Raw genomic sequence first — 1,153,433 nt, 5'->3', positions numbered from 1 at the left:
GAAGAATTCCAAATAACTTATACAGATGCTCCACCCTCAGAAAGAGCGGAGCTACCCATAGAGACTTCCTTCCAAAAAGTTCAGGAAGGAAAAAGTAAGGAAAGAAGAACTTTACAGAATAGAAACCTGGCAGACACCACCTGAGGTACAGGATCAAGTCAACACTGACAGAGATAAGCCATATGTGTAGCATGTACCCTTGATATGAAGTCATGAGAATGTCACTTTACTTGTGTGGTCTTCCTTGCAAAAACCCATACCCCCTCTCTAATCATGAAAAAACATTAGACAACTCCAAATAGAGGGACATTTTACAAAATACCTGACCAGTAGTGCCTCAAAACTGTCACGATCACTAAAAACAAGAAAAGTCAGAGAAAGTGTCACAGTCAAGAGGAGCTTAAGGAGACAGAATAAGGACATGTAATGTGGTGTCCTACATAGAATCCTGGAAGAGAAAAAATGACATAAGGTACAAACTAAGGAAATCTGAGTAAAGTATGGTCTTCCGCTAATAATAATGCATCAAGATTGGTTCATTAATTGTGACAAACTTATCGTGCTACTGTAAGATATTAGGGGAAATTTCATGTTACGGTATATGGGAACTCTGTACTATGTTTCCAACTTTTCTGAAAATTTAAAGCTATTCTAAAATAAAATGTTTTCAAAGAAAGAAAGAAAAAGGGAGGGAGGGAGGGAGGAAGGAGGGAGGGAAAGGAGGAAGAAAGAAAGAAAGAGAGCCCTTATCTGAAGTCGCAGGCCTGGTCTTAAGATATTTCTGCCAGATCACTCTGCAGTAGAAAGAAGATAGTCATTTCTTCCTCTATCATCTTTCCAGCTCCCTGAGCAACTTCATCATCCCTGTAAATGACCCTCCAAATTCATCCTAGTCTCATCCTAGTCTCTCTCTGCTGAACTTCAGAGATCTCCCCCCCTACTTCCCACTGGCCACCCACACATTGCCCTATCAGACAGGAAATGCCTGCTGGAAATACCCCCAGCCTCCTGTTCTCCTACTACTCACTGAACCCAACCTTTGCCACCAGGGTGAATTCCTATTCCTTGTCACGTCCTGTCATCCCAACTGATCAACTCTCTTCCTTACACTGCACCTCTCAAGAACTTGCTTGGGCGCCAAGACCCATGATTATCTGCATACACCCTAAATGCTCTTATGCCCTATGCATTCAGCAACCACTGCTTCCCCAGGCCCCCCGCTCAACTGATCTTCCAGTCCTATTCCCAGAATGCTCAGCGCTGTCAGCAAAAAAATCAAAGTACTCAGTTGACTGGCTCCAGAATAACAATATCCCATCCCTGCTGGATTCTCATGGAGTCCACTGATCCCTTTTCTTTACCCTAAATGCCCTTGTACCAAGTGCTCTCAACAGCTTTCCTGGACCTTTTCCACCTGGTTTGAATCCCTAGCTTATACCCTCCCTCCTTCATTTATTCAAAGAGAAGTGCCTCCTGCCTGAGAAGATTGTGGCCACACACATCTAAACTCTTCAGCTTCCTTTCCCTCCCCTGGCAGGAACGCCCCTCCTTACTTTCACCCTTCCTGCCTCCCTACCCTCACCCTGACAGCACATTCCCCTCTTTCCACCGTCTTCTCATCTTTCCCCAGGGAAAAACAGTCAGAGGTCTTTACACCCCACCCCCAATCATTGTCTAAAAATCCCTCTCATTTCCCCAGGGGACTTGTCTCCTTAATTCTCTTTCTCTCTCTTTCTCTCATGACTTTAGTGTCTTCCATTGTTCCACTCTCTACTTCTCTCTGGCTTTCAAATATTTCCCCATCCTACAAACAAGCTTTCTTGACTGTACTTCTGATTGCCAGACAATGACACTGCATTCATTAATAGCTTGTAAATGATTCTGTTTGACAGGTATTTTTTTTCCAAAATGTTAGGAGAGGCAAAGAAAAAAAATGATAATAAATTGCATCACTAGCAGTGAAAACGTGGGCACAGCTATCTAGGTCACGTTCTATGGGTCTCTAATTCATCTGCCATTTCTCTGTGTTTCCAGAGCTTCCAGATAGGGATTCTGTTACAGAGCTAACATTATCTTGTCTTTTATTGTACCAGGTTGTTGACTTGCCTAAAATTTTCTTGAGGGAAGAGTTCACATTTTATTTATCTTTGACATAGTGTTTTGTGAATAATAGGTATTAATCGTTACTGAAAGAAAAAGTGGTGAACTGGCTTTTTTCCAGGCTCACTATTAATGTTAGCTTTCTAAAAATAATTTTTAATATTCTATTCCTAAAAGGATTTGAAGTTGCTATTTTCCTCTTTAAGCACAAAAAAGTAAAAATGAGGAACACAGCCCGAGGGCCTAGATGATATGGAAAATCACGTCTGCAATTCATTTGACATAGATTCTGCCTGCTGTGAAGAGGTCCTTGAGAGCAGGGTCCCATTTTGATGTGTGTTTTGTACAGTGCCTAGGTCAATGGGAATTCATGGTGAATAAATATAGGGTGAAAGCAATGTGACTGATGGATACAGTGAAGAACGAGAGTCCTGGTATCTATTTTCAGCTCTAGAATTACATAGATAGCCTTTGGCCTCTAACATGAGGCTTTGAAAGTTAAATTCTTCAGCCTTGGTATCAGAAATAATACCTGCACACGTAGACAGTTTCAAAAAGATTTTGCTTAATAAAATGGTCACAAAAGAAGAAAGTATTGCTCTTCACCGAGCAGAATAAATCAATAGCACAGCATTCCAGAGAGGTCTGCATTAATATGACAAAAACACATTCTATCCATTCTCCTAGGTTCTTTCCTTCCAAATAATTATATTTGTATTCCTCCTTAATTAGAGCTACTGGGTTTTCATAGTTGCTTAATTAAATTGGGGGAATTTCAACTCTGTGATGCCTTTAGGAAAGTGATTCCAATTATGGGGCCAATCTGTCAGCAAAGGTGAAGAGGCCAAAACATTTTAACAGCAAAGTTACAGAGAACAAAGGATGAATATAAGTAGGAGGCATACTTAATAATTAGCCTTGCTATTAGTTGAGTTTTGTAGAAATTGCTCACAGACTTTGACTTAAAAACCTTGGCTGCAAGGCATGGGCTTGTAATTCAGCCTCTAAGCTCAGATGGCTCAAGTAGCTATTTGTTCTCTTTTAGGGACAATACCATACTGAGGGGTCAGCGTCGCCTCTGTTGTGACAGGTCACACATTCAGCACCAGGAGAATCAAGGTCAGCTATGGCGAGAGGGGGCCCATGCTGTGGAGCTCCTGCATATTCTCCATCTGTGCCACCCTACCCTGTCATTGACCTACTGTGCAATTCTAGGTGGTTGAGGACAGAAACTGACTGGTATTACCTGGATGAGTCATCTACTCACCTGGCTTTTCAATGCTTCTTCTGTGATATATGCTCTCCGTATTAGTTATTGACTGTTGAATAACAAATTAGCTCCAAACTTAGCAATTTAAAACAATACATGTAGCAACTATACTCCAATAAAAATTAATTTAAAAGAACATCCACCATTAAAAAAATGAAATAAAAAATAAAATTGCATCAGAAACAAGAACATACTTGGGAATAAACCTGACGTTTACAAGGTAAAAACAAACAAACACAAAAACATGTTTATTATTTCAGCTTTTGTGGGTTAGGTATCCAGACACTGGTTTTATGGGTTCTCTGCTTCAAGTATCTCACAAAGCTGCAACAAGGTTTCTGCAAGGGCTAGAATCCCTCTTATCTGAAGTCTCAGCTGGGGAAGGATCTGCTTCTGAACTCAGGGGGTTGTTGGCAGGGCTCAATTCTTTGCAGGCTGTTACACTGAGGGCCTCAGTTCCCTGCTGGCTGCTGGTTAGAGACTGCCTTCAGTTTCTTGCCACGTGGGTCTCCTAACTATGGTGGTTTGTTTCACCAAAGTCAGCAAGAGAGATAGATAGAGATAGAGAGACAGAGGGAGGTGGGGGAAGAGAAACTGCCAGCAAGATGGGAGTAACTATCTTATGTAACAAAATCTAGAAGTGACATTGCATCTTCTTTGCTACAATATGTTGGCTAGTTATAGTAGCTAGGTCACCCCACAGTAAAGAGGAGGGGATTACTCAGGGCATGGATAACAACAGACAAAGATCATTGGGACCATCTTAGCATATACCTGCCACAGTCTCTGATGGCTATTATATGAGACACAGAGATCCACACATCTTATGCCCACTCCTCTAGGTCCATCCACTTCCTTCTTTCCCAGGCCTGCTTGACTTTTATCTTCCAAAATTGCTCCTTCCAGGCTTCAGATCAACAGGTGAGCCATTTGCCACTTCCCAGGAGTATGTATATCGTTATCCTTACCTCTGACCACCCTCCACCGAAAGTCAATGACCAGTTACCTCTTCAGATCTCTGACTACTAGAAAAATTTCCCTCCACCTTGTCTTTCACCTCTGCGTTGGGGCAGAACACTCTCTTTTTAGCTCTTACTAACATATTAAGCTAACTTATTCATGAACCAGGCCCAAGTTTTGTTTTGGGCTTTTTGATTTTTGTTTGTATGTATGTTTTAGTTTCAAAAGTACATTTATTGCTTACTTCTGATTGCAAATAACTTTGGCACCATTGGATCTACTAGGTCTCATGGTCCAAAAGGCAGAATTGCTCTTACCGTGTTGTAAAGCCATCTCTTGCTCTCAGTCTGACTCAAAACTGGTAGCCTTCTAAGAATCACTTTATAAATAAGTTGGAACAATATTTTCAAGTATGGTATATGCTGTTTCTAAAAATCAAAAAAATGCTCTAAACTTCTGTAACTTATCCCTAATGGTTAAATGTGCAGGACCAATAACTTTATCTTGAAAAGAAATGTCCTGACTTGCCCTAGACTACTTTACCAATGCACAAACCCCTGAAACGTTGTAAGTTTTATCTTCCACGCTCTGGTGCCTTACAGAGGGATTTGTACTGCTTGCCACTTCCCACTCATCAAGTCACATTAACTTGATGTCATCAATATAGAAGAGCAGCAGGATATTGGATTGGGAGGAAGAGGAATGGTGAGTGCCAAAAAGATGTAGTTAGAGCCTCAGAGATAGTCTAGTCCTAAGCTACTTTAACTGGGGAGAAGAGAAATATAAAAATCAAATAACAATAGAAGATTTTATGCAGTGTTTATCAACTTTATGGTAGGGGCAAAAAAATGGTGTAAGAGTTTAGAGAGAGGTAAAAGCATTGTAAGCAAGATGGTTTCTATAAGTCAACACGTAGACCTATTGCACATGGGCTAAAGCACGAATTAGTGTGTTTATTTTTCATGTATACTGTGTATACTGTCCAAAATGTGTCCAGATCAGTTGGAGGACTTGTTACCACACAGCCATTTAGGAATCCGAGCACATAGAGGCTTTGTCGTCTTGCATATGTGCTTTCCTGTTTCCTAGGTCACCTAGGACTTTGATATGCCATTAGTGGAAAAAGAAGGGTTTCATGTGTGCATTAACAGTTTTATGAACTTGGAAGCAGCACACATCCCTTTCTCGCATATTCTATTGGCAGGAACTCAGTCTCATAGCTATACCCAATTACAATCGAGATTGAGAAATGGATTCCAGCCACAGAACTGATTATATAATTAACAGGACCGTATTCAAAATGAAAAAATGGGGATCCTTTTTGAAAAAGCAGGAAAAAAGTGCTGTTAAAGATACCAAGATATATAAAGCTTTTACTTTTCTTCTGTGGTCTCTCTCCCAATTTGTCATAGTGTTTTTTAATTTGATATTGAGTGTCTTTCTAAGGAAAGAATAAAAATTTTAGATTATTAGCATGAATTTTGCCATTCATCTTTGTATTGCACAATGCCAGCTTTATATGCAAGTATGAGTATTTAATCCATATGTGGAATCACTGAAATTCACAATTTGTTTTTGGTAGCTTGCACACGTGTGCACATATGCATGTTTTGTTCTTACCAGAACAGTGGAAACAGTGCACAAAATGAATTCAGCTCTTTTTATTTCACTTCTTGGCACATTCTGCCAACACTCTCTACCTTCAGCTTTCTGATGAGTAAGGAAGAACTGCAAGGAAAAGGAACTATGGGTTACCCCATCTTTCCCTTTTTCTCTATGTCATCTTTTTCAGAGTAAGTGGTTGGCTAACATAAGGAAGTAAGAAAGGATATGATAGTGTTTCTTGGTTGTTTGTGTTTCTTAGACCATTGTTGGCTTCTGTTTTCAAAGCAAGCTCAGGTTCAAAGGGTCTCTCAAGGTGGTCTCTCAAGGTTGTCAGTGACTTCTTTATTCATACATGTAACATATTGGCCTTGCACTCACCTTGAGTCTCACTGCACTTCCACACATGGTGTGTGCCCCAGAATTCTGTGCTCATGAGACGTTGCAAAAACCATATACAAATGGGACAGCAGAGAACAGGAGACATGCATATTATGTGTAGTTCCCCTGCTTGTACACATGCTCTATTTTCCCATTGGACTTGACTTACAAAACACAAGATCAAAAATAAAATTATTAAGAATTTTTAAGACAGCGACAGCAGAGCGTTAACTGAGCACAGGGCCCTCTGAGCATGGTGTCTGATGCAACTTCACAGGCTGCACACTCATGAAGCCAGCTCTGTCTAAGTGTGTACCCAGAAAGTAATAAAGAAGAATTTGGTTTTATGAAAGGAAAGTTTTGTGAAAGAGTTAATGCTTAAGAATATCTAGGTGTGAAAACAGTATGGTTTCTGTAGTTTAACTACTTACCATTTTGTGTTTGTTATATACCAAAATATATGCCTAACATATGCCAGGTAGCAGATCTTTGTAGGAATTATCTCTAACTACACAATTATTCTGAAAGGGATATTAGTATCATTCCCAACTTGCAGTTGAGAAATTAAGGCTCATAGAGATTAAATGCTTCCCCAGGGCCACTAAAGTAATGTCTATTTCACTCCAAAACTCTTATTCTTTATGCTGATATAGAATGCTGATATAGAATCTATATGCTCCATATAGATTACCAGTAACCAAATTAAATCATTTTTTTAAAAATACCTTTTTTACTATCTACAACATATTTTTTTTCCTAATCTGTATGTACCTGGCCCAAGACCACCTCAGTAAAGCTTGTGGAAGGAACCTTTGGGATAATCAAACCCAGCTCCACTCATGAAACATGACTACTTTTTATAACATCACTAAGTGGATATCTGTCCACTGTTTGACTGTTCCAAGTGTCATTTATTCCATTTGCAGTAAGTCCTCAGCAAAGCAAATCTGAATCAAATCAAGTGCAATAAAAATATTAGGCTGCACATTTTCATAGCACAAAGAACTGTTGCATGATAAAATTAGACTAAATAAATATATTTAGGAAATATTTAGGCAATATTATTGTTTGTGGGCATGAAACATTTGTCTTCCATTCATTATTACGTATATACAATCTAATAATTTCCCAATGAGAAAATATCCTGACTAGCAGACAGCTGGGGGACAGGTGAATGAGGCTGCAAAGACTTCAGTCTCTGGTATGTCCTGTCTTGCATTTTGATGAGCTGGTGGGAGACAGTGTGAGCAATAGGAAGAGAACAGAGTGTGGAGTTTAAAAACATCTGGATTCAAATCTCAGTTACACAGCTGGTTCCAGGTCTCACCAGCTATACGAAGTTAAAGTAGAAACTTAAGCTCTCTGAGTCTCTGTTTGCCTCGTCTGGAAACTGAGAATAATGATAACTACTTCGCAGAATTGTTAAGAGAATCAGAGGAATCAGATAAGCTGATATAGGTAAATTTCTTCATCAATAACAAGGTGCTATGCAAATAGAGATATCATTATGCCCTCCAGTACTTAAAGGACATGAGTAAATGTAAAATAAATTAGAGATGAGAGAGAAACTGACTGAAAGCAGAGCAAGGTATAAGAGGAATGAAGAAAAAGGTGAATGAGAAAGGGAAAAAACAAACACTGGGAGAGGAGAAAGTCTGTTCTGCCCTCTGCATTTATTCAGAATAACTTCTTTATATCCAACATTGTGCAACATGTTATCAGAAATTTTTAAAAGTAATAATAAAGCAGTAGAAAATATGATCCGGACTTGAGCAAGTGCTTCTTATTACAGTTTAGAAGCAGAAGACCAGGCCTTATCATTTACTTGACTTGTTCTGTGATTTTGGTTGAAGATATGGCCAATTTGAGCCTCATTTCATCTGTAAAATGGGAATGATAAATCTCTCTCTTCCCAGATTGTTGATGAGAACTGACTGAGAAAGCATATGTGAAAATACACTGTGAGCGTGTGAGCTATTGGTGTGGTTCTGTTCATCAGCACAGATGACAGGATAGGATCACAATTATTGATACACTTGGAACTCATCATTTCTGTTTGACAAATATGGCCATAAACCGGAAACAGGACAGTCAAACATAATTAAAGGCTAAATGACTGCTCTGTAATGAGAAACAAGTTTTTCTTTTTAAACTCCAACAGCCTCAAGTGTTGCAGTACGCCTTAAGGAGACTGACATAGGAATACAATTCAGGGAGAGAAAGAGTGACTTCAATGGCAGCTTTACCTCTCCTTACATTCCCTTTGGATCTAATTCTTGGATTTCAGTTTCCCCCCATGAACGGGTGATAATTGCAAATTCACAGTATGTGGACTTGGGTTGGTTGGTTGATTTGTTTGTCGTGTTTGTGTGTTTGCTGCATAGCAAGCTCCCTTTCTCTAGAAAGAGCACCATATTTCCTTTGATAGAATGGGCTCTTGAACTCCATGCAGTTTTGGTGGGTCCTAAATAAAGATATTATTTCTTTCTTGAAGGGAAGAATAGGGGTTAATGATTCAAGCTTGGCCAATAGGACCTTGAGCTTAAGACAAAGGACTTGAAAAGATGACTGGAGCTGACTGGTCCACAGTGTTATCTGATGAGACTGAGGTTAACTCTTGCTACTTGATTTCCCAAGAGCTCTCTTGTTTCCAAACCCTTCCCACGGTGGCTCCTCAAATGTTCCTTCGGTTCTGTGAATCAACTCAGACACTTTCATTAAGCAACCTCTTTGTTTAAATTAGCCAAAATGGATTTCTGTTGCCAGAAACCAAAACCTAACAAACACCCCAAAACAACCAAAAACAGAAAATACAATGATACCGCAACCTTGCAGTGCTGAGAGAGAATAATTTCAGTCAACTCTAAGACTTGTGGGAACAAGTGTTGTTCAGATGTACTTTTCCATTGTGTAGTTAACACAGGACAAAACGTGTAAGTGAATCCACCCATCCTTACAAGGCACAAACCCTAGCTGTTAGTCAGTCTCACATAAGAAAGAGGAAATTTTGGTGGCATTTAGACCAGCCACAGATAGAAATGTTGATGTAGTCCAATTTATTTTTCGTTGTTTTATTGCCAGTGCTTTTGATGTCATATCCAAGAAATCACTGCCAAATCCAATGTAATGAAGTTTTGCCCCTGTTTCTTTCTAAGAGTTTTGTAGTTTTAGGTCTTACATTTAGGTCTTTGATTCATTTTGAGTTAATTTTTGTATGTGACGTAAGGTCACAAATAGAAATTTAAACATTATTATTACTCAAGAAATCCTGGCATCACTGAGTGGAATTTTAACAAAGGTAGGTTATTGAGTCAGGATCCCTGAGTAGGAGGGAATATTGGCAATTCAGGTAGTGCTTCAGGCCCAGAGTAAGGAAAACTGTGGGTTTGAAAAAATGTGGTTTCGGTACCTTCCCTCATCTTTTAAAACAGCCCTCTCTGCCCTTCCAGCACTCAAGGCCTATCCTCCCCCATATCTTTCAAGATCCTACTCTCTTCAGAATTCATCCAAACCATCACCAGAGTATGTGCTGGGAAGAGAGCTGGCCTTTGTGGACCACATGCTGTGTGCCAGAAACTTTCCTGTATTATCTCATTTCATAGCACCTGAAAAAATTGGCTCATATCTGCTCAAGAAAAGACTCTATCTGTATTCATATGAGGAATTCAAAGACTCAGAACTTTTCAGATCCATTTATTCCTGCATTCATTTTTTCATTTATTCTTTTTTTTAAAATTTTATTGGAGTATAGTTGATTTACAATGTTTTGTTAGTTTCAGGTGTACAGCAAAGTGATTCCATTATGCTTATACATATATTCATTCTTTTTCAGATTCTCTTCCCATATAGGTTATTACAGAATATTGAATAGAGTTCCCTGTGCTATACAGTTGGCCCTTGTTGGTTATTTTATATATAGTAGTCAACACTATATAGTAGTGTGTATGTTAACGCCATTTGCAGCAACATGGATGGACCTAGAGATTATCATACTAAGTGAAGTAAGTCAGACAGAGAAACACAAATATCATGTGATATCACTCATATGTGGAATTTAATTTTTAAAAATGATATAAATGAACTTATTTACAAAACAGATTTAGAAAACAAACTTACGGTTAGCAAAGGGGAAACATGGAAGGGAGGGATAAATTAGGAGCTTGGGATTAACATACACACACAGTTCATTTATTCTTATTTTTTCACAAATAACTACTGATTAAAAATAAAAGTAAATACATAAATAAATAACTCTTGAGCACCAACTATGCAGCCCACACCATGCTTAGATCTAGAAATACAGCTATTAACAAGCCCACAAAGAGCTGAATCTCGACTGTGAAGGTAAAGATAATGCAAGGGAGTCATTAAATGATTCCAAAGAAATCATTGAAAATGGTGGGTTCCCAACTTGATATTTGGGAGCAAGCAAATCTTTGGCCAGGAAATCTTGGACTCAAACCTCATAGGATCCAATTCATGAGGTCAGTCCACCTTCTGCTGAGATCGTTTATAACAGACATAATCAGATTTGAAACCATAGTATTTGGAATTTTGATCAGATTGAAGACTAGATGGTATAAGAATTAGCAGGAGGAGTGACACTACATTATCTCCTGTGGCGTCTAGTGACAATTAGATCTAGTGACTAGAGGAGTATCTCATTCTCACTCATCAACAGATGACTGCCCATTAAAATCCAATAAAAAAATATGGAAGTCCATTTCTTTGTTAACTCCAAACAGCTACAGTTGCTACTTGCATAGATGGCTAATAAATTGTCAATTTTCTACAACTATGCTACCCTTACTATCCAGACACTTTTCAGTTGCAATCTCAGGCATTATAAGAACATGTCCTTATCCCCCTATTTTAAAGCAGATGTAAATTTACAAAGTAGGTTGCATAAGGTTTCATGAATATTTTTGTCTGAGATAGAGGATGAAAATTGCCCTTCATAGAGGTTTTAATTTTTTTTTTAATTGGGATTTGTGTTTGTTCTTGTTCCTCTGCTTTTTGTTTTTTGGGCTTTTTGTTTGTTTTTTGATTTTGTGTGTGTGTGTGTGATGGGGTTTTGGTTTTGATTTGCTGAGGGTCAGGGTTTTTTCTCAGAAATCTCACAGTCCAACTCCAGGAGTTGGTGTCCTTCAGGATTTCTCAACTGTCAACTTAGAAAGGACAAAAAATTAAAACTGAAGCAGATGACTCATTTGCATCAGAAAATGAGCTACACACTAAGCCTAACTGCTCTGTAACTCCACTGAGCAGGGGAAGGTAAAAGGCCTGTGATGAAAGGTTTCTCACAGACAATGAAAAGGTATCTAAAGTGGATCAACAGGACAAACGCACCCAGACCTCGTGTTTTCTGACACGAACAGACACTTTAGCAGCACAATAGCTTGTATTCACAAGATGTCTGGCTATTGAAAGCTTTCTTTAGACTTTTTGAAATATTTCTCTAATGAGAAATTAAAGCTAAAAGAGTGATAGTATCAGAGAGACTTTTTTTCCCCTACTTTCTTTTGACTGAGAAACAAAATCCCTGAATACTCTTTTGTGACTGGACTTATTGACCATCTCTGGAAGCTTGGAAGAATGACTCTATGTGGCTATTTAGAAGACTCAATTCAGGTGGGAAAAGTTGGGACCTGTCAGCTACCCCATCCTCCCATGGGGAGAGTTAGAAAGAAAGAAGAGAGTGAGCAACGATACACAGCACTTAGGAAGTGCTATTCACCTGGGTTCAGAGGTCACTTTACCTTGACAATATCCTAGTTTCATTTCTTGAGCAACTGTATTCTGCTAGGCACCTGATGAAGCATTGACCCAACTGAGATTTCAGCTCCTAAATTATAGAAAGGAGACAGAAAGCAAAGGCAGATGAGACATGCAAATTCAATCCACCTAATCATGTAGGAACCCTGGGTAAGCATGGAGAGCCAGGCTTTTCTCTGCTTCCTGAAGAAGCAAGAAGCATCAGTGACCCAGTGTGGAAATACAGCGATTCAAAATTCAAATTACATTTCTTCCAACTAGGTAAGCTGGCTCCCATGCAGCAGCCTGATTGGTGGAAATCTACCACATTAAAACTCCAATTCATGGATGTTCTCAGAATACATTCTTGTCTCTGAATCAATGGTATGACCTAGTGTCTGGGGCCTACTTTGCGACCGGCAGAGATCCTGACTGACTCATTAGTCATTGTATCCCCAGGCTTGGCACTGTGCCTGAAACATAGTAGACTCTGAATAAATACGTGATGAATGAAGGAAAGAAAAAAGAAAAATAAAAAAAATTAAACCCAAAATTATTATCAACATGTGCTGTGTGTCACTTATTTCTATTTAATTAAGATTCTGGTTGTTTCTTTCTGTTCTGACTTTCCATTTTGTCTAATCTGATAGACTGGAAGTTCTGATGTTAGGAGTTTTTACTCTATTTGGATTTTTAGATTAGCGCTCAGGGCAGACATCATGAGTGTGTAATTTTTGTCCTTCCTGCTGTTAGTCTCCAACAAAACATGGGCCTTCTCTTTATTCCTCTATCCACGTTATCTCCTCTGCCCCAAGGATGTGGACAGACCCATGCTCCCGGGGGAAGGATCTTCTATAGGAGCATAGCCATCAGCCTCTATTGGGCAAACACCTCAATGGGCCAAACTAGTATCAGAACACAAGGGATGCTCTAGTCACCTCTTCTTCCCTTGCTTCTGCACCCTGAGGACTCTCTCACTCTTTGAACCCAAGGGAAGTAAGGCAAGGACCAGAGCCTGCTTCCCCTCTTTCTCATTCCATGTCCCCTACCCTTCTCCCTGCTCCACCTTTTCATACTGTCTTTACTTTTTTCTCGTTCTTCCTCCTGGCCAGATGAGTGTATCTGTCTTCCTGTCCTCAGACACTCCTCTCCTCCCAGGAGATGAGGAAGCACAGCCCCTAATTTGCTCAGCCCATTATAGAAAGGTCCAGGCTACCTGTGATGGAAGGATGGACTATCTAATACATGGGTTCATGGTCAACCAGTACAGGAGAGTGATGAATAGCATGGACCATGGTATCAGACTGCCTGAGTCTGAATCCCAGATCTTTATATATTAGCAGGAAGACTTTGAACACATTACTTCTCTCTGTTAGTTTCACTATCTGTAAAATGGAAATAACTATAATACCTATCCCAGAGCATTGTTGTGATTATTAAAAGATCATAGATAGATAGATGATTGGTAGTTAGAGAGAGATGATAGATAGATAGATAGATAGATAGATAGATAGATAGATAGATAGATAGATAGAGATAGATAGATAATTTTAAAAATTAAAAAAAAAGAACAATCCTTAACATGTGGAAGCTGGCCAGACACTCACAGCCAGGCCATACTATTCTCCTGTTGGAGATAAAAAATCTCACAGAATACCAACCTCAGACAAAGTTACTCTGAGACAATGACAAAGTAAGACAAAGCAAAGCCACTTCATAATTTTGTCTGAGAACAGACAAAAACAAGGTCACTGTGCTGCCTATAAAATGCTAAACACCACCACCCCCCTTGGCTAGAATGAGAATTGCTACTTCTTTACAGCTTGATTCTGGCTCTAATCTCCCCTCCCTGTAGATAAGATTTAATGAGATACTCCATCATAAAATTGTCCCTGCTTTTTGACAGCATCCAATTTAAAAGAAATTCCTGCTTCCTTAGACCTTCCCCCCAAATCCCTCAATTAGATCCTAAATCCTTTATTAAGTACTTTCTAACACCCTATTATTGAGGCACCCCACAGTTCCCTTCTCCTGTTCTCATGTGTTCTCCCTCTAGGTAACTAGTAATAAACTCAATTTGTTCAACTTCTGGGTTCACATGGTTTTTCGCTGAAGGGCACTGATGATAGCGAGATTAGAGGGAGATGAGAGAAAGAGAGAATGAGAGAGAGAAGAATAGCGCATACTGGCACATAGTAAGCAACTGAAAAGTCTTTCCTATCGTTATCATTATACATACCTTGTGAGTATTAAGCACAGGACAGGGAAATCATGTGAGACATAAGAACTGAGAAGGAGACCAGGAAGGTCAGGCCTATCAGTCAAATAAGAAGAATAAAGTATATGTCTAGGACAGAAAGTCAGTCCGGAGATAATGAGATAACCGGTGCCAAAGAGCTCATAGGGATTTGAGGTCAGAGAACAAGGCGTATTAAAATCGTTAACACAATGCCTGGCACATAGGAAACAGGCAAAAATGTAGCTATTTTTTTCATCCTCTTCATCAGATGCTCAGGAAGCCACCTGCCAATAAGATGATGTCTGCTCTATTTATACAGTGCAAGTCCATGACGAACAAGAACACTCCTCCTACTCTGAAAGAGCACACGACAAAGTACTAGAGGCTCTACTTTCCAAAAGCTCTTGGCATTCTTGTCTGTAACAGGAATGCACAAATATGTTTTTGCACAGCCATCATAACACCATCATTTGGCACTCGGTGCTACGGCCCCGTGACAGTCATTTGCAGTGTAAATTCGACTCACATCCCAGCAATTTTGCCATCACTCTTACTGTGAAGTCACCTTGCAGGTTTCCTCTATGACGCTGTGATTATTTTTCAACTTTATTGCTAAGCTGATTTGTTTGCCATTTGCTTATTGATGAATTTTGCTGTTAACCAGAAATATGTGTTCAGTAGCTAGTAGCAAGTCCCGGGAACATTGACAGGACAAACCTTACTAGCTGGCAGGAAGAACAGGGAAAACTAACATGGATCCGGCTCTCATGGTTCATTCTGCAACCTGTGTTCCAGGAATTTATCAATTTATCCCACTAATAAGAATAGCATGCTCACAACAAAGTCATGGAGAGCGAAAAACAGCATATCTGTGTCCATTATTTATTCATGCCCAAGTCACATGGATGAAAAACACTAACCGTTAAGACCAGAACAGCCATTTTTTACGACGATTGTGCCATTGCTTTCTTTATGTTCCCCCCCCGTGCTGTGCTACATGCAGCAAACAAAGGGGAGTTTTCTAATTAGTTCTTAGTGATTCCTCCTCCAGAGCATAGGTGTGGGTATCACAGCATGTAGTGGAAGACTTCTGATGTCCACCTTGTTGGAACCAAATATGTGCACAGTGCAACTCAGTCCAAACAAGTTGCCAGGTTTTTAAAATTTATGTATCATTCTAATGTGACATAACCATATTGAAGAAATATTTAAAATAGAAAAATATTAAAATTTCTATTGTTTCACATCTCTCCAAAAAATACTCACTGTCTTTTTTTAATGCCCAGGGTTTATTTTACACATATACACAAACAAAAACATGTATATGTATGTGTTTATGTATGTGCTGTTGTCTGCATGTTGTAACCGAATGCAAATTCGTGAGGCCAAACCATACTGAAACATCAGAGTCTGGAGCAGAGAAAGGTTTACTGCAGCACCATGCAAGGAGTTGGGTAGCTTATGCCCCCCAAAATCCCACACTCCCCAAAGGAGTGAAAAAACATTTTTAAAGGCAAGGTGACAGAGGGGCGTGGTTGGTTGTTTCTAACTTCTTGGTGTCAGAATCCTTTGTTCTTGCAGCTGTTCACGTAGGTCAGGTCACGATGTTCCTGTAAACCTTCAATAAGACAAATGCTATTGTCTGTTCTGCAACTTTTATCTCTATATGAATGCAAAAGTGTTATACCCTTAAAAGTCAGAGCCTTGAAAATGGGTTATCCTGTATATTTTAGGCTATAGGCAACATTCTTAAGTCAAAGCAAAAGCAACAGAATACAAAGATTAAAGTGAAAGAAACGGATCTAATATGGAGTCAGATTTTTTCTTCCCTATTACATTTTTATACACACAAGTTTAAGAAGAAATATTTCTCCATCTAGCATATTCTGCTCATATCTTCCAAGTGTTTGACTGGAGACATGGGGAATACCCTTATTCTACCCACATATTTTTAAAAATTTTGCTCTTTCTTCTTATGTTTATTCTTCTTATTGTATAAATAATGTAATAGAATTTTACTATGCCCCTTTAATATTACATTATTTCCCCCAAACACATCATTTTATTTTTTAAAAAGTACATATCGGGCTTCCCAGGTGGCGCAGTGGTTGAGGATCTGCCTGCCAATGCGGGGGACATGGGTTCGGGCCCTGGTCTGGGAGGATCCCGCGTGCCGCGGAGCGGCTGGGCCTGTGAGCCACAACTGCTGAGCCTGCGCGTTTGGAGCCTGTGCTCCGCAGCCGGAGAGGCCGCGATAGTGAGGGGCCCGCGCACCGCGATGAGGAGTGGCCCCCACTTGCCGCGGCTGGAGAGGGCCCTCGCGCGGCAGCAAAGACCCAACACAGCAAAGATAAATAAATAAATTAATTAATTAAAAAAAAAAAAAAAAAAGTACATATCATTCTCACATCACTTATATATACTCTTTCTCAAAACGCATTATTTAACAACATTGGGGGAAAAATCATTAACATAATTTTCTACACAGCAGTGGCAATTTCAATACTGAAACTTTGCACTTCTGTGTGCCACTGTTTAAAGGCAGCAAGTGTTGACTAACTCTCTGCATGGGTAGGCCCTCCCAAGAGCTCAGAGCTCCTGTGACAAACACATGGAGAATCACTTGTATCAGTAAGATAGAGATCACAGTGAGAGATAACACACAAAGAACAGGGGAGAGTGCAAGGAAAAAAGTATAACCGAAGAATAATTTCTCAGAAAGAAATCCATCCACCCAAAGGAGCACTGTAGATTGTTACACAGGTTCCCATGGCTGGAAAGGATTAGAAAAGTTTCTGTATAATGAGGGAGCAATTAGATTGAGTTTAAAACAACCTTGTTATTTATGATGGAGCAAGGTCAACGTGATTAAGTCTCTTCCATTATTTATAAGTTTGTATGTAATTACTATAAATTCTAGATGTTTCATATGTTATAATAGAACTCATGGTAATGTTATTTTAGGTTCTCTTGATGCACGCATCTGTTTCCCCCCAAATTTCAGTCATTAAACCAAAAATGCACACAGTATGCTCTGATATTAATCAAGAGAAAAAGCAAAATAATTTTTGACACACTGAAATTTTTTTTAAAAGAGCGTAGGATCATGAAAAGCCTAGTCATTTTCTTTCCCTAGCCCTGCATAAGGAAAACAATTTTAAAAAGCAGTTTATATCACATTCTGGGCTTGAATCTTTTTTTGAAATGTCTCTTTTGGTGGCCACTTATAATTAAACACACAACTCCTATGATTAATGTCAATGTTTGCGGTTAAATGAGTCAATTGTTAAATCAGCTATAGCTCTGAAATGTAGGAATGAACAATGAGGGAGTGTTCTCCTCTAAATTTGCGTTACTAACATTTGCACTTTGATGGGGGAGTTAGCTTATAGCATCTGTTTCAGACACATGAAAATTCAATTAAACTATCAGCTATCAGAATTACCGTGAAGCAAATATCAACATAGGAAACCATGACCTAATTATATTATGAATTTTAAACCACAGATAAAAGCTACATTCCAAGTTAATCACATTGACTGACTCATTTTCCAGAAAGCTAACAAATACTTTAAAAATCAGATAGTCTCTGGAAATATAAGCAAAGGAGAATCTTCTCTTATTTATTACTTGTTTGTGTCAGATCCTTCTAAAATACAATTTAATGATAACACAAAATATAAGTTTTAATAAAAGAAGGTAAGACTTAGAATGAGACAGAATGTTACTTTGGAAGATAAGGCAGAAGTTTCTACAATTCTGTGCTAAGAAATAAGCAGGAAGTTGAATCAAAAATTTCATAGCCTTGGAACCCTATTCCCACTTGCTCACTGATGACCAAGGAGAGGAGATGTGCTATGTGAGTGGAAGGACAGAGCCAGGTCAGAGTAACAGTAGGTTATGCCATGAGGGACTCTACCCAGGCAGAGTTAAAGGTAGACAGCCTATGGGAAGACACACTGCCCTATGGGGAGCTCCTCCCATTGGAACTGAGCAGGAGCCTGTGTGGCTCCTGGGCACAAAGCCTTTCTATGTCCCCTATTTCTTGATTATAGGAAATAGGCTTCATTCAGCCTCCTTGACCTTCCCTGAGTTCCAATGGGGAGGTTCAAACAGTTGCTAATCAGGGAAGGGAGGGGATACAGAGACAAGGGAAGAATGGTCAAGAAATAGTAGTGCAGCCTTGGGGCGGGGTCCTGGTTCCCCATGAAGGGACACACACAATAATATCTTTGAGCTGTTTTGCAGATACTGAAACCCTCACCAGGTGGGAGAAGTTAACTGTATGCTGCCCACAGGCACATAGACCCCAGACCAGTTGAAACCAGAAGGTTGAAGATGCTGATACCCACTTACCCCACCACCAACCAATCCAAAGAACAACCATGAGCTGATCACACCCTCTTTGAACCATTACTATAAAACTTTCCACTACCCCCTCCAGGTCAGGACACACAGTTTTGAGGGTAATAGCCCGCTGTGGCCCCCTTTGCCTGGCAAAGCAATAAAGCTATTCTTTTCTACTTCACCCAAAACTCTGTCTCCGAGATTTAATTTGGTGTCAGGGTACAGAGGCTGGATTCAGCTTCAAAGAATGTTAAAAAGAGGTCATCTGTCACTCTTCCTATTTAAATTAAACATGCAGTCATGGTCACAGAGGCAGGGAGCAACCCCGGGAGGTGGAAGCGTACTGTCAAGATAGAGCACCAGAAGCAGGCTGCCATCTTACAGAATATGCCAAGAAGAATCTCACCTCCCAAGTCTCAGGCGTAGTGTCCTCTCATCCTGCCTGACGCATAGAACTTACAGATTCTATCTTCTTTACTAACTGATGCTCAAAATCGATTAGCCTCTTATGAATGACCAAACTAGTTAACTGAGGACAAAATGTTTCATGAAGTGACAGGTCTTAACCAGACATGAGTCTCGTTCAGTATTAATCCAGGAAGAAGATGACAAGTCTCACTGCTGTACACATTCATCCTACACACCCAGTATTCCAGCCACACTGCACATGTTACCTTTACTCCAGCGAATATGTTCACTGCCACCTCCAAGCCTCTGTTCTGTTCACGCTGGCTGCGGGTCACTGCCGCATGTGCCACTGTGCCTCTTGTCCAGCTGGTCGACTCCTAGTCTTGCTTGAATATTTAGTTCAAAGGTCTAACAGCAGTTTGTTACTGCCCTTTATGTCCCCATAGCATTTTCACAAACAAACTCTATCACAGTTTTTAGCATATTGTATTCCGACTTACACATGCATCCCTGGGCTCTTTTGCTTATGAGCTTGATGACAAAAAAGACCTAGATACAAAGATGAATCGGTCACTGTAATAAGGTTCTCAACAGAGGTATCTTTAACTGCTCTGGTCTTTAATTAGAGTAGGGGTACCTGGGGGAAGGAAAAGGACTTACTTCTATTTCCCTGCTGAGAGCCTCTTCTTGAGAATGAGTAGACCAAGCTGCCATTCTAGCATGGAATGGGAGTGAGTCACAAGATAGGCCACTAAACGGACTAGACACACATGGGGGAGAGACCACAGTTAATACTCACAGAGGCATTCATGGGTTTAATGTACTTCCAAGAACCCTATGCAGTAGAAATGGGGACTGCAGACTAATTCCAGGCCATTCGTTGTGGGCAGCTACTTAGAGCTATAACAGATACCTAAAACACTAATCTAAGGATGAAATCCTCACCCTGGGTCAAATAGAATCTTCAAACTTTGTGATCATGGCACAAAGAACTGGTTAATTAAAAAGTGTGCCTGTTTCAGAACAGCTACAACAGCTAATGAAAACTCAGAGTATTTTTCCATTCCTATACTGGTCCATAATGTCCTCTCTAAGCTCAATAAGCAAAGAGGAGCCTTTTATTTAATGTGCAAGGCGTTAAAAGAGCTGAACTGACACAGAACAAAGCGGTTAGATACCAGATTTCAATGGAAATAGACTAGGGAAACCAAGAGACCTACAATCTTCATGAAGACACTTGATATATTTCTGCGGATATGTTCATGGCAAATGCCGTTTAAAATAAAATCCTTCTAACCAGCTAGCTTGTAGGTGCGTTGTAGTATTCTTAGCAATCATTAAAACCCATATGCTTCCTCACTGCTGCTCACATAGATTGTATTTTTGTTACTAGGGAATTTTTTTCATTGAAAAAAAGAGCGACTCTAGTTCCATGGAACATTTAATATGTAAAAACTCCGAAAAGGATCATTAAGAATTGGGTCAAAAATCCTTTTAAATATATGCTACATGGATTATAGAAAGTGGTATACACTCTCAGTCTAAAATTTCTTTTTTCCCAATCTCTTTTCAACCCACTCTACTCGGGATCTTGCTCTGTCCTCCCTTATTCTTTTCAAAGTCACCAGTGACTTCCACATTGATAACATAATGGTCAATTCTCAGCCTTCATCTTGTGGTTCTACCAACAGTATTAAGCACAGATGATCACTTGCTCCTCCTAGATATACTGTCTTCACTTGGATTCCTGGATACCACTCTTTCCTGGTGTTCCTTCTCCCTTGCTTGTCCCCCCTTCTCATTCTCCCTTGCTGGTTCCTCCTCTTCCCTTACCCTTAATATTGGAGTGTTCCAAGCTCCATCCTTGTTCCTCTCCCCTTCTCTATCTACACTCACTCCTTTAGTGATCTTACCTAGTCTCAGAGCTGTAAGTATCATGTGCATGCCTATGAGTCTCAAACATGTACAAAACTGTACTCAAGGCACAGATTTCTTTCCCAAAATCCAGATTCATCTATCCCCTGCCTACTCAACATTGCCGTTTGCATGACTGAAGCTAAATTTCTTAACATAACTGAACATGACTGAAGCTGAATTTCTGATCTTCTCCCCAAAATCTATTTTATCTTCAGCCTTCTTTCTCCCTGTGGTTAGCAACGCCATCTGTCCATTTGCTCAGGCCAGAACTTACAGACATCTTTGACTAATTTTTTCTCTGACACCCACATCCAATTAATCAGCCAATCCTTTTGGCTCTAACTTCAAAATATTAAACCAGAGAATCAACCATTCTAGAAATATTTATGGATAAAAAGCACAGTTCAAGCTACTGAAATATAATTTAAACATCACTTCATGCTCATCCTAACATGGACTTCTGTACCATGTCATAAACCTATTAAGCAATCTGCATATGCCATCTGAAATTATGTTTTTGACTTTCTTCTCTGAACATATTCAACAAAAGAAAATTAAGTTTTGGTTTAATCTCTGCTTTATTTTTTTCTAAATTTCTTTCTTCACAGATGCTAATGTCTCACAGCTAGTTCATTATTAGAAAGTGACTATTTTTTTCCCAGAAGAGCATAATACTATTCATTTGGCACTCCAGAGAGCCTATTAATACAATTTAAGGTATATGAGGTTAATCAAGGACATACCATTTTTAGCTTAGTGTGCCTGCATGGTAATTAGTAAGAAAGAAATCATTCTTTTGTTACCATCTCTTAACATTTACATATTTCTCCCTTCTCCCTTTCTTGTTTCCTGTTTTCTCTGTATGTTATAAAGTGCATTTTACATCAGATAGGGGTACAAAATTGAAAACAGTGCATAGTAAAACATTTGCCTCCATGTTCTATAGAAAAAGAATGAAAGAACCTAGCAGCATCCTTTCATCTACTGCATTTTTTAATACATTCAACAAACATATATAATATTCCAGGCACTTTGCTAGATCATTGTGATTCCACAGTGATCAAGACAGATGTAGTTTCTGTCCCTCAGTACAACTTACAGTCTAGGGACAGTTACAGACAAATAAATTGGCTATTATGCTACAGTTTTAAACCTGCTGAGATAGGTGAGGAACAGAGGGTCATAAGAACACTAAATTCAGGATGTCAGCAAAGACCTCTCAAAGAAACCGACTTGCAAGTTATGATCTGAAGGATGAGCAGGAAGAGCCAGCTTGTCAGGGAGGAGAGACTAGTGTTTTACAGAGAAAGAACGTCATAGGCAAAGAGGTGAAAGAACATCTGAAAAGTCCTAGAAGCTCAAAGTGTTCGAAGAGGAAAGGAATATTGAGGAAATGAAGCTGAAGAAGTAAACTGGAGCCAGTTCTAAGAGATGGCCAAGAACCTGCAGTTTATTGTAAGGGCAACAGAGGAACTGTGTAAGCCATAGACTGAATGGCTTAAACAACAAATGTTTATTTCTTACAGTTCTAGAGGCTGGGAACAGATTTGCTGTTGGGCGAGGACCCACTTCCTGTTTCGTAGATGATCATCTTCTCTCTGTAACTTCACGTGGCAGAAGGGGTGACGGAGCTCTCTGGGGTCCCTTTGACAAGGGCACTAATTCCATTCCTGAAGGCTCCACCCTCATGCCCTCATCACTGTCCAGAGACCCCAGCTCCAAATAACATCACATCGGAGTTAGGACTTCAACATACAAGGGGAGGTGGGGGACAAAAAAATTCAGTCTATGGCAAAAACCTTAATCTTGAAAGTGACAATCAAATGTGTGTTTCAGAAAGATCATTCTTGTTGCGTTGTGAAAAAGACACTAACAGAGGGGCAAGATCAGAAGTAGGAAAACAGTTAGGCAACAGTTGACATAATCTTGGAGAGCAATGAGAGTGATCTGAACTAAAAGAATGAGAACAGGAATAGAGAGCGGACAATTTTATTTGGATGATTGCCAAATAAAATTTTGGCTACACAGAGGATTTTACATTCTAACACACTCACTCCATAGTACTTGTTGATCATCTATTATCAAAGAATTCAAACCATCATCTGAAAACCAAGAACCAAAGAAATTCATTTAATTAATTAAAGTCACACAGATAATTACTGACATAACTGAGTCTAATATAGCTATTGCAGTCCAGCATTAATTATAGTTCAATGTTTTACATAAAAGAATGTTCCAGTTATCTCAATAAAATGAATTCAGATCCATGTTACAAAAGTAAGGTTATGAACTACAGTGTTTAAAATGAGCTTAATTCTGATCCTTAAAATTCACATTGTAGAAATGTAATTTGGTAGAGAGCCTTCCCTCAAATAGTTCAGGTCCCTTTGAATTAGTCTGTACATACAATTGCCTCTCTAACCAAGAGCCTAATACTGTTTGCCAGAGACTGTCTCCAGCCGTGCTAGTCAATTGTTAGGGCCATTGGCAGAAAACCTTATCATATACATTAACCCGCAGCCTTTGAATGGAAGATTACTGGAAATAATGACTAGGAGTATCAAAATCATGAATAAAATATGGGAATCAGGATTGCAAGTTATAAAGTTCTCTTATCAAGTCTGCAGACCAAATGTGCTCTCCAAGGCGGTTCTCCCACCTTGGGTGACATAGATGAATGATGATGCTGATTAAAAAAAGGAGAGAAGAGCAGATTAGCACCTGAGGGTCAATTCTGTTGGTGTTGTTATCAGTTGGATCCAAATAAAATGTGTTAATTTTTCTGTGTTTTCTCAGAGTTTAGCTGTGAAAATGGAGGTGTCTCTTGGAGTAGAAGATAAGAAAAAGTGAAGATAAAATAAGTCCTTTCAAGAGATATAAGAAGTATGGCAAGAACAAAAGGAGAATATTTTGATTAAAATCAAATTCTTCTTAGGACTAATATATATTCTTAGTTTGCTCAGAGAGAGTGAGGCAAAGAAAATACAAGGGGCTTTGTTGGGATTATATGTGGTGGATGGAGGAAAAAGTGAAGTATTGACCTATAAAAAAGGGGGAGGTGTTGGTGTAGAGTCTCAACATATAGAATATATGTTGAGACTCCTGGGTTGAATTATCTAGGCAAGCCTTAATGAAGTCATAAATATTTTTGAGCGGTTCTGACAAATCTCTTCAAATTTAGTCATGATTTAAACACAGAGAAGCTAGCAATTTCAAAAAGGCTCCAAGTCTTACTGAAAAATTTCAAAGTAAATAGACACTGACCCTTGCCAAGTACCGCACGGGGGTTTCATAAACCAGACGCCTTGCTTCAGATCGACCTGAGCTTCAGAGTAACTCAGATGGTCTGTGGCACTTCATCAGGTATCTGAGTTGATTTGTATTTGCAGAAGAAGCAAAAATTCACTGATTCTTTACTTATTTTGCAAAATGGGGATTATTCATCTTTGAATTGGAATCTTTGTACTTAGTAAAGAAAGGAAGCAGGCAGGTAAAATAATCACGTGCATAAGATGCATAAGATAATGAGGAAGAATTTTTCTATTTCTTCAGGGAACTAAGTGTTTGAAAGCACTTTAAAAGCACCCATTGTATGTGAACATAAGAATATCAAAGTGGTCACTTTCAACTCAAAGAGGACTGCTCAGTCATACTCCTCATTAGATTCTTGACAATAGACAGTAAAAGAACACTTGCTCCTTCTGCCACTTACCTCAAAGATTATAGATTAAGAAAAACATGTCCTAGCTCCTCTTTTTAAATCAGTAAGAATTTATTTCGGCCCTTTAAGGGTCTTATTATCATCTGTATCTTGTCATTTAGCTGTCTCATTTATCTTTACAGCAACCTTAAGAAATAGGGATTACTTATTCTCAGGCTAAGAAACCAGATAGCTTCATCCGGGAATTAATTCATCCAACAAGTTTTTATTTGTCTGGTTTGCTGGAGGTCATGCAATGAATAATTGGTGGCATTGGAATTGTTGCCAGCTCTGGTTTTAGAAGTTTTGGAGTCAGACAGACTTGTGTTAGAATCGCCATGGTTTACTGACTCTGTGAATTGGGCAAATTTCCTAAATTCGTTGAAACTCAGCTTAATCATCTGTAAAATGGGTCTAATAATTCCCCTCCCCCCAATCTGGTGAGAAAATATATGAAAGTTGTTCTAGCAGCGGCCTTCAGGAGGAATTCTATGTGCCTTTCCCTTATTGCATCCCAAAAGGAAGGAGACCCACCCACGGTAGTTAAATCAAGTTTTACAGCATGTTTTGTTTTGTTTTGTTGGCACTGAGTCCTTAAATGCAGTCACTTTGTAACAGCAGGACCCTGTGGGTACCTCTGTCAAGTTTATGATTAACCTCCTTCTCTGAACCATTATTCCTTTTCTTATTCAAAACTTGTTCTCCTCAAGGTTGAGGAGTATCAAGGAAAAGGGAGGAATTGTAACTGAGCAGGACCCTCTGGGGGTCTTCCCAGGACAGGCCCTTCCCCCATATCCTCGGCTTTAACTCCTCTCTGAAATACCAAGATAACAGTATTTGATGCACATTTCCTGAGTTCTTTTACAGATGTGAAAACCCCCCACCAAATGGAAAATGTTAACTACTTGATGACCATGAGCACATAGCCCCAGGCCTCCTGGAGTTTAAGGACTGATAATGTTAACCCCTGTGACCCTCCCTCACCATCAGCCAATCAGAGAATTGTGCACTAGCTTATCACACCTCCCCTCCCTCACCTGGCCTTTAAAAATGCTTTGCCAAAACCCTTTGGGGACCTCGGGGGCTTTTTGGGCCTGAGCCACCTGTCTCCTTGCATGGCCCTGCAATAAACCTTTCTCTGCTCCAAACTCTGACATTTTGGTTTGTTTGGCCTCACTCTGCATCGGGCATAAGAAGTTGTGCTAACAGCTTAGTAGAATTAAATGATCTTTGTTCCGAGTTTGACCTCATTCTCTTCTTTAGTTTTTCCATTGTATCTGAGTGGAAAGAATATCCAGGGTTTATTAGCTTTTGTTCTTATTCATTCTCTCTCTCTCTCTCTTTCCTCAGCAAGGCTGAGGGAATGGGCCTGGGCCAGTTCAGCTCTGCACTTCAGGGAAAACACCTCTCTCGATCTGTCTCTAACTGCACTTGGGGTCTCTAATTTGTTTTGGATGGCCTCTTCTCCCGCTAAGAAGAAAGAAAGTTCTTCTTTGGGCTTGGAAAAAGTGGCAAGAATAGGTCTTACTGTTTTCTTTCTGAAAAAATTTAATCCTAAATAGCCTAGAAAAAAGCAGTCCTCCTTATGCTCCAGCTTAACTTACTGAACCCAAGTCCTGAGTAATAAAGGGTAGTGTGCCCTGCTAGACTTCTGTGTACATAGACCTCCCCCAGAGACTTCACACCAAGGAAACAAAGCTGGACCAAGACTGGAGTCATGTGATCTTTAGCGTTTGGCCTAAGACAGCCATAATAATTTCTTCGTATGATTTTAATATCTGTTATCACTATTAATCAACGATTTCTCCCCTATTTTTTATTTCTATGAGATGGAGGAAAACTCAGTAGTTTAGCTTATGATTTTAGTGACTGCTCTCAGTTATAAGATCACTGTTGCATAAAATCAAATTAACTTTAAACCCCTCTTTCTTATTATCGAATAATATGCTATGTAGAACATACCAAGGAAGATTTTTTTTGTATAATTTTATGTCACTGGAAATAATAATCTTGCACTTTTATACTACGTATTCAGACTTTTCACTAATTTACACAGACTTTTCCCCTTGTTAATCAAAAATAGTGTTGCATTGACTCTCGGGCTTGTCTTTGACCTATACTCATTTTCATCTCAGCCTCAGTTTTTTTACCCCTCAAATAGGAATAATGGAACAATGCTTATTTCCTGGCACTTGGAATTCACTAAATTTAAAAACTCTGTGTTTGAATAAGATGCTTTACAGGAAGGGTTTAATGTGACTGAATGAAGCATGAAGAAACGGTCACACAGACCTCAAGTAAACAAAATAATGTAGACATTTCAGTTCCAATCACCTTCTCATTAAGGAAACTCTGCTGACACAGGCAGAGTTCCATTTGTGGCAAACCTGATTTTATACTCAAGTATGAGCCTTATGGGTTTTCCGAGAAAGCTGCAGGATGTCACAATATCACTCTTAGCTGCATAATCAAATGGCTATAACCCAAGACAGTCAAGCAGTTCAAAATGACATTCTTAACACAAAGTCTTTCTAAATTATTATTTTTTTAAAAGATAACAGCTCTGGAAATGAAAGAGACTCAGGAGATAAGATCTAATCTGATGGTGAAGAGATTCAAATGCCATCATAAAGATTAAGTCATTGAGGTGCTAGGCATATAGCAGTGGGGTTCCGAGATTAAGACATCGTTTAATTTAACAAGCATTTAAGAAGTGCCTACACCATGGCAGGCCAGAACTGAGCTAGAGATACAAGGACAAATTCTCTGTGATTCCGGCCCTCCAGGATTCCCGGTCTGGTGGACAGAGTTAAATGCGCACAGTACATTGGGATCAGGATAACCATTACCTCTCTACTCGCGAGGGTGGAGAATAACCTGGGCCCCCTTTAGGAGGATTTTTGTACCACGAGTCAAATATTTCCAAACATGCTTTCCTGGGTAGCAAAAGAACTGATGTGAAGCTAAGTAATTACTTGAGGTGTGGGGAATAAACATTTACTTCGTTTATCTCATTTTATCCTGCCAGCTGACCTCAGAGGCAGAGTTTGCTACCCTCTTTTTTTTTCTTTAATTAATTTTTTATTAGAGTATAGTTGCTTTACAGTATTGTGTTAGTTTCTGCTGTACAGCAATGTGAGTCAGCTATACGTATACATATATCCCCTCTTTTTTGGATTTCCTTCCCATTTAGGTCACCACAGAACACTGAGTAGAGTTCCCTGTGCTATACAGTAAGTTCTCATTAGTTATCCATTTTATACATAGTAGTGTATATATGTCAATCCCAATCTCCCAATTCATCCCACCTCCCTTCAGAAACAGAGTTTGCTACCCTCTTTTACAGAAGAAGTAATGCCTGTGGCTAAGGGATCGTCCTTCATCACCGGCTACATGTGACGGGCCCAAGATGCATACTCAGATATGTCTGATTTCTGTCCCACCACATGGCCTAATAAGGGTGTAAATATCAAACTGTGTCTGAACAGTGTCTGAGTTTCTGGGAAGGGGAGCTCCGATGCCTGCTTCAGAGGATAGACATGGTCAGGTGATCAAATTGGCTGCAGCAGAAAAGACAGCCAAGTGGCTTTGAGTGACCCAGTCACTTAATAGATGACCCTGCAATATGAGGTATATGAAAGAGGTTGGCTGATAACAGATGGACCATGTGTACTGATTTGTTATCCCTCCTTGCTCAGAGTGTTGTAACACACTAGAGTAACTCTAATTATACGATGAATTGGAGCAATAACAATCACTGTATGCCTAAGATTATCATCACATGAGTCAGGACAGATAAAAATGCCGTGAATCATTGTATCTCAATGGATAGATCCGAACACAAATCCTGGGTTTGTGTCTAGTTCACTGGTAGGTGTGTGCTGAGCACCTAACACAGTGTTTTCACACACAGTGTCTTCGTACAATAGTGTCTCAATGCTTGTTAAACAAATGAATGAATGATTAAACAAGTAAATGAATGACGGCAGCATACAAACTCCATATACTTCAACGCAAATTACAAGGCAAGTCTTTCTCAGTCTGATAATCTGAGGCCAGAGGGTGGGTCTGAGAGTAAGTCCTGGACTCCAATGGAGAAGCTCCTATTTACCTCCTAGGGACACCCAGAGTCTTGTGGGTGAATTCCGTGTCTTCTTGTAATTCTCCCAGGGCTCAGCTGCAGCACTTGTTCAAGGGCAGCCTTGATGCTTTCCTCAGAATTTAAATGCCCAGTGGAGTACGCTCTGCAAGCTCGTCTAGGTTTTATTACAAGGGGTCTCCACTTTCTCTCAACGAACGTGTAGACTACAGATCAGCGTAGATGAATCAACGATGTAGTGCGTTAGTGCAGTGATTCAGAACCTCCATCAGCACATATTGTCTCTCCAGCCTTGTCAGTTTCTAAGAATCAACTTAATTATCATGGTGAAGAAGCACACGATTCATCATGGGACCCACCCGATGTGAAAGATGATGCGGGACGCAGTCAGGGGGGCTGACATGCAGGGTCTGTGTGTGGGGAGAGGTGTGTGGGCATTGAGGAATGTGCGTTAGTCTCTATGTGGTTAAGAGAGGTAAAATATAAAAATAAAAATATAAAAAGAAACCTTGGTGACCGACAGACTTAAATTCAAATCTTACCTCTCACATTTACTTTGTCATATGACCTTGGGCATGTTACTTCACTTCTCTGGGTTTGACTTATCAATGAAACAGAACAATTGCATGTCCCTTCATGGGTTATGGAAAGATTTGATTGAACGAACTATGCAAATCTAATGGCAAGGTACTTGGCCTATACCCGGCACCTCACAAACATTAGTGTCTTTTGTCTTTTTCCCTTCTGAAGGGGGAAGCCTCCCTTGCTAGTACGCTTCTTAATTTGGGAGTCTTCTCCCCATTCATCCAGAGCCATTTTTGTCATTACTGAGTCCTTACGAACAACATTAACAATCCAAACAACCAGGGAGACTCCTCTGGTTAACTGCTAGAAACATCACCATCCTGTCTTGATTGTTTCGGAGATACTGACAAAGCCCTTACCTTAAAGCAATGCCATTATCATTTAGATTGTCAAATATCTTTGCGTGAAACTGGTCATGACCGTGTGGCTTCCATGTATGGAGTACCAACTACAGAGGCAGAATTTCAGAGTAATTGGGAATGTGGATTTTGGAGTCAGAACCCCTATAAAATTTCACTCCACTACCTTCTAATTGTATATGACACTGAGAAATTTATTTTACCTCTTTAAGCTTTGGTTGGAATATCTATAATATGGGAATAATGACAATATCTATTTTGCAGGGTGGTTGTGAAGATTAAATGAGATGTTTATGTAAGACCGCAGTTAGAGTAATAACTGGCCCACAGTAAGTGACCAATTTTTTGCTAATTTTTATTGTTATGTAGCTGATGTTATGAACAGTTTCTAATTGAATCCTTTCGCCCCAGTGCAGTTGAGGCAGCTGAAATTCAGAGAGGATAAGGAACTGTCCTAGGTTCCCACACTATCTTAATTTCTTTATGAATTGTGCCCACCCTCCTAAGGAATTTCTTCAAAACTACCTAGAGGTGGGAGGTCCCTGCAGAGCGGGAAGGGAGCTAGACTAGGAGCTGTGAGAGAAAGTTTAAGCAGTGGTTACTCCACTTATCAGCTACATAAAGGGGCAATTCACTTCACCACTCTGTAAATGAGAAAGATTGACAAGGTGTTTGCTAGGGTCACTCCTGGGTCTGACACACGGATTCCATGTGACAAGCTCGGAGGCTTAAAGCCACGTGTGCATCTCGTGGGACCTCAGTGGGTCTAATTGATAGTGATGACATTACTGGGATCATCACCCCGCTGCCTTCACTTTTCCATTCGCAAGGATGGCCCTATTATCCCTCTTCCCACGGGGAGCGGAATGAGGTTCTCTTTATAATTCAACTTCCTCGTCTGGAAAAGCATATTCCCAAATACCAATCATGTTTCCATATGTACAAAGAACAATTCACTTCCTCTTTTTGCTTCCTTTGATGTGTCATCTCCAGTCTGGAGTTGTCACAAGATAGACTTTCCCGGATATTTTCAGGCCGTTAAAAATGATCACAAGAGTCATGGAGGTAAATATTGAAATCGTAAATATATTTTGAAATTTTTGTTTGTTTTCTTCTTATTTTTTATTGAAGTTTAGTTGATTTAGAATGTTGTGTTAATTTCTGCTGTACAGCAAAGTGATTCACTTATACATATATATATATACGTTCTTTTTCATATTCTTTCCATTATATTTTATCCCAGGATATTGAATATAGTTCCCTGTGCTATACAGTAGGACCTTGCTGTTGCTCCATTCTATACATAATAGTTTGCATCTGCTGACTCCAAACTCCCAATCCATCTCTCCTTCACCGCCCCCCTTGGCAACCACAAGCCTGCTCTCTATGTCTGTAGAGGTTGTTTCTGTTTCATAGATATGTTCGTTTGTGGTAAGTATCATATTGAACTCTAATTCTAAAGGCAGACTTTGGTTGCATTGATTCAGGGGAGGGGTTCCCACTTTTACACTGAGATAACATGTAAAGATGATATTAGATAAATTCTGTTTAAATTAAAATGCTGGTAGTCTCATCACACCGTCACATCTATATTTATTGCCTAGAAGTATTTTATATGTATTGATCTCTTATTATGTGTCAGGCACTGGACTAAGACCTTTATAGGACCTATCTCATTTAACCTTTAGAGCACCCTGAAGATACTAGAACTATAATTAACTCCATTTTACAAATGGGAAAACTGAGACTTGTGGTGGTTAGGAAAAAAAAATCTCCAAAATCACAGAGATAAGCTGGACCAAGTTTTGAATTCAGACTTGTCAGACTCTAAAGGCAAGGTCTGCATGGCTAAACTATTCTGCCTTCATTTGTAGTCGTTCATATTTTTATAAAGTTTCAACAGTAGTGGACACCACCTTCTGCTACTTTTGTTTAACATTTTTGTAAACATTTTCTGGAACCACTTGAAATAGTATTACAAATAAAATTAATCAACAGAAACATTGCCAGGCACTGTGCTAGTGCATTACCATCACTCTTTCATTTGACCTTTAAAATAATCGTGTAATTCCTGTAAGGAATTACAAACATCTCCATTTTATACACAAAGGAGCAAGTTCAGGCAGGTTAAACAACTTGCCATGGTCATAGAGCTGAGACCTGGCAGAGCCACAGTTTAATCTCAGATCTGCCTGAATGCAGAGCTCAAGCTCTTAACTAAAACAATGCACTGATTAACATCCTGATAAAACTGAAACAGTCTCAGTTTTCTCAGAGATGAAAAGAAGTAGCAGGACTCCCTTTAGAAGTAGTATTTCTTTCCATTTCTATCTGTCAGTATTTAGGGACTCTTGAGTTTTCAATAAAATCCCAGGACCTTTGCAAAACTACAGATGAGATTATAAGCAGCTCTGGTTGTGCTGAAAGGGACTTGTGATGAAACCACCCACAGCACTGCTCCAAACAAGTCCACCAATGACCATCCACATGGAAGCCCTGGAAGGTGGTCCCTTTAGTTTGGACCCTCAATGATATTATTTATCTCTAGGCCAGCAGCTGACCCATGGATATCCATGCAGTCTTTTCATATTTACCAGTTCTCTCCATCGGCAGAGAAGGCTTTCCAATCCTTTTCTCTAGCAGTTTGACAGAAGAAAAAAAAGTCAACAGAGATATCCCCTCACAACTGTCAGAATGGCTAACATCAAAATCCACAAATAACAAATGCTGACAAGGATGTGGAGAAAAGGGAACCCTTGTACACTATTGGCATGAATGTAAATTAGTGCAAACACTGTGGAAAACAGTATTGCAGTTTCTCAAAAAACTAAGAGTAGAGCTACCATATGACCCAGCAACTCCACTCCTGGGTATATATCTGAAAAAATTGAAAACACTAATTCAAAAAGATACATGCACCCCAGTATTCATGGCAGCACTATTTACAATAGCAAGATATGGAAGCAACCTAAGTGTCCATCAACAGATGAATGGATAAAGAAGGAATGGTATATATATACAATGGAATACTACTCAGCCATAAAAAAGAATGAAATAATGCCATTTGCAGCAACATGGATGGACTTGGAGGGCATTATGCTAAGTGAAATAAGTCAGAAAGAGAAAGATAAATACTGTATTATGTCACTTATATGTGGAATCTAAAAAATAAAACTAGTGAATATAACAAAGAAGAAGCTGACTCACAGATGTACAGAAAAACTAGTGGATTAAAAAAAAAAAGTCAGTGCCCATCGGTGAACTCTTGAGTTCCACAGACAATTTTGTGAAAGAAATTGTAAGGGAAACTCATGAAGTCGTACAAGTGGTCTTCAATATCTGCCATACCACTTCCTAGGCATGTCACTTCATCCTTTGACCATCAGGTTTGTCATCTATAAATCTGGGCAATAATGCCCCTCTAAAGACTCTGTAGGGGTTAATTGAGATAACCTACACAAGACAGCTGGACGAGTCTTTGCCCATAATACACAAAGAACACAAATTCTAGGCCCTTTTGCAATACCCACCCTTCCTTATGGACACACGCCGGTGAAATCAGAAGACCCTGTAGTCCAAAAGACCACAAAATCTTGCTCAGAGCCTTGAATGCTACTGAGCTATCCAGTGGTGCTATCCATTCTATACAATGTTATTGCAAGAAGCATGGCCACATTCTTTGTAAAATCAGCAGTTTAGAGTCTCTTGTCCAGCTCCTATTAATTTTCTTGTGCAGATGATAAAACTTAATGGAAGAAAGCTCAGTAGAGCTAAGGCTTCAGACAGCAAAAGCCAAAAGGCAAACTCCCTCTCAGCTGAATTCACTTACACACAGATTATGCTTAAACACTGGTCATTACACAGGCCTAGATAAGATTTCCAGATGTGCACATTTGGGAGACCAAGCCTGTGTGTGAGAATATGGAAGTGAATTGTGTTTTCACTGATGATGAATAGTCTCTTCTCCCGTGGGACAATTTTCAGGGAAGATAGGGACGAGCATGTCTGGTCTCCACAGGGCTAATCCCCATTTTTTAGGCACATGCGAGGCTCCTATCCTGGCTAAGGCAAGACCCTCATCTATCAATGAAGGGAAATCTGTGCTCTTTAATACTTGAAGTTACTTCTGAAGCTTGGAGTGCAGTCCTCATTGCTGAGACGCTAGAATTCGGCATCAGACCCTAATGTTCCCTCTTCTTGTGCAGACTCTGAATCATTCGAGGAAAAAAACAATAACCTTTATCTCCTCTGCTACTTTTTATCCCACTAATAAAACTGGAATTGTAATAGTGATACCTGTGTCTAATTATAGCAAGGGCAAGGATTATGTAGCACAGTTCAGCCAGGACAGTAATAGCACTTTTCAAAATACAGTCCAGCCATCCTCTCAAGCTTCTTCCTTTCTCACAAGCCAACTCCTGAATGCTAAAATTATTTTAACAGGCGCAGCGCATGGTGCATTAATAAATGATCAAAGGGTGTGCGTTTGCTAATGACCCTTTGGCCTCGATAAAGAAACTGGCAAATATTCCATTAACCACAACCCATGACGTCATTTTTTAAACTTGAAATATATTTTCCCCATCTCATGCTGGAGGTGGCTCACCAGGATTGCTTAGTGTATGCACTTGAAAACTGAATCCTTAAAGAAAAAGGATGAGATGGATTATTTATGAACATGCATAAATTATGTAGTGATTTCATTGAGATTTCTGGGACTTGTATGAAGTAGAATGTCCCCTGCGGTGGCCACGTCTCATTTAATCCATCCGTTTCATCTTTTCCTCCACTTCAGAGACTTTCCATATTTTAAGGTTCACTTTGAAACAATAGCTCATTTTGAAATGTAATTTAGAAATATATTTATTACGTATTTCTGTGTACCACAAAATATTGCTTATTAAAAAGAAAGAAACCCACAGGACACACACAAGCAGAAAGGAAATTATACTTAAGAGTCATCATTCATTCATAAGATGGGTAGGGCAGTAAAAATACAAAAAAATTACAATACAGAAGAAAAATGAGAAAAATTAAAAACCAATAACCATGAAAACTCTATGTGGCATCATTCTCCTCTGTGCTTTAATACACTCTCTTATCTTCCGCAAAAGTTGGAGGCAAGTACTATTAGTTCCATTTTATAGGTAAAACCTTGAGGAACATAAAGTTACATGCCTTAGCAATCCTACATAAATGAATCACTTACAAATCAGCACCAGGAATCTGCAAGGAAGTATTATTTTCCTCTCAGCTACAGAACTGGAATATATGAATCACTGTGGGCTCTATTTGGTCAGTGTTCCAAGAGACACATCCATATAAACAAGAGAACATTCTAAAACATATTTGTATGGTTAAACTTTATTCTTATATATGTATATAAGTACTCTACCACACAAAGAATATCTAAATAGATAATACAGCAAAGATATGTGCATTAAATTTGTATTGCAATTTTTAGAAACAACTTTAATGTTTAATAGTAAAGAAATATATCCATACAGTAAAAATACTTCATTGAAAAAAAAAAAGCAGAAATTTAAAAAAAGCATTACAGGCAAACCTTCATTGACCCAGAAAAAATGTTTTTCTTATATTGCTAAGATAAAAATAAAACAGACCTCAAAACAGTTCTTAAATTGTGGCATTTTTGTAGAGAAAAACTATGGAAAATCTTGATAGATAACACACCAAAATTTAACATTTTTGTTATCTTTGTGGTAGAATTATAGCTATTTTTTGTTTTCTTTCTCTATAAATTCCAATGCTTTCTAATATTACCATATTGAACTTTCCTATAGTTGTAATTAGGGAAAAAATGCAAACCACTTTTTTCAGGTAAAATAAAAAATATTTCATAAATAATCCACAACCAATAGTACTTATTAATGAAAATAAGGATTCTGGGTACTCTGTTCCAGAACCAGTCCAACTTTGCACATAGTTAAATATGTATTTTTATACTCCAAAAACGATCTATTAAAAAAATTGATAAACAATAAGATCCTACCATATAGCACAGGGAACTATACTTGATATCTTGTAATAAACCATAATAGAAAAAGAACATGAGAAAGAAAAAAAAAAAAAAAAAAATATATATATATATATATATAACTAAATCACTTTGCTATACAAAAATATTGTAAAATAGGGAAGAAGGAGGAACACTACCAAACTCATTCTATGAGGCCACCATCACCCTGATACCAAAACCAGACAAAGGTGTCACAAAAAAAAAAATTACAGGCCAATATCACTGATGAACATAGATGCAAAAATCCTCAACAAAATACTAGCAAACCGAATCCAACAACACATTAAAAGGATCATACACCATGATCAAGTGGGGTTTATCCCAGAAATGCAAGGATTCTTCCATATACACAAATCAATGTGATACACCATATTAAAAAATTGAAGGAGAAAAACCATATGATCATCTCAATAGATGCAGAAAAAGCTTTTGACAATATTCAACACCCATTTATGATAAAAACTCTCCAGAAAGTGGGCATAGAGGGAACCTATCTCAACAAAATAAAAGCCATATATGACAAACCCACAGCCAACATCATTCTCAATGGTGAAAACAGATAGCATTTCCTCTAAGATCAGGAACAAGACAAAGGTGCACATGCTCACCACGATTATTCAACATAGTTTTGTAATTTTTAGCCACAGCAGTCAGAGAAGAAAAAGAAATAAAAGGAATCCAAACTGGAAAAGAAGTAAATTTTTCACTGTTTGAAGATGACATGATACTATACATAGAAAATCCTAAAGATGCCACCAGAAAACTACTAGAGCTAATCAATGAATTTGGTAAAATAGAAGGATACAAAATTAATGCACAGAAATCTCTCTCATTCCTATACACTAACAATGAAAAATCAGAAAGAGAAATTAAGGAAACACCCCCATTTACCATTGCAAGAAAAAGAGTAAAATAACTAGGACTAAATCTACCTAAGGAAACAAAAGACCTGTATCTAGAAAACTATAAGACACTGATGAAAGAAATCAAAGATGATACAAACAGATGGAGAGATATACCATGTTCTTAGACTGGAAGAATCAACAATGTGAAAATGACTCTACTACCCAAATCAATCTACAGATTCAATACAATCTCTATCAAACTACCACTGGCATTTTTCACAGACCTAGAACAAAAAATTTTATAATTTCTATGGAAACACAGTAGACCCCGAATTGCCAAAGCAATCTTGAGAAAGAAAAACGGAGCTGGAGGAATCAGGCTCCCTGACTTCAGAATATACTACAAAGCTACAGAAATCAAGACAATATGGTACTGGCACAAAAACACAAATATAGATCAATGGAACAGGACAGAAAGCCCAGAGATAAACCCACACACATATGGTCACCTTGTCTTTGACAAAGGAGGCAAGAATATACAATGGAGAAAAGACAGCCTCTTCAATAAGTGGTGCTGGGAAAACTGGACAACCACATGTAAAAGAATGAAATTAGAACACTCCCTAACACCATACACAAAAATAAACTCAAAATGGATTAAAGACCTAAATGTAAGGCCAGACACCATAAAACTCTTAGAGGAAAACATAGGCAGAACACTCTATGACATAAATCACAGCAAGATCCTTTTTGACCCACCTCCTAAAGTAATGAAAATAAAAACAAAAATAAACAAATGGGACTCAATGAAACTTAACAGTTTTAGCACAGCAAAGAAAACCATAAACAAGACAAAAAGGAAAACTCAGAATGGGAGAAAATATTTGCAAATTAAGCAACTGACAAAGGATTAATCTCCAAAATATACAAGCAGCTCATGCAGCTCAATATCAAAGAAACAAGCAACCCCATTCAAAAATGGGCAGAAGACCTAAATAGACATTTCTCCAAAGAAAACATACAAATTGCCAACAAACTCATAAAAAGATTCTCAACATCACTAATCATTAGAGAAATGCAAATCAAAACTACAATGAGGTATCACCTCACACCAGTCAGAATGGTCATCATCAAAAAATCTACAGACAATAAATGCTGGAGAGGGTGTGGAGAAAAGGGAACCCTCCTGCACTGTTGGTGGGAATGTAAATTGATACAGCCACTATGGAGAACAGTATGGAGGTTCCTTAAAAAACTAAAAATAGAACTACCATATGACCCAGCAATCCCACTACTGGACATATACCCTGAGAAAACCATAATTCATAAAGAGACATGTACCACAATATTCACTACAGCACTATTTACAGTAGCCAGGATATGGAAACAACCTAAATGTCCATTGACAGATGAATGGATAAAGAAGATGTGGCACATATATACAATGGAATATTACTCAGCCATAAGAAGGAATGAAATTGAGTTATTTGTAGTGAGGTGGGTGGACTTAGAGACTGTCATACAGAGTGAAGTAAGTCAGAAAGAAAAACAAATACCATATGCTAACGCACATGTATGGAATCTAAAAAACGGGACTGATGAACCTAGGGGCAGGACTGGAATAAAGACGCAGACATAGAGAGCGGACTTGAGGACACAGTGAGGGAAGGGGAAGCTGGGACGAGGTAAGAGAGTAGCACTGGCATATATACACTACCAAATGTAAAATGGATGGCTAGTGAGAAGCTGCTGCATAGCACACCTAGATTAGCTCCATGCTTTGTGACAACCTAGAGGGGTGGGATAGAGAGGGTGGGAGGGAGGCTCAAGAGGGAGGGGATATGGGGATATATGTATACATATAGCTGATCCCCTTGTACAGCAGAAATTAGCACAACATTGTAAAGCAATTATACTCCAATAAAGATACTTTAAAAATCAAAAAATATATATTGTAAATCAACTATACTTTAATAAAAAATTAAAAAGAAAAAAAAATGGAAAGGTCAGCATTTGAAAAAAACCTCCTCCTTATTTTCAAAATACACATAGAATCTAACACAAAGAAAATTTAATGGGGATTTATCTGTGGTTCTATAACTTAAGTTGGGTTCTGAAACATATGAAGAGACACAGCACAAGGTTTTGAGGTTGTTATCATTCAATGCTTAAACTGAATCAACAGTTTAGTTTAATTCAACCAATATTTATTGAGTATGCAGTATATGCCGGCACTTTGCTGAGTGAAATGAAGCTGAAGATGAATAATGCATAGTCATTGAAACTCACGGTTCAGTGTAGAAGGCTGTGTGTGATACAAGAAAACGTAGGACACTTTGCTAAATCAGAGAATAAACATCCAAATCATTCTAAGGAGTGAGAGACAATGAAGATTCTTGAAGGACATGATGCTTCAAGAAGCAACAGAAAATGAAGCAGGTAAAGAAAGAAAGGAAGATGGCTCTAGGCATAGGGAACTGCACGAGAGAGAATTTTTAATATTCTCAACTATCTGAGCCTGCTAGCACAAAATTCATGATGCAGGGAGTGGTGGGAGTGAAGGCTAGACAAGTAGGCAGAGGTCAGATCTTGTAGTTATTTGGTTATGGAGGAGAAGGAGAGGCTTGGGGAAGATGGTGAAACTTGTGATGACTTTCAATATTCTGGCTAGAGTTTGTGGTTCAATGATATCACTAGCTGAGACAAGAATAACAATAGTAATAATTGCACACATTTCTTGAGATGTAAATATTTGCCAGGTGCTGTTCTAGACATGATCACATATCGACCCAACCAGCACAAGAAGCCTACAGGCTAGAGAGGGACACTGAAAAGTTAGGAGACAGTGAATGCAGGAAGGTGAAGAGGCTGGGGTCAGAGGAGCAGACAGTGAAATCAGTTTTAAACGTGTTGAATTCAGGGTAAATATGGAGCCTCCAGATGGATTCATCAACAGGAAGAAGCTGGAGTCTTGAGCTAAGAGGAGAAATCAGGGGCAAAGATGTAGACCTGAGAATAATTTGTATATAGGAATTCTTTAAAAACCATGCTCACTCAAGTTGTTGCTAATTCAGGCAAAATAGGTAGTGTGAAGAAAGGTGGGTTATAAACAGAGCCTGGGGCCAGAGCGTCAACATTAGAGGGAAGCAGAGGAGCATTTCTGAAGGACATTGTGGAGGAAGAGTCAGGGAGTTGGGGGAAAGAAGATACCGCAAAAGCCAAGACAAAAAATGTTCTAGATCAGTACAAAATGCCAATGCTGGCAAGAGATCCAATGAGGTAAGGACCAAAATATGCCTATTATGTTTGACAACATGAAGTCATTGTTGACTGCACTGTCAGTTCAGTAAGAATGGAAACCACACTGTTGGTGACCGAGGATTCAAAGGGAAAGGAGGAAGTGAAACTAACAAGTGTGTAGAGACTCACACTTCTAAGATGCTTGCTTAAGGAACAGGGAGTGAGATAAACCAGTAGAGATAGGTTAGTAGTAGCTGGGTTAAAGACACAGAGAGCAAGGTTTTGCTGGTTTATTTTGCCAGACAGGCAGAAAGATGAAGAGGTTCTTGTTGGAGAGAAGGAGCTAGTTTAGATGCATAGAGTGGAGGCTGAAATGAGGAAATCATTTTTCAGTAGACTTAATTTTTCAGTTTCAGGTTCACAGCAATATTGAGCAGAAGTATAGAAATTTCCCATATACTATCTGCCCCCCACATATGCAAAGCCTCCCTCACCATCAAAATCCCAAACCAGAGTAGTTCATTTATTGTAATTGATGAACCTACACTGACACATCATTGTCACCCAAAGTCCATAGTTTACACTGGGGTTCACTCTTGGTGTTGTACGTTCTACAGGTTTTGACCAATGTATAATGACATGTATCCATCATCATAGTATCTTATACGGTAGTTAAAAATCCTCTGTGCCTGCCTATTCATCACTCCTTCCCCTATAACCCCTAGCAACCACTGATCCTTTTACTGTCTTTATAGTTTTCTCTTTTCCAGAATGTCCTATAATTGGAATCATAGAGTATGTAGCCTTTGCAGTTTTGTTCTTTTGCTTAGTAACATGCATTTAAGTTTCTTCTATATTTTTTCATGGCTTGATAACTCAACTTTTTTAGTGATGAATAATATTCCATTATCTGAATGTACCACAGCTTAATTATCCAGGTTGCTTCCAAGTTTGGGCAATTATGAATAAAGCTGCTCTTGACATTCATGTGCAGATTTTTGTGTGAACACAAGTTTTTAACTCACTTGAGTCAAGGAGTGCTATTGCTGGATCATATAGTAAGAGTATGTTGACTTTTGTAGGAAACTGTCAAACTGTCTTCTAAAGTGGACATACCATTTTGCATTTCCACCAGCAGTAAATGAGTTTCTAGGAAATTAACTTTAGTACAATTCAGTGGCATTCATTATATTCACACTGTTGTACAACCATCACCAACCACTATTTATTTCCAATTTTTTCATCAACCCAAACAGAAACTCTGTACTCATTAAGCAATAACTTCCCATTTCCTCTTCCCCCAGCCCCTGGTAAATTCTGATTTACTTTCTCTTTTTATGAATTTGCTTATTCTAGATATTTTATATCTAGAAATATACATACAGCATTTGTCCTTCAATGGTTAGCTTATTTCACTTAGCATAATGTTTTCAAACTCATCCATGCTGCAGCATGTATCACAACTTCATTCATTTTTATGGCTGAATAATATTCCATTATATGTACATACTGCATTTAGTTTGTCCATTCATCTGCTGATGGACACTTGGGTTGTTTCCACCTTCTAGGTATTATGAATAATGCTGCAATGAACATTCCTGTGCAAGTATGTTTGAGTCCCAGTTTTCAGTTCTTTTGAGTATATACCTGGGAGTGGAATTGCTTAGCCACCTGGTAATTCCACATTTAACATTTTGAGGATCCGCCAAATGTTCTCCTTTGAGGCTGCAACATTTTACATTCCCATAAGGTGACAGAATCTTGAAATACAAGCAGGAATTATGCAGGTGAAGAATGAGTGGGAGGACGTTCGTTATAGATATAGATTTCAGTGTAAAGCCACAAAGACAAAAGAGGGTATGAGAAATTCTCAGAAACACATAGAGTTCAAAATAGACAGTCACCACCAGGCATCATTTAAGTAATGGCTGTAGAAAACAGCAACAAGCATTCATGAACAGTGTTCTAACTAATGAGCTTAAGTTGTTTCCTCAAAGTGATAAGATCTTTTGAAGAATGCGTGCTTTAGAAATATTATTTTGTCAATTTTGTAGAGAATAGGCTGGATCAGAAGGTAGACCTTTGTGAATACTTAATGCAGTAATCCAGAGTTGGTCGCTGAAGCTTGATCTAGAGTGCTAAAGATGACCTAAGGTGGGAATGAGCAAAAATAGACAAATGGGACCTAATCAAACTTATAAGCTTTTGCACAGAAAAGGAAACCATAAACCAAATGAAAAGACAACCTACGGAATGGGAGAATATATTTGCAAACGATGCAACCGAGAAAGACTCAATTTCCAAAATATACAAACAGCTCATATAGCTCAATAACAAATAACCAAACAACCCAATCAAAAAATGGGCAGAAAACCTAAAAAGACATTTCTCCAAAGAAGATATATAGATGGCCAACATCAAAAAGTCTACAAGTAATAAATGCTGGTATTGTAAAGCAATTATACTCCAATAAAGATGTTAAAAAAAAAAAGGCTGGAGAGGGTGTGGACAAAAGGGAGGGCCTTTTCCATGAAGAAATGTGGTAAAAGGCAGATTGCCTGAGGTTGAAGAATAAGTAAGCATGAAAGAAAAGGCAACTAGAAGTCAAGGGAAAAATAAAAGCCAAGAGATAGAGAAATAGTGCTATAACGTGAAGGAAGGATTTTCTTATGCTTTTGTTTTATACTCATGGAAGGACATGAGTATTTTTTAGATCAAGAGAAAAGCAGTGGCAGAGCTTGAAGAAACAGGAGCGATGGATAACTGATGAATTGAGTCTCTGGGGGAAAAAAAAGTGCCAGAGCACAGATAGTGGGATTAGCCCCCACCTCTCAGAGCCCCTGCTCATCTACCGAGACGAGAATGAGTTAAAGAAAGGGGAGGTGGCACATAAGACTCTTCCCCCATTTTACAAGTTAATCACCTCTACGTACTACAAGGATTATGCTATGGGCTTAAAGATTACTCTAAAATGAAAAGAGACCTTAGCATTCTATTTTTTAAAGGCTTTAACATGTTTAAATAAATTTGTTAAACTACTTCTCCATCACAGCATACTATTTTAATTGCTAATAGTCTAAGGAAAAAATCAAGAAGTCAACAAGTCAACATATCGACTGTCTCATGAACCCTGCTTATCTTTATAAAACAGACACTTTCTGAGGCCAAAACAATAATTAAAATCATAAATATGTATTGCTACAGCGAGTCAAACAGTTGGAAAATGCAAATTCATTAAGAATATTTTAATCATCTCATTACTTCTGTGGCGTGGTTGTAGATAAATAAATTTAATTGTCCTACAGTTTAAGTAAAACATTTGAAAAGACAAGTTGTTTTTCGGTGTCTTCTTTCCCCAAGCAAAATCAGAACTTGACTGAAACTGAGGTACTTCCTATGGGATAAACCTTTTGACACGGAAATAAGATATGGAGAGGCATATGGATCTGGTGACATTTTGGTTTAATTATTGAGACCACTGTAAATAACAAAACAATAAGTGCTGTAAATAACAAAACAAGTCTAATTCCAGGTTGCTGTAAACAGAGAAATGAAAAACCTCATCCACAGATGATACCTCTAATACAAGATGCTGAAAGTGCCCTCCTCAGAATTCACAATTAAACTAGTTAATGAAGATTCACTTACAGAAGATTCACAGGCCTCCAGGAAAGGGGTGGAAAATATACCCATTCCTCCAAATTGCATCAGCAATCAAAGAAATGGATGGAGGCACATATACATCATCCCTCTCTCCATCTCTCCTCTCCCTCCTTGCTGCCCGACTCTAGGCTGATTATCAGTCTTGCTCTCCAGCCTCTGCCACAGGAAAAAGGAGCAGCTTTCCAAAATAACAGATAAATATTCACGCTAGAGATTCATTGTTTAGCGTTGCAAGATGCCGCGTTATGTTGCACCATTGGCCTCCGATCTGATGCGACGAGATGTATGTTCAGAGCTGGTAGTCAGCAGCAGTGCTGGGAACAAGACCTTGCTTCACATTCACCAGAGGAACAAGCTAGACTCCTCTCTTTGGTGAACCCAAAAGTGTCACTGCACAAATCAGCAGAACTCTCAGTCCGTGCCGAGCTAGGCATTCCTTCATAGGAGGTGAGAGGTTAATATTTCATTGTGCACTTTGCAAACCCCGATGAAGGCTGTTTGCTCCCATTGATGTAAAAAAGAAGCCATTCTTCTCAGCAGCCCAAGGACTGTATAACAAATATGCATATTTTAAATTTACTTCTTATAGGCTTGGAGAATAAATTCTGTGTATATTGAGAACATATTTGGCCATCGCAATGATCATGCCTATTACTAATAAGCCAAAAGAAAAAAAAGCTAACTTAACTTCTGACTAGACTATGGAGAGTTGTTTTGCATGGAAAAACATGTTCAAGAATTAAGGATCACTGCTTCCTAGGACAAAAAAATGAAAGATGGTGAAGTAGGATTTTAGTTTCAAATGGTAGGAAGAAAAGAGTGCATGTGTCAGGTGAGGAGCAAAGGAAGGATTTTTATTCCATAGCCAAAGTCACTGCAGTGCCCTAAGGTAAAGATGGCAGCTCTGCCCTAGGAAGATTTCAGGCCCAACTTTAGTAGACGGCTGGGCCCCCTTGCCCATCCTCTCCCGGGACTATCTCACCTTCACTCCTATCATCAGAGGACACTCACTGGTCAGCCTTAGACAACCTGGCCAGCAAGCGTTCATCACTCCTGGCACAGGTCAGAGTCACCATCAAGTCCATCATTTTTTAGAAAAGCTAGAGAAAACCTAGACAGTGCCTAACACTTGTTCATTCATTGAATCAGCCAGTCAGCGGACAATTAGTCTGAAAATATTTACCAAATACTCATGTGCTGAGAAGTGGTGAGAAAAATGGACACAACTGCCTCCCTGATAGGACTTAGAGTTTAGTGGGGTCCACAGGAACTAAACTAATAAAATAATCCAGTGCTTTGAGTGTTGGCTTTGGGCACTCTGCTATAATCTGGGATGGAGTGGATGCAGGAGTGTCAGTGGATGTAGCTCTGAAAGCACTAAATTTGAACTGCAGTCTCAAAAATGAACAGGAGTGAACTAGGATGAGTGTCCCAGGCAGGGGAAAGAAAATATGGAAAATCCTTGAGACAAGAAGGAGCATGGGATGTCAAAGAACTGACCCAATGACTGGAGAGCAGAAGGGCAAAAAGGGATCCAGACCAGACACTCAGTAAATATTTCTAATGAACAAATAATGGATGAGTGAACACACCAATGAACAGGTGTCTGGTGCCATAACCATCCAGCATTCCAGCCATTCATTCACACAAGGATACTCAATAAAATCCCGCTTGTTCTTTCCTTTCCCCTTCTCCTGGTTTACCATTTTAAAATTCAAGTTTAACAAAAGTGAAAAAATGAAAGGAAAAACAACCCCAGAGCCATCCTCTCCAATATCTTCAAACTGAGATCCAAACTTTCTTGAATTGCCCTCCTCACAGTACAGGAGAAAAGGGCACCAGACCCTTTGTTAGGGGGTTTTATATGCTTTGTCTTGTTTAGTCCATACAACAACCCTATAAGGTAGCTATTATTAGTTCCATTTTTGAAGATAAGGATCCGAAAGATTTCGCTACCTCTCCAGTGTCCTGAAACCTGGATCCTACCTAAGCGCATGCTCTAAATTTTCAACCAGTGGATCTCAGCCAAGGACAATTTTGCCCCAGGGAAATATTTGGCAGTATCTGGAGACACTTGTAGATATCACAGTTGGAGAGGTACTATTGACTTTAGCGAGTAGAGGCCGGAGATACTGATGAACATCCTACAATGCTTAGGACAGCAACTCACAACACAGATTTATCAGGCCCAAAATACCAATAGCTGAAACTGAAAAACTCTGCTTTACATCATTCTGCCTTTGAAAGATATATATTCTTTTGCATATCTATTGAAGTACTTATCAGTGCCTGTGGGGAACTGTGGAACCATTGAACGGTAGTGCTGATGTCTTACTCTCTCCGGGAATAAATATAGTACATGGCACAAAGTAGACACTCACTTATCATATGTTCTTATTGTGATTGAAATTAGGTAGTGCAAATGTGATCAAGAGAATCAGAGACTTCCCAGTGGAGGAAGAATACGGGCAATAATTTCAAGGTTGAGTGGCATGCAGTAGCCCAGGGCCTTGTCTCACTCACTGGCTGAGGCCCCTTCTCAGTATAATCTGACTGCCTATAAATGTTACGGGGGCACTCTGCCAAGACAGAAGGAAGAGAGCCAAATGGCGAGATTTAATACCCTCAAATTTGATGGACTTTTTAACAAATGCAATTCTAGGACAACATGGTCTCCAGGGCAGAATAAACTTCTTCATCTATACTGGAGATTAAAAAGACATTATGGGGGCTTCCCTAGTGGCACAGTGGTTAAGAATCCACCTGCCCATGCATGGGGACACGGGTTCTAGCCCTGCTCCGGGAAGATCCCACATGCCGCGGAGCAACTAAGCCTGTGAGCCACAACTACTGAGCCCACACTCTAGAGCCCACGAGCCACAACTACTGAGCCCGTGTGCCACAACTACTGAAGCCCGCACGCCCAGAGCCCGTGCTCCACAACGAGAAACCACCGCAATGAGAAGCCCGTGCACCGCAAGAAAGAGTAGCCCCCTCTCATTGCAGCTAGAGAAAAGCCCGCACGCAGCAACGAAGACCTAACACAGCCAAAAATAAATAAATAAAATAAATAAATTTATTTTAAAAAAAGACATTATGTATATATGTAAAATGGTGCAGCCACTTCGAAAAACAGTTTGTCAGTTTCTCAAAGGTTAAGCATAGAGTTATCATGTGACCCAGTAATTCCACTCCTAGGTATATATCCAAGAGAATTGAAAACTTATGTCCACACAAAAACTCATACATATATGTCCATAGCAGCTCTACTCAAATAGCCAAAAAGTAGAAGAAAAAAAAAAAGATTTCTATCAACTTATGAATGGATTTTTAAAATATCGTATATCCACACAATGAAATATTTTTAACCATATAAAGAGAAAATGTACTATATATGCTACAACTTTCATGAACCTTGAAAACATTATTTGAAAAAAGCCAGACACAAAAGGCCATGTATTGCATGACTCCATTTATATGAAATGTCCAGAATAGGTAAATCCACAAAGACAGAAAGTAGATTCATGTTTGCTAGGGGCTTGGGGCAGTTAAAATGAGGAATGACTGAAAATGGGTATGTGTTTCTTTTGGGGGTGATGAAAATGTTCTAAAATTAGATAGTGCTGATGGTTGCACAACTTTGTAAATATACCAAAACCCAAGGAATTGTACACCTTAAAAGGGTGAATTTTGTTGTATGTGAATTATATCTCATTAAAGCTATTATTTTTAAAAAGATATTTAAAGTGTTTTACTTTCTTCAGTGATGGAATCCACTAACTTTATTATTCATTATTTATTACATCGTCCTTGGTCCTGTATCTTAAAAGTATTGTTGTTTATCTTTGAATAGGTAGTTGAGTGATTACAAATTCATTTAGAGATTTCACTGTTTCTGAAGGTGACTTTGCCTGACCCTTAGGATTGCAGATTCTTCAAGACTTCTCTCACTGCTGTTTATAGAAAAGTATAAAAAGTATTCATTTGCTTTCCTCAAGAGTTCACATCTTCAGTGATATTACCCATTATGAGCAGGACTGGGGATGTCACAAGATCAGATTAGATCGAACAGAAAGCTAAAAAGGGAGTATCTTATGTTATTTGATCAAATATCATTACATTTTGCTTGCAATTTTTGGCCTACAATGAGAGTACTTTTGCCTACAATGAGACTGCCTGTTTTATTTTCTTGTGACATCAATGATCAGATCCTTTCAGGATTACCAGGAAGACTGTATTTTGAGCAAAAGCACTCTACTCTCAAGTTCAAACCAACTCTAATCTTTTGATGTTTCTATCTTAGTTTTCATTAACTACATCGGTGAAGAGAGCTTTAAAGATTAAAATTTAAAGGACACTAGGATCCTTCCAAACTTCACTCTTTCTCCAGAACCAGAGCGCTCCTTTCATCCCCCACCTCACATCCTTGTCAGCTGAAACCTGCCAGGAAGGGAAGTTAAAAGAAATAGACTCTTTTCCCCGAGGTCCTTTTCTGGGCCCAGAATGTTCAGTCCTTTCAGCCATAGAGAATATAAGTGGATTTGGAGATTTCCATAGCCAAGATAATGACCACAGGTAGACATCATGGGCAATGGATTTTGCAGCCCCTTGGGCAGCTCCATGATACCACCTGGAGCTCTGGCATCCTTATCACACCTGTGGGCTCAATGATGTCTGGAGATGCAGGGGCTTATGGGATTTGTGGTCATCTTTTCATGAAAATACAGAATCTCAGAGTGGAGAGAAAACTAATCATGAAGTTTCCTTGTCTCTCCTCCAAAAGTGGTTACCATTTGCATGCCACTGTTAATGAGAAGCTCACTATATGGAAAATAATGACTTGAATTTTAGTCCCTATTTCAGGATTAATGCAACCAAAATACAGAGCATGTCTTGGTCTAGATTTTAATGGTAGTTTTCTCTCTCACCAACTGTATCATTAACGTTACTATTGTTATTATTCCCCGTTCTCCCTTCCCATCATTATCCCCATTCTCGCTCTCTGCAAAGCATCATGGACCAGATAGAAAAGACAGAAGTGCTGTGTTTTAGACTCTCTTCTCACCTCAAGTGCAGAATAATAGATCAGAGCAGCTGATTAGCAAGCACTAAAGAGTACCACACATCCTTAAGAGAACCAAGCAGGGAACTTGCTCGCATCTAAAATGTATCCAAGAAAGAGAAGGCATCAAGCTGTGACTGCCTGGTAGCTTGAGTGCCACTATTCAGAAGCCAGAATGCAATCTAGCCACTGACCTTGAGAAGCAGGCCTTAAGTGGGTACGCAGCAGAGGATGCTTGAGCACACAGAGCAGACCCGAACTATGACATCAACACGTCATAACTACTGTGTTTCAAGATTTCATACAGATTTTAGAAGATGGAGTCTATTTCTTTAATTACATATTCTATTAAATATATAACCAGTCCTAAAGTGGTTGAGTGGAGGGAAAGAGAAATCAATCTCATTTTTACTGAGAAACTATAGTATTCCAGGCCCAGTGCCAGACATATAGCTATTTAGTCCTCACAAAGGCAACAACTGAACCTAGAGTGTGGAACTGAAGGCTGGGCATTGAGCCCAAACGCAAGAATCTGCTTAGTTACAGAAGTGCTCTCCAGTGCTATCTTCACTCAAGGGACCAGTCAGGCTAACTGGTGTCAGTCACCCCGTGGTTCCCTCAAGGTTTCTGGTTTTAAAGCCCATTGCAAACAAAATGACTTATGTAAGCAACCTAACAAGATCCTTAATTCTGAGATGAAGAAATCCAAGAGGAGCTCCTTCTACTTGCTTGTAACACTGAAATGAAGCACAGAACCCCAAATGAGCCACTTCTTGAATCTGGCAAAATGAGTGCCACGTTGAGAGCCATCCTTCTGTCCCTGGGACACTCTGTGCTCACTATGCCATTCAGTTAACATTTATTGAGTCCTAGTACGTGACAGGCACGATGATACAAACGGGTCATTTAACGATAAATAAAAATTAGTCTGTGTCTTAAGGAATTCATACTCTTTGAAGCAAGGTAGGAACATACAGCTAGCTGTGTGTGTTGAGATGTCACTGAGTGCTGTAATAGAATGTAAACGAGATGCTGTAAGGATGGATGAGAGTAATTCTATTGAAGCGATCCAGAAAGGCTTCACAGATCTGGCCACTAAAAAGGTCAAAGATTTTAAAGCAGTTTAGGAAACTCCATGTGGAGAAGATAGCATAAGAAAGGCACGAAAGTACATAGCATGTTTGGGAAATCATATGGATAACTTGATTTTAAAGTGCATGTCATGCTAAAATGTTTAGACTTGATTCGTCAGGGAATGAAAAGCCAACAAAGTTCTTGAGCAGTGTCTTAACATGATCAATATTATATTCAAAGAAGGGTAATTACCTGAGACAATCAGGGAGGGCTTAACAGAAGAGGTGACATTTCAGCTGGGTCTTGAATACTATTTCAGGAAATAAGAATTCTAATGGAAGGAAAGGCGAAGACCTTTCCCTCAAAGATGTTTAAAGACACAAAGGCAGCAGAGCCCAAGGAACATTTGCACAACATCCTAGAATCTGGTTTATCCAGAAACTAGACAGTATAAATAATAAAATGGTTAGAAACAGATCATGATACACTGTGAATACAAAAGCAAAGTGTTTATTTAGAGTTTCTCAAGAGATGCTGAAAAGCTACCAAATTTTTGCTTGGATTTTGTTGAGTAAAGTTTTGCTTAATGAGATTGAAACTGACAGCCAGAGATAGGAGAGTTTAGAGAAATACAAAAGAAAAGAGGAGCTCAATGGAATGTTATAATAAAAATAGCTAACTTTTCTTGAGCACATAATTATTTTTATGTGCATTATTTCATTCGATATTCACCTATGAGCTCAAAACATTTTATCTGAGTTGACGAAACTGAGCATTTGAAAGATTAAATAATTTTTACTACAGCCAGCTCACAACCAGAAAATAGCAGAGCTGAGACACAATCCCATTCCCTCTGAAACTGTATCTCTAGGACTTAGGATAGCTCCTGACACCTGGTAAGAATATAATGAAAAACGCTTGAACTACTTTTGTTGAATCATCTTAACTCTGTGGCCTAAACTCAATATTATCTATTCAAAAAATATTTTCCTGATATTTTCAGATCAAAATGGATATATTTTTCTGCATCCCAAGTTCTATGGATTATATTCATTTAGAAGTATTCCCTACTCCAAGTTTTGGGGGGAAGCCAGGAAATGCATCTCATTTATCTTGGTCGTTCTCACAAGATGACCAGCAAAGCATCTACCACAGAGAAGAGGCTTGATAAATATGGGATGAATGAATGGACAAATAAATGAGTTCTATTTTCTAAGCAGTCTTTTCTCCATTTCAGCACAGGTAAATTTCAATAACTTTTCATGAAACACCCAAGCCATGTAACTGACTCGGAGTTCTCAATCAGATAATTTTTTCCATTTTCTTTTCTGATGAGAATCTTTATTGGCTGTGACTTAATTTAATCATAGCATTCATATTCTCTTTAGAGAAGCCCAGGGGCTCTAAGGTGGTGGGTTCTGTTTAATTAAATTCCATCAAATAATAATGATCTTTAATTTCCTAAAATCTGGATCACTGAGCATATGAGAGGCACTATTTAGTGCACTTTTATATTCTTATAATAATGTTCTTATTTCTGTGTTAACAGAAACATGGATGGACTAGGTGTCCTCACTGTGACAATTAGTGGACCTGGAACATCTCCTGACTTAAAAATAACTCTCGGGCTTCCCTGGTGGCGCAGTGGTTAAGAATCTGCCTGCCAATGCAGGGGACACGGGTTCGAGCCCTGGTCTGGGAAGATCCCACATGCCGCGGAGCAACCAAGCCCGTGAGCCACAACTACTGAGCCTGCGCATCTGGAGCTTGTGCTCCGCAACGGGAGAGGCCACGACAGTGAGAGGCCCGCGCACCGCGATGAAGAGAGGCCCCCGCTCTCCGCAACTGGAGAGAGCCCTCGCACAGAAACGAAGACCCAACACAGCCAAAAATAAATAAATAAATAAATAAATAAAATTAAAAAAAAAAAAAAAAAAATAACTCTCACAATAACTCTCACACCAGCCTGCCCTCCTCTCTAAAATTCCACCATCAATATTTTATTCCTTTGTGTTTACAAGGGATCCCTTTTAAAATGCAAATAATTCATGTCAACGAAAGGGAAACATTGAGTGATTCATTGCATCTCTTCTATATGCAGGGAAAAAGCAAACCAACATTTATTGAGCAACAGCTACACACTAGGCATTGTACTAGGCATTTTACACTCATTATTTAATTTAATGTTCACAACTCTGTAAAGTATTTCTTTATTTACAAATGAGAAACCCCAAAACTCAAAGGAGATAAGTAATTGGACAAAATCAAAGAGGAAACAGCAGAGCTGGGACTTAGGCTTTAGTTTCTCTGATTCAGTTGCTCTTTCTACTTTTTTATGTAGAAAATGGAGTTGTGAGAGTAGACGGAGTACATAATGCTGGAATACAAGAATTACATTGCACACATAAATGTGTGTCAGGGGTGGTGATGGGAGAGTCTAAACTGCCAGCGGGCAGTTGAGGAAATTAATAGGATTCTACGAGAATGGAGAGTGACTATAGGACTCATTGGCCATAGACTGCTCTAGTGTAGCTGATTTTATAGGATGGCTAATGGATAGTTAATTTTTACACATGCAAAAAATCATAAATTGGAAAAATACATATAGTAAGGTACTATTTTCTTTCCATTTAACTTCTGTTTTTGAAACCGTATAGGGACTTCCCTGGTGGTCCAGTGGTTAAGACTTCCACTGCAGGGGGCACAGGTTCCATCCCTGATCAGGGAACTAAGATCCCACGTGGTCCTGCATGCCGAGCAGTGAAAGAATGAAAGAAAGAAAGAAAGAAGGAAAGAAAGAAAGGAAGGAAGGAAGGAAGGAAGGAAGGAAGGAAGGAAGAAAGAAAGAAAGAAAGAAACCTTATACTGAGAGATTTTCCAAAAATTTTAACATGTTTGTGCATCACCCATGCTGAAGTAAGTGTCTGTGGGAAAAAACTTTAGAGATCTACAGTGTGGATTGTGAAAGACACAATTGAAAACCCTCCAGCCATATGAAAAACTCACCATGCTTTTGACCTGACTCAGAGTCATGGACCTCTTAACCTGTTTCTGAAAGATGTATGACATTTGGTCTGAGTCTTACAGATCAAACATGCCCCCAGAAAAAACTGGCCTGAGTAAAACTCACACACTGTTATACAGCTCTGTATTCAACTTTAATAGAGCGATGAGTTAAATCAGTCTGCATTTCTGCCAATTGCAATTTCTTGGCGGCTTTTCACCTTAAATTTTAGAAAAAGTCACTTTGGGAAAACCTGTGATTTTATGTTTTTCAGTGTAAATTAATTCTTCACTCTTAATTTTTATGCTCACCGTAACTGTTGTAGGAGATCGGGGGAGGAAGGGATTGTCAAGAAACTAGTGAAATCAGCAAATTTAAAAGAAAAGGAGAGCCTAGATAAAACAGAGTATAATTTCATCCTTGACTTACATTTTACATCTGAACGGATTGCCTCAACCCAAGCCCTCCTACAACCTACCGCACTGAGTGGGAGAGGGCTCTGCTGAAACACTTCCATCTTTTGGTGGCAAATACACTGTGAGTTGTTGCTTATAGAGACACCACAGGATCGATATAACGGCATGCCAGTGTACTGTATTATTGTTAACATGCTGCTGGCTAGAATTCAGGTTTCCATTTAATTGTGCTCTTATTTAAAATGTCTGCTGCACCTGCAGCTGACTCGATCAGCGTTGGTTATTTGCCTGGTGTCATGTACATTTATGAACAATGAAAACTTCAGAAAAAATGTCAGCCGAGATGCATAGATCATAAATCACAAGATGATAATATCTCACGTGGAAAAAACGGCTCTAAGAAAACAGCCCCGGTGATGTAAATATTGAGTTTACCAGCAATGTCATTTCCCTATGGAGGTCGGACAATAGGCCGTTTCTTAAATGGCAAAAGGGATGAGCTCTCTTCTTTATCTTTATTCACATTTCCTTTTATTTCATTCCTGGGAAAGAGAAATGCCAGAGGAGAAGCTTAAAACAGATTAGAGTGTGAGTACTGTATATAGGCTATTACATCATAACTGTCTTTGAAAACTCTCAAACAGCTGACCTGTTTATATTACAAGACAGGGTCAATTTCCATTCTAGCGACTCTTTTGATGTTTGTGAATACTAATGCTCTCCCCAGAATGCTGGCTTTAGGATAGCAGCAATTGAACCATTCAGCCTTCTCTGATGCAATCTTTCTGCAGCTAGACAGGATTCTATACATGGATTTCATTGAGCCACACAGCTTGGCATGATCAAAAGCTTTGCCGGAGCTGTCAGTGAATGATGTTTCAAATAATAGAGTCACGTTAATGCCTACAGTTTCTACTCTAGTCACTGAGGTTGTGTGTATGAGTGCATATGTGTCTGGATGTATGTAACACAAAGCCACAGTTTTGCTTCCACTGGAACTCAGAAAGATTAAACATTGAAATGAAATAATAGGGTCATTTTCATGGCAAATGTCTGAGAAAACAAGAAAGAACTTTACATCCACATGAAATACTAAGGAAACTTGAGGCTTTGGTATCAGCAAGACATAGTCAACCACTTCCATTTCCACATCTTTCCAACTACAGGAACTCAAGCAATTTATTTGACCTAGAGGCTTCTGCTACCTTGTTTCTAAAATGTGGATGACATGATCAATCTCACAAGGTTATAAGCCAGAAAAAATTTACATATAACAACAACAACAATAATAATAGTTAACACTTCTTAGGAAATTATTATGTACCAGGCACTCAACATTTGATGTGCATCATGTCAAACCAATCTTCACAATAGCCTTATGAAGTATGCACCTTAGTTATTCCATTCTGTGTATAAAGAATCTGAGACTTAGAAACAAGATTTTTAGAAATGAGTAAAAGGTCTTTAATACATACCAATTACCCTTGAGACAAAATGAATGAGCAAGTCATAGTTTTCTGCTTAAATGGATTCAAACCATTGTATTTTTTTTTTCTCTAACATCTTTATTGGAGTATAATTGCTTTACAATGGTGGGTTAGTTTCTGCTTTATAACAAAGTGAATCAGCTTTACATATACATATAACCCCATAACTCTTCTCTCTTGCGTCTCCCCCCACCCTCCCTATCCCACCCCTCTAGGTTGTCACAAAGCACCGCGCTGATCTCCCTGTGCCATGCGGCTGCTTCCCACTAGCTATCTATTTTACGTTTGGTAGTGTATATATGTCCATGCCACTCTCTCACTTCGTCCCAGCTTACCCTTCCCCCTCCCTGTGTCCTCAAGTCCATTCTCTACGTCTGCGTCTTTATTCCTGTCCTGCCCCTAGGTTCTTCAGAACCTTTTTCTTTTTTTTTTTTTCGATTCCATATATATGTGTTAGCATACGGTATTTGTTTTTCTCTTTCTGACTTACTTCACCCTGTATGACAGACTCTATATTTTTCATGGAAAGACAGTTCCTATCAACATCTTCTCTTTGAATGTTAACAATAGAAGAGACCTTAATTTTGGGCAGTCCAACACCGCACACCCCAGAGCAGGAATTCAGACATCAGCATCACGGGTCACCACCTTTAGCGCAAGGAGCCCCACATCACTAGCCAGCCTGTTCCATGCTTGGACAACACTCCTTGTTACAAAAGATTTTCATCTGCTTTCCTTTAGAGTCTACCCATGGGCCCTCTGGAGGTAAACATCTACCCTTCAAATATTGGAAAACCGTTTTCTTATTTCCTCTGAGCCTTCCTCAGGCTAATCATCATGAGCTCCTCAACTGTGACTCTTACAACAGCGTCTTCACGATCCTAAAATTTGCTCTGGTTAGTCAATATCCCACTGAAACTATGGTAACCAAATTCTAGTCTCAATATAAACTGCATTCTCTGTGCACTTTCATTTTAAACTAGTTTGTAGAGTAGTTAGTTTAGAGATTTAGAAAGGCAAGATATCAACTCCCTTTGTCTGCCACGATCTACTTAGAAGATCAGATTCCGGATTTTCTTCCCTCCCTAACTCAACCTTCTACTGAAGACGTCACTGCTACTTCTTCCACTTGCACTAGAGAAGCTTCGTTATTCAGATGGAGGCAAATTATGAATTATTTAAATTTTATTTAAATACCTTTCAGGAGTTTAATCTGTTTCAGCCAGCTGGGCACCAAATTCTTGATAGCTTCAGTTATGTGCTGGCAGGTGAATCAGACACAGAGTCTTCCAATGGAAGTACTGATTCTAAAAGCTTAATCACTGAAATTATAATGTGCTCCCTTTAGGGCAGAAAGAGGATTTGAATTAAAGACATTTCTTCCTGCAAAGTAAGGGATTCTTTTTTTATAGCAATGGTCCCAGGGTTCAACTGATTAAAATTTTATAGTATTTTTTTCCTCCACTTTGATACAGTGAAAGAATACTCCAGCTCTATTGTTATCTGGCCATATTACTTTGGACACCTCTGTGTGCCAATTCCTCATCTGTGAAATGGGTATAATATTTATATAACCAAGCACGTCCTGATGACTAAACAAAATGTATATGAGAACACAAACGTTTTAGTCTAATACCACTGGAAAGGAGGAGCTGTGAGGTGGGAGAAAGAGGTGGCAAAACGAAGAAGAAGAAATTAATACTCAGGAAAGGGAAAAGCAGTTCTTTCTTTGGGAAAAGTCATGAAGTTCATTTCTTTCTTAACAATGAATTATATGTGTAGAGTTGTTTTGTCTTCACCTTCTTGTATCATTGAACCTCAAAACAGTTCATGTGATGGATTAAGTCAAGCGCCATTGCTACCACACTTGACACATGAGGAAAGAGGGATTGAGGGGGGCTGGGTATCAAACCTCTAAGGTCACTCAACACAATGAGACAAAGTTGGACTAAGGAGGCTTTCTGACTCCAGAAAGAGTCAATGCTGCAGAGCAGAGAGAGCAAGACCTGTCCACCGACCTGGTCCACCACTTACCAGCTGTGTGTTCTAAGTTACTTGCTAACCTTGTTTAGTTTCCATGAAATACCGATAAGTGCTACCTTTTCCAGTCAGGGTACTCCAGAGAAATACGACCAGCAAGATAATATAACAGAGTGTGTGTGTGTGTGTGTGTGTGTGTGTGTGTGTGTGTGTACTGAGAGGGGGAGATAGAGAAAGATTTATTTTAATGAACTGGCTCGTATAGCTGTGGAGGCTTGCAAGTCTTAAACCCACAGGGCAGTTCAGAGGGCTGGAAACTCAGACAGAATTTTTATATTACACTCTTTTTATTTATTTATTTTAACCATTTTTAAAAATTGAAGTATAGTTAATTTACCATGTTATGTTAGTTTCAGGTGTACAGCAAAGTGATTCAGTTATATGTATATATATACATACACATACACACACACACATATATATATTCTTTTTCAGATTCTTTTCCATTGCAGGTTATTACAGGATATTGAATATAGTTCCCTGTGCTATACAGTAGTTTATATTACACTCTTGAGGCAGCAGTTTATATTACACAATTGCTTCATCGCCAGTGTTGCCAAAATATTGGCTCTCTGTGCACCGATGCCGAAAAGAAATACGGAGACAGAGTTTTGGAGGAAGAGAAAGAGTAGCTTTAGTTCTTTGCCAGGCAAAGAGGGAGCACAGCAGGCTAGAACCTCAAAAACTGTGCTGCCCCTCCCCGGGGAATAGGAAGAGGTCTTATAGTCAGGGCTCATAGTCTGGGGTAGGTGATACGGCTCAAGGAAGTACAGCTGGCATCAGGCAACTTGGTAACTGGGGCTGGTCTTTTCCCAGCTTATTGGCTCATGATCTTTCTGAAATGAAGAATGCTACAAGGGAGTGTTACAGGGGAGTGTGGAGGAAAAGAATGCCACATGCAGGATATAATCCACATAGAGTCAGAGAGTAATTAGGGAATTAGCTTTGTGAAGGACAAGTCTAGTTACAGGCACTGCAGATTAGTAACAGTTAAAGTAATGCTAAAATTGCTTAACACTTTCAGGCTTGTGTGTGCTACTTCTAAGGTTATTCATTTGTTCCTTATTTACTTGTTTACTAATAGGAAAGAAAAACCTCATTATTATTTTTGTTGTAACACCAGGAAACCTTACTTTTGCTCTTAAAGTGTTCAACCGATTGCATGAGATCCACTCACATTATCGAGGATAATCTCCTTTACTTAAAGTCAACTGAACTTCACAGTGACATCTAGACTAGTATTTGACCAAACAACTAGGCAACATATCCCAGCCAAACTGACACATAGTGTATCACACTACCTCACAGAGCTTTTGTAAGCTTTAAAAGAAAAACTATGCATCTGCCTCAAAGTGATGAGCTCTAGAGATTAGCACAGGACAATCTGGAAATCAAAATAGTGCTTAACTTAGGCATGGGCTATTGGAACAGAATTCCCAAAAGAAGACATGTTTCAACACGTTTGTTCACCTCTTCCCACTGTCCAGTCAGGAATGAATCCAGGTGTATGAGACCTGAAGCTTCTATAATTTGGATGTCTTTCTTTAATAAAAAAAAGCATTCAAAATTATGTATATATATTTTTTTAATTTTAAGATATATTATTTTTAAAAAAAGAGAAAAAAACAGGTCACAACGCTAAGCTTCTGGCCCATTTTGCCAATGCACAAGCTACAAAGACTTGCTCACATAGACATCCCAAAACTAGCAGTAATTAAGTATTTACCCCCAAACCCTAATGCTTTTAATAAAAAGCATTCAAAATTAAGTATTTTTTTTCATTTCTCTATAATGAGAAAAATATCATGATCGTTAAAAATTTAAAGCAAGTGAGAAATTACACAAAATTTGATCAACATGGAAGCTTACCTTGTTTGTTGTCTTATATTTACTTATGAAAGAACAGAGAAAAATCAAATTGAAATTTAATGAAATATGAAAGGAAAGCAAACAAGATAAGCACTGAAATCAATAGAAACTATTTTGACATGGAGGGAAAAATTGTAAAAATAATTTTGCCACATCATAACCAAGGCAATAATTTATGAAGGGGATAAGATGAATTTTGAATAGCATTAATAAATAGACTTCAGGGTTATTTGATAATCCAGTTAATGAAGAGGAGTGGATCATAAAAACATTGGCAAAAGTGTTTAATTTCTTGCTGATTTGATGCTTAAATAATAAAACTATCATGTTATTTTCCTGGATTTTGTAATGCTTGAGCTATCTGTCAACTTTTAATCATTGGCATTTAAATTGTATACACTGAATTATTGAGAGTCCTCCTGATTGGAGAAGACTTCTCTTTTGACCAAGTGTCAGTGAGAATGGAATCCTCAGTTTACAATTTCATTTACAATTAAATCCTCAGTTTAAAACCCTTCAGATTTAGAAGAATTTTCCGCAGACCAGCTCCTGGCTCCGTGCATATTAAACCTTGCTTCTCTCTCACTACCCATGAACTTCCAGAAGTGGGTGCTGGCTATACGGGGTGTGCTCTTCTCACAAGACAACTCCTAGTTCCAAACTTTTGTTTCATGACATTGATTGGGTCAACACAGTGGGCAGCAGGAGTATTCCTGGAAACCATTCCCACACCAGGGCAACTAGCAGTAACTTAACTGGAAGCCATGTTCATATGACCCACTAAAGTCAAACCAAAAGTATCCTCAACTTAAACTCCTCTTAGAAGATACCATAAGTGTCATGGCGCCTCCAACACCACCCAACAGGTGGGGAAGAACAATGGAGGAGAAGCCAGAGCAGAAAGAAACATGGGTTGTGTGGACGAAAAATGTCTCCTGCCGTATCAATAAGCAAAGGATGCTGCAGCCGTCAAGCCATTAGCCACTGTAGCCTCTCCCAATGGTGAGTCCTGAGGGGACTCAGGACAGGAAACAACAGGATACTGGCCCTAGATAGTTAAGGTGCATATCAAAGGAATGATTTCAATGAGCTCAGACTCTTGCATCTTCCCATACATAGAAGAGCACTGAATTCATTCACTTGAGGTGTCTGGTTCTCTTTAATTAACAGTAACCTTTTGATGTTCAACTACCTGGTTTTTGTTGCAAAAACTCCTGTATATCCTGGTTCCTCCCTAATCTCTTCAGAGCAGTCCCTCAGAGCTATCCAAGAGGCTGTCTTCCAGGCTTAAATACCTCAGAAAGCTCTCAACTTTAAGGTTGTGCATCTTTTTTTCAGTCGACAGTTTCAAAGGCTTTCAGTTAAAATATCTTACTTTTGCAAATTATACTGTATACATACATATAAATGTGTGTATATATATAGTTTTCCCCAAAGGGAGAAGAATAGCTTTGTAAAAGTGTATGGCATCTCTGTATCACGCGGTTCTTCTTTATATACTTGTAAGACTCCCTTCCCAATTGGGCTCTAAGTGTCATGAAATCAGGGACAGTTTTGCTTTCTTCGTACTCCTTGCAACTAGATCAGTTTGGGCAATGAGTGGGCACTCAATAAATAAGTTATTTATTAAAAAAATGATTAAGGTTAAAGATTTTAAACAAAATGAAAGAGAACACTTTTAAAACGACTGCCACGATAGCCTTGTATCAAAGCACTCGGGGCTCTACAGATGTTGTAGTTTTTATAGCTGCAAACAAATTTTCCCAAGACTTAGCAGCTTGAAGCAACAGTAATCACTTATTTTCACTCATGGTTTCCATAGGCTGGGAATCTGTGCAGATCAGCTGCGTGATTCTATTCTCTCGTGAGGTTGCAGTCAGAGATGGTGGCTGGGACTGGGGTCATCTCAAAAGGCTCCTTATCTTATGTGTCTGGTGCCTGGACTGGAAGATTCCAATTGCTGGGGCTGAAACAGCTGCAGCAACTCAGACATCTCTCTCTCTCTCTGGTCTTTCCACATCATGTCTCCAGCAGGCAGCTTCTGGGGAGCTAGACTTCTAATGTTAGATCAGGCTCTCAAGTTGCATGTGCCAAGAGGGAGAGCCAGGGGGAGATGTTTTGCATTTTATGACCCAGTCTTGAAAAAAATGCAGCATCACTTCCACTGTATCCTATTGGGTGAGGCAGTTATGAAGTCATCCCCCACCAACCAAGTTTTAAGGGATGGGAACATAGACTTCACCTTCTTATGGAGGAGTATCAATGTCACACTGCAGGTAGATCATCTGGGATAAGACATACATTAGTGTGGTCATCTTATTATAGGAGATAGAGGTTTCTAAACTTATAAGCATTTAAAAAATATTATATCAATACAATGTTTATGCTGTTGCTAATAGCTACTAGCTACTGTCCTTTATGTGCCAGACCACTAGGTGCTCCTGCTAAGGAAATAAGGCATCACACGTGAACACCTGCAATGGCTTTGCCTTCAGAATGACATTGGTAGATGATGCTGTGTCTCAGAGTATCTAATACATTTGGGCTCTTGTGGTTTTAAAAGTGCCTTCTAGAGTTCCAGAGAGCAGCCCATCTCCCTGTTGCCACCATTATTCAATTCAGGGTGGATAAAATGTAATAATTAATATTAGTATACAGCCCACCTATAGACTGTATATTTGTGTCTCCCCCAAATTCATATGTTGAAATCCAACCCCCAATGTGATGGTGGGGCCATTGGGAGGTGATTAATTCATGAGGTTGAGCTCTTATTAATGGGATGAATGCCCATTTAGAGACCCCAGAGAGCTCCCTTTCCTCTCCTGCTGTGTGAGCAAACAAGAAGACAGCCATCATCTATGAACCAGGAAATGGGACCTTACAAAACAATGAATCTACTGGAGCCTTGATCTTGGACTTCTCAGCCTACAAAACTGTGAATAGGTAACAAAACTGTGAATAAGTAACTGCCTATTCTGTTACCAATAGTAATAGCAGCCAGAACTAAGACAAGCCCTGTACCCTATTTCAGCCTCTGAGGACATAACAGGCACGTCTTATGGACTTCCTCAGATCCCTGAACTGCTGACTGCTTTGTCCTCACTGGGCAGCAAAGGCAGCTGTGCAGATCTGGGCAGTTCTGCCTCCAAAAGCTGACTAGCCTCTTTCCTATAGTTGCTAACTCTTCCCACCACTTCTACTTCCAGACTCTGGTATAACTGCCATGCAACAGGATATGGAATCTGACTTTCTGAGCAGCTGCCGAAGTTAATTCCCTGTAGGATAAATTGTGACCAGTTGCAGACAGTATATGCGGATAAATTCCCTCTCCCTTCCTCTCACTGATGGCCAGTGTGGAAGCACAGTATTGTTTGTCTGGAGACAACCTGAAGGCCAAACTGGTACACTTGCCAGGTGACTGGCTGTGTCTGTGTAGATCATGCCAGAGTGGCTGGCATACTACTGCATCGTGTTACCTATTTTAATTTCCCTTTCTTACCTGCTACACTTCCTTTTTCACTCTCAATGCCCCAGGATGGCATTGCCCAAGTAAAACACCAGCAATTAATCCTTTATTCAAGCTCTGTATTTTAGAGAACTGAGGCTAAAGCCAAAATCATTCATATTATTATCATTGTCTTCATTTTAAACATGAGAAAACTAAGATTCATAGTTTTCCAACCTCTCTCAGCTTCGTGAAAAACTTAGGATTAGAAATAAGGATTTTTCTTTCTCAGATACAATGCGCACATTTCTTTTTTCCTTCTCCACCACGCTATTTTCTCAAGAAGTACAGGATGTAGGAAAGTGTAGGAAACAGGGTTGTAGTCCTAACATCACCAGTGGATTAAATAAACATTGAAAGTTAAGTAATATAATAATATTAAAAATTATTAAATAATAATAGCTAATATTTGTTGAGTTCTTCCTACATGCCAGGCTCTGTTCAAAGTAATTTATATGTAATTTCTTTAATTGCATAAATTCCCTTATAATTTAATAGTATCATCATCACTACTTTATAGATGAGGGAACTGAGCCACAGAAGGTTTATGGCCAAAGGTTCCAAAGGTACTAAGTGGTGAAGTCTTTGCCTATTTCCTTGTCTCTTTTTTTTTTTTTAATTTTTATTGAAGTGTAGTTGCTTTACAATGTTGTATTAGTTTCTGCTGTACAGCAAAGTGAATCAGTTATACACATACATATATCCACTCTTTTTAGATTCCCTTCCCATTTAGGTCACCACAGAGCCCGGAGTAGAGTTCCCTGTGCTATACAGTAGGTTCTCATTAGTTATCTATTTTATACACAGTAGTGTATATAAGTCAATCCCAACCTCCCAGTTTATCCCACCCCCTGTTCCTCCCTTGGTATCCATAAGTTTGTTTTCTACATCTGTGACTCTATTTCTGCTTTGCAAATAAGTTCATCTGTATCATTTTTCTAGATTCCACATATAAGCGATATTATATATTTGTCTTTCTCTTTCTGACTACTTCACTCTGTATGACAGTTTCTAGGTCCGTCCACGTCGCTGCAAATGGCATTATTTCATACATTTTTTATGACTGAGTAATATTCCATTATATATATGTACCACATATTCTTTATCCATTCTTCTGTCAACGTCCATTTAGGTTGCTTCCATGTCCTGGCTATTGTAAATAGTGCTGCAATGAACATCGGGGTGCATGCATCCTTTCGAATTATGGTTTTCTCCCTTGTCTCTTAAATGTAGACGTAACTCCTCCCATGCCTACCTCACAGCATTCTCATAAAGACTGATAATGACAGAAAATGCTCAGAAAAGTGTCAATATGAAGTATCTTTAATATTATATCTGTCTTTTTGATAAATGGAGAGAAAACCAAGCCAATCTATATGCAACATTGGAAAGTATATTCTAAAACATAATCCTCAGCAAAAGACGGCTCTAGCAATTAGAGCCACATTCCCAAGTAGGCCAGAAGTCGATGCTCGTGGTGAGAAAAGGCCCACTGCCCTCCCTCCAGCCTTTGGATCTCTCACATGTGGACAGCAGAGCACGTGGGCCTTCTGTTCCTTCTCTGAGTTCAGCTTACCTATTTCCTGCCAATTTCCACTTATTCTAAAGATTACATTATATCAATAAAGGTCATTTAAAAGGAAGCACAAATCACCCTCAATCCCATCACCCCAGGAAATTAGCTATTTTCATAGGTCTGGTTTCCCTTTCAGTCTTTGTGCATGAATATTTTTTACATAGTAAATACAGGGCAGGAAAAAAGATAGTTTTATTTTACTTAATATTATAGATAAATTTTTAAACATATTTCTCAAGAATCACTGTTTCCAAGATTGAACAGTTATTAGAAGAATTTCATCATTAAATATAGTCAATTTTCACTATAAATTTAGCAAGAGATAAAATCAAGGCAATGGTTAATCCTTTTACCAATCCCTTTCCTAACTCCCCCTAATCTGACCTCACCATTATCCTATTTTCCCAACTGTGCAAGTTGATTACTGCATTATCATCCTCACCCTAATTTCTATGAGAGCGGGAATGATATCCGCCTTGCTTTGTCTTGTTCATCTATGCTTTAACAAATCAACTGAAAGTGTCTGATACTCAAAATATCACTTCCCTAAATCTCCAAAACCACTCAAAATCTCATTACACCATATTTCACATGGAATTTCTATTGGAAATTGGAACACTATTAGGTGTATCACCCAAGAGCACACAATGCAGTGCTCAGTACATATTAAAAATAAACACTATGGGCTGATTATATATGAAAAGAAATTAACTTGAAATCACTGCTTAATTGTATCTCCAAGCCCATGATCTGGCTTTGGTGGCAGTTAGCTATAGTCTTCCTCCTAAAAATTGAAAATGTAACATTCTAATAACATGTAAATCATTAAGCTCTCTGAGAGCAGAGACTGTTTCTTTACTTTAAAATCTACTTTATCCTATATTAGAACCTCTCCTGCTTTTTTAAATTTATTTTTTAATCATGGTTTGCATGGTGTGACTTTTTCCATTCTTTCACTTTCAATCTACCAATGTTGTTATATTTGAAGTGAATTTCTTGTAGACAGCATATTGTCAGATCTTGTTTTTTGTCCACCCTGGCAATTTTTATCTTGCATTTTAATTAATTTCGACCATTTATGGTCATTACTGATATGGCATGGTTTAAGTCTGCCGTTCTATGTTGGTTTGTTTGTTTTCTCTGTTTCCTCTGTTCCCCATTCCTCTTTCTTTTTTCTACCTTCTTATGGGTTATTTGAACATTTTTTCATTCCATTTTGATTTATTTTTAGTGTTTTTGGGTATATAACTTTGTATAGTTTCCTTAGTGGTTGTTCTAGGTATTTCAATATACATACATAATTTTTTGTGGTCTGTGATAGTGGTATCAATGTTTTACCACTTCAAGTAAAGTGTAGAAATCTATTTCCATATAGATCTCTTTACACTTCCTGCTTTTAAAATTAATTGTCTTAAGTATTTCCTCTACTTACATTAAAAACCACAACAGATGTTTATAATTTTTGCCTCAGTCATCAACTATTATTTAAGAAACTCTCATGAGAAGTAGGATGACCTATTATATTTTTGTCTATTTGTACCCATATGATGGTTTTTTTCTTTCTGAAATTCCAAGCCTTCTTCTGCTATCATTTTCTTTCTGTTTAGAGAATGTTCTTTAACCATTCTTCAAAGAGGGGTTTTCTAGCAAATAATTCTCTTTGTTTTTCTTCATCTGAAAAATGTCTTTTTTCCGCCTTAATTCCTGAAGGATATTTTCACTGAATATAGAACTCAGGCATGAGAGTTCTTTTCTATCAGTCCTCCAAGAATGGTGCACCACTTCCTTCTGGCCACCATGGTTCCAGATAAGAAATCTGCTGTCATTCTAACTGGTGTTCCCCTAAAAAGTAATGCATTGTTTCTCTCTGATTGCTTTCATTTCTTTCTTTAGCTATAGAAGCTTAATTTTGATGTGACTTTAAATGTTTTTGTGTTTTGACAAACTGGGGAAGTTTTCAGTCATTATTTCTTTAAATACTTCTTTAGTACCATCCTTTCCTCTCCTTCTGGCTCTCCAATGATATGAATGTTAGCAGTTTTGTTATTGTCTCACAGGTCCCTGAGACTGTTTTTTTTTTTTTTACATCTTTATTGGGTTATAATTGCTTTAAAATGTTGTGTTAGTTTCTGCTGTATAACAAAGTGAATCAGCTATATGTATATATATATCCTCATATCCCCTCACTCTTGTGCCTCCCTCCCACCCTCCCTATCCACTCCTCTAGGTGGTCACAAAGCACCGAGCTGATCTCGCTGTGCTATGCAGCTGCTTCCCACTAGCTATCTATTTTACATTTGGTAGTGTATATATGTCAGTGCTACTCTCTCACTTCGTCCCAGCTTATCCTTCCCCCTCCCTGTGTCAGTCTATTTGCTCTCATATTCAGAATGGGTAAATTCTATTGATCTATCTTCAAGTTCACTGATTCTATCCCTTTCATCTCCATTCTACTTTTTGAGCCCATCTAGTGAGGTTTTTTTTTTTTTTTTACTTCAATTATTATATATTTCAATTCAATAATTTACATTTGGTTCTTTTTTATAACATTCATTTCTTTGCCGAGATTTTATATTTTTCATTCTGCTCCAAGATCATCGTTGAATCATTTTTATGAGAGCTGCTTTAAAATCCTTGTCAGATAATTTTGTCTTGTGATTCATATTGGTATGGTTTCTGTCATCATTCATGCTGTGATTTCCCTGATTCTTGGTATAATAAGTGATTTCCTGAACATATTAGATATTATGAAACTCTGGATCTTATTTAATCTTTTTCTTTTTTAGTAGCTTGTCCTTCTCTTGAGGTGTAGCACGAGGGCCAGGAGGCCCACAATACCATCCAGCGATAGAGAAGCACTGACTAACACTGCCCCACTTCACGTTGGAGGAGAAGACACTCAGCTCCCCTTTCTGCTCCACTGACTCCTTTCCTTTAAAAATGAGGCACCAAAGGTCACACTGCCTTGTTGTCTCCAAGTAGGAGTAAAGATTACGTCCTGAATCTGGTCACGCAGCCACCAAGTACAGGATAAGCAGAGGGCTGACTCATAACACTTAGTTGCTGAAGAAAGGGAGTGGACGCTTAGGTCCCCAGTGGGCCCGACTGACATGGGGTGGGGAATGGGAAAGAATAAAGTGTTTACTACTCTCAACTTGTACCACCTTGTCAGCCTCATTGATGCCAGTCAGGGGTGGGGGCTCAGCTCACCAATGGACAGCCGTGACACTAACATGGTGGGGAATTCAAGTACTGCCAGGTTCTTCTGGGTGAGAGATCGAAGACCGGCTTCCCACTCAGCCCACCAATATTATCTGGTGGGGATGTTGCAGTGTGCCACCAGCTTCTGCCAAACAGGGAATGGAAAAGTAGGTCCCTGCTCCACCCAGCTGACTTCAGCCAGTAGGGAATTGGTACACAGCGTCAGCTTCCATGGGATAAGGGCTAGGAGGTAGAATGAAAGGTCAGCTCCTTGCTGGCCAGCTGAAATGGAGGGAAGTGTGATATAGGATTTTTCTGTTGGCGTTTGCCTAGACTAAAGTAGATATTGCCACAAGGTTTTCTGTTGTTAGGACACTCTTTCCCTAGTCCTTTGGCTAAAAGGAATAAGACATTCTTGGAGAATTTTATCTGTGCCTGTTGGTGGTTCTGGGATGGAGGCTCCTGCAAAACCCTTTTGGGGATATATTGGAGGCAATAAGGAAACCTAGGAAACTCATCACTATGCTGTTCCTCAAGCCCCAATGTCCCTATGCAGGTCACCTTCTTCTTTCCATCTTTCAGAGTCTTTCTGGCCTTGTTTGTTGTTTTATCACCAGGATTTTTTAAGTCATAAGAGGGAGGACTTGGGAGGACTAGGGCTACTCCATCTTGACAGAACCCAGGAGACTACTCATTGTTCTGCAAGTTTTCCTGCATGCTATAAAAGTGTGTGGCACAGAGTAGACATTTCAATACTATCCAAGGCAATCTACAGATTTAGTGCAATCTATAAAAATACCAATGGCATTTTTCACATAACTAGAACAAATAGTCCTAAAATTTGTATGGAACCACAAAAGGCTCAGAATAGCCAAAGTAAACCTTAGAAGAACAAAGCTGAAGGTATCATATTCCTTGATTTCAAACTAAACTAGGAAGCTACAATAATCAAAGCAATATTGCACTGGCACAAAAACAGACACATAGATCAATGAAACAGAATAGAGTCCAGAAATAAACCCAAGCTTGTAGGATCAATTAATCTACAACAAAAAAGGCAAGAATATACAATGGGGAAAAGACAGACTCACACAAAAAAATGGACAGCTACACACAAAAGAATGAAACTGGACCACTTTCTCACACCAGATACAAAAATAAATTCAGGATGGATAAATGTAATACCTTAAACAGTAAAACTTCTAGAAGAAAACATAGGCAGTACCCTCTTTGACATTGGTTTTAGCAATATTTTTTGGATATGCCTCCTCATTCAAGGGAAACAAAAGCAAAAATAAACAAATGGGACTACATCAAACTAAAAAGCTTTTGCACAAAGAAGGAAACGATCAACAAGACAAAAAGGCAGTCTGCTGAATGAAGAAGAAAAATCCAGTAAAGTGCTAATATCCAAAATATACAAAGAATTCATACAACTCAATAGCACAAAAACAAAGAACCTGATTAAAAACTGGGCAGAGGATCTTAATAGACATTTTTTGGGCTTCCCTGGTGGCGCAGTGGTTGAGAGTCTGCCTGCCAATGCAGGGGACACGGGTTCGAGCCCTGGTCTGGGAAGATCCCACATGCCGCGGAGCAACTAGGCCTGTGAGCCACAGCTGCTGAGCCTGCGCGTCTGGAGCCTGTGCTCCACAACGGGAGAGGCCGCGATAGTGAGAGGCCCGCGCACCGCGATGAAGAGTGGCCCCCGCTTGCCACAACTGGAGAAAGCCCTCGCACAGAAACGAAGACCCAACACATCCAAAAATAAATAAATAAATTTATAAAAAAAAAAAAAAAAAAATAGACATTTTTTCCATAGAAGACAAAGAGATAGCCAGTAGGGTCCTGAAAAGACACTCAACATTACTAGTCATCAGGGAAATGCAAATCAAAACCATAATGAGGTATCACCTCACACCTGTCAGAATGGCTATCATGAAAAAGACAAAAAAATAACAAGTGTTGGCAAGGATGTGGTAAAAAAGGGAACCCTTGTGCACTGTTGGTGGGATGGTAAATTGGTGCAGCCACTTTGGAAAATAGTAGAGAGTTTCCTCAAAAAATTAATAATAGAATTACCCTACATTCCAGCAAGTTCACTTCTGGGTTTTTACCTGAAGAAATTAAAACATTAATTAGAAAAAAAATCTGTGGACCTCTATGTTCAATGCAGTATCATTCACAATAGCCAAGATATGGAAACAATCTAAGTGTCTAAGTGTCTATCAATAGATGAACGGACAAAGAAGAGGTGGCATACACACACACACACACACACAGACAGACAAAATGGAATATTACACAGCCATAAAAAAGGATTAAGTCTCACCTTTTGTCACAATATGGATGAGTGTAGAGTGTATCATGCTAAGTAGAATAAGTCAGAAAAAAAAATACAGTATGATTTCACTTATATGTGGAATCTAAAAAACAAACAAACAAAAAAAGAAATGAAATGAAAACAGACTCATGGATACAGAGAACAAATGGGTGACTGCAAGAGGGGAGGGGAGAATGGGGCTTCGGGTAAAATAGGTGAAAGGAATTAAGAGGTACAAACTTCCAATTAGAAAATGAATAAGTAACAGGGATGTAGCATACAGTATAAGTAATATTGTCAATAATACTGTAATAACTTTGTATGGGACAGATGGTTACTAGACTTATCATGGTGATCATTTCATAATGTATTTAAATGTTGAATCACTATGTTATAGGCCTGAAACTAACATAATATTGTATATCAACTATATTTCAATTTTTTATAAAGTGTATTAACTCCATGTAGTTATACTTTATATTTGTTGAATACCATAATGAATAAGAATTGTCAACCCCAATCAGAATTCACCTCAGAATGTAATAATATTTTGGTTATTTTTCATGGTCTCTTTTCTACTAAACACGGTATAAGGTTATTTTGTTGTGTGCCTGTCTGATGTTCTGAATATACACACTTTGGGCAAAGGTGTGCTGTTGTTTTAAATTTTATTTATTTCTTCATCCCCACTTGCTTGCATAATGAGGATATCAAATGACACAGAAAAGTTCTCAGTAAACGACTGAGGATTTGATAAGTAATCTTTAAATCTTCCATTTTCCCTCATGCTAAAAGATCTGGAGTATTCAGAGACTGAGTATTTTAGTCAGAAGATAAAACGTTTTCAGCTCCTTCCTGCTCCTCCCACCCCAATTCACCATATCTCTACATCTATTTCCTGTTTATCTCCTTAAAAGAAGGTTGGGTTATGTGTTTTCTCAAGCTATGCTTTCCAATACAGTAGACTCTGGTCACAAACGTCTATTTACATTTAAACTAGTTAACATTAAATAAAAATCCAATACCTCCTTCCCACTTGCCACATTTCTGGTGCCCTCTAGCCACACGTGGCCAGTGGCCACTATAGTGGACGGCACAGATAAAGAACATTTCCATCTTCACAGAAAGTGTTCTTGGATAGTGCTGCTTGAAAGACCTCCTTCTGCCTCCACCTCTTAAGGCAACAACTTCCTCTAGAGTCTGATTCAATCTTCCCCCCACATATATCTATATTTTAAAATGCACAAACAGGACAGCTGTAATTTTTTAGGATAATCTGGAGACAGGCACAGAGCTGGTCAGAAATGTCTGGGGGACTGTTGTTGAAGGCACAGACTGATGAAAGTTTCCAGGGTATGTCTATGCTCCACATGAGAATCAGCTCTCTAGGACCTGTGTTATAGGAGCAATTACATGTCAAGGTGAGGTGATTTGCATTCTGATGGGGTTTAGGAGTCAGGTCAAAGAACAGTGCATCTCTCCATTCTCCTCCTAGAATAAGAGGGATTTTGTGTGTGAATCATTTATATACTCCCAATAAATATTCATGGAAGATAATATACGTGTATGGATGTGTGTATATATTTATTCTATGCGTACGGTTAAAATTCATCTGCATTAGAGTCGAAAGACCTAATGTTTGCCATCCTAGAACAACTGTTATGCAACTAGAAATCCCTTTGAAGAAAGGAGAGCAGAGAGGTTGCCTCTGCTGAGGCAGAGCAGGGAGGGGTGGGTAGTTTGTGAGCAATATGCCTTTTCTCCAGTCATTTTTTTCCATCCTGTTACTGCTGATGTAACGACTCATTGCTGTGACATTGTGAGTCTGGCTGATAAATCCATCAGGGGGTCTCTCTGATTGTCGGTCTGCTCCCTCCCACCCATTCCCATTGTGGGAACCACACCACTTCTTTTCATCCACTCATTTAAATATTACTGTAATGAAAAAAAAAATCTTTGTTGAAATGGATTGTTTTCAACATGCTTTTATCTGTCTCCAATTGAAACCTTGCTTCATTATTATTAATGTATTGAATGCTTACTGTAGGCTAGGTTCACTATATCCATTAGCTTATTTAATCATAACAATACCCTATGAGGGCAGTATCAGTAATAGACCCACTTTAGAGATGAGGATATTGAAGCTGAGATAAGTTAAGATCTTTCTCAAGATCACACAGCAGGTAAGTTTTAAGAATCTGATTCACCATGGAATGCATCATTTCAAAGAAGCTGGAGAAGCAGGTGAATTAGGGTGGAGAGAAGAGGATCTGCTATTGTATATCTTAGTGATTTATGTTTGCAATAGAATTGCCACTGTCTAGGGACTCTTGCCTAATGTGGAAAGGCCACCGCTGCCTTAAACTTGACACTCAGTAGTGTACACTCCTGCTGTGTTATTTCCCTGTGGACATGTTCATTTTCCAACCACAGTGTTCCTTCTCTGCTCTAAAGCTGGGACTGCATAGTAGCAGAGCAGGACACTACGATTTTAGATTGGTGAATTCCCTGTGCACGACCCTTAATTTCCTCAGCTTTCATTTTCACATCCATAGAAAGAGGTACTGACAGATACCCAGACAGAGCAACCGAGAACAGGACCGTCTCTGGTTTCAGATAAGACTATTCACAAAGACAAAAGCCTGAAACATTTAACAAATGCAAGTGCAAGCAGCCAGTTCAGCCTACCAGGGGCAGGGAAAATAGATTGCAGTGTCAACTTAATCAATGGTTCATCGCTGTACTTTTTCAGTGCTTGAACTTTATTAGGATTGAGACTGCACTGCTCCGCTGAAAATCAATCCAGAATTTTTCAAACAGCGCAAAATGCTGAAATGCAATTGCAAATAATTTGACGAGTCTTCCAACTGCTTTGGGAAAATCCATGCAGAGCTAAGTGGGGCTGGTACATGGCTGTGCTTCTGGCTGGAGCTCAGGGTCAAAAAAAGAGGATAAGGAAGAGAGTGGAGTGCAAGGTAGAGTTTCAAATCCAGGGAAAACTGACTGAACTCGTGTCTGAGGTCAGTTTTGAAGACGCAGTGACTGAACACATCAGTATGAGAATTAGGCTCTCTTGATACAGAAACTAACTTCAGGCTAAGGTTGAAATAACAAGAGTCTATACAAGAATGATTGAGTTTCTCCTTGGGACCTGACCTAGCATTTAGAAATGGCTTCAGGGATGACATGGATTACGAAGACAAAGGGAAAGATGAGAAGGGACGCTGACAGATGAGTTGACATAAAGAAGAGGTGAAATAAAGTCTTAAAGAACCTAACCAGGCAACGGCAGACCTGTGTCTGGCCTCAGTTAGTTAGGTTGTGGATGAATATATGACAGGATGATTCTCAAGGCAGACATTAGAAAAAGAGTTTTTAAACTTTTAAAATATAGGGAATCCCCAAATGGTTAATAGGCTCATGGGTATTTTTTAAAAAGAAGAAATGCTTGCATTTTAGTTGAGAATGTAGACCTACAAATCAGTGAGATATTTGTTAAATCCTGGCTCTACCATTAGTATAGGACCTGGTATGAGGTATTCAATCTCCTTGACTCTCAATTTGACAGCTTTAACAATGCTAACATTTCCCATCTCTTAGGCTTATTGAGAAGGTAAGATGAAATAATTAAATATCTAGCAGCTTGATTGGTATGTAATTCATGGTCCAAAAGGCAGAAGTTGATGCTATTATTACGAGGAAGGGAAAAATAAGATTTTGGACTAGGTCGTTGTTATGGGTTGAAATGTGTCCCCCACCACCCAAATATATGTCGAAGTCCTAACCCCTGATATCTGTGAATGTGTTCTTATTTAGAAATAGAGTCTTTGCAGAGGTGATCAAGTTAACATGAGATCACTAAGGTGGACCCTAATCCAATATAACTGGAGTCCTTATAAGAAGAAGAGAAGAAACACAGAGATAGACATGCACAGGGAGAAAATGATATAGAGACACACAGAGAGAGGATGACCATGAGGAGTTGGAGGCACAGGTTGGAGTTTTGAAGTCCCTGGGGCTGCCAAAAGCTGGAAGAGGCAAGAAGGATCATCCCATAGAGGATACAGAGGGAGCATAGTTCAGCTAACACCTTGATTTCAAACTTCTGGACTTTAGAATTGTGAGAAAATAAGTTTCTCTTATTTTAAGCCACCTACTTTATGGTACTTTGTTATAGCAGCTGCAAGAAACAAATACAGTCATGATTCTTACCCAAGTAGAGTCTCTCCATTTAACTAGCGTTCTGTTAACTTTCAGTCTTAACCAACTAGAGATGCTTTGGTTCACTAGGCAATCTCACAAAAATCCAGAAAGGCTACAAAGTTTTGAATGTTGTAATTTTGTGAAGACTTTGTGATTTTCAGTATGGTTATAATGTAAAAAAATATATATTGTTTAGTATTTTGTATTAGTCATCTCAGGCTACCAAAACAAAATATCACAAATTGGGTGGCTTAAAAAACAGAAACTTATTTTCTCCAAGTTCTGGAGACTGGAAGTTTGAGATTATGGTCAGATCCTGGTGAACACTCTCTGACTTGCAGGTGTCTGCCTTCTTGTCGTGTGTTCACATGGCCTTTTCTCAGTGCCATGAGAGGGAGAGAGAGAGAGAGAGAGAGATCTGGTCTCTTCTTATAAAGACACTAATCCCATCAGACCAGAGCCCCACCCTCATGGCCTTATCTCACCCTAATTGCCTTCCAAAGGCCCCATCTCTAAACATCATCACATTGGGGATTAGGGCTTCAATGTATGAATTGAGTAGAAAGGCATAAACAGTCAGTCCATAACATATGTATTAAACCAATAAGCTACATATTATTCACTTTCTCCTTCAAGTATATATTGATATCAGGTTAATGCAGTTCAAATAACTTTTGGAAGGTGAGGGAAGGGGACAGGATGTGCCCAGTGATTAGTAAGACATGGTCTCTGTCCTCATGTATCTTGCAGACTAATGGAAGAGATAGATTCTTAATACGACATTACAATGTAATATGGTAGGCATATTGCTGGAGGTGAGCCTGAGGCAGCAGGTGAGGTTCAGGGATATCTTCCTGTAGGAGACCCCAAAGTCAGGGGAAGGGACTACGTCTCATTCCTTTTCATCCATAAGAGCGACTAGCAAATTTCAACAGCTATGGTGTGTATTTAATAAATTCTTGTTGAAGAAATGAATGAATGGATGAAGAATATTGTCATTAACAAGAACACCCAAATTCCTTATCATGGTCAAGGATTCTCTGTGTTAGAATATCATTATAAAATTCTAAAATGTAAGTCGAGATATTATACAAGAAAAAACATTGAACTAGGAATCTAAAGAAAGGGTTCTAGTCCTAACTGCCTTTAAGTATCCCTAGGACCTTGGGTAAGAGACAGAGGAAGAAGACTTCTAAGATTTAAGGGGGTTTGTCCAGCCCCTGTCAGCTCTAAAACTATGATTCTGGGATTCCCTCCTTGGATTTCATCTAAGGAACATTATTAATAACATCTGGAGTGCTAAAAGGACCTCATTACACTCTGTAAGGTGGTAACCCCTGAAAAAGGCCCAAAAATCCAAATAATAGCCATGAAATGAACATGTGTTGAATTGAAGGAATAAGTAGTATAATGTAGCAGTTCTAGTGGATTTTATTCATTCATTCAAAAGCATTTATTCAACTACTACTAAATGTCAGGCTAGGGACGAGTTAATGATACATTCATGTATATCTCAAGAAGTGTATACATACACATATTTATATAAATCTTTAAACACTAAAATCTATTTCTTCCAAGTAACTTTCTAAAAGGCTTTTTAACTTTTCAACTTGAGAACTCTGTTGCCATAATCTCATGTTAGCAATGCTCTGTGGAAAGGAATTCCCCCTAATGCTTTAAGTGCTTGGCTCTTATATCTGAACCATGTGGTTATTGCACTTGACAAAAGCCAAAAATAGCTTTATAAAATGCAGCTTCCTGACTCCCCTTAGAATTTGAAAAATATTAATAAAGTTTATACTTCACTTCCAGTTTGTGGGGGGGGAGTAAGTATATTTTGTAATTCTTTCCAAATTCAAGTCCACCTCTATATCATTCCAGGTTCCTTTCCCAGCCTTTCCTACATCCTAAAGAGATAAAGGAGTTTCATTTTATAAAGGAGGTATCGGTCCAAGCCTTGCCTCCTCTCTGCCCTAGCCTTAGCTTCCAAAGAATCATAGACCATTAGTGACTGAATTACCATAGGGCTGATTTAATCCAACTCCTTTATTTTGTGGAAAAAGAAGCAGGCCTAGAGGATGGAAGTGGTTACCCAAGATCATTCAGCTAACTGATAGTGAGGGTGAGACTGTCACTCAATTCTCCTGACTTTAAGTTCATAATCTCTCCACTAACTCATACAGCCCAATTTCTCTGTTTCTCTTTTTTCCTTCACTTACATTTGCTCACAGATGTAGACATTCTGAGATCTCCATCATGTACCCAACTGGCTCATATCTGTTTATATCAGGGGCCAGCAAACCTTTTCTATAAAGGGTCAGATAGCAAATCTGGCTTTAAGGTCCATATGGTCTCTGTGGCAATGCCACAACTCTCATTGTAGTGTAAAAGCAGCCATAGGCAATATGTAAATGAATAATCGTGCCTGTGTTCCAATAAAACTTTATTTACAAAATCAGGCAGTGGAATGGATTTGGCCAGTGGGCTGGAGTTTGCCAAACCCTGGTTTAGATCTGCCTTCACTATTCCTGATGCCAGGAGCCCTCTTCCTCTGATTGTCAGGGTTGTGAATGAAAGATACCATCTTTCTTCCCTTATCGTAACTACAAGAGCTTGTGAATTGTATACATTTATTCAACAGAAATCTATTGCATACCCACTTTATGGAAAAAGAACAAGGGGTTAAATAAGCTGTAATAATAATAATAATAATAGAGTATGATATTTATTGAGCACTTACTATACCCCAGTTACCAAGCAAAGCACTTTTATGAATATGCTTCACATTATCCTTACAAAATCTTATTTCACAGCTAAGGAAAGTAAGGCCAAGCAGGAGTAGGAAACTCATTCAAGCTAGAAAGTTCTAGAAGTGAGATTTGAATCCAGATCAGCATGATTCTTATCACTGCCACCTACTGGGTTCCTGAGACCGTGGGTCTGGTCTCATGTTATAGAGGAAGCGTAGCTCTAATCCTGAGTCCAGCTGTCTTCCATTAATACCAGGGATCCCTCCATCTGTTCCTCCCCCTCTGCTCTCTTGTTTGACAATAATTTGTGTTCACATACATAGCTGTGAATGATGTGAGCTATTGAATAAAAAGAACAACAGGAAATTACACTGATAGATTAGTCTAGGTTTCCAAAGAAGGTTAAAAGCCAACCTAAAGACAGATAGATAGATGATAGATGATAGATAGATAGATAGATAGATAGATAGATAGATAGATAGATAGATAGATAGATGATAGATAGATAGATGATAGACAGATAGATAACTATAGATCTCAGTCTTTCTGTCTTTTGATGTGTGTGATTGGCTCACGCTGATCAGTAAGATTTTGGAGCCCTGAGGTTGAGGGCTGACTCTTCAACTACTTAGCTGAGAGAACTTGGGCCAATACCTCACACTGTGGTCCTTACATTCCCCTCTAATAAAATAAGAGTTTTATTTAACACTCACTAAGATACCTTCTGGCTCGGATAGTCTAGTTAATGAGTCTGCAAGAAAGGTAAAGTGCCACACGAGCATCCCTCCTAGGGTTTAAGAGTCCTTTAAAGAACTACCTCTGATCTGTAAGGTTCATGTGAAGGATGTTTCTGGGGAACAAATTTTAATTCGGAGCACCTGACTCCGATGGAAAGACGGTGTGAACACACATATGCACGTGTTTGCCCAACACTATAATGTGATGGTTAAAGAGTCCAGGCTTGGGTGTCAAACAACCCTGGGACCCCATCTTGATTTTACCAAGATTTTTGTTAATCACATGGTCCACAACAAAGAGAGTGTTAAAGTGGACTGGACCACAGATCTTCTCTAGCTAAGATATAAGAAGGGAGAGAAAAATAACTGAGGACATCGGGGGCTCCATGGAGTAATAAATTTAAACACTGATAACTATGGGAAGATGTCAGATCCAAATAAATTTTAAAAAGTAAGGCAGCGAATAGGAAGGCAGTGAGCTCCCTGTCCGTGGAAGGATTCAAATAGCAGCCGGACAGTAACATTTTAAAAATTATAAAAAAAAAATTCAGGTACCAGATAAGAGTATGGCCAGAAAGTCTCCAAGAGTCCTTCTGATTCTGAAATTCTGTGACCCTAAGTAATGTGAAAGGGATTTGTTTGCTTATCTTCTGTCAAGTGTAAAAGGAACCCAAAGATCCTTTGGGTTAAGCTCCTACTCTCTTAGAGTATCACCAAGAGCACTTAGCATAGCCTTTCAGCATTCCCAAAGGGCATGTTCTTCCTTCCGTAGAGCCTAGATAGCCCCTCAAGTCATTTATTTGCTCAGCATGTGTGCAGTGACCTTGAATTCACTGGTTTTTTCAGGTAAGATAGACTGCCTGAGAGCTGCCCGGGTGGAACCATGGAGTTTCTACCTCAATGTTTCCTTACCTTCGTGATCACAATCTCCAAAACCTTGCAAGGACATCTGGAGTCTTCTTCTGAGTAATCAGAACCCTCAGTGGAATAAACTGCCCCTAGAAGGTATGGGCCCTTGACATGGAAGCGTAGAAGTTGGATTAAATGTTCTTTCATTCATTTAACAAACCACACTATTGCACTTTCATGACAGTCATTGCACTACATGACAGGCACAGTGCAAACCCCTGGAAATAGAGGAGCTACCTGTAATTTGCCTTTCTACCCTTAGTTCCCAACATTGGTGTTGTGATAATACCTTGTATCTGGATCTCCCTGAAGGCAATGCCATAACTGAGAGGTCATTCCCGAATGTGACAGGGAGAAGCATTGCTACTGGAGCCAAGTGTGATGAGGTGAAATGCGATGCAGTGTCAGCAGTAAAAGCCCATGAGCTGACGTCCCCTCCACCAGGTACATCTCTGTTTCTGACTTCTCTTAGCTGCTTTGAGAGGCTTAGCAATAAATTGCCCAAGAACATCCGTGACCAGACGTTTGGCATGCCTTCATTACAGTCAATCATGTAAATTCTATTTTTGAGCTTGCTCATTCCTCTCTGCAGATCAGCCAATGAGGCATCTACTCAGAATCCTATAGGAAAGCTCTGGTGCTCACCTCCAATTATCATATCCTCTGACTTCCATCTCAGATTTCCCTTTACATGATTCTTAACAGATTGGAGCTGGAAAGGCAAACATAATAAACACACCAAATAACTGTGGCGTATATTGTCTGTTGATCCTCAGGACCATCCTTACATTTTTAAGCTCCCCTCTACTGCAAGAACTGAAAGCCTAGAACCTATTACTTTTAACGTGATTCTTCCTCCAAGATTTATACTTCACCAATGAGGTACTTGCACAAGATTTATAAAACATAAAAGAAAAAGAAAGTCATTCTTTTCAGCTATACGCAGGCATATGGGCATTGAGAGGTAGAGCATTTTTCCAGAAACTTCCTAGCAAACACCTGATAGTCAACCCCTTCCATAAGGCTGGCAGCTGAGACCACAGGCAGTGGCTTCTCTGTGATTCCTAAACATGAGTGTGTTCTGAAATTTAGCAGCAGCCTTCCAAATCTTCCTGCCCCAAGTCCTTCCAAGTTGTGAAAGTCTATCTCTTGCTGCGTCAACTTTCTTCCTGCTCAAAATTCCTAAAGTGGTTTTTGTTTCCCTGACAGATCTGCATGGCAGATTATAATAACTAAGTCACAAAAATAACTCCCATTATTGAATGATACTATTTGTTGGGCACCCTTCTGGATGCTCTATGAGTATTTTCTTACTTATTCTTCATAAAGTGTTAGTCCCATTTATTAGATGAGGAAATTGGGAGCAGAGATGTTAAGTAACATTCACAAGATCATATAGAAACTGAGTGGAAAAGCTAAGGGGAGACCAAGGGTTTCTGAAATCTAAGCAGAGCCCATAGGGATGAGCCATCCCTTGGAAAAGGTACCTGGGGAAGTCCAGGCAGGCAGGTAGGACACAGGATCCAGAAAAATATGGTGTAGCGATAGGATGGTCCAGGAAGTGGTACAAAGGCCAGTTTCAGAGGAGGTGAAATGGGAGATCCAGGTAGACAAGCAAACAGCATCAGTGGGGTCTTGTGTCATGCAGTAAGACATCACATCTGAAATAAGATTCAGGGCCAGGACTATAGATCCTATCAGGGCTCATCTAAACTATGACAAGTCTCAGTCTTGAGGGAACTTAAGTACCAGGCAAGATAGCAAAGCAGGAACTCAAGTATGGGCAGTAAGGCTGGGATACAGTTACTTGAAGTGGTCAGAGCAGAACAATTCTTCATGGAAAGTAAGAAACCCTCAAAATGTGAAATGTGATGACATGCCTTAGCAACTTCTTAACTAGTCTCCTTAAGCCATCCTAGAATTAAACCAGATTGTTCTCAGAGACTAGTAAGGAAATGAGATTAGAGGTGGGTGTCAAGAGGCCTCAATTTTGGAGTTTGTAATAGGGAAAAGACAGATTTATACAATTTATCGTTACCATATCATGCTTTATTTTTCCCCTTATATTTTAGCACAAAGATTTCCCATTCTTTTGTACAAAGAACCATGGGTACAAAACGAGTGAAAGCTATAGGGTGTGTTAGGTAGTATCCCCTAAAAATGTATTCAAGTGATTTATTCAAGAAGCATTTTCAAGGTAAGGGAGTGAGTGACAGGGGATAAGGCAAGGGGGAGAAAACTGAATAGTCTCATCTAGATGTTTCATCATTCTGATGTCACAGGGAAGCTCTGGAAAACAAACTGCACGACAGAGTTAGTCCCACCTTCAGGCAAGTGGGCTGGCTGACCTTTTGTATCACTATGCCAGTGACTCTTTTGTCCCAAAGCAGGGAAGGAGAGATAGCCTCCAAGGACAGGTGATCCTTTGGTAATTCTCCAAAAAAGAGAAGAGCTATGAACCATTCTCAGGCAACAATGAGTGTACTGGTTGATTTTTAAAAACCTGGGCAAGGCATGAACTAAACTCAGGCTTTTTCTTCCGTCATCACCTAATCCTGTGGAACTCCCAGCATGAGTGTCTAGGTGTGAGCTAAGGAAAAGGTGACAGTAAAAGAAGTGACATTTGGGTCCGGACCTCCTGCCCTCTAGTTTACTTGATCCCACTGGGCCTTCTCAAGCCTGATCCTAGATGCACCACTTCTATTTAGTGACAAATTGCTGCTGGAATTCTCATCCTTACGACTTGGTGGGTTTGACAGAAAAATACATCACTTGATCTACAGTTCTGCTCACATGGTCAATTGATAACACGTAGTCAGAGGATCAATTTCAATCAGGTCCCAGAAGCACATCAGGAGAAATTTTAGAATGTTATATAGTGCTCTGTGGTAGATGGCAGGACCTTGTTCCAGAACCACGAGATTCTGCTCTATGACTCTCCTATTGGGTCCTGCCAGAGACTCCACATGACTCTCAACTTTATCCCCAACCAAAGCTAGAAGTCTTCTGCATCACCTGATAAATGGGTTGTAACCGAATTCCCATGTGTGGAACAGATTGGCTCCAAAATCCAAAGAGTGCTATCAAGTGCTATGCTTCTTTCTTACTGGCAGAAGGAGCAAGGTGAAATAGTTTTGCCCTGTCCTTTGAAAGAGACGTCCTGCCATATCCCAGACCACTGGGGCCCTAAAATCTCCAATGTGGCAGGCCTTGAACCTTTGTAAGATTTATCACCCGTCTTCTGTAGTGCATGTATCTTTCTAAGGCATCCAAACTACTTGCCATTTAATGTTTATCAGGTCAATTTTGTAGACTAATGTGACGTTCTGAATTCTCCAGAGAGTCAAGGCCCCTTTGGAATATATTATGACAGAGAACATAAGAGTTCACAGAGCTGTCACTAAACCGTGAATGTGTATTGTTACTTGTCTCTTGCGAATGTGAACTGCTCTTGGTCCTACTCCTTGATGAGTATGGAGAATTAATTAATTAATAGCATCGTACCATGTATGTAAGTCTGTACACGTTTTTTTTTCATTTTTTAAATTGAAGTATAGTTGATTTACAATTTTGTGTTAATTTTTGCTGTACAGCAAAGTGACTCAGTTATATATATATATTCTTTTCTATTATGGTTTATCCCAGGACACTGAATATAGTTCCCTGTGCTATACAGTAGGACCTTGTTGTCCATCCATTCTGTATGTAATAGTTTGCATCTACTAACCCCAAACTCCCAGTCCTTCCCTCCCCCACCGCCCCCCACACCTTGGCAACCACCAGTCTGTTCTCTACATCTGTGAGTCTGTTTCTGCTTCGTAGATAGGTTCATTTGCATCATATTTTAGATGCCACATATAAGTGATATCATACGGTATTTGTCTTTCTCTTTCTGACTTACTTCACTTAGTATGATCATCTCTAGTTGCATCCATGTTGCCGCTCATGGCATTATTTCATTCTTTTTTATGGCTGAGTAGTACTCTGTGTTAATCAGCTCTAGGAAAGCTACCACATCAGTATATAGTTGTCATTGGCACTAATATTTGGTATGTTTGGGTGATCCACTGGCATCCACCATGATCCACTTGGATTTTGCAGGGTCCAGACTGATGAAGCAAACAGGGATATGATTAGGGACCACCAATCCTGAGGGTGACATTACTAGCTGGCATTACAAAATGTGTTCTTATATTCATTTACTTGAGGGGCAGTTTGGGGAGCTTCAATTTGGCCTGTTTTACAACAGTTCTCATTGTGCAGAACAAGAAACCAATGTAAGGGTTTCTGCCAAGTATGTCTATTACAATTACACTTTTGGGAACCAGGATCACAACCCTTGTAATAACCCATCCCTTTGCTACATGTATCTTGACTCTGACTGTAGTGAAAGGAAGTTCAAATTTGGGGAGAAAATTACAAGGAGAACAAGGAGGAATCGCCTCAAAGGACAGAAAGTTCCTACCATGTAGATAACACATTTCTCTGGAATCCAATAAACCTCAACTTCGTGTCAACAGCTCAGGGACAGCGGAGAAGGTACAAAGTCCCTGTTACGGATTCAGCGGTGAGTAGGGGCCTGACCTGCAGGGCATGCCCTGATGTCATTTTTATTATGGCAGCATTGATTCACTCTATTGGATAGACTCATGGAAGGGATTTTATGGTTTACCTAAACCATCCCCTCATTTTGCCAATTAACAAGCTGAAACCCAGAGCAGAGAAGTGTCATGTCTGAGAGTGACAGTGGTGAATGTAGCCTCAGATAATACTGTACAGAAATTCTCGAACCAGTTTGCCTGCGGCCAAATCCTGACTCTGTTGCTTGCTTGTTGACCTGAAGCAAGACAGATAACCTCACAGTTTACTCGCATGTAAAACGGGAAGAATGTTATTGTGAACATGGTGTGCTGGTCCTTGGAATTGCCTAGGACAGGGCTGATATATGATGACGGCTCAGGTAATATGAACTCTACTACTGTCATCTAAACAAAAGTCACCTGACTCCAAATCTGGTGTTTCGTTTAATTTCAAAGTCTGAATCTTTCACCTACTAGATGGGGCACTTTGGACACGTGACTTCATCTCTCTATGGGCTCATTTTCTTATCTGGAAGGTAAAGACGGTACCTACCTCATAGAATTGTGCGAGGAGAGAACAAAATAATGAGCGTAAAACACCTCACATTTAACATCATCCCATCTTCCACAACACTTTCCCTAAAGGCCTGTGGTTTAGAACTTCATATTGTAAGAGAGGAGGGTCAATTGGTAGAGAACTCACCGAAAATTAATGAAATGATTTTTATACTGTGTATGCACTTTATCTGTAGCATCTTCATTATCTTTCATCCAAAACTGTCTACTATTAGCCCCATTTTACATATGAGGAAAAGAGAGTCAGGGAACTTATCAAGTCTGCAGTACTAATACCGGTTAGAGCCAGGAGTTCTACCAAGGTGTCTGGTAGCAGAGCTCTTGCCGTTCTGCTCCTCTATATTCAGGCAGTGGAGAGCTAAAGACGAAGGAAGAGGAAAGGGATCATTTATTGTGTGCGCTTACATCCAGGCTTTACCTGTGTTAACACATTCAGGAAAACATGACATTCTGCGAGCCTGGAAACTATCTCGACGGAGAGAGTGCAGGGTCTCATAGTCATGTTTTTCAATTCACCACTGTTTGATTTTTTTTTTTTTAAATACTAAGGTAAACCACACTGGTGAAGGGGCTCCTAAGTCTGTTCACACAGATGTTCACTCAGACACCATTCCTCAAACAATCGCATTAAGTGAACTTCAAGTTGAGGAATAAACAGCCAAAATCAACTGTGGTGGCTGATTCCGTATGGGTTATCTGCACAGATATTAAAATGCCTTCCATGAATTTAGAACTACTTGTAACCCAGTAAAGAGTGATGTCCAGGGTTTACTGGCCGTCAGTCCAGAAGCCATGAGTTGGAAACATCAGAATCCACACAGATCTGGCTGTGGACAATTTGGGCATCAAAAGTCAAATTATCTGAGCAGTGGAAATGTTGCTAATGTAGCCACGTCTTGAAGAAATCACAGTTGTTATAACTGCAATGATTAGACTGACGTGCTCCTAGTGAGCTCTATTCACATCTGTGTCTATAGATCGTCAACACAGCATTTTAAAAAGTAAAAAAAAAAAAAGAATTATACCCAGATCATTGGTGATTATTTTAGCTACACACAACCACATAACTGACGTTACCAGATTTAGAGTTAGTACCCCCATGTTATTTTTCCAAAGGACATTCGAATTTCTTATTTTATCCTCACAACTCTGGGAAGTGGGCTTCAATTACTGCTCCCAATTTATAGATGAGGAAGCGAGAATGCAAAGGAATTCCCCAAGGTTACACAGCTGAAAATTCAGACATACTTAAAGTAGTCCTGAGTGTTTTTACCTAAAAGTTAGCGACCATGTTAAGAGCCTAGATATTAATGTTTAAAGATCAGTTTGTTCATCTGTAAAATGGGGAAGTAAGAGAACCTAAACCATAATATTGTAAGAATTAAATGAGATCATTAATGTACATCACATAGAATAGTGCTTGGTGCATTGTAAGGACTCACTAAATTTTAAACATATTATTAATATTTCGTAACATAACAGTGGACTGAAAAAACACCAAGGTTCAAACCCAACCTAATACTTTCCAACTGCATGAGTTTGGGTAAGTGTCTAAATATGAAATGCTAAGGGAGATTAGGTTATTCTTGCCCTATCAGCCTCACAGGATGCGTGACATGATGTAAGTGGAAATGCTTCGAAATTTGCAAAGTGCTGGGAAATATCAGAAGTTATTATGTTGGTGTCATACAAACTCTTCAGGCAGCAGAAATAATACTAGTTAACATAACATTGACTCCTTGCATGCCTTCCAGACACAGTTTGCTTAGTGCTTTACATGCTGACCCCATGCCACTCTCACTGTTGTCAGGGACAGGGATTAATATCCCCATCCTATGGATGAATATGCCAAGGCTTAAAGCAATGAGGTAATTTACCCAAAGTCACTCAACTAATAAGTGATGGATAGAATAGAACCCAAAAGGAAATCCAGGTTTTGAGCTTAAGCTCTTAAGCACTTTACTATAATGATGAGCTAGTAAACTTTATAATGGTGAAGAAAGGGCCAAAAATATAATAGCATACATTTTTTAAAGCAAGGCTCATTTATTGCATATGAATGAAACTGAGAAGATGGGCTTTGCCCAGCCCTAAATGCATTATCAGAAATAATAAACTACACTGAGCTAATAGTTTGTCATCTGCACATATGGACACTGCTTCCATCTTGGGGTTTTACTGGGAAATCCCAAACTGATTTCTAATCTTTTTTTTTTTTTGACTTTTGAAAATTCTTTATTAAACCACATTGAATTGATTTGCAATTATGCATTTTAAAATTGTGTGCATTAATACCTTGATAAAAATTGTTACAGACAGTAGTTGAGCATTTTTCCAGAGGACTTGGGACAAAATCTGTAATTCAGGTCCGCTACTAGCAATTTAGGTAAAATACTGTTATCTATTTTCTCTAATATTATAATAGCCTCCTAACTGGTATCCTCACTTCCTCTCTTACAACTCTATCTCCTCCCTTTGTTTCCCTAATCATTCTTCCAACTTTATGCAAATATTATGTCATATCCATACAAAAAAAAAAACCTTATCTTTAAACACCTTCATTCCCTTTGTCCTTAAGATAAAGTCTAAGAAGCCCAAGTGATATGACTTATTGTACAGCATTGTCAAGTGCCATTCTATCCCTTTGTGTTTTATACTTCGTCTGTACTAGATATCTTTTAATTCCTTGAATTTTCTGTGTTCTCTTTTACCTTAGTCCAGGCGTGTTTTGTTTTTTCTTTTTTCCACAGCAAAATTATACTCATCCTTCAGATCGGAGCTTGAGCATTACTCCATCAAAAAAGACTAAACTGTCTTTCTCTAGAATCTAGTAATTCTCTTCCATAACATCATTGTACTTTAAAAATCTGTCCCTTGTGCTAAAGTGTATAAGCATCCTCTGATTTCTAATCTAATCTACCTAAGTATTTGTATTTCTTGAATGAAACCAGAACCCACCACTAGGGGGAAAAAAAGCGACAAGAAGAAACCACTGAAAGACAGTGACCCCTCCCCACCCTGGGGTAGTCTAGGGAAGGAAATTAAAACGCCACTTCAATGGAAAAAATTTTTTGAATTTTTAATCCTGAGTATTTCAATCTGTTCTTCTGGAACTTGGCAGTATTACAAATTTATTGGCATCTTTTTTTAAGGAAAATACTGTGGAAAATCCTATTGGATTTATTTTTACATACCCATGCCCCTACTGACCCTATTTAGGAGACGCCAATCGTGAGAGAGATTTATTTTTTTGGAACTTAAAAACAAATCAGAATAAGTTTTCCTCCTTTTTCCAAAAAAAAAAAAAGAGTTTTTCAATGCATTTTAATAAGGCTCAAACTGTCTCCCTGTGTGTCTTCCCTCAATGTATCCGTTTTTAATTGTCTTCGATCTTGGCATCTTGATGCCATAGAAAGGAACTGTGGTTCTGTTCTGCCAGTCTCTCCCAACCCCTTCCTTGTCTGCTCCCTGAAATAGGCTTAGCAGCCATCTGCACCTCCAGGTAGAGGCAGGCTGAATGTCACCCCTCCTGTGGGGTTCCACAGAAGAGAGCTCCAGAAGGCATGCTGGTCTCACACCCAAACTGCCATGCCCTTGCCTCGCTGTCTTTCCCTATTAATATTTCAGCACGTGGGTAGCATGGGCTTGGGAAGCCCTTTTGTCTCACTAGGGAGCAGATGACAAGCTTCATAAGGAGTCTTTTTCCCGCAGACATTTGAGAACTAGTATTTAGATCTAAAGAGCCCAGTCTCCATCGCCTGTCTTTCGGTAGGCTAGAGCGACTAGGTGTTCAAGCAAAACTTTCAGAAAGGCAGAGAAGCCAGGTACAAGTTGGGTTGAGTGCTGAGTAGAAGGGAAGAATAAAGATGCTAAAGAAAGAGGCTAAAGGAGAAAAGGTTGAGAAAGAAGGAAGCAGTTGAGGGAGGAATAAAGAAAGAAGAAAAGAATGTAGGTCCTATGCTTAGTATTGAGGTGGCAATGACAGGTAAATGTACAGTAGGAGGGAGGATCTAGAAGGAGAGGGATGGAAGGAGGAAGAAAGAAATAAAGAGGTCTGTAATGCCTAATATGTACCAGGCATGTGCTTGGGGTTTTGATCTCCACTCTCTCATTTGATCTTTGCCACGATCCTATATGGTAGGTGTCAGGAAAGTTAAGCTCAGAGTGATTTTCAAAGTTGCTTAAATTTCAGAGCTAATAGCAGAATTCAAACCCCACTGGCCATTACGTCATCAAGCAAATATTTGTTGGATCCCTTCTAAGAGGTGTCATGTGTGGTGCCATTTGTCCAAGTAAGCGATGGGTAGTCTCTGTTCTCTGAAACCCCACAAGAAATTATAATAGATTTTTTGACAACAGATGGGAGTCTGGCCCCAGGGTGACTGGACAGGGCTGACAATCTGGAAAAGTCTATACAATACAAAACAGTCTAGAGTTTCAGAATCACATTAGGAGCTAGAATTCCTTCTAGCTTGGCTGGAATGGCTCTCAACTCTTTAGACTGCTGTTGAGGGAAGTTGCTTGGATGTAGGGATCTTGTGTTACTCAGTTTTCCCTCAAACTGGAGAGATGTTCCTGAGGTGAATGCTTCTGACCTACAGAAGGGTCTGCCTTGAAAAGACCTCAGACAGACGTCAAAAAGATGGTGGGCTAGGAGGTCCCAATGCTTGTCTCCCTTACAAAAACAAAAAAAAATGAAAATAGCTCTGGGAAAGCTCTAGACTACAATAAAGAAGCAGCAGAAATCCTGCTGAGCTCAAAAATTGAAGATGGCTGCATAGAAAAGGATAGGAAAGATTTTACCTGCTTCACCCCACCCCTAGTCTAGAGCAGCTCGGCACCAAGAGGGATTCCCTCAGAGAGGTTTCACCCAACAGGGAAATGGAGAATAGGAGAAGCAAAGTGATCTTCATCACACGGTGGACATTTGTCACCTTTGCTACTGAGGACCCCACAAACACTGAACCCAGCAGATGGAGCTGCCCAGAGTCCCCATTGCTGCATCTCCTCCCTGGGGCTGGAGTTACAGCCCTGGGAAAGTGAGTAGGAGGCTCACAAATAAACAGTAAAAATAAAAAAAAAAAAAAGAAGGAAGGGGAGATGGGGGAGATGACAAGAGTACCTTCTAAGAGATGGTTCTCCTCTCCTGAAAGACGTTTCACTGGAGCCCTGGTATATTCCCTTTGGGAACCTGTTTCTATCATAAAGCATGGAATTTCATTCCAAATATATTTACTGAGCACCTACTACATGCTTGTCATGAATCCTCAGAGTTGTATAGTATGATTTGCAAGCAGGGGATGGAAGTGTGGACCTTTTGCACATATACCGTCCAAAAAGCAAAACTTGCAAGTATTGAAGGGCTTTCGTCTTGCTTTCAGTATTCATTCAACGATGACCTTACTCAACTTCAAGCCCTGAGTACTTACCTGGAGTTCAGCAGAAAGCAGGTTGTTTCTTGATTTCCTGTCTCTGACCTGAAATAAAGATTTTGCAATTCAAACTCTGATGACAATTTAGTTGTTGGCGTGAGTGAGACAATGGATTCCTCCTCTCCTACTGCTCTATCGATGGAAGAAGAATACAGCTAACACCCACAGCTTGTAGGAATACAGCAAGAGGATTATGCAAGCCAATTTCATATACCAACCCCCCCCCCCCCCAGCTCTAAACACACATTCAATCCCCAGCATTGTCCATTCTGCTTGGTGCTGAGATTACAGAGATGAATAAGACACATCTCCTGCCTTTGAAAGGCTGGACAGAATCCAAAGATAATAGAGAAACATGTAGTACCAGCAAACATCAGTCTACAATTATGTGAATCCATCCTCATTTCTCTTCTATCCTAAAAGAATTGCTTATTCGTGTTTACGCTAAGCAATATTGTGACATAAAGAATCCTTATTCTCACTTTGTGATACCTCCTTCCTTCTCCATAGGCAGGACTGTTAATGGATTCTAAAACCTTATTTCCTTAAGCAAACTCTTCAAACTGACAATGCAAGAGCGGTCATAAGCCCCAGAACAGTCCTAGCCTATCTTAAGACTCAACTCCATAAATATACCTGGTTTCTAGGTCACTTCAGATTAAAAGTGTTTTCTGAGCATGTGCAGAACCCTCTCTTTTTATCAGTTTCTGGATACAGTTAGCCTCAAGGTAGCCTTGCATGACCGGGTGTTTCATTGCAGTGAGGTGTGTGGACATAATTAGAAGAAAGAATGAGTCTCATTGCCTAGTTAGTAGAATTCTGTAGCGGAGAAACTTGAGCCAGCACTGTTCAAAACTAGAATGTGAAGGTTCCTTCATCCCACAAACATCATGGGGTTCTGTTACTAACACTGCAACGTGCCAAGGGCTGCCCCCACCTCAGAAGTCAGGAACACATAGCACTGATGTGCAGAGTGCTGGCAACTGTTCAAGTTTCCCAGGGCTGCTGTTAACAAACTACCGCAAACAAACTGGGCAGCTTAAACAACAGAAATTGATTGTCTGAAAGTTCTGGAGACCAGAAGTCTAAAATCAAGATGTCGTCAGGCTTGGTTCCTTCTGACGGTTGTGAGGGCAAATCTGGTCCATGACTCTCTCCTTGACAAAGATCTCTGCCTAGGCCTTCTTCCTTCACTTCCCCTGTAGGCATTAAACTGGAAAACACACCCTTATAAAGTTCCCTCATGCAAATAGCTAAATCAGAGTCTACTCATACCACTTGTAGCCGTGCCCCTCTGAGCCTGTGCTGGGCCAGATGCTGGAGAATCAAAGGTAACAAGATATGTCCCTACCCTCCAAGATTTTCCTCAATATCAGAAAATGTTATAAGGTATAGAAAGAAAGGCTTACCTCAAACACAACCTGCCCTTGGGACCTTCACTTTCTATTTTATGATTTGTCCCCCTTTACCTGCTCCACCCCCAAATCTCAACCAATGATCATATTCTTCTTCTCCTCATGAATTGAGCTTATAACAGGAAAAATAAAGAGGAGAGATGATTGTTTATTAGGTAGTACTGTGAGCTAGACATTTTGCATATGTGATCATATTTAATTCTCTCAACAACGCTACATTACATTACCAATGGAGAAACTGGAATTCTCATAGAACCAGTAAGGGTTCAGCTCATCTGGTCATAGCAAATCCAACAAGGAGGGGAACACAGGGGCTTCTGCTTTCAAAGCCTATGCTCTTTCTACCACACCAGTGGTTTCCAAATTTACATTATACAGTCCAGTAAATTAAGAACAAACAAAAAAATTGGCAAACAGAAATAGAGATAGCAACTTTGGATACTGTCAAAAACGTTAAACGTAAAAACTTCAATCTACTAAGACGACCATTTTATAATAAAAGGGACATTTCAACACAGAACATTTTGCAAAATCAAATCTCAAAATAGAGGACCAGCACTTATGATTGAATGTATTTAGCTTTATGGAAAATACGCCACTTTGCCCTTCATTTTTTTTTTCATTTTGCCAAAGATTTGTGAAAATTTTGTCAAGGACTGGTACCAATCTTGAAAAAAAAGCTTGGCAATCACTTCTAATAGATCTGGATTTTATTCACACTAAAATAAATGACCTCTCTAGGTTATTCAGCAAAATGTTTTGAGGATTTCAGAAGATGTATCTAAGCTAGCTTTGATGTGATCAAACATAACTGAGAACTACGTGGGAATGTTACATTTGAAGAAACAAAGTGAAAGCAAACGGAAATCATATTTTAAATCTTGGCTATTTTTCCCCCAGGTCTCAGATCTCTCTCAGAACTCAAGAGCTGGCAAGGGGCCAGTTTCCAATCAGAATATTTTGCTCTGGTCCTATCCATTCGCATTTGAATGTTGAAGTTATATTCAACGATTTTTATTCTGCCATCAGTTACCTCTGGCAGGGGACAAGAGTTCAAATTCATATGTTAGTAACTAATGCTTGTAAAATGCCAGCTCAGGGTTTGAAATGGATGCATTCTATAACGTTTGTTGCACATGCGCTCTCAGTATTGGGGGGACGTATAATGAACTAGTATATTCAGTAGCGGCAACAAATTCGTCTTCTGCAGAAATACTGGCTTACATTTGCAACCGTCCTTCATCCAGAGGGCTCTCACAGCACCTCATAGATGCGGTAAAGATCAGCCTTCACTCACTCGTGAAATTCAGATGCCTCAGGGGCAAACCCCCTCGTGTCTGAGGTTTTAGCAGTGCAGAGAGCACACTGCAGCATTACATGAGATGAAGCTCTAATTCCCCAAGTATTACAGATTTAGAACTGACATGAGGGATTTCATTTGAAGAACAGAGGTATTTTAAGAAGGCTGAGTGCAATTTTGAAGTGGCAATCATTCCTTACAGGCAGCTTGTCATAGTGGCGAGAATGAAACTTCAGGAGTTCATCAGTTAAGTCTGAATTCCAGCTCCACTGCTTACCCAGCTGGGTAATCGCAAATACAGCCTGGTTTCTCTTTGTGAAAGTGGGGATGATAATGATGCCTCCCCACAAGCTTGCTGTAAAAATTGAACAAAAGATTGCACCCAATAAATGATAGTGGCTGGTATTTTTTATCTGTAAAATGAAGGTGTTATGACTCTCAAAGTGTTGTGAGAATAGAAGTAATAATAAGGAACGTTTAGTGAGGAGTTACTATGTGCCGGGGAATGTGCTCACGGCTTTATCTCATTGAATCTTAACAATAAACGTATCATTTTACAGATGAAGAAACTGAGTCACTGAGAGAGAAAGTAACTTGTCCAAGGTCGCTATGCAGTTAATAAGGGACAGACAGTATCCAAATTTGTAGTGTTTAAGTGTATAGTCGGGACCAAAAAATTGCATTTAGTTGATCTCTTTAGAGAATGACTTAGAAAGCCCATCTCATCTCCCTACACCTATTTACATCGCTGGCAAATTATTCTGAATGGACACAAAGTCAAGTACATGCTCTCTCTTAATTTGCCCTTTCCCAGAATAACTCCTTCAATTCCATTCAATGCACTAAACCATTGTGGAGCTCCTGCAGAGTGCAAAGACTGTTCTAGGCACCGCAGGCATACAAATATTTTCAAGATGCAGGTCCAGTCCTGCCCTATAACAAGGTCACAATCACGGCTAATTATCAAACGGGTGAGACTGTGATAAGTTTGAGTATTTGCAAAACGTTATGGACTCAAATAAAAAAGTAATTAATTTTGCTTGGGAGGAAGGGGAAATCTGCAGAGTGAAGGGGCACTGGAGTGAACCTCAGAGACAGTACCATCTCTAAGCCATCCTTGACAGGTGTCATTCTTTTGGGCTCAGCCTTGCCCTCTTCTAAAATGCAAACACTGGAAAAGGAAGGTATCACATCTCTTACATCGTCACTTTTAAGATCATTTTCAGCAGTGTCTGACAGGCCCTGGGAATGTCAGCACACTGGCTTGTCAGAGAAAAGAGACAGTGGGATGGAAAGGAAACAGGAAGTAGCACGTGGGCGAGAGGCTTGGAGGATAACCTTTCAACTAGGTGAACAACATTCAAGACTATTAACGCGGCGCAAGTTGGCTGCTTTATCGGCAGGAGCACAAAGCCCTTCCCAAAAGCAATGGGCAGAAATGTCACAGCCAGGAGTGTATTTTAGATACGAGACAGGACATTTCCAAACAGCATGTAAGTTCTCAATTCGACTCAGTTTACTGGAGATTAACTGGAGTCTTTTGATTTCTGCACAGGGTGCAAGAGATGGGGTGATGGATCGTTTGGTGTCTTCTCAGTTCTTCTTCGCTTCTTATGCATAAAAGCTGTTTTCTAAGAAATTCACTTCGATTCCAAAGGGTGACCAACATATCCAGGGGAAAGAAGATAGCTTTTTATTTAAAAATCTGCCTGAAGCAGTAATGATGTCATAGAAAATATATGAGTTTGGCAGCCAAACAGATGTGGGTATCTGTTTCCTACAGACTTCCCAAATTAGCAGCTGTCTGACCTCTAGCAAGCTAAATTTTCCAAGCCCCAGTTTCTCATCTGTAGAATGGGAATTATATTATCCACCTAGGGTTGACATAAAATAACATGCAGCTCTAGAAGGTAAGTTACATGAGGGCAAGGATTCGTTGTTTTTTTTTTTTCATTGCTGCATTTCCTGTGCCAAGACCATTGCTAGCATTTATCGAATGAATAGATGAGTGAGTCCATGACCAATAATAACTGGTTCAAAGCTTCCTATGTGCTAGGTATTATTCTAGTAATAAGATGATACCTATAAAGCATGAAGTATGCTAAATAAGTGTTGTTTCTCTTTATGATATCTCACACAAGAACAGTGAATACGGGGAAAGAGAATCAGTCCAAGCATTGCTAACTGGCTCTACCCTCTCACTGAGGTTCTGAGTTGACCTGAAGGAGACTCTCTTTTCCTGATTGCTGCCATTTGATTTCACCAGCTGCTGTCCCTTTATCAACAGCCAAAAATTTTTAGATCTTCCTGACTCAAGCCTTACGAAGCTTGCAAATCAAAGGCAGCCTTACTCAAAGCAAATGCTAAACATCTTTTCCATAAAAGGCTCACCCTGAAATAGCACTGATTTTCTGCCAATGCTTATTTGGAACAGACACATATTTTAAGCTCCTCAGGTATGTCTTTAAGTCTCCAGTGTCCATAAAAGCATTCGGCAGTGTTCTGCACACAATAGTGTGTAGTGTTTATTAAGTGAGTCAGAGAAGACAGAGGAAGAGGAGCAAAATTTGGAGAATGAAGGGAAGAGAAAGAGACGATCAAGAAGGAAAGGCAGGCAGAAAGCATCTTCCGTCCATCTGCTCTATTTAAGCACTCCTCGAGGCAGCGGTTTTTGAACATTGGTGCCCAAAAGAGTCACTTAGGGAACTTGTTAAAAATGCACATTCCTGCCCCCTCTCCCAAAAATTCTAATTCAGTAGAGCCCTCAGAAGTTGCACGTTAACAAATCTCCTCAGTTACTTCTGATGCAAGTAGCCTTGTGATGCTATTTTCAGAAACACTGCCCTAGGGAAGACAGGAGAGAGAATGCTACAAGGAAGGCGAGCCGTTCAGGAAGAGACTAGCCACGGGCTGAATTCAAGAACATCAGGAATAAGGAAGGGAGTAGCTATTTTCTTTGAAAACACCACTGCAAAATAGAGAACTAAAAATATTGCTTTTATTACCATGATACACTCTTGCTAAACATGCCAAATAGCTCCCCACTGTCAGATAATTTTAGCAAGGCACTCCATAATCTGGCTCCCACTGACTTTACCAGCTTGATCTCTTTCCTCATGCATTTACCCTTCATTCCAAGCAGAAGGAACTATGCATCAACCCAAGTATGCAATAAATATCATTTCCACATCTATGGTGGAATATAAGAAAGTGTCAACTCATTTCCACCACTTGGAGTGATCTAACACAGAATTTCTTCAAATCCCAGGATTGAGGGCACCCCCAGATTTCTGGCTTGCTCCCTGCAAGCCTGCCTTCTTAGCCCTCCCAAGCTTGGTGTCCCTGCGCCTACAAGCCAGACCCTCAAAACTTCCTGGCAAGTCTGTGAGTTCCTAAAATTCTTCAAATGAATTCGCTTTTGCTCAAGTAGAGAGCATTACTGTTGATTTGGATCAAAGAACGCTAACGCGTACGCATTCTTCCCTTTAACTTCTACTTTCCCTACCTTTCACTGAGTGCTTTCCATATACTGCCTTATCCCATTAATTTTTCATCCACTTTTGAATTTCTCCACAACTAAGTGCAAGCTCTTTGGCTACAGAGACTGTCTTATAATTCTTCATGTGCCCCTCTAAAGGCCTAGGGTAGTGTCTTGAATAAAACAGCTGTGGTTTGGTTAGGTAATTGGCTACCCCCAGAGGTTGAAAGTCACCTTTCTGGCCTCAGCATAAAGTGTTCCTAACACCTTGACATCAAACTCTTTCTGGAATTTTCCAAATCATTAGTAATTCTTTGCCAAACCGATCTATGTGATGGACAGGGAGCCTTCCTGTCTGTAACGTTTCCCTGGTGCTGGTGTTTAACAAAGATTGTAGCTCTGCGAACATCTGCTTATAAACAAAAACAAAATTCCTCTAGGATAACTTGATGTCTGAAATTCATCAAGAAATATCTTGGACTCCAGAATGCATCAGATCACTAGTGAGTCCCACACTGTAATTACAGAATGAGACCCTAACATTTTCCCTCTGTTTAGGAGGTAAAGGGTGGGCTTTGAGCCATACACCCTCCCAGCAGCTCGCCAGCCTCTGTTCCCTTGCCCCTTTCTGTCTAGTTTTCCAAAATATCTACTCTTCTGTACCAAGGCTACTTTCCATGAGTGAAAGAACATTGCTAAATCAAATGAATTTACTGTGAATGCTGCCTTTCTATTTTCCACATAGAAAACACTCAAAAAAACCATGCCATACAGTGAAAATATTGTTAATTTGCCCTTTGCAATGTCATATTACTTTAAAAGTAATTTATATGTAATTTCATATATACTTAAAACGTACCTATTCTTTAAAATAAACTGATATTTGGGGAGGAAGTGGTAAAAGTACTTGAATATAAGCAATTGACTGGGGATCCTGTCTACAAAATTAAAGCTCACAACATTTCTTCTCCGTAACTCAAGGATACACCAAGCAGGTACACAGAGATCGTTCGTGTACTCAGCCTTGGAAAATGCTATCAACCAATTTTTAGTATTTTTCAGCGTAAGAATGATCTTTCCTCCCGCTTCTACTCACTTTGTCCTTTAGTCCCAGGGAAACAAAAAGAATAGGGGTGTACATGCAAATACTGATAACCTTCAGGATTGCACTTAATTTTTTGACAGGAAAATTTGTGCTCATGCCTGAAGCAGTCTCAGGGATATTTTCTGCTTTTGGGTGACATTTCTTCTATGATGATAACCTCAGAGAATTCAGCCTGCAGTTACATGAAGCATAAACAAATTATCTTCCAAAGATCTTAATGCTAAAACTCAGACAGTGAGTGACACAATTTAGACTTCCTATGAAGTCTGTCTCCATCAAGAATTCCTCAGACAACAAAGCACTACATTTAGAGCTCTTATTCTCTCCAATACAATTGAAAGTGTCACAGGCACAAGAAAGTCAAAGTTTTTTCTCTCCAATACAATTGAAAGTGTCACAGGCACAAGAAAGCCAAAGTTTTTTTTAACTCTAAGAAAACAATGTGACAATGTCTTGCCTTAGACTTCTTCAGCTGAATCCCTCACTGCTTATTACTATTATTATTGATAATAAGCATTTCTGTGCCACTAAAATATTCACAGGACTGCATACAGTTATTCTCTCTCCAAGCTGCTCTTTAACCCCTGCATGAGGCAAACCAGTTATATACTGATTTTATTAACAGTAAAACAAAGATCTCAAGTAAATAAGTAACCGGCTCCTTCTGAAATTCTTTTACTTAACAGAAACCAGCATGTATCATTTTTATCACACATCACATTCTGAAACACTATGTAGATAAAATCACCAAAAATGCCTACCAATTATGGGGATCATGATTATTCTGCAAATCCTCAAAGGTAGTCCTGTGAGTCTGCAACTTTGTTTTCTTTGCAATTTGATCAAAGGAAACATATTAACCTTGCACTCAGCCTTAATTTAACCTGCTCCAAGCAACTGCCAGAAATCTTCCTTGGAAATACTGGTTCTTGTTCTAAGAATTATGATATCTGAAGTCATGTGTGACAGAAACCTTGTTTTAATAAGAGCGAGGGAGCATTCTAGCTGTAAAACCAACTGCCTTGCCAATGCATCACCAAAATACAGCCACCAGCAACAGACGGCAGGTCAGCAATACATAACGTGCAATTGTCAAACTAGGATACTGGTCAATCGCATATTCCTAATGAAGCCCCCAGTGCTAAGAGCAGAACCACTGAGTTATTTCTCCCTCTTTCATATATCAGCTCTTAGTTCCTTAAACAAGAAAGAGGAAAAGAAGGGAAGTAAGCTTTGTTTTGGATCTCTCCTGCAAAGATGGTGAGCTCCTTCCTCCAGCAAGACTGTGTTAAGCATCTAAGAGAGTCTATAGCTTCCAGACAGTGATAAATAATTGATAGATAATTAAAATTAAGATGAAAAGGTCAATGAATCCCTTCTCTGACCGGCATTTGGCTGATGTAAATGAGATAGGCATTTATTTCTTTTTTGCCCTGTAAGTGCTTATTTCTAGTTGGAATCACAGAAAGGCTACTGTACCAAATTGAGCCATTTGCAGACAATCTGTTTCTGTTGACTCTAATTTATCTGTCTGTTTCAAACAATGTAAGCAATGTATCAAGCATATATTTTAAAAAAGGGGGAAAGGGGCTTATTATTTGAAGTTGGGAAAAAAAGGGGAGTTGTACCACCTCCATGGTCGCCATGTTTCTAGTCCTATTCCCGGCATAGAAGATCAGGACCACCCATGGCCACACTGCTCACTGCACACCTCCAAGGAACCCTCCAATGGTCAGCAAAGGGAATGGCCCTTCCTGGAAGCTTGGCACCTGGTAACCCTATAAACCCTCCCTATCAAGCATGAGACCCTCAGGGTAGAAACAGCTTCAAGCAGATACAGTCGTGATGACTCCTTCTGGACTAGAGTTTGGCTGTGCTGCCTGGCTTTTCCCACCCTGGAGGGAAATGGAGATGTAGCGTTGGGTCTCAAGGGACCATTTGAATGAATGGGATGACAGTTGTGGATGTCAGTCCCAAGCCCTGAGAAGGGCTTAGAGCCTCTTATAGTGCTCAGGGACCACCTCCTTCCCACCTCCTGACTTAGCTTCCCACCTCCTGACTTAGCTCCCCCAAGGCTATTACCTCAAACATGCGTGCTTTCTTTCCCCTTCCTGTTGTCTCCTCTGAAACCAAGGGCAAAGGGTTAGCGTCTTACTACTACTGACTTCATTGCTCTGTCTTAGCTAGAGAACTATAGTAACTAAAACATTTTTTTTGCCGGGGTCATGCCGACCAATATGAATAAATCTGTGGGACTATTTTTTGTTCTATTTATTTTAAATCAAGATACATTCACTATCGAAACCCTAAATATAGTCTTTATGACTTCTGTTACTCTTTGTTTCCAAGGGAAGATCATAAGAATACTTTATAAGAAAATTCCCAGTTTACAGACTGATACCTACATTGCTTTTTGTCATCCACCAAGTTTAAATACTTTCAAACAGAACTTTAAAGATACCTAAGAAAATGTTTAGATAACACTATCCAGGAAATATTTGTTTACTCAAAAATAATGAACACTTTTGTAAGTGCCAGGGAAATAACATTGAACAAGATGGACACAGCCACTGCCCTCAAAGAGCTAATAGTCTATCCCCAGGATCCTGAAAGAACTAAAAGATTTTGTCAACCCGAATTCTTTCTACAAGGAAAACCCATCTCAACCAGTGTTAACCCCATCGTAGGAGCTCAGCTGATGATGAAGAATAATCAGTCCTTTGTGAAACGGACTCAGTACTCTAGAAATGCTACTATTTGAACGTGGCCCAACATTTTTCCTTCTTAAAAAAGTGACACTTTGTCTCAGCACGTTAGCTGCAAGGTGCACACAGGTACCCTCCTGAAAGGGTAGACATGCACCGCTCAGCGTGCTGAGGATGCAGGGGATGACATTTATTTTGCTTGTTCTTTCACGGTGGCATTAGAACCCCACAGACAAGGAGAAACAAAGAAGTCTGGGTTGCACTGTGGACAGACATAAACCTGAAAGTCATGAGCAGTTGATCATCCATCTCCTACATTAATCCCAGGACTCGAAGTTACTTAAGTAAAAACTTGGGGCCTCAGTTTGTATTTCAGTGCAGGACCTCAACGGTCTTAGGACCCAGATGTTTGAGACTCAGATGTCTATTATCTTGAAGTTATTGCTCAATAAGTTACAACCTTATGTATTGGAAATTTCTTAGACCTTCCAATAGGGCTCCAGGAGCTGAAATTGGTTGAGGTCCAGCTGTTCAGTTAAAATTACCTAGGGTGGACCTCTTTCTCTGGCCCAATACTCTGGGCTTCAATAGCACTTATAGTCTCATCTATCATTCCCTCTTGCACTGCAGGAAACACTTGGGGTTTATCAAACCCCATCCCATTCCCAACCCCAGGAATACACACACACACACACACACACACACACACACACACTCTTTTCTTCATATGGAAAAATTTTAATTATCTTCAAATGTTCAAACTAAATATCAATTTTTCTGTGTCAATGCCCTAGGTAGGGCTCCCATAGCACACTGTTCATAATCCGATTTTGAAATTTAATACACTACATTGTAAGATATGTATTTATATTTATTGCATTATAAAATATATATAGTTATGTTCCCCAACTACTCAATGGATTCCTCAAGGATGGGGATTGAAACCTCTTTATATTTTATCCACAAAACCTCACAGGGTGCTTAGAACACAGTAAATGCTTAATAAATACTGAATGAATAAAAACTTTGTTGAATGGAAGAAACTTACCCCGTTCTAGATTATTCCATAACCCCACCACCACCAGGGTTACCTGTCAGAACAACTATCCTCAAATAAAGCACTTTGGATCTAAAGTGAATCCTTGGACGCTCAGAACTTCTGGGCCTCTGTGAGGTATAGGAATGTTAGCAGAAGCCATTTGTTTTTTTGAATTACAGCTGAATATATATATAAATATTAATAGATATTCCAAGAAGCTCTGGAGCTTTGGGGAAAAATATGTGGATTTCAAGGAAAAGAAATATTCCATCTCTGGCACAACCTCAAGTACCAAGAGCTGACTCTTCTTAATGAAGTATTAACGAAATGTCAGCACAGGCCAGAACACTGTTGATTTGCATACTTCTTGGTTAATAGCGTGAAAATAGGATTGCATGTATGTTAAATCCTGTTTATGTTATAGAGCTAAAGTTCCTGTTAAGATTATTGATTCTTTTTTGGAGACTCTTCATACAGAGTAGTCTAGTAAATTAAAAGAGGATTCATTTGATTACTCTGGAATGGTTACAATTCTAATTTTCAAACAGGACATCTTTCTTTGTTGTACGCAGAAAACAACAGAACGGGAGGCCTGGAATTTTACAGACAACCCCTCATTCCTAAAAATTTGAGGGTCTATACTAGAGGAAAATTTAATAACCACTGGGCCCAAGGTCATTGAACCCAAGCATTCAGTCTTGACCAAAGAAGTATCAGAAGTAAAGCATAGTGCCAAGGACCACATTGCATTACTATTTTTTGGAATATAGAGTAATTACCTTCTAAAATATGCTGCATCAGCAAAGTAGCTTAAGTATAAATATAAATATGCAAATATTATATACATAAGTTTAATATATGAATATTTATACAGTCCATAAATCAATATTGCATTATAATGTATTCATTTAATATTGATAAAATGTTATATAAATATATTAATATTTATTTATTGTATAAATATATTAAATTACATATTATACATATATAAATATGTATAATATATAAATATTTAATATATACATATATAAAACAATATACAATGATGTTCTTTTGGTGATTTCAAACTGTATACTGATGGCATATGCAAATTCATATCTGCATTTTATTTCTCACCTGTTAGTATTACACTCATGTGTTCAGCTGGAACTTCAAACTTATCTACTCAACAGCCACAAAACTGCACTTATCATCCTCTTCGTCCTCCTCCTATAGCCCTCTCCCTGTTCATGTCAACATCTACCCACTGAACCAGCAAAAGTCATCCATACCTCTACCTTTCTCTCTCATCCCCACATAACAATGAATTACTAAATAATTCCAACTTGACCTCCTAAATATTTCCCAGAAGACATCCTTTTGTTCCATTCCTACAATTACTTCCGTGGTTTAAACACTCATCATTTCTCTTCTGGACCACTTGCACACCTCCTTACCTTCATTATTTTCTCTCTAGAATCCATCCTCCAACCAGTTACCACCATGGTTTATCTAACATCCAAATATGTTTCCGTGGTTTAAAACCCTTCAGTGACTCCCCATGACTTATACTGTAGGTTCAAGCTCCTAACATAGTAATAAAGAAGTGACCCTGCTTACCTTTCAATCTCTTCCAATAACTCCATGTCTTGCTTCTTACATTCCAAAACACCTAAGTATTTCTACTCCTTTACATAGAGCATGATGATTTTTATCTGTTTGCTTTGTTTGGGGATTGTTTTCAAATATCTGGGGCCTTTATCTGTATTCCTCACCTTAGTCTTCAAGAGTTCAAGACTAAGCTCAGACATCACCTTCTCTACTCTCTCATCTCTCAAGATACAGTAAGTTTCCCTTCCATGTACTCTTTCATACTTAAAGTAAAAAGTGTTATTATTCTTGCTGCTTTATTCTTGCTTTATTATTTGCTTTCTTATTTTATTCTGGTTTTGTCTGTTCCTTACTAGATAATGCACTCCATGAAGTCTTGAACTAATTTTTTTTATTTTATTTTATATTGGAGTATAGTTGATTAACAATGTTGTGTTAGTTTCAGGTGTACAGCAAAGTGATTCAGTTATTCATATACATGTATCTGTTCTTTTTCAAATTCTTTTCCCATTTAGGTTATTACAGAGTATTAAGCAGAGTTCCCTGTGCTATACAGTAGGTCCTTGTTGGTTACCTATTTTAAATATAGCAGTGTGTACATGTCAATCCCAAACTCCCAATTTATCTCTCCTCCACCACCTTTCCCCTCTGGTAACCATAAATTCATTCTCTAAGTCTGTGAGTCTGTTTCTGTTTTGTAAATAAGTTCGTTTGTATCATTTTTAAAGATTGCGCATATAAGTGATACTATATGATATTTGTCTTTCTCTGTCGGACTTACTTCACTTAGTATGAAAATCTCCAGGTCCATCCATGTTGCTGCAAATGGTATTGTTTCATTCTTTTTAACGGCTGAGTAATATTCCATTGCATATATAGGCACCACTATTTTTTTTAATCCTCCAAACCTAACATTTTGCCTAGAAAATAGTTGTTGAATGAATGAATGAAGACATTATTGTTCACTTTAATTTCTCTTAAGAAACAAATGTGTTCAATTCTCAGGAATAAGTTTGTGAGCTAAAGTTCTCTGACCTGATCTTGCTTCATTCTTTTCTGCACTGTTCACTTATTTTTACCAATTCCCATAATGAAAACCTTTCCCTCCCTTTTCTTTATGTTTTTTAAAACTAACTCCAGAAATTAACAATTTCAGGAGGGTCTCTGTTATCTCTATTTCTATAGCTCTATACATGGTTGTTTTTAATTATCTACTGGATATGTCTGTTCAGTGCAAGAACCTAAGACCCAGTTCTCCAACACATACAGAGTGAAACTGCCTGCTTATTTTTCTGTCTCTGCTTAGTTATGGAAGGAAAAGGACCAAAAACACATTCTTGGTCCTTCCTGATATAACTTCCAAATTTAATACTACTTGAGAAATCTTCCCCACTGAGCAGAAATAATTACCTATACATTACTTCTTCTATTACTTTAATGTATGAGGAGTTAAATCACAACAATGAACAGGATATAATCATGGTTCAATGAATTTGTATATTTGTGAAGAAATAAGACAAGAAACTGGACAGTTATAATTCAGTTATGAAAAATGTTATAACTCTCACCAGAAAGTTATTTTTTTGAGCAGAGATCCCAAGGGCAGGCAGCTGAAATGCAGGAGACCTGCCTCTCTCCCCACCCTGGAAGCAGCACCCCTACCACTCAAATGTTGTGTTCTATTTTGTCCAATATAGGGAATGCCCACGGGTACCCTGGCAGTGATCTACAGGTATGTTTTAGCTCTTCAACCACAAAGCAAAATAAGCTAGGTGCTGGCACTTCCTTAACAGGATTGCCTGTTAAGAGTGTACTTAGTTCTTGACATAGAATTTTAGGTGATGTAAATGGGAGGCACCCCCTCAAATTCCTACATGTGCCTGTTTAGAAGGGTGTCAACTCAGTACATAGCTCAGAATAATGCCTCCCCTATCTAAGAATTATGAAAGTGGTGACCACTGAGCCATGTCTCAGAAAAGAGCAAGCTAGCCTTCTTAAGCATGTTTAGTGACTAGTGTTGACAGTTAACAAAACCCTGAAACCCTGAAGCTGGAGCTTGGAAGCCACTGATGGGGTTGGAAAACTTAACAAACATTTTTTCATGTGTTTATGTATTTATTTATTTGATAGACACTTATGGAGAGACCACTGTGTGTCAAGAAATGTGCTAGGAGATGGGGAGACAATCATTAATAAGACATAATTCTTACCCTCAAAAGGCTTACCACTTAGAAATTCAAGTAAACTGTGATGATAATAGAATGTTCTATGTGCACAGAATACCATGGAAACTAGGAGATGCAGTCAACCCAGGCCTAAGGGATCATGGAAAACTTCTCAGTCAAGGAAATCTAATTTCTACACTGAATCTTGAAGGAATTAGAAAAGGATTTAGAGACCCTACCTTGCATGTGCCTTGAATAATTCAGACCTTCATTGCACATCTCTGTGCATTCATTCTGTGCTGCAGGGGTCCTGCCTATCCTCTCCTGAGATAATCGGAGATGTGTTGCAAAGGCACGGTGCAGAGCTAGATGTAGTTAGCTCATGTGTGTGACTCAATCTTGCCAGAAGAACACCAGTCCCGGTTGAAGTGTTTACAGAGTAGATAAAAATAGGCAAATGATTCATTTACTTAGGCTTACTAATGAAGATATTCTTCACAAAAAGCATAAACCTGTTCTCTAAACCTCTGAGGCACAAAAGGTTTTGTTTCAGCCCTGGAAATCTGCGTCTACTTGTGCCTGATTGAGTGAACCTGGAACAACGAAGAATAAAATTCCTTCTCAATAACTTTACTGATTGGCTCTGGAATGGAGAGTTGTTGGAATGGCGATAATTCATGTTTTGCTCTAGGAAGGTTTTCATATTATTTTTATTTGATTTATTGGTTTTTAATCACAGCTTAAAAATCAGACATGCACATTTAAAAATACCTCACTAAACAGCTATCATTGTTCCCAGCACAAAATCTTATGTAACCTGTTGAGACAATATATTTATGAACATATTCTTTTTTGTGATCCACCCTTGAATTGGGACTAAACATTAATCAAAAATTTTCAAAAACAATTCATATCAAAGTATTTTCTTGGATTACCCCCAAAGGGATGGAATGGGGGTAAGAACTAGCTCCATGTTTCACTTGGAACATTTCAGAACTTGGACTTTCTTTTTTGTAATTAAAAAAAACAATAAAGATGGAGGCAAAAACTGCCAAATTTTAATTCTGTGATGAGACTCAAGAGACTATGATATATTTCCCATGCCTGGCAAATTTCCTCTTATAAAAGACAGATAACAATAAAGAAATACTTCATTAACTAGGAATCCAGGTGCAACATTGGATAGAATTAAGCTCGTGTATTATTGCCATAATCCCCCTTTGCTGTGGATGTCAGAGGTGTAGCATATGGAAATTTCAGCATCATCAGTAAAAGAATCTTACAAATAAGTGAGCAGGTAGTGTACAAAGAACAGCTTAATCTCTCAAACAAATGCTACCTGCATTGACATAATTCCACTTGTGTGTCAAATATGTGAATGACGTGGCTGCCTTTAAACTTCCAAAGCACATTCTGTCCTCCAAATCTTGGAATTACCATCTCTTGAAAGAGGAATCATAAAAATACATGCAACTATTTGTAAGAGCCGCAGAAATGGACTTTCTGAAAAATTGGGTCCACTCTACATGACTGGGCCAAAGCCCTTGAAAACATATATTGACACCAGGGCAACCAGCTAAGTGTGAAAACATCTCATCTGTGGAAGCACACATCCCAAGCAGAATTTTAGGACATGAAATGAGATTATTGAGAATTTGACCTAAAATGGATTGAACCAGAAGGAATGGCAGAAGCAATAAGCTAACGTAGAATCAGGATCGGATTGTTTCCATAGCTTTAGGCAGTGCCTACGACTGTAAACCACTCTGGCCCAGGGAATCAGAGAAGGAAAGTTCTAGTAACACCTATGCTGCTGACTGCAGCCTTCGGAAAACACTTTTCCTTTGGAATATGAAGATGATACTTACTTACTTGTCCTTTGTGCATTGTAAGGCACAGAACTTGAGGAATGCAAGCCCTTGGGAAAAGTCAGAACTCTTCTGTAAGGGAAAGAGCAAATTTAACCTACAAGTACTCCCGCTTCCCAAACCTCTACTCAAATGGGTTGGTCCTCTGACTTGGCAAAAATATAAGTAAAGCTCTTAACGTTCATAACATAGTGATAACACTGCCTTCCTCATGTCTGGTGTGTAAAGCATGCAACTTGCACATTAGCCAAGAGTGTAGAATAGCCATGTCATCAGTTGTTGCTCAATCAGGAAGTGTCTGTGAGCCAGCACCCACCAGGGGCTGGCTTAAGGCATCTGATATTTGAAAAAGACAGTGTAATGGGCATGCTACATACCCTTTCTCCTAAACTCTCCAAGCCTACTGCATTTTAAGTTAGATCATCAAGAAGCAATGTACTTGGACCAAATTATCTCAGTTCTCCATAGAACTACCTTCACTGATTGATGACACAAGGTTTTGCCCTGAGCCATTATAGAAGGTCGATAGGAAAGCTGTCTCATCAGTATTTCTGTTGTTTTTGTAAAGCTGGAGCCAAGCTGTGTCCATTATGTTTGCAAATATCAGTTTTTAAAAGGCCCGCAGAAATTCACCTCATTTAACATAATTCCAAGGAAAGTTTTATTTCTTGTCTGTAAAAGTATGCTTTCTTTTGTCTGGAGAGAACTTTAGGTAACTAATGAGGCTTCCTTTTAGATGTCAGGAAATTCAGAGCTAAATTCACACATACCTTAGAAATTAACTCACTTTCGGTTTATAGCACTATCTATTTTTGGTTGTGTTTTTTTAAGATAGTGTTTCTTCTGTTTCAGTCATGAACTATCCATTTTACATGCTATTTATCTTGGAAGCTGCTTTTTATCTTTTTTAAATTTGGGAGGCATACAGCTGAAGGTAAGTATAAAAGTAACCAGAATTCTCTAAGCATTTACTCTGTGTCGGGTAGTTCACGTTTACAACCTTAGGTGTTATTCAATAACACCATATTCTGTTTTGAAGTCGAGGTTCAGGTGTGTCAAATAACATCATCAATGTTACAAAACTAGTAAGAATCAGGGTCAGTGTTGGAACCCAGATTTTTTTTCTAGTTTTGTCCAAAGCACATTCTCGTATTTGTGACTCTACTATATATCTATTTAACAACATTAATTATATATATATAATTCATATATATTTATTTTTATAACAAGCTTATTTTAATACCTATTCCCTTTTGCTGTATTGTTGTGAGGATAAAATAAAATTAAAAACATGAAAGTACTTTGAATTTTAAAGTGATGTACAAATGTGAAGTGTTTTATTATCTGCTACCCCTTCATGTTGATCATTGTCAGGTTTGAATTACTATATTAAAATCTAATGGTTCCTGTCCTGCCCCTAGGTTCTTCAGAACCTTTTTTTTTTTTTGTTTCCAGCTGCATAACACAGGGAGATCAGCTCAGTGCTTTGTGACAACCTAGAGGGGTGGGATAGGGAGGGTGGGAGGGAGACGCAAGAGGGAGGAGATATGGGGATATATGTGTATGTATAGCTGATTCACTTTGTTATGAAGCAGAGTCTAACACATCATTGTAAAGCAATTATACTCTAATAAAGATGTTAAAAAAAAAAGTTCCGTAAAGATAAAAAAGAATATATTACTCAACTTGCACCAGAGGTAAGAAGAATACTGTGTATTTAACAAAAAAAAAATATATAAAAAATCTAATGGTTCTATGTGAGTATGTAATTCTGAATCTTGAGTGCCCCACTATTCACTTATTAGTACTCAGCAATGATTTTTAATCAACTGGAAAGCTGAAAAGGGTTTTGGTAAACGTCCTTCAGATGTAAAATATTCTACTGAAGTTCATCAACAAATGACCTTCTAAATTAAACTTCAGCTCATAAAATTCCCATTCTGGTAAAGAAATTATTCTTATGCCATATATATATAGCACCTTCCTGCAAGCTGTATGAAACCATCCATTTGAAAATCCTACAGTGGGCCGCCGACCTGCAAACAGCTATTTCAGAGAAGAGAGGGAGAAACTCTACCTCTCCTATGTCCTGAGAAACCTCCTCAGACTTTAAGAAATGATCCATTGTCTCTCCTCGCAGACAAGAATAGTCCCTTCACTGCTCACCCCGGTCCAAATCCTCAGCCAATATTAAAGTGCAACCTCAGCACACTTGATCCTATTTCATTAATAAGTTTCTCACTTTCTTCGCATTCCCTTCTTTATCCTTCCAGAAAATGACTTTGGCTATTTCAACTCTTGATACTAATTATATTTTTCATTTTGTGTGTTAGCCCTACTACTTCCTTTATTTTCTCAGTAAGAAAAAAAAATTTAAACATATTGCATTAGAAACCATGAATATTTTTCTAAGCATCAACTGCAAGTAATTGCACAAGGAAGATTACTATCATGGAAAGGTCTCAGTGCTGCTTCATTATTATAAAGGTAGAAAACTCAGGAGATTGCAGGACTGGGCGCTATTTAGACAAAGCTTCATTCTTTCTGTAAGACATTTAGCAAACTGTAGACAAAATATTTTCTCTTTCTTATGTTTAATATAATGAATTGCAACAATATCCTCACCTCATTCTTACCCATACTTTATCATCACTGGTGGATGGGGGTGAGCATTTGTATATTCCCAGAGGTCTTTGGACATTGGCTACATCATGCATCATATGGTGATAAATGCCTTGGAAGCCTCTGGTGCTCTAAAAAATATTATAAATGCAGATGAAATAATATTAACCTGTGACCCTTGGAACTAGGGTGACAAAGACCGTTCTGGGCAATCACTGTCACTCCATTAGAGAAGCAGTAGAAAGAAAAGCTGGGGTTGCAGAGATGATGAGCACCTTCCCTTTCTGAAAGGAGCATCACAGATCCAAAAGACCACCTGGGAGGGAACTGATTATTGAGCACCGTCGGCAAATAAGTCTGGGACACTTCACAGCTCCCTTAGGGCCAATGGAAACACAGAAAAAATAGCAGGAAAATTAAGAAACATGTGAGTATACTGTCAGTTTCTCTTGTCAAGAAGCAGAGCTTGAGGAAGAGATTTGGATGCAATCTGTAAGGGAGGGAAGGAAGCAGAATAGAAAAGGAGAGAGAACCAAGCAAGGACATGGGTGTCACGTGGAGTCTGGGGTTGGCCTCATATGTTGGGAATAAGTGAAACTCTAGAGCAGAGTCAGCAGCTTCATCAGCTCTCTCGCAATTTCTCAGCTCTGCCATTGTAGCATATAAGCAGCCATAGGCAATAAAATAAATGAGCCTGGCTTTGTTCCAATAAAACTTTATTTACAAAAACAACCCGTGGGCCAGATTTGGCCCAGGGGTCATGGTTTGCTGACTCCTTCTCTAGAGTATAAATCACATCACAGAGTTGCTGTCTTCTCCCCACTTCAGAGGCAAGGAGTTTGGCCTTTTGTTCCCTGTATCAGTCAGTCAGCCGCTGTGGAGCTGGGTGGTGGTGGTGCCTTACCTCCGAGACCAAGCAGTTTCCATCAGCTAGTACAGAAGTTCTCAAACTTCACTGTGAATCAGTCATGTGGAATTCCATGAAACACAGATTATTGGGTACCACCCCTGGAAAGTCTGATTCCGTAGATCTGGGGTGGGGTCTGAGAATTTGCATTTTTAGTACGTTTCCAGGTGAAGTTAACGCTGCCTTTTGGGAACGACTCTTTGAGATCACTGAGTTCAGACAGCTCTCTGGAAGTGGGGCAGCAGTGAGCTCTTTGCAGCCAACACTCAAGGCAGCTAGATGTTCTGGCCTTTTAAGGGGTATCTCAGCAGGTCATCAACAACACCCAATACAATACTTCAATGTTTGCAGCATGGAAAGATACAGATATTTTAAAATATACCTTTGGATGAGGAAATGTTTACTCATGCCATCTTTTCAATGAGGCTACTCATTCTTGAACTGTCTTTTCCTGTCTTCTTCTGATCCAGCTATTTCATAACACTGAATTATATCCTTCTGAGTATCTATATTTATTTATATGTGTTATCTGCCACGTGTTTATTGATGCACTCATTGGTATTGGTTGGATACTAATTTTTGTTAAATTCTAGAATCCTTGGGAGCACAGACCATGTTTTCTCCTAACTTTACAACTATAAATGTAAGAGTATTCTATGCACTTCATAGCTGCTTTGAATCAATATTTCCCTGTAGAAAATAAAACTCATAGCATATAGAAAATTTGGGTTTCTTTATTTAGTTCCTCCCATAACTTCTCTCTTGTTCTTTATGTATATTTCTGTTAGCATAAAGTATATTCCCAGACAATTGACATCACCAGCATAACATTGAATCTCTCACTGAATTTGTCCTCATACATATTATGGCCCAAGTATTAATGCCTTCCCATGAGCACTCTAATTCTGGACAAAGAGTCATTACAAGGAACCCAAAGCAGAAAGAATAATCCTAATTTGTGCCTTATGAAGCAAGTTCTCTGAGTCACCTACAGTTTGAGGGCAAAAAAAAAAAAAAAAAAAAAAAAAACACTTTATCTAAATCTCGATTTTATCTTTCTTAATGTCCTTAAAGACTAAGCAGAGAAATATGGCTTGGAGTTGTGACTAGTTAACTACTTAAACCAGTTTCTAGGATGAAATTAAGTCTACCTAAAAGATAATGGTTGGTAGAGTTATTTCAACCTCAAGTGTTTGCAATACTTCAAGTTGTAATAACCTCAAGTTAGTAATACACATACGTGCACATGCTCTCACACATGCCCCGTGCTCCCCAACACATACACACACAGTAGGCCAAGGAGTAAATACTTAGCATGCTGGCTCAGTTAGCCAGAGTTGGAGATGGGGGATTAAGTGGCTGAATAAGATGAGGGCTATTATAGTCTATAGATCAACACAATGCAAGCTACAGTAGCAAGTCCAAGCCAAAATATTTTGGGAAACACTGAGTCAAAAATCAAGAAAATGAAGTAATAAGGTTAAGATGAAAGCAAGAGCTGGATCATAAACCACATGATCCAAAGAGAAAAACAGAAGGAATTAGAACTCAAAAGATCATAAGCAAAGGAAGGGTAGACATAGGTGATGACCAAAAACAAAAAAGCAAACAAAAAAAAGGACAAATATAAGTGATGCATGCAGTTTTCTTTATTGTTCAGAAGGTGTGGTGGCATAAATTAAAAATCAAAAGCATTATTTTGTAAGGTTGAACATTAGCATACATACCTTATAATCCAACAGCTCCCCTTATAGGTATACAAGCTAGAGAAACTTACAAAAGTGGACCAACAGATATGACTAAGAGTGTTCGAAGCGATGTTGTTTATAAAAATAAATTACCCGAAACAACCCAAATGCCTATTTACAGGAGAATGGATAAATTGTAATATATACACATACTAGAATATTATGCATCAGGGGAACAAATGAACTACAGCTATATGCAATAACATAAATCTTGAAAATTAATGCTGAGTGAAGAAAATAATCCTTATAAACCCCACTTCCACTTAAGCTATAGAAAGCTGAGAGAGAATGTTGCTCCCAGCCTAATAACAACAGCAAAAACAATATACAAAATAATATAATATACAAAATATAGTATACAAAATTATAACTTATCTTGAACCCATCTGGGAGCTGAGGTCATAAGGCAGCCATAAGAACTGAATTTCAAAACCAGACAAGCCAGCAATTATACTCCAATAAAGTTGTAAAAAAAAAAAAAAAAAGACAAGCCCCTCTAAAGAGAGACATGAACATTATTTTACCTTTACCAGAGATCAAGAGAAATAGGAGGCCACTCCAGAAGAAGGTAAGACATCAGCTAAACTTGTAACAAATTCCTAAAGGCCACATGTGGGCTAGCATGTAAGTTTAGAGTAACTAGGAGCCCCAGACCCAGGATAGTTCTTATTCACACACCAGTCTTCTCCATGGGGCTCCAAGAATGCTCTCAAGAAAGATTAGGGGCAGGACAGGAGACCAGCTAGATGTCCCTTCAGTGGTGTATGCAGGTGGAGAATACCTTCTGCTTAGATTCAGACACAAAGACATCATCCACTTCCCTGGACCTATCTCTCACCAAAAACAAAAGCCACTTTGGGAAGAATACAAAATCCTCTATGCATCCAGGGTCACTGAGGAAGAGATAATAGCAAAACCCATCAGCCTCTGGAGGAAGAGTATGACACTCCCCTTCCTGCCACCAGAAATCTTCTTAGGGAATGATAGGAAAAAAGATGTCTTCCCCAGGAGAGACAAAGGAAAATCTTTAAGTCCCAGTGTTCTGAACCAACACAAAGCAGAAATCTGCTGCCCTAGGGGAGGGTCAGGAAACTCTTCTTCCCAATACCTGCCACAGATACAAGGCAGAGTTTGGCTGACACAGGTGGAACTGACAGAAACACTGAGAATGCCCTATCCTCAAGGCCCAGGTGCATAGGGGCTGGCTAAAATTGAGATGATTTTTTTTCTTATTTTTTTCTTGGTTATCTTGTTCCATTTAGTTTATTTTATTTTATTTTTTAAATTTTTATTGAAGTATTGTTGATTTACAATAGCTTGTAGGGTGTACAGCACAGTGACTCAGCTATATATATATATATAAAGATTTTTCAGAATCTTTTCCCTTATAGGTTATTACATAATGTTTAGTTCCTGTGCTATACAGTAGGTCCTTGTTGGTTATCTATTTTATACAAAGTAGTGTGTATATGTGGTATACATATACACATACACACACACACACACACACACTCAATAGAATATTACTCAGCCATAAAAAAGAATGGAATAATGCCATTTACAGCAACATGGATGGACCTAGAGATTTTCATACTAAGTTAAGTAAGCCAGACAGAGAAAGACAAATATCATATGATATCGCTTATATGTGGAATCCAAAAGAAAAAAAGAAAAAGAAAAAAAGACACAAATGAACTTACTTCCAAAACAGAAAGAGACCCACAGACAAAGAAAACAAACTTATGGTTACTCAAGGGGAAAGGGGGGTGGGATTTTTTTCTTATTTTTAATAATATTAAAAGAAAATATGTTGTCTAAAGCATAAGTAGTAACAATGTATTACAAGGTTTATAACATATGAGAAGTAAAATGACAACAATAGTACAAAGGATGGGAGGAAGAAATGGAAGAATTCTGTTACAAGGTTCACACAACCTGTATGAAGTAATGTAATATAATGTGAAGATAGACTATAATAAGTTAAAGACATATATTGTAAACCTTAGAGCAATCACCCAAAAATTGTAAAGGAAATTTAACTAGAAAAAAACAAATGGAGATGAAAGAGAATCCTAAATATATTCTATTAATCCAAAAGAAGTCAAGAAAAACCAAAAAAGGAACAAAAACAGATAAAATAGAGAGCAAGATGGTATATTTAAATCAAACCATACCAATAATTATATAAAATGTAAATTGTCTGAATGCTGTTGTTTTAAAAATTATAATTTTCAGACACTTAACTGCATGATAGCATTTTTACAAGCCTCAAAAATGAGCAAAACTAAAAAATATGCTTGTTAAGACGTACATCTACATATGTATGTAACTATTTAAAATATGAATGATAAAATTCACAATAGAGATTATCTCTAGAAAAGATGGGGAGCATAGCGGTCCAGTGATTTTGTGAAATTCCGGTTCTTGAGTTAGGTGTTAAGCACACAATGCATTACTATGTTTTGATACATATGTGTTACTTATATTTTGTCATAAGTGTCAATTAAAATACTTTGAAAAGAAGATTATATAAATAACTAAATATAGAAAAGGACCTCAAAGTAAACTAGATGGATTTTCAAAAAGCAAAGGGAGAAAGGGCATCTAGAACTATACTGAAGTGAGAGATTCCATAAAAATTTAGTTCAACAAAAATATCTTGAATATATATTCCATGTGCTGAGCTTTACAGTGGATATAAAATTATAAATAAGACATCATTCCCTACTCTGTATAGCTTATAGCATAGTGGAGGAGTTCACTATCAAATCTCTATCTGAAAATAATATGTTGTTTAAAATAACCGGAAGGTAAGGACACGAAGAGGGAATCAGTGGAGGTATTGAAGGAGCAAGATTGGCCATGTATTGATAACTTTTGAAGTTTTGTGATGGGAGTGAGGTGTTCATTATACTATTTTTCCACATCTATAGATGCTTTAAATTTCTCCTAACAAAAAGTGGGTTTGTTTTGTTATGTTTACAAAAATTATCCGGTTCAGTACTTTTAAATACAAACTAAGAGGAGGAATTGGTGAACTTTCTGATCAACGGTGAAAAAAATAGATGACACTTTCATGATTCCAAAGTTCTTCACAGGCTAGAACAATGGGCTAAATAAAAATATATGTAGTAGAGATGCAAGAAAAAAATAAGGTATATACATTGGAAAGACATAAAACCGTCTCTACTTGCAAATGACATGATTGTATAGGCATGATATAGAAAATTTCAGACCTTTTAAAAAGCTATTAAAACTAATTAGTGAGTATTAAAGTTGAAGAATACAATGTCAATATAAAAATTTAATAATATTTCTATATACTAGTAGTGAATAATCAGAAGTTTAAATTTTTTGAAGTACCATTTTCAATAGGACCAAAAAATGAAATATATGTGTACAAATATTACAAAGTGTAAGATCTGTATGCTAAAAACTATAAAATATTGATGAATGAAATCAAAGAGGATCTAAATAACTGGAGTGATATACCAGTTCAAAGAATGGAATATTCAAAATTGTTATATTAGTTCTCTCCAAACTAGTCTACAGAATTAATGGAATCCTAATCAGAATTCCAAGAAGATTTTTTTAAAGAAATCAACAAACATTCTAAAATTTATGTGGACAGGCAAAGAAACTAGAGTAGTCAAAAAATTTTTGGAAAAAAAGTGTAAAGTTGGAAGTTTCACATTACCTGATATCCAAACTTACTATAAAACTACAGAAGTCAAGACAGTCCGATGTTGGTGAGAAGAAATACATATAAATAAATGGAACAGAATGGAGAGTCCAGAAATAGATGCACACATATAGTATCAATTAGTTTTTTATGAAGGTGCAAAGACAATTCAATAGAGAAAGGAAAGTCAGTTCAACAAATGGTGCTGAGACAATCAGATAACAATGGGGAGATTTTTTTTTAATGAGCCTCAATCCATACCTCTAGGTCTATACAAAAATTAACTCAAAATGGATCAGAGACCTAAATGTAAAACCTAAACCTATAAAACTTCTAAAAGAAAATGTAAAAAAAATTGTGTTCTTGAGGTAAACAATGATTTTTTAGATAAAACACCCAAAGCAAAATCCATAAAGAAAATATTTGATAAATTGGACTTCATCAAAATTAAGAACATCTACTCTTCAAAATACAATGTCAGAATGAAAAGACAAGCCATAGGGAGGGAGAAAACATTTGCAAATCGTATTTCTAATAAAGAATTTGTAACCAGATTATATAAAGAACTCTCAAAATTCAATAATAAAACAAACAACCAAATTGAAAATGGGGAGATATTTGAGTAGGCACTTCATATTGCAACCAAGTACATGAAAAGATGCTCAACATCAATAGTCACTAGAGAAGTGCAAATTTAAACCACAATAAAATACAACTATATACCTATTAGAATCAAATCTAATTTTTAAAAATCTGACAACATCAAGTATTGATGAGGATGCAGAGTAAGTGGGACTCTCAAACATTTCTCAGAGAAATGCAAAGCAGTACAGTCACTTTTAGGAAACATTTTGACAGTTCCTTATAACGTTCAACATACACTTACCATACAACTTAGAAATTCCACTACCAAATATTAACCCAAGTGAATGAAAACCTATGTTTAAACAAAAAGATGTGCACAGATGTTTAGAGCAGATTTATCTGTTAATTGCCAAAAACCAGAAACAGTTCAAGTGTCTCTCAGCTGGGGAATAGATAAACCCCCAGTATATCTGTAAGATGGAATACTACTCAACAGTAAAAAGAAACAAATGCACTTGAGACACACAACAATATAATTGCATCTCCAATGAATTCTACTGAATGAAAGAAGCCATAGTCAAAAGACTACATACTGTATGATTTCATTGAAATAATATTCTTGCAAAGGCAAAATTATAGGAACAGAAAACAGATCAGTGATTGCCAGACATGAGAGTGGGAGAATGGTTGACTACAAAACTGCACTGGGGAGTATTTTGGAGCAATAAAACTGTTCTTTATCTGAATTGTGGTAGTGGTTACATGGCTGTATAAATTTTTCAAAATTCAAAGAACTGTACAGTAAAGAAAGCAAATTTTACTGTATGCAAGACATATCAACATTTTTTAAATGGAAAATATCCCCCTCCAAAAATATAACATGGATAACCATAAACTATTTAACTTGGTTTTCAAAATTCATAAATACAAAATGAGAAGGATATGATTTAATATGCATACATGTAAAAGTATGAGAAATAATTATAAATTCAGTATGAATAAACCCCTTGGCATGACTGACCAAAAAGTCAATTCACTCAGTAGATACACAGAATTCAAAAAAGAGGCAGGGAGTAGTGCCCTGTTATTTTGTACTACTGAGGTCACGTCTGGGGCAGTAATTTGGATCTGGGGCCAGGATATAAGAGGAATATGACCCATGTATCACTATCTACAAATAGAATCTCCTTTTTTCCAGCCAGTGTGAATTCACCATCATTGAAGTTGTTCAGAGAACACCGAAAACACTGAGATCAATTTTGAAGTGAATTAATAAGTCAGAATTTCAGCATTTGTTTTTTTTTTTCCTCCTAAAAAGTTATCAGTAATGCACCTGCTCTGGGCCAAGAACTATATAGTCTGGAAATATGCTAGTGAACAGGTACTTGTGTTTCCAGCCTGGGAAAGACCTGGTTAAAGTTATCAAGTTAAGCGTTCTTTCCTCCAAACTGCAAAACCTATAGTTGAAAAGGGAGAAATGCAGAGAGCAATACTTCCTGACTTATTTTATTTAATTATGTCCGGGAAACCCTCAGGTAGCCATGATCATGAGAAGACAACCAAATTCTAATTGACTGCCTATGCCTACAATTCAGTTCTGTTCTTGTTTTGTTTTGTTTTTGTATCTTGGATATTAAATCTGGACTTCCTCAGCATGGTTGCTTGTTACCTTACCTTAAACCTCTCTCCAATTAGTATCTGAAATGATGTGAGTACAAAGACCAGAGACAAGCAGTTCATCGCATACCTCTGTTTTTACTGAGCCTCATGTATACTCGATGATTTATAGAACACGAACCTGATAATGGCCTTGTCCTATAGCTTTGGCATTCATCGTGGGGGCTTTTTCCACTCTACGACACATTTGTCATATTGTATGTTGATGTATTTTATATATCAAGCCATGACTTTCCTGCTGCAGATGTGCACGCTTTCCTAAAGTAATTCCTTAATCACTTGTGATTCATTCACTCATTTATTAACTAATAGCCTCACCTGTATTTACCAAGCGTCCCCTCTGTGTCACTCAACTTGCTAGGTGTTAGAGGTGCAAAACTGGTTATTTATAATTATTTCACTAGAATTTAATTTCATTTGGTTTTTACAGCTATCTCTGACCAAAAGAAAGCACATTGTTGATTTCTTTCTCAAGGCAATAGTTTTTGTTAGTATGATTAATACATGCACAACTCAGTATGTACACACACACACACAATTAAAATGGCTTGATCCTAAATTTTTCTTCTCAAAAATATATCTTGATTGAAAACTACCTCTTTTATGAAGGTTTCACTAGTTCTCTTAGCCCAGAATGACCTCTCCCTCTTGTATTCCTCAAATATATTTTATCATTTGTCTTTTACTTTATAACATCATGTGTCTTATTGTATTTCTTTGTTTGCACCTTTCAAAGGTTTTTATTTCATTTTGTGTCAAGGTAATATAACCATACAATAAGAGCATATGATAATGATTTTAAAATCATACAAAAGAAGTCTTCATGACAAGCAACAGTCTTTGCCCCTCCTTATCTTGCTAGGCACCACCCTCTTGCAACCATCCCAATGCCTAAAGGTAACAGCTTTTTAATATTTGTATACTAGTCCTTCTAGATATTAGCTATTTTGTTTTTTGAGCTATAAACTTAAGGTATTATATCTTGGTTCCTGCCATGAAAGACTAAATTTTAACTTATTTACCTTGTTTTCCATATTCTTATCCCCCTCCCGATTTTTTGATTTCTGTTAATCTTTTTTATCAACTTGCGAAAGTACACCTTGACTCTCAGTTACATACAGTGAAACTATTAGTGCTCCTACCTTTGATGCCACCTCACTTCCCTTCCAAGGAGAATGTTTCTACTATCCAGACCAAACTGATTCACTAATGTTTCATCTCATATGTTGTTAATTCATGTAATGCCTCTTATTTCCTTCGTATTTGGACCATGACTTCTGATACAACTTTCTATTTAATTTTCCCGTTAAGTTTCTAATTGTCTTTCATTTTCATCCTGACAAAATAATTCACTTACTTCACTAATTTTGCCAGTTTTCAGCCCTCTGATTATTCTCTCTACTGCTTATAATCCACTCCATTTTTTTTTCATGAGGACTTTCTTCATGGAATCTTCTGACTGTCTTTTGCAATTTACAACAGTTTTTTTTTAGACCTCTACACAAATTATCATTACAAGATAAATTTTAATCATACTCTTGGTTTAGTCCCACAGTATCTAGAATTTTTTATCTTCTTTCTTGGTTTTCACCAAAATTTCCCTTGAGTCTCATTCTTAGAAAGGGTGACTAGAGAAGGGTATAATCTTTGAATGTATGCAATGTTTTTATTTTGCTCTCAAGGTAGCTTGGCTGGGAATGGAATTCCAGATTTAAAATAGTTTTTCCTTAGACTAATATTTAGGCATCTTTCTGTTGTCATCTCTTAGCAAGTGTTGTTGAAGAGAATTCTTGCCAATTTGCCTTTCATTCCTTTGTAGATACCTACTGTATGTTTTTTTCCTTTCCAGAAGTTTTAAAGTCCTTCTCTTTTTCCTTGATATTTTGAAATTTCATGATGATTGATCTCAATTTGTCAGTCAGGATCCCCATAAGAATAGATGGCTGTTGTGTGTAACCAGAGGAATTCCCCAGGTGAAATCTGAAACTGGCCTCTGTACACAGAGAGAAAGGAGAGACCAAAGAAAGAGGCAGACCACTCCAGACTGGTAAGTGGCAGGTTTGATAAGGGAATCTACATACAAGGCTTGTCTTGGGCAGCCATAAGATGTGTAGATTTCCCCATCCACCCCCCCAGAATCTTAAAAGTTTATTTAGAGTCCTTAACTGGGTTCAGTCATGTATGCTGTCCAGATGGTCTCAACAACACATTGCTCTCTCAAGGCTGCATCTTTGTCCTTGAAATGACTCCAGTGATGCAGATGGTGGGCAGAACATACATTCCAAGGACGGGGAAGGTGTGGGGATGAGGAGCCTTCGATTGCCTGGGTCCAGCTCTCTGGTCAACCTGCAGTCACGTCCTCTCAACGACCTCTTCCAACAGTGGCTCACTCAAGTTAATAAAAAATGTTGAGGAGGATTTAATCTGGAGGATATTTACAAAGGTATTGGGTATGGGAGATACGGAAGAGTCTCAAGGAATGCTGCCATGATTCAAGATCAGTCATTACAGAGCTGTTACCGCTCCTAAGCTCAAAGGGACAAGGAAAGATGGGATGGCCAGGGAGTCACATACAGAAAACTGACCTGACAGCAGCAGTGACTTGTGTTTGAAGAGACTCCACATAGAGGGACCCACAGACAAACACCCTGAGCCTACCCTTCTTCCTCCCTCCCATCTCTAACTAGGACTCCCAGTGGCAAGACCCACCCAAGAGCCCGAGGGCTGGGGACCAGATGGTATCATCCATCATGTTAGAAAGTGGTAAATTGTGGAGAGTGAATATAGCGAGACAAAGAAAAGGTAGCCTGCACATCAAGTATGATGCTTTTCTTTTCTCTTCTTCTGTACTGAATGGGCTTTCAATCAAAAGTCTAGTCCTGACTCAACTCTAAGAAGTTTTGTTCTATTGTTTCTTTTACAACTTCTTCCTCTCCTTGTCTTTCCTGTTGCTTCCTGAACTCTTCATTTTCTCTTTCTGCAACACTTCACTTTTTGTTGTCTTCACCAAATCAGAAACTTCTTGAGGGCAGAGAATCCACAGATTATTTACTTTTTTGTCTCCTGCAGTACCTGGCACAGTGACCTGAGCATGAATGGCATAAGAAAATGAGTTCTAAATTGAATTCAGTCTAAAAAATGTTCACTTTAAGTGTCAGTTGCTGTACAATGTTTAAATCATGAGGACTTGGAAGAGAAAGGCTTTCAGAAGCATTTACTTTTCTTTTACTGTGCAGTTTTGCTTTAATATTCACATTGATACAGAAAAAAACCCCAAGGAATTTTGTTTAACTTTTGAATTAGGATGAGGAATGAATGTATATTCTATTTTGACTTAAAATGTACAAAACATGAAAACATTTAGCTCTTTAGTTGGTCTTTAATGACCAACAAATTATTGAATTTACATTTAATTTTTAATACCCTGGCATTTTTAAAAAGAGCTACTGGTATTCTGCGTTATGATTTAAGGTAACATGATACATTCAATCCTTTACGTAGAATCCGTAGAATCCTTTACGGTTACTTGTGTTGTTTTTAAAATCTTCAGTTTTTCAATGCCAAGAGATGTTTAGACAGCAACCAAGTCATTCTTGTCAGAGGAGAGTGGACCATATAAATTCTCACATTCTTCGGCAGGAAGGAGACCAACCCCAATCCAAGGTGTGCATTCTGATTCCATCACCCACCAGAAGTGATTGAATTTAGGCACACTATGACCTCTGAACTTCACATTTCTCATCTGCACAATAACATCTTAGATTGTTATGATAATTAACTGAGAAAATTCTGAAAATACCTTACTGAATATCAGTCACCAGCCCAGGAAGACCTGTCCTCACACTTTTTACAGTTTATTGGAGAAGACGGACAATTAAACAAGGAATTGTTTAAACCAAAAAGAAAACAAAAAAATCTCTAGTAGGTGCTAGATTAGGGAGTTTCAGGGATCTTTGGGGTAGAAAATAAGGGACTTTTATTTTGATGAGGGGTGGATGTATGATAATAAATACGGCAAGTAGATTGGGTCGGGAAAAGTGTGCTGGAGGCAGACAGAACACAGTGCATCTACCATGTGGTTAGTGCTCAAAAACGGTAGCAAATATTACTCAAACACTTGGTACAAAGCCAGACACAAATGTAACTAGCAGATTGACTAAGTGGGACTCGCAGAGGCAATGAAGTTGCCGCTGCCCTCCAACTGTGCATTCGGTCTCATTCTGTGGGATGTGTTCTTCCTCTGCCATTAAGTGAAATCTCAGGTAGTCTCCATACCTTGGCGACTCCCGCTTGGATGATACGTACACATGAGTAAGACATACATACATGGGTTACGAGCAGTCCAAACAATAGTCTTGTTTCAGGAATGTATATGTTCACTTCAGCATGATAAAGGTATCCAAAATTAAATCTCCTCCTCTCCTCTATCAGAAGGATGGGTGTTGGTTCAAAACCTCAGGAGCTTCCTGGGTGAAACCTGAAGCTGGCCCCCATACACAGAGGGCAAAAAGAGACTGAAAACAGAGGCGCACACTACAGTAAGTCCCTACATAAGAACGAGTTCCATTCTGAGTCCAATTTGTTCGTGAGTCTAACAAAGTTAGCCTAGGCACCCGACTAACACAATCGGCTATATAGTGCTGTACCGTAATAAGTTTATAATACTTTTCACACCAATAGTATATAGAAAACAAACAAAAAATAAAGAAACCATTTTTAATCTTACAGTAGCGTTCCTTGAAATGTACAGTAGCACCATACAACAGCTGGCATACAGGGGCTGGCATCAGGTGAACAGGCAAGAAGAGTTACTGACTGGAGGAGGGAGAGGAGGTGGGAGATGGTAGAGCTGAAGGATTGTCGGCAATAGGAGATGGAGGGCAAGCTGCAATTTCACTCACGCCTGACGCTGATGGCACAGGTTCTGGTTCCTTGCTGGATTCAGTTCTATCTACCCTCCTGAAAAAAATGATCCAGTGATGTCTGGGTAGTAGCTCTTTTTTTCTCTTCATAGATGACACGGTAGCACTGGATTGCGTTCTGAACAATTGCTGCAACCTTTGTGTACCATTCTACGTTTGGGTCCTGTGCCTCAAAAACTAACAGTGCCTCCACAAATAAAGAAAAACCCCTTGCCATTTCCTGCATCGGGAATCTCTTCAGGTCTTCAGTTACTTCTTCTTTCTCTTGTCTCTCTCCTTCCTTTCTCTGGGCCTCCAATTCCTGGTGCTTCTTAACAGTACCAGCTATATCACCGCTGCTTTTACTCTTGTTTCCGACATCCTGGGCCTGAAATAAAGATACTGTACTACTGTACTCTATACAGTACTTACAATAAAGTACACAAAAGCACAACCACTTGTAGAGGATGCACACACGTGACAATGTACGCCAGACAGGTGAACTAACTTATATGGTTGGACATGTGAACGCATGTTTGCATCTTTGAAAGTTCGCAGCTTGAAGGTTCATATTTAGGGGACTTACTGTACTCCAGATTGGTAGGTGGTAGGTAATAAGCAAGGGAACTTACATACATGGCTTGTCTTGGGCAGCCGCAAGATGTGTAGATCTTTGGCACCCACCTACCAGATTCTTAAAAGTTTATATAGAGTCCTTAATGTGGACAATCAGTCACATACACCGTCCAGAAGGTCTCAGCAACACATTGCTCTCTCAAGGCTGCATCCTTGAAAATGACTCCCACTATGGGAATGGTGAGCAGAACCCACTTTCCAAGGATGGGGAGGGAGAGGTGAGGAGCCTCTGATTGCCCAGGTCCAGCTTGCAGGTCAACCAGCGGTCACATCTTCTCAATGACTTCCTCCAACGATGGGGTGAGCTACTGCTTCCTTTCCCACCTCTTTTCTACCAGCCCTAGGCTTCACATCCTCTTCTAGGGGAGAAGCCAAGGAAGAGAAAAGAGGTAAGGGAGCAGGAAAGTTACTGCTTACCTGACGTCAATAATCTACTCTTAGTTTCCTTTAGACTATGTGGTGGAAGTTTAAAACTAAGTCTCTTTGGGCTTGGCAGAAGTTTAGACTTTTTTTTTTTTTAGTTCTTTGTAGACAGTGTCATTACTGGGATCTCTGCCTGAGTTCCCATAACTATTGATCCCTTAAAATCCCCCCATTTGAGTGGTCTATTCTGCACAGACTCTCCCTTTTGGGGACCCATCACTTCTCCTTATTGGAGAAAGTCATTGTAAAACATCTTTGGGCAGATTTTTGTCTCGTATTGTCCCCCATCTGCTCATCAGACAACCCTCACCCATCCTTTGCTCAAGCTCACCCATCCTTTGTTCAGGCTTCCCTAACACTTCCAGCTATGCTATGGACACATCTAACCAACAATAACCTTGTAACTTTAGGTTGTTCTAGGCTTGACCTAGGTCCTAGAGAAGACCTAGGTCAATCTGTCGAATGGTTTCCTCAATGCACCTCTCACTCAACTTGGGGTGAGTGTGGATAGAGTGGGGGGTAATATGAGAGAAAATGTTTCAACATACCAAAAACTTCCACACACATTCTCTACTTGTCACTTCATGATTCTTTCAAAAATGGATAGTTATTCAAGGGCTACAAACTGAATTTTGAAACCTTTTCTGCAAATCCTGCATAGGTGGTCTGGTACCTCACTCCATTGTAGAAGAGCACTTGGGTAATAGGAAAGTACAAATCTGACTCCATATTGGATCTGTTTCTTTTGCCTTGACCTTTGTATTCTATTGTTTTTGCTGCAAGGTAAGAATGTTGCCTACAGCCTGAAATATACAGGATAGTCCTTGCTCAAGGCTCTGACCTTTAAAGGTATAACAGTTTTCCAGTCACACAGAGATAAGCTGCAGAACAGAGAACAACATTTGACTTGTTGGAGGCTTACAGGAACATGAACATCGTGACCTGACCCTCATGGACAGATGCAAAAACAAAGGATTCTGGCACCAAGAAGTTTGCAACAACCAATCATACCCCCTCCCCTTTTAGTATAAAAGAAGCCTGAATTCTAACTTGAGTAGAATGGTTCTTTGGGACACTAGTCCACCATCTTCTCAGTCTGCTGGCTTTCCAAATAATGCTGCTATTCCTTGTCCCAACAACTCATCTCTCAATTTATTGGCCTATCATCCAGTGGGCAGTATGGGCTTGGACTCAGTAACACTTTCACCTACTGATTTGGGGCCTCAGCCCAAACTGAGGCAAGAAGAATCCTTTTGAAACATCCTGTAACCCACAGTAGCAACTCAATAAGTGATAGTCGGGCAGCAATTTGTGCAGGAGAAATTTCCAATGAAAGATAAGCAGACATTATGGAATAAAGTGACAAAAAGATCAAACTCTAGTAAAGCACAGAAAATAAGGTTTCAACAAATCCTTATTGGGGAAAACTTGAGATAGGAGAACACTATCAGAACATTGACCTTAGTAAATAAAATAATAATAGTTGCTAGTTATTAAGGGCTTTCTCTTTGCCAAGCATAGTGAGAAGCACTTTATAAACAGGATCTCCTTTAATCCTAAAGTAAGCCTACGAATTAAGTATCACTATCCATACAATTCATATAAGGAAACGAAGTCTGAGAGAGGCTAAGCAACTTTTCCAAGAACATGGTTTATGATATTATGTGTAATTTCCTGAATACCTATATATTTAATTATATATATATTAGATGTCCTTTTGAGGTTTCCCATAAAGAACACTTTAAGATATTGTAAGAGGGAAGACTTGGAATTTGTGGGACCAAAATAACAATCACAACCAAGGTTCTGGAGCCCAGAGTACACAGGTTAGGACCACCAGTAACCAGAGAGTTACTAAATCTGGTCTATTCTTTTTGTGGCATCACATTGCAGAAGGACTCTTGTTTTTAGAAAAGAAAGTATCCTTGCAATTTATTCAAAGTCCTTATAACTCAGATCATCTAAGATATAACCTCAATATAAGCTAAATCACTTATAAGGAGTTTTTTTCCCTTTTATTACACTATTTAACCCCTAGCGTCTTTTGTGGTTTAAGCAAAAGCCGATTTTAATAAGTAGGAAAAAATTACATGCATGAAACTTATAAGCTTCCAATCACTGTATGCCAATAACCAGCTAGTTCTTGCAGAATTTCATAACATGGTATATTTCCAATGGTTCTTTGTGATTTGACAGAAACTTTTAAAACTTTTTCTTCTTTCTTCTCTCTAGTAGTTTCCAAGACTTGTTTCTTGTGTATCTTGTTGCCTATAAGATGCATCCTTTAATTTGCTCTGAAACTTTAAATTTACTTTTTATGTTAGTCGTCAGAAAAGAAAATAAGTAGAGAGATTAACCTCATCTTACCAAAATTTGAAGTACCGAATATGTTTAAATTAAAAACATACAAACAAATTCCCTGAAACCTTGACCCTCCACTGCCAAGTAATCCCCAACCCCTGAAACCTGTTCCTACCCTCTTCTCCTCTCTGAACTGTGAATGGTTCCATCCACCTAGCTGCTCAAACTCCTCCATCAAATCACTTCCACATCCTGTCAATGCTAATCCCAGAGGACATGTCAGAAAACTCCAGGTACTTCTAGCAACCCAGAAACCACCCTGTTCAAACTACTAGCATCTTCCCAACCTCCAGAGTGACCCTTTCACTTATGTTCTTTCTCCCACCCCAAATGATCTCCAAATAACAGCCACTGAGAGCTTTTAAAAATGTAAACTGCATTCCATCGCACCCCTATTAAAAACCTTCAAAGGCTTCCTATTACACTCAGAATAAATAAAATTTAATCTTCTGAAAATGGTCTACAAAACCTTATATGGTCTTGTCTCTGCTATTCCTTCCAAGCGTATGCTTTCCACTCATCTTTTATACCAATGTCTAAGTATTCGTGTGTTTGGTGTAATGTTTCTCTCCTCCCCTGGACTGAGAGTTGCAGGAAGGGGGACCCTGAGAGCTTTAGGCATCATTCGTGATTTGCTTGCACCACAATACCTGGCATGTAGGTTCTCCATAAATTTTTATTAAATGAACTTAAGTTACTATAATCAGTAGGAAATATTCTATATTATACGCCACCAGTAAAATGGGAATTACAAACAATAGGGAAATATATACAATATATTATGTGAGGAAAGAAAAATAGGAAATGTTATGTAAAATACAGTTGTATATAACATTTACGATATGATTAACATAATATTTACAGTATGTATATGTTGTAGATATACAGAACATTTACAATACAGTTGAGCACATTAGAACATAGAGTTGTCTTGCATATTTTTTTTAAACCAATCCTTATTATAAAGAAAGGGAGATCTATTTAAAAAGTTATAAGCAGGGTCTGCCTTCTTCTGAGGTGGCAAGTAGAGCTTGGCTTTGGAGCAGATGATTCCTTTGTCTATAAAGGAATGTTTTGGTGGACCTTTTAGTTACAGAGAGTGAAGCAAAAATCCTTCTCTGACATGGAAGGTGTGTGGAGCTTAACTGCTCTGTGTAATAATGATTTTGTCTTCAATGCAGGTAGAGGTGCATCTCTGTAGATTTTGCTTCCTTTTTGAATAACCTCCTGAGCCTCCCATCCCCTCCTCCCCTTTGTATAACAATGGTGGAGAGGGTCTTTCAAAGAGGCTGGAACTTAACCTCTGTAGAAGCATGGGTTAGGGAATAATGCACTGAAGCCAGCTCATGACGTCTCCAAAGACCCAATTGTTAAATACTCAGGAATTTTGTGAGATCATTGTTAAAAGCAGACATTATTAAAAATTCATTATGTAATCTTACAATTAAATAAATTTTATTAAAAATAAAGTAAGGGAATTCTCTGGCAGTCCACTGGTTAGGACTCCTCACTTTCACTGCTGAGGGCCCGGGTTCAATCCCTGGTCAGGGAACTAAGATCCCGCAAGCCGCGCAGTGTGGTAAAAAAAAAAAAAAGAAAAGAAAAAGAAAATAAAGTTAACAAATACTCAAAACTCATCACTTCCTATTTCATTACATTTTACTATCACCTCTTATCTGGAAGTTACTTACGCGCCCTGTATCTGTATGGTGGAAATATTGCGTTGATATAATGGAATGCTACTGCACAACTCTCCCCAGCTCCGTGTTTGATGGAGTCATGTTGATAGCTTGAAATCAGCCATGGTGGCTCCATTTATACCACAGAAATTGGCAACTTCTATAAAATAGGGCTTGATTTATTGTCTTGTTGACTTTCCAGACTGAAGTGATACAGAAAATATTTTAAAATCCAGATTAACCTTTAAATTGTGTCATGTCTATAACCATTACATTGTGAATAGCACAAAACATTGCCAAAAACAAAATCATTGAAGCTCTGCCTATGTTTTCATTGTTTCACTTTTGCTATATTCCTTAATATAAATGAAAATATCAACCAGCATTTATGTCAGAACTACACTTGTCAATTGCAACCATATGTTGTCTAGGGCACAACAGTTCTGCAAAAATCAATGAAATCACTACATGAGAATCAATTCCATATCAATCAATTGATAAGGAATTTACTATAAAAATATTGCATATTTTATTATTATTGTAAATTGTGTAACATCCTTCATATCAGTAACATTAATAATAAACTTATGTACATATGCATGCACACATTTTTTTCCAGCAAGCCAGTTGTTGAACCAGCACATCACTGGGTCTGGGCCACTTATGTAGCAGAATGGAATTTGTGGAACACTAAGCTTTCTTTCAGATACGTGGAAACTTTGGGGAAGGAGAACCCAAAGACAGACTGCTCTTCCTGCAATATAAAAGGATGAGAACTCCAGCTATTAGTATTTGGGAATTAAAAATGAGAGTAGTTCCTACAACCTGGACTGTCAGATACACATATGTAAAATATTTATGCATATAGACAAGGACTAGGGAGTGATAACTGTCATGAAATAGACAGCAGTGGGTTTATGAGTCATTTTTTTCCTTTATATTAATGATTTTTAATTATCTTGAAAATATATAAAACATAAAAATACATGATTGTAAAGAGAAGCTGTTGGCTCAAAAATAAGAAACATGCAAATTTAGATTTTATGCCTAGCTCTCAACTTGTACTAGCATGGGTGAAATAGCATGGCCGCACTAATTCTGTTTCTCATCTCCAAGGAGTGAAATAGAAACCTGGATCACCAGGTACCCATGAGGAATAAGAAATTCAGTAGCTTTGTCACCATAGTTTCTTAAAAGAATGATAGATGGATCAAAAGACACACTGTATTATAGAAATACTGAAGATAAAGCTAACCACGCTTAAATAGATTACACTTCCTTGGTGGTCAGCTGACATCCTTTATCAAATCTGATGTTTTGAAATATCTATGATCTGTCTTTGGACATTCCTTCATTAATTCTCTTAAGTATAAGAGAATTATACAGCCATTAACTAGGAAACATGAAAAATACATTCTAATGAGACTGTTAATTATAGACAGTGCTTTATTTCCTAACTTGGTATCCTTATAAATTAAATGTTTTTCCCTCTATAGGAACAGAGAAGCACAACTGTTATTTTTACAAGGTCAAAAGTAACAAGCAAAATTTCCAGAAATGCCACCAGGTGATAGGGGTCCTAAGACACCCCCCAATAAACCTGGAAGATCTCTCGTATTGTAATGACATGATTTCTCACATACAATTTTACATAAAATAAATCAATGGTAATATTTAAAGATAATTGCTGTGCTAGATGAAGATAGTGTCAAATCGACATTCCTATAGGTAAAAGAAGGTTGCAATTCATCAGGGGAAAATGTTATTTCCTTTAATAAGTAGGCTTTTACCCTCTCAGTTGTTTTTGTTCCCTCTAATTGGCGTCAAAATGAGATCAATATCCCATCCTTACCTCTTGAGAGGACTCCTGTAAGGATTACAGGATATATGCAATGCTCAGTACAGGCACACAATACACTCTATAGATATGTAGCTATTTTTTATTGTTATTATTATATACATGAAAATGTGACTTCAGCTCTGTACCTGCCTGGAGGCGTATTCCCACGGTACATTTTCACTATCTCATAGCCACCTGTCTCGCCATCTCCCTGAACCATGTTCACATCTCTGACTTCTTTCTTATTGCTTCATCCAGATTTCTCCAGGATCCTCTGGTCACCTTATAGAAATTAGATATTCAGCCCCACTAAAGGTATCCAGGTAGCAGATCTCCTACGATTTTGTGCAGTTAGATTTTTATAAAGCCCAAAAGATAGATTGTTGTCGTTTCTCAGGCTCTTGTCTCATGGTCCTGTTATTCCAGATAATTTACTTTTCCTTATTGTGTTTCTTTATTCATTCTTCTTAATACTAAATACACAATACTATTTCTACTTGGTGTATTTTTAGAACACATGACCAGTTGTTTTAGAATGATGGAATTAAAGGAATGGGAAGAACCTTAAAGATTAGGAGGTCAAAGCTCTCATCGAAAATTGGGTCTAACCTTGCAACGCTTCCATCCTGTATCTCTCCTGTCTCTTCACCACTTTACATCATTTACCCTTGAATAAGCAGCAGTTTTTATCTGTCTACCCTTCCCACCATAGAAGTGGTCAAGTGACATAGGCTGCTCAAAGTATCTCATCACTCTGGTCACTGTCATGGTCTGAGGGGGGACACATGAACAAAACAGGGCTGATTGGTGTCTTTGAAGATTGATATTGAGACCAAGAGAGGGGTCACTGTATTGTCTATGGGATCACTAGCAGTGAGGACAGTTCAAGTCTAGGGTCATCTTCCTCACCAAGTGGAGAAAGCCTTTCCAGAGAATTCAGTAACTTCTAATTAAATAAAGTAATTAGTACTTGTAGCATTCATAGTATATGCCAGGCACTGGGCCTGGTACTTGAAACATATTATTTTATTCAGTCTTTGTAACAATTTGTTCAGGTGGGTACAGTTTTCCCACTTGCAAATGAGAAATTTAAGGCTCAGAGAAGTCAGGTAACTTGCCCCAAACCAAATCCTCAGTACTTGGCAGAGCAGGGATGAAAAGAACTCTTTCCATCACACCACATAGGGATAAACCATCTCCATGGAAGTGAAAACTGTCCAGTGGCTACACGCAACCTTCTTTCCCCCAACAGAAAAGGTGGGTGTTCCTGTGTAGAGAGCCGAGTTGGGGAGAGGCCCAGTCTAGCCCTATCTCTACCTAGATGAGACATTTCTCCTCTGAAATGCGCCCACTGCATGGCTGTGGTGAGAGGTGCCACTGTCTAATTACTAGGCTATGTCACCAGACACACATGCAGGGGAAAGAGAGACTGAATGTTGCAGACAAGGATTTAAAGCAAATTCAGGCTGGTGGGTAATCCCTGTGTCTTTCAGCCTGTGCCTTCTAGAAGCTGCCGATTCAGACAGAGGTCACAAGGATTAAAGAAAACAAAAACAAAAAAACACGAGCAAATTGTCACCAATGCTATGATTAAGTGACAACATGCTGTGGGGTTTCCCATGAAGCTGAGAAGAATTCTGCCTCCTATTCTGATTTCTAATGTCATTCTTTTGAGTTAATTTTTCCAACATAGAATGACTGAATTCTGTTCCAGTGAGTTCTTCAACATAGAAAAACAAAACATCCTTCCCTCGAAATACACACACACACACACACACACACACACACACACACACACACCCCAACTCTATTTCTCCTGTCTTGTGTCCCCCTTTCTTTTCTTGGTGATAGAAATTCTTCCCAGACATTGCTTTGTCTAAGATTCCACTTACTGGTCTTCCCTGCCTTCCTTGGAGCATTGCTGAAGACACACAGCTGGAAGAAACAAGTGGAAACTTTTGCCCTGTCTCCATCCCCAGCCCTGAGACAAGTCCTGACTATGGAGCATGGCAGCATCGTATGCCAGGTTTTCCTGCCAAAGAAAAGGGAGAAGGGTCATTTTTCCCCCAGTTCAGAATGTTCTTTTAAAAGCACTCTCCACAGGGAGTTTCTCTAAGTGGTTCCTTACCTCTTTCAATACTTCGTTCCATTTCATCATGACTCATTCGAAAGGTCTCTTCCTTGCCCCTCATTTTCTTAATCGGTTACCTCAGAGTATTGAAGACTACTGCCGTGCGAGGTTCAGGGGAGGATGTACGAGCCAAAAGTGTCCTCGTTCACAATGCAGTCTGCAGGCTGCCCCAGTTGGATCTGGACCACTGCTGCTTCCTTGCACTAATCTTTCCTAGAAAATCCTTACCACCTACAGCAATCACTGAACATTGGACATAGGCGAGCCACGGTGCTCAGGAGAGCACACCATCTCTGGTGACCCTCAAAGTGATCCTATAAGATAAGTATGATTATTATCATTTGCAGATGAGGCATCCGTGCTCATCAAAGAAAAGCAACTTAAGTTCACAGAGCTAGTGGCATAGCTTGGACTCAAACTTCAGTCTGTCTGATTCTAAAGCCTGTGCTTTTTTTTTTTTTTCTTTTCTTTGTTGAACCTGTACATTTTATTGCTTCCCAAGGAAAACACAGAAATTTTACATCAGTATGACTTGCTGTTCTTCAGGTCTGCCAGGCCCTTGCTGATTTTGCTTCTTCTGCCTGGAATGCCCTCCTACCCGCTCCATGTTTGGCTAATGATATCTGCCCTTCAGCCTTCAGCCCTAATTTCCTCTAGGTTGGATTATCTCCTCCTCAAATGTTTCCCATATGACTCTGCACTCACAAGTGCTTCATCACTTGATCACCATAAGCGTCTCTTCCATTGCATGGTCTCCACATTTATTTGATACCAGCATCCTATCAGTGAACCATGTTTGAGGTAGCAATCCAATTTACGTATATGTATTTATGCCACTCGCAGTACTATTCTTCTGATATATAATGTATATTGCAAATCGACATGTAATACAAAAAATTTAATATAAAAATTTAAACGGTGTTCTCAGTATCTTGATAATTATATTGCCTTCAAACTACCGTATTGTAAATAGTTTAGGACACAATTTATACTTAGGGTTGATCATTAAGAGAATTTAAAAAAATCAATATTTCAAAAGTCATCTTGATTTTATACTTTTATGTGACTTCTCAACTGATCTAATTTGGTTTGACACTGATTTTACCTCCGAATGCGGTAATGTGTCCTCCAGTTTCCATAGTTCTATAGCTACATATGGACTCCGGCCTAGAAAGCAGTTGACAATACCTTTTCCACATCTTTTCACCAGTGGGAGATGCACCCTGGTCCCTGCTTTCAAGCACTGAGCCTGGCTCAGGTTCCCACCTCTTTGAGAAGCACTTTCAGTCCAGTTGTCCTGCATAAACTGGTCTCCTGATTGACTCTGCTTATTTGGGAACAGGAAACCAGGAGGCCAACAGGACAGCCCTTCAGGCTTGTCCTTACTTTGCATTTAAATTTCATTTCTGGTCCATGGAGATACTTGTCTTGTTTTAAAGCACAAAAATCTCTTTAAAAATTTCTCATTCTATGGTTTTTTGTTCGTTTTTTTTTTCCTATCTGGGGGAGGGGATGGTACTTAAATGCACAATTCACAACATTATCTCAACATAAGGTCTCTTATCTTTGTATTCCCAGTAATGAGCACAGCTTATCCATGAACGATTGAAGAGTCAATGCAGGCACTCATGACTCCCTGCAAGGAGAAAGCAAAGCCTACCTTACAGGACTATCTTGAGGCTTAGTCAGGTCTGACCCTTGTCTTCAGTGTTTTAATTTTTCAGCTAGTTTTATACCATCTGAGTTAGTATACCGAGGAATGTCTGATTGTTAGACAGGAGTTCGTGGAAGGAAGAAAATTGTACAAAACTCTCCTAATCTGAGCTGGTTTCTGCCTGAGGGCCGATTTTGGGAGAGGAGTCAAGCAACTTCATAATTGGAAGGGAGGTGTGAACACCAGATTTATGAAGGAAGCCGCTTGGCTCTGGGCTGGGAGAAGGCAGTGTGGGATGACTAAAGCCAGATCTTCTGGGCTAGAATAAAATGAGATGTGCTGTGTGAAAGAATTTGAAAAAGCATAATCTTAAATTTGTAACGTGGGGTTTAGCAAGCAGGAGACCTACTTGACCTCTCTGTGGTCAGGTCTTCCCATACACAAATCAAGAGAAATAAATTCTGTGCTTTCCACAACCTGTAGCATGTGTTAAAGGTAGGCAAAGAGTATCAGTGAAACACTTTCAGCTTCCTAGAGGAGAAAGGGCAGCACTGTGTAGGTATATTAATTTTTAAGAGTTTTTAGATTAAGGTTATTAGTAAAAACTTCAAAATATTACTTTTATGAGCCCTTTTGATTTAGAGGTGTTTATTATACATGCTCTACAATTCTGTTATTCATATTGCTTTTCTTTAATTTTATTTTTCACACATGTAATTTAAAGAATTTAATAGGAGATCTTGGTTAGGAAAGGCACTAAAACTCACATTCTCTTTTTTACACACAGTAAAACTTAAACCTCAAGGGGGAAATATATTTTAAATATATCTGTACTCACCATAAAGCAAAGCTTTGTCTCTATTCCCACTTTGAGGCTGAGAAGAATCCCCATTTGGAAGGTACATTTGGGGTGGCCCTTCTGAGTACAGGTTGATCCACAGCTATAAGGACAGTCAAGCACCTGGCATACCTGCCAACCTGTTGCTGAATCTATATTTGGCTGCCAGAAAATCTCTTCTAGTAAATAAAAATAAATGTACACGTGAAGGAACCAGATGCTATGGAAGTAATTTTGCTCAGTTTGAAAATGTTTTTCATGAACTGCAATTTTCAAGAATAAGAATTTGCCTCTGAACAGGCTTTAATAATAGAAATGGAAACAGTTCTAAAGACGAAAGGAAGGTTGGCGTGTTTGAATACCCTCAGAAAGATGTATTTCCTAATGTGAGGTGACAGGTATGAAATGAGACCACAAAATTGTTGGCATTTATGAATATATTATTTATATTCTTTCCTGAATGCAGGTACCATACTGCAATTTCTATCCAACAGTGAAAAACCTGTGAACCCTGATAAAATTCAACCAGGAGTTATTGTACTTATATCATCACAAAAAGAGACCCCTTTTATTGCTTGAGTTAAGAGTCTGTCCATTTTCATCTTAACCTTGATTTCTGTAAGTTTTTCATCTATAAAACTGTATAAAGGGTTGAACTTGATGTAAATTCTTCAGAATTGTAGGGTTTGCACCAATTTCTTCTACCCTCTAATCACTTTCATATATTTTACTGTGCTTAGCACAGGATAAAGCAGCGTGATCTAAAGATCAGAATGTTCTAATTGCTTTCTCGTGTTGCCAAAGAGGCCGCATCCCTGTGCTGGATTGAGTTATTAATTGATTAGGCCTAAAGCAGGGAAGCTGGTGTTTAACAACACCATCCATGCTCCCATCTCTTTCAGATTGTTTGTATCTTTTGATCCTTACAACAGCTTTATGAAGCAGAAAGCGACATCTCCATTTTTATAAATGAGGAAACAGAGGCTCAGAGAGGTTAAAGAACTTAGTCAAGGTCACACAGTAGACACATGGTACAAGGGAAATTCCAACCCCAGTCTTCCTGACTTCAAAGGCGCTGCCCGTTAACGCATTCCTCCACGAGATCTTTATTCTCTAATATCAGGGCTCTGAGAAAGTTGGTTACATGGAGGCTTCTGGCCCTCTTCATTGTTTTCTCTTCAGTTATAAACTTGCAACAATAATAATCAGGTGCTAAGTGTATGGAATAGAACCAGAAGTGCACTTTTACTCACACCTTTCCTGTGGGGAGAGTTGAACTCTCCTTTGAGAAAGAGCTTAAGTAGCCAGCCTATATCTTCCTTTCTGTCTGCCTCTCCAGCCCCACACAATGCCCTCTCCCCACAGACACCAGTGCCCTCCAGCCACCATCCAGGTGTCCCCTGGCCACCTCTCAAGCTTATACTCCCAAAGGAAGCCTCATTCGTTAAGCCTTTGTGGTCAGTCAGCAAGTACGGAACAAGGACCTCTAACAGCCAGAAACTATAGCAGAAGTGGAAGATGTAAGGAGAGGTAAATAATACACAGGTCCTACCCTCCAGGAGTTTACAGTCCACATGGGGGAAAAAAATGCATCCAAACAGGTAAAGAACCACAACGTGACACATACTACAGGGCAGTTATGAAGCAAGAAAAAGAAGAACACAGTAGAGTGAGAAATGAACTCTCCTGGCGGTACTTGAATCACACTTCTCGGAGGAGGTGAGCTTTCTGTTGGGGTTTTTTTTTCACATTTTTATTGCAGTATAATTGCTTCACAGTGTTGCATAGGAAGTTAAACAGCTGAGGAAGAAAAAGAGGAGAATTCCAAAAGAGGGGAATTTTACATATAAGGGCAGAGAGGAGTACATGGGCAAGGCAGTGGCTAGACGTGACTGAACTAGAGAGTAAGTAGTGAGGTCCACTGGTTTCCTGTGGCCTCCCTAAGAGAGTACCAAACAGTGGGTCTCTTTTTTTTTTAACTTTATTGGAGTATAGTTGATTTACAATGTTGTATTAGTTTCAGGTGTACAGCATAGTGATTCAGTTATACATATACATATATTCATTCTTTTTCAGATTCTTTTCCCAAATAGGCCATTACTGAACATTGAGTAGAGTTCCCTGTGCTATACAGTAGGTCTTTGTTGGTTACCTATTTTATACGTAGTAGTGCATGTATGTGAATCCCAGGCTCCTAATTTATCCCTCCCCCTCACGTTTCCCCTTTGGTAACCATAAGTTTGTTTTTGAAATAAAACAACAGAAATGTATTGTTTCACAGTTCTGGAGGTTAAAAGTCTGAACTCAAGGTGTTACCAGGGCCACACTCTCTCTCACAGCTCTAGGAGAGAACCCTTCCTTGTGTTCTCCTAGCTGCTGGTGGTTGCTGGCAATTCTTGGTATTTCTTGGCTTGTAGATGCTTCAATCAAGTCACCTGGCCATCTTCTCCCTGGTGTTTTCATATTGTCTTTTCTCTGTGTGTGTGTGTGTCTGCCTCTGTATCCAAATGTCCTCTTTTTATAGAACATCAGTCATATCAGGTTAAGGTTCACCCTACTGATCTCATCTTAACTTGATTACTACTGTTAAGACCCTATTTCCAAATAAGTTTACATTCTGAGGTACTAGGGGTTAGAACTTCAACATATCTTTTTGCGGGGGACCCAATTTACCTTTAACATAGAGTTAAGGCTGAAAAGGTCAGTTGGAAACTATTGTGAAGAATCATTCATTTAACAAACATTTATCAATCGCATATCAAGTGCCAAACATTGTGCTGGAGAAAAAATTGCCCACGTGGATGCTCAAAGTTTTTTGACCTATGATCCAATGAATTTAGGTTGTAAGAACAGAAAGAACATTGTATCACTCAGTTATTGCTCTGTAATTAATCACTCCATACTTGTTGGCTTAAAATAATAATCATGAATTACTGATCACACATCTGTGGGCCAGCTGATCTAGTCTGTGCTTCTGTGAGGACGTTCTGCTTCAAATAGCTCTCATCTTGGATCAGTGGGCCGATTGGGGCATGTTCTTATCATGACAATGGCAGAGGAGGAGGAGGGCAAGTGGAAACAAGCAAGGGCTGCCATGTCTCTTCATAGATCATTGGTCAAAGTAAGATTTATAGCTCAGTTCAAAGTTGAGAGGGAGCAACTGTAAAGTCACATGGCAAAGGGAGCAAATATAGAAAGGGTGAAGAATTGGGGGCAATCTACCCTATGGACTTTGCAGTCAAATTGGACCTTGCAGGGCTTCCCTGGTGGCGCAGTGGTCAAGAATCCACCTACCAATGCAGGGGACACGGGTTCAAGCCCTAGTCCAGGAAGATCCCACTTGCCGCGGAGCAGCTAAGCCACAACTACTGAGCCTGCGCTCTAGGGCTTGAGAGTCACAACTACTGAGCCCGAGCACCACAACTACTGAAGCCTGGACGCCTAGAGCCCGTACTCCACAGGAGAAGCCACCGCGATGAGAAGCCCGCGCACCACAATGAAGAGTAGCCCCCACTCGCCGCAAGTAGAGAAAGCCCACACACAGCAAACGAGGACCCAGTGCAGCCAAAAATAAATAAATAAAAATAAATAAATGAAAAAAAATTGGACCTTGCAGTCAAATAGGCCTGAGGTTATGTGTGATAGATACATGACAGATAGATAGAGAGACAGAGAGAAAGAGAGAGAGAGAGAGAGAGAGGGAGAGAGAGAGAAATATGTGAAATTATTATTTTGGTACTACACAGTCCTTTGGCTCTCTTAACAGTAGACAATAGCTTGCTCCTACAGAATATCTGAAGTCAGACTCTCCTTTTTTTTACTCCTTGTTCTTCGAATCTGCTCTTAGTTTGTTTTCAAAGATGGAAAAATCTAATAATATAAAATGATAAGTACCGATAATGGTATAACATAATGTCTTCCCAGGAATACATTGAGGGATTCTGCTTAACCTGGGGGTGGATATTGCTTAATCTATCACCAAGAGGTAATAATGGAGGAATTTCAGGCACCTATGAAGGACGCTGGGCTTAGGCACAATCCTCCCACTACGCTACATAGGCAGCCACCTATTCTACCCATACGTAAAGCAATTACGATGCTAAAGGCCCAGAAAAGTCTCTGTACCTACTTCTCCTTATCAATCATCACCAACTGAGGGTGATGTTCAGGGCTGGCTGTCGGGACGCCTGATAGAAACGCAGATTAAATCTAGACTTTGGGACCGTATCCACCTGTGTGCTCTGACAACATCTTTACGCTGTCAGTACTCAGTCAGTGGTTTTCCCCCATCATTACTGTCATTCACATCCTCCTCCTCACCCGTAAATGTGTCGTCTGCCTCACTGCCGTGGTAGCTCCCACACACCTGAAGTGTAAAGCCGTCTCTAGGCTTCTACTGGCAACTGAATTATAGCATAAACCATATCAACTCTTGATCTGTGAAAAAGAGACGGCTCTGGGATGCTTCCTCAGGCAGAAACACACATTTGCTTTTAGGGAGAACAAAACTTAAAAGGAGGAATAAATGACTCTTTAGGCACACTTCTAATAACTAGATTTTTTTCCCCTCTAATTTTAAACGTAGAGCATGGTCATAAACAATAAGGAAAATTATAAAAAGACTAAATAAATCATCGGCTCTTGTACCATCACCCAGAGATAAGCATAGTTAACACGTTAGTGCTTTCCTTTCATGTTACTCTTGCATATACATAAATACATATTTTACATAAAATTAGAACACAGAGAATAGATGGCTTACTTTTATTCATCTTTAATATTGTGGTCATTAACCCAGATCATTTTCACTAAATATTCTTGAAGGACATGATTTTTATGCTTTTAGGGTAGCTCAACAAATCCACTGATACCTTTTCACTTCTACATTTCTCATGGTCACATTTGATATCCATGAGTCAAAAAATAAAGACCTCGTTTTAAGGATATTCATGGCTAAGATACTGACCTCCCATTCTTAACGTTTGTCACAAACTGAGTCTCCCAGAAAGCAGAGCCTGTGGCTGAGGGTATGTATGCTCTTAATTTACTGGAGGGAAAAGTGGGGGAGAAGAGGAGAGAAGTGGGGAAGGAAGGTGAGCCAATACAAGGATGCGTTATCAAGCTGGCTGCCGCAGGAATGTTCAGGAAGCTCTATAACCAGAATCTCAAGGTCATCCATAGGAGGACAGAAGGAAGAGCCTTTATCCACACGTACCCATCTCCCATTGGACTCAGATTCAGTCCGCGGAGCTTTAATTCTGCACTTTGGGTTTGCACACGCACGGATACCAGGTGGATCCCTGGTCATCAGCTAGAGGCAAGGCATGGTCAGCTGGGGCCACGTGAGGTCCGGGGAGCTGGTGCTGAGCTGAAAAGAGACAGGGAAGTGGTGCAGAAGTGGTGTCTGACTAACGCCTTGTCTACTCTGTCTGCGACTACACGACTATTTAAAACACAAGACCAAAAAACAGTAAATGTTGTTAAAAAGAACTACTAATTTTACAGTTAGTCTTACAATGTTAGGAGGCCAAGATGTGTATGAGGGACGAAAACCAGGGGACAGGGGTCGGTGTGTCACATCCTAGTAGGACAGTCACAACCGCCTGCCATTCCTTCAAAACCCTCCTAAAAATAATCGCTCTGGGATGCCTTTCATTATTTATTCCCCCTGAATGAGCATTGCTTGTTCGATTCTCCCCTGGCATTTTTGTGCTCTCTTCATACTGCAGTCATGACAATCTCGTAGGACGGACTCTCAGTTTAACAAGGTAGAAATTCCTAAGAATGACAGTTTACCCTTTTATAGATATGCACGTCCTCAAAATTGTGTGGTAATTGAAAATAGAATTTGAGAGCTAGGGGCACTTCATTTCAATACATAAATGATATCCAATCCCCATTCTGTAAACAGCGATGTTTGGGGCAGTTCAGTGGACATTAATTCGATATGGCAGTGCGGCTGGAAATAAGGTAGCACAGTATACAAATGTTTTGTCCATCCAATACGCCTTGATCGTCCACTCATTCACACCAAGTATGAGTAAGATATACACGAAAATCAGATACAACCCTTTATTTCAAAGGTTTTACAGTTGACAAAAGAGCATTTTCTACATTTGTTACAAGCTCAAAGTATACTCTTATATATATTAACTAGTTAGATGTTTATAATAACCCTGGGGAATGAAGGTTAAGCCTCAGGGCTCTGGATTTAGAGAGATGTAGTTTCAACTTTGGTTTTGCCATTAGTGGCAGTGTGGTCGGGGGGGTGGGCATTCCAAGCCTCACCTCATTCGTGTATAAAAGAAGAATAATGATAATATGCACTTCGTCTGGTTGCTGTGAGAATAAGATAAGATAATATATGGAAAGCACTTAGTACATCAAGCATATGGTAATTCAGTGAATGTTAACTGTTTTTATATTGTTCAGATTTCACAGTGAATTTAAATGCATTGTTTAGGATCCTACGCCACAGCCAGGGCTAGAACCCTTGTTTTCTGTCTCCCCAGTCTAGTGATACTTCCTTTGAAGTATAGCAATGAGGAATACGGACTTTTCCAGACTTTCAACCCTAACATCCAGCACAATATTCCACCTGTAATGGAGAGTCAGGAAATACTGCTGAATAACTCACTGGCAACAGACTCCAAGTCAAATTATAGAGTTGCAAATGCAGAGTAAAAATAAAATGTGTTTCAGTGCTTCTTCTTGGCATTGCTTTGGAAGATATTAAAGATATCAAACATAGTTTGTTCTTTTGGTCCACCAGCTGGCGAGGAAAACCATAGGTGCTCAGATCATGAACAAATCCTTTAAGGATACATTCTGCTGTAGCAGAGTTGGCCTGACCTCAGGGATGTTGAGGAGATAATCCCAGCTCTCATCCTCTTGTCAGGTGGAAAGCAGGAGTGTATAGGACTGACCGAGGGAAGGAAAGGCATTTGGCTTTGGGCTGAGGAAAGGCCTGTGGCAGACTGCACGGCCCAGACATCCAGAGAGGGGGAAACGCCTCCTGGATCACTGGCATCTGACTCAATGGGTCTACGACAAGCAAGATAAGTCCACGCAAGTGTGAAAGTTTCAAGTTACTGAAGTCCAGCCCAATTGGAACAAAAGGATGGAGGCTTCCTTGAGAAAGAGCCAGTGGCATGGAATCCATATCCTGAAATGTGTACCTGTGTTTGTTCTCTGGCAACCAATGGTTCTCGAAAAGCATGTTGTTGCAATTTTTCTATTTCATTACCTGAGTACAATTTCCATGGACTTTCTGGTCACCATTTATTGAGCTTCTGTTCTACACCATGGACACCATATATTGTACGTTATTTACCTCATTTCATCCTCCCAATTCTCCTACAGCTGCGGAGAATTGGAGCTCAGGGTAGGGGGTTTGTTCATTTTGCCCACCACGATATCCCCAGTGCCCAAAACAGAGCCTGGTAGAGTAGGTTCTCAGGAGTTTTTGCTGAATGTATGAAGAGGATAAAGGTTATTTTCCAAACCTGAAACTCAGAAGGGTGAAGTGACTTGCACAAGCTAGGAAATGAAGTAGCTAAGACTGGGACACAGATCCCTCAAATTCCAAATCCCACCCTCTCGGCCACCGCCCTCCTCACTCTTACTGGTTTCTCTAATTCTAGGCACTCTCCTCTTCAAAGCAGATCACACGAACCACCATTAGTGCCCTAAAATACTGTCTTCATCTTGTCATTTCTCAACTGAAAATCCTCAGTGTCTCTCAGCTGCCTTAAGATGACACTCAGACCCCCCTGCCTAGCTTTCCAGGATCTTTAAAATCTGGACTTCATGTTAGTATTTTCTGCTAAAACTCCCACAGAAAATCTCTAGCCCGGTACTCTCACTGTCCCTAGGTCTTATGCATTTCTACCCACCACAGTGATCCCTTTTTATAAGTCATTTTAAATTACCAATTCATTCTGCCGCTCTCTCTGAATCCCCTCCCATCATTTAGGATTCGCCCATGTTGCACCTCTTCAACAAAGTTCCTGACTACCTCAGCAAGCAAAAATTTCTCATGTCCCAGAAATGACAAATCTCTCATTACATGTCTAGGCAGTTAAAAATGTTCCTTATGATTGTTGGTCTTTGTTAGGAGTCTAAAACATGAGTATAAGCATATTGAGAGCAAGGAATATGCCCAGAAGCAAACAAAACAGACACTATATCTGGCATCTAAGGATAACTGGTTGAATGGTAAATGCAACTACGTATTTTTGGTTAAGCCAGCTAGGTGGCATATATTAAAAATATATCTGAGGTTATTGATTTAGAACAAAAAAGGACAGTAAAATGTCCCTACCCTTCCCTCTTTCTCTGCCTCTTTGCTCTTTTCAGTTGGCAAGGTCCTTGTGTGTCTCTGTTGCAGGGCAGAGACTGCCAATGCTGGGAGACAGCCATTGTGAGACAAATGCAGGGTCACGTCAGCCTGAAGGCTTGATTGGAGTTCAACGATCCTGGCCAAGATTTCAAACTGGCTCCATTCAAGAGCTATGGGCTTGTGTGTGGCAGACTTTGCTGCGAGATCACTGCTGATGCAGTTTCTCAGTGTCTTTACCAGGGACATGAGGGAGGACCACCCAAGATGCTGGGGCAAGTTAGGGAATGACACTGTTAGGGAAAAGCAAGAATTGGGAGAGACTGTTATTTAGCAACAGTCAAACTCAAGCCACTATGATATTCTGCTTATACTTAGGATGAAAGGATCAGTCAGACTAAATAAACACTACTGTTCCTTCCAAGTTAATCAATTGTTAGGGAAATGCTAATGAAACTGACCAAGGATGTACCATGTTGGAGTGTAAGTAGGGAGAAGCCGTCTCCTTCCTGCACTGGCATGTGCCACCACAGTACAGAAGCAGCTTCCAAGTCTGCTCTCAGAAGGGCTGTTTCTAACCCTTCTGGGGGCAAGAGAATGATTTGTGCTGAGCAATCTCCCATCAGCAGCTGTTCCTATTCCCAGAGGAATCCGGTTGCTGTAAGAGAAAACACTTCTGGAAACCATCCCCTGGGGACTGTTCAGGAACCAGTCGAGGGCCCTCTACACCATGTGAAGTAGAGATACGCATCTGAGATCCTAGTAGCTTCTCTGGAAATGTTTTTAAAATAGTTGTTCACTTAAAAAAAAAAAAAAAAGCTTTCCTTTTCTCTGTACAATAAAAGCAAGTTGGGGACTTAGAGATACTCTGAAAGGGACAGGGACCCTGAAAAGGAAGCAGGTATAAGTATTACGCTGAATTAAAATTGCTGCTAACTTGTGTTCTAAGGCACAGAAAAGGTGAGTAGATACGGCGAGAGTAGGATGCAAGCTCCTTGCGGCAGAATCTGTGTCATATTAACCTCTAGACCCTCTGCTTCTGGAACATAATAGACACTCAGGGGTGTGTATAGAATGCACTTATGTTTGCCCAAGTAAGTATACGGGCTAATACATGAATAAAGTCTTTTTCCATCTTGATTCTTATGGAGTCTATTAGTCCAAACTTAACCTTATCGGAATATTATTATAAATCCTCTCCCATAAGTAACACTCAGATTTCTAGTAATTAAAACCTGGTGTTTCCTGAATTCTCTAGAGCTTCCAAATATTCTAACCATCATGGGATAAAGCATGCATGTTTACTCAGAGTTTAAAAAACAAAATATACTCTGCTCCCATTTTAAAAAACACTAAGCAAAAATATGATGTGATCTCTAAATGGTATTTGTCAATATGAAGACTGGGCCAGCTTCCTTGACTGGGACCACTGTTAAAAACACTCTATGCTACCCTCATGAGCTGGGGGATGCTGGACAGTTTTGCCGGAGATTTTCACACCACTCTGGCCTCTCCACTAGCTTCTGGGAGCAGTGCTTCAATACCTTGTAACACCACTACTGTCACTCTCAAACAAGCTCAGAATTATGTTCTGAGAAATGAAATTTTCTTCAGACATTTCTTCACCCAAGCCTTCCAACTCGGAAAGATAGAAGGCTCCAGTAAATTTTGTCTTAAAGGCAAATAAAAAGTTACTGGCACCAGGTTTCCAATATCTCAGGGAAAGTAATACTTGCAGCATGGCTAAAACAAAACTTACTGATTTTAGGTACAAATTGAAGAAGATGAAAATATTTTCCATGTAACTCCTTAAACAGTCTTTCATTTTTTTTCAGGTGCCTAATCCATGTAAGTAATACGAGTGTTTCTTTTTTTAAAAAAATCTTTATTGGAGTATAATTGCTTTACAATGGTGTGTTAGTTTCTGCTGTATCACAAAGTGAATCAGCTATATGCATACATATATCCCCATATAATCTCCCTCTTGCGTCTCCCTCCCACCCTCCCTAACCCACCCCTCTAGGTGGTCACAAAGCACCGAGCTGTTCACCCTGTGCTATGCAGCTGCTTCTCACTAGCTATCTATTTTACATTTGGTAGTGTATATATGTCCATGCCACTCTCTCACTTTGTCCCAACTTACCCTTCCCCCTCCCCGTGTCCTCAAGTCCATTCTCTATGTCAGAGTCTTTATTCCTGTCCTGCCCCTAGGTTCTTTAGAACCTTTTTTTTTTTTAAGATTCCATATATACGTGTTAGCATATGGTATTTGTTTTTTTCTTTCTGACTTGCTCCACTCTGTATGACAGACTCTAGGTCCATCCACCTCACTACAAATTACTCAATTTTGTTTCTTTTTATGGTTGAGTAATATTCCATTGTATATATGGGCCACATCTTCTTTATCCACTCATCTGTCAGTGGACACTTAGGTTGCTTCCATGTCCTGGCTGTTGTAAATAGTGCTGCAATGAACACTGTGGTACATGACTCTTTTGGAATTATGGTTTTCTCAGGGTATATGCCCAGTAGTGGGATTGCTGGGTCGTATGGTAGTTCTATTTTTAGTTTTCTAAGGAACCTCCATACTGTTCTCCATAGTGGCTGTACCAATTTACATTCCCTCCAACAGTGCAAGAGGGTTCCCTGTTCTCCACACCCTCTCCAGCATTTATTGTTTGTAGAGTTTTTGATGATGGCCATTCTGACTGGTGTGAGGTGATACCTCATTGCAATTTTGATTTGCATTTCTCTAATGATTAGTGATGTTGAGCATCCTTTCATGTGTTTGTTGGCAATCTGTATATCTTGGGTGGAGAAATATCTATTAAGGTCTTTTGCCCATTATTGGATTGGGTTGTTTGCTTTTTTGATATTAAGCTGCACCAGCTGCTTGTATATTTTGGATATTAATCCTTTGTCGTTTGCAAATATTTTCTGCCATTCTGAGGGTTGTCTTTTCATCTTGTTTATGGTTCCTTTGCTGTGCAAAAGCTTTTAACTTTCATTAGGTCCCATTTGTTTATTTTTGTTTTTATTTCCATTTCTCTAGGAGGTGGGTAAAAAAGGATCTTGCAGTGATTTATTTCATAGAGTGTTCTGCCTATGTTTTCCTCTAAGAGTTTGATAGTGTCTGGCCTTACATTTAGGTCTTTAATCCATTTTGAGTGTATTTTTGTGTATGGTGTTAGGGAGTGTTCTAATTTCATTCTTTTACATGTAGCTGTCCAGTTTTCCCAGCACCACTTACTGAAGAGACTATCTTTTCTCCACTGTATACTCCTGCCTCCTTTATCAATGATAAGGTGACCATATATGCGTGGGTTTATCTCTGGGCTTTCTGTCCTGTTCCATTGATCTACATTTCTGTTTTTGTGCCAGTACCATACTGTCTTGATTACTATAGCTTTGTAGTATAGTCTGAAGTCAGGGAGCCTGATTCCTCCAGCTCCATTGTTCTTTCTCAACATTGCTTTGGCTATTCAGGGTCTTTTGTGTTGCCATACAAATTGTGAAATGTTTTGTTCTAGTTCTGTGAAAAATGCCATTGGTAGTTTGATAGGGATTGCATTGAAACTGTAGATTGCTTTGGGTAGTATAGTCATTTTCACAATGTTGATTCTTCCAATACAAGCACATGGTATATCTCTCCATCTGTTTGTATCATCTTTAATTTCTTTCATCAGTGTCTTACAGTTTTCTGCATACAGGTCTTTTGTCTCCTTATATAGGCTTATTCCTAGGTAATTTATTCTTTTTGTTGCAATGGTAAATGGGAGTGTTTCCGTAATTTGTCTTTCAGATTTTTCATCATTAGTGTATAGGAATGCAAGAGATTTCTGTGCATTAATTTTGTATCCTGCTACTTTACCAAATTCATTGATTACCTCTAGTAGTTTTCTGGTAGCATCTTTAGTATTCTCTATGTATAGTATCATGTCATCTGCAAACAGGGACAGTTTTACTTCTTCTTTTCCAATTTGGATTCCTTTTATTTCTTTTTCTTCTCTGATTTCCGTGGCTAAAACTTCCAAAACTATGTTGAATAATAGTGGTGAGAGTGGGCAACCTTGTCTTGTTCCTGATCTTAGTGGAAATGGTTTCAGATTTTCACCACTGAGAACGATGTTGGCTGTGGGTTTGTCATATATGGCCTTTATTATGTTGAGGTAAGTTCCCTATATGCCTACTTCCTGGAGGGTTTTTATCATAAATTGGTGTTGAATTTTGTCAAAAGTTTTTTCTGCATCTATTGAGATGATCATATGGTTTTTATCCTTCAATTTTTTAATATGGTGTATCACATTGATTAATTTGCATATATTGCAGAATCCTTGCATTCCTGGGATAAACCCCACTTGATCATGGTGTATGATTCTTTTAATGTGCTGTTAGATTCTGTTTGCTAGCATTTTGTTGAGGATTTTGGCATCAGTGTTCATCAGTGATATTGGCCTGTAGTTTTCTTTCTTTGTGACATCTTTGTCTGGTTTTGGTATCAGGGTAATGGTGGGCTTGTAGAATGAGTTTGGGAGTGTTCCTCCCTCTGTTATATTTTGGAAGAGTTTGAGAAGGATAGGTTTTAGCTCTTCTCTAAACGTTTGATAGAATTCGCCTGTGAAGCCATCTGGTCCTGGGCTTTTGTTTGTTGGAAGATTTTTAATAATAGTCTCAAATTCAGTGCTTGTGATTTGTCTCTTTATATTTTCTATTTCTTCCTGGTTCAGTCTCAGAAGGTTGTGCTTTTCTAAGAATTTGTCCATTTCTTCCAGGTTGTCCATTTTATTGGAATATAGTTGCTTGTAGTAAACTCTCATGATCCTTTGTATTTCTGCAGTGTCAGTTGTTACTTCACCTTTTACATTTCTAATTCTATTGATTTGAGCCTTTTCCCTTTTTTTCTTGATGAGTCTGGCTAATGGTTTATCAATTTTCTTTATCTTCACAAAGAACCAGATTTTATTTTTATTGATCTTTGCTATCATTCCCTTCATTTCTTTTTCATTTATTTCTGATATGATCTTTATGATTTCTCTCCTTCTGCTAACTTTGGCATCTTTTTGTTCTTCTTTCTGTAATTGCTTTAGGTGTAAGGTTAGGTTGTTTATTTGAGATGTTTCTTACTTCTTGAGGTAGGATTGTATTGCTATAAACTTCCCGCTTAGAACTGATTTTGCTGCGTCCCATAGGTTTTGGGTCGTCGTGTTTTCATTGTCATTTGTTTCTAGGAATTTTTTGATTTCCTCTTTCATTTCTTCAGTGATCTCTTGGTTATTTAGTAGTGTATTGTTTAGCCTCCATTGTTTGTGCTTTTTATGTTTTTTCCCCTATAATTGATTTCTAATCTCATACTGCTGTTGTCGGAAAAAAATACTTGATATGATTTCAATTTTCTTAAATTTACTGAGCCTTGATTTGTGACCTAAGATGTGAGGTATTCCGGAGAATGTTCCATGTGCACTTGAGAAGAAAATGTATTCTGTTGTTTTTGGATGGAATGGTCTATAGATATCAACAAAGTCCATCTTGTTTAATGTACCATTTAAAGCTTGTGTTTCCTTATTTATTTTCATTTTGGATGATCTGTCCATTGGTGAAAGTGGGGTGTTAAAGTCCCCTACTATGATTGTGTTACTGTCGATTTCCCCTTTTATAGCTGTTAGCATTTGCCTTATGTATTCAGGTGCTCCTATGTTGTGTGCATAATTATTTACAATTGTTATAGCTTCGTCTTGGATTGATCCCTAGATCAATATGTAGTGTCCTTCTTTGCCTCTTGTAATAGTCTTTATTTTAAAGTCTATTTTGTCTGATATGAGAACTGCTATTCCAGCTTTGTTTTGATTTCCATTTGCATGGAATATCTTTTTCCATCCCCTCACTTTCAGTCTGTATGTGTCCCTAGGTCTGAAGTGGGTGTCTTGTAGACAGCATATATATGGGTCTTGCTTTTGTATCCATTCAGCCCGTCTATGTGTTTTCGTTGGAGCATTTAATCCATTTACATTTAGGGTAACTATGTATATGTATGTTCCTATTATCATTTTCTTAATTATTTTGAGTTTGTTATTGTAGGTCTTTTCCTTCTCTTGTGTTTCCTGCCTAGAGAAGTTCCTTTAGCGTTTGTTGTAAAGCTGGTTTGGTGGTGCTGAATTCTCTTAGCTTTTGCTTGTTTGTAAAGGTTTTGATTTCTCCGTCGAATCTGAATGAGATCCTTGCTGGGTAGAGCAATCTTGGTTGTAGGTTTTTCCCTTTCATCACTTTAAATATGTCCTGCCACTCCCTTCTGGCTTGCAGAGTTCCTGCTGATAGATCAGCTGTTAACCTTATGGGGATTCCCTTGTATGTTATTTGTTGTTTTTCCCTTGCTGCTTTTAATATTTTTTCTTTGTATTTAATTTTTGATAGTTTGATTAATATGTGTTTTAGTGTGTTTCTCCTTGGATTTATCCTGTATGGGACTCCCTGCACTTCTTGGACTTGATTGACTATTTGCTTTCCCATATTAGGGGAGTTTTCAACTATAATCTCTTCAAACATTTTCTCAGTCCCTTTCTTTTTCTCTTCTTCTTCTGGGATCCCTATAATTTGAATGTTGCTGTGTTTAATGTTGTTCCAGAGGTCTCTGAGACTGTCCTCAATTCTTTTCATTCTTTTTGCTTTATTCTGCTTTCCAGTAGTTATTTCCACTATTTTACCTTCCAGGTCACTTTTCCTTTCTTCTGCCTCAGTTATTCTGCTATTTGTTTCTTCTAGAGAATTTTAAATTTCATTTCTTGTGTTGTTCATCATTGTTCTTTGTTCTTTATTTCTTCTAGATCCTTGATAAACGTTTCTTGTATTTTCTCCATTTTATTTCCAAAATGTTGGATCATCTGTACTATCGGTACTCTGAATTCTTTTTCAAGTAGACTGCCTATTTCCTCTTCATTTGTTTGGTCTGTTGGGTTTTCACCTTGCTCCTTCATCTGTTGTGTATTTCTCTATCTTCTCATTTTGCTTAACTTACTGTGTTTGGGGTCTCCTTTTCACAGGCTGCAGGTTCGTAGTTCCCATCATTTTTGGTGTCTGCCACCAGTGGGTAAATTTGATTCAGTGGGGTGTGTAGGCTTCCTGGTGGAGGCAACCGGTGTCTGTGTTCTGATGGATGATGCTGGATCTTGTCTTTCTGGTGGGCAGGACTGCGTCTAGTGGAGTGTTTTGGGGTGTCTGTGACCTTATTATGATTTTACGCAGCCTCTCTGCCAGTGGGTGGGGTTGTGTTCTTGTCTTGCTATTTGTTTGGCATGGGGTGTCCAGCACTGGAGCTTGCTGGTCGTTGAGTGGAGCTGGGTCTTAGCATTGAGACAGAGGTCTCTGGGAGAGCTCTCACTGATTGATATTATGAGGGGCCGGGAGGTCTCTGGTGGACTGATGTCCTGCACTCGGCTCTCCTACCTCAGAGGCTCAGTCCTGTCACCTGGCTGGAGCACCAAGACCCTGTTAGCTACACAGCTCACAAGAAAAGAGAGAAAAAGAAACAAACAAAATAAATAGTTATTAAAATAAAAAATTAAAAATATATTATTAAAATAAAAAAAATAAAAAAAGTAATTAAAAAAAAAGAGAAGAGAACAACCAAACCAATAAACAAATGCACCGAGTATAACAAGCACTAAAAACTATACTAAAAAAAATGGACGGAAAGAACCCGAGGACAAATGGTAAAAGCAAACCTATACAGACAAAATCACACAAAGAAGCACTCACAAACACATTCACAAAAAGTGAAAAAGGAAAAAAAAAAATATATATATATAAAAGGAAGAGAGCAAGGAAATCAATATACCAATCTACCAATGATAATAAGGTCTAAATAATAAACTAAGATAAACATAAAACTAGAAACAAATTAGATGCAGAAAGCAAACCCCAAGTCTACAGTTGCTCCCAAAGTCCACCACTTCAATTTTGGGATGATTCATTGTCTATTCAGGTATTCCAGAGATGCAGGGTACATCAGGTTGATTGTGGAGATTTAATCCGCGGCTCCTGAGGCTGCTGGGAGAGATTTCCCGTTCTCTTCTTTGTTCGCACAGCTCCAGGAGTTCAGCTTTGGATTTGGCCCTGCCTCTGCATGTAGGTCGCCCTCTGGCGTCTGTTCTTTGCCCAGACAGGACTGGGTTAAAGGAGCAGCTGATTCGGGGGCTCTGGCTCACTCAGGCCGGGGGGAGGGAGGGGTACGGATGTGGGGCGAGCCTGCGGCGGCAGAGGCCGGTGTGACGTTGCACCAGCCTGAGGCATGCCGTGTGTTCTCCTGGGGAAGCTGTCCCTGGATCACGGGACCCTGACAGTGTGGGCTGCACAGGCTCCTGGGAGGGGAGGTGTGGACAGTGACCTGTGCTTGCACACAGGCTTCTTGGTGGCTGTAGCAGCAGCCTTAGCGTCTCATGCCCGTCTCCAGTGTCCATGCTGATAGCTGCTGCTCGCGCCTGTCTATAGAGCTCGTTTAGGTGGCGCTCTGAATAATCTCTCCTCACGCACCCCGAAACAATGGTCTCTTGCCTCTTAGGCAGTTCCAGACTTTTTCCCGGACTCCCTCCTGGCTAGCTGTGGCACACTAGCCCCCTTCAGACAGTGTTCACGCCGCCAACCCCAGTCATCTCCCTGGGATCCCACCTCCGAAGCCCAAGCCTCAGCTCCCAGCCCCCGCCCGCCCCGGCGGGTGAGCAGACAAGACTCTCGGCCTGGTGAGTGCTGGTTGGCACTGATCCTCCGTGTGGGAATCTCTCCGCTTTGCCCTCCGCACCCCTGTGGCTGCGCTCTCCTCCGTGGCTCCGAAGCTTCCCCCTTCTGCCACCTGCAGTCTCCGCCCACAAAGGGGCTTCCTAGTGTGTGGAAACCTTTCCTCCTTCACAGCTCCCTCCCACTGGTGCAGGTCCTGTCCCTATTCTTTTGTCTCTGTTTTTTCTTTTTTCTTTTGCCCTACCCAGGTACGTGGGGAGTTTCTTGCCTTTGGGGAGGTCTGAGGTCTTCTGCCAGCATTCAGTAAGTGTTCTGTAGGAGTTGTTCCACATGTAGATGTATTTCTGATGTATTTGTGGAGAGGAAGGTGATCTCCACGTCTTACTCCTCTGCCATCTTTCCGATTGCTTCTTACAACCAACCAGGATTGCTTGTAATTACCTGCCTCAAAATTCCCATCTCAAGGTTTCAGAAATTGTGTGCCCCTGTGACTACGATGGCAACAGCATTCATAAGGTGCACAGACAAGTTCAGGTTCACACCCATGCAAAACAGCACTTAACATTGTCAGGAGATCAAAGCTGCTGAGGCAGCAGGAATTTCCCCAGTCTCCTCCACTTCCCCTATTTTGATTCTAATGATGGGGGAGATGCACCCAAAGTGTACTTCATACAGAAAAGCACTTCCTTCTATCACTCACGTGCCAGACCCTGGTAGCATAAAATCATATGAACCAGGGTGTAAAGGAAAGAAAGTTGTAAACAGGGCCAAATAAATGCAGACATAGCCTCTGTTCTCTCCCCAGATGGTTCATTTCCCCTCCCCAGCAGGTCTGTAGTTGGTTCCAACCTGAGAGGAATAGGTTAGAACACCTTTTGGATACTGTGGATGGTTTTCCCACCAGCTGTGCCTGCCTAAGCTAAATGAATTGGTTAAATGAAGCAATTACTTGGCAATTCAAGCCCAAACACCACCCCATCAGCAGGAGGAAAGAGAATAATGTGGAGTTTTTGACAAATTAGTTAGACTAACTGACTGCAGCCTGTGCATAGATTTACAGGTTGAGTTAAAGGGGTGTGGCACTTCCATCCTTGAGGAAAGAGATCAGGCTTCACATGGGCTTACTCTGAACTCTGAACACATGTGTGTATGTGAAGAGTAGCGGTTTTCCAGTTTTAACAAGCATCAGAGGAGAGAATCACCAGGAGAGTTTGTTAAAACTCAAATCTGTGGGCTCCACCTCTAGAATTTCTGGTTCACTGAGTCTGGCGTGAGGCCTGGGAAAGTGCATTTCTAACAAGTCCAAATTGCCATGAATGCCGCTGGTCCAGGGACCCCATTTTGAGAACCACTGATCTAGGGCTCTCTCTCTCAAGAAAATGAAAATGGTACAAGGCTTCCCATGGCAACTCCATGCTCTGCCACCTCTTGGAAACCCAAACGAGGCTGAGATGTATTTATTCATTCAACCTGCAAACAGTTTGTTGAGCACCCGCCATGCGATGCTCACCTTGGTGATACAGAGATAATCACCAGCCTTTAACCTCAAGAGGCTCCCATTCTGGTGGAAAGACAGACACGAAACCAGATGAAGATGAGGATGAGGCAGTGTGAGAAGTGATATCACAGAGGTAAAGACTGGATGCCACTGGGAACACAGACACTCCACTAAGACTGGAGGTTTATCCGTTCTCGGCTTGGTGGGGTAGCAAAGAATTGAGAAGAAAGGTGTTAAGGTTGAGAGGTCTGTTAACATCCATAAAAGTCAGCCTTACTGAATCCAAGGGCCACAACCATAAAAGTCAGTCTTACTGAATCCAAGGGCTGTCATGGGCAAGCTTCCTGATTTCAGGGACCATTTATGCCACAGAGATCTCCATCTGCCCCTCTGCACACAGTAGGTTTTTAGTGTATGAATGAGTTGCTGTCAATGCTTCATAAATGCCGTCTAATGACACAATCTGCCCAGTGGAAAATGTATGGAGAGAAGTAGCTTTTTTCAAATTGACTCCTGAATCAGAGTCAGAGGAAAAGAACATTTAGTCACCACAAATCTGGTTTGAATAAGGACTGGCAAATTTTGAAATGAAAACAAAAAGCACAAAAAAACCTGAATCCTACGATCAACTCCTTGAACCTGCTACTTCCTCATAATCAGTAGGGTTTTTTTTTTTTTTCACTTTACTGAAAATCAACTGTATTTGGCAAGTAGTTATTTTTGGATGAACAAAGTTATCAGGTACAAAAATAGATGATGTTCTTCCAGCATTCTTTGACAACAGCCACAAGCAGCCAGGTGCTGGTTCACAGTGATGTTTTTGTTATGCAAATAGTTTGATGCAGTTCACTTCTGAAAAATTATGCTGACATTCATGGCTAACATTTGGCCTGGTGAAATGAAATAGGTATTAATGTTTGAGCTAAAGTATTCCAAAAATAAGGGTAAGTAGACCTTTTCATGAATTCAAAATGAAAAGGGGTTTATGTTCCTTAATTTAAGGCAATATACCAACATTTATTTTTAATAATATTTTGCTGATTCAATTAAGATCATGTAATAAAATCAATTGCTATAATTTGTTCACCAACCTCTTGGAAAGGCTTTTTCCTTTTCTTTGGTTCGGGGGCTCCTGAGTTTAGATGGATTTTTTTAACATTCCTTTTTTGGATTAGTCAATGAATAAGGTAGAAGATCACGTACTTCTTCCTTTTAGCAAGTAGACAAAAGTCTTTGTTCTGTGCCCGGACTATTTTTTTTGGAGATGCACTAAAGCCTGAAGCAATAAGTAGCTAAGATGCTTAGGCAAATTAAAAGACAGGGAGATAAATTCTAACTACTTTTCCAACTCTTTTCCAGTCTAAGATTTTATGGAACTTATAATAAACGGTGACCTCAATTTTATGTTACATAGCAACTTTCCCTTTGATTGGTAAAGGAACGTCTTAATTTACAAATAAGCTGTGTTCCCAAAGTTTGTAAGCCAGTTGTTTTAAACCTGGAATGTTTTTCCCACAGAAATATGTTATAAATTGTGGTCTGACTAGATTAGCCCACATAAGCATGTTTTATTTATAATACAACTTATCTATTGTATTGAAATATAGGGGCAGACAATAAATATCAATACTTTATGAATAATTTTAAAAGCAGTGATTTTGAATAAAAAACTAAAATTTCACCTCAAGATACTTGAAGAAAAGAAGGTTTAGGTAAAGGTCAATAGGGTAGATGAAAACTTTTGGTGAAGATGATGAAGTGGGATCCTGAAACTATTAATACCTTAGTATTTGATGACATTTATCATTTATAGTATTATGTCAAAACACATATCAGGTGTAACCCTAAATATCCTGTTTGCTTATTAGCCATGGTTAGTGTTGAACTTTAATTTTTAAAAAAAGAAGGATGGGGTGGTAGTGATCTTTAAACAAACAACTTGAAGCATTCATTTGTAGTCCTTCTTACTGTTACATTTCTTTATATAATCACTTGATAAATAGTGACTTCTCCACTGGCCCAAAGATCCAAGAGGGCAGATATCAGTTTTTGCTAACCATTATATCCTCAGCACTTAGCAGAGAGCCAAGTATGTAGCTGCTTGAAAGTATTGTTTGAATGACTAAAAAAGAAAAAGAGGAATGGTCTAAAGAATATAGAATTGCAGATGCGTTAAAAATGAGTGTCTGATATTATGTTTATTATTAGTCTCTGTGTAGCCAAAGAGGGGAGAGTTGTAGCCAAAGACAGACATATAAAAAGAAATTTCCCCAAGGATAAGGACAGTTGGTAATACAATTTGTTTGGTGAAAGCCAAGCGGTTAGGTCTGTCCAAGTTTTCTTTGGTTGTTGTTTCAAAATAAGGGAGACTGGGATTGATCAGCTTTAGGACAGTTCAGTGGCAAAGAAGGACCCCTGCAAGAATCATCAGAGGCTTGTGTACAAAAGGTGGGGCAGTAGGAGAGTTCTGACCAGTGTGCAGGCATTGGATTGGATAGAAGCGCTATCTGTATGTAGAGAATTTTAAAAGAAAATTTAAAAATAGAAGTCAGTCTGCTCTTTAGTATTACTATATACCTGCAACTCTAAAAACGTCAGTGATACAATATTCCTCTGTAACAAGATCTCTTTTGGTCTAAATTCTAAAAAAATCCTGCAGTTACTCTTGTTTTAATTTAGTAACTATTGAGTTTTCATCTGGAGTTTGTAAACTCCAAATTAGCATATTTTAATTCCTTATCTTTTTACTAAGCTTTATAGTCTAAGTGGAAGTTAATTCAGAGAATTTCTAGTTGCATAGTGGGTCCCCCAACACAGGAGGCCTTGGCTATACGTGTTTATCTTAAGAGTAAGTTCTTAAGAGTTTGGAATAATCCAAGTTCATTACAGGTACAGTTTGTGCCTATAACTCCTGAGATACTATGTATTCCTTACAGGAGGTTTGAAAAAGCAACTAAAGTAACTAAAAACTTGAAGAAACAGAACGTGAGTTTTGGACTAAATTTTTTCATGTGCAACATTTTCCTTAATCTGGGTTCTGTGGAGGGACTTTAGAGGGACTCAGAAACTACTGAAATAGAATGCAGAATGTGTATGTGTGTATATGTGTATTTTTAAGACGGTGTTCTGTAAGTTTAAACAAAGAGGTCTGTGACCCAAAAAACATAAAGTATATCCAAAGTCTCTTCTATATTCTTTTTTTTTTTTTGGCTGTGCTGCACAGCTTGTGGGATCTTGTTTCCCCGACCAGGGATTGAACTTGGGCCCTCCACAGTGAGAAAGTGGAGTCCTAACCACTGGACTGCCAGGGAAGTCCCTATTATAATCTCCTTTTTAAAAAAAATTTTTTTAATTTTTAAAAATTTTTGCCTGCGTTGGGTCTTTGTTGCTGTGTGCAGGCTTTCTTTAGTTGCAGCGAGCGGGGGCTACTCTTTGTTGCAGTGCGCAGGCTTCTCCTTGCAGTGGCATCTCTTGTTGCAGAGCACGGGCTCTAGGTGCTCGGGTTTCAGTAGTTGTGGCACGTGGGCTCAGTAGCTGTGGCTCGTGGACTCTAGAGCACAGGCTCAGTAGTTGCGGCACACAGGCTTAATAGCTCCGAGGCATGTGGGATCTTCCCGGACCAGGGCTCGAACCCGTGTCCCCTGCATTGGCAGGCGGATTCTTAACCACTGCACCACCAGGGAAGTCCCTCTTCTATATTCTTTGATGTTTTATAATACACAGAGTCAAATGAGGAAACATTTTTCTATGAAGATATGTGAATTATAATTATAGTCATATATGTAGTAAATGACATGTTGTTAATTATAATATAATATATACTAATATTATATATAATAATCTTGCAAAAGGTGAATCTGAAATCTAAGGAGGTTTATTTATTAATGAAGAGCAAAAAATGGTATAAATACATGTTCCCATCCACAAGTGATCCCCTTATATCTTGAATATATACATTTTATGGGTTGCATGATATTGAATATCTGGAACATCATTTTGCTGTATTTGAATAAAAGTTTGGCCTTTAATGGCTGAGAATCACAGAATTTTAGCATGGAAAGGATAGTAGTAAGTCTGAACTTCGTTCCGGCTGCTAGCACTGACTTTAAGCTCAGATAATATAAAATAGTTGCCTAAAGATTTGTATCTAAAAGAATAGTAATAGTTAAAATTTGTTGGGTGCTTATTGTATGTTGAGCACATGCTTTTATGAATTATCTCATTTATTCTTACAATATACTTATCATTATACAGGTCCTATATTACATATGAAGGAACTAAAATCTAGGGAAATTAGGTAATTTATCCAGGATAATACAACTCGAAGGTGGAAAGTGAGAATTCTGTCATTCTGTCTCCCTCCAGGGCCTGCTCACTTCACCACCACCCTAAACCGACTCCCTGCCATGATATAACTTGACTTTATCTGTTTCCAAAACATCCTAATACCACAGTTTCTTGACAGGTCCACTCCTATCCCAAGTTGATAAACACCTATCCTTTGATTAAATACTTCCAGGGAGGAAATTCCAGCACTTTTCTCAATTGTCCATTGTGGTAACAAATTCTTTAAAGGAAACCGTTCTGGAATGTTTATGGAAGGCTAACATTGAGGTAGGCCCTGCCTCAAATGTCATACTAGACAAGTTCCTCTCTGATCATTGCTTTTCTGAGCACAGAAACACAGTCAATGGGATTAATAGGAACAGATCCGGGTGGGATATAATTGATCACAAAGAGGAGCCAGTGTGTGTGTGTGTGTGTGTGTGTGTGTGTGTGTGTATGCTATAGCACATTTTGAAAAATCATTTGCTCCTTAATGTAAATATTTAGAATTGATGGTGGGTGTTTGCTTGGCATTGCCAGAAAGTAGAGACTGATAACAAAGACTTACTGAAAGTACTTTACTGGGGAGTGTGACCCTAGGGAGCATGTGAGGGACAGAGGGAGGGACCCAGCTAAGGATGGAGAGCCAGTACGAGCATGTGTTATCAAGCTGGCCACCGCTTCAGTTGACTGGCTCCTTAGGAAGACCACCCGAGGAGCTCTATGGAACACAATTTCAGGACCCTTTGTTGGAGGATGGAAAAGGGAACAGATATCCATGGACTCCCAGTGGTCAAAGATTTACCACAGGGTGTTTAAGCTGTCACCCTTCTTTCTGGGCTTTCGTCTAAACCAAAACTTCAACCAACAAGCCTCTGGGTGGGACGAGAGATGTAAGAGAGGCCTCGGGTGAGACACTGTCAGATTGGACCTGTGTGAAGCCAGTTGGAGCCCATTTAGAACTTGGCTCCTGCAGTGGCTGAAAGAGACAGGCCCAGAGGATAGGAGGTGCTACATGGGAGGGTGATATAGCAAGTGACATTATTTTACTATTATTTTAATCAAATTATGTTATTATTCGATTCAGCTTCTCAGTTTTTCATTTTTTGGCCTACTTTCCTATAAGGAATGTCCTATGTATCATATTCATTGGGTTTAATGGAAGATTCTCAAGCTTTCATTTTCTGTTCATTCTTTGAATATTTATTGGGTATTTACTGATATTCATGGAGTGTTATTAGACCTGTGTAGGGAACTGGGGGTAGAAATAGAAACTCACATGACTCCCTGCTGTCATAAAGCTTACTATGTTATCCACACTGAGCCTACTACAGTACTAGCACACAGTAGGCACTTTTTAAAGAAATAAAATGGCCTTCTGAGAATGAGTATTAAGTACTATGCAAATCTTAAATGACCAGAGGGGTGTCCCACTAGATAAACCACCTAATCATTCTTGTAGGAAGTCTCTCACCCCCTGCTGTAATGGCTTATGTCTGCCAAGGGAGTAAAGACTGTTTACTTTATTATCTATGTACTGCCTAGGGATAGGGGAGGCTGAAATTTAGACAGATTTCTGTACTTATCTGTAAGGTGCCTCCGAGGCGTAAGAGAACATTCGGAGGAGCTGAAATCCAGGAGCAGTGCAGCTGTAGCAGCAACGACACCTACACTCACCTGGCAGTCTTCCCAGGCGGAAGGTGGAAGATGCCGTCTCCTTGCCAGCACTCTTTCCTTGAGCATCCTAGTGGCCAAACAACCACTCGCTGACTCTACCCAAAGCGCCTGGTTTCGGGGAGCCAGCTCTTTTCAGCACTTCCCTGGGTGGGGAAATATAGATTCCTTACAACCTTTGATGCACAGTTAGCTGAATTCTGTTGGTCACAAGCAAAATGCCCTGCCAGGGTTATACACACACACACACACACACACACACACACCCCATAATAAACTTTCCAGTGCCTTAGAAAGCTACTGAAATAAAAATAAAATCAGATTTAAATTATTCAAATGATAACATTTTGGAGGACAGGAAAGTCTTCCTAGCCCTGTCGGTGCTTTCCCTCACTTCCAGTCCCATCTTCTGGCCTTCTGTGACAGTGAAGCCCTAGGTAACATCATGCTGATTACCTCCAAATTAGCTGATGTATGGGGAGCTGTCACTGGCCTTTAGTATTCACATTAAACTCTCAGGGCAGAGTGACCAGAGAATGCATGCCTGTGCTTTATGGGGCAGTCAAAGCAGCCAGGTTGCTGGAGGCTTTCAAGGGGAACCTTCCACCTGTGGGGAGCGGCGGGGCCATTGTGTAGCTGCGGCAGGGCAGCGGCCCCAGGCTGAGAACTGTTAAGGACAGAAAGGTAGACTCAGTTGGCTCTTTAAAGGACTCGCTCTAGTGACTGAGCACAAAGCCCCCGGTAGCCACCCCTACCTCATTCCCCAAGGAGAATTTCATGGTTCAAAAAAAGTAAGGATTTCTTTTGGAGAAGAGATCTGCAGGCCTAGCTCACCTCTCCCCTGGTGCCAACGGTAGAGTTGGGGACAAACCGCCTGGGAGAGAGCATCCGGGGCAACGCGCCAGCTCGTGTGCCTGCTAAAAGGACAGATGTGCGTTGCTGTGTGTGGAGAGTGGGGATGGGGGACGGGGGTGGGGGGGTGTTAAGACGCTTCTCGGTTCTGAGGGGAAGAAAGGCGGAAGTGCGAGGATACACGGAGAGCGGGACGAGTGTAGGCTCCGCCGCAGCAGAGTGTGCGTCGGGGGTGGAGTCGGGGTGTGGTCTGGGAAGCGTAGGAGGGATGGGGGCGCACAAGTTACTGGAACAGGCGGACAGACAGGTTGTAGTTGCAAATCATCAAGCCCCAGATCAATCACTCATTCCATTTAGAAGTACCTCTCCTCCATTTCGACAAAAAAATGTTTAAAACGATCTGGGGGCAGGGAAGGAGGGAAGAAAATGCGCCATGGTTACCCTTTTAGTTTAATACTCTCTCCTTCTCCACAGGGGAATTAGATGACCCCACGATCCAGAAGTGTGTGGGAAAGCAGCAGGAACCCTTTCTGGGAAGCACGTAATAAAATCAAAAGTCCCTTTGGATGGTTTCATCTTCAAGCTACAAAGTAACCTCGGGATCTGAGATTAGCCATTTTAATCTCCATGTGCCTCAGTTTCCTCATCTGTCCTCCGAGAATAACACGTGCTGGACCTCTGCGCGGGGCTGTGGTAGGGATGAGACTGAGAGCGGTGTGGGTGAGTTCTCTTAAGCCTGCACCACGTTCCGCCCGCGCCACCAAGGAACGTTGGTGTTATCCTGGAGCCCCAGGGACCCGGTGGGGGAAGACTCGAGCTCTAAAATTAGTCCAGCTTCCAGGCCCGGCGCCCGGAGCGCCCTCCAGCTCGCCGCGCCTCCCCCATCACCCCCCTTTCCACCCGCCCCCTCTCCCCAGCGCGGCGCTCCGAGATCGCTAGTCATCCCAGACGCCGGTGCTTCTCTCCCCCTCGCCCTTTGCGCTCGCGGTTTGGGAGGAGGAGACAGCGACAGAAAAGGGAGAGGGGGAGATGAGAGAGAGGGGCTTGGCCGTGCGTCGGCGTCGGCTGTGATGGGGAGCTGGGAGCAGCCAGGCGCCGAGCAGTAGCGGCGGCGGCGGCAGCTCGGAGCACACACGAGAGCCGGCGCTCCTCCCGGCAGGCTGCGCTGTGATCTGGGCTGCGGATTGGGATCTCGCGCCACCGTCCCCCTCCTCCCGCTGCCGTTCTCCTCCTCCCAGCTCCGCTCCTCCGCCTGCGAGCCCCGGCGGCGGCGTCCCGAGCGCTGAGCGCCTCTGCTCGTGGCTCCAGTCCCCGCTAGCGCGCTACAGGCACTGCGGCGGCAACGGCCGGGTGGCCGGCTCGCCCCGGGCACGAGCGCCGGGAGAGGAAGAACAGCGGGGGAAGCGCCTGGTGTAGCGGAGGATTGCCGGCGGAGGCAAGGGTGCGTGGGCATTTTTAACGTGATTATTTGGCTGGCCAGTGCACCGGCTGGAGCGCGCCTTCCGCAGCACAGCTCCAGCTGCCGGGTGCAAACTGGCTGCGAGGTGGGCTCGGGTAGGCGAGAGCCGGCGGAGCGCGTGGGGGAAACTTTTCACCTTGTAAAGTTCCTGCCTCAGCACAGCTCTGAGCAGTCTTTGCTGCTGCAAGGAGGGGAAGGAGACTAGATCTCGTGGCGGTAGCCGGGAGGTTGGCATGGAGAGTTGGTTAAGTTTGGGGCTGAGGATTCGGAGAGGGGACACGAGGGGGCTTGCAGCTCAGTGCACCCATCCCCCTCCCCCCTCCCCCCCCGCCACGAGCCCCGGCCGCCCGCTGCAGGTGGATGAGAGGGTCCAGGCGGCGAACCTGCTTGGTAGCCGTTGCCTGTCGGGCGCTGTGGGGACGTTCAGATGCCAATGGATGCACTTGAGGGACCCCGAGGCTCAAGTTGGGTCGTCGTTTGGCGAGGCGCCGGGTGGGGCAGGGAGCCCAGACTCCACTTTGGCCAGGGAGGGGAAAGGGTTACTAGACATTCTGCGGGTCCACTCCATGCTTGACTCCGGTTTGCGGGGGTCATGGGCAGGGTGAGATGTGCTGAATGGCAGCGGCTCTCAGACTAGGGCGACAGTCCTTTACGGAGTGGCGGGGAGGTGGGACTTTCCCTGCTATCTTGACAAGGAGAGGGAAACGGAGTGCCTTGGGAGTGCACGGATTTTGGCGGGCGTGCGTGAAGGTTGCTTGTCTTTGAAAAGAAAGCCGCGCGGGTTTCAGTGTCCTGGGGGTGCGTTGCGGCCCTCCCTGGGTTGGGGGGTGGGGGCGAACGCGAGGGCGCGCCAGCTCCACTCTCAGGGCCCCCTCCTGGGCGGTGCCGGGTAGACTCCCCTGTGGGGACCAGTGTGGGTGCGAGGTCCGGGCGGGGGTTTGAGGCGCGCGGGCGGGGAGGCAGCCGAGGTGGTCGGGGCAGTCTTCGCGCGGCGCGCTGAGCACCAGTATTCCGCCAGTGGGGGTCGCTGAGCTAAAGTGCATCTGGCCCCCCGGCTTGCGCGAGGTGGCGGGCCCGGGTATTTTTAGCAGCACTGTGGTCCGTACTCCTCCCTCCACTCTCCTGCTGACTTCCGTCGCGTGTGCTTTCCGAGACTGTTAAACATTGACCGCGATTAGGCTTCGCGGAAAGCAACTTTCATTGTTCGCTTTTCCCTGCTCGGCTCGCGTGGGCGGGGGCGAGCAGGGGGCAAGGATGCGGGGGTGGCGGGAGGTTGGCTGTGAACTAAGGGAGCCTCTTGGGTAGCCTGCGACAAGAGGAGAGGAGGGCGCTCCTGGGATGTGTGTGTGTGGTGATGGTGGTGGCATCCAGCGGCTGCAGCTCCGCGTGATAATGGGGTAAACCTGGCAGTGGAAGGGGATCCCAGAAAGGATATGAAGAGGGAGGGAGCCTGCAGGGACCTGGCGAGGTCACCGTGGGGGGGGGGCGGGGCGGGTTGGAGAGGCCCCCGGGAGGGAGAGGCGCCTGCGGCCTGGAGCGTGGCCGCTCGGTGGCCTGGGCTCGCGGCGTCTGGCCGGTTCAACCTTCCTCGGCCCCGGGCTCTGTCTCACCGCCACCGCGCGCCGAGCGGGACTCCTGCTTCTGGTTGGGGCGAACCTGCAGCAGCCGCGGTGGGAGGCAGGGAGGGAAGCGCGGAGCGCGCTGCTGCTTGAAGAGTCTTTTCTCCTCCTCTCCCCCGGTCTCCCGCTCCTCCCCGCCCCCAGACTCCGGCGCGTTTGTTTTCCAAGTTGGATCCCACTTCCATTTACAAGTGTCAGACAAACCCGCGCGAACCTCCCCCATTCACCCTGGCCCCAGCCAGACGCGGGAGGGGCGGGGGGCGAGTTGTCTGGGCAGCGCCTAGGGCTGTGCGACGCTCCCACGGGGGGGCTGGACTAGCTTAGGTTCACATTTGTGGGTCCTTGGTGTTTAAAAAAGAGACACGTAAACAAACCACGAAACCCAAACCGCTCTGGCCACTTGTATTCCGCCGCTTTTCTCCTCCTCGCCTCGGACGTTTTAATTTTCTGGCCCCAACGCCTGTCTTTTTAAAGGCAAGTCAGGGGCGGTGGGAGGCCGGGGGCGGGGGAGCGGGCCGACCAGTTCATCACGGTGGATTTGTGCTCCCGGCTTTGTTGCTAGGATTAGATTCTCTGATTCCTCCCGGGCTGGGTTAAAATACATGCAGAAAGACTGAGAACCGACCAGAAGGACTGTAGACGACTTTGCCCCCATCCAGGCGGCAAGTCCAGGTGGTGGAATGGGGAAGCCCGCCATCTAGGAATCGAGAACTGAGGTGCTCCCTTCTCAGTGTCAATCAAAGAGAGCCGGGATTTCGCTTCCACCGGCAGGCACGCAACTTCTCTTAACGTTTATCGAAAGCCTGAATGATGTTCTGGTTTGTGACGTGGAGATTTGAATCTGAGAAGGAAAGGAAGGGAGGGGATGGAAGAGAGAGAAGGAGGGAGAGAGATGGAGAGACTGAGATTCTGCAGAATCCTGGAAACTGCCCTGAGCCAACTGCGCTTTTTTTTTTTGAGTTCGTATTCCTAAATTGGAGCAGTTGAGCAGTGAGAGAATAAAGGACAGCCAAGAAAACCAGGGCGCCAAGAGACAAAGACAAAAAAATGCATAATAACTTTAGCGCTTTGATGTGCTTTTTTTTTCTCATAGGGTGGAGTGGGGGAAGGGTATTTAACGTTTTACGAGGAGAAAAGTTGTCTCTTAGAATTAAGCGGTATGCGGATATTTAATCGTGAATCCTTGTTGTTGCCTTTTTTGGAACTTGGACCATGAATGGTGGTGGGGCCAGTTTCTGTGCACAGTGAGCTGGGATGAGAAAGTTCCCAGAACTGTCCAGTTATAATGTCTTCATATCAGAGCCACACAGAGACCTTCACATGAAAGGCAGCTGGCTCAGAGATCAGAAATCGGTCAGCTGCTGGGCTGGCTCCGTGTCTTGGAGCTGCAGGATTTTCACAGCCAGTGTTTGTTGATCAGTGACTGGCTATCAAGCCCCCCTCCCCTTTGTTTCAAATGTATTTGTTCTGGTTCCTGGCAGAGTCATTTTGGGGATTTTTAAAAAAAAATACTCAGGACCCAGTCTATCTGTTAACTAGCAATTACAGTTGTGCTGAGCTACTCAAAAATGAAATGAATAGCCATAAACAGAGTGGCTCCCCACTGACCTGTATGCTATATGGTTATTTTACCAGCTCACAGCTTTTTGTAAAGCAATGGCTCCTTCACGCTGCTCACAGAAGAATCTTTTGATGACATAACTTTGATGACACATTTTTGATGTGTCAGGTTATGTTATCAGCCTTGCTTTCTTCATATGCTGCAGAATGACCCACTGTCATCTGGCTAATGAATTATGTTAAGTAGAAGTAGGCAGTTACCAGTGAGGAGAGGATATTTAGTCATTAGCAGCTGGTCTGAGGAGTGGCTCTTGTGTTGTTATGCTTTATTAATAGCTCCTGAGGCAAAGAGGACCATGGTGGCTTTATTTTCCTGTTTGTGGAGTTGGGTGTGGCTTTCCTTGACACCCCACTTCTGTCCGGTTGACTGGTAGGTTGACTTTTTCCTGCTGAGCAAGAGGGAAAGGATAATATTGGTGACGTTTGGTTACTTGAAGTGTGAGGCATTCCTAGGTTCTCTCCTTCTGCAAGAGCACTGAGTGAGGATCGTCTGATGGGATCAGGTGGGACCATACATTTGGATTGATTTCCTTTGATTGCTGGGGAAGGACTATTGATAAGCTGTTGTCTTTGCTGATTGTGACAAACACCAGGAAGGAATGATAATCTAAAAGAGATCTGACAGACCTAGTGGGGAGGACATGTCTGCTGCCAAATTCCTTCCTGAAGATAAGAGAGCCCCTGATTTCCACAGATGTGCAGGGTCTTAAAAAATTAAAGGAAGAAACACAACCCCAGTGTAGATTGCTTTGCTTATTGATACGGTTTTCTGAAATACGTTTCAATCTCTAATTGTTGAATATGTCTTTATGAGCTTCTTTCTACCCCACTGTGAGGGTTGGGTCTGTTTTTATAGTCTGTCCTTTGAGGATACCATGCCTACTGCCTAATAGACACTAAATAAATATTTGTGGCTTAGGTGACTTCCTCTGTGAAGACCCTGATGGTACATTTCTTTTCTGTGTTTTGCTCAATTTTATTCTACAGGCTTCTCAAACTTACTGATTTTTCTGTCAATTGAAGAGTAATCTACTTCTTTAATAAGCTTTTTTCTTTCTTTGTTTACACTGCTTCCTTTCCCCAACTTTCTTTCCAAGAATAACTTTAGGAAAGCTTACCTTTCCTTAAAGAAATAAAAACAAAAAGGCTCAGTTTAATGCCACAGATTGAATTTATTGAGAACGTATTTGACACTTGTCTGGTGGCTTCGAGCCAGTTTCTGGTCTACCAAAATAGGCTATCAGTTTCATGCAACAGTGACAAATGACCATTCTAGCAGTTCTGGATTGGAATGGCACTCCCTGGTTAGTCTTAATTTTCGCCAGTTCTAGGATTGAGGTATTTTTGTATTAAAGTAGAAGGGATGAAAATTTGAGAATGGATTTCCTGGCATGATGGTGGTTGCAGAAAATAGAGAACAGATTTCAAAACTTAATGAGCAAATTCTTTATATAATCAAAGTGTGTTACTTCCTTTGCTGGATAGATATGTATGAATGTGGAGGCCTGGGAGGAGGTTGGGGGAGGGTTGTGAGATTGCCCTTCTTTAGAAAATGCTTTATGAGAGTATTGCCTTGCCTGGAGAGAAAAGTTATACATGGGACTCTGAGAGGAATCCTTGAGCAAATTTTCGTATTTCACCTTTCTGATCTTCCAGGGTTCCAGGATTGTGGATTACAACCTCTATTTGATAAAGGAAATTTGTTTAATTAATTCTTGCCCTTGTGTGTCTTAAATTCATCCTTTTATTTTTATTCTGTTAAGTCACACTGAATTTGAAGTCATTTTGGTTATTTTTTTTTCCTTTTAAAAAAAAAGCTTTACTTTTTTTCAACCTATTTTTTTTTTCTTTTATCTCTTGAAGAAATTTATTTCACTTAAATTTCTTGTCAGTAACGTTTATGACCCTAGGCAGGATTCAGATATGCCCCTTGTCAAAGTAAAATGTATCCTTTGCTTCTGTATGCTTTCTGTGTTGTTGGGAAGATGGGAGGATACCCAGGTGTGCAAACTAGAAATCAACACATGGACATATTTGTTAATCGACAAAAGAGTGTCACTGAGCAGGGTCCTGGAGGAGGAGGGAGAGAATAATATGAGCTGGAGCAAACTTTTAGGGGGGAGTATAAAAGTGAATATAATCCAATTTCATAATTCTTAGTTAAACTGTAATGTAAGCAAGACAGTACAAAATTAATCAATTCTTTCATTTCTTTAGGACAGTGCTCCTTTTTGGAAGAACACACTCACGGAACAGGCCAAATAGGCTGTTGGAATGTTATTCAGTATTTTGGTAAGACACCAGAATTTATTCAGGCCCTTTTCTCCATTATGCTTTTGTGGTTCCCCATCTCCCCACCCCCAGCTTCAAAGAGGAACTTTTAGGTGTTTTAAGTGTGTCTGGGAGCCTGCATGCAGGTGCACCTGCCTGCCCCCGTTTCCTCCGCTACGTATTCACACACTCTGGCTTCCTTGTGGTTCCATCACTAATTCTGGGTTTTTTAAGTTTTTTTTCCTGTTGGTAGTATTTAAAAAGTATGGGTGCAAATAAGTTGCCTTTTAGGGAGGCAACTACTGATTCTTTAAAGAGTCATTCATTTTTGCTCTTTCGCATAAAATTTAATGGACCCTTTATGGCACTACCTATTATTATTCAACAGGGAACTCTGGGAGGCTTCTCACACCACCCAAAGCTCCCCAAAATGATCCTAAAGGAGGAGTCCTCGACCTTGACTGCACTTTTGGAATCACCCAAAGGCTTTTAAAACAGCTGACTCACAAGTTGCATCCAGACCATTGAAATCAGACTCTCTGGAGGTAGGACCCAGGCATCAGTATTTTTTAAAGCCTCCCAGGGTATTTCATGGGGGAGCCAAGGCCAAGGACCACTGCTACAAAGGCTGTGCCTCCATCTGGGAGTTAGACTTCACTCCTGTCCGAAGCTCCCAGACCCCGGGGAATTTGAATGGAAATCAAAAACGCGTGCTCTGCATTCTCCTGCTGTGAATGTAACCCCTGGGACTCTGTACTGTGTTGAAGTTAAGCTGGACTGGCCCTGACGGAGGTGGCTGGGAAGGTTCACGGCTTCCATCCTCCTGTGTTTTTTTTGGTTCTCAGTTTTGCCGGTGCTTAACGTCCTTTCTGTTGCCTAATGTGGATTTAGCCTGTTTGACTCTAGTTTGCCATGGTGCCTTCTCCAGCTAGTAATCATGGTGCTGTCTAGGAGCTGGTAAATGATATTTGGAAAGTTTCAAACATCTTCAGGAACAGAAATTCCGTCCTTTTTCACATTGGATTCTTGCTCTATCTGGAGTCTTTTTTTTTTTTTTTTTAATGTAATTCTGAATTTGGGGAATGAATTCAATGTAATCCATCAATATATGCCCACTTTTCTTTTTATTTGTAGGGATTACAAGAAATGCATTGCACAAAAAAATGAATCAGGTCTTCAAGAAGCTTACAGTCTAGTTGTGCCTCAAGATGTGTACACTTAAGGAAAAAAAATCACAGCACTGTTTAATGTTGGAGGTGAAGGGATCTGTGAAATTTGGCAGGCATGCTTCTGGCACATGTTAGGAAGAAACTTCATTCCCATATACTGATGTAATTGGCGTCTTCTTAGTTCCATTTTCCTCTGACGCCTAGTTAGTAATCTCAGAATTAGCTTTAGCACAGAGAACTTTGAGGTGTTCTGTCATTTAGGAATTCAGCATTCAGGTCTGTTGCTGGCTTTTTAACGTTCAAAAAAAATGTCAAGTAAATGGTAAGCCTAGTAATGCTAGCTTTCAGAATGTGGGTGAAAAGGCCAGAACGGTAAAACTTGGATGTTCCGCATGAGTTGCTGAAACTTGCACTTTGCAAAGCAGTTGCAAATATTGTTTCAGTTTTTCTTTATTTCTTTTCTTTTCTGAGATGTCAGAGACAAGCCTAGCTGTTGACTGAGGCACAGATAGGAAAGGTTAACCGGAAGTTTAATTGTAACTTTAGGACTTCAAGTAAATTAAATTCCCAACGATCTGATAAAAATTATAGCCTTTACCGAACCAGAGAAGGTTAAAAAGTGAGCACACTGAAAAAAAAAAAAAAAAAAAAAATGAGCACACTGGAGCGGCTATTACATTTCACATTTTGAAATAAACTCCAAATTATTAGTGCTTCTAAATATCAATATCATTGAACATTACTTAACACTCATAAACATCTGAAAGCATGCCAGATAATACAGATTAAATCTAGTGACAAATGTGCTTAATGACAGTATAAATATCATTTTTTTTCTATCAGATAAACAGTGAGTGTGTGTGTTCTCTTCAAAAGCAGAAGGAGACTATATCTTGGGAGAAGGGGTAGCTTGGTCTTTTTTGCAACCTAGAGCATCTGTTACAAATGACGTTTTGCTGATTTTTAAACATCTGAGTATGTGATTAATATTTTGGGCATCTGAAGTCTGTTCTTAAGACTGGTTTGAAATTCTCTGTTTGGCTCTAAGTAGTGGCTAAATGATGGCTGTTGGTGCCGTGATTGGTTGAGAAATGCATTGTGTGAAACATGTGGTGTGGTCTCTGTTTGGCTCTAAGTAGTGGCTAAATGATGGCCGTTGGTGCCGTGATTGGTTGAGAAATGCACTGTGTGATACATGTGGCGTGGACCTGTGCCAGGCTGGGGTGTGTAGCTGCGGTTTCATCAGATTGGCCTGGCTGTAGAGAGCCTCACAGTAAAGAAATGCACACACGAAAGTAGGCCAAATGCAGGCGACTTTAGCGTTGCTGGATTTAGGGAGAAAATGTGAATCTTTCCTACATTTCAAAAAAGGTTTCATAATAACCATTTCAGTCAGATGAACCAGAATTCAAAAGTGTGTAGTAATCTCCCTTGAGAATTTGGTACCTATCTGATAGGACTGTAAAGGCATTTCAGAATGTCAATTAAATGGAAAAATATGCCTGGAATTGAATATAATTAAGAAATGCTGAAGTCTGGTGTCTACATATTCAGATGCTGTATTCCATGGTTTAATTAGTGAACCAGGACTTGGATTTATTGACAGAAGGTCTCTTTCTCATGGCATGTTTCACCCTCTATATTATATTTATCTGATACTGAAATCCACATTTCTCTGCGTCCTTTTCAGTTTTATTGTTGATCAGTTAGTGGTATCAATCCTTTTTACTCCAGATTGTGGCTATGGAAAAGTTCCCAGTCATACAGGAGACTGGGAAATTCTTTTCTTTTTTAAATATCCTTGTTGTGGGATGTATTTCTTTTTGAACTGCATTTGATGGTTATAAAGCCTTGAAAATACTGTAATTAATAAAGAAATAACTTGGGAATGTTGAGAACAAGTGAGGAAGAGGGAGAAACACAGTTCACCTAATCCTTGAGGATTTGTCACTACCTGATTACAGTTTTTAGCTGCCTCCTGCACTGGTATTAATGTGAACAGCTAGTTTTACACGATTTCTTAATTCCTTGTCTTCATAGGTATGTTCTCTAACTAGCAGCAGTTCAATGTAATCTGGCATTTCATCTTTCCTGTAGACATAGCAGATCATTCACAGTCTGGGAGAACTAAGTACACATTACATTGTTAGCCTTTCTGAGGGCCTGTGCTGGGTTCTTCAAATCGGTGTGTCATTGTTGGCAAAAATGTATTGAGTGCTCTTATTACCTTGTACTGATTTTGCATGGAGCATATTAAACAAATGTGGTGTCTGACCCTTCAAAAGTTAGCTTTGTCAATTGGCTCTTGTTTACCTAGATAGGCCCAGAAAAAGGACAAAATGCCTGTGGGACCCAAAGTCAGAAAGATGGCACCAGCATCTTTTTTACTGAGATGAAGTGACATCATCTACTTGGAAGTGCCTGCATTAACAAGGGGACAATATGCCTTCCATTTATATTCAGAAGACAATGATTACAGTGAGGAAATTATGCAGTCTAGGCAATTGATTGGGAAACGTAAGACAAAAACATACTACCTTGCCAAATCAATTTCCTAGATCTCCTTGAATTATCCAATCATTAGATAATCTTCTTTTACTTTGGAAGTGCAGATTTTGTATGTGTAATTATTTGCATTAATGACTTTATTCCCAAGTTGTATTCAGCAGTACACACAGCCTGTTCAATTTATACTCTCTCTATTTCTGTTAAGTAGGTAGGATTAATAATATATTATACTTCCTCTCCAAAGAGAGAGAGGGAAATACAGGTATTTTTATAAGATTTGCCACTTTCATACAATGTAGCTCATCAGTGGTTATTATAATAATCAAAGTGAATAAGCCTAGATTGCTCTTATACAATAGATATGTTTTTAAATGTGAGTGTCAGTTCCATTTTTCCAAGCAAATCACATTTTAACTGCATTCAATTAGGGAAAGCTCACTATTTAAGCAGATCCTGTGGCACATTCTTTTATAAAGTAAAGAATATTTTGTTTCTCCTTAATTTATCTGTTTTTCAACTTTCAATTGTTTGTATATCAGCTTTCTTAAAAAGAAGCAAGAGTGTAGACCTATGGAAAATATATTTTCTTTTAAATATGTAATGAACTGAAAGTTAGTTTGTCCTTCTCCCTCTGCACTGCTTTGAAGAGAAGCATCAGAGGGGAAGCTAAATGGGGAAGACACGCCTGGAGTTAAGAGAGGATGGGAATGTCAGTAGGGCCAGCCCAGTGCAACCCAGAATTACACCTCTGATGATATCCGCTCCTTTGTGATGGCGACTGAAAGAAGTGCACAACCTAAAAGTTGAGAGTTGTTTTAGTTGGTGGACGAAAGTGAGGACGTAAGCCCAGGACACAGCATCTTAGATAGTTCTGAGGCACTGCTCTGAAGAGGCAAGGCAAGAGCCAGGATATAGAGGAGTGTTTGCAACAAAGACCAGGTAGTAGGAACGTCACAAGATTACTGTTAATAAAAGAAAACCAGACATCCCAAGTAAAGGAATTTAACGCTTTTCTACGTAGAGGAAGATGCAAGAGTCTGGGCTCACTGAAATCATTCCTTTGATCTGCTACCTCAGCTCTCTGGGGCCAGTATCCTGTGCTTTCTCATCCTGAGTTTTCTCAGGGTGCACCATGGGGGAGTGGCTGCAGTGTCTGATGGCCTGATGGCAGGCATTCTCCTTCCATCCTGAGTTCCCTCAAGGCTCACCTTTGGGGGCAGCTGTAGTGGCTGATAGCTGCAACATCCTTTGTTTGCTGATATTTCTACACGCGGTTGCCCACCACAGTTTGTGTTACTGTCATGGCACCTAATTCCATCTTGTAATGAACTTACCTTTGTTGGTGTCTCTTCCTTCCTATAGACCATCATTCCCTGGGCTCAGTGAAATAACATAAATCTTTGATCCCCCATTCTTTTTTTTTTTTTTTAATTTTTTTAAAAATTATTATTATTTTTTGTTTTTGGCTGCGTTGGGTCCCCGTGACTGCACACGGGCTTTCTCTAGTTGCAGCGAGCGGGGGCTACTCTTCGTCCTGGTGCGCGGGTTTCTCATTGCGGTGGCTTCTCGTTGCAGAGCACGCGCTGTAGGAGCGTGGGCTCAGTAGTTGTGGCACGTGGGCTCTAGAGCACAGACTCAGTAGTTGTGGCGCATGGGCTTACTTGCTCCACAGCATGTGGGATCTTCCTGGATCAGGGATTGAACCCGTGTCCCCTGCATTGGCAGGTGGATTCTTAACCACTGGGCCATCAGGGAATTCCCTCCCCCATTCTTATTACTGCTGGATCTTACCAGTGTTTAATATTTAAAACTGAATGACCATATTTGTTGATGTTTAACTTGAATAGTATATTATTGCCTTTCACAGTGGAACATCTAAGACCAAACATTGAAAAATATCCCTGAGATATTAGGACTTCTTATGATACTGGTACTGGTGGGATATACAATTGGCCCTCTATATCCACGGGTTTTGTGTCTGTGGATTCAACCAACCACAGATCGAAAATATTAAAAAAAAATTCCAAGTGGTTTCAAAAAGCAAAATTTGATTTTGCCATGCTAGCAACTATTTATGTAGCATTTACATTGAATTTATAATTATTTACATAGTATTTACATTGTATTAGGTATTATAAGTAATCTAGAGATGATTTAAAGTATTTGGGAGGATGGTGTGTAGGTTATATGCAAATACTATGCCATTTTATATAAGAGATTTGAGCATCCGTGGATTTTGGTTCCCAAGGGGGACCCTGGAGCCAATCCTCCATGGATACTGAAGGACGACTGTAGTATATTCATTCGAGGTCCTCATTTTCTAGTTGAACGAAAGACCCTCCGGGCATGTACACCCAGGTTCTTGATTGGCTGGTCTGTCAAAGCTGTGGATCTTTCCAATAAGTTCTCAGCCAGTGTGGTGAAGACACCAAGAAGGCATGTTGGGTACATCCAAATATTTGTTACCTTTTAGTAGCACCACTTTGTTTTCCAGGAGGTTCTGATAGAGGAATTATTAACCTAAGGGTACATACACATGCACGTTGGATAGATGTTCACAGTCAAAGGTCAGATTTACTGGGAGTGGGGAGCACATCTCAGTACCGAGTCTTTTCTTCTCAGGAAAGCATAGAATGCATATGTAAGAATGTTGTTATTATGAGAAAATTTGAAGCCTTTTAAATTTATATTTAAAAATTGAATTATTTGTAAACACCTTTGCTGTAACTCTTGTTACACTAAATTACAATCAATGTACCATTCCAGTGGGTACGAAGACGCAGAGTTTCCCAGGGGTATTGCTTACCCAGTTCTGACCATTGTGGGCAAGAGAATCCTGCTTTAAGGGCCGAATTTACAGTGTCTGGCATATAGTAAAGCTTGTGTGTATAAATGAATGCACAGAGTTACCTGGCAGTTAGTAATAGAATAAATTAAAAGCAAGTCTTGTAAAATTCCAAGTATCTTTTTTTTTTTTCAGTTACACTGCACTAAAGCATTACTTGAGGGGCAGGCCAGTAAAATCGGCATTTGAACAGGTGTGTGTCTTGGGAATGTCATATTACAAAAAATGTTCAATAACTATTTCTTGAATGAATGGAAATTGGAAAAGGCCGTGTCTGTCTTTTAGACACTTTGTCGTTCTGTGAGCTTAACAAACAAAATCTCATTAATGCTGAATGCATGGGAGCATGAGAAATGTGTAATGCTCTTAATTTCTTATTAAGTGATTTGTGTTTATTGAAAATTGGCTTGAAGGTACACTGAACATAATTCATAATATTGGATTTAGGTGAGTCTAGATAGCCATGTCTTGTCTGTACTTAGAATGTGCTTAACAAGTGCATATTGGAATAGGGGGTGGGAAGAATGATAGCTTATTTCTGGAAGGATTTCATTTCATTTCATTCTCTGTAATGAGAAGATGATGAGTTAGACTTCAGAGATCCTTTTCTGATGCTCCGGTGCCTTTTAGGTTTGTGTGAATTGTGCAAGGCCTTTATTTCTCCAGGCATGCTTTGTACGTGTCTACAAGCAGATGAGAGGCAGCGAGGGCACTTAGGGGCTGGTAGAGGCAAATGTGAATCCTGTTTTTTCCCTATTAACTCATGAGGCCTGCTGGGTAGCAGCAGGCACTAGCAGACATTTAATTGTGTGCTAGGTAAGGCTGGCACAACTCCAGCATCATGGTGGAGTAAGAATTACCCTAATCAGCTGGGATATACTGCATATATTGATTAGAGTTGGATTTTGTTGTGCAAAAAAAAAAAAAAATCTTTATAAATAGTGGGAAAGTAATTGAGAGTAATTAAAAAGGCAGAGAGTTAATTCACAGTTCTTTAGATGAAAAGGCATTTTGATCCTTTGCTTCCATGCAGATTTCTGGGCAGGCTGGAGCAGTCTGTGAGCACTGAGTCTGAATGGTGTGATGGCTGTTACTGCTGCCATCAGCAGTAAATGGGCAGGCTGTGTAGATGAAGCACAGGTGACCAAGTTCCAGCAGTTTCTTCCTGGTGGCTCTTTGCTGCAGGAAGTCTTCTTTGTTTGGGTCTGGGGGTTTTTCATTTCTTTTTCTTGGCCCTACTGATAGCTTTTGGTTATTATTAATATCCCTGATGAGAACTGGATTGGGACCCCAGTATCCCAGTGAACACTGGAGAGAACATTAAACTACACTGGAATTACCTGGAATTTCAGCATGTTTTGTCCTTGCTTCCCTCCTTCCCCCAACTGAGAAGGCTTCGTAGTCATTTGACGTCACGGAAAACACGTCATCTCTGAAATGATGAGTAGTGTATTTGCACACCCTTTCTTGCCTCCTAGCCCTTTCACTCACAGGCAGTGTCTGCCACAAAATAGATGCACAATGAATATCTGCTGGATGGATGAATGAATGGGATGTTGTATAGGTTTGGATGCTGGAAGGATTTAGCATTTTTGAGAGAAGTTATAGATGATGTTTGGTGGAGTTTCAAGCATCATTAAGATCTGAGATCCTGAATAACAGAGAGGAAAAGGGGAATAGGGGATGGAAGAAGAAAATGGCTAAGATTTATTGAGCAATTACTACATCAGGCTCTTTGCATATGAGCTTTTGTTTCAGCATCAACTGTGTTCTGGGAGGTGGTTGTTAGCATTATCGTTTCATAGGTGACAAATAATGGTTAGGAACTGAACCAGGGTCACAGACCTTAGTTGGCAGGATAGGGATTTGAACCTACAGCTCTTGTCGACAACCAGGGCTTCTCAAATGTAGCCACACAAATCCCCATACCGGAAGAGGAGGTTGGTCTCATACTGTCAGAGCTTGGTGGTGAAGCCCAAAGATAGGCCATAAGCATCAGTCAGATTTCTCTGAAGGCTGAGTATTTTTCTACAAACACTTACGGGAATTTTACAGTCTGTTCCATAATGTGTTTGGTTGAATGTGAAATAATATTTTAAATTACTTGATTATCAAAGTGCTTAATTTTTCTGCCCCAAGTCTTTCATTACAATGGACCCACCTAAAGTTGCTCCAAGTGTATCCTCTGGGACTTTTCTGGGAATTCCATGAAGAGAGAATCAGAGGTGGCAGTTTGGTTGGAAGAGGGACTGGGGAACCTGTCTTGAAATTTTGTTCCCATTTCAAGTGTAGTTTTTTACTTAGATTGCATGCTTATTTGCAGCGGCATGGGTTTATTAGAGATGAGGAAGGTGCCAAAACTCCCCATGATTTCGTCTTGTTTATCAGGAGCTTTAAGTACCCTGATGTAACTGCTGTTAATCCAAGTTTGAGAAGTACTCACAGAACCATACTTCGTTGTATTATTTGAAAAATAATAATGACGCCAATAACAATTACTGTGCATATGATTAATTGGTTAGTCATAAATGGCGTTTTATCCTAGTTTTACTGTATGGATGATAAAACTTAAAGGAGATACTTGAGAAAAGAATGTGGATTAAGAATCCTTGAAAAACAGAATATTCCCAAACTTCTGCTGGTCAGCAGGCACTGAATTGGTAGAAGACTATTAGAAAGTAATTCCTGACAATATCGATAAAAACTTGCATTTGTTTAGAACTTTACCATTTATAATTTGTCATTCATTTTTACATTTGTTTACAACAACTAACACTGATGAGAGATTTACACATATTATCTCATTTATCCACCAACAACTCTATGAGACAGGTACTATTATTTTCTCTACAGATGAAGAACTTGAGGCACACTTGACAAGTGACTTGCCCAAGGTGACATACTTTCGGAGGTGTCAGAGTCAGGATTCTAATTCCGCTTTATCTAACTTTACAGCCTGTGCTCTTCACCCCTCTGCTGGGCTACCAGTTGTTTTTCTCCTTAGTGAAGTTCTCAGTTCCTGGCCTGTCCTCAGCCTCACTCACAGTTATAGCGACCCTCCAGCAATCCTGCAGAGGTATCCTTCTCCAGACTGCAGTATCCCTGAAAACACCTGCCCGTGCATGGCAAATCTGGTTTGATTTTCTAAAACTTGAGTATGCAACCCAGGTCAGCAGGAAGCAAACTGAGTCCCTCCAGAGGGTCATGGGAAGAGCACAGATGTTCCCTCTTGGAAATTACTTTTCCCTTCCGGGATAACATAACAACACAAAAGGAAATGGAAAAGTTAACCAATGCCCATAAATGTGGGTTGTTGCAACCTTGCTGGAACTAACTTCAGAATTGTCGGGCTGGTCTGAGTTCATCTTACGCCTGGGAGTTGGGCTGTTAGGTTCCAAGTGACTGTCCTACAGTTATCCATGGCTGTGTTTGCACAGGACAGGTTGGATCAAGAAGCGGGAAATCTGCTGTTTTCTGATTTTGATTTCTCAGCTGAATGTAAATAAAAAGATGGAAGATAAAAATGGAGGAAAATGCATTAGCTTGATTAGGGGCTTTATTTGCATAAAACTCTTTGAATCGCAATTTCCCTCTGGCTTTGGACCCCCCCCTCCCCCCCCCCCTTGTTGCCTTTCTTATTATCCAGTCCAAGGTCATTACTAAAAGGCTTCCTGTTTCTTGGACGAAGACTTACTGAAATATTAATTTCATTGCCCAAAGTAGATTCATATGGTCTGGTGAATAACTTGAGGTTCTGTCAAAATCACAAAGTGAGAGAGTTATCTTTTATGCCTTTCGAGATGTGGTTCAGGAATTTTAGTAATAGGCAGCTAAAACTTCACTCTCATTTTGCCTGTGTTTATGACAGAAATGAGTACAACTCTTTATGTTCTTTGGTAATTACTGCAGTGAAACAACTGTGACTGGGTCAGTTGCATGTTTAAGGCATCATGGAGGAGATTTTTTTTGTTTTGTTTTCCTTTAATTGCAGTGTGACGGGTTGAATTTGATGCATAAGATTCTGAGAGAGAAATGAACTTGTGACATTTGAAGTTTGGAAGTATTTTTCTTCTTTTAGTATAGGTAGAGCTTGAATATTCAAGATTTTGTTGAATGCCTTTTCAGTTTGTAACTGCTTTAACACAAAAGCTTGACTTCAGTGCTTTTTTTTTTCCCTTGTTCTTTTGCAGCCTTGGCTGTATGTGTAATTTAATCCAGTGTATTAAAAAGAAGTTGGGTTCCTCAATAGTAGGGCAAAAAGCCCTCAATCTCCCTTAGTAGTAGCTAATGATAATAATACTTGCAAGCACAATTCTTTAAAACAAACTAAGACAAAACAAAACAAAACAAAACCCAAACTGTCATTGAAGGTTTTTGCATCATTACAGGCAACAGCCTCATAAGGCTGTAACAGATACACTTGGAGAGAGTTTGGCTCATTTTATTGACATATTGTTTTGTCTGTTGTGAGTAGACATGCATTATTCTTGGCCCAAGTAACATATATCAGTTGACAAAAGCCAGCAACTTACTTACCTGGTCTCACTTTGGAAATATCCTTGAAAGTTATTATTTCAGTGTTCTTTTCAGCTGGTTTTGCTCAGTAGCTCTTTGCATAGCTGTTTTCCAGTCTGTTTTATGATCCATACATGTTACCCCCACACCCAGCCTTGCATTGCTGGAATCATTTCTGTTTCACTTTAAAAAGCACTTTGCTAAATGTCACAACAAAATAAAGCATGGATTAGAAACAGCATTGCAGTTGCAGACTTAATGCCTTTGTGACATCTCATTGCTATGCAAATGAGATTCAAGGAGGTCATCCCTTTAGCAGTTGCTCTAGCCCCGGTATCTACTTGATATTCGTTGGCCCAACTTACTAAGCATTCATTACTGAACTGGCCTAGGTGTTTAACTCTTTGTTGGCTTTGAACCTGCTATTCGAGTCTGCTGAGTTCAACAGCTCCTTCTTTAGTGGATGTTTTCATTTTAGGGACCTCTTTGCATCTCTGCTCTGCTTCTCAGACTGTGGGTACCTCAGGAAACCCAGTACTCCTATTTGCAAGATACACTTGTTTGTGTGCCAAGACAGTATTGGGAAAGCTCATTTGTGATGTTTCCTTTGCTGTCTCAAGTATTTTTATCATTGCTAAATGCTATACATTTAGATAGATGTTTTATTCACTTGCATCTGTGACAAGTTCTTGCAAATATTCCGTAGAAAAATGTGTCTGGGCTGGTAAATGATCACGTAATACTTACTTTAAAATTAGTTGTCCACAGTTCAAACTTGATTTCATCTGATTTAGCAGATGTGTTAATAGTAAGTAGTTACTGTAAGTGGTGGAATCTGGTTTTAATTCAGTAAGAACCAACTACCTTTAATGAGTACAGATTATTGCTGGTATTCCATTTGCTTGGTTAAAGGGTGTTTTTAATTTGCTAGTATGATTCATTTATAGTATGATTATAAAAGTAAGATCCACTTGTCTTATAATCCCAGTTTTGAATGAGCATTTTGCAGTTTGAGCAACTGGCCATATTTTAAATGGTTGATTCATTATGTAATTATTCTCTTAGTGATTATTTCAGTGTAGTGGATTTTCTTTACACACAAGCAGATACAGAGCTGTGTAAACACTTGAGTTAGTTCTGAGAATTTGGGTAAAATAACTGCTAACACAGAGAAAGCACACCTTGTACTTGGTGTAAGAAGGCTTAGGCACTCTGGAGAAGAACATTCATCTTACACCACGGTCCCCTACACATTAAGAATTAAAATGTTGACATTGATGAGAGGGGTGATTTGAACAACTCTGTGTTTCACATGGAGAATTACAGAATGAGGATTTGACCCTTTTCATGGATTAAATAGGCATCTCTGGATTAAGGTATTTAATCAAATACAAAAAAATTTTTTTAAAAGCTTCTTTGGCCTTTTATAAACCAGTACCTTTCAGAGTGTCATATCTGACTGCCTACTGGTGTGAAGGACTGCTCAGACATCTGGTAATGACAGGTTATCTTGAATTCTGCTGAGAGCGGCATTACACCTTCATGATTTTGATCAAGGGCAGTAGAAAACTACTAGTAGTTAAAATAGTGGAACAATATTTCAAGGGCCAGTTAAGGGCAACATTAGAGTGAAAGCTTAGAATCATTCTTCTCTGTGGTTTCCCACCTCCTATCCTCGTCTTTACTGGATCATAAACATTCATGGCGACCCTGTTATACTCTGCATCTTGCTGGGTGCTGGGAGGGCCAGGGAGATAAATTTAACACTGTTCTTGACTTCGAGGAATTTAAGGTATGGGGGTGAGATAAGGCCTACCAGTAACCATCAAGGAATAAGACGTGGTATTGCTGCAGTGGCTGTGCTCTGCTAGTTTGGACACAGAAGTGTTTTCCCTGAACTCACCTGGGAATTTGTTTCTGATCTGTCTCTTATGGACACCTCTGAAAGCAGGACTCCCTGTTCAATGCTGGAGCACCCTGATATGGGAACCGAGGGTGGCCAGTTACCCAATAACTAACACTTGAAGAGTCAAATTTCTCAACTTGATTCTCCTGATCTATCCTGGCAATTCTTCTTTATTCAATGAACAATTAGAAGGAAATCTTATTTAGTAGGTGCATTTTAGGAAAGAGAATATGTCATCTTCAGAGGTTTTTTTTCTTTAATTGTTGTGAAATCTTTTCATGTAAAGAAGCCCTCCAAGTTATTCTTTTGTAAAGAGACAAATATAATTTATGAGTTGTAAATTTGAATTTACCAAAGCGATGTTAGACATTTTAAAATCCGGGAATAATTATATTTGGTTTGCAGATTATCTTGGGGCCTGGTAGGCAGCTGCCCTTTCTCTATGGTCTTCAGTTTTCCACCTAAACCAGATGTTGAGTGTGTGACCTGTTGAATTGAAATCAACCAATATTGATTAAAATGAGAAGGGGAGACAAAGTTAGAGAATGTAGAAGCTAAAATGAGATAAAGTCTGAATATCATTTGTCTCTGCTGTCATTGTTTCCATTAACACAGATGATTCAGTGGAATGCTTTCAGGCGTGGGTGAATTATCACAGTGGTAAGTTTTCTTCTGGGGCTTTTGAGGAAAGTTTTTAAAATGAGTTTGCTCAGAGTTAGATGGAAATGTTCTTTGCTGGAAGCCCTGATTTTTTAAAAAAAATTACCTTGCTCTCTGTTTTAGGAAATTGTCTTTTTTTTTTCTCAGTAGAAAACTGTCAGAAAATTGAAAATTAGTAGGTCAAACATTTTGCATCCTACCCAATACATTGTTTTAGAAATCGACTTTCTTATTGCAAAAGATGCTGGTTGATAGACTGCTCTACATCACTGTGTCATCAGTGTTTGCAAACCCAACGTTAAAGAGTTCTTCCTGGGTCCTTGGCCTGCTAATAGGGTAAAATGCTACCAGGTGAGCCACAAGGCTTTGGTTTGTGGTCTGAACCATAAGCCAAGGACTTGAATTTCAGATCCAGATTCCAAATCATGAACTTTTCACTGGGCATGATTTTTTAAACTATGGATCCAATCTTTATTAAAATGCCTTAAAATAGTAAATATCAACTCTCTTACTGAGCATTATATATAATAATGGATTAAGGTCAGAGTTTAAAGAAATGAGCACCCAAATAAATTTAGTGCCTTTCTTATCATTCCATTATGATTCATATGGCAACCCTTTTGTAATACACACACTTGATTAGAATGCTCCTCTCTGCCTTACAACTTTTCCCTCAACTCTAGGGTCAGAATCTCTTTTTGGGGGTATTTAGAAGAGGTCTTTGAAGTAGCATAGCCCCAAAAGACCTTGCAGCTATTAACTGACGTAGGAAGAGAGGAGGAGATTTTTGAAATGTGAGATTTTGAGGTAATCATATTGTTTTGTACTGTGTTTATATCATCGGCTCCCTGATTGAACTCCGCACTACTCTTGAGTAAAAGCTCTCTTTTGTTCACTTTATAAAGCTCCCGCATAGGATTGCTAGGTAGAGTAAATAAAAATACAGATCTCAAGTTAAATTTGAATTTGAACAACCAACAATGCTTTAGCATAAGTATATCTCCAATATTGCATGAGACATATTTTTTTTTTTAAATATATCTATTTATTTATTTATTTATTTATGGCTGTGTTGGGTCTTCGTTTCTGTGCGAGGGCTTTCTCCAGTTGCGGCAAGCGGGGGCCACTCTTCATCGCGGTGCGCGAGCCCCTCACTATCGCGGCCTCTCTTGTTGCGGAGCACAGGCTCCAGACGCGCAGGCTCAGTAGTTGTGGCTCACGGGCCTAGTTGCTCCGCGGCATGTGGGATCTTCCCAGACCAGGGCTCGAACCCGTGTCCCCTGCATTGGCAGGCAGGTTCGTAACCACTGCGCCACCAGGGATGCCCGAGACATATTTTTTTTTTTTTTTTTAATATTTATTTATTTATTTATGGCCGTGTTGGGTCTTTGTTTCTGTGCGAGGGCTTTCTCTAGTTGTGGCAAGCGGGGGCCACTCTTCATCGCGGTGCGCGGGCCTCTCAATATCACGGCCTCTCTTGTTGCGGAGCACAGGCTCCAGACGCGCAGGCTCAGTAATTGTGGCTCACAGGCCCAGCTGCTCCGCGGCATGTGGGATCTTCCCAGACCAGGGCTTGAACCCGTGTCCCCTGCATTGGCAGGCAGATTCTCAACCACTGCGCCACCAGGGAAGCCCGAGACATATTTTTGTCTGTCCACCCAACTCCTGCACAGATCACAGCTCATCCAATACAGGGTATTGAGAAAGGGTTTGTTGAATGACTGAATGAGCCTCCAAGGGGAAAATATTCGGGAGTTAGTTGAAAATACTAACTTAGAGCATAGCAGAGCTTGATTCAAGAGTCACCGTCACATGCACGGGTGGTACTTGAAGCCCTGGAGATTGTCCAGGGTCATTGTGTTGACCTAAGGTTCTTTAACTGCAGTGAGCTTCAGAATAACTGTGCCTCACTCCATAATTTATGATTTTGTAAACTTGAGGTGGGGTTCAAGGACTGCTTATCCTACAGGTTTCCAGTTTATGTCAATGCTGCTCTTCTGGGACCACGCTTTGGGATCTGCAAACCTTTTTTGTAAAGGACCAGATAGTAAATATTTGAGGCTTTGTAGGCTGTACTGTCTCTATTGTGATTACTCAACTCTGCCTTGGCAGCTTGAAAGCAGTCGCAGGTAGTATATAAATAAATGGGGTGTGGCTATGTTTCAATCAAACTTTATTTACAAAACCAGGATACTGGCCTGATTGGGCTCCTGGGTCAGCTTCAGTTTGCAGGCCCTGCTCTAGGGTGAAAAAAAAAAGGTGACTGTTGAAGACATCCAGGTTTAAAAATTGGGCAGACGAAAAGGAAACAGAGGAAGAGTGATCTGAGCCATGGTAGAAGACCGAAGGGAATATCCCCAAAGCCAAGCAATCACCCTCATCTATTGTCTCAGAGCAATTAAGGATGTGGGAGGGGATGAATGCTGAAAGAGGCCATTGGATTTGGCAGTTAGGATGTAATGACCACTGTTGACTGAGTCGTTTGAATAGAGTGGTGGGGAGGGATGCCTGCCAGATGGCAGTGGGCTGAAGTGAAGGAAGAGGTGGAGGCAACAAATTTTGAATCCTCTTTCAGGAAATTTGGCAGTGAAAGAAAGGAGGGGTTCGAGGCTAACGCTTAAGGAGAAAATTGGGTCCGAGAAGGTTTTTATGAGGATAAGAGGAAAACAAGTATGTTTAGTATAGGCAGAGAGGAAAGGGCCAGTAGAAGCAGGATCCTGGGCTGAAAACACATGGTCTCCTAAGAAGATGGTTCCCCACAGGTTGTGCAGCAGGTCGTGAATAGGGAGCAGAAGAAAATACAAGAGAGAAGAGATCATTAATGGTGGAAAGTTCTCAAAAGAAACAGGGCAGGAAGGGGGATTAAGAGAGCCTGCAGAAATTGCCCTTGGTCTGGAGAAGGATAATACTTCCTGTGAGACAAGAGCGGGTGGCATCACTCCATTTAGAGGAAGGATGGTAAGAGACTTCCCAACCCATAGCCTTTGGAAAGGTTGGCAGCTAGACTAGAGTGAAGGGATTGTGGGAAAAGTAGGGATTTTAAGGAAGGCGGTGATGGTTTGGAGTAGGCAGTGAGGCAGAGAGTATACCAAAGGTAAGTACCATGCATACCAGGTAGCACTGAGGACTCTGCTGGGGTTTGAGCTCATTTATGAGCGTCCATATGTCACCCTGATATATGGAACTTTCCTGTAGTCTGTAGCCGCCTGGAAAATGTAGAACATGTAACAGATGGAGGGTTATTCAGAATTGCAGGTTGTCAAGAGATGTTGGTCAGAAAGACATGAGGCGATAGAATTGGAGATGCCTGTGAATGGGAATATGAAGGAGAACGAATTGGAGAAGCAAAGGAAACCAAGAGTGGTACCCGTGTCATAGGTTGAAGTCTTGGTAAAGATGAAGAAGAGCAGGTTTAGAGGGAGATGTAAGGGGGTTGAGGAGGATTGGAAATTATTAGAGATGTTGGGATTTCTTAGTGATTTCAGAGATGTGGCAATTCCAAGGGCCTGGTCTATGGCTGCGGAATTAGGCTCTGAAGTCGAGCTGAGGGGGTGTGTTTAGGAATTGAGGGGAGTAGGTTGGGTAGGTTAGCAAGGTAGATCTTGAAGTTACTTAAGTCATGGCAGGAGAGGAGGAAGCTCTTGGGACCTGCCTCTTCTTCTACCTGGAGGAGCCTCAAAACTGTCTTGTTTTGCTTTTTGTGGGGCTCCCCAGTTCTTGCTCTCTTGGTCTGCTTCTGCCATTGCCTGGCATGACGTATCTCTTCTGTGACCATTGAAGCAACTCACCACACATTTTCCCTCTTTCTTTCCTCATTTTTCTCCCCTGGCAGAAGCATGAAGAAAGATTATAGACAAGTAGGGTACCTCTCTGTTGGTAACTTGAACTTCTGTGACTGTTCCTTGCAAATCGGAAGGAAGCTATTTTCCAATTCCCTCTATAAAAGAGAGAGCAAGTTTTTCTCCCTACCAAGCCTTACTAGTTGTTGGGCATCATTGAACATTTGCTGGTACCTTCGAGTCGGTATTGTTGCTGACTTCTTTGAGGAAGTCTGTCTGTTGTAAAATATTTGGGCTCGCTTGTCTTTTATTTTCCAGCTTTTGGTTGCAAATTACCTTCTAAAAAGGAACTGGATCCTTTCTACTAAAAAATGCAAGCTCATGTATGATAACTTTAATGAACTAAGAAAAATAACATTTAAATGAACATTTAAGCAGGGCTTAAAAGAAATGGTTAAATGGTGTCACCACGGAGGATTCACGCTTCCAAAGGAGTATCTCCCCATTGCCCTAATCCTTCCTTTTTCCTCTCTTTCTTTTTCTATACAACCATTTTCTTTCACCTACAGAAAAGAGGACTATGCTTTGAATTTGTCTTTGTTTTTGAAGCTTTTTTTTTTTTTACAGAAATGGCTTGATTTATATCTCATGCTCTCATGTATCAGTTGAAAAATCTGAGAAAATGAATTGAAAGAGTGTATCATTTTTTAATATTTGAATCATCACATCTCACACTAGATTTCATATCTCATACAGATGGCATTACCCTTTGCATATTTTCCCTCCAGTTTGGAATTGCTAAAGGAAAGATATGAATATGAAAGGTAAATGAATGTTGGGGAAAGATTATTAGAATAGCTGTCAGATGTTATGAATACCCTATCTGTTTTGCTGGAACGTGTAAAAGTTTTCCCTTTGACTAAATCTGTGCAGAAAATTTTACCCTGCACTTGACATCCATCAGTATTTTCAGAACTGAAACATGAAAAAGAAATATAAAATTTTCTTTCAAAAACTCTATCCCAACTTTATGTCTATTGTCATTGGGGGAAATAATATATATTGGAAAAAAGAGAAAGAAGAACCACTGATGGCGATTGTACTTTGGCAGACCAACATCCAATCTCAAAACTGACTACATGACAATGACATTTCCACATACATTTTAGTGAGATATAGAGTTTGGTGTTTGAATAAATAACCTGTACTAGATAGACAATTCCTAAGAGATAAAATAAATTGTAACACCATAGCTCCATTAGTGATCCTGAAAAGATGTAAAAACCACGGAGTCTTAGGGCTGGAAGAAACTTTAGAGTGAATCTGATTTAATCTTCTTTCTTTACAGATGGACCGAGGTTCCGAGAGGGCTAATAAATTGCCCAGGAACATGGAACTAATTAGGGACCCTAGTGAGGGGCTAGACTCGAATATTCTAAAATCCGAATTCTGTGCTCCGTCACTAACTGGTCATCTAGATTTAAGCACTTTAGCATTTTCAGACTGAATTTGAAGGTGTGATAGGCATTTTAGAAGGCTTATTTGTGATCTAAAAGTAAGATAAAGTACCTGCATCTAGCTCACAAAATATGGGAACGTTTTGACAACTATGTCATTCTGGAAACAGACTCAAATGAACTTGCAGGGAGTAACTGAGATGAAAATGATGATCAGAAAGGGGAATGGGAGACTGTAACAAGGCAGCGTGTGTTTGTAAGTAACAGAGCCACCACCTGTGACTTTGAGGAGAAGTGAAAACGCAGAGGCACGTGTAATCCGAAATGTGTCTCTCGCTCATCAATCAGTGTTTATCAGAATTGGAGGTCTTCGTAAGCGAACTGAATGCTTTCAATCCAGACACGCCAGTAATTGCCATCGACCGAGCGTTGTGTCACACCTGCCTGCTTTTCTTTCTCTTTCTCTTTCCTTCGTCACATATTGATTGACTTCTTGGGTTTTACAAGTTCATGAATCACCTTCTTTTAAGAGGCTTCTTGGCTTTTGTGTGTGTAGACTGAGACTACTGGAAAAGATTGATACTCGAATCACAGTAACGAAGAACTTCATCTTCCCTCCTTCAGTTTCATATGCAAGAGTGACATCAAAAGACAGTGTCATTATGATGAAACAGATTTAAAAGCAGGGGAAACACCTTATAAAAACCTGGAGCGCTAGCGGCCAGCCCTCTTGGTTTTAATGGGAACTCTCACCTTACACACATGGAAGGATCGGAGAGAGCTGGAGAGACTTCACAGCCAAGAAAAGAATTCAGTATTAATTATGTAATGAAGTGCCACCTTTGCAAATAACAACAGATATTCCTACCTGATTGCAAATCCATAATCCTGGTACAGGATAGAATAGATTTTCGTCTGTCTTGGAGGGTTGCATTTTATGTGCCTGCAGTAGAATAATAAAAGACTAGATACCTATGATCTCTTCTGCTCCTAAAAGTTTTTCAAATTTATAAATCTTAGGAATTGAACTTTGTTATTATCCTTTTCATGAACAAAAGGTCATTGTTGTCTCCACTATGGACATTTTAAATTCCTGTTTTATGGATGAATCCTAAAACATCCACTTCTTACTGTTTCTGGATACAAACTGATATTTAAACTCTGTAAGAATTTTTTTTCCTATTTTTAGTACCTGAGTGTTTTTGATTTTTATATAAAGCAGTTACATGACATTTAAAATTCTTATTTTACAAATGAATCCTAAAATACTCATTTTTTTTTTTTCTTATTTACCGATACAAACTGGTATGTTAACACTGAAGGGATAGTTTCCTATTTTTGACATCTGTGCGTTTTTTCTTATAATATAAACCAGTCACGTGGGACTTTTATGGAAAGGCCTATGCAGTTGTATAATATTAATGTCTGTTGTCCTCTTAAATAACAAGGGAGTCTACTTTGTAGGTTTGTAGTCCAGCATTAGCAACAACAAAAAAATCATATTCCAGGCATTCTTTAACAGCTGATTTAATTTGGAGATATTCAGTCATTCCTTTCTGCATTAATTTAATTTCTGACAGCCAGTTTAATACATCAAAAGGGAAAAAGAAAGCAAAAACTGCCATTGAGGTTGTCTGTAATTAATAGAGCTGACTTCTGAAGCACTCCAGACTTCTAAGCCCTCACATGGGAGAAGTGGCTTATTCTGAAGGGATGGTGCTTTGAAAGAGCAAAACAATCGAGGCTCGAGAAGGGCGGCTGTGAAGCAGTCTTCACTTTGGTGATTCAGAGCCATTGCTTCTATTTTTCCCCGTGAGAAGGAAGCAGAAGAAGGACGGGAAATGTTCTGGGAATAGCTGTCTTTTCTTCACAGAGTTTGCAAACAGAATTTACAGGCAGAAGTGTGTCTTTTGCACCAGTTTATTAGTAAAATGACATGGAAGTCTCACAATGTTGCTACAGAGAGTCATACCCACGAAATGAGGTGATAGAAGATAGCCATATTTACTGTGGATCAGTCAGTGTCTACAGTACATGTGATGTTTTCTTGAGACAGTTTTAGTCAATAAACAAATCCAGAGAAATTCCCTTGAAAGCAGAATCCGAAAAACTGAAATAAAATACATTTCAAGTACTTTAGTACAAATAAGCATCATTATTAATTGAAAGGCAGTACTGTGCTAAATACCGTATAGACAGTCTCGTGTAAGCTTCCTTACCTCTGGCCTCTGAGGGAAATACTGTCCTTCATCTTTATAGATGAGAAAACTGAGCTTGAGAGAGGCTAACGAGTTGATGGTTCCACATGTGATGAATAATGGAAACCAGGTATGTTGGCGATCATAAGTTCTTCTTTAAAACCTGTAGAATATATCAGGTTATACTAATTGAATTCATCTAATTATTCACCTTAATTTTTTTAGGAACCTCTAGAATGTTAGCATTTAGACAAAAAAGCAGGTACTTAATTGTTAAAACCATGAAAAAGAATTGATGAGGTTACTGAAGTGTAATGACCTCATGATTTTCCACAACCAGATATTTTTTTCTACCCTGGTTTCCTTACTTCTTACGTCTCCAGTAATGTGCTTAAGGAATTCATATTTCTTTTAGTATTAATCAAAGTAGAAATCTAATTTTAAAAAGATGAATCTGCTGGATAAAAGCCCACAAATTATATTTCACAGTTATAAATTACCTTTTCATTAATTCATTGAAGAAATAGGAAATTGGAGTGCCTACTTTGCCAGGGATACGTGGGGGACAAGACAGGCAAAGTCCTGCTTTCATGAAACTTCCAGGTTTTTGAGGGGAAAGTAGCTAATAACTAAGATCTGATTTGCTTTTATCCATTTTGAATTAGCTATCATCTGGAAAGATCCTAGGAACAAACAAACGGATGTGTTGAAAATTACTATTAGTTTACTTGGGAAAACCTTCCCTCCTATTTTGCTTTAACAAACTTGGAAGTTCCACATAAGTAATTCACTGGTTACTTTTTAAAATGTGATTAGATAATCTGGGGTTGTATAGTACTCCTTTTTTTTTTTAAATTGAAATATAGTTGATTTACAATGCTGTGTTAGTTTCAGGTGTACAGCAAAGTGATTCAGTGATGCACACGCACACACACATAGGTTATTACAGAATATTGAGTAGAGGTCCCTGTGTTCTACAGTAGGTCCTTGTTGGTTATCTATTTTATATGTAGTAGTGTGTATATGTTAATCCCAAACTCCTAATTTATTCCTCCCCCCTTTCAACAATTATTACTTGATGAATTATGAAGGCTTTGAGGGTTGATCATAAATGTGTAAAGGCATTAGAAGCCACTGGGCCAGGTGGCACTTCTAGAAGGCCCTGGGTAGTCAGGATGAAAGGAATGAAGTACCAGAGGGAAGAACGCAGAAAATAAATTTAGCAACTTTGCCAAAGACCAGCTTTTTGAGCAATCCTTGGAATTGAGAGCTCTTTCTCCTAAGTTGTGTATCCGTGTCAGTGCTGGAGAGACATGGAATCAAGTGGAGTGAAATCCTTTAGGTTCAGCTGCCCTCTGTGACCCTGTCAACTGGATTGCCCCAAAGTGACGCGGTTACACAGCTGCAGGGCTAAGTCTAGAACTTTATGACCATTTCTCATGAATCCTGTGCTATGGTTCTTCTTTGAGGTGACATCAAGGAGAGAACAGTCTTCCTCTAAATCATGTCACTGAACATCGCAAAGAATTTAGTTGGCTGCAAGCACAGCATTGGAACGGTGCATCATTTCCTTTCCTTTCACTGTTTCTTGGCCCCATCCACTTGGGTCTCTAACAGTCGTGTGCCAGTGTCAAAGCTGTTTCCTAAGCCGTGGTTCCCAAACCTTGCTGTGCATTAGAATTAGGGGAGCTCTACAATTTAGATTCCCAGGTCCAACTGTTTCAGGTCATTTCCTTGGCAAAGAATAAGCAAGTAAGTGCAAGTAATCTTCCAACAGCAATAAGTAATTCTCTCTCTCTGAACCCCTACTGCAAATTTACTGGAAGGGCATCTTCTCATCACCTCCCTCCTCCCCTCCTGCCCTATAGAACGCTGGGTGTGGAGTAAGTTGTGGGGAGGAATGAGTCACAAATATTCTATGTTGTTTTTCCCAGGGGATTTGACTGTCACTCTGAGAACAGCACTCAAGCCCAGGTACCTCCTGCTCTTTCTAAAATTATTGCATATTTTCCTTCTGCTAGTGCCTTTTTGCCCGAATCAAGCAGTATTTTGCAGGTACCTGGGCCTGTTGCATAAACTCAGTCACCCCTCCGCCACCGTCCAGGGAGCAGCCTGGAGGTGTGTCTTTTATTCCCTTTGGGCAGTTGTGAGTGACCCTGAGCAGGACCTTCACAGGTTTGCCCAAGCTTCTCACTGTAATGCTGAAGTGGACTCTCCCTGTCCCGTGCTGCTGAGTGGATCTGGGTAATACATCCACTCAGAGGGAAGAAGATTGGTCTATCACACCGTAAAAGGGCTGTACCCTCTCTTCCCCTCCCCACACAACCTGGACAGCTTCCGCTTCTCTATTTCCCACTAATGCACTTCGGATTTGGTTCCTCCTCTTTTTTGGGGGAGCTCTCTTCAGTTGATCTGTCCTCTCCTTGGTAGATTTAAACCTATCATGTAAATCACCAATGTCATAGTTAACAGCATTACCCTTCATTCTTGCTAGTTTTTCCTGCTTATTTCCTTGGTTTCTGCTCTGAGTTTTTCTTACATGTGATAGGAGCTGGTGCTTTTGCTTGCCAAGGACTCCTAGGATATATTTATTGGCTCTTTGGAAAGTAAACCAACTGGAAAGCTTGAGGATAATTATTCAGTACTTGGAATTTATAGAGAGCATTTCTTTAGAGTAACTCGGGTTTCTTTCATGTGAAGCAATACTGGTTTTAGACCTTAAGTACCGCTAAATTGCACCTGTGAGTTAGCCATATTTTTTTCTTCCCAGTACTTTTTGAAGGGACAACTTTTAAGAAAGTCAGCCTTTGTGGGGATTTTTTTTTTTTTTTTTTTAACTGCAGAAACGTCAAGGTAAGTGGTCCAGGCTGACAACAGATTCACTGAGTCATAGAATCTCAAGTTGGAAGGGATTTAGGAAAGATTGTTAGTCGTCTACTGTTGGTGACTTCTGGACTGAAAAGATCGCATTGCAAATTCCTAGATCGCTCCAAGATTTAATTTATTTGAGTTTGGATACTTGAACTAATTCCAATCAGGTATTGGTAGTTTTCTAACCTCTGAAAGCAGTGGCAACCTTTCTTGACATTGAAATTCTCCATGGAAGCTCTAGATTTGAAATAGATGAAAGCAGAGTTCTCTGATTGTAGAGGAAGAGGGCTCTGAGTTAAGGATTCTTACATATCGCCTGGTCCTTTCTACCTAGTTCTTCTTGCTGAGAGATGGAAGGTGGAGGAAAAGTAGAAATCCAGCAACTCTGTCTGCTCACTGTCATCTATTAAAACTATACCATCTTTTCCACACCAAGGGCCCTAATCTGCACATCCAAATATAGTCAATGAGACAAGATTTAAGACATGTTGATATCCTGAGAAATCTCGCAGAAGGATCCAAGATCCTGAGTTAATCAGAGATCAGTTTTATTTTAGTCACCAGACTGTTACTAAGATAAAACATTGTATTAACGCATTTTAGAAGGATTTTTAAGGACAGAGTGTAAAAAGGAAGTTTCAAAGAGTTAAGATCTTGATGGCTAGAAATATTAACGCTGTTCACAAAGCATTGGAGAAAAACGGCATTACAATATGTTAAAGCATTTATATATTAAAACTTTCAAATCCTTAGGTAGGGAGGAGCTTTAGATAAACTTCAAACTGGTGGTGGATGCCAGGCTAGATGGTAGAGAACTACTTGAGATTTTAGGGCTGGGGAAAGCATTTTATGACATGTTACTTTATCACACTTTTATAGGAACTTACCCAATACCTGGGCATACATAGACAGCCAGGGAGAGGTGGAAGGAAAGTTGGCATTTTGAAGCTTTGTTGGCAGACATCTCGTATTATTAAAAAACAAAAAATAGCAATTGGCTGAACAATTCCACTGGGCTGGAATCAGGAATCCAGATGTTATAGAAACAAGTCCAGTGACCACTTTGCGTTTATAGATGCTATGGCTAAAATTAGCCCTAGCTAAGGGCCCCATCAGCGACATCAGAGATCTGTGTTCCCTGGTCCTCCAGACCAGGATGGGGCCCTCTGCTATATCCATCCTTTCACAGGGTCCTCCCCGGCTTGTAGCAATGATCCTGACTTTAATTATTTAATTACTTACATATTTTTTTTATTGTAGGGCTTTCTTTGGTAAGTTTTATTTAATTATTTGGGTATGTTTTAATATTAGGGTTTTTTTGAATAAAAATTTCTCAATAGCTGCCTTGAGGGCAGATGCAATGTGTGTCTTCTTCATGACTGGAACCCTGCTATCTTGCACAGTCCCTGCCATATAAAAGAAACTTAATTAAAAGAGCATACTGAATGAATGAATAAATGAACGCTGAAACAATCAGATTTCTGCATTTTTATCAGGGAAAAGGAACTGTTGTGGGCATTTTGGATACCAAGGAGGCAACCTACTGGAGTAGTTACAAACATGGTGCTCTGAATTGAGTTTGGCTCTGCCACTCCCCAGCTTTTAGGATGTTGGGAATTGACTTAACCTTTCTGTGACTTAATGCTCTTCTCTGTAAAAGGTGATAATAATAGCACCTACCCTGTAGAGTTTTATGAATATCTGAAGGGGGACCTGGCACAAAGTGGGTGCCCAAGAGTAGTGGGGTAAAGGTGATTGAACGGGCTCTTGACCAAGTAGGGAGAAACTCCTCTGCCATGTGTATTTCAGACTGTTACTAATTAGAAACAGGGCCTTTACTGGGACAAGGATGTCAGGAGTGGGTGAAACCAGAGAAGGCCCAAGTAATTGAAATATGGAGGTGACAGCTACCCCATCACAGCAGAGAAAATCAAGTACAGTTGACCATTGAACAACATGGGGGTCAGGGGAGCAGTGGGAAATCCATGTATAACTTATCCCTCTGTATAAGCAGTTCCTCCATATTAGAGGTTCTGCATCTGTGGATTCAACCAACCGCAGATCATGGAGTACTGTAGTATTTACTGTTGAAAAAAATAAGTAAGTGGACCTATGCAGTTCAAACCCATGTTTGTTGTTCAAGGGTCAACTGTAAAACTAGAATGTTGAGCTCTGATGCAAATACCCTTAACTTTTGTGAAAAACTGATCTACAAAATACAAAAACCCATCGTTCTTATCTGGATATCGAAGTGTGATAGTGGATACATTATCCATTATCCTGAGCCTAAATGACGCTGAGTATTTTTCGCTGCTTTGTTTCGTTATTTGCCAGTTTCACTTTGAAAGGATTTGACATCCGTCTGTTGGCACAGCAGATAGGTCCTTCATGGAGCAGGGTGTGTTGCTCCAGGAAGAAGATGGGGGTCCAGAGGAGACCCCTGGGAAGAGTGCACACTTAGTTCACACACACTGTTAAAACGTTCACAGTTTCCCTCAGTGACAGAGGAATGCTTTAAATGTTTGGAATTTATAGTCAAGGAGTTTCCAAGTGAGCAAGGTTGTACATGACTCATTTGTAAAGGTTATAAAACACCGTTGGTCATAAGATAAAAGATGCCCTCCAAATTTAAGATTGTTAATATTATAAACAAACAAGGGGATAACTAAATAAAAAGGAGATAGAGAATTAGAAAACCAAAGTACAAAACCAAAAGAAAATCCAGGCGTCATTTGGCATGTTTGAATCAAGCCTTTTCTCTCTTTCTTTCTTTCTTTTAATTGAAGTATTCTTGATTTACAATATTGTGTTAGTTTCAAGCATACAGCAAAGTGATTCAGTTATATATATATATATATATTTATATTTTTCAGATTATTTTCCATTATAGGTATTACAAGATACTGAATATAGTTTCCTGTACTATACAGTAAATCCTTGTTGCTTATCTATTTTATATATAGCCTATATATCTGTTAATCCCATACACCTAATTTATCCTCCTTCTCCTCCCTTTCCCCTTTGGTAACTGTAAGTTTGTTTTCTGTCTGTGACCCTGTTTCTGTTTTTTTTTTGTTTTTTTTTTAATTAATTAATTTATTTATTTAGGCTGTGGTGGGTCTTCGTTTCTGTGCGAGGGCTTTCTCCAGTTGCGGCGAGCAGGGGCCACTCTTCATCGCGGTGCACGGGCCTCTCCCATTGCGGAGCACAGGCTCCAGACGCGCAGGCTCAGCAGTTGTGGCTCACGGGCCCAGCCACTCCGCGGCATGTGGGATCTTCCCGGACCGGGGCACGAACCCGTGTCCCCTGCATCGGCAGGCGGACTCCCAACCACTGCGCCACCAGGGAAGCCCCTGTTTCTGTTTTATATATAGATTCATTTGTATTATTTTTTAGATTCCACATATAAGTGATGTCGTATAATATTTGTCTTTCTCTGTCTGCCTTACTTCACTAAGTATAATAATCTCTAGGTCCATCCATGTTGCTACACTTAGTGCTGTGGTTCTTTTGAGTTTAATAGTCATTTAAGTGTTTTATTACCATTTGCATTTGCTGTGGATTTACTCTGGGCCACAGGATGTTTCGTGTTTAACATTTTACTCGTGCTGTGTCAAGATCATCACAGTTCTCTGAGGTTGGTATTATTATGCCCATTGAGAAACAGAGGTTTAGGGAGTCACTTAATTTGTCCGAGATTATATACTTAATCAATTGTGGAGCCTGGATTAGAACCCAGATCTGCCCTGATACCAGTGCTTTACTCTTGACCATAATGAGGCTGCAAATCGTACAGTCTCAGCCCTTGGGAAACTTGGATTTTTGGTAACACTAGCAACAGGTCTTAGATTGATGAGCAAATCTTGGTCCTCTCTTTTACTAGTTTTTTTTTTGAGTTTTAGAAGTCTATAGCCTGCTATTGACCATTCTGGTGTTTACTTGCAAGAATCCAAATGCAAACCTCCTGCCTTAGCTCGGATTGTTGTCACTTCTTCTGAGAATGACAGCACTGAAAAATAAATTTCCATGTGTGGAGGCTTGCTGTGGAGAACAGCTACAGTGGTGAAATGAACTCAGAAATGCACAAAAACCTGACGTGGTCTTTTCCATTTGTGCCTAGGATTATTTTGCTCCCTTGAGAAGAGCAGAGGTCCTGGTTTTCCTAGCTGTTTGCAGTTTCAGCTCAGGTCTTGTTATAGTTTACATTTAAAGCTTTACAGTGGTACCAGGTTTAGGCTAAATTTGAAAGGAGCTCTTGGGGAGACAACTTCAGCATTTCCCCAGGGAAGTGGGCTGGAAAATTGCTGGAGAGTGAACTATAGGGAACAAGCTTGAATTGGTCTCTTGGGTCGGCCATAATTACCTAATGGATTTTCCATCTCTCAAAATTTTAGGAAGGAAAAAATTGCATTAAAAAAAAAAATAACAAAAATGTGAAACCCGAACCTCCTTGATTTCTCTTCAGGACTATAAACTCCTGCCCTCCTGTCTAGCCTTTGAAGAATGGGTGTGTTCTGGGACAGAGACAGGCCAGAGGAGACACGTGCAGGAGAAACAGATTGAAGTGTGATTGAAACTCACAAATTCCATAACCGTATTTCCCCCTTCTGGATCACTGCTGAATGCTGAGATTCAGCTCCATTCAAGATGGCTTTGGGTGCAGCTGGGACTATATTTTAATGACCAGTATATCCTAATTATTATGGAGCATTTTGTTTTTCCATGGAATATAAAGGTATTTGTGGAGTGGCTTAGCTGTTTGCATACCAGGGTTTCCTGCTCAAAGGGACCCATTATGCAGTCAGTTTTCACCCAGAACACCGTGCACCTCCCACCTCCATCTTGCTTGGAAATTGTGTCTGGAACCAGGAACATTAAACTCAGTCCCCCACCCCACCCCCACTGGATGCGGCCCCAAAAACTGTTCTATTTTAACGTGTTTGGTTATTATTCAGGTTGCCCAGGAAGATAAAGTGTCTGTTGCTCTCCTACCCCTCTAACTTTTATTATTGGCCGATGTGTGTACGACTGTGCTTGGCTTTGGGAATAAATACACTCCAATAAGGGAGCCAGCCTCTGTGATCCCACATACGTTCATTGGACCGATAAATGTGAGCGCTTGCTGCATGCCTAATGTCGTGTTACAGCTGCGATGGACCCACACATGGAACAAACACTTACTTGCTGCTTTCGTGATTGGGGAAGTAACTCATTTACAGAAGAAAGAAAAATACCAGGTATACTATGGCGAGAGCTTTAAGGGATCCAAGTGCTACGAAGTTCAGACAAAGGAGACTTCACCTTGGCTTGAGGGATCATGGGAGAGATCATTTGAATTAGCTGCAGTCTTGCCTGTGCCAAGAAAGGAGGGTCCGGCTGGGTCCAGCAGCACCAGCAGAGGCCCAGGACTGGGGAGCACAGAGGTGACTGACAGGGGACTCTGCGTGGTTTCATTTGATTGGCGTATTGGTTGTGTGGAGGATGGTAGTGGCAGAGAGTGTCGGAGCCAGATTTTGAATTTTAGTGGACATCAAGGAGGGGGCTTGGACTTTATTCATTGGGCAGTCAGGTTTTGCTGAAAAGATGTGGGCATCTTGGCGTCATTATGAGAACCATGATTATCGTAGAGTTATCTGGAAGCAGTGTGGTGTGCGCAGTGGATTGTAGGAACATGGGGGCATGGACAGACACAAAAGAATCAGGTGAGTTAGAAAGAGGATGACAGGCGACGGACCTAGAGCAGGTGGGATGCAGATGGAGACCAGAGACCAAGGTCACTGGGGAAGGAGAACCAGCGGTAGAACCAGTAGTGTTGGAAGGCTGTGGCGAGAAGCTGAAGGATTAGAGTTTGGATGACAAAGAGACAGGTGGTGACATTAACAGAATTAGGTGAGGAGGGAGGAATGTGTGTGTGTGTGTGTGTGTGTGTGTGTGTGTGTGTGTGTGTGTGGTTGTTGGGCAGGAGGGAGTTGTGGCCAGGCTGGCATTCTTTCAGAACTTGATCTGCTACTTCCTTAGCCGTGTAATCTTGAGCAAGCAGCTTCATCCCCCTAAGCATGCTTCTACATCTGTAAAATACATCTTCAATTCTCATGACTTATTATTCCAAATATTATTTGTTTAAGAAAAATAGAGAATGGAATGGTTCCATCAGTTCTCAGAAAGTAAGAAAAGAGAGGAACAGGAAATGCAATATGGAAATCTTTTGAACTTTCTGCTGCTGCATAAGATTTAGACTCTTGACATTTACAGCAGAAAAGTACAATTTAATGAATGATGGAGGGTATGTTAATTAGTTAGTGAATAGGAAGTTTCCCCCTTTGACACTTAAGATGGCCATAATTTGGGGTGGCACTTACCCTGGCCACGTTTATAATCAAGGCTAATTGTGCATTGAGTGATAAATAAGAAATGGGTTGAAATTTCCAAAGAGACCGACACAAATGTGAATATTACAAGCTGAAAAAAAAAAAAAAGAGAACCTTCAAGCTCCTGTCTTGCCTTTATATATGGTAGATGACACAAGAAGAGGTCCGCTTTGGATTGGTGGTATAGGTGGGTGGATTTAGTGCTCAAAACTCAGCACTTCAGAAAGAACTGAAATCTTTCTCTACATCTAACAACTTGTAAATAACCTTATGGCTTCTAAGCTACTTGAAATTTTATTGAGTTGAAATGAATTGGAAAGGAACCGGACCTGTCATTGAAAACTAATGGATTGAGCTTTCTTAAATACTGAAAGGCACCTAAATGACCTCCCCAGGTTTTAGAGGAGAAAGTTTTCAACCTGCTTTCATCTCCTCTTCCTCTGGGTATTTTTCATGTAAGGGATGGGAAACAGAAGCCACGGTTGGGGTGTTTTTAAGGTGAGACTGGAGTTTGCCCTCCAGTATTTCAAGGATAAGACAGTTTTACTTAACCAGGGATAGGCTCTATTACACCCTGAGCAGCTGTTGTCTTTGAGGTAGGAAAGTGAGGCTGAAGAGCTTTGTACAGCTGTCATGCAGAATTCTAAGCACCCATTTTACAAACCTGTCAGTATGGCCTGGTTTCTTGGGCAGATGCAGCCTTCGGCTGTAGCCTCTTGCCCTGCTAGCCCTCTTCTTTCATCAGTTTTGTTTTTGTTTCCTGTTAGGAATGTTCCAGATTTAGCAGCTTATAAGCAGGATGTGTGTGTGTGTGTGTGTTTTAAGAGTCTTCATTTGTGTGCTTGAACTCAGACTCCTATTTGTCTTCAAGGAGTCATATACAAAAAAAATCAAAAACCAAAAACCTTGACTCAGGGCTCTGAAAATTTTGTCCTATAGGGAAAAGGAAGAGCAGAAGTCCTTATCAGCTTTCTTATTTCGTTATAAAAGTGGTAAGGCATGAAATTGGAACAGATGGCATAGAAATAGCTAGACTGATCTCCTTTAGTTGAATTTTGCTGACAGTTTCTTTAAAATCTTTGTAAACTCCCACTTTCAACAGTTCTTTTAGGTCTTTTAAGGCCCTGTGGGTAAATGCATCAGTGTAATAAGCTCCCATTCAGGTATGTTACAGGAAGGAAGCTGTAAACTAACTCAGGACCCCAAGATCTAGACCACGAAGCCTGTTTTACATATCTCTAATAAATAGATCCTAAAGTTAATATATCACCTGTTCTCCTGTCATCCTGAAGTTGAGACAGTGTATTTACCATCTTAGGTTGTACCTGAGGGGGTACGTGTAGTGGACAGCCTGTCTTTGATAAGTTAAAGTGGACATTAGAACATCCTTTAATAGAAGAGTTGAGGAGATTTTGAGAATTGCAGGCTGAGCATGCCAACACATAGGACATCAGATAGACAGCAAAATAACTTAAGTAGTGGGTATCCTATTCGCTTTTTGTCTGTAGATATTAAGCAGTATGAATAGCTGGGGAAAAACTGTTATATCATTAGCCATGGGTGGTGTGGTGATAGTTTATTATAGGGCAGAGTTACTGAAAAAAGAAAGAGCTGTATCATTATTCATGTTAAAAAACGCTGTGACAAAGTACTACTTCAGATGAGTGTTTGCTCCCATAAATCATCCCAAATCCCTGTACTCAGGGGATTTGTGAAAAGATAGTATTTTCAGAGGCAAAATTATTTCAGTTTCTTCATGGGAGAAATTTTAGAATGCAAGGAGGAGTTCATCCAAGCAAGAAAGCCATTTACTGAGTTCATATCATTAAATAGGAAAGGTAAGGAGGAATATGCTGAGTTTAAAGGTATCTTAACACAACTCTCCCCAACCTGGGACCTCAGACCTCTGGGTGATTGCAGTGTGTGTCAGACCTGCATTGCCTATAGACTTAATGAATAAAAACTGAATTCCTTTCTGTTTTGGGGGTGGTATTAAAAGGGCCACGTACTCACAAGGGTTGAGAAGTGTGCTTTAAGGTGAGGTATTTTAAGAACAAACCTTAGTTTGCTCTCTCTCTCTTTGTCTTTTAATTTGGCTATTTTCTTATTTATGGACATTTTAGCCCACCTCAGAATAGAACAGCAAAATTGCAGTCACCAGCTGGACCCAGTTTAGTACAATATTCAATCTAAGGGTCTTGTATCTTACAAACCTTTGTATTATTCCAACCCCTTGGTGGTTACATACCTTATATATTAGTTCTTGATTTCTCAAAAGATTTCTTTCTAAAAGCAGAATAATGCCACAACTAAGAGGTAAGGGCGATGTACTTTGAATCTCTGAAGCCCTGGCTCTTTGACCTACTCATGCTGGCTGTATGCAAAGGCATTTTAGTCATTCCTTTCATTAAGGGTTCCCCAAATTAATGCCTTCTAATTAATTATTCAATTAAATTTTGTTGTCCTCTTTCTCCTGAATTCCAGATTTTCTTACTCCTGTATCGCTTTCCTTTATTATATATTTGATTTTTTCTTTACTTTAAAAAAAAAATGCTTTAGTCTTTAGAAGAGTAAATGGACTTAGGCATTATTTTGCTTCCATGTGACCTAAGGAAACTTGCCCAAAGGCTACCATATTAGATATAGCTTTTGCTTACCAGAGGCATCTGAAATGGCAGAATTATGACAAGAATGTCAGAGAAGGAACATTTAACTGGAAATTCCACTCTTAAACAGATCACAAAATAGAAGGAGCCCTCTTTAGCTGCCCTTAACTGGTAATAACTGCTCATGGGTAGTTTTAATATCCTTCAGAATTCCTCATCTTTCCTTCTCCTATATTTTCTTGTAAATAGTTGTCAAGAAGTAGTTTCGATAACTCTTTTGAGGACTGGATAGAAGGAGCAAATTTTTGAATTTGCTCCACTTTTATTGAATTCAGAGGAGTCACTTAACATATTAAGCTCTTTCCATCAGCTGAAGAAACCTTACCTCAGAATTTGGAGACTCCAATCCCTTAACCATTATGAGACACTTTTAAGGCATCCTTGGCCTGGTCCTTCTTGTTGGAACTCAGAAAAGATCATCAGACCCTTTAATGACACCTTCACCGTCTCAGGAAATTAAACAAATCTGTTTCCCCATCCAATAGAATTTTCACTGGTCCTTTGTGAATGGGCAGAGCATGATATATTTCAAATAATTTAATGAAAGAATTGAAACAAGTTTTACTTTGATAGCTATTTGGGAATCTATACATACCCTTATTGAGAAAATGAGAAGATTCTGTGTGGAACTGAGATAAGACCAGGGTTAGGAAACATTCCCAGAAGAAGGGGTGAGGTGGCAGTATCCGTGCTTCTGAGTCTATAACACCTGGCCCCAAAGCAAGTGATTGTAAATACTTCTGAAGGATGATTGTCAGTTCTGTTCCATAAAGAACAGAATAAGAGAAGCATAGAGAAATAGAGACAGCTATTCTGGTCAAAATAGCTACTGAAATGCAGGTACTCCTCTTTGGGCCTGTGGTGCCCCTACAATGATGCCTTTTATCTTCTTTTCCTTCTTTATTCCTTTTCACTTTGTGGCTGGTTGCTGTACCCCACGTTGTTTCTTCTAATAAATGGAATATTGGTGACATCCACCTGGGAACCCTTGGTGTCTTTGTTCCCAGTATTCACAGTGCAGTGCTGAAGAGATAATGGTTTGTGTGTGGTGGGGCATCTCAGTGTTAACCCCGCCAACGTTCTGTGGGCTTCACACTTCTCAAGGTTCTGTCCAGCATTTTCTTTTTCAATTTTTTAACCTGGTTTTCCTCAGGTTTTTTGTGTCATATCACAGTCTGGAATTATATATCTTTACTCTTCTAAAGATTAAAGCATTTTTTTAAAAAAGTAAAGAAGGGCTTCCCTGGTGGCGCAGTGGTTGAGAATCTGCCTGCCAATGCAGGGGACACGGGTTCGAGCCCTGGTCTGGGAAGATCCCACATGCCGCAGAGCGACTAGGCCCGTGAGCCACAATTGCTGAGCCTGTGCGTCTGGAGCCTGTGCTCCGCAACAAGAGAGGCCGCGATAGTGAGAGGCCCGCGCACCGCGATGAAGAGTGGCCCCCACTTGCCACAACTAGAGAAAGCACTCACACAGAAATGAAGACCCAACACAGCCATAAATAAATAAATAAAATAAATAAAATTAAAAAAAAAAAAGACTGACAATAGCAAATTAAAAAAAAAGTAAAGAAAAAAGCAAATATATATATTATATATATATAAAATATAGTGTGTGTGTATATATATATATATATCTTTACTCTTCTTCCAAAGACTAAAGCAATTTTTAAAAAAGCAAATATATATATTATATATATATAAAATATAGTGTGTGTGTGTGTGTGTGTGTATATATATATATATATATATATATAGTATTTGCCATTATGTCACATTAGACAGTTGTAAATAGAAAATTGATTCCTTGAGAAAGATTTCATCTCATCAATGCTGTGGGAGTAATAACCGTATCGCTGCTTTATAAAGATTTTAAGGGTTTGCAAAACACTGTTTATCCTTTGTCTAAAATTTCCTTCCTTGTGTCTGCACAAGTTGTGAAGATTGGATCTGCTAGATAAAATTCCACTTTTTCTAAAATGTGGTATGGTAAGTGTGGCATTTGAATATAAGTATATATGCGTGTTATAATGTTAATTTTGAATTCTAAATGCTTCCCCATGAACAAATGATGAAATATTTCCCCAATTTATCATCTGTTAGCGTTGATCATATCCTACTTGGTATTGCTTTTAACCTTCTCTCTTTTTTTTCATCTTGACTTACTTTTCTAAGGCGCCTAAGAGTAGGGATCTACATTTGGTATCAGTTCTTAGGAGGAAAGAAAGCTGACATATCCTGAACAACCACTGTGTTCTAGGCATTGTGCTAGAGAGGCAGTGTTCAGAGAAGTGCTACGAAGTAGGTATTATTACCTCTATTGAGAAACTTAGGTGCAGAATAGTTATGTACTATAGGCCCATAGTTATATTTGAGCTACTGACCAAGCACTGTCAAGCCCACTGTCTCATTTCGATTTTACCATTATGCCTCTTCTACCTTGTGTATTCTAAGGTGTCATTTTGTTGACTTCAGCTAATTTAAGTATAGAAATGATAAATAATAGAAACCAGGGTAACACGACATTTTCCTTGTCTCATGACAAGCCAAGGGACATTACCGTAATGCTAATATGTATTTCAGATTTGAATCTGGAATGACTTGAGACTTGAATTTGGAGCCTTGTTTTCGGGTTGTACCCATTTCAGGATAGTGGGGCTTATTGCATTGGTTTCCACATCTGAAGAACAGAACATGAAAATGGTTATCTGTAGTGTAAGTGACATGTGTATTGAAATGGTTAAATTGTAGAAACCAGTCGTGGGTTGTTTTAAGCACATTAAAGTCATCGCTGCCCCCTTGTCCTGTAGAACATACTATGCATTTAGAGGGAGCTTAACCAGTAATTCAGGATGACCACTGTCACATACCATACACTTACTGTGGGTGAATCCAGGTTGCTATGACAACGGAAATATTTTCAGTTTCTCCTTTTTAGAGTATAAACACACAAAGCTGGAATATTGCTTAGGTTCACGTTTCATATTTATCTTTTCTGACTTCAAATTATAAAGACAAAGAAGTGAGGAAGACACTAGCCGTATTTCTTCAGAGTTACGCAGTTGTTTCTCTCTTTCCCTCCCATCTCCTAGTGGAGTTCCTGGAATTCAGCTTGGCTGTCGCTAGACCTTGCTGACATCTCTTCTTAAGGGCAATGATGAGGAGAGATTAGACATCTTTCATTACTGTTCTCGTTCAAAGATTAGCACATATTTATTTCAACTTGGATTTGAAACCTAAATCTCCTTGGGTAAAGAGGATTCAGAATCAGAGATACACGGTGCCCCCCCCCCCCCCAACCCTTTATAGATGGTAAGGACTGCATTCTGTGAATATTCTGTGGGGGGCGTTCTTGGCATTCAGGAAAGAAGAAAAAGGTAGAAGAGAGGAGGAAAAAACAAAACAGTTGCTAAGCCAAGAGTCTAGAAATTACCCCAGGCTCCCTGGGGCTTTTTCTCTTGAGGTCCCTTCTTTGGGACCCACAGTGTGACTTAAGAGGATCACTAAAGAATCAAATAGCTGTAGATGGTTCAGCAATTTTTGAGCCAGCTAGGTGCTGAAACCCTATATTTATTTGAAAGATAGCAGACATACTGGCTTCTGCGCCGCAAGGCTAACAATGAACATTGTTAAGGAGATTTTATTTTATTTGTTTATTTATTTATTTGGCTGCACCGCAAGGCTTGTGGGATCCTAGTTCCCTGACCAGGGACTGAACCTGGGCCCTCGGAAGTGAAAGTGCGGGGTCCTAACCACTGGACTGCCAGGGAATTCCCAGGAGTTTTTTTTTTTTTTTTTTGCTTACTAGATCACTGGTTTATTATAAAAGCATAGAACTCAGGAACAGCCAGATTGAAGAGATGCAGAGGGCAAGGTATGGGGAAAGCCTGCGGAGCCTCTATGCCCTTTCCGAGTGCAACACTCTCCCCAAAGCTCCATGCGTTCACCAACCCAGAAGCTCTCTGAACCTCCTTTTTTTGTTGTTTTTATGGAGGCTTCATTGCATAGGAATGGTTGATGAAATCATTGGCCATTGGACCTCCAGCCTCTCTCCCTTTCCCAGAGGTCAAGGGTGGAACTGAAAGTTCCAACTCTGTCTTCAAGGTTGGTTCCCTGACAACCAGCCCCCATCCTTAGGTGCTTTCCAAAAGTCATCTCATTAACAAAAACTTAGTTGTGGTGAAAAAGGGCTTGTTATGAATAACAGGACACCTTTATGGCTCTGAGATACTTTCAGGAACTAAGGATAGAGACCAAATATTATGACAAAAGATGCTGCTATTGCCCAGGAAGTTCCCAGGGTTTGGGGAACTGTGAGCCAGGAACTGTGGATGAAGACTAAACATATATGAAAACATATTTTGGCCGCCTGACCAAATATACATGTTTCTTATAAATCACAATATTGCACGTGGCAAAATAGACTTTGTAGATGTGATTATGGTAAGGATCTTGAGATGGGGAGTTTATCCTGGAATATTTGAGTGGGCAATGTCATCACAGGGTCCTTAACAACAGTCAGAGTCAGAGAAGGAGATGTCATGATGGAAACAGAGGTTGGAGAGATGCAAGGAAGGATTGTTACCGAGCTGGCTGCCCGACGTGTACAGAAGCCAGTACTATGGCGCTGGCTTTGGAGGAAAGGAAGAGCTTTATCGCGAGGCTGATGGGCAAGAGGACAGGAGGCAGGACTCAAATCTGTCTTTCCCATCCAGAGTTCAGGGCACAATTTAAGGGCGAACTTGGCAAAAGCTGATTGGCTAGTCTCAACTCATCCATCTGGAAGCCATTTTTCCTTATTGAAGGACTTTTCACTTTGTAAAGGGCTCCAGTGGCAACGTTTCTATTCTTTGAGTTCTGTAGACTCAAGATTTTTGGTTCCGGGGTCATCCTGGAGCCATGGGTTCCCGTCTTGCACATGCATAGTGCTGTCTCTGTGAAATAGCTGCAGGTTTGAATACTCAACAACCTGTTTTAAGGAAGCAAAGCCAGTTTTTGCTGGTCAATGTGTTATGTGCTATTTCAATTTCCCCTTATTTCTTTATACATTCCTCAATCTTGAGGGAAATAGAGTGCTTCCTGCTGATTAGGAGCATGGTTTTTTATAAGAGGAACAAAATTGTTTTGCACTTAATTGTAAATATTCACGAGTCCCACCTTGAACTCTTAAGTCTTAGGCCATCATCGTGTGAGTGGGGAGACCTATTAAATATATGAGACAGACAATAAGTACAAAATTTGGTGAATCCTGTGAAGGCGTCTACAAATACCAGCAAATAGCTGTAATTTCTCATGGCTCTTGGCCTAACAGTCAAGGCTATTTGCAAACCATCCCCAGGAGATTTTAAAAAGTACAACTCTGCAGCCTTGGGCTTCCCCATGATCTTTCCCTCCACCCCTCCATTCTCTTTTTTCTCCCTTCTTTCTGTACCCTTCAATATTGGCTGAGTGCCAGGCACTGTGTTAGGAGATGCAGGTAAAATGATGCCTGGGGCAGACCTCTTTTTCTGTCTTCATAGAGCCCCAGTCTCAGGGGGAAGACAGATGGGTAGACAGGAGATTACAACATGGTACTCAACGTTCCCTGAGAGGGCAAGGGGAACACCAAAGCCTCTGGTGCTGGGAAGACTTCCTGACTGGGGCAAAGGCAGGAGGCTCCAGGCTTCTTTTCTCTTCTCCTGCCTTCTTCCTTCCCCTTTCCTTCCATCATTTCTTCCCGTTTTCTCAGATTATCTTGAATATTTGTTCGAACTGAAACTATGTCTTCAATAACTACTTTTTTATTATTAAACATAAGGCACGATTTGTAATATTTTCCTCCAAGTCTATAACTTGGAAGGAGATTTATCTCAGGTTCTAAATGCTGCTTTTAAAGAAATACCAACTCGTTTTTCATTGAAAGAAAGAGGATAATAAATAAGCTACATTTCTTTTCAAAATTCATCAGCGTAGCTCTCTGAGCAATTCACGCTGTTCATTTCATTCTCTAGTTTGAGAACCTGGCCTCACAATGAAAAATTATGCCCAAACATCCTTGAAACTGTATTTTCTCTTTAGTATAGGCAGGAGCTAAAGTGTCTTCAGATCCAAAGTGCTATTTATTCCGTGTTTGACACGTACAAATCCTCTTTGGTAAAATGTCATTAGGGAGGCATATTGAGCTGTGTGCCCTCCGTTGATAGGTATTTTTCAGCTTTTATCACTGTCTGTGTCAGAAAATTAAGTGTAATCTAGGGTGCTTTCATTCCTTTGTTAACTCTAGTGGGTATATATTATATTAGGGAATTTAGTACAACATTTTGCCTTGGAGAAATGCATGTCCCTTTCCACTCGGACAGCCTCAGCCTGCTCTGTCTGGAGGGTTGTGACTGAAAAGCCTTTTGCCCACCCTCTGGTTGAAAGTCCTCTGCTGATGGGTAGCAGGAATGGTTCTCAGAGATTCGCCTCATTTGCAGTTCTGTTTTGCAGAGAGAGTGTATCTTCTATTTGCAGGGTGACTATTTGCCGGAAATTTTATGGGAACACCGCCTGAAAATCTGGGTATGCTTTTTGGGTGCCTGTTCCTGATTTCATCTGATGATTTTCATTCTCTGTGATTCATGCCCCAAGGTTCTCAGTTAATTCTGGCATATCACCCACAGAGTAACATCCCATAAGCAAAGGGCCCATCAGTCTGCGTGCTGCCCTGTGCTGATAGAAATCCTCTGGAAGGACCTTGGACTTGGCCGTTGCTCCTCCACTCTGGTGTGGAAAGGTGTTGGAAGGCCGCCTGCCTGACAGTGAGCGCCTTGCATGTCACCAGCCATAGCTCCCTAAATTTGCACAATGCTGATGCTTTGTACCAACTCATTTATTGACAACATTTACTGGAAAAGAAACGTACTTGGCCTCCATGAGTTTATCATATTACTTGTTATTCAGGACGGAAGCAGTGGGACAGAAAGCAAATTCTTTTTGTATGCACCTACACTCCTCAAAGATGAAAACAGTGTAGAGATTGTTCATTGTAGGTACATTCTTTCATGTTTGTAAAGAATTTCTAAGTAAATGCTGGAACTTCCTACCAGAAATCTAATACTAATTCGTTCTAATTAGTCAACCTTTAGTATAAGAAGAATATGATGGACATGTTTTGCAGGGGTCAGGGGAAAGAGAGCATAGAAGCTAGAGGTCCCCTTAGCAGCCTGAAGGTACATAGAACTTGGGGAGGGTCTTTGGGCCGAGATTGGCAGTTTGGGAACAATTGCTTTTAAGAAGGAACAATTAAAGGGTTTGGAAGTATGGAAAAAAGCAGTGATGGTGATGGGAAATGAACCCCCCTAAATACAGCTACCAATTAGACTACTCACGTCCTGTCCATTTTTTTTTATATCCTCTGATTAAGTGGCTAAATCGTAGTTTTATCTGAAAGTATTAAAGCAAAGTAAAAATGGAATGTTTAATTCTGACAGTTCTCAACAGAAGCTATTGGTTACCATTATTTATTTGGAGATACTGTTGTCCCTTGAGCAATACTGATTTGAACCGTGAGGGTCCGCTTATATGCGGATTTTTTGTCAATAGTAAATACTACAGTGCTACATGGTCCGTAGATGGTTGAATTCACCAGAGCAGAACCACGGATATGGTGGAACCTCATATAAGGAGGGCCGATTCTAAGTTATGTTTGGGTTTTGGACTGTGCAGAGGTGCCCTAACCCCCTCGTTGTTCAAGGGAATCAAATCCAACAATACATTACAAGGATCATACACCACGATCAAGTGGGATTTATCCCAGGGATGCAAGGATTTTTCAATATCCTCAAATCAGTCAGTGTGATACACCACATTAATAAGTTGAAGAATAAAAAACATATGATCATCTTAATAGTTGCAGAAAAGGCTTTTGATAAAATTCAACATCCCTTTATGATAAAAACTCTCCAGAAGGTGGGCATAGAGGGAACATACCTCAATCTAATAAAGGTGTCCTGAAATTCTTAAGTAATCGAGTCTGTGAAAATCTTTTTATGGGACTGTGTAACAGTATGTCGTTTGCATAATGACATATGTGAGCCCTGATTTGTTAGGATTTGGGGAGCTGGTTCTTCAGATTGAATAAGGTAGCACTTCTTCGTGAAGCTGCTTAAATTACCGAAAATTGAGGCTTTGCTTCCTTCAGTGTACTTCACTAACATTATAGCCTTTTAGAGTATAAAGGGGATTTAGGTTATCTTGCCCTAAGTTCCTCATTAAGGAGAACAAAAACAAAAACAACTAATCTGTTCAGAGGAAAAAAGGAAGGAGAACAAACCCTAGTACTAGCTCTGGGCTAATCATTTCAGATCACTAACTTATTTAATCTTAACCTTGTGTGATAACTATTATCCCCATTTCACATATTGGGAAACTGATACTCAGAAAGGTTAAGGAGCTTGCCCAGGGAAACATAGCACAAGGCAGAGATGAGTTTTAAATTTAGATCTCTCTAGTGTCAGTGCCCATACTCTTTCTACTACCCCAAGTTAAGGCCATTCAAGTAGTTAGTGTTAAAGAGAATGGACCAGAACCCAGGTATCTTACTCCCCTAAACAGTGATCTTTCTAATATATGATACTACTTAACTTGGAAAAATTTGAACATGTATGCCAATTGTAAAAAAGATTAATATAGAATTCCACTTTCTTAATTTTTTCAAAAGTAAAACTAATTTTTCTTGAGACTGTAATTTCACAATCCTCCCTCCCTTTTTTTTTTTTAAAGCTTTGTTTTTTGCATAGAAGCTAATTGAGCTTTCAGACACTTCAGTAACTTAATTTTAATCTCTGGTTGCTCTTCTGTATGTATTTCTTTTCTGTTCAGATGATGAGTATGCAATTGTGGTTACCCTGATTAATGTTTTACATATTTCCCCAGGCATTCATACAGAGTTGACTAAAATATAAGTTACCCTTGGCTTCAGAAAACTTCTGGCATTTAGAAGCACGCACAAAATATACCCCTTGGTAAGCAGTGTTCCAACTTACAATTTTCTTCCTTTTGGGGGGGGGGGGGGGGAAAGAGACATTTTCCAGGGAGATTTTGGTTACAGTAGAGACACTGGTTTGAAACCATTATTTTTTCCATTTCAGCCTTTTCCTCAGCATAGGAGAAGTTAAAAAATAGATGTATTCAGGTGTTTTTAACATGATGAGCTGGAATGGAATGCAGAATCAGCTCTTTTTTCCTCTTTATCTCTGAGCAAAAATATTACCATATCTTAAATTGCGTTGGGTCAGAACACTGTTTGTTGAATTATTCAACAGTTTGAACTGGTAGAATTAGAGGATTCATTAGACCGAAGGTCAAAAGTTAAGTTTAAAACATTTCTTTATAGTTATGATATGATTCACAATGTTGACAGATTCCAGAACGGCCGCAGGAGCTGAGAGATGTGTGGTCTTAATGAGCTAAAAACACTCTCTTGCCTGGCCATTTAGCCCCTCGACCACTCAGAAGTACCCTGAATTCAAATCACTTAGGTCTGTGTTAGATCTGTAGGCAAGTGTGTACTGGGTAATACTCCCACTGGTTCTTTTCACAAGATATTCACATGAGACTGGAAATTGCTCTACTGATTTATTTTCATTTTCCTGGTTTATCCACATCCCACGAAAAAATGAATCTGGTTCATACTGGGTCATATAATTGGAACAAACAGAACTTTCTGCTCTTCAGTTCATCTTTCAGTTATTTGTTGAAAGAGCGTATGGCTTGAAGTCATAAGATGGAAACTGTATTGAGCAGATTTCTCATTAGAAGGATGGCAAAAGAAAGGGTAATATAGCAATACTGTGCATATACAGAGTACCAAGTGCTCTTGGGCAATAAAATATTTACCTGCCTTCTTCCTTATTCATGTGTATACAGAGGGTACTTAGTGTTGAGTATCACCATTTTAGAAATGGGTAAGACGATTTGCAGAATCAAACCAACACTGTTCTCTTGTCACCAGTCTGCCCACTATGACCCACTTCCCCTTCCCATTTGGCAGCTTTGGCAATTTGGAAAGTTGGGCTTTGGGAAGAGTTCTACCTTACACCCTCTGGTGTTACCCACGATTTCATTTTCTTGCTGTCGGTTGAAACTCACTTGGTTTAACATGCATTAAATTACTAGCTTGGACACTTCAGAAATAATGGATGGTGAAACCATCTGAAGAATAAGATGTTCCCTTACTACTTTGGCTGTAGCCACTCTCCTCTCCATTAAGGCTCTTTCTCTCCAGGTGACTGATGACATCTTGTTGATCTGTATTTTAAGACTCTAAGCTGCCAAAGGTGGTGAGATTTCTCAGCAGCTTTTGGTATAGGTGGCCACTCTCCTTGCCTTGAAACACTTTCATTTTTGGTCTTCAGTAATATTACCCTGCCCTGGCTTTCCTCCCACTGCACTGGCCATTCGTTCTTGGTCTCCTTTATTGACGCTCCTACCAACCTCTAAATATTGAGTGTTTCAGGGCTTGAACTTGGACCCTCTTCTGTCTTTATCTGCAGTCTCCTTCCTTACCTCTAGTGATATCATTTAACATTGCTTTTAATACCATCTATAGGTTACTCTTAAATTTATATATCCGATTGAACTCCCATTTGGATGTCTGAGGGATGTATACATATGTGGCTAAAGAGAACTAATGTTCTCCCCGTCCCCTCCCTGAAAGCTGCTTTTACCCCAGTCTTTTCAACCTCCATAAATGGCACCATCGTCTACCCATTTTCTCAGGCTAAAAACCTAGGAATCATCCTCAAGTCCTCTCTTTCCCTCATTTCCCACATCCACACCATTATCCAATCCTGTCTGTTTTACTTCCAGAATATATCCTGAACCTGACCACTTCTCACCGTTTCCATTGTTCCAGCCCTTGTTCAGGGGCTCGACATCTCTTCCCTGGACCACTGCAGCGGCTCCCGTCCAGGAGCGGACTCCCTGCCTCCAGTCTCCCACTGTTAAAATTCATCCTCCACACTGAGCCAGAGTGTTGATCAGGCCACATGACTGTCTTGCTTATAGCCTTCCAGTGGCTTCCCATTGATATAGGTATAAAATTTAGACTCCTTACCCTAGCCTCAAGGTTCCTTGTGACCTGGCTCCTGTGTGTCTCTCTGATTTCCTCTCCCTTCACCATCTCTCTGGTTATCATGGCACACAGGCCTTTTCTCTGTCATGTAAACCTCCAAAATGTCCTGCCCAATCACCTTTGTCTCTGCTGCTCTTTCTGCTTCCTTTTCCTCCAAGTCTTTCATCTTCTGCTTTTTATCATTTATGTCTTGACTCACCCCCTTCCAAGCAGCCACGCCTGACTGTCCTAGGTGAAGTGATCCCTCTTCAAACTTCTCTCTTCGAAAGATCCTATTTCATCTTCTTCACAGCACATTTTAGTACTTGAAATGATTGTGTTTATATAGTCTACTCTCTGTCTTCCACCACAAGAACTTCTGGTCCTTGGGGGCCTGTCTATGGGGTTCACTGCTGTTCCCTCAGTGCCCAGAACAACAGTGCTTGGTACATAGTAGCTGCTCAATAAACACCGGTCGATTATATTTGCCTCTTGGTTTCTGTAGCTCTTTTGATTTATCTTTTAAAAAGAGAGGTAACAATTCCCTTTGATATGCTGGACTGAGTAAATTAGATTTGCCCCATTCATCTAAAGAAATTATCATGCCACAGCCTATTAATCTTTTTTTGTTTTTGAATTTTATTTTACTTTTTATACAGGAGGTTCTTATTAGTTATCTATTTTATACATATTAGTGTATATATGTCAATCCCAATCTCCCAGTTCATCTCACTCCCCATGCCCCTTTCCCCGCTTGCTGTCCATATGTTTTTTCTCTGTGTCTGTGTCTCTATTTCTGCCTTGCAAACTGGTTCATCTGTACCATTTTTCTAGATTCCACATATATGCGTTAATCTACGATATTTGTTTTTTTCTTTCTAACGTACTTCACTCTGTATGACAGTCCCTAGGTCCACCCACGTCTCTACAAATGACCCAATTTCGTTCCTTTTTATGGCTGAGTAATATTCCATTGTGTATATGTACCACATCTTCTTTATCCATTTGTCCATTGATGGGCATTTAGGTTGCTTCCGTGACCTGACTATTGTAAATAGTGCTGCAATGAACATTGGGGGTGCATGTGTCTTTTTGAATTATGGTTTTTTCTGGGTATATGCCCAGTAGTGGGATTGCTGGGTCATATGGTAGTTCTATTTTTAGTTTTTAAGTAACCTCCATACTATTTTCCATAGTGGCTGTAACAATTTACATTCCCACCAACAGTGCAAGAGGGTTCCCTTTTCTTCACACCCTCTCCAGCATTTGTTTGTTTGTAGATTTCTGATGAAGCCCATTCTAACCAGTGTGAGGTGATACCTCATTGTAGTTTTGATTTGCATTTCTCTAATGATTAATAATGTTGAGCAGCTTTTCATGTGCCTGTTGGCCATCTGTATGTCTTCTTTGGAGAGACATCTATTTAGGTCTTCTGCCCATTTTTTGATTGGGTTGTTTTCTTTGTTTTTTAATTTTTTTTTTAAATATCTTTATTGGAGTATAATTGCTTTACAATGTTGTGTTAGTTTCTGCTGTATAACAAAGTGAATCAGCTGTACGCATAGGTATATCCCCATATCCCCTCCCTCTTGTATCTCCCTTCCGCCCTCCTTATCCCACCCCTCTAGAAGGTTGCAAAGCACTGAGCTGGTCTCCCTGTGCTATGCAGCTGCTTCCCACTAGCTATCTGTTTTACATTTGGTAGTGTATATATGTCCATGCCACTCTGTCACTTGGTCCCAGCTTACCCTTCCCCCTCCCTGCGTCCTCAAGTCCATTCTGTACGTCTGCGTCTTTATTCCTGTCCTGCCTCTAGCTTCTTCAGAACCTTTTTTTTTTTTTTTACATTCCATATATATGTGTTAGCATTACAGTATTTCTTTTCTCTTTCTGACTTACTTCACTCTGTATACAGTCTCTAGGTCCATCCACCTCACTACAAATAACTCAATTTCATTTCTTTTATGGTTGAGTAATATTCCATTGTATATATGTGCCACATCTTCTTTATCCATTTATCTCTCGATGGACACTTAGGTTGCTTCCATGTCCTGGCTATTGTAAATAGCGCTGCAGTGAACATTGTGGTACATGACTCTTTTTGAATTATGGTTTTCTCTGGGTATATGCCCAGTAGTGGGATTGCTGGGTCATATGGTAGTTCTATTTTTAGTTTTTAAGTAACCTCCATACTGTTTTCCATAGTGACTGTATCAATTTACATTCCCACCAACAGTGCAAGACGGTTCCCTTTTCTCCACACCCTCTCCAGCATTTATTGCTTGTAGATTTTTTGATGATGGCCATTCTGCCCAGTGTGAGGTGACACCTCATTGTAGCTTTGATTTGCATTTCTCTAATGATTAGTGATGTTGAGCATCTTTTCCTGGGTTTGTTGGCAATCTGTATATCTTCTTTGGAGAAATGTCTATTTAGGTCTTCTGCTCATTTTTGGATTGGGTTGTTTGTTTTTTAAATATTGACCTGTTTATATATTTTGGAGACTAACCCTTTGTCCATCGATTCGTTTGCAAATATTTTCTCCCATTCTGAGGGTTATCTTTTTGTCTTCTTTATAGTTTCCTTTGCTGTGCAAAAGCTTTTAAGTTTCATTAGGTCCCATTTGTTTATTTTTGTTTTTATTTCCATTACTCGAGGAGGTGGGTCAAAAAAAATCTTGCTGTGATTTATGTCAAAGAGTGTTCTTCCTATGTTTTCCCCTAAGAGTTTTATAGTGTCCATTCTTACATTTAGGTCTTTAATCCATTTTGAGTTTATTTTTGTGTATGGTGTTAGGGAGTGTTCTAATTTCATTCTTTTACATGTAGCTGTCCAGTTTGCCCAGCACCACTTATTGAAGAGACAGCCTTTTCTCCATTGTTTATCCTTGCTTCCTTTGTCATAGATTCGTTGACCATAGGTGCATGGGTCTATCTCTGGGATTTCTCTTCTGTTCCATTGATCTGTATTTTTGTTTTTGTGCAGGTGCCATATTGTCTTGATTACTCTAGCTTTATAGCATAGTCTGAAGCCAGGGAGTCTGATTCCTCCAGCTCCGTTTTTTTCTTTCTCAAGATTGCTTTGGCTATTTGGGGTCTTTCAAACACTCAAATTTTAAGATTTTTTGATCTAGTTCTGTAAAAAATGCCATTGGTAATTTGATAGGGATTGCATTGAATCTGTAGATTGCTTTGAGTAGTGTAGTTCTTTTCACAATAGTGATTCTTCCAATCCAAGAACATGGTATATCTCTCCATCTGTTTGTGTAATCTTTGATTTCTTTCATCAGTGTCATAGTTTTCTGAGTACAGGTCTTTTACCTCCTTAAGTAGGTTTATTCCTAGGTATTTTATTCTTTTTGTTGCAATGGTGGATGGGATTGTTTCCTTAATTTTCTTTCTGATCTTTCATTGCTAGTGTATAGGAAAGCAAGAGATTTCTGTGCATTAATTTTGTATCCTGTAACTTTACCAAATTCATTGATTAGCTCTAGTAGTTTTCTGGTGGCATCCTTAGAATTCTCTATGTATAATATCATGTCATCTGCAAACAGTGACAGTTTTTCTTCTTCTTTTCCGATTTAGATTCCTTTTATTTCTTTTTCTTCTCTGATTGCCGTGGCTAGGACTTCCAAAACTATGTTGAATAGTAGTGGCAAGAGTGGATATCCTTGTCTTGTTCCTATTCTTAGAGGAAATGCTTTCAATTTTTCACCATTGAGAATGATGTTTGCTGTGGATTTTTCATCTATGGCCTTCATTATGTTGAGGTAGTTTCCCTCTACGCCCACTTTCTGGAGAGTTTTTATCATAAATGGGTGTTGAATTTTGTCAAAAGCTTTTTCTGCATCTATTGTGATGATCATATGGTTTTTATTCTTCAATTTGTTAATATGGTGTATCACACTGGTTATTTGCATATATTGAAGAATCCTTGCATCCCTGGGATAAATCCCACTTGATCATGGTGTATGATCCATTTAATATGTTGTTGGATTCTGTTTTGCTAGTATTTTGTTGAGGATTTTTGCATCTATATTCATCAGTGATATTGGTGTGTAATTTTCTTTTTTTGTAGTGTCTTTGTCTGGTTTTGGTATCAGAGTGATGGTGGCCTCGTAGAACGAGTTTGGGAGTGTTCCTCCCCGTGCAATTTTTTGGAAGAGTTTGAGAAGGATAGGTGTTAGCTCTTCTCTAAATGTTTGCTAGAATTCACCTGTGAAGACATCTGGTCCTAGGCTTTTGTTTGTTGGAAGATTTTTAATCACAGTTTCAATTTCATTACTTGTGATTGATCTGTTCGTATTTTCTTTTTTTTTTAAAATAAATAAATTTATTTATTTATTTATTTTTGGCCATGTTGGGTCTTCGTTTCTGTGCAAGGGCTTTCTCCAGTTGCGGTGAGCGGGGGCCACTCTTCATTGCGGTGCGCGGGCCTCTCACTGTCGTGGCCTCTCTCGTTGCGGAGCACAGGCTCGAGACACGCAGGCTCAGTAGTTGTGGCTTAAGGGAGTAGCCGCTCCGCGGCACGTGGGAGCTTCCCGGACTGGGGCACGAACTCGTGTCCCCTGCATTGGCAGGTGGATTCCTAAACACTGCGCCACCAGGGAAGCCCTGTTCGTATTCTCTTTTTCATCCTGCTTCAGTCTCAGAAGGTTATACCTTTCTAAGAATTTGTCCATTTCTTCAAGGTTGTCCATTTTATTGGCATAGAGTTGCTTGTAGTAGTTTCTTATGGTGCTTTGTATTTCTGTGGTGTCTTTTGTAACTTCTCCTCTTTCATTTCTAATTTTATTGATTTGAGTCCTCTTCTTCATTATGAGTCTGGCTAATGGTTTATCAGTTTATTTTATCTTCTCAAAGAACCGGCTTTTAGTTTTATTGATCTTTGCTATTGTTTTCTTTGTTTCTATTTCATTGATTTCTGCTCTGATCTTTATGATTTCTTTCCTTTTGCTAACTTTGTGTTTTTTTTGTTCTTTCTCTAGTTCCTTTAGGTGTAAGTTTAGATTGTTTATTTGAGATTTTTCTTGTTTCTTGAGTTAAGATTTTATTGGTATAAACTTCCCTCTTAGAACTGCTTTTGCTGCATCCCATAGATTTTGGATCGTTGTGTTTTCATTGTCATTTGTCTGTAGGTATTTTTTGATTTCCTCTTTGATCTCTTCAGTGATCTCTTGGTTATTTAGCACCATATTGTTTAGCCTCCATGTGTTTGTGTTTTTTACATTTTTTTACCTGTACTTTATTTCTAATCCCATAGCGTTGTGGTCAGAAAAGATGCTTGATATGATTTCAATTTTCTTAAATTTACTGAGACTTCATTTGTGACCCAAGATATGATCTATCCTGGAGAATGTTCCATGTGCACTTGAGAAAAAAATGTAATCTGCTGTTTTCAGATGGAATGTCCTGTAAATATCAATTAAATCTATCTGGTCTATTGTGTCATTTAAAGTTTGTGTATCCTTATTAACTTTCTGTCTGGATGATCTGTCCATTGGTGTAAGTGAGGTGTTAAAGTCCCCCACTATTATGTTACTGTTGATTTCATCTTTTATAGCTGTTAGCATTTGCCTTATATATTGAGGTGCTCTTATGTTGGGTGCCTATATGTTTATAATTGTTATATCATCTTCTTGGATTGATCCCTTGATCATTATGTATTGTCCTTCCTTGTCTCTTGTAACATTTTTAATTTTAAAGTCTATTTTATCTGATATGAGTATTGTTACTCCAGCTTTCTTTTGATTTCCTTTTACATGAAATATCTTTTTCTATCCCTTCACTTTCAGTTTGTATGTGGTCCTAGGTCTGAAGTGGGTCTTTTGTAGACAGCATATATACGGTCTTGTATTTTTTTTTTTAATTTAAAAATTTTTTTGGCTACATTGTGTCTTTATTGCTGCACACGGGCTTTCTCTAGTTGTAGTGAGCAGGGGCTACTCTTCGTTGTGGTGTGCGGGCTTCTGATTTGTGGTAGCTTCTCTTGTTGCAGAGCATGGGCTCTAGGCACACGGGCTTCAGTAGTTGCAGCACACAGGCTCAATAGTTGTGTCTCGTGGGCTCTAGAGCACAGGGTCAATAGTTTTGGTGCTCGGGCTTAGTTGCTCTGTGGCTTGTGGGATCTTCCTGGACCAGGAATCGAACCTGTGTCCCCTGCAGTGGCAGGCAGATTCTTAACCACTGCTCCACCAGGGAAGAACCTGGGTCTTGTTTTTGTATACAGTCAGCGAGCCTGTGTCTTTTAGTTGGAGCATTTAATCCATTCATGTTTAAGGTAATTATCCATATGTACGTTCCTATTACCATTTTCTTAATTGTTTTGGGTTTGTTTTTTAGGTCCTTTTCTTCTCTTGTGTTTCCCACTTAGAGAAGTTCCTTTAACATTTGTTGTAGAGCTGGTTTGGTGGTGCTGAATTCTCTTAGCTTTTGTTTGTCTGTAAAGCTTTTGATTTCTCCGTCGAATCTGAATGAGATCCTTGCCGGGTAGAGTAATCTTGGTTGTAGGTTCTTCCCTTTCATCACTTGAAATATATCATGCCACTCCCTTCTGGCTTGTAGAGTTTCTGCTGAGAAATCAGCTGTTAACCTTATGGGAGTTCCCTTGTATGTTATTTGTCGTTTTTTGCTTGTTGCTTTTAATAATTTTTCTTTGTCTTTAATTTTTTTCAATTTGATTACTATGTGTCTTGGTGTGTTTTTCCTTGGGTTTATTCTGCCTGGGACTCTCTGCGCTTCCTGGACTTGGGTGGCTCTTTCCTTTCGCATGTTAGCGAAGTTTTTGACTATAATCTCTTCAGATATTTTCTCGGGTACTTTCTCTCTCTCTTCCCCTTCTGGGACCCCTATAATGTGAATGTTGTTGCATTTAATGTTGTCCCAGAGGTCTCTTAGGCTGTCTTCATTTCTTTTCATTCTTTTTTCTTTTTTTTTTTTTTTCTGTTTCGCTTCAGTGAATTCCACCATTCTGTCTTCCAGGTCACTTAGCTGTTCTTCTGCTTCAGTTATTCTGCTGTTGTTTCCTTCTAGTATATTTTTCATTTCAGTTATTGTATTGTTCATCTCTGTTTGTTTGTTCTTTAGTTCTTCTAGGTGTTTGTTCTTTAATTCTTCTAGGTCTTTGTTAAACTTTTCTTGCATCTTCTCGATCTTTGCCTCCATTCTTTTTCCGAGGTCCTGGATCATCTTCACTATAATTATTCTGAGTTCTGTTTCTGGAAGATTGCCTATCTCCACTTCATTTAGTTGTTTTTCTGGGGTTTTATCTTGTTCCTTCATCTGGTACGTAGCCCTCTGCCTTTTCATCTTGTCTATCTTTCTGTAAATGTGGTTTTTGTTCCACAGGCTGCAGGATTGTGGTTCTTCTTGCTTCTGCTGTCTGCCTTCTGGTTGATTAGGCTATGTAAGGGGCTTGTGCATGCTTCCTGATGGAGGGACTGGTGGAGGGTAGAGCTGGGTGTTGCTCTGGTGGGCAGAGCTCAGTAAAACTTTAATCAGCTTGTCAGATCATGGGTGGGGCTGAGTTTCCTCCCTGTTGGTTATTTGGCCTGAGGTGCCCCAGCAGTGGATGCTATGGCCTCTTTGGTGGGGCTAATGGCAGACTCTGGGAGGGCTCACACCAAGGAGTACTTCCCAGAACTTCTGCTGCCAGTGTCCTTGTCCTCACAGTGAGCCACAGCCACCCCCTGCCTCTGCAGGAGACCCCCCAACACCAGCAGGTAGGTCTGGTTCAGTCTCCTATGGGGTCACTGCTCCTTCCCCCTGGGTCCTGATGTGCACACTACTTTGTGTGTACCCTCCAAGAGTGGAGTCTCTGTTTCTCTAGTCCTGTCAAAGTCCTACAATCAAATCTCACTAGCCTTCAAAGTCTGATTCTCTGGGAATTGCTCCTTCCACTGCTGGACCCCCAGGTTGGGAACCCTGACGTGGGGCTCAGAACCTTCACTCCAGTGGGTGGACTTCTGTGGTATAATTGTTCTCCAGTTTGTGGATCACCCACCTAGCGGTTATGGAATTTGTTTTTATTGTGATTGTGCCCCTTCTACCATCTCACTGCGGCATCTCCTTTGTCTTTGGATGTGGGGTATCTTTTTTGGTGAGTTCCAGTGTCTTCCTGTCAATGATTGTTCAGTTGTTAGTTGTGATTACGGTGCTCTCATGAGAGGGAGTGAGCACACGTCCTTCTACTCTGCCATCTTGAACCAATCCTTCCCTATTAATCTTTTTTATGTAACTTGCCTTTTTCTGTCTTCTTCTTGTACCCATTTGGAAGTGGATTTATTTTATGTCTCAATATCGTTGTCCCATTTCTAACCTGTGCGTGGCAACTCTTGGAAGCAGACTCTACTAATCTCTCTCCCTCCTCTCCTGGATCGGGAGTGGCTTGCCTTAAGATTGCATCTTTTTATTATATAGCTGTGTAAGAATTTAGATCAATTCTCTCAAGCAGTCATCCTCCTCCACCTTACTTCTCTTGGGTTGCAGAAGGAGAAATACCTGGCTTATTCATCAAAGAGAGCCCTCTTATTGATGTCATTGTAAATTCCTGCTCACATCAGATGTAGAGGTGATTATGGGAAAGAACAGTGAAACCACTGAAAGGTATTAGAGGGGAAATTGAGGGCAGGTACCATTGTTCACTGTACCCTACTTCCATGGGAGTCCCACCTGGTTGCAGATGACCAAGCAGGATAGAAGTCTAGCATGTAAGGCTGAGTGGCCTTTACCATCTTTCTGGCTAAGGGCTCTCTGTTCCAGCATACAGTTTGCATTCGCATGGCACAAGTAGACTACTTTCTGAGTTCCTCGTAAATGTGTGACATTTTGTGAGTTGCTGAGTAGTCGTGGTGACAGTGGTTGGGAAGATAACTGAGACATGGATCATGTGCTCAGGGAGCTCTTCATTAATAAGTATGGAAATAATCAACATAAAGGGCATAATATGATTTAGGCCAGAAGAAAGAAAGAAGCAAAATGTGGTGGGTGTTTGAAAGGGGAGAGATTACACGTAGGTTGGAGGAGGATGAGGGAGAATGAAGAGGGAAGGCTGCATTGAAGAGGGGCCATTTGAGGAGCTCATGTGGTATGGGGGTGGGGCAGCCAGGGAAAATGTGCCTCAAATGACTGAAATGTTAAGGAAGGGTAGTCCTCAGGTGTCCTTCACTTCTGTCATTGTCAATGACCTTGGACAACCTTGTTAAAGAAAGGATTGCCAAGGAAGCCTGCTAGACCTTTTGCAAAAGTCAGATCTGTTGAGCCCAATAAAGTATTGATCTGCAAACCTCCTGTCTAGCTTCAGATGGAGATCTGACCCTACACCTTGTCAGTATTTTATCTATCAGCAGGGAAACTGGGCGAAGCCTCAGCCATGTACTCTGAGGTCCACTTTTTCTTTCAGTAGATAATCTTATTTACATTAATACAGAATCAGTTTACATTCTTGGATCTGATACTAGTAGATGCTTTATTTTAGTAAATTATGAAGGAAAACAAAAAGGAAATTAATCAGAAGTGTTCTCCATGAACCTGTCGTACCACAGCAGGAGGATCTGGAAACACAATGGAACTGGCACATCCTTCAAGCCCTGGCTTTGGAAACAGTGTTTTGCTTTGGCTGGATGATGGAGAACTTTCTACTGCTGTGACTGTGCTTTCCTCTTCTGAACAAACATTAATGCAGAAAAACATGATCGTCAGCATTAAATAATTTAAACACACTTCTGAAAACAGAAGTCAGCAGTGTGAGTCATTTCCCTAAGTCATATTTTCGTGTATCGCCTTCTACTGACATGCCACTGATGGGTACCCCCTGTACCCCTACTTATGTCATATTTTCCTTTAAATCAGTCCTCTGTTTTACTTAAGTAAATCGAATCTCATCCTAAATAGTATCTGGAAATCATGAGTCTGATGTACCATATGTTTACACAAATTATAAACCACCTACCATTCATCTCATGTGTTTTATATAAGTGGTGCTGAGATGCCTAATTTGTTTGTACAGAACTTATGTCTTCTGCCTTTAAAATCATTTCGGCTTTGGGGGAAAAATAAAATTACTTCTTCACCATCTTTGTAGCAGTCCTATTAAGCCCTCCGCCTTCATCTCTACCCCCTCCCCCTGCCGTCATCCTCGCCCCACCCTTCCAGATTCTGTAACATTCTAAGCCTGCAGGGATCGTGGAGGACATAATAAAAAAGATCTTGGGTATTTTAGGATTTGAAGTGCAGTGAAAGGAAATTACCGACACACTGAGTCGCCATTTAATGGGAGATGGTGATATCAATCTGGTAATGTTTCCTACGGTCCTAGTTGTGATAACTGTATAATATCATACACTTTATCAAAATAATTTAAAAGCTGGCAGATGAAGTTGTTATGGAGCCTCTGTGTAAAATGAAACGAAAGTCAGAGGGTCTAGAAGTTGGTGAAGGAGGAAGAACAGACTATATTCAGTCCTACAGGACCAAATTAGAGGAGAACTATAAAGCTCTGTAGCCAAAATAGATTTCTGAAAGTCAAGTTCATGTTGACATGGGGCTCTGAGTCTCTGGGCTCTGTTATTCTACAGAGAGTAAAAAATGATGCTCTCATCCCCTCATTTGTTTTAACCATTATTATTCTTCTCAGCTGATGTAAGTTAGCATGCAAAGTTGCTTGATTTGTAGACTGTGATTAAGTTTACTAGAACATTTCTGGTATAATAAACTGACTTTATGAGGGGCCTGCTATCAGCAGCTTGCACGTTTAGTGCATAGCTCAACACATTGGTTTTTATAGCCCATAATGAAATGTCTGCTGTTATCAAAAATTTAATGAAAATTATGATGCTATCTCTCAGCGTCCTTATTAAAAAATCAGGTCTTGATATTTCTAAAACTTTCATTATTACTTTAATCAGTTTGTACTCTCATTGTCTTTCTTGGGTACTAAAATTCTTAAAGTTTCACATTTTTGTCGGTATTGTTTTGTCACTGTTTTCTTCACATGCATAATCTAGAACATGACTATTGAGGAACGGTGGAGCATCATTAAGGGAGATTTCTCTTTCTTTTTTTTGGAAAATAAGCATAAGTTGGAAAATCACGCTCCTGTGTTTTCCTTTACTCTCACATTACTACCACACTTTACTTCCTGTCCGACACTGGATGTGTGGGTTTTCCACACAGCAGGCATTTCTGCGCCACCAGCTGGGTGTCCTACAGTTCAGTTCAGTTCTGACACCATCTACCTGGAGGTAGCATCACATCCCTCAAGTTGAGGATTCAGTTTCACAAGACTGCCTTCACTTAGGCACCAGTGGCACGTCTCACGTTGTCATCTGTACTTCTGACGGACTAGGCTATAAATCAGGGTTCCCGTGACCCCCTCCTAGTGTTCCGTAATTTGCTAGAACAGCTCACATGAGTCAGGGGGACACTTACGTTTACCAGTTTATTATATAATCAAGGATACCGATGAACAGCCAGGTGGAAGAGGTACACACGTCAAAGCATGTGGGAAGAGGTGCGGGGCTTCCATCCCCTCTCCGGGCACACTACTCTCCCAGCACCTCCACGTGTTCCAGCCTGGAATCTGCCTGAAACCGGTACTTTGGGGATTTGTATGGAGGCTTCATCACATGGGCATGCTCAGTCATTAACTCAGTCTCCTGTCCATCTCCTCTTCCCAAAGGATGAGGGTGGGGTGGAAAGTTCCAAGCTTCTAATCATGGCTTAGTCTTGAGAGTTTCAAGCTTCTAATCATGGCTTGGTCTTTCTGGTGACCAACCCCCCCCCCCCCCATCCTGAAGCTATACAGGAGCTTACCAAGAGTCACCTCATTGAACAAAAGACACCTCCATTGCTCAGGAAATTCCAAGGGATTTAGGAGCTCTTTGTCAGGAGCCAAACACCAAATATTAGAACAAAATGATGCGCCTTGTGCTGTTATCACTTAGGAAATTAGAAGCGTGTTAGGAACTCTGTGCCAGGAACTGGGAGCAGAGACCAGTATATAGATAGGTTTTTTATACATTTATTTTATGTATTTATTTATTTTTGTCTGCATTGGGTCTTCATTGCTGCACGCGGGCTTTCTGTAGCTGCGGCGAGCTGGCTTCCCATTATGGTGGCTTCTGTTGTTGCAGAGCACGGGCTCTAGGCGCACAGGCTTCAGTAGTTGTGGTTCGTGGGCTCTAGAGTGCAGGCTTCAGTAGTTGTGGCGCACGGGCTTAGTTGCTCCGCGGCATGTGGGATCTTCCCAGACCAGGGCTCGAACCCGTATCCCTTGCATTGGCAGGCGGATTCTTAACCATTGCGCCACCAGGGAAGTCCCTAGATAGGTATTTTTTTCTATTATTTCACAAAGTAGGTATTCTTTTTGTTACTGTAATAATACCGCAAGTTTTCTTGATTTGGTCTTCGATTAAAAATTTCTGATTACTTGGAGGGTCACTAATGTTTGATTTAGAATTATTGATAAAAAGAGGGTTTTCTAAAAAATTAAATAGTATTGCAATTAATTGCAATTAAATAACTTGTAAATGTTGGGTTTAAATTTAGAGTCCCAGAATTTGAGCACTTTAGATGCATTAATTTTTTGACCACTTCTGGTTTATTTTCAAATCTCATCTTCTGTGAATGTGATGTCAGTTATAAAGCATTTTTAAATAATTAAACTCTATAGGACTTCTTCTTCTAGAAGATTTTTTGGCCAAGGGTGTACATACACTTTTAAATCTTTAAAAGTATTTTACACTTAGTGAAAAGCTTTATGTTATTTCATTATATTTCTGCACTTTCTTTATCAGTTTAAGGCCAGAAGTATAGTATATTGGCCTTACTATCATCTTGATAGTCTCATTTTACCCTTTTTTTTAAACTCAGAGTAAAATAAAACACTGAATTCTTGACCTTTCCTATGACTCTGTGGGCGCCCACATTTGTCTAGCCTTTCCTATATGTTTATTTTGCTGTGCTGTTTGCTTTTATGAATGTTAATATAAAGAGCTTCTCATAGTTGTGAAAGAAAGAACGGCGACTTTTAAATGAGGATTACTAGGAAACATTTTTCATATAAGGACCCATTTGCGCACATACACGTTGGTCACTTCCACATTTTAATTGTGTATGTCAGATATTTAATGCAATATGAATCAACATAGCAACAATAACAGGGGACTTCTGCAGCAAGATGAACCATGGATTCTAAGCCCTTGATTCTTCAGTCTTTCCAGGCACCACACTGAAAGCAGGAGCCTTCTCCATCCTCTCCATCTCTCCCTGAAGGGTGCTATAATCCTGGGCCAGACCCTCATTTCCTTATCTCGTGCTGAATTAGGGCCATAGACATCTGCAAGACTTCTCTGCCTTTTTACTTTCTCCCTAGCTGTCCATCCATGTTGCCAGAGTGACTTCCCCCTTTCAGACGCTTTCAGCATTAACTCCCTCCCCATATTAAATCCAAACGCCTGTGTCTGAGTTTCAAAAGCTGCCATAATTGGTCTCAGTCTCTGTATTCTACCTTATTTTTCTCTAAATGCCGAGAGACCCCTCTGTTCATCTTTGGTTCCATTGATTGGCAAACATACCACGCTTCTTCTTATTTCCATGACATCAGTTATGACTCCCTTCCCCCAGGTTTTCTGGACTGTATTTCCTAGGTCTCCTTCCTTTTGTCAATACTTATCTATCCTGTAAAGTTCATCTTGATTCTTACCTTCATCATGTACACAAATCACTGCTCTTCCTCATTTGGAAGACAGCGCTTGTTTCTGCCACTAATTTAACACTTAACTACCAACTGAATGGTTTCTTTTCAGGAGCACATGCACTGTGGAAAATAAGGAACACCTTTTAAATGTTCATTTTGATGATAATGATTCCCAAATTGGAGACTTGTGTACATTTATGCTTATTAATCACAACCTTTTATTTTCAATAATTCTAGTTTTCCAGCAACTTTCCTAACCTATAAAATGAAGGAGTTAAGTGTCTCATTTTTAGAATATTTTCACCATTAAAATTTCAGTCAAATTTAAGAGTGCATAGTTTCTCATATGCTTATGATATCATATGTATGTGATACATATAGAGTAAGAATAGTTTTTAAAAGAAACTGATAACTCACTACATCAAGTTTTGAATGTGAAAAGGAGGCTGCTTAGCTGTCATATGATGGAACATTTTTTCTGCTAAATTGCAGTTCTCTGTGCTTGAATCTGCATGGGTAACTAGACCTGAATAAAACTGTTTTCTTTAGCTCAAACTATTTAACACAACAATGCCGAAAACACTAAATCTTTTTATTTCTATTAACATTATCAATCAGTCCAGCAATACATTTTTATCAAAGTAGTCACAAAATTGTAACATCATAAAATGATAGAGCTAAAAGTGACTTTGACAATCGATTTTAACCAGAATTTTGACCTATACAAGACCACAGGGAAGCCTTTTACTTTGGTCCGTATGGTAGATTAGATTATTGTTGAAAATGTTCACTGCCTTCCCTGTCTCCATGGGAGAAATATATTTTCTCACTCTGGGATCTTGCACTTGGCCGTGTGACTTGATTTGCCCTCAAGGTTGGTGGAGTCTACTACCTGTCCTTTGATGACTGGTGTGGCCAGGTGGCTCCCTTTGGCCAGTGGAATATTAGCACTCATGACACAAAAAGAGGTTTGAAAGGTGTCTTGTGCTGTGCCATTGCTGTGAGAAGAACTTCCCCCAGGTAGCCTGGGTACCTGAATGCATGTGTGTCGAGCAGACCCAGCCTCCTCCACAGTGAGGAATCAAGCTCAGCTGACCCACAACTTGAAGCAGAGATGCTGACCAGCCTAGATCCCAGCTGCCTTGGGGACCCATAAGAATAAAATGCTTATGATCGATTTTATGCCATTAAATTTGGGGTAGTTTGTTATGTAGCATTATTGTGGCAATCGCTAATTGATGTAGTAGCATAGGACAGCCATATTTGTTTTAAAATCATTTCCATTTCTGGTAGAAACTTTCCTAACTAACTGGTTTACTGAGTTCCTTTCTGGGTTCACAGACACTCCCTTCCCACTCTGATAAAACAGTCTGACTGATGCCCGTGACTCACTGATCACTGGCAGCTGGTAGCTTACTCATTAAAGTGCCCATATGCTTCTGTCCCCAACAGTTGTTAGGTGCTTACAAGAATACATTTTAGTTGTGCTCAAACTCGCTGATACCAGTTGTACTTATATGTTTCAATTAAATATTACTGAAACGCATCTGTTTAAAGATAGTTGCTTCTGGGAAACCACATTAAATGCTGGGAAAAAGCTAGTTGCCAAAAAGTTTCCGTCAAATAAGGCAAGTGAGGTAATTGTATAAGAATGGAAAAATTGTAAGCTCTAGAAGGTTGCTATGGAAGTAGCCCTAAGTTATTACTTTACTTTAAAGAATGCCTAACTAGAAATCATAGGCAAACCTGTGTGTGCCGTTCACATAGGATAGAGCTGAGAGAGGACTTGGCCGTCTCAAATGATGGGTGAATGAACTCATATCTATGTATTTGATGTTAAAATTACATGGTTAAGGCATGATTTCCTACTTTAATCACCTGTTTTGATTAACTGACCAACTATTGGGTTGGAAAGCAGCTTTGTTAGGGATATTTCATTGGGGTTTGCTCCCTTGTAGTAAATTGTTGGGACATTTATGAAGTTTGGACTATGGGAGTAAACATTCCTTCATTTTTTTTCTTTATTATGATATTTCTTCTTATAGGTAGGCATATATTTGGATGTTCTACACATTTAGAATTTGCTGGGCCTCTTTGGATTTTCCACATACAATTTTAAGGGTCACAATTTTAAGGGTTATTAAATCTAGAGATAATTTTAGATAATATATACTAATGGAAACTGGAAGCTGAAGTGGGTGAACAATTTTATATATAAATATTTTATGTATGTATTCTTTATGAAGTACATACATATACACACATACTTCATATACTTCATAAAATTTTATGTATATATACTACTCCTATATAAACAAATTATAAGCAACTGTCAAAATAAATGGATGAACAAAAACAAGTTGTGATTCAACTCTTTAGTCTTGAATCCTATTTGCACAAAGTTAATCTGCAACATGCAGTGATTCATGTTAGTTCCCCTTGCTATGAGTGCCAATTAGAAAAGATATGGTGATAGAATAAGGGACGTTTTTCTGGAGACCAGCCCATCCCAGGAGACAGTCTATCTCGAGGATGAAAACACAGTGTTTGTTGATTGTGTGCCCTGTTTACTCTTGCCTGTTTACATCGTGGGTGGCTTCCTGTCCTCTGTGGTGGGCACTACTGGATTTTGAGGACCACAGGAATATCAAGAGAAGAGGGAAGGGAAACAATAGCTCTGAATTAGGAAGTGCCCCTCCCAAGTGGATGGAATTCTAGGCTAATTCTAATTCTAGCAGTGTAAAGATGGGTCCAAAGAAAAGTGATATCATTTACAATCACACTGTTGTACATTTTATGTAAGACTTTTTAAGCCTTTTATACCGTGTATAAGGTGACCTTAGGGTATGCAGATTTGTCTAAATACCCATTGGGTCCCACCTGTCTCCAATTCTTGGTGTGACCCACCCCAACCTATGGCTCAACCTCCCCTTCACTGACTACTGCTGATGTCTTCATCTCCTCCGTAGGTACAAAGGGCGAGGGTAGGTCAATTGGGAGGCAAAGCTCTAAGTTAATGAGGACATATCATCTGTCAGGAATAAGAAGGAACATTGAATAAATGTTGACAAAGCGAAGGTTCTGGAAAGAACCTGAACAGTGAAATTTGACTGGAGGGATGTGGAAATTCCCTCTAGAACTTCATCAGTCCATACCACCGTCTCCCTCTTAAATGGGAAGGGTAACCTACAGGTCTTCTTGATAGGGGTGCTTTAACTGTCTTTGAAATCAGTCACCAAATCTTGTAGATTCAGTCAGCTTAATATCCTTTGTATGTACCCCTTTTTGTGCATCACTGTAGCCTAGCTCCAGGCCATTCTTCGTTTGCTCCCGGATTATTAAAGTAGGTCTCCAGGGTGTCTTTTCCCCTCCAGTGTACCCCCATCTGTCATTGCCACAAGAGTGGCCTCTAAATCATGAATATGAGCATGTCCTCTTTTCCTTAAAATATTTCAGAGTTTCTCAGAACTAACTCTGTGATGGAGTTAAATCCCGGTAGCTCAGCTCCCAAGACTGTTTGTCTTTATGAGTTGGTTCTTGGCCATCTCTTCAGCTCCATTCAGCCACTCCCTCATCCCAACATACACACCCCTTTGATCTAGCCTTACCGAATTACCTGAAGTTCCTGAACGTTGTCACGCTGTTTCATGCCCATATACCGTCATACATACTATTCCTTGTACTTCACTTCCATTTCTTCTTCAAAACTCAAGCCTATTTAAAATATGTATTTTCTCTTTGATCTAATAATTCCACTTCTAAGAATTTACTTTAATGAAATAAATTTTATGTGCAAATATGTTTATTGCTACTGTTTATAATGGCAGAAGTACTGTATTTGAAACAACTTAAATATCCAGTAGTAGGGAAATGATTTAGTAAATACTATGCAATATTGCATTTACATTACATTAGATTTACATTTTCATAGGTTTTTGATAACATGAGAGAACATCTATAAGATAATGTTAAATGTATGAAACACAAACACATGTATATTTATTCTCATTTATTTCTTTTAGTGTCTGTTCCTTTATTTAATGAGGAGGGGAAGAGAGAGATTGGAAAATATCACCAGAAGGAAATATCATAAAATTGATAGAAACGCTTTGGGTGATAGAATTGTAGGTGATTTTAATTTTTCTTTATATTTACATAATATGTAAAATTTATATTATATGACATTCTTTATATTAATTTATTATGTTTTCCAAGTTTCCACAAGTGTATGTGTATTTTATAATCAAGAAAACAATTCTAATTAAACACATACAAATGAGTTCAAGGATCCACCTACCTGGGAAGCCTTCCAAGAACTCCCCTACCCATCGGGATCCCTTTTTCCCACATTTCCACGGGCCCTGTGCTCAACTTCAGTTGTGCATCTGTGGTACTGGATGCTAGTCACTGATTTATTCATCTCTCTCCAATCCTAGACTGTGATATTCTTCAGGGCAGGCAGGAGTCTTAAATGACTTTTCCCCAGCACGGTAACTGCCCTATGATGAGTGCTTAGTCAAAGGTCATGAATCCATAAACTAGCAATGACGCCTCTTCTGGTGTTAGGCAGCCGCTCTAATCACTCACTGGTCCACTGTGTGGTAACAGGAGACCTGGAGAGCATTGAGATCTGGGAGAAACGACTGTAGGTTTGGAATACTCCTTTTCTTAGAACTTAACCTAGAGTCCTTATATTCAAGGGTCCTACTATTCAAATCCCCATCCCCGCCATCTGACCTCTACAAACTGTGCCCCTTCTTTCAGGTCTGTTTCAAATACCATCAGCTTCCTGAAGCTTTTCCTAATGTCTTTAGTCTTATCAGAGGTTTGAAATCTCTTTATCAAGACTTCTTGTCTCCTGCCTTGTATTAGTTAGTTCTGTCTGCATCTTATTCTGTTAGGAGACTTGAAGAATCCTCAGGAGTATGAAGCCTATCTTTTTTTTTTTTTTTTTTTAAACTGTTAAAGTGATACATTTTATGTTATGTATATTTTACCACAATTTTTTTCTTAATACATTTATTTATTTATTTATTTATTTATTTATTTATTCTTGGCTGCTTTGGGTCTTCGTTGCTGCTTGCGGGCTTTCTCTAGTTACGGTGAGTGGGGGCTACTCTTCATTGTGGTGCGCGGGCTTCTCATTGCGGTGGCTTCTGTTGTGAAGCACGGGCTCTAGGCACGTGGGCTTCAGTAGTTGTGGCACGTGGGCTCAGTAGTTGTGGCTCGCGGGCTCTAGAGTGCAGGCTCAGTAGTTGTGGTGCACGGGCTTGGTGGCTCCACGGCATGTGGGATCTTCCCAGACCAGGGCTCGAACCTGTGTCTCTTGCATTGGCAGGCAGATTCTTAACCACTGCGCCACCAGGGAAGTCCCTGAAGCCGATCTTGTTTAGATTTCAGTCCTTAACAGTGAGTGCCTAATGATATTTTTGTACACAATTTGTGCTTTGTAAATGATTGTGTCCTTGTATCACCAATTCTGCCTTAGGAATACTTCTTCCTTGGGCCTTCCCTAACACCCGTCAATCTAAAATTGAAAATTTTCTTTGCCCTGGAACTTCACATGTCTCCTGTTTGGTCTTATTTTATTTTATTTTGCTGTAGAGTCATTGTCACCACCAAACATATATAGTTTACTCATTTATTTCTCTGTAACCTCCAATAGATGGTAGAGGTAAATAGTAGTTTTGTTCACAGCGATATCCCCAGAGCCTATGACTGTGTCTGGTACGTATAATAGAAGGCATTCAGTCCATATTCGTGGAATACACAGTGAAGGATAAAAATATTCAGTTCCATTCACTTCAATAAGCACTTACAAAATGCCTACTATTTGTAAAGCACTATGAAAAGAACTGTAGATAAATATGAGAAAGGATAGCTTCTGGTCCACAGAATTATTTCCCAGTCTCCTGAGAGATACTATATACAGACACGATACAACATGAACTTTGATAAGTGCAATGATAAAAATACTGACAGTGTTCAGGGGGAATTTGAGGAATAGAAGACTCGATTTCCACTAGGTGTATCTATGAGGGCTTCTTGGAAGAAGTAAAATATGAGTTGAATTTTGAAACACGGGTAAGATCTGGAGAGTGGTATAGAAAATAGTAGACTATGGGGGTAGCCAGAGGGAAAAACAAAGGTGGGAGATGACAAAATGAATTCTGAGGACAATTAAGAGCTCATTTGTCTTAGTTTAAATGAAGGGGATGGGCGGGCACGGCAGAGGAAGCAGTTTGGAATTTTACTTAAAGACATGAACGTTCCCACGGATGTTGAGCAAGGCCATGTTGTAAAGTCTTTGGAAAGGTGGTTTGTAGTGAGGAAAACCTGGAGTCAGGGGGGAGGTACAGAAAGAAGATAGATCAATTGGGAGTCTACAGAAATCCACCTAATATGAGTTGATAAGAGGCTGGATTTGGGTGGCAGGAGGTATTCTGTCCATGGAGCTTGAGAGTTTACAGTGTAAAGTGAAATTTGGAAGATGGAAACAGTAGAACTCATCTTCTTACTCTGTTGCCTCATTTATAGAACAAGAATAGCAATTCACTTTGGCCTCCTCTAAAGAGGCTGTTTAGGAAGTATAAATTAATTTTCGTTGAACATTAACTTTGCTGTGAACGCAGGTAATTTCAGCACTGGATGGGACTTTAGTAATCATCAGCTCTATCTTGTATCCATTGCTTTTACCTGAAATTTACAATCTGATTTAACTTTTACAAAATAAGCCTCTGAAATAAGCATGCTCATCCTTGTTTTATAGACAAGAAAACTAGGGTATAGAGTTTGAATGATTTCTCCATAGTTACACTTAAGTTATGGGGCTGGTACTGGAACATAACCTTCAGAATTCTACTCCTGTGCAAATCCTAGTTCAGTGCTCTGCCTACAGCCCAGACCAATTCTCTGGAAAATCTTCCTCTCTCATCTTGGTGTTATCTCCTCAGAAAAGATCATACCACTAACCATTTTATTCCCATTAAAGTCAAATCAAATCTGAGACTTACTTATCTGTGACAAGCTTTGCTCCTGAGTTGAGAGGCATTAGGATTTTTTACTTGGTGTGTCGGTTGGAGTATTATAGTGTTTATCAGACAAAATTTTTGACACCAAACCGCCACCTCAAGAATTAAACCTTAGATCATTTTCTGAAGCATCTTAGATACTGTGACAGTCAGAGAAGCCTGGTTCTATCAAGATACTGACTCCGTAACACATCCTAGATTCTCTACTCATTAGTTTTCCTAGTTTGGGTTGCGGAGACTTTTTAGCTAGCGGTTCAGTGAATGCCCTGAAGAGTCGAATCCAGTTTCTTTTGCAACTTTTACACTTAATGATGGCCTGTTCACTTGAATAAGCTTCTGGTCTCACCTTCAATTCAGGAAGAGCTAGTGATGTACTTCTCAGTACCAGCAATTGGAAGCCTGGTACTTTCTGGAAGTTTTCGTTAAAGTGTCCTTGCACAAAGTGAGAGCCACAGGGTGCATTGGCTATGTCATTCATTCTTCTGTGCATTTACTCCTTTATTTCACAGACTGTTTATTGGGCTATTGCACTTTGAGAGAACGAACCAGGTGCTGACCTTGCCCTAAAGTAACTTAACGTCTAAAAAGGGTGATAGGGCTTCCCTGGTGGCGCAGTGGTTGAGAATCTGCCTGCTAATGCAGGGGACACGGGTTCGAGCCCTGGTCTGGGAAGATCCCACATGCCGCAGAGAAACTAGGCCCGTGAGCCACAACTACTGAGCCTGCGCGTCTGGAGCCTGTGCTATGCAACAAGAGAGGCCACGATAGTGAGAGGCCTGTGCACCGCGATGAAGAGTGGCCCTCACTTGCCGCAACTAGAGAAAGCCCTCGCACAGAAACGAAGACCCAACACAGCCATAAATAAATAAATACAAATAAATTTAAAAAAAATAATAAAAATAAATAAATGAAAAGGGTGATAAGACCTCTCCCTTAAAGCCTTTGCTGACCCACTGAAGCAGATGATATTCTTCCTTTTGTGTCTTGGGACACAAAAGTTTTCTTGGGACTTTATTAAGTCTTGTATCCTATTGTATTGCATTTCTGTATGTCCAGGTCTCTGTGAGTTTTGTGAGGGCTTGCAGAAATTCTGTTCATTCACTTCTACCTCTCTAGTACCAGGCATAGCACAGGATAGGTTTTTTTGTTTTTTTAAAAATTATTTATTTATTTATTTATTTATGGCTGTGTTGGGTCTTCGTTTCTGTGCAAGGGCTTTCTCTAGTTGCAGCAAGTGGGGGCCACTCTTCATCGCGGTGTACGGGCCTCTCACTATCGCGGCCTCTCTTGTTGCGGAGCACAGGCTCCAGACACGCAGGCTCAGTAATTGTGGCTCATGGGCCTAGTCGCTCCGCGGCATGTGGGGTCTTCCCAGACCAGGGCTCGAACCCGTGTCCCCTGCATTGGCAGGCAGATTCTCAACCACTGTGCCACCAGGGAAGCCCCAGGATAGGTTTTTAATATATGTGTGGTGAGTATATAAACACATAAGAAAGTTAGGTGCAGAATGAAGTACAATTCCATTGGGAAGATGGTAGAGGAGTTGGCATCTGAGCTGGCTTTGAAGGATGGACATGAAGAAAAAGGAGAGAAGGCATTACAGCAGTGGAAGCAGCATATTAAAGATATGGAAATGGGAAAGAATTAAAGCTTCTGTGATTCCAGGAGTGATTCCTTTTGGATGGAGTGTGGGGTTCACCAAGGTAAGAAAATGGAAATCATGTTGGAAAAGGAGCTTTGGTCCTTTTGGGTCCGATATGGGTTTTGCAGAGGAGGCAACAAATAGCCAATAATGTTGCAGCTCACTGCAACATTCATAACAGCCTCCTTTGCACCAGTTCTAAAGACTCCACCTCTTAGGTTTTAAGGTAAAGAAAGGTGAGGGTTCAGAATGGGAATATCATGTTATGAGAATCAAAGCCTGGACAGTCCTTCAAGGAGCTCAGGACTGAGTAGGACTAGGATGGGAAAGAAACCAGGGCCCTTGGAATGGGCCCATCCCACCCTAGGGTACTTGAGTGTTGTTTTCATTTGTCAGTCTTGGGCCATGCTGTGTTTCAAAACACCTGTGCTGGATTTTTTTAGATGAACTTTGCAGAGGCTGAGTGCTCAGAGGACTTTGTTGCTCTGCCCCTTAGCTCTTTGCACGTGCTGCCAACATAGTACCTCAAATATGGTAAGTCTCCTACATACGAACCTTCAAGTTGTGAACTTTCAAAGATACGAACATGCATTCGCATGTCCAATCATGTACGTTAGTTCACGTGTCTGGAGTACATTGTCACATGCGTGCATCCTCTACAAGTGGTTGTGCTTTTGTGTACTTTACAGTACTGTATAGAGTACAGTCGTACACTATCTTTATTTCAAGTCTAGGATGTCCGGAAGCAAGCGTAAAAGCAGCAGTGATGTAGCTGGTACTGCTAAGAAGTGTCAAGCGATAACGATGGAAACAAAAATGAAAATAGTTCAGAGTGGAGGGAGGAGAAAAGACGGTAGACGTTGCTCATTCTTATAACATGAATCGTTCAACTATCGGCACGATTCTAAAGAACAAGAACAAGATCATGGAACGTGACGTCTGCTGTGCCATGATGTCGACAATAATATTGAAGAAGTGTGGAAAAGTGATGGAGGAGATGGAGAAACTTCTCAGTGTGTGGATGCAAGACCAGCATCAGGGTTGAGTCCCACTCAGCTTAACGCTGATTCAAGAGAAAGCTAAAAGCCTTTATGAAGATTTGAAGAAGAACACTGCAAGGAATCAGAGGGTGCGTCTTGTAATGCCAGCCATGGCTGCTTTCATCGGTTCAAGGCTAGAGCCAACGTTAACATTGTAAAAGTAAGTGGCGAGGCAGAGAGTGCAGATATGGTAGCTGCCCAGGAATTTCCTGAAATGCTTCAAGAAATTATTGATAAAGGTGCGTATTTACCTGAGCAGGTTTTTAATGTGGATGAGACAGGACTGTACTGGAAGAGGATGCCAGACTGAAATTGCATCAGTAAGGAGGAAAAGTTGATGCCAGGCTATAAAGCAGCAAAGGATAGGCTAACTCTGTTGTTTGGTGGCAATGCTTCCAGCGAGATGAAGCTGAAGCCTCTCTTAGTTTGTCATTCAGAGAACCCAAGAGCCCTTAAAAACATAGCCAAGTGCTCTCTTCCTGTTGTGTAGAAGAGTAATGCCAAAGCCTGGGTTACACAGGCCATTTTCTAGGACTAGTTTTTCCACCACTTTATCCCAGAAGTAGAGAAATATTGCTTGGAGAAGGACATCCCATTCAACATTTTTTTGCTGCTTGACAATGCTCTGGACCACCCCCCATTCATGGACGACTTTCATCCTAACATCAAAGTAGTGCATCTGCCACCAAATCCTACGCCGCTCATCCAACCTATGAACCAGGGAGTTATAGCGACTTTAAAGAAATATTATTTATGTCACACTTTTTGTCAGGCAGTAAAGGCGAGTGATGAATCAGGAACAACCTTGTGACAATTTTGGAAGGACTATGACATCTACAAGGCCATAAAAAACATTGACTTTGCTTGGCGTGAGGTTACGGCCGACACCATGAAAAGGGTTTGGAAGAATCTTTGCCCGCAGTTTGTTCACGATTTTCGTGGATTTGAGAAGGTGGATGCGGAGCCCAAAGAGGTCTTCAGCAACTTAGTGACCCTCAGCGAGAAGCTGGAGCTAGATCTGCAAGAGGACGACTTCACTGAACTCCTTGCTGTGCACCACGAGGAGCTTACTAATGAAGACCTGATGGAATTGGAGGCCCAGACAAAAGACAAAGAGAGACAAGAGGAAGAAGAAGTAACTGAAGAACCGAAGAGATTCACGACGCAGGAAATGGCAAGGGGATTTTCTTTATTTGAGGAGGCACTGTTAGTTTTTGAGGCACAGGACCCAAATGTAGAATGGTACACGAAGGTTCCAGCAGCTGCTCAGAATGCAACCCAATGCTACCATGTCATCTATGATGAGAAAAGAAGAGCCACTACCCAGACATCACTGGATCGTTTTTTCAAGAGGGGAGATAGAATTGAATCCAGCAAGGAACCAGAACCTGTGCCGTCACCATCAGGAGTGAGTGAAATTGCAGCTTGGCCTCCGTCTCCTATTGCTGATGATTCTTCAGCTCTACCATCTCACCTCCTCTCCCTCCTCCAGTCAGTAGCTCTTCTTGCCTGTTCACTCGATGCCAGCCCCTGTAGGCCAGCTGTCGTACGGCACTACTGTACTTTTCAAGGTACTCTACTGTAAGATTTAAAATGTTTTCTTTATTTTTTGTGTGTCTTTGTTTTTTATGTATTATTTGTGTGAAAAGTATTATAAACTTATGCCGATTGTGTTAGTTGGGTACCTAGGCTAACTTTGTTGGGTTTACCAACAAACTGGACTTAAGAACGCACTCTCGGAACAGAACTCGTTCATATGTAGCGGACTTACTATATTGTCCTAGGGATGCCTGCAGGTCAGTCGTCTCCACAGATGGCTGCAACTGGCTGAGGCTGCTTTGTTTCCCCAGATTGAGCGCAGTGCTGGCACATGGAAGATCCTCTGTAAATATCATCTGAGTGGAATCGAATTGCTGAAGTATAGCCAAAGATAGTATTACTCACCTCGGGGACATCAGAAGCAGAAGTTTCCATCTCGGTGGGAGTTAGGTGCTCTTAGCTTATTGGTGATAGAATTTACCCCTAGGAAAATGACACTACAGATATGATCTTCCTGGTTTCCTTATGCCATGGGGATGGGAGGGAGCAAAAAGAGGAAGGCAGCGAACTGTCATCAAATCAGTGGTTATCCCTAGGACGTGAGTGCGGAGGTGGTTCAGGAAGACTGAGGCTGCATGGTGAAGTCAGAGACTGATGTCTCCCCTTTTTCATAGGGGAGGAGTGAGAGAGAGCAGAGTATTTAACATAGCTCTGCAGGCTCTGCTTATGAGTTGCATGTGCAGAGCTACACATGCAACTGGGTTTTCTGAAAACCTACCCAGTCTGTTTGTTTTTCCAATTAGATACACACTGGTATGCACATCCAGTTTTTACTAGGAACAAGCTGTTATCTATTAACATGGTGTTTTTATTATTACCATTGTTTTGCCAAATGGTTAGGCTTTCTAGAATGGGAGTAAATTGACTATGTGCAGGAATGGGAAAGAGTTAGGATACTGGGCAGAAGTAATGGTACAGCTTGTGAAGTGCTGAACGTGTTTTACTCAGAGGGTCATCCCTTTCTTGCAGCTCATTTGAGTAGTCTACTCAAGTGCCTATTTGATCATCCGTGTGATATCTGGGGACAGGCAGTTAGGTCTCCTCTGTTTTCATGAAATCATGTATCTTAGCCAAATTTGGAATTATTTCCTTTACACTTAGGGAAAACCAGTATCTTGGCAGAAGAATCTTCTCTCTGGTTCTGTTGTGTAGGTCAGTGTTTTGTCTCCTCAGAGGAGGCATTCGTATATTTTTGATTCAGTGCCAAAATTAAGCAAAATTCTCTTTAGTCACTTATGTGTTTGTGTATGTGTGTTGAATTGAGGCAGCAGAGGGTGGAAATGGCAGTGTATTGGGGGAGTCTGTGTTTTGTTTTCTAGAATGTTCCACCTTGCTCCCCTGCCCCTCCGTGGTGGATGATGGTGGGGTCCGTGGGCAGGATGGCAGGCAGTGGGTGCACTCTTGGGTACCACTGCTAATGCTCTTCCCCAAGATAAGAGTGTTGGCAAAACCTGCTCCTAGCCAGCAGCGTGACTCCCCTCCTCTCCCTGGAGACAGACTGCCTCCCTTCACTGTTGGCTCGAGGCTTTAGATCAGAGATGCCTCCTAATGGGAAACTCTCCCCAGTTTTGGCAACGGGGATACACATTGCTGGTGATGCTTTGTCATTCCAGCAGCTGATTTGTTGCAGGCATTCAGTATGCAGTGTCTGTGGATTGGAAAAATTCAGGGGTCAAGTCTATTTTATTGACTTCTAAGCAGGCAATCACTGCCAGTGACAGGATCAGTCCAGGGTTTTTGATTATTCTAAATTTCATGTCCCAGAAGCCTGGATAATCTAGCGGTGAGTAAAGGATGCGAATGCCCAGATTCTGGAAATAGCTTTGAGAAACCTTCCCTTATATATTATACATGGGAGGGAACTTACTCTCTTTGTTCTTTATGTAATCAACAAATAGTTACTGGAGTGGAATGGCTCCTAGAACATGGTTTTGGTGTAGCTGTTTTCCTGAATGATCATATGTGAAGTGGCAATACTCTCTGATAACTAGTTTGTTTAGAAAAGCCTCACAATTCCCTCATCTTAATAATACATTAAACACTTAGGGGCCTGATTATGAGCATTTTACTATAGTGATAGCATGGGAGAAAAAACTCTAGCTGGTGCCAGCCATTTTTTAGGTTATACACTAAGAGCTCATTTGCCTTTTCCTATTAAGGCTTGTGGCATCTGTTTAAGAAAAGCTGCTCCTGGTGGTTTGGACTGCATTAGGGGGTGTAGCCTGAAGTATTCAATGACTCAATCTGTGACTTCACGTTGGCTCATTACTCCCTCTTGAGCAAAAGACAATATGTGAAGAATTCTGATTATAGCTCAAATCTTCAGCTTTAAGAAGTTGCCCTTTGAGCTTGCTCTGTAAATACTGATGAGTGTCAAACCTTCAATTTTGGTCCTTCACCACCCAGATTGGTGCCTGGGTACTGAAGAAAAGTGCTTTTCTCACTGCAGGAGCACTTGAAACAGTAGATTCTTTTGCCGGGAAACGAAAATAGGTTTCCTGTTGTTCAAATGGGTGTTTTAAGTGCTTTGCAGGTGTATCTTAGAGAATGGAGGTATTTATTTTTAATGAGGAGAGCTGAAGAATAAAAACAATCGCAGCCTTGGAGAACTGCAGATCAAAGCTTTTTTCCATTATAAAACAAATGAAGGCCTCCATCCTAGGAGTTAGTAAATTTATTAATTTTTAATAGAGGAATAGGCTATACATGGTAATTTCATTCTTTGGGAGAAGATCGTTTAAGTGGTGTTTAAAAATCTACATACTTAGGTGGTTTGAAGTGAGAACTTGCTGTGATATCTAAGGTAGTAAATGTGCAGGAAACACCATGAGTGTTCAGAAACACCGTGAGTCCTTTACCAATGTTCTTCTTCTACCTGGTGTACAGTATAATATTTTGCACTGTAGCCATATTTAGCTCTGATTTTGGACCTGGGTTTCCCATCTTGCCATTTGAATCAGAAATGCCACTGTCAAGAAGTAGAATTTTGTGCAGAAATAATAAGCAAATCCCAAATCTTCCAAATCTTTTATTCCACATTTTTTCCTCCTTGGTTAAGATCTCCCCTCACCATTCCGAATACCTGTGCTCCCCTCTAAGTGATCCCCATCTTTTTTCCCCTTTTGTCTTCAAGTAGCAGCCATACTATTTCTTGAAGAAGCCAGCTCTGCTCTCTGTGAGTTGCTTTGTGGAGTTGGATTTCTAAGCTGCTGATTTTTGTGATCACTGCCCTGAGCCCTCCCAGCCTCTTCAACATTGTGATGCCGGCTTGGAAAGAGCCAGTCTGCTCCAGAATGCCCCCTGTGCCAGGGGGCAGCTCTTCCAGAATGGGTCTGCTGTGAACTGAACACGTTGGAATGGCCACAGAACCGAGGGCGTTTGTTAAAGTGACCTGAGTTTGAAGCCATTTGGCAGGTGCAGAAAAGTTGCAGAGCAAATGAGTTGTCTCTGATCTAGGTGTGTGTATGGAGGTGTGCATTTGTCAAAGGGAAGTCACTGCTGGGCTGAGAAATACCTTTTGGGAAAGAAATAAGATGAATCGTGAGGTCTGAAAAGCACTGAGGTAGAGGAGACCCTGCCATCTTCTGGTTCTATCCCCTGCTTTAGAGATGAGGAAACTGTGGCTCAGAGCCATGAAAGGACAGCTTTGGAGCCTTAGAGCCAAATACTACCTGGGTCTGCTTCTTACCTCTCCTGTCCTTTAGCTCTGTAAGCTGGCTATTTACGCATTTCCGTATTTCAAATCTTTCCTGGAACAGGGCAGCACATCAATAACTGAATGAATTTATGCCTTCTGTGTTTTAACATGTTCATTCTTCTCATCTGTCTGTTTATCCATATTGTAAATCTGCAAGTGATTGTCTATCTTGCTTGCCTCCCCTCCTCCACCCCTCAAATTGGAGTCGCAGGAAGGTAAGGACCTTGTTGAAACAAAAACAAACCTATAGCATCTAAAATTCCATCATGTTCCTATGAGTATTCAAAAAATGTTGCTAGGGAATGAGCCTCATGAATCAAATATTTGCAATTTTTAAAATCTTCCTGGTTTGCTGGGACCACACTTGGTTAGCTCTTTGGTGAAGGGTAGTTGTTAAACCTGATCTAGGAAAAGCAAGGTTTCCCATGTCGCTGCTTCCCTTTCTATTCCTTGTGAATGTGCTGACAGCTCCACCTCAGAACTGCTGGAGCCTGAAAATAATCTGTTGTGAGCTTCAGGCCCTCCTTGCAGGGCTCAGGAGTCAGGGCGCTAGGTCAGGCCTTGAGGCAGAGAGGTGCAGGGCTGTAAAAACAATATAGATAACCCTTCTGGGGCCCATCTAAGAGCAGGTGTTCTCTAAATGACCTCTGTGATGGTTTTAGTCACACACGTTGGCTAGCAGTTTGGAAACTTCCAGTGTTGGAAGGGTTAATCCCCCAGGTCCGACTCCAGTGCCTGTCGAGGTGGGGACAGTTTTCCTTGCTTCTTATCTGTGTTTTAGTTCCAGGCTCAGGTTTGGGGACCCATTTCTGGGTCCCTTGATTCTGAATGGAAATTCCTATCGCACTGTCTCTTTCTCCTGTGTCATCCTCTGCTTTCTGTTACTTTCTAATGGCATGCATATATGTTGGAATTCCCTTCATCTTAAAAAAAAAAAATCCTTCATTTGATTTCACATCTCCCTCCAGACACTGCCCCATTTTCTGCTCCCCTTTCAGTAAAACTCCTTAAAGAGTTGCTTATTCTTGTTTCTTTCACTTCCTTTCCATTTCCTCCTCATCACTCCACTGAAACAATTCTTGTCAGTGTCATCAGTGGCCCGGTGGTCACTATATCCAGTGGTCAGTACTCAGCCCTCTTCTTAATTGACCCATCAGCAGCATTGGATACAATCTGTCATTTCTTCCCTCTTCCTTGAGACTCATTCTTCATGGAAGGAAACACTGGCTTTCCTCCCACTATTCTGCGCATTCCTTCTCAGTCTCCCTTGCTGGTGTCTCCTGATCTCCCTTGTCGCAAAATATTGGGGTGCCCTGGGATCAGTTCCCTTCTCTTCTGAAACAAGATTCATTCTTTAATGATCTCCAGTCTCGTGGCTTTTAATGCCATCTATACATCCTAAATGTAGAGCTCTAGCCTGACACTCCCTCATACTCCAGACTCGTATCTTCAGTGGTTCATTCAACATCCAAATGGGATCTTCAGAGGGCATGTGAAACTTTACATGGCCAATATGGATCTGCAAGTCTTTACCCCATATACTTGCTTCTTCTGCCATCTTCCTTAATAATGGCAGCTCCATCATCCCTCCAGCTTGGTGTCTCCCGTATATATATATATATATAAAATAATTAATAATAAACTATAATATAAACTTATAAATTGTATTTACGAATTATGTATTTCTATATTAAATATATTTATTATATATTTTAAAATTTAAATAGTTCCAGAATCTGACCACTCTTCATTGCTCCCACCTCAGTTCAAGTCACCATTATCTCTCTTTCGGATTATTGTGATAGCCTCTTAGCTGGTCTCCTTACTTCTACTCTTCTGTGCTGTGGTTTTTCTCAACACCTCAGCTCAGTACTATTGCTAAACCTTCATCAGCTTATCTCACTGCCCTGCCCACAACACTGTTGGCTTCCTATCTGACTCCGAGTCAACTTGGCAAAGACTGTACGGAATTTGGACCCTGTTTCTCTCCGACTTTATCTTTCCCGTTCTCTGCCTCATTGACTCTTGCCACAGTGCTCTCATTCCTGTTCCTCCAGCAGATCAGGCCTCCTCCCACCTGAGGGCCTTCACTTGTGCTGCATCTTCAGCCTGGCATCCTCTCCCCTGCACCCCTACATAGCTCACTCCCTTACCTCCTTCCCTTATTCAAGCCCCACTTTCTTGGTGACACCTCCCCTGAATGCCCTGCTGAAAACTGTTACCTGCCTGCAGTGCTGCCTATCTCCTTTTCCTGCCTTCTTTCTCTCCACAGTCCCTATCATCATGCGTTTTAGTTATTCTCTTCATTTCTTTTCCTTCTCCCTCCACCAGAATGTAAACCTCTCTGCGGCAAAGATTATATCATCTGCTTTTTGCCTGGGCCTGTATCGCTAGCTCCTTAATGGGGCCCGATCCATAATAAGCCATCAGTGCCTTGAATAAATGAATGCTTTCCAGCAAGATCTGCCTTTTCATGGCTCAAAGGTTCTGTTTTCTGTGGTGTTAATATTTAATAAGAGATATTCCAAGCTCACCAGCAGAAGCAGTGGATTCAATGTATATAATGCTTTCTTCAGCTGCATACCGGCTACCTTAGAACACCAGTGTGACTTGTCTAACTAATCAGGGAAGTTTTGCATAATTATAATGGTGATATTATAAATACTAAATTGAAAGGCTTGGACTTGCTAAGACATATGAGAATCCAGATGCTCCCCAAGTGTGCTTTTTTTTTTTTTTTTTAATTAATTAATTTATTTATTTATGGCTGTGGTGGGTCTTCGTTTCTGTGCGAGGGCTTCCCCTAGTTGCGGCAAGCGGGGGCCACTCCTCATCGCGGTGCGCGGGCCTCTCACCACCGCGGCCCCTCTTGCCGCGGAGCACAGGCTCCAGACGCGCAGGCTCAGCAGTCGTGGCCCACGGGCCCAGTCGCTCCACGGCATGCGGGATCCTCCCAGACCAGGGCTCGAACCCATGTGCCCTGCATTGGCAGGCAGACTCTCAACCACTGCGCCACCAGGGAAGCCCCCCAAGTGTGCTTTAAAGAGACCAACCATGGGACTTTCCTGGTGGCGCAGTGGTTGAGAATCTGCCTGCCAATGCAGGGGACACGGGTTCGAGCCCTGGCCTGGGACGATCCCACATCCCACATGCCGCGGAGCAACTAGGCCCGTGAGCCACAACTACTGAGCCTGCGCGTCTGGAGCCTGTGCTCCACAACAAGAGAGGCCGCGATAGTGAGGGGCCCGCGCACCGCGATGAAGGGTGGCCCCCACTCGCCGCAACTAGAGAAAGCCCTCGTGCAGAAACGAAAGATCCAACACAGCCAAAAATTAATTAATTAATTAATTAAAAAAAAAAAGAAAGTACTCTTCTTATTAAAAAAAAAAAGAGACCAACCATAACAAAAATAACTAACACTTGTTGAGCCTTTACTCTGGGTTACACTCTGCTAAATGCTTTTTGTTATCACTCACACACACACACACACACACACACACACACACACACACATTCTGTGAGGCAGGTGGGCATTTTTTTCATTTTGCAAATGAGGACCCTAAGGTTTAAAGGGCTTAAGTAACTTGTCAAGTTCAAAGGTGAGGAAGTGGCCAAGTCAGGAGATGTCTTAACTCCTCTGCTCTGTTGGAAGGACTGACTCCTTAGAGATTCGCTGGGTGGGTCCTTCCTTTCTCACCAGGCAGGTGCTTCTGCCCTTGGTGGGAGCCTGACACTCACAGTCATGAAATCAGGTCCAGTGGGAGAGGAGAGAGAGAGGGCAGGTGAGAACAGTACGGATCTTTTGCTCAAGGGCTAGGCTGCTATCCAGTCCGTACCCTCAGCTTTGGGACCCAGCTCTGTGCTTCAGGCTGCGGAGGGAGGAGTGTTAGTTAGTGCGTCAGAAACTCAGTTGGGAAGAGAAGCCTAGTCTCCAACTTTGCTGGATGTAGATATAGTGCCTGCCTCCTACCTCTCTTTGGACAAAACAGTTTGGTCTAAATGTGATGTCTTGCTCTGGGGGCCAAAAGTTATTTCTGCTTTCCCAGGTCTGAGCCACAGAAAAAGCCCTGATCTACTCTGATCACCCAAATAGGAGGATTTCAGAGCTGGAATGGATTTTAAAGATCCTGCAGTACTTCCTTATTTTGTGTGCTCCATCCTTCTGGAAGAATACACAAGTGCTCCCACACACCCTTCTCTCCTCACCCTGGCCCTTGGCTTGCTCTGTTCCCTCTCCTGTGAAACGTTCTCTCTCTGTCTCTCTGGCAAATACTTTAGGATTTAGCCTAGTATGGAGAACACAACTGAATATTTGCAATTATTGTTTTTAATATAAATGAAGGACGGTTAACAGCATCATGATTTGCTTTCATGTTTGCAGTTTATTCTCTGAAAAAAATACTGATTTGCATATGCAGATGCTAGCATCTGAAAGTTTGGTCAATCTTTTAATCCCTCTTATCTATCACAAGGCAAAATTTAACCATGGATGTGAAACCCAAACAAGTGTATTAATTAATGGATATCAATGGCCTGTAAAATCAAGGCACAGCCTGTTGGTTAAACATATTCTCAGATTAATGATAAACAGAAGAATATTTTTTAAAAAATATGCTAAGTGCATAAGTTTGTGACTACATTAAGTGTGGGTTTATCATTATTATCCTTAGGGAGAGAAGGGGCTAGGTTATTTTTTAATGAATCCAGATGTCCAGAACTGTCTTTCCCCTCAAATTTAAACATACTTCCAGCCAGAGTTTCAAAGCTGGAGCTGTTGAACATGACCATGGGGATGGGAAGTGAGGTAAGACAGCTGCTTTTGTCTGTGAGGAAACTTAATTTGTGTGACACTCGCCTTCTGTCTTCCAGAAAATTAGCATGTGTCATTTTAAACCACAGAATGGAGATGCTTATTTAAGCAGATCCAGTTTATGCCCCTGCATAGCTCTGTGACTACGTACAAAAACTTTTAGACTGTACTGTGTATAGCCAATTCCTGTGCACCTGAAATGCCACTTTTATCTAAAAGGGGGGTTTCAGCGTGGAGCCCAGTAGGAAGGAAGGGAACTGACATTTATTGAGGGCCTTCTGTGTGCCTGGCAGTGGGCTATATGCATGCTCTGGGCACGAGCTGGCATTTCCTACTGAGCTCTGAAAGCGAGGGTGTTTTAAGAAGGGCAGGGTAGTGGGGTTGGACATCCTGAACATTTCCGAATAAAATCAGCTCTCAGTGACCTGAGCCGATGGAGAAGAGCAATTTGGCAATTGTGGTGGGTGCTCTCCCAGGACCTCTCTGATCTCCAGGGAGAGGGTGACAGTGGAGAGCAGAGAGGAGGTTGAGGCCCTGGAGGAGGTGTGAGGTCTTCGACCAGCTCCACGGCTCCTCTCTTCCCTGCAGAGGGAGGGGCAATGGCGAGGTTGCTGGGAAGGAGGTCAGTCTTTTCTTTAGAGCGGTCCATAGCCTTTACCCCGTGTGTTTTTTTTTCTGTCTCTTCATTCAAAAGTAATTGAATTATTTGTTGAAGATTTAGAGAATGTACATGAATATAAAGAAGAAAATTATAATCATGCCCGTAACCACCTGACCCTGATATAACCAGTTACCATTTTAAAGTGGAGCCTCAGATATTCTGTAAGTAATTTTTTCCTCATCCAATTTGAATATACAGTACATACCTTTTCAGTTAATCTATTAGCCATCGGCTTTCTTAATTGAGCAATTAGAAAATAATTGTGGCGTGGGTAGAGAGAGGCCTCCAGGAGAGGATCCCGAGCCCTTCCAGTGTGCACGGCCACTGGAGACTGAGTCAGGGCACCCAGGAAGGGACCCCAGCTCTGTTTGTAGTAATCATGCTGCACAGCCTTGCGTTCGTGAAGCTCTTTATAATTTTTCAGAGGTTCTCTGACCCTTGTAGTGTCATCAAGATATATATACATCTCCATGTGCTTCCACAGAAGCCTGAGATGAAACCAGCTGTTCTGTTGACTGTGGAAAGAAGGGGCCTCAAACCCTTGACTTTTTTTTCTTTTTTTTTAAATTTTATTTATTTATTTATTTATTTATTTATTTATTTATTTATTTATGGCTGTGTTGGGTCTTCGTTTCTGTGCGAGGGCTTTCTCTACTTGCGGCAAGTGGGGGCCACTCCTCATCACGGTGCGCAGGCCTCTCACTATCGCGACCTCTCTTGTTGCGGAGCACAGGCTCCAGACGCGCAGGCTCAGTAGTTGTGGCTCACGGGCCTAGTTGCTCCGTGGCATGTGGGATCTTCCCAGACCAGGGCTCGAACCCGTGTCCCCTGCATTGGCAGGCAGACTCTCAACCACTGCGCCACCAGGGAAGCCCGACTTTTTTCTTTTAACACAATAATTCTCATTCTCAGATGCACAGTCAAATCACCTTGGTTGTTTTGAACACCCAGGTCCTGCTCCAGACCAGTAGAGTCTCTGGGGTGGTTCCCAGGCCTGAGGATCCAGTGTGCAGCGAGGTGGAGAACCGCCATCTTACCCGGTTGGGTTCAGTTTTCACCAGGTTTCGGTTAGTTGGGTGATTGATCACGTGCCGCTGCTCCTGGTAAATAGGGGGGATAGGGTGTGAGGAGCAGATGAAGGGAGACACTTAGTGGTTTCTCCTGGTTCAGTGGTCAGGGCCAAACTCAGAGTGTCTAAATATAGTTGAGATAGATTTTCCAGGTCTAGACCCACATTCTTTTTTTAAAAAAATTGAGGTATCATTGATTTATAATATCACATAAATTTCAGAGGTACAACATAGTGATTCACAATTTTAAAGGTTATACTCCATTTATGGTTATTATAAAATATGGCTATATTCCTTGTGCCGTAAAATACATCCTTGTAGCTTATTTAATTTACACTAGTAGCTTGTATCTTTTAATCCCCAACCCCTATCTTGCCCCTTTGTTCTTCCCCTTCCCCACTGGTAACCACTAGTTGTTCTCTGTATCAGTTAGCCTGTTTCTTTTTTGTTATATTCACTAGTTGGTTATATTTTTTAGATTCCACATATAAGTGATGTCATACAGTATTTGTCTTTTTCTTGGACTTGGAGGGCATTATGTTTGGTGAAATAAGTCCGACAGACATAGACCCACATTCTTGACAGCTTCCCTAGGTTAAAAACTCAGAAATCAGGGGCTTCCCTGGTGGCGCAGTGGTTGGGAGTCTGCCTGCCGGTGCGGGGGACACGGGTTCGGGCCCTGGTCTGGGGGGATCCTGCATGCCGCGGGGCAACTGGGCCCGTGAGCCACAACTACTGAGCCTGCGCGTCTGGAGCCTGTGCTCTGCAACAAGAGAGGCCGCGATAGTGAGAGGCCCGCGCACCGCGATGAAGAGTGGCCCCCGTTTGCCACAACTAGAGAAAGCCCTCGCACAGAAACGAAGACCCAACACAGCCAAAAATAAATAATAAACTAATTAATTAAAAAAAAAAAACAACTCAGAAATCCACCTCTCATTTCCACACGTTTTCTGGGAAGCGTTACAGAGTTGTGGCTAAGAGCACATGGTCAAGGTCACAGGCTTTGAAGTTGGAAAGAAAGGAATGCAAATCCTGGATTTTACACTTATCAGGTGTGTGTCTGAAGCAGCTACTTTATGTTTTCATGGCTTAGTTCCACCTCTGGAAAATGGTAGAATAATGCATGCATTTCAGGATTTTTAATGGTTAAAACAGACTGTGCACAAAGAGTAAGCACTTCATTCTATCGGCTGCAGAGGGAGGCTCACTAGACATTGACTCTCAGGGTAGCTGTGTATCTAGTACGAGGGTCAACCAGAGATCCTGGGCTCTGAGTGCCTATCCCAGCACTAGCAATGCTGGTTATCACCGTCTAAATGATGACCTAGGGATGGAAAGCAAGTTCAGGAAGCTACCAGTGGCCAACTGCATATCAGGACCAACTTGTCATGGCCTGTCTGTTTGATGGGTTTTTGACAATCAGTGGAATAAACTGACGAAATATTTAATAGGCGTTTTGAAACCCAGAATGAAATGGAGCTGAGCTAGCAGCTAGCCTGCCTTTTCCACCTCACCACTGACCTCCCTATTTGTCAGGATGGGACGTGAAGGATGACTCCATTGCACCTGCTGGCCAGAATCATGGCAGTCCCGATGCCTTAGCACTCTCCAGGCTCAGAACCTGGAAAGAAGGACTGACTTCTTTCCTGGATTTGAATGTGCCTCCTGTGTTATTTAGACCACTCAGTGACTCAGAGCAGTGGGTATTAAGTGATACCTAGATTTTATTTTAGTAATGTAAACCTCTGTAGGCATCAACATTACCCACGCTTCAAATAAGCAGCAGCATTAGAGCTTGATTTTAGTTATCTTGCTTCTGCCCTGTCCTCTAGAAACAAGCAAACCAAAATATGACAGGAGGAAGAGGAGCAGCCCAGAGACTAGATGGACCACAGCACTGGAATAACAGTTGACTGGACTTAGTTCATCGCTGGTAAAGTCCTTCTTCTTCATGAAGCTATCCTCGAATTCTTGTCCTCCTCCAGCCAGATGCAAGGTGTTGCCTCTTCTGAATTCTTGTAGTGTTTCAGTGACTTTTTAATGACAGGCTTTCTTTTATTAAAATTATTTATGCACATATGTCTATGAGCTTCTTGTGGAAAAGGACTTGTATTAGTTATTTTTGTATCTCCCTTAACATCTAAGCCTTTTTACAAAGTAAGTACTCAATGACCGTCAACTGAATAGATGCATGTTTTGGGCACAATTACAAGAAATGAATCTGTACCATCAAGACTCACCACTGGGGCTTCCCTGGTGGCTCAGTGGTTGAGAATCCGCCTGCCAATGCAGGGGACACGGGTTCAAGCCCTGGTCTGGGAAGATCCCACATGCCGCAGAGCAGCTGGGCCCGTGAGCCACAACTACTGAGCCTGCGCGTCTGGAGCCCGTGCTCCGCAACAAGAGAGGCTGCGACAGTGAGAGGCCCGCGCACGGCGATGAAGAGTGGCCCCCGCTCGCCGCAACTAGAGAAAGCCCTCGCACAGAAACGAAGACCCAATACAGCCAAAAATAAATAAATAAATAAATAAATAAAATAAAAAAGAAAAAGAAAAAGAGAAAAACTCATACACACAGACATACATATACATTTATATACTTACACTTTAAAAAAAAAAACAACTCACCATTGTAATCCTGACCATTGAATGACAGCAGTCATTAACTTTTCAGGTGTTTAATTGCAACACTTATATCCAGGCCTTGTAGAGTCCTTTTAAGAATTTTTTGATATCTTAATTTTGATGTCCATCCTCCAGACAAACCCCATGGCCAAAAGCAAGGAAGAGCTTTCACCATTAATATTTTTTCCTCCAAATTCACAACTATTATGTAAGCACACATTTGCAGACGTACTGTTTTGTGTGTTCTGCTGGTGTCTAAGTGCGCGTAGTTATCATTTAGAATTCTCCACCTGCTTCCAGATGTCAAAGGTGGGGGAGGACTTGCTCTTGAGAGCTCATCAATTCTGCTTCAGTGGACACTGGGAAGGTGCACGATGTAAATTCTCTTTTGAAATCTTGAATTGTTCACAATCTGTGGCAACTCTGGCTTTATTTGAATATGTTGGAACGATGGTGTGGCAGTAACTGGAGTCAGAAATTCTGTCCAGCAGAAGCTGGATATAAAAAACCCAGCATTTTCCTGCCTGGTGGTAAGCTCTTTGGGGAAGAATAAGCTTGTTTCTGTGTGCACAACAAGGAAATGGGGGTGGTGAAGACATCCAGGATAAGACAAGTGGTGATTGACAGCCCAGCTGGTGGAAATGGGTAATTGGAAATTCATGGCACATAAATCTCCCAGTACTTATCTTGAAGCACAGGAAGAGAGGAGATCTGAGCAGGGGAACATTTAACTCTTTCAAAGGGATCTAATAATGTAGCAAATCTTTAAGTTCTTCATTTTAACTTTAATTAAATTACGGGTTTTCTGTCTTGGAGAGATAAATGCATTCAGCTTAAGGAAATGTTTCTGTGCATAGTAAATAGAAATGTGCAGAACTGTTGAAGAAAAGTTGTTCCTTTGTTAGTTTACTTTGAATAGTAGTCCTTTCCCTTGGGTCTCATTCCTTTAGAGAACAATTGTTTCCCTCTCTCTTGATGGGTTTCTGGATTCTCTGTGTATAGTGATGTCTCCTTTATGTGCCTTACCTTTCTAATTTCCAAATTGGTGTTTTGTAAAATGAGGTGGTATTAGAGCATTAGCAAGTAACTTGAATTACAGTTACAGATAGTAGCATAGTGAAAGGGACATCATACTTGTTGAAGTCTCATGCTTTCTCTGATGATCTGATTTTTGATTTAACATTTTTGACCTGGACAACTACCTGCCATTATCTTTCTCATGATAATACATCATACTATTAAAGATAATCATTAAGTTACTTCTAATTTTTATCTCTAAGCCAGACAACCCCATGCAGACTAAATAACTAAAAATTTTCATCCCAACACAGTTTTGGACTTGTCAGGGTATGAGTGAGATTGGGAAACTCAGGATGTCCAGTTTGCATCTGAACCTGATCAGTGGAGGTCCCTGGTACCTTTCCATAATTGGGATGGGTCCCTTGAAGGACTGGATCTATTTTATCAACTGGGCTTCCTCCATCTGTGCTTCATTTTCGTTGAAATTCAGACACTTATCTAATCTTAGTGCCGCGTATGCCTGAAGATGTGTGGCCACATCTGTGCTCTTTCTGGCTGGCCAAATGTTGCATCTGTTGCCATGCCAGAGTTCCTGCTGGTGTACAGCGTTATGCCATAGGGGGCCAGGTCTTTATGGCTTCAGGGCTTCCATGAGCCTAATGGCCTGACATCTGGCTGAGGTCTGAGAAGGGAGTAGAGATTGGAGAGGTACGCTGGGGTGCAGAGATAGACATGACAATAGTTATAATGGTGGGGCACATGGTGGATGAATTAATCTGAGGTGCATTGAGCTTTGGAGGTGCTGAGCCGTTGTGTCGGGCATCCTTCAAAGTACTCAAGAAGGACTAGGTGTGGTCCCTTGGTGACCTGAAGCCAGGAAACCCAGGTTATCATCTGAGCTCTTCCAGGAGCCAAACAGGTTACCTGGTTTGGACTAGATCTTTAAGATGAAATGAAAGGGTTGGACTGATAATCATGTACAGTAGGAACAAAAATGCTATAAACTTTCTTCCTCTATTCAAAGGCCATTAAGGCTATTTTATGATTCTGATGTGTGAAGCATATGTTATCTCACACGGTGCTCCTTGCTGTGCACAGAAGAAGATGATGATACGTACATGTGGGTTGACTGATTCAGCGTGGAGCCGGGTAATGGCAGAGTGGTGGATCACAGGGAAGGGGTGAAGACTTATATATTTGACAATCACAGCAGGAAACCTTTAGTAGATGAGATTATCAAGCTTTTAAAACCATGTTTCATGTCTGAAAAAGCACTGCAATGAATATATGTCTCTTCAGTGAAGGACACAAAAAAGCCAAATCTTCATTTAAACCACATCAGCAGTAGCTGTTAGCACTACCAGTACAGGCTTTCTAAGGGCAGGCTTCCAGGTTCATTGGTAGGTTAAGCTCACTATTGTCATCCTTGAGGTTTTCTTGTGAATTGCAAAACCTTTAGTGGCCCCCGTACCTACAGAAAGAAGTCCAGCTCTCTCCAACTTTCACCTTCCAGCCTTCACTAACTGCTGTGAACCTGTCTTTTTACTCTTCACCCAGTGCATTGTGCTAGATTATTACGATTCAAAATGAGTAAGTTTGCTGTTGTTAAACAATGTACATTCTAACAAGGGGGAAAGACATGGAACAAATCCATACAATTCAGTGCTTAAATGCCATAAGAGTAACTTCTACAGGGTACAGATGTCATTCATAGACATGTCATACACTCCCATGCCACTATTCCTTCCCTCATTATATTTCCTGGGCCCAGAATATTCTTAACAAGTCTGGTGGCAAAATCCAACTCTTCAGTCGAGGTCATGGTCGAAGGTCACTTTTTAGAAATGTTCATGGACTCTTCCTTTCGGGGTTTGGGTGGGAGTTCGGGGTACACTTATTATGTCACTGGGTCTGTGTTCCCCACTATACCATGGGGCCTTCAAAGGCAAGGGATTTGTCTAGTTCACTTTTGTGAAGAATAGGAGCTTAATGAAAGTTTACAGGCATGCTGGCCGGCTGTTACAGCAGGGCCTTTGCCATTGCTGTTCCCTCTGTCCAGAATATGTTTGTCCCAGATCTCTGAATTGATGACTCAGTCTCAGAGAGGCCTTCCCTGACCACCTTCTCTAAAACAGACCCTTCCTTTCATCCAGGTTTCTCTTCATCACTTTGTCAAGGTGTTTTGTCTTCGTAGCACACATCACTGTGTGAAATTACTTCTTAATTGCTTTTATTTAATTGAAGAATAGTTGATTTACCGTATTGTGCTAGTTTCAGGTGTACAGCAGGTGAATTATAAGATATTGAACACCCTGTGCTATACAGTAGGTCCTTGTTCTTAATTGCTTTTGTCTGTTAAGACAGCTTAGACAGCTCTCTAAGAGTGGGGATCGTGTGTGTCTTGTTCACTGATGGATTACTTGCACCTAGAACAGTGCCTGACTGGTAGAAAGCCTTCAGTATGTATTTGTCTAATCCATGAAAGGCGTTTGGTTCCCTTTTAACCCAATTTGTATTTCTCATCTAACATACATTTTTATTATTTAAAAATGAGCTCTTCGCACATTTCCAGTGTTTTCTTCTCTCTCTGGGCTTGTTTGAGTTTTCCTGGCACCTGGAAGATAAGGGCAACAGGATGGCATGTTTTCTTTTGCCACATTTGGCTCCGGGCTGCTGGCCTTTCATGAGTGGTGTTCAGCAGGTGTTGCACAGAGTTTTTTCTGAATCATGGAGGCCTGGACCCTCCACTCTTGTGCTTTTGGGAACTGGCATCCCAGGCTCAGAGTCTGGCTTCTGATCTCCTTTGTCTTTTTCAGCTGTTTGTCTCCATCAAGTCAGCTGGCCCACCCTGACGTATGAGTTACATTTGAGAGGGACAGCACGGGGAGTTTTTTGTCTTCTTTCCTTAATGACTGCTGGCTGTTCCAAAGGGAATAAGGGCGTGGAGTTGAAGGAAGAGGATAGGATGACAAAGGAGAGAGAGATACAGTGGATAAGCCCGTGATTGGGAAGTCCTGGGGTTCCAACCACTTGAGAGTCCTGAGTGCAGGGGGCCCTGCCCACTTGGGTGGAGGTGGCTGCATGAGGACCCCTCTCCCTCCCCCTGTAGAAGCTGCTTCTCCTTCCATAGGCATAAAATGCCCCCATTCTGGGCCTGCAGCTCTCTGCCAACCAGTCACCCTTATTTAACCACCCTCTTCTACGTAGTCCAGAGGTGGGCAGTGGGATAAGGGGTGTGGAACTAGCTTTGCTGGATGGCAACTCCATCAGCCCTCTCCAGTGGGGACAGTTATACCTACTGTTCTCAGCCTTGGGACTCAGAACAGCCAGTTAAGCTGTTATTATTGTTTCTCTGTTCTAAGGGAGCTTATAATTTGCTGCAGTTATTACCGGGGAGCTTGGGGATCAGAATGCTTGAAGTGTCAGATGTCATAACTGGATCATCTTTGTACGCCTTATACTAGGTCTAGAGTGTGTGTCTGTGTGTGTGCGTGTGTGCGTGTGCGCACGTGTATGTTTTAGGTTAAGCTGTAAGCACAAGTATCCACACAATCCCCCACCTCTTTCTAAAGGGCCCATAGAAGCCCTGAATCATTCAGGGTACAGCCTAACTCTGCAGAACCTCCTAGAATACCACTGACACATCCTAATGAAATATCAGGGTATTAACTTCTGTAGTCTCTGCTTTAGGGATGGAGATGCAGACGCACACACACACACACACACACACACACAAGGTGGGGATTAGGGGCACTGGCCTTCCTGAAAAAAATTCGTGTATAAGTGGACCCACGTAGTTCAAACCCGTGGTCAATTGTACATATAACCGCCTCCACCATGAGAGTATTGTTACCTTGTTTCTCTTTGGTGATCATTAGCGAAAGATGGAAGTATTTCTCTATGCAGTTTTAAAATACTATTGGATAACATTCAAACCTCCTGGTGGTTTCATGTTGCCGAAACTGAAATTCTAAGGGAAAAAAATGGCCTTTGTCTGTAGCATGGCCACATAATGAACTAGAGTACATTTAGTTAGCTGAAAAACTCTGGCAGTTTATTGTGTGGATGTAAATTGTAATTACCTACCTAACCTTTTCTCATGTTAAGCTTGTTGTTGAAAAGGTTGTTTTATCTCCTGAGTTTTTTTTTTCTTTCAGGCTCAGCACCATTTATATGTATATTGAATTTAATTAAGGGAAAAGAAGAAAAAAATTGCTAATACCAATTGGTAGAAATCACCCCTTTGTGGAATATTATCTAACTTCCATGGTAGCATAGAAGCATAGAAGGCACTGCATTTACAAACAGTCTCTACATTTATGAACAATTTTTTCTCAGTGCAAACAGAACTCATAGATCTATTTTGAATGAGAACTAGTCTCAAGTTGGAATTTATTATTATAATCACTCTTTTTATTAATCATTTAACCATTGTGTGGTGTTGATTAATTTTCTGGCAGTGTTATGTTAACAAGATTTCGAGGAAAGGGAAGAAGTCATTTCATGTATGTGGCTTTAGTTTAATTTTATTCACCAAAGTGGTATTTAATTAATAACAATGATGGAAATAAGCACAGATTCAGAATTTGTCACCTTCTATTTTAGTGCATAGCTAATGAACGGAGCAAGTGCTTGTGGAAAAATAGGTTGTGAGTCACAGGGGCACCCGACCTCACTGGAGTGTTTGCAGTTTGGATCAGAGATGGTTAGCTTCTACCAGACTGTGATGTGTCTGTGGACGCTTGGTCGATGCCAATTAATGAGGAGGGTTGAGATCCCCTGTATAATTTTAAGTTTGTGCTGGTTCTTAATGCACAGATTTCCCATTAAGTGGAAGTCAGTTTTGCGAGGAATTTATTTACAAATTTGTAGGTAAAATTTATTTTAAAATTAGGATGGGTGCTAGTTTTAAAACTCTGTTGTGTTGTTTTCTCTTCCATTTTCCCTCTCTTAATTGCATGGTGATGGGGTTATTAACACGTTTGTCAGAATAGAGATCTCTGTCTGTTACACCAGCCCACCGTGGTTGTATCTTGTGAGTATCTTCCAAAGGTTCACCTCTCAGAGTATTTAGTTTTCCAGCTCTTAAAACACGTTAGTGTTTTACTAACGTAGTTGGTTAAAGGGGCTAACACAGTTTTCATCACCTTAGGATTTGAAGAATTGAGTCTTGCACTTTGAACCAAGTGGTAGGCGTTTCTTCAGTATATTGCTCTTATAGAGTCTAGATGGTCTTTGAAATTCTGGCCCTAAAGATGAATTTAAGAACAATAAATGTACTGTTTAGCTCAGAGTTTCAGTAGCAGAGCTTAGGTGCTGAACTAGCTTTTTAATTTTTTTCCCTTAAAAAACATTTGTAGCTTGGGGTGGATAGTCAGAGCAACCATGGTATCATAGCAGGGAGTGGGCTGGCTTCACCTCATCCCATAATCATTTCATTTTGGATGAAAATTTAGCACCTGGTGTTGAAAACCTAGAGAAAGTTTTGACAGCCTATTAAAATGTAATTTAGAGAGTTTTCGATTCTAGTAATATAATAAATATAGAAGCCTGTTTTAGCAGTCGTATGGTTATGTAAAGATTTTGATGCAGAGCTCATGGGGTTTGACGACATATTCTGTTTGGTGGTCTAGTGATTTTAAAGGACGTTTGCAGAGTATGTGCCTGGAAAGTAAGGGAGCTATGTGATGTGGTCTTCAAACCACTCTCTAACCTTTTCCTCATAAGATTTTTCCTTCCTTAATCCTCTCCTGGTGGTTTTCTGGTTCTCCGAGACATGCCAGCTTGAGGAGTAAGCCTCAGGATGGCTCTCCATGGGTGCTCGGAAGGGGGCTTGGTAGCTTTTCTGCTGACCTCTACCTATATTCCTGCCTAATGAATCAGGGTTCCTCCTGGGTCTAGATTCTACAGTGGAGAAACCTAGCAACCACCACCTTAACCAAATGATCAAAGTTATTTTTACATGACATATCACTATCATGTAACCCTTGGTCTGATGCAGGAGAAAGGAGAACATCACTTCTATGGTATTCTTTCCAAAAATACACACCCTGAGTTAATCATGAGGAGACATGAGGTAAACTCAAATTGAGAGACATTCTACAAAATAACTAGCTAGTACTTTTCAAATGTAAAAGTGATGGCTGTTGTGGAAATGTCACAGGATTAAGGAGAGTAAGGACCCAGGACAACTAAATGCAGTGAGGGCTCCTGAATTGGATTCTGGACCAGCAAAGGGACATACCTGTGATAATCAGCAAAAATTGTGTAGTCTGTTGATTAGTTAAGAGTGTAACATCAGTGTTAATTTCCTATAATTGTTATATGGTTGTATAAGATAGGAGCATTTGGGAAAGCTGAGTGACAGGTGTATGGGAACTCTTTGTGCTAGTTTTTCAACTGTTTTGTAAATTTGAAACAAAAAAAGAAGTAGATCTCTCTTTCCTTTAGGAGATATTAAGCTTCATTGAAGTAATGGTTTCATTAACTCCCTCATATCCTGTCTCTGCATATACCTAGTCGCTCTTCTAAGAAAATTAAAGCGCATGGAGACTCCCCTTTGATGTTATCATTTTACTTGAATGTCAGACTAAATTTTTTAGCTTCTCAAGGTTGCTCTCTCCTCTCATCATCACCAATAAGAGAAGGTACTCAAAGTTCTACCGAAGGGGGCAGGGACGGTCTAGCTTTTCCCACCCAGTTACCTGAGTCTTCCTACCCTTGAGTTGCTCTGAAGGGAGACCCCATTGATAATAGGGCATATTTATCGTGAAGTTACTGAAGCTTCGGCTTCAGAACGCTTCTCGCTCAGGGGCCTCTTCCAAAACCTTCTGACTTAATTTTGAATTGATAATTTTATACTTGTTTCTTAAAGAGGGTCCTCCACATGGTATAGGCTTCAGGCCCCACAATACCTGAAATGCTCCTGCTTCCTGGGAATATTTTGCCTGAGGCAGCCCCATACAAGGTCATGCAGTCTCTTTCCATTCTGGCTCACCAGTTCAAAACTGCAGAGAAGAAAACAACATCAAACGGATGCCGCAATCAAATATTTCAAAAGTTTTCCTTTGGGACTTCCCTGGTTATGCAGTGGATAAGAATCTGCCTTTCAATGCAGGGGACACGGGTTCAAGCCCTGGTCCGGGAAGATCCCACATGCTGCAGAGCAACTAAGCCCGTGCGCCACAACTACTGAGCCCGTACTCTAGAGCCTGCGGCCACAACTACTGAGCCAGTGTGCTACAACTACTGAAGCCCGTGTGCCTAGAGCCCGTGCTTGGCAACAAGAGAAGCCACCGCGATGAGAAGCCCGTGCACTGCAACAAAGAGTAGCCCCCGCTTGCCATGACTAGAGAAAGCCCGTGTGCAGCAACAAAGACCCAACGCATCCAAAACATAAATTTAAATAAATAAATAAATAAATAAAATTTAAAAATTAAAAAAAAAAAAGTTTTCCTTTGCTGGATTTGGTTCACTACTCGGCTAGGCAAAACAGAATCAAATAAAAGCGAATGCAAATGAAAAGCATCCACGTCAGCAGTCAGAACCTGAGCACATTTGGTCAGAAGATCAGCTTTGCTGCATCCAAACGGTCACCGCCCAGAGGAGCACACTTTGGACACTTAGAAGCAACATGGCTTGGACTGACTTGGAGTTGCAGCTGATACTTGAAAATTCGACCCCCAGCCCAGCCACCAGCTCATCCCACTTCATCTATCTGTCAGATAAGCTCACAGCCCAGATTTTCAAGTACCAGACCTCCCAAGAAGAGGCCAATTATCCATATGTAGAAATCTGTGTTAAATAAACTATAGGATCAAGCCAAGGAGCATGAAATTCGGAGCTGGTGTTGACAGCCCCTCATTCCTGTCACTTATTAATTTTATTTCCCTCCTCAGCTTGTGTCATTGCCTAAAAATTATTTACACATAGGTTCTCATATGCTGTGATTTAACTCTTGAAGACCTTTTGTAACACATGGGAACTAATGACCTCTTTCTCTATGAACATTTTAGATTGAGTTTATTTTTAGGGAAATTTGATCTTTAATAATTTTATCAGAGTGATTTTTTTTTAAAGCCTAGCTATTCTAACCCTGAATTTACCAAGGACATTTTCTTTTTCTGGCTACACACTTTTGAAATCGAAGATTAGAATTACAAGACACAAGGCATTCATTCTGAAGTTGCCTTCTCTCTCTTGACTTTTACAGTCTGTGTGTGTGTGTGTGTGTGTGTGTGTGTGTTCAGAAATTTTTACTTCCATATCTATGTTTCCAGAGTAAGCAGAGGACAGAATGTAGAAGTGATTTGAAATCACAAATTAAACTAGTTATGCTAGAAATATCAATAAAATATTGTTAAATGAAGAGGCTGATGGTTTGGAACCCTCACTCGACAATGGTTCCTGTTTTTAATGAAATACATGTAGCAATATTTTAATTGAAGTATAGTTGATTTACAGTGTTGTATTAATTTCTGGTGTACAGCAAAGTGATTCAGTTTTATATATAACCCTTTTTCGTATTCTTTTCCATTATGGTTTATTACAGAATATTGAATATAGTTCCCTATGCTATATGGTAGTACCCTGTTGATTATCTATTTTATATCTAATACTTTGTATCTGCTAATCCCATACTCCTAATTTATCCCTCCCCTACCCCCTTTCCCCTTTGGTAACCATTAGTTTGTTTTCTATGACTGTGAAACTGTTTCTGTTTCTTAAATAAGCTCATTTGTGTCCTATTTTAGATTTCACATATACGTGATAGTATGTGATATTTGTCTTTCTCTTTCTGACTTACTTCACTTAGTATGATAATCTCTAGGTCCAGCCGTGTTGCTGTAAATGGCATTCTTTCTTTCTTTTTTATGGCTGAGTAATATTCCATTGTATATATGCACCACATCTTCTTTATCCATTCATGGGTTGATGGACATTTAGGTTGCTTCCATGTCTTGGCTATTGTAAATAGTGCTGCAATGTATCTATTCAGGGTGCATGTATCTTTTTGAATTATGGTTTTCCCTGGATATACACCCAGGATTGGGATTGCTTGGCATATATCCAGAGAAATCTGGATCATCTGGTAACTCTATTTTTAGTTTTTAAAGGAATCTCCATACTGTTTTCCATAGTGGCTGCACCAATGTACATTCCAACCAGCAGTGTAGGAGGGTTCCCCCTAGCAATGTTGTTTTTGATGTTTTTTATCTTTGGTCTTTGAAAAAAATCAATTGTTTGATAATCAAATGAATCAGAGCCAGAGAGAATACCATTTTTAAGGAAGACTTGCTATGAAGTATATTGAGGGAACCAAGTCAGGTTCTCTAAAATATATATGAGTGAATCATTTGCCAAAACACCAGAATTCGGCTATGAAGAACCCAGCAATCACCAGAGTCCCTTATGAGTTAAAGCTCAGGAAACCTCACATGTGAAACAGCCTGCTGGCCATCAGAGACCTGAGGATACAGCAGAGATGATTTCATTGGCTTCAAAACTCTGTTAGAGGGACTTCCCTGGTGGCGCAGAGGTTGAGAATCCGCCTGCCAATGCAGGGGACACGGGTTCGAGCCCTGGTCCGGGAAGATCCCACATGCCGCGGAGCAACTAAGCCCGTGCGCCACAACTACTGAGCCTGCGTGCCACAACTACGGAAGCCCGTGCACCTAGAGCCCGCGCACCGCAACGAAGGGTAGCCCCCGCTCACCGCAACTAGAGAAAGCCTGCACTCAGCAACGAAGACCCAACGCAGCCAAAAAAAAAACAAAAAAACTCTATTAGAGTTAAGCTTCTTTAAGATGTTCAACCAAGTCATCATGCTCTTCTATCCATACACAATGTCTGGTATGTGTGTGGCTTTCCCCCAGCCCCTGCCGCCCCCAGTTTGGCTGTCACTCTACAGAGGAAATAAAAAAGCGGTAGACCCAGTTTCTGGGCTGTGTTATTTTATAGAGATGCTAAAAGGCAGTTTATTTCATATTGATCATACCAGGGAGCTAGCCAAGTATGGTGTTAATTGGGTCCTCTGGAATTCTAAACCCTCGGGACTGAAAGCTTTCTAGTGAGGAGGGGAAATAACACACAGGCTGCATAAAAAATGAAATCCAGGAGCCCACAGTGTCCCAGTTGCTGGTGATTTGGCCAGCTCATTTTGTATCCAGTTGCTTATTTCAATTAGCTTGTTTTGTGTTGTGTTTCCCCACACCCCCCTTTCCTGCAAAGCTGTGAAGCCTTGTTTTGAAAACTGCTGCCCCAGAGTACACTGGTTTGGCTGTCCTGTCCTCATTGTTCTAAGGCTTATTCCATATGTGGGTCACATCCTAGCTCTCTCCTCCACCCCGCCCCCCAATCCCTTCAGTAGTCTCCCCTTCCCTCTGCAGGCATACAGACATTGGCATGCACTTGCTAGTTCCCTCTCTCTCTCTCACTCACACACACACACACACTTTTTTCCCCTTATGAGGCAGAGGTAAAGAACAGATTCTTTTAGGAGCTTGCAGGCAGAGCCATTCAAAGTTAACAAGCTGGTAGCTGTGCATTTAGTTTATGGCAAACACCACTTCACCTTCATGGAAGTTGTTATTCTGTTCCTCTCCCTTTTTTCCCTCTTCCTACCCCTTGCTCTTTTCCCTTCTCTTTTTCCAGGACAAAGGTCTTTAAGAAACTTAAGATTGCTGCTTAGTTTGGCCCTTTCTTGTTACCGTGGTAGCGGGTGGGTATCTCAGACGGTGAAGGATGGAGCAGGCAGGCTGGAGTTTTTATGCGCAGTTCTTTGGGGGCTGCAGAAGGAGTCCGCTGAGAAATGTGTTTTGCAGGCATGCCTGCTGAGCTTAGTCTGCTGGTTATCTGTCACTTATTCTGACTAAAAGGTAAGAGCTTCTGTAATTTGCTGCTGCAAAGAATTGGTGCATTGTTCTATTTCTAAGGCCTTCAACTAATTGGCTCTTGAGGGAAGATTGGAAGGAGAGTTTTTGCTTGTCTTCTGTGGCCTATCCTGTTAGATCTCTCTGATTTTTTTTTAAATATCTGAAGAAAATATAATCTTGGCTAATCTTATGGCCATTAATGGAAGGTCTATTTACGTGTCTTCCAGGGGGAAAAAAAAAGCAAAAGATTTTGGATTCCATGATGTTTCTTTCTTTTCATCTAAAACTTTTAATTTACCACTGAAGAGGGATGGGGTACATGTAGTCACTATTTTCAGTGATTTCTGTAAACTTTGGGAATAGGACTTGTAGTTTTATCCCAAGCTAATAATATTTTCATTCAGCAGATTGCATTTTTACCAGTTAAGAACTGTAATGCATTTGAGTAGTCAGAATGAGGTAAGTTAGAGACTATTTAAACAAGAAGTAGCACTTACAAGTAGCATTTAAACAAGAAGTAGCATAACTGATTGGTCAGTTACTCTAGTGTGTGTAAATACATGTTGATAAATAGGAATCACCAATTATGCCTCTTGTTTTATGTGTGTTTAGAGGAAATTTTCCATTTCTGATTAGAATTCAGATATGAACTGAAATATAGGCAAAAGAATCTTACCAATAAGAACTATTATGCAATTATATAGACTTTAAACTTATGTTTCTCAAACTTATCTACTTAAAGTAATTGAAACTAGAATATCAGATGCCTGTTATCCCTGGGGAAAAAAGCTTACCTTTGGTTAAAGAAACATAATTTCAAAAACAGATTGCGCATTGCTATGGAATTTGTACAGTTGGAAACCAACTGAGTTTTATTGAAAAAAATGATTACACCTTATTTTCGTAAGCACTGGTGATTTATGGTGACTCTTTGGTAGGAGTGTAGGATGTATTTTATTGGAGATGGAGGTCCCTTTAATGATATTTTCTTTTATGGTTGCTACTTGGGGCGTGTGACGTGTGTTGCAATCTGGCTCTATTTATCAATCTGTCTCATGAGCCATAAATGAAGGAAAGGTGTATGTTTGGACACCCAATTTAAGTCAACTTATTTTATTTATTACTTTATAAAATTTGGGCCAAAGAGCCTGTGGGAAATGTTTCCTCCAATATTGATGCATATTCCTCCAACATATTGATGCATCTACTTAAAAAACCTAGTGATATTAGCAAAATGAACTGGATTTCTTTAGTGATTAGACTTTGAGAAGAAACAAGAAGTAACGTGGATACTGAAGGGAAGATGCTGTCTGTAAAGGGGGAAAGTTTTATTTCCTTAACCCTGACTCACGTGTTCCTAGTGGGACTACTAGAGATTGAGTCGACAGAGTAGGGCCCAGATTTTAGAGGCTGCTTCTCTCCTACAGCTACCCCTCACCCCAACCCTCATTGTCCAGTGTCTTGTCATTAAGTCCCTCTGGTTTCTTTAATGTGTCAGCAGGATGGCTTTACCTTCCATTTATTTATGTATTTATTTTGGCCGCGCATGGCATGCAGGATCTTAGTTCCCCGACCAGGGATCAAACCTGCGCCCCCTGCATTGGAAGCGCAGAGTCTTAACCACTGGGCCACCAGGGAAGTCCAAAACTAGGATTGACCTTCCATTTGAACTCAACAGGAGACGGCTCAGATCAGCACATACTCCTGGAGACCTTAAAAATCTTTCCTCCCATGTTTTATTCCAAACATCTCCTTCTTAATACAAAGAAAAAATAAACAAGGAGAAAAAAAAAGAAACCAGATACTTCTTCATGTGAAATTTTTTTTCCCTTCCAAGTGTTTCATACTTTATTTTCTAAAATTTAAACTAGATTTGTCCCTTATATAAAATTGGATACTTTTTAATGTACTAAATCAGTGACTGTCAGCCTGGGCGTGTCCATAGGACTCACTTGTAAAGTGATTGAGTGATGCCACCGTCAGGGAGTTTGTTCTGGAAGTCTGCATCCATGCCTGGTACATGTTAGGTGTTCAGTAATATCCAATGAATGTTAAATACTGAAATGTTTTCAGAGTGGATTCTCGTAGGCCACACTGGATAAAACTCACTGCAAAATCTGTTCCTCTTCCTCTTTAGTTGAATTTAGAGAAGGGCATGTCCCAACTTCTATGCTTCCTACATGTAAGTTGAGAAATAATAGGGCTTCTTTTGAAAGGCTGGACTTCTTTTGCAGACTTTTTCAAACCTCTGAAAATAGATGAATAAGGGCCCTTTAATCATTTTCTAGCACACAAAACAAAGTGACTTCTATAGCAATGATACTAACATACCTCTTAGAAATTACTGTGTACTCCAGTCCCAGGACTCTCTCATGAACCTCAAAATCATACAATGGAGATAACCCAGCCAACTGAAAACATTCACTTTCCATATGTGTATTTTTGGGTTATGTGTGTATCTTCTCACTTGAACCAGTAGAAGTGTGCCTCTTGAATAATATTGGGTTGGCCAAAATTTCGTTGCGCTTTTACGAAAAAACCTGAATGAACTTTTGGGCCAACCCAATAATTATTATGTATTTCCCAAACGATTCTGAAGGCACCTAGGTAGACATGACATATCAGATGAGGCTCTGTCTCCGTAGACCTGGAATTGGTATGTGACCTAAGCATTTGTTTTTCCTATCAAAGTTTCTCTCCTCCAGTGTATTTTCTACTTTAGACTGAGTCTTGAAAAATTATGAGAGTATCTAGGCAATAGGGGCAAGACCTTTAAAAAAAGTTCAGAGATACTAATCTGTTAATATTATCTGTGATTTGAAGACTTGAATTAGAAGAGATGAGCCTTAAGTCATTCCCAGGTTTCTAATCTCTGAATTTTAGTCTTTCTTTTATAAGTTTAATCAATTCTCAGTAGTCATTTCTGCTATAACACTCATTTTGAAAATGCAGATTTGTTGCAAAGCAATTGATGTATTAGAGAACAGACATAAAAGAAATGTTGTATTTGCTTATGTGCAGTTTCCTCCTAGAGAGACACTAGGTGAAGGCAGAAAACAGCAGCCAAGCTTAACGCCACATAGGATTACCCCAAAGTGTGTACAACACCAAGTTATCTACATACTCATTTTACTTATGAATTATGAGCCCCATCTATCCACATTTGGTGTGAAACAACTTTCCGTCCCATTTCAGATCGCTTTTCTACCACAATTCACAATAAACGCATCTCTTCCTGCACCCAAGTCCAAAGCAAACTGTAGCTTTTTTTTTTTAATGAGGTAAAGTGCCATATTTATTGTAGTTCTTATGTGTTTCTTAACCGTTTAACATAAATAAAACTTTGATATTAAAGTCCTGCATTTTAAAAATGTTACTGATATCCTTTCTGAGTGCTTACCCCTAATCCCATGTTCCCCCTAAGTCCTATGGTTTTTATCGCATGATGTGCATTGTATCACGATTTTCGGGAACACTCATGTTTTGTTATAGCAGAAGTGACTGTAATGGATCTTGGTGTGATAAAATTCTTAGAGACTAGTGATGAGAACATTTAGCATGTCCTAGCATTGTTTTCTATGAGTGCGGACAGCTTAGCATGCTTTTTCCTACCTGCATTTTTTTTTTTTTCCCAGTGGCTGTATAGGTTTGCCTCAGAATAATCATTTTCCAAAACTGCAAACTTCAGAGAAAGTTGTGTGACATTCCCAAAAGTGAAGACCATTGAAAGATGATTATATACTTGGTCCAATCTTAGGAATAAGGAGAGTTTTCTGGTCTTGGCTAATTAATATTGAAGGTCATTGGATGATGTAATTTTAACCGATTCTAAAGTTCAGATTTTAAAACATGTAGATGTTGTATTTTGCAGTATAAAACTTTATCAAATGAATCCAAATTTGATCATTTTTACATTTACCAAAAAAAAAAAAAAATGCTGGACTCTTCATTGTATGAAACAAGGAAGAATGCTGGCCTGGTTTGGTAGAAGGGAAAGGGGATTGTCATCTTCAGAGGTGGTAGAGAGGTAATCTATACTGTAGGGTTGTTGGTTTGTTTTCAGTGTCTGCTTACTGTGAGCCTGGGAATTGGAGTCTGTGTTTTTGTTTCTGATGCTTCTCAGGGTTCTGACTTTTAGCCACAAGCAGTTACACCATATGCTGCTCAGGGTATCCTCTTGCCACTACCTGCTCTGTTAATATTTCTTTCACTACTGAACTTGCCCTCCAGAACTTTGCAGAACTTCTCCAGGGAATTGAACATGACGGCCAGAGTTTGGAGCTGCAGATGGAGCCCTTGTGTTGTCCTAGGGTCTCCTCTGTTTTCTAGCTGTAGTGCCTGTTAGGCCACATGGGCAGGCTCTTTCGTCCTGACTTGTAAAATGGAGCTTCTGTCCCGCTCCTTCATGAGAACTTTTCCCTTTGAACTGTAGCCATTTGAAATCTTCCTGGGCACATCCACGGTCCTTAAGTCAGATGACCATGCTCAGAACTTACTCACTGGGCTAGAGGGCTGGTGCCTTGATCATTATATATGCTTAACCCGTTTTTACTCTTAAATATCCTGTTAGGGACTGAACATTTGTGTACCCACCTCAAATTTATATGTTGAAGCCCTAACCCCAGTGTGACTGTTTGTGGAGATGGGGCCTATGAAGAGATGAGGGTCATAAGAATAAGGCCCTAATCCAATAGGGCTGGTGCCCTTGTAAGAATAGAAGACACCAGAGTTCTCTCTTTCCCTATGTGGGGACACAGTGAGAAGGTGGTAGCGGTCGGAAAGCCAGGAAGAGAGTTCTCACCAGGAATTGAAACAGCCTTCCCTCCAATCTTGGCCTTGTCAGCCTCCAGAACTGTGAGAAATAAATTTCTGTGGTTTAAGCTGCCCAGCCTGTGGTATTTTGTTATTGTAGCCAAAGCTGACTAAAACACATCCACAATTTAATTCATCAGCTTAATGAATTTCTGGTTGAAGAGAGGAAGCAAGAAAATTGACGTTGAAATACAAATAAGTTGCCAAGAAGCATAAAAATAATAATCCTATTAATAACCTTGAGATTGTCCTGAGCAGATCTTCAAGCTGAGCTGTTCAGTGTTCTTATATAGCATATCAGGTGCTAAAAATAGAAGACACAGTACCTGCTCCATCCACTTTGGCTCTTCATTTACCGAGATTAAAAATTATTCACAGGGGCTTCCCTGCTGGTGCAGTGGTTAAGGATCCACCTGCCAATGCAGGGGACACGGGTTCGAGCCCTGGTCCGGGAAGATCCCACATGCCACGGAGCAACTAAGCCCGTGCACCATAACTACTGAGCCTGTGCACCACAACTACTGAGCCCGCGCGCCTAGAGCCCATGCTCCGCAACAAGAGAAGCCACCGCAATGAGAAGCCCGCGCACTGCAACAAAGAGTAGCCCCTGCTTGCCGCAACTAGAGAAAGCCTGCGCGCAGCAAGGAAGACCCGACACAGCCAAAAAAATTAAAAAAAAAAAAAATTATTCATATCCACTCTATGGTTATTTATTGAGATGTGTGTGCAAATAGAAACCTGAAACCATGAAAATTACCAAAAAAAGTGGCTTAAGCCTATGATGCAAACATTTCAACTATCAGATCACGAAGTTTGTTTTTTTTATTTTTGACACAGTATGGTGCAGTTAAGCCTCAATGTACAGGTTAATATGTTCTTGAGCCTAAGATGAAACCTGATATAATGTTATTTTAAATTTAAATTGTAGACAAATGATTAGTTTTCTTACAAACTTAAGGTAAATGAAATAGCATTTCTTACTTATTAAATGGGAAAAAATTGAAATTTGTCTTCATACATAATGAATGTTATTAAAATTTTATTAAATGAACTTTATGATAAAATCTTTAATAATATATTGATCTTAAGTGAAATGCTTTATTTTAAATCCCTTATTATCTACCATGCAAAAAGGATGAAATGATTAAAAGTTTTCCTAAGGGGTTTCCAGTGGTGACACATTATAGTGAAAAAAGGGATCCCAAGTGAAAAGCAAATAGACAATGCTAGGCTGAAAAATCCCCAAGGCTTCTGTAGAGTCTATAGTTCTTTGATATGCCTGGGCAAAGCAGAATTAGGAATACAAAGATGGAAAGAAAGAAGCGATTCCTTAGGAAGTACAAAGAAGACACTCCACTTGGAGCTCTGTAAGTGTAGAAGGTTTCATTGAGCTGAAAAAGAGACGTTTCAGTTCTCAGACACAGGCTGCACCCTAAGATAACATGCTTGTTGGCAGCAGTATAACTGTTGGTTGTTGAAAAAATATATACAAAATACATATTTCTTAGTTGCTTTGATTTAAAAAAAAATCTGTTTTTGTGTTTACAATGGTCCATATCATGCCAAAAATAAGCCCCTAGCTATCCATGCTTAACCAGTTGAATTGGTTTACCTCTTGACTACTTCATAATTAACTGATTCGGTTAGTCTTGGCAAATGACAGAACCAAATTGTTGATCTATTTTCTAATATCTCTGCAAAATTAAGCTGAAAAAATGCATACAGGGTAAATTACAGCAGGAATTGCACTGCACCCACCTTCTCTTTGTGTTGAAGAAGAAAAAATAATGATTAAATCACACTTTAGATGCATTTGATTTCACATCAACTCTACTTATGATCATAGGTCTAGGTTAGGGAAGGTCTGTGGGACCTCTGTGCTGCTGTGTGTTGAGCTGAGTACACTATTTAATAGCCTCATGGTAGCTTTTAGGCAATGATTTCCCACATTCCTCTCCTTCTCCACTCTGGAGCCAGGTGCCTTGGGAAAAGGGAAAGCCATGACTTAATTTGAACAAAGAAGGAATTAACCAGTTGCCTTTCCAGTCCTAGGACATACGGAGCATACTGGCTGTGCCACTAAGGAGTTGGCAGAGGAGGAACTGGCACCTCAGGACAGATGGCACTGAAGGGAAGGAAGGAAGGGAGGACGGTAGAAGGAAGGAAGGAAGGAAGGTGGAAGGTAGGAAGGAAGGAAGAAGGTAAGAAGGCGGAAGGTGGAAGGAAGGAAGGAAGGAGGAAGGTAGGAAGGAAGGTAGAAGGTAGGAAGGAAGGAAGGTGGAATGTAGGATGGAAGGAAGGAAGGTGGAAGGTAGGAAGGAAAGAAGGAAGGAAGGTGGCAGGAAGGAAGGTGGAAGGTAGGAAGGAAGGAAGGAAGGTGGAAAGTCGGAAGGAAGGTGGAAGGTAGGAAGGAAGGTGGAAGGAAGAAAGGAAGGAAGGTGGAAGGTAAGAAGGAAGGAAGGAAGGTGGAAGGAAGGTAGGTGGGTGGAAGGAAAAATAGAGGAAAAATGAAGGATGAAGAAAACCAGAAACATGTACTTTAAAATGTTTTCATCCTCTCCCTCCAAACATGTGGACATGGAGATTCACATATATTCTTCCTCAACTTTAGTTGTATTCTTTTGTTTGTGTAATACAATGTTTAAATTTTTTAGAGGAAGTCCTTTCCGTTTTGTCTTTTTATAGCTGAATGACCTCAGGTAGGTAATTTTGCTGGGAAATCAAAGGATTTGGTTGTTTCAATTGCATTAGCATCAGAAAGGCAAGTTGCCTGGTGCGCTGGCTAAGTTAGCCTTGTAGAAAGAGGCTGAGCTGGTGGTGGGGAAAGAGATTGTTCTTTGGAATTAAGAGAGAGCTGGAGTGTCTTTGTTAGGCAATCAATAAGGCCCTGCTCACAGGTATTGCTGAATATCAAGTTCTCTTTGCTGGGCTGGGTAAAGCCTTATTGCAGTTGATTGTGGCTTCTTCTTTGTTGTCAGTAAGTATATACTTGAGGCTAACTAGAGCGGCCTTATACTGTTTTAGTGCTCACAACTTTTTTGAAGGCTTTTCATGTCTTCAGACTCCTAGAATTACAAGCTACAGGGGACATGGTGGAAGAAAGTATTCTGGCTGGGGTCAGGATGCAGTCACTACTCTTAACCGACTGCTTTTGAGCAGTTCCTTTTACCTACATGGCCTCAGCCTTATCCAGCTTTAAAATATGGGCCCTTGACTCTTAACAGTCTTTATTTTTCTGTTTGTATTTATCTAATATGAAAGCTCCTGCCTGTGATTGAAGTTGGTCCAAAGTGACTGGAGGGAAAGAGTTATTCTTTAACAGAAATTATCTGCCTTTACCTTGAAAATGTTTTGTAAAGTACTTTGCAAAGTCCAACTCACATAACATCCCATGGGATAGAGAAAACACCATTTGGGCATGGATTTCGAGAAATGGGCAAACTGAGATACAGACAGGTGGTGTGGCAGCCTTGATATCCCAACTCGGATTTGGAAGTATTATGGGAATCTTCTTCTGAAAGTTATTTAAAAATTTATATTTTTATATATATATCTCATGATATATATATACCATATATATATATGATGAGATTCTGAGAATATGAAGGTTATGAAAACAGTGCATTTTCTTGTATTAGTGTTTACTGAACTTTATTTAGTGGAAAAATGTTAATAGTTACGGGGGAGGGGGAGGGGGAGGACAGAAGGAGTTTCCCTGGTCAAAGCAGTTTAGCAAACATTGGGCTAAAGGAAGTAAGCAGGTTTTCCTTACGCATGCTTTTTTGTAATCTTTAATCTGCTGATGTGCATTGTAAACCTCCAATGTGGGTTATAGCGGTAGTTCCCAAATCTGAAATCATAATCACAAATTCCTGGGCTCCAAAGACTCACTGCATCAAAATTGTGGGAGGTGGGAACTGGGGACTTCCATTGAAAACACCTTTGGGAGACCACCTTTAGGCAGCGAGTTCATCTGTTTCAGCAGGGGTCCAAGGCACCACTGTCAGCCAGACCTCAGCCCTCCCCTCCCCAATTTATTTAACTGCCGAACTCCTTTTGTCTGAGAAATTCATGTCGACATTTATGGAACTAACAGTTTAGAAAATGCTGGTCAATGCATTCTCTTACTAAAGGCTTAAAGAAAAATACGACCATCAACAAGTATTGGTTTGGGACTTTCCTTTGAGTTGTGTATTTTGTGTTCGGTGGTGGTTCAGATAGAACTAAAGATCACGCCCATTTTTTTGAGCCCACAGTGATGTGTTATTTATTATTTTTTATAGCGGTGTTTATTTCATTTATATTATCCTTAGACTTTTTTTTTTTCTTTTTTGCAGCAGACATTCCCAAGAGGTTGAATGTAATATGTAGTAAACTGTTCTGTTCTCTCACTTTGTTAGGGAATAATGCTTAAACTTATTTGATTTCTAAAACTCAAATCCCCAGAGATAGGGAATTTTGTAATTAAAGGGAGTTTGATAAACTCTTGGCATAAAATAGATAAGTCTTCCAAGAAAGGAGAGAGTGAAGGATCTCATTTTTTTAAAAAAATCTTGATTGTTTCTAGTACTGGACTGTAGATTATAATTTATTATGCTGAAGGGGGTTATGACAGTGACTTAATTAAAATGATGTAATTAGACAAATACAATACAGAAAATGCTGGTCCTGAAAAGAAGATGATTTTTCTGAGGGGGAAAAAAATTGGGAAAACCCCTCCAAAGGGGTTTAACTTTCTCCTCATTCGTGCTCTGATGCCACATTTGAGAGCCTCAGAGCTGAGCTGTGGAACTGAGGCAATTCACTGCAGACTTCGGGGTTCTGTGTGGACATCCATGAAGACGTTTGGGGTACAGCTGTATTTTGAGAGGAGATGATACACTCTAACGGTAACTCCCTTCCCAGCCATTAGAATCAGGTGAAATGTAAATACGACCTTCTTTTCATTTTGAATATCCTTCCGTGTAGAAAGCTGTTTCTCATAAACTCACATTTGAGTCTCTGCTCACTTATTAAGACACTGCAAACCAGATCACCATTTCTGTTCAAGCGACTGTTGCTGAGGTTCAGTACCATGGACCTTTGAGATCATAGGTAGATGAAAGGGCTTTGAACATTTTTGTTCAGTCATCAAAAACCTTAATTGCTGAAGTGCAGACTCAGGTTCACTGTAGACCTTGTCTTAGGGTCCAGTGAAGCCACGTGCATGTACAATATGATAACAAAGCACCAACAGCAGTACACACGTGGTGGTCTCTAACCCATTTCATGATGATAATAATTGATCTAAAGATTCTCTGAAGAAAAGACCAATTATCGCTGACATTCTGCAAGCTGGAACTCCCTGTGGGTTAGACAGAGGCCCTGACTGAAGACTGTCACCAGGAATTTGAAGATGATTCTGGCAGAGATACTCCAGGAACCAGGACCTTTAATCTGATCAGATTTAAAACCCATTTCAAGCATGTTAGGTAAATTATGTCAAGGCTCTGGGGAGATAGCTCTGGAATCTGAACATTCTCTGGGGATTGCTGTTTGACATTTAGAGCAGGTGAGAGTCCTATAGCTTGTGAAGTCATTAAGGAACAATTAAGACCAGCTAGACTTGATCCTTTCTGATGTGCCTGCCAGACTTGACAGCTCCGAACAGTTGGTGGGGACCCGAAGACACCTCTTCTTGGTTCCTTGTAGCACAGTGAAAATATTCTGCTCCCTGTGGCTAGAGCTGCATGAAAGAAATTTTTGCTGAGAAACGGTAGAAGGCCCTCTGTTGATGGTTGCTATTAAGTTAGAAACCTTGGGCCTATTATCGATGACTCCCTAGGTGTATAGAATGGGTATAATTCCTCTTCTTCTTTTTTTCTGTTTGTACTTGTGCTTTAATTGGAGGCAGACATTTCTTTATTCTGTCAGATAACTCCTTACCTTAACTCTCATTTGACATCTGGCTAAAATAGTGTCTGTGCTTTTGGAATGCAGGACTGTGGCATGTCTACAGCAGCTTGAGTGACACAGATTAAGGGTCATTCTTTTTATTTGTGGGGATGTGTGCATTTCTTTCATGCATGCCTAAGCCTTTGTAATTTAGGGCCTGGCACCCAAGCCATATTCATGTTGGCAAAGTAGTTTAAAACAAGTACTTCTTGAGTAGGCAACATAATCTTACTAAAACTCTGAGCATCGGGGTCACCCAGGGTCCATCCTGTACCAGCTATGTGATTTAGCACAAGTAATTTAGTTTCTAAGCCTCAGTTTCCCCAGCTGCCCATCTGTGAAAAGCAGCTCATTAAAACTACCTCCTAGGGTCATCTTAAGGTGAAATGAGACAGTGCATTTAAAACACAAGTGTGAGGTACTTTATAAGTGGTACTATAATTATTGTTTGGAGTCAATTTCACTAACATAAAATGAATGTATTTTTTATCTCTTTTCGTTGAAAGCCTAAGTGATAAATGATATGGATATGAACCTGGAATAGAATTTCTGAATGAATGCATCTCTGCTCTCAGGAAATTATCTTATGTTGGTGGCTGTCTTTGGTCTTCCTTAAGTCTTAAGGCATTCCTTAACTTCTCTTTTTTACTTTGGCTGTGTTTAGAGTTTCCCCCTTAGTTAAATGTAAATGTATTTTATCTAACGCTTCATTTTGAAGAAGATAGAAAATGTTTGTATTCTTTAGAAATGCATTAGATAGCAAGTAATAGGAAACCCAACTACAACAGCTTAAACAAATAGTTTATCATTCTAATATAACAAGTAGTCCTGAGGTGGGTGATTGCTAGCTTTGGTTAAGGACCTCAGCAATGTTAGGGTCAGTGCTTCTATGATTCTCGAAGATTTCCCTCCTTTTTTTCCCACATGGTTGCAAAATGGCTACTGAATTCCAGACATCACATCCCCATTCAGGTAGGAAGAAAGAAAGAAGAAGGAAGGGGCATGCTGCCTGTCACCCAGTATCATCCCTTATTTCTGCTAGTCTCATTGGCCTAAACTCAATCACATCCTAGCTGCAAAGGAGATCAACTGTGATCATCACCTAGAGTTGGACATATTTGCTCTCTAAATAAATATGGTGTTAGTTAGGCAACAGCAGGATGATGAATACTGAGTAGACAAAAATGGTCTTCTGCAGTATTGCAGACCTCAGCTTAGTTTCTGTACCAGCTGCCTTCTGCACTAGAGGAATTAAATGCCAGGGGGGAAAACAGTTAATCCTAATCCCTCTAACTCTCCTCCACGTGAACTGAACACGGTTAATGTCTGTATTACTTATTAGGTGCAATGGGCAAAGAAGGAAGCATTTGAACCAACCAGTTGCCTGCCCCAGTCTCCATCCTTTGCTTCAGGATGACTTCCCTTCCCTTGGTTACATCCATCAGGATGGTTGTAGTTTATGATGGGTATAATGGATGTGATGTTGGACCATCTTTGACCATGACTGGTTCTCCACCAAAAAACATCCAAACAAGCTTGAAGCCTGCTGTTCCTGACTCATCCTCTTGCGACCCTGGGCAGCCCCCTGATGTGGTCTCCTTGCACAGTCTGCATTCATCTAGGTGGGAGCCCACCCTTCCCCACCCCCACCCTCACTCCTACTTTATCAGAAACTGGAGGCTAATTTCCTATTGTCTTATGAACTCCCAAGACTCACTTAGAAATAGGGAAGTATATTGACTCAATTTCATTATCTAGATTAGTGAGTCCAAGTTGAATAATTCTGTAATAGTTCTAGGGACTAAACCATTCCTAAAATCAGCACTCACTGGCCCAATACAAAGTAGCTACTTGCTTATCCTAATATTGCATCTGAGAAGCAACCTTGAAGTTCCCTTTCCTTTCCTCTATCATTTTCTCAAGGTGAAACAGGCATAACCAGAACTTTAAGGTATTCCTTGTACAGTCTAGATAGCTTTTCAATTATATTTATGAAAAGACATGGAGTCGCTTTTGCTTATCATGCAGCTTGTTACTGACTTTTTCTTTTCTGCATAAAAAGAAAAAAAAAAAAAAACCTCTGTAGGCTTCCTATTCAAAGGCACCTAGGCTGAATGGAAGATTTCCTTTTATTATTGCTATTTTTTTCTACTTGCAAAGCCAGGAGTCAGAACCATGGAATCAGAGAATTCAAGTTTCTTTATAGTTCAAGCAGAGTGAGGCAGGGAATGGACAGAAATAGGTCGCATTGTGTTTGAAAGACCAGGACAATGGCGAGTTTCTTGGAGTGCTCAGACTCTGATGGATTCTTATTTGGGGGCAGAGTGTTTCAGAAAAGTCAGGGGCCAAGAATTTATAGTATGGCAGCCTGTAAAACATTGAAAAAAACATTTACTAGTCTGTGTGTTTTTTCCTAGTAAAAGGAATTTGGCACTCTTCTTTAATCATTTGTCAAGAAGAGACAAGTGGCTTTTCCCAAGATAATTAGAAGATGGGTTGAATGTGTCTTTTCTGTTGCATGTAGCCCTTGAATGATCTTTGGGCATCACCAGCCCCCCACAGGGCTGGGTAATGGAGACAGTAGCTGACCCCTTAGCTAAGATCCCTAGGTCCCAGCCACTGGTTTTGCCAGTAAAGATCATTTGGCAATGACTTTGAGGAAGTCATTTAATCTGAGGGTGTTCTTACCAATAAAACAGTGGGTCCGTTTGGCCTCTTCAGCTTCTAAAATCAGGGTGTTGCTCTCACTTTGGGGTGTGCAGTTTTAAGGTAATCTGGGGATTCTTGGGTTATTGCTCTGAGTCTAAACAGTTATAAAAATGGGTAAAGAAGAGGTGGAAGCTTCCATGGGCCCCTGTCACTATCCTTGTTTTCCTCTTCCCACAAGAGACAGGGTAGTACCCAGAAAGGCTGTGATTTTTAATTTTGCAGACTAACTCTGAGTGTTGCATGGGCTCTGGTTCCTGTCTTGTTCTTGCTGCCCCTCCATCTGGGATTTAGGGACATTGCCCCTCTCCCTTTCTTCTCAGTTCTGCCCAGAGATTAAGTGCTTTGGATGCCTGTACGCCACCCAGACATGCCCTCCTGCTTCAGAATGCCACTCCCCTCTCCAGTTAGCTTTTCCATTCTCTGAACATAAAGCCAGACTCAGCTAGCTGCCAGATTATTTGATGACATTGATGGACGTCAGGTTGTTAAATGATGCTGAACCTTAGCAAGGGTATTTGTATTTTTAAAGAGCATCGCCCTGAAAAGGATCTCTAGTTTGTGGAGTATGTGGAGAAGATAAGAATAATGCTACGTATAATGTTTTATCCACTTCAAAAGCCTTTCACATTAATCATCATGTTTAGTCACACCAGGAAAATGAACTAAATAGGGATATCCCTCCGGGACTTTATTTATTTCATTTGAGCAGCTGAGATGGGTTGAGCAGATAATGCTCAAGGCAGGCTGGCTAAAAAGTGAAAAACCAAGACCTTGCACCTAAGTCTTCCCATCCTGGGCTCTGGCTTCTGTAAGAAGCACCTCTTCACACGTGCCACTTCCTTTTCCTCATCTTCCTTTTCCCTGTTGAATCAAGTACACTGGCCAAAGGGCCACCATGTATTTAAGGGACATGCTGACTTTAGAAGATGACATAAATCAGAGGGTGTTCAACTATAGGTAGGATCAGCTTTGCAGCCTTAAAACATCTACCACCATGTGCTTTTTTAGCTTTCCCCATCTTTTAAAAGTGGACTCAGTGAAGACCAGTGTTGGATTGTGTGGTATAAGAAGTGGGGCTATTTTATACCATGACGTGGGCAGTTGTCTACCTGGTGACAGTAGTTCATGTGACACAGGGAGGGCAGTTGTGGCACAGGGCTGCCATCTGCTTTGATGCTTTAGAAGATTGTGTTTAAACCACCAAATAAAAAATCACAGTTCTTTATTCTCCAAATAGTACGCTTTAAACAGCTCTTTATTCTTCAAACAATAAAGAAGAATGTAAAATAAAATGTAAAATCTCCTACCCCATTCGAATCCCTCTTTCAGGTGATTTTTGAGTGTGTGATCTTCCAGACCTTTCTCTACACCATACAATGTATGTATCTGTATACATATTTTTTTAAAAAATGAATTGTAGTTGTTTTAAGAAAATCTTTCCCTGTTAATAAAAAAGACTTACTTGATTTTTCTTAACGGATGCCTGATATTCTACTGGATGGAGTCACCAGAGGTATTTACCCTTCCTTACTGAAGGGCATTTAGTCTTTCTTTAGTACATCACTACTAAAAACAATCTCGTAAAACGTATTATGCCAGTATTTCTGTAGATAGATTCAAAGAAGTGAAACTGCAGAGTCAAAGAATGTGCCATATTAAAATTTTAATAAGGGCTGTCCATTGTCCTCCAAAGCTGTCATCCCCAATTACTCTTCTAGTCGCCGTGTTTGAGTGTGCCCGATTCCCTGCATATTCACCAACATTGGGGAATATGACTCTGGTTTGCCAATTTGATAAACAAAATAGACTCTCATTTGATTTATATTTCCCTGGTCATGTGAAGGTTGTACATCTTTTTCATAGGTTTTTTTGCTCTTTGTATGTCTTTTGCTGTGAAGGGCTAGTTCATGTCCCTGTTCCAAATTTCTTTATCAGTACAGTCCTCTCCCTCTCTTTCTCTCTTTCTCTCTCTCTCTCTCTCTCTCTCTGTATCCATGGGGGATTGGTTCCAGCACCCCACTGCCCCCCTTGGAAACCAAAATCCTCGGATGCTTAAAACCCTTACATAAAATGGCATGGTCTTTGCATATAATCTAGGCAATCCTCCCCTATATTTTAAATCACCTCTGGATTACCTGTAATGCCTAATACATTGGAAATGCTATGTAAATAGTTGTAAATACAATGTAAATGCTATGTAAATAGCAAGCAGCAAATCCAAGTTTTGCTTTTTGGAACTTTCTGCAATTTTTTTTTGAATCTTTTTGATCCATGGTTGGTTGAATCCACAGATACAGAACCCGTGGATATGGAAGGCTGACTGTATTTGTTTTCCCCTGTAAGAGCTCTCTCTGGTCTGTCGTTAGTCTTTAGTTTATGACATCTTCTCTGCTACTCAGATGTTTTTAATTTATATGTGGTCAGATCTGTTAGCCTTTTTCTTTATGGCTTTCTAAGCATTGTGCCATCTTTAGGGAGGACTTCTCCCTGCCAAGATTTTGGAAATATTACACATTTTTTTTTCTAGTCCTTTTAAAGTCTTTTTCTTTTGCTTTTGTTTGTTTGTTTGTTTTAGGGTATAGATTCCTGATTCATGTATGACTGTAGGTAGACTTCTCATTTTACTATGAAATCCTAAAAATTAACAGTTATTTAGGAAAGAAAATAAGATATAAAATTGCACCAAAAATAAAATGACCTCCTAGTTATCCAGGATCTGGAGGGCCATTCGGGGTGAGGTTGGTGATCTAAAGCACTCACAGGGTGTTGGGATCCCTTGAAGCGATTTCCCCACCAAGATCTTAGAAGCTGTAAATTATCGCATGCCCCCACTTTTAAGCCCATCATGATGTGTTTCAGGACCAGTCCACCAGGGTTTAGTGACTAATGAAAGATAATGAGTTAGTCATTTGAATTGGTTCCTTAGTAGACAGTGCAAAAGAACAGGTGATGACCAAGAAGATATTTTCTAGGGGAAGCATCTTGAGATGAAGGGGAAAGTTTAGTGGAGTCTGGCAAAGACCTGCATTTATGCTGGATTGTAGAACTTAGTATATTTCTTCTGGAAGAGAATCCCACTCATGAAGCAGATGCATTGTTGTCAGTGCGGAATGAGAAAATAGCGGAATTCATGAAAAATGTCTTCAAGTCACCCGAGTGCATGAATGACTTAGGGAACATATATAGGTAACTGGCTTAGAGAATTGCTTACAGAGGAAATGAGGTCAGGACAAAAATGCATGCAGAAGGGATTTATCCTCAGCAAGTCTTTCTTAGAAAAACAGAAACCAGATCTTAGGTTAGGAAGATGGTGGGCTGCAAGGCAGTTGAAGATCAGTTGTGAAATTTTGATCTATTTTGAGTCCCCTTTTCGCTGAAGATACCTTTAGATTCACGAAAGGGAGCAGAAAAGGATATCGGGATGTGAAGGATGCGGTCATCCCAAGGTCAGAGGTGAGAGCAGGGAGGGAACCAGACCCTGAGCCTTGCCGTGTCTCTGTCAGGATGGAACAGACGCACATAGATGCACGCCACATCACAAAAGGGCGTTCAAAATGTTTTTCAAGAGAAATCTCTGAAGATTAGATTTTCACTAAACCAATTATAACCTAAACTAAAATCTACTGAAGAGAAACAAGCTGTCCTCGTGAATTAATGCTTGTCTCATCTGACTTGAAGCATAGCTGAAGTAATTTTGCTTGGGGTCCATAATAATCGAGACCAAGACCCTGGGATGTTCTTCCTTGCTGTGGGCCTTAGGAGCTGACTAATTTTCCCAAGTCACTTAACCTCTCCGAGCCTCACCTTCCCCACCTGTAAGATGAGAAATAATGCCTGCTTCAGAGAGTTGCTGTGAAGAAAAAGCTAGCTGGTCCATATAAAAATTACCTGAATAATTTGGAAAATTCTGTGCAGAGGGTGAGATTATAAGGTGTACTAGTGCTGTAAGTGATCGTGAACCTTTTTTGGCCTTCTTTCTGATATAGGTCAAGTTTCCTCTGATGCCATTGAAGGTTGTATCTTGACTCATTGCACCCTGAAACATCTGGCATTATAGATACATTTTAAAGAACTATGACATTAAAAGGGAAATTTGAATTGTCTCTTCCACACTGTAAATATAGGGGTGATGAGTTAAGCTTTCTGAAGTGAAGATCACATTGTCTACTTTTGTTTATCCCCCGGTGTCCGGCTAGCATAGTGCTGTGCACATAGAAGATGCTAAACAGAGGTTTGGTGATGATCACAGATTATCACTGAACTCTGCTCCAAATTCACCTGCAATGCTGAGAGCTGGGGCGTATCTGTGTCCCTCTTTGAATCTCGTAGTGCTTCTGTATTGTTTCTGCACCAACTCAAATTAAAATGCTGGAATTCCAGCTCGAGTGTCAAAAAGTCCTCCCACCTCTCATTTTGGGGAGATGAAGGGCTGTTTAGAGACAAGCACTAGAGCATCCATCCACCCTTTGGCTGCGTTCTCACTTACCTGCTACAAAACCCCATGACTCTTCATTTACTCCAGAGCCGACATTTCCAAAACTAGACCTTGGAGAACTCTATGGGCATTGGATCTTGGCAGGCAATTTCTGAACAGGCACTAGTCTTTCTGCTTTCATAGATCCTTAGGAGTTGTTTGCACCTAACACAGTCTTGTCAGTTAAAAGCTCAAGCCAGCTGAGCCCTGAGGATTCAGGGAGTTGCTGGGGGAAAACTGCCTCTGTTTGCTAACTTGTTTTAACTTCAGCTTCTGAAAGATGGGGGCCAACTCAAATTCTTCCTGCTGCGCTTCCGTTGCTGGGCACCTATCTTTCTTTGTTTCTTGTCTCAGACAGTAAACAGAGGATAATGGTTGCACAAGCATCCAGTTCTTTTGTGATAGCCTGGGAGCTTCATGCAAGGAGGTCTGAACAGGTTGCACAAAGGAGGCTGTTGCTGAATGAAAAAGAGAAACACACACACACAAGAAACAAAAGACAAACCCCAGAACACACACAGACTCACAAAACCCGGAAAACCTCTTCCTTTCTAGCTTGTTACCCTTTTCCAAGCCTTCTTGAGCCTTACCTGTTAGTGAGTCAGTACCTTGACAGTTTCTGTAGTAATAAGCTGTGGGGTAGGATTGAAACTTGCACACTTGGTGATATCATAGGAAGTTCATACCTGGGCTTAATAAACTTCAGCCTCATTTCAATGTATTTTTCATAGTCGCTAGAAATCGGGCATGTTCTTAAACTCAAACATTAATGGTTTTGTACTTTTAATGTTTTAAAGCAAGGGTTGTAAATCCTTAGCATAAGAAGAAAACTGACAGACAAACCCCAAAGCAGTCGTAGGGTAGTGGAAAGAAAACTGAAGGAGACAGCAGAAGAGCTGAATTATTATCCTAGAGACCATATGTAAAACAAAATAAAATGCTATTTTGGGGGAAATGTCACAAGGCTCCATGTATATTGAAATTAAAATAATATATTTCTTGACTGTATGACTGCAGAATTTGGCATGAATTTATGGAAGCTACACTCTTCCCCTTTCTGCTTTGCTGATGCCCCCCAAATTGTGAGTCAGCCTCTGGGGGAATCTAGCCCAGCTGTCTTGGCTCTGTTGCCCACTGGATTTCGACTCTGCAAGACATCTCTCTCTTGTCCTTGGCTTCCTCCTCAGTATACTGAGAAACAGTTCATATGTTACATTTCTGGTTACTTTCAAATACATACCTTCATAGTAGCTCTGTGTGATAGGGGAGGTGGAACAGGGTCAGAAAGTTGAAATGTTTTGCCCAGGGTCATAAGCAAGCAGGAGTTCACCTCCTATTCACTTTCCAAATCCAGTTTCTTCAGCTCCACTGCTTGGCTAGGGTTTATTATAAATTGTAAGGACCTGACTTTGGGTAATAGACAAAAAACTATGCAAATAAATGGAGTACTTTATTGCTTCATTGTTATTTATTTGAGTAAATATTCATTTACATGTTGCTATTATGTCTCAAAATGTGTAACTGTTTTATTATTGGGAGCATTAGCACTTTGGAAGGAAAGGCTTTAAATATCTGATAAACATAGCAAATATTGAATAATGTGAAGCATTTTAATGAGTTTCATTGACTTTAGTTTGCAAATTATGGTAATGGAGTAAAGGAAGGGATTTCTTGGTAGTGAAACTGACAGGAGGACAGTGTGTATGTGTGTGTGAGAGAGAGGGAGAGAATCTACAACCACATTTACAGCTTTTCAGATTCTGTTATGGAATCTGTACAGAGTTGAATGAATAAATGTTAAGAAAATAAAACCTGTAATAAAATACTTTATCATGTCAAATAAAATGTATACTTAGGAGTGCCGTTTGAGATAAGTTTTCAGCCTATCTCTAGATGTAATAGATCCAGAGTCATTTAACATTGTTTAGCACTCCTGTTGCACAGTTAAACATTATCTATGGTTGAACGGATCGTGAAATGCAGTGCGCATAAGGTATGTTTTCTTTCTTCCGTTTTTTTCTAAATGTGGGTTCCATCGAAACCTCTCTACAATATTAAAAGTCCTTCTCTGATCTGAATAAATATTTTCTCTTCAGGCAGATCATATATTATAGTTTGACCAAATAAAGGCTTATGGCAGAGGCACATGAAATGCAGATCATAGTAAAATAACACTGGATACAGCCCCCCAGGGCAGGTGCGGGCTGTACTTTTAGCAGTGAACCCCTCCTTATGAAAGTCTCTGCCACAGGGCCTCAGGAGAAGCTGATGTCCTTTTGAATCAAAGTGGCCGTAACATTGCATCCTCACTTCTTTGACCTGATCATGGACTGAGATACTCCAGTAGTGCGATACTAACATTCTTGTCTTTAGCTTGTGAAATTCATAATACAGTGAAACCTAATGTGAATGAAAAACAGAATTGGAACTTTGCTTTTAAAAAAGAGTTTTCTTTACTATATTCTTGTGATTTTTTTCCTTCCAAAAAAATCATTTTTTACTTTGTTGAATAAAGGTAGTATTGATATGTAACAAGGGGGATTTATAAGAGGAGAAATAATACATTAGACAAGAGTGCATATACAAAACACTAAAGCTGAGATGAATTAACTTGACTAAAGGCTATTATATTATGTTTCTTAAGATCGCCTTCTCTTAGCTTAGTGTTCCTTATCAGACTTCCCTGGTTATTATCTCTTCTTTTAATTACATTCTACCCATATCAGCTACAGAGCTATAATTTTCCTGAAGCAGCTCTTCCATCTTGATGCTTCCTTGATCAACAAAAATAGGTAGGGAGAGGGTTCCAGAATTGCCTCCAAGCTAAAGTTCATGATCTTCAGTTTGATATTTAAGGCTTGGAGGCCAACCTCTTGAGCTTTATTTACCTCTTTCCCTATCGTGTCCTCTTGCTTCCTCTAGTGTAGCTACACTGGGTCACTGGTTCTTTCATGGCCTTGCAATTTCCCACATCTGTGTTTTCACTTTCTTGGAGTTAGGACCAAAAAAGATTCCAATCAATCATTAGAATTCTTTCTGCCCTTTGTGACCGACCTCACATGAGGGTGTAATACTGTGGTGGGCGAGAGCCTGGGCATTGCAATCAGACACACCAAGCTGGAATTGTAGTTCTGTCATATGTGAATGAGAACGTGGGCAAGAACCTTAAACTCTCCAAACCTCAGTTTCATCATGTGTGAAACAGAGATAGTGATACCTCATGAATTTATTGTGAGAATGAAATAAAATGATATAGGCAAGGCTTATATGATCACAATGCCTGGCATTTAGTAGGCACTCAGTAAAATATTATTAAACGCTTCCTTCTTCATGGAGTTTCTCTGTTTTCCATCCTACAAAACAATTAGCCTCCTATTTGAATTCTTATAACACTTTGCATCTTTATAGTTTTGCCGTGTTCTGTTAGCGTTTTCCTTCCCTTAAGCTCCTTGAAGTTTATCTCTGCTAGATGTTTCATAAATGTTGGTTGAATTAAGTTAGGTTGCTGAACCAGGGCTTAATAACAGTGGCATTTAAATGATTTCATCATAAAATAAATGGGAATTTTAGATAATTAATGGTTCCTAGGTCATGCCAAAACCCAAGCATCATTTTTATAGTGTAATAACTAAAATAGAGCTGAAAATAAGCAGCACTGAAAGCCAGATACTTAAATTATAAAGAGCTGGGGAGGACCAAAGAGGTCAAATAGCTGATGCAGGGTCATTCAACATGGAATCATAACCAGGGTATTTGGACATTGGCACCAGTGATTTGATCTGCACTCTTTGTAAAGTTACAAATATTTATTGTAACGGTGATTTCTCTGCGTTTCAGATTCTCATTAAATCATATTAGCAATGCTAGCTTTCTAATAATTTTAACTGACTTACCTGAATCACTGAAATTCTGGTATAAGGGAGTCGGGCAGTCAAGTGAAGCAGCAGCTTGCACCCCAACCTGTGACCGGGAGGAAAGTATAGTCAGCACTCAGTGTTTGGCTGTCCCTCTACACCTCTCCTCCTCCTCTTCTCCATACAGCTGCCCTTTCTCTCTGAATTTCCTTATCTGGTGGGGAATTTGGAGCTGCAAGTCCTGGAACGTATTCAGAATTCTCCAGATTCTCATCTTGAAGTATCAAAGACAAGAAAAACTGTGAAAGTTTTTTTCCAGCCTTAAGTCATGTTCAAATTATCATCCTCCCTACATCTGCCTCATAAATGTAGTTTTTAATTTAAAAGTACTTTTATTTCTCCATTAAGGCAGCAGCGAGACATTTTTGAAGAAAGGACAAGATATTAGGGGCTCTCCCCAGTTATACCCCACACTCCTGAGCTGTGAAGAAGCATTAGTACTCTTCCTAAAGCATCTCTTTAATCATGACCCTCCCCTGATTCCCACCTCCTCCCCTCCACAAAATCAAAAGGGGAGAAAACCTTTTTCATTTTGCTCCCAGTTAAGTAGATTACAATTGGTAAAGGATTGAGGGTGAAAATTGAATTGCTAAGCAAAGGAACTGACCAGTATTCCAGTATTTCCATATTGCCTTTCTTCTCTTTTAGAGTGACTTCACGAAGGAAGTGAGAGTCATAACTTAAGGAAAGTAACATCATTATCTTTGGTAGACTTTGCAAAATATCTTACTAATGCTTTATGACTTTTGTCAGGATTCATTTTATACTCCCACCTAAGAGGCTAATCTATAGCTGATGATTTTCTTTCTTTCTCCATTTTTAAATTTCAGTCATCTATAGAGGGATTCCAGAGAGTGCCATTGATAAAGGAGTGATTCTTTCCATGAGTTAGGAGGGTGCATCTTATGTGCAAATAATGCCATTCATATCAAGCTTATAATTCTCTCCCTGGTAGAATACAAAAACACCACCTTGAGGAGAAAAGATAGCTGCTTCAATTATGGGAAGACTTTGAAACAGCCCTGGGCCAGCATTTGTGAAACCTTGCTCAGAGATGCTCTCTTCTGTCAGTGAAGACCTGACTCAGATAAGAACAGATCACAATTAAATTAGGCTTCTGTGAGGGAATGTCGGGCTGGAGGGACTGCCCTGTATGTTCCCCATTGATTAGACCTGTGGAAATTCTTATCCTGAAGGCACTCTAGGCCAGGATCCTGAGGAACTCTGCATGTATTAGAAAGGAGAAGCGCTGACTGCGTTAAATGTCTGATGACGCTGCATTGGGAACACGAGACGGGCCACCATCACTGTCATCTGCTCACTTTGAGAATCCCGGGAGTTACCTTTAGCCCATTTCCTCCCCTCCTCAGTGTTGGATCCTTCTTCTGTTGATCTGCATAGGGAAACCTACATACTTGTTTTTGTTCAAAAAAAAAGGCAAACATTCCCCAACTGTCTTTCCCCTGACTCAGACACTGAATGTATGCAAAATTCCCAAATGACTTGAAACGGAAGATTTCACTCCTTTGACTTTTTATTTAGGTTAAGTGGTTGATTATGGTTTTCTTGTCAGGCAGGGGGGGTTTTGCAATTGATTGATCGGATGGAGGATGGACAGAGGTGATGTATTAGAGTTATTGTGTACTTCCGTGCGTTTGAGTGAGGTGATTGTTTGCCATTATGTAATCTACAACAATCACACCCGCTTTCCAAAAAAACTGTGGCTTTTCCAAAAATCTCAGAGGCTTTGCATAGTATATCAGTATATAAATCTGATGTAAAAAAATGTAAGAGCGTGGCTTTGAGGAAGGCTAATGTTTTTTATACTTTATTTTAAATTGTGATAAAAAAACATATAACACAATACCTACCATCTTATCAATTTTTAAATATAGTGTTCAGTAGTGTTAAGTGTTTTCCCATTGTTTTCTAACTATAGGCTAATGGTATTGAGGAGGTCCTAGTCCAGAAATAACTGCATACACTGTGGCAGGGATTGTGAACATGTTGTTAAAAAAAAAAAAGATTCTGGAACTGAAACTAAAATTAAATCCGTGGAAAAGGAAGAAGCTAGAGCAAGAAGGACATTCCAAAATTGTCCCCAAAAATCAAAGTTCAAAGTTTCAAAGGAAGATTGATATGTATTGAATCACATGAGTATATATTCTATATAATCTGTGTCTGAACTGTGAAGGGCAAAAATATATAAATCATTCATTTGTTGGCTTCACTTTTACTTAGTGGAGAGATCAACATTATGATAATCTGGAACAGAACTGACTTTTGGGGGCCATTTTTTAATAAAATCAAATCACCAGTAACTATTCGATTGTAAAACCACATAACCTTAAACTACCAAATAATGTTTCTTGACTCTGTCTCAGTGACATGTTGAATCCAAATAAACTCCGGAGTGGTAGAAGTAGGGTCGCAGACCATATGGCTTCCATTTGCAATTCTATGAGAGTATGGTAAATAAACATTCTCTTTGTACTTCTAGAAATTATTTTAAAAGATAATAGTTTCATAACTGCTTATTTTTGGTTTAGAGCTTGAGTTCTTATCCTGGCCCTGCCATCAGCAAGCCCATGTGATGAGTATTGATTTCTAAGCATCACCTTTCGACCTCCATGGCAAGGTTGATGCACCAAACTGTTACCGAGCACAGGTTCACGTGCTCAGTGCACAGTGAGACCAAACAATACTGAAACGTCAGAGTTTGGAGCAGAGAAATGTTTATTGCAGGGCCATGCCAGGTGACAGGTGGCTCGTGCCCAAAAAACCTCGAATTCCCCCCAAAGCGTTTCAGCAAAGCGATTTCAAAGGCAAGGTGAGGGAGGGGCGTGGTTAGTTGTTGCAAACTTCTTGGTATTGGAATTCTTTTCCAGCTGTTCTTGCAGCTGTCCAGGTAGGTCAGGGTCATGATGTTCCCGTAAACCTCCAACAAGACAAATGTTATTCTCTGTTCTGCAACTTTTTATCTCTATATGAATGGAAAAATGTTATACTTTTAAAAGTCAGAGCCTTGAGAATGGGCTATCCTGTATATTTCAGGCTATAGGCGACATTCTTTTACAAAAGGTGCATAGTTAGCATGACTAAGCACAGGTAACAGAGTACAAAAGTTAAAGTAAAAGAAACAGAACTAATATGGAGTCAGATTTGTTCTTCCCTATTACAAAACTACCTCTGAAATTCCTTCCTCCTTAACCTCCCTAACTCTGGAAGCACCAGCGTTCAAGTTATCTTAGATAACAAAACAATGCACAAGGTCTGGCCATGTGGTAAGCACTCATTCTGTGTTAGCTGTTATTACCATTTCCCAAGTCAACAAATATTTATTGAATGACTGGTATTTGATCTTGCAGAAAATATGGGAGGCAAAGAGTAGCGATGCCTATAATTCTAGTTAGGGACATTTAATCTAAGTAAGTTTTCACTAATATCATTTGTTCTTTCTCCTAAAAACACGTAAGTCGTGGAAGGATGGTATTGTTACCTTCGTGAGGCTGAGAGCTAGCACTTCTCTTTTGGATGTGGAAATAGAGGTTTTTGAAAACTATAGTACAGCCTAGTGGATTCGTGAAGCTCAGAACTTAAAGTGCTTGGTATACAGATTTTTCTGTTGCTACATTCTTTATTAATAATATTTACTCTTGTCTGTTCGCATTTACTAATAACACATGGACATTGAAAAGCATACTTCTGGGCTTACGTTTGTAATGGTTGGATGAAATTTGCTCATAATGGTCAAACCACTAGGGCTTCTTTCCTTAGTTAAAGAAAGGAAGTGGGAAAGTCATGTGAAACACAACAGAAATCTGTTCTAAAGGAAAATTCAGATCTGAACCCCTTAGGTGGAATGGTTTGATAAAGGTTAAACAAACCTTCTCTCACTCTTGTGGGACTTTAAAGTAAATTTCATCTAAATTCTTGTCAGCTTCCCTGTACAGCTGTCCCTAAACATCTGCCATGGCTGGTCGGTATGGTGGCTTCCCCCTTTCACAGTTTACATATGCTTGTGTAAACTATTTATTTGTAATGCATAATTGGTGGAAAAGTGTAGACTTGGCTTTTAACTACATCGACTCAGGGTAGACTGGAAGAAAGCTCTATTTAACTTCATGGAATGGAAGTAGTTGGTTTAAGGCTTGTTAGAGTTGCAACCCCATTTATTTTCCAGCAACTGTTGATGTAAAGGGGTGTTTAAAAATCTGTTAAGGTTCTTGTAGCTTGGGGTAATTTGGGGAGTTGTGCTTGGCCTCTCAATCCAGGACTGGGTTTGAGAACCCTGTCTCATAGACCACGCTGCTGAGGAAAATGACTCTTTTGAAGCCATGGAAAAGTGAGGCAGCTCAAAGCCTGGGGAGGCTGTGGTCTTAGTCGTCATGCAGAGAAAATTATGTGACCCTTGAGAGAGGTGGCCCTCCATTGACCTGGAAAGATCAATCTTCCAGGGTCTTGACTCTGTTGGCAGAATAAATGCTTCTGTAAAGAGTGAGATCCCAGTCAGGTTGCTGGAAAACTGGAGAACATTAGTCCTTGGGAACAAACAGGGAGTCTAGCTGTCAGGGTGACTGATGGTCTTGCCACACGTGAATACTTCCTGGAGAAGTCAGGTCAAATGGTTCCACCACCGAGAGGTGAAGGTTTCTTCATTCTGTGTTGTGGGCAGGTAGCTGAGAACCCAGCCAGGTTCATACTGTGGGGATGGAGGTCATCCCATCCCTAACAGAGGGGAGCTCAATTCTTAGTACCAGATACTCAGAGCTGTTCTCCCTGGGTCAGTATCCTGGGAACATCTCAAGGGCAGCAGAAGGGCTCTGTACAGTGTCTCTTCCATGAACCATTCTTCTCGGGAGTCGTTTTATTTCATATACTTGCTACTGCCCTTCTCAATATAATTGCCCCCGTTGCCCTACTCCAGTTGCAACCTCAGCATTAATTGACATCTTACTCCTGATGCTAATTCTTTGTTTGGGAGCCTGTCTTGTGTCTTGTAAGATGTTTACCAGCATCCCTGGCCCATGCCCACCAAATGCTAGTAGCACCTCTCTCCTCATTGTGACAATGAAAAATGTCTGCAGACACTGCCAAATGTACTCTGGGGACAAAATTGTCCCCAGTTGAGAACCACTGCTCTAATCCCATGTTTTCAGAAGACATTTATAGTTTATCCAACAGCAAATATTGGGCACCTGTTACATGCCAAACACTAGGTTTGGTGTGGGACAAGAATGATGGCCCTAAGAGATGGTCCTTTCCTTCACAGAGTTTATAGTCCAGCTGGGAGAGCAGATAGTAATCAAATAGTCTTATTAAAATATAATTAAAATGGTAATAACTGTGATGAAAGAAATGTTCTGGGTGCTCTGAGGACCAATAACAAGAAGCCACAGCTAGTCTTGGGGATCGGAGAAATGTGCCTGGAGGGATACAGAAGCTGTGGTGACTGTGAACGTTGTTTCCTGATGGAGATGGGGCTGGGAAGAGTTAAACTCAGGGGCCACAGCATGTACAAAGCGCCTGGGGCAGGAGGTGATCTGCCAGGAACAAGAAAAAGGCCAGTGTGGCTAAATGCAGAGTGGTTAGAGATGAGTCCAGAAAAGAAGCGAGGGCCAGATTCAGCAGAACCTTCTCAGGCATGTTAACAGTTTTGGCCTTTATTATCCTGAAAGCACAGGAAATGTGCCCTCAGCGGTACCCTCATTCTCATCAGCCGTGAGTGAACTTCAATCTGTTCCAGCTCCAAAGTCCTGGATTTGAACTTGCTGCATTTTTATAACATTCACTTTCTTTCTTTTTTCACTTTCTTTTTGAACCTACTACATTTGACTGCTTTTCCACTTCTGGCTCTCAGGTTCCAAAATGATACGAGGGTCCCAAGAAGCGGGGTGAGGGGATGTCCCAGGAAACCACTTCATTAGCCACGCCCACCACTTTGGGTCCTAATTCTTCCAAAATTGTGATGTGCAGCAGTATTGACAGAGATGCAGAAAGTAGCAGTTTAGCATCTCTCAGGGTGACTCCACTGACCAGCCTTGTCCGTGTGTGCTTAGTAGCTATTCTCCAAAGATAGGACCTACCCTTGGCCTTTTGGCTCCATTCTAGGGGGCAGAGTTCTTGTCAAGCCAGCTCTGAGGCACTGAGTATTCACACCTAGTCCTTTTACAAGTGCTTTGGGATAGTAACCCCGCCCTGGACCTAATGTGTTAGGCTAAGGTTGGTTATGCTGAAAATTACTATCTAGGTGCTCCGAGGTTCTTTGACAACTCCTTCAATGTGGATCTACAGAAATGTTACAAATATCTCATCCCTCTCAGGAAATATGTTTTCTTTAGTGAACGTGAAGACCCCACTGACACGTGATTCTGCATCCTTGGGCTTCTCAGTTGAGATGGAGGGAAGTTGATGTTCAGCTGTCCTTGATGACCTGTTCTTAGGAAGACTCTGGGTAGTCCCGTGTGGGGATTGAACCTGTGACCTTGGTCTCGTTAGCACTGGGTACTAATCCAAGCATTGTCGGTATAAACCCATGAATCAGTAACAAATAACCTTAATGGAGAGTATGGGAGAGCTGAAGGAAGCCAATTTGCATTTATGCCTAGTTTGCTAAGGCACAGTTGTCAGTGATGGCAACGTGAGGAGACGTGACTGACAAGATTTCTGGATTGTCAGCAAACTTCGAGACTGCATTTCTTGACCTACATGTGAGCTGTTTTAAATCCTGGCCAATTTTTTTCGTTGCTTATTCCCAAATCATCTTCTTTGCCTTCTCCTATATTCTTTACCTCTCACCATGGTGTGTTCATCTTCTATAAGTTAACCTGTTTTTTCATCTCTTCTCCTTTTTGAGTTTATTGGGATTGCTGCCTAGAATACCTTTTTTTAAAGAGTCTCACCCATTCCCGGATGTATTATTTCTTCATTTTTTGCCCACGTATTCTTTTTCCCATCTTCATCTGCCCGTTCCCCAGCCTTCATGAGGTGACACATATAGTATCACGCTGTTGTAGAGAGTTGAGCGTGTATCTCTTTTCTTATTAGATTCATTTAGCAATGCTGTACTGTGCATAATATTTAGGGGTCAGTGCTGCTGCCTTCTTACATTTGGGGGGGGCATTTAGCCAAACACATAGGCCTTTCCAGAACTGCCTTCTAGAACTCGTGACCTGCTTTGTCCAGAATAAGACCAGATCCCATGTGTAATTTTGGAAACATTTGGAGTTGAATGAATTCTCCCAGAAGTCCTCCAATAGTCTTTAGGATGTTTTATCATTTTCATATCTTCCTTTGGTGATTAGGTTCTTTGGGATGAGGGAAACCTGATACCCCTGTTACCTTGTTTTGGTCCCAGAGCTCTGGGACCTCACCCTTCCTCAGCTCTCCCAAGTATGCACTTCCTAACATTACCATCACTTATCACAGTGGGAAAGGGAGGTACTGAGGGATGCTTCCCCATATTCTGCTTTCCTGATGCCTGATTTTACTATGCAGAATACTCTTTTCCTTGAAGGAGACCCACTTTTAAAGGGGTACAGCAATTGGGATGGCTGAAAGGATGTTAACTTTTGGAAATAGGACAGACCACAGGGACTTATAAACAGCAGTAAATATGGGTTGTGTCAGAACGTACTAAGCTAAGGGCTCAGAGAACACATTTCCCTTCAACTGCATTTTGCCCCCTAACTATTGGAATGAACACTGTTAAAAAGAATTGTTCCATCTGAAACTATTCGGGTTCTTTTTTCTTTCAGGCAGTTATGCAAGAGTAAATGCTATTACTTGGAAAAGGCTCTTTTTTGCTTTTTTTTTCCTTCATTTTTAAAAAATCTTGAGCATAAGTGAGCACTAATGTATTTACTCTTTGGTTTCTGTCAGCGAGGCCCACCAGAGAAAAATGGAAATCATGCATTTTTCTGGAACATTTTCCCAGACAGCCAAGCATAGAAGCAAATTATATCCACTACATACATTTTTTTTCCTCTTACCCCATGATGAATTTCTTTCTCCAGAGGGAAAAGTGATTTTTAAAAGTCTTGAACAACATGCTAATCTTTCTTCTTATAGCCCCTGGTTGAATTACCCCTGAATTTGAAGCATTTACTGATGAAATGATACTTGACATTAACCACTGTTGTATGGAAATATTTCTAGCACCTGGGGAGAAAATAAAGGAACGTGTTCATAACACTGCCGCTGTGTGGCCTGAATCTTCCATTTTGCTCAGGACCAACTTGAATTACACTTGCTTCATGCTGACTGACTTTTCTCCTGAGAGACCACTCTTAGACAATAGAAAGATGTGCACAACTGGAAAAAAATGAGAATTTACAGTATTATTATAATGAAAAAGATTGGGTTTGGATAACTTTCTGCTTGGCTGGTTGGCAGAACCAACTGGAGGCTTTGGTTTGGGATTTGGTCCTTGTTCAGAATGACAGAAGTTGATATCTTATCCTTGTCAATGAAATACTCTTTTGCTTGTAAAACGCTGTTTAGGCTTGGGGCTCAAGTAGACAAGCAGAATTTTCCAGAGAGGTGTGAAATATGAACTTGGTTTTAGGTTTTGCATCTCAGAATATTTTTGATTTGGCAAACTGCTTTTGATCATTGACTAAGTAAAAACAGATAATAAAAACTATGAAAATATAAAGATGATTATTTAACATTAATAAGGTTCTTCCCCTCATACCAGTCTTTGTAGCTCATAGGACTCTGAAAATTCTCTATTTGCCTTTTTTTTTTAATGAGAAAAGAAAATATACAGCACACTATAGAACATTCAGCTTTTTCTTCAGTTGGAGCATGGAGATGTGTTTATATGACAAGTATTGAAGCAGTTTCTTCAGGGATAAGTCTCAGCTTAGTTGAAATGAGAAAACATACCCTGTGATATGGTGAAGAGTAATGAACCAGTCTCAAGAATCTTGGGATTAGCCCTCACCTCCAAAGCTTTCCAGGCAGCTGTTTGACCTGTCTGAGCCACAATATCTAGCTTGGACTCAATCAGTGTTTCCCTAACAAAATATTGTTTCTTCTCCTGCCGGTGGTGGTATGGGGAGGGGGTAGGAATGGGGAGGAAATTCATGATCAAATACATTTTAGAAATAGTACATATACTATCCCTTGGGATCACAATTTACATAGTATGTGTGCATGCAATGAGAATTTCTGAATCCTGACCAAGTACCAAGGAACTTTACTTCTCCTTGTGTAAGTAGACAATAAATACAGATTGTGCTTTCCTAGGGAGTTAACAAAGCAGGGCAAATTATTAGAGGTGACTAAGGAAGGGAGATGGGGAAAGTTTATTTTGGAGCATACTAAAGGCGCCAAGAAGTTCTAAATTAAGAAATCCGTTTAGCTTTGTTCAACCCGCGTTTCCTAAGACGTTTTTTAGTTGCACACCTATTTTCATATCATAGAATGATATGTCATGGGACATAATTTGGGAAATGGTGTACTATTTCTCCAAGGTGTCTAGGTTTAATGAGTATAATTCCTGATTTGTCCAATGCTCATTTTCATCCTCTCCCTGGAGCATGTTGTGAAGTTACAGTGTACACTGGCTAGACAAGTTTCACTCGACAAAAATTGATTGAAGTTTTGCCTTTTCAAGTTAGATACTGTAAAAGAAGAAGAAACAAGGGAGCTTACTGTCCCGTATGTAATTTACAAACACACATAAGTAACTCTGATACAAGGAAGGCAGTGCTATCAGGAGGTGCCTATAGATAAGCTACAGACAGTTTAGGGCAGTGGTTCTCAAGAGTACTGGTCGTCCCAAGACCAGCATCTCCTGCGAACTTGTTAGAAAAGAAATTCTCAGCCCCTACCCCAGACCAGCGTATCCAGAATCTCTATGGTGGAGCCCTGCAATGTGAGCTTTAGCTAGTCCTACCATGTTTCCGACATTTGCTAAAGTTTAAGAATCGCAGCTTTAGATGTGGAGCTCACTTTTGGATTTGGGGGGGGGGCGGTATCTCCAGGATTGCTTCATAAAGTATGTGGCATTTTAGCTAAATCTAAGAAGATGGAAAAGAATTATAGGCACGAACAAGTAGAGACCTGTATTATAAAGGAAGCAATAGCAACGAGACAAATTCACAGTAGAGATCTGAGGTCTAATTTTAGCTTTTTTACTGGCGAGCTGTGTGACCTTGTCCAAATTACATAACCTCTCTCAGTGTGTTTCCTCAACTCTCTAAAACTGGGTTGTTGGATGAGACAATTTTATGATCCCTGTGTCTGTAAAACTCATTGGGTTTCCATGCCTCTGGTTTAGTATATCATAATGTCATCTGAGTAATGGCATGACATGAATTATTTGTGACGCAAATGCTTGGTATATTATCCTGTACACTCTCTAGCTACAGTGATTTGTATTAAGAAAACTACACAGTAAACATTTTTTCTACTTTTCAGGCAGCCATTAGCATCAGCCAGAGAGTAAAACTTTATTCCCAAGTGTGTCATACAGCCAGTCTATAACTGATTTCAGGAGCAAGGACCCAGAACATAAAGTAGTGCCATGAGGATGGTAATTTAAGCCATATCGAAATATGCTGCTCTGGAAGATAGGGCTTAGCAGTATCTGGCTGTGCTGGGGCTCATCATTGCAAGGAGAAATCCTGTTAGAACTTGTCAGGAATTAAAGGCCACATCTGAGGAGTATCTCCCTAATGCAGCTATGGTTTCCTAAGTTTGAAAGTGTGCACTCAGGAGTTGGGAATGAGTTACAGAGCCTTGGCAAGAACCCTTAGCCTATGTTACCATGCAAAAGACCCCTCCCTGGCTCTGACCCCAACCCATGGCAGGAGCCTGGGTCTGTGGAAAGGTATCTTTCCTATTAGGGATGGACTACCCCATGGATTGTCTTCCTCTTGACCCCTTATCCTCAGCCCAGTTTTCAGTTATTTTCTACTTCGTATCCCTTCTTCTGAACACCTTAATAATTATAGTGCCAGTACATATTTGTGAAACATATACTGTGTGCCAGACACAGTTGTAAGCCTGTTTCATGAGAGTGGGAACTGGTATAATCCCTGTTTTAAAGATAAGGAAACTGAGACTTAACAAGCTTTAAGTGTTACCCCAAGGTCACCCAGCCAGTAAGTAAAGTGGCAAACCTCTATTCAAATCAGATATCTCTGACCTTTGGGTCTCATGGAGTGATCCTTTGCTTTTAGTAAAGAAGACGTCCTTTCCTTTCCCTTCGATGGGGCTTCTCTTGTTGGAAAAAAAAAATGTCAGCGTAGGTTGTAAATTTCCTCCATTATCCCTCTTTTGTGACTCACAGATTTTGCCCTCTCTAAAAACTGCCTTAGTTAATGATATTAATAGCCAGTGGTTGTATACTTACCACGTGCCATGGACTATTTTAGGTGCTTTCTATTTATTAACTCAAATCCGATTTGGCAGGCAGTATCATTCTCACTGTGTAGTCGAAGAAACTGAGGCACAGACAGGTTAAATAGCTTGCCCAAGGTCACACAGCTACTAAAGAGCAGTGCTAGGGACGTCCCTGGTGGCGCAGTGGTTAAGAATCCACCTGCCAATGCAGAGGACACAGGTTCGAGCCCTGGTCCGGGAAGATCCCACATGCCGCGGAGCAGCTAAGCCCGTGCGCCACAACTACTGAGCTTGCGCTCTAGAGCCCGTGAGCTACAACTACTGAGCCCGCCTGCCACAACTACTGAAGCCCGCATGCTTAGAGCCCATGCTCCACAACAAGAGAAGCCACCGCAATGAGAAGCCCACACACTGCAATGAAGAGTAGCCCCCGCTCTCTGCAACTAGAGAAAGCCCGTGTGTAGCAACGAAGACCCAACACAGCCATAAATAAATAAATAAATTTATTAAAAAAAAATAATAATAAAGAACAGTGCTGGGATTCAAACCCAGGCAGTCATGCACCAGAGTGTGTGTTCTAGAACCACTGTACACAGAGCGTTTGTGTAGGTTTCAGACACAGTCACAGCATACCTGAGCCGTGACTGACCTTCCCTTTGCAGTTCGAACATAAGGCATCTTCGTCAAGGATGCCTGTAAGGGGGCGGCCCTTCAGATACTGACTTTGTTCTTTCTTTCACAGGCTGTCATAGTACATTCCCCAAGCATCCTCTCTGGCTTACAAAGCCCTTTGAAAATCTGTAAGATACGAAGAGATGGAGTAAAAATAGAATGCTTTTCTAAGATGCTGTTTCTACTATTCAGATATCCCAGCTGTTTAAAGAGGCCAGCTTACTGATGGCAAAATACAGCTTCCCCAGGTTACCCAAGCAAGCAGAGGCACTCTGGGACTGAATCACTCCACTGAATCAAGGCACTCCCAGAGAGGTGGCCGTTGTAAGAGCTGTTCATTGCCCTGAGGTCTGTGGTATTTTTTCATCCCTGGAAAGAAAATCCGCATGCCCTTCTACATCCCAGGCTAAGACCCCCTCTATCTGAGTGGGCAGGGCAGGATGGTGAGGCACGCTGGACTGCTTCTGGAAAATAAATGTCTCGAAGATTGATGACTTGATGATCTCTTTGGAGATTATATCAAAAATTATTGATTATGTTACTAAGTCGTAGAAAATAGGCTCCGAGGTTGGGAACTAAGTGCTTTCTTTAAAATAATCCAGAAGCAGTACAATAAATCAATGTGCGGGGCTTCTCAAACACCATCACTATCATATTGGCTTCACAAATAGCTTGGCTTCAGTGTGGAAAAAGCAGGACTCTTTTTTTAAGAAAACATCTTAACAGACGTCTTGGCATACTAAAAAAAGGAAGCCAAAATCTAATTCTAGTACTTACTTTGCAGAATTTAAAAGAATTTCTCACTTCTAGCACTCGTTTATTTTCTAAATTGATGGAGAAGACTTCAAGGTTTTGGAATAATTTGTGCCATATAAGACTTTTTTTTTTTTTTTTTAAAAATAAAGATACCAAAACCTCATGAGATATTTTTTGGTTTTAACAACTGAAGCCAACAAGCTCAGTCCTGTTCAGGTTTTTTGGAGTTAAATCCAAATTTCAGAGCACAGTAATACAATTCCATTTCAGCATGGTTTGAAGTCTTTTCATTTGCCTTTAAGACCATTGATTCTGCTTTATAAGAAAAGCATTCCAGCAGTGTATCTTGCTGAAAGAAAAACTCAGTATGCAAAAGTACTGATTTTCGAATAGTTAACATGAATGATGCTTTTCATGTGAGGACAGCATTCTGTGTTTTGAAGGATTCACCAGAAGGGTTTGTAAAAGTAGCTGTCCCCCAGGGCACTTCAGTGTTTACTTATAAATTGTTAACTACTTAGAGGAGGCAGTAACACCAGGGAGACTAATAAGATGTCAGAAAACAAAAATGGCTGCAAAATGTTGATAAACCACAGCGCTAAAATTGTAATATAACTCAAAGGAAAACTAGTTCAATTGACACACATTTCCATTTGGTATCAGCTTGAACCTGGGAGATCTGAGACCTCATGTTATGGAATCTCTTCCTTTTTATGGGCCTCAGTTTCCTCATCTGTAAACTCAAGAGATTGAAACAGATGTTCTTTAAGGCTCCTTTGAATCAGTATAATTTCTTGATTCTGTTTCCTGAAGTAAGATGTGCTTATTTTGGGGATTTGGAAACTGAGCACGTTAAAGGCTTCTGGGCCTCTGTTTACTTCTGTACCTTAATATTCTGTTCAGCAAACCAGTATTGTATGCTTCCTACGTGGTATGTGGTTGGTGGTACGTGCCAGACTGCATGCTGGGAATAGAGTGGTGCCCAAGTTCGGCTCATCCCATCAGGTTTCCTTCAATCTGGGCTTAGGGTGGGGGTGGGGGACAGACGAAGAAAACTTCAATTGAACTGAATTCACCATTGGAATGGTTTTCTTCTCTGGTGACCAGAGAGTCCAGACTCCTTGGGCCAAGTATTGGTGAAACCACAGGAGAGCCCTGGGTGTAGACTAGTGAGTGGGAAACGAGGCAGAAACTTGCTTTGTATTTCCCCGGAGATGCTGGGAGTAACCTGTTTTCTACCTTAAGAGAGTGCACATACCTTCGGTCATCCCCTTATAAAAACCTTGTCTCCTTCTACTGTGTTCATAGTGAACCTAAAAATACCTCTTCTGCTTTGGAGCATTCTCAGATGATGAAATAAAAGAATCTCATGAGTCATCCGGGTTCTTATCAAAGCTTCTGCTGGTTTCTATCTGTGGTCTCTACAGAGGGCTCTGTCACTCCCATCTTTCAGCCAAGTGTCCTCCACGGAGAGGCACCTCCAGTCGCACTGGTCCCCTGGGGTTCACTCTCCTGAACCTTCTGCATCCAAGCTGCTTCTTCGCACAGAACTTAGCACATGGGGCATTTCCAAAGGACAGCCAGCCTGAGGAACTGCCTGTGAAATTAACTTCATTTATAAAAAGTCATCCCATCTTTCTGCTTTTCATTTTTATTGTCTATGCTGCTTACAAAATCCCTATAGTAAACTGTACTCTTTCTACCCACCTACTCAGTGTTTCCTTGGTACTTCACCAGGTGACAGCAGCAAGGTATATTTCCTCCTCAGTTGGAACCAAGCAAATGCAGGCCCAGAATTTCACTTTTGAGAGTCTCCTGTAAGGCAGAGTTGGGGGGAAGAAAATGAGAAAGCGTGTGGGGTGTGGAGACAGTCTGCTACTAGGAAAATGAGGTTTGATGTTCTCATCTAAAAAAGGGTATAATAGCATGTGCCTTGCCAACCTTGGATATTTTTATAAACTACAAAGATATCTTTGTAGATGCTAAACTTACGTACGGGATTTTTTAGCTTGGCAGCCAGTGATTGCAACTAGTTGAAACCCAGAATGGAGATCATCAAATAGAGAGGACGTGTGGGTTTTATGCTTTTCCGTCAATGATAATACTGACTAGTTCAACAGAATGAAATTATGTCATATGTGCTTCTAGGGAACCTCGATTATTTCATTCTTGCTTATAGATAATTTAGGAAGAGTGGTGGTGTGATAGGAAAAAACATGGCTTTTAGAGCAAGAAAGACCAGGGTTCGAGATCCTGCTCTGCTACTTACCAGCTGGGAGACATTGATTGGGTCAGTGTTCCAACCAAGTGGGTTAACTTTTCTAACTTTCAGTTTTCTAACATGGAGTTGGCTGAAATCGTACTTAGGGTGTTGTGAGGATTAAATGTAACAAAAGGGCTAAGTCAGTCACAGTGTGCCGGCTAAGGGATTCATTTCCTATCTCCTCTTCTCTCCCATTCTGTTTCCCATAGAAGAGACGGAGAGAGGAAATGGGAGGGTCCGGTGAATATGTCTTGGTGGAAGAACTAATACATTTGGTTGTTCTAAAAATCTGAGCCATCATGGTATAAATAGACTTAGCTCTTCCCTGTTAAATAGCATTTCCCCTCTCTATTTTTAAAGCACTTGACAGATTTTAGAGTTAAAATAGGAAAATGTTTTGATAATCTACGTAGTCATAGAGCTGTGGTGACTTGGAAATTTAATAGTGGCTGATAAAAATAATTGGAAGTAATTCCTTCAGTTACTCTTAAGAAAATAAATCTCTTGTCATTCTTTAAATTTTTCTTGCCCAAAATCTTTCCTGCCTCCCTTGTCCTGAGGGGCACGGTCCACTTGTGAATATCGCTTGGCTCCGGCAACTCCTTAGGGATGGTCCTTCCTGCTTTGTTTGTTACATGATGTTTTGTTCATCCTCGTGGTAGTAGATTATGCCTTAATCTTGATTAGTTTAAAAGTCAACACAACAGAAGATGGTGATACCTTGAAAACATTTCTTTAAAGATCAGAGTTATAAAAGTAATTACACAACCATAGATGAACAATGTTAACTTAAGAAATATTAGAAAATACAAAGATGCCCCCAAACCCACAACACAGTTAATTCACTTCACATGTAAAAATGCAGTTGTATATATAAATGTTTAAATAATAATAGAATGATATCATATACATACTGTTTTATGATTTTTTTTTATTTAGCATTACATCTTACTTCATCGGAAAATATACAGCTTTTTATCATTATTTTTAATGGCTTCATAGTATTTTGTTTTATGAAATGTGCCACAAATTAATTGCTTCTCTATTGAGAAGCAGTTAATATCGTTTCAATCTTTTGTATTTTAAACTGTGCTCTAAATGTACAATTGTCTAATTATTTCCATAGGATAATTGCCTAGAAGGTAATTTTATGTCAGAGGTAAATGCACTTTTTAAGGCTTCCAGAACATATTTCTAAATTGATCTTCAGAATATAAGAAATCTTCTACCAATGAACAATGCTATCAGCAGTGTAAAAGTGTCATTTAAAACAAATCAAATAAGATAAATTTAAATCCTAGTGGTTTTGAATTCCTTGTCATCTAGTAGTCGTAAGGATTCTATTTTTTTTTCTCATATTGATGTTTTAGTAAAAAGATTTTATAGTAAAGTTTTTAAAAAACACTCTTTCATAAGTTATTTCCTGTTCCTTCTGCCGTGTTCCTCTAGGTTAATTTATCTTTTCTCTCTCTCTTTTTCCCCCTCCAGGATGGAAGTATGATGTGATGGATATAACTATGGGATACTGTGTAGGTACACGGCCTCCCTCTTGCCTCATTCTCCTGCTTCTCAAGCTTTTGGCCACTGTCTCTCAGGGGCTGCCGGGGACCGGGCCCCTTGGTTTCCACTTCACACATTCCATTTACAATGCTACCGTGTATGAGAACTCGGCAGCAAGGACCTACGTCAACAGCCAGAGTAGAATGGGCATCACCTTAATAGATCTGTCCTGGGATATCAAATACAGAATAGTGTCTGGAGATGAAGAAGGCTTTTTCAAAGCAGAGGAAGTCATCATTGCAGATTTCTGTTTTCTCAGAATAAGAACTAAAGGTGGCAATTCTGCCATATTGAATAGGGAAATTCAGGACAATTATTTATTGATAGTAAAAGGTTCTGTTCGAGGAGAAGATTTGGAAGCATGGACTAAAGTGAGCATACAGGTTTTAGACATGAATGATCTGAGACCCTTATTTTCACCCACAACCTACTCTGTTACAATCGCAGAAAGCACACCTTTAAGGACTAGCGTTGCCCAGGTGACAGCAACAGATGCAGATATCGGTTCCAATGGAGAATTCTACTACTACTTTAAGAACAAAGTTGATCTCTTTTCAGTTCACCCCACGAGTGGTGTCATCTCTTTAAGTGGACGATTAAATTATGATGAAAAGAATAGATACGATCTGGAAATTTTGGCTGTGGACCGGGGGATGAAGCTCTATGGAAACAATGGAGTGAGCAGTACTGCAAAGCTTTACGTTCACGTTGAACGAATAAATGAGCACGCCCCAACTCTCCACGTGGTCACTCATGTTCCTTTCTCACTGGACAAAGAGCCCATATATGCGCTGGTGACAGCAGATGACCTAGATGAAGGAGCCAATGGAGAGATTGAGTCTGTTTCCATTGTGGCTGGGGATCCTTTAGATCAGTTCTTCCTGGCTAAGGAAGGAAAGTGGATGAATGAGTACAGGATTAAGGAGAAGAAGCAGGTTGACTGGGGGAGCTTTCCCTATGGCTACAATCTCACTCTTCAAGCCAAAGACAAGGGGTCACCTCAGAAATTTTCAGCAGTAAAGATAGTCCACATTGCCAACCCCAAAAGAGACACTGTGCCAGTTAGGTTTGAAAAAGAAACGTACGATGTGAGCATTAGTGAATTTTCCCCTCCTGGTGTCGTGGTTGCTATAGTAAAATTAAGTCCCGAACCTCTAGATGTGGACTACAAATTATCCCCTGGAGGGGATGCACAGTACTTCAAAATTAATCCTCGGTCAGGTCTGATCGTCACAGCACAGCCACTGAATACCATTAAGAAGGAGGTTTATAAACTGGGAGTGACAAATAAAGAAGGAGATCTAAAAGCACAAGTCACCATCAGCATAGAAGATGCGAATGATCACACCCCAGAATTTCAGCAGCCAGTGTATGATGCTTTTGTGAATGAAAGTGTTCCAGCGGGAACAAGCGTTTTGACAGTTTCAGCTTCTGATAAGGATAAAGGAGAAAATGGGTACATCACCTATAGTATTGCCAGCTTGAATATGTTGCCATTTGCCATTAACCAGTTTACAGGTGTTATTAGCACAACTGAAGAATTGGATTTTGAATCCTCGCCAGAAATATACAGGTTCATCGTCAGAGCCTCTGACTGGGGTTCGCCGTACCGCCATGAAAGTGAGGTCAATGTGACTATTCGAATAGGAAATGTCAACGACAACAGCCCTCTCTTTGAAAAAGTGGCTTGCCAGGGAATTATTTCCTATGACTTTCCAGTTGGGGGCCATATCACAGCTGTCTCAGCGATCGATATCGATGAACTGGAACTTGTAAAGTACAAAATCATCTCTGGAAATGAACTTGGTTTCTTTTATTTAAACCCAGACTCTGGTGTTTTGCAGCTTAAAAAGTCACTGATGAATCCTGGCATTAAAAATGGAAATTTTGCCCTTAGGATTACAGCCACCGATGGGGAGAATTTTGCGGACCCTATGTCTGTTAACATTTCAGTCCTGCATGGGAAGGTGTCTTCGAAGAGCTTCAGTTGCCGAGAAACTCGCGTGGCTCAGAAGCTTGCAGAGAAACTACTCATTAAGGCCAAAGCAAATGGGAAGCTGAATCTGGAAGATGGATTTCTTGACTTTTATTCAATTAATAGGCAGGGGCCACATTTTGACAAGTCATTTCCTTCTGATGTGGCCGTGAAGGAGAATCTGCCCGTTGGTGCTAACATCCTGAAGATTAAAGCCTATGATGCCGACTCTGGCTTCAATGGAAAGGTGCTATTTACAATATCCGATGGGAATACGGATAGTTGTTTTAATATTGATATGGAGACCGGGCAGCTTCAAGTCCTTATGCCCATGGATCGAGAACACAGAGACCTCTATCTCCTTAATATCACTATCTACGACTTAGGTAATCCACAGAAGTCCTCGTGGAGGTTGCTTACCATCAATGTGGAAGATGCTAATGACAATAGCCCGATTTTTCTTCAAGACAGTTACTCAGTTAACATTCTTGAAAGTTCAAGTATCGGCACTGAGATTATTCAAGTGGAAGCCAGAGACAAAGACTTGGGTTCTAATGGTGAAGTGACTTACTCAGTCTTGACAGATACACAGCAGTTTGCCGTCAATAGCTCCACTGGAATCGTGTATGTAGCTGATCAATTGGACCGGGAATCCAAAGCAAACTACTCTTTAAAAATAGAAGCCAGAGACAAGGCAGAAAGTGGCCAGCAGCTGTTTTCCGTTGTCACCCTGAAGGTTTTCTTGGACGATGTCAATGACTGCTCCCCAGCTTTCATTCCCAGTAGCTATAGTGTGAAGGTTCTTGAAGACCTCCCCATTGGCACTGTCATTGCTTGGCTGGAGACCCATGACCCAGATCTGGGACTGGGGAGTCAAGTGCGCTATTCTTTGATCAATGATTATAATGGGAGATTTGAAATAGATAAAGCAAGCGGCACCATCCGCCTGAGCAAAGAGCTCGACTATGAAAAGCAACAGTTCTATAACCTCACCGTTCGGGCCAAAGACAAAGGGCGACCTGTCTCTCTGTCATCCGTTTCCTTTGTTGAGGTGGAAGTGGTGGACGTCAATGAAAACCTCCATACTCCCTATTTCCCAGACTTTGCTGTTGTTGGATCCGTAAAAGAAAACTCACGGATTGGAACAAGCGTGCTGCAGGTTACCGCCCATGATGAGGACTCCGGGAGGGATGGAGAGATCCAGTACTCCATCAGGGATGGCAGTGGTCTTGGAAGGTTCAACATAGATGACGAGAGTGGTAAGTTTCATATTTTGTGCCAGAATTGTTGTTTCTCTTCTCATGAATTGTCAACATTGGAAAAGTGCATGGCTATTCTTGCACTCAAACGGAATGACAAGTGAGGTTGCATTTGGTGCAGAGGTGATGCAAGTAAAAGCTTTTCCTTAGAATGCATTGACTTGTAAGAAGACCTGTTTATACAGTGATAGCCAGTGGTTTTCCGTGGGAGTCCCTGGTTTTTGTTTTTCTGGTTCAGCATTGCCATCACCAGGTTATCTTTCAATACGTGTAAATAATTGTCACCTCTGTTGAGTGCACTTCTGACCTTCACTAAATTAAGGGCCCTGATAAAGTGAATTACGTTTGAATTGGCTTTAAATTAGAAGTGTGAAATGGATTTTCAAATGGATCTTATATACCAGTCTTTCCCTTTATAGTAAGGCTTTTCTAAAGTGATATTGCATTAGTTGCTTGGTCTCTTGTGTTTCCCAGGCACATCTGGCCCTTGAGTGACAGGCATTTGCACTGTATCGGCCGCATTAATGCATGGAGGCAACCTTCTACAAATGTTTTCATGATAGAATAGAGGAGGCATGTTGTGGCTTTTATTTATTAAAAAAAAATGGTCTTAAGATTTTATCTGTAAGGATTTACCTTTTACAGAAACACTTTAAAATACGGGACAAAATAGTCCCAATATTTTCGTTGTCCCCTACCTGTTTATTTATACACTGTCATAGATACAGATATAGATTTTATTTCTATTCTTATTATTGTCATTATTTGCCTTTAAATGTACAGGTGCTTGGACACCTGCTTGTGTGTGTGTGTGTGTGTGTGTGTGTGTGTGTGTTCCTTGATCAACACAGTGCCTTTTTCTAGTCTTCTCTAGATTGCACACATCTCAAGACAGGGGCTGTGTCTTCTCTATTCCTGTGTGAATGGTACTATTAGCACTTTACAGTTTGGGGCCACATTTGTATCCAGTAAATCATTTTCTACAACACTCACAGGGTGTTTTGTTCCCAGTAATGATGATGATGATGATGATGATGATGATGATGATGATGAAGAAAACAGATAGTGGGAAGGTGTCACCATAGGGATACTAGTTGTACATTAATTGTACTAGAAAAAGGGTTTGAGAAAGTATTAAATATTGGATAGGTGTTACAAAACTGTGTATACTGTCAAAAATTTAATCTGTAAATTGTAAATTTTTTGTATAAATGGTTTCTCATTTTGGCTAGTGTAAATTGTAAAATTGATCTCCATAGCCATGATGAAGGAAAAGGTAAATGTCAAGAAAACTGGGTTCTGATATAGCCATATACTCTATCTTATTATATATAACTTGTCATTTGATTAGAATATATTTTTACCTTTGGAGTACAAAATGAGAAAGAAAAAGTAGTAACCTTTACTGGGTGTCTATTTCTATGCTAATACTTTACTATTAATAATAATGACTTCATTGAGTACTTGCAATAGGCAACACACCGTATGAAGGGTTTTATAGTCGGGTCTTATTTAATTCTCCCAACAGCCCCTCCAGAACTAATACTCATCAACTCATGAACTGATGTTAGAGAAGATACATAACTTGGAGCCTGGTTTCAGGTTGAGCTCTGAGTAACTGCAGCATACACTGCTGTCTCCCATCTAAAGACAAGTATGGGCTTCCTTGCATGTTCCTAGATACACATGAATTTGGTGTTGATCTAAAATCTGTAAGGCACTAAAGTGTTAAATGGGTTTCAAAGTCCTTACATTCGTGGGCTCGTTGACTGATGGCACCAGCCATTAATCACCTTCCTTCTTCCTCGCAGTCCCATTGTTTGTGTGGCTCTTCAGTGTGAGAAGCTTACCTTTGGGGCTCAGGTGGATGTAGGTAGGTAGGTGAACAGGAAGGTGTCAGGCTGGATCATTAACAACTGCAACCTTCATGACTATATCAAGCCGCAATGAGTTGTTTTCATTAGTTTCCTCTTGGTGTAGCTTGATGCAATTTGGTGAGAGTGGCCTAGATTTTCCATGTTTGTACCGTGCTGTTTTGTTCTCATCTTGGGTGTTATTTCAGAAAATGTGTGTATAGTCATCTGATGATGTAGCTGCTTTTATAATTCTTTACATAAATAGAAATTATTTTTATTGAAGTATAATTGATTTACAATGTTGTATTAGTTTCAGGTGTACAGCAAAGCAATTCAGTTATATATATGTGTGTGTGTGTATGTATATATGTGTGCACATATATACATATTCCTTTTCAGATCCTTTTGCATTATAGGTTATTTGAAGATATTGAGTATAGTTCCCTGTTCTATACAGTAGGTCCTTGTTGTTTATCTACTTTATATATAATAGTGTGCATCTGTTAATCCCAAACTCCTAATTTATCCCTACTCCCTTTCCCCTTTGGTAACCATAAGTTTGTTTCCGATGTCTATGAGTCTGTTTCTGTTTTGTAAATAAGTTGATTTGTGTTTTTCTTTAGATTTCACATATACGTGATATCATATGATATTTGTCTTTGTCTGATTTACTTCACTTAGTATGATAATCTCTAAGTCCATCCATGTTGCTGCAAATGGCATTATTTCATTCTGTTTTACGGCTGAGCAATATTCCATTGTGTGTGTGTGTGTGTGTCTGCATACATATATATACACCCCACATCTTCTTTATCCGTTCATCTGTCTATGGACATTTACGTTGCTTCCATGTCTTGGCTATTGTAAATAGTGCTGCTATGAGCATTGGGGTGCATGTCTGTTTTCAAATTAGTGTTTTTGACTCCAAGAGTTTGATGTCTTTTGCCTCTGTTGTAAAAACAACTCCCTACTTTGCATTGTTCCCTTATATTCTGGATTATATAAAATAAGTTTTGCCATGAGTGATAATAATGCCACTTTCATTTTGGCATTGCTTTGTGACTTAAAAATCTCTTTTCTTATGACATCAACTCCCTTGGGGTAACAAATAGCTAAGTGTGTTGTGCAAACCCACATACCCATTAGAGGATTTAGATCTAGAACCAGCTCTCCTCAGTCCTAACTCAGTGCTCTTTTCTTTGCATTCATTACCCATGTTTCTGATTTACTTTCCTAGAGAATGATTCATTTTTAAAACCATAGTGACTATTTCTTTTTCTCCTTTTTTTTCGAATTTTATTTTATTTTTTTATACAGCAGGTTCTTATTAGTTATCTGTTTTATACATATTAGTGTATATAGGTCAATCCCAATCTTTTCCTCCTTTTTATTTCATTTTGTTTCCCTCTTTTAGGAAGTAAAACTATCTTTTTCTCTAGGTTATAGGAAAAAAGTTTCAACTTAATGTTGACATTTTTATGAAGATTAGAATTTCCGTATGGTAATATTCTTAACCATCTTCCTTCTGTCTCACTTCCTGCAGATTTTAACATCCCAGCCCAAAAAGCTGATGCGGAATGATTGCCTGCACTTGTGCCACGGGGATGCTAGGGGTAGGGGGAAGTTTGGCAAATGTATGTCCAACAAGAGAAGCCATCACCATGGTGCTATTGGGTTTGCGCTACTGTTGAATGATCAATCAGCTCTTTGCCTCCAAGCTCTAAAAATCATGGCTGGAGCTGCTGGTAGAATGAGTGGCTCTTTAGCCCTACAGCTGTTACTGGGTCTTAAGTTCGGACTCTGTTGTTTCATTTGACCCCTTGGGCATAATAAAACGGCCTAAAGTTGTTTGGGTTTTCGTCTTTCAAGAACCTTAAGTCATCCGGCAAAGGTTCTGTCTGTCATGGCTTGCCTTGTTTAATGGGTCTAAACTTATGCATGCACATGAATCAGCTGGAGAGTTTGTCAGCAATGCAGATCCCCAGGCCTGATTCCCAAAGATTCTGATTCAGTTGGTCTGGGGCAGGAGCTGAGGGATCTTCATTCAAGCACTCCAAGCGGTCCTTCTGTGTGTGGTTCAGAAACACTACCCTAAATTTACCTGGGCTCCTTAGAGGGTGTCTATCAGATTATATCTCTTCTGTAAAATCCTGTTCCTTATTCTTTGGAAAGGCAGGGAATTGAGCTCATATTTTAGATAAATTTCTTTTCTAGTCAAGTTTTCCAATCCAAAAAATTTTCTGTTATTCATTAGTGGTGATAGTTTTCTGAATGCCTTCCCAATGGATCAAAATCTATTTCTGTGCTTCAGTAATTGCAGTGCTCCTGTTTTGTGAGACAGCTTATGCTGGGATTAGTTGATCCATTTAGTAGTTTTATGTTCTTGACCTTTTTGGAGCTCAGTGAACAAAACCATACCTTTGAAATTCTTTACGATGCACGGGCATTTAATAAACGTTTAATAATGTTCACAGTAAATGGATTAACTGAGGGGCCCCCAACTACAGTGGATTTGACGACAATTTAAATGACCAGTCTGGAAGATGCAATTTAATCTTTTTTTTCCTTCACAAAGAGCGCATTCTTATTCTTTGACATAATAGGAATGCATATTCTTGACTACTCAGAAGTTCTAGAAGGTTTATACAGAACACACTGTACATTTTAAACAGTGATTTTTCTATTAGATTCTTTTGTAAACTGCAAACTTGAGCAATCACTTCACTGTTTTATTTACCTGGTGTTAAAGAAGTATTTAATCCAGATAAACAATTTCCAGTTTAGCACATTAATCATGGGTAATTAGGAAGATATTTTACCATCCGTTATTACTAATTATATTATTTCTTCGATTTATCAAGTACCTATTGTGTACTAAGCACTATGCTAGGTGCTTTGTGGGTACTTTCTAGTTGTCACAGTAATCCAGCACGGTGAGGTTCAGTGAGGTTTGCCCAAACAGGGTCAGGCATCTGGAAGTTGTTAGAACTGGAATTGGTGCTCTAGTGCAATGGACTCCAAATCTCATGTCAGTTCCCCTCTTTTCCACTGCAGTGTGCCGTAATAACCTTGCTAAGCATATGTATTAGTCAGATTTTTTCTGTATTATTACTGCATAACAAACAATCACAACATTTCAGTGGCTTATAAAAGCAGACATTTTTTTCTTCTTGCTCTTAAGTCTGGGAAGACAGTTGAAGTTGTTGCAAGCTGTAGATTGAGTTACGATCTGTTCTACATGTCTTTCCTACTTCAGGACCCAGGCTGAAGGGAGTACTCACTGTCTGGGATGTAGTGTTCTCAAAGTCAGATCAGGAGTGCAAGAGGCTGATGGAAGCTTGTGGTGCCTCTTAAAGCCTCTGCTCAAGACTGGCCCACATTCCATTGGCCAAAGAAGGTCTTGGGGCCAAGTTCAATATTGATGTGGGGTAGAGAGTAATACTTCTCTTGCAGAGGGAGGGAGGAAGAGGAATGAATAATTACTGAATAATTAATAATAATAATTACTGAATAATAATACAGCCTAACATAGCATGTGACAGCTCTCACTACTGTCTTCATAACTTAACATTATTTGGACCCTACCTTTGTGGAAGGCACTGGGCCAGGCAGTGGTGACACAGAGAGCTACAGGTATCAGACCTGGGCCTTCTATAGTGGGACCAGGATCTTTCAAGCTCTCCAGTGTTGAGATGCTGTACTTGATCTTCTATAGGGAGAAGGATTCATTTCAACTGGTGGCCAGGGAAAGAATAAATACATAGAGCTTTTATTTATTTAGTTCAACTGAAGAATGTTTACTGGCTGCCAGCGCTGAGTCTAATACTCTTTTATCTGCAGACTAATCATTAGAGAGTTAAGAGTGGGTGAATGAAAACCAAGAACGGGAAAATTTGTATTGTTAGAAATTTGAGAAGCTTTTGTCATTGCAGAAATTGGATGTCCCAACACAGATATTTAAAATGGTGGGTAACATCCATAGGATCATGTTTCTTGCATAATGTCATAAAGTATAAGCTTCCCTTTTCTGATATTCAGAGGCACCAGAAATCATATTTTATCTTACGGTTGGCTGTTAATCTTTTGAGTTTCTTCTCCCCAAACTTGCCTGTTAAATTCCTTTTTGACAATTTGAGGTGTAAGGCAGATGCTATTCGGCGGCTTTGGTGCAATTCATGATAATTCCAGACTAAATGGTGTTCCCCATCCTTATTCTTTTTTCAAGATGATATTTTTGTCTCCACCCGTCTAGGTCAAAAGAGACTCACTGAATTTTGGCTCAAAATTTGCCCCTGGGACCAGAGCAAGTAAAGGAGAGGAATGAAGTTATGATCAAGTGATAGCAGAAACTTTTCTTGGCTCTGGATTTTTAACCTTAGCTCTAGACTTCTTGATCATAATTATTTGAGAGAAATATAATGTTCCTGGAGGAGCCCTGAACACTCCATAACATTCAGATGAATGTAGTAGTTGTCATGTAAATCAGGCCAGAGAGAAGTTTAGAAGCTTCTGGAAAATAAAGAAGAGCATGTTTTTATTACTCTTTTCAGCACGTGCCTTCTTCTTGACCTTTTTTTCTTAACTGTTGGCTGAAGGCAGTTTAGGTTTTAATAGAAGACTGTTGGTTCGAATCTATAATTATGCCTGCCTTGTATATCAACTTTGAGCCGCTATTGCCCCTAGGTAACTAGTAAATGATAAAACTAGTGACCAGCATAAAGACGAAATCCAAATAGGGTGGCAAGCCAACAACCTAGAAACTTGTGTGGTCTTTTCTCTGAAATCAGTCTTCCTTTTATATTTTAATAATAGAAGTTTCCCATGGCTTACCTGGTCCTCCATGTCAGGGTCATGATTTCCTCAGTGCCAAGTGATACTGAATTATATTTACTTCTTCAGTTAACAAAGAATGAAATTTCAGAGGCCTAGTAAGCAGAGGTTACAAAAACAATCAAATGCTTTCTTCATGTATTAGTGACTCTCCAGAAGGTAGTGGGATAAATTTATTGCCTTCGGTGACTTTGGATAGCTTGAGACTCATTTCAGTCTTCTAAAAATGTTTTTTTGGCAGGTGTTTTATATGCATGTTGAAGGATACTTTCATTTATCATTACATTTGGAAGGTTTATAGAGTTTGATAAATATTTATGTGATGCCGCTACATTCACAGTGTTTCACTGAAAAGAAAATGAAATGAAAATGAAAATGGGCTGCAGCCTGTAGTTTTAGCTTGCCAGTTTTTATGAACGCATGTCTTATTGAAAAACAGAATCTACAAAGAGTTGTGTGTGGGATTCAATTCAACTTATATTAAATTCTGGGCACTGGTATACAAATGATTGAATATAATAGGACTCTCCAAATTTTCCCATTGGACATTGGAGGACTTAGTAGCTCCTCTAGGGCCACACTCTTTGTGATTAAATTCACCGATTTTCATTTACATAACATAGTTAGTATTCGAGTTGCTTTTAAAAAGCAACATGCTAGTGAGAATAGTACCAAGTAAAAATAATATATTGAATAGGAAATGTTTTGAGTCAAAAAGGGAATAAATGTTGAAGGAATTAAGATAAGAATTTGAGGTACACACACACCAGCATACACACACACGCACACACACACACAAACACACACACATTATGGTAAAAACATAAAGGCTTTGTGGTTTAGCCCCAAGATCTATAACATAGAGCTTAAACCATTTTCAGTTTTTCTCCACATTCTTAAAAGTCTGCCTTTTTGCTCTCGCTGCTTCTCTGCTCCCTTTTTTCCTCATCTTCCACCTCTTCCTTCTCTACTTGCCACAGTTATCGTGCACAGACTCCCTGCAGGCACAGTGCTTTGCGCTGAAGAAGATGCGTAGATGATTAAGTCAGGGATGGGTAGTAGAGACAGAAAAGCATGTAACTGCAAACCGTGGGATACATAAGTGACACAACGTTAAGTGAGTGCCTTGTGTTGGCCATTCATCATGTTCGCTGCGGCCTTAGGATCACCCTTTGGCACTGTGGGATGATTTTTACAAATTCCAGTTAGAGACAAGACAGTCTGAGAGATAACCAGGGCATTCAAGTCAGTGGATGATGATATATAAGCAAGGCTTAATTGTCAAGGAATGCATAACCCCAGAAATGGATCGAGGTTTTGTGAGGCTTAAAGCTCATGCAATTTGGTGTGCCTGCTTTGAGAAAAATTATAAAAAGTATGACTACAAAATCTTTGTATTTGTTTAGAATGAGGAAAGAAATCACAGTAACTCATGAGTTTGAAAGCCAACAAACACAAATATCACAAAGCTCAGGAAAAATATAATATTGTGTTGATTGATTGTCTAACACATCTTTCTAATACTTTTTTCCCCTGCATTTTTTGGTTGCCTTTTTTCTTTGATTGCCTCTTATAGGATAATAATCTTGTAATTGTTTCTATAAAAAGTGCAGAAAGGTTATTTTTCCTCCAATGTGGTTGATTGAAGTTTGTTTTTTCACTGAGAGTTTAGAAATGTTTCTCTAGAGTCACAGCTTGTTATTGGTAGTGCTATGTGTATTCTCTCCATCGGTGTCAAAGTTGAAAACATCTCTATCAAGTTTATTTCTCATATGAGCTGTTGCAGATCTACTTGCTCTTAATAATAACTGCTACAGGTCTGTGCTCTGTAAACAAAAAACGTCTAGTAATTTCCCTGTCTGAGAATCTAATCCACCAAAAGAAAGAACTCATGGTGCACTTATGCTGCATTTCAGTAGAAATCTTTGCTGCAAAACTTTAATTTTGACTCTATAGGCAAGAACCAAATCTTCTAATTACAAGTTTACATGTCTAATGATTGGGGAATTTTCCACAGACTAGCTCCTGGCTGTGTACATTTTGTATCTAGTTTCTCCTTCCCAATGGCCATAATTCTAGTGCTGGCCACCCCAGGATATGGTTATGTGGTGATACAAGTTCTTTCCCTTCACTTCCATGCTACAATGCTGGGTGTCTCGGTGCAATGGGTAGTAGAAGGGTTTTGGGAAGCCATTCCTACACTGGACAGCTAACGACAATTTGTCTATACATGGAATTGATGGTGAACCACATAAATATATGCCACTAAATGCAAACCTAATGTATCTTCGACTCATTCTCCCTTAGATCCCTCAGATGCTTACAACTACTTTATCTGGTGATGCAGAATATAATAGAGGAGAAGTTGAGGGGAAAGAGAAAGAAGTTTTAAATGATTGTGGTTTAGGTATAGTACTTTTGCAAAATTTATAGAAATGTGTAACCCTGTGAACCATTGCTAGGGTCCTCTATGGGGCTTGGAAGCTTTGACTTTGATAGCTTCATATTAAACGTGCAGCTGCCTAGGAGTGTTGGTAAATGAACATTTTTCTGAAAGAAGTTAAGTCTTCAAGATCATTGGAGGGAGGGACTGAGCTGGGCCAGGCCACAAAGGCTAGGCCTGATTTGTAGACTGCCGACCCCTAGACCAGGTTTACGGTTTTTGTCACTCTCATGTATTATTGAGCCAACAGACAAAACTGTGCAAAGGACATAAGATCACGGTTGCATGTGAGTGGATCTGGCTCCCTGATATGTCCAAGTATCTCAAGGAGGTGCCCTGGAAGTATTTAGCCAAAGCAGCACTTGAAGAGTAAGAAGTCTGCAAGTTCAAAAAGTACAGAGGTTTGAGCTCACTGCCTTTTCTGAGTGGTTGGCTGGTGAGAGAAATGCATTGTTCCTTGGGCCCGCTCTCTTTTATAACACCTATTTGGGAATTCACTAGGAAGTATACACTAGGATCTGGAAGCCAAGGAAAAAGGGTCTTTGAGAGCTGTCCTAATGACAGTCACAGAGTTCTTTTGCTTTGACTCATTATCTGTATCCTGAAAGCATGACTTTGAGGTTTCCCCTAAACCATTACGGGTTTCACTTAATCAGAATTTCAACATTATTATGAAAGTGTTTTTTGATAATCTAATTTATTGCTATTATATCGTACATATCAGTAGCACATCTCACAATCGGTAATTTCCATCCCCATGGGCTGCTGGCATTGGTAAGATGTTTCTGGAACCTTGATAAAGCCCTGTTAGTTTTAAAAATAAACATTGACTTGAGGTCAGCTTCAACAGGGAATTCTATTCAATAGATATCACATCATATTGAGCCAGCATGAGGCCCTGAGATCTGGAATGAGGCTGTGGTGATACAAAGCAGGGTTAAGGTTTTCTTCCATGTTTGTCTGTCCCCTGTTCCCATGCATATCAGCATCTTTCCCTGAACCTGGGTAGACTTATACATATCTTTCTCACACCTTGAGTATACTTCTAAAGAAATATTTGCCACATGATTAGACTGAATGAGCCTTGAATTGAAAACACGGTGATTAACTTTTGGATGACAATTTCATAAAACATTGTTCTGATTGTTAAAAGTGCAGATGTCAGGGTGTCCCTGGTGGCGCCGTGGTTAAGAATCCGCCTGCCAATGCAGGGGACACGGGTTGGAGCCCTGGTCTGGGAAGATCCCACATGCCGTGGAGCAGGTAAGCCCGTGCACCACAACTACTGAGCCTGCGCTCTAGAGCCCGCAAGCCACAACTACTGAGCCTGCGTGCCACAACTACTGAAGCCTGCACACCTAGAGCCCATGCTCCGCAACAAGAGAAGCCACCACAACGAGAATTCCGCGCACCACAACCAAGAGGAGCCCCCACTTGTCGCAACTAGAGAAAGCCCGTGCACAGCAACGAAGACCCAAAGCAGCCAAAAATAAATAAATAAAATAAATAAATTTATTAAAATAAATAAATAAAAAAATAAAAGTGCAGGCGTCGTCCATCTGTCTGTCAGGTAGTTTTATCCTAGAAGGCAAGTAATCAGAATTGGAATGAGTAAGAGTTTCATTTATGGTCACTAAATTCCTATGTTTCACAGCTAGGATAGTGTAGACACCCAGTGGTGTTAATGCTAAGTCAGAATTCTATATTCCACAGTCGTACCACATGACTCAAAAATGTATAATTAGCTAAATTGGAGCTTGATAATTGGTAGAATATGTTCAAGAACCAGAGTGTAAGCAAAAATTGCTATTGGGGGCCTTCTAAATAATCTTTAGAATGAATTTGTTCTGCTATACATGAACTCTTGGGTTTTTACCTAGACCTTTTTCTTTTCATTAATTAATTTTATTTATTTCTGGCTGCGTTGGGTCTTTGTTGCTGCGTGTGGGCTTCCTCTAGTTGCGGCGAGCGGGGGCTACCCTTCATTGCGGTACGTGGGCTTCTCATTGCGGTGGCTTCTCTTGTTGCGGAGCATGGGCTTTAGGCGCGTGGGTGTCAGTAGTTGTGGCTTGCGGGCTCTAGAGTGCAGGCTCAGTAGTTGTGGCGCACGGACCTAGTTGCTCCACGGCCTGTGGGATCTTCCCAGACCAGGGCTCGAACCCGTGTCCTCTGCACTGGCAGGCAGATTCTTCTTTCCTGCACTGCGCCACCAGGGAAGCCCTTTACCTAGAGCTTTTTAATTTTACTTTGCACACAGTTCTAGTAAGCTAGACTTCTTGATGTATAATCCTACAGTATTTTAGAAACTGCACAGCAGACAGATTGCTGTAGGTAGGCATACTAACAACAACTAGGAATAACCCTGTTAATCAGACAGGGAGAGAAATCAGTGGCTAACCCCCATTGCCACTGGTGTTTATTATGTGCCAGGCATTGAAAAGTATTAACTCATTTACTTTTCACAAGGATTCTGTAAGGTAGGTACTCCGATTATCGACATCTATGGATGAGGAAACAAAAGCTTGATTTTAAATTACTTGTCCAGGGTTTCACAGCTTGTGGTAGAGCAGGGATTTGAATGAGGCAGGCCAGCACCAGTCTGAGCTCTTAATCACTATACCTCAGGCACTTTCTGGATGAACAGCCCTAAGTATCTCCTTAAGGGCTGACCCAAAGGGAGCCCATCACTTCATTACCACACAGTATAAGAGCTGATCATTATAACGAAGAGTCCCAACCATTGTAGAGGCCCAGGTTCCCTAGAAAACAGAGCCCAAGGCAAAAATTACAGTACATGCTAATGTTTTATTAAGGGTGCAACCCCAGGGGAACAAGAGCGAGGGAAAGAAGGAAGCCAGGCCTGAAGGAAGGGAGTCCAAATATAAATTGGTATGTTATTAAATTAGTCACAGCTTTACAACAAAAACCAGCCTGTTCCTCAGTCACCCTGCCGTCTCCAGGGAGGCCACTTAGAACCTCTGCATCTTGGGCCATTTGGCCTGGAGTTGGAGGGAAGGGCAAGCAACTTTTCTCTTGGCTCTTGCCCATTTTTGACCTCTTATTGGTCAGATCTGCCACCAGGTGGGGGGCATCAACACCCCAACTCTTCTGGGTTGCGTTGGGTATGCTTGGGCCGCTGGTGGGAAAGCCAGTACTTTGTGGGTCCAGCCTGGTCAGCATTCCTGCGTTACTGTGAGGGAGCTCCTTCTCCTGCTGTAGCCCTGGGGGTTCCTCACAGGAAGCTGGTGAACAATTGAGGCTGTGGGAGAGTAGTGGAGCAGACTGAATTGAGTGGATCTTGGTGATGCACAAACAGGGTCTGGGCAGAGAATTGCGATGTATTTGGGAAAGAGTTTTCGTCGAAACAAACAAATAAAATCTAAGCAAAACGAAACACAACCCATAAAATTGTGATGCCTACCTGAGCAGATGCTAAGCTACTTACAAAACTCAGTTACACAAAATGACACATTTCCCCATAGCTCTGATTTGTCAGGGTGTTGTGATTCCTGTTTCTCTGGGCCCTGGACTGCTAAGAACTGCATGGGAAGAAGTGCCAGCACTTCATAGTCTTTGATTGATGTGGGCAAAACCTCTTTTTAACACCTCTCCTTTCTTGACATCTGAGTGCTAGTTTATCAAATGTTTGTGTGTGAATTCATGGGCTAGAAATGCAGGGGGAGGTAGAAGAGAGACTAGGAGCTGAGGATTTTGTGAGAATTTTGTCTGCTGGACTTACTTTCCCATCTTCATTCCTTGTCACAATACAATCATCTTTGTTCTCCTCCTCGTTGGAATCATCACCACCATCATCTAGCACTTTATTGGAGAGCTTGTTATCTGCTAGATGCTCTGCAGGGTGTTTTATGTACTGGAACTCATGCAGTCCTCACATTAAACTTATGGGCCAAAGACTCTTATGACCCCAGATTTATGGGAGTGGGAACTGAAGTTTAGAGAGATTGAATAACTTGCTGAATTTCACAAAGCTAGGAAGTAGCAGAGCCAAGGTTTCAACTCAGATCATCTAACTCTCAGCCCTTGCTCTTGTCCTGACCACACACTGTTCCTGGAGCCCACATGTTTGGGTCCTCTTAGAAACATGCCTCCCCCCCACCCCTGCCGCTGCCCTGTGCATCGATTTTCTTATGTGCCTTTGTTGCTAGGAGCTTAAGGGTAATATCTACAGTATTCAACAATTCATTAAAATACGCGTTGTATATTATGGCATGCAATATATAATATAATGAACATATATTAGCGAAATAGAATATGTACTAAATATAATAATATATAATACCGTATATAATATAAATATAATTATAATATAAAATATATAGTATAAAACAACATAATTTGTAATATATACGTCATATAGTATTACATGTTATACAAGTTATAATATGTTATGTATTTGGTATTTTCATATATGGTATGTTATTATATATTATATATATTGAGCACGTACTATGTGCCGAGCATTGTTCTAGGCAGCAAGCTAGACCAGCGAATCAAATGGACAGAAATCCTTATCCTTTTAACATTCTAATGGAGAAGGAGATAATAATCAAGATAAGTATAACATGTAATATGTTAGATGGGTTTAAGTGCTAAGCAGAAAAATCAGGTGGTGGAGTGTTCCAAAGAAGGCCTCACTAAGAAGATGGCCTCTGGATTAAGTCCTGAAGGGATTTTAGGTGTGGAAACTTATTATTTCCACTTGGAGGAAGGCAAGAAAGATGGGGCACAAACTCGGTTGATTGCCACAGACAAACTCTGTAACTACTCTTTGTGATTAACAAAATCACTATGAACTGTAGGAAGAGTATAATTTAAAAGACACAATTGTAAATGCAGATTTGTTCAACACAGAAGTATCCTGTTTTAAAGTATTTTCCAGTGACTCAAAAGTCTTGATGTAAATGTATCCCATCTCAAATTTCCTTTAACTCCAACGTGCCTACGTCATAAGAGGAAAAACTATTTCCCTTGTTAATTATACAACTATTTCCCATCTTCCTTCTAGAGTCTATTTTTCTGATACTGTTTCACAGCAACTGTACTTTCATTTTTATCAAATGTATTGTATTAAAACGTGTCCAACTGAGCAGGTTGTAATGTCTTAACTGCCGGGAGTGGATCTTGGTTCCTTGCTTGGAGGAATTCTATTCTAGTTGGGAAGATAAGGCATGCATGTAGGCAAAGTGGAAGTGTTTGTCCTGTTTAATAAAATAAACATGTACACACCCTGTACCTAAATTACTAATTTTCAAAGAATTGGAGTAATTTAATACACTTTCTGCTAAAATTATAATTGAACTGGATTTTAAAAAACTCTTTGATGATTCTTTGGAGCGCATTTCTCCCAGTGCCGTGCTTTGACATTTGAGGAAGATGAGACTTACTGAGATGGAGTGACTTTTCCACAGCCCCAGAGCTGGTCAGTGGTACCACTGAGCCTTGAACTGAGGACTTGTAAGCACGTGCACTGTTTTGCTCAGAGCTGTCTCCATGATTCAGAAGATGCTTTTGATGTCTTAGGTTGTCATCGTTAACCTTATTTATTACTGAGGTGGGGAGTTACCGACTTGGCCATAAGCAGACATCACCTTTTACCAGAATGGCTTACGCTGGAGTTGACTGTATGTTCACTTTACACTTGTGAAGATTTTGGGTGACCATCCTCTATGGTATTTTACAACTTATTTTACATTCTGTTGTATACGGCCCTAAAAACATCTTACCTAGAATTTGAAGCAAAGATGAAAGCACACTTTTTTTTTCTTAAATCACACATGCTCAGTTTTTAGTCATGGAACTCTTGAAATGAAATCATTAGCATATGCAAACACTCTTTTTCCCGAAGTGGTTTCCTACTCTGCAATTATTATGTTGTTTGGGGTAAGATAAATAAGCCCAACATGAAAACACTACGCATTAAAATGAGAAACAGCATTGTCGTTATAAAATATTCGGGAGCTATGAAAAACACAAACAAACACAACGATCCCCCTGTGGCTCCTGGCAGGGTCTGTTAAACACAGTGATGCCCGCCCCCCAATCCTGGTCCTCTGGCTTCCCTGGGTGAACACTGGGCTGTTGAATATTCTCTGCTGGAATTGGCTGGCCAGGCCACTAGTGGGGGTAGGTGGGAGGGAGAGGTTTCTGCCTTCTTTTGTTCTGATCAAACCCAATGCAGTTTCTCCAGCTGTGAGGTCGAATTTCCAGCCCTTAGTAAAATTAAATCATCTGCTTTGTCTAGTACCAGTTCTGATTTCAGGCAGACAGAGCTAGAGTGGGAAAGCAACCGTGTGGATAACACAGAGGTAGTGTTGACTCTGGGACAAATAGTTCATCATTCTGGGGACCTCAGATCCTCAGTTAACATACAGAGCTTGGTACCCAGGTTTGAGTAGATGGCCTGTCACTTTCAAGAAGATTTCTCTCTGTTGCAGGGGAATCTTTCCTAGTTGGCACATGGGATTCTTAATAAAGATGTTGGAAACAGCAGCCTTGCTATGTTTTGGCTTCTCACCAGAAGCCAAATAAAGATCAGAAGTTCTCTGTCCCTCTCAAATGGATCCTAGCATCTCTCACTTCGGAAAATGAGTGTGGTTTTGTTAGCTTGTGTGTTTCTTGTTATTGTTTTCTGTTTTTTAGTGTTTGTGAGTCACTCAGATTTGGCAAACCTTGAATAGACATATGAACCCCAAATAACTGTAGTAAGAAATGCAGAACATACTGAGCGGGAGGTTATTGGATTTCCTTTAGTAAGCAAATATATCGTAAGAGCTCATGGGTGAAAATAGCTTTTTATTTAATGAGTCATTTTTATTGGAAGGTAATGATTATGTGCAGGTCGTAAATACAGTGTAAATTCCCTTCAGTGGTGGACATTAAAAACTTTCAATTGTAAGCAGCTTTAAAGGCTTAAGAATGCTGAGGTACAAATTTTCAAACCTGTGCATTCTGTACACATATGGTTATAAAGAAATGAATGAAACCCAACAAGAGTTCGTGCATAGGAACAAATGTTTCTGACCACCATCTGTAGTTGAATACAGCAACTTGAACGAGAACATATAATGTATAATGATAACGACTTTTAAAGTTATTGTTGCATGTGGCATCTCATTTTATTGTTATACCATCCTGTGAATTATTATCCTCTCTCCATTTCACAAATGAGAAAAATGAGGCACGAGGAGGTTTGGTGACTAACCCAAATACTTCATATTTCCAATGTATTATATTGACTCTTCTTGTGTCTATGAATATGTAGTTTCAGGACTAACAATTTGAGCAATCTATCTTCAAAGTTTAATTATATTTTTCTTCCAGGAACACTCAACCAGAAATAGGAGTTACTGATGGTGGATAAACTTAATAGCTTATATATGATAATTTTTAAAAATCCAACTGTGCTCCACATTTACTTAGGAAATAAAAACTGTTGTCTAGTCGTGTAAAATCATATCTAGACTCTGTATCCCGTATTCTGTCTGTATTAAGATTCTGTTCAGCTGCCCAGAGAGCAGGTGACAAAACTTTTTCAGAACTTTTTTATAGTCATACTACCAAGGTATTGAACTGGCTGTTTCCAGCTAACTCTCTGGGATCAGCTGGTTTTTTTGGAATAGCTGAGCATGCGCAAGATTTAGGTGTAGAGGCCCAGCTTGAACTACACCCATCATCTTGGTTCAGCATCAGTTGTGCATTTGTCTTATTCTTTCTGCTTGATTGTAAGCTCCTTGGAGGCAGGATTTATTTCTCTTTTTTTCCTTTTTTTTAAAATTGAAGTATAGTTGATTTATAATATTGTGTTAGTTTCAGGTGTACAGTAAAGTGATTCAGTTATATGTGTGTATATGTATATATATATATATATATATATATATAAAAATACATATTTTTTTTCAGATTTCCCATTATAGATTATTATAAGATATTGAATGTAGTTTCCTGTAGTATACAGTAAATCCTTGTTGCTTATCTATTTTTTTGTATATAGTAGTTTGTATCTGTTAATCCCATACTCCTAATTTATCCCTCCTCCCCTCCTTTTCCCTTTGGTAACCATAAGTTTGTTTTCTATGTTTGTGAGTCTGTTTCTGTTTTGTATGTAGATCATTTGTGCTATTTTTTTAGATTCCACATATAAGTGATATCATATAATATTTGTCTTTCTCTGCCTGACTTACTTCACTTAGAATGATATTCTCTAGGTCCATCCATGTTGCTGCAAATGGCAGTATTTCATTCTTTTTTATGGCTGAGTAATATTCCATTGTGTATATATACCACATCTTGAGATGGTCAACAGGCACATGAAAAGATTCTCAATGTCACTAATTATTAGAGAAATGCAAATCAGAACCACAATGAGTCACACTTCACACCAGTCAGAATGGCTATCATCAAAAAGTCTACAAATAATAAATGCTGGAGAGGGTGTGGAGCAAAGGGAACCCTCCTACAGTGTTGGTGGGAATGTAAATTGGTGCAACCACCATGGAGAACAGTATGGAGGTTCCTTAAAAAACTAAAAATAGAACTACCATACGACCCAGCAACCCCACTCCTGGGCATATATGCAGAAAAGACAAAAACTCTATTTCAAAAAGACACATGCACTCCAGTGTTCATAACAGCATTATTTACAATAGCCAAGACATGAAAGCAACCTAAATGCCCATCAACAGATGATTGATTTAAGAGGATGTGAGATATATACACTACAAAGGATTTCCAAAGATTTGTTTCTGTTTTTTAAACTTTTTATTTTATATTGGAGTATAGTTGATTAACAATGTTGTGCTAGTTTCAGGGGTACAGCAAAGTGATTCAGTTGTACATATACATGTATCTATTCTTTTTCAAATTCTTTTCCCATTTAGGTTGTTACAGAATATTGAGCAGAGTTCCCGGTGCTCTACAGTAGGTCCTTGTTGGTTAGCCATTTTAAATATAGCAGCATGTGCATGTCAATCCCAAAATTCCCAAGATTTATTTCTTATGCACAATTGTGTGCTATGTCTTGCCTAGTCAGATCTTGGCATATAATCAATGCTGAGTAGGAATTTTTGGAAGGAAAGGAAGAGAAGAAGGGGCTGGCTGTGTATATCCAATAGCAGCTCTATGTCTCTGTCTCATTCCTCTCGAGAGGCTGGATTAGTTGAAGGAGACGTGTTTTCTGGCCATCAGCTTCACCTGTTGAGTACATGGGGGTTTGTTCCAGTACCTTTTTCTTCTTCTGTGATTCAAAGCTTTGAATGACCAATACGTAGATAAAGAAAATTGAGACGTGGATTATCTACGGAAGAGCTTCCCTGCAAATACTGGCTTATTTTTTCCCAGCCATTGAAGGTAGAGGCAAAAATAATGATAAAAGCTTACATTTGAAAATAATTCGACTTTTTAATGATTTTCACTATGTCTCATTGACCACCGTAGGGTTTTTAGCTTCTATTTAAGCTTGCTTTCTCCCTACCTGAACACAACCAACAAAATGTCCACAGAGCTGCCCATCGCTTCCTTATAAATTCCGTCCTCTCAGATTTCCAGTGCTTTCTTGTTACCTGGTTTCTTCTTCTCTTGTAATGTGTTTAATGCTCTTGTGGCCAGTTCTTAGGCTGACTCTTTCTATTTCTATTATCGGGAGGACTTTATCTTCCACATAATTCTTTTATTCTCTTTCTTCTCTCCCCTCTATTTGTCAGTAAGACCCCATAAACCTATTATTGGTCACTTCAGCTCACCAAGCCCCTCTGCATCCTTGTCTCCTTGAGTGGGTGCTACCTCATACCCTGCTGGAACTTTGGGTTCATTTCAGCCAGCAGTTTTTATATAAGACTTTCCATACTATTTCCACTGTGCCAAGGGCCTCCAGTTTCACCACTGTCTTAAAGGTTATCTTCATCCTTAATTTCTACTTTATATGCATTGACTTCTTTTGGTATTTCTTTGCAAAAGTACTTTACTGTTTTTCCAAGTTAGATCTTTGGCCTTGTCACCCCACCTACCGTCCTCCCGTCCATGTGCTTTCTGTCAGCAACACTTTTCTGATTTCTTTAAAAATCTTCAGTCTTCCCCTTCATTCCATCTTCTTCTTAGGTAGGAAATATTCTATTTTTCTTCTTGGGATAGCACAGTTTTAAGCTTGTTCCACAAATGATTTTGTACTATATACTAAATGAGTTATTTTATATACCAAACGTGGTCAGGATTCCTTGTATATTTATTTTAGCCTTTCTCATTCTGAAAGGAATGTAATGGGCATTACTGGTGCTCAGTAGTACCTGTCTCCATAGACCCAGACTGTCATAAATTTGAAACATAAAAGCATTCAATTATCAAACATTTCTGTATTTACCAAGCCATAGCTTCTTTCTTCTTCTGGCAAGTAGTGTATGCCACTTTTCTTGGGGTTACCCTGTTTCATGGGGCCAGGAAAATGGTCTCCACGAGCAGGAAATCATCTCTTTTGTACATACCAGGCAGTTCTAACACTATTTGGTGGTAACCCAGACCAAGGCAGATTATTCTGTCTTTGCCTCCACCAAAATCACTTAGCTGGATTATAGATGACAAAACAGCCTGACAATCATGTAATCAGATTCCTGTGTTTGTCTGTGTGTGTGTGTGTGTGTGTGTGTGTTCAAGGAAACCAGGAACAAAATGGTACGGGTGAGGGTCTGTTCTCAAGATAACTGGTGTTAAATTTTATAACAGGGATTTTATGTGGGGAAGGTGCAGTTTGAAAACAAATGTGAGTACGCCTGTCACATAGAGTGTGTCTCTTATACCTTCAAAATTCCCTTTTGGGGTTGACCTTTGACACTTCCTGTGCCTCTTGCTAATGCCTGGAGTGAACAGTGTGGACCTGGTACATGAACATTCCACTTGCTCTGTGGCCCTCAGCGTTTCGTGGTTCTTAATCGGTTCTGCATGCCCCCGTCATCCTTTTCCAGTCTTGGCCATCTGCTTGATCTGTCAACTGTGGTTATACAGCTGTTTCTTTTCTTCTTTTTTGAGCACCCCAAAAGAAACCGTGTGAACTGTGCTTTGTCATGTGAGGTGGTGCCCATGTGACCTTCGCTGCCACCCTCTGAGGCATGATTATCCAGACTTCAGAGATACACAGCATAGTTTAGCTCTCTTCATAGAGCCAAGGTGAAACCCAGATCCCTTTATCCTTAAGCCAACTCCCTTTTAGTAGATAACCTCCTGGTAACACGTCAGTCTTTTATTTAGCAGCTAGAATTCTTTCATAGGTTGGGAGAGATACGGGGTCACATTTCCGTGAGTGGGTACCAGAATATAGACTCCCACTCTAGGCCCCATACCCGCAACTGACCTCTCTCTGTCAATGAGCTGCTCATGGGGTGGTATCCTTAGGGAAACATTGGCATTTTCCTGATTTGGTTTTTGGTTTTTGTTTGATTGAGGTGAAATTCATATAACATGAAATTAACCATATTAAGGTGTTCGGTTCTGTGGCATTGACACTGTGGTACAACCACCACCTCTATCTAGTTCCAAACTGGGTACCCATTAAGCACCCCTCTCTCCCCTGCACCTGGAGACCACCAGTCTGTTTTCTATCTTCTGTTTTGGTTTTTCATAAGCATAGAGTATAGCCATATGAAAGAATGAGATGCCACGTGATTCAATTACCCCATTGTTAAAAGAGAAAGTGGGATCTTAGGGACTGGGATTTCTTTGAAGTTATCGTCAATCCAGGAGGTGAGTTTCAAGAATAAAACCACATCTTGCTTTATCTTCCCTTTAGTGATAAAAGAAAGATGTTAATTTTCTGAAGCAGCTTTGATCTGACTTTTAAGGAGTAAACCCATATATTTTTGTTCAAGCAGATAGCCAGATAGCTGAAAGATAATTGAACTATTTTTTTTTTCATTTTAGAATTGTATTTTTTGGCGAATCCTAGTAACAGTCTGGAAATGTATGGATTAATTTCCCATTTTAAGTACCCCATTCTGTTTTTCTGTTTTTTTCTTAAAGGAAATATTTTTGAACACCGTATATTCATTATGGGAAGACGAGTGTGCCAGGCTCGTCTTAAAAAGAGAATGAAAGAAATATGAGATGCTGTCTTTTTCTCAAACATTGGAGGGTAGTTTGTATACTTTCAGCAGGATTTTTGCTTCAGGAGTTTTTGTTGCTTCTTCATTGCAGTATTAGTTACTTTCAGAGGGCCAGATCTCATAAAATGCCAGAAGATCCAGGAGAAAATTGAACCCTTTGGCTCAGATCAATTACATATTATGTTAGAAGACAGCAGACTTCATGAAAACGCCTCCTGTTAGTGAGTAGGAGCTGAATTTTCCTTTGGTTCTAGATTTTAATATCGACTTCCAGTATTTAATAGTAAAAAGACATGGCTTCACATGTATTTTTAATTTCCTCAAGTTTGAAAGTTGCATGAGTCTTACACTGACCCTTGGAAGTGGATTTCAGAGTTGCTATTTAAAATATAAGAATCACAGAGACTTTTGCAGGGGGTGGTCAGCTAGAGTGTCATTTTCAGGAACAAGCAATATGTACTTTGTCCTTTGTTCAGTATTTTCTTCAGTTTTCAGTTGGTAAATCTGGTTGTTATTAAAGTGCCAAAGCGAATGGAATTACCTGCTGAGGTACTGTCCCAGGAAGGCACCTGGAACAAAACCTTCCATTTACTGAGGGGAGATTCTTATGAGGTCCTGCCTCACAGGAGGGACCCCTGAGGGTTACACTGGAACATTCCTTCATTCTACCTGAGTGTCCTTTGGCTTTAATCCTTCTGCCACCACCTAAATGCCTGTCAGCCTAAAGCTTAAATTCATTTTAAGATACTCCTTGGTCTTTCCTTGAATTATACACAACAATAACAACAACAAACACTCTGGAGGGTTTTTCCTCCTTCAGGTTTTACTAATTTTGAGATAGCCATAGTTTGATGGCCTTTTTCAAGTGTGTATCAGGAAAGATGTCACGGACCCACCAAACTATAGGTCAGGACCTAATGTTTCAGGTGACTGTGTTCTTGTTCAGTGTTTCTTTTTTTAAATTTATTTTTTAATTGAATGAAAGATTCTTTAAATTGTACAGTGCTTTACAGTTTTCAAAAGTTTCACACACGTGATTTCATATAATCCCACAATAACCCTTTTTAAAAGATCCCCTACCCCTATGTTGCCCCTCCTCCCTTCCCTCTCCACACTGGTAACCACTAGTTTGTTCTCTGTATTTGTGAGTCTGCTTCTTTTTTGTTTTATTCACTAGTTTGTTATACTTTTTAGATTACACATATAAGTGATATCATATAGTATTTGTCTTTCTCTGATTTATTTCACTTAGCATAAGGCCCTCCAAGTCCATCCATGTTGCTGCAAGTGGCATTATTTCATTCTTTTTTATGTCTGAGTAATATTCCAGTGTGTGTGTGTGTGTGTGTGTGTATACCATATATATGTGTGTGTATATATATATATATATATATATACACCACATCTTTATCCATTCATCTGTCGATGGACGCTTAGGTTGCTTTTGTATCTAGGAGATTGTAAATAATGCTGCTGTGAACATTGGGGTACATGTGTTTCTTAAAGAGTGTCTGCCACGAGTCAGCAGGTGTGGAGTGGGCCAAGCATCTGCATTTCAAACTGGATGATTCATATTAAATCACATGATTCTGAGATAGGTGATGTGCGGACCATACTTGGAGGACCACCGTCCTAGCCTATTGAAGCCACTGGGGGCCTTGCTTTGTTATCCAGCATATTTGTTGTCCCTCCTGATTTTGAGTCATGAGAAAATTTGGTGAGATATTCATGACCTAATCCCAGTCATTAGGAAAAATGTTGACGGATGCAAGACTGGATTCAGAGTCCCGAGGCAAGCCGCTGGAGACTCTTTTCTAAGTTGACACTGCCTTGTGTGCACTGAAATTCAATCAGTTTTATACCCCTTTCCCTGGCTTGTCATTTGGCCCACATTTTCCCTGTCATGTCCTCTGGGATTTCATGAGAGATTTTTGTCAAATGCCTTGCTGACATCCAGCTATGCTAGATCTATAGAATTTCCCTGATCCACGGTTTAGCAAACACATTTTTGGAAAGGAAAGAAGAAAAGAGATGGGCAAATAAAATTTTAAAAAGGAAAAGAAAATTGAGACTAATTTGGCATGCTGTCCCTTTTCCTGCTGATCCAAACATATAAATTTGAACCCACAAATTTCTTTGGTTATTTCATCTGGAACGCTCAGATTGTAAGGTATACTTCCCAGGAGTCACTAGAGCCTAGCAAAGAAATCTACATGCATTTTACAAGGAGGTTTTGCCTCCCCACAGGAACATGTGCAGACATAAATGTGGTAAGTCATTAATACCAGCCTCCCTCTTTATGTGATGGGAAGCAGGGGGGCATCTTTTAACTCTGAAACAGTGATTTTTGGGGAAGGGTACAGAGATGGGCATTTCCCTGTAAAAGTCTCTGAAGGTTTCACACTGGTCATCCCTCACTTTCTCATCTGCATGCCCCATCCTCCCATTCTTGCTAAATGGCCCTGATCCTTTCTGTGTTTGTCTTGTGTATCAGGGAGGAAATAGGTAAAGGGTTGCTGCCCAAAGAGAAAGGGAAATTCCTGTAGCACATTTGAATGACAAAACTGTATTTTTTAGAGGGTTTATTCCTAGAAAAAGGAAAGAGAGTAGTTGGAATATGTGTGTGTCTCAGAATTCTGACCATGAAACCGCAGAAAAGAATTTGACTCACAACTCACTTAAGCTAATCCCTCCCTCAGCGCCCCCCACCCCCACCCCCAATCTCACAATGTGGTGATTCATTGTGGAAATCTGAAGCAAACTGAATTTAAGCACATGCAGGAGCTGCACTACCACGCATCTGGGGGATCACGCACTGCCATCATCCCTCGAAAATTGATGGTTCAAAAGCACTGCCCTTCTGCTGTACAAATTTAAAAAGTGAGGGAAGCAAATTAATGATATTCAAAAGGAATTTAAAGTAGACTAATCAGGGCAGTGGAAGAGACGGGGCGGGGGGAGATGTTTACAGATGTGCTGATGTAGAAAAATCAGTATTGGCTTTGTCTGGAAGAAGGAGTGGGGTTCTTCTTCTCTAGCTAATTAAAATGGGCTTATCTGTAAATTTAGTCATTCATAAAGCTTGCTTCCACAAAGCTGCTGTTTTTCTAATAGGATGGGAAGGCTGGGTTTCTGTAAATGTGGGTCAGCCATGTGATTGAGTGACCCAGATTTCTGCAGACACCCAGAAGACAGAGCAGAGAGAGGAACTGCCAGCTCAGGCCGCACAGCACAGCATGGGCACACCTAGCGCCTACTCCCCTGCGCTGACAACAGACCTTGAACTTGAATGTTTTCACTTGGAAATCATGTTGTAGTTTTCTCCTAAGAAAACAGCACCAACCACCAGGTCTTCCTGTTTTTTTTTTCTTGATCACGTCTCTTTCTTAAATTCGCTTTTAAGCATTGAAATTACGGCAACATCTTCCTTGGCTGTGGCTCTGGCTGGGATAGCTGGCAGCACAGGAAGTGGGCTGGGGTCCCCGAGTGTCCATCAGTGGAGGGTCTGGAAGTGGACTCATGCTGATTTTAGACAGCTCATCAAATTAGCATTTTATTATCTCTCTGCATATTTTCTTTATAATATAACAGCAACTGTTTTCATCTCATGGTCAGCCAAATCATTTTTTTTTGGTTGTTATAAATTATGCTCAAGATGACATGGCTCAATGTAGAAAAACTAGAAAACACGAACAAGCAAAAAAAAAAAAAAAGAGGGGGTGATTAGAAAGGGAGAGAAGAAAACTCTTAACTGCCACCACTGAGAGATAACCATTCTTATTCTTTTGAAGCCATGAGCAAGAGGTGGTTTTGTTTAGAGGATTTAAAAAAAAAAAAGGAGCTCTGGAACCAGCTACCTGGATTGAAAGCCCAGCTCTGCCACTTCTCAACTGTGGGATTTGGGGAAATTAATTGATCTCTCTGTATCTCAGTTTCATCTTTGATAAAATAAGGATACCTACTTCAAGAAAATGCCTTGATCTAATCAAAAGACTTTCAACATAGTAAACATTCAATAAATGTTTGTTGGAAAAGACACTGAATGAATGCTTAGGTGGAATGTTTCCCATGCGGTACAAAGTTATGTATCTTGTCCCTAGTCCAGTACCTAGAGCAACGCAAAAACATAATGGAGACTGCTTAGCCCAGTGTGTGTACCGTAAGTGCTGTGTAAGTGTCAGTTATGATTATTGCCTGGCACATTAGTATTTGTTAGATATTTCTTGAATGAATGGATGTCAGTCACTGCCCTGGGGTCATTTAAACTTGAGAGAGAAGGCAAGAGAAGATTCATGAAATAATAAATAAGTTGTGAGAGCTCCCTGGGGGCCGTTTTATTTGGGAGGTTTCCTTGCTGTGTTCAGTTGATTAAACCGCTCCCACTACAGCCTGATTGTTACTGGGTAGTGGATCTGGGGCCAGATCATTCCATCACAGAATAAGAAATATGCTATGGCTTCATGTATTCATCTCTTTGATTTTTTTTTTTTCCAACAAACATTTCCTGAGTCCTTACTGAGTGGCAGGAGCGATGTCAGATTCTGTAGCTCCAAAGACATTTGCAGGGGACACAGTTAGAGAGACCTGTGACTCAAAGGGGAATTATAATGTACTGTGATACATGGTGAAAGCCAGCAATGCCCAGGGGCTGTGGGAGCTGGTGTGTGTGTGCTTATGTGTGTTGGAGGGAGAGGGTATCAGAGCATCCTTTCCCCAAGGAAGCCCAGTTGGAACTACATCCCAATAAAAACTAGGTATTAGCTTCATGTGGTGGGTGCAGCTCATTATAAACCAAGGACACGAGAGTGGCATTTGCAAAGATTGAGGAGAGTAAGAAAGCTGGGAAGGTGAAAAATCATCCTTAGTTCAGCATGGCTAGAGGTCTAGGGTGAGGAGGAGTATGGGTCTTTAAGTTTAAGGCTGAATGGGACTGGTTGCCATTGAATGACTTTTAAGCAGAGAGTGACATGATCCGAGCAGCCTTTTGGAAAGCTAGTCAATAGCCACATGTACGTGGAGTGGCGGCGGGGGTGCGTGCACTGGCGTCAGGAAGACTAGCTGTGCAAAATCCAGAAGTAAGTGGCTGGAGTAAGGGTGGGGCAGCAGGGATGAGCGAAGGAACTGATTCGCGAGATATAAGTTCATTTGTATCATGTTTTCATCAAATTTGGCAACCCATGAATGTGTCTGTGTTGGAAGGAAGGGTGGTGGTGGGGTGAATTAATGATGGTCCTCAAGTTTCTGGCTCGTCATGAGGCGCATGGGATGGTGAGACCTTTTTTTTAAATATAAATTTATTTATTTATTTTTGGCTGCATTGGGTCTTCGTTGCTGCGCGCGGGCTTTCTCTAGTTGCGGCGAGCGGGGGCTGCTCTTCATTGTGGTGCGCGGGCTTCTCACTGTGGTGGCTTCTCTTGCTGTGGAGCACGGGCTCTAGGTGCGCGGGCTTCCGTAGTTGTGGCACGTGGGCTTAGTAGTTGTGGCGCATGGCCTCTAGAGCGCAGGCTTCAGTAGTTGTGGCTCACGGGCTCTAGAGCACAGTCTCAGTAGTTGTGGCGCACGGGCTTAGTTGCTCTGTGGCATGTGGGATCTTCCCGGACCAGGGCTCCAACCCGTGTCCCCTGCATTGGCAGGCGGATTCTTAACCACTGTGCCACCAGGGAAGCCCAAGACCTTTTATCTAGATTAAATATACAGGGGAAAGGTCATTGTTCAGGTGGGAAGATGCCAAACATACCAGTGGATTTTGATGAGCATCTGACACATCAGTTTCCTATGGGAGTGGCCCAGAGAAAGCACTGCTGTAGAGGTAATGCTGGAAAGCATGGCTTTTTTCATGCAGATGACCTTCTTCTGCTTCCATCAATATATATCTCTTGGTTTTTCCTCATTAAATAGTTTGGCAGTTACCAGCTTACGTTAAGTTCTGTCTTCTTAGCGTAATTGTCCCGTCCATAAAGAACTGAGGTCTGCTGTGCTTGTTCTAAATACAGGACAAGGATCTTTTCTGGTGAAGGGAACTACTCTGGACAACTCATTTCCATTTTAGGGCTTTCTGCCAGGCTTGCTGGAGGCAGCACTTAGAAGCAGGGAGATGGAGATTAGCACTGACTCGTTTTTGATGCTTTGGCTCCAAGCTGATAAAGTAATGAAAGTTTTATGATTTCAACATGGTTTTGTGGACCGGTCATAATTATTTATGTGTTTGAAAGTGAAGGAAATACCGGTTCTTAAGAGGGAAATGTGCCCTCACCTTGTGGCCGTGTCTAGATCTGGTGCTGCCCTTTCCCCGCCAGCACTGGGCCAGGTCATTTTAATATGCTCTTCGAGAGAGAGGCCTCCTGATCTTCTGACCATCGCCCAGGGGGTGGAAAGTAATATTTCTTGCCCATTTGTTTTATAGTGCTCAATGCCTCAGGTCAAGAGCGTTCCTGGAAGAGAAATGGTGGGAAAGAAAAATTAGGAGTCTGGGATTAACATAAACACACTACTATATATAAAATAGATAACCAATAAGGACCTACTGTATAGCACAGGGAACTCTACTGAATATCCTGTAATAACCAATAAGGGAAAAGAATCTGGGGAAAAATTATATATATATATAATTGCATCACTTTGCTGTATACCTGCAACTAACACAACATTGTAAATCAACTATACTTCAATACAAAAAAATAAAAAACTTAAAGAAAAGAAATATTCAGAAACAGGAACCTGTGGCTATAATTTACTTCTTAAATTGTTCTCAGGTTACATATAGGGGCAGGGTACCGAATTGGGTTCATGTTTCAACAGCATTTATTTAGGACTTACTATTGTGTATCAGGTATTGTAGTAAGTTTCCTGGTGGCGTGATGAAGGGGTTGCATGTATGAAAACAACAGGGCCTGGTAGTCCTGACCTGAAGAAGGTTACTAACTTCCTGGGGAAGATGGGTTTCCAAACAAATAAATGCAAAACAACGAGTAAAGTGTTGTAATAGAAGTATATCCAAAATAGTACGGGGGCTCAGAGCGTAATTGCCTGGGGAGTGCTAAGGAATTCTTTACATAGGAATGCTATCTGGGCAGTCTTCATGCTTGTTTACCTTGTTTAAAATAGACTGCAGACTTGTTGAAGGTCATGTCCTTTTCCCTGCACTGGACTTTCTTTACATTCTGTCTGTGCTTCTTTGTATTGCAGTTTTTTCGGTCTGAGTCTTCTCTCCTCCACTATCCTGGAGCCTCTTCAGGGCAAGACCACTGTCTGTTCAACTTTCCTATTCCCTGCTGGGCCCAGCAAGTGCCATAGTAACACACAAAATTTATCATTTCACTCTCAGAATAGCACCGTGGCACAGATGTTATTGTTAGCCCCATTTTTAAAGATAAGAAAACTAAAAGTCAGAGCATTGAAAACTGTTTTCAAGGTGTTTTAGACAATTCTCGCCACTTTAACAAAATTCCATAGACTGGGTGGCTTAAACAATAGAAATTTATTCTCTGACAGTTCTGGAAGCTGAAAGTCCAAGATTAGGGTTACAGCATGGTCAGGTTCTGGTGAGAACCCTCTTGCTGATTTGGAGACAGCTGTCTTCTCTCTGCATCCTCATATGGCAGGGGGAGTGGGAGAGAGAGAGGAAGCAAGCTCTCTCCTCTTTATTTAAATTTTTTTTGAAATATAGTTGATTTACAATGTTGTGTTAGTTTCAGGTGTACAGCAAAGTGATTCAGATATGTATATATATATATACATACACACACACATATATATATACACATATATATATTCTTTTTTAGATTCTTCTCCATTATAAGTTATCACAAGATATTGATTATAGTTCCCTGTGCTATCCAGTAGGGCCTTGTTGTTTATCTAGTATGTGTATATATATATATATATATATATATATATATATATATATATATTTTAAAGCTGTAGCATTCTTTAAATTTATTAATTAATTTATTTATTTTTGGCTGTGTTGGGTCTTTGTTTCTGTGCGAGGACTTTCTCTAGTTGCGGCAAGCGGGGGCCACTCTTCATCGTGGTGCGCGGACCTCTCACTATCGTGGCCTCTCTTGTTGCAGAGCACAGGCTCCAGACGCGCAGGCTCAGTAATTGTGGCTCACGGGCCCAGTTGCTCCGTGGCACGTGGGATCCTCCCAGACCAGGGCTCGAACCCGTGTCCCCTGCATTAGCAGGCAGATTTTCAACCACTGCACCACCAGGGAAGCCCTAGTATGTATATTTTAATTTCCAACTCCTAATTGATTCCTCGTTCCTTTCCCCTTTGGTAACCATACATTTCTTTTCTATGTATGTGAGTCTGTTTCTGTTTTGTAAATAAGTTCATTTGTATCATTTTTTCTAGATTCCACATATGTGATATCACATGTTTGTCTTTCTTTGTCTGACTTGGCTTCACTTAGTATGAAAACTTGATAGGTCCATCCATGTTGCTGTAAATGGCATTATTTCATTCTTTTTTATGGCTGAGTAGTATTCCATTGCGTATCTATACCACATCTTCTTTATCCCTTCAGCTGTTGATGGACACTTAGGTAGCTTCCATGTCTTGGCTCTTGTCAGTTGCTGCAATGAACATTGAGGTGCACGTATCTTTTCGAATTAGCATTTTCTCCTGATATATGCCCAGCAATCTACCCGAGAAAGAGTCCAGAATAATGATTGTAAAGATGATCCAAGAACTCGGGAGAAGAATGGATGAACAGGGTAAGAAATTAGAAGTTTCTCCTGTCTCTTATAAAGGCACCTAATCCCTTCATGAGGGCCCCACCCTCATGACCTAGTTAATTACCTCCCAAAGGCCCCATCTCCAAATACCTCATTTTAGGGATTATGTCAACGTAGAAATTTTGGGAGGATAGAAACATTCAATCCATAGCACAAGGTCACACAGCCAGTTGAGTGAAAGCCAAGACCAAATCTAGATCTTTTGACTTAGGCTCCTTTCACTAAACCACCTTATTCACTAGCATCACTGTACCCGAAGGTGGGTGGAGGGGTACTACATCTCTGTGGAAGCTCTGTGGACAATGCACAGGTACAGGAGCCCCTCTCTTAGCTTGGGTTCCCCATAATTTGAATTTAGGGAGATTATTAGCGGGGAGCAAAGAGTGTTAGTACAGGGAGAGAGGAAGAAATTCAAGAATGGAAGGCAGCCAATGAAGGACATTTACCACAGAGAATAACTGGGGCTGATTCCAAGGAGAAACTCTGGGAAATGGTGTAAAACACATTTTGAAATTATTCTGTTCAAGGGGTGAGGGAGCTGAAGTATTGAGGTGCCATGTTCGTTCAGTCATTGGTTGGGGGCTGCTGGGGGATGGGGGCGATTAATTCCCTGGCACATTCAGCCTGCTATGAGATAGGCAAAATAGCCTTAATTAGTTTCAGGAAAAACTCTCAGACACAGAGATGCAGAGGGAAATCATACAAAGCACCCTGAAATGGCAAAGTCATTAGGATATCAGTGGGGGCCCTGACAGTATCTCCCAAGCCTCCTGCCTTCCCTGCATGGATTCAAGCTCATAGATGAGTTTCCTGAGCACTTGTTTTTTGCCCTTCAGGGATATAACAGTAATGGCTAGTGTTCTCTGTCCTGGAATCGGACTAAATACTCATAACCACTCCTGTTAATGATTATAACTTCACAAGGCACGTTATTCCTATTCTTGTTTTACAGGTGAGAAAACAGTAGACAAACTTAAAATCTAGTTGGGGAGAGAAGGCTCACATGCAAGGATAATGAAATAAAAATAGATTTAAATAATAAAGACTAATGATATTAGATATACCTTAAGGTAAAACATAATCAATTGTCAAATGAATGGTACAAAATTAAAACTCTCATTTATTGAGTGGTATGGCTGTGACCATCTTGGTGAAGTGCTTTATAATAATCTTCTCAGTAGCAGTTAGAAGCGCGTACTGTTACTTTTCACTTTTACTGAGGATGAAATCAGCACAGAGAAGTTGATGATCACATATTAGTAAGTATCAGAGTAAATGTCAGGTCTGTTTGTTTCCAGTGCTTATTCTCTTAAAGGTGCAATCACGGCAGTGTAACACCCTGACATATTAAACTTTGAGTTGTTCTTTTCCACACTGGCTTACGTACGATCTTTCTAATCAGCTGGTGGTCTTCACATTGCCTTGTGGAGAATTAGGGGCATGCTAGGCAGGTAGCAGAATAAGCAGGAGGCATGTCCATAGAAAAGCAAAGAAAGCGAAAGAAAAAAAAAGCTATATATATATTTTTTTACTTCCAAAATAGGCTTTTGAAGTCCACATCAAAAATAACAGTTTTAAAAGCACAGGTTTTGATCTTAAGAGCTAAGTTTTGTTGGGAGAAGAAAAGCCTCCTGAGAATAAAAAATGAAGGTCTCTGAAAAAGCTGACCCTAGACTTTATGCTATAATCACAGATTGGAAAGAGACTAGAGGAAGATTTAGAAGCTTCCCTCTCCCCACTCGATTCTCCCAAGACTAGCTGAGGATCCTTGGGTTTGTAGAGAAGGAGAGTTAGGACTTGAGCAAGGAGGAGGGGTCAGAGACTTGCATTGATGGGACCAGACATGGGCTGGTCAAGGAAACAAGCAAAACCAAGTGTGGAGAGTGTGCCATATGCTGGCCATGACCATGTCTGGGAGCTCAGCCAAAACCTACTCTCCTTCACCTTTGGAATGGGCACCGTATGTCACCTCAAGGAACCATGGTGGTTGCTTACCACTGCTTATCAGACCTTCATTGATCGCTGTCTGCATGCTACTGGTGGACCACCCACTAGATCCGATATTTCTGCCTGAGATTCTGCTGAGCCTTGATGTGAACCGCCCAGTTTAGGCATTCCCCTTTTCATGACCCAGGATACTCAAAGCCTTGCAAAGGAAACCGAGCTCTGACCTGGGTAGGACTGACTGACTATATTTTGAAAGAAGTGAAGACACTCTATGATGTTTCCAGGAGCAGGTGGGACCAAAGCTGGACCTTGAGGATGAGTAGGACCCGGGAAGTGAGAGGGTAGGAGAAGCCTTCAGGGAGGGGATCAGAGTGCATGGCCGTGGAAAAGCATAAGTGTTGTGGATGTACTTAAATCCTGTAGTTACAGGTTGGGGCTAGAATCTGGCATCGGGGGCCTTGAATGTGAGATTAGAGTTCAGACTTAAGCGTGTGGGCACTGGGGAGTCACTGAGGCTATCTTTTGTGTGTTTGTTTATTGATCTTCATAGTGGCTTGATGAAATGCTCTACTAAGCATTTTGCACGGACATAAGAATGACCCACTTAATATTTAAAAACAGCTCCAGAGAGGCTAAATAAATTGACCTGAGGCTACATAACTGGAAAGAGGTAGAACCCAGCAGATGTGAACTCTGGGTTTGTCTGCCAGAGACAAAAATCTCGTGTTCTTCCAACTGTTCCAAGCTGTCCTTCAGCCTGTAGGTACAGGTTGGGGCTAACATCCTTGATAATGCTTGGAGTCTGGAGTCAGACAGTTGAAGATCCCTAAGTGTTCCTGCAGCCTTGCCAATGAGTGTAACACCCCTGTCCCCCAAAAAGGTTTCTAGCCTAGTCATTCCCAAGCTGTGTGGCCCCTCATTCTCCTAATTTTTATTCTGACTGAAAAGTGAAATCAGTGTCAATCACCCATAAGCTTAGGCCCCAAGGCTGTAGGCAAATGGTTCCTTATCTTGACATCTTAGCTCCTAGATCTGTGCTTTGTAAAAGATCCCTGTGCATAATGTTTTTCTTCCCCTCGCTTCTTCAGAGTAACTTTGTTCCGGTGTCGAGGGAGGACAATTTGTATGCTTTACTGTGAGTTCTTATTTATATGTGGTTTAGCTCTGTGTTCTGTCACCTCATTAATTTGTCTGCTTTTCATTCAGTTAGTGACAAATGGACACTGCACAAATGTTTGACATTCAAAATAGACAGCTCGGCAGTTTTGTGCTTTTAGATCATTTACTCCCTCCAACTTGGAGATTTATCTGAATTAGCATGACAGTGGCCGTCTTTCCATGCACTTACTTCTACTGTCCTTTCTGGAGTTTTTCTTGGCACCTCAGAGTTAGGGATGGGGTTCATTAACATCAACAATTCTTTGAGATAGATAGGATATGTGTCCTAGGGTTCTGTTCATAGTGCCCAGAAGTTATTCTGCTGTCCAGTGGAGTGGTGATGGTTGCCTGGAATGCTCAGTTGTGTCCATTCCATTGGAATTCAGCAGTTCAGCATCATGCTCAAGTTGGAAATAACTTTGACATCTACTATCAGATAATCCATCTATTCTCTCTTTCTCCTTCTCTCTCCTCACGTCTTCCTCTCTTTTTCTCTCACACACATGTACACAAATACACATTATACTTCAGCCAAATTGAACCGTGTTAATTTTCCAGAATGTTCCATATGTTTCCTTACCTCCAAGCATCTGCAAATGTTGCTGTTATTGTTATGATTAATACAACCGGAGTAATGACAGTGATAGCTGTGAATTATTGAGCCCCAGGTTCTTTCCTCACATCCTCTTATTTAACAGATGAAGAGGAAGAGCTTGGAGTATTTGACGCACAAGAACAAATTTCTGCCCGGCTCTAGAACTGCTTCCTCTGCCTCGGCTGTGCTCCTCCCTAGCCACTTGGCTGATGGTGTTTTCTCTTTGGGACTCAGTGTGCTGCCCTCCCCGCAGCGTCTCTACACCAGCTGACACCGTATTGCAGCAGAATGCATGCTGCACTGCATTGGCCAGTATGTCTAGCTCACTCCTCTACTAGAGTCAGGGACCACCGCATCTGTCTCGTTTGGAACTGTTTCCAGACTGACTGTAGTGCTAGACTGTCCCTGCTCGGTCAAGGTGGAATGAATGGCAGAAAGTGGTGAGCAAGTATGGAAGGAGGATACTGCACAACACCCCTCAGCTATTTTGTGGTTGTGACTCTTGAAGTCCCCTCCCCTTCACGCCCATAGCGGGTGATCAATAAGGATTTGTTGACCAACTGAATGAGTCTGATGAAGACGAATCTGAACAATTTGTGACAGCTTTCGGGACCTGGCAGCGCCTCAGACTCTGATCCCATCCCTGAGTTGCTAACAGGCCATCTTTTCCTTGACTGCGAGTTGGGTGGAAAGCTGGTGGTGACTCCCTGTTTTCTGAATGGAACCTAAATGTCAGAGTTATGTAAGCGAAGAACAAAATAGCTCTCGAGTTGCCATTCCCTTCCCAGCTGGCTTTACACCATTAGAGACAGATGAAAGAGACCCACGGAAGGCCAACTTCACCTGATGTTGTGTGCACGTGTGTGCATGTGGGGCACGAGTGTGTTTGTTCACACTCCTGTGTCTCTGCCTGTGGGGATTGGGGAGGGGTTCTGTTTTGCCACCAGCTTCTCGAGGAAGGCACTGCTGTCATCACAGTGAAACATGTGGCATCAAAGCAGCAGCGGCAATTATGCCACCATTTGGATGGCTGTGCTATGGCAGCATCTGCTGATGCTCTGAGCCTCTTCCGCCAGGATTTCTCCTGCCAAACTACCCAAACCATATGTTCTCATCAGCAGTAAGACCTGCATCCCCAGGTCTTCTAGGGGTGAGGCGTCATAGATCAACGACCGGCATCTCGGTTGGGATAAGCACAGCTTGTGCTTGGCTTTGATAGCTGAAGGGAAGTGGTGGGATACTTTGTAATTTTGATTTCAGAAACAATAGGTATTAAAAATAATGTTGAATTTACTTCTGATCCACAGTAATTGACAGTGTAATGAATGGATTAATTAATTACAAAGAGCGCAGTGTTTTTCCAAGGTCTAATCTACTGGCTTGTTGTTAGTGAGAAGCATCATTAAACAGAATGGCATGAAGCAGTTGTTTTCCTAAGTGGCAGGAAAGAGTGTCTTAACTTCTGGTTGGGGAGTGTCCCACTTTCTATTGGCACTAACACATGAATGTTGTATGCTATTGATGTGCTACCTTGCAATATCTCAAGAATTGATTGCTTTCTAGTTGTTTCAAAGTATATGTTTTATTTTCTACCCACCTCTTCCTCCTAAAGAAGTGATGAACCTATTAAAAATAGGGCTACTCATGTTTTTCTTTTCTACTCCTAGGAACCCACTATGACGTTGAGCCCTGAGGAGGTACTCAATAAATCACTCAGAGAAAGAATAATATTGACAAATAAGATTTATTTAGGAAGCATTACAGTATGGTTAAGTCACCAACAGATTATAAAAATTTAAACTTTTATCGAATGATCTATATACAAGAATTAAAGCAGAACACTCTTTTATCTCAAATTAGATTCACAATCTTTCCTGAGTTTCCACAATTAATAGGAAATTAATATTTTTCCTTAATATACATGCCATAAAGCATTTGAATCTATCTACACACAGATGGAGGCTATTGGAATCTTTAAAAGACGTTAAAAGTTTTTAATATTTTCCTACTTCTCTCTAACTTTTCAAATGAGAACACATTAACTATATCCCTAGAATTCAGCTTCCGTTAGGGCAGGGATGTTTGTCTGTTTTGTGTTTCTGCCTCACCCATTGGCTGGAAGAATACCTGGCACATAGCAGGTATTGAGTATTTGCTGAATGAATACCTGAACCCCAAATCCTTTCTAACCCAGTTAAAAGTGCTATAAATAACCTTTTTTTTTTCAGTTTAAGACTATTAATTAAATATTTTCAGTAGTTCTAAATACTTTTTCTCTACAGTTTCCCTAGATATATCCTCCTTTTGTCCTTTACTGATTTCTTGTTCTGTCTTTCTGTAAAATGAAAAGACTTAGTGTTGAAATAGACACTTGAATTGTTTGATAGTATTGACATTATTCAGCATTTGGGTCACACCGGTCACTTACTGGGTGCTCAATAAATATTTGTTGAAATATTGCAGCCCATCTGATTGACTCTCAGTCCCCTTCTCTATATGGGCACCTTTTTGCTCATTTGTATTTACAAAACGAGACTGTACGCCCAGGTCTTTCTTATTAGTTTTCTCTCTTACCATTGTCTAAGAGTCCTGCATTCCCGTTTCACCACATTTCACCACATTTCTTGCCGTTTTATAAAGACACACTTTTTTTTTCATGCCTTCTTTTTTCTTCTTACTCCGCATCCCTGTAACCCCAAGGGCAGTGTCACCTTCTCTGGTCTTGGGCATCCCTGACCCCAAGTAATATTTAACCAACTGTGCTGAGGTGTCCACTTGTCTGGGTGTCTCTCTCTGTAGGTGTTGAGCCTGTCCAGCTCAGGGAAACTAGCTTTTTCACCCTTGTATCCTTCCCCCCTCTCCCTTCCCTAACAGCCATCCCACCCTGATGCTTACTCAGTCCCCAGCCCATTCAGGACACTGAAATGTTTATAGAAGGACTGGGTGATAGCTTCCCTCACGTAGAAGGGTAAGTTTAAATCAAAGATGCATATAATAAATCTGAGCCCATCTGTGAGCCAGGCATTTTACAGTTACTATCTCATTTAATTCTCAAAAACTCTGTGAGATGAGTGTGATCGTAAATCCACCTTATTCCTGAGGAACCAGAGATGGGGAGCTACTGAGTAAAGTGTTACCCTGTGAGTGATTTCTTTCCTTATCTAAACCTTTGTGGCCCTACTTGCTCTGCTGCCCTGCTATCTCCTATGCGGGTATTTTATAGGGGCCAGAAGGGCAGAATTTAAAGGTCCATATCTGCTTGTTCTCACCTTGACACTGATCACGGTTCTTGACCTTCCCTTAATCAATAGAAATTGATAAGAGGCCAGACAAGAAATTCAGGCAAGGCTTTATTGGGGTTCCTGCTGCAGCGGGGGGGGAGCAAAAACAAGTAACAGTTTCCCTTGCTGGCTCCCCAAGAAGGGGGGGCGAGCTGGTTCCTTATATGGGGTGAGGGTAGGGGTGTGTCCAGGGGTCGGGCTGGAGGGGTGGCTTAGGTGTCTTGCCCACCCCTTAGGTGGTGTTGAGTGCAGGCGGCATGCACAGTACCCTGCGTTTGCTCCCAACACCCTGTTTTTGCTCCCAGCTCTTCAGAAGTGGCAGTTGGATTTTTGGTCTCTTTGTATCTTGTCCATAATTTGCCCCAGCCGCGCATGCGTGCAGTTGTTTTTAAATCTCTCATAGTTTCTTTGTATTTTGTTGCTCAAGGAGACGTTTGTCCAGGCGTAAGCATTGCAGCACTGCAGCAAAGGGTCCAAGGTCCCGGGTCCCAGGTCCCAGCCTGTTTGAATCTGACCTGGGAGTGGGAGACCTGGTTTACACGGAGGGATAGCATCGTAGGATGGTTTGCTGCCAGTGGGTAATGGGTGCTGAGGTGTGTATGAATCGGCGGCTTCCCCCAGCCCAGGATGCTTTGCAAATACAGTGATCAGATGCGCAACTGCGGCTCAGGAGTGAATCATGCTAGGCTGCCCCATCTCATCCTCCTGTTCTGGTAACAGAATAAGTCATTGGGTTTCCTTTTGTTGTCCCTCTGACACCCTAATTGACTACGTACATTTATACATACATGAGATTTGGTAATAATGCAGTTTTTCTCCGTTAATGATAATATGATGGTACGTTATAGGAATTTTGTGCCACATAATTTGTGTCACAATGTGCGTTACAATAGCAAGCCTAAAACTGTTTACAAAGTGGTTTTTGTTTTGCCCTCTGTTAAAAAAAAAAAAAAAGAACTTGGAATTTTGGGGATTTGGGCATTAAGCAATACATTTGCCCAGATGTGAAAAGTTAATTTCTGAGGGATCGGGAGATCTTGTTTATGGTATGTGAAGGAAGCTTAAAGGGAATTAGTTTAATTGTGTAAGAATATTAAGCAGTCTTCTGCCGTCTGCTGTCAACAGCGCATGGGTCCCTGAAGGTCTGCTTTTCCATTACTCTGATTTTCTCCCTGTCTGGATGGAGTTCCCAACATCATTAACAGGCCTCACAGTTTCTTTTGAAGCTTGGGCTGGGTTAAATCATTTTTACTTATGCAAAGTGGATTGGCAAAAACCTTTTCCCTAAATACCTGCCAGAAACAGCTATTTTTGTCTTCTCTTGCAAGTTGCATGGTCAGTTTCATACAGTATATTACCCCGACCAACAGCTACTCTATTTAATTGTACTGCTCTCCCTGCCCATCTTCCCAGAAAAGCTGGAACCTCCCTCCATTCCCCACGCTACAAACGCTCCATCTTTCTTTTTTTTTTCCCCAGAATTTTTTTTTTCCTTCCTCCTGTCTTAAGGAGATTGCCCAGATAGATTTCAGTGATAGTATATTTGCCTGTGTTATGGAACACTGTTTCATAAACTTTTTTTGGCCACAATCCACAGTAGGAATTAAATTTTACATTGTGAACCAGAATATACATTCATATGCACATAAGCACAAGCTCCAAAGGGACTCTACAGAGACTTTCTCAAAACAATATTGTGTTAGTTTCCTAGGGCTACTGTAACAGTGTATCCCAAACTGGGTAGCTTAAAATAACAGGAATTTATTGTCTTACTTCTGGAGGCCAGAGTCTGAGATCAAGTTTGGTTTGGGCCGCGTTCTCTCTGATGACTCTAAGGGAGAATCCTCCCTTGCCTCTTCCTGGCTTCTGGGGTTTTGTGGCGATCTTTGGTGTCCTTGGCTTGTAGTCACCTGGCTCTCTTCTCCCTGCGTGTCTTTGCATTGTCTTCCTTCTGTGTGTGTTCTGTCCCTGGTGAGATTTCCCTTTTTCATTAGGACACCAGTCGTATTGGTTTAAGACTCACCCTAATAATTTCATTTTAACTTGGCTACCTCCGTAAAGACCTTGTATCCAAATAAGGTCACTTTCTGAGGAACTGGAGTGGGAGATACCCCCAATTAGGATGCCACCGTATCTTTTTTGGGGGGACACAATTCAACCCATCATAAACACCAACCCTTAAATAATGTCTTAATATCTATTCTCTTCTTTTATTAAAAATGTTGCTTATTTCTCACAAAATTAATTTCATGTAAGTTTGAAACACTGTTTGGGACAGTGGTTCTGAGTTTGAACCTCGCTTCTCTGATCTTCAGTTCCCTCCTATAAAAAATAAGAGATGATAATCCCTACATTACAGGATTGCAGTGAAAATTAAGAAGAAAATATAATGAGATACTTGGTAAGTTAAATGTAATAAAAAACGAAGTGAAAATGAGAGGGAAATTAGGAGCAGTACCTTTTAATCTGCTCGGTGAAACTACACAGAATCCATTATGTCTGACGTGATCAGGATCTGTAGTTGTTAATCAAAACATTCAGACTATTAACAATTATATACACAAACCATACAAGATATAAATTATTCATTTATTCTCCAGTCTTTTAATGTTGGACCAAGAGTTGTGTTTGTTACCGCTGCTGTTGTTGTCTTAAGAGTCCCATGGTTGGGGCTTCCCTGGTGGCGCAGTGGTTGAGAATCTGCCTGCTAATGCAGGGAACATGGGTTCGAGCCCTGCTCTGGGAAGATCCCACATGCCGCGGAGCAACTAGGCCCGTGAGCCACAACTACTGAGCCTGCGCGTCTGGAGCGTGTGCTCCGCAGCGAGGGAGGCCGCGATGGTGAGAGGCCCGCGCACCGCGATGAAGAGTGGCCCCCGCTCGCCGCAACTAGAGAAAGCCCTCGCACAGAAACGAAGACCCAACACAGCCAAAAATAAATAAATAAATTAAAAAAAAATTTAAAAAGGAGATCTTAAAAAAAAAAAAAAAAGAGTCCCATGGTTGATGTTTCACGTCATTTTTCTTGCGTAAAGTCCATATCACTTACAGTTTCCTTTTGGAGGGTTTTTTCAAAATAACGAACTGAGAATTTAAAACACAGAGCTATCTGAGTGTAGAATTCTGAGTAAAGCTTTCTCTACTGATGTAGAAAACAGTTAACTCTCTTCCTGGAAATTTTCACAATGGTCTTGCTCACGTCTAATTTGATGGCTAATTTAACAAAAATCAATTCTCATTCAACTTAATTTTCTTTTTGTTCACACTCATATTTTATTAGCTTATGCAATATTTGCTTAAATTATACAATGTTGTTAACAAGTAAAGCTGGCATATATTGTTTAGGGCACAAACCCAGCTGATTCTCAGTGAGCCTAACAGCCCAGTTGGTGGGGGTAGAAGAGAAGATATCATGGAGAAGGGCCTACTGGCTAAAACCCTTCAGTCTAGCCATGGGTGTGGGTTCATATTTTACCGAAGGAATCTAGAGCAGTGGTTGATTTGGTGAGTTGGTTAAGTGGTGGTAGATTAGGGAGCTTTTACATTTTGATGACCACTTACATGAATCAGTTCTCCGTTCAGGGGACTCTTGTCTAAATCTTCTGCAGCCCTCCCCATCTGTACCTCTACCACAGATACAGGACATGTGGCTGGGAAAGCAGAACCCAGCAGTTGGGCTGTGCCCCGCAGGCCTACAAGGCCTGCACTTGCCCAGCTTTAAGACCAAAGAAAAAGCCGGGAGTCAGCGGTAGAGACATCAGTGGTTTAATGGACAGTGAGGAGCTTACATGTCTGAAGCGACACCCCACTGTCTGCTGTGGATGGTGGGCAGGATGTGGCTACAGTCTTCGCTCCCTGGGGAAGTAGGGATGGTCAGTTACAGGGGGGATTGACATCCAGTTGGCTCATTGGTTACCAGGGAAACTAGCAGAGGGGGCAGGCCCCTCACTGCCCCTTTGATAACAACAGTCACTACCTGGGGAGGGGACAAGTATGTAGGCAGGTGAGTAGGGTGTAGGTGAAGCAGGCACTGGTCAAGCAGGGGATGTACAGAGAGCAAGAGAACAGCCACTGTGAGTGGCCTGACCATATACCAGCCAATAGGAGACACATTAAAAGTGAAACAATATGGAGAAAGAAATGAGCTTGATAGATGTGTTTCTTTGTGCCCGCTCTGCTTCAAGGATGCTTTTGGGATGGACTTGGGATGTATGCTCTTATCTCAGTGCAGGGATTATTGGCTCCTCTTGGCTCTTCCTTAGCACCTCTGAGATTGTAAGGAAGAGAATGCATACTTCACAGTGAAAGAGCTTTCTCTACTGTTGTAGGTGACTTTTTGCTTGTGTCAGTATTTTTATCTAGCAAAATGGGTTTAAGCTGAACTTTTGAAAAGGCAGATATGTATCTTCACTAGGTATTTACTAGGAAATGTCAAGTGGTGTTTTTATTAACTCAGTGAGATAAAGCCAAAGAAATACACAGGAGATCTGCAGCCTGGCTTGAAACAACTAAGAGACGTTTTCTTTGTAACTGTCTTAGCCTTGGATCGCTTATCCACACAAGGAATATGCTTTGACTTTGATTGTGCTCTTTCAAGTGTTTTGTCTGCAGATCACAGTGCTCAACAAACAGGTCTAATGCTCAGAAGATAAGGTTGGTAAGAAATGGTAAGCACTGTACATGAACCAGATTATGGAAGAATTTAAAATAAAGATGTCTGAAATGAAAAGTATTGTGGGTTGGCAGTCAACAGCCATATCATCTTACATTTGTGCATTACTTATTCTTTGTCAGATGTGCATTTTCTTACAAACATCTCTATGAGAAAAGTACTCTCCATGTAGTTTTCTTCCCAAAGAAACTGAGACTTGGACATTTAAATGCCAGACAAATAACAATAGGATGAAACACCCAAATAGAGGGAAGATAAAAGTAGAAATTAAGTATAATATATGATAAAACAATGAAAATTGATATGATCAACAAATGAGAGGAAACACAAATCGGTAATATTCAAAAGAATGCTTATTTACAGGGTTATTAGAAATTTAAAAATTTGTGTATGTGCATACGCTCACAAAGAGAATGACATGAACAACTATGTGCCAGTACTTTTAAAAATCTAAATCAAATGCACAAAATTCCGGAAAATATATAGATTACTGAAACTGACCCAAAAAGAAATAGAAAACCCGAAAAGATTAAAACCATAAAAAGGAGACTTCTAGCTCCAGCTCTGACATGCAAAGAGCTTGGATATTGTTACCCCCAACATCACAATGTCGATTGAAAAAATATGCACAAGCTAAAAGTTGAGAGTTACATTTTATTCTGCGGGGAAAACCGAGCACTTAAGCCCGGGACACAGCATCTTAGATAGTCCTGAGGGACTGCTCCGAAGAGGTAAGGGGGGAGCCAGGATATATAGGAGTTTTTGCAACAAAGACCAGGTAGTTGGAACATCAATAGATTACTGCTAGTGAAAGAAAACCAGATATCTGAAGTTAAGGTATTTAGCGCTTTTCTATGTATGGGAAGATGCAAGAGTCTGGGCTCACTGAAATAATTCCTTTGATCTGCATCTCAGATATCTGGGGCCAGTATCCTGTGCTTCTCATCCTGAGTATCCTCAGGGTGCACCATGGGGGAGTGGCTGCAGTGTCTGATGGCCTGATGGCAGGCATTCTGTTTCCATCCTGAGTTCCCTCAGGGCTTACCTTTGGGAGCAGCTGTAGTAGCTGATAGCTGCAGTTTCCTTTGTTTACTGACATGGCAGCCAGCATTCTTATACACATCAACAACAACAAACCTGATCAAACTGGAAATTGACTTTTCTTGGAATTTGGTTACCTGGAACAGAAACCAACCAGTAAGTGCTATAAACTGGTAGGAATATTTTGATAGAAATTTTGACGAATTCCTAGTGGCTGAGTGTAGACAAGTGGGAGATTGAGAAGCTCCTGGGAGCTGAAATAGACCCAGGAGAATGTGTAGGTCACCACATTTTCACAAGCTTTACCGTTGGAACCTGCCCAGTGCTCAGGAGGAGGATACAAGAAAGCTCCCGTCCTGGCTCTGGGAAGGGAGATGGGATGAAATAAAGGAAACCCTCTCAGATTCTTCTCCCTAACAAAGGTCTACTCTCAAGGGGGAAGGACTTCTCTAGAGGGCAATTCTAAAACCTTATCCCCGCTGAAGGAAGGGAACTGGCTCCACCACAGCTGCTTCCAAGCCTTTCCTCTCACCTAAGGGAAATATAAATAAATAAAAGCCATAGTCAACAGGGGAGGGAGCTTTAAGGAAATAGACTGGGAATGTTATAGCCCGGGAGCTGAGAAATAAGGCTCTTCTCCTGGAGAGGGACAAAACACTTCTGAAAGCCACACCCCTGAGACACAAGCTCACTAAGCCCGAGACTTAAGTGAGGATTTGAGAACACTCCTCTCCCCCACATCCTACCATTACACTAACAAGCTTCCAGTAATAATAACAGTGGGGTAGAGCCGAAGAGGCTGCAAAACACAGGTTCTTTCTGAGAAGCAATAAAAAGGGAAACCCAAAAGCTAAGAGAGGGGGAACACAGAAGCCCACTATAGGGATTTGAAGCCTTGGGTACCAATAGCTACACCAAACATTAAACACAGCTTATCTCCTAGCCAGATTAGTATAAATTCTCACACTAAAGTCCTGTTTATTTCAGTAACTATCCTATAGGACATGGCTTGCTTTCAGTAAGAAATTACTAGTCATACCAAGAGGCAAGAAAAAATTCTCTCTCTCATACACACAAACATATGCACAGTCTGAAGAGACAAAATGATCATCAGAACCAGACCCAGAAATGACATGGATTTTGTCATGATCAGAGATTTTAAAATAATTATGGTTAATATGTTAAAGGCTCTAGTGAAAAAAATAGATAAGATACAAGCCCCTGTGGTTAATGTCAGCAGAGAGGTGGAAACTCTAAGAAAGAATCAAAAGGAAATGATAGAAATTAAAAAAAAAAACAGTAATAGAAACAAAGAATGCCTTTGATAGATTCATAGGTAGATTTAACATAGCCAAAAGGAAAGAATAGGTGAACTTGAAGGTAAGTCAATAAAACTTCCAAAACTGAAATGTAAAGAGAAAAAAGAATGGGAAAAAAGGCAAGCAGAACATCCAAGAACTGTGGGACAGTATAAAAGATGCAATGTTTCTTTTAGGAGCAGCAGAAGAGAGAGAGAGAACAGGGCAGAAGAAATATTTAAAGTAATAATGGTTGAGAACTTTCCAAAATTAATGACAGACACAAAACCATAGATCCAAGAAGTTCAGAGAAATCCAAGCAGGATAAATACCATATGACCAACCAACTAAACAAACAAATACCAAAAACCCATACCTACACATGTCATATTCAAACTGCAGGAAACCATAGACAAAGAGAATATCTTAAAGGAAGTGGGGAAATGTGAGGTGAACATGAGACAGTAGAATCAGAAATCAAAACTTTTCCACTCTCTTCCCACTTCTACCCAACCTGACCTCCATCACCAAGATACTGATCCATATTTTTACATCAAGTTTACCTAACTTTCAAGGAGTCCATAATCTCTATTTTATGCAAAGTCTTCCAGGAAATTTTAAAAAGTGGGGATGGGGAGTGAAGCAGATGGCACAATTTGTTTTATAAGGCTAACCTTTTTTATCAAAACTGGACAAGCCCAGGATAAGAAAAATGTAGGCAATTCTCACTTGCAAATATAAATGTGAAAATCCTAAGCAAAATATTAGCAACTGAACCCAACAGCGTAACCTACAGAAATACACTATGTCTGAGAAGGATTTCTCCTAGGAGATAGTTCAGCATTAAGACATTTGTTACCTAAGAGAACTGATTAACAGATTAAAGGGGTTAGTTAAGCAGTTGCTTACTCATATAGCTATTAATGGGTGAGTAAGATTTCAACTTGCATAGTTCAGAGCCTAAGCTCTCATCTACTATTCTGTCTCTGAACAAAGATAAAAAAGGATGAGGATGGAGACAAAAAGAAAACTGTAATGACAAAGAGTAGAAACAGACTGCAGTAGCTGAGCAAGATGTCTCATTACACTGATCTCTTGTTAGGGTTTTTGTTTCCTTGCTATTTTACCCAATCTTCTAAGTCCCTACCCTCAATGTCTTCTTAAATTGTTCCGTTCCTAGGTTTCTCACTGACTAGCTGTGTTTCCTTGAGCCACTCTTACTCCCACCTATTCCATAAAAAGAAGGGTTGCCCTTTGGCACATAGGTAGAAAAAGCAAATTAAATACAATTCATTGCAACATGTGCTTAAGTGTCATGTAGATATTACAGATCACAAGTATAGTAGGAGTTTAGAGATGAAAGCTGGGGTTAACGTTTAGGAAGTCAAAATAAAGGAGTTAGATTTGAACTAGGCCTTAAAATTTGGGGTTGCCATTTTCAGAGGTAGAGCGGGTTTATAAGGATGTTCTAGTCCAGGGCTTCAGCGTTGTTAAAGGCCTAGAGGTGGGAATGTGTAGGTCAATGTAGGTCGTTCTGCTCCAGTGGGAAGAAAAAAGTTTATATTGAGGAGTGGTAGAAGATAAGTATGAGGTATGGATTTTATCCTATGAAGGAAAACAAATAAAAGTTATGGAACTTTCATCTTTGAACTTATTCATTTGTTCCTCCATTTAACAAATATCAAGCATCTATTCTATACCAGTCTCTCTGCCACCATTCAGAGTACAAAGGTCAAAAGGAAATGATTCCTGCTTTCAAAGAGCTTTGCAACTAAAAAGACAGATGTGTCTGAAACTAAAATGCACTGCAACAGGTGCTGTACTGGTGGAATGTATGACTGGGTATGGGAGGCCCAGAATAAGGAGTGATTAATTTTGTCAGGCAGGAGAAAGAATAACAAAGAGCTGGAAGAATCTAATCCCAAGTAAACTATCCTGAATAACTTAGAGTAGATGATCCATCTTTGTCAGATCCTCAGCACTAGTCCTCACTGAGCATCTGTGGACTTTGGAGGTTTTCCATCTGTGTTTGGTCATGGCCTGACCCTGTAGTGTGTGGGTCATGGCCTCAGAGCCCAGTATGACCAGTGGATGAAGCTGGCTTACTGGCAGTTGTCCTAAAACACCTCTTATTTACTGCGTCTTCCTGTGTTCTTCATGGCCATTTCCTCCCAAGCAGAACTCTTCTGTTTGACAGATACTTCACTTCCAGGTGTAGAGGTTGCTTCTACTTTCCCCAAGTTTACATATATCACTCTTATCGTGGAAGATTCCATCCTAATGCCTTCCCGTGATGCTTTAGAGAAGCAAAGGTAGCACTGAGGTACATCCGGGGGCTGTATGTGACATTCATGGTGGCACAGCCTCTCAAGCCCTGTTCAAAGAGGTTTTATTATTTGGCAAGAACTTGCTATATAACGTGATCTCATCAAGTCCTCTTTTGAGTGGTGTCAAAGGATGGCATGAGAATAAGGCTCCCATTTATACATTAAGATCCTTGAACCAACTGGAGAACTTTTAGAAAAAGTATGTATTTGGCGGGGTAGAGAAAGTAAGGAGTGGGAGTGGCTAGAAATTTTTTTTTTTAAGTTTTGGCTGTGTTGGGTCTTCGTCTCTGCGCGAGGGCTTTCTCTAGTTGCGGCAAGTGGGGGCCACTCTTCATCGCGGTGCGCGGGCCTCCCATTATCGCGGCCTCTCCCGCCGCAGAGCACAGGCTCCAGACTCGCAGGCTCAGCAGTTGTGGCTCACGGGCCCAGTTGCTCCGCGGCATGTGGGATCCTCCCAGACCAGGGCTCGAACCCGTGTCCCCTGCATTGGCAGGCAGACTCTCAACCGCTGCGCCACCAGGGAAGCCCCTAGAAATTTTATATCCTTAGTCAATTTGCAAAAATTAAAAATTTTCTATCACCAGTGACATTTTGCTTTCTTTTAGCAAAATCGTTTTGGACTTTTCCCAGTTTCCTAGTTAAACCCATGAACATTCTGAAACTTTGACTCTTTCAGGACATAATCTTGAACCTTGAAATATGCCTTGTTACTGTAAAAGCCAAAAAAAAATGCTTCATTCCTTGGTTCATGAGTATATGTTGCTTGATTTATATATATGGCTGCTTATATATCCTTCTCAGGCTCCACTAAGAGTTCAATTTTCGCTTTTTAGTGTGGCAACAGCAGAATTGTAAAAAGGATTCTTTTTTACCACTTGAGCCATACGTTCTATGACTTTGTTTTAATGTTTCTATGGAGATTGTCTTGTTCTTTGAGAAATTGTTTTAGGAGTTAGTAGTCTCCAGAATTGGCGCTGTTTTGTTTCTGGTTCCTTGTATCCCCAGTCCCCGATAAAACCATATTTTAGTAGTTTATACACTTCCTTTCTAATTGTATATTTAGCACATAAGGGATACTTAAAAGTTCCTTCGTAACTAGTTGTTCCCTTTCTTAAATAAATACCTTAGTGCTTCCTAAATCAGAGTAAGCTACGGAACAGCATCTCATTTCCCCAAACATAATCTGATTTCTTTCCTTCGTGCACATGCTTAGTTTGCTGGCCTGAAAGTTGTACAGACTGCATGGACTTCCAGAATTGTTTCCAAAGTGAAAGATAACTCACGTGGAATCCTTCCTATCATGGGCTCCATGTGAGCCTGGCCTGGAGGAACACTGATTTCAGTCCCTTTCCGGGTACCAGTCACAGCACATCCTCGTAGTTCCCCAGTGGGCAGATACCAGGTGCCTCTAGGACCCAGGTAACTGAGGCTGCCAACATGGATTAGATAGACACATCCTTCTAGGCAACAACAGATTCTCCAGGTTTGTGCCCTTTTCCCGACCAGCCAAGGAATCCACCCTACAGACCCCGGAGAGACCTCTGTTTCTTCATAATGTTGTCAAGTGAATGATTTAAGAAATTTCCTCTTATATCTTAAAAGGCTAGACTCCTGGAGACAATTAGAGAAAGGGACTCTGGAAGGCTGAACTTTTTTGAAGATGACAATTATTCTAATTGCCAGAGACCCGCCTCAAGGGAACTCTGTCTGTTCAGGCTTAAGCCAGATGATTTTATTTGCTAGAAAAATTATTTAGGAGATACTGCAAGAGAGTAGGAGGGGAAGAGTATGTTTAAGAGAGAAAGATTGGGAGATGGAGATTGATTAGTAACACTTAAGGGATCCTTTTTGAGAAAATGTGTTTATTCATTCATTTGGTGATGGAGCAACTACCAAGTCCGGGTGCTGTTGAGGAGGTGGGATTACAGTGGTGAAAAGAAAGGCAGGCACGGTGCTTCCAGAGCTTCTTAGAATGATACTCACATGTTATTGCTTCCTATATATCTCCCAAACACCTAGAACACTCTCTAGCACGTCGTAGGTACTCAGTAAATGTTTGTTGAGGGAAAGCATGAATAAATATTCAGTGAATTTCTCTGCTACCGTGGAACTGTTATTTTCTAAGTTTTTCAGTGCTCGTACCTTGGCTTTGATTCATGTATGTAGTGTAGTTTGCCTGCGAAACCCTGGGTTGATTTGAGAGGAAATGCCCTTGATTCCAGACATATAACTAGTCAGGACTGATCAGATTGAAATCTAATGTAGACCTCTAATTTAATGAGGAGAGAAAAAATTACCCAAACAAGAGCATGTGTAATTATGTTAAATTTCATGACTTCGGGGTCATAAATGGATTTTTCTTGATGTTCATCTGACATGAATTAATTCCAGTTGTTGCTGACTGTTAAGCAGCGGCTTGTAGGGTCCCTTATAGTAAGAGGACATTAATTCCTGTTAAATTGTGATGAGCCTCCTGCAGAATCATCCATTTCATTCATATGGATGCAGCTAATAAGGAGACAGTGAAAGACCAAGGGGACCAGAAGGAGGCTTTCGCTGCAGAAATTGAGGGGGAATGAACCTTTGCCTCCGGTGAGGCAAAGAGGCAAGGAAGAGTAGTTAGCTCGGACTACGGTAAGAAAATACCACAGACTGGGAGCCTTAAACAATAGAAATTTATTTTCTCAGAGCTCTGGAGACTGGGAAGTTCAAGATCAAGTTTAGAGCAAGATTCAGTTTCTGGTGAGAGCTCTCTTCCTGGCTTGTTTGCTGGCTGCCCTGTCCTCATGTGGACATTCCCTCTGAGTGCATGCCGAGAGAGAGAGAGAGAGAGAGAGAGAGAGAGAGAGAGAGAGAGCGAGCTGGAGAGAGAGAGAGAGGGAGAGAGAGAGAGAGAGAGAGAGAGAGAGAGCGAGCTGGAGAGAGAACGAGATGTTGGCGGCAGAGAGAGGGAGCGATGCTCTCTGGTGTCTCATCTTATAAGGACACCAGTCCTATCAGGTCAAGGCCCCATGCTCATGACCTCATCGAATCTTAATTACCTCCTATAGGCCCTGTCTCCAAATACAAACACATTGGTGTGCTGGGGCTTCAGCATATGAATTTGGGGGACACAGTTCAGTCCATAGCAGTGGGATAGCCTGAGGTTTGAATTCCAGCCCTTTTTCTGCTTAGCTGTTTCGACCCTGGCTGGTTGCTTAGGCTCTCTGAGTCTCATTCCTCTAACTCCATATACCAGGGGGGTAAGAATCACAGCCTGAGTCACGAGATTGCAATGAATTAAATGTGTTTGAGAGCCCTCACCCAGGCAGGGCACATAGCGGACACTCACCAAAGGCCAGCCCTCAAGCTCCTCCCTTACCCATTGTGCCCACTCAGACTTCATCCTTCTTTGCCTGGCCAGACTGGGATCCAGGTTCTCAGGCACATTTTTGGTGTGGATACCCCTTTCAGTGATCAGTGGATCATAGTCTAGGAGGGCAGAAAAATCTTCAGAAGCAGGGATTAAATGTGGAATGTGTGACCATCTGAATAAGTGGTGATGTTGAGAAAATGAGAGGATTAACAAGCACATTAATGCCAATGGAAATTATGGAACAGTGAAGCTAAGGAAGGCATTTTTAATGACTTGAGTAAATGAGAGAGTGACTTTAATTCTATTCTATCAAATTATGGGGATTAGGCTAAGGCCTTTCTTTGATGAGAAAATAAAATGGGATCATTTTCAGCAGAATTCCGTTTTAAAAGTATGCCCATCTTTAAATATTGTTAATAATCCTGTCAACTGTTAATGAATTAAACATTATGTATAGACGTGTTGTTTTTATTTCCTGCTCTGCAGATAAATCTCCTAAGAAAAGATTCTACATCTTCTCTGGGCTTTCTTCTCATGGTATTTGAAATTAAATTCCTCTGGCCAAGTTTATATATATAATTCTTATTCCTGATTTTAGCACAGATGTTAATAAGTGTCACCCCAGTATATTTGCTTTCTTTATTAACCTGAATTAACAAAGTTTTCTTTTATATATATATATATAAATGTAAATATATATAAACACATCAGTGCAGACTGAACCTTGATATTTTTAAAGAGATAAGCATATTTTCCCCTCCCTTTCTTTGTACTGAAGAAAAAAATGTCATCAAGTGTTATGCCAGCTGCATTCCAATACCTTTACAGATTTCTGTTAAATATACTGTTTGTGCCTGCGTATTAAGCCCTCTAATGAGCTAGTATCAGTCCTCTGCTATAGTTTATTGGTGGCATTTCCGCAGCTCAGCAAATACATCTTCTTCATTCATTCATTGAGCCTGTGTAGTTGTTGTCAGTTGGTGCTATTTAGTGTGACGGAAGGAAGGGAAAAAGCTGTGCTTGAAAGTGCTGTCAAATTATTATCGTTTTTTTTTTTTTTTGGTCCCAGACCTTGTATTTGGTATACAGAAGAAACCCTTTATTTTAAGGCATTGAGTACAAAATTAGATCAGTTCCATAAGATAATGACCGTATTTCACAGTTTGAGCTGGTGTGGTTGCAGGGTCGCATTTACAGCTTAGAGTCACTTCTTGTTGTGGTTCCTCGATGAAGTGGACTCGTATTTTTTATTTTCTTTTGTGTTTTGCCAGCCTCAGACAGCGTTCTGTACTGGCAGTTGGGATAACAGACCTTGAATGTTCCTGAATGAAGTAGAGTGGAATAGACATCATCTTTTTGACTGCTAAATTGTGCTGGTGCATTTGTTTATCCACTCATTTGTAAGAAGAAGTAACAAAGAGCATGCATTGTTTGGTTCTCAGAAAAGAAGAAAACATTGCACGGAGTAAACAAGGGTCAAAATGTAAGGAATAAAAACAAGTCCACTTCTTAGATTTCTTTTACCTGAGGATCTTTTTAGGATTATGACTCTATCTGCTCTTTGTAAGGTGGTCCGTGTTTTTTTTGTTGTCATCAGATGTACTGCAGCTTTGGGATTCCACAAATCCAGAAATCCTTTGTACCATTTTCTGTCCTGGCTTCTTCACCTGTATGCTAATTGCATAATGTGGCCATTTAAAATTTCACTGTACTTGAATTTCTTTTACGGTGTGTGTGTGTGTTTGTGAATAATCACTCTGGGACTAATCTGGGGGGATAGTGGAGCTTGAACCATGCTTTTGAGACATCTGAGAGATTATGATACAGGCATACAATCTGATAAACACCTTTGTTGAGTCAGTTTGAGTTAACTTGAAGCCCAAGAGGCATTTCCCCAGTTTTTCCATTAGGGGGTCCATATTTTTGCTGTTGTGTAAATTCTTGTGTCATTTTTTGCCTTTAGTTCTTAGCCAATAAGTAAGCTTAGTAGCTGATGAGAAGGAGGGTGAGTTTATTGAATAACTTTCCAGATCAGTTTCTGGCGTAGACTTCAACTGCAACCAGCATGATTTCAGACGTGCCAGGTCCTCATTTCCTCATTGACCTCCTTGGCCTTCCTGCCAGAACCAGGCAAAATAAACAATAAATTAAAAATATGGCTCCTTTCCTGCCGTTTTCTTGGAATATAGTCTTGGGGACATAAGCCAAAACTCTAATGAGGAAAAAGAAACCTTACTGGAAGGAAATTTTCATATATCACCCTAGATTTTTTTTCTTCCTATTGAATGTTAGGTACAGTTGGTATATGTGACAATTTCCTATGCATAGATTGGAAGGTCCTGAAACTGTAGAGTCACTTAGGCAAAGAAACAGGATAAAGAAATCCATGAGGAGTGATAAAGCCAGGAAAACCTCTAGGCAAGTTACACAGTCAGAATGACCCACTTTTTAAACAAATTTGTTTAACTATGGTTGATTTACAATATTGTGTTAGTTTCAGGTATATAGCTTCAGATTCTTTTCCATAATAGGTTATTACAGGATATTGAATATAGTTCCATGTGCTATACAGTAAATCCTTGTTATTTATCTGTTTTATATACAGTAGTGTGTGTATGTTAATTCCAAACTCTTAACTTATCCCTCCTCCTCCCACTTCTCCTTTGGTAACCATAGGTTTGTTTTCTATGTCTGTGAGTTTGTTTCTGTTTTGTAAATAAGTTAATTTGTATTATGTTTTTAGATTCCACAAAAAAGTGATATCATATAATATTTGTCTTTCTCTGCCAGACTTAATTCACTTGGTACGATCATCTCTAGGTCCATCCATGTTGCTGCCAATGGCATTATTTCATAGAATGACCCACTTTTAAGGGAACAAGTTAAAGATGGTGTTACTTAGGCTCTGCATGCTACTCCCATTGTGCTAGGAACTGTAGACATTTCAAAGTTGAATCAGACCAAAGTCTAGTAGGAAAGTACACAAAATGCCATAAGAACATTGTATAAGAACAATGACAGATGCCCAGAGAATTACAAATGTAGTTTTAGGAGACATAGAGTAGGGAGAGATTGCATCTATTTCATTGCTTCTGAAAGTGTGTCTGCAGGCCTGCTGCTTGTTGGAAATGCAATTTCATTGGCCCCGCCTGAACCTGTGCTGGGGCTGGGGCCCAGGAATCTGTATTTTAGTGAGCCCTCCAGGTGATACTGACGCTTGCTAAAATTGGAGAAATATTCAGTGTATAAAGAGAGACTCGGGGTTTCATGGGGGAGGTGGTATTTAAGTGGGACAAGAGGAGCAGACAAGAACATGAGTAGGTACTGCAGGAAAGCAAAATTTGCAAAGTCCTTAAGCCACCATCTATTTTAGTGCCTCCAACTCTTAGAATGAAAGATTTATTTTAGACTTAATCTAAATTCATCATGCTTTTCCATAAGGCTGTTTCCTCTGTTTTCATTCTCAGTGGAATTGTGAACATGGTGATCATATTTTGTGTAACAGCCTTTGCTGTATTTCAAGTAGAATATTAAGTTCCCTACTGTCTTTTCTTCCCCAGGCTAATTAATCCTCATTCGTCAGCTTTTTCTCCTACCTTCCAACCCTTTTATCATTTTCATTGCCCTTGTCTGGGCTTTCCCCAAATCTTCCATATTTCTCCAAAGTTACAAAGACCCAAATTATACCTGGAGCTGGTTGAGGTCTTTGCCTCTGCAGGCAAGTGGATGAATGTCTTGAGCCCCACATATTATTTTTCTCTGTGGGAATTTACCTACAGAAGTAAGAGAGTGTATTTTTCAACACACTGTCCTTGGATTCATGGGGAACTGGGGATTGTTCGCATGGAATCTTAGATCCATGTAAGTACTGGCCATTGTCTGCAGACTCAGTAACTATCATGATTTCCACCTAAATGCATTTCTTTATTTCCTCACTTATTTAGCTGTAATAGGGATTAGCAAAATGTTATTTTAACTTCTTATGCTTTCTTAACACAGTAAAAGTCCAACTACCATGGTGGGAATCCATGGAATTTTTAAAGTCAGCAAAGGAGCGCTTCTTGGTTTGAAAACACATTTATTGGGGCAATAGGCCAGACAGTGAGCATGGTGCCCTGTCTTCGTCTGTACAATAGGAAGAAAAGGATCTGCCTTTCATGATAATCATCATGAACCATGTGTCGAAAAGGTGGTTACTGTATGTAAAAGAACATAGTAGGAGTTATTATTTATGTGTACTGACTCTCGTGTACCATACGTGCCTTTTAAGCCACCCTGATCAATTGCTCATCTAACCCTGGAATATTTAGATCGCATCTGTCAAATGGTGCCACATTTTTCTCCATTTACACCTCTATTCTTATCACTTTCTTGTGTTTTAAGTTTCTGTGGGTAGGGGATGGGGGAAAGATTCCTTTTGGAGAGTGTCCTTAGTCTGAGTTGGGCTTCTCTGTGCTGTATCTTGCCATGAGAGGCCCCTTCATACTCTACTGGATGTCTAGAGTTTCAGCATTTCCTGCTTGAACTAAAAGCAATAAAAGAGGAAATAGTGTGGGTGAGTTTGCTGAACGGCACAAAGTTGAAAATTTAAGACACTTTTCTATATAGTCATTTGAGTTTTCACCAAGAACATTATTTCCATATATGTTGACAGGCAGGAGAGGAAAATTTCTGACCCAGGAGTCTGTAAAGTGTTGAAGACTAAATAGATGTTCTTAGCAGAGCTGAGATGAAGGTGTGGCTGGTCTCAATGGAGCCTTTCATGAAAGAGATGCAATTTTCATGGCTCAATCTCTTTCCAACTGTGGGATCTGTGTGTTTATCTTGGTGATGTTGGCATAGGTTGTCCTCTTCTCTGTTGCTATGGAAACAGGTGATGCCACACCTACCTTCTCTGTCTGCTTTGCATTTTATGTGCGGAGGTCTGAGAGGGCCCTGGAACACATGCTTCTTTGATGGGTCACTGCTCCGATAGTAATGCTCAGTTCTTATAATTTATTCTTGTGCTGCACGCTGGAATATCATTTCCTATCTTTGTCACTTCTATTTGTCTTCTATCCTTAGGCTTTGTTTGGTTTTTTTTCACCTCTAAGGATGTGGTACCTTTATTTTTATTTATTTATTTATTTATTTATTTATAAAATTTATTTATTTATTTATTTAAATTTCAAATACATATATAATTATTCCAAGTCTCCAAATTATTTTTGTTAGTTTCTGCTTTATAACAAAGCAAATCAGCTATACATGTACATATATACCCATATCTCCTCCCTCTTGTGCCTCCCTCCCACCCTCCCTATCCCACCCCTCTAGGTGGTCACAAAGCACCGAGCTGATCTCCCTGTGCTATGCGGCTGCTTCCCACTAGCTATCTATTTTACATTTGGTAGTGTATATATGTCCATGCCACTCTCTCACTTCATTCCAGCTTACCCTTCCCCCCCACCATGTTGTCAAGTCCATTCTCTATGTCTGCATCTTTATTCCTGTCCTGCCCCTAGGTTCTTCAGAACCATTTTTTTCTTTTTTTAGATTCCATATATATGTGCTGGCATATGGTATTTGTTTTTCTCTTTCTGACATATTTCATTCTGTATGACAGTCTCTAGGTCCATCCACCTCACTACAAATAACTCAATTTCATTTCTTTTTATGGCTGAGTAATATTCCATTGTATATATGTGCCACATCTTCTTCATCCATTCATCTGTCGATGGACACTTAGGTTGCTGACATGTCCTGGCTATTGTAAATAGAGCTGCAAGGAACATGGTGGTACATGACTCTTTTTGAATTACGGTTTTCTCAGAGTATATGCCCAGTAGTAGAATTGCTGGGTCGTATGGTACTTCTATTTTTAGTTTTTTATGGAACCTCCATACTGTCCTCTATAGTGGCTGTATCAATTTACATTCCCACCCACAGTGCAAGAGGGTTCCCTTTTCTCCACACCCTCTCCAGCATTTAATATTTGTAGGTTTTTTGATGATGGCCATTCTGACTGGTGTAAGGTGATACTGCTTTGTAGTTTTGTTTTGCATTTCTCTAATGATTAGTGATGTGGAGCATCCTTTCATGTGTTTGTTGGCAATATGTATATCTTCCTTGGAGAAATGTCTGTTTAGGTGTTCTGCCCATTTCTGGATTGGGTTGTTTGTTTTTTTGATATTGAGCTGCATGAGCTGCTTGTACATTTTGGAGATTAATCCTTTGTCAGTTGCTTTGTTTGCAAATATTTTCTCCCATTCTGAGGGTTGTCTTTTCATCTTGTTTATGGTTTCCTTTTCTGTGCAAAAGCTTTTAAGTTTCATTAGGTCCCATTTGTTTATTTTTGTTTTTATTTGCATTTCTGTAGGAGGTGGGTCAAACAGGATCATGTTGTGATTTATGTAATACAGTAGTTCTGCCTATGTTTTCCTCTAAGAGTTTGATAGTGTCTGGCCTTACATTTAGGTCTTTAAAACATTTTGAGTTTATTTTTGTGTATGGTGTTAGGGAGTGTTCTAATTTCACTCTTTTACATGTGGCTGTCCAGTTTTCCCAGCAGCATTTATTGAAGAGGCTGTCTTTTCTCCATTGTTTATTCTTGCCTCCTTTATCAAAGATAAGGTAAGCATATGTTCGTTGGGTTATCTCTGAGCTTTCTATCCTGTTCCATTGATCTGTATTTCTCTTTTTGGGCCAGTACCATACTGTCTTGATTACTGTAGCTTTGTAGTATACTCTGAAGTCAGAGAGCCTGATTCGTCCAGCTCCGGTTTTTTTTCTCAATATTGCTTTGGCTATTTGGGGTCTTTTGCGTTTCCATACAAATTGTGAAATTTTTTGTTCTAGTTCTGTGAAAATTGCCAGTGGTAGATTGACAGGGATTGCATTGAATCTGTAGATTGCTTTGGGTAGAATAGTCATTTTCACAATGTTGATTCTTCCAATCCAAGAACATGGTATATCTCACCATCTGTTGGTACCGTCTTTAATTATTTCATCAGTGTCTTATAGTTTTCTGCATGTAGGTCTTTTGTCTCCTTAGGTAGGTTTCTTCCTAGGTGTCTTATTCTTTTTGTTTCAGTGGTAAATGGGAGTGTTTCCTTAATTTCTCTGTCAGATTTTTCATCATTAGTGTATAGGAATGCAAGAGATTTCTGTGCATTAATTTTGTATCCTGATACTTTACCAAATTCATTGATTAGCTCTCGTAGTTTTCTGGTAGCATCTTTAGGATTCTCTATGTATAGTATCATGTCATGTGCAAACAGTGACAGCTTTACTTCTTCTTTTCCGATTTGGATTCCTTTTATGTTTTTTTCTTCTCTGATTGCTGTGGCAAAAACTTCCAAAACTATGTTGAATAATAGCAGTGAGATTGGACCACCTTGCCTTGTTCCTGAACTTAGAGGAAATGGTTTCAGTTTTTCACCATTGAGAATGATGTTGGCTGTGGGTTTGTCATATATGGCCTTTATTATGTTGAGGTAAGTTCCCTCTCTGCCTACTTTCTGGAGGGTTTTTATAATAAATGGTAGTTGAATTTTGTCAAAAGCTTTTTCTGCATCTATTGAGATGACCATATGGTTTTTCCCCTTCAATTTGTTAATATGGTGTATCACATTGATTGATTTGCATATATTGCAGAATCCTTGCATTCCTGGGATAAACCCCACTTGATCATGGTGTATGATCCTTTAAATGTGCTGTTGGATTCTGTTTGCTAGTATTTTGTTGAGGATTTTGGCATCAGTGTTCATCGGTGATATTGGCCTGTAGTTTTCTTTCTTTGTGACATCTTTGTCTCATTTTGGTATCAAGGGGATGGTGGCCTCATAGACTGAGTTTGGGAGTGTTCCTCCCTCTGCTATATTTCGGAAGAGTTTGAGAAGGATAGGTGTTAGCTCTTCTCTAAATGTTTGATAGAATTCTCCTGTGAAGCCGTCTGTTCCTGGGCTTTTGTTTGTTGTAAGAGTTTTAATCACAGTCTTGATTTCAGTGCTTGTGAGTGGTCTGTTTATATTTTCTATTTCTTCCTGTTTCAGTCTCGGAAGGTTGTGCATTACTAAGAATTTGTCCAATTTTTCCAGGTTGTCCATTTTATTGGCATATAGTTGCATGTAGTAATCTCTCATGATCTTTGTATTTCTGCAGTGTCAGTTGTTACTTCTCTTTTTTCATTTCAAATTCTATTGATTTGAGTCTCCTTCCTCATTTTCTTGATGAGTCTGGCTAATGGTTTATCAATTTTGTTTATCTTCTCAAAGAACCAGCTTTTAGTTTTATTGATCTTTGCTATTGTTTCCTTCATTTCTTTTTCATTTATTTCTGATGTGATCTTTATGATTTCTTTCCTTCTGCTGACTTTGGGGTTTTTTGTTCTTTTTTCTCTAATTGCTTTAGGTGTAAGGTTAGGTTGTTTGTTTGAGATGATTCTTGCTTCTTGAGGTAGGATTGTATCGCTATAAATTTCCGTCTTAGAACTGCTTTTGCTGCATCTCATAGGTTTTGGGTCATCGTGTTTTCATTGTCATTTGTTTCTAGGTATTTTTTGATTTCCTCTTTGTTTTCTTCAGTGATCTCTTGGTTATTTAGTAGTGTATTGTTTAGCCTCCATGTGTTTGTATTTCTTACAGATTTTTTCCTCTAATTGATATCTAGTCTCATAGAGTTGTGGTCGGAAAAGATACTTGATACGATTTCAATTTCCTTAAATTTACCAAGGCTTGATTTGTGGCTCAAGATATGATCTATCCTGGAGAATGTTCCATGAGCACTTGAGAAGAATGTGTATTCTGTTGTTTTTGGATGGAATGTCCTATAAATATCAATTAAGTCCATCTTGTTTAATGTATCATTTAAAGCTTGTGTTTCCTTATTTATTTTCATTTTGGATGATCTGTCCATTGGTGAAAGTGAGGTGTTAAAGTCCCTGCTATTACCGTGTTACTGCAGTTTCCCCTTTTATGGCTGTTAGCAATTGCCTTATGTATTGAGGTGCTCCTATGTTGGGTGCATAAATATTTACAATTGTTATGTCTTCTTCTTGGATTGATCCCTTGATCACTATGTAGTGTCCTTCTTTTCTCTTGTAATAGTCTTTATTTTAAAGTCTATTTTGTCTGATATGAGAATTGCTACTCCAGCTTTCTTTTGACTTCCATTTGCATGGAATATCTTTTTCCATCCCCTCACTTTCAGTCTGTATGTGTCCCTAGGTCTGAAGTGGTTCTCTGGCAGACATCATATATACAGGTCTTGCTTTTGTATCCATTCAGCCAGTCTATGTCTTTTGGTTGACTCTTTTCATCCATTTACATTTAAAGTAGTTATCAATATGTATGTTCCTATTACCATTTTCTTAATTGTTTTTGGGTTTGTTTTTGAATTTCTTTTCCTTCTCTTGTGTTTCCTGCCTAGAGAAGTTCCTTTACCATTTTTTGTAAAACTGGTTTGGTGGTGCTGAATTCTCATAGTTTTTGCTTGTCTGTAAAGGTTTTAATTTCTCCATCGAATGTGAATGAGATCCTTCCTGGGTAGAGTAATCTTGGTTGTAGGTGTTTCCCTTTCATCACTTTAAATATGTGCTCCCACTCCCTTCTGGCTTGCAGAGTTTCTCCTGAAGGATCAGCTGTTAACCTTATGGGGGTTCCCTTGTATGTTATTTGTTGCTTTTCCCTTGCTGCTTTTAATATTTTTTCTTTGTATTTAATTTTTGGTAGTTTGATTAATATATGTTTTGGTGTGTTTCTCTTTGGATTTATCCTGTATGGGACTCTCTGCACTTCCTGGACTTGATTTACTATTTCCTTTCCCATGTTAGGGAAGTTTTCAACTATAATCTCTTCAGATATTTTCTCAGTCCCTTTCACTTTCTCTTCTTCTTCTGGGACCCCTATAATTCTAATGTTGGGGCATTTAATGTTGTCCCAGAGGTCTCTGAGACTGTCCTCAATTCTTTTCATTCTTCTTTCTTTATTCTGCTCTGCAGTAGTTATTTACTATTTTATCTTCCAGGTCACTCTATCCGTTCTTCTGCCTCAGTTATTTTGCTATTGAATACTTGTAGAGAATTTTTAATTTCATTTATTGTGTTGTTCATCATTGTTTGTTTGCTCTTTAGTTCTCCTAGGTCCTTGTTAAACGTTTCTTGTATTGTCTCCATTCTATTTCCAAGATTTTGGATCATCTTTACTATCATTACTCTGAATTCTTTTTCAGGTAGAGTGCCTATTTCCTCTTCATTTGTTTGGTCTGGTGGGTTTTTACCTTGCTCCTTCATCTGCTGCATATTTCTCTGTCTTCTCATTTTGCTTAGCTTACTGTGTTTGCGTCTCCTTTTCGCAGGCTGCAAGTTCGTAGTTCCCGTTGTTTTTGGTGTCTGCCCGCAGTGGCTAAGGTTGGTTCAGTGGGTTGTGTAGGCTTCCTGCTGGAGGAGACTGGCTCCTGTGTTATGGTGGATGAGCCTGGATCTTGTCTTTCTCGTAGGCAGGACCGCATCCGGTTATGTATTTGTGGTGTCTGTGACCTTATTATGATTTTGGGCAGCCTCTCTGCTAATGGGTAGGGTTGTATTCCTGTCTTGCTAGTTGTTTGGCATAGGGCATCCAGCACTGTAGGTTACTTGTCGTTGAGTGGAGCTGAGCCTTATCATTGAGATGGAGGTCTCTGGGAGAACTTTCGTTGTTTGATATTACGTGGACCCAGGAGGTCTCTGGTGGACCAATGTCCTGAACTCAGCTCTCCCACCTCAGAGGATTAGGCCTGATACCCGGCCGGAGCACCAATACCCTGTCAGCCCCACGGCTCAGAAGAAAATGGAGAAAAAAAGAAAGAAAAAGAGAAAAAAAATTAAAAAGAATAAAATAAAATTAAAAAGTTATTAAAATAAAAAATAAAAAATTATTTAAAATAAAGAAATTTAAAAGTAATTTAAAAAAAGTAAGAAAGAAAAAAGAGAGCAACCAAACCAAAAAACAAATCCATCAATGATAACAAGTGCTAAAATCTATACTAAAAAAAAAAGGACAGACAGAACCCTAGGGCAAATGGTAAAAGCAAAGCTATACAGAGAAAATCACACACAGAAGCATACACATACACACTCACAGAAAGAGAAAAAGTAAAAAAGATATATATATATATCTATGTATATAAAAAAAGGAAGATAGCAACCAAATCAATAAAAAATCTACCAAACATAATAAATTCTAAATACTAAACTAAGATAAACATAAAACCAGAAACAAATCAGATGCAAAAAGCAAACCCCAAGTCTACAGTTGCTCTCAAAGTACACTGCCTCAATTTTGGAATGATTCGTTGTCTATTCAGGTATTTCAGAGATACAGGGTACATCAAGTTGATTGTGGAGATTTAATCCACTGCTCCTGAGGCTGCTGGGAGAGATTTCCCTTTCTCTTCTTTGTTCGCACAGCTCATGGGGTTCAGCTTTGGATTTGGCCCCGCCTCTGCGTGTAGTTCACCTGAGGGCGTCTCTTCCCCACCCTGCCAGGATGGAGTTAAAGTAGCGGCTGATTCGGGGGCTCTGGCTCACTCAGGCCGGGGGAGGGAGGGGTATGGAATGCGGGACGAACCTGTGGTGGCAGAGGCCAGCGTGACGTTGCACCAGCCTGAGGTGTCCCATGTGTTCTCCGGGGGAAGTTGTCCCTGGATCACGGGACCCTGGCAGTGGCGGGCTGCACAGGCTCCCAGGAGGGGCGGTGTGGAGAGTGACCTGTGCTCGCACACAGGCTTCTTGGTGGCGGCAGCAGCAGCCTTCGCGTTTTATGCCCGTCTCTGGTGTCTGCGCTGATAGCTGCGGCTCGCGCCCGTCTCTGGAGCTCGTTTAGGCGATGCTCTGAATCCCCTCTCCTTGCGCATCCCGAGACAGTGGTGTCTTGCCTCTTCGGCAGTTCCAGACTTTTTCCTGGACTCTCTCCCGGCTAGCTGTGGCGCACTAGCCCCCTTCAGGCTGTGTTCACACAGCCAAACCCAGTCCTCTCCCTGGGATCTGACCTCCGAAGCCCGAGCCTCAGCTCCCAGCCCCCGCCCGCCCCGGCGGGTGAGCAGACAAGCCTCTCGGGCTAGTGAGTGCTGGTCGGCACCGATCCTCTGTGCGGGAATCTCTCCGCTTTGCCCTCCGCACCCCTGTTGCTGCGCTCTCCTCCGTGGCTCTGAAGCTTCTCCCCCACCACCCCCGTCTCCACCTGCAAAGGGGCTTCCTAGTGTGTGGAAACTTTTCCTCCTTCACAGCTCCCTCCCAGAAGTGCAGGTCCCATCCCTATTCTTTTGTCTCTGTTTTATCTTTTGCCCTACCCAGGTACGTGGGGAGTTGCTTGCTTTTTGGGAAGTCTGAGGTCTTCTGCCAGTGTTCAGTGGGTGTTCTGTAGGAGTTGTTCCACATGTAGATGTATTTCTGATGTATCTGTGGGGAGGAAGGTGATCTCCACACCTTACTCCTCCACCATCTTGAAGGTCTCTCCCCCTTGGGCTTTGTTCTGAGTCATTTTGTTTACAACAAAATTCACTCACCCAAAAACAAACTGGGAGAGATCATCATGCCCCAGGCCCCCAATTCATGGGCAAGGAACTATGAGCGCTTATGAAATCTGAACTGCCCCAGAAACTAGTGAACAAGTGAGACACTGATGTTTGTATAGAGAACACGAAAAATGCTCTATGGGTTGATGTTCTGGCCAATATAGGATACCTGACGTTGATTAGAAAGTTAAACCTTCTAGGTGATTTCTCTGCCACTTGAGGTTTTCCATTGCAAAACAAAATGTAGTGACGTTCATAGAATTTTAACTTTAGCCTGTCTTTTCTTATTTTGCCTTTATAAAGCATTGCATCAGTTTTTTATTTCTCCACTACCTCTTTGCCTACAAGAAATACATCACATGGGCTAGATGATTTTCTTTCTTGGAAATGTGTTTGACAAAGCTGCATATAATAATAGCATAATTTTCTCAGCAGGAGAGCACAACACACTACCCTTTTGCAACTGGGCTTCAAAAAAAAAAATCTAAAGAATACACTTACTTAGATCAATTTGGGTTGTGTTTTAATATTTTTGAAGTGGTGTCTTTCCTTCAGAACATTCCCAGTTGAAAAAATACAAAACTCTCTTTTACTGATGTGCTGGGGAAAAAATGGATTCTCCTTCCAGTTTCAGCTTGAATAATCATGGTGCCTGTTTAACTTGTTCTCTTTGTAAATTATAAACCTAGAATAATCCTGCCATTTCCCAAATTTTCAAATATGTTCTCATTTGATCAAGTTTACTTAGCAATGAGTGCTGATGGCGTTCCACAGATTGATCAGCCTTTCGTTTTGTTACATGCCTTGGGTACTGCATTCCTGGTTGTTTGTGTGTTCTTGGCATGTCTGAACCAGGATGGGCATAGAATCAGAAGCCTTGGATTGGGGACAGATGCCCCAGGCCATTAGCTAATCTGTCCTCCTGCATCACTGGAGCAGCAGAATTGCAACTTATTCTCCTCATGTTGGCCACAGTTTCAGAAGAGTGGGGTCTCAGTAGACCATAGTGTGCCTCCGTGCTTCATATATCAATGGCTGTACTTTCAGAAGACCCTGTATTATCACGGTTGAGCGAAAGAACATCTAGAGTGTCAGAAAGGAACAAAAATACCACCAGGCACAAGGCAGATGGTTCAAAACATCTAAAGTGTAGGGCTAATTTTGGGGGTTTCCCTGGTGCCATTGGCTTTGCAAGGTCCAGTTTGGCCCCTGAAATATGCTTTGTTACAGCCCCTATCACTTGGAAGGTGAGAAAGAGTGTGAATAATCATGTGGGTAAATGTACTCATTTTCCAGTGTAAGATTTTTTTGTGTGTGTGGTGTTTTAAACCCTATTGCTTACAATTCAGAGCAAACCGTCTTCACACAGACAGAACACCTTGAAACCTATTTGTTTAACTTTTCATGTTAACATTAACGATGATTAATTTATATGACACTCGAATTAGTGTTTCTTATACATTTTTCTTTCATTGGGAAAATGGATATGCTGTGTTTTGTTAAGGATACGTAAGAAACCATTGGCAGAGCCACCTGGATCAGACTATTTCTAAATTTTGTCAGTGCTTTATCCATTACACAACACTGACTTGGCTTGTGACATGAAAGGCTCACATAAAAAGTTGTCACCAGTCCCTTGAAAGGAATGAACATTTTAGCAACCCACCCCAGAAACTTTGCCTGATGGATGAGATTTTTTGTGAGGCGTGAGGTCACCTATGAGATACCCTTGTTTTGTGAATCCCAGTTCAGAGGCAAACGCACAGAAACTGACGAGACCCTTTCTCAATGGCTCCTCTACATCCTTCACAGGTAGCAGGTCTGTCCACATCCTGCTGAGAAAGATGGATGTGTCTGACTTTTGGTTGGAGAGGATGGGTACCAAGACAGATGCTAGAGGTTAGGCAGTGGCCTGGGGAATTTGGCCAAGGCAGCTTGGATGTGTGCCTTGGAAAACACCAGCCATGCAGAATGATCCTGGAGATGGAGCAAGGGAACGGAAGATAAAAGAGGGTATTTAAGCAATTGTTTGTTTGTCTGAGCTCCCTTTTCAGGTTTAGAAATGAATTCCTAATCATCATTGCCTTGATACAACCTGCTGTTTTGATACTTCTTAGGAATTCGTGGTGATTTTATTGTTGTTTAGTTCCTACTTTTAAAAATGCTAACCTATTATGAAGGTTATTTCTAAATCAACAGCTGTGGGGAAGAGTTTGCTGTCAGCTGGTGACAGGGCTGTGTTTCTCATTATATAATTAAACCCGTTCCAGGGTCTCGATTTTGAATTGTACACTCTCAAATTCAACATTAAAAAATACATATTGGATACTTCTTAGGTACTTTGCTGGATTCTGGAAATAGCAAAATGAGAAGAATGGACTCTATTTTCCTAGAATGTATCGTATAGTAGGAAGACAGATACAGATGTGTAAACAGTAACTACCGAGTGGTGTGATGGGTGAATGTAGCCACAGAAATGCTAAGGTAAAAACTGAGCATGGAAGAGGTCATGGTCAACTTTCCAGGAGTGTGTGAGTCAGGGAAGACTTCAGAGAGGAAAGGATACCTGAATCGATTTATCAGATGGATAGACATTTATTAGAAAGGGAAAAGATACAGTGGAGAAGTTACCGGGCAGAGCCACACAGCATGGGCTGAGTCACATAGATGGGAGTTTTACGTACTTAAGTCTTAAACCACTCTTGATGGGAAAGAATTGACTTACAGAATCTTCAAAAATAAAATTGAAAAAAAACCCAAATAAGTAATAGATTCCGATTTTACTAATCATACAGTATCATTGGTGCTCCCTGTGGATATTTAAGCATTAGCTGTTCTTAAACTTACATGAGAACCATCTTCCTTAACTATAGGAGAGGAAATAATAGTAGTAGGTTCAGAAGGTGCTTTTCCCTTAAACCAGCAGGTGCCCTGCACATACCTGTTGAGTGGGTGCTGGAAGGGGTTTCTGAGGTGGGAATTCTAGCCTCCTTTCTGCAGTCACCGATGAGGGGTGTCGCCTCGGGCTTATCACTTAGCAGAATGTCACTTATATCTTGATCAAAATGAGCTGTTTCTGTGTCTGATATCTAAATTCTCCTTCCAACTCTGATTCCATCACCTATCAAAACACCTCTTAATACATTTTGACACACGAAGGAGAATAATTCACACGTCTCGACAGTTCTCTCATACTGGATAACCGAGGTAGTATTAGTAAATGCTAATGCTAATGCCGCGCTCGGTTTTTACCTTAGCATCTCTGCGGCTACACTTAGTAAATCTTTCACTTAGTCAATGTATTTTATGTAGTGATAACCTCATACCCTGAAGAAGCCAGCTTTTACTAGGCTAGAGAAGAAATTACTTTAAAAAATAATATTTAGGAATAATTGTAACAACGGCAACAAACTTCAGTGAAAGTGTTAAACAACCTTCGTAACTTAGAGCACGTCTGCCTCACTGTGCCTTCAGGTCCCCAGGAAACATTTGAAGGGCTTATTGACCCTGGTGCTCTGGGGACCAGAGGGCTTATCCATGCCTGCAATAACAGATGGAAAATGGAGTTTGCTTAGGGAATTTGTTTGAGTTCTTTATCAAGTCAAAATTCTGTTCTGTCTTTTTTTTTTTAATTGACATAACTTTGCTGGAAATTGCCTTTGTAGTACATGATACTAAGAGAGAGATTAGAACCACTGCCCTCAGAGTGCTTTCAGTCTTTGCAAAACATAGATGTACCCATTGTAGCTTTTAGGAAATCACTAGGCCTGGAGAAAGAAAACATTTTTATAATATCTGGACCTCCTGGTCAAACATCAATCTAGCTTTTAGAAATTACCAGCAAAGCAAAGGAGTGTTCAGAAGAGGCTTTGATCTTTCCCTGTCTGCCTCCGCACCAGGTTTCTGACTTACTGGATCTGAAAAACCTTTAGTGCAGGCTTCCTGCTCCCCTAGCCCCAATTCATACTCTATATTAAATTTATTAGTGCTCTCTATAGAAACTCTCCAGAACCATTATTATGACTTCTGGATTTTATTTTCTTTAGGTAAGCATTTAATGATAAAACAGATTTCATGAACACGACATTTCTGTTGCTGTTAAATTTTATGTTTCATGGTGGTGTGCTATGTTCATTTCTATGTAGCATTCGTAAAAGTGGTTTAAGGGACTTCCACATTTCTAAATTGAGCTGACGTCCAGGAAGACCTTGTACAGGTTGCAAGTGATGGGTATTTATATTGACCTACGAAGATCCAGGAAATTCATGGGGCCCTAGTTTTTGTTAATCCCATTATAAAGGGTGCCTGAAGCAGAAAGTTTAGGGCTTGAAAAAACTGAAGATCCCCATGAAGATAAATAATACGATATAAAGCAGAGATAGGAGGATTATATTACATTTCTTTAGGACCTCGGATTTCTTTAATCCCTAGGTGCGTGGGGATAGTGCTTATCTTCATGATTGGATTAGCAAGGTAACTGAGGAGTTTTGAATTTCACTTTCTACCTTTCTAATGCTTTATATTTATGACTGGTGTTACTGTTGTATACTTGTTCATCTCAACTGTGTACCCGTCACTAAAGCCAGGACCCCTGACCGCTCTTAAATGAGATAAATGACAATCTGGAGCCAGGAGGTCAATTTCAGGCGTACTCTTTGTAAATTATTTGAAAGACTTCATGCCATCCCTCTGGCTAAATAACAAAATCACAAGTTGACTGAAGGGATACTTGCCATCTTTCAAGGATAACCTCTTACAGTCTTTAAGGAATGTGGGAAACTTGTTTAATATAAAGATCATTCCCTTAAGGATGTCTGAGGCAGGAGAAACTTGGAAAGTTCATTTAGATTTTTTTTTAAAACATCTTTATTTGAGTATAATTGCTTTACAATGGTGTGTTAGTTTCTGCTGTATAACAAAGTGAATCAGTTATACACATACATATATCCCCATATCTCTTCCCTCTTGCATCTCCCTCCCACCCTCCCTATCGCACCCCTCTAGGTGGTCACAAACCACAGAGCTGATCTCCCTGTGCTATGCGGCTGCTTCCCACTAGCTAGCTATTTTACGTTTGGTAGTGTATATATGTCCATGCCACTCTCTCACTTTGTCACAGCTTACCCTTCCCCCTCCCCATGTCCTCAAGTCCATTCTCTACATCTGCATTTTTATTCCTGTCCTGCCCCTAGGTTCTTCAGAACCATTTTCTTTTTTTTTTTAGATTCCATATATATATGTGTTAGCATACGGTATTTGTTTTTCTCTTTCTGACTTACTTCACTCTGTATGACAGACTCTAGGTCCATCCATCTCACTACAAATAACTCAATTTTGTTTCATTTTATGGCTGAATAATATTCCATTGTATATATGTGCCACATTTTTATCCATTCATCTGTCAATGGACACTTCAGTTGCTTCCACGTCCTGGCTATTGTAAATAGTGCTGCAATGAACATTGTGGTATATGACTTTTTTTTTAACTTCTTTATTGGAGTATAATTGCTTTACAATGGTGTGTTAGTTTCTGCTTTATAACAAAGTGAATCAGCTGTACATATACATATAGCTCCATATCTCCTCCCTCTTGCGTCTCCCTCCCACCCTCCCTATCCCACCCTTCTAGGTGGACTCAAAGCACCAAGCTGATCTCCCTGTGCTATGCGGCTGCTTCCACTAGCTATCTATTTTACATTTGGTAGTGTATATGTGTCCATGCCACTCTCTCACTTCGTCCCAGCTTACCCTTCCCCCTCCCTGTGTCCTCAAGTCCATTCTCTACATCTACATCTTTATTCCTGTCCTGGCCTGAGGTTCTTCAGAACCATTTATTTTTGTTTTTAGATCCCATATATACATGTTAGCATATGGTATTTGTTTTTCTCTTTCTGACTTACTTCACTCTGTATGACAGTCTCTAGGTCCATCCACCTCACTACAGATAACTTAATTTCATTTCTCTTTATGGCTGAGTAATATTCCATTGTATATATGTGCCACATCTTTTTTATCCATTCATCTGTCGATGGACACTTAGGTTGCTTCCATGGCCTGGCTTTTGTAAATAGAGCTGCAGTGAACATTGTGGTACATGACTCTTTTTGAATTATGGTTTTCGCAGGGTATATGCCCAGTAGTGGGATTGCTCGGTCATATGGTACTTCTATTATTAGTTTTTTAAGGAACCTGCATACTGTCCTCCATAGTGGCTGTATCAATTTACATTCCCACCAACAGTGCAAGAGGGTTGCCTTTTTTCCAACACCCTCTCCAGCATTTATTGTTTGTAGATTTTTTGATGATGGCCATTCGGACCAGTGCGAGGTGGTACCTCATTGTAGTTTTGATTTGCATTTCTCTAATAATTAATGATGTTGAGCATTCTTGCATGTGTTTGTTGGCAATCTGTATATCTTCTTTAGAGAAATGTCTAGTTAGGTCTTCTGCCCATGTTTGGATTGGGTTGTTTGTTTTTTTGATATTGAGCTGCATGAGCTGCTTGTAAAGTTTGGAGGTTAATCCTTTGTCAGTTGCTTCATTTGCAAATATTTTCTCCCATTCTGAGGGTTGTCTTTTTGTCTTGTTTATGGTTTCCTTTGCTGTACAAAAGCTTTTAAGTTTCATTAGGTCCCATTTGTTTATTTTTGTTTTTATTTCCATTTCTGTAGGAGGTGGGTCAAAAAGGATCCTGCTGTGATTTATGTCATAGAGTGTTCTGCCTATGTTTTCCTCTAAGAGTTTTATAGTGTCTGGTCTTACATTTAGGTCTTTAATCCATTTTGAGTTTATTTTTGGGTATGGTGTTAGGGAGTGTTCTAATTCATTCTTTTACATGTAGCTGTCCAGTTGTCCCAACACCACTTTATTGAAGAGGCTGCCTTTTCTCCATTGTATATTCTTGCCTCCTTTATCAAAGATAAGGTAACCATATGTGCGTGGGTTTATCTCTGGGCTTTCTATCCTGTTCCGTTGATCTATATTTCTGTTTCTGTGCCAGTACCATACTGTCTTGATTACTGTAGCTTTGTAGTATAGTTTGAAGTCAGGGAGCCTGATTCCTCCAGCTCCATTTTCCTTTCTCAAGACTGCCTTGGCTCTTTGGGTCTTTTGTGTTTCCATACAAACTGTGAAATTTTTTGTTCTAGTTCTGTGAAAAATGGCATTGGTAGCTTGATAGGGATTGCAATGAATCTGTAGATTGCTTTGGGTCATAGTATCATTTTCACAATGTTGATTCTTTCAATCTAAGAACATGGTATATCTCTCCATCTGTTTGTATCATCTTTAATGTCTTTCATGAGTTTCTTATAGTTTTCTGCATATAGGTCTTTTGTCCCTTTAGGTAGATTTATTCCTAGGTATTTTATTCTTTTTGTTGCAATGGTAAATGGGAGTGTTTCCGTAATTTCTCTTCCAGATTTTTCATCATTAGTGTATAGGAATGCAAGAGATTTCTGTGCATTAATTTTGTATCCTGCTACTTTACCAAATTCATTGATTAGCTCTAGCAGTTTTCTGGTAGCATCTTTAGGGTTCTCTATGTATAGTGTCATGTCATCTGCAAACAGTGACAGTTTTACTTCTCCTTTTCCGATTTGGATTCCTTTTATTTCTTTTTCTTCTCTGATTGCTGTGGCTACAACTTCCAAAATTATGTTGAATGATAGTCGTGAGAGTGGGCAACCTTGTCTTGTTCCTGATCTTAGTGGAAATCGTTTCAGTTTTTCACCATTGAGAATGATGTTGGCTGTGGATTTCTCATATATGGCCTTTATTGAGTTGAGGTAAGTTCCCTCTATGCCTACTTTCTGGAGGGTTTTTTTCATAAATGGGTGCTGAATTTTGCTGTAAGTTTTTCTGCATCTATTGAGATGATCATATGGTTTTTATCCTTCAATTTGTAAATATGGTGTATCACATTAATTATTTGTGTATATTGAAGAATCCTTGCATCTCTGGGCTAAACCCCACTTGATCATGGTGTATGATACTTTTAATGTGCTGTTGGATTCTGTTTGCTAGTATTTTGTTGAAGATTTTTGCATCTATGTTCATCAGTGATATTGGCCCGTAGTTTTCTTTTTTTGTGACATTGTTTTCTCGTTTTGGTATCAGGGTGATGGTGGCCTCATAGAATGAGTTTGGGAGTGTTCCTCCCTCTGCTCTACTTTGGAAGAGTTTGAGAAGGATAGGTGTTAACTTTTCTCTAAATGTTTGATAGAATTAGCCTGTAAAGCCATCTGGTCCTGGGCTTTTGTTTGTTGGAAGATTTTTAATCACAGGTTGAATTTCAGGGCTTGTGATTGGTTTGTTTATATTTTCTATTTTTTCCTGGTTCAGTCTCGGAAGGTTGTGATTTTCTAAGAATTTGTCCATTTCTTCCAGGTTGTCCTTTTTAGTGGCACATAGTTGCCTGTAGTAATCTCTCATGATCCTTTGTATTTCTGCAGTGTCAGTTGTTACTTCTTTTTCATTTCTAATTCCTTTGATTTGAGTCTTCTCCCTTTTTGTCTTGATGAGTCTGGCTAATGGTTTATCAATTTTGTTTATCTTGTCAACAAACCAGCTTTTAGTTTTATTAATCTTTGCGATCGTTTCCTTTATTTCTTTTTCATTTATTTTTGATCTGATTTTAATGATTTCTTTCCTTCTGCTAACTTTGGGTTTGTTTTGTTCATCTTTCTCTAATTGCTTTAGGTGTAAGGTTAGGTTGTTTATTTGAGATATTTCTTGTTTCTTGATGTAGTATTGTATTGCTATAAACTTCCGTCTTATAACTGCTTTTGCTGCATCCCATAGGTTGTTGGTCGTCGTGTTTTCATTTTCATTTGTTTCTAGGTATTTTTTGATTTCCTCTTTGATTTCTTCAGTGATCTCTTGGTTATTTCGTAGTGTATTGTTTAGCCTCCATGTGTTTGTATTTTTTACAGTTTTTTTCCTGTAATTGATATCTAGTCTCATAGTGTTGTGGTCGCGAAAGATACTTGATATGTTTTCAATTTGCTTAAATTTACCAAGGCTTGTTTAGTGACCCAGGATATGATCTATCCTGAAGAATGTTCCATGAGCACTTGAGAAGAAAGTGTATTCTGTTGTTTTTGGATGGAATGTCCTATAATTATCAGTAGTCTATCTTGTTTCATGTATCATTTAAAGCTTGTGTTTCCTTATTTATTTTCATTTGGGATGATCTGTCCTTTGGTGAAAGTGGGGTGTAAAATCCCCTACTATTATTGTCTTACTGTCAATTTCCCCTTTTATGGCTGTTAGCATTTGCCTTATGTATTGAGGTGCTCCTATGTTGGGTGCATAAATATTTACAATTGTTACATCTTCTTCTTGGATTGATCCCTTGATCATTATGTAGTGTCCTTCTTTGTCTCTTGTAATAGTCTTTATTTTAAAGTCTATTTTGTCTGATATGAGGATTGCTATTGCAGCTTTTCTTTGATTTCCATTTGCCTGGAATATCTTTTTCCATCCCCTCACTTTCAGTCTGTATGTGTCCCTAGGTCTGACGTGAATCTCTTGTAGACAGCATATATGTGGGTCTTCTTTTTGTATCCATCCAGCCAGTCTGTGTGTTTTGTTTGGAGCATTTAATCCATTTACTTCTTTTTTTTTTTTTTTTTAAAACAGGGAAGGGCAGACTGCCCACCGGACTCTCAGTGACAAAGAGCCAGATTCATGTTCCTCAATCCCAGTCACCACAACCGTTTTTTTTTTTTTTTAAAGACTTTTTATTTGTTTATTTATTGCTGTGTTGGGTCTTTGTTTCTGTGTGAGGGCTTTCTCTAGTTGTGGCAAGCAGGGGCCACTCTTCATTGTGGTGCGCAGGCCTCTCACTATCGCAGCCTCTCCTGCTGCGGAGCACAGGCTCCAGACGCGCAGGCTCAGTAATTGTGGCTCACGGGCCCAGCTGCTCCACGGCATGTGGGATCTCCCCAGACCAGGGCTCGAACCCGTGTCCCCTGCATTGGCAGGCAGATTCTCAACCACTGTGCCACCAGGGAAGCCCAATCCATTTACTTTTAAGGTAATTATTGGTATGTATGTTCCTATTACCAGTTTCTTAATTTTGGGGTTTTTTTTTTTTAAGTTCTTTTCCTTCTCTTGTGTTTCCTGCCTAGAGAAGTTCCTTTAGCATTTGTTGTAAAGCTGGTTTGGTGGTGCTGAATTCTCTTACCTTTTCCTTGTCTGTAAAGATTTTAATTTCTCCATTGAATCTGAATGAGATATTTGCTGGGTAGAGTAATCTTGGTTGTATGTTTTTCCCTTTCATCACTTTAAATATTTCCTGCCACTCCCTTCTGGCTTGGAGATTTTGTGCTGAAAGATCAACTGTTAACCTTATGGGGATTCCCTTGTATGTTATTTGTTGCTTTTCCCTTGCTACTTTTAATACTTTTTCTTTGTATTTAGTTTGTGATAGTTTGATTAATATGTATCTTGGCATTTTTCTCCTTGGATTTATCCTGTATGGGACTCTCTGCACTTTCTGGACTTGATTTTCTATTTCCTTTCCCATGTTAGGGAAGTTTTCAACTATAATCTCTTCAGATATTTTCTCAGTCCCTTTCATTTTCTCTTCTTCTTCAGGAACCCCTATAATTAGAATGTTGTTGTGTTTAATGTTGTCCCAGAGGTCTCTGAGACTGTCCTCCATTCTTTTCATTCTTTTATCTTTATTCTGCTCTGTCGTAGTTATTTCCACTATTTTATCTTCCAGGTCACTTATCCATTCTTCTGCCTCAGTTATTCTGCTATTGATTCCTTGTAGAGAATTTTTCATTTCATTTATTTTGTTCATCATTATTTGTTTGCTCTTTACTTCTTCTAGGTCCTTGTTAAACGTTTCTTGTATTTTCTCCAGTCTATTTCCAAGATTTCAGATCATTTTTACTCTTATTACTCTGAATTCTTGTTCAGGTAGAGTCCCTATTTCCTCTTCATTTGTTTGGTCTGGTGGGTTTTTAACTTTGCTCCTTCATCTGCTGTGTGTTTCTCTGTCTTCTTATTTTGCTTAACTTACTGTGTTTGTGTCTCCTTTTCACAGGCTGCAGGTTCGTAGTTCCTTTTTTTTTTTGGTGTTTGCCCCCAGTGGCTAAGGTTGGTTCAGTGGGTTGTGTAGGCTTCCTGGTGGAGGGGACTGGTGCCTGTGTTCCGGGGGATGAGGCTGGATCTTGTCTTTCTGGTGGGTAGGACCGTGTCCAGTGGTGGGTTTTGTGGTGTCTGTGAACTTATTATGATTTTAGGCTGCCTGTTTGGTATGGGTGGGGTTGTGTTCCTGTCTTGCTAGTTGGTTGGCATGGGGTGTCCAGCACTGTAACTTGCCTGTCATTGAGTGGAGCTGGGTCTTAGCGTTTAGACGGATATCTTTGGGAGAACTCTCGCTGATTGATATTATGTGGGGCCGTGAGGTCTCTGTTGGTCCAATGTCCTGAACTCGGCTCCCCCACCTCAGAGGCTTAGGTGTGACACCTGGCCGGAGCACCAAGGCCCTGTCAGCCACACGGCCAGGTACGTGGGGAGTTTCTTGCCTATTGGGAAGTCTGAGGTCTTCTGCCAGCGTTCAGTAGGTGTTCTGTAGGAATTGTTCCACATGTAAACGTATTTTTGATGTATTTGTGGGGAGGAAGGTGATCTCCACGTCTTACTCCTCTGCCATCTTGAAGGTCTCCCCCATTTAGATTTTAAGCCCATTGTGATTTCTATAGTTGATTGTAGGAGCAGGGGTCAGCAAAGCCTAGCCTGCAGGCTGGCCACCTGATTTTGTTAAGTTTTAATGGGACACAGCTTTTGCCATACAATGGCAGAGTTGAATAGTTGCCACAGAAACCATCCAAATCTACAAAGCTTAAAATATTTACTATTTGACACTTCACAGAGCAAGTCTGTAGAACCCTGCCTTGGGGTATTATTGATGCTTAATATTTATTAGGGCAATTTAGCTGATAATTATAATTTGTAAAATGGAGGGCTCTTAGGTTAACATATGCACTACTATATATAAAATAGATAACTGACAAGGATCTACTGTATAACACAGGGAACTATACTCAGTATCTTGTAATAACCTATAAGAGAAAAGAATCTGAATAAGAATAGATATATACATATGTATAAGTGAATCACTTGGCTGTGCACCTGAAACTACCACAACATTGTAAATCAACTATACTCCAGTAAAAATAGGAAGAGGTCTTTTTTTTTTTTTTTTAATTTTTTATTTATTATTTATTTATTATTTTTATTTTTGGCTGTGTTGGGTCTTCGTTTCTGTGTGAGGGCTTTCTCCAGTTGCGGCGAGCGGGGGCCACTCTTCATCGCGGTGCGTGGGCCTCTCACTATCGCGGCCTCTCTTGTTGCGGAGCACAGGCTCCAGACGCGCAGGCTCAGTAATCGTGGCTCACGGGCCCAGTTGCTCCGCGGCATGTGGGATCTTCCCAGACCAGGGCTCGAACTCGCGTCTCCTGCATTGGCAGGCAGATTCTCAACCACTGCGCCACCAGGGAAGCCCAAGAGGTCTTTTTAATAAGTCATTACATTATGGCTTCTGCTTTCCCAAAAGTGACCATTTTTTTGACCACTCATAAAGGATGCAGTGGTGGAAGGGCTGAACCAAGATTGCACGTAGATAGCTTCACTCAGCGTTCATTCACGGAGACATCCTAGAGCCCCCGTTCTCATCTCCCACCCAATTTTATATTGAAATAAAATTGAATTATATTGAAATACTTGGATTTCACATCCAAGTTCTGGTCCCAAAGGATTCAACAGTTCTAGAAGACCTGGCTAGCGTAAGCGCTGATCAACCCCTCCACTCTGATGGGGCTTGGAGGGCAGAGAGAATACCCGTCATAACTAAATGCTTACTAATAATTTAAATTCTACAAATTCCAGGACTTTTGCAGCTTGACTCAGTAAATCTTTCCTGTCTTTTCTTTTTTTTTAAAGCAAGGGGAAAATAAACAGATTAAAGTGCACTTAGAAACCCAGCTGACTTGTTTTTAAGCTCCCAAAGGAGCACTTGATTCCCTGTTACACTATTTTCCCTTTTTATCAAATTACTAAGAAACAGTAACTCAGTTGATTTAAATTATTTCTATCACACATAAGCTTTAAGACAAGTAATCGGTTTATTATTCTCAGTCATAACAATGGTATTTTACTTCTATGAATTGTATTTTCAGCAGCGCTCATAAAATACCCAGTTTGATTTCGTTTATTAAGTTTCTCATTTTTCCGTTAACTAATATTTTCCCGTCTCAGATAATTTTCCTGCCCGTTGATATTGCATAACTCAATAGAAATGTGTCTTTCAAAAGAACGAACAGAGTGTTCTTTGAGGTTTGGATAAGATGATTTTATCTGAATATATCTTGAAGAATAATTCTTCGGTTTTTGTTTTAGTCAAATTTCACTTTTAATGTAATGTGAATATCACTTTGAATTTAATTACATTAATTTTTCTGCCCTGCTATTTAGTAGTTTCTTATTGCTGAGAATCTAGGTGTTAAAAAAAATTCATTTTATGCATTTTAGATAAGAAGATATGATTCAGTTTTCATTCATTCAGCTCTTGTCTGCAAAATTAATTAGAAAAGATGTCTGGTCTTATATTAATAAGTTTCAATTTGGTGTTTTATTCTCTGTTGAGTCTCTTTCAGTCTGTTGCTGAAGCCATCTAGACCTGCATAAGGCATCTGCATTATTTTTTTAGCTTCCTCATGTTTTATTGGCAAGTGACCTTGTGTATGGTAATTGAGCAATTGTGTGCTTACATGGGTTTATGGAATTTGCCTCAGCAACTTTTGGAGATCTTAAATTTTTGTCTCTAAACAGAGTTGAAGGGGAAGCTTTCTGAAATACTGTCTTTTGCTGAAAAATTTTTCATTTTATTGAGTGACAGTCAGTCTCAAAACATTAAAGATATATTTCCCTTTTCTCTTGGCCATATCTTCTTGTGCCTCTGTAATCTTGGAGACTGGAGCCGGAGGCAACTTTTCATTTATGAGGGGCTACGTGACTGTCAGGAAAGGGGACAAATATTCACTGAGCCCCAGGTAGACCGAGGTCAGCAAGCTAAGCCTTCACATGCTTCATCGTAGCCTGTCTTGTCCATAAACTGCTGTTCTTTCCTCCCTTTTTGACAAATGCAGATACTGACAAAGGCAGATCCTGACAAATGCAGATTGAGATAGTGAGGTGACCTTTGTCTGGGTCCACCATTCAATGTGGCAGAGCAAAGTTTTGAGCTCTGCCTTGTGTCTTTGCCACCTTTCTGTCACCTGTTCCTTGGCTTAGCTTGTCAAATATGATTGATTCTGCCACCAAGAGAGACACCTAGTGGGACTTCCCTGGTGGCGCAGTGGTTAAGACTCCACGCTCCCGATGCAGGGGGCCCCGGGTTCGATCCCTGCTCAGGGAACTAGATCCCACATGCATGCCGCAACTAAGAGTACACATGCCACAACTAAGGAGCCCGCCTCCTGCAACTAAGGAGGCTGCCTGCCGCAACTAAGAGACCCGGAGCAACAAAATAAATAAATAAATAAATAAAAGAGAGATACCTAGCTCTCTTTTGTAGCTGCTTCCACAATGTTTCCTCCTTTGTTTGAGTCCTGACGCATTCATTCTTGAACCGGACCGTGCCGTCCTGCCCCCTTTGCCTGACTCTTCCAATCCCATTCCTACTCTTGTCTCTGGCTTGTGCTTCTCTGACCCCCCTTCACTTCTTCAGTTCCTGAGGGCAATTTTTTCTGGGAAAGTGCTTGTGTTAAACTTGGGCCCCTCTGGCTTGAGACAAATTCCATCTTGAAGCTGTGGGGCTTGTTCAGTCTCTGGCAGAAGCTGGAAGGCCATGTTAAGGGGGTGGAGTCTGTGTTTCCATACACATTTTATAATTTTTTGTTCTAGTTCTGTAACAACTGCCATTTGATAGGAATTGCATTGACTCTGTAGATTGCCTTGGGTAGTATGGTCATTCTAACAATATTGATTCTTTCAATCCAAGGACACAGTATATCTTTCCATTTGTGTTGTCATCAGTTTCTTTCATCAGTGTCTTACAGTTTTTGGAGTAAGGTCTTTTGTCTCCTTAGGTAGGTTTATTCCTAGGTATTTTTTTCTTTTTGATGAGATGGTAAATGAGATTGTTTCCTTAATTTCTCATTCTGGTATTTCATTGTTAGGGTATAGGAATGCGAGAGATTTCCGTATATTAATTTTGTATCCAGGAACTTTCCTGAATTCATTGATGAGCTCTAGTAGTTTTCTGGTAGCATTGTTAGGATTTTTTATGTGTAGCATTATGTCGTTTGCAAACAGTAATAGTTTTAAGAAGAAGGGATGGAGTCTGAATGGCTTTGAAAAGAAGAAACTTGGTAGGGCGCATGGGTGGGGGAGAAGCGTGCTTGACCAGAGGCTCGGGCAGGATGCTGGGGCCAGGGGACATGTGTGGATAAGTGTGTTTGCATTGGGCATGGAAAGGTGTGTGGTGAGGGAGACAAAAGGCTGAAAGGAGGCTGACGCTGGGCCATGGAGCCTGAAACACACCTGGGATTATGGCCGCTGAGAGCTGCTGGAACTTGGTGGCAGAGGAAACCCTGCCTGCCCTGTGCCTGGCAGGCAGTCAGTGGATATTTACTGAATGGCCACAGGTGGGATCTGGACATTATGGGTCCTCCTGCAAGGGAAATTAACTGAGTTGGAGGAGAGTGAAACGAGAGGCAGCATAACCCAGTAGAATGGATTCATTTTTCCTGTTCTCTGTGTATAGGAGTCACAAGAAACTAGAGATGCAGTAAGGGAAAACACTCCAGAATCATATTCCTGGTTGACGGGTTTATATTTACTATTGCTTCATTTCTATTTAGGAGAAGTGATACTGAAGACTGTACGGAGTATAGACAAAGTAAAATCTCTGATACACTGGCCTCGCTCTTCGTCCTTCCCTGTCCCCAGTGCGTCCTGAGGCAATTAGGAACACTGCACGCCAGCCAGCCCTGAACTCGTCCCAGTCAGTGCTTTTCAAACTGAGTTATGATCCCATCCAGGGATCATGCAGTGAAGTTAGTGGGTTGCAGAGAGCATTTGAAATGACACATTATAAAATGTAAAATAGCCCATTGCATTGCACATCATAAGGGTCAGTTCTGTTTTGTGACAGAAAATATATTTCTTATTGTGGGTCACCGAGAAATTGGAAACACAACATTGTTAAGTGAAAAGAGCTTATTACTTAGGAAGATCGTAAATCTATCTTTAGCTCTTTGTGTAAAGAGATCATGTGATTTCTCATCCCAGCCGGGACACATTTCAGAGGGAAAGGGGTAGCTCTTAATTAGACCACAACAGATGTAAACCGGGACTTCCTCAAGCTAATTAAGAAATATTGTCACTCTGCCTGTATTAGTTAGGCAGAGTTCTAGAGTTCTAGAGTTCTAGAGCTAGGCAGTCCTCTAGAGTTCTCCAGAGGAACAGAACCAATGGGATATATAGGTCTATATACATCTAGATCCATCTGTCTCTGTATAGAGGGGGAGAGACAGAGAGAGGGAGAGAGAGGATGGGGAGGATATTGAGATTTATTGTAAGGAATTGGCTTACGTGCTTATGGGGACCGGCAGGTTGGAAATGCGTAAGGCAGGCCAGCAGCAGGCTAGCTACTCAGCTAAAAGTTGATGCTTCAGTCTTGAGTCCAAATGCTGCTTCAGGACAGCAGGCTGGGAACTCAGGCAGGATTTTCATGGTTCAGACTTGAGGAGAATTCCTTCTTCCTTGGGAAACCTCAGTCTTTGCTTGTAAGATCTTCAGCTGATTGGATGAGGCCCACACACATTCTGGAGGGTGATCTGCTTGACTCAGAGTCTCCTGACTTAACTGTTTATCACATAAAAAATACCTACACAGCAACATCTAGACTGGTGTTTGACCACGCAACTGGGCATCATCATAGTCTAGCTGAGTTGTCATGGAAAATTAGCCAGCACACCCCACTTACTTAAGAAGGACAGATGGTGGATGAACGTAGCTACAAAGCTTTCTTTAGTGCCCCAAGGCTCTGCTGAGGCTGGACACTTTATCAGGATTTTTGTTGTGCTGTTTACTTTTATTCATAGTTATTGGCAATGAACTTATTGAGTATTTCCAATTTGACCTTGTGACTTCTTGAAATAATGTTTTAAAAAAAGGTTTAACATCTCACTTTGGTGGTTTAGATCACCTTTTACCTAAATGTGAGTTATACGTAACTTTGTATTTAAAGCTGTTTTATATCTTACAAAATGTTTTTATGAAATGTTTGGAGAAGAATATTCCTGAAGAGCTTGGCTGCTTGGGACACACTGTTTATCCTATAGAAACTGCTACGAAAATTTCTTTATAAGTAGTCAACAACTTGCCACTTCTCTTGCTCCAAGATAAGCTGTGAGGGCCCTGAAGTGCCAGAGAATTTGTAAAAGCTTTAATTCTCATGAAGTGGCAGGAACTAACCATTAGGCAGCTTTGCCCTATAGTTGGCTGCAACAGAGTAACTGGTAAACCCTGAGCAGAAAGCTGGCCTTGCTAGGATCTTTGAAGAAGGAGAGAGAATTCTGCAAATGTTCATATTGAAAAATATCCAAGTGAAACTCTCATCCTTCATCTTTGCTGACCGGATAGTCAACTTAGTGCTGAATATCTTAAGTTTTGCATTTTCCCTAGTTTTGGAAGGATTGTTTGCCAATTATAGAACATTTGGAAGCTATTGAAGAAGTACGAAGAAGGAGCAGAAATGAAAAATGATAACCCTGATCATAGTGTAGTAGGATCATTAATGTTTGGGTATTTTCCTTCCACCTTGTTTTCTGTGAACTTTTAAAAAATTGTAAGATTGTATGGCTTACATACTTCTATGTCTTGTGTTTTTGTCAAGTGACTTAATAAGGGAACACTTTCCAGTGACAATAAGTACCTTTATAAGCGTTATGTCTGTAGTCGGCATAATCTTTCATCACGTGAGCACATCATATTTAAGTCATTTAGCGTTCTTCCCTGTTGGACTTGCAAGATACTTGCCAATTCTTTTTTATTATTGTAAATAATGCTGCAGTGAACTGCTTTGTGAATGAAACTTTTCTCTTGTTTGGATTTCTTTAAAAGATAGCTTCCTGGTTGCTTTCAAATATAAGATTACAGCCTTCCTATTGGGCCCTGCGTGCTCTGGGTTCTGAGGTTGGCCAGGGGTGAACCAACCCTCAGCATCCTTGGATACCTTCATGGAGGGCTGAGCTGCTTGCTAAATGGCAACAAAAAGCTACTTTTTCAAGGGAGCCATTAACTCTGGTTGAGAGTGATAAGCTTCAGAGGATATTGATCAGGTGAGAGGTGCTATCAGTCTTGGAATGTTTCACCTCACAAGGGATTAAGGGAGCCTGGTGAGTCCAGGACTTGAAGAACTCATAGGCCAGGAAAGCAAGGTGGGGCTGCAATGGAAATTCTTGTTGGGGACGCTCACGTTCCTCCCTGGCAGTGCGTCACACGTGATTTTTAGGAAAGAGGATGAAGGGAGACTGTCGCTCTCTTAGAATCTCATGTTCTGGTTTATTTACATCATTTCTGCTGACAGCCAACACAATACGGGCTCATACCCAAGTACTTCTTTTCACTCTTGAAAATAAATCTGTGTTGAATAGAATCGTCATCAGCAGTTAGTCTGAACAGCCCTCAGACTGCCTTATTTCTATGGAAAATATGGTCAGGCAAGCTTGAGGTCATCACTTTAGAAGCCCGTGATCATGATACAATGTGGAGAGAACCCAAGTAGGATTTAGGGACTTGGAATCTCTCCTGCATCTGCCGTTGTAGAACCTTTGCCCCATTCTAGAGTCTTTGATGTTGGTTCATAGCACTGGTTCTCAAGCCAGGTAGATCTTGACCTAAAATCAGTCTCCCGTACTCATTAGCTGTGTGACACAAGCTGCTTGACCTGTGGCTGTGATCCTCTGTAGCATGAATATGTCACATCTGCTTCTCAGAATTGTTCTGGCAATTGGATAAACATAATGTAATTCTAGCAGTGTACACATTACTTAGTATTGATATATGTATGACAGGATTCGTTAAATGAAGCTGTTTTTATTTTTTGTAATGGCTGTCCCAAATAATCTCTAAATTTTTGTTCTCATGTATGAAATTTCGGTGCCCCAGTGGGTAGCTCTTCCCCATTGTCTATACTGTGACTGATAGTAACTGGCATTAGAATCACAAGAAACAGCCAAAGGTAATAACACAGCTCCTAAGGACTTTATTCTTTGGGATTCTCTCTGCCTTCCTGTTTTCTTTGTATTTTCATTATCTGCTCTGTGTCCAGTACTGTGGTAAGTGCTGGGGATTTTAAGTTGAATGAAACACCATTTCTGACCTCACATCATCTTTGTGGTCTAGTAGTTCCCAGATTTCTAACATGTAAATGCATAAAGTACCTCTGATGATGCTTTCATTCATTTGTGACACACCCTGAGGATTCTCAGATGTGAAGGGCTCTTTATCCTCCCTGTAGTTTGATACCCAAAGTTAACTCTACTTTGACAGGAATCTTTTCTGGAAGGAATGGGTTCCCACCTGTCAAGAGTTAAGACACTGTCTGCCAGCTTAGCATAACTTCAGGTACCTGGCTCTTCCTAGCCCAGTTCCTAGTTCTATCAGGAACTACCTATCCTATGGACAGAGATGAAAATCTGCTTCTCCGATCCTAGAGCAAGGACCCAACAAGACATGGCTCTGGCCTTTGAGGTCCATCGGTTCCATTTTGGCCTCTGAGTTTCCAGTTTCTTTCTTTTTTTTTTTTTTTAACATCTTTATTGGAGTATAATTGCTTTACAATGGTGTGTTAGTTTCTGCTGTATAACAAAGTGAATCAGCTATATATATACATATATCCCTATATCTCCTCCCTCTTCCGTCTCCCTCCCTCCCACCCTCCCTATCCCACCCCTCTAGGTGGTCACAAAGCACCAAGCTGATCTCCCTGTGCTATGCGGCTGCTTCCCACTAGCTATCTATTTTACATTTGGTAAATATGTCCATGCCACTCTCTCACTTCATCCCAGCTTACCTTTCCCCCTGCCCGTGTCCTCAAGTCCATTCTCTACATCTGTGTCTTTATTCCTGTCCTGCCCCTAGGTCCTTCAGAACCATTTTTTTTTAGATTCCATATATATATGTGTTAGCATACGGTATTTGTTTTTCTCTTTCTGACTTACTTCACTCTGTATGACAGTCTCTAGGTCCATCCACCTCACTACAAATAACTCGTTTCTTTTTATGGCTGAGTAATATTCCATTGTATATATGTGCCACATCTTTATCCATTCATCTGTCGATGGACACTTAGGTTGCTTCCATGTCCTGGCTATTGTACATAGAGCTGCAATGAACATTGTGGTACATGTCTCTTTTTTGAATTATGGTTTTTGCCCGTGTTAATTACACAGTGATTAATTGTAGGCAGAGAAACTGGGTTTGGATCCAGCTCTCCCTCTTATTAGCTATGTGACCTTGAGCAAGTTATTTAACCTCTCCAAGCTTCAGTGTCCTCCTCTGCATGAAAGGGGAAATTGTTTCAATATAGCTCACAGGGCTGTTGTAAGTTAAATGAAATAAGCCCCTGGTTAGTACATTTCAGTAAACATTAGCTATTATTATGATGGAGCATGGAGAAGGGCAGGAACAAATCCACACTGAGCTGGGCTGCAAAATTACATTTTCAACAGGTGTTCATGGTGGGTGAGGATATTCCAGGAAGGAAGGACACAGAGACAGGGAATTGAGGGTCTTAATGGGAACATTGGGAGTAATCCAGCTTGGCTCTGCTGTGTAATGCATGAGTGCAAGAGCGAGATGCAAACTCTAAAAAAGTAGTTGAAACCTGATCATGGCTGTCTTGGATGCCAACATGGAATTTAAAGTTCAGTCATTAGTATGTGTATGTCTGTGTGTGTGTGTGTGTGTGTCTGTGTGTGTATGTCTGTGTGTGTGTGTGTCTGTGTGTGTATGTCTCTGTGTGTGTGTGTGTGTCTGTGTGTGTATGTCTGTGTGTGTGTGTCTGTGTGTGTCTGTGTGTGTGTGTCTGTGTGTGTGTGTGTCTCTGTGTGTGTAAGAGAGAGAGAGAGAAACAGACAGACAGACAGTAAGAAAGAAAGAGAGACCGAGATATGATTAGACCTGGGCTAAGGGAGAGTAATTGGGTGAGGACGGATAGGAAGGGAGGCTTTCTTTAGATGAAGTGGAATTATAGCTTGTACTCTGATAGTGTAGGTTGAAGACTTACAAATCTGTCTCCCTCTGGCCTGGCAATTCTGATTTTAGAAAAGTATTCAGAGATGATGGTTTAAAACTAACAACCTAGGACTTCCCTGGTGGTGTAGTGGTTAAGAATCCGCTTGCTAATGCAGGGGACACGGGTTCAAGCCCTGGTCTGGGAAGATCCCACATGCCGCGGAGCAACTAAGCCCGTGCGCCACAACTACTGAGCCTGCACTCTAGAGCCCGCGAGCCACAACTACTGAAGCCCGCGTGCCTAGAGCCCGTGCTCTGCAACATGAGAAGCCACCGCAGTGAGAAGCCTGCACACCACAAGGAAGAGTAGGCCCCGCTCACTGCAACTAGAGAAAGCCTGCTTGCAGCAATGAAGACACAACGCAGCCAAAAATAAATAAATAAACAAACAAACAAACAAATAAATAAATTTATTGAACAAAAAACTGACAATCTAAATATCTAATAATGGGGTCTTGGTTAAAGGATGGCAAATCTATATAATTGAATGTTATCTAGTCATTAAAAATGATGTTATTTATCAACGAAGATTACCAAAATAATGCTAAAATTATTTAGAAGGTATGAAATATTATGTTGGTATGATCTCATAAAAAATATATGTGGATATATGATGGCCTATGCCTTCATTCATAAAAGTCCGGAAGGGATTTAAGCTGAAATATTAATAGTGGTTACCTTTGGGTGACTTTTTAATTGAATTAAAATATACATAACATAAAACGTACTATTTAACCATCTTTAAGAGTACAGCTCTGTCATATTAAATACATTCACCATTGTTCTGCAACCATCTGCATTCTCCATCTCTAGAATATTGGTGATTTTTTTCTTTATTCTTCATGCTTTTATCTACTGTTTGAATTTTTAAATTTTATAACCGAAACACAATTTGAGTTAAAAAATACAAAGCGAGTTTCCGAGGCTCGCTGGGATATTATTGCTGGGATGAGGGAAATCACGTCCTGACTCAAGATCATGATGGATGGGGTGGAGGGGAAGTGCAGGGGTTGAGAGAAGGCCAAGTTGCCCTCGTGTTTTTGTTTATAGTGTTTGATCCCCCTGGATTAGATGGTGTTTTTTTCCCCCAAGATAAATTTGGGGCACCAAGTTTATGGGAAATGGACTTAGGAGCTGCTGGGGACCTGCAGGCTTTTGGCGTGCACAATAGATTGTAAGGCAGCTAAGCCACCAGATCCGTGATCAAGCTGTCATACCAGCTTCAGGAAACCAAGGGGCCCAGATCTGGTTCAGGTTGCATATATGAGGAAAAACGTTGATAGAGGCACAAATCCTTACTTTGGCCTATAGCTGCTTGTGGGAGAGCCTTCCTTTGTTATAGCATCAAGAATCTCCATGCCAATTTCATGTTGCATGTAATTGGATTCTCTGATGCCCAAATTCCTTCACTTACAGGAACCTTTGTTTCTTCAACATTAACAAATGGTCTCAAAGTAACAAAACACAAGACTATTTAAAAATTTTTTTTCTGCAGCACGCAGGCTCCAGGCTCCAGTACCTCTGATCTGAAACAGAATTGAGAGTATTTTAGCACTTTTCTTTCATATATTGTGTCTTATTAGGTATGTTTATTATACAGTGTGAAAGCCAGATCTCCCCATAAGATAGAAAAATAACTCCATAAGGAAGCATCCTTCAAGAAGAAACACATGGTTTTATTTAAGGACATTTCTAAAAAGTTCACCTTTTTTCATCAGACGTGGAGCAAAGCCTACCACATGGAACCACAGTTGCTCTGGTGGAGGTGAGAATGAACATGACAGGGTGTTGGCCTCCCAGGAGCTCATGATTTAGTCTGTGGATTGTAGTCAAAGTAAATACACATGTAAACATCTTCATAGGGGACCTGTGCTACTGAGAGGTGCACAGTTCTCCGGATGGTGGCGTTCTCCTTGGCTGATTGGCTAAGGAGGTTTGGGAGGGCAGAGCCTGGCCCAGAGCCTTGAGGATGGGTAACTCGGAAAAGGTGGTTATGCACAGAAGGTGTCTCCTGACGGAAAGAACAGCCCAAGTCGAAGTGCAGAATTAGAGGTGTCCAGCATAGTGTTTGGATAATGGGCTTCCCCAGAAGCAGAATTGGAGGCAAGGATTTGAATTCAAGCCCTTAATAAGGGTGTGGGGGGGTCCTGGGCAACATTAGTAGGGGGTAAGGAAGTGAGGCCAGGAAGGGAAAGAAGCCAGTAAAGGGTGTGTCATGCCAGTGAGCACTTTGGGCCAGTGGAGCTCAGCCCTGCTGGAAAGCTCTGGGGAACGATGTGTAACACACCTTAGATTTATCCCAGCTGAAACCAAGGCAGCCCCTGTCCGCAGCTCTCAGACCATTGCTGCTTGAGGACGGCTCCCAGGGACATGGATGCGGGCCCTTCCAGATTGTCCTGCACAGGTGGTTTGCACTTCTGTGGCTGGAATAGAAAGCTCTCGGGCAGTGATGCTCAGAGGTGTTTGTAATTAGAGTCTTCAGCATGTGAAGAAGAAAAACTAGAGTGTTAAGGTGCATCCGTTGCATGAGTGGTCATGGTGGACGGGTGTCAACTGAAGAAACTGAAATTAGAGACGGAGTGGAATGCCATGCAGTGTCGAAGGAGAGTTTCCGTAAGGAGGGAAAGTCGAAAGGAAAGTAATATTTTACCAAAAGCATGGTCATGATTGTGCTTTCAAACCCCCAAACTAGCCGATTACGTGTTAACCGAGTGGTCTAATGGAATAGGCTTGCTCTGAACGTTTGTTGTAGTTCTGCTTTTGCTGTTCTCCAGCTGTGTGACCTCAGGAATGTCCCTTAACCTTTCTGGGTCTCAGGTTCCTGTTGTGTAAAGTGAGGTAGTTGTTTCCAATCTCTCCAAGTGCCAAGAGGCAATTTGTTTGGATTTAAAGATGTCGTGTGACTCCCGCCTCACTCCTTGTCCTCTATTAGGTTCATAAGTGTACTGCACATGAGACGGAGGAGTAATCTAATTTCACAGTTAAATAAAGAGCTAATTTAAATGACTGTTGAAATTAAAATGTTCATAGAATAAATTTGCTGGGTCTAATAAATGCACTCTCAAGCATTCTTCCTTCCCTCCCCTATTCTCTGAACCCGTCACCCTGTATCTTCTCTGTCTGCTTCTGTTCTCCAGCCTCCAAATGGACTCTAGAATTATTTTTATTTCGTGTTTGTTTACTTTTATCTATGGCTGTTTTGACAGCAGGAATTATATCTGTTTCCCTGACAGAGAGTTTTACGTGGAGCATGTGTTTGAAAGATTAATATAAGCGGTCACTTCTGAAACAATTTAATCGTGCTTTCCTGTAGTAATGAAAAATGAACAATCAAAAGCAATAAATTGTGTCTGGAAGATAATAAATACTTCTTCAAGCATTTTAGCACTGACTGTGAATTATAGCTGACCCCCAAATCGGGAAGGATGAAGATGACCAATGGAAACTCCACAGTGAGTGCCACCGGCCTTTAATATCAGCGTTTAGCTGCTTGATTGATTTCATTGTTCCCTATCAGAACCCAGAGGATCTGCTGTCTGTCCTACTGATTTAAAACTCAAAATGGCATCTCAAATGCCCATTAGGGGGGTCTGTTTTTAAACCACCATAAAACAGTTTTCTCTTTCTGTCCCTTAACTAACGTACAGACCCAAGTGGAGCTCCATTAGGATTTAAAATGTAAATAGTAACAACTGAATAATTCTAGATCCAGCCACTGTAGACCAGGAAACTCCTAGGGATGTATTTTATCCAGGACTTCATCAATTTCCTGGGCATGAAAGCTAATCCAGTAAACTCTAGAAAGATCCCTCAGAGACTTAATTTTACTTTCAGCTGCCCACCTTCTGCCGGCACATTCATGAGCCAGGGCTTACTTTAGACATGATATGTTTTGAAGACTAGTGCGTCTCTTTCATGAGACATTCTGTGAGGTATTGAAGCCCTGAAATAAATGGTTGGCTTTCTTTTGAGATGCAACACTTAGGGAGTATATTTGAGCACCTGTGGCATTCAGATTGCTATGTGCAACACCACCAATAATACATGCATACATACATACTTACATAAAACAGATGTATCCATACTGTTTCTGCATTGAAGAAACTTAAACATTACTTGGCAACTGTAGACTTAATGCACTTTACAAAGCAGTGGTCAGGCACAGACACAGAAAGTTTCCTGCAAAGCTGATGGATGGCAAAGGGAATCAAGACATGACCCTGGTCAAGCTCCTTCACTGTATGCAACTGCCTGCATTTAATGTGTTTATATCTGCCTGCTGCTCTGGTACCCAGAGAGGCCATATTTTCACACTACTGAACCAAAAAGCAGGATGTGTCCTCCTTCTCTGATGAAGCTTGGCAGGTAATTATCATGAATGCCAAACTACATCTTTATAGTGTCCGATTTTTTCCATGCTACCTAGTAGCTGAGATATTTGAGCTGAGGTGTTGGAACTTCAGCATGTCTAAAATGAAGGTAAGGCTTCCCTTCTTTCTATTTCCAAGAAACGTTTCTAAGCACAAATGAAATAGTGTGTGATATACATAAGCACTTTGACAACTCTACGGTGATGGGCAAACACAAGTTGATAGACCTGCCAAAAGTTGATTCCTCTTATGTTGCTGTTTTGATTCTATTGTAATTGTAAACATAACTATTTAAGAGGTTTTGTCAATGAGTATTTTCAGGTCTTGTACATTTATATGAGCTTATGTTTTCAAACCTGGAAATATAATTCTGAAATCTCCTAAATCAGTGAGAGAAAAATCAACTCAGCAAACCAGTCTTTTGAGAGAGGAGAGGCTCTTCCTAGTTCACTGTTTCTAAAAATAAGCTTTCCAAATTTAGCACGGCTGTTTGGGAGCAGGGATGGGATGTCAGTAGCCTAAAGTCCCCAAGTGCATGCTGCGCTGTATTGTCAAATGCTTACAGAGCTACTGAAAAAATTCCTGGCATATGTGTTTCGTTCTAACAACTTAATGCAACATGTTTTTTGTTTTTTTTTTTTTAATTTTGTTTTTAGAGAAATGTTCAGGTTCTCCTGGAATCTTTTGAACTGTTGCCAGTATGTGATTTAAGCCCTTGACTTGGTCCTACAAACAGAAGTTGAAAACCAAAGATGAACAGCCATGTGGTCTCTTACACATGAGAATTGTCCAGTTAATATTTCAAGTCGCCAAGGCCAGTCTAGCAGGAAGCATGCATTTTATTTTTGTTCTAAAACATTTCTCTTTTGAGCTATTTCCTGAAGGGCTTTTGCAAGAAAACAATTCATTGTATGTGGGAAGATAACTATTTCTTAATGCGTTCTTCTCTTTCAATTCCTTGTTCCAAAGTGTCAAGCTGTTGGTGGTGGGGTTATAATGATAACAAGAAGAAAGAAAGAATAATGAGGAGAAGAAAAAGAAATTAGGAAGAATAGGAGGATGAGGAAGAAGAAGAGGAAGAGGTCATAACAATGTCCTTCAAGTCGTTTATTCTTTTGTAATTTACAAAGTGAGTTAGTGAGGAAACTGAATTTTGGTGTGACATTATTTTCTGTGTGTCATATAGCTTAAGTGACAGAGCTAGAGCTTAAACTTCTGATTCAAAGGCTGACATTTTTTTTTTTCTATCAAACAGTTGATTCCATATTTTCATTCCTAGCTCTGTATGTACAGTGTGGAGTTTACAATGTGAGCTAATCTATTTGTAAAAAGGCTTGAACTAGAGTCCTCCATAGAGTGAGTGCTACACTGAAAATTTGATAAAGAAATATAATAAAACTTGTGTCACTAGAAGAAAGAATGAAACATAGATAAGTGTTAGAATTTATCTCAGACAAAGGGGGAAATGTCCACCAGGTTCCCAAGAAGAAAAATACTTTAAGGATGCTAATGAATATTATTGGGAAAAATAATGCAGAATATAGGTTATATTACTTTCTTAGAAGCACACATGTTTACGAATGGATGGCTTGGTTTCACAGAAGTCAGATAAGAATGCTCAGGATACTAGATTGTGGCAGGTGTCAATGAACATGCCCTTTCCTTTCTCAAAGATACATTGCGAGGAAATTAGCAGACACCACAGAATTAAAATGTAATGACTATTCCCTTTCAATGGTTTCTGTCTTAGAAGGAAAAGGTTCTGTCATTTTGATACTACACAATAAAATTCAAAACTCTTTATTATGCTCTGAATTGTGCCCCACTCCCCAATTTGTATGTTGAAGTCCTAACTTCCAGTGTCTCAGAATGTGACTGCATTTGGAGATTGTCTTTAAAGGGCTGATTAAATTAAAATAAGGCCAGTAAGATGGCCTCTAATGCAATCTGACTGGCGTCTTTATAAAAACAAGAAATTTAGACACAGACACACACAGCGGGGAGACAATGTGAAGATGCAAGGAAAAGATGGCCATCTACAAGCCAAGGAGAGAGGCTTCCAAAGAAACCAACCCTGCTGACACCTTAATTTTGTCTTCCCAGCCTCCAGAAGTGTGAGAAAACAAAATCTGTTGTTTAAGCCACCCAGTCTATGGTACTTTGCTATAGCAGCCCTAGGAACTAATACTTTTTAAAGTCAGTAGCTCTCAAACCCAGCTGTGTTTTAGAATCACATTCGAATTTTTTTCAGTTAATGCTCAGGGTACCATCCCAGAACAATGGAGTCAGAATTGCAGGGGATAGGACCTGGGTGACTGTGTTTTGCAAAGACTTCCCCAGAGATTCTGATACAGTTTAGGTTGAGAATCACTGATTTACATTTCCTTCCCAGAAGAGTTCCCAACTGGTTCCTTTCGGGCAGGGAAAACAAATCTTCCATCCAGGTCTGGGTTGTCGGAGCTCGTTACTCACAGCAAAGGAAGACATCCCACATGGATCCAGTGGTAGTGCATCATGGCTGATCCTTACAATCGTTTGGATGTCTGTTTAAAAATACTTATTCACAGAAATTCTAACTTGGGAATCTTTGGAGTTCTGGGATAGGGGGCAGGAGTTTGAATGTTTAAGATGGTCTGTGAGTGATTCTGATGATAGTTTAGATTAAGAATGGCTGAACATTTATTTTTATGTATGTGTGTATATATGTATATATGTATTATGTATGTATTGTCTTCAACAAGGAAGAATTACCTATAATTCCACCAACAAGGGAGCCTATTCACGTTTCTGATCTGTGATTGTTTCCCCATGTCTTTTTCCATCATTAGTTCAATGATGAAAGTGTTAAGGACACTGGGAGTGATTTTCACAAGTAGATGTCAGACAGTTTGGTGTTTTGTAGTAATGACCTCAGGTTAATCGGTATTTTCTCTTTATAAAACCTGCTGTTCGGGCAAAAGGTCTGACGCTAACAAATTATGTCCTTCACAATTGAAGTGTAAATTGAACTCCTAATCCATTTGTTTGCCTCCTTATGAATACACTAATCAGCCTCTTTGGGGAATTTATCTGTCATGTATAGTCATATATTCATGCAACATTTCATTGACTCAAAGTCATTGATCCCCAGCCAAACAAGTTAAAATCTAGTTGGAGGGAAAAAGAAGTCTATGGAAAGTGAAAGTCAGTTCAAAATAGTAACTGACATGTGTCATAAATGATATAAATGTTTATATTCATAATCTCAAAACAACCTTGTGTGATGTGCTACTGTACCCATTTTACAGATGTGGACACTGAGGCCAGGAGAGAGGTGTTAGGTAACTCACCCAAAGTCCTGCCGCTAGGAAGTGGCAGAGGCAGTTTCTGTATGCTCTTAACAGTTATACCTCTACTCGCCCTAAACTTACCAATTAACTCCTCCATGAGCCCTTTTCTCAGTCTCTTTTAATCTCTTTTATATGTAATTTTAACTAATTTTGGATTTCAGGTTTCCTAACCAATATCAGGTTTAAAACAAGCTTCCCAATCAAAGACCAGAAAGGATGCAATAGATATTTTTAGAGTGAGTGGTCCCTTTACACAATTCTCTTATTTTCACTTGTAAAAAAGTAATATACTATGATTTTCTTGAATATAATGTTTCTATAATAATCTTCTCATGTATTAAATTGCAAAGATATCCATACGTCCATAGGCTATATTCATAATCCCATTCTAATATGAAAACTATTTGTGTTTTGCCTACTATCTTTCAGTCTTTGACCTGCTGGTGTTTTTTATCATTGCAAATGGAACATATATTTTTTCATATTTAGTTTTTCACTTATCTAAAGACATTTTGTGTAGTTTCAAACAGTTCCAGGAAGTCATCAAAGTAAATATCTGCAAATAGTCCTTGGAGTTGATACATCTGGATTTGCAGTCTTATGTCATAGCATTTTCAGCACTTCCTATCTCTTAAAATCACCTAGATTGTAAGCTGTTTGAGATTTACTATCCTGTCTAAAACCCATCTCTAAATTTACAGTTTGGCATACTGCAGAACAAATTTGTAGCAAATAAATGTTGATTGAATGTAGCCTAATAATTGCTATTCACATATTCTCTAACTAGAAATGCTATACACACATAATACATATTTATATATATAATATGCATAACAATATATATGTGTGTGTGTATATATATATAGTGGCTTAGAGCACATATTTCAGAGTTAGGCTGACTTGGACTAATACCCTTTTTCTACTATTCACTCCCTGAGTCACTTTGGGGAAGTATTTGAACTCTTCAAATCTCAGTTTTCTTTTCTGTAAAGTGAGGACAGTAATATCTACTTGTAGGTGGAGATTAAATGACAAAATAAAGGTGGAGCTCTTCAAGATATGCAAGCCTGGCCCACTAAATGCCCAGTAACAGCTAAACAGTATTATAATGAAAATTCCTGTGACCCCAATCTGAAATACAGTAATTGTACAAAGCAAGGTAAACTTTTATATATAAGTACTACGAGGGTAAGGCATAGAGTGAAGTTTCCCTGGTCTTATTTGGAAATAGACAACATACTTCTTTTGCTGAATATGGGCAAGGTTTCCCTGTATATGTTGTCAAAACAAGTGTCTTCATATAAGCATGTCCATCCACTGCTGTGAGCCAGGACCAATAGTCAGGGATGTGGAAACATTTCTGGAAGGAGAAGTGGAAAGGAAAGAACCAGAGTGGCTCCTTTTATCCAAAGCTAATCCCTTGAGCAGTAGGAAGGGAAGATAGTTAGGCCTGTCTAGAGTGCTTGTACCTTTGTAGAAGGTGGATGCTGAATAAAATCTTGCAAACACAGAGACAGGTAGGCAAGATCCAGAATGAGGTTCAAATCGACCTGCAGTTGTAAAAGCTCATTCTAGAGCCAGAGGGAGGGCTTGTGGGAGATGGCTGAATGAACTCATTCTGGAACCAGATGGCCTGAGTTTGGCTCCTGGCTCAGCTATTTACTAGTTGTGTGACTTTGGACAAGTCTTTTTGCTTTATTGTGGCCAATTCCCTTGATAGTAAAATGGGGGTAGAAATATCACCTACCTTCAAAGTTTGTTGCGAAGATTAAGGAAATTAATTTATGAAAGTGCGTGGAAAAATATATGGCAAAAAGCGAGCATTCAGTAAATGTTAGCCATCATAATCTATCTACCCCTAGAGAGCTGAATGGTCAATTTTGCTCTCACCAAATTTTTCTCCCCTCTTTTTTCCACGATTGCACCTGGATTTATGTGCATTTCCACTTAAGAGGTGACTCTTGAAGGTTTCTTGTTTTCTGGGGGCAGAAAAATGTATAGCATTATGAATGATAAGTCTTGAGCCTGTTCTGTTATTAAAGTCATGGAGACAGTTACTTTTTATATTAAGAATGGTTCATCATCCTTCCTAATCTTCAAGAGGCAAAATTTGCACTCTGACAGGCCTGGGTAGCACAGGACACATTTGCAGGCAGAACAAAAACTATACATCCACACACTTCTGAGGTTAGAACATGAATTAGTTTTTAGCAAACGTGTTTGCTCAGGATTCCAATTTCTTTTCTCATTCTCTGTGATAAATTCCTTTAACCACAGCTGGAGTTTTTCGTAGGGCTGGATTCCCTCCCCCTTCATTAATTTACTGTCCTTGTTGCCTGCTGAAAGTGTGCTGGGGAAATAAGACTGTGCTTTCAGGCTTCCTCCTCCCAGCTTTCTTGCATTCAGAGTCTCTGGGATTAGACTACTGTCACTAAGCCCACTTTAGAGCCAATGATCTCTGAATTCTGCCGTTAAGTTTTTCGTGCTTTTGCTCTACAATGTATTACAAGGATTACAGATTTTGCTGCCCAGGTAGTTCCCAAGGGCAGTGTGTGGCTACTCAGGTGCCAGCCTCTGTCTTGAGTCTGGATATGCTTGTGGCTGGCTGGCCTATTGGTATGAGGCCCACTTGGGTCACCAGATCAGCAAAGGGGTGCAAGTTTCCGATTCAGCCAATTTTTGGTGAAATCCGACTCTGAATGGAGCTCAGTGGCAGATGGTTTCAGATGCCTCCTCATTTACTTCTCACAACATCCTGATACCTAGTCTGCAGATTGGCGGGGGTGCCTGAGGGAGACTGAGAAAGGGTATCGCTCCTCTCAGCCTGAGTTCTGAATAATTTGAGAAATAAAGCAAAAGAGCAAAGATGGAGGCCAGAATATCATCTTTATTGTAGAGATGCTAAGTTGGCAGATGTAGGTTAGTGCCAGAGCCAGATGAGCTTGCAGAGAATGAATCCCAGAATTAGGCAGATGAATTGGGCTTCCCTATGGGCAGCTCAACCCCAAGAGGAGAAAGTGCAGAGCTGAGTGGAGTACACCTAGTCTTCTTCCCAAATGTGCCAAACCAATGAGTCACTCCAACTAGAGGTGAATGGAATGAGTCAAGTGTTGGAGAGCGGGCATAGGAGCATGTTTAGGGAATATATGCTCTCATGAAAACAGTGTAGGGTAAAGTTCAGATGAGAAAACTGAGGCACAGAGAAACTCAGTAACTTGCAAAAGGCTTCAACAGCTCCTTAGCAGGGGAGCTGACATTTCAATACAATCCTTCCACTCTTCCACCGAGGCTGAGGCAGAGCTTTTCTCCAAATTGAATGACTGGAATCTTGACATAGGAAAGAACTGTAAAAGGTCATTCATCCTCTAGAATCCAAAACAAGATTTTACATAAACTATCCAAGAAGGATAGGCAGGTATTTTCTCCTTTGGGCTTGCTACTTCTGCTTTTGCTGTCAACTGTCTGTTGAAAGTTCCAGTGGCCTTGTTTTCCATACTATAGGTCACTTCCTGATGAAGTTATCTTGGCCACTTCTTGGGACTTCTTCCTCTCAAGACTGACTCTCACCCTGTACACCAAAGCCCACATCTGAGAAACTTGCTTTTAGACCACAGATTATTTGCAAATCAGCTTCCTTCCCCGTGCCATCTCTTGCCCAGCCGTCCCACCTCCTTAGCCATAGAGGAATGCTGCCTCAGCACCAATGTACTGTGACAACCATCTGTATACCTCCTGCCTGACCTGATGTTCTCAGCATTAGCAGGCCAGCTGAGGACCCATTAACTGCCTTGAAGCCTTGCTGTTGTTTTTGTTTTTTTTAAAATCCCTTTCTTTCACATGTGATTATCATGATGCTTAATATTTAAATTTTTAATTGCGTTTTTAAACTTTTGGCATTAGATGGCTGAATGGTGTCATCTTTAAGGACAGCTTACACAGTTTCCTGCAGGGGTGGGACCTTGCTCTCAAGTTGTGTTCATGTTCAGAGCTCAGCTTCCTTGTGGCTCCGTGGGGGAGGTGTGGAGTGATGGTGGAGGGATTTATAGGTGCAGTTTCCACTAGGAGGCTTCCTGGAAGATCTTTATGAATAAGCTAGATAAATGTCCTGAAGGCGACATGGTATCACAGCCTCTGGTTCCTGAAAGGCTTTATGAAGCACACAGGGCTGGAAGCAATTAGCAGCAGCAGCAAGATTTGGGAAGTAGGAAGAAAAAGGTGAATCTTGTACCCAGAGTTGGACATGGGAATTTGGAATCTCCTTCCAGTGAATCAGAAGTTGTAGCCCAGAAGCCGTGAAATCCCAAAGCCTACTTACCTCTTAGTAATTTTAAGGAAACTGATAGTATGGACATTTTATAAGTTATGTTCCCTTGAAGTATTATTATCCAGATAGATTTGCATTGTTTAGAAACTCATCTTTCAGTATGGCCCGTTTCCATACTGAAAGCTTCCAGATAAGTGTTCCTTGAGAAATCAAGACGATGTAAAACAGGATCCTGATTCTTGCTGGTCCGTCTCGGGAAATTTTCTCTGGAGTTACTTTTCCCAGCAACTGTAGAACAGCTTTTATTTAAAATTCTACAGAACATTTCCTTTCTCTCTTTTCTGTCCTCACGGCTGAAACCTCAGAAGATAAGTAGGAAGGTTTAAGTGGTGTCGCAAAAGTAAGCACTTGCCTGTCCCTAAGAAGTTGCAGCTTTGAGGGACCCTGGAAAGAAAACTGCGCTCCCTGCATGTGGCGAGGAAGTGTTTCCTATTTGTGGCCAGGTTCATTGGCCGGTCACTCTGGGGAGCTTGTCCTAAACAATTTAATTCAGGTTGGGAAGCTAGTGAACCTTCAGCACAGCTCTGTGGATAAGATTGTAACCAGCCTTCCATAACTAGTCCTGCCTCTGATTCCCTTGAGCTAGGGTTATTCTTTGGACTGTCAAACTGGCACCTTTGGATATTTCTATGACCTTGAAAATTAGAATAATTAAGTTTCCTCTGGCACAGCGGGAGTTGATATGCATGATTAACAGCAGCCAGCAGTCCCTGGAGAACAAATTTATGAAAGACATTAAAGGAGGAAAGAAGCAAACCTTTTTGAATGAAGGGAAGTGAACATTAGTTATGTGAGTGTGGCAGTATTTGGATGTTCCTTATCATATGCATGTAGATACTTCTGTGAAATTTAATAATGCATTTTCCCTTTATTTTTCTTGGTAGCACCCATCATGTGAAACAGATGGATGTGAATAATTGGCAGCCAAATTAATGAACATGGGCGAGAACTAAACAACTTCCTCATAGGGGAGAAAAAAGTTAGTTGCAGGTTACATTAACGTTTTTGCAACAAAAACAACTTTTAGACCACAATAATTGTGTATGTGCATTTTCTTTTCTTAAGTTCTGAGGGTGCCTAGCGTGAATTCGTCACAAGTACCTGCCTAAAAAATGTGCAAGGAATGTTTTTGAGTGTATGTCTTTTTAAACATTTCTCCAAACAACTATGATTCTTTATAGCCCTGTTTTCTCTGAAATTTTCTTTAAATGTACATAGATAGAGAGACTGATGGACAAATGAGAGAGAGAGAGAACAATCCATTAGGATAGAATTCTATCTATCTACCTAATGACTGCTCTGAATATGGGTGTTTGCTTTCAACCAATGGGAGTTAAAAGAGCAGACTGTAGATATGCTCTCAGCCAATGAGCATTAGCATTCCATCTGTACATACTCTCTGCTGGTGAGCTCTGGTAAAGGGTGTGTTCTTCCTCTGGACTCATTATGGCCTTTATTTCATTTGGAACTAATGCCAAAAGTATGCAAGTGATAGTATCTGTGTGTCTGTAGAGTATCCTTCTAGCTGTAAAAACATGGATTCTTTTTTTAAACATTTATTTATTTATTTATTTAGGCTGCACCAAGTCTTACTTGCAACCTGTGGGATATTAGTCTCTGACATGCGAACTCTTAGTTGCAGCATGCGGACTCTTAGTTGCGGCATGCATGTGGGATCTAGTTCCCTGACCAGGGATCGAACCCGGGCCCCCTGCATTGGGAGCGCAGAGGCTTACCCACTGGACCACCAAGGAAGTCCCAAAACATGGATTTTAACAGAGACGTCACACATCATCAAGGAAATGATCCAGGCATCTAGTAGTATTTACCAAGAGGCAATTAGAGATTAATGGAAATCCTTTGTCACTGTGAAGAGCGTCTTAAACATCTTTGCCACTGAGGAGGGATTGATCAATTACTTAGGAGTGGTAGTTGATAAAGAATATGGCAGAGAGGCTTCCCTGGTGGCGCAGTGGTTAAGAATCCACCTGCCAATGCAGGGGACATGGGTTCAAGCCCTGGTCCAGGAAGATCCCACATGCAGTGGAGCAACTAAGCCCGTGTGCCACAACTACTGAGCCTGTGCTCTAGAGCCCATGTGCCACAACTACTGAAGGCTGCATGCCACAACTACTGAAGCCCATGTGCCTAGAGCCCGTGCTGCGCAACAAGAAAAGCCACTGCAATGAGAAGCCCACGCACCGCAATGAAGAGTGGCCCCCGCTTGCCACAACTAGAGAAAGCCTGCGTGCAGCAACAAAGACCCAACACAGCCAAAAATAAATAAATAAATAAATAAATAAATAAATAAATAAATAAGAATATGGCAGAGAAGAGATTTTCTGAAAAGCATGGAAGGATCGCTAAAGTACTGTGATGGGAACATGTATCCATAGGGAGAGTGCTGTAATGACCTGTGCATTGTGATTCAGTTAATGCTAAATGGAACAAGCACATATTAGTTCTTTGATAGAAATATCTAAAAAGAGGGCAGGGGAATAACTGCCCTATAAACATCCACTGTGGCAACCCTAAATTGATATCCCTGTTTTTGTTACTGATTTCTACCCACTACCACTAACACCACTGCTGATTAGCTCTCTTCTTCTCGCCCAGAATAAATCAGCTTTGAGGCGATTTGAACATTAAGAAATTAATCAAAAGATGTTCTTAGAGCCTGGGTTCAGTGAATGGGTCATAGTAAGACAAGATATAGCTCAAATGCTGCTTTTCATACTGTGCACCAATAAAACCAAATGCTATAAGTTAAGAATTTATCATTTACTACTATGTACTATATACATTAGGCCAGTCCAAATGGTCATTTCCCCTTTCTTTTGGTCTTTTTATTGTGCTAATCAAATTCTAAGTTCTCTGGTCCTAAATAGAAGACTCATCTTTTTTACCTCTTCACATTCCAAGTAAGGACTAGAGCCATTTCCCAAAACATTTTCTGAAAAAAAAAAAAAAAAAAAAAAAAAAATTAGTCTCTTAAGGTGCTCAAAAAGAAAAAAAGAATAAAAATGATGTGTGATCAAATGAGTCTGAGAAACACAGGCCACGTATCTTTTTTTTTTTTAACATCTTTATTTTTTTTTTAACATCTTTATTGGCATATAATTGCTTTACAATGGTGTGTTAGTTTCTGCTTTATAACAAAGTGAATCAGTTATACATATACATATATACCCATATCTCTTCCTTCTTCCGTCTCCCTCCCTCCCACGCTCCCTATCCCACCCCTCAGGGGGTCACAAAGCACCGAGCTGATCTCCCTGTGCTATGTGGCTTCTTCCCACTAGCTATCGGTTTTACATTTGGTAGTGTATATATGTCCATGCCACTCTCTCACTTTGTCCCAGCTTACCCTTCCCTCTCCCATGTCCTCAAGTCCATTCTCTAGTAGGTCTGCATCTTTATTCCCATCCTGCCCCTAGGTTCTTCATGACCATTTTTTTTTTAGATGCCATATATATGAATTAGCATATGGTATTTGTTTTTCCTTTCTGACTTACTTCACTCTGTATGACAAACTCTAGGTCCATCCACCTCACTACAAATAATTCAGTTTTGTTTCTTTTTATGGCTGAGTAATATTCCATTGTATATATGTGCCACATCTTCTTTATTCATTCATCTGTTGATGGACACTTAGGTTGCTTCCATGTCCTCGCTATTGTAAATAGAGCTGCAGTGAACATTGTGGTACATGACTCTTTTTGAATTATGGTTTTCTCAGGGTATATGCCCAATAGTGGGATTACAGGGTCATATGGCAATTCTATTTTTAGTTTTTTAAGGAACCTCCATACTGTCCTCCATAGTGGCTGTATCAATTTACATTCCCACCAACAGTACAGGAGGGTTCCCTTTTCTCCACACCCTCTCCAGCATTAATTGTTTCTAGATTTTTTGATGATGGCCATTCTGACTGGTGTGAGCTGATATCTCATTGTAGTTTTGATTTGCATTTCTCTAATGATTAATGATGTTGAGCATTCTTGCATGTGTTTGTTGGCAATCTGTATATCTTCTTTGGAGAAATGTCTATTTAGGTCTTCTTCCCATTTTAGGATTGGGTTGTTTGTTTTATGATATTAAGCTGCATGAGCTGCTTGTAAATTGTGGATATTAATCCTTTGTCAGTTGCTTCATTTCCAAATGTTTTCTCCCATTCTGAGAGTTGTCTTTTCGTCTTGTTTATGGTTTCCTTTTCTGTGCAAAAGCTTTTAAGTTTCATTAGGTCCCATTTATTTATTTTTGTTTTTATTTGCATCTCTCTAGGAGGTGGGTCAAAAAGGATCTTGCTGTGATTTATGTCATGGAGTGTTCTGTCTATGTTTTCCTCTAAGAGTTTTATAGTGTCTGGCCTTACAGTTAGGTCTTTAATCCATTTTGAGTTTATTTTTGTGTATGGTGTTAGGGAGTGTTCTAATTTCATTCTTTTACATGTAGCTGTCCAGTTTTCCCAGCACCACTTATTGAAGAGGCTGTCTTTTCTCCATTGTATATTCTTGCCTCCTTTATCAAAAATAAGGTGACCATATGTGTGTGGGTTTATCTCTGGGCTTTCTATCCTGTTCCGTTGATCTATATTTGTGTTTTTGTGCCAGTACCATGCTGCCTTGATTACTGTAGCTTTGTAGTATAGTCTGAAGTCAGGGAGCCTGATTCCTCCAGCTCCGTTTTTCTTTCTCAAGATTACTTTGGCTATTCGGGGTCTTTTGTGTTTCCATACAAATTATAAAATTTTTTGTTCTGGTTCTGTGAAAAATGCCAGTGGTAGTTAGACAGGGATTACATTGAATCTGTAGACTGTTTTGGGTAGTATAGTCATTTTCACAATGTTGATTCTTCCAATCCAAGAACATGGTATATCTCTCCATCTGTTTGTATCATCTTTAATTTCTTTTATCAGTGTCTTATAGTTTTCTGCATACAGGTCTTTTGTCTCCTTAGGTAGGTTTCTTCCTAGGTATTTTATTCTTTTTGTTGCAATGGTAAATGCGAGTGTTTCCTTAATTTCACTTTCATATTTTTCATCATTAGTGTATAGGAATGCAAGAGATTTCTGTGCGTTAATTTTGTATCCTGCTACTTTACCGAATTCATTGATTAGCTCTAGTAGTTTTCTGGTAGCATCTTTAGGATTCTCTATGTATAGTATCATGTCATCTGCAAACAGTGACAGCTTTACTTCTTCTTTACCTATCTGGATTTCTTTTATTTCTTTTTCTTCTCTGATTGCTGTGGCTACAACTTCGAAAACTATGGTGAATAATAGTGCTGAGAGTGGGCAACCTTGTCTTGTTCCTGATCTTAGAGGAAATGGTTTCAGTGTTTCACCATTGAAAATGATGTTGGCTGTGGGTTTGTCATATATGGCCTTTATTATGTTGAGGAAAGTTCCCTCTATGCCTACTTTCTGGAGGGTTTTTATCAAAATCGGTGTTGAATTTTTTTGAAAGCTTTCTCTGCATCTATTGAGATGATCATATGGTTTTTATTCTTCAATTTGTTAATATGGTGTATCACATTGATTGATTTGCATATATTGAAGAATCCTTGCATTCCTGGGATAAACCCTACTTGATCATGGTGTATGATTCTTTCAATTTGCTATTGGATTCTCTTTGCCTGTATTTTGTGGAGGATTTTTGCATCTATGTTCATCACTGATATTGGCCTGTAGTTTTCTTTCTTTGTGACATCTTTGTCTCATTTTGGTATGAGGGTGATGGTGGCCTCGTAGAATGAGTTTGAGAGTGGTCCTCCCTCTGCTATACTTTGGAAGAGTTTGAGAAGGATAGGTGTTAGATCTTCTCTAAATGTTTGATAGAATTCACCTGTGAAGCCATCTGGTCCTGGGCTTTTGTTTGTTGGAAGGTTTTTAATCACAGTTTCAGTTTCAGTGCTTGTGATTTGTCTGTGTATATTTTCTATTTCTTCCTGGTTCAGTCTCGGAAGGTTGTGCTTTTGTAAGAATTTGTCCATTTCTTCCAGGTTGTCCATTTTATTGGCATAGAGTTGCTTGTAGGAATCTCTCATGATCCTTTGTATTTCTGCAGTGTCAGTTGATACTTCTCCCTTTTCATTTCTTATTCTATTTTGAGTCTTCTCCCTTTTTTTCTTGATGAGTCTGGCTAATGGTTTATCAATTTTGTTTATCTTCTCAAAGAACCAGCGTTTAGTTTTATTGATCTTTGCTATTGTTTCCTTCATTTCTTTTTCATTTATTTCTGATCTGATCTTTATGATTTCTTTCCTTCTGCTAACTTTGGGGTTTTTTTGTTCTTTTTTCTCTAATTGCTTTAGATGTAAGTTTAGGCTGTTTATTTGAGATGTTTCTTGTTTCTTGTGGTAGCATTGTATTGCTCTAAACTTCCCTCTTAGAACTGCTCTTGCTGCATCCCATAGGTTTTGGGTCATTGTGTTTTCATCATCATTTGTTTCTAGGTATTTTTTGATTTCCTGGTTGATTTCTTCAGTGATCTCTTGGTTATTTAGTAGTGTATTATTTAGCCTCCATATGTTTGTAATTTTTACAGATGTTTTCCTGTAATTGATATCTAGTCTCATAGTGTTGTGTTCGGAAAAGATACTTGATACGATTTCAGTTTTCTTAAATTTACCACGGCTTGATTTGCGATGCAAGATATGATCTATCCTGGAGAATGTTCCATGAGCACTTGAGAAGAAAGTGTATTGTGTTGTTTTTGGATGGAATGTGCTATAAATATCAATTAAGTCCATCTTGCTTAATGTATTATTTAAAGCTTCACATATCTTTTTGATATATAGATTACGTATAAAGTAGAGTAGTAGCTCTGAGAAGTCCTGGACCAAAGAAATTTCCTTTATTTAAACCTACGCTTTGACTCACTGTATTCAACATGATAAAACTATATATATAAATGACTAAGATTTATTGAGGGGGACTCTATTGTCCAAGGCATTATTTTATTGCCTATCTCAGTTTTGTTTTAATGTAACACCTATTAACTGTCTAAGAAACCATAAAATGATTTTCCATTTAAGGGAAGGAAAATGTTGTACACACATGTATGATTTGAGGACCTCATGGTCTAAATCAGCACTATGCAATAGATAGATAATGCTAACCACATATGTGATTTTAAATTTTCTAGTGAAATGGACAAAACCAGTTAAAAATAATTTTAATAATATATTCTATTAACCCACTAGATCCAAGATATAAAAGTTTTATTAATATTAAAAATAGAGGACGTCCCTGGTGGCACAGTGGTTAGGAATCCACCTGCCAATGCAGGGGACACGGGTTTGAGCCCTGGTCCGGGAAGATCCCACATGCCGCGGAGCAGCTAAGCCTGTGCGCCACAACTAATGAGCCTGGCCCATGTGCCACAACTACTGAAGCCCGCATGCCTAGAACCCATGCTCTTCAACAAGAGAAGCCACCGCAATGAGAACTCCGTGCATCACAACGAAGAGTAGCCCCCACTTGCCACAACTAGAAAAAGACTGTGTTCAGCAATGAAGACCCAATGTAGCCAAAAATAAAAAAATAAATAAAATAATAAAAATAAAAATAGAAAAGTTATATTAAAGTATCTTATTAAAGATATTTTACATTTTTTTCCCCATTTTTCCTATTAAATCTTCAAAATTCAGGGCGTATTTTGCACTTAAACATTCCTCAGTTCCCACAGCTTCATTTCAAGAACTCAGTAGCCACATGTGACCAGTGGCTACTCTTCTGGACGATGCAGGTCCATTCCAAGATGGCCCCTGTGGGAAAGTCTTCCCTGCCTTTCCTTCCAGGAGTGAAGTGCATCCAGTTCTCCTTTACTCCCAACAACACCATGTGGAATGCAGATCAGATGGTGAATATCTGTAGACACACATTTCTAATTCTTTGATGTTGCTGTTTCATTCAGCTCCAGTGTCAAGTTTCCCCAATGGAGAGAGAACATAAATGGGGGAAGCCTTTATTATTTAATGAAAATCAACAGGAAGGCATCCAGAAACCTCATTTAACCTTGTCAGGATAACATTTAATTTTACTTAGGTAGGCCCTTAAGTTGACTTTCTGTGTCTTGGAACCCTGATAGACTGGTGGATGTGGATTTTTATAAAAAGGTATTTCACTAGAGCATTGGACTGTTCTTTAAGGGCCAGAGAAATTTCAACTACAGTGTAATTTACATAGAAATGTGTGCATGCATTTATTAGGAAATAGATGATAATAGTAATAGTTAACCTTTCCTTAGTGTTTTCCATGGGCCAAGCCCTATTAATATGCATCATCTCTTTTAATCCTTACAATTCTATGAATTGCCTCATTGTATAGATGAGGAAAATAAGGCTTCGTCAGGTTAGGAAATTTTGACTGAGCTTCCCCTGTTGTCAGCTCTATTCAGTGCTGGAGCCCATGCTCTTACAGAACATGGAATTCCCATGTTCCCTCCATTCAAGAATTGACAATCTTCTAGGATCTGAATGAAAGCCGAGTTTGGGCAGTCATGGTAGGATGGCTGTAGACCAACCACTGCATGAGAATGTGCCTCAGGGAACATCTCTGAATATCCTTGACACTAGGATGTTTAAATACTTTCTTCCTTTCTGTGAATGTGAAGATGATAACATTTCTATTTTAAAAATCAAGGGATAGTTTGAACCTAGTCTGGGAGAATCAAGGTAATTCTCTAAGTATAGTTTCATTTTATCCAAGCCTTGCAATTTCAACATGATGACTCTGTTCCCAGAAACTGTGGCTCTGACAAGCTCCTGCTGCAGTCACTTCATTAATCTTACTCTACCAGGACACCTGTTCACTACTGTGCGGTGTCGACTGATATCATGTGGTAATTATGTTGTTAATTCATGGGCTGATGTTTTCCAGGCTGAAGCATGGCTTCCTGTAGGCAGTGATCTGGGAAATCAAATCAAGGAAGCAAGGAAAACATTGACAGTTGTCTGCTTCTGCCAGCTTGAGGATATGGCATGACTTTGGGTGGAAAGAATGCCTTTTGGTGAATATGGTCTTTTTCATTTGGCCACAGCAGAAATTCTGTTAATTGAATGGTGGTATAAAACATGAATTCTTGAGTGAGATGACCTAAATGGAGCTAGGACCTAAATCCTAGCTCTCTTCCTTAATTTGGGATCTTGAAGTTACTTAACCTCTCAAGAGTCTTTTCTTGTATGATAGAATGATAATAGAGCTAGCGTTATCAGATGCAAACTCTTAACCCAATAAACACTCAATATATGTTAACTTCTATTATTATTATTTAGCAAATATATATCAATGGCTACTATTAATTAGCAACATGGAAAAGCTTCTTGAAGAATGTAATTTTCTAGTTCAGCCATTTATAAATAAGTAGAGATAAGATAGAAGAGCATTACAGATGGGGGAGCAAGGCTTTGTGTGGTCTGGTATGGTTTGGATCCTTGGGCTCTGAGAATCTGCAGTGAGATTTTTGCCTTTCAGTTCTATGTGATGTTGTGATTTTCAAGGACTTGGACTAGAATCTTGCCTCTACTACTTCTTAACTGAGTGACCCTGGGCAAGTTTCTTCATCACTTGGTTACTTCATCTAAAAAGGTGCAGAAATAATACCTACTTCATAGGGTCTCTATGAGTATTAAATAAGTAAAGCATATCAAGCACCTAAAGCTGTACCTATCTCCTGGTAAATACTCAGGAACAATTAGCTATTGCATATAATAATATTATTTTAAAAAATATTTATTTATTTATTTACTTTTGGCTGTGTTGGGTCTTTGTTGCTGCATGTGGGCTTTCTCTAGTTGCGGCAAGCGGGGGCTACTCTTAGTTGTGGTGCACGGGTTTCTCATTGTGGTGGCTTCTCTTGTTGCGGAGCACAGGCTCTATGTTCGCGGGCTTCAGTAGTTGTGGCACGGGGGCTCAGTAGTTGTGGCTCACGGGCTCTAGAGCGCAGGCTCAGTAGTTGTGGCACACAAGCTTAGCTGCTCTGCGGCATGTGGGATCTTCCCGGACCAGGGCTCCAACCCATGTCCCCTGCATTGGCAGATGGATTCTTAACCACTGTGCCACCAGGGAAGTCCTATAATATTATTACTTCTGGAGTTTATAGTTTCCCTTGGGAGGCAGACCTAGCATATGAAATTATAAGCGACCTATGATTCATTGCCACATATGTGGTATAACTTGTAATCAAGAACAGTAATTTCCAACTTTTTCACCCCAAGTTGAAACATTGCCTTCTCTAATGACTGTTAAAAAAAGCAAAACAACAACACAAAAACTTTAATTTTTTCTTATTGTAAAAGCAATAAATTGGACATCGTAGACAAATTATAAAATATAAATACGCGAAGTGAGGAAGAACATTGAAATCCATAATCACACTACTCAGAGATACATGTGGTTATTAATACCTTGATGTACAGCTCTTCATATCCCTGTCTTAGTTTGTGTATATATAAATTTTCTGAAAATGGAATTATACTATCCATACTGTTTACAACTTTTTTTTTTTTTTTTAAAGTTGTTTTCTGGCTTTATTTATTTATTTATTTTTGGCTGTGTTGGGTCTTCGTTTCCGTGCGAGGGCTTTCTCTAGTTGCGGCGAGCGGGGGCCACTCTTCATTGCAGTGCGCGGGCCTCTCACTATCGCGGCCTCTCTTGTTACGGAGCACAGGCTCCAGACGCGCAGGCTCAGTAGTTGTGGCTCATGGGCCCAGTTGCTCCGCGGCATGTGGGATCTTCCCAGACCAGGGCTTGAACCCGTGTCCCCTGCATTGGCAGGCAGATTCTCAACCACTGCGCCACCAGGGAAGCCCTACAACCTATTTTTATCCTTAATGGTGAATATTTTTATCTGTTAATAAATGTTTCTCGACAACAAATGTTTTTTAATGGCTGAAGACTATTTCATTGTGCGAATGCACTGTAATTCTTTCAACCAACCTCCACTTCTGGTGCTTTCCTATGTGTGTGTGTGCCATGGCGAACAGCACTATGATGAAGCTATCTTATGCCTAAATGCCATGCAGCTCATTCCAGTGTTTTGCTTGACCTAAACTTATGAGTAAAGAGGATGGTCATGGGTCTATAGCTAGGAGATAAGGGTCAAGGTGGAACTGTCATCCATTTCCTGGGTAGAGGAGGACACAGGAGCAAGATGACCCCAAGCAGTAAATCTAAGAGTAAGGGCAGGTGGAGTATAGAATGTGATGTATTTAGAATGTGTTTTCCAAGGCAAGCAAAAGAGAGCCTGGAGGTCCTGTAGATGAGGACTAGAAAGAACTAGCCCTTCTCTGCATTGCCAGTTGCCTGAGCCCCTTGCTATTTGAGTCTATGACCCTCTGCCCCAAGGGGTCAGAGAAAGGCCAAAAGCTCTGTGAGAGAGGGCAGCTGGAAAACCTTCTTGAAGTAGATATTGTGGGCGATATATACAAGATAAATACAAATAGGTGCAGAAGAAACATAAGAGTGTTTCAGATGGGAGAATAGCATGTATGGTCTGGTGTGGCTTGGACCTGTGAGCTTTGAGAAGCTAGCAGTGGGATTTTATGGTTGTAATCACTCTGCAGAGCTTCTGGTAGCTGCATGTGAGTTGCTTTGCAAAAAGGACCCTGGCCCACCTTGCATGTCCAGAGAAATGGAGGAGAGCTAATTGATGAATATTAGTGGATATCCTTGCCTTAAAATAATCATCAAAAATGACCTCATCCAAATCAGTCTGATCTCTCAGAATAAGATTCTATTTAATATAATTATACATTAAAACGAACAAACTGAAACATCTTAAGGCATTGGGTCAGAATTAAGCCAGCAGTTTACTTATCTCTCACAGAGAAACAGGTAAGAAAGAAAACATTACCTTCCTCTTCAAAGCCTCCTACTTATGACCAGAAGAAAATCTCTAGTTTTCCCCAGAACACCACCTTTTATCAGGTGGTTTCCAAATTTTTTCTTCTATGGTGAAGAGTGCTATAATGGGACTGTGGTATTCCAGTTCCGTTGTTCTAAATATTTTAACTAATGGAATTTTATTGTATTTTTGCCCTGGGGACTTGAAGCGGTAGGTAGAACTATACAGGGCTAACTGATAAATAATAAATGCCACAATGCCCATTAATCTATATTTGGAAGCAATGTTTCCGTTGTTCTTTCCAGGTTCTGACATTTACTTGTACACTTTGCCGCTGACTATGTAGGTTTACATTAGCTGCATTTTCCACGGAATCATTTTCTTTAAACTTCTAGGACCCGTAACATATATTTTTCTCCACCACTTACTTGTTCGTATGAGAGTGAGGTCGAACTTGTTTTCCGTATTTTGCCACAAAACTTTGAGAAACCCAACACTGCTCTCTGCACCCCCCTTATTTCTGCCATTCCACTTTCCAGCCGCAGCAGAGGGACTTTTCAGTTTCCTAAGTGGTGCGGGCCATTGTGACTGTCATTTGAAAGATAGATGGCTTTTCACTGGCTTTCCCGGAGATGTTTTACATGATGCGTGTTTATATGGTGTGATGCACTGTTGGGAAAATTGACAAGAAGCAGCACGGTTTTGCATGGTCTGGGGTCTGAGAAGGCTGCCAGGCAGAGCTGAACCTAGTCCTAAGGAGAACACGGGACTCTTTGCACTGTGATTCCATCAGCATTTAGCCCATTGCCTTCATTCAGCGAAATTCATCAACCAACACTGTGTATGCCTTCTGGGGGCCAAGCACAGGCACTTGATAATGATTTGCTAAATTTGAATTTAAGCAACCTTTACACCTATTTATCATAATGTGTTGAGACCGTTGATTTCATCTCTCCATGTTAAGAAGACATCGGTTGACAACCTTGAAACGCGGATTGTCCTTTGTTACAGTCCTGTGACCCTCACTGCAGCAGGTCTGTTAAGGTGTGGGACCATCTGTCCTTGAGCAGTGCAAGGACCCTGTTAGAGCACAGCCCAGGAAGGACGGCTGCCTGAATGAGGTGGCGTTGGCGCGTGCGAGCGCAGCAGGTTGGATTCTCAGCCGTCAGAGCCCGTGGCTTCAGAAACCGCAGTGCGTCCCCTTGCCCATAGGGCCTTCCAGTTGGTCCTGACAGCTGCTCCCGTAGTGCTCAGGAGGCAAAGGAGCGTGGAATGAGGGAAACTGAAGGAGGGACCTTGGGTGCCTGGCTCCGCTCCTGGCCAGCTTCGCAGCTTGGGTAAATCTCAGCGCATCTCTGAGCCCGAGTCCTCTTCCACATTATAGCCAAATACACCATGTGTGCTTACCTTCCAAGCTGTGATCAGGTTCCATTGAAGGAGCTCTTCGCATGCTTGGAAATGCTCTCTAACTTCCCTGTCTACGCCTGGAGCAGAGGAGGGGCTTGGAAGTATTTGATCATGGAATGAATTGAAAGCACTACATGCAACATTCTGGTCAAATCCGAATTTTCAAATTTGAGCAGATGGGGTCTCATTCTCTTCCTGCTCATTTGAGGGTAGAGCAAGTACCCCACTTGCTTAATTGGGGGAACGGCCAACACTGGTTTGAGGTCACCACGCATCTCTCTGGCCAACCATCAAAACCACGTTTCCCTGGGGATCAAGAATTGGAAGCTAGCTGTTGCAGGACATGATGTGTTTTTGCCATTGCCTCAAATGCTAGTTACTCTTGAACTTTGCATGCCTTGTCGGCAAACCTGGAGCTCCTTCAACGTGTAATATTAAACAAGAAGAGCTATGGTTAGTGCAAGCCAAAGAAAAAAATATGTTTTCCTTTGTTTTGTCTTTAGCCCAGAGTTTATTGCTGCCAGAGACCTCTTTATTAGCCAGCTTTAAAAAGCAGCTGTTCTCTGTCTTCGTTTTGCCTCCAATGATGCCTGCCTTGGATATTTGGGCACAGCTTAATTTTAGCAGTGCTCTGTAAAGTGAGTCCTGGGAAACGGATTTTGTATCTCTTTCAGAGGTTAGAGAAATGGAAGTATAAATATTGAATCCACATATTAAAGAGAGGGTAGGTAATTAAGCTCTTGTATGTTCCCCGGCAGCTTGTTGATGTGTTTTCATTTTCTAGTGAATGAGTGATGTTTTTCAAAGGGGGGTGCCATTTGGGAAATCAGATCTCTGCTGAAGCATAGCAGTGAACCCTGCATTGGTGCACACCGTGCATCGTGTTCTGCACGGGTCCGGCTCTAACCCACAGGCAGGCAGCAGGGCTGGACTAACTACGCAGCTGCCAGAATCACACAAATGAATGGACTGGGAGTGCTGCTGTCTTATCTGTGACGGTGTTTGTGGGTTTGGATTTCACTTTTTTTTTTTTTTTTTTTTTAATTTATTTATCAGTAATAGTGGCTCACGGGCTTAGTTGCTCCGTGGCATGTGGGATCTTCCCAGACCAGGGCCCGAACCCGTGTCTCCTGCATTGGCAGGCAGATTCTCAACCACTGCGCCACCAGGGAAGCCCTGGATTTCACTTTTTTAACAGTGATCTTTTAGCAGAAGCACTCGTGTGAAATTGAAAACTTTCTGAAAACAGTATTAGAAAGTATATCTGTCTGTGCTTGGGGTCCCATGATATAGAGGGTGCTTGCTACCAATCCAAAGGCACCACTGCTAGTAAGACAAATAGATGAAATTTAGAATCATGCTGCAAGTCAGTGACCTTTCTACCTTGCAGAAACATGCTCATTCACACGCAGGACACATGCACACAGTATCTCTTCTCCCATTAGATGTATGTTACGGATGTTGTATAGCTAAAGTATAATTGTGTTATAGACATATAGTGGGAAGCTTTATGATTTAGAATGTTTCTCTGTGAGCAGGGGAGGGGACGCCTCTCCTGAGAAGCCATCACCACTGACGTACAGATAGATTGTGAAGTCATCCAGAAACCAAATAGGAGATGTTTTTTGTTCTGAGCTGTAAGGACCAAGGAAGTGTTTGAAGGGCTGTACCATGCCTCACCATCTTCGAGCCTGTTGTTAAAGAAAAAATCAGTAATACTGATCCTGTCTTTATTTAAAATTTTGATACTTTTCAATCAAGGATTGCATTAATGTTGATTTTTTTTTTTAATGTTGTATTAGGATATTTTCTGTCCAGATTATGGTGTTTTGGGGGGGCACCCTCTTAAGTTTTGCACCTGGGACAGGTACCTTGCTTGTCTCACTCTAATCCTGGTCCCTTGGAGGGTCCTTTGCATTTTTCTAGAAGATGAGATCACAGAGATAGGAGCCTCCCTCATGCTGGCTCTGCTGCCTGGCACTTTCTCCTCCTTCCCCGGTAGGCCTGGTTGTGTGATAGTAACTGCATCAGGCGTAGTCCCCACGTTCATAGAGTTAATGGTCTGGAAGAAATGATAAGACAAAATTAGAGTAAACACATTTATAATTTGTTTGTTTACAAAACGCAAAGCACTGTTTTAAAAAGAGGACATTGGGATGTGAAAAAGAATGGGAGTCGTGATGCTGGAGCATCCTTAGAGCAGACTTAGAAACAGCCATACACGGAGGAGGAGGTGGCATTCAGATCAACACCTGAGGAGACTGTGAGAGCTGGGGGAGGGGACTCCAAGGCAGAGGACACTGGGTGAAGGGCTGACTTCAGGGCAAAAAAGGTGGTCTTTTCAGTAAATAAGTGGCAGATGGGGCAGAGGTGTAGTGAAGTAGCAAGAGAGGGGCCCGGAGTTAGAGGCAGGGGCCAGATGAGAGAAGCCTTTGAAGGTTAAGGTCAGAAGTCTAGGGGTTTAGAGGTCATCTCCTCTGAGAAACTCTCCTCTCCCTCCCTCTGTCTCATCTTTGTGCGCCCACAGCTTCTCCATCACGATACTTATCAGGGTGTAGTAAGTGCTTTTTCAGGTGTTGTCTCCTCTTCTAGACTGAAACAAGGAATGTGACTTAACTGGTATTTCTTGTGTCTACCACGGGGCTCAAGAAGCATTGTGACATAACTAATCCTTACTGTTCAGGAAGACACGCTGGTAGCCAGAGATCAACCTGGCTGAGAAAAAAAGCAGGGAGTGCCTTGATACTCTCCCTTTGGGACCGAGGGTAACAATCTGCCGGGAAAAAACGATTTGGGCCTCAGGAAAGCAATTTGCTGTAACCATGGATATTCTTAGGACCAGAATCCTATACTCCGAATCCGTGAGTGTTTTTATATTGTTTATGTTGTCTTTAGTTCATTCTCTTTGCCTTGGCTTAGAAAGCAAATGCCCGCTCATCTTAGCTTTAAGATTTTATTTGGGATGCTAAGGCAGATTCGTCATCCTTCTGTGTTTAGAGATGGCGGAAGAAGGCAAAACCAGATGAGAAAACACGAAGGAGAAGAGAGAACCCAGGGGAGCGTGGAGGAATACATCGAGAAGTTCCACAAAGTACAGTCTCCTCCCTTTTTATTCTCAGAGAAAATCTAGGATGCTTTGTGCATGTTTTACCCAGAGTCTTTCAGTTCATGCTGGAGAGTTCCAAATCTATATTATTAATTAGCTTTCAAGTTTGAATATCCTGATGCAGTGACTGATTCTCCTTTGATAATGCTTTTCATTAAGAATTGCGTTTTATAGCCAAGATGTGGAAACAGCCTAAGTGTCTGTCGACGACGGGCAAAGAACGATGGATAAAGAAAATGTGATATATATATGTGAATGTTATTCCTATATATAATATAATGGGATATTATTCATCCATAAAAAAAGAAGGAAATCCTGCCATTTACAACAACACGGATGAAACTTGAGAACATTATGCTAAGTAAAATGAGTCAGAGAAAGACAAATACAGTATGATCTCACTTACATGTGGAATTTTTTTAAAGTCAAATTTAAAAAAGCAGACAGTAGAGTGATGGTTGCCATGGGCTGGACGGTGGAGGAAATGGGGAGATATTGGTCAAAGGGTACAAACTTCCAATTATAAAATGAATAAGTTCTGGGGCTCTAATGTACAGTATGGGATTATAGTTAATAGTACTGTGTGGTATTCTTGAAAATTGCTAAGAGAGTAGTTCTTAAAAGTTCTAATTGTACACACACAGCCCCACACAACGTAACTATGTGAAGTGATGGATTTGTTAACTAACCCTATTGTGGTAACCATTTCACAATGTAAACATATCAAATCATCTTCAACTTAGATTTGTTATATTCCAATTGAACCTCAATAAAGCTGGGGGCGGGGAGAATTGTTTTAGGAATCGAAATTCCAGTAAAATGTAAGAGGTTAAAAGAATGTTTGTCTTATTCCCTGGCCAACAAAACTTCCAACACCTCACGCTCTCTTTTGTCTCAGAAAGAAATACAGCTTTCCTGCAACCAAATCTGTTGTCCGTTTGGCACCTTTTATGCCCTTTATTTCTTTCCTCCCATAAACACACGCTGGTGTCTGCTGAGAACTGTGCTAGGTAAGCACCCAGATCTACAAGTCCTGTGTCCTCTGGAGAGGCCCTGCAAGAGTAGAGGGGAGGTGGGGGGTGAGGACAGAGGGTATTTTGATGGACTTTGGAAGCAACCATAGTAGAGTGAGAAGTTTATTTTTAAGGGGTATAAGCTTCATCAAGGAACAAATATTTGAGCCAGCACTTAAAAGATGCCTAACAAATGTATACAAATTTATATACTGTTTTCTAAATATAGTTTCTGGAATGCATTTAGTTCATATCAGCCTTTTCTCAACAAATGAGTGGCTGATATTCTTTAACAAGTTATTGAATCATTTGTGTTTATTGGGAGATAATATAGTACAATGGTTAAGAGTACTAGTTCCAGAACAAAATGGCCCATGGGCAAATTCCAGCTCTGCTAGCTGACAGCATGTGTAACCTTGGGGAGGACTCTGAACCCCTCCAAAGATCAGTTTCCTTATCTGTAAAATGGGGGCAATACTGCAGCTCCCTCCTAGAGCTCCTGGGAGAATTAATGAAATGGTCCATGTAAAGCACTTAGTGTAGTAACCTGCAATTAATAAGTGTTCAGTAAATGGTAGCCATTTTTATTAGCATCAGATTTGACTTTGGGAGTTTGTTAAAAATGCCAGCTCTTGGTGCCCACTGAAACTCGCTCAGTCAGCTTTTCTAGGTTATTTTCAGAATCTGTGTTGGCACCAGGTCATTCTTACATAGGCACTCTGGTACCCATATCTGTGCTGAGGCTTGTCAATTACAGGACTGTGAAGAATCAATGTCTGGACTTTACAGTTAGAAAAGCATGAGTTTGAACTGCAGTTCTCAACCCCTTTCTGTCTGTGTGGCTCTGGACGATTGAGTTCTCTGACCCTCTGTTTCCTAACTTGTAAAACAGAGATAAGACCTTCTAGGTATCTCATGAAAGTCCATGAATGTGGTGACACAGTGAATGTGGAATACTTAGCACATAGTAAATGCTCAGTAAAGCATGGCTGCTGGTCTCAAGAGTGTGTGCTACCCACTGCGCTAGATGCTGGGGATACAAGACCATAGTCATCTTTAAGTTTGCAGTCAGCAGTGTAAAGGCTGACTAGGGCTTTAATGAAGAATAGCACCCAGTAGTAAGAAGGGCAGTTAAAGATCACCTAGTCCCATCTGGTGGAGGGATGGTTACTCCTTTAACATTCCTCGGAAGTGATGGTCATCTAAATGGAACACAACTCTATCACAAGTGGGCCTGCCTTCTGATGCAGTCTAATTATTGGCTCTGGCATATCTGCCCCTCTCTCTTCCTGCAGAGTAAGTCTCATCCTTGGTGGAAGTTGCCATATTGAAATATCTGAGGGCAGATGTCATATATCCCCTGGCTTTGATTTTCCAAGTCAGCGTCCCCAACGACTTCAGTTGTTTCTCATACAGGATGATTTTGGGCTCCCCCCGCATCCCTCCATTGGGCTCCCATTAGCAGGGATCTCTTCAACCATGAGGGAAGCTCAGGGGACAGCTATCAGGCCGTGAATGCCTCAGTAGAAGTACATCTAAAGCCCCTTAAAAGGCCTAGGTGGGAACTATTTCTCATATGAAATAATACCGTTGCATTTCATAATCATGGATTGACTAGTAATGCTGAAGCAGATGGACTTGGTTATTGTGAAAGAACCTTGAAAGGTTGAATGCGAAAATAAGTACTTCTGAATATTTCTTAGACTATCCCAAACCTGAATCGCAGGCTCCAATTTCTGTTTCAAGTTATTTCTTTGAAATGTTGAAATACCTGTAACACATAAAGCTTGCCTGACTTTGCTCTGCTCCTAACACATAAAAGTGCGCTCGGACCTATTTGAGAGGACAATGCCATTTAAACTCTGAGAGCTAATGAGAAGGCCAGAGAATACATTTGATAAGCTTTGTCATCTTCTTGTCTGCAGATCATAGACCTTGCATTTTAATTTACTATACATAATGCTTTCTTAATGAGTTCCAGTGGATGGCCATTGAAACATGCTGGAGCAGCTGCAGACATGATTATGGGGGGAGGGGTGGGAGGAGGAAGCATTTATTTGACTTATGTGATACGCAGTTAGGGTAACTAATATTCGCAGCCAGGGTACAATAACGGCAAGGGAAAAAATCCTCAGTATTACTGTGGACGGGAGAAAGGTGCTAAATCAATTTAATTTTCCTGTACGTGTGAAAACTACTAATTGCAAGCTAATGGAATTGCATTTTAAATGTTGAGCATCTTGCTAAACTATGGTTTGCTTTACGCCAGAAAGTTCGTATTAAGCCAGTATAATTATCAGAATTATTTTTAAAGTGAAAATTGAATTGAGGCTTCCCAGTACTGACTTCGGCTATGTTATAAAGCTCTGCCTTCAAAAATAAATGGTGGCTTGGCGGAAGAGAAGAGCAAAGATGGGAGATGAGTCCTAAGGCTAAAACATGAAGAAAGTCACACATGTAATTGCCACAGTTACAGGCACTAGTTATAGGGCTTTAGTGTTAATAAGTGTTGAAAAGCACATTCATGTGTATCACCTCATTTAATTCTGCTAACAATTCTGTACAGTAGGTACTATTGTTCTCATCTTCCAGATGAGGAAACCGAGGCTTTAATAGCTTAATATATTTATCCAAGGTAGGAATGCTCAAACGGTGATTTGAACTCTGACTCTCTGAACCTCAGTTTCATTTTTAAGGATAATAATACCTGTCCTTGGAACATTGTTGTCTCAACAAATCATGCTTTGAATGTATTTATTAAAGTATGGAGTACTATCTGTGTAGATATACAGGATGATTATTACTGTTATCAATTATACAGTTAAACGAGAAAGTGGGAACATCAAATGGACAGCAAGCAATCAAAAACCTAAAACTGAGGGGTGTACCTAAAATTGAGGGGTGTACAGGCATACCTCGTAGATATTGCGGGTTCAGTTCCAGACCACCGCCATAAAGCGAGTATTGTAGTAAAGTGACTCACACAAATATTTTGGTGTCCCAGTGCATATAAAATTTATGTCCACACTATACTGTAGTCTATTAAGTGTGCAATAACATTATGTCTAAAAAACAATGTACATACCCTAATTAAAAAATACCTCATTGCTAAAAAATGCTAACCACCATCTGACAAAGCAGGGTTGCCACAAAACTTCAATTTGTAAAAAAGTGCAATAAAGCAAAGTGCAATAAAATGAGGTAGGCTTATATATAAATAAGAGGAACATCATTCCTGGATGTTGAGTTAGTAGAATTTTATCTCTAGGTTCTGAAACCATGATTCACAATCTATCACTTCTGCACTCAGCGTCCCTCACCTTGTCCCCATCGTGCCGTCCACTTGGCATGGCCAAGTTGCCACATCTGTGACTCGTTTCCTAATGTCTTTTGACATGTATAATAACTATCCTCTTCTTTTTTGTGAACACACACACACAGAGACACGCATGCACCTTGGGGACCCTTTAGTTATTATCTTGCTTTTTCCATTAATCCTTCCCTTCCTTGGGTTAATGAGAAGAGTCATGATCCCAGCTTCAATTCCTACTCTGTGTAAAGAAGCAAACCCATGATGACCTCGCTCACCAGTCCTCCATGCCCTTACCCTTGGCCTCTATATAATTTAGTTAATCACGTCTGCGTACGTCCAGGGCTCTGTGGTCATAGATTGGTTCCTTTTTGTTGGTCTGTCGCCCATTGTCAGTTCCTTCAGGCTGTGCCTGCATCCTGTGCCCAGAATGAACCTCACACTTGATGATGAATGTTGTTGAAGGCTGACCTGACCGCGGTGCCCTCTGATCTGGAGACAAGAACATCACAATCTCTGAACATTTGCTGAGGTTTCAGTGTTTCTCCAACCCAGCATTAACTTCCTCCTTCTTCCCATTAGAAGAAAGAAAAATACAAATGTTAACACAGGTCCATTATCCCATATCCAAACCCTTGGGACCAGATGTGTTTCAGAATTCAAAATTCTCCAGAATTTTGGAAAGGCAATGGGGAGGGGGCATATACTGTAACATTTACATGACATCCTCAGCTGGGTCTAGGGCAGTAGCTTGTAATCAAATACTTTTAATATTTCAGTGGCAAAACATATGGAGGGTCACACTGGTGGGCTGAGTATAAGGGTCTCACATTGGGCCAGGTTGTGTTTAATCATTAAATCGTTTCTGGTTAGATCAGGTTTTGCAGTTAAATGAGTTTTCAGAGCTTTTGGGATTTTAGAATTATGGATAGATCAGGGATTGTAGCCCTGTACTAATAGAGGAATCACTGTATAAAGTAACTCTCCATGCCACATGCCTTTTTATAGAAATTTGACTTTCTTTTCTTCAATTAGACAACAGTAAACGTTTTCTTCTAATAAAATGCACCAGATTAGAATATGGTTGACCTAATGTGGTGCTTTATAAACTTGATAGAAACCTTAGGAAGTCCTCTTGTCATACATACTCTTTCTTATAGCATCTATAATGCACTAGCTCTCAGTATATTCAGAAGAGAAGTGTAACATAATGTCCCCTTTTTTCCCTCTGAGAAACTGAGATAAGGTCAGCACAAAGGCAAACAACGTGTGGAGAGCTTGCATAGTTTTAGAGGCTTGTGTCAATCTTTATATATAACTTTTCTTTCCTGATCATTTCTTTTGCTTGGATGTGAGGCCATAGCCAAACTACCAAGGTGTCTCATCATCCCAAAGTCGTTTTCAAATGTATTCTGAGTTTTAATGCTGAATAATAATTTCTCAGCATGGTTTCACTGTCTATTAGGGTCATAGCTTAATGAACCTATCATAAGGCTGATCAAGGTCAGTGTATGTTAGTGATAATTAAAAGAGGAAAGGCGGGCATGTGGGATCTTGATTGTTTCATTCAAAAACCCAAAATTGTTCAGGAACTCATAAATTAGCCCTGTTTAATGAAGATAATTAGGGAAAGATTGCTTCAAAATAATAACTGTTTTAAAAATGAGACCTTTTTAAAGCCCTGATTTATAAAGCACTTATTTGCCTTCAAGAATTTTGGGGGCTGATTTATAAGCTGATTCACCATCTGCCTCTTCTTGGCAAAACAAAGGACAAATGGTTGGATGCTATTTTAGGAGCTAGATTAAAATATTAATTGTATATTTTACAGGAGCAAGAAACCAGGGGAGCTAGGATTTGCCTTTGACTGTGGGTGACTCCTTTTTATAAAGTATCTTTTAAATTGTTCTACCTTGTGATCATTTAAGATGAAAAATAAATATAATCTAAATAGAAAAAATAAAGCTTGAAACCAACTGGTGTTGCTAGTAAGCTTTTAATAAAAGCTTTTAGAGTTTCATTTAGTTTACATAGTGCAGCAGTTACATATCTGGGGTATATTATCCAATGATGCTCCAATTCCATTTGCAGAAGAAACCACCGTATTCCTGGGATTCCCCTTTTCCCCTTTTTGAGTGCTTCCAACATGCTGCACATAGTATTTATTCTCATTATTTCTAAAGGTCCAATAGCCATGCAAGGTTGATACTGTGTTATTATCCCATTCTTATGATGAGGAAATTGAGTCTAAAGAGGTTGAGAATCATGCCCAAGGCTGATCTGAGTCCGACTCTGAAGGATGTTCTCTCTCTGTTCTTTTCTACACTTGACCTTGATTCTTTCAAAAATTGGAGTAATTATAAGCAAATGTTTCATAAACGAAAGACAGTTATGCCAGTGGTTCAAACCATTAGACTTCTGGTCAAGGTGTTTTAAAATCAGTCTTTTCATTCTGAGTTGATGATGTCTTTTACCATCAACTGCATAAAATGTAGTTCTTATAGCCCTCAGAATCCAGTTCTAGCTATTTTGTCTACTTAGATCTCACTTGACTCTCCTTAAGCTGTCCTCAAATGCAAGCCTAGACGTAGAAACCATATGCCCACTCCATGACTGAGGTACAAATTGCCTTTTCCATCCTGTGTCTGTTTGTCTTAATTGTGTCATCTGTCTTACTTAGATTGTAAATCCTTTGGGAAACACTGAGTCCTGCTGTATATGGAACCCACAGAACTTCTCGGGTTATTATTCTCCATTAAGGGAGACAGCAGTGATCCAAGGGTGATCATTTTCAGTGGGTTTGGCTGTAATATCTGGTCTTGGGAACAGAAGTCTTGCATACATGTACACACTGGTCTTATTTGTAGCTTTCAATGCTCTTTGCAATCTGGTGCTTTTCAAAATTGTCTCTTAGATTAATTTTTCTCCTGATAATCCAATTCTGAAAGAGTCTCCCCATTATATTTATATGCATAGTTTTAAAAAAACATTTTATATCCTTTATAGAAAAAATTTTTTTAACATCTTTATTGGAGTATAACTGCTTCACAATGGTGTGTTACCTTCTGCTTTATAACAAAGTGAATCAGTTATACATATACATATGTTCCCATATCTCTTCCCTCTTGCATCTCCCTCCCTCCCACCCTCCCTATCCCACCCCTCTAGGTGGTCACAAAGCACCGAGCTGATCTCCCTGTGCTATGCGGTTGCTTCCCACTAGCTATCTATTTTACGTTTGGTAGTGTATATATGTCCATGCCACTCTCTCACTTTGTCACAGCTTACCCTTCCCCCTCCCCATATCCTCAAGTCCATTCTCTAGTAGGTCTGTGTCTTTATTCCCGTCTTACCACTAGGTTCTTCATGACCTTTTTTTTTTTTTTCCTTAAATTCCATATATATGTGTTAGCATACTGTATTTGTTTTTCTCTTTCTGACTTACTTCACTCTGTATGACAGACTGTCATATAGAAATTTTTGAAAAAAGATGAGAAGAAAATATACTTATAATCCCATAAACTAACAATGATCGCACTGTCATATTTTCTGCAACCTGCTTCTCCCATTGAATATATTTTTAACATTCTTCTACACATTAAACATTCTTATATAAATGCCAGTTTTAATGTCTATATAGCAGTCTATTTTATGGATATGCCAGTTCCTTTTTTTGTTGTTGGAGAATTTCATATGTTTCTGGCTATTACTTAAGTATATTGCTTGTAAGTTTTGTTATTACAAACAATGTTTTGATGAGCATCTTTGAAGCCTAAATCTTTTAACAGACTTTTATTACTTTCTTAGTTTTAATTAATTAAGTGTAATTATTGGGTTAAAGGGTATGAAAGCATTTTAAAGGCCTTAAAATTAATATATAACAATAATTTGTTTTCTATAAAATTTTTAAATGAAGGATTAGTATACAGAAAAGTAAGCCAAATGGTCAGTGAACATGAAAAGATGCTCACCTTCACTGGTAATCAAGAAAACAAATTAAAATGAAAAGAACCATTTCACACCTATCAGCTTGACAAAAATGAAATTTGGCTCTAATCAAGTGATTTTGAGGCTGTGAAACAATCGAAACTCATGCACTGCTGGGAAGGGTGTAAATTGTTTCAACAACTTTGGACAACAATTCGACAATATCTAGAAGAGTTGAAAATGCACTGACACTAATCAATATTGGGGAAAACCCTCCTAAAAGAGCGTGAAAGTTTATGACAGTGTTGCTTCTAATAATAAGAAACTGGGAACATCTAAAAAGTCCATTTCTGGAAGAATGGATCTAACATAGTGCAGTGTATTTATGCAGTGGAATACTATATAGATGTGAAATGAATAAACCAGAGCTACATTTATCAGTACAAATAAATCTCAAAAAACATACTGAGAGAAAAAAAAGGAATCAAAAAAGCCTGCTTTTTGCGTTTTATATATATCATTTAAATAATATTTAAAACAAACAAAACATCATATATTATCTTTGGAGATATTCACATGGAGTAAATATATTAAAAAGTGTGCATGAAAATGAGAAATTCACAGTAGTGATGTATGGAGGGAAATGGGGTGGGGTTTTATTTACATCTGTGAGTTTTAGCTCTTAAGCTAAATAAGCAGTACATAGTGTATATATTATATTATTCCACTACACTTTTTAGTGTTCTGAAATATAAATGAATGATTTTCACTTCCACGAGTACTATAAGTGATTATCCATTCCTCCTGCCTTTTCCAACACTGGCCAACACCGTTTCTGATGGCAGTTTGGTAATCTGGTCTCTGTAGCTTAATTTTGAATATTTTTTCTACCACTCGTGAGAGGTTTGAACCCACACTCTCTAGTCTGTCTTGTGATAACCAACAAGCGACTGAAGACACTGACAAGAGTCAAGGGTATTTTTGAATGCAGCGGAACAAATTTTTCTCTGTAAAAAAAACCTACCTGGCCCCTGGTTAGACTCCCAAGTTGTTTCCAGCTTAGTTAATAATTCAAGTCAACACACGTTTCTGAGTGTCTATGATGTACAACCTACAGCGCTGTGAGCCTCCCTTGCAACTGAATTTTCTACATAAAAACTGAACTACTAACACCCTCTCAGAGTTTGAATCCACTCTTCAGTGTAAACACAACATAACTGTCATGGCCTCCAGACTGCCTGCCATCCCCGCTTTGCTTCCCCTTTATCCAGTGGCCAGAAGAGTCTTTGTAAAGCTCTTATCTTGCCCTGCAGTTAAACGCTTCTGAAGATGCTAGATGATGTTCAGCCCCTTAGCCTGGCATTGGAGGCCTTCAGTCATCTGAGCTCTGCACTCTCCTAACCAGCTCTCACTCTACAGATCATGGTTCTTAGAAGGCTGCTCACTCTTCCATTCATCAGTGACTTCCAGATTGTTCTTTCTGCAGGTTTGAAATTTTCTTTGCCCTTTACCTGCTTGGTAAACTCCACTTACCCTTTAAATTTTAGCTTACATGGAAATGCCTGGGGAAAGGCTTCCCTGCTCCTCAGTCTCTCCTGAGTACGCCTGGGTCCCTGTGAATGTCAGCTTCTGCAGGCTTTGGTCCTCACTTGTGACTCTTGGTGTGTGTATCTATTTCCCTAATTAGGCTTATAAACTTCTTAGCGTCAGAGACTATGTCCTTCATGTTTGTACACTTAATTGGTGCGGTAGTTACCATACAACAGGTACTCAGTAAATGTTTGTTAACTTAATTGCAATTAGCAATAATCTCAGTCACGTGTGTGTGAGAAGGAGTCTGTTCAGGGAGTGGGGTGGAGAGAAAGAAAAGAGAAAGATCAAATCAGTCAGCCACCATCTTATCTTTTCACATCTTCTATCCATCTTTAGCATTTCATCCTTTTCCACTGGGATCCTTTTTTAGTTGATTGCAATTATTTTGAAGTTTTATCCAGTCATTTATAGTATTGGAATGTCACCTAGCTTAACTTTACCTGCAAATTTAGTAAGCACATCTTTGATTCCTTCATCTTAGGCATCAATACGGACAGAAATAGATTGCATTTCAGGATTTATTCCTGTGACAAAATGTGGTGGATCTCTCCAAGTGCTTATGAGACCCTTGTTTTTCTTGTTTTTGCAGTGAAGTTAAAAACTAACTCCTAAAGCCGGGTGTCCCATGAATCATACATTTTATGCCTCATGCAAGTCAGCAAGTCCCCTCACAGAGAAAACACTGTGTGAACGTCGGGACTGGCAAGAAACTCAGAATGTTTGTTTCACATAGCTTAAAAAAAATTGGCCATTCCTGCAGTCCTAGTACAGAAAGATTTGGGTTCTTCATGGGCCTTTTGTGTAGAAAGACTGTTGAAGAAGTGACCTCCTCAGGCATCCATAGGATTTTTTTTGTACCTGTTGCTGTCACTTAAGGCTCTTGTCAGGACACTTCTGCTGCCAGCATGCTTGTAAAGCTGGGAATCACAAACATGGCATGGATACTTTGTTATTAGGTGATGTTAACTCAACTGGAAGGTATGATGCTTGATTGTCAGGAGATAAAGGAGCGGCCTTCTTTTCCTTTGGGATGAAAGGCTCTCCTGGACCACCCCAGTGATCTCCAATAAACCCTGCCTTGGGGCTCACTCCTCTGGTTTTTCCCAACACAAGTGCAGGTCATTTTGTATCAGGGGCTCCTAGGCCAGCTAATAGGCTATCATAATTTCTCTTCTAATGAAGGATGGTTGTGCCAGTGATACATTTCTTTATCAGAAATTTATTACCAGGGGGAGATATAATAGAGAGATATACCAATATGTTCCCTCAAAAGAGCATACATAAAATATAAAGAATAGTGAAGAATAGGTTAAAGGATAGTGAAGAATAGGTTAACTCCTATGACAGCCTTGAGCCACTACAGCCAAACTAATTCTGGGTTTGAGACTCGTGAGGTGGGCACAGAGTCTACCTTTATTGGTCAGAACTCATAGACCGAGTGTGCCCTATGTGCTGGGAATACAGGGATGAAGGGATAAATGCCATCGTGCCATCTCTGCCCTCCAGGTGCTTAGAATGTCGTGTGGCAGAGGCAAGAGGCCTCAGACAAGGGCTCAGAGGGTCGGGGTGTCTCAGAAGAGGAGATGCTGGACTCCTAGAGTAGGGGTGACTGCTGTAAGCTAGGGGCCCTAGAAAGGCCTTCTGAGACAAAAATCAGAAATCAAAGCTAAAGCCTGAAGTTATCAAGTGAAGAGGGAAAGAGTAGAGCATTTCTTTCCATTTAGGTGAGGCCAAGGTAAAGACTGATATCAGATTACTCCTAGGCTGGTGACAAAAAAGAGTTAAGAAGCCTGGAAGGTGGGGATAATACTGGAGATGCCTAAAAATGTGCTTTGCTGTCTTTATAATCTGTTGTTCCTCACTGATTCTATTATAAGCAGTAATGCCATCATGACGACGACACATGGAAGGCCCCATGGGAACATCACCTTTCTTAGCTGTCCGCTGGTCTTCAATAATTTCCCCTTCTCCATACCTTACCTGGATATGGATGGCTGTTTTAGGTCTTACCATTGTGGGTCTTGATTAAAGGCTGTTTTTTTTTTTTTTTAAATAAATTTATTTATTTATTTATTTATTTTTGGCTGTGTTGGGTCTTCGTTTCTGTGCGAGGGCTTTCTGTAGTTGCGGCAAGTGGGGGCCACTCTTCATCGCGGTGTGCGGGCCTCTCACCATCGCGGCCTCTCTTGTTGCGGAGCACAGGCTCCAGACGCGCAGGCTCAGTAGTTGTGGCTCACGGGCCCAGCTGCTCCGCGGGGTCCTCCCAGACCAGGGCTCGAACCCGTGTCCCCTGCACTGACAGGCGGACTCTCAACCACTGCACCACCAGGGAAGCCCTAAAGGCTGTTTTTTATTTGAGTATCTCACCATTTTCACGGCATGGTCCTTGAACGTAGAGATTGTATCTCTCCTCTAGTTTCTGGGATACCACTCTTCCTTAGTTCTCCTGTCTCTTTGGAGATTCTAAGATTCTCTGCATCTTTTTTTTTTATCTTTTTATCCTTGTGCTGTTTTTAGTGACCTCTCCCAAGCTGCATTGCTCCTCTCCTGGCAGAGAGCTCCATGTACCAGTAGCACTCTGCTGGCTATTCTGTTCCAGGCTGTCTGTTTATTGTCTTTGGGTCACTGATGAACAGTGGCCATGGACGTACCCTGGGATGCTGCTCTGAGCTGCTATTCATGTGGGGAGCCCAGGGTCAGGGAAAAGGTGAAACAGTTCAGAAAGAACCCACAGGGCTTCCCTGGTGGCGCAGTGGTTGGGAGTCTGCCTGCCAATGCGGGGGACACGGGTTCGAGCCCTGGTCTGGGAAGATCCCACATGCCGCGGAGCAACTGGGCCCGTGAGCCACAACTGCTGAGCCTGCGCGTCTGGAGCCTGTGCTCCGCAACAAGAGAGGCCGCGGTGGTGAGAGGCCCGCGCACCACGATGAAGAGTGGCCCCCGCTCGCCGCAACTAAAGAAAGCCCTCGCACAGAAACGAAGACCCAACACAGCCATAAATAAACAAATAAATAAATAAATAATTTTAAAAAAAAAAAAGAAAGAAAGAACCCACATATACATGTGAAAAGCTGGCTGCATGTTCCCCACAGAGACAAAGCCTTACAATTCTCACTCTTAGGGGTGGAATTTTTCAGTTCCTAACTTTACAAGATACTAAATTCCCTGTTAGTTTTTTAGCACTTACTTATTGACCAGAGGAAGGCGAAACAAAGAAACAAACAGAGAACCTCAGCAGAACAAGAAAAATATGAGAATATTTCAAATAGTTAAGAGTTTTGATTATCCTTCGTTCACTTATTTATGTGTATGTGTTTGGAGCGTGATATTTTAAATCTACCGTTACAGGCTAGAATCATCATAGTCATATATAAATTGAAATTTATTTTTAGGGAGTCACCTCCGTACAAATCTTTATAAAAAGGCTTTATTGAGAGAGCAGGTCATAAAATCAAGTGAAAAGGAAGAAACTAAAGACCTAAGGTTAATGTGGAGCAAAGGAAGAGGTTAAGTGATTTATGAGACAACTCAACTGAGACATCAACTCCCTTTCTAGGTTCACGTATCTAATGGAGGTACCAGGCTGGCCAGCAGTGCGTTAGTGAGCCTGTGTGTGCACAAATGTGGGTGAGCATGTGTGGGGCGGGGGGATTCCAGGACTGGGTTAGTGGGAGGTAAAGAGGCATCTACGAAACACAGAATATGACTGGAGGACTCATGTCAAGAAAGCAGCCTTGGGACCTCCCTGGTGGTGCAGTGGTTAAGAATCCGCCTGCCAATGCAGGGGACACGGGTTCGAGCCGTGGTCCGGGAAGATCCCACATGCCACGGAGCAACTAAACCCGTGCGCCACAACTACTGAGCCTGCGCTCTAGAGCCCGCGTGCCACAACTACTGAGCCTGCGTGCCACAACTACTGAAGCCTGCTTGTCTAGAGCCCGTGCTCCACAACAAGAGAAGCCACTGCAATGAGAAGCGTGCGCACCGCAACGAAGAGGAGCCCCCGCTCGCTGCAACTAGAGAAAGCCCGTGCGCAGCAACGAAGACCCAACGCAGCCATAAATTAATTAATTAATTAAAAAAAAAAAAAAGAGGGCAGCCTTTTGTTTTGTTTCAGCTTTGGCTAGATCACCACTATCATTTTGTTGGAGCCACCTGACCAGGTCAGCTCAAATCAGTTGACTAAATGGCAACGTTAGAGCAAGGATCTCTCTCATTTGTGTAACCCACTTTCAAAACCATTCTTAGAAACCATCTAAATATATTTGGGTCATAAAATTACATCAAAGTCTACTATCTCTTCTATCTCTTACTGTGGAAGCAGAAAGAAAGTTTGGAATTTTATGGAACTCAGCAGCAGAGCAGCACACACACCATACGCTATATGCGCAGAAGCATGCAGCATGCACAAAATGAGTCAATAGCGTGATAGTGCAGAAAGCGGAGAGTGAATGGTTTAGCAGTTCACTTGGAGTGGCATAGAAGACATTTGATTGCACTGAATTGATCAAAATAAATTGAGTGGGCTATGTGTTAGGTACTGAGTGAGCTCTGTGAGAATAAGAAGCTAATCCTTGCCCTCATGAAGACCTCATGAAGCTTTATAAACTAGGACACCCAAAGAGCTTGGTGGGGGGAACATGGATGGAAGAGGGTAATGTACATTTACTAAAGTAAGCCAGCTATTCTGAGTGCTCTGCATTTGGAGTTGAAGAAAGTGTACAGAGGAGCTAAAAACTAATTAAATTTGTTCTGGAAAATGGTGGAAAATTACCCATATCAAGTATATTTGCTGTGACTTTCTCCTCTACTTGTTTATTTCTTCCACCACCTTGACCATCATGTGAAGCCTTGCTTTGTGTAACCAGTTATTTAATTCTGTTCAGACTGCCAGCAGCCAAAGGTAGTAATGTAAAATGTTAATGGTGTACTTTAATTGCATTGAAAATTCCTCTATATGCTACCATTTTTGTTTCTGAACACCTGATGGAAAGTTCATTGATGAACTTTATTGGTAAATCCAAAGGGACCATGATTGGTCTTTCGTTTATTATTTTTAATAGAGACAGCTTTAATCTGACAGCTGTATTTAAAATACTTTCCCACAAAGAGAGTGGGGTTTCTATGGTAACATAAGACTATTTGTTCTGTATAGCAGGTGACAGTGTAGATTTCACTATTTGGGGGTTTCTGGTGTGAAGTGTATTTTTGTCGTCCATGGCCTCATGCTTTTTGTAGGTGGTGAATGCAGCATTCTAAAAATACAAACTGTCAGACTCCTACTTTAGGGAATTGAATAAATAGGTACAAAATGAGATATGCAGCCTAACCCCCCAAATTAAGTGTGCCTCTCCTCTCTTTTCTGGGTAATTCATATACCTATGCTTTTGTAAGCACTTGTTCTTATAGATGTGTCTTCACTTTAAATAGTCCATCATGTTCTTTCCCTGACCTTATTTATTATCTCACTGGAATCAATTACTCTTTCACCCTTTATATCTACATCTCCTCTAGTACTTAATTTGTGTTAGTGTACTTATTTATTCTATTGTCCATGTGCAGGCTTGGATGTGAGCTTCTGGAAGGCAGAAAACATGTTATTCAGCTTTGCAGCTCTTACACTTAACACAGCTGGCGCCTGACCCCAGAGCAGAGGCCCAGGAAATGTATAGGGTTGCATCTGTTCAAGGTTCACTGAATTTTTCTATGTCCGTATTAGAACCTGAGATCGGTTAGAACAGCTTTGGGTATGCAAGTCATAATCAGCCTTGACCTTGGTTAACTTACAAGAGCATGCTCTGGGAGGTCTGTCAAAATGGCAGGATGGTGTGGGTCTGTGAAACCAGGTGGCTCATTTACAGTCAGTAACTCTATCCCTGGTAAAAGCCTTCAGAGTAGAAACCAGAAGTCCTGGTAGACTGAGTTGGCTAGCACGGTGAAGTGTTACTTCTCTGAAGTGTTCTTAAGGGAAAAATTACAGTGTAGAAAAGTTATTTAAGGCAGTTAAGAACCGCTGTGTTCTTATTAGTTAAGAACTGGCTATGTGAAGCCAAACATTTTCAAGATAAAATGCTTTTCTAGGGCCTGGAAAATACTAATTTCAGTATTCAAGATATTTATTTCACAGAGAACATCATGAGCTGGTAATTCATCACCTTGGCTCTCTCTCAGAGTAGTTTAAAATTTCTACAGATGTCAACATCATTTTCCCAGTCACCCCGACTTGACATCCTGAAGGCCATTTTTTCCTCTTCTTTAAAAGTTTCTTTCTGGACTTCCTTATTGAGTCACGAGCCAGATTCTGTAGGTTTAACTTCAACACGATGCTTGGTGTCCATGTGTTTCTTCCAGTTTCACCAGTATTGTCCTGTGACTGCCCCCCGCCATGAATCCCTGCCTCCTTGCTTAAGCGGTAGCATGTAAATCTGGAACTTTCCTGTATACTAGCTCACAGCTTGTGGGGATGTCTACTAACTTCTCTGAACCTCAGATTTTTTTCCCAATGGAAAATAATGACAATAATAGTATCTAACTCTTGGAAATTTGGGGAGTATTAATTGAGGTAATGTTGGGAAAGCAATTGAAACAGGATTGGCCCAAGTTTAATAACTAAAAGTCACTACAACCTACCCTGTCATTAAGGGTCAGGAAATGGTGATTTGATAGGGCATGGTTGAAAATGGTTGTTCAAAGAATAAACTATTTGTATTTATACCCCATTACAATGTAAACACATGACAGTAGTTACATGACGATGCTACACCCCCCCAACCCCTTCTACTGCTCTGGGTTATTAGTTTTCTTTTTTATAGCTTTTTGACTTTTCTTTCCAAGAAGATGTAAACTTCTTGAGGGCAGAAACTCGATGTTCTACTTCTGTTTATGTGTGGTACATGAACCAGTTGACCCTGACAATATTAGATTGTTTTTGACCTCCAAAATTGGCTGTTTCGATGGTTCAACCTAATTATAGACAACCAGTATGCCAGTGCTTGATTGATAATCAAAACTATTATGTTTTAAATCTTGCCCACTCATTTACTTTCAGGGGAAAGAACTTCCCTTGAAGAAAAGGTTTTACCCTCTTTGGTGGCAAAAATACCTGCAAACATTTATAAGAATGTATATGTATTTTAACTCATATCTGTTGAGTTTGGAAAAATTATGTTGCTTTGCTTCTGTTCACTCTCTTGCATGTCAGTATGGGAAGCCACCATCTTTAATTGTCACACACACACACACACACACACACACACACACACACACACACACAGGAAAGGAAAGAACACTGCAGAAAATGCAGAAAAGAACATATATGGCTAGAGACCTGGATTTCACTCCAGCTTAGTTACTGGCTGCTAGTGTAACTTTGGGCAAGTCACTTCTGGGCCTCCATTTCTTCATCTTATAGACCAAATGATGAGGTCCGATGCCGTCCACAGCTTCTTCCACCAGTAAAATTGTTCAGTTTGTGTAGAACTCTCTAAAAAATGGAGAATTTTTCATGATAATCTGTTACCTATAACAGTTGGGAGAACTGGTTTCTTACAGACTTTTCTGGTTGTGTCAAATTCCATTTACACTGTAAAAGAAATAGACGTCTATTAATGCTGCAAATTCTCCTCTTGCTTCGTGGGTGGCTGATATGGTTGCTCTAGCAGAAGCCAGCTCTTGGGCTGGGAAAGGTAAAAAGACCTGAGTGATCTGACCCACAAGCCCAGACCAAGTGTCCCTTCTCTGCAAGGCAGACAGCACCACAGCTGTGAGGATCGGGGCGGGGAGGCAAGGTGGACGAGGGTGTAAGTGAACTCTCCCCACAGTTGAAGTCATGATAATTTTGCCCTTTTAATCGTGTGTCATGCTTATAGCGTCTAAACATGCTTTTACAGTTGTATCACATTCTATTCATTTATTCCACCCACAGACATTTTTTTGAGCACTTACTGTGTGCCAGGCATTCAGGAGACATACATCAAACAGACAATTTCAACTTGAGTTGTAGATGAAATTCGGCGTGCTTTGAAAGCATGTTAAGGGAATATCTTTACCTTCCCGTTGTTCTTGCATGAAGGCTGTAGAGCCATCTATGGAAGAAGGCCAGTGTGCCCGGAATATGAGGGAGATGGATGTGAAGGGTGATAGGTCATCTGTGGAGGACACTTCAGGCCTTTTAAAGGCTTTGGGATGTTGTCCACATATGTTAATGATTTTATTCCCACAAACGGCCTCCTGAGATAAGCAGAAAAGATACTACAATTTCCATTTTATAGACTTTATAAACGGCTGCAGTGCAGCTGAGACGTTCAGTGTCTAGCCCAAGGTCCCACTTTCAACACTCATTTGCTCACTTGTTTAGCAAATATTTATGAGTATTTACTATGTGCCTCTGGGGTAAGTCCTAAAATTGGGGCTCAGTATTATGTGCTGCCCTAATAGCATCTGGTCAACTCAGGAAGGCCTTACATGGCCCGACTGCAAGTTCCTCTCCCCACTCCGGCTCCCTGGTCAAATACTCCCCCTTATCAAAGGGACCGGCTCTTGCCAGCCTGCAGAATTATTCAAACAAGCCAATCACGTTGTCTGGTGAGAGACAGGGGCCACGCTACGGTCTTGGTATTAAAGCCTGTCTCCCATAGTCCCTGTGGGTTCACTTTGTTCCCAAGTGCAGCCCCTGTGTGGTCCTGCCTGGCACGCATTCCCCTTCCCTGGCCTGTGAGTGTTTGGGACTAGTAAACTGCAGTTGATCTCATCTGTCCAGTGTTGAGTGTCCTGTGTCCAGCCATCCCCATGACCGTAGGACGGGAACCCTTCCCTGAATAACAGGATGAATAGGAGGCCATTAAAACCGTGCCAGAAACACACATTTTAAGTGGAGGAAGTTCAAAGAGTTGATGTATTTTAGAGTTGGCTGCCTCTGCGTATTTGAATTATGAAGCAATCTAATACTAGAACTTTTACTATCAAATTAAGGAAAGCATTTGCATCAAAGGGCTCCCTATACCAAAATTGCACTGCTAAGTGTGTTTTGGGAATGCAACCCACAGGGTGAAAGGCAAGAGGAACAACTGACTTGGTGTTCTGCTTCCCTGGTAAGTTTACACGAAACAGATTTTCCAGTGTCCTCAAAGATTACGAGCAAAAGGTAGCTAATCCTCCATAGGTCCCCTTTCCGTAGCGTTATACGATGTACGTGGATTTTCCTGGGAGATCAGAAAGGCTCCAGGATCATATAAATGGAAGCAGTGCCCATTTTATTGTGACCATAAGTGAATGTAAATGCTTTGTTATAAGCACAAGGGGAGTCAACCAGTTGCTGATTGTGACTTTAATAAAATCTTTTCATTGAATGCTGCATAGCCAAGTAAAGAAATGCGTAAATCATGTGGAGTGAAACGATCTTTGTGGATGAGGCCATAAGAGAAGATGCTAAAGGGAGTTCCTGCAAACATGTGTTGTGTGCATGAAGCTTAGGGAAGCGACTAAGCTGGTGATATTGTCCAGTCCCTTTTGTTCGTTCATATGTGACAAAATATTGTTGCAAACTTAAGAGCTTCTTCCTTAAAGATGACTAAGAGGGCTTCATTTATAAGAACCTAAACTGGTGATCAGGAAGGAAGACTTGGATCGTCAGTGTGATCTTTGCGTCATTTTAGCATTTGTTGACTTGCTCTCTCGTATATGAGTATGCATTGCAAGGAAAATACTCAATTATTCCAGTCAGTTAAACTGGAATCATGCTGTTTCTACCCTTGCTCATCTTAGTAAAATTCCCTGGGCAATGATGATATTCCAATTATATATAGTTTGAAAAATTATGTTTGTCTAGTATATTTACCTCTTTGTATTATATATTGGGATCCTGGTGATATTTTTAGCTTTGCATTATTGCTTCAGAAATCAAATTCTAAAGCTCTGGGAAAAAAACAATCAAAGCATAAGCTATGAGGTTAGAGGAAACTTCTAAATTCAAGGGAATAGTATGTTACCTATTTTAGCGCATTAATCCAGTTTATTTTGTTGCGAAATGTTTTTGAAGAGTGTTTTTAATTGAAGGTGGACTTGGATTTGTTCATTTAGTATTATGCAAGGAAAACTACAGAGTAATGTTGAATTGGTTCTGATAATTTCTCAGGATTTTAAGAAGCAAATTGACTAATGAAATGAATTGAGTCAACATCTAAAATATAAGTGTTTCATGCTTGTAACTCTTGTCCTGTCAATTACTGCACTTTTTGATTTCTCTCTTTTGTGAGTTATCAGATCAGGGGTGGCTTTAAATTTCTGACTAGGAAGTAGAAAAATACCAGATATGTGATTCTAGTGCCCATAAGGACACCATGTAGCAAACAGACCATTGAGAAAAGACTATTAAGAAAAAGCTCAGCCATCTCAAAATCTGCTCCTTGAAAATAATAGTAAAAAGTATGATTACAAAATGGATACATTTTTGTTAAAACACACTATGCAAAGTATAATTTAGAAAATTAAAGTCTCCTTTAATTTCACTCCACAAAGATAACCATTTCTAATAACTTGATGCTTATATTTTTCAAATTTTTTTAAATGAATTTTACTTAGAGAAATTGGCTGATACTATATGTATTGTTGAATGTGGTTTTTACTTAATTATAGATTTGGGCACCTGCCATGTCAGTGCACATAAGTAGATCTCATTCATTTTAATACAGTAAGGATGTACTACACCATAAACCCTGCTTCTGTTAGTGAACACTTGGATCGTGTTCCATTTTTCATCATTTCCAACATTATTACAATGGGTAGTCTTTTCCACTTATGAAAGCATTTCTTCAAATTAAAATTCTTATAGTGGGGAATCATAGATTTAACCGTAACTGCAGTCGCCGTTGGTAACTTTGGGGTCCTTACTATGTGCCGGGTCTTCTGCTGAGAATGCACAGTATTTCCTTCTAATCCTTAGAACAGCCTTTGGGCATGTTCTTTTATGTTTCCCCATTTTATAGCCGAGGAAACTACGTTTTAAAGAAATTTAAAAGCTTCCCCAGAGTCACCTAGCAAATAAGAAACGGCATCAGGACTTAAACCCTGTTCTTTCTGATTTTACAGCCCGTCACCGTCCTCTGGCCCCATTGCCAGGTCTGCATCACTACTTCAGTTGCTTCATCCCAGGGCATCCTTTTATCTCTGCTTGAGCTTCTTCTCCACCTTGCTGTGCTGCCAGCTTGTTGTAGAAACCCCCAAGACCTCTGCTTTCAACCTCACATCTGGAGACTGGCTTGGGTATCCAGTTCCTCCCTCCTCTTTTGCACCTGACCCTTCCCCAGCTCCATATCGGCCTCCGTTGCTGAGACTGCATTCCTGGTAGAAAGCGCAGCCTCCCTAGGTGTGAGAGGAGAGGGAGAGTTCCCTTTAGCTTTCCTGGATTTATAATGCCTTTGCTGTCAGCCAACAGATTTCAGCTGACCAGCAATCTCAGAAGCAGTCACAAAGAGCAGCTGTCATCATAAATCAAGGTGGAAAAAAGAAAGAAAAATTACTGCACGTACAGTACGGAAAGAGTCATAAGTGCTCTTTGGTGCTTTGAATTACACTGGCACAACCAGGTATTGGGAGTAGCCAGGTAAATGAACTGGGAGATGTTGGTGTGTCTTTTGGTAAAACTCATATTGCAAAGATAGCCACCAGCCGGTGCTGATTCTTAGACAAGCTACATGAACTACAGTGCACAGATAACACAGTATTTGAAAGACCTCTGAGTATCGTGTGGGAGGAGCACATTTTTCTGGAAATTGTCTGCATGTCCATCATAACCCAACTCCTTTCTTAATGTTTCCCCACTTCCCCTACAAAACACTTCTTTTCCCTATCTTTTATTTTCTTTTGTTGTTTCTAAACAAAGTTGTTTTCTAATATTTATTTATGCAACTCTATCAGACCTTGAGACTGTGTGGGTACGAATCCTATCCCATTTCTCGTTTATTCTCATCTATATTTCCCTCTACCCTTATTTTGCTCCCTTTCTTCCATGCAAACGTATTAAGCATCTCTGCTATGTCAAGCACTGCCAAGCACATCATACCCCTAGAGGTTACAATGATGTGTGCGGAAGATACATCCTCTTCTGTCACTAGGCTCATAATCTAACACAAAGGGTTGGATAACCTAGACCCTTTCATAGTATCTGACACAGAAAGGCACTCTGTAAATACTTATTACATTTATCTTTCAAATTCTTACAGATAATAAGGAAACTGATTTTCAAGATTATTAACTGACTTGCCTGCTCACTCACAGAACGCAAGTTTTGATTGCCTGTTGCCGTGACGTAATTCCCAACTAGCCTGCCCAGTTAAGGTAGATTTTATTGCTGTTACACACTAAGGTGAGAGTGGTATATCATGTGTCATAATCAGTGTTAATTATCCTAAGAGTAGCATGTGGGACAGATAGGTGGTCAAGGGCTGTCATTCCTTCACTTTTTCAACATGACCATTGCACAGATTTTCTAAGAGATCAATCTTCTGTCCTAAGGTCTGCCTTCTTGGCACAGAAACTTGGGCCCTATGCCTGCTACATAAATTATAAAAATAAATTCTCGTTACTTCACCAGTTCCACTGTGGTATTCCCCCCCCCTTAGCAGTTTTATTTTTCGTTGTTGTTCTTTTATATTTTATTTACTTTCTTATTCTAGACGTATTACCGTAAAGTAGATTCTGAGGTTGGACAAATTTTACCCATTTTAGAATTTTCACTCGTGTTTGAGTAGTATCATAAAGAAAGAAACCTCTGGAAGATACTTCTTAAAGACTGTTAATAAGAGTGCCTCTTTGTACCAGGTGGATAGATACAGGTATAGTTTTCCACTCAAGATGTAATCTACCTGGGAAAGGAAGAAAATGAAAATCACTTTAGAACAATGGAATATTGCCTTCCTTAGGCTTCCTCAGGGAAAGAAAAACAAAGATTTAAAATGTTGGAGGATGATAATAATGATGCATTAATTTTATCTTATGTAAATTATATGAACTACAGAAGAAAAAACAAATCATTTAATCTAAAACCCAGTTTATTGTATGTAAATTAGATTAGAGGGACTGAGTGATTCTTGCCATCTCTCTGCAGAGCAGTAACTGCAAATTTTCACTCTCTATGTTCACCTCTACTTTGTATCTTCAGCTAGTAACCACTATTAATAATATTCTGAAATCCGACACCCAGTTGCTAGATTGCAACTGTAGCTCATCGGTAGGTGAAGAGAATTTATTTGTTCATAAAGAAGTTAATTAGACAAGTAATTTTTGAGAAACGTCTTTGAAAGCGTGTGTGTCATGAAAGTGAATGAGGGAGTGTTCACGTGTATATTTATAAGCCTAACAGTTTACTCGGTGTACAGTTTTTGGAGAACAAGCTTCACAGTTTAAAGTATGAAGAAGTAAGCCCATAGGTGGCTCCTCTAAGGAAAAAACAGGTCGTATTTAATCTCAATTGACTGCAAATAGAACAATTCTTCAAATTAAAGAGAAGCTTGCCTGCATCATGGCAGCCAATAATGTAATGAAAACAGGCCATTTTTAACTGCTCGGAATCCTAGTATTGGGTTGTATGTGCGTTCATTACTTAATCTCTGGAAACTTTGGCATATCGTTCATAGTAAATATATGTTGAAGACTGAAATATATGTTGTGCTGATTTCATTTTGGAAGACATACAGGAGCTTGGAGTGTCCCAAGTGTCTAGAAAAGCCCAGAAAAGTGATCTCTTAAGTCATGCTTCTCTTGATACAGAAAAGGACCAGACTAAAGCTGTGTTTAGACCATTGAAATAATTGGACCACATATCGATAGACTGGTTTATTTCAATAATCTTGATAAGAGCACCAAATCCAATAGATTGCACAGAAATGAAAAGTCCAGAACCCCAAAGTAGTGTCTGAAAAGCGAATGCTATGGTCATGTATATATGATGTGAATGAAAACATTCGTCCCCATCCTGCCCTCCCCGCAAACACAAGCACACAAATTTGTATGTGCTAAACAACCACAGGTCCCGTGGGAATGCTTGCCAGCCGCTGGAGCACACCAGAAAAGCGTGGAAACACTTCTCAGTTGCAAAGAATAAAATACCAGCTTTTATGTACCCTAAGAATTCTACTGTTTTAAAGTAATCATTAAAGATTTGATGAAAGGACTTCTGATTGGGTAACTGGCTCATTGTAACCTTATCAAAACTCTGACTCTGTTCCTAGATCAATACTGCTCATGAATAGTTAATTCTGAACATATTCTGCATGCAGGGACTAGAAAGGGTAGAGCCCTCAGCTCAGATTTCATCCAGTGTAGCTGCACTTGAACAAAGGGGATTTTAGGTTGACACTGTACACTGCAGGTAGGAGATACGGGTAAGATATGGGTAATTTCCCTGAGTTCCTCTAAGGACTCATATGTGAACTAGAGGAGAGTCTGCTGTTTTTTTGGTAGACTTCTCTTTGTTTTGCTTTAATTTGCTCTCAGAATGAAACACTCCAGAATTGTCCTTTGGGGGGCTGTTACTACGGATTGGTTAGTTACTTTATTGACTGTGGATTAACATTCTCTGAACTACGTGTTCTGTCTGTTTCTTTACTAAATTGTACTTTCCAACTTAGGCAGATGGTGGTGCCTATTTTAGATGGGCATCATTTGGTGCTTCTTATTTTTTTTTTAATAAATTTATTTATTTATTTATTTTTGGCTGTGTTGGGTCTTCATTGCTGCACATGGGCTTTCTCTAGTTGCGGTGAGGGGGGGCTACTCATTGCAGTGTCTTCTCTTATTGTGAAGCACGGGCTTCAGTTGTTGTGGCATGTGGGCTCAGTAGTTGTGGCTCGCGGGCTTCAGAGCGCAGGCTCAGCAGTTGTGATGCATGGGTCTACTTGCTCCGTGGCATGTGGGATCTTCCCGGACCAGGGCTCAAACCCGTGTCCCCTGCATTGGCAGGCGGACTCTCAACCACTGCGCCACCAGGGAAACCCTGGTGCTTCTTTTACACCTGAGTCTGCTCTTTATCGAGGCCATGTCCGTCTCTTATTTCAGCAGTCAGTGAAGAGAGGTCAAATTACAATGTTCAAGGAGAAGAATACGGCATTTGATTTCATTAATTCATTCATTCTTTAGTTTAATCCGTAAGCATTTTTAAGCACTTTCTTTGTGCAAGATACTGCGATCAAGTGCAATCTAAAAATCCCAGATAGTCTATCTTTCCTCTTTGCCTTCCCAAAGAACATTACCCAGAACTCTACAACCAATAGCTATAAGTTTGGTATCATCCAGAAGTTTCCTCATGTCCTCCTCTATTGCATCCTCATCTCTATTCTCTGAGTCTTTGTTTTACCTTTGCAAGGCTAAAAGCCCATTCAGGTGGTTTTCCTTAACAAAACAGCTTTCTTTACACAATGATGAACTCTGATCTTTACCTTTATGGGCACAGAGAACTAGAGGAGGATTTGAAATTAGTTTTCCTTTATATTCTACCAAGATCTTACCCCAGTGTCCAACTCTCTTCTGATCCCTACTCTCAGGCATTCTTAGTGCAAAGCTTTTCCCAAATATTGGGAAGTATAACCTTGATTGGGGAAGAGGGAGGGGACATGACAGAATAGAGGAGAAAGAAAGGTGGCGTATAAAAGTCATGACCTCTTTCGGGGAGAATCTTCTCCTCCCCCTTATCCAGGGCAGTATGATGTGGTTCCTGCCTCCAAGGAGTTTTTAGTCAACGAAGGGAGATAGAAAAGTAAATCCACAATGACAACATTTCATGCTAAGTGCCTAAAGCACACGTTCCCATAGAATGGGATCCTCACTTAATAATTATTTAGATACTTCCCTGAGGGTGTTTGTATGACTTGTTTTAATCGGTTTCGGATTATTTCTTTCAGAGGAGGCAAGTACAGGAACTGGGTCCCTGGAGGGTATACAAAGCTTTCGGGAGGTCTACACAAAAGACGTTTCTCTAGCAAACAAAAGGAGGCTGGCGAGGCTTCCTTCCAGTAACACAGTAGATTTACAAAAAAAACAAAAAACAAAAAAACCACAAAAACCTCATAGTCTGGGTGTTGCTATTACCATTATAGGTAGCAGAGGAAAGAAAAAAAAAAACCCACCCTTCTGTAAAGCAAGATTTTTCATCGATAATATTTGAATTCTAGAATCAGGAGCCTTATATATTATGTGATCTAATCTCATTTTTACAGAGGAAGCTGAATCCCAGAGATGTCTTTAATAGTAGCCTGCATTTATTGAGCATGTCTCTGTGTCAGACATCCAGACATAGTTTACACTGATGATCAGTTATCTCTCACCACAGCCCTAAACTCTAAGAAGTAGATTCCATGGGACTGCCATGATATAGGTGAAGAACCTGAAGCTGCTTGAGGTTAAGTAACTTGTCTAAGGTCACACAATCCAGAAAGTGGCTATAAGTTTGGTATCATCCAGAAGTTTCCTCATGTCCTCCTCTGTTGCATCCTCATCTCTGTGAAACTTGAATCTAGATCTTCATGGCTCCGAAGGCCATGCTCATGACCACAGTGCTAAACTACATAATCTAATAGAGCTACTACAGCTCCTAGTTCTTTTGATTGTACCTTCTACATGCCCCTTAAATCCATAGTCTGGACTAGGAGTTCTTAACTTTGAGCATGCATCGCAGTTATCTGGAAGACTTCTTAAAGTACAGAGTATGGTGGACAGACTCTGAGGTGGTCCTCCACAATTGCAGCCTCCTGGCGTTCATACATTGGTATAATCCTCTCCCTTTGTGCAAGGGATCTGTGACTTGCTTCTAAACCAATAGCATTTGGCAAAGGTAATGAGTGTCACTCCCATGATCATGGTACATTACAGAAGACTCTGTCTTGCTAATGGATTTGTTCTAGAGACATTGCTGGCTTGATGAAGTAATCAGCCACCTTGAGCAAGCTCACGAGGCAAGGAACCGTGGGCGGCCTCCAGCACCTGAGAGCAGCCGCCAGATGACAGCTAGCAGGAAGCCGCCAGGGCCCTCAGCTCTACAATCACAAGTAATTAATTCCGCCAACAACCTGAATAAGCTTGGAAGCCGGTTTTCCCTAGTTGAGCCTGCAGATGAAAACACAGCCCGGCCGATCCCTTGATTGCCACCTTATGAGACCCTGAGCAGAGGACCCACCTAAGCAGTGGCCCCCCAGACCTACGAAATAATAAGTATAAGCTGTTTTAAGCTGCTAAAAGTTTGTGGTAATTTTTTACCCAGCTGTGGATGACTCATACATCCCCAGAGTTTTTGATTCAGTAGGTCTGGGGTGGGTCCCAAGAATTTCAATTTATACAACCGTTCCCTGGAGACATTAATGCTGCTGGTCCAGAGACTGCACTTTGAGAATCACTGGCCTGGACCCTAGACAGCTGCATTATATCCTACTTGTTCTCTCTGTGCATCCTCTGAAGCTCTCTGCTCCATCGTCCACACTGCAGCCAGAGAATTTCTTCAAACACAAATCATATTACTGCTTCCTAAAAGCCTTTCGGCAACTTCCCGCTGCTTTAGGATAAAGATGCAAGTTCTTACCTTGGCCTGCAAGGTGCATGTGTTACCGACCAGGGTTCTTGGATTCTCTAATCAGTAGAAATTGATAAGAGGCCAGACAAGGAGTTCAGGCAAGGCTTTACTGGAGCTCGTGCTGCAGCAAGAGAGAGCGGAAACAAGTACCAGGTTGCCTTGCTCGCTCCCTGAGGCAGGTGGTGAGCTGGTTCCTTATATGGGGTGAGAGTAGGGGTGGGTCCAGGGATCGGGCCAAAGAGGTGGCTTAGGTGATCTGCCCATCCCCTTGGTGGTGCTGTGTGCAGGGACCATGCACAGTGCCCTGTTTAGCTCCTGACATCTCAGAAGTGGCAGTTGGGTTTTGGCCTCTTTTATCTTGTTGTTCATAATTTGCCCCAACTGTGCATGCACGCAGTTATTTTTAGTCCCTTATAGCTTCTCTGTATTCTGTGGCTGGAGATGTTTGACCAGGTACAAGCACTGCAGTAAAGGGTCCCGGGTCCCAGGTCCCAGCCTGTCTCACATGTTCTGCTGTTGCAGCCACTCAAGCCCCACTCCCCGCTTTCCCTCCTCTGCCTAGAACCCCCCCTCCCCCCAGATTCACTTCTGATCTCTCTTTAGATGAACCCATAACCGCCTTCCAGCTCAAGGGTCGCCTCCTCAGCAAAGCCTTCTCTGACTTCAGCCTGGACAAGGAGTCCTTGTTACACACCCACTTGGAGGTTACAAGCATGGCCGCTGAAATCCATCTGTCTGGGTTTCAATCTCAGTTCCACCATTTACTCTCTGCGGAATCTTGGACAAAATTTGTTAACCTTTCTGTGCCTCCATTTCTTCAATACTAAAGCGATGAGTGCAGGTTCCTTCGTCAAGTTAGGAAAATTAACATCTTCTGCAGTAAAAGGGGGTGATGGTAAAGTGGGGTTACGTCATCAAGTTAGAAAAATCAAATGAGTTAAATGCAGAGGGCTATTCCTGGTACCTGGTACGCTCTCAGTAAATGGTGAGGGCACTGCTTTTTTGTGTTGTGACTATTGTGATCTCCCGTAGACGCATATTCCTTTACTTCACTGCTTGAAATTTTGATTTGTTAATGCGCATGTCCATCTCCCCTTCTAGATTATAAGCTGCATGAGAGTAGGAACCGTAACCATTTTTGTTTCTCATCTCAGCTCCTGTGCTTCCTGCAGTACCTGGCATGATGTGGACAGTCAAAAGCTACAGTGCATAGGTGATGAGTGAATGATCGGTAACAGGGCCCGGACTTATTACCAGGAGGCCTATACCCAGATCCATGTGTATTCTCTCCACTTGGGTGGAATGCAGTTTCCTCTGTATTTCGATCTCCAATTGTACTGGTCCTTAAGCTCCACTTTTCACCCGCTGGGTTGTGTTGAGATCATATGGAGAGTCTGTTAGGTTAGAGATCGTTAGAGATCTCTTGATCTCTTAGATCTCAAGAGATCGTTAGAGATCTCTTGATCTCTTGTTAGAGATCATTCTTGATCATGGGTTCCAGTGAACTCTGTACCATCAGCTGTAATTTGTTGATTTGTTGTTGCCATGGAGCACAGAGGAAAGGTAGTCTTGAGTAATTGTATGAGGTCAAACACTTGAGCATCTTTGCTTCTTAAGATTTTCCTTCTTCCTTTAAGGTATTTCCAAAGTTGTAACATCTACCAGATGCTAATAGGCATTATTGATCTAAACCGAACTATATTGGCTTCTCTCTGAGATCAAGTACTATGTGTCCAGAACTCAGCTACTCTTCACCAGGGCTGGTCAGAGTGCTGGAAAATAACATTACAACATAGCTCTCTTTGCAGTGTGCTGGAGAGGAGCTTAGTTCCAGCCTTGATTCCAAAAAGAGAAATGCATCTTGTAGCTTTTTTACTTATCCTGAGAGCAACAAAAGAGCTGGCCCAGAAAACTAGAGTCTGCAAGGTTCTCTGGAGATGTTTTCCCTCCCTACCCCATTTCATTAACCTTTCTTCTGAAAATACTTTTGAATGTCTGGGTTTAATTAAGAGTTCTTGCATGGAGTTATGGCAGGAGCCCATCTCTCCCCTTGGTCTAGTCCTTCATCTGATTTGGGTTGAACATATACATATTTTGAGAATTAATTATAATTGCTTTTGACAAAAGAAATAGCTCTTTTTTTATGTCTGCAAACCCTTCATCCTGGCTTATGTGCAACTAATGATGGTAGCCATCTACATAATCAGTTCTAATGGTCTCCACTGTCTACCGAGTTTTGCATATAGGGATGTAATTCAAATTTCAGAAAGGCTGGGCTGAATGGCTCTTTGTTCTGTATTTAAAATATTACTTCAGTGCTCACTGGAAAGAGGGCTGTTCTCGCAGACTGGATTTGAGTGTCTGCTTTCTGGCTCTGGGAACATGGGGCGATTCTTTAGCTCTTCCACGTTGTCTGCTCACTTTCCAGATAACGCCAGCCCGAGCAAAGAGACCATCGAAAGAGACCATATGTGTGAAAGGAGGTCATTATTATTGCTAATTCATATAACAGGGATTTTTAAAAATTTGTTTGAACGCTACATTGAGAAAAGAAAGCTCAAATTTTATTACTGATTTTTAAAAACCAGATAGTAACACCCTCACCATTGTTCAGCACTTACAATTTATAAAGCATTTTCTCACACATTAACCCATTCCTAACCTTCTGGTGCAAGGGGAGACGTGGTCTTGCTAGGCAGCTTGATGTAAGTATTACACTTTTCCCAGAAATGTTATGAGGAAGCAAAAATTAGTTCCACTTTCAGGATGTGTAAACTTAGGACAGGGTCCAAGGTCATACAGCTTGAATTTATCGTTCTCTTGGCCTCACTGGGATAGTTCTCTTCTGTGAAGAAATTTTGAAAATATAGGAAGGGATCTTGTGCTCGCCAGAGTGGACCACTTGGCAAATTCTTCTTTTTAAATCTCAACCTCACTTAGCATAGAAACATGGAGCCAGAAGGGACTTTCAATGATTTATTCCTCTGCTTAGATTAAGGCTCAGCCAGTATGACCAAAGTACAGACCTAGCACCAAAATACTCTAGCTCAGTGGTTCTCAACTGGTGGCAATCCCTCCTACCCCAACCCCACATTTAACTGTATCTGGAGACATCTGTTATTGTTGCAACTGGATGGGTGCTATTGACATTTAAATGGTTAGAGACCAGGGATACTGCCAAACATCCTACAACGTGCAGGACAGCCCTACCTCTCACAACAAAGAATTATATAGCCCAAAATGTTAATAGTGCCAAGGCTGAGAAACTTTACTCAAGCTGGAGGAGTCAGGGAAGGCTTCCTGGGGGAGGTGACACCAGAACTGTGTTTTTAAAAATAACTAAAAGTTCTCCAGGCAGACAAGGGAAGGAAAGGGCATTCCTGACAAAGAATGTGATGCTTGCAAAAGTACAGAGGCCTGAAATTGTGCCTCATGTGTAAGAAATCCTGAGCTCTTTGGCATTGTTGCAGTGTTTCTGGGAGGAGAAGTAGTGGGATGACACTCGAACGATGCGTTAAGTTCCTTTTTTTCCAGCAGTAATTCACATTAAGAGTTGGATTGTAAATTCACTTTGTTTCTGAGAATAAATAATTCTTTCTGCCAGACAGCCTGTGAATATCATCACCAATTCTTAAGATGCTCACGCAGAGACTATGCTGCCGTGATGATACAGGCAGATAGTCAAGCCCAGCCTCAGGGCTTCACAGACCTGGGCTTGTTTCCCCTCGGTGGGTGTTTCTAAGAACTGAACCACATGTAGGTGAACATTTGAACACATGAGCCAAACACGTCTTTCCTAGCTTTGTATCCATGGCCCCTGGTACAATGTCCCCTGCACAGTCTATATACTGCAGAGAATTTTGATGGGCCAGGATGTGGAAGTGGTACCCAGAGTGCTCTTCTGCAGTAATGCAGGGCTGTGGATCTCCAGCCAACGCTATTTGCCAGCCCTATGTGCTTCTGAACCTATATATAACTATGTATGTACTCATATCATGGAAGATTTCCCTCCTTTGTATTATACCACAGCTTCAACTTGGTGAAAATCCATTCTATTTAATATATTCATCAACCCTATACATATGTGTGCACTGACAAATCTGGGTTTGCATCCTGGTTTGGGCTTTTGCTTGCTGTGTGACTTAGGACAAATGCTTTCCCCTCTCTAAGTTTCAGTTTCTACCTCTCTAAAATGGAGCTCGTAACACTTAATGAGCACGATTGTATTCAGCGTTAGAGACAGTATGCAAAGAATCTAAAACACTGGTAGCAGATATGCTACATAAATGTTAGCTTTATTTTTAAAGTCAGGGGTGAAAATAAGGGGAATTACAGAGTTTTTGTTTTCTTTGGCTTTGTTTTCTTTCAGTTTTACATATGATGCAGAGAGTCTTCTCTCCTCCAAACTTCAGTGAATTTGATGTCTTGTCATTCTCCAAGGTGACATTTTTCAGCATTGATGTCTAGACAACTCTAGACATTTCTCATGGATGATTTTCACCTTGGATGGAGGTCTCAACCTTGTCTGCACCCATCTCCTGGTTGCACCCCCTCCAGGCCTAGCTTGAGCTCCCAGGATTTCTTCTCTGGCTCAGTCACTTCTGCCATGGCCTCTGGGGGGTCTGCTTGCACTAAGACCCCCAGGAGGTGGACAGCATTTTCCTATTTACACTCAGAGCTCCTGCCCTTTGGCTCCTGGCCTTACTCTGAGCTGTAGCTACTGCCCTGGCACTTTACTGATGGTGTGTAGTTTCCTGTCTCAAGCCCTTAGAGTTCCCCTGGTCCAGATTGAACTCCACCTGGAGTTCAGGTATCTTAAGTAAGCTTTGCCCCAATCTTCTGTTATTTCTTCAGACACCTTCCTCTGCTTGCTGTTCCTTGAATATGCTGATGTTCCTTTCACTCTGGTTGAACTGCCCTTCCACCCTCAAGGATGGGCATGGCCGTCATTTCCAAGGCTCAACCCATAGTACTTTTCTCCCTCCTGTAATCACATAGCATGTGTGATCATCTTTACTACAATACTTACAATGCTTGTTAGTTTCCTGTGTGTCCCCAACAAGACTTTTGAGTTCTCAGGACCAACGGGCTATGAAAAATGAATCTTCATTGAATTCACAGCCCTGGTACCTGTGCCCCAGTGCATATAAAGAAGGAGACGGGGAAGGAAGCAAAAAGGATTTACAGACATGCTGAAGGATAATGGCAGGAATGGAACTATGAGTAGATCCTTCAAACTTCATTGTCTTGGTGCCACTGGGAACTGACCGTATATGAAGTCCAAGAGTTTCAGCGACTTAGCTAGAATCAGCAGTGGGCTGGGAGAATGGCCTGCTGGAATCAGCAGGAGCCTCGAGACCTGGGGGAGAGTCTTCATTCCATCACTTAGTAGCTCTGGGATCTCATGCAAATTGTTGAAGTTGTCTGATGCTTACTTGCATTTTTGGTAAAAAAAAGTGGTTAGTATCATCTACTTAGAGAAAATGCCTTTGACCCGTATTTGACACTAATTGAGAAGTCTTTATGCTTAACATACCCAATGTGTGAGTGACTTTAGGGTGTCCCTTGCATATATCTGCTCCATGGTCTGAGTTTATTGCATCTACCCTCTGGTTGCCATCATCATGATCATTAATAAACATTAATGTGCCAGGCACCGTGGTGGGCATTTTCTGTACATTTTCTTCTTCAATTTTTCCCCAATAACCCTGTAAGATAAGAGGTTGTATTGTCATACATACTACACAGATGAGGAAACTGGGGATGAGAGAATGTAGGTGACCTGCCCAATGTTTTCCATAATAAGTAATTGGGATTTAAAGCCAACCTACTGTGGAACCTGCACTCCCCCCACCACCGACCACCCTATATGTTACTGCTGGTGTTGTCACAACTAGGGGAAGTTGTCCTGGGTAACGTGGGAGCCTTAACAGAATGTGTGGAAAATGCGATTTCTACCTTAAAAAACACTGTATTTCAAGTTCCCAATTCTACCCAGGAATGGACCAAAGGACCAAATAATCCTAACACATTAATAATCCTAATACATAAATTGTAAGCTTAAATCATGAGACCACTGAGCATAATTTAGGGGCAGCATGAAAACTGGTTTGGGAGATGGAATTTAAAGGTTTTTTGTTTTTTTTTTAAAATGCTGTCAGGTTAATAGAAATCTACAGCGGTCTAGTATGTTTTTTCTTCCCTGCTGGTCTATAACCTCCTCAAGGATAGGAGAACGTCTTCTGTTGAATGATGAATCATTGCATTTGTCTAACAAGTCACACTTTCCAAAGTGCTTTTGTAAGCTCATCTCATTTGCTACTCATAGCAACCCAGCGAGGTAGGCAGGGCAAAGGACATCCTTCTTTGTGAACAGGTGAGGTGGCTGGGGCTTTTAGCAAGGGTGAGTTATCCAAGGTCACACAAGTGATTAGTGACAGGTCTCTTGCCTCAGCGTGCATCTTCTCCCAAACGCCTATTTGAATGGGATGACACTAGACAGCTGCAACAATTTGTACGCAATGAAACCTTCAGCAAATATTGACTGGCTGATTTGGCTCAAAACAACTGAAGATACTTGTCACTGTGATTTCCATTGTCTCTCCTAAAGTAGTTTAGAGGCACATTATCTCCAGTTTGCCCGTGTGCAGGAAAGAAGCAGAAATCAAACCATTGATCAGTTTTGAAAGTCTTTTCCTCAGGCACCTAAAACTTTTCAGAGCAAGGAAGTTTGCTGTTTGAGTCAATCGCCAACACACGCTCTCCTCTCTTTAGTCATCACTGGGAATAATCTCCTTGCAGCTAGTAAGTGGGGTCCGTATTGGAGAGGTCGTCCAACCAACTCCAGCGACTTCTGAGACATAACATCCACTGGAAGGTCCTGAGAGAGTAATAGAACTATGTACACAGTACACTATTTTTTCAGACCCTTGATAGAGTAGTCTAATAGAGTTCTTTGTAGTGCGAGCCATGTGGGATGGGGATGATTTTGGTCCTGAGCTCTTAGCTATTTGAATCCAAATCAGCTGGTTTAAATCAGAGTTGAAGAGACATTTCCAAGTTTTAGCTATTAATTTCGGTAATCTGGAAAATCTTCCTTATAAGTGCATTTTCTCTGGTGCAGATCCATCCAAAAGATGAGCACTGACAATGTTCAGTGCAAAAAACTGGGGGGCTGTGGATTGATTAAATCTGTTGTGCAGGGTATTGGGTGAAGGCCTGGATTAGGATGGCTACCATCATATAACCATCCTGTCAGCTGCCTCACCTACTGAATGGACATTTAATAAAAGCCAATGGATTTTACAGCATATGTAACCTTTTACTTAAAGAATATTCTGGCTGAATTGAGATTTTGCTCACGATTCTATCCCCAGTGCCTGGCACATAGCACTCAGTAAGTGTCTGTTGCGTGAACGTAATGTCATGGACCTTTGCCATCTGCTTCCCCCGGCCTCTCCACCTCACCCCTGCTCCCTCCCTCCCCACTTCTAACCCTGGCACCCTCCTTTACAAGCACCAGACTTTCTACTGCCTCTTGGAAAACCTCTTCTCTCATAACTCCTCTCCTGCCTAGCGATCTTTTTTTTTTTTTTAATAAATTTATTTATTTATTTATTTTTAGCTGTGTTGGGTCTTCGTTTCTGTGCGAGGGCTTTCTCTAGTTGCGGCGAGCGGGGGCCACTCTTCATCGCGGTGCGCGGGCCTCTCACCATCGCGGCCTCTCTTGTTGCGGAGCACAGGCTCCAGACGCGCAGGCTCAGTAGTTGTGGCTCACGGACCCAGTTGCTCCGCGGCATGTGGGATCTTCCCAGACCAGGGCTCGAACCCGTGTCCCCTGCATTGGCAGGCAGACTCTCAACCACTGCGCCACCAGGGAAGCCCCCTGCCTAGTGATCTTATTCATCCTGTGAACCCAGATCACATGCTCTTCCTCTGGGACCTTCTATGACACCTTTCCAAGGCGGAGTTCACAGCATCCCCATCTGTGCCTCTCTTTCCCCTGCACACCCTTCCGTGGCCATATCTGTCACACTTCACGGCCATATGTCAGAGTTCCCCTAAGCTGTACCCCAAGTGCAGGGCCTCTGCTCTACTCACACTGGTGGTCCTGTCTCTAGGGCAGTGATGGGCAGGCAGCAGACACTTGCCAACTACTTGTTGGATTGAAGGAAGGAAGGAAGGAATTCAGCATCTACCCCAAAGGTATTAGTCTTGCAAACCACTTTAGGAAAAGAGGGAGGAGGTTACGTTTTACCTTCTGAGAATAGGGTTTGAAGAGACCCTTCCGTGCTGTTGGAGAGAGCCACAGGGAGCCTGAAGGCAGCACTCCAGAGCTGGGAAGTGCTATTATATGCCCAGCATTCACAGTGGTAGGTGATAATCATAAGGTGATTTCACACATTTGCACTCCCGTCCTCCGTCCCCTTCACTGTGATTACTTAAACACTTAACATGCCACAGGATGGCCTCTGTTTAGTCTCCTCACTTGACTAGAGCGTGTTTTGCACTGAATCTGACTTTGGTGATGGAGTTCAGCTGCATTTGTCTAGAGTTTACCTGGCATTCTGTAGGCCAGTTTGCATCTCTATTACCTGTTTCCTTAGGTCCTTGGGATTCCCCTTCCTTATGAACTTGATGTGTATCCAGTGACACTTCATCTTACTTCTCCACTGTGGTGGGTTTGATTTCCATCCCCTCTTAGTCTTTTCACTCCATCAGAGAAGGGACCACAGCTGTTTCTCTGCTGCCTGGCACTTAATTGAGGTCTGAGCCATTTTTGTTTGATAAGTGAATCTCTATCGGGAGGTTTATTTTTAGTGAAAGGATTCAAATCAAAGTTAATGTCTGTGCATTTTAAATACCACCAGCAGGTGCCTAGTGCAGAGCTTTGGGTTGGGAAAATATCATTTTAGCCTGGAAAATTCGATACAAATAGAAACTAAAGTCCATGCGGCTCTGGCACAAACATTTCTCGCTTAACTCCCCTGTAAGGTAGGTGCCATTCTCAGCTCGATTTTTATGAAGGAGGAAACCGAAGCCCTTGAGAAGTTTAATTGTTGGCTGAAGGTCACATAGCTGGTTCATGACAGAGCCAGACCTTGACCCAGGTCTGTCTCCAAGATTTTCTGATATGACATCATCTGGTAATTATTAAGTTGACACAGCTTAAATTGGTCAGATACCATCAATCAATAGGACAAGGATACCGTATAAAGGAATGCAGTTTTGGGGCTTTTTTGTAAGGTCTTGCTTAAAAGCAAAGGTGGATTAAAGGGCTTCTCAGAGTTTCCTCTTTCCCCACTGCTCTGCAATTCGATGCAACTTTGCATGACTTGTAATGTTTAGTGCAGGTGTACTTATAAAGGCTATTTTGGTGTCATTCATTTAGTAAACATTTGTTGAAGACCTACTGTCTTTTTGATACAGAAGTGACTGCTATATGTCCTATGACCTTGAATAGATATGTTAAAAGGGATAATTGCTGTATAGCATGTGAGTGCTTTATTAGCGGTACAGAGAATTTATTATGGAAATCTAGTGGATGGAGTGACTAATTCTGCTGGGGGGAGACAGGAAAGGAATTGGGAAAGTCTCCATGTGGTGTGAGCTGATCTAATCATTTGAGATGATTTTCTGAGTGGTAGCTCGGGACCATGTATTTTATCACAATTTATAAAGGGCAACTGTCATCTACTATCCAAATGTTAACTATAATTGATAACCAAGTGAAATCTTGCTAAATAGTACCCAGCAGAGTATACCTTTAGTAATCAGGGATTTAACACCAACGGTTCTTGAATAAGAACTGCTCTGAGGGTACCTGATATGAGCACTTCCTAATTTTGCTGAGAATCCAGTTGTAATCTCCTGGCTTTGGAATGCTGCATGGAAGCAAAGGATTCGCAGAGTGAGTGAACCTGGCTGACTTCCCAGCAGTCACATCTGAACTTGGCTTTGTTGTTCTCCATGGCACCTTGAGTCACCTTGTACGTGAGCAAAGCTTTGATTGCTTTGTTGCAAATGAACGTCATTTGAAATATTACATCTTGAAAAACTTGGAATGCCAGTTATTAACTTGTGTTGGAAGGGAATGCACAAAAAATGTGACTTGTCAAAAAAGTGATAGCATAGAAGTTGAAGAACCTATAACAGCATCTGAGACTTGGAGTATTAATGCAGAATATCCATTCCCTTTACAAATGTCAGGGGTCTGATAGATGTAGAAATTTTTCATACTCAGATTGAGATTGTACTGAGGCCTATGCAATATGCTCGAAAAAGCTTAAATAATGTTGTAAAATTGAAAATGTTTTTAAGTCTCCTTGGGCTTTCACATTCCACATTGTATCCACAGACTGAGAAAGTGCATGCAATGTAGTAGATGCTCAATAAATATTTGTTGACTGGAATTAAAAAGGCTCGTTGACACAAATACTAAGACTCATCACACACATTACATATTTATTTTTTCCTTTGAGGATCAATTCCCAAAGATTTGTATTGGGCTGTAGAGCATTACTTTAGATTAAGTTATTATATAATTTAGTTTAATTTTAGATACCTTATTATCATGAGGTATTTTTTTCTTCTAAGGACAGATTTATCTTGAAGATTAAAAATAACCTGCACCTATTGGGACAGCATTGATGCTCTAAAATGCTGGCCAACATGATTTGATTGTAAAAGGAATTTGAAGAAGGAAAAACAAGATGAAGTGTTTTCAGATAATGACATCTGGTAACTCACATTAAGTGTCTAATGTGCATTTTTCCTTTGTGTTTCTCGTTCTCTCTCAGAAAACAGCCTTCTTGCAAGATTCCCCCTTATCAGAACAAAGTAGTAAGAGGTAATTTTTTCAAGCCAAATGTGACAGAACACACATCAGCATTCAGGAATGAGGTTTTGGCAGTAGGTAGTAGTGTAATCGGTTTTGCCAGAAGCAGAATGTACAATCCTATTAGAGTTGGGGAAAAGGAAAAGTATCACCTTAATTTACCTCCAGGCAATAGAGCAATAACTTGGGGTACCTAGGGCTGCCTGTGTAAAGATACTTCAATCATATTGTAAAAACATTTTTAGTCTGCTGCCTGCTTTAGATGCAGGAAGACTCCCCTAAGTTAATAAATGAAATTCATCCAGCACACAGTCTGGCAATGATGATATGCTATTCTTAATCTTTGTCAACATTAAATCTGTGTAAGAAATTTAGCAGGCTACAATGAGATCAGTTTCCCCCCTGCATTCCCTATGTTCATTGTAGAAAAATTGGACTGTGGCCTTTGGATGGAGTTGATACTACACAAGAAAGAATTGCTCCAAAATTAAGGGATGTCAGAGTTTCATTTCACAGCCTTCAGATAGAAGCTGCTTTCTATTGTCTTGCACCTTTGGGACTGAACTCATTATAGTAACCATCAAACTAGAAAGTCTTCAGCTGGGGGTATTTCTCTGTTTGCTCTTTGGCTGTATGGAGAATGTGATCTTTAATTAGTCCAGGTTGTAAAATATTGCAGAGAATTTCCCAGGCACACTTTGCTTTGTCTTTAGGTCAGCAAATGCAATTCTGTTTTAATTGTGGATGAGCTATTGTGTTAGACTGGAATTCCTAGAGTGCCTTTTACCAATTAATGGTAATATACTACTGGGAAATCATGTTGCTTTGTGGAAACCCGTAAATAGCAAGGCCCTAATAGGCTGTCTATTAATAGTAACACAAAGTCAAGGATCTAATGCCATTAAATGGCGGTATTCATGTGTGAAAGCCTTCTAGTAACTACTTTAAGATTTCACCAGTTAACTGTGTGTGTGTGTGTGTGTGTGTGTGTATGTGTGTATGTAGGCATGTGCATGTGCGTGTTTTCTTCCTGTCTCTTTCTCTTTTCTTTGTCTTTCTGTCGGGCTCTTTTCTAATAAGAATTTCCATTTTCTGTCAACCCTATGATTGATTGGGTTCAGGGAAGCAACATGTGCCAGTCCTTGCCTTTGCACCCGTACTTCACATGTGTGGCGTTTTATTTCCTCTCCTGCCTCTTGGCTTATCATCAATTCTAGCAGTGAATTTTGACACGTGAAAATTAATAATCATTCAGTGAAAATGAATATGGTGACCTTTGTGCCCACATGATGTAGTAAAAGGAGAGGGATGCAGTGCTCATGAACTCGTGGAGTTTACAACTTCATGAGAGAAGCAAAAATGGATGCTTTTGTGGGTGTATATATATATTTCCATCTGCTCAAATAGTCTGTCAACTTATAACGGTTTAATGTAACCGCATGCTTTTTACATTTGTATGTGATATGCTCCTGAGAATAAGAGTTAATTTTATGAAAGACAGCATTAAGAATCGAAGTGACCTCTCTAGGCTGGAAAGCTGGGCCAAAAGCAAGGCAAGGAAATATTATAGGGATACAAATAAAACTTCCATTAAGGTTCAAAAGTGTGGTTGTAGAAATGCAGGGTGGAAAGATGGCCTGGCAGTTCATTTGAAAACTACTTTGATACTTTCGGTGACCAAAACCTGGAGATGAAGCAGAGTGTGAGGCAGTTTGTTTCCAAGGAGCTTAACGTAGCTTCCAAAGACAGGGATACACAAGTGTGGTTTTAAACAAACCAGTTCTCCAGTAACCTGGACAGCCCACATGCATCAGGAGTATTGCATTAAGGGATGTTTTCAGATTGACTATCATCTAAAAGAAGATGAACAGCATGTGAAAAATGGGTAAGAGCCATCTCATAAGAGTGAAGTCCAAAGACAACTAGGAATGCTGACTCCAGAGAAGAAAAGGCAGAGAGGAGAGAGTCATTCATCATATTAAGTTATGTGAAGTAGAAGAGACTGAATATATACTCTGTACTGTTTCAATGGGTGGAAAGTGTAGGCAGGCAAATATGTGGGCCAGATATGAGAAACGGCTTTCTAACAGTCACAACTGCCTATTGATGGAGCCGAAGGGCCTGGGGAGTAGGAAGCTCATGAATATAATGGGCCCTCAAACCCAGACCAAAAGGATGCTACAAGTTGAGGCCTGCCACAGGAGGATGTTTGGATTTGATGATCGTGATATAACTTACCATGTTGAGGGTCTCAAGATGTGCCAAATGGACATGGGAGCAAAGCCTGATTCTCTCACTTACTAATAATATGGCCTGGAAAACATTATTGAATTTCAAACCTGTTTTCCCATCTATAAAATGGGTTTAACCCAGTGCCTGTAAGCACAGTGCAGTAAGCACTCGATAAAAGATAGCTATCGCTCTAACATTATATACCTATCTTCTTCTTTGCTTTAGTCTGAGAAGTGAGTTTAAGATCGGCTGATGACATGCTAATACAGTGCTCAGTTCACAGTTCCTTGGTATTGTTAGCCAGGGTTTAATTTACAGCTGAACATCAAGCGATTTGAATGAGGAAGGGTGGCAACGACAAAAAAAGAGTGCCAGTCTACTTTGCTTAGTGATGTCTAGTGAACATGGAGAGTAATATTTGATTCTTACATTTTAGGCAATACCTGATCATAATACACAGATTGCCTTACATAACAAGAGTAACACTTTAAAACTAATAATATACAAAACAATTAATTGCTAGCATTTAAAGAGTGTTTATTATATACCAGGCACTGTGCTAGGCATTTTAAATAGTAAACAGTGTTTCCTACCATTATCTTAATAGGTGAATTAAACACATTATATTATTACATTATTTACATTACATTACATTACATTATTTAAACCTCAAGTAACTTTATGAGGTGCCATCCCTATTTTATAGATAAGGAAACAGGCAGAGAAGTTGTTTCTTGCACAAGGGCACATCACCAATAAATGACAGAGATAAAATTAGGATTTTTCACCTGCATTTTCACCGTGCTTCCTGACTTCAGAATTGGAGTCATTTACAGTTGGTTTATCAGCGGTTTTCTACCTTATTTGGCTATCAGCCTCAGTAAAAAATACATTTAAATACATTTTGTATCACAACCCACTGTACTTACTCTTTCTCTCATTCTCACACATACAAGTTTTACAAAACACTATTTATCCTTATCACACAGAGCGCACCCTGATTTTTCCATCCTATTATAGTTCATTCAAAAAAATATACAGGTTGGACCTATTAAATTGATTTCATATCTTACTAAGTGATCATTACTAATTATAATTCAAAAAATAATGCACCCTTGTTCTTTCTCTTCCTGTAGGAATAAAAAGTTCTATACGTCGGATAAATTATAGGACTCATATATGTAAACGGATTTGCTTCTTACTCTTTCGAGGTGGTCTCATGAAACAGTGTCGTTTCGTAACGGCAGAGGTTACAGTGAAGGAGAAGCACATTATATGAATCATGTTGTCCAAATGAATTACTGCTGTCATCTGAATTAAAACAGATACATTGTTCCAAATCAGAGTCCTAAGTGACTTGAACATTTCCATCAGAGATTGTGAATTATTATGTAATGGAAGCGAAATAGTTGTAGTTTTTCATTTTAGAACAGCCGTAGCTGTCAGGTCCAGATCATACACAAAAGCTAGTTGTGCCATGAAAAATACAATGTAATAGCCAGAAGACCGCACAGATTCCATGAACGAGCCAGACTTCTTGGGAGGTCGGTGCTCAGACTTGGGCATGGAGGGAGCAGGTCTAACTTATTTCAGTGATTTTTTTTTCCACCCATCTCTTTTGGATGCTGCCCAGAGAATATGACTGTTTGTTTAATGGGCATTTGAAACCTTTCTGGTCTCTGCTCAGGGCTCGGATTTGATAGCAGAAACAGAAGTAAGGTATTCCAAAGGTCCGCTGGTTGTGAACAACTGTTACTTAGGAGTTTAATACTGGTTCTCTGCAAGAAATCATGCAAAGGACAGATCAGTTCTACGCACTAAAAATAAAGCATTTTTATAGCTGATTTAAAAATCCTGTATCAGCCATGTCTTTGAAGCATTCCTTGAACTGGTTATGAATGATTATATTACACATTTGCCTCCTCTTCCTTGCTATAATTTCTCTTTTCACAAGAACAGTTATCCTGTTATCCTGGACTTTACGATCTTCCCAACAAGATTTACCTGTTGGCACGTTCCCCGGCAGGACATTTCTGTGAATGTCTGCAGCTCAGGAACGGGTTTCCTTTTCATCCACTTCACACTGGCTAAGTGATTATGTGTGTCAGGGACCAAGCGCACAGAAGATGAATTGGACATTGGCCCCCTTTAAGACACTCATTGAGGTGTCAGACATACAAAGAAAACTGCAAAAGAGTGTATTCAGTGCCATAGTAAAGGCAGCTATAAATATAGTGGTAGAATAAGTGGCCAAGTCTGTTTTGGGGATTAATGGCTTCACAAAGCAGGAAGTGCTGAATTTGTGTCTTAAAGGTCTGGGAGGGTGGTTCTTCCAGACAGAGGGGACAACGTGAGCAATTCTAGGGTGTCTGGAGTGTCCAGGTGCATGGGACAGGGGGTGGCAGGAGATGAGATTGGAGAGAGGAGTGGAAAGGTCTCTGAGATGGCCGTATGTGCCTACTAGCGATTGCCGAGGTAGACTTGCTATCTCCTTTGAACCAACTCTGGATTCTGGGGTTCACCTGCTCGTGTACAAACCAAGTTTTTCTGAGCAACGGCTCTCAGGTCTCTGCTGGAGAGAATGGCTCTGGCTGGCTTTCCCTCTGCAACTGTTCTTGGACTTGCTAAGACTTTCTGTTGGAGACTGAGCAGATGTTACACTTGACTCATGACTTTGGGTGTTTGTTTACATCTCTGGGCGCAGCTTCCGGTTATGCACCAGATGCACGCCGGAGGAGCTGAAGCTGGAAGTCCCAGTGTGGTGCTGATATGTGTCGCTGGCCTCTCTGGGACTGTCTCTGCAGGGGGGTGAGGTTACTCATCCACCTGTACTGCAGCTTTACCTGGGTTATGTGAAGACCGTGACACCCGGTGCAAAGCTTAGACTTTCTCAGCTGGGCCTCCTGCTCTTTTAATTAAACTTTGCTTTTAGCAGCTCTTCCTGTTTCGAGTCTGCTGGGGCTAACTAGGTGCTTTTTTTTTTTTTCTTGCTTTTTAACTCATTGCCATACGTTGGACACTGTTAATGGACTTATAATAATTCTTAGCTGGGCTCTTCCTGCACAGCCATCAGAGCTCCATTGGAAGGAGAAACACCATTCACTCAATCAACAAATATTTAATGTTCAAGTATTTTGCGCACAAACTGTCAGGGGCTCTTTGAGATGGGCTCTTTGAGATAGGTCCTGGGTCTGTGTTGAGTAAGACAGGCATGGTCCTCTCTGCCCTGGGGGATATTACAGTCTAGTGGGGAGATAGACACTAAGCCCAGAATTAAGGTCACATGCAATGAAACCTGTTCCTCGGAAAGGCAAGGCAATACCTCTGTGCCTATAAAGCATCCCTAAGGCTTTGAGCAGATAGCTGGTCAGCACGGACCCCAACACAAAAATCCCTTATGCAACCTGCAGTCCAGGATGATCTCCTGAAAATCCAAGGTTATTCTTGTGTTCTCTTTATTTTAGTTCTTTTAAATTTATTTTATTGAAGTATAGTTAATTTACAATGCTGTGTTAATGTCTGTTTTACAGCATAGTGATTCAGTTCTACATATATTTGCATTCTTTTTCATATTCTTTTCCATTATATTTTGTCACAGGATATTGAATATGGTTCCCTGCGCTATACAGTAGGACCTTGTTGTTTTTCCATTCTATATATAATAGTTTGCATCTGCTAATCCCAAACTCCCACTCCAGCCTTCCCCCATCTCCTCCTTGGCAACCACAAGTCTGTTTTCTAGGTCTGTGAGTCTGTTTCTGTTTCGTAGATAAGTTCACTTGTGTCATATTTTAGATTCCACATATAAGTGATATCATATGGTATTTGTCTTTCTCCCTGCGTTCTCTTTAATGCCACATTTCACATGTTGTTCTTCGCTGTTGCAACCGTCCATAGGTGCCTGGGATTTCACCCCTGTTGGACTCTGAAGTGTAGATGCAGGAAAGGAGGAATGGTGGGTGTAGCAATGCCCATGAGAAGCCGGACGCCTCCTCTCTTTTCTCTTTGATCTTATTTCGTCCATATTGTCTGACAAGGAGCTATCCTAAGTTTAACTTCGAGCCACATTTGTTGAGTGATACCTCCCAAATACCAGTCTTATACCTTTTAATTTCAGTGACTCAACTTTCCTTTGGATATTGGAAATTTATCAGTAATGTCCATACACTGTCTATACTAGCGTCAGAACCCTTCGTGGGAGCCATTCACGAACATGATTTAATCAGTATGTTAATGGAATGTAATATGATAAAATAATTTTCATACTCTCTTGAATTTTCACAGTAATACAGCGATCACATTATTACTGCTTTGTTTTCAGAGTTCGTAATATAGTTGTTTCTGATCCCGTGCATATGACTTGAGTCACATTATGGGCAGTATCTAAATTAATGTTCTTACAAAGGGGAGAAAAATCAACATGATTTTTCATCTCCGTGTTGAGAAAACTGCGGAGCGATTTGTTCACAAATCTCAATAATTTGTCCTAAAACTAACATTTACCTGTATTGCTATTTACACAGCTTAGAATTGCTAAGCACTTTTTAATATAGAAATTTGGAAAAGCTTTCCTATCTGCAGCAGAAAATCAGCATGGTAACAACAAACTAGTCTTAATAGCAGCGTTTTTTCCCTCTTCTTTTCACTTCTCACTGCAAGTCAACAGCTACATATTTACCAAAAATGCCTTGTGCTGTGCACACTGATTTTAAGGACTGTGGCTAGATGAGTGTGCATTTGTTTTCTCCTCCAAGGCTGGTCAGACAGAATGAGTATTTATCTGTGTCCGGTCAGTGCCTCTGGTACTGTCGACAGAGCGAGTGGGCACATTTCATCTCAGTTATGAATAGAAGATGAATCTGGGGTGGTGTGCGCTTGTCAGAGGTTAGAACCATTTAATGGGATGAAATGCGAATGAAAATTGGAAAACAATCCAAGGAATCTATAGAAGATGAGAATGGGGGAGACTCAATTAGCGAAAACCAGACACTTTCCTCCTTCTGGACCCTGGTTTCTTTGGGCTATTGTAGGTGCTTATTTGGTTATAAATAGGAAAACAAAGAGTTTATTGTTTCCATTGTGAAGAAAGGTAAGGTGGTTTCAATGATTTTATTCATGTGCTCTAATGGGCAAGTATAGTCCCTATAACCTAATCAAGCTAACTTAATTACCTAAGTATGGCATTGTCTGTGTGATTTCCACAACATTGATCAAAGGAAAAGACAATTTAGTGAGATTTAACCTGAAAGGATGAAAGAAGACAGAAGTCCTGTAGGGTACTTTTCTCCTAGGTAAGCTTTTATAAACTTATCCTAATAAACGTAGTTATTAAGTTTTTGGCCACGTAGAGGAAAAAGCAACCACAGTACTAAACTTAGACCCTGATCCAGCTTTCTTTGTTTGCTCTATGTTTCACTTCCTTCACCTAGGTTGTGTTTTTGCCAAGGGAGTCAATTCAGCTATTTGGGTATCAAATACGCAGTTATCTGTGCAACCTCAGTAAAAATATTTTCTTGGTAAATATCCACTCAGCTGTGAAAGTCAGAGTACATTCACTTGAGAAAAGGATAAGTGAGCTGTATGCTTTCATTATTTTATTAGGAAGTTACTGAAGGCCATTGCTCCCTATGGGGTGGTAGGTAAGAGCTTTGTATCTGGGTGGATGCGGCTTGACTTATAGTTTCCATATTCTGATAATAGGAGAAATCAAAAAGAAGGAAAAAGTGTTCCCTTTAACTTGGAGAAAAAGTTTTCCAAAAGGGAAAATTTCCACAAAGTTCAAGTGGAGAAGTCCCATTTTTAAGAGTGGACTTTGTACCATCCTGCATTGCTTGCAGAGTAAACACAGGAGCTTTTGAGAATATGCCTGTACGTGCACACACTCCAAAGCATTTGCCCAGTCATTTTGGTTCAGGGGGTCTTTCTTCAAGTCTAACTTCTTGAAAGTGAAAAGCCTTTTCTAAGCAAAACTCAAATTCCCAGTCTCAGATTTTTTTTTTTTTTTATTGTATCTACATAAGATCATGGATGCCAACTAAATATATTGTGGTAAACATTTCACAATATATGTAAGTCAAACCGTTATGCCATACACCTTAAACTTATCCTGGGATGTACGTCAGTTGTATCTCAATAAAACTGGGGGAAAAAAAGAAAAAACTTCCCAGTCCAAATGAAGACTCTTATAGCTAGTCTGCTCAGAGGATCCAAGTGTCCTTTGTGCTGAGTGAAATTTGGTGGTAAATAAGTCTAAATATTGGATTAAATTATGACTAATATCTAATATCTAATGTTGTTACTCGAAGAGCTAAAGGTTGTGCTCTGACATGTCATTTAAAAAATCCCACAGCACTTTTCAAGGCTGAAGAATTTGGTTTTGTGGACAGATTTTAATTTAATTAAAGTTGTGCCTCATGTAAAGTCTTTCTTTTCATTAAAATTTTTAGCGCCATCTCTCCGTCAATCATGTTTTATCTCACCACAAAAACATGGCATTTTGTCGTTGAGTCCAATGGTTAAAATACAATGAGGAATGGGTTAAAGGTTTTTATAAGGTCAGCTGTTACCTCTATAGATGGTAAATTGCAGATTTTTTTTTTAATTTTGGGTTTATTTTTAATTAATTAATTTTTATTTTTGGCTGCGTTGGGTCTTTGTTGCTGTGCGCGGGCTTTCTCTAGTTGGCGGCGAGAAGGCGCTACTCTTCATTGTGGCGCCCGGGCTTCTTACTGTGGTGGCTTCTTTTGTTGCGGAGCACAGGCTCTAGGCACGCGGGCTTCAGTAGTTGTGGCACGTGGCCTCAGTAGTTGTGGCTCACGGGCTCTGGAGCGCAGGCTCAGTAGTTGTGGTGCACAGGCTTAGTTGCTCTGTGGCATGTGGGATCTTCCCGGACCAGGGATCGAACCCGTGTCCCCTGCATTGGCAGGTGGATTCCCAACCACTGTTTCACCAGGAAAGTCCCTATTTTGGGTTTTCGTTTCACCAACAATAATACAGATCTTACAAAGATTTAGTCAAAAATGTGAGCAGAAACTGCTGGTAAGATTATAATTAGTGTAGCCTTTCTGGAAGACAGTTGATTCAAATACATTTAAAAATGTACAGACCCTTTGACTCATCGTTTCTGCTTCTAGGAATTTATCCTAAGAAATAAGTGAAAAAAGATATAGATGCAAGGTTATTCATCTAAGCATGAGTTATAATAGCAAAAAATAGAATACGACCTAATAAATGACTTAGCAAGAGGGCCTTCATTATATAAATGATAAACACTGTGTGAGTATTTCAACAAGTATTGATTGAGCATCTAGTGTGTACTAGCCACTCCTCTGGGGTATACAACAGAGATGCAACATAGAAAACTCTTGCGTGTAGGGAGCTTACATTTTATTACTAGTGTGCAAGTGGGCATTACTACACAGGCATTAAAAACAAAACATATAGAATTACAGTTATCAATATGGAAAGCTGTTCAGTAGACGATGGTACGTGAGGATCCACAATTACAGAGAAATATGCTGCTTTGGGGTGAAATAATATAGGACAAAGGCAATACATCAAGGATATTAACAGTCATTATCTCTGGGTCATGAAATAATGAGTGTTTTAAAAACATATTTACTCGGGGCTTCCCTGGTGGCGCAGTGGTTGAGAATCTGCCTGCCAATGCAGGGGACACGGGTTCGAGCCCTGGTCTGGGAAGATCCCACATGCCGCGGAGCAACTAGGCCCGTGAGCCACAACTACTGAGCCTGCGCGTCCGGAGCCTGTGCTCCGCAACAAGAGAGGCCGCGATAGTGAGAGGCCCGGGCACCGCGATGAAGAGTGGCCCCCACTTGCCGCAAGTAGAGAAAGCCCTCACACAGAAACGAAGACCCAACACAGCCAGAAAGAAAGAAAGAAAGAAAATTAAAAAAAAAAAAACATATTTATTTTGCATATTTTCTTCTACAATGAAGTTTTATTGTTTTTTCAACACAGATTTACCTAAGTAACGAATTTGAATGCTCCAAAAGCTTCTGCTAGGCAAAAGAGTGCCTCTTTATTTTTCTTCTTGCCCTTTCTTTCTCCCTTTCTTCCTTCCTTCCTTTCACTCTTTCTCTCTCTCTCTCTCCTATCACTGAAACATAGGAATAGACAGAAACTTCAGCTTCCCTCAGAGAGCTATCCCTTTGTTCCTCTCCATTACTATCAGAAAATATTTCTAGGTATCTAACCAAAATGCTTTGTGCTAAAGTTTATGCTCAGTTCTTCTAAAGAAACAGAATCCAGCTAATTACTGCCCTTCGTGAAATAACCTCCATGTTTTTAGACACTTAACAAAATTACTTCTTGACTTTATTGCATATATTGAGATCATTTTCTCCATTGCTTTAAATTTCAATCTTCCTTTCTATTCGGCTGTGAAGATCCAGAGCATTTTGCTGGGTATGGGGGTATGCAAATTAGCACAGACCACAGAAAGAATCTGAGACTGGGAATGATCTGGGTTACAGAAAAGAAGGAAAAAAAAAAGAAACAATAACGCAAGCTGGGTGTGCTGCTCACAGCCTGGTCCTCTGTCCATTTCCTGTTTTTAGGCTGTTGGCACCTGGTACCAGCTACACAGACCAGAATTACTGAAGAGAGAGCACAGGTGTACATTTTGAGTCCATTGAAAACAGGTCCCGAAAAGTTTGCCTTTAAGAAAAAAATCAAATACCAAGTGTATGTTTACAAGCTTTCGAGCACGCAGCTAAGTTTTAGAATATCTGGGTCCCAAACAGACAAGGAGAGCTGTCCGTTTTCATTAACTCCAAATAAAAGCTTGAATTCAGCCTGCAGCCTTTCACCTTAATCTAATGTGCAGCTCTCCAGCTTTGAGCCTTGTGAAATAACACGGAACGAAGGCGGCTTGCATTTCAGGACGTAATTGTTCCCCACGACTGTGCTGTGGATGCTTTCTTCTCCTTCTGCAAAGATGAAAGATAGCTAATCAGTAGGAGTTGGCATGAAGAGGAGGGAACAGAGTAGAACAAAAGTGTCGGGTGAGAATCAGTGGATGAGAGGCCAGAGAGAGAGCACCTTGCTGGTTCTCTATCTGGAGGCCCGGGGCTTTAATTCTGGCTGCCTGTGGTGTGTGCCTGTGGGCAGTGCAGCACTTAAGTGCATGATAAAATCAACTGGTGTCTTCATCAAGCTGGCATCTTGGCTTTAAGCCTTGAAGATGTCACCATGACACCATCCTCATTCTTGGTAGTAAAGGGACAACTCAAAACTGGACGTGGTTTTTAAGAAAGTTGTCTTATCACATAGGATATAATTCACAGATGGAGAGTTGACTTTCAGAGCCACTTAACTATCAGTTCTGCATATACGCTAGAGAGGTCTAAAACCAATGACAAGCTCAGTCTATCCCATTTTATTTTGCCTAGTGATCACAGGCTAACAGGGTAGCTAGATGACTCATTTTGTTTTTCCTAATGTAGCTATACGTCAGAATGCTTGTCTGTAAAAGAGCCAGACATCCCAACTTGCCTGCATTTACCAAATATTATGATGTTATCCTTCATTCATTTATTCAACATTTAGAGTGTTCCAAATTTGTAGCCACCATCCTAGAATAGAGAAAAACAAGATAGAATGGTCTCTACCCATAGGGAGCTTGTCGTAGATTGGGAAAGGGACAAAAATAAAGTGCTAAGATAAAGGCAGATGGGGGACACCCCAGACCCCTGGCTGGCAGGGTGAGGGGTGTTCTCTGAATCTGAAACCTCCTTGAAGAACAGAGAAGGAGGTTTGGTTTGGGGAGACAGGGGCTGAAGGAGCAGTACGTGCAGACTCCTTTGTACAAAAACAAAGGAGTACTGGATGTTTAAGGAAGACTCGGTCTTCTAATTCTCCTGGTCTCAAACCATTCCAACAACTGAGAATCTTCTGAGAAGATATAAAAATGGATTCAGAATAATATCTTGCAGCAACTTTTAGAAATGGAGGAAAGTAATGAAACTATTGAATTTCCTGTTACTAAAGAGCTGATTCCAACCCACTGTGAGGAGCGCAGGGGCATGGAATTGCCTTCTTTTTCATGATAATGGACACATGTGGATAAATCAGCGGGCAACTCCAGTAATGAAAAGAGTGTATACTCCGATTCACAGCTCCAGATTCCAGGCCTGACTTTGCCACTTGATTGGCTGGGTGATTCACTTAAAATTCCCGATTTAAAAAGTGCCTTAAATTATCTATTTAAATATATTATGTGTCAAATACGTGATATATAAAGTATATAAAAGCATATGCATATATAATATGTGTACGCTAAAATGTATTTGAAGCATTTTAAACATCTAAGTTAAGATTTTCTCCACCCGCAGTTGCTCTATGCATCTTGGTTCATCCCATTTTAGCTGATTTCAGTATATTTCAGAGTGGTAACAGTTATAGATATGACCATGGGTGTGCGTGGACTGACCCTGGGTTGGGCCTATGTGGATAAAATCCCCATTCTTCCCTTAATTATCACCACACTCTGCTCAGAACAGTGATCCTTCCTAAGGCAATAAGAGCTTTATACAAGTCTGGGGATGAATAGGAAAAGCAAGAAAAATAGTATCTGTGTGATCCTTCTAAATAAAGGCAAGCAAGGGTTGGCTAAAAGGGGTTATGGAGCCCATGAAAGAACTCATATTCTCTCAGAAATAAATGTAGTAAGTGTTTGATTCTTGAAGAAATAAACAATTTAAAAATACATGTAGATGTTAACATTGGTGGAAGCTGGGTGAAGGTCGACCAGGGACTCCTGTCCATTTCTTTGCACCTTCCTGTTAGACTATAATTATTTCAAAATAAAAAGTCAATACAAATTTTAAATGCACTGAGAATCGGGAGTTAATATTTTGACTGATTGGGAATAAGAATTAAATATATATGCACAAGTAAACAAGTAAACGTCTATTAGAGGTATCTACAAAGAATATGCAACCAGGGTGTTTTTAAATTTTTGTTGTCTTTTTTTTAACTGCCTCAGAATCTATAGTACTTATCCTGGCAGAGGGATTTTCATCATGTTATGGGCCCATAGCCTCCAAAGCACTCCCTGAACCATTTGTTGACAGGTCGTTTTAGAGCTGTTGTGGGTATTTGGTTGCCATTCTTTGGGGGCAAGATGTCATTTGAGACTTTGGGTGCCACATATGGGGATATGGCTGGAAAAAAGGTAAATTGAATAACCCAGTGTGTGATGGTCATCTGATTTGAACAGCTCCATACATTTTTTTCCTTTCATCTCCAATATTTAGGGCTTATTCTATGAGAACAAGGTGCATATAGTTTTTCTAATATTTGTGAATAAGAAAGAACAATTTCAGCTAACATGTGCTTCATGCTGGGATCAACTAATTCCATTTCAAGCTGTGCACAGTTCTAATAAATAAATAAATAAATACTGTTTGTGTATCTGCTTATACAATTAAATATTAGGTTTCTCAAATAATTCTAGTCTGCTACTAGAATTATTCAACAAGTAAAGAAGAAACAGGAAAAGAAAAATTTTATAAACATAAGCTATCTCAAAAATAAAAAATCCCAACTGTATTTCTAAAGATTTTTTTTATTTTCATGAATATCAGCATAAATTTGGCATCTCAACTGAATCCACATTGAGCATTTCTGTGATAGGTGAAAATGCAAAGTGGGTAAGGATGTATCTCCATCTGGAATATTCCATCTGAGCTCTTTCTACTGAGCAGCGCTCCCTGAAATTTGCTAGAAGCTCACTGTGGATGGTTTATTCTTTAAATAAGATTTATTAATTGCTCATTCTTGGTTCAGAGCAGAGACAAGAAGAGAATAGAAGCCTATGTGGCACATGGGAAGAAATTCTTAGACTGGAGAAGAAAAACCATGGAGAGGGTCATTTTTTGATATTTGAAGAGCTATCACAGGTGACTGGTGGTTTGCAGACTTGTTCTACTTTATTCTAGGATGTGAGTTAGGAAAACATTCAAATTAGAGAGACTGAAGTTTTGCCTCAGTGTGAAGAACTCTGCATTAGCTGAAACTCCCTAGTAAATGATGAGGGCCCTGTCACCAAACTCAGAACAGAGGCTGGGTGCTGGGTCAGGCATCATGTGGGAGCATATACCTATTGATTATTAGGGGTTTGGTTATACCTATTGATCTTCGAAGTCCCTTCCAGATCTGATTCAGTGAGGCTGACTTATCTCATCAGTGATGTAAAGTAACCTACTGCTGATTCAGTGTGAGGATTTAAATTCATACATGAACACTTTTTGAGTGTCTGCTACATGCCAAACACTGTTGTATGCAGTGAGACCACAGTGATTAAGCAGCCAGATACTCTCCTTGTAGAATGTACTTTCTCTAACAGGCAGATGGAAGGAGACTCTTTTCTGGGGATAAACACTCCAGGACTGTGTTAGGTAACGGACTACGAATATGTCACAAACATTTATGTTCTGCATATTTTGATAAATCAAAAAAAGACTCTCTTTGCAGAGAATCAGTACTGTTGTGATTGTGTTTTTATATTCTACAAAGAAATACCAAGAAGTACCTTTTTATGATTTCTACAGTCAATTTGGAGAAGTCAAATAGGAAAGTATCATATTAACTCAATACTGTTTGCCCAATTAATGACACTTCTCTAACAGAGGGGAAAAAAGAATTTCTTTGGACATAAAATACTATGTAAGTCTGATGTCTATATGGATTAAAAAGGCAATAATGAGATATGGGGATATATGTATATGTATAGCTGATTCACTTTGTTATAAAGCAGAAACTAACACACCATTGTAAAGCAATTATACTCCAATAAAGATGTTAAAAAAAAAAAGAAAAGAATGTTGTTTTGGTGAACAACCAGTCTCAAGTTTGACAGACCAGTGTTTGAGAAAGGGATCTTCTGTTTACTGGCTGAGTGATCATTCATAAGTTACTTAACTTAAATCTCTTTCCTTACCTGTAATATGGTGATAAAAATAGTAACTACCACATGAGTGCTTGGCACTAAGAAATATTTGCTGAATGAATGATGGGTTTAGAAAATTTAATGATGAATGCATTTATTGCACCTATCATAATCCCAGCACACAATGATTAAATAGTCATGAATGTATAGGTGATAATAGTGGTTGTAAAACTGTCCCTATTTGGAGATAATATGATCATCTATGTAGAAAACCCTATGGAATTTGTAAAAACCCTGTAATAACTAATAAGTGAGTATAACAAGGTTGCAACATACAAGATCAATATACAAAAATCAGTTGTATTTTATATACTAACAACAAACCATTAAAATTGAAATTAAAATAATAATGCCATTTCTAATAATATCAAAATATGAAATGCTTAGGGATAAATTTGACAAAAGATGTGCTAGATCTGTATTCTGAAACTATACAGCATTGCTTAGAGAAATAAAAGAAAACATAAGTTAATAGAGAGATATACCATTTTCATGGATCAGTAGACTCAAAGTTGTTAAGATGCCAGTTCTTTCCGAAATGATTTATAGAGTCATTATAATCCCAGTAAAAATCCAAATAGGTTTTTCTAAATTTCATATGGATTCTAAAGCTGATTCTATACTTCATATGGAAACACAAAGGATTTGGAATAACCCAAACAACTTTGAAAAAGAAGAGCAAAATTGCAAGACTTACACTTCCTGACTTCAAGACTAATTATGAAGAAATTATTAAGAAATAATTATTAAGAAAGAAATTATTAAGTAATTATTAAGTAAGAATTATTACTAATTATTAAGAAATTATTAAGAAATAATTATTTCTAATTATTAAGAAAGTGTGATATTGATATAAAAATAGACAAATAGATCAATGAAACAGAATGGAGAGTCCAAATGTAGACCCATACTTTATATGGTCAATTGATTTTCAACAAAGATGCAAAGGCAATTCAGTGGAGAAAAGTTTTTTTCAACAAATGGGGCTGGCACAATGAACATCTACATATGAAAAAATGAGCTTAGGTCCATAGCTTGTACCATATACAAACATTAACTCAAAATTCATCATAGGTATAAATGTAAAACCTAAGACTTTAAACTTCTGGAAGAAAACATAGGAGAAAAATCTTTGTGACCTTGGATAGGCAAAGATTTCTTAGATACTTAGATAATATCTAAAAACCGAAAGCAACCTAAATGTCCAACAAGTCAATGTTTAAAAAAAATTGTGCTATATGCGTGCAATGGAATACTACTCAGAAATTAGAAGGTCTGTTGTATTTTTAAATGTACAACAACATGGATGAATCTCAGAAATAATTATTCTGGGTGAAAGAAGCCAGACAAAAAAGAGCACATACTGTATCATTCCGTTTCTGTAAAATTCTAGAAAATGCTAATTAGTCTGTAGTGACAAAGCTAATCTGGTTGTCTGTGGGTAAGGAAAATTTGAGAGCATTTTAATTAGATTAAAAACGGGAAGGTGAATACTTTAGGAAGTCATGGTCACATTTTTTATCTTGGTGGTGATGGTTTCATGGGTGTCAAAACTTACAAATTGTTTATTTTTAAATTCTTTTAGAGAAATTGTAGAGGATTTTATTTTTTTTTAATTTATTTAATTTATTTATTTTGGCTGCACCGGGTCTTAGTTGAGGCATGCCGTATCTTCATTGCGGCACACGAGATCTTTTAGTTGCAGCATGCTGACTCTTTGTTGCGTCATGCATGCGATCTAGTTCCCTGACCAGGGGCTGAACCTGGCCCCCTGCATTGGGAGCGTGGAGTCTTACCCACTGGACCACCAGGGAAGTCACACCGATTGTTTACTTTAAATGTGTATAGTTTATTGTATGTCAATTATGCCTCAATTGAAAAAGAGTAATAAAGAATGCATGGTAGTTGTTACAAAGCTATGGGCTTATAACATGATTTTGGCAGTCTTTGGGCAACCTCAGAAGTGAGTTTTTGCTTAATAGAAAAGCTCATGTGGATTTACATTTTCAATTGTGACCACGTGGATCATAATTATCTGTGAAGCACTGAAGAAAGTGAGGAAATGCTATCACTGGGCATTTGTTGTTTAATATAGTTAATATGGAGCCTTGGATGAATCTTATAATAATTGTCAACACATTTCAGAGTCCTTCTTTTCATTTTGTCCTCAAATTTTTGGATCATGAGAGCGAAGCCTGAACACTTATGTTCCAAGATACTCATTTGCACTTCTACTTAATGAGTAAATATAGCCATAGACATATTTTATCTTAATGAGAGAGAATTTTAATTTCTAGAGGACATATCTGATGTTTCATTAAAAAATAGAGTAAAATTCCACCCATATATTTTAATTTGCATTAGTGGATGCCCTTCATCCAAGGACTTCTCAAAATCATTTAATGTCCAAAGCCTGTCCCAGTTTGACAGGTCCAAGAAAAGGTATTTAAGTGACTTCCAGGGATCCCAGAGCAATTCTGTGACTACAAATCTGTGTGTGTGTGTGCGTGTGCGCACAAGTGCTTGTGCGCACGGTGGGTAATCAGGCAAGGTACAGACAAAGCTGACCTAACTTCTTTGATTTTGTTCCTTCTTAAGTTCTCTTTTTAATGGACTGACTTTGCTATTCCCCAAACAGGCCAGATATTTTATGAAAAGGTATCATGGGCAAGTCACAAAGATCAAGCAACAATATGCCGCATGACCAGAGGAGAAAAAAATATCTAACAAGACTTTCCATCGCAAACTTCTCTCCTCTCAAGATTGTTCCTTGCTTTGGGGGGTGGTTACTATTTACAAGGCTTTGGGTATTGCTTTTGATTCATATTGATTTATCATATACTCAGCATCTACTGTGTTGCAAGCATTTTGCCAAACTCTCGGCATACATTTAATTACATGATTGCCACCACAGCACTGAGATATGGGTGATAGAACTAGGCTTGCTTGGTTCAAACACCTTGTACAGGGTCAAAGAGGTAGTAGGTCATGGAGTCTAGGTTGAAACTGGAGCATTCGAGGCAGACAGATCTGGGTTCTTCTGCAACTAGCTGTGTGACCTTGGACAAGTTACGTACTCACATTTGAGACTTGATGCCCTCATTATAAGAGAGAATTATAAAGCTTACAGAGTTCTTTGGTGGATAACTTTAGAACTGAAACTTCAACATCAGTTGGGTGATCTCCCTTTGAATCGTATAGCTGTTCTGAATTACAAGCAACCTTCACTTTTCTGGCCTGTTTCTGGAAAGATGCCCTCCTCCCTCCCAGGTGCTGTACTTGGAAGTTTGCTTATGCAAGATCTACAGGCCATATTATGTGCCTAATCCAACAGGAGTACAGAGGATATAAGATTCAGGTCAGAACTGGAGAAGTGTTTCTTGACTCCTTCCATGGATCTTTTTTAGGGTATAAAGGTTTACATGAATTACACACCTTCCATGTGTATCCTGACTACTTTTAGAGATTTTATAAGCTGAATCCCAGAGTTTTCCCATCACAGTGGAAAGTACTTAAGAGTTTCTGTAGTAAGTTTCTATAGCCTTGGTGGTTTGGGTGAGGGCTGTAAAGATATTTAAGAGCACAGCATTTTCTCTTTGGCTTTTCTGTCAGATGTTTGATTTCCTGGTTGGTGCTTGTTTCAACCATGAAATGGGAAAGGTGGGAGGGAGCAGACTGGGCATTTTTCTGCTTCTAATTTAAAATGGTTGTCCCTGAGTATCCCTCAAAGTGGCTTAGAGTTTATTTAGTGTCCTCTGTAGAGTTCTTGAGGGGGCTAGAGCTCATTCAGAAAGTATGTTGGTATGGCTTTACAGCTTCTCTGATTCTTTTCGAATAACTGTGACATTAGATTTGTAGAGAAATAGTATCAAGGGGGTTTGGACTTTTGCATGCAAAATAGTTTCTATCCTAACAGGCAAAAGAACATTTGAAAGGTCTTTTTCATTTTTGTGAATGAACAGACAAAATAATGTATCCCGGGAAAGCTCTTTGTTGCATAGGAAATCAATTCGATATCCGGTCAAATGGAAATTTTGATGTGATAGTGCACTGCTTTCCCATGCATCATGGGAAGTGTTTTGACCTCTGGCCCACTCTCTTCCCATTGCTCCCAACTGTCTCGTGGGTTTGTGTGTTTGTGTGTGTGTGTGTGTGTGTGTGTGTATAGATACGTCTATCCCCGAAATTCAAATAATGTATTTGTGAATATAATTATACTTCTCAAATGGTAGAAGAACTGGTTAGTACAGTTTTGCAGAAAATAGTGTTCTGATGTAAAGAGAAGCATCTTCATTTAATTTTGTGTGATGGATTTTTTTTTTTTCATATGCCAAGATCACTTAGCACAGCCGTCCTCAGTTTGGGGTGATTGACTTAATGTGTTCCTGTTTTGCTATAGCAGTTACACTTTCCTTGCTTTCTCTTAGGAGTCATCTCTACTGCAGACATCCTTGATCGAGAGACAACAGGGTCATATTGGCTGACAGTGTACGCCACAGATCGGGGCGTTGTTCCACTCTATTCCACGATTGAGGTCTACATTGAAATTGAAGACGTGAATGACAACGCCCCGCTGACCTCTGAACCTATTTATTATCCTGTTGTCTTGGAAAACTCTCCGAAGGATGTATCTGTCATTCAGATCCAGGCTGAGGACCCTGACTCTAGTTCCAATGAAAAACTGACATACAGGATTACAAGTGGGAATCCTCAGAACTTTTTTGCCATCAACATCAAAACAGGTAAGGGAATGCTCGCATGACTTTTTTTAGTTGTTAGTCCACCTTTTAAATTCATGAGTCTGACACTTGCTACACCCTCTTATTTATTTTATTGTGTGGAGAACAGCATCCTCCTTTCTGGGAATTGCTTGAAAAGGTGAGCGTTTTACCTTTCTGGTTTGGTATGTTTTCATTTCAACTGACATTGAGGTGAAGTGATCTAATAGAAATCGGAGGCTTTCACAGGAAGCCTTAGATTTGCTTTACTCATAATTGTAAAACATGGCTCCTAAGCCATTCAGAGAGCCAGCTGCCCCCTTTCTCTATCTGGGGAGAGAGTAACCTGGGCCATGCTGGGTTCCATGGGTAGCTGGCTTTGTCACACCTCTCTTTCTAGGAACTTCTCCCTTGCTTGGCCTTAGTCCAGCACGCCATAAATAATCTCCTTAAAGCCTTAACTTTAAGCCCCAGATGTTTTGTGATTTCTGTACTACCCATCAATGAAATGTCAATGTTTAGTAGAACTTCCAGTATCTAAATCTTTACGTAAAACATACACATTTTAATTTTCTTGGTTTTTGCTTAAAAAGTTTCTAGAGAGTGCACGGAAAACTTAACTTGTTGACTAAGGACCAGAAAGGGCAGGTGTGGAGTTTGGTTGAATGCATTCTGAGACAAGTACATACACTGGAAAAAAGTGCTTTGCAGAGTAAATCTCAGAAGTTTGTTGCTTTCTTGTGATTTGCCTCTTTTAGATCTGAACAAGCAGGTAAAACACTCAGTGAGAGTTGTGATGGATAGAGTTTTAATTAATTGAAATTTAGAAGAAAGTAATAAAGATACTATAGCTATCTCACTCTGGGTGAGTTGATATTGGTCAAAAGTTAGGCTAGGTGATTGATGTTTGTTGGTTGGGACATGCCCCACTTTCCTAACAAAGTACTGATCGAGTTGATAGTTATTTCTCCTGCTCATGTTTGTTCAAGTAGAAACATATAACTGACGCCAAGCGTTTTATAAATGCCAGATTCCCATTAACATAATTTAAAGAGAATGCCAAGGGAATTTTTGAAACTATTGATTTTTTTCTAATTATGAGTGGGTCAGTCATTTTGTTAAGCAGAGTTTAGCATTTGAATAGTGTTGAATCAGGATCTGACTTTAATTTCATTAGAAGACAGAGAGTGGTCATCAGCTATCAGTGTCTGATTCAGGCGTCCTTGAACTTGAAGGAGAAGACTCAGAGGACTGGAGCCACGCCCATCCTTTCAGCACCCCGTTAAGTACGGGGAGCCTCCCATGCACGTGAGGACCCCCATCCTCCTGATTCACTTTCTCACTGTAGCCAAGAGCTCTGTGTAATATGGTGACAGAGAAATGAATTCAGATACTTGAGAAAGCCAAGAGGGAAAAAGAACAAAGACAAAAAAAGTCACAGGAAAGAAGTTGAGGGCATAGACGTCTTCACATTTCACAGCCCCTGTGGAGCCTGAAACACCCCAGTCTTAAGTCATATTCCGAATCCTCCCTCTTGATTCCATTGGCACTTGACTCAGTAAGAGTGAACCCAGCACCCTCTTTTACAAAAGACACTGCACAAGGGCAATGTCAACTGGTCTCTTCCTCCACTCATGGCTGAAATTAAAGAAAGAATAAATGTCACAGGGAGGAATTTGGACTGGAAGTGAAGACCATAGACCACGCAGTATTTGCAGAGAAGAACATGGAGACTCATGAAACTAAAGCTGTCTTTTATCTAGCTTTGAAAAGTTTGCCCTTGGATTTTCAGAAATTCCTGTATTATCGAAATTTGGACTGTATTACATAAGAGCCTTGATCATATGTATAATTTCTCTGTCCTAGCTGTAGATTTTTAAAAAGGATTTGTGCCAGGAATGACATTTTAGACCAACTTTTCTAATAGTCTAAAAGGAACATATAGCACACTTTGTAATTCTCAGACACACAACAAGAAAACACTGGATTTTGTTTATCCATTTAGTCATTCACCAAGCATTTATTGTGCCTATTAGTTTCCAAACAGGATCTTATAGAGAGAGTTATAAACTTAAGAGATGGCCCAAGCCTATCAGGGACCCAAGGTACGTGAAATTACTAAACTGACAAATATTTATGATAGAGTGAAAGGTTGCAATAATTGATTATGGTAGAGGAGTTTCACTCAATATGGGGTGGGCAAGAATGGTAGTTAGGGAGTGTTTCATGGAGGAGGGTAGCATTTGGGATTAGAAGTCCTGGTTTTCAAACCCTTGCTCTGCACTCCTAACTGGGAAACACCATCAAACACAGCAGGGAAAACATAGACTAAATCAGACACTCTGTGGGCTCTGTGAGCTTGGGCAGGTTACTGAACCTCTCTGAACTTCGGTTTTTAGTGAGAAAGGATAGTTGCAAGGCATAAAGCGGTCCTCAAGTAAAATGCTTACCACGGTGCCTGGCACAGTGAAACTGTGCAAAGAAAGTTGATACCCCATCCTGATTGCTGTAACTCTGATTACAGGCAAATCAGTTAATCTCCTCGGACCTCAGATTCTTATCTAGAAAATGAAAATGACCTTGCTTACTTCATACGAGTTGCTCAAGAAGTCTGAATTCATGATATGTTTGAAGGCCATTGGTGAACTACAAAGTTCTAGAAGAATCATGTTATTACTGTTCTTATTTCTATTGAGATTCGCAGAACCACGAGCCTGGTGCAACCCTTGTTAAGCTTGTTGCTCTAAATATAATGCTGCCTATGGAGCAATTTCCATCCGATTCCACAAGCTCTCCAAAGAGATGGTTTAATTTTTGGCACACTTCCTGTCTCTCTAAAGTCCTTTGTCTGCAATAGTTACGTTAATGTAACATTTTTCAGGAATGAAGGGGGAGGTGTACCTAACTGGTATGTTTAGGTAATATTTATGCTTTAGATTTTTTCCACTGGTTGTGGACTCTGGTAAACTGACCTTTCGTTCCTTCCTCTGTGGTAGAGCCGAAATTTATAGAGTTCCATTTTGCTTTGGCAATGTGCTACATAATAAATAAAGATTAACATGATTAATGCGAACTCGAATAATGTCAATACTTCGGGTCCACAGCTTGCAGCAGATAACAGATATCCGGGACCCAGAAAGGGAGAGAGATTTCTGTAATGAACTCTCTGTTCTCTACCTAAAGAACTGTTTTTTTTTTTCCTGCCAGACCTAAAATCACTTAGAGTCAGTAGTCTGTGGACTTTCTTTAGTAATTCCTGTGGCTTAAGAAGGAAAACAAAAGCTGTAATGCTCTGAGGTCCTTTCTGGCCTGTACAGAGAACCCTTGATTAATTCCAGGCTGAACAGGTGATTTCAATCAAAGGCAGCTTCCGGCATGCGCGGGCCTTAGCTAGTCAGTAACGGGAGTCCTACCCACGTGTTCTGAGCGGGAGACACCCGGCAGGCTGGTGTTCACCTGTCTCTCCGGGTGAGCAGGAACTTAAATGCTTCCTTCCAGCGCTTGTAACGAAATCCAAGCTGGCTGCTGAGTGGTCATCCAGGCTGAATTGGGGAACAGGTGTGGGAAGTTCCTCTAGGATTTCAGAATGTTTATTGTAGTCATGTCTGCGGTATGGGGACCATTTGGCACAGCGCCAGCATGCCAGCATTTACTGGAGCACTCGATAAATACTGTTGTTTTTATTATTATTAATCATCCTGTTTTCCCCACTAGAGTCAAGTTTGTGTGAGTTGCAAGCACACTTCTCCCGAACCCCACTGTCTTTGTTTTTGAAGTATAGTTGATTTAAAATGTTGTCTTAGTTTCAGGTGTACAGCAAAGTGATTCAGTTATACATACATATATATATATTCTTTTTCAGATTCTTTTCCATTATAAGTTATTACGAGATATTGAATATAGTTCCCTGTGCTATACAGTAGGACCCTGTTGTTTATCTGTTTTATATATAGTAATGTGGATCTGTTAATCCCAAACTCCTAATTTATCCCCCCCCTTTCCCCTTTTGTAACCATAAGTTTGTTTCTATGTTTATGCGTCTGTTTCTGTTCTGTAATATAAGTTCATTTGTATCATTTTTTTAAGATTCCACATATAAGTGCTATCATATGATACTTGTCTTTCTCTGACTTATTTCACTTGGTATGATAATCTCTAGGTATAGCCATGTTGCTGCAATCGAGACATACTTGAAAGGCGGTGATGTCTTTCCTTCCTAATCAGTGTGTAGCACTGGAACCTTCCATGGGGTTTTATAAAGTGTATTGTGCACTACTGTGTGCCACTGCTGTTTTAGACCCCAGGTATTGGTGGGATGGGTGATAGAACAGAAGTATAAGACATTACTGCATTCAGGGAATTTATGCTCATGGGAAAAATAGGGCCATCACACATACTACGCACTTTAGCAAGAATGTAAGGCAGTTTATAAAAAATAAATGGTCAGACTCTGTGGAATATAAGTTGTGAGTGAACAGGATAACATGTCTGGGTGGGGCAGAGTTCAGTGCCAGCTGGAGTAGGAGAGGATGGTGTGAGGACTTTGCAGATCCCTGAAATGGGCCCTGAAGAATGGGTCAGTCTGCAAAGAGAGAAGCGAGAAAATTACCGAGGGACTGAACAAGTTAAGCTGACCTTGAAAGCCCATCCGTTGCTACTTGAGCTAGTTGGAGAGGCTTTATATCATTAGAAAAGGAATTTTAAAAGACTCATAAATGTCTGGAGTGTTGGAAGACATTAGAAGTAGCAACTATGCACATCTCTTTTATTCTTGTTTGATGATATTTAGATTTTTAAAAGCCTTGGGTCTTATATCTTCCTTTTGAGAGGCCTAATAAAATAACTTTTTAGAGGGAAAAACCATACCTAGTTTTGCCTCTGTTTCCTTTGCCTCTGTTAAACATAGATCCAGGATTAGGGTATGCTGTGTTGAGAGCCTGTGTCTCTGGAAGTGAGCCTTACTTAATCCAGACGTTTTGATGGTTGACCAGCCAGGGCATGGGCTTTCTAAATTCTTTCCTGCAGTTGTGATGTCTCCCTTTGGTCCATGCTCTGACCGCTGGCATTGCCACCTATATTTGAGCTGAGGTGAAGCTCAGCTTGCTTTCACTTTGTGTGAGCCTCTTGGGATTAACCTGACCAAAGCATACTTATGTGTAGGAAGAGTTGCTGCCCTCTCCTCTTCTCAGGGGAGCTGACAGAAAGTGAACCTCTTCAAAAGCATGTGTGCTGTAGGAATACCTCAAAGCCTAACCTTAACGATTGATTCCCTTGGGCTTAGACATTTTTTCCCTATACAAAGAGGAGGGATAACTTATTAAAATATTGGATGTCATTAGTTTTTTAACCAACTCTAAATAATAGTAGCTTGGGACTTCCCTGGCGGTCCAGTGGTTAAGACTCCGTGCTTTCTGGTTCCACTGCAGGGGGCATGCATGGGTTCGATCCCTGGTTGGGGAACTAAGATCCAGCCTGCTGCACTTAATGGCCAAAAACAAACAAATAAATAAATAAATAATATCAGCTTGCCTTTCAGTGTACGGTATAAGACGAAGCCGGTAAGTGTTACCTGGAGGAGTAACAGAGAGAGAAAAATCTAGACCACATTTCAGCATGATGATGATCGACTGGCAAGCTTGTTAGACTACGGATTCCTGGGATGGAGCTCAATCATTTGCATTTCTACCAAGTTCCTATGTGATGCTGACATTGCTGAAAACTAGGTTAGCAAGACTCTAGACTTCAGTATCCAAAGAGAAACGAAAGAGGGAGGTAACACAGTGCTGAGAGATGACCTGAGGACAAGGTAGCCAACTTTATAATTTATCCATACACTCTTTTATTTTAAATTTTACTGGAGTGTGGCTGATTTACAACGTTGTGTTAGTTTCAGGTGTATGAAGTAGAGAAAAATGAAAATCCTGTCTCTTTCATGGTCCATGAGCAAAAACATTGTGATACCTAAGACTTGTGGTTAATAAAAAATCTGGGTTATATTAATGTTTGGATACACTTCTCTTGTTTCCAAATATATAACATTAAGCAGAATCTGTTGCTAAATGGAATTCAGGAATACTTTAATGAATCAACAAACATTTGATATTAGTTTATCATTATAAAAAGAGCGATGGCTCATAAGAGAGTGGTGCTTAAAAATAATCTGGTATCATAAGTAAGCTAAGCCTTCTGTTGATGTCCAGCTCTGTTTGGGGATAATCTGCTTAACAAACCACCTTTTCCTGGAAAACAGAAGGAGACCTGGCTTTATGTTATAACATCAGAGATTAAAAAGAAAAAAACACACAAGGTGAAGGACAAGGGGACAAATATTGATGATTTTTCTTTCAAGTGAACATTGCAGAAATCTCTTGTTACACTCTCTTGTTCCTTGTTCCTTCCTAATGGAAAGCTAAATTCTCCTGAATGGGTAGAAATGACCGCGGGATGATGAGTTGATATTCATAAGTCCAGGCACAAAGCAGATAATGTAGCGAATAAGTACGTATGAAACTGTAAATCACCCTCGCTCCTTCTTTCAGCCATGAAAGGAGGCCTTGTCCTATAGAACATGAAATTGTGTTCATTTAATCCAACGCGTCCAGTAGAACAAATCGGCCTCATGCAGATTTATCACAGGAGGTTATTTAAATTCAGCAGTGACCTTTGCATCCCTGTGAATGTGCTTCACATGAACAAGGACAAAGGGAACTTTTCTGCACTGTCATTGTGTCACTGGGGAGACTGTGCATTTCCCCATTTGATCAACTCATAAGTGTGGACTGGGGGTGGGGGGGTTCTGAGGGTGCAGAGGGGGACATTGCAAAGGAGAACGTGCTTTCACCTAGAGTGGAGTGAGGCTCTGCCTTCCTGTGGCTTGATTTTTTTTTTTTTTTTTTTTTGAATGCTGGTTGTGAATGTAAATACCGATTTCAGAGTTTCTCAACTTCAATACTTTCGACATTTTGGACTGGATCAGTCTTTGTTTTGGGAGCTGTGCTAGGCATTATAAGATGTTTAGCAACATTTCTGGGTCTCTACGAGATGCCAGTAGTGCCCCTTCCCCTAGTTGTGACAGCCAAAATAGCTCCAGACATTGTCAAACATCCCCTGGGGTAAAAATTGCCCCTGTTGAAAACCACCAAACTAATGTGGAATATTTTCCAAGACTCTATTTCACTTGCCCTTAACAAAACACCCTACAAAATGAGTAACTAATTAGGGAGGTGTGGTGGTATTGTTAGCATTTTCAAAAAGTGCTTGTGTGCGTATATCTATATATAGAAACAGATGCAAATATATATTATTAACAATAATAAAATGATATAAAATAAAAAGGGAAGAAATCCAAAGCTGCCTCTCACTTCCCTCTCACTCCAGGTTCTTTGTATTTTAAAGGCTTTATGAATATTTGAAATCAAATCCATTAGCAAAAAAAGAACAAAACAATAACAAAACTTCCAACAGAATGAAAGTGGAGGAAGTTATTGTTTTCTCAACGCTGAGTGTTTGGACAGAATTCTCATCAAAGTCGGTTTTGCACAGCGTTCTTCAGAAAACAGCGTCAAGGGGTTATTTTGAGGGTCCCAGAGTTTATTCCCTTGAAATACTTAAGTAGCTCCAAATCCTGTTCCTGCTTAATGTCAGCCTTCTGACAGATAAATATGAGGATTGTTACTTCCCTGGAATAAAAGGGAGTGAAAAAGAAAAAAAAAAAAATCCTTTTGCCCTCAGCTGGGGAGTCTGCAGTCCTGTATCTAGATTAAGGCTCTCTGAGGTCTTTGGCATCCCTTGTAAGGATGCAGTGTTCATTTAGAAGCCCCAGGGAACTGGTAGATTTGTGGGGCCTTAGACCAGTGTCTCAGATCACCGTCCTTGGATACCCCATAGGTTGTGAAGACTTTGCCAACTGGTGCCACCATCAGTAATAGGAAAGAAAACTTTGACCCCCAAATTGAGTCACATTTCTATGGACAAGTCTGCTAATTAGGCAACAGCATTCATGAGAAACACATTCGGATCTTTGAGTTAATATGACTGTTACTTGGAAAAAAAGAGTTTCAGGTCTTGACTTTTATAAAATTGAATTCCAGGCAGGTATGAGGAACTTGGGTAAAAGGGAGGGAAGACTGAACAGACAGGAGCGGGAGGGAAGAGATGCCTGGCTGGGAACCGACCCTGGGCATGCAGGTGGCTCAGGGGCGCCTCCCCGAGGGGATGTAAGCTGCTCATTCTGTGTGGCTGGCGGTATTGCTTGGGCCTCCATGCTCCTCCATGTCCTCTAGCCCACTGAGAAGGGGTGGGAGAGAGGGGCGGTGTTCCTAGATTTCCGGTAGAAACCCAGCCTGCTCCTGGGGGCTCAGCTGCAGGCGTAGCTGCTGCTGGAAATTACTGAGAATTATTTGGGAGGGTGATAGAGTCATGTAAATAAAGCAGATGATGGAGTTATATGTATATATGAAAAAAGGAGATTGATTAAGGTCATAAATTTCCCTTTTATTTCTTTTATCTGGGCATTAATTCCACAGCAGTAATTTACTGCCTTGGTTTATTACTTTCTTCTGTTCTGAGAGAAACAGTGAATTTTAATTGAAACCACTGCCCGCCTCTCTTCATTCTTCCCCGACATTGTTAGGGGGACTCCTGGATACTCCCTGGTGTGTGCCCCCTCCCTCCCAGGGGTGATGGAAAGGTGGGAAGAGGAACCTTAAGCCAGGGAAGCCAGAGTGCAGGTCTGCTCTGTGCCCGAGCCAGACCTGTGTTTTCACACCACAGTCCTGGGAAGAAACTGGGCCTCTGGGCACCTTGGTGACCTGCCCAAGGTCACCCAGCTGGTCATACAGAACTAGGATTGCTCTGATTAATGGTCCCCAATGCTAAAGACATATGCCATTGAAAGTGAAGACGTGAGCAACTCAATGAATGCATTAATGATCTGAGGACTCTGGTGCTCAGGGAATTCTTTTCGATGATTGTACACACTCTTTGTTTTGCAGGTATTTAGGAGTTAAATTGGGTCCCCCCCAAAAGACATGTTGATGTCCTAATCCCCCTGTACCCATGAATGTGACCCGATTTGGAAATAAGGTCTTTGTAAATGTAATCAAGTTAAAATGAGGTCCTATTGCATTAGGGTGGACCCTAATTGAAGGACTGCTGGACACAGAGACACAGACACAGAGGGAAGACGGCCATGGGAAGCTGGAGATAGAGGCAGACATTGAAGGCATGCTGCCACGGGCCAAGGAATGCCAAGGATTCCCAGCATCCACCAGAAGACAGGAAAGGACAAGGAAAGGTTCTCCCCTAGAGCCTTCAGAAGGAGCATGGCCCAGCTGACACCCTGATTCTCACCTTTTAGCCTCCAGAACTGTATGAGAAGAAGTTTCTGTTGTGTTCAACCACCAAGTTTGTGGTACTTCTTTACAGCAGGCCCTGGCAGCTATGCAAGGGGCAGTCCAAGGGCACAGGTGGGAAGCTTGAGTTCTCCTGAGGGAGTAAAGGTGGTTGGCATAACCAAGGATTCCTAGTATGTTGTGCTCTTCTTACTATACCAAATGTTAAGAATTTAGCAGGGTTTTTTTTCCAGTTTTTTTTTAAATATATTGTTCAGATTTTTTTCCTATTGAAGTATAGTTGATTTACAATGTTGTGTTAGTTTCAGGTGTACAGCGAAGTGATTCAGTTATACATACATATATATATATTTTCAGATTCTTCTCCCTTCTCGGTTATTACAAAATACTGAGTAGAGGTCCCTGTGCTCTACAGTAGGTCCTTGTTGTTTATCTGTTTTATATATAGTAGTGTGTATCTGTTAATCACAAACCCCTCATTTATCCCTCCCTCGCCTTTGCCTCTGGTAGCCGTAAGTTTGTTTTCTATGTCTGTGGGTCTGTTTCTGTTTTGTATGTAAATTCATTCGTATCATTTTTTTTTTAGATTCCATATATAAGGGTTACACGGATGGACCTAGAGATTATCATACTAAGGGAAGTAAGCCAAGCAGAGAAAGACAAATATCATATGATATCTCTTATGGTGGAACCTAACAATTTTAGCAGTATTTGCACTAGTCAATCCAGGCTTTAGTTAGATAGGTCGTTTTTGTTTGTTTTGCAGTACTTATGATCTGGTTAAGTTTAATGATGTGGGGAGTTCTAAAAGGGATAGTATATACACTATTGATGCTATGTATAAAATAGATAACTAATGAGAGAACCTATGGTAGAGCTCAGGGAACTCTACTCAATGCTCTGTGGTGACCTAAATGGGAAGGAAATCCAAAAAAGAGGGGATATATGTATATGTATAGCTGATTCACTTTGCTGTGCAGTAGAAACGAATACAATACTGTAAAACAACTATACTCCAATGAAAATTTTAAAAATAAATAAATAAAAGGGATAGGGGACGTGCTGAGAGATTTGTGTGGCACTGAGTTGCTATAATCATTTCAGGACTCCTGAAAGATCATTCCTGGCTGGTGCTCTCATGCCCCACAGGGCCAATTGTGGGAGTATTTTTATGTAACTCATAAGGCCATGTGGAAGTTACTACTGAATGTCATTGGTGTGCTTCATAAATCAGAATCTCATCAGAGTCTCATTTATTTTGTCACTTTTCAATCATTTAAAGTGGATTCTCTGGAAGCACTTTTCTTTCAAAGAACTGGAAGTTTCTACCTGAAAAGTAAATACAGGATGAAGTGTAGTTTCACCATTGACCTTGAGAACCCAAAGTCCAGTTTTAGTATTGTTGCTACTTTATAGTCTGGTCTTGGTATTCGCTGTCATTTTTAAATGACTTTGTTCCTAGTTTCTCGACATTCTTATAAAAATGAACAAGTGTTTTAAAAATCCATAAATTTTATTCACGTTGAGGTAGATTATTCTAGGAAAGCATATGGAAATCTAACAATAAAATTACAAAACCAACCTGTGGTGAGTTACTGATAGTAGTCTCGTGACTTAATAGCACAAGGACAAATGTCTGTTTAGCACTTTGCCATTCATTATCATGGTCGGGCTTCATAATAACACTGGGAGGAAAGAAGCCACAAGGAGTAGCGTCCAAGAGATTGGACACTGAAATCAGACGTCTTTGCATTTGAATCCCAGCGCTACCACTTCTTAGCTGTGTGATGTTGGACACGTTACTTAACCTCTCTGAGCTTCAGTTTACTCCACTGTGAAAATGGGGATAAGTTCATTAACTAATGAACTGGCTCGCCACCAAGATTAGGTGAGTTAATATATGTAAAGTACTTTAATAAGCATTTAGCACGTAGTAAATTCTCAGTAAATGTAAAGTGATATTGTCTTCATATGTATGGAGTTTATTTTAGCTAATTTGGCATCCGTGTTGTATGATTAAGTCTTTGAGTCTTTAAGTGACAGTGACATTGAAGGGAAGAAAAGAAGGGGACTGATAGGAGAGACAGAATAGAAATACAGTTAACTGGAACTTGGTAACTCCGAGAAGAGGTGAACACAAGAGGTGAAGACAGTCTTCGAGGTGTAGTGAAAAGGAGCATCAGGCTTGAAATCTCACAGAGAAGATACCTTGTTATAAATAACATTAGAGATATCTGTGTAGCCCACATCATCCCTTTTCTCTGAGTACTGACCCCCTATCCTTCCCTCCTTGACACTGGGACCAAGATTCTCTCTCCCAGGAATTTATTGCTGGGATTCAGAGATAATCTCTAGTGGGGGTGGAATTGAAGAGTTGTAAACCTGTCAGCTGTGGGTGAATGTTTGTGTCTCCCTAAAATTCATATGTTGAAACAATCACTGATGTGGTAGTATTTGAAGGTGTGGCCTTTGGGTAGTAATTACGTCATGATGGTGGAGCCCTTATGAATAGGATTAGTGTCTTATAAGAGAAACTTCAGGGAGATCCCTCTCCCCTTCTGCTGTGTGAGGATGCAGCTAGAAGATGCAGGAAGTGGGACTTCACCAGACACCGAATCTGCCGCATCTTGATCTTGGACTTCCATCATCCAGAATTGTGAGAAATAAACCTGTTGTTTATAAAACAGTGAGTTGATGATATTTTGTTAGAGCTGTCCAAACGGACTAAGACAGAGGCTGTGGGCATGAAGCAGCTGAGGGAGAGAGATAGGCTCTGATAGGCTTGACCCTGAAGGCTTTCCAATGGCTGGTCCAGGTGTTAGTGACACTCAGCTGTTCTCTTTGCCCTTAGATTGTCTAATGTACCCTGCAGTAATAATACGTACTTTTTTCATTAAAGTTTGATATAGGTGTCTCTTTCGTAAATGAAAGGACCACAAAAGACTGTTGCTGTGGAAACCAAGTCAGGAGAGAGGCTCAAGAAAAAAGAAATGTTCTCTAATGTCGGTTGTGCACAAAGGTTAAAGCCTAGAAGAAGCCTTTAGATTTAGTAATTAGGGGAGAAATCAGTGAAAGGCGTTTGTCTTTATAAGTCACATTATTGCTGGGATTTTTCATCTACATTAGCTTGAATGTTGACCATCACTTTTCATCTTTTATTTGTGAAATTCTGTGGGTCATGACCTAAAATATCTGTGGTCTCCAGCATTTGCTTGGATTAAGCCCTGTCTCTCTTTATTAATAGTTCTTAGATGGATATTTGCTGGTTTAAATTTTACCTGTAGTGTTCCATAGGAAAATTTGCCAAGAATGCTGTTAAAAGCAAATTATCCTGTTTTAGACAACCCCATTTATCCTTAATCTTTTGAACAAGATGTGCATGATAAACCACCTGTTTTCTCAGAGTTTCACCCTGTGAAATTCGCCAAGCACACCCATGAGAAGCATGGATTCTTCCTGGATTGGCGCCCCATCTCGTTCACATACTAACCTTATGGTGATGATAGACAAGTTTCTTAACCTCTTATGAATCAGGTTGTCCATCAGGAAAATGGGGATACTAACTCAGTTGTTGCTAGGATTTAACAGATCAATGTATTTTATAAAGCACTTAGCTAACTAAGCCCTGTACATGTGAAGCGCTCAACAAATGTTAGCTATCATAGTTATTATTAAATGCATTCAACATTCTTGACTTTCATCAAAATGTGCTTTATAAAGAATCCTTTCTTGAAAATTGACGAAGAATCAGTCTGATTAAATGCCTTGAAGGTATCAGATATATACTAAATGTTCATTTTTTTACGAGTGCTTACTGTACACCAGTATACTGTGCTAGGCGTAGAGGGTTCAAGGATGATAAAACAAGAACCCTACTCTTTAAGATCTCATAGTGCAGAATTATTTCACCATCAGCTGTCATTCATTGCTGCTGTCACACAGCTTTAAAATGAATAGATTAAGTAAATAATATTAAGGGCTTATATGGGACATTTTTCCAGCAATAATAAATGGTTATAATATTTATAGGTTATTTTCGGAAGGAAAACATCTGAGATCATGAGTGAGGAGATGTCAAATAAATCCATCACTTTAGAAACTTACTATTACAGGCAGAAAGTGCTGAGCCCTTGCCCGTGCACCGTTTTTAAATATGTTGCCATTACAGATACTTCAGTTAAGGAAGACAAATCCAATATTACCTCCTACCACTTAAGTTAATTTCTCTTCTCCGTAAAATTTCCTATTTTATAAAGACATGCTTTATCTTGGCTATATACATACTAAATTGTTCATTTTTTTACTTAGTTAAATTGTTTTCTGTCACAGTTGAGAAATGCTTTTCTCTGAAGAAATGATGTTCATGCACGGGAAATAGGGTTATTTATTAAAATGGTTTATTATGAAACTAGATTTAGACATATTTCTATAATTTTGTATTTAAGTGTTTTTAGTGTCCAATGAAATGATTTTCAATGTAAAGTGGGCTTTGATAATCAGTCTCCGAAGTCTCACTTTTATAGTTAATCAAATATACCTGGTGGATTTATATCTACATGCATATGTTTAGAAATACCAGAGATGGTTTCAATAGATCTCTATCAGTGCTTTGCTGGGTTATCATAATTAGCAAATGGCTTATGTTATTTTGTGTTTTCATTCCTCTCTGATATAATACGCCTTTGTGGATTTGGGATTCTGTGCATAGGTGTGGGAGGAACACAAAGAAATAGGAAACTTCTCAGACCTAAAAGAACAAACAGGCTGTTTTTACAAGACAAAAAAACCACTTTATAACAAAGGGAAAACCCATGTTTGAGGCTGAATCTGGAGCTTGTTATTGAAGTTACATGTTGGAATTTTAGTCATATCTAGTACCTCCCAAGATAGAGGAATTACACGTAAGTGGTTTTCCCACGTAACTGAAGTTTAACCCTTTAACTTATCTACAAAACAGGAATAGACTCACAGACATAGAAAACAAACTTATGGTTACCAAAGGGGATAGCAATGGGGCGGGATGGGGAGATAAATTAGGAGTTTGGGATTAACATATACACTACTATGTATAAAATAGGTTAACAACAAGGACCTACTGGGCACAGGAAACTATACTCAATTTCTTGTAATAACCTATAATGGAAAAGAATCTCAAAAAGAATATATATATATGTATATGTATATATATAACTGAATCACTTTGCTGTACACCTGAAACTAACACAACATTATAAATTAACTATACTTCAATTTAAAAAAAATCTTTAAGTGCCAAAACTACAATAAAACACCTGTGTTTCTGGATCACTTTCTAAAGTGTATTAAATGCATCTTTCAACTCGGCACGCGTAGTATGCTGAACATGATGATAGCAGCAGTTCTGGTTTCATGGGCCTACAACCCAGACAGTTACCTAAGGCCCATGTTCAGAAGGGCCACTTGTATGGTTTAATGCTCTGCTGGCACTATCTGGAAATGCTTCATAATTTTTGAACACGAGGCTTGGTGCTTTCATTTTGCACTGGGCCCTGCGAATTGCGTAGTCTGTCGTGGATACAGGATTTCCCTCCGGAATCTTAATGGTTGTCTGGGGCCATCAGATGTACTACTGTTTGGGCTTCCTCACTTAAGCTCAGCTTGACAGCACTGGCTTCTGTTAGCAGCATGCCTCTCTCTCCCAGGGCTCTGTCTTCTAATTTGATGCTTCTTATCTGCTGAGACATCATGTACATAAGGGATTCGAATAGTAAGTAGGTTGAGAATCACCAGGCTCTGAAGGGTGACCTTGAAGACCCCTCCCACAGAGTACAAGTGCACAGCATCAGTAACAGGCTTTGTGGCGTTAATTTCAGTGATCACAGGGCCGTTTTTTGCTCCTCTCCTGGACTGACTGCTTTGGTGAAGAGGCTGCTTCTGTATAAACACCATGTGGGACAGTACGATTCTGGTCCGTTTCCAGTAAAAGCAAATTGTTGGAAACAAATTATTTTCAAAGCCCACTTTATTTTCAAAATTAATCATAGATGGTAAGATGGTAAGGGAGGTTTCTTTTCATGAAACTCCTGTCACATAAACCGTATGAGCTCTGAAGCTTTCCCTGTTGACTGAGGGAGAACGTTTTTATTCCAGTAATTTCTGTCCCTTCAAACTGTTCATGTACCTTCAAAGCATCGTTCTTGCTTGATGTCCTCTTGTCCTAAAGGAAACCATGCTATACTTTGTTTTAAAATATAAGTACCTTTGTATATCACAGCATTCTGGATGATTTTCTTTTTTTCTTTTCTTTCTGTTTTTTTTTTTTTTTTTTGACATAGGTCATAGTTACTAGGCTTTCCCTACAATTATGCAACTTCATTTTTCACTGTCTACTTGGATTCCTATTAGCTAATCTCTGCGGTGATTTCTAGTTTTCTTCTGGTACGGTTTTCTGGTTTCCAGCATCCAAGCTATCTGTGGCAAAAGCAAGCAAAGCCAAGTAAATGTTCTGTTATTTTTTTTAGGCTGTTCATAGTATAAGAAATGTGCTGGCATTTGTATTATAAGAAAACAAGAGTCTTCAGAGTAGAAAGGGGTGTTTCTTACTTATCATTTGTTTACTTCTTCATTTATTCAACATTCAGTGTTGTTTATTGAGCCCTTATTGTGTGCCAGACACTGCAGTAGGCACCAGGGTACAGTGGGAAATAGGGAGTTGTTTTCCATTCCAATAACAGTGCTTTACACACAGCAGATGCTCTAAGGAAACACGGAAGGAAGGGAGGGAGGGAGGGAGGGAGGGAGGAAGAAGTTACATGCTTTGGATAATATGTATCATTTATTAACATTGCTCAGGGATTTCTGAACTCCTTTTGTAGCAAAAAGCACTTACACCTTTCTGAAGTCCAACCATGGTTGAAATTCTCCTGACTAATTGCTTTTGTTTAAACTTCCATTTGACATTTGAACTATTTTCAAAATGTCATCTCTGGATTCAGTTGCCTCTGAGGAATCGAAAGAAATTTTATATTGACACAGTCTACAAGTCATCAGAATGTGCACAGTCCTGGAAATTTCATAAGTGTTCACAAAAGAAAATTAAGTGGTCCTTAGTCTTTTTTTAAATCAGTTAATCCTAGGTTATCAAAGTGCTTTGGGAATTGCAGCATCAATTTTGTGCCAGGTCTTAACATTCACTGAAATGGTTAAAGGTGTGGGCATGGTTAAAACAATGTCACAGTGACCTTCTACCTCTGTGTTGCTGTCCTTCTAATATATTGGATTTTAATGTGATTTGACATGTGGAGCAGGGAAAGCAGGGAATTATTTGGGAAATGCCTTTTACTTTCATAAACAAGAGGAAAATGGGAGTTGGTCTTTGCTAATAGATATAATAATAATTGCAATCATAATTGTAATTTATATGATGCGTCACAGTATTAAAACTCTCACATATTTTATCTATGATAGGTTTAGAATAACCTCTTTTACAAGATGAAAGTCTACCTAGGCCACCTACAGAAAAGTTCTCTAGAATTAGAATTTTATACCTGAGAATCAAAAGCAGCAGACAAATCTCGGTTACTAAGCAATCTTACTTAGATCCTTTATTTTTGAGGAAGGCCAACCATTGTACTGAGAGTTAAAATAAAGAAAGGCGTTGTGATGAAAATACAGCCAGATGTCTATAAACCTCATTAGCAACAAAATATTGGAAGCAGCGTGTTGTGTACCTGTGGGTTTGGTCTGTATCATAAATTCATCGTAACTAAATTCAGTATTTTCTGGCCTTCCATGAGTTGATGATATTGTTGTGCCTTGACTTACGTAATAATTATGAATTAATTAATTCAGCAAACACATATGGAAAACCTTCTCCATGTCAGGTGCTGTGCTAGGCCCTGGGAGTGCAAAAGGAATAACACGTCATCCCTTAAGATAGACAGGGTCTTCAGACTTTTGTTACAATTTTTGCAGTACTTCATGTCATTTTTTTTGATCCCTACTGAACAAATGGCTCCTTACCCATAAATAGCTTTAATTTCCCCTGCCTCCTGGGTTCTTTGTCAAGACAAGAATGACTGTAAACCAATATTTCCACGCACTGGAGGAGCATGCCTGAACCCTGGTGTCAGGCTTCTTGTGGAAAGAAGAATCTCAGATGGTTCTGTTTGGGGTATACAGTCCTCAGCTAAACATTAAAGTGAATACATTTCTAAAAGGATGTTGGTGAGGAGAAGCTGGTATCCTTTCAAAACTAAATGTAGAGCTGAAACAGAAACAGACTCAGAGAACAGACTTGTGGTTGTCAAGGGGGAGGGGGGTGGGGGAGGGATGGATTGGGAGTTTGGGATTAGCAGACGCAAACTATTATATACAGGATGGATGAACAACGTGGTCCTACTGCATAGCACAGGGAAGTATAGTCAATATCCTGGGATAAACCATAGTGGAAAAGAATATGAAAAAGAATATATGTATATGTATAACTGACTCCCTTTGCTGTACAGCAGAAATTAACACAACATTGTAAATCAACTATACTTCAGTAAAATTTTTTTTAAAAAGTAAATGTAGAGCCACGGATCTGTTTTAACCACAAATCAAACATACCCTATTACACACAGACTGTCATCCCCTGACCTGTCTCCTCCAACCCAGGAAGTAAATCACACTGTGAAACCTGGGCCTTTAGCAGAGTCGTCACCCTTAGTAGAGGTTCCCAGAGTCCTGTCCCCAACCAGGAAAGCTCCCAGAATTGACAAAGACTCCTGGTGCTTTCGATGGGCAGCGCCCTCCTCTGGGGGCAGGAAGGAGTAGCCGGCCACCTCAGCCCTCAGGGAGCTCCTGTTTGAGCGGGAATGGTCATTCTTGTGGTTGGATCTTATGGCAGTGAAGCAACTAACTCCCTTCCGACAGGTTTTGAGATGAGGTGAGCCAGACACCGTGCCCATGTCTTATTGAACTGTCAGAGGCATGTGCTGTAATTAACGTTCACTGTGCCACAGATGCTCAAAAAAGTTCGGTCTTGCTGGGTCAAAGCACGAGTTCTTCCCTTGGCCTCTTAAGGATGGTTCTGATGGGTTCCCGTCTGCCCCTCCATGCCCCACTCCCCACTGCCTGCCTTCTGTCACCCGTGCACTTGGGCACACTCTTGCCCTGGGGCTGTGGCCCCCTCTGGTCCTGCTGCCTGGAATGCTTTTCCCCTTGATCCCCCGCATGATTGGCTCACTAGTTCCTTCTTCCAGTGCCACCCTCTAAAGCAGCCTTCCTTGCCCACCCCATCTAGTACTGCAATTCCCAATTCTTCCTATGCCCCTCCCTGCTTTATTTCTCTCATAAACACTTACCACTGTCTAACAGAGTATATCTGTAACCTGTTTATTTTGCTTCTTCTTTATTTCCCCACTAGAATGGAGGCTCCAGGAAGACAGGGCTTTTGTCTGTTTGTTGACCCCTGTATATTCTGTCTTGAACAGTGACTGGCAAGTAGTAGATGTTTAGTAAATTATTTGTTGAATAAATAAATGAATGATTGGATAAATTAGTGAGAGAATAAATTTGCCAGAATTCTTACTCTGAGAGGTTACAAATAAGGAGGTCCAAATTTGTACTCTCTCTGTCGAGAGGCCATGCATTATACCTTCCAAACCAAAAGGCTAGGGAGTAGGGACGATGTGAACTTGATTTTTAAAATGTGCAGGTGTCAAGGAGAGAAAAGACCTATACAGGAAGGTGTAGAAGCAGAGGCGGCCAGGTGCATCTGTTACCAAGACCAAGTTTGCTCTGCTCGCCGCACGACAGGCCAGTGAATCTGGAGACGAGGTGCTGAGGCAAGGAATACGACTTTATTCGGAAAGCTGGCAGACCAAGAAGATGGCAGACTAGTGTCTCTTGAAAAACCATCTTATTGGGGTTTGGATGCCAGTTTCTTTTATAGCACAGAGAGGGAGAGGAGGTGAGCAAGTGAAGTAAAGTAAAAAGGCCATAAGATTTGCAATTGTCCCCTGGAATGGCCAGCCTCGGGGAGGGGATGTGTTCATTTCTTCTTTCTTGCAGCCATTCACAGGTGGGCAGGGCCAGGATGTTTCCCTGAACAAAGGCACTTTGGTTTAACATTCAGGCAGAGGGGCAGGGTTCCCTGAGGCAGGCCATTGTGTATAGACAGCTTCCTTTTAGTGAACAAAAGCAACAGGAAGCAAAGGTTAAAGTAAAAGAAACAGATCCAACAAGTAGTCAGATTTGGTTCTTGCCTGTTACACATCCTTTCCCCACTGTGCTGGGTTTGGATGGGAATTTGCCTTGCCAAGCATCTATTTAAAGACAGCGTTTCCCCTGTGCAGTCATGGGTGTTTCATGCTCTGTACCAAAGCCATTTCAAAGCCACCTCTGGACATGTTGTTGCTTAGCAAATAGCCTTCGCATCCTGAGATAACTGATAGTAGGATGCAACCGGGCATTTCTAAAGTTAAGCTTTTGATCCTGGAAACATTTACAACTGCACTTAGAGAAATTGTCATTTTTTTTCCACTTCTCTCTCTGCGTGCTTGTTAAGATTTTTCCATACGTTGTTTATAATAACTTTTCCCTGTGGTTGAAGATAACAGATTTTTGCTTTTAATTCAAGAAATGTCGTCTGCCGTAATGTTTTGCAACACGATACTTTCCAAGTTTCAAAGTGAGAGTGTGTTGTCTGATTGTGTTTTTGCATGTGAAGCTGTAGAAATGGTGATAATAGCCCCAGAACTGCAGTGTGCCCCTCCTGCCCTTCCATTCTTGTCAGTGTGTTTAAGTGAATGTAAAGGATTTTTTTTTGTCATTGTAATTTAAATTCAGAAGGAGTCTATTTGTATGGTAATTGTAAGCTAAGGAAAACAGTGTTTCATTTCTCTCTGGGATTTGTTTTCTGACATCTTCACATTCTCTAGTACTTTAACCTGGCAACAGCGTATTAACAGCAATTCATACTCCGTATGTGAACATGTAGAACAATCCCCAGCAGATTAATACATGATGAGGAGAAAAGAACCAAGAAGGGATGTTGAGGCCATCATTAATTTTGCTTTCATAAACCATATCTTGGTGCTTTCTGATCTGAGCTGAAATTAGAATCACCCTAGAGTTTTCAACATCCAGAAAAAATATTATTGTCACACGGAAGCACAAACAGCATTGCCCTTCTTTTAAAGACTGAGATTCCAACACGAGGATACAAATGATAATCTCATTGTTCGAATTCATTATTTTTCAACAAGGCTTTTTAAGGGGGTAATCTTCTTTCTGTGAGCACAGTCAGGAAGGACCTCTTTAACTAACTGCTCATCCAGTGTGCCCTTAACCAGAGGAAGATGGAGACTTAAAGAGACTTCTCTCTCAATTCAAGCGATTACAGCATGTTCTTGTCTTAAGTGAGAGAGTTGTGAGGCCAGGGGTTATATCTTCAATCACATCAAATCAGACTTATTTGTTCACAAAACAAGCTCAGTTAGATTAATTTTAGGTGAGGTGATTCAGCTAATACCTTAAGGTTTCTTCAACTCAGGTGTCTTGTGCTCAGATGCCTGCCAGGACAGGTAGATGGTAACATAAGGGAGCGGTATGAGCCTGGTCAAATAGCTGCACAGAAAACAGGACATTGGCTACACAGGTCCAGCTGGCAGCTTTACCTTAAACCACTGAAGGTGGCCAAACAGACAATCCTGCCCCCCATCCCCCAACCCCCATCGATTTGGGTTGGCCAAAAAGTTCCTTCGGTTTTAAAGTAAAAATAAAAGACATTTTCATTTTCACCAAGAACTTTATTGGACAACATAGTCACCTTTTTGTTCCACTACCTTCTGCCATTTTTCAGGCAACTTCATAATTCCATCTTCCCAAAACTTTTTTTTTTTATAAATTTATTTATTTATTTATTTATTTATTTTTGGCTGTGTTGGGTCTTCGTTTATGTGCGAGGGCTTTCTTTAGTTGCGGCGAGCGGGGGCCACTCTTCATCGTGGTGCGCGGGCCTCTCACTATCGCGGCCTCTCTTGTTGCGGAGCACAGACTCCAGACACGCAGGCTCAGTAGTTGTGGCTCACGGGCCCAGTTGCTGCGCGGCATGTGGGATCTTCCCAGACCAGGGCTCGAACCCGTGTCCCCTGCATTGGCAGGCAGATTCTCAACCACTGTGCCACCAGGGAAGCCCGTCCCAAAATTTTTATCTTTGTGAGCAAAGGACTGTTCCGGGTGCCTTTTACAGTCTTCCAGGGAATTGAAATTTTTTCCATTAAGGGAATTTTGTAAAGATCCAAAGGTGCAATGTCTGGTGAATACGGAGGATGAATCAGAATTTCCCAGCCAAGCTGTAACAGTTTTTGCCTGGTCATCAAAGAAACATGCAGTCTTGTGATATCCTGATGAAAGATGATGCGTTTTCTGTTGACTAATTCTGGATGCTTTTCGTCGAGTGCTGCTTTCAGTTGGTCTAATTGGAAGCAGTACTTGTTGGAATTAATCGTTTGGTTTTCCAGAAGGAGCTCATAATAGAGGACTCCCTTCCCATCCCACCATATACACAACATCACCTTCTTTGGATGAAGACCGGCGTTTGGTGCGGTTGGTGGTGGTTCATTTCACTTGCCCCAGGATCTCTTCCGTTCCACATTATTGTACAGTATCCTCTTGTCATCGCCCATCACAATTTGTTTTAAAAACAACATTTTCGTTACGTTTCAGTAGAGAATCACATGCGGAAATATGGTCAAGAAGGTTTTTTTTCGCTTAACTTACATGGAACCCAAACATCAAAGCAATGAACATAACCAAGCTGGTGCAAATGATTTTCAACACTTGATTTGGATATTTGAGTATGTCAGCTATCTCCTGCATGGTATAACATTGATTGTTCTCAATTAATGTCTCGATTTGATTACTATCAACTTCAACTGGTCTACCCAACTGTGGACCATCATCCAGCAAGAAATCTCCAGCACGAAACATCGCAGACCACGTTTGACAAGTTTGATCAGTCACAGCACCTTCTCCATACACTGCACAAATCTGCTTTTTTTTTTTGCATTTCATTTGCGTTCTTACCTTTCTTGAAATAATAAAGTGTAATATGCTGAAAATGTTGCTTTTTTTCTTCCATCTTCAATACTAAAATGGCTACACAAAAATTCACCAATTTTGATAAGTTTTTTTTAAATGCACGCTGATATGACAGCTGTCACAATACAACTAACAAAATTGTTTCAAATGAAGTTAAAGACAACTAAGCACTACTAGAGCTATCTTACAGAAAAATACGAACGAACATCTTGGCCAACCCATAAAAGAAGGTTGCCACTTTTTTTTTTTTTTTTTTTTTAATTTTATAGCTACTTTTATTTTTATTTATTTATTTATTTTTGGCTGTGCTGGGTCTTCGGTTCGTGCGAGGGCTTTCTCTAGTTGCGGCAAGTGGGGGCCACTCTTCGTCGCGGTGCGGGGACCGCTCTTCATCGCGGTGCGCGGGCCTCTCACTATCGCGGCCCCTCCCGCTGCGGGGCACAGGCTCCAGACGCGCAGGCTCAGTAGTTGTGGCTCACGGGCCCAGCCGCTCCGTGGCATGTGGGATCTTCCCAGACCAGGGCTTGAACCCGTGTCCCCTGCATTAGCAGGCAGATTCTCAACCACTGCGCCACCAGGGAAGCCCCCAGGTTGCCACTTTTTAATCCCAAAGGATGATTGAGTACAGAATGTTGCATTGAAGTGGCCAGCCCTTTCTTCAAGGGATGCTATAAATCATGGTTTTCATGCAAAATCCCTCGATTTTTATATAATGTTAGTTCAAATCTAAAAGAAGCAGTCGTAGGCACCAACCTAACAAAACGTGCCTATGGCCTGAACTTTCGCGGGTCCAAGATCAAAATGAGAACAAATAGAGGCCCACATGCCACAAGTATAAATATTTAAAAGTAATAAATCAAGCTGGCAAAACTGTTAATGAAATATGTTCCATCCTCAGACTTTGACAAATATTCAAATCTGAAAGGCCGTATTTAAAACTAGAGTTCTCTGCATCCTACGAGTACCAGACAAAGTGGAGTGGAGAGAGCAGGCCCTGCAAGCCCCTACTCCTACCCAGCTTCTCGTCTCACCCCCGGCTCTGTTCCAGGTGCATGTGTGTGTGTGTGGACACCTCAGGCCACGTGGCTAAGCTCTGCTCTCTCACGCTCTAGCACTTGCCTCCTATAAACAGCTGCCTCTTAACCAACCCTCTGTCCTGGGCAATGCTACCCCAGGGAGAAGGGATCCAGTGAAGAGACCCACTCAAGCCTGGAAACAGGCTATAGGTAGTCATTGAGGCAGAGAATTCCAGAATCCCTAAAACCAGAGCTTGGTCCAGAATCTAGACTTTAGAATGTGTGGGGAGGGTCATGCAGTGACACAAAGTGGGCACATCTCCTTGGTCCTCAGACTCTTGGTTTTGTTGGGGGATGCATGGCTGAAGGGGGGCCGGGGGTTGCCTTCTGCATTATAGGGGCAGAGACTTCGGTGGCTGGAATCTCAGGGCAGTGTTTAGGCACTTGATTGATAGAATATTTGTTCCCAGTGAGATCTTAGAGATCATCTTATTCGTCCAAGACCTCAGTTTACAAAGGAAGATCCTGGCTAATGAGAGGCAGTGTCCATTCGTGTAGAATCAAAGGCTTTTTAGTTGACTGTGTCTGATGTATTTGAACCTAATCCTTAGTCCAGTAATTTGCCAGATCAGTGACACGTTACCTAGCTTCCTTGAGCCTTGGTTTCCTCCTCTGGAAAATGGAGATGAAATAAATGTTTTTCTGGCCTATCAAGGGCTTTTCTAACCAGTTATGGTTGAGACCTTTGGTTACTGGTTCATTCTAGCAGAACTTCCTCCCTAGGGAATGTCTATTCCATGCAACTCTCTCTCAGCCGCAGTTGTTTGCTTTAGGCTCTTCTGGTTAAACACAAGGACAGTCTGAGGCTGCCTTTCTAGTACTTGAATTGTCTTTCACTTTTCCATGAGAAAAGAACAGCATAAGGAAATTAGCTTGATGATGTTGTTTAAATATGAAAAAGTTATGTCTTTCCTCTGAATCTGATGGTGATAAGTTTTCAATTTTTAGGGCCCTTGTAACCATTTTCAAAGCTATGTGTAATTTCTAAAATTAATTTGTTCAAAGGACTTGGTGCTTAGATTCTTGCCTAAGTTTCCCTGGAAACTTATACCCATGTAGCTTTTATGTATCAGTAAATGATCTTTTCAAAGACAGACTTTTATATTTTTGTTTTAGGAAGACAGGAGAGAAAAGAGGGAGAGACAGTTTCCTTACTAAGAGGAAAATATTTTAAACACAGTTTAAATCAAAGCTTTTCCTAAATTATAAGACTAGTTATTTGGTGTGGAATTTAGAATGTAATACTGAAGTGAGAGAAGTTGGCATTTGCAGGTTTCATTGGCCACCAGCAATGACCATTGAGTGTTGGCATCGGGCTTACATTCTCTTTTATTTAGTATATTAAGTCAGTTGTTTAAAAAAAGAAAGTCTGGCTAATTAGCCTGCCAAGATCATAATACTGTCTGGTTCTAAGGTTATATAAGCCTGAAAACCCCATTATAGAATACTTCTTTTTTGTGCAGAATAGTCCCTAATGCCTGAAAATGTCATAATTGCCTCTTCATCTTGGAAAGGCAATAGATATTATTGGATACACACTTCCTCACAGACTCATTCACATTTTTCTTATTTTAGGCATTGTCCCCCACCATGAGGACATTTTCCTTTAGGACAAGCGATAACCCATATTTTAGTACAAGCAGATCTAGTTGTATATAAGAATATTTCAAACCAAGAAGCCCATTCAAAATGTTTTCTGCTCCTTTAGTCATAACATAGTTTTATTATGTTGGAGATTAAGGTTGCTATTGTTCACCTGCCATCAGCCTATTATTGAAGTTCCTTTCTCTCCTCATGGTTTCCATGACCCAGTGAGCTGGAACACGGATTAAGTAGTGGATCCCAAATAATAGTAGAAGAAGATATATGAGAATGTTGTGATTTTGGCATTTAGTGAAGGTATAGGTTCATGATGATGATGACTCACACTTTGGTGTATCTGCCAAGCATGCTTAATGATCAATATGATCGTTCCCAGTTCATCACTGAAAAAAGTGAAATTCAGGAATCGAACTTGCCAGGGTCACTCAATTAGTAAGTAGCAGGATAAGGACTCAAGGTCAGAGCCAGTGACTCAAGAGCCTGTGTTTTTGTCTAATACACCGTGGATACAGAGACAGAAATGATAGCCAACATTTTTTAGTAATAGGAGCTGCCTTACACATATGCTCTCACTCCATTTCATTCCAGCAAGCCAGAGAAGGGCATTATGATTAGCTGCATTTTATAGATGAGGACACTGAAGCCTGGAGAGTTTTTATAAATGTGCCCAAATCACACAGCTTGTAAATACAAGAGTTAGGATATACTCCAGGGCCTCTAGAATGCTGGGCCTTTTGACCAGAAAAGGGAGAAACCTTCAAGAATTCAAAGCCAATTTTTGTTTTAAATCATTTTCTATGGTATTTAACAGATAACACTAGGGAATTAAGCCATAAAGAGATGCCAAAGTGTCTATATTTGAGTTCACCAGACAAAAATTTCCCAGTGGATTCCTTCATCCGGTTGTATGAGCTATTGAGTGGTGTATCACCGCCCGGCTTAAATGAATAGACTACCAGCCAAGCGAGAAGAGCCAGCAGGCTGCAAGCTGTGGTTTTGTAAATGTTCAGCGATTAGAGTGGATAATTATTAATATTATTTTGATTTATTTTGCAGAAGACATAATCCATCTGTATGTATGTACATATATATGCATATATATGTATATGTATATATTTATATTTGGCTAAAGATTCAGGAAATTTTTCAGGGAGATTTTCATATGTGCCCGCTTTCTCAAGTTGCTCTCTTGTGACTTCTCTACATTAGGCAGTGATGACCCCGGCGAGCATTGGCCAAATCCATTTCCCTGCTGTCCTGAGTAGCCTCTCTGCAGAGTCCCTGCTAAGATAGAAATTCACAAACAATAGGTGGCCATTGCCAGCAATTTGAACACAGCAGTCTTGGTCCTTGGCAGCAGTAACCAGCAATTGGCAAGCTATTACCCAAATCCCCTGCCAAGAGAAAGCTAGGACTTTTGAAATTACCTTGTTCCTTCCACCTGGTTGCTACATTTCTCTCTTTTACAAAAACAGGCTTTGTGTGTGCAAGTATGTTACTTGATAGCCTTCATCCTAAACCTGTCCTTGGCATGAGCGGATTTGGGTCTTCACAGACGTTTAGCAAAATGAGTGCCCTTCCATATGGAAACGCAGTTCTTTCCTTGGATACAGGATTTGATTTGGGAGTCCTCTGCTTCTTGATATCCTATGGCACCTTAACTGAAAATTATAAGAAGACGGATTGTGTATGTGGGTCTGTGCTGTATATCAATGTGCTGAGTGGTAATTCACACCTGATTTTTTTCTTTTAGTACAAGCATAGAATCAAAGGTGTCCGGAGCTTATGTAACCATTTTACCGAGAAGGAAACCGAGATACACAAAGTTTAATTGATTTGCCAAAAGTCAGGAACCTAATTTAATTCATTGGATGTTTGTTGACCCCCTGCTAAATGTGGAAGAGGGTGGCAATAAGAAAATGTAAAATATATTGTTAGGGGTATACCTACATATATGCAGGACATAAGCCACAGTATAAATCTGTGTAATTAAGAAAAAATATTATCATGGGTAATAGCTACTTTAATTGAGAAAAGGAGAGCTCAACATTGTTTAAGAGATTACAGAGGATCCAGACCCTGAACTCGTTCACTCATTTATTAACTCAGCAAAGTGAATGCTTTGCTTACTATTTGCCAGGCGTTTCCTAGAGTTTGGAGATGGCCCAGCAAATAAGGTGCATGTGGTTGCTGCCGTCATAGAGTTCAAGGTTCAATGGGGCACAGAGATAGATGGGGAGGAGTAGCACAGTATGATGAGTCTTCTGATGAGACAGGATGCTGTGGAAACTCAGGGTTGGGGGACGCTAAACCCAGATTCCAGGAGTCTGGGGATGGGTTGTGTCTAAACCCATCGGTGGAGGCGTGATGGGGGCCATTCTGGGAGGGAGCCAGCATAAAGAGGGTGAGAACATGAATTGCCTGGGGAAGAGCCCTGTGCTGGACACTGTGCTAAACACTTCCCATACAGTATCTTTTCTAATTCTCGCAACAATGTTAAGTGGTATGTATGTTGTTAACTGAGGTCAACTGACTTGCCCAAAGTCACATAGCCAGCAGATAGAGAAGCAGGAATCTAACTTAGGTCTGCATCTCGGAGAGCTGTACTCTTAAGAAACCACTTATGGAAAAGGATTTTAGTTAACATTTAAAACATGGTTTTAAACATGGCTTGATATGATGATGTGTCGACATACATTGGTCTTTGGGGTATCTCGGACCCTGGATGATCCAGGAGACACTTGCCTTTTGGCCCCAACTGGCGTATACCCTTGGTCTTCTGGCAGCTCATTATGGTTTTCTTTCTTTGTGTTCAGCAGGCCCCTTGCTTGCCCCTCTGACCTCCCTCAGCAGCATTCCAGCTAAGCTGCCTCTTTGGCTCTGAGGTCTCTACCCACCCCACTTGCTGCTTGTCACTTGCTCCATGAACCAGCACTTGTTTTCTGCTCTTCTCCTGGTACCTGAGCTACCACTTGGATCTGACCTCAGCCCACTCGCTAGCCTCAGTCTTTGAGTGTGGCCCAGCCTCCAGATTCCCAAATTCTATGGCCCAGATGAGTCTGAACCTCAAAGTACATTTTCCTTTCTACCCATCATCCTCTATCTGTGTCTTCGACCCGATCCCTCTGTGGCAGGGCTAAGCCCCAGTGGTTTCTATAGGCCAATTGGAGGCCAGAAAATATCCTCAACTTCATCAGATGTCTGGGTTCAGCCTGGGGGTCATTCTCTGAAAGAACCTGTAGTGGAAATACATGGTTCAAATTTGCCTTTCTTGAGACTTTCTAAATCTCTCTACTCTAAGAAAACTATTATGTCAATACCAACGCTCTCAGCCAACTTTAAAACAAAGGATCTAATTTTCTGTCACCTTCTACATTTAAAACAGGGAGACCTCTTCCTTAGGCTTCCTCCCACCTGACCTGTTTCACTATTGCAACTTACTTAGGTGATCTTTGTCTTTTTCCCGTGAGATGTGTGTGTGTGTGTGTGTGTGTGTGCTTGTGTGTTTTCTCAGCCATTTTCCCTCAACTTCTCTACTAAAATTTGGATAAATATCATTTTCATGGACTTTGAAATCCAGCCTTTCATATTTTTTTTCATATTTTACAACGAATGCCTGTTATTGTAGAAACGGAAGACAGGCCAGGAATTTTTAGTCTTTTACAGTTCTCTATTACATTAGAACATGCAAGGAAATCATTTCTTACTGAAACTGCTACGCTTGGTCGTGTTATTACAGGAAACACGCTGTGGACTTGTTTTGACAGTGAAACATCTTTAGACTAAAATTTTAAATTGCTCATCCAGCTAAGGTTGGTTGCTGTTCAGTAATAATTCTCAGGTGTTACTTGTTTCAAATTTCAGAATTTTTTTAAAAAGATTCTATCAAGTAAGGATAGAATGTGACAAATTCAGTGAGGTATAAGATAAGCCTGTCTTTATGTTTCTTAGGGCAAATCATATTTTGTCTTAGCACAGCCTTCTTGCCTTTGGTATGCTCAAAGAAATTAATTTGACTGTTTATGATGTTATTTAATTTTCAGTAATTATTCAAGCATATATAATCACAGACATCTATGTAGTAGGCAGATGGGTCAGCAATTGTGCATGTAATTAGAAATAACCCTTGAAATATAAAAGTAGATTCTGATATTCGGCTTCTAAAGAATTGCTAACATTACAAATTGCTCATACCCTGAAGTGGCAGCCAGTGATGTAAAAACTTAAATATAAGAATTCAAATGAAAATTTCAGCCTTCTCAGCACCAAGCAGTTATCGAATGACAGTAGAAAGTCATGGCAAAATCACTTAAAGGGACACTCTTTCTTTCTTTAACATCAAAATATGATGTGTTTGTAACTAATTATTACTTGAATAATTAAATTTGAAATTATTTAGTTTTGTGTGTCTCTTTTTATAGCAAGTCACACACTCAAATGGAAAAAATCATGTTTAAGAATCATATTAGTTGGGCTTCCCTGGTGGCGCAGCGGTTGAGAATCTGCCTGCTAATGCAGGGGATGTGGGTTCGAGCCCTGGTCTGGGAAGATCCCACATGCTGCAGAGCAACTAGGCCCGTGAGCCACAACTGCTGAGCCTGCGCGTCTGGAGCCTGTGCTCCGCAACAAGAGAGGCCGCGATAGTGAGAGGCCCGCGCACCGCGATGAAGAGTGGCCCCCGCTCGCCGCAATTAGAGAAAGCCCTCGCACAGAAACGAAGACCCAACACAGCCAAAAATAAATAAATAAATTAATTAATTAATTAAAAAAAAAAAAGAATCATATTAGTAAATTCCAGCTCACTTGAAGATTCTTAGAGAGAGGAAAACAAAATATTCTGCTTTTAAAATGAAGGACAGGGCTTCCCTGGTGGCGCAGTGGTTGGGAATCTGCCTGCCAATGCAGGGCACACGGGTTCGAGCCCTGGTCTGGGAGGATCCCACGTGCCGCGGAGCAACTAGGCCCGTGAGCCACAATTACTGAGCCTGCGCGTCTGGAGCGTGTGCTCCGCAGCGAGGGAGGCTGCGATAGTGAGAGGCCCGCGCACCGCGATGAAGAGTGGCCCCCGCTTGCCGCAACTAGAGAAAGCCCTCGCACAGAAACGAAGACCCAACACAGCCAAAAATAAATAAATAAATAAATAAAAATTAAAAAAAAAAAAAGGGGCTTCCCTGGTGGCGCAGTGGATAAGAATCTGCTGCCAATGCAGGGGACGCGGGTTCGATCCCTTTTCTGGGAAGATCCCACATGTAAAGTGAAGGACAGCACTCCTATTTACTACTGTCAGTAAATATAAGGAATGTACTTCATTGACTGTTGAGAGAGGGGGAGAGGCAGACTCTGCTGGTGAAATGAATTCTGGTTTTAGATTAATGAGTTCTGGATTCAAGTCCTTGGTCTGCTATTTATAAGATAAATAACTTGAAATTTCTTTAAGTCTCAGGACTTATTGGTATTTTTGCTGTAGAGGCTACTCTTTTCTTCTAACATGGTCTCTAACACTCTTGATAAAGTCTTTTTTTTTTTAATATAAATTTATTTATTTATTTTTTCACTCTGTTGGGTCTTCGTTGCTGCATGTGGGCTTTCTCTAGTTGCGGTGAACGGGGGCTACTCTTCGTTGTGTTGTACGGGCTTCTCATTGCAGTGGCTTCTCTTTGTTGCGAGCACGGGCTCTAGGCACACGGGCTGCAGTAGTTGTGGCACGCGGGCTCAGTAGTTGTGGCTCACGGACTCTAGGACACAGGCTCAGTAGTTGTGGCGCACGGACTTAGTTGTTCCTCGGCATGTGGGATCTTCCTGGACCAGGGCTCGAACTCGTGTCCCCTGCATTGGCAGGTGGATTCTTAACCACTGTGCCACCAGGGAAGTCCCGTCTTTGATAAAGTCTTAATAAAAAATTTACTGAAGAAAGAAAAGAAAAAAGAAATTAGAAATGGGAGGGGGGCATAAAAGAAAATAGAAACAGAAAAAGAAAGAAATCCCCAGTTTTCAAGGAATAATATTACTCCCTTATGGCATTTGATAATATTATGGCTAAAAATAAACAGTCCAGTTGTATTTTTGCAAGTATAAGCATCACCTCTTTATATTTAGGTCAAAGGCTAGATCTTGTCCAAATAACAGATATTTTCCTTTTGAAGTAATAATAATGTTTGTGGAGTTTCTACTTTGTGTCAAGATAACGAGACACAAGTATTGGCTTAAAACAACTTAGAGTTTAGAGAGGTTGTTTCTTCCAGAAAGAAGGAATTCACGTTGGGAACACTCTGACCCTGGAGTTACTGGGCACCTGTTCAGCTTTCAAATGTGGGAAGGCTGATACTATTCATGAAAACCAGAAGTTTATGTGCAAAACAGAGAATGAAGCTGTTTTTTTTTTTTGCCACACTAGGAGCAAATCTAAACCCTAGAGGGGCACTGATGGGGAAACCGAGGACAGAAGTTCTAGAATTCATTATTTCTTTATCATTGTGAGAGGCAGGGTGGGATAGGATTTAGTTCAGGAGAGAAAGAAAATGGAGGACTTGGCAGCATTGGTTGTCATAACTAGAGGAGATATAGCAGAAGTAGGTGGCTTGGTGGATGATATTAATGCTTGTAACATCTACAACCTAACTCTAACCCCAATCTTTGATCTCACTTCCTCCTAACATAATATAAAAGTCAAGAAGTATGTCCTGGGGCTTCCCTGGTGGCACAGTGGTTAAGAATCCGCCTGCCAATGCAGGGGACACGGGTTCGAGCCCTGGTCCGGGAAGATCCCACATGCCGCGGAGCAACTAAGCCCGTGCGCCACAACTACTGAGCCTGCGCTCTAGAGCCCGCGAGCCACAACTACTGAGCCTGTGAGCCACAACTACTGAAGCCCACGCGCCTAGAGCCCGTGCTCCACAGCAAGAGAAGCCACCACAATGAGAAGCCCGCGCACCGCAACAAAGAGTAGCCCCCGCTCGCCGCAACTAGAGAAAGCCCGCGTGCAGCAACGAAGACCCAACGCAGCCAAAAAAAACAAAACAAAACAAAACAAACAAACAAATAAATAAATCTCTAAAAAAAAAAAAGAATTCTTTAAAAGAAGTATGTCCTCCTGCGCCCTGCTTTTGTTCCAGGCCTTAAGTTTCCTATGGCCCATGGGTGCTGATTATAAGGCAGAAGAGTCCCCTTTCCTTAAGAGGAACCATATGTGGTATGTGTCCTGATGTGTTGTTGCCGGTTTCTTTACTGGCTGCGAGCACTTCCGTGGCTGGCACTGGAGAAAGTATGAAACATCCTCCCCATACCTTCTGATTCTGATGTGTCTGCTGCACAGAAGCTTATGTGATTTGGGGTAGTGATGCCACTGGGGATTAAAGAGCTGGTAGCACTTTTTATTCATTCGTCTGGCTGTGCTAATTCACTGGTATCTTAGAAAGAGAATACCTAATATTACAGAGGCGTGTTTTTCAATCCTTTGGTCATAACAAAAGCTTTGAGACCAAAAAAAAAAACAAAACTCATTCCAGTTTCTTCCTGTGATATCTAGAACTAGTTGGTGCTTTAAAGTGAAAATTTGCAGAGATACCATAAGCCCAGATACATTTTTCTCTTCCTGGAAAACATGATGGCTCGATGAGATGATTCTGAGTTTCTGCGATTATCACTGCTATGGTGTACCTAGGGATGGTACTGCAGTGTTAACGATTTAAGGAGCTGAGTGCAAAAAAAAAAAAAAAAATGTTTCCTTTGGTTATGGTTAGGAATAATATTCTTATGTAACTTTACATTGGAAATAACTTGAACTGCATGCCATAAAATTAGTTTTAAATGGAAATGGGAAGTTGTGGTTGTTTGAAGATGTTTTCCTTTGTTATTAAGCCAAGTGCCTTCTGGGATAACAGTTTGTGTACTTTAACTCCTGGGACAAATTTGTTTTTTCTTTAAGGTTTGTATTGCTTTGTTCATTCAGGCGTGTCTAGGCCACCTTCTGGTCAGTTCGTTCTGAGTTAACGCCCACAGCCCAGCCAAGCAGGGAAGCTGCTCTTATCACTGCCCCTTTGTGCCTTGTGTTCTGAGCAGAAAGGGAGAGCGGTGGCCTGGGTTGACTAATCCTGGCAGCCACCCACCCTCCTCATGGCTGGTCCAGAGCGAGACTCGGCTCAGTCATTCACAGAATCAGCAGTACTCACAGATTCATTTGGGGAAGTTTATGCCATTTTATGTTTTTAATCAAAAACATACAAACACACATAAATGATCCCACTCACCCCAAATCTTACACTTGTCATCCTTTTCTGTAACCTATTGGTTAAGAGTACACTTTGTGTTGACATCCTGGCTCTGCAACTATGGGCTTATTATCAGGCAAGTTCAACAAGAATCCGGAAAGCCTCAGGCTGCTCATTTTTCAGATGAGACTAATAATGCTGTCCATGCTGGGTTATGGCGAGGATTACGTGGGGCAATGGCACGCACCGTGATTGAATTGGCACCCGGATGTAATAATTAGCACTAAACAAATGTTGGCTATGACTATTGTTGTTTTTATGGGTTTACCCATAGCCACCTCACTGTAGAGGATTTCACTTTTCTGGAAACCTTCTCAAGTAGAGGCTATTCTCTTATTCTGCATAACATGGAGGAGGAGGGTTGAAGAACATGTTCTGTCTCTTGACCTAAATTCTCTCCATTCTTTTCACTGTTATCTGCCAGCCTCCCAGATGTTTTCCCATGAACTGTGTGTTCCGTACCAACATCTTCTCTATCCTTGCCTTCACCGTTATCCTCAGGGCATATAATGACTTCATGATGATTATCAAAAATTCATCGTTTCAAACAAAATCAACTTCTCTACTCTTCAGGTCATTAACAAGGCAAAGCCGGTATGATTTCATTGAGTCCTACCCCTGAAACTGAATTCTCACAATCTGTTTGTCTTCTTTCTCTGTTCACATGCCTCCCTACTCAGTGAAAAGCCATGGTGATTTATTACTTAATTCATGTAATTGTGTTCTAATTCCCCCACCAAAAGGGGGGGTGGGAATCAAAGCTCTTCACTGATCCTGGTACTCTCCAAGGTGCTGAAACACAATAATGAACACACTGCTTCCACACCCAATTTATCAGTCCATTCCTCTGGGTCACTAAAGTCCTCAGTTCTGTTAATTTTAGGCTGCCAAGCCCCACTAGAGGAAGAAAAAAAAAATCACAGCTCCAATACAGATTATTATTCACAAATGCCCAATCACACACTAACCACACAGTCACAGCACTAACCACACACTGAATTGTAGCTTCCTATTTACTTACCTGTCTCCCAGTGTCTGAGCTCCATACACTGTTTCATACGTCTCCGTGCCCCGATCCAAACTTGGCTTATAGTAGGGATTCAATTAAAATTTGAATTCATGTCAATGAATGCATTTATCACTTTCAACTTTTTAAATAGTCTCTAACTGCTGGTTGGCAAACCCATTTTTCATATTTTTTTTATCTTTCTTTTACTCTCTGTCCCATTCCTCCCAGTTTCTCTTTCAAGTATTCCTACTAAACCCTTCACTCTTCCATCTTCACTTTCTACAGAAGAATCTGGCTCGTATTTTATCAAGGGTGTTGACACTGCCTTATGTGAGTCCCCTTGGCTTCCCGTTCAGTTGCTTCTACCTTCAGTGCACCCCACTACCACGTTATGGGAAGCAGTGGGATGGATTGTGGGCTCCCTCTTCCTTCTAGGACTTTCTTCCACCTGTGTTTTCTACTGTGATTAGGTCGATAACCTGCAAAATATCACAGGCTCAAAGGAGGTTTAAATTTAACTATTAAATTCCTTCCCAAAAAGCTGTTCAGAGTACTGACCTTAAACCAATTAAAGTTCTTCTTGGCACTGTGGGTCCGCCTTCACTGCCCACTTTGGACTTTGTGGTCTGTGACCAACCAACAAGCCAGAAGTCAGCCCCGACTTCCCCCCTGCTTAACCCCAGCCCCCTTATCTCTGCAGCCCTGATCTTGCCAAGATGGGATTGCTCCATTCTTGATAAACTCCGGTGTTGATGCAGGGCCTACCCTGAATCCAGCCACGGTCTGGGGACAGCCTACAGCTCTCTGCCCCAGTCAGACTGCAGGGAGACTTTGTAAATTCATGAGCAGTAGAGGGAGTGATAAAACTTCTGCTTTAGTAAGGCTGTCCTGGTTTGGAAGAGAGGAAAATAGAATCATAGGATGCCTTAATATGTCTTGAAATCTTAGCCTCTTATGTGCGAAGAACCTAGAAATGTTCTGAATTTAATAAGGAAAATAAAAGAGTTCATCCTCTATTCCTGAGGGGTGACTTATTTTGGGGTAAAGATTCACCAGGATTGCCTTTGACAAAATGTGCAAGTTTTGTAAGCCTGAAGGCTTTTTTATGGGCCTTATTTTGGAATGGCTTTTTTTATTTGGCCAAGGTAGATGGTTCATGCTATCATATCAAGCATTTGCCGCCAGCCTCTGGCTTGTGAGAAATGCTTTGAGATATGAAACATCCCATAAAGGGCCATCATTCTCTAGAATGGGTCTGGGCGTGCAAAAGACTTGGATCTCTGGAAGAGAAGGGGACATTTTCTGTCCTCTGAGAGGTACTGGTTGTCAGGGGGCTTATTCCAGGGAGCAAAATTACTAACCGCTGATAGGAATTTATTTGAATAACTCCAGGAAATATTTGTTTAGGTAAGAGGGAATTTTCCTTTCCTGAAGATAAGCTCTTGCCTAACCAGCATTACATTACATTTCAAATGGTCTCTCAGAAGCCAAAGCGTGAGTGCAGAGCATGATGTATTTGTATGTACTACTGGTGTGTGTGTGTGTTTGTGTGCGTGCGTGCGCGTGTGTGTGTGTTTAAGCTGCTGAGTGCTTAAACCTGCTTTTGTATTTTGAGAGTTATTTCTAGTAGGGTAGGAGCTGAGTCTGTCCAATTTATCTCTGGCACCGAGCAAGCCCTATTTGTCTCTGGCATGAAACAGGCTTTAGCTCATCTGGTGCCGTCCCTGGTTATCATGCTACTCAGCGGGGATAATTTGTTTTGTTTTATTTCTGTCCTGAAAGGTAATTAATAATACAGGGGCAAAATTGTTTGTGTGGTGTTTTTATATTTTTGATTACCCAGAGAAGAATTTTTCAGGAACTTTTCCAAATAGCTGCTCAGCACCTGGCTGGAGAATTGCTTTCCTCGATGGCAAAGAACTAATTTGGGGAGACCTTCCAGGGTCTATTCCTTCACCTTCACATGCCTCCAAGCCCCATTTAGTGTGGGTCAAGGAGAACTTCAGAGGGCATTAAAACACAGACCAGTGAATAGTAACACTGAGCCAGAGCCTTCATTGTTCAGCACAATTTTCTGGCTTCTGCCAATGGTTCAGAGAAATCATTCAGAATGCTCTAACACGCTAGGTGTTATGTGTGCTCAATTCTTTCCATGCATCTTCTTTCATCTTCACAACAACCAATGAAGTCTCTCCACACCAGAGGTGAGGGACTTGAGACTTAGTGACATAGTATTTAAAAGTTGAAGTTGCTTTTGCATTTTAAGAGTAATTCTTCTTCTTCAACCCTAAGGTCTCAATTACTATTCCAGGAGTGGCAAACTCAATGGTCTAGAGGTCCCAGACCTGTAGGCTGGGGATGCAGCTACATTGGCGAGCACTCGCTCCTCTTAAGGACGCTGTTTATATTTTGCACTTGCTGGTAGTTGTAGGGGTTTGTGGGCCACAGAAACCAGATAATTCTGAGTTTTCAGTGCAAACTGGAAGTATGGTGCTCGTCATTATAATTCTGTAAGTTTGGTGTAATTGTTACTTTCTTTTCAGAAGCGGTAAATTGAGGTTTGAGAGAATAAGTGACTGTCCCCAAATCATTCAGTTAATGAGTATTGTAATTGGAATTCATACCTATGTTTGTCAACCTCAAAACCCCATTATGTACTGTATTTCCTTTATTTCTGTGATACCGTGTATATTTTCACCCTCAGCCTCAACCCCTGGCAACCTCCAAGTAACTTTTTTTTGGTAAGAGCTTTATTGAGATATAATTCACATACCACACAATTCACCTATTTATGTACAATCGGTGTTTTTTTTAATATATTCAAAGAGTTGTACAACCATCCCCACGATCAATTTCAGAACTTGTACACACCTGTACCTTATAGCTGTCACCCTCCTTTCCCCTTGTGCCCCAGCCCTAAGTAGCAATTAACATTTTCTGTCTCTATTTTTTTGCTTATTCTAGACATTTCATGCAAATTGAATCATATAATGTGTGGTCTTTTGTGACTGACTTCTTTCACTGAGCATAGTGTCTTCAAGGTTATTGATATTGTTATATATATCAGCACTTAATTTCTTTTTATGGCTGAATATTATCTGCATGTACCACATTTTGTTTACCCATTCATCAGCAGATGGACATTTGGGTTGTAATGGCTGTTATAAACAATGCTACTATGAATATCCGTGTACACGTTTTTATGGGGATATACACGTTCACTCTCTTAGGAATATACCTAGGAGTGGAATTGCTAGGTCATATGGTTATTCTATGTTTAAAGTTTTGAGGCATTCCCTACCGTTTTTCAAAGTGGCTGTCCCATTTCATATTCTTACCAGCAGAGGTTGAAGGTTCCAGTTTCTGCATATCTTCTCTAACACGTGTTATTATCTGACTTTTATTTTTAGCCACCCAACAGGGTGTTAAGTGGTATCATGTGGTGGGATTTTGTTGGTTTGTTTGATTTTTATTTATTTTTTATTGAAGTGTAGTTGATTTACAATGTTGTGTTAGTTTCTGGTGTACAGCAGAGTGATTCAGTTGTATATGTGTATATATATATATATATAAACTGAATATATATATATTTTTTGTGTGTATATATATATATATATATATATATATATATATATATATATTCTTTTCCATATTCTTCCATTATGGTTCATGAAAGGATATTGACTATAGTTCCCTGTGCTATACATAGGACCTTGTTGTTTATTCATTCTATATATAGTAGTTTGCATCTGCTAACCCCAAACTCTCAATCCATCCCTCCCCCACACCCCTCCACCCTGGCAACCACAAGTCTGTTCTCTATGTCTGTGGGTCTGTTTCTAGTTCATAAATAAGTTCATTTGTGTCATATTTTAGATTCCACATATAAGTGGTATCATATGATATTTGTCTTTCTCTGTCTGACTTACTTCACTTAGTATGGTAATCTCTAGGTGCACCCACGTTGCTGCAAATAGCATAATTTCATTCTTTTACATGGCTGAGTAGTATTCCATTGTATGTATATACCACATCTTCTTTATCCATTCATCTGTTGATGGACATTTGGGTTGCTTCCGTGTCACATGGTGGTTTTGATTTACATTTGCCTAATGGCTAATAATGTGGAGTATCTTCTCATGTACTTCTTGCCTATTTTTATACCTTCTTTATAGATATATCTATTCTTTCTAGAAGTGTCTATTCAAGTCCTTTGCCCACTTTTTAATTGGGTTATTTTTCTTTTTATCATTGATTTGTAAGAGTTCTTTATATATTCTAGGTACAAGTCTCTTATCAGGTATATATGATGCGCAAATATTTTCTCCCATTCTGTGGATTGTCTTTCACTTTTTTGAGAGTGTTCTTCGAAGAATGAATGAGCGTTTTTAATTTTGATGAAGTCCAATTTATCTGCTCGTTTCTTTTGTTTCCTGTGCTTTTGCTGTCACATCTAAGAACATGTCGCCAAATCCAGAGTCACAAAATTTTACCCCTATGCTTTCCTACTTACTTTTATTGTCCTAAGACATAGTTTCCTTTTTATGGGTATATTCCTTGGTTTGAGAATACTGGGATTTGTTGAAAAATACTGTTTCTACTGTGCATGATCATAGAAACTTCTGTCATCTAATTTTATCCTTGGGTTTTCTAAAGGTTTCCATCCCCACAATCAAACATCATTTTTGGTCATTATAGGTGCTGGGCTACCTCTGGTTGGAGTTTTGATGTTGTTTATTGGTCAATTTTTGACTGAGTTATATATTTCAGCTCCTGTGATTTATCTGTTGCTTATTTTTTTTGGTTATGATTCTATTGCTGTCACCAATTGGCCTTCTAAACATTTCTGCAGAAATACTGGAGTATTTACTGCAAAAACTTTTCATGCTTTAGAAATTCTGAGAGAAGCTTTTAGAAAAGGAAGAATGCCTGTCACTGCACTACCCTCTTATATTATCAACTTTTTTGACAGAATATTTAAAAGGTGATTTAAGATTTAAGGCAGCACTTATCAGTAGGAAAGAAAATTTCTCTTTCAGTTACTTAATAGCCTATCTGAGGCACCTGCAAGGAAAATTCTCCAAATTTCACGGATGTTTTTGTCACTACAGTACCCTAGTGTATACAGAGTGGCTGACACTTTTCTAGTTCTTCTCCTTCAGTATCGACAGTCTTTCAGATCCTTCTACTGTGTGTGTGTGTGTGTGGGAGGGTGTGTTTGTGTGTTTACCCAAAATGGTTCCATTGTGACATTTTTATCTGCCTCATACATTAATGTTATCTGCTTTATGTTTTTTTTTTTTTTAATATTTATTTATTTATTTATGGCTGTGTTGGGTCTTCGTTTCTGTGCGAGGGCTTTCTCTAGTTGTGGCAAGCGGGGGCCACTCTTCATCGCAGTGCACGGGCCTCTCACTATCGCGGCCTCTCTTGTTGCGGAGCACAGGCTCCAGATGCGCAGGCTCAGTAATTGTGGCTCACAGGCCTAGTTGCTCCGCGGCATGTGGGATCTTCCCAGACCAGGGCTCGAACCCGTGTCCCCTGCATTGGCAGGCAGATTCTCAACCACTGCGCCACCAGGGAAGCCCCTGCTTTATGTTTTAATAATGTTCTGAGAGCTGTTTTAAGGAAAGTATAGCATTTATACAGAGAAAATTAAACTATTTATTTGTTTAATTTTCATAACATGTCCACCAAAATCCATGCAGTTAAAAGTACTTTATAGTGTTGAGCTGTATTATTTTTACAGGTAGGAATTTATCCAACTCCATAAAAACCTTGTCTTTCCATAGCTACCATGACTTTCTTCTTTGTTTTCTCAGAGGGAGCAGTAAATTTGTTTCTGATTGGCATCAACCATTTGATAATCTTAAATGGCTCTTGGCCATGAAAAAGGGGTATTTGGGGATGTTGATCTTAATAGCATCTATATTCATTCACTAAGTTGAGTAAAGTTTATGCCCAAGGTAATTTTTCCCTTTACCCCTCTGCCCTGTTATCTGGGTGCTTTCACCTTCCAACAGCAGTGTTAATTGATCCCTTACCTGGTTCTGTTTAACTCTGATTATCACTTTTCAGCCTTTCACCATTTAACAGGAAGTTTTTTCATATATGAGTAAGTACCTGGATATTTATGTTTATATATGATGTGTACATGTGGTTGCCTCCTTTACTAGATAGCCACATAAACTGTACAAAACAGAATTTTTTTTATGGCAACTATCCTGTCTGTCTCTCTCTCCTCTTTCTGCATTTTACACATTCTCTAGAATAACCCCTTGCATATAGAAAGCTGAGATATATATTTACTAGGTTAATTCATATTCTCCCAGTTACTCTGGTATAAATTAGTACTTAACGTTGCTGAGCCTCAATCATCTTACCTGTATAATGGATATAACATTTAACACTGCTGCAGAGAGTATGCATTGAGATAATTTTTATGAGCAGCTTTGATTTTTGGGACTATATTTGGGAAGAGCTGGAGAAGGGGGCTTCTGCCTCTTCTTTCTCTGCTGTCTTCTGCCCGTAGATTCTTCTCCCCCAAGCCCAATGTCATCTGTGGAGTAATTGCTCAGAAAATGTTTTCAAAATGGTTTCTGGGTAACTTCTTTATTCTTTGTGTATAAAAGGAATTCTCTGTTCATAATATTGGCTCTATAGAAGCAGCAGAAAATATGTGAGGAAGAGGGAGGGACTAAGTAATCATGGGGGTTTACTAAGTAACATAGTGGTCTCCCAACTTTTTGATCATGTACTCCTATCAGTAAAACATTTCTGAGCAGTCATCTCAATATTTTGTGATTGATTGAAAAACATATTTATGTCAACCAACTTCAAAAACTAAAAGGTTGGGGCTTCCCTGGTGGCGCAGTGGTTGAGAATCTGCCTGCTAATGCGGGGGACACGGGTTCGAGCCCTGGTCTGGGAAGATCCCACATGCTGCGGAGCATCTGGGCCCGTGAGCCCCAACTACTGAGCCTGCGCGTCTGGAGCCTGTGCTCCGCAACAAGAGAGGCCGCGACAGTGAGAGGCCCGCGCACCGCGATGAAGAGTGGCCCCCGCTCGCCGCAACTAGAGAAAGCCCTCGCACAGAAACGAAGACCCAACACAGCCATAAACAAACAAACAAACAAATAAATTAAAATGTTTTAAAAAAAAAGAAAGAAAAAGAAAAAGGACTCAAGGCCCCTGGAAATGTTAATGGAACTACTCCGTTCCTTTAAAAAAACAACAACAAAAAAAACTAAAAGGTTATCCAAATATACTGTTATTATTATTAACAATAATAAAAAAAAGTCTCAGCGTTCTTTAACTTTCAGCCAAGAGATATGAGCCAAGGATCGACATTATGATAAATGATTCATTTTAACTGAAAAAAATCAATAAATTCTTGAGACTGACTTTCCCTCCATCTAACTTGCTTTAAAACCCAATTTAAAATTCACCCCTTTCATGGAGGTGGGGCGGGAGGAGGGGAATTATAGGGATGGGGGAGTGGGGGGTACAAACTATTAGGTGGAAGATAGGCTCAAGGATGTATTGTACAACATGGGAAATATAGCCAGTATTTTGTAATAACTGAAAATAGAAAGTAACCTTAAAAATTGTATAAACATTTTTTTAAAATTAAAAATAAAACAAATTCACCCCTTTCAGTCAATACAAAATATTACTGAGGGGACTTCCCTGTTGGTGCAGTGCCACCTGCCAGTGAATCCGCCTGCCAATGCAGGGGACACGGGTTCGAGCCCTGGTCCGGGAAGATCCTACGTGCCGCGAAGCAGCAAAGCCCATGCGCCACAACTACTGAGCCTGCGCTCTAGAGCCCGTGCTCCACAACAAGAGAAGCCACCGCAATGAGAAGCCCGCACACCGCAACGAAGAGAGCTCGCCGCAGCTAGAGAAAGCCCGTGCACAGCAACAAAGACCCAACGCAGCCAAAAATCAATCAATCAATAAATAATTTTTTAAAATTATTATTGAATCTCTACTCTGCCGCCTGGCACTGTTCTAGGCACTGAGAATATAGCGAGGAACAAACACATACAGCATCTGTCCGTAGGCAAATGGAGGAGCAGAGTGGGCACAAGCAAAATGCATTTTGTAATTTCTAAATACGTTTACTTTAACCTCTCCTCCAAGATTAGAAGCATTTAAATTTTACTGATATTTAATATTCAGATTAATATTGGCACTGCCCCTTATCCATGAGTTAGGTGGTGACCTGCCACTTGTAGTATTCACAGTATCCTGAAGGCATCATCAGATACTGGAAAAGCAGACAATTAAGCCATTTTTATATTGTGCATATGCTTTAGAGTGAGCCAAAAATTGTAGGTGACGATGCTTTGTTGTGATTAATGCCAGCAATGCAAAGAACAGAAAATGTGTTCCTATTAGGCTCAGATACTGAAAAGTGTAACAGATCCTCAGGCAACCTATTAGATCACCGTGGCTAGACTGGCTATCAGACCTTAAAACCCTTGAATATCTCCCAATTGCTGACAGGATGAAGTCCATACTCCTTAGCCTGGCACACAGGCACCTTCACTCTCTGGCCGCCATTTGCTTTTTAGTCTTGTTAAGTCTTTTTTTTTTACATTTGTCATGCCTTGAATGTCATCATCACTCTCTTTACCTGATGGTTTTCGACTTGTCCTTCAAAACTCTGCTGAAAGATGCCCTTTGTGAAGTCATCCTGGATGTTTCCAAACCTTTACTCACACGGTGCTCTGACCTCTTGTGGCTTCTCCACCTGGATGCCTGTCAACCCTCAGCTCACTGTATTTTAATTATCTTTACTTGTCTCTTTCACTGACTAAAACTGTGAACTAGTGTCACCACCCGGTCCTCATGAAAACCGGTGGTTTTGGCCAACAGGCACATGAAAAGATGCTCAACATTGCTAATTATTAGAGAAATGCAAATCAAAACTACAATGAGGTACCACCTCACAACGGTCAGAATGGCCATCATCCAAAAGTCTACAAATAATAAATGCTGGAGCAGGTGTGAAGAAAAGGAAATCCTCCTACACTGTTGGTTGGAATGTAAACTGGTGCAGCCACTATGGAAAGCAGTATGGAGGTTCCTTAAAAAACTAAAAACAGAGTTACCATATGATCCAGCAATCCCATTCCTGAGCATATATCCAGAAAAGATGAAAACTCTACTTCAAAAAGATACATGCACTCCAGTGTTCATAGCAGCACTATTTACAATAGCCAAGACATGGAAGCAACCTAAATGCCCATCGACGCATGAATGGATAAAGAAGATGTGGTATATATTGATATATAAATGAAGTATTACTCAGCCATAAAGAAGAATGAAACAGTGCCATTTGCAGCAACATGGATGGACATAAAGATTATCATACGAAGTGACTTGTCAGGCTGACAAAGGCAAATATCTTATGATATCACTTATATGTGGAATCTAAAAATGATACAAATGAACTTATTTACCAAACAGAATCAGACTCACAGACGAAGAAAACAAACTTATGGTTACCAAAGTGGAGAGATAAATTGGAAGTATGGGATTAACAGACACACACATAGCACAGGGAGCTATATTCAATATCCTGTGATAAATTATAATGGAAAAATCAAATAAAAAAGAATATAGGTATATACATATATATATGTATAACCAAATCACTTTGCTGTACACCTGAAACTAACACACTATTGTAAATCAACTATACTCCAATTAAAAAAAAAAGAAAGAAAACCATTGGTTTTGCTTCCGAGGACATTCTGGGTATAGCTTGACTTTCAGTAGTTAAAAGGTCTTCTTTTCCCCCATTGTGTCTACCCCATCAGGTGTCACGGGACAGAAGTTCATTGAGCAGGTAGCCAAGCCCTCTGTTTACACATAAGTTCAAAGCTTCTAGTGGGTCCGTATCTGGCCCAGTGGCTAAGCTGGGTATCAGCCAACCTAGGAGCAATCACTGCTCCCCTGCATACTAGCTCTGTGATCTTACGTTACTTAACCTTAGTGCCTCAGTTTCCTTTTCTGTAAAGTGAAGATAACAAGCATACTTATTTACAGCGTTGTTCTGAGGTAGGAGGAATGTGCTTATAAAGGCACAACTCCTAGAACATTGAATCAATGTAGCTACTGTGGTCAAAATGCGAACTCTATGCAAGTCCACATAAGTATACATAGCTTTCAGTCAAAGTTTAAATGACGTTATCATTTATGTCATTAAGTTCTTGCTTGTTTTGAATATTTGATGTGGTGGATGGAGGGAGGGAATATTAACCACGAGAAGAAGGGTAAGGGAAGATGAGACTGGGACACTAAAAATACTATTACCCCTATTTTCCCAATTGGTAAGTTTGGTAGATTTCCTGTTGTACTGGAGGGAAATTGAGCAGAAACGCTGCTGCTTGTGTAATTTTTGTTGTCGTGGTTCTTATTGTTTTCCCTAACAGAAACTGTGTTACATGTCCTATTGCATTCATAAGAAGTGTAGTGGACACATCCCCATTCAATTAAAGTTCCCCCCTTTAATTTGATCATTTTGCATATTTAATAAAGCTAGCATGCTCACTGCCTCATTAGGAGACTGGTGTCTGCTGTGGGAATTGCAAGCCTTTACCATCTCAGTGGCTCATCGCAATAATTGGTTGGAAAAGTGATTTCCAACAGCTCAAGCTATCTGGAACTACGACTCGGGGCTTCATCTCACCGCAGGCCTCCTTGTCAGCCTGTGATGTGTTATTGCTCGCTTTTGTCTGACTATGTATGTTCCTTTAATGTCTCTGACAGCAAGGTGTCTGAAATTCACAATTTCACTTGGTGATGAGAATTGTGATCCTTAACACGGTTGTGTGGGCACCATGTAGTAAAACTGGATTTTTGCTGTTGAGCAAAGGGTAAAATGAGCATGCAGTAGTTGGCTAGGATGAAAAATTATAATTAAGTTGAATTCACTCTTTCGCCCTATATTCACTGGCAGCGCTTTTCAGCCTCTGCCATGTAATAATAATAATAGATGCACATGTTGTATCTCTCCTCTAGAGGGTAAGCTCCCTAAGACAGCCTTGGTCATCCTGTGCTGGCGTATAAAGCAGCTTCAGCACATATATTACTTCTCAGTACATGTCTGATTAAGGACTGCGTGAGTGAGAATCTAAGCATGGTGTTGGATAATCATTAGTGATGTTATCTTGGGAAATTTTCGTAATGTTTTGATTATGAAAATTGCTAAACATACACCAAAAGAAAGAGAATAGTATAACAAACTCCTGTATACCCGTTTTCCAGCTTCAATAGCCATCAACCCTTGGCTAATCTTGTTTCATCTCTACCTCTAGCATTCCTTTCACCCATCAGACTATTTTGAAGAAAACACATAGGAAAGATTTTGACACTTACGTGCAGAAAATTCAGTAAATTAAATAAATACACAACTTACTTTGCATTGTCCGCCTTCAAGGGATATTTGCTAAAAGCGAGCTGCTCTACTTGGCATTTTAATGCCACTGATGAAAAGAGGCACAGTCCCTATCTATTTGGACCCTGTTCTGATCACACAGAAACAGTCTTCTCCAGGGTTTCTCAAGATTCTCACTGTTTAATAGCTGGTGGAACTGAACTACCACCAAGGTGTCATTGCAGTGTCAGAAGCTTCTCAATTTGTTGGTGCATGTATCCTCTGAGGATGAAATTCCTGTCCTCTATCGAGTATTCAGTAAAGGTTGTCGACTACCATTTTATTTTGTTCTATTCCAGGGACCGTATTGGGTGCTCGGATTAAAAATAAAGAGCAAACTTCGTAGCCGTTTCTAAAACTCTCTAGCTAAAAAACATTGGGATCTTTTAGATTTTTTTCAAAAGAGCCTAGAAGTGCAGAATGAAAGAAGGGGAAGGAGGGGAAGAGCAGGGCATTGACAAGGGACCTGGATGAGCAGGGTAAGTGCCAAGGGAGGGAGGCTCTTGAAGTGTCCTTCCCCTCTCCTTAGCCTGCTCCAGGTCTGTGCTGCTCGGTGCTGGGGCACAGGCGGCCAGGCGCCAGAGGGGAGGACGGCCAGTGGCCCCCTCTTGGGCTCTGAGAGTCAGTGACAAGGAGCAACCACCAACCACAAGACCTGTACCCCAAACCGAACCGTCGGCAGGCTCCTTCCTACTGTAGTGAGCTCAGTTAAGCCACGTCGCCCCAACTTAAAGGTTGCTCATTCACAGAATGACTGTCACCACCGTCCTCACCGTGCAGGGGCAGCTCGCTTCTCTTGGCAGGTTTTACCATGACTTAAGACATGTTTTGCAAAATGTTACTCTTCGCTGGAATTTGAACATGTGATACTGTTGTCAGCTCACCGACGTGTCTTCTGCACAAGGCTGTTAAGACCAGGACAGCCGCTGTCATTTTTGCTTTCTCTCTATCTCCAATTTTCCTCTCCCCTTCTCCTCCAGTACATAGCTCTTCTTTCTGGTCCTTGGTTTTCTTTCTCTGTCTAAATCTTGCTTCTCTTTGGTTGCTTCTTCCCCATTTTGATTCCCTTCCACATTTGATTTCTTCCTTTTCTCTCACCATTCTTCTTCCTGTTTTCTCCTGGCTTTACTCTTGGGTAACTATGTGAGAGTTTTCAGGGATGTAGCATTTTTGTATGTCTGAAAATATCTGAACTACAGCATTGCCTGTCACATATTTGGGGATGGAAGGAAAGCTTGAAGTCTCAACCTCAAAATGACATTTGGCTTTTACAGCCCTCATAGGTACCTGACCGTAAATCCCCTTTTTCATTCAGACAGTTGTTGGCTGAGTGTCACCTATGTCCCTGGCACTGGAAATTCACATGGGCATTAAGGAGACACAGCCCCTGTCTTCATGGGTCTCACCACCCATTGTGAATTATGGTAAAACATGGGGAAAGACATCCTTCATTGTACAATTTAAATTGAAAGATCTTATTAGAGGTCTACTGTTTAAAAGGTATAATTTACTTAAGTTACTGTATTATTCTACCAACAAATTTCATGGGTAATCTTTATGCTCAAAAGCCTATAGATTCTCGGGCTTCCCGGGTGGCGCAGTGGTTGAGAATCTGCCTGCCAATGCAGGGGACACGGGTTCAAGCCCTGGTCTGGGAAGATCCCACATGCCGCGGAGCAACTGGACCCGTGAGCCACAACTACTGAGCCTGCGCATCTGGAGCCTGTGCTCTGCAACAAGAGAGGCCGTGACAGTGAGAGGCCCGTGCACCGCGATGAAGAGTGGCCCCCACTTGCCGCAACTAGAGAAAGCCCTCGCACAGAAACGAAGACCCAACACAGCCAAACATAATAAATAAATAAATAAATAAAAAATAAAATAAAAAAGCCTATAGACTCTCAAATGAGATTCAGCCTGAAGCCAGCCAGGATGAAATGATAACCCTGAGCATCTGATGACAAAAATCAAATGAAATAAGCACTACAGATAGTTCAGCATTTTCTCATCCATGCCCTAAATGTCAAGGGATATTTTTTTAAAATATCTCTCTCTCTGTGCTATTCGAGCAGAGGATTAACAACTGACCACGGTTTTTAAAAAATCTGTCAATATTGCAACCTTAATAATATAGTTAGATGAAAGGCAGCATATGGCAATGCATCATTAGGACCACTCGCATGTCAGGAGAGCTATAAAACTGAAGTCTCTCCCAGGAGTAAAAGAATTACAATGACTGTGTACGTTGAGGTGTTTTTAACTAGTTAACCAGTCACTGAAGTAGCTAATTGCCGAATGGGGGAGTTGTTCAGCCTGTTCGGTTACCATGACAACAGAACCCTTCATCTTCTGTAATATACATTGAATTTTCACTACTTACAATTGAAGCATTTGATTTCCTCATGAGTTAACTGATAATCATGCAGTATCTTGCTAACCTAATTAAGAAACATGCCATATGAAGATGGTGCCCGGAATGTAAATGAAAAAGAGAAGGTGGATTGTTAGGAATAGATTCATGTCAAAACTGAGAAATACCACGGCTTGGTTTAGGCAACAGTGATGAGTCCTACAAAACTGATGCTATTTTGTCTTCTATCTTCTGTTCCAGTTTCTTTAATTTCCCCCCACCTTCCCTGTAGCTTAACTGTGTGAATTGTTATGTTCTGGGACCTGTGCAGGTGCTAAGGCACAAAGATGAAAAGGGATGTTCTCGTCTCTCATAAGCCAACAGACTAGTAGGGAAGCATCAGCTAAATTACTATCCTGGGTCATAAATGCTTAAATAAATGTGCTATGGGAAGATCCTGAAGAAGTGGCTAATTCGGCCTCTGCTCCCTGACCCCCTAAGGGTGACTGTGCTGGTAGAGAACAGAAGAAATTTCCCCAAAAGATCAAACTTTACCGCAACAGGAAGTCTCTCCACGACTCCTAGAAACGTCTCTCCACTTTCAATTTTGTTGGAAGTGGACACAGACAACCACAGCCTTTACTGGTTACAGTGGGTTATACTCCCTCCTTAAAGATATGTCCAAGTCCTGACCCCAGTACCTGTGAACATGACCTTTTCTTGGGAATAAGTGTAATTAAGTTAAGGGTGTTGAGATGAGATCATCCTGGATTTAAAGTGGGCTCTCAAATTAGGAGTTTGGGATTAACATATATGCACACTACTATATATAAAATAGGTAAACAACAAGGACCTACTGTATAGCACAAGGAACTATACTCAATATCTCGTAATAACCTATAAGGGAAAAGAATCTGAAAAAGAATATGAATATATCTATAATTGACTCACTTTGCTGTGCACTTGAAACTAACACAACATTGTAAATTAACTATACTTCAATTAAAAAAATAAAATAAGGTTCTCCTTGGAATAACTTGAAAAAAATAAAGGGGGCTCTAAGTCTAATAGTGAGTCTTCTTAAAAGACACGGGAAAGGAGAAGACACAGAGACACCCAGAGAGAAGAAGGCCACACGAAGACAGAGATCGAGATCGAAGTTACAGAGTTAATTCAGCTCCAAGCCAATGAAAGCCAAGGGTTCCCAGCAGCCAGCAGAAGCTGGAAGAGAGACACAGGACGAATTCTCCCCCAGAGCCTCCAAAGGAAACCAACCCTGCCGACACCTTGATTTTGGAATTGTAGCCTCCAGAACTATAAGAGAATAAATTTCTGTTGCTTTAAGCCACTCAGCTTGTGGCACTATGTTCCAGCAGCCTTAGGAAACTAACGTACTGGTCAATTTAAAAAACCAATAAAGAAAATTGAAATCACCTACAATGAAAGGTCTCCATCCAGCCACAACATATAACTGACAGATTCCACTCAGGGCACGTTCAATAAAAGAGCAAACGTTAGTTTTCACAAGGCTGACGTGCCTCCAAACATTCCAAGGGCCTTCAGAGGAAGGAGAAATTTGATTTATGTCTCCCTGCTGGTTGAAAATAGCGTAGCAGTGGGTGAGGCTCTTTGCCACAGAGCAGTGCTACACACCTGTTTTATGTGTTATGATCTCTGGCGGCCAAAGTTAGACACACACGTCTGAGATGATACTGTATCAACAGAGCAACAGGAAATAAAAATCCCTCCCCAAACTCCCCACACTGACATCTGACTTAGAATCTGAAATGTGTTCATGGTGCATGTCAGAGATGACGGAAGTGTCTGCTCCCATAGTGGTGTGCCCCAAATCCCTCAGTGGACTCCAAACGCCTTCACCTGGCAGGAGACTCAAGTAGAACGAGCCCTGTGCGCTCCTCAGCCTCTCATTTGTGCTTCTGAGCCTGGAGTTTAACTTGGCAGGACTTTGTTTCTTTGTCAGTAAAATGGGGATAATAACGCCGCCACAGGAAGTGTTGTCACCAGCCTCCTTAACCGGAGGGGAAGCAGCTATACTTCTCTTTAGCAGTTGATTTGTTTTCTGCTAATACCACCTGTAAATCTGGAAGGAGATCTCTTTTCTTCTTAGTTCAATGTGTTGGAGATTGAGCCAAATCCTGGTGAGCTTCTAGTAAATGTACTGGGTCTTTGGCACACCTCTTTGTACACTACGTATTGTGCACTGTTTTTTGTTTTTAAGATTGATTGATTGATTGATTGATTGCTATGTTGGGTCTTCGTTTCTGTGCGAGGGCTTTCTCCAGTTGCGGCAAGCGGGGGCCACTCTTCATCGCGGTGCGCTCACTATCGCGGCCTCTCTTGTTGCGGAGCACAGGCTCCAGACGCGCAGGCTCAGTAGTTGCGGCGCACGGGCCTAGCTGCTCCGCGGCATGTGGGATCTTCCCAGACCAGGGCTCGAACCCGTGTCCCCTGCATTGGCAGGCAGACTCTCAACCACTGCGCCACCAGGGAAGCCCCTGTGCACTGTTTTTAATATCGATGGCTAATGTGTGTGGAGCATTGCTTCATTTTAGTCATTGTGCTAGGTATTTATGTTCTTGACTTTATGTCTTATCCCAGCCCTGGGTGGGAGTAGTGACGCTCCCATTATCATTCTCCACTTTGCAGAGAAGGAGACTGAGGCTTTGAGTTGTGTCTGTCATTGACTCAAGGATCCACCGCTGTTAAGGAGTGGGGTTGCCCGCTGGCCTGCACTCGGATACGGATCTGGTGGCTTCAGAGATCAAGCTCTCAACCACACAAAACAGATTATTATTACGCTGCCTATGACTTGCTTTTTAAAAACTGTCCTATCATCGTTCTCTGTTTACCCTGATTTTCTCATTTATTAATTATTTATACTGTTGTTTGCCATGGATATCGTTTAGCTACTTCATGAAGTTTGAGGGACAATATATAAGACGAATACAGGTGATGTAAGGGTTACCTGAAAGAATATAGGTAAACTCTAACCCAGTTTCTGACACATTAAAGGCACGAAATAAACACTTATCCCTCTGGCTTCCCATTCAGTGCCTGATACCAGCATGACCCTCAGTCCGGTTTCTTCTTCTACTTCTTTCTACTTCTCAGGCAACACCATAAATTGATTGCAAATGATCAGAAGAAATAATAGTAATAATAATAATAATACACTGTGTGCAAGTCTGTAATGAGATGTCCTGAAATTAATCAAATGTGCATTTAAACACTATTTCTATATTTTGTCTCTCATATTCTCAACTTAATTATCCAAGTATATAATTATCTCTTCTAAAGATCCTGTAAATGAATTGGTTGAGGTTTTATGTTTGTTTGTTTGTTTTTGGTTTTTGGTTTTTTTGGAGAGTGGGTAGAAGGGGGTTCTCTTTTTGATAATATTAACATTTCTCTTCATTAAGTCTCAATTTCTTTATCCGTAAACGGGGTTGATAATAGTTACTTCACCGAATTATAATTATAATTTAGTGATAAGGGCACATGCTGACTCCAGGTACTTAGAAGTACCCTGTACTTCTAAATGGTACAGTTTCAGCAATAAACTGAAACTCCTCTCTCCCTCTCTTCTTCCCTGAGAGAGTCTTCTTCTTATAATTATGTTAATTTTTTTTTTTTTTTCTTTTTAATGCAGAAGTGCTAGTAGGCAGAAGGAAGAAGACTTTTCTTCAGGACTATCTTCAGTTTTTTGAGACTAGAAATGGAAAGTCAGAGTTTGTGATAAAGCAGAGATACCTAGCCTTTTAGGTTGTAGTAAAATCTGCCACACTTAGTTTGAGGTTACATACGAATTACTTTAGTTTAATAATGAGCTGTCATAAAAATGAATTATAAATTGAGAGTTTAAAATGTGCACTGGGCTTCCCTGGTGGCGCAGTGGTTGGGAATCCGCCTGCCAATTCAGGGGACACGGGCTCGAGCCCTGGTCCAGGAGGATCCCGCATGCCGTGGAGGAACTAAGCCCGTGCACCACAACTACTGAGCCTGCGCTCTAGAGCCCGCGAGCCACAACTACTGAAGCCCGTGCACCTAGAGCCCGTGCTCCGCAGCAAGAGAAGCCACCGCAATGAGAAGCCCACGCACCACAAAGAAGAGTAGCCCCCCCTCACTGCAACTAGAGAAAGCCTACATGTAGCAGCAACAAAGACCCAACGCAGCCAAAAATAAATAAATAAAATAAATAAATTTTATAAAAATGTGCACTTATCGTCAGTATCATCTTTGCCAGTGTAGGTAATTGCTTCAACCTGGGATGGGATTCTGCAGCATATGCAAATGATCAGAGTAGTTTTTTAAGGAAGGACCTCAGGTCCTTAAGGGGTGAAACTGAAGAAGCAACACAGCCTTCCATTTCTCTGGTGGTTGAGAGCTTCCTAAAGTTAATTCCTAGAGAATATTTAGTTACTTGGTTTGATTTCAATTACTTGTTGGTCCCAACCTTAACACGACCTTACCTATGTCATTGAATAGCATCTTGTGGTGAGGTCTTTGGGACATTTTGACAAACAGGTGGATTGTATCACAAGCAAATTTATAAATCTTTAGCCCGAGAGGAGAGTTAATATTTCCGTGTTTTAGACCACATGTTCATTCCCAAGCAGGATGTGTAAGCTGTTCTTATTTCAGTAAGTACAGTTCGTGAAATGTTTTTATGCCATAGGAATAATCCATTCAAATTCTAGCCTCTGTGATGAAATGCTAAAAATGGCAGATTTGGGCAAAGCACACTAAGTTGGCATCCTCTGAGGAATACCTCCTCTGAAAGTTGGCATTAACTTCCAGGCAAAAGTTCCAATCAGTGGAGCCTTTGTCACATAGAGGAGGGAGAAACATAGGGAGAACTATTTATGCGTTTCCTGCAAGTGATAAAAGAACAGCTTAAACAACAAGGTAAACAACAAAAAAAACCCTTCCTTCTCTAACTTAGATTTTATTTTTGATAACCTCCAAGAAGACATTAAGCAGTACATTCATTACAATAAAATTTTAACCTCCTCAAGAAAGAAAAGATGCTTTAGAAAACAATTAATACTGTGGCACTGAGATTCCTGCAGGTAGACTGCTTGGAGCTCAATAAAGAAATTCACAGGGCATCAGAATGTTGGGAGATAATGGCCATTTCCAAAGAAAAACGCAGATCTATTTGTGATTTTTTTTTAATTTTTGTGGTATAATTTTTGATTGTTTTATTTCCTTCGATTGTATCTTGTGGGAAAACTGGGAGAGAAAAGAATTGAGATTCAGATAGAAAAAGAGAAAAGAGATAAGGAGAGAACTGTGAAAAAAGAGTGCACACACTGAAAAGTAAATCATTTGCAAGTAACCAATACATTAGAAATAATCTAGCAGATTCTTGTGGAATACCTATAGTATGCACGGTATAAAGGGACACATAGCTTTTATGTAAACTCTAAGCTTCATGTTTAAAAATTATGTGCAGGCTAAACAATTATGGACTCAAAGAGATACTGAAATAGTTGCCAGAAAAGTACTATTTGAATATTAAATATTAAGGATAAGAAAAAAAGAAAAAAACAGTAAGTTGACCAACACTCACTGTTAGTGTTCTCAGGATTACTTTACCAACACTGACTAGTAGTGTTCACAGGGTTACTTGGTTCTCTTTATTAACAGGTTGTGATTGTGCTAAGTCATTTTAAATAATCATACAATGCATTGAAGATTCGAGGATTTGAGGATGGTTTGCTCATTTGCAGTGAAAACTTCTGTAGCTAGTTTGGAAGTCCTGTTGTGTACTCTCTGATTTACCCTTGATAACATTTACCCTGTTATCAAGACCACTTTACAAAGCAAAAACCCAGATTGCGTGAGTGACCTACTGGAAGTCACACCTTTAAGAAGACTTCAGACCGCACACCACATGGGCTTTCCACCAGGTGATGTTCCCTGCAACACCGTTACACGGGGTTGGAAATTTTTCCTATTTTGATAGTGGACTGCAAATTTGAGAGAGTTATTACCCAGTGCAATCTTCCAGCTGCATTAGGCAGCAGAAAGCCAGGGATGCCCACCCCAGTTCTCACCCCTGTTTTACCCGTCTGCCAAACCTTAATCATGTCCTCTTCTGAGGCCTCACTTTGCCTGTTTATAATATAAGGAGTAATAAAACCTTCCATCTCTCAGAGCTGAGTGTTTTAAGGACACATTAGATCACTTATGAGAGAAGCTTTATGTTCTTTCGAAGAAAAGCACACGGCAAAGTAACATTTTTCACCATAATCGTCTAATATGTCGTAAAAAACCAATGCTGGAAAAATAATTAAGTATGTGGCTTTGACAGAGGAGTTGAAAGGAATGAAAAACTGATGAAAATAAAAATAGTCGGTTATCTTGGTGACTGGATGGTATTACCTTATAAGGGCATTTCTGAGCCAGTGGTTCTACTAAGACAGTTCTTTATTCAAAACCAGATGAGTATCTATAGCCCCATTAATTGTGTTGTAAGCTAAAATCCAGACTAATCTGGGAGTAGAATTTGTAACATAAAGATCAGTGGTCTGTTCTTATTAAATTGCTATGTCAGGACCCTCTGACAAATGAAATATTTGGAAAAGGTCAGGAATGGATCAGTGAAAATGACTCAGAATTAGGAAGCAGAACTTGTTAGGGAAAGGTTGAAAGGAGAGAATAAAATAGAAGACAAGGCTGCAGGATGAGAGAAATATGAGAGATGGATGGCGAATGGAGGATAGAATGAAAAGAAATTGGTTTAAATTATGACCAGAGGATTATAAGCAGTGCCCAAGGGAGACCCTGATGCGTCTGAGGGTTGTAAGCTACTGGAATGCACTATTGATTGAATTTGTAGAATCTCTCTTTTTTTTCTGGAGATATATTTAATAATAGGCCACCTTTCCATCTCAGCGGATTGCTAGAGGCTGTGGATAAAAGGGTACATTCTATCATACCGTGTGGTCATGCCCTAAGATAATTAAATTTGGGGGCAGAGTGCTTTAGTATGTTGAGTCTCTCACTAGAAGAGCTGCAGCATTGCAGGACCCCAATCAGATGCTACTTGGCATATTAAGTAAAGGCCTCTGTTCCATTTTCGAGAAGAAATAATACCGTTACTCTTTCTCATAGCTACAGAAGTCTGACTACCTTGCAATGGCATCAGAAAAGCTGCCCCATAGTCAGTACCTGTTATGGAAAGATTTTGGAAGTTAGGGGACCAGCCACACTCCATCACCTTATGAAACATCTTTGTACCCAGATGGCAAAGAAAATGCGATGCCTTCTTTGAAAATTATTAAAAGTTTATAAAAAGCAGTAATTATGTAATCTCTGAATATTTCAATATAATTAATATGCTTTAAAAAAAACTCCAGTAGTTAAGGTAAACAAATAATTTGGCATAGACTAGAATATTACATAAGCCTAGTTATTCAGGGTACATTATATGCCCAATAGTTGTTTGAATTGCTTAAGGCACATAAAGCAGCCTCCATCGTAATCTTGTTAAGTTAGCGTGGAAAAAAATTAAATGTAAGCTTTTTATTTGTGTTAAGTAGAAGATTAGGTCAGGAAGAATAATGACTCATAGCTGCTGTTGTGGTTCTCATTTTCTCCTTAACTCTAGTTTTGTTTTTCCACCCAACTCCAGAGCAACCTTACTTAGACGCCTCAATATGTCCTGGACCCATAGTTCCATTTCATCTGGTGACGCTACCATGATTGTTTGATGTCACCTTTGTTGGAAACGCTCTTTCCCCAACACTAGCTGCACCTGTTAAAATCCTACTCATTCTTTAAGATTCAACTCAAAAAGCCTTTCTCCGATTCCCTCCTCACCCCCAATTTGGTAAGACAGTTTCCTGTCTTGGGCACATCCATGGTACCTAGCTCATGCCCTCTCTTGACCTTATCAGAATCTGGCTATTTATTGTTCTCTATCTTAATCTCAATCTTTTCCCCCTTGACCAGGAGCATTTTGAAGGCACTGATGTTTTACTTATCCTTCTCTTCTTTGCAAAGCCTAGAATGTCATCTTGCACATATTGGATATTAACTAAATATCTGTTGAATCTGCTTCCCCTCCTGCCTCCTCTTTATCCACCATCCATTGTCTTGCTTTTTACGCTTTTGGATTGAGTGTCTTCTGGTCATTCTTCCTTTTGGCATCTTGTTCTGGGCTTCTCTTGGTGATTTATAGCTGAATTCCTGCCCTGGCTACCTCATCAGAGCCTGTTTGGATCCCTTGGCAGTCTTGCCCTCTCCTGCTAAGCTTTGAGAACCCATAAAAACCCCACAGGTACAGTTTAGTAGCTCAGGGAACTTTTCCAACCATTGCCTTTTTCATTCGATTCCATCTTCCCATGTTTGCTTTGAGGTTCCTAGTTTCTAACTTCTTTCCACATGCTTGAGTTTGGCCTCTCTGAATCATTCCATCATGTCACAGCCCTCACTGGACAGCTCTTGGTTTTGTTTTCCATTTCAATTCTGCGAAGGAACTGGCTCTTGGCTCTACTTTCCCTGTATTTGTTTCAGCCCAAATGCAAGTCACAATCCAGCATCCCCCAGATCCCAGCAGGGACACAGAGGTTTGCTGTCCTCTTGTAGGAAAGGGAATTATGGTTGTTATGGAGCTAACAAATCAGCTTCTTACACCAGCATCCAAAACCTTGTGTAATCTGCCCTCACCCTCTCTAGGCGAACTTCTTTGCCCTGTCCCGTCAAATAGTCCCATCTCTTGGGTGGCCTCTTCTTGGTGACCCTCGAGGACCACAGGCTCATGACTCTTTGGGGAAATTTGCTTGTACTGGGATGACCCCTCGTGTAGAGCACCCTCTTCTTTAGTCTTATTTTTTTTCATAACAATTTCTTTAGAACACAATTCAAGATATATTCTTTATGATTTTTTTGTCCTGCAATTCAGGCCATCTGATTTCTTCTCCATCCTCACCCATACATTGCATTTATGATTTTGGCCTTGGCTGAATTGTCATTTTATGATTGTTCCAGGAATGGGCATCTCATCTTACCGGCTAGCTTATAAAGTCCTCCAGGGGCGATGATTCCACAGACTTCTCTTTTGCCATTGCACCTCCCTCAGAAAATATGATTGTGCTGGTGTATATGTATGTATGTGGGTTCACACACACACACATGCACACACGTATGTACCTCTACATGAATTATTTAACTTAATATACACAAGTAGTGTTGCCAGATAAAATATAGGATGCAAATATTGAGTCCTGTGATACACTAAAGAATGATCCTAAATGTTCTTTGTTGTTTATCTGATATTCAAATTTAACTGAGCGGCCTGTATTTTAATTTGCTAAATCTAGCAACCTTTTACACAACATCCCTAAGAGATAAGCATTTATTACATCTGTTATTTTATAAATGAGGAAACTGAGGCTCAGTGACATTCAGTCATTTGCCCAGAGCTAGATTTCAGATGAAATCTGTTGGCTGGAAACATTCTTGAAGCACTCTACTTAGCTTAGGAAGTGTGAAATAATGTGATGGCACACAGGATGGCATGACAGCTTTCAAGATAACCTAACTTCACTTGGTCTTAAAGGAGTGAATCATATTAACTCCAGTTCAAGATAACCTCATTTCACTTTGTCTTAAAGGAGTGAATCATAATAAACTCCAGCTCATCTTCAGATCTTCTGTTGTGAAGATAAAAGGGCTGTTCAATAGTTGGAAAATGCATTTCTCTGATTTTCACATGGGGATGGACCTCTTCTGAGCATAGAAGCAAAACCTAGGTGCAAAACTTAGCCGCAGTAGGTACTGTGGAAAGCAGTGGAGATGAAATATATTGAGCATGGTAAGGCACCTATTAAATACTCTTTAGCAATTTTGTTTCACTTAATATACTTCCCTGTAAATATTGGTTTCCTTTATTAGACTGTTATTACAGTGAAATCACATTAGCACTTTGCAGAATATTTTTTTTAAAACCACCCATCTCCTACAATTATGTTAAATCAAATTTAATTCAGGCTCCCTTGTCTAAAAGAAAGTATCTTTGCATTTAGTGAATCTAATTAGCATTACATAGACCTTTCCCATTAGGGAGGGGGCCTTGGAATATTCCCCTTGAATAGAGAAACTCTTTTCTCTATTAATGAAGAAAAACAGGGGAAAAGTGTAGGAAGCTTTGCAAGATAGCCTTCCCCTTCCTTTGTATTTCCCTCTTTTCTGTTGGGTAAAGACAGGGATTTGCTGGAAAGCTTTGCTCTGGGCTGGTCTGTGGAAACCAGACTTAGAGGAAAATGGATGGAAGTCTGTAACCTATCAAACTAAAGTACTAATAAAGCTCAACCAGGGACTTCCCTGGTGACGCAGTGGTTGGGAATCTGCCTGCCAATGCAGGGGACACGGGTTCGAGCCCTGGTCTGGGAAGATCCCACATGCCGCAGAGCAACTAAGCCCGTGTGCCACAACTACTGAGCCCACGAGCCACAACTACTGAAGCCCGCGTGTCTGGAGCCCGTGCTCGGCAACAAGAGAAGCCACTGCAATGAGAAGCCCACGCACCGCAATGGAGAGTAGCCCCCGCTCGCTGCAACTAGAGAAAGCCCGTGCGCAGCAACGAAGACCCAAATCAGGCAAAGATAAATAAATAAATTTTAAAAAAAAAGAAAGCTCAACCTAGGATAAAGGTTGTGACCACCCTAGGATAAAGTTCATCTGACACATAGTCTGCCTTTAGGATCTGTAACGAAACTGCAAAGTGTAAATGGTACGTCTTTTGGGCCTTCTTGCCTCCTATTCTGAGTCTTTCTCCCTTCCCTGCCCCTCTTTTTTGCCAACAGTTCTGTTGATGACCCTTGGTCTGGAAAGTTATACAACTTTCCCAGTCGTGTCTCTAAAACTCCAAAAAGACCTCCTGTACCCTTTGACCACAGGCCATAACTCCGTTGTCATTGTTATCAGCTATATCTGAAGTTGATGTTCTATTTATTTTTGTCTAAAATTTTAACTTTATGCAGCTCCCAGGCAGCTCAGCAACTGAAGAGTCTTCCTTCCTCCCTCCCTCCCTTCCATCCTTCCTTCCTTCTTTCACTTTTAATTGAAAGGAATTTTAGAATTGAGGTTATCTGACTCTACTTGCCTACAGAAAATGATTTCAAACAGCATACTGAAAACCAGAGAGACAGTAGATGAAGTCTTTTAATTGAGTCATTGAGGTTAGACAAAATTCTTATGGGTACTAAGCAAAGTGCAAATTCTTGTGGCAAGGCAAGCAAGGATCACCCTTAGATAGAAAAGGGTTTGATTTCCAGCTCTGCCCCTTGCTATCTGGGTGACCTCAGGCAAGTTTCAGAAACTCTTTAATTCTCCCTTTCCTTGTCTAAAAATTTGTGATAAAATATAGCTACCTCTCTGTATTTCTGAGACTATTAAAGGACATTATATGGCTTGGCTAGTTTTGACTCTCTGTAAACAATGGCTCTTATTGTCGTGCTTGTTATGTACGATGGTTGGGATTAGGCGTGCCCTTTGCTCAGCAGTCACCTGCCCACAGCTTCCTTACCTCCCTCCCAGGGCACAGAGACTTCGCTTTCACAAGGACGTTGGTGATCAAAGCAGTGGGCCCTGGATTCTGCAAAGACCCAATCTTTGTATTTTCAGTCATTAAAAAAATTGATTTAACTGTGATTCACGGAGTTTACTGAAGTGGTTTTTATGGTGCAGAAAGCCTTTTTTGCTACTTGACATTTAGCTAAGCCTGTTCCTGAAGGCTAAGCAATACATTTGGGGGAGCTTTTTTGCCTTGTTGCTCATATGTGCCTGTCTTAGTCTGTTCTGGCTGCTATAACAAAATAGCATAGACCGGGTGACTTATAAGCAACAGATATTTATTTCTCAAATTTGGAGAAAATAAATATGGAAAGTCCAAGATCATGGTGCCCGCAGATTCAGTGTCTTGTGAGGGCCCGCTTCCGTATAGACAGTTGTCTTCTCACTGTAATCTCACATGGTGGGAAGGGCAAGGGATCCCTCTCCTGGCTCTTCTTATTAGGTCACTAATCCCATTCATGACATCTCTGCCTTCATGACCTAACACCTACCAAAGGGCCCACCTCTAAACACCATCACACTGAGGATTAGGTTTTAACATATGGATTTGGGGGGACACAAACATTCAGTAAATAGCAGTTCCTGAACCCATTTGTAGAGCCAAAGGTGAGAGCATAGGCCGAGTTAATGTTTCACTTTGTGGCCATGTTAGTGCCATGAGACTTGTGAGATGGTTATGCCCAGGAATATGAAATAGAGGTGGAAACCAGTCTTAGACAGGCTACTGATACGGTGAGCATGATAGTAAAAAGGAAAGCGTTACAAAAGAGTGGGGATGCGTATACTTTAATTCTTTGATAGTTTGTGATCCTCACAGAGATGTGTGTGGTAACTATTTATAAATTAGAATATTTCCACTTCATTTTCTAAACAGGCAGAGGAACGTTTTCAGTAGATTGGAAAAAAGCCAAAAAAAAAAAACCTGATTGGAAAATTAAGTCATTATCTCAGCTGGAGGGCAGTATTTTGCCATGAGCTGTGTTTTGAATAGCCTGTGGAATTTACTTAGTTTATTTGAGCTAGAGGTTTATAATTTAAAATGATACCCTTTTGTATTCATGTAGAGACCTTCATTTTAGAAATGCTAACTGCTGAAAAAATACCTAATTTAACATCCTGTGGGAAGAAAAATTATGGAAATGATAACAGCAGTCATTGACAATGAAATTATTGGGACAGTAATTAATATTTGCAAATCTTTGATAATCAAGATAACCCAGTCTCTGTTCTTATGATGTGGACATGCTATAGACATGAGGGATCGAAGAATAGGAAAGAGTTAGGGCAGGATATTATAATGAGTTTCATTTTCATTGTTTCAATTCTGGTGACTGTAAATTTAATTTTGCACTGTTTTTCTATAGTTTTCATCATCAGCATACTTGCCAGGACATCTTAAGGTAGAAAGCTTGGCTGAACGCATTAAAATGATTGTCTCACAGTTACATCTCTTATAGTATTACCTTGAGGAGAGAAATTATGCACTTCTATAGATAGGTAATAAAATAGCTAGCATTCAATTATTCTTACAAAGTTCCAAATGCTTTTCTAAATGCTTTACATATGTGAACACCTTAGTCCTATAAGATAGGCACATGATTTCTGTTTTGAAGATGGGGAACCCAGGCACAAATTGGTAAAGTAAATTCCCCAAATTTTCACAGCTACTCAGTAGCAGATTCAAGATTCCAACCCAAGTTTGATTCCAGAGCCCATGCTCTTACTCTTCTTTTTTTTTTTTGGTCCCTGAAATGTACCATACCTATTGCTACCAAACATTTTTTTTCTTCTTCCCTCCCTCCCTCCCTCCTTCCCTCCCTCCCTTCCTTCCTTCTTCTTTCCCCCTCCTTTCTATTTCAGAAGAAAGGAAAAAAAGCCCAAGTGAAGGGGGATGGCTGGTTGGAGTTGGGCCCACTGAGGTCAAAGCTGGAGAGAGGAAAGTGCTGACATCAATGGCTGGGTCATGTCAGTAGATGAGACTAGTGACATATTGGGTATTGAGCGAATAAGTAAGTGGATAATGGAAGCCAGTTTTCTTACTGTCAGAGGAGAATGATGTTGCAAATAGGAGAAGAGGAGGGCTAGACTGACCCTGTGATGTTGGATTGGAATTAGAGGCATTGGTATGTTTTCAAGATATATAGGTATCTGTAGAAATAAATGTAGATGTAAGGGCACGTGTGTGTGTATTTATATACAGATAGTTCTTAGCTCTGTTCAGTAGGGACACTTCAGTATCAATAAGCACACAGGAGCCCAGCCTGCATCATCAAAAATGATAAGGTCATGAAGGGCAGGAGGGACTGAAGAATGTCTTCCTGATTGAAAAAGACTAAAGACTCATGACCATTAAGTGCCACATGTGATCCTGGATTGGATCCTTTGACTGTAAAGGAAATTATTAGGACCACTAGTCAAATTTGAGTGGGGTCTCTGCGTGAAGGATGTATGAGAGTTCTTTATACTCTACTTGCAGCTTTTCTGTAAATTTGAAATTATTTTGAAATAAAAATTAAAAGAAAGAAATAATAATATTAAATATTAATTATTATTAATAATAATATTAAATACTAAGAATAATATTAAAAGAGAGAAATAATATTGGGCAGTAACAGTTGTCTTGTTACTTTCTAGTTTTCTTGGTCAGTAAATTTAAAATTTTGAAATTTAACCAAGTCCCCAGAATCAAGGATTATTAAACTCCACTAGTTGTTGATTAAAAAGAGTTTCTATTAATTGCAAATAATGAGTCTGAATAATGACAATATTTTTATATGCTTTCTTTTGAGAACGTACTCTGATTCACTGAAATACCATGCTTTTAAGAAATGGGCTACATTTCAGCAACCTCTTTTCCTAAATTGCTTTTGTGTAAATCATGTTTCTGATGATACTAACTGGAGAGTTTTTTAGAACATTGGTTCCAGGTAATTAAGGGAAAGAGGTTTTCCTTGTCTTGGAATGATTTCAAATGTGAGAGGCATGGCAGAAATGAAATGTACAAAGCTACACAACTGATTTCCAGTTAGTATACATTTACCTGCAGTGGTAGTGATGAGAATCTTTACAGCTGATGTTCTTCTCTTTACTTCAGTTTCTTCTAGACATGGGAAAATATCAATGTGATATTTTCTAAGGATTTTTAACTTGATGCTAAAGTGTGCCCACTTTTATAATCCTCTTAAATTCAAAAGAATTCATTAAATTATATTCATGATCCTCAAGAAAAGGACCTTGATCTGTAGAAAGTGGAATATTTAATTATACTAACTTGGTTATTAGTGTTATTTCATTTCAGCAGATCCCATGTACCACCTTTTCTTTTGTCTCCAATATCCAGGGTGGGGCTGTTTTTAATTTTTTACTATTATTAAAAAGGTGCTTTGTCTGTCTGACTTACTTCACTCAGTATGTATGATATCCCTTATATGAGGAATCTAAAAAGAAAATGATACAAGTGAACCAATTTACAGAACAGAAATAGACTCACAGACTTAGAGAACAAACTTACGGGTACAGGGCGGGGGAAGGATGGGGGGAAGGGATAGCTAGGGAGTTTGGGATTGACATGTACACACTGCTATATTTAGAATGGATAACCAACAAGTACCTACTGTATAGCACAGGGAACTCTGCTCAATGTTATGTGGCAGCCTGGATGGGAGGGGAGTTTGGGGGAGAATGGATACATGCATATGTATGGCTGAATCCCTTTGCTGTGCGCCTGAAACTGTCACAGCATTGTTAATCGGCTATACTCTAATATAAACTAAAAAAATTTTTTTAAAAAGATGCTTTGGTCAACATCTTTGTAAATGGATCTGTTTTTATTTCCCCTTTAGAAAAAAAATCCTAGAAGCACACTCGCAGGTCAAAGAAATGCATATTTTTGAGACTTTTGATAAGTGTTGCCAAAATAATTGCAGTCACACAAACTAAAATTCCCCCCTCTCACTTTAACTACTTAAGCTCTTTTTAATAATTAAAAATGCTAAAGTACAGCGTATTTAACTTAGCAAAATGAAATCTTGATCTTGAATGTTGCATCGTGTTCTTAGAATGGTGAGTCTGTTGACTCAGACCACATCATGGTACTAGAACATAGAACTTCTCATTCCTAGGGAGGCTCGGAGAAGACGAGATTGCAAGCTTTGCCTAATGCTGAATCTCAGCAAGGAACAAATTTGTTCATTTTTCCTCAGCAGTGGACTTGGAGCAAGGCTGGCCAGCAACATGAACTAACAACTCTCCATTTATTCAAAGTCTGCTGTAAAATCCCTCACCACATCTCTGAGTCACTTAAAAACATCCAAGACTTTAGGTGGTCGGTCTCTTACTTTGCTTTACTGTCAAAAGGATGACCACACAAGGTCTAAGCGTCTTTTCCAATAGATTTGTGTTCGAGACTTGGAGAGCATGCATGTTTTCATCAGTGATGTCCCTTTTCTGTCATTCACCTTGAGTCCATTTGTAGAGTAACAGTGTTTCTAGCTATGGCCTCTGCTATTCTTCCTTTTGATGTTATTTGGCATGCTGCACAGATTTTTCATTTGTTTTTTGCGATAAGGTGCTGTTCCAGGGCAAAGATGGAATGTTTTCCTTTTCCAGTAACCTGCCAGTGTGGTACATCCATTAAATCCAGTTACACATGTACCAGAATGTACTATTGTTATTGGCAGGGACCTCATTGATTAATTACAGACTGACCTCTGGACAATTTCCTACTGATTTTACTTCCTGAGTGATTAACTCCAATGTTGCTTATGCAGTTGCAGTAAAGGAGGCTTAGTAATAGTCCGGCTTTGGAACACTCTCTGCTCTACTGACGTTAATTAACAGAATACTCCACAGAGGAAAATGGGTATTTATGCTGTCGCAGATGAAAAGAGTTAAGAAGCTTCTTCCAGACCATTCAGCAAGTCACTGGTATCCATCAGAGCAAGTGAGAAAGAAATCAGCCGGTCTTTTTTTAGACGTCAGCCAGATGAGTTTGGATGGAGCAAAAGTAGACAAAGATCCACGGAAGAGCAAATAGTATGTGACACATTTCCCACAAAATATGATCATCATAGCCTGGTCCCCATTGTGACTCTAGAAAAGGCTAAATGCAGCCACCTTCCAATAGTTCTGGGGCAATTTATATTAGGGAATAATGAGGAATTTTATTAGTTAGGATAAAAATTAAGCTGCCATAATGAAGACACTTCCAAAGTACAGTGGCATAATGAAGACAGTTTATTTCTCTTTAATGTGACAGGTATGAGGTGACAGTCAGGTAGATGGGGTGGCTATGTTCCATGTGATCAATCAAGGACTAGAAATTTTCCATCTTATGACCTCACCATTTCCTTGGGTATTATCTTGACCTCTATGGTTGAAGCTGAGTCATAGGCACATCCATGTTTTAGCTCACGAGAAAAGGAAAGGAAGGAAGTCCAGGGCATATGCCTTGACCTCTACATTGGAGATGACCTAGGAGTTGCATTCCATTGGCCAGAACTAACCATACCCAGCCATAAAGAGGGGTAAGGAATGTATGAGGTTTCCAGCTGAGTGGCCATGATTTTCCATTACTGTGGAGAAAGAGAACAGATAGTGGTGGGCAAGTGACGGTTTCCACCACAGATTTATTTTCTGCAGCACTTCCCCTTTCCTAGTGAAAGTTTTGTCAAAGAGCATATAACTAGCACTTAAGAGTACTCAATATATTTTCACTGAATGAGTTAATTCAAGTATGAAGAAGTATAGCAAGTTTCAATCTATAGATCCCAAATCCTGACCCTCTCTCCCCTAATGCCACCTAGGCCCAATTTTCTCCTCCTAATTAAGTTGTGCTGCTTATTTAAACGTAAATTTGCTCACTTGTTCAGCAAAGTGGATATATCAATCATATTTGCTTTACTTGAGCAAGCTTATCTTTTGGAATGACTTCTGATTGTCTCTCTCTCTGTGGCTACATAAAGGACATTTCTTCCCCTCTGATCTCAATAACAAAGATGTGACACATCTAACTGAGGCCTAATTGAGGCTATTCATATTATGAGGCTGCTGTCTCCTTCCATATCAAGCACCGTTTGTCATAAAAGGATGCTTAAATACAGGAAATCAATCTTGTACCATCAGCAAGCCCATGGAATACCAGCCTGCTACATCAGACCAATACAAATAGGTGCCTAGGTGCTCATATTTACCCCCAAATAAAATTTCAGTAGAATTCTAAGTTGGAACAGATTTCTCTCCCACTTTGGAATCTCACCTTTTTTTCTCATTGTTTTCTTTTGGTATCATTTCAATAAATATTCTTTAAGCAGCTGCTATGATTCAAGTGCTGTGTATATGATTCAAGGGCCGTGTATATGATTCAAGCGCTTGGTACATGGAGGCCAACACATAGAGATTTTTTTTTAGTTCAGGGAACTTACTCATAGGTGATATAAACAAGGTTTCAGCAATATACTGTAGGAGGTTGGTGGGGGGGGAACGACAGAGTAAATCAAAATGGAGAAAGTGTGGCAGAGGCTTCTTGGGAGAAGGAAGATTTGAACTTGGCCTTTAAAATGTAGATGGGCACATATGGTAGGAAGGCTTTGCCTGTCAGGAGGAAGAGCTGACCTACAAGATGGAGAAGTTCAGAAAGAGAGCACACGAGTGTGTTTGGAGGGGGTGTGGAGGGTAAGGGAGAAAACCACATGAGTAGGTAGAGGCCAAATCGTGGATGGATACGTATCTGAGAAGTTGTGTGACAGAAGGTCGTCAGGCTCACAAAGTACGATTTCTCATCGTAAGACCAAACTCAGATTTTAAGCTAGTTATCACTGCTTCTGTTATACCTTAAAGATAGCTGACTTTATATTAAAAGATTGAAGAAAGAGTGCTCGAAAGCTAACATTTATTTATCCATAGACTAGTCCTCTGTTTTACAGTAATCATCTCATTTGATCAGGTACAAATGCTTCCAAAGCATTTGCTTATTGAGCCTTCACTGTAATAGCTTATCAGCATTCACTATGTGCTGGGCATAGCATACTGATGTAGAGGTAAAAAACAAAGGAGATATTTGTTGCCTTTTTCCTACATCCTTTCTTTTCCTTCATCTTTTAATAACAATCCCTCTATGCTTTTATATGGTTAGAGGAGCTAGGATTTTGACACAGAGGCTGAGTTGATTACAAGGGAGAAAGGGGTAGAAATTGGAAAGGAGCCAGCCCAACCCATTTCTACTGCGGGACTTAAAATTCAACCATCAGCCCAAGGAGGCTGACCTCTGTGGGTGTTTAAATCAAATACAAAAGAGAGTGAGCTAATGGCCTGGACGTTTTCAAATTCAGGACCCTTTGAAAGAATTCTATAACCAAGCCAAATGTAAATTTACCTGTCCTAGGAACAAAACAATAAAACCCACTTTAAAGTACTTAGGACTGCCTCTGGCTTTGAAATATGGCTTTGCTGACCTCATATCCTCTGAGGCTGAAGTTTAATATCCCTCATTTCTGAAGTAAGTGCCGGAATAGCTTATGGTTCCTAATGGGCCCATGTGCTTCCCACAAATGGGCTTCTGCATTGGGTGTGTCCATAGTACAGGCCTTATATGTAAGGAGCCCTGTAAAAGAGGAACATTCTGGGAGAGGATTTTGGAAGGATTCTGGAACACTGTGGAATGTATTCATGTATTTCTATCAGTCCCAAGAATGCATTCATTTGATGTAAACAACCAGATCACAGCAATAGAAGCATAGCAGCTAGGATTCAGTGTGTTAATTATGTCACTCTTTTTTTTTTTAATTTTTATTTTTTTTATTGGAGTATAATTGCTTTACAATGTTGTGTCACTTTCTGCTGTACAATGAAGTGAATCAGCTGTATGTATACATATATCTCCTCCCTCTTGGACCTCCCCCTGCCCCCATCTCACCCATCTAGGTCATCACAGAGCACTGAACTGAGCTCTCTGTGCTATACGGTAGGTTCCCACTAGCAATATACTTTACACATGGTAATTTATTTATATCAAACCTAATCTCCCAGTTCATCCCACCCTTCCCTTCCCCCCACTGTGTCCACACGTCCATTCTCTACCTCTGCGTTTCTATTCCTGCCCTGCAAATAGCTTCATCTGTACCATTTTTCTAGATCCCACATGTATGCATTAATATACAGTATTTGTTTTTCTCCTTCTGACTTACTTCACTCTGTATGACAGACTCTAGGTCCATCCACATCTCTACAAATGACTCAATTGCATTTCTTTTTATGGCTGAGTAATATTCTATAATATATATGTACCACATCTTCTTTATCCATTCATCTGTCGATGGACATTTAGTTTGTTTCCATGTCCTGGCTATTGTAAATAGTTCTGCAGTGAACATTGGGGTACATGTGTCTTTTTTTTTTTTTTAACATCTTTATTGGAGTATAATTGCTTTACAATGTTGTGTTAGTTTCTGCTGTATGACAGAGGGAATCAGCTATATGTATACTTATATCCCCATATCCCCTTCCTCTAGAGTCTCCCTCCCACCCTCCCTATCCCACCTCTCTAGGTGGTCACAGAGCACCAAGCTGATCTCCCTGTGCTATGCAGCTGCTGCCCACTAGCTATCTATTTTACATTTGGTAATGTATATATGTCAATTCTACTCTCTCACTTCATCCCAGCTTACCCTTCCCCCAACCCCGTGTCCTCAAGTCCATTCTCTGTCTGCGTCTTTATTCCTGTCCTGCCCCTAGGTTCTTCAGAACATTTTTTTTTTTAGATTCCATATATATATATGTGTTAGCATACAATATATGTTCTTCTCTTTCTGACTTACTTCACTCTGTATGACAGACTCTAGGTCCGTCCACCTCACTACAAATAGTTCAGTTTCATTTCTTTATATGGCTGAGTAATAGTCGATTGTAAATATGTGCCACATCTTCTTTATCCATTCATCTGTTGATAGACACTTAGGTTGCTTCCATGTCCTGGCTATTGTAAATAGAGCTGCAGTGAACACTGTGGTACACGACTCTTTTTGAATTATGGTTTTCGTAGGGTATATGCCCAGTAGTTGGATTGCTGGGTCCATATGGTAGTTCTATTTTTAGATTTTAAAGGAACCTTCATACTGCTCTCCTTAGTGGCTGTATCAATTTACATTCCCACCAACAGTGCAAGAGGGTTCCCTTTTCTCCACACCCTTTCCAGCATTTATTGTTTGTAGATTTTTTGAGGATGGCCACTCTGACCAGTGTGAGGTGATACCTCATTGTAATTTTGATTTGCATTCCTCTAATGTTTAGTGATGTTGAGCATCCTTTCATGTGTTTGTTGGCAATATGTATATCTTTGGAGAAATGTCTATTTAGGTCTTCTGCCCATTTTTGGATTGGCTGGTTTGTTTTTTTGATATTGGGCTCCTTGAGCTGCTTGTATATTTTGGAGATTAATCTTTTGTCAATTGCTTCATTTGCAAATATTTTCTCCCATTCTGAAGTTGTCTTTTCATCTTGTTTATGGTTTCCTTTGCTGTGCAAAAGCTTTTAAGTTTCCTTAGGTCCCATTTGTTTATTTTTGTTTTTATCTCCTTTGCTCTAGGAGGTGGGTCAAAAAGGATCTTGCTGTGATTTATGTCATAGACTGTTCTGCCTATGTTTTCCTCTAAGGGTTTTATAGTGTCTGGCCTTACATTTAGCTCTTTAATCCATTTTGAGTTAATTTTTGTGTATGGTGTTAGGGAGTGTTCTAACTTCATTCTTTTACAAGTAGCTGTCCAGTTTTCCCAGGACCACTTATTGAAGAGGCTGTCTTTTCTCCATTGTATATTCTTGCCTCCTTTATCAAAAATAAGATGACCATATGTGCGTGGGTTTATCTCTTGGCTTTCTATCCTGTTCCATTGATCTATATTTCTGTTTTTGTGCCAGTACCATACTGTCTTGAGTACTGTAGCTCTGTAGTATAGTCTGAAGTCCAGGAGCCTGATTCCCCCAGCTCCGTTTCTCTTTCTCAAGATTGCTTTGGCTATTCGGGGTCTTTTGTGTTTCCATACAAATTGTGCAAGTTTTTGTTCTCGTTCTGTGAAAAATGCCAGTGGTAGTTTGATAGGGATTGCACTGAATCTGTAGATTGTTTTGGGTAGTATAGTCATTTTCACAATGTTGATTCTTCCAATCCAAGAACATGGTATATCTCTCCATCTGTTTGTATCGTCTTTAATTTCTTTAATCAGTGTCTTATAGTTTTCTGCATACAGGTCTTTTGTCTCCTTAGGTAGGTTTATTCCTAGGTATTTTATTCTTTTTGTTGCAATGGTAAATGGGAGTGTTTCCTTAATTTCTCTTTCAGATTTTTCATCATTAGTGTGTAGGAATGAAGAGATTTCTGTGCATTAATTTTGTATCCTGCGGCTTTACCAAGTTAATTGATTAGTTCTAGTAGTTTTCTGGTGGCATCTTTAGGATTCTCTGTGTATACTATCATGTTATCTGCAAACAGTGACAGTTCTACTTCTTCTTTTCCAATTTGTATTCCTTTTATTTCTTTTTCTTCTCTGATTACTGTGGCTAAAACTTCCAAAACTATGTTGAATAATAACGGTGAGAGTGGGCAACCTTGTCTTGTTCCTGATCTTAGTGGAAATGGTTTCAGTTTTTCACCATTGAGAATGATGTTGGCTGTGGGTTTGTCATATATGGCCTTTATTATGTTGAGGTAGGTTCCCTCTATGCCTACTTTCTGGAGCGTTTTTATCATAAATTGGTGTTGAATTTTATCAAAAGCTTTTTCTGCATCTATTGTGATGATCATATGGTTTTTAGCCTTCAGTTTGTTAATATGGTTTATCACATTGATTGATTTGCGTATATTGAAGAATCCTTGCATTTCTGGGATAAACCCCACTTGATCATGGTGTATGATCCTTTTAATGTGCTGTTGGATTCTGTTTCCTAGTACTTTGTTGAGGATTTTTGCATCTATGTTCATCAGTGATATTGACCTGTAGTTATCTTTTTTTGTAGTATCTTTCTCTGGTTTTGGTATCACGGTGATGGTGGCCTTGTAGAATGAGTTTGGGAGTGTTCCTCCCTCTGCTATATTTTGGAAGAGTTTGAGAAGGATAGGTGTTAGCTCTTCTCTAAATGTTTGATAGAATTCACCTGTGAAGCCATCTGGTCCTGGGCTTTTGTTTGTTGGAAGATTTTTAATCACAGTTTCAGTTTCAGTACTTGTGATTAGTCTCTTTATATTTTCTATTTCTTCCTGGTTGAGTCTTGTAAGGTTGTGCTTTTCTAAGAATTTGTCCATTTCTTCCAGGTTGTCCATTTTATTGGCATATATTGCTTGTAGTAATCTCTCGTGATGCTTTGTATTTCTGTGGTATCGGTTTTTACTTCTCCTTTTTCATTTCTAATTCTGTTGATTTGAGTCTCCTCCCATTTTTTCTTGATGAGTCTGGCTAATGGTTTATCAATTTTGTTTATCTTCTCAAAGAACCATATTTTAGTTTTATTGATCTTTGCTATTGTTTTCTTCATTTCTTTTTCATTTATTTCTGATCTGATCTGTATGATTTCTTTCCTTCTGCTAACTTTGAGTTTTCTTTGTTCTTCTTTTCCTAGTTGCTTTAGGTGTAAGGTTAGATTGTTTATTTGAGTTTTTTCTTGTTTCTTGAGGTGAGATTGAATTACTATAAACTTCCCTGTTAGAACTGCTTTTGCTTTGTCCCATAGGTTTTGGATCTTCATGTTTTTGTTGTCATTTGTTTCTAGGTATTTTTTTATTTCTTCTCTGATTTCTTCAGTGATCTCTTGGTTATTTAGCAGCACACTGCTTAGCCTCCATGTGTTTGTGTTTTTTACAGTTTTTTTCTTGTAACTGATTTCTAATCACATACGTTGTGGTTAGAAATGATGCTTAATATGATTTCAAATTTCTTAAGTTTTTCTGAGGCTTGATCTGTGACCCAAAATGTGATCTATCCTGGAGAATATTCTGTGAGAATATTCTTGAGAAGAAAGTATATTCTTCTGCTTTTGGGTGGAATGGCCTGTAAATATCGATTAAATCTATCTGGTCTCTTGTGTCATTTAAAACTTGTGTTTCCTTATTTATTTTCCGTCTGGATGGTCTGTCCATTGATGTATTGGGGTGTTAAAATCCCCCACTATTATTGTGTTACTGTCAATTTCCTCTTTTATGGCTGTTAGCATTTGCCTTATGTATTGAGGTGCTGCTACGTTGGGTGCATAAATATTTATAATTGTTATGTTTTCTTCCTGGATTGCTCCCTTGATCATTAGGTAGTGTCCTTCCTTATCTCTCGTAACAGTCTACTTTAAAGTCCATTTTTTCTGATACGAGTATTGCTACTCCCTCTTTCTTGTGATTTCCATTTGCATGGAATGTCTTTTTCCATCCCCCTCACTTTCAGTCTGTATGTGTCCCTAGGTCTGAAGTGGGTCTCTTGTGGATAGCATATGTATGGGTCTTGTTTTTGTATCTGTTCAGTCAGTCTGTGTCTTTTGGTTGGAACATTTAATCCATTTACATTCAAGGTGATTATTGATACATATGTTCCTATTACCATTTTCTTAACTGATTTGGGTTTGTTTTTGTGGGTCTTTTTCTTCTCTTGTGTTTCCCGCCTAGAGAAGTTCCTTTAGCATTTATTGTAAAGCTGGTTTGGTGGTGCTGAATTCTCTTAGCTTTTGCTTGTCTGTAAAGCTTTTGATTTCTCAGTAGAATGTGAATGAGATTCTTGCTGGGTAGAGTAATCTTGGTTGTAGTCTTTTGCCTTTCATCACTTTAGATATATCCTGCCACTCCCTTTTGGCCTGTAGAGTTTGTGCTGAAAAATCAGGTGATAACCTTATGGGGATTTCCTTGTATGTTATTTGTTGCTTTTCCCTTGCTGCTTTTTACATTTTTTCTTTGAATTTAATTTTTGTTAGTTTGATTAATATGTGTGTTCTTGTGTTTCTAGTGTTCATCCTGTATGGGACTCTTTGCACTTCCTGGACTTGGGTCCCTATTTCCTTTCCCATGTTAGGGAAGTTTTCGACTCTCATCTCTTCACATATTTTCTCAGACCCTTCCTCTTTCTCTTCTTCTTCTGGGACCACTATAATCCGAATGTTGGTGCATTTAATGTTGTCCCAGTAGTCTCTGAGACTGTCCTCAATTCTTTTCATTCTTTTTTCTTTATTCTGCTCCTCGGCAGTTATTTTCACCATTCTATGTTCCAGTTCACTTATTCCCTCTTCTGCCTCAGTTAGTCTACTATTGATTCCTTCTAGTGTATTTTTCATTTCAGTTATTGTGTTGTTCACTACTGTTTGTTTGTTCTTTAGTTCTTCTAGGTCTTTGTTAAACATTTCTTGTATTTTCTCGATCTGTGGCTCCAGTCTATTTCCAAGATTTTGGATCATCTTTACTATCATTACTTTGAATTCTTTTTCAGGTAGGTTGCCTATTTTCTCTTCACTTATTTGGTCTTGTAAGTTTTTACCTTGCTCCTTTGTCTGTAACATATTTTTTTGTTGTCTCATTTTTTTGATGGGTGGGGCTGTATTCCTGTCTTACTGGTTGTTTGGCCTGAGACGTCTAGCACTGGAGTTTGCAGGTAACTGGGCAGAGCTGGGTCTTGGTGTCAAGATGAGGACCTCCAGGAGACCTCACTCCAATCAGTATTCCCAGGGGTCTAAGTTTCTCTGTTAGTCCAGCGGTTTGTACTCGGCTCATCCACCACAAGACTCAGGCTCAACCCCCGGCCTGCGAATGAAGATCCCACAAGCCACACGATGTGGCAAAAGAAAAGAAAAAAAAGGGAGCAGTATGATAACAAAGAATAAAAAATAAGATAAAATTAGAAAAATAAAAAATATGTTAGGAAACATAAATATGTAAGTGAAGCAACTACAACAAGGTAAAACAGAACCACAACAGAAAAAGGAAAAAAAAAGGGGGGGTGGAGGGAACAGCTAAAAGGAGCAGAACAATAACAAAGTATAAGGAATAAAATAAAATTGGAAAAAAAATTATTAGAAAAAATAAAAATAAACAACAAGGTAAAACAGAACCACAACCTAAAAAAAACAAAGCCAGAAAAGGTCTTGGTGGGGGGTGGGGGGGGCGGAGCTTAGGTGGGGACGTGTTTTAGGGTGGGGGCGGGGCCTAGGCTTAGGACCCTGTATGGCGGGAAAAGGCCTTGGGGGCGGGGCCTAGGTGGGGTTGACAGACGTGGGGTGGGGCCTGGGCTCAGGACCCGCAGCAGCCGGGAAAGGCAGCATGGCTGGAGGAGGAGCCAGAGGGGGGCCTCGGAGTTAAGAGGTAAGGCCCTGGGTGGTGGTATGCGGGCGGGGTTTAGGCCCAGAGCCGTCGGACGGCATCTCGGAGTGTGGCATGTAGAGAATTACGTCACTCTTAATTGCCTTATTCCACCTATAATGTTATCCTCACAGAAAGAGTTTTTTTAATGTCTAATGCAGTTTCACTATTGCAGAGACTAGTAGGAATACCAAGTCAATTTTTGCTAAACTATAAGCATACCAGTTGTTTCACAAAGCTCATGACAGGAACTTTTAAAATATTTTTACTCCTAAAAAGGCACGCAATTTTATCATCTTAGCTGCAGGCAGAGTAGCAAGCATCCAGCTTCTGACATATGAATTGTTACAAAGGAAAATGAACATTTTCTATCTGTTTCTTTGGACCTGTGTTGTTTCAGCAGTAGTTACAGTGAAAGAATGCAGTGTCTGTCCATTTATTCAGTGCTCCTCCTTAGGCTTTGGGGATACAGAGTAAATAAGACACAGCCCCTGCCTTCAAGTCCTTCTTAGTCTTGTGATCAAGGAACATGTGTCGTTTTTAAACTTGTCTAGACACTACCTCTTTTGTAGACAATCATATGGCCCAACAATAGATCAGGAATCTTCTAAATCTTCTAATTCTTTTTTTGAAGAATATGAACCATTTTTTTGGTACTGATTAAAACAAGCTATATTTAACGTATTCATTACATTTATGGGAGAATTGGACATTTGACTGCTGATAGGTATTTGATGATATTAAAGAATTATCTCTCTTTAGGTATTGTGGATATCTTTTTTGTTTGTTTCTGAGGACTTATATTTTTTTAACTGTGGCAAAATACAATAACATAAATGTTACCGTCCTAACATTTTTTAGTGTACAGTTCAGTAGCATTAAGTACATTCACATTGTCTGGCAGCCAATCCCAGAACTCTTTTCATCTTGAAAAAGTGAAACACAGTACACATTAAACAACTCTCCATTCCCCTCTCCAACAGGCTCTTGGCAACCACTATTCTGTCTCCGTGACTTTGACTACTCTAGGTACCTCATGTAAGTGTAATTACATGCTCTTTGTCTCTTTGTGACTGGCTTATTTCACACGCATAATGTCCCCAAAATTCATCTATGTTGTAGCACGTGTCGGAGTTTCCCTCACTTTTAAGGCTGAATAATATTCCATTGTATGTACACACCACATTTTGTTTATCCATTCGTCTGTGGATGGATACCTGGGCTGCCCCCATCTTTTGGCTATTGTGAATAATGCTGCTATGAACACAGGTGTGCAAGTAACTCTTCGAGACCCTGCTTTCAATTATTTTAGGTATATACCCAGAAGTGGGACTTCTCAATCATATGGTAATTCTATTTTCAATTTTTTGAGGACCACCATACTGTTTGTATATCAGCCTCACCATTGTACGTTCCCACTAACAGTACGTAAGGATTCCAGTTTCTCCACATCCTTGCCAACAGTTGTTATTTTCTGGGGGTGTTTTGATAGTAGCCATCCTAATGGGTGTGAGGTGGCCTAATTTGGTTTTAATTAGCCATTTAGCAAATGTTTATGGAGCTCCTGCTGGTGAAAGACCCTGGGCTGGGTTGTACTGAGCTCTGAGTGTTTCTCTTGTAGTCAGCTGACTGATCAAAAGTTACCTGGTGACCTCAGCTAACAATCAGATGTATTCTGTCCCTTCCACATTCTGGAAGGGTAACTAACAAGAGGTTAAGAGTGGGCAACACTGACCCTGTTGCAAGGTGTAGCACCCTGTCTCAAGATTTCACGTGAAAGGAATCCTAAGATTATGAGCAGATTGTATTTCAAATGTATTTACTAATGTCTTATTGGAACACATACCATTATAATATAGGATTTGAGTCCTGAGCTAGGTGAGCAAAGACTATTGAAGCAAAAAGTAATAACCAGGAATGATAAGTTTTATTATAAAGCATTATCTCAGTTACATATGTTCCCACTTCCAGGTTGTGATTTCAGAGACACAGATCGTTACTCTGCACTGCATCCACAGCCTGAACGAAAATAGGAGCAGGGGTCCCTTCTCCCCAATCTTCCTTTCACCCATTGGTAAGCAGTGGCGTGTGTCACAGTGAGGGCCCAGCATTAGAACCAGAAAGAATCAGAGGCAGGATCCAGGGAGCTGGGGGTGGGTGTGCACTTCAGGGACTTTTGGAGCCCAGTAATTTAACTTGCACATCTGCATAAGAGAATAAGAGAATGATTGAATAGTCTTCCTTGCTCCCTAGGTGTTCAGAACCATGAAACCCAGACCGTTTGTCACTTCTGTGTACTAATTCCCCTCGTACCTCTGTCATTCTTCACTTAGTCAGTGGGCCACATTTGTATTGAACACATACTTTCAATGCCTCGTGGGTCAGGCACTGTGCTGGGCATGGGGATATGGTGGTGAGAAAGATAACTTAGTTCCTCAACTTATGGATGGCACTTAGGGTCTGTTGGTATTTATGGATTATTCATAAGGCAGAGGCTCTTAGTGGAAAGATTGCCTATACATTTTGCAATGATACCCCAGATTGCTTTACAGTAAAACCCAGCCCCTTTCCCCACCCTTGATGTTTGCTGCCAGAATCCACATTATGCTTCAGAACGCTTTCTATTTTGGTAGTGCTTCTGAATGAGTGTGAGGTGGATTGCTTGCAGGAAAAAATAGATATGTGCAGTAGGGTTCGCTTAAAATAAGACATAATGGTAGAAAAAGCATACATCTTAAAGTACTCATTCATACATATAGTATTCCTTTGGAGCCAGGAATAAGGATCATCTTGATGTCTGCGTGTACTCTGCATAAACCACGTGGGTTCTTTAATTTCACTCCCCTTTTCCTTGGTAAGATGAATGCTTCTTTTTGGCAGGAAGGATGGGACTTGTCAGGGATGTGAACCTCTTGGCTGAATCTGATTTTAACAACATGTGAGTTCAGAAGAGGGTGGTGGAGGCAGAGTGTCTGGTGAAGCAAGTATTGAGGGGCCCGTGTCCCCGTCGAGCCTCCTCTGGGGCACTTCCCGTCCCCAGCTGTGTGTCCTCTTTGGCTTTACCTTCGATTGCATTTCTGAGAAGGCTGGAATCTGTTGAATTGAGTACAGGGATGTGGGCAACGGAACAAAAAGTGTTTTATTTATTTCCTGACAGGCTTTTAACAGACTGTGGTTATAATGGGAGAGAAATGCATTCTGTCCACAACACAAATTGCTTTTCTTCCCGAACATCATGGTGGTACTTTCTGGCCCAGGATTTCCATGGTTGTTGAATTTGGTCTCTCTTTTGTTGGTTTGTGAACTAAGAAAGAAAAGAACAAGACCTTTGTAACCCAAATAACAGAGTAATAATTAAGTCCTTTGTAAAGGCAAGCTTATTCCCACATCTTATTCCAAGATACAAGACATACTTTCTCATTAGGAAGCATTGTAAGTACTCATTGGTGGTGTATCAGGCATTAGATGGAATAAATAAATATGACCTCATTCATATGAAGCTTCACCCCTGAGACTGACACCTCATGTGCTTACGGACACCTTCCCAAATGCTATTAATGTTAGACAGTAACGGTGTTGGTCAGAGTCCTAGACCACCTCCCCACCCTCAACTATCATGTTTTCACGCTTGACATCCAGGTTCCTGGGTCCTGGAGGGGTAATCGATACCCATTTTTCATTGATTAGCCTAAAACAAGAGAGAGCATTGGGTAATGTTTGTGTGTGTGGTCCAGGAAAGATTGGGGGGATTGAGGTGGTGGAGAGAGAGCTCATTGGTGTAAGAAGGCTTCTGAGAGTGATGTTTTCCAGGTCATCCTTATCAGTACACAACTCCCACAGGGTAACCACTATTTTGCTCAGAAATATACTACATTTTAACATATATTCTTTTTTTTTAACATCTTTATTGGAGTATAATTGCTTTACAATGTTGTGTTAGTTTCTGCTGTATAACGAAGTGAATCAGCTGTATGCATACGTATATCCCCATATCCCCTCCCTCTTGCGTCTCCCTCCCACCCTTCTTATCCCACCCCTCTAGGTGGTCACAAAGCACAGAGCTGGTATCCCTGTGCTATGTAGCTGCTTCCCACTAGCTATCTATTTTATATTTGGTAGTGTATATATGTCCCTGCCACTCTCTCACTTCGTCCCAGCTTACCCTTCCCCCTCCCCGTGCCCTCTTGCAGCACTATTTACAATAGCCAGGACATATATTCTTTTTTAAAAAAATTCACTGGGAGAGCCTAGCCTTCTTGGGCCAGTACACGGTTTGTGAGGCCTTCCCCACTGTGGAACCCAGCTCCACCACCTTCTCACCCGACCCGCCCACCACTCGCACCCTCCAAATCTCACTTTCCAAGACATACCAGCAACAGCTCTGTAATTTCTGTATAGGACAGGGGGGTAGTCAGATCAGTGGGGACTTCAGGAACTTGCCTTGGGCCACATTTTCAGAACCAACACAATTTTTTGTTCAGATTGCACGTATGTTCCAGGCGACCCAAGGGGCTGATGGTGGTTTTGGGTGCCATGCTTTGGTGATATGCTCTTCTGAATTGGGTGGCCAGCAGACCGTGTTCAGTGCACGATGATGTCTGATGAGAGACATAACCATCTTGCTATTGACCCTCTCATGCACAGTGCAAGGAAGTGAGCCATGGGTACAGTGAGAATGGGCTTCATTCTCTATTCTGCTGAGTCAGATACCATGCTCTTTGGTATCTAATTATAAGAACAACAAACTCGCTTTCCTCCCAACTTCCTAGTGGCCATGATTATCAAAAAGTTTTTTGTTTTTAAAGTCTTTATTGAATTTGTTACAATATTGCTTCTGTTTTTTATGTTTTGGTTTTTTGGCCACGAGGCATGTGGGATCTTAGCTCCCTGACCAGGGATCGAACCTGCACCCCCTGCGCTGGAAGGCAAAGTTTTAACCACTGGACCTCCAGGGAAGCCCCTATCAAAAAGTTTTGACTAAACAACCTATATCAGGCTTCAATACTGTCAGACATCCCTCCTTTCTTAGTACCACCAGCTGCTGGTGCCCAGTTCCCCCAATAAGGCCACCTGAGTTCTCATGAGCTTGATCACAGTGACTGAGTAGTTCTTTCCTAGTGTGCCCACCCTGTAGTACTGAGATTTAGTGATTTTCTTTCCCCATGTTCCTCCCCTTTATCACTTGAATGACCAATATTGAATTTGTGTGGATTTTGTTCCCTTCACTTTTTAGTTTAACCTCTTCTTTTCTTCTCTGTGCCTGTTCCTTACTTCACTCTGTTCCTTTTAACACCTCCCCGCCTCCAGTATTCTTTCTCATTAAATTTATCTCATTGCATCCTCTTGGATGTGCTTATGGTTTACAGAGTGTTTTCACAGATTAGCTCAATGGCTAAGAATTTGTCTGACGTCACATTTAACTGTGTCATTTATGGGTAGATGTTCTGGTTAGAAATGACTCTGTGGAGGTCTTCTCTTACAGCTGCATTAAGCTATAGCTTAACTGATAGCCTTTCCATAGTGATCCATCAAATCTTTTCAAAGTAAATGAATACACCCTCTTTTTTGGCTAACATTTTATTGAGCACCTACAAGTGACAGGCAATTTATAGGTTATCATTATTCCCATTTTATAGCTAAGGAAACTGAGACTCAGAGTTTAAGTCTTTTCCCTAGACTCACATTGCTGGTGAAGAGATAGAGCCATGATTTAAACTCTGGTCTCTATGGTTTTAGCCAAGCCCTACCATTTCCATTATGGAGGCCCCTTCATGGATGGAGAGTTCTCGGTTTGGGGAAGCCCCTTTGACCATTTCTTAAGCAATTCTTCCTTAGCTGTGTATTTGCATGGAGAATAGGAGTAAAAGGTTTGGCCTATTTCTTGCCTTCCTTGGAGATTGCCAAAAGTGTTGATTCAAGTATTTTCTGAGAAATGTAGACTTTTCTTCTGAAGTAGATCCTATTATATATTATTGATAATAGGATGCAAAACAAATGACCCAAGGATGCATGACTAGTTTCAAGTTTATAACTAAGTTCAACATCCCAGACCTAAATGAATCAAAAGAAGAAAAAGCCTTTGGGAAAGTATTTGAAATATGGAAGCAAAACCAAAATGCATCAGTAACCCGTGGGAATACAAATGGCCTCATTCATTTAAAAGATCTGTATTTTATTTGGAGTTTCCTAAGAGAACAATCTCCGCAGGATAACTTTTTCTTAGAAGCTCATAGTTGGAGAACAATTTTGAAATCCATATTGAAGACTCTGATGAGGGGAAAAAAAACATATAAACTTGTAAAAAGTCCAGGTACATTTTCCTTTTTAAAATGGGTTTCTTAGGCTTGAGAAAAACATGTTTTTTTGTGCCACATGGGTGTTCACATAGAAATCATCTGTGTAATCAGATATATAGAGCTTACTTTTGTATGTCATGTAAAAGTTTCCACAGGGATTTGAGGGCATCATTGGAATTTCACACAACTCTGTGAGGGAGAGAGTGGGGATTATTCCCATTTTACAGATGAGAAAACTGAAGCCCAGAAATTTTAGGTGATGCGTAAGACATCCAACTAGAAAGTGGTGGGACCAAGTCTGGATTTGAGGCCTGGCTCCTCTGTTTACTACCTGGCTAATCTTAGTCAGTTACTAAGCTCTCTATTCCTCAGTTTCCTCTTCAGTGTGATGATGATGATGATGATGATGATGGTGGTGGTGGTGGTGACAGAAAAGACCTAATAGAGCTATTCTTAATATGCAGTGCGTTAATGGTTAAAAAGAACTCAGCACAGTTCCTAGTACAAAAGAAATAATAAGTGTCAGTTTCTCTTGCAATGATTTTTGCCTCCTAGCTCTGTGCTCTTTCCTCCTTACCCTCCTGCACCTGCTGGCCATAGAATAAGCTTCTGAGAAGAGGACATCCCCTCTGGACTGCTTCACATCTGGAGAAGAGAATGTTCCACTGCTTCTTCTCACCCCTTTGTTTAGTGTTACTATCCAGGGGGTTCATTTCTTTCCTAAGGGCACGGTCTCAACATCCCAGGAAGAAACTTTAGTAGAAAGCTCAGAAGTGCCAATCACCAAACCCCATCACTATCCCAGCAAATATCGGATCAAATGGTTGTCCCTTAGCAAAGTGAATTAGGGATTGCGGAGATTAAATTTCACATTCTAGGCTGCCGGTTCCCCAAGGAAACAGTTCCATCAGTAAAAAGTATGTGCCCAGGGCTGTGCTAAGCTTACAACAAGAATGCCTTATTTATTTGACCTCATTGGAAAAAGGTGTCCCACCCAAAGGGGAGAATTCTTACAACTGAAACCTATACTTTTAAGTGCTTATACCTCAAAGGACTCCTTTTTTATTTATCCCAATAATATCATTTTTTATTGAAGTATAGTTGATTTACGATGTTGTTGTAGTTTCTGGTGTACACTTTCTTTTATAGCAAAGTGTTATATATATATACTGTTTTTCAGATTCTTTTCCATTATAAGTTATTACAAGATATTGAATATAGCTCCCTGTGCTGTACAGTAAGTCTTTGTTGCTTATCTGTTTTATATATAGTAGTGTGTATATGTTAATCCCAAACTCCTTATTTATCCCTCCCCCTCCTTTCCCCTTTGATAACCAGAAGTTTGTTTTCTATGTCTGTGAGTCCATTTCCCATTTGTAAACAAGTTTATTTGTATCATTTTTTTCAGATTCCATGTATAAGTGATATCATAGGATATATGTCTTTGTCTGACTTTCTTCACTTAGTATGATAATTTCTGGACCCATCCATGTTGCTGCAAATGGCATTATTTCATTCTTTTTTTATGGCTGACTAGTATTCCATTGTATATATGTACCACATCTTCTTTATCCATTCATCTGCTGATAGACATTTAGGTTGTTTCCATGTGTTGGCTATTGAAGTAGTGCAGCTATGAACATTGGGCCGCATGTATCTTTCCAAATTACGATTTTCTTGGTGCGGCCACTACGGAGAACAGTATGGAGACTCCGTAAAAAACTAAAAATAGAGCTACCATATGATCCAGCAATCCCACTACTGGCCATATACCCTGAGAAAATTATGGACCTAGAGTTTGTCCAACCATGGATGGAGCTTCTGGCTGGAACTTGAATGGTGCGACGGATCTGGCCGTGGGAAGTGCAGGGGAACAGAGTTCCAGTAAAAGAAACAGAAATGCAAAGGCCTTGAGGCTGGAGCCAACTTAGCAACGTCCAGGACCAGAGGAAAAGATGCTGAGGCAGCCGCCAGGGGGTGGGTGGGGGATGTTATCAGAGAGGGAGGCGGGCAGGAGCACATAGGAGTTTAGATTTTGTTATAAGGGCAACAAGAAGCCAGGAGAAGGTTTTAAGTGGAGAGTGATGTGAACCAACTGTTTTTTGCAAGGTCGCCTGGATGCGGTGAGGAGAAGAAGGTGGAGGTGGGGCAGGAGTGGAGATGAGTGTATAGACAGGTGAAGCCATTCCAAACAGGCATCTTCGAAGGAAAAAGCATAGTATGCAAGGGGTGTGTGTGTGTGTGTGTGTGTGTGTGAGTGTGTTTATGTGAGGGGGGCGGTGTGGGAAGATAGTCTGAGAAGAATGGCAGTGAAGGATATAAAGTTGGAGGGAGGGACATGTGGAATCTTCCAATGGAATCTGTTACATATGGAATAAACTTCTGTAGCTGAGAAAGCTACATTCCTCTGTTTATCCTTCTGCAAAACAGCTTAGAGCTGGTATTCACACCATCAGTGCCAAGACTTGATTGCCTCTGAGGGTTCACATAGAAGAAATTACACTGCACCCAGTTTCTCATTCCAAAACAGCTCGTCCCTAAACTCTGCTAGCATATGCACTCTGTGAATCTGGGGCTTTGGAAGACGAAACTGGGCCGATTCCAGCCAGGTGTTTAGAACACACTTGGTTCTGCTTCTCCCTCAGTAAGAGTAATCATAGCTGACGTTTATTAAGTTTCCACCATGTGCAAGGCACAGTCCTCCGTGCTTATGTGTATTACCTTACTTAAGATGCCCATCCCTTTTTATCTCAACTTGGCAGATGGGGAGACAGACACAATAGGCCAATTAGTTTGTTCAAGGTGACAGATAATGAGAGATGGCGTCAGGATTTGAACCCAGACTGCTTGGCTTCTGAGTCCCTGCTCTTCACCACTCCGCCTCCCCCATGCTTTATGTTTCTGCAGGAATGCTTAGGGATACAAGTGCACGTGAAGCATGTGGTAAATCCGAGAGGCGCAGATGAGCTGCAACTTGGTACTCCCGGCTTGCTATTCAGCTCGGCCCTCATGCTTGTTTTCCTCATTATTAAACAGCTATTGGAATCTACTCCAACCCCAAAGCAGCCTCTTCCTTGATAGAAGGGATGGTAGATATTTATTGCTTGATTTGTTAAAAAAAAAAAAAAGAAGAAGAAGAAGAACATAGTGCAAGGTTTCTGAGCCCTTGAACAAAAGATTCAGTGGACTCAGGGTTGGTGGCAAATTTTCATTTCATTTATTTGTTGGCTCTGCCAGGTGTCAGCCAAAAAATAAAAAATAATCATCCAGGCAGCTTCGACATGCTTTTCAACAAAGATTTACTAGCCCTGTGCTATAAGGAAAGTTCATATTGCAAAGACTTCATTACTTTCAGTATGCATACTGTGAGACAGGGTGATAAATCATTTAACCCAAACTTTACTAATCAGAATTAATGTACAGAAGTCTTGTTGTGATGGCTTATGTTTTCTCAGTAATTCTCAGACTTCGGTAAGCTTCACTGGGCTTCCAAGTCATTAGTGAGAATTGCAGGCTCTTTCCAGCTCTCTGCTGCTGCCCCATCTACCCTCGTGGTAGCTATGCCTGTCACGTGCTGTTTTGGGAAAAGCATTTCCAGGATCCCGCAGTTCCATAGTGACTTCTGCTTTCCTTCCAAAGGACTAGATTGTGTATGAATGAGTTAGGCCAAGAGCCTTCAACTCACCAAAGTCTCAATGATGGGAGAATAATGAACTGTGTTTGTTCATTTGCAACTCTCAAGGGTAATCGCTTGGCCATTTCAATAAAAGGAGTTTGCTTTTTATTAGAGCTCCATGAAATAAAACTGCGCCTCAATTTCAAAAAGGAGTTGGAGTTTCAGAAGTTTTACATTTCTCATAAAGGGATAGAGTCCATTTAAATCATTAGATATTTAGATTGCATGTTTTTTATTTTCCCTCTCAGAGCCCTTACTGGGATCTGCTTCTATCCCATTGATGTCTGTGCCCCCAAGGTCTTGCCTTATCTTTGGATCGTCACAACACCTAACACCAAGCTTTGTACGTAATACGTGTCTACTATATGTTTGTGAAATTGAACAGCTCTGAACAGTTCACCAGATTGCACTTAAATAACGAGCATTGAAAATATAGTACCAGAAAGAAGTATAATTTATCCTTTCATGATACATTTTTCTTCCTGACTTTTAGACATTCTAAGATCTCTGTTTTCACATGTACTGGATTCTTATATTCTGCATCCTGATAACAAACTAAGATATGTATTTTTATCTTACACTTAACGCTCAGTCTAAAATACCCTCCCAGCCGCTTATATATGAAATGCTGTGATATGCACCAGAATTTCCCTATGTAGAGGAGGTCAACATAGGTTTCATTTGCAGTGAAATGTATGTCATATATATATTTCCTTGAGGGTCCTCTCAGTATTTATATGTGTTTTGTTCTGTGAATGTGCCCATCAGCTGTGCTGATGAGTTTTCAGTATTCCCACCCAGAGGGGCAGATCCCTGAGAGTATATTTCCCAGGGTAACCTTCCTAAACAAATAGGAAAATATTCAAAAAATATGTTGTAAAAAAAGTTAAGTGTTAATATGTATGGACCAATTTGTTGGTAAGGATTATTTTCTTCTTTTTTATTATGAATTTGTGCTTGAGGAATGCAGAATAACCTTATAAACTTAATTATATTTAATTATACTTTAATATCTTATACATCTCCACTACCAGGCTGGGAATCACAAAGGAATAAATGACACAAGAATTGTCCTCTTTTGCAGGTGATTAGTTTATAATCCTCCCTAGGTGGTCTCCAATCCCATAGTCTTTCCCCCAAGCCAAACCCTGCTCTACCTCACGACCAATCACTGTTCCAAGAGGAGAATTTCCTTTCACTACTTAAACTTAGAGATTTTGTCACTGACCCCAATTAACCCCAATGTATATGCCCATCCTACATCATCTTACTCTGTTCCCAGCAGCAGTGTTGAATTCCAGGAGGGCTGGTCTCTGGTCCCCTGCATCCCTCACTGGTACAGTGTCCCTACTCCTCAGAAAAGTCGGGGCAGTAGGGACATGCAGTAATGCTTGGAGCAGAGGATTCAGGGTCAGACAGGCCTGAGTTCAAATTTGGGCTCTGATATCTACTAGCTGAGTGCCGGTGAGCAAGTTATTTAAACATTTTGAACTTGTACTTCCTCATCTGTACATGTAATGCCTCCTGCGAGATGTCTATGGAGATGGAAATGAGGTAAGTATGCAAAGCATCAAACATAGTGCCCAGCCCACAGTCTGCATTCGGGGCGTGGAGCTCTAACGGGGCCGGCCACGTCCTATGAAATTTGCCCCAGTGCCTCCAGCGTCATGAATATGTCCCCTTCCAACTTCCTGCTGCACTCGCAATCAGAATTCCTGCGAGGCAGAAGCCTGAGTTGTGTCTTCCTTTGAATTCTCACATCCACCTAGTCTGACAGACAAGAGGAGCTTGACAGATACCTCTTGACTCCTGTCTAAGTGACAAAATCGAGCCAACCTCCTCCGCCCAAGGGTTTAGATCAGCAGCATGTGTGTCAAAGGAGGGTATCCTGGAGCACCTGGGACCACGCTTCTCTGACGTCTAGAGTGGGCTGGGCAGTGACTGGGGTTGGTGGGCCCTCATCCCACAGTATTTACCAGGTGCTGACTCTTAGCCAGCAATGGGCACGGCCCTGCAGAGCAGTGATGAACAAAATAAGCGTGATCTCTGCCCTTAGACAGGTATCATCTGCGGGAAAAGATGCTTCACCACACATTAGTAAATATTGGGGGAAAGATGAGCGTGCTATGAGAAAGAATAAAGTATAAAGAGAAAGCCCTCTCTGGAAATTCAGAGAAATCCCCTCTGAATGTACAAATGGCATAATAACAATTGAAACGGCTTACAGGTTACTACTTTGTATGCTTTATACAAATCACAAAAATTAAACCTTACAAAAATTAAATTTCAAAATAATGCAATAAAATAGCTACTATTATCCCCGTTTTACAAATGAGAAAACTGAAACTCAAGGAGGGTCATTCTTACCCAAGTCAACTCATATGAAAGCCAGAGCCTAGACTGCCGCCAGGAGTGTCCGCAGTCCTGGGCCCCAGTCCAGTGATCAGTATGTAATAGTCTTTGCCAGGGTCCCTTCGCCACATCGCCTGCAAGCATAAGTTTTTGGAAGGGGTGACGAGCCAGGGAAGCATGCTAGAGGGGGCAGACAGTAAATTCAGTGAACAAAGAATGTCATCCTTTAACCGAAAACTCATGTTCTCTCCTCATTTACAAGCTGAATGAGTTAGTTGTGTGATAAAGCGTCTGCTTTTTCCCTCATTAGGCCATCAACAACTGGTGACGGATTCCCAGTCCTCAGCTCCCTCCAGCTTTCTACTTATTTCTGTAAAGTCAAGAAAGCTTCAGTGTTCTCTCAATCCAACGAGTTATGAGGTTTCCGTTACTGCAGTGTTCGAGCCTCATAATTCTGTCCTAAGAGTTTCCTAATGAGGTTTTATTTTATTTTTTTAAATTATTAACCAGAAAATTCTGTTCTCATTCGGGGTGAAACCTCATCGTCCTTTCCAGGCTCACCCAGTTTGCAGTTATCCCTCCTCCTGCCAAGGCAAGAGTGCAGTCTGCATGTCCTTGCCCGAGAATGGACACTTCTCTAGGTTAAGGACCTGGCACCCCATAGACCTAGTCTCTGGGCATTGCCTGGAACTCCAGCCTGCAGGAGAGGTGGCCTGCTTTGGACTGCTTCTGCCCTCCCACCTCCTCTTTCCAGCTCACCAGTGAGCAAACATCTCCATTTGCTGAAGATGATAATAGCAGTAATAAACGCACTTTTCGTTTGTTGAGTAAAGCATTCTGTGCCTGTTGTTCTAACTTCTTTATATGCATGGTTTAATTTAATCTTGAGGTCGCCATTATTAAGTCACATTTTATTTTATTTATTTTTTAATATATTTTTTCTATTTATTTATTTTTAGCTACATTGGGTCTTCGTTGCTGCGCGTGGGCTTTCTCTAGTTGCGGCGAGCGGGGACTACTCTTTGTTGCGGTGTGCGGGTTTCTCATTGTGGTGGCTTCTCTTGTTGTGGAGCACGGGCTCTAGGCGCGTGGGCTTCAGTAGTTGTGGTTTCCGGGCTCTAGAGCGCAGGCTCAGTAGTTGTGGCACACGGGCTTAGTTGCTCTGCGGCATGTGGGATCTTCCTGGACCAGGGCTCGAACCCGTGTGCCCCGCATTGCCAGGCAGATTCTTAATCACTGTGCCACCAGGGAAGCCCTAAATCACATTTTAAAGTTGAGGAAATGGAGATTCAAAATGGTCAACTGATTTGCTCATGACTCAAACCTGGCCCTGTCTCAATCCCAGTCTGGTTCTTAATCAGTTCCTGTGAGCAGATGGGGGTGGGAAGTACCCATACCTCTCTTCAATTTCATTTGGTTTGCCGTGGGGACCCCTTCCCAACTAAGACAGTGACGTGGGAAAATGGAGGGTAGAGCAGTGACCCTAACACATTGTTAGATTACAGAGCAGCTTGGAAACTTCCTGCATCTTCATCCTCTCTGTTCCAAGCCACCGACCATTAGCAATGAAGATGTGTAATCTAACCATCACATCCCATTGGTGGCCTTAGTTTTCACCTGAGTAGTCTATTGTAATGTTTGTATATCTTGGTTTGGAGCCCACTTAGTATTTTTGGTGGATGTGAATTTTCTGTGATGCTTAGAAATTTTTGTTGGTGATCAGTGAATGTACTCGCTGAAATTTACTTCATGAGATTTTCCCATGGAGACCCATCATTTCTCTTACACTCTCTCACCTCTTCCTCACCAGCCTGGAAGCAGGGTACGGTGGCTGCTGACAGAGGAGACTAAGAGAGGGGGAAAATGACTTGCTCTAGTGCAGCTAGCTGCCTGAATCTGTCATCATTGATCAAAGAAACATGGTAGCAATTACACTGATTTTTGAAATTAACTTCTAGAGACATCTGGATATAACAATTGGTTAGTAACAGGATATTATGTCTCCTTGGGGAACTTTATCTCTTCTTCTCGCACTGTTTTCAAACTAGCTTAGAAGCAAATGTTTAGGAATTTCTTGCATGTATGAAGGGATAATGATTGTTTGGCTGTTCAGTCTTTAAACTAATTAACCAAGCAGAGCTATATATGTATATATATTTTTTTAGATTTAGATTTTTCTTAGACTTTTTTTTATTTATTTATTTTTACCATCTTTATTGGAGTATAATTGCTTTACAATGGTGTGTTAGTTTCTGCTTTATAACAAAGTGAATCAGTTATACATATACATATGTTCCCATATCTCTTCCCTCTTGCATTTCCCTCCCTCCCACCCTCCCTATCCCACCCCTCTAGGTGGTCACAAACCACCGAGCTGATCTCCCTGTGCTATGCGGCTGCTTCCCACTAGCTATCTATTTTACATTTGGTAGTGTATACATGTCCATGCCACTCTCTCACTTTGTCCCAGCTTATCCTTCTCCCTCCCTGTGTCCCCAAGTACATTCTCTAGTAGGTCTGCATCTTTATTCCCGTCTTGGCCCTAGGTTCTTCATGACCTTTTTTTTTTTTTTCTTAGATTCCATATATATGTGTTAGCATATGGTATTTGTTTTTCTTCTTCTGACTTACTTCACTCTGTATGACAGACTCTAGGTCCATCCACCTCACCACAAATAACTCAATTTCGTTTCTTTTTATGGCTGAGTAATATTCCATTGTATATATGTGCCACATCTTCTTTATCCATTCATCTGTTGATGGACACTTAGGTTGCTTCCATGTCCTGCCTATTGTAAATAGAGCTGCAGTGAACATTGTGGTACATGACTATATTTTAAACATGTATTTAAAATAAACAATTCAAATGCTGAGCAGCCTCTTGAATACCATGTGGTTAAAATTGCCCCCATATTTCATGTATTACTATAAACTTTTCCTGGCACATGAGTCACATTGGTCAAAAAATTATTATTAATTTCTCATTTACATTTTCTCATTTCTCAATTTTCCATTTTAAAGGTAATTTACTTTTCTTGCTGATTCATTTGTGAGGCAAGTTCTCTATATACCTGTGAGTAAACATGAGTATGTGTTTGGTCACCCTGGTTTCCACTTACCGTAACCCTGTCCAATTTCCTTTATCCTGATAAGGCTTTGGATCAATATCTCTCATATCTACCTAAATTTCCTTAGAAATGTGGTCAAGTAAACAAAGAGTGCATTCCATTTTGGAACATTTATCTTTTTCACCTTAAAATGAAATACCATGACATCTAACATTGTCATTGAGGTTTTAAGTGTGTTCAGGAAATTAAAAGCTGGGATCTCTGCAGGAACCATAAGATAACGATCCCTGGGTGATAAGTGTAACAAATTTCACATATATCTGAAGGAGATGAGTCATCACTGCGTTTTTGCTGTGAACAAATACCAATTCCCTGACCTTAAAAATCTTCAGACATTAAGTTAATGCATTTTATTTCCATTTCCAGTGAGTTGTTTGAGGCAGTATTACACACATGAGTTCTGATGGGTTTTATATTACCGGGATATTGATACTTGCCAACACTCAGTTAATTTACTTTTCATTTTCAACTCCTCACAGAATGATATGCTGTTAGTTGTTACTTTTCAATCTGTGTTCACGCTTTCATATTGCAATTACTCAGCTTTTAATGGAAAACGAAATGGAGAAATCCTGCTCGGGTGTGAAATATGTGGATTTGCAGGTTACATATTTTCTGCCTGTGTCTTCCTTTTGCATCCTACCTCAAAACTTCTCCAGCCTACCTCTTCTCTCCCGACAGCATCATGAAACAGGATATAGCTTTTTGAATGGGCTAGCTGATTGCACAGGAGCATTCCTGGGTAATTACGCTTGTAAGAATCAGGGAATTAAAAAGAACCTGATAGTGAGATAATGTTCTTTGTGAAAATACAGTCCTGAGTTCAGCATTAAAAAAAAAACTCCTATCTAACTCGGCAGTGTTCTCAGTGCCTAGGGAACGGCGTCTCAGCCAGGGAAGGTGGAAGTAACCACAGAGAGTCAGCCAGCCAGGGAACACTCAGAACCTCCCTTTGCAGGAGCTTTTTGGAAAGGCTGGAAGCAAACCATTGCCAGGCTTCTGGAGGCTACAGCTTTGTGGCACAGAGCAAGGAAGGGAAAGCATTAAGATAAATGGAAACCTTTCCCAGAGATATCTCCTAATTTTTTATTTTTGTGTCTGAGGTTTATGAATGCGGCTGCTTATAACATAGCTGTTTTGTTTTGCATACATTTTGAGCAATGTATCCTTGAGCACTTACTGAGCAAAAAGGTCCTTGCTTTCCCACTGATATTTATTCGTGATCGCTGAATAATTAACTGTGGTTCGTTCGGTTTTCAGAACACAAATGTACTATGTACAGCCCTTGTTTCACGGTGTGTCTCTGCAACTCCCATAGCAGAAATGAACTTTTAAGTAATTCCTTGATAATAGCAAAGCACTTACAGAGGCATAAAATGGGGTTCGGAGAGTTTCTAGTTCATAATTATTGTAAATGTAGGTTAAAACTTGTTTGGAATTTGCAGGTTGTTCTGTGTATTTGCTTTGTGCGTGTGAGAGTGTGTGTATATTTGGAGTGAAGCACATGATCCCTGATGGAAACTGAATGTGGATTTGCTTTGTGCATTCATGAAAAACAAGTGTGCCAGAAGCTCATTCTAGCTCAGGTACTGTCTAAGCTGAGTGACATGGTGGGCAAAACAATATATTTTGGTATCAAAGCTTGTTTGGGGATTAAAAAACAAAACAAAACTAGAGATCATATACAAAAGTAAAAACCAGCAGTTATGAGAGCTGCAAATAAAATTTTGTTCATCTTAAATAAACTTATGCTTACCAAAGGGGAAAGGGGGGGAGGGATAAATTAGGAGTTTGGAATTAGCAGATACAAACTACTATATACAAAATAGATAAACAACAAGGTCCTACTATATAGCACAGAGAATTATATTCAATATGCTGTAATAAACCATAATGGAAACGAATATGAAAAAGAATATATATATGCACATATATACATATATATAGCTGTAAAATCTATATCAGAGGGAGTATTTCAGTCACCCTTACAGGAGGTATTTACTGAGCATCTAGTCTATGCACGGGTTTTTGTCAGACAGATTCTTCTTTTTTTTATAGATTTTATTTATTTATTTATTTATTTATTTATTTATTTATTTATTTTGGCTGTGTTGTTCCATCGTTTCTGTGCGAGGGCTTTCTCTAGTTGCGGCAAGTGGGGGCCACTCTTCATCGCGGTGCGCGGGCCTCTTCACTATCGCGGCCTCTCTTGTTGTGGAGCACAGGCTCCGGACGCGCAGGCTCAGTAGTTGTGGCTCACGGGCCTAGTTGCTCCGTGGCATGTGGGATCCTCCCAGACCAGGGATCGAACCCGTGTCCCCTGCATTGGCAGGCAGATTCTCAACCACTGCGCCACCAGAGAAGCCCCCAGATTCTTCTTAAGGACACTATCTTTTGAATTTTTTTAAAGATACTAATGGGACTCTGCAGAGTAATTCTAATGAGTTCATACCTAGTCCTTAAAACAAGTTTGTGTTATCTCTGAAAACACTCTAATAACATTTATTTATGCTACATTACATATTTGAAAAGAATAAACCTACACTCTTTTAAAGATATTCTAAAGTTCGATCATTTGTATATTTCAGTTCAGTATTTAGGCCCAATTTCTCTTTTTTAGACTTTTAGTGTCTCTTAAAACTTTTCCCTTTAAAGTTACAGGCTTCCGATCTTCCTCTCTTTACCTGTGAAATCTTGGTTTAAGTGTCTTGTCCTCAAGGGAAGCTGTCTTTGGCATCTCAGATCAGGTGAGGTTCCCCTCTTTAAGATCTCAAAGCACCCTACATTTCTTGAGAGCACTTATCATAATTGAAATCACATCATTAAAGACATTGCTTTAGTGCTTCCCTCTTCCATCCTAAAAGCTTCACTGGTTAAAGACCATGTCTGTCTGACTTGAAGACAATGCCTCACACACAGTAGGCACTTAACAGATACTCCCCCTGGAGTAAAAGAGCAAATGTGCAAAGACTATTATGGTCTCAGTCCTTGGCGTCCTTCATGTGAGAGGTTCTTGTCTGAACACACTTAATTGGAGAGTATTTCAAAATCCAGGATTAGGAGAGATTAAAGCCAGTTTAGTTTCTTTCTTTGACTTTGGATGTCTAATATGTCCTATTTGGCTTCTGATCTTCAAAAAGGCTTTTTTTCTGAATTCAAGGAAGAATTAGTAAATGGCCAAATAAGAAGATTATTGAATGACTGTCTTCTTTCTGTTTCTTGATATACTCCAGTGGTATAGGAATAATTGGGGGAAGGAAGAGATCCAATTGCAGTGGTCTCAACAGACGTCATTCAGGAAGTCTTGCGAAGGGCCAAACATCTCTACACCTCAGAAGAAAAGAATAGAAGAGTTGAGACTGCATAAGGAAACTTGACTTGCACATTTGCTCTCACTGTGTGACCTCTAACAAGTTTCTTAACTTTTTGTGTCTTAGTTTCCTCCTCTTCAAAATGGGGGAGAAAGATAGGACCTACTTCATAGGGCAGCTTGAAGACTGAAAGAGATAATACATGAACAGTGGTTAATTCCCACAGTACTAGGCACATTGGGGGCACTCCCTGTTAGCTATTTTATTGTTTTCCTATATTTAGAGTTAACCCAGAGTGAAAGTGTCTCCACATTTTTCTCCCTTGTCTTACTCGTTAGGGTGTTCCTTACAAAAACATTTCAATTTTATACTAAACCATTGTTTTCTCTTTGTCTCAGAATAACCATAAAAATGACAACTGGTTACTTACCTCTCCATCCCACCGCCACAAAAACCCACCATTTTGCACATTGACTCTGAATCCATACCTGATAATGAGAATGATATGAATCTATTTTATCAGTTTTACCAGTGGATTTTTTTTTTTCTCAATTAGAGGAATGGGAGAAAGTTGGAGACTATAACAGGACTTTGAGTGCTGGTTAATTAGGGAATATTCATAGACACAGCAGGATAAGAAAAACAGGAAGAAAGAAGAGCAGGGACTTCTCTTATCTGAATTAAGCCAGGATTTATATGCAGTTCTGTCAGAAGACTTGTCTTGATGCGGGGAATTGAATTGGTAAAGATTGACTGAAGAGAAATGACATCGATCGTGTCAGAGAGAAGCGATGGCGTTCTTTCTCATTTCACAAATATTTGAGAGCCTGCTCTGAACCAAATCCATTGCTAACTTAAATTCTAGTGAAGGGACAATTTAAGTACATACTTTCTGTGACATAACATTAAATAAGAGATGTTCAAAGGAAGTGCTATGTAAAGTTCACAGGTGGGAGAGATGGCACTGATTGAAGAAATCAGAAGACGCTTCCTAAAAGACAGTGGCATTGAAGACAGAACTTGAACGATGGCTGCAGTCTTTTTTTTTTCCAATTTATGTTTTATTGAAGTGTAGCTGATTTACAGTGTTGTGTTAATTTCTGCTGTAGAGCAAAGTGACTCAGTTATACAAATATATACATTCTTTTTTATATTCTTGTCCATTATGGTTTATCCTAGGATATTGAATATAGTTCCCTGTGCTATACAGTAGCACCTTGTTGTTTATCCATTCTATATGTAGTAGTTTGCATCTACTAACTCTGAACTCCCAATCCATCCCTCTCACAAGCCCCCTCCCCCTTGGTAACCACAAGTCTGTTCTCTATGTCTGTGAGTCTGTTTCTGCTGCACAGATAGGTTCATTTGTGGATGGCTGCAGTTTTGACAGGTGAAGATAAAACCCTGAAAAGGCACTATAGGCAGAGGAAAGAGTATAAGCAAAGGCACAAAGGTGGGTAGATGTGTGAGAAATCGTGATGTTTCTGTTAAGCGTGAATGTGTATTATGCAGGTGTTGGGAGGAAGAAACTGAGTAACAAAGCTAAAAAGTAGGATGGGGTCATGGAGTAAACTTCACTTACCTACTGAAAGTATCTCCTATATTTAGAGTCACTAAAGTTCTTTAAATGAAAATCATAGCTATTATCAAACTCAAGGATCACCTTCTTGGATTCTAAGGTAAGAGTTTCCTGCAGCTCATGTGGAGTATATAATAGGGTCTATATGTGCAACGTTTCTGTTTTGTTGGTCTTAATGTTTTTTTAGAATAATGTCTCTTGGCCTTCTTCGGTCAGGAAGACTTTGGAAGTCACCAGACTAGATCATTCACAGTTGTTACTTCTTAACCTCTTCCCTTTTCCTCATTTGTGGAATTTTCTAGCTATTCTATTTAGAACTTAAGAAAACCAGAGGGACTTCCCTGGTGGCACAGTGGTTAAGAATCCACCTGCCAATGCAGGGGACACGGGTTCGAGCCCTGGTCCAGGAAGATCCCACATGCTGTGGAGCAACTAAGCCTATGCACCACAACTACTGAGCCCATGTGCCACAACTGCTGAAGCCCACACGCCTAGAGCCCATGCTCCGCAACAAGAGGAGCCACGGCAATGAGAAGCCCGTGCACCACAACGAAGAGTAGCCCCCACTTGCCACAACTAGAGAAAGCCTGCGCACAGCAACGAAGACCCAATGAAGCCAAAAATAAATAAGAAATAAATAAATAAGTTTAAAATCTAAAAAACAAGAAAACCAGAGAGTTCATTTTAAAACACCTTTATTGAGGGTGAAAATAATCAAGTTCAAAAGTAATTAAGCATAAACAATGAACTGTTTTAAAATAACGCAATTAAATTCTAAACCAACTTTAGATTGATTTAAAAAGCAATGAGAAGAAAAAATGGTTCTAACTCCTCTTTTAATCACTATTTTTTAGTATTCATTTTTAAAAATCCCATGAGCACATCACACACACACATATACACACATACACACAATACTCATATTTAAGGACCCATTAACTCTCCTCTCTCATTAATCCTTTGGGGTTACTCTCCACCTTTCAGCCTCTACTTGGGAACTGGCCAAGGAAAATGAGGCAGCTGACTCCCTAAGAACTTCCTTCATCAGTGTATCAGACAGCTTAACTGAGAAGCTGATAGTAATAAAATGAGTGATGAAATATGTGCCTTGTTTGCTTATTTTTAAATTGTACAATTCGAACATTTTTAGTGCATTGACAGAGTTGTACACCCATCACCACAACCAATTTTAAAACATTTTCATCACCCCAAAAAGAAACCCTGTACCTATTGTCAATCATTCCCTACCTCCCTCAAATCCTCCTAGATTCTGACAACCACAGATCTACTTTCTGTCTTTATACATTTGCCTACTTTGGACATTTCATATAAATAAAATCATATAATATATGGTTTTTTTATGAGTAGCTTTTTTCACTTAGCATAATGTTTTCAAGGATTATCTGTGTTGTAGCATGTATCAGTTTTTCATTTTTTTATTGTAGAATAATATTGCATTGTATGGAATATTTTGTATGTCCATTCATCAGTTAATGGACATTTGGATTTCTTTACTTTTTGGTTATTATGGATAATCCATGTACAAGTTTTTATGTGAATATATATTGTCACTTCTTTTAGGAATATACATAGGAGTGGATGTGGTCATATGGTTACTTTATGTTTATCATTTTGAGTAACTGCTAGATTTTTTTCTAAAGGTGCTATGCCATTTTACATTCCTACAAGCAATATATGAGCAATTTCTTTACTTCCTCACCAACACTTGTCTTTATCTGTTTATTTTGATTCTAACCATTCTACTGAGTTTGAAGCAGCGTCTCATTGTGGTTTTTATTTGCCTTTTCCTATGGCTAATGATGTTAACTATCTTTCAATGTGCTTATTGAGGATGTGTATTTCTTTCTTGGAGAAATGCCCATTTAGATTCTTTGCCATTGTTTGTTGTTTTACTATTGAGTTGTAAGTGTTCTTTAGATATTCTGGATACAAGTTCTTTATCAGATAGATGATTTACAAATGTTTTCTCCTAACCAGTGGATTATCTTTTCACCTCCTTGATGATGGTCTTTGAACAACAAAAGTTTAAAAATTTTATGAACTCAAATTTATCTTTTTTCTTTTGTCACATGTGCTTTTAATGTCATATCTAAGAAGGCTTTGCCTAAGCCAAGGTCATGAAGATTTAATCCTATATTTTCTTCCAAGAGTTACATAGTGTTAGCTCTTGCATTTAGGTCTATGATTCATTTTGAGTCTTTTTTTTTTGGTGTGATGTGAGCAGAGATCTAACTTTATTCACTTGCATGTAGATATTCAGTTGTCCCAGAAGGATCTGTTGTATAGGCTATTTTGTTCCTTTGAATTGTCTTGGCATCTTTATTGAAAATCAGTTGATCGTAAGTGGAAGTGTTTATTTCTATACCCTCAATTGTAGTCCATAGAACTATACATCTATCTTAAGGCCAGTACCACACTGTTTTGATTACTGTAGCTATATAGTAAGCTTTGAAATCAGCAAGAGTGACTCATCCAAATTTTTTCTTCTTTTTCAATATTGTTTTGGCTATTTTGTCCCTTGCATTTCCAGGTGAATTTTTAATATTAGCTTGTTAATTTCTTAAGAAAAAGCCAACTGGGATTTTGTGGGTATTGTGTGAATCTCTAGGTCAATTTGGGGAGTATTGCCATCTTAACTGTATTTAGTCTTGTGATCTATGAACAAGGGCTATCTCTCCATTTATTCTTCTTAATTTCCTTCAACAACACTGTAGTTTTCAGAGTACAAGTCATATACTTGTATGTATGACTTAATTATTTGTTATATTAATTTCCAAGGATTTCATTCTTTTTGATGCTATGGCATCCTATAGAATTACTTTCTTAATTTCATTTTGGATTGTTCATTGTTAGTGCATATAAATTCAATTGATATTTTTGTGTATTCATCTTGTACCCTACAGCCTTGCTGAACTCATTAGCTCTAATGTTTCTTTTTGTATTTCTCAGGGTTTTCTATATACAAGATCATGTCATCTACAAACAGAGGTAGTTTTACTTTTTCTGTTCCAAACTTGATGTCTGTTATTTCTTTTTCTTGGCTAATTGCCCTGGCTAGAGCCTTCAGTACAATGTTGAATTGAAGTGGCAAGAACATACATCCTTGTCTTATTCCTGAACTTAGAGAGAAAGCATCCAGTCTTTCACCATTATGTATTATGTTAGCTGTGGGGATTTTTCAGATGCCTTTTATCAATTGAGGAAGTCCCCTTATATTCCTAATTTATTTAGTGTTTTACTCTTGAAAGGGGTGTTGGATTTGTCAAACACTTTTTCTGAATCTATTAGTATAGTCATGTGGTTTTTGTTCTTTAGTCTATTGTAATAGAATATTATATTAATTATCAGGTGTCAAACCAGCCTTCTATTTCTGGGATAAATCCCAGCTCGACATGTTGTATAATCCCTTTTAGACATTGCTTGATTCAGTTTGCTAATATTTTGTTGAGAATTTTTGCATATATATTTATAAGAGATATGGGTCTGTAGTTTTCTTATGATAGTTTTGGCATCAAGGTAATGCTCTATAATGAGTTGGGAAGTGTTCCCTTCTCCCATATTTTTTGGAAGAGTTTGTGAAGATTTGGAATTAATTCATGTTTAATTGTTTGGTAGAATTCACCAATGAAGCCATCTGAAATTGGGCTTTTATTTTGGGGAAGATTTTTTTAAATTATTATTATTAATTCAGTCTCTCTACTTATTATAGGTCTATATATATATATTTTTAAGACTCCTGGGTTTTATTTATTTATTTATTTTTAATTTTTTTTTTTTTTGGCTGCATTGGGTCTTCGTTGCTGCGCATGGGCTTTCTGCAGTTGTGGCAAGTGGGGGCTACTCTTCATTGCGATGCGTGGGCTTCTCATTCATTGCAGTGGCTTCTCTTGTTGTGGAGCATGGGCTCTAGGCCCACGGGCTTCAGTAGTTGTGGCACGCAGGCTCAGTAGTTGTGGCTTGTGAGCTCTAGAGCGCAGGCTCAGTAGTTGTGTCACATGGGCTTAGTTGCTCCGCGGCACGTGAGATCGTCCTGGACCAGAGCTCGAACCCATGTCCCCTGCATTGGCAGGTGGATTCTTAACCACTGCACCACCAGGGAAGTCCCAGGTCTATTTTTTTTATTTTGGTATTCCCACTATCTTCTTTATTATTTCTTTCTTTCTACTTGCTTTAGGTTTACTTTTCTCTTCTTTTTCCAGCTCCTTAAAGTGGAAGTGTAGGTTATTGATTTGAAATTTTTATTCTTTTTAAATACAGTCATGCACAGCTATAAATTTCCCTTTAAGCACTGATTTAGCTGCATCTCATAAGTTTTGGTATGTCATACTTTTGGTTTCATTTATCTCAAAGTATTTCTCACTTCCCTTATGATTTCTACATTGACTCATGGGTTATTTAGAAGTGTGTTTAATTTCTACATACATGAGGAGTCCCACAATTTCCTTTTATTATTGGTTTCTAATTTCATTTCATTGTGGTCAGAGAATGTATTTTTCATGATTCTACTCTTTTAAAATTTACTGAGTCTTGTATTATGGCCTATCCGTAATCTATCCTGTTCCATGTGTTCTTGAGAAAATGTAACTTGTTGCTGAGTGATATATAGATGTCTCTTTGGTCTAGTTAGTTTATAGTATTGTTCAAGTCTTCTATTTCCTTGTCGATCTTTTGCCTAGTTGTTCTATGGAGTCTGTGCTTTGACACAGAAATCTCAATAGTATAAATTTTATATTGACTTAATCCCCATGTTTAATTTTTTCACCTTTCTCTTCAGTAGCTTCCTGTAACAAAAATCTTAGCTTAGCTTTATTTTTTTTAACCAAATTGCAATCATACTATCTCCTCAGCTAATGAGGGAAAATGTTAGTTGGTTTCTTTCTTTTATTTACTACACTCTCAACATTGCATTATTTTTTAAAATTCTTCTTGCAGTTCACATTTTTAATTGAAATTTGAGTCCACTGTGTTTATTTCCTTAAAAGAAAATTTTATTTGATTTGTTGTGCTGTTTTTTGTTCCCTCTGTCACTGCCTCAGTCTTTTTAGGCTGCTGTAACAAAATACCATAAACTTGATGGCTGAAACAACAAACATTTATTTCTTACAGTTCTGGAGGCTGGGAAGTCCAAGATCAAGGTGCTAACTGATCCAGTGTCTGGTGAGAGCTCTCTTCTTAGTTTGCAGACAGCCATCCTCTCATTATATACTCACATGATGGAGAGCAGAAAGAGGAAGGAGGCTTTTTTTATAAGGACACTAATCCCATCATGAGGGCTCCACCCTCATGACCTAATTGCCTCCCAAAGACCTCATCTCCAAATATCACATTAGCCATTAGGGTTTCAATATATGAATTTGGGAGGAACACAAACATGTAGTCCATAACAAGTACCATCCTAAATCAAGGCTTGACCTTGAAAACTACTTCCTAATTTGACTACAAAATTTAGCTCTGCCTTTTATCCCGGAATATCTCTTCCCAGTCAACCAGGGAATGTATTTACATGTGCTCTAGGTTCATCAGGGAATCAAGAATATCCAAACAAATAGAGGTAGCAGAAGAATTCTTTGTCTTATGGAAGAAGGTGGGAGAAAAGAAAGATTAGTTTTAAGATGAACTATTTCCCAATGGATTAAATCACCAGCACTTCTTGCTTATCCTTAAGGTTTATATTTAATTCCCTAATCCTCCTCCTTGAAATTCTGAACCTCATTTAACCAGATCAGTTCTTTGGGGGAGATGGAGAGAATCACCCACAGACACTTGACTAAAGCTTCACTGTGTGATGTGGCTTGGTCCTCCACATCATTAATTTCCACAGCACATATAGCTCATGACCATCTTGTTTCCTTTACCATTAATGATCAGGATGGTTCTTCTACTTGCTCTTTTACTTTAAAGGCTTATCCTTGTAATCCATGCTGTTCTTTGAATGTTTGTGATTTCTAAAGTCTGTTCTTTGTATTGCTTGAGTTCATATAAGAATGACATGAAAGTTGTATGAGCCTATAACAAAAGCCATCCTGAATAAATATTCACAGTGTTGTTTCTTATGACTTGATCAGCAGAAGCCCTCTATCAGAAACTCCTGGGATTCCTGTTTAAAAATCAGATTTTGGCATGGTACTCTGAGTATAGGCCCAAGAATCTGCATTTTAGCAAACCACATAATTCTTACATATTCAAGTTTTAGATCCACACTTAGGGGCTTATTGTGTAGATACCCCATTGTAGGTAAGAATTCTGCCCTCACCTTTAGCATCCAGCACCTTAAAATTTTTGTAGAATATAATTATGAAAGAGTTCCTGAGATTGGTCCCTGTTATTAGTGCAGTTATTTTCATACTATTATATATGTTATTTATTGATCCTAGACAGTATTCCCAATAATCCTTTGCTGAGCAATTCTTTGGAGGCAGTAGAGGACGTTCAACAGCAAATGTTTACACAAGCAAATAGAGAGATAGAGGGTGAGATCACTGTTGAGTGATTTTGATTGTGAATCCATCTCGTTGCTGCTTCCTCAGCCTTGACTTCTGGGGAGCATGCGAGGTTTTCCCTTGTGATAGGAAACAGACATGCTGTGTGTATTTATATATCAACCTTCGAGCGGAAGCATCACACATCACAAGTCATGCGTGACCTGTTTTCATGAGGTTTTAGGAAGAAGAAGTGAAAAATCAACTGAAAAGAGAGGAAATGAGGGCCTCTCAAGTGCAGGGTCACGTGGAGTTCTCCTTTGAGCCCTCCTAGTTTCACAGTGAAGCCACAGAGGTTAATTAAAAGGAGTTTAAATCTTCTGCCTGAAATGATGCTCTTCTTCCCTGAGACCCTCTGTAAGAAACTTGACTGCAAAAGCAGCCTTATGTCTGCCCATGCTGTGTGAACAAGCTTCCTCTTAAAGAATTATGGCTGTGTTCCTGGGTGGTTCCATGAGGATATATCAGTCACTGACTGAGAGCTCCCCCAGGGTGGCCTCCCAGCAAGTTTGGATTCAAGACACCTCCCTTAACGAGGCTGACCCCAGGGATGTCTTTGAGTGCCTTTCACTGTCTGCTCTTGAAAGCCTTAGTGTTCAGCCCTGACATCATCTTAGAAACTTAGAAAAGAACGTGAACACAAGCCATTTCTGTCATGTCTACCCTACATCGTTCCATGTAGCAGCTTAATTGAATATTGCAGAGAAGGAGGTATGCCTCCCCCCGATGATCGGTGAGCTTACACAGAACACAGGGACCTTGTTGTTCACTTTAGTATTTCTGATCTTTCCCATGCCACCTGCCCTCCTTACTCCCACCCCTTTCAGTCGCTTACTTAACGTGCAACATATACAACAGTACTCACCGTGCATATGTGTTTGTTAGAATTGCACTGAATTGACTTAAATCAGATTGGTCTTAATTAGTCGTAAATCAGATGGATGAGCAGAGTATATGTGAACTCATGTTTTTGGTTATGCGCACCAAAAAGAGATTGGGAATATGCTATATCAATGTTGTATGAGGGCAAGATAATCTATCACTTGCTCACTGCTGTATAAAGGATACTATCAATAAATTGGGGGGGGTGGAGAGGAAAGATACTGTGATGTTTTCTTAAATTGTAGCATTTAGAGTGTTATAGAATTAGTATCACCTGCTTTTAAATATTAAAACTTTTATCCCATGCAACAGATGTATATGAAGTTCTTAATATGTGTCCAGCACTATGCTAGATACAAAACAAACAAGGATACAAGAGCACACAAGACATAGCCTCTGCTCCCAAGTTGTTCATGGGCCAGATGCTATTAATGCGCAATGTAGCAAGACTTTTGAGAGTGCCATGCACAGAAACTATGGAAGAAGTTCAGGAAAGGAGCTAAGCCTACCTGGGATGAGAGAAAGCTTCCCAGAGAAGCCCCTGAAAGTGATAACACCTGGCTGTGGTAGGACAGTATTTTGCCAGGTAAAGAGCAAGGGGAAGGATGTTCCCTGCAGAGAGAATAACATCAACAAACGCGTGTAGATGGGTGAGCCTGTCAGGTGTAGGAAACACGGTAAGGCTGGAAGCGTGATTTTGAGGGAGGGAAAATTAGCAAGATAAAAGTCTAGGAGAAGCTGGCTGGGTCAGATCCTGAAGGGTCTGGCATGTATAGGCTAAGCATACTTTCTCTACCCTGATGCCAAGAGGTATGTGGTGGAGATTTAGAAACAGATTTGCAATGTAGAAAGACCACCTTGGCAACAGTGGGAATTGGAGGATGACGAGATCTGAGGCCAGCCAACCAGCTGGAAGCCTCTGGTGGGGACCCACGTGAAAGACGATGGTGGTCTAAACTAAAGTCTAACAATGGGTGGAGAAAAGTGAATGGATTCTGAAAATATCAGGGAGGTAGAATTAGTGGGACCAAACACTGCTTGGCTATAGGTCCAGAGAGAGAGACAGAGGAAATGTCAATGTCTGGCTTGGTGGGAGTTTTCCTTTGCTAGGGCTGCTGTTAAAAGTACCACAAACTGGATGACTTAAACAGAAACTTATTTTCTAGGAGTTCTGGAGGTTAGAAGTCTGAAATCAAGGAGTCAGCAGAGCTGTTAGGGCAGAATCTGTTCAGAGCCTGTCTCCTTGGTTTGCAGATGGCCATCTTCTACCTTCGTCGATTCACATCATTGTCCGTCTATGTGTGTTTGTCCCTGTATCCAAATTTCACCCCCATTTTTTAAGGACACCAGTCTTACTGGGTTAGGGCTCACTCTAATGACCTTGTTTTAACTTGATAACCTCTGCAAAGACCCTCTCTTCAATTCAGATCACATTCTAAGGTACTGAGGGGGCAGAAATCCAACATATCTTTTCTGGGGGAATACAACTCAACCTGTAACAGTGGGTGTGGAGTCATTCACTGGGAGCAAAAGAGAAGGAGATTTGGTAGATGCCGGGGGTAGGAGAATGAGACTGGGTTCATGCTATGCTGCCCGTGCCATGTTTTGCTTAAATATATTATAGTATTATGGTCACATAAGCTGCTTGCTTTTGTGACTTTCGTTTTATGTCTATGCAGCACCTTTGTTTCTGTGTTCATCTTACTTTACTGGTTTAGTCCTCTGACGGTGCCTAAAGGAGTGGTCCCGTGGAGAAACCATGAGCTGTCCAGCTTATTCAAGGGCTGTCAGATTCTATGGCATTGAAGACATTCTTCTCGGATGACATTAATCCGTGTTTCAACTCCTTCCTCCTCAAGAGAGCGGCTGTCATCCCTGGGAATGACACCTGAGGCCAACAAGACTCAGACGGATAGCCCAGAGAGCAAAGATGTCAAATTTAGCAGTTAAATATACTCAGACACCATACTGACTCTTTATTTTCCCCCAAGTTGTCACTGGCTCTGGTCATTTCATGCTCTGTGGTGTGAGGTAGGGTGAGTACATTGTCAGCCTCTAAGTCAGTAAACCAAGTATCTGTCCTTCACTTTTTTTTTTTTTTTAAAGCAGATTACTCAGTTTTGCCCAAATCCTGAGACACACGGTAGCTAACCCCAGGCCTGAGATTCCACACCTTTGTTGCTTTGAAACATTGGGTCCTGCTGAAGGCGGAGATAAATTGCAACCCAGAGAGGAGAATCACATCGGGCAGAGGGACTTCCTGGGTTTAATTAAAGTACTGACATTGATGAGTATTGTAAGTGACTTGCCAAATCGCCTGACAAAATCATTTCCACAGATAACTCCTTGTTTTCAGAAAAATACAAGAAAGTAGCCAGAGCTTTGAAGTGAACCAAACAAATGACATCCTAATGGAGGATTAGCTGGAAGAGACCTGAGGTTTGGAAAATGACCAAGTGTTACTCTGGAAAGCTCCTTTTATTATTATAGCCCCTGGAGCAGCCCCAAAGTCTGACTTTGGATTTATCCAAGGTTGTTTTTCTCCCCAACTGGAGAAAGACACTGGTATTGTATTTGCCTAAATTATTCTTACTGAAAGTTCCTTTTAAAGAAAGACAATTGAGATAATAGTTTCAAAAGTTAAGATTTCATTTGGTTACCTGATTTAATTCCCCTGATTTAATCAGGGAATTTGGAGAAATAACATGCTGGGTCTTTTTAGGTTAGAGAGTTACCAAAAAAAGAATTTATGTGCATCATTTTGTTGGCTAAGCAGAAAGATATTTTAGATCAAGGAAAAGGGAGTTTGACATTGTCATGGCACATCCAATTTTGGGGGTTCTCGCAAACATGAACCTGATGCTTTCCTTAATTTCATTTAAGGAAATGAAATTAAGCAAATGACTCGGTGGCTTCTGTTTCTGACACTTGCTTGGGTCCCTTTGGGGCCAAATATTATATCCCAGAAGACTCTATAAAGTTTCTCATACATGCCAGCTTCAGAATGAATGAGGAGTAGTTCTAGAACTTTGTCTTGATGGAAAAGTGATGTCAGCTTTCACGAGGAACTGGGATGATTGTGAAGAGGTTTGAATTTTCTCCCCAACCCAACAAAGAGTTAAGGAGAGTGTGGAGTAAATGGGGTGGCTGTCACAGGGCTGTCAAGGCAGATATCCTTCGCTCCATTGGTTCTGCCAGCTATTAAGGTTGCTTATTTTACTTCTCATGAACTATGCATGGTACTTGTTCTGATATGGAGGGAACCCAATCACTAAGGCTCTTCATCCCAGTAAGAGCCATTTGATATAACCATACTTTTAACTCACCCAGTGACATACAGTTGAGAAAAAAATGAGTGAATTTTACTAATGAAGCTGCAACATTGTTGAAATAGACATAGACTTCCTCTCCCTGTGAATTTTAATCAGCCTGCAAATCCCCATTTATTAGTGATGGGTAATCTAGACGTCTTACTTTTTAAAGGTCTTCAAAGGAAATTGAATGTTGTGAAAGCATCGGGGTCTTCTTTGCTATGCATGTAACTCATGTGAACATTAATCAATGTTCCTGCAGATTAATGAAAGAGACCTCTTTATATAAAGGTTAGCAAGCAGGCCAGAGGCAATGATTTCAGTGGCCCTCTATGAGCAAATAAGGTCAATGGCTTGATTCATAGGTGAAGGTTCTATTACATCAGAGAAGAGAAATACAACCTAAAGATGTACAACTTTATGATGCGCTGGGGAGGGATGGAAAAAGGCAGCCAGGTCCTCTGAAAGTCTCCTTTAAAGCAGTTAACAGAGTGAAAGGGAGTCCTTGGTGAAATAAGAAGTCCCCAGGGTTTAAACTTTTATCATATAAAATGTCTCCTAAATCTCCAGGAATTTATAGTTGGTAGAGACAAAGCAAGGGAAAGGAAGAGGGGATAGAGAAGCCCACTTAGGAAAATAATTTATCAACAGTAAATAACAAGGATTAGGTCATAGGAATGTGGGTTGGGGAGAAGCTGGGGTTCGAGAGCCAGGCAGTACTGTGACTCAAGTCTCACTTCTGTGGAAGGAATTTACTCTCTTTGGACTTTGGTTTCCTGAGCAATAAAAAAAGATAACTTGGACAGGCTCTCTTGAAGTCTCCCTTTCCTCTAACAGTGGTTAATTATAATGTAGAGAGCAAAATGTGCACGCCGTTGATAAATAGGTTGACGGCATTATAAGGATGAGTTGACATTAATCATGAAAGGATTACAGGAAAAAGTACGGTGTGAACAGCTCTGTAAGTAAGCAGCCTGTGCAGGGAGGCTACTAAGCCCAGAGAGCAGAGGCAGGGGCTTTGGAGTCAGGAAACAGGTCTGAATCAGAGCCAGACACCTACCATGTGTCCTGGAGAATGTTTGCTCCCGGTTCTCATGTGACACCCAGGACGATACAGTCTTCTTCATCTGGTCATTGAATGCGATAGTTCAGATACTGATTCCCAGGGTGTAGCAGGTGACTGCACATAGTGGGCCATTAGCGATCTGGTCTTTACTTCTGAGTAATGCATATGCGCACTGTCGTTAGCAGTTGAGCAAATTATTCCCTAAAATTGTTTCAATAACTCTCAGAATGTACATTTTATCATCCATTCACGAGGGAGCTTGCTATTTCAAAGGAATCTATCTTGACTCTCTTCATAACGGAATTTTTTTTTTTTTACTTATTTATTTATTTTTGGCTGCATTGGGTCTTCGTTGGCGGTGCACGGGCTTCTCATCGCGGTGGCTTCTCTTGCTGCGGAGCACGGGCTCCAGGCGTGTGGGCTTCAGTAGTTGTGGCACGCGGGCTCAGTAGTTGTGGCTCGCGGGCTCTAGAGCGCAGGCTCAGAAGTTGTGGCGCACGGGCTTAGCTGCTCCACGACATGTGGGATCTTCCCGGACCAGGGCTCGAACCCGTGTCCCCTGCATTCCCGTGTCCCCTGCATTGGCAGGCGGACTCCCAACCACTGTGCCACCAGGGAAGCCCATAAGGGGATTTTTTTTTTTTTTTAATAAATTTATTTATTTATTTTAGCTGTGTTGGGTCTTCATTTCTGTGCGAGGGCTTTCTCTAGTTGCGGCAAGCGGGGGTCACTCTTCATCGCGGTGCGCGGGCCTCTCTTGTTGCGGAGCACAGGCTCCAGACGCGCAGGCTCAGTAGTTGTGGCTCACGGGCCCAGTTGCTCCCCGGCATGTGGGATCTTCCCAGACCAGGGCTCGAACCCGTGTCCCCTGCATTGGCAGGCAGATTCTCAACCACTGCGCCACCAGGGAAGCCCAAGGGGATTTTTATAATGCTCATTACCAACTCATAATTTCTCTGACTTCTTAAGTTAGGCTTCTGTTCTTTGGTGTTGTCTTAAAGCGGGAGCAAACCTGAACTGATATCTTGCTCCATTCCCATTTGCCCTCTTTTGTGAGCAGCTGTGATGATACGTGATGACCGACTTCAAGAAAAATGCCTCTGCCCTCCTCCTCTTGAAGCATTAAACTAGGGGAAGCTTTTCTTCCAGCGATTATTCTCATAGGTTGAATGGTCTTTAAATTGCAATTGACAGAGTGCTTAGTGAAATGCTATATTTAGGAACCATTGTGTACCTATGTCTATTATCTGTTTCCTTTTCTCTTCCACGAGGTGGTGTTTCCATGGAAAAAGCACATTTGTTGCTTAGGAGATCGCCCACTCCTGTCTTCTTGCCTATCTTTCCTATTTAGTCCCAGACAGGTTTGTAATATCATTCACAGTTGCTGTGGAGACTATTATGATGTCATGTGTGTGGAGCTATTATTTAAAGTGGTGACTTAGCAGCCCGATGTCCTGAAACAAGAAGGGCCCGTGCACACGCCCGCGGGCACACACACACACAAACACACTGCACTGCAGGAATTCTTGAAATGATCCCATCACAGACTTTTTGAAGGAAAAACTGCATCAGATTTTCTTTTCATAATTTAGTCGAACTTCTGTTCTGCTCTCAAACAGCCTGGCTTCTTGGACATTCAGGATTAAAATAGCGACAAGAGAAAGAAGGATGTACAACTTTTCTTATGTAAGATACTACCTAAAACTGTAGCACTCGCTAGCAGAGCCAATTAATGTGTAGCATGCACCCAGATCTTCTCCTACAAGCTGATCATTCTTTATTAATCAGTGTAACTGGAAATGAATCAAGGTATAGTAGCAGGGAGAGAATTCAATGACTCATAACTATGCCAGACATTTCATTCTGCTAAAGGGAAAATGAAAAGAGAGAGGGCTAACATTTTGTTGAGTTCTTCATCACCAGGATCTTCATTCTGCCTCTTCTCTCCTGACCTCTCACTCCTCTTCCCCAACACCAACTTATAAGTATGTTCAAGTCTCTCCCGTCTTGATCCCTCCTTCCCCCTCCCATCTAAATCAGACTCCCACCCATCTCTCTCATTCCATTTTGTGCCAAGTGTTTTGAAACAAGTCTCTACTGTTCCCAACCAACCTGTATATCAGAATCACAAGGGGAGCCTGATAAAATACAGATTCCTAGGTTCCTCTTGATTCAGAAGAGATTTGATTCAGAAGAAATTCAGAAGATTTGATTCAGAATGTGGCTCAGAGATCTGTTTTTAGCATGCTCCCTGGGTGACCCTGTCAAGTATTGGGACACTAATCTATACTCGTTGCCTCTTATTTCCTCTCTTCCTGCCCACTCACCAGCCCTCCTCCATCTGACTTTCATCCTTCTCATGCCAGTGAAAGTGCTCTTGCCAGGGTCACTGCGGTCCTTCCTAACTGCTGGGTGCAGCAGCACATTGGTCCTGTTGTTGAACCCTGGACGTTGTAGGTCACACCCGCTTTGGAACTCTCTCCCCACGTGGCACCTGTGACACTGTGCTTTCCCGAGCATCCCTCCTGCCCCTTTGACGGTTCCTTCTCGGTATCCTTTGTGGATTCTAATTTCTCATCCTTATCCTCAGCTGTTGGTTTTCCCCAGGATACCATGCTCAACCTTCTAATCGTATTTCCCTACGAAATTGCTCAGACACTGAGCAGTTTCATCCCCTCTTATGGTTTCACTACCTCAGATATGTTGATGACACCCAAATGTCCCTACAACCCTGACCATCTCTTAATTAAGCTTCAGATTCTCATGAAAATCTCCGTGTGCTGGACTCATGTGCCCAGATACCCTGTAAGCGCCTTAGGCTCAGCTTGTCCAAAACTTGTCTTCCTCCCTAAATTGTCCACAGCCTGTTTTCTCCCCGGAGAGATCCCACTCTCAATGAAGCCAAAACTTGAAGTCATCTTTGTCTAATTTTTCTTACCCTTAACGTTAAACATTGCCAAATCCTTCCAATTTTTCTCCTGAATATTTCTTGATTGTATTTTCTCCTCTCCCAGCTTCAGGCCTTTATTACCCTTTGTGACAGACTTTGAACGGTTCTGCCAGGTATCTAGCAGTAATTCATGCTCTCACCGCCCCTGTTGGATGGTTAGAGCCGTGAAGTTAAAAAATAGGGCTGCTTCATGCTATATTCTCAGCATCTAGCTGAATGCCTGGCAGGTGATCAATAGAGTTAGATAAATGAAAGCGTGAGCCATCCAGCACACAGCTTCTTTGGGAATTCTTACTTACAGATCAAACACACAAAGCGATGAGCTTTCAGGGCTAGCGTGTTTAAAACCCGAATTGCCAGCCACCAGACTGGTACTGGTATTAAGTCGAGAATTTTTCAATTTATTTCCCTCCTTCAGGTCCCCAGGACCAAATTAGGTCAGCTGGAATCTTTCCCTCACACTGCAAGAGCCAGCTATTTTGTTTAAAACTGACCTTTCTCTAGTTTCATTGCTATGAATCACAACTTGACAATGAGTTACTCACCCTTGTATCTTCTCTCCAGACCTACTCCAATTAGCAGGGAATTACAGGCATGGTCAGTGTGGCTTGGGTCTTCTCTGTCACAAAGGATCACCATGGCAGTCTCCTCACTGAGTCTCTGATTTCCCTGTTGGATCTGTAACAAAATATCACTGAAAAATTAAAATCTGTCATTCCTTTCCCCTGGGGAAAGGCAGAAAGCATAGCTCAGGGCAGCAAGCCCTTGTCCAATCAGATGATGACTTGGGAGAAATGAAAGTTCCATCTTTTCCTTTGATTATTATGGAAGCTTCCTTCTGACCCTACAACTCCCTCTGTAAAACCTGCTGGGTTTTCTGGCCCTTTGCATGATATCTGCGTTTGTAGTTTCTTGGAGGAAATATGTCAACTTAAATAAGTGGTTATTAGTGTAGCCATGGGTGATAGGTGACATTTAAGAGCCCATGTTTCCAGTTACTGTTTTTAGGATTATATCTGCAGTATTTTTCTTGGCTTCAGCCACTCTTTATGGAAAACCATCCTCATAGAATACCTGTGAAGACTTGTAGGCTCATTTGCTGCATAACCTGCCATATAGTAAATATAGCCATTCTAGCAAGACCTTGACTATCCATGCTAATGAGGACAAGGCATGGTATGGATAATTTAAATCTACAGATAATATAAGAATCTTGAGTCACTCTGTATTATCTATCTTCTCCTGCTGTCAAACCGGCAGTCACTCGAATTTCACATCTTTTTCCTTCCCAGTTTGCTTTCAGGAAAGGCGCTAATGAGAGGCAAAATGGCCAAGAGGCAGACGGGTTACTGGGGAAGGAGCTGTAGCTCGGGGATGAGCTGAAGCAACAGCTGGATAATCAGCTCCTGAAAAATGGTTTCAAAAAGCATTATTTAACTCATCTGGACTGCTCCTGAAGGCGAGGCAGTCACTTCTCTTCTGCAGGCATTAACCGAGGCCTCCTTAGGGCCAGCTTCTGTTCAGGGGGCTGCAAAAAAAGTCGAGAAGGTAAACAAGACATGGTTGTATAGAAATTCCTATAATAGAACACAGCCCCAATCTGTGTCATCAGGGAAATTCCATGTGCTGCAGGGTCAGAGGCGGGAGACAGAGAAGCATTGACACGGTTTCACCTTCTGGCCTGTGAATTTATTCTTGCAAATTTCGCTGTGGATGTGTAATCAGTGGTTAATTTCTATTCTGGGCGTAAGGTCAGAAAGGAAGTGCCTCTCTTCATTTCTCGGGTCTTTGGAGAAACATAGGTTTTAGAGCACATGGGCACAGTAGGCTGGGAAGTAGGTACAGTTATTTTCACTGCCTCCGAAAAAGTGTCTCCTATTTGAGAGGACATTGCCACCTATGGTTATTTTCTACATGCTTTTCCTTATTTTGTACCTGCTACCTTTACTTATACTAATTCACTGAAATGTTGGTAGTATAATTGACTATATTTATTTGATAAATTAATTGTGCATTCCTGGTTATTTTCCTTCATTCTCTGATACTTTGTGACACATTGGGGGGTTGACTAAATATTACCAACTCTGTGCATAAGTAGGTTCACAAACATAAGGAGCTTTTCACTCACAAGAGGACTACAGTTGAAGGGGTTTTAATCCCTCGTGGGTCAATAGCTTTTAATATAAAAGAGAGAGCTTTCCCAGGTTTGATGTAAGCAAGTCCTGGCTCCACGTAGCCTCAGAGAGCCATTTCTTGTCTGATGGGTGTTCCTAGAGAACAGTGGATTTGATGGTTACATTTTCCAGACCAAAATAAGCCAAATACGTCGTCAGAGAGTAACTTTAAGAGCCTTGTTTGTTGCCAGCGTCCTAAAAATCAGGATAATGGCCCTGTGAACTCTACAGTGTCGACGATTGAGTAGGGACTCAGCATAATCCAACAGACTTCTGAATAATTCCACGGTGTGTTACTCATTCTCTGTCCTCAAATTCAGGAGACTGACTTGGTTTCGGAAAGGAGAACAAAAGGTTCAAGCCTAAGAGTGAAAGGCAATGAGCTCCCATTTTTAAACAATACATTGGTCAGCAAACCATGTTCTATCGGGCCCTTATTCATCTTGCTACTTATTCGTCTTGGAGGTGAAGGATGGAAGGCAATAGATCACTTGATAAATCAGAGTCTGGTCACTGTTGATCTCCATTCCAATGGTGTTCTTCAAGAGAGACCTTCAATAGATGAGGTTAAAGATACAGGAAAATTGAACGTGTCAGTCTTCAGTTGGGTTCCTCATCTGCCTGTGGATGTCACTATTTTTACTCCAGAAAGGAAAGATTTATTTGTCCTTACCTGTATGTACTGAGTACTGTGCTAATAAGTGCTGTGAATATAGGCATTAAATGAACTGTTTCTTCTCTCAGGGGGCTTGGACTAAAGCAGAGACGGGTACAGGAGCATAATATAATGATCGTGGTATAACATAACTTTTCATTCCTTGTGCCAAGGAACTGAGGCCCTCTGTCCTCTGCTTGACAGAATAATGTGTTATAAACAGTCTTCTTCTTGACCATGGCAGCCCTTCACAGGCCAGGACAGATTTGGAAATGCAGAGATTCCAACAGTAAAGTCTTAAATGGATAGCATTTCACACAACAGAACTCTTTGTTTCTGATCTACCACTACTTCTTCCTGCCATTTTAGACCCCTGTTTCTTTCTTTTTTTGCTTTTTATTGAAGTATAGTTGTTTTACAATATTGTGTTAGTTTCTGGTGTATAGCAAAGTGATTCAGTTATATATATATTCTTTTTCAGATTCTTTTCCACTGTGGTTTATTACCAGATATTGAATATAGTTCCCTGTGCTATACAGTAGGCCCTTGTTGTTTATCTATTTTATATATAGTAGTGTGTATCTGTTAATCCCAAACTCCTAATTTATCCCTCCCTTACCCCCTTTCCCCTTTACTAACCATAAGTTTGTTTTCTATGTCTGTGAGTCTGTTTCTGTTTTGTAAATAAGTTCATTTGTATCATATTTTAGATTCCACGTGTAAGTGATATCATATGATATTTGTCTTTCTCTCTCTGACTTACTTCACTTAGTATGATCATCTCTAGGTCCATCCATGTTCCTGCAAATGGCATTATTTCATTTTTTTTTATGACTAATATTCCATTGAATATATATATATACCACATCTTCTTTATCCATTCCTCTGTCGATGGACATTTAGGTTGCTTCCATGTCTTGGCTGTTGTAAATAGTGCTGTCATGAACATTGGGGTGCATGTATCTTTCAAATTAGAGTTTCTCCAGATATATGCCCAGGAGTGGGATTGCTGGATCATATGGTAGTTCTATTTTTAGTTTTTTAAAGAACCTCCATACTGGCTGCACCAATTTACATTCCCACCAACAGTGTAGAAGGTAGCCTTTCCTCCACACCCTCTCCAGCCTTTATTATTTATAGACGTTTTGATGATGGCCATTCTGACAGGAGTAAGGAGATACCTCATTGTGGTTTTGATTTACATTTCTCTGATAATTAGCAATGTTGAGCATCTTTTCATGTGCCTATTGGCCACCTATGTGTCTTCTTTGAATAAATTGGACCCCTATTTCTTACAGCTCCTGGAAGCCCAAGTCCCCCCTTTGTAATCTATTTTTCTATTTCTCAGTCCTCATGGTCAGGTGACAAATTTGTACTGTCCAACAGTCTATCCATTATATCTCATTTAAATCTCTCCCAGTGTTGTAGCTGAATTCTCTTTTCTCCTGATTGGCCCCCAGTAGCAAGACGGAACAGCTGGTCAGAATTCTGTGCATACTATCTCCTCCTATATTAAAGATTGTTAAGTCCTCTCCATCTTCTCTTCTCTCAGCTATGCAATTCCTGTTCCTTTGACCTTTTTTCCATGAATTTCATTTTCTAATCCCTGAATCATGCACTGCTCATGTCCTTCAGGGAGTAGAGGATGGGGTTTTTTGTAGAGCCTCAGAAAGCAGAGAGGTGGTGAGACCCTCTCCAGGCTCTCCTCAGCTAGGAACAGTCATGCACACTCCCAGGACCTGGAAGTCCACAAAGCACAGGAAAGAAATGAGCACCGGAATGAGATGAAGGGTGTTATGGACTGTATGTTTGTATCCTCCCAAAATTCCTGTGTTGAAGCCCTAATCTCCAATGTGACTGTATGTGGAGGTGAGGCCTCTAAGGGGGTAATTAAGGTTAAAGGAGCTCATAAGGCTGGGGCCTGGTCTGATAGGATTAATGACCTCATAAGAAGAAAGACCAAAGAGCTTGCTCTGTCCTCCACACACATGCACTGAGGAAAGGCCATGCAAGGACATAGCCAGAAGACGACCATCTGCAAGCCAGAGAGAGAGTCCTCACCAGAAACTGACCAAGCCCGCACATTGACCTTGGACTTCCAGCCTCCAGAACCGTGAGAAAATGAAGCTCTGTTGTTTAAGCCAGCCAGTCTGTGGTCTTGCATTACGGCAGCCTGAGCAGACAAATACAAGCTGTTTCTTGGGCAATGCTTACCCTGCTCCTCTGTGCCTGGATTCTCACCAGGTTTATTCCTGCATGAGCCTGCTAGGATGCTGAGATTTCTTCCCCCTGTCGTTCTGATCTACTTCTCCAGCAGAATAGTTAAGACAACATTTTCAGTAGGGCATTTTCCTTCCTGTTACTGATATTGAGGAAATCATTATGCAGAAGAGTTGGTTGAACCAGGTTTTTCCTGGATGCTGTAGTCAGTCTTTCCACTAGAATTGATTTAATCTGTCGTATGTTAAAATCTATTTAATAATAAGGTATATCATGAGGATATTCTACTTTCTTATTAAAATATCAGGAATCATTGCCTGATGAGGTCTTCAGCATTATCTTTTAATTATATAGAGAGAAAAAGAGTTCTTAGGCTTCAAGTCAGGGTGTAATTTTTAAAAAATTATTTAGATTGACTTTGAAGCACCTTCCAGTCATTTGCTGAACGGTTAAATTCCTCAGAATGCCTGCTGTTTTCTCGCTAATTTTTTGACATTATTATCTTTCTGGAAACAGAGCTGCTATTTAACTCAGCTAATACTGAACAGAAACTGATTATTCTCTTTTGATGTAACTGGAGTGACTTAAGTACTTACAGTCTTTTGTGTTAAGGGAAGATTAAAGCAGAGGAGAAAAGTGTTCTGTCTTACAACTCAAAATAAATATTTCAATATGAAGTGGCTATAATTTCTTTAGGAAAAGCATACCCGGTGTTCAGTAACACAGCCTAAGAGAGAGATGTAAGTGGTTCCTACAGGAGTCTTTATTCTTAAAAGATGCAAAGGCATCCATTGACTTTGGTCATGATATATGACTGAGCAGAAGAAGGTGAGGGTAAGTTATACCATAGACTCTTCTTTCTATGAATCAGAGACTTATCATTATTTTATCCATAATGCCTATTCCTGTCAGAGTTCTTTGTGAATTACAATTCCTTTCAGTCATTACAGCTTCTTAAAGGACCTAATGCAGCAGAGACGAGTATGGCTTGAGAGGTTTAGATAGAATTTAGACAAATTAGATCTTCCTAACTATTGGGCCGTGAGTTTTAGCAGCTCTCAAAAGCATCCCTGGGCATCTACTAGTTTCTGAGAAACAAAGTTCCAACAGTAAAGGAGAAATCAATGTGTTATTAAAAAAAATAATAAAGTCAGCAAGATTCATAACAGCTCTTGGGCTTTCTATTGACAGCACAGTTTGGAATTCACTGAAGACTTTGCTCGAACTGGACTCCAGGCTTCAGACATCTTCCTTTTGCTTAGGTGAAGGTGCAAGCTAGATTGCTCAGTAAGCCCGTTTCTGGCAAAAGAACGATGGTGACAATCTAGCTGTGTCCTTTTAATTGTTAGCCTCAGCTAGTTCATTCTTCAAATGACTAATGACCAATCCTAAGTAAAATTAAGTTATCTTGGCTCCAAATATCAATATCACCCAGGACTTCAGTACTGGTCCTGTCCATCCTTTCTCATTGGGCATCTTGCTGTCACTGCAAACTCAACAATGTCTTATTTCTACCATTCACATTTTCTTCTCAGTGTGGTTTCTCCACCCTCCTCCAACTTGCCCATTTCTGTCAACGTTCAAAGGATCCCTCATTCAACTACAGCAAACCTTTACGGGGTAAAAATGCAGTGCCAGGAGTTCTGTTGGGAGAGTCAGGACCAAAGTGAGAAAGGGGGCAGGGTCCAAAGACATATGAAAAGGAAAAGACAGCCCCTGCCTTCATGAAGCTGACAGCCTGTTAAGGAGGTGGTGTAAGACATAGAATGAATAATTGAAAGACCAATGTTCCATCAAATATTAGTTTAATAAAAAGTACCAAACTTCTTGTATTTCTCAGAACCCCATGCTGTTATCTTGGAAGAGAGAATGGCTAACGGGGGGGCGGGGAGGGGTGGTCAGGAAGGATGAATCCCATTTCTACACCTTTTGTTTCACTTAATAACAAAATTAAGACAGTGTAACCTGCTACCTATCTTGCTGAAAACGTTGTTACGTCCTCTCACTTTTGCAGTGCGTCATTGCAAAGACTAATAATCACTACATGGTATCTCCATCATTAATGGCACTGAAGTCACCAATGCCTTCTTCACAGCAGGGCTTGATAAATAGCTACACAGTGTTCATTTTCACTGCATAGGCAAGTAACTTATGATTAGGCATCAACATACATTGTTAAGAGCTGAAAGAGCTGTAGGAACTTTGTGAGTGTTCACTTCCATGCGGTTTATGAAAATCTCCCAAGAAAACAAGAGCAAGGTAACTGTGAATGAGGGGGTTTATCTTGCCTTGCTGAGCTTCTGAATACTTTCTGTACTGTGGAAATAATACTGACTCTGTCATGTCTCTGGATAATGATATCTTCTCAGTATACATTATACATGGGCTTTTGTTTTTAAAATAAATGAATGAGCATGTCAGGCATAGGAGGCAACTGGAAGTAAAATTGACTCTTAGCAAAAGCAGCATGTCGTTTGAACATTCTTTTTTTACCTTAATACAGTGCATACCCCTCCTTCAGGTAACTTGTACTATTGAGGTTCGGAGATCCCATGTACTCCATGTTGTGTGTGGTGCGTCCGCTGGCATGGATCATGTGAAAACATGAATCTCATCAAATGGATTTTATTGACTTAAATTTGCAGTATACAGCGCTCACTAAAATGCTTTTTATAAAGGTTGAGAGGTACTCATTGGACTGGGTGATAGGGCAACTATTTGCATATTAAATTTAAGCTACATCAGATAATATGGAAAGCAAATAGGCATGTGTATGCAAGTATATACATAACCTTGAACTCCTATGCCTTTTCATGATCTACTGAACATGATCTTGACCCAAGTGCAATATAGTAGTCAGAATCCTACTTTAAGACTTTTTTCTTGAGCATTCTTGACTCTTGTTTCTGCGTCAGTTGGCTTAAGATCTCAAGTATATCCCATCGTGACTGTCCATCTTGATAAGACCTCTTTGATTCTCCCTTTACCTCTGAGTGAATTGAGTACGCTCTGTTGTATCATAAATTTGGACTTTATGGAGTCCAGATTTTATAAATGGGGAAAGCCATGTTTGGCACTGTGGGATTTAAATCTAAATGAATAGGAGTTCTGAAATGTGGTTTCTTCCAGAAACACATTTGGACGCACTGTGGATCTTACAATTGTATTAGAAACTTACTAGCATGCATCACAGCAAATATCAGTGTCAGTAATAGTTTTCAGAAGTCATGAAGACATTCTGATGTGAATTTTGTATACATACATGAAGGAAGAAGTGAAACTGGGCCCACTGTGGGCTACAGACCTGGTTTCCAATGTTCATCAATCCCTTCTTCCAAAAGTTCAACCTGATACAATAAAGGAACTCGATGATGATTGGTCTGGTAATGATATTAGTCATGTTTCAGAATGTAATGGTACTTGTTCACTGCTTCATGATTAACCTCTTAGAGGCTCTACTAGTCTGACATTAGCCCTGTCTAACTGAGAAGGTACAGATTCCATACTCCCAAGCACAGTCAACGTATGTCATTCCCTATGTACCCCCATTTCTCCAGATTAATACATTAATTAGTTATTATAGTATGGTAAATATATTGATGTTAATAGCCCGAGGCACAGACGTTGATGAAATAAGTCGGGCTGCGTTCCAGACCAAATCCCTTCTTATCCTGGAATCAATCTTCTAGCCCTTCCCTTCTATGTGAATCAGCATATGCACGTGAGGGGAGAGAAATAAGGACAGTGCCATAGGAGGATCTCAGGGGTTTCAGATTTAATATCTGCCACTCTAGAGCAAGATTCCCTGGCACTGTCTTTAATGTTCCCCCCATTCTGCTTATGTTGGGGAATAAACAAAACCTGATTCCTCTAGTCTAATAAATGAAACTCTAAGGATCACGAATACACAGAGAGCTGGGTGCCTTTTCCTGCAATTCAGGTAGAATCACAGCATCCTGTAGTTCTCAGCAAATAGCACTGCAATGCGGTTGTGAAAAATTCAGTATCACACCTCTCTCTCTCTCTCTCTCTCTCTCTCTCTCTCTCATCTCTAGCCTACCACTAGTCTGCCACTTCTGCCGGGAGCCATTTACTGTTTCATCATTGTACTTGATAATATACCTGAGCCGAGTAATACCCCTACAGCAGAAATGTCGAAGAGTTGTGGGAATCTCCTCAACCAGTGAGGGGGCATGAGTTTGAGCGCCTCTGGGGCCTTCGCTTCTGAATATACTGTGCTTTTCAGTCCTTTACCAGCCAGCTGTGGGGTTTATTTATAGGTAGTCTCTGTTGCCATTGAGAATCACCACTTTATCTTATGAACTACATGGCTTTTACTCACTCTTCACCTCTTTACAAGTGTGTTTTCTGGATTGTAAATTTATTTAATCACCTTATAGGAAAGGGCTTGGGCTGTACTCAGGCGCATGAGTTTGGCATTGGAGGCGTCCACGGTCAATGCCAGGACAGATTTCCAAATGAGCCTTCGCGTTCCACCTCCCAATTCTTCCTCCTTGGAATGCCCTTTTCCCCACTGTCCCTGTCCAAACTCTATTCATCTTTTTAATACCTCCTAGTTCCTGGAAGTCTTCATTTCAGTACTGTGGAGTTTTGTTTGTTTGTTTGTTTGTTTAGTTTTTTCTGTCTTCAACTAAATTGGGGCAGGGGGTTTGGAGAGGTTACATCAGGGTCTTGTCACTAATTAGAAGTATATGAGAGGATCCCACAACAGATCTTAGGTTCCACCCGCCCCAGGCCCACTATGTACTTGTTAGGTCAGGAACTCTGGACAGCAGAGGGGGCAGAGCCCTATCAGTCCTGCTTGTTATAACGACCACCAGCTTGGGTGAGTGACTTCCTCTTGATGAACATGATGTTTACTTCTTTACCTGAAAAACAGATGCAATGATCCATTCCTCACTGGACTTCTATAGGGATTCATGAAACCAGATAATGCATGTAAATAGTTTGGCCTGGCGCCTGAATCAAAGTAAATGCTCAGTAATCATTAATTATTAATTAATACATTACATTACAGTGGTTAATTAATGGTTACATTAATTAACCATTGTAACTATTATTATTTGTAGAACAGGTTAGAAACATATCAGGAAGTTTTCCTAAATGCATCCACATAAAAACAAGGACATGGAATTACAGAATACTTTATATGAACCGTTACTCTCAGTTTCATGCTCTATATCCCTTTGAATATTGAGCATACCCTGCCTTTCCATTTGAATATATTTTTTATTAATGCAGTTAGCTCAAATTCTTTCAGGTGCACTAACTTTGTTTAGTATTTAATGATTCTTTCTGAGTAAGAGATAACCCTGCATGGATTTATTTCTACTCAGTTCCCATTTTAAGAGCCCCAGTGTAATTATTTATTTTCCCCACATAAGCCACAGGTGTTGAATGCAGTTGGTCAATGGGTGACAATCTCTCTTGTTTTTTGTCCCATCATGCAACCTGGGATGATGAAGGACTTAAGGTCCTACGTGATAAAACAATAAATTCACCCTATAATTCACATACACACTGGAGAGAGAAAGAGAGAGAGAAACACAGATATAGATATAAATACATAGATATAGAGATCACATATCTACATGTTATAAACATACTATATTAGTTTCCTAGGGCTGCTGTAACAAATTACTACAAACTTGATAACTTAAAATATCAAAAACGTATTCTCTCACCATTCTAGAGGCCAGAAGTCCAAAATCAAGGTATGACAGAGCCATGTTCTTGCTGAAGGCTCTAGGAGAGAATCCTTTCTTGCTTCCTCCAGTTTATGTGGCTCCAGGCCTTCCTTGGCTTGTGGCTGTATAACTCCGCTTCTGCCTGCATCTTCATATGGCCTTCTCTTCCGTGTTTCAACTTTCTCTCTGCCTTTTCCTTTTAAAGACACCTGTCTTTGGATTTAGGGTCTACTCAGATAATCCAGGATGATCTCATTTCAACATCCTTAATTACATCTGCAAAGATTCTTTTTGCAAGTGCATTTACATGGACAAGTTCTGAGGGTTAGGAGGACATGGACCTATCTTTTGGGGTGCCACCATTCAACCCACTACACACACCTATAAACTATTCTGCCTACCTGTTATAACCATCGTATTATTCTATCATTTGTGTTAAGTTTGGAAGTTTATCACTATAACTTTAAAACACAGACAAAAATTAGCTGTTAGGTTAGCTGAAAAATTATTTCAACATACTAATTACTACTAAGATACTGAGATCTATGGAACATGAGGTTGAAGGAGATCACAAAGCACACTGTTGGAGTCCTTTGAGGAAGACTGAATTCCTGTGAAAGGCATGGTTTAACCTGGACCACATGTCTGTACCCTGCAAATGGGAGCAGCTGTGGTAAGTTGTGAGATGCATGTATCTGAAACAGGGGCCTGTGAATCTTCCTTTGTGATTTGCCTTTGTGAAAGTTGAGGAAATGATCCAAGGCAGCCATGGATATAGGTAGAGAAAAAGTACCTGCCAGAAATGCCTTGGCCTTAAGCTTCATCCCCTTTCCCATCTTCACCCTGCGCCATGATTGTCTTTGGGTCCCCAAGTACCATGACTCAAAGATGCCTTCATGCAGGTGCATGGCCCATCTGCCCCATCAGCAGAGCAAGTTGAAAGGGTGCATCACCATCAGGACACAGAGCTGATACAATCTGCTAATTTAACCTCCAGTACAAGACTGGACTGTCATCTCAGTAATTGTCCAGGCTCTACAAAACTCTTTGACTGGCAGGAAGTCCACTCTGCTAGACGGTTGTTAGAAGGTGATTTGGATTTTATCCTAACCAGAAGATTGAGAATATATTTAAATCAGCAAGAAATGCTTATGATATTGCAAAGATGGTTGCTATTATCTTTTCCCCTTAGTATGCGTCCATGGACAAGGGCACACTGTGAAGCACTGCTGCCTATTTGAAGATCGGCCAAGCATACCTGGAAAGCACCGGGACATGGCTTCTATCCCCCCCCCCTCCTGGGGAGACAGCAGACTATGTCATGCCTGGCACTTCCCTCTGGCTTCCTCCCTGACATTTAGCCAGAGCAAGGCTTTCCCTAGATGCCTAGAGTTCTGGGGCATTCCCATGGTGGGAACTCTTAAAAACCCTTTCCTCGCCTTTTCAGAATAGACGAAACCCACAGGCGAGTCTGATGGAAAGAGGAGTAGAACTAATCCTTACCCTGTGCCAGGCTTTGCCCCTGTGCATTATTCCCATTATCTCGTTCCATGCTCGTTGTGACCTTGTGAGGTGGTATGAATGAATAAATGAAGTAGTATACATGATGTCAGCCCCAGGATGCTTTTGGTTCACTATTAATTGCTACATACCCACAGGTATGATTACCTGTGAGGAAGCAGACTCCTAAAGAGCTTAAGTTATTTGATGAAGCTCATCCAGCCCACTTATTCTTGCCGACTGTAAATCTTTGCTTTTTCTGCTGTATCAGATTGCATGTTAATTAAAGCAGATACCCTGGTCCTGCCCTGATTCAGATGCCCTGGGACCCTGGAATTGCAACCTCAGAAGCAAGAGGGACATTCATGATGCCTGGCAGCCCTCGCGCCCAAACTTCCATGTGGAGGCTTCAGCAGAAGCCCCATGAGACAGGGAAGTGTCTGGAAAGTCTGCATTTATCATGAAAAGACCTGGGTGTGAGTCCTGCTTAGGCTTCCTCCTTGCCGTCTAGCTTCTGGCAAGTCCTTTCATGCCTCTGATCCATCTTTTGCATCTGTAAAATGGGAACAATATCACCTGTCATGCTTCCAACAGGAGGAATGATGATAGTCAAGAGATACTGTAAAAATCGCTGTACAGATGTTAAGATGAGATTACAAGAAGATGCATGAACTCAGAGGTAGACAGACAGTCCCTTGCATGACAAATCCCCCAACACAAAGACTTCACCACTGCTTGTGCACACACCTGCCAGGCCATCGACACTGTTCCAGGCACTTCGACTCTGCCACAGTGTTGGGCTTCGTCTCTAACGCCTTTTATGACGGCAGTATTTGTAAGGCCAATGTCTTCATTGACACCTGAACTTGCATAAATCACCTCACACCATGCATGACCCTAAGAAGATGCCTGGTAAATATTTGTTTATTAAATGGAAGAGTGAATGCATGCCTTGGAGATTCTTTTCAGTGAGCTGCAGGGTTACTGCAATCCTATCAGGGAATATAAAGTGTTAACTTGCAGTCATCCTTGTCAATGCCTGGGCATCTGCACTGCTGCCTGCCAGGGCAGCCCAGGGCAGTCTCCAGGGTGGAGGGCCCAGGTGGCAGCCCCAGAGCCATCCTTCTGTCAGGCAGGCCAGGGGGGCCACCTCTGAAACCTGCATCGACATACAGCAGCCCTCTTTAGTAGAAGTACCTCCCCAGGGCCAGGCATCCCCCTGAGTTCCGGTCCATCACCTGGCTTTTTCCCTCTGTCAACTATTTTTGGATGTTGCCCTCTGGACCAGTCATCATGATGCCAAATTTTGAGATGCCAGCCAGACATTCTGAGTATTGTTGACCCTCTTCCCTGGGAGCTGCCGCAGGAGAGGTGCCGGTTCTTCATCACTTGTCAGTGTCTATGTTTTGTCCTGTCAAGGGAGACACATGTGCCCCTGATCACCTCTAATCCATGGCCTTGCGCCTGAAATGAAACAATTGCTTCCTAACACCCACCCCCGCCGCGCCCACGTACTTCTCACTGGAGATAGATTTTGATGAATTCTCTATTATGAGTTCACTGGCGCACATGATCGTGTCTCCCCTCGCCTTGCAGTCCAGAGATGTTGTTGTCACGTGACTTGACTGTCCCGAGGCCAAAAATCCAATATAGATGACATGCCAGCCTTGTTATGTGCGCTGCTACTTTTCCATAGCACATCGCCAGCCCAGGTATTGCACTTTGGGGGCAGAGTCAGGAGTTAATTTAAATGGCTGACACATTGTATCTCGCAGAGAATCCTTTCTCTAACATGCGTGACTGGTTTTGTCTCCATGTAGAAATTCTTCTCTTCTGCTGTGCAAAGCGTAAGTGGAAATATAAAGTCTCAGAGAACAGGGACTTTATTCTCGATTGGAGTGAAAACGTGACAGAAACAGGACTCTGGCTGAGAAAGTGCTTCGCTGGTTGTCAGCACTTTCCCCTAACAGAGTGATGCATCTTTTTAAAAAAATAGTTTTTTATCGTCCTCCTGCACTTTATTTACTTCAGTTCACGTTAAGAAGTTTTCTGAGTAGATGGCAAAGAACAATTCTTAAAATATGTGAATACCAAATGTAAGATAAAAAACATAATTGCAGTTTAGACTTCAGATTTATTTGAAAAGGGGATAATGATAGTAATTACCCAGTTTGAGTTTTGTAGAAGGCTAATTAGATCCCCAAAGCATTTGTATGCACAAGGAAAACCATAAATACAAAAGACCATCTGGTCCTTATCAGCTTACAAGACTAACACTGTCTGTAATTACTTTTTCTATATTGTTTTGATGTTGATATTTTATGGAGCGATACGCTCTACGCTGGTTAGGGAATAACCTACATTTCTGAAGACCTGGAGGTTTGCCCTCATTTTCCTAATAAAAGTTTTAGGGCTCCACAGGTAAAAGAGACACTGCTTTTGAGAAATAGGTAGACATCCTTTCATTATACCTATCGTTCCAGAAACATGTTGTTTATAAACTTCTCTGGCTTATCTGACTTGTTAGTAACTTAGTCTTCAAATACTTGGATTCAGTTTCAGTTACGTTCTTTTGGTGGTTGTTTTTCGGTACAATGGAGAGTGATACATTGAACTGTGTTGAGGGCACAGAAGTACAACATCCCTTAGTCACTTTCTATAGTTAGCTCTGTACCTGGCAATTTGGATATTACAAAAGTAACATTATTTGTTTTCATGTTCATTGTCTACCTCCCTCACTAGAACGCCAGCTTAAAAAGGGCAGAGATTTTGTTGTATTTATTTTGTTGTATCTCTTAGCTTTTATAATAGTGCCTGGTACATGGTGGATACTCCATGGTTATTTGTTGAAGTGAATTAAGAAACGAAGTAGAAATGCATGATTTCAGCCTCAGGATGTTTATGATTTGCTATCAAATGTTACATAATAAACCACCCCCAAAATTAAGTGGCTTAAAACAACTAACATTTCATTAGCTCTCAAGATTTCGTTGGCTAAGGATTTGGGCAGGACTCCACTGGGAGTTCTTTTGTTCTGCATGGTGTGGATAGAGGTCATTTGGTGGTGCTCAGCTGACAGATGAACTGGTCTAGAGGGTCCAAGACAGCCTCATCATATCTAGTCCTTGACGGGGCTGGATGGAAGGCTGGGCTCAACTGGGACTCTTGATTATAGCGTCTACGTGGCCTTTCCACATGGCTTGGGCTTCCAACAGGGTGGCAACGCCAGGTTTCATGAGGGCAAAACAGAAGATGCCAGTTATCTGAGAAGATAAGCCTGGAATGGGCATAACACCACTTCCACCATATTTAATTATTTAAGTGAGTCCCTAAGGTCAGCCCAGATTCAAAGGGAAGGTAAGTGACTCCCCTTCTAGTAACAGAAATGATTGCAGCCGTCTGGAATCTACCACACCACCTAACTGAGAAGCAAATTTACTGAACAACCGAAAAGCAATATTTAGACGAGAATGGTATGTGCTATATAGGTGACCATCACATGAATGCAGAGTAAGAAATCAGCAGTTTGAAGGTAGTCTTCATGGAGGCCATGCGTGAGCTTTGACCTGAGCCTGGAAGAAAGGATAAGATTTCAAAACCTAGAAGATGTTGAAGGAGGGTGTTCCCAAAGAAGGAACTTCTGCTTAAATATTGGTGTAGAACAAGGATTGAGAACATTAACAGCATTTCTTTAATTAAAAGTTGTTAGTTGGCAGTAAATTAGAGATAAAAGGACATGACCATCACCATTTCTGGAAAGGCACTGTAGGAAAAAACATATATAATTTTCGACTGCATTTCCTGTGAAATACTGCGTCCCTCCTTATAGAATACCTTGTAGAGAGTTATCTTTCAGAATTGTGCTAAGAATAGGCTTTGTTAGACCTGTTCTGCTTTCTTCTTTCTGATAAGAACTAGGACAATTCCTATTTTCTTTGTCCTATTAGCTTCTGGAGGCTCAGACCCAAAATTGAACCTCTGGCAATTATGTTGAGCCTTCCATCTGGCATTTTTGCAACATCTCCTTTTCTTTAATCCTAATGTTTTAATTCCCTTTCCGTTTTGCTAGTTCATTGTATGAGCTTTTGCTTTAATCCACCTCAAAACCATCCACAAAATAAATTGAGCAAACAGGAACTGAGTGCTTATGCAAATTGTTAGAGTTAGAAAAAAGATATAGAAATCATTAAGAACAAATAATATAGATCCTTATTTAAAGAGAATATATAGTTTAGGTTAGGATCCAGGTACAAGAAGATGTTAAGAACAATAGCAAGTGTGAGCCATGGACTTCAAATGAGGTAATTGCTAGAAATAAAATGAACAAGGTGAGTTGTGATCACCCGATTGAATCCTTGAATGCTAGAATAAAGGAGCCTGCCTTAACTGGAAAATTGGAAAAGTCTGACATCAGTATGACAAAGTATGTCAAGCTGATACAGCCTATATGTTTCTCAAGGAATTGAGTTTTTCATGGATATTTTCTTCTAAATTATTTCCTCATTCAGAGAGTAACTCAAAATTCTTATAGCATTGTTCAGTTCCTCTGCACTGAGCAGCAACCTCTGCTGGGGGGTCGGGGAGGTGTCAGGACCAGTAAGATAACATTTTGCACTTCTAGCAAGTTTAGAATAGAGGTGGAAAGACAACACTATGGTTTATCACCAACGAGCAGCCTATCAAATAAGTTCTGTTTCCCTTATCATATTTCTGGATCTTAATTTTTCTGGCTTTCTAAACAAGGAACACAGGAAATAGTAGATAGACATTTGTGTCGTGTTTGAAGGGACAAATAGACCATTCCAGCATGAGCAGGGTTTTTTAATAAATGTCAGATGTACAGAACAGGACATCGCTAAATGAAATGACAATGTGCTTATTTTCCATGCTGTACATTCACCCTATGAAAAGCAAACCTAGTCTCATCTCACCGGTATACCTGGCTTTCAGTAGATTACTGTCACCTCCCAGGGACAGAATGGGCTGAACGGAGATTTCAGTAGAAATTCACCTGGTAATGTCCCAGGAAGAGGAAAGTGGTCAAGAGACCAGGGCTATTGGAAGTGGAGAAGGCATTTTTGTCTTCATTCTGATGACTTGGTCTGCCATATCTGTTCTGGTGAGTGGAGGGGTGAGTGGGCTAGGGAAATGATAAAATTCTTTCTGGGTTGTAGAGTAAATAGCCGATGAATCAAGTTGCCCTATTTTTGTTGGGAGGAATGAGACTTTCCGCAAAGAAGGTGAAAATGGTGAGTTGAAGGGTGATTACAGTCATTGACAGCCCTGAAAATCAGACAAGGCACTCTGCTAGCATTGTATGCCTGTGGCCCCTTTGACTGCTCTTAACTATAGCGGTAGCTGTGGCGTGCTGTGCAGTCTCCTTAGGGCTGAGACACCATCCCTCCTGCTTCTGGGAGTGTGGGCAGCTGATGACCCTCTGTTGATTCCATCTCTGGGAAGAGTCGTAGCTGAAAAGAAGCAACACGCCCTCTCCAGACACAGTTTGCATCCAGGGATATACCACTGCCTACTTTCCTCAAGGTAGAACAACTCTACAGGGTCATCCTGGCTCCAGAGCTGTCCTTGGATCAGCTGAGGCTTCTGGTGCATTTCAGTTCCTCCATCTGCCTAATCTACTCCTGTCACAGCTCCATGACTGCTTATCCAAAGAAGCTCCCCAGTAAACTGCCTACACACAAATCTTCATCTCAGTCTGCTTCCTGGGGGACCCGACCCCAAAACACAGGCCATCTTCAAAACTGTGTCCCAAGACCAGAATCCAACAAGCAATTGGAAGCACAAACTTTTGACCAGGGACTCATAGCAGGCATGAAGATGCACATTTAAGTAAGGCCTACGATGACCCCACAGTCTGAAGCTGTCAAGAAACAACAGGAATTGGGGCTTCCCTTGTGGCGCGGGGTGGTTAAGAGTCTGCCTGCCAATGCAGGGGACACGGGTTCGAGCCCTGGTCCAGGAAGATCTCACATGCAGCGGAGAAAGTAAGCTCGTGCGCCACAACTACTGAGCCTGAGTGCCACAACTACTGAAGCCCACACACCTAGAGCCCGTGCTCCGCAACAAGAGAAGCCACTGCAATGAGAAGCCCGCGTACCGCAACAAAGAGTAGCCCCTGCTCATCGCAACTAGAGAAAGCCTGTGCTCAGCAATGAAGACCCAACGCAGTCAAAAATAAATAAATAAATTTATATTTAAAAAAAAAAAGAAATGACAGGGATCACCCAGGAATGCTGCAAAGTATCCCTGGGTAACCTTGCAGTTGACTCTCCTTTCCTTTTGTTTCCCATCCCTTCTCTCCACAGTCCTGTTCTGAGTCCCTTTGCCTCTATTTGTCTTTATAACTCAGCTTCATGTACCTGGCCAGTGAGGCATAAAAGGTGATATTTGTCTTTCATAACTAGTGTGTGGAAAAGTGTCTGGGCACGTGATGAAACAGGTCTCACCCTGAATTGTGATGAAGACCGGCATTTCTTACTAATTATGAAGAATATAGGATCACTGGGTCTATTGATTTCCATTAACTTGTAGAGAGTTATGAACCTCAAAATGGAAGTCCACAGCTACAGATACCTCAGGATGGTGTTTTATAGCAAGCAAAACTCTAGGGAGTACCATAAAAATCAGCCTCTGATGCTCGTCTGGGGGCTTATGACTTAAAAAATTGCTTGTGCTTTATCTGCAAATGCCTCCCAGTCATCCTTGGGAATGGTGGCCTGACTGGGGCAGAGGCTACACCTGAGTTGAATACCGAGCTCTAGAACTCTTCTGAAATTGGCTGTTTTCTTTCTTCACTCCCCATTTCTTGTACCTGTTGTTGAGGACTTATCTCCTTGTCATATCGCCAGCAGTTCCCTATTCTGGCATCCATCCACCATGTTTTAGAAGGATCCTCTCCAAAGGTACAGAGCTGGCATCGGCATCTTGGCTGAGTGCTTTTGTTGGTCAGACTCTAATCTCAGAGGGCTTCATAGATTTGTCGTGTAGTGCGAAGGATACCAAATGAAGGAAAATGGGCCTTGTATCCCCATGAAGCCAGATGGAGCTGACTTAGACAAGTTTTGATATCAGAGATCTAGATATGAGATACTTAGAGATCAAATTGAAACCGTGATTTTTTTTTCACTACCTTTTCTCCTTTGTTCGTCAGGCATTGATTGAACACCCACTTTGTACCATTGTGTATATGACTTCCTTTCCCTTTCTTGCCTTTTTCTTTCTCCCGTGTCACTTAATTTCTAGAAGAAATAAATGAAGAGGAAGTCAGGTCCCTCTGAGGAGACTGCTGGGTTCTTATCTTTGTGTATAGAGACGAGTGCTTTCATCGGGCCACCTAGGGGGGTCAAGCATTAGAGAATGAGTGACCAGGTCCACAAGGAGCTGACAAAAGTGTCATTTTCTGTCATTACAATTGAGTGTATAACTTTCTAACAACCAGAATGCTGGTGTCTCCTCTTCCTTCCAAGTATCAGAAGTCTGCTAGGAATCAGAGAAGGGGCACTAGTTGATCTTGAGAGATATTTGTACCAGCCTGTGGTGGAAACTAATGAACTATTCCTTTTGCTTTACAAGAACATAACTTTCTGGTGGCTTGGGTCTTTCAGACACAGTGTTCACCTGCTGTGTGTGGGGCTTCCTGACAAATCTTAATACTCAGTGTTCGTTTTCTAGTCTCCCCACATACCTCTGTCCTTCTGTCTGCAGTCATCATTACACACGGCCCTTGTCATGCCAACATGCAGGCATTGCCAAGTCCATGTAGTATTGTTTATTGATTACATATGGGGTAATGATTCATTAGCAGAGAGACTTTGGAATCAGACAGCCCTAGGCAGTGGATGTGCTGGTAAGAATTGGCTCACACACACACACACACACACACACACACACACACAGACCTGATTTATAGTGTTTGCTGATTTCCATGGTGATATACTCCCACCACGGCCAAGTTCAGGCTACCCAAGTGAAATCGCTGAATACAGTTAGCAAAAGATGAGAGCACAGTTGGTTCTCACGTGCTGGTACCAGACACCATCAACCCTAGGACTGAGCCCATGATCCAGCCCTTTTCAGCCCTGGGACCATTACTTACCCTCTCCAAGTCCCAGCTTCCTTGCATGTGAAATGTGGTTAAAACGAAAATAATTGCTCCAAAGGGTAATTGTGAGGATTCAATGGTATTTCATATATAGAACTTAGCTAAGCACAAGGAATATGGTAACCATTCAGTGAGGGATACCTAGTTAGCTAGGAGTACTAAGCACCCTTATCTCATCAGTAATCCAGCCCTCTCTCTGGAATAGCATTACTTCTGTGAACTTTCTAAGTATAAACCAACCCAGCTCATGATGATGTTGGTTTCAGTTATGGAAAGGTACTGTCCTCCTTTGGCTTACAGGACTCACTCGAGAAGCAAAGTGGGGCTGGCAGCCCTGATCACCTCCTGTAGCTCCATCATCCTATTTATTTGATAACCAATTATTGGTTATGAAATGGCAGCTGTTCTCAAAAGAGATACAGTGGGGAGAGATACCTGAGCGGGTCTAGACCTCACTTAGCAACTTACTGTTCAGTGGAGGGAGACAGATGTGCTCAAGGAACACAGAATTGTGAAGCCAGCTGGGCTGAGGTAAGTCAGGGCAGCACGACTGGTGCTGCAGGCTGATTGCTCCCTAGAGGACTGCTGAGCTTGGTCAACACACCCCAGCTTCAGGGAAAGGTAAAACGTGGAACAAGCTTTCCTGCTGTGTGAACTCAGTCTCAGCACGGAATAAAGAAATGCCCGTCACTCTTCGAATCCCATCTGAGACTGTGTATTGCTTTAGACTAGAGTCTCAGTGGGGGAAATCTGGGTCTTTTAATATGAGTTAAGACATAATTTTTTAATTCTCAGAATACAACCACATAGCCCCTACCCCACAGAGTTCCATCTTGGCCAATCAGAGTTAAGAGGTGCACACTCAGTACCTGGAAATGAAACTGATGATGAGAACAGATGCACCTGCCAAAAGAGTGGGTGACCCACTGCACACTTCCCGGTTTCCCAGTTTTTCCTCCAATCTATTGCTATTTACCTCTTCTGGACGGTGCGGGAATGAGCATCTAACAGGTCAGCATTTGTCTCCCATAGGCAGTGCCAAAGCCCTCCTTGTCAAATCCTTCCTATCCAACTCCTGAATTCCTGAGATTTTGAAGGTTGACGTCTAAGGGATGCTCTGGTTTAAAGAAATGGAAATTGATTTGATAATTTGCATAATATATTCATTTTAAATTGTCCGTCTTCCTGTCTGGACCGTAAACACTTTGAGAGTAAGGGACTCACTCATATATGCCCTGACATTACTGAACACATAGCCTCACTGCAGTCGTCCCAGTAAACCTGTGAGGGAGGTGCCATTATGATGCCTTTTACATACCTCTTGAAATACAGGGTTTCTAACCTCCCCAAAACTCCACAGTTTGTCCTCGGTGAAACTGGGGCAGCTGACTCCAAAGCCCTGCTCGCGAGGCTGGTGCTCTGATCACCTCCCACTCTTTGCCACTGACAGCAAGGCCCCTCCAATCCAGCCTGAAAGGAGCTTGGTTCTCATCAAAGCTGTAAGCCATATCCAGACATATATACGCCTGTCGCGTTAAGGAGGTCAGATATTCAAATTGACATAATTTCTAAATTTTTAATTCCAATACCACTTTTAAGGCCATCAAACTGATTTTGCTTTCAAGAATTTACTAGGCCACTTTGAGGAGATAAACTTATGCAAAACTCTGGCCCACATTTTCCAATAATACCGTTCCTGTGTTCCTCAGAGCTGCAAACAGGGCTTTGATTAAAATCAGAAACCAGTAGCTTACACGGGATAAAGAGCCGCGGAATGCCATGCTTCTCCTATTCTCTCCCAGTTACCCAAAAGACTGTCTTCTTCAGATGAATGTTTCCCTTTGTTTTAATTGCACCTCAGAAACGGAGGGAAAAAAAGAGTCTGAAGGCACTTGGCTAGGAAATGATAGCCATCGTTTTGTATGTGTGTGTATTACTGTAACAATTTTGCATCTCCCATTTAAATACAGGAGTTGGGGAGATTCTCCCTGAAGTATTACCACCTCTTCTGGCCCTGGCTCCTACCTCATTTCCTTTGCTTATATCTTGCATTTGGGCTCACAGGCTGCTTAAAATCCCCTTCTCTGCTTGTCATGAAGTGTTTGTGTGTGCACGTCTTTCAATAACCAACTAAAATGTTCCTCCTCCATGAAGCCTATATTAATCCCCAAGCCAGAATTCATTGAAACTGCTTCTGTGTCCCAGTGTCCCTTTCTACCATTCCAGTGACCCTCATCTGCTGCCTGGTGTTACAGCAGATGGTGTTACAAATTGGGGTGTAGTGGACTTTCCAAACCTCACTCTAGGTAAGCTCCTTGGAAATGGGAGCCCCGAATAATCTCTGTAGCCCACCTCCCCACCAGTATGATGCTTTGTATGTATTAGCACCCGACAAAGGCTATCAAAACCAGATCTCTGCTTTCCAAAAATGTATTGAATTATAGGTGTGTTGGGGAGTATCCAGAACTCTCTTTCCTAAAGCCATTGGTTGCTCTGGCAGTATTAAGAAACAATGGAGTCTGGTTCACAATCAATCTTAAATCATTGCGTTGTTCACTGTTTCATAAATTGTAGTTGGAAAGTCCAGTTCCTTGTTATGCCTTCCTGCTGTGAACCTAAGAAATTACATCTTCTCTTCTTGGCCGCCAAAGTATGGTTCTAATTAGCATTAATATTTCAGTGAATTTTTTTTTTATTTTATAAATTTATTTATTTATTTTTGGCTGTGTTGGGTCTTCGTTTCTGTGCGAGGGCTTTCTCTAGTTGCGGCGAGCGGGGGCCACTCTTCATCGCGGTGCGCGGGCCTCTCACTATCATGGCCTCTCTTGTTGCGGAGCACAGGCTCCAGACGCGCAGGCTCAGTAATTGTGGCTCACGGGCCTAGTTGCTCCACAGCATGTGGGATCTTCCCAGACCAGGGCTCGAACCCGTGTCCCCTGCATTGGCAGGCATATTCTCAACCACTGCGCCACCACGGAAGCCCTATTTCAGTGAATTTTAAATACACACACTTTCCTTTTTTATTTTTCACTAGAATAGGTTAGTTGTGCTGCTTCTAAAACAAGGTCTCTCGTGGTTCTAGAAAAATGACACCTATGCACATTACCCACCACTTCTCAAAGCTCTCTGGAAGTCTCATGGAGATGTTGCAATATTTCTAAACCTTTTAATATTTTGTCTTAAAATTTGCTTATAAATTACTAAATCACTCCATTTTAAGCTGTTGTTCCTTTATTTTCTTGTGGCAGTTTTTCAGATTAGTTTGACTCTCTTTCCTGGTCAATGATGGCAGAAATCCACTTACTTAAGGGACTTCACATATTACATCCTCGGCAGTGTTCAGGAGTTAAATTAGTAAGTAATGAATACTTTATACATTTCCTTCAGAATTCCAGCCCCCTGGGAGGGCAGCAACAATATCAGTTTTGTAAAGCTCTGTATCCCCAGCACCTAGAACAATTTCTGGCGCTTTGTAGACACTTAGTGAATAGTAGATGAATGAAGGGATACTGGCTCTGTCACTTTGTGTCTGTGGATATATTGCTTCATTCTTCTGCTTTTGTCTCTTTTATCTATAAACGGGTTTGTTGTCAGGACAAAAACGTGATAGTTATGTAAGCCTCTTAACAAAATAAGCAATAATAAATGCTTATTATCACTGTTGTTATTTTTCGGTACTTGTTTGTCTCACTGTCCCATCTGTCTGCTCCAGATCATTCAGGCTCAGCTCTCACTTAAGGTGCTCCTGCAACCTTCCTTGGTGGGAAGTGCCCTCTCCTGACTATGACCTGCCAGAGAGTTTGCTTTGAACATGGCATCGACCCCCTCTGCCTCGTGTTCAGCTATTCAACTTTCTTTAAGTACCCACAAGGTACCGAGCTTTGTGCTGGGTGCAAATGTGTTTATTTCTGTAGTTTGTTATTGGTTGATTTCTGAAGTTCGGCAGGGGGCTCCTTGAGAGTAGTCCTGTGTCGTGTTCAGCTTTGTAACCACACATTGTCCAGCAGTACACCTTGCATTTAGTCCTCATTACACATGTACTGAATGAATGAATGAATGAGTAGAGTGAGTGAGTTACCCTAACGAAATCTTAAGCTCCTAGATGCACTAAGTCCATTCCATCCCGTCCATCACTGCATTTCTTGGGGGGCACAAGACGGGTTGGGCTGCGAAATGCTTGTAATCTTTGCCCATACGCTGGCAAAGGCTCACAGACCTCTGAATTTTGGGTTTATGAGTCCATGGAATTGTGTTCCTTGACCTCACGTTTGATTCAAACCATTGCCTCTGCTCCCTTTGACAAATGTTTCTGCTGGGAACTATGAGTGCTAGGTCATCTTGGGTATAGAAACAAAATTATGTAACGTTCAGTGGTATGAAGATGGGGCTTGGTTGTTAAATTTCCCTTCGTCTCAACTATAGACTATAGATAGCCAACTGGTGATGAATTTGCTTTGTTCCATTAAAATCCACTCTATAGCTCTGGTCTAGGGACCTGGGGGCTCGGAAGTGATCTCTTGCCTTGGGCTAGGTCCTCAGCCTCCAACATATAGATGCCTTCTTTCTTACTTTATTCTTTGCACCTGCATGCATGCCTTTTTTGCTACATACTTGTTTTTATAACCCAAACCATCTGCTGATCGCATATAGCCCATCTTCTTGATGTAATGACACAACCAAACCACCAGATACTGACATAAAATTCTCACAACGATGGCTTAGACCATCATTAGTTCTGCTTTTTTTGCCATCCCAATAATGAGTTCTCAAGTTTAAATTTACTTTCTACTTTAAAGCAACCATAGTTCTGCTAATTACTTTAAGTGGTTTCTGTGTAAAAAAATACCTAACAAATACTTAGCATTAATGGCATTCTTTGAATTTTTAAGAGTGAGTTACAGTCATTAATTAGCCAATTAATACAGCATCGCTGGGTGAAAGACTTTATCAGCCCGGATTCCATTTTATAGATGGAGGAACTGAAACAGATCAATTGAGATGTGCCCCTTGGAGCTCTGCCTTTTCCTATTTATTTCTCTGCCCCCTCCTCTGCTGCTCATTTTACCACGTTTCCTCCCCCTAAACACCTGCCTTACAGATTGGTCTGTGTGTGTGTGTGTGTGTGTGTGTGTGTGTGTGTGTGTGTGTGTGTGTGTACAGGACAGGGAGAAAAGGTAGGGAATATCTATGGCACAGAAGAAAACTTGATGACCACCATCAAGAATTAAGGTAAAGAAGACTCTGCCCTAGGAGAGGAGAGGGTGGGATTGAATCGAAAGCTTATATTTCCACTGGAAAGTAACACTGTTAAGCATTTTTTAGATCTCTTTGTATAAAGCATGTCTGTTTTTTAGTGGCATCACCAAAGACGCACCCTTCACCCCCAGAATAGGGATTGGGCTGATCCCCTATTACACTGAGTGGTTGTTCATCCACAAAATACATCTCCTGTAGTACATCCAGTCATGTGCCCAATAACTTAGAGTGAGTCAATTTTGCTCAATAAAGATAATCGTGAAAAGGTAAAAGTATGCATTTAATGTTTCTTAGGTAATAATTCTGATGGCAGAAGGCACCATTTGATTATTATTTGCACTGTGGGCACACAGAAAGCAAATAGTGGGTGTGGCCCTGGAGTCTGAGTTAGCCAGGTTCTTGGTGAGGGCTATGAAGTCAACATGTAGAGTATAGAAGAGCCCCTTCCATGGGGCTGTGGAAGGAGATGTCTTGACTGTTACAAATGATGGCGGGAAGTTGGAGTGTGCTGTGGAATTCACATGTCTTCTTTGAAGCCCTCTCAGATGAATTCCACAGCATTTTATCATTCAACCGAATAGTAGAAGGCATATTTATCAAATTTTCAGAGGACCTAGAGATAAAAGGGAAAGAAAATTCTTTCGAATATTGTATCAGAGTTCAGGGAGACCTCAGGCAATGAGAGGCTGATGATATCTAAATTAGTAGAAACCAGATTCAAATTCAGCTCTAGGCTCCAAAGCTTATGCCCTGTTAGATCCGACAAATCCATTACAAAAGATATGAAATTCCCAGCACATTTTTAACAGTCGATAATATCGGAAATTTTATCTCCATTTCTGGAGTGTATAGGCCAGTGCTTTTAAATAGAAATATAATATGATATACATATGTAATTAAAATTTTGCTACTAGCCACATTAAAAAGGTGAAAATAAACAGAGAAAATTAATGTTAATAATATATTTTATTTAACTTACTATGTACGAAACATAATTTTGATATGTGATGAATATAAAAATATTAATGAGACATTTTACCTTATTTTTCACACCAAATGTTCAAAATCCAATGTGCATTTTACACTAATAGCACATCTCAATTTGAATGCTGTTTTCATCAGAAATCCTTCATCTGTATTTAGATTTCATACAATTTACAGTTGAAAAAATCGATTCACACATCCAAGTGGTTCCAAACCTACTTAAAAGTTTTCCAAAAATAGTATCGGTTTCTAAATTTCAATTTGAACTCCTTAAAATGAAGTGAAATTTAAAAGTCAGACCCTGAGTTGCACTGGCCACATTTCATGTGGTCAGTAGCCACATGAGGATGGTGGCAAGTGTATTGGGCAGCATGGGGCTAGATTCAGAATGATTCCGAGTGTGGGCATTAGGATGAGGCAGGGTCTCAGTCAGGAACAAGGGGCAGAACAGAAGGACTTGCTTGGCATCCATCAGTATGATATGGTGGGAGGAAGCCGGACTGAATGGCCTGTGGCTTCCTCTGAGTTCATCCAGTTTTGCAAAGCCCCGGTCTACTCACCTTGCCATCTTGCCTGGCTGCCTTCCCAGAGGCCGTTGACTCAGTGATTACGTAAAACACAAGGCCCAAGCATTTTTAGTCTTTGTGAAGTTATGCCACCTGTTTTCTCAAGTTCTTCTCTACAGTTAGACATGCTTACAGCTCTTCAAGGACCCGCGGCATTTTCTGAGTAGGTAGATGCTCTTTTGCAGAGACAGCTGGCTCAGCCTGCTCTATCAGCTTAGGCTACGGCTTGTTGAATGAGTTGTAAGTGCCTTAGGGGTAAAGGGTCTAAAAATTAGTCCTTGTCCTCATGACCTTGGCCATTGTCATCATCATCATTAGTGCTGTCATCTCTTTCCCCCTTTCAGTCTATCATACCCTCGCTATCCCACTGAAGCTCCTGTTCGGGGATGGGGAACCTAGATTCTCACGCTATGTATCAAACTAGGAGTTTATGGAAGAGAGAAAAGAAACTAAAATATGCTAAGCATTCTTACATAACCCTCACTGAGGGAAGCCTGGCTAGCCGTCCCTCCCTCTTTACAACAGTTGGGAATACTAAAATTCACAGAGGTGAATTCACTTGTCCAGGATCATGCAGCAGAGCTCAGGTGTAAATCCAAGGGGGTCTGACTCCCAACTCCATGCTCTTTCTGCTGTTCATCCTTACTGGAGGACAGAACACAGGGAATGTAATAACACAGCAAGTCCTCAGTGTAACACAATCGTGTTGTACGTTGAAGTGTCTACTCCCAAATGAGGGTGCAGTTGTTAGACCAGAGAGCTGATAGGAAAACTACCTTCTTACCCATTTGTTATAAAGCCGTGCCCATGAACATCAAAGTAGGATTCGTCTTTCACGTTCTCTTTCTAAGAATGCTCACAAGTGCTATCTTACAATTTCCCTCACAGTTTCCTCATCATTATCCCCATTTTGCCAATGAAAAATTCTGAGAGGAAAAACAGTCAAGTGTTAGTGTAGGAACATTGGTTTCTAGAGAAATAATATCTTAGGAGGGCTGCTGCCTCGGTCGGACCCCTATTGTAAAGCCTGGAGCATAAAAGAAAAAAAAAAAAGGTGTGAAGCTGATGGTAGTAGATGACCTTGTTCCCAAAATGTGAGCGATGAGTGATGATTGACAGTGAGGAAGACACACTGCAGGGAGTATCTAAGCGGGAGGGATGATGGAGCTTCTGCCAAGAGCATCTCAGGGCACTCAGACTGGACCCCGGGTTTGTGCGGACACCAACCCTATGGGAACGCCGCTGTTACATAGCAGCTCTCTGAGGAATGTTGGAAAGGTACTGGGGAAAAAAGAAAAAAAAAAAACAGGAGCAGCAGTCAAGATTTAGAGCTTTCTTGGGACTCTCACAGAGCCACCTGTTGAGAATATGGTTGTACTTTCCAGGCAGCATACGGAAAACGTGGAAGGAAAATTAAGGAAGACAGTGTACCAATTATGTGCACCACTTCGGATTTTTTTTTTTCACAGTCTAATAAACTGTAGGTTGCTCCACTTAAGTATGAGTATAATATAATAAAAACCCAAATAACTCATTGGATTTCTACTGCCATTTGTTTATTTATTTCAAAGTGGTTTTTTATTGAAATATAGTTGATTTGCAATATTGTATTAGCTTCAAGTGTACAACAGAGTGATTCAAAATTTTTATAGATTATACTCCATTTAAAGTTATTATAAAATATTGGCAGTATTCCCTGTGCTGTACAATATACCACTGTAGCTTATGTATTTTATTTTATTGTATTATTTTTAACATAAAGATAGGTTAAAAAGATTTAAGCTATCTTTTTTTATTGAGGTATAGTTGATTTACAATATCATAGTAGTTTTAGGTGTACAACAAAGTGATTCAAAATTTTTATACATTGTACCCCATTTAAAGTTATTATAAAATATTGCCAATATTGCCTGGACTGTACAATATATCTTTGTGGTTTATTCATTTTAAACATACTAGTTTGTACCTCTTACTCCCCTACTCCTATCTTGCCCCTCCCCCTTCCCTCTTCCCACTGGTAACCACTAGTTTGTTCTCTATATCTGGGCGGGGGTCTGTTTCTATTTTGTTATATTCATCCTTTCGTTATTTTTAAAATTCCACGTGTAAGTGATAACATATAGTATTTTAGCATCTAAGCTAAGAATAAATGGATGCTTTGAAATACAAGAATATTTGTGCTGGGGGTCAGGGGGGAACAGGGTTTATAAAGGTGTCTTTAAATTCATGAAAGAGATGATTTCCTAAATTAACACTAGAGTCCTGACTGAATAAAAATCTCAAGAGCATTTCATTTTCTTTGCCACCTTACCAAGTGGTGGGGGCAGGTGCTGGGTGATAAGTAGGCATTATTCTTCTAAGGCTCAGAGTAGAGGTCTGTCCACTAAAATGTCCAAAAGTGATGAACAGTCCTGCTCGCCCCAGACTGCAACCCACTTGCTAATGAAATCTCGTTTTCAACATGGTGGAGAGGCGTCCCATGGCCGTTACTTTTTGAGAGCGACTGTAATCATTGTGAGAGTCAGTGTTAATGCTAAGAAAAAGCAGGGGATGAGAAGTCTGGGTCTCTTGCAGTGTTTTTTTTTTTTAATTAATTTATTTATTTATTTATTTATGGCTGTGTTGGGTCTTCGTTTCTGTGCGAGGGCTTTCTCTAGTTGCAGCGAGCGGGGGCCACACTTCATAGCGGTGCGCGGGCCTCTCACTGTCGCGGCCTCTTATTGCGGAGCACAGGCTCCAGACGCGCAGGCTCAGTAGTTGTGGCTCACGGGCCCAGTTGCTCCGCGGCATGTGGGATCTTCCCAGACCAGGGCTCGAACCCGTGTCCCCTGCATTGGCAGGCAGATTCTCAACCACTGCGCCACCAGGGAAGCCCCTCTTGCAGTGTTTTAAATTGTGGTCCTAAACTGTGGAATTAGCTTTTCCTTGTTCTGGGTTTCACAGCTTTGAGACAGAGGGAAATAACAGTGTCAGCCTGCCACCGACTTCACGGGCTGAAAGTCTTTCATCATATAGCTTTCACCTAAATTTTTCTCCAAAATCAGAAGCACACAAAATATATCATGTTCTAGGTTATGTCTTAAACAGCAACAGCTGTCTTCACAGTGGGGATTCTTCAACATTTAGGTCCCATGGCAGAAAGAGTAGTATCAACAGACCTAGTAAAACGTAATCTTTAAAAAAATATTATTCTACTTCTCTATCTACACATATATATATTTTCTAATCTGGCCACTTCATTTTGTAAGCACTTGATAATGAAATAAAAATAGTTGTGGGATTGAGCCAAAGAAATATGTTGAGTGGTATTGGAAATGGCTCCGAACCCAAAAGGAATGGGTGGAGTTGGGATGTGAGGGCCGGCGGGGGGGGGGGGGCGGGTGTGTGGGGGGGGGCGGGACGAGAGGGGCTTTCCAGGAAGTGCCTTGTGGTAATAAGCTAATCAGACACAAATTGTCGGATTCCACAAACAACACACAGTTACATCTGAGTCAAGGGTACGCAGAAAATATTCATGGGCTAAACTTGATAAAATGTGATCACGTCTAAGGGACATAAAGTTATGTGGTCTTTTGAACCCTGGCCGTGGTCCATGATGTGTCCAGAACTGCCGCACCATTCTGACGAGGAGATGCCATCACCATATGTGGTGAAGCCCTGAAATGAATTCAATTCCAAGATCCACATCCTGCCTCCAAGGACCCCCTAGAGTCATGAAGACAGTTTCACACATGGATTCCAAGGCATAATGGATGGGCATTAAAGTATGTGGCTGGCATTGCTCCTATGAAGCACTGGTGTCCTTTTTCCTTTCTTCTTTTAGCGCATGTTGACACATGTCCTCTTACATAAATAAGCGTTCCCATCTCCACTGACCTGTTTGGAAGCATCAAGAAATTCACGTAGGGGAAAAACTCAATTGTCTTTAGAAATTGAAAAAGTGAGTGTTTCAGAAAGAACTGGAGAGGGGGAAGAGGCGTTTTACAAGTGATCAATAAATCAGCATCTAATTTTTTACTAAAATAAGAACTGGCTATTTATATAGTCCAGGCGGAGATTGTGAGAAAGGAATTTTAAGATGGAGAGATACAAAGAATCTTTGTATTTTGTTTAACAGCCAGAAGATCTTCAAGCAGATGTAAGATGCATGCCTTAAACATCTGTGAATGTGGGTGATTATTATACAAAAAAATTGGCTTTCTTGGTAGCCAAGCAGATGATCTGTGTTTCTTCTACCTCTGTATTAACATTATTACTACCGTTACTGTAATTATTAGAATAACATTAACATGCTTGACCAGTATAAATATAGAAGGAGCTATATTTTATGAGCAGAATCTAAGGACATATCCATCATGTTGGCACTCAGAATCTAAGTTGCTAGTGTCTTGTCAACTAATGTAGAGTGAGAAAAGGGCATCTTATGCCAGGAGCCATTATCAGTGTGGTATCAGCCTGGCAAACAGCAGAAACTAGAGGCAGCAGCTGGGGCGTGGAGAGCATCTTTCTACTTGTTTCTGCATCTCTAACTCTTAAGTGATGAGAGAATTTACAAAGAAGAAGAGGCTGCCTCTGCTCCGAGGTCCACCCCTCATTAACCTGATTCCTTTACAGAATAATTCCTTTATAATTAGAGGTCGAGTTGTGTTGTTTTCCTGGAAAGATCTTAAACTGTTGACAGCTGAGGTTACAGCCTGAATTTAGCCATCGTCGGGGTCACAGATGCTTATGTTTTCACACAAATGGCAATAATCATTTTTTTAAAAATCTAATGAGTATATAAATATGAAAACCTCACACTTAAATTGCCAAAGAAAACACATTTTTGCTTCTTCTTGGGCTTCGCACATGGAAGACTTAATGCTCAGGCGTGGCAGGAAGGGTCATGACAAGTAGAGAAGCCGGATGAACACCAGAAAAGAGAGAAGGTCTAATCTTTGCAATTTTGTCAGTTCACTAAGTCATTTGTCATGTTTCATCACATCATCCTGAATGGTCTATTCCCCACTGGGGCCCGAGTGATCAGCCCTGAAGCTTTTAGCTTCTGATGTGATAGTAAGACCCTGTGTTCCCAGGAGCAGAGCAAAGGACGGACGTTCTATGCTGGAAGCCCAAGGAGCCTGCACTCCTTTATTTAGCACGTCCTATAGGGATGGCCCTGCTCTGATAAACTCCCATTACAATGTGACTTATGGAGACAGTGATGGGCCAGGTTGGAGGAGGCAAGACCATGCATCAGAGGTGTGAACTGCGTGTTCTGGGAGGCCAGAGGAAGAGGAGGTTGTTTATCACCGAGAGGTACCATTGGGGGAACATTTGATGGCTGAGATGGGATTTGGGATGAAACCTGAAATGCATCAGATTTCAACCAGTGAAGTGAACGCAGGCAGGAAGGGAATGCTGAGCTGGGGAAACAGCAAATACCTAAGGATGTGTTTAGGAAGCAGGCAGGTGGTTTGCTTGGCTTGAGCATCTAGGTTGAGGGAGAGAAGGCTGAAAAGAGGTTGATACTAGTTCAGGGTAGTCTTTGAAAGCCAGGTTAAGGAGTCTGAGCCCGATTCCATGGGCAGTGGGGGAGCTAGAGGAAGTCATTGCACGAAAGTGACAGACGTACAGTTCAGGAGGAGGGTAGTTGCTGACTGACACCCAGATACACCGTCACTGCCCCTGCCTTCTCTCCTGAGCTGGAGACGTAAATATCTAACTGCCTCTGGTGTCCCTCTAGCAGGATGTCTCATGTAGAATCTTGTGTCTGGCATGTCCAAAAGTTCTACCAGTCTAAACTCTTTCCTCTTTTCTGAGAAACAGCACACCCACCCACTTAGTTGGTCAAACCGATCTTCCTTACATGCCCCATCTCTCACTTCCCACAGCACACCAGTCATCACATCTGATAGATTCTCACTCCTACTTCATGAATCTGATTGTTTCCTCTTACTCATTGCCATCCTACATCAGCTGATTCAATTCTATTTTTTTTTTCCTCCCCAGTCAGCCTCCATGTGGCCACTGGTTATTGTTTGAAAACAGATAAGCTCGTATGACTTGGAGATTCTAAAATCACCTCTGGCTCTCTGGTACCAAAGTCTAAAACCATGCTTCTTACAATATAAGAAGAGAACCATCACAATTTGGCCTTTTCTACCTTTGGCCTATCTTAACACCTCTACCCCCAACACATCACACACCATGTCTGGGCTTGTGTTTTCCAGGTATACATGCTTGTTCTCATCTACATGCTTCTACACAAAATGCACATTCGGCAGGGCGTGTCCTTTCCCTGCTTGGCAATCTCCTACTCATCCTTCAAAACCCCCCTGGATTCTTCCCTTTGTTTCCTCTTCAAAATGATCAATCCATTCATTACTCTGTGCTCCTGTAGTGCCAGTGCATAGAGTGAGTAGTTTAGCACTTTTAATCTGTTGCATTGTAACAAGCTGTTTTCCCATATCTGCCTCTCCCACCAGGCTGTAAGCTGCTTGAAGGTAGTGACATAGTCTGATTGACATTAGTTCTCCTTCTGCTACCTGATATGCAGGAGACTCTAATCAATGTCTGTGAAATGAATGAAGGACAGAGATGACTACAATCAGAATCATGGTGTGTGATGGATTATTGATATGCCATCTCTTAACCCGGCTCTCAAATCTCCTTTAAATTTACTTTTTATTCTTCTGTAAAATGAGTTAGTAGAGATAAAACATCTAACACACTGTCTGCACTTGGCAAATGTGTCATTCCTACCAACACACACACAACACACACACATGCACATGCACATGCACACACATACACGTTTTAAGAGAAATTTTGTATGTCTTTAGAGAATAATAATTACCAATATAGCTTATGGATTAGAACGTGAAATAGGTAATGCATTTGATATATACTTTTGTCCCAGAATTTTAGTTGTTAGACTAACTTCTGATCCTGTAGGAAAACATCTTCCTTAGATAAAATATTCAAATATTATATTGTTTATTTATCTGTTTGCCATTTGAACGCTTTTATAAATTCCTCTTCCCCCGTTTAGTTTTTCCTTCCCATCCCCACCCACTTTCACTCCCAACAAGAGTGGATTGGTTATTTGTTTGGGATTTTGTTTGCAGCATTAGATTTAATGCAGAAGGAACAGTTTTATTTGGTTGTATGTTTGGTCTGAAATTCATATCCTGAAATCCTCAGCAAGGAGTCATATTTGTCCCATTTGTCTTCGGTGACAGTTGCTGTGCTGATTTGTGCTCAAACTCCTCCAAGAGCTTGTTAGGTCATTTTTATCCAATTATGTTCTACAGCCAAAATCATTTTAATATTGTGAGACAGAAGAGGTTAGAAGAGTCCCTGTTTGCCTCAAAAATAAATTAAGATTCCTCGAGAACCTCCCACAAATGCATGTTGGCAGTTGGTTTGAATACCACGGCCCTGCCATACCTGACCTCCGGTCATCTTTCCTGTGCTCTTGCCAGAGAGGAATGTTTGTCCAGATGCATCTCACGACGTGATGTTGTCAAGTACGGAAGAACGACTCCAGTAAAAATAACAGATTTTTGAAAATGTAACAAGTACCAACTGTAGTTATGTTCATCTGGTTCTACTGACAGCAAGCTTTCTCTTTCTAATTAGTAAAAAAAAAAAAAAAAAAAGAAAAAGAAAATACTCAAGATAGGGAAGACTGGTGATAGCAATGGATATAGTTCCCAACGAGTCCCCAAGAGAGTTCTTCTAGGGTTTCTATCACTTTCCTCAACTGAGTTGTGAAAGAAGTGGTGTCACCTCAGTGGCTGGTCACTGAACCCCTAAAAATTAAGGGAATAAGCAGAGATCAGCCAAGCAGGAACTCAGTGTTTTCATTTCCTGGTCTCAGCTTCGAGGGAAATGAGCTATGTGCGCATATTCTCCTTTCTGACTCATTGTGGTCCTCGCCTTCTCTGTTCTTCTCCACCAGCCACCTTGAGAAACATTCCATATCTTCCTGTATATCCAGGCTCTTCCAAGGATGCTGACATTTTCTGTGGGGGAAAATGCTCTAATTGGGTCTTCCCTTTCTTCCACTTCAAAAAATCGCTTGCACTCCAAGCTTCTCTTTTCTCTTTTAGCACTCTATTCTGAAACACCTTCTCTGCCTCATTTGATGCAAATTTTATGACATTTCCTGTTGGCAACTTGCTGCTAAAAAGAGGCTTAGAAAAGGGTTGAGTTATGAATGTAGTAAAAGCAGTGAACTAGGAACATCAAGCTTGAGAGGAGTCTGGGTAAAACATTTGTGTTTCATGGTTTAATTGATCAAGATGTTAATTTGGCAGGGAAATAGGTAATACTTGATAGATTAATTTATCCAGATTTTATTTCTTCTTTTTAAATTTTACTGAAGGATGGTTGACTTACAATGTTGTGTCAATTACTGCTGTACAGCAAAGTGATTCAGTTATACATATATATATTCTTTTTCATATTCTTTTCCACTATGGTTTATCACAGGATATTGGATATAGTTCCCTGTGCTATACAGTAGGACTTTGTTGGTTATCCATCCTATGTATAATGGCCTGCATATCCAGATTTTATTTCTAATCCATAGTTAAGGATGAATTTGAAGGGTATTTAAAATATATCCTTAAGGGACAGGTTGTTGATGTAAATTGCTCTGAGGGAAGGAGGGGAAGGTAGGAGAACTGAACTATACTCCAGCCTTAATGTTGAGTGCAGTAAGCCAGCAGAAGGGGAAAGAGCACGAAGGCAGGGCATGGAAAGTTATCCTTTGGAAAACCTGAAATTGACATACATCCCATCTCCTCATATTCCATTGGCTGGCGTCAGTCACATGGCCGTGTCCAGCTGCAAGAGAAGCTGGGCAATCTAGTCCAGCTGTGTGCCCAGGAAGAAGAGGAAACCAGTTCTGGTGAGAAGCTGGCTAATGGCAACAGAGGACCAGGGCCAAGACACAGCATCTCTGAGCCTGAGTTGACTACTCACTTGTAACCTGAAGGGGTGATGCCTAAGATTCCACTTGTAACTATAACATCTGTGATTCCAAATGGACAGCAGATCTCTTATATGACTGCCACACCATTTGCAGTTAATTCTTTTTTAATTACTTTAATTGAAGTACAGTTGATTTACAATGTTGTGTTAGTTTCCGGTGTGCAGCAAAGTGATTCAGTTTTATATATATCTTTTTTCAGATTCTTTTTCATTATACGTTATAGGTTATTACAAGATATTGAATATAGCTCCCTGTGCTATACAGTAGGACCTTGTTGTCTATTTTATATATAGTAGTTTGTATCCATTTGCAGGTAATTCTTAAAGAAATTTTCCAGCAATTAAACATTAAAAAAAAAAAAAAAACTAGTGAGAAGTGGGCTTTGGCACTTATGTTAAAAGAAAGCGTTTCATCGGACTTCTTGTTACCGAACGCAAGTTCGTGTGCCCAAAGCACAGTGAAGCCAAACAAACCGAAACATGGGAGTTTGGGGCAAAGAACGGTTTATTGCAGGCCAGGCAAGGAGATGGGTGGCTCTTGCCCAAAGAAATGAAAACATGTTGTACTCTTAAAGGTCAGAGCCCTGAGAATAGGCTATCCTGTATATTTCAGGCTATAGGCAGCATTCTTTTACAAAAGGTGCAGAGCTGGCATAACTAAACACAGGCAACAAAGCACAACAGTTAAAGGAAAAGGAACAGATCTAATATGGAATCAGATTTGTTCTTCCCTATTACACTCTTTCCTATTCCCATTACATTGGATGAGGTGGGTTTTTCTTGTTCTTCTCTCCAGCCCTTTATACCCTTTCCCCTCTCCTACTTAACCCCCTCAGGCTTGTAAACAAACACAACAGAGACAAAAAACTGAGAGAACATACCCACACCACCCTCACCCCTCCCCTCCAAGGTAATTTTGAATGCCGGCCAAGTCCCTTTAGGATGGAGGCCAGGCATTTTGGCAGATCCCTTTGGAATTTTGAAGCCAGAGTGCTGACAGTTGAGACCTTAGTGAATGGGGCTGCAGAGGAGCCAGTGCTGATTAACGACTTACACACAAGCTGCCCAAAGAATGTTGGCTCTTGCTGGGGTGGTGATGTCATCCCTAGCAACAGGTGGCAGCCCTCTTTCTCCGAGCCCTCCTCTCGGAGGTCCTAGTGTTCCCAAGCATGAATGAGGAACAATAAGGCCACCACAGGGTTAACTGCCACTTTCACTCACTCTTTTGTGGATCAGGGGCCTTTCCCATAGAAATGTCACTGGCTTGAACTGATTTCTTTTTTTCTGCTTCCCAAATGTCAGACTCTCATATAAAAGTGGATCGCGAGCGACTTTCGCCACCGAGGCCCTTTCAAGAGCAGCTAGTGATGTGTGTGCTTTCCTTGTGCAAATAGAACCTGTCTCAGGGAAGGGTGGAGGGACGAGAGACTGCCTTGGGCTCCCTATTAGGAAAGATCATGAGAGAAGCATGAAACCTGCCCTGGCTTGTGGGTTGGTATTTTGCCTTTTTTGTCTCCTCTGGTTTGGGAGTACAGTGTGTCTTCAGGGCTGGGTAGCAGGACAACAAAGTTGTCAGAACTCACTAGGAGATCTTACAAAAGCTGCTCAGTGGACCTTCCCATAGTCACCTGTCCCAGGACTTAGGTTGGCTGAATGTGACCTCAATCCATCACTCTCCATCCTGTTACCCAGGAAGGGAGCCTTTTACAAATGCACATCCTCAGTTCCTCTCAGGAACTCAGCACAGAAACTGGAAAACACAAAGAAGAAGATGTGATCCCAGACTTAGAGAATGAACTTATGGTTACCAGAGTGGGGGGAAAGGTGGGGGGAAAGGATAGTTATGGAGTTTGGGACTGACATGTACACTCTGCTATATTTAAAAAGGATAACCAACAAGGACCTACTGTATAGCACAGGGAACTCTGCTCAATGTTATGTGTGGCAGCCTGGATGGGCAGGGAGTCTGGGAGAGAATGGATACGTCTATATGTATGGCTGAGTCGCTTTGCTGTGTACCTGAAACTATCACAACGTTGTTAATTGGCTATACTCCAATATAAAATAAAAAGTTAAAAAAAAAAAAGGAAGAAGACGTGATCCTTGCCTACAGGAGGTTCGTTTGGTCAGTCAAAGCGGGTCCGGGAATCTCTGTTTTTAAAGTGATCCAAGCTGTTCTGAAACACTCTGGCCTCGGGCAGTGGTCGGACTCTCCAGTGTAGAAAGAGAGATTGAAGGAGAGAGAGAGAAATAACATGGGCTGTGGGCTCACACAATGTGTGTTTGAATCTGGATTCTACCACCTGAAAGCTGTGTGACCTTGATCAAGTCCTCACTTTCCTGAACCTGGCTCTCCAATAATCTGTAAAACGAGGGAAACAATACTTTTCCCTAGGATCATTGTGAAGTTTAGAATGAATGTGTGTCAAGCTCCTAGCACAGTGCCTGACACCAAGTAAATTGCTTAGTAAACGGATCTCAGTTTCTTCAATCTCTTATCTGTAAAATGTGAGAGTTTGACTAGATGACATCTAAGCATCTTCTAAGCTTTAATATTCCACGGTGCTACTCTGGCATTGGGGTCCACTTTCAGAGTGGGTTGTGTCCAAGCAGCATGGAAATGTCCCCAACCAGGGAAGGAGCCCCTTGACTGAGCTGAAGTACAGACGTCATAAACCAAGCAGGGTACTTGAACAACAGCGCCAAAATCTGTCTAGTGAGGACATAGCTGTCTTCAGTGGCTTTAATTTACAGGATTACAGGGGGACCTGTAAACCATCCCTGGCTTTCCGAGACACCTTTTATGGTACTTTCAACCATGATTTATCTAGATCTTCTTTCAGCTTTTTGATGGTTTCACACTATCCTCTGCCCTAAGATAAAGGATCGAAGTTGACTCTTGCCATCTCAAGTAATCCTTTTTCTCACTTGCTGTACACTGATTCTTTCACCCTTCAGAGTTTGGGCTTGGTTTCAGACAGACAGACCTTCGCTCCAAAGCTTTCTAGCTTTGTGATTTCACATAGTCACTCAGTGCTCCTGAGTCTGTAGAGCAGTGATCACAAAATCTACGCTGTGCAGTTGTGCTAATTAAATGAAATAATTCACTCCCTGCCGACAACCCCCTTCTGAATTTCACTGGCAAGCCCGTGTTCACTATGTCCATGGCTTTGTGAATATACAGATTTTGATCCTAACCCTTCTCTTGTCTGTTGTTCCCAGACCTGGTCTGTCCTACACAGAATCCACACTTTGGACACGTCAATTACCAGTTCCTTAGTACTTTGCCTTTCCCTGTTATGGCCCGTATGAGCAAACAGCCCATTTTTCCTATCTGAATTAGGAAAAGTTGGCTGGACTTCTCATCCAGAAGCTGGTGGCAATATAAAAATGGTAAGAGCATATGCTTTGCGGACAGGCAACCCTGGTTTCCAATTCCAGCCCCATCACTTACTAGCTACAGGCCCTAGGGCAAATCATTTTACTCTGTTCCTGATGCATAAAATGGGAATAATCATGCCAGCCTTGCAGTGTGATGGTAGAGATTATGTGAGAGCTAGCTAGTACCACTGCCCTTCCAAACAGGCAGCATGGGCTGGTGACAGGAAATGGATCAGAAGTCAAAGACCTAGTTTCATCAACAACTGGCCATGTGACTACAGAGGAGCCATTCAACTCCTCCGTGTCTGTTTTCTTAGCTGTCAAAAGGCATGATAAGTCTTCTCATATGGATAGCACAGTGGTGCTTTCTGGCTAAAAGGAAAAAAAACAGAAGTTGTATCCTTATTTTTATTAATGTTCTAACGCTTCCTCTTGGCGCTGCCCGGAGATGGCTTTCATTCCTGATGATCTGGCATCTGCTTTCTAGACATGCTTTTAAAGTATGGGGAACCTCTAGTTTATCTTCCATGAATGTGTTTGTAATAGGGGTGTTTCACTCCTTTGGGTTGAGATAACTGCTTTCCATTCTGGAATATTCTTTAAAAGCAGACTTCCTGTTTACAAATTTCACTTGACCAGATACAGATCAGCACTAAAACCAGGGCCTCTCCCTGCCCAATTCGACAAAACCACTGTGCAGCCTTTTCTAGATACAGATCGCCAACCGCATTACATGTTTCTTTATTAATGAAACACAGCAAATCGCACCCTTTTAGAGGATACTCGAATTACCTCTGGGAGGAAGTACTTTGTTAATGAGCTGAACAGCCTCATTTAGGGGATGAGTTGTGTTGACATATCAGATGTCCTTTTGAGCCAGCGGGCCCCAGTGCTTGGGAATTGGGACCAAACAGTCTTTCATGACAGTTTCCTGAATTCCATTGCCTGAAATTGTTTTGTAGCGAAGTGGGTGCTAGATTATTTACACTGTGATCACATCTGCAGAAGAAATGGCTTGAATTGCAAAAGAGAAAGAGCATTTTATAAATGGGTCACACCTGTAGTGGGGAAGTGAGACAGGTTAGGGTAGACAAATGGGACACGAAACCACTCCATGTCTAGCCGGAGCTTACTCACAGAACAAGAGGAAGGCTCTGGAAGCCTCCAGTTCCCGAGCTGATAATCAATCATGTCACTCCCTTCCTCAAAACCCTTAAGTAGCTTTCCATTGCTGTAAAAATAAATTTTAAAAAAATCCGAAATCCAACATACAAAGCCCTTGCCTGGTCCTCTAGCCTCAGCCCACCCCATTACTCTTTGGCTTGCTCTTCTGCAGTCACACTGACCTCCTTTCTTTCTTTTTTTTTTTAAGATTTATTTATTATTTATTTATTTTTGGCTGCGTCAGGTCTTAGTTGCGGCTCGCGGGATCTTCGTTGAGGCATGCGGGATCTTTCATTGCGGCATGTGGGCTCTTCGTTGCGGTGCACGGGCTTCTCTCTAGTGGCGTGCAGGTTTTCTCTCTCTAGTTGTGGCGCACGGGCTCTGTAGTTTGTGGCTCGCAGGCTCTCTAGTTGAGGCATGCGAGCTCAGTAGTTGTGGCACACAGGCTTAGTTGCTCCAAGGCACGTGGGATCTTAGTTCCCTGGCCAGGGATCGAACCCACATCCCCAGCATTGTAAGGCAGATTCTTTACCACTGGACCACCAGGGAAGTCCCCTGACCTCCTTTCATTTTCACTAATTCACCGAGTTTTTTTCCGCCTCACGTTGGTACTACATACTGGTTACTGCCCAGAATGTTTCTCCCCTTCGCAGGCCAACTAAATTGTGCCTATTCTCCAGGACTCACCTTTAAGGTCTCTTGCTTAAACTGGCCTTCTCTGTACCCTCCAGTGTAAATTTGGTCCCCTTTTATCCATTTCATTGCATCCACTGATTTTCCTTCAAAGCACTTACTATAGCAACCCATCCTATGTGTGTGTGTTATTTGTTTAATGTGCATCTTTCCTACTGGACTGTAAATTCTATGAGGGCAGGGATTGTATCCGTTTTGCTCTTTGTTATATTCTTTTTATATCTGAGTAAAGTGCTTAGGCAATAATAGAGGCTTATTAGATAATTTCTGGAATAAATTAATGAATGAATGAGGCCTTTGGCAGGGCTAAATGCTAAGCAAAAAGGACAAAATATGCAGTGGGTACCCTCTCATCCCCAGACTCTCCATCAGTCTAATCATGGTTCACTTGACCCAGCACCCTGGCATCATTATCCCATTTGAAAGACCCTTTCAGAGTCAGGTCCTCCATCCATGTGGTCTGCAGGCTGCCCATTGCTGGATGGGCAGGAAAATCTAACAGATGCATCCTTAGAGCAGAAATGGGTTTTGCAGCGTTTCCAAACGTTGGAAACCTTGAAGTAAATACTGCTGAACACTCTGCCCTTTGTTTTAAATGGTCATGATTTACGGTGGGAAGTCTCTGGCAACCATATTTTTTTTATCTCTTTATGATCTAACCAGATATACAGATTTGGGTAGCTTGTTTTGAGGAGGTTGACCATGACTGAACATGATCTGAAATCCTTGAATCAGAGGGAGAAACTGGGACATAATGATTATTCTTGAAAAACAAAGGAGAAATCTAGTGTTTGTCGTTAAGTATTCAAATAGGTGCCATGTAGAACAGGACAAGATTTTCCTGTGTTTTGCTGGAGGGCTGAGGTGAGCATTATAGGGATACACATTTTTATCCCTAGAAGGAGGAGCTTATGATCCCCTTTTAGATTCAAAAGTGAAGGATGATCTGTCATGACACTGTGAGTAGAATTCAGGTAGAGGTTGGCTGACTGTCTGGTAGGAATACTGCAAAAAGTATTCATGTACTGGCTCTGAAATGGACTTTAAAGCTCTTTCCAGCTCTGGGAGTTAGTTATTCTTATTCTGCATGAGGTTATTCTTAAAAACCATTCATTAGTTTGATTTGGCTTTCGATTTAAGCTACTTTACTTCAGGCCTTGGGATCAGAAGGTCAGGCTAATTTTCTAAAGTGATTTAAAAGGGGAATTAAATTGAAATTAGATTATTTCCTCATTTTCACATGACCAACTCATATTCAGTACTCAGCAAAGAAGTCATAAACTATCAAGCTTTCTCCAAGTGTCATTTTAAGTTTAACTTTTACTGTTAAATATCCAAGTATGTTCAATTCAACAAGCACTAAGGAACACCTATTGTGTGTATTCATCCAACAAGACTTTATTCCATATTTACTGTGGGTCAGACAGTATTAGACACTGAGGACATAGACTTTGTCATGAGGAACTCATGGTCAAGTTCAGACAAGTATCAGTACATCAGCAGTAACAATCCCGGTGGTACGTGCCATGATAGATGTTAGCATATGGCACCGTGTGAGTGCAAAGAAGACTGTATAAGACATCCTGGGGGAGAATAAGGGATTAGGGAGGCTTCCAGGAGGCAGTTAACTGGTAGGCACCCAGATGCAAAAAAGGATGATACATGATTTCTCTCCTCCAAAAGTTTGCAATTCCGTTGGTATTTTGGTGTCTAGGAGATGCCTAAATGTTCACAAGGTGCTATGTTAGTTCATTACGTATTGGGCTATTATTTCCTTCGCTACAATGTGATCATTATATATTACTTTTCCACCTAGTGTGGACTCTAATTCTGCAATAAAAAAGTCTTAGGAGTCTGGAATGGAGACGGTCCCAAATCTACAGATTGGTATGAAACCCAGGTGAGTGAGGAGCCCTCCTTGTGTGGTCCAGACAAGGTGCTGGATGTGATGTGGGAAGCAGTGAGGAATTTGGAGATGTAGAGGGCAAAGTACTGTGACATTGGTACCTCCGAGGACTGGGAGCTCCTGAGGTCTTGGGCAAGGAGAGAAAGGAAGAGATCTCTGGACATGTGCTCTGGCACACAGAGAGGTGTGGCTCTGAGTGCAAAAACATTGAGAACCTGGGGTCAATATGTTACTCCTCCCTCTCCTCCCATACCCACTCCAACGTGCCTCTTGGCTCTGAATTGTGTTCCTTCACTTTGCTTCTTAAAGGCACATAATGATCTAGAAAAAATGTACATAATTAGAGATTTGGAAGGAGCAGGATAAATAAGTTATGTTTATTAAGATGTTTTCATAATTAGTACCCCCTCTAGGAACAAGATCTTCTAGACTTTATTCCTGTTCCTCCTCTGAAACTGATCTTCCTCTGCCTCAGTTTTTTTATCATTTTAATGGGATAAAAATGCTTGTTAACCTCACAATTTAAAGACGTGTCCTGAAATTCACTTCCTATGGCTTGAGTGGTTGAGAAATCTAATTCTCTAGCGGAAGCATGAGTGTTACTCTCTTTGTGATCCTTGAGAAACATTTATTGTCCATTTGCTCTACTGAGAAGCCGAATGAACAGCAAGAAAAACTCATCTTCTTAGGTTCAGGGAGACTCTCACCTGCACGATTGCAGGAAGAAAACAATTCCTAAGAGTACGGCTAAGGTCATTTGAGAATCTGCTCTTTGCGTTTGATAGCAGTGAACTTCTCAGGATAGCAATAGGACCTAAGTCCATCTCAACAGCACTTTAACTTAGAACTCAATGGATAGCAATTAGGAAAAAATTAAAGCACACCCTGGAGGCTCCAAAAGTAAATATTTCTCTGAGCAGATGTGTTATAGCTGAATTAACTGGGTGTTTGTGCAACTGCAATGAATCGGAGAGATAACAAACAGTCTTTATTGCCTGTAGATGTAGCCTGTGATTTCAAAATACATGTGGTGTTAAATGTTCCCAGTAGAGGTTCAGGCAGTTTGCTGAGCAAACCGGAGCTGCTGCCAGGTTATAATCATACTGCCTTAGGTTATTTGTCCAATTCTAAGTAATGAGGTTCCCATCACCCTCCATTTGAGGTCTGTTTATCTTATGAGAACTTGGGTCAAATTGAACTTAAATTTCACTTGATTGTATTCTCCGCTAAGAATCATTCCTGGAGGAGTTAAACACAAGATTGATTTCTCTCATATTATTGCTTGCTAAAAGTTTTCGCAGGAGAAAGACAAATGCTCTCCCCTTTTAGGTCAATGAGGTAATTTGGGGTGATGCTTCCAGCCTCTTGCTTTCACAGGTGAGAAAGCTATAAGAGGCTGCTGCTGCCTGGATGCCCGTGTCTTTTCTGTTTTCATCCTGAGACCACTTGACAGGAGCAGGCTTTTGTGACATCCCTTCCGGGATATAATAACAGGAGAGCGGGCAATAAGTGTAGAGGTGGAGGTTACAAGCGTCAGAAAAAAGAAACAGGGAATGCCTGTAAAGCACTGAGCAGCAGCTATCTGTTCTGGCTTATGATCACTGTTGTTACCTTTGCTGTAATACGATGCATTGCACCAAGATAAAGGCTCCACTGCCAATGCGTGGTTTAGTTTTGGTCCAGCCAAGGCCAGGATAAGGCAGGTATTCACATGGGCTCATCACCTGCTATGCTCCAACCCTCATGCTTCATGCTTTTATGTGTATGATCATAATTTATATTTCCAGGAAGACATAAAAGGTTGGTATTATTCCCCACCTAACAGATGAGGAAAGAGAGTCTGCCCAATGGCACATGGGAAGTAAATAGCAAGGCTTGGACTGGAATCTAGTCTGTTTGATTCTGGTCATCTTAACCTAGATTTGGCTGAGGTCAGCATCATTGCCACAAAGACACTTCCCGCTCAGGCACATGAAGTGGCAGGCATTGGACCCAAATGGTCATACCTGGAAATTTCCCAAAGGAGTTAAGGACCCCTGGTGCATAGCCCGAAAGCATTCAATACGTTTTTGTTGACTCCATAAATGAGATGAAAGTTAGACTGGGTTTTGAAATAGGTAAGGTTAAGGAGAAGTGGATCTTAGTCAAAGCATGACTGTTTAATTACAGAATAGCTGTAGAGTCTATTATTATATAACCTCTTTTATTCATATCTCTATATATGAGAACCAAGAGACTTTAATCACTGTCCTATTTTTGTTAAAGGAACACTTTTTATTTGAAATAGCTCTTTTAAAATTGTCTTACTTGGAGCCTCTCATTTTCATTCATTCTCTCAACTGGCATTTATTAAAACCTATGTCTGGACACCGTGCAGAGGAGATTTAGGGCTAGAAAGGAAACCTGGGAGCTGATCACAAAAGGGGCTGAACATCAGGTGGGCTTGAGACTTTGTACTCAACAGGCTACGAAGATATGGTGGCAGGGAAGTCATGGTAAATGGATGAGCTACGTGGTTAGAAGTTGTTATTATCCCTGTGAGAATGCAGACACTGAATCAGAGTGGCTGTGTGACTTGCATAAGATTATAGAGCATGTAAGGGGAGAAACTGGGGTTTAGCCTTGTTCTCTGGGCTCTGGAGTTTTCTCCACTATCCTCCGCTGCCGTCTTTCTTACCAAAAAGACCACTAACGCCCTTAGCAAAACAACAGGGGCAGGGTCAAAAAAAAAGAGAGAGCTGAAAACTTCTACCTGTGGACTTGCCACAGAGGAGCCCATTTACTCAGGTAGAAGATTACAACTGAGGGAATTCCCTGGCAGTCCAGTGGTTAGGACTTGGTGCTTTCACTGCCGGGACCTGGGTTCGATCCCTGGTCGGGGAACTAAGTTCCCACAAGCTGTGCAGAGCGGCCAAAAAAAAAAAAAAAAAGAAATTACAACTGAGCAGAAGGGATATGGAAGTAAGAGGTGCTTGCCCAGAGAGCAGAGAGCTCTTCTGACGATCTCATTTGCAGGAGATTAATATCAACTCTGAGATTTGAATTCAGTCCATTGACTCAAATGAGATTAGATCGCTTAACCTTCACACTAGCCTCTTTGGTCTCGTGGTAGAAGTTACATCCTCTCCCTGGCATTTCCTGCCAGCAGGGTGCTGACCTCCAGACATTGCTAGGAACCAAACTTGTAACCAACCTTTCCTGACAGTTGACACTCCAGGCTCCTGGGTTTGTTTGTTTGTTTTTTTTTAAAGGTTGTATTTTTTTTTAATTTATTTTATTTATTTTTGACTGTGTTGGGTCTTCGTTTCTGTGCGAAGGCTTTCTCCAGTTGCGGCGACTGGGGGCCACTCTTCATCGCGGTGCGCGGGCCTCTCACTGTCGTGGCCTCTCCCGTTGCGGAGCACAGGCTCCAGATGCGCAGGCTCAGTAGTTGTGGCTCATGGGCTTAGTTGCTCCGCGGCATGTGGAATCTTTCCAGACCAGGGCTCGAACCCATGTCCCCTGCATTGGCAGGCAGACTCCCAACCACTGCGCCACCAGGGAAGCCCCCAGGCTCCTGGGTTTTTGAAAGAGAATAGAGAATTCTAAGATTTTCCTGAACTTCCATATATTCTTCCTATTTTCAAATTCATCATTTACTTGTTCAGTATGGACAGACAGTTAGGTAAAATTATAAAAGTTAAATATCCTTAATAACTATATAAGGAGAGAGTAAGGAGCACATCAAGTCCTTCCTTGTCGCATTATAGGTGCTTTTACACACCTCATCTCATTTTATATCCACAGGGGTCCCACGAGGTAGAGATGAACATTCTCATTTTATGGGTGAGGAAAGAAACCGAAGCTCAAGGCGTTTGAGTCACTTGCTCAAGATCGTTTAGCTGGGAAGTGGGGAAGCTTGGAACCAAACCTGGATCTTTCTTCTAGTTAGTTCCCAAATGGAGAGCATCCAAAAACTTTTAGTCATGTAATCAAAACCCATACCGAAAACGTTCACTGGGAAAATGCAAGTAGAATGAAAAGCATGCAAAATATTTAAAGGCAAGGACAGGAGAGCTTCAGCAATGTTTACAAGTATTTTTTCATAGAGACATTTCTCCTTTCATTCAACAGTCATTTACTGAGGGACTACTATGTGCCAGGCACTCTTCTAGGTGCTGCAGATATGATAGTGCATAAGAAGAACTTGAAGCTCCTGCCTTTGCAAGGCTTACATTCTAGAGAAGGAGATAGACAATAGATAAGTAAACAAGTAGGCAAACAGGATAATTTCAGACAATAGGGTCAGAAGAAAATAAAACAAGGAGGGGGAGATATTAGATGTGGTGATGAGAGAAGGGAAGTGTTCTCTCTATTGATGATATTTGAACTGAGGTCTGTGTGATGAGGAAGGAATCAGCCCTGCAGCTATGGGGAGTGGAGGGAGTGTAGAGAGATGGATCCTGGCCCAGGGAAGGGCAAGGGCAAAGGCTTAAAGCAGAAATAAGCTTTACATGTTCAAAGAGAAGGAAGAATTGCTGAGTAGCTGTAATCTAGTGATAAATTATCAATGTTTTGGTGAATTGAGTTGAATTTGTTAAGTGTGAAGACTTTCTTTCAAAAGAAAGAGATTCGCAAGGAGACATGGGAGAGGACAGAACCTAAGGAGAGAACCCCTCAGAGAAGATCCAGCGGAATCCAAATTATATGGGTCTTGTCTTGACAGAGTTCTTAAGAGAAGCATGGTGTTTGGATCCCTGTAGGATATCCTTTGGTTAATTGTGGGGGGCAGGGGTCCCAGTGACACTTAATTGAATTGATCATACAACAGCTCAATGGCTTATGACAAAAACACTGTCCACACACTAAATTTGCACTTTTCCGAAGCAATATTGTAATGGGAAGATTTGATGTGGCCCCGAACCCACTGAGAACTGAAAAGCAAGTATAGACACTTATCTGAAGATGCTTTTCCAGTGAATGGAATAATGAATGGGAGACAAAATAAAAGACAGAATAAACAAAATCATTCCTATGCTTTTTCAAATATTTTGGTTAAATGATGGAGTCATTTTACATGAAATAGTGGAAGATAAAATTGAATAAGAAGAGAAGTCTTGTGTCCTTGTGTTTAAGAATAAGGATTCTGGAGTCAGACGACTTGATGAAGCTTCAGATCTCTCACTAAGTGTGTAACTTCTGCAAGTTGCTTGGTCTTGCTGAGAGTCTATCTCTTCATCTGCAAAATGGGGATGATAATAGTATTTACAATTTAGGAACAGGAATTTAGAACTGTTAGGAGGATTAAATGAGATGTTGCATGTAAAGTGCTCAGCACACCACTGGCAACATGGAGAATAATTAGAAAGTGGTACCAGTTGTTAGCTCTGTTAGGAAAATGTGTGATTGTGTGTGGAAGACAAAAAGAAGTCATAAAGCAGTTGTGAGTGGTTTTGAGCAGGGCCATCACCTAATTGGAGCTAAGCTCTGTGGAATCTGACAAGGTGCTGCCCCTCTCTGGGCCTTAGTTTCCTCATCTGCAAACCCAAGGTGGATGCCAGGCCAAGTAGTGAACACTCTTAAGATGTGTCTGGCCTTGAAAATTTACTGTTTGAATAAGTTCGTTGCAGAAACCTGGAGTTCGGTTGTGATCCAAAACTATGGCGACCAACCATCCTGATTTGCCCAAGACTGAGGGGTTTCTTGGGATGCAGAACTGGGACTTGTGATGCTAAAACCAGGATAGTCTCGGGCAGATGGTTGCCCACCTTCCAAAAGTGTTGCTTCCAAGAGGAGGCTAAAGGGAGTGGGGAGGAAGCTCTGTTTAAATGGTAACTCACCGACGTTCTCCTAGCATTCCCGACCTGTCACTTTGTTAGGCTCAGGTACTTGCTTGCAACTTGGTCTTGGTCCCTTTTTTCTGAGCCTGACAGGAGTGGAGAGAGAACTTTCCCATCGTCACCTACAATGCTGTAAAAACACTTGCACGTTAAAAGTTAAAAGAGCACCTTGCAGAGCTGACTGATTGAATGCTTGTAAGAAGAAAGGTATTATTTTCTTTCCATTTCCAACAATAAATAATACAAAATTCCAAGGTTTCCCCTAAGGTGTCCTGAAGTAACTTTGAAACAGGACTGGGGTCCTTCTTGTCTGTGTGCTTTTGTTACCGAGTCCAAACTTGTACTGCTCACCACACAACAGGCGAATAAATTGAGAGGCAAGGTGTTGGGGCAAGGAATGGCAACTTTATTCAGAAAGCCAGCAGACCAAGAAGATGGTAGACTAGTGTCCCAAAGAACCATCTTACCAAAGTTAGAAGTCAGGCTTCTTTTATATGAAAAGGGGAGGGGGTGTGGTTGGTTGCTGCAAACTTCTTGGTGTCAGAATCCTTTGTTCTTGCAGCTGTGCACATAGGTCAGGTCACAACTTTCCTATAAACCTCCAACAAGACAAATGTTGTTCTTCATTCTGCAACTTTTTACCTCTATATGAATGGAAAAGTGTTATGCCTTTAAAGATCAGAGCCTTGGGAATGGGCTATCCTGTATATTTCAGACTATAGGCAACATTCTTACCTTGTAGCAAAAGCAATAGAATACAAAGGTTAAAGTAAACAGATTCAATATGGAGTCAGATTTGTTCTTCCTTACTACACTTTCCCTGTCCCATCAGAATACCGTGAAAGGTCGTCTCTTCCTTGTCTAGCTGACAAACTGCTGTTTCAACCAAGAGAAGTCATCATGGGAAGGCTTCCCTTGCACTCTCAGGTGGAGATCAAGGCTGACTCCTCTGTGCCCCCGCGTTACCTTTCTTCAACAGTTTAGCTATAATTATCTATCCACCGCCAGTACTGTCAGCGTTCTCTGAAGGCAAGTACCCCGGTGGTGCCAAGCCAACACTCGGGCTTGAACTGTAGTCCATGTTATATTAAAAATTCAGAGCCCAGAATGGCTGATGAGACGGTGCAATGCGTCCTGCCCTCTGTCCTGTCTGCTGCTCTGGTTTTTTAATGCAGAATCTTCCAGCAATTTTCTTTTCCATGGGAAAAATGAAACCCATTAATATAATTTCAAACCTTAGCCTATCTAGCTTGAGTGCCAGGTCTTCTAGTGCCAGGACACCAATGTGACTCGCAAGAATGAAAATTGCAGCAAAATTAAATAATCTTGTTGAATGGGTGCTAAACTGGGCGCCAGTTCCATGACATGTAGCATCGACGTGTACAAGTACTAATTATCCGCTAATTACAACCACAGCAGAATTGAGCTCATTTTCACTGAGAAAGAAGGACTGACACTGTTTTGAATGGTTTAAAAATCCACTCTCAGACTCTGTATGCACAGCCATTTGTTCGGAAGATACTGAATTACTCAGAATGCCAGCAAAGATGATGATATTTTCTTTTAACATGGGTGGTGTTTTTATTTGGCTTGCTGGTTTTTTAAATGAGTGCCTCTTGTGTACTCACCCAGTACAAACTGTTAGCCCCAAAGAGGGGATGCTAAATTTCTAAAAATGTAGAAGAAACATTGTGTAATTCTGCTTCTGGCCCCTTTGCTGGATTGGGTGGGAGGGGATGGAAGTCAACATTGGGATGACAAGAAAAGGAGTAAGAAAGACAGAGAAACCTGAACGTGGGTGCCCAGCTGACCCACCACCAGAGGCAGCCCTGAATTTCCAATTTGCCCCATTTCAGGTCTGCCGTCACTGTTCTCATCCCTGAAATGGGGGGAAAACCTAAACAAGCTTCTGCCACCTCTACCAAGGGAACCCGTAAAAGGAAAGCCAAGCAAATAATTACAGTATATTAACTAAGGGCACAAGTTTAGAAGGCACACAGAGCTAGCTAATAGTAATGTGACTCTCGACAAATGACATGCATTTATGTTGATGTTTTCTATTAATATGGAATAATCAAGATCTAGACACAGATGCTATGGGGGTCTTCGAGGCTGCCCATCTCCCCCCAGCTCCCCACACCAGCCCTACCGCCACAGAGCCAGTATTTGCTGCTTTCTGATTTTGCCCCAGCTTTCACTCTGTCAACAATTCACTCGCTTACTTGCCAGTTCTTTTAGTTTTGTTTTCATTTTCTGAACAAGAAACTAAAATGGCACCTAAGTCACCCCTTCAGTAAGACATGGCTGAGGTACCCCATTAGCACAGTCCTTTTACTAGATTGTTGGTTGCATTTTGGAAGGATTAATACATTAGAGCCACCCAGGAGTGTGATCTTACAAGGCCCTTTGACTCATCTTCCATTTTGATATTCACCATGGAATACTTGGTGGACCTGGAGGAATCAGAGGTTGGCTGCTTTTTGCAAGCTCCCTCTTTCTGTTTTTCGCACCCTCCCTGCCACTGTTCTAATGTTTTTTTGGGAAGTGAAACATGGGCTGAACCCTCTCTGACAGGTTGGCAATCTCTGCTTATATGTGACAGATTCTTGGATAAATAACATAACTTAGTTAAACAAAAAGTAAAGGCAAAAGAGGAATAAAATACATGTTAGAAAGAGTAATGAAAAACTCATGAGCATTGGCAATCTGCCATTTCCCCCCCTTAACCTCAATTAGCCACACAGACTGCAGACTCTGACATAGATACCAAAAAACATGGCTTTATGAATTAGTAACATTGTATGTTAAAGATCCAAAGTAGTAATTATCACAGCATATAGTTCCATTTAGAATTTATTTGGAAGCTTTTTCCAAAAGGCATGGAAGCTTTGCAAGCCACAATATAAATGCTGAGTGATCATTCCCATGACTGTGGACCATTACCTGCTTTGGGTGGTACTACACATACCTATGTTCACACACACTTCCATACACATTTTCAGTAGGACAGTTTATTCATCCAATAGGCTAATATTTATTGATCACCATCCATACACCAGGAACTTTGAATACAGATTAGCCTAGGCTCTTAAAAGATATTCCTTTAATGAACATTAAATGAGTGAAAACATAATGGCCTGGAGAAACCACAGTCTATTGAAGAAAACAAACACGCAAACAAAATACAAAGTGATAAAGCTATAATGGAATTGTTCATAAATTTTTCTACAAAAGAGTAGAGGGAGTATACAACTCCTCCCTGAATTGATAAAGCATTTTTCTCAAGGAGTTAGAAAGGATTCTAATTCCGCCTTTATTTCCACTTATATTTATAAAGGAAAAAAAATAGCATATGTCAATCATAGTAAGGAAGAAGTTAATTGCTTCCCCATTAAATCATTGCTATGTTGCAGAGGAAGAAACTGAGGCACACAACATTTTTAAAGGCACACCACGTTCTAAAAGGCTTGACAAAGTTGCTGCGTTCATTGATGAATGATTAAGCACAACTTTCATCTTTCTTGCAAGAGATGGTACGTCTTCCCAAGGAAGAGAAGGGCCATGAAATTCCATTAATTCAGACTCTCATTGAGGAGGATTTTACAGAAGTTGAAAATGCAGATTCTAGAATATTTCAGGAAACACACGTTTCCTGATTTCAAATAAACACATAAGGTTAATGCTAGTGTTAACAAAATGTTGCCAAACAAAAGACCTGCTTGGATGGACTCTAATGAATAGTTACGTGGGCCATTTGCAATTAGAACATCAAAATGGGGGTTGTTAAAATTAAAGTGCTTTGCAAATGGTTTGTCTGGAGTACATTAAATATTCCCCTGAGAACTTTCCACCCTATTAATTTACCTAGGTAGTACAAAGGTAAACTTCAACCAGCCGCAGACCTATTACAAATTCTCAGATAGGTAGAATGAAAAATAATAAGGTTTAACAGTGTATATAAAAATTTAGGACAAAAGGAAAGGATTGAATTATGTGAAAATTAACTGGAAAATGTGTTATATTAAAAAAAAAAATAGTGTCAGTCTTCTGATAACTTCCAAAGCTCTCCATAACAAGTGATGCTTTTCCCAGATTTTTTAAATTGGGTTTCAAGACATGGCTCTTACCTAAGACCTCATAGAGCAGAGATAATCTTAAAGGATTGCACACCTACAAAGCATGTGTGTGTTTCCAAGACTTTGCACATCCTCTGAGTAATTTGCACTTTAACCATCCTCCTGATTTTATCTGTCGTGTGAAAACAGATGTAGAGACAAATTATTTGCAGTGAAATCATTTCTAAGGGGAGTGCAGGAGTGGCTTTCACACCTCTGGAGTGTGGCAGGAATTAATGAACTTTACAGTGTTCATTTGAATAAGCAGAAGGAAACTTCAACTTTTAGTTGTTTGGTTATTACATTTTTAGACATTGTCAGAGGTGAACAATCTAGAGACAATAAGGTTTTCCTTTAAAATGTAATCAGAAATAGCATCCCAGTGCTTTTCAGGTTTTTAATAAAAATTAAAGGTAATGCACTACCTTTTATAGATGCTGTTTCTATTTTTCAAAACAGCATCTGCTAAGTGCAAGGCACCATGCTAAGCACTTCATCTGGATCATTTTTAACCAAAAGCCTATGAGGGAGTTATTGCTATCCCCACGTCAGACATGACAAGACTGAGATCAGAGAAGTGATGTAACTTGGCCTTGGTCACACAGCTAAGAAGTAGCAGAGCCAAGATTTAAACCTAGATTTACTTTTTTCATTAACCTTCTGTCTCATGACTCTTAGCTACAGATTTGACATTTTAACTTCTTCCAACTTCTCTGTTAGAATCTTATTCACCATTCAAGACCAGGACAAATTCAATTTATTCCCTCATCTTTTCTAGTTGCACAATTCTGCAATAATCCTTCTTCAGGGCACCCAGAGTTGTCCAGGACGTTTCGCTCACACCTAGTATCATAGTTATTTGCATACATGTCTGATTCCCTTACTGGATTGTTAGTTTCATGAGGGCAAATATGGGGACTTACTCTTGTATCCTCTTGGCTCTTCCCACGGTGTCTCATGTAAAAATATGCTTTTGTGGGAAAGAGGTAGCATCACCACGGAGGTGGGGTTTAACCTCTGCTGTGAGGATCCTGAGGGCCAGAAGATGCTAGGAAACGTGTAAAACAATATAAGAAAGTGTGCCAGGGTGAAGATGGAAAACTGTAGCTGAGGTAATCCAGTGTGCTAGGGGAAGACACCAGGCCTGTAGCAGATGTGAAGTCAGAACAGATCTGGCAACCATAGTTTAGTCCTTTTTTGGGAGGGTTCAGCATAGAACCTTGCAGAATTCATAGGAAGATATGCAGGGGTCCATGTGCCAGGTGTCTCATTTTACTGGCCTTTAAATGATCTTATATTATAAAACTGAGTGTTGTTCATTGTGGAGAAACTAGACCATTTAGATAAGCCAGAAAAACTAATTACCGTAACCCCAGCACCTACTGGTAACGACTGTATATACAGCGATTCTCACCCCTGGCTGACTATTACAACCATCCAGAGCTTTTTAAAAATCCGTGTACCTAGGCCCCCATCCATACCAAATAATTCAGAATGTCTCGATGTGGGACCCTGGCATCAGTATTTTTTAAAGCTCCCCAGGTGATTCCACTGCACAGCCAAGTTTGCACAGCAATGGTCTAGAGTCAGGCTTCTCAAAATGTAGCATAGGTGCAAATCCCCGAGGTATGGGAGGAGCCTGCAGTTCTGCATTTCTAACTCAGCTCCCCGGTGATTCTGATGCTCCTAATCTAGGTCACACTTTAAGAAATAAGAATACACACTCACCTCTCAATAAAATTTAACAATGTACGGATGAAGGATTTCTTATGAATATATCTTTGAACAAGTTATTCAAACTGTGAGCATTGGTTTCCTTATCTGTCAGATGGCAGGGTAAGAAGTAGAAATTTTGCAATTTTTTGTTGCCCCAATGTTCAGACCCATGTGAGGGGAATCTCAAGATGGGAAGGAAGCAAGATTAGACCATTGAACACATATGATACTCCACGCATTATTCTTGGAACTAATAATAAGAGTAACATTTTTGAGCATTTAAGATGTCCCAGGAACCAAGCCAAGCATTTTAAATTGATTATTTAATTGAATAAGCCTCATTTTACTTAAAGAAGCTAAATAAGTCACGGAAGAACAGGCAGTTGCCTAGGGCTGGTAACGGGGATGTGAAGGCAGGCAGTCCGATGTCAGAGCCTGAGTACTGGTTACTTAATGGTACATGATGATGGTTCATGGTGCCTCTCAGGCTAGGTAATCTTTAAAACCCATCCATATAGTATAATTTAGATTGCCAGCCACTTCTTCCTTATTTTGATCATCCAATATTCAGAATGTTAAAAAAAAATATCTTGGCAGAAAGAGAAAGGGGGAGACGTGTGCCATATTGCACATCTGAGCACACACATCAGTAGTATGTTAATGGCACCTAAAATGGCATCATTTCTTGCGACATCCCTAATATTGGTTCACCATCTGTAGCTTAATTTCTCTGAAGAAATCCCATATAGCATTCGAGGTTTAGCTAAATCGCCTAGAGACTTCTTCAGGTGCACAAATACTTCTTCATCTAGGCTGAATTAGAAGGCAGAGCCGGAGGGCCATGTGAGACTGGGAGGGAGAGAGCCATGAGGATTGGTGATGAGGCGAGGAATTGAGGGAAGAACAGATGGGACTGGTAAGTATCCAGGGATTCTGGCAAAATGAGACTCGTACACAGCATCTCTGGTCCTAAGTGTATGTGTGTGTACATGTATATGTGTGTGTGTGTATGTGTGGGTGTGTGTGGCAGGATCACCTTGTATGAGAGAGAATTATTCAGAGGAGATGGCCTTTGGAAATATTCTCCACCATACAGCCTCAGCATTACCCCTCCCTTGTTAGCCACTATCTTATCCTTCACTCTAATGACAGGTTGCCCTGACCCAGATCCCCCAGTCGATTTCATCTGTAATGAGTAGCACAGTGAGGGAGCAGGATTTGCCTGAACCTCAGAACTCTCCCTCCAGGCTGCAGGCAAGTCCATCTGTCATCCAGGCCTGAAGGGAAGGTGCAAGGTATGTGTCAGCATCAACACTTTTCCTTTACAAGCTGGCTTTTCCCCTTTGCTACCTGTAGTACCTACAGAATACTGTATCCAAAGGGGAAAGTGTTTCTGGCAGGAGAGAACTCCCCGCGATTTCCCTACCGCTAAGGCAGAATTGGGAAATTCTATCCACTGGCTTGCAAAGAAAAACAAGTGAAAGTTACCTGTGACAGAAAACCAACAACTATGAATCATGTTTGACCCGCAAGGTCTTTCATACTTCGGTTTAAGATGCATTCTCACTTATACAGCTTTAAAACTTCTATCAGCACCTTGGAAATCACTATTTATAAAGAAAAGTCCAAGTTGCAGGCTTAGAATTCCATCGATGATTTCCCCTGTCAGATTTTCTTTTTTTTAAATATTTATTTATTTTATTTAATATTTTGGCTGCATCGGGTCTTAGTTGCGGCACGCGAGATCTTTGTTAAGGCATGCGGGATCTTTCGTTGCGGCGCAGCATGGGCTTCTCTCTAGTTGTGGCACGTGGGTTTTCTCTCTCTTGTTGAGGCACACGAGCTCAGTAGTTGTGGCGCAAGGGCTTAGTTGTCCTGCTTCATGAGGGATCTTAGTTCCCTGACCAGGGATCGAACCTGCATCGCCTACATTGGAAGGCAGATTCTTTACCACTGGACCACCAAGGAAGTCCCCAGATTTTCTGAAGGAAATTTAATAGCAGCACTGTGTGCCCAATGGAGCAACTCCAAATCTTTACATCTGATGAAACAGCCCTTACTTAAGAAGAATGCCTGATGAGGCCAGTTCCCAGAATCCTTTCTTTAACCCCCCTCATATGTATATGTTTTTTCTTTCTGGTTTTTCTTTTGAAAGAAACATCATGTAGTCTAAATAAACATTATTTAGTCTTTTTTTAAGCAAACCTGATAAGTGTCTTCACCTCAACTTTAATTTTTTTCTACAACCTGAAACTTGCATGTACTGTGTCCATTTCATTCTCTTCAAATTAATTCAGTGCACAGTCTGATGTCCATGTGTAAATACTATAGGGAATATTTTAAGCCTTCCTAATAGTCTGAAATGAGAGGTAGAAAAAGACTTTCTCTTACAGAGTCCAAGCTCTTACTGCTTGCCACATGATAGGCCAATAAATTGAGAGATGAATTGTTGGGGCAAGGAATAGTGACTTTATTTGGATAGTCAGCAGACTGAAAAGACTAGTGTCCCAAAGAACCAACTTACCTGATCAGGCTTCTTTTATTCTAAAAGGGGAAGGGGTGTGGCTGGTTGTTGCAAACTACTTGGTGCAGGAATCCTTTGTTCTTGCAGCTGTGCACGTCTAGTCACAATATTCCTATAAACCTCCAACGAGACAATTGTTATTTTCTTTTCTGCAACTTTTTAATCTCTATATGAATGCAAAAGTGTTATGCCTTTAAAGGTCAGAGCCTTGAGAATGGGCTATCATGTATATTTCCAGTTATAGGCAACATTCTTTTACCCAGATGTGGAGCCCTAGAGCTAAAGGAATAGATCCAATATGGAGTCAGGTTTGTTCTTCTCTGTTACATTTCTCGAAGTTAGAGTCTTGTGGAAGAGACAATAAACATGAGAATAACTACAGTGGTTTTTTTTTTCCTACTTAAAAACATACATTCATAGTTAACTGATGTTTTTATTTTGCTCCTTTTAGAAATATGGATATGAGTGCTTAAGTGTTGATGTTGTGGATAAATAAAAACCAGAACACGGCCCCTCTTGTTCCTGCCTGGGTGACCCACCCATGTCCTGCACAGCTGGACTCAGGTCCATAACAGAAAGTGGGGTCCAGTGAGGGAGCAGGAAAGGAAGAAGAAGAATGATCACCTTTTAATGTTTCTATATTACTATACACTCTTCACACTGAAAAGAGACTGCAGGACATTCCTAGATGAGGAAACAAGTCTAGGAAAAAAAAGATGTGATGGCTCAAATCTCATAACCAGTTACTGACCAAGGTGAAACTGGGACGCAGGTCTCCTGGCTCCTACACAGGTGGCTTTGCCATGGCTCTGCATCCTTGTCTGCTAGGAACACAGTGGAGAAGTTTCAGAGTTAGAGTCCCTGAGTTTGAATCATGGCTCAGTCATAGCTGACCTTGAGCAAGTTATTTCCCTCAGTTTCCTACTCTGAACAGAGTCAAAATAGTTGCTATGTCTCTGAACTCTTGTGCAATTAAATGAGGTCACATATGCAAACTGTTTAGTATAGTGTTTGGCACATAGTACTCAATAAATGTTGGATACTACTGTATTATTTTTTGCCCACCTTTCCCCATAAATTAGATAGAAACCAGGATGTTGGAGAACCATAAAATGGACACATAGCCCCTGTATCTAACATTAAAGATTAAAATCTTTAACTAGCCACTGAAAAATTAAAAAATAAGAAATAAAAGACTATCAGGAACTGTTCTAATGATCTCCAACTATCAGCACAGAAGAGGTTGTACAAAAATTGGGAAAACATTAAAATTATTCAAAGAATGGACAAAAGCATTCAGATAACTTTAACTCCCATGCCTTGGGGCCATTGTGGCCATTCTGTATAAAACAGTATTGGACTTCCCTGGTGGCACAGTGTTTAAGAATCCACCTGCTGATACAAAATTAATGCACAGAAATCTCTTGCATTCCTATACAATAATGATGAAAAATCTGAAAGAGAAATTAAGGAAACACTCCCATTTACCATTGCAACAAACCTGCCTAAGGAAACAAAATACCTGTATGCAGAAAACTATAAGACACGGATGAAAGAAATCAAAGATGATACAAACAGATGGAGAGATATACCATGTTCTTGGATTGGAAGACTCAACACTGTGAAAATGACTATAATACCAAAAGCAATCTACAGATTCAGTGCAATCCTTATCAAACTACCAATGGCATTTTTCAAAGAAGTAGAACAAAATATTTCACAATTTGTATGGAAACACAAAAGACCCTGAATAGGCAAAGCAATCTTGAGGAAGAAAAACGGAGCTGGAGGAATCAGGCTCCCTGACTTCAGACTATACTACAAAGCTACAGTAATCAAGACAGTATGGTACTGGCCCCAAAATAGAAATATAGATCAATGGAACAGGATAGAAAGCCCAGAGATAAACCCATGCACATATGGTCATCTTATCTTTGATAAAGGAGGCAAGAATACACAATGGAGAAAAGACAGCCTCTTCAATTATTGGTGCTGGGAAAACTGGACAGCTACATGTAAAAGAATGAAATTAGAACACTCCCTAACACCATACACAAAAATAAACTCAAAATGGATTAAGGGCCTAAATTTAAGGCCTGACACTAAAACTCTTAGAGGAAAACATGCAGAAAATTCTATGACATAAATCCCAGCAAGATCCTTTTTGACCCACCTCCTAGAGAAATGGAAATAAAAACAAAAATAAACAAATGGGACCTAAGGAAACTTAAAAGCTTTTGCACAGCAAAGGAAACCATAAACAAGATGAAAAGACAACCCTCAGAATGGGAGAAAATATATGCAAATGTAGCAACTGACAAAGGATTAATCTCCAAAATATACAAGCAGCTCATGCAGCTCAATATCAAAAAAACAATCAACCCAATCCAAAAATGGGCAGAAGACCTAAGTAGACATTTCTCCAAAGAAGATATACAGATTGCCAACAAACACATGAAAGGATGCTCAACATCACTAATCACTAGAGGAGTGCAAATCAAAATTACAATGAGGTATCACCTCACACCAGTCAGAATGGCCATCATCAAAAAATCTACAAACAATAACTGCTGGAGAGTGTATGGAGAAAAGGGAACCCTCTTGCACTGTTGGGGGGAATGTAAATTGATACAGCCACTATGGAGAACAGTATGAAGGTTCCTTAAAAAACTAAAAATAGAACTACCATATGATCCAGCAATCCCACTACTGGGCATATACCCTGAGAAAACCATAATTCAAAAAGAGACATGTACCACAATGTTCATTGCAGCACTATTTACAATAGCCAGGACATAGAAGCAACCTAAGTGTCCATTGACAGATGAATGGATAAAGAAGATGTGGCACATATATACAATGGAATATTACTCAGCCATAAAAAGAAACGAAATTGAACTATTTGTTGTGAGGTGGATGGACCTAGAGTCTGTCATACAGAGTGAAGTAAGTCAGAAAGAGAAAAACAAATACCGTATGCTAACACATATATATGGAATCTAAAAAAAAAAAAAAAAAGATGGTTCTGATGAACCTAGGAGCAGGACAGGAATAAAGATGTGGACGTAGAGAATGGACTTGAGGACATGGGGAGGGGGAAGTGTAAGCTGGGACGAAGTGAGAGAGTAGCATTGTCATATATACACTACCAAATGTAAAATAGATAGCTAGTGGGCAGCAGCTGCATAACACAGGGAGATCAGCTAGGTCCTTTGTGACCACCTAGTGGGGTGGGATAGGGAGGGTGGGAGGGAAACGCAAGAGGGAGGGGATATGGGGATATATGTATATGTATAGCTGATTCACTTTGTTATACAGCAGAAACTAACACAACATTGTAAAGCAATTATACTCAAAGATGTTAAAAAAAAGAAAAGAATCTACCTGCCAATGCAGGGAACACGGGTTCAAGCCCTGGTCTGGGATGATCCCACATGCCTCGGAGCAACTAAGCCTGTGCACCACAACTACTGAGCCTGCGCTCTAGAGCCTGGGAGCCACAACTACTGAGCCCACGTGCCACAACTACTGGAGCCCGCATGCCTAGAGCCCGTGCTCTGCAACAGGAGAAGCCACCACAATGAGAAGCCTGTGCACCGCAACGAAGACCCAACACAGCCAAAAATAAATAAATAAATACATTTATTATAAAAAAAGAAAAAAAACAAAACAATATTGAGAGTTCTGGGAGACTGCATCCATGTCACCCTCATTCAAACAAGTTTTGCTTGATACCCTCAATGTACCAGGTTCTATATTAAATGCCAGGGACATGAGATGAATAAGATCTATTAACTACCTTTACTTATATCCTGTTAGGGAACATTGACTCTTTAACAAATAATTAGAGCCAAATATTGGGTGCTGTACTAGTAATATTGTTGTATTCAACAAACATAATAGGCACTGATTGAGGTTCCTGAGCTCAACTGGTGAACCACCCAAAGCCTTCCTGAAACTGTGGTCTAGAAAGAGATCCAAACAATAGATGAGTTACTTGCCACATGCTAGAGGAGGAAAGGTCAGAGAAGGCTTTGCAGAGAAGGTGACATTTGAACTATCTGGAAGGACGGTGGGAGGGTTTACCAGATAGCCAGGGTAGGCATGGAGAAATGGTAAGCAGATGAAAGTGAATATGAAAAAAGACAGAGAGTAAGCACTAATTGTAGCTCACAGGGCTGATACTCCATTTGTATTTGTAATACCAAACTCAGTTTCCAACAGTCCTGGAAAATTATGCTGAAACAGCTAAGACCTACACTGCTTCAAGCAGTACTTAAAGGAAATGTCAATGTCATGGCAATAGATTACACAGCTGAGACCCAGGACACCCACAGGCCAGAAAAGCAGGGGAAAGATGTCATCCTTACAAGTATCACTTCTCTGACCATAACTACATAGAACATTTTGAGTTCTTTTTTGAAAAGGCAGCCATATTTTCATGCTCAGACTGTTTATCAGAAAGGTCGTTAGATTCCCCCATTTCCACAACAAAAAAAATCAAAAACAGTCCTTTTTAAAGTAATTGCACGGTTCCAGCCATATGCTCTCCCGTCCTCTTTACTGAGTATCATTCACTTAGGACTGGCGTAATTCCCCTCCTAAATTGGAGGTTTGCATATGTAATTATATCAAATGATGTGTTTGTTTATATCTCCAAACCACATTCAAAAGCTTGCCTATGATTTATCTTTGAAATTCAATTTCATCATGTCAGTCCCCAATTTACTGTGCCCAATGGGTCTACAGTTACATGTGTGATGTATACGCCTCTGTGTTGCAGCGATTACAGGATGAGGGTGCCTTCCACAGTGATGAATCAGAGCAGTTGAAGAGGGAGATTGCTCTGTTACGGTCTCTGCCCTGTTCTAAGACCCAACTGCATTCAGCTACAACAAAGTTGTTTAGAAAGGAAGATGCAGCTTTGGCAATTTTGACTAATTCCTCTGGACTGGGAGAGATGGCTCACTTCATTCCTGTCTGACTGTAAAACACACTGTGCAGCTGAAGCTCCATAGCTCATCCTAAGGATACAACTTTAGAAGGAAGAAAGCTTTTGCCCCTTCTTAGTTTAGCTGGCCCTGTCTTGACAACAAGGTTTATTTTCAGTGCAAATAACTACCAGTTGTGACTTTAACCCAAAATGTACTTTTCATTATGTTTATGTTCTAGATTCCCCAGGGACAAACCTAATGGCTCTATTCATTCCAGCCCCTCTTCCTACCAGATTCCTAAACTAACTCATTCATTCATTCATTCAATCATTTAAGTATTTTTTAATTTATTTTTTAAATTTATTTATTTTATTTATTTATGGCTGTGTTGGGTCTTCGTTTCTGTGCGAGGGCTTTCTCTAGTTGTGGCAAGCGGGGGCCACTCTTCATCGCGGTGCGCGGGCCTCTCACTATCGTGGCCTCTCTTGTTGCGGAGCACAGGCTCCAGACGCCGCAGGCTCAATAGTTGTGGCTCACGGGCCCAGTTGCTCCGCGGCATGTGGGATCTTCCCAGACCAGGGCTCGAACCCGTGTCCCCTGCATTGGCAGGCAGATTCTCAACCACTGCGCCACCAGGGAAGCCCTAATTTATTTTTTATTTGAAGTGTAGTTGATGTTCAATATTATATAAGTTACAGGCGTACAATATAGTGATTCTCAATTTTTAAAGGTTATGCTCCAGTTATAGTTATTATAAAATATAGGCTATATTCCCCGTGTTGTATAATATATCCTTGCAGTTTATTTTTTACCTAATAGTTTGTACCTCTTAATCCCCTGCTCCTTTTTTGCCCCTCCCCGCTCCCCTCTCCCCACTGGTAACCATTAGTTTGTTCTCTATATCTACGAGTCTGCTTCTTTTTTGTTATATTCACTAGTTCGTTGTATTTTTTAGATTCCACATGTAAGAGATATCGTACAGTGTTTGTCTTTCTTTGCTCGACTTATTTCACTTAGTCATTCAACCGTTTAAGTATTTTTAAAGATCTGTTTCCTCCAGGGACTTCCCTGGTGGCGAAGTGGTTAAGAATCCGCCTGCCAATGCAGGGGACACGGGTTCGAGCCCTGGTCTGGGAAGATCCCACATGCCGCAGAGCAACCAAGCCCGTGCACCATAACTACTGAGCCTGCGCTCTAAAGCCTGTGAGCCACAACTACTGAGCCCACGTGCCACAACAACTGAAGCCCGGGTACCTAGAGCCCGTGCTCCGCAACAAGAGAAGCCACTGCAATGAGAAAGAAGCCCGCACACAGCAACGAAGAGTAGACCCCGCTCGCCGCAACTAGAGAAAGCCTGCGCGCAGCAACAAAGACCCAACGCAGCCAAAAATTTTAAATAAATAAATAAAATTTAAAAAAGCAGGTTGAATTAAAAAAAAAAATCTGTTTCCTCCAAACATGAAAGACGTGTTCAAATCTAAAAGGCAGCGTTTGGGGCTTCCCTGGTGGCGCAGCGGTTGAGAATCTGCCTGCCAATGCAGGGGACACGGGTTCGAGCCCTGGTCCGGGAAGATCCCACATGCCACGGAGCAACTGGGCCCGTGAGCCACAATTACTGAGCCTGCGCGTCTGGAGCGTGTGCTCCGCAACAAGAGAGGCCGCGATAGTGAGAGGCCCGCGCACCGCGATGAGGAGTGGCCCCCGCTTGCCGCAACTGGAGGAAGCCCTCGCACAGAAATGAAGACCCAACACAGCCATAAGTAAATAAATAAATAAGCAAAAATAAAATTTATAAAAGGCAGCGTTTGTGATCTCCTACTGATTTTTAAATGGCTTTACTGATACATAATTTACGTACAATAACAATCACCTGTTTAAAGCATACAATTCGATGGTTTTCAGAATACTTGCGGAACTATGCATCCATCACCATAATCTGTAATTTTAGAGCATTTTCATCAGCCCCAGAAGAAACCTTGTTCCCCTTAGAAGTCGCTCTCTGTCCCTTGCCCCAACTTGTCCCATTTCCTACTGATTTTCACTTTTGACTTAGATTTTTTTCCCCTGCCTTTTACTTTAGATCTGTGAAAATAAAGGTTATAGAAACCCAGAGAACTGAGACCTGCAGAGGTTTCCTTGCCTTTCCTCCACAAACAGAAATTCCTTGGCTTTCTCACAGCTCCAGGTTCACTGTTGTGTATGTTGCTTCAGACTTTTCAGGAAGCCTGTCTTCTTCTCTGTTGGCTGATAAATAGGTGAACAGCACATCCTGGGGGAGGTAGGCAGATGGAAGGGAGACACACTGCTCTCCCACTTATGCATGGGCATTGTGAAAAGAAGTGGCTTTCCTAAAGAATTACCCTCAGGATAATCGGGAGAGGAAGCTGACCTCCTTCCCGAGCACCGTCATACCACAATGGGCTGTGGCTGCGTGACCTGGGCAAGGAGGACCTGAAATGACACGAGATCCTACGGGGGTGGGGGGGGGGGGGAGTGCAGACAGAGGGCAAAAGGTCTCCTGGTCTTTTGTTCCTGGAAGAGCAGCAGGCGAACAAGAGCAGAGGCTGACAGCCCTTTCACCCGTTTATAGCCTCCATATAACAAGTATTTCTCATTTCCATTGTGACCTCTAACAGAGGATGCCCCCTGAAGAGGTGGAGAGGTCTGTGAAAGCCTCCCACCCCCTTTCGAGAACACACTTACATCTCACTTGGAAAGAGCCACCGTGACATATGATCTTCTGGGAAAGCATGGCCTGAAAATGAAGGCGTCACATTTGTGCTTTAGATGCTCCCTGGTGTGACCAAGCTGACCCTTAGTCAATATGACTCAGAGGGCCGGCTCCTCTTTATTCCTCCTTTATCACCTCACCCACCAGTGCATTCACACATCTCCATCCCCCCCTCGCCCGCCCCCCCAACACACACACACACACACACACACACACACACACACTGAGCCCAAGGTCTGATCCAGATGCTAAAGCTTCTCAGGTGTATTTCATTCTTGGATGGGCAGAAAAATTCATGTCAATAAAAAGTCACAGCGAGATTCAACAAAGGATAGTGGAATTGCAGAAAGCCTCCTCTTAGAATCAGAGGACATCATGATTCAAGGCATCATCCCAGGAGATTTAGACACAGTAAATGAGGGATGGAGTGGGGCACAGGATCTCTGTTTTTCTGAGTTTCCCGGGAGGTTCTGATGGGCAGCTAGGGAAGGGAAGTTACTGCTTCTCTCCCTTGAAACTCTTGAGAACGGTCTTCTCTCTGTCATCTCTGACAATAGTTCAGAGGTGCCTAGCACTGTGCCATTCACACAGAGGAATTTAGGAAATGGTTTAAATGAATACTAAAGGCACACACTCCCTCCCCATCCACAGATACTCTCCCCACACACAGAATAATACCCTCCTAAACAGACACTTTCTAAGTCTGTCTGTAGCAAAACTGAAGATTAGAATATGAATAATCCATCTTTTCTACAGCCACTTTTGTCAACTGATCCTTAATGAATTTCCTGGTTTGTTTTAAGCCAGGGGCTTAGGTGGACCACAGGGCTTCTGAATCAGAAGGCAGGTCTTTCCCATGAAGTCACTCTGTCAACCTGTCTAGCAGGAAAATACAGACGTATGAGCAAAGGATTGCAGTAAAAGGCCAGGAACGATACTGTGGTGGACTATACCCATTCTGTTAGTATGTATCAGGTAGACCCTTAACCCTGGGAGAGAGGGTCACCTCTCCAACACCTGAGCTAACACCTGAGCTAAATTTGAAAAATCTGTGGATGGGTGGGGCCCATTCCAGAAAGCATTCATGGAAAGGCAGATCATTTATGCAATGGGAACATGGGTTTCCCTCCCATGGGGAGTATGGACAGATGAGAGTGGAGAGGAGTGGGCTTGAAACCACACACATCAGATTGGGGCTGGAACCCAATCGCACCTCAGATGGCATTCGAACCCAGCCAAAACTCAGATTGGGACTTGAACCCATGGGCTGGGACTCAAACCCACTGTCTTTTAGTTAAAATCACTCACCTGGGGTCAGGACGTACTAAAGCTCAGGCTGTTTATGTCTCTGCACAGAAGGAATTCAGCGAGAGGCGAAGTGATAGATAAGAAGTAGATTTATTAATATAGGATGCTTTTGAGGGATACAAGTGGGCCGGCAAGGGGGCTCCGCCCCAAGAACTAGGTGGGAAAGAAGGTGTATTTAGGGAGATACACATTCCATAGACAGAATGCGGTACATTTCAAAGGGCGAGAGTGGCCCGAAATATGGGGTGGTTAGTTTTTACAGGCTGAGTAATTTCATAGGCTAACAAGTGGGAGGATTATTCCAGCTCTTACAGGGAAGGGACGGGGATTTCCAGGAACTGGGCACCACTCACTATTTGGCCTTTTAAGGTTAGCCTCGGAACTGCCATGGTGCCTGTGGGTGTGTCATTTAGCTAATACTAATGTATTACAATGAGCATATAATGAGGCTCAAGGTCTACTGGAAGTCTAATCTTCCGCCATCTGGGGCCTAATTGGTTCTAACCAGTTTTGTTATATCCTCCACGGCTATGTCATTCTTTTAAAGGTTGTGCCCTGCGCCCTTCCCTCCTGTCTCAGGGTCAGCTTGTAAACAGTCATGCTACCTGCAGTGGGATTTTATTTTGAAGGCCATGTGGAGCCGTCTAACCTCTGGTAGTCTTACTCCCACCTACTACCTGAAAACAAAAATGTGAGGACCTCAGCAGATTTTGATTAAATACCTTTTCTATATTTCATGTACCTCACCAGCATTGGGAGTGAGCTTTTCATGTGATTTCTCTGTTATGTCAATCAGCATATGCCATGAAAACAGCCCAATCCATAGTCTCTTATCTTCAGGGGCATTGAAGATTCAAGAAATAGAATGTAAATTTGACCTCCTAATTGCCATTTGACAATAATCACAATAAAACTTGCAAAAGACAAATTGGGTGTCCTTGAAGGTTTTGTCTTCTCCTTCCCTTTTCTTTGCCTTTATACTCAAAGGGGTGATTCATTTATGGGAAACGCCATTCATAGGAAAGATAGAGAGATATTTCCCATGTGGAACTTATTTTGTGTAAAGATTTAAACAAATAAGACAAAGTGATAAAACGACAGTATGAGATCTTCCGTATATGAGATATTATATTTGAAATAATTATGTGTACAAGTAGTTATTACAGATATAACCTTCTTTGTCAAGTATAACCAAAAAGATTATATAAGCAGAAAAATGTTAAATAAGAAAAGTTCTGTTTTATAGCCTGAATCTAATCAGCTTCAACAACCTATTAATTGTTCAAGAACTCTTAAAATCTTTAATAAGGTTCCTATGGTAGAATATCAGTCATATGCAAATGAATCATTGAAATTCCTCATTATCAGAAAAACAATGATTCTTTAGTGAGGTTTCATATCCCCAAAGTGATGAAAATACCTCATTTGTGGTAAGCAAAACCGAGAAACAAATTTTTCAAGTTTTCTTTGTAAATTTTATTTTGTTTGAAGAATAATTCTGAGACCATCTGACTGTCACTGAGGACTGTGGCCAGTTATACTGTTCCCCATTGCTTTTGCTTTTCCTTTAACTGGACTTGCTTCCCACACTCAGTAAGCTGCTTGCCCCAGATATTTAAAAGTCAAATATTCTCATTTCTACACAGGTCTGATTACAACAACTTCAAGGAAATTGGATCGAGAACAGCAGGCAGAACATTTTCTGGAGGTAAGCGCCTAGAGGGAGCCGGTATTCATTAAAAGTGACTTTTCCTGAACTACTTTAACCTTCCACGGGAACTGGAACTTGAATGTGTGTGAACAGTGGGTTGTGAAATGCGGCTGTTTCTCTTGGGCTGGTCGGTTCTGAAGCTGGAGATTTCTGGTGCATTCCTCTGAATGCACTCCTGTGTGCAGAGAGTAGATGGCAGAGTGGGGGGACTTTGTGTTTCCTGAAAGTGAGCAGATGTATCGACTTTGTGCCCCTTTGTCAATAACTGGAAAAGAAAGTTCAGGAGCAGAGCCCTGTAAGCCATCATGGCCTCAGAGGTAAAAAGAGAGTGAGCCGGAGTGCCGCAGTTAAAGTGAAGTACATCCTTTGTGAAGAAGTGCGCTGCTCGGCCCCTCATTTCTTTTCTCGGGAGAGGATTGAGAAAGAGAAAGCTGCCAGTTGATTCACTGCCCGAGAAGACTGTTTCTGAAACCATAAAATGTGCTCCTATAATTCATTAAGACAGAAACAACAGCAATAAAAAACTATAAGAGCATTATTTCTGGAGGAAAAAGACCGGGGATGAGAAAATAGATATGAAGGAGTCTTGTGGAACATTCTTTCCATACATATCGAGTATCTTTATTGGGAAGCTTGAAGCCTGGGTAGTACGTATGACGCTGTGATTTAAGTGTGACGGTCTGATACTGAACGGATGACAATGCTTCGAAGGTAGAGCTTTGTTTTATTGTGTCCATGCTGCTAGAATGATCTGTCAGCCCCAAGAACCACTCACTGGAATCCACAGGTCCTATACACACTCACACACACCTCCAATCTCTTCTGAGTTTCCCCTTTAAGTCAGTTCACCAGTAATGATTTATTTAAAGAACACTGGACTTGGAATCAGTGCCTTGGGTCCTAGGGCTTCCCTGCCATGATTAGGTTGGAGCCTTGCAAGCTGTTTAGTTACCCTGGACTTCAGTGTGGCAAATAATTGCTACTCCATATACCTCAAAGGATCTCTATTAGGATCAAACCTGATATTTTATATCAAAGTATTTTTAAAACTCCTAAAGCATTACACATAATAAAGGATTATTATTATTATGCAGCCCTGTGATAAGCCTTTTAAAACACTGCTACCATCACACAAAGATGAAAGACTCCAGGCTGCCGAAAAATAATTATTTTAATTCTTTTTCAAAATCATCCTAATGGGCTACATACCTGGTCCAGAATTGAGTCAGTTTGCCAGAATAAAAACGCCTTATGTTATATTCATGGGCTTCTTTCCTTTGCAGCAGTGTCCAGGCCTCCTGGAGAGACTATGTTCTCAGGTAGTTGAACCTATTACCTCCCAGCAGGGAAAAGGGAGGGTGTCTCATTAGCTGGGGGATCTGCCTGAGATCACTTACTGCTTTGTCCCTGGAAAGGTGGTGTTCTGGGGGTGTTTGCGTGGGTGCAGAGTGTGACTCTAGGGAAAAGAGGCAAAAGTGTTTTCCAGGCATTTGAATACACTTCCCAAAAGAATCCTTAACCGTTTCACATCCTTTACAGACTCACACGAATACTCACTCAACACTTTGGTCCTTTGGACAACACAGGTGCTCAGTAAAATGTACTTAGAATCGTTGTGGTTTTATTATCATATGGTGTCACAATACCTGAACTTCTCCTAAAGATTCAGCTTCATTTCCACACTCCAAGACAGACAGTAGCTCCAGGCAACTGCAGGGCTGAAGGAGCCACAGGCAGCGACCGCTGGACGCAGCCCGTGTCCCCAGGACTGAGCTATGTCCCAGGGATACAGAATGTACAGGAAGGGTGGGGAGACACGTGATCAGTGAATACATGCTATCACTTCAGGCACAAGCTCTCTGAGACCACTCAAAGAAGGTTCCATAATAGCGCTTGAAAATGAGGGGGTGATAGGCAACGTTCAATGGAGCGGTTAGGAGGGCCTCTTTGAGGAGGTGACATTTGGTGACATGAAGCCAAGGTTCTGTTGGAGAAACAGAACCCAGACCAGTGTGATTAAGAGTATAAAGTTAGAGGGCCGTAGAGGTGGTAGGAAATAAGTTGGACAAAGCAAATAGGGCTGTAGTAAGGATTCTGAATTTTCTCCCAAGTGCAGTAGAAAGCCAGTAAGCAGGGTGGGTCAGGGCATGATAAGATTGCAGAGTGAGAGATCACTGGCCGTTCTTCTGAGCAGAATTGGGCTGGGACAAGGCTTCAGTAGTAGGAAGACTGGGAGGGGGTGCTTTGAGAGGGACCCAGGTGAAAGATGACCGTGACTTGGATGAGGGTCTAATACAAATCCCATCATGATTCTAGCTAACAAGCAGATATGGGTTTTCTGAAGTTTCCAGGGTAGAGATTTAAAAACCTACAGATCATCTGAATTACACTAACTCACCCCCCCAGCTCTGCCCACATGCCAGGATTGCCCATCACAGGTGCTCTTTCATTTGGTAAGCTACCCTGCTAAGGTTTTCAAAAACCACTTGAATCTCTATCTCCTACTCTTTCTGTCTCTCCTCCTCTTCTGTCTCTCTCCCACTTTCTAAATTGTACAGTTCCTAGCCACATTGTTTTTTTTTTTCTATATAACATTGCTGTGAGCATTTGAATAGCATTCATTTCTTTTTTCTGAATGGATCATGGACAGAATATTGCTTTAACTCAGCCCTGCAAAAAAAGTGAGTAAAATAATATCATTCAGAGCGCAGAAGAGAGTTCTCTGCTGTACACAAATTTTTGTAACTGCTGACACATTTTGTGAGTTGTAAGCTCTGGGTGTGGGTAATTAACCTCCTGGAAAGCCTTTAATTGCCAAGATAACCCTATGCTCCTTTTAAACTCACATTAACCTTCTGGTTCTATTGCATATCTCTCCTTCCCAATCAAATAAAATGGAATCTGCTTGAAACGATCCATTTAGAAGCTGACCTGGCAGGTACACGTCTGCATAGGTAGCCAGGAGGACATTAATGATTTGTTTATAGTTTGCTGTCCCCGTGATGGAAAGCAGTTCAATTGTATACTGCGGGTACTCTGCCTGTGCATTAATTTCAGATATTTGGCTTGACTGTGTATGCGCTGTAAGGGTTTTGGAGTCTGTAGAACTTTTCATCTCAAATCTGTGACTATAAGAAGGGATTGTCATTATCACAATCTAAGGAGCTTGCTAAAGAAACAAGAGCAGCAAAGGACTACAGAAAACTCCACAAGTACAGCTTATATTTCTCTGGTGAATTCTAAGTGTTACTTCTTGCCTGATTTGGAAATCTGTTATGTGAAAATATTGGCCTGATCTTTTCTCCCTACCATGAAGCGCAAAAATATGGAATTTTCAGCTCATTTATTCAAAGTCATACACATTCCTTGAGAGCCAGTTATGATCGCAGTGGAGGTAGAAGGCTAATTCTAGCAAATAGATGCACAACGTTGAAAATGATGCATAAACTAAACAGTGAATTAACATGTTAGCTTAGTGGTTGTGACTTTAGCCCTGATTACCTCAGAGAAGGCAGCTGTGAAATAAGGGAATAAATGCACTAATTCTTTCTTATGTTATGATCACTTGTATAGATTGTTTCCTCACCTACTAGATTTAATCTCCTTACAGGCATGAAACTTGATTTATCAAGATAGTGAATGGAAGTGGTGTGGGAAAGCATGGATTCTCCATTCAGGCAGGCCTGAGGTTATATGTGGGCACTGCTCACAGGACTTAGACAGGCTCTCACCTCTCTGAACCCCCTTTCCTTCATCTGTAAAGAGCGGATAATGCTTCCTAACACGGGGTTGGTGTAAAGAGATATGAAACTGTTACCGAGTCCAAGCCCATACTGCTCACTGCGTGACAGGCCAATGAATCAAGAGGCATGATGTTCCTCCAACAAGACAAATGTTCTTCTCTGTTCTGCAACTTTATCTATACATGAATGGAGAAGTGTTATACCTTTAAAGGGCAGAGGCTTTAGAATGGGCTATCCTGTATATTTCAGGCTCTAAGGCAACATTCTAAACTTGTAGCAAAAGCAATAGAATAGAAAGGTTAAAGTAAAATAAACTGATCCAATATGGAGTCACATTTGTTCAGATCAGGCATCTGAACTATGAAGAACAACATCTTATGGAAGTCATCAGCGGTTAAATGTTTAGAAACCAGAGAATGTGGACTGTTATATTCTATTTTAGCAAATACGTTTTACAAAATACATAAAGTTTAGCAAAATAAAAGATTTCAACGTGAAAAAAAAGAAAAATGAAAGGTGAAACGTCCCTAGGATGACCTCTGTTAGACAATGTGTTCCAGGGACGGTGGCGGGTGTTGTCAGCACCAACTGTCTTACTCATCTCTATTTAGAGCATCTAGTTAAGTACCTGGAAAGCAGGGGGCACTCAATAAAGGGTGTGTGAATGAATGATTACTCTAAGAGACCTTTATTTTATTCCTAGATGAGATCACAGAGGTGGGTATTAGCACACAGGAAAGTGCATAGGCTTGGAGACAGAAAGAATGGACTATTCTGCCTCTCTCCATCTGCTTTGCCAAATTAAATTATCTCTGATCCTCCATTTGCTCATCCGTAAAATGGGGCTACTAATCCCTACTTCATCAATGAACTACACAGAGGGTCTGGCACATACGGACACAATTCTATTAAACCGTTGTTTGCCCCACCCTCTTTCCCCTCCCTGCTCTCCTTGTCCTCAATAAACACCTTGTCAGTTCCATTTCTTTTTCAGAGCTGGCCCCAGTGTTTGAATAGCTTACAGCAGTTTGATTATTCTTAAACGTTATATCCATTTAAATAATGCTGTACTCCCAGCCTAATTATGTGTGAATCTTTATCTTGTTTGCTAAAAGAGTATGATTTTGCCTCTCTTTTGATCTTGAAATGCTTCTCTGTTCAGGGGTAGATGGCTCTGATAAAAGTCTCCCGAAGAGAACAGAGAGAGTATTTTATTTGAAAATCAAAAAAGATGACATGGCCCAGTATAAAGACAGAGGATGAGAAATTATGTTGTCTGTGTGGGTATATCTTGAAGTAGCCCAGAGAAGGTGGTGAGATGTTATAGTGCAGTCGGTATAAATAACAAAACACATTACAGAGGAATATGCTAGATTTATAGGAAAGTAAATTATTTAGTATCTGTCTCTTTAGAATACTCATCCATCGTCCTCTGTAAGGTGCATCTCCTGTGACTATTTTTTCTTCCTGTCTGAAATTCTCATCCCTTTTTATAGTTTCATTTTCTGAGGGAAAAAAATATTGCTCTTCGGTAAGTTTTTATAACATTTCCTCTTGCCTCGGGATGCAAATTGATTTCTTTAGTGAGTGCACATCCTTAGTGGTTTCCTACTTTAGTAAGCAGCTGCTTTTGAGATGATGGTAATTTCTGGTGGTGAAGAGTTGCAGGTCTATCTCAACCCATTAAGCCATCCATATTTTGATAATTTATCTCCAAGTGAAATGGCAGTTTCTCTCATTAGGCTCTTTTTTCTGCCACCCTCAAAAAACTTCACAGGAAGTACCAGTAGGCCTTCCTGAAAAGATGTGTATCCATGCACAAAAACAGCACCTGTAGCAGGCACGGGCCTGCTACAAAGGAGAGTGATCGTGACTTCTGTTTTCCAGAGCTCCCAAGAGAGCCCCAGAACCCTCTCTTACCGTTCTTTACTTCTAGGACTGTACCCTCTCTAGTCTTAGTTGTTCGTGTTTGTGCTGTATCAACTTCGATGAAGTTAATGGCAACTCACTCTTTTTTTTCTTCCTTTCTTCAAGGCTTATTCTGAGCCTGGTATTGGGCTAGGCACCAAGGTTCTGTTTTTGGAGTTAGTATGTTTTTCCCACTGGATGTTTGTTTCTTTGCCTTTCGTGCCGAGGTCTATTCACAGAGATTACATTGCTGATTATTTATGAGCTACTGCAGTTAGCTGCTGTCTTGGAATCAGGGGGCTGTTTTTCATGCAGGTGATCCAAACTGCTTCTCTCCCATTATATAGATGCAGAAACTGAGACCTAGAAAAGAGAAGAGACAGGTCCAAGGTCACACAATCACTTCATAGTAGTGTCCAGTATAGGTCTTCCTCTCCTTATAGAACATATGTAGGCCTATACGTCCATCAGTGTGTTAAAGTGTGGCCAACAGAATCATCTTTTCCCACTCTCGTTTTGTAACAGATTTACCCGAGGCTCAGCTCAGTGCCCCCATCAAGCATCAGCATACACATGTAGGGAAAGAGGAGGTTTTCTCTTACACTCTTTGGCTGTTCTTTTACCACCCCCTCAGCTGTTTTTTCCTCAGAGTAGTAGGGCCAGAGTTGGACAGGGGCTCCCCTCTGCTGCTGGGCCCCAGCCCAGGCTCCAGGACAAAGTCCATCTGCGAGGATGTTGTGCCTGTGTTGTGAGTGCCAGTGTGGACTCCAGCAGAAGAGTGACTGTATACCAGGTGTTATGGGCTGAACTGTATCCCCTTAAGATTCCCCTTAAAATTTGTATGTTGAGGGGCTTCCCTGGTGGCGCAGCCACTGGGAGTCTGCCTGCCAATGCAGGGGACGTGGGTTCGAGCCCTGGTCCGGGAAGATCCCACATGCCGCGGAGCAGCTGGGCCCGTGAGACACAACTACTGAGCCTGCACTCTGGAGCCTGCGAGCCACAGCTGCTGGGGCCCGCGTGCCTAGAGCCCGTGCTCCGCAGCAAGAGAGGCCACCGCAATGAGAAGCCCGTGCAATGCAACGAAGAGTAGCCCCTGCTTGCCGCAACTAGAGAAAGCCTGCATGCAGCAACAAAGACCCAGTGCAGCCAAAAATAAATAAAATTAATTAATTAATTAATTAATTTAAAAAAATTCATATGTTGAAACCCTAACCCCCAGTACCCCAGAATGTGACTGTATTTGGAGTCTTTAAAGAAGTAATTAAATTAAAATGAAGCCATTAGGGTAAGCTCTCATCCAGTATGACTGGTGTCTTTACAAGAAGAGGAAATTTGGACACAGACACATCCAGAGGGAAGACCATGTGCAGACACAGGGAGAAGACGGCCATCTATAAGCCAAGGAGAGAGGCCTCAGAAGAAACCAACCCTGCTAATACCTTCACCTCATACTCCTGAGACTGAGTCCCCCTAAAACTGAGTTCCTCTGCTGGGTTTATGATTAACCTCTTTATCCAAATCTTTACTCCCTTTCTTTTCCTGAACCTGTCCCCCCTCAAGATTGAGGAGTATCAAAGAAAAGGGGGAATTGAAACTATGCAAGGCCCTGTGTCCCTGTCCTTTAAAGGAAAAGGCTTTTGCTTTAGTCTCCCAGGCCTCCCTTGAGTCTCTAAAGGCTGACTCAATCACTAATGATTAGGAAAGGTGAAGAGGTAGAAACAAAGAAGAGCTGTTGGGCTGGGAAACTGGTAACAATTTAGACTATAAATCTGCCACACCGCAGAATCACCAAACTCCCAGTTCCCTGAAAGATATAGATGAAGGCCTGACACTCACTTCTAAGTTGTTTGTACAGGAAACAGACCCCTACCAGATGAAAACCACTGACCGCAAGAACATAGACCCAGACTGGTTGAAACCAGAAAGTTGATGATGCTTGAAAATTCACCTTGATGCCAACCAATCCGAGATTGTACACAAGCTGATCACACACCCTGCAGCCCCCTCCTTCACACTGCCTTTAAATCTCTTCCCTGAAAGTCGTTGAGGAGTTCCAGGTCTTTTGAGAATGAGCTGCCTGTTCTCCTTGCTTGGTGCCCTACAGTAAATGCTGTACTTTCCTTCACCACAACCCAGTGTCAGTAGATTGGCTTTACTGTGCACCGGCGAGCGGACCCAAGTTTGGTTTGGTAACATTCCTAAGCCTCCAGCATTGTAAGAAAATAAATTTCTGTTGTTCAAGCCACCCAGTCTGCGGTCCATTGTAATGGCAGCTCTAGTAACTCATACAGCAGGCCAGACCATTCACTGCCTGTTCCTGCCCCTCTCTTCTCACCACCTTACAAGGCTACGTACATGCATTAGACTTTACTAAGGGACCAGGGCAACTACACTTACAGTGTGGGAGGCTAAAACCTCCATCTATATATGATTATCTCCATGTTCCACACTCCATACTACAAGGGGGGGGAGAACCTGCAAGTGAAAATTCTTCACAGAAGGCCTCTCCTGCTTCCCTAGGCTCAAGCAACTGCCTTTCTGACTGCCTGCTTCCCCCACTCTCCTCAGGGAGCATTTCCAGCCCATCTTTCCCAGAAATCTTGTCTCTTTACCCACAGGAATTATTCTTGCTCAGGAACAAACCCTTCCCCATCAGTAGAGTTTCCTAAATCATCAGTGTCATTTTTATGTCTTCTCAGTGCCCCAGCAAGCCAGGCAGGGATGGCCTTGGGCACTCCAGTCTAGTTAAAAAGGAGTATTGGTGGTGGTGGTGTATATGTCTGTGTGTGTGTGCACACACATGCATGTGAGGTAAGAGCAAGGGCTGCCGTTCCAATTCCTGCAATGCAGTCCAGGTTCGTGTGGGTCCTTAAGAATGATCTTTTGTGAGAGCATCCCCAGAAGTGTGAATTGCAGACGGACCACTTGATTTTCCCAATTGACCGAAGAGTAAATATTGAATCAGACACACAAGCAAATTTTTCAAAGCAAAAATTAATTCTACGATAGTTTGTTCAAAGCAAGAGTTTGCCAGATGCCCACAGGGCTGGGCAGGTAATTCAGAGGAGCAGCATGTGTGCTGGTGAGGGTGGAAGGGAGAAGTACTGTGGGTCTCACCTGCCCCTTCTAAAGAAGTTCAGCCAGTGGCAGATGAAGCAGCCAGTTTTACCAGAAAGTCTTATTTTTTCCAAAAACAAAAACAAAATCAGATCTGCATACCAGATTTGGCACCTCCATCTTTTTGTAACACTTTGTAAGCCAGTGACCCCCTGTTTTGCAACATTTGATATAAAGGAAGATTTCTTACTTGCCTCATAATATGTAATCATCTCACAGGGGAAGTAATTCACATGTATTGTAGAATGCAATTAATTTCTTTTCACCCATTGTTTCACAGCATGCCCCTTTGGGCCCATAAAAAAATAAGAGATGAGCTCAGGGCTAAGTCTTAAGAGAGCCTGTTGAGGTTGGAAATGATAGAGTGTACGGAGTTGGTTAGGATCTCAGTTGAGGGCCGTCTTCCCACTCAGCCTCCATGTGAACCGAGGGAGGGAGGGAGCGGTTGCTTTGGGTCCTTGGGTGACAGAGAGTTGCTTGGGCATCATGTCTGCTTTGTCTGCCCCTGGCAGTTCTCCACCTCTTAACCTTGCTTGTCTGTGCCCCTGGTTAGCCTCCAAGTTCATAACCTGCAGGCAAACACTTATATATGCTAGGAGAGTTGTCTGAAATAAATCTTTGATTCCATAAATAACCACCCTCTAATTTACCTGTTTGCGAAAGGTTGCATTTGTTTCGTTTCCCCTTAAATCTGAACACTGATTAGTAGAGCAACAGTGAATGAAACCTGTTCCGTTGGACCTGGGATGGTCCTTCCAGCCAGTGGCTCAGTCTGGAAATGAACGGGCTTTTGCGCTCTGCTCACTGGGGATGTGCGGGCAGAGAGATAATTGCTCCAGTGGGATCACAGCTTGTTGAGTTGCACACACGGGCTGCAGGGAGCCAAGACTCTGCTTTTGTTTTCACTTAGGAATGGTTTCCTGATGTGGTGCCATGCTGCTGCTTCCTTCAAGCCTCGGGGGCAAGCGATGGTTGGGTCCTGTGGGCCGGTGGGGGGACCTCTTACCCTGCAAGCCTGGTATCACACAAATGGCTTATCCCATTTCAGAGAAGAGGTTCAGATTTCCTGCCTGGCTCTGAACAATCATGAGAACTCCCAACAAACCATACGGCCCGGAAGCCCAGACTGGCTTCTCCACAGTGCAGAGATGGTAAACTGACCCTCTGCCGTTTGCTTCCCTAGCTCCTTTTCCCTCTTCTCCCACTGTGTTGCTTTTCTAGTTGATTTGTGCAACACACTCTGTGAGCTACAGAATGATCCGTCCAGTCTGATTTTACTGGGGCGCTTCAGAAACCACCCACACCCATGCCTAACACCATATATGACCCAGCTGAGCGCTTTAAGTCTGTCTGTGGGAAAATAAAAAATGGAGTGGCGGCAGGTTCAGAACTTGAGATTTCAACTCAATTTCCTCTATTAATAAAAAGGAAAACTACTTTGGCTTGCTTCCTGCATGCCGCAGACAGCTTTATTCAAATGAGCTGTTGTTTTGGGACCTTTCAAGTGACTTGCTTTCATGGCAGATCAGGGGCTACCAACCTCATCTATTTTGCAGCAGGACTGGTTTAGTGAAATGCTGAGAAGGTTGTGAGCAGGATACAGATGACTGTAAGGAAGATAAGTCAAGAGAGTCCCAGATTTCAGAGCTCAGGAAAATAGGTCAGTATGTTGGAGCTAATACAGTTCCTCTAAAATTGAGAAAACCTGTAATAAATTTGGTTACTTTATCTTTTTGGATGTATTTTGCACAATTATTTCATCTGACTTAGTGAGAAGTAAGGCATCTCTCATAACAATGTCCTAATTATAGTAGTCGTCTTAAAGTCTACATCAAACTAATCATGTACAACAAATGTAGACAGAGATGGTTAAAGCATAGGATTTGGAGACAGAGAAGCCTAGCCACTCACTGGCCACGTAACCTTTCTTACTCTACCTAGCCTCAGTTTCCCCACCTGTAAAATTGGGATAATAATGATAATATTTTTTTCATAGGATTTTGTGAGGATTGGCATGGTGCACGTACATTGCGCATATTAAGAGTTTAATATGTGTCAGCTATTATGATTAGAAGCTTAAAATTTTCCCTTTTGATCCCTGAAGCAGTCTTCTTGTGGCAGAATTCAGAACACTGAGTGCATTATATTACATTGCATGTGTAGTTTGTCTCATGGTTGTTGAATATGTTTATAGTACTTTAGCAAGATAGCATCTATGAATGTACCTAGATCCTGGCATATGGTGTGCACTCAAAAGAGTACTAATTTCTTCCTTCCTTTTCTGGAGACAAGCCCAAAGTTTCAGAGATTTATCATCTTCCATTTGCCAGCATCCATTTAAATGGGCTATGACCATCTAAGTTGGCACAGCTCGTTCTCCAAAGATAGGCAGAATGAGGAGTCAACCATGGGTCTAGCCTGGCTATGAAGCAGGTCACTGGGGCTCTGCTGGGTGATGTACAGTTCCCCTGGCTTTCTAAGTCAAACTCTGAGATGGGAGACTAAGGCATCCTAGCTCAAATGGCAGAGCTGTAGCATTCCCAGATAGTTAATTTCTCTCCAGGTTAGTCATCTCTAGGTCTACCCAGCTTCATCACTAACTCCCAAGCTTTCCCCAGAATTACAGCGACTTTAAGGCCTTAAATTGTGTTTAGCTGTTAATATTTAAACACATAATGGGAATTTTTCCTGTTTCATTCAGATGTCAACACCTCAGTTGAGTGGAAATAATAAACTGATCATGAATAGACAAGAGATTCTCAGTAGAGGTCTTCCACACCATGGTTAATACCCAGTGACAGATACCGTCCTTCAAAATTCGTTGCCCTTAGTAGATTCAAGTTTGGCCTCTCCTTCAGGCCATCTCAGCTCTGTTAGCAAGGTGCAGGATGGGCTCCCTAGAGATTCGGCAATGTCTCCCTTCCTGGCCGTGTCTTTGGTGAAGGCCAGCAGTAGGATGGGGGGTGGGGGGCAAGCTAAGGAGTGCCCCTCTTTGTACTCCCAGCACCTAGAACAATACCTGGAACATCATGGGCACCTAATGGACATTGATTGAACTTTAAGTTTAGGGCTCCAGGAAATCTACAAACCAGATAACCCATGCTTCCCAGGCTACAGTGAGCTGTACTGCCCAGAAACCCACAAAAGTCGGTGCCTAGGCAAGAGGTTGGCAGGTCTCCCATGGTGCCAACTGCCATGCAGGAAGGGAAAAGCCTTCACCCCAGTCAGTGCAGAGGCCTCTTGCAAACCCCAGTGCGTGTTTGGAGCCTAAAAGCAGTTCTTAAATCACATTTACCTCCCTGAAATCTGTCATCCTCAGGAAGTCATAAATACATAATTCAGAAGGAAGACTTTTCATGAGGTACCCTGTTATAACTCTTGGCATGCCACTATACATTTTTAAAGATGCTAATAAATCTTTAAATTGGACATGGGGCTAAGTTCCATGCTAAGGTATACTTTGCTAATATGTAATTGAGATAAACTCTACTTTTAGGATACTATTTCAAATGAAATAGGAAAAGCTCAATATTTTTTTTAAATGTATAAGTACTCATTAATAGCCCTCTTAAGAAGCTTCACAAAGACATTTTTAAACTAAGAAACTAGTACCCACGGGGCAGGGGGCCTCTGACCAATCAAGCCCTGTGTTCTGAAAAAGCAGAATGTCTTCCTTCTCCATATAGAGAGAATTGATTTTCTCTTGTGTTGCCTTTAAATTGAGTGTTGTGAAAGCAACTTTTGGTATCCCTTAGATACCAGATGACTGAATTTTTCTTTTTACAATGTGGGGCAGTCTCTTTGCCATTGTGAATGAGTTTGGCAAAGTCTCACCTTTACCATCACTACCATCAAGTCAGAAAGACTGAAATTAAGTTTAAAGCACATTATAGCATTGCCAGCAGGGAGACAGGGCTTTGGCAGACGGACTCCTGTGGTGTCCAGGAATTAGAGAGGTGCTTTCAGCTAGAGAACACGATGGGGTTTTTATTTAGCATTTTTACAACAGGAGACGTTGTTCTGTGTGTCAGTGGTAGCAGGACATGCTTGCTCTACCTCAGGATGAAGAATTACAAATCTCTCTGTGCAAGACCGTGACAGACTCATGATATGTGCTTAGATACACGTACAAAACCATTTACCCGTCTTCAAAAATGATGCTTCCAGGAGCAACTCATTTAAAAGTTCCTGTCATATCACAAGGACATCCATATGTAAGGAAGAGTGACCTCAGTTTCTGATGGTTTAAAGCATGTGTCTAATACACTTCAGTGAAAGGGAGAAAATTAGAGTTTATTTCAAAACTCTTCTTTTAGAAATTACTTAGTGCCTATGGTAGGATTTTTTTTTTAAATACAGTTATTTCAAATTACAGAATAAGTAGAAACATGTAACTATGATGTACCAGAAACACGTTATATATAATACACATTCATTGTTAAAAAAAAAAGAGAGATAAAGATAAGCAAAAACGAAGAAAAATGTAACACTCAAAATTTCCCCATGAAATGATGTTTACTTTTTAGGTTTTGGAGTATAAACTTTAGGAACTTTTATTTTGCATTTATGTGTATAAGCTCGTACATTACATATAATCCTGCATAAAACTTGTCAAAAAGATTGAAATCATACTATACCTATAGTTTTATAACCTCCTTTTTGCATTTATCAGTTTATTGTGGGAAATTTTTTATGTTAAAAAATTCAGATTCAGTATGGCTTTTTTTTTTTTGGTTGCATGAGATCTCATTAAATAGCAGTCTGTGGTAGGGTTTTTAATGACCTTAAGTAATGGACCATCATCACTTATTCTGGAAGACTGCATGGATATAGCCTAGCCTCCTAGCTCTCCTATTAACACTTCTGCAGTGTGGGTTTGGTGCCCACTTTCAAGCAGGCATTTCCTTAACCTCCTGCTTGTAGATCAACTGAAAGAAAGACCCTGGACATGGTCTAATATCACTTAGCAGATTGTTTCAGGCACTCGACCAGCCTGCACACAAATATAAGCCAAAATCCTTCCCTTGGCTGAAGTTGTGAGACCCTACCTTATAGAATTCACTTATTGAAGGCAAAAGTACGCAGCGTAAGAAAATTTTTACATAAATATCTCCAAAACACTTGAAAAAAAGGGACTACTGCATATTCACTCATGTCATTTGGAAAATTATATCGGAAACCTGAACACGTAAACTAAATAGGTAATGTTCTACTTCTGAACGTTTTTTCCACAAACGTGAACTATCCCCATCTCTTCCACTGTAGATTAATATTTTCCTTTATAACATTTTCTCAGTGAAGGCAAAATGATGTATTATTGTCAGCATCTTTTCACAAAAGTGCAAATAAATCCCACGGAATCATAAAGTTTCGGCGCTAAGCAGGCCTTAGATATCGTCTACTAGATGATGAACTGTTTAAATCCCAAATTAAAGATCTGGGTAAACATCTGCCAAATGTGGGCATGCAGGCGACATTCGCATTTGGCATGGCTGTCTGCATTCTCTACTGGTGACAAACTGTGGTGTCAAAAGAGGGAAAGGATCCAAACCAAACTGTATCTGAGGCTTGACGTGTCTTTGAGAGGGTACATGCGCCTTCCCGTGCTTCAAGACAAAATCCCATCAAACGATGCAAGGAGAACTGGTAGGAAGAAGGGCAGCCCTAACTCCCTATCCATGTCACATCAGTTTCAACTTGGCGCCGGTAAGTAAAAGGGACTCTGGAAAGACTCTGGTGCGCATGCCAAGAATAAGTCCTCTTTGCACCCAGAGAGACTCCACTTTCAGACAACCTTGAAGTGTGGTTTTTAGTGAGGGAGGGCAGGAAAAATAATATCCGTCTATGAAACATCCCCTCTTAAGGTAAAAATGGAAAGAAATATATCATTCATGAGTACGTCTCTGTTATGAGACCATAGATTACAAAGTCCTTAATGACAATTTCAGTTTTCCTCCTGGCACTGAGGTTACACTTATTAGATCCCCAGTAAGTATGGGTTGAATTGAATTGGAAAAAAAAAAAATGTTCTTTTTCCATCCTCTTTATTGTGGTTAGACAGAGGAAGGAGAAAATGAATCTCAACTCAGTTATAATTAGTTCGTATCCGGGAGGAGCTTAAGCGGCATTGGCCTGTGCCCAGATATTTCCAATGACATAAATACGTAGCTTTAGTCATTTGACAAGTGGCAAGGCCAGTTCAGAAACCATAGAAGGAAGCGGCATCTGTGAGGTTGCCTGTTGGTAAGACAAATGTATCTGGATCATGTTTCTCTACAGTTCAGCTTCATTATATTGTCCACATTAGGGTCACTTAACCCCAGGACAACATGCACTGGATTCTGTGTTTGTTTAATAAAGGTTTTATCTGGAGACACCATTTCCAAAGGCCAGACCCAGCCTACAAGGTTGAAATCTGACCCATTTACGTGAGACATTGTACACACTTCTTCACACAGGTGTTCAGGCATGAAGCCTGATAGCACATTTAGGAGGCAAGCTGGTGGAAAGGACAGCTACTGGAAATGATAAGTAGGCCCAGACATAGGCTCATATGATCAGGAATGATAGGTGAATCATTGAGAAGAGAACTGCCTTCGACTGCCATAGCCAAGGTTTGGAGCAAGAGTTCAAAACCACAAAGAATGATAAGCAGAGGGAAAGCATTTTTCCCGCTGCTTTTCTGTTCTCTCCTTGATTGTCATACATTTCGTTGGCATCCAGATGTTCCACTATTTTAGCTACCAACTTGAGAAATTACATTATAGTTACTTTCAAAGTTGTCAGAACACTAAACTCAACAGTGACAGTTTATAACCCGTTTTCTCTAAAGTGCTTCATTTTTTCTTCTTCTAACCCTGATGGGCTGGCATTTAAATAAAGAAAGTTAGGATTCTGAAATTCAGTTAGTTTCTGTGTATGCAAAGTTATTCTTGAGGCTCATCCACATGCATATTTCTTCTTGCCTGTACATATTGGGTATACTGTACTTGAACTTTTCCTCTATTTGTGTCTAGATTTGTTAAAAAAGGAAATTTGCTTCATGCTTCAACTTTGAATATTTTCACTCATCAATTTTTAAATTCTTTTGGCATTCAAATGTATGCATTTTTTTCAGAAAATTGAAGGCTAGTTAAAAAGAGCAATATTATTAATTTTGAAAATGCATATTTCCCCAGTCGAATAAAAAACATAGTGGTACATATATCATATTTTACAGCTGATTTAAGATTTCCCAGAAAACTCCATTCGTAATTTCCAGTTGCAAGGGGATGAAGTTCTTCATTTTAATGCCTGCAGCATTCTTGTGGTAATTTTGAAATTGGGAGACTTGGCCACATTCATAAATGGTAACTGTGGAAAATCGGCCACTTTCCAATCAAACAAAAGCATAGAAAACCTTGAGGATACTTTTGAAAAGAGGAGATTATTTCTAACAAGTCTAGTTACACTGTCTATTCCTAAAGCAGATGAATGGGAGACTGTTATAAGACTACTGCTGTTGCTTTTTTCTGTATAGGCTGCTTGTATTATCTGTCTGTACAGTACTTAGCACCCTGTTGAACTCAATAAATATGCAGTGGTAATAATATTATTGCTCAGAATTCATTTAGCACTTCCACGTCTTTTGAGTATCACAATGTTCTGCCTACTAGGTGCAGGGAATTTTAATTTAATGCTCATTCTGAGGCTTAACGCTTGGAAGTGTAATGACCCATGTGAGATTATCCTCCACTCCAGCAGGCCATTTTTGGAGCAAAGCCATTGGGTTGTCCAAGAATTCATTTAAACACAGAGGAACTTTACTTCCCACACTAAAATTTGGAGGCTCAATATCCTGGCTTTTCCAGTCTCTATCCTCCAAGCCATCTACATCATAATCCCCTAACACACATAAAAGGAGAGAAACAGAGAAAATTCTAGTAGATCTGTGACAGTTAAATAGCTCTGACCAACCTCAATCAATCTGTGTCCATGGAAGAGGTTGAAATAGAAATCAGATGGAGCTGGAACAAGTTTTTTTAATCAGGACAACCAAGTTTGTGCGTCAGCCTAATTCAGCTATCGTTAGACTTTGGAATATCTTGATAGTTTCCACATATTTTCTCCTATGAAATTGCATTTTCCTTTTAGCTTAATAGAAACTACCCATAGAGAGCTCTGATACCAGTAATGTCCTTGATACCTGACACAGTGTCTGGCATTCAGTAAGCATTCTGGAACTATTTAGTTGTATGAATGATGAATGAATGCTCTATGAAGGGAAATCCCCATCTGTTCTAGAACCTCATTTAAAAGGAGAAAACTGTTGGGGTTACCTAAAAAAATCCTTAACTTTTCTCGTATCTCATTTGAGGCTTGTCGGGCAACTAGCCTACTTCTTAACGATCTATTTTATCAATAAGTGTAATAAAATCCCCTGGGCATATTTAAATTGACTTTAAATCTATGTAAATTATCATTCATGGGAATATGCAAATACTTGGTGTGAAATTTGGTTAACAGCCCATGGTTGATACAATAAATAAATAACTACAGATACACATATTTGTGCACACACACATATACACACATACATGTGAGTACTTGCAACACATAAAACATGGTAATTACACTCAAGTTTACCCTAAAACAGTTGGAGGTCACCAGAATAACACAAGTGAAGCAATAATTAACTGCAGAACAGTACGTAATAAAATTATGCACCCAATTGTGAGAAACAATTTGTATGTCCTACAAGAGTTAAGAGCTGGATTTATCAGGGAGAACTTAATCTGGAAACTGCACTGTTTCTAGCAGAGGTGAGGTTGACTTAGCGTCCACGTATTTTAATTTCCTTCTTTACTGCATGTACTTGGGACTTGACCCTGAGGAGCAGGCAGTTCATTCACCAGGGCCACGTTGTCTGATGTACCCATCATCCCATGGAATCGCAATTGTGTAGAGATAGAATCTAAAGAGAGATTCACTGGGGGAAGGAAGGGAGGTTTTCCTTTAATAACTGTAGTAGTGGTCTAGTATTCTAACAAAGAATCGAAACTGATGGAATATTTGCATATCTGGAGGAAACCTGTTGTTATAGCCTGGAAAGAGCCTGGGTGTGTAGGTTGAAGTTGACCAGGGGTTGAATCAAGATTCTGCCATATATTTGGTGCAAGACTTAGAACAAATTCATAATCTATAATATTAAAACCTCACTGGGCTGTTGTAAGTGGTGCATAGAAACCTTATGCAAAGAGACTAGCATAGAGCAATATATCAACTATCGTTAGTTTCCTTCTTCTTCAAGGCAAAAACCCCTGTATGTTTCATTGTTCATAAGGCTTAGCTCAGTCCTAGCAAAGTCAGTAAGTATTTTGCCCAATGGATGCAAAATCAGAAGGGCATTTTGAGAACTAAGGAAGGCGGCAGCATGCATAATCAAATACACACGTTTGCCTTCCAACGGGGGAAATTAATTCAGCACTTCAGCTAGCACATATCCATAGAATTGTGGGTGTGTGCTTCACACTTCCCAAGGTGAGCCATTCTATCCCATCCCACAGGTCTGTCGGGAGGCTCATGATGACTCACCCTCCTACAGATCAGGTGCCTAATTATGTTATTAGAGCGTCAGAATTATCTCCAGTGGCTTTGTCATCCTTCTAACAAGAGGCCTCAGTTTGACACTGCTGAGTTCAAAATGACTGAAAAATGTGAATGATGCATGAGATGATGTATGAACATATATGGAAGATTTTTCAAAATGTTTTATGGCTGACTTTTTCCCCTTTTACTGCTATGCTTTAGCTATGACATTGTTCTTAGCTTAAAATTCACTTTAGTTCACATCTATAATAATTTCTTCAGTACCTAGGATATGCAGGTTTATATACTCAGTTTCACAGGGATATAAGGTGATAAGATTTGGCCCCCTGGGACCCCAGCCCCGACCTCTTGCAGAGTGGAGAAGCCCTTCATCAGGACAAAATTATCCGTCGTGATATTCATCAAAAGACTTTTACTCACGTTACAACGAAATGGGTATACTGGGTGTTGCCCAACTGCACTCAGCTAGATGGTCGTGGTGGATTGTAAAAATGGCCACAAATTTTCCCAGCTCCTCCTATCAAGAGGTGAAGACCTGGCTTGGTGACTTGCTGTGACCAAGAGCATTCAGCAAAAGTGACGTTGTTCAGTTTCTGAGCCTAGCCCCAAGAGACCTTGCTGCTTTTCTTATTGTGCATGTAATCCTGAGAGTTTGCCCTGCTTTGTGATGTGATCACTTCTCAGAGGCAATATGGCCCCTCCATCCAAACTTTGGTTCAAATGTCAAGACTCATGTTGCCACACGTTCACCAGGAGGGTATGAAAGGGTCTATTATTGGAGTAATGTGCTTTCTGGGGTGAGCCGGGTGAACGCCTAAGCTGGTCCAAAAATTGCTTGAGAAAGCAGGGAAGGGAGATGGACTGGGGGTTATATATATGGCGGTTGGGGTGAGGCTGGGGTGAGGGTTCCTGCCCTTGAGCTGGGGCTGACATGGCTTGAACTTCTTGCCAACACCAAAGGTGCACCTGAGCTTTCTTATCAGCTTGCCCAGATGTGCAGTGTAAGGGGAAGAGAACGTGGTGAGGCCTGAAAGGCATCAGCAAACTGAAGAATGGAGTCAGACTCTTCGTTACTCTTTATTGAGAGGGTCTTCATAGCACTTAGTGCCTGAAATTATCTTTTTAAAAAAATTACGTATTTATTATTTTATTTCTCTACCTTCTCTGCCCCCTATGGATTGTAAACTCAGTAATGGCTGGGACCAAGTCTGTATGTTCTCCCCTGAATCTCAGCCTCTAGATTAGTGCTGGTACATAGTAGGTGCTCAGTAAATATGTGTATATGAATACACTTCTACTTGTGAATAGTAGTTTCTCTGTATCCAGTCCGGATGCTTAGAGTTCCATCAGAGAGCAGTTGCACTGCAGGTAATTCTAATGATCTTAAGTTTGAGTGACCTGCTCTGCATCTCCTGTAAGTTGATGCCCCCAAAGGAATGGCTGAGAAATGTTAGCCTTTGGTGCTCTATGCTTTGAACTATATCCTTGTATCAAGTCAGATTGCCAGAACACCATCTACCTGGATTGGGTTACTCTGACTTCTCATGGAAATATTTTTACAGCATTAGGTTCTTGATTTTTATTGAAGTTCTTATGCTACTGAGCCATATCCAGCTATCTCTGAATATTTTTTAAAAGTGCCACTCAGAATACTGTTATCTATGTTATTCACTGTTTCCCAGGAAGGACCCTTGCAGCAGAATCTCAGAGTTTAGAGGTGGGGCTAAGGGTCATTTCCTCCTCTCTGAGATGAAGAGTTCAGCCCTCTGTTACGGAATGAACTGTTGTGCTAAACAGTAGTAGCTTTGCTTAATACTACGTTTTCTCATATTATTATCCCCCAACCCTTTTCTTCTTACCTTTCTTTTAAATATGTATATATAATTTATTTTTTTAATTTTTCATTAAAGCATTTTTAATTGAAATATAGTTGATTTACAATATTGTGTTTCAGGTGTACAGCAAAGTGATTCTTATACATATATATACGTACATATATTCTTTTTCAGATTCTTTTCAATTATAGTTTATTAAAAAATATTAAATATAGTTCCCTGTGCTGTACAGTAGGCCCTTATGGTTTATTTTATATATAGTAGTATGTATCTGTTAATCCCAAACTCCTAATTTATCCCTCCCCCTCCTTTCCCCTCTGGTAACCGGAAGTTTGTTTTCTATGTCCGTGAGTCTGTTTCTGTTTTGTAAATGAGTTCATTTGTATCATTTTTTTAGATTCCACATATAAGTGATATCATATGATACTTGTCTTTCTCTCTCTGACTTACTTCACTCAGTATGATAATCTCTAGGCCCATCCATGTAGCTGCAAATGGCATTATTTCACTCTTTTGTATGGCTAAGTAATATTCCATTTTATTTATATAAATATATAGATATAAAGATATATATATATATATATATATTCCACATCTTCTTTATCCATTCATCTGTCAAAGGACACTTAGGTTGCTTCCATATCTTGGCTATTGTAAATAGGACTGCAATGAACATTGGGGTGCATGTATCTTTTCGAATTAGAGCTTTTGTCTTTTCTGGATATATGCCCAGGAGTGGGATTGCTGGATCATATGTTATGTATATACATAATTTTAATGATGAAATGTATACACACGCTTTTCCTATTAAGTGTTCTCAAACCTTATTTGGAAGTAGGTTTGGTATTAGTAATTAATAAATGGATGCTTACTCCTGAGACACACAGAAAAGTCCAAGGAAGACTTTATTTTCCGTTGTCCTTCCTCTGTTTAAGGGAAACCTGGCCCTGGGGAAAAGCTGAGAGTCATGCCTTCAGGTTACTCCATGGGGGACAGATTGATTTTCACCTTGTGTCTCCCATAGCACATTTGAAGTGGTTGATAAATGTTTGTTGCATGACTCTTCCTTGAGGTTTTTTCCATGCCATCGGGGCTTAATTAATGTCCTTATTTATGACCAGAACGTGTAGAATACAGGGATCTAGAATTTGAAATCCATCCACTTTACAGAGAGATCCCAGGGGATATCTCTTAAGTAGAATAAGAGGTTGATTGTCATCTGTATCCTCCCACTGCTTATCATAGCATCTAACTCTTAGGCACTAAAACCTGTTGTGCAATAATTACTAATTGATCTTCAGGAGCACTTTAATATCTTTGAAACTCTGGGGTTGATTATCTTCTTTTACCTAGAGCTTGATATACTGCAAATGAATCAAGAAGTCATTGCCAGTATAGCTGTATTAACCTATAATTTAAAATGCTTCAAAAAATGTAATCTTGTTAACCTTTCTTTAGGAAATAGATAGGTACACCTAAGGTGAGCTATGGAGTTAGTTTCTATAAAATGAATCTATTTCCCTGCCATTTTGTTTTTTAACCATACAAATAGAGATATGTTTTCATTAAAAACGTGTCTTGAAATACTGAACTGTGAAATATTTGGCGAAGGAACACCCTTAATTGGACAGTATTGCACACTGGATGATGGAGTGGCCGACATGCTTTCTAACACTTCTGGAAGTGTGCAGCATATCTCAGCTCTATTCCACATTCCCATTTCTAGATTCCACACTCCAGCTTCTGGAACTTAACTCTTCTTCATCTTGTTAATAGCAATTTGAAGTGTCTTAATAGCCATCTAAATTCGCTTAATTTTTCTGCATTAAAAATAAATTACTAAACTACCATAGGGCTTCAAATTCAAAATCTGCTAAATAAGCTCCTTTAATGAAAATAATATTTGAACTCAGCGGTTGTTTTGCTCTTCGGATTTCTGTGTGATGATCCAGGATTCTAAATGCCATAGCATGGTTTTTAGTAACAAGGCACACTGCATGTGTTGCAATATAGGATAATTGGGCTGATGCAGGAAATATGTTATCACAAATTAAATGGGATGTTAAAGGTCCTTATTAGCTATCGGTATTAGAAAATATGAAGCAAAAAGCTGTGTGCCTTTTAGGGTGATGAAATGTTCTAAAATTAGATTTTAGTGATGACTGCATGACTCTGTAAATATACTAAAACCCATTTAATTGCACACTTTAAACAGGGGAACTTTATGGTATGTAGAGCATATCTTGATAAAGCTGATTTTTTTAATAAAAGCTGTGTCCTGGTGCAGGAATGAAATAATGGTTTAATTTACATATTCTTATAAAGGCATCAGTGATCCTGAAAATCCTTCAGTTGAAACGGAGAGTAACTGCAACATTAAAGGTGAAAACATCAACTTCCTAGGAAATTTCCTAAAAGTTGTGTCTTGTCTGTGGCCATGGCTGCATCTTAAGAGACACAAATGCTGCATCCGTGATGCTCATGCCAATTGGCAGGTGTTTATTGAGTCCCACTGTGATGGGGCTGCTCCCATAGAGTCAAAAGTATAAAAGATGAAACATCTGCATCAGTTACCTATTGCCGTGTAACAAAACTTAGTGACTTAAAACAACCATCATTCTATTTAGCTCACAATGCTGTTGGTTGCTAGGTTGTTCTTATCTGGGCTGGTTTGGCTGATCTCCGCTGGACTTTTTCAAGAGATTGTATTCAGTTGACATGAAGGCCAGTTGATCTGGGACAGACTCACTCACCTGTCTGGCTGTTGGCAGGATGGCATCCAAGGTGCTCACTTTTCCTCCATGTGGCCGCTCATCCTCTAGCTTCAGACTTAGGATTGGAACTTGCACAGGGGGTCACTCCCACTACATTTTATTGGTCAAAGCAAGTCACCAAATGTCTTACTCAGTTTGAGCTGCTATAAAAAATTGCCATAGACTGTTTATATAGTCCCTGATCAGGGTGCCAGCATGGCATGGACAGGGGCTAGTGAGAGCCATCTTCCAGGTTGCAGACTGACAACTTCATGTTGTACCCTCACATGAAGGAAATAGAGCAAGCTAGCTTTCTGGGCTCTTCTTATAAGGGCACTAATCCCACTCATGAGGACTCCACTCTCACAACCTAATGACCTCCCAAAGGCCTCACCGCCTAATGCCGTCACAGTGGGGTGGGGGGTGGGGGACAAACATTCAGTCCAGAACACCAAGCAGCCCAGATTCAAAACGTAGGGAAATAGAATTCGCCTCTTGCTATGAGGAGCTACAAAATTTTGTGGCCATTTTTACAATCCACCATGACAAACAACATAGCTGAATCTAACTGGTGCTATTCAGTTTACCCCTTAACATTTTCAATAAAGTAAGTTTCAGGATGAAGATGATTTGGCCCTGGGTGTTGTTAAATGTACAGTCATAATATTTACGCATGTATTTGATTTTATGTTAATCACCCCATTGAAAGTGACAGGGATAACAGCAGCTATGGCTAAAATTGTTTAAATTTTGCCTTTGAGTTTTGCCACAGATTTACCTAGCATACAGATTTCTTTGTGTTCCTAAAGTGAACAGCATTAAATAGAAGCCCAAAGCTAGAGGAGCAGGGAGAACCCAGGATGGGATTAAAATGATGCGTTAATTAGTACACATTGTCTAATTGAGAATCAACTTCATTTTAATTTTTGTTCTGATTCTGGTTACTTACCAGCTAGAACTTCTCTCGCAGCAATGGGAAAGCTCAGGAGTAGACCAAAGCATTCACATGAAAACAACAAGAAACACATCAAGACAAGAGTGGGAAATAACACTCTCCTATTGACTAATGTTAGAAAAGAAATTGATAATATCCACAATCTTGTTTAAGCTACTCATCAAAAGGAAAATCAACAGCAACTAGTCAGAATTTGCCAAATATGATCTCACAACCTTGTTAAATGTGTGACGTCATCATCTTACTGCCAGTTGTCCCTATGAGAGGGGCACTCACCTTATAGGTGAAAAGCAGACGGCCGGGGTCGAGCCAGAAAAACCACTCAGCTCCACAGCATTTGACATTAGTTAAGAGAACCAAAGACCTTTGTGCATAGTCATTAAAGATTTTACAATCCAACTTTGAAAATCCTCTTCAGGTTCAAGCTTGGGTCTCAAGGAGAAAAATCCATTGCCCAGCTCCCTAATCAAAGTGGAGTGTTCAGTTTGATTTCCTATCCCTAGGCATTCATTTTCTATAAACACAGCTCCCCAACTGATGGTATCATATTAAATGCCTGCTTCCAAGATACCTGAGAGAAGAAGAGAAAAAAAAAGACCTTCTTCCTTTAGACCTTTTAAAAGCTCATTCTATAGATAGAGATTCTATCGTTCTATAGATAGAGAAATCTAGCATCTTAAATGGTATTTTAAATGGCCATTTTCTTTCTATAATCTGTTGCCTCAGATACAGTTGAGATTTTTCTAATAAAAGTACTAGGCAAATTTCTTAATAGCATGTTAATTTAGGATTATAAAGAGCTTTTATTCTTTTCTTCAAAACAAGATCCTTTTTCTTTGCTATAATCCTCAGGTTTACAGTGAAATAGAGGCTCTTTTTCAACATTTCTGTCTATCGAGTCAAGAGTGGAATAGTGGCAAAAACCTTGTCAGGGTGCCACACTGGAGAGATTCTACATCTCTCCATTATCTCTCTGCAAATAGACAGTTTATTTTTCCAATTTTAAAAATTGTTTAATTTTTAAAACTTATAATTAATCAATTACAAAAAACCTCTCTTGTCTAGAGCTTTAAGCCACTTCATCAAATGTATTAAAATACCAACTATGAAGTTTACAGAACTTCACATTGGGTTGAATTGCTTTAACAACTTTGACAGTTTCTACAAAGTTCAAGTTTTTCTTTTCTATATCCAGCACTTTAAAAAGATCTAATTTCTCAAAAACTAAGGGTCACAGATAGTTTAATTTTCTTGTCAATATGTTTAATCTTCAGAAAAAATATATTTTATTGCCAACAACCACAATTTCAGGATGACACTAGTTTCCTATATATTCATCATAAACATGAATTTGCTGAGGAAAGACCCAGAACAACCGTATCAATAAGATATGGTGAGTATGGTTACTCATTGTTAGAATACAAATCTAAAGGGACTTCCCTGGTGGCACAGTGGTTAAGAATTCGCCTTCCAATGCAGGGGACATGGGTTTGATCCCTGGTCTGGGAAGACCCCACATGCCGGGGAACAACTAAGACCTTGTGCCACAACTACTGAGCCCACGTGCCACAACTACTGAAGCCCGCGTGCCTAGAGCCTGTGCTCCGCAACAAGAGAGAAGACACCGCAACGAAGAGTAGCCCCCGCTCACTGCAACTAGAGAAAGCCCGCGTGCAGCAATGAAGACCCAACACAGACAAAAATAAATAAATAAATTAATTAATTAATTAATTAAAAAGAAAGAATACAAATCTTAAGTTGAAACACCCTTTGTGCCATTGGTCAAAGAATGATTAAGTGATAAAATTTGAAATATTTTTAATGGCAAAGGATGGAAGATAGATGCCCAAAACCACCCTTTCACATTTGATATGATAAAATTTAACGAGTTGCCAAAAACACCAAATTAAGGCTGATAAGTCATTCTGGTTGAAAGTACGAAAAAGGTTAAACTCTAGCATAACAGAAAATGACATTCAAAAACAACTAAAGAAATCTGGAATGTCTAAAGCCTTTCCGTCTCAAATGATAAGCTCGTTTGTTATTATCTAGCAACTGGGATATCTGAGAAATGGGGTATGTCACCATGGTAGCAGTGGGCAAGCAGATTCAATGTGAAAAATGAGAACTGTCCAAAGCAGTAGAAAGGAAATAGGATGGGACTACTCAAAAGATTGGGAAACTATTAAATTTATCTTAATATTAAATCTATTCAGTAGAAATCTAAATCATTCTGATTCTTAACTCTCTCAATAAAATGAACATTCAGTAAAATGCTGCTCTTAAAATAAAATGTAAAAACAGTCATCTAATGTTTCCTTAAAATCGTCAAAAGCTATTAGAACCACTCAATGTAATATGAATTTTCATTAAATTTGTAAACAGTTACAAGAAATAAGATGTTTTGGTAAATTTAGCACATTGATTTTTGGCAAATTGGCTTTGGCAAACTTGTCATTCTGTATATTGTTTATTTCAGCGTATTGATTTTTAGCAATTTGGCTTTCTTCTGATATCTGGTGCCCTCAGGGAACAAACTAGATAATCAAAGACTTATTCTTTTAAAATAAATATCAAGTGCCACAAGTTATGGGCTAGGAAAGTAGGTGTACAGAGGTGACTAAGACAGATGTTGCCCCTGAACTCACGGGAGTTACAGTCTGTAACAGGGAAGACAAACGTTAAATAAAAGTTACACAAATAGTTATTTAGCTTGAGTTGTAATAAGTGCTTTAAAAAAATAAAAGCGTGGTGTGAAGTGAGAGAGTCTGAGAGGAGGACCTGTTAGCCGGAGCTTTTTATTTTTAATTGAATAAAAATAGAAAATGCAGTGTCTGCCTGCCGAAACAGACTACGGGAGTAGAGTTGAGCATCAGTACATCCGTTGTCATGGGTGATGCAGTGGGGCTGCCAGAGCAGGTGCAGACCGAGGGCCAAGTGGGCACTGACGGAGGAGCAGGGGCTGGCTTTCTTTAAAGTCTCTCATGTTCCTCTTGTGTAGGAGCCCTTTCTGTTTCCTCACATGCCCTAAAGATGATCTTTGTCCTTAAGGTGACATCCTAAACTTCCTACATGTTTCTGTATTTTGTCTCACTCACCTGTAAGCTCCTGGCTTCCCTCTGCCTGCTGCATGCTATTCTATAACTGCTTCCCATTGCCCTCACTGGGGCTGATCTCACCGGTTCCCTTTCCTTTTCTTCATTTTTATTCCTGTAATTCTCTGTCACCTTCTGTCCTTCTCAGAGTTCTCAGCCTTTGAGAGAACATATTGGCTGGTTACAGCCTTCCTGGGCCTCTACACAGCAGGGTTGAACACCTAAAATTCATTAGATGTGGCCTTTGGGTCTCTGACACTTGCTAGGGAGTATTTTTACGCTGTTGTAGTGTTTTAGAACTTATATTCCTGGGAAGTCTTTATTTAGAACTTTAAGGATTGTCAGAGACTAGATTTGAGATCACTAGGTTTGTAACTAGTTCTAGAAGACAGGTTATCCTTATTATTAAGAGAGGTCTTGAATATTTAGAGTTTCTTAACGAAGATAAATGAAAGACCATAGATGAAACTGTATGTACAATGTGACTAAGACATACCTATCCATATATAATATGTAAATAGCTATGTCCAAACAGAAAACTCATGGTAAAAGTCATTAAGAGAGGAAAAGTGTTTTTAGTGCATACGGAAATGCATATGAAGAAACTAACTGATGATTTGCTTTTCAGTTCTCAAACCCAGAAGTTCTTCCAAAGCACGACATAGATCACTCGTTCTCAACAAGGCACAATTTTGCCCCCAGGAGACATTTAGTAATGTCTGGAGACTTTTTTTTTTTTTTTTTGGTGGTGGTCACAAGGGAGGGCGACATCTAGTGGGTTGAGGCCAGGGGTGCTGCTAAACACCCCAAGGGCACAGGGTAACCCTCACAGCGAAGAACTATACGGCCCCAAATATCAATACTGCACATGTTAAGAAATACTGGGATAGATCAACAGCACCCATCTTTCAGCTCCATCTCACAGGAGTTCCCAGCTCTTTTCCCACTGAAAGGCACAGAGACGCAGGCTTTCCAAAACATGCATTTAAAACAGAGGGTCCAGCATCATTTAAGAGATCCAGATTCACTCTTACTTCTTCTCTGTAACTTTTGCATAGCAAATGGCTCCCATATCATCTCAAATCGAGGGTAATGAAAGTGGCTTGCTCTCTGGTGGCTTAAGGATTTCTGTGAGACCTTAGATTCATTTTGGGGGAAAAAAGAATTTAGGACAGTAAGAAGACCCTCAAGAGTACAGTTGGTTGCTCCTTCATCTGTGTTCTCTCTTTGTATCTCTAATAGAATAGGTTTGGGAGTTTTTTGTTATAATTTCAGGGTGATTTTTTTTTTTGGTCAGCTCGTTAAATTAAATTATAGCATAATGCCAGTATCTAGGGTAACGGCAGCACATAAAAACCGCGTAATAAGTGTTTGTTAATTGTATTTAGACTTTCGTATTCAAGTTATAGGTCATAAATTTCAGTTGCCTGTGGTTTCCCATCAATTTCCACAGAATGACTCTGCCTTCTAACTTCAGTTTTACTTTTTCCATTGGTTTTATTTTTGCCATCTGGGGATCTATTTTTCACCCAGTTAATTCATTCATCAATTTACTAATTATTTCTTATGCTAGGTGCTCATAGCATTGCCAGAAAGGCGTAAGAGACCTATCTTTCAGGAATGAGAGAGCAAGACTGGAGTAAAGACAATATGGCAGTATAGAATTTAATTATAATACAGAGAATGGCTGGATGCTATAGGAATCCATGCATAGAAAGATCAAAATAGAATTGAACCATAGAGAAGCCTGTGAAAGTGAATTGGCCCAATCTACACTCCTGAAAATAGGATGAGATTTGGACAGGTATTCTTTTGTCCATCACTCACTCACTCAATAAGCATATTTTGAGTGCCTTCTATGTTTCTAGAGATTACAAAGATCAGTAAGATATTGTTTCTTCCCTCAAAGAGGCCATGATTTGCTGAGGAAAAAATGGACAGTAAACAAACCTTCTAGGATAGTTTGATAAGTGCCGTGCAAGCGATCACAGAGCAGGTTTGCCGGGAAAGTGACAAAGGACAGCTTCCTGAGGGAAAATCACTGAATTCGATGTTAAAAACAGTTGAAGTTCATCCCAGGAAGAAACTGAACAGGGTGTTCCAGACATAAAGATAGCAGGTTTGTTGAGGGGTAGGTAGCTGACTGAAATCTAGGGGAGACAGGAGACAGAGAGAGGGGAAAGGGACCGGAACAGTGGGAACACCAGAGTAGCAAAGATTGAGGAGCAAAGCTGGATGTCAACAGGCTTTGGGGGTCTTATTAGAGAGTTTGGATACAACTGGGAGCCATTGGGAGACATAGAGTGCTTGGTAACCGTATAATGGATGACTAAAATAGTCTTGTGTTCTGGTAGGGCTTGGGGTGAAGACTCAAGTAAACTTTGCATATTCTGGGGTTACTAGCCCAAGGCTCATGTTTGAAAGTTCAAGAAACCAGTTTGAATAAGTATGACTAAGCAAGACTATAATGGAATTTGGTCATCATGGTGGTCTCTTATCTGCAAAGTGATATACCAAACATGGTGCTTTAGCACCATGTATACGGTGTCCTAGATGTGGAAGAGACTTGAGGCTTGGTACCGGATATGTAATTGTTGTTTAGTTATGAAACTACAGACCAGGTGTTGGGGAGAGCAACAGAAACAGAAATGAAGAGATGGATAGAAGTCTTCAGGAAAGAAGAACCAACAGTATGAAAAGGGGAGGGGAGAGCCTCTTAAGTCTATAAGCTGAGATAAATGAAGGCATGGTGGTTCCAGGATGAAATAGACAGATGTGGTTTGAGAGAGAGAATAGTGAGTTGAGTTTGGCACATTATGTTTTAGATGCAACGGAGTCAAAAAAGCGAAACTTCCCATTTGGACCTTGGGTATATGTGGGAGAAACAAAAAATTGAAGCTGGAGGTACAGATCTGGGAATCATCAAAACATAGATGATTGTTCAAGAGTAAGTAAATAATTCTTCACGTTCTTTATGTCCGTTTTTTTAAAGAAGTTTTCTAGTGTTAATTAGCTGCTTCAGTCTGACATTTTATTAACAGAGAGGCACTTATAAGTATACTTTTCTTTGCTGGAAAGCATCTGGTTAATAAGTGCTTCTACTTAATAAGCCAGCATGTTCAGGGTGTTCAGTAACTCCCCTGTGATAAATTGGCACTTTTGGAAGCTGCATTAAATTTTCCAGACTCCGAAACACTCTCTGAGTGTCTGAAGTTTTAATACATAGGGGAACATCACTACTTTAATAATGGTGAGAGTTCTTAATAACCAGATCCTGTGTATGGGACTCTACCTACTTCTTCTGGAAAAAAAAAAAAAATCTCTGGTGGGGATAAAGAAGCAAGCTGAAGTTCATTTTGGTGTCAGTGATGTCAGTAAGAACCCCACATATTTGAGTGCCTAATATGTATTGGGCAGTGGATCAAATACTGGGGACACAGCAAATTCTTCTTGGGGCAAGTCAAGGGAACAGTCGCAGTGAACGTGGATAAGGGCTCAAATACAGGTCTGTACCAAAGGCTATAAAGCTCTAGAGGAAGAAGAGGTCTCTTTGCTCAGGGAAGTAGGGTAGAAAAATCAATCATTTGAATTGAACTCTAAAGGCTAAGGCACATTTGCAGTTAAATGAGATAATGTCAGCTGTCACCAAATGTAGATATTGAGCATCTAGTCTGTGCCAGGCACCGTTCAGGCACTGAGGATAAAGCAGAGATGAGACAATCACAGTGCCTATCTTCACTTAGCTGGTGTTGAAGTGGGATGAAATGGACAAGAAATATATTAACCAGTAAAGTAATATAGTTGAGAGAGCAGGGGAGTTGCTTTAGCAAATATAATCAGCAGATGACCTCTCTGAGGACATCCTATCTGAGTTAAGACCTAAATGAAAAGAAGAAGGCAGGCAGAAGATAAGATTTACAAGCTGAAGCCACAGCAAGTACAAAGGCCCCAATCAGGAATGAACATCTCAGGGGCAGAAAGAAGGGCGCTGTGAGTGGCTGGAACCAATTAAATGGGTAAGTTAGCAGCAAGGGATGGAGTCGGGGAAGCAGGAAGAGGAAGCACTTTATGTAGAGGCCACATAAGACGTGGTTAAGAAAACACTGTGTCTAAAAAAACAAACAAACAAAAACAAAAAACCTGTATTTTACTCCAAATGTAATGGGAAGCCATGAAAGGATTTTACACTCGAATTCATTAAAGGGAATTAGAGCTCTAGGAAGAGATCCAAGTCTGGAGATCTACACCTGGGAGTCATCAGCATATGGATAGTTTTTGAAGCCATGAGGCAAAGAATGTAGATAGACTAGACGAAAGTGCTGAAAGCTTTGGGCAGTCCAACATCTTAGTTGAGACGGCAGAGGGGGAGACAGTGAAGGCAGGAGGGAAGCAGGCAAGCAAGGGTGGCTTGGAAGCTCAGAGAAGATTGTGCTTCACAATGGCTATCGTTGGAGGTGTCAGAAGTAGTGAGGAGTCAAGTAAGATGAAGACAGAACAGACCATTGGCTGTGGCTAGTGTAGGACATTGGTGACACTGATAAAGCTGTTTCAATGGAACTGTGGAGGCACAAGCCCGGTTGACTGGGAGAGGGGGTCAGGAAGTGGTGATAGCAAGTAGACCCAACTCTTTGGGGGGTTTTACTATGAAGGAGAGTGAAGAAATGAAGCAATAACAATAACAAAAAAGCTTTGAGTTAAGAAACGTTTTTGTTTCATTTTGTTTTAAGATGACTACTACTATTACTTATTCCTAAGTAATGATCCAGTACTGAGGGAATTAAAAATGGTGGACAACTGTTGGTGGAAATATAAATCTTTGCAGCCACTATGGAAAGCAGTATGGAGGTTCCTCAAAAAACTAAAAAGAGAGCTGCCATATGACCCAGTAGTCCCACTCCTGGGCATGTATCTGGGCAAAACTATAATTCAATAAGATTCATGCACCTGTATGTTCATAGCAGCCCTATTGACAATAGCCAAGACGTGGAAGTAACCTAAATGTCCATCGACAGATGAATGGATAAAGAAGATGTGATACACACACACACACACACACACACACACACACACACACACACACACCAATGGAATACTACTCAGCCATAGAAAAGAATGAAATAATGCCATTTACAGCAACATGGATGGACCTAGAGATTATCACACTAAGTGAAGTAAGTCAGAAAAAGAAAGACAAATATCATCTATCACTTATATGTGGAATCTTAATATAACACATATGAACTTATTTACAGAACAGAAACAGACTCACAGACATAGAAGACAAACGTATGGTTACCAAAGGGAAAATGCAGGGGGAGAGACGGATTGCGAGTTTGGGATTAGCGGATGCAAACTATTATACATAGAATGGATTAACAACAAGGTCCTACTGTATAGCACGGGGAACCATATTCAATATCCTGTGATAAGCCATAATGGAAAAGAATATGAAAAAGATTGTATATATGTGTATAACTGAATCCCTTTGCTGTGCAGCAGAAATTAACACAGCATAGTAAATCAACTATACTTCAATAAAATTAATGTTTTTAAAAATGGTGGTACAGGGAAAAGCAGTGAAAATTGCAAGAGCAAAGCCCTTGAGTGGGCTAGAGTAGAATCCAAGCTGAGTAAGGAGGGGATGAATGAAGGGCATGGTGGATAGTGAATCTGTGAAAAGGCCAGTGGATATGGGGTCTCACAAGTAATAGTGGCTTTTGAGCAGGAATGCTGGGGGAGGCAGGCTGAGAGGGTAGGAGGTGACGTCACAGAGGGTTATGTTTGAAATTGAGAGATTCAGAGCTCTTGCAGTTATTGGTGATGTCAAATCCAGGGCACATTTATTATGCATAATATCTAGCTATAGCTAAGTTTGTATCATAAGCTTGTTTATCTGACTTAGTTGACAAACAATGTTATGACTAACAGAATATTCATTAAGCACATAAATGGTACTTGCATTGCATGCAGATATCTGAAAATCATAGTAGTCATAGAGGTTCTAGTTCAAGAACGTCAACACCTGATGTAAGAGAGTTCTTATAAGCATTGAGTTCATTACAAAGTTAATAGAACCACTTGAGCTGGCTTTCAAAAAAAAAAACTGGAGGTAAACAACAATGAAATACATGCTACACACCTATCGGAATGACTAAAATTCAAAACACCACAGTATTTGCTGGTGAAGATGTGGAGCAATAGGAACTCTAATTCATTGCTGGGAATGTGAAATTGTACAACCACTTTGGAAGATAGTTTGGGTGTTTCTTACAAAATTAAACATAGGACCCAGCAATCAGGCACCTTAGTGTTTACCCAAATGAGCTGAAAATTTGTGTTCACACAAAAATCTGCACACAGGGACTTCCCTGGTGGTCCAGTGGCTAAGACTCCGTGCTCCCCATGCAGGGGGCCCCGGTTCGATCCCTGGTCAGGGAACTAGATCCCACATGCCGCAACTAAAGATTCTGCATGCTGCAACTAAAAGATCCAGCATGCCACAGCAACTAAATATCCTGCACGCCGCAACGAAGATCCCATGTGCAGCAACCAAGACCCGACGCAGCCAAATAAATAAATAAATATTTTTAACTCTGCACACGGATGTTTATAGCATGTTTATTCATAATCGCTAAAACGTTGAAGCAATTATTATATCCTTCAATAGGTAAGTGGATAAACAAACTATAGTATATTCATACAGTGGAGTATTACTCAATGATAAAAAGAATGAGCTGTCAAGCCTCCAAAAGACATGGAGGAATCTTGAAAGCACATTGCTAAGTGAAAGAAGCCAGTCCGAAAAGGCTACGTATGATTCCAATTATATGACATTCTTGAAAAAGGCAAACTTTGGAGATAGTAAAAAGTTCAGTGCTTGCCAGGAGTTTTCAGGGAGTGAGAGAGGGATGAATAGGTAAGGCACAGGGGATTTTTAGGGCAGTGAAACTAACGTATATGATACTGTAATGGTGGACATATGTCATTATTCATTTGTCAACCCATAGAATGTACAAGACAAAGAATGAACCCTATTGTAAACCAGGGACGTTAGTTAATAATAACATATCCATATTGGTCCACCAGTTATAACAAAGGCACCACAGTAATATAAGATATAAACAATAGGGGAAACTGGGAAGAGGGGGCATGTGAAAACTACTTTTCTGCAGACCTAACACTTCTCTAAAAAAAAAAGTCTATTAATTTTTTTTATAAAAAAGCAATGCACTGGTTTCCTTGGAACATTGTAAGTGCTCAAAAATGAAAAAAGAAATGTTTGCCAGATAGGTGAGAAGAAGAATAAGGTATGATTATTTCCAGAAAGAAGGAATGAGGTGTGTGTACAAAAACAGAGAGAGGAAGAGTGGGCATGGTATGCAGATGTGTTGGGAGGTTGTGCTGAAAATGCTGTCAAGCAAATGATCATATTTGCTGTACAAAATGATCCCTGAGCCTGCAACAGGGAGGATGGTTATGGTTGGAACAGGACCAGAATAAAAGAGACAAGTCAGGAAGCTATTGCCCCGGTCTAGAGGAGAATGGATACAATCTGAACTAAGATAGGGATTGAGAAGAGAAGATGGATTTTAAATAGATTTGGCTGGTAGAATTAAAGGAACTTGGTGGCTGATCGAACAGGCAAGAGTTCTCAAAAGCCACCATATGGAACTCTCAGTAGAGCCTGGGCAAGTCGTGCCTGACTTGGAGCATGCAGACCTGACCCCACCTTGTGCTGAATGATGAGCTTGATTTTTCCAGCACCAATTCTCTTCTCCTTGATTGTTTGCTTGACACCTTGGGAAGTAGCATTAACACTTTCAGGTCACTAGGGGGCTAATCATAGCCATGTTCATGATTGTAAAACTGAATTGCAGTTCAGAGAGAGTAATCATCACAGTTCACACAGGGGTCTTTCCTGGAAGAAGATTTCACTATCTTAGGACAAAGTCATTTGCTTAAGACCACTCCATGAAGCAGTGTCATGAAAGTCATTATTTATACACCTTTTGCCCTCAAATTTTCAGGCACCCCAGAAGTCCACTGAACACTAAATCCTTTGTTCATTCTAGATGTGTGTGTGTGTTAAACTGATGGACACAGACTGTACATGAATGAATGATTAGAAGGATGAATGGATGGACGTAGATAGACAGATAGGCAAGCAAATAGAAATTAATGATATGGTAAAGTAGCAGGATACCAAATTAATGCACAGAAATCTCTAGCATTCCTATACACTAATGATGAAAAATCTGAAAGTGAAATTAAGAAAACATTCCCATTTACAATTGCAACAAAAAGAATAAAATATCTAGGAATAAACCTACCTAAGGAGACAAAAGACCTGTATGCAGAAAATTATAAAACACTGATGAAAGAAATTAAAGATGATACAAATAGATGGAGAGATATACCATGTTCTTGGATTGGAAGAATCAACATTGTGAAAATGACTGTACTACCCAAAGCAATCTACAGATTCAATGCAATCCTTATCAAACTACCACTGGCATTTTTCACAGAACTAGAACAAAACATTTCACAATTTGTATGAAAACACAAAAGACCCCGAATAGCCAAAGCAATCTTGAGAAAGAAAAACGGACCTGCAGGAATCAGGCTCCCTGACTTCAGACTATACTACAAAACTACAGTAATCAAGACAGTATGGTACTGGCACAAAAACAGAAATATAGATCAACGGAACAGGATAGAAAGCCCAGAGATAAACCCACACACATATGGTCACCTTATCTTTGATAAAGGAGGCAAGAATACACAATGGAGAAAAGACAGCCTCTTTAATAAGTGGTGCTGGGAAAACTGGACAGCTACAGATAAAAGTATGAAATTAGAACACTCCCTAACACCATACACAAAAATAAACTCAAAATGGATTAAAGACCTAAATGTAAGGCCAAACACTATAAAACTCTTAGAGGAAAACATAGGCAGAACACTCCATGACATAAATCACAGCAAGATCCTTTTTGACCCACCTCCTAGAGAAATGGAAATAAAAACAAAAATAAACAAATGGGACCTAATGAAACTTAGAAGCTTTTGCACAGCAAAGGAAACCATAAACAAGACGAAAAGACAACCCTCAGAATGGGAGAAAATATTTTCAAATGAAGCAACTGACAAAGGATTAATCTCCAAAATCTACAAGCAGCTCATGCAGCTCAATATCAAAAAAACAAACAACCCAATCCAAAAATGGGCAGAAGACCTAAATAGACATTTCTCCAAAGAAGGTATACAGATTGCCAACAAACACATGAAAGAATGCTCAACATCACTAATCATTAGAGAAATGCAAATCAAAACTACAATGAGATATCATCTCACACCGGTCAGAATGGCCATCATCAAAAAATCTAGAAACAATAAATGCTGGAGAGGGTGTGGAGAAAAGGGAACCCTCTTGCACTGTTGGTGGGAATGTAAATTGATACAGCCACTATGGAGAACAGTGTGGAGGTTCCTTAAAAAACTAAAAATAGAACTACCATACGACCCAGCAATCCCACTACTGGGCATATACCCTGAGAAAACCATAATTCAAAAAGAGACATGTACCACAATGTTCATTGCAGCTCTATTTACAATAGCCAGGACATGGAAGCAACTTAAGTGTCCATCAACAGATGAATGGATAAGGAAGATGTGGCACATATATACAATGGAATATTACTCAGCCATAAAAAGAAACGAAATTGAGTTATTTGTAGTGAGGTGGATGGACCTAGAGTCTGTCATACAGAGTGAAGTAAGTCAGAAAGAGAAAAACAAATACCATATGCTAATACATACATATGGAATCTAAAAAAAAAAAAAGGTCATGAAGAACCTACGGGCAAGATGGGAATAAAGACACAGACCTACTAGAGAATGGACTCGAGGATATGGGGAGGGGGAAGGGTAAGCTGTGACAAAGTGAGAGAGTGGCATGGACATATATACACTACCAAACGTAAAATAGATAGCTAATGGGAAGCAGCCGCATAGCACAGGGAGATCAGCTCCGTGCTTTGTGACCACCTAGAGGGGTGGGAGAGAGACGCAAGAGGGAAGAGATATGGGAACATATGTGTATGTATTCACTTTGTTATAAAGCAGAAACTAACACACCATTGTAAAGCAATTTTACTCCAATAAAGATGTTAAAAAAAAATTAATGATAGCAGTTACTGCTCTGCTTCCATGAGCATGTTAACAATTTTAAAGGAAAATTATAAAAATAAAAATTTTTAAAAATTTAAAATAAGTTTTTTTACATTTTAAAAGAAAATCATTTCGTAAAAAGCAAACATATTTATTAAACATCAGCTACATGCAAGGTACTGTTTTGGACACTTATGTACACTACTAGACTCCAAACTCTTGGTCGTAACACTTTACATCCCCACCAGCAGTGCACAAAAATTCCCTTTTCTCCACGTCCTCACCAACCATTCTTATCTCTTGTCCTTTTGTTGGTAGCCATTCTAACAAGTATATGGTGATAGCTCATTGTGGTTTTGATTCTGATGATTAGTGAGCACCTTTTCATGTACCTGGTGGACATTTGTATACCTTCTTGGGAAATACTGTGTTATATAGTTGAAAGTTGCTGAGAGAGTAAATCTTAAATGTTCTGACCACAAGAAAGAAATGGTAATTATGTGATGCAACGGGGGTGGTCAGCTATAGTGGTAATCATTTTGCAATGGGGGAAAAGAAAGCTCTTGGAAGACAGAGGTGGAAGATCTATTATCTTTTTATTCCCAGGGCAGGTAGTTGGTGCTCTAAACATGTTTGCTGAATAACTAACAGAACATTTCATTTAATTCTAGTAAAATCTCTATGAGGTAGATATCACTATTCCCATATAACAGACATGGGCATTGAGGCTTCATTTAAATAACTTTCCAAAAGGTTGGATCAGCTCGGAAGCAGTGGAAAAACTGGAATCGAACACAAACCTCTGTGATCCAGAAGTATTGTTTTTCTCTTGTTCTCCACCGTCTTGGAGATGGCTCTTTGAAGGTACAGTGTGATCCTCCTTGAGCTTCTGCCCAGTGCCCTGATTGGGAACCGAGTTATTCTTCCAGGTCCTGGAGAAGTCCCACTCTTGGCAGCCGACTTGTTTGTGCTGACAGACATTTCACATCTCCATCTGGAGCTGCCATTTAAGAAGCACCAGCAGAGAGCCTGAGCTGAGGTGCCCCCAGCCCACCAGCTTTGTGAAATGAACAAGATAATGACTTTTATGACCCCAGCCTTGCATGATGCTCCCCAGACCCAGATGTTTACCCTCCACAGAGCACACTGTAATTCCTCACCCACAGACCACCAGACTGCGTTCAGATAACCATGAAAACGATTCCCATTGATTCAGTAGAACCCAATTACGCTGCAAAAGAGTGAAATTGAGTAGAAGAATGGCATGTGGAGGCAGAATTGTTAAGTAACAGAAAATAAAGAATGCCAATTGACCCTTTAGGTGTTTGGTCAGACCCACATGAGACTGCTAAAAGAACAAATCCATTTTAAAGCTATACCTATACCTTCTCTCTGAATCCCTGCTGCCAGAGGCCATTAGCATTGTCCAACCAAAAGCTCCAGAAAGTCCCCAGCCCTCATTTAGCTACTGAGATCGTAGAAAGTTTGTCTTTGGGAAGAAAGTCATAAATATAACAACACCTATACCCTTTTGAAAAAGAACGATTCCTAGTATTTGAGCTATCTGGTCAGAATCTGATCCATTCATTTAAAAGATCTGTCACTCAGATGCAATTTCCGTCACTTCCAGGGTGGTCTTTTTTTTTTCCTCCTTTCATACGTGTAAAGGGAGATACGATCCTCCCACTCTACTCCTGCTCATCTCATTGATGCCTTTAGAAAGCTGGAACCAGACTCTGATTACAGACCTTTGTTGCCATAAAGAGACAACAGAATGTGGTTAAGGAAGAAGAAAGAGCCTTAACTCTGAATTCATTTCCTCTGAGGGCTAATTTTTTTCTCTTATACCTTTCCAAAAAGGTGGCAAGGTGACATCTACTTAGAGCGTACTTAATTGCAACTTTCAGAAGACTGAAGCAGTAATACCTCACAGAATTCTCAGTCACAATTCAAAATGTTTGGAAAAGCACAAGATGAAGTGTACTGCCAGCAGAGGGGGAAGAAACTGGAATTTTGAGTAATCTGCCTGGTCTACTGATTACGCTCTGTAACAAAGAGGATATACCAGCCCTGATTTTCATCTCTGATTTCCATTTATCTGGGGTCCTTTCATTATGAACAGGGTTTCTCTCTGGGTAGCCACAGTACTTACAGTCTAAAGAACAGCAAAGAGCATTGTGTTCTATTATGATGTGGTGATGTCAGATGCAAGAAATTTGATCCTAATCCCTACCTACAGCATCCAAAGGCAGGTTAAGGACTTCACCCAGAGCATCTTCCTACACCACAGTTACAGAGTGTGTGTATGTCTGCATCACTGTGTATACGTGTGTGTCTGCGTGTGTGTGTATGAAAGTTTATTCATAAAGGAACACATGATAAAGCCATGTGAATAACTAAAATTGATGACCCAACCATTAGATAAGAATTTACCTGGCTAGTTCAGTTTTCACACAGAATTTCTAAAAATGAACAGTCAGAAATCTCAGTATATTTCAATGAAATATAAAACTAAAAATTCAAATATTTATTTAATTATTTTAACTTTTTGTTTATTTAATTCAGTGGAATTAGTTACTGAAATTTGGGAAGAATAAACTTTAAGTCAGAAAATGTATTACTCACATAACTCACATAACAAGAGTCCAGAAGCCATGCAATGCTAGGAATTGCTCAGTTGTGTAAAGATGCTAAGAAACCTAGTTCTTCCGCCCTGCTGTCCTTGATGTCAGGTCATCCAGAAGCTAGCATCCCTCTTGACCCTCTTGGTTCTAAGAAGGCTATGAAACAACTAGGACTACTTATTTCCTTGTTCACATTGACACAGGACTAGAGGGGCAGGGGAGGCGGGGGAGCTGAGAATCAGTGGTAAATAACCTTGATAGCCTATAAACCCATTAAAAAAAAGATGTGTAAGGCTATGATCTTTTCTTCTACAGCATTTTTTGTGAGAAGTACAGGTCTTAAGGACAAGCAGGACCTTGAGAAATCCTCTGGGCAGCCCTCCAAAACAACACAACTACATCACTCCAGATACACTTAAAAACATCTCACTTTATGAGGAAGAATTCCATAATCGCCTTAGAAAAAGAGAAATCAATAATACCGATTTCTTTTCTGGGACTTTGATTTTCCAAAAGTAAAGGGCATTCCTTTAAAACACCGGGTTCCCTGGGACACCCCAGGCGCCATTGCATTGATGACACCATTAAGAAGTTTTAGACGGACTACTTCCAGACACAGCCCACGTATAGAGCTTTTTCTCTCTTCCATCACCCCTTCGTTATTTGTAAACATATCTGTTGTCTCTTCCACACGGTAAGTTCACATAGGGCAGAGACTGTGTTCTTATTTATCTTCATAATCTCTCCCCCCAAGAGTGCTTTCTCATTGCAGGTCCCCAAGAAGTAATTATTGAACACAATGCATATTTCAGATTGATAAGAGTGAATTCAGAGTATTCTAATACAAACGATACACTTGCGTATATAAAGATATGATACTTCCCCACTTTTAGCTGATTTTCCCTAGGAGTGTATGTGAATTCGAGCTGGTGTCCTGTGAGTCAGTGAGGGTGTCATAGCATTAGCCCGGACTGGACCCTGTGCTGTGCTGGGTCTTCCATCTGCTGTCAAATGGGATTAATATTCCTTGACCAACTTCCCTAGTCAATTCATTGGGAGAACAAATGAGATCACAGATGTGAAAGTGCTCCAAAGGGGTGGCATGAATGAGGTGGCGTCAATGATGTTATTGTAGTGGCTCAGGGATCCAGAATATGAAGAGTCCCTGTCACCCTGTGGTTTTCAATAATAAATCACCCTGGTGACAGACCCACTAAACTCAAAAGCACTGAGAAAGAGCCCTGAGACTTGATCTGGCTCAGGGACCCCAAACGACAGAGGGGGACAGCTTTGTGAGAGCACAGGTCATCTTACGCTCAGCCTGCCCTGGGTTGCAGCGATGTGTCCTGGGCCCCTGACCATCAGATTTCAAAACCAAAAGGACCAGAACCTGGATAACAGCCATATATCATTCATTGCCAGGTAGCCTTCAGCTGCTGCTGACACAACGTCCTGATGCCTTGTGTGATCTTTCTGTTTGAATAAGTTCTGGCGATTTCCAAGGAAGGCTGTGGGCCTATTCATTGGAGCACAGAAACTGATAACTTTTTTTTGATCAATATCTATTCCCACCCTCTTTAAGTCTATTCAAGAGTCAGTTTTATCATAAGCTCTCTGCTGAGTTTTTATTTTTTAATTCAAGAATAGTTGATTTATAGTGTCATGTTAATTTCTGCTATACAGCAAAGTGACTCAGTTACACATATATACATTCTTTTTTATATTCTTTTCCATTCTGGTTTATCCCAGAATATTGAATACAGTTCCCTGTGCTATACAGTAAGACCTTGTTGTTTATTCATTCTAAATGTAATAGTTTGCATCTAGTAACCCCAAACTCCCAGTCCTTCCCCCTGCCTCTTGGCAAGCACAAGTCTGTTCTCTATGTCTGGGAGTCTGTTTCTGTTAGTTTTTTATTCTAGTAAAAATCTAATCTGCTTGGGAGCTTCATAAGCCAGTTCCTCTTACTGTCAAACTATAATGCTTCCTAGGACATTTTCCATATATTTTAGAGAACTCTTTTTTTCTTACGTTGGTCAAATATTGGGATCCCTGAAACACTCCTTTGAGAAAGCCAGAAGGAAAAGGAACTTTGCACCTTCACAAAGTTCCATGTTTATGTCCGGAATGAGATTTTTCAGGACAATTGGAGCAAAACACCTCAACCTCCCCTGAGTGTGCACTGGTGTTAAATCTCACCCAGTGCTTGGCAATTCCCGCTGCCTCTCACACATTTTGAAACGTGGCTTGGGAATATTTCTCTCAGAGTGCTTTTGCCATAAAGTAAAAATAGTTTCAGCTCCCTGCTAAGTAGAGTTCTTGCAAAGAGACATTCATTATGCATTATTCACTTTCCTCCAGCGCTGCCCACCAGGGATCTCAGGTTTCACTCATAGGTACTTGTGGACATGATCTTCTGAGAAGAAAGTTTGGGGAGGAAATAGAGAAAGTAGAACTGCCCTGGCAATGGCAAGCCCCGATTCACAAAATGAATGGGTAGGGTGTATCTGTTAAGCACGGGGACGACGGTGGCCCGTGTGAATACGGTACATCATAGGGAGTCATATCTGATCATCGTAATCTCACTCCAAGAATAAAATTCAAGATTGTAAAGAATCATCTGCAGTAACTACTGTATCATATCTCCACCCAGCAGAGAAACTGAGTACTTCTTGAAGGTCTTTTGTTTCAAATGCCATTTCAATAGTTTTGGCTGGGCAAAAAGACTATTTCTAGAGTTTACAGATGCACAACTGAGTTATACATTTTCAATTGCCTCCTGGGCAGTGTGACTCATTTATCTTCGATGATTTAACACATTTAATCTATTTTGCTTTTGACATGGGCAGAAAGTTCACCAGCCACTGTTTTTCATTGCTTAGGCCTCTGCCTCTGCTGCTGAAAGAGTAAAAAGTGAAGAATTAGGCTTTAAATGGGATTTCAATAGGTAGTGTTGACCAGGAACAAAGTGGAAGTTTTAGGCATTTTTTTAAAAAAATTCTTTCAGGTGATTATTTTCTTAAGTTACTGGATTTGTGAAATCTATTTGATTCCATGGTCAAAAGATAATTTGGCTTTTTTCTTTTCCTTATCTCTGGAAGAAGGGATTTTTTTAAAAATATATAAATGCTTAAAAAGAAAATTGTTGCATTCTTGATCTTGCAACAGTCATTCATATCTTCAAGAATTTATAATAAAAGGGATACTAGAGCATCCGTGTGATTTTTTTCTTTCACAGTCTTTACTACAATATGAACATTTCTAGGCTCTTTGATGGATAGGTTTTATATTTTTTATTTGTGATTGTTTTCATTTTCTGGATGCAGCATGGAATTATTTTATTGCTAATATTTTTCATGGCTGAGTTTTCATAGCTTTGGTAGTTTACTTTTCCATACATTGCTTTCATTCATCTTGCTCTAGGTACTGAGAATGGGAAAATGAAAGACACAGTTCCTGCCCTCAAGGAACTCACAGACAGTTTTAATACAGACTTACAGATGGTTTGATAGAAATAAGCATAAATTCTGAAGGCTCCCAGAAGAGGAGACATAGTTTAGACCTCGGACTGGGTATGTGTGTCTTACATTCCCCTGCAAGGCAAAAACTGGATGAATGTAAATACACATCTAACAAATTTGCTGAATTCAGATACGTGATAAATACTTCCTAAATATTGCATATTGATCATTATATTCACCCTTGAATTTATCTTTGTGAATCTATTTGTCTACTGAATTGATCTTTATTTAAAACTTGCATATGCTCCCTTTTGTCTTGTGAAAGTAATTAAGATGCTTTAAATATCTAAGAGGAACCATCTTTCTCTTTTAGTAGCTGTATCCTGAGACATGTTTCCCCAGGGATTTTTATTTTATCATGTATAAAGAACAAACCCTACCTGTTCTGTGTTGAATACAAGAGAACACAGGCTTCTTAATGGCTGTGTTAATGGGATAATGAGTAATGTTTGTTTCTAACCCACAGGATATCTACCTAATTTATCCTAATTTATTAACAATCTCTGCTATGATTCAAAATTAAGATAACATGCCATTAGAATAAGAAAATAAAGCAGGATAAATAATTCCTTCACCAAGGCAGGGCTTTTTTCCCTGATGCCTCTTATGAAAACCAAAAGAAACGATGTTAGTTTAGCATTTATTCTGTATAGGGACATGGTGCAGGATGCAGCCAATATAGTGATTGATGTGGAATTGCCTTCATCCCCAGGCAGCTTACAGGCTAGTTCAGTGCAATGGTGTTAAAGAGGACAGACGTGTAATAATTAGATGCGTGATCAGCGTTGTATTAGTATATGAAATCAAGTCAAGTGAAAAATGAAAAGGAGTAATCCTATCTGAACATGATCTCTTGAGAAGACATCATGAAAGAACAGACATTTGCATGGGGCCTTGGAGGATTTTGTAAGAACTGCAAGAACAGGGAAGTAAAGGGGATTCTATGCAGTGGGAACCCCAGCAAAGCTGCGAGGGTGTTGAAGTACACGCTTCATGTTAGAACAGGTAGACCATGAGGTCCCGGAAGGAAGGGAGCCCATCTTGCTGACCACTGTATACCCCATGTCTAAAACCCTGCACATTGTAAGCACTGTATGTATTTGTTGAATAAGTGATCTGATTATGTGATTAAAACTTTAGATATAGAGTGGGTGGTAACTAGAGGTTGAGAATAGCCCAGTGGACAGGCTGTATCAATACTGAAGAATCTTGTAGGTTAATATGAAGAGTATGGACTGTATCCTGTAATTCAGCACTTTCCAAAGTATGTTCCTTGAAATGTCAAATATGAAGGATGTTAATAAACATCACTCAACAAAAGCATTCTGTTGTGAAATAAGCTTGGGAAATGCTGGTTTCAACAACGTTAAGGCAGCTTCTTTGCTTAGATTTTCTCTGAGCCATCACTCTGCTTAAGTGCATTGTGAAGCTCCAAGAAAGATCTATGGTGGTCTTCAAACTTCTCGGATCCTGGACCCTCTTCACCTTGCAGGACTGGTGTTCTCCATGACACATTTTATGGAAATCTGTCCTAAGCAATGGAGAGCCATTAAAGAACTTTCAGCAGGGGATTGACATCATCTGAATTTCATTTTAGAAGATTCTCTGGTCTTCTAAAGAATGGACTCAGTAGAGGCAAGGCCAGAGGCAGGGAGACCAGGTTGATGACAGGTGCATTGGTTTAGGCAGGAGATAATGAGAGCTGGACCCCAAGAAGAGAGGAGAAAGAACCAAGAGCTACAACTGACATTTCAGAGGTAGAACTCATCAGGGCTGTCATTGGAGTGACACAGGTTGTGCCCTGCTCAGGGACTCCTGGCCAAGGTGGTCCCTGGACATGAATCTGGCCTGTACTCTTTGTCACCAAGCTATGCCTCCAGATGCAGGGCTGCATCCATCCTGAGGAAGGACACCTGTTTCTATTTCACAGCTGCAGGATCCCTAATTAATGACTGGTGAGATGTGGGAGAAAAGCAAGAGAAGTGTTCAAGATGACCCATGTTTCTTGTTTAAATGATCGCATGGCCAAAGATGCCTTAATTTTTTTGGCAAACTTTTAATTATTCGAAAACCGTAGTATCTGCAATCACAATACCTGGAGAAGGAATGATGATGAAGGTGCATCTATATTGCTCTTAACAGACTCTGCCAAGAGCTATGTTTTTCTCTCTACCACACATGAAAATATAAATACATCCTATCATTAGGGAGAGATTTTTACCAAGACCTTGAACCAAGGGTTACAAACTCAAATGTCTACGGAGCCCACTCGGGCATCATAAATGAGTAAAGTATGTAGCAGGCTGGAGTGTTTGCATATTAAACTTATGAGACTGTACTTCACTTACCGAAAGAAATATGCTCTGTTCCATTTTTGCCTTTGAATATGCAGTCTTCTCCATCTATCTTTTATAGCCATTTTTGATAGGAATGTGGATAGTGAGAAATGTTTCTCTACTCCAAGAAAAATGTCTGCACAGTATTGATGATGAATGACACCTGACATGGGGGCAGTTAGGAACACAATAGAGAGGGGTGGGCCAGTTATTGTGACTTTTTCAGGAGACACTGGGTATTTGAATTTTTATGTGATATCTCTCTAGTTTTCAGTGGAGACAAAAATTTTTCAATAAACTGTATGGGCCAAATAAAAGTATATCTCTCGGCCCCCAGTTCATGACCCCTCCCTTAGTCCATATGTGCTATCATACGTACACATGGGCCTCAATTTTTTAAGTTAATAGCTTTAAAATTCATATTTTTAGGTAGACAAAGTATTAAATGACCCGCTAAGTTGCCCTGCAAACCTTGGTTGAATTGCTGAGAGGAGAAAAGCTGTGTTTCCTGAGCTGGTAATTAGAACAGTGTCCTAATTTTTGCATTAAGCCTTTACTGTGGAAAGAAAGACCAAAAATCTGGTGCCTGGAGAGTGTTAGAGCTTACATCCAAATCACATCATCAATGGAGCTAAGGCATGAGAGTCTGCCAGGATAAAAGTAACATAAAGTGTGAGGTCCGGTGCTGTGAAATAGAGGGGAAAGCTACTAATATACACTTCCCATTATAATTCATACCTGGTGGATTCTGTTTCACAGAGAGGGGAGTGTGGAATCGTGTATTGATTGACTAAGGCCTTGGTGTCAGGGGAGTTGTGAAATAGTGCAGGGGGATTTAGTCCCAGGGCTAATGTGATGTCACATCTTGGTTCATGGCGGAACTTTCTTAATGGCCCACATGTGAGCACACAGATTGGACCCATCTGTTTGAAAGAGGGAGTTAGCACATGTGTGGTAATCACCATCGTTCTAAATAAACTTTGAGGAGGTGTTTAGTTCCTGCTGATAGGGAAGATTAGAATCAAGCAAGTTTTATGAATAGAAAATAATGAGCGGATGAGCCTGGAAGGAAATGGAAATGTGATGAGATTAGTAGCTGATGTATACCTCTCTGCAGGGAAAGAAAAGCTTTAAGAGATGTCAGGCTGGGAAATACTTTATTTCCTGAAGTGCAAAGAAGAGATTTGGACAAAGATGTAATATTAGCAGCCACTGCCAAAGTGAATCGGTCAAGGATCTTTCTAAAACAGCTGCCATTTAGCAGTTGCTGGGTCTACACGTGACAAGGAAAAGATGCCTTCATCGTCCTGAGATACGAGGTTCAAACGTGCATTCAACCAACAAATACTTACTGACCACCAACTCTGTGCTAGCACTGTACTAGCCCTGGGAGTGGCTCACAGACTTGTGGGAATCATTGCCCTGCAGAAGACAGACCACAGGTGCACTGTCTCTGGACGGATTGTGAGCAGATTTTGTCCTGGGGCTCCCCAGTAACGTGGTATCTTTGGGCAAAGAGAAAGATCACAAAAATGAAGAGTATGATTCAATGGCCTGAAGACCTAACTTCCATGGTTCCATGGTTCCATGGGTCACGGAGCCCCTCTGGTTTGTACCTTTTCAAAAACAACTTTTTAGGAAAAACAAACTTTCTGAAAGACAGTTCAGAGCAAACTCTCATTCGATTTTTCTAATCTGTTCCCCAAAGATTGGCAATCCTAGCATTTAGTGAATGGATTTTTTTCAACTGAAGTGGAGTTGATTTACAATATTGTGTTAGTTTCAGGTATACAGCGAAGTGATTCAGTTATATATTTATATTTTTTTCAGATTCTTTTCCATTATAGGTTGTTACAAGATATTGAAGATAGTTCCCTGTGCTATATAATAAATCCTTGTTGCTTATCTATTTCACATATAGTCATGTGTATCTGTTAATCCCATACTCCTAATTTATCCCTTTGGCCCCTCCTTTCCCCTTTGGTAATCATAAGTTTGTTTTCTATGTCTATGGGTCTGTTTCTGTTTTGTGAATAAATTCATTTGTATTATTTTTTTAGATTCCACATATAAGTGATATCATATGATATTTGTCTTTGACTAACTTCACTTAGTGTGATAATCTCTAGGTCCATCCATGTTGCTGCAATTGGCAACATTTCATTCTTTTTCATGGCCGAGTAATATTCCATTGTGTATATATACACTGTATCTTCTTTATCCAAGTGAATGGATTTTCTTGTTTCCATGACTTTGTCAATGGCTTTCTCTGTATGGAAGGTAATACACCCTATTCTCTTCAGAAAACTGCTCTATTCTGTCCAGATTCACCTCTTCTTAAATCTTGCCTACCTACCTGCCTTCCTTATTTCCTTCCTCCCCTTCTTTCCTTCCCTACTTCACCCCATACTTTAATGTTTTCTTCCTCCTTTTCTTTTCCTTCCTCTCATCTCTTCCTCCCCTCCCTCCTTTCTTTCCTTTCATTCCTCATCCCTTCCTTTTTAAAAATTTCAGATAGAGACTTTTCCCTTATAAAACAAAACATTCTGTAAATGTGTTCAACCTAGTAAATATACATCTCCTGAAATACCTAAGAATATGTTCCTCAACTGTACCTAATAGATAGCAACATGGGGTAGGGAATGCAGAGTGGGAAGGGACCAGGATACCCTCCCATCCCCACTTGGTTTCTTAATGCCAAATTATAGGTCAAATAAGAGGAATTACATGTAATAAACCTAAAGGCAGATAGTTTAAGGCTGGTTTTTTATTTCTTTTCCTCCATGGAAAATATGAGTGATACTGGGGGTTTCAGAAAATTTATCTTCAAGAGTTGCTCCTCCTTTGAAACCTACCCTCTAATTTACTGTTTGCTCATAGTTTCATTTCTAGAATTGGCAGGAAGCACTTGTCTTCCCAGCAATGCAGGAGTCTGAACCCATAGGCAGACAGGTCTGAATTCCACCCCCTGCGTTGGTATCAGCCCCTGAGTATTCTTTGAGAAGGTCATTCTCTGTTGCTTCACTTGTGAGGAGGAGATAAAGTTGTTTTCAACCTCTCCTCTGCTATCTTGGGTGGATTAAGGATTTAATGTTTGGGAAACATTTTGAAGATAAAAAGTAAACATGAAAAGTAAACATAACATCTACTCTAAACACATTTCTTTTATTGTTTCAAGAGTCTAGCATTTTGAAAAATACCTAAATTAAAGCCTCTGCCGTATTGAAATCACACAGATATCTAGATCTGGGAATTTATGAATGTATGCCTCATTTGAAACTCAAAGGGCAGCTTGAAATTGTGGAACTAATCTCTTGGAAAGATTGAGGTTATTGCCAGTAATATGATGTTGGGTTAAGAAACTCATTGGTCTACACCCATTTCCTCATCTGTAAAGTGAGCAGATTGAACCAGAATGGGGTCTAAACTCCACGTACTCTTGAATTATCTTAACGTCTAGTGACTGTGCTTTCCTGAATATAATAGAGGTAAGGAAAGAGAGCTTCTCCTACCCTGAGGTTCCGCAATACATATGGGAACATGGCAGGGATAAGAAAATACTCAACAGTGGTCCTTTCATCCATTTGCCTACCTGTGTGGTGACCATAAATGGAGACACCCAAGCACAGGTAAGTGGTAAAAACTGTGCTATCCACAACTGGTCCTTGGTGAAAATAGATAGGCATCCTCACCAGAATTAATTGTCAGCGGCACCAGCATCTAAAATCCTACCCATGGAGAGAGTGTCCTTTGAATCCAGTGACCTCCAGGCATATTGTGTTAGAATACAATCAGATCCAAGAGAAGGGTGACATTATTTGTAATTTATTACAGGGCTTCCTAACCATTTTCCCTTTATGGTGCACATAGAAGATGATAAAATTTGTATGATACCTTTAGGTAAAGGGAAAGGCCAACCCCAGTTAGAGATCCAGCTGTAAGAGGTCACAGGCATCTACCCAAGAGTTAGGAGGATCAAATATTGCAGCACATCTGGCACTGACTTGCCTCATGTGGTTGGAAGCTCTGCCTTAGTTTAAATGGCTTTATCTTTAGATTTCTTCCTTGCACACAATCTATTAGCCAGGTCTTTAGACTTTTGATAATGAAACAGGGGGAGGTAAAAATAAATCTCTTTTAAGCTTTGTCTTCTGCTTTAGAAGAGTATCAGGTGCTGAAATAGCTCAGACCAATCAGCAGACTCAGAAAAAGGGCACAGAGTTCTTCAGAAGAAGAAGGGGTATTGCCAGATGGGCAGAAGGTATGTGGCAGCCAAGTCGAGAGGCTGAGATATTTGGGACTTGGGGCGTGTTCAGCCTAGACCGTGGCAGATGGGTTGGTAGTAACAGCACTCTGGATGATTTCATCCTAGACGTGTGAGGCCACATCCCACCTACGGTGTGAAGAGTGAACTGTTGATGCCTACTGTGGCCTCAGGGTGCAGCTGCCAGATTGGAGCAGCCAAGGCCAACGTGCCATAGACTTGCCAGCTTTGCTCAAAGCTGAAACGATGGTGCCGAGGCCAATGAAAGGGCATGTTCCAACCGTGTTCACAGGAAGGAGTTGGGGCGAGCATTTAGATGAGAGACAGCATGCGGTGGTGGTTAGGGGCACAGACCCTGGCCCAGGTTGAATCCACTTTACTTTCTAAGCCTCTGTTTTTTTGATGTGGACCATTTTTAAAGTCTTTATTGAATTTGTTACGATATTTTGTCATTTTGGCTGCGAGGCATGTGGGATCTTAGATTCCCAACCAGGGACCGAACCCGCACCCCCTGCATTGGAAGGCGAAGTCTTAACCGCTGGACCGCCAGGGAAGTCCCACTAAGCCTCTTTCTAATCAGCCGTGTGGGGATAATTATCCCACCTTCCCCCTGGGACTGATATAAGGATAAATGAGTTAATATTCATTAAGGACTTAGAAGAATATGTGCACAGAGTAAACACTAAGTGCCTGATGAGTAAGAGATAACAGAAATGGCCACTGGGGACCACTCAGTTTCACCCTTCTTCCTCCCATTGCCTTTACCAGGGAGAAGGGCATGGCGAATTCTGTAAGAGGGAGCTGAAGGTGTAGACGTGTAACAAAATAGTAAGACAAGATGTAGCTGCACTAAATAAGTCTTGGAGAGCTGAAAGAAGTTGTAGCCACGACCCATGACCTGGTGGCAGTCTTTCATCAATAGAGGAGAACAGGAAGGGTGCCGCAAGGCTGGAGACGAAGATGATCCCAATTATCAAAGGAGGGAAAAGTTTGACTCTAGAAGCACAGCTACGAGCTTGATGCTGATCCAAAGCCACACTTGGGTAGGGAATTTTAAACAGATGGTTAACAGATGCTTCTACACGGGACGGGCTGCTCAGGATAGGGAACAGAGCAGGAGCTGAGACGCCAAGCTGACTTGGGTGCAAACCCACGTCCCGTCACTTACTGGCTGAATGGCCTTGCAAAAGTTACATCACTTCTGGGTCTTATTGTCTCCAGCTGTAGAATAGAAATGGCAGTGTCTCCAGGGTTCCTGTGAAAAATCGTGACAATGTAAACGATCACACAGAGGACTGAGCAAAGCAGACATGCAGTCAGTGATATCCGTGTAACCAAAGAGGCAGCGGAACATAAGGTTTAGAAGAGAGATCGTGGCAAACTTTTCTGTAAAGAACCAAATAACAAATATTTTAGGCTCTGTGGCCCATACGATCTCTACTTCAAGTACTCAACTACACCTTTAAAGCAGGAAAGCAGTCATAGATAACGTGTTCATAGATGGTATGAATGGGTGTGGCTGCAACCCAATAAAACTTTATTTACAAAAACAAGTGTCCAGATTTGGCTGTAGTGTGCTGATCTGTGGTTTAAAATCAAGCAGCCAGGAATAAAACAAGGGCTTGCCACGATGAGCAGTGTGACCTCGGACAGGTCCATAAATTGAGTTGCTTTGTCTATCAAATGGGTTGTAGTAGTAGTACCTATCTCATGAGATTGTTTGAACAACAAAGGGAACAATTAAAGGAGCTTGGGCTGTACCTCTCACAGTGAGTCCTCGATGCCTCGTAAGCCTTTGATACCTGCTTCCTGTCATCGTTAGGATTATCCCAGTAGCCTAGAATAGGGAGCCAAAACCTCCAGTAAGATGAAATTGAATAGGAATGAATGTAAAATCCTGTACTTTGAGCCTTCAAAAGGAAACCACACACTTATAGTTTATTGCTTCTCATAAGAAAAAGACCTAAATGGTTTAATTCAATCATGTCACAGAGCTGTGTGACAGGACTGCCACTCAATATAAGTAGAGTCATGAGCTGAATAAATAGACTTGAGATTGTGTCTAAGACTACCGCAATTTACGCAAGTCTGAGCAAGTTTGATATGCTATTGTTTTGTCCTGGCCGTCGTATTTTAAGAAGGAAGCTGGTATATAAGAAAACATCCTGACAGAGGCAACCAGTATAATGAATAGCAATTCATTATACATAGTGAATGACCTGAGAGATGATTTTATGAATTAGAATTTTTTCAGTCTGGGGTGAGGATTCTCAAATATCCTTAAGGATTTATGAGTATGGTAGTGTTAAAATATTGCTCCCAAATTACTTGACCCTCTTCTCATCTAGAGGTGGGGTTTATGACCCCACCACTTGAATCTGGACTCTGGGACTGCTGGCCAACAGGATATGGATCAAGTGATGCTGTGCCAGTTTCTGGGTTCAAGCCTTAAGAGACTGGCACCTGCCACTTCCTGTCCTTTAGGGCTTTTGCTCAGAACCCAGCCACCATGCTGTGAGGAAGCACAGGCCACACAAAGAGGCTACTTGTAGATATTGGGCCCGTTGACCTCAGCCCCAGCTGAGGTCCCAGCCAGTGGCCACCATCAACCAAAAGACTTGTTTGATGACCACAGGCCCAGATACCTATGACTTGAATTGCATGAAAGATTCCACACAAGAACTGCTCCATTCAACCCCTAGAACAAGGAGAGTTAATAAAAGGATTATGGTTATCTCAAGCCACCTAATTTGGGGTTACTCAGCAATAGATAACTGGGACAATGTGGGAGAGGAATTTGAGTTTTTCTGTAGAGTTACAGAGAGTAAACGTAGTCTATAGGAAGCTACAGTCAGTCTAGGCTAAGAATAGGTAGACAGAAACAGGTTCAATAAGAAGAAGAACTTTGGGAAGATTGAACCTATCAAACAACAAGTGGACTGCTTCATAAGGGATTAGTTCTTATTGAAAATATCTAAATAAAGGCCAGATGACTGTAGGTCGGGAACATTGCAGAGGATTTGGGGCATGGGGGAGGGGTGAATTTGATAGGAATCCATGCTCGCTGGTTGGTTGGTTGGTTGGTTGGTTGATGTCCCAATTTGCCTAGAAAAGAGTTTTGTACCTAGAAGGCACTGGATGAATATTTTATTAATTCATTTAACAAATATTTATTGAATGCTTATTACATCCACTGTAATAAGATGCTCTAGATCCAGATCCAGATAAGATCCAGATGCTCAGGAAATATCTGTGAACAAAAGAGATGAAAATCCGTGCATATACGGAGCTCATATTCTTAAAGAGGGAGACATGCAATAAACAAGCTTATATGTGAAATGTATATAATATATCAGATGATATAAAGTGTCAAAGGCAAATATAAAGTGCAGCAGGGGGGAGATAAGTAATTCCTGAAGAGAGGTTTACAATTTTAAATATAGGGGAATTCCCTGGCAGTCCAGTGGTTAGTGGCCTGGAAATAGCCATTTTTGGTAAATTAAGGGTTGAAGAGAATGACGGAATTGAACTCTTCATCTTAGAAATATTGAATATATTCTCAGACACTCTTGTAATCACTGGGGACAAGGCAGTGGACAAAACACAAGGTCTCGGCTCTCAGGCAACTTATGTACTTATATTCTACTACATGGAGAGGTAAAACTAAAATAAATACATCAGGCAGTTTCAATGATTGAGAAACATGGCCTTCCACCAGCTGCCATAACTCCAGAATTCTCAACGTGCACGCATTTTTGGTCCTATAAACCTCTTGCATCATCCATGGATAGACTTAACAACAGGTTCCTCTTTGTAATTTTGTCATCATAATGCATTGGACCATGCTGATTGCCTTCTGGCTCTGCCTGGTATTCACGGACCACAAGGGTATCATAGAAAATTGAAACGGGCTGTGCTGTCCTTTCAGGGGTACTGTGTTATTTCTGGTTCCTTTTGTTAGCTGTAAATAACTGAAGAAATTAATCTTTCAGAACTTTGATTAATTGCCAAACCACTGACTATTGATCAATGATGAGAGCAGAAAATCTAGGTTAGGGTGGCAGAGTGAGAGGACACATGGATAGTTTCTAAACAATGGCTAATTCCTTGCATCATTAATGGAAAATGGTGCAGAGGAGGAGATAATGGGGATTCATCTCAGTTTGGCTAAGGTCTCCAGTGCTACTCCTCCTTCTATATAGGCTAATTCCACATGATGGGCTGAGGTCTAGGGCAGCATGAAGTGTGAAGTCTGAGGAGCTGCTGGAATTGTCAACAATTAATATCCCAGGTACCAACATGGCTGGAGACGTGAGTGGGTCTAGAGAAGTGACAACGGACATTAAGACTTTGAGTTAGTTCAGTTCAGCAAACGTTTATCAAGAGTACACTACTTTCCAGGAAAGAGATGAAGAAAACAAGGTTCCTACCTTCGAGTGGCTCACAGTGTCCTGAAGGAGCCAACACACAAATAGATCATTTGAGTAAACTGTAGACAAGTGTCCACAGTGGCAAGCACAGTTTTGGAAGTAGCTAGAAATCGTTATGCGTAATCATGGGGTCGGCAATGTTCTCAGTGACGCAAGATGGGTATGAACCCCAGAGTGCACAGTTAAAATCGTGTCTACCTCTACCTGGCCCCCATTCAGAGAATCATAAAGCACTTGGGAGATCTTACGTTATCAGTCTCTTCATTTCCTACAGATAAAGAAGCAGAGACCCTTCACTGTCTGAATGTTCTCTCCATTTATTATCATAGGGAAGAGTTTGGGGTAGATTAATTCTCAGTTTCACTCAACAACATGTATTTGGCACTTAGAACTGTCCCAGGTGTCAGAACAGAACAAGGAATGAGATGGTCCCTGACCTCAAGTTGCTCATGGTCTGGAAGGATTGAGCGCAGACCAACAAGCAAACAGACACATAAACTTGTAAGATGACAATTAGCGTCCTGGAACTATGCACATAGTGGAGTGGCAACAAGGTGAGGGCGTCTACAGCAGTCTGCAGGAGGCAGGAATGGCTTCGCAGAAGGAGTGTTTGAATTGAAGCTTCTGGAATGAGTCAGGCGTATTCCCAAAAGAAGGCCTTCTATGGAGACAAACAGCTATGCAGAGGAATGGAGGTGTAAGAGCGTGGCATACTCAGGACCCCCCAGGCTCACCGTGTAGCTGAGCATAGAGGGTGGAAAGGGGCGGGTAGCACATGTTGACAATCAAGGCAGGCCAGATCCTCAGCCTCAAGGAGCCCCTGAAAAAATGCTATGCAGGTCAGTGACATGATCAGATTTTTGAGGAGGAAATAACACCTTACAACAAAAGTGAAGGCTAGAGGCAGGGAGACCAGGAGGCCCCTGTGGGAGTCCAAGCAAGATGCAAATGAGGCCTGTCCCAGGGCAGTATGGCAGAAGAGATTGGCGTGAGGGGTGCACATGAGAGATGCCTGCTGGCCTCCACGTTTGCTTGGATGTGGTTAGTTAGAACAGGGACTCTAGATGGATGCCCAGGATTCTGGTGCAGACCAGTGTGTGAGTGAATGTGGGGGCGTGGTCATCACTGAGACAACACAAATGGAAGAAGGAGGAGGTTTGAGGGTCATGATTTGTCTGTGACTTTTGGGGGGTTAGGGTGCATGTGAGAGGTCCAGAGAGAAGATTCCTAGGAAATAGTTGAACGCATTGGCTTGGAGGTAGGGAACGTGGTTTAGACACAAGAGTGCATATCGGGGAATGATCAGCCAACAGGTGGTGGTTAAAGCCTTGGGTAAAGAAATGGAGGCGTTATGGGTGGAGAGGCAGCTTGGGGTGACTTCATAAAGGTCCTTGAATGATCTACGAAGGCTTTACAAGGTGAGACAGCTTTGGCTAAAGATCTTGTCCAAATAAGACCTGAGTTAGAGTCTAATTTATTAAATAAGTACCCACGGAGCATGGCTTGACACAAAGGTGAGAGCAGTGAACAAAAAGGCACAATCTGTTTTTGCCCTTATGCAGCCTATCAGCTTGGCGGAGAACCATGTATTTACTTCATTTCCACAACCGTAAGTGTTGCAAAAGAAAACTATAGGGTGAATTAAGAGTACATAATTCAGGAGGCGGAGAGAGTGGGGGGCCGGCCCTTGGTCTGTGAGGTCAAGGAGGCGTCTCTGAGGAAATGGCATTTCAGCTAGATCCAAAGGATGAGTAGGCAAGATCCGGTGAAGGGAGGGGGAGAGGACGGCATGTGCAAATGCCCTGAGATGGAAGACACCGTGTTGGAGCACCTGAAGGATGCCCGCGTGGCCTGAGGGAGCATGAGAGCTGGTACCCAGGGTGAGGCGGTGATGTAGGTGTGCCTGCTTCCCATGGCGCGCGTGGAGGCTGCTTCATGAGCCTGTGCAGCTGCCGCCCTTCCCTGCCTATAAGCAGATACCTCGAGGACCTGGGTTTTTAAATCCAGGTCAACTCCTAAATGAAACATCTTTACAGCAGCAGGATCCTCAAGTGATCAGTGAACCGCAGCCAGGAGGGGCTGTCTGTTCCTTGGCAGCCACCTGGCCCCGAGGCAGCCCCAGAGCTCCACATCGGAACCCACTGCAGGGAGTTTGTTGACAAGCAATGAGGAGGTGATTTTGTGCACGGTAAAGACAGCGAGAGTTGTCTGGATTTGGAAAAGGGGCCGTTGAAGCAGTAAAGAGGGGCAGAGGAGTTGGGCAGCCAAGAAATCAACATGTTTTGGTCAACACAGCTCACCTGGGAGTATAACATTTTAGTTCAGCAGCAGCAGTAAGACATGCCTCTCCAGAACTTACCGTGTCCAGGAATTAGCTCAAGAGTCAAAATCCAGCCTTGGCACCTAATGGCCTGACGTGTTTCTTTTGTAAAACATAACAAACCAATTGGGAAAATAACCTTGGAAGGAAACTGGATGGATTTTTCTTTTTTTTACACAGAAGGTTCTTATTAGTTTTCTATTTCATACGTATTAGTGTACATATGTCAATCCCAATCTCCCAATTCATCCCCCCCCACACACACACTTTCCCCCCTTGGTGTCCACGCATTTGTTCTCTACATCTGTGTCTCTATTTCTGCCCTGCAAACCGGTTCATCTGTACCATTTTTCTAGATTCCACATATATGTGTTAATATATGATATTTGTTTTTCTCTTTCTGATTTACTTCACTCTGTATGACAGTCTCTAGATCCATCCATGTCTCTACAAATGACCCAATTTCGTTCCTTTTTATGGTTGAGTAATATTCCATTCTATTTATGTACCACATCTTCTTTATCCATTTGTCTGTCAATGGACACCTAGGTTGCTTCCATGACCTGGCTATTGTAAATAGTGCTGCAATGAACACTGGGGTGCATGTGTCTTTTTGAATTATGGTTTTCTCTTGGTATATGCCCAGTAGTGGGATTGCTGGGTCATATGGTAATTCTATTTTTAGTTTTTTAAGGAACCTCCATACTGTTCTCCATAGTGGCTGTATTAATTTACATTCCCACCAACAGTGCAAGAGGGTTCTGTTTTCTCCACACCCTCTCCAGCATTTGCTGTTTGTAGATTTTCTGATGATGCCCATTCTAACCCATGTGAGATGATAGCTCATTGTAGTTTGGATTTGCATTTCTCTAATGATTAGTGATGTTGAGCAGCTTTACATGTGCCTCTTGGCCATCTGTATGTCTTCTTTGGAGAAATGTCTATTTAGGTCTTCTGCCCATTTTTGGATTGGGTTGTTTGTTTTTTAATATTGAGCTGAATGAGCTTTTTATATATTTTGGAGATTAATCCTTTGTCCGTTGATTTGTTTACAAATATTTTCTCCCATTCTGAAGGTTGTCTTTACATCTCGTTTATAGTTTCCTTTGCTGTGCAAAAGCTTTTAAGTTTCATTAGGTCCCATTTGTTTATTTTTGTTTTTATTTCCATTACTATAGGAGGTGGGTCAAAAAAGATCTTGGCTGTGATTTATGTCAAAGCATGTTCTTCCTATGTTTTCCTCTAAGAGTTTTATAGTGCCTGGCCTTACATTTAGGTCTTTAATCCATTTTGAGTTTATTTTTGTGTATGGTGTTAGGGAGTGTTCTAATTTCATTCTTTTACATGTAGCTGTCCAGTTTTCCCAGCACTGCTTATTGAAGAGACTGTCTTCTCTCCACTGTGTATCCTTGCCTCCTTTCTCATAGATTAGTTGACCATAGGTGTGTGGGTTTATCTCTGAGCTTTCTATCCTGTTCCATTGATCTATATTTCTGTTTTTTGTGCCAGTACCATATTGTCTTGATTACTGTAGCTTTGTAGTATAGTGTGAAGTCAGGGAGTCTGATTCCTCCAGCTCTGTTTCTTTTCCCTCAAGATTGCTTTGGCTATTCAGGGTCTTTTGTGTCTCCATACAAATTTTAAGACTTTTTGTTCTAATTCTGTAAAAAATGCCATTGGTAATTTGATAGGGATTGCACTGAATCTGTAGATTGCTTTGGGTAGTATACTCATTTTCACAATATTGATTCTTCCAATCCAAGAACACGGTATATCTCTCCATCTGTTTGTGTCATCTTTGATTTCTTTTATCAGTGTCTTATAGTTTTCTGAGTACAGGTCTTTTACCTCCTTAGGTAGGTTTATTCCTAGGTATTTTATTCTTTTTTGTTGCAGTGGTGAATGGGATTGTTTCCTTAATTTCTTTTTCTGATCTTTCGTCATTAGTGTATAGGAATGCAAGAGATTTCTGTGCATTAATTTTGTATCCTGTGGCTTTACCAAATTCATTGATTAGCTCTAGTAGTTTTCTGGTGGCATCTTTAGGATTCTGTATGTATAGTGTCACGTCGTCTGCAAACAGTGACAGTTTTACTTCTTCTTTTCCACTTTGTGTTCCTTTTATTTCTTTTTCTTCTCTGATTGCCATGGCTAGGATTTCCAAAACTGTTGAATAATAGTGGCGAGAGTGGACACCCTTCTCTTGTTCCTGATCTTAGAGGAAATGCTTTCAGTTTTTCACCATTGAGAATGATGTTTGCTGTGAGTTTGTCATATATGGCCTTTATTATGTTGAGGTAGGTTCCCTTTATACCCACTTTCTGGAGAGTTTTTATCATAAATGGGTGTTGAATTTTGTCAAAGCTTTTTCTGCATCTATTGAGATGATCATATGGTTTTTATTCTTCAATTTGTTAATATGGTGTATCACATTGATTGATTTGCGTATATTGAAGAATCCTTGCATCCCTGGGATAAATCCCACTTGATCATGGTGTATGATCCTTTAATGTGTTGTTTGATTCTGTTTGCTAGTATTTTGTTGAGCATTTTTGCATCTATATTCATCAGTGAGATTGGTCTGTAAGTTTATTTTTTTGTAGTATCTTTGTCTGGTTTTGGTATCAGGGTGATGGATTTTTTCAAAGAAAGCAAGAACTCCTACGAAAATTTATCTGAAGTCTATTAAATCCATCCTCCTAAGCCGCTTGTAAGAGAAACCTAACTAGATTGCAGTTCCATTTTGCAAAAAGTCATAAATTTGTTTTTCCACATTTTGGGCCTTTTTTCCCCTCATTTTTCCTGTCAGGTTGCTTCATTAGGTGGAAAACTGGATGACCAGGGGCTGTAATTTACTGTTGTTTTTCTCCTGTTGATGCTGAGTGCATCTTTATGTTCCTTCCAGCCTCCAAATATGTATTTTGAGGTAATAAGGTGTCTTATTCAAGGTAATGATTTAAAGATCGAGTAGAGGTTCCTCTAGGTTTTGTGGTTGAACACAATATCAAGAATTGCCAAAAGTTCAATACCTGACTTTAGGCTTAATAACAATGAGACCTCAAGCCTATGTTTTCTCATCTGCAAAATGCAAATAAACAAACCTGCTCCACTTACTGAGGAGAGTTTTTTTGGAAAATGAATGAGGTAATACATGGAAGAGTGCTTATATGGCACCATCTGCATATTAACTATTAATATGATAATAATTATCATCACTATGACCAAGAAGAAGATTATTCACACTAAGACTCAAAGACATTTTACATCTGACATGCAAATTCCTTATCTACATATTCTTCTTTTCTCTCTTCTCTCAATTTTCACAGACATGCATAAGAATAGCATCTCAGATATGGAAAGGGGTTGGCCATCCCCCTCCACTTCCCAAAGAGGAAAAAAATTATTTTGTGACTGTTAAAAACATATTTTAACTGTCAAAGGTGTTTACAACCAGCTATCAAAATTGTGAAGTATACATCAGAGTTTTCCTTTGGTTCGGTGACAATGTAAAAATCACAAATTTTACAGGAAGATGGAAAAGAAGGAAAGGAACATGAATACTGAAAGAATTTGGATGCTGACAGCAGTTCCCAGGAATTAGATGAAATATCCATGGGTTAACACATAATAAAGGTTATATTGTTTTTTGTGTCTGTTGAGGGGAGCATATTTTAGGTCTACTACAGCTATATAACCTGACACATTTCGTAAAGTCAATCCTATTTCTTCTCCTTCTCCACTCCATACCACAATAAGAGCCTTGCCTCCTTCCTACCCTTTCAGCAATGATTTCCATTACTGGATTTAAGACCTTCCCTGCTTTTATGGATGAACTATGAAGAGTTATGCATTTGACATGAACTACAGGAATAAGAGAAGTTGAGATGCTAAGGCACAGAATAGACCTTTCATGGGGTGGCAGGGGAAAGAGTGGCGAAAAAAGGTTTTCTCTTTACTAATTGTAAAATGCTTTCTTTCAAAACTCAGGTGACTGTGACAGACGGTGGTTTCTCTCCAAAACAGTCAACCATTTGGGTGGTGGTTCAGGTTTTGGATGAAAATGACAACAAGCCCCAGTTCCCAGAGAAGGTCTACCAGATCAAGCTGCCAGAACGTGACCGGAAGAAGAGGGGAGAACCCATTTATAGGGCTTTTGCATTTGATAGAGATGAGGGCCCCAACGCAGAGATTTCCTACAGTATCGTGGATGGGAATGATGATGGAAAGTTCTTCATTGACCCTAAAACTGGCATGGTTTCTTCCAGAAAGCAATTTACAGCAGGGAGTTATGACATTCTAACGGTAAGATTTTTATGAACCTCAATAACATTAATGCGGGGGAGGAAGTTATTTTCTTAGTCATGTATATTTTTTAAGCAAAAAATCTCTGGGGTAAAAAGTGCAGCCACACAACAGTGGAAGGCTACTTTCTGTTTCAGTGTTATTCTTAATGAGACCATTTCCTTTGGTTCTGTCCTATCAGCCAAACTCCCCATTCCCAGTACACAGCCTGCTCCAACATTTACTCAATTACACTTCCTGTGGCCCCAGATCATTTCAAGGTACTGAACATAGATGTAAACTGAGGGGAGGGGAATGAATAGCAGAGTGACATAACCTTCCCACCACTCATTATGTCCTGAAAATATCCCAAAGAAAACAACTCTTGTAATTGTTGACAATGGGATAGAACATGAATTTAGCTGTATAAATTGTGAGACACAAATCGTAGCTAGGCTCATTCTGTAAAAAGCGAAAAAACTTAAGTAAAAAATGACTAAATTTTTCATTGTTAGAAAATTAAAAATAAAAACAAACATGGGCACCATCTCAAATAGAGGCTTAAACTCCCATATCTAAGGTGCCAGCCTGCACTCCCCACCCCCAACCACTTTAGATTTTTAATGCCTAAGCCCGAAGGGGGACTGCTCAGCCTCACAGGTGATGGGCACTTCCCAGGGTCTCAACAGCTGTCAAGAGTTAGCAGCACCATCTGCCATCCTTCTCTTAGTCTTCAGCCTTCTCCACTGTGTATGGGCAATCCTTTATTATTTTAAAGGATAGTCTGAGTGCGTTTATTTATCTTTGTACTCTTATGGTCTGGACTTGGATTCCTTTCCCTGCTCAGTAATGTATCCAGAAGAGTGGGCAGAGAAAAGAAAATAATAATAATAATAATAAAAAATAGCCCTTTTTCTACCATTAGCAGCTCTCAAGTAATATGTGCTGTTGCAGTTGTGTGAGATTTGCCAATGGGAATCTTTGAGGACCGGGAGGATTGCAGTGGATACTGTTGGTACCCTGTCCAGATCCCCTTTATCAGGCTGGTGCAGACATCCCCCAACTGTCGTGAGTGTTGGCTGCTAAGGGCTCACAGCTGCCCCCTTCTCCAGAGAGTCATCCTTGGCTGAACTTTTTGGCCCAAGAGGTTCCACACTCCTACCCCAGCCCAGCAGCCCACAGCCAGTAACTACTAACTGACACCAGATATAAAAGTCCAACCTCTTTGCCTGCAGCTGGATCCAACACTTTGATACAATTATTCAGAGCTTCCTTTGGGATCAGGCTGAGGTTAGACTTCAGCTGAGACCACACCCTTGCTTAGCATCATCCCGTGTCCATCCTGCTTTCTTCACTCCCTTTCTCCTGGGAACACTTCCTCCTGAAACCATTTGTACGCAAATCCCTATCTCAGACTCTGCTCCTAGGAAACCCTACCTAAGACATCTACCTTCAAGCATCCTTCATCTCACAGGAATTTGCTGGGGCAGAGTGATCATCCATGAACATAGCATTAGGGAGCTATGAGTTGTCACTGTTTTTAAAGGCTATAACTATTAGCGATGCACCTAAAAATATTTTTATTGATGTAATATTTTTAAATCCGTTTTTTATTTTGATTTTTAAATTTCTGTCATTGATGTCTGCTTGTTGGACTTAACTGCATTCCCCCCCACCCCCAACACACACATTTAAATCCAGGACACCACAGCTGTTAACCCTGCATATCTGGGCAAGGAAACATGCTTTTCTCAGTCCTTAGACCATAAAGAAGAGTCATTAACACCCTCTTCCTTACCCCACTGGCTCGAGGAGCCCATGTTTCCACCAAGAGAGGTCCCTTTCACCCCTTCAGAGCGTAACTGAAGGGCCTCTGAGACGAATTTTGCAAAGCTGATGCCTTTCCCACACCCCCTCCCATTATCCTCCTGGAATCCTATGTGACAATTCTATGTGTCTATGTGATGCACTTTGTTCCCTTTCCAACACTACCACCAGAGGTATAAGAAATCAAATTAGCTGTTGCTACTCATGTAACTATCATTCGTGTCCATAAAACACTAAAATTTATAAGTGCACCATAGATTTTTCAAGTTTTCCACATCTGCAAGGTTGGCAGTGATTCAAATCACCTTCTGGCAAATGTGGTGTGGGCCCCCCACGTGACCAAGTTGTTTTCCCCAATTCCTGAGCCCATTCTCTCCAGATCTCCACTGTCTCCTTCCCCTTGCTGACCCTGTGATGAGGATGGACTCTCAGCCCAACAACATATGAGTGACAGATCGAGACTTCCACCAGGATCCGGGCTCTAAGACAGCTTTCTGTTCTCTCCGTGTGTGAGTAGATAAAGGCAGTGGACAATGGGCGCCCTCAGAAGTCCTCCACGGCCCGCCTCCACATTGAATGGATTAAGAAACCACCTCCTTCACCTGTACCGTTGACCTTCGATGAGCCATTTTATAACTTTACAGTCATGGAAAGCGATAGAGTCACCGAGATTGTAGGGGTGGTGTCTGTGCAGCCAGCTAACACCCCTCTGTGGTTTGACATCGTTGGTAAGTTCGAGTCCTCCAGAGCAGTACTGGGCAATGTAATCATTGACTGTTCAGAGCAACTAACAAAACAAACAAACAAAAAACACAGCGATTAGCGCTAAGATTAAAAGATGTATAGTGCTGGAATGCAAAAGAGCCAGTAAAATGAATAATTGACCTGTGCTTTCATTCTGACTCTGTAGCTAAGCTGAACAGAAAGTGCTCTCTGGCTGGATTTTCCATAGTACGTTATTTACTGCAATCTTAATGTCTTTCTGTGTGTCATTTAAATTCTATTGTCACACTTGGCTAATCTCATTTCTAAATGTATTGATGGTACTGGACTTGCTGTCCTTCATTTCTCTCTTTTTCTTCACCTTTTTCTGCATTCTGTTCTTTTTTTTTTTTTTTCTGCTCCCGACTGCCCTGCTTCAAGGTGGCAAGCATGCTCGAGAGATGTTCTATATTCTACAGACAGCTTGTGGGCAGAACTGTTCAACAGAAGGTACCCTTAGTGCAAACACATTTGCTAAAATACAGCTATCCAATCTGCCTTTTACGGGTTTTTTTTTTTTTTAAGCAAATTAAATTACATCTTTCATAACTACCTGTGACAGGCTGAAGTGCAGCCCACAAATTTCATACATGCCTCTAACAGCTATTGCATTACTCACTCGTATCCAGTGACTCCTTTGTTTGAGGTTTGATGGGTTTGGGTTTGGGGCAGGGGTGGGGGGTTGTTCTGATTTCTTTAAAAAATTTTTTTTCTTTGCTTTTGAGGTATGTGGGCTTTTTGTTGTTTTGTTTTGATCTTTTTGTAGGTTGGTTTAACTGGGCCTTTTCCAATTGAAAAGTAAATTCAAATAGATCCCACCCCCTCGGTTTTGCAGCAGGAGTGCCATTCGTAGACCAGAAAGCCCCACCAGGAGAGTCCCTGACTGTTGTCCACAATAGGAAGGGCAGGAAATGCAGCCTAGATATATAGCCAGGGAGAGCTTCCCGTGAGAGCCGAATACAGACAGCAGATGGATGCAGGCAGGATAGACCTTGGAAGCCAACCTTTAAATTCCTTGAAAGAAAGCAAGCAAGCACGCCAGGCTACAAAAAGAGAGGGCAAAACAGCACCACTGCCCTCCACAACCAGGCGGTGAGAGGCAGTGGAGAGGAAATAAGTGCTGAGGGCCAGGAAACAAAACGAGGGGAGAGAGTGTGCGCCAGCCCTGGATCTGACACTGGGTCGAGCTGGAGCTGACTTCCCACAGTTCTCCGTGGAAGGCAGCGAATCTAGAGAGCTGGTCTGGGGGAATCATTTCCTTCCACATGTCACTGCTTGGATAGTATGGGTAGGAAACCTGCCTCTCTTCCCAGGAATGGCTGGGTCTGGGGAAAGCATTTAGAACATTCCACATCTGTTTCAATGAAGCACAGAAAAAGAATGCCCCATGGCCCCCAATCAAACTTCAGTAGAGGGTCCTCTGAACTCCCCAAAAGAAAGGGCTTGTTTTCTACCTATTTCATTTTATGGAATGCCAGTAGAACGTCTGTGTTTTACTTAATGGGCATTAATCATACCATCCCTGTACATGACCATCCTCGTTTCCAAGCTTTCAACTCCGTCTTCATTTCCACTTAACGCATTTGAAATGGAACCTCTTCTGATTCATGAAAGATGTCTCTGCTTCTGTATCTTCGCAGTCATTTTCAGGTCATTAAGTTATTATCCAATGCAGTGTCTTCTTTCTTGGTGAAACAGAGGGTCACACCTATGCGTGGCCTGGTTGTCTGTGCTGTCACCTTTGGTGATTTCTTCAGAACCACTCTCAGTCAGTCACAGAAGATGCATCTCAGTCTCAATGTGTCCCCGGTGCAATCATGACTTCTTTTAAATAACTCGAGGAAGAGTACAGTGGAAAGCCAGCAGGCTGCAGGGCTCCTGCCGTGCTGTCCCGAGATGTGAGAGGAGTTGCCCTCTGCCATCAGCCACCAGTTCATCTCCCTCCTCCCGTGACGCTCCAGTTTGCAAGCACCTCTACAGCCTGACAGCACCGCTTCTCTCCCTTGTGTGATGCATGCATGCAACCTCCTGACGTGCAGCACATCCCACCCACCCCAGGATGCCCTCGCTTGCACTTCTTGTCAGAAATCTTGCAAGCACAGCTTTCGCTGATGCTCAGTCTGACCAACCACCTGACCCCAGTTATCCAGTCACTTTTGCAATTCCTCAGCGTCCCTGCATGTGTGTGTATGGTGTGTATAGGTAAGCATGCCTAGTGGTGCTCTATGTAACCTTACTTGCACGAATTCCATGCCAGCATTATTAGTGCTAGTGTACATTTTCATTTGTGTTTATCCTAGCTTCAGTGTTAACCCTTAAGGTCAAGGTCTTTGCCTCCTGATTCCTTCCTCCTGCCAATGCTTCTTTTGATGTCCATCCACGGGGAGTGGAATAAACAATGGTGACCGATGGAGATGCCGCAGGCAGCCCATGTGTTAACACTACTGATGCCTCCTGAGACCCATGCGGAGTCAGTGTGACCTTCCACTGTATTCCCAGCCTGAGCAACACAGCACCTTTGACCAAACGAGGACTGGTCCAAGAAGAGACGGTCAGTTGACAGATGAGAGTCCTCACTGGAAGGAAGTCCCTTTAGGCTGCTTCAAATCCGTATCCAGGAACCATGATGAAAGACATGGCATCCGTTTTTATGTTTCTCCATCTTTATTCCTAAATCTATACTCTTTTTATAGAATCCTCTCAGTTTTAGTACACAAGTGCTTCTCTTAATGAAGACCTACCGGGTTGTTCCTCTAGTCTAGATACTTCCATCTCAGATTTCACTGTATATCTCGTAACATCTAGTCAAGCTCCTCCTGCAAGTTGAACTTACTGGACCAGATGCTCAAACAGAACATGATTTTATTTCCATCCCCGCATCCAGCCAACATATTGAAATGTCAACTGTTTATTTCACGGCAAAACTACAAACTTCTCCCCAGGTGCTGGCTGCACTCAGAATGGATATGGTCCTCCTTCCACCAAATCCCCCTTCTGAAAATCCTTTCTGATCTCAGAGAGTCATATTTTTTCCAACCTGCTGACAACACCTTTCCCCTTCTCTAAAAACCTGTTGTTTCCTTTATCATATTCAGATGTTTCATTCTTACTTTCAAGCTTTCTTGCTTGTTTATCCTTGGCCACTGAAACTCTCCTCTGTCCCTTCCCTTCCTCCTTACCTAAACATCTTCCCTGGCCAGGCTAACATAGAGGAGAGAGAGGGAAAGTGCTTCTCAGTACTTAAGAAACATAGCAGTGTACTATAGCTGGATAGACACCTATACAGACACTTAACGGTTACAGACAATACCACCTCCCGGCCTAACAGTTACAGCTTACAAATGCTATAACTAATGAATTCTCATTAAATCAGCAGAACTAGTGTTCCAGCGTGCCTTTTCCCCTGAGAGTATTGTCTCCTCATTTCCATATTTCGAAACCTGCCCGAATCTTGTTTAACTGCATTTCTTTTCCTCCCACCGTGATATGAATTCACAAAAACCATGTCAAGAGCAAGATTTCGTTCCCAAGTCCGGACCCCGCCAACAAGGACCTGCCAGATACTTTCTTGTGCCTCCAAAGAGACCACTGCTTACAATGTTACGGAGCTGGACTCTCCTCAGCTTCCAGAAACAGAAGCCCACTTGTAACCGAGTTAAGAAAGCTATAATTAAAAGGAAACATTATAAAGTTCAGCTGTTCTGTGGTTAAACAGCCCAATGCACAGCATGTTCCTTCCCTGTGTTAAAAGGGAAAGAAAATGAAGGGAGCAAAACTAACTCACAATCCTTTGTGGCTTTATCACATATCTTCACACTTCTCAGGAAACTATGATTTCAACTCAGCAGCATCTTGATTTACATACTCTCTAATGTGCATGCAATCTGGTCCCTGTATCCTTATCCCACGGGCAAATATTTGTATTGTAAAGATCACCGTTATTACACACTTCAAACAATTCCTCTTTACCTCCAGTTTGCTGGGGGATGCTACCACCCACTTTTCTAGCTTTTCCCCTGACTTAGACTAGAAAAACTGTTTTCCTTGTAGACAGTAAGCACTTACAATGTCTCTGTTTATTTGCCTCACCCAATATGTAGAGAACAGAAAGGCTGTTCTTTGAAAATAATCCTCTGATGGTACAAGGTAACACATGGGTCCAGCTCTAGCAGAAATACATTTCTGTGTTGTGGATACAGAAGGACTGCCTGGGCCCTTAGTTTGTCATAGGTTCCTGCAGAGTTTGGGTTCTTGACTGCTTCTGTCTCATAAGCTTATACCTGTCCTTCTAGAACCTTATCCCTAATGGAGTCATCTCTTAATAGGGTTCCGTCAAATAGGCAAGTTAAAGTCTTTGATGGCACCCTGACTAGCACTTCATCTCTCTGGGTCTTCTCTAACCTCATGGCCAGATTTCTTTATCGCAAAACTCTCCCCCACCCCTCCCAAGAGAAGCTATGTCTGTGTCCCATTTTTTTTTTTTAAAGATTTATTGATTGATTGATTGATTGTTATGTTGGTTCTTCATTTCTGTGCTAGGGCTTTCTCTAGTTGCGGCAAGCGGGGGCCACTCTTCATCGCAGTGCGCAGGCCTCTCACTATCGCGGCCTCTCTTGTTGCGGAGCACAGGCTCCAGACGCACAGGCTCAGTAGTTGTGGCTCACGGGCCTAGTTGCTCCGTGGCATGTGGGATCTTCCCAGACCAGGGCTCGAACCCGTGTCCCCTGCATTAGCAGGCAGATTCGCAACCGCTGCGCCACCAGGGAAGCCTGTGTCCCATTTTTAATACAGCTCTTCCTCCATCAGGATGACGCTTGCTCAGAGTCATCAGTTGACATCATTTCTTCTAATTGGATCCCAAACATGCCTCTCTTTTCTCCATAGCAACAATGTGGTCCATAGGAACACACCTGAAGAGACTTTAGGAAAATAATAAAAAGCCTAAAACAGCTTCGGCTATTATCATTTGTAAGAAAATGAATTTTAAACCAGATTCTAGACAGGATTTTCCTTCCTACCACTGTTTCCCACCTCCAACCTGCATCTCCTGCCTTCCGTGTAAATATCCGTTTTAGCCCCGTACTGTGCTTGCTTCATTCCAAGGCAGAAAATTATTCATGATCAAACCTTAGAAATGGTGTTTAGCATTTTTCCTTAAGTTAGGTGTACATGCTGAACTTGAATGAGCAGCTTGCGAACAACTCCCTTAATTCATTGAGATGCAGCGGCTCAGTGTTTTGGAAGCTTCTCCCATAGCTCGTCTCCCTTGGTGACTACTAGATTTTGGTTGGTATTTTTACCATCGCACGTAGAGTGGATTGGAATCATAGCTAGGGGAGGGGCCCAGAAGCTTCTCTAGAGGGAAAGCTGTGAGATAGTCAGCATTGGATCTCATTATGGAGAGATGGTGATTCTTTAAAGAAAAGCTTAACTAAATCATGGCCCAACACCCTGCTGCCTGGTACATTCCAGCAGTAGCTGCTGGCTCAAAGTATTTTCATTCCTGTCCCATTTTTAAAGCTTTCTGGGACACTCCGACTTGCAATGTTTAACTTTAGAATCCAATAGAAATCCAACACGCCTCTCGTGCTCTTTGTTTACTCCTTAACACCCGTCTTGACCGAAAATGGTCAAAGAGAAATGTCCCTGACGTGAATTCTCTGTTATGTGGGCTGTTCACAACCTCGCTTTTAACCATCTCTGCCTCACACCCCTGCAGCAACGCTCAGGCTGTGACTTCTCTTAATTCCCCACTTTGTTGAAATCAGACCAGCTCGGCAGTGTCCTCCCTCCTCCCCACCCTTTGTTTAGCCCAGCGCTGCTGCCCCAGCACATTCTGGCTTTGCATGTTGTTACTGGCTCTGAGGAAGCACATCTTCTTTAAACAGAATGCTGCTAGTGAAAGCAGACTCCTTCCATTTAATATTCTCACCCCAGATGAATTGGACATGGGTTCCTACAAAATGAAATCACCTTTCAGGCTAAAAGGGAGCCTGAGAAATGAGGCCTGGGGGAGAGAGACGGAGTCGTTCATGAAATGGGAGGCTTAAGTGGTAGGTTATGAAATTGCGGGAGGATTGATGGTGAACTGCTGGTCTAGATTCTGTATCCCTTGTCAGAAATTCATGTTAAAACTCAGGGAAGATTTGGGGAACCTGGTTTTACATGAAATCTGGGTTTAACTAAGAGCTAAAGCCCTAGAAGTGAGTATCAGAAGCTGCTAGCCTTACTGATGGATGGAAAGACACTCACAGGCTTTCTTTGTCAAGCTCACCTTGATCTGCTTTCTCTTTGTCTATCTCCCCTGCTCCTTTCAACTTTTCTGGTCTAGAGTATTTGAAACAATAAAGGTGAATGGGAGAGGTACACACACACACACACATAAACACACATGCAGGAGGAGAGAAAACTGTAAAAAATCACTACCATATTGAGGAGAGTTCCCTGTGCTCTGCCCAGTATTCTCTAATAACCTAAATGGGATAAGAATTTGAAAAAGAATAGATACATGTATATGTATAACTGAATCACTTTGCTATACACCTGAAACTAACACAACATTGTTAATCAACTATACTCCAAAATAAAATAAAAATTTAAAAAAACACCATAAAAGTAGCCAAAAATGTTTTTTGATACAAAAAATGACTAATAAGAAAGTGCACAATCTATATGCCATATGTAAAATATGTAAATTTTATGCCACTAAGCACATGAAACGCTGATATATTTCTGTATAGGGAGGGCCCCGAGGAAAATGTGAGCCTAGGGCAATGAGGGAGAGGAAATAGAATTGCCCCATTGAAACAGTAACTGAAACTGGAAATCTTTGCTTGTATGTTCTCTAAATTTCATTTTTATTTGTCTTTAAACTGAAGCTAAATCAAAGGCTTATAGTTCGTGTAGTTTCTATTTTACTTTGACCTACAAATTTTCACCTTCCAAAATAATTGACCATCCTCCACCCCACCCCACCCCCGCCAAAAATCATAGTACTCAAATTTAAGAAAGTAAAAATCTTGGTTAGGAAGACATTCTAAAGATGATTTTAAATGTGATTTAAAATATGATTTAATACCCACTAGAAATGGCTTGAGAAGTTGCTTTCCCATCTTTCCTTCTACACAGTCTGAGGCAATTTTATGTCTTTTCTTTGAAAGTTTCCATGGCAGAGTTTTTTTTTTTCATAATATACCACTTGATAGCAAATGATTTTTCTTTGCTCATTAGGACAGTTATTCAAGACACTTGAATCAGTCGTACATTTCATTTCATGTGGTTATCAACATGAAACATTCCCTTTGGAATAGGCATGGTGACCTAAGGCTTACTTCCCTTTCAGCCTAGATTTCCTCCCCTTTCTCTTTATCCTGTTCTTCAAAAGACATTTTTTGGAGTTAACATTTAGTATTTCTCAGTAAATCAATTAAAGATATTAAGTGGAAGATGAGTCTGTTTTTGAGATGAAATTTTTGAAAAATATATCATCTCCAAGCAATTCTCTGGTATACCCATATCTCCATAACTTTAATTAAATGTCAAGGGCAATTATGTTCTCTCTAGCAATTAAATAATCTCAAGTATATATGACAGCTACACTCAATAAGTATCTGAAAAACCTGGTCATATGTATGACCAGGTTTTTTTTAAGTACACTGTATTATTTATTTCATGTCATTATACATCAGATTCTAGCAAGTCAGGTAAAATTCTCTTTTCCTTTAACTCATCTGCCCATTTCTAATTCTAATATCATAGAAATTGTATATAATATTGTTGACTGATCATCAAAATTAAATGCAAAAAAGAGAAGCCAAGATTTCTTTTCTAAAATATGAAATTCAGTAAATGCATTGCCCTATGTACTGTAGTTAAATAAAATTACTGTCCAAGAACAAAATTTGTGGACATGATGAAATTTCAGGCTAAAGTAAATAGAGCTTGTGAACATATACTGATACTTAATTAAAATCGTTCCAGCACTTATACCAATATCTTCTCTCCCCTTAAAAAAAAAATCTTTCATTTTGAAAAAGATCATAAACTACACTTTGGTTCACAGAGATGGAAACACCTACAGTAATTTCGACAAAGGCTATGCTGTCTTAGGCACATTAGTCACAGATTATGGATTACACCTAGTCCAGGGGGAGAAAAGTAAAGTTTTATAAACTTTTCTATTGATTATTTTATCACTTGATGTTCCATAGCTGATGTTTTCATCTTCTTCTTTCCAGATTTCATTTTGTAAATCTCCCATAAACTTTCTATTTTGGGGGGAGAAAGATAATTCACACTGTCAAGATGGCAAAAATATATTTCTATAAATATCCCAACTTACAGAGAGAGAATTTTTAATATGAAATTCAATTTTATTGCTTTTTCTTATTTTCTAGTATTTATAACTTTATTTCTGACATCTAATTGAGGGAATCTGAACTCTACCAACCACATGTTTACCATCAATCCTGGAATGGATTTCAGAGTGTCTACTCATTTTTGTTAATAATAATTGGACTGTTTGTTTACCTAGAATTTAATCTATCAATACTTTGGAAAAGCAGAGGATCTACAAATTCCTAGCCCAGAAGCCACAAGGGGTTGAAGGGACTTTAGCTTTCTAAATATTTTATGGGGTCAGTTTATGCTTCACTGCTATAACATTAGTGCTGAGGGGATTTTTGCAATACATTCTTTTTTGTGACATTTGTTATGCATTGTAGAGGCTGTGTTTTGAAATATGAGTTAAGTTAAAAAACAAAAAGGGTCCCATTTAAGATGTACAAAATTGAGCCATAGGGATGCCTGTCAAAAAACGTTTCTATATAAGATCTCCCTTTAAAGCTGTATGCTTCAATATGTGTAATAACTTTTCGGATATGCTAATTTCATGTTGTTTTTGTGAACTCGTCAGGGGGCAATTTTGACAGCTCTTTTGATGCAGAGAAGGGCGTTGGGACCATTGTCATTGCAAAACCTTTGGACGCAGAGCAGAGGTCCATCTATAATATGAGTGTGGAAGTCACCGATGGGACAAATATTGCTGTCACTCAGGTAAGATGTCAAATTACTAAATCGTGGGAATGCCGAGAAATCTGCTAAAGTCAGAGGTGCAAGCAATTAAAATATGTGTTGAAAGTAGTAAATTATGTCCATGGATCTTTAGCGTTTAAAAGAAAGCATTTGCAAGAACAGCTTAGACAAAGGATTCTATCCACAATATTACATAACTTAGCTGCTTCTTTCCAGAAATTATGATTGCTCATGCATGGAAGAGTGATGTGTATTTGTTTCCCTATCATTTCCTGTAAGATTTATCTTTTTGACAACAAAGTCAGCTTTCCTTGAATTTACAAAGAGAAGGACATCTGCAGTGTCTGAGTTAACACACCATGATATTCTTCACCTCCTCATGCTTTAGTTACAGAAAGTTAAAGCTAGAGAATGCCTGAGTCCAAATTCATTTTACAAACTAAGATAATCTAAGTAATATATCCAAGGTCACACAGCCTTAATAAAGAACAAGAGAGATGGGTGTCCTGACTCCCATCTCCCGTTCCAGCCCCTGTGCCAGTGGTTCTTCATCCTGGCTGCACAGTAAAACCCCCTGGTTGTGGAGGGTGTTAAAACCAATAAAGCTTGGGCCCCATCCCCAGAGTTCCTATGTGATTCTAACATGCAGCCAGGGTTGAGGACCATCACTTCTACTCTGCTACTTGAGTGTTCATGAAAGGACGCTGAGAACAAAGAAGAGGAGAAAAAATCTCTGGGTGAGACTAATACAATGTTAGATATCAATATGGAGCAGTTTTACCCTACATATGAGATTTTTGTTGTTTGTTTTATATTTTAGCACCAGAGACCTTAAGCCAGTTATGGCAGAGGACTGGCACACACACATAGCCCCTAACCCTTCCCACCCTCCCTGCCTCTCTCTTCTGTTCCCGTGGCCCCAGAAACCATCACTAATCGATCAGGGGTCTTTGTTTATTTGTTTGTTTTGGTTTTTTTCCTGCTGAGCGCAGATGTGACCTCAGAATCCTTCTCAACACAATGCTTCAGGTATTGAAGATGAAATGTTTACCAACCCTAAAGTAAGCAAGTGTTGATTTATTTAAAATATCATGTAAGCTTTTGTAACAGTGTGGTTTTTAAAAGGGGAGAGGACGAGGGTTTTATGTGTTTGTCTGTCCAGCTGTCTCTCAGTTTGAAGCTGTTTCAAAAACATGATGAGACTCTTTCCTTTGAGGCTGTTTGTAAGCATAAAGTGACGGAGTTTGAAGGAAACAGTAGCGTTGGTTTTAGTACAACCGTTTTACTTTTCATTCAAATAAACTGAAACCCAGAAAGGGGACGTGACATGCACTTGATAAGGCAGCCGGTGTGTATCAACTCCCGATCTTTCAACCCATGTCCTTTCCTAGGATGAATATACGACCCTATTTGCCTGAGAGAATCCCATTTATACTTATTGCACTGGTGTAATTATCACGCTCAAAGTTGCCCCAGTTGAGATAGTAAAGTGTATGGTCACCCTACCTAAATCCAGACTGCTTCAGAGTATCTTCAAAAGATAGAGATACCTGGAAAGGACCCCAGGATTGAGATCCTGCATGAAGCACACAATCTAAAGACTAATACAAAACAACCCACTTGTAGCATTGCTAAGTCTTTAGTGCTAATTCACTTTAAATGGGAATTTAAATTAGACTTTTAAAATTAGCCGTGTCTTAGCATATCCAACTTCAACTTTTTAGCACCACTTAGAAACATAAGATGTATTTGAATAAAATACAAATAAAGGCATGAAACCCTATTCATTACTTACTTTTCTCCAGCGTTTCATAACAGTTGAATTAAATGGTGATTCATTGTGCCCAGAATGTTATAGATACATATTAAATATTTTAGAATGAATTAATGGATAGTAGATATTACATTTTCAATAGGGTCTGAATGGCAGGTTTGCTGGATCTCCAAAGCACACAACTGATAAATGTTAACCAAAAAAATTATCTATGAAACTTTTATTTCAGAATTTCATTAGGACCAGATGATAAATCATTCAACAGCATCTTTTCTACAAATATTTCTTGAGTTCATACCATGTGCAGGGAACTGTACTACATGCCTGAAGTCACAGTGGTTCAGAGTTTTAAACCCAGATAACTGATGTGCACCCACTTTAAAAAAATTAATATGGAAGCATGTATTACAAGACTTTGAATGTACACGTTGTTCACATCCTGCCTTTGCTGATCTTAGTTCAGACTAGTGTACAGTTAGACTTGTCTCTAGAACCGTTCAGGATTTAGAGAATTGGGGTGAACTTGGAGGTTCCCTTTGGCAAGCCCAAGCTCAATAGGTTAATAAATTAGGATATCAAGAGATTTTCTTGTCAAAAGCTTCCAAGTTACCCTGTGTCTCCAGGGCCATGACCTTCTCAAGAAGTGAGAACTAACAGTTTCCAAAACATAAATTTGTGTGCCATCATTATTACCATCAGAAAACCAATATTCTGTCTATCTGGCTGTATTTGAGCCTGAAGACCCACCAGCCTCTGCCAATCCAGGCCTCTGCTCACATTTGCCACGGCTCCTCTGGCAGCGCTGACAGGAGCAATTTCTGAATTAGTCAAAGCCCTCAGTGTCAAGGACATTTTTACAAAAAGGATATTTGGGGAAAGGAAAGGCATTCTAGGTTTCTTTTAGAAACCACTAAAGCACACTCCAACCCATGACCTGAGGAAACTTAATGATTTACCATCAAATGGAGATTCTTCACCATATAACTGAAATGTCCTGTAGCCCCCAAAACACCTGTTCAGTTTACTTTGGGGAACTTTTCTCTACTTTGTTCATTTGGAACCATAAAACATGGTATGACATGGGCTTCAAATCAGCCGTAAACAACCTGTTGAATTTCACTTCACAAATGTCAAATAAATCACAGCCTCAGGGACCTCTGTGTCTACAGCAAACCCTTCCTTCATGTTCAGTTTTGGCCTGTTCTCCCAGAATTCTTGTGCCTCAGAGCTACAATATCTGGTGACGAATAAACATCCTTTTCCTCTCTGGGATTCTCTAGCATGAGTACAGGATGTAAAAAGGTTCTGTGGACTTCAGGTTATAAAGATGCATATGTACTAAATGCAAGAACAAAGCATCCTCTTTACAAAAACCTCCTGGACAAGAGCCTCAGTATAAAAGAGTTGTTGATTTTATGTAGGATATTATTGTGCTTTATATAAATAGCATAGTATTTGACAAACTGGGCTCTGTAGGGATAAATCCATGTCCTAATACTAACTCTGCTATTTACTAACTGAGTCACCTCCAACCGGTGCAGGTCACAATTTCTCTGCACCATAGTCCCTTCATCTATGAAATGGGGGTACCAGTACCTACATCATTAGAGGTGCTGTGAGGATTACATGAGTTTACATATACAGAATAATAGCAAGGGAGATTGGTTCAAAATGGCAGAGTAAAAAGACGTGCTCTCACTCCCTCTTGCAAGAACACCAGAATCACAACTAACTGCTGAACAATAATCGACAGGAAGACACTGGAACTCACCAAAAAAGATACCCCACATCCAAAGACACAGGAGAAGCCACAGTGAGATGGTAGGAGGGGCGCAAACACAATAAAATCAAATCCCATAACTGCTGAGTGGGTGACTCACCAACTGGAGAACACTTATACCACAGAAGTCCACCCACTGGAGTGAAGGTTCTGAGCCCCACGTCAGGCTTCCCGATCTGGGGGGTCCGGCAACGGGAGGAGGAATTCCTAGAGAGTCAGACTTTGAAGGGTAGTGGGATTTGATTGCACGACTTCGACAGGACAGGGGGAACAAGAGACTCCACTCTTGGAGGGCACACACAAAGTAGTGTGCACATCAGGGCCCAGGGGAAGGAGCAGTGACCCCATAGGAGACTGAACCAGACCTACCTGCTACTGCTGGAGGGTCTTCTGCAGAGGCAGGAGGTGGCTGTGTCTCACCATGAGGACAAGGAAACTGGCAGCAGAAGTTCTGGGAAGTACTCCTTGGCGTGAGCCATCCCAGAGTCTGCCATTAGGCCCACCAAAGAGCCCAGGTAGGCTCCAGTGTTGGGTCGCCTCAGGCCAAACAACCAACAGGGAGGGAACCCAGCCCCACCCACCAGCAGACAAGTGGATTAAAGTTTTACTGAGCTCTGCCCACCAAAGCAACAGCCAGCTCTACCCACCACCAGTCCCACCCATCAGGAAACTTGCACAAGCCTCTTAGATAACCTCATCCACCAGAGAGCAGACAGCAGAAGCAAGAAGAACTACAATCCTGCAGCCTGTGGAACAAAAACCACATTCACAGAAAGATAGACAAGATGAAAAGTCAGAGGGCTATGTACCAGAGGAAGGAACAAGATAAAACCCCAGAAAAGAAACTAAATGAAGTGGATATAGGAAACCTTCCAGAAAAAGAACTCAGAATAATGATAATGAGGATGATCCAGGACCTCGGAAAAAGAATGGAGGCAAAGGTAGAGAAGATGCAAGAAATGTTAAACAAAGATCTAGAAGAATTAAAGAACAAACAAACAGAGATGAACAACACAATAACTGAAATGAAAAATACACTAGAAGGAATCAATAGCAGAATAACTGAGGCAGAAGAACGGATACGTGACCTGGAAGACAGAATGGTGGAATTCACTGCTGCGGAACAGAATACAGAAAAAAGAATGAAAAGAAATGAAGACAGCCTAAGAGACCTCTGGGACAACATTAAACGCAACAACATTCGCATTATAGGGGTCCCAGAAGGAGAAGAGAGAGAGAAAGGACCAGAGAAAATATTATAGAGATTATAGTCAAAAACTTCCCTAACATGGGAAAGGAAATAGCCACCCAAGTCCAGGAAGTGCAGAGAGTCCCATATAGGATAAACCCAAGGAGAAACATGCTGAGACACATAGTAATCAAATTGGCAAAAATTAAAGAAAAAGAAAAATTATTGAAAGCAGCAAGGGAAAAATGACAAATAATATACAAGGGAACTCCCATAAGGTTAACAGCTGATTTCTCAGCAGAAACTCTACAGTCCAGAAGGGAGTGGCATGATATACTTAAAGTGATGAAAGGGAAGAACCTACAAACAAAATTACTCTACCTGGCAAAGATATCATTCAGATTCAACGGAGAAATCAAAAGCTTTACAGACAAGCAAAAGCTAAGAGAATTCAACACCACCAAGCCAGCTCTACAACAAATGCTAAAGGAACTTCTCTAAGTGAGAAACACAAAAGAAGAAAAGGACCTACAAAAACAAACCCAAAATAACTAAGAAAATAGTAATAGGAACATACATATCGATAATTACCATAAACGTGAATGGATTAATGCTCCAACCAAAAGACACAGGCTTGCTGAATGGATACAAAAACAGGACCCATATATATGCTGTCTACAAGATACCCACTTCAGACCTAGGGACACATTCAGACTGAAAGTGAGGGGATGGAAAAAGATATTCCATGTAAATGGAAATCAAAAGAAAGCTGGAGTAGCAATACTCATATCAGATAAAATAGACTTTAAAATAAAGAATGTTACAACAGACAAGGAAAGACACTACATAATGATCAAGGAATCAATCCCAGAAGAAGATATAACAATTATAAATATATATGCACCCAACATAGGAGCACCTCAATACATAAGGCAACTGCTAACAGCTATAAAAGAGGAAATCAACAGTAACACAATAATACTGGGGGACTTTAACACCTCACTTACACCAATGGACAGATCATCCAAACAGAAAATTAATAAGGAAACACAAGCTTTAAATGACACAATAGACCAGATAGATTTAATTGATATTTATAGGACATTCCATCCAAAAACAGAAGATTACACTTTCTTCTCAAGTGTGCATGGAACATTCTCCAGGATAGATCATATCTTGGGTCACAAATCAAGCCTCATTAAATTTAAGAAAATTGAAATCATACCAAGCATCTTTTCTGACCACAACGCTATGAGATTAGAAATCAGTTACATGTAAAAAACACAAACACATGGAGGCTAAACAATACGTTACTAAATAACCAAGAGATCACTGAAAAAAATCAAAGAGGAAATAAAAAAATACCCAGAGACAAATGATAATGAAAACACAACGATCCAAAACCTATGGGATGCAGCAAAAGCAGTTCTAAGAGGGAAGTTTATAGCTATACAAGCCTACCTCAAGAAACAAGAAAAATCTCAAATAAACAATCTAACCTTACACCAAAAGGAACTAGATAAAGAAGAACAAACAAAGCCCAAAGGTAGCAGAAGGAAAGAAATCATAAAGAGCAGAGCGGAAATAACTGAAATAGAAACAAAGAAAACAATAGCAAAGATCAATAAAACTAAAAGCTGGTTCTTTGAGAAGATAAACAAAATTGATAAACCATTAGCCAGACTGATCAAGAAAAAGAGGGAGAGGACTCAAATCAATAAAATTAGAAATGAAAAAGGAGAAGTTAAAACAGACACTGCAGAAATACAAGGCATCCTAAGAGACTACTACAAGCAACCCTATGCCAATAAAATGGACAACCTGGAAGAAATGGACAAATTCTTTGGAAGGTATAACCTTCCAAGACTGAACCAAGAAGAAATAGAAAATATGAACAGACCAATCACAAGTAATAAAATTGAAACTGTGATTAAAAATCTTCCAACAAACAAAAGTCCGGGACCAGATTGCTTCACAGGTGAATTCTATCAAACATTTAGAGAAGAGCTAACACCCATCCTTCTCAAACTCTTCCAAAAAGTTGCAGAGGAAGGAACACTCCCAAACTCATTCTATGAGGCCACCATCACCCAGATAACAAAACCAGACAAAGATACTACAAAAAAAGAAAATTACAGACCAATATCACTGATGAATATAGATGCAAAAATCCTCAACAAAATACTAGCAAACAGAATCCAACAACACATTAAAAGGATCATACACCACGATCAAGTGGGATTTATCCCAGGGATGCAAGGATTCTTCAATATACGCAAATCAATCAATGTGATACACCATAATAACAAATTGAAGAAGAAAAACCATATGATCTTCTCAATAGATGCAGAAAAAGCTTTTGACAATATTCAACACTGATTTATGATAAAAACTCTCCAGAAAGTGGGCATAGAGGGAACCTACCTCAACATAATAAAGGCCATATATGACAAACCCACAGCAAACATCATTCTCAATGGTGAAAAACTGAAAGCATTTCCTCTAAGATCAGGAAAAAGAGAAGGATGTCCACTCTCGCCACTATTATTCAACATAGTTTTGGAAGTCCTAGCCATGGCAATCAGAGAAGAAAAAGAAATAAAAGGAACACAAATTGGAAAAGAAGAAGTAAAACTGTCACTGTTTGCAGATGACATGATACTATACATAGAGAATCCTAAAGATGCCACCAGAAAACTACTAGAGCTAATCAATGAATTTGGTAAAGTTGCAGGATACAAAATTAATGCACAGAAATCTCTTGCATTCCTATACACTAATGATGAAAAATCTGAAAGAGAAATTAAGGAAACACTCCCATTTACCATTGCAACAAAAAGAATAAAATACCTAGGAATAAACTTATCTAGGCAGACAAAAGACCTGTCTGCAGAAAACTATTAAGACAGTGTTGAAAGAAATTAAAGATGATACCAACAGATGGAGAGATATACCCATGTTCTTGGATTGGAAGAATCAGTATTGTGAAAATGACTATACTACCCAAAGCAATCTACAGATTCAGTGCAATCCCTATCAAATTACCAATGGCATTTTTCATAGAACTAGAATAAAAAATCTTAAAATTTGTATGGAGACACAAAAGACCCCGTATAGCCAAAGCAGTCTTGAGGGAAGAAAATGGAACTGGAGGAATCAGACTCCCTGGCTTCAGATGACACTACAAAGCTACAGTAATCAAGACAATATGGTACTGGCACAAAAACAGAAAAATAGATCAATGGAACAGGATAGAAAGCCCAGAGATAAATGCACGCACCTATGGTCACCTAATCTACGACAAAGGAGGCAAGGATATACAATGGAGATAAGACAGTCTCTTCAGTAAGTAGTGCTGGGAAAACTGGACAGCTACATGTAAAAGAATGAAGTTAGAACACTCCCTAACGCTATACTCAAAAATAAGCTCAAGATGGATTAGAGACCTGAATGTAAAACCAGACACCATAAAACTCAGAGGAAAACATAGGAAGAACAATCTTTGACATAAATCACAGCAAGATCTTTTTGATCCACCTCCTAGAGTAATGGAAATAAAAACAAAAATAAACAAATTGGACCTAATGAAACTTAAAAGCTTTTGCAAAGCAAAAGAGACCACAAACAAGATGAAAAGACAACCCTCAGAATGGGAAAATATATTTGCAAACGAATCAACGGACAAAGGATTAATCTCCAAAATATATAAACAGCTCATGCAGCTCAATATTAAAAAAACAAACAGACCAGTCAAAAAATGGGCAGAAGACCTAAATAGACATTTCTCCAAAGTGGACATACAGATGGCCAAGAAGCACATGAAAAGCTGCTCAACATCACTAATCACTAGAGAAATGCAGATGAAAACTACAGTGAGGTATCACCTCACACCAGTTAGAATGGGAATCATCAGAAAATCTACAAACAGCAAATTCTGGAGAGGGTGTGGAGAAAACAGAACCCTCTTGCACTGCTGGTGGGAATGTAAATTGATACAGCCACTATGGAGAACAGTATGGAGGTTCCTTAAAAAACTAAAAATAGAATTACCATATGACCCAGCAATCCCACTACTGGGCATATACCCAGAGAAAACCAGAATTCAAAAAGACACATGCACCCCAATGTTCATTGCAGCACTATTTACAATAGCCAGGTCATGGAAGCAACCTAAATGCCCATCGACAGACGAATGGATAAAGAAGATGTGATACATATATACAATGGAATATTACTCAGCCATAAAGAGGAACGAAATTGGGTCATTTGTAGAGACGTGGATGAATCTAGAGACTGTCATACAGAGTGAAGTAAGTCAGAAAGAGAAAAACAAATATCTCATATTAACACATATATGTGGAACCCAGAAAAATGGTATAGATGAACTGGTTTGCAGGGCAGAAATTGAGACACAGATGTAGAGAACAAATGTATGGACACCAAGGAGGGGAAAGCAGCGGGGGGTGGGGGTGGTGGTGTGATGAATTGGGCGATTGGGTTTGACATGTATACACTGACGTGTATAAAATGGATGACTAATAAGAACCTGCTGAATAAAAAAGTAAATTAAATAAATTTAAAAAAAGAATAGCAAGAGGTTGAAACGTAATGAGTGCTCAATAAATATTAGCTACTACTGCTCTTAGTATTACTATTATCACTTAACCTCTCTGAGCATTTGTATCATGGGGACTGCCCCACAGGTTGTTGTGAGAAATAAGTGAGTGCCTGAGACAGTGCTCTGAAAAAGGGATTATCCAGTGGTGCATCCCAAGCCTTTAGTGGAGAACCATCTTGGAAACCATCTGACTAGTCTTGGGGTAGATAGTGAGAGGTGATCCATTAAGGCACTCTCAATGCTGATGAACCATGTAGAAATTGTCAAGGGCTCTGTAAGCACACAAGACCCAGAGTATGTTAGTCGGCTTTTCCTGGTTCCTGATGGTCCCTCCCAGGTTGGCTACATTTGACAGCTCTTTGACAGTCTTTTCTTTGCCTAAAACCAGCCAACATTTTTGAGTGCTTTCTGTATTCCAAGAATTATCCCAAGTTATTAAGAGCTGCCTTCCAATTTCTACATATATAATATTGTGGAATGGTAGCAAATAATTCATGACTGGCACCAGAAATAACATTCATTGCTCTAGACAAGAGCATGAATAATGTTGAGTGGAGAAATTTAAAACCAACACCCTGGTTCCAGCTATGTTCCTTTCTGTCCACACCCCCTCCCAACCTCCACATCCAGCTGCTTCCAACAAGCTGATGCAAATCAGAACCTAGTTGTGCAAACAAATTAGACTCTCCAAGATAGTTTGAGTCCCTGGCAGATCCTTGAAGCTTATGAAATTGTTGATATATTTTGGTGTGCATGTGTATTTTTTCAGAGAGTAGCCCCTTAGTATTTATCATGTTTTTAAATGGGTAGTTGGCTCAAAAATGGTTAAGGTAAACTAACTCCTCAATATTTTCATTACTCAGAAACTCTAGTTAAAAATTTCAACATGCAGCCACCCAGGTTTCCTAGGAAGCATACATACCTGAGGGGGTTGTTGGTTTTCCGATGCCTCCCTGCTCTGGTGACTGGGCTGGCTGCTGCCATGGTGTTTCAAAGCACTGTTGTTCTGGGTTAAGAAAGAGTTAAGTTTGCCTACCAAAGCCCTGGATAGCAAATAGGAAGTTAGCACCCTTCAAGAAATTTTTAAAAAATAGAAATAATCTGTGAAAAAGGGTACCACTATTCTTCAGCATTATGGAAGTATTCCCCACTTTGATGTCATAGAAGGTCAGAGATGAGCAAGGGTGTCTGGCTTAGATGAGAAGAATGAAAGAATTAAGAGAAGTGGGACAGTCTGGTTGGCGGAAAGGTGAGGAATCACAGGAACACTGGCTGTTATAAATAAGAGGGGAAGTGGGAACGTCCAGGTGTGACCAGAGGTTCATAAGGGACGGGAATAATGAGATGCTGAGAAAGATGAAGTTATTGTCCAAACATACAGGAGCGCTACAAATCCATTTGAAGAGGGATTCTACTCTTAGCACCCAGACTGTGGTCTCTACATACCATTTCCCATAGAAAGGAACCAGGATTCCTTGTAGAAATAGCTGATTCCAGGTTTGGGGCAGGAGCCTGGGCATCTTATCTTGCCAGAAAAGGCTAGTGGAATCTTGTTAGAAGGTGGCAAGAGACAACTTGAACTGCCTTCCACTGGTCAAAGATGGGATAATTTGAGCATCAAAAAGAATAATGACTCTAATGGACTGAAACACTTGAAATAGATTAAAAACCCAAGTGTTTATATTATATTCAAAAACAAACAAACTCACTTAACTCTCATAATTACTGCATGAGGCAGGTACTATTTGTGGTGGACAGAAGGCACCCCCGTCCCACACCCAAGATGTCTATGTTCTCCTAGTCATCAGAATTTGTAAATATGTTACTTGGCAAAAGGGGCACTGCAGATGTAATTAAGGATACAGATCTTAGGATAGTGAGACTCTCCTAGGTTATTTAGGTGGACCCAGTCTAATCACATGAGCCCTTAAGCAGATGATTTTGTCCAGCTAGAGTCGGAAGAGATGCAGCAAAGGGGAAGTCAGAGATTCCAAATATGAGAGAATTTAAAACATCATTGCTAGTTTGAATATGGAAGATGCAACACAGCAAGGAATGTAGGCAGCCTTAAGGATCTGAGAGAGGATCCTGCTGACAGCCAGCAAAGAAGCAGGGACCTCGGGCCTTTAACCTCAAGAAACTAAATGCAGCCAACAACCTGAGTGACCTTGGAACTGATTCATCCCCAGAGCTTCCAGAAGGGAACACATCTCTGATGACCCCTTGATTTCAGGTTTATGAGACTCTAAGCCACTATACTCAAACTTCTGACCTGTAGAACTAGGAGATAATAAATGGGTGTTATTTTAAACTGCTAAATCTGTGATAGTTTATTACGTTGGAAATAGGAAAAGAATCCCCTGTTGACATCCCCAGTTTACAGATAAGGAAATTGAAGCAAAGCGAGGTTAAGTAACTTGAGTAGATCAGGGTTTAGATGTAGGCAGTTGGATTCTAGAGACTGCTCTGCATTCTCAACCACTACACTGTGCTGCCTCGCAAAAGTGAGATTAAATCTTTGCTACCTATTCTAAGGCAGGAAGAGACACTCATCTGGCTCTACTAGTTATGAGGGGGACACTTTTTTAAGTGGCTGCCCCGTAAACATGGCGCCACCTATGGCCATTAGAATGTTTCATAGCTGGTCATACATGCTAGGAAGAGAGCAAAATACCCCAACCTCTTTATAGCCCTCCCTTCCAGCCACTGAGCTTATGAGCTACAGAGACACACACTACCAAGGGTGAGAAATGACAAATTTTAACAACTTTCCCCATATATCTGCCAAACCCATATGAGCTGCTGCATCTTCACTGCAAATTTAAATAAATCTAGAGCCTGGCTCTTCCAAAAGACCAAGGGGTGAAAATTCATAGTAATATATAACACCTGTTATTTGCATAATAACACTTAACAAGCCTCATTCTAAGCTTCATTTCCCTGACACCCTGGGAGTAGTTAAATCAAGTTTTATCATTACATTCATTTTTCCGGTGAAAAACTGAGGTACAGACAGGTTAGGTGGCTGCCCTAGGTGTACACAGGTAGATATACAAACCCACTTCTTCCTTCTCAAAATCAGATACCATCTTAGGAACTTTCCCTTACATGTCTATGTATATAAAATATACAGCTTAATTCATTAGGGGAAGCATTTGGTCTAGTGGAAGGAGCACTGACCCTGAATCAGGTGACCCAGGTTCAAAGTCAGCAGTTAACCAATGGTTGACTGTGTTACCACAGAAAGAAGCTCTATCTCTGTGAGACTCAGTTTCTCCAACATAATGCGAGTAAGATCTTACATACCTCATGGGTTATTGTAAGAATAAATAAGATATTATGCGATATGATGAGAGATGTGATGTGTCAGACACATGTAGGTTTTATTATTGTAGTCTTTTCTCAACATAAACTGTAATAATATACCTACTAACTATAAAATATTATGTGTGTGGCTTTTACTGTTATTCATGAAAGGCAGCAGAGATATTCATGCCCAAATAATAATCTAAAAATTACATCGATTTTATTCAGGGACTTATGATATGTGCTTTTGTGATTTTAATATGCTTTTCTTATTCAAGTCCTGCTTTGATTTATAAAGATATGAAAATCAGCTTGTATTTGTATGCTCCACAGCCAAACCTGAGATTAAAACTCTCTTTCAGATCATTTCCACATTTCTTAAGCCCCACAAGGCAGTTAATTTAGATTGGCCACTAAGTCTTCCAGCCAGCGGGTCCATATTCTCTGGGGCTGGGAGGTCTGTGGTGTGCGTTCCTGGGTTAGCCTTGCCCTTGACGGCCATGGGGATTCCATTCCTCTCTTATCTCTAGGTGATGTTGGGAGTACCTAACTGGCCTCCTTCCTTAAAAAGCAGACTTTACCTTGAAGATTTGGATTTTGTCTTACCCTTTTCCTCCACTTTGCACCTGCTTGAAAGGAGGTGGAGGGTAGAAACAAATCACTTTTGCTAATGCAGCTCCGTGATCCCTGGATCGAGGGGCTTTCAAGGGACACCCTCATCAAGGGTTTTCTTTTGTTTCCTTTAACATCATCTCCCTCTTAGCAGGTGAAAAAGGCAGTGGCCCAAAGCTTCCTTGTATATTTAGGCTAAGACAATGCTGGAACAAGTACAATTATATAGATGAAATAAGGCAGCAAGCCAACTCTGTGAGACTTTCTGTTAAAAAAATAATAATGATAAAATCTCACTGAATGTAATAGATCCGTGCCTGACAACTTATGAGTAAATCAATTCTTGAAAATGGATTCCAATTTTAAAGACAGCAGGGAACTTTCTTTTTTTTTAATATATAAATTTATTTATTTTATTTATTTATTTTTGGCTGCATTGGGTCTTTGTTGCTGTGCGCGGGCTTTCTCTAGTTGCGGTGAGCGGGGGCTACTCTTCGTTCTGGCGCGTGGGCTTCTCATTGCAGTGGCTTCTTTTGTTGCGGAGCACGGGCTCTAGGCGCGTGGGCTTCAGTAGTTGTAGCTCGCAGGCTCTAGAGCAGAGGCTCAGTAGTTGTGGTGCACGAACTTAGTTGCTTCGCGGCATGTGGGATCTTCCCGGACCAGGGCTCGAACCCGTGTCTCCTGCATTGGCAGGCGGATTCTTAACCACTGCGCCACCAGGGAACTTTCTGTTCAGAATAATCCCATGATTAATGTTCCTGAAATGAGAATGGTCATGTCAGTTATGTGTTTGGTAAATTAGGATTTCTGTATAGCAAGGTACATAATATTTGCACATGTTTGTTCACATGTATGTTTTGTACATTTATAGCTAATGCGTATATAATTTAAGTGCACGTGGAAACCATATAATGGAATGCATACAGAATTTGTCTCCGTAAGACCTAGGTTTGAGTGTGGCCTTGCCCTTGTGACTTGGGCACATCCCTTAACTTCCCTGATTCTCATTTTCCTCATTGAGAAACGAGATAATACAGTTTAAGAAATGAATATGGTACAGATTTATAAACTGGAAAACAAGCACACAATTTTTCTCCTTAGGCATTCAAAAACAAAACTCGTAAACTTGGAGAGAATACAAGAGGCATCATCCTTGAAATCACAACTATAGAATGTTTTAAGTATGGTTTTGAAATGCAAACAGAGGCAGAACAGAATTTTCAGTAATTCAGGATTTAATTGGTTCTAATAAAAGACAGAGGCCTTACCCTCCAACTCACCCCATGGACACTTCATGCCATGAGCCTTTGTAAAGTTGGACTTGGCATCTACCCAGACTTAGCTTAGGCAAGCCTGCAAAACCCAAAGTGTTTGTGGTGAGCAGCATTGAAACCAGCTCTGAAGAGACTTCCCACACTCAGGTTTCCTCCTGCTTTGAATCCATTATACTTCTTTAGGCATTTCAATTACCATTTTGAACACAACAGCTTTGAGAGTTACTTTGCTTTGTTTGGTAGTTCAGGAGCTCACAAATGGCCCCAACTGTGGGAAATAAAAAGCAAATGAGGAAAGGGAAATCTTTTACAGAGAAACACTTGTTCTGACTGTAGATTAGGCTCAGGACAAAGCAAGCAGAAAGAGGCAAGCTTTTCAAGAGCACATCAACTTTGAAACCTCAGGAAGGTCAGGGCAGGCTTGCTGGCCGGAAAGGCTCTTTTATCCCATTAATATGACTGCTTCTGTGAACACAAATATTTTAGCATCTTGACTAAGTTAACTGGAACTTTTTAAAGGAAAGAATTGGCATTCAAAGAATCTAGTATGGCTTTCCAAATACAGCGGAGATAAAACAATACCCAAAATGCTATAGGCACACTTCTGTAAACTTTTTCTACCATAAACTACAAGCAAAGCTTGTCCCCGCGTCAAGCTCACTCCCACGGCAAGTCATCCTGGCACAGAAGTCATAGCACGGCCCTTTTCCTCTCACTCAAAAAAGCACATCTCCACCAAAGTGATGGATAGTACAGTTATTTATAAGAACAACCATGGTCTGACTAAATTTATTTCTAAAAGTAAATAATTTTCTAGAATGCAGCCAAATGCTTGCGTATTATTTAATGGAGAACCACTAAAGGCTTTCTTATTAGTCAGGAATAAGGCAAGAATATCACTGCTTCCACTACTATTTAACATTGTGCTGTAAGTATTAGCCAATACAATTAGCTAAGATAAAGCAATTTGTGTTATAAGAATTATAAAGGAAAAGGTAAACTGATCTCTATTTGCATATAGTGTAATTATATATCTGAAAAGCTCCAAGGAGGGAATGGAAAAACTACTTCAAATGATAGGAAAACTAGTAAAGTAACAGGTTGTAAATTTAACATACAAAAATTCATGGCCTCCATGTATAGCCTACCCCCCCCCAAAAAAAACAGTGAAAAAGTGTAATGAAAAAGAACCCATTTAGGTTAGCACATATATAAACTTTAAAAGTGTTCAAAACCTACTTGAGGAAAACTAAAACACTCCTGAAAAACAAAATAGAAGATTTGAACAAATGAAAAAAGACAAACTATGTTCTTGGATAGGAAGACTCCATCATGAAGAAATTAGTTCTTCCTTAATTATCCTGTACTTTTAACATAACCCCAGTTTAAAATGCTATCATTTTGTCAGGTGCTATAGAAGCTGATTATAAAGTTAATTTAGAAGAACAACAATCGGGACTTCCCTGGAGGTCCAGTGGTTAAATCTTCACCTTCCAATGCAGGGGGTGCGGGTTCGATCCCTGGTCGGGGATCTATGATCCCACATGCCTCGTGGCCAAAATATAGAACGTAAGCAATATTGTAACAAATTCAATAAAGACAAAAAAAAAAAAAAAAGAACAACAATCAAGAATAGCCATGAAAATCCTGAAGAGAACAAAGAGAAGACCTAGCTTTTCCAAACAATTAAAATATATGTAATGGAAATATGGAATCACTATTTGTGCACCAGGAACTAACATAGTATTGTGGGTCGATTATACTGCAAAAGCAAACAAATAAACAAACTCATAGAAAAAGAGATCAGATTTGTGGTTACCAAAGGCAGGTGGGAGAGAGAGGGGGAACTGGATGAAGGGTGGTAAAAAGGTACAAACTTCCAGTTATAAGATAAATAAGTACTAGGGATGTAATGTACAACATGACAAATATAATTAACACTGCTGTACCTTATATATGAAATTTGTTAAGAGAGTAAATCCTAAATCCTAAGAATTCTCATCACAAAGAAAAATGTGTTTTCATTTCTTTAATTTTGTATCTATATGAGATGATAGATGTTGACTAAACTCATTATGATAATCACTTCATGATGTAAGTAAGTCAAATCCTTATGCTGTACACCTTAAACTTACACAGTGCTTTATGTCAATTATGTCTCAAGAAAACTGGAAGGAAAAAAATACTATAAAGCCTCTCTAATTAAAACATTTTGATGTTGTTGCATGAAAAGACAGATAAACCAATGGAACAAGACAGAAAAGCCAGAAATACACTATCTGCATAGGTAGAGTTAGTATACAGTAAAAGTGACTTCTCAAATCAGTAAGGAAGTGATGGTCTGCTAAAAAGTAGCATTGAAATAAATAGGGAGCCATGTGGAATAAAATAAAACTGGACCCATTCCCCACATAATATACTGGGAAAAATTCCAAATGGATTAGAGATGTAAATGTAAGAAAAAGAAGCATTTAAATTCAATTTTTTATTTATTTATTTATTTATTTTTAACATCTTTATTGGAGTATAATTGCTTTACAATGGCATGTTAGTTTCTGCTTTATAACAAAGTGAATCAATTATACATATACATATATTCCCATATCTCTTCCCTCTTGCATCTCCCTCCCTCCCACCCTCCCTATCCCACCCCTCTAGGTGGTCACAAACCACCGAGCTGATCTCCCTGTGCTATGCAGCTGCTTCCCACTAGCTATCTATTTTACATTTGGTAGTGTATATATGTCCATGCCACTCTCTCACTTTGTCACAGCTTACCCTTCCCCCTCCCCATATCCTCAAGTCCATTCTATAGTAGGTCTGTGTCTTTCTTCCCAACTTACCCCTAGGTTGTTCATGACCTTTTTTTTTTTTTTTTCCTTAGATTCCATATATATGTGTTAGCGTACGGTATTTATTTTTCTCTTTCTGACTTACTTCACTCTGTATGACAGACTCTAGGTCCATCCACCTCACTACAAATAACTCAATTTCGTTTCTTTTTATGGCTGTGTAATATTCCATTGTATATATGTGCCACATCTTCTTTATCCATTCATCTGTTGATGGACACTTTGGTTGCTTCCATGTCCTGGCTATTGTAAATAGAGCTGCAATGAACATTTTGGTACATGACTCTTTTTGAATTATGGTTTTCTCTGGGTATATGCCCAATAGTGGGATTGCTGGGTTGTATGATAGTTCCTTTTGTAGTTTTTTAAGGAACCTCCATACTGTTCTCCATAGTGGCTGTATCAATTTACATTCCCACCAACAGTGCAAGAGTGTTCCCTTTTTTCCACATCCTCTCCAGCATTTATTGTTTCTAGATTTTTTGATGATGGCCATTCTGACTGGTGTGAGATGATATCTCATTGTAGTTTTGATTTGCATTTCTCTAATGATTAATGATGTTGAGCATTGTTTCATGTGTTTGTTGGCAATCTGTATATCTTCTTTGGAGAAATGTCTATTTAGGTACATGTAAAAGTATGAAATTAGAACACTCCCTAACACCATACACAAAAATAAACTCAAAATGGATTAAAGACCTAAATGTAAGGCCAGACACTATCAAACTCTTAAAGGAAAACATAGGCAGAACACTCTATGACATAAATCACAGCAAGATCCTTTTTGACCCACCTCCTAGAGAAATGGAAATAAAAACAAAAATAAACAAATGGGACCTAATGAAACTTAAAAGCTTTTGCACAGCAAAGGAAACCATAAACAAGACGAAAAGACAACCCTCCGAATGGGAGAAAATATTTGCAAATGAAGCAACTGACAAAGGATTAATCTCCAAAATTTACAAGCAGCTCATGCAGCTCAATAACAAAAAAACAAACAACCCAATCCAAAAATGGGCAGAAGACCATAAATTCAATTTTTTAAAAATAAGTGTGATCACCAAAATCTGGAAATGTAGAAAATATTCTAAACTATGACTTAACATCCAGAAACAATAAGGGAAAAGATTGATGCATTCAACTACATGAAAATAAACATAAAATCTTTGCATGGCAAAAAAAAAATTACCATAAACAAAATAAAGATAAATGACAAAATTGAAAACATTTGCAATGTGTATCATCATGCTCCCAAAATAAAGGGAAAAAAGTACCATCTAACCCGTAGAAGAGTGAACTGATATAGTTTTAACAGAAAAAGAAATGCAAATGGTTCTTAAACATATGAAAAGATGCTCAACCTCACTCATAACAAGAGAAAGGAAAATTTAAAATACATTGAGATGACAATTCTTATCTATCAAATTGGCCAAAAGCCCAAAAGTTTTACAGCATGCTCTGTTGGCAAGGCTGTGGGAAGACAGTCATTCTTAAATACTGCTATAGAAAGGCAAAGTGATCAAACTTACAGGTAGGGGAATATGGGAAGTATCTCACAAAACCATATAAGCACTTCTCCTTTGATTCAGCGATCCCAATTCTAGGGACAGAAATATATGTTAGCAAAAACGTGAAAAGACACAAGCACAAGGCTCTTCATTGCATGGTCATTCGAAGAGCAAAAATAGGAATGCACATCAATAGAGGACTGATTGAGTTAACTATGATACATTTATCCATGGAAAAGTATTTCTGTACTGCTGTAGCATGGTCTTCATGATATAAAGCAGCAACATTATTGACCTTTTGAGTCAGATAGCTCTCTGTTGCAGGGGGTTATCCTGTGCATTTTAGGATGTTTAGCAACTCCCCTGCCTTCTATCCACTAGGTTCTAGGAAAATCCCTCCCCCGAGCTGTGACAACCAAAAATGTCTCCAGACATTGTGAAATGACCCCAGGAGACAAAGTCGTCCTCAGCTGAGAACTATTGATATAATGCAGCAGTCCCCAACCTTTTTGGCACCAGGGAGCGGTTTCATGGAAGACACTTTTTCCACGAGGAGGGGAGGGGGAATGGTCCAGGTGGTAATGTGAGTGATGGGAAGCGATGGAGAGCGGCACATGAAGCTTCGCTCGCTTGCCTGCCGCTCACCTCCCACCGTGCAGCCCTGGTTCCTAACAGGCCACGGACTGCTACCGGTCCACCGCCCAGGGGTTGGGGACCCCGGATATAATGTTAAGTAAAATAGCCTGTTGAGGGGAGTGTATACAGTATGTTAATATTAATAAAATAGATGGATAAAATGTAACATTACTGAAAAAAAAAAAAGGTTACCTGAAGAAGAAGGGAATACATGAAAGAGAAAGATACAGAAGCTAAGCTTGACTATAACTTTTTGTAAATTTAACATTGGTAATTTTACATATAATATAAAACAAAATTAAATGTTAAAAAAGCAAGTCTAAAATTTGAAAGTAAATGGAAGCAGATGAACATATATGTGTATCCAGTTGGGAGCATGTATGCACAGGGAAGAACTATTCTAAGTGACTTTACATATACTAATTTGACTGTATATGCCTAGTGGGATAAATCCGAAGGACAAAAAGACAAAATAATATCAAATTAGTTTGAATGACCATAATTGTAATGTGATTATAATAACAATGTTGGTGTTATTCGGAGACTTGGGCATGTATTTCAGATATGTGAACATTCAGATAGGTGAATAATTATGGTGATGTCATTGAGCATGAGAAATGTCATCATGGGAGAAAGAAGATAGGTAAAAAGAATGAGATTAAGTAAAAACCTTGATGGGTACCTTAATACTGTCTTTTGTTTTGTTTTTTATTGAAGTATAATTGACTTACAATATCGTATTAGTTTCAGGTGTGCCACATAATGCCTCGATATTTTTATACATTACAAAATGATCACCATGATAAGTCTACTTACCATTTGTCACCATAAAAAGTTACTATAATATTATCAATTATACTGTATTCCCTTTGCTGTACATTACATCCCTGTGACTTATTTACTTTGTAACTGGAAGTTGTACTTCTTAATCCCCTTAACTTATTTCACTTATTTCCCTACTTCTCTCCCTTCTGGAAACCACCAATTTGTTCTCTGTATCTATGAGTCTGTTTCTGTTTTGTTATGTTTGCTTTGTTTTTTAGATTCCACATATAAATGAAATCATAGAGTATTTGTCCTTTTCTGAGTTATTTCACTTAGCATAATACTCTCTATGTCCATCCATATTGTCGCAAATGGCAAGATTTCATTCTTTTTTATAGCTGAGTAATATTCCATTGTTTGTGTGTGTGTTTCTGTGTGTATGTATACACACACACACACACACCCCACCTTCTTTATCCATTCATCTATTGATGGACACTTAGGTTGCTTCCTTCCATATCTTGGCTATAGTAAATAATGCTGCCATGAACATAAGGGTACATATGTCTTTTCGAATTAGTGCTTTTTTTTCTTCAGAAAAATACCCAGAAGTGGGATTTCTGGATCATGTGGTAGTTCAATTTTAACTTTTTTAGGAACCTCCATACTGTTTTCCATAGCAGCAGTACCAACTTACATTCCTACTAACAGTGCGTGAGGGTTTCCTTTTCTCAGCCTCTTCATCAACTTTTGTTATTTGTGGTCTTTTTGACCATTCTAACAGGTGTGAAGTGATATCTCATTGTGGTTTTTATTTGCATTTCCCTGATGATTAGTGATGTTGAGCACCTTTTCATGTGTCTGTTGGCCATGTGTATGTCTTCTCTGGATAAATGTCTATTCAGGTTCTCTGCCCATTTTTTATTCAGGTTGGGTTTTTGATGTTGAGTTGTATGACTTATTTGTATATTTTGCATATTTAACCCCTTATCAGATATATCATTTGCAAATACCTTCTCCCATTCAGCAGGTTGCCTTTTTGTTTTGTTGATAATTTCCTTCACTATGCAAATGTTTTTCAGTTTGATGTAGTCCCATTTGGTTTTGTTTTTGGCTTTTTTGGCTTTTATTTCCATAGCCTGAAGAGACACATTCAAAAAATATATTGCTAACGCAACGTCAAAGAGTGTTATGCCTATGTTTTCTTCTAAGAGTTTTATGATTTCAGCTCTTACATTTAAGTCTTTAATCCATTTTGGCTTATTTTTGCATATGGTGTAAGAAAGTAGTTCAGTTTGATCTTTTGCATATAACTGTCCAGGTTTTCCAACACCATTTACTGAAGAGGCTGGCTTTTCACCATTGTATATTCTTGCCTCCTTTGTCGTAGATTAATGGACCATATAAGCATAGGTTTATTTCTGGGCTATCTGTTCTGTTCCATTGATCTATGTCTCTGTTTTGGTGCCAGTACCATATTTCATTGATTAATGTAGCCTGGTAAGATAGTTTGAAATCAGGTAGCATGGTACCTCCAGCTTTTTTCTTCTTTCTCAAGATTGGGGTGTTTTGTGTTTCCATACAAATTTTAGAATTATTTGTTCTAGTTCTGTGAAAAATGCCAATTTTTTTGATAGGGATTGCATTGAATTTGTAGATTGCCTTAGATAGTATGGTCATTTTAACAATATTAGTTCTTTCAATCTAAGAAGATGGTATATCTTTCCATCTGTTTGTGTCATTGTCAGTTTCTTTCATCAGTGTCTTATAGTTTTGAGTACAGGTCTTTTACCTCCTTGGTTAGATTTATTCCTAGGTATTTTATTCTTTTTGATACAATTGTAAGTTGGATTGTTTTCTTAATTTCTCTTTCTGATAGTTCATCATTAGTGTATAAAAATGCAGCAGATTTCTGTATATTAATTTTGTATCCTGAAACTTTATTGAATTTATTTATCAGTTCCAGTAGTTTTTGGTGGTGGTGTTAGCATTTTCTATATATAGTATCATGTCATCTGCAAACAGTGACAGTTGTACTTCTTCTTTTCCAATTTGAATTTTTAAATTTCTTGTCTGATTTCTGTGACTAGGATTTCCAATACGTAAAAGGATTTCCAATTGCATGAAAATGATGAGAGTGGGCATCCTTGCCTTGTTCCTTTCTTACAGGAAATACTTTCAGTTTTTCACCATTAAGTATGATGTTGGCTGTGGGTTTGTCATATATGGGCTTTATTATGTTGAGGTGTGTTCCCTCTATACCCACTATGTTGAGAGTTTTTATCATAAACGGATGTTGAATTTTGTCAGAAGCCTTTTCTGCATCTACTGAGATTATCATATGATTTTTATTCTTCAATTTGTTAATATGGTGTATCACATTGACTGATTTGCGGATACTGAACCATCCATCCTTCCATCCCTGGGATAAATCCCACTTGATTATGGTGTATGATCCGTTTAATGTATTGTTGAATTCAGTTTGCTAATATTTTGTTGAGGATTTTTGCATCTATGTTCATCAGTGATATTGGCCTCTAATTTTCTTTTTGGCAGGTATCTTTGTCTGGTTTTGGTATCAGGGTTCCGCGGACCTCATAGAATGAGTTCAGTAGCCTTCCTTCCTCTTTAATTTTCTGGAATATTTTGAGAAGCATAGATACTGACTCTTGAAATGTTTTGTAGAATTCACCTGTGATGCCATCTGGTCCTGGACTTTTGTTTGTTGGGAGTTTTTTGATTACTGATTCAGTTTCAGTACTGGTAATTGATCTGTTCATATATTCTACCTTCCTGATACAGTCTTGGGAGATTATAAGTTTCTAGGAATTTATCTGTTTCCTCTAGGTTGTCCATTTTATTGACATAAAATTTGTCATAGTAATCTCATGATCCTTTGTATTTCTATGGTATCAGTTGTAACATCTCTTTCATTTTTAATTTTATTTATTTGGGCCCTCTCCCTTTTCTTCTTGATGAGTCTGGCTAAAGGTTTTTCTTGTTTCCTGAGGTAGGCTTACATCGTTATGCTTCCCTCTTAGAATTGCTTTGGCTGCATCCCATAAATTTTGGGTCATTGTGTTTCCATTTTCATTTGTCTCCAGGTATTTTTTTGATTTCTTCTTTGATTTCCTCAGTGACCCATTGGTTGTTTAGTAGCATATGGTTTAGCTTCTACATCTGTGTTTTTTACAGTTTTTTTCTTGTGGTTGATTTCTAGTCTCATAATGTGGTGGTTGGAAAAGATGATTGATATGATTTCAATATTCTTAAAGTTATTGAGATTTATTTTGTGGCCTAGCACGTGATCTCTCCTGGAGAATGTTCCATGTGTGTCTGAAAAGAATGTGTATTCTGTTGCTTTTGAATGTAATGGTCTATATATTATATAAATATATATATATATCAATTAAGTACATGTGGTTAATGTGTCATTTAAGGCCAATGTTTCCTTATTGATTTTCTGTCTAGATGATCTGTCCATTGGCATAAGTGGAGTGTTAAAGTTCCCTACAATTATTGTATTACTGTTATTTTCTCCCTTTATGTTTGTTAATATTTGCTATATGTATTTATGTGTGCCTATGTTGAGTAAATATATATTTACAATTGTTATATCTTCTTGTTGGATTGATCCCTTTAACATTATGTAATACCCTTCTTTGTCCCTTGTTACAGTCTTTGTTTTAAAGTCTATTTTGTCTAAGTATTGCTACTCCAGCTTTCTTTTGATTTCCATTTGCATGGAGTACTTTTTCCCATTCTCTCACTTTCAGTCTGTACCTGTCTTTAGATCTGAAGTGAGTCTCTTGTAGGCAGCATATATGTAGGTCTTGTTTTCTTTTTTATCCATTCAGTCACTCTATGTCTTTTGTTGGAACATTTAGTCCATTTCCATTTAAAGTAATTATTGATGGATATATACTTATTGCCATTTTGTTAATTGTTTTCTGCTTGTTTTTGTAGTTCTCCTTTGTTCCTTTTCTTCTCTTGCAATCTTCCCTTGTGATTTGATGACTATCTTTAGTGTTTGTTTGGATTCTTTTCTCTTTATTATTTTTGTGTCTATTAAAGGTTTTTGATTTGTGGTTACCATGAGATTCATATATAACATCTAATATGTATGGGTATCTATTTTAAGTTGATGATTTCTTAAGTTTAAATGCATTCTAACAGCCCCACATTTTTACTCCTTTCCCCCCACATTTTATGTTTTTGACAACATATTTTACATCTTTGTATTCTGTGTATTCCTTATCTACTTATTGTAGATAAAGATGATTTTACTGTTTTTGTCTTTTCACCTTCCTACTAGCTTTATAAGTGCTTGGTCCACTACCTTTACTATATTTTGCCTTTACCAGTGAGATTTTTCCCATCATAATTTTTTTAATTTCTATTTGTGGCCTTTTCTTTTCCACTTAGAGAAATCCCATTAACATTTCCTGTAAGGTTGTTTTAGTGGTGATGAACTCCTTTAGCTTTTGCTTGTCTTTAAAACTCTTTATCTCTCCTTCAGTTCTGAATGATATCCTTACCAGATAGATTATTTTTGGATGTAGGCTTTTTTCCCTTTCAGCACTTGGATATATTATGCCATTTCCTTCTGGCCTGCAAATATTCTGCTGAAAAGTCAGCTGATAGTCTTATGGGAGTTCCCTTGTTTATAACTAGTTGCTTTTCTCTCGCTGCTTTTAAGGATCTCTCTTGGGACTTCCCTGGTTGTCCAGTGGTTAAGAATCTGCCTTCCAATGTAGGGGATGCAAGTTCAATCCCTGGTCAGGGATCTAAGATCCTACATGCTACAGGGCAACTAAGCCCGAGCGCTCTGGAGCCCATGCACCACAATGAAAGATCCTGCATGCTGCAACTAAGACTCGTGCAGCCAAATAAATAAATATTTTAAAAATAAATTTAAAAAAAATAAAAATTATAAAAAAGGATCAGTACCTTTAATTTTTGACATTTTTATTATTATTTGTCTTGGTGTGGACTCTCTGTACTTACTGGGCCTGGATGTCTGTTTCCTTTCCCAGGTTAGGAAAATTTTCAGCTAGTATATCTTCAAGTATGCTCTCTGCCCCTTTCTCTCTCTATTCTCCTTCTGGGACCTTTAGTGTGCTTCTTAGCGTGCTTGATGTTGGCCAAGAGGTCTCTTAAATTATTCTCATTTTTTTTAATTCTTTTTTTTTTTTCTTCTGTTTAGCTTGGGATTTCCACTATTCTGTCTTCTAGTTCACTGATCCTTTCCTCTGTATCATCTAATCTACTGTTGACTTCTTCTAGAGTATTTTTTTACTTCAGTTATCATGTTCCTCAGCTCTCTTTGGTTTTCTTTATATTTTCTAACTCTTTGTTAAAACTTATGACTCTGCTCATCCATTCTTTCCCCAAGCTCGTTAAGCATCTTTATGATCATCCTCTTAACTTCTATGGGGGTAGATTGCTCATCTCCCCTATGCTTAGTTCTTCTTCTGGGGGTTGGTTTTGTTCTTTCATTCAGGACACATTACTCTGTCTCCTCATTTTACCTTATTTTCTGTGTTTGTTTTATGTATTAGGTAGTTCAGTTATGTTTCCCGGTCTTGGAGAAGTAGCCTTGTGTAGGAGACATTCTATGCAGCCCAGCTGCACACTACCCTCTTGTCACCAGGGCTATATGTTCTAGTGGTGCCTCCTATGTGGGCTGCATGGGGTCTTTTGTTGTGGCAAGGTCAACTACTGTGGATGTGCTGGTAGGCTGTCAGCTCAGTTGACTGCCAGGCCCTGCCACATGCAGTGGCTGCTGTCCCACAGTGGATGGGGTTGGATCCCAGTGCAGCTGGCCACATGATTCGGGGGGGTCCCAGGGCTGGTGCCAGGCCACTGATAGACAGGGTTGTTGACAACTTAATTTTGAATTGGTAGTATCAATATGAACTCATGAAATAATTGTTTAAAACAAAACACTTTCCTGACTCTGTCCACTGAAAAAATAGCAAAGCTAGCAGCAATAAGCATTCCTAGCACCAGACTGTGGTCTCTAAATGCCACTTCTAACTAAAAAGAAACCAACACTTCTTGGAGAAATGGATAATTCAAGACTGGGGCAGAAAAAATGTACAAGATGACCCTGAAAAAATTACCAGCAGCAAATTATTGGAAAGCAAGGAAGCTATCAAAGACTACTTGGGTTGTGTCAGAACATTGCAAAAGCCAACTTGAAGTGGCTCCCCATGGCCAAGGAAGGACCATTTGTGCATCAATAAATATAGTAACTGCAGTGGACAGAAACACATCAGATGTGATTAAATTCATGAGCTCATAATGGTGCTTGAAAAAAAATACCTTATTGATCACTTTGGGAGGAGCTGAAGAACCAACTCATTATTTTGAAATGGTCAAGGAAAAGAAATCTCCTTCCCTTTCAACATGAAGTGTACTTCAGAGTAACCAAATAATTGAAGAGAACTTTCTTTTCAGAACTATTCTAGCTAATAAGTGAGGAAGAAATCATAGAATTAAAACACTACTGTTTCGTATTTTTAATGAATTAATGTTATCTATATCATGATCATCAATGGCTGCTAATATCACAGAACAAGATAGAGAACTAGATATTATGTTCTCCAGGTGGAAATATACTATATCACCCATGAAAGATTTTTGTCAAAAAAAAAAAAAAAGAAGGAAATTGAATGTGAATTTTATTGTCTCCTACATAAAACTACCAAGTTATAAGAAATACACGGGACAGAGGAACATGTAGAACAAAACCATGGTGATAAAATAAGCAAAATTCAGACTGTGGGAACTAAAGAGGGAATGGCTCAATTTTTTGATTGCCAACAATCACAACATAAAAATTGCAAAGAAATCGATGAAGATAGAGAGAGAACCTACAAATTAAAAGATAATTAAAGGAAATGTCAATCAAATGCAATGTCTGTGCCTTATTTGCATATCCTGGTTAAAAGAAACTGAAAATATATATGCACATGTACACAAACATATGTAACTCATTACAAAACAATTACAGAAGTATGAACACCAACTGAATATTTAAAGACATTAAGGAATTCCTGTTTTCTCTGCTTAGATGCAGTAGTGGTATTGTGTGTATGTGTGTGTTTATTTTGAGTCCCTATCTTTTAGAGATGTACACTGAAATTATATGATGGCTGGGACTTGCTTCAAAATAATATGAGGGAGCAGGTGGAGATGAATGGTCATAAAGATGAAACAAGGTTAGCCATGAATTGATCATTGTCAAAGCTGAGTGATGAATATTCAGGGTTCATTAAGCTATTACTTTTATAAAATCTGCCTGAAAATTTTTGAAACAACTTGGGAACTTCATATTTTAACTATCATTAGTACCATGTTCTTTGCTAGACACCTCCCATCTGAAGGAGAGCCACCTCTGTATTCACACCTCCCTTTCCTCTGCCTCTTTGTTACTTATCTTGTCACTGCCTCCACATTAAGTCCACTATAAGAAGCACATAACAACAATGTAAGATAATAGGAACTTAACAAACTAAGGTCACCTTGTGATCTCTTACATTGTACCTCAAATAATCTCCTAGAATTATCACCCCCCACCCTAGGGGCTGTCTCATCTGTTCACTTAATCATGAGAATATTGATCCTCACAGTTTATGTTCCTGCTAATGTGAACTACGGGTTTATCGTCAACCTCTAATTACAGAGTGCTTTCATAAGAATCTTCCTACATATTAAAGTAGTTGCTAGAAGCTGGGATCCAAGAACACAGAGGGAGGAGAGAAGGAGGAAGCCTCTTTTACTAGAAATGAGTAAATTGGCATTAGTCATCACTCTTGTCTCCTTTTAACTATAGGTATTTATCAAAGTGCTGGATAATAATGATAATGGCCCAGAATTCTCTCAGCCAAATTACGATGTGACAATTTCCGAGGATGTGCTTCCAGATACCGAGATATTGCAGATTGAAGCCACAGACAGAGATGAGAAGCACAAGCTAAGCTATACTGTCCACAGCAGCATAGATTCTGTCAGCATGAGGAAGTTCCGGATTGACCCCAGCACTGGCGTGCTCTACACAGCCGAGAGGCTGGACCACGAAGCCCAGGACAAGCACATACTCAACATAATGGTAGGACCAAACTGCTTAATATGCTCTCCTAGCAGAATCACTGATCATCCAAGGCACATGCCTTAGCCTTCAGATGTACAGGGCCCTTGAATTTTGTAAGTAGTAGTAAATTTCGTCTTTTCAACTGCAGGGTTGCATTCATTCTTGCCTTTTTAGTTCAGTGAGGAATTACTATTGTTAGATAGTTACTCCATATGTTTGCCAAACTGAAATATTAGATGAGCTCTACAGACAGTGGCCGCTCAGTAAAGGCTGCTGACAGCCTGATTTGAGCGGGAAGGAACAGGCCATGTTTCTGTACTGGTTCGCATCCAGAAGATTTTGTGGGAAAGTTTAAAAGAAGTTCCTTGAGAAGTTAATTACAAGGGTAATCATTTATTCAACCTGTACAATGCTCAGTCCTTGGAAGCATTTAGAGAACTGATTGATTACTTATTGCACTGGCATTGGACCTAGTGGTAAATACCGGCCCACAAAAGAGATCTCAAAACTCACCAAAGCCTACAGAGAATGTTGAATTTGGGTTCATGGGGTCTCCAAATTATGTAGAAGGTGCTTTCATTTTAAAACAAAGTTTGGCTAGTTTACATAATTGGGAAGTAAAGATTAGTAATAAACACCCTTGTTTATGACCTAAAACCTGTTCCTTTAACTATCCAAGAACCCTATGGGCAATTGTACAGCCACTGCGTAACAGGGCCCCCCTGAGTTCCTTAAGACCAGGTAGGATGGCAGAGATGTAATCTTTGTACTGATTGGCTTTAAAATACACTAAGATGCTACCAATTCCCAAGCAGCTGAAGTACTGTTCCACTAAGTACTACTCTTCCTTTCCAAGTCTCTAGGCAAGAAGAAACTACAGTTCCATGCCTTTGGCTGTGGTTTCCAGATGAGACTCCAGGGAACGGAAGAGGGACTCAGGGTTCATCAGATCCATCCCTCTGGCCATTCATCCATTCATTCAACAGATATTTCTCAAGCACCTACTGTATACTAAATTCTGTTCTAGGCACCGAGGATATAAAGGAGACAAAGTCCCTGCACCTTTGGACATTCGATTGGAACAGACCTAGATTTCAATAATCCCAAAGTACAGAGTCAAGTTTGGTCCTTGGGTGGGGCAGGCCGGTCTACAGACAGGGAAACTCATCACGCTCACCAGCTAGCTTTTGCATATATCTCTTCAGGAGCAGAAATCTACTGCCAGTGACTAATTCTATTCTCATGATTTCTTCAAGCCATTTCTGTTCATTCTTTCCTGAACAAACTTAGAATTCAGTGCACTTACCCTGTATCATTTATCATTTATGTAATTGAATATTTAGAGCAAACAACTCCTTTATGCTGCCTTTCTCCAAGCTAAGCCCTTTTAGTCATTTTGCTCAATTCCTTTTAGGTAATATTTCTGAAAACCCCTTTCCCTTTGATAGCTTTTCTTGGTCTATTTTCTAATTTCTTCCAATCTCTCTGAAGTTAGGGGATCTAAAATTGAACAAGCAAAAAGCACACATTGGATTAATGCTACATACAATTATAGCAAAATCATGTGTTACAGTTAAAAAATTGATTAGTTGCAAGCTTCTGCCATATGCAAACCAGGGAAAACTTTAAAGCAGTCAGGCAAGGTTCTTTGGTGATTTCACAGTGCTGGGGTCTCACATTTCAAAAATTAAGATTTGGTTCATCTTCCCAGTGGTCAGGGTTCTCTCTTAGTTCTGGACCTTTATTCATGTTGGTTCTTCTTGCCTGAAATATATGCCATGCACCCACCCCCCCACCCCCCACAGCATTTTACCACTTCTACTTGCTTTTGTTACCTCTTCCAAGCTAGGCTAACATCCTTACTAATTACTCATATTCTGGCACTTACCTCTGGGCCTTGTATCTTTCTACTTACTTGTTTGGATTCCCCAGTCAACTATAGGGTTCTTGAGGTCAGGAACTGTATCTAATCCACTGCTGAACCACAAGAGTCAATCCTAGGACTTGGTAGATAATAGATGATAATAAATGTTTGTTGAATGAATGAATGAATGACAATGGCTACATTGCATTCATTAATTCCACATTTTAGTTTCCCCTTTACAAGGGCCTCCATCCACCATTCCGTTAGCAACTGTATACACAAATTCCGGGGGGTGGAGGGTGAGGGGTGGGCAAAGGAAAATGCTGTGTTTGTGATATCCTGACATCAGTTCTACAAGCACAGACTGAACACAGACCAGAGGCCAGGCGTAATGCTGAGCAATAAAGACAGCGTGGCCCCAGCTCTCACTGTGTTCACAATCAGTGTCCTCACTTTATAATAGCACTGCTTATTGAATACCTACTCTGGGCCTGGGACTGGGTCAAGCAGTTTTTGTGCATTATTTCATTTTGATTTCACTTTAGGCACAGCCAGGTGAATTCTTTGCAACTTAAAGATTTTAGTCCTACTGCTTCTTGTATTTTGCCTAAAGGTCAGAGATCAGGAGTTTCCTTATCGAAGAAACTTGGCCCGAGTCATTGTGAACGTGGAAGATGCTAATGATCACAGCCCTTATTTTACCAACCCGCTGTATGAAGCATCTGTGTTCGAATCGGCTGCTCTGGGATCAGCTGTACTGCAAGTGACGGCTCTGGACAAAGACAAAGGGGAAAATGCAGAACTCATATATACCATAGAAGCAGGTGAGAGCTGGTGCAGATTGCAGTGTCATGCATGGCATTGGACCCTCAGTAGTATTTGTCACCATGTAAAATTCACATAGTTACCACTGGAATGTCTCCAGATGAATTTTTTGGCCAAGCAACTGCCCTATTTGCACAACAATGGTGTATCAAGTTCTTGGCATTTCAGTAATATGTTTTCCATCATTGACAGCGAAGGAGGAGTTTCCTTTTACTGTGTTCAATCTCAGATTTTTCTGGAATGGAGAAGAGAGAAGAATGTGTAATAAACTCGGTGGCTTTTACTGATGGGTCAACAAGCCGTGGCCTCAGACTAAAATAACCAAAGCCTCCCATCATTTGAGGCCTGCCAGAGATTTTGGTGAATTGAATCTTAAAGGTCAATGCTTACTTGTCAATAGGTGAGCTGTGGGCTGTGGGCTTCAGAAATTCCTAGGGTTAGGGTTAGGTTTAGCACAAACTCACTTCATTGAAGGTGATCTGAGTAGCAGAGCAGTTGGTAGGTACTGAACTGCTTGCTTAACCTGACAGATAAATAAATGCAGATTCTCGTGTTGTTAAATTTGAGATTTTTTTAAAAAATCAATTTTAGTATCTAGAAAGCAAGACCGTAGTTTCCTGATGGTTTGCAGTTGGACAGTTAGAAAACATTTATGACAGAAGAGATGAATGTCCAAGCAAAGACAGGACTCCGAGCCTAAAAATTACAAATATCCTTTATCTGCTCTATTTTCCTTTCCCCTGTTCTGTCTTTTTTGAATATTCAAGCCACATATTCCCAAAACGTCTGCAACATTATGTCTGTCATGCATAATGCCAAATGCTGTTTCCTTTCATGCCAGCGCTGGAAAGGCTTCTTTCCCTTGATGTAAATATGGAGCATTTTTGTGAGTGGTTGAATTAAAATATGAATGCTAGAATGACAGTTCTGGACTAAAAAATATTAGAAAAAAAGCCAATGACTTTCTTTAAAAATAGCCCCCGTATTCAATGACAATCTGAAACTATTTCCTTTATTAGGCACCTACATTTTACATGAGTCTGTGCTAAACTCTATACCAAAAAAGAAGAAAAGATGTTGGTTCAGAAAGCCAGGTACCGCAAGAGAATTCACCCCTTTCTTTTCCAGATTTCCATGGAATTTCCTTTTAGCCTAAAGCCTGACAGTATTCTTTTTTAAAACGCTATTTTTCATCTCTTGTTTATCAGAGGATATTTAAATTATTTCCTTACACAGTCCTTGTTCTTTTAGTTTCACAAATAATATAGGGAAACTTTAAAATACATATATTTAAATAATGCCACAGGAAATGTCACCTAACCCAAGAACTCTTTATGTCCGTTCTATAGTTTTCCCCTAATCTTATGTATTTTTTCTTTTCTTGTAATTCATTCATGCATATACATTGTTTCATGACATTGTAATCATTTTGATATAGGGTTTTATTTCTACTTTTCTTAACATCTTCTAAGCATTTGTCTGCGTGTGTACTTGCTTTTTATATTTGTCATGAAGGCTACTACATATACTCCTCTCAGAGAGCCAGACATTTTGAAACCAAATTTGGAGGGTCTCAGAGTAATTTAAGAGTAATTTACCACCCAGCTGAAAATTCTGCCTCGCTTATCTTTCAGTTTCCACAGACTATAGCCGGGTGCTGAACATAGAGAAAGGACTCAGTCATTTCTTCAACAGTTGGCTAAAACTAGAGAGAAAAGTTATTTCCTTAAAACATCTTTTATATAGAAAACTCGAGTTTCCAGAAAACCCACAGGAATGCTTGGTATCTCAAAAAATAACCTTTGATTGGATGCGTAAAAAGCTAATGAGAATTACAGGACAGACAGACCTACACTTGACCTGGACTGGGTCTAGTTAAGTCAAGTTTCTTCACGGATCATGGTAGGATACAAGCAGATCCCAGATAGTTCAGGACTTTGAATCAAATAGCAAGAGATTCGTATAAAGTGTATGTTTTATTTAAGTGCTCTCAAAAACCTCAGAGAAGCAAGATTTTACTCTGTTTACTGGTGGCCATACATTTCCTATCCCCTGCCTGGCCTAAAGTAACTACTGAACCTTTTCATTTTGGCCCGAAAGACTGAGGTGGAATTCAAGGGCAGAACTTCGAGTCTTATATTTAGTTCAGGTTCGATGTTTGGTACCAACAGTGGCTCATGGGTGACTCTGAGACTGGGCAGTACAGGAGAGACCAGGACTAAGAAAGTGTTGAGTTAGGATGGGGGCATATTGGACCCCAAGATATATACAGATAGAGACTTAAACCTCTTTTTTGATCTACCTCTCTCAACCATTCAACAAATATTTATTGAGCACCTTTTATTTGTGCCAGGCACTGTGCTGTATACCAGATTAATAATGATAAGTAAGGTCAGCACAGCTTTTGCCCAGTTGCCAAAAGTCTATAAGAAGTCATAGATTCCAAGAAAGCAAGCAGAGATTAGCTTCCAAAGATTTAAGTACAGAAGAAGAGAATAAACAGGAAGTGGATTCTAAGAAAATGGGACAGTGCATTGAAGGGGGAAAGAGGCAAAGAGCCCATCTGGACCTGATGTATGAGCACAGAATCCTGGAAGGGGGTAACAAGCAGGTCAGCAGCCATGGAACAGCAGGGTGGAGAAGCTCTACTCAAGGTCAGAAGCTGGCCTTCCTTCATCCCTGCCATATATATCTTGCTGTGTATGTACGAGCCTGGAGTAAGAAAGAACTCACCTCAAAACTCCACATGGGACACCATAATGAGGATGTGGCATTCATCATTCAGGGTTGCATGTTGGTGCCACTGCTGGAAGGTGACCATTACTCAAGTATCTCTATATTTTCCTCCCCTGAGATGCTAAAGTGAAATGATTCCTGCCTCCTTGTGAGGGTCTATGAATCGAACATTGGAATCACATGTAATTCCACGGTGCTATTTATTGAAAATTTGCAAGTTTGTTCATGAGCTCATTGACCTTGTTGTCACCACAAAATGGTCATGTTCAGGTGGCAAAGTAAAATATCCTGCTGACGTCAAAGATAATTTTGTTTAATATTCATATTTGAGGTCTAGAATCAAATTCTTTATCTCTTTGTTGGACTTGCTCCCTCTTGAGAAATAAGCAAGCATCTTATAGAAATAGATTTTATATGAACATGACATTTTTGTTTTCAGACATGGAAAAGTTTAGGTAATAAGTATGTAGTAAGAAGTGTGCAAATAGCTGTATGTATTGTATATTTCAATAAACACATTGTCTAACTGCACTCTCAATCCTGGAGCCTATCTTAATGATAACGACATTTAAACTCTCTGTATGTTGCCATACTATAGCACTTCAAAAAGAAAGAAAAATTCAGATATAATTGAATAACCAAACTTTTAACTTGTGATGTAAAAAAATCTAGACACACAAGCATGTGTTCTTTGAGAAGTATGGGAAAGCCTCATGAGAGAAGCAAAAAGTAACGTGGTGAGGAATGGTGCTTCCCACTGTTCACTACCTGTGAGACACATTGTTTACATTCTTCAAGTTTTGTGTTCCCCATTCTCTCCTCCTCTTTTCCACAGTGTCACGGTTCACAGCCCTTCCCATTTCAGGTTTGTCAAAGTGGGATGCCAGTTTCTTAGTTTCATAAGGATTGTGCTCAAGTTCTTGGTTTCAGTGCTGCTTCAGATTTTTAACACTTTCTTATATCATCAGAAACGTCTCAGAAATTGAGCAAATAGAATGGTTACAGATGGAACAACTGCCTTATACATTTTGTGTCCACTTTTATGTCTGTGTGTGCATATGTGTGTGTTGGGGTGTAGGGGAGTGAAGAATAGAAGGCGAGTCAGAAAAAATTCTCACAGCTTACAAAGCAAATGGTGACTTGAGAAGAATTCTCCATACCTGAACAAACCCCCGTCACCAAGCAGTGTTTGGGATGAAGTTGGTTTTGATGATATGTATGAAACTATACCAATTCCACGTAGCAAAGCTTACCTTCGGGAGAGTCTTAAACCGAATGACTATATGATAATGTTGTGAGGCGATTCCCACAACCCTCTTCCTTTTTTATTTTTTTTTTAAATTTATTTATTTATTTTTGGCTGCGTTGGATCTTCGCTGCTGTGTGTGGGCTTTGTCTAGTTGTGGCGAGCGGGGACTACTCTTTGTTGCGGTGCATGGGCTTCTCATTGCAGTGGCTTCTCTTGTTGAAGAACATGGGCTCTAGGTGCATCGGCTTCAGTAGTTGTGGCACGTGGGCTCAGTAGTTGTGGCTCGTGGGCTCTAGAGCACAGGCTCAGTTGTGGTGCATGGGCTTAGTTGCTCCGCAGCATGTGGGATCTTCCCGGACCAGGGACTGAACCTGTGTCCCCTGCATTGGCAGGCGGATTCTTTACCATTGCACCACCAAGGAAATCCCTACACCCCTCTTTCTTATAACATAGAACACAGAATTATGGCACTGGTTTCAGTCTTTTTATCAGTGTCATTGGCATGTGCCAGCCCAGTCTGGGAATAAGAAAATCCTAAGCAGGAAAGTCTTTCCTACAAACTCTCCTATTTCCCAGTTTGAATGTACACAGAGCTGTGTTTTTGTTCTTGTTAACCTGGATGAAGAAGATACTGATCTGAAATTCACAATTTACTGGAAAACTCATTTCAGTTGCTTTTGAATACCCCTAAAAGGGAAGTCTCTCATTTTATTTCAGAATGAGGTGGAGGGAAAATGAATAATTGCTGTTTGCCATGTTGTGTAAAGTAGCCTTAAGATGAAGAGTGAATCTTCAGAAAATGACCCACTTGAACTCATTTCCCTGTTGATTTTTCTATTGTAGGGAACACTGGGAACACATTTAAGATAGAACCAGTCCTGGGCATCATCACTGTTTCTAAAGAGCCAGACATGACAACAATGGGTCAGTTTGTCCTGTCAGTCAAAGTCACGGATCAGGGTTCCCCGCCGATGTCTGCCACCGCGATTGTGCGAATTTCTGTCACCATGTCTGATAATTCTCACCCCAAGTTCACTCACAAAGACTACCAAGCAGAAGTAAATGAAAATGTTGATATTGGAACATCAGTCATTCTAATCTCTGCCATCAGTCAATCCACCCTCATTTATGAAGTCAAAGATGGAAACGTTGATGGGATTTTCACCATAAATCCCTATTCTGGAGTCATCACCACACGGAAGGCACTGGATTACGAGCGTACCTCCTCTTATCAGCTCATTGTCCAGGCCACCAACATGGCAGGAATGGCTTCCAACGTCACAGTCAATATTCAGGTTGTTGATGAAAATGATAATGCGCCAGTTTTTCTCTTTTCTCAGTATTCGGGTAGCCTAAGCGAGGCAGCCCCCATCAATAGCATCGTCAGGAGCTTGGACAACAGCCCGCTGGTGATTCGGGCTACAGATGCCGACGGCAATCGGAATGCTCTGCTTGTGTATCAGATTGTTGAGTCCACGGCCAAGAAGTTCTTCACGGTGGACTCCAGCACAGGTGCGATCAGAACAATCTCCAACCTGGACCATGAAACCATCGCCCATTTCCATTTTCATGTGCATGTGAGAGACAGTGGTAGCCCCCAGCTGACGGCAGAGAGTCCCGTTGAAGTCAACATAGAAGTGACAGATGTGAATGACAACCCACCTGTGTTCACTCAGGCTGTGTTTGAGACTGTCTTACTTCTACCTACCTATGTCGGAGTGGAGGTTCTGAAAGTTAGTGCCACAGATCCTGACTCCGAGGTGCCCCCAGAACTGACGTACAGCCTAATGGAAGGTAGCTTGGATCATTTTTTAATTGACTCAAATAGTGGAGTGCTCACTATTAAAAACAACAACCTCTCCAAAGATCACTACATGCTGATAGTTAAGGTGTCTGATGGAAAGTTCTATAGTACTTCCATGGTCACCATCTTGGTTAAAGAAGCCATGGACAGCGGCCTCCACTTTACACAAAGCTTTTACTCCACCTCCATCTCAGAGAACAACACGAACATAACCAAAGTTGCTATTGTCAATGCAGTGGGAAATCGCCTTAATGAGCCCTTAAAATACAGCATCTTAAACCCAGGAAATAAGTTCAAGATAAAATCTACCTCAGGGGTCATTCAGACCACCGGAGTCCCCTTTGACCGTGAAGAACAAGAGTTATATGAGCTGGTTGTGGAAGCCAGACGAGAGCTAGACCATCTGCGGGTGGCAAGGGTGGTGGTCAGGGTTAACATCGAAGACATAAACGACAATTCTCCAGTCTTTGTGGGCCTCCCTTACTACGCTGCTGTGCAAGTTGATGCTGAGCCTGGCACCCTGATTTACCGAGTGACAGCCATTGACAAAGACAAAGGTGCAAATGGAGAAGTGACCTACCTCTTACAGGATGACTATGGCCACTTTGAAATTAACCCTAATTCAGGGAAAGTTATTTTAAAAGAAGCTTTCAACTCTGACTTGTCCAACATTGAGTATGAAGTCACCATCCTAGCCAAAGATGGTGGAAAACCCTCTTTGTCCACATCCGTGGAACTTCCCATCACTATTGTCAACAAAGCAATGCCTGTGTTTGATAAGCCCTTTTATACAGCATCCATCAACGAAGACATCAGCGTCAACACCCCCATTCTAAGCATCAACGCCACCAGCCCAGAAGGCCAGGGCATCATATACATCATTATTGATGGGGATCTTTATAAACAATTTAACATTGACTTTGACACTGGGGTCCTGAAAGTCATTAGCCCTTTGGATTATGAAATTACATCTGTTTACAAGTTGACAGTAAGAGCCAGTGACGCTCTTACTGGGGCCAGGGCTGAAGTCACTGTTGACTTGCTACTTAATGATGTAAATGACAACCCCCCTATTTTTGATCAACCCACGTACAATACCACATTATCAGAAGCTTCTCTCATTGGGACACCTGTTTTACAAGTTGTCTCTACAGATGCAGACTCAGAAAACAATAAAATGGTCCATTATCAGATTGTCCAGGATACTTACAACAGCACGGATTATTTTCACATAGACAGCGCAAGTGGCTTAATCCTGACAGCGCGGATGCTGGACCATGAGTTAGTGCAACACTGCACTTTGAAAGTCAGAGCCACAGATAACGGCTTCCCATCACTGAGCAGCGAGGTCCTGGTTCATATCTACATCTCGGATGTAAATGACAACCCTCCAGTCTTTAATCAGCTCATTTATGAGTCATATGTGAGTGAATTAGCCCCCCGGGGCCATTTTGTAACTTGTGTGCAAGCCTCCGATGCAGACAGCTCTGATTTTGACCGGTTGGAATACAGCATTTTATCTGGGAATGACCGGACGAGCTTTCTGATGGACAGCAAGAGTGGCGTCATCACGCTCTTCAACCACCGGAAGCAGCGGATGGAGCCTCTGTACAGTCTCAATGTGTCCGTCTCTGATGGGCTGTTCACTAGCACTGCCCAGGTGCATATCAGGGTCCTCGGGGCCAACCTGTACAGCCCTGCCTTTTCGCAAAGCACCTATGTAGCTGAGGTGAGAGAGAACACGGCCGCTGGGACAAAGGTAATTCACGTTCGAGCCACAGATGGGGATCCAGGGACATATGGGCAGGTCAGCTACGCCATCATCAATGACTTTGCTAAGGATCGATTCCTCATAGATGGCAATGGACAGGTCATCACAACAGAAAGGCTCGACCGGGAAAACCCTCTGGAAGGAGACATCAGTATTTTTTTGAGGGCCCTTGATGGTGGGGGGAGAACAACTTTCTGCACCGTGAGGGTGATTGTGGTGGATGAAAATGACAATGCCCCCCAGTTCATGACAGTGGAATACAGAGCCAGCGTCAGGGCAGATGTCGGACGGGGTCACCTGGTCACTCAGGTTCAAGCCATGGATCCAGACGATGGAGCGAATGCAAGGATTACTTATTCCCTCTATAGCGAGGCCTCGGTCTCAGTGGCTGACCTCCTGGAAATTGATCCTGACAATGGCTGGATGGTCACAAAGGGCCATTTTAACCAGCTGAAAAACACAGTGCTGTCCTTCTTTGTCAAAGCAGTGGATGGGGGCATTCCGGTGAAGCATTCCCTCATCCCCGTCTACATCCACGTCTTACCCCCTGAAACATTCTTGCCGTCCTTCACCCAGTCTCAGTATTCCTTCACCATTTCAGAAGATACAGCCATTGGGAGCACGGTGGACACCCTGAGGATTTTGCCCACTCAGAAAGTCAAGTTCAGCACAGTTAACGGGGAGCGCCTGGAAAATAACAAAGGAGCTGTCTTCATCATAGAACAGGAAACAGGCACAATCAAGCTGGACAAACGTCTTGACCATGAGATCAGCCCAGCTTTCCACTTCAAAGTAGCAGCCACTATACCCCTGGACAAGGTAGACATTGTGTTCACGGTGGATGTAGACATCAAGGTACTGGATCTGAATGACAACAAGCCAGTCTTTGAAACTTCAAGCTATGAGACGATCATCATGGAAGGGATGCCTGTGGGCACCAAACTCACGCAGGTGAGAGCCATCGATATGGACTGGGGAGCCAACGGGCAGGTCACCTACTCCCTCCACTCAGATTCCCAACCTGAAAAGGTGATGGAAGTGTTCAACATTGACAGCAACACAGGCTGGATCAGTACCTTGAGAGACCTGGATCACGAGACAGACCCCACGTTCACCTTCTCCGTGGTGGCCTCCGACCTCGGGGAGGCCTTCTCTCTTTCTTCCACAGCATTGGTCTCTGTCAGGGTGACGGATATAAATGACAACGCTCCGGTCTTTGCCCACGAGGTGTACCGAGGGAACGTGAAGGAGAGCGACCCTCCGGGCGAGGTGGTAGCTGTCCTCAGCACATGGGACAGAGACTCTTCTGACATCAATCGACAAGTGAGCTATCATATTACAGGTAAGTCTGTCACCCTTGGTTTTCACTATGTGCTCTGCTTTCTAAAGAAAGATGGAAGGTGGCAGAGGGGTAAGAGTAGGAGAGAAGAAGGAAGATGAGATGAGAGTTTGAGAAGTTATCTTACCTCTCTGGGGCTGAGGAAAATATCTGAGTAGCGTCAGTTTTTTAGTTGTTACTAACTCAGCCTTAGTTTGGAGTTCATTGTTTTGCCTATGACAGACTACCCAGATTGGTACCCAGTCCTTGAGTCAATTTTTATCATTTAAAAAAGAGTCCAGCCAAATATCTCAGTGGAAGAAATGAAAATAACAGCTCTTTTTGATTGGGGGTGGGGGAATGTATGTTTTTTTAAGTATATTCCTTTCTCGTACTTTTTGTAGCGGTAAGAAAAATAAATAGCTTTACTTACAAGTCTTCCCTGGTAGTAAAAACTCAGATGCGTGCACACACACAACACACACATATACAAATCAGAGGGCATGGTTCGACCTTTTGCTGAAAAATGTTAAATTATAACTCCAAGTCAAAGGGTATGTCTTCTGACATCACAATTTTCTTGGATCCCTTTTCTGTCTTTCCAGATAGTAAATAGCAGTTCAATAGGAAAGCCAAGATAGACAAATGAGGTCACCCAGAGTGCACAAAAAACGTCACCATTACTCTAAGGAGCAGAGGATCTCATGTCAGAGTGAAGAAGGGGTGTCACTGATCAGGAATAGCTTTCTGGGGGTGACTGGCCTTAAACTGCAAAGAGGAGAGGGTTGGTGGTGTGGGAGCAGTCTTCCTAAAAACTATTTGGGGGTTTTAAAGCTAATATTTTGATGTTGTGACATTCAAAGGCAGAACATAAGCAAAGTGCCAAAAGATTTTAAAGAATCCATCCATACTCGTAGTCAGGTGGCCTCCCTTTAGAAAAACTACATTATTCAAAGTGAAAAATGAATTAATTAGAATGCCCTCAGGGCACAGAATCTGCTTAAGTACGTTAGTGGGAAAGTTAATTAATCACTGCAGAATAAGATCCACAGAAGAGCATATGTGTCATTGCTCGGGACCACAACACCTCCCCACCAGAGCACTACTCTTTTTCTTTATGGAACTGTTTTCTTGGTGCTGTTTTCTGTTTAAGGGTCTTAATGCATTTGTGCTTTGTCTGATACCGTTCATTGTGGTTTTTTTTTTTCATTGAAATGTATGTTTCTGCAGTAAAGACATGAGTGATAGTGGTAAGGAAAGAAAGGTGAGTAAAGCATCAACTTTGATTTATTTGCATTTGGTTTCAGACAAAAAGCTTCTTAGGCATTCTTTTTTTTTTAAGTTTTTAAAAAATTTTTATTTATTTATTTTTGGCTGCGCACGGGCTTTCTCTAGTTGTGGCGAGCAGGGGCTACTCTTCATTGCAGGGTGCAGGCTTCTCATTGCGGTGGCTTCCCTTGTTGCGGAGCACGGGCTCTAGACATGCGGGCTCCAGTAGTTGTGGCTCGCGGGCTCAGTAGTTGTGGCTCGCAGGCTCTAGAGCGCAGGCTCAGTAGTTGTGGTGCGCAGGCTTAGTTTCCGCGGCATGTGGGATCTTCCCAGACCAGGGCTCGAACCCGTGTCCCCTGCATTGGCAGGCAGATTCTTAACCACTGCACCACCAGGAAAGCCCTTCTTAGGTATTCTGAGGGATACTTTTCTATTTGGAAGAATGGTTAAATAATCAGCTTTAATTATTTACACATCGTCTCTGAATTCTCAGTGGATGGTTTAAGGGACCATCCCACTGACTTTACCAAAGTAATGAGAACAGAGTAGCTTCAAGCTACTGTTACTATTAGCCGAGCCAACCACCAACAGATTTTTATTAGATTTAACTTTTGCTCTTGATGTCACACAACTTGGCTGTGCTGCCACTGATAAACAGAGGACGATTAATCATTTTATTTCGCAAAAGAGCAGTGTGGGCCTGCACCAGAAGCATTTAATAGAGAGGTTACATTTGTGCATGCTGAAATCATATTCAACTGAAGTATAATTGAATCCTAGCCAGTGGTAGAGGAAAGTGATTTTCGATGGAGGACCCCGTGCCTCACCAGAGCATGTTTCTCAGCCTCAACATTATTGGCACTGAGGGCTGGATAAGTCTCTGTTGTGGCATTGTAGGATGATTACCAGCACCTCTGGTTTCTATCCACTAGAATCCAGTAGCACCACCACCAGCATGACCCCTGATGTGACATTCAGAAATGTCTCTAGATGCTGACAAATGTCCCGGGGGTTTGCGCACAGCCGCCGTCAGTTGAGAACCACTGCCCTAGAGAAATGTGCGGCCCTCACCTTCTCTGCACTGTCTGCCCAGTATGGTCCATTTATCCTGTCGTTGTGTTGCCAAAGTTTGGCCTCTGTGCACTGGTGTCAGATTAAATCTTGGAGACAGAGTTTTGGGTGAAGTAGAAAGAAATCGCTTTATTGCTTTGCCAGGCAGAGGGGGCCACAGCGGGCTAATACCCTCAAGCCTGTGTGTCCCACCCTGGAGAGGGTACTGAAGAGTCGTCTAGTGTTCAAGGAGCAGGGCGTGATCAGCTCGTGGACATTCTGATTGGCTGGTGGTGAGGTAATGGGGAGTCGGCATCATCAACCTCCTGGTTCCAACCGGTCTGGGGTCTACGTGCTGGTGGGCAGCACACAGTTAAATTCTTCTACCTGGTGGAGGATTCAGTATCTGCAAAACAGCTCAAAGGGCATGGCTCAGAATATTACCTATAGCCCTTGAGGAAGAATAAAGGCCTTGACTTTGTTTAATGGCTAAAGTTTTATTATTTTGTCTCGCTTGACTGTTTTCCTTTCTTTCTGCATTTTCTCACTTCTCTGATTGAATTTATTCTTTGATTAAAGTTTTCCTACAGACAAAAGGCAGGTAGAGGTCTATTCCAGGAAGGCCTCATAGGGTCCTGCTTGGTTACAGTTGGTCCACACTGCTGAGCCCCTGGATGTCCGTCCCCCCCCCCCGCCCCCCATGCCTTACATCCAGAGTGCAGTCTGACGCTCAAAGTCCCACTACTTCTCACTCAGTCCCTCCGGCAGGACCGTGGGTTTGCCCTCTGTTCTTTTATATATATTTTTTTTTTCTTTTTTTTTTTTTTTACGGCTGTGTTGGGTCTTCGTTTCTGCGCGTGGGCCCTCTCCAGTTGCGGCGAGCGGGCACCACTCTTCATCGCGGTGCGCGGGCCTCTCACTATCGCGGCCTCTCTTGTTGCGGAGCACAGGCTCCAGACGCGCAGGCTCAGTAGTTGTGGCGCACGGGCTTAGTCGCTCCGCGGCACGCGGGATCCTCCCAGACCAGGGCCCGAACCCGTGTTCCCCACACCGGCAGGCAGACTCTCAACCACTGCGCCACCAGGGGAGCCCGTCTGTTCTTTTAAAGATTCGTTGTAAGAAGGTGAGATGGCTCCACTTTTCCAGTGAAGCAGCACCCAGCAGGCAGTAGGCTTTCCTTATTTATTTGTTTATTGTCAGTCTTTCCCATCAGAAAGTGAGCTCCACCACGAGAGCAGGGATTTTTGTCACTTTTGTCCACTGCTGAAGCCCCACTGCCTGGCACGGTGCCTGGCCCAGAGCAGGTGACAAATACGTGTGAATGCCCAAACAAACGAGACAGCAATGATCTAACTGGATTCCGGACTTCTTGCCAGTTGTCTCGTCCAGTCTTCCTCCGTGTTTGAGATGACATTATTTCCCCCTTCAGGTTTGGAAGGTCAAGGTGGTTTTCTTCTTCCTTCCTCCAAGCTGCTTTTGTCTCCCTGTAATTCAGTGATGTGGGAAAGTAATATTGCTGGAGACTACATTCAGTGTTTCAGCCTCATCAAAAGCGGTTCCACTCCAGCTTTTCTACGTTTCTTCCATTTTCACCAGCTTCACTGTGTTAAATTTGATCTAATTGCAGTGCTTATCTTTGAACGGTTCCTTCAATGACCCTGCACTGGGGCTATTTAATCCTAATGGGTCTTCCTCTGTCACACAAACTTTTCTTCCCCAAACTTCAGTCCTTATAAGAAGAGCTGCTGTATGATAAAGCCTTCATTAAAAGATTCCTTAATAGAACTGACTGCCTTTCCTTGATTGCATAATCAACCAACGGCTAATGAAATTGTCTTGGTAACAAGAGCTATAGTGTATTACATCCTCTCTTGAGACGAAGCAGAAAGACAGTTGTATCAGCCCGATAAGAAGATTGATTGTTCACAGCTTGAATTTGATTGTCCTTAAGGGGAACTAAACAAGAGATCATCTCCAGCTTCTCTAAGTCCATTTTCTTCTCTTGGAAAGTTACTGTTTTACTTTCCACACAAGCCAAACATATAAATATCATGCTTTGTTGCAGGAGAGTCAAAAGGAAGTGAGTGTCAATTTCTTTTCAGCATCGTAAACGATGCAGTTTGAGAGGCACCTGAATGACCCCACCCAGGCCTCTCGCTGTAGGTGGAGATCAAAGCTTTTCATTTCACATCTTCAAAAACTCTTCTTCCACCACAGGAGGGAACCCCCGAGGAAGGTTTGCCCTGGGCCTGGTGCAGAGTGAATGGAAGGTCTACGTGAAGAGACCTCTAGATAGAGAAGAACAAGACATTTACTTCCTCAATATCACCGCCACTGATGGGCTCTTTGTCACTCAGGCCATGGTGGAAGTGACTGTCAGTGATGTGAATGACAACAGCCCAGTGTGTGATCAGGTGAGATTTGCAGCTGTGTCGGATATATCACTGCTTTTTACTCTGCTTATCTAAAATTAAGTCAAAACCCATTTCACTTTTCTCCTTAAGGCCAGGCTGCTTTCTCATCTTATCTCCTTAATTAATGAACTCCAAATGGATATAAGAGGGTTAGAGGTGGACTCTAGGATGAAATATTATAAACATGAAAACAGTATAGTTAGCAAGATCAGTACCTAATTCTGCCCACCAAAAAAATCAAACAAACAAAAAAATAAAACCAGGAGTCTCAAAATTAAATCATTTTTAAGGACTCATAAAGGACACTAGGAATTTTTCTGTCTGAATCACCGATTTCATAAAAGAAGAATGGACCACTCAGAAGTATGAATTACTTTTTTTGTATAAGGTTACACAGCTGGTTGGTAGCAACGTTGGTAATGAAGCTGGGTCTCCAGACCCCTTATGAAGTGGCCTTTCCACCACAGTTCAAAGCGTGACAGCGAATGCAAGGTGCCAGTCATTGATTTTATTTCCTTTCTTACCAAAGTTAAATCACCCTTCATTTACCTTTTCCTTACATGTGGATTGAGAGACAATATTGGTGCTCTTTAGCTCAGAAAAGTGTAGCAAATAGATTTAGTCTCTCATACTAATGCCAGATGTTAGTAGTGGCTCTTTAAAGAGTTGAAGGGTCCCAAGGATTAAGAGTAGCATGATCGATATGTGATGTGGGTCATGGTTCCACAGGGGTGGGGATTATTTGTCTGTTTTCTTCTCCGTTGTACTTCTAGCATCTCAGTGGTACCTAGCACATAGTAGGTGCCCAATCAGTAGTTGTTGATGATGAGCATGGGAGGGGCAGGGCAAGAGATAGTCTCTGTTTCATCATATGGTATAAGATGATTCTGTGGTAGAGGAAGAACATAGGTGAAGATAAATTATGCGAATGCATTTTTAAAGAAATCATTTATAATGCTAAATATGGCAACTGCCCCACAGATACTAATGATTTAATGACTTTTCTTTACCTTTGCCTAGGTTGCATATACAGCATTATTTCCCGAAGACATTCCATCGAACAAAATCATCCTGAAGGTCAGTGCCAAGGATGCTGATATTGGATCCAATGGAGATATACGATACTCACTCTATGGATCTGGAAACAATGAATTTTTTCTAGATCCACAAAGTGGTAAGGCGAAATTTATTCTTTGGGTAAATGCCATTGTTAACCCATGAGAGAAGTTAAACTCTCACATGGTCTTATCACTAGGGGGTAGTTAGTAGACAGGAGCCTTGATATGATGCCCTGCTATCTTGGACTCTTAAGAAATACTAGTAGGACATGGTGTTTGGAGGACAGAAACCTCATTTGGCCTATAAAACTTGCCCTGACTTTACCTACATTTAGCAGCACCAAGTAATCAGATGTGTCTGTTTGCTTCTCCACTTTCTCATATCCATGAGTTAAAGCAGCTGACCTATAAATAGTATAAATAGAATTCTATCACAAATGCAAGTTTCCATGCGAACCAGACAGCGGTGCATAGTAAGGAGAGTTTTGCCCTGTGGAAATCCCTTTTGGGTCCCTATGCTTATTAACATACTTGTCTGGTTTTTATTCATCATTCCTGTCTAGTTTCTCCAAAGCTATGAGTCCTCAGACTTGCTTACATGTGGAGGTAAAATTTATAAGGTGAAAGGTTATGTACACTAAAGGCAGATGCCCACATTGAAGGCCATAGATAATGGAAATATAGCATTTTCTATGGAGGTAAATTATCTCAGTGTTGTGTATTGGATGGCCCATCCATTGACAATTTTTAAATGAAGTGTAAAGATTGAATAATTTGCATATTTCCAGTGTTGTGTTCGTCATAATGAACAATAGCTAATTTCTGAGTCTCCAGAAGGTTCTGCCTCCTGCCTAGCCCTCTCCCATGTCCGGTGCATCTTACTGGGAAGGGCTTAGCTACATAACAATACGCTACTTGGCTAAAGAGGCCTGGCAATTTTTTATTGAATAGGTAACATTTATTAACTACTAGACCTAAAAGTACTTTATGGGATATTTGTGTTCGATTCCAAGATGAGCCAAACAAAGCATCCCCAAGGGATATTGTAACCCAGTGGAGAAGACAGAGCTGTAAGTCAATACTAATAATAACAGAAATAACAACAATAATAGTGAAAGACAGAATGAGTGCCCAGGAGAGATATCAGGAGAGATATATCTGGGCACAGAGGAAGAAGTAGCTAATATTCTGATAAGAGGGAAGGAGAAACTTTTAAAGCAGAGCTGGCATTTGAACTGAGCCAGGATTCTAGGAGCTAAAGCAAGACACTGCCGGTCACGGGGGCAGCGTGGGCAGAGAGCATTGCACATCCAGGGAAAGCTGTGTACAACATTGTCACTGGTCAGAGGAGCCACAGAATGGCTCGTGAGAAAAGTGGTGGAAAAATAACTTTAGGTCAGATTTTGGAGGGTCTTGAATGCCCAACTGAAAAACCACTGGGTGTTTTGGAGAAGGGGAAAATGATCCAGGCTAGATTTGAGAACTGGCTGCAGTCAGGAAGCCATAAGAGGAACAGCTTTATAAGTATAGATGGCTTTGTCCCAATGACATCTACTAATTTTATTAAGAGCACATAATAATATTTCATGAGTCCTACTTTTCACCAAACAGTATTTATTCAGGTCTGTCATTGTGCTTATTGCCATTATCCATTGAAATTTAGGTAACAAGAATAACAAAATCCCCACAGGGGCTGACACTCAGGACCAGTACAGCTATCCGAGTGATTAAAATACAGACATAACCTCCCTCCATGTTGGTTGCCAAAGGGCTGCTGCTTTAAGCTTCTCAGATAACCCCCCACTGGAACCCTCCCCCAGCAATCACAGGCCCTACCACTCTCCAGCAAGTGGGGTTCGCCTGGCACAGTAGGACTCCTTCATGACCTCTTTCTGCTAAAGCCAGCCTGTTTTGACTGTTTTTCTCTAAAAGATGGGGTAAAAAAAAAACGTTAAATATCTGGAAGCAGACAGACTGCCCCTTCTGAGTTTACAAATCATTGACCTGATTGACCGTCAGAGAACTAAGGATACGGGTCCATTCTTCATGCTTTTTCTGGAGAAAATCCGGAAACAAGGCTGATCTCCAGGGCAGTTCTTGAGAGGTTTAAAGAGGTATGGAGCTCCTCCATGCTGCCAAGAGAAGGAACCCTTGAAACAAGAGGCTTCACAGTGGGATTAATTCATCTGAAGGTCATACAGTTGGTTTTTTGTTGCGTCCAGAATCCCGTCACTTTTTCCCTGATGCTTAAAAAAATTGAACTTGCTCGATTTTTCAAAGCATGAGGCGCTGGAGCCAAATGTCAGCGATCCTTCCTGTACTGGGGATTCTGTATGCACAATAATTGATTCTCTGCTCTTCAAAGAAAGACAGTTTTTGAAAAGCTAGGCCATTTATTTTCACAGGTGAGTTAAAAACCTTGGCTCTGTTGGACCGGGAGAGGGTCCCTGCGTACAGCCTCATCGCCAGGGCCACCGACGGGGGTGGCAGGTTCTGCCAGTCTGACGTCCATCTGATCCTGGAGGATGTGAACGATAACCCCCCAGTGTTTTCGTCCGACCACTATCACGCCTGTGTCTATGAGAACACAGCCACCAAGGCTCTGTTGACCAGAGTTCAAGCAGTAGATCCCGATGTCGGTAAGTCAGCTGCACCGATGGGATGCCTCGCTCTTTGTACATTTGACACATCTTTAGGTGCTACCCGTCCTTTAGTTTCATCAGCCCACCTTGGCTCCTTACCATGAAAACAAGTACATTAAACCACATTCCAGCTCTTCCGCTGACACACTTCATAGGCACAAGAGAACTCTGCAAGGCGTCTTCCCGCCTCTTTCTAGGATTTGAAGAAGCGATACTATGAATTCCTTTACCTTTTAACAAAGAGCTTGGGGTTTGCATTTTTTTTTAACCTTTACAATAAAAATAACAGCTTTCTTACTTGCCCATTCCTCCTGAACATAGTTAAAATGCTGTGTTGTGTGGTAGGGAGAATTCATTTCCATTTCTATAAAGAATTGCAGCCCATGCTTTAGCTGAAATACGGCAATCTTGATTTACGGTGGTACCCCATAGTGCAAAGACCAATTACTAAATGTGCTGCCAGGCCAATGTGGATTTTTTTTAACTGCCGTTTTCCAGAGTATTTTGCTCATATAAACTGACATTACTAGGAGGGGTGTGGGTGTGGGCGATAAGAAGGAATTAGAATTGAAAGTTGCTAATAAAGTTTGTGTTCCAATCCACTTTACATAATGAGATGGTGAGTTAGAAAAGACCGGAGTTAATTGCTAGGTAGTCCTTCTGAGAATGCATAAGTTATTGAGGTGACTGCATGATGGAATCTAAATACGAAAGGGCATATAGACAGCCTCTTGGTTGTGCATTTTAAGAGCTGTAAATCAGGGGACTGGGGAATGATGGGGTGTGTCTGTTATGCTAAACAGGCCTTTATATAATTCAGGGTCTTATTGCTTAATTGTGAATCGAAAGAAAAATTATTGGACTAATGGAAAAGTAAATACATGATAATTAGTTGAAAACAAATGTAGAGCCCAGGGTCTCTGCATATTTCCCCTTAGAGAAATTAGTGGCTACACTATGAATTATTGTTCTTACCTCATTAGCATAATTTTTGAGGCTGAGAACCAACCCTTTAAAAATCTGCATATTGTAAAGCATGGTAAAAAAAAAAAAGATAAACAGGAAAAGACTCTTTTCTTTTTGGCTGTGCCACGTGGCTTATGGGATCTTAGCTCCCCGACCGGGCCCTTGGCAGTGAAAGCGCCGAGTCCTAACCACTGGACCACCAGGGAATTCCAGAAAAGACTCTTCTATTGATTTATAATTATGTAATACTTACAAATACTCTTTTTTAAATGAGGATTGGAAAACATTCTGTGGACTCCTTTTTTTTTTAGAAGATTTATTGATTGATTGATTGCTATGTTGGGTCTTCGTTTCTGTGCGAGGGCTTTCTCTAGTTGTGGCAAGCGGGGGCTACTCTTCATCGCGGTGCGCAGGCCTCTCACTATCGCGGCCTCTCTTGCTGCGGAGCACAGGCTCCAGACGCGCAGGCTCAGTAGTTGTGGCTCACGGACCTAGTCGCTCCGCGGCATGTGGGATCTTCCCAGACCAGGGCTCGAACCCGTGTCCCCTGCATTGGCAGGCAGATTCTCCACCACTGCGCCACCAGGGAAGCCCCTCTGTGGACTCTTGATAGCAGACTTTTGGGGAAAAAGGACAGAAATCATGCAAATGAATCATCAATAATTTAATTTTGACTCTCAGAATGTGTAATGGTGCCAGAGATGAAATTTTAAGATCTAAAAATTTTTTAATTTAAATTAAAATTTCAATTTTAAAAAATTGGAGTTTTTCTACTCACCTCCTTCCTAAAGGAACTGGGTATGCTCTATGTACTAGAGATTGAACACAGAGGGTGTCTGATCAGTGCACATGATGTTTCAGACAGTGGAGGTGGGGAGAGGTTGTTGACTCACAGATGTGGTTGTGCTGGAGGGTGTGCAGTTAGCTCCGTCCTTCTCACTTCTTCTGAGTCAGCTGTCCGGGTTGGCAGTTGGAGAAGAAGGGTTGACCAGACTCTGGGCATTAGCAGGACAGAGATGATAAAGCCTTTCAAAGACCAAACCCAGAATAACGACCTTATCAGCACCTCCCTCTGCTCATTTGCACTAATTAGCAAAAAATTAGCTTAACGCTCAGAGCTTCCAACAGACACGGAGGTTATGAGTGCTGCTCATATAAGATGTGTTCACCAGGCTATCGTATTTGCTTCCGGAAAACCAGAGCATAGGATTCCAGATTCTGGGTCATATTCTCAGTTTTTGTAGAACTCATTTAGCTTTAAAAAAAATAAAAACTAAGACAGCCGGGGAAGAACAAATGAACACCTCTAAAAAGGCAAGCTGAGCACCTGCTATTTCCAGGCACCATGCTGAGAAGGTGGGTGTGAAGGTCTCGGTCAGAGCCTGCAGGGGGATTCCAGGGTCAAACCCACATTCTCCAGAGTCCCGGGCATCAGTGACTGGGGGCTCATGCCATTTTCATTAGCAGCCTGATTCCCCATTTCTCTGTCTTCTGTAAGGCAGCACAGAGGAGCGTGAGCCGCATACTGAGATGACCAGTTTGTGGAGTGGGCGAATCATCTGGTGGCCAAACTCAGCCTCTGGCCTGAAGCTGAGTTTGCACATGAATCGTTAAGACTGAATCCAGCCCTCAAGTATCTTTAGTTTGGCTTACATACAGTGTTCCAAAAAGTTTGAATTAATTGTCAATAAAAGTCAAGAGATATTTATTTGAATTTTCAGTTTCTGACATTTTCTAAAAACAGCACTCAGAAGACTCAGCAATTCCAGGTGCACAGTCCCACCATGGTAGGAGCCTAACAGCAGCTGCCTCCTTGATACCAGCCAGTTCTCACCCTCCCAATCCCCAGCCATCTCACTTACTTATGTTACCACCTGACTTCATAGGCCCCTCTCTAAAGAGACAAGGAAATGTCTGATTTTTACATAACTTTTAATTTTGAAATAATCATAGGTTCACAGGAAGTTGCCAAAAACAAAAATGTACAGGAGGTGGCATGTACTTTTCACCCAACCCTTTCTCCCAAAGATGGTAATCTTGCATAACTGTAGTACACTCAGATTTTGGCACAGGTGCGTGTGTGTGTGTGTGTGTGTGTGTGGTTGTGTGTGTGTGTGATTTTGTGTGTGTGTGGTTGTGTGTGTGTGTGGTTGTGTGTGTGTGTGTGGTTGTGTGTGTGTGTGATTTTGTGTGTGTGTGGTTGTGTGTGTGTGTGGTTGTGTGTGTGTGTGGTTGTGTGTGTGTGGTTGTGTGTGTGGGGGGTGGTTGTGTGGGTGGGTGGTTGTGTGTGGGTGGTTGTGTGGGTGGTTGTGTGTGTGTGGTTGTGTGTGTGTGTGTGTGTGGTGTGTGGGTGTGTGTGTGTGGTTGTGTGTAGTTGTGTGTGTGTGTGGTTCTATGCAGTTCTATCACCTGTGCAGCTTCATGTAACCACCACACACACCTCCTCCACACACTTCCTTCCCAGTCTCTAACCCCTGGCAACCACTAATCTCCGTATCTATAATTTTGTTATTTCACAAATGTTATTTAAATGGAATTGTGTAGTTTGTCACCTTTTGAAAATGGCCTTTTTCACTCAGCATCATTCCTTTGAGATCCATCCAAGTGGTCTAATTGGTTTCTGACCCTAATGAAGAACATTGGTTCCATTTGTAAAAATGACAGGGCTATTTGGTTCATGAAACTTCTTTTGTTAAGCATATTCCTTTACCTAAAGTTACAAACGATTTCAACAGCATTTGGCTGCAGTATATACTAAGTCACTATAAACCGCAGAAAAAATACAAAGATATATTAATCTGAAATCCGATTCCATTGCTTCATAAATTCAAAATGCTTACAGTGACTTGCTAACCTTTCACATCCTGGTTTTCTTATTTTAAAAAGTATTATTGCTTTTAGCCAAACAACTCTTTTCCTTTGCCAAATTCATTATTCATAATGAACCAACTGCCTAGGTCAGGAATAAAATAAAAACAAAGGAAGACAAGACCATTTTAGCACCCAATTTATGAGTTCTAAGAAATAGCATGGTGACTATCTAGATTTCAGCGTTAAATTCTTAGTTTTCCTGTAAAATGGAAACATCCTCAATCCCATGAACTAATGACATGACTTTATGACCTAACATTTATAAAAATTTAATCCTTTCAGTAAAGATTAGGAGACCTTTTGTTGCACCACCTCCTCTTAAGGTAGGATTTGTGTCCAGGTTCTCAATTTTGAAGGTTTTTTAAGCTAGCAAAGGGAATATGCAGAGGTGAAAATCGGAGCTAAAATCTGTGACCATTTTAGGCAAAGTGACATGGAAATAAAATGTAAACTTGCACTGGAAAATATGCCAGGGACCATGATTTATTGAGAGGCCAATGTCCAGATATTTGAGATTCAAGAGGACATATTTTTCGTCTTATGGATCGGGGACATAAAGCAAGGAAATGTTCTAATGAGCAACTCACTCCTTTCCTGTAAAATATTTCCTACAAAGTTTAGAACTTCTTTCAGGGATTTTGGAGAAACTTGGAAGCTTGTAACATGCATTACATTTATTTTCCATTCAATATAACTGATATTTAATGAGTAGCTACGTAGCAGGCATTCTAGAAGGAACTATACAAGGAATGTGCAGTGACAGGCCCAGGTTCTATGCAGTAGTGAAGGGCATGAATCAGCAATACATAGACCGTGAATAAAAGGCAGAGCTCGCAGAATGAATGGGATTCAACAGGTGGAGGGAGAAAGGCCTTCAGGAAGACAGGAACCAGGAGGATGGAGTTGCAAAGCTGGGAAACTCTGGACCCAATTAAATAGTTGGGAGATCATCACATGGTCAAGGACAGAGAGGAGGCAGTGAGATGAGAGAAGGCATCTGGGCATGGTTGTGGTGGTTCACAAAGACCAGGAATTGTGTGCTTAAACCAATAGGTAGAAAAGAACCACCCAACACTTTGGAGAAAAGAAATTCATCAGTTCTGGGTTTGGGAAACGCTAATCTGATAGGAGCATCTAACATGGGCGTTAGGAAATCTTCTAGGAGAGTATCAAGAAAGATCACAGGGGCCAAAATTCGAGTAGTAGCTTTGGGATTTAAAAGGAAGGAGCAGGGACTTCCCTGGTGGTCCAGTGGCTAAGACTCCACGCTCCCAATGCAGGGGGCCCAGGTTTGATCCCTGGTCAGGGAACTAGATCCCCTATGCCACAACTAAGAGTTCACATGCTGTAACTAAAGATCCCGCATGCTGCAATGAAGATCCTACACACGGCAACAAAGATACTGCATGCCGCAACTAAGACCCGGCACAGCCAAATAAATAAATAAAAGGAAGGAGCAGAGGAGAGAGAGATTTTACATGTGAAATCTGTCGATTTTGGTACTGACTGGATTGAAGGCACAATGGACAGGCTAGACAAGAACTCAAACTCGTGCACCAGGTGCAGGTGCTGCTTGCACAGAAATAGCTTAGGTGGCCTGAAGCAGGACCTGGTGTAGAAAGATGAAAAACTGGAGACACATTGGGAATTAAAGTACAGTCCTTCAGGAAAAAGTCAGGAATAAAGATAACAAGTTTGTTAATCATGACAGAGTAGGAAGGCTTTGCCTTCGAGGGGTTTACAGTCATAGTGGGAAACAGGCAAGCACAAAAGAACATTCAAAGAAAAATGGAATCAATGTTATAATAGAGTTGCATCTGTAAAAGTAGGAATTTTGCTTCTTTTTTAATTTAATTTCTATTTTATATTGGAGTACAGTTGATTTACAATGTTGTGTTAGTTTCAGGTATACAGTAAAGTGATTCAGTTATACATATACCTATATTCATTCTTTTGCAGATTTTTTCCCATATAGGTTATTACAGAATATTGAGTAGAGTTCCCTACACTATACAGTAGGTCTTTGTTGATTATCTGTTTTATGTATAGTAGTGTGTATATGTTAATCCCAGACTCCTAATTTATCCCTCCCCCCATGTTTCCCCTTTGGTAATCATAAGTTTGTTTTTGAAGTCTGTGAGTCTGTTTCTTTTTTGTAAATAAGTTCATTTGTACCATTCTTTTAGATTCCACATATAAGCAATATCATATGATATTTGTCTTTCTCTGTCTGACTTACTTCACTTAGTATGATAATCTCTAGGTCCATCCATGTTGCTGCTAACAACATTATTTCATTCTTATTTGTGGCTAAGTAATATTCCATTGTATATATGTACCACATCTTTTTGTCCATCCCTCTATCAATGGACATTTAGGTTGCTTCCATGTCTTGGCTTTGTAAATAGTGCTGCAATGAACATTGGGGTGCAAGTATCTTTTGGGATTATGATTTTCTCCGGAAAAAATAGGGATTTTGTAAGGATTAGTCCATACATGTAAAATGCTAGCACAGGTCCCTGTGGGAACATGAAAACATGAGCAATGAATTTTCAAGTGGGACAATACAGGAAGGATTCACAAAGTGGTATTAGCATTTAAGTTGGGTTTTAAGGGTTGGGGCTTTTCAGAGACCTTCAAGATGTCGGAAGAGTAAGGCGTGGAGATCACCTTCCTCCCCACAAATACATCAGAAATACATCTACATGTGGAACAACTCCTACAGAACACCTACTGAACGCTGGCAGAAGACCTCAGACCTCCCAAAAGGCAAGAAACTCCCCACGTACGTGGGTAGGGCAAAAGAAAAAACAGAGACAAAAGAATAGGGACAGGACCTGCACCAGTGGGAGGGAGCTGTGAAGGAGGAATGGTTTCCACACACTAGGAAGCCCCTTCACTGGCGGAGATGGGGAGTGGCAGGGGGGAAGCTTCGGAGCCACGGAGGAGAGCGCAGCAACAGGGGTGCGGAGGGCAAAGCGGAGAGATTCCCACACAGAGGATCACTGCCGACCAGCACTCACCAGCCCGAGAGGCTTGTCTACTCACCCACCGGGACAGGCAGGGGCTGGGAGCTGAGGCTCGGGCTACGGAGGTCAGATCCCAGGGAGAGGACTGGGGTTGGCTGCGTGAACACAGCCTGGAGGGGGCTACTGCGCCACAGCTAGCCAGGAGGGAGTCTGGGAAAAGGTCTGGACCTGCCGAAGAGGCAAGAGACCATTGTTTTTGGGTGCCTGAGGAGAGGGGATTCACAATACCACCTAAACGAGCTCCAGAGATGGGCGCAAGCCATGGATACCAGGGCGGACACCAGAGATGGGCATGAAATGCTAGGGCTACTGCTGCAGCCACCAAGAAGCCTGTGTGCAAGCACAGGTCACTCTCCACACCTCCCCTCCCGGGAGCCTGTGCAGCCCACCACTGCCAGGGTCCCATGATCCAGGGACAACTTCCCCGGGAGAACACACGGCACGCCTCAGGCTGCTGGAACGTCATGCCGGCCTCTGCCGCCGCAGGCTCGCCCCGCATCCGTACCCCTCCCTCCCTGCGGCCTGAGTGAGCCAGAGCCCCCGAAGCAGCTGCTCCTTTAACCCCGTCCTGTCTGAGCGAAGAACAGACGCCCTCAGGTGACCTACACGCAGAGGCGGGGCCAATCCAAAGCTGAACCCCAGGAGCTGTGCGAACAAAGAAGAGAAAGGGAAATCTCTCCCAGCAGCCTTGGGAGCAGTGGATTAACTCTCCACAATCAACTTGATGTACCCTGCATCTCTGGAATACCTGAATAAACAATCATCCCCAAATTGAGGCACTGGACTTTGGGAGCAATGATATTTTTTTTTTCCTTTTTTTTCTTTTTGTGAGTGTGAATGTGTATGCTTCCTTGAGTGATTTTGTCTGTATAGCTTTGCTTTTACCATTTGTCCTAGGGTTCTCTCTGTCTGTTTACTTTTATTTTTATTTTTTTAAGTATAGTTTTTAGTGCTTGTTATCATTGGTGGATTGGTTTTTTCGTTTGATTGCACTCTTCTTCCTTTCTTTTCTTTTTTTTGTTACTTTTTAATTTTTAATATTTATTTTTTATTTTAATTACTTTATTTTATTTTATTGTTTTCTTCCTTTCTTTCTTTCTTTCTCCCTTTTCTTCTGAGCCATGTGGCTGACAGGGTCTTGGTGCTCTGGCCGGGTGTCAGGCCTGTGCTTCTGAGGTTGGAGAGCCAAGTTCAGGACATTGGTCCACCAGAGACCTCCCAGCTCCACATAATGTCAAACCGTGAAAGCTCTCCCAGAGATCTCCATCTCAACGCTAAGACCCAGCTCCACTCAACCACGAGCAGGCTACAGTGCTGGACACCCTATGCCAAACAACTAGCAAGACAGGAACACAACCCCACCCATTAGCAGAGAGGCTGCCTAAAATCATAATAAGGTGACAGACACCCCAAAATACACCACCGGACGTGGTCCTGCCCACCAGAAAGACAATATGCAGCCTTAGCCACCAGAAAATAGGCACTAGTCCCCTCCACCAAGAAGCCTACACAACCCACTGAACCAACCTTAGCCACTGAGGGCAGACACCAAAAACAATGGGAACTACAAACCTGCAGCCTGTGAAAAGGAGACCCCAAACACAGTAAGTTAAGCAAAATGAGAAGAAAGAGAAACACACAGCAGATGAAGTAGCAAAGTAAAAACCCACCAGACCAAACAAATGAAGAGGAAATAGGCAGTCTACCTGAAAAAGAATTCAGAGTAATGCTAGTAAAGATGATCAAAAATCATGGAAATAGAATGGAGAAAATACAAGAAATGTGTAACAAGGGCCTAGAAGAACTAAAGAGCAAACAAACAATGGTGAACAACACAATAAATGAAATTAAAAATTCTCTTGAAGGAATCAATAGCAGAATAACTGAGGCAGAAAAAACGGATAAGTGACCTGGAAGATAAAATAGTGGAAATAATTACTGCACAGCAGAATAAAGAAAAAAGAATGAAAAGAATTGAGGACAGTCTCAAAGACCTCTGGAACAACATGAAACACACCAACATTTGAATTATAGGGGTCCCAGAAGAAGAAGAAAAAAAGAAGGGGACTGAGAAAATATTTGAAGAGATTATAGTTGAAAACTTCCCTAATATGGGAAAGCAAATAGTCAATCAAGTCGAGAAAGTGCTGAGAGTCCCATACAGGATAAATCCAAGGTGAAACATGCCAAGACACATATTAATCAAACTATCAAAAGTTAAATACAAAGAGAACATATTAAAATCAGCAAGGGAAAAACAACAAATAACATACAAGGGAATCCCCATAAGGTTAACAGCTGATCTTTCAACAGAAACTTTGCAAGCCAGAAGGGAGTGGCAGGACATATTTAAAGTGATGAAAGGGAAAAACCTACAACCAAGATTACCCAGCAAGGATCTCATTCAGATTTGACGGAGAAATTAAAACTTTTACAGACAAGCAAAACCTAACAACATTCAGCACCACCAAAGCAGCTTTACAACAAATGCTAAAGGAACTTCTCTAGGCAGGAAACACAAGAGAAGGAAAAGACCTACAATAAAAACCACAAGACAATTAAGAAAATGGTAATAGGAACATATATATCGATAATAACCTTAAATGTAAATGGATTAAATGCTCCAACCAAAAGACATAGACTGGCTGAATGGATAGAAACACAAGACCCATATATATGCTGTCTACAAGAGACCCACTTCAGACCTAGGGACACATACAGACTGAAAGTGAGGGGATGTAAAAGATATTCCATGCAAATGGAAATCAAAAGAAAGCTGGAGTAGCAATTCTCATATCAGACAAAACGGACTATAAAACAAAGACTATTACAAGAGACAAAGAAGGACACTATATAATGATCAAGGGATCAATCCAAGAAGAAAATATAACAATTGTAAATATTTATGCACCCAACATAGGAGCACCTCAATACATAAGGCAAATACTAACAGCCATAAAAGGGGAAATCGACAGTAACACAATCATAGTAGGGGACTTTAACACCCCACTTTCACCAATGGACAGATCATCCAAAATGAAAATAAATAAGGAAACACAAGCTTTAAATGATACATTAAACAAGATGGACTTAATTGATATTTATAGGACATTCCATCCAAAAACAACAGAATACACTTTCTTCTCAAGTACTTATGGAACATTCTCCAGGATAGATCATATCTTGGGTCACAAATCAAGCCGTGGTAAGTGGAAGAAAATTGAAATCGTATCAAGTATCTTTTCCAACCACAACGCTTTGAGACTAGATATCAATTACAGGAAAAAATCTGTAAAAAATACAAACACATGGAGACTAAATAATACACTACTGAAAAACCAAGAGATAACTAAAGAAATCAAAGAGGAAATCAAAAAATTCCTAGAAACAAATGACAATGAAAACACGATGACCCAAAACCTATGGGATGCAGCAAAAGCAGTTCTAAGCAGGAAGTTTATAGCAATATAATCCCACCTCAAGAAACAAGAAACATCTCAAATAAAAAACCTAACCTTACACCTAAAGCAATTAGAGAAAGAAGAACAAAAAGACACCAAAGTTAGCAGAAGGAAAGAAATCATAAAGATCAGATCAGAAAAAATGAAAAAAGAATGAAGGAAACAGTCGCAAAGATCAATAAAACTAAAACCTGGTTCTTTGAGAAGATAAACAAAATTGATAAACAATTAGCCACACTCATCAAGAAAAAAAGAAGACTCAAATCAATAGAATTAGAAATGAAAAAGGAGAAGTAACAACTGACATTACAGAAATACAAAGGATCATGAGAGATTACTACAAGCAACTATATGCCAATAAAATGGACAACCTGGAAGAAACTGACTACTTCTTAGAAAAGCACAACCTTCCAAGACTGAACCAGGAAGAAATAGAAAATATAAACAGACCAATCACAAACACTGAAATTGAGACTGAGATTTAAAATGTTTCCACAAACACAAGCCCAGGACCAGATGGCTTCACAGACAAATTCTATCAAACATTTAGAGAATAGCTAACAACACCTTCCAAAATATAGCAGACTCTTCTCTTCCAAAATATAGCAGAGGGAGGAACACTCACAAACTCATTCCACGAGGCCACCATCACCCTGATACCAAAACCAGACAAAGATGTCACAAAAAAAGAAAACTACAGGCCAATATCACTGATGAACATAGATGCAAAATTCCTCAACAAAATACTAGCAAATAGAATCCAACAGCACATTTAAAGGATCAGACACCATGATCAAGTGGGGTTTATCCCAGGAATAATACCAGCAAGGATTCTTCAATATACGCAAATCAATCAATGTGATATACCATATTAACAAATTGAAGGGTAAAAACCATATGATCATCTCAATAGATGCAGAAAAAGCTTTTGACAAAATTCAACACCCATTTATGATAAAAACCCGCCAGAAAGTAGGCATAGAGGGAACTTACCTCAACATAATAAAGGCCATATATGACAAATCCACAGCCAACATTGTTCTCAATGGTGAAAAACTGAAACCATTTCCACTAAAATCAGGAATAAGACAAGGTTGCCCACTGTCACCACTATTATTCAATATAGTATTTCAAGTTTTAGCCACAGCCATCAGAGAAGAAAAAGAAATAAAAGGAATCCAGGGCTTCCCTGGTGGTGCAGTGGTTGAGAATCTGCCTGCTAATGTAGGGGACACGGGTTCGAGCCCTGGTCTGGGAAGATCCCACATGCCACGGAGCAACTGGGCCCGTGAGCCACAACTACTGAGCCTGCGCGTCTGGAGCCTGTGCTCCGCAACAAGAGAGGCCGCGATAGTGAGAGGCCAACGCACCGCGATGAAGAGTGGCCCCCGCTCACCACAACTAGAGGAAGCCCTCACACAGAAACGAAGACCCAACACAGCCCAAAATAAATAAATAAATAAATAATAATAATAATAATAAAAGGTGCTAATAATTAAAATAAAAAAAAACTTTAGCCCATATCAATTTCATTCAAAAATCTCCCACTAAATTAAAAAAAAAAAAAAAGGAATCCAAATCGGAAGAGAAGAAGTAAAGCTGTCAGTGTTTGCAGAGGACATGATACTATACATAGAGAATCCTAAAGATGCTGCCAGAAAACTACTAGAGCTAATCAATGAATTTGGTAAAGTAGCAGGATACAAAATTAATGCACAGAAATCTCCTATACACTAGTGATGAAAAGTTTGAAAGAGAAATTGAGGAAACACTCCCATTTACCATTGCAACAAAAAAAATAAAATACCTAGGAATAAACCTACCTAGGGAGACAAAAGACCTGTATGCAGAAAACTATAAGACACTGATGAAAGAAATTAAAGATGATACAAACAGATGGAGAGATATACCATGTTCTTGGATTGGAAGAATCAACATTGTGAAAACGACTATACTATCCAAAGCAATCTACAGATTCAATGCAATCCCTATCAAACTACCAATGGAATTTTTCAAAGAAGTAGAACAAAAAATTTCACAATTTGTATGGAAACACAAAAGACCCCCAATAACCAAAGCAATCTTGAGAAAGAAAAACGGAGCTGGAGGAATCAGGTTCCTGGCCTTCAGACTATACTACAAAGCTACAGTAATCAAGACAGTATGGTACTGGCACAAAAACAAAAATATAGATCAACAGAACAGGATAGAAAGCCCAGAGATAAACCCACACTCATATGGTCACCTTATTTTTGATAAAGGAGGCAAGAATATACAATGGAGAAAAGATAGCCTCTTCAATAATTGGTGCTGGGAAAACTGGACAGCTACATGTAAAAGAATGAAATTAGAACAGTCCCTAACACCATACACAAAAATAAACTCAAAATGGATTAAAGACCTAAATGTAAGGCCAGGCACTATAAAACTCTGAGAGGAAAACATAGGCAAAACACTCTATGACATAAATCACAGCAAGATCCTTTTTGACCCAATTCCTAGAGAAATGAACATAAAAACAAAAATAAACCAATGGGACCTAATGAAACTTAATAGCTTTTGCACAGCAAAGGAAACCATAAACAAGACGAAAAGACAACCCCTAGAATGGGAGAAATTATTTGCAAATGAAGCAACTGATAAAGGATTAATCTCCAAAATTTACAAGCAGCTCATGCAGCTCAACGTCAAAAAAACAGCCCAATACAAAAATGGGCAGAAGACCTAAATAGACATTTCTCCAAAGAAGATGTACAGATTGCCAACAAACACATGACAGGATGCTCAACATCACTAATCATTAGAGAAATGCAAATCAAAACTACAAAGAGGTATCATCTCACACTGGTCAGAATGGCCATCATCAAAAAATCTACAAACAATAAATGCTGGAGAGGGTGTGGAGAAAAGGGAACCCTCTTGCACTGTTGGTGGGAATGTCAATTGATACAGCCACTATGGAGAACAGTATGGAGGTTCCTTAAAAAACTAAAAATAGAACTACCCTACAACCCATCAATCCCACTACTGGGCATATACCCTGAGAAAACCACAATTCAAAGAGTCATGTACCACAATGTTCATTGCAGCTCTATTTACAATAGCCAGGACATGGAAGCAACCAAAGTGTCCATCAACAGATGAATGGATAAAGAAGATGTGGCACATATATACAATGGAATATTACTCAGCCAGAAAAACGAATGAAACTGAGTTATTTGTAGTGAGGTGGATGGACCTAGAGATGTCATACAGAGTGACGTAAGTCAGAAGGAGAAAAACAAATACCATATGTTAACACATATATATGGAATCTAAAAAAAGAAAAATATGGTCATGAAGAACCTAAGGGCAAGATGGGAATAAAGATGCAGACTTACTAGAGAATGGACTTGAGGATATGGGGAGAGGGAAGGGTAAGCTGGGACAAAGTGAGAGAGTGGCATGGACATATATACACTACCAAACGTAAAATAGATAGCTAGTGAGAAGCAGCCTCATAGCACAGAGAGATCAGCTCGTTGCTCTGTGACCACCTAGCGGGGTGGGATAGGGAGGGTGGGAGGGAGGGAGATGCAAGAGGGAAGAGATAGGGGGACATATGTATATGTATAACATTCACTTCGTTATAAAGCAGAAACTTAAACACCATTGTAAAGGAATTATACTCCAATAAAGATGTTAAAAAAAGAGAGAGAGACATGTACCACAATGTTCATTGCACCTCTATTTACAATAGCCAGGACATGGAAGCAACCTAAGTGTCCATCGACAGATGAATGGGTAAATAAGATATGGTACATATATACAATAGAATATTACTCAGCCTTAAAAAGAAACAAAATTGAGTTATTTGTAGTGAGGTGGATGGACCTAGAGTCTGTCATACAGAGTTAAGTAAGTCAGAAGGAGAAAAACAAATACCATATGCTAACACATATATATGGAGTCTAAAAAAAAAATAGTTATGCAGAAGCTAGGAGCAGGACAGGAATAAAGACGCAGACGTAGAGAATGGACTTGAGGACATGGGGAGGAGCAAGGGTAAGCTGGGACGAAGTGAGAGAGTGGCATGAACATATATACACTACCAAATGTAAAATAGATAGCTAGTGGGAAGCAGCCGCATAGCATAGGGAGATCAGCTTGGTGCTTTGTGACCACCTAGAGGGGTGGGATAGGGAGGGTGGGAAGGAGACGCCAGAGGCAGGAGATATGGAGATATATGTATATGCATAGCTGATTCACTTTGTTATATAGCAGAAACTAACAGACCATTGTAAAGCAATTATACTCCAATAAAGATGTTAAAAAAAAAAGGGTGGGGGCTTGAACTTGGGGCAAGAAGAGGGGAACGATCCAGTAGCAAAAGAGAAAGAAAGAGATGAGGATTGTATTAGCCAAGATAGGCTTGACGAGACTGAGGTAACTTTTTAAAAATCTCAGTGGCTTAGTCCAGCAAAAGTTTAATTCTTGCCCCTGTGAAGTGCAGGTTAGCATGAGTGCATTCAGTGACGTGGAGATCTGGTCCCTCCATCCTGTCAACAGCATCTTCTTGACCTTTGGTGCCCAAGGTCACTGCAGCAGGAGAAGAGAGGGATGAAAGAGGCACACAAGCTTTTAGCTAACTCAGCCTGGGAGAGACCCACATCACTCTGTCACTTTCCCTTGCCCAGAAGTAGTCAGAAGAGGCTGGGGAATGTAGGAGAGGCCATGGGATATTTGGTGAGCACTCGTTGTCTCTGCCACAATGATGAAAGCAGGAAAGGGCAACTGCCCCAGCAGGTCCCAAAGAGACTGGAGAGGGTAGCATTACTCATATGAGTAGGAAGGGTGAGCCTCAGCAATTTGGAGAGACCACTTCACCTTAGAAATCAAAGGAAGGAGAGGGGCAAAAAGAAAAAAAAAAAAAACCTGACACTTAAAGGAAGAAACTAAGAGGGAGATGATGAGGATAACCCAAGTAGGAGACACACATCCACCCTCAGACATCTCCGTGTGGTAAGAAGAGACTAACATGGCGGCAGCTGGGCTGGGCGCTCTGAGGTGAGGGAAGGGAGCTAGTTTCAGGTGCTAAAGGAAACATGAGAGGGAGTCACCGAGAAGTGGGGAAGAGAAATTCCTCACCCACTGAGGGCTCTGTAGGTGCTGGGTTATAGACATGAACAGACCCAACCAGTAGAGTGAATTACATAAATAGAAGAGATGAGAAGTTCTCTCTCAGAGTCTTCCAGAATGATGCTTTCCCCTCTAAAGTTAATAGTTAGATCCTCATATTAACAGAGAACAGGAAAGAAACAGAGAACACGTATCTCTTGACAGAACTTTTCCATTTTTTTTTTCTGACTGCGTCGCATAGCCTGTGGGATCCTAGCTCCCCGACCAGGAGGTGCAGAGTCCCAACCTCTGGACCACCAGGGAATTCCCAGAGCTTTTCCATTTTTACCCAAGTGTTTGTTTTCCAGCAGCCCTCAGCGTCCTTAATTTTGCACTGTCATTCACTGTCGTAATGTAAGCTTGCAGTCCTTGTTGGGGATTCATTTTCTGCATATTTCACGAGGGAGATAGATGGCATCATGACTCCAAGCATGCTCTCATGGGGCAGAAGCTGGAATGAACTTGGTTTTCCAGAGAATGGATCTGGTTAGAATGAAGGGCTGACCCAGTATCTCAGAGCATCATTTGCTCTGAGCATGTAGCTCCTCATGAAGGAGCAGGAAATTATTTGTCTGAGAGGAATGTTCACGAAAATAACCACTGAGGCTTATTAAATAGAGATCTTTCTGACCAAACCACTTTAAATGAATCTCTCCAGTTGTTTCTTGCCTCTTCTGACACATCCTAGCCTTGTGTGGCTGCCACTTGTTGAGCCATGAAAAAAGACTCAGGAAGAACAGCTAAGAGATGAGTTAAGTGCACCACAAAGTGCTGGAAGGATGACAGAAAAGCATGTGGGTCGAGCGCTCTGGGCTGGCTGTTTCCTGCATCGTCCTGGGATGAAGTCTGACAGACCAGTCTGTCAGAGTCAGAAACATTTGTCTACTGGAGCTCTCCCTTACCTTCAGATATGATGGCCAAAGCTTCAACTCCTTGGATGGTGTTAGACTTTAAATATTCCCTCGTCACCCTTCTGGTCTCATGGAGGAAAACAAATATCCATTCAGCATGTACTCTTGGAAGGACTTAGCTGAATATGTTACCTTTACACTGGGCCCCAAAAGCAAAAGAAAAATGTCACACCTGGCAAAAGAGGTAAATTCTGAAGCATTCCTTTTCCATAGCATTTGGCACCCGGCTGTGTGGGGCAGAGAGAAGTGTCAGTCTGTGGAGTCTGTGAAGGAAGTTGGAGGTACCCATGTATCCCACAATGGAGGCATGCAGGTGGCCTGCCATTTTTCTCTTTTAGGACTTCCCAAGTAGATAGCTTCTTGGCAGCCTCATACCTCAGCTGAGCCAGCACCCCTGGCCTCCTCTGGACCCTGCATATCATGGGGTTAATCCCTAAATGTCCTTAAGGGACACATCTCCTAGTAACCAGAGATCAAGAGGCCACATGGGTGTGGGGAAAGCCCTGGATGATTAGTGCCCTATGTTTTGTGCAAACTTCATGACCTTCGGCCAGTAACTGGTCTCCCTCAGACTGTTTCCTCTTCTATCAGTATAATGTTAGAAGGACAGGAGTAGTGCTTGCTTTGCCAACCTTGAAAGGTGAGTGAGAGGCTCACCCAAGAGTGACTAGAGAGGAGGGAACTACATTGAGCCACATCTGCCCTCTTTGCAGCTGGATATCCTGCTCTAATCTCCAGCAACATCTCAAGATTTTCCTTGCATGGAACTGCTTGCATATCGCTTCTCTCCTACTCTTAAGCCCCGAAAGGCAAGACTGGGGCTTGGTAAGAATTTTAAATGACAATAATCATAATACGACTAATAACATTTACTTTGTGAGCTTCTACTACATACCAGGCACCATGCCAAGTACTGCAGATACATTATTTTCTCTTCTCACAACAACTTCTGCAGGTTGGCAGATATTTTTGTTATTGTTCTATTTAACATATGAATAAACTCTGAAGGGTTAACTTGCCCTGAAAGAAAAACTAGTTAGTGGCACCAAAGGAGACTTGGTTAACAGATATCAATAGTTATATTTTAGTCAAGGGCAGTGGTTCTCAAAAAGTGGTCCCTGGACCAAGAGTATCACCTGAGAGCTTGTTGGAAATTGGACTAATTCCCAGGGGATATTAATGCTGCTGTCCCAGGACTGCACTTGAAGAGCCACTTGCTTAGGAATTCCTAAACTTTTTGTGCCACCAGTACTTTGACAGTTTGGTGACACCTACAGATCGTGTCTCAGGATAATGTTTTACAATTCATAAAATAAAATACAAAAAGTTACAGAAGAAATGGGGTCCAAATATTTTTTAAACTTGTTATATAGTAATATGAATTTCTGCCTTAATACATTAAATAAGATCTAGCACAGTAGATCTCATAACTTTTATATTTTGGAGTAGTGGTAAGCAAGGGGGTATGTGCCACAACTATAAATTATGAAAATAGCTGTGATTTCTGTTGGTTACAAAAGCACAGCTGCTGCTCATACTACAGTGATCGGTTGCCAACATTTACCATTGAATGTTGTGCTAAATCCAGTTAGAGGTTAATGAAAATAAAGATGTAAATTTTTCCCTTGGTGGTAGGCAGCTTCTAAGATGACCCCCAACGACCACCCCCCCACCTCTTGGTCTTCCCATCTCTCTCCTTGAGAGTCTGCTGGACGTACTGACTCCTGACTCACTTCTAGTGAATAGAATATGGTAGAAGTGATGGCTGATATCACTTCTGAGATTAGCTTACAGAAAGACTGTGACTTCCCTCTTGGGCATGCTCTCTGTATTAGTCCGCTTGGGCTGCCATAACAAAATACCATAGACTGAGGGGCTTAAACAGCAGAAACTAATGTTCTCAGTTCTGGAGGCTGGATGTCAGCTCAGGGTGCCAGCATGGTCAGTTCCTGGCTCACAGGTGGCTGCCTTCCCACTGGGCGCTCACGTGACCTTTCCTTGGTGTGTGCAGAGAGGGAAAGAGCTCTCTCTGCTTTCCTCTTCTTATAAGCCACCAATCTTGTTGGGTTAGGACCCCACCCTTATGACCTCTTGAACCTTAATATCTCCTAAAAGCCCTATCTCTAAATACAGTCACATTAGGGGTTAGCTCTTCAACATTCGGATTTGGTGGGGGACACAGTTCTGAGCAAAGCACTCCCTCTGACTCTCTCTTGCATCGCTCACTCTGGGGAAGAGAGCTAGGATATGGTGAGGCAGCCCTGTGAGGGGCCCACATGACGAGGGACTGAGGACCACCAACAATTGCATGAGTGAGCTTGAAAGTGGACCCCACGCCCGCCTCCACTGGAACCTTCAGATGAAACTGCAGCCCTGCCCAACAGCTTGACTGAAGCCTCATGAGAAACCATGAGCCACAGACAGCCAGCTAAGCCATTCCTGCCCCACAGAAACGATGAGGTACTAAATATTTGTTGTTCCATGCTGCTAAGTTCTGGGGTAGTTTGCAGTGGAGCAATAGAGAACTAATACTCTAGTGCAAGTTCATGGACCTCCTGAATTCTACCCACGAATCCTTAAGAATTCCCCACCATAGCCATTATCCTTTCACAGGCTTTACCCAGAGGGAAGAAGGGCTCAAATGGGTCAGGGGCAATCGAAACAGGGCCTTCCCTCCAGGAGAGGCGGCTCAGTCAGTCTGGGAACACGGCTGCCATGACGTGGGCAGGGTGAGTGATGACGTCACAACTGTTGGCTGCTCTTTGCTGCTGTTCTCCTGGATTCGTGGATTCTCCCTGGGGCACTAGGCCTACTCCTGTGAATCATGGTCCTTATCGATCTTGGGGTGTTATGCTGGGAAGGCCCTGAGACTAAATCCAGTCAAAACCCTTCTTTTTCTGAGGAGGAACCTGGGGCTCAGAGATGAAGATGACTTCGTTAGTGGCAGAGCTGGATCTAAAAGGAGGGTACCCTGACACCTCAGTGCAATGCCATTTTCTATTCTCTAGTCATTTCTACCAGAAGATGTTGTGGGGTTTTTTTTAATATATTTTAATAGCTTTTAATAGCTTCATCAATTCTTCTGACAGAGATGAAAATTTTATTTTATTTTTAAAATTAAAAAAAAATTTTATTGAAATATAGTTGATTGGCAATGTTATGTTAGTTTCAGGTGTACAGCAAAGTGGTTCAGTTATACATATATAAATATATATATTCCAGAAGATGTTTCGAGAAGGATTCAATTCTGATGTCAGCCTGTGTGCTCTTAAGTATCATGTATTCTACGTCTTTCCTTAACGCCTTAGAAATTATTACCTCTAAGCTGCATAAATCAGTGATTTAATATTTTTTTTTCCTTCCCCAAAGCCCTATTTTTTTTTAAGAACTCTTATGATTTATTCTCTTAACTTTCAAGCCCTGCTATTTTCTGAAGTATTAAATCTTTGAAGGCAGCTGAGAAACTGTTAAAATGTTTGTAAAAACTAAATAATCCCCCTAAAAACAGAGACATGAGCCGTTCTCTGGAGCACATTGTAGCCAAAGCCCTTTGTCTGTTGTAGATATCAAAAAAGATAATCTCATGCTTGAAGCCTTTCTCTAAAGAGCCCCAAACCCTTACACATGTAATCTTGCTACGGCTAGGACAGACCTTGATACTCCCACTGACAGATGGAGAAACTGAAGTTCAAAAAGGCTTGTGCCCCCCCCCTAGGCGTCTGTAAAATGGGTAGTAGTCCTGAGTAAAGAGCTCTGGGGTGCCATAAAACCCTCCCTGAATTCTTTACCTTCCACCGGCATCAGGACATCTGCTGCAATACATGCAGCTACGTGGCAGACTGTGACACCCCATCACCTCTGGGTCACATTGTCCTGTCACTTTGGGAATCACAAAGGGGCTTTGGGAATCACAAAGGGGCTTTGGGATGAGACCAGATTAAATATCCCAGTTCCAACCCTTACTAACTGTCTGGCCTTAAATAAGTTCCCCAACCCCTCTGAACTCCTCTTCCTCCCTGGAAAAGTGAGATATTAATTCCTTGCTTTCTCTGCAGACCGTGAGCTCCTGGAGGGCTGGCATACCAGCCCAGTCACCAGTGCAGGCAAGGCACCAGCCAACCAGTACATGCTCGATACATGTCTGCTGAACTGCCAAGTTGTTGGGAGAACTAAGTAGACATTCCACCTAAATTCCCTAACGTCATGTCTAGAACGTATGTGGATTCCTGTCTCAGGTGTTTTTACACACAGAGCCTGGGCTCCCTTGTGTAGGAATCTCAGAGGCTGGAAATTCCCCTCTCCAGTCATTGGAGATCATATTTCTGTCACACGGGGCTTAATTTGGGAATGGACTGACCCCCCCTATGCCCAAGAAAATAGGATGCCTTCAGTTGATTAGGGCCCTAGGAACTACCCCCTCCCAAATCCAGAATCCAGCAGCAGAGATAAAATAACACACAAAAATCAGACAAACTGATTTGGGAGTTTTTAAAAATAAACTTTGGGAGTTTAAATAAACATACAGGCCAGGGCTCCATCTCCAAAATCTGATTCAGGAAGTCTGAGATGGGTCTGGACGTACATTTTTTTCTGTAGTTGACTGTGATGTCTTGCCTGGTTTAGGAGTCTTTGCATTGGACACATATAAGTTATTATTATTACTCTTTTTAAAATCTTCCAAGCAGGGGGAGGTCAAAACAATCGTTGTCAAATTAAACAGCACATTCCTTTCAGAAAAGAGTATCTTAGTGAACTATTTCAGCGGCTACCTACAGGCAGGGAATTCTGATTTCTAAGAGTTGATCTCCGTGACTCATTCCCGTGAATTCACACGTTCACACGCTGTCTCATCCATAGATGCCACAGGTTGGTAACAGCCTTCTGAGCTGCTCCTTTGAATCAATCCTGATCCAACACACAGCAGTACACAGGATGGGTTTAAGGGAGTGCTAGATGTCTGGAGGAATTTCCAATCACCCCTGAGCATTTTGTGCAGAATCCAAGGACCCCAGCTTTGGCTTGGTGCCTCTGCAGGGTATGTTGAGGGTCAGTGGAGCGTGCTTATCAGCTTTGCTGCAGGATACATGCTGTCATTTCACCTTGTGAAGCCTCCTTGACGGGGGCAATTATGTTGTCCATCATCAGTGGGGAGCTCTTGGAATAACTTCTCCCATATTACATAGCACTTCCCACCCACACACCCTCTCCATCTCACCCCTTCCAATCTTCCTTCTTCTCTCTCTGCTAATTTATCCATTAACTTCTGCCCAGTTTTTCATTTACTGTAGCTATAATTGCTTATAACAGCTCTGGTAATTTGCTAGCAGCTCTGAAAACAGACAGCTTCAGCACCTGCGCATCTAAATGTATAATTTTGCAATACTGATCCCTTAACCCTTCTCTGAGTGCCGCTTGCAATTTCATCTTTCTTAACTTCACATATGTTCACATCACCCGAAATGCCCTTTCTTCTTGTCACTTTCCCGCTTTGGTACTCCTGACAACTCCTGTCTTTCCTCTGTGGTTCAATTCAGTTGTTTCCGTCTCTGGGAAACTTCCCCTGGCCACCTCTCTCCAACAATCAGTTATATACATGTTTGTCTCCTGAGAAATAAGAGACATTTGAGGGTAGAGATGCTGTGACCCTCTTCTTTGTATCCCCAGTGCCTACCATATGGCAGAAGTCCTGTGAATATTCACTGGATGGATGAATGAATTGATCCAATGGTCAGAGTCAACAGCCCACCCAGGAAACATTTTTAGCATTACTGCTGAATAGCAGTTCAGCATAGAAGTTCTGTGCCCCAATAGAGATGGAGTTTTGAGTACATGGTTGATGGATTAATTTATTTATAAAATAAATTAACAAATTTATTAATAAATAAGTAAATTTATTAATTTATTTATTGACTATCCCAGTTAGCAAAGTGCCAAGCCATAGATGCTTGAAAGAGTTATACCCTGATGAGCTGCAACTTTTGAGGGATCACAGAAGGCAGTCTCGGCAATGGGGCCAGCTTTGTCAGTGTGCAGCCTTTGCAACTGTACAAGGCCCCGTGTTTAGAAGGGCCCCATGTTGGTTTAATGTTCTGCTGTGGCTGCATTGAACTTCTTCACCCTTTTTTGTAATTGAAGTATAGTTGATTTACAATATTATGTTAGTTTCAGGCGTGTACAGCAAAGTGACTCGGATATATACATGTATATGTATGTGTATATATATATACATATATATATATTCTTTTCCATTACAGGTTATTACAAAATATTTAATACAGTTCCCTGTGCTATACAGTAGGTCCTTGTTGTTTATTTTATATATAGTAGTGTGTATCTGTTAATGCCTCCCCCTTTGGTAACCATAAGTTTGTTTTCTCTGTGAATCTGTTTCTGTTTTGTAAATAAGTCATTTGTTAACATTTTTTAAACAAGTGTCCCTAGATTCCACATATATGCGTTAATATACGATATTTGTTTTTGTCTTTCTGACTTACTTCACTCTGTATGACAGACTCTAGGTCCATCCACGTCTCTACAAATGACCCAATTTCGTTCCTTTTAATGGCTGAGTAATCCAAAAAAGACGGAATATATGTATACATATAGCTGATTCACTTCACTGTACAGCAGAAAGTAACCCAACGTTGTAAAACAACCATACCCCAATAAAAAAATAAATAAATGAATTTATGAAGGATAAACAGACACACACACACACACACACACACACACACACACACACACACTGCATTTTTATGTTCTGTGAGAACTCACATCATGTGGCCAGTTTTACCCAGCAGAGCCGGTACCAGCCCAACTGACAAGTCCCCAAGAAGTTTATGGTACAGTCAGGGTCTGTGGCTGGTGCTGCCTTCTGTCTTTTTTTTTTTTTTTTTTTGACTATTCAAAAAGAATCAAAAGGGACTACTGACCCCCAGAGTTGGTATTTTGCACGTGGGAATGTGCCAGGATTAGTTATCACCCAATGAAAAACTTTTAAAAGGCACTTAAAGCAGACATAATTAGAGAGTCTATTTAAAAAGTCATTTCTGACTTCAGAAGTAATTGCAATTCCATGGACCTCCTCAGGGCAACTTTCTGCTTTATTTCCTATCTGAAGGCATATTTTAAAGACAGAAAAGAACGTTCAGTTTGAGCTCTTTCACTGGGATAGAATTTTATTTGCCTCCCACAGGCAATGAGAGAAGAATTTGAGGCTAGCAACTTTCTTCTACTGCTTAATTAAATAGTTTTAAGAATGTATCCCTTGAAATAACTTTATAATAAGAACTTTGACCCAAAAAAAGTGATTTTCTGAGTAAAGTCAGTGCCTTTCTGAGCAAAAACTAAAATGAGGAATGGAAAGATCCAGAAAAAGAATCTTATAAAAATACCTTTTTCTACAATTATTTCAAGTAGTATGTATGTTGAGAAATAAACTGGCCTGGAAAATAACCTGAAAATTTGACTACTCTAAGATTGATACTAAAGAATTGTTTTCTATGTACATGAGTTTTATAATAGTTCTTTTACTTATTACAGACATGATCTGTGGCCACTGTGTAAAATCTGGAAAGACAGACAAAAAGAAAAAAACAGTCAATTCTAACCACTGTTACCATTTTGATAGAAGTCCCTTCCACCTTGTTCTTTACAAAAATGGGCTTCTAAACTAGATACTGTTTTGTAACCTGCTTTTTTCACTGGCTTGCAAACATATTTCTGTGTCACTATATACTCTTTTATACTTTTACGTAATGATATATATAGTATTCTGTGATATGAATGTACTGTGCTTTATTCAACCAGTCCTTATTCTTGGAAAATTGGGTAGTTACTAGTTTATTTCACAAATGAGAACATCTATTTAGCAATAGCCTTGTATATAATCTATGAATGTTTTATGCACATTTTTAGTATTAAATATTTCTGACTTCTCCACTTCGCACTGTTTGGAGGCTCTTCAGTTCTTTGGCCCATGCATTTGCGGCGGGCATGTGTGTGCACATGGTGTGCACACCACCCCTACCTTCATTGTGTTAGCAATTTCATCATACGCTTGCTGTGGTCCCCTGGCTGTTTCTTCTGCAGTTCCACATTCATTCTCTCCTGTTGTGTGCCAGGCCCTGGACTCAGAACTAGTATACAAAGATAATAAGACACAGTCCCTTAACAGGGGGTGGGAGTGGGGAGTATCAGATGGAGGCAGTCGAAAAGTACAAACTTCCTGTTATAAGATAAATAAGTACTGGGGATGTAAGGTACAACATGATAAATATAATGAACACTGCTGTGTGCGATATATGGAAGTTGTTAAGAGAGCAAATCCTATGTGAGTTCTCATCACGAAGAAAAGACTTTTTTTTCTTTTTTTAAAAATTTCGTATCTACCTGAGAGGATGGCTATTCACTAAACTTACTGTGGTAATCATTTCATGATATATGTAAGTCACATCATTATGTACACCTTAAACTGATACAGGGCTATATGTCAATTATATCTCAATAAAACTGGGGGGAAAAGTAAAGTGGAAAGGCAAAAAAAAGACGTGGTCCTTCTGCCTAAATGATACATTAATCTAGTGGGAGAAAGGATATAAATATAACTAATGAGAATGCAATAATGATGTTAAGGAAGCAAAGGGAAGGGAGCAACTGGGGAAGTTAAGGAAGCTGTCCCAGAGGAGACCCTGCAAAGAATATGTAGGATTTTGACAAGTGAAGGCGGGGAAGAAGATGTTCCGTGTAGAAGGGAAAGCAGGAGCAGAGGCCTGCAGGAGTAAATGTGAGCGTGTCTTCAGGAGTGACTGGAGTAGACCATCCAACAGGGAAGTGGAGCAGGAAATGACATGGAGAGTGTGGGTTGGGACCAGACTGGAAAGGACTGGAAAGCCATTCTCAATCGTTTTTACTTCTTGCTGTAAGTAGTGAGAAGTCGGTAACTATCTTGAGCAGGGGGGGCAGGACTGGACCCAGCGTTTTAGGAACTTAACTCTGGTTCAATTTAGCCAGGAAGGGATGGAGTCCGAGTTTGCAATTAGGGGTCTCTTGCAACAGTGTAGGTGAGAGAGGGTGGAACCTTGCCTGACTGTGAGCCCCGGCTACAGACATTCAAGAGGTCTCTCAGAGGTAGAATCAAAAGAACTCAACATTCCAGTTCAGGTAGGATTGGAAGACATGCAGGAAACCCTAAACTATCTGATAGCTAAGATATTACTTTAATACATAGTTAGTAGTTTACATAATTCCTTGTCTAGTTGCTAAGCTCCTAGAATTAGGGAAGCATCTTTTGGGCTCCACTTCACCTCAGCATGGTGCCTGGAATAATCAAACGAGTGGCACTTGACAAATCCTTATTAAATGGGAGGGTCATAGCCAGGGCCTCTGGTGAGAAAGACAGAACCCTTGTGCTTCTCAAAAGTACTATATTTTAAGGATAAGGCTGTTGCAAAGGAATGCAGTGACATATTCAAGAACCAAAGCTTTGTTTAGCATTTTTCTTCAAAAGGTAATCCTTATAGCTTAAATAAGAATGTGCCTTAATCACCACGCCTGGGTCCTAAAGACTGAAATCTAAATGTACTTGTGGGATTTCAAGCACTGATAAATAGACATTCATGAAGTTGGGAGAAAGTGTTGGTTCAAAACAAGTTATTAGATTGCCTAGGTCATGGGATTGAGGGACTGACAGCCATGGGACATGAAGGAACTGTAAGGGGCAATTGCAATGCTCTGTATCTTAATGCGGATAGTGGTTCCACGGAGATGTACATTTCTCAGAATTTATGCGCTAGACACTCAATGTGTTCAGGCTATTGTACATAAATTATGACACCTCAGTATATCAATCAAGCTGATATGAAAGCAAATGATTAGAACCAAACTTAAAAGTATTTCTAGTATGATTTTTGAGACTGTTTCAAATTACTTTTTCCCCAGATATCTATTCTGTATAAATTCAAGTCCCTTTAGAAAAGCCAGTTTACAGCAATTTAGTACAACCCCCATTTTCTGTGTGCCGCTTACAGGCCAGATCCTGTGCAGGCACTGGAGGATAGAGTGTGAAGGTCACAGACACGGCCCTGCCCTGACAGAGTCAAAGCAGCTGCCAACATGAGACCCCCTGAGTAAGAGCAGAGCTCTTGTGGGTTCCTTAAGCCCAGGGAGCTTGATCTCAGAAGGAGGGGAGAAAACATTTTTAAAGACCAGGTAAAAAAAAAAGTCTCAGTGTACTTGCTGTGTTGGCTTCTCTGGCCATTTGGTTTTGGTGCTGGTTCTAACATCTCTAACAATCTCAAGTATCAAGCTGAGTTCTTCTGACACTAGGTGAGATCCTTGGGGATGATCCTAGCAGTGGACGTTATTTCTCACTGAGGTATAAAAGCCTTGCTGTAAACTATATGTGTGAACTCTCAACATGTAACTGAATGGTATGAAACTACTGTGTTAAATTTTCATCCCATCCAGAAGAGTCCAAGAGCTCATCATCACTGGGTTTAATGTGGACTTTTCCTTTGGTGACTCAGCCCATTTATGCTCAGGTCCAGCAACTTAATGGCCAGTTGGAGGAGAGGGTCAGCCCTTTGAAAATAAAAATGAAACCAACTCCATTAATTTAACTTGCAAATGAATGAGTGCTGGAAGATCATCTTACACTTCAATGGACTAGGTTCTATCATTTTAAAAATGAAGACACCTGGGCTTCCCTGGTGGCGCAGTGGTTGAGAATCTGCCTGCCAATGCAGGGGACACGGGTTCGAGCCCTGGTCTGGGAAGATCCCACATGCCGCGGAGCTGCTAGGCCCGTGAGCCACAATTGCTGAGCCTGCGCATCTGGAGCCTGTGCTCCTCAACAAGAGAGGCCGCGACAGTGAGAGGCCCGCACACCACGATGAAGAGTGGCCCCCGCTCTCTGCAACTAGAGGAAGCCCTCGCACAGAAACGAAGACCCAACACAGCCAAAAATAAAATTAAAAAAAATAAAAAAATTTTTAAAAATGAAGACACCTGAGACCCAACGAGGTTAAGCTACATGAGTATACTTGGGAAACCCATGGGCTACAAGCAAGATCTCCTGTCTTCCAAGACTGCACCACATTGCCTTCATTTCTAAGCATTTAAAACTTTGACTTTTCTGTACAGTCCATGCTCCCCAAATGGTCCCTCTTTTCATTTGGCCCAGTTGAGAGGAACCTAGCCTCCATTTAGAAATCTTCCAAGGGAGGGAATATAGATGCCCTTGGCAACCCACCCACCCCAGGTTTTCATAGCCTTCTCTCTGGGAATTTGTACATGCTATTTCTTTCCTCTCACCCCACTCCACAAAATGCCACTACCTGTTAACTTCCTTTGAGCAAATTGGGATTTTCAGCATTGTCTGTTTACTTGATTTTAATCCTCTGAAGGCCTGCCTGCTCCATGTGCCACAGTTAACGTGCAGAAACCTCACATGCAATGAAAATCATACTTCTCTTGGTAGTCTGGCATTTCAGCATCTTAAGAAGCTAAGTAGCTCCATCCTCATTAAATTAAGCGCAAATTGGAGAAGAGAATTACGTACTTAAAAACACAGACGCGAAATGATGGATTAATGTTATACCTTAATATAACACGTCGTGACACGCAGTGAGAGCATTAGACCAATTAGCAAGCAAGTCTTCTGCTCGGGTTCATCTCTTCTGCCGGGTGCGTAGCGAAAAGCTGGTGATTTGAAGGATGGCATTTATCAAACGCCCTTGGATAGAAAGTTTCCACTTTAGTGACAGGACCTGCATTCATTTAACAAAGACAGCCCCCATTGCCTGGTAATACAGCAAAAGACCCGAGTGCTCCACTGAAAGTATTGCCTGCACGTTGGCATTTATGCATCTGACTTGATTTCTAGAAACCACTGAAATCTGTTGCAATTGTGTCTAAATTGGAGTTTAGATACATTCCAAAAATATATCCTGCTTTTTTCTTCAGAACTACCAAATCACAAGTGATACCACTTAGCAGGTTTGTTGGTTTGGGTGCCCACCCTGCCCCAACCTTTTCTAGTCTTACTTTCATATAAGTCTGACCGGTAACAGAAAGGAGAGGTAAACAGTAAATCTCCCTGTTCCTCCTGGTGTGAATGCGCAAGATAACTGTCAGAAGCAAAATGTATGGGGAGTGGGGGGAGTTTGGGTCAGCAACTTGTTGGGGATGGTTTTCTGCTGTGATAAAGCAGAAACTCCCTGTCACCAAGCTTTAAAGGAACAGAACCTGCCCGGAGGGGAGCCGTGGTCTTCATGTTGCTGATCAATGTCAGCCTTGTAAATGCAGGGTTCCAACAACAGGGCCAGCCGGCTGAGCTGGAAGCTCGGAAAACACGTCCTCTCCTGCTTGGGGGTCTGAGCAGAGCCGAGGGCCTCTGAATAGGGCTGGGAGAGAAATCTGCAGACTGGGGACACAGGCAATATCTTTAATTAGATTTCAGCTATCTGTCCCAGTGAAGGAAACACAGGCAGTCATGAAAAGCACCTTCCCTTCAGGCCTTGCTGCCACAGAGAGCGGCAGTGTGCAAACCCAGCCCCTACCTCTCCTAACTCAGCAGGTTGGAGTACTATGGCTTTCAGAACAGGGTCAGAAATGGCCTTCTTCTTACGTGATCTTCAAGCCTGAAGAGGAAGCTTATCCAGGAGCAGATCTCCTGAAAATAGGACTTTGTCCCTCCTGCTTACCTACATATGCTAGTGGCACCAGGGGAATCCCTCAGCCCTTGGTTTATGCATCAGTGAAGTGGGTGTTGTCAGCAGATGCGCAGATGAAAGATCCTGCATGAACTTCCTGCCCCATCTTATTGTTGGTAAGGGCGCTCTTTCATACGCTGGGGCTGGGAGTCAAGTCCCCAGGGAACGTGTGTGATTTGAAAACCCATGTGGTGTATTTATGTCAATCACTGATGTGTTTCCATAAATGCATTTTTGTGCCTTTGAGAGGTGTCCTGACATTATCCAGTCAGTCAAGGCAGCTTCCAGGGCACACAGTCAACTCCGACACCCAGGCAGGGTTATTGTTTTTCAGGTGCAAGCTTGATCACCTCCGCAATCCTCTGTGTATCCACCCCAGGAATTTATGTTGAAAAGTTTAATCTTGCAGCCACCTGTAAAAGTAGCCAGAAAGCATCCCTAAAACACCTGCTTTGGGACCTTATTTCAAGGGGCAGCAAGGAAAGAGCAAAGACTTCTTGTTTTTCACCCCAGCACCAATAAAATCAGAGGTTGATGTTTATATATCACGGGGTGGTAGTTTTGAAAGAGAAATAAAAGTAAATGATGAAACTTTGGATAAAACGGACTCTCTGGAATGGAACCATGAGCAAACTCTCAATGTTGACCTTCTGGTTAAAGCCACATAATGCAATTTCTCTCATTCCCTCCAGATACATGATTTTATTGGTTTGCTTGGAATTTTGGCTTAAGGGAAACTGTACGTTGAGGGAGTAAAATGTTTAACTCTTATTACTGCCAAAGGCCTGTCCCCATGGTGAGATGGTATAGTAGAAAACGACAGCGCGTAGGCCCTCCCTGTAAGAGCTTATATTCTAGGGGTCCATGATTCGCAAAAGACATTTTCAGGTAGTTGTCATAGCTAAAGTCATGACTAATGACTGTCTTCATTAAGAGCGTTTAGGATCACCATGATGCTTTTTCAGCCTATGAAGTTGTTATGTTTTCTTTCTTATAAACTGTAACTCCTAGTGAATTTGAGGTTTATATACCATTTTGAAGTGCTGATCTCCTCGGATGAAAACAGTTAAATCAATCTTCAGAATCAGATGTTGGTCCAATCATCATTCACTGATTTGTTGGTTGTTAATGAACATTTCCTGGTTGATAGGTTTTAGCTTTAGTATATATTAAGGTAACATGGTATTTTGATAACTACGTGCATTTCTTTAAAAGTCATGGAACTGGAGACCACCCTCTGACTAGATCCTCTCCCTCCTTTGATGGGGTGCTCTAGGCTTACTGGCCACTGTATTTCTTTCTTTCCCTTTATATCCCCTTATGACCGCATCCATTGTTATGGCTCTGCTGGCTCTCTGAATGCTGAAGACCCTCAAAAATGTAACTCCAGTTTGGACCTCTCCTCTGATCTCCAGCCTCCTCTGCTAAGTTCCTACTTGAACCTCCACTTAAATATAAAATGTCCATCTCACACTTAATCGATGCAAAACAGGGCCCGTAATCTTCGTCCAAATCCTAGTCTTCCCGCAGTCCTCTCCATGGCAGCTGATGATTAGTCCCTCTTTTCAGTCGCTCGGGTCCAAACCTGAGTCATTCTGGGATCTTCTCTTTCGTTCACATCCCACATCCTGCCAGCTCCACGGTGAGAAAGCGATCTATTCTCACCACCTCCAAGTTCAGAATACATTTAGGGCCCCTCACTTCTCACACCTACGTGTTCAGAGTACATCTGGAACCCGACCACCTCTCACCCCTTCCAACACCACCGTCCGTCCCAGCTGCCCTTATCGCACACCTGTCTTCCTGCAGGAGACTGCCAGTGGGTCTCTGCTTCCTGTCTTGCTGTTCTGTTCATAACCAGCTGCCTGAGCGATCCTGTTAATATCTAATTCATTTCATGTGACTCCCCTCCTCAGAGCCCTACAGCACTTCCCAACTACCACCAACCACCACCCCTCCGGGCGATCTGCTCCCCAGTGCGTCACCACCCTGCTCTCATCTCCTGCATCTCTCTTCTTCACTCTGGTCACACTGGTCCTCTCCCCCGTGCTCCTCAAACACACGAGCTCGGCTCCCACCCCAGGAGCTCGGCTCCTACCCCAGGCTTGCCTGGGTCCCGCTGCCTGCAGTGTTCTTCCTCAGATTTCTGCACTGCTCACTCCCTCCCCTCCTTCAGGTCTTCACTCAAATGCCAAACTTCCAACCACCTGTATTAAAAGGACCACCCTTCCCTCCAGCTCCCAAACTCCCTCTCCCCCCAGCACTCACGATTCCCCCTCCATTATGGCTTCATTTTTCTCCCTTTTTACTCCCTAACATACCATGTATTTTACTGATTCTTTGTTCTTGTTCATTTCTTTTTTTTTTTTTTAACATCTTTATTGGAGTATAATTGCTTTACAATGGTGTGTTCGTTTCTGCTTTATAACAAAGTGAATTGTTCTTGTTCATTTCTTATTTACTCTCACCAGAAAGTAAAAATTTCCCTCAGGAAATGTTCCACTCTTGTCCATTATGAGAATCTCTAGCCTTTGGAATAGTGCCTGATAGAGTCTAGATAAAAATCTGTCGAATTAATTAATTAATTTGTATTTCTCTTTCTGTGGCACATCTTGACCCTTATACCTATTGGCATCTTAGAGTTTTTCTTAAGGATGCATGGGGTTCTTTAATATATTAAGAAGATCCAACTATTTCTTTTTTTATCAAGTTGCTGGACTGTTCATTAGGAGATGCATAGTAATCCTCAAGATAACAGTTTCAGATGGAGGTTATAAAGATATGAAGAAATTGCTTGAGGGCTTGAATAATTATAGTTTATATGTTCTTTACGGTTTTCAAAGCATTTTTCATCTTACTTGTGGCCTAGGCAGGTAAGAAAGACTGTAACTTGTCCAAGCCATACAAGCCAGAAGAATTGAAGTCAGTTTCTCTAACATGATCAAGACAGTTGGTCAGTTATTTGAAACACTGAAGTAAGGACTCATAACAACGTGACACACGCATGCAAAACGTTTTGCTTTAGATCCAACTATTTCTGGTATTTGTTACCAATATTTTCCGTTTCTTTGCCATTTGGTTCAGTTGTATATTTGTTATAAACTGAAGTCGTCGTAGGACCATAGCCGTTGGTTTCCATAGTTACCGTTTTTCTTCGTGTGGCCCTTAGACAGTCATCAAAGCCACAATCTTCTAGTGCAGAGAGCGTCCGGCTGCGTCCCCCTCTGCTCACGCTCTCGCGTCTCCCACAGGCACCAACAGGAAGGTCGTGTACTCCCTGGCCGACTCGGCCGACGGGTTCTTCTCCATCGACAGCTCGTCTGGTATCATCATGCTGGAGCAGCCGCTGGACCGAGAACAACAGTCCTCCTACGGCATCAGCGTGCAGGCCACCGACCAGAGCCCCGGCCAGGCCCTGTCCTCTCTGGCCACTGTCACCATCACCGTCCTGGACATTAACGACAACCCCCCCGTGTTTGAGAGGAGGGACTACCTGGTGACGGTGCCTGAGGACACCTCCCCTGGCACCCAAGTCCTCGTTGTTTTTGCCACCAGCAAAGATATAGGCACAAATGCCGAGATTACGTACCTCATCCGGTCTGGAAATGAGCAAGGGAAATTTAGGATCAACCCAAAGACAGGTGGGTAAACAGCAACCAACTTAGAATCCAAGGCTTCCCTATACCCTGGTTCTCCTCCTAACCCTCTCATCAACCACCCTTCTTGGTGGAAACAAGTCTTCTCATAGCAAGACCTGCATGCCCACCCCAGGGTGCCCTCTGACACTCTGTTCCAAGGATGCCCCCTGCTAAGTTTCAGCTCCTTGCTGTGGGCTCACTGGGCAAATACTTGGCCCCTAGGTTGGCTCCGGGAGATTTCAGATTGGCAAGCTCGGGACCAGTAATATGGTTCAAGGTGGGGAGATAGTATTTGCAGACGGAGCCTGAGGGTCTGTTTGTTTCTCTCTCTTTTCTGTTTGCTTGTTTTTGTTACTTGGGTCCTATATTTCTGTGTTGGAACTGCCCCTGGGGATTAGCCTCCAGTTGCCACTATCCGCACTCAGGTTGCCACTCTCTGGTCACCTACCAAGGCAGACGTTAATGAGCGGTCGGCACGGTGACCTTCAGGCCTTCTACACCCAGCACGCGGCCGGCTGGAATGGGCATTGTATTTGATTCCAGCTCACTGCTCCTCGTCAGAACCCTGCCATTTCTCACCATGCCCTTTTCAAACTCTGGGGGAGGATGTGGCATCTCCTGGGGAAGAGATGTCTAGAAAGAAACCAAGAGAACAAAAATAGAACCCTAGGGCTTTCTCTTCCTCAGGGAGTTAATAACTATTAGGGCTGTTTTGAGTAAATGAAGAGGGTAATTCAGAAAAAAGTTTGGCTATTCTTTGAAAAGTAAACATACCCACTCTTGCATTTTCAAAGAGTGTTTATATTAATATTTTCAAAGCTCTTTTGTGGGTATTCTTATTTGTTTACCTATCCCCCTATGAATAAGCGAGGCAGCCCCATTTCACAGATAAGAAAGGTAAGTCTCTCGTACCTTCTGACCACTGGACATAATTCCCTCATCACTCAAGGAATATGTACTTGTTGAGCAAGAGGGCAAAGGAGGTCTGTTTTCTGTTGGATAATCCCAGAAATATGAGCAAGAAACTAGCGCAATTAGCAGTGTTCATTTAACATGGCAGATACACCAGCTTCCTATTAAGTCATTAGTTATTTCTCCCATTTTCTGTATGAGAAAATCAGCTTCAGAAAGGTTAATTTTTCCAATGTGAGTAAGTTGGGGGGGTGTGCAGGGATCCAGGATTTGAAGTCAGATCTCCCTGACTCTGGAATACATGCTCTAACCTCTATATAGCACTGCTATGCCATGGGGGGTGCAAAAATTGCAGGACATGTAGTCCCTGCCTTAGTATAGAAGGGTGGAAACGTTAATGGAGGGATTGCAGCAGCAGTTTCTCCCAGCAGTAACGCTGTTTATTAAGTGCATTACTTCAAATTAAAATGTATGGGGATTTTCCTCATTTAAATATGTGTTAGCCTTAGCGTGTCTAGTTATGGCTATTGTATATGAATACCATGGGGAAATGGTTGAGTACTGTTTAAATCTGGCTCTGGATAACGAGGCTGGGATGCAAAATCAAGCGCTAAGGGTGGTAACTGCTAAGAAAACATTATTATGGGGAGAAAGAGGCTCTTGCTTTAGGTACGACTTCTACTTCTCACCTTAAGTAGAAGGGCAGGCTTAGCTCCCTGAGAAGCTGCCTGTCTGGAAAGAGAACAGATGTGATGTACTCACCTTGGTCCTAGTGACTGTTTTCCAGGTGGGAGAGAGAGGTAAATGCCCTTGAGAACTGCTCTGCCGACGGTACCATGACCAGCTACCAAGTGGAGAAGGCAGGACTGGGTCGCCCACCAGAAAGGGCTAGGATGGGAGGGAAAGAGCGCTCAAGGAGCCCCTCGTGGAGGTGCCCCCAGCTAGCTGCTTTCACCTGTTCTACTTGCTTAATTTAAGCAACTCTGTGCCATGGGTATTAGCTCTGCTCTGTAGTTGTAGACACTCAACTCACACTTCCTATTTGGCAACGGATCCCCAAGTGTTTCCTTTTCCGTCACATCACCATATCCTGAACTTTCTGAGGTCTTTGTCCTCTTTGTGCCATACAAGTTTTAGAAAAGCACCTTATAAGTAGGGGAGGCACCTTAGTGGTTAATTCAGTTTAAGACTTAGGTTAAGTCTGCAAGTATATACTTACTGATGAGGGACGGGGTCATACCATCACGTCCACGCATCTTGACTCATTCTCAGTCTGCCTGGGTCCCCTTGAGGAATCCTGGGGAGACGCTCATCGGGGATGCTCGCTCCTGTCTCTCCTCCCAAATTGCCTGAGGGTGAATAATGCCAGAGATTTTCAGGCTGCTTGAGGGAAGTTCAGAAGCTATTGCAGAAACATACAAAGACCTGATTTCTTCAGCATTGTGTCCGATGGATAGCAATGTTTTAACTGACAACATTAATCAGACTCTGGGTTGCTTTCAGCTGGGCATTAAGTAAACAAATTCCTGAATATCTCAAACTCTTGGCTGGAAATGATGTTACAGATATTACCATGATTGTGGGACTGCTGACCAGAGTTCTTCCTAATCAAATCTAAAGCTCCCCATTTTCCTTCAAAGGGAGTATCTCTGTGTCTGAGGTCCTGGACTACGAATTATGCAGAAAGTTTTACCTGGTGGTGGAAGCGAAAGACGGGGGCACCCCCGCCCTCAGTGCCATGGCCACTGTCAACATCAACCTCACAGATGTGAATGACAACCCTCCCGAGTTCAGCCAAAATGTCTACAGTGCTGTCATAAGTGAAGACGCCTTGGTCGGGGACTCCGTCATTTTGGTAGGTGCCAGGGGGGTGGTCCAGATATCTGGGAGTAATAATCCTCAAGAGAGTGAAAAAGTGAGCAGAGTCTATCTTGGATTCTCTTCACACTTTCTCTTTTCAGTGTCCTTTGGTCCCCAAGAACTTTAGTCAGAGACCAGTCTTTCAACTGCTCCTTCTCCACGTTGTCTGTTAGAAAGGGTCTGATAAAGTTCATTTATATCAAGGTGTAAGTGATCCCTCATCACTTTCCTCCCAGGAGTGTATTTTTTTGAGAAACAAAACAGACCATGGAATGAATTTCTAATGATAGCTCCTACTAGTTTGTGACCTTGGGTGACAAGTTAGTAGATGGCTAAGGACAGAATAAAAAATCCTTCCCACCACCCCCAAATACACACACACACACACACACACACACACACAGAAGGGCAGGTACAAATGGGATCAAGCTTAAGACTGACTGGTTACTCTTAAAGGAGCTCTTTCTGGAAGGAATTTTTTCTATACCAGTAAGAGCAAGCTATGTATTAGGAGGACACAGGTTCTCTTAGACATAGAAATTACATTTGGGAACAGTGAGTTAGTCCCGTCCTCAGCAACCTCATCACCCATAGGTGGGAGAGGTCCCTTCCATCCACCCTTGTATCTGGCTCCTGCAGCACCAGGTGTTCATTCTTTACACATCCAAGGTAGACCTCCCAGGCCATTTCTCCTGGGGCCTGAAACTATTACAAGACTATTTCCATACATACAAATCCCAGCATCACCAATGTGGGGCTGTGTGGTTGCCATGTGGGAAAGGGAATTTTCTTGGACTTCCTTAACATGGAAAAGCATAAGTTTAGAAAATACCTGACTCAGTGGCAGAGACCATTGTTTTGCAGAATTGGGAAAGAATCACCGAAGTATCCCTATCAGTTAGTTTTGGGTCTATCCTTACTGGCTCAAGGCCTGAGAAAAATCAGGCCTAACAAGCGTCAGGCTGTAGGCAGATAAAAATGAACATAAATAAAATGGCAGCTCTAGTCATGGTGCTTTCCTCCTTCGGCCAACCCCAAATCTCTTCCCCTGGTGCATGATCACTGGCATTGGTGAGTAGAGCGCCTAAGAAAACTCTCAGAGCTGTGCCCATTTGTACAGACCTGGGACCCTAAGAATAAACCTTTTCTCTGTCTGTCGTGTCATGTCTTTGCTTTGTTTTGCTTGTGTCCCGTGAAGCTAATAGCAGAAGATGCAGACAGCCAGCCCAATGGACAGATTCGATTTTCCATTGTGAATGGAGATCGAGACAGTGAATTTGCTGTGGATCCTGTCTTGGGACTTGTGAAGGTTAAAAAGAAATTGGACCGGGAACGGGTAAGCTAGTTTAGGCATGCTCCCTTCCCATCCACACCCACCCCTTCACTGAAATCAGGCACGGACTCCATGAGTATAAGTAGGAAGTTTCTCCATTGTAAATAACGGGAGTGGGAGTTCCCTGGTGGTTCAGTAGTTAGGACCTTGCGTTTTCACTACCGTAGCCTGGGTTCGATCCCTGATCGGGGAACTAAGATCCCATCAGCCTTGAGGTGCAGCCAAAACAAACAAACAAACAAACAAACAAACAACGACAACAAAAAACCACACATTGAATAATGGGAGTAAATAGGGATGGACTAAAATGCAGCCGGAAGTATTTTCATTAGACCTTAGAAAGAATTTGTTGCCAATAGATGCTGGTATTTTCTTATTTATGGAGGCTTTAAAGAAAAAGCAAAAAACCGTCTTTCTAGATGGTTTGAATTTTGGTCCTTCCAAAGCAAGAAGGCAGAAAAGTATATTCAGTATCGGGATCCTGTGGTCCTGGTTTCATGAACAGCATTGACCCTAAGTGAGCAGATACAAAAGGATGACCTGAAGGTATCTAGGTCAGAAAGAATGATCCAGCAGATTCCTCTGTCCGAGGTTAAACTAAGTTTCTAAACACTGTCTTTTTTGACCAAAACTATGTGTCTTCAAAGTGAAATTTAAATATGGAAAAAGATGCCATAGGCATGACGCTTAAAAGTAGAAAGACTTCACTGGGTAATAGGAGCCCGTAATATACTCCCAAAGTATCAAAACTAATACTTAGGACAGATCAGTTGTGACAACTGTTGTAGTTTGAACAACGGCCAAGAGCTGTGGTTCTAACCCCGGCTGATTTTACCCCCAGGGGACATCTGGCAATATTTGGAGACATTTTTGGTTGTGACAAGCAGGCAGAGGCAATATTGACTTCTAGTGAGTAGAGACCAGGGATGCTTCTAAACATCCTGCAACGCACAGGTCCGCCCCCGACAACTAAGAATTATCTGGCCCCAAATGCCAGTTGGTGCCGAGGTTGAAAAACCCCGGTCTAAAGACTCAACGTGAAGGTGGCTCATCTTCAGCAAAGCATTGTGAGCCTGCAGCGCCTGAGTGGGCCCGGAAGGAAGCAAGCGCTGTGATTCTTTACTGTCGGCCCTTTGTGCTTTGGTAGGTGTCCGGATACTCCCTGCTCGTCCAGGCAGTAGACAGCGGCATTCCTGCGATGTCTTCAACTGCCACTGTCAACATTGATATTTCTGATGTGAACGACAACAGCCCAGTATTTACGCCTGCTAACTATACCGCTGTGATTCAGGTGAGCAAATCTGGCCTCCCAGGCTCTTGTCCTTATGCACTCATCGTCCTTCCTCCGCTGTTAATTACTCATCATGGTTTACTCTTGTTTTTACCTACTATCAACTCATCCCATCGTAGGGCTAGTATGAAAAGAGCCTGATTCTTCTACTGCAACTGATTAATAAAACGTCGATAAGCGCTATGGCCAATGGGGTTCTTTCAAGTGTCAGGTGCTTTCCGTACACGGTCTGTCCTCACAACGGCCCTCACTTTATAGTGAAGGAGGTAAGGATCTGAGAGGTCAAGTAGCTCAACCAAGATCATGAAGCTGTTAAGTGATAGAGTCAGCATTTGAACTCAGGTCTGTCTTCTGAAAAGACTATTCTCTTCCCACAGTGACAGGCTGCCTTTAAACCACTTTGTGCTATTCTAGCAGGGGAGGGAGGTTGATACGAACCATCTTGTTTGTCAAAGGGAGATTGGCCTTCAGGCTAGAGCTGCTCCCCATTAAAATCAGTCTTCCATAAGCAGTTTGCTTAGCAGTTTAAACCCACTTGCTCTCTAAAATTAGACTGCAGGAGAGAGTGACTTACTGCTGGTGTTCTGCTCTCAGAGAGGATGACTTTTCTTCCCAGCTATTTTTTTTTTTAATTCAAAAGATATCTCGTGAGCACGGTACTAAGTGCCAAGCTACTTCCATTTCCCAGTATTTCTAGAAGCTGAAAGTCCGACTTCAAGAGGATCAGGAAATCCAGTCCAGGAATACTGTCAGCATGGAGGACTTACAGGAGAAGGGATGGATATATGTGTCTTGTGGGACCACAGATATTTTTAGGAAATCAGCCTCAGAATCACCCACCACGGGTTCCCAGGGCTCTGTGGGTCGAAGGTGAGATGAGAGTGAGCCAGTCTTGAGGGGCGCCTTTGGAACAACGTTCAAGACTTTTGAGTCTGGCCATCTATAGGCCCCCAGCTCCCCTGCACCACTGAGCCCCCCCCAGGATCAGGCTGAACAGCTCTCTGCTCCCTTCCTACCCCTTTCTCAGCGAAACTCGATACCTTCCCCAGTGGTATTTTGGTTTCCTCTCCTCTCCCATGCTCTTTCCAGCAGCTGTGCATTCCTACCCCTCCCCAGCTTCCACAGAGCTCCCCCCAGGCTCTGCCCCTTCCCCCACTGCTCTTTCCCTGCACGGCTCTGCTCCCCACCTGTCCCCACGATGCAGCTCTCTGCCTCCCCTCCCCCGCCTCCGCTCACTAGCCCAGCGCAAAATGGGCTCTGCCTGCTCAACATTCAGTTTCATGACACGCGTCGATCAGCTTGACAGACTGTTCTCACACGCACTCCAGGAAGTCAGCAGGGAAAGAACAGAGACGCTGAGCCCATGAGCGGTGACCGTGGCTTCCGTCTGCAACACCGGGCCCGTCTGTGTTCTATTTCACCCTCCTTCCTCGGATGCGACCCCTCAGGCACACATCCTCTTACCCTCTCTCTTGTATGGAGGAAATGGTTTTTATAGAGAGAGCAAACAAATCAATAAATCTTCTATTTTGTGTGGTGCTGAGGATACTGTCAGTGTGCGCCAATAAATCTACGCTGGGCTGGGACGTTTCCACAACTTAATCCAGAGGGAGACGGTGTCTAGTTCCCGAAAACCAAAAGGCCACTTGAGAGGAGAAGCAACGTGAGAAGTCTCTGAGGTTCTTTTCTCCTCTTTCTCCTGCAAAAAAAAAATGCTCCTCCCATTGATCACCCCAGAATAATTTTCTTTTTCCAACACATGGTTCTTATAAGACTAATTCAGCGCCTAAAACATGAGTGCGCCCGCCCCGCCCGTGACTGCTGTCATGCAGGGTATCATTGTCTTCATCTCTGTGACCCAAACTCAGTTAATCCAAAGTCAATGTCATCAGCAGGCCTGAACTAATGAAACTGACTTCTGGCCCGAACCATGGTAATGCTGAAGTCTAAACAGAGCAGAGCAAGGAAACCAGTGCCTGAGCCACTGAGGAGTTTAATTTGGTGTTTTCAAAGTAAGGACAACCTTGGGCCCAAGGAGGAGTAACTAGGAGCCTTTGTGTTTCCATCTGGGGTAGAAGGCAGAGTTTCTGCAAAATCGTGTTGGCATAATGACATCCGGACTTCCGAAACTTCTGATGAAGTCACAGATTCCTTTTCTCTTCATCCGCTAACTGAGGAATATCCATCCCATCCCCTTTCCCTTCCCTTAAGAAACAGCAAAACTGTGTTCTGATGGCTGGGGTGAAAAGCCCTATTTTTCACCTGACACCCGCCTTTGTATTTTTCCTGGGAAGTTGCCAGGATATCCCCCTAAAGAGTACGGTATTGTGACTCTGTGTCACCACATTGGGCCTCCGCGTAACCGTGGTAAGCGTGACGAAGTGCTTTCCCATCCTGAAAGGTTGATGTTGTCTTGGCCCGAGAGGATTTCTGACATCGTCATGAAGGCTGTTGAGCGCCGTGTATCTCCGGAGCCGTTTGGGTGAACTCAGGGCAATTCCAGCCTTTCAAGGACAAGGTGTAACCAGCAGCATCCTTGGAACCTGCAAACCCGTTCAAAGCCAAGTCCTCATGTTTTCACCTGCAGCTCTTTGTCTCACAGGGCAGTTGTGGGGTGGCAGCCAAGGATGGGAAACATGACGCTTACAGAGGCCAGCACATTTTCAGAAGACAAGATAATATCACAGGGAATCCCTTCCGCAAAAAGCCCTGTTCCTAGCACAGCACTCTCAACCGGTAATGATGGGTTTTTTTTTTAAATGTGAAGAGAGGTGTAATTTTATCTTCCCTCTTAATATACTCTCTTATGCAGGAAAATAAGCCAGTAGGCAGCAGCATTTTGCAGCTCGTGGTGACAGACAGAGACTCCTTTCACAATGGGCCTCCCTTCTCCTTCTCTATTTTGTCGGGAAACGAAGAGGAGGCATTTGCGTTGGACTCGGATGGGATCCTGCGCTCAGCCGTGGTCTTCCGGCACATGGAGTCTCCAGAGTATGTGCTGTGTGTCCAGGTACAGCCTTGTCCTCTGCCCGCGTCGGCCAGCTTTCTCTCATGCTGGTTGCTGGGCCCGTTGGTTGGGTTTTCTTTGTCGAGCAAGTCAACATAATTCACTACTGCGCAGGAATGTTCCCCTTTTAATCTCAAGTTCAATTTCACACCAATAAAAGTGGCCTCTGTATGTGAAATTGAACAGGAAAGAAAGGAAGCATCATTGTTACAAGCGGGACGTTCCTGTAGGGTGTGCCGGGCTGACGGTCCCTGGGCTTAAATCTGCATTCTGAAAATTCCTGGGGTTCTAGTTGAGCCCCAAAGACAACTCATTTGTCAAGGCTTGCTGCTTGGTACTGAAAAGTATTTCCCAGGTCAACCCAAGTGGGGAAGCAACCAATCCTTGTCCTAATGTGATTGAGCTATTTCATGGCCTCTGCTTTTGAAGAGACCTCTGCTTGGTAAGTTTTCCCCAGTGAGGAGGGAGGGGAACAGGGAGATGGCAATGGCCTCCCAACATTTCAGCTTCTTCAAGGTCATGGCATAAAATGAAGTGAGACCAAGAGGCAAAAGTGGCAGTTATGGGAAGGGTGTGGATAGGAGCAGGAAAGAGAGAGCGCCAAAAATTCACTGGGTGCAAATTTTGCCAGTACCAAGATGTGGGTCCATCAGTGAAACTGAGTGACTTTTTTTACCCACAATTGGCACAGAGGGCAACCTAAACTCATTATTAATGGTGGCAATAATAACTATAGTCATTCTTTATATAGCATTTAATTGTGTACCTTATTTCTTTGGATAAATTATGGCTTACTCTACTCCACAAAACCTTCCAATTTAATGACTTTTGGTTCTGAGCACATTGATAAACTCTTCAGTTGCCACCCATGCGTCCAACAATATTATGTGAATGATTTTATATCACAGTATAAGTCCTCAAGGGCAAGGAGAGAGTTTTAGTGCCTTCTCACAGAAGCTAGTACAGTTCTTTGCATACCTTCTCTGGTTGTTAGAGAGCATATTTCACATCTCAGACTTGGTAAACACCATGGAGAGCTTTCTCCTCCGAGTCCCTTATATTAAACTACCACCAAGTCGCACGTTTCTGCCTTCATAAGGTCCCATTGTGCATCAGGTACGTTCCCTTTGCCATCACCCCACTTTATTCTATATCGCCCGATACTCATACTATTGCAGAAGCCTCCTGGGTGTTCCTCTGGCTTCAGCCTAATTCTTTTCTGATCTATCCCTACACCCCTCCAGGCTAATCATTCCACTTTGATTATATCAGTCCACTTTGATTATGTCATTCCACTAAACCAGAGGTCAACAGACTATAATAGCCCCTGAACCACATCCTGTCCTCAGCCTGTTTTTATAAGTAAAGTTTTATTAGAACACAGCCTCACCGATTCATTTACATATGCTCTGGGCTTCTTCTCTGCTGGAATGATAGTTGAGTAGTTGGTAGAGATCATATAACCCCAAAGCCTAAACTATTTCTTATGTAGCCCTTTACAGAAAAGGTGTGCCAACCCCTAAACTAAAACCATCTGAGCTCCCTAGTGCCTGAAAACTTGTGAATTCTGGCTCTTTCAGACTTTAGGCAGACATGACTGTCCAGTCCTTCTCAGGCCACAGGCCCATGAGTCTGCCACCTTACACCCAGTGGCTTCGTGCCTTTCTGTCACCTTTCTGGTTTTCGACATCTGAGTGGGCAACCTCTGGCCTATAGAGTCCAAACTCATCACTGTCTTTTGAGGCCATACACAGTTTCACTTCAGGTTCAACCTAATTTGCTAAATTTATCTCTTCTTACATGAATTTTCCATTTCAGCATCTCTGGTTCACATAATTCATTTTTAAAAGCATATGGTGATGGTAATAATAAAAATAACAACATTACATTAACTCTCACATACTAAGTACTTCTATGAGACAAGCCTGTGCTAAGTACGTTGCAATCACTGTGTCTGTTAATCCCCACAGTACAAGAATCCTGTGAGGTAGATGTGACTATTTTATTCAAATTAAAGATACAGAAATTGAAACTCGAAGAAGTTAAGTGACTTACTCCAGGCCAGACACATAGTGAGAGGCAGAGCCAAGATTCAAACTCAGGTCTCTGTGATGACCAAGCCCATGTTTTATACTACCTTCTACATACAAGGACACATCTCCCCAGATGGTACCTGGCCTGCAAGGTCCTTTGCAGCCCCGCATCCTGAGATATACCCGCCCTGGGGACACAGCCCCTGAGAATCTGCCCTTCTCAGAAGTCCTACAGCACTGACTACCTTCACATTGCCCATGGCAGGTACTCAGTAAAGATCTGTTTCAGGGTAGTGATTCTGTCAATTCTTATGTAAAGAAGGAAGTCAAAATGGGTTTTTTCAGGCTACCTATTTTGCCCTTCAGTGTACCATCTTTTATTCTAAACCTTGATATTGTGTACTTCTCACTTTAAATAACATTGTTTCTTAAATGTGCAGAAAAGTGCTGTCTGGCCCAATCAGAAGCAAAGAAGCCAAAAAGAACAAAGATTTCTCCTACAAGTGGGAATGCCACTTTATGGGGTTCCCCTGTGGCTTCTGTCCAAAATTAAAACAAGGCCAGCCTGTTGTGGGCATGCTGGATCCCATAGCACCCTCTGTTCTCCCTCCCAATTCAGCCCCCATGGCTTTATTGTGTTGACACATTTTATTGGCCATAACAGAGTGTACATATGGGGACCCCAGGTGATAAATCACTCCTCTTACTTAAATGCACATCCTCAACATTTTGCAGAATAGTGGCGGGGGATGGAGGAAGAAGCAGATGTGGTTAAAGGAAGAGACATCTTCCGAGTTTTGTTGATTTTTTTTTAATTATTATGGTTTTTTTTCTTACTTCCTTGGCTTTCTCTCTGTTGGTTGTTTCAGGCAAAAGACTCAGGCAAACCTCAGCAAGTTTCTCACTCCTACATCCGCGTGCGGGTCATCGAGGAAAGCATCCACAAGCCCACAGCCATCCCCCTGGAAATTTTCATTGTCACCATGGAGGACGACTTTCCTGGTGGGGTCATTGGGAAGATCCACGCCACAGATCAAGATGTGTATGATGTCCTCACATTTGCCCTGAAATCGGAGCAGAAAAGCTTGTTCAAGGTGAACAGTCATGACGGGAAAATCATCGCCCTAGGAGGCCTGGACAGCGGGAAGTACATCCTGAACGTGTCAGTGAGTGATGGCCGTTTCCAGGTGCCCATCGACGTGGTCGTGAACGTGGAGCAGCTGGTGCACGAGATGCTGCAGAACACCGTCACCATCCGCTTCGAGAACGTGTCCCCCGAGGACTTTGTGGGGCTGCACATGCACGGGTTCCGGCGCACCCTGCGGAATGCGGTCCTCACCCAGAAACAGGACAACCTGCATATCATCAGCATCCAGCCCGTGGCGGGCACCAATGAGCTGGACATGCTGTTCGCAGTGGAGACGCCCAACAGTGAGTTCTACAAGCCGGCCTACCTGATCCAGAAGCTGTCCAACGCCAGGAGGCATCTGGAGAACGTCATGCGCATCTCAGCCATCCTGGAGAAGAACTGCTCCGGGCTGGATTGCCAGGAGCAGCATTGCGAGCAAGGCTTGTCGCTGGATTCCCACGCGCTCATGACCTACAGCACAGCTCGCATCAGCTTCGTGTGCCCGCGTTTCTACAGGAACGTGCGCTGCACCTGTAACGGTGAGTGCGGTTCGGAGAGTTCCCTCCCCAGTCCTGAGCTTTCAGAGGTGGCCTGGGTTACCATCCTGGCATGCATGCATTCGTTCATTCACTCATCGGACAAAATATTTACTGACCGCCAGCGATGTGCCTCATCACCATGAGGGACGCTGGGGCTGCAGGGTGAACAAAACAAGCTCCGCCCCTTCTCCGGTGGGGCATGTAGCTTATGGGCGGCACAGACATACAAACAGGCTGGCATAATCCACGTCATGAGTATCGTTAGGGGAAGTACAAAGTCCTGTGGGAGGACCCTATCAAGAGGGAAGGTTTCCTGAAGGGACTATCCTCTAGGTTGAGGTAAAAGATAAGTAGGAATTAGTCTCTCTCTGTCTGACTTACTTCACTTAGTATGATAATTTCTAGGTCCATCTGTGTTGCTGCAAATGGCATTATTTCATTCTTTTTTATGGCTGAGTAATATTCCATTGTACATATGTGTGTGTGTGTGTATATATATATATCTATAGATATATATAGATATATACCACATCTTCTTTATCCATTCATCTGTCAATGGGCATTAGGTTCCTTCCATGTCTTGCATATTGTAAATAGTGCTGCGATGAACATTGGGGTGCATGTGTCTTTTCAGATTAGAGTTTTTGTCTTTTCTGGATATACAGCCAGGAGTGGGATTGCTGGATCATACGGTAACTCTATTTTTAGTTTTTTAAGGAACCTCCATACTGTTCTCCATAGTGGCTGCACCAAATATCATATGATATCACTCACATGTGGAATCTAAAAAAAAATTATACGAACGAACTTATTTACAAAACAGAAATTGACTCTCAGTCATAGAAAACAAACTTATGGTTATCAAAGGGGCAAGGTGGAGGGTATAAATTAGGAGTATGGGATTAACAGATAACAGTACTATATGTAAAATAAACAACAAGCACCTACTGTATAGCACAGGGAGCTATATTCAATATCTTGTGATAACCTATAATGGAAAAGAATCTGAAAAAGAATATACATATATATATATATATATATATATATATGTAGAACTGAATAACTTTGCTGTACACCTGAAGCTAACACGTCATATAAATCAACTATATTTCAATGTAGAAAAAAAAAAAGTAGGAATTAGACGTGTGAAAACAGGTAGGGGAGGGACAGCATTCCAGTGGAGGGGCTGTTTGAACGAGGCTTAGGGGCAAGACAGTAACCTACACTGAGGGGATTGAAAGAGATTTCCAGTGATGACAAAGGAGACTTGTGAGTCGGCCCAGTGATCACAGAAGAGCCATTAGCCAGGGTGAAGTTCTAGAAATTATCTCAAAGCAGTGGGAGCCATTGGCTCATTGGAGGGGGAGAAGTGACAGAATCAGGTCTGTATTTCATGAAGAGCCTGCTGGCTGCAGAGGTGAATGGGTTAGACGGGGCTGGGCCAGAGGCAGGGAAACAAGTTCAGAAGCTATCGCAGAGGGTAAAGGCAGCTGGATTTGCTTCAGTGAAAAACAGGGGCCAGATATTCTGGAGCACAGTCAAGGGGTGGATTCAGTCCTCAGAGCTGCAGAGATGGAATGGTTTGTATTTGTCGATGTAACTAGAGTCACTGAACCTTGACCTTCCCTGGTCAGAGGCCATAGCTGCACAGAGTCGCATGACCACAGTGGTCAGCAAGAAACCTTGCCCTCTCCCTCTTTTTCTCTCTCTGACATGTGGCGCCATAAATTCACTGCCCTCTTCGAAGAAAATTGCACCTGGAGTTTTTCTAGCCAGTGAAAACTTGGCCCAAAGGTACTGTGGCCAGAAGAGAAGCCATTTATAAAACATCCTTTAGGTAACTGACGACAGGCAGGGCCCCTGCCCTCTTCCCTTTTAGAAAGTTTTGAGCTGCACTTTGGAGAATGAGTTCATCAGAGGAAGGCCCCAGAGATCACAGCTCCCTCCAAGAGACCTTTTGATGACCTCCAAGCAGCCTAGAAGAGTGCTGGCCACTCACTCTGTGGTCCCCAGTGAATTCTGTTTGCGTTTTCATCAGGTAGATGCAGTGATGTCCAAACTGTTGAATATGTAAATTAGCTCCAAAGTAGCTCCAAAGTAACTCCAAGCATGTGTGCTAGGTGAAATGCATTTCTGGCAGATGCCACAAACATGCAAGATTTATGAATGCCAGCTGTCCAGACCCTACCTATATTTCCTTTGTAGGCAAATTGATTTATGCACCAAAGCTCTGCTAGAGCCTTCCTGCAGTGATTCACAGCAGGGTTCAAAAGAGGTTCGAGACAGGACAGGGCAGACTCTGCAGGAGAAACTAAACCAGTTAATTAATCTTTGTGCTCTGAGAACTCATTTCATTCAGTAAAAAACTGCAGTGCCAGCAATGTCCTAGGCACTGCAGATTCAAAGTGAAAAAAGACAGTCCCTGCTCTTAGGAGCTGGCCATTGTGAACTCAGCTGTTGCAAGTACCTGTTTGCATTAATAGTGTTATAAGGAATGCTGGGGAGGAAAAAGGACAGAGTCCCTATCGTGGCCAGAGGAAAGCTTTCTGTGACATTTAGGCACCAGAGACCACCTATATTCTAAGTTTTGAGGGATGAGTATGAGTTCATCAAGAAGAGACAAGGGGAGGGCAGGCTTAGCAGTTTTCTTCAAAGCAGGGATTTAGATTTTGTTGGAGAGAGGGGTCTTGCTCTGCATTTTGCATGAGACACTGATATTTTAAGTGCGATGAGTTTCAAGGTGGTATCCTGGCCCAGGACTCCTGTCCTCGAGTTCCCATAAATCTTTCTACTCCCAGGAAACCCAGAATGCTGGAAGTTTTTGTGATTCGGCCCCCAGACATCCCAAGAGGAGGCTTTCTCGGTTTAAAACGCGAGCATTTCCTGAGCAAGAACTCTGTGCAGACTCAGCCCCACTTCTCAACCTCTTTTCACCTTTAAGTCACTCTTGTAATTAAGCTGCAAAATAAAATACTGGATTTTAGTGGTAAAAGGACATCAAAACATCATCTGGCCCAATCCCCATCTTCAGCAGCTGATATACGATAATCTCCCTTTTATAAATGTGGTAGCTCCCTGCCTTGCCCAGGGCCATACGGCTGGTGAGAAGGGCATGCTGATTCAATAAAGGTTCATCTTGGGCCCCTGTTTTATTACCTGCATCTTAAAAACAGGAATTCTTCCATTTTTTATATGATTCATAACCCCAGTGCTATGTACTCTATAAGAATATTCAAATAACCCCATTTTTTCTTACAGACCCATGGCAGGATAGCAGAGGATCTCAGACTCCAGTATGCCTGTGGCTTACTGGAAATGCCCACTACTGAGGCCCACACTCAAATATAGCAGGAGGTTTTGGGTGGAGCCTAGGAGTCACTATATATGTAGCCTGGGTGATTCTAATTCTGGCGGTGAGGAAACCAAACTCTAAGAAATCTCACATCAACATAAAATAGAAAAACTTTCTGCTGGGTTCAGAGGGCAAACTCTTAATTATAATAGTAATAGCTCTCTCAGTTTTTCTAAATTATCCTCTTAAATAAAAATACAGTGAAGAACTGTTAAGGAAAGCATTAATCATTTTAGACATTTTCTCATTTATTGGAAAGGAGAGGTAATTGAAGTCAGTAAATGCCCCCAGGCCCCCAGACACACACACATACACACACACACACGCACACCCGGTATTGCTGCTTGTCTTTTTACCCTAGAAGGCTGGCAGATACAATAAATGGACTTTCCCACCACTTGGTGGAATAATTAAGATGATAAATAGAGGTAGCTGCCCATTCTGGGCTGTGTAATAATATTTATACAGATTTGGCCTCAATATTCTACCCTCCTCCCAACTTCCAACCCATCTTTCTCTCATGCAGACTTTTTTTGGCTCAAATTAACATCATTAACATCTTGAACCAAAATGCTGAGTTGCTTTGACAAAACGAAAACAGGCTTGAAATTTAGTGCCAAAGAGCCTCATTACATTCCAGCCCCCATGAAGCATCACGTTTGAACAGAAGTTTGAGAGATACAGAGTTCTGAGGTCGTGAGGTAGCTCCTGGTAAACTTTAGATGTTCGGTGAACTTTGGCACTTGTGTAAGAAAGCCCGACACCAACCTAAACGATGGGGAATGATAAAGGCCCTTGAGCTCCTCTGCGGAAGCCAGAGGACAGAGCATTGGGGCAGCCCGTGGGGCAGTGGTGATTGTCCATTTTGGAAAATTTTCATTGATTTTTTTCAAAAGTCTAATCTAGAAATATTTCAAAAAGGAGACGCTTGTCCAAGAGAATGGACTCGCCATGAGACCATCAGACTTTAAGACCAATGTGTTTATGAGGATGTTGGTGGAAGTGGATGCCTGATTTGTCTAGTCCTGGTTCAGATATGGAACCCAGACTAGAAACCGGAGCTCCAGTAAAATGCGTGGAGCGTCTGCCGTGGGTGAGCCCTGTGCTGGCAGGGGTGAGGTTGACGGCAGCCGCGCCCTCAGCCGGTGGTGTATGATGCCACTGTAAGGGTTTGCAGGGCAGGGAGAAGAACACTGAGGGTGATGTCACCTGCACTAGCTCTGAAAGGATGCCTAGAATCAGGTAGGTGATGGGGAGGCAGTGGTCCAGGCTGAGGAGCATTAGAGCCAAGGAATAGAGTTGAGAAACCGTGTGCAGTGCAGTGCCCAGATGAAGGCAGGGACAAACATAGCAACTAACATCTATTGAGCAGTGACCTGTTACTGTGCTGTTTCCACACATGTGTCATTGCACTCAACCCTCATCATAACCCTAAAGGGTAGGTATCATTAACTTTCCTCAAAAGCTAAGGAAACTTGGACTTGGAAAGATCAGTTGACTTGCTCAAGGTCACAAACTTAGTAAGGGTCAAGCTAGGATTCACACCTGGCAGTCCTAACCACTGTACCCTATCACCTCTGCACAGATTCGAAAGGAACTTGAAATTCACCCAGTCCAACCTCCCACCCACTACAGACATCCTGTTTACTGTACTCCTGGCACAATAATTCAGCCAAGGTTTGAACCCCAGTCCGGGCACTCACTACCTCACAAGATGGACCTAAGACAACTTCTGTCTTCTAGGGCACCAAAATCCACCTCCTTGTGATGTCACCCAGCTCCAGCATTTAGAGCCACACAGAACCTGACCTGTCTAACCCTTCCTGTACAAGTTGCCCTCCAGTCATCTAAGGATGGTTTTTAGGACCCCTTGAATCCTCTTTTCCTAGACAAACAGCAGAAGTTCCTTTGCTCCTCGGCTGTGAACAATAGGAGCTAGAAAGAGTTGTAATTCGTGTAGTTGGGGCACAGAATAAGCATAAAGGAAGGAATCCTCTGTTTTACTTGAAGGAGTCCACGAAAGGCGTTGGAATCAATGAATAGTCCTGGGAAGGCATTTTGAGCAGAGAGAGAAGTGAAGAGAAAAGCCCAGGGATTCGGGGCACCCTTTCATTTGCTCACTCACTCAACAGTGAATTAAATACCCTTCCAAGCCCTAGGCGGGCTGCTGGAGATACAGTGGTGAGTGGGGCTAACATGGTCCGCATCCTCATGGACCAAGAACCGGCATCATGTACTGAGCGAACAACAGGGAGCTCAGTTGGATTGAGTTGGATGGTGGGGAGTCTGGACAGTCCTGGGAAAATATGGTAGGACAGGTAAATGGAGCCTGTGAGAGGCAGCACAGTGATGTACTTCTCATAAGCACAATAAAATACAATAAAATGATGAAAGCTTCTGCAAGGCAGTAAGACACTTAAAACTTAGCCTTGATGAGTTTTTAAAAAACATAAAACAACCTGAGATTGGGTTTGCACTTGGGCTGGGGATTGCTAATGCTAATTCTCAAAGGACAGAGCCCATTGTCCCAACCCCAGGGATTCTGAATAATTTAGTGTTGTCTCCGAATCTTAACCAGGTTCCCCCTAAAAACTGGGAAGTTTTTATTTCTCATTCACAACAGATATGTCTCTGCAGATCCCTGATCTCCAGCATGCATGAGTCCTGGAAGTGCCAGGAGAGGTTTGGAGGTGCCCACTGTGGAGGTGATACCAGCTTCTCACCATGTGGATAATCTCTTATATATTCCATCCACACACAGCTGCCCCAGAGAGGATATCTTGAATGAAACTGTACTTAGCCTTTAGCGGAATCATCCAGAAAATATGGCGGAGCCAAGCAAACACCAATCAGCATGATTCTGTGCTTCTGGGAGAACCACAAGAAACCACTTCAAACTCAAGGGACCTCAGGAGAATGTGTTTTAAAACTTCATGCAGGCCAGGAATTAAGAAGGAAGCTTATTGACTTATGTGGCATTGGCTGAGACATGGCATCTTGGCAAAGCATGTGAACTCACATGGGTGTAGGATGTTTACCATCAGTCATTAGATTCTCAGTATAATGAGGCAGTGATATAAATCAAGAGGTTGAATAAGCTCAAAGTGGCAGCAATAATAATCACAGCTAAATACTGATGTATTAGCTAAAGGCATAGACTTAACACTGGGAGCTGTGGGAATTCTGGGGAGATAAGGAGAGGAGAGTCATACATAGGGAAGTAAGACCCTTTTAAAACCACGGGAGTATCACCTTCCTCCTCCCTGCAGGTTCCAAAGCTCTGAGCTTCTGCTCAAGTGAATTGTATATTGTCAGCTCTGTAGAAAGTGACCTAAATTTCCACCCGAGTGAAGTTTCAGGGGTGGGAAACCTTGTGATGAATGACCACATCATGTGCACATTTCTCCTGGTAGAGAGGCTTTGTGAAAAGAATACCTCTGCCCGAGATAAGCTTGTGAAGGGGCTGACCCAGCTGCACATGGCCTGTGACGCTGATTAATACAAAGCTCCTCCCATGCACACAGTATTTCATATCATCTGTCAGTTTAAAAATCGTGAATCTGACCCAGAAAGAACAGCAAGAAAAGGATTACACTGGAGTTTCGATCTCTGCCATATTGTCAGGCTAGTGTTATCCAGTTTGGGGACCTTGTAGTAATTTGTTTTTACTCTAAATTTTTTTCTTTACAAGTTGCTTTCACATACATTAGCCCGTCTAATGCTCACAACTCTATGAAGAATCATTATCCTCATTTTTCACAAAAGAAAAGCAAGACCCAGAGAAGTCAAGTGACTTGTTCAGAGCCACACAGGAAATACGTTGAATAACTAGTCAGGGCCAAAATCCAGGCTGCTACTTGTCAATGCCACACCCTTTCCTATTACACTGCCCCACCTTCCAGAGCGGGCCTAGGGATGGGAAACAGAGATGTCTCTGCCTGCTTTATGCTCTGACAATTGCTAAAAACATCTGATCCTCCTGCCCTGCCCTGACTCACCGCAAATGGTGTCAGTTGGTTTGAGAAAGTGGGACCCTTCTCCCTTCATGCTCACTCTGGCAGCAAACTGATGGATGCCTGGAGATGCAGAGCATGAAGGTCTAGAGCCTGCATTCCCCCCAAGCTGTCACTGATCACAGCACAAGTTAATTAAACCTGGATTATTTAACGATAGTTAATAAGATAAACTTCCTCCCAGAAGCCAATGGCAGCAGACACTGTCGTCCCTTAACGGTTGTACGGGAGTGGATGAGGCACTTTCTTCCACCAGAGAGAGGGTCTTTAAGTCTCCTAGGTATGAGTGCTTCTCTGCAAAGGGGATGATGTGAGCATATGTTTTCTAAAAACAAGTTAACCCCTCAACACCCATTGGAAGCACACTGGATTCTATGTTGCTGGAAACTTTACGGCTTTGGCTGGGAAGAGGGTTGTTATCCCCAGGAAAGTGTCCCCAAGACCCAGGCCTGGGTACATCGGAGGTCAAAGGACACACGGCACTGTTCAGGGTTGGCGTATGAGGGTCAAGTCCCTCTCACGATAAATATTTCAGAAAGGCCCTAATTTCTTATCATAGTTGAAGAGAGGGAAGAACTACGGTATCGCATATGGGGAGTATTTGGATTGGGGAAACCTGTTTTTTCAGCAACCAGAAGTCTGTCTCTACTTGGAAAAGACTGCATTTCGTGCACATGCTCACATCTGCCCCCAGCTAAGGAGCGTGTTACATTTACACTGACCTCCAGCCTCTAATCTGCCTTCATACTTCCTTGAGCCACAAGAGAGCAGAGCAAACTGACAGCAGCAGCTGGAACCAGCTACTGGTCCCCTACTACTCCCGCCCCTGGCTGGGAAGCAGGGAGGAGGCGCCCCTAGGATTTTTAAAGCATCGAGAGACAGATCGCTTGCCAGAACTGTCCCTTCTGCCTTAGGAAACCTATTGAAAAGAAAAGGAAGGAAAAATAAGCTGTCAAAGTCAATGACTGCTGGAATGAATAGAAATATACATTATTATATGTTTAATATTTATATTAATATTAATTTAGAATGCACTTATTATAATATATTAATATATTTTCTATCTGTCTTCCAGCTAGAGTTTTTATAAGGGGGACTGGATCTAACGCAATTCATTAATTTAATGAATTTAACTATATGGGTTCTACGGTTATGACATAAGGAAAGAAGAAGAAAAAGAGCTGTGAATTTGAACTCCAGTTATTGATCGAAGTGACTCTGTGCTTTAACCCAGTATAAGCGATATGGGTGATAAAGTGAGAAGCCCAATGCTAATTACCAGGGCAGGACTGGTGGTAAAAGAAAAGGCCAAAATATGTGAATAAAAGGGAGAAGTACTCAAATGCTGTGTTTATTCTGAAATATACAGTGTTTAGCCTTTATTATATGCACTCACAGCTGGGTTTTTTTGTTGTTGTTTTTTTTTAATTTTTCTTAAATTTTTTTTAATCTTATTTTTTTTTACCATAACTCCTGGCAGGAGAAAATAGCCTTGCTATCATGGGTTTGAAATTATCTAGTCCTCTTTTCCCCTTTAAAACAGAGGCTTTGAAACTGCATTACTGATAATGCAAGTTTTCTAAGCAATGTAGCCATTGCATTAGGGCAAAAAAGACCCTGAATGCAGTATATGGAGCTGTATCTCAGAAACAAACACAGACATTTATAGAAAGGATATCTTTTGGCCGGCTAAAATCGGACATGGGAAGAGGCACGTCCACAGAATGGAGAGGAACAGACTTCTTAAATACATAAATTACTGTTCCCATGTCTAACTGGAAGTTAATGCCCAGGTAATTTAGAGTTGTATCCATTTGATGGGATGAATTCCGTGATTCATTTATGCTCATTGCTACCTCCCTGTGGCGTGGTTCCATTTCTGAGCCCATGCTAACTAGTCAACAGGTAGGAGCCACCTAGGAGTTTGCAGGCCTCAGAAACGGAAATGAATCCGATCATGGAGACAGCACAGAGTAGGCTGGGAGAGTTGTGAACTTACCTTAAGTAAACATTAACACGTGCATGCGGTCAAGCCACTAACGATGGTAGATTCAGTCCCAAGAAACACAGTTCCTTGCGACTCAAAAGAGCTCATCCTTCAAGCCAGAGTTTTTAAAATGCTTTCTTCCTCTGCAAGGACTTCTGACATTCTCCCAGGAAACACAATTGTTCCTCCTCTAGGGCTTCCCTTGCACTCCCATACCTCTAGCAAAGCAGTTACTTTATTGTACTGTAATCATGTGTTTGTGTGTGTGTTGTTTCCTGTGGGGAGGAAGAGATGGGATTTTTTTTTTTTTTTCATCTTTATATGTCCAGGCCTATTACCTCGCTGGCCCTAAAAAATTTTTTTGTTGTTGGATGAATGCATCAAAAATTCCAAAACTGGTTATCAAAAGCCTCTTGAAGGGACTTCCCGGGTGGTCCAGTGGTTAAGACTTTGCGCTTCCACTGCGGGGGGCACGGGTTTGATCCCTTGTCAGGGAACTAAGATTCCGCATGCCACATGGTGTGGCCAAAAAAATTAAAAAATTAAAAGTTAAAGAATTAAAAATCTGGTATCAAAAGCCACTTGAAACAGATCATAAGGTAGCTGAACAGCTGTTTTAGGTTCCATAAATACTGATAAATCCATGGCAGGAATAAAGATTTATTGGAATGAAATGAGGAAGATGTATTTCAGGGCACTCAGGTCTTTTAGAACCATTTGTGAAGATCATTCCAAATTTTCAGTTAAAAATCCCTTCATCTTCTAAGACTTTGTAAGCTGGATCATTGCCAAGAGTATCTTTTATGGCTGAGCTCTCAACCAGTGGAAAATAGGATTTATGAACTCTGAGTTTGCTAGTGCTACTTACATCTCTCCCCTCCAGGATTACAGTTCCTAAAATGTTTATGTGTAGTTAGCATTAAATGTCTGCTTTCTGCTGGACAAAGAAATGACTGTATAATGGAATAATATGCTTAATGAGGAGGAAAGAGTTGGTATAGAAAGGAAGATGAGAATGGGCCAGATCTTGCTGAGGAAAGATACTGCTAAGGCCCAGTGTGTTCTTGGTTCACAGAGAAAAGGTGCTTCTTCAGGCCACTGCTAACCCAACTGTGAGTTGTTTTCAATTTGTGTCTTCTTTTCTACAGTCCTTTTACCACCTAAACTCTGGCCTAATTACATTTGAAATATCCAAGACCTTCGGAAAGTGCATTTTCTTCAATGGACCCATAGTTGCCGTCACCACAGTTCTGAAAAACTCCCTTGGGGCTTGAATTCTACCTTAATCAGCTAATCTGCCTTCCAGAATTTCCTTTCTGAGGAATTAATCTTTCATCTCACTGTGCTATGAACATTGAACAGGTGCAAAGGAAGCCTTCCTTTGCCAAGGAAAATTCTGCTATGTTTGATAGCCAGCGGGGCACACTTACAGCTAATCGATACAATAGCAGGGAGCAGAAGGGCTTGGGAAACAATGCGAGTTGTGCTGTCACAATTTAGAATGAGTTATACTTTTCTTTAGAAAAGTTTTTTTTCCCTCAATCTGAAAACAACAGCTAACGTCTTCTGAAGTCTACCTAAGATTTTCAGGGCTCCAGGCAAGGAGCATAGAAGAAGTCTAAACTCAAGTGATGCATTCAAATGGCCCCCAGTATGCAGGAGCCCCATCCAATAAAGACTACCAGAGCCCACATGGTATGATCTTTCTTCACCAGAAGTTGGCCCGGTCCCAACCTTAGCATATTTTAGCCTTAACAGAGGAGCTCCATTGACCCTTTGTCCCCAACGTACTTCACTCTGGCAGTGAGCTTTTGGCAGATGTGGGGATGTTTGATGGGCACCCACACCAGGTGAAGCTCACACAGGCATTCCTGCTTCTGGGCGGCCACTTTGTCTCTCAGCTCAGAGCCTGTAGAGCCCAGCTCTTGAACCATTCCTGTGCTTCCTGGACTTCCTGGAGTGTCGAGTGATTGCCTTTCTACTGATCATGCGTGTTCCCCTCTGTCACAGGAGGACTGTGCCCAGGGTCCAACGATCCTTGCGTGGAGAAGCCGTGTCCAGGGGACATGCAGTGTGTCGGTTACGAAGCCAGCAGGAGACCGTTCCTCTGCCAGTGTCCACCGGGGAAGCTCGGAGAGTGCTCAGGTGCAGAGCGGGGCAGGATGACGAGGGTCTAAATTCACATTCTGTCTGCATGCAACGTTTTCCTTCCGAATGGACCCCAGCTAGCCTCCCCCCTCAAATACTTGAGATTTATTACAGCTGCAGCCTGTGCTCAGGAAACATGCAATGCCTGTGGGCTCCTTATATAATGGGAGGTCACAGCATGTGTTTCAGTCATGTCACATGGATGTTAAGGGTGTGAAATTATGGAAAATAGAAGGCTGTTGGTTAGGCAGAGGAGTCGGAGTATCTGTGGCATAGCCTTTGATGTTCAGAGCCTCCACCTTTCAACAGAAGGTAAAGCTGAGCCAGTTCAGTTGACCTTCTGTAGGGTAAGTCCAGCCTAGATCAAGAAGACTCTCCACTGCACATGTACAACTAACTGCGTGTTCCCAAAAGGAGAGGGAGGTGCGCACCTCGGTTTCTTAAAGAAAGAAGAAAAAATCAGTATTTGTGTTATTTCAATCCAAATGATCCTTCATTTCTGATCATCACTCAACTTCAATACTTGTTTTGATTCACATATGCTCTACCACTTCTTTCCTCTAAAAAGAGTCCTGTTCATTTTTGGTACCAATAGAACCCTTTTTTTGGTAGAAGATGTATTTCAAATATAGGCACGCCGATACCAATTTTGGAATACAAGAAATATTTATTGAGTGATGATTATAATAGCCATTATAATGGGAATAAATACGCCTAGTATTTGCAAGGCACTTGTTAAGCACTGGGTTCTAGAAACTCAGCCTTTGCAAAGACAAGCACTGTTCTTAAAAATGGAAGCCAAAGCTCTTTCAGAGTTGACTTCGAGAATGGAGCTGCCCCTGAACTGAAGGGATCACCCACATACTTGCCTTTGAAGGCTTCTAAGGCTTAGACTTAAAAGATATTTAGGCTGACCTCACCCCAGCACACCTGCTGTGTGCACAGCAGGTGGGCCTGCAGGGTGACAATAAGGCCAAGTCTCCTAACTTCAGATGTCCCTTTCTGCCCATCTCCCTTCTCCTTTCCATATGGAAAACTCTTCATTGTCCACAATTATCATCCATTTGGTATATTTCCACACTTTCCACCCTTCCCCCCCAGTGAGAGGGCTTTTCAGCCGTTACTTTGCTTGTTAAAACATAAAGCTGGAGACAATAAAAAAAGAGAGGGTTAACTCAGAATTGGGTGATGTGGGTGCAACTAAAGATTCTAGGAAGGTGAGCCTTGAAATTAATGGTCAAAAGGCAGAGCTGTGACTGCACAAGACATGAACTTCCTTTCTATCATTATCCTTGTCAACATTTGTGCAAATGACCTAAGTTGCCTGTTCTGCATTAGGATACTTGGGGACTATGGATATTCTTTGAGAATGGTTTTGTCTTTCCGTTGTTTCATAGAATTGAAAATTCTTAAATATCTAAGTGATGAGGGGTGGGCATAAAGGGATATCTTTTAAGAGTGCTAATTTTAGAAAATAGGAATTGGGAATTTAGTGACACTAAGAAAATTCAGGTTAGAGAATATACCAAGTTGCCCTTGACATGAGAGAACTAAGATTTTTCAGCATCTGACTAGTAAAATTTTTTTTCACTTTGAAATTAGAGTGTGACCTGAAATGGAGAACCAGTTTTTAATGCAACAGGGTTTCTCCTCAGTGCCTTCCCTAACTTCCCATGGTCTTTCATCCACGTGCTTGGTAGCTGTTGGGTGATTTCACGTGTCCCTGCTCGTTTCCGGATGTTAAAAGTATCTATATCTCCTCGTCATGGTCTTTTCAGGGCACACTTCTCTCAGCTTTGCTGGAAACAGTTACATCAAATACCGGCTTTCTGAAAATAGCAAAGAAGAGGACTTTAAGCTGGCCCTGCGTCTGCGAACACTGCAAAGCAATGGGATTATAATGTACACCAGAGCAAATCCCTGCATCATTCTGAAGGTAATTAAAATAGGTTATCTTTTCCCGCAGTCAGTTCTCATGTTAGTATTTTGGCTCTTGGATTGGGGTCTGAAATCATTTTGTCTTTTAAGTTCAGAAACCAGAAGCCGACTTTAGGGCCAGGGCAGCAGCAGAACTGGGAAGTGTGCCAACACCCCATTTCCTTTTGTACATTCAGCTTCAGAAATAGCTCTGCGGAGACGGGGGCACCTCTGTCTAGAGTAGGTTCAAGAGCCGGCCTCCTTTGAGTTGTAATCACTCAACAGTTCATTAGAATGTGTTTCCTAATCAATTCCACGGCAGGGTGGTCCTTTCAAAAGACTGACTGTATCCTCTTCTATCACACGGGTCTATCCCCAGTGACCCCTGAAGGTCACTTGTGTTCTTGCTCAGGGAAGGAGCTGGAGATCTGGGCTGTAGAAGATTCCATATGCCCTCTTATGGCCCAAGTAGCCCAATTTTTAAAACATTCCCAGCCACAGAAACCCTCCAAAAGGCACCAGATTTCCTTTAGAGCAGGGGTCCCCAAACCCTGGGCCGTGGACGGGTACCAGTCTGCGGCCTGTTAGGAACCGGGCTGCACAGCAGGAGGTGAGTGGCAGGCGGGTGAGCTAAACTTTATCTGGCACTCCCCATCGCTCCCCATCGCTCACATTACCGCCTGAACCATCCCCCCCATCGCTCGCATTACCTCCTGAGCCATTCCCCCCATCACTCGCATTACTGCCTGAGCCATCCCCCCCATCGCTCGCATTACCGCCTGAGCCATACCCCCCCCATCGCTCGCATTACCGCCTGAACCATCCCCCCCATCGCTCGCATTACCGCCTGAACCATCCCCCCCATCGCTCGCATTACCTCCTGAAACATCCCCTCCATCGTTCACATTACCATCTGAACCATCTCCCCGAACCGAACCCCACCCCAGCCCGTCTGCAGAAAAATTGTCTTCCACGAAACTGTTCCCTGGTGCCAAAAAGGTTGGGCACCGCTGCTTTAGAGCAAGTCTGGCATTTGTAGTCAGGTCAGAGCTTCTGGTCCCTTCATGAAAACAACAACAATAATACTAACAGCGTGACATGCCTCATTTGATTTGTGTCATAAAGTTAATATAATAAATGTGTTATATATGTATGATCAGCCCCATTTGATCAAGGAGCATATAGAGGTTCAGAGAGGTAAAGTTATTTACCCGAAGTTGTACAGCTAATAAGTGGCAGGCCTGCACCTGCCTTCCAGTGTCTCTCACACCATGCTCTTCATCTCCACGCTCTTCCCAGCTCTCAGTTTTGTAACTATGACTCATTTTATCCAGAATCACATCTGGGCATCTGTAGACCAGATTAAGCCTTCCAGGATGGGAGGAGAAGGGAAAAGTAGGAGGAAGACATGTTTAATTGAACGTTATTCTCACCAGGCTGCTATGCCAGCCCACCGTAAGTGCGTTCAGAGATGGGCGAAGTCTGTCCAGTAGGAGATACCCATCCAAGTGGAAATGGCTGGCGATTTTCTCCTTCCTACTGTTCTGTCACTAAGCTTAACTGGGATCATGGTGGGCCTTTTTAGCTTCTGTTCTTTGGTTGCTAGGTCACATCCAAGTTGATTAGATGACCCAGGCTTTAATCCTGGAGGGAGGAAAGTATGTAGAACATTAAATGCCAGTGGCTCCTCCTACCACATAGACCTTTATGTACCTGCTTCTGGTACTGCCAGGTATTACTTGGTGTCCAGAGGGAGTGAGCACAGAGCTGGAGTTTAAAGTTGGCCATTTTCATGGGCAATCTCCCAATACCCTGACTCATTCAACTCAGAGAATAATTTCAGCTCTGTTAGGAAAGCAGTGTTTTCAAAAGAAAACAAGATAAACACTCTGGATGCACAGTTGTAGAAAACAATGAATTCAAACCAGATCTTCATGGTGGAAGAATATAAATTCAGAAACCTAAGTTCTGTCTTTTTAACCTCCTAGCCTGTGAAGCAACCTGCCTAGGGTCCTTAGCTCACTTTCTAAATAGCCCTGAGCTGTGGGGTTTGTATAATTACTGGAAAGGTGCCCTGCCCATTCAGACGTACCAGCTCCCAGGAGCTGTGCCTGGGTGTTGCTGACCTTCTACCTCTCCCCTTCAAGCTTTAATAAGGCTTGTTGCTGAACATCCTTAGGAGGCAAGTACTTTCTATTAGCAATTCTCTTAAATGGCGTTAAATTTGAAAGAGAACAAAAATATTGGACATGAATGGCTTGATCCTAAAATGGAGCTTGCCATTTGACACTTCACTGGCAAGTGTCTAAAATGTGCAGAACCCTGGAGATGGGAAAGAAGAATAATTAAACCTTTTAGTCAGCGCTAGCTCCTAAGGTATATTGTATTTCGTGAAACAAGCGTGTTTCTGAAAGTTGTGTAAATTGAATCTCTATAAATGGAATTCTAATAAACTAGGGATGCTTGCCATTTGAAGGAACCCTTCCATTAATCCCTTTGTGATGTGAATAATCACCCCCCATCTGTCTGTTCTGTAAGTTTGCTTTTCATATGTTGGCTTTGCCCAAAGCAGGACACAGCTGTACTGAACTATTGCAGATACTTTCCTACAGTTGCCAGGAATATCCACTTAGGGGATTTGAATCTGTTTGCTTAACATTTTCAGCCTCATGCAAGATTTAATTTCATTGGCTTTAGGTACAGTATGTGCCTTGCACTTTGGTTCAATGACTACGCTGAAATGCTCTGTTTAAACTGCACCTCTTGGTTGTTTATATTTTCCCGGTTAAAGCACATTCCCTAAAAAGTACTTAAGACGATTTGTGGGGTGAAGGGCACAGAAGACAGAAGACAGTTGAAGAACTGCATGGCAACCTCGGGAAGTGAACATGCTCTTGGACAAGGAGCACCGCTGTCTTTTAGCAGCAGTAAAGGCGCTCATTCTTCTGTTTACCATTGATACCCCTGTCTTCTTCCAAAAGAGATTCCAGGCTTACCATAAATACTCAAATGCAATAAAATCAAAGCACCATTAAGATGAAAACAAGGATAGGTAAAATAGGGGAAGGGGATTAGGAGGTACAAACTTCCAGTTATAAGTCATGAGGATGTAATGTACAGTGTAGGGAATGTAGTCATTAATATTGTCGTAACTTTGTATCGTAACAGATGGTAACCAGACTTATCGCTGATGATCATTTTGTAATGTATAAAAATATTGAATCACTATGTGGCACACCTGAACCTAATATAATAAGTCAATTATACTTGAATTTGAAAAAAGATGAAAACAAAAGGTTAAGACCCAACCAATGAAATAGGGACGGACAGAATATCATCATTGAAAAATCTAGACCAGGGGTTAGTTGAACACAGACCATAACTCTGAATTTCCTGGCGGCCAAAGTCAGGAGGAAAATGGTGGGATAGATTCTGTGGCTGTCCTTGAACCTATAAAAGAAACATGTCAGATCACCAGGAGAGATACAAGTAACTTTTTCCCTATGTTAGTCTCTCAGGTGCAATATTATAGCAGAAGCACAAGAAGTACTTGCTTGTTAATCTAGAAATATCACATTTGATCTTTGGGGAAAGTTATAGATGAAACATGACTTCATTTTGATGATTCTCAGACATGGCTAGTTAAGACCCCAGGACTTGGGACTTCCCTGGTGGCGTGGTGGTTAAGAATCCGCCTGCCAATGCAGGGGACACGGGTTCGAGCCCTGGTCCGGGAAGATCCCACATGCCGCGGAACAACTAATCCCGTGCGCCACAACTACTGAGCCTGCGCTCTAGAGCCCGTGAGCCACAACTATTGAGCCCACGTGCCACAGCTACTGAAGCCCGCGCGCCTAGAGCCTGTGCTCCGCAACAAGAGAAGCCACCGCAATGAGAAGCCCGCGTACCGCAACGAAGAGTAGCCCCCACTCACCGCAATTAGAGAAAGCCGGCGTGCAACAACAAAGACCCAACGCAGCCAAAAATAAATTAATTAATTTTAAAAATTGGCCATTATTATTAAAAAAATAAAATTAAATTAAAAAATAAAAAATAAATAAAAATACATTTTAAAAAAATTAAAAAAAAAAAAAAGACCCCAGGACTAAGAGGAAAGTAGTCAGGGAAAGCTCATTTGGTTTATAAAACAGTCCACTTGGAAGAGCCAGATCCTTGCAACACATATCAGAAGAGTAACAAGGAAAACCCCACAAGATTCCAGAGTTTCAAGGATATATGAAAGCGTATCACTGAGAAGTGAGCTAACTTATAATTACACGTTATAATAATAATGAAATACCTAAGAGTTTATGAAGTACTTTCACGTACATATATTTTTATTCTCACTCTCCTGTGCATAGATGTGAGTGCCTACTTTTTCGCCTGTGAGGAAACTGAGATTCAGAGAGAATCATTGACTTGCCTAAACTAATCAGCAGTGGACCTGGCCCTCTGGCAGTGGCAAGCAGGTCAGGAGTACAACAGTGTTTATCAAAAGAAGAGATTTGAAGGACTGAGATTTATTCATTCATGTATTCATTCAAAGTGTATTTTTTGAGCATCTACTGTATGCCAGATAGCTATTCATGGCTGCCTTAAAAATAGGTTTTCAAGAAGTTCGCTTTTCAAAGAATATTTAATAACCCTCTTAAAAGTTTTATCATGATGGTGCATTTGCTAGAGCCACACACCAACAATCTGAAGCAGTAAGACTTTATGCCATAATTCATACTTTTTACTCAAAATCCTACTTTCCTACAAGCTGACTTCTTATAGCTCTGACAGCTTGTCTCCCAAGCGCCAGGCCACAGAAGATCCAGGTTAAAGCACATCACTGATTTCAGACAACCCTGAATACCTGCATATTTTGTTAACATTAGGGCCACACTCTGAATTATGCATTTCATTGAACACATTGCCTACCTGCCTCTGCCCCCTCCCCCGTCCCCCGCACATCATTCAGATCCTTGCTGTAGACTTTTCTTACAGTTTCATGCACACCTCAGTTTCTATTAAAATAGCTTGCCCTCTGCTTTGAGAAAGCTTTGTCCTCTTAAAAGAGAGATCCTTTAAAACTGGATAAACCCTATTCTGAAGACAGAAAAACTAAATATGATCAGCATATAATTTTCCCAGATGAGAGGACTCAGATATGAAAGTGTTCTTTCCTCTCCCTGGCATAATATACTTGTGAAATGGCCAAATATTAACTTTTTGCAAGGTAGCTTTTGGCATCAACATTCTTGTTTGTCATCTAGACAAGGCTTATAATTCCAAACTCCTAGAATTTTGAAGGTACGAATCATTTTTGTTTTCAAAAGCCTGAGGCTCACATAGGCATCTGGCTTTCTATTCATTCAGCGGTGTTGCCGCTCTTATTTTTTTCAACAGGAAAAAAAAAGGGAAATTTAACCATGCTCGGTGTTACCGCGGGAGAATTTTATGTTCCTTAGTGATAGAACGTCGATATATGTGAGGCTGTCAGAGCCACGTCAGTTCTCCTGGATGAGTTTGTAACTTGGTTATTATTCCAAGAGGTAGGGCATTAGGTTTGGGGAGGGGAATGGACCAAGTAATACATTAATTGAATACATCCTTTTCCAAACGTTAGATGAACTGCACCCTCACCACAAGATTTTCCTTGATAGACTGGGGACCCCACTCTGTAGCCACTGAGCAGAACAGCAGAAGGACTGTGCCAGGGGCAGGTAGTCCCTAAAGTCCCATTTGATCATTTGATTACTTACATTGAAATAAAGATATGGATATTATCCAGGAGTTGTCACTGAGCAAGTATTCTGGCATGATTTACAACATTCATTCAGTCCATGTTGTTGAACAACAACAACAAAAATGACAAAGGCAACAGCAAAGATTACGCATGAAAGGTCTCTGAAAAGAAGATTAAAATTTGTCTCCAGTCTTTTCATGTTCATACATTTGCATTACAGAGCGCAGGATGTATGTACTAACTGTGAATGAGGAGGCTGACCGTTCTGCAGTGGACACAGTCAGTCTCCTTGTAAAATAAGTCACAGCAGTTATCTCTGCTTTCCATAGAAGGGGGTCTCAAACCCAGAGGGGCCAACCAATTCTCTCCAAGGGACCTGGGTGATGATACATGACAAAGCCAGAATTAGATTTCTCATTTCTAAATTCCCAAGGCTCTGCCTGGTTCACAGAGCCCCCTGCCTTTCATATACACACATTTATGTGGCATAAACTTTACATGCAGGAAGAGAGGGTGACAACAAATTCAAGGAGCCATAGGGGCAGGAATGAGAGCCCCTAAGAATTAGTTGTCTGCGGAAGATACTGAAGCATAGAAAAATACCCCATTTGTGAGGGTGGGTGACGTTGCGATCATTCCTAACAGATCTATCAGTAGCCAAACGCATTTTGGAAAGACTGGTTCAGTTTGTTTCTATGATTTCACTTGACATTTGTACCTCCTTGGCACTTAGTGCCTGGAAGGTCTGTCTTCCCTCCCCTTCTGTCCCTTCCCCTCTCTTTCTCCACAAGTTCATGTTCTCTACCCAGGTTTTTGCATAGGACTATACATAGATCCTAAGTAAAGGCCAGCTGCCCTGGCATGACTGAGACACTGGCCTCCACGAGATCCTTTTGCTGGGTCATGGACAAAGACCAGGAAAGTAGCTTCTGTTTCACAGTTTTCTAGCTGTGAATTCCTTCATGGACCAATAACAATTTGGTGACTAGACATGGGTCCAGCCCTCATTCCCTGGATCCTCAAACCATCTTGCATTTCTGAGAAATGCAGATGAGGGTGGACGACAGAGGATTCAAAGGCCAGCCTGTCTCCTTGGCAACAGTTGAACCTGGGTCTCCATGGAGGACCAGTACCTGCCCAACAGCTTTCAACTCGCCAGCATCCTTCAGTAGCACGCTTTCCTGATTTTGGTGTCTCTCTGGGGTCAGGCTGCTGAGGGTGGGGGGGCTTGGATGCCCTCCCTGCACCAGTGCAATAAAAAAAGCAGGCAAGTCTCTGTTGTAGCTGACCCCAGACCAGGGGCTGGAAGTATCTACAAGGTGTAAACAGTTAACCAGATCCTTCTGGAGTTCCAGAGGTCATCAAATATACATACATTCTTAGCAAATGGCCAAGCCCTGAGCACTTTGTGAGATAATCTTAACCTAAATGATGAGCAGCAGTCCTGAAGAACTGTTTTAAGAAGACGGCTAGTGTTTAATAGGAGGGTTTTTACATCTTAAATATGTATGAAGCTGGGAAGTCAGAAATCTACCTGGCCTCTTTCTCTCCCCTACAGCACAGTCACACAAACTTACCTGGGGAGTATATATGTATTTCTGTGCTGATCTGATTAATAGCCATCTCCCCCACTCAAATATAAGCCCCATGAGGGCAGAGGTGGTAACTCCTTTTACTCACAGTGGTCCCCATAGCACCTAGCACATTGCTTAGCACATAGTAGATGTTCAATAAATATTCGTAATCAATATTAGTGAGTTCACACAAACTTACCTGGGGAGTATATATGTATTTCTGTGCTGATCTGATTAATAGCCATCTCCCCCACTCAAATATAAGCCCCATGAGGGCAGAGGTGATAACGGCTTTTGCTCACAGTGGTCCCCATAGCACCTAGCACATTGCTTAGCACATAGTAGGTGTTCAATAAATATTCGTAATTAATATTAATGAGTTCACAGAAATCATTCCTGTGCTGGTAGTAACTAGGAAGGGCGCAGAGAATAAACAGACTCCCTAAACAAGAAATAGCTGTGAATTTTTAAAGGATGAAGACGGAAAGAATAGGAGCATTCTTAAATATTTAAGTGTGGCTTTCTGAACCTGTGCTCCATATTGCTAATTACAAGAAGATTTGTGAAATATCAGGCATGCATTTGCACGGCCTGTAATGAGGAGGGAGAGTGATTATTAAAAATCAAACCACAGCAGATTTATGGCTGGATCAAAAGCGTTGTCCATTCTAAAGCCCAGGCCGGTTGGGAACAGGGTGTCCAGGAACTTATTGCCAGATGCGTATTAAAAAGCGCTGCGGTGTTCGTTCCCGCACAGATCGTGGACGGCAAGCTGTGGTTCCAGCTGGACTGCGGCAGCGGCCCCGGAATCTTGGGCATCTCGGGCCGCGCTGTCAATGACGGGAGCTGGCACTCGGTCTTCCTGGAGCTCAACCGCAATTTCACGAGCCTGTCCCTGGACGACAGCTACGTGGAGCGGCGCAGGGCGCCCCTCTACTTCCAGACGCTGAGCACCGAGAGTACCATCTACTTCGGGGCCCTCGTGCAGGCGGATAACATCCGCAGCCTGACCGACACGCGGGTCACGCAGGTGCTGAGCGGCTTCCAGGGCTGCCTGGACTCCGTGGTGCTGAATAACAACGAACTGCCGCTGCAGAACAAGCGCAGCAGCTTCGCCGAGGTGGTGGGCCTGACCGAGCTGAAGCTGGGCTGCGTGCTCTACCCTGACGCCTGCGAGCGCAGCCCCTGCCAGCACGGAGGCAGCTGCGCCGGCCTGCCCTCCGGGGGTGAGTGCGCCTGCGCCCTGGGCACCGTGCCCTTGCCGGGCGGGGCTGGGGGGAGGGGGGGGGGGTAGAGGGGGTGGGGGGGATGTAGGGGGAATGAGGGGCAGACCTGAAGGGGGACTCCCTCTCACAAGCATGACCAACCCAAGTGCTCTCCCAGAGAGGTGTATGCACCCATAATGCTGGCCCAGCTTCTTAATCCTTCTTTAAGGAAGTCACAAAGCTTGACAATTACAGGAACGTCCAGTTTAGCCAATCCGTTTGCAGCACCCCGCAGGCGCAGTGAGCTGGCTGCCAGGAGCCCAGAAGATGCTGGCACGGCTGCCCCCTTCCCTGCCCACTCCACACCCTTCCAGGCCTCACCAGCCTGGAGGAATAGGATCTCCTTTTAAGTATCTGCCCCTTTGGACCGCTTGCAAGTCACTGCAGAACAATGGGTAACAGTCTGAGTTACGACGTCCATGCGCTACCCTTTCACAGGTAGCTATATAACTTTACTAGAAGCTAAAGGGTGTGTGGGGTGAACCCACCACCCCAGAAATAGAAGTATAGTGGACATGTTTTAGAGCATGCTTTTAAAACGTGTGTATTACAAATAAGTCTAGGGACAACTCAATGAACGATTAGAAAGTTAAGAATAAGGAGAGGGCAATTTACATGAAATATCAGGACAAACCAGTCATTGAGCGCAATGATACTTTACCCCTGTAAAATTCCCCCCAGAGATACATCATCAAGAAAAAAGAAAGAACAGGGTAGGCCAAAAAAGAGGGGAGGAGTGGTGTAGATTTATAGAGGGTTTCTATTGTTTGAGGGAAAAGCCAAGATTATTTAAGTGCTAGGAGTCTGACGATGAAAGCCTCCCTGACTTTACCCAGATGCAGGATCTGTGTTGATGTAAACTAGGTCATGCGCTCTCCTGGTTGAAGGCTTTGCCACCTCAACAGCCTAAGTACTGATTCCACTTTAGCCCCTCTGCAGAACCTCTCAGTGGGAGTGTGATTACCAAATTTAAACCCTCCTCACAAATCACTTAGAGATTCTGCTGTGTGCATTACCATCTAATGTTCGTGAAGCCCAACTCCAAATGTAGAGTCGATTTTATTATTAGAATGTTATAAACTGCCCATGAAATGATGCAGTGCCGAAACACAGACAACAAAGTTACTTAGACTTGCATATGTTACTGCCACAATGAGGGCCAAGTGCCCTGGGGGGAAATTTCTGCTGTCTCGATTTAAGAAATCTATTTGCTGTTTTTACTGTCTCAGCAGTATATGTAAATAAAGGGTTGTTATGGTGCCATAATTCCTGAATGATGGGCAGTAACTATACTTCAGTGGTTCTATAAACCAGCCCATTATGACAAGTCACGGCCAGTTTTTCACCAGGCAAAACAATTCTGCTAGTGTGAGCCATCCACGATATATAAAAGGAGCATGTAATTAAATTTGGGTTGAAATAGAACACCACTCCATGTCAAATGCTGGGTACATAGCCACAAATTGTAACATACTTTTAACGATGGCAGGACGTTGTTTTTGCTGGCAAAGCTATGGGTTTCCACAATGGGTTAGCTTTAAAATAATAATAATCACTGTATTAAGGAAAAAGACTGAGGAATCTTGCTTTTTCTTCAGTGTACATTTTAATTTTTTAATTGCCATGAAATCCCTGAGCTAAATATTCAGTGCAGGTATGTTCATTAAATGACTATGACCCCTATGACCCACATCAGAAACAGCAGTTTTCCTCTATTTTTTTAATCTCATTTGGTTTAACCAAATTTCAGGACTGAGGACCCACCTGCCATATACTTTTTCACATGGTCTAAAGAACGTGCTTTCCCCTCCCCAGGGACCCAACTTTACCCATGGGTTGCGTCCTCACTCAAACTCCTATTTGTCCCCTCTTCCCCACTTTCCCCTGTGATTGCGCTTGGGATTGGGATTGGGATTCTACGGGAGGTACTCTTTCTTCCAAGGGAGTAAAGCCTTTTATCAGCTCAAGTCTCTCCTTTGTACCAGGAGGCTAATGTTTTCCTTAGACAAAGAAAGTGTCTTTCCTCACCTCCATCTATACAACTCCCTTCTCTCAAGCCTACTACCTGTTTAGTTGAGAGGGCCCAGTGGTCCTTATTTCAGCAGCCCCCGGATGTGGTCCAGATGGGGAAGTACCGTGCTCTCATGCACAGCAGTACTGAGCCCAGGGCCACCAAACTCCTGGCCACTCACCAGGAAATCCAGGAAGAGTGTTTCTGTTGCTTCCGTGGGGAATCAAAGGCACAGGAGCCTTTTTTTTTTTTTTTTTTGGCTGCGTTGGGTCTTCATTGCTTTGTGCAGGCTTTCTCTAGTTGCGTCAAGTGAGGGCTACTCTTCGTTGCGATGTGCGGGCTTCTCATTGCGGTGGCTTCTCTTTTTGCGGAGCACGGGCTCTAGGCGCAAGGGCTTCAGTAGTTACAGCACGCAGGCTCAGTAGTTGTGGCTCGTGGGCTCTAGGGCGCAGGCTCAGTAGTTGTGGTGCACGGGCTTCATTGCTCCGCGGCATGTGGGATCTTCCTGGACCAGGGATCAAACCCGTGTCCCCTGCATTGGCAGGCGGATTCTTAACCACTGCACCACCAGCGGAGTCCAGGAGCCCTCTTCTGATGTGTGAGGAGGTACCTACCTGCTTCCTGGCTGTCAGGATTGGGGTTTTGGCTTCTAAGAAAAGAGGAGCGAGAATCCATTTTCTTGCCCCCATTATCAGAGGAATTCTTGCTAGGTCCCCGTATCCTGTCTGCAAATTCCCTAAATTGGTGCCAAATAGTAGGGAGGGATGGGAGGAGCAAGAAAAGGAAGAACCAACAATTTTCCCTTCACGTCATATCTATGAAAGTGTTTAGCTAATTATGAGCTTATTTAAAATAAAGGAAAAGTCATCTTAGTTGTGAGTGATGGTTTAAAAAGAACAATAATACTGAGTCATTAATGAAAGAATATTCATGCCTGGAAGAATTCCCTCTGGCTACCAGGGTATCTAATCACAGGAAAAGAGTCTTGCTTCCCCAGATCGAAGGCTAGGATGCATGGAGTATTCAAATAGGAAATGTGAGCTGGAGAAAGTAGAGTGAGGTGCTTAAAATGACTCCATGTGCATGAGAATGTTGATAACACAAGTTAATGGTTTGAACATCTTGCTGTTATTGGAACCCTGAGTTCTGTGTTGCTCTAAAATTCCATGACACATATTTTAGCATAATCATTCTCTTGGCCCTCCAAGAATGCTGGGGTATTGGTCATTGGCTCTCCTGGTCACAGACTCCACTCTCTAATGGTGACAATCCTAGCACCAGGCCCTTGTTCCAGAGCATTCAGAGTTTTAAAAGCAGGCAACCCACAGCAAGAAGCAGATTTCTTTCAGAGAAGCAGTATTCTGCTCCAGCCACCTCCAAACCCAATCAAACCCTCGGCATAAGGGGCAAGGAAGCCGAGTCTGCTAGCTTGGAATGGCATGGTCAGCAGATCTGACCAGGGTTATCCCTCTGACTGTCCCAGGAGCAAGCCACGGGGACCCCAGGGGAGTCAAAGCCCAGAACTCTGACTTGTAATAAGAGGGTAAATATGACTCTGTAAATCAACCACAGAGGGAAGGCTCTCTCTCTTGGTAAAGCCTTAAAATTATATGTATTTCATAAACATGAACTGGAAATAGCAACCACCATGGAAAAGAAATGGCCTAGTCCCATCGTGACCCCTGCGTTTCCAGACCCAGTGGGTGGGCAACAGCCCAGTGAACACCCACGATCTGAAAAGGAGGCCCCAGTCCTTCGTGCTTTATCCTGCTCAGCTCAAGCCCATGAACGGAAAGCCAAGTTGAGGCTAAACTATAATTTGGCGAAGCAAGGCAGCCACTGATGACTACCAGGCCAGAAATAGTCATTCAGATGGCTGTCATGAGACTGCAAGCTTAACTCTTAAAATGAGAAGTTGATAACTTTTTCGATGGTAGAGTTCCATTTGTTAGTTTGTCATTTTGTTACTATGTGCTGGGTACTGTGTCACCTGTGCTGTGACACAGTTCTCAACCCAGTACTCTGGATGGGTGCTATTCTTTGCTCCCTTCACCCCCCATTTTTCAGATAAAGAAACAGGCCAGAGAGGTTAAGTAACCAGCCCAACATCACACAGTTAGTAAAGTGAGGAAACAGGATGTGATCCAGGTTTGTGGAACTCCTCCCCGCCCCGCCCAGCCCCCCAGCCTATGCTCTTAACCCTTGTTACTCAAAGTGTGTTCCAGGGACCAGCAGCAGCCGTATCACCGGAAATGTTAAAAATGCTAAAAATGCAGCATCTCAGAATGAATCAGAATCTGTACTTTAACAATATCCCTAGGTGATACGCTGATTTTTCTCTCTCTGTCTCTGAACTGCCCTGAAACCCAAAAAAGAAATGAGTTCTTTTCTGTTTTCGTGTGCTGTATATAGTGGTTCTCAAACTCCAAGGTGCCTCTGCACCATCTGAGGACCTGATTAAAACAAGACCTTGTTATAGAAGAGTCTCTTGGCTGTTAAGGGAAAAGGAGAATCTATTGACTTGCCTCTGTCATCCGCTGTCCACATCCGAGGAACCTTCCGCTAGGTCACTGAGTTGTATTTGCCAGTTCCTGAATTTACCACCAAAAAAAAATTTCTCAGTGAAAACCTTGGAGGAAGAAAAAGACCCAAACCTACGAATCAGAATCTCAGAATCTGCAAAAGTGGAATTTGGGCATCTCTGTTTTTAACAAGCCTCCAAGATAGTTCTATGCAATTCTGAGTTTGAGAACCACTGACATTTGGGAATCCCAGTAAACTCTGTATTTACCAGAATGTGAATCAGTGAATTCCAGGAGACATAGGACATTCAGAAATTGAATATCAGATGCACAGCCTGCATTTTTAATAATTGATTCAGTGTAAAGATTGAACTTTGTTCCCCAGACAGTCAGAAGTTTGGGCTCACCTGAGCCCCCTTTCAAAGATAAAAGTAATAGTGCATACCTACTCCCTCTAAGCAAGGTGCATAAAACAACAAGTTCCCAGATTTTGTTAATAGTTGGGCATAGAAGCATCTTCAGCTACAGAGTGACCTGTGCTACTTTGAGTAGCACATCATTTTGCTGAGTATTTTGGGTCCCTAACTTGTAAGTGTCTAGATTAATTCAGTCTATCAGACTTTAATCAAGTGCCTGATTTGTGTCGAGCTCTGTGTTAAATTCTCTGTGTTGCTGTCTCTGTGACCAGTGGATCCACTTATGTGGCCTCCCTCCCTTCACAACTGGCTTAAGGGAATTAGACAGGTTCCCTGTATGTGCTCAGCCCACTGGCCCACTGAGCACAGGGGGACAGAGAAGGGAAAAGCCAGGCTCCCAGATGATATACTATGGACAAATTTGACTGAGCTTTACAGCTTAAGGGGAAAAAGTTTTTTTTTCTGGGTGACTTTCTTCTAAAGACTGAGGTAATTTTTTTTTGGTACTTTAGAACAGCCTCATGGTAACAGCATTAATAATATAATATTGATATTAATAGAAAAACTCAAAACCCTAAAGCAGTCAGGTTAGGTGCAGACACAAAAGAACATGCCAGAAGGTGAAAATTTACTTTGTGCTTAATGTTAACACATTAAATGTTTCCAGGTCCTCAAGGAAAGTATTGGAGGTTCGGCCCAATATACAATATGTGAAATGTGAGCCAGCTTTCCTAGGGGAAGTTAGAGGTCTCGCCTGCAAAGGTTTTCATCTTACAAGGTCTAAAGGTATTGCGTGGACCCTGCTTGGTGAAAGAGGAAAGTCAGAGTGACTACAAGTTGAGAGGGTGAAGTAATGACAGAGGCCATAGTCCTCAGCTAAGCTTACTCCACCTAGGATTAACATCTCACGTGATAATGTGGCCACCAGTTTTCTCAAACTCATTGAGATTCACGTAGACTAGAAGTTTCAGTACTTCCCAATATTCAGCCTGAAAGTCAGAGTGAAAAAACTCCCATGGCTTTCTTTTGTTTGGTTTATGAGCAACCCAGAAAGGAAGCTGATTTCAGAATCCATAGTAATTACGGTAATTACAACAATAAAGCACCTAATGTTTGTGGGCTGCATTGTGGTTGATGAATCCAGAAACCTTATTATCCCCTCTGAGGTGGGTATTAGTGAGGCTTAATGATCAGATAAAAACAGGGACGTCCCTAGAGGTCAGGCGGCTAGGCCATGATCACACCCAGCTGGTGAGGAACAGCCAGAACTTAGACATGTACCCACCACATCACAGCTGCCTCCCCAGATTGTAAAGTTCCTGGAGTATCTAAACGCAGTCATGATTCAGCAAGCATAGTGGTTGACGCTGACTTCAAATCCCAAGTGCTAGTCGCACATCTGTCATTATTTCCATCTTTGTGCGGAAGGTAGATGTTTCCTTATCAAGGCAGCCAGACCGGATCAGAATGATGTTCACCTACCCCAGGTGACCGGGGCCAAAGGTGGACGCCATTACTTGGAGGAATCAGGTCGGAACATGACTTAACTAAGTCAAAGGAGTAAGATAGGAATTATCTTGATGATTTGCCTACACAACCCAAATTCACTCTATAATTGCTCAAACCATTTCTATTTTTGCATTTAATAGGTTTTGCGATGTTCTTCTTTGAGCAAGGAAAGGAGGGGGCATTTTAAGTTCATCTGGGTGCAGATTTCAAAACCATCTGTATCGGCTGTAACTAGAAGGATTGTAAACAAGAGCACAGCTTTGAGACAAGGCTTTAAAATACACTTCTCGCTGTGGCACATGTATACAATGGAATATTACACAGCCATCAAAAGAAACGAAATTGAGTTACTTGTAGTGAGGTGGATGGACCTAGGGTCTGTCATACAGAGTGAAGTAAGTCAGAAAGAGAAAAACAAATACCATGCGGTAACACATATATATGTAATCTAAAAAAAAAAAATGGTTCTGAAGAACCTAGGGGCAGGACAGGAATAAAGATGCAGACGTAGAGAATGGACTTGAGGACACGGGGAGGGGGAAGGGTAAGCTGGGACGAAGTGAGAGAGTGGCATGGACATATATACACTACCAAATGTAAACTAGATAGCTAGTGGGAAGCAGCCGCATGGTACAGGGAGATCAGCTCGGTGCTTTGTGACCACCTAGAGGGGTGCGATAGGGAGGGTGGGAGGGAGACGCAAGAGGGAGGAGATGTGGGGATATATGTATATGTATAGCTGACTCACTTTGTTATAAAGCAGAAACTAACACGGCATTGCAAAGCAGTTATACTCCAATAAAAATGTTAAATTTTTTTTTAAATAAAATAAAATACACTTTTCATTTCACAAGGATTTGAGAGGAGAGAAGCTATGGCATTGTTTGTTTTTAATGTGTATTTCAGTGCTAGTGTAACAGTTATCTTTTTTAAATCTGGAAACTGGTATGAAGTAGCATCTGCCACTTACTGACTGTGTAACTTTGGGCAAACAATCTTATGTAAGCCTCAGTTCCCCTTTTGTAAAATAATAGTACTTTCAGCAGAGGGTTGTTGTCAAGTATTAAGTGAGATAATGCATGGAAAGTTCTTAGCATTTTTCCTAGCACATAATAAGCTGTTGTTCTTGGTGATAGTTATTTGACATTCTCCCCCAACCCAAGACAAAAAATCTACTCTTTTTAATAAGACTTTGAAATTATCCACTGAATTTTATTTTTCTTTTACATTCACAAAAGTGTTAAAATATTATTTGTGATCAAATAATGCCTGGCTATCTTTGGGAATTCTGTTCCCTCTATTTGTGTTTTATATCAACATATGGTAATGCTTTGGGAGAGCAGAAGCTTTATTATGCTATTATCTTTATTATTTGATGATTATTTGGCTCCCAGAAGGCTGTCTGATGCTGTCCATCTCACTGCATCTCATTGGCTCCCTGGAGAGTTGTGGGGAGTAACTACAAGCCCCTCCTGATTCCTAGTAAGTTGTGAGTTCTGGCTTACTGACAAGTTCCAATGCCAATACAGTCTTGTAGAAAGATTTGAGAATCTGAAAGCCTGGATTCAAGTTCAAACTCATCATTTACTAGCTATACATACTTGAACTAAGCCACTATTCTCTCCAACACCCCCAGGCATGTTAATGGGGCCTCTTATTTTTCTTTCATGGGATTATTGTGATCCTTCATAGAATGACAAAGTGATTTTAGACATTACATCACTTAATATCATTATGGCAGACTTGTTGACATTTTAAAAATTATTAATAATAAGGCCCAGGCCAGGATAATGAGATCATAAATAATGCTTCGTTAGAACAGGTTAATTTTATCAACAAGCCTCTTTCACAAAGGCTAAATAGCAAATATAACTTTTCTTTCATTAAAAAAAAAATCTGACCACTTTTTAAAATCCAATTGCTTTTCCCTTTCATCATATTGACATAAAAATCCCTCCAAATTTAAAGTTTTTTCTTGCTTTTAGGCAAGATTTCTTCAAAAGGGTCTCCGCCTCCCTTGTCCCATGGGTTTGACATCACGAGAACAGAGTCTAGAAAGTTTGCTTGTCTTTTCAATAAACAGAGAAATCCAGATACAGAGTGTAATGAAGTATGATTGTTAAACTTACAATTCAGGATAATACTCAGGACTCTGGAGCCAGACTACAGGGGTTCAAGTCTACACTAGTTTCATGACTGCAAATAAGGAATCTACTTCTCTGTACCCTGGTTTCCTCATCTATAAAATTGGAATAATAATAGTACCTTTATCATAGGCTTGTTTTAAGATTTAAATGAGTTAATACATGTAAAGTGCTTAGAACTGTTCTTGGTCCATAATAAATGTCACTAAGTGTTAGCTACCATCATCATTGTCTTCTTCAAAATGGACAGCTAGTTTTCTCAGAGGTAGAACAGGACTTCTCCCTCGTGCAAGGTTTGCAGTGCTCTCTGTGCTCGTCGATGGTGTTTTTCTGTCTTTGTATCCCCAGTCCCTATTTCAGGGGTGTGCTGGAAAACCAACTCTCTAAAAACAAAAGCCCTGATCTGCAGTGTTTGCTGATTTCTGTGGTGTAAATATTCCCAGCCTGGCTGGCGTCGGGCTACCAGTGGTTTAATAACTGTCTGCCAAATTCCTGGGTACCCCAACCCTAGATGAGCCAGCTCCAGCCCACCACCGCCGATGGCTTAGACACTCAGTGAATGGCTTAATCAGTCAGGCTGGCGTCTGCCTCAAGCAGCACTAGATATCCCAGAAGATAATGAAAATGACAAAATGCAGAAGGACATGTGTGAGAGTAAAATAGTGCATGAGAAGGAGTGCCTCATTTTAAATTCTGATTTTCCAAGGCACAGAGACACCCAATCAAAGTAATCAAACCCATGACCCTCGTTAGAATCCAGTTTCCATGATAGTGATTCCAATGTCCCTTATTTCCAGACAGTTCCTCTTTGCCCCTCCCTGGCCCCCCGACTACTGCTGCTATGGTTTTATTTGAGAAAAGGCCAGGGCTTGTCAAATAGGAGCTGGAGAGGGAGGAGTTGTACCTGAGCTGACCCACCTTGCCTTAGGTTCCCCCTCCCGACTGCCCTCCCTCCTCATCACTGCCCTGCTTTGCAGATTCCCGTACTGGGGTTGTTCCGCCCCCTCCCTTTAGTCTTAAAAGGAATTGAATTCATCCTCACAAGTCACTCTCCCTCTAAATGGCATGCCATCCTCACCAAAGACTAGCCAGGTGACATAAGGAAGCATTTTTCCCAGTTCCAACTGCTTTCAGCAATCCCCACTTCCATTTAGGTGAGCAACTTGCCAAATTGGAAAAAAAATTACCCCAAGTCAGCAGCATAATCTGAAGCAAGCAGACCTCAGACTATTGCATCCTGCCCATAGACTTCAGGCCGCCCGTCTCTGGACACAGTTTGAATCAACAGTGGTCTTTCCTTATACATTAGTTCCCTGGTGTTTCATTGGTGTTGCATTCAAGAGTATTATGTCTCTCTCTCAGAGCCTCAACCTCTGGCCCTCTGGGTTCTTAGTGCCAGGGAGGCTGGGGCTACCCAGTTCCTTCCTCTTAGGAATGTAAAGATTTCTCTCTTGCCTCTTCCACTTGCCTCCTGAAGATGAGTCCTTCTCTCTCCAAACCTATGAACACCCACACACAGTCATAATGTCCTCCTGTATGTGAGAGTTTTCTGGAGTGTGGATTCAGTAAAACGTCCATGAGAGCATGCTGTATTTCAATCTATAGATTATTAGCTATCTTATACCTATAGAGCTCAATCTACAATATCCCAGCATCAGCCACTGACCACTTGGGGAGCAGAGGTTAGCCCAAGAGCCCTTCAAATAAGAGTGAGGATGGTTATTTGCAAACCAAAGTAAATATGATGTGCTCGTTGGATGCTGAGACCCACAAATACCCTTCCTCTACTACCACCCACTCCCCCAAACATTAGAAACCAGGCCTTTACCCTCCCTCTGGGCAGGTGATAGAGCCATTAACGTGGAAATTAACCAACCTTGACCAACCCAAGGGTACTGACACAGTATTGTTGTTGACAAGCCCCACTGATGTGCTTAGAGCTTCCTATCAGATTTCAATTTCTAGCTTTCTTCAACCCCACTCTTCAATATGAGCTGATAAGCCAGGATTACCAGACAAAGGAAATCCTCTCATGCGGAAGATATGGACTGTATTAAGGTTCTCCAGAGAAACAGAAACAATATGATAGATAGACGGATAGATAGATGATTGATGGAAAGATAGATAGATAGATTATAGATAGGTAGGCAGAGAGAGAGAGATAGACTGATTGATTGATTGATTTTTAAGAAATTTGCTCACAGGATTGTGGGGCTGGCAAGTCTGAAATTTATAGGGCAGGGCAGCAGGCTGGAAATTCATGAAGAGTAGATTTTTCAGTCTTTACTTTGAAATCCTCGTAGCTGGAAATTCAGCCAAGATTTCTGTGTTGCAGTCTTGAGGCAGAATTCCTTCTTCTTAAGGCCTTCTTTTGAATGGATAAAATCCACCCACATTATGTAGGGTAATCTGCTTTACTTAAAGTCAACTGATTGTAAACGTTAATCACATTCACAAATACCCTCACAGCAACATCTAGACTAGTGTTTGACCAATAACTGGGCACCATAGCCTAATCAGCTTGATACATAAAATCTACCTTCACAGAGACCAAATCACAGAAACAGAGAAAAGCAACTTGAAAGAAACTATTTATGACAACATAAATGAAAATCTCAATAAAAGTTTCAGAAGATGAGAAACTCTCTCGGGAAAGTAAAGCAAAAGCCCACAGAGGTGTAACATGAGAGAGAAAGATAAAATTAAAGAAAGATCCAAATGATCTAAGATCCAAACCATAAAACTTCCATAAAAACAGAATAGAGAAAACAAAGGAAATCATCAACGCAATAAAGAAAATTTCCCAAAGTTCCACAGTTTCCAGATTGTGAGAGCCCAGTACTGGTTCAAGTTAAGTGTACATCATTGTGAAAGCTCAGAAAATTGTTGGGGACAGGAAAAGCGCCTCCAAACTGTTAGCAACAAAAAGAAACTAGGTCACACACAAACTTCAGGAACCAAAACAACTTTGGATTTCTCAAAAGTAACATAGAGGGAATTGCTTAGAATTCCATACGTAACTTAATTATCAAAGAAGTGTAAGGGTGGAGTAAAAACATGTGCAAGGTCTCACAACATTGACTTCTTATAAACCCCTTCTCAGGAAGCTACTGTAGAATGAGTTCTAATGAAATGGGTGTGGTACCTACGATAAACTCCTACGTGGAGACATCCTGCCTTTTACAGTAGCAGCCTGGTGGGGAAAGCATCTTCCGCCCCAACCTCATTTCTGTTCTTGGGATCTGTTCCCTGGGTGTCGCTTACCATTCTCAGTAGCATTCACGTATGTGATTAATTAGGTGAATTTTTGTGGATTAGCACAAGCTCCAAACCATTACTTGGCATTTTTGTGGCAAGATGGGTTCCAAGTTCAAAATAACCAATTTGCTAATCATCTTGGGAATTTGGGCCCTGCCTAAGATTTGATTCAGAGGAATTAGGAGGCCACATGTGGCCGAGTCCGTGCATTCTGAGCATTACCAGTGGCATCCATGGCTCATGAGCTCCTCTGTTTCTCCAGGTTATCAGTGTACCTGTCTCTCCCAGTTCACCGGGAGAAACTGTGAATCGGAGATCACAGCCTGCTTCCCAAACCCCTGCCGGAATGGAGGCTCCTGTGACCCCATAGGAAACACTTTCATCTGCAATTGCAAAGCTGGGCTCACTGGAGTCACGTAAGTGAGATTGTGCAATTAGTCTTTCTCTACGCTGCTTCTTGTTGCTAAGAAAACCAAACAGTAAAAAACTAACTGGGATTGGGACTTCCCTGGTGGCCCAGCGGTTAAGACTCCACGTTCCCAATGCAGGGGGCCCGGGTTCAATCCCTGGTCAGGGAACTAGATCCTGCATGCCACAACTAAAAAAGATCCCGCACGCTGCAACTAAAGACACCGCACCGGTGATGAAGATCCCGCGTGCCGCAACTAAGACCCGGCACAGCCAAATAAATAAATATTTAAAAAAAAAACAAACAAAAACTAACTGGCATAAAATATTCACCACTAATAGGATGGGCAAAGGGTTAATATCTGAATATAAAGCGTGCTTACAAATGACTAAAATGTTATCAGGGATTATCTCTGGGTAGTGGGGTTATGGGTTAATTATATTTTTACTTTATACTTCTCTATATTTTCAAAAATTTATACAATTACTATGTGTTCTGTAATCAGGAAAACAATTCTTTTAAAGAAAGTCTTCTCTGACCCCTAATATTTCCAGTATAGCACTGAGGCAGATATACTATCCATTTCCCCAGAACTCATAAACTGGACTCTACTTTCTAGCGTTTTATGATCATTCTGAGAAACTGAAAACTTACGTTTCCTTTGCAAATCTTTTTTCCCCCAAGGAGGAGGGAAATTAAAGTGTGAGCCGAATGGAAAGGGAATGTTTTAAGTTCTTAGTAAAACACCGCTTTCAACCATCCTTGATGGTTTTAGAAGTATATATATATATGTAATCTCAAGCAAAGTGATATTCTAATTACAGATCAGTCTTATGTATTCATTAAAGTAAATCTCCCGAGGACTTTACCAGGAAATACTTAGCTGACTTTGAATTGTTGGATGTAATTTAAAGTAATAAAGCTGCATTTATTTTTAAATACTGTATGATTCTGACTAATTTCCAGCTGACCTGGCCTCAATCTGTTCAAATTAGGGACATTTGACTACATTTTAAAAGGTGGATTACCAAAGATATAAGTGATCGGGCCTTTTAAAATGAACATATCAGAACAACTGGGGAAGTAGAGGACAGGGAAGAGAAAAGATCTATGTTCTTAAACAGTGTTAAACTAAGAAAGAGTAAGACTTACATGTTTGCCTTATAATTATACTCAAAACAAGTCATGGATTGCTTTAAAGAGAATAAAATTGATTTATTTTTCATTAGAATGCTTTAATCATTTTTCCTGATAATCTGCGTTAGCATTAGCCTTTAACATAAGCATAGAGTCCAGAAGATACGATGCTATGTCGTCCTCCACCCACTGCCTACATACGCCCTATTACCCCTGCTTCCCAGAGAGACCAAAAATGACTGTATCTATTAGAGAGAAATGTCAGAACCAAAAACTTTCTCCTCCCTGGAAACTCTATATAGGGTATCTAGCTTCACAGCTCTTTCAGTGTAGCTCTACAATCCCCAAAGCTCTGAGAACTAAAAGGACTGAGGATAAATTCGTGGCAAACGAATTTGGTGGCAAAATCAGCCAAACCCATTCTGAGGCTACTTCTAGTCTTTATTTCCCTCATGTATTGTGAATATCCATATGTTTTACTGTAGAAACACTGGCATATTTGATTATGGGTCCTATGTCAGCACCAGTGCCTGGGATGGGGTGGGTATTCTACATAATATGAAAGATACGTACTGTATGTCATTTCTAAAATTGCAAAATTTTACTTTCTGAGATGCACCTGGCCCTGAGCATTTGGAGACCAGTACGTCTTCAACAGCATCTGTGGTTTCTTTTTCTCCTCCTTCTCTTCTCTCCCATGGCAGCCGTTTCCTTCCTCCGACCCGGTAGGGTCAGAATATGGGAGAGATTGCACTGGAAGAAATCCCTTAATGCACGATGATCCCCGGGGTCTATGGTGGGCGCATAAATGCTCACCCACCTCCCATATACACTGCATCCCATCATTTTTGTCTTGCTTCAGGTACCCTTTAGGTGCTTTTTTATCTTTTAAAGATGTCGGTTTAAAATGCAACGTCCGCAGGTCCTGGTGTTTGAGAGGGGGGCTTTTGTGTGTTCTGTCGCGAAGGTGCGAGGAGGACGTCAACGAGTGCGAGCGGGAGGCGTGTGAGAACGGCGGCGCCTGCGTGAACGTGTTTGGCTCCTTCCTCTGCAACTGCACACCAGGCTACGTGGGGCAGTACTGCGGCCTGCGGCCCGTCGTGGTACCCAACATCCAGGCCGGCCACTCGTACGTGGGGAAGGAGGAGCTCATCGGCATCGCGGTGGTCCTCTTCGTCATCTTCGTCCTCATCGTCCTCTTCATCGTCTTCCGCAAGAAGGTCTTCCGCAAGAACTACTCCCGCAACAACATCACCCTGGTGCAGGACCCTGCCACGGCCGCCCTGCTCAACAAGAGCAACGGCATTCCGTTCCGGAACCTGCGGGGCGGCGGGGACAGCCGCAACGTCTACCAGGAGGTGGGGCCCCCGCAGGTCCCCGTGCGCCCCATGGCCTACACCCCGTGCTTCCAGAGCGACTCCAGGAGCAACCTGGACAAGATCGTGGACGGGCTGGGCGGCGAGCACCAGGAGATGACTACATTTCACCCCGAGTCACCGCGCATCCTGACGGCCAGGAGGGGTGTGGTCGTGTGCAGTGTGGCCCCCAACCTCCCCGCCGTGTCCCCCTGCCGTTCTGACTGCGATTCCATCCGGAAGAATGGCTGGGAGGCCGGTTCTGAAAGTGAGTCGGAAGTAGCAATGCATCATTATTTCTTCCGCTCGTGTTTACTGGAAGGAAATTCGGGAAGGGAGAGCGCCCCGGAGGCACAGAGCTCTCAGTAGGACATGTTCTGACCCTAAATGTTCACACCAGCCCCAAAATATTGCCCTGGTTCTTATCCCCGTTTACAGATGGGGAAAATGAGGCTCAGAGAACATACATAAGGTGCCCAAGGTCACACAGCTAGTAAGAGGAAGCTGGTACTCCAATACAGGGCTGCCAGCCTCGAAAACCCATGCTCTTCTTCTTTTTATTTTTAATTAAAAAAAACTTTTTATTTTATATTGGAGTATAGTTGATTAACAATGTTGTGAGAGTTTCAGGTGTACAGCAAAGTGATTCAGTTATACATATACATGTATCTATTTTTTTCAAATTCTTTTCCCATTTAGGTAGAACCCATGCTCTTCTCACAATAGCACACCATTGGCAATAAAACAAGCAGCGTAGCCACTTACATGATGTACAGGAAGTGTGCTATGGAAGGTCAGAAGAGAGTATTTCTAGTCTTAGGGTGAAGGATTGAGGGGAGCAGAGGGACATTTGGGTTGGACCATGGTGGATCAAAGGTCCAGGAAAAGGAGGGCGTTCCACCACATAGAGGCACCCACACGATCAGAAGAAAAGCAAGTCCTTCTGTTTGGCTGGAATGCAGGGTCCCGGAAACAAGAAGGTGAACCAGAAGCAGGAAAAGTGGTCCAGGTAGATGCTAGATCCCTCTCCTTTTGGCTTCATACAGCAGAATTCTAGGCAAAGGGAAGAGCCACAAGTGCAAAGGCCCTGGGGTGGGAAAGACTTTAGTATATTGAAGAGCATAGACAAGGTCAATGTAGTTGAAGCTTGGTGAGCAGTGGGGAGAGTGTATACATTTTAACAGCAACACTAATGCAGTTTTGAATCAGGTAAGGAGCTTGATCTAATTTACATTTTTAAAAGATGGCCCTGACTGATCCACGGAGAAGAGACTAAATAGGACTAAAGAGGGAAGGGAGCAGAGAGACCATTTAGCTGTCCTCTATGAACATCTGGGGAGAGGTGGTGATTGTTTTCTCTGTCCTAACAACAGTCAGAATGAAACTAAGCCAAGCTCCGTTGTATCCTATGACTTTTCATCAGGCCTAATGGCTTTATATTCGAGCAGCAGTGACACCCTGGGTAGCAGGAGTTTCCAAAGGCTAGGATTACAGTACTATGATGTATGTCGGGGTAAAGGGGGAGGGGGGAGGCTGGTTTCAAATGGAGCTAGAAAGCACGTGCACCCAAGGAGATAAAGGGCATCTCCATGAAGGATGGGGGCATTCCTACTGGTGTCTTTAAGCATGAGTAAGATTGGAGTAGGAAACTATTGGAGAGGGCCTAATGGGAAGAGGAAGCAGCTCAGTTAGTGCAGGGGACACGTGAGGGGTTACCTGAGGGTGTCCGGCTCTGTTGTTTAGGAGGAAGGCAGCCAGAGGTGAAAGTTTGGACACCGACTACATGCAAAATGATTGAATCTCTGAGAGTGTGAGCTCACCGAGGGAGCAGGAACAGAGAGAGGATGGTCAATCTGGGCCTCAGAAAGAATCTTGGAGATGCCTACATGTGGGAGGTGGGCAGGGAGTTGGGGCCAGGAAGGGAAACAAACACATGTCAACAAAAAGAGAGCAAGGAAAGCGGAAAGGGCAGCCAAGCAGAAGCCAAGACTACCAATAAGGTCAGCAGGGTTGAGCACCGTAAAACCATCAAGGAAGACACAGTCTTAAAAAAATACTGCACTTGACACCTAGAAGTTTCTTAGTGATCTCAAGAATATCCCAATGAGTCCTCAAGACAGAGTTCAGCATGCAAGGGTTAAGGACAAAGAGATTTGGTGAGAAAACAGAGGCAGCAAATGAACATGAGAAACCACCACTGCCGTGTGCTGGGTCGTCTCCTTAAATCCCCACAGCTGCCCCACATGGGTGCCAATTGGAGGAGTGGATAAGTGAAATGAGTTGCCTTAGAGCAGTAACTAGGAAAGGGAGGGATGAGGATTGGCATCTGGTACATCAGGGTCCAAAGCCTGTGCTTTTACCCAGAGCGCTCTTGGGAGCTTTACCAGGGAGGAGGGAGAGGGACAAGAGAGGGAGAGGGTCTCCTGATGATGGAGGACAGCCTCTATTCTAGTACCACTCCAAATATGCTCTCTGCTGACTCCACCTTTGAGTAGACACACTTATACTTCAAGTCCTTCCCCTTGGATTTTAACCATAAGTATATTCCCACTCGAATTATTGGTAGAGTTAGACTTTACTGCAGCCTTGCCAATCCCCTGGTTAGTAGAAAGCCTCCTTTTATTTAGCAATGAAGATTTTTGAATAAATGGAAGAGTGGAGAAAGGAGTTTTGTGCACAGCACTCTACTCACCAGGGTGGATCATTTGCCATTTCCTTCCTTGGGTTCAGGGCTAAGCCTGGTGCCCACCTTGTGCTTTTCCAAGGCACATGTTTTCTGCCACGTGGCTGTTGGGAGGTGAATATCTCCCTGGCATCTCTGTCCACTTGTATCGGTTGCTTATCCAACTCATCGTTTTGCTGTGGCTTCAGCCTCTGATGGCAGATGCAGAGCTGCAGTGCCTGCACGCTTTGTGGAAGAAACAGCGATTTCTCTAGTCATGAAGAAGGACAACTGTTCCCTTAATCACGAGTCCCCGTCTCTTCATACCGTCACATTCCGTGATGATTTGAAGCTTTTCCTGGTGATCAGTTCCCTCCACCCACTTCGTAATGTGACAGCTTTATTTCCAGAATCCACCTCAGGCCAAAACTCACGTGTCCCCCCGAAGTACTGTTGAGCTTTTATCGACTACATTTCCCCCTTTGTTAAGCAAGGCAGAGCTAGCTGGCGAGACAGTCTCTGGGCGACTCATTCATTTTTCACTTGACAACTTCAAGATATGGGTTGTTTTTATCGCTTCTTTTAGTCCATCAAATAAGAAAGTAGCCCTGTAGTGTGTGTGTGTGTGTGTGTGTGTGTGTGTGTAGGCTCTCTTTGTATGGCAAAGAAGGAGGAAGTGTGTCACTAAGAGCACATCCACACCGCTGACTGCTGTCCTCCGGAGTGCCGAATGCTGTCATTCCCAAAAATGATGTGGTGCTGCCCTCTGGAAGGCAAAGCTGAGAACTCCACTCGCTCCCCAGAGAGAGCAGTTCGGATAAGTGTAACAGCATTCTTGCCTGTAAAATATTTATACCCCTATTTTAAAAGTCATCTCATTTAACCTGGTGTTGACACCACATCAGTTCATGTAAATGATCTAAATTAACTCTGAATGGCAAAGAGCAACCCGGCCCCTTCATCCTGGCTTCCCTCTTCACTTAGTTGCTTCCCTTTGAGGATGGAACAGCAACTTTCGGCTGTCAGCTATCTGGAAGCTCATTTACCACAGGTTAAGGGTTTCGAATCCATAATGTAAATTTCTTGATTGACAGACCTTTGCCCCCGATGGTACAATCAATTTTCTATTGTGCACTAAATTATTTTCTCTAAGCAAATGAAAGTGCCCCAAGAAGTGAACTCTGGCAGGGGACAGGGCTGGAAATATGCACAAGGTAACCAGTGTCATTTCTGCTTTCTCTCTGGCTGTCCGCGAAGACAAAGGGGTTGATGACCCAGGAGAAGTGACCTGCTTTGCAGGCAGTAATAAAGGCAGCAACTCAGAAGTTCAGTCCCTGAGCTCCTTCCAGTCGGATTCTGGTGATGACAATGGTAAGAAGTCATGGGATTTGTTCCCCCTGGTGGGCTCTGTTTCCTGTGCTGGCGATCACTGGTTGAGAGGAAGGTGTTGGGACCCATTTTGTTTCCTGGCCCGAGCGTGGGCTTTTGCTCAGGCTCACAGCTTTCACTGGGCTCCACTGTTGCGCGTCGGCTGAAAAAGCAAGCGCTCATTGAGCCGCAGCTGGGAGCAGGTGCAGAAGTAGAGGAGGTTCCCCCAGACCTCCAGTAATGCGTCCTCTTTGACTTGGTTCATTATGGGACTACCTCATCCCAAAGGATGCTCTCTAGCAAAGTGTGATTTGTTTCCTTTTTTATTCTAGCTCATGATGATCTCTTCACTATCCATCCAACCTCCCCATCGTTAGAAATTAGTTCAGAAGCAAGACCTCCTTCCCGTAGAACCTCCTTCCCAAAGAGGTGGTATCTTCATTCAGTTGAGTCCCCCTTATAATCATTTGAGGTCATGGGCCTTTGGAGAATCTTATTAGATACGATGGATCAGCTCCTTAGAAAAATGCACACACACCCAAAATGTTGCATTCAATTCCATGTGGTTCATGAACCTCACTGACACTCCAAAGCTGCAGCCTCTACCTCTTGTGAACCCATGTTTATGGAGAGGGCATTAATGCAGGAGACTGGGTTTTCTGAGCTTGAGGAACCAGCTTTGGAGGATGGGTTGGTCTCCCCAGGGCAGGGAAAGGGTGCAGAAATGCTCATAAGACAGTGAGAGTTTACCACTTGGTGGTGAACAAAGAATAATTTCACCTGACAGTGACAGGCAGGCTTACCTTAGTCTATACCTTATGTTATTTTCCCATTTATCGACAATTGGCAAAATTGAATATTTATAATTTAGGTAATCATTCACTCCATAAACCCTTGCTGAGTTTCTCCTGAATGTTGAATCCTGTGCCGGACATTTTGTACCCTGAAGAACAAAATGAAAATGACATAGTCTTTGCCAACCACCACCCGCCCCCGGCCCGCCCCAGGTAAAGATAGGAACAAGGGAGCCCCAAGGCCATAGAAGCAGTCATGGAAGTAAAATAGTCTACCTTCCCCATCACCACCCCCAAATCAGGGATTTGGATCCCTGGCACTCCTGAGAGGTGCGGAAACCTCAGTGTATCTGACCACTGGGGTAACAAACCATGTAACAGTGGATTTCTTCTGAGCGATCTCAGAAGGTCAGAGGCAGGCCTCCAGATTTCTTTGCCTTGGTGTTTACTCCCTTCCTCATCCCCAGCCAGAATAAAAGTTGTCGCTGGTTTGCATTTTATGTAGAAGCAGCCAAGAACGTAGTGTTTCCAAACTCCAGGCAGCAGCTCCAGCGATGATGCCTGGTTGACTATTCTCGCAGGCTCTTCTTCATCACACCCTTGGGCTTTCAGGCTTAGCATTCTAGGTTGGTCCTGACTAAAGCAGGCTTCCTAAAGTGCCTGATCACCTCTCCAGAGGCTACTGGTATCAGGTGCTAAGGCAACCCATATGAGCACAGAAATCTCCTTCCCAGTTTCTGACTATTTCAGAGGCCAAATGCTGACTCCCATCTACACTCTACGGGTGGGATCTGGGCCTCGGGTCGTTCTAGGCTATCGGTGGCGTCATGTGAGTGTGAAACCATCAGTGCTGCAAAGGTTATCCCTCATCACTGGCATTTGGCTTGGAGCAGCATGGCTGACCAGCAAGTAATTATCCCTGGGAATAGTGAGATCTTCCTTGGAGCCTTTGGGAGTCACTAATGAGAAATTAGCATAAGCTTATGGCCTTTGCCTTCCTAGATTGATTTCACTGGGCCACGAGGTGTGAATTTATGGCCCAGCAATTCCTGCCGATCATGCCTTTCAGGAGGACTGGCCCCGGATTTGCTGCTGTTTCCCTTCCTCCAAGAAGCCAGGGGGATGAAAGTGTCCACTGGAGTCCAATGGATGGGCTATGGGAAGCTTTGGGTGTTTGCATGCTGTGCCTTTGTTGTTACCATTGTTGTTGTTAAGACAAGTGAATGTATGTTTAAAATACATAACTAACCTGAAGCTGTCCTTCTCCTCCCTCGTGTCTTCTTTTCCTGGCCACAAGCATCCATAGTGACTGTCATTCAGCTTGTCAACAATGTAGTTGACACTATAGAGAATGAAGGTATTTACTGTTTTCTTCCATAGCATTTCTTTGTGCAGAGTTAACCTTTTGGAAATATCACTTCCTTGTTACTTTGAACTAGGGGTGATTTTTTTTTTTTATTGAAGTACAGTATAGTACAATGTTATATAAGTTTCACGTGTACAACATAGCGATTCACAATATTTGAAGGTTATACTCCATTTATAGTTATTGTAAAATATCGTCTATATTTCCTGTGCTGTACAATATATCTTTGTACCTTATTTATTTTATGAACTAGAGGTGATTTTAATCAGTTGGCAGCAGAGGGGGCGGTAGAGGTGGTTTCAAATGAGACGCTGAATGTCTCTCTGTGGATTGGAGTGAATTTTACAATTTTGAAAAAAAATCCAGTTCATAATTCTTTTAACATGTGAGGTACTCTTTTTATAAAATCCCTTCCGAGAGAAGAGTACCCACTTAATTGAAATCCAGATTAATACTAAATTCATTCTTACATTCAACATGTATTGATTGAGCACCTACTGTGAGCTGGGGATATTTAAGAAATCATTCAAAACTACAATATTATGGGAATTGATTTCAATCAGGTAACTTTTATTAGTGATTTAATACTATTAGGGCCTGGTACAGATGCGATTTATCTTTTTGTTTCGCAAATAACAACAAGGAGAAATAGGAACATTTTTTTACGCCATCTAAAATGTTCTATTGTACCTTCTTCACATGACTTGGAGTGTCAGTTTTACTTCTCACTTTGTATTTGAACAGTGTCTGTCACGGATCAAGGACAGAACTACAACCGAGGTGATTCTGCCGTGCCCCCAGCATAACATGTTACTTACGCGTTTGGAATTGCTGAGTTTGTTCTTACCCTGTCACTTTCCTTCCATCTCTTCTGAGTTTCTTTGATCTGAATTTTGCATGTTCCAGGTGTCTTGTGTGCTTGGCACTGGAGGTGAAAGCCCCCAGCCCAGCACCCTCCCTCCCCCAGCCTCTCCCCTGCTCCAGCAAGTCATCCGTTTGCACGCACATCTCCCTGCCTCCTGTGGTCCACAGGACGGCTGATGCATCTCCCTCTTCGAGCATGTTGCCGGCCTGGATGTGCACTTAGCCTATGGCTAGGAAGAGGAGAGAGGGTTCTAGAACTGTTGTCTGCTCGGCATGCCCTTGCTGGCCATCGCTTCCGGCATGGCTGAGTGGGAGACGCTGTAGCAGCCAGGTGTCATCCTCAGAGATGCCATTGCCTTGTACTTCCCGGGCCAGAGCATGGCTGGTCCTGAGAGACCCTTGTAAAAAGCATGCGGGTGACCCTGGCTTCTTAGGGTCTCCTGGATGTTAAGAATTGCATGTCAGGTTCCTTACCTGCTCCTTTCTGAGCCCTGACTCCAGCTCCATTCTGGAGGAAACTCACTGCCACGGCTTCTCTCTCACAGCCTATCACTGGGACACCTCAGACTGGATGCCGGGGGCCCGCCTGTCGGACATAGAAGAGGTACCCAACTACGAGAACCAGGAGGGAGGCTCCGCGCACCAGGGCAGCACGCGGGAGCTGGAGAGCGATTACTACCTGGGCGGCTACGACATCGACAGCGAGTACCCACCCCCCCACGAAGAGGAGTTCTTGAGTCAGGACCAGCTGCCCCCACCCCTGCCAGAGGACTTCCCAGACCAGTACGAGGCCCTGCCGCCCTCCCAGCCGGTCTCACTGGCCAGCACGCTGAGTCCAGACTGCAGGAGAAGGCCCCAGTTCCATCCCAGCCAGTACCTCCCTCCCCACCCCTTCCCCAACGAAACGGATTTGGTGGGCCCTCCCGCCGCCTGTGAATTCAGTACTTTTGCCGTGAGCATGAACCAGGGCACAGAGACAGCAGCGGGCCCAGCAGACAGTGTGTCTCTCTCCTTGCACAATTCCAGAGGCACCTCGTCCTCGGATGTGTCAGCCAGCTGCGGCTTCGACGACTCCGAAGTAGCCATGAGTGACTATGAGAGCGTCGGGGAGCTCAGCCTCGCCAGCCTTCACATTCCCTTTATGGAGACCCAGCACCAGACCCAAGTGTAGAGGATGCGCTCGGGTGATGCGCGCGGTTTGTTACAGAAACGCGGAGGTAGACTGGCTGGGCTCCCATCTCCACGAAGGGTCCTGTGTTGAGCGAGCGGGAAATGCGGTATTTTCTGCTGGGAACTTCTTCGCAAGCCATCCTGTCACAAGCAAGCTCGACTCTAGTTGGCTGAAAAGGAAAGGTTCAGAAATTGTTTCTGAGAGGTGACCCATCACCCTGGCAGTGCGTCCCTGCGCTCATGACCGACAAGACGCACCTAGTTTTTAAAGGGGGAAACAATTTCACCCATCGTTATACAGTCCACCTGTATGGCTTTGTGCAGTACTGTGCCCTGGAAAGTGTTACAGCATCGGTCCTTGCAGTATTAATGACTGGCAACAAGCCAAGGGGCATTGTTGCATGTAATTTTGAGCCAATGGGAAGGGGGGAATGAAAACAGTAGTTATGATTGTTGGAAAAGTTAGTCTCTTAGGCAAAAGAAAAGAGGAATAAATATTATTAAACAAGAAAATGGGATGAAGGCTTTCAAATCAACTCTCTTTTTTTGTTTTTTTTAATAAGCTGCCCAATTTTCAGCTATAAAATTAGGTTTGGGTAACATGTTTAGTATGCTCAGTTATTTTTGTTTGTTTGTGTTAAGCATCCAATATAATATAGTTGGATTTTATGATCTTTGAGAAAGATATCAATGAAGAGGAATACGTGAGGATATTTGGGTACCATTTTGTAGGTTGTGCAAACATTAGAAAGAATGTGATTATCTGTCTTTGTGTTTTCCAGTAAATATTCTTGGCTGTAACTTTAATTTTAACATTGCTGCAGAAATTGGCCTTTGTTCTGAGAATCAGGAAATAAAGAGACAAATAAAGGAATATTTTGGTACATTGTTCTCTAGAATGAGAGATATTGAGAGGTTTAAGCAGAATTCACAAATTCAGGGAAAAAAAGAAAATATAATACTTTCAAAGTTTTCAGCTAGATAATCACAATTCTTGATAATGCAGATAAAAGGTACGTATTGTTTTAAACTGATAGCATCATCACTATAAATGCAATTATGTTTTTAAAAAAGGAGAAGAAAGTAGATAGTTCTTGTGTGTAAATTATAATAGTGTGTGTTTCTGGTCCTATGTACAAATATGTGCTTGCACTCAATAAGGCTGCTCTTGAGGAAAGCTGACGGGAAGGTTTTAGGTTATGGACTATGTTAAAAATCCTGCCAACGAGGCCAACCTTCCAATTTCTCTGATCTTGATGATATTAGAGAAACACCAAATGCCATATTTTATTCCGGTTCAGTTAACTTTATTTTGGTACTGCCATTTATATTAACTTGAAGCAAAACTGTGCTTTCTTAGGAAAAAAAAAAACCAACTGTATTTTGTTATAATTTTCCAGAACTAAACTCCCATTTGAAAAATGTGTAAAGTTTCATTACACCCTGGGGTTCTCCTCTCATCTGACCTGTGGGCTTTAGCCTTGAGTTTCCAAATTTGACAGGAGAATCAGCCCACTGGAAATACAATAACCCGGTAGTCGAAGCTTAAAGTTGACGAGTTGAGTGACTTTCCTCTTTTGCTTCAATCAGATCGTGGCCATGTGCGCAGCGGCCATGGTTAAATAAATGCATATTTGCACTCTCTGCATATGAGCAAATCTCTGTGTCCACAGTTTCTGATGACATATGGCATTGATGTGTCCGCTGTACTGTCCTGATCTGTGTGTCATCCACTCAGACATTTTTAATTGCTTCAGTTGTGTTCAGTCCACTTCTTTGCAGTAGTCAGTGTTTCTGAAAGTTCGTGGTTAAGAAAAAAAAAAAACTCCTTTTCATTCCCAAGCTTCCCGAGTATATGCATAAACTTCACAGATTTTTCAGCTTTTCTCCTCTTCCTATCTCTTAGTCATCCCTACTCATGGAAGCATTATCCGCACTGTGGTCTTGAAATAAATGAATCTCACTAAGGCTGCTTGGGAGAATAAAGTCTTTGATATTTTTCTTATGTAAGAAACCATTTGCAAGAATCATGGAGAAAATGATGAACTAATGGTCTAGAATAGAACTGCTGCTACACTTTCGATAATGCAATGACATAAAAAACAATCAAAGTAAAACCAACAATTCATTTCTTGCCCCCAGGAAATATTAGAAGGAGATTAATGCCCATGAGTCAGTCCTGCTTACACAGCATCCCCTCCAGGCAGAGTGCCTGACCAACATAGTAATGAAGGAATAAATAGATCCTAATGCGGTTGTGAAGTCACCCATGAAAATTGTGCCCACTCTTGGCTCTGACCTATATAAAATACCTCTTTCTTCAGGATATCTTCCCCTGATTTTCTGCAGAGTAGCTCTGCAGCTAAATGTATCCCAGATAACCTTGTGTCATACTTTGATTCATTATCTTTAAACACGTGACATCTTTTCACTTTTTGGATAATTAGCTTTCCCAGTAGATTCTGAAATGGTTTGCAGTCAGGCCAAGATGGAACTGGGTGGGCTTACCACTGATTCAAGTGCTGGAAGGGTCCTTAAGGTCTGCTTGTCCATTCCCCTTATTTCATAAAAGAGTAAACATACCCAGAGAGGGGAAGGACTTGCCCAAGCTCACACAGGAAGGTAAGTATCTGAGCAAGAACTAGAATCCATCCATTTGGCCAGTATTCTTTCTATTAACATTGTTCACCACTAAACTTCCTGGGGCATGGTATCTGCCTGCTTATGCTAGACCTTCTGATTTCTCACCATTCCTGCTTTGGAATATACTAGAGGAGAGAACTCATGGAGAGTATTTCTCTGGAAGCCTCATGATCCTAGGTTTCCTTGCAGCCCCCATAGGAAAGATGCAGTTACAGAATTCACACATTTCTTTGGACATCTATCAAAACTGCTTTCGCCAAATAAATGTTTTCTAAAATGAGGATGGAATGATAATTACAGAACAGAACTAAGACCCGTCAGCAAATTCAGTAAAACTTTGATTATATTACCTACTAGGTGCATTTATTTTTCTTCTTTTTCCCCCCTCCCCATCCTGGTCTTTATTCCTAACCCATTCACCATGCTGAACCACGTGGGACAGATTTAAGCCAATTAGTATCTTTCCCATACATATTTTTCTAACATGTATGTGCTACCTCTGGAAGCCATTTTCCATAGCCTATTGTAGGCACTTTACTTGTATTGCACACATTCTGATTAGGTTGAGAATAGCTGGACCAGTGATGTTTGTCATATAGTAAGCAGAAGCTATGGGGCTGTAAAAGATAAATAAAATAGGTGTTGAATTTATTTGCTCTCTCCTATGAGTATTTTTCTGCTGAGTTTCGTTCCATGCCAGCTTTCCATGTACTCATATCCCGCCGGTTCATGAAATGCCATTGAGGAAGACTTAGTGATATGAACAGGTCAAGTCTATGCATCTGAGGTTTACCCTATCAGACAATCAGGGTGAAGACCTAGAAAGGGAATTGATGATGCATTCCCGGAACTTACCTGGAACCACCCTAGGGAATCACTAGCAGAGCCTGGGAAAAAAAGCAAGGAAAACACTATTGGCTAACTCCTGTTTACTTCCCACCCTCACCCCGCCCACTGCCCCCACTAATGCTGAGTCTACGTAATCAACGTCGGGGAATAGACATTAGCAAAATAAATCACTTAAGACCCAGAAGCACTTTCATGGGAAATAATTCAGGAAGATCTGGTGTTCATTTTGCATGGGTTGCCCAGATAATTGTCTGGACTCTCCACTCTGCTGCCCTCCCAGTGCACAGATATTGCTAAAGTGGTTAGGCTTTTATGTTTTACTTTTTTAGCTTCAAACCATGAGAAATGGAGATTTGAAGAGGCATTTCTTTAGCGTCATCATTTTGTGTGGTCTGTGAGAAGGCGGGTTCTATGTTTGTGCTGGGTTTTGTCCTGCAATGTTCAACTGCACAGTGTTCTGGTGGAAATCCACAATGTCTTTAAGCTTCTGGTTGTATAATTCTAGGGTTTAAAGTCTCCATGTGTGGATTTGGCATCAGTTAACATTTAGCCAGCTAGCTAAGAGATAGGAAAAGAATAAGATTTTCTTTCCTTATGTAATAATGAAAAGCAATAATTACAAGTATGTAATATTACACAAAGGCCATAATTAGTCTCTTCCAGTGTTTAGAATGCACTCGAGAATCATATAGAGTCATTTGGAGCGTGTTTGGACCCATTAGTATGTACTGTAGTACCCTTCTGGCAAACAAATACCTGAATTGCTACTATTTAACAATTTTATGAGCCCATAATACTGCATTTCGGGAAGTGACAGACGTGTTCAAATGTGTTCTGAAATGGAAGCAGTTCTTTTTAAGCACTGTATCAGAGAGATTGTCTTGTAAATTTACCTGTTACAAACAGGCTGGTTTGTAAAAGATGTATGTTTTGGTGTTTAAAATGTTTATAAAATTGTATATAATGGTTTCAATTTTCCAGGCTTTTGTAGATATACTGTATTTGATGCCTATCAGGATGCTTTAATTTGGGGGGTCGAATATAATTCTAAGTCATCCGTGCTGTTGATCTGCAAACTTCTGAGGTAACTACACACACACACAAAGCATTTTAGATTTGAAAATGATGTTTTTTAATCATTCCAAAAGTACTGTAACCTTTCTTTGGTTCTACTATTTTCATTTAACTCTCTCTGTTTCCAAGAAAATGCTTTTATTGACATTCTAGAAAACAAGTGTGTTTTGCCCAGTTACTAAATACCTGATTCTTATGCCATTTCAGATTCAGAATGAAGTACATCATTTCTTCACACACATGTGCACTCACCTAAACTTGCACACACATCACACACCAAACGTTATGCAAAGGGAAAGCTAACACTTAAAGTGGGTCTTGTCCCTTATGGAAATAGATTTTTTGTGCATATAATGCTGTTGGCAGTATTCAGTCTTGTGTTCTTTTTCTAAAAAATGAAAGAAAAACAAAAAACAAACAAAAAAAGACAGCCAAAAAAAAAAATACCAACAGTGTACAGGTTTGTAACTGCCAAAATTTGATGGTTAAAACAAGTTTTCAAGTAAAAAGAAAAAAAATGAAACTAACAATTGTGTTGACTCTTTTTAAGTGTTGCCTTTTATTTGTCTTCAGCTTATTGCTCCCATGGCACTTATATTTGTAGGGATGGTAGTTTTCTCAGAAACTTCTTACCTCCAGAAAGATTTCCATTGGCTCTGGTGCACCTATGTTGGAATTTTATGTAGCTTCTTACTGGGCACATACGCTGTAGGGTTTTCTCCTGATGAGAACGAAAACAGTGCTCGAGATTTGAGCAAATAAGGGTCATCGAGCCACATCTCTGCAGAAGTCATTCGTAAACACATCCCCACACATTCTAGGCAGCTTTTTCCAACAAGCCTCTTCTCCCCTCAAAAAAAAAAAATAAAATCCAAAAGTTTGGGACACAATTAGCACTTGAGTTTTCCTCCAAAGACCAGAGCTCTAGAAAATTTTTTATACAGAGTGAAAGTCAAAATATATACAGGACAAGTTGGGGAGGACGGACAAACTGACCCTTCAAAGAAGTGACATTACAAGAGGTTAGCTTGAGACCAGGAAGGACTCCAGAAGGGGAGGGGCACCCTCCGCCCAGCGTTGGTGAGGGAAGGCGAGGTCCTGCTGTGAGAACCACACTGTCTGAGCACCAGCAGCATGAAAGCCCCTCCTCAGGCCCTGGGCCGCCCCTGGAGTTGGCCTTTCCTGCACCAGCAGCAAAACTCCACCTACCTGCCCCTGACCAGGATCCTGGAGCCCTGGAGCCACTCTCCCCTGGCTAGGCATTCAGTCTCTTCTTACTGGAAATCCTTACCATGTGGGCAGAGTTAGCTGTGCTGGATCCTCTAGTTACTTGTCCATCCACGTATTGGTAGGCACATAAATGCTGAAGAACTGGATAAAAGAGACGGTGCACCAATTTGTTGCATTTGCCAACTTCCGTGGTCTCGATGCTGAAAACTCAGCCTCTGTGCACCAGTGCCAAATCGAATCTTGGAGACAGAGTTTTGGGTGAAGTAGAAAAGAAGAGCTTTATTGCTTGCCAGGCAAAGGGGGATACAATGGGCTCATGCCCTTCAAAACTGTGCGTCCCAACCCGGGGGAATTTGGTGAAGAGTTTTATAGCAATGGTTCAAGGGTGGGGTTGCTGAGGAGGATCAGGGTGTGCAATCCTTTAATCTGGTCTCAGGTGGTCTCCTGATGAGCTTCTGTGGTTCTCCTGAGGTTATCAAACTGTGACCTCTCTAGAATGAAGAATACGTCATCAAGTAGTTAACATCTTCCATTTGTTGGGGCTTTGAGTTCTGCAGAAGAGCTCAAAGATACTGTGATGTGTATCCCTTGAGGCAGAACCAGGATCCTGTCCCAAGGCTGCACTACTGTTTCTTGGTGGCTTCTCCCTTGTCTCTGCATCCCCTCCCTTCCCTGATTAACAACTGCTTGAACCTACCCTTTGGAACTCAGGGAAGGTCATGGAGGCTGAAGCCTATTCCCTACAAACAAGAAGCGGGGGACACAGAAAGACTTCCATGCCCGGGAACCCCACAGGGTCCTGCTGGGGTTCAGTATAAACACTTGTATCATGGCTGGTTTCAGACTACCAAGGTAATGTGAACTGGCTCACAGATTCCTGGGACTCTAACAGTGGGCTCTAGAAAATCAGTATAAGCCAACACCAGCAGACCGCTGGCTCCCGCATTAGACCAGAAGGCAGAGTTGAGCCTTCACTGTCTTTGTTTCCCAGGTTCCCAGTATAATACAGGCCCATATTAGACATTTTTGATTGAAAAATTAATCAATGATGTCTCCAGCTAAATCCCCTTGATCTTATAAATCCTTCCTCGTTTTGGTGAACTTAGTAACTGCCGTGAGAAAGGTTTCAAGAGACACAGGTGTTGAGAATGCTTGAAGTCTCCTGCCTTTCAACCCAACAGCACAGTGATGTGTTTGTGAATTGAGCAGCAGGAAAATATTCATGTCCGTGTCTCTCCCATGGCCACCCTTAGCAGAAAGAGAATTTGTTTCAATCTCCATCTGTACCTCCAAAATGGTAGGGCCACCCAGAGATGTCAGTTAAGAAATAACATTGGTCCAGCTAGGGAAAGAGGAAAAGGAAAAGATTTTTTATGTCGATCTCCATTCTCTCCTGGTTCTTTGAAATAAAGGGGCTGGTTTTTAGCTTGGAAACAGGTCTCTATGGGAAGGTAATTTTCTTTTTCTCTGCCTGGGTCAGGGGTGCCAAGACCACTCCCAGGTTCAGTGATTGCCTAGGACAACTCAGGACTCAACATAGAGTTCTACTCATGACTATGAAATACTGTCAACCAGGGGAGCTCATTAGACATTCATCATCCAGGGTATCATTGAAGGCTGGTCTTGTCAGCAGCCTTCGCCTGGGTTGTACCAAAATTCCAGACTCCCAGAAGGAATGCAGGTGTTCAGCATAAACGAAATGGTGGGAACCCCTCCTGAAATTCACTTTCCCAAACACAAGCCAAGAGCCCACTTGTGAGCAGGGCTTTCAGAGAACAGCATCAGGCCTGCTAGTTCCCACAAAGACCCTCCAAAATTTCTGTTAAATTGTTGCTTCCCCTGATTGTCCAAACTCTTAGCAATTAACAACCTCTATTTTTCATGGGACGCTCCATGTGGCCTGGGGCTCTTCAAATCTTTACCTGCCCTTCTCTGTGGAAGCAAAAGATCCAACCAACACAATTCTGCCAAAACAACTGGGTGAAAGCAAGCCGATCAATAGATGGTGCTATGCAGTAGTGATTTCAGCAAAAATTGTCATCTCCAGTCACTAGTTTTGTATAACTGCTGGTTTTGGTGCACAACAGGGCAGTTTTCCAACCTCGATATTCATCTTGAAGCACTTTGGACTATTGCTCAAAATTCTTCCATTTCTGTCTCCATTCTTTTGCTTTTTAAATTCCAATTATAGAGGAAAACATAGGAAGAACACTCTTTGATATAAATCACAGCAAGATCCTTTTTGACCCACCTCCTAGAGAAATGGAAATAAAAACAAAAATAACCAAATGGGACATAATGAAACTTAAAAGCTTTTGCACAGCAAAGGGAACCATAAACAAGATGAAAAAACAGCCCTCAGAATGGGAGAAAATATTTGCAAACAAAGCAACTGACAAAGGATTAATCTCCAAAATATACAAGCAGCTCATGTAGCTCAATATCAAAAAAACAAACAACCCAATCCAAAAATGGGCAGAAGATCTAAATAGACATTTCTCCAAAGAAGATACACAGATGGCCAACAAACACATGAAAGGATGCTCAACATCACTAATCATTAGAGAAATGCAAATCAAAACCACAATGAGGTATCACCTCACACCGGTCAGAATGGCCATCATCAAAAAGTCTACAAACAATAAATGCTGGAGAGGGTGTGGAGAAAAGGGAACCCTCTTGTACTGTGGGTGGGAATGTCAATTGATACAGCCACTATGGAGAACATTATGGATGTTCCTTAAAACACTAAAAATAGAACTACCATACGACCCAGCAATCCCACTACTGAGCATATACCCTGAGAAAACCATAATTCAAAAAGAGTCATGTACCACAATGTTCACTGCAGCACTATTTACAATAGCCAGGACATGGAAGCAACCTAGGTGTCCATCAACAGATGAATGGATAAAGAAGATGTGGCACATATATACAATGGAATATTACTCAGCCATCAAAAGAAACGAAATTGAGTTATTTGTAGTGAGGTGGATGGACCTAGAGTCTGTCATACAGAGTGAAGTAAGTCAGAAAGAGAAAAACAAATACCGTATGCTAACACATATATATGGAATCTAAAAAAAAAAAAAAAAAGGTTCTGATGAACCTAGGGGCAGGACAGGAATAAAGATGCAGATGGCAGATGTAGAGAATGGACTTGAGGACATGGGAAGGAGGAAGGGTAAGCTGGGACGAAGTGAGAGGGTAGCATTGACATATATACACTACCAAATGTAAAATAGATAGCTAGTGGGAAGCAGCTACATAGCACAGAGAGATCAACTTGGTGCTTTGTGACCACCTCGAGGGATGGGATAGGGAGGGTGGGAGGGAGATACAAGAGGGAGGGGATATGGGGATATATGTATACATATAGCTGATTCACTTTGTTATACAGCAGAAACTAACAGACCATTGTAAAGCAATTATACTCCAATAAAGATGTTAAAAAAAAGAAAGAAAGAAAGAAAATAACAGTAATCAAGGTAATTCCAGGATACTGAGCAGCCATTGTGCTTAGGCTGGTTTCCTACCTTTCACGTTTAACATTTCCTATTTTCACAGCATTATATTTTTATGTGTCAGAGACACTAATCCTGTTGTATGCTATTAGAATTAAAATTAATAAACCTACATTGTAGACAAAATAATTGAAGCATAGTAAGATTTAAAGGATTTTTTTTAAGTAAATAGAAATAGAACACGTATTACAAACTCTTGCATTTCGTTCCCCTGCTCACCGCATTGTGAAAGAGAGGGAGTATGGAGAAAGTAAATTCCAAAACTTAATACCTTGAAACTCAAAATAAATAAATAAATTCCAATTAATTTTCAGCCAATTATGCCTGCTCCGTACTGTTTTTAATAAGGAAGATTTGGAACAACCTAAGTATCTAACAATAAATGATAACTTGGAACAATCTGGTCTCAAAATTAAAACAGCCTAACAAATCAAGCAGGAAGAAGTGGCTTAGAAATAGAAAATTCTAAAACATTTTTTAAAAATGTCCCTTTAATTTTTTGTACTGCCCTTTCTCCTTTCTCCCTTCCTTCCTCCCTCCCTTGCTCCCTTCCTTCCTTTTTTCTTTCTTTCTTCCTCCTTCCTTCCTTTCTTCTTTATCTTTATCTTTACCTTTTTCTTACTTCCAAACCAGTGCAGTTTCGTTACAAAAATGAGAAAAATGAAGACAGGCAAAGGAAGGTCTTAAATAACCCCTACATATATCTCTAAAAATGATCACTTGTATATCAGAGTATATTATTTTAGGACTTTGTCTATATAGATATGTATTAACATTTTTTTAAAAGGAGAATCTTTATGAATATACTTTTTGGAATTTTAAAGAATATTGCTCCAAGTAATAGACGACTGCTTTCTTACGCAAAGACAGAAACAGTACAAAAGCATCCAAAGCAAAGCATGAGTGGTCCCCCGCACTTTCAACTGATGTTCCCCCCGACCTCTACCTCCAAAACAAACAGGATCATTTCTTTAAAAATGTAGGGGGCATTTTTTTAAACACTTTATATTCAAATTATTCTCTATCATGTGTTATTTTTGTGATCTTTCTTAATGATTTCCTTTTTATATGTTTTCTGATCTGTAAGCCCCTAGTTTGTCTACCACCTTCCCCAAGATTCAAATAGCTCTCCTCCCATGTCCCTGTCTCAGGCTTCTTGAAATCCTGCATCGTTTTCGAGTTGTGCCCTTTCATTTGGCAGTCAGTTGCATTGAACTGACACTAAGTATACAGAACCCATGATCAGCTAGAGGCAGAGTGTCACAGACCCTGATTCCAGGGCTAAGCAGGGAGAGATGTTGGAGTAGAAACTATTTCTACAGGTTTTCAGTTCATTGGTGAATGTTTTCTTAGTGTGAATACCTTTGCTTCCCCACTCAACCTCCTAACAGTGAGGGGTTCAGATAATGAAGACTTCTTGTATATGTACAAATACACATATGTAGATGGGAGGGAGTTACATGATAGGATCCTATTTTATATATTGTCCTGAAACTTGCTGTGTTCTCTTAACACCCTGTTTTAGATACCTTCGCAGGTCAGTGCTGTCTTGTGCTTAATGGCTGCATTATTTTCCACAACATGATTATCCTTAATTTTATGTAATCATGCCCTTCTTTTCTTATTGAAATATAGTTGATTTACAATATTATATTAGTTTCAGGTGTGCAGCATAGTGATTCAATACTTCTATGAATTATACCCCATTGAAAGTTATTACAAGATACTGGCTATATTCCCCTGCACTGTACAATATATCCTTGTTGCTTATCTATTTTATACATAGTAGTTTGTATCTCTTAATTCCACACACCTATTTTGTCCCTCTCCTCCTCCCTCTCCCCACTGGTAACCACTAGTTTCTTCTCTATATCTGTGAACGTGTTTCTATTTTGTTATATTCATTCGTTGGTTTTACTTTTTAGATTCCACATATAAGTTAATCATGCTCTTCTAGCTGGACTGCTTTAATGTTTGGATATTACAGACAAGGCTCCCATGAACATTCTTATGTAAATGTGCACATGTGTTAGGATTTCTGAAGGATGGATTCTGGAAGCAGAATTTTTTGGTCAAAGAATATGTCCATTTTTAAGTCTGAGTGTTTCTCCCACTTTAATTGCTTTCGAAATGGTTTCATCACATGATAATCCCACCAATAGTTACACACAGTATGTAGCAACATATAACTCACTCTCTCCACCAAGGACATGGAGCTGGCCCCATGTTCCAGAGGCCATACTGCTGCTCTAGATTCTTAGGAGCTCCTAGGTTGGGGACTGCTATGGCAACTTGCTGCCACCATGAGAAATGACCCATTAAGTCTCATCTTCTATAAATATTGTCACATGTGTCACTCTTCTCTGCCTGTGCAGGGCAGGGCTCACAGAGGAAGGCCAGACAGCTGACTGGCAGAACCACCAAGGACTCATTCTCACTGAAACACTAAATGCCTGGCTTTCAGGCTGTACATTTGAACAGGAGGGTCCAGGCAAGACAGATTTTGGCAAGAAGAATGTAAGCAGGTTCTACAGAGCTTGAATGCTGAGGTTCTCATAATATCAGTCCGTGTCTGAGCCATCGTTATTCCACAACCTTGAACCTGAAGATTGTTTATCTGTGTGATGTAGAAAAACTCAAAGGAAGCCTTAAAACATGAATTTCCATATGAGCTTTTGTCAGTTGAAAACAGAAAAGGACCATTGGCAGGAACGATAATGTATTGCTTTAGCGGCTGTGGAGTTAGGCTCTACCACCCTGCTTCTCAAACAGTGGTCCCTGGACCGGCCGCATCAACCTCAGCAGGGAGCTTGCTAGAAGTACAGAATCCCAGCCCCACGGAATCAGAATCTGCATGTTAAGAAGTTCTCCAGGTGATACGTATGTATGTATATACATGAATGTCTGGGAAGCAAGGCTGGACTTTTGACTTGGACTCTGATACATACCAGCTGTGTGAACTTGGGTCAGTTACTTAATCACTCTGTATGTACTTCAGTTGCTTCGTCTGTAAGACAGGCAGGTTACAGGAAGGCAATGAGGCAATGCACACAGAGTGTCTGACAAATAAGAAACACTCAAATCGTAGCCACATATGATTTTTCCTAATTTTCATCCTGGTCCCCCTGTATAGAAGCAGCTTTCATCATTTCCAAGAGCCCCAACTAGTCTGGCTGCTGGAGGAACAGTTCAGTTCATAAAGATTAAAGTTATTAATAAAAAAGACAAATCCTTTGAGTCAATGCTCCGGTGTTCTCTGGAGTCATGCTTTGCCAGAAAACTCTTTGGAGCATTATCCAGCCTCTTATTTAAATAAATGTGTTGTGCACAGATAAGAGGTACGGGGCCTCGATGCAGTTGCACATCCGTGTTGAGGTTCATCCTTTCTCTCACCCAGTTATTTTCTAATGAAGCCGAGCCCCTGATCAATTTCAGGAGCTCCTTCTCCAGGCAGAGATTTTTAAGGCTGTATCATTCCTGTGACCGTCCACCCCCCCAAAAAAAATGTCATTTAACTAGGTCACAAAGGAATTCAGTGGCAGGTGACGAGATGTTGGTATGTGGGTAGGCTAACGGTCTGGATGCTTGTTCTAAATGGTAGGAAATTGACTCTGAGAAGAATGAGATTAAAATGACCAAAAGGGCAGCAACTTCAGGGACAAAACTGAAATGCAGTGATAAGATTTCCTGTGTAAATAATTCACCTAGCACAGAAAAAAAGCTTAGGATGGGCTCTGAGCACAAAGGGACTTTTTCATGTCTCAGAATATAATTAATGAAGAATTCAAGATACAAGGTAATTAGAGAAACCGTAACCTGGAGGCATGCTTCTGAATTATTCTGATCATTTTTTAACAATGAGAAAATTTAATTTTCCTGTCATGGGGCATAGAGTTTGAATTTGGATAATGTAAAGAGCAACGTTCAGGCAGTGCAGTGAGCAAATTAAATTATTTCTTTTGATTTTGATTTTCCAGCAAAAAATTAGGATCAAATGATTGAATCTAAATCACGGAAATGATTGTCAGAGCTGAAAAATACTTGAGAGAAAAATGTACAAGTTACAATTGACTCTCGTTTTCTCTAACACTAAGTTGCCCGTGTTGCTCTCTTTGTAATTACTATGTGCGTGTGTGTGTGTGTGTGTGTGTGTGTGTGTGAATCTATTTCATTACTTGCCCTGGGACAAAGGGGATGAATAAATTATTCTGATATATAATGGAGGTTATGTTGAGTTACCACCAAATTAAACTCTCTTTCCTTGACAGGAAGAGGCTGTCAACAGTTTTTAGACCCCAATTAGTACTCATAGAGTTAAACATTTTAAATTAAATTCACTTTTTTAAAAATTCACTTTTTGATGAACCCAGCATTCACAGAAGATGTGCTACAATCTACTGTGCTTAAATTACCCATTTTTCACATTCTTTCAGGTATTGCATATTTAAATATTTCCAAGGGTACTTGAGATGCTTTTTAATACATCAATGATCCGACACGCATTTTCAAGAGAGTTACCAGGATGTTCCAGTACCTGTTGCCTCATTTTGTACCTATAAAATCTCTAACTGTACTATCAAGGTTTCAGAAGGTCCCACTCAGAATTTTGTCCCCTGAAAAGATGTTGAAGTCCTAGCCCCAGTGCCTGTGAATGTGACCTCATTTGGAAATAGGGTTACTGCAGATGGAAGCAAGTTAAAATGAGGTCACACTGGGTTAGGATGGCCCCTAAGCCAGTATGGCTATTTTCCTTATAAGAAGAGAACACACACACAAGGAGAATGCCATATGAAGACGGAGACAGAGATTGAAGTGGCATGACTACAAGCCAGGGGACACCAAGGATTTTTGTCAATCACCAGAAACTAGGAGAGAGACTCAGAATAGATTTGCCGTCAGAAATTCCAGAAGGAACGAACCCAGCTGACACGTGGATTTTGAAATCTGGTGTTAAAAAACCATATCTACCTTAAAAAATTGGGATGAGATGTTGCTTACAGGTACAAACATGATAGGTGCTTGGCACACGCTAAGATTCTAGTTTCTAGTTCCAGGAGGCCTAGAGGTAAGAAACAAACCCAGTAGAGATAACCAAACCTGTCCTGCTCAGGCAAAATGACTGTTCTTTCATTTTGATTGAAAATTTTTGATTGACAAGCAACAAGAGCAATATGAAATAAGCTTTTGTTGCAGGAGAGGAGAACTCGCCACACTTCTACGACCCTAACAATTTCTGTTTTCATATTCTGTGATTACTTTACAGTCTTTCATTCATTTGCATAATGTTTCATAATTGTAATCACAGTATAGACATCATTTCATCTTCTATTTTTTCACTCTGTTATATTTAAATATTTTTCTTGCTTCTACAAAGACATCATAATTAAGTGTTAATAATTTACCTTCTTTATATTTGAGGGTCATGGATGAATTCATGGAAAACGAAGCTTCCAAGCTGGGAAAGCTGAGAGGAGGCGGGGAATGAGAAGAATCTTGAATCTTCTGAGGCTGGTATCAGAAAGAAGGAGGCCCGCTTCTCTCTGGACATTCCAGGATCGTGAGTCTGTCCACTGGGTTGGGAGGGTCTTGTGTTTGAGAATGAGCCCCCTTGGAGACATGGATGCTTCCATGAGGCCTTGGGAGACCTTGAGACCAAAGCCCAGGGCCCTGCTGGTCAGGAGGAATGGGTATACGTGCTTTCTAAAACTCCATGCCTTGTTTTCCAGAGGCAATCTCCACAAGGTCCTATGAAGACTTTCTTGAAGCTATTTTTGCAGGCCAAGCACGCTCTTAGGTTTCACATTTATTTGGGGTGGCTGAAAATTATGGAGCTCTAAACACCCCCCAAGTCACCGTGTTGGTGTTCTCACTGATCACATGTTTAGCCTCAAGGACTGCCTGGAGGATCCACCCCTCCCCTGGGAGAGTCATTAGTCCACTAAACCATATTCTCCTCGTATTAGTCATGGTTATCCAGAAAAACAGAACCAACAGGAGGCATAGAGAGAGAGATTTATTTTAAGGAATTGGCTCACGTGACTGTGGTGATTTAGTGGGTCCAAAATCTGATAGGGTAGGCGAGCAGTGTTGAGACTCAGGGAAGAGTTATAGTTCAAGTCCAAAGGCAGTCTGCTGACAGAATTTCTTCTTGCTCTGGAGAGATCAGTCTTTGCTCTGTTAAGGCCTTCAACTGATTAGGTGAGACCCACCCATATACTGGAGGATAATCTGCTTGACTCGAAGTCCACTGATTTAAATGTTAATCTCATCCAAAAAAACACCTTCAGAGAATACTGTTTGACCAAAATAGTGTTTAACCAAACACTATAAATAATGTTTGACCAAATATCTGGGCACCATAGACCAGCCAAATTGACACGTAATGTTAACTTCCTTCAGGGCAGAAAGCCATGCCCTCTTAGTCATCTCTGAATTCTTCATATGTTTTTATTTTAACTATAAAAGTTATCTATACACATTTAAAATCAGAAGACAAGTAGAGAAGAAAGCTAAAATCTTTCCTATCTTCAACTTACTCCCCAAAGGCACCCCCATATAATAATTTGATTCATATTCTATGGTCTTTTTAAAATAATGAAATGTAAATGTGTGAAATTTGTTTTACAAATATGGAACCCAATGGTACACACTGTTCTGAAACACGCCCTTTTCACTTTGTGGGAGTCCCTGGACATCTTCCTATAATCAGTACATTCTTTCAGCAGCTGCATAATATCTTGCTGCATGGATGCACACTAATTTATTTAACAGTTCCCTTGTTGATAGATATTTTTGTTTCCAGTTTGGGACATTGAACACATTTTAGCAATCCTGTGCAAGAATATTGTACAATAAAGATCTAATAGCAAAATTATTAGATCAAAGATATACTCATTTTAAATATTGCTAGACCTTCCTTATCAAATTAACAGGTGCTTAAGGAGTGTTTGCTGAGCTGATCTGAAAAGACACAGAGTTCTGAAGCAAATGCAGCCTGGAAGGAAAGGAGAGAGAAAAGGAAAGGGAAGGAAAGAGGGAGATTAGGAAAGAGGTGGACAATGTTTGGCAACCAATCAGCATTTGGCTCTGCCCATGCTGTAGACAATACTTTGTATCCACGAGGTTGTGCAAAATGACTCCCATAAGGTAAGCTCCAAGAAGGCAGGGCTTTGTTTTGTCATTGATGCAACCCAAGCTGTTCAAACAGAGACTGATTAAAAAGAAGAGGCTAGATAGAGAAATACTTGTTGAATAAATAATACAGAGAAAACCAAGACCTATAGAGGTTAAGTTAAATAAGAAAAGATATGTAGTAGTGTGTATCTGTTAATCCCAAACTCCTAATTTATCCCTTCCCTTCCCCCCTTGGTAACCATAAGTTTGTTTTCTACATCTGTGAGACTGTTTCTGTTTTGTAAATAAGTTCATTTGTATTTTTTTTAGATTCCACCTATAAGTGATGTCATATAATATTTATCTTTCTCTGTCTGTCTTATTTCACTTAGTATGATAATCTCTAGGTCCATCCATGTTGCTGCAAATGACATTATTTCATCCTTTTATATGGCTGAGTAATATTCCATTGTGTATATATATATATATATATATATATATATATATATATATGTATATATATATATATATATCTATCTCACATCTTCATTATCCATTCATCTGTTGATGGACACTTAGGTAGCTTCCATGTCTTGGCTATTGTAAATAGTGCTGCTATAGATAAAAAACAAGGACCTACTGTATAGCACAGAAAACTGTATTCAACATCTTATAATAACATATAATGTAAAAGAATCTGAAAAAGAATATATATGTGTGTGTGTGTATGTATACATAAGTGAATCACTTTGCTGTACAACTGAAGCTAACACAACATTGTAAATCAACTATACCTCAATATAAATAAATAAATAAAGAGATATGAAAAGCATATTGCATGTTGTATGCACTCAATACATGGTAGCTGCCTTTGTAATAGCAGATACTAAATTGGGTTGTCAGTAAGTATTGGAACAGTGAGTACACCCCAGTTTGCTGCCTGCTAAGCAAGTGACTTCCCACTGCCCCGCATGGGGTGTCCTTGGCTGAGGGAAATCATCTAGAAAAAGTGGAATTCAGGTTCTACACTTGGAATGAAATTCAAGGACAAGGTAGAGTAACTGAGAGCAGCTCATTTTGGAGTAAGCAAGGCAGGGGGGCCTGAAAGATTCGAGTGTGGCCTCTGGTTCCATTTTTCACTTAGGCTCAGGTTGCCAGCTCTATGGGGCATAGAAGGAGGGAATACAAATGTTTTCTGTAGAATTTCCTCTTACAATAAACAGACCAGTTTTAATCATGGTGTTAAAAGAAAGTGGCACAAACGCTGTGTAGGTTCTGCCACACACCCTGTAGCTGTGGCAATTACACCATTTTGGATAATTGTCTTGTAATTGCCGCTGTGATTTAAAATCTAATGTTATCCTCCAATTGTTCTGATGTCTTTTCATGAATAATGTAATTGTCCCGTGAGCCCTCCGCCAGTTTCTCATTTAGATTGGCCCTGCGTTTGAGTTATGAACCATTGTCTTACACGCCATTGTCTCATAAAAGGAATGCGCCAAAGACAATACAGGGAATAATTAGGGCTTGGCTAATTATGGGAATGTGAGTGAGTAAGGTATGAAGATTTTCTCTGGAAATATTTCCAACTTCCAGTTGACCTATAAGTAAAGAGGAGGGGGGCAGATTTCTCTTTGAGGGTCTTCGTCTACTGCTATCTGTGAATGCTGGACATGTTTGTTCTGTCTGATGTGGTGGGATTTTTCTTTTCAGAACAGAAGGAAAACAGATTTCCATAGGGTGGCTTTTCTCAGTTGTGTTACATTGTCATCATTAAATGCAAAGAACTCTGTAAACATGAGCTGGTGCATCTCCCTACATGGCCAAAATACCAATTGTTTATATGAATGGGCAAAGGCAGCTTGGATTTGTGTTTCTGGAATCTGGGACTTGGTTTAGTATAACAAGAAGAAATCCATTGTATTCAGACAAATTCAGACAAGAGAGTCATTTTAGAATTCCAATTTAGCTTCTACCCTGGGAAGGGACCATCTCAGTCTGGTAGACTTGCTCCTTTATTTCCATGCCAATGACATGGGTGCCCTCACTACTAGGCCCTCTCAGGCCTGATGAAAGTGGGCGGAGGGGTACCCTGACCACCTAGCAGAAGAGGGGAGTGTCAAGTCAGATCTAGTCACCATGTTCTCTTTGCATTAGAGCCCAAGATAAGTTTCCGAGGCAGCTCAAAGCCTGCACTTCTCATGCAGAGAAAGACTATTCACCTGAGCTTGGCTTCTCACTGCCCTCACCACCAAGTCCAGACGCTCCAGCTTGACATCACAGCCCTTCAAGGACCTGCCCATTCTTGACATTTCCAATCCGCAGGCCCACCATCCTGCCCTCCGGGCTTCGGCTCCCTCTGGGCCACTGTACATGTATTTTTTTAAGAGGTCAATATTTCCAATAAGCTTTCTCTGATTCCTCAAGCTTTGTTGTTGACCCTCCTGTGTCCTCCATAGCATCCTGAAGTTAGCCCTGTCACAGCATTTCTTACATCATGTTATACTTTTCTATTCACTTGTCTGTCTCCCTTGCCAGATGGTGGGATCTAAGTGAGCAGGATGAAGTGTACAATCCAGTTCAACCCCATTTGCCATCAATGAACATCTGGTGAAAGAGGGGATGAATGAATGAAAGAATAAGTGACTTTGTGTCTTCCTGGCCTCACTCAGGTGGAGGAAGCAGGGCATCCACAGTGAGTCTTCAGAATCGGGGGCTACCAGCTGCAGCCTGGTGTGCTGAGTGGCTGGGACCCGGTGAGAGCTGTGTGTCAGAGCAGAACGAGCTCCCTTCACGAAAGCACAGACCACCGCAAGGATTGAGTTGGGAGCTGCAGAGCCTCCGTATTTGGCCTGAGGAGATGGGCTTACAGATGACCTGACAGGAAGCTTTTTAGAGCCCTGGAGTCTGACACAGGCACAGACTGAAATTTCAGAGCCAGGGTGCTTCCTTTTGGGTCTGAGGCTTTTGGGTGATCCAGTGACAGCAAGTAAGCTCCCCCAGCATCCATCCATGATTGGAAGGGAAGCAGCTGCCAGGAAAGTGAGTCAAGGCTCCTGGGAAGGGAGAGAGGAGGCTGGGTTGGGACAACATGACCTCTCAGGAAAGAGTGGGCCCAAGGTGGAGTGTTGTGATGGGATATGTGGTCTGTAGGTTAGTTTTATTCTGTACAGTAGGGGTGGTTGTTTAATATTTGAAGTTCCCTAAGTGGGACAACAGACTCTAGAGATGGTTATTTAGCATTTGAAAGAGTAATCAGAAGCCCCTTTGACCTCAGAGGTGGAAGGGACAGCATAATCACAAGTCTCAACCTTATTTATCTCCAATCAGTACCAGAGGGTGTGTTGTTTGTTGTAATGGGTATTAGTAAAGAATGTTCACTGGTGAAGTGAGCAGAGTTGACACATGGGGGGGGGGGCATTGACTAGAACTATTGTACGGGCATCTTCCTGGATGAACAGGTGAACCCAGGGGCCTTGACCCTTTGAAGTGGCAGCCAGAGTCTAAGGATTCTATCCTGTGTTGAGTCATTTTCAGGGGGTTCTGTCCCCCACTAGAAGGCTAGCTGAAACCTACTGCTGGGATGTCATCTACCTGCATACCAGGTGCTCATCAGAGACTGAAAGTTCTCTGGTGGCTCAGAGACTTCATCAAACTCTACAACAGACATGTGATTGCTTTATGCCTGCTAATAGAAGTATATGTGGAGGAATTGCCTGAGACTTGGTTCATTGTACCAACTGGTCTCAGGGGTGGGCGTGATATCTAACAAGTAGAGGCCTCCAATACCTGCCAACCAAGAACCTAATCACTGCGAACGAACAGGGTGCCTTAGGTCCATTTGCAACATTACGTTAAGGACTAAAGGAGGGGGCCCGGGCCAGCAGAAACGACTTCTCAGGTAAAATGCCAGAGCTCTCACTACAAGCCTGAACTGCCATAGCCATAGTTTGGTGCCAAACTCTGTTGGCTCAGCCAATTCTGGTGGTTCTTTGCATTGCTGCACAGATAGGCTTTTGGAGTTTCTAATGAGATGAGATTCTCTCACTTACCAGCAGTGGAATTACTCCCACCCAGTGTGGAATTACTCAGTAGAGAATGTGGTACTTAGAGGATTAACCGTGATACTTTTTAATTTTCTTTTCAAATTGAATTTAAGGAATCTTTAAGAAACGAGGATCAAGACCGTGAGTATTCTTGAAAATTGAGTAAATTGGCACCCAAACATTCACTTATTTCAACAAAAGTAGGTTGACATTCACTCACGAATCAACAAATGTTTATCAGGTACCTATTAAGGACACATCTAAGTTGGAAGTTTAGTTCCTCAATCATTTTAAGCAAAGCTGTGGTTATGATTTTGAGAATTTTAAATAAAGTGTTCTGAGGACAAAAAGGACTAGCCATTTTGGGCTTCCCTGGTGGCGCAGTGGTTGAGAATCTGCCTGCCAATGCAGGGGACACGGGTTCGAGCCCTGGTCTGGGAAGATCCCACATGCCGCGGAGCAACTGGGCCCGTGAGCCACAACTACTGAGCCTGCGCGTCTGGAGCCTGTGCTCCGCGATAAGAGAGGCCGCGATAGTGAGAGGCCCGCGCACCGCGATGAGGAGTGGCCCCCACTTGCCGCAACTAGAGAAAGCCCTCGCACAGAAACGAAGACCCAACACAGCCAAAATAAATAAATAAATAAAATTAAAAAAAAAAAAAAAAAGGACTAGCCATTTTGCACAGACCCCAGGAGGCATGAGGAATCCAACAGGTGAGCAATTTGCACTCTATCCCAGCCACAGCTCCTGCCCTGGCCTGGGTCTGGGTAGCCTTTGACATTGACAGGCTTGAGGTGCTCCCAAGCTGGTCCAGGTTCCATTAGGCAGATTCATGCTGACAGCAGCTGGAATTTGACAGGCTTCCCAGCACTGGAGACAGGTGAGCTTTTTGACACTTGGCACAGTGACAGCTCTGATGTGTCATCCCACTACTATTTCTAGGTTTGTGCTGGGTGTGGGGTTTCCCTGGGGATTTGCACATGAAAGGAAGCCAACTTGACGGGCAGGAACAGGTAATGTTATTGATCAGTGAAAAAAAAATAGATCACTGCACACTTGGTCTAAATCTTGGACATCAAAGTCCCAAAGTGATTAGGAATATCACTTCCTGCCCATCCCCAACATGGCTACAGAAAGGACTCCAACAGCCCTCTTAGGCCTTGATACTTTTTAATAGCATTCTCAATGTTTGAAGATTAATGACTTTTCCAATAGAGAACTGATTGCAATTATCATGCAGCTGATTAATTTACTCCCAGGAAGGCTGGGTGTATGTGCATGTCCTAGCACCTCCTAGCAGATGCTTCTGGGCAAGGGATCAAACTTCCATGTTTTAATTACACCCCTGATTATCTCAGCCTGGACCTCTCCCTTCTCCAGAACAGCATTTCTTTTAGTTAGCAATCCACCCCCACCTCTCATCATAGAAGCTCCCTCCTTCTAATTCCTCAGGCCAAGAACCTAGATGTCACCTTTAACCCTCTTTCCTTATATCTCACATCCAATTTTTAGATATTTGTCAGTTTCTAAATATAGTCAGAACTTCTCACTGCTTATCTCCATCATGACTATCGTCCTGGTCCAAGTTGCCATCTTGCTTGGGTGATTGGAAATCTGCACTGCCTTGCATCTTTCATGGTCTACTTTCCACCTCTACCATTCTCACTGCTCCCTTGCTTTATGCATTTATCACCACCTGATATTTACTTGTCTCTACACACTAAGTAAGTCTAAGGGGTCAGACTAACATCTGGCACAAATTCTGCCAATATTTGATGAATGGATGAATACACCACAGGCAGACCTCGGGGACCTGATTCCCAGTATATGATGAATGAGCATGTAATTTAGCTTATTAAGTGCCATGAGGCGATACTCTGCTGCATCTGAAAAATGGAAAACAGAAATTAGGGAACAAAAGGTTACAGAGCTCCATTCATTCCTCACCCTCTAGGCATAGTAACCTAACCTAAATGGACATGGTGGGCAGCAGGTTGAACCCAAACATCCATATATAGTACCTCCCTTCTGCCTAAGAGAAATTCGCATTTACTCTTTCAGGATTCTGAATGCTAAAGCACCTAGCACCAGGAATCGAGGACATGGTAGTGTTGGACTAACCTATTGGCACTGAGATCCCACCCTATGCCATTGTGACTATACTTTATCACATCCCCAAACAATTCTTCCTTGTGGGAAACAGGAGAAGGATAGGACAGAGCCCTGGGTAAGAGAAGGCTGTTAAGACCTGAATGGTGTGTTCACCAACCAGGGCATAAAACTACTTTGAAGCTTATGAGCCTTAAGTTAGTTGTTCATCTACCCAGCGGTTCCTCATTGACCTCACGCTTTCTTCCTTGGAAGAAACCATGACAGCTAGTCTAAATTTTATTATTAATTTTATTCAGTCAATACACAGAAGTATCTAATCTACATAGTGGAGGTTGCTGAGGAAACTAAATTGCAGGGAGAAGAAGGACATGCTTCATTTCTTGCTGGCCTTCACTGCTGACTTGGTGACCTTGGCCACAGATGCTATCTTCTCCATGGCCTTGATGACGTCAATGGCCAATGTTTGCCTCATGTCATGCACAGCAAAACAGCCTGGAGGAGGAAGGAAGGAAGGAAGAAGAAAGAGTGAAATTCCTGGAAAGAGGCATAGAAGGAAAGGCTCCTTGGCCTCGGTCAGAGGTGCTTTCCTTCCCAGGACTCAGCAGCCATCAGTCCCTGGCTCACCTAGAGCTGGGTACTCAGAGAAGGTCTCCACACACGTGGCCTCGCTGGGGACCATCTGCACTACGGCTGCATCACGGCCTTGGGGTTGTCCTCCAGCTTCTTGCCTGAGCGCCGGTCAATCTTTTCCCTCAGTTCAGCAAGCTTGCAGGAGACGTGGGCCGTGTGGCAGTCCAGCACCGGGCAATAGCCGGCATGGATCTGTCCCGAGTGATTCAAGATGATCCCCTAGCGAGGGGAGGAGGATGGAATTAGAAGAGATTGGATGGCACCTGTGATCTGGGGCCAACTCTCGGCCAACCTTTGCCTTCCGTAGAAGTCGGGGCTAATTTCTAAGAAGCATTTCCATTACCACCAAGCACCAAGGCCCGTGGCCTCCCAGGCAGCTTACCTGCGCCACAAAGCTGCCGGCCTCCATGGGAGGCAGGGGGGGTCGTTCTTGCTGTCTCCGGCCACATTGCCACGACGGATGTCCTTCACAGACACGTTCTTCACGTTGAAGCCCACATTGCCGCCAGGCAGGGCCTCGTGGTGCATCTCCACAGACTTGACCTCAGTGGTGACACTGCAAGGGGCAAAGGTGACCACCATGCCAGGTTTCAGGAGGCCGGTCTCCACACGGCCCAAGGGCACAGTGTCAATGCCTGTCCAGTGGGAAAAGGGCACTCAGAAAGATTCTAGACCCACCCAGTGAGAACTGGCTTCTGGGGAAGTCCCTTGTCCTGGGGTGCAAGGACCAAGGTCACTTACAGGGCTAGTAGGAAGCGCCAGGACCCATGACTGGCTTATTTATGCTATGTATGTATCAGATAAACTGGAAACGCTGGGGGCTTTGGCACTTTATCCTACCTTAAAAGTCAGGATCTGAACCCTGGCAAGTCAGACACCAGACCTCATTCTCAACTCCTTCATTCCTTAAGAAGCCCTGTCACCTCACCTCCAATCTTGTACACGTCTTGCAGAGGCAGCCTCAGGGGCTTGTTGACAGGGCGAGTGGGTGGGAGGATGGAGTCCAGAGCTTCCAGCAGAGTCACCCCAGTGGTGCTTCCCTCCTCTCGCTCAACCTTCCAGCCCTTGAACCAGGGCACGTACGGGGAAGGGGGATGGGGATGCGGAGCGGAGGTGAGCCTGGGTCATGGCTCCCGGTGCGCCCACCCCAGTAACAGGACCAGGACCGGGACCAAGACCCGCGATGTGCACCTGCAGACCCGGTCCGCACTCACGTTGCTGCTGGGCTCTAGCATGTTGTCGCCGTGCCAGCCCAAGATGGGCACGAAGGCCACGGATGCAGGGTTGTAGCCAGTCTTCTGACGTAGGCGCTCACTTCCTCCGTGATCTCCTGGTAGGCGGCCACGATCAGCTGCTTCACGCCCAAGGTGAAGGCCAGAAGCGTGTGCTCGTGGGTCTGCCTGTTCTTGGAGATGCCCGCCTTGAACTCGCCCACGCTGCTGGCCACGATAAGCACTGCGCAGTCGGCCTGCAGGACACAGACACCACGGGGTCAAGGGCTTAGTTGGGGTGTGGCGGGGTGGGGGGCGCCGGCCGGGCTGGGAAGCCTGCTAGAGTTTCGGGCAGCCCCGGGCCCCTTGGGAAAGCTCGGGGACGGGATGATCCCCAGAAGTTGATAAAATCGTGGGTCCCTTGGTTGCTGCTGTGCGCAGAGGTCCCGCCTCCCAGTTAAACTCTCACCTAGTCCCATAAATGAGCTTTTAGTTCCTTCCTCCCAGACAGACCCCAAGTGATCTACTTGTCTGGGCATCAGAAAACCTGGTCCCTGCCCCAGCCTGAAAGGGGGCCCGTATCTGAGCCTCACAGAGTCTGTCCTTCTCTGGTTCTTTCAGAACTGATGACTGGCATGGATGAGGAAAACCTTCTAAGGCTTATGATACCCTCCTTCCCAGAGTCCCGGAAGTAAACTCTGAGTTCCCTCCCTTCCTCTGCACCCGGCCCGCCCCCATCCGAAAGGGAGGGCCCTGGGAACAAGGGCTGCTTTACCTGGGAGGTGCCCGTGATCATGTTCATGGGACATCGATGATAGTGATGTAGTGCTTGCTGGTTTCAAACTTCCACAGGGAGATGTCGATGGTGATGCCACGCTCTCTCTCTGCCTTCAGTTTGTCCAGCACCCGGGCGTACTTGAAGGAGCCCCTACCCATCTGGCGAAGGGTGGGGAGTGAGTAGTGCGCATTGATGGCAAGCAGAGGGATCTATCCCAGGGAATTCAGTGGCACTACAGACCTCACAGTGCACCCTACTGTCTGCGCTCTGCCGCCAGACCCACCCAGAAGTGGGACATCCATCCTCCAATCCTCCCCGCCCCCACTCCTAAACACCAACACCGCGCATGGGTGCCTTACCTCTGCTGCCTCCTTCTCAAACTTCTCGATGGTCCTCTTGTCGATCCCCCCACACTCATAGATGAGATGCCCGGCGGTGGTGGACTTGCCAGAGTCCACGTGGCCCATGACAACGATATTGATATGGGTCTTCTCTTTGCCCGTGGCGGCGGGTTCCTTCCTTCAGTCACTGCTAGAGGGGAGCACGGGGTGGGTGAGGCCACAGCGTGCCAGGCCTGCCTCTCTCCTCTCCTCCCCTCCACTCTGCTCCTGCCCAGCACCCCCCTCCCTACTTCACAGCCTAGCCCGGAGCCTGGGACATGGTAGCGTCAACTGAACAGTAAAAGACTTGCCAGGCTCACGCCCTGGCAAGAGTCACGATCCCAGGGCCATAGCTGGTACTTCCAAGCAGTCCTGGCCCATCCATCCTTTCTCCTGTGTGGGGCTTCCCCCCACCCCCCTTCCTCCCATCCTTCCAATCCCCGCATCCAACCTTCACCCCCAGCACACTTCCTGTACAGGAAACCCCAACATGCCATAGTTTGCAGCTTCTCTCCTGCCCCATGCAAGTCCCTACCTCCAGAGAAAAAGAAACAAAGTTAATCCAGCAAGAGCTGCAACAGCTGTGCCTCCTGCTTTTATAAACCTAGCACTGGACCCTCCTCTGGTTCCACCCAAATCTGATACCAGAGCTGGAACTGGTTAAGTAATGCCACTCCTTACCCCCAAGCCCAATTGCACAGACTTCTTCTCTGACTGATTGAATATATGGGTGAAGAGAGGGTGGGTGAGAAGGTGTGTGGGTGGAGTGGGGGAAGGGAAGATTTTGGAAATAGGAAAAAAATAGAAAGAAAGAGAAATAAATAATTTTGGCGGGAATGAATGCTGCATGGCGCCAGACTTTGCCTGTGACTTCCCGAGACTAAGGTGCTGAAAGGTTGTGGCCATTCATTCATTCATTGAGCGGTTTATTGAGAAGTATAGGGCTCAAAACTGTGCCGGAGGCTGAGGCTTCCAAATTAGGACGCAGTCATGGCCTGACTTTGGGAAAGCTCTCAGGCTCCATGAGGGACAGCAATCCCAGCTGGGGCTCCTTCAAGTCAGCAGTCTGGGATTGCTGAGGGAGAGCTTGTGGGACTGCTTTGAGGCTGGCTGTGGCTATTTGGGGTTTTCTTCGAGGCTGAGAATGTCCTCATCCCTCCCAGGGAAAGTTCTCAGTAGAGCTCAATCACTCACACACGGAAAATGCTGACTTTCTCCAGCCCCTCTCCCCAGCCCAAGCTTGGGCCCAGGATGGCAAGAGGCCAATACTCTAGACTTTCAGAGTTCCCCATCCCACTGAGGCCCACCTCCTTGAGCACTGCCCATTTCTCATTCTTAAATCATCATCCCCACCTTTACCCCTAAAGAACCAAAAAGCTAGAATGTCAGAGAAGTGGGGTCCTCAGGAAACATCTGTCCCTTCCCTTCCCTTCCCCAATTTTATAGAAGAATCAAGGTCTAAGATGTTCAGAGGATTATCCAAAGGTTCCGCAACTCCTTGGTCCCCCACTATTAGCACCTTTCCCTCACCCAGTCACTTTTTAGAAGAGAAGAAGCACACTTTAGTAAGGGAGACAGACCACAAAGAAACTACTTCCATGTAATGAGTGCATCATGAGGGCTGAGAATGAGGCTCTTTTGGAGAGTTCCCAAGTGTGTGGGGTGATGAGGACCTCTTCACAGAGAAGTTTTAACAGGTCTTCAAGACCATGGCGTCTCAAGGCCCATAGAGGAGCGAGGGGCTGGTCAGGCAGAATAATCAGTTTAACACAATTCTGTGCTCAATTTGCCTGGAGGACAAGAAATGGATGGGAGAAAACAATGGCTAAAGAGATGGAGGGGGAATATCATTATGCATTAATTCCTCAGAGTTTAGTTTTCCTAAACTGTAAGTCTAATTATGTAATCCCAGTGCTTGAATCTCTTGATTACTCTTTATTGCCCTCGGGGGAAAAGTGACTCTGTTCCTTCAGTGATGAGAAGCTCCGAGAGGCTGAGGCTGTAGGCAGGGAGCCCCTTAGGAGGCAACCACAGGAGTCCTGGCAGTGGGGAATGGGGCCTCAGCCAAGGGGTGCAGCTGACGTGTATGCCACATAAATAGAGGGGGGGGTCAGAAAAGAGAGGGGGGACCACTTGCCATCAAAATGGGGAACACACGACTTTGTCAACATCTTCTCCCTCATCCCAAAGTCAAGCTCAAGCCCCTGAAACAGTACCCAGAGGACCCTGCAGTGAACTCTAAAGGATCAGAGTCTAGACTCCTTCCTGACTCTGCAGCCCTTCCACCCGATGCAGTTGAGCTGATCGCTCCCTGGTCTGGATCTGAAATTCCCTAGTCTTACAATGAGACTATAGTACCGTCTCGTTTTGGCCTCTTTGAAATAGCACAAAGGCAAATTAAGAATGTAAGACAATTGCATTTCGGAATCAGGTAGACCTGAGTCTAAATCCTGCCTCTTCTACTTCCCAGTTATGTGAATTTTCTATCTCTGAGCTTCCGTTTCCTCATCTGTAAAATGGGGATAATATCTACCTCCTGCTTTGCTTGAGGTTGAACTTGATCATCCTGCACAGTGCCTGGCACGTGGCAAGTGATCCATAACCAGTATCGACTATGGTCCTGTCTTCCTCTCCCTGTCTTGTGTTGCCAGACTCCACTCACTGAGAGGTGAAGTGCTCACATACAGACCAAACAATTTGCCCAAGGTCACGGAACACATAAATGAAGAAACAGGAAGATACTCCTCAGTCTCTGGGTTTCCAGGCTTCTGCTGAGCCAGACTGTCTCCTCATTACGAATTATTATTATTATACTTCTTCCATTTAAGCCATTTACATAATATCTCTGTGGCTTGGCTGACTCAGAACTGAAAGAATAATCAGAATGAAGAGGTTTTCTGACATTGAAACCAGCTGAAGGGTAAGTGCTCCTGATAGAATGACTTTCCCAGCCTAGTGTAATTGGCTGTCACTAGGGAAATATTCCCATTATTTACAAATTCGAAGGGCCCTGGCAATTCATTATCATTTTATTAGAAATAGTATTTACAATGTATAAACATAAAGTCATCAGGGTTTCTGGACTGGGACGGTTAAGAATTAGAAGTGAATCTATAGTGACTGTAATGCAGGCTTCAGAGGAGTTAGGATGAAATAAAATCATTTAGAATGACAAGCACAATGTAATGAGAATTCACGGAGACACATGAAGTTATATGATCAAGATGTGCTTGTTGGGCAACTGCATAAACACAAGAAGAGGTGACTTTGCAGTGAAAAGTTACTCCAGAGAGAGTTGATTCATAAAAAACTAGACAATGTGACCAATATTGGCGTATGAACTAAATACATCTATTAATTAATTTATCTATCTGTGTAACTATTAACCAAAGCCCCTTGGTCTTTAGAGTTAGTGAGCAGAGATGTAGCTATGAGATCTCTCCAGTTTATTCAGGTTTCTAGAGACAGAACCCATCGCAGACATAGACTTAGTCTGCACAACAGTACCAGTAAATTTTAGAAGAAACCCACAAAGTGAAACAAACTGGAGTTTGTCATGGGGAACTTGAAAGGTAAAGGTTCAACACCTAATACCAATACAATAGCCAGAACATGGAAGCAACCTAAATGTCCATTGACAGAGGAATGGATAAAGAAGATGTGGTATATATATATACAATGGAATATTACTCAGCCATTAAAAAGAATGAAATAATGCCATTTGCAGCAACATAGATGGACCTAGACATTATCATACTAAGTGAAGTAAGCCAGCCAAAGACAAATATTATATGATATGGCTTATATGTGGAATCTAAAAAAAAAAGATACGAATGATCTTATTTACGAAACAGAAATAGACCCACAGACATAGAAAACAAACTTATGGTTACTAAGGGGGAAAGGGGGGGGGATAAATTACAAGTTTGAGATTAACAGATACACACTACTATATATAAAATAAACAACAAGGATCTACTGTATAGCACAGGGAACTGAACTCAACATTTTGTAATAACCTAAAAGGGAAAAGAATCTGAAAAAGAATATATATATTTCAGTTATATATATATCTGAATCACTGTGCTGTACACCTGAAACTTATATGTGGAATCTAAAATACAACACAAGTAAACTTATCTATGAAACAGAAACAGAGGCACAGACATAGAGAACAGACTTGAGGGTTGCCAACGGGGAGAAGAGGTGGGGGAGGGATGGAGTGGGAGTTTGGGGTTAGCAGAGGCAAACTATTATATATAGAATGGATAAAGAACAAGGTCCCACTATATAGCACAGGGAACAATATTCAATATCCTGTGATAAACTATAGTGGAAAAGACTATGGAAAAGAATGTATATACATGTATAACTGAAATGGATTTGCTGTACAGCAGAAGTTAGTACAACATTGTAAACAAATTATATTTTAATTAAAAAATTAATTAATTAAAAAAAGAATTGTTTTGACTTAGTTCAGTCCAATTTCAAGTGTGTGCATGAGAAGAAGGGAAAGCTGACTTTCCCAGGGTCTGATCACCTGAATAAGGAGATATCCAGTTTGCAGACCTGCAAAAAATAGGAAATCAAATCCTAAGAAAGAAGGAGTTATTTCTTTGCACAAATACTTACAGAGCATCTTTCCCGTGGTGGTCTTGAAGCATGAGGCAGACTGGGATATCTGCTCTCCCTGACTCAACAGCACAAGGGGAAACCAGGCCAGGCTCATCCAGCCCACACCCCAGGAGCTGGAGTCCAAACACCGGAGGAGACAAAGAACGGGATATTGGAGTGACTCTAAATTAGTGATTTTCTACTCAAACAACTCCTTGCACAGAGACAAAGGGAGAGGTTCCTTTCCTTCAAGTTCCAGAGCTTGACAACTTTAAGGGGAAAGGGCAGTGTGGGAAGATCTGGTCAAGCCCTATTAAAATGGAAAGCTTTTCCTATGAACTCTCTGAGCATTAGTCATTCAACAAATATTTCCGGAGCACTTTGTGTTACTGCATCCCCACCGCAAAGCTGTTGTTGCTTAACCTCCATTTCACATATGGCTCAGAAAAGTAAAATGAGTTGTCCAGACCACACAACCAGCATGTAGGCAGGAGTAGGGATGGAATTTTAATCAAGACATGTTCCTTTCTAAAAACAACATACTTACCACAGCCAGGACATGCTACCTCCTGGAAGTCCCCTAGGCATCATTCTAATGCAGTACCTCATCCTAGATGTACAAACTGAGTCTCAGGCAAGTCCTATTCAATCTGATTTGAATACGTAAGCATTTACATGTCAGGCATGGTTCAAGAAGGATCCACACCTCTAGGAATTCCCAGGCCAGCTAATGTGACACAGTCACAATCTCAGGCAGCTAGGGGGACGCACTCACACCCACACACAGTAGGCTATCACAATACAGAGGTCTGTACACAGGCAGTGGGAGCAGAAGCCTTCAGTAGGCCCTGCTGATAGACTTGATCACAGGTGCCTCTCTTGAGCATTCATCCAGCAAAGGAAGCTCCCCATCATATTTATTTACATAGTTGCTTTTCTTCCCCAGTGTTCTAGGGGTGACATCTCTCTGCCAAGACTGCAGTTAATTTGGAGTCTCCCAATCTCTACTCACTTTGGATCATAAGCCAGATAGAAGTATAAATCCAAAAGCAAGTAAATTCTGAACTTCAGCCCAGAGGCAGCACAAGATGGAGACTGAAACTGTGAAGGCTTCCCCTTCTCCAGCCCCACACCCTGCTCAGAGAAGTGTCCCAGAGGAAGAACTGGGGCAAAGGAGGGCCTCCTTTCATCTGTGGTTCAACAGGGATGGAGCAGGAAATAGGATGAGGTAGGGGTGGTGGTGGCACGGCTAGAAGAGAGATGCTACAGACACAGGTAAAGTTAATGTCCCGGGGGATTTCCTTTTGAAGCCAGCAAGAGTCTGAGAAGTCGGTGGAGGATGTCAGCATAGAACTGCCCATTCGTTCATTCTTTCATCCATTCATGTAGCCACGTGAAAGTACATGTTCCCAATTCTAACTTTTTCATTGTGAAGCATATGCTATAGGGAAAATCATTTTGTGGATATCCCATATATGTGAGCACCCTTCCCTCCCTTGATTCTAGAAATCTAAGTTCAGGTTCTTTCTCTCATTTATCAGTGTGAATTTGCATAAGCTATTGACACTCTGGATCGCAGGCTCTTCACCCGTAGAACAGGACTGATAAACATTCCTGCTTTTCCCTCCACCAGTCCTTAAGAGAATCAGCCAATGGGTTGGTAGTGAAACTGTAGGGTCCATGAGGGATCCACAAAGCAACTGTACTCAAAGTGAGTAGAGATTAAGAACTTTAAACTTAATTCTGCAATGCTGGCAAAAATAGATGTTACCTCCAGAGCACTGGAGGAGAAAAGTGATTATGTAAATATCATCAGGAGCTTCCTTTTTTTGATGGATACTCAGGGATCACGATGAACTTATTCATTGCTGTCTCCAAGATGCCATTCACAGTGATTTGCATAGAGTCCACTAATGAAGGATCAAAGGAAGTACTCAGATATCTATTGTGTCAATTCGTTAGTTAATATTTAAAGCATCTTATAAATCTGAAATCATGCTGTTAGCCCTTGAACACATACATGTTTTATGACTACCGTGGTCTCCTTTGGAAATCATTTCATTTGGTCTACTGAGAGACAGTAAGATACAGACAAAAAATTAGAGGGTAAAGCAAGGTTCTCCTTCCTCTGGGTTGCTCCTAAGGCAAGCACACTCTCTTCCTTACCTCCCCAGATGCACATCTGTCCTAATCCAGATGTTAATGCTCCAGAATTGACAGTACATCAGGTGAACATCTAAAATATTATCCTGAGGAATGTCAGATTCACTGCATAGTGTTTATAATTTAACTGTTATTTAGACTTTATGGATAACACACATACTTGCAAATTGTTTTACAATCATTTTATAGTTGCTCTGTGAGAGATAATTAAAGGAAAGCCACTTTAAGTGCAGCTACTCAGAGAAACAAAGTTGTCATTTTGCCAATAATGTGCTATATAAATGCAAATTATTAGGATTCGTATTATAGGGAAACTGCTTAAATCATTTCTCATGGGACCAATATGTAAATGTTATAATAGTTCCCTGACTTATAGAGCACTTTTCTCCCAAAAAGATAAACATACCTAGCCATGCATTACTTAACAGAACTTCCCAAATTCCAGCAGGAGGAAATCCATTCATTTATTGATCCTTTCAATCAGATCCTACAACAATGCCCAGCCCATAGTAGGTCCTTAATGTTTAACAAGTGAACGAATGAATGAGGAGTTACTTTAAGAAGGCCATAAACATTTGCAGCCTTTGTGCAAAGAATGAGGGTGCAGAGGGGGATGTCATGAAGTAGAAAAGGTCAAGGTTGCCACCTTTGGTGAAGCACTGAAGTAGTCAAAAGACTTGGCAAGAACAGAAGGAATGAAAACAGAAAGAATGAGGGTAAGGTTAGGCAGGTGAGTTGAGGCTATTGTCAGCATATGGAGGAAATCTATTTTTCTAACCCTCAGAAAATGAAACTGAAAAAGAAGAAACAATGAGGAAATTCATTAGTAATTGGTGCAGTTAATGTCCTGGAGAAGTGCCCCAGCTGAACAATAATCTGTACGATTTAAGTACCTGAGAAGCCAATAAAAATGTAGTCGCGGGAGAACTGTGGTTTCACTAGCACAGGGTAGAGCTGCAGCCTCACCAGTGGTGAGAACAGAGCAATCCTTGCTTTAGATTCTATAGGAACCCTGTTTCATAGAAAGAAAACTCATCTTAGAGTTCACTCCATGTATTTGATTGGGGAACCCTTTTTTTAAAAATAAATTTATTTATTTACTTTTGGCTGTGTTGGGTCTTCGTTTCTGTGCGAGGGCTTTCTCTAGTTGCGGCGAGCGGGGGCCACTCTTCATTGCGGTGCGCGGGCCTTTCACTGTCGCGGCCTCTCTCGTTGCGGGGCACAGGCTCCAGACGCGCAGGCTCAGTAGTTGTGGCTCACGGGCCCATTTGCTCCGCGGCATGTGGGATCTTCCCAGACCAGGGCTCGAACCTGTGTCCCCTGCATTGGCAGGCAGATTCTCAACCACTGTGCCACCAGGGAAGCCCTAGGGAACCCTTTTTTAAAGGTACACAATTAACCACTCATGGAACTAATGTACTGAAGAATACAGTTTGGAAAATACTGGTTTAGAGCCTAGAAAAATAGGACAGAAGAGCAGTCCCCATGGAGGTCATATTTCTTATATAAAGAAACAAATCACATTCCTGTTCATCTTTGGCACTTAACAATCACAAGAGATGTCCCCAAACCTTGAATCCCCAGACTTCTGAATACTACATATAATGTATGTAGGTATAGGATATATGTTTATCATTTCCTCTGTGTAATGTAGTATGAATATAACTTGGACATTGAAATGACCCCTTCAAACCCTATTGATTCTGTAAACATGAGAATAAAGTTTTTTTTAAATGTAAGCTATTGCTGTCCTTTTTTCACATCATTAAAACACAAAACAGTGCCCTGTCTCTGACCGTTGGATCCATGTAGATCCCCATCTTGGGTCTGGACTGGGAAGATAAAAGACTCATACCTCCAGCCTGTTTTGACGATTGTTGAACAAAGCAAGAGCCTGACTGTAAACTGCAAAGATCACCACTAGACTTGTCACCCCGAAGACTGGGTTACCTGTAAAATAAAAAGAATCATTAAGACTATGTACTGACCTTCCTAGTGGCGCAGTGGTTGGGAATCCACCTGCCAATGCAGGGGACGTGGGTTCAAGCTCTGGTCCGGGCAGATCCCACACGTTGCGGAGCAACTAAGCCCGTGCGCCACAGCTACTGAGCCTGCGCCCTAGAGCCCGCGAGCCACAACTACTGAAGGCCACGCGCCTAGAGCCCGTGCTCTGCAACAAGAGAAGCCACTGCAATGAGAAGTCCGCGCACCGCAAGGAAGACCCAACACAGCCAAAAATAAATAAATAAAATAAATAAGTTAAAAAAAAAAAGAGTATGTATTAACCTTCTGACACGGTTTTGAGCACTCTTCATGCACTGCGTCATCTCATCCTCACTATAACCCTATGAGCTGGACACTATTACGATCCCTATTTTACAGCTGCAGCTGCTGAGATACAGAAAACCCGCTGGAATATTGCTTTCCTGATATAATGCAAGTATATTTTGTTATTCTCAGGTCTTTATGGTAGAAGTGGCATTTCGTGTAAGCCTATGGGAGCACAGTGGATATTTTCAATCATAATGAATAGGCTTGGGACCCTAACCGAAAGGAGATTTAAATGATCCTTTGAGCTTGAAATAAAGGTCACTAGGTCATCTTTTTTTTTTTTTTTATTTAATTAATTAATTTATTTTTGGCTGTGTTGGGTCTTCGTTTCTGTGCGAGGGCTTCCTCTAGTTGCAGCAAGTGGGGGCCACTCTTCATCGCGGTGCACGGGCCTCTCACTGTTGCGGCCTCTCTTGTTGCGGAGCATAGGCTCCAGACGCACAGGCTCAGCAGCTGTGGCTCACGGGCCCAGTTGCTCCGCGGCATGTGGGATCCTCCCAGACCAGGGCTCGAACCCATGTGCCCTGCATTGGCAGGCAGACTCTCAACCACTGCGCCACCAGGGAAGCCCCACTAGGTCATCTTTTGAAAGCTTCTGAAGGGTCCTCTCCCCTCCAATACCTTTTTCAAGTTGTGGCACCGAATTGATAGAATGATTTCAAGTTCAAGGTCATAACAAGAGATAGGGAAAATGATGGTGATGGTGGAAGGAACAGGAATTTTTAAAAGAATATGGAATGATATAACAATTTAAAAATAACATAAAGGAAGGAGATGAGGGGACTTTGCCAGTATTTTATGCTGATGGTGGAAAATGATGAAATACACTTACGACTTTAAGGTTGTGGGCAGAATTGTTAGAAGTTAGGAGGAGGATCTGGAGTCAGACCACTTGGGCTAAACCTCACTCTACTACTTCCTATAGATAAATGACTGTCAACCAGTTAAACCTTCATAAGCCTTGGTTCACACCATAAAATTGAAATAATGATATTATCTACCCTCTTATATTTGCTTTGATCCTCTCATGGGAGAATCTGTAGAATGGTGCCTGGTATATATTAAACTCTCAGTAACTGACGGTTTTATTATGCCTCCCTTCTTAACAAATCTGTTACACTTCCAAAGCTGGTTCCTACCAACCTTCCTCTGTTAAATAGGTCTTCAAAGAGAGAGAAGCCCATCATGGTGATGAAGAAACCAATTCTACTTTGAAATCATTTTATAAATGAGGTACGACGTGAAAAATCCCTTAGCACAGCATTGACTAAGCACATAGTAAGTGCTCAATAAATAAAAGGTGTTGTAATATGAATCATTATTTATAATTGCACAATGAATAAGAAAGGATAGAGGCAAATTCACCCCAATTCTTAACCAAATTACATGTCCAAAGAATGTCAGAACCCCCATAACCCTCGTTCTGCTCACATATGACCCTCTGCTGGGAAGATGACTTGTGTGCTGAAAACCAGCCCAGGCACCCCAGGGGTAGGAGGGCCACAGATCCTTTGAAGGGACAGAGTGAAGGGAGAAAGGTAGCTGGTCAGACCCTCAGGATGAAAAGGCAGCAGGTGACAGGAGGATCCTCCCTACTGATGGTGGGGAGACACAGGCCTGACGTCACACACTCGGCGGATCTCAGTATCTATCCACATGAAAGAAAAGGGACCCATGGGCAATCTCAGCATTACCCGTGATAAAAACAATATCAACTATTACTTTAGAGCAGAACTTGAGCAACTATGACCTGTGGGCCAAATCTGGCCTGCACCAACTATTGTGTGGTCCGTGTGTAAAGAATGACTTTTACATTTTAAAATGATTGAATAAATGCAAAGAAAAAAAGGATGATTTATGGTATGTGAAAATCAGATGACAGACATTCCAATTTCAGTGTCCATAAATAAAATTTAATTGGAGCACAGTCACATCCATTCATTTACCTACATCAATGGCTGCTTTGGGACACACCAGCCGATTGAGTGGTTGCAACAGACCCACAGAGCCTGAACTATTAACTCTGGACTTTTATAGATAAGTTTGCCTGATTTAGAGCATTGTGCTTTCAATGTTTTCCCATTCATTCATTCATCCATTCATCAAACGTTCTTGAGCATCGCTCTGTCCAGGCACCAAGGAGACTGAGATCCAGGGATGCAGAAAAAAAAAGATGAAACCAAAGCATCCATAGTGCTTTAACAGAGAAGTAATACACAGCTAGGGTAGAGCTAACTGGAGGCGAGAGAGTGGGAGGGTTCAGTAAACGTTTCAGGAAAGAGATTCTCAAACATGACAGTCACACAGTGACCAGACTGTTACTCTTTTTTTGGATGCGCTGTGCATGGCATGTGGCATGTGGGATCGTAGTTCCCAGACCAGAGATAGAACCTGCTCTCCCTGCAATGGAAGTGTGGAGTCTTAACCACTGGACCGTGAGGGAAGTCCCAGACCATTACTATTTTGCAGATGTAGATACTGAAGCACAGAGAGGCCAACAGCTTGCTGAGGGTCAATTGCTAAAGCAGGGTCAGGACAAGGCCAGAATCTACTTCCAGGCTTCCCAAGTCCAGGCCCATGTGATCTAGCTACCAAAGCAGGCTGTGTGACAACAAGGGAGGAACGATCTGCGTAGCAGTGTGGGAGACCAAGAAGAGGGGAAGACGAGGTGACTGTGTCAAGGAGTAGATCAGATTCAGTCATGGAGACAGCCAGTGCTTTCTGGTGCAGGACAAATGTACCTTCTGAATGACCATTTGAGAAGGTAGCCAATTTCTGGACCAGAAGTAACTCTCCTCTGAGAACTGTGTGCAGTTTATTTCAGGAACACTGCTGCCAAAGCCTGGATTTTGTTACCTGCTTTGAAATCACTGGGACTATCCCAAGCTTGAAGTCTGGTTTATTTCCATCACTCTGGTTTGGGACATATCCACAGAAGCTTGGAAGGGGAGAGCACTGTCTTTTTAAGTTTAGCCATTTTCCAACCATTTTTGTTTTGTTTAGCAAATGTGTTAAATGTTTACCATGTGTTAGGAAATTTTACATTACGTCATTTCAACAAATCATGGTTACTAGTAAATGGCAATTGTGTTGAGCGGAGAGAGGTTTTGTTTCATTTTATTCTCATAACAAACGACTCTGTGAAACACAGGTTTGTAAAATTGGAAGTGGAAGATCAGGATGAGAGATGAAGAGGAAAAGAGAATTGATATTCGTTGAGCACCAATCACAGAGTTCAAAAGGTGTTTTCATTTTTTGCTGTTATGAATAATGCTGCAGAGAATGACGTTAAAATAAAAACATTTTTGTCATGCAAAAATATCTAAATTGTTGATTAGTATTGACATTGTCTGAAGCTACCCTATATTCCTCTAGGGACTTCTTAATGTCCCTGAGGGCAGGGCGTATATCAATCTCATACTGAGCCTGACCTTGGTAATGGCCTCATTCTCCCCTAGTCCCCCCAACACACAGGGGAGAATGTGAGCATCTTTTGAAAATATGTAGCTGGGGACATAATTCTCTGGAGCATCCACAACTTTGAGTCTATGTCCTGCCTCCCTTCTCTTTCCCCCATCCTACTTCTCTTACTCCAACCCTGAAGGTTAGACTGCCCCTGGGGTCCTTGGAGCTACTACCAGTGATCCTATTGCCTGAGAACAGGAAGGGGCTTCTCTGTTTTCACTTTGGATTTGGGTTTTCCCAGCCTAACAATAAATATCTACTCAGGTGGGACTAGAGCATTTTCAGGGAGCCAGTATATTTGCTAATTAAAGTTTACAGCCTGTAAAAAATTCACCGTTAAGGAACTATGATTTTTTCCCCCATCCAGGCCCCTTGATGTCATGATTATTAAATGAAAATCCAATAACTTTATTGAAAATAAATGAGATGCTCTTTGTCCTATCTCTGCATTCCTGTAAGGCTACAAGAGGAGACTGAATGTAGAGGTTGGGCGGAATGCTTCCCTTGTGGGGGTGGTATTAGTCATCTGGCTAATTAAACTCCATATTTAATCCCTTATTATTTCCCACGCATTGCAAAGGCAACTCAGCATTAGGGAGTGCGGCCCTAACACCTTTAGATTCGGGCTTAGACTCCAAGAGCTCCCAGGGATTGATAACAAGGGAGAGGCACAGGAAGACTTGGGCTTCTGCACATACGTAAGCCCAGGCTGCTGGGAACTTAACTCTAGCTTTGCTACTTACTAGCTGTGTGACCTTAGGCAAGTCACTTAACATTTCTGAATCTCAATTTTTCATCTGTAAAAAGGGGATGATAACAGTACCTATTTCGTAGGATTGTGACTATTAAATGAATCAGTTCATGTAAAGGGCTTAAAACAGTGCCTGAACATAAGGGCCCAATAAATGTTAGCTATTGTGATTAATTATGCTTGTCATTGAATCATGGAAAGGACACATCCAAGTCAGAACTGCCCCGAGAAAAATATCTCACCCACTGGAGACAGATTGTACTCGGCAGCTCAGATTATACTCGGATCTTCACTTTAAATAAATAAAATGCATTTGCTGTTGAGGGGATTGAATTGCATGAACCATCCATACGTTTTTCATCTAGTCACTTCGTGAGTTGAGCTGAGATCCAGGGATAAAATCTATTCATTTAACAGAACTTATTATCAGGCTCTGGGCTAGAATACAAATAGAGATCCACATAGCATGCGTCCATTCAACAATTCTGAATCGAGGTAACAAGTCATTACATAAAATGGTTTATTTGCCTTCAAGCTGACCTGGAAAGCCTGGTTTGAATTTAGAATTCTTGGAATTCTCAGAGTTCTGTGCCCAAATGTGGCAGGACTGCTGACCTTGACCCCGCCCATGGCCTGACACCTTCTCTTCCCTTCCCAGGTCAGTCTGCACACTGTGTCCTTGCACACAGGCATATGGATGCCCCAACTGCACTGTGCAACTTCACCCACCCCAGGCCTGGGGGGCTCACCCTGATGGCATCATCTACCCTTGTGAGGGGAAACTCAGGTAAGAGGTGTTTACAGGCAATCTAAGTGGATCCCAGGCCTTTGAGGTAAATAATTCCAGGGTCCTGGGCATCCAGAAGGAGGACAGAGCCTTGAATAGACAAATCCCTTGGTCCTGTAGACTCCTTGCGCCATGAGAAGAGGTATCACTGGAACAGGTCAGGAGCATGAGCCAGCAGGGACCTTCTTGTTTATGTCTAAGGGCCCTTTCTTTGTTGCCCACACTGTCCTTGACATGGGAGGTACCATGATGAGAAGACAGACAGGATACAGAGCATAGCATATGAATAAGCATTAAACAGCTACTTAAACAAATAATTTCCTCCAATTGTGATGACGCTGTGAAAGAGAAATCCAAGGTGTTGTGAGTATGTGGAGAGAGAGCTCTGACATCATCTAGGGTTTGTGGGAGGTCTTCCTGGGAAAGCTACATGAGCTGAGACCTAGAGGATATAGAAAGTTAAGAGGGTGACAGAGAGTCTTCCAGGCAGAAGAAACATCACATGCAAAGGCCCTAAAGTGGGAGGCAACCGAAGAAGGTTAACACGTCTGGAGTACAGAGAAAGATGGAGAGGGTATGGGGAAAGATTGGAGACGCAGGAAGGGGTGAGGTACTTCAGGGTATGATTGGAATTTTGTTTTGTGAGGATTTTGTTTAGTAAGGATTTATCTAGGAGCCATGGAAAGGCATTTAAGGATTTTAAGCAGGGGTATGATCTGTTGAAATCTGTATTTTTAAAAGTTCTCTTTGCCTCAGCTTAGGGAAGGGGCGGGGATTGGAGGCACAGGCGTGGACATTGTGAGTGCAGTTGGGAGGCTAGTGTCAACACAGTGGTGGCCTAGAGAAGATGTGGAGAGAAGTGGTGACTCCAAGGCATGGAGCTAAGTGAATGTGGAGGTGAAGCAGGGGGAGCTATCAAAGGTGAATTTCCAAATGTCTGGCTTAGCAACTGGGTGGGTGATGGCATGTCTAAGAGGGGCAAGACATGCAGACTTGGAGGTGACTTTAAGAACCAGATAGAAACACCAAGAAGAAGCTCAGAGAAGATGCCTGGGTAGGACCTGTCATTGAGCAGAAGACAATTGGAGCTGTGGGAGGAGATGGGGTCACCCAAGTGGCATCTCGCTACAGGGTTCTCTCCTCAGGAAGAAGAGGTCATGATTCTCCTCAGGGAGAAGAGGTCAGAGTTCTTCTCCTTGGGAAGAAGGTGTCAGGGTTCTTCTCCGCAGGGAGAAGAGCCCTGTGGAGCTCCATGGTGCCCTGTTGGATTCCATAACTTCTCACCCTTATACCACCATCACCCTGGTCCAAGCCACCGTCATCCCTGTTCCCCACAAGGCAGTCAGGGTGTTCCTTTTAGAACACATGTCAGGTCATTTCTCTCCTTGGCTCAAAACCCTCCAATAGCCCTCAGCTCACTCAGGGTGGTGGACCTTGAAGATGAAGTAAAATTGAAACAGAGCAGGACCCTATGGGGCCTTCCCAGAACAGAACCACCCCTGCATGTCCTCCGCCTGCCTTTTTTCTGTAGAAAAACTTTAGTCAAAGAATAAATTTAATCAGAGAAGTGAGAAAATGCAGAAACAAAAGAAAAGCAGTCAAACAGGACAAAATAATAATAGTTTAGTCATTAAACAAAGTCAAGGACCTTTAGTTCCTCTCAAGCGCTACAGATAATATTCTGAGCCACATCCTTTGAGCTGGTTTGTAGACACTGAAACCCCCAGCAGGTGGAAGTTAACTACATGATGACCAGATTGTAACCATTACATAAGCTGACACAGTTCTGAGAACTGGCCTCAAAGAAATGGAACGGAAGATTAACTGTACTTAAAACAATCAAGACGACACTGACCAGACCACCGCATGATTAACTTCAAGATGACTGTCGGAGCTGACTCTACTGTTTCTGCCCGTAGCCCCCTCCCTCTTCCTATACGCTCCTGAAACTCTCTTTTAAAAGCTCTTGCCCACTGATCAGCAGAGGGGAGTTGGCCTTTGGACATGAGTCCGCCTCTCCCCCTGTTGCCGGCCTCCAAAATAAAGCAGACTTGCCTCTCGAGTATGGGCTTTCGAGTGGTGAGCAGCCAGACCTGAGTTTCGGTAAGAAAATGAAGACTGAAATGTGACCTTTGCACTCCTACGTGACCAGCTGGTGAGCCACATGAGGACAGGGATCTTTGCTATTTGTTTACAGTGTATTCTCAGTGCCTGGGACAGTGTCCGCAGCACAGCAGATATTCAAATACATACCTTGAATTCATGAATAAATTGACATAGTGGTCATGTGTCGGTAACCTTGGGGATGGCCCTGTAGGCTGTGCAGTGAGGGTGTGAGGCTGACTGAGGGGGGTTGTGAAGGATGAGCGGTGAAGAAATGGAATGCCATGAGCTTGGACAACCTGGAGAAAACTGGCTGAAACCTGGAGAAGAGAAGGATGAGGCAGTGGCTGGAGGGAGGTGTGAGATCAATGAAGATTTTCATTGGTTCTTAAAGATGGGAGAAGCAGAACCATGTGCAAATTTTGATTACAGTAAGTCCCCTACATACGAATCTTCAAGTTGTGAACTTCCAAAGATGCGAACGTGTGTTTGCATGTCTAGTCACGTAAGTTCGTACACGAAGGTTGCAGCAGCCTTTCAGAATGCAATCCAGTGTTACTGTGTCATCTATGACGAGGAAAGAAGAGCTACTACCCAGACATCACTGGATCGCTTTTTCAAGAGGGGAGATAGAATTGAATCCAGCAAGGAACCAGAACCTGTGTCAACAACGTCAGGAGTGACTGAAATTGCAGCTTGCCCTCCATCTCCTATTGCCGACGATCCTTCAGCTCTACCATCTCCCACCTCCTCTCCCTCCTCCAGTCAGTATCTCTTCTTGCCTGTTCGTTGGATGCCAGCCCCTGTAAGACAGCTGTACTGCACTACTGTACTTTTCAAGGTACTGTACTGTAAGATTAAAAATGTTTTGTTTTTTGTGTTTGTTTTTATGTATTATTTGTGTTTAAAGTATTATAAACCTATTTCAGTTGGGTACCTAGGTTAACTTTGTTGGACTTAACGAACAAATTGGATTTACGAACGCTCTCGGAACAGAACTCGTTCGTATGGAGGGGACTTACTGTAGAAGGAACCAGCAGAGGGCGATGTGGGAGATTTATGAGAAAGCGAGGAAACCAATATGGGATAAGTTCCTTAAGAAGGCAGGATGGCATGGTACCCAGACACTGCACTGGAAGAGACCCCTCTTCTCCAGGGACAGGCAAGGAGATGCAGGGGCTGGTGCATCCGTGGAAGTTACAGGCATTTCCCCTCATGGCTTCTATTTTCTCTCTGTAGTAAGGAGGAGGAAGGTCACGGTCTGGGAGAGAGCAAGAGCAGAGGGAGATTTGGAGTCTTTCAGGGAAATGAGAAGACATTTGGACACAGAATGACAGAGGGTGGGTGTAGGCAGCCTTAATAGGTGGGGGAGAGTGTTTTTGGTGGAGCAGCCTTAATAGGTGGGGGAGAGTGTTTTTGGTGGAGCCCAGATGAGGAAGTCTCTGGTTATTACATAGAATAGATCAAAACAGATATAAGAGTGTGGGTCAGGGCTCTAAGTTTGGTGGACCTCAATCCCCTTCTATATTTGGAGAAAATGACCTACAATCTCTTTCTACTTTTACGTTTTATAACTCTTTTGAGCCCAGGCAGGTATTAGGTATCAGAACAATAGTGTTGGCTCTCTATAGTATCTTAAGGTAACTGAGAGGGCTGCTTAGTCTCAGAAAGAAATTCCATTAAACACAGGGCTTTTGTCTATCTTCCAACCTCTCCAGGAAGCAATAATGCATTATTTCATGAACTAGAAGTAATTAGCCTGAGAAGATTTGCTGTTTATATTAGGGAATACTGTGTGAACCCTGGCCTCCATGGGCCCACTCCAGGGAGCTGAGGCTTCCAGTGGAGGATAAATTAATGTAGTGTACAGCCCCTACTCCCAGGAGACCCTGTTGGAGAACAGCGAAAATATGACTAGATCTGGAATCTTAATCTGGATTCAAATCCTGGATCTTCCACTTGGGGAAAGGAAGGCATGTTGATTTTGAGGGGAATCTCTCTGAGCCTCTGTTTCCCTATGGCCAATCAACTGCACACAAATACCTACTGGAATCCTTAACATCCTATGGGCCAGCCACTATTGTGAGTGTGTCTTCTATCAAGTCATTTATCTTCGCAACCCTCTGAGAGGATGCTGTTTTCATACTTCTCCGACAGATGAGGAAACTGAGGCAGAAAGATGTTAAGTAACTTGCCCAAGGTCACCCAGTTAGTAGGAGCTGAGCCATTCTGGCTGCAGAGCTGGTGTGCTTACCCACCCTCTGCAGCTGCTTCCAGGCACCAGGGAAACTGACTGCTTACTGAGATTTGCCCACGTTACAGACGTTGTTGGGCCCCAGGGCAGGCTGCCCCCAAATATGCCTCAATGTCATATTGATTATTTTGCACTAAAGTTACTTGAGAAAGAGGCTGTGGGGAAAAAAATGAGATTAAAAAAAAAACAAAACCCCAAACACCTGACCCCTCTCTTTCCCCCAAATGCAGGAAATAAATCTCCCATGTAAAGGTGTCCTCCCCATACCAGGAAGATAAAAAGCATCCTTATCACCAGAGTCAGGGAATTCAAGGCTAAGAAAGCTGTATAGACAGACTTTGTTACTTCTTCATTAGTCTGCTGCCCCAAGCACAAGCCCCTTTGTTTTGTCAAATCTTCACAAATAGTTTCTTTGTCCAAAAATGGTACTTTGGTCATTTCCTATTGTCCTATTTCTATAAGACCTCTGTGCATATGAATTAAATTTGTTTTTTTTTTTTTTCTTTTCTCCTGTTAAGCTGTCTTGTGTCAGTTTAATCATTAGGCCAGCCAAAAGAACTCATGAAGGGTAGGGGGGAAATTATGCTTAATTATCCCAATAACCTGCAACATCATTATCACAGGTCATTCATGCGTGAGGCTATAGATGCTCTCAAAGGTTAAATCACTTGCCGGGGAGCACAGAGTCCCTCCGGGCACAAGCCTAGGTTTCTGGCTTCCTTCCACATCGAGGTGCCTGATCCAAATAAGGTAACACACGGAAATGCTTGGTAACTTCTAAAACACTGTACGGCTGATGGTATCACCATTCTCGGCAGTTCTGGCTCTCTCCAGAGCTCCGAGCTTCACATTGCTCTTACAGATAAGAAAACTGTGTTTCAGAGCAGGGAGTTAATTTGCCAGCGTGACATGGCCAGGAAACAGGAGAGCTGGGATTGGACCCAGAGGAGCCTGGCTCCTTGAGGTCCCCATGATCTCTATGCCCTTCACACTGGGGACCCTTAGGCCCAGGGGTCATGGGTAAGGTGCTTTGCATAAAGATGATGAATCCTTCTACAGAGCTGATTTGATTCAGACAGTTGGGTAAAATATCATTTTATGTTAAACATAGTGATATATTAGTGCATTGGAATGCAGCATTCACATGAGTTTTTTATAATAAATCATGAAACTTCAGAACAATTTTGTTTTGGCTACTGCAGCTTAGGACTATCCCCCCAGGCCCCCAGAGATATAGATTAGTCCTCGTGGCCAGTAAGGCACCTGGGAAGTTTGAGAAGCTCCTCCAACAACTTACTCCAAAATACTGGGGACAAAAATGCAGATACAATAGGGGCATTTGTATCTTCTGGACGTTTTTGTACTAGTGGAGGTGCTGATTGCTTAGAAGTGAATAAAGCTGCTTAACACGAGGTGAAAGGCAGGGTGTTTCATCGTTGTGTGTGTGTTGCTTTCACCCTCTGTGGACACCGTTGTGCACAGTGTTAGTGGAGACGCCAGGGCATAGGTGACAGATGCTACCTTCCAGCCTCCTAGACTCCGCTGCTTGTATTTTCCCTTCTCTACCACCGGGGGTCACAAGCGCCCACAGTAACGCTCCATCTCTTTCTAAGAAAGCAAAGGAGTTTCTTTTTCGTAAATGAGAGCCGTGTGTGGCTGCAGCAAGGTCCTTTTGCCCCTTCACTGATGAAAGGGGCAAGGGTGGGCACAGCGCGAGTGGGGAGGGGCAATAAGAGGGGGCGGAGCTTGGAGCTGCAGGGCAGGAGAGGCGGCTCCTCCCAGGGAAGCCGCCACCTCCCTGCTGGTGACCCCTCGGGGCGGGGTGGGAGTAAGTGGGTGGTAAAGCAACTGTGGGGTGATGGGAAGAACTGCCCCATGTGGACCACATCTCCTTCACCCATAGGCTAAATAGCCTCCTGATGCGCTGCTAAAGGACAGCCAGTGTTAAGAACCGGCTTAAGATGAGGTCAGAGTTCAGAGGCGAATCAACTTAAAGAAAACATTGAATAAGAAAATGTTTAGGTAACCGTAAGTTTGTTTTCTGTGAGTCTGTTTCTGTTTTGTACATAGATTCATTTGTAATATTTTTTAGATTCCACAAAGGGGAAAGAGAAGGAGGGGAGGGATAAATTAGGAGTATGGGATTAACAGATACAAACTACTATACGTAAAACAGATAAGCAACAAGAACTTACTGTATAACACAGAGAACAATTTTCAATATCTTGTAATAACCTATAATGGAAAATAATCTGAAAAAAATATGTATTATGTAACTGAAAAACTTTGCTGTACATCTGAAACTAACACAATATTGTGACTCAACTATACTTGAATTTGAAAAAAGAAAGAAAGCAAGAAAAGGTTTAGGAAGTCCATGTGTATGGCCAAATGAGTGAGTGACTGAGCTTGGGAAATGGTTTTTTTTCATGGCTCTTTCTAGGCTGGGCACCTCCGTGTTCTCAGGCTTTGTGTTCCCAGAGCCTGGTGTAGCTCCTTGGTGGTGGTAGACCCACAGTAAGTGCTGGAAGAAAGTAGAGAGGGAATGAGGGAGGGTGGGAAAAGGAAGGAAGAAAAGAATGGAAGGTACATATGTTAAGCTGGTGTAAGTGGCAGATAGCCCCCAGTGACTCCATCTCCCAGTATCCGTGCCCTTGTGTGACCCTCCCCTGAGTGTGGGCTGGTCCTAGCGACTCACTTCTAATAAACAGAATATGGCAAGTGTGGTAGAGTGTCACTGCCAAGATTAGGTAACAAAAAGGCTGTAACTTCTGTCTTCAGCATCCTTCTTGCTCTCTGACTCTTGCTCTGAGGGAAGCCAGCTTCCAAGTTGTGAGCTGCTCCATCAGGAGGACGGTGTGGCAAGGTCTTGATGTCTGGCCAACAACTTGAGAAGACCTGATGTCTGCCAACAGTCAAGCGAGTGAGCTTGGAAGCGGGTCATCCCTGTGAGCCTTCACGACTGCAGCTGCAACCAACATCTTGACTGCATCCTTGTGAGAAGCCCTGAGTGTGAGACTCCCAGTTCATCACACCGGTTTCCAGACACACAGAAACTGTGAGACAGTAAACGTTTGTTAATTTAAGGTGCTCATTTTATGATAAATTATTAGGCAGCAACAGGTAACTAATATAGATTTTGGTACCTGGAAACGAAGTGTGGCTGAAATAAATATCTAAAAATGTAGGAGTGCAGGCAGTGGAAGGAGCCTGGGAGGATTTTGAGGAGAGGGTTAGAGAAATCCTAAATTGCCTTGAACAGACTTTTTGTAGAAGTCTGGGCTTTAAAGCCTCTGCTCTTAATTGTTATATCAATACTCCACACATCTCAGAGAATGCAGAGACTCTGCACTTATGCAAGAATCTTTATGCAACTGTTTGTCTTCCTCTTCAGCAACTCCAGAGGAGTTATTGCTTTTCATGTTTATAAATATGAACATGCTATTATTTTAACTATCCAACAGACATTTGAACTCCTTCTATATGCCAAGCACATGCTTGGCAAGACAAAGGTGAATAAAATCATTTTTGCCCTCGAGAACATAATCTAGTGAAATATTTTGTTTGTTTGTTTATTTATATTTTTTGTTTTAAAACTGGACCCCAAGTTGAGGAGTCCTTGCATCTGAAAGCTACGTGTATTAATTTTACTGAGAGCAATGATCATTCCAGAGGCTCTACACCATTTGGGATATAATAGATTTGAGTTAAGCACACACACAGAAGCTCTTAGTAACTAACCATTTTCTCCTTCTCAGAGCCACGAGATCATGTCAGCACCGACCAGCTCTAAACAATATGTTGAAGGTGTCATGTTGCAAGAGCTGAAAAAAATCTCTGATATGCTTCTGTGGACCACATTTGACGGAAAGGTGGTTTAATAACTGTGCAGACCATAGAGGAAAGAGAACTGGGCTGAGACTCAGAAACAGGGTTCTAAGTCTTGTCTTTGCCTTTGACTGAGTGATGTTAGGCTAATCGCTTGGATTTTCTGTGCTTTAGAGAATCAATAAAAATGGAGAAACACACCTACAGGTTCTTGTGAATATCATATACAACAAAATAGCTAAAATTTCCTTGAAAACAATTTTGTTCCTCACGTGTGTGGTGATAATCTTGCAATGTTTATAGAGATCTAATTATAATTTTCCTTCTTTTTTTTTTTTCTTGGCAACAATTTCCTATGTTCTGACAACTTTCCCAGAAGTATTTCAGAGATAAGCACCAATGGCCAATAATATATTCCAGATTTAGCATTAATCTTATAAAATTTATAGAATCAAAATGAAATACCTCTTGTCAATTTTTTCCCCATGGAATTCAACAAGGCACATTTTCACTTCCTTCACATGCACCCGCCTCATTTCCTCTTTTCCCACTTTCCTTCTGTGTTCCCTCCTTTCCTTCCCCTGGAAAATAAGGATGCTAAAATCCGTTTGGCCAAATAAAACAGATAAGCAATATTTAGGGTTAGCAAGGCAATGGAGAAGACACTTTCATACTCTGCTGTTGGAACTATAGATTGGCCTGGCCTTTTAAGAGCACCAAGTGGCTATATTTCAAAATTTTTAAATTTTGACCCCAGAAGTTTACAATTTGACCCCAAAAGTTCACTTCCAAGAATTATTTCTACAAAAATTACTTGCACAAGTCATATTATGCGTAAGGAGAAACAGTCATTCCCAATGCTGTTTAACATAATGAAAATTCGGAAAGAATATAAATGCCACCAAGGTGTTTATTTACAGTAACTGATAACATGGATTGGTATGCAGCCGTTCAGAAGAATTCAATAGATCTGTATATCTACTGGCATGGAAAGATCTCTCAGACATTATGAGCAAGAAAACAAGTTGACTTTTTCACTTTACTCATGGAACAAATATTTACTTAGCACTTATACGTCAAGCAGTGGTATAGGTACATGAGATATAACAATGAACAATTCAGGCAAAATTCCTGTCCTCACAGAGTTTGCATTCTAGCTGAAGATCAATGTTTAAAGTATGACCTCGTTTAGGTTAAAAAGAATCATATATGGATATGTTTGCAAATGAGTAGAAAATGACTTGAAGGATAGAAAGATGAATCTGACATGGGCTTCCAGTGCGCAGGAAGGATGTTCCTGGTGACGGTATGAGCTCAGAGACAGGGACCCGGGTAGATGGGCACACCCCGAATGCCTGAGTCACAGGGAAGTGTGCTGGATCATAAGGTAGAAGTATGAGTTAGGCAGCTGTGGACTGGCAGGGAGAGTACTCGATGATTATTTCTCTCTTTATCCACATGGATTTTACATACAGATAATATACTCTCATTGAAAAGATTCAATAACCCAAAGACCTCTGCAACCTTCCGGCCCCATCTAATGTGAGGGTAGCATTTGCTCCAAACGTCTTAAAGCTAATGAAGCTTTAGGGTCCCAAACTCAGAGGCTTGCAGGAGACAGAAGGCATGATGGAGAAGTTGATCAGCTTAGTCTGGGCTTGAGACTCAGCCCTTTCTCAGAGGGCAGCTGTCACGTGGCTCAGCCCAGGGGGGCTGTGCTGGAAGACGGGCCTTGGACACCAGATCTTCCAATTTTTAAGCCACGTAGACTCTGGACATTTGTAAATGTTGGCTCAGAAGTTTTTTTACACTTCTAAAAAATCACAGCTGCCAATAGCCCCTGGCTCACAGCCTCCAGTTTGTGACCTGCTAGTCTTCACTGCAGGTTCTTTGAAGGAGCCGTGAGAGAACTACCTTAGCTTAGCATACCACAGAGCAAGCTTCTGGAGGGCCTGTGTAGACACAGCTCCCGGCTGAGAGGTCCACGCTCAGCCACTGCTAGAAAGCTCTCCCTCCCAGCCTCTTTCAGCCCTGCCAGCCCACCTGTAGGAAAGTATACTTCACCTCCTACCTGGCAGCTTTGCTAAAAGAACAAGCCCTCCTGAGAGTCAAGTGAACTCAAGTGAAAATTTCTACTTCATTATAATAAAACACACACACACACACACACACACACACACACTAGAAGAATCCACAAAAGATGTGAACAACCTAACAATACACCCTGTCTACGTCCTACTCCAACAAACAACCAAGTCACATTCCTTCCCATTAACTCCTTATTCTGTAGAGCACTGAATTCTTGTCCATACTCCATCACTGTTTAATTTTGAGTCTTTGAGTCTCAGTTTCTTCATCTGTAAAATGGGGAGAGAGATTTCTGCCTCAGAGGACCATGAGGATTAAATCAAAAGACATGTGAGAGAGCTTTGCCATCTCTAAGACATTGTGAAAATATAAAATATGTTTATTACTAATAAGGGGCCAGATTGGGGAACCAGGGAAAGTTTTCAAGTAGATTTTTCAATGTGCTTCAGAAAGAACTCTCTGGTAACATTCAAAGCATTCTCTAGCGAGGGGAAGGGCTGGAATAAAGAGACCAGTTTGGACTGTTGCAATGGTGGAGGTGAGTGGTGATGAAGGACATTGACATTGGGATGGACCAAAGGGCCCCATGTGAGAGAGGCAGTCCAGAGAAGGAGGGCAGTGGTGATCTCGAAGTTTAGTCTGAGTGACTGGGAAGATAAGGTTGACATGAACTGAAATGGGTACTTTATTTATGTGTTTAACAATGTTTACTGAGTGCCTGTTTTTTTCCAGGCACCGGTCTGGAGGCTTGGAGTACTTCCAGGAGCACCATGTAAGTTCCCTGTTCTCAGGGCTTACATTCTGGAAGTGCACTGTGGACCTCTGCCAGCTGTTAAAATGAGATGTGCATAGCCCAATCCAAGGATGAACTTGAGTTGGCATGATCTGAAGTGCAGACAGTGTGTCTCTGTCTAAATGAAAGAGGCTTTACGTCTATGACAGGTTTCAGAAAATGTTGTAAGAATTTTTTTCTTTCTTACATTTTCTTTTGAAACATTTCAAACATATACAAAAGTAGAAAGACTAGTGTAATGAATTCCCATGCATGTATTACTCAACTTTCATAATTATCAACTTAGAGCCAATTCATCAACACTCCTATCCATTTCCATCCCCCATTGCCCTGTTCTGATTTATTTTAAAGCAATTCTCAGACATTGTCTCATGTCAATATATAAGTATTACGTATTTTAATATATATTTCTAAAAGATCAAGACTGTTTAGATATATGATCACAATACCATTGTCATTCCTTGAAAAAGTTAACAATAATTCTTTAATCTTTTTGCTGACTAAAATGAACTATTCTGAGGTTGCTAATTTCAAGAGTTTATGTATGCAACTACAGTTTCAGGAATCCTCTCACCAAAGGCGAGGAAAGACCCCAAACAATGTATCTGGAAATCTGTGTGCTGTTTACATCTTGCAACATGGAGGAGGTGGGTAATAAACAAGTAAAGAAATAAGTGGGATAGATAATTGCAGTTAATACTAAGTGCCAGGAGGAAAATGAAACAGGGCAGTGTGGTGGTGCTTGGAGGTGGCAAGGGGGCTTCCTCTCTTAGGAAGGAGCCTCCAAAGACAGGGTGAAAGGGAATCATTTCAGAGAGAGGGTGCAGAGAGAGCAGAGACCCTGCCCATGAGGAGGCCAGGAGGCTAGAATGATGGGGAGAAGGGGACACTGGTAGCAAATGAGGTCAAATCATGCAACCAGGGGAAGGAGCCTGGAGTTTTCATTCTAAGTTTTCTAAAGGAAACCATTGGAGGGTACTGAGCTGGGGAATTAGCTGATTTACATTAAAAAAAAAATAGTCCTGCCTACTAAATGGAAAAAGGGTTGGAGACAGGCAAGGTAGGAGTAGGGAGACTGACTAATCTGGGGCTCTTGAGTTGTCACCCTATCCTTATTGTCACCGAGTAGGATCCATTGGGGCCTCCCCTGGACAGATCCCCTCCATGTCTTCTGCCTGCCTCTTGTTTATAGAAAAACTTTAGCCTCCTAGGCCTTTCCTGAGTTCCAAAGAATAAATTTAATCAGTAAGTGAGAAAATGCAAAAACATGGGAAAATTGTCAGGCAAGACAAAATAATAATAGTTTAGCCATTAAACAAAGTCAAGGACCTTTGGTTCCTCCTCTAGATAATATTCTGAGCCACATCCTTTGAGTTGTTTTGCAGATACTGAAACTCCCACCAAGTCTACTATATGCACGTAGACCCCAAACCAGTTAGAACCAAAAGGTTGATGATGTTGACTCCCGGTTACCTCACCACCAACCAATCAGAAGAATGTCCACAAGCCAATCACTCACCCCTCAACCCTCTCCTCAGTGAGTAGTCCTTTTCCTCTTTTCCCTATACAGTAAGTCCCCGACATATGAACCTTCAAGTTGCGAACTTTCAAAGATGCGAACATGCATTCACATGTCTAATCACATAAGTTAGTTCACGTGTCTGCCGTACATTGTCATGTGCATGCATCCTTTACAAGTGGTTGTGCTTTTGTGTACTGTACTGTACAGTACTGTATAGAGTACAGTAGTACAGTAACTTTATTTCAAGCCCAGGATGTCTGGAAGCAAGAGTAAAAGCACCAGTGATGTAGCTGGTACTGAGAAGAACCGAAGAGATTCACAACACAGGAAATGGCAAGGGGATTTTCTTTATTTGAGGAGACACTGTTAGTTTTTGAGGCACAGGACCGGAACATAGAATGGTACACAAAGGTTGCAGCAGCCGTTCAGAAGCAATCCAGTGCTACCGTGACATCTATGACGAGGAAAGAAGAGCTACTACCCAGACATCACTGGATCGCTTTTCCAAGAGGGGAGATAGAATTGAATCCAGCAAGGAACCAGAACCTGTGCCATCAACATCAGGTGTGAGTGAAATTGCAGCTTGCCCTCCGTCTCCTATTGCCGACGATCCTTCAACTCTACCATCTCCCACCTCCTCTCCCTCCTCCAGTCAGTAGCTCTTCTTACCTGTTCACTCGATGCCAGCCCCTGTGTGCCAGCTATTGTACTGCACTACTGTACTTTTCAAGGTACTGTACTGTAAGATTAAAAATGTTTTCTTTATTTTTTGTGTTTGTTTTTTATGTATTACTTGTGTGAAAAGTATTATAAACCTATTACAGTACAGTACTATATAGCCGATTGTGTTAGTTGGGTACCTAGGCTAACTTTGTTGGACTCACAAACAAATTCGACTTACGAACGCGCTCTCGCAACAGAAATCATTTGTATGTAGAGGACTTACTCTATTATCTCTGAGCAAAACCTGGGCAGTGGGGAGTTGGTTCTTTGGGACATGAGTCCACCTTCTTCCCAAGATTGCTGGCTTCCTCAATAAAGCTATCTTTCCTTTTACCCAACACTTGTCTCTCAGTATTAGATTGTTGAGCAGCAGAACCTGAGTTCAGTAACACCTATAGGATGGTGGCAGCGAATGGAAAGAATTGGATGGATATGGGAGGTCTTCTTACAATGTGATGAAAGAGAATCAGCAGGTTTTGGGATGGCTGTGGTAACTTCATTTTTAAAGCATTAAGGATAAGATGCCAGTGGACTAGTTTGAGGAGGGCATGAGGATATTTGAGGGCATCCATTAAAATAGCTGGGTTAGTCCTCACAGTGGGTGCACAGCAGTGAGGGACCAGGTGTCCAGCTGGCCACCCCTTCCTGTGAGCCCACACCCCCAGCTCACGCCAGCATCACAGTCATGATGCAGTGATGCTCCTCCATACCCCATTTCCTTCAGAAGTGGGAAAAATCGCAGGTGGGTTTGGTTCTGGCTTCTTTCTTCCAGTGTCCCCACCCCACTTTCCAGATCAAATCATTCACGTCCTCAACAACAGATCGCAGGAAGTCAACTAATCAAGCAGTGGCTGGCAGTACTCCGCCCCCTGCCTGGTAGCGCAGGTGATGACAGGCCCTTCCCAACAAGCTGGTTTTCCATGTTTAATCCATATCTTCTTTAATGACAGCCAGGCTTGTCTGGTCTAGGTGACTTCTGGGCCAAAGATACAGACACTCCCATGCATTATGGAGGGCTGCTTCTCCAAGGAACAGACTCAACTCTCTACAATCAAGAAGGCTTCAGCTGGCTGTGGATATTAGTCTGGGGACCAGGCCAGGCCTTGGCAAATTAATTTGGCTGGAAAATAATAGCACTAATTAAGCAATCACAGGGAGAACATAGAGCAAGTCACTCATGTTTAAAATTCTGCCCCAGGCTGAGTGTCCCATTCACTGGCTTTGGAGGCAAAGGTATGACACTACTGACTGAGGCCCTTGGGGGCTGATAACAGCCAGTCTCTGGGGAAGAGGCCTGGTCTGCTAACAGCATCTCTGCAGGAGCATGGGGGTATTCTCCTAAAATAAACATGCCCCCACGAGACAGGAGGGTGGTTACACACCCCACCCAGCTGAGGCTCCAGGAGGGTACACCAGCACCCTCTGTCCCCGGAAATGGAATCCACATTGGCCTCTGGACCATACTTCCCTAATAGCTTGGAGACCTCTCTTCCCTAACAGCTTGTCCCTTGAATGAATGTCCCTGTGACTGAGTCCCCTTGTCCCCAGGTTTTAAAAGAAAGCATTAAGATTCCAAGATAAATTTCCTTCTGCAGAAGTCAAAACCATCCCAGATTTGGTGTAGCCCTTTCACTTGAATCTTGCTGCTTATGACTTTCTGCTTCAATTTATTTTTACTAGGAAAATATACTTACTGTTCTGGTAAATTGTAAACTATAAACAAAACAATCTTCCAATAAAGCAAGAATTAAACAATTTAAATTATTTATATAAATATATAAATGATATATATATGCTAAATAATTCATTCTAGATAGTGTGGGATAATAAACACTGATCTGGAGTTCACTGGATCCCAAGGCAAGGGTCAACCCCTTCTGCTTGAACACTGAGCTGTTAGATTTGATTCAAATCTGAAGTAACCAGGACGGTAACTCTTAGGCTGATGTTTCCTCTGAAGGGAAAGAAAAGTCAGAAAATGTAAAGATCATGCAACCGGCAGCGGAGAGAATTTGCTGCTCTGACCTTGCCTGGCCCAGCTGGGTCCCTGGATCACTCTACTGGTCTCTGCCGTGAGTTTGTGCTGGGTAACAGAAGGAAGACTGTCCAGAGGTGGGGTTTTTGTTGTTTTTGTTGTTTTGTCTTGTTTTCACTCCTTTCTTGTACAATATCCCTCTTTCCAGATTACACTTCAGGAAAAGATGAGGGCAGCTTCTCGATGCTGAGCAGTAGTATATCTTCTAAGTTATCTAAATAAAAGCCATCTTTTTCAAAACTCACACAAGCTTTTTCTTCCAGGGTTCAACCTGCCCAACATCATCGAGCTCCCCTTCTCTTGAGGTGAAAAAGAGCCCAGAGGTTTTAATATTCCCCGATGCAAGGGAAAAACTGTACCAGATTTGGGAATCATCCTAGCTCCGAGACCTACCAGCTGAATCTCAGTTTCTTCACAGTAGACAGTAATCCTACACATCCCATAGAGATGGGAGGGTTAAATGAAAGTATCTATATGTCTCCTAGCACATAGAAAACACTCAGTGTTAGCTGTGGCTGCTATGATTATTTCTTCTGATATTACTAAAAGGGCAAGTGGCTCTTTCAACCATATTGTAAACTGATTACCTAAAGAAAGTTTTGATTATATGCTTTGTATATATCATATAGGGGGAATATAAGCCATTATACATTCAATCAAAGAATTGGATTCTGGGACTTCCCTGGTGGCTCAGTGGTTAAGACTCTGTGCTCCCAATGCATGGGGCCGGCATGCATGCTGCAACTATGAGTTCGCGTGCCACAACTAAGGAGCCAGCAAGCTGCAACTCAGCAGCCCGCGAGCTGCAACTAAGGAGCCCACCTGCTGCAACTAAGACCTGGGTGCAACCTAATTGATTAATTATTTAAAAAAAAGAAGAAGAATTGGATTCTGTTAGACAGCTGGGTTACAGACTCATCTTGGCCATTCATCAGCCAGCAACCTTGGCACATTATTTATCTCCAAGAGTCTGTTCCTTTCTTTTCCAGCTGGGCCAATCATACCTGTCCCCGAGGCCTCACAGAGCTGTTGAAAGGAGATACAAGATGGCCTGGGTAAAAGTGGTTTGGAAAAGGTTTCAAGTACTATCCAGAGTGAAAGATATTATTGTTGGGATGTGGGAAGCTGAGCTTCTGTGAGCATATTTTGATTTGCATTTGAACTTGGGGGCAGGCATAAAGAATGCCAATCCTGCTCATTTTTGTAGCCCTAGGACACTCCATAGGTGTTCAAAACGTTGATTTACTTTTTAAAGAAACCAGCTAGGAATCTTGAACCTCTCTCCTTTGGCTCTCTCCTTTCCCTTCTCTAGGGTTTGAATTTTCTTCCCATATAATTTAATTTCACTGTTGGCAGCCACTATTGGTTTCACCTATTATGAAAAGAATCCTCTTATGTTAAGAGGCCATGCGCCTGGAACACTGGAAGCAATCACCACTGTTCTACACTTGGACGTCAACATGGGAATTGCTTTCTGTGGCAGACATCCTCTCTGCATTGGAAGGGAAACCTGCCAGAGTGGGGCAGGATGCAGATGCCTGGCAAACCCTTCAACAGATTCTACTGTGCTTGGGATCAAGTCCAGAGTCCTCAAGGTGACCTTGAGGCCTCCCTGGACCAGTTCCTGCCCTATTCTCTAGCCTGATTCTCAGACCTGAACTTACTTCTTTCGGGATGTCTTCTCAGTTCCTTGAATGCGATACCCTCTCTCTTAAATCTGGGCACTCCTCTCCATCATCTTGGATGTCATAGCTCCAATCTCTCCATCATCATGACTTCTCTCCCTAGATTTGCTTTAGTTTGTCTTGTTGATAGTAGGGTGGATTCTGTTTCGCCTGAAGACGTATGAATCACCCAAAGTCCATAGTTTACATTAGAGCTCACTTTTGGTGCTGTATGTTCTAAGGGTTTGGACAAATGTAATGACATGTATACACCATTGTGGTATCACACAGAGTAGTTTCACTGCCTTAAAAATCCTCTGTGCTCTGCTTATTCATCTCTCTTTCTCCCCTAACCCCTGGCAACCACTGATCTTTTTAGTGTCTGCATAGTTTTGCCTTTTCTAGAATGTCATATATTTGGAATCATACTAGCCTTTTCAGATTGACTTCTTTCACTTAGTAATATGCATTTAAGGTTCTTCCATGTCCTTTCATGACTTAATATCTCATTTCTTGTTAGTGCTGGAAAATATTTCATTGTATAAATGTATCACAGTTTATTTATCCAGTTACCTATTGAAGGACATCTTGGTAGTTTCCAGTTCTGGGAAATGATGAATAAAGCTGCTATAAACATCCATGTGGAGGCTTTTGTGTGGAGATAAGTTTTCAACTTCTTTGGAGAAATGTCAAGGAGTACAATTTATGGATCATGTGATAAGAGTGTGTTTAGTTTTGTTAGAAACGGCCAAACTGTCTTTTTTTTTTTTTAATTTATTTATTATTTATTTATTTTTTGGCTGTGTTGGGTCTTCATTGCTGTGCGCGGGTTTTCTCTAGTTGCGTCAAGCGGGGCCTACTCTTCATTGCGGTGCACCAGCTTCTTATTGTAGTGGCTTCTCTTGTTGCAGAGCATGGGCTCTAGTCACGCAGGCTTAGTAGTTGTGGCTCGTGGGCTCTAGAGTGCAGGCTCAGTAGTTGTGGCACACAGGCTTAGTTGCTCCGTGGCATGTGGGATCTTCCCAGACCAGGGCTCAAACCCGTGTCCCCTGCATTGGCAGGTGGATTCTTAACCACTGTGCCACCAGAGAAGTCCCAAACTGTCTTTCAAAGTGGCTATAACATTCTTCTGACCTTTTAAGGCACAGCCTGGTCAGCTGTGCCAGGAGACAGCATGGACTTCTTGGCAGCAAGTACCCCAATTCCAATGTCCAAAGGTCTTGAGATATCTGTTGTGGCTATGTGCGTGATCCCAGACCAGGGCAGCACAGGGCAAATACCCTGTGTTTTATACACAGTTAACCAATTGTGTGCTATTGGTGTGTCTGAACTGGGGCAACATATATTGTATTCAACTTTCCTATTGTTCTGAGGGCCACTGACAACCAGAGAAGTGCTACTCTATGTTTGCTACATGTGCACTTGTAAGAACAGGGAAAGCATGTCTGTCCCTTCTTTGAAAATGCCCCTAGACACCATCCAGCTGTGTCTCCTCCTCATTCCTGTTGCTCTCCGACCGACTGGCTGCATATTCCTCCTCATTCATTGGGGATTCGCCCCCAAATCATGGGTTTCCTTTTCTCTCACCACCATAATATTCAGCCCGTGACTTCTCAGGTCCTCGACCTTCTCATTCCCAACAAGCTTCGTCCAGCAACCCACTCCCATCATCGCCTCAGAGCCCTCATATCAATAAAATCCACACTCCTCAGAAATCTCAGTTTCAAACAAGTCACTCTCTCAATACCACAATTTAGGTTTTCAGATTCATCCACCACAACCCTTTGAATTCATCCCCTCCCATCCCTTGATCCCGCCTCTTTCCCAGGACCCACCAGCCCCCTCCCCATCCCCCTCGTTTTCTCAACTTCTCTCGTTTAATGTCCTTCTAGGGTCCATCTTCCCATCACACCCTCACGCTTCCTTTTGTTAGTTACTCCTCACCGGCAAATCGAAATCCTGAGCGAAGTTCACTCTGCCTTCTCTGTGTCTATCCTGAGCGGCTCCAAGTTGCTGCTTAATAACCACCAGCAAGGCTGACTGGCTTCGTTTCAAACCATCATCTTAAGCTGTACAGTGGCGCACGCTCTCCTGACACACCTGCCATGCTTTCCTAGTTAAAGTTCCTCTTTTCTGTAATGACATTTCAGACCTTCTCCTGTCTTCAAATCTTCCACACTCTTTCCCCTGAATCCCGGCTAATGAGGTAGCGTCAAACACCCTGAGAATACAGCAGCCAGAGAGGAACTCCCTCATCTCATGCCAATCTAGAAACACTTCTGAATTTGTACTGGCTTCTGCTTCATTTCTACTGCAGGGAAGAAAGCTTCTCTCTCCTAACAATAATCTACCTTCCTTGGGCTCTGGATGGGCTCACCTCTCAAGGAGTTTATTGCTTTAATTATTATCTTCTCCTGCATCACCACGCCATTAGAGTCTCTCCCTCTCCACTGCATTCTTTTTTGGTTTTGTTTTTATTTCGGGGAGGGGGCGGTGGGAGAGTATAATTTACATATAATAACATACATACAAATAACATCCCAGAAATTCATTTCATGTTCTGTTCCAGTCAATCCTCACCCCCATGGGCAACCATTGCTCTGATTACTATCACCATAGATGATATTTTCCTGCTTTTGGCCATTCTGTAATTGGAATTGTATAGAATGTACCCTTTCGTATCTGGCTTCTTTTGCTCAATATAATGTTCTTTTAGATTAATCCATGTTGCTGTGCATATCAGTAGTTTTTATTGCTGGGTGGTATTCACAATTACCACAATTTGTTTACCCGTTCATCTCTCGAGGGACCTTTGGGCTGTTTCCGGGTCTGGGTTACTATAAGTAAGGCTGCTCTGGATAATTCTTGCACAGATCTTTTTGTGGGCATATGTTTCATTTTCTTTTCATTTCTGGTCATAGGATGGTATATGTTTAATTCTATAAGAAACTATCAAACTACCAAGCACTTTAAAGTGGCTGTACCATTTTGCATTCTCATAAAAGCGATGTATGAGAGTTCCAGGTACTTTACTTCTTCGCCAGATAGATAATCAGTCATTTTGATTCCAGTGATGCAAACAGAGCTTAAGACAGTGCTTGGCATAAATTTACCCTCAAGAGGGCTGAGCAGTTGTTATTATCAGAGTAAAAGTGCTCAAACATTTTAAAGGAAGGGCATCTAAGTTCCTTCTTTCCTATAACCATAGTGCACTCTTCTTCTTGTTCTAACCCCTCCAAAAACCACATTATAATAACCCCCAGTACTGACCATACATCTATTTAAGTATTATCATGTTTAAATAGATGTTCCTAAATCTATTTAAGTACTGGCATGGCTTTTTAAGGAGGACAGGGCAGAGACATCACCAATACTTCCCACATAAACAGTAAGTGCTCAGTAAATAGCACAGGTTCGTCTTTCTCCTGCAGCTGCAGGAGACTGGGGCAGGAGGCACGCGGCCCTCCGGGACCCCCCGGCCGCCCTGGGTGGCGCCCGCTCTGTCCGCCGTGCTCATCGTCACCACCGCGGTGGCCATCGTGGGCAACCTCCTGGTCATCCTCTCGGTGCTCGGGAACCGCAAGCTCCGGAACGCAGGTGAGCGCCACGCCCGCTGCTGCGTCGGGCCCCCCTCTGGTGTCTGGTCTTGCCCCTGACCCTGATCCTGCAATCCGCCGCCTTGTCCCTCGTCAGGCCCCCTCGCCGCGTTCCCTTCTCCCTAACCAGTCCCCGAGTTTGGTCTTGAACTCAAAAGTTAGGGTGAGTTGCTGCCTTCCCCAACTTGCGGCTCTAGCAAATGGACCAGGAAGCATTTGGCGCATCAGTGCCAGCGTGAATCGGGCAAAGTTTTTCTTGCGCAGACCCGGGCACTGTGGAAATCCAAGCGGCTGGAAGCCGTAGCTCTCCAAGGCGCTCCAATGTGCGCGGGTCCCCATGGTGACCCTCCCTGGCCACAGAAATCTCACCATCTTCAACACCTCCCTCGCCGGCCAAGCACTGTGGTTCACGCAGTAGGTGCTTACGAAATATTTGCTGAGCCAATGAGTGAATTAATGGAAACGCTCCAGTGAATTTTCGTCCTAGACTTATCTCCTCATCTTGGTTCCAAACAAGAGAGTGCAAAAGCAGACATCTGCAGCCTCTGCTTGGATGGAACTAAATTGTTTTGCGATAACCGTGGTCTTTAATGAAGACAGGGAATTCGTAGGACTACACGAAGATTAAAATAGTGATTTGGCAAAATAGTGTTGCAATCCTGAGAATATTTTTCCCCTTTCAATCCACTCTAATTTCAACTTTCCCATACTCAGGTGTGCCAGGGGACAAAACCAGAGGGAGGGAGTCTCTAAACTCTGGCCCTGAGGGTCATTGGAGCACACTGACCATTCCAGCTTGGGGAGAAGCTCAATGACCTGTTTGTCAATTTGTCATTTCCCAGTTTGGGTCTTAGGGGCAACTCAAATATTAGAGTGAATTAAAATGAAAAGATAGCAGAAAGCCAATTATATAGCTTAAACACGCTTTTCTAAGGAGGCTGACCATTCAGAAAGGCTATTTTTAACAAATTGTTATGTATATTTTATGTGGCCCTGTGACTCCATGATTTTTATCTAAAGAACAAACAAAAAATAAAAATGTGAGCTTCTGTGCATAATATTGGAAACTTCATGTTATTAAGAAGAAGTAACTGTATGGTGACAGATGGTAGCTAGACTTATCCTAGTGATCATTTTGAAATGTTAAGACATATCGAATCCCTGTATTGTGCCCTAGGAACTAACATACTGTTATAGGTTAATTATACTTCAAAAACAAACAAACAAACTCATAGACAAAGAGGGCAGATTTGTGGTTACCAGAGGCAGGAGCTGAGGGGAGAGGGAACTGGGAGAAGGCAGTCAAAAGACGCAAACTTCCAGTTACAAGATAAATAAGTACTAGGGATGTAATGTACAACAGGCTACATATAACTAACCCTGCTGTGTGTTACATATGAAAGTTGTTAAGAGAATAGATCCTAGGAGTTCTCATCACAAGGAAAAATGTCTTTTTTTCTATTTCTTTTTGTATCTATATGAAATGATGGATGTTCACTAAACTTATTGTGGTAATCATGGTGTATATAAGTCAAATCATCATGCTGTGCACCTTAAGCTTATACAGTGCTGGATGTCAATTATATCTCAATAAAACTGGAAGAAAAAAAGTAAGCTTTCTAACTCAGTCATTTCAGTAGTGGATGCTCGTATTATCTGCAGTAACTTTTTCAAGATATTATTGTGTCCTTTGAGTAGAGGCTTATCTACTAGGAAAGAACAGGTTACTATCAGAAAGCTGTATTTAATATTTCCATCCTATTGCCCTTTTGTAGCAGCCACAAGAATTCATTTCCTGCCCAGGGACGCAATGAGGAGGCAGGGCCTCTCTTCCTGACTAGCAGGGTGTTTAGAGGAGACCCGGTGGGCTGCCTACCACAGGCGGGGCGGCTGAAGGCTGAGGGTGCTTCTTCCTTTTGCCTGAAGGAGACAAGCTTATTCTCCCCTCCTCCGTCCCGAGGAGGCCTGGCCTCTTCTGCTCTCCTAGCGAAGTTCATGGAAACCTTATTGATTTGGCCTGGCTGGGTAATGAGCATGTTAAATTGCTGGCACACCGTATGTCCTATCCTTCCTGACTCCCTCTGAGTCTGCTACAGCCCATCACCAGAAAAAATTTTAACACTTTATCTAAATGATATTAATTCCTGGCACATTAAAGGCTGCTCCGGTCACACAACCAATTTTTATTTGACCCATGGCTTTATGGATGATAGTCATACATACTATGAAAAATCGTAGTATTAATGTAAACTAAATAACTTCGGCAGATTGAGATTTCAAAAGATGCCTGAAAACCTACAGCAGTTTGAATAGCTAGCACCCATTCCACTATTAATCAGGTCTTCTCTTACTGAAGAGTATGGACTTACTTTAAGAAATATTTATCTTAGAGCTTTCTGTAACTGAGTCTGGTTCCTTAATTCATCGCTATTAAGAAAATAGGGCTGTGACAATGAGAACATGTGTATTTCCAATGACTAAGGCACACAGCCCATATTGAGGTCGCAGCAGCGTTCTTAGCAGGTGTCAGTATCCTCTACTTGACTATTACAAACCCAGTTTCTCTGTGCAGCAGACTCTCATCATTCATAACAGGGATGTTCCTGATAGCGGGGTAGGTGGTTAGATTAACTGTCCTTTTTGAGGGAGGGACTTCCCTGTCTTCAGGTTCCGTTGCTCGTGCTTTGGGTTGATTTTTTCAGAGATGGCACTAGAGCAAGGCAGACAGGAAGGGATGGAGGGAAGATGGGAGGCAGATTCAGGGCACTGCCCCAACTTAGAAGGTAAGGCCAGCTGTGTGTTACACTCTTTGCTATGTTTCCAGAGCCTTACACATTGCGTGGCACTGGTGGCATTTCATATTTCTCGGTGTGTGCTTTCTGGGGCTTGCCACACTTCAGGCCCTCCTGATAGCGTCTGAGGACTTCTCCTTGTGCCCGCCCCTGTCACTCATCCCCAGCCCAGACCTCACCAATGTTCATCCCTGTATTTTCTCTCTCTCCCTCTCCTGCTTTCACAGAACTTTCCTCCATCAAGTTCCTTCTCTCTCTTCTGTATTTTCAATTTCTGTCTCTTTCCCTTTAGCTTACACACACACACACACACACACACACACACACAAAGGGGCTCCTTTGTTTAAAAGAAAAAAATCTTTCCTTGGTCTTATGTCTCCTTCTAACTTCAGGACTACCTTTCTCCTTCTCTTTTCAGCCAGACATATTAATATAACAGTTTACATCCATTAATCACCTCATTGCTTCCCATTTCCTCCTCAGCCCCCTGGGGTCTGCCCTCGTGGGAAGTGCCCCTCTGTGCTGTGTGGGACACTGAGAGCCACTCCCTCCTTGAGACCTTCCATTCCCTTGGCTTACCTGATGCTAGTTTTTGGACCTCCTTCCTCTCTCAGACACCTGATCCCTGGGGGTCCTCTTTGGTTCCTTCATTCCCCAAGCCCTCCTGATTTTTGTCTCATAGCGTCTCTCCATTTCCCCCTTTCCTGCCCCCCTACTCCTACTGCCCCAATTTACACCCTCATCCTCCCTTGAGCAAACCATGTCCATAGTCACCAGACAGCTTTCCCCACTCCTCTACCCTCCCTGTTACCACGGCCAGGGTCACCCCTGCCTCCAGGGACCACCCTCCATCTACAGAATGGCGTCCAGCTCCAGAGCACGGCTGAAACAAGCCTCCGGGACCTGCCTAACCCCCTCAATGTCACAGACTTGTCTCACTTCTCCCACTCAATGCGACACGAGCTGCTGTCGCTTCCACACGGTCTGTGTTCTTTTTTTTTTTTTAATTGGGGTATAGTTTTACAATGTTGTGTCAGTTTCTGCTGTACAATGAAGTGAATCAGCTATATGTATGCATATATCCCCTCCCTCTTGGACCTCCCTCCCCCCCCCCCCCCCGCCATCCCACTCATCTAGGTTGATGCTCTATCCTCATCTTGGGAAGCTCCCTGCCTCTTTTCGGCTATTGAATATCTCTTTCAAACCCCTTCCTCAGCTCCCCTGCGGGTTGTTGATTTTTATCATTAATAACATAAAAGGTGTGGTTACTGTCTTCCCCGCCCCCGCCCCCCTCTTCCCCGCCCAGCCCAGGCTCCCTGCATGCCCTCTCCATACAACACCTCCCTCACTGTATTGCTCTTAGTATTTTTTCTCTCCCCACTGGACTGTGAAATCCTTGAGAGCAGAGACTTTTATTCCATTTCTAAAACTGAATATAGATTTGCTGAAACAAACTGAAGTGGACAAGATACCAGGAAAGCAGTGAGACAGAAGGTATTAATTTTGCTTCCTGAGGTGAGGTCTACTCAGCACCGATCACGCCATCAGTACAATCCTCATGGAACTGAATTGCTTTGAGCGCTGAAAGCCCAAAGTACACCTCACTCTTGTCCTCAGACACTTGACTGGCACCAGCACTAGGGTGTATCTTGATCCCTGCTGTTCCTGTGTGGCCAGTGGGTTCCCTAAAATTGTGCCCCAGTGACTCCTTAGGGAGTTTCTCTTTTAAAAGAAATTGTATTGCAGTATAGTTGATTTACAATGTTGTGTTAGTTTCAGGTATACAGCAAAGTGCATTAGTTATACATATATATATACCCACTCTTTTTTTTTTTTTTTTAGATTTTTTTCCCCGTATAGGTCATTACAGAGTATTGAGTAGAGTTCCCTGTGCTGTACAGCAGGTTCTTACTAGTTATCTATTTTGTATATAGTAGTGTGTATATGCCTCTTGCCCGTCTGGCTGGAGGCTGCCCACTTTACACTGCCTGTGAAATTGAGCCTCCTGCCCTTACCTGCACCATCCTGACAGCCACACAGAAGAGAGCTGAGAGAAACGTGTCCTTACTGTAACATCGAGATAGTCTCCATCAGCAAGGGGAAAGCACAACAGCATTCATGATTCTTGGCCCATCGGCACAGGGACCCTAATTTCCCTGGTGAGGGTCAGGAGCCATGGTCTGACAATGGATTCTTGTACTGCAGATGGATTAGGAGGCTGTCGGAGAGGTGCTGTTAGTGAGCGGGTGCATATCCATACCTAGGACATCCCTGTGATTTGTAAGGAAAAAGGATGTGGAATATTTGACAGGAAAACATGGAGGATTTGCTTGCTGAACACCCAGGTCCTTGTCCGGAATCCACTTTGTCCTCTGGATGCCCAACGATGCTTAGAGTCTGTATCATCTCTTATCCAGAACCGGTGCCTGCATTGCAGACTTCCTGATGGGCATTTTCAGCCTGGCACGTAATTGGCATCCCCAGTTACATTAGAGCAGAGCCCTCCATGCGGCCCCTTTTCCTCCCACTTGTTGATGGAGGAGGTAAATGATGATTGAATAAGCAGGCTGGCCCTAGGCAAAAGCTCTTGAAAGGCCTGGAGGAAATAGTTAATAGACCCACAGCCCCTGCCCTTCAGGTGTTACAAGGTAAGGTGGAGCCCACTTCATCCAGGCTCTATCCTACCACTGAATACTCCTGGAGATGCCCCTTGGTGACAGGCGTCTTTTAACCTGCTGAGCTTTCGGGCTTCGGAGGGCTTCTTATCAGCTGAAAACCAAACTGGGCTACATTGGACTCCTTCCCTGATATTGCCTGAACTTTCCAACTTCACATTTTGGCTCTGAATGCTTATTTTCTCTTTACCAGGCAAAAATGAAAGCATTTTAAATCTCTTAATTATGTCTTTAGCCAAATAATCAGGAAAGCTCATAATCCTCGTTAATTCCTCCCATAGAGTCCTTAGCAGCCCCGCGTGTGAACGCTTTCATGTTAGACTGCCTTTTTCTTCCCCCGCACAAAGTCGGAGTCTGTATTTAGCATGATATGCAGCAAAACTCAGAAGATCCTGATGCTGCTGTTAGGTCTTAACAGTTTAAAATACTTACGGCTGAAAGAGGAAAAGTTAGGGAGTTGGGAAGTAAAGTTGCAGTTCTGAGGGTGTTTACACTCTAGGTGCAATGTCCTAATTTCTTCATCGTCCTCACCCTATAGGACTTCTCACATCTTATCTCCCAGGGAGCTTAGTCCAACCTTATGAGCCTCTTTCTTGTTCTTTGTAATAATAATATAAAAGTGTTATAATTTTATATAATTATAATAATATAAAACTAATAATAATATAAATAATAATGCAGCTGATAATATAAAAATTGCAATAATAAATAATAGCTAAGATTGTTATGTGTAGGATTAGCAGATGCAAACTATTATATATAGAATGAATCAACAACAAGGTCCTGCTGTACAGCACAGGGAACTGTATCCAATATCCTGTGATTAAACCATAATAGAAAAGAAAATTTAAAAAAGGACATATATGTGTATAACTGAATCGCTTTGCTGTATAGCAGACATTAACACAACATTGTAAATCAACTATACTCCAATGAAAAAAAGATTGCTATGTGCTTATTATGTGTCAGCCTCTCTCATTTAAAAGAGAGAGAAAGAGAAAAGAAAAAAAAATATCTTACACAATGTCTCCATCAAAGGATAGCCCTTTCCAAGTACCGGTCCATTTCTCTCCATTTCTTTTGAAGGCAAAGCTGGTTGGGAGGGCAGCCTCCAGTGCAAAAGTTTATCCTCCAACACTCGACAGAATTCGCCCTTGCTAACATCACTGCTGATCTCCTAACTGGCAGGTGACATGGGCACTTTTCTGTTCTTTCTCATTCTTGTGGATGACCAAAAACACTACACCCTTAATCCCTTTGACATTTCTTTTTCCTGGTTTCCTCTTGTTTCTTTTTTTGCTTTTTCTCCCTTTTTCTCTGTTCACATATTCTGGGTGTTGGTTTCTTGATCTGTAAAATGGAAATCATGCAATCAACCTTAAAGGATTCTTGTGAGAAACAAGTGAGTCAGTTTACGTGAACGCACATTATAAACGTCAAGGTACTATACCAATTGTGGGGGTTTTTTTTTTGTTATAACTAAGTGTAATTAAAGTAATAAAATGGGGGCTTCCCTGGTCGCGCAGTGGTTGAGAATCTGCCTGCCAATTCAGGGGACACGGGTTCGAGCCCTGGTCTGGGAAGATCCCACATGCCGCGGAGCAACTGGGCCCGTGAGCCACAACTACTGAGCCTGCGCGTCTGGAGCCTGTGCTCCGCAACAAGAGAGGCCGCGACAGTGAGAGGCCCGCGCACCGCGATGAGGAGTGGCCCCCGCTTGCCGCAACTAGAGGAAGCCCTCGCACAGAAACGAAGACCCAACACAGCCATAAATAAATAAATAAATAAATAAATAGCGTTCCCTTAAAAATAAATAAATAAATAAATAAAGTAATAAAATGCTTCCATAAGAGTTTCCAAGCAATGCCTTGATGGTTATGGAATATGATTTTGTAATGTGTCTCAGTTAATTATTTAAATGGATGCCTATGCTCTTAAATATATTTTATTCTTTTAAGTGGTTAAAATACCCCCATCATATTTTTTTTTATACTATTAGCTTGCTTAGTAATCCTTTTCTTTTTAAATTAACGTGATGTTAGAGTTCAGCTCAGCCCTTGTATGATTCATCCACACACTCCAGGGTTTTCACAAACAATGTGATTTGGGAAGAAAACAATCTCCACCCTCAAAGAATTTGGGAATCTAATTAGGAGTTATGTTAATATAAAAGTGCACTGTTTTAGTATTTGTGAGGAAGTCACATTTTTACTAAATTATCTGTTCAGTTATTTCAAATGCCTCTCCCAGAATATAACTAACAAGAATATGTCACATTCGTTTGGAGACTGTTATTATGTCTTAAATTTTTTCCCATGCAGGATCCTATTTGAGGTGAACAGCCACCCTGGGATGGAGGCAGGTCTGTGACAAGGGCCTCTGTGGTTTTGTCCGGCCCCTTGCTGAATTGTCCTGCTTGACCAGCCCCATCCTCCAGTACTGCCCTCAGCCCCAAGACGACTTAGTTCTTCCCCACTGTTCCCACCACCTCGTGCTAGCCTCCAACCCAGCTCTCACCACACTGAAGAGCCACTGTTTCTGTGTCTCTTTCCCCAATGGCAGGGGCGTGTCTTTCACCCATCACTGCGCCCTACCCAAGTGTGATAGGTGTTCAGTAAATATATTACACGTTTGAGCAAGTGGAGGATGGAAGAAGACCTCAAGGCATGGAAAGTTTAACCCTGTTAGAAATGAGAGATCATCTGTTTACTTCCCTATCGTAACCCGCATCACGCCTTGATTTTATTGAATTGTCTCTTCTATGAGACCACGAGCTTTGTAAGAGGAGGAGATGTGTCTCTCTTGCTCACCATGCCCCAGCATAGGCCAGAGCCAATACCTAGTAAATACTCAGCAATATTTGTTGAGCAAATGACTCAATGACTATCTATTTCTACATTGCCAATTTTAGCTCAATGACCAGAGACAATTTAAAACCAAGAAATTCCTGGGTACAGGGAAGAGCAAGATAAAGGTAGCTTTATCTTCCAGAATTCTCCTATCTGATGAAAACTACATAGCTGAACATCTGCTGGCTCTTCCTCAGATTTCCAGATTCCCATTAAGGACTAGATTTCCCCCAAAAGAAGGAGAAAGTAGGCCGGGGGGGAGGGGATTGTGGTGGCTCTATGTGTGGAGGGATGTGCTTTGTATATGAATGCAAAGGGAAGGGAGTTCCATATTAGTACAAAACCTTGTTGTTGAGGTCTCTCTCCACTAATACGCCCTGTCTGATAGAGGCAGATGGAAATAAGTCACGCCAAGACTCGTGATATAAATATTCATTAGAAGCCTGTGCCCCGGATGATGAGCGCTGCTGTGTGTCCTGGTTGATTTCTCACCTGTCTGGGGAAAACATGAATAGAGAACTCGCTCTCCCTTTGACTGTCATCTAGACAGGTTCTGGCTTCTGGCTACAGATGGGAAACAAAGCAAGAATTTTTTTTTTTTTAATTTTTAAATTTATTTATTTATGGCTGTGTTGGGTCTTCATTTCTGTGCTAGGGCTTTCTCTAGTTACGGCGAGCGGGGGCCACTCCTCATCGCGGTGCGCGGTCCTCTCACTGTCGCGGCCTCTCTTGTTGTGGAGCACAGGCTCCACACGCGCAGGCTCAGCAGTTGTGGTTCACGGGCCCAGTTGCTCCGCGGCATGTGGGATCTTCCCAGACCGGGGCTCGAACCCGTGCCCCCTGCATTGGCAGGCAGATTCTCAACAACTGCGCCACCAGGGAAGCCCCCAAAAGCAAGAATTTTATTCGTCTAACTTGGAATTGTGTCAAGAAAGTCAGGAGACGGTATGACGTCTGAGGGCAGATGGATCTACAGCAGAAACTGGTTGATTTCAGCCTTATAGGAACCCCAGGAGTAATGGGGGAGAGTAATTGAAACACTTTCCACGTGGGGTTGAATGTGTTCTTCCCACTATTTACAAGCTGTTTGCCAGCTTCTGGGGCATTATTAGGGGATGAGCCACATTAACACGGCAGAGCTTGACTTGCTTTCCCGGGAACAGCTGACTGAGCTGGCACCGGCTCCCAGCCGCTCTTGACTTTCTCCACATGTGCTTGCAAGGTCCAAACGCTTCTTTGCCGCTCAGCCAAGAAGCCAGTGGGCGCTGCAGAGACCAGTATTCCCACGTGGGAAAGAAGGGATTTTCTTCACAGAAATAATCATGTGGAGTGTGTGTGACGAGGGGGAAGGAGGGCTCCAAAAGGAAAGGAGGGAACGGATGAAACAATAGTCACAGAGAAAAGAAGTTCAGTGACTAGGTCAAGTTCAAAGTGGCAGGACTGAGATTACCCCAGATCACTCCAACTTCTGGCGCCACTTCCCAATGTCAAAACAACATTTAATTTTTTTTTTTTTTGAGAAGTCTCCATACCGTTTTCCACAATGGCTGCATCAGTTTACATTCCCACCAACAGTGTACGAGGGTTCCCTTTTCTCCACACGCTCGCCAGCATTTGTTATTTGTGTTCTTTTTAATCATAGCCATTCTGACAAGTGTCAGGTGATATCTCATTGTGGTTTTGATTTGCATTTCCCTGATGATTAGTGATGTTGAGCATCCTTCCCTGTGTTTGTTGGCAATCTGTATATCTTCTTTGGAGAAATGTCTATTCAGGTCTTCTGCCCATTTTTTGATCAGGTTGTTTGTTGTTTTGATATTGAGTTGCATGAGCTATTTATATTTTGGATATTAACCCCTTATCGGACATATCATTTGCAAATAATTTTCTCCCATTCAGTAGGCTGCCCATAACATCCAGCAGTTCCACTGCTGGGTATATATCCCCCCAAAAAGAAAACACTAATTTAAAAAGATACATGCACCCCAATGTTCATAGCAGCATTATTTACAGTTACCAAGGTATGGAAGCAACCTATGTGTCTATCAACAGATGAAAGGATAAAAAAGATGTGGTGTATACACACACACACACACACACACACACACACACACTGGAATATTACTCAGCCGTAGCAAAGAATGAAATTTTGCCATTTGCAACAACATGGATGGACCTGGAGGGTATTATGCCTGGTAGAATAAGTCAGACAGAGAAAGACAAATACTGTATGTTATCACTTATATGTGAAATCTAAAAAATACAACAAACTAGTGAATATAACAAAAAAGTAGCAGATTCACAGATATAGAGAACAAACCAGCGGTTATCAGTGGGGAGAGGGAAGGCGGAGGGGCAACATAGCGATAAGGGATTTAGAGAGACAAAACACTATGTACAAAATAAATAAACTACAAGTACTGCACAGGGAATATAGCCAATATTTTATAATAACCTTAAATGGAGTATAATCTATAAAAATACTGAGTCACCTCTGTGCTTTCATTAATACTATCTGATTTCTCATCTGCTTTATCTGTCTCTGCAGCTTTTTGAAGGCAGGAATCATGTCTTGTGTCGGTATCACTTTCCTCCCAGTTAATCAATAAATGTTTGTTGAATGAAAAAAACAATACTGAATCACTATGTTGCACACCTGAAACTAATACAATATTGTAAATCAGCTCTACTTTAATTAACCAAAAAGAACACTTAAAATTCTAGGAAGAGACAAGGGCTCCTGACTCAGCTGAAAACAAGAAATTCGAGAGAGGAAACCCCTCTCTCTCTTGAGACCAAGTAAGTTCTCAGTAGTGGAGTCAGAACCTGAAATCCACCAGTGGAGACAGAGAACAAGGCTGAGAATTAAATGAACAAGAAGGAGACTCCCCCGCATCCCAAGCAGGTACTAAGATGTACGTTTCTTGCCCTGTAGTACCAACCAGACAGAATTTGAGGGGGCTTTTCTCCCATTAAGTAAATAGATCCCTGAGATAGTAGAATAGGAAGGAATCTCGCAGTTCAATCTGAGTCAGGCTTCTCCTTTATCATCCAACTTGTACTTGAATACCTTGAGAGACACAGAAGCTCACTACCTGGAAAGCACTTTAAGTATCCAAATCATCTCCTTTCTATTCAGTTACATCCTGCCTCCCTCGGGCCCTAACCTAGCTCTGGACTCAGGAGCAGTTGGGTCCTGAGAACTCCCAGGGAGCTAACAGATGTCTTTTCGGTCAGTTCTAAGTGGAGTTACCCCAAGCATCTGAGACCAAAATAGGCACTTCAAGAAGGCTGCTTGTGGGTGTTCCAGCTTCCTGGGGGCATGTCCTATGGAGTCTTCCCTGAGATGGGTTGAGACTGTGTGTCAGGACAGAGAGGGCTGGGAACGCCCTTTCTCTACCTTGTGGGTTTGCATGTAGCTGCAAGTACAGAGTCTGCTTCACCTGAGGGTCTGACTCAGGGGAACTCCCCGCTGAGTGGCTCTGAAGCTCCCTTTTTCCAAACCCCCTTGAAGCCAGACCACAGCCTGACTTTTCTGGTTGCTGCGCCTTCTGGATCCTTTCCCTCTGCCTCATGCTTTGGACCCCTGAGGTGGTCACAGCAGCCTCCGCAGAGTACCCACAGACGTATGGTGGCGGTGGCCCATCCATGTCCTGGGAGAGTCCCTCCTGTGAGGGACAAAGGCTAGAATATTCTACAGAATAGAGATCGTGGGGTTTCGTCCTGACTCTTGCTTCCTGTTTCCCGCTCCAGGTAATTTGTTCTTGGTGAGTCTGGCATTGGCTGACCTGGCCTTGTACCCCTACCTGCTAATCCTCTTGGCCATCTTCCACGACGGCTGGGCCCTGGGGGAGGTGCGCTGCAAGGCCAGCGCCTTTGTGATGGGCCTGAGCGTCATCGGCTCCGTCTTCGACATCACCGCCATCGCCATTAACCGCTACTGCTACGTCTGCCACAGCGTGACCTACCACCTCATCTACTGCCACTGGCACACCCCCCTCTACATCTGCCTTGTCTGGCTCCTCACCTTGCTGGCCCTGGTACCCAGCTTCTTCGTGGGGTTCCTGGAGTATGACCCACGCATCTACTCCTGCACCTTCATCCAGACGGCCAGTGCCCGGTACACGGTGGCAGTGGCGGTCGTCCACTTCCTCCCCCCATGGCTGTTGTGTGCTTCTGTTACCTGCGCATCTGGGCGCTGGTGCTCCGGGCCTGCAGGAAGGTCAAGTCGGAGGACAAGCCATGCCTGTGGTCCAGTAACATCCGGAGCTTTCTGACCACGTTCGTGGTGTTTGTGATCTTCGTCATCTGCTGGGCATCGCTGAACTGCATAGGCCTTGCTGAGGCCATAGACTCAGAAGTGGCTCTCCAGGTCCCAGAGGGCCTCTTTGTCACTAGCTATTTCCTGGCTTATTTCAACAGCTGCCTTAATGCCATCGTCTATGGGATCCTGAACCAGAACTTCTGCAGGGGATACAAGAAGATCGCCTCTGCCCTCTGGAACCCATGGCACTACCTGCAGGACTCTTCCAAGGGCAGCCGGGCGGAGGGGCCAGAAAGCCAGGCTCCCCCAGTGGTTAACATCCAGCCCCCCGTCCAGGCAGATGCTCTCTTGCGTGATCCCCGGCCGGGCGACAAACTCCTGAAATGATGGGAGTGAATCTGCTCCAAGGGTGAGATCAGGCGGCCTCCTGGACCATGCCAGCCATTCACGGGACAGCACACGGCTTGCGGAACTTCATCCTGTGGACAAGGAGCCCGTCAGCACCCTTGGTTCAGGTTGGTCAGAGACACCTGCAGGTACTGGGGGCCCCGTCCCAGCAAGCACAGCCATGGACCTGGCAGACCCGCTCTCCCGGGTGCGCTGGGGCTTAGCGCAGACAAGGGCCAAGAAAGGAACAGAATGAGGAGGGGCCTGGGGTGGCAGAGGCCAGTTCCTTCCCACGGGCTGCCCTCTTGTTCTCCTGCTTTGGCCTCCTTGCCGCTTTCGCTCTCTCCCCTGAGAGTGGATATCTCCTCTGTTAGCAAGGACGGAAGATCAAGCTCTGCAGTGCTGGAAGCTGGGTAGCTCTGCAGGGCCTCTGGGGGCTGGCGTGGTGCAAAGGGTAAGCATCCTGCGCTCTCTGCCGCAGACCTTCCCTACATATACGTGTGTGCGCATGTGCAGGCATATACACACGCACATACCGCCCTGTATGCACTGTACACACACACCACACACGCTCTACACAGTATACACACCGCCCCGCATCACCCTGTAAACACACATACCACACACACCCTCCTCAGGCGTCTGGAGTCTGCCAGGCTCCCTTTCTTGGTTCCACCCTGTTCAAGCTGTGTGACTGGGGTAGGTCCCCTAACTGCTGTTTTCCTCGGTTTACAGCCCTTAAAACGGAGACCTTGCTGCTGCCTGCCTCCCGGGGTTGAGTGAGGAGTCGCTGCGATGATACCGTTCCAGAGCTGAGGACCGTGGCTGGCACTCAGTTATCATTCCCTCTATTCTTATCCTAACTACCTAAAATGAAAGGTAACCTTGAAGGAGGGAAGAAGTGACACACAGAGACAGGGAGGGAGGGAAGAGGATGGGAAGGTGTGTGTGGAGGTGGAAACAGCTGCATTCCAGTTCCTTCCTCAGGCTGTGTACTCCCGGGTTTTCTTTTTATTTTTCCAAAACTTAATAACATTGGAATATTATTATTAAACGTTCGGTAATCATATTTAAACATTTGACGTTTCAGAGGAGGGACAGTTAGTCTTCATTGTAGCTGCTAGATTGTTCTAGCAGTCAGTAAAAGACACATCTGGGATACCAGGTAGATGCTCACATTTCAAGTGAAAAACTGAGATTGGTAGAGAAGCAAAATATCGCAAGGGTGATAGCTTATCTTTTCTAACACTTTCTTTTCTTCATATTCTTTTTTTTTTAATTACTTACTTATTTTTATTGAAGTATAGTGGATTTACAATGTTACGTAAGTTTCAGTTGTTCAGCAATCAGGCTTTCTATCTGTAGATATCTCAGGTCCTCATTTGGCACCAATGGATTTAGCCTCCTTCTTCAATTCCACAGACATGAGTTGAGTGCCCTTTGCAGGCGGGCCCAGAGTGGGGAGCAAAAGGTCTGTTGGCCGCCCTCTGAGCGGTCAGTGTCTGCTAAGGTTTTCAGATCAGCTAACATTCATGGGGTGTTTGCTTGTATCAGGCGGGGTAGTAAGTGCTGGATATGCATTATCTCATTTAGTTCTTACAAAACTCTTTGAAAAGATCTTATCCACGTTTATACTAAGAAACTGAAACTTAAAGAAGTGACGTGATTTCCCGAGTTCAGAGCTGTTGAGTTCAAAGCTAGGTGTGGAGACCCGGTCTGTCTGGCAGTAGCACCCCCTTCTGCCTGCCCCCCAGACACACACCTCGGAATGTGTGGCAGGAGCAAAGCAGAGTGGGCGAAGTACCCAAATGCAGGAGGTAACTGGGGGACCCAGGGAGACAGAAAAGTTGCCTCAGGCAGCCGCTGCTTTGCAGAACGAAGAGCCCAGAATGCTGACCTCAGTGTCAGGCTAGATGTTCTTGCTCCCCTTACAATGTGAGGAATTAGAATGGGGGCCGTGCCTAGTCGCTGCGTCACCACCTAGGAGCTTGTTAAACAGGAATACGCTCCGGGCTCCACCCAAAACGTGTCGACTGCGGAGATCTTGGGAAGGGTCTGGGAATCTGATTCTGACCCTGGTGGTCTTCAACCAGACTGTTAGGAATGTAGGTGTTCCAGCCCTGGTTACCTGCAGGTTGGGATCCATCTACCTGGTGTGGAGAGTCCCATCCAAGGAGGCCTCCGAGTCCAGACCTCAGGCTGAGAGAAAAACCAAGAGCCTAAGGCTTCTCCCTGGGCTGCAGCCACTTTCCTTGGCTCTGGGTGGAGCCTGTGCTGACCGGGTCTGGCATGGGTTTGCTCTCTGTTCTCCCAGTCTCCTACCCCCTGGCACCAACTACAGGGGTTGGCCCTTCAGTCCTGACATGGAGGCAATGGGGTGTCCCCCAGCTGCTCCCCTTAGCCCTATCTTTTAGCTCCGGGTTGAGTGTATGGCACAGGATCAATGAATACGATTGAAGGAACAAAAGCTTGCTTCAGTTTGCTGGGCCCACAGCTGTCACCTGGTTTGCCAGGGCTCAGCACTGACAGTCCACTAACTGGGACCTTTTTGTTTCCATGGGTTTCGGTGGTGATGGTCCAGGAGCCGAGAGAATGAAGGGGCATACGGAAAACCCATGGCATCAGGCACGTACATACTCACGCGGAATGGCTTCACACTGTGGACTCTGATTTTAAATAAAGACAATTTTGCTGCAATAGTGTGGAAACTCTGTTCACCCTCTACCTCTTTGATGCTGGACAATCTGGTCAAAGATACCACCTTGCAACCTTCCTTCCCATCTGCGTTAGTTTGCTGGGGCTAGCGTGAGAAAGTACCACAGAGCAGGTGGCTTAATCCCAAGAAAACCCTTGTTCCTACCTTCAGAATGTTTGAGGCTAGGGTTGAACAGAATCTGACTAAAGCTGCAAGACTAGACCTGGGTAACTACAGGTTAGACTGAGGCAGGACCCCCCCACACCCCGCTACTGCCCCCGCCACATGCACACACATACCAGGAGCCTGACAGAACAGATATGCCCTTTTCTGGGGATAAGTTGTTTTTATTTCAGTTTTAACTGCTCTTTTCACAAAATGGCTGGCATACCAAAAACCAGAAAAATATGAGACACGCAAAGAGGAAAGGAAACTCGACCCCTGGACAAGAGAAGAACCATCCATAGAAGGAGACCCAGAGATGGTGCAAATGTTGGAACTGGAAGATAAAGACTTGAAAATAACTGTAAAAAGTATGTTAAAGGATGTAGTAGAAAAGGTGGACAACATGTGTGAAGGGGAATTTTAGCACAGAAATGAAAATTATGTTTAAAAATAGAAATGTTGAAATAAAAACTGTGATAACAGGTACGAAAAGTTTATTTGAAGGGCTTAACAGAAAACTGGACAGAGCAGAGTAAAGGAAACAAAGCAAAACTGGCAAAGGAAAAGGGGACCTGGGGGAAATCTGGAGGAAAACAGGTACCATCTTCCAAGAGTCCTCTCCTAGTAGAACCACACAGGAAACAATTATTCCAGCAACAAATTATTATAACACAGGACTTCCCTGGTGGTCCAGTGGTTAAGACTCTGTGCTTCCACTGCAGGGAGCACAGGTTCAATCCCTGGTGGGGGAACTAAGATCCTGCATGCCACGTGACACGGCCAAAAAAAAAACTTATTATAACACACATGAAGCGTTGTCTCCCAGGGAACCTTGCCTGAGCCAAGGTGTTCAGGGTATTTATTGGAGCTCAGACACATAGGCACCCTGTGCTTAACATGGACCAAAACTCCAGATTCCCCAAAAGGAAGCTGGTGTTCATCACTAGAAACATTATTTGTATAAACAATTTCAGTACATTGAGCCACTCTTTCAATTATCAGATGGTGAGAACCCTTTTGAAATCCAAGTTCCCAGATGGGAGTCAAGGGCCAACCTCACAAACAGACCTTTCTAAGGATGGCAGTCTCAGACCGGCTATGTTAACTCTTTTCTGCACATTCCCTAATTGCAAATTAAGTACATACGTCTAAAAACCATAGGCCAAAGAAAAATCACAAGGGAAATACAGTATTTTGAACTGAATGATAATGTAGAAAGTAATGTATCAGAATTTGTGGAATGAAGCTAAAGCAACGCTTAGAGTGATTGCAAGTTTAAAGGCCTATATCATAAAAGAAAAAAAGATATGAAATCAATAATCTAAGTTTTCACCCTTAGTGAGACCTATTAAGAAAAAGAGAGTGAAAGAGGACAGAGAAATAAACAAGTTACAAATATCAGGAACAAAAGAGGGAGAATTACTATAGAATCTAAAGACATTAAAAGATAATAAGGCAATTATGAATAACATTATGCCAATAGATTTAACAACTTAGAAATAATGGATAAATTCAGTGAAAGCCACAGATTACCAAAACTGATAAATGGTGAAATAGAAAATTTGAAAAGCTCTGTATCTATTAAAGAAATTGAATTTGCAATAAAAAAAATTTTCCCACATAGAAAACTACTGGCCCGCATAATTTAACTTGTGAATTCTATCAAACATTTAAGAAAGAAATAATACTAACCTTACACACACATAAAATAGTGGAAGAGAAAACATTTCCCAATGTATTTTGTGAAACCATCATAACCCTTATAGCATACAATGTCATTAGAAAAAGAGAAAAAATTACATGCAGAAAAGAAAAATTATATCCTGCAAAAACAAAGATGCAAAAATCCATAATAATATATTAGCAAATTGATTCCAAAAATATACAAAAAAAGATAATACATCATGATCAAGGTGGTGGTGGGGGGTTCTCCAGGAATATAAAGTTGATTTTTACATTTGAAAATCAAAGTATTGATAATTTATAATATTAATAGAACAAAAGAGAAAATTATCTCAAAAGATGCAAAAATTTATTTTACACCATTCAACCTTCATTCATGATAACAACTTTTGGAAAACTACGAGTAGAAGGGAATTTCCTCAATCTGGTAAAGGGTATCTTTGAAAAGCTAACAACTAATAGCATACTTTGTGGTGAAACTATGAATGTTTTTCCCCTAAGACAAAACAAGGATATCTACTCTTTCATTGTTTTGCTGGAAGTCCTAACATTACCGTAAGTCAAGAAAAAGAAACAAAATTCACACATATTGTAAAAAGAAGTAAAACTGTCTTTATTCTCAGATTACATAATTGTATATGTTGAAAACCCTATGGAAACTTAAAAAAAAAAAAAAAAGCTACCAGAATTAGTAAGTGAATTTAGTAAGGTCACATGATACAGGGTAAATATTTTTTAAATCTATAGTTTTTCTGTAGACTACCAATGATAAATTTAAAATAAAATTTTAAAACAATACTATTTGTAATAACACAAAAATAAACACAGAATTAATCAAACAAAATATGTACAAAGCCTCTATACTGAGCACTACAAAATACTGCAGAGCAAAAGTAAGGAAGACCTAAATCAATGGAGAGATATACCATGTTCTTGGATTAGAAAAATATTGTAAAAATACCTATTTAAAAAATTCATCTACAGATTCAATGAAATCCCAATGTAAATCCTAGCAAGATTTTTTGAAAATATTAGCAATCTGATTCTAAAATTTATATTAAAATGCAGATGATGTGGAATAAGCAAAACAATCAACTAACATTATCCAATTTCAAGTTGTGTTATAAAGCTACATTAATAAATTCAGTGTGGTTTTGGCATACAGATAAGCAAATAGATCAATGGAACAGAACAGAATCAAGAAATAAACTCATCCATACATGGTCAGTTGATTTTCAACCAAACCGCCAAGTCTGTTCAATAGGAAAGTAGACTCTTTTTAACAAATGGTGATGGAACAACTGGATATTAGTAAGGAAAGGGCAAACAAAACTTCAATCCCTCCCTTACTCAGTACACAAAAATAATTCAAGATAGATTATAGCCTGAACTGTAAAAGATATAATGATAAAGATTCTAGAAGACTACACAGGAAAATATCTTTATGCCTTTGGGGTAGGCAAAATTTTCTTAGCCCAGACATAAAAGAACTAACTATAGTCTTCATTATGATACATCAGACTTTATCAAAATTTAAAATGTCTGCTTATGAAAAGATACTATTAAGAAAATAAATAGATTGGGAAAAATATTTAAAATACATATGCCTGACAAAGGGATTGTATACATAGTATATAAAGAACACCTACTATTCAACAAAAAAGACAAACAGCCCAATTAAAAATGGACAAAAGAAAATAATGAATCGACATAAATCTCATTCTTTATAGAAAAATCAAGTCAAAATTGATCACAGATTTAAATGTAAAATATAAAACTATAAAACTTTTAGGAAAAAATAGGAGAAAATCTTTGAGATTTGGGGCTAGGCAAAGAGTTCTTAACACTAAAAGCACAATACATAAAAAAAAAAATAGGTAAATTAGACCTCATCAAAATGAAAAGTTTTGCTCCATGAAAGACCCTGTTAAGAGGATAAAAGGACAAGCTATAGACTGGGAGAAAATATTTGCAAACCACATATCTGACAAAGGACTAGTATTTAGAACATATATAAAGAATTTTCAAAACTCAACAACAAAACACTAAACATTTTAATTAGGACATGGAAAAAAACCCAGAAATCTCACCAACGAGGATATATAGATGGCAAATAAGCACATGAAAAGATGTTCAACATCATTAGCCATTAGAGAAATGAAATTAAAACCACAATGATATATCACCACATACCTATTAGAATGGTTAAAATAAAAAATAGTTAACACCAAATGTTGGTGAGTGTGCAGAGAAACTGGATCATGTATACATTGCTGGTGGGAATGTAAAATAGTACCACCATTCTGGAAAACAGTTTGCAGTTCCTTATAAACTAACCATGCTGTTATCATATGACCCAATAATTGCACTCCTGGGCATTTATCCCAGAGAAATGCAAACTAATGTCACACAAAAACCTGTACACAAGTGATCATAGTAGCTTTTTTCATAATAGTGAAAAGCCTGAAAACAACCCAAATGTCTCTCAGTGAGTAAATGTTTAAGCACGCTGTGGTACATCTAGACCATGTAATACTACTAACAGTAAACAGCAACAAACTATTGATACAAAGAACTTGGACAAATCTCCAGAGATTTTTGCTAAGTGAAAAAGAATCCCCAAAGGTTACATACTGTATGATTCCATTTCTATAGCATTTTTTAAATGGCAAAAATTTTTAAATGGAGAACAGATTCGTGGTTGCAGAGTTTAGGGACAGGGTGAGAACGGTTGGAGGGAGTGGATATGGTTATGAGAGACCAACACGAGGGATCCTTGCGATGATGAAGCTGTTCTGTTTCTTGACTGTGACAGTAGATAAAGGAAACTACACATGTTATAAAACTAAACACACACACACAAATGAGTATATGTACAAATGGGGAAATCTGCTTATGATGGGTGTTCTGTAGCAATGTCAGTAGCTGGTTGTGATAGTGTACCATAGTTTTACAAGATGTTACCATGGGGTATATTAGGGAAAAGGTACCCGGGATGTCTGTATTATCTCTTACAACTGCATGTGAATCGACAAGTATCTCAAAATAAAAAGTTAACCTAATAAGTGGGCAAAAGATTTGAACAGGCACTTCACAAAAGAAGATATATGAATAGCCTATAATAACAAGAAACGACGTTCAGTATCATTAATCATCATGGACGAGTAAATTTAAACCATAATTACATCAAATTTTATATGTTTTAGGGTGGCTAAAATTAAAAAATCTGAAAATATTTACTGTTGATAAGGGAGTGGAGCAAGTGGAACTCTTATACATTGTAGGTCAAAGGGTAAAATTAAGTTTTGGAGAACTGCTTAACAGTTTCTGTAAACATACATTCATATAAAGAGCTGAGTCTGATGACTCAGCTATTCCCCTTATAGCTATTTATGTAAAAGAAATGAAAACATATGTCTATACAAAGACTTGCACACACATGTTCATAGCAGCTTTATTTATAACCACCCAAAACTTAACAACTCAAATGCTCATTAATAGAAGAGTGAATGAGCAACTGACAAGTTCTGTATTTTTCTGACAAGTTCTATATTTTTCTCCCTGGGAAGGTATATGTTTATTCTGACATCAAGTTCCCATGGTTCAGAAAAATTTTGGAGCTGCTTTGGGAAACTATAGCACCTGTGTGTGTGTGTGTGTGTGTGTGTGTGCGTGTACTTTCAAAAATATTACATTTCTGCCTTTTGATGATAGATTTAAAATTTGCAAACAGTCAAAAATCATTCAAAGAGAAATTGGGTGTATCTGTTAAAGAAAGAGGAGTAATTCTCAGTGCTTGCTGCAATTAGAATGGTTGGAGAAGTTTGAAATAATCAAGAATGCTCAGCTTTTCTAACTTATTGGCTTATGGGAGGCCAGTCATGAGTCTTGTTTAAAGCCCCACGAGGTGAGTCTAAAGTGCAGCCAGCATTGAAAACTACACCTGGAAGCTGAGCTTGATTTTCTTGTGCAGTTTATAGACTGACAACTAGAGGTAGTTCCCAAAGAGGAATTTCCACATGTCCCCTGGGACCACAGCATTGTAGGAACATGTGTACAATGCCCCAAGAGGACTGTCGTGAAGAACAACACACATTTGGATGTATGAATCTTAGTGTGTTTTCAAACAAATATTTTGCCTCTTTAAGACCCAACAACCCAATGGAGGGAGACTAAATGTGAAAGATCTATTGACTGGCCTAATGACCTTAGCGAATAAATTCAAATGGTTAAATATAAAATTTTCCAAAATGCATTTTTGTTTTACTAAGGTAGACTAAGTAACACTATTCTTTGTTTTTTCAGTTTTGGGCAATGAAAAAGATTATAAGTAGTAATACAGTTCTCTAATTCTTCTCTTTAGAAAATCCCATGCTGACAAGTTACGGTCAGCTCTGAGTACACTCATAGAGCAACAGTGCCATTTCTTTTATGGTAGTGAAGTGGAAGCTTGGAGGTCAACAAGCCACCTGCAATGCTCTCAGACGAGGCCCACATCTGCATGCCAGCGGACCCCACCCTGAACCTAGGTCAACAAAGGGCCGAATAGATACATGTATATGTATAACTGAATCATTTTGCTGTACACCTGAAACTAACACAACATTGTTAATCAGCTATACTCCAATATAAAATAAAAATTCTTTGTAATTTAAAAATTAAAAAATAATAAAATAAAATAAACCAAAAAACCCAAAGGGCCTTGTGGAATGAAGCAATTTGCCAATAACCTGCTTCAGGTGCCCGGTGTGCACCGCCAGACATGCCTGGTCTGAGAGAGGGACGGTGGCGTTGATTTGCCACATGCCAAGTCAGCTGCACTCAGTGATTCTTTTGGGGACTGCCTTACCTGTGCTTGGCACTGTTTGGCCAGGAGAAGGAGGTGCAGATGGTCTCATTCCTCTGAGCAGCTCACAGTTCTATGGGAGGGACTTCAAAAGCAAGGAGAAAACTCTTCTAGGCTTTCCTTCTAAACCCCTGACTATTTTGGTCTCCACACCTCTGTGGTAGAGAGGGGCAGTGATGGGGGGGATGGAGGAGGACCCCAGCAGGACGTGTCAGTTCACATGGAAGAATCCAGGGCACTCTCCAAGCCTCAGTCTCCCCATCTATAAAACCAAACGATCACATCTGCCCACCACCACAGGAGTAACGTAAGTCTAGACTAGTTAGACACGTCATGTGACTGCTGAAAATAAGGTCCGTATCATGGAAAGCACCACTGTGTAAATGTCTCATAAGGTACCTATTTGTTTGGCAGGCACACTGACACGGGTATCAATTTAGATTATCTCTAAGCAAGCATCTTTTTTCTTCAAAGTATTCTTAACTTTGCTTCATTATCCAGAGTATCTCTGAGGGGGCTCTTTGTTCCCAATAACCCCCTTCTCAGGGGCTAAATTCTCTTTAATAGCTATGGTAGCACATTTTTCTAGTTGTGTATGGAAGTTTAGAAAAGCAGAACTTTCTTAACGTTAGACCAAGTTGCAATTTCCAAATCAGGTTCTGTACCACCAACAGCCCACAGCCTGAGCCTGTACACTGCTGTTGATGATGAATGCATTCTAAAGAAACAGGGAAATTCGTCTTGATGTGGGGCATGAAAATTCCCCAGCCCTCGTGTTTCTTTGGCTATCTGTTTTCCTTCGCATGGATTGTAAATCACGTCATTTTCATCTTCATCACGCGAAGAGGAATTCTAGCCCACTCCTGGGCTAGCGTGACCCGTCAGGTGTGGAGATAGCCACTGTGCACACACAGCCAGCACCACTCATCTGAACAAAGCCTGGCCTGGGCCAGGAGAAGAAAACAGCTGGGAAGTACCTGCCGGTTGTGAAGATGCTGCCACTGGGCAAGGCTTTCTGAGACCAGCGTGGGCTTACAGACTGCAGTGAGCCCCACAGCCTTGCAAAACATGTACTCTTTCTCCTTAGCTGCAAAGGCAGATTTAGGTAGGATGACCAAATGTTTCTGGAAATGAAAGAGGAACTGTTAATGATTCTATAAAGACAATATGTCCAAATCAGACTATCCTGGGTAACGTGGAAACTATGGTCTCTTAGGTTTAGAGAAAATCCAGATACAAGGGAAAACTGCAAGAAAACTGAGACAATGGATCTGTCAGAACCAGTCATGCTAGCTTCTCTCCACCTGAAGTCAAATGCTTGCAAGAGAAATGGAAGAATTCAACCCATTAAAGGTTTACATTGAAATAGTTCTTTAAATGCCTCACTCCCCATCCCCCTGCAAGGCTTTCTGTGAGAACCCAACGTAACAGTGTTTGCAGAGCCCTTAGACAAGCCTGATCCAGAGAAAGTGCTCATGAATGTAGCCAAAGGTGGTGGTGGAGAGTGGGTGGAGAGTGTCAGGGGCTGTGACCGTAACAGCAATAAATAGCAGGATCGTTGTGCTGCAAGAGAAGAGAGGTGGGTAGAAGGCCTCTCCAAGGGGGGGGACTTAGCTGGTCACCAGGGGCAGCCTGTCCCTTGAGGAAGGAGCAGGAGGGTGAAGGCACGCTGCTATGGAGGTGGAGATGCCGAGGAACCCTTTGCACTTTGGGTTTGCACACTGAGCCTCTGAAAGGCAGCATGGGCTCTGGGGATCGAACAGATCTGGAATTCAATACTGACCTGCCACTTACCAGCAGTGAGAACTTACTCATTGTCTAAATTCTCTGACCTGCATCAGAGGGTCCTCAGGCTCCTAATCTGTGAAGTGTGGAGAATAATAACCGTCTGCAATGCTCACGGGGAGAACTGATGACTGCATGTTATCAAGGGCCTGCACAAATTTGTTCAGCAAAGTAGTTGTCCCATCCCTAGAACTTCATATATAATGCGGGAGAAACGATGGTAAGCAAGAGTGAGGGAAAACTCATGTGCTTTACAAACTTTTTCCTGAAACTAGGGTATTATTTTTTAATATATTGAGCACCTTAGAAAGCTTCCTAGTAGGCAACAGTTTACTTATCAAGACTTGCTCTTCCTAAACTATTACGTCACAAAACTTGTTACCTCAAATTAATTACCCATCGTGAAAGACTCACCTCAAACCACTTAAACGCAGACCCCCAAACCTTACAAATGCCCTCCCTGACCTCCCCCTTCTGAGATACTACTAAGTCTGTCAATGTGGTGTGCTCCCTTCCTGCAGCCGGCTGCATGAACTTAACTTTGACCAAGAGGCTTTCTGGTGATCTTCTGCAGAGTTGACAAGCATCAAGCCAAACCCAACCATCTGAGGTCCACCACTAGACAGGATTCCCTGTGTTTTGCCCACACTGCCTGCTTGAATCCTGTCTTCCTCAGAGACCATGATCACACATGGCTATGCATGTTTCCCTCGAGCTCTGAGGCTTCTCCCTTCTCTGAAATGCCATCCCCCTGGACACACACATTCTTGCTGTTACCTCCTTTACTTTGCCTCATATTAGAGCTGTTTATATATTTATTTTGTCACTGTCTGCAGTGCCACCTGTATTTCAATTGAAGATGCCAACATTGGGCCTTGCACGTGACCAGGGCACAACAAGCTCATTCTAAAAGTGCTTTTAAAGATTTCCAAAATGTTTAAGGAGAACAAGTCAAAGGGAATGTAAAATCCTTATTTTTTTCCTTTTAGGAAAAAAGTATAAAAGTCAGACCTCTGTTAAAATTCAGAATTGCATTTGGCTTTACCAAATTGGCTTCTTCTAGTTCTTTTCAAAGTCTTTGATGATTCTCTTTCAGTCTGTTTTGTATTCTTTACACACACACACACACACAATCCACACACCAAAGCTCATCAGCTTAGGTATCCTGGGATAGTCCTGTCCTGTTGTTATAGCTGTCTTTCTCTTTTCTATCTTCTATACCTTTGGTTTAGTGTGTTGAAACATTTACCTACTTCTTCCCCTTATTATAAATCCCCCTTGAAATGTGTCCCAGGCACTGTGCTGGGTGCCTTATGTAGTGGGGATCTTGCCTGAATGGAGCTCAGGTTCGGACATGCTGCTGGAGGAAAACAGGTGACAGCACACCACACAGTATCTAGACACCTTGTTTCTAATGAAAGCTTAGGCATAAACAGACAAGGGTTGATGTACTGCTGAAGTGGTTGTGATGGAAGCGAGATAGCATGGGTGGGGGGAATGACAGAAAAATCATCAAAAGTGAGTGGAAGGGGTCAGGCGCAGTGGGACACACCCCGCATGAATGCCTGCATACCAGTGACAGGGAGGATAAAGGAGCCAGTTCAAGGTCTTCTTGGCCTCATCATGGCAGCAGGCTATGGATGTCTTAAGACTTGAGCAAGGTTAAATGAGAAGAAACAAGTATGCCCGCAGCTCTTTTACCTTGCTACATTTCACTCTGCTGTCCAAGTTTGCCTTCTCTACCACCCCCCCACACTCCTCTATGCTGTCACTATAACAACCACACCCTATGACAAGTGGCAGAACCATTATCAGGAAAGATAGACGATGCAAACCTGCCCGATGACTCCCGTTTGATTTAGCCTCAGATTTCCTGTCTAATTGTCTTCTCTTGAGCTTTTAGTGTCTTGAGATAGATGATATCTGCTCATGAATTACTGAAAACTTTCCAGCTGGAGGTTAGAACCAGTTCAGGGTTGTTTCTTTGATCCTCGCCATATATTAACTGATCAATTGATATTAAATAAATATAAAATACAAATTTGGGTAAAGACAATGGTGAACATTTCTAACACAAAAGGAAATGCCTGTGTTCTTTCTTAATCTGTAAGAAAATGCAGAGGGACAATGGGTTGTATCCTGAGGGCCAAGTGGAGATGAACTATTTTCTAAGCATATTGGCTTTCAGATCCCTGCCGCTTAAGTGGGGAACACCCACTACCCGCATCGGATTGGAGCCCCTTTCAAGAGCCCTTGAACGGTACTGCCTGCCTCACCAGTTATCCCAATACCATAGCCAGAATCATTGTTTAGAACTGATTGGACCTAAAGTCGTGTTTTAGACCTCAAAAAGATCGATGTCCCCTCTCAAAATTTCATCCAGGGAGAAGATTAGGTTGGATGGAATTTAAAATGTAAGCTGTGATTAAGTCTCCTTTATTTTGGTGACTCAGAAAAATCTTTCTAGGAGCTTATTGGTAGGCAACTTTTATTGCCCAATTTCCTGTTTATGTACATACTTTGTTGACTGCTTTACCTCATTACCGATAAAAATCAATATGCTAGCAGTGTATTTGTGAATTAATTATTTTGCCTTTTAAAATGATGAATCATTATTAATGTAGCTTGAAGGGCTATTTAACCTATTGCATGATGTGTGAACAACCTCCCCTCCACGTATATACATATCACAATAGCCTGGATGTTATGTGGCAACAATCTTTTAAATATTGCTGTGGCTCTAATCTCACTCCCTTCTAATCTTTTTTTCATAATCTAACCAAAGTGATTTTTCCAAAATGTACAAATGGTTATTTCATCCTCTTATGAAAATCATTCTTGTACATCTTCACATTTATGAATTTCACAAGCTCTTCATGATTTTTTCCTTGCCTTTCTCTCCAACTGCATGATCAGCTGTTCCATTGTCTCTTTCTCTTTTAAATGTGTGTACCTAACAATTTAACTTGTGGAACGATTTGTACCATTTGGTATGAGAATGTATATCACCTCATTATTTGTAGCGCTGAAAAATTGGATTCTATATCAACAGAATTATGGTTAACTAGAAAATAGTACATACAAACTATGGAATACTATGTACGTGTTCAAGGATAGATTTATATACCAACATGAATTGTGCCCATTATGAAAAACAACAACAAATTGAAGATAATCATGTATAGTATGGTATCATTTCCCCCCCCCCGCCCCAAATATATCTTCTTTATTTGTTGTGTTCATCTGCTTATAATGTGTTTCACACAATAAAAAGTCTCGAGATATATTTATCAAATTTTTACCTTTGGGGAAAAGGATGGACTGTGGTTGAAGGAGAGAGACCCTTAGTTTACACTTTACTTCTTTATTGGTTTTTTCAATGTGAGGATGTCTTATTTAATAACAATTAAAGATTTAAAAACTTTTTTTGAGGGGGGTCATGCTGCATGGCATGCAGGATCTTAGTTCCCTGACCAGGGATCAAACCAGTGCCCGCTGCAGTGGAAGCACAGAGTACTAACCACTGGACCACCAGGAAATTCCCCAAAAATGTTTTTAAGTCTCCTACATGGCTAGAACTTGTCATCTATCATGATATCACTGGGCAAGGATGGCTTAACCACAGCAAAAGAGGACAGACAGAGCAGGGTCTGGATGAACTCTCTGGATCTGCATGTACTAACAGAGCGATGGGGTGAGGGAGATGTTGTCACATTGATAGGACTGGGAAGAAGTACATCCAACACCTAGAATCAGGTATTCAAGGGCAATGGTGAGAGGTAACAGGTCGAGGCAAACAGCCAGTGTCTGTGGTCCCAGAGATGTACAGGATATCCTTACCCCCGGGTGGCTGGCTAGGAGTGTAGGCTGGAATGTGCTTGGCAGCAGCAATCAGAGGCCTAGCCGAAGCCTCAAGTGCAAGGGAAGGGTCTCAGCCCTTAGGGTGGAGCAGAGGGAGGTGACAAGAGCAAATGAGAACCTTCAGAGGGCACATAAACTTGAGTCAGGGAGAATGATGGGGCCACAGCCATGGACCTGTAAAGGAAAAGGCAGAGCCCAGTTTTAGAACAGAGATAAGAGATCTACTCACTTATAACATGACCACTGAGCAGTGTGAGGGGTAGGTCCAAGCCTACACTTGAGGGTCAAGTGTTCTGAGCTCTGGGTAAGAAGGCTGTAGGGAGGGAACACGGGCAGACGTTGGTGCCATTCCAGGTAATTGAGAAAGTGCTGCAGACCTTAACCTCTTGGTTGGCTCTCCAAAGCTGTAGATTCAGAATGTGCTTGGTCTGGATTGTGGCTCAAAAAAAGGAATCCATAACAATAAAGAAATATTAGAAATAGTATTGACTCAAAGTGAAGGCTTCTAGAATTTCTGATAATATTCCTCAGAATAGACTTCATATTTTGAGAGTCATTAGGAACTGAGAGTCTGGTCACAGTAACACACACCTCCACATTAAGTCCATCAATCTTGATGGCTCTGTCTCCTGAACTTTCCTGAAGCCAGTAGTTACTTACAGTTGATGGAGTGGCAGGCAAAAGGAAGAGACACAAGTGCTGTCTTAGATTTATGACCTCCTTTTTCACTCAAGATAAAAACTCCAGAATTTAGAATACTATATTTTTATCTGATACATGGGATTAGATTAAATGTTGAACTACATGACAGATGAAGGTGGAATTAATTAATGTCAGTTCTCATATAAATGGCTTATAATGAGAAACAATGAAATTAAGGTAAATAGATGTGATACATCATCATTTCTCTTCATTTAACCTAGCTTAGAAGTAGGCTAAGAGGAAGACACATTGCATAATGAGAAAAATGGGCAGAGTTGGTGATAAAGTCACATTCATTTCCTTTTCAGGGTAGTCAGGAGTGGGTCTCATGAACTTAAAATTCATATTTAGTGTACAAACAAGCTCCATGGTTGCAGTTAAAAGCAATCTGCCTTGTTCTATCTGGCAATAATATAACCTTTTATTTAAGCGATGAACATTTGCAAGGAAAATTGGGAGAAATTTTCCACGGCTGAAATATTAAAGCTATAACACCTTTCTAGTTAAGTCTTGGATGGGGTGAGTTCCCTTGAAGCCTGACACTCATGACAGCAGAAAGGATTTAGTATTTTTCCAGCTTTGCTCACATGCATTCAGAAGTCAAAGCCAGACCATTTCCAGGAAGCATGGAGTCAGGTCTGATGATGGACTCTACAGTTCTTTCCCAGTCACCATCTCCATGTTGTCTGCACGGAATGGGTACTAAGAGGCAAAGCAGGGGAGGCTCCTGAAACAGAGAGGCTCCAGTATGGCAGGGTATCACCCAAATATATCAGAGAGGAGAAAGTACTTCAAACTACGAAAATCTAGTGTGCTAATTTTGTCACCAACTCATATGCAACCAAAATATTTTTAGTGTTCATTAAACAAGTACATATGGGCTAGGCCTGGTGTTGGGTGCTGAGGACCCCAAGGTGATTAAGGCTCCTGTCTTAGAGAAATTAATAGTCAGGAAGATAGACACCTAAACAAATAATGTAGAGCATGTAATAACAGAAAGGACAACGTGCTGTGGGAACACGTCTTCTGCTTGTGTTATTTATAGAGACTGGCCTTTGGGCCTTGCTCAGAGTAGATAGGCCACCGGTCAGAGGGAGCTGGGTGTGAGAGGCAGAGGAAACTGTGAAAGCAGTGGCACAGATGCCTGAGATGTATAGTCTGATTTCTTTACCTATCAGATTGCCAATGATTAAAAAATATATATGGTACCGTGCGGGCAGCAGTGCTGGAAACAAACCCTCTTGTGTGTTGCTGGTTGCAGTGTAAGCTGGGCTGAGTCCTACTGAGGACAGTTTGGCAGATCTCTCATGATTACAAAGGCACCGACGTGTCATCTAGCAATTCCTCTTCTAGGGAGTTTTCCTAGAGACACACTTATCCTTGTGCAAAACATACTAGGTTAATTATTGCAACATTGCTTGTAGTAGCAAAAGATTGGAAACGATTTAAATGTATGTCACAGGGAACTGTGAAAAGAAACATCAGTGTAGTCCTACAATGCAACAGTATGGCACCATAAAAGAATGACAAGTCTCCTTATAATTCTATATGGGATGATCTCCAAGATACAGTATAAAGGAAAAGCACAAGGTGCAGAACAGCAGGTAGGGAAGACCACTGTTTATGTAAATAAAGTGGACAAAATAGAATAAAGAATAAACAGAAGTATTCAGCAATGTATGCATAAGATGTCTCTGAAAAGGAACAAGAAATATAAATGTGTAGACTCAGAGGAGAGAAACTGGGAGGTGGGGTGCAGAAGTAAACAGGAGGATGTTCATGATATACTTTTTGAATGTAACCATATTACCTGTCAAACATCGTCAGATAAATTTTCCCCAGTTTTAATGAACTGTAATTGACAGATAAAACTGCATACAATTAAGGTGTACAATTTGATATTTTGACATAGATATATATAGTGTAATAAATAATCACCACAATCAAACTAAATAACATAGCTGTCATCTCACATAGTTACCATTTTTATTTTTGTAGTGAGAACACTTATGATGTACCCTCTTGGCAAATTTCAAGTATAAATTACAGTGTTGTTTACTGTAGTCACCTTGCTTTACACTAAATCTCCAGAACATAGTTGTCTTGCATAACTGAAACTTTATACCCTTTGACCAACATCTCCCCATTCCTTCTTCCCCACAATCCCTGGTAATCACCATTCTACTCTCTGCTACTTAACTTAAATTTGACGTTTAAGTTAATTACATATAAGTGAGATCATGCAATATTGTCTTTCTATGCCTGGCTTATTTCACTTAGCATAATGCTTTCCAGGTTCATCCTTGTTGTTGCAAATGGCAAGGCTTCCTTCTTTTTAAATGCTAGATAATGTTCCATTGTGCATGTATACCACATTTTCTTTATCCATTCACCTGTCAGCAGACAGGTAGGTTGTTTCCATATCTTGGCTATTGTGAATAATGCTGTGATGAACATGGGAACACAGATATCTCTTTGAGATCCTCATTTCATTTCCTTTGGATATATACACTCTTCGATAACTTTAAAGTGTATCGTGTGTTTAGAGAATCGTCTACTATGACTGAAGTTCAGGGTGTGTATGACTGTGTTGGGCAGGTGGAGGTATGGGAGATAAGCCCCCAGAAGTTGGAGGTGTAGGGCTTTTTATCCCAATTTGTGAAAAAAAGGCATAATGGTGTGATGGTGTGATGTTCAGGGCACTGGCTTTGGCAGCAGAGAGAACCTAGCTTTGCAATTCCACCTGACACTTCCTGACTACCTGTGGCCTTGAGCAAGTTATTAATGCCCTTCAGCCCACATCTCTCAAGTGAGGTATTAATAGCTTGTGTGATGGTGCCTGGACACAGCAGTCTTGGTAAATCCCTCCTTCCTTCCTTTCCTTTCTTCTTTCTGCTATGTTCTGGCTTCTCAGTTCTTGCATATATATGAATGGATCAGAGAAAGAAAATGTTTGAGAAGGTCATCCTCCACTGACCCAGCTTAGCTTGGTAATAAGGCATTGACTGAAGTAGGCTTGAAGAAGGGGCATTTAACTCCATGGTACCTGGTGCTTTTCCACGTTCTTTTTCTATAATAGAAAAGGTTGTTACAAACTGAGACCCTTCGTTTTAATTATTTTGTTCACCATGGGACACATTACTACAGTTTTATGCAACTAACAGGGAGGTCTCATGAATCAATATGGCACAGAGAAAAGGAATTGAAAATGGAATTGAATGTGAGAGGGTAATTCTGAACACAGAAGTGCATTCAGATTAGCTCAGGCCACTCCATTTACCGTGGCTCTCACCATTAGGAAAATATCATTACTCAGTACTTTACTTCCTTCCTGGGGTGACTAAGTGGTCAAGCAAGACTCAAGATGCAATGCGAGCAGTTTATCATCATGGTACAGAAAAGGAAAAGTGGGTTTAGAATGTAGTGTGCTTTCTAAGGAAGCATGGAGACTGTAGACTTGGACTGTCAGGAGTCAGAGCCCTCATGGTGGCAGGGCCTGAGGACAGGAGGGACGGAAGCCTTAAACCACCCTGAGATGGGAATGGGAGGGGCTGCACTTCTGAGGAACTTAATCATTTATTTTGGCGGAAAGTAATATTTTGGTTTCTACATTTTTATAAATTAGAAAGTGCCTTTCTACTTCTCCTGGTTTCTTTCCTTTCTTGTTTGTTTTTACATTTATTCAACACATGTTTATTAAGTGCCTATTACCGTATTTGTCTAACATTGTGTAAGGCAATCAGAATACAAAGAAAAATAAAACAGAGTTCACTCCTTGGTGTGCCCCTTCATCTCTTCCCTATTGAAATGGCATTCTTCAGTTCAGAATGTCCATCGATATCAACATCAAACACCCCGCTCCCCACAGCACACACACACACACACACACGGAGCTGGTTGTTGCTAACTAAAAGATTAGTAGTGTAAAAATGAAACTGAGCACAACTCTGTGGGGACTTCCTGGGGACAGACATTCCCTCCCCCACCCCTTTCCCCTGCTTCTTCTTTGTAGAAAAACTTTAGCCTCCTAGGTCTCCCCCAAGTTCCAAAGATAAATTTAATCAGAGAAGTGAGAAAATGCAGAAACAAAGGAAAACAGTCAAGACAAAATAATAATTGTTTAGCCATAAAACAAAGTCAAGGACATTTAGTTCCTCCTCATGAGCTATGGGTAAAATCCTGAGCCATATCCTTGAGTTGTGTTGCATATACTAAAAACCCCCACCAGGTGAAAGAACTAAACTGCTGCCCACCAGCACATAGATCCCAGACCAGTTTAGAAGGTTGATAATTAAGATTCCCCAAATACCATCTAGTGACCTCACCACCAACCAATTAGAAGAATCAATATCCATGAGCTGATCAGGCACCCTACAACCCTCTCCCTCACCTTGCCTTTAAAAACCCTTCCCCAAAAGCCATTTGGGAGTTTGGGTCTTTTGAGCATTTGCTGCCCATGCTCCTTGCTTGGTGCCTTGCAATAAATGCTTTACTTTCCTTCACCACAACCCAGTGTCAGTAGGTTGGCTTTGCTGTGCTGCTTGGGTAAGCAGATCAAAGTTTGGTTCAGTAACCAAAATACAAGGAAACGTTCCATTTTTGGGTGGAGAAATCAGCCCAGACATTGGCATGTGTGATTTTGATGCTTTGCCAAGAGAGATGGTCAAGAAGGTAATAGTGAGTCAAAGACTTAGTGTGCATATCTCGACTATGTAGCCAAACTTAGCATGACCAGTAAGAGAACAAACTGCATTATGCATCTCCAGATGTAATACAATGGGAAATACACATTATCTGAATCTAGTTAGAGGAAAACCATCAGACAACTCTAGAACGTGTGGTATCCTACAAGACAGTTGGCATGGACTTTTCAAAATGTCAATGTCATGTGTGATAGCCACCATCCAAGATGCCCCCCCCCCCCAGTGATCCTAGCTTTTTGGTATCCATGCCTTGTATAGTCCCCTCTCACAATGACTAGGGCTGACTTGTGTAAATAATAGGGTATTGCAGAATTGACTGTGTATGGCTTCCAAAGCTAGGTCATAAAAGACATTGTGGCTTCTGCCTTGCATATTCTTAGTTGCTCTGGAGGAAGGTAATCACCATGTCATGTGAAAGACACATAAATAGTCCTGTGGAGAGGTCCATGTAGTGAGGAACTGAGACCTCTTGCCAACAGGCAGACCATCTTGTTCACCATGCGAATAAGCCACCTTGGAAGTGAGCCCCCAGCCTCAAGCCTTCAGATGACTGCATCCTCAAGTGACTTATGACTGCAATCTCATGACCAACCCCAAACCAGAACTGCATGGCTAAGCCATTCTCAAATCCCTAACCCACAGAAAATGTGAGTTAACAAGTGTTTAGAGTTAAATCACTAAGTTTGGGGTAACTTATTATAGAGCAGTAGATAACAAATACATTGTGAAAGAAAATAAAAAGCAAAGGAATTATTCCAAATTAAAGGAGACAGAAAGAACATGGCAACCAAACGTAACGCATAACTTGTCATTGAATCCTGGAAATGAGGGTGACAGCTAACAGGAATTTGGAGGATAATTGGGGAAACTTGGGTAACATTTCTGAATCAATGTCAAAAGTTGGGGCATGCTACTAGTGTTGTGGTTAAAGGGTTAGTGACTTTTGTTCTTAGGAGATGTGAACTGGAGTAGACAAGGGTGAAACGTCATGTTTGTAGTATTTAATACTTTCCAAAATAAAATTATAGGGAGAGATAAAGCAAATGTGGTGAAATGAATTTGGTGAAAGTTATATGTTTATTGTCCTATTCTTTTGTTTTTTCTCTACATTTGAATATTTTAAAAATAAAAATTTGGGAGAAAATGTGCACACAACTTGAGACAGTAGTTAACTTCCAAGAATTTATACTAGTGATGTAATTAAAGATAAGCACAAAGATTTAACTACAAGAATTTTGATCTATTTTATAATAGTCAAAATGCAATTTTCACATGGATATTTTTGTGCAATTTTTTTTTTTTTTTTTTTTTTTAAATAAATTTATTTATTTATTTTTGTATTTTTGGCTGTGTTGCGTCTTCGTTTCTGTGCGAGGGCTTTCTCTAGTTGCGGCGAGTGGGGGCCACTCTTCATCGCAGTGCGCGGGCCTCTCACTGTCGTGGCCTCTCTTGTTGCGGAGCACAGGCTCCAGACGCGCAGGCTCAGTAGTTGTGGCTCACGGGCCTAGTTGCTCCGCGGCATGTGGGATCCTCCCAGACCAGGGCTCGAACCCATGTCCCCTGCGTTGGCAGGCAGATTCTCAACCACTGCGCCACCAGGGAAGCCCCTGTGCAATTTTTTTATATTTTTAGGTCTATTTTAAATATGCTCCAGAGGGACCCTCAAGATAGCGGAGGAGTAAGATGTAGAGATCACCTTCCTCCACACAAATACATCAGAAATACATCTACATGTGGAACAACTCCTACAGAACACTTACTGAACACTGGCAGAAGACCTCAGACATCCCAAAAGGCAAGAAACTCCCCACATACCTGGATAGGGTAAAAGAAAAAAGAAAAAAACAGAGACAAAAGAACAGGGACAGGACCTGCACCGCTGGGAGGGAGCTGTGAAGGAGGAAAAGTTTCCACACACTAGGAAGCCCCTTCAGTGGCAGAGACGGGGGGTGCGGGGGGGAAACTTCAGAGCCACGGAGGAGAGCACAGCCACAGGGGTGCGGAGGGCAAAGCGGAGAGATTCCCGCACAGAGGATCGGTGCCGACCAGCACTCACCAGCCCAAGAGGCTTATCTGCTCACTCGGGATGGGCGGGGGCTGGGAGCTGAGGCTCGGGCTTCGATCGGATCGCAAGGAGAGGACTGGGGTTGGCTGTGTGAACACAGCCAGAAGGGGGTTAGTGCGCCACAGCCAGCCAGGAGGGAGTCCGGGAAAAAGTCTGACGCTGCCGAAGAGGCAAGAGACCATTGTTTTGGGGTGTGCGAGGAGAAGAGATTCCTTCACCGTGTGCCCACAGAAGGCAGAGCACCGCCTAAGCGAGCTCCAGAGATGGGCAAGAGCCACAGAAAACAGCTCAGACCCCAGAGATGGGCATGAAATGCTAACGCTGTGGCCGCTGCCACCAAGAATCCTGTGTGCAAGCGCAGGTCACTATCCACACCCCTCTGGGAACCTGTGCAGCCTGCCACTGCCAGGGTCCCGTGATCCAGGGACAACTTCTCCCAGAGAATGCATGGCACGCCTCAGGCTGTTGGAACGTCACGCGGGCTTCTGCCACCACAGGCTTGCCCCGCTTTCCAGTTATGACTACTGTACCCCTCCCTCTCCCTGGCATTAGTGAGCAAGAAAGCCCTAATCAGGTGCTGCTTTAACCCCTTCCTGTATGGGTGGGGAACAGATGCCTGTGGGCAACCTACATGCAGAGGTGGGGCCAAAACCAAAGCTGAACCCCAGGAGCTGTGCGAACAAAGAAGAGAAAGGGAAATTTCTCCCAGCAGCCTCAGGAGCAGCAGATTAAATCCCCACAATCAACTTGATGTACTCTGCATCTGTGGAATACCTGAATAGACAACGAATCATCCCAAAATTGAGGCAGTGAACTTTGGGAGCAACTGTAGACTTGGGGTTTGCTGTGTGCGACAGAAGAGTTTCTGATATTTATGTTTATCTTAGTATTGTTTTTAGTGCTTGTTATCAATGATGGATTTGTTTATTGGTTTGGTTGCTCTCTTCTTTTTTTTAATTATTATTTTTTTACTTTGATAACTTTTTTGTCTTTCATTTTTTCTTCCTTTGCTTCTGAGCTTTATGGCTGACAGGGTCTTGGTGCTCCTGCCTGGTGTCAGGCCTGAACCTCTGAGGTGGGAGAGCCGAGTTCAGGACATTGGACCACCAGAGACATCCCGACCCCACATAATATCAATTGGCGAGAGCTCTCCCAGAGACCTCCATCTCAACGCTAAGACCCAGCTCCACCCAATGGCCAGCAAGCTCCAGCAATGGACGCCCCATGCCAAACAACTGGCAAGACAGGAACACAACCCCACCCATTAGCAGAGAGGCTGCCTAAAATCATACTAAGTTCACAGACACCCCAAAACACACCACCAGATGTGGCTCTGCCCACCAGAAAGACAAGATCCAGCCCCACCTACCAGAACACAGGCACCAGTCCCCTCTACCAGGAAGCCTACACAAGCCATTGAACCAACCTCACCCGCTAGGGGCAGACATGAAAAACAACGGGAACTACGAACCTGCAGCCTGTGGAAAAGAGACCCTAAACAACATAAGTTAAACAAAATGAGAAGACAGAGAAATATGCAGCAGATGAAGGAGCAAGGTAAAAACCCACCAGACCAAAAAAATGAAGAGGAAATAGGCAGTCTACCTGAAAAAGAATTCAGAGTAATATAGTGAAGATGATCCAAAATCTTGGAAATAGAATGGAGAAAATAAAAGAAACTTTTAACAAGGACCTAGAAGAACTAAAGAGCAAACAAACAATGATGAACAACACAATAAATGAAATTAAAAACTCTCTAGAAGGAATCAATAGCAGAATGACTGAGGCAGAAGAATGGATGAGTGACCTGGAAGATAAAGTAGTGGAAATAACTACCGCACAATAAAGAAAAAAGAATGAAAAGAATTGAGGACAGTCTCAGAGACCTCTGGGACAACATTAAATGCACAAACATTCAAATCATAGGGGTCCCAGAAGAAGAAGAGAAGAAGAAAAGGTCTGAGAAAATATTTGAAGAGATTATAGTTGAAAACTTCCCTAATATGGGAAAGGAAATAGTCAAGTCCAGGAAGCTCAGAGAGTCCCATACAGGATAAATCCAAGGAGAAACATGGCAAGACACATATTAATCAAACTATCAAAAATTAAATTCAAAGAAAAAATATTAAAAGCAGCAAGGGAAAAGCAACAAATAACATACAATGGAATCCACATAAGGTTAACAGGTGAACTTCAGCAGAAACTCTGCAAGCCAGAAGGGAGTGGCAGGACATATTTAAAGTGATGAAAGGGGAAAACCTACAACCAAGGTTACTCTACCCAGCAAGAATCTCATTCAGATTCAACGGAGAAATTAAAACCTTTACAGACAAGCAAAAGTTAAGAGAATTCAGCACCACCAAACAAGCTTTACAACAAATGCTAAAGGAACTTCTCTAGGCAGGAAACACAAGAAGAGGAAAAGACCTACAAAAACAAACCCAAAACAATTAAGAAACTGGTAATAGGAACATACACACTGATAATTACCTTACATGTAAATGGATTAAATGCTCCAACCAAAAGACATAGACTGACTGAATGGATACAAAAACAAGACCCATATATATGCTGTCTACAAGAGACACACTTCAGACCTAGGGACACATACAGACTGAAAGTGAGGGGATGGAAAAAGATATTCCATGCAAATGGAAGTCAAAAGAAAGCTGGAGTAGCAATTCTCATATCAGACAAAATAGACTTTAAAATAAAGACTATTACAAGAGAAAAGAAGGACACTACATAGTGATCAAGGGATCAATCCAAGAAGAAGATATAACAATTGTAAATATTTATGCACCCAACATAGGAGCACCTCAATACATAAGGCAGATGCTAACAGCCATAAAAGGGGAAATCGACAGTAGCGCAATAATAGTAGGGGACTTTAACACTCCACTTTCACCAATGGACAGATCATCCAAAATGAAAATAAGTAAGGAAACACAAGCTTTAAATGACACATTAGACAAGATAGACTTAATTGATATTTATAGGACATTCCATCCAAAAACAAAAGAATACATTTTCTTTTCAAGTGCTCATGGAACATTCTCCAAGATAGATCGTATCTTGGATCACAAATCAAGCCTTGGAAAATTTAAGAAGATTGAAAGCATATCAAGTATTTTTTCCAACCACAATGCTATGAGACTAGATAGATATCAACTACAGGAAAGAAACTGTAAAAAATACAAATACATGGAGGCTAAACAATACACTACTAAATAACCAAGAGAATAATGCAGAAATCAAAGAGGAAATCAAAACATACCTAGAAACACATGACAATGAAAACACAATGACCTAAAACCTAAGGGATGCTTAGAACATCTTAAGGAATGTTCTAAGAGGGAAGTTTATAACAATACAATCCTAACTAAAGAAACAAGAAAAAGTTCCAATAAACAACCTAACCTTACACCTAAAGCAATTGGAGAAATAAGAGCAAAAAACCCCCCAAAGTTAGCAGAAGGAAAGAAATCATAAAGATCAGATCAGAAATAAATGAAAAAGAAATGAAGGAAACAATAGCAAAGACTAATAAAACTAAAAGTTGGTTCTTTGAGAAGATAAACAAAATTGATAAACCATTAGTCAGACTCATCAAGAAAAAAAGGGAGAAGACTCAAATCAACAGAATTAGAAATGGAAAAGGAGAAGTAACCACTGACACTGCAGAAATACAAAGGATCATGAGAGATTGTTAAAAGCAACTATATGCCAATAAAATGGACAGCCTGGAAGAAATGGACAAATTCTTAGAAAAGCACAACCTTCCAAGACTGAAGGAGGAAGAAATAGAAAATTTAAACAGACCAATCGCAAGCACTGAAATTGAAACTATGATTTAAAATCTTCCAAAAGGGACTTCCCTGGTTGTGCAGTGGTTAAGAATCCACCTGCCAATGCAGGGGACACAGCATTGATCCCTGGTCCGGAAAGATCCCACATGCCTCAGAGCAGCTAAGCCCGTGTGCCACAACTACTGAGCCTGCACTCTAGAGCCCATGAACCACAACTACTGAGCCCGCATACCACAAGTACTGAAGCCCGTGTGCCTAGAGCCCGTGCTCCACAACAAGAGAAGCCACTGCAATGAGAAGACTGCACACCACAACAAAGTAGTCCCTACTCGCCACAACTAGAGAAAGCCCGCGTGCAGCAACAAAGACCCATCACAGCCAAAAATAAATAAATAAATGAATAAATTTATTAAAAAAAAAATAAATCTTCCAACAAACAAAAGCCCGGACCAGATGGCTTCACAGGTGAATTCTATCAAATATTTAGAGAATTGCTAACACCTATCCTTCTCAAACTCTTCCAAAACATAGCAGAGGGAGGAATACTCCCAAACTCATTCTACAAGGCCACCATTTCCCTGAAACCAAAACCAGACAGAGATGTCACAATAAAAGAAAACTACAGGCCAATATCACTGATGAACGTAGATAACAAAATCCTCAACAAAATACTAGCAAACAGCATCCAATAGCACATTGAAAGGATCATACACCATGATCAAGTGCAGTCTATCCCAGGAATGCAAGGATTCTTCAATATACACAAATCAATCAAGGTGATACACCATATTAACAAACTGAAGGATAAAAACCATATGATCATCTCAATAGATGCAGAAAAAGCTTTTGACAAAATTCAACACCCATTTATGATAAAAACTCTCCAGAAAGTGGGCATAGAGGGAACCTACCTCAACATAATAAAAGCCATATATGACAAACTCACAGCCAACATTGTTCTCAATAATGAAAAACTGAAACCATTTCCTCTAAAATCAGGAAAAAGACAAGGTTGCCCACTCTCACCACTATTATTTAACATAGTTTTGGAAGTCAGTCATAGTTTTGGAACCTAAAAATAGAACTACCATACAACCCAACAATCTCACTACTGGGCATATATCCTGAGAAAACCATAATTCAAAAAGAGACATGTACCACAATGTTCATTGCAGCACTGTTTACAATAGCCAGGACATGGAAGCAACCTAAGTGCCCAACAACAGATGAATGGATAAAGAAGATGTGGCACATATATACAATGGAATATTACTCAGCCATAAAAATAAATGAAGTTGAGCTATTTGTAGTGAGGTGGATGGACCTAGAGTCTGTCATACAGAGTGAAGTACGTCAGAAAGAGAAAAACAAATACCATATGCTAACACATATATATGGAATCTAAAAAAAAAAAAATGGTTCTGATGAACCTAGTGGTAGGACCGGAATAAAGACGCAGACATAGAGAATAGACTTGAGGACACAGGGAAGGGGAAGCATAAGCTGGGACAAAGTGAGAGAGTAGTATTGACATATATACACTACCAAATGTAAAATAGATAGCTAGTGGGAAGCAGCTGCATAACACAGGGAGATCAGCTCGGTGCTTTGTGACCACCTAGGGCGGTGGGATAGGGAGGGTGGGAGGGAGATGCAAGAGGGAGGGGATATGGGGTTATACGTATACATGTAGCTGACTCACTTTGTTATACAGCAGAAACTAACACAACATTGTAAAGCAATTATACTCCAATAAAGATGTTTTAAAATAAATAAATAAATAAATATGCCACCCAAAATTTAAAAATTCAATTGTCAACTATCTACATATTCAACCAGTAGAAGAATCATCACGTTAAATCAATGCTGTGGAATACTATGCCATCATCAAAAATGATGTTGAAGATGAATAGTTATTGATATTTTAAAAACCTATTGTTGAGTGAATAAAAGGCACATAAATCAGCAGGGATAGCATGACCTTATTTCTAGAAAATATTTGTGTAAAAATACATGTGGAAGGGTAATCCCCCAAGAGATTCCCCCAAGGGGCCATCTCTGTGTCACAGGAGAATGGGTATTTTTTCCTTCTTTTCACTGGTCTGCATCTTTTAATTTTCTTCCATGAATATAAGGGGGAGAAAAGGTTATCACTGATTTAAAATGATGGAGATACTGTTTCATTTTGGTGTCATATACTTATATGCAAATTGGCTGGTACCCTCACAAGAAAAATCAGCTTAACCTCTTTCATGTAGAGGGCATGAATTGTAGAGATGATGTGAATCTTGGTCAGGTTGGAAAGATTCACTGTTTCCCCAAAAACTTAACATACAGATGTATCCTAACCAACCGTAAGGAGTTGAATTTCTTTTCTGTGGTTAATTTGGACAGCCCGATACAAAGGTGACTCTATAATCCATTCTGTGCCTTTGCCCCAGACACCTGAGGCAAAGGTCCCCTTCTGAGAGGCCCTATGAGGATTCCTTGGTTTCCCCTACTCTCACACTCTCTGTAGCTGCTCCTGGAAGGCCCTCATCCTGGCGTTGCCTCTCTTGAATGACCGTAATCCCCGCTCATGAAGGCAGGAGTCTCCTCTTGGTCTTGCCCATTGGCCTTGTTAGTACCACTAGCTTTCACTGCTGCTACTCCTCTCTCCGTGATTACAGGACCCTCTTCCCCCACCCTTACTCAGAAAGAAGAAACCCCACATTTTCCCGAAGACTCATACTCATACCTGGATCGCACCAGGTATCACCCAGGTTTTTAGCCCAGGAGCTGAGATAAGATGGACACTAAGTCACAGCTTTCCAGTCCCCATGTAGAGATACGTCCAAGGGCGAGTGAAGTGGGGCACCTGAATCTTCTGACTGTGTCCCTCACTTTGCCTACCCTGGGGGACCTTGCCTTTCCATTCTAAATTGTGGCCCAAGGTCCCAGCCACTGAGGGCACATGCAGATTCCCTGGTGTCAACAGCTCTTGCCTCAAGCGTGTAGTTCAGGCCTCAGGGCTTCAGAGTTGTTAAAATGCCTTCACATTTGATTATCACAAGTACTGTGAGGTCAGGCATTCCCCTTTGAGAGAGGAGACAGTGGGCTCAGCAAGTGAGTGAAGGAGGCTCGTCCATGTGGTGTGTGATAGCCAACATCCAAGATGGCCCCCCAGTGCTCCTAGCTTGAAGGAGGCTGGTGGTGGGGCAGGCAGATGAGCTTTCCGGGTAGACCCGGGTGCAAATCCTGACCTTACCACTTACCAACCACATGGTACTGGGCACGTTTTCCAAAGTCTCGAAGTTTCCTGAGTCTCAAAGTTTCCTTATCAGTAGAGTGGAGATAAAAATATTTAGCAAATTGAATTGTGATGAAGATTAAAGTATTGGAAAATAGTAGGTGCTTAATAAATTTTAGTTTTCTCTGCTTAGTCCAGAGTTCTTCTGGCTACACTGTGCAATTTCTCTTCATAGAAACATTCCAGCTCCTTCAAGCCTGGGGAGTAACATTCTCATTTTTGATGAGATAGGTTAATGGCAGAAAAGAAGAGTTCCTGCCTGTGAAATGCAGCCACAGTTTGAGTTCCTATGAAAGGCTCCTTGATTCTAGCATGAGCATATGCTGCTGAGACTTACTCATGGCCGAAGTCACCTGGAAGCCGGGGGCCCAGCTGTGTGGACCATTAGTCAGCTGTGCAGCTCAGCTGTGGGATGTCAAGAGCAGAGGCTCGACTGGCTTTGAAGCAGGTGCAGGCTTGTCATCTGTGAGGCAACAGCCAAAGACAAGCAGAGATCCAACAGGTTGGCTATCCCTTCCAGGTCCTGGGAGCCCTGTGAATACCAGTATTAAATATCCGTGCATTTGCATGGATTATTTCCCAAGGAGAATACAGAGAGCCCACCTGGTCTGCACTTGGGGGCCCAGGGGGGTCTGTGAGGAAGCCTTCAAGCTGTGCTGGCCGTGGGATGGGCAGGCAGGTCCTGAGGGCCTTGTGAGTTGACAGATCCGCTGAGGTTTGCTGTTTCTCCCTTCCTGGGTGGTGAAGGAGCAGGGGAGGCTGCCGGCGAAACTGCAGCGACCCAGGCCTGAGCTCGACTTGCCTGTGGCATAGGTTGTGGGATGTGGAGGCTGTCATTGGATGCAGCCTGGGGTGGACTCTGGGCCAGAGACAAGGTAAGAGTCTGAATCTAGTGTGTAAGTCAAATGAGAATAGATGAGGCGTTAAACAAGCAAGCAGGTTGGGGATTTCAGAGAACTGACTGTCACAGTGGGTGGAGGGTATATGAGCTTGGAGGAGTTGAGCCAGAATTGAGGGACGAGCTTATTGCTTTTCCACGTGGTGTCTGTGACCACTGGCATGATTGGCCGTGGCCAGTTAAGGGACCAACACGAGACAGTATTATTCTTTTTGACCGAAAAAAATTTTCACATATTGAATTATGGGAAAGTCATTCTGGCTTACACATGATTTAACTTGAACTTTAGGCCAACCAGAACAGCCTGTTTATGGACTATTAAGCCTGCATTATACATCTGCTTTATCCATTAAAGAAAAGAATGCATTTAAAAAATAAAAATCGAGTAACTGTGGTTCATTTAATATAGAGTTGAGAGGCCATTGTGGACATGGTTTGAGACACGTTCCTGTATCACTGAGAACTTGAACTTTCTGAACTGTATCAGATTCAAGGATGCCACCAGCCGTTCTCAAAACAGTATCTGTTAGCAGATGCCGACTGCAACCTTATGGTCTCAAGGTCTCCCCTTGTAACTATGTGACCATTTCAGACCCCAATCAATCCTTGTTTAACAAGCACCCTTACTTCTTGCCCCTCCAATTATAATTCTTGACAAACAACTTAGGTATTGATAATTTTGTGGGTCTTACCTTTATAAGACTCCCCCATTTTGTAGTCTGGCGGAACACAATTCAAGTGCTTCTTTTTAAAAAAAATTTATTTATTATTTATTTATTAATTTTGGCTGTGTTGGGTCTTCGTTTCTGTGCGAGGGCTTCCTCTAGTTGCGGCGAGCGGGGGCCACTCTTCATCGCGGTGCGCGGGCCTCTCACTATCGCGGCCTCTCTTGTTGCGGAGCACAGGCCCCAGACGCGCAGGTTCAGTAGTTGTGGCTCACGGGCCCAGTTGCTCCGCGGAATGTGGGATCTTCCCAGACCAGGGCTCGAACCCGTGTCCCCTGCATTGGCAGGCAGATTCTCAACCACTGCGCTACCTGGGAAGCCCTCAAGTGCTTCTTGAATCTGTGTCTCCCAGGCTATATTCCTCAGTTTGGCTCAAATAAAACTCTTTTCTATTCCTATCGTAAATTGGCATTGATTATTTCGGTCGACAATTTTTATGTTTCTAATGTGGTGCGTGACACATGATGGCTGCACACCAAATTCTGTTGAATAAATGGGGCCAAAAAATAAAGGCCAACTTTACATATCTCCTCAGACCCGGTGAAGGGGATTTGTGTGAAACACTTAAGCCTCCTGGTCTCTTCAGGCATAAAGAAGTTCAAGAGATTATTTTTATTCTCTGTGAACTGGAAGCTGTCATGAATCTGTCTAGATAAAATATTAATCCAATATATCTCTGGTCCTCACCAAGAATAAGTTCTACCTCTGAATTCTAAGGAGGGCCAGAGCTTTCCTGGGATGTGCTCAAAGCAGTGATGAGATGGATTTAGGAAAAGCAGAGTGAGGGAGATGCAGTTTAGCAAATGCTTTCCATGTGCTGCCCTGGGGGCTGTAAATGACTGTGGTGGGATCTATGGCCTCCATCATTGGAAGGTTGCCATGCAGACCCCTAGGGCAGAATAACCACCAGCTTTTGTTGTCGGAGTGGTGCCAGATCACACAACTGACATATGGGGATTTTGCTTTTTGACTAAAAGCTCCCAGTTTCTTTACAAGATCTGCTTTGGCTAAAAGGTTTGCACAAAGCGACCCGGTCAGAGACCAGGGCAGACAGTTTTGTAGAGAGAGCTACGCCCACAGCTTTCTCTTCCTGAACTTTTGCAAGCTGTTTTGATGTATTTGCTTGTTTCTTTGTTTTTAACCAAATCTGAATTATAAAATAAAACCATCTCACGTTATTTCATTAGATTTGATTCATCTCTCCAGCCTGCCGAATCTTTTCTGATCCTAATTATGCAATCAAATATATTCAAGATTTATTGAGTAGCTACTCTATGCCAGGTGCTGTATATATTGCCTTTAATTTTCATAACAAGCCTCAAGGTAAATATTATCAACATTTCCATATTAAAGGTTATGAAAGAAAGGCTCATCAATGACTTGCCCAAGATGACACCCTAATAGGTGGGCAGAGGTAGAATTTGGAACCAGCATCTTTTCACTCCTACTCTGTGCCTCGTTCAGTTTTGATATACTGCGTTCCATGCGTGGTCTCGATTGCAATCTACTTTGTTAGCAACTTTAATGAGGATGCTGTTTAGGTCTTTACCCAAGTCACTGGTGAAGATACTGAGCCTGTGGCCAGGACCTGGGTCCAAGCACAAGCCTTGCCACTCAGAAACTCCCTTTGGGTCACCTTCTTGACTTAAGGGCAAACGTTCTAAATTTCCCTGGTGCTTTGCTGTTATAGATTTCTCCATGCCGACCAGAAGGGTATCATGGCACTTCAGGTAAGGCCTTGCACAAACAGAGGTACATATGCTCCCTACCTTCCTTATCTATTTGTCCAATCTAATTCTTTATTATTAAAGAAGGAAATTAGATTTGTCCACCATGACTTGTTGCTCAAAGAAACCATGCTGGAACCTACGGTCATGGTTTTCTCCACCAGGTTTACATTCCCTGGCCTCCTTTCTCACCTCCTCTCTCTTCCTGCTGCCTTTATCTTGTTTTACTAAGGATTTGAAAGTGTCTTATACAGAAAACATACATTGTAATGGTAGAGCACAAATAAGCAAGATAAAGCAGAACCAAAGAGTTCTAAATCAGAATAGGAAGACTGACCAAGGGCAGAAAATAGAATGCAATTGTGCAGACTGTAAAGGTTTTCATAGTTGATATGTAGAGCCTAAAGCTGTTTCCTAGGAGCTTACAGTAAAATTTGAGACAGTACACTACATAATTCTTATCGAAATTGAAAAAAAATTCACGCTGGTTACTAGCAGGAAAAAAGCTTTGTCTACTATTTAGTTTTACAAGAAAATGTTCACATCCTGTTTTATTAAGAGTGCTAAAATCAAATCTATATGCTCGCAATCAACCCTTCCCAGAATCTTGCTTTGAATTGACCTCATCCTTACCTGTCAGAGACTTGCAAAATCCACTTTCTTCCTCTTTACGAAAAATGGAATTAATTCAACTCTGCTTTCTAGTACTTTCAACAAGTTTACAAGTCCCCACAGAGGCTTCCAGTGCAACTTAAAATCAAGGGATATTTCCTAGGAGAAAAAAAGAGATAGACTCTTTATACTGAAAAGGATAGTATGGATGGGATATGCACTCATTTGACAAATTTAAGCACCTACTGTACGTGGAATTCAAGGATAAGCTTAAACTTAAATCAGACTTCGCAAGTATTAAAAGAAACGATGTTACTATGATATTTCATAGAGAAAATAATTTTGTTGAAGGAAGTATTTGGAGAATCCAAGTGTTGGATTCTCAGCAAATGAGAAAGAGAAAGTCAGGGAATATTTGCACTCTTGTGATCACAGGAGCACAATGAAAAAGGAGCACCATCAGGGGATTAGGCAAGTAAAACAAAGGTCTTACTTTAAAAAAATACCATATGATTTCCCTCATATTTGGAATATAAATAAAAACAAAAAGATATATGAACAAACCAAACAAAAACACATAGATACAGAGAACAGAGTAGTGGTAACCAGAGGGGAAGGGAGTAGGGGAGAACAAAATGGGTAAAGGGGACGAACAGAATGGTGATGGATGGAAATTAAACTTTGGGTGGTGAGCAGGCTATCGAGTATACAGAAGTCAGAATATCATATTATATGCATGAAACTTTATAATGTTATAAACCAATACAAAATAATTAAAAGCAAACAAATAATAAAATAAAACACTCTGCTTCTTTTCTCATTGTGAAATGTAACACATGAAAATAGTGCATAAAGTATAGTATGTAAGGATGATTTAGTGATAATTATAAAGCAGATACCAACATATCTACCACTGTAGTCAAGAAAGAGAATATTGTCAACACCCCAGAAGCCCCCTTGTACCCCTTCCCCATCACAAACCTCTCCACCCAAAGAGTTAATCACTGCCCTGAATTGGGTCATAATCATTTCCTTGCTTTTCTTTATCACTTTATGACCTAAATAACATCAGTCAGTTTTGCCTGCTTTTGAATTTGGTATAAAGGAATCATACAGTGTGTGTTCTTTTATGCCATGAACAGCCATGTATCCTGGTGCACATGTTTTGTTAGAGAATATTCCTAGGAGTGGGGCATCTTCAAATTTACTAACACACCCAATTGTCTTTCAGAGTGATGGTGCCTATTAAGACTCCCTCTCCTGGCCACCGTTGGGTAGTGCAAGATGTTTTAAATTTTGCCAATCAGGAGGACAAACAATGTTATCCCCTTAATTTGCATTTCCCTGAAGACTGGTATGTTGAGCACTATTTCATATGCTTATTGTGCATTTGGATCTCTTCTTTTGTGAAGTACACGTTCAAGAATTTTGTCTATTTTTCTACTGGGTTAATCTCTATCTTATTGACTTGTAGGAGTTTGCCATGTATTCTGGATTCTAGTATTTTGTTGGTTTTATGTGATATGAATACCTTTTCCCTCTCTGTGGCTTGCCTTTTTATTCTCTTTATAATTTTTTTGATGAACAGTTCTTAACTTAATGTGGTCCAACATATCAAACTTCTCCCCTGTTACTACTCTTTTATTTTTTTAAAAAATATTTATTTATTTATTTATTTATTTATGGCTGTGTTGGGTCTTCATTTCTGTGCGAGGGCTTTCTCTAGTTGCGGCAAGCAGGCCCACTCTTCATCGTGGTGCGCGGGCCTCTCACTATCGCGGCCTCTCTTGTTGTGGAGCACAGGCTCCAGACGCGCAGGCTCAGCAATTGTGGCTCACGGGCCCAGTCGCTCCGCGGCATGTGGGATCTTCCCAGACCAGCGCTCGAACCCGTGTCCCCTGCATTGGCAGGCAGATTCTCAACCACTGCGCCACCAGGGAAGCCCACTACTCTTTTTCTTCTTCTTTTTTTTAACCTTTTACCTTTTGAAAGAATCATCCTCTATCCTTTATAATCTGGCCTTCCATATGGAATTGACTTTGTGTATGGTATAAGGTAGGAATGCAATTCCATTTTTATCCATATCCATATCCATTTGTCTCAGCACCGCTTCTGGTAAAATTACTGAGTCCAAGCTCATACTGCTCACCACACAACAGCCTAATCAACCAAGAAACAAGTTATTGGGGTAAGGAATAGTGACTTTTTTCAGAAATCCAGCAGACAAAGAAGATGGTAGACTAATGTCGCAAAGAATCATCTTGCTCAGGTTTGGTTGCTGGTTTCTTTTACAGAGCAAAGAGAGGGGGTGTGGAAGTAAAGTAAAAAAGTTGATAAGTTGTTGCAAATGTTTCCTGGTTCCAGCCAGACTCCTGAAGAGATGTGTTAATTTCTTCTTTCCTGCAGCCATTCACGGGGGGGGGGTGGGGGGGGGGGTGGGGGGGTGCCTGGTCAGGATGTTTCCTGTGAGCTAAACAAAGGTATTTTAGCTTCAACTCAGGCACGGGAGGCAGGATTCCAGGGGACAGGCCATTATGTATATTTTAAACTGTAGGCAACATCACTTTAGTGATTAACTGGTAGCAAAAGCAATAGAATGCAAAGGTTAAAGTACAGGGAAAAAATCTAATATGGAGTCAGATTTGTTCTTCCCTGTTACATAAAGACTGACCTTGCTTGTTAATCTGCAGTGCCACTTCTGTCATGTGTCTCAGCCTATATATTAATAGATTTATTCCAGGGCTCTTTACTTTGTTTCATTGATCTATTTATCTATCCCTGAAGTAAGCCACATTTTCTTTTTTTTTTTTAATTAATTAATTAATCTATGGCTGTGTTGGGTCTTCATTTCTGTGCAAGGGCTTTCCCCAGCTGTGGCAAGTGGGGGCCACTCCTCATCGCGGTGCGCGGGCCTCTCATTATCATGGCCTCTGGTTGCGGAGCACAGGCTCCAGATGCGCAGGCTCAGTAATTGTGGCTCACGGGCCCAGTTGCTCCGCGGCATGTGGGATCCTCCCAGACCAGGGCTCGAACCTGTGTCCCCTGCATTGGCAGGCAGACTCCCAACCACTGTGCCACCAGGGAAGCCCTAAGCCACATTTTCTTAATTACTGTAACTTTAAAATGAGACTTGATTTCTTGTAGACCAAATTCTCTACCCCATTCTTGCAATTTCTATAAAAAAATCTTAGAATCATCTTGTTGAATCCACAGAAAAGTTAGGATTTTGATTGGAATTATAAAAATCTGTACATAAATTTGGGGAAAAATTTACATTTTAACAATATTGAGTCTTTGATTCTATGATCGTAGTATACTACTCAATTTATCTAGGCCTGTTTTAATTTATTTCAGTAACATTTATAAATTTGTCTGTAAGTTCTTTTTATTTATTTATTTATTTGCTTATTTATTTATTTGTTTTTGGCTGCGTTGTGTCTTCGTTGCTGCACGTGGGCTTTCTCTAGTTGTGTCAACAGGCTTCTCATTGCGGTGACTTCTGTTGTTGCAGAGCATGGGCTCTAGGCATGCAGGCTTCAGTAGTTGTGGCATGTGGGCTCAGTAGCTGTGGCTCGCAGGCCCTAGAGTGCAGGCTCAGTAGTTGTGGTGCACGGGCTTAGCTGCTCCGCGACATGTGGGATCTTCTCGGACCAGGGCTTGAACCCGTGTCCCTGCATTGGCAGGAAGATTCTTAACCACTGCGCCACAAGGGAAGCCCAATAAATTTCTCTGTAAGTTCTTGAACATGTTTTATTAGATTTTTTTCAAGATACTTCATATTTTTAAAGTAAGTGAACCCAGAAAGTTCTGTTCCACAGTGTCCTTTGCACCTGGGACAGATTTACGTGACCTATGTTCCACCAACCAGGTTCACCCACATGAGATTTCAATTTAGAAGTGAGCAACTTGAGGAAGGCGGCCCCTGTGGGAAAGCCTTCACGGGTGAGGACTCTGACAGAGTTATTCAGCTTTGAAGGGCAGTCACAAGGTTGAGTTCCAGAGCAGAGAAGGCATCAGTCGGGGCAGGAGTGGTTGAATTCCTCTCCTTTTCAGGGCAGTTCTGTTGCATGATTTTAAACCATTGTTCCTAGAAGCTTAGCATCAACATGAGCTACCCAATCACTGGAGTCAGTTCCATTGTTTGCAACTAACAATGCTGATCCTATTGTAAATGGAATATTTTTTAAAATGTCATTTCTAGAATTTTCTTGTTAATATGTAGAAATATAGCTCACTCTTATATATTAACTTTTTAAAATGTGGCAACCCAGCTAAATTCTTTTATCAATTTCAGTAGATTTCATTTAGATTTTAAATAAATATATGCATTATCTTCATATAACAATAATTTTATTTCTTCCTTTCCAATATTTATACTCTCTCTCTCCTTCCTCTCATCTTCCTCCTTTCTCTTCCCCTCCTCCCTTTTCTCCTTTTTCTTTAAAAAATATATAGAATTTGCATTTGGAATAAGCTGGGCTTGTATTCTGTGTGGGAAGTTCTTTGCTACCTGATTTCAATTTGTTAGATGATCTTCACCTGATTCAAATTTTTTATTTCTCCTTGTCAGTTTTGATAAATTGCATTTCTCTATAAATTTGTCTATTTCATATAAATTTTTAAAGTTTTTGCCCTAAAATTGTTTATAATAATACCATATTTTAATATCTGCAACATCTGTAGTAATATTTCTTTATATTTCTATCATTGATTATTTGTACCTTCTCTCTCTTTCTTAATTGAGATATAATTGACATATTAGTTTAGGTGTACTACATAATAATTCAATATTTATATAGACTGTGAAATGATCACCACAATAATTCTAGTCAACATCCATCACCACACCATACCACACAGTTACAATTTTTTTCCTTGTGAGGAGAACTTTTAAGATCTACTCTCTTAACAACTTTCAAATATGTAATACAATATTATTAACTATAGTCACCAAGCTGTACATTATATCTCCATGACACCACATTTATTTTAGAACTGGAAGTTTGTACCTTTTGACCCTCTTTCCCATTTCTCCCATGCCCCGCCCCCTGCCCCCACAATCACCAATCTGTTCTCTGCATCTAAGGGTTCAGTTTTTTTTTTTTACATTACACATATAAATGAGATCATATGTTTTTGTCTTTCTCTGTCTGACTTATTTCATCTAGCATAATGTCCTCAAGGTACATTCGTGTTGCTGCAAATGAGAGATTTCTCTCTTTTGTAAATTCTCTTTTACTTTACGAATCTTGCTAAGAATTTGTTAGTTTTCTTAATTTTACAAAGAACGTTTCTGTTGTATGTTTGTTTTCTTTTTTTAAAATTTTTATTGTCTCCTTTAAAAATTTCATTGCATTCATTTTGCTGTTTGAATGCTTAGCTCTTTAATTTTTTAACTTCCCTTCTTTTCTATTATGCACACTGAAAAGATAAATTTTTCTTTGAGTCTTTCTTTAGCTGCGTCTCAAGTTTGATATGTCATAGTTTGTTAATTTTTAGTGTAAAATGTTTTCTAAGCTCTGTTATAATTTCTTCTTTGACTCATGAGTTATGTAAAGTGTTTATGATTTCCAAAATATAGATATGTTCTAGTTATATTTTTAGCTTTATTTCATTGTGGTCAGGGAATATGCTCTGAATGAGTGCAAACCTTTGAAATACATTTGTCATACACTATGGACCTATTTTGGTCAATTTATAAAAACATTCTATGTAGTCTTGAAAATAGTATGTATTCTGCATTTGTCAGATAGAGCATGTATACATCTATTAGGTCAGGATTGTTAACTTGTTAAAATTTTGTATATGGTTAGAAATCATTTTTCTGCTTCTACAAATTACTAAAAGAATTATGTTATGATCTGTTGCCATATTTTGGATTTATTTATCCTTGTATTATAAATTTTTGATTTATACATTTTGAGGTGACATTATTGGTGAATAGGATTTTATAATTGTTATGTTTCCTGGTAAATTAATGCTTTATCATTAAAAATGAACCTTTTATCATTAATAAGGCTTTTTGCTCTAAAGTTATTTTAACTGATATTAACATAGTTATATTTCCTTTGGTTAATATTTGCATTGTGTATCTTTCTATTTTCTTAATTTCAACCTTTTTCTGTCCTCATTTAAGCAAGATCAATCCCCTGGTTTCTCAATTTTTAATTGTTTAGCTGAGACATTTAATACATTTATATTTAATATGATTACTGACTTACTTGGGTTTAAGTCTACCAGTATACATTCTGTACTTTCTATTTGTCCCACTTATTCTATATTCCTGTCTCTTCTTTCTTTCTGGTTTTTTTTGGGGGGGGGCTAATTTTTTTTTGGTAATTTCATTTTAATTCCAATAGTTTGGAAGTTTCTTTTCTTTTAGTGGTTACTCTAGAAATTAAACATGCATATTTAACAGACCTCTGGAGTTAATCAAATCTTATACCCTCCTTCTGGATCACACAGGGACATTAGAGAACTTACTTCATTTACACCTCTAATAATTCCTAGATTATAGGTTTCATTCTATTTTTAAAATCCTATGAACCATTGATATTGTTTTACACAGCCCATGTCCATTTCGAATTACCCACAGATCTACAGTTTCTTAGCTCTTCCTTCTATCTGATACCTCAGACTTCCACCTGTACTTAAAGTACATCCATAGAATTTCATTCTAATCAGAACTGATTTTGGTGAACTCTCTCAGTGTCGGTTTGTCTGGAAAAAATGTCAATTTTACTCTCATTTTAAAAAATTATTTTTATAGGTTTGAGAAGGGAAGTTTACATTCTCTCAGCACGTTGAAGATAGCGCTTTCCTGTCTCCGGACACTCCCACAGAAGATCTTCAGCAGTCAGCTGGAGATCTAACTAAATTGCTCCTTTGAAAGGAAACTACCTTTTTTTTCCCTTGCTGCTTTTTTTTTTTTTTTTTTTTTTAATTTATTTATTTATTTATTTATGGCTGTGTTGGGTCTTCGTTTCTGTGTGAGGGCTTTCTCTAGTTGCGGCAAGTGGGGGCCACTCTTCACCGCGGTGCGCGGGCCTCTCACTATCGCGGCCTCTCCTGTTGCGGAGCACAGGCTCCAGACACGCAGGCTCAGCAGTTGTGGCTCACGGGCCTAGTTGCTCCGCGGCATGTGGGATCCTCCCAGACCAGGGCTCGAACCTGTGTCCCCTGCATTGGCAGGCAGACTCTCAACCACTGCGCCACCAGGGAAGCCCCCCTTGCTGCTTTTAAGATTTATTCTTTGCATGCAAAACTGTACGCACTTTCACTATGGTGTATTGGATGAGATTTCTTTATGCTTATCCTACTTGAGAATCATAATTTCAGATCTGTGAATTGGTATTTTTCCATCAGTTCTGGAAGACTCTCAACAATTATCTAACCAAATACTGCCTCTGCCCCATCCATTCCTTCTTCCTTCTAGCACTCAGATTAAATACATATTAGAACGTCTCACTCTGACCTTCAATCTCTTAACCTCACTTCCATGTTTTCTATTATTTTACCTGTCTGTGCTGCATATGACATTTTTGCTGACCTCTCTTTTAGCTCTCTCTTTTCATCTATTGTCTAAATGGCTTTTAAACCTGTCTGGTAGGTCGTTAATATTCTGCAATAGGGGACTGCATTTTTCATGTTTAGAAGTTCTATTTGATTCATTTTGTAATCTTCTACATCACTGCATTCTTCCCTGCAGTTATTTTCACGTTTGTCTCTATTTAAACAAAATAAGCCTCTTTAAAAGCAAAAACAAAAATGCCTCTGATGATTCTAATATCTGAAGTCCTCATAATTCTCTGTCTGCTGACTCTTGTTTTTTGCTGGCTCTCACTTATAGTGCTTTGCTTCCTTGTACTTAGTAAAGTTGATCTTACTGTATACTATCGATCACTGTCCTGGAAATATTACTTGCGGTGTTCTTTTAGGTCTAGGATAAAAGATCCTTCCTGTAGGAAGAATTTGTGTTTTCTTCTGTAAAGCATCTAAGGAGGCATTTCCAGGCTAGTGCCACCAGGTGATGTGATGAGAATTTGGACTATAAATCCATTACAGGGCTAGATTTTGGTTTCAATTTTGCAAGGATGAGTTTTGGTTTTTGTTTTTAATTCCTTCCTGGCTGTACTCTATGCTAAGGTAACTTTCTCTGAAGTCTCTTGTGCAGAGAGTGAGTTTCCTTCTGACTCAACCTTACTCTAATGTGTAGTTCCTTTAGGATTCGAGGATAAAATGATAGGGGTCTCCTTTGACAGTCACTGGACTTTGACCTCTATCTCCAGCACCACAAGACCATCAAAACCAAGTTCAAATTTTATCAGATCATCAAGTGTCTCCAAGGTAAAAGCAGCTTCTACGTGCTCTATTCCTGCTTAAGCCATCTGGGTTCACATTCTCCCTTACAATTTAGTCTGGTAATTTCTAACAATGGTAATACATAAGTCAGAATAAACTAATGTATGCTGCAGTACAAAGCCCCCTAATATCAGTGACTTAAAACAACACAGATGTATTCTTTTTTTTTTTTTTTAAATTTTATTTACTTATTTATTTATGACTGTGTTGGGTCTTCGTTTCTGTGCGAGGGCTTTCTCTAGTTGCGGCAAGCGGGAGCCACTCTTCATCGCGGTGCGCGGGCCTCTCACTATCGCGGCCTCTCTTGTTGCGGAGAACAGGCTCTAGACGCGCAGGCTCAGTAATTGTGGCTCACGGGCCCAGTCGCTCCGCGGCATGTGGGATCCTCCCAGATCAGGGCTCGAACCCGTGTCCCCTGCATTAGCAGGCAGACTCTCAACCACTGCGCCACCAGGGAAGCCCCCACAGATGTATTCTTGATTACATACATCTCTGTGTCAAGTTTGCAGTGGTATGTTCTACACTTTCCTTTCTCACGGATCCATGCGGGCTCACAGAGGCACGATCGTCGGCAATGTTGTTGGCTGTCATGGTGGGAGGAAAGGATCATGGTGAATCACACGTTGATCTTGAAGGTCTGCCAGGAAGAACACAAATCTTTTACCTCTGCTCATATTTTACTATCCAAAGCAAGTCACACGGCTGCATCAGCTTCAAGAGGGTAGGGAAGTGCAAAGCTACTATGGGCTCAGAAAGAGAACTTGAAATAGTGCTAAACATCCCTGATAACTAGCATACTTGTCAACTCTTCAATGTTTTTAGGGAGGTTTTCTTTCAATTGAAGTATAGTTGATTTACAATGTTATATCAATTTCAGGTGTCAGCAGAGTGATTCAGCTTTCTCAGGTTCTTTTCCATTATAGGTTATTACAAGATATTACATATAGTTCCTTGTGCTATACAGTAGGTCCTTGTTGGTTATCTATTTTATATATAGCAGTGTGTATCTGTTAATTCCAAACTCCTAATTTATTCCTGCCCTCTTTCCCCTTTGGTAACCATAAGTTTGCAGTCTATGTCTGAGTCTATTTCTGTTTTGTAAATAAGTTCATTTATATCATTTTAAATCATAGATTCCACATATAAGTGATATCATATAATATTTTATATGATAAAGAAGATGTGGTATATATACACAATAGAATATTACTCAATCATAAAAAAAAGAATGAAGTAACGCCATTTACAGCAACATGGATGGACCTAGAGATTATCATACAAAGTGAAATAAGTCAGACAGAGGAGGTATTTTTTAAATATAGTATTTGCAGTTGTTTTTAGGAGGAAAGTTGGCCCAAGTAATCCCTGTCTGTATTATGCTCCTTTTTTCAATGCCTACTGATATCCAATGAATCTTGGTTACACATCTCTCTCTTCTTTAAAATTTCTCTCTTTCTCTCCCACCAATAATTCCAGGGTGTTGAAAAGCAAGTTGACGGTTCTCCAAGATATTCAGTTATTTAACTATGAAAATTTCATTTACTTTCACAGCACTGTAAATTTTAACCATACATTTGTTAGAACCACAAAACTTGTTTAACATTTATTCTAGGAAACTTTATTTGTTCATTTAGATGGTCAAATATACTTGTTAAAGGAAACTGATTTTGCTTACAAGCCTTAAATGCACACATCAAGTCTACTCTTAATTAACACATTATTTTATATATGCTGAGTGCTTTCTTTCATTAGCAAGAAAACATCAGAGTCTAGTAAAGATTTTTCCCTCTGCATCCTGTTTGAACTAAAGAGCACCCCTAGCAGATTTCAGTTCAAACACAATATGAAGATTCTTCCCCAAGAAGGTCAAATATGTTTGAGCACACGGGAAATATAAATGAGACAGGTAAGGCTCCTGGTCCTATGGAGCTGACATTCTCAATCAAGGGTCAGCAAACTACAGGCTGCAGGCCAAATGTACTCTCTCTGCCCTTGTCATATGCCTGGGTGTCCTTGCCCAGAGTGACCTTGGGAGCCACACGTGAAAATGGCATCTTTCAGCTGGACAGAAAGGAGACACACTCCCCCACCATCAATGAAGAGCAAAATTCTATTGAATTAAGCTGTTCACCTTTCAGAAGTATGGACACACACAGGGTTCTGGATGGCGGGAGATGTGAGGACACACTGGGTGACATAGATACAGAGGAGGAACAAAAGCAAGGGACAGGTTTTGGGAAGAGAATAATGATCATGTGTGGGACACTGGAGCCAGTGGACAGCAGGATGGATCTGTCTGTCTGGAGCTCAGGTGAGAGTTCCTGGCTGGAGAGAATAGATCTGGAGTTGCCATTATTCTAAAGGTAATTAAAGCCCTTGGTGAATGGAAAGGCCCACAAAGCAGCTGAACGTTTCTCTTCTCTCTGGGCACAGAGTCCATGTACACAGCTCACCTGTGCTGTTCCAGTCCTATTTAATGGTGAAAGAGCGACCTATTCTGAAAAATGCTTCTTGTTGCCCTATGAACCATACTGGAAGGTACCTCTCTCCTTTGGAAACATGAAGCCACTCCTCCCTTATTCCCGGGGCGCGAGCAAACAGATGAAGTGGTGGTCTCTATCTCCCATTCACAGCTAGTGAGTACTAATGAGAACAGCTGCCTTCAAACACCAGAAGACGTGTAAACCAGCAACCAGCAATGCTGCGTGTCTGAGAGAGGGGATCAACTTCACTCTTTGGCTAGGGTTTCTGAAAATGTTCTCCCGGGGGTTGGGCAGGGCTGGGAGGGGGTGGGATGGGGGGGAGTGACACTGTCAGTTAAACAAATCTTTCTGAATAATATAAGGTTAACCTGAACAGGGATTTATACCACACTTTTACTACTAAAGTATTTTTAAATAAATTACTATATAGAAAATAGACCATATTTTCTAAAAGTATAAAATTCTCACAAAGTCAGACTCCAAAATTCTCACCATTGACCTTTGATGATTCTGGCAATTGTTAGCAATACAAAAACACACCTCCCCTATTCCTATACCACTGAAAAATTAAATTTTTCCAAAAAAGAGGCAATGAGACGTAAAACAAAACAAAACATTCCATCGGCATGCATATCACTCATTTTAGACATGACTTTGGAAGGAAAGGACTTGGATCTATAGATCCTGGCACTCCATCAACTCCCAAGGTTACTGCGGGAGGGGTTAAAATAATTCCCAAGAGACTCATTTCTGCTACTCTAGTATTTTTATAACTTTTGTAGGAATGAGTAGTAATTTTATTAACACATTTTGTCAACGATATGTAGAGGTACCTTGTCTGCATATGAGCATAGCATCCTTTCATTTGAAAAATAATGGATAAAGGTTTGCCAGCACCAATATGGATGGAGTTCCAAAAGTATGTCCCATTAACCACTTAATAAGGGCATGATCTTGTCATCAGGATCATAAATTTTCCTAACAGTCAGATGGTATAATGTTGATCTCCCCTGCAGTATTTAAGATGGAAGCTTTGTGAGTGGGCTATCTCTGGACCAACCATGTAACTCCAGGAGGATTCAAGTCTCCAGAAAGACATCTGAAGCAAACAAATCCCTGGGGTGGGGATGGTGATCTTATTTGGGGACATTAGAATAAAGGACACTTTGTTGACTTGAAATGGCTCAAATGCCTCCTTATTCCTCAGGTCGTGGTAAGAGTCCTTTCCTGACAACCTAGAAAAGACTCAAAAATATAGACGGTCTGTATAGTAACTAACCTGGCTTTTGGAAGGAAAGATGTGCCTCTCAATTTGTGCTTTATTTTTGCCTTCATGAACAAAAATAAAGGGGTAATCTGAGCCCACTCTTTTCGCTCCACGTTAGAGGCTGCGTGCCCACCTGCTAATCCCACCAGGTCACTTTGATTGATCCCTGAATCTCACCTGCCAGTAATCTGAAGCAAACATTTTGGGAGTGAATATGGGGCAGTTCTTACCCATTTGAATAAATTATGGTGGGAAATGGTGGGAGGCTGGTTTGTTGTATTGATACCTTTTCACCCCATGTGTCCAATTATACCTACAACACAAGGTAAGTGAAAACATTTCCTTTTTGAGGGTTAGTAGGAAAGTATGTTTAAAATTGGTTGTATATAACTTTTTTTTTAAGGAAATGTGTGGGTTTCTTTGGACACATATTCCGTCTTCTATATAATGGTGATGGCTTTGGTTATATGAATATGAGAGAAGCTGCAATAAAAATGGTGGTATTTGAAAACAGTTTCAAATACCACCCCTAGCCCTCCCCTGGATGCACAAAAACGTGCCAGTGATAAGCCTGCTAAGAGTTGGAAATTGTGATACAGGTGTGTGCTATTGAAAATTTTAGTATTACAAATATGTATATATAATATGTACATATATTTTGTATGTATGTAGATTATAATATTATGTAGTATGGCTGAAAGCAAATAAGCCACTGTGGGGTTAAAATAGCAAGCTCTCATCCATCTTGATGGAAATGCTTAGCTGCTTACAATAACAGTATTGAAGTTAGAAACACAGATTATTAAGAATATGGCAGATGGTGTTAAAGGGTCATTTTAAGGAGCACATGCCCAACAGCCCCGAGGTCCAGTTAAGGCAAACCTGCTGCTAGCTTATTTTATTTTTTGCTACCATACAGTCCTTAGTCCTAGAGCAGAGACAGCATCTCTGAACCACATAGATCATTCTTTAGCCTGTGAAACCACCTGTAGAGGCACCAAAGTGCCAACGGGTTGGCCAGCCTTCTTGAGATATAGTGGGGACATGCGCTATGCAATCCCCCCCAAACAAAACATCTGAAACCCCGGGGCTCTGAGAACATGCAGGAGCTATGTTAGGGGGTCCAAAGTAGCCAAGGGTAATGATGGGGAGGTCGAAAAGATTTTTTTAAAGAAACTGAGAATTTCTACATGAAATTTTCATAGTATTGACCATGACCACAAATTCCATTTTGGGAATGGAAACCAGACGCTATATTTTATAGAAACCATCAAGAGTTTGCAGAGACTCATTGGCAGAGCTGGGCCTCGAGGTTAATAATAATAATCTCCAATAATCAAGAGAAGTGTGAACAGCCCTGGGCCTCATGTGAGTCCGTCCAGCAGGCTGTGGGCTTCCTTGTTGCAGAGTAAAGCAAGCTTATTGATGATAGATCGAGGAGGATACCATGATGGTGGTAACTAATCAGAGGGAAGGGCACATAGAAATTTACAATCTGTTCTTTGTACTCAGGTGATGCATTATGATGTTCAGCACCTTGTGAGTTTTAATCCCTTGGAGGCTCACTCCTATTTTTGCTGCAGCTCTGATTCAATTCCCAGAGAAAAGCAAGATGCTGCTGGTGCCCCAGGTAGGGGTGTTTCACAAGGCCTGGGGGGGTCTTCCTTTCAGAAAACGACGCAGCAGAGAGGTGGGGAATTGTTTGAGGAACATTTAGATGTGGCTATTATGTGACCATGGTGAATGAGAACACTTTGTTTCTGGGGGGTCAGCAATGCCCCCAATTTGTTTTTATACATTTGTACTCTGATCGTTATAACAGAATGACAAATATGAGGAAGTTTCTGGGTTGACTCACATCTGTGGCCAGTGCCATGTAACTTATAAGAATAAACACCAACGCAATTGCACACATATTTTTCTCACAGCTGTCCATCATCATAGCATGAGAATTGTTCCACACCGCATTCCCCGCCCCTCCTCAGCTCTTTCAGAATGGCACAATGGAAAGACAATACCACACAGATTAGTTTTCAAGAAAGACACTGAATGGTCAGAGTTTTTATGTGTTTCCTCAAAGAAATATGAATGTGAGGCTTTGCTATGGCATAAGTGGAGGACTTTTATGAAGGGTAATTATCTATCTGTTTTTGGATCCCCAAAATACTTAGAATATATATAAGAACCCAGGCTACACACCTCATATTAAATTATGTAGCACACATGTTCAGAATAAGTTAAAGGGGGAACTTGAGAACCAATTTTAATAATATTTAAACAAATGTATCAGTGCTGATCTTTGAGACTGTTTATCACCCACAATTCAAGACTTAGCGTGAGTGCATTACAGCAGACGATCACTTGGGAAGAGACCACTCTGAGCCTTGGGCTTCCTGGGGAATATGGGACAACGCCCCCATTTTACGAAAACGCTTCAGAATCGAAAATATGTAGGTCCATGAGAGCTCTGAAATATTAGAGGTCGGCCAGATGATGCCAGTTGACAGAGAAGAGCTTTTACAGTGGAACGAAGAGAATAAGTTGTTTGATCCATAGAGAGAGTGATGGCATTGCTGTAAGAAGAATGTGCAGCTTCTGATTATGGCTGCTGTTCTGCAAAGAGAGTACTCAGACAAATCTGTCTTTTCGAATATGTGTGCAGTGGACATGACGCTCTCTATTCTGTGTGCACGGCTGAGCAGCCTCAACGGTCAATACGCGCGTGCTGACTTGGTGACTCCCCGATGACCACCTCTGGGTGGGAGGGTCATTCCATCCTGGTTAGTTGTCAAGTGCTAGGGTTGCCAGTGTACTGTGGGACATCTCCACGTGGCCTGCCTGCTGCGATGGGAGCAGTGATCATTGGAGTCAGAGTGTCCAGTGAATTTAGTGCTTGTTTTCTTCTATGGCTGCCTCACCTGCTTCAGAGGAGTGGGCGCAGTGCTGTGATTAGAGCAACCTGTGAGATGATGTCCGCTAGGTCCCTGGTCAGCTACATTCTCTAGAGAGTCTCTCTTCAGGATGGGCTTTCTAAAGCTGCACCGTTGACCCCTGTCTCCGGAACCCAGGGATTCCTTTGGGGGAGAGGAGTTTGAATGAATGCTATCTGCTTACACCACTGTTGAAAGACGGGGGAGATGGCACCCCATCCTGCCATTCTGATAGCATAAGTTTATATTACTTTCAGGGTAAGATGAAATACACCCACAGATTAATTATGATCACTCTGAGATACTGAAAACCATCCTTTTGATCTGGAAAAGTTCCAAACTGTATTCACTCTAATGGGCATGTTTTTCTGCTCTGTTCTCAGGATGGATGGAAAGCTAATATTTGTGCTCTACTGCACCCAGGCTAAGATCAGCTAACCCATCCCTCTAGGCATATAAAGCCACAGCAGTGACTTGGTATTCTGCAGGGTACTGTAGGAGTAAATGCAGTGCTGGAAGTGACAGATAATGTTCCTGAGATTTGTGAAGCTTGGCATTTTAAAGTCCTTTTGGTGATTATGTTCATCACCTTTGCCAGAAGCAGGAAGCATTATTTTCCCAGCTGGGGTGCGGTTATCAGCGGCCCTGTATTGAGGACAGTTGCTTTAGAGAGTGTTTACTTTGAACCCCCAGAGTATTAATGAGATTGCTGCTGGAGGAATAAATTTGAAGTATGGTCCAATCTCTCCAATACCACTTTAGTGAGAAGCGTGGGAGCTTGCAACCATCAGTTTCCATCTTCTTCGGATATGTCCTCTTGAAAACTCAGAGGTGCTGATATGGCTTTGTTTTGTTGGGAGGATGCCAAAGGCCCCACGTGGACTAGAGCATATCATCAGAGGCTGCTTTACTACAGCATGCATTACAGAGCAGTTGTCTTTGGCATGTGTGACCCTGAGATTTTCAGCATCACAGAGGAGGACTGGGACCCATCTCTAGGTAATTATCTACGTGAACATTCTAGTGAATTACCACTTGGGTATCACATTGAGGATTTATTTCTGCAGACCCCCAGTATTACAGCTCTAAAACACGACGGTGCTCAAAATAATGATGCCACACGGAATGCTGGGTAGAGTGGCCAAAGTTAATTTTGACGGGTTAAAGGACCCCAGGTTTGATTTTTTTTTTTTTTAAGTTTTAAATTATTTATTTATTTATTTTTGGCTGTGTTGGGTCTTCGTTTCTGTGCGAGGGCTTTCTCTAGTTGCGGCAAGTGGGGGCCACTCTTCATCACAGTGCGCGGGCCTCTCACTCTCGCGGCCTCTCTTGTTGCGGAGCACAGGCTCCAGACGCGCAGGCTCAGTAGTTGTGGCTCACGGGCCTAGTTGCTCCGCGGCATGTGGGATCCTCCCAGACTGGGGCTCGAACCCGTGTCCCCTGCATTGGCAGGCGGATTCTCAACCACTGCGCCACCAAGGAAGCCGCCCCCAGGTTTGATTATTGCCAAAAGGGAAAATGAACCCTCGAGTGTTGTCAAGCAGCAGTAGGCCATCATTTGTAAGGAAGACTGTGAAGGACAAAGAAAATGTGGAAAAGAAACTCTGCAAGGGGACCCTATGCGTGTGATTATTAATGACTTTAAAGCATGCCTTTATGGCTGCTGAATCCTTTGACAGACAATGATACCAGCCAGGCCCTTTAATTCTGGGAAAAACTTGTGTACGCATGTGAGGGTGTGTCAGGGGGCGGGGGTGGATGAGAGGGGACAAAACTAGTGGGAAATGGAGATAAGATGTTATCAGAAGTTTCTTAGGAAACTGTCCGGTGCTGGCAGTCTTTACACAGTGAGGAACAGCACTGTTTCCCACACAGCTGATCTAACGAAACTTCCTGCAATACTGAGTGCTGCAGGGCGGTAGCTCTGTAAGCTTGTTGGTACGGACGATAGGGAAAGTCAATAAATGCCTCACCAAGCATGTTATGCTACCATCACGGTCCTTAACCTTATTCTAAATATGTTCTGACCAGGGCAAGGGAAACCATACTGTCAATATAATCACAAAATTTTTATCACCTGCCTAAGGCAAATTACAGATAACTACATAGGCTAGAAAGATGTACGCCAACCATGTGTGCTTCTTCCTGGAAGCCCTCCACAGTGCCACCTAGTGGTCCCTGAAGAGACCTCTGGGTAAATTAAATGCACTGGAGGCTCCTCAACGTTTTGGTTCCTTGATAAACTCCCACTGAAAGCAGGTGTCTTTGCACCCAATCAGCTGCTTCCGAGTGTCTCAAGGAAATGCTCATTCTGGGAGGCTGAAAGGAGGGTAATCCTCCAGCAATCCGGCCGCATGCTTCTGCACCATGCAGACTTGGCAGTGTTTGACGGCAGGCTAGGGAATCTGAGCCTATTGGAATTACTTATGTGAGTATCCTCCGAACACAGCAAAACTACAATCTATTTCCTATCATCACGGAAATTGCCCTTGATACCCTTAAGGGTAAAATCCCTCTAATCCACCCAAACCAGCTCTGCACTGCGAAGTGTAGTTGAGACAGTCAGATTCCTCAAACGCTAGCATGTTCTGTCATCTATCTGGTTCTGAGACTTCTGACCAGTTGTTAGCAGAATATAACAAGAAGCTTTATCTGGTGAACTGTCATCAGGTGGAACAAATGAAGAACATGCTTTTACTTCCTTTTCAGAGGAAAATATGGTTAGACCTGTGCTGTTCAGTGCAGTCATTAGCCACACAGGGCCACTGAGCACTTGAGATGTGACTGGTCCAGAGTGAGACGTGATGTAAGTATAAAATACACACCAAATGTCAAAGATACCATATGACCCAGCAATCCCACTACTGGGCATATACCCTGAGAAAACCGTAATTCAAAAAGAGTCATGTACCACAATGTTCATTGCAGCTCTATTTACAAGAGCCAGGACATGGAAGCAACCTAAGTGTCCATCATCGGATGAATGGATGGAGAAGATGTGGCACATATATACAGTGGAGTGTTGCTCAGCCATAAAAAGAAATGAAATGGAGGTATTTGTAGTGAGGTGGATGGAGTTAGAGTCTGTCATACAGAGTGAAGTAAGTCAGAAAGAGAAAAACAAATACAGTATGCTAACACATATATATGGAATCTAAGGAAAAAAAAAAAAAAGGGTCGTGAAGAACCTAGTGGCAAGACGGGATTAAAGACACAGACCTACTAGAGAATGGACTTGAGGATATGGGGAGGGGGAGGGGTGAGATGTGACGGGATGGGAGGGTGTCATGGACATGTATACACTACCAAGTGTGGAGTGGATAGCTGGTGGGAAGCAGCCACGTGGCACAGGGAGATCAGCTCGGTGCTTTGTGACCACCTAGAGGGGTGGGATAGGGAGGGTGGGAGGGAGGGAGACGCAAGAGGGAAGAGATATGGGAACATATGTATATGCATAACTGATTCACTTTGTTATAGAGCTAATTAAAAAAAAAAGAAAAAAAAGATATCATTGCTAAAAAGTGAAAAATATCCCATTAATGATTTTTTTAATATTTGTTATCTCTTCAAATGATTTTTTGGTGCATGTATTAATTAAACTATATCATTGCACTTAATTTCACCTATTCATTATACCTTTAATATATGGCTCTCAGCAAATTTTAAATTACATAGTTTGCTTGCATTTGTAGCTTATGTTATATTTTTACTGGACAGTACTAATGACAAAATTTCATCCAGTTCTGATTAAATAGACGGGGGAAGACAAAGTCTGCAGCTGTGCTCTATACCAGCTCTGGTCTAAGAGTGTGTTCAAAAAGAAGAGATGCTTAGACATGTCTTTCCTGAGGGTCAATGGACCATGCCTGCACCAAACTCATATTCCATGTGCAGAAATATTGGGCAATGAGAATTGATGCTGCAGAGAAAATCCAGCACTTCTGCTGAATAAGATGAAGTAACATAAGCAAGTAGACGTGAGGTCAGAGGAGGGCTATAGGAGTAAAAGTAAGTGAGTAATGTTTTGTGTTATTATTACTAACCTGGACTACTTTGCCATGCAACCTGGCACAGGGAAGCACCAGCCCAAGGGAGGGATGTTTCCATCACCGCTTAAGCGTACGACAAATTCCACTGTTTTTCTTGAAGAAACATGAAGGCATAGAAGGATGTGCAGCTCCCCAAACATGCTTGTCTGGTGAATCTGGGGAACTACAGATGATCCTGATGTTGAATGAGGATAGCTGCTCGTACAGGAAAAGCCTGGCTTACTTTATAAAAGGAAAGAGAGTTTTTATGATTCCTGCTTTTCTTCTTTTAAAGTGATGTGAAATAAATTTCTTAGTTTATTAGTGTGGGGGAAGGTATGAGTTTGGGGAAAGAGTGAAAAATCACCCATAAGGTAATAAACAAAATACCACGAGTCAGCTTATGAATGACATCATAATCTTTTTTATCACCACAATTGATGGAACACCTGTCGGGAGATACACGTCTGTGGAGAGTCAAAGATTAGCAGTAGCAGTCTATGATTGCCCCAACACCAGTTGTTTTATTTATAAAATAAATAACCCTGTTGTTTAGACAGAGTACGGTGGAATATATTTTTACATTCTGGCTAACAGATAATCCCTGCCACTGTTAGTATAAGAAATGAACTTTTAAAAACAGCTGTGATATAGCCACATGTTACAGACTATGGAATATTCCTCTTCTGAAATGTCAACAGTATTTTACCTTAAAGTAGATTATAAAGTTTTTTGGAAAACTACTATTTAGGCAAGTGTCTAAGTAAAGACAAATTTACCAGTTGCTTTACAGAAATAAGCTTTAAGGCACCAAAATTTACAATAATTTGAATATTTTAAAAACGGATTTAATCATAACATACCAAGTAAATAAAAATCCACAAGCCATAGTGATCCTCCAAAAAGGGGGAAAGGATGAGATAAAGCTCTTCTTTACAAATGTAAACTTAATGAATATAAAAGAATAATGGAACTAGAGTCAGTAGTTTCCAGCCTCTATTATGGTAAGGCAAACATCAGCACTGGTTGCTAAAATCTGTAGGTGAAATTTGATTGGGGAACAGGATATTTGCATGGTGCCAAAGTATCAGCCTACAGATTTCTCACTGATGTACGAATGAAAGTATACCTTTGTAATGAAGGAATCTGATGATCACCCCCTTAATCAAATGATAAAATTTACATCACTAATCGTGAGATACCATGACATCCTAGGCCTCCTGATATGAAGTGTACAACATTGTCTATGAAGTATTCATGCCAAAAATGTTTATATCCAATCAAGCCTAGAACTATAGTATCCAATATTAGGCACATGTGGCTATTGAGCAGCTGAAATAAGGCTAATCTGAATTGAGATGTGCTGTAATGTAATATACTGAATTTTGAAGACTTTGTATGAGATAATAGAGTGTAAAATATCTCATATTGATTACACATTAAGTGATAATATTGTGGAAATGGGTTAAATGAAACATATTAAAATAATTTCACTTGTTTCATTTTATCCTTTAAGTTAACTTAACGTTTTACTTTTTTAAAAGGACTAACCTTAAAGTTTTAACTGCTGTATCAAATCTCAATACTTCAAGAGTCTTAACAAATTAAAAATAGAAGAAATTGACATTTGTGTCACTCTCCCCAGCAGTGATTCAACAGACCTGGTCATATATGATCACTATTATTAAGTGACAACTCAATAAAAGTCCCTTAAGAATAGCAAATTGCTTTGGCTGATCTATCAGACTCACATATAATTAAGAGAAGGGGTCATTGACTAGTCCACAGAAGCTCCTCTGTTCTAATTTTACAAGACAGGAAGAACAGATATTCATTGCAGATAAACCTTCATCATTACTAGTTATATATAGTTCAAGCAGGGGGGTAATCAGATATTCCTGGAGGTGTACCTTGTCACAGAAGTTTTTTTCATAGTGTATATATGTGTGTGCTGTCTCAGAAAGGTCCCTGTGACTTGGTTCATTCATTGAGCTATGTATTTACTGTGCTTAACATGTATTTAAAAGCCATTGTCACTATTGTGTCTATGTGTGTGAGTGTGTGTGTGTGTGTGTGTAAAACATTCTGAGAAAAATCTGTGGAGTGATGGTATGGCTGTCCGTGGGAATTCTTACTGTCAACTTCTCCTTCCACGGATGCATTGTTGTTTGGGTTTTTACTTTTTAGAAAGTTCTCTTCTAAGTTCCCTCTTACATTCTGTAGAAGTCTCATCCACTTTTTGACCATATTTTTTCTGAACAGTCTTTTGACATTCCTCAACACACTCACAGTCATACTTCATAACTGTCCTCATGTAAGGCCTAAAAATATCAACATTTCTTTCAAGAGAGATACAGCCTTTCCAAATAAGCCTGGGAAGCTTCATCTCCATCCTTGTCCCAGTCATCACTGACATTCCATGAAGTCATCCCGAATCAACACAAGTCCTCTTTAACCTTGCTACAGCTTCCAATTCTTGTCCTCTTTTTAAAAAACCATTTGCTTCTCCTAAGTATTCCCATGTCTCAGGAGGTACAGGTGCATCTACACAATGAAAATGAGAAAAAGACAAGTCTGTCCATTCAGCATTGACCTGGGAGTCCTAGCCAGTGGGATAAGGCAAGGAAAATAAATAAAAGGTGTAAATATCAGAAAGCAGAAAGTAAAACTTTCATATTCACAGAAGGAATAATTGTTTATTAAAAAATCCAAAATTAACATCTAATTAGATGAATGATTAAAATTAAATACTGATTTTAGCATGATCATCGAACATAGGACAGTATATAAAAATGAATTGTTTTTCTATGTACTAGCAATGGACAATTGGAACAATAGTGTCAAACACCACCAAATAATTAAGTAAATCTAACAAAAGATATGCAATACCACTGTACTGAAAACTATTGAACAATACTGAGAGAAATCTACATTTCTAAATAGTGGAGAGATAAACTGTATTAGGAGTTAGACAATTCAATATTTTTAAGATGTCAGTTACCTTCAAATTGATCTATACAGTCTCAGTCAATACAGTCTCAATCAAAATCCCAGCAGGTTTTTTGTTGGAAATTTAAACGTTGATTTTTAAATATTTATAGAAATGCAAGGATGCAGAATTGCAAAGAATTCTTTAAAGAAAAACAAAGATAAAGGACTGAACTACCAGGTTTCAAAACTTAATTTAAAGCTATAAAAATCAAAACAATTTGTATTGTTGTAAGGGTAGACAAATAGACCAATGAAATAGAATAGAGACTTCAAAAACAAATCTAGGGCTTCCCTGGTGGCGCAGTGGTTGAGAATCTGCCTGCCAATGCAGGGGACACGGGTTCGAGCCCTGGTCTGGGAAGATCCCACATGCCACGGAGCAACTGGGCCCGTGAGCCACAACTACTGAGCCTGCGCGTCTGGAGCCTGTGCTCCACAACAAGAGAGGCTGCGATAGTGAGAGGCCCGAGCACCGCGATGAAGAGTGGCCCCCACTTGCCACAACTAGAGAAAGCCCTCGCACAGCAACGAAGACCCAACACAGCCATAAATAAAAACAAAAAACAAAAAAAAACCCCCAAATCTATACTTATATAGTCACTTTATAATAAAGGCACTACTACAATTTAGGAGAAAGAATGGTCTTTTAACTAAATGTTTTTGGAGCAATTGCATATTCTTTTTTTTTTTTTTTTTAATTTGATCCATGCTTCACACTACACACAAAAATTAATTTCATATGGATCATAGTTCTAAATACTAAAGGTAAAACAATGAAAATTTTGGAAGTAAATATCTTCATGACCTTGGGGTAGAAAAATTTTTCTTAAATAATACTTCAGAGTACTAAGCATAAAAAAAGAAGATTTATTAACAGAACTTCATTAAAATTAAGAACTTCTGTTCCTTAAAAAAATACCATTAAAGTGAAAAGGCAAGCCCTTTATTGGGAGAAGATATTTGCAGTAATAATATCCAACAAAAGACTCATCTAGAATACAGAAAGAACTCCTACAAGTCAATAAGGAAAAGACAAAGAACTCAGTATAAAAAAAAAAGGGCAAAGACATAAGCTCTTCAAAGAAGAGGATATCCAAATAACTGATAAACATGAAAAGACTCAGCCTCATGACTTTTCTGAGAAATGCAAATTAAACGTGATGAGGTACAACAACACATTGACCACAATAACTAAAACTAAAAAGCCTGAGAGTCCCAAGTGTTGGTGAGAATATAAAGCAACTGGAACTCTCATATTTCCCCAAACTGAAAAGGGTACAAATGTTCATCATCAGGTGCACTCAGTACCTACTCTTCCTTCAGATATCAGCCCAAGCGTCATTTCCTCAGAGGAAGATTCCTGACTCCTCAGACTAGGTATACTTGCTACTGTTACAGGAATCACTATGTGATGCAGCATGTGTTTTGATTGCATGTGAACATGAATTCTTTATAGCTTTGAGGCATTTTTATCAAGATTCCACCAGACCTTGCATCTTCCTGGCGACTCACAGCAGAGCTCAGCCAAAAGGACAGCTGAGGTACCACTTGGTGGGACTAGCAATCTGAGCATTGTTTGCTGATTTAAGGCTACAAGTCAATGGATGCAACTGGCCCTTTAATCACCACAAGTCAATGGATGCAACTGGCCCGTTGATAGAGCCTTGAGTCTGGACCCTAGGAAGGGCTTCTCTACAAGGTTGGGGTGGGGGGCACCTCCATGACTCACCCGAATCAGACAGGACAGCATTTTTCTATCTTTTCAACTTGCTGCCTGACTTCCTCAGTTCCATGACTTTTCACCTCTGTTCTATTGCTACTTCCTCTCCGGCCACACCTCCACTTTCTCCTGAAATCTTCCCTCTGTGTTGTCTCAAACTACATTCTCTTCCTAATTGAACACAATTTATGACCTTCTCATTCTCTCTTTACCTCCCTCCTCAAAACACTCCTAGGCCTCCCAGGGAACTCTAATTCCTTCACTAGTCTACTTTCTCCCCATCCAACAGCTCCCCTCTGACAGCTTCTTCTTCCTGCCTTCTCGTGTCTGTGATGTATGTGGATTGTTACGTGGGTCACAGATGTGACTTTCTGATTAAGAGATTGATTTGATGATTTTTAAAAATATAAAAATATATAAATATATTTTTAAAATATAAAAATACACAATGTGTATAAATGGATGGTGATGGCTGCACAACAATATGAATGTACTTAATACCACCGAACTGTACACTTAATAATGATTAAGATAGTACATTTTACGTTATGTCTATTTTATCACAATACAAAATGGAAAAAATGGGAAAAAAACCAGCATGTTACAGACGTAAATAATAGACTGGAAGAGTGAAGACATTTACAAATTATGTTTGTTCTTGGGATGCATGTGGCTGCAAGTAAATAAAACTAAACTTAATGTGGCTTTTTAATAAATAAATAAAAATAAAAACAACACTCAGCAAAAAGGTAAATGCACCAGTCAGTTCTTTCTAAAATGGTCCAACCAGTTTTATGTGCAGAAAATTTCCAGCTGTGGCTTGCAGGTAGCTAGGTGTTCTTTCCTGTGAAATGGACCACTGACACTTGGAGGACTTGTTGGCAGGGCAAATAGGCACTTGCAAGCTCTTCAGCTGTGTAAGGATTACATCCTGTGCAAAGACAAAGATGAAAAAGCAACTTATGCTAGATAATTGTGCTACAGATCAGTCGGCCTCCAGTCTTTGAGGAGTCTGGAGAGACTATGAGTTAGAAGGAGTGTCAGAATATGTATTCTAGGTTTGTCCTTGGAGAAACATACTATGAGCAAATTATATTAATTCCCTTGTTGGTACCCAAAGCCTGCATTTTGGTCATTTCTAAAAGAAAGGAAATTAGGTTGTATTTACAAACGCAGGAAGTGTTCCTGCCTCTGGAACCCCTGAGGCTATTATTAAAATGATCAATTTCCAGCCTAGTAAAGTGAAATGACACTCTAGGTCATGATAGGGAATGTCTTTCCTGAATAATGCATAATACAAACTTGTTTACTTCTGACTTTGGTACAAAGATTGTTTTTTCCTTCCTTGGTTTATGTGCTATTTGTTCTCTGGGGAATTCTTTGCCCTATACTCTTGAAGACACTTTTAATTTGATACTTTCTTGGATCCTGGATTTCCCTTGAGGGATCAGCCTTTTTACCAAGAACTCCCTAGGATTCTGATCAGGCAGGGATACAGGAAACCTGAATTAAATCCCTGACCTTGCCCCAGACCTGCCTTAAGCTAGTCTCTGCCCCGCTCTGGGCCTGCTGTCTCTGCTGTAGAATGGTGGTAAAAATACACACTCTGCCTGTCTTGCAGGTGGTTGACTGGGGGAAAAGACGATGTGTGAAAGAAATTCAGTGCACATATAAGATGTTCCAGTATTCCTATAACACAAGCACACTGGCAGGGGACGATGTGAATGCCTGAGAGCTGTTTTGCATGGAACAAAGATCTTGATGTTCTCAGCAGTTTTTCTGCTTTCTGTAAAGGGCTCCAGCCACTCTTCTGCTGCCATTGGACCCAATTAAAACTTCACACGGGCAAGAATGATAAGAGCCACTACTGTGTGGTAGACACTGGGGGGATACAAGGTTCCTGTCTTCAAGGAGCTTATAGTTTAGCTGAGGAAAGAAGAAATACCTATTTGAAAAGTGGATGGAAGGCAAAATATATTTCATTTCTTTGCCTGGTGTATTAGTTTACTAGGGCTGCCATAACAAAGTACCACAAACTGGGTGATTTAAACAACAGAAATTTACTTGCTCACAAGTCTGGAGGGCAGAAGTCTGAGATAAAGGTGTCAACAAGATTGGTTACTTCTGAGGCCCCTCTCCTTAGCCTGTAGGTGGCCGTCTTCTCCCTGTGTCTTCTCGTGGTTTCCCTCTCTACTTGTCTGTGTCTTAAAATCTCTTCTTATAAGGACACAGGCCCATTGGATTAGGACCCACCCACATGGTCTCATTTTAATTTAATTACCTCTGTAAAGACCCTGTCTCCAAATGTAACCCAGCAGGACCCTAGGCGGTCTTTCTGGGACAGGCCTTCCCCCATATCCTCTGCTCTAACTCCTCTCTGAAGTACCAAGATAACAGAATTTGATGCACATTTCCTGAGTTCTTTTACAGATGTGAAAACCCCCCACCAAATGCAAGATGTTAACTACTTGACCATGAGCACATAGGTCCAGGCCTCCTAGAGCTTAAGTACTGATAATGTTAACACTGTGACACCACACTGTTCCCTCACCATCAGCCCGTCAGAGAATTGTGCATGAGCTGGTCACATACCTTGCGACACCCCTCCATCACCTGGCTTTTAAAAATGCCTTGCTGAAACCCTTCGGGGAGCTCGGGGTTTTTAGGGCATGAGCCACCCGCCTCCTCCCTCGCAGGGCCCTGCAACAAACCTTTCTCTGCTCCAAACTCCGATGTTTTGGTTTGTTTGGCCTCACTGTGCTTCGGGCACACGAACTTGCGCTAACAGAAATATAGTCACATTCTGAGGTACTGAGGATTAGGACTTCAGCATAAGAATTCTAGGCGGACAAAGTTCATCCTATAACACCTGGTTTCCAAATGTTGGAGTATCAGGGTTCTGTCTTTTTTTTTCTTCTCCATCTTTACTCTGTGTATGATTTCATCACCTCCTGTGACTTGAAATACCATTTATGCTTATGATGCCCTTAACTATACCCTCAGCCTTGGCTCCATTCTGAGCTGTAGAATGTACATAGAAATTGTCTAATTGCATCTCCTCCTTGGGTGTCTAAAGTCATCTGAAACCTAACATATTCTAAAACCATTCTATACCCTCTGCCTCTGCCTCAGCTCCCCACTTCTTTTCATCCATTAGTCTCTCTCTTCCCTATAAATGGTACCTCTCATCCCCCAGTCACCGTCCTCTTGGTGGAACTGATTACGCCTGCAATTGTGTTTTTATTCCTTTATCTGCTTTTTGCCTGAATTCCTGAACTAGAATGTCTGGTTCATAGTAGCCATTCAATAAATGATTGCTTGGGGCTTCCCTGGTGGCGCAGTGGTTGAGAATCTGCCTGCCAATGCAGGGGACACGGGTTCGAGCCCTGGTCTGGGAAGATCCCACATGCCGCGGAGCAACTGGGCCCGTGAGCCACAACTACTGAGCCTGCGCGTCTGGAGCCTGTGCTCCACAACAAGAGAGGCCGCGATAGTGAGAGGCCCGCGCACCCCGATGAAGAGTGGCCCCCGCTCGCTGCAACTAGAGAAAGCCCTTGCGCACAGAAATGAAGACCCAACACAGCCATAAATAAATAAATAAATAAATAAATAAATGATTGCTTGAATAAATTATGAAAATAGTTATACAGATGCCACATGCATACAGAGGGAGATATCTGTGGGCTTGAGAAGTATGGTAGGGTCCATGCAGGGGTGTGCTGGAGCTGGCTTTAGCCAGCTTGCAAGAGACAAGTGTCAAGTTTTCAGTTGTTAAATACAGCCATTATTAAAAATTAAGTTAAATTTACAATTAAATATATGACAAATAAAAGTGATACTCAACTCCTTCCTTCTTAATTATTTTACTTTATTTTATTATTATCTGTTTGTTTCAGATTATTTTATTGTATCTGATGGTAGAAATACTTTATAAAGATGTGCTTCTGCTCATCTCTTCCCAGCTCTGCATTCAGCGACATCACATCGGTAGATTGAAATTGGCGAGAGTGGAAATATTTACTCTATGGAAATCAGTAAATGCTTTTGGATTTTTGTTTGTTAGGTTGGGTGGGGTTTTTTGTTTGGTTTTGTTTTGTTTTCTGGAGAGCTGATTGTGAAATGTTTACCAGCACACTATAGCTTCCTTGTAATAGATATCCTTGAAGGATGATGAGGATCTGTATCTATAGGGGTGAGAGGAAGACTCTAGGCAGTAGCCAGAGCATAAGCAAAGGTCCAGAAGTAGGAATAGTATTCATGTTTGGAGGGCCATGTATGTGTTGTGTTTGTGTGTGTGTGTGTGTGTGTGTGTGTATGTGTGTGTGTGTGTGTGTGTGTGTGTGTGTGTGTGTGTGTTGGTAGGAATTGGGGGAAGATGGGGAGTGGAATCACTCTAGCAGCATCCAGGATACTAGGCTAAGGGGCTTGGATTTTATTCTGTAAGCAATAGAACACCAGTGAAATTTTTTCAGCAGCCCAGTGATGCAAAAACACGTATAGTAAATGCTCAGTGAATTCCTGAGGAATGGAATGAAGGAGGGTACTTTTGGGAGAGTAAACACTATTCATAACTCTTTATATGCTTTACCAAGGTTGTTAAGAGTCTACACGAATCATTCTGAACATGTGAGCTGAAGATGCTCACCAGGGAGAAAAAATTATTTCTTCAGCTAAAACTTCTCCAGATTTTAGTGAACTGAATGAAATTAAACAGAGATTGATTCCTCAATAGAAAAATCTCGTGGAAAAACAAAAGCCAAAATGTGGAGTGAAGATGATCAATCTGATGAAAGTTCAACGTGACTGTCCACAGAAAAGAAATCATCCTGACTTTTACTGCCAATAAACCTGCCAATATACTCTCCACTGACTTGAAAAGGTGAGCAAATGTGGTTTTCCATATGTTTACTTAAGGATGTGTTTTTTCCTCACAGTTGAAGCTCATTAGTAGCAGCTGAAAGTGATTACAGGCTATTTAAAACAGAGTAATGAGGTAGCTAAGTACTAATGATATGACACTCATTGTTACCCATTCAGTGGTGCTCTTTGTGTCTTACCTGTGATTGGGGGAAGAGCATGAGTTCTAAATACAAAGGGGTCTTGTCATCTCTATTATATAAAAACACTACAATTATGCACACGGAAAGAAAACCCTGGAGGAAGAAGAAGGTCGACCTTCTACCTCTCCCTTGACATAAACTATAAGATAAATCCAACAATGTGAGGGGTATCTGGACTCTAATGGCTAATCTTCCCTCTTGATATGAAGACAGGTGTATATGGAAAGAGAAAAACAACTTAATGGTAAAGGGAGAAAAGAACTTAAAAATGACATGAGTGTTTGCAAAAGGACAAGGAAAACGTAAAAGTTTAATAAGCAACATGTATCCCTTTGTCTGAAAGGACATTGTCAATCTCAGTGAGAAACGGAGAAAGTTTTCTTCATTGTTCTTACTTGAGCCCCTTTAGTAATATTGACAATGCCTAATGAGAGATGATTATATTGCAAATACTATTTTTCCAGAAATGAGGAGTTTAGTAGAGAAATTTGCACCATCAGTTTGAAGTTCGAAACAACATATACACTTATGTAATAACCTGCCAGACAATTTGATGATGATGGTGATGATGAGGAAGAGGAGGAGGAGGATGAAGAGGATGTCTCACTGAAATTTCCACAGAAATGTATATAATATGACCTAAATACAGAAACCCACCTGTTTTAAGACTCATTCAAAAGCAGTCAACACATTACAGAGAGGAAACTTTTAGTAATGGAAATACAGCCAATATTTCACTTGAGTTTAGCAGAATGTACCAAATAATTAATCTACAAGGGGTTTGAGTCTCAAAGGTTATGAGAACTTTATATATTGTCTTGAAAAGCAGAGAAACCCCTGGTGAAGGGTTAGTTTAACCTACCTCGCCTAATGCAGAAGATAGGATGGGTTAGAGAGATCTTAACCTGCTCTCTACCATCTCCCTCTTGGCCACAGGCAGACATCATGCCTGACCACACTCCTCGCCTCTTGTTTAGCCCCGTAATTGTTTTCCCCACTGCTGTCAGGAAAAGCTTTGTCACATCCCAGTCTGTCATGTCATAGATCTTTGGTTGCTCCCCATTCCTTGAAGATGAGTCAGCAGGCACACAAGTCTCTCTCTTATTTGCCACTCCTCTCAGATTGACTCCTGATGTCTGCCCTGCTGCATCTTATGCCCAGACCTAAGCTATGGCAAACCTGCAGTTTTTTAAAAGAACTTAGATCTTTCATGTTCCCTGAGCCCTTGCATATCTAATACTCTGTTCGGAAAACCTTCTCCCTCACTTCTTCCCATGCAAACTCCTACACGTACTACAAGACTCAGCTCCAGTAACATCTCATTAAGCTTTTCCTTAGTCTACCCTCTTTCTAGGAAAACACTTGTTGTTCTCTCTCTTCTTCTCCCTGTTTTTTTCTAGCTCTATCCCTAATCATGGCAGACTTGAGATCTTTCAACATTCAGCAAATATTCAGTGAGTGCCTACTATGAGCCAGGAACTACTCTAAATGCTGAGGACGCAGCCATGAACTCATGTCCTTGTGGAGTTTCCACCCCAGCAGGAAAGGCAGGTTCAAACAAACAAACTAAATACTACACTGTGTTTCCTAACTTTGGTAAAGAAGACCTGGGAATTTTAGATTCTGAAAAAAAAAGCAAGATAAAGCCTTAGAAAGGTACACCCTGAATTAACCTAAGCAAGCCTCTTCCCAGTGACCTTATTCTCAGTGTGAGGAAATCTAAGGCAAAGAGATGTTCATGGACTTAGTCAAGGAGAGTCACATCGTTTATCGGTAGCAGAGCTGCATCCTCAACCCCATTTCTTCCTTGAGTGTTGTCTTCATTCTTCTAAAATCTGACGACTCTCAGGCAACTCATTTATGGCACAGCCTTGACTGTAATCAGGGTCTTTCCCTCCTCCAGCTTTATAGAACTGACATATAACATCGTGTATGTTTAATGTGTACAATGTGTTGATTGATACGCTTATATATTGCAAAATTATTATATATTACTTATATATGTAAAATGATTAGCTAACACCTCCAGCCCATCACATTATCACCATTTCTTTTTTGTTGTGAGAACATTTAAGACCTACTCTCTTAGGAACTTTCAAGTATATAATACAAGACTATAAACTATCATCACCATGCTGTACATTAGATCCCCAGAACTTACTCATCTTATAGCCAGAAATTTGTATTTTTTGAGCAATGTCTCCCCATTTCCCCCAAACCCCAGCCTATGGTAACCACCATTCTAGACACTGTGTCTCTGAATTTGGCTTTTTTTAGATTCCACATTTAAGTGATAACCTACAGTATTTGTCTTTCTGTATCTGACTTATTTCACTTAGTATAATGCCCTCAAGTTCCATCCATGTTGTCACAAACAGCAGGATTACCTTCTTTCTCATGGCTGAGTCATATTCCCATTGCATGTATATACATATACATACTATATATATATACACACATACATACATACCACATCTTAATCCATTCATTCATTGATGAACACTTAGATTGTTTTCATATCTTGGTTATTGTGAATTATGCTGCAATGAACATGGGGATACAGATAAAATCAACTCAAAATGAATGAAAGACTTGAATGTAAGACCTGAAACAGTGAAACTCCTAGAAGAAAACATAGGGGGCAAGCCCAGTGAGATAGGTCTCAGCAATGACTTTTGGATTTGACACAAAAAGCAAAGTCAACAAGAGCCAAAATTAACAAGTGAGACTAAATCAATGTCTTTTTCATAGTAATTGTGTAAGGTTATTTGCATGAGGTCGAGTACGGGGTCCAAAGCCCTGCTGATTTGTCAAACCACGGTTTAGCCAGAATGATCAGCTTTCTGCGAAGGCCATTGCTCAGGAGGGTCACGGAGTTGCTAGAGGTGAAATGATTTTAGAAGGCAGGACTCTGAAAAGGTAGCTGCATTTACTGAGTCTCCTCCCATCTCCTCTCGTCTGAGGTATTTCTGCCCGTGGTGTTGGTTGTGTGAAATGCTGATTGGCACGACAGCTAAGTCAGGGATCTAGCCTGCAGGGCCGTCTTCTGCCACATAATGATGAAGTGGTTATGTGAGATTTCTGTTAGAAAAGCAAGCTGGATGGAGACTCATATTTGGCACTTCGTTTCTGAGTCAGTGATTTACACCATCTTTGTGAGAGTTTGGATGTGCCACTTGGTAATAAAGGTAGAGAAGAAAAGGTCCCACCTTCACGCCTTTGCTCATGTTATTGCCCAGCCTGGAGTGGCCCTCCTTACTCCATTCATTGAGCCAAATCCATTCATCTTCTGGGCCATCCTTACCCACAGTGTTCCCGGACTACTCTAGTCTTTGCTGAGCTCTCCTCCCTCTGAAGTACTGTTCCTTCATAGTTCTTCAAACACAGTTTTTGTTTTTATTTAAACCAGGGTTTCTTAACCTCAGCATTGTTGACATTTTGGTCCAGATGATTCTTTGTTGTCCTGTGCATTGTAGGATGTTAAGCAGCTTCTTTGGCCTCTATTCACTACATGCCAGAGCACTGCTCCCAAGTCATGACAATCAAAAATATTTCCAGGCACTGCTGAATGTCCTTTGGGGAACAAAATCACCCTGGATTGAGAAGCATTAATTTAAACTCTCATGCAATTATTAATAACAATTGCAGCAGGAGTGCATTGGAGTTTATGTACTGGTACTTTGCCAAGCACTTTACATAGACCATCATGCTTGATCCTCAGACAAGGAATATCACATTAAGTATACTAGCCCCATTTTATGTATGGGAAAACTGAGTCTAACTTGCCCAAGATCACAGAGCTAGAAGGTGATGGAGTTGAGATGCAAAAGCAGTCCTTCTGACCCCAGAGCAGTTACTTGTAACCACCATTCTGCCCAGCCTGGGGTCTGTTCCAGCATCCCCACTCCCACATGTCTTTTTTTCCCCTGGCACTGGCATTTCTTTCCAGAAGCAGCAGTTTTTCCAACCCTCACAGAGCCAGACTTGTACCATCTGAGAGACTCCAGCACCAGTCAGCTGGTGCCCCCTCCTCAGATATGTGGGTCTCAGGTCCTTGGGGCCCCTCTGCTAAGCCCAGAAATGCCTGAACCAGCTAAGCAGTGCCCCCTCCTCAGAGATCTAAGTTACACCTTGGCAGGGGCTCTTCTTTAAGCTTCTAAATTTTAATAATCTCAACCTCTTCCCTTTGTCCCCCTAGTCCAAGGTAGTAGCTGCTTCCTGCATTTGCTACCTCTGTGATACTTTCTTATTCTCTTTCTGACTTTTTAGTTACCTAGTTAACAATTCTTGATACCTAGCTAACATTCCTTTATACTAAATTATCTCTATTGTGAAATAACTGGTGTGGTTTCTGCATCTTGACTGGACCCTGACCAAGACAGTACTTACCAAGGTTCATTGCTAAATACCCCCGAGGCAAAGGGCAAAACTTAGCAAATTTATTTTATGTAACTCAGGTGATTATCATATATATTCAGAGCTTTGAATGTGACTCCTGGGAATTGTGATATTTATCAACAATGTTAACATATTTAATCTTTATTTATGATGAAATCATGGAGAGAAATAAAACAGAGACTCTCGTACAAGCAATGATGGAGATGTTTTATCATCTGATTTTTTTTCCAGATTTTATTTTATTTTATTTTATTTTATCTTGATTACCAAAGCAAAGACATTGATAAAGCAAATACAATCTGCAATAATAAATACATCCACAATAGATGCTAAATATAATTAAATTATTATATAATTTAGACAGTAAACATGGTCTATTTTTGCTTCTTTCCAATAGAATACATTTGATTACATTTTTTTAAAATACAGCAGGTTCTTATTAGTCATCAATTTTATACACATCAGTGTATACATGTCAATCCCAATCTCCCAATTCATCACACAACCACCCCGCCGCAGCTTTCCCCCCTTGGTGTCCATATGTTTGTTCTCTACATCTGTGTTTCAATTTCTGCCCTGCAAACCGGGTCATCTGTACCACTTTTCTAGGATCCACTAGCATTAATATACGATATTTGTTTTTCTCTTTCTGACTTACTTCACTCTGTATGACAGTCTCTAGATTCATCCACGTCTCAACAAATGACACAATTTCGTTCCTTTTTATGGCTGAGTAATATTCCATTGTATATATGTACCACATCTTCTTTATCCATTCGTCTGTCAATGGGCATTTAGGTTGCTTCCATGACCTGGCTATTGTAAATAGTGCTGCAATGAACATTGGGGTGCATGTGTCTTTTTGAATTGTGGTTTTCTCTGGGTATATGCCCAGTAGTGGGATTGCTGGATCATATGGTAATTCTGTTTTTAGTTTTTTAAGGAACCTCCATACTGTTCTCCGTAGTGGCTGTATCAATTTACATTCCCACCAACAGTGCAAGAGGGTTCCCTTATTTCCACACCCTCTCCAGCATTTGTTGTTTGTAGATTTTCTGGTGATGCCCATTCTAACTGGTGTGAGGTGATACCTCATTGTAGTTTTGATTTGCATTTTTCTAATAATTAGTGACGTTGAGCATCTTTTCATGGGCTTCTTGGCCACCTGTATTTATCCTTTGGAGAAATGTCTATTTAGGTCTTCTGCCCGTTTTTGGATTGGGTTGTTTGTTTTTTTAATATCAAGCTGCATGAGCTGTTTATATATTTTGGGGATTAATCCTCTGTCCATTGATTCGTTTGCAAATATTTTCTCCCATTCTGAGGGTTGTCTTTTCGTATTGTTTATGGTTTCCTTTGCTGTGCAAAAGCTTTTAAGTTTCATTAGGTCCCATTTGTTATTTTTGTTTTTATTTCCATTACTCTAGGAGGTGGATCAAAAAAGATCTTGCTGTGATTTATGTCAAAGAGTGTTCTTCCTATGTTTTCCTCTAAGAGTTTTATAGTGTCCAGTCTTACATTTAGGTTCCTAATCCATTTTGAGTTTATTTTTGAGTATGGTGTTAGGGAGTGTTCTAATTTCATTCTTTTACAGGTAGCTGTCCAGTTTTCCCAGCACCACTTATTGAAGAGACTGTCTTTTCTCCATTGTATATCCTTGCCTCCTTTGTCATAGATTAGTTGACCATAGGTGCATGGGTTTACCTCTGGGCTTTCTATCTTGTTCCATTGATCTATGTTCCTGTTTTTATGCCAGTACCATATTGTCTTGATTACTGTAGCTTTGTAGTATAGTCTGAAGTCAGGGATTCTGATTCCTCCAGCTTTGTTTTCTTCCCTCAAGACTGCTTTGGCTATTCGGGGCCTTTTGTGTTGCCATACAAATTTTAAGATTTTTTGTTCTAGTTCTGTAAAAAATGCCATTGGTAATTTGATAGGGGTTGCATTGAATCTGTAGATTGCTTTGGGTAGTATAGTCATTTTTACAATATTGATTCTTCCAATCCAAGAACATGGTATATCTCTCCATCTGTTAGTACCATCTTTAATTTCTTTCATCAGTGTCTTATAGTTTTCTGCATACAGGTCTTTTGTCTTCCTAGGTATTTTAGGAAGACACTGTCTTCCTAGGTTTGTTCCTAGGTATTTTATTCTTTTTGTTGCAATGGTAAATGAGAGTGTTTCCTTAATTTCTCTTTCAGATTTTTCATCATTAGTGCATAGGAATGGAAGAGATTTCTGTGCATTCATTTTGTATCCTGCAACTTTACCAAATTCATTGATTAGCTCTAGTAGTTTTCTGGTGGCATCTTTAGGATTCTCTATGTATAGTATCATGTCATGTGCAAACAGTGACAGTTTTACTTCTTCTTTTCCAATTTGTATTCCTTTTATTTCTTTTTCTTCTCTGATTGACGAGGCTAGGATTTCCAAAACTATGTTGAATAATAGCAGTGAGAGTGGACATCCTTGTCTTATTCCTGATCTTAGGGGAAGTGCTTTCACTTTTTCACTATTGCGAATGATGTTTGCTGTGGGTTTGTCATATATGGCCTTTATTATGTTGAGGTAGGTTCCCTCTATGCTCACTTTCTGGAGAGTTTTTATCATAAATGGGTGTTGAATTTTGTCAAAAGCTTTTTCTGCATCTATTGAGATGATCATATGGTTTTTATTCTTCAGTTTGTTAATATGGTGTATCACATTGATTGATTTGCGTATATTGAAGAATCCTTGCATCCCTGGGATAAATCCCACTTGATCATGGTGTATGATCCTTTTAATGTGTTGTTGGATTCTGTTTGCTAGTATTTTGTTGAGGATTTTTGCATCTATATTCATCAGTGATATTGGTCTGTAATTTTCTGTTTTTGTAGTATCTTTGTCTGGTTTTGGTATCAGGGTGATGGTGGCCTCATAGAATGAATTTGGGAGTGTTGCTTCCTCTGTAATTTTTTGAAGGAGTTTGAGAAGGATGGGTGTTAACTCTTCTCTAAATGTTTGATAGAATTCACCTGTGAAGCCATCTGGTCCTGGACTTTTGTTTGTTGGAAGATTTTTAATCACAGTTTCAATTTCATTACTTGTGATTGGTCTGTTCATATTTTCTATTTCTTCCTGCTTCAGTCTTGGAAGTTTATACCTTTCTAAGAATTTGTCCATTTCTTCCAGGTTGTCCATTTTATTGGCATAGAGTTGCTTGTAGTAGTCTCTTAGGATGCTTTGTATTTCTGCAGTGTCTGTTGTAACTTCTCCTTTTTCATTTCTAATTTTATTGATTTGAGTCCTCTCCCTCTTTTTCTTGATCAGTCTGGCTAATGGTTTATCAATTTTGTTTATCTTCTCAAAGAACCAGCTTTTAGTTTTATTGATCTTTGCTATTGTTTTCTTTGTTTCTATTTCAGTTATTTCCGCTCTGCTCTTTATGATTTCTTTCCTTCTGCTAACTTTGGGTTTTATTTGTTCTTTTCTCTAGTTCCTTTAGGTGTAAGGTTAGATTATTTATTTGAGATTTTTCTGTTTCTTGAGGTAGGCTTGTATAGCTATAGACTTCCCTCTCAGAACTGCTTTTGCTGTATCCCATACGTTTTGGATCGTTGTGTTTTCATTGTCACTTGTCTCTAGGTATTTTTTGATTTCCTCTTTGATTTCTTCAGTGATCTCTTGGTTATTTAGTAACATAGTGTTTAGCCTCCATGTGTTTGTGGTTTTTACGTTTTTTTCCCCGTAATTCATTTCTAATCTCATAGCGTTGTGGTCAGAAAAGATGCTTGATATGATTTCAGTTTTCTTAAATTTACTGAGACTTGATTTCTCACCCAAGATGTGATCTATCCTGGAAAATCTTCCGTGTGCACTTGAGAAGAAAGTGTAATCTGCTATTTTCGGTTGGAATGTCCTATAAATATCAATTAAATCTATCTGGTCTATTGTGTCATTTAAAGCTTCTCTTTCCTTATTTATTTTCATTTCTGGTGATCTGTCCTTTGGTGTAAGTGAGGTGTTAAAGTCCCCCACTACTGTTGTGTTACTGTCGATTTCCTCTTTTACAGCTGTTAGCAGTTGCCTTATGTATTGAGGTGCTCCTATGTTGGGTGCATATATATTTATAATTGTTATATCTTCTTCTTGGATTGATCCCTTAATCATTATGTAGTGTCCTTCTTTTATCCTATGTTTAGCCTATGTTTCATGTGGGGTCTCTGAACATAAAGGTAATAAGCAAAACTACTGGAGAGGGCAACAAAATCTCTATGAAATGAACTTTTTTAAAAAGGTACATTTAATACAGCAATAAACTATTGGTAGGAAATTAAACTGAAATGGGAGGATGGGATTTCCTTGGGGGAACTTTGGATCAGCACACTAGTGGATTTCTTCAAGGAAAGAAATCAATGGGGAACCGAGGCTGGGATGATAAATCCCACTGGTCCATTTTGATTAACAAATGCTTTTTCCCTCAAGTGATAAGATATGAACATTAATGAGTTTTAATCATGGAAAAAGCATACTTCATGCTTATATACCCATGTGGCAGTTTTAATATCTTTTCCAGGTACTGTGCTGTGCCTCCAAGCTGTATGAGATCTTCAATCACACAGTTTGTATAATAATCCTCAACTTGATTCAAAAGGCTAAACTTATACCTAAAACATCCTAAATTATTTTGAGCCATTTCTGTGTTACCTGCTCCCAAGTGTTTCCATAAACTCCCTGGAGGACTAGGAATCAAGTGCAGGGGAACCTGAGATTTACACAGACAGCAGCTTCCTAAGGGATAATCCCAGCCCCTCTGACTTGAGCCACAGGATCCCTGCAGCCCTGGCAGTGACTGCATTCCCAACAGGGGCACTTCACTTCTCCAACAGCTATTGAGACTCCCACAGAGATCTTGATGCTCTGAAAAATGACAGCTTTTTTGTGGATTAGCCAAGGTTTCCCTGAAAGTCTTCTCAGTACTCCCATAATATGTCTTCTCTTCCTTGAGAGTGTGATATTCACTAGGTTTCAATGTTTACAACTTCACAATTCTCAGGGATATATCTGGGGTTTTTATACTAAGGACTTTTGGAAGTTCGTGCTTACTAGAAATTTCTACATAGATCCTAATAAGATTTATTAAATAAGCGGATAAAAATTATGGTCTAGTGGAAAGATCGTAGGATTCTTATACTAATTCTATTAACAATAAGCTCTGGAAACTTAAATAAGTTGCCTAATCTGCCACAATTATCTCTGTTGTAAAGTGGGAAAAATAATATCTTAAAAATCCTGCCCTCATCATTGGAGAAATGGCTGATTGTAGCTCTGGGGCAGGAAATAAGGTGAGCCTGTAGCGTTTTGTAGCAGAAAATAAGAAAGTACTCAAAACCAAACAAAAAACCTAGATTGATGGGGAGACATCAAAGGGACCTAGGAACCAACTGAAAAAAATTTTCTAATGACCAAACTTGGAACAATTTGAGCAAAATAAATAAAGAAGGTATTATTGGATTATAAATCCAGAGTATATGAAAAATATCCATGAGTCCATACTGATAAAATAAATGATTGAATAAATAAATAAGGGAGAACAGATGTCTCCCTTACATAAGAATTCCAAATAATGTCTGCAAATATTCTACCCTTGGGAGAGGGAGAATAACTTCCTACTTCTTAAGTGTGGGTCATGTAATGTGACTTCCTTCTGAGGAGCACAGTCTGAAAAGGGAGAAAAATTAAAAAAGAGTAACTTCATAGTGGAAAACCTGACAAACACTACCTCCGTCAGGTGATCAAGGTCAGTATCAACTGTGATAAATCATGTTGATAGTTATGTACCTTTGATATTATGTGATCAAAATGGCACTTTACCCTGACCATCATCCTCCCAAGAGTGAATAACCCTAGTCTAATCATGAGAAAAACATCAGACAAATCCCGAGGGGCATCCTAAAAATGAGTAATATTCCCCCAAACTATCAAAGTCATTAAAAACAAGGAAAGTTTGAGAAACTGTCATAGCCAAGAGGAACCTAGGAGACATGACAACTAAATGTAATTTGGTGTCCTGAGTGGGCTCTTAGAAGAGGGAAAGACATTAAGTAAAATTAAGGAAATATGAATAAACTATTAACTTTTGTTAATCAAAAGGTATCAATATTATTTCATTAATTGCAACAAATGTGTCATACTGTAAGACATTAGGGGAAATTGGGTAAGGAAGTATGTAGGAATTCTTTGTACTATCTTCTCAATTTTTCTGTAAATCTAAAACTGCTTAAAAAATTGTCTATCTTTAAAAATATGAAAGATTCTGAAATCACCTACACACACACACACACACACACACACACACACACACACTCCCCTCCTGAAATTCAGGGAAGATGTGAGAATAAGGAAATTGATATGCCTTACTTTATGTTTTTTTAAAGGTAAGGAAGTCAAAGCCATATGGCAACTATTGTTAATTGTGCACCCAATGTCCATTCTTCTTTCCTTTTTATCAACAAACACCCAATTTTGTTTGGGATGTCAAGATGCCCAGGTAAAAATATTCACTTCTCCAGGCTCCCTTGTCTCTAGGAGTAGCCATGTGACCAAGTTCTGGCTAATGAGATGCATGTGAATGTGAGACTCTTGGAAAGCTTGTTAAAAAGTTCATGCATCTTTTGCCTTTTATCCTCAATCCTTTGTTCTCCCCCAATTCTTCCTGCCTGGAACATAGACATATACCTAGAGAGGAAAAGAGGAGGAAACGAGCCACACACTAAGGATGGTGGAATGGAAAATGAGAAAGAGCCTGAATTCCTGTTGTCATCATGAAGCTGCCAAACCCATCTTCTGCCCAGCTCCAGATTCCATGTGAAAAAAAATAAATCTTTTTCTTTGTGTGGTAGGGGATAAGACTATTCAGATAAGTAGTGTTCCTGTCACATGCAACCAGATGTATCAGCCGAAATCATGCCAGCTGGTTCTGATCATATCAAATTGATTGGTCAATTCACTTTAGCCAATGAAACAAAAACACCTGTCAACTAAGTGAACAAAACAAATTTGCTGTGTCAACAATTGCATTGAGCAGCTACATACCCTTTTTTTAAAATAATTTTTATTGGGGTATAGTTGATTTACAATGTTGTATTAGTTTCAGGTGTACAGCAAAGTGAATATACACATACCCACTCTTTTTTAGATTCTTTTCCCATATAGGTCATTACAGAGTATTGAGTAGAGTTCCCTGTGCTATACAGTAGGTTCTTATTAGTTATTTATTTTATATACAGTAGTGTGTGTGCCAATCCCAATCTTCCAATTTATCCCCCACCCCCTTACCCATCCCCCCAGTAACCATAAGTTTATTTTCTACATCTGTAACTCTATTTCTGTTTTGTAGATAAGTGCATTTGTAGCCTTTTTTTAGAATCCACATATAAGCGATATCATATGGCATTTGTCTTTCTCTGTCTGACTTACTGCACTCAGTATGACAGTCTCTAGGTCCATCCATGTTGCTGCAAATGGCATTATTTCGTTCTTTTTTAGGGCTGAGTAATATTCCATTGTATATATGGACCACATCTTCTTTATCCATTCCTCTGTTGATGGGCATTTAGGTTCCTTCCATGTCCTGGCTATTGTAAACAGTGCTGCAAAGAGCTTTTGCACAGCAAAGGAAACCATAAACAAAACTAAAAGACAACCCACAGAATGGGAGAAAATATTTGCAAATGAAGCAACCAACAAGGGATTAATCTCCAAAATATACAAACAGCTCATGCAACTCAATATCAAAAAAAACCCAAACAACCCAATCAAATAATGGGTAGAAGATCTAAATGGACATTTCTCCAAAGTAGACATACAGATGGTTAAAAAGCACATGAAAAGATGCTCAACAACACTAATTATTAGTAGAGAAATGCAAATCAAAGCTACAATAAGATATCACCTCGCACTGGTCAGAATGGCCATCATCAAAAAATCTACAAACGATAAATGCTGGAGAGGGTGTAGAGAAAAGGAAACCCTCTTGCACTGTTGGTGGGAATGTAAATTGATACAGCCACTACAGAGAACAATATGGAGGCTCCTTAAAAAACTAAAAATAGAGCTGCCATATGATCCAGCAATCCCACTTCTGGGCATATATACGGAGAAAACTATAATTCAAAAAGATAACAGGCACCCCAATGTTCATTGCAACACTATTTACAATAGCCAGGACATATACTTTTTTTTTTTTTTTTTTTTTTTTTTAGTTTCTGCTTTATAACAAAGTGAATCAGCTACAGATATACACACGTTCCCATATCTCCTCCCTCCCGCATCTCCCTCCCTCCCACCCTCCCCATCCCACCCCCCGAGGCGGTCACAAAGTACCGTGCTGATCTCCCTGTGCTATGCGGCTGCTTCCCACTAGCTATCTATTTTACATTTGGTAGTGTATATAGGACATATACTTTTTTATTTCAATCTTTGGCCATGCTGAATGGGGTTACTTGGGAGTCAGCACCCAGGAGGCTTTATTTGACCTTCCAGTGGATGAGAAGTTCCCGTAGAAAGCACTATACAATCATAAGTGACTCCATGTTTCTTCCATTTTTCAATTTTAACAGCCTTGCAATGTGCCTTTTTTTCTGATAAGGAGACCGCTTTTTTGCCTAGGCTTCCAGGAAGTGTATAAAAAATGTTATGCTAATTACATTAACAGTTCTATTTCCTGATAATCAGTAGTAGTCTTTTTCTTATGTCATTATGTTTTTTTTTTCTATTCAAATTTTATTCTTTTTGAAAGTTCTTTATTCTAAGATACTTTAAAATTGGGGGGAGAAATAGATGGGGTATAAATACAGATTTTCATACATACATAGTGTGGTTAAGATTACACAATAATTTGAGGTGACTGCCCTTCTTTTTGAAGGACTGATTCAAAATAATAGGAATTATTCTTACTACTCTGTGGAACTTCTTTTTTATGCCATCTGTTCTTTCATGTTTGTCATTCAGGAGATAGCACTGCAAACTTCTCCAGAAGTGATGAAGTGAGATGGTTGGATTACTCCCTACAGAGTTGAGCTCCAAGATTTTTATGTGATTTTTCTAGAGAACAAATGTACACCAATGTCAATAAATGACATTTCTTTTCCCAACTCAGGAATGAACCAAAAATATTGCTGTTTTCAATGACCAAACTGTCACAAACTGTTTCAAATACCTTTTGATCCTCTTCTATGTTTTTTTATTCACTGTTTGCTCTTTGAAAATAAGAATATGAAAATTCAATTTTGAAAATATCTAAGGTCTTTGACATAGCTGACTGGCTTCAAGAAAGACAAGAAGCTTTAAAGCTCATAGCCAGAAAGGTAGAGAAGTTAAGGACACATTTCCCCAAAAAACTAAAAGGTACTGGCTGCTAGTATGGAATCATCTTTATGTTCCTTCTCACAGAAAGTGAATGTTCTGGTTTCCAGGGAATTATAATAAGATCTGTTGTTTTCTCATTGCCAGCCATTATGCTAAGAACTTTGCAAGCACTCCTCTCATTTAATTTCTATAACAAGTCCATGAAGTATAAAAGACAGTAAAATAAGGCCTCTCTTTGAGGAAGGAAGATACACAATCTAAAAAGGAATGTCCCTTTAAGAAGGGCACTGGCTTTAATTAAAGGAAAAATAAAAAGGAAAATACTCCTGCAAGTACTTAGTTTATAGAGATGCTACACTCCAAAGGTCTTATTCAGTGCTGACAAAGTAGCTGAATCAAAGCTAGAAATCCAGAACCCACCTGTTGATCCAGAGTAGGACAAAATTGGTTGTGTCACCTCTTCTGTCAGATTGACACTTCACTGCAATGCTCTCCCCCTGGTCCCTGAAAACTCTCACAATGTTAAATTGTTTTAAGAAAATCTGCTTTTACCTATGCGTGACTAAACGTCAAGATTTATAAAGCATGTTTTAATAATTGTAGGAAATCTTTAATAAGTTGTATACATCATGAATTACTTTAGATTTAACTGAACTTAAAATGAATTTATTGAACTTTCTTTTCTTTCTCTCTCTCTCTCTTTCATTTCCTACCTAAAACTAAACTCATTCTTTAACACCATAAGAAACTAATTCTGGTATTTTAGATAATAGTCATTTTGTTATCTTCTGTCTGCACTGGTTCAAAACAGATATGCTCTGGCAATCTTAAGAAAATAAGCAGCACAATTTTTTTAATTCATTTTTATTTTAAAGTATGGTTGTTTAAAATATAATAGTTTCATGTGTACAACATAGTGATTCATAATTTTTATAGATTATACTCCATTTAGAGTTATTATAGGGACTTTCCTGGTGGCGCAGTGGTTAAGAGTCCGCCTGCCCATGCAAGGGACACGGGTTTGATCCCTGGTCCGGGAAGATCCCACATGCCGAGGAGCAACTAAGCCGCGCACCAAAACTACTGAGCCCACGCACCACAACTACTGAAGCCCCCCTACCTAGAGCCCATGCTCCACAACAAGAGAAGCCACTGCAAGGAGAAGCCCATGCACTGCAACATAGAGTAGCCCCCGCATGCAGCAACAAAGACCTAACGCGGCAAAAAATTAAAATTAAAATTAAAAAAAATAAAGTTATTATAAGACATTGGCTATATCCCTTGTGTTGTACAATATATCCTTGTATCTTATTTGTCTAATCCCCTTCCCCTATCTTGCCCTACCCCCTACCCCTCTCCTCTCAATCTTTAATTCATTTTGAGTTTATTTTTGTATATGATATGAGAAAATGTTCTAATTTCATTCTTTCACATGTAGCTGTCCACTTTTCCCAGCACCACTTATTAGAGAGACTGTCTTTTCCCCATCTTCTGGAGAAGAACTTTGTGAAAGTCACACAGCTAGTAGATGACAGAATTGCATTTCAAACCCAGGTCACCCTGACTTGAAAACCTATTTTTCTGGCCAAACAGGCAAAAACTACATTTTACAGATAAAATGGGATAATAACAATAAATAATGATGCTGAGAGATAATACTTATTATAAACCAGTTTTATAATTTAAATATGTTAATTCATTTAATTTGCACAGCTCTATAAGTGTTATTATTATCCCCATTATACAGATAAAGTAACAAAGGCACAAAGTTGAGATTAAATACCTTGCCCAAGGTCACAGAGCAAGGGGTGAAACTGCAGATGGTGTGGATCTAGAGCCTAGACACTAACCATGGTGTTCTATAACTCACAACAATTAATAACACTTATTTCTACTATCAATAAACAACTGAAAAAATTTATAACTGCAACAAAACTATATTCTAGAGGAATTAATCTAAGAAAGAATTACAAGACATCTATGCAGAAAATTCCTTGAAGATAATTCTATTGTTGCTTCACAGGGTTGTTATGAAAATTGAATGAGTTAATACATGTAAAGCCCTTATAATAGCTCCTAGACATAGGAAATGTTCAGTAATATTACCTGTCATGTTTTTGGACTCAGCCTCACCACTTATGGGTAGTATGATCTTGGACAAGATCAGATTATTCTCTCTGAGTTTCAATTTCCTCATCCATAGAACTGGATTAATAACCAATATCTTAATGCTGCTATGAGAATTTAGATGTGATAAAGAGTAAAATCAAACCTTTCCCAATGCCTGGGACATGGGAGGGACTCCCTTGAGGTTGACTGCCTTCCTTCTCTGGGAAAAGACAGTGTCTTATTTTTCTTTTGAGTCTGCTTATCCAGTGTTCCCCAGACTCTGAGATTTCAAGTTTTGTTTGTGCATTAGCTTCCTAGGCTGTCATAGCGAAGTGCCAGAAACTAGGTGACTTACTTAAACAGCAGACGTTTATTACCTCACAGTTCTGGAGGCTAGAAGTCTGAAATTGAGGTTTCAGCATGCTGGTTCCTTCTGAGGGCTGTGAGGGAAGGGTCTGTTCTCTGCCTTTCTCCCAGTTTCTGGTAGCTTCAGTGTTCCCTGCCTTGTAGATGGTCTTCGTCCTGTGTCTTTACATCGTCTTCCTTCTACACATGTATGCCTCTGTGGCCAAATTTCCCTTTTTCTTTTTTTAATAAGGACACAGTTATATTGGATTAGTGCCCACCCTAATAATTTCATTTTAGTTTGAAATGAAATTTAGTTTGAAATGAAACCTATGTAAAAGCCCGAATTCCAAATAAAGTCACATTCTGAGGTACTGGAGGTTAAGACTTCAGCATCTTTTTGCTAGAACACAACTCAATACATAACAGTTTAATTGCTTTTTTTTTTTAATTTGAGTTGCTGATGTATAGTTGCCAGTTTTTTTGCTTTGTTTTTGCCAAGACAAATCTTAAAGTCTTAAAAACAAAATACCTGCCATCTATTATTTCTACCATTTCATTTAAAATATTTTTAATGCTGTAAAAAAATAAAGAAAATGTATTGCACTGGAGCAGCTGTAGTTTTCCTGATGTTTTACAAAAGGTATCTTAGATGAAAGTGGAGGAGACAGAACCATTTGGGGTTCTGGGCTATTTCCTCCATTAAGAGAAGACAGGCTCTGTATTTATTTATTTCACATACTGGGAGCTCTGAGATGGATTAGAAGATTTTATTCGAAAATCAGGATGTTTGTTACTAAAACAACAACAACAACACACTTCTTGACTGCCTATGCTCTAGGGTACTTGTATGAAGCTCACTAAATTCTTCTTGGTAATTTGTCTTACATTTCTACTTATAGTATGTGGTTCATGTATTAGTAAATGCTATAGATCAAATGTTTGTGTCTCCCCCAAATTCATATGTTGAAGCCCTAATTTCCAGTGTGATGGTATTTGGAGACAGGGCCTTTGGAGGTGATAGGTCAAGAGGATGGAGCCCTTATGAATGAGATTAGTGCCCTTTTAAAAAGAGATTGCAGAAAGATAATTTCTCTCTTGGCCACGTAGGGATACAGCAAGAAGATGTCCATTCTGCAAACCAGGAAGAGAGCTCTCACCAGGAATCAGTGCTGCCAGTGCCTTGATATTGGACTTCACAGCCTTCAGGACTGTGAGAAGTAAATGTTTATTGTTTAAGACACCGAGTCTATGGTATTTTGTTAGAGCAGTCCAAATGGACTAAGACAGTAAGCCAAAAGCAAAATTCTCCTTAAAGTTCTTGCTAATCCACTTGTAATGTCAGCACATCCTTCATGGCTCACTTTTTCCATTGCTGTCAATCTCTTCTTCCAGCGAAGTAGTTTCAAGTACTTTAATTTGTCTCTTGGGAGATCCATAGGAGAGTTGAGTTCTAGGCCACCTCCAAATCAGGGAACAAGTGTTTAGTCATCAGATTTTCCATACAGAAGAAAGCATTCATCACGTGTGTGTATCTCTCTGTCTCTCCCTCTTCCTCTCTTCTTTCTCTCCCTGCACTTTATACAGGGCTTTGAAACTTTCCAACAAAACATATTCCTAAATGGCCAGCTCATTAGACTCATTTTAGACTGACAGTTTCATAAACAAACATTGTTTAGATCATTTGCCTTCAAAAATGAGTGATGGCTCCCTTCTTCTTGACTTATTTTTCTTCTTTCTCCTGGTAACTATTTTTCATTTATGCGTCATCTGAGTTTTCTTCACCCAAAGAAAACATCAGCTATTTGATGCCACGAAGCAGCTGGTTTAAGACACCTCTTTACTGTCCTTTGATAGTAGTGCTGTTGCTAGCTATACAGTAGAAATGCTGCATTTTAATAGTTTATGTAGCATTTAATTATGAAATAAAATGTCATGGGATGTGGTTTAGGAGACTCATTAACCATGCTCTGGAGAGTCTAGTTGGTCTTCTGGTATGTATTTTCATCTTACAGTACATGTCCTTTTAATGAACTTCAGCCCCAGAAGATGTTTGCCAAACTGCTTTAATTTTTTTTCAATTTAAACACTAAATGAAACAGCATTTTATGAAATGAGTATACCCTTGAATAAAATGCCAACTTCAAAAATGACTGAGATTTCATATGCTAGAAATGCCAGTCGGGCTTTTTGCTATCATGAACTTTGTATCTGGATTTGATTTGAAATTTGAGTCTGAGTCCCAGTTTCAGTGCATGCTTGTTTCATCTTGGGGAACTAATTTAGACTCTGAGTCACAGTTATTTTTCATATAAAATGAATAGAATAGCACTCATCTTACAGAGCTGTTGTAAACATTAAAATTACACACAAAAATAAACAAAAAATGGATCATAAACCTAAATGTAACTGCTAAAACTACCAAACTGTTAAAACTCTTTCAAAATTTAAAACTTTTGTTTTGCAAATAATACTGTCAAGAAAGTGAGAAGGCAACCCACAGAATGGGAACAAATTTTGCAAATCATGTATCTAATGAGGAACTTGTATCCAGGATACAAAAAGAACTCCTGAAACTCAAGAAATCCAACATGCATCCACAAAAAACTGGTACATAAATGTTCACAGCAACATTATTTATAATAGCCAAAAGGTGGGAACAAGCCAAGTGTCATTCAACTTATGAATGGATAAACAAAATGTGGTAATTCATATAAGGGAATATTATTCACCTCTAAAAAGGAATGAAGTACTAATCCATACCACAGCGTGAATGAATCTTGAAAACATTATGCTACGTGAAAGAAGCTAGTCATGAAAGACAGTATATTGTAAGAGGTCATTTATATGAAATGTCAGAAAAAAGCAAACTTATAGAGAGAAAGTAGAATAGTGGTGCTAGGGGCTTGAAAGGGGAGGGGAGACTGGAAAGGAATGGGGAGTGACTGCCTGGGAGTGTGGGGATTCTTTGTGTGGAGACCAAAATGTTCTAAAATTAGATTGTAATTATGGTTGCACAACCTGTGAATATACTAAACCCACTGAACTGTATGCTTTAAATACATTAACTTTATAGTATGTAAATTATATCTCAATAAAGCTATTAAAAGGAATTAAATAGCATTTTTAAGGGCCCTAGCAGACTCTAAAACACATAACAGGCATGCAGTAAATTTTAATTCCTTTCCCCTGAGCTGTTGTAAACCATGTTGGCTTTGCTGATCTAGTCCACTTTTGTTCTATTTCATTAATTTCTGTTCTTGTCATTATTTCCTTTTTTTCTACTTTCTTTAGATTTAATTTGCAGGTTTTTTTCGAATTTTTAGATGAATCCTGAGCTCATTAATCTTCAGCTTTACTTCTTTTCAAATATATGCATCTAAGAACAAATATTTTTCTTTAAGTGTTGCTTTGAGCTAAGTGTAGTCCAAGGTACTGCATTTCTAACTTACCACTTGACATCTTCTTAAAAATTTAGAAATATATTTATTCATTTCTGAACATAAGAGGATTTTCTAGTTATATTTTATTATTGATTCCTAGCTTAATTGCATTGTGGTCAGAAAATATAATGTATGATTTCCACTTTTTGAAGTTTGTTTCACACCTTGCTTTATGACCCACTAGAAGGTCTATTTGTGGCTGTCATGTGCAATGTTCTAAATATGTCCATTAAATCAAGTTTATCATGTTCAAATCCTCTATAGCTTTAATGATTTAGTGTCTTTATTCTAGCTGTTACTGAGAGAGATATGTTAAATCTCCCATTATAATTGTTAATTTGTTGATTTCTCCTTGTAGTTCTGTCAGTGTTTGCTTTATATATGTTAAGTCCATGTTATTTCATTTGTACAAACTCAGAATTGCTATATTATCCTGGTGAATTGAACCTTCTATAATTATGAAGCATCTCTCATCTCTAGTAATGCTTTCAGACTTAAAACCTATCTTGTCTGATATTGGTATAGTTGCATTTGTTTCTGTCCTTTTGCAGTCAACGATCTGTATCTATTTATTTAAGGCATGTCACTTATAAGCAGCTTGTGTTTGGATTTTGTTTGTTTGTAATGTCTGAATTATTTTACCTTTTTTATGATATAAAGCTATTTACACTAAATGTACTTACTGATGTATTTGAATTTATATCTATCTGTTGTATATTTGTACATACATTTGTATGTACTTTCTATTTGTCTTGCCTATTCTATGTTCCTTTTCCTTTCCTTTTTAGCCTTTTTTTGGATTCTTTTTGATGATTCCTTTTGTTTTCCTATGCTCATGTAGAAGTAATATGTTATTTTACTAGTCTCTTAGGAACTATAATACTAATTCTAGAATTGTTGAAAACAAATATTAATTTTTTATCCACTTCCCCAATAAAGCAAGGAGCTTCAAATAATTTAACTTAATTCACCCTCTCCCAATTTTTACACTTTTGCTGATGTATATGCTGTTATATATTTAAATTCCCCCCTACCTCCATCTCTCTCTCTTACTTTTTTCTTTGTTCTCTTTCTGTTTCCTTCTTTCCCTTTCTGTGTCCCTCTCTACTTTCTAACATATGGATAAGTCACAATTTATTATTATTATTAGCTTATAGAAACAATATTCATTTAAATTTACTGATGTGTTTGCCTTCTTCCATTGTTCATTATTTATTCCAATATTTGTAAACTTCATTCAGGGATAATGTCCTTTTTGCCTTCAGAGCCTGCTAGTAATTAATTCTTTCAGTTTTGCATATCTGAAATGTCTTTGCACTTTCATTCTTGAAGGAACTTTTTGCTAGGTATCAGATTCTAGAATGATAGCTATTCTCTTTCTACAAAATTCTATACTTTGATTTTTAATCTTTGTTGAGAAGTCAACTATCAGTGTAATATTTCCTCAATGAAGGTAATCTTTTCTGCCTACTTTTTTGATTTTCTTTTTGTCTTTGATTTTCACCAGTTTTATTTTGAGGTGTCTAGGTGTGGATTTGTTTTTACTTATCATACTTGGGGTTTGCAGAACTTTTTCTTTTATCTGTGAATTGAAGATCATTCATCTGTTTGAGAAATTCTCAGCCATTATCACCTCACACATGGTGTCTGTCTTTTTCTTTCTCTCCTTTCCTTCTGGAAATCCATTTAAGCATATAGTACACCTTCTCACTACCTCCTTTATGTCTCATATCCTTTTTTTGTATATTTCATCCTTTTCTTTCCCCATGTTTCATTCTGTATAATTTCTTCTGACCTACCTTCCTGTTCTTTAGTTTTCTATTCAGCTGTGTCTAATATGTTGTCAAACACAACCCCTGAATTATTAAATTTTGTTATTGTATTTTAAAGTTCAAATTTTTATTTAGTTCTTTTATAATATTTTTTCAGTTCTAGAATTTTAATTTAATTATTTTATATTCTAAACCTCTAATGAAAGTTTACTTCTATTTTACCTATTTCCTCCTCTATTTCAAAAATACATTAATCATGTTTCTTTTTAAATCCTTATCAGCTAACTCTAATCTTTGGATCACCTGTGGGTCTTCTATAACTATTTTTCTCTTGGTTTTAGTCACAGTGTCCTGTCTTTGGCATGCCTAATAATGTTTATTTATTGCCAGGCATTGTGTACAAAACCGTGTTTAAGCTCCAGAAGATGTAACCTTCCTCTAGAAAGAATTTACTCCTCCACTGGGTAGAGTGGTCGTTTATCATTTTAATCCAGTTGTAACAGGGAAGAGCCAATTTCGACTCCATGTTGGATCTGTTTCTTTGACTTTAACCTTTGCTTTTCATTGCTTTTGTTATTATAATCATACATAATGGCCTCCCTCAGAGAACCTTGCCCCTCTGCCTGAATGTTAAACCAAAGTGCCTTTGTTCAACTCACAGGGTGACAATCTGACCATGCCCACCTGTGTGTGAATGGCTGCAGAAAAGAAGAAATTAACACATCCCCTCCCCCGTGCAGGCCATGCCAGGAGATGTTTTGCAAGATAAATGGCCTTTTTTAACTTTACTTCCTCACCTCCTCCCCCTCTCTGTTCTATAAAAGAAACTGGCATCCAGACCCAGTAAGATGGTTTTTGGAGGACCCTAGTCTGCCATCTCCTCCGTCTGCCGGCTTTCCGAATAAAGTTGTATTCCCTGCCTCAGCACCTGGACTGTAACTGAAATTGTAAAGAAAAGAAACCCCTCACCATCCCATTACCTTAACAATTCTTGCATTTTCTTTGTCATTCTTACACATACTAAAAAAATAAACATGGTTGCCATCATTCCATAGATACATTATTCAATGTATTTTACAACTAATTAGTATTTCTCAAGTTACTGATTAGAAGCCCCCAGAAGAAACTCTGGATGTTCATGGGACAGTCATGAGAACTGTTCATTATAAAAGAGTAGATTAAAGCAGGGGAAAGGTGAAAGCTGCAATGGAACCAAAAAATTACTGAGTCTCCACAGTTTGTTAGGAGCCTAACTTACTTTACCTGGTGATTCTTCAGTCTGGCCCCTGGAACCCATAGGGTCAAATCTGCCACCCACTCACATTAGCTTTATTTTTTATTCTATTTCATATTTTATTTCGGAACAATGTAAATAATTATCTAATTATTTTTATTTAATAAGATAATTATTCCCATTTCATAACTTACATTCAGAAAACTACGTGATTCAAACTTGTTACAAACAGCAAAGCTGATATTTGCCCTTGACTGAAAGACAAAAAGGTACTCTTGAAAGATTATTGCTTCCTTGGCCCTTATGGTAGACTCCCTCAGAGTGCCCCCCAAAGGGTTGCCAGATTTAACAAATAAAAATACAGGTCACCCAGGTAAATTTGAATTTCTGGTAAATAAGAAATTAGTTTTTAATATAAGCATGCCCCTAATATGCATGACCACCTCATCCCCACAGCCCATACTGAGGGAAGGAGCCTAAGTGGCCACATTTATGCCAAGGGACTCCACCCTGACCACACAGCTGTTGGCTCTCACTAACTAACTAACTAACTGGCACAGGAAGGGTGGTCACGGGTCCTGAGTATTGGAGCTGTAAAGTCTTGTCAAGCTGGGATCAATCAGCACCATGGTACACCAAGCCACGTGCAAGTTGAACTTATGGGAAGGTAGAGAAAGCTGTTTGCTGAGAGGAGACCAGAGCAGAAGCGTGGAAAGAACCCAAGGTAAGGGCTATGTGGTCAAGAAAAATGAGGTGGAGAGGGCAGCTGCCCAGCAACCTCCCAGACCCCATTAGGCACAGTCGTACATGCTACCCTGGGGTCCAGAAAATTCCCCTTTATCTGCACTAGCTTGCAAGAGTTTCTGTTCTTTGTCACCTGAGTCCTGACGGAACCTCCTCCGTGTATTGGTGGGAGATCATGGCTGGTAGCAACATGGTTCATCTTTCTGGCTGGGTCTGAAAGGTGGGCCCCTCCCTGGCTTTGACGTGCAGTGGCCCTGTGTCCATGTGGGTGCCATGTGGGCACGGTGTGGTTTGCTCTATCTGCTCCCTTCCTGCTCACCCTTCTAGCAATTTAATATCCAGGCGACTCAGACCTACAGACCAGATTCTTCAGACAGACAGAAGAAAACTAAGAGGACACACAGAGTCAGGGAACTTTCTGGGATATGCCTAGAAGTAGCCCCCAAGGACCAACCCACCTCTGCTGGTCCAGTCACATCTCATACACACATGTGCACATGCCCCCATGCTCTCCAGCCATTCTTTCCTCTCCTTTCCATCACGTTCATTATCATCCCAACTCTCCAGCTCCTCCTTAAATATTGTTGAAGGGCAATGAAGAAACCCAGGATTCATGATATGTCAAATCCTTCTCAGGGCACAAAGTGGCCCAAAGCAGAGAGGTGTGTGCCAGGCAATAGAGGTCAAGCCTCTGTAAGGGACACTTGCCCCATGGTCCGGGCTTCCTGTCCCAGGTCAGAGTATTGCCAGACCCTTGGCTTGAGCTCTTTTTTTTGACTTCTGAGATCTCCTTATGAGCTACAAAGAAACAGAATCTCAAGTTGTTATTTTCTCTGTGTGCTGAGAATGCAAATCAGCCAACGCAGACAGCATCACAGGCTGTGCTGACCTCCCGGAAGCCCAGTGATTTTTTTCGTCCTCACTCTCGGCCAAGTTACTTAAAGCCCAGGAGAAAACTACTCAGCCAAAGGAAGAGCTCATACTCAGCCTGGGCACCATCTCAGATCTGACTCCCCAAAATAAGGATTTCTTTCTCTAACTGAAAACGAACAGGCCCTCACACTTAGTGACTGCCCTTAACTCTAGAAAGAAATGCTCGCTCCAGCTTTCTTTTGACTTCGATTTGCATAGAATACCTTTTTCCTGATCCAGTGGTCACACTCCTGAGCATATATTGTAGAAACTATAATTCAAAAAGGTACATGCACTCCAATAGCAACACTATTTACAATAGCCAAGACATGGAAGCAAACTAAATGTCCACCAACAGAGGAATGGATAAAGAAGATGTAGTATATATATAAAAAATGGAATACTACTCCACCATAAAAAAAGAATGAAATAATGCCATTTGCAGCAACATGGAGGTACCTAAAATTTTTCATATTAAGTGAAATAAGTCAGATGGAGAAAGACAAATAACATATAATGTCACTTATATGTGGAATCATACGAATGAACTTATTTACAAAACAGAAATAGACTCACACACACAGAAAACAAACTTATGGTTACAAAAGGGGAAAGGGTGGGGAGGGATAAATTAGAAGTTTGGGATTAAAATATACACATTACTATATGTAAAGTAGACAACCGACAAGACCGACAAGCACCTACTGTATAGCCCAGGGAACTATACACAGTATCTTGTAATAACCTATAATGGAAAAGAATCTGAAAGTTTATATATATATATATATATATATATATATATACACACAGATATTCAGTTATATATATATATATATATATATATATAACTGAATCACTTTGCTGTACCCCTGAAACTAACAGAACATTGTCAATCAACTATATTTCAATTAAAATTTTTTTTAAAAAGAAATGCTCACAAAATTCACAGCCAGCATTATTCTATTTCTACTCCTGGTTTCATTCAATCACTCCCAGTGATTGACCGCACTTAACCTCACAGTTCCCATACAGTGTCCACAGGCAACTTAGTGGACATTTATGGGGGTCTACCCAGCACTGATCACCCCTCCCCTCTTGCTTACGGTACTCAGGTTTCCATCCCTGCCCCTTGCAGACCCTGTACTTGGGGAGACTAGCCTCCCCTCCAGCCTGCAGTGAGCCCTGACACCGAGGGCTGAGCCGCACTTGTGACCATGAGACTGTCTTCTCCATGGTCATCTTCTTGAGACTTTTCACATGATCTAATCTAGTCCAGTCACGATTCCACCTGGAATGCTGGGGCTAAAGATGTACCTTTTCTCCTGCAAGTCTTCATTTGGAAGTCAGGCAGCTTCCAACTTACTGGGATGTGCTTGTAAATGGAACTAACATTCTGGGTGGCAGAGCGAAAGACGTGTGAGCAAACTGCACCCTTGACAATGACATTGTTAAGCTGCTGGATCAGACAGGCTAATGCCTGCTCTTCTGCTGGACTTTCCAGGCACACAGACCAACAAATCTTCTTTCTCGTTTATCCCAGTTTGGATTGAATTTTCTATTATGTGCCACTCAAGACAGGTGAATGTTCTAGCCAGTATTCTAGTGCGTAATGAGAAGTGGCCATTCCAACATTGTTAGTGTGTGTGCATGGTGCCCCGACTGCTTTGTGCTGGTCTCAGCCCATGGATAGTAACATTATCAGCTAGAAATGACTGGGGCACCCACTTGGGCCCTAGTGAGGTCCCCACAGACTTCTCCCCTTTCCAGTCCAATGTTACCACTGGACCGGCCCTCGTGGTTCTTATGATTGCAAGATATCCTTCAGTAGTAACCATTAGAAAACTTCCTAATAGAGCATGGGGGTGTCTGGTTTAAGTTTAGTGACAAGACAAAAAGGGCTTCCTGTAGAGAGCTCTTTCCTGCAAAGAGCTCTTTCCTGCCAAAAACTGTTTACAGCGCTAAAACCATTAACTAGGATATCTGCTCCATAGTTTTGCCTTTTACAGAATGTCATACAGTTTGAATCAGACCGTATGTAGCCTTTACAGATTGGTTTCTTTCACTTAGTAATATGCATTTAAAATTCCTCTATGTCTTTTCATGGCCTGAGAGCTCATTTCTTTCTAGCGCTGAATAATATTCCATTGTCTGGATGTACCACAGTTTATTTATCCACCTACTAGAGGACATCTTGTTTATGAGATTCAGCATTTTTCATGTCTATAACTCTACCTGCCCACCCAAAAGAGAAAGAAATGCAGGTGGTGCTGCTGTGAGAGGTATTAGGAAAGGAGGAGAGGGAACATGAGGGAGATCCCATGTGGTGTCACCATGCCTTCAGTGATGTTAGAAGCAAGGCTGCCTGTGAGATGCAAGTTGACAATCTAGTTCAGTTCTCCTCACAGAAAAAGGGTCCCTTTCCTGCAGGGCTGATCCCTGCTCTTCCCAGTGGATGACATTCCCTTACCCAGGAAACTAAAATCATAGGAAGAAGAAGGGTCCGGAGAATCCATTCCTCACACAGGCTATAAGAACCCTGGTTTTTGCATTGGCCCCCTTGGCCCTCCGAGGTGGGATGATGGGGTTGATGTGTGATGGTGAGCATTCATCAACCCAATCAACTTTTATTACTGCTGTGCACAGGCCTCTGAAAAAAGAAATGGTTCCCTAGCAGTTCCCAGGCAAGTAGGTAAGGGGCAAAGCTATGAAGGAAAGGAGATTATTTCTCAAACCTCTCCCATCTCTCGCTCTCTCTCCCAATTCCTGGCACTGTCTTTTCCTTCCTGCCCCAAGCTCAGAAACAACATCTCCATCCTTCCCCAGGCTCTTTCATCAGAACTTCCAACACCTTTTTGTTTTCAGCTGGGTATCAGAAAGTAATCAACTAGGTGTCATTTATTGGTGATCCCGTAATCCTTTAGGAGAAGTTTGAATTTTTATAGAGGATGTTTGATAACTCAGAAAAATCTCTAATTGTTCGTTTTTTTTCAACTTGTTCTTTCTTCTTTCTTTTAACCTGTTAACAAACTTTTTACTCAAAAAAAAGTGCCTACTATACGCTAAGCACTCTAGGTACTAAGAACATGCGTATGGTGCCTCCATAAGTACAAGACACAAATCTTGCCCTAGAAAGAACTCAGTCTAGTATGGAAGGAGGAGATAGGGGTGGGATTCCGGTAGTGGAAATTAACATGACAAGGTGTGGAATTCTGTTTTGGTACAATTATGGAAAAGTGAATGAGCATTGTATTTGTCTGAACTCTACAAAGAATTCTGTGAGGTCTGTGAATTTGTATGGGGTGGGGTGGGGAGCTGCAGGAGAGACATATTGCTTAGCTCTCGATGCTTTTTGGAAATCCAAGTCAAAGAAGTGAGCATTTTCCAGTGCTGCCTTACCCACTTAGCTTTCCTACCAGCTGAGTTCAAAAATTTTGCCTTGATCTTAGCCTTCCACTTATGGTTAAAGTCTAAGGAAGGTCTGATTACAATTTGATTTAATAATAACATTTTTTTATAGTATTGAATGATAGAAGACAAAACTAGTTAGTATGGTTTTAGGCACTTAGTAAGGATATATAATCAATGCTTGCTGAACAAACTACTGTTTGAAAATTAAAATGCATTGAACTTGTAGACAAAAGAATAAATTAATCTTAAATCAAATAAGTCAACCAAATGCCCACAGTTTAAGGAAATTGCTTCTCAGACTCCTTTTGAGGCAGGAAATAGATGGGCCCCAGTCTGAACAGCCGAAGTTTGTCCCCTGTAGACAGATACTCTAAGATAGCAGGAGTAAGAGAGGAGGCTTGGCCCTGCCCACATAAGAGATAAAAGACCACATATTCCTCATTCTCGAAGTCAAGGAGACCTTCCCAACTACACATGTGCAGAAAGGCTCCTTGGTGGTCAAAAAGGGAGGGGACGCCACCCCACAGTAAGTGATGTCAACCTACCCATAGACCTCTTCGCTAGTATCCATCTTGGCTAAGAAATGTGCACGCACACATGGGAGGACCCTGAGATAAACCAAATACGGACTCAGAACCAGGCAAAGCAAGATGATGGGCCAACGGAAACCCAGAAGAAATGTCCCATAGAAGTGATTCAAACTACCACGAGGGCGTGACTCTCTCTCTGAGCCCGCCCGTGTGTCTATCCACAAGTACCCTTTTCCTCCTAATAAACACTTTACTTGTTTCACTACTTTCCATCTCTATGTGGAAATTAATTTCTACAGAGCTGACGGGCCAGGGCCTTGTCACTGCCACTGGTCCCTGGTGATCTAGTGGCTAGGATTCAGCACTCTCACCGCCGCGGCCTGACTTCAATCTCTAGCCGGAAACCGAAATCCTGCTTCAAGCCTCTGCAGGCTGAGGCCACCTGAGATCACTTTGAATGTCACATTTAGGCTATTTACATTAAGCAAGAACAGCCCATGTTCCCAGCTGACTTACTAACATGGGGGTGCATGTTTTTTCATTAAAGAGAAAAAGAATTGATTGGAATAATTCCACATCTTTAAAAAAAACAAATCTCTATTTTCATTTGATAGAGTGTATGCCCTTTGTGCATAAGCAGAACACACATTTACCATGAGTTTCTATTTTGCATTTACTTAATAGTTATTGCATTTTTTATTTGTATTTTGGATAACTAAAGTGAAGTTAGCCTTTACAATGTCTTCACCATAATTATTAATATTTATGCTTGCTTTGTTCTTTTCATCTGTTAAAAGAACTAAGCACAAGACATAAAAGAGATGTAATTTCCTCCTCTGTAGTTTTAGCAAATATGTTTTTTATTCTGCCTTCCATAACTGTGCTAAGGCAAACTATAGCTTTTATCACTATAGAGAAAAATTTAAGACTTTGAAATGGGCAAGAGGTTACTGGATATCCTTTCAATAAAAGGCTGAAGGCCCCGGGAATTATTGATATTTAATTCCATCACCAGGTGACTTTGACTAGGCTATTTTACAACTCTGTGGAGATAGAAGTTAATTTGTTGCAAACTGACAGCAATGCAAACAATTCCTGTCTATGGAAATGTAAATTAGATGTGCCCTGCTGGGATAAAATTGACTGTTGCCCTATGCATAGAATAGTTTTTGCAAATTTATTTCAACATTTCTTTACTGCATTATAATTCATGCATATAATAAGCTGAATAAAATCTTTGTTCATTTTATATCTGAAAGTCATGATTTCTTATCAATTTTTGAAAATTATCCTTTGACATCACATTTAATTTTCACAAACTTTTAGTTAATTAGTAATTGTACCGAATTGTTATTTCAGTAATTAGTAAGATGTGGAATAGAAATGTGACCTTTTGCCATCTTGGTCAACACAGCAAGATGGTCCCAAAATATTTGCTGGGCCTAAAATTCAATCCAAGTAGAAACAAGTTCCCTTCACCCAAATTTCCAGTTCATTTGACAGTAATTCACATGGTCATGACCAAACCTATTGACAGTGGTTGCAACAGTGATGGTAACAGACAAAGCAGGCAGCAATTGCCATGGGGAACTAGAAGGTAGTTCCATAACAGAAAGGTCCATTCAGAATGAGACTGGGCTTTTGGTGAAGAGTTGAATAAGTACAGGACTTTGTGACAACCAGAACCAAAACCAAAACCCAACTACAGGGGCTTTCCTGGTGGCGCAGTTGTTGAGAGTCTGCCTGCCAATGCAGGGGACACGGGTTCGAGCCCTGGTCTGGGAAGATCCCACATGCCGTGGAGCGGCTGGGCCCGTGAGCCACAACTACTGAGCCTGCGTGTCTGGAGCCTGTGCTCCGCAACAAGAGAGGCCGCGATAGTGAGAGGCCCGCGCACCGCGATGAAGAGTGGCCCCCACTTGCTGCAACTGGAGAAAGCCCTCGCACAGAAACGAAGACCCAGCACAGCCATAAATAAATAAATAAATAAATAAATAAATAAAATTTAAAAAAAAACAAAAAACCCAACTACAAGGTAAGATTGTTTACAGAACATTAAATAGCAAATACCAAAATGGCTTTCTAATACAAAGAAGGTGTTTAGAACTTCAGAAAACAAAACTGAAAAAGACCAACTAGGTCCTCATCAGATTTACAAGCTACACTCTGATAAGCTGATGCTGGCCAGTGCCAAGAGGAGACATTTCCTACAGCAGCAGAAAGTGATGGGTCAGCTGCGAAACAGCAGTGTCCAGTGCAGAAATCTCTCTGTAACACTACACTTCCCAGTACGTGGGCCAGACTAAGGGAACAGTAAGTATTTGTTGAATGAATGAACACGTGGATGAACCAGTGACCATCCTTAGAAGTCAGAGTTATGTCATGGGATCTGCAAACGATGGTGTACAACAAGTCTTGTTTGGATGGCTGAGGAAATATTTCACACATACACCCGTGCTTGCTAATGTCCAAGGTAATTGTGATAACACAATACAGATTTACTTAAAAGCACCACTCAATTCAGTGTAGTTTTTTGCTATTTGTATTTTTCCTATGGATGCATATAAAAAGTATGGAAACTACCATGGGGAGGCCTCTGAACATTTTTGCTGTTTTAACTCTACTCAGTAATCTATAATAACCTATGCAAGAAAAGAATCTGAAAAAGAATAGATATATGCATGTGTATAACTGAATCACTTTGCCGTACACCTGAAACTAACACATCATTATAAATCAACTATACTCCAATATAAAATAAAAATTTTTAAATAAAATTAAAAAATAAAAGAGGAATCTCTTGCTCAAAAAGATCTGAATTATTATTATTTCCTTCAAATACTCTGAGTCCCACTCTCCCTCTGCTCCTGCTGGGTCTCTGATTATACAAATGTTAGATCTATTGTTATAGTTTCACAGGTCCCTGGGATTCTGTTCATTTATTTTCTACCTGTTTTCTCTCTGTTGTTCAGATTGGGTCATTTCTGTTTTCATATCTTTATGTTTACTGATTCTTTCCTCTGTCATATTCTTTCTGTTATTGGGTCCATCCAGTGAGGACTCATTTTTTATGTCCGTTTATGGAGGACTTTTTAAAATGTCCAATATTGTATTTTTTCCATTCTAAAGCTTCCACGTTGTTCTCCTCATATATATCATTTATTTGCTGAGACTTTCTATTTTATCTTTTATTTCAAGCATGGTCTTAATTTCTCATTTTATGGCGGCTGCTCTAAAATCCTCGTTAGCTAATGCCAACATCTCTGTCATCTCAGCATCCATGGATTGTGTTTTCTCATTCACGTTGAGATGATTCTTTTTATAAGTGATTTTTTTGGTTGTACCCCACAGTTTGGATATTATGTTGTGAGATCCTGAAGCAGGAGATAGACGGGCCCCAGGCTGAGCAATTGGAGTTTGTCCCCTGTGCACAGATTCTCCAAGGTGAAGATAATAGCAGGAGCAAGGAGCTGTGCCCTGCCCAGATAAGAGATCACATATTCCTCATTCTCGAAGTCAAGGAGGCCTTCCCGACTACACATGTGTAGAAAGGCCCCTCGGAGGTCAAAAGGGAGGGGGCACCACCCCACAGTTAGTGACGTCAACCTACCCATAGACCTCCTTGCTAGAATCCTTCTTGGCTAAGAGATGCGCATGCACACATGGGAGGACCCTGAGCTGAACCAAATATGGACTCAGAACCAGGCAAAGCAAGATGATTGGCCAAAGGAAACCTGGAAGAAATGTCCCACAGAAGTGATTCAAACTACCACAAGGGAGTGACTCTCTCTCTGAGCACACCCGTGTGTCTATCCACACGTACCCTTCTTCCTCCTAATAAACACTTTACTTGTTTCACTACTTTCACTTTACTTGTCTCTTTGTGGGAATTCATTTCTACAAAGCCAACAGGCCAGGGCCTTGGTCTAATGGCTAGGATTCAGCACTCTTATTGCCTTGGCCTGATTTCAATCTCTGGTCGCAGAACTGAAACCTTGCTTCAAGCTGCTGCAGGCCAAGGCCACCCAAGATCAGTCCTGGATCCTATTTCTCTTCTTTTATGCAGGCAGTCACTCCGTTTAGGTGTAGTGTACCGGTCTAGGTGAGAGTGGAAGTTCAGCTCCCAGTTTGACCCCATTGATACATCCTGGTGAAAATGGGAGCATTTACTCACAGTCTCATTGCCCTGGAGTGAGGGAATAAGTTCTGCTCCATCTGGGCTTCCTTGATACAGGCAAGGAACGAGGGATCAAGAGTGCCAACTAGCACCACATCACCCGTCTTGCTCATTTCCCCCCTACACCCCGCAGGCTTACAAGGCCTGTCCTTGTGCAGCTTCAAGACCGAAGAAAGAGCCCAGAGTCAGCAACAGAGACATCAATGGTTTAATGCAGCGGTCCCCAACCTTTTTTGGCACCAGGGACTTGTTTCGTGGAAGACAATTTTTCCACGGACAGGGTTGTGGGGGGGATGGTTCAGTCAATAATGCGAGTGATGGGGAGTGATGGGGAGCGGCAGATGAAGCTTTGCTCGCTTGCCCACCGCTCACCTCCTGCTGTGCAGCCCGGTTCCTAACAGGTCCTCTGCCCGGGGGTTGGGGACCCCTGGTTTAATGGATAGGGGAGCTTACACGTCTGAAGCAAGGTCCTGGAGTTCAAGTCTCTTTCATTTGTTGCTAACTCTCCTGCGATTCTCTTTGCTATAATACCTTTATTCCCTTTGTATCTCTTCACTGTTATTTCAGAGGGGTCTGATGACAGAGGACAGCCCAATATGTGCTGAGTCCACCATCATGAGATGAAAATCTTGTGCTCAACATAGAGATCAATACTTAGAAGATGCTCCCTCAATGTTCATGAAATTGAATTCAGTTAAAGCCATAGTGTTGGGATTTCAGCAGTTATAATGGGTTGTTTATAGCACAGCTTTCAATTTTTTTTTTTTTATTTACAACATTTGGGTGTCAGATGCTTTGCTTTTATATCTCTAAACATGTAACTGAAATAATAAATATATTTTTTAGAAGTTTTCATTTAATTATATAAATACTTTAGAAGAATTTTAATGACATAGGAGTATACACACATTCATCTGCAATACACTTATGTATGGTATATGAGTGTGTGTGTCCAAGATATTTCAGCCATATTGAATTAACATTGCAATTCTCATTGCAAAGCCAACTCTGCTGTGGAGGTCTTAATCAGCAATAAAATCTTAATTGTCAACATTAATCCAAATTATACCAAAATCTTAATTGTCTGAATAATCCTCAAATCCAGAGAGATTTGGGATTGTTTGGTCTTACCTTATTATAACCAAAGAAGTTTTAGACATGTGTTTTCAAGGATCTGAATTTTGGTTCAGAATTTCCTAAATAACGAAAAGACTTTAAAGACTGTAAAGACTTCCTGAATTAACTTAATCAATTCCTCTTGCTCCAAGCTGAAATCTTTAAACCTTTTGCAGACATCTCAAGATAACGCACTCCATCTTTCAGTAAAACATTTCCATGCTTATCACACTTCTGGGAACTTCTTTTTCACATCTGACCTGCTCTAATTTGAGCTTGTCTCCTTTTTTTTTGTCTCCTTACATTTTTAAGGAGAGTAAAACAAGCTGGCAGCATTCATATAATCACCTAAAGAAGTTACTACTTCATTGCCTGACTTTTGAAAAATGCCAAGAGCTATTACCATTAAAGCTGAATAATGTCAGAGGATGATAATTAATTTGATCCCTTAACTGTTCAGTGCCATTGTCCTCCACAAAGAAGTGATAAAATATGATATATAGAGTTGTCCCTCCTTATCCATGGGGGATTTGTTCCAGGTCTCCCCCAACTCCAATACCAAAATCTGGGAATGCTCAAGTCTCTTACATGAATGGTCTAAGTGCCATTTATGAAGTCAAGTGCCCCTAAGCCTTGCTGAGCCCTATTGTGAAAAATCTTTAGAGGAAGTGCTTGGGTGGCAACTCTCAGCTACCACTGGCAAAGTGACTATCAGAAATAGTTGAAATAATTCCTAGGTTATTTTATTCTCTGCATTGGACTTCCATTAATGGAGTCTAATAGAGACACAAAGCAGCAGGTTAGAGGTAAGGAACAAGAGGCCAAACGAAGGGGTTAGACAGCACTATACTCAGGATGCCAAGTGAGGCAGATTCTTGGGGGTGAGAAGCTGGTGGAAGGGAGCACGAAGACCTCCATCTCTTTCTGATGGTACCATTCTGTGCTCCCACACAGATGGACAACTACCAGGCTTGAAGACCTCAGGCTGAAACTGGAACCCTCCAGAAAGAAGGGAACACAATTGATGTGAACATAAAATGATTACACAATGACTTCTCACATTTGTTGTTTTTAAAGTTGTAAGCAAATAAGTATGCTAAAAAAAAAAAAAAGCCTACTAAAAGGTTTTTAGTGGATACAGGCAAGATTATCCTAAAATTTATGTGGAAAAGCAAAGGAACTAGAAGAGCTAAAACAATTTTGAAAATGAATAAAGTGGTAGAAATCAGTCTACCAAATGTTGACTTATTCTATAGCTACAATAATCAGGACAGTGTGATATTGGTGGAGGAATAAATTTATAGATGAGTGGAACAGAATAAAAAACCCAGAAGTAGACCCACAAATAACCCCAAATGATTTTTAACAAAGGTGCAAAAACAATTCGATGGAGGAACGATAGCCTTTTCATTACATGGTGTTGGAGCAATTGGACGTCGACAGGGGAAAATGAATCTTGACCTAAGCGTCATACCTTAAACAAAAATTCACTCAAAATGGATCATGGACTTAAACGTAAAAGGTAAAAATGTAAAACTTGCTTTGAAAGTAAGAGAAAATCCTTAGGATCTAGGTCTAGGCAAAGAGTTCTTAGACTTGAAACCTAAAGCATGAGCTATAAAATGAAAACTTTATAAATTGGGTTTTATCAAAATTTAAATCTTTGCTTTGCAAAATACCCTGTGAAAAGGATGAAAAGGCAACCTACACTCTGGGAGAAAATATTTGCAAACCACATAGGGTTAATCTGTGATTTGGTAGGGTCTGCACTCATTGTAAAGGTTTGGTTACTTTCATGTTTACCTGTTGTCTCCAGGTGTATTTATTCTAACTGTATTAAATTATGCTTTTTACTTAACAACATGAAACTTACAGTAACTACTCGAAGTCATGTAATGATTACATGTTTAATGCTATTGAAATTCCAGGCAATTAATTCTCAAAACAGCAAGTTTAATGATTGAATTTACTTTTTTAATGAAAAATGACCGGGTGCTATACTCAGGAGCTGTCAGTACTACAATCCAATTCTTTACCTCTGTTCCTCAATTCATCAAATGTTTATTGACACCTTGCGGTGTTCAGAAGGGACTTTTAAATTTGGTTCATGGCTGCATTCCTTGTTTGATTCTTGTGCAGTTCTAACCATTATTTTGAAGAGAAAAATTACATACAAATTTCAGGAGCGAAGCACGCGTGAAACATCATTCCATATTCCTCTCCACTGCGAAGTTTCTCCTCTCCTTTTTTTTAATTGTTAAAGAAGTCTGAGCAGACTGGATTCCTCCACCCCTTTTATAATAGCAATTAATTCTCAATCACCTCCTCCTTTTAGGTTCCCATGTTGAGGTCTCTTGGTTCAGATCACAGTGCTAATAAGATCAGCACCTCAGCTGTTTCCATCTTTCATGAGTCGGTTACGTCCATTAATGGAATGATGGGAGGGAATGTGTGAGAGGAAGCTTTGTGCTAAGTGTACAGATCGTGTACCTGATTCTGACTCTCTGATGTTGATTGATCACCAAGATGAAGATGAAAACATGTGGCTCGCTCAGTCTGAGGACATTGCTAGTAACTTCTCAAACTTCGTTACTGAGACATCTCTTCAAACATCAGTGTGTGAATGTGTTTTCTCAGGGGTCCATAGCTTAACTTCATCAAAACCCTTAAGCTCAAAATTTCTTTAAATTATTGTGCTTTATTTAAAAAATTTACATGCTTTTTGGATCTTAATAGTATAATTGTTTTTTGGTGTAAAATAGTATTTTTATTACCATCTCTAGCTGAGACTTACTACATGATTGCCAACCCCATTCCCTCTTCCTGGGCAAACAGAAAGACTCTCCTAGTCCCTCTTGGAATTAATAACACAGGCCATGTGATGAGGTCCTAGGCAATGGGATGTGGGTAGAAACGATGTACCCCTCTTCTAGGCCTGGCCACAAAGCTCCACAAAAGGTTGTCCATGCTCTCTCTTTCTCTTCCTTGGTGACCTTTGGAGGCCATGAGTTTAATGTGGCAGTGACACAAGATGCAAAGAACTTGTTATCACTGTATCCCCACATGGGAGAGGCGGGTCCAACGTACAGCACATTGTGACATGAGCAAGAAGTAATAATTTTATAATGTTTACAGCTCCTAGGAGCACATTTTCCCTCTGCCTAAGACTACAGGGGTGATTTGTTAGAGCAGCTATATTACTTGTCCTGACTAACATACCATTAGAACAATTTTTTCCTACCAGCTATACCCATCATGATGCAATTTCATTGAATTAATCAATTTTGAAAATGAGGCTGAATTGAAGGGTGAAAATATTATGAGATTTAGTATCTAAGGTGTTTCTCTCTTGCTGGGACAATATTTCTAGACCTAAGACTAACAAAATATGTGGACACCAAAAATATTTGTTCTTTCACCTGTTTCTTTATTCCCAAAGCTCAATGAGCTTTTTCACGGTAATCGTTGAGGGAAGATGCCCAGAATACCGTACAAAAAGCAATATTGCATTTTGAAATTTTGGCAAGTGAATCTTCTTGTCAGAGGAAAAATGGTTTGCATCGTTTGGCAGATTTAAAGGCTTTCTGATCTATTGTCATTCTGTCAGTGTCTCAATTTTTATTGAAAAATGGTGACTAATGATGCAATTTATTTTACAGAAATGTGATCATTTCCATCACTTATATTTTAAGTCTCAAAAGATTCAGTCATCCCCATATTCATTGTCGTCATCAACGGCAAATGCCGGGATTTGCACCCGTTTTCAGCACTGATTCCCAATTTTCCATGTCCACAACCAGGAAAAACCACCTGGGGGCGCTCTTTCATTACCGTCAGGTCTTCTGTAGCCTAGCCAGTTCCCTTAGCCATTCCTTCCACCAACAACTCTCTCACCAGCATTTCTCAAATTTTTCTTATCCCCAGACCACCGAATGGTTTACTCAGTGTGCTCGTGGACCATTAATTTTAAGTGAATAGAAAGAGACATGATAAGTATTTAAATTATAAAAATGGAACATAATATTAATGGTAAGATTAATTATTTCATGTCAGTGGAAGAGGGATGATCTCATTGCTAACCTTTTTCACTTTTGGCTCAATAATTCAAGCATTAGGTTCTACTCTACATGCATTATGTTTCTTTCCTGCTTCTTTTACTGCTGGTAAATTAGAGGATTAAAGTGACAATTATAGATGATTGGGAATGTAAATGTTTGATGGCTCCATCTGATAAATCTGGATATTCAAGTCAAACATGGACCCAGAATTAATGGAGAGATTTAATGACTAGTACCTTGAAAACTCTAAGTCCACAATCAAATCGAAAGCTGGCCGTTTATTTGGGGGTAGCGACAAACAAATTCTTAATCTACTCTGGTTGCATTGCCTCTGTCAAGCACTTGTTTATATTGTATTGCTGCATCTTGATGTGGCTTTTAAACATACCCAAGGTTTCATTGTTTTGTTTTCTCTAATGAGAAAGAAAATCACCAATATTGGGAACGAGTCAAATTCCTAGTGACTGAGGCATTTGTACCCTAGCTTGTTTTGTCTTGTTTGTTTGTTTTTTTTTTTCAATGAACTGAAATATTTATTGAAGAAACAAGTCACAGGTAGATAGAAGATTAATTTTTAAATACTAAATTGTTGCCCAAAACTCTTTGCCGCAAATGTTGGGACTCCAACATAGGAGAGAACATCCCAGGCTGTGATGCTGAGGAAAACTTTCATTAAAGAAGTGGGGTTTGAACTGTCCTCTTTGAAGAAATTACTGACCTATGTGTTTTCACTCTTCCATTTAATCATTCATGTGTGGTTAATCAGAAATCAGCCCAGAATAGTAAGTCCTTTTGTTGCTTCCTATGTCTCTCGGATCACAAAAGTAAGCAGAAACATAGAAGATAATCCAGAAGTAGATTTACAGGACAGCTAGAATTTAGAAAGATAACTTGATGGGGGAAGGATAGAATTGTTTATTGACAACCCGTATCTTCACGTCTTGTTTTGTTTTAATCCTGACACATTATCCTCACCATGAAAAATTGGCAATAGTTCATCTTTGCAGTGATGAGTTCAGGATTGTCAAGATAATTGAAGACATCACTGAGATGCACCGGGCATTTGAAATGATAGAAATGGTCTTTATTGACATTATTAATGTCATGAAGGAATGTCCCCATCCCTTATCTCACAGCTCCTAGAAGCACATTTCTCTCTGCCAACCAGCATTCTTCAGTCGGGAAAAGTACTGTTTTATAGCCACTGTCCATTTCTTGGCAGAAAGTCCTGAAAAGGTGTACACTCAATAGCGGCAAGTTCATGGTAGTTATAATTTTCACTATTACTTCATAAACATAAAGTTGCAATCAGGAGGCACTATTACCAGAGACTGCTAATTAATCTCTGTAAAACCAAGCAGTACATGGATTTGCATTTAGGGGCTACTTTTCTAATCTTGTAAGAATCTGGGCCTTTGTCAGAATTGAGCACAACACATCACCAGTCCGTATAATGGCTCCAAAATAAACTTTTAATTAAAACATCTCTTCTCCTGCGGTATGGGTTTTCTATATTACAATAACCGTAAGTCATCAAACACTTCCTTCATATACATACTATACTGTAGTGGTTGAAAAGTGAACCATTGAAGGTATGCCCATTTAATGAGCATCTTCTGCCACTGATATTATGCAATTGCAGCAGTGGTCTTTTAAAAATTTTTTAAATTTTTTTATTGACATATAGTGGATGTGCAATATTATATGTTACACGTGTACAATACAGTGATTCACAATTTTTAAAGGTTATACTCTATTTATAGTTATTATAAAATATTGGCTATATTCCCCATGTTGTACAGCATATCGTTGTAGCTTATTTTATACCTAATGGTTTGTACCTCTTACTCCCGTACCCTTATATTGCCCTTTCCCCCTTCCCTCTCCCCACTGGTAACCACTAGTTTGTTCTCTGTATCTGTGACTCTGTTTTTATTGTTGTATTCACTAGTTTGTTGTATTTTTTAGATTCCACATATAAGTGATATCATACACCATTTATCTTTCTCTCTGACTTATTTCACTTAGCATAATCCCCTCCGAGTCCATCCATGTTGTTGCAAATGGGAAAATTTCATTCTTTTTTATGGCTGAGTAATTCCATTGTATATATGTACCACATCTTCTTTATCCATTAATCTGTCAGTGGACACTTAGTTTGCTTCCATATCTTGGCTATTGTAAATAATGCTGCTATGAAAAATGTGGTGCATGTATCCTTTCGAATTAGTGTTTTCATTTTCTTTCAGATATATACCCAGGAGTGGAATTGCTGGGTCATATGGTACCTCAATTTTACTTTTTTGGGAAACTTCCATACTGTTTTCCAACAGTGTTTTTTGATATAAATATTGCCTGGTCATTAACATTGGGTGACCAGAGTTACACATATATAGTAAAAAAGATGACCCAGATTTGTTTTTTCCAAGAGGAGTGTAATTTGAGTTCTCTTGTCTTTTTCCAGTGGCAAAATTCATCTGTTTTATACTGAAAGGTATGACTGTGGTCACTTTAAATGCCAAAGAGCACACTCTGCTTTATGTGAAAATAACACACTCGGGCAAAGCCTCATGAAGGACAATATGCTGGAGCAAGTGGATTTTCAGTTAAATTAATTCCAATTTCCAGATAGTCATTGCTATTCTTGTTCTTCTTTTTTTTTTATTAACACATCCATCAGCTCACACAGTTACCTTTTTTTTTTTTGAATTTTATTTTATTTATTTTTTATACAGCAGGTTCTTATTAGTTATCTATTTTATACATATTAGTGTATATATGTCAATCCCAATCTCCCAATTCATCCCACTCCCCCCCAGCACCCCCACCACTTTCCCCCCTTGGTGTCCATACATTTGTTCTCTACGTCTGTGTCTCAATTTCTGCCCTGCAAACCAGTTCATCTGTACCATTTTTCTAGGTTCCACATACATGTGTTTATATACGATATTTGTTTTTCTCTTTCTGACTTACTTCACTCTGTATGACAGTCTCTAGATTCATCCACGTCTCTACAAATGACCCAATTTCGTTCCATTTTATGGCTGAGTAATATTCCATTGTATATATGTACCAAATCTTCTTTATCCATTCATCTGTCGATGGGCATTTAGGTTGCTTCCATGTCCTGGTTATTGTAAATAGTACTGCAATGAACATTGGGGTGCATGTGTCTTTTTGAATTATGGTTTTCTCTGGGTATATGCCCAGTAGTGAGATTGCTGGATCATATGGTAGTTCTATATTTAGTTCTTTAAGGAATCTGCATACTGTTCACCATAGTGGCTGTATCAATTTACATTCCCACCAACAGTGCAAGAGGGTTCCCTTTTCTCCACACCCTCTCAAGCATTTATTATTTGTAGATTTTTTGATGATGGCCATTCTGACAGGTGCGAGGTGATACCTCATGGTAGTTTTGATTTGCGTTTCTCTAATGATTAGTGATGTTGAGCATCCTTTCATGTGTTTGTTGACAATCTGTATATCTTCTTTAGAGAAATGTCTATTTAGGTCTTCTGCCCATTTTTAAATTGGGTGGCTTGTTTTTTTAATATTGGGCTGCATGAGCTGTTTTTATATTTTGGAGATTAATCCTTTGTCTGATGATTAATTTGCAAATATTTTCTCCCATTCTGAGGGTTGTATTTTCGTCTTGTTTATCGTTTCTTTGCTATGCAAAAGCTCTCAAGTTTCATTAGGTCCCATTTGTTTGTTTGTTCGAAGATTTTTAATCATAGTTTCAATTTCATTACTTGTGATTGGTCTGTTCATATTTTCTGTTTCTTCCTGGTTCAGTCTTGGAAGGTTATACCTTTCTAAGAATTTGTCCATTTCTTACAGGTTGTCCATTTTAGTGGCATACAGTTGCTAGTAGTAGTCTCTTAGGATGCTTTGTATTTCTGTGGTGTCTGTTGTAACTTCTCCTTTTTCATTTCTAAGTTTATTGATTTGAATCCTCTCCCTCTTTTTCTTGATGAGCCTGGCTAAAGGTTTATTAATTTTGTTTATCTTCTCAAAGAACCAGCTTTTAGTTTTATTGATCTTTGTTATTGTTTTCTTTGTTTCTATTTCATTTATTTCTGCTCTGATCTTTAGGATTTCTTTCCTTCTACTAGCACTGGGTTTTGTTTGTTCTTCTTTCTCTAGTCCTTTAAGTCTATGGTTAGATTGTTTATTTGAGATTTTTCTTGTTTCTTGAGGTAGGCTTGTATTGCTATAAACTTCCCTCTTAGAACTGCTTTTGCTGCATCCCATAGGTTTTGGATCGTTGTGTTTTCATTGTCATTTGTCTCTAGGTATTTTTTGATTTCCTCTTTGATTTCTTCAGTGATCTCTTGGTTATTGAGTAATGTATTGTTTAGCCTCCATGTGTTTGTGTTTTTTACATCTTTTTTCCCTGTAATTCATTTCTAATCTCATAGTGTTGAGGTCAGAAAAGATGCTTGATATAATTTCAATTTTCTTAACTTTACAGAAGCTTGATTTGTGATGCAAGATGTGAACTATCCTGGAGAATGTTCTGTGTTCACTCAAGAAGAAAGTGTAATCTGCTGTTTTTGGATGGAATGTCCTATAAATATCAGTTAAACCTATCTGGTCTATTGTGACATTTAAAGCTTGTGTTTCCTTATTAATTTTCTGTCTGGATGATCTGTCCATTAGTGTAAGTGAGTTGTTAAAATTCTCCACTATTATTATGTTACTGTCGATTTCCTCTTTTATAGCTGTTAGCATTTGCCTTATGTATTGAGGTGCTCCTATGTTGGGTGCATATATATTTATAATTGTTTTATCTTCTTCTTGGATTGATCCCTTGATCATTATGTAGTGTCCTTCCTTGTCTCTTGTAACATTCTTTATTTTAAAGTCTATTTTATCTGATACGAGTATTGCTACTCCAGCTTTCTTGTGATTTCCATTTGCATGGAATATCTTTTTCCATCCCTCACTTTCAGTCTATATGTGTCCCTAGGTCTAAAGTGGGTCTCTTGTAGACAGCATATATATGGATCTTGTTTTTGTATCCATTCAGTGAGCCTGTGTCTTTTGGTTGGAGCATTTAATCCATTCACGTTTAGGGTAATTATCAACATGTATGTTCCTATGACCATTTTCTTAATTGTGTTGGGTTTGTTTTTGTAGGTCCTTTTCTTCTCTTGTGTTTCCCACTTAGAGAAGTTTCTTTAGCATTTGTTGTAGAGCTGGTTTGGTGGTGATGAATTCTCTTAGCTTTTGCTTATCTGTAAATCTTTTGATTTCTCCATCAAATCTGAATGAGATCCTTGCAGGGTAGATTAATCTTGGTTGTAGTTTCTTCTCTTTCATCACTTTAAATATATCGTCCCACTCCCTTCTGGCTTGTAGAGTTTCTGCTGAGGAATCAGCTGTTAACCTTATGGGAGTTCCTTTGCATGTTATTTGTCATTTTTCCCTTGTTGCTTTCAATAATTTTTCTTTGTCTTTAAGTTTGCCAATTTGATTGCTATGTGTCTTGGCATATTTCTCCTTGGGCTTATCCTGCCTGGGACTCTGCGCTTCCTGGACTTGGGTGGCTGTTTCCTTTCCCATGTTAGGGAAATTTTCGACTATAATCTCTTCAAATATTTTCTCGGGTCCTTTCTCTCTCTCTTCTTCTGGGACCCCTATAATGAGAATGTTGGTATGTTTAATATTGTCCCAGAGGTCTCTTAAGCTGTCTTCATTTATTTTTCTTTTTTCTTTATTCCGTTCCGTGGCAGTGAATTCCACCATTCTGTCTTCCAGGTCACTTATCTATTCTTCTGCCTCAGTTATTCTGCTACTGATTCCCTCTAGTGTATTTTTCATTTCAGTTATTGTATTGTTCATCTCTGCTTGTTTGTTCTTTAATTCTTCTAGGTGTTTTTTCTTTAATTCTTCCAGGTCTTTGTTAAACATTTCTTGCATCTTCTCGACCTTTGCCTCCATTCTTTTTCTGAGGTCCTGGATCATCTTCACTATCATTATTCTGAATTATTTTTCTGGAAGGTTGCCTATCTGCACTTCATTTAGTTGCTTTTCTGGGTTTTATCTTGTTCCTTCATCTGGTACATAGTCCTCTGCCTTTTCATTTTGTGTATCTTTCTGTGAATGTGGTTTTCTTTCCACAGCCTGCAGAATTGTAGTTCTTCTTCCTTCTGCTGTCTGCCCTCTCTGCTATTCTTCTTAATTTCACTTTCCATTTTTAGCTATGTCTACAAAATGATCACCTTGGCAATCACTTTTCCCAACAGTGATAGCTTCTCATTCTTGATTTGCACTGGGGTCCGTCTCTGGCGTATACTGTGATGCACTTTGACAAGAGGTAGCTTCTCGGAACAGCCAGAGAATACTCTCCTGTGTGAGAAGATTCCAAGAAACTGAATGTATGACTCTTAGGAGCAAGGATCTATTAAGCATCAAAAGTTCAGGAAAATACCCTCAGATATCAGGACTAGATTTTATATTTTAGACAGATACTTTTTTAGGCAGAAATGGTCCACTTGCATTCTAAGTCAGATGTAATCTTTTGTACAATAGGCAGAAAGTGTAACCTCATTTTTTTTCCTACAGAACAATCTGCTTATATAAAACATGAAGACATAAAGGCTTGCGAAGAAGGATTTTCAATCTTTTCCTACTTATAGACTTCACATCCATTCCCAGAATCTCCTGAATATGTTTTTAAGGCTTGGCTATTTCATAGGATTTTCTATAAGAGACTCAGACTTGAGTGCTTTATAGTTCTGTAGCTGGCTGAGCTCACATACAAAGTGGAAAAGAGTGTCATCGGCCACAGTCATTCAGTAAATAGGCACAGGGCTGGAGGGGCCAGTACAAAAAGCTTGACTTGGCCCCTTCACTTGAAGATTTTATTAAGGGCCAGAACTCTAATATGGGTTTTTCCTTGTTATTTTTGTCATTTCATTCATTCATCCCACAAATATTTTTTGAGCTTCTCCAATGTGACTGACACTCTTCTAGGCACTGTATATTCAGTAGGGAACACAAATGACAAAACTGCCTCCTCCATGGAGCTTATATTCTCTAGGGGAGGACAGACAGAGAGGGAACCAAAAAATGAATATATGTATCTATACACACACACACACACGGTATGCTTGTAGAACTCCCAATTTAATAGAGAGATGGACACAGAAAATGAATTACCACAGTGTGGAAAGTGGGTTAATGAACCCAAGGTCATTTGCTGGTGTGAAGGAAGGAGTACACAACTCGTTCTGGGTGGGGGAGAGGATAGATGGGAAGGCTTCCTGGTAGAAGACATGCCTAAACTGAATCTTAACAATAACCAAGGATTGGCGAGGAAACAATGGGGGAGGGAGTAGAAGGAAGTAGTTTCAGCACGAAGACGTGATGAAGTCATGCAGATGAAAACCAGATGGTGTGTGGAGTGTTTGTGGTGCAACTGGCAATTTGGTGTAATTTGGAGGCTGAGGCAGGGAGTGAGTGAGGCCCTTGGTATTTGCACAGCTGAGGTTGGGGAAGGAGAGATTTAAGACAGGGGAGTTTGTAGCACCTAGTCTGTGCCCTCATGGAGTATTGTTAGGTACTGGAGCTACAAAAGTATGTAAGGCACTGTAGGTCCATGATCTGAAGGCGCTTGCTTCTGCACTGCCTATTTTTTGTTCACTTTCTTGTTCTACTCAAGACCTGCTCAGTCTTGATCCACACCCAGCATACCTTTCCTCTCCACTCAGTGCAGGCTGGGTGGTCAGTGTCCAGCCCTCGTCCTGTAGCCCAGATCTAGATCCAGGATGGAGGATGGGGAAGTTACTCCCTAATTCCTTGGCAAGATGAATGTATTAGCTTTCATTTGAGAAGCATTCTATTATCTCGTACAGGTGGTCCTGTGCTTCATGGCACCAGGTAACAGTGAAGATCAAAGACCTTCATACCATTTAAGCCTTCAAACAAATCTGTTTCCATAGGGAAACACTGAACCAAACCTGTTCTTCAAAAACTGATGTACTTTTTCTAAGAATTCTTTCCCCTGGGGTCTGTGGACCCCCTGAAATGTGAACCCCATAAATCTACATGCAAAATTTTGAGAGAATGTGCATATCTGTTAAGAACAAACACTAAACTTTTTACATTTAAAAAACCCCTAATTTTACAAGGTGGCCATATTTAATTTTTCTCCTCCAGCGAGTATTCCACAGGGTATTTCATTGCATTTATACCTGTATGTTATGTACCCAGTCCTATCCCCACTCTGTATTTTTTTGTTTGGCTGTTTGTTGTTTTTTTTTGGTCTTTATGTTCCTTCTGTTGCTTGACAAGAACATGTACTACTACTACTAAAGCTTTATAAACTCCTTGTTCCTCTCTCAAATTCTTATTTCTTTTTCTCTCACAGCCTTCCTTTAACTACTCACTTAAAAACAGTAAAACCCATCTCTTTCTCCTAGCACTATGGTTCCACTTTCTGCCGATCCTCCTGTCTTAGTCCAAAAGCATATTTTTACACAGCTGCAGGTAAAAATTAATTGTATGTATTTATTCTTTACCAAATTACTAATCTTCAATATAACATTAGTATAATTAATTTGATCCCCATTGTATTCTAGGCTAAGATATCCGAATTTATGATTTCCTTATTGTTGAACATTTAGGTCGTTTTCAGTTTTTCACTATTAAACATAATGTTGCCAATGCACCTTTAGGTATAGGGTCTTTCTCTTCTGATGAACTATAGTATGTCCTTTTATTAAGTTCAAAGAGCAGAATTATTGATGTAAAAGTATCAATACCTTTATGGTCTCTGATTTGGGGTTGGCATAATGCAAGCAAAATGTATTAGTGGGACTGGTACATATTCTTGACCTTAAGAGGGTGATAAACGACCTCATGGATGCAGCATATGCAGACTGCCCTCCCTGCATTCACTCTGAAGGAAGTTCTGGTCATGGTTTTGAGTAAGACCTTTCATTTTTTAGTCAACTTCTGCTCTTAAATCCCAGAGGTGCATAATATCAGCTTCCAAGATTGAGGGTCACATGACAAGGAATTAACCACAAAGACTTATTAAAATGTTATTATGAGAATATACTAGTGCCCTTTCCAGCTTATGACATTTGTCAATGTCATTTAACCTTATAAAAGAAAAATTTATTTAAAAAGGTATTTGCAAGCAAAATAATATTTTATTGAAAATTCAGAAGTTACAGTACTTTAAGACATTTTTTCATATTATAAAGAAAAATAAGTTAAAAGAAAAAGAATTAACTCAAGTGCACTGATATTTAGTTTTCATTCAAACAAACATCATTTTGAAAAACAAAAATCCATAGCTTAATTTATTCACGGTATAAACACGTATTTTCCTATTTCTTATCAAGAAAACTAATGGAATAATTTTCAGAGTGATCTTTCAACACGTCCCCTTCCTGGATCCAATTTAGATGGCAAATTAGTATTAGTATCTAACGCCACAGACTACTGGAGTGTGTGTATGTGTATACATAAGAACTAGGTAACCTTGATATAAAATTTTAAGAATGAGAGTGATTTGTCATTTCATTTTATCAGAGGGCAATAAACAGCATTTCTAAAGCATGTTTTCTTATCCCCTAGGTCAAAACCAACCACTTTCAGAAAGGTGTTTAGCCTAGTGAGCACTGGTGGCATAAACAAGATTAATTGTGGCTAATCATACTGCCAAAGTGTTAACTATTACAGTCAGCCATCTAGTGTTAAGAAGTATCTTGTTATGCCTTTTAGATCAAAGTCTCTCAAATTTTCTTATGAAGGGGCGCTAGTTGAGCCAAAAAGATTAAAAGACTCATTTTTTAAAAACTCATTTTATAGTATCAATGGTCTATATTTTTACCAAATTATTTTCTCAACAGAACATATTCATTGAGCCACTGGTATCACTTAAATAATTTTATCTGTTATTTCCATTAGCTCTATTATGTATCCTCTCCCTTTCAAATGAAGAAAGGAGTGGGTACATACTTTTCAGTAAACAAATGCAGTACTAAGTTGCTGTACTGCCATCTCTGGCATGTCAGTCCCAGAAGATGCCACGGGGAAGCTACAGTAAGCATGTCCACAGCTGGACATGGCACTAATGTAGGACGTCAATTAATATCCCAATTAATATTTGTACAGTACTTTACAGTTACAGAGCTTTTCTGTAACTACTATGAAAATAGTGAATGAAATCACCCCAGGTTAGGACATTTACAACATGCACGTTGCATAAAATGCTTACAAAAATGTTAATTGCATCACATAGGCAAAAGGCAGAAATTGTTTTAATAGAGGAGAATCCAGAGAGGACAGAATTAAAACATAACGTAGCACTTGCTAACACAGTGCTTGTTTTCATTTGGTAACACCATACAAATTGGTCTTTAACTAAGAAAAAACTAGATCTTACTTCAGTTGTGGAGAAATCTGGCCATGGGGGGACAAGAAAATACTCTGATAAAAAATAAAAAAGGTCTGAAAGCCACTGTTTTGACAAGTTGACTCTGAAACTGGTGAAACCCTTTTGGCTGTAAGGGAACAGTGATGACTGACTTAGCTCAGAGGTCATCAGAGGTGAACAAAGCTTTCCTTTCCCCGCCGCCACTCCACTAGTAGAAAAGGTTCACAGGCACCTGATTAGCTTTCAGAGAAGAGGGTGCTTTACTGTGGTGGCAGATGAAATGCTGAAGTCATTTAAGCTATAATGTAATGGACCAAAGAGACTGGATACAAAATTTGACAGGTGTAATCACTCTCATTTTTCCAGGTCCCAAAATAAAATCAACAGCTGGTTTAATCAAAATATCTTCTCCAAGAATCTTAGAAAATGTTATGACTCATTAAAACTAAATTTTCAGAGGAAAAATACTGCTTGATTTTTTGCAAATAAAACACATCATTAAAAATCCTTAAATAAGAGTGCGTTTATACATCTAAATAGTATTTCTTGTTAAGAATTAAAACTGCTCTCTCCCTTCTTAGCCCCTCCTCCTTTCTGCATTTCAACTTTTCTCTTGTATTTAAAGTACTGATAATTTAGTGAACTGAGTACTGGATGTCGAGTCAGCACTCATTGCTTAAGGAAGCCTGGTTGATAAGGTACTCAACATTTGTTCATTGAATCTAAAATTTATATATTGCTATTATCAGCTATTTGAAATTTCATTAAATGTGATAAATTCCATAAGGAAAATAAACAAAGGCGAAAGTATAAAAATAAAATATCACAGATAGACTAGAAATACTATCTGAAGACAGCTGACAAAAACCTAATAGTGCTTTCTATTAAATAATAGTTTTCAAGTCATATTATACCAAGTTATACATTAAAAAACACCTAATTTACTCTTAGATTCAAGACTATATAACATTAGTTTCAATGACAATTACTTTTCCTATAACTTCTTCTGCATTCTCCCGTGACTAAAGGTTCAACATAACAGATTTGACATAAAAGTGTCACAAACAATTACTGGTGATTCTCAATGCAAATGTTTTTTAAAAAGTTTTGATTCTTAAGAATTTGTACCAAAATAAAGCTTCTGATATATCTTTGGATTATACTTGATGACTCAATGATGTAAGCAAAAAAATACTTGAACATTTACATATAAAAATATAGAATATATACACTACTGTGATCTTGGTGATATCTCAGAGTATTACAAATTAGAGTAACACCAACCTGACTAAAAAGTTCGATGAGTTTTAAAGTATGAGTTAAAAAAAAAATCAAGATTCTTAGTTTTAAATTTAACCATTTTCATATTCCATGCCCACTGAGATTCTTTGTTTTGGTTAATAACTGGGCTTGAAGAATATGGAGGAGTAAAAGGTATTTCTCTGGAAGAAGCCTGGAGCGTCTCAGTATCTAGCAGAGAGTTTATTATTGTCTTGATTTTTCCTAGGCCTGAATCTCTTTCTCTTATTCTGCCCATTCAGATCAATGGAAAGCTATGATAAGGAAAGCCATGAGGCCGAAAAGAGTACACAAGTCCTGCACTGTGTCAGGTCTCTATTTTTTGCCATTAGGAAAGATAGTGTCTACAAACCTAGAAAGAAAGAAACAATAAGGAGAGCTGAATCCACACACGGGACAGCTGGGCACCTTCTACCAGCCAGCAGTTAAACCAGCAAGGCATTTCTATTCTGTTTAAAAAGCATTGCTTCTTTCCCATGTTGAGGCTTATATGGCCGTAGTGCAGGCTTTTTAGAGTTCCCTGACTTTCTGCTCAGGTCACGTATACTGGTCAAAGACCATGACTTACAAAATATTGAAATATAATTAAACAGACTTAATACTAAAGTTAAACAACATAATTTATTCTTTTTCTAGGATGTGAAATGAAAGATAAAAAATCGTGGACTGGGAATCAAAAGATCACGTTCTCTTCATCTCAAGGCTGAGTGGTCTTGATCAAGTTACTTAACCATCCTGGGTATCCATTTCCTCAGGTTAAAAAAAATAAGGGAATATGTATTGGATAACTTTTAAAGTCTCTCAAATTTGGTTGAAACACTAAGTCAGAATCTTGCACAGTGCCTTCTGGTTTTCATTATGAAGATCAGCTACCATTACAGAATAGTGTAAAAATAATTCTGGTTTGGGGGATTTTCTGATTCTTACATTATGGCTAATGAGAGTTTTCTAAACTTCCGGGGGTAGACATAAGTATTTGGCTCTCTAATAAAAATATATTCAAGATATTTCTACATTATATACAAAGTACACTTTAAAATTCATTGGGATGGTCAGATTTTAGTCACCTATACTTCTTTAATTCTCTTATTGTTGAAACCCTGTTCTCTCCTCAACTGCGTGGCAATAGAGTAGCATGGAGGTAAAAAAGAGAATCCTGATTAAAGTATTTGATTGAGAGAAGAATAACAGAAGCATTTTTATTCTTTAATTTTTTTAACATTTTAATTTTTCCAATTTTCAGAACTAAAATTTTTGAAATTGCTGCTAATACTTAAAACCACGAATCCGTCGTAGTTTATCAGTATTGGTAAAGAATTATAATTTACTGCCAAAATATCAATGTTGTGCCGAAAGAAAACAGTTTTTAAGTATATGGCGATGTGTTCTAATGGTTCTTACTTTCATCATTTTCAGACTTGAGACTCATAATTCTGCTTCTACTATTTCAAACCAGATGTAAAGCATGTCGAATTCAAATTTAAAGAGGAACTTTGTGGAGTGCCAGCGAAAACTTTGGGAGTAGGATAAATAATTTCTTCAACAGTCACATATGTACCTAACAAGAAACCAACAACTCCAGTGAACGCGATAGAAATATTTTTCAGGATCATCCATATATTGTAGTGCTCCTTAGAAAATGTAAGAATTTCAACCAGAGGCGGTAGGATCAGGGCCAATGTGCTGCTGCTCACCGCTCCGACGAAGGAAATCACAATGTCTAAACGAGGAATCAGAATCGCTCCAGCACCTAGAAAATTGAAAATACAAATTTTTCTTATGTAAATATTTAATACTTACATGAATACTAACTGTAGATACATTCACTACATTAAAATTAATTGATGCAAGTAGGCACTACTAAACTATTGCTTGTGGAAGAATCTGTCATATTCTGTTCTGAGCTAAAAAAGAAAACAAAGAAAGAAACCAAAACAGTGAGTGATATTTCTTGGACTTTGACTTATCAACAGAGTTTCTTACATAAACGACTTTTAATTTTTGCTATGAAATTCTGGGTGAAGAATGTATTTTCATTACTCTGCCATATAGCTCATTCTATAAAGCACAAAACCTGGGGTGGTGTGATATAAATAAATCATTAAATAAATGAGAGAGAAGAGAGAGCTATTCCTTACATTAGAATTCCAATTAACCAAAACAGAAGAAACAATGGAAATAGAAAATCATTATTAAGCAAATACCACAGTAATAACTGTTGCAGGAAAAGTCGCTGAAGGATGCTAAAATTAGTGGGCAAAAACTGTATGAGAACAGGATATCGCCCTACAAGATATTTATCAATTATAAAGGGAAAAAGAGTACCTTTACAGTGGAGACATCTGACAGACACCACCTTAACCAAGTGATCAAAGTTAACATCACCAGTAATAAGAAATATTTATGCCACGATATGATGTATTGAGAAGTGCAAAGCATCACCTGTGGCATTCTTGTTAAAAATGCTTAACTTCAACCTAATCATAAGAAAGCATCACACAAATCTACACTGAAGGAAATTCTGCAAAATTACTGACACTTCAAAGCATCAAGGTAAATAAAGAAAGATAAAAAAAGATAACTGCCAAGACTGGAGGAGACTAAGTAGACATGACAACTAAATTCAGGTGGGACCTTGGATTGGCTCCTTGATCTGAAAAAGGGTATCAGTGGGAAAACTAGCAAAATCAAAACAAGGTCAATTAGTTAACAGCATTGTATTAATGTTAATTTCCTTAACTATATTGTGGTATGTTAAGCTGATAACATTAGAGGAAATTGAGTAAAGGGTTTATGGTAATTCTACTTTCTTTTACAACTTTTCTAAGTTATTTCAAAATGAAAAGTTAAAAAAAAATAATGTACCATTATTGTCAACAGGATTTTAGTCCAAGGTACCATCAAGTCTTCTCCAAGTTTTGATCTGGCACTTTCTTGATCTTATCTTTATCTTACCAAATATCAACAGAAGGTTTGCAAAAATCAAGACTTATATTCGGGACTTCCCTGGTAGCGCAGTGGTTAAGAATCCGCTTGCCAATGCAGGGGACATGGGTTCGAGCCCTGGTCCGGGAAGATCCCACATGCCGCGGAGCAACTAAGCCCGTGCGCCACAACTACTGAGCCTGCGCTCTAGAGCCCGTGTGCCACAATTACTGAAGCCCGCATGCCTAGAGCCTGTGCTCTGCAACAAGAGAAGCCACCGCAATGAGAAGCCCGTGCACCGCAACAAAGAGTAGCCAGTGCTCGCCACAACTAGAGAAAGCCCGCGCACAGCAACGAAGACCCAACGCAGCCAAAAATAAATAAATTAAATAAATAAAAATTTAAAAAAAGACTCATATTCTTTCTCCAAATTGTCCTTAGATGGTTCACTGAATGATTTGTTGAGGGTTGGAGTTGCCATCAGAAATAACAGCTGAGTTTGCTCACATGAAAGCTGTGACAACTATATCACCACTGCCACCAAAGGTGACAATGTAACCACAGTTCTGGCTGTGGGGACTCTAATTATGTATGTGTTGGCTTTCTTTTACTTGTCTTCAAAAGGTATTAGTTTTCTCTCCAATCTTTGTTATCCCTCTCTTTTATTTCTAAGTTTACTTCCTTTTGCTTTTCTTTTTTCTGTGTCTTTGTCTCTTACTGAACTTTCTGTGATACATATACAATTTAATTCATGCTCTTTGTAATTAAGTCTTGAGTCTGCAGTCTACCGGCTTCTTTGCTTCTTAATTTTCAGTTTATGGTTTTCTCCCTTCCCCTATTCTCTTTGTGGCCCTCGATGTTTTTCGGGAGGATGTGGGATTAATTTGGAACCACCACATTTCTTAGAACCATACATTATTATTTACCACTTTTTATTTAAATTATTACAAAAGCTAAAACCCTAAAAATTATTTTGAAATCATAAATCTAGCTGCACACCTACAAGGCTGAAGTACAAGAAACCTTCCTAAGTAAAACAACTGAATTTGAAGAAGTTGGAACTCTAAACTAGAAATACTTTATAAAGTGGACCCCTGTTTAATGGATGTGTGCTACATCCTTTTAACATTTCTCTAAGGGAACTATAAAGCATAACTCTCAAACAAAATTAGAACCTTTTAAAATTCATTGACTATGTCCATTTTGTGGAAACATGCTTCACCTACTCATAGTAGGTGGCAGTATTTAAAAGGACAACTATACAAACATGACTACAACCTTGCCATCTGAAGAATGGAATCTATTTTTCATCATTAGTGTCTTCCAATAATCCAATCTGTTACTAGTAAATCAAGTGAAATGTTGGAAAACCATGCGGAAGAACACTATAGTATTTTAGAATTTATTCATTCAGACTAAAATTCCACTTATCAAACACTTAAATCATGAAATTTATTGATTAAAGTCATTCTTTAAATGTTATATAACCAACAAATATTTGCGAGTAAAAATGGCTTGAAACGTTATTTGATAATGTTATTAGTTAGACAAGGAAGAGAAATATATACACTTTAGGCAAATCCAACATAGAAGAACTCAAAAATCACAAAAACAGTAAGTCAAAGGATAGCTTGGGATAAGGACAGTTTATTCATTACAAATATTCGCTATAGGATTACTATAAATAGGTTGACCCATGTCATTTACAGACAGTTGTTATGAATATATCTATTAAGTACTAATTAAGCTTATTCAGTATTTCCCAAAACTATATTATAGAGAAAAAGAATGTATCCTTAAGGTACAAAGTTTCCTCTAACATGAAAAAAAGCCTATTTAGGTCCATTTTTTTGCATTTAAATGGTGAAAGCAGATATATCAGAAAAATAAAATAAAATGCTTGATATTATAACATCAACAACAAAACTGTGAGAAACACTCTAGCACATAAATTTTAATTACACAAATAGTGAATGGTCCTCTCCATATACCTACTGACTCTTAAGATAGAATATTAGGGTACAGAATGGTACTTTTTCTCATCTGCAGTGACAACTAACTTAAATGAAGGATTTTAGTATATCTTCTTAGTATTCTACAAACTACCAAAGATTTATGCTTTATGTGGTTATAGTTTACTAAAAGTAGAAAGCATACTCTCAAATCAAGGGCTTTTCAAATTAGAAATAGCAGAAGGATCAATGAATTGGACAATAACAGAAATAAGTAGTATTTAACACATTTTGCAGGTTCAATTCAAACAGGGGATCAAAATACTGGTGTCAAATCAAAATTTAACAGCTTTTTCTACAGGTTTGCTTTTAAAATAAAAGGCATTTATTGTAGTCCAAGGTGGCCTTTGGCCAGTTTCTATCCACTCTTCTCCCTCACCTGTGCGATGCCTATCTAGCAGGTAAGTGCCTACAGGGAACATGCAGGAAGAGTCTGACCCATCCTTTCAAGCTTTTGAGTTCCACCAAGAAGATACTGTGAAATGGTGATTCAAATACTAAATGGAGACTTGGACATAACCAGTATAATCCAAGCTGATGATGAGCCCACTACTTTGAAGACCCATCCTGTAAACGTGGATTCAGTACTTGGAAAGGATTATGGAACGCTGAAACATGCAAACCCAGCTGAGCCTCCACTCTCATTGCTAGTGCTGCATTGCCTGCTCTACGGACATGACAAGGTCCCATCAGCTCTCCACACATTCATCAGTAAAGAGCCTGACCCAGAATCTTTTCAAGTGCTTTGGAGAACAGATTCAAAACAGTCCTGACATGAATATCAGTTGGCTTTTACTTTAATTTGGAAGGATGGGCCAAAGACGTAAATTAAGCTCAGTGTCCAATGATGTGTTTCAGTGAAGTAGGACAGAATATTGCATTGTTTGTGTTCTCTTTGTTCAAAGAATGCTGTAAATATAACCCTCATATATGGTTAAGTAGGTTTACCTATTTTTAACTAAAAGAAAGAAGCAGCAAAGAAAAAGCTGCAATCCTCTGTGACATGAACTCAGCTCCTGAGGAAAAGCCCTGGCTTCTGGGAATAAACCCTGGTAACAGATGTGCAGTATGGTCTGTACCTCAGGAGACAGGCAGCTCAACATAACGACAGCAGCCAATGTGCAGAAACGGATGAAGTTATTAAAATTCAGTAACTAACTCTAAAAGGAGACATACTTTCAGAAGAGAACTGTCTTACATCTACTGATGAAAGGACTTTGACTGAAATAAGTCTTTGTATTTAGTAGTTGTCAAAATGTCAATAAAAGCAATGTGTAAAAAATATTCCAAAATGTTTTAAAATAACCTTTTCCTACTGAATGTTTCATTAGTCATCAAAGTATGGGCTTATTGATGTCATTCCTCAATGTGATTTCCCTTATTAGTTTACTTATTTCATTTAAATGATTACTTTGAAAAATAAGTTTTATCTAATTTTCCCAGTTTTGCTTTTGCTTTGAACACAATGTAATACACCCAGTTCTTTAAATCTAGGCATAAGCTCCACCCCAAGCTGCTCAATGTAATTTACAGAGTTGCCCAGAATTTCTAGTTCTACCATTCTCTAACCTTGAGTGGGCCAAGATGGTTATTCACATCTTCTATAGAATTTCCAAACCTGCTTGTTCCCCAATCCCCAGTAATCTGGTCCCTGGTATCATTCATTCTAAGCAATCCCATTAGTTAGATCAGTGTTGCAGTCACCTTTCTATTTGTGATTATAGTACAAGTGGTGACAATAAAACAATAATTTCTAACTACTGGGTTAATATTTTTAAATGTCTTATCTTCATTTCATAGTTGAGGAAAGAAGGACTCAAAGATGGTTTGTAACTTACCTAAAGACACCAGCAAGTAAGTGGGAGGCCTGAGTTTGAACCGTCAGTTCAGTGTGACTGTAAAACTCATACTCTTTCCACTATCCCAAACTCAAGCTCCCTCTCCATGAGTCTCCATCCTTAATTCTACCTTGTGGAGGCATTCTACAATGTGAAACTTTAATAAGAGATTATATACACTCCTTCAAATAGTAAGTAAAATAAGCCACTGAAATTATTAAAGACCAAAACAGAAAAAAACCCATTCGTATAGGTAGACATGGAGAGTTAAAATGTTAAATATACAAAAGTTAACAGATACAAAAAAGCTGAGGAAAACTAGAAAACCAAAGTAAAATGTGTATCAACAATATAAGGGGTCGTTTATGCGTCTGATTTAAATATACTTATATCTCAATCATGAGTGAGGTCATTTCCAAAATAATAATTTGATTAGTTGTTTTAAGTGTGATAGGATCTAGTTTGTGTTTTTCTTCTATAGCCATAGAATAACAGAATTTTAAACCAAAATGTATCCCAGCTAGGCGAACAAAATTGTTTTAAAAATATAAAAAATATACTTTTAAGTAGCTTCACTATAAGAAATTCAACAATAAAAATCATTATGCTATAAATATGCAGTGATACTTACAAGTAATAGTAACCAAGAAGGACCTTATTGCAAATTCACAGATTTGCTTCCATTTAGCATGAAATTTGGATGTGATCACAGGGATAACTATCTCTGCTGGAACATAGAACTGAATTGAATATGTCACAAAGATGCCGAAGGAATAGAGAATTTTCACTGACTGATATAACCTGTTAAAAAATTTCAAAATTTAGTCATTCTTTTATTTCCAGCTTTATTGAGGTATGACTGACCAATAAAATTATAATACATTTAAAGTCTACAACATGATGATTTGACATATGTATACATTGTAAAAGAATTCCCACGACTGAATTAATTAACAAACATATCCATCACCTCACATATTTGCCTTTTTTTTCCGTTTTGGCAGTAACACTTTGATTCTACTCTCTTGGCAATTTCAATTATATAACACATATCAACCACAGTCACCATGTTATACATTAGATCCTCAGACCTTACTCATCTTTTAACCGAAAATTTGTACCCTTTTACCAAACTCTCCTCTTCTTCCCCATCCACCAGTCCCTGGCAACCACCAATCTATTCTCTGTTTATTTGAGTCATTAAAAGTAAAGTTAGATTCATATTAAGACAACAACATGCATGAACCTGGCAGGCATTATGCTAAGTGGAATAAGCCAGAGAAAGACAAATACTGCATGGTATCACTTAGATGTCAAGATTATAAACAGTTTCCTAAACTGTCGTCAAGCAAGAAGGAATTCGATAAGTCTCCTTCTATAATGTATTCATCATACGAGTGAAGGAGGAAGGAAGAAAGCTGAGTAGAAATAGATTTGAGGGAGGGGATATGGGGATATATGTATACATATAGCTGATTCACTTTGTTATACAGCAGAAACTAACACAACGTTGTAAAGCAATTATACTCCAATAAAGATGTTAAAAAAAAATGAAGTCCCCAAAATACAAAGCGAAAAAATTGTAAAAAAAAAAAAAAAAAGAGAAATACATTTGAAAATACTACAAACAGCATAATTAAGGCAAGAAGGAATACCTTAGGGCTAGCAACAATACTATCTTAATTTTAAAATGATTCAAGATATATTTCTCAGCTTGATGCTTAAAGTTTAAACACAAATGGTCAAGCTATTGAAATGTACAAAATAACCAAAAGATTGCTTCATATACTCTGATACATAATTGTGGAGAATTAAATGAATATTCTTAGTTTATTATTACAACATTCCTTTTTTTCTAATTATATTTTAACTTACATGTTTTAAAAATATGATTACCAATATATCTAAAAATATATCATTATATATATAAGTATAATTACTTTTCTATTTATATAAAACAAATTGTATGGGTTAAGAATCTGGTTATTATTAATACCATTCAGTAATATTAATTACATGTAATTACTATCACTTGGTGTTACACAGAGTAGAAATGGGAAATAAAATGGTTTGGGTCTTTTAGAAGCTGGTATATTTGCTAATCATCCACCAAAGAGTAATATAGATATGAGTGTTTAAGAGAAGCACTACAGTCTTTTAAAATTAACTCTTCCACTTTTACTTCTTTTCTGCATTAAGAACCCACTAATTTCTATGTTTGATATCTACATTTTCAAGTACTATTTTTCTCTACTCAACTTTTCTATATCTTATCAACCTTTGTTCGCATTTTGGTTTTAAGCATTATCTGTGGTAATTGTCCATAGGTACTAAGTTTTAGAAATGAAGAGTTGAAAGAAGAATCTACCCAGTAAACTGTCTCTCAAAAGGATAAAAAAACTTGCTTAAAGTGATAGGAATTTGTTTTGATGATATATAAGAACATAAAACAACTTTTAAATGACATATGGTACACGTTAAAAAGGTATTTTAAAATTCAGTGCCACGGACTTCCCTGGCGGTCCAGTGGTTAACACTGCCTTCCAATGCAGCAGGTGTAGGTTTGATCCCTGGTTGGGGAACTAGGATCCCACATGCTGCGGAGTGCAGCTAAAAATTTAAAAAAAAAAAAAAAGAAAGAAAGAAAACAAGTCTTAAAAACAAAACAAAACAAAACTCAGTGCCAAAGTTCTTGAAAGTTAGAGGTTATGTTTTATTCTTCTCTGTATAACCCCCCATACACTTGGCAGGGGATAGATACTTATTAAATGTTAATTAAATTAATACTAATGATCAAAAATGGGTATGGATAGGTGATTCTTAGAAACTACGTCTAATCAATATCACAAATAAAAATACTTCAAAAATAAAATGACTCTTGCTTGAAAACAAAGTCTGTTATACTGGTAGCAAAGAAACGTAGTATCTTAGTAAAGACCAGAAATATATTTTTTAAATAATTATTTTGCAGTCAATATATAGAATCAGATTATGGGGGAGAAAACAACTAAGTAGTCCAGTGAAAACATAAGTTTTGAAAACAGAGGATTTCAAACATTGCAATGTTTCTATTCTTTTCCCCACATTGGCTAAGAAATCAATACCTAAACAAAATTTATAGATAAGAATATCTTAATTTTTTTAAACCTAACCTGGGAAATAGGTGGCTGACTGATTCTCTTTCTCTCAAGGTTGAATACAGAAACTACTCTTGGAAAGAATCTAATAACTCACTTTCCCTCTTGGACCTTTCATGACGGTCAAGAATCTCGAGGGTTAAGATCTGTCAAGAAGTCTTTGTGAGAACTAGCTATAATCCTGTAGCATGTCCACTAGAATGTAAGCACTCTGAGGGAGAGATTTTTTATCTCTTCACTGCTGTATCACTAGTGCCTGGGAACACTTCCTAGTACAAAAAACACATACAATAAATATCTGTTAGATGAAAAATGAATTTGATAGATGCCCTACATTTTAAATTTAATAATATTCACTGTGAGGAAGAAAGTGACAGACAGAGGAAAGGAAAGGCAGAAGCCGTTTGGGCCAGGATTCCTAGATATAGGCAACTTTAGTATTGGAAGATCATTAAGAATTTCTGAGGGAGAGGACAGAGGGAATAGTCCAGAATATACAAATCTTCTTTTCCCAGTTTCCTTAAATCTACTGCTCTACTTCTTTATTTACTGTGCCTCTCAGTGAGTCCATTCTTGCCTAAATATTTTCATCTTAGGTAACAAACTCTTCAGAGTTCAGCTCCCTGATTGTGTGGTAGGATCAATTAAGATGTAGCTTGATTACCTGCCACTATTTGTCAGCTTTATTTCCCAGAATACTCAGCCTCCTAGCTCCTATATGCTACAAACATGAGCTCAGACTTAAGGTTTGTTCTGTTTTGGGGGGAAAATGAAGTCCCAATTCAATATTCTAAATAAATTAAAATACCTACCCCATACCTTCCCTGTTCTTATATGCTTCTTTCCTATTTTTGGTTGAATCTTCCCTATCCATTGTGTGCTGCACAAAGAATGCCACGTGTGAGGCAGCACAAGTCACCTAACTGCTTCTCAGTGTTTGTCTATATGAAAGCCTAATATCCTTGAAATCTGTTAGTGGAAGTGTGTCTGCTATTTGGGTTACTTTAGTGGAAATCTTGGAAAACCACTGCTAAAACATCATTCAACTAAGACTAGTAGTAACAGGAGAAATGCTTTTATGCCTAGAATACTATTTAACAAACGTTTACTAAGTGCCTCTTAAATGCTGAGTAATGCGCTAGATTGTGGAGATGCATCACAAACCCAGAAGATGCAGGGTTCCTGCCGTCAAGGTGCTAATGTTCTAGCTCAGAATTGTGAATTTACTTCATTATCATCTTTAAAATACACCCTTTACTTCAAAAGCTAAATGCAATATGTTGAACAATATTATTCCTAACTAGTTTTAAAAAATGACGCCTCACTAAGATTGAGGGTAATAAATAATAATAACTTGGAGCCTCTCTAATCCATACTTGCTTTATTCTGGGGCTGCCTTCTAATTCAATCTTTTCTTGTAGAAATACCCTGTATGAACTCTGAGACTTTAAGTCAATATGGCATCAAAAGCCCTTTACAGCTTCCCATAGCTAGTAGCTATGAGTTCCCTAGGCTCTTGTGACAGTCATTGGATTTCATGCCCAGCCAATAAAGAGTACACTGTACATTCTCTAAATTGCTAGGCCTATTGCCTGAAGCACGGGTGGGTTGGGGGGAGAAGAGACTCATACATAGCATTTCAAAAAAGGAACATTAGGTATAACCCCATGACTATTCTAGTCCAAACTTCTCATTTTGGAAGACTATCACTATAACAGACAAGTATCTCCTCTCCAGTATCCCTCAGCCATGGCTAGTATCTTAACTGCCCCAGCTGCAGACCATAAAGAAATAAGACTATAGGCCACAGAAGGCATATATACACAATGAGGTGTTACAAGTTCTCTAAAGGAGAGTATCTTGACTTGCTTTCCTGTTTTTCCCAGATTTTTGTTTCTTAGGATACAAGGCTCTCCTAAATAAAAAAGCAGGTGTCTAGCTAGGCTTTCTTGAATAGAAACTATGATCTGATAGTCCCTTTTTAATCAAGGTTTGCGACTAGTTCCGTTCTAACTGGGGAGCCACAGCAATTAGGGATAAGGCAAGAGGTGGGAAGGGGATGCAGAAAAAGGGAAGGATTAATTAAAGCTACTGCAGGGGCAGTATCACATGCTCAGGATTTAGTTGTGAATACCAAAAGCATTCCCTCCACATCCTTGCTCACTGCTCCTTCACCATGTTCTTAACTCCCTGCGGACAGGAACATCCCAACTTGACATGCATGCACTCTCACCTTCGCCCTTAAGACTTTCTTTAAATACTTTCGTGAGTAAGAGTAGGGAAGAATTCTGAGATTGTTTCCCCACCTACATTTTATACTTGACATTAAAACTACTTGTCAAATTTATTTATAAATTTGTTTTCAGGATTTAGTCTAAATATTATTCCAAGTGGAGAAAAATACCATTCTATTTTCTAGACATTATACTGTCTTTGAAAGAGGAACTAAGCTACCATAATTTTTAGCCTTGATTCTCTTATATTAAGCTGTTTAAGATTCTACTCCACATTAAACTATTATAAAAAAAGAAAAAAGAAGCACATTTGAAGGAAACAAAATTACATAATCAACTATAAAATAGGTTAATGAAATAAATGCTGAACAACCGTATATCTTGTTGGTAGTCATGTCTCCAGCTTGAAACAAATGTATGACATTAAAACATGTTCCATCTTGAAATACCTTTGTAAATATGTCATAGCTAAAGTAAAACTATAATTTAAAAATAAAAAGATAAACACACTGCATGTATGCCTCTGTGCAACCTGGAAACTATTCTAGGTACTTTCTCTCTGTCATAAATAGTTCCCTGCATACCTTTGTTCTAACAACATTCTGGACTCTAGTGAAGACCCAGGATGCAAATGATTACTGAATAGCAGTCAAACTCTCATTAGGAAGCCAGCCAAAATATATACTATTTATTTATTTATTTTTTTTATGGGAAACAATGCTTTATTTTCTTTTAACATCTTTATTGGAGTATAATTGCTTTACAATGGTGTGTTAGTTTCTGCTTTATAACAAAGTGAATCAGTTATACATATACATATGTTCCCATATCTCTTCCCTCTTGCGTCTCCCTCCCTCCCACCCTCCCTATCCCACCCCTCTAGGTGGTCACAAAGCACTGTGCTGATCTCCCTGTGCCATGTGGCTGCTTCCCACTAGCTATCTATTTTACAAAATATATACTATTTAAACTTAAGGTTTCACAGACTTCTATCCAAGCAGCTAAAGGAGCAGTGTGATATTAATTAAATCAGCATTTATTCTTTGCATTTATCAAAACTAAGGAGTTACCTTCCATTTCATAAATAAGGTAGCAAGTCTGCATCGTAATGACTGCCAATATCTTTTTTAAACCTCCAAAGACCAATCTCTGGAAGAAGAAAAAACCCTATATATTGCTTCATTTAGCAGAATATGGTTCTAATATTAAAGAGAATATTAAGATATATATAATATTAATATGAATATTAATACTATTTACCTACAGTTGACCCTGGACCAACACAGAGCTGAGGGGTGCCAACCCCCGCAGTTGAAAATTCACGTATAACTTTTGATTCCCCCGAAACTTAACTACTAATAGCCTACTGTTGACTGGAAGCCTTACTGATAACATAAACAGTCAATTAACGCATATTTTGGATGTTATATGTATAGCTACATATATTTTATAGATTTATGACATACCTAACTTTTTAATTTTTTTGATACTTCTCGGCTATGTAGTTTCTGAGTTTTTTCAAATTGTCACAAATCTCAACAATTTTTTCTAGGAAGTGGGTCAAAAAAGATCTTTCTGCAATTTATGTCAAAGAGTGTTCTACCTGTGTTTTCCTCTAAGAGTTTTATAGTGTCTGGCCTTACATTAAGGTCTTTAATCCATTTTGAGTTTATTTTTGTGTATGGTGTTAGGGAGTGTTCTAATTTCGTTCTTTTACATGTGGCTGTCCTGTTTTCCCACCTCCTAGAGTAATGAAAATAAAAACAAAAAAAAACCAAATGGGACCTAATGAAACTTAAAAGCTTTTTCACAGCAAAGGAAACTATAAAGAAGACGAAAAGACAACCCTCATAATGCGAGAAAATATTTGCAAATGAAGCAACTGACAAAGGATTAATCTCCAAAATATACAAGCAGCTCATGTAGCTCAATACTAAAAAAGAGACAAACAAATCAAAAAATAGGCAGAAGACCTAAATAGACATTTCTCCAAAGAAGATATACAGAGTGCCAACAAACACATGAAAAGGTGCTCCACATCACTAATTATCAGAGAAATGCAAATCAAAACTACAATGAGGTATCACCTCACACTGGTCAGAATGGCCATCATCAAAAAATCTACAAACAATAAATGCTGGAGAGGGTGTGGAGAAAAGGGAACCCTCTTGCACTGTGGGTAGGAATGTCAATTGATACAGCCACTATGGAGAACAGTATGGAGGTTCCTTAAAAAACTAAAAATAGAACTACCATATGAACCAGCAGTCTCACTACTGGGCATATACCCAGAGAAAACCATAATTCAAAAAGACACATGCACCCCAATGTTCACTGCAGCACTATTTACAATAGCCACGACATGGCAGCAACCTAAATGTCCATCAACAGAGGAATGGATAAAGAAGATGCGATACATATATACAATGGAATATTACTCAGCCATAAAAAGGAATGAAACTGGGTCATTTGTAGAGACGTGGATGGACCTAGAAAGTGTCATACAGAGTGAAGTAAGTCAGAAAGAGAAAAACAAATATCGTATATTAACACATATATTTGGAATCTAGAAAAATGGTATAGATGATCTTATTTGCAAAGCAGAAATAGAGACACAGACATAGAGGACAAATGTATGGATACCAAGGGGGAAGGAGGGTTGGGAGGAATTGGGAGATTGGGATTGACATATATACACTATTGATACTATGTATAAAATAGACAACTAATGAGAACATACTGTATAGCACAGGGAACTCTACTTAGTGCACTGTGGTGACCTAAATGGGAAGGAAATCCAAAACAGAGGGGATATATGTATATGTACAGCTGATTCATTTTGCTGTACAGTAGAAACTAACATAACATTGTAAAGCAACTATACTCCAATAAAAATTAATCAAAAAAATTTTTTTTCTAATATGTTAACTGAAAAAAATCCACGTATAAGTGGACCAATGCAGTTCAAACCCATGTTGTTTGAGGGTCAACTGTACAATGTGACCTAACTGTGTTCAGAAAGGACTTGGGGCACATACAGTATTAGAGGTGACCAGTAAAACAGTGAGGGCCATGAGTGATGGGTTGTATTGTTTTATCAGGAACCCAGAGTGTTGGATTTTTGACAGCAAGGATAAGTATTAAATTTTTTTAATAAAGTGAGTCCATATTAAAAGATTCATGTTTTGTATGGACACCAAGGAGGGAAAGCGCGGAGTGGTGGTGGTGTGATGAATTGGGAGATTGCAATTGACATGTATACACTGATATGTATAAAATGGATAACTAATAAGAACCTGCTGTATAAAAAAATAAATAAAATTCGAAAAATCCAAAAAATAAAAATAAATAAATAAATAACAGAGTCATGTTTTACTCTTATATGTTACTCAAATTTGGAACACCCTATAATTTTGAATCTCTTAAAAAAATCTCACAAGAATATGTAAAATCACAGATGATCTCTTCTGAAGATTATGAAAAAAATTTAGATTACACAAACAAAGAAATCACAGTAAAGATTTTAAATGTTTAAATCATAAAACCAAGAATACACCTTTATCATGAAACATTGGTAAATTATATCTACAAAATACACAAACTAGGTTAACAAACTCTTGTCTACCTACCACACATCTTGGGGAAGATTTAAAGTTATGCTGCCTTTGATTTCATCATGGAAACACATATATCCTAAGGTAGCTAATGTTACATACAGAGTTGTAACAATTCCCATGCCAATATTCAATGCTTGGGTGAAGCGTTTTGATTCTTTCATTTGGTTTTCCAGTGGAAGGACCTAAGAAGAGAATGCAAGTAATTTAAAACAATCTAATATCCCGTCTTATACGTACACAAATTAATCTTTCTATAGTTTATATGCAACACATAATTGTTGTATTTTTCTACGTGTTATATATTTTTTTCACACTACAGATTTTTTTATTCTTAAAATAAAAAGATTTGAAATCAGCTCTTAGTAGGCAAAACTGTCTGTCAGGTTTTTTAAAATAAACTTCTTACTCTGGAATAATTTTAGATTTACAGAAAAGATGCAGAGATAAACAGAAGACTCCCATATACTCCTGACCAGCTTCTGCTATTGTTAACATTTCACACAACCTAAGTACCTGTGTTACAACTAAGAACCAATATTGGTACATTATTATTAAACTCCAAACTTTATTTGGATTTCACTAGTTTTCCCACTAACTTTCCTTTTTCTGCTACAGGGTCCCATCCAGGACAGCACATTGCATTTTGCTGTCCTGTCTCCTCAATCTCCTCTGGTCTGTGGCAGTTTCTCAATCCTTCCTTATTATACATTACCTTGATAGTTTTGAGGAGCATTGGTTAGGTATTTGGTACACTGTCGCTCTATTTGGGTTGTCTGATGTTTTCTTCATGACTAGACTGGGAAAATAGGTTTCAGAAAAGGATACCACAGAGGTGCAGTGCCCTTCTCATCACACATGCTATCAACATGATTTATCCCTGGTGAAGTTAATTTTGATCACTTGGGCAAGGCAGTGTTTGCCAGGTTTCTCTGCCTGTAAAGATTTTTCCTCCTCCCTCATCATACTCTATTCATTGGAAGTAAGTCACTACAGATAGAGGGGATTAAATTAGAGCTCCTGGAGGGGGGGTATTTACATAAGTTATTTGAAAATCTGCCCTATGTACTTATTTATTTAATCATTTATTTGTATTAGTAAGGATTCATGTATATTTGTTTTATACTTTGAGCATGAATCCCAAACACTATTATTTATTTTGTTGCTCATATCGTTCCATCTTTGGTCATCGTGAGTTCTGTCAGGTTGGGTCCTGGGTCCCTTTGACATGCATCCATTCTTCTGTTTTTTGAGCACTTCCATACTTGCTGGCACTACAAGATGCTCCAGACCCACACTGAATTTCCTTGCTTCAGCCCTACAATCAGCTATTTCTCCAAAGAACTTTGGTTCCATTGCTGGAGAATTGTATTTAGAACTCAGGATCTGGGTGCTGAGTGTGCTCATTGCTACTGGGTGCCACTGCTTCCAGTTCTCTCAGCAGACAGAGTTAGGAAATATATGTATGTATACGAACCCATGTATATACATGTCTGTAATTGTTTCTTTTTTTTTTTTTTATTTTTACAAGAGATAAATAGACTGACACCAAGCATTGTACATGGATGACCACAACAAAAGCAACAATGATTGCAATTACCAAACATGAAACACACTCATACTATGTCATAATATTGACATTCAGTCCAGTAATCCTCCACTGTAACAGCTCCTTTACTTTGCAGTGAAAATTGATTTGTATATTCTTTGCCTCTGAGTCCTTGTGGGATTTTTTTTTTTTTTAATTCAGACAGAAAGTCACAAAAATTATACTGTAATTGTTTCTATATCTATCCATCTGTATCTAATGTCCGTCAATTTAATAAGATGAATATTTTCATTATGGGGGGAAAAAAAAAACCTTTAAAAGAAAAAAGGCTAACTGCAAAGTTAATTTTTTAGGCAAATCTTTGGAGATTTTGGCCATACAATTTGACCATGCAGTAAAAGACACTAAGTAATAATAATAACAAGTATTTACTGAGTGCTTACAACGTGCTAGGTATTTTTCAAAAGCTTTGCATGTAATACATCCCATAGTATTTACAATAACCTCATGAGATAATAACTAATTTCATCTCCACTTTTCAGGTGCGTTAGTCAGGTCGACATGGAAATTTTAAGTGATTAACGGAAAAGAAAACAGTGAACAATTTGTATGTTCCGGAGATAATCCAGACCTGAAATAAGAAGCTAAAGTCAAGAACGGTGTCAATACAGCTAGAAAAGGAGGAAGAGAAGGAAATGAACATTTACAGAGGTTCCCTCAAGCAGCATTAAGTGTTTTACACATAATCTCATTTATGGAATAGATTTGGAGAAATATGAAAAGAAGACTCAACATGTCTTAATTACTGACTGGAATGGGGAAACCAGGGACACAGTGAAAAGAAGTACTCCAATATTTCAAGCTTGAGTGACTGGAAGTAAAACTAAAATAGAGAAATGAGAAAGTGAAACTGGTTTTAGATTAAAAAAAAAAGGTTATCTGTCAGACTTCGGAGCTGTTGAATTTGAGATGTCAGAGGAACAACACTTAACTGGAAATGTCCAACAGTTAACTAGAGATTACTAGTGAAAGCAGAAATAAAAATCTACACTTATGGCTGTAACACGGATAAGTGGAGCTGTAAGAATTAGTGAGAATTCTCTAAAGGAGAATTCAGAGAGAGCAGAAACCCAAGTAAAATGGCATAAAATTGTCTTTTAGTTCTGTTTTGTCTGTGGTTCATATAAACAGATGTTTATGAGTGGTTTTGCTCCCATACCAAACCATCAGGCTATGAAACATAAGCTATGGAGTAAACAGCAATATTCTACTTTCCCCAAATCTACATATTCTAGGCTTGAAATGAACTGGAAGCATCTTGAATGGAAATACTTAGGATCTCAGAATTCTCAGGATGTTTGTACCTCTTGGTATTAGCTTTATGATAACATCATTTCTCAAAACAAGTATGATATGTATAAATCTAAGAAGAGAATTTATATTTGACTCTTCTTATTCAATAGTAACTTTGTAACAATTTCAATTCATTTAAAATCATCTAGTCTATAAAATATGATGTTTGGGATTTGTCTGAATATAACCCAGACTTGCTAGAGTAGACAGAATATAGATCAAACAAAATTAGCCATAAGTTAATGGTTTTTGAAGCTGGGTGATGCTTCCATAGGCGTTCATCACACTATTCTCTAAGTTTTGTATAGGTTTGAAAATTTCCATGATAAAATGTTAAAAAATCATCTACTCAAATGTTCTCATTTTACAGATTAAGAGAAAGTGATACATCTAAGATAAAAGTCTTGGTAAGTAGAAGAAGTAAACTATAATTCAAGTCTGTCATACCAAAATGCAAATCGTTTTCTAGGAATAAAAAAATAGAAACAAAAGAAAAACAGGCATTTTTAAATGTAAATAAGTCTTTGTGTTAACTTAAGATTTTAAAAAATAGTAATAAAGACTAAATCCTTACCACTCCTATGCCTTCAAAAGCAAATACAGCAGTACCAAAAAAGAGAGGGTATTTTTTCCAGCCAGCCACTATTGGAAGGTTGTGGGGATCTGGCATATTCTGGAGAAAGAAAAAATACGATGTCAATAAGTTACATCTTTACTTACTTGAAAGAATTTAAAATGGAAGAGCGAAATCATATACTTCTGAGCTTCACAGCAGCAAATGTGTATTATAAATTTGAATAATTCTTTCAATAAACACTTTAAGCATCCTATGTTAAATGTAGCCAAGCTGTTAGGATTTCACTGCCAAAAGCAATTGTTTCCCTCAAGCCCACACATTCCATCTGAGCTAAATGCTCCTGATTACCTGTTTCCACCTGTAAGTCCCAGGCTGTTCTCACTGGGTATGGCTCCTGCCACAACAGGAAATACATAAGCATATTCAACGTCTGAGCTGAGAGCCATATAGTCAGTTATCAACCACTGCTGACGGTGTCCAGTGAAATTCATTCCCCACTCTACTTTCATTGCTCTTTTGGTCTCTAAGATTTCCCGACTTCGGCTTTCTATCTCAATAACGCTGTGCTGTTCTCTAGAACAGGTCTCCTCGTGGTTTCAGCATCTTACTCTTTGACCTGACAGTTGCCATTACCCTTATTACTTGTGCCTATGCCCTGATTCTGGCTTTGATTTCTTGGTCCTGACTCATATAGCCTTCTTCTAACTCTCATTATCTGGAAACTCACAGACTGCGCATCTTGTTCAAGATCCCTGGGCCCACACTGGCCACTTCTTCCAGCTAGCCCAAGTCTCCTCACCAGCCTGTGTTCTCTGCCTTTACCTGACTAGAAGCGGAATTCAAGGCCAATGAAAGAGGATGAACAAAGAAACTGAAGTGTGACAGCACAGGGAAAATTTGGGGAATAGATTTAGAACATCTGAAGCATAGGTAGAACTGTGTGATATAATGGTGAAACATAAGCTAGGGTCAAAATGAAAAACTTACTAAAATGTTTGGATTATTGCATAACGCTAAACTGTACTTCAAGGCTCACATGGTTCCCTCTACCTAAGGAGCCTCCTTTTCTGCTCCACTAACTCCCACATGTCCAGCCAAGGGGTCACGAACTCCAGAAAGCCTTATGAGATCTTCCTGCCTGTCGCCTTTCACTCTCACATGATATAACAAAGAGTCTACAGCCTTTGGAATTAAGATGGGGCAAAAAGAAAACATAGATCCGTCGTAAGAGAATTTGTAGTGAATTGCTAATGGAGATTTTAGGACAACTGCTTTGGCAGTAATGTATAAAATGGACTGTATCAGGAAAAAATAGGATTCTCTACCTTTTTTGAGTCATTGGCTCCTATGAGGGATGAAAGCTATACAGCTGCTCAGTAGAAAAATGCATATATACATACAGAAACACTAAATCTTACAAATAATTTTAAGGGATTTGCAGATCCCCTGAATCCCATCAATAGAATATTTTAAGGAAACTGGGTTAAGAATCTCCAGACTGCCGACAATGAAATGAGTTGAGGTTATTGCATACATCAGATAAAGAGGTTACAGCCTAGTGTAGTGGCAGTGAGCTGAAGTGGTGGCAGCAAATAAAGGTTCAGAAGTGAAAGAAAATTATAAAATCACGTTTGTACTCCCGTCTCTTGTGATTGGTTTAAATCTTAAAGGAATAAACAAAACACTAATGAGTTCTTTGTTTCACGTTAGGCAGTGCACTAAGGCACGATCCTAAATCTCACAACTCTAATAAGTCAGGTATTACTATCTTCTGAAGCAATATCATACAGTCCAGAAACATAATGACCAAGATTCAAAACCAGATCTGACTACAAAACCTATGCTTTCAACCTCTATGTCATATATTGCTTTTTCAACTAAGCAGTATCCCCCAAAAGGAAATCAGAGTTCCCTGATTATCTCCTGTGTGACACATGAAGTAGAGTCTTCACTTATCATTACTTTTACTTCCAAAGTGAAAAATATTTACTTGTTAAGAAACATATGACACAGTTAAAAACATGTTATACTTACCCTAACAATGTATTGATAAATTATCACAAGACTCACAGCCATGGAAACGTTGGCAAGGAATGAAAGCACAAATAGATTCTTGAGCTCACGAATGAAGACCAAAAGAATTAGAAATGGAAGAAAGCAAAGCATATATATCCTTAGGTCAATAGTTCTTCTCTCACATGGATCTGATGAATTGGTACTATTCAAAACAAACACTTTACTCTCCAGGAACCCTTCATGAACCTATACAGGATTACCAGGAGAATAAGGAAGAGGGGGGGAAAAAAACTTCCATCAACTTATAATCATAAAGGAGAAATATGAAGAAAATTATGATCTATATACACTCTATGATAAATTCATTTACAATAAATAAAATACTTACATAGTTTTAAGATACTCTAGTGTCTTAGAAATATATATATCAAATTTAAGGATAATTAAAATAGGATAATCTTCTTTGCAAAATAACTTTATCATACTGTGAAAAGAAAGTTCACTAGAAAATTATGAGGATGGATTTACTAATTTATTTTGAAGCTTTGTGACTGTGAAGCTCATGATGCCTAGAAAGGCTCAACCTGCTTCTGAGATGATCAAAAGTGGACGCATGCTTGTCCAGAATGGCCACTGGGTATTCTACTAACATACTTTTTTCAAAGTAAGAAACAATCTTTAAGTACCTCTTAGAAATGTACAGTACTCAAAATTAAATTTAGAAATCAGAGCCTAACTTTAAAGGTATTTTATAAAGCAACTGCTGATGAATTATCATCACTGTCAATAAATATTTGTTAAAAATCAACTACCTTCATGCATGCTAGACACTAAATACATTTTTATTAGAGCAAAAAACTTCTACAAGATAAATCAACTTTGCCTCAAAATTTATTCAGCCACTTCTATAAACCTATATTCAACTTTCAAAAGAGATGCAATGATTTATAGGCTCCATTTACTAAAAATTGTGCTTGATTCAATTAATCACATAATCCAACTCACAAAAATAGAAATGAAATTATAGAGGACTTTAAAAATAATCTTAAAAACTCACAGCACTGGCAGATCAAACTATAATATAAATTCCAGTGAAAATCTATTTGCCCCAAATACTGTACCCTCCTTTGAACACAATGGAACACAAAGACTTATCAAGTCTCTGGATACATAAATTCTTAAGAACCAGACCCTATAGTAATAACAGCAAGTATTTTCTGAGTACTTACTCTGTGTCAGGTACTGAACTAAATCTTATACAACATCTCAACTAATCCTCAAAAAAACACTCTGAGGTGGGTGGTAGTATTAATATCAATTTATAGCTGAGGAAACTGAGGTTTAGGGAGGGTAAAAAAAAAAAACCCTATATAATATCAAGCCAGTAAGTCGTGGTTCTAGGATTCAAACCCAGGCCTGAGACCCCAGAATCTAGCTTGTGACAGGTACATGTTTACCTGACCAAAATGCTGCAATCCTTAAAGAGGGACCCTGCCCAAGTAGCCACCTGGCCTCCACCTTGACATCTCTCTCTCTCTCTCCTTAAATACAGTAACAAAAGGCCAAAAAGTCAGAAGTACAGAACAAAATCCTGCTATGAATAATAATTTAGGTGTTTAATTTTACACTTATCCACAATAAGCAATGTTTAGTGTCACTACAAATGTACATATCATCTTAAACTGCAGGGAATATATCTACTAGTTTTAAGTTATATTGGCAATTTATAACTCACACAGGACTAACAAACTCTCAGGTTACACCACGTACCATTTAAGAAATGCATAGCTCTCATTTATCTTGTAATTGTCCATTAAAACTTTTAATCTTATTTTCTATAATATGAAATAGAAGCAAATTTGATAATTCACATTACTTGGCTTTTAAGAATGTATTTTATTTGTTGACCCAATTTCCTCTGTAACCAAATTATTTACAGCCAAATACTTCTGTATCAAAGAAGTACGTTCAATAATCAGATTAGATAATGATCAAAGTTAAGCTCTAACAAGGATACCTGGTAAGAGAAAAGCAGTTATATAACCAATTTTAGAAAGGACTGTTTGAGTCATTAGGTGCTTGGGAATTTGAAATCAATTCTACCACAAATCTCTCATAATAATTAGTATTCTTTGGCAGAAAGATGGTTATAAAAATTCTCAAGATTAAAAAATAAAGTAAAATAAAAATGTAGATACATACCCAGAGCAAGATTCAGGTAAACATTTGAATCCTTTGGTGCCCTCTAGAGACAGAGATTGGCTATCTAATAGGACTTCCTATGATCTCACATGTTTACCAAAATGCAAAACACTGAAATAAATATTATAAAATAAAATTACTAAATTCAGTTGTTTCCATTTAGATCTCAAATTTACTAAATTCTACTATTTATTAACTTTTCAATTCAGTAATTTAATGGTTAAAATTCCAAAGGCAGATTATGTTCTTCAGCAAAGCTAAAATGCAGAATTAAAAGACACAATACGCTACATTTGCATACTGCATATAAAATGCATAATGCATTTTATAAAGGCTTTCACAAACCTTTTGGCAGCTGAACCTCACAATAAATTTATGAGGAACGTGGGGAGATTTTGCTACCGTTCCCATTTTACAAATAAGGAAACCGAGGCTTGACGAGGGACAAGAGGGTCTTACCCAATGTGTGAGTTAAAACTGAGAGCACGGATTTGAATTCAGATCTTCTGACTTTGAAGTCCATGGTCTTTGGTATCACAACATTTTTCTTCCTCTGAATGTACAATCCCTTCCCAACTCTTCACGCCCATATACACTACTTTGTCTACCTGACATTTTCTTGAGTATCTCAGAGTAAGAACAGAGAGGAGCTACTACAACCACCACGGACTAGAATCACTTGAAGCACCACAGTTCTTTTCCCCCTGTCAATTGTCCACAGTGGCTTAACGGGATCAAGAACAGCCACGTGGGGCTTCCCTGGTGGCGCAGTGGTTAGGAATCCGCCTGCCAATGCAGGGGACACGGGTTCGTGCCCTGGTCTGGGAAGATCCCACATGCTGCAGAGCGGCTGGGCCCGTGAGCCACAACTACTGAGCCTGCGCGTCTGGAGCCTGTGCTCCGCAACAAGAGAGGCCGCGATAGTGAGAGGCCCACGCACCGCGATGAAGAGTGGCCCCCGCTTGCCGCAACTGGAGAAAGCCCTCGCACAGAAACGAAGACCCAACACAGCCAAAAATAAATAAATAAATAAATAAATAAATAAATAAATAAATAAAGAACAGCCATGTGACAGTTACAAAGCAGGAGATGTACACGTTTGTATGGGAACTAAACTCTTAATTCTTTGATTCAATGAAATACCGAACCTTCAATTTTATGTACATTAAGGAGGTAAAAATCTTACAAATTTTAACTGTAAAAGTAGTAGCAATTAGTAAGGTTTAATCAAACCATGTGTCCTGGGGGCTTCCCTGGTGGCGCAGTGGTTGAGAATCTGCCTGCCAATGCAGGGGACACGGGTTCGAGCCCTGGTCTGGGAAGATCCCACATGCCGAGGAGCGGCTGGGCCCGTGAGCCACTATTACTGAGCCTGCGCTTCTGGAGCCTGTGCTCCACAACAAGAGAGGCCGCGATAGTGAGAGGCCCGCGCACCGCGATGAAGAGTGGTCCCCACTTGCCACAACTAGAGAAAGGCCTAGCACAGAAACGAAGACCCAACACAGCCATAAATAAATAAATAAATTTAGAAAAACAAAACAAACAACAACAAAAAAAACCATGTGTCTTTAATTGGAGATTGCTATCAAGTGTGAGAACACCTCCGCAGAGAGGGAAAATCTCTCATGATGCTGTTTCAATGACCATCTGTCTGCTCTGCAGAGGTGAGGTGCTCAGCGTTGCTTTCAACCTTTCAAGTCTCAAGTCTGACTGAATGTCTTTTTCCATGTTGCTCTTCATGCCTCAAAAGATCTTTCATCTGTCTACAGCAAGCTTCTCCTTACCTTCCAGAGAGTCACTTTTTCTACCTGGTCTTCTTAGGATATGTGCAAATGAGTTAAATTCTTCCATTCAACTTTGGAAGCATCTGATATCATTTCATAGAAGAAAGTCACCAATCCTAAGCTTATAGATATTTATTGTATGTACTTAACACAGTCTATGTCACACACGTACACATACACACAACTAAAATCAGACAATGTCCTGCCCAGTGATGAACAATTAATATACTGTGTGGCAGCTACGTCAGGCACCTAGGTTTCTGACTAATTCACGTGACCTAGGGGACACTGCTCATGCTCTGTGAGACGAGGTTTCCTCATTCATAAAATGAGCATAGAACTTATATTACAGAGTAGTTGTAAAAAAATTACAGGATATATATCATAGCTTATAAATATAAGATTATAAGGCATTATTAGCATTATTTATAACTTTAAATCAAGCTTGTTGGTGGCTCTCTTAGGAGATGATAGAAAAGATATAGTACTACCATGCGGCACGATCCTAGAAAGGCACCGTTTCCACTGTATTCTATGTAAATGACTGCTAAGATAGTATGTCTATCTTGACAATAAATAGCCTCTTAACTGAGTTAGCAGCCCTAAAAATATGACTTGTGGAATTAAATATTTGTAAAATCAAAAGCACATCATCTATAATGAGTAGTGCTGATAAAACCATCAACTCTCTTATTTATAAGAGAAAGACTCAGTGATCCTTTCCGACATTAAAAACCTAAGCTGGTGGCTTTATTAAACTTTGGCCTGCAGACCAAACCCAATCTACCACCTAATTTTGCAAATAAAATTTTATTGGAATACAGCCATATCTAATGTATTATTGTCTATGGCTGAGTTGAGACAGAGGTCATATGGCCTGCAAAACAGAAAATACTTATTATCTGGCCCTTTATAAAAAATGTTGCCAAATCTTGGTCTAAATATAAAATGAAGCAGTTTATAACTTAGAAAAATGAGTCAAATATATACTTAGATATATACATATAGATTCTTTAGAACACATATTCACATGATTTTGCATTAAAATACCTACGAGAAGTTCTACATATTACTATATATAATGCCTACTACTGCACCATGCACTTGTGTATACTAACAAATGTTATTGATTAAAATAAAGAAGAGCAGAGGGTAAAGTAGGAATAATAGGCCAACTACCAGTTAAAGCACATAAAGAAATGTGCTTTGGCATTATTCTGATAGGGGAGCTTTTTTATTTCAGTGCTTTGCATGTTTGTTCAAATTGACAGTCTCTACCAAGACTGCAAACCACTTCCTCTTAAAACAAACCTTTATAATATGGAGAGAACTACAGAACACTGTACATTTCTGGACACAGTATCTTTTTAGACAATGGCAATAATTATGAGATTTTAGTAATGCCCACTTTTTAACTTCGCTTTTTAGGCTGCTGGCTAATGCCTTATATACTTTTTTATAAAATATCAATGTAAAAAATATGCTACCAAAACATCCATATATCTGCTTTTGAGATCTAAATTCCAAATAGCCAAGAATCAGTAAATTATGCCTGTTTCGATCTGAAAGAACAAGCATTATTGACATAATAGCAAGAAACGTAAAAATCAACAATAGCAGAATCCAACTTGCAAAAAAAACGACTAAAGGAAAATCTAGAAAGATACATGATTTATGAAAGAAACACATTTTCATATTCAACCACAGCTTACTCAGAGGAAATATGATGCCATAACTATGGCATCAGAAGAAAATGATTTCAAAAACTGGAGAAAAATACTTACTTGTTTCACATTTTCAGCTAAGAAGACAATATAAACACTACAGAATCCCAGCTGTGTTATCACCAGAAAAAAATCAACCACACTCCTGAAAAGAGATACCCACAAATAAGTATTAATAAGAGCTGCTAAGATGTCGATGTATTTTTTCTCTTTTTAACTATTTTAAAATATTTCATAATAGCATTTATTCTTTTTACTTCATTACAATAAGAAATAGGCTTAAAGCATTTATTTTCTACAAAGAGCACGTATTTATGATCTGTATATCACTAGAATTATTATTGAGCAAAAAAATGTTACATAAGTTAAAAGCCCATATTTTCCCATCATTTCCTTCTGAAATTCAACAGTTTAAGAGTATCTGTCTAGGGCTTCCCTGGTGGCGCAGTGGTTGAGAGTCTGCCTGCCAATGCAGGGGACACAGGTTTGAGCCCTGGTCTGGGAAGCTCCCACATGCCGTGGAGCGGCTGGGCCCGTGAGCCACACCTACTGAGCCTGCACGTCTGGAGCCTGTGCTCCGCAACAAGAGAGGCCGCGACAGTGACAGGCCTGTGCACCGCGATGAAGAGTGGCCCCCACTTGCCACAACTAGAGAAAGCCCTCGCACAGAAACGAAGACCCAACACAGCCAAATATAAATAAATAAATAAACTTCTTAAAAAAAAAAAGAGTATCTGTCTATAAAATGATTTCATGAAAACATTTCATCAGTTTAAGCCCATCTCTCCTACTTCTCAAGATCTTTTTCAGATCAACCCAGTGTATTTCCCAGCAAACAGGATGAACATATTCCCTACTATCCAAATCACTAATAAGAATAGGAATGGGAGAGGACTGGGGGCATGGCCCTAAGTCATTCCACCAGAGACCTCTCCAGGAGCTTAGCTCTGTTCATATTTTTTTAGATACTCTAAAAAATTCCAGCTACATAAAATAGCGTATGGGAGTAGGAAAGGGAATTCACCGGTCAAATGAGCTTTATTTGGGTATTATTACAATCAAAAGTCTGCCTTCATGTTATTAGTATACAGCCCATACCTTTCCCTATTGTTCTGGGAACAATTAGTGACACAAGAGCTTACACTTACTAATTCGTTATAGTCTCTTGTTTGACCATAAATGTCAAGCTGTCAAGCAACCTAGTCTAAAAAATCTATAGACCCTCCTCCTCCCATTTGAAACTGGAAGGGCCCGTGCCCATCTTCATTCTTGCCATAACTCTCTAGTTCTCTATGGTTCTTCAGGGGATCTCATTTGTTAGTAATCTTGGTACCCTGAAATGAATTCAAGTTTCTCCTCACTGATGAATTACGTTTAAGTATTCCCTTAAGATCTCTTCATCCACCTTTGATTTTAGTATCCTTACCAACAATCATTCCAGCCACTTCTATCTGAAAGCCATTCTTTTTGATAGAAAAAATAGACAAAGGTGCCTATAGACTGGGGGAGAAGAAGGAAGAAGATAGGGTTCTGGGGGCAAATCCCTAGGGCATTCGGCTCTGTTTTCTTCCTCCTCCTACACAGCATATCAGGCTGTGAACTCTCAGCAGCTCATAAACACATCTAACGTCCTGAAAATCCCCAGAAAGGCCATATTTAACCATAAACTACTCTACTAACACTGTTCTTTTCCTTCTTTTAATTTCCACCGCCCGTATCATTTGTACCATAGTCAGCATGTTGTGAATTGCCTGTGCTTATTTTCCAGTCCTGTATTTACCTGATTTTGATTAGCTATGTCCACCAATAATAAAGTTACATTTAAACAATACAAAAATAAAAACAAGATTATGCTAAAATACGTACTTCAGATGTCTTAAGAACATGTAGCTAAACACCACAATTTTATTTGAAATAGAGATTGCAACATTTCTCTTGCTTTTTTTCCTTTACTTAATTATTGAGCATGATTATACCACAGGTTAGCTAGGTGCTTTATAAATATCATTTTATTTAGACTACTATAATAATCCTGTGAAGTATTATTATAAACTCATTTGATAGTGAAATACTAAAAGAAAATAAAAATACTTTGACCCAGATCATAAATTTGTAAGATGGTAGAGTTGAGATTTGAATCCAAGTCTGTCTAACTCTAAAGATTGTTTCCTCCCAACTTTATCATACTTTTGTTAATGTATCTTGTCAGATTAAAATGCTTAAAATTAATGTAATTTTAAATATTATTAATACTTAAAATAATTATTAATAACATAGCAAGTACTTACCGTCCCCATGCTGCTTGTTTCTGTAGACAACTCCAAGGACTTACTTCCATAGCAAAACTCACAGTGTCACTATACCCTAATGTTGACCTTTTAAACCTGAAAGTTAATGACATACACGCATATGAAAAAGAAAACTTTTTAATTGGTCCATAAATCCATTTCTTGAAAAGAACATCAGATAAAAGGGCTATACACTGACAGAGGAGTTTTCGAAATTTCGAGATCTGCATACTTCTAAAGTTATCTCATGAAATTAAAACTTTTTATATACCCTTCTTACCGGTATACTAGTTTTTATCCACTATTAAAGTTTATGTATTTGTTGAATTCATATAATGTAGTAATTGTGTTTCACTGATTTAAATGTTTCAATTATCTAAAAACATCAACTGCACTGTTCATGCTTAAATTATTCCATTCTTAGAACGGCATTATTTAACACATCTGTACAGGGCTTTATAATATATTGTTACACAAACTACCTTATTTAATCATCAAAATAGCCATGTTGTCTTTCCTATTTTTTTAAGTATACATTGTTATTTAAAGATCATAAATGACGTGCCCAAAGTTTTAAGAACATTTAGCAACAACAAAAAAGAGTTAAGATTAGAATATCAGTTTATCAGAATAGACAATATTCATTTTTTTAAAAAGTTGTTTCACTATCCAATAGAATCATTTTATGATGCAAAAATAAAGAAAACAAAATATTGTTTTATTGACTATCTACCAACCCACATACCAGCAAAGAGCAGCAAAGGCATTACACCCAAAATGAAATTACTAACAAATTAAAGACCATTATTCTTTAACTAAAAGTAGCCCTGCTGCCTCCATTTTCCCCATATAACTTCCCTGATTTTTCTCACTTACACTAAATAAAAGAAACCATTCTATTTCACTTCTTTTAAAGGAAGTATATATATTCTGACTAGATTGCAATCATATGAAATGCTACCTTTTCCCATATTCATTATCTTAGACTTATCTATGTAACAGATTATAGGAAATACAACTTCTAGTTGCAAAGCACAGTAGAAATATAAGACTATCCGATACTTTAAGTAAATATATAGATTTAAAATAAATTAAATAGACTTAACAAATCCACATTTACCTCTGACATAGAAAGTGACTGCAACGTACCAAAATGTGCATACAGTGAACAGAAATAATTCCTATAAACACAAGGCTGATTGGTCCAAGCTGTGAGGGAAACATTTCATAATATGTAAATATTTCAGTTTAATAAAAATCAAGTTACCTTATAAACAATGAGACAACAGACTACTAATTTGCAGTGAATAAATATTTGTTAGAAAAATGATTAAAGAGTCATTTGCATAAGGGAAATTAGTGAACCTGATACAGAAAGAATTTAGTAATATTTAAGACAACCACATATGATTCCATCTTATCGACTTGGCTATCCAAACCTATGAATGTAGAGTATAGGTATGCAACAAAGTAGAATAGAATACAACATCATATTTAACATCAGATGGCAAGTCTGTGACTATCAGTGTCTCACCATTATAAGTATATGCAACTATGAATCATTATCTAAATGACTAAAAAGCACTGTATCATCTGGGATTGTGGGCAATCTACTTCTTCTATAGATTGCTTGTTGAGAATTACGTGTGAGAAACTGTGCCTAGAAAATAATTATTTGAAAAAGTGGTACATAAAAAATTTCAAGTATTTATTTACTAAAATTAAAATGATGCCTGATTATTGAGAGACAGACAAAATGTTGCGAAAGTTTATATTTATAATCAGAAATTTTTAAGTTTCTCTAAATTAGGGTGGACAAAGTCCAATGCAGAGAAAGATGATAGTTACAACTGTTGTTAAGAAAACTGGTCAGTTAAAAAAAGTTAAATATAATTTCACTACTTCATAAGTGAATCTCCCCTATCAGGATTCTCTATAATTACAATAATTGTTTCTAACATAACTTTGAATATTTGTTTTCAAAAGATATTGTTATTCCTTTTCTTAACTATTATTCTTTAAGTCTGAAAACTACATATTTTATTTGGAATCTAAAAAACTATAAAATTTCACCAATACAAATACTCTATAAATATATTTGTTGATATGAACATATTACTTAAATTCCTGAAAATCCAAAAGAATAATAAGATATAACCATACCTGGAAAAATCAAATACTGATTTAGGATCTTTCTGTCAAATATTATAAATAAGCAATTAAGTAGAAATGAAAAGAGTAATTAACTCTCATTTTTGGTTAGATATTATTATCACAGTTCACATAATTTTATCAGCAACAGCTAAATGATTATCTAGTTGTCACCTGACCAGGTTATACTTGACTAGGTCAAATGTTAACTTGTAATTTTTGCTGTAAATTAAGACTGATAACTGTATTTTAACTAGAGATTACAAAGATGAGTCTTACCACTATGCCTGCATTTTTTATTGCCAGTGGAAGTCCTAAAAGACCGGTTCCAATATTTCCCTTAAGAAGATGCATAAGAGTTTGTACAAATCTGAAAAGTAAAAGTTGTAAGATTTAAACATTTTAGAACAAAAGCTATTAAAATCACATGACCATGGTTTTAGCATTAGAAGGGAACTAAAAATTAATCTAGGCAAGGAATCAAATTAACATTTCCATTCAACCAGAAGTTGAATGAGCCAAAAGTTATATTTGGTTCAAGTCCTATCTTTGCTACTTAAAAGTGGAATACAACTGTACTGCTGAATTGAATGAATAAGCATTTTCAGAACTCTAATGAAAAACTGATGAACTCATAAAAGTGCTAACAAAAGATCAAGATAAAAAAAATTAATTACATGGGACTGAGTGAACTGATGAGGATGATTATAATTTTTGTGACTTTCTGTTTGAATTAAAAAAAAAAAATCCCACAAGGACACAGAGGCAAAGAATATACAAATCAATTTTCACTGCAAAGTAAAGGAGCTGTTACAGTGGAGGATTACTGGACTGAATGTCAATATTATGACATAGTATGAGTGTGTTTCGTGTTTGGTAATTGCAATCATTGTTGCTTTTGTTGTGGTCATCCATTTACAATGCTTGGTGTCAGTCTATTTATCTCTTGTAAAAATAAAATACAGTGTGTGTGTGTGTGTGTGTGAAAAAAAAAGTGGAATACAGAGGGTTACTATGGAGATTAAATGAGTTATTTAAGTGAAAGTATTTTTGTACTTATTAAAGTAATAAAGAAAAGGTAATTTTCTCATAAGATTCTTTGCTGCTATGATATTCAGAACAATGTTGAAGATTATATACAGCTAAGCTCGTAAAACAGCAATTTATTGCACTATCTATGTAATCATGATATTAAACATAGTTGATCTATGATTATCAACCTCAGAGGAAGTTAATTAAAAGAAAAAACATACAATTTCTAAAACTATGTGTATCATCAGGTAAGATAAATACTAATTAACTTTCAGACAACATGAACTCCCAAGGAATTTCACCTAAGAAAAGCTTCCAAGAGGCATTTGAAGGAGGTCTCTTGACCAAGAAAAAACAAATTAAACTAGGAAGAATAGCACAAATTTTTAATTTATGAAACAAAAATGCTTGCCTAAAATTTTTTTTACTTTATACTATTCTTTTTTGATCAATTAAAATGTTACTTTGCTTAACTGTTAAATCACTATTAGAATAATACCTTATTCAAATCTATTAATGATGACAAAATAACAAAAAAAGTTTAAAAAATGTTCCACTGCTTTCCTGGGACCATGACTTTGTTTCATACCATTCACTCAACATAAAGAAGTGTTTACTACCTACTTCCCGCGGTCTAACTCCTAACCATTTCAGAAGCCCCTTCTCTTAAAATCTCTTTTCCTCTCAATCTGATCTCCCTTCTTTCAAGATCCATAGCATTTGATACATATCATCATTTTAGTAATTCCTACACACGGCTCTATAATTTAGATGTATTTCTTCTTTCCCAAATAGACTATAAACGCCTTGAGGGTGGGGACCGTATCTTATTCATCTTCGTGCCTTCTGTAGTATCTACTTAAGTGCCTGGTCCATAGAAGATGATTGCAAAATATACACTGAGTGAAAAGAGAAAATGACATTTAACCTTAACACTTACGAAATACCCTCTTGATCATCAAGCTGGTAATGCTTCTGAACAGGCAGGAGCTCTTGCTCATGTTCTTCATCTGATGTCCCATCAAAGTTTTGCTCATTTATTAAGGGTCTCATTACATCCATATCTTTAAAAAGAAAAAGTGCTTCACTATCATTTTAAAACTTGGGTTAAAGCTGGTATAAATAACATTCTTAATAGTAGGACATGCCATTTGTACGCATCTTTACTATTTCCACCCTAAGTTAATTCACATTAATACTTTTGAGTTTTACCATATTTAGAAAGAAACAACTAGACTTATTTGCTGGATATTTTGTTTGGACTAAGCAGTGCAAAGTGAAAAGCATAAGTATTCAATGCAAAATGTTTTCTGTTTTGTCTACCTGAGGTTTATAGTAAATGATGATAGAATTATGGGGTGAAAAATGTGAAGAAATAATAAAATGAACTTCCATCTCTTGTTAGCTTCAAATCATACTGAGTACATAAATGGTAATCATATTTTATTTTTATTCTTAAAAATTAAAAAAAATTTTTAATTGAAGTAGAGTTGTATAATATTATATGTTACAGGGGTATGTATAGTGGTTCACAATTTTTAAAGGTTATACTCCATTTATAGTTATAAAATATTGGCTATATTCCCCATGTTGTACAATATATCCTTGTAGCTTATTTTATATCTAATAATTTGTACCTCATAGTCCCCTCTCCCTATATTGTCCCTCCCCCCTTCCTTCTCCCCACTGGCATCCACTAGTTTGTTCTCCATATCCATGAGTCTGCTTTTTTGTTATATTCACTAGTTTGTTGTATTTTTTAGATTCCACGTAAGTGATATCATACAGTATTTGTCTGTCTGACATAATGCCTTCCAAGTCCATACGTGTTGTTGCATATGGCAAAATTTCATTCTTTTTTATGGCTGAGTAGTATTCCACTGTGCATACATACCACATCTTCTTTATCCACTCATCTGTTCATAAACACTTAGGTTGCTTCCATATCTTGGCTATTGTAAATAATGCTGCTGTGCACATTGGGGTGCATGTAGCTTTTCAAATTAGTGTTTTGGGTTTTTTTGTACATATACCCAGGAGTGGAATTGCTGGCAAGCATAATTTTAAATGCTTTAAGAAAATTATAAAGCCATTCCAATCTTTAAATTTTTAGTATCAAAATCTGTTCTTATATCTAGCAATTTTTAGCATGATTTTGCTCCTTCTGAGGAGAAAGATAACACTAGTCATCACTGTCTGTCTTGTTCTTGTAAAATTCACTAAATTCAAATTTATTCAGATGACTGATAAGCATTAGTAAGGTCTGAAGTATAGGATATTTTAAAGAAGTGAAAGTTTGTTCCATTCAAATACATACAATAAACCTATGTAACAGGGAATTGGGGTAACCTAAATGATATAGTTGGAAATGACTGATTGACATAACTTTTTAAAACTTCTTATTTTGTAATAATTTCAAACTTACATTAAATTTGCATGAATAGTACAAAAAAAACTCCCATGTATCCTTTACAGGCTCAACAAATTTTAACATTTTGCCATGTTTTCTTTTTCTCTCTCAAATGTTTATCACTTTTTATTAACTATTTGAGAGTAGGTTACATATATCATGCCCTTTTACCCTATCACTAGCATGTATTCCCTATGAACAAGAATATTTTCCTGAATATTCACAGTACAGTTATCAAGTTCAAGTAGTTTAATATTGATCAATACTTTTATTTAATCTACATTCTATTTTCCAGTTTCATCAACTATACTAATAAGGTTCTCTTAGTAATTTTTTTGCAGTACAGGATCATGTATTGCATTTAGTTGAGCTATTCTACTAGTTACCTTTGCCATTTTATCTTTTATGGTGCCCTTAATCCTCTTTTTTTCTTAATCTTTTGCTATCTTGTTTATCAGTTTTAAATGGTGTCCTCTGACTTCCACCTATACAACAATTAATGGTCTTATTCTACTTTTGCTTTTCTGTGTCTCTTATTCTCTCATCTTTCAGTTGTATCCTTTCTATCTACTTTGGCAATATACAAAATGCTTTACATACTGTTGTTCAATCATATCCCCACTCATGTCTTAGACTTAAATCTACAATCAATGTATTAAATGCTTGTGATCAGTCCTCTGCCAAAGTTTCCTCAATCATCTCTTGGCTGGAAGAAGTTCATTCTCCTGTAGAATGTGCATCAGCACCACCTGCAGGGCTTGCTTAAACACAAATTGATATACTCCATGCCAAAGCTTCTGATTTTAGCAGGCCTGAGGTGGACCTGAGAATATACATTTTTAACAAGGTCCCAGGTGACTCTGATGTTGCTGGTCTGGGGACCACTATGAGAACCACTGCTCTAGTAGATTGCTCAGGAAGGGCTCATGGGCTCAGTATTCCCTGAATTTTTGTATGTTTTAAACTATATTCTATAGCCTTGATATGAAGGACAGCTAGACAGAACATCCTTGGCTCACACTTTCTACTCTTGAGTTTCTTGGAAAATGCTGCTCTACTCTTACCTTACTTTGTATGCTATTCTTGAGAAGTCTGATGTCAGACTAATTTTCTCATCCATTACATAATTTGTTCTTTTTGCTTGAGGTCCTGAGGAATCTTCCCTTGTTTTAAAAGTCTAATGGTTTTATTATGATATGTCTTATGGTTGAGCACTCTGAGTTCAAAAGGGTACAAAGTGGGTCTTTTTGATATACAGATTTAGGTTTTCTTTATTTCTGGAAATTTTTCTTGGATTATATCTTTAAGCATTTGTTTGGTTCAAATATTTTGTTTTTCTTTTTTAGAGATTCCAATTACATGCTGGATCTTTGTTGTCTGTCTTCCATTTCAACTACTTTCTCTAGAACCATTTTACTGTCTTTCTTTACCTCATTTAAATTCTTCTTTGAAATTCAATGACTTAAATTTTCATTTCAATATATTTCCCTTAGACACCTTGTAATTTATTCTTTATTTATGATTTCTCCTATTGCTAGGCATTTCATGGACAGGGATCCTAGTTTGACAGTATTTCCTTCTGCCAGCACAGTGAAGTTCAGTTTATTTAATGGATGATGTTGAGTTATCAGGGGTCATAGGGAGTAACTGGCATGTCTTCTGGTGCTTTTCCATTTCTGCAGAATCTTCAATTTCCCCCGTTACTTTCCTTCTTCTCTTTACTTCCAGGGATCTGAGGGGCATCTCCACTGCTTTTTTATCTCCTTACCCTCCAGAAGAAATGTTTTGCCAAGGCTGTCTCCTCTATTCCTGCTAATGTTCAAATTCCTTCCCTGTACTCAGTGCTGTGAATTACCAACTCCCCGACCTGACCTCTGTTTAGACTTTTAACACTTTAGTTTAGATTTTCTCTTTCTAAGGGAGATTTTCACTGTGCTTCTTCCAAGCCTCCTGCTCCCCTCTCCTCTTTTCCACAGAGATTCTAAAGACGACTCCTCCACTCTCCACATTTGCAGCAGCAACAGGAGCTCTGTTTGAAATTTTGTTTATTTTTCTATTTACAGATTATTTGAAGTTTGTGGTATCCTTGGTCTCCTATTAATGCTATAAGAATAATTTCATGAATGTGTTTACTTGTGCTCCTTGTTGAATTAACAGGTTTTGGGGGAGGATATGTGGAGAGATTAGGGTTTAGGCAGCTGCCATTATCCCAGTGCTATTTGGAACTCAGCACAACAGTTTTTCCCAAGAGTAAAGTTATGCTTTAAGATACTGAAAGATTCTTTAGCTTTGTAATATATTTTGAAATCAGGAAGTGTGATCAGCTTTGTTCTTTTTCAAAATTGTTTGGGATATTTAAGGTCTTCTGTAATTAAAACATTATGATATTGGCATAATGACAGACATACAGACCAATGGAACAGAATAGAGAGCCCAGAAATCAGTCTATGCAACTGATATTCAACAAGGGTGCCAAGAATACACAATGTGGAAAAGACAGCGTTTTCAACAAATGGTGCTCAGAATACTGGGTATCCACATACAAAAGAATGAAATTGGATTTTTATCTTATATCATACACAAAAATCAACCCAAAATGGATTAAAAACTTATATGTAAACTTGAAACTGTAAAACTTCTACAAGAAAACATAGGAGAAAAGGTTTAGATATTGGTTTTGGCAATGATTTCATGAATGTGTCACCAAAAGTACAGTTAACTAAAGCAAAAATAGGTTAAGTGGGATTACATCAAACTAAAAAGCTTCTGCACAGCAAAGGAAACAATCAACAGAGTGAAAAGTCAATCTAAGGAATGGGAGAATATATTTGCAAACCATATATCTGATAAGGGGTTAATTTCCAAAGTACATAAGGAACTCCTTCAACTCAAGAGCGAGAAAAACAAAAACAAATAAAAAAAAAACCTAATAACCTGATTAATAAATTGGCTAAAGATTTGAACAGACATTTCTCCAAAGAAGACATACAAATGGCCAACAGAAAAGATGCTCAATGTCACTAATCATCACGGAAATGCAAATCAAAATCACAATGAAATGTCACTTCATACATGGTAGGGTGGCCATTATCAAAAAGCAAAAGGCAAAAAAGCAACAGGTAAAATTAATTTTAATAACATTTTATTTAACCCAATATATCCAAAATATTATCATGTCAATGATAATGTAATCAATATAAAAATTATTAACAAGATATTTTACATTCTATTTTTCATACTAAGTCTTAGAAATCCAGAGTGTATTTTACAATTACAGCATATTGTAATTCAGACAAACCATATGTCCGATCAGATACACATATGGCTAAAGGCTACCATGCTCGACAAAAGTAGAGTTTTGTGCAGAGGCGTGACATGATCTGATTTATATTTTAACCAGGATTCCTCTGGGCCTATCTTTTCATGTAGAAAATGAGAGTAGTAATTTCTACCTCACAGGGGTTTTGTGATAGTGAAATGGGATAATATATATGAAGCATAGAGCCTCGTCCTTGGCACATAATAAGTAATCAATAAATATTAGTTTTCTTCCCCTTCCTACATAATGAAATAGTAGATAAAAATTTAGCTTTACACAATTTTAAAATATAAATCTGACATGAAATTAATTCATTTACTACTAATAATTAATAATTCTGAGCACTTATGGGCTACAAACTGTGCTATAATACTGAGTATGCATACAGACAAAATATGTTATGCCAGACAGAAGGAAATTGAGACTAGTGAAGGAGACAAATACTTAAAAACCTAACATTGGATAAGCTTTAATAGAGGTAAGAACATATGAAATAAAACAGGAATACTCATGCAAAGTAATTAAAAATTACAAAATCCAACTTACATTACACATAAAGTCTATTACTTGCCAATGTCTCGCCTTTGGCCAAATATTGAATTGGACAGCTCTGAAAAATACTTGTGATTACTATAGTTAAGAATTAACAATGCTTTATACGGTGTTAGAGAATGTTCTGATTTCATTCTTTTACATGCAGCTATCCAGTTTTCCCAGCACCACTTACTGAAGAGACTATCTTTTCTCCATTGTATATTCTTGCCTCCTTTGTCACAGATTAATTGTCCATAGTGTGTGGATTTATTTCTGAGCTCTCTTTCTGTTCCATTGATCTGTGTCAGTTTTAGTGCCAGTACCATACTGTTTTAATTACTGTAGCTTTGTAGTATAATCTGAAGTCGGGGACTGTGATTCCTCCAGCTCTGTTCTTTTTTCTCAAGACTGTTTTGGCTATTTGGGGTCTTTTGTGTTTCCATACAAATTTTAAATATAATTGTTCTAGTTCTGTGAAAAACGTCATTGGTATTTTGAAAGCGATTGCACTGAATCTGTAGATTGCACAATGGAATACTGCTCAGCCATAAACAAGAATGAAATTTTGCTATTTGCAACAACATGGATGGACTTGGAAGTCATTATGCTAAATGAAATAAGTCAGACAGAGAAATGCAAATACTGTATGATATCACTTATATGTGGAATCTAAAAAATACAACAAACTGGTGAATATAACAAAAAAGAAGCAGACCCACGGATATGGAGGACAAACTAGTGGCTACCAGTGGGGAGAGGGAAGGGAGGAGGGGCAATAGAGAAGTAGGGAGTTAAGAGGTACAAACTATTAGGTATAAAATAAGCTACAAGGATATATTGTACAATGTGGGGAATATAGCCAATATATTATAGTAACTATAAGTGGAATATAATCTTTAAAAATTGTGAATCACTATATTGTACACCTGTAACTTATATAATACTGTACAGCAACTATATTTCAGTTAAAAAAAAGAATTAACAATGCCTTATAAAATAAAACATTATTAATCAATGGATATCAAACTATCTAGACAAAATTACTTCTATTTACAAATAGAAAAATATAAATGAATAAGAAATACTAGCTTCATTCAATATTATAAACCATACATTATACATCATATGTATACATTAATGGTGCATACAATTGGAACATTCTTAGGCAGTGCTTTTTATGCTCTCTTATATTACCCAGGCAATTGTTTCAACCTGAATTTTCTAACCTAAAATCAACCTAAATTTCCAGCTGTTGTCCGAATAGAGAAAAATCACATTCATTTAGCAATATGTATTGAAACCTTTAAAATGTTTCTCCTTTTCACCGAGTAATTCCACTTCTGCAAATCCAGTATATGGAGAAAAGGATTTCTGCACAAAGATCTTAATCAAAACACTATACAGAGAATTCGGAAACAACCTAAATGTGCAACAATCAGGAAACTGCTAAATTCACTACAGCAGTGGTCCCCAACCTTTCTGGTACCAGGGACCGGTTTCATGGAAGACAATTTTTTCACGGACTGGGAGGGGGAGGGTGCAGCGATGGTTCAGGCGGTAATGCGAGCGATGGGGAGCAGCAGATGAAGCTTCACTTGCTCACCCGCTGCTCACCTCCTGCTGTTCGGCCCGGTTCCTAACAGGCCTCAGACTGACACCAGTCCACAACCCCAGGTGTCAGGGATCCCTGCACTACAGTACAGCCACTTTATAAACTATGACACTGACAATTAAATTTTGGTTTTGAAGTCTGAATAAAACAGGGAAAATGTATCAATTGCTGAGCAGGAAAAAACTGGATAATCACAGTATGAGTGCAATGATGTTTTTAAAAGTTAATTAAAAATTAAAGAAAGGAAATACATCAACATGTGAATAAGTTAACAAGGATATATACAGACAATGAGAGCGTAAGTACCCTTTTTCTGTCTTTCCCTGGAAAATGTAAAAATAAGAAGAAAGTAATAAACTTGCATTACTTTTACAATAGCAAAATAAAAGAAACCACTTATTTATATTTTGGCAATTGATAAACTGAAAGAAAGTGGGAACAGTTTCTTTTTTAAAAAAATAATGTAAATAATATAATGTTACCTAAATCTATAAACTACTATATGTAAGATGGGAACAGTAAGTGTTGTATTCATTTCCGAGGCAGAGAAAATGTCTACAGCAAGAAACCTTCCAGAGGTCCCCATCCTCTTTGAAATAAAGTGCAGACCTTAAGGAAACCTGTATCTTAACAACTCTACCAGTGCTCTTCACGCAGACACCCAATTTTTAAAATTCTTTTTTAAATTAAATAATATTTGGTCATTGTAGAAAATCAGAAAATATAAAGATAAGCAACATTTTTGAAAATAAAATGACCTCATCACCTAGAAACTACTGCTGGCAACATTTTAGAGTATACACAAACACAGACACTCACTCCAGTATATTTTCATTCAGTCCCATGGCGTTAAATATTATCTACATGATGATGACTTCCGAATTCGTATCTCCAGCCGAGACATCTCCCTAACTCTAGACATAAATCCACCCGCCTACTCGACATCTACACTTTCATGTCTAATAGACATTTCAAACTTAGCATGCCCCAAACTGAACTCCTGATCTTCACCACCAAACCTGCTCTTCCTGGCTTAACCCATCTCAACTGGCTATGGATTACTGTATAACAACTTATCGCTGCTATCAGGATGCCTCAGGTCTATGCAATGTGGGCCCTTCCTTACAGTTGCTTGAGTATCCTCGCAACATGGCAGCTGCCTCGCCCCAAGTAACTAATCCAAAAACGAGAGCCTGGCACAATGCCTTTTAGGACCTAGCTTTGAAGTCAAACATCATCACTTCCACCATAATCTATTCACTAGAAGCAAGTTACTAAATACAGCCCACACTCAAAGGGAAGGAAATTAAGTTCCTCCTCTTGACGAGAGAAACATCAAAGAATTTGTAGACGTATTATACAACCACCACAACATCTCATTTGATGGCAATTTCATTCTTCTAGACACTCAGGTCCCTGGAGTTATCCTTGTCTCCTCTGTCTCACTCTCACCCCTCATCTAATCTGTTAGGAAATCATTCCCGTTCTACTTTAAATATATATCCAGAGTCTAACCATTTCTCTCCACTCCCACTGCTGCTACCACTACTGCCGTGAAGGACATGTCCACCTGTCTCCTGAATTGCTGAAATACCCTGCTTCTACTTTTGCCCCTCACAGTGCACTCTTCACACAGTGTGATCCTTTCAGAATTTAAGTCAGATCATGTCTCTCCTCTGCTGAAACCTTGCACTGGCTCCCCATCCTCTCAGAGCAAAAGCCAAAGGCTTCACACGGAACTGCAAGACCCTACATCAGAGGCCTCCAACCCCCAGGCTGTGGACCGGTACCGGTCCACGGCCTGTTAGGAACCAGGCTGCACAGCAGGAGTTGAGCGGCAGGCGAGCAAGCAAAGCTTCATCTGCCGCTCCCCATCGCTTGCATTACCACCCCACCCCACCCCACCCCACCCCACCCCGCCCTCATTGGGTGGAAAAACTGTCTTCCACGAAACCAGTCCCTGGTGCCAAAAAGGTTGGGGACCGCTGTCCTACATAATCTGGTCTCATCACCACCTTGATCATTCTGCTTCAGCCTCCTTGCCCTCCTCACTATTTCTGTCTTTACTCCAGCTGTTCTTTCTGCCTAGAAGAGTCTTTCCTCAGATATCCACTTGACTAATTCCCTCACCTCTTCCAAGTCTTTGCTGAAGTCCCACCTATTCAATAAGGTCCATTCTGACTACTTTATAAAATGCTATAAACTGCCCAACTCCCACGCTCTCTCCGGATTTCCCTTACTCTGCTCTTTTTTCCATAGCACTTTTAGCCTAATGGACTTTAAATTAGCTGATAATTGTCTTTACTGTTCATTGTCTGCTTCCTCTTACTAGAATATAAGCTCCATGAGAGCAGGAATCTTGATCTGTGTTGTTCACAGATGTATCACAGATGTATCCCAAATGCCTAAAGCAGTGCCTTGCACATAGGAGAAGCTCAACGAATTTGTGTTGAATTAATGAAGAGACATAACTTTAAAAAATTAAAATAATTTAGAAAACTTTTTCAGTTAGTAAAAATACATATGGCGCACATCTTCCCATATGACTTTAAAGGGCTATTCAGTATATGACTACACGGCTATATCACAATTTACCTGAACAATTTCCTTTAATTGGACATTTAGATAGTCACCAGCTTTTCTCATTTATAAATAACGTAATGAACATCTATTGATATGTTACATGACTTATTTCCTTGGGAAATATTTCTATAAGTAAAAATGCTGGGTCAAACGATGTGTGCATTTTTAAGGATAAATATACTATACTGCTTTTACCAGCAATGCATGAGAATGCACATTTTCCCACCTCCTAAGATGGGTTATTAACGAATTTAAAACAGATAAACCTGGATTCCTATCTGGGTACTGCCATTAATGAGCTTAAAATTATTCTATCTATAAAACAGGGATAATAATTGCACCGACCTCCCCATTGTTGTGAGGATTAAAGGAAACAAAACATATGTAAAGCACTTATACTGCTCGACACAGTAAACATTCAATAACATGTTACGTTTATTTCTACCATTACTGTGACTTGAAAGAAATCAACTGCAAAGTGCCCTGCACATTATTACAGGACGGCAATCTGTTACTATAATAAAGTATTTCTTTAAAGCTCAACTTCTTTTTTAATCATTTAGCAACGAATTACAAATATTCCTAATACAATGCATGTAACTGGGAGGAACAATATTATTACCACCTCGATCTCTATTTTTGTTTTCCTTTTGACAGCGGGAAACCATAAACAAAGTTTTGCATTCCCTGTCGCCAAGGAGACAAGACACCAGAGGAAAGCAGGAAAACAAACTCTGACAAGTGAGCCAACTACACGTCGTATCTCAGTCTGGTCAGCACGTCCCGCTCGCCACTCCCGGGGTGGCAGACGGTAAATTAAGGATTCACCAGGGACTCCGAACAGGGCTGCCGTGTCTGAAAAGCCAAACTATGGCAACTTCCTTAAAGCATCGTTGGAAAAAAACAGTGAGTCACAGCGAAGGCTCGGCATTGCCTTTGAAACGTACACCAGCGCACGCTACCCGTCAGCGCGCGCACGCGCGCGCGCACACGGACACACACACACATTTTGACGCCCTCTGTAGGGCCTAGCTTTTCGCCTGACCCAGCTCTCAGGTCGGACAACTCGTTCCTGTGCAGGTGCTGACCCGGAGGTCAGTCACCTCCTAAGCCTCGGCTCAACCCAAATGTCCCAGGGAGGTTTGCTTTGCTGGTTTTACATTCAAACCTACGCCAGACCCACAACCCCAAAAACCTTGACCCCCCAAGAAACCCCAATAACGACCGGAAAGCCACTCCGCGTTTCTCGCTGTCTAGGGACAGGAAACGCGAACCCGGATGCGTGGGGCAGGGTGGGCGGCCGCCCGGGCGCCCGCACCGTCCCCCGACCCCCGGCCGAGGCTGAGCGCGGGCTCGGGGCCTCGGCGCTTCCCGCGGACGCGCATCCCTGCGCCACGTCGGCCCGCACCCCCGCCCGCGCCCAGAACCCACCGAGCTCTTCGTGCCCAGCCGCCTCGGCCGCCGCCGGCGCCGCAGCTTCCATCTCTCGGGGGTCTCCAGGACGCCGCCGCCGCGGGACGCGCGCTCCTGCCGCTGCGTGGCCAAGGCCTCCCCGGCTGAGCGAGAACCTCGCCCGGCCTGGCGCACCGCACCCGCGCGGCGGGGAGCATGCGCAGTGGGGCGGCCCGGCCCGGCCGAGGCGCTGGGGCTCGAGGAGCCTTCCTGGAGCGCTGGGTAGCGGCCAGTGAGCAGCGCTCGGGGTAGAAGACCCGAGTGAGAGGAGGTCCGGCTGCAGAAGGGCAGGGTAACGGGAGAGGAGGGACGTTTTGGAGATAACTGGGGGTAGTAACTTAGAGCTGGCGGAGACCCAGGCCTATGGCTCCCTGGTGGGGATGAGGGTGGGGAGGGTGTCTTTACAGATGACCCCGAACTTAAATTCCAGGAGCCCATCTGCTTGCAAGGCTTTAGCATTCTGCAAGGCACCTTGAAGACTGCAAAGTAGGAGGGAATTTGCCCCATCCATGTTGGAGTTGTTTTTCCGTCTCTATGCCTCTGTTTAGAGATAGAGGGTGCCCTCAAGTAGCGTTTCATTTAGTCAAATAGTTTCACTTTAAGGATTTTTCAGTGCCCTTCAGATACTTGACGTTAGCCACAGTGTTGAAAGGAAATTAAGGTTAAGGGTAATTATACTGATGCAGTGTCAAATATTCTTAAGCACTATACATGCATTGTCTTATTTAATTCAGAGAACAAGCCTGTGTGATAATTCTAATGTATATATCCATTTTACAGATGTGGGAACTAAGTGCACAGAGCTAAGTAACCTGTCCAAGGATAATAAAGTAGTAAATGGCAAAGATGGAATTCTATCTGCAGCCAGATCTGGGGCTTTCAATATGCAGCTGGCCCCTCAGGTGGGTACATCAGTGGATGAAGCAGGCTTTTGGATAGAATGAAAGTGCTTTAATTTTGAAATTGCTCTTTTTTTTTTTTTTTTTTTCATTTCATAGTTCTTTAAAGCCAGGACATAAGACTTTTTCTTTTTGTCCGTTCTGTTTCAGTAGGGTCTTCTGAGGAAAGTTGGTTTGTTGTTGTTGTTTTGATGGGGGAGGGGGTGTCTAATTTCTAGGATCACTGATACAACTACATGGTGATAGTGATAAATATTTAAAATGCTAAGATTTAAAAAGTAGGCAGTTACATAATATCTGTATCTTTCCTCCTGTTGCATCTTTTGTGAGTTTTACTAGTGGTTTGCCAAAACCCTTTGTTTTCCTTAAATCAACCCCAGTCATTCACAATCATACACTTGCAAGCCCCAAAGAAAGGTTTTCTGTAAAATGTTCCTGACACATAACAAAGATGTAGGGGAGATAGAGAAAAAAGAACTCTATCGTGGTGGATCTTAACTAGAGGAATAGTCCCTAAGCTGTATTGGGGTGGTGTACCTAGTTACAGATCAGTGGGGGAGAAGACAGGCATCAGATAGGTAACTGTCCAAGAAACCACCCATTGTAGTGAGAACACTTGGGGCAGTGTCTTGAAAGAGCAGCATTATCCTTTGAGTGTTAAAAGGGATCAAAAGCCATTGTCGTCTAATCTCAGCATCAGGAAAAGCAGATCTGGCAGTGTGGAAGGGAAAAAGGTCTGACCTGTAATGGAGGCCTGGGCTGAGGCAGGCAGCCAGGCTCAGTGTTTTTACAGACTGATATGAGATACGCCAAGTGATAGGGATGATCATAAAATTCAGGACAATTTTATGGTTTCATATTGCATTACTTGAGAAGATATTTACTGTGACTTCTGCTCCAGATCTTGTAAATTGGAAGAGGGTATAGGGAAAAGCTATATTAGAATAAAGACATTATAAAGAATCTGACTGTTTGAACCCTGGCGATTCCTTTCTTTCTTTTCCTCACTTTAACGTCCTGGATCATATGTCAATTACTTCCTCCTTTGTAACGACCATACTTTGTTCATATCTCTGTTGTAACATCTCTCCCCTTGCATTATAATTATTTCCCTGTCCGAGTCTTCTGCTATACTGTGAATGCCTGCAGGAGAGAAGCTGTATCTTTGTCTGTGTCTTTGTGTCAAAAGGCCTAGCAGAGTGCCCAGCATGTATCAGTGGTTCAGTAAATAGGTGTTGAAAGTTGTTGAATATAGCCTCATGGATACACGAAGGGAAATATTTAGAAAGCTTTAATTTATCCAAACACATTTATGGAGCACCTCCCCTGTGCCAGGGACTATGCTAGATGCAGGGTCTGTAATGGCAAAGAATATTGGTATGAACTGGAGTTCATAGACTAGTATAGGAGCATGCAAAAGAAAAGAACTAAACAAAATATTAACTATGTAATTACAATGTTGGTGAAGAAAATAGTAATAGGGTGCTACTGGAGAAACTACTTCGGATTGAGTAGGCAGGACAGTCTTCTCGGAGAACATTTAAGCTGACACCTCAAGATTAGAAGGAGTTAGATGTATGCAGGGAGAAAAGCAGTTCAGGCTGTGAGAATAGCCTTCACCATTTCACAGATGGAGAAACGGCTGTGTTTCAGACATGTTGATTTGAGACACCTGTGGAACATCTAGATAGCACCTTTTATACAGTAGTTAGATCTCAAAAGTTTCTTCATGTGTAAAATAATATTTCCAACCTCACAGTTTGTTGTGAAGATTTAATGAGATAAAGTATTTAGAACATTAGTCCATTGCCTAGTTCACAGAAAGCATCAAGTAAACTGAGCATATTAATTAGGAGTTTTTTATTGCACTAGAGAGAGGGACCAACTTTAACTTAAGACAAAGGGGGACTTTAACGAGGGTATTGAGATCCCCAGGACAGAGATTTGGCTGGGGTCAGGAACAGCTGATTTTGATGCCTCTGAGACTCTGTCTCCTTCTCCTGCCATTGCTTTTCTCTGTGCACCTGCTTGTATATCTGTGCAGGTTTTTGCTGCAGAGGTCCTCTGCTTCTCAGGTTTACCTGGCAGGAAACGTGGTTCCCAAACCCTCGCAATTTCTGTATTTTACAGATCAGGTGTCCAGCAAGACACTAGTTTCTTTTTTTTCAGTTTCAGTTTTTAAATTTCTCAGGAAAGAATTGTGATTAGATCAACTTAGATCAGGTTCTCACCCCAGACTAGGAAAGTGAGGGGTGAACAAAGTCATATATATGGTAGGTACTGATGAAATTATTGCAGACGACAGTGTGAAGAAGGTAACAGTTTCCAAACAGAAAAGCTGAGCAGACCAAATCCTCAGCATTTACTCTATTTTGATTCCCCTCTGTGTAAAATATTATTTATTATGTATCTTAAACATGTTTTACCCTCTTATGTTTTCAATGTATATAGAGATAATTTCTCACCATCTTCTAATTAATATCCACCTTAATGACTTCTGTATTCTGTTGAAGAATTTAGGAAACATGCTAACCAGGACTGGTCCTCTTAAGAGTTTCTTTGTTGGAGTAATTGTTGCTGATAACCATACTTTTATTACCAATAAGTTTGTTTTATTTAACTCTTTATGACTGATTTAGTAGATTAAAATTAACTGAAAACTGTGCCTAGGGGAAAGAGAATGCAAGTAGTACAAGATAACTAAAAAAACCTGATATTCTCAAATAAAAATTTTTTAAAAGATAGTGCATCCATAAAACAAGAATAGAATGCCACGGCAAAAGGAACGTTAACGGAACAAAAAGTAGAACAAAAAGACAAAAAGAAAGGAAAATAGAAAAAATAATAAAATTAAGGATTCGTCTAGCAGGTCCAAGGAGAAGGAAAAATCAAAGTAATAATACAACAGAATTTCTCAGAATTGAAGGGTATTTGTTTCCAAATTAGAAGGATTGCCCAATACAACACTGAATGCCCAGTACAACAGATGAAAACAGACTTAAGCCAAGACATATTTAAATTGTAAAATTTTAGGACACCGAAAATAATAGGGAGATCCTAACAGCTTTTTGAGATAAAAAAATGAATAAATAAAAGGTGAGGAAGGGATCACATTCAATTGCAGTTGCATCTAACTGCCCAGTAGCAACAACAAAAGCTGGAGGACCAGTGGAGCACTGCATTACAACTTCTGAAGTAAAACACATCCAACTTAGAATCTGATACCTGGCCAAACTATCAATCAGATGAAAGCATAAAATAAACACATTTTAAGATATATAAGAGCTCAAAAAATATACTTCCTATGTTCCTTCTCTTAGAAACCATGGGAAGAATGCTCCATCAAAATTAAGGAGTAAACCTAGGAAGAAGTAGACATGGGATCCAGGAAAGCAGGGATCCAACACAGGAGAGGTGAATCCCAAGAAAATGCCAAATGCCAGGGTCCCAGTTGTGCAGCAGTCCTAGAGAGTAAGCAGTCCAAATTGGGGCAGGAGAACAGAAGGTACCAAGAAGGGAGACCTTCAAGAACAAAACATTGATAAAAGAAATATAAGTACAGTGCGCCATTTTCCTTGGCAGTGAATAATGTGTGTCAAGTCATAATAATAAAAACACAAAACATAACTTTAACAGAGAATGTATTACAACTCTGTTTGAAGCTGTGGGTGGGGTGGGGAGAAATATTCTCTATGAAGGCTGTGTAAAAGAGGTAAATTCTCACTTTTCAGAGTTGTGAGAAAATAGATAATATCTAAAGCTGAAACATCAATACTACTGTAAGAGTGTTATTTACAGATACGGAGGTAAATACCAAATGAAACTACCAAAGGAGTTCAAAGTGGTTGCCTCTTGAGAAAGGGAATTGTAGGGAGAACTGGTTTTTCATTATGTCTTGTTTGATTCTTTGAGTACATGATAAAAACAAACACTAAATTTACAAAAAGGGAAAGTCATGGTCCCTGCCAATCACTAATTTTTGTCAAGACAGGTATTCAAGAGAGTCGTCTATATGTGAAGTTTATTATTTTTTAAAATTTACGTTTTCCTGTTCTGTAGTTGATTTCAAATACTTCATTTTTTTTTAACATCTTTATTGGAGTATAATTGCTTTACAATGGTGTGTTAGTTTCTGCTTTAAAGTGAATCTATTATACATATACATATGTTCCCATATCTCTTCCCTCTTGCATCTCCCTCCCTCCCACCCTCCCTATCCCACCCCTCTAGGTGATCACAAAGCACCGAGCTGATCTCCCTGTGCTATGCGGCTGCTTCCCACTAGCTATCTATTTTACATTTGGTAGTGTATATATGTTCATGCCACTCTCTCACTTTGTCAGAGCTTACCCTTCTCCCTCCCCATATCCTCAAGTCCATTCTCTAGTAGGTCTGTGTCTTTATTCCCGTCTTACCACTAGGTTCTTCATGACCTTTTTTTTTTTTTTCCCCTTAGATTCCATATATATGTGTTAGCATACTGTATTTGTTTTTCTCTTTCTGACTTACTTCACTCTGTATGACAGACTCTAGGTCCATCCATCTCACTACAAATAACTCAATTTCGTTTCTTTTTATGGCTGAGTAATATTCCATTGTATATATGTGCCACATCTTCTTTATCCATTCATCTGATGATGGACACTTAGGTTGCTTCCATGTCCTGGCTATTGTAAATAGAGCTGCAATGAACATTTTGGTACATGACTCTTTTTGAATTATGGTTTTCTCAGGGTATATGCCCAGTAGTGGGATTGCTGGGTCATATGGTAGTTCTAGTTTTAGTTTTTTAAGGAACCTCCATACTGTTCTCCATAGTGGCTGTACCAATTTACATTCCCACCAACAGTGCAAGAGTGTTCCCTTTTCTCCACACCCTCTCCAGCATTTATTGTTTGTAGATTTTTTGATGATGGCCATTCTGACTGGTGTGAGATGATATCTCATTGTAGTTTTGATTTGCACTTCTCTAATGATTAATGATGTTGAACATTCTTTCATGTGTTTGTTGGCAATCTGTGTATCTTCTTTGGAGAAATGTCTATTTAGGTCTTCTGCCCATTTTTGGATTGGGTTGTTTGTTTTTTTGTTATTGAGCTGCATGAGCTGCTTGTAAATTTTGGAGATGAATCCTTTGTCAGTTGCTTTATTTGCAAATATTTTCTCCCATTCTGAGGGTTGTCTTTTGGTCTTGTTTATGGTTTCCTTTGCTGTGCAAAATTTTTAATGTCAGTTATCTCTGTGACTGGGGAGACAGCAGTTTCAGAATTTACATTTGAATGACTGGGAACGACTGAAGAGAGGAGATTTTCTGAAAAGTCCTTTGAAACTTTAAAGTCAAAATGAGAGGGAACCTTCTTGTGAAAGACTGCTGACCTACAAGAAATAGAGTTCTTAAATATCAATTTACCCAACTACTGCTACATCCTGCTTTTAGATTATTTATATGCAAAATTGTATCACCGTCATAAATTATGTCGTTTTGTCATTTGGATTGGGAAAAGGTAAATTCTCCACACAACGTGGCATTTATTGAAGACTCTGAATTGAATACTTGTTTCATTAATGGACCCAAGAAGGACTCCCTAGAAAAGCATGACACTTCAGAGACAAAGAGAACCCAAATGAACTGGGTGTCAGTGGAATTACCATTAAATCCCAGATCGACCACACTTAGGGTCTTTTCCCAGAAAGCTGAAGCAATACAGTTAAGCTTGTGCTTGAAACATGTACTACTGCGCATACAAGACAATATTATCGGAAAAATCCTCTTGACAATAAGCAGACAACTGAAATACGTTTCTGAAAATGTTCAGAAAGGCTACATTTATAAAGCTTTGAACATTTCTGAAAAATTCTTGGATTATTTGCCACTCACCCCCACAAAGGTAGAGCTAGAATTTGAAACCTGGTCTGTGTATTCTTTTCTTTGCTGTAATAATTATAATTACATACCACCTAGGCGCCAGGCAAAATACTATGTGCCTGAAAGCGTTCTCCACTTGTCTTCCATTTCCCCCTCAGATCCTCTTTCCCACCTTTTCCATTCCTGTTCTGGGCCCCAGAAGACTGTCCTGTATAGAATGCTTCAATGGGCCTCCAATTAGTTTTGAGGTTTGGAGATAGTGGAAGGAGATCGATCCTAGGACAGAGGTGAAAGAGGTCAGGAATTCATTTTTCTGGTACCCTCCTTACTAAGTCCCTACAGGTTGGCTGCATCCCTCTAAGAAAGTCACAGCTTCTGTCGGGCAGCCCTCTCCAGGGTCCCTGTAAACACTCCTTCTTATTGCCTTTCCAGGCATAGAGGCAGGAATGCTCCTCCTCCCCACTGCCTGCCCTCGGATACTACATCATCCCCTGTTGATGTTCTTGAAAAACTGCCCATATCATTGTAAATAGTTCCTCTCCTCAACTCTCCTCAATTAGCGCTTTGTATGAGTATGTATGCATATGCCAGCTGTCTCCTGGTGAGACCTTTATAACTGCACGTACATAATCTCATTTATTTCCCTAAGAAGACTTCATGTATTATCTCCATTTTACAAATGAAGAAACAGAGAGTAAGAGAAGTTAAACGATTTGCTCAAAATCCAATAGTAGTATCAAGTTTCAACTACACTGTCTCCAGAAACATTTATTCAGACGATGGGAAATCACATCCGTATCCCAGAAAGTTCTTGACATTTGGGATCCTGTATGGCTTTCATTACCACCTCAATAAACTTTCTTAGGGGTGGTTATTGATTCAGGCCAATAATTGTCAGGTAGGAGAGCAGCAGTTAGTGAAGCAGCTGTTGCCTTGATTTTGGCCAAACACTCAGGCTTCTGACCAAAAACAATAAAGCATGCTGGGTAGAGCAGTACATGGGTACCAAGTGAGGGCCCCTATCATATGTCACTCACTCTGCCTATCCATCTGTCATCTCCAGGCTCTTCCCCTTTCTTCAGGGCTGTTAAGTTGGGAATAGCATTTTCTGCAGTCCCCTCCTCTCATCTTCCCTCCCCCATGTCCAGTTCCTGGAGGGCCCTACTGAGGATATACTGTCCTAGGGCTGTATATTAAATTGTAAAGTATCCTGGAAAAATTGTCCATGGAGGCTCCATTTTTCTGCCATTTGGCAGTGGGGCAAAGATGGGGTTAAAAAGAGGGGGTAAAATGATAAGAGCTAGGTTAGGTTAGTTCAGTTTGGTCCCTTTAACTAGTTTCTTGCTCTTTACCTTTTCTTCTAAGTCATATTTTAAAAAGGTAAGAAAATGAGTTCTCACATCACAATGGTCTAGTTAATTTTGTTGAAAGCAGTCATAGTAATAAATGTAACAACAAGGGAATCTAACTTTCATGGAGGCAAGTCCCACGCTAAGTGAGTTTCACTCATAAATTACCCCATTTACCCTGCACAGCAACCCTATGAGGCAGGTGTTGTGTTACCCCATATTTCACTGAAAAAAACTGAGGCTTAGACAGATTAAGCAACTTGCCCAAAGTCCCACAGCTGAAAACCAAGTTCAGTTGCAACGCTGGGATGCATGTTGCAAACCACTGAGCCTCCCAGCCACTTGAGGGAGGGCCTGACTCCTGAGCTGGCAGGTTGTGGGTGCATTTCCACGCTGCAGGCCACTGGTTGGTGGTGTGATTGAGTCATTAGTGCATTGTACATATCTGTCTGTCCGTTCTCATAGAGCCAATGAAAGGTAAGAAAGATTCTCAGGAAATCAGGTAATTGAGCTTCACTGTTGGGGCTTAACTCTGACATAAATGTCACTACTCACATATTCAACATTGTCCTCTGAAAATATTACCCTGTGAAGGGCAATAGAAAAAGTGACTTATGGCAAGTGCTAGGAAGCACACACTTACTTTCCCACATGTTACTTATTCCTTTTCGTATTCAATATAAATGGTAAGAAGTCTTGAAACTTGTACTTAAATAAATCCCAGGTGTCCTTCCAAAAGGCTTAATAGAAGAAGAGTGCTTTCAAAAATGTGCTTCTTTCCACTTTAAGCATTATGTATTGGTTAAATATTAACCTACAAGGAAGTTATTTAACCTGCGTTGTCTTCTAATGAAACTATCGTCATGCCAAGTACAGAAGTCTGGGTTTTCTCTGGACACTAAGAATTCATTATCCTCACGTGTAAAATTTAACTTGATAAGCCCCCTCTGTTTCAGGATTTTAACATCAGGGTCTGGTTTGGGATTTGATTTGATAGGCCATAACTGTCAGCTTTTGTGTTAGCCTACTTTTTATCACAGTTCAAAGGGAGTATGTGAAAGACTTACTTACGGTAAGTAGGTCACCAGAGATACTTGTCAGGCCTGAGGAATCCTAGAATTTCCACTACTTAGAACACTCCCCACAGTGATCTGAAGAGCTTGCTCACAACTTAATAACATTGTTGAGTGATACAAACCACACTGGGAAGGAGAAGAACCATACCTCCCTAGGGAAATCTGCCTAGGAGATGCCGATCCCCAGTGGACCTCATTAGAGAAAATAAATACACATAATCTTTTTTGTAGTAAAAAAGAGTGGCATGGAAGTTAGAAAGTTTCCACTCAGGAGACAGGAGATGTTCCAGCTAGAGGACTGCATTCCAGCTCATGTCCTCAGAAGTTTATAAGACAAGACGTCCTTAGAAAAAGGTACCCTTTTAAAAAGAAAATGTCACCACCCTGTTTCCTTTAAGGCCAAGCTGGTAGCCAACCACATTAGGCTCCATTTATATGGTTCTGTTCCTGTCAATTTTGTTTCTCAGTCATAATAGCCCATAATTGTTCATTGTTTGATTTTTCCCTCATAAAATGGCTAAGCACCTTGACCTGATTTTCTCAATAGACTGCATCCATTTTATAATAAATTAGATCAGTGATTGACTTCTTAAAGATGGGCCATTGTATTAAGTCAGAGAAGTGAGAAATTGACCAAGGAACAGTTCATTTTGCATAATATAAATGTTTCCTAATTCATCCTCTAATCAGCTCCTTGGATCTACATTAATTGTGTCAAGAAATTCTTTACCATCTAACAAGTTTGACTTTATCTTGGCGATCATTCAGATGTGGCTCTTTAAGGAAATAAAAGACAAAGTTATTTATATCACAACACTTAGGTTTTTTAAAATAAGGCTCTTAATAATAATCTTTATTTATATGTCAATTACCACAACTTGATTCTGACATAGAAAACAAACTTATGGTTACCAAAGGGGAAAGGGGGGGAGGGATAAATTAAGAGTTCGGGATTAGCAGGTACACACTATATATATATAAAATAGGTAAACAACAAGGACCTACTGTATAGCACAGGGAACTATATTCAGTATCTTGGAATAACCTATAATAGAAAAGAATCTGAAAAAGAATATATATATGTGTTTATATATAAATATATAAACTGAATCACTATGCTGTACACCTGAAACATTATCTATCAATTATATTTCAATTAAAAAATGTAAAAACAAAAAACCTTGATTCTGGAATATAGCCCTCCATGCGTAAAATTTGCCTGGCCTCATACCTTCTGGACTTGGACTAGTACAGTAGGAGTGGTGACAGAGTAGACTTTCCATTCATGGCGGATAGGTTTTCCATGCATAAGAGGGTACCTCCTGGAGTTGACCATAAATTACAGCCTCGTGCTGTACAAAATAGTGCCTTTCAATTGCTATGCATGTTCCACAGCTTGATTTCTTTAAGCATGTCCTGGAAAAATGAAGCCACTAGCCCAAATTCGGCTGAATTGCACGTTGTTAACAACTGAATGGTCCAAGAATTTCCCCCAGAAAAGCTGCTCTCCTGTATACTATCCAAACCAATGGAAGAACATGTTGTTAACTGCTGCTATTCACAGGAATTGGTTCCTTGCAGGACTCTTGAAGCACATTTAATGGGTTTATAAAGATTTGCTGCTGAACCGTCTACTGTCTTTGTAATCATCTTCTTTTACTGTTGAGAAAGAAATATAAACCAGGAAACACTTAAAAAGTGTACTTTACAACAGTACTTTCCACCAGGTCTAGAGTAATACACAAGCATATCTTAATACCTTAAGTGAATGTTCCTCAAGCAAATTGCTATCCCCATGCCCCCATTTTCCCTCCCCTTCCACAATTTATTAGTATCATTGCTATAACAGAGATTATTCATTGTCCCTTCTTTTTCTTTCATTGAAATACAACTTTTAACTCTGCACATGGGAACCTAGCCATGTGTGCTGTATGACTAGACTCTGGCCAATGAGATCTAAGCAGAAAGAATAAGTGCAGCATATGAGTCTTGCCCTTGAACCATGCAAATAAGGGTAACACTCTAGGGATGACAAGCCACCCAAACAGAAGGAGCCTGGGCCCTTGATGATTTCCTAGAGTAGAACTAGTAACATCATCTTGGACTTCTCTGTGAGAGAGAAATCTTATTTGAATCATTGTTACGTTGGGTCACTGTCACCCACAGCTAATGAATACAAGCTTTCATTCAGATGACTATAAGGTTTACGGTAAATCATATGAAGAAAAGATTACAGACTCTTACCCAAATCTATGTTAGCCTGATAATGTCAGCAGAAAACTTGCTCCACACAAATCCTCTGTGAAATTTTGTAAGTGTTTGTCCAGATAGATAAAAGAAATCAGTTTACTTTTCTGGTTAACTTGGAATTTACAGAAATACTTACCAGAAGTTTTGATAGAAGGATGCCTCATTACTTGGAGAGCAAAAGAGCTTGGGCAGTATCATGTTCTATTGGTTCACTTCTCAAAGTTGGGTCCATGGACCAACAGCATCCTTGTCTTTTAATGAAGCATCTCAGGCCACACCCCAGATCTACTGATCAGAATCTCTATTTGTAAAACAATACAATGTGATTGGTGTGCACACTCAAGTTTGAGAAGCATTGTTCTAGGAAATAACATGAGAGAGCCTGGTGGAATTTCTGTATTCTATAACAGTAGTTCTCAAAGTGTAGTCCCTAGACCAGCAGTATCAGCGTCACCTAGAAACTTGTTAGAAATATAAATTCTTGGCCCCCACCCCAGACCTACTGACTCAGAAATGCTGAGGGTGTGTCCCAGCTATTTGTATTTTAACAAGCCCACCAGGGTGATTCTGATGCATGCTAAAGTTTGAGAGCCACCATTTTAAAGCAGTATTTCCTAAAATTTGTCTCTGGAATAGTGAAGTCGATGTAAACAAATATCATGTGGAAAGTGTTCCATGGTCAAATAAGTTTAGCGAAACGAAACAGTTTAATGCAGAATTTTCATAGTCTCTAATATGTTAATGTGCATGGCCATATCCAAGAGGGTGATACAGAATGCAGTATTTAACGAACGCACTTGACATCAGAACCATTTTTCATGAATTAACTCTTAGGACTGGTGTTCCATGGACCAAACTTTGGGAAATGCTTTTCTGTAGTTTCTCAAATTTGCTGAAATATTTTCAGGCTGAGGATACAGTTTACAATTGATTACATTAAAATGAAAGGTTCCAGAGAAGCCAATCCAAACTCCAGGATTATTGTTTCTTTACCACACTCCTTTCCAGGCATCTGGCATCAGGTATAATCACTGAGATTCTTTATTCCTCTTTTTCTTACAACCGCTCTCATCTCCTGTCCTAGGCTTACAGGATTTGACGTCCCCTAAAACAACATAGGGAGCCCATTCAGCTTGAGGATTATCTAACATTTACTGAGCACTTACTCTGTTCTAGGCCTCATGCTAAGTACTTTCTTATATGTTATCTCATTTAATCCTCACACCAGCCCTGCAAAACAGATGTTATTCTCAATATTTTAGAAATAACTGTTGCTCAGAAAGGAAGTGAATCCCAAAGCCCCATAGTAAGAACCAGACCCAGGACCCCAATTCTGATCTGATGGATTTCAAAGCTTCTACTGATTATACCATTTCCACTGCACACTTCAGGCTGCCAGCATCACCCTGCCGGCTAAAATATTGACTCCATGCCCCTGTGCCTGTAAGCAGTCTGATTATCCATACCAGATTAGGATAGGGCTTTTTGGTAATGTGTTGAGAAATAAGGGGAAAGCTCAGGTAATTTTTGCTGAAGTTAATAGCTCTTCCATTTGGAACAAACCAAGGATGGTTCTACATACAAAATAAGCTTCTCAAAGTCAACAAGTATTCATTGATAATTGAGTCATGTGGGTGGAAGAGGGACCATGGTTCATTTGCCCAATCAGTTTGGGAAGACAAAACAGTCCACGTACAAGAACACTTACCCATGCACAGCTGTATACGCCAAGGGCGGAACAACTGGACTGAACAACTTCTCAATGTGACAGGGGTTAAAAATAAGTAGAGGTGCCTTCTAGTTGGGCTGGTGATGCATTTCCCCTTAAATCTCAAAATCTGTAGCAGAGAAGGTATAGCAGTTCTGAGGAACTTTTCTGAGTGGAAAGCGATGGGATTTGAAGGACAGTGAGAATACTTACTAGAGCAGTTCACCTCTGACTGAGCCTTGAAGATGAAGTCAGGATTTGGAGAGGCCCTAGGATGACCACTTGGCTGGAGAGTCCAGAAGATGGTGGATGCAGTCAGTGTGACGACCGCCCCCCCCACTGACGCTCCCGGTTCGGGTGTTAGCTTCAGCGTCCAGGCAGCGTCCATGCCTCCCCATTGTCACAGGGCGGTGTTTACACGAGGAGGCCTGACTCTCCTCAGCCGACCCAGTGCATGACTTGCTCTTTTAATTGAGAAGCCTGCTCTTATATTAGGTCACGGTACAGAGACTTATTGAATAGTTCAGTGACTTCAAGGTTAATCCGGCACATCCAGAGGACCTTTGTACTTGCTCTCAGGATTCACACCTTCTCTTTTGGCACTTATCTGTTGTTGAAAAGAGTGGCTGCCTGGACTCCATTTCCCATGGGATGATCCGTGCTCTGACAGCAAAGGTCCCAGTTGGCCTGGGACAGCCCCAATTTACTCTGTTGTTTGGAATGTCCCAGTTTGAATAGTAAGTTTATGGCCACCCTAGGCACAGTGCTAGTCACCTTCCAACATGGGAGCACGTGCCCAGAGAGCCACTCTTGTCCCTTGTTCCAGCGAGTTGGATCTCCATTTCTGGTACTGTTCACAGGGACATAATGCCATGGGCCAATACCGTCACCCCTCCCAGGAGTGTGGATTTGGGTGTAAAGCCACTGCTCTTTGAAACTCATCCTTCGAAAACAATTTAAATAGCCACCTAGCTGACAGTGAGGACAAATTATAGGTATTTTGACATTTAACAGTATGTTTTACACTTTTCAAAAGAGCACTGCTAACACATCAGTCACAAATTCTGCCCTCGCTCGACAGCTCTGGTCCTGAATTCTCAGAGGAAAATCTGAGTACCTGGCCTTGCCGCCCAGTGAACTGTTTCCTCTTTACTAGGCTCAGAAACAACTGGGGAGGTGCGCTAGGCAAATGTCAGACGTAAATGTTACATTAAGCAAACAACGGGAGGGAAGAGTACATGACAAGGCAGGAGCGGCTCCACACGACACAGCTGTTCCAAGGGCAAACAGACCACAGTGTCCTGGCAGACGGTATGTACTCAACCAATGTTAATGTCTTCTTCTCCCAGCTCTGACTGGAAATTCTCTTGCCACTTTTAATTTAAAGGGCTCTTAGTCAGGCTTCTCCCCTGCTCAGCTCTGAGACAAAACATGCTGGGCATGAAGGCTGGAAATGCCCCTTAACATCTGGTCCTGGCTGGATTGGCAATTAACATGGATCATTTAGAACTCAATTTAAAAGAGTAAAAATTTGTTGAGAATATAGCTGTGAGCAAGACTGAGTGGGGACTCTAGGGTTTTGAGTATGATGTGGTCCTTGACCAACAGAGTTCATCAACAAGGTTGCATTTACCAGGAGAGGTGAGGCTGGTACAAAAATAACTGGAAAATGAAATAGAATCTGCCAAGGACCCTAAACGGAGTGGAAACAAAGGGCAATGGAAACAAAAAAGAAGGAGAGAGTAGTTTTGACTTAGGGGAAGGTAAGGATTCATGGAGGTAGAATTTTTTAATTTATATCATCATCATAATAACGACATCCACTAGTATTTATGAGGGCTTATTATCACTCAAGAGTTATTCTAAGTGCTTTAAATGTATTTTTATCTAAATTAGTCTCATTTAAGCTTGCCCTTGAAGAAAAGGCATAATTGAGAGAAACAAATGGAGAAGAAAGGGTATTCCTGGTAGCAAAAGCAGACTAATGAAAGATATGACACATCAGGAGGCATTCAGGAAACAGTAACTGTTGTAGTCAATTTGTGCCAGCCTTTGGGATATGTAAGGAATAAGGGAGATAAGGCTCAAAGCAAAAGTTAGTGCCTTAAATATCACAATAACAAATCTGAGGTGTTTTTACTAGGCATTGAGGTTCCATTACAGCAGTGACTCTTAATCATCAAAATCCCATGAGGAGCTTTCTCAAAATACACAGGCCCTTGCCCCAGTGCCAGGGACTAAGTCTCATTTGCAGTTGAGTTTTTCAAAACTCCTGGGCGATTTGGGGAGACATCCCAGTTGAGAACCACTAATCTTCTGGGAACTGCTGTGATTAGATTTTAGCTCTAGGAAGACATAAGCAGCAACGTAGAGGATAATCAGGTGGAACACAGCCTAATCTCGGGTGCTGAGTTAATAAACCCCTGCAATACAAGTGAAGTGTGAGGAGGCCTGATGGGAGGTGACAGCGGGCATGCTCTGCTGAGGTGAACAGAACACAGTGTTAGAATCAGCTGGGTCTGTGCATTGGCCAGATGGGAGGAGGGAATGAGATAACTCTGATATTTAAGCTCAGGCTAAATTGGTTTGTACTGGTTGGTTGGTACTGGTCCTGGCAGAGATGGAAAAAACAGAAATAGGATCATATTTGAAAGCTTAAATGATGAGTCTGGTTTTGAACATACTGAATTTGAGATGACCCTGGGCAACCTTAGGTGAAGGGCACCAGACAATCAGAAATGTACATCTAGCCCTCATCCCTGGAAACCCGTCAATCCTGGCAACCTAGGAAAGTTGGTCACCCTACCACCCTTAAAGAAAAGAGCACAGTGACCTTAGAATGATCATTAGATAGCCTTAGATTTAACACTTTTAACTGTTCAAAATTCGTTCTAAGGAGATTTTTCACTATGATCCCACTGAAGGATAGAATAATAATTATTATTAACAATAGCTATAATAATGCATTCATTGAGCAATTGCTACATTCTAGGCAATGTGATAAGTTAATGCAACAATGCTGTGAAATTAGTAGTAGTATTCCCTAGCAAATGTCTAGTTCCAGTGCCATTTATCTGGACAAAAGTGAAAATCAAGAAACTAATAATTTATTCTATAAATTACAACCAAAGTAATTGGTAAACTTAGAATAGGAGGATACTCCCTTCACACAAATTCCTGTCCTAAACCAATAGCACACATCATTTTTTATGGTAGAATAGTAGAGGCATTCTACTAAAGTCAGGAAGAAAACAAGCCAACTATCACTGTTATTATTTAATTTTATCCTAGAAGTTTTAGACTCTAAAATAAGAATATTTAAAAGATTAAATAAATAAATATTGGAAGGGTGTCAACATAGTTATTAGTTGCAAATCATGATTGTTTACCTGGAAAAGTTACACAAATCAGATGAAAAACTGCTAGCTCTAATAAAAGACTTTACATATATATCCAGAAGAAGATGTTTTAATAATAGTAACCACTGGAAATCTCTAGTTGAGGGTTATGGTGGAGTTTTATTTTCTTCTTTTTCTTGTGTTACAGATGACATGCTAGGGATTTGATGGGACCCAAAAGAACTATCCTGAGAAATTACCCTTCTCAGCAGTAACTTCCCTTAGTGCTATTGAGTGCAGGCCTTTGAAGAAAGGGGATATAGGGATTTAGGACAACCAATCTTCGAAGGGAGGGCAGGGAGTTTCATTGTCTGGACTGGAGGTAGCCCTTTCATGTTCAAGGACCCCAGAAATAGGGAACTGCTAGATCCAGGAGAGGCCCCAGGGAGAGAAAGTGGTTACAGCTTTGGGTACGTAAGCTGCTAGACTCCTCAGCCTGCCCTAACTCAGAGGTCCATAATCATTCCAACCCCCTGAAGGAGCTGTGCTGGGGAAGGTGAAGCACAGAAGAATTGTATTTAGTGTGATCATATAATTTATTGACAAACGTGGGACATTTTTTGTGACTGGAACAGGATGCAGTAATTACGCCAGGTGTCAACTGAGACGGTCAAGCAGCATACGTGCTTTGTGAACGTGCATTGGGCCAGTGCCAGGGGCTGCCGCTCTGCAGTGGTTGTTCCTTCTCGTGGTTCCAGCTGACCTTGTGGGATCAGGCTCCTGGTGACTTTTCTCTCATGGAGACATTGTTTGCTAATTCTTGGGTCCATATTGCAGGGAAGAACTGCATCAAATATATGTTCATATATACATGTGAAAGTGCACATATATATGTGTGTGTGTGTATATATATATATACACACACGTATATATCTGCACTTACATAAGGAGATATACTTAGCTGTATTTTTAAACTTTCATCTGAGAACATATGCCATTTCTATAATAGTAGAACACTGAATTTTCCCAGGGCACACCAGTCTATGGGTAGAAATCAGGCCATCTTCTCATTAATTCCCAGTTTTCTCTGGCTCATTTTCCCACATGCCGTGACCTCCTAGCCCCTGAGAGTCAGCAGGAGGTGTTACATGTTAACAAACTCCACTGTCTGAGCTGCCCCGAGCTGCTGTGTCAGGAGCCAGCATCTCTGTTGCAATTCTCCTGAGCATAGCGGTTCTCTCTGGGTGCCAAAGCTGGGCAGCATTGGAAACTGGTAACTGTGTTTACAGCAGGTGCCTGTGGGGAATAGGTGTGCGAGGGAATACTTACTTTTTAACTGTATGCCCTGTTGTGCCTTTTGAAGTTTTCTCTATACTTAACGGCATTCTTTCAGATATAGAAGTAAGTAACACATTTAAATAGCTGTGTAGGTAGCTGTGTAGGAGCCAGCTAGAATGCCTCTCTGGTTTCTGTGTTATATTCTGGTAGAAAAAAACCAAAGCAGGCCTGCTTGTGCATCAGCCTGTTCCAAAACTGCCCTGTCATTTTAATTCTCAGTCCTTGCTCTCCTCAGGGCCAAGACAAGCGTTCAGAAGACATTTACGGGACAGAATCAAATGCCAGCCACTTGCTCTAATTCTCTCTTCCTTCTGATGGTTAAGGCTTTGTGCCACAGTGAGTCGGACTCACTCTGCCTGGCTTTTCAGCCTCAGCCCCTGAAAAAAGACTCCATTGAGCCACTTAGAAACTCACCAGACATTCCCAAGATGAGTGAACCACCAACAGGGGACCCGACCAAGGGTTAACATGAGTTTGTGGAAAAAAGGTTTTTAAAAAAAAGTGCTCTGAGAAACACCAATTATAAATGAGATTGTTTATACAGCCCTATAAAGGTCTCTTAGTATGCTTAGCCAAACTCCTCCTTTCCCAGGCAGGGTAAACTGTGAGGACATGTTTATGTAGTTAGTGTTCGGTTACAGGAGCAGCCTGGGGAAGGCTTAGCTCTTCATTAAAGGAGGGACTTTCTGTCCCTGAGAAGCCTCTAAGAAGTAGGGTTGTCTCAGGGGCCCTGAACACAGGTAACAATGCCTGGCATGTAGCAAATGCTTAATAAATGTTAGCTTTTAAAATTACTGTTGTAGTTGTTTCCATAAATTCAAGTGACTTAGAATGTCAAAAACTAAAATTCATTTAAAAAATCTGGAGTTACGGTCTCTCAGGAGACCAACAATGACATCTCAAAGCCACGTATCATCGTTTTAGCAATAATTACTCCCTCCAGAATGGCAGGATCTTTCAGAAGATTCTCAGACCTAGTTGTTGGAGAGGAACAATGATTAAGGTAATACCATGGGCTCTGCTGTCACCTAGTGGAAAATTAGATTATTATAAGCTGTTCTCAGTTATAACCTCACTGTGATAATTGCCAGCTGGCTCCCATTGACTTGCACTATACAGTTCATCACAGTTACGTAACACGGACAGAGTCCATGTCTGTGTTGACACGCTTTTTTTTTTTTTTTTAATCCTCCCTAAAAGCAAAGGCGCATGATCTTGTGTGAGCTGCCCAGTCAGAACCAGTGGCTGTAGAGAACGTTCTTGGCAACTTCCAGGTCTCCTGGTCACTAGAACATTGCCGGATCCTGAGGACAGAGGGTCTGGCACATGGTAAGCCTTTGACAAATAACTGCTGGATGAATCTTTGCCACAATCATAACAGACAGAAACAAACAAAATATGCACACAACAAACAATGAAAACTGGAAGCTACTTAATCACATTCCCTTTAGAGTTTTTAAAGTGTTTTCATATATTATCTTAAGTTAGTCTCAGAAAAACCTACAAAATAAAGTATATTTTCCCATTTTAAAGACAAGAAAATTGCTGCTCGGGAAGGATAACACAGGAAGTCAAGCAGAAAAATCTAAGCTGTCTTCTGACTCCAAATTCTGAGTCCTACCCGTATCAGTACAATGCTTTGTGGTATCCTGTGGGTGGCTCATCAGGGAAGATATTTGGAAAGAAGGGAACATTCTGGTTTGTTTTTGAGAGAGGAGAGGAGAACCCTATAGAAGAGAAAGGGCATCCAGGACAGAAGGCAAGACCCTGAGGACCACAGGCTACGAGGTAGAAAAAGACACTCTTTTCCCCCCTTAGGGCTGGCCCCTCCACTGTGTGGAGATCCCCTGCCCATGGGTTCCTCTGGGTTGTTGCTAATCTGGGAATCTCCCCTTTCCACTTCTGCAAATTTCCATGGGCAAATCCCTTCCAGCTTTAAAAATCAAAAATAAAAATCTGCCTTCATCCAACTGTCACTATGATTCTACAGTTTTGCTCTCATTGTCTTCAAAATAGGCTTATCGGAATTGTAGACTCAGCAATTTCACTCCCAATGCACCCAAGCATGATTTTGACACCAATCCCACTGCCCTCCCCCTGGAAACTGCTGTTGCCCAGGTCACCAAGGACCACCTACTTGCCAAATCCAGTGGACTTTGCAGATGTCTGCTTTACTCCTCGGGGCATTCACACTGCTGGCCGTGGCCTCCATGCTGAAATTCTGTCCTTCCACAGCTCCTGAGACATGGCACCCCTGGGTTCTCCCTTCATGTGTGCCACTTCTTAGTCTCCTTCACTGTGATACTCTTATTCTCCAAGCTCCCCCCAGAAAAACTCTCAAAGGAGTATCACCACCTGACACTTAATTCCATGTCTTAGCCTAAACCTCTCCCCTGAGTCCCTGTCTCATTGGATCTCTTGGAGACACTGTAAATGCAATGAATCCAAATCGTGCCCATCACCTTCTCTCCACCTGCTTCCCAAGCCAGGGAAGGAAAAGTTGTCAACAGAAAAGTGTAATAGTAAAACAAAATTAGTGGAAGACCCCTGGGCTTAAAGGGAAAATAATGTCACCTTGTTGGGGAGAGAACTTCACCTAAAGACTTAAAAAGACTTAAAAAATTTGTTTCACCTTTCTCTTTTGCAAAAGTTTCAAGCTTATAGGAAAATTGCAAAATTAGAACAATAAATTCTCATATATCCTTCACTAAGATTCCCCAAATGCTGATACTTTGCCACATTTGCTTTATCTCTCTCCATACCTAACTATACGTATATATATTGTAATTTTATTGATGAATCATTTGAGAGCAAGTTGCAAACATCACAACTATCTACTCCTAAATACTTTAGCATCTATCTTTTGAGAACAGAGACATTCTTTTACATGGAGCAATGATCATTTAGAAAATGTAGTGATGATATAACACTATTATGTAATAGGCAGTTCATATAAAAATTTTTAGCAGTTGTCCCAATAATGTCCTTTATAACAATGTGGGTTTTTTTCCCTAATTGTTCACCCAGTAGTGAATTGTGGCTTGCATTTCGTTGTCATAGCTCTTTTTTTTTTTTATTTTATAGCTACTTTATTTATTTATTTATTTATTTTTGGCTGTGTTGGGTCTTCGGTTCGTGCGAGGGCTTTCTCCAGTTGCGGCAAGCGGGGGCCACTCTTCATCGCGGTGCGGGGACCGCTCTTCATCGCGGTGCGCGGGCCCCCCACCATCGCGGCCCCTCCCGCTGCGGGGCACAGGCTCCAGACGCGCAGGCTCAGCAGTTGTGGCTCACGGGCCCAGCCACTCCGTGGCATGTGGGATCTTCCCAGACCAGGGCTCGAACCCGTGTCCCCTGCATTAGCAGGCAGACTCTCAACCACTGCGCCACCAGGGAAGCCCTGTCATAGCTCTTTACTGTCCTTTAATCTGCAATTTTTTCCCCAGCCTTTCTTTGTCTCTTCTGACGTTGATATTTTTGAAAAGCATAAACCACTTGCTTTATGGCTTATTCTTGAATTTGGGTTTGCCTGATCATTTTCTCATGATTAAATTCTGGTTATACACTTTTGGAGGAATGTTACATAAGTGATGTTGTGACCTTGGTGCATGTTATCAGGAAACATGTGATACCAGTTTATCCCATCGATGATTACTTTGCTACAGTGTTGTAGCACAAACTTTTTCCTATAAGAGGAAAAAAAGTAACTTTTTCCTCTTATAGTTAATAATCTGTGAGGAGGAATTTTCAGAATGTGTGAATATGCTTATCCCTAACAGACTTCCACCTAATCATTTTAGCATTCCTTGATAATTCTTATCTAAGCCAAATATTGGTATGATGGTTTAAAAACAGTGATTTTCTATTATTCCTTCTACATTTATTAGTTGATGTTCAACTATAAAGAAAAGCCTTCCTGCCATCCTTATTATTTGTTTCTTTTTCTTTTTTTAGTATCATTAAGGACTCATGGATTCTTGGTTGGTATTTTTCCCCAATGTGTTATAATCCATTACTATCATTATTCTTTATTATTATTATTTTGCTCAAATTGTCAATGATTTGGCCAGTAGAAATCCATCCATGCTTCTTCTTCTGTCTTTTTTACATGCCCCATTTTTTGTACATTTTTTAATTGAAGTATAGTTGATTTACAGTGTTGTATTGCAGGTGTACAGGGAAGTGATTCAGTATATATATATATATGTATATATATATATATATACTGAATATATATATTTATATATATAAATATTCTTCTTCAGATTCTCTTCCATGTAGATTATTACAAGATACTAAATATAGTTCCCTGTGCTATACAGTATGTCCTTATTATTTATCTATTTTATATATAGTATTGTGTATCTGTTAATCCCAAACTCCTGATTTATTCCTCCTCCACCTTCCCCTCTGGTAAACCATAAGATTACTTTCTATGTCTGTGACTCTGTTTCTGTTTTGTAAATAAGTTCATTTGTATCATTTTTTAAAATTCTACATAAGTGATATCATATGCTATTTGTCTTTCTCTGTCTGACTTACTTCACTTAGTATGACAATCTCTAGGTCCATCCATGCTGCTGCAAATGGCATTATTTTGCTCTTTTTTATGGCTGAGTAATATTCCATTGTATATATACACCACAACTTCTTTATCCATTCATCTGTCTTTGGACACTTAGGTTGCTTCCATGTCTTGCCTACTGTAAATAGTGCTGCTATGAACACTGGGGTGCATGTATCTTTTCAAATTAGAGTTTTTGTCTTTTCCTGATATTTTCCATGGAGTGGGATTGCTGGATCATATGGTAATTCTATTTTTAATTTTTTAAGGAACCTCCATACTGTTCTCCACAGTCAAGTCCCGTATTTTTAAAGATTTTCTGCACACAAAATATTCTAGTCTTATCTTGTACTTTTGACTCAACTATTTTTAATGGGGAATGATATTTAAACACCAAGAGCTACACGCTAGTGCTACATCTGTTCATTGCTACTGGGGTAGCATTACTTCTAGGCTTTTTCAGCAAACTGACCTGGGAAATACATACACATATACAGATTATTTTTTAATTTTTTAAAATTATGATTTCATACTGATATCTCTAATTTTAAGCAAATAGCATAGGTTCTTCCTTATTTCTCCCCATTCCATAAATTGTACTTCCTTTTCCCCACATGGAAAACCTGGCCCTCCAGAAGCATCACTATATTTACTCATTTGCTCAGTCCTAAAATTCTGAAAAATAGTTTCAGAATTGCTACACCCATATCACTACAAAAACAATATATGTTTGCATTTCTGTTTTTCTTTCGACTGAGGGTATATATCTAAGTACTGTGTTCCAAATGACTTGGGTTCATTCTCTTGTTTCCCCCTTCTATGTAGTTCTGTCATCCATTTGATATACTGTTAATTTAAATTGTTTCTGTTTTTATTTAATTCAATTTTTATTCAGTTCCTCTCCACAAACTTTTTAATTTAATTTTCTTTATAAACTTCCTTTTTTGTTAAAAATTAATTAATTTATTTTTACGGCTGTGTTGGGTCTTCGTTGCTGTGCGCGGGCCTTCACTAGTTGCGGTGAGCGGGGGCCACTCTTTGTTGTGGTGCGCAGGCCTCTCATTGCGGTGGCCTCTCTTCATTGCAGAGCACAGGCTCCAGGTGCACGGGCCTCAGTAGTTGTGGCTCGCAGACTCAGCAGTTGTGGCACGTGGGCTTAGTTGCTCCACGGCATGTGGGATCCTTCCCGACTGGGGTTCGAACCCATGTCTCCTGCATTGGCAGGCAGATTCCCAACCACTGCACCACCAGGGAAGCCCAAGATTTAATTTTTAAGTATGCAAAATACTAACATGCTTCCAAAAGTTAAAACTGTATACAAAAAAATAGTATACTCAGAGAAGTGTCATTCTGTCTCCTGTCCTTTCTACCCCACTCTAGGTAAACAGTTCTCTTAGTTTGTGGTTTATCTTTCCTAAGTTTCTTTTTTGCAATAAATGAAGTTACGCGTGCACATTTTTTTCTCTTCTTTTGCACAGAACACGCAACATACTCAATATATTCTTTTCTGCCTGTGGAATTTGTAAAAAGTACAAGTTGAAGCTTCTACTTTTTCTTAAGGGTAGGAAGGTGAGATCAGTGGTTTTCATGTCAAGGAAAAAAACCTTAATGGTACTTTCTTAAATGGAAAAAAATTGTCTAGACCTATGGTTCTCACAGTATGATTCTTGGAGCAGCTTCATGGCAACACCTGGGAACTTATTAGATGTACAGATTCCCCAGCTGCATTCCATACCTACTGAATCAGAAACTCTGGGGTTGGGCCCTCCAGATAATTCTGTTGTGTGCTAAAGTTTGAGAACCAATGGTCTAGGAATAGCCTAGGAAAGAGGAAGTTGAGAAAATAACATCTACCTTTCATTGAATGCTTGCTTGGTACCAAGCACAGGTATAAGCATCTTACATATGTATATTCCTCATATAACCCTCATGATAGCCCCAGTCAGTAGAGCTGTTGGTTATTCCAAGTTACAGATGGGGAAACTGTGGTACAGATTTGAAACCTGGGCAGAATGGCTTTAAAACCCATAAGCTTAACCATTACTCTATGCTGCTTCTCAGCTAAGCATCAGATAAAATGAGAACTAAAATTCTCTCCATAGCAGAGTAGTAGACTGGCTGCCTGGAGGACAGGTAACAAGTGTCTCTGGTACTGAGAGAGTTGGAGAAATGTTTGGCTAGAGAGAGGTGAAAGGAGTCCAGGAAACAATGGCAGTCAGGGCTTTGTGAAAGAACTGAGATTGTCACAAACGAGATAATCACTGTGGTGGGGACAGCAGAGGGTCTTTAAAGTCAGTACCTTCTACCAGTTGATTTCCGGTTGTTTCCCATCTTGTGTTTTGCTGCATCCCCCCACCATCACCCCCTGTCATTCAGGAGGAGTCCAGTGCATGTAACATCCATGGTTGGCAGTGCTTTAGACGGAAGGCAGGGGGAGCGGGGTCCAGGCATGTGGAAAGCAGTGTGGAAAAGGTCAGCAGCTGCGGGAGACCAGGGAGTGAACAGGGATAATGAATTCACTGGGAGCAGGGACTTAGCATCCAGGTTCTCCCAAGGGGTATTTAGTGAAGCCACAAGATTCACCAGCAGTACGATGAGACAGATATCGTGTATAGGAAGTAAAAGAAATATCACCCACTTTCCAACCCTGAGCATTGGTGGGAAGAGGCAGAAGTAGCGAGCAAGAGGAGAACAAGACGTGTGCGTCCCCGTAGACCTCATTTGGGTCTGGACTGGGGACGACTCATCAGGTCAGTAGGAGCATTACCGCCCTTTCTCATTCAGGCCTTTGGGGCAGGTCTCGCATCTAGTGGTGTGGTCACAGAGGGAGGCCCTGAGGTTTAACTCTCCTGAGACCTTTCAGTTCCCATGTCGAATAGACGCTGAGTGGAAAGCCATTGGGTCTGCCATCAGGTCAGCCATGGCAGGTCCCAATAGACGTCAGGAGTAGACTGTCAAGCCCACAGGCTAGAGAGAGAACGTGGCAAAGACTCGGGTCTGCCGGAGGACAGGAGGCACTTTGCAAGAGGCACTTCCCTGGAGACTGCAAGAGGGAGAGGACGCACAGCTTGAGGACCTCAACTCTTGCCCCTGCCTCACATCCTATACCACCCCACCTGTTTTGGAACTGAAACAGAGGGAAGGGAGGACAATCTGAAAAGCTGAGCATTTTGCTGGTGATTCTGAGCATTGCCTGATGGAGAATTGTTTAAAATATTCGTTTGAAAGGAGTTTTAAAATATTGGACATTTAGTTAATGCTCCCCCTGGCTAATAGTTGGGGGTTTATAAGGACAAGATAGAAACTCTGGCCAATATGAAACATTTGCCTTCTTTTCTGTATACTTAGCATGAGTTAAGTTTTGTGTGAGTGTTTAATTCCCACCTCCCTCACTGAACTGTAAGCCCCTGTGGGCAGAGACTGTCATGCTCATCCAAGAATGGTTGCTAGGGACTTAATGTTTGGGTTTCCCCCCCGCCCGCCAACTTCATATCCTGGAGCCCTAATCCCCAGTGTAATGATATTTGGAGGTGGGGCCTTTGGGAGATGATGAGGTCATGAGGGTGGAGGCCTCAGGAGAGGGATTAGTACTCTTAGAAGAAGAGACCTGAAAGAGATCATCTGTCTCTCCATGTGAGGACACAGCAAGAAGACAGCCATCTGCAAACCAGGAAGAGAGCTCTCACCAGAATCTGACTGCACTGGTACCCTGATCTCAGACTTCCAGCCTCTGGAACTGTAAGAAATAAATTTCTGTTGTTTAAGCCACCCTATGCTTGGCATTTGGTTAAAGCAACTTGAACTAAGTCAGTGGTCAACAAGGGGCTCTTCCAGGGCAATGGGAGCAGTGGGGCGGGGTTAGAAGTCTCTTCTCCTGCCTACGTATGAGGAAGAAATGTGGCAAGTTCTTTGTGTACCCAAAGTTGTGCCATGAAGATGCAGCTCCATTTTCTTACCTGGCCTGCCACTTTCAAGAGAGACTGCAAGCCCTCGCTTTGCAGTAGGGCAGGTGGCTGCCTGAATAAGGGGACCATGAGGATGGGGGCCTTTCCCTACTTCATCAGTGAGTCTGCACTGGTAGCGCTCTCACCAGCCTGAAGCTGAGAACCGAAGTGGGTATCAGGTCCTGCCCAATCTTGGCACTACCTGCATTGTCCTCACAGTGGCAGTGTAGCCTTAAGTAGCGGATGCTTCTCACCTGGCCACGTGGAAAAGAGCACTGTCCTGGCACTGCTTAGCTAGGATGCAGCATACAGCCTGCATCCTTTGAAAAGAAACACTAGCATTTCTGCCATATAGTGCGGTTAAGACTCCAGCCATTCATTCACTCACTCATTCACTCATTCAGTTATTCCATTTTTTATTTTTTTCATGTAGCTGCCATGCACTGAAAGGCTACTATTTGAAGGGGACTGCAAGAGGTGCTGGGGATACAAAGATTTTTAAAAAATTTTTTTACATCGTGCTCCAAGACCTCCAGGAGCTTAATACTGAGTGAGAGATTTGAAAATGGCAAATACCCTGTAACGGTGGTGAGTGCTTAGTATGGTAATGGTGGGAGTGAAGTGCGTAATGCAGGACAGAATCCTTCAGGCCTCTGCTTAAATGTGGCTTTTGCAGGGGTGCCTTCCCAGGCCCCCAGACCAGGTTATGTAGCCCTGGTCGCTGGTGTCTCAGAGCCTGTACTTGTCCTGTTGTAACACTCAGCACATTGCAGTGTTATTCCTTGTTTGTCTATCTTTCCTGATATATGGAACCAGCTTCTCAAAGACGGGGACCATCTCTGTCTTGTTTCTCACTACATCCCCAACACGTATCCTAAAGTATGTTCATATTCACAGTAGGTGCTCAATAAATGCTTATTGCATGAAGACTAACCCAAGCACAATTGTTCTATGATACTCAAGTGCAAGAAACATTACCTCTTTATATTTCTAAATCAAATCATGTGTTTGTTGGCAATCTGTATATCTTCCTTGGAGAAATGTCTATTTAGGTCTTCTGCCCATTTTTGGATTGGGTTGTTTGTTTTTTTGATATTGAGCTGCAGGAGTTGCTTGTATGTTTTGGAGATTAATCCTTTGTCGGTTGCTTCATTTGCAAATATTTTCTCCATTCTGAGGGTTGTCTTTTCGTCTTGTTTATGGTTTCCTTTGCTGTGCAAAAGCTTTTAAATTTCATTAGGTCCCATTTGTTTATTTTTGTTTTTATTTCCATTCCTCTAGGAGGTGGGTCAAAAAGGATCTTGCTGTGATTTATGTCATAGAGTGTTCTGCCTATGTTTTCCTCTAAGAGTTTGATGGTGTCTGGCTTTACATTTAGATCTTTAATCCATTTTGAGTTTATTTTTCTGTATGGTGTTAGGGAGTGTTCTAATTTCATTCTTTTACATGTAGCTGTCCAGTTTTCCCAGCACCACTTATTGAAGAGGCTGTCTTTTCTCCACTGTATATTCTTGCCTCCTTTATCAAAGATAAGGTGACCATATGTGTGTGGGTTTACAGATTGCCAACAAAGACATGAAAGAATGCTCGACATCATTAATCATTAGAGAAATGCAAATCAAAACTACAATGAGTTATCATCTCACACTGGTCAGAATGGCCATCATCAAAAATCTACAAACAATAAATGCTGGAGAGAGTGTGGAGAAAAGAGAACCCTCTTGTGCTGTTGGTGGGAATGTAAATTGATACAGCCAGTATGGAGAACAGTATGGAGGTTCCTTAAAAAACTGAAAATAGAACTACCATACGACCCAGCAATCCCACTACTGGGCCTATATCCTGAGAAAACCATAAATCAAAAAGAGTCATGTACTACAATGTTCATTGCAGCTCTATTTACAATAGCCAGGACATGGAAGCAACCTAAGTGTCCATCAACAGATGAATGGATAAAGAAGATGTGGCACATATATACAATGGAATATTACTCAGCCATAAAAAAGAACAAAACTGAGTTATTTGTAGTGAGGTGGATGGACCTAGAGACTGTCATACAGAGTGAAGTAAGTCAGAAAGAGAAAAACAAATACCATATGCTAACACATATATATGGACTCTAAAAAAAAAAAAGAAAAAATCATCAGAAGAACCTAGGGGCAAGACGGGAATAAAGACACAGACCTACTAGAGAATGGACTTGAGGATATGGGGAGGGGGAAGGGTAAGCTGGGACAAAGTGAGAGAGTGGCATGGACATATATACACTACCAAATGTAAAATAGATAGCTAATGGGAAGCAGCCGCATAGCACAGGGAGATCAGCTTGGTGCTTTGTGACCAACTAGAGGGGTGGGATAGGGAGAGTGGGAGGGAGGGAGATGCAAGAGGGAAGAGATATGGGGATATATGTATATGTATAACTGATTGACTTTGTTATAAAGTAGAAACTGACACACCATTGTAAAGTAATTATACTGTTATAAAGATGTTAAAAAAAGACAAAAAGTAAAAAAATTAAAAAATTAAAATTAAAAAAAACAAATCAAATCAAATATCAACTAACCAAGATTCACAGCAAGTCCAGTATTAGTTTATTGTTTTTAAAAATTCTTTCCACCTCCTACAGTTCATAGCAAAATCCCAGGGTTACGAGAGTTATACAGTTGAGGGAAGTGGAGGTAAAGGGCCTTTTGTGCTGTACAGTGAAGCTCTGGTCTTTTGCAACCAGTTGGGCTCGCTGCTCTGGGAGGATTACACTATACCCCTCACCCCCATCATTCTGACCCCTGGCAGCAGGGCTGCCTTCTAAATCCTGTCCCTCTCCAACACTGCCTACAAATGGTGCACAGGTACAAGGTGAGGCCCAGAACACACACACCCTCTACCCTTCCCAGTCCCTGAGAAGTCTTCTCAAGGGCGGGACCACTCCCCACTTTCCCTCCCCTCCCCACTTGGATAATCATCCTTGCTGTGGTCTTGGGAGGGGGAGAGAAAAATACTTTCCAAATTAATGCTGATGAATTCACAGCTTCAAAAAGACAAGATACCAATTAACTCAACAGCTCTCCCTGTTCCTAAATGAACGAATGTGATTTTTGTGGAGCAGTCTTTTATAAAGACATTCCATATTTCTGTCTTCAGGTAACTGTGCTTCTGTAAGTCAACAAGTACCCATTACTTCTGGGCTAGTAATTTCTTTTGATACCAGAAAAGTATACCTACTTCCTGGTGAGGATTAATGGAGATAATGTCTTTGAATGCACTTCGGGAACCAAAAGTACTATACAAATGTAGAACAGTGTTGGTATTAACTAATGATTTCTGTATTTTACAGCTGAAGGAGAGATGGCATGACTAGTGACCTCTTTGGGGTCCTTTCCACTTCTCCCATGATAGCTTTTTTGCTAAGAACTGTCCTTCAGTGATACATTATTCTAGAACACTTTGTATTCCCTAAAAAAAAAAAAAACAATGCTTCAGTGTTTACTTCTTTTTCTTTCTTTCTTACTGGCTCTTAGTTCAAACTTGAGATTCTGAGGTACTTCAGCTAAAACAATTTGTGAGGGAAGTAGACAAAGGGACTTTTTGGGCCCCTTTTAATTTTAAGATTCCGTTATTTATCAAAATGCCTATATGCTAATGATAGCAAAAGCCTGATTTCTCATTCATTCATTCATTCATTCCTACCTTCACTTGAATAATATTTATTTAGCGCTTACTCTGTTTATAATACCATTCTAAGCATTTCTTATAATTGGCCACAAACATACCTATGTAATATTCTGATAACACCTGAAATTTAGCTCTCACCCTTCTCCCCACACCACATTCTCCACCACTGTACCTTCTTCACTGAGCCCCACTCACAGCTATATCGTGCTTTTCTCTGCTTTATCTCAGTATCCTTGGATGCCTTGCTGCTAATGTGCCCCCACTTCTATATCAAGGGTCTTGACTGTTACACTGTTTATTGTGTTTATATCGGTTGTTAGAGGAGAACATTCAGAAACTCTGAGATAAAACAGTGAGAAGTAGAGCACTGAAAGAAAAGCCACAGAATAAAAACCTAGTGAGATATAAAATAAAAGTTGATCTCATGGAGTGGAATCTTTTGTTTTTTTTTCTTAACCACAGAAATATCAGTTTTGACCTGGCTAAGCACAGAGTTCAATCTGGGGCAAATATTCAGGTTTAATGTACACTTTGGCATTGTGTATAGAGAAGGACGATTTAATTTTGAGTAAAGGTGGCCCATCAATGGGCTGTTTGTACTGTTATGTTATCTCCCAAGTCATTCCTCACTTCTGTTGTTATGGAAACTGATTTGCTCCCCCTTGTCTTGAATTATGATCCCTAATTCATCTAGTTTGGTGTGAGTGGTCACTTTTTTACAATGTGACCCTGTTTTCTAGTCATAGCTTTCATGCAGGGAAGGTATCTTCTGTGGGAACTTTAGAGCTAGGATTGGAAGGGAGAGAATGGTGTCTCCCTGCTTTCCTGTAAAACTCAGGAGCCCTGGGCAGTCAGACACCACCATATGGATTGTGAAAGCAAAACATGATGCTGATGGAGTAGTAACTATAACTGACATGTGTTGAGTCCCCTCCATGGGACAGGCATGGATGGGAGTGCTTGACAAGTATCACACTTTGACTTCTCATGTGCATTTCCTCATTGAGGGCCCTGGAGCACAGAAAGGTTCAGTTAGCTGCTCAAGGTGAAACAGAAGCTAGTGGATCTTGGCTATCATCCCCAGGATTCCGGGTCTTGGATCCACGTATAACCACTCTGCTCTATGACCTCTCATGTTTTCTGGGTCTTGATCCCATCAGCTTCTGCCTCCTTTATCATCATCTAATGATGACCTCACTTTTTTTCTGGAACTGTCTGCCTTCCCGCAACCTTGGTTTTGCCCACTTGAGTCATTTGAGTACAATTCATTTCCCCCCCACCCCCCGCCAAACACACACACACACACACACACACACACACACACACACACACACACACACACACTCTTGCAGCTACTCAGGGAAACAGCCCTCCCAGTTCAGTATGGCCTCTAGGAATTTCCTGGTAAGGAGCAGCTCCCTTGCAGAAGTGGGACCTAAACAAAACCTTGGCAATGCAACATATGTTCAGTTGTTCTAAGTCAGGATCTATCTGGTTCAGGCACAGCTGAATCCAGGTACAGCTTTATCCAGAATATCTTACAATACCTCTTGTGCACTGCTCTCCTCATCTCCTATCTTTGCAAATTAGTATTATTATTCCCTAGCAAATGTCTAGTTCCAGTGCCATTTATCTGGACAAAAGTGAAAATCAAGAAACTAACAATTTATTCTCTAAATTACAAACAATACAGTTCCAGCTAGGTTTTCTGATGCTTGCATCCAAGAGACTCTTCACTAACATAGAGAGATGCATTAACGCACTAACTTGTTGAAGTCACCAGTGAAGATTGAGCCCAGAGCCCATGCTCTTACCTCCTATGCTACACTGCAGGAAGGGGCAGATTTGGAGGTGAATTTGGAAATATATATAAGATTAGAATTAATAAACAAAAATAAAATAGACTTGAGAACCGGAACAATGTCCATCTAGTCTTTGTGATGAATCCTAGGCAAATAATGGCTGCTAGAGAAATAAAAGGGATAATATCCTGAAACAAATATATTAGATTTGGTTCCTTCTGAGAATCTGTGTACACAGCCATGACTTTGCATCAGATCCTTTTTATCTGATGTGGCAAGATCTGTGTCCCTTTAATTTTTTGTGTGAAGTTCTCAGCAGAGAGGCCAGTATAGAGACATGACTATGATGACATGATATAAATCAATGATTCTCAACCTGGGTACCACAGACCTGTGCAGAGGGGACTTAAAAATATTGCCCGGGGTCCATGAACCCATAGTCATAGTGTCTGGCTAGAAGTAGATCTCAATAAGGCTTTGTGAATGAATGAATGAATATGCACATAAAGCATTACCAATGAAATTACAAATGAAATCTTTGGCTCATATAAATACATTCTACTGTTTGACAGATAGATGCTATTGTGATTAATAAAATAATAAAATAAAAATTTATTAAAAGGCTTTATTGATGTAATAAAAGCTTCCCCTCTCCCATTAACAGATCTCCAAGTAACAGCTACTAAAATGCCTAATTCCTGAGGCTGGAAATTTTTTATATTAAAATGCATCATTAAACTTGGAAAGGTTGGAGGCCCCTGTACAAATTATGTTTCTTGAAGACAGAAATCTGTCCCCTTGCATGAGTACATGCAGAGCACTCAAAATTATATAATGAGTAGAATACATGTCTGACAGTAAATCATATTCATGAGAATATGAGAGTAAATAATACTCTCCTCACCATTTTAAATTCATGATTTAAAACCATTTTATTGTCAAATGTAACCTACATTCATACAAATGCATATAAGTACATTTTTCCAAATATTTATAAGGTGAACACCCTGCAGTCACTTGCAGAATAAGAAATAGAACATTACCAGCCTTCCAGACCCTCCCCGCATATGTGTCATGCCCTGATCACAAACCCTCCCCTTTCCTCAAAGATAAACATTATTCAAGATTTAATGATAATCATATCATTACTTTTAAAATAGTTTTTCCTTCTATATATGCATTCCTCAACTAAGTAGTTGAATTTTGACTATTTTTTAACTCTATTTAAATGGAATATATTGTGTGCATTCTTTTGTGTTTTGTTTTCTTGCTCAGTATTAAATTTGTATGATTCATCTATGCTGTTGTATATAGCTGCAGGTTTTGTAAATTGTCTTTACCCTTATTTTTTGCAATATAATATTCCCTACTGTGTCTATACTATAGTTATTCATTCTACTGTAGATGACATTTAAATAGTTTCCAGTTTGGTGAACTACAAGTTTAACAGAAGCATTTAATTAATATATATTTCATGTAATTACTGATAATGTTTGGGTTTAAATATACCACCTCATTTTGTGCTTCTATTTGTCCCACCAATCCTCTTTATTATTCTCCCCTTTATTGTCTTTTCTGGATTGAATATTTTTTATCATTCTATTTTTATTTCCATGAGTATAGAACATGTACCTTCCATTTCCATTCTTGTAGTGGTTTCCTAAATATTACAACATTTACACTTAAATTATAAACCTCTAAAATTAATTAATACTTTACCCCCCTTCATAATATAACCTTAGAACCATAGAACGTTTTCATCCATTTTTCTGACCCACACAACTTAAATGTTATCATCATGTATTTTCTTTTTTTTTTAAGATTTTTTTTTAATGTGATCCATTTTTAGTCTTTATTGAATGTGTTACAATATTGCTTCTGTTTTTATGTTTTGGTTTTTTGGCCTCCAGTCATGTGGGATCTTAGCTCCCCAACCAGGGATCGAACCCACACCCCCTGCATTGGGAGGTGAAGTCTTAACCACTGGACTGCCAGGGAAGTCCCCTATCATCATGTATTTTCATTCTTTCTTTGTTTTTAACTTAACGCATTATTATTATTTATACTCACTTATTTATCACTTTCTTTGCTTTTGATTTCTTTTTGCTTCTCAGACCTTCCATCTGGGATCACTTTTCTTCTACCTGAGGTATATTGTTTAGAATTTCCTTTAGTGAGGGTTTGCTCGTATTAAACTGTCTGATGTCCTTGAGCTAAAAATATGTCTTTTCTCCTCATATTTGAAATAAAAATTAAGTAAGTATAATATCCGAGATTAGCAGTTATTTTCAACACATTGAAAATATTCTGTGTTCCATTTTGTGGCTGAGTAGTCAGCTTTTGGTCCAACTATTACTCTGTTACTAATACTACTAGAAGTAGTATTTCAGGAGATTGGTTCAAGATGGCAGAGTAGAAGGACGTGTGCTCACTCCCTCTTGCAAGAGCACTGGAATCAACTATCTCTGAACAGTCATCTACAGGAATACACTGGAACTCACCAAAAAAGATACCCCACATCCAAAGACAAAGGAGAAGCCACAATGAGATGGTAGGATGGGCACAATCCCAATAAAATCAAATCCCATAACTGCTGGGATGGTGGTTCACAAACTGTAGAACAATTATACCACGGAAGTCCACCCACTGGAGTGAAGGTTCTGAGCCCCACATCAGGCTTCCTAACCTGGGGGTCTGGCAACGGGAGGACAAATTCCCAGATAATCAGATTTTGAAGGCTAGCAGGATTTGATTGCAGGACTTCAGTAGGACTTGGGGAACCAGAGACCCCACTCTTGGAGGGCACAAAGTGGTGTGTGCATTAGGGCCTGGAGAAAGGAGCAGTGACCCCACAGGAGACTGAACCAGACCTACCTGCTAGTGTAGGATGGTCTCCTGCATAGGCGGGGGGTGGCTATGGCTCACTGCAGGGACAAGGACACTAGCAGCATAAGTTCTGTGAAGTACTCCTGGGCATGAGCCCTCCCGGAGTCCACCATTAGCCCCACCAAAGAGCCTGTAGCCTCCAGTTCTGGGTCACCTCAGGCCAAACAAGCAACAGGGAGGGAACTCAGCCCCACCCATCAGCAGACAAGCTGGTTAAAGTTTTACTGAGCTCTGCCCACCGAAGCAACACCCAGCTCTACCAACCACCAGTCCCTGCCATCAGAAAGCTTGCACAAGCCTCTTAGATATCCTCATCCACCAGAGGGCAGACAGCAGAAGCAAGAAGAACCACAATTCTGCAGCCTGTGGAACGAAAACCACACAGAGAGATAGACAAATGAAAAGGCAGAGGGCTATGTACCAGATGAAGGAACAAGATAAAACCCCAGAAAAACAATTAAAGGAAGTGGAAATAGGCAACCTTCCAGAAAAAGAATTCAGTATGATAGTAAAGATGATCCAGGACCTCAGAAAAAGAATGGAGGCAAAGATTGAGAAGATGCAAGAAATGTTAACAAAGACCTAGAAGAATTAAAGAACAAACACCTAGAAGAATTAAAGAACAAACAGTGATGAACAATACAATAACTGACATGAAAAATACACGAGAAGGAATCAATAGCAGAATAACTGAGGCAGAAGAACAAATAAGTGACCTGGAAGACAGAATGGTGGAATTCACTGCCATGGAACAGAATAAAGAAAAAAGAACGAAAAGAAATGAAGACAGCCTAAGAGACCTCTGGGACAACATTAAATGCACTAACATTTGCATTATAGGGGTCCCAGAAGGAGAAGAGAGAGAGAAAGGACTCGAGAAAATATTTGAAGAGATTATAGTCGAAAAGTTCCCTAACATGGGAAAGGAAATAGCCACCCAAGACCAGAAAGTGCAGAGAGTCCCAGGCAGGATAGGCCCAAGGAGAAACATGCCAAGACACATAGTAATCAAATTGAAAGAAATTAAAGATGACACAAACAGATGGAGAGATATACCATGTTCTTGGATTGGAAGACTCAACATGTGAAAATGACTATACTACCCAAAGCAATCTACAGATTCAATGCAACCCCTATCAAATTACCAATGGCATTTTTTAGAGAACTAGAACAAAAAATCTTAAAATTTGTATGGAGACACAAAAGACCCCGATTAGCCAAAGCAGCCTTGAGGGAAAAAAATGGAGCTGGAGGAATCAGACTCCCTGACTTCAGACTATACTACAAAACTACAGTAATCTAGACAATATGATACTGGCACAAAAACAGAAATATAGATCAATGCAATAGGATAGAGAGCCCAGAGATAAACCCATGCACCTATGGTCAACTAATCTATGACAAAGGAGGTAAGGATATACAATGGAGAAAAGACAGTCTCTTCAATAAGTGGTGCTGGGAAAACTGGACAGCAACATGTAAAGGAATGAAATTAGAACACTCCCTAACACCATACACAAAAATAAACTCAAAATGGATTAAAGACCTAAATGTAAGACCGAACACTATAAAACTCTTAGAGGAAAACATAGGAAGATCACTCTTTGACATAAATCACAGCAAGATCTTTTTTGACCCACCTCCTAGAATAATGGAAATAAAACCAAAAATAACAAAATGGGACCTAATGAACCTTCAAAGCTTTTGCACAGCAAAGGGAACTATAAACAAAATGAAAAGACAACCCTTATAATGGAAGAAAATATTTGTAAATGAATCAACGGATAACGGATTAATCTCCAAAATATATAAACAGCTCATGCAGCTCAATGTTAAAAAACAAACAACCCAGTCAAAAAATGGGCAGAAGACCTAAATAGACATTTCTCTAAAGAAGACATATAGGTGGCCAAGAGACACATGAAAATGAGTGATGCTCAACATCACTAATTATTAGAGAAATGCAAATCAAAACTACAATGAGGTATCACCTCACATACAGAGTGAAGTATGTCAGAAAGAGAAAATCAAATATCATACATTAACGCACATATGTGGAATCTAGAAAAATGGTAACAGATGAACCAGTTTGCAGGGCAGAAATAGAGACACAGATGTAGAGTAGAAACATGTGGACACCAAGGGGGAAAAGTTGGGGGTTGGGGAGTGGTGGTGGTGGGATGAATTGGGAGATTGGGATTGACATATATACAGTAATATATATAAAACAGATAACTAATAAGAACCTGTTGCATAAAAAAATAAAATAAAATTCAAAAAAAGTAGTATTTTATCTGTGTCAACTTTTAAGATTTTTCTGCCTTTGTATTCTGCAATTTCACTTTGATTTGTCTATGATTCATTTATTGCTATTTATCCTTCTTATGATTGTTTATGCTTCCTGAAACTATGTATTATTTTCTTCAGTTTTGGAAAATTCTTAGCTGCTATCTTTCAGCCCACTTTCTTGATCCTCTTTTTCTGAAATTCCAATTAAATGTATGTTAGACCTTATTTTTTTTAGATATAATTAATGTGTCTTTTTATTCTTCATGTTTCTCAATTCCTCTTCCATATTTTCATCTTTTTGTCTCTATGTGCTTCATTCTTTTTAATTTCTTCAGTTATTTCTTCCAGTTTAGTAATTTTATTTTCAGCTGTTTCCATCTCTAAGTCTGTACACTGAGTTTCTAATATCAGATATATATACATGTATACACACACACAAACACATATATTATATAATTTCTAGAAGTTCTATTTAGTTCTTTTTCAAATGTGTTATATCCCTTTTCATAGTTTCTGTTCCATAAAGTATTTTCAGACTTGTCTTTTATTTCTTTTAAAAACGTCAGCATAGTTGCTTTATTATATCTATTTGGTAATTTTGATATTTGAAGTCCTTGTGGGTTTCTTCCCCCCTGGTCCAATCACAATGTTTATATAGGTAAAATTTAGTTAAAATGAACAATATTAGTGTCCTTTTTCAAAAGAATTAAATAGGGAACAGCAAACTAGAGTTAGAAATAATATAGCAAGGGAGTATCACAGATAGGCAATTGATAGACTGATGGGGTTAGTTGGAAAAGCAGAGGGATTTTCCTGCCTATAAAAGATTCTGAATTTTTGTTTCTGACCCTAATTATATTTTATCTTCTGCCCTCTCCATCTCCTCCCCCACCCCGCCTCCCAAAAAAGTGACATCTAGGACAATCTCTCTGTTTTTCTCTTCTCCACAGAGCACTTGCTGCTATGACTATGAGACTATGAGATTAAGCCTGACCACAGCCCTGCAGTTAGCTCTGAAAATAGCCCCTGTGAGGGGCTCAGGATCCCTTCCTCTACCCTCCCATCCAGGGCTTTCTTGTCCCAACTGTACCTGGGAATTGGGGGCCATTTCATAGCTGCTCTCTGATGACTTAAGGGGCTCCTGCTTCCTTCCCATCAGTGCAGCAGGATACTTTCAGTGTGTAAAGGTCTAGTTAGGTTCATGGGAGTCTCCAGGGTTCTTAAGATAAAAATACAAAAACAGCCTTTCTGGAATTTTCTTATGGAAGAAAGGGCACTTGAGCAACATTTTCCTGATGAGCCATGAACCTCTGTAGGCAGCATTCTCTATAATGGCAGCACCTATATACAACATCAAAGCACTGTGTTACAACAAGATTTTGCCTATGTGATATCAGGCAACTGTTCTGAATGAGGAAGATAAAACCTGTGTTTGTTTGTAAAGATTTCCTCCCTTGAGATATTCCCACGACTCATTTGGCATCTATGATCTCAACATTAATGTTCAGGGCAATGATGGAAGACTGAATGTCTTTAAGGAGTAGTTTTGAAGGGCTTAACATTAGAAAAGAGAAAAGGGTCATTTCCAAGCCTCGTTTTCCTTGACTCTGTGGAGAAAACTACTGGGCACCTGACTAAGGAAACTATTCTCAATGTGTCATCACTGAATAACAGATGCAGATTTTTCATTTACAGATTATATGTTTAAATCTAGCCTGATGATATATTATGGCCTGTTTTATATGCGACTCATTTAAACAATCAATGTTGATCACATCTCTTCAAGATAGACTCAATGAAGGAAGCCAGTCAAGGTCCAAAGCCTGAGTATGAAAATAGTTCTGGAGTTAAATATACTAAATCGCTCCCTCAACCCTACAACTGCTCCCCAGGACATTTTTTAAATGGGATATTTAAAATATTTCTCTTATAAAATCAGAAGCTCTGCCAACCCAAGTTCTGAATTTCCATTTGGCAACAATTGGAAATGGTGTAGAGGCCGTGCCCTCCTTGTATGGGACATGTACTCTCTAGCTGGCCTAGCCCCAACTATTCTCTACTGCCTTTCTTACTTGGAAGCATGACATCTGAGGCTTTGCTATTTTTTCTCTCTACCACTTCCCTCATCTATTTTACTTATGGACTCTATATTCATCTTACTTTGTCTCTCTTAGTCTAAATGTTTAATTAGTAAATTAGTAAATGGTACTGTACCCAGCCATTTGACATCCCCAATCCTTCATTCTTCAGGCTGCATCTTGACCTTTTGCATCCTCTTGCCCTTCAGTTTCCTCTCTAAAGCTAAAATTGTATCCCTTTTATCCAGATTTCAACGGCATGAACATTTGGCTGTTGGGAAGACCACATAGTGTGGTTTACCCTGAGACCTATGCCTTCTGGAGAGAGCCTCATTATCTTTTTATGAATTTCAGGGATTTATATTATCCTTTGCACAGGCCAAGAAAGTTACATGGGTCCAGTAAGTACCTTCCCGAAATAAAGGAAACTGAGAGAGTAATTTTATTAACTTTGATGTTTACTTCATGTGGTCTTTATTTAGAACATTATCACTCCAGGTAATTCTGTTAAAAAAAAATCTGACCCCCTGCTTATTCCTTAACGGTTGACAAACCAGAGGAGCAGTGTTCAGCTTTGCAGACGTTACTATTTTAGAATTGAGAGACAATTTCTTAAGCCTCCATCTGGCATATTGTTGGGCAAGGCAGCCAGTCATCATAAAACAGTCCTCTGACCTCTGGCTTTGAAACTGTGTACACAATGCTGGGGAATATAGTTCTTTTCCTCTGCTTTTATGTATTCAATTTGAATCACACTATTATAGGCTATTTTAAGTACATGCTGTGGTTGATCTATTATTTTCTAGTTAATTCAAGTTGCTTCATCTGTGCATGTTTTATTTCCATCGTGTGGCTGGTGGCTGCTTATTAGAGAGGGCAGTTCTAGACCATTGATTCTACTCAGGTCTATGTAAAAGATTGAAAGCAAGAGAAACTTAAGGGAAGGTCACTGGCAGGAGACTATGGCAGTAGTCTAGGTTTGCAAGATCATAATGACTTAGATCAGGCTGAGAGCAGTGGGAATGAAAAGAAAGGCATACATTCATTACCTGACTGAAGAGCAATCAATTAGAAAAATCCTTGAAAGCTGGAAGCCAAGAGAAATCTCTTTAAGCATTAAAGAGCTTCAGCCAAAGTTTGTTCTCTGGAATTCTAGTTGCATGGACTGTTAAAAGAAGAAGAGTTTTAGAAATACTAATATTAGGAAACAATTTGTTATACTGTCAGTCATCTCAGAGAATTTAATGTGTTAATATGCTTGTGAGCCTGCAAGAGTGGCATAAGCTAGGCCAGATTTCCCAAACTTGTTTGATTATGGAATACTTTTTGATGGACGTCTCATAGTATTAGTGTTCTGTAGAACACATTTTGAGAAAAGAAAACAGCCAAGACACTGACGACTTGCTAATGAGGTGTTAGCTGGATTTTGAGGAGAGAATTTTCAGATGGTGCTTAAGAGACTCCAGAGAAAGTACTTTTGATATTATAATGGTACCATGAGACAACACCCAGAGGCCCCCTTGAAGATCAAGGAACTTATTTCCCCAGCTTTGAGAAATGTCAGTTGACAGCTCACAGGTGAGGCCCTCGCCAGCCATTGCGCTCAGCTGAAGGTAGTTGCCTGGCCCAAGTCTATGGTCTCACCCCAGGGGCTGCCTGCATCCAGTGACTAGTTGATATGGGGATACAAAGGCCCAGCCCCTTGCTTTGATTCAGATCATCTCTGAATGGCCATCCCAGTTCAGAGCTCCCCATAGGATTGGCTGAGTTATAATGCATTGCCATTCAATTTCTCCCTTGTCCTATCTGAGCAACTTTCAGTCAAGGAACCCATTGGCTGAAGGAGAGGCCAAGTCCCCATAAAGAAGGAACCTGCAAGTGTGTGGACCTATGGCAAGTATATTGGAGTAATGATTCCCCCAGTCCAGTCCTTCCCCAGAGGAACCTACAGCCATCTATTCAGGCTACCATATACTGAAAGAAGAATATCCACACATTCAAGGACTATTGGAAACTGAGTCCAAGTTGACAATGATACCCATGTGAACAACTGAGGCCTATGTCAAAATGGCCCCTTTATGAGAGTGGGGTTATATGGAGGCAAGTAATAAATGGAGTCATGGTCTAGTTCCCGGTTCACTGTGTGTTCACTGGTTCCATGGACCCACCAGTGATCCTTTCCCCAGTACCCAAATATATAATTGGCGTGGGCATCCTGGTAATTGGCTGACCCTTCTCATTTGTTCTTTTGTGTATGGGGTAAGAGCTATTGTAGTGGGGAAAGCCAAATGGTGGCCTCTGAAAATTCCTTTTTTCCTGACCAAGACTATAAAATCAGTACAATATCACTTGATGAGAAGAAGATCAGAGATTAGTGTTACCCTTAAAGACCTACAGGATATAGGCATGATGGCCCCATCATATCCTCGTTTATTTAATTCACTAGTCTGGTCCCTATAAAAACCAAACAGATCCTGGAGGATGAAAGTGGATTATTACAAACTCAGCCAAGTAGTAGCTCCATTTTCAGTGGCTGTGTTAGTTGTAGTATCTTTGCTAGAGCAGATTAACACAGTCTTGGGTATGTGGTATGCAGTTATTGATCTGGTGAATGCTTTCTTTTCCATCCCTATCATGAAGAAGGATCAGTTGACATTCAAGTGGGATAGGTAACAGTATACATTTATAGTCTTGCCCCAGAACTATGTTAACTCTACCATCCTCTGTCATAGTATAGTCTGAATGGACTAAGACCATCTCATCGTTCCATAGTACATCAAATTGTTTTACAATGTCTGTGACATGTTAATTGAACCAGATGAGCAAATAGTACATCAGAAAACTTAGAAGCCTTAGAAAGACATATGTTCACCAGGGAGTGGAAATAAACTCTTTAAAGCTCAAGGACTCACATTATTAAAGTTTTTAGGAGTCCAGTGGTGTGGGCCATGCTGGGACATCCCCTCCAAAGTAAAGGATAAATTATTACAACTTGTACCTCCCACCATTAAGCAAGAAGCACAACATCTAGAAGGCCTTCTCAGATTTGAAGGCAGCAACTTCCACACATAGCAATTGCTCTAACCTAGTCACCAATTGACACGGAAGGCTGCCAGCTGTGAGTGAGGACCAGTGTAGGAACAGGCTTTGCAGCAGTTCAGGTTGTAGAACAAGTGGCCCTACAACTTGAGCCATATAACATGACAGACCGCATAGTGTTAGATGTATCTATGGTGTAGAGAGAGGCCATGTGAAGCTTATGACAAATCTCAGTAAGAAAAATCACAACATGGAACTCTAGGATTCTGGAGTAAGGCATGCCATCGACAGCAGAGAACTATATGTTATTTGAAAAAGAGCCATGATAGAGCCTGACCATAGGAGATAGGTGATGATTTGATCAAAACTGTCCATCATGATCAGGATTCTGTCAGACTCACTAATTCATGAAGTCTGGCAGTTCCAGAAGCGATTCTGCAAAAGATGGAAGTGGTATCTCTGGGGCCAGCGTGAACAGGGACAAAGGGCACAAGTAAGCTGAATGACCAGGTCAGTTAGACTCCCATGCCATCCACCACTGTTGCACTGGTGCCTCTCCCTTAGCTCACACTAAGATGGGTCTATTATGACCTGGGGACAAAAGAGGAAATAGAATGAACTTGGTTCATTGGGTAGCCAGCTCAATATGTAGGTGAAACTGAAATTAGACTATTACTGCACTGCAGCCCCAATCAAGAATGGCTGTAAAAGACAATAATGAAGGGAAATCCTCCCAAAGAGTTCAGAAAATGTACCTGACCAGACACTTTGTGTGGAAAGACAACTGTCCTGAGATTAAATGTGTGTGTGTGTGTGTGTGTGTGTGTGTACAAACTCATGGTCAGGGGCTTAGAAGAAGAAAGATTAGGTCACAATCCAGGAGAACTGGGAAGAGGCATGTGTATGGACCTCAGGGAATGGATGAAAAGTGTGAAGATTTTTGTATGACATGTTAAATCACATTAGAGAGTATCCACCATGAAAGAGGCACTAAATCACCAAGTAGACAGAATGACTTGGCCAGCCCACTACTGGCACAATGAGTGCACGACAAGAGGAGCCATGCTGTCAAGGATAAACGCTGTGCATGGGTCTTATAACATGGGCTCCCACTTTCCAAGACTAATACAACTACGGTTGTTGTGAAATGTCTAACCTGTCAGTAACAGAGAAAAGGACTGAGCTTTTGATATTATACCATTCCTGAAGAGACTAACTGGCCATTTGATGGCAAAATAATTAAATGGGACCACTTCGACCCTGGCACTTCATCTTGACTAGAATTGATGTATATTCTGAGTATGCATTTGCCTTTCCTGCCTGCATGTCTTCAGCCAGCACTACCATCTGAGGGCTCATGGAATAACTGATCTGTTGACATGGGATCCCATATAACATTGCAATCGACCAAGGGACCTGATTCATAGCAAAAGGACTTATTCCATGAGATCCAATGGTCCTATTCCATATCACACCAGCCAGAGGATGTTGGCCTGATAGGGCAATGGAACAGCTCTTTGAAGGCACAGTTAAGACGCCAGATTGGTGATGATGCTTTACGAGTATGGTGTACCATCCTTTAGGGCCTGATAAGTATACTAAACCAATAATCACTGTAAGGTACTGGACCCAATATGTAGACTACATAGGTCCAAGAAGGAGTAGCAGTAGAAGCGGTCCCACTTATCATCACCCCCAGTGACCCACTGGGGTAATTTATGCTTTTATCTTCAACATTAGACACTCTACATGTTTAGAGGTTCTGATTCCCAGATACATAATGCTTCCACCAGGTGACAAGTAAGGGTTCCACTGAATTATTTTTTACTGACGTATAGTTGATTTACAATGTTGTGTTAATTTCTGCTGTGTGGCAAAATGATTCAGTTATACATATATATACATTCTTTTTATATTTTTTCCATTATGGTTTTGTATCTCAGGATATGGAATATAGTTCCCTGTGCTATACAGTAGGACCTTGTTTATCCATCCTATATATAATAGTTTGCATCTATTAACCCCAAACTCCCAGTCCATCCCCTCCCCACCCCTCCTCCTCCTTGGCAACCACAAGTCTGTTCTCTGTATCTGTGAGTCTGTTTCTGTTTCGTAGATAGGTTCATTTTGTCATATTTTAGATTCCACATATAAGTGATATCATATGGTATTTGTCTTTCTCTCTCTGACTTACTTCACTTAGTATAATATGATAATCTCTAGGTCCATACATGTGGTTGCAAATGGCATTATTTCATTCTTTTTTTACGGCTGAGTAATGGTCCATTGTGTGTGTGTGTGTGTGTGTGTGTGTGTATATGCCACATCTTCTTTATCCATTCATCTGTCGATGGACATTTAGGGTGTTTCCATGTCTTGGCTATTGTGAATAGAGCTGCTATGTTCTTACACAGCAGGAGCAAAAAAGAATATGTTTAGCATCCCAATGAACCACTGCAGTATCCCTTGTTATTCTCCTACCTAATTTTAACAGTAGCCATGGCCCAAGAATTGCATGTTGACTAGGGGCTCAGACCCCACGGTAATGAGAGTCTGAATTGTCACACCAGGTCAGCCACCTAGACCAGCAGAGGTGCTAGCTGGGGTGTGGGGAATTTAGAATGGGCAGTAGAGGAAGGAGCAACACTTGGAGCATCACTTATGACCATAAGCTGCAGGGGCATATAGTTTAGGCCACTAACTTTCCTCTTGTGACTTTCCCCAAGAAAATAGACCAACAAGAATCCTCAGGTTGTTGTTCCAAGATGGGGTGAATTTGTAAGAAGCAAATGGATCCATGTAGCCCAAGAGATGGACTTGTGCGGACGCTGTGATATGCTGCCCAGATCCCTCTTCAGAACTGAGCAGTCATTCCTCCCAGCTGCCAAGAGGCCCTCCTCATGAATCACTGTTGGTCAAAGGGAGCTGACTCACTCAAGATTACACCCCCTTCCCAAGGGCAGCATGTATCCTATAACTGGTCTATATGGGGTACAAAGGTCTTGGCCCCTTGCTGAATTCAGGACATCTCTAAAGGTTCATCTCAGTGTCAGAGCTTCCCAGGAATTCAGCTGAGGCCTCTCTTGCAACTGTATTGCAGTTTAACTTCTTTTGTTCAATCCTGCTTTCCTCGCTCCCTGACAGCTATTGTAACTGAGAGTCCTCACAATAAAACACATGCACATAAATCTTTATATCAGAGTCATTTTCCAGGGGAAACCTTCCTATGACAAATATGAAATTTAAGAGTTCTCGCTATAGCTTAGGCAGCCTGATGTAAATCAAAAGGCTGATCACCCTCTGATGATTATGTTACACTAAATCAAGCTGGATTTAATGGACACCCTGTGTCCTCATCAATTTCCTACTAATGTGGTTGGAACCCCAAGATTTCCCTACAGTGTGGCAGAATAGCTTTGTGCTTCAATGGCTAAGGGGGTGTACTGTGAACAGGAATTGGTTTTGGAGAAATGTGAGAGATGGAGATCATGGTCCTAAGGTTGTAGTCTAAGAAGCATGATTGTTTGTTGAATATCAAGGAACTTCTATTAGCTGACCACTCTCAAATGAGAGTAGGAAAGGTGTGTTGGGTCCCTGGGGTAAGAAGTATTTCAGAAGATGAGTAGGTACAAAAAATAACAAAGATAAAATATTAATTGTTTCTTCCAATGGAATATAGGCTTTTTGAGAAAAAACTCTAAGCCCTTCATATTCTTTGATGATTATATTAATTACTTTTAAACCAGACTTGGCTGAAAATTATATATATTTTGATGACCTTCAACATGTAGAACTCCAATCCAAACTAAAAAATTCCCATGACCCAGTAATTCCATCTTTGATAAATACCCCGGAGAAACTCTTGTATGTATGAAAGAATGTTTACAGCAGCACTATTCACAGCATCAAAATTTTGAAGCAGTCCAAATGTCTATTAAGAGAAAAATGGATGAATACCCACATAATGGAATATTGTCATATTCAACAATAGAATACAACAGTTGAAATGAACTACAGTGAAATGCAAAAATATAGATGAATCTAGCAACAGAATATTCAATGAAAAAAGTAAGAACCAAATGTTACATAGAGTATGATTCCATCTTTATAACAGTACAGAAACTACCAAAAAAAATTTTTTTTAAACATCTTTATTGGAGTATAATTGCTTTACAATGGTGCACCAGTTTCTGCTTCATAACAAAGTGAATCCGTCATACATATACATACGTTCCCACATCTCCTCCCTCCTGCGTCTCCCCGCCTCCCACCCTCCCCATCCCACCCCTCCAGGCAGTCACAAAGCACCGAGCTGATCTCCATGTGCTATGCGGCTGCTTCCCACTAGCTAGCTATTTTACATTTGGTAGTGTATATATGTCCATGCCACTCTCTCACCCTGTCACATCTTACCCCTCCCCCCCAAAGGTATTTTGCAAGTATACCTATAGATGCAATAAAACATGAAATTCAGGGTGGTGGTTTCCTAGGGTAAGGGAGTATCAGGGAATATTTGGTTACATGTTGGTTATTGTCAAGGACCTAGCTTTTATTTGGGTGATGGGTGGGTCCATGATGTTTCGGTGATGGGTGGGTCCATGATGTTTACTATTAAGTAATTTGGGGTCCATACACAGGTCACTGATATGAGTGTATCATGAACCAAAGATTGTGATTAATACATTTCCAGTCCTGAAAGGGGAAAAATAAACCCCAAAGACGACCATATCTTATTTGCACCTTCGTTACTCAAGTTTTCAATATTACCCAATCACGTACCCATGGTTAATACTCTAAATTGGCTCATTCAACCCCCATTCTCGTCCCCTTTTAACATGTAGAGAGCAGAAAGCTGAAAACCACACTTCTCAGACTTCCTTGCAGTTAGAGCTTCACAAAGCAAGTGTAGTCAAATGAGACTTGATTCAGACCTAAGCCATATGGGAAGAGAGACAAGATGGCACACCATTTGGCTGGTATGGACAGTGGCATTGGCAGAGAGGCAATGTGTCTCGGAGCAGGCAGCTAAGATATCAGCTTCCTGAATCTGCAGCCTCTTGACCATTGCAGAGGCAAGTGTTCCCTTGACCCAGTTCCATACTTTCATCTTGGGAGCTGATCTTGGAAGTTCAGCCCTCAAAAAAGGGCATTTTTATTTTTATTTTTTGCCTCCCAATGGTACAGTAAATGATAAAACATCCTTTAATAAATCCCTTTCTTGGGGGCTTCCCTGGTGGCGCAGTGGTTGAGAATCTGCCTGCCAATGCAGGGGACACGGGTTTGAGCCCTGGTCTGGGAAGATCCCACATGCCGCTGAGCAACTAGGCCCGTGAGCCACAACTACTGAGCCTGCGCGTCTGGAGCCTGTGCTCCGCAACAAGAGAGGCAGCGATAGTGAGAGGCCTGCGCACCGAGATGAAGAGTGGGCCCCGCTTGCCACAACGAGAGAAAGCCCTCGCACAGAAACGAAGACCCAACACAACCAAAAATAAATAAATAAATAAATAAATATTTAAAAAGGCAGATACTTGCTAAAATAAAATAAATAAATAATAAATAAATAAATCCCTTTCTCTTAAACTTGTTTAATAGATTCTGCTCTTCAAAACTTAACTGTGGCTGATACAATATCCATAACAGAACTTTTCCTACTTCTCTGTTAGTAAGATAATATTAAAAGAAAAACAACTGTCATTGATACAGTCTTTTTTGCTCAAGGTTTTCTTCTTATCAAGAAAGACCATAAGCTTTCCTGTTCTTCAATTTAAATAGGAGTGACACTTATAAATTGATAATATGACAGATAAAAGTTCATCTTACCTGAGATAGATAATACAAGTCTTAGTAATACCAAATTGCTATGCACCAATCATACTTCTTTATAGTGAAACAATATTGTGCTTATTGAGTATTAAAATTCTACAAAGGTAGAAAAGTGTGTGACACTGTGATAATTAAATAAAGTTCAAATTGCTATTAAAGTCACATCTACTCAGATGTTCCTAATACATAACCATTAATGAAGAAGGCTTATTACAACCCCAAAATGACAGGAAGCATATGTGATGTGAATACTCAGATAGGTCACTCATCCAGCAAAAAGAGACTTAGAGGGATGTCTGTAAATCTTCAGATAATGGCTTAGTCTCAAGGCAGGAGTCCTGCTTGATTATGAAACGTAGCTCTTCACTGATGCCTAGATTGGACATAGTCTCTGCAAGTGACATTTCCTGGGGAGGAGCCTCCTGTTTTCTATGTGTTGAATAGGTGGCAAAATGACAATCGATGGCATGAGAAAGTATAATGATATAATTATAGTAAGACCACTACTTACTGCTAGGCTCATTCTTCCTGTAATTGTTTTTTGCTGTGAGTATAATCTAGTCATATTAAAACTATACAGTAGAAGATATTTCATTACCTGCCCCAACACAGCTTGCAGGAGGGCCAGCCACACATACCATGGGGACTGAAGGGCATGCAAGAGTGCATGGGGGAGAATGAGAGGGGAAGGATTAGCTACAGCTAATTGGATGTATGGTGAACAGCTGACTAGAGGCTGCTCCAGCAGAGAATTTGAACTCAGATCCACAAAAAACCAATGTCAGTGGTAGATCTGATGCTGAGTTGGGGCTGGGGACTATTGAGCCATGTGCAAGAACTGAGCAAGTAAAAGTTCGTGGAAAGAGCCAGAGTGAAGCAAACAGGAAGAAAGAAGCACAGATATAAAGAGGCTACACAGGCTCAGTTTTCATTCTACTAAGAGAATATAATTTATTTTAAACAATGCCTCAAAATCATGCATAAACACACATCAAAAACTTTCAAAAGACAGCTACTTAGTTACTGACCATTCACAATGTTGAGCAGATAATTATTTGCATGGCCCCATTATGACTTTAATGGGATGTAGGCACTTTTGCCTTCATGGGTCTTTTCTTCCATAAGAAAAATGGGACCCATGATGTACATCTGTAATATATATGTATGTTATGTATAATATATATTTATAAATTATATTTATGACTGCATTGGTATAAAGTCAAATGAAATCCAGGCTGTATTCATTATTATATATACATTATTACTGTTACAGTCATTTTTTCTTCAACTTTTAAACAAAATTAAAATTAAGGTATTTTCATGGGCCCTGAAAGTATTATGCATAGGAGCCTAGTATGGTGTATCTAACGGATAAGTTAGCACTGAGAACTTCTAATTCTTCTAAGGATTAGGTATAGGGACTTTTGTAGAGCATAAGTCATAATTTCAATCATCACTGTTCCTTTTAAGACCTCTTCAATTTCTCTTTTAAGGTGGACTTTAAATTCTTCATGTACATCATTTAAAAATGCAGGACTTGTTTGTCAGCAGGTACTTCCTGTTCCATGTACACCTATAATTTGGCTGTCGGTTTTTAAGTGGCTGTCATTCCCATCCTAGAAATTGATGCAGTTACCTCTCTGCCTCACTTTAGGAAGTACGTGACTTTGAACTGAGTCACCTTAAGGACATGATTAGCTTTCTAAAATGGGACTGTTTCCTCAGAGCATTAACTGAGGAGGAGTATTCAAAGAAGAAATGAAGAATTCATCAGAGGAGACTGCAAAAGACTGAGTGCAAAACTCACAGGGAAAATGGAATACATATGACCAACTTGTTCCAGAATAAATTTTGCTAAAGGGACTTAGCCCTTTTCCTTCTATCCTATAGAAGCCCAGCTTCCTTATGAATCTCATTCAAGGGCCTGGAATAAAATAAGCAAAGCCACTTAGCACTATTTACAGGATGTATAAGTAGTAAATATCAATATAACTGTTTCTCAGGAATCCTGTATATTAATAAAATAATTATAATTTTTATTTCAGAATAATTTTTAATGTTGATTTTAAGTTATATTTAGTAATTTAACTCTCCTTTCTTACTCTTTGACAGATCAAGTAGGATATAGAGCAGAGTTTCTTAATGTTTTGGGGGCCACAGATCCCTTTGAGAACTTGAAAAAACTGTGAGCCTTCTCCCTAAAAAAAGTGCACACAGATCTCCTGAAGCTCATCCATGGGTCACCCATTTTAAAAATCTTAATACAGACAAGAGAAATAATTTAATTATGAAGTAATGAAATAAATATATATGTAGAATTCTATACCTGAGAAAATTAGAATATTGCACTTTTCCTTTTCATGTGCTCAGAGGATTACTTACAGAAATTGATTATATAGGAAACCACAAAGAAAATCTCTATAAATTCCAAAAATAAACAGAATTTTCCATCAATATCCTTTATCAACATACAATAGAAACAGAAATTATTGACAAGTGTGAACAAAAAAATTCAACTTTCTGAAAATAATTAAACTGTCTCCATTAAACTTAGAGCAAAGGAGAAATCAAACTGTAATTACAGACTACTTAGAAAACAGCAATCATAGCACTACATATCAAACAGTTGAGATATGGCCAAATTTATACTCAGAGGTAAATTTGTATTTTTAAATTCTTTCATTATTTTTTTAAGCAGATATTCATTTTTAATTATTTATTTATTTATTTATTTATTTTTGGCTGTGTTGGGTCTTCGTTTCTGTGCGAGGGCTTTCTCCAGTTGCGGCAATCGGGGGCCACTCTTCATCGCGGTGCGCAGGCCTCTCACTATCATGGCCTCTCCCATTGCAGAGCACAGGCTTCAGAGGCGCAGGCTCAGTAGTTGTGGCTCACGGGCCCAGTTGCTCCGCGGCATGTGGGATCTTCCCAGACCAGGGCTTGAACCCGTGTCCCCTGCGTCGGCAGGCATAATGAATGAGCATACTAACTTTCATATTATAAGGGTCCCAGAAGGAAAACTGAGCAAGAAAGGAGTAGAAAATGTATTTGATGAAATTATGCCTGAAAACTTCCTGAACCTGAATAAAGAAACATATCCAGGTCCAGGAAACACAGAGTCCCAAACAAGATGAACGCAAAGAGACCCACACCAAGACATAGCATAATTAAAATGGGAACAGTTAAAGATAAAGAGAGACTTCTAAAGGCTACAAGAGAAAAACAAAGGGCCACATACCAGGGACCCTCCATAAGGGTATCAGCTGACTTTCCAGCAGAAAAGTTGCAGGCCAGTAGGGGATGGCATGATATATTTAGAGTGCTGAAAGACTTTTTGTCCCTACAATCTAGGATACTCTACCCAGAAATGTTATTATTCAGAACTGAAGGAGAGATAAAGAGCTTCTCAGACAAGCAAAAACTAAAAAAGTTCATCAGTGCTAAACTGACACTAAAAGAAATGTTAAAGAGTCTTCTCTAAGTGAAATAGAAGAGTCTACAGCAAGAAATAAGAAATTATAGGAATGGAAGATCCCCCTGATAAAGGCAAATATATAGTAAAGGTGTGGATCAACCACCTAAATAAGCTAATACAAAGGTTAAAAGACAAAGGTTGTAAAGTCAACTAAAATTACAATAAACAGTTAAAGGATAGACATAAATATGTAAAATATGATGTCAAAAACAAAAAACATAGGTGGGGGAGTAAAAAATTGTAGAGCTTTTAGAATGTGTTTGAACTTAAATAAGTATCAGTTTTATACAAGTAGATATAGGTCAACATATATGAACTTCATGATAACCACAAATCAAAACCTACAACAGATATACAAAAACTAGAGCGAAAGGAACACAAACAACACAGTAAGCCACCTACATACAAATGAGTTCCTTTCCAATAGTGTATTCATAAGTCCAATTTGTTTGTAAGTCCAACAAAGTCAGCCTAGGTACCCAACTAACACAATCGGCTATATAGTACTGTACTGTAATAGGTTTATAATACTCTTCACACAAATAATACATAGAAAACAAACAAACAACAAAATAAAACATTTTTAATCTTACCGTACAGTACCTTGGAAAGTACAGTAGTACAGTACAACAGCTGGCATACAGGGGCTGGCATCAAGTGAATAGGCAAGGAGAGTTACTGACTGGAGGAGGGAGAGGAGGTGGGAGATGGTAGAGCTGAAGGATTGTCAGCAATAGGAGACAGAGGGCAAGCTGCAATTTCACTCACACCTGATGTTGTTGGAACACACGTTTGCATCTTTGAAAGACATAAAGTTCTCATATGTAGAGGACTTACTGTACCAAAGATAGGCATCAAACCACAAGGGAAGAGACTAAAAGAAGAAGAAAAGAACAGAGAAGAACTATAAAAACCCAGAAAACGAATAACAAAATGGCAATAAGTACATACCTATCAATAATAACTTTAAATGTCATTGGACTAAATGCTCAAGTCAAATGACATAGGATGGCTGATTGGATTTAAAAAAGGACCCTTCTGTATGCCACCTACAGGAGACTCACTTCAGAGCTAAAACACACACAGACTGGAAGTGAGAGGATGTAAAAAGATATTCCACGCAAATGGAAGCAAAAAAGAAAGCTGGGGTAGCAATACTCATATCAGACAAAGTAGACTTTAAAAAAATGTCTATAATAAAAAAACAAAGAAAGGCATTATATAATTATAAAGGGATCAATACAGGAGAGTATTTAACATTTGTAAACATATATGCACCTGATTTGGAACACCTAAATATATAAAGCAAATATTAACAGCCATAAAGGGAGAAATTGACAATAACATAATGAGTAGGGGACTTTAACATCCCACTTACCTCAATGGACAGATCATCCAGACAGAACATCAATAATGAAACAGTGGCTTTAAATGACACATTAGACCTGTTGGATTTAATAGATAACCTCAGGACATTCTATCCAAAACCAGCAGACTACATATTCTTTTCAAGTGCACATGGAGCATTCTCTAGGATAGATCACATACTAGGCCACAAAACAAAACAAGTCTCAACAAATTCAGAGAACAGAAAATTATATTAAGCATCTTTTCCAAGCAATGGTATGAAACTAGAAATCAATTACAGGAAGAAAAATGGGAAAAACTCAAACATATGGAGACTACACAATATGCTACTAAAAAAACCAATGGGTCAATGAAGAAATTAAAGAGGAAATTAAAAAAATACCTTGAGACAAGTGAAAATAAAAACAAAACTTTCCAAAATATATGGGACAGAGCAAAAGCAGTTCTAAGAGGGAAATATACAGCAATACAGGCCTACCTCAAGAAACAAGAAAAATCTCAAATAAACAACCTAACCTTTTCATCTAGAGGAATGAATTAGAAAAAGAAGAACAAAGCCCAAAGTAAGCAGAAGGAAGGAAATAAAAAAATTAGAGAGGAAATAAATAAAATAGAGACCAAAAAAAAAAAAAAAACCAAAATAGAAAAGGTCAGTGACACCAAGGTCTGGTATTTTGAAAAGATAAATAAAACTGATTAGCCTTTACCCAGACTTTTACAAGAGAATAAAATACCTAGGAATAAACTTAACGAAAGAGGTGAAAGACCTATACTCTGAAAACTGTAAGACATTGATGAAGGAAATTGAAAATGATACAAATAAATGGAAAGATATCCTGTGTTCAGGGATTAGAACAATTAATATTGTTAAAATGTCCATACCACCCAAAGCAATCTACAGATTTAATGCAATCCCTATCAAAATACCAATGACATTTTTCACAGAACTAGAACAAATAATCCTAAAATTTTTATGGAACCACAAAAGATCTTGAATAGCCAAAGCAATCTTGAGAAAAAAGAACAAAATTGGAGGTATCATTCTCTCTAACTTCAGACTATATTGCAAAGCTACAGTAATCAAAACAGCATGGTATGGGCACAAAAAAAGACACATAGATCAATGGAACAGAATAGAGAGCCCACACCACAAAGGAGACAAAAATATACTACACGGAAAAGACAGTCTCTTTAGTAAGTGGTGTTGGGAATCCTGGACAGCTACTTGTTAAAAAAAATGAAATTAGAACATTTAATCACAGTATATAAAAAAATAAACTCAAAATGGATTAAAGACCTAAATATAAGACCTGAAACCATAAATCTTTTAGAAGAGAACATAAGTAGAACACTCTTTGACATAAATCATAGCAATAGTTTTTTGGATCTATCTCCTAAGGCAAAAGAAATAAAAGCAAAAATAAACAAATGGGACCTAATTAAACTTAAAAGCTTTTGCACAGGGAAAGAAGCCATCAAGAAAACCAAAAGACAACCTACTGAATGTGAGAAGATATTTAGAAATGATATGTCTGATAAGGGGTTAGTATGCAAAAATATAAAGAACTCATACAACTCAACATCAAAAAACCAAAACAAAACCAGAAACAACCTGATTGATTAAAAAGTGGGCAAACCTGAATAGACATTTTTCCAAAGAAGACATACAAATTACCAACAGGCACATGAAAAAATGCTCAGCATCACTAATCATCAGGGAAATGCAAATCAAAACCACAATAAGATTTCACCTCACACCTGTCAGAATGGCTATTGTCAAAAAGCCAACAAATAATAAATGTTGGTGAGGATGTGGAGAAAAGGGAAATGTAGTTCAATGTTGGTGGGAATGTAAATTGGTACAATGAGTATGAAAAACAGTATAGAGGTTCCTCAAAAAATTAAAAATATAAGTACCATATGATTCCACTACTGGGCGTATACCCTAAGAAAACAAAAATACTAATTCACACCCCAATGTTCATAGCAGCATTTTTTGCAGTAGTCAAGATATGGAAGCAACCTAAGTGTCTATCAACAGATGAATGGATAATGATATGATACACACACACACACACACACACACACACAGGAATATTATGCAGTTATAAGAAAGAATGAAATTTTGCCATTTGCAACAACATGGATAGACCTGGAAGGTATTATGCTTAGTGAAATAAGTCAGACAAAGACAATATTGTGTTTTCACTTATATGTGGAATCTAAAAAATAAAACAAATGAATATAACAAAACAGAAACAGATTCATAGACACAGAAAACAAACTAGTGGTTACCAGTGGGGAGAAGACTGGGGAGAGGGGCAAGATAGAGGTAGGGGATTAGAGGTACAAACCACTAGACATAAAGTAAATAACATACAAGGATGTAATGTACATCACAGGGAATATAACCAATATTTTACAATTACTTTAAATGGAGTATAATCTATAAAAATATTGAATCACTGTGTTGTACAATTAAAACTAATATAACATTATAAACTATACTCCAATAAAAAATAACAATAATGAATGGAAATAGATCAATTAGACACTCAACCCAAAAAATCAGAAAAAGAGAACCACAAAACAAACCTAAGGAAAATGTAAGAATGGAATTAATAATGATTAAAAAAAGAAGTTGATGAATTAAAAACTAAAAAGGCTTCCTATTCCCAAAAGATCTTCCCCATTCACTTCTCAAAGTACCAAATTTTACCCTTGAAACAATGGAAAATTTTATGATGGAAATGACAGATAAGGTGAAAAACAAAAATAAACAAATACGTGACACAGAAAAACAAGATTTAGATTTTTAAAAAGCAGAGAAGGAATGTGAAAACACTTTTGATAAAATGATACACAAAGAAGAAGGTCCGCTGTTAGTCTGATGGGATAGTTAACATAGGTTATCAAATTATTATCATTTTTGAAGATAACCTGCCCGTATATGCTAAGATCCATCACATAGTCATAATAACAACTAACACTAATTTAAATTCTACAATACCACAGCACAGAGAAGTGAAGGAACCTGTCCCAACTCACACAGCCAGGCAGTAGGGCAGCCGGGATTTGATCCCAGGTAGTCTGGCTCCAGAGTCTGTGCTCAGTGTCTGTGCTCTGTGCCTCTGATAGTCTTTGACCTAATAATCCCACTCCTAGGCTTTTATTCCAAGAAACAAATTCAAAACTTAAAAAAAAAGCCAATGCACAAAAATGTTAGCATTAGCATATCTGAAACAAAAATTAGTAATAAACTAGATGTAAAAGAGACCCAGAAGTGTTAATAATAACAGCAACAATTTATTGAGCACATGTCCTTACGTACCAGGCACCGTCCTTATGTACATCACTGTATTTAATCCTCATAGCAGAGTGATCATCCCCACGTTATCAATGAAGAAATGGAGGCTTAGGAAGGTTAAGTCACCTGCCCAAGTTCATAGAGCAAGTTAAGTGACAGAGTAACAATTCAAATGCAGGCTGGCGAATTCCAAATCCCCTGCTTTCAACCTCCACTGAGGAGTGATTGCATCTTTCCCAACCTGGCCCTGACCTTAACTAACTAAAAGTACCTCAAACAGCAAATCGAGGAAGGTGGGGCTTTGGGAAAAGCAGAATAGGGTCAGGTCATGTAGGTCCTCTCCACTCCCCGGTGGCAGAGACCCAGGAATTCCTCTGTGTCCCAGCAGGACTTCCCTCCATCATTTCTGAAAGGTTATGTAGGGGATTTGCTCTGCCAGCAAGTGTGAAGGGCAGTGTCTGCAGGGAAAGTCCCAGGTAGAGGCAGCAGGACAGAATGCAATAATCTAGAAGAGAAGAGAAGGGCATCTTCCTTTCTGAGCCTAAAGGAGAGCCATGTCTTCCCAATCTCTATACTCCTCTGGATGTAGGGTGAGAACTGGACATAGAGGTGCCAGATATAGCAATTAAAAATGCAGGGTGCCCAACTAAATCTGAATTTCAGATAAATAACAAATAATTGCATGAACCATGCAGTATTTTATCTGGCAATCTTAACTGGGCATCATGTTTTTCTTTTGTAAGAATGGGACTGCCACTTTCAAAAGATCATGTGTACACATGATATTGCTCTGTCTTGCTTCCTCACTAGAGGGTCAGTGCTGAGGTCTTCTTTGACCCCACCTCTGTGCCTAGCAAAGTGCCTGGCACACAATAAGCATTCACTAAATTCATCTCAACCCTAAATGTATTTTGAAATGGATGAATGGCAGAGGAATTGACAATTTATAATTATGGAGTAGAATATTTAGAAATAGATTATCCATGATTTCAACATCTCTCTGAAAAGTGACCTCCTCTGTGAAGCCTTTCCAGATACTCATCTGTATTAGAGTTTCCAGAGAAAAAGGACCAATAGGATGTGTATATAGAGATAGAGATACACATGGGGAGAGAGAGAGAGATTGATTGATTGATTGACTGATTATAAGGAATTCGTTCATGCAATTATGGAGACAGACAAGTCCCAAGATTTGCAGTCAGCGAGCTGGACACCCAGGAGAGCTGGTGGTGTAGTTCTAGTCTGAAGACCAGCAGTCTTGAATCGATGTCTCAGTTTGAGCGAGAAGGCAGGAAAAAAAGATCAGTGTCCCAGCTCAAAGGTAGTCAAGCAGGAGGAATTCCCTCTTATTCTGGGGAAGGTCACCCTTTTTGTTCTATTCAGACCTTCAGTTGATTGGGTGAGGTCCATCCACATTAGGGAGGGCAATCCGCTTTACTCAATCCATCAATTGAAATGTTAAACTCATCCTAAAACATCCTCACGGACACACTCAAAATAATGTTTGACCAAATATCTGAGCACCAGTCAAGTCAATACATAAAGTTGAACACCACACCATCCCCAAGCAGAATTAGCTATCCCCCTATGGGCTCGTGTAACACTATGAAGGACAGGCGTACTTAAGGAAAGGTACAGGCATGGCTGTAGGCACTTTAAAGTGGTTAGTAGCACCATAAGTGCTGGCTATTCTTAACTCCTCTACCAAAAGACTCTTCTAGTATTTTGTTGTTGTTGTTGTTGTTTAAATGAAAGCTTATTTATTTATTTATTTTTGGCTGTGTTGGGTCTTCGTTTCTGTGCGAGGGCTTTCTCCAGTTGCGGCGAGTGGGGGCCACTCTTCATCGCGGTGCGCGGGCCTCTCACTATCGCGGCCTCTCTTGTTGCGGAGCACAGGCTCCAGACGCGCAGGCTCAGTAGTTGCGGCTCATGGGCCTAGTTGCTCCGCGGCATGTGCGATCTTCCCAGACCAGGGCTCGAACCCGTGTCCCCTGCATTGGCAGGCAGATTCTCAACCGCTGCACCACCAGGGAAGCCCTCTTCTAGTGTTTTTGAACCTCTACACATGCCCCTGTGATGACTCCATATCTAGGCCCAGCTCATTGTGAGCTCCTTCAGAACAGAAACTTAGTGCCTAACACAAAATAAAATCTCTTTACTTTTTCTTTTAAATCTGTCTGTCCTCTTCTTTGAGCACTGCTTTTATAGACAAGGTGCATTTGATTCAGGTGTCCTCAATTAGGAAGGCATTCCCTTTGAAAACTCATGTCAATGCTGCTATTAGCCTTGCTATCGTTAGCCTCATTATACAGACTAAGAAACAGAAACTTTGTATTAATTTCCCAGTGCTGCTTTGAGAAATTACCACAGACCTAGTGGCTTAAAACAATGCAAATTATTCTCTTACAACTCTGGAGGCCAGAAGCCTAACATCAGTTTTACGAGACTAAAATCAATCAGAAGGGTTGGTTCCTTCTGGAGGTTCCAGGAGAGTCTGTTCCTTGCCTCTTCTAGCTTCTAGAGACTGTCTTGGCTTGCGGCTGCATCACTCCTATCTCTGTTTCCATCTTCACATTGCTTTCTCCCGCTTCATTTTCAAGCCTCCCTCTTATAAGGGTTCCTCTGATTACACTGGGCACAGCCCGAGATAATCCAGGATCTCCCCATCTCAAGATCCTAATGTAATCACATCTGCAAAGTCCCTTTTGCAACACAAGGGAACCGTCCCAGGTTCCAGGGATTAGGATGTGGACATCTTTGGGAGATGTTATTCAGCCTACCACGGGCACTACGTGACTTGCTGAGATCCATAGCTAGTGAATGGCAGAGCTAGCATGTAAACCAAAGACTTCTGTTTTCAAATTGAAAATCACCACATTAAACTGTGCTGTCTCTTGACACATTATTGAGCACTGGTTCTTCAAATTAATTTCAAGTGGGAACTTGGATTGATTGGATGCATGACAGGACATTTGGAGAATAGGGAAAGGCTATGGATGCCCGGGTAGAAAGCCACAGTGAGAACCCTGAGCTTCCATGAGGCACCTTGTAGAGGGCATTTAGAAAGATGAAGGGGGATGGAGAACCACCAAAAACTTTAGCTAACCTGGGGCAGGGCTTACATGCAATGCCACCAGCCTGTGGAACTTTTATATTTACTAGAGATGAGCCCTCTTAAGACTCCAAAATTGGAGCACTTAAGCATACCAAGGGCTACACAAGAGGACTTATAGTCTTCCTGCTCAAACTGTGGACTCAGACCTGCAGCACCTTGTTAGAAAGCAGAACCTCGGGCCCAACCCAGACCAACTGAGTCAGAATCTGCTTTTTAACAAGATTCCCAGGTGACTTGTATGCACATTAACTTTTGAGAAGCATTGGCTTTTATCACAGCCTATCGCCTCTGTGTACATGGGAAAGTGGAGCTGTTAATACATTTCAGGCCCAAGGCATCATTATGATCTGAAACTGGTCATTCTTAAACAGATGCTGTAAACTACACAGGCTGACTGATGTAAAACACAGAGGAAAGCTCTGAGTCAAAATGCCCTCAAGGTTATCTGCTGTAGAATTGGGATAGATACTAGGTTCATTAAAAGAAACAATTCCAAGCCACAAGGACAAGAGTCAAGGATATCCTTTGAACATGGCCTCTGTTCAATTTAAGAAATCTGGAAAACATCCAAGTATGATCTTAGAGCTATAGTCAGGCAATGCTAAAAGCTACTGTTCGGTCAGAATAAGCTGAAAAGAAATGTAAACATCACCTGAATATAATATAAGAATGTATGTCATCCAAAGGTTAGCACATTAATAGAAGATGTAAAGTATGAGAAGTCATTTTGAAGCTTTATTCACTTATTTTTAGAAAAATCAATTACTTGAAAAAACTGTATATGAATTGTGTTCTGATTTGGTTAAGCCAGACATAGATACATTTATTCATTCAACTGGTAAAACATTTGTTGAATGCCTCCTGTGTGCCAGGTACAGTGACTATAAAGATAAATAAGACACAGTATTTGCTCTCAAGAAATTCACAGAAGAGACACATAGGGTTTTTCCTTTAAAAAAGGTGCAATACGAGGTAATAATCACAGGATAATAAGTGCAAGGTAGTAACTGTGGATAATAAGTGCAGGGTAATAGGTACAGGGTATTAAGGCACAATCCATGACAGAACTAAAGAGAAAGAAGCAACAATGTTGTTGAGTAAAGTAGAAGCAATAGAAAATTTAAGAAATACAAAAAGCAGGAAATAAAAAATAAAAAGCGTGTATTGTCCCACTACAGGATTTCACAGTTAAAATTTTGCCATATTCCCTTTGGGAATTTTCCCCATGCATGTATATCCAAAAGTGTTTACTTCTGATTTACAGGTTGAACCATCTGGAATTGCTCCTTCTTCAGGTTAAAAATGATTGACTACTGGCAACTTCAGATGGTTCAACCTAACACTTTCAAAAATGTCCGGGATAACGTATCATAGTAAAACATATAAAACAGCTCATTTTTTTTTAAAGTGAGAATGAAAAGTACTTGAAACAGCAGCTGTATAAATGGTCCCAGGAATCTGAGATCCATTATTAAAATTCTCTTTACGATCAAAGGAATTCACCTGGAAAAATGAACTTTTCCTTCCAGTGAAACAAAATGAATTTATTATTTCAAATGAAGCTCCTTACATGATTCTCCTTTAGAGCAAAAACTATAATACTAAATCTTTACTCAACGTTGGCCTAATTTAATGCTGGGAGAGAACTTCAAGAAGCTGAGGGGCTGGAAAAGTAGCAAGACTCTCAGTCTCAGAAACTGCTTCAAGTAAGCTTTTAACTGGTGTGAATTCATAGTCAAATTAGCTCTTAAATTCTCTTGAAGTGCAGGTAATCTATGTCATTAATTAAAGAGCACTCCATGTGTTTTAGGTGCCAGAGTTAACTTTCTTCTCTGACAGTTTATTTAGGAACCTAATTGTTGCCCAACCAGAAGATCATTTCTGTGTCACTTAGGGCTGTTCAGGGAGCGAGGGCAGAGATGTTCTCAGGTAACTTCTTTGAAGAGGTGTCACAGCATCAGGCCTAATGAAGCTGGAATGCTGAATATCTTTCAGGGTCATTTTTTTATTATTATTTGCTTACTTTTCTTTTTTTTTAATTTTTATTTTATGTTAGAGTATAGTTGATTAACAACGTGCTGTTAGTTTCAGGTGTACAGCAAAGTGATTCAGTTATCCATATACATGTATCTATTCTTTTTCAAATCCTTTTGCCATTTAGGTTATTACAGAATGTTGAGGAGAGTGCCCCATGCTGTACAGTAGGTCCTTGTCGGTTATCTATTTTATCTTATTTTTTAAAAGTCTTTATGAATTTGCTACAATATTGCTTCTGTTTTATGTTTTGGTTTTTTGGCCGAGAGGCGTGTGGGATCCTAGCTCCCTGACCAGGGATCGAACCCACACCCCCTGCATTGGAAGGCGAAGTCCCAACCACTGGACCACCAGGGAAGTCCCCGGTTATCTATTTTAAATATAGCAGTATGTACATGTCAATCCTAAACTCCCAATCTATCCCTTTCCCCCACCCTTCCCCTCTAGAAACCATAAATTAATTCTCTAGAGCTACCATATGACCCAGCGATTCCACTCCTGGGCATATATTTGGAGAAAAACATGGTTTGAAAGGATACATGCACCCCAATGTTCATTGCAGTGCTGTTTACAATAGCCAAGACATGGAAGCAACATAAATGTCCATCAACAGATGAATGGATAAAGAAGATGTGGTACATATATATGGTGGAATATTACTCAGCCATTAAAAAGAATGAAATAATGCCATTTGCAGCAACTTGGATAGACCTGGAGATTATCATACTAAGTGAAGTATGATATTGCTTATATGAGGAATCTTTAAAAAATGATACAAATGAACTTATTTTCAGGGTCATTTAGTGTGTTCAGCATTTCTGTGACCTTGCCTTATCCCTAATGACATAGCTGTCATCTCAGTCTTCCTGGTTTCTGCTAACGTCCATTCTCCTAAGCCTTTTCTCTCTATTTTTACTTCTTTTATATTTCTGTTACTTCCATCCTCTCTCTCTAAAAATGTCACATTCAACATACCCTCCAAGGAGAGAGGATTTGATTGAGTCAAGCCAACCAATATGGAACATCCTTGCTGAACAGACTGAGCTGACCACTCAGGCTAAGGGTGAGGAGTAAGGGCTCTAGAGTCAGGCAAACAGAAAGACCCTGGGTTCAAGCCCCAGCAGCCCCACTTACCAGCCTGTGACACTGGACCAGTTACTAAGCCTCTGTGATGATGTGGGCTGGTCATGAGACACGTAGTTTAAGTTGGATGATTATTGACAACTTTTTCAATCCTGTCAGGGTATCTCTGTAACTATGTGTGTATTGTTATTAGGATGCATTTGATAATATTCTGGCCAATCTCATAGGACTGTTGTGAAGGTTAAATAAAACAATCCAATGGAGACCTCAGCATAGTGTTTGACTCACAGACTTAAGTGCTCATTAAATATTTAGTTCTATTACTATGCTGAGTTCTTGACAATTACTTTTGACCCTGATTACTGGTTCAATCAATTTTGGCCAGGTAACAAGGTCACACGACACTAATCCAGGTAACTTTGGGTGCGAGGAACCATCTTTTTTCCGAAAGGGATGATGAACATGGCATGCACTTAGTGTTTTACACATTGTGTTCAGGAAATGGGATGCATTTAGCATCATCAGCCTGGAGATACAGTTTGGACTTTGCATAATTAAAGGCATTATTAAAAACTGTCCTCCTACACCATAAAAGGAAAGAAATAGGAAAACAGCATCCCAAGGGACTGTCCAGGGTTTGTCTACTTTTATTTCGTAGTTATTTCCTAGACATAAATCTTGATGCCACAGTTAGATTGAGAGCTTTAAAACAGAAGACCATACATTTTAATTTCTTTTTATTTCCTAAGTTCCTAGGCAAATAAATAATAGATTCTCAAAGAGCACGTGTGACCTGTCTTATTGAAGACAAACATTTGCTTAGCGGTAAATGGAAAAAAACCTGCATTTTTCCTTCTCTCCTTTTTTTTTTTTTTAACTTTATTGGAGTATAATTGCTTTACAATGGTGTGTTAGTTTCTGCTTTATAACAAAGTGAATCAGTTATACATATACATATGTTCCCATATCTCTTCCCTCTTGCATCTCCCTCCCTCCCACCCTTCCTATCCCACCCCTCCAGGCGGTCACAGCACTGAGCTGATCTCCCTGTGCTATGTGGCTGCTTCCCACTAGTTATCGATTTTACATTTAGTAGTGTATATATGTCCATGCCACTCTCTCACTTTGTCCCAGCTTACCCTTCCCCCTCCCCATGTCCTCAAGTCCATTCTCTAGTAGGTCTGCGTCTTTATTCCTGTACTGCCCCTAGGTTCTTCATAACCATTTTTTTTTAGAAACCATATATGTGTGTTAGCATGCAGTATTTGTTTTTCTCTTTCTGACTTACTCCACTCTGTATGACAGCCTCTAGGTCCATCCACCTCACTACAAATAACTCAATTTCCTTTCTTTTTAAGGCTGAGTAATATTCCATTGTATATATGTGCCATATCTTCTTTATCCATTCATCTGTTGATGGACACTTAGGTTGCTTCCATGTCCTGGCTGTTGTAAATAGAGCTGCAATGAACATTGTGGTACATGACTCTTTGAATTATGGTTTTCTCAGGTATATGCCCAATAGTGGGATTGATGGGTCGTATGATAGTTCTGTTTGTAGGTTTCTAAAGAACCTCCATACAGTTCTCCATAGTGGCTATATCAATTTACATTCCCAACCACAGTGCAAGAGGGGTTCCCTTTTGTCCACACCCTCTCCAGCATTTATTGTTTGTAGATTTTTTGATGATGGCCATTCTGACTGGTGTGAGGTGATACCTCATTGTAGTTTTGATTTGCATTTCTCTAATGATTAGTGATGTTGAGCATTCTTTCATGTGTTTATTGGCAATCTGTATATCTTCTTTGGAGAAATGTCTATTTAGGTTTTCTGCCCATTTTTGGATTGGGTTGTTTGTTGTTTTGATATTGAGCTGCATGAGCTGCTTGTAAATTTTGGAGATTTGAATTGTCAGTTGCTTCATTTGCATATGTTTTCTCCCATTCTAAGGGTTGTCTTTTCGTCTTGTTTATGGTTTCCTTTGCTGTTCAAAAGCTTTGAAGTTTCATTAGGTCCCATTTGTTTATTTTTGTTTTTATTTCCATTTCTCTAGAAGGTGGGTCAAAAAGGATCTTGCTGTGATTTGTGTCATAGAGTGTTCTGCCTATGTTTTCCTCTAAGAGTTTGATAGTGTCCGGCCTTACATTTAGGTCTTTAATCCATTTTGAGTTTATTTTTGTGTATGGTGTTAGGGAGTGTTCTAATTTCATTCTTTTACATGTAGCTGTCCAGTTTTCCCAGCACCACTTATTGAAGAGGCTGTCTTTTCTCCATTGTATATTCTTGCCTCCTTTATCAAAAATAAGGTGACCATATGTGCTGGGTTTACCTCTGGGCTTTCTATCCTGTTCCATTGATCTATATTTCTGTTTTTGTGCCAGTACCATACTGTCTTGATACTGTAGCTTTGTAGTATAGTCTGAAGTCAGGGAGCCTGATTCCTCCAGCTCCATTTTTCTTTCTCAAGATTGCTTTGGCTATTTGGGGTCTTCTGTGTTTCCATAAAAATTGTGAAATTTTTTGTTCTAGTTCTGTGAAAAATGCCATTGGTAGTTTGATAGGGATTGCATTGAATCTGTAGATTGCTTTGGGTAGTAGACTCATTTTCACAATGTTGATTCTTCCAATCCAAGAACATGGTATATCTCTCCATCTGTTTGTATCATCTGTAATTTCTTTCATCAGTGTCCTACAGTTTTCTGAGTACAGGTGTTTTACCTCCTTAGGTAGGTTTATTCCTATGTATTTTATTCTTTTTGTTGCAATGGTAAATAGGAGTGTTTCCTTAATTTCTCTTTCAGATTTTTCATCATTAGTGTAGAGGAATGCAAGAGATTTCTGTGCATTAATTTTGTATCCTGCTACTTTACCAAATTCACTGATTAGCTCTAGTAGTTTTCAGGTAGCATCTTTAGGATTCTCTACGTATAGTATCATGTCATCCGCAGTGACAGTTTTTCTTCTTCTTTTCCAATTTGTATTCCTTTTACTTCTTTTTCTTCTCTGATTGCTATGGCTAAAACTTCAAAAACAATGTTGAATAATAGTGGTGAGAGTGGACAACCTTGTCTTGTTCCTGATCTTAGTGGAAATGGTTTCAGATTTTCACCATTGAGGACGATGTTGGCTGTGGGTTTGTCATATATGGCCTTTATTATATTGAGGAAAGTTCCCTCTATGCCTACTTTCTGGAGGGTTTTTATCATAAATCGGTGTTGAATTTTG

The 1,153,433-nt window shown here is 40.6% G+C and overlaps 3 protein-coding genes, 1 long non-coding RNA gene and 2 pseudogenes across 9 annotated transcripts; 3 read left to right on the top strand and 3 right to left on the bottom strand.

The window, feature by feature from the left end:
- Positions 1-297,155: 297,155 nt before the first annotated feature.
- On the top strand, positions 297,156-860,187 carry FAT3 (FAT atypical cadherin 3). 3 transcript variants are annotated; one of them, XM_036859222.1, is made up of 27 exons: positions 297,156-300,444; positions 470,197-470,511; positions 647,726-647,787; positions 708,437-708,751; positions 711,075-711,285; positions 720,234-720,373; positions 748,507-748,782; positions 751,242-751,452; positions 756,282-760,355; positions 764,868-765,064; positions 766,085-766,238; positions 768,528-768,761; positions 801,124-801,517; positions 804,067-804,277; positions 805,481-805,618; positions 806,763-806,906; positions 809,719-809,916; positions 812,816-813,614; positions 824,977-825,111; positions 826,893-827,050; positions 835,094-835,562; positions 847,724-847,877; positions 849,975-850,630; positions 854,282-854,395; positions 856,484-856,543; positions 857,297-857,332; positions 857,962-860,187. In XM_036859222.1, the coding sequence occupies exons 1-27, from the start codon at positions 297,156-297,158 to the stop codon at positions 858,585-858,587; spliced, it is 13,770 nt and encodes a 4,589-aa protein (XP_036715117.1). In that variant the 3' UTR covers positions 858,588-860,187. The 3 variants fall into 3 exon arrangements, with proteins under 3 accessions (XP_036715117.1, XP_036715118.1, XP_036715119.1); XM_036859223.1 differs by lacking the exons at positions 856,484-856,543; positions 857,297-857,332 and having other exon boundaries at positions 801,124-801,513; positions 804,063-804,277; XM_036859224.1 differs by lacking the exons at positions 856,484-856,543; positions 857,297-857,332.
- A 21,364-nt stretch (positions 860,188-881,551) lies between these two features.
- LOC118899961 lies at positions 881,552-884,291 on the bottom strand (annotated as a pseudogene).
- Positions 884,292-900,650: 16,359 nt separating this feature from the next.
- Positions 900,651-931,861, top strand: MTNR1B (melatonin receptor 1B). Its single transcript, XM_036861281.1, is given in 5 exon segments — positions 900,651-900,748; positions 909,294-909,333; positions 918,730-918,895; positions 930,964-931,362; positions 931,365-931,861. Coding segments are annotated over 5 exon segments (1,200 nt in total).
- A 42,762-nt stretch (positions 931,862-974,623) lies between these two features.
- LOC118898875 lies at positions 974,624-996,731 on the bottom strand. Its single transcript, XR_005020845.1, has 3 exons — positions 996,708-996,731; positions 990,808-990,810; positions 974,624-974,688 (listed from the first exon to the last, which is right to left on the bottom strand). It is a non-coding gene; the product is annotated as an uncharacterized LOC118898875 (long non-coding RNA).
- A 47,429-nt stretch (positions 996,732-1,044,160) lies between these two features.
- Positions 1,044,161-1,088,210, bottom strand: SLC36A4 (solute carrier family 36 member 4). Of its 4 annotated transcripts, XM_036860095.1 has the most exons (11): positions 1,087,884-1,088,210; positions 1,076,935-1,077,058; positions 1,075,242-1,075,332; positions 1,073,932-1,074,020; positions 1,072,812-1,072,907; positions 1,070,584-1,070,668; positions 1,064,832-1,065,059; positions 1,062,795-1,062,893; positions 1,059,334-1,059,503; positions 1,050,965-1,051,134; positions 1,044,161-1,045,308 (listed from the first exon to the last, which is right to left on the bottom strand). In XM_036860095.1, exons 1-11 carry the CDS (start codon positions 1,087,933-1,087,935, stop codon positions 1,045,001-1,045,003), a joined length of 1,512 nt encoding a protein of 503 aa, XP_036715990.1. In that variant the 5' UTR covers positions 1,087,936-1,088,210; the 3' UTR covers positions 1,044,161-1,045,000. The 4 variants fall into 4 exon arrangements, with proteins under 4 accessions (XP_036715990.1, XP_036715991.1, XP_036715992.1 ...); XM_036860096.1 differs by lacking the exon at positions 1,064,832-1,065,059 and having other exon boundaries at positions 1,087,884-1,088,048; XM_036860097.1 differs by lacking the exons at positions 1,076,935-1,077,058; positions 1,087,884-1,088,210 and having other exon boundaries at positions 1,073,961-1,074,020; positions 1,075,242-1,075,321.
- Positions 1,047,678-1,049,653, top strand: LOC118898966 (annotated as a pseudogene).
- Positions 1,088,211-1,153,433: the final 65,223 nt, after the last annotated feature.

Source organism: Balaenoptera musculus, chromosome 8 (assembly GCF_009873245.2).
Source record: "Balaenoptera musculus isolate JJ_BM4_2016_0621 chromosome 8, mBalMus1.pri.v3, whole genome shotgun sequence".
Lineage (NCBI taxonomy): Eukaryota > Metazoa > Chordata > Mammalia > Artiodactyla > Balaenopteridae > Balaenoptera > Balaenoptera musculus.
Note: the sequence above shows the minus strand (reverse complement) of the source record. Positions and strands in the feature narration are given on the sequence as shown.

What these genes read in the sequence shown, in the direction of transcription:
- FAT3 (XM_036859222.1), top strand. Translation starts at nt 297,156, where the DNA reads ATGGATATAACTATGGGATACTGTGTAGGTACACGGCCTCCCTCTTGC. An exon ending in GGAGTTATGACATTCTAACG is followed by an intron (nt 708,752 to 711,074) that starts GTAAGATTTTTA and finishes GTGTGTGAGTAG; the next exon opens with ATAAAGGCAGTGGACAATGG. An exon ending in AGCAGTAGATCCCGATGTCG is followed by an intron (nt 768,762 to 801,123) that starts GTAAGTCAGCTG and finishes CGTCTCCCACAG; the next exon opens with GCACCAACAGGAAGGTCGTG.
- SLC36A4 (XM_036860095.1), bottom strand. Translation starts at nt 1,087,935, where the DNA reads ATGGAAGCTGCGGCGCCGGCGGCGGCCGAGGCGGCTGGGCACGAAGAG. An exon ending in TAGCTGAAAATGTGAAACAA is followed by an intron (nt 1,065,060 to 1,070,583) that starts GTAAGTATTTTT and finishes AATCCTGTATAG; the next exon opens with GTTCATGAAGGGTTCCTGGA. An exon ending in CTTTTGAAGGCATAGGAGTG is followed by an intron (nt 1,059,504 to 1,062,794) that starts GTAAGGATTTAG and finishes TTCTCTTCTTAG; the next exon opens with GTCCTTCCACTGGAAAACCA.